We start from the raw sequence: 978,854 nt of genomic DNA, 5'->3' as shown, positions 1-978,854 counted from the left end.
ATTACGAAGGATGGCAAGCTTCTAGGAGCAAACAATGCTGGTAAGAGATCGTTTTCGGCAATTAACGAGCTTTTCCAAACTCGAACCACTAAAAAGATAAAGCTCCCGCCTCCTATAAAGACCTAAGACCGCTTCCAGGAGCTCCTAGTCAAGTGGGTTTCCGATTCAGATATCCCATTTTCCGTGGTTAAACACAAGCACTTTGTTACAACCTGCACCAGGAATGGATACAGACTGCAAGGCAGTACGCCGAAGGTGAATATGACAGGATGATCGAAGGTTGTGACAAGCGTCTCAGACACGGGTTCACTGTCAACAACAGGTTGTTCTAACAAAGAGCTACTGAAAGTAGATTGTAGACAAATGAACTTGAATTGCTTGCATGAGGAATCAGATTCTCGATACGGGAGCGCCCGGCGCCCCCCCTATTTATGTCAAGCTGTCTACATATATTTCTGAAGTATCTTTGTACCTTGCTCAGTGTGCTCAGTGGTCTTGGCCACTGATCAGACTGAGCAACCCTGATTGGTTGCACGGGGCTTGTGGGTCTTTCCATCCCTGGCCCATCGATTGGCTGAGGTGCCCAGCACCTCGGGTACCACCCAGTGGTTCCTGTATAAGGGTATTACGCTTGGGACGTAACACGTTTCCTCTTCCTCCCCGGTCTTCGCCTCGAAGACCCTTGACGCTAGGAAATTGTCGTTGTGACTGTAAGTTTTCCCTTTCATCCTTTTCTAAAATGCCTGCTAACAGGGTGCAGAAGAATTATCAAAAACTCAAAGAAAGAAGTCGCAACCGCGATCTTCTACCGAACGTCGTTATTCCCTTTGTTGATTACGCTAATACTTTTCGGTTTCGCCATGCCCGTCGATTGTTCTCGTTGTAAGCGGCTGCGGCTTACAAACTGTGCGCTGCCGACCGTAGCTTGTCTTGTCAGAATTGTCTGCAAGCGGGGGCGAATTCTTGCAATATTTATGGTGAGCCCTCGTCGGTGCTTCGTGGTGGTCTTCTTTGAAGAGAAACGGCGCTTAGACCAGGAGAAGGAAGAGACGCTTTCGAAGCTCCTTCGTCTGGAGGCTCAGTCTCGCGCACTGCAGTTGAAGGCGGGTGAGGCATTTTCTCGGGAATACACTCTGTTGCGGGAAGAGGAAGCAGGGGAGCAGGCGGAGGTTGCTAATCCTGCTGTTACTCGGGAATCGGAGTTCCCAGTCGCAGAGGTCGATCGTTCCCTGTTGTCCTTTGGGGACGCTGGTAACCTTGATTTCTCGGTGTCGACTGGTCGTCGTTGATCCAAATCTTTATCCCAGGTCGGTCTGGGTTCTGTCGGTGAAACTGCTGGAGCTTCCCGGGCAGTCCAGGAAGTCGACAGGTTCCCACGAGTTAGACTCTGGTCCGTAATCCAGCCATTTGACGAGATATTGAGTTCGTTGTTGCTGATTCGTGAATCCAGGATATTCTCGACGTCAAATTCTTCTTCGTCGTCGACCACCTCGAGCCGTGTCTCGAGTTTTGCTTTCTTTGGGGCTGGTTCAAGAAGGGAAATGTGGAATACTTTGGTTCGTACTCGCATGGAATCGGGAAGGGATAATTCGTAGTTAGATGTTGAGATCTTTTTCTTGATCTTGAATGGCCCGATCTTCTTGAAATCCAGTTTCTTGCTTGGTCGTTTCGTGTGAAGATTGCGTGTGAGAAGAAACACTTTATCTCCCTCCTCGAGGGGAGGTCCCTCGACCCTATGTTTGTCGTAGTGGGTGCGCATTCGTTCCCTGACAACTTCGAGTGTTTCTTTCAACATGTTGTGCATCTCCTGCAATCGTCCTGCGTGGATCGCTGCACGTGGTACCTCTGCTGTTGGTCCCTGTCGTAACTCGGGTTGGAATCCGTAGTTGGCAAAGAATGGTGAGACGTTCGTTGTCTCTGTGTTGCTCGAGTTGTATGCTAACTGAGCGGTTGGTAACAGGTCAACCCAGTTGTCCTGTTCGAAGTTGATGTAGCACCGAAGGTATTGTTCAATGACTTGGTTGAGTCGTTCGGTCTGTCCATCTGTCTGGGGGTGGAACGCTGTCGAGAGTTTTGACTTGACGTCTAGTCGTTTCATCAGGGCTTGCCAAAACTTAGAGGTGAAGAGTTTGTCTCTGTCCGAAGTGATGTCATCTGGCAGTCCATGTTGGCTCACGATGTTCCGTTCGAATAGGTAGGCGAGCTGTTCTGCCGTAGTGGTTTCTCTGAAAGGAATGAAGTATGCCCACTTGGTGAGTCTGTCAACCACTACCCAGATGGCGTCGTACTTGGTGTTGGTTCCATCTGGTACCGTTGAGCTGGGGAGTTTGGTGATGAAGTCCATGGAGATGGATCCCCACGCTCGTTCTGCTGTGGGAAGGGGTTCGAGAAGTCCGTAGGGTTTGTGTCTTGCTGCTTTGCTCTTGATACATATCTCACATTCTCTTACCGCTTCTTCCACGATCCTTTTCATTCCTGGAAATGCGTAGTGCTGTTGTACGCGTTCGAGCGTTTTTCTGATACCTGGGTGTCCTCCGAGTTTGTCGCTGTGGAGTTTCGTGACACACGCTCGTCTCTTGTCTGCTGGTACGTAGGCCTTGTCGTTGTACCATACTGGGTCGTTGTCGTCGGGCCCGGCCCGTAGACCTAGTTCCTGTATCTCATCCTCATCGACGTCTTGTCGTTTGGCTTGGAACTCGTAATCTTCCCATTTCGTGTGATAGGTTCTTGTGCAGTCTTCCCAGATCTGGATGGCGTGTTCCAGTGTTCCGTCTTTTTCTTTTAAAGAGGGGGCTGCATCGATCTTTTCGTTACCCTTGTGGTCTGGTCTTCTGCTGAGCGCGTCTGCTCTAGCGTTCTCTTTCCTTTGACATAGTGGATGCGGAAGTTGAAGGGGCAAGGAATTCTGCCCATCGTACTTGTCTTGACTTAGTTCCTTCGTGACGAAGTACTTCAAATTCCGGTGGTCTGTGAATACATCCACTGGTTCCTCAGTCCCACTGAGATATGGTCTCCATTCGTCAAATGCCCTCGATGATGGCCATGAGTTCCTTGTCGTGGATTGGGTAGTTGAGTGCTGGTCCAGAAATCTTTTGAGACAAATCCTACCGGGTGTCGGCCGTCGTTAAAGTATTGATAGAGCTCTGCTCCAATAGCAAAGTCTGACGCATCGGTCTCGACATAGAATGGTCTGCTGAAGTCTGGCATTCGTAGTACGGGTTCGCTGCTGATAGCGTCCTTGAGTTGGTCGAAGGCGTCTTGTTGTTGTTGTTTCCACTTAAATGGTGTTCCTTCGCCGGTCAACTCGTGCAACGGTTTTGCAATTTTCCCAAATCCTTTGATGAATGATCTGTAGAAGTTGATGAATCCAATGAACATCCTAACTTCCTTCTGGTTTGTTGGTGTCGGCCAGTCCCGACTGCCGTGATCTTAGCTGGTTCCATGCGGATCTCTCCTGGTGTAATTTCGAATCCCAAAAGACTGTCTTCTGCACGTGGAATTCGCTTTTCGTGGGTTCACTGAGAGTCCTGCATCCTGCAGTGTTTGTAAGATCTGTCGTACGTGCTGTCTGTGTTCTTTGAGGGTCTTCGAATAGATCAAGATGTCGTCTAGGTATACAAAGGCGAATCGATCCAGATATGGGCGCAGGGTGTGGTCAATCATGCTTTGGAATGTCGCAGGGGCGTTAGTGAGTCCAAATGGCATGACTTGGTACTCAAAGTGTCCGTAGCGAGTCCTGAAAGCTGCTTTTCCATTCATCCCCTTCCTTAATCCGGATGTGGCCAAAGGCCATCGGAAGATCCAGTCGACTGAACCATTGGGCGCCTGCCAGTCGGTCCTTCATCTCCTGATAAGCGGCAGCGGATACCTATTCTTGATCGTTTCCTCGTTGAGTTGTCGATAATCGACCACAAGCCTTAAATCTGTCGTTCCTTTCTTAGGCACGAATAAAATGGGGTAAGCTGCTTCGCTTTGTGATTCTCTGATAAACCCCTTTGGTAGGTTCTCCTTGATGTACTCTTGTAAGGCTTTGTCCTGTCGTGGACCTAGGTGATATGCTTTGTGGTATCGTAACTTTGCTCCTTCCTTCAATCGGATCTCGTGGTCGAAAGAGGTTCTCTTGGGAGCTCGTCCTTCATCTTGTGTCTGAAGACTGTAAAACTGTGGTATTCTTTCGGAAATGTTGCTGAGGTCCTCCTTTCCTTGGGAGGCTTGTGCCTCGAGTCGTCACTCGGGTCTTCCTCTAGCTTCTCTGGTCTGACATACATCACCCAACCTTCTGGTTCTCTGGTGTGCGAGGGTCCTTCCTTGGTACTTCCTCTGTCAGTTGACATCGGCTCGTCGTGGCTCGTATGTCTCGTATGCTCGCAGGGGCTCTCTTGTCCCTCTGGGCACCTGGGAGCTCTATCCAGTTCAGCTCTGTTCACCCGTCTGCGTCAAGCCTGAGTTGAGATGGCCATTCTCCCAGTCTATGTCCGGGTTGTACTTCTTCAACCACGGATGTCCCAAGATCATGTCACACTTGGGTCCGGTTGGCAGGATATCGAAGTCCACTTCCTGCGGGTCGTCGTCCACCGTGATCAAGAGTGTCGTTCCCGTGAACTGATTCCTCCATCATAACTGGCCGTTTGCCCTTCGTAGGTCCTCATTCTGTATGGTGTTTTCTTCATGACCCACGGCATCCTCGTCTTGTTCACGAACGAGGGATTGACGATGCTGATCGAACTCCCTGAGTCGATCACTGCAACTGCTCGATACTCCTTTCCTTTGGAGTTTGTCCATCGAACTTCTACCGTCAGGGCACTTTGGTTTCCTAACACTGTGGCTCCGGCAACTGTCTCGTAGTGCCACCATGGAGGTCTTTTCTTGATCCGGCCTGCGGCCTCCTGATGCGAGTTGTGATCCGTCGTCGGGAATTAGTTTGTTCCACTGGGGCCTGGGGAGGCCCGTTGGCCGTTTCCCGTACGTGGGACTCTGGTAAAATCGGATGGTCCCGAACAGTGTCTTTCCCACGCTTTCTGTCGTAAGTGGTAGTCGTTTGCCAACTTCACGGCGTCTGACTCCAGTCCTGATTCTCTAGTGGTGTAATAGAACATCTTGTGTCGCTCGAGGTACTGTTGTTCTAGTCGTCTGCGGAAATCGGGTCCCAAATACTCGTTGGCGAGTTCTTCCAATGTTCCGTATTCTCCATAGGCATCATATGGGAGGTCCCTTCCTGGGTATCCTTTGACCGAGTGACTTTCTTTGTTGGCCTTCTTCCTGACCCTTGCTTGGCTCTTCTGTCGGTGCCAGTCTCTGCCTTTGCGCGGCGGTGACGGGCGCACCAAACGTGTTCACAGTCCTCGAGATCCAAAGCATCCTTGTCCCAACATCCTGTGGGGACCATGTTTTCCACAACAAGTGTGTATTTTCCTTCCGTTGTTGTGGTATAATTCCAATCCTCCTCCGATCCTGCCTTGTGTACTTGCAAGATGGGGTCGTTATCTCGTCTGGAAGGGAATACCTCGTGGTAAACCTTGAATCGATAATGGACTCTGCAGTAGTCGTAAATGCAGTCAAACCATGCAACTGAGTCGTGTAGTTCGTGGCAGGGTATAGCAAGAGGTACGTCGTCTGGGTGAGGTTCTGCCTTGGTGTGCTCGGTGGGGGTGTCTTCCCCGTAGACCACTGGTCGTCCTGGTCTCTCGAAACGCTCGTTCCAGTCCTTGGCTGTCACCCACCAGTCTGCATTGTTGCTCATGTCCCAAAGGGTGATGGGTTCATCCTCTGGTTCTGGTTCTGACTCTGTATAGTCGTCGTCGGTGGAGACTCCGGTTTCTGCGGTTCTCTCACATCTTCTTACCCACTCGGCTCCATCCAACGGACAATCGCTTCTTGCTAATGAGTTTTCGTTTTTGATCGTTGGTCGTGGAAGTTCTCTCAAAACTGGACTTGTGAGCGGGGTTAGGGCGTGATCCATCATGTCGGCGAGTTGTTCTTGAGTCGTTCCTGTGGGCACGTGCGACATGATGTTTCCCACCGCGGCGTCCATCATCGGCCGGTGGAGGGGGTCGTCGTCTTCGCGATGTGTCATCCTGACGACGCGGTCGGTGTCCGCGAATTGAACTGATTTGGCTTCAGGTACCGGTTTGAATTTCTTCGGTGAACGACATTCTCGTGCAAAGTGTCCCATCTTGTCGCAATTGAAGCATTTGACCTTGGACTTATCCTTGGGTTTGTCGCCGTACTTTCGTTGTTGGCCTCTACCGTGCTGTGCTGCTCCGATGTCCATGGGTCCTGAGTGTGTTCCCCATGAAGTGCTCTTGTGTTCGTACTTCTTTTGATGTTGGCCTTGGGAACCTGAGGGGTTGCGATAGACTCCTTTGTCTTCCATGGATCGCTCATAGAGTCGGTTGTCGATGACAATGGCTTTGTTGATGTATTCGTCGAGGGTAAGTGCGTGTCGGTCTTCCTTGATGAGTTCGTCCTTGACCTTGGGCTTCAAGCCTCTGTAAAATTTGTTCTTCAGAGCGGCATCGGCCCAGTTGACCCTGAATGCGTCTCGGCGAAAGAGTGTCGCGTAAGTCGAGGCTGAGGCAGTCTGCACAAGTCGTTCGAGACGATCCTCGGCTGCCTTTTCCTCATCGGGTTCGCCGTACATCTTCTTGATTTCTTCCTCGAACTTGACCAATCCCATACCGAAGAGTTTCTGTGTGAGGGGTTCGCGTTCATCCTCCGCGTACTCGAAGTAGTTCCTGAGGATCCCATCAAACCACTGCTTGGGGTCTCCTCCAAGGAAACTGGCGGCATATAGGAGTTGTGACTCGGGGTCGGTGATGCCGTACAGACGTAGGTTGGTCCTGACATGTGACAACCAGGGCGGGAGCTCCTGTTTACTTCCGGTGAAGACGGGAGGCTTGCCGACCTTGGCGGCTATCTTGGGGGTATTGTCGCGCGTCGTACTTCGGACGGTGGTTTGCAGGCGCTTGACCTCATCCTTGAGATCCTGGAGATCATTTTTGCTCTTGATGGCCGTCTCCATGCTGAGAAGTTTCTTGGCGAGGGCGTCGAGTTTGTTTGCGACATCATTGAAGTCATAATCTTCTTCGTCGGAAGCGGCGTTGTCATTCTCAGCGGGAGGGGTTGTCTTTTCGACGGCGGGGCATCTCCAAGAGAGACGTCATCGTCTCCAGTGAGACGGTCATGTCCAACGGAGGGATTGGGGCAGCGGAAGCCATGGCGATTGGTGTTCGTTATGTCTGAGCACAACGTTCGATCTTGGTCATGCAAGCAACGTGTTACAACCTGCACCAGAAATGGATACAGACTGCAAGGCAGTACGCCAGAGGTGAATATGACAGGATAATCGAAGGTTGTGGCAAGCGTCTCAGACACGGGTTCACTGTCAACAACAGGTTGTTCTAACAAAGAGCTACTGAAAGTAGATTGTAGACAAATGAACTTGAATTGCTTGCATGAGGAATCAGATTCCTCGATACGGGGAGCGCCCGGCGCCCCCTATTTATGTCAAGCTGTCTACATATATTTCTGAAGTATCTTTGTACCTTGCTCAGTGTGCTCAGTGGTCTTGGCCACTGATCAGACTGAGCAACTCCTGATTGGTTGCACGGGGGCTTGTGGGTCTTTCCATCCCTGGCCCAATGATTGGCTGAGGTGCCCAGCACCTCGGGTACCACCCAGTGGTTCCTGTATAGGGGTATTACGCTTGGGACGTAACACCATGGTCTATTAGCGGTGGCCATGGTCTGTTGGCCGCGACCAAAAGCAAGCAATACAAGCACACTGAGCAAGGTACAAGGATACCTCAGAAACATATGTAGATAGCTTCACATAAATAGGGGGGAGCGCCGGGCGCTCCCCGTGTCGAGGAATCTGATTCCTCATGCAAGCAATTCAAGTTCATTTGTCTACAATCTACTCTCAGTAGCTCTTTGTTAGAACAACCTGTTGTTGACAGTGAACCCGTGTCTGAGACGCTTGTCACAACCTTCGATCATCCTGTCATATTCACCTCTGGCGTACTGCCTTGCAGTCTGTATCCATTCCTGGTGCAGGTTGTAACAAACCTACGCCTGTACCCAGTTGTAAAATATTAAAAGAACCTGCCAAAAGTAATTATACTTCTATTTCATTCTGGAAATCTATGATACCTTTGTAGTCTATTTTCCAAATCCTATCGGTATCCTCTGTTGCAGACTTTCACTTAAGGCCCTTTTGTTTATTAGCTTCCTATAAAGCTCCTGATCGAAGAAGATGGTGAAAGAATAACCAGTAGCTTCCCTTTGGCTCCTTTAGCTCTCTTTCATCCTCCTCCCATTCCTCCAACGTCTTGGCTAACAACGTACCAGATGCCTCGTTAATCGCGTAGTCGTTATCTTTGTCGCTTCTGCCATCGTCATGATAGTCATCCTTTCCCTCTCCTTCTCCAGTTTGCCCAACGTCTACACCGGCGCAGCCCCACTGCTTCTCATAGCGCTCATCGCCCAAGACCAACCGCTCTGCCTCCTCACGTAGCTTTTGCTCTTTCAAGTTGATCCCATGGAAGTATTTACATGGATCTTCAGCAAGCAACGCTTCACTCGCTTCAGTCCACGCCAATGGGTCTGGCAGATGGGCGTAAAATCTGTGCAAGGGCTCGCCTGTGCAGTCCTGACCCAAACATCTTAGCGGATCGATGAGACTCGTGTATGCACGCTTGACCACCTCTCCGTTCTCATCCGTCATGGTGCGTTGTGTCTCTTGTGCGCTGTGTGCAGCATCTGCCATGATGATACGAAGTGTAAGGCCAGGTTTGTTGAGTTTGTCGTTGACATGTTTGATGGTCTCGATCCATTCTTTGATTGCCGGCCCATCCGGATCAGGCCACGCCTCGTGGCTGTAAGCCGGGAAAGTGAGCTCAAGAAAGCGGATCGATCCAAGAGAGTTATCGGGAACCTTGTCTCGAAGGAACCTGCTGGCTGTGAGGCGGGCATGGGGATATGCGCTCAACCCCCACGTAGATTGCATCCGAGTTCCCGAGTTGGTATCAGTGTAGACATGATCGTGAACTATGAAACGATTCGAGGAAAAGAACACATGCTGAGCCTCGTGACACAGACTGCGACAAACAAGAAAGAGCGGCGTCGGTGGTGACCAACAACGGCATGTTGATGAGACGGCGGCGTGTCGAACCGAACAGAAACAACCAATGTAGCGGTCAGCTGAGCCTCGAGACCAGCAGCTTTTGAATTGGCACCCATAATGATGGTCGCTTCGGCATCTAGCGAGTGTCTCATTGTCAAAGCCCGCGCGATGCCACGAATGGTAATTTGAAGACCCATCAGCTTTGTAAGTTTCCCCATCCCATGACACCTCCCTAATTGGGGTCACAAGATCTGTGTATGCGAGTATACGCAACCGCAGCTCACGTGGAAGACCCAGAAGAGGCGAGGAAGAAGAAGGGGCAGTGGACTTCGGCAATGCAATGCAGCGTGCCTGCTCAATAGCGTCGCGAGCAAGCTGTTGAAGCTTTGCATTGGCCCTCCAACTAAGCCTAATGTGGCAATCATCAAGTCGTGGCAGTAAAGCCATTGGGCCGACAACAAGCTTGCCAGCCTTGAGGTCGTCGTGCGCGACATCGCAAACCACGGATAATGTGAGGCGACCAGGCACAAGACTCGCAGAGAGATGCTCAATAGCTGAACGCCAATTCTCAAACAGGCTTTCGGTTGTTGTATCTGAGCTGGTCAAAAGGCGCCCATTCGGTGGTTGGTCTGCTGCCTGTGAAGCATGCTCATCGCAAGGTTCGGGGGTCGGTTGGTGGTAGCAATAGAGACTAGAATCCTCAACCCGGGAGTTGATGCATTGTGTGCATTGCTGGTGGCAGGAATTTTGGTTGACAACAATCTTGAGATGAGTGAGTGCAGAGATTGCAGTTGTTGTCAGGGCCAGCAGACGGTCACAGTCATCCTCCAAGTAGGCGACAAAACTGTTGGCTGAGTACAGCAGGACGGCTGTTTCTTGGTAGATGACACGACAGGAGAGGAGAAGTCCGTGGAACTGAACAGGATTGGTGCTGTCATCGGATTCATCCATCAACACGTTGCCTCTATGCAGATTGAAAATGTATCTCTCGGCCGGCTTCCATGGTGCAAGGCCCAAGTAGAGGTAAACTCTGCGGCGGGTGTCAGGCGAGAGGCGCAGGATTGGAGGTAGCGGCATAGTTAGGGTGGTGAGCTTTCGACAGGTCGACGAGTTGGCGGTTGTTGAGAGGTCGAAGGTGAAAATAGCTGAATCCAAGCATTGAGACACCGGTGGCCGCTGACAGACGTGGCGATGGTGAAACGCGGTGGTCTCTCAATTGGCGACAACAACGCGTCGCAGGCCATTAAGATCTGAAGACACTATGCTATTGGCTACCGAGTGCGGCTTGTGCCACATGCATGTGACCGTTGGGGGCCGCCGCTAAACTGCCCGCAGTGCTGAACTTCGCTTAGTCGCTGTGCAGTCAAGAGAAACAGCCAACGCATGCACGCCAGTGGGCAGCTGACCACCTCAGCCTGATTAAAAGAGAATCTAGCCAGCCAACCATGGTGGCCTATGCGTCAGGTCGTTGCGGCGTAAGGTAATGTGAGACCATGAGCTTCAACGACCAGACCAGTAAGCCAGCCAGGGAGACAGAAGACAGCAGGCGAAAACTTGAACTCTCTCCTGGGACATTATTCTCGATAGAAAGCGTCGGGCGTCATTCACCATTATGGTACATACCGATACTATCCGCTGTGGCCGCTGTTTGTGAGATGCGAGATATCTCGGTATGGACACATCAGATATTGCAACTGAAGAATTGTCCCTTTCGTTTTGAGTGTATGGCCAGGTACTCTTTTCGATTTCAGCGCCGCAGCATAGCATTGTGGTGTCTTGCGGCAGTTTCAATAGAGGTACTCAGAAACAATGACCGGGTCTAAAAGATGGCCCGTCTTCCAACATGCTGGGCCTGATGCAGAGTAGGCGTGTGGAGATGATAGTACTATGCTATTCTTGAGCTCTGTGGACTACCAGTGGAAGACAGGTCCATGTATATAATACCACTATTCTTCATGTCCGTAAGATGTTTGGAATCATATCACGAAAACCATCACTGCCTTGATACTTTCTCTAGTTATTCTCGCTGGTCGAGTCACCTACATTATTATCTCCCTTTTTGGACTAATCTCCTCGCCGAACACTTTAGTATACTCGGGACATATCCCCCACCATGGCAGCCATCGTTCCGCTCAACACTTCCTCTCCAGATCTGGGGCCAGGAAGATCAAGCACCCCCTCTCAATAACGTGGGAGGTGCCGTCTGGTACAGACATTGGGAGTTTGACGGACCCGAGGAGCCAACAGATAGACAGCTTGAGGCCTGGGGAAAGGAGGCATTCGACTGGCTGCACAGAAACTATGCGAACAAGGGAGCCTACACCTCAACGACCAACTCCCTTCTCGTAGCTACCCTTTACGTCAACATGGGCTTTGCACGAGGTGGTATCGTGTTCCAGTGCACGATTCCGAGGGGCAGGTTCAACGAATATCTCAAGACTGATGAAGGCTGGTACAAAGCGCAAGCCTGGTGGGACGCTGTTTCACGTGTCGTACTCTCGGCGGATGGAAAGAAACAGACAAGAGATGGGCCCCGTGAGCTCCATGCCGAAGATGGAGTTTGGTATGTCTTTGAGAGCTGGTTCGAGAAAGAGGCCCGCTCACAACACGTTCGTGGCGGACGTTACTATGCCAAGTCACCAGCAAACTCTCCGGTCAAGATGCTCGTCTATGGCCGGATTCCAGGCAAGGGACCCAACAATTACGTTGGGATTCAAGAGCCGTGCAGCAGAGGACCCAAGGATCCGAACTGCCAGAAATGCTGCAACACATTGAATGTGGCTTGGGTAAAGCCGCACCCACAGTGGCTCGCTGGTCAAGGCGGTGGTGGCCTTCAGCTCCCAACGCCCCCGGCTGGCGGAGCGGGAGGATCAGGCGCCGCCGGTGGAAGTGGAACGGGGGCCACTGGTCAGAGCGGTACCGGGAGGCCCGGGCCTAGCACCGGAGGGGGTGCTACAGGTGGCAGGACCAGCCCTTCAAACACTACCGGTTCAGTACCTGTCAACAACGCTTCTACTAAAGCTCCGACCTCGAAGCCCGTGACAGCAACCGCGAAACCCACACCGGCAACCGGACGACCGGCTTTGGCAGACAAGTCAACTTCTGGCCTCAACACCCAAGCTAGCAAACCAGGTCAAAAGGTCCCAGCTCCAGCTAATACTACGGGACTCAAAACGTCGACCGCGACGACAGCGGCCAAGACCACTGCTGCCGTCAGGACTTCTACTGCAACCAAGACTTCAGCCCCCGCCGCGACTAAAACATCGGCCCCCGTTGCGACCAAGACTGCTACGGCGACCAAGACTTCCGTCCCTGTTACGACAGCGAAGAAGACCACGGTATCTGGGAAGAAATAGACGTGGTCTTTACCACAATTTGACAATGGAGGTTGATGACCGAAGGATATTACTGGAGGATTTTTGCGGTGACAGTGTGGGTGTATATCTGGATTGTATATCCTCCAGGTGAGGTTGGCTTGAATAGTAGGCTTTTACACGAATGTATTTTGAGTGGTTGCTTTGGATCTGGCCTGGCGTTTGGCGGTAGGTAGACATATTGGTGCTGAGCATCAAGAGCTAGGTAATATATTTGAACTTAGATAAGACCTATGGACAGTTGCAAGGTTCTAGTAAAACAGGGAGGCAATGTAAATCATCGAGATGACCATTGGCTTGCAACAGCCACGATCGGTTCTGACTGCTTCCAAGTTTTCAGCTCTTGATGCCTTCGTGCATCATCTGTCGGTCTTTGGGTCAAGAACAGTTGGATAGAAGGCGTGTGAACCGTTTTTGGGATTCACATACTTTGACAGTAGCAATGCAAATGCCTCGGTTTTGCTTCTGGCAGCTCGTCTCAAGGAACAGGTTGGTAATTTGAGAGAAAACAAAATGAAGCTCTTGATCCTACATTTGGTCACGGATTCTGCAAGCCCAGCTTTTGCGAAATAAGAGGACACGACCTCTGTAACGGCATACGGCTACAGGGTTAGGGTTAGGACAGGAATACAGGGTCAGGGCTGAGGATGAGGGCTGCGGCCAATGGGAGCAAAGGGAAGCACAGGCCACGTGGGGCAGGCAAGGCAGGGTAAGGATATCTTGCAGAGCAAGCAGGGCCACACACACTTACTTTTCCTTTTCCTCATCTTTCGATTACTTTAGCTACGGAATAATATTGGCCTTGACCTATTTCAGCCTCAGCTTCGTGACAATCGAAAGATCAAAACCACTATAGCCTGGGAAGGTTGAAATATCCCAAGGATACGACAATTTCGACGAATTGATCGACAGACAAGCGCGCGCCACCCTGGTCGCTGCGACAGCCAAGAACGGCTAGACCTGCGCGGTTTACGACAAACCTGCGGCAACCCACTTGCGCGGTCCCAATCCCGGTCGACCTGCAGCATACCGATTGAGCGCATCGCCCGGACGAATCGACGATTCTAGCCATGGCTCACCCCACGAAGGGTCCCTCCGATGAGGACCGCGAGAAATCCCGGAAGTCAGTCCGGTTCTCCCTGGATGCCTTGCACTGGCATCTCCCCAAGACCAAGAAGACCAAGACGGCGGTCAGCAAGAAGACCGCTCGCGTGTCGGAAGTCTTCCTCAGCGGCCCGACCCACGAGGAGTCGGCCACCCTGGGCGCGACCGTGGTCGACGCCGCCGGCAACGAGATCGGGATCCCCCCGACCGAAGTGTCCTACGAGGTGTTCTGCGACAAGGTGTCCCAGAGATTGGACGACCTCCGCTACCACACATCCCCCGAAGAACTCGACCAAGACCAAGTTGAGCGGGTCCGCTCGCTTGCCGATTGGTACGCCACCCCCCGCCGGCCCGACAGTGCCCTTTGCACCCCTTTGCGAGACCGACGGCAGACACCCGATCGAGTTCAAGGGCGTCCTCTACGAGCACGAATGGATGGATCTTTGCATCAACCACCCCACGAGATGTGGCAGGAATTCAAGGTTCGAGCGCTGATCTGCACCGCGTTGTTGGGACAAGTGCGCGACCTCCATCATCACCTCACTTCCCTCGACCGCAACCTCCAGATTGTCCACGATTGGGTCCCCGCTCTCCACCAACAGAAAGCGACGTCCACCGACGAGCGGGTCACTACCATGCGGGACGCTTTGGCCGCCCGTGACGATGCCCTCGAGTCCAAGGAGAGGGAGGTCGAGGACCTGAAGGAGGCTCTCACGGAGAAAGAGATGCAGTGTAGAGACGTGGAGGACAACATGGAGTTGACGGAGGAGCGCCTTGAGAGTGCTCGCAAGGAATTGACGGAAGTCGTGGCCGAGAATCAGGAAGCCCGGGAGGCCTCTGTGTATTTAGCCGGCCAGAATTATAAGTTGAACCAGAAAATTGAAGAGCTGCAGAAACAGCTTGCTCAGGCTCGCAAGCCGCGTTCAGAGTCCAGTCAGTTCTTGCGGTCTTCTCCCCCTCCCAGGACTGAAGATCGCCCCGCCTCTCTCACCTCCAGAGAGACGCGTTTTGACAGCTTCAGCATCAACGAGGATGACGCCGCCGAGAAGGGTAGGAAGAGCACGAAGCTGCCTGACCCTCCTATCTTCACCAACGGTAAGGACTCCCCTCGTTCGAGGTCTGGCGTCGCGCCATGTGTAACAAGGTGGTGGTCAATCGTGATCACTTCGCCAGCGATCGCGCTCTGCTGGCCTACATCGAGGGCCGTATTGGCGGCAAGGCCGCTGACGCCCTGGCTCCCTACCTGCGCGACGGTCACCCCGATCAGATCGTCCATCCCGATAAGTTGATGCAGCACCTGTGGCACGAGTACAATGACCACAACTGCAAGGAGAAGGCTCTCACCGACTTCAACAACCTCAAGCTCGACAAGGCTTCCAAGTTCGCCGCCTTCAAGAATGACTTCGTGCGTCTGGCTGGAGAAATCGGTCGCTCCAAGTCAGAATGGAAGCAAGAGTTCCGCCGCCGTCTGCCGGGCTCATTCCAGAAAGCCTTGGCTGCTCAGTACGTCAACCCCGCGGTCACCTTCGAAGACTTCACGCGACTGGCTGCCGAGATTGCCATGATCGAAGAAACCGTCGACGCGATGGAGAAGAAGAAAGAAGACTCAGGCAACGCCCGCGGTAGTCGGGGCGGTCAGCGCAACAATTTCAACAGCGGTAAGAGCAAGTCGTCCGGTGGGCAGTCCAACCAAGGCCCCAAGCCAGAGCACAAGTTGTCCAGGAGGAGGTCCGTAAGCGCTACGAGGCCGGCGAGTGCTTCATCTGTGGCGAGACGGGACACAGGAGCAGGCAGTGCCCCAAGGCGAATGAGAAGAAGCCGAGGGGTAGCGACAAGGACCGTGAAGCGCGCATCGCCAATCTGCAGAAGACTTGGGCCAAGGACGACGAAGAGGGCGAGGCCCCCCGACTCCCCAAGGGCCCCGAAGGCCGGTAAACCCAAGAAGCCAGCTTCCAACAAGGCGAAGTTGGACGAAAGCGATGACTCCTCCTCCGGGGAGGAAAACTAGACACCCTGGAGAGATGTGACTCCCCTTCCAGGGACTTGTCGACCATGATGGCAGTGGGTAGAGTAAAGCCTCCGGACTTGCTGGAGGAGAGGCTGGGAGGAAAACCATTCGTAATACCAATTTCCATAGGTAACCATGAGACTTCTTTAACTACTGCTGACGCTCTGGTCGACACGGGAGCAAACGGAGATGTGTTTATTAGCGTAACATTCGCAAAGAAACTCAAGAAGAAAATGGCGCTGAATAGAATCGAAGACTTCGCGCCACGGCCGGTCGGAGGATTCGACGGAGTACCATCACAGATTATCGATGTAGCACTACGGCACGAGTTGTCGGTGCAAGGAAGGACATTCTTGCAACAGCCCATGCTGGTCATCGACGCCCAGCACGACATCATCCTGGGAAAGAGGTTCTTCGAACGACACGACATCATGATCGATTGTGTTCGCAGGAGGTTGCTGTTCCCGGAGAACATGCCACCAGAGAAGAAGCGTCGTTCCAAGGATAGGAAGAGGCACAAGAAAGAGAAAGATACGCTGCTGGATGCCGTAGAGGCATGGCTGGAACAGGAGGACCGGCATCGACGCAACGGAGTGTTGATCAGGAAAGGCTAGCAGAGTTGAGGAAACTGAAGGATCAGCCAGCCAAGACGGTCAAACCATTGCAGATTGGAAGACAACAAGCCGATCGCTCATCGAGGGAAGAGGCGAAGATGGAGCGCGCTCTGGCCGGAGAGGTATGGACACCACCCGGTGGAAGGAAGAAGAAGGTTGTCGCCTTCACGGGTCGGCCGGAAATGTGCGAATCCTTTGACATCGGGGCCATCGAAGAGGTCATCTACGATAAGATGTCTCGGAACGGGAAATGGGAGACAGGGTTCGTGACGATGGATGAGTTGGACGCTGTGATTGAGTACAAGAGGATCGAGGAGGACAAGGCTGCGAACGGGATGGAGAAGGATGGAGAGGAGTTGCGGCAGCAGGTGTTGAGGAGCTGCCCAAGTGCTACCACCAGTATCTCGACGTGTTCAGCAAGACCGAGTCCGACGAGCTACCCCATACCGACATAATATCGACCATAAAATCGAGCTACTCCCCAACGAGAGACCGGAGAACATTGGGTACAGTCCATTGTACAAGATGTCGGCCGAAGAACTGGAAGCCAGCCGCGAATATGTGATAAAGATGCTGCAGAAAGGTTGGATCGTACCGAGCGGGGAGCCATGGGCATCCCCCATCCTGTTTGTGCGAAAAGCAAACGGGTCCTTGAGGTTCTGTGTGGACTACCGCAAGTTGAACGCAAAGACCATCAAGGACTGTTACCCGCCCCGTTGATCGACGAAACGATGGCGCGGATTTCCAAGGCGAAGATCTTTTCGAAGGTTGATATACGACAGGCCTTTAACCGTGTGAGGATGGACCCGGAGAGCGAGGCACTGACGGCCTTCCGGACGAGGCAAGGTGCGTTCAAGTACAAGGTGTTACCATTTGGCCTTTGTAACGGCCCGGCCACCTTTCAAAGATTTATCAACCGAACCCTGCAGGACTATCTGGACGATTTCTGCAGCGCGTATATCGATGACATTCTGATTTACTCGGAGAGCGAGACAGAGCACCGCCAGCACGTGGCAAAGGTACTGGAACGGCTGCGATCAGCAGGGCTGCAGGCCGATATTGATAAGTGCGAGTTCCACACGACGAGCACGGAGTTCTTAGGGTTCGTGATTACCACTGAAGGAATCAAGGTTAACCCGAAGAAGATCGAAGCGGTGCGCAACTGGGAGAGACCAACGAACGTCAAGGGAGTACAGTCTTTCTTAGGATTCTGTAACTTCTACCGGCGATTTGTCAGAGAATATGGAAGAATCGCTCGGCCACTTACCCTGCTCACCCGGAAGGATAAGGAGTGGGACTGGGATCCGACTGCGAGGCAGCGTTTGAAGAGCTGAAACATCGCATGTTGAATACGCCGGTGTTGAAGCACTTCTCCCACCATAAGCCGACAAGGCTGGAGACCGACGCGTCGCAGGGAGTGATGGCTGGAGTATTATCGCAGTAAACCAGGAAGAGGATCAGGACTGGCACCCGGTGGGATATTGGTCACAGACCCTGCGGGGATCGGAGCACAATTATCATATCCACGATAAAGAACTGATGGCGGTGGTGAAAGCAATCCAGTTCTGGTCGGCAGAACTGCGGGGACTGCAACACAAAGACCCCTTCTTGGCGATCACGGACCACGAGGCCCTGAAGTTCTTCAGCACCAAGAGGGTTCTAAACATCAGACAGGCGGCATGGGCGGAAGAGCTTTCGGGGTATAACTTCCACATCACTTTCCGCCCGGGGAGGGACAATGCGGCTGCGGACGCTTTGTCGCGAAAGTCGGAAGACACTAAGACCCAGAAAGACAAGAGAGACGCCTATCGCACGATGCAGATGTTCGCGCCGGTTAGACCGGACGACCTTAGTCAATGGCAGACTAGCCAGAGGGATGATGAAGCGCTGGGATTGATATCGGTGATAGAGACGGAGGATGTGGAAGTCCCACTGATGATGTTGGCAGCGTTGTATGATGATCGGGAACCGCCGGAGGGCAGCGGGTTCCAGTTGATGGATGAATTGCTGGAGGCAAACAAGAGCAGTGAGGCTCTGGAAGAGTACAGAGAGAAGGCAAGGAACGGGGAGGTCCCCTCAGAGTTCAGCATGCAGGATGACCGATACGTGTTGTGTGGAGGAAGATTGATAGTGCCTGACGAGGCGCTGCTGCGTACCAGGGTGATCGCAGATGTCCACGGCACGCTGCTGACGGCGCATCCGGGCCGACACAAGACTCGCAAGCTGGTGACAGCGAGATATTGGTGGCCGAAGATGCATGGAGATATAGACCGGTATGTGGGCTGTTGTCGTTGCAAGTCCGCCAAGCGGCCCAGAGACAAGACGCCGGGGCTCCTTCACCCGCTCCCGCCTCCCGATAGACCGTGGAGTAGCCTGGTGGTGGACTTCAACCAGCTCCCGAAGGACAAGCACGGATTCGACAGCGCCATGACGATTATCTGCCGACTCTCGAAACAAGCCTGGACGATACCATGCACCACAAAAACAACGGCGAAGGAGGCAGCACGCCTGTACTACGAGGGCCCATACCGGTTGTTGGGGCTCCCAGCGGACGTGCTAAGCGACCGAGGCCCGCAATTCCGTTCGGACTTCACCAACGAGATGTCCAAGATCTTGGGAGTCAAGTGGGAGCTGGCCACGGCCGGTCACTCCCAAACGGTTGGCCAGGTCGAAAACTACAACCAGCTCATCAACCAGAGACTGCGGATGTTCGTCAGCCACTACCAGGATAACTGGTCGGAGGCGATACCGGCCTTGGACGCGGCGCAGGCGGCGATGCCTCAAGACAGCACGACAATCTCCCCACGAGTGTTTATTCGATTTCCTTCCCCACGCCATTCGACTGGGAAGCCAGGACCAAGTCGTTCAAGGACATGACGAGACGGGAGAAGCTGACGCGACAGGAGGCACAAGCGAGCGCCAAGAAGATCATGGGATACTGGGAGTACGCTCGGGAGTGTATCCTCAAGGCACAGGAGAGACAAGCGATACAAGCAAACCGGCATAGACGGGAGCCTGACTTCGGGGTCGGAGACAGGGTGATCATCCTGAAACAGACAGAGCTTACGGGCCGCCCCAGCGACAAGCTCTCGTTCCCAATGACTCAACAGAACTATCGTATCGAGAAGATGGTCGGCCACGCCTACCAGCTGGAGGTCCCCGACTCATGGAAGGGTACCAAGGTGTTTACGGCTGACCGGTTGAGGAAGTACGCCGACAATCCACTCCCAGGACAAGCAGCCGAGAACCCACCGGCGGAGGAGATGCCGGATGGTTCAGAGCAATGGGAGGTCGACAGAATCATCGCAAGTCGGATTCACCAAGGAAGGCTACAATATCAGGTCGACTGGAGAGGTTGGGACCCAGACCCCGAATGGTACTACGCCGACGGGTTCCGAGACTCGCCAATGGCACTGAAGAAGTTCCACGACGAGAATCCAGAGCAGGCGGGACCGCCTATACGATTGCAGCAGTGGTTGGAAGCAGCGGCCTCAGACGACTTTGCGCCAGAGCATCCCGACGACAACTTGGCAGGGAATGCCGGGCCCGGTTTGAGGCGCTCGACACGAAAGAAGAAGTGAGCGACGCAGAGATATGTTCGATGCGACAGAAGTTATGCGGGTGACGACAGGAGTGATGCAGCGAACATATGGATGGGAAGGGGACGAAACGGCCCCACCGTCGTTCGACTCCCATGTCGGGCACCAAATTTGAGCTGGTTGGCGACCGCTCCGCCCCCGCGCGCATGGAGCTTTCGGCACTACCAAGCAACCAATTACCCATTTTTTGCGATTTGAAGCTCGGGGCGAGCTTCTCTCCACCCGGGGGTTGTAACGGCATACGGCTACAGGGTTAGGGTTAGGACAGGAATACAGGGTCAGGGCTGAGGATGAGGGCTGCGGCCAATGGGAGCAAAGGGAAGCACAGGCCACGTGGGGCAGGCAAGGCAGGGTAAGGATATCTTGCAGAGCAAGCAGGGCCACACACACTTACTTTTCCTTTTCCTCATCTTTCGATTACTTTAGCTACGGAATAATATTGGCCTTGACCTATTTCAGCCTCAGCTTCGTGACAACCTCGTTATGCTCATTGCGGCTGGCGTTTCATTACGAGGATCTGCATGCTCAATCTTAAATGTGAAGCGGAGCGACAAAGAGGGAATACCAGAATGCTTATTTTCTTAGCCTCTGCTTATTTTTATAGCCCTTTCAGTGTTACTCGGCCCAGACAACAGCACTCAAACCATCCTCTTCACCAGCCCGGCCTTTTTGGCCTACTTGGACGTTGGCCACCAAGTTTCCAAGCTTACCAGTTGCAGTGTCTCTTGCCACAATAGCCACGTTGCTCGAGGTTTGACCACCAATGGCGACGAGGGTGCCGTTCTTGTTGAAGGCAAATGTACGGGGATAGTACGAGTAACTGTTGGCCGCCTCAAGCCAGGCAATGGCACCAGTGGTGGGGTCGATGGTGTAAATGGCGATAGAATCCTGAGAGTTGCCAAATGTCTGATCAGCTCTGTTGGAAGCGTACAAAAAGTTTCCAAAAGTACGAATCTCGGCCGCTTTGGTGTTGGCGCCACCTTTCTTGCCGGGGGCGTAGGTGGAGATGCTGTGAGTCCTGGTGAGCGAGATGCAGTCGTTGGTGTAGTTGACATCCCAGGCAGAAACGGAATTGCCAAGCTCGTTGAGGGAGAAAACCTTTTCCTTGCCGCTCTCCGACTTCCAGAACTTTACGTGACGAGGTCCGTCACCGGCACCGGTTGCGTGGGAAGCACATGAAGTGAGACGGCCAGAGTTGGTGTCAATGCGGAACACGCGGATCAAATCGGCACCCAGGTCAGGAACAAGGATGAACTTTCCGGTAGGATCAAGATGAACCTCGTGAGGATGAGGGACATCCTGTCTTTGATGGGGCCCACGACGAGCAAGGGTGAATTTTTCCGTCTGTTGTACCCGGCTGCCCTGGAGGGGAAGTTTGTAGGTGGTAATGGTTGAGGGAGAACTGCGGGTGTGTCAAGGAAAGGTCATTGTGGTTTTGAGGAGTTGAGCGGGAAACGTACTATTCGGCCGTGGCAATGTAACTCCTGCCATCGGGACCGCCGTAAAGAATCCCATGCACGGAATTGCCTGAAACCTGCAAAGACGAGGCTAGGGAAAGCCGTCCATCGTTCTGAACGTTAAATTCGGCATGTTGGCCGCGACCCGTCCACGATTCGTCAAAGCAATAAAGCTTTCGAGTGTCGGAGTACAACTCAATCCATCCGGGAGTAGTTCCGCATCCGTTGGTTTGAGATGTCACCGAGATGGTACCGCTGGTACCTGTGGTGGTCAGGGAAAGGGTATAGATGCCGCCGCTGAAGTGAGAGGCAATGAGATTGACACCCAATGCCCCCTTGGCTAGGCCAATACCGGCCAACAATGCGAGGCGAAGCATGGTAAGAATGAGGTTGCGGTATGACCAAGAACTTGGCTCACACAACGAGAACAAGAGTCCCTTTTTAAAGATGCCCAAACAACCATGATGCGATCGTCTAGGTGGTGGCGGCTGGATTGTCAGCTCTCCCCTTTTAGCCAGAATACCATCAATGTCAAATGTGCGGAGTTCCCCAGATTTTCGGTGGATCCTGGTAATTGCCTTTACCCCAGAAAACATATAGACTCGTGGTCGTTGAGACTGGTGGTAATAGCCGGCTGCTTTCTAGCCTGTCTCGCAAACGCGGGTCGGGGATAATTGCAACCCCTTGCAGCAATATAGGTATCCACAGTTACGGCTAGACGGACAATCAAGAATTTGAATAGTTGTATATCAAGTGCCATGAGATCACCGTCGGTCCGTCATTACCCAATCTGTCGGGTACGGAACCATTGAAAATTGCATAGACGCCGCGCGTCGTGCATAACCAGAGGGGTTTCATTGACTCTCATTATGACCATTTCACGTTCTCCTAGGTCTGAAAACCATGTTTCTGGCTCCAGAGCATCTCTTTTAGACGATGTCACCACCTTTAACCGGTCCAATGATGAATGGTGTTTGACACTTGTCGAGCCGCTCCAATCCCGTCGGTAGACACCAGCCATCTTGATCCGACAGGGCTAGCAGTCAGGAATCCCCACACCACCTCTCCTGTAGATCTAAAACAAGCAAATCTCGTCTAGTCTGACCACTCATCTGGTTGAACTTGACTCGCGAGCGTACTATCAAATGAGAAAAATGCCCAACAAAAATGACCGAACCCAAGGTAGTAGAAGTTGAATCTGAGAACCAACGTGCTCTCGGCTGCTCGGCCATCCCGGATCTCATTGAAGGCGATTCAACCCGAGGCCAAGCATTTCGAACAATGAATCTAAGGTTTGTTATCTTGTAGTACCTGCTTCGGTCAAAGAGTGCACTCGATTTCGTGACGCACGGCCAACCAAGTCTTTGTCTTCGGTCAAGTGTCAACCAAAGCACACGTGCCACACATGTGAAAGGACTACCAAAAGAATAACGGCAACATTCTATCTACGCTTGCTGGTTGAATCCTGTCGAGAAATTCAATCTCGATGGGCAAGATGATATCTTTTCCACTTTTAAAAAGCAAACGCAGTGCCAAACACAGCACCAATCACCCACGCCACGAGTCAACATGTCATTTCCCTCGTCTTCTACCCCAGATCCGCCCCCACTGATCCCCTTTGAGGAATCTAACAGCGCGGGCAACACCACCGCAGTTCTCGTCATTGCTGTTGTAGCACTAGCACTCGCAATCCTTTCGGTCATCGCTCGTATTTACACCCGATTATACTCTAGACAGGGAGTTGGGCTACATGATTACATGATTGTTGGGTCCACGATCGGACTATCTGTCTGCGGTGGGCTTTTACTGTGGTGTGCGTTATTCTCCCTAGATCTTCATAGTCTCAAAATTAACTTTCAACATTCTCATGTAGTTTATGCCGTTGCTGCTTACGGATTATGGCTGGCCGATGTGCCTGTCGAAGGCCAGCTGGGGCTGTCAGGCCACGACCTCGAGCGAATCACACTCTACCTCTAGATGGTTTATGTCGTTGCAATGCTTTATCTTGTCGTCAGCGGTACCGCAATGCTGGGTATCTTGCTCATGTACCGCCGCATCTTTCAATCAGACACAAGGCATTCAATATTCAGCTCATTGTCGTCGGCGCACTCGTCTTCGGGTGGGGGCTAGCCGGGACAATCGCCTCCGTTTTCAACTGCGTCCCTGTGGAGGAGGCTTGGGAATTGCCTATAAACGACGAGCGGTATTGCTATAATTACAACATCGTTTGGCTGGTAATGGGAATCTTTGAAGTCATTTTGAACATCATGATTCTAGGACTTCGGATGGCAAGTCTCCGAAAGCTCAACATACCGCTCGCGAACAAACTGTCAGCCGGGCGCATTTTCTTCCTCCGAGGATTGTAAGTTTTACATAGACGCTGTTTGTCGATTGGATGTATGTTATCTAGCTAACTTGTCTCTTCTTCTCACAGTGTTGTGGTGACCGGAATCGTCAAGGTTGTGCTCGGCTACGTCCCTACCGCCCGAAATCCCAATCAGTTCAAGATTGTGCTCTGGGCTACACTTCATCTTACCACCGCCATAATATGTGCCACTCTACCAATCATGAACCCCATGTTGCGACAGATCAGAAAGTCACGGACCTTCCAGCTTGTTGCCGGGAACGTGTTTTCGAAGACATGGAAGAGCAGAACCAACAACGAAAACAGCATCTCGCGGGTAAATGATGGGAAAGCGATAGGCAACGGCGCCAGTGGCAGCGATCAACCCAAAACCATACCTCTAGATGTGTTAGGCGGAAAAGGTCGCGACAGGGATGTTTGAAACTGAATTAGAATTACAACTCATTGTCTGAGGCCTTAGCTCCCCGTCCCTCAGGGCCACATCCATATCCATCCTAGACTTGCGCTGCGTTTTTCCGGAACAGTCTTCCCCAATATCAATGCACGGCACATCTGATGACACTTTGAGGATGCAAGGTTCAGACAAGCCATCGTCATTCAGCATTGGTATTTGTTTCAACACTGCGCTTTGGGCCCTCCTTGACGTCACCTGCACTTCTTCCAGCATCACCACCCAGCGATAAATGCAGGTGACACAGGGCAAGAAAAATGCGTCATGAATACGTGAAGCTACACGTCATTCGTTGTGAGGTTGTCTGGTTTAAAGATTGTCTTGTTCCAGAAATCCCAGAGACAGACAACTGCCCCAATTTCCGCCTCTCACCAACATCAGCATTGCCCTCTGTTAGATCAAGAACAACCACCAAGATGGACACCACCAACACCAAGCGCTTTTTTGACAATCCCATCATCCGCACCTTTCTTGGGCTCCACAACTTTTTGGTGCTTGCGTCGTCAACCATCTTGACTGGGATCTTGTCCTACTTTTTACACCACTACCGCTACCGAAACACGCATCTTGTGTATCAAGAAGTGATTGCGGTAGTGACCCTTTTCCTATATCTTTTTGCAACCTTTCTACCGGCATTCAAATTTTACAGAGGCTACATGCTTCCGCTTAACCTCCTGCTCTCATACTTCTGGCTCACAAGCTTGATTTTCAGCAGCCAGGATTATGCCGGTAATAGGTGCTTGTACAATTCTCCTCCTTTTGTCAACAGGTGCCGGCTCAAGCATACCATTCAGGCATTTTGGATCATTGGGTTGTAAGTAGTCCATCTCTACACAGTATGCCACCCCAGTGCTCACTAACGCGTTACTATTGTAGTTCATACCTGTTCCTCAACGCGATCTTAGAAGCTCTGATGTGGGCTGGTTCGCGGACGAACAGACTTCTCCACGGTGGTGACATCGAGAAGGACAGACCGCTTACGAGTGGCAACGCAGTCCCTGTGAGCAACGGTCATGGAACCACAACAACGGTGTAGAGGGATGACGAATTGGACTGGCAACGCGGTACGTTGACGCTCTTAGGCGTTACAAGATGTATGGCGAGGGAGAAGTTGTTGTAATATGTTTTTGAATTTTGTACACGAAATGGTAATAGGCTTCATGGTGTGAAGCCATACTTAATGAGGTTGGACGGTTTGTATGATGAAATGATGGATTCGGAAATTACAATTGTACATATGGTTCCCAAAGGCAAACGGCAATCAAAAATACACAGTAGTCTATCGTCTATCAATACACGCATGCTCGTAGTTATTCCATCCATTATACGAAGTGGACTATGATGTCGACCTCGCGTCCTTTTCTGCCGGCAGAATCTCGGTACTCGTTGTTTCCTTTTGCGGTGTGCTTGCCATGTCAGTATCAGAAACCGATTCCTGAGGATCCTGCTCCCTGACTAAGATGCTGCCCTTCTTTCTCAGCTCTCTTGCATGTCTGGATGTCCTCCAGACAACCCCCTTCCACATTACCAAGAGTATGATGGGCACGAGTAGAAGGTAGAGACAACCCAAGAGAGTAAACGCTGGACCCATGCCCATCCCTAGGATCATGGGCGCAACGAATCCAGACGATGCTGCGCCCATGATGCATTTTGCTAGGTTGTAGGCTGCCAGCGCCGCGCCGGCTGTGTCGGGATAAATGTCGACAATCAGCGCGTTGACCACATTGTTGACTCCAACCAAACCAACCCCAAGGAAAAGCACCACAATGATCACCTTTTCAATCTCGACCTTGTTGACGGTGATCCAGCCCCAAGAGGTTATAATCCCGACGCCCAAGAGCAAAAATGGGAATGCAATCTCCAGTCTAACCTTCTCAATGGGAAACCGACTGAGGTCCATCTTGGTTTTCTTGTCCACCGGCATTCCCAGCTTTCTGGCATGCCGTCTCAGGTTCCAGTTCATGCCGGGTCCAACAAACACCACCGCAAGGATTGAGCCACCAGCCAATGGTAAATACATGAGTCCAATTTGCATGGGGGTAAAGCCATACAAGTCTTGGAGGAGGGCTGGCATAGCCGTTCCCACGGCATAGACCCCAGTGAAAACGGTACCGCCGATGATGAGTAAAAGTGCAAGCTCCTTCTCTCGGAGCAACGCAAAGGATGAAAACAAGTGAGAAGTGGCGTACTTGAGTTTGCCCTCGTCCGTGGTGTACGCAGACTTTTCAAGCGAGTTAAGGTTTTGAGGGACACTGGGGTGCCGACGGTAGTAAAACCACTGATACACGCTCTGACACCACCAGGGAGGGCGGACGGATCCGTCACCTACCACCTTGCGGCACGTTTCTGGTATGAACAACAGCATGAGCAAGAAGTTGATGCCCGCTGCAATGGTCAACATCCAAAAGATGCTCCTCCAGCCCATGTATTGCGTCATGGCACCGCCAATGACGGGACCGAGGGATGGGCCCAGAATGGACGGGATGGCCGTCAATGCAATATAAGCTCCTCTTTCGGCGCTGGTGATGATGTCGGCCACCACTGCCTGACAGATCACCATGATGGTCGCTGATCCGGCTGACTGGAAACACCGTATTACCAGCAAGTCCTCATAGTCATTTGCGAGAGCCAGGGCAATGTTGGCTGAGATGTATACGATGAAACAAAAAATGTATCCAGGTCGTCTTCCCAGTGTGTCGGTAAAGCCACTGAATAGGATAGGAGTCAAGCCCTGGAAGATCATGTAGGTGGTAACGGTCAGGTTGATTTCGGCCTCGGTGACGCCGAACTCGTCTTCCAAGACGGTTAGAGCAGGTAGGTAGACTTGGGCCGTGATTGGGTTGAAGAAACCACCAAAGGCGGCGCCGGCGACGATGAGCTTCTTTTGCCACGGTGACCATACGGAATACGGAGGTGGCACGTCGACGTCGTCAACACCGTCCGAGACGGGCTGCTCAGAGATGGGCTCGGTGTCGACAGCAGCGAGAGCAGATGTGCTTCCTGTCGCCACGGTTGCCATGACTGCCATGACGGTGTGTTTTGATGGTACCCAGGGCAAGCCCAGGGCAAGAAAACAAAAATAGAGACGATAAAACGAAGAGAAAACCCTCAAGGCTTGGCCAGGTTCAAAGCGGTGGTGGATGCCAATGTTCAGCGCGTCGTCGATGTTCTTTTACACTTATGTCGTGTATTTTCAGGCGAGGAGAAGGTGTCATGGAACGGAGGATAGGGAGCCAAAGTGCCCTTTCTCCCGGTGTCTCGGTCGAGCCCGTCTTTCCTTGTGGCCACCCCATTGTTGGGTTGCATTCCAGAAGGTCCACTATTACTGGCCGCGCCCCCCTGCCGCACATCCGGGGTGTGGGTGGGACTGTGAGACTAATCCCAAAACTGTTTGACATCTGATGGTTGTGCTTGTCTTGGCATCGAGTCAACAGAGGGAGAATCGATTGCCAGATTATGAATATCCCATTAAAAAGACCCAGCGCCCCGGCGGAGCATGAAGGAAATGGATGCCATGTGGTGGTACTGAGAAGTGAAGACTTCTTGAGGGTCTGTCTTCCTGCCTAGGTCTCCGACGACTCCGTTCCCCCGGTTGCCATTGTCAAGATACCGAGGTATGATGCGACTTAGCGGCTCATGGTTGGAAGAGTCGGGGTTGCCTACCTTTGTAGTAGCTCTATCGCTGATGGCCAAGATCTGTGGACTGTGACCAGAAGTAGGGGAGGCTTGTCGGATAAGCCCACGTGCAGTCAGATCCCAAAGCCGGGACGGTTCTCTTTGGAGGGTTTGATGCTATCTCGTGGTTTAAGCTAACCTACCTCGCCAGTCACTACCGAATTCTGGGAATAGGAACACCGAAGAAGCCGATATGTGATGGAGCCAAATATGTTCCGTTCTCCGTGCCGAGTTTGCCTCCGCCCCGGGGCTTTGAGCTTTGGTAAGAACTGGTGGCCCAATTTCACATGCTGTCCATTTCTAGTCCCCCATACGGCAACAGAGCACGAGAAGGGGACGTTTCCTGGAGGTACGGTGTCCCCAGATCCCCATTTCTCGGTACTGTGCACATGCAGTGAAAAAGGCTGGATCAAGACACGTCTGAGATGGCAGGCCTCAATTTCCAGCTTTGACTGTCCTGTCTTACATTTCATAGTTGACTCGGATTTGATGCCATCAGATCGAAACCCGATGACACGGTTTGAACAATAGAAGAGCGGAATGGGAATGATCGGCATTACCGGGGCCTGGACCGGAACGGAGTGAAAAACCCAGACCTGATGGGAAAACACCGCTTTGAAGTCAGTGGTTGTTATGGACAGGACAAAAGTGACGAGAAAACCAGTCCGTGTCCGTGTGAGGCTTGCCGTGGTGTAACGCTGACCCTGCGGGGATCTCGGTACATCTGCCATTGGCGCTGAGCTTGTTTCCTCTTTGGGTCGTCCTTTTTTGATGTTATCAAAATGGCCCAGGCTCAAACACGTCATTGGACGTTGAGAGTGGGGCTCTGGGAGGCCAAAAACATGCGCTAAGGCTAGCTCCCGCATTTCTATTTCAATCACAACCAATCACAACTCTCAGGCACAGACACACAAGCAGGGACCTTAACTTGAACAGCTGACAGCAGACATGTCGAGATCTCCTGTCAAGACATTGCAAGACAAAACGACATTGCGAATGGAGGCATCATGACAACTTGCACGGTTTGATTTATCTAAGCTAGTCTAGTGAGTGGAAACATTGAAACAGATCATCGAAGCACCAACACGCTCATCTCAATTACTCCTCGTCGTCAAAGAAAACCCAGGCACGGACCTCGAGCGAGCGCCTGGTGGGCGCATCATCAGCCGTGTTGTCGTCCCAGAAAGCGCCGTGGGGCACAACGCGAGCGGCATCGCTGTCGCCTGACGAGAAGACAAGCACCTCCTCCTTCTTCATATCGCTGACATAGTAGTAGCTGTACTCGGCGGCATATTTGAGAACACTGTCCTGCGCCTTTTGGCCGCGGATGGCGACGCGGGGGTCATTGATGGGCGTAACTGTGGCCATGTGGCTGTCATAATCCCAGTTGGGGACCTGGGCGTGGTTGATAAAGATGAGGGGCCACTTCTTGATGACCTCGTCCACACCGCGCCAAACGTTGATCTGGGCATACCGCTTGTGCTTCTTGAACAGTCTCTCGGCCTCCTCCTCGCCAAAGTACTCAATGATGCCGTCGCGAAGCGTGCGGCGGTCACGGTCAACGTGGGCAATTGGAAGGGAGGCCGAGGTCATGCCCTTGTTGGCCACGTTCTTGGTGCCAAAATCGCGAGGATGAGCACCGTTTTGTCGGATGCGGAAGATGTAAGGCTCCACGATGGGGGCCTTGGTGATGTCGGCAATGATCTTCTTGCACTCGGCATAGTACTCGGTCTCAATCAACTTGCGGCCCTCGGGAGTGTTTCCAGCAAGCATGTCCTCGGTGGAAAGGTTGCTGACGTGATCGGCGAGCTCGTAGCCGTCTCCGGCGAGAGATGGCTTGGGCTCCAAGTGGCGGATGTCGTGAGCCACAATGTTGACCTTCTGGGGCTCGTTGATGTTGGTGTTGCCATTGCCATAGTCGACAAAAGCGTCGGCACCGTCTTTGGTGCCATTCCACATGCAGACAAAGCCTGTGGTGGAGGTGGAGGCAACAGCAGCAGCGGCCATTCTGATCGATTTCGAAGTTGTATGAAAGGTAAGATGTTGTGCAAAAGTGTTTGTAGTTGAGAGCGTTGAGAGCAGGCGGCGGAGGCTTCTAGTGGATGGTGGTGATGGTGATGAGAAACAAAACATTCAGAGTGCGCGCTGACTGCTGGGACTTATGAACTTGGAGCTGTCGGGATGCGGAATGCAGTAAACAAGGACGGCATAAGCCCGGAAGATCTCAACATCTCCTGGTCCGACCGCCAAGACATCAACAAAAGATCAAACATGCCACAATTTTGACATTATCAGACAATATCTTTCTCAAAGGATTCCAGACCGGTAGAGCTTCTATGAGGCGGACTTGACCGAAACAGCCGTGAGCTGCGCGCACGGAAGTGATGGAAGGGAATCTGAGGATTTTGTGGGGACACCACGCCCCAGGTACGTGCTACACACCTGCAGGTCCGGGTCAGCGAACATTTCCTAGTCGCAAGGTACTGCCGCCGGCTCCTATGGAATGGAAGAAAAAGTCCTGCGCAGCACTTGACTGCCCGATATCCCAAAAGTCTCACGGATAGCTCGCTGTGCGGCTGCAACGGTTCCATTGTTGCCGCTCCTCGAACACTTGCTATATGTGGAAGGGATCTTCCGAACTTCCCGGATGGCCGACCCCACGACTTGTTGAGACACGACATCACCCCCAGCGACAAGTACATGACGGAAATGTGAATCAGTGCAATCCAAGTTGGGAAAAGGACTCGACATCCTCAACAGTCCCCGTCCTAACTTCCAAAAGTGCTTAAATGCCAGCACTTGTACCGTGATATTGATCCACGACATCCAACCAACACTCCAATCCGCATCGACTTGAATACTCGTTCACGCTCAGTCAACGTTGACCAACCGCCAAGATGCCTTCCAAAGAGACCGGCCAACTGCGCATTGTGGATTCTCGCACCGAGAATGCCTACCTCATCCCCATCCATGATAACTTCATCCGGGCCAAGGACCTCATGGCTATCACCACCCCAGATCCAAAGGGCAGCGATATTGAGCAGAAGCTCACCGTCCTCGACAATGGCTTTGAGAATGTCGCGTGCATGGAATCCGAGATCACCCTGATGTAAGTGCCAGTTCACTTTTTACTTGGCTCCACGTGTTAATGCAAGACAGTGACGGCAACCGGGGCCAAATCCAATATCGTGGCCATCCCATCCAAGAGCTCTTCCAAAACAATGATTATGAGGATGTGCTTTACCTCTTGATGTGGGGAAAGCTTCCTACACAAGCCGAAAAGCTGGATGTGCGACGAAAGTTCGCTGCTGCCATGGTACCAACCAAGACAGTCGTTGACACCATAGCTGCGTTCCCGTAAGTGGCATCAACGCTCTCGGTCGACCGGGTGAGCTCCATACTGACCACCGTGCTTGCTCTCCAGACGCAACAGCGATACATACCCGATGTGCCTTGCCGGTCTCTGTGCCTTCATGTCAGGGGACAAGGTGATTGCCAACAATCGACACACACACAAACCCAGCTTCCACAACAACTTCGAACAGGCCGATGCGGCCATCATCCGCACCATCGCCTACTATGCTACTACCCTCGCTCTCATTCACTGTCATAAGCGAAAGCTGACCTTCACAAACCCGGATCCCAATGGCAGCCTCATTGGAAATCTGCTGTTGATGATGGGCAAGACAAACAAGGAGACTGGTGTTGGTCCCGATCCCGAGATTCAGGCGTGCCTTGAGAAGCTCTGGATCTGCTACGCAGACCATGAGATGACCAACTCTACCGCCGGCCTTCTCCATGCTGGCTCCACTCTTGCCGATCCAGGCTCTTGCGCCATTTCCGCTTTGGTGTGCGGATTTGGTCCCCTTCATGGAGGCGCCATCGATCTTGCTTATGAAGCACTGGGCAAGATCAAGCACCCCAGTTTTGTCCCTGCTTACATTGAAATGGTCAAGTCCAAGAAGGCTCGTCTGTTCGGCTACGGTCACCGCATCTACCGCACCCGCGACCCCCGCCTTTCCCTCATTGAGGAACTTATTGAGAAGAACAGGGAGAAATGTGACGCCAACCCTCTGCTCAGGGTTGCCTTTGCCATCGATAAGCTGGCCAATGAGGACGAGTACTTTGTGAGCAGGAAGCTCAAGGCGAATGCCGATCTGTTGGGATGCTTCTTGTACTCTGCTCTGTACGTGCCATCGCTCGTGCATTCCATGTGGTGAGACAAATGCTAACAAACCGTCTTGTCGCAGGGGCTTCGAGACCGACATGATCACGGCCATCATCACTCTATCGCGAATTCCCGGTGGTCTCGCACACTGGAGAGAGACCTTGGGTATGTTTCCACATCCGAATCTAGGTCTACCTTTCAGAATCAGATCCTAACATTGTAATTGACAGACAAACCCATTAAGATTTGGCGTCCCCGTCAGATCTACACTGGCGACAGAACTGATGATGTTGACACTTCAGGACGGCAATCTTTATCCTCCAACGAGGGCCCCTTGAAGGAGAAGCACGGCATCCAGGTCCGTGAACTTAACTCTGGCAGGAGCAACAAGATTCCCCTCAAGGTTAAAGCTATCCTTTGGGCCAAGAGCTGCTTTTCCTAGGTCCAATATGTTCAAGTTGATGAGGATAGAGTCGAGATTCCAAAAACGAAAGTGGGCAGTTGCATCAGGTGTGGGAGCATAATACCTTAGAGTCTTAGACGTGGGAAGAGGGGGGTTATTCTGTTTTTCTTTGGGTTTCCGTTTTCATTTTACGCTTTTCTGTATGTAGCATGGAGTTTTATTTCCATTTCCCTAGCAATCTCTAATCAGTTTGATACCAACCTGCAGCTCAGCCATGAGCAATCTGGGCCAATTTCGGGGGAAAGCAAGTCAAGGTTTCCCGTCCATCGTTGACATTGTAGCGGCACACAGATACCTTGGTACACTGATACACACCACCATGAGCCTCGCGGAAGAGGACATCAGCTATGCCTCGGAAAAAATAACATGAACGGTGGTGTGACACCAAAACAAGCAATAATACCATATTTCGCGAACTGGAGAGGCGGTGAGTTGAGTCTGGTATGTTACAGTGGTTACCATACCTGGGTTGAAAGTTGATACGCAGCGGAGAAAATGGCAGGAAGTATCGATTAACCCCATATAGATAAGAGAGGTAAGCCGAGTTTCATCTTCGAATGCGTGACAGTCACCAAGATTAATATAGCCGTGAACTAAACAACAGCAAACTCTATGTACCCCATGATACTCTGGAACTAATCATGCGGTCCTAAATAGGTATGCAACCATAGACCTCGGACGCTTCAAACAGTTGCATCTCGACTGGGTTGAGACTCGTTCTGGATCTATCTTCCTTTGATATGTCAAGTCGGGGTGGTTTCCTCTTTCATCTTGTTAGGTGCTACCTTACCTTACCTTCCGGGCCTGCCCCCTCTCTCTGATGGTAATGGGCATCGGCAAGATTTATACCCGGTCAACTCGATCCCTTTATTGGGACTTGGCAACAAGCAAGTGCCCACATGAATGGGCCACCACTTCATTATGCGCGTACAGTGTGCTGCAGTGCAACCCTGGTGTCCTGTCGGTATTTTGTATTGTGAGAAGAGCATCCATGGCTTTGTGACCACTTGGATGTCTCGCAGTGGGAACTCCGAACGAAAGTGAATAACACGCTGTGAGAAAATAGCCAGTAGGAACTCTCCCAGGGTCAGACTGACCCAGTATTCACACAAGATAAGGTGAGAAGTGTCGCAATAATGAAGATTGGTAGCTGTCCAGCCGCAATCTGTATGGCTATGAACTGACTCAGGACGAGGACTGTTCCATAGTAAGGCCCAATGCAAGTTTGCTGTCTATAAAAGTCTCCTTTTTGTCTCTGGAAGCTTGCTTGTTACTGTCATCACCAACACCCACTTCAGTCACTGCAGACTCCAAAACCATCGATTTCAACCTCTTGCAAAACATGATCCATTACATCATATTGCTCACCTTTCCCCTTCTCGTCTTTTCCCTCCCATCACCTGATCTTATGAGGCCCCGCACCCGTCCTTCACCTTTCCTCATCCGCAGCCGCGCGGAAGCAAAAGATATTGACTATTGGAATACGCCCCGCCCCGATAACTTCCTCTCCAAGCGGTCCAATGTTCACTCGATCGAGTACTTCACCAATCCCTCTCCGTCTTTCAAAGCCCGTTCTCCTCGCCAGGTATCCTATCCTGCCTCACCCTTGATCAACCCCGAGCAACAAACCAAGCGAGCAACATCTGGCCAGTGGGAAAACATGTCTGGCTCTGGCTTGTACCACCCTGCGGTTACATCCTGGGGCCCCGGTCGGCAGGACGTATTTTATACGCATCGCGACCGAAAATGCCGTCACAAGTACTATCGCGGCGGTAGCAACCCGTGGATTCCAGAGTGGGACGATCTGGGTGGAAGCCTCGACTCTGCTCCAAGTTGTTGCAGCAGGAGAAGTGGATACATGCACATGTTTTGCAAAGGAACAGACTATCAGATCTGGCATCGCCCCTATAGTGGCGGTGGGTGGGGATCATGGCAACCGATGGGGGGCAACTGCAAGCACTATCCTTCCTCATGCTCCTGGGGCGGCAGGCATGTGTCTGTCTACACCAGCTCCAGTGACAATCAGCTGTGGGGGATTAGGTACGATGAGAATAGCGGATGGGGCAGCTGGCAAAACATGGGCGGCTCCCTCGCCGGTGCGCCAAAGTCTGTAAGCTGGGGTGAAGGCCACACGGGAGTGGTGGTGAGAGGGACAGATGGACAGGCATGGGCGACACAAATGATGAATGGAAATACTTGGGGAAGCTGGACAAACCTCGGGGGCTCGTTGGATAGTGAACCCAGCGCCGTTGCTTGGAGCGGCAATATGACTGTGGCCGTTGGGGGAACCGACGGGGCGGTGTGGATGAGAACTTACACCAACAGCACCGGGAATTGGGGTAACTGGATGAACATGGGTGGTGATGTGCGACCAGGCACGGCTCCAGATGTTGTTGCTTGGGGCAATCAGATGGAAGTGTACTACACTGGCCGGGACGGTGCCATGTACCGCAAAAAGGCCACCAATGGCCAGTGGACAGCTTCGTGGGAGAATATGGGCGGCAGTGTTACTACGAAACCTAGCGGCTTAGCATGGGATAACGGAAAGGTGGATGTATACGGCATGGCGTCGGATGGTAGCACCCGTCGATGCTATTGAGGTATAGGTATGTGAAAAGAAGGCTGGAAAAAAGTTTGAAGGTAGCACTTGCGATGGCTGGTTTTCTTTTGGGGGGTTTATGAATAACAAGAGATTGAAGAATTTCGTTACTCTCTAAAATATGCTGCACAAAGTTGTTCATATCCAATGTAATCATAAATTACAGTTAACACAATATCAATTCTCATTGGTCCGCTGGCGTAATGGCAGCGCGTCTGACTACGATACAAGTATTAATCAGGAGGTTCCAGGTTCGACCCCTGGGCGGATCGTTGCTTTTTGACATTCAATTCTTTTCAATTTTTTTTTTGTTGCTGTAAGTATGAGATAATGAAGACCACGTCATGATACAATGACGGAAATTATGTACTTAGAGTCCAGAGGTTCACGTTGTATAGGTACATTGTGAAAAATTACTAAGAATCTACCTTACTTTCCCTTCTTGATTATGGCTGCCACACCACCTCAACTTCATGTCCCACCATCATCTTCAACGGTCTCGATTTCAGCGATAACACCACCGCGACTATCCATTCCTGTCCTGCCGAGCTGTTCTTTGGGCCTCCGATAACGGGTCACAGAGGGCTTGCAGCTCCAATTTGGTCGTTCCTCATCCACCACCCAACTCTCAAAAAGACATTCCTATTTGATCTAGGAATACGAAAAGATTGGCGTAATCTTGCCCCTGATTTTGTCAGTCGCCTGCTTGCGTTAGTGTGGTAGCTGCATGTTGAAATGGATGTGCATGACATCTTGGTGGCAAATGGTGTCGACACGAGCTCCATTTACGGGATTATTCTGTCCCATCATCATTTGACCATATATCAGTGACCCATCCACCTTTCTGACAACTGTTCCACTCATTGTTGGCCCTGGATTCACAACGACATTGCTACCAGGCTACCCGGCCGATCCAGCCAGTGTCATCCGCGATAGCGACTATGCTGGGCGCCGGATCACGGAACCGGAGTTTGGAAAAGAAAGCTGCAAGCTTAGAAACTTCCTCGCCTTCGACTTCCTTAGTGACAGATCATTGTTCTCTTGGATGCCCCCGGCCATACGGTGGGATATATCTGCGCGTTTGCGCGAGTCACTCTAACCTCGTTTGTTTTGTTGGCTGGAAATACGATCCATCACCCTGGAGAACTAAGACCATCCCCTTACCTCCCTTTACCCGACGTAATATCACCTTCCCATTTTATGCATCAGGTTCAACTTCGGATGAAACATTTTGCACGGAATCGCCTCGGCTCAGCCGTCTTCTTCCAAACGGAGAAAGAGCGAGCTTCTACACGTCGTGCGCCAGCCATGGTTCACGCTGGCATCACAACGTTGACATGTTGCGAGCAACAGTCAAAAAGCTGCAAGAGTTGGATTGCAACGATCGAGCCCTTGTCCGTGCCAGCCACGATGAGAGTCTTGGTGACATTGTCGACTTCTTTCCGACAGAAACGCCTGGCCAATTTGTTGAACAAGGCTGGAAAAGAGAAGCCACTTGGAGGTTTCTTAGAGATTTCAGTAAAGCGGTCGAGGTGGAGTGTGAGGGGCCTAATAAATATCCAAATGATGCTTGGGCGTAACGTACATTATCAGCGAGTGACCCATATCAGCGAGTGACCCACCTCCCACCACACCCTAACAAACCATCCTCAATTATACCACATCAACATAAGGAATTAACTATAATTACATCAGAAACAGCTGAATCAGATGCTTCTGCAGCCTCCTGGCAAGTGCGCGCATTATGGCCAGGCTTGCCGCACACACTACAGCACCGAACCTTCGTACGAGCCCCCCCTGCATTACTACTTTCCGGCTGCGTTTCTTGCACTCCCTCCCTATCCACGGCCTTCTGATCCAGTAGATCCTGTGCCTCTTGTACAGTAAGTGACCCTCCAAGCCTTACGCGTGTTTTTAGCTCTCCGGCGTTTGCTTAATGCCTCATTGGCCTTACGGAGCGACGAGACCTCTGCACGAAGGAGAGCCACCTGGTGCATTATAGCTGTTGTACCCTTAGTAAGCTGGTCTACCGCAGCCAACATTGAAGTCGGAGAGCTATTTTGATGGTTGGCAATGCGAGTCTTAATAAGCGTTGACTGTGAATTGGCTTCTCGAGGGTTGTGTGGTGTTTGGGAGACCCAAGGTTGTGCAGTGCCGGGCCGTGAGTTTGGAGGTGTTGGCGTACGAAGCTTTACATCTAGCTTAAAAGCACCCTCTCTGGATCGTATGGTATAAGGCCAGCACCTGCAAAGCCACCCTGTATATTCTTCTCCGTTATAGAGGCGAAGAAGGCCTCGCGGAAGGCACAGAGGAACTCGAGCTTGCTTACGTGGTTGATATGCATGCGCATCAAGTCCTCGATCTGGCGGCCGTACGCCTGTTTTAGCGGCCCAAAGCAGCCAACATCGAGTGGCTGGAGGAGGTGGGAGGAATGTGGAGGCATGCAGAGCGTGATAATGTTATTCTGCTGGCAGTAGCGCTCGAATTCGGTCGTGTAACAGGCTGAGCCTGGCATGGACCTCGGCAACCCTCGGCCCTGGTGAAGCTATTCCCAGAACGCACAGACCACTACTCCAGAACCTTCTATCACCGCGCACTGGCCAACACCCTCAGCCATACCAGAGGCTCATGTCGACAAACCTTCTATTCCCCTTTTCCTTTTCTTCTTCAAGTTCGGTGTACTCGTAGAGTCGTCACCAGATAGTTGTAATACACTCCTGGAACCGTTACATTACACCGAACTTTCACCTCGCGGAAAACAGTTGGAAGAGCCTCAGCGCAGACCCAACTAGCGGAATTCGGCGCATTGAGTACGTGCGTGAATTCAACAGTAGTGACCTCGGCACGAGGGCCAGGGACAATGACGCAGGAGGACACCATGGCGGCGCAAGCCGAGACCTCCATGCTGATGCAGACGATGCGTCAGTTAGCGGAACAGATTGCTGCTCTTCGACAGGAAGGGCAGCAGGCGAACGAAGCAAACCAAGCGCAAATCCGAACCCTTCAGGATACCATCGCATCTATGCAGGAGAACGATCTACTTCGGGTGTCTCGACCCTCACACCAGCGACGAGCGTAGGCACTGCACCGGTGGTACATTCGCCAACGATACCAGATGCGAACGAATATTCGAAGAGAAAGAAGCCGACACTTCCTGACCCTCCCCGCTTTAACGGACTTAGGAAGAGGTTCCGCACATGGGAATTGGAGATGAGGAGTAAGCTCCGAGTCGATGGTTCGGCGATCGGCTCCCCGACCGATCAGTTCGCATATATATACGCCCGCTTAGAGGAAACACCTCAAGCCATGGCCGCCGCTTTCTTTAAAAGAGGTGGCCCAGATGGAACTTCGAACCCTGAGCACTTTCTCGTTTACCTCGCGACCTGTTACGGCGATCCTAACATCGAACAACGAGCTCTCGGCAGGTTGGAATCAATGGCTCAAGGGGAAAAGGAGAGTTTCGCTTCCTTTCTTCCAAAGTTCGAAAAGGAGCTAGCAGACAGCGGAGGTGCCGAATGGAGCGACGTCGTGAAGATCAACTACCTCAAACGGACCATTAACAGGGAGATGAGGACCGCCCTGGCGAGCCAGTTGAACTTACCTAAGGATTATCCCGAGTTCGTCAACAACCTACATCACTTGGGCGCTAATCTCGACGAGCTGCGCTTTTATACGCGGAAACCGAAAACCAGGTCACGCTCTTCAACCCCTGATTCTAAAGCACCAGAACCGAAGCACCGACCAGTCACCACCACTGCAACGGTAGACGAGATGGATTGGGAGCCTACGAAGATTAGCCAGGCTGTCCACAGAGCTAACAAGGAGCTGGAGGGAAGCGCGCAAAATGGGTTAATCAGAGCGAGATCGACCGCCGGAGAAGCGAAGGGCGCTGCTTAAGATGCGGGAGAACAGGGTGCAAAATAAGCAAGTGTCCTCTTTTGCCTGCAAGACGTCCGCGCCAGGACAACGAGACCGGGATTAAAAAGACTAGACCGGTATTGCGAGCGGAGGTGGAAGAAGAGAATGAGGGAACGGAGGGGTCGACGTCCGATCGAACTGATGACGAGTCGTTAAAGACTAGCCCCTGATAGAAGTCGTCGTCAGGGGCACTCGGAGGCTAAGAAAGATTGGAGCATTGCGAAAAAAGAAGATGGATGGTAAACCGTTTTACATTAATTTCGGGATCAATAGCATTTATTACACTAAGGCTTTCGTTGATAGTGGATGCCTCTGCTATGCCTCCATCAGTGATGTTCTCGTCAAGCGACTTCGTCTCCCACGCATCCCCATCACTCCTCGAAACCTGGAGCAGGTCAATGTTACGGTGGAAGGAGCAATTACGCATGTGGCTTATGCGGATACGGATATCGACGGCCATAAAAGAAAAAGGGTATTCTTTTACGTTATCCCAGGCCAAGTCGACGAAGTGATATTGGGTCGACCTTGGATGGACCTCGAGGATGTGACGATCTCGCCGTCCAGAGGCGAACTGATAATCGGCACTACGGGCTTAAGAGTTAAGGAAAGAGGACCAAGGGAGGAAAAGAAGTATCCTCTCACACAACAAACAGCCAGTGTTTTTGGGGCGCTAATCAGAAGAGCTCGCCGAACCAAGGCTTGCTCCAATCCGAAAGCAACGACGCAAATATTCGCAGCTAGCCTGGCAGACATTGAGAAGGCATTGGCGCCCAAGAAAAGAAGTGATCCCCGCCAGAAACTGCCAGAGCACTATCACGACTTCCTTCCGCTCTTCGATCGTACCGAAGCAGACCGCCTACCTCCACACCGGACTGGAATTGACCACGCTATCCCGCTTGAGAAGGATGAAAACGGCAAAGAGAAAGTTCCCCTGGGGACCGTTATACGGAATGTCCCGAGAGGAGTTGATTGCTCTGCGGAAAACCCTTACCGAGATGCTCGATAAGAATTTTATACGAGCCAGCAGTTCACCAGCGTCAGCGCCTGTTTTATTCGTGAAGAAACCAGGGGGAGGCCTACGGTTTTGCGTCGATTACCGGGGTCTCAACGCGATTACCCGCAAGGATAGATATCCTCTTCCTCTGATCAGCGAAACGCTGAGGTCGTTGTCCCAAGCTAAATGGTTCACTAAGCTAGACGTCATCGCCGCGTTCCACAAGATTCGGATCAAAGAAGGAGACGAATGGAAGACTGCATTTCGTACTAGGTACGGGCTATTCGAATGGCTGGTTACCCCCTTCGGCCTCACAGGAGCACCCGCTACATTCCAGAGGTACATCAACAATACACTACGAGAGTACCTAGACGAATTCTGTTCGGCTTACATCGACGACGTCCTCATTTACTCTAGCGGCTCCCTATCCGATCATAGGAAGAAAGTCCGGAAAGTGTTGGAAAGGTTGCAAACCGCAGGACTACAAGTCGATATAGACAAGTGCGAATTTGAAGTCAAGAGCGTCAAATATCTTGGATTCATTATCGATGCAGGAAGAGGGATTCGCGTTGACCCAGAAAAGATTAAAGCTGTGGAGCAGTGGCAGCGCCCTCGTTCTGTCAAAGGAGTACGGAGCTTTATTGGTTTTGCAAATTACTATCGAGCATTTGTGCCCAAGTTCTCGGAGATAGCTCTACCGCTGACGGCTTTGACCAAAAAGGGGTGTCTTTCAGTTGGACCCCTCAGTGCGAAGAAGCGTTCAAGACACTTAAGACACTTCTGATCAGCGCGCCAGTATTGGCCCAGTGGGATCCAGAAAGGAGGACGGTAGTGGAGACAGATTCGTCGGGCTATGCCGTGGGTGGCGCCCTCTCGCAGTATGACGAAGATGGGATCCTTCGCCCAGTCGCCTTCTTCTCAAAGAAAAACAATCCCGCTGAGTCCAACTACCCGATACATGACAAAGAACTGTTAGCAGTGGTTAAGTGCCTGGACCAATGGGACGCGGAGCTCCGGAGCGTAGCTCACTTCGAGATCTGGACTGATCACAAAAACTTGGAATACTTCCAGAAGAAACGACAGCTGAGCGAGCGGCAGGTACGGTGGGCAGAGATATTGGCTCGTTATAACTTCACGCTCAAGTACCGACCTGGAACAGATGCTGTGGTGCCGGACGCTTTGTCAAGGAGAGAACAGGACCTACCGGTATCGAGCCAAGACGACCGACTTACTGGGAGATGCTTCCAGTTACTTAGGCCCGCGAGGAATAAGAGTCTTAAGATCAATCGGGCCGCCTTGGTTAGAAAGGGAGCAACCACCAGAGTAAGCTCTGGCTTCGTTAAGGGCGGAGATCAGGATCAGGAGTTAGACGACCCGCGGATAAATCGGACCCCCGGAGAACCCCTTTTCCGAGGAGCCTTTGAAAAGCCTATGGGACCAAGGATTGGAAGCCAACAACCGCTACTGGCTGATCAGACGCATGGTTTTGGACGGAGAACGCCAACTGCCCCAGAGTGGGGGCTACCAATATCTATTGCGGAATGTTCTATCGACGAAGGAAAACGCTTGTGTTGGAGGGACCGAATCTGGCTACCTCACTTTGAACCGCTTCGCACCCGGGTTATTCAAGAAACGCACGACTCCGTGCTGGCTGGTCACCCTGGAAGGGATATGACGAAGACCCTTATCAGCCGAAAGTTTACCTGGCCGGGCCTGAGCCAGGATGTGAGGAGATTCCTGAGGAACTGTGACGTTTGTGGAAGGACAGCTGTATGGCGGGAAAAACGAAGAGGATTATTGAAGCCCCTCCCCATTCCCGATCGGATCTGGTCAGAGCTTTCTATTGACTTTGTTTCCGGATTACCCCATCGGGCCCTGACAGAACAACCGAGATTATGGTAGTCACAGATAGACTGTCCAAGAATGTGATCTTCGAACCTATGGCATCTACGACAGCAGACGCAATAGCAGATCGTCTCATCCGCTGCTTGATCCGACACCATGGCCTGCCGAGGGCCATCGTCTCAGATAGAGGACCCCAGTTCGTGAGCCATATGTGGGCTAGGATATGCAACCTACTTCGGATCACACGACGACTATCGACAGCGAATCATCCGGAAACAGACGGAGCCACTGAGCGGATGAACCAAGTCCTTGAAGAATACTTACGCTCCTACACAACCTATTGGCAAGACGACTGGGCTGCACTTCTCCCGATGGCCATGCTAGCGATTAATAACCGCAATGCAACCTCGACCGGCATCAGCCCCTTCTTTATGACCCACGGTTACGATGTTGATCTCCTGGGTCTAGTCGATGCAAAAGAGCCCCTAAGGACTACAGGGAAGTCACCAATTGCTCGGGGAGAAGCTTTTGTAGCCCGGCTACGGGAAGCAACAGAAGTAGCTCAAGCAACAATGGCCTCAGCTCAAGAACGTCAGGAAGAGTACGCCAATAGAGCTCGTCAGATAGCTGAACAATTCCGTGTTGGGGACAAGGTATGGCTACGATTAAAGCATATCAAGACAGATAGACCCTCGGCGAAACTCGATTGGCTAAACGCTAAGTATACTGTCACTGAGCTGATCGGCTCCCATGCTTGTCGGTTGGATACTCCACCGGGGATTCATAACGTCTTCCACGTTATGCTATTAAAAAGGGCAGCGGAAGACCCTCTACCATCACAACAACAGGACGACACTCAGCCCCAGCGCTGATCGGAAGCAACGACGATGGAGAAGGAGAAGCGGAGTGGCAAGTCGAGGAGATCTTGGAGGCAAAGAAGGTGAGAGGAAGGACAAGGCTCCTAGTGAAATGGTCTGGCTATGCTAAGCCTACATGGGAGCCCCTAAGTAATTTCGAGGAAACGGAGGCGTTGGATATATTTGAGGAGAAGCATGGAAAGATCTCTCCCCTGATCGGGCACCTTGGGAGGGAGGGGGTATTGTAACAGGCTGAGCCTGGCATGGACCTCGGCAACCCTCGGCCCTGGTGAAGCTATTCCCAGAACGCACAGACCACTACTCCAGAACCTTCTATCACCGCGCACTGGCCAACACCCTCAGCCATACCAGAGGCTCATGTCGACAAACCTTCTATTCCCCTTTTCCTTTTCTTCTTCAAGTTCGGTGTACTCGTAGAGTCGTCACCAGATAGTTGTAATACACTCCTGGAACCGTTACAGGTCGAGTGGTGGCTTTCGTGGCCGTCGAGGATTAACAACCGGTATTTGCCCTTTATACGGGACGCTGTATAATGGTCGAAGTGTTTGATCCAATCTAGGCCTACCGCATTGGTAGTCCAGCCATTATCGGTAGTTGCGATGCGCCAGGTGGACGGTAGGTTGCACTCGGTATACCAGTTGGCAAGGTGGTACTGCGCGGCTAAGATGATGAAAGGAGGGATGGCCCAGCCGAGGGCATTGACTCCCTGGATTACCGTTGCCCATTCGCGGTTGCCAGGCTGGGCCAGTTTCGCCTTGCTAAGGCCGTCTGAGGTCGTAACCACCATACCCGCGAAGATAATACCCATCATAAACCCAGTCTCGTCGAAGTTGTAGATATCGTCATCTACAATACCGTACTTGGCCTTAGTGTTCCGTATAAGCGCGAACCACTCGCTAATGACTTTTGGATCCTCGCATTTGGCCCTCTGGTAGTCGTATCTACGCGTAAAGCGCGCGTACGGAGCTCTGGTTGGCGTTTAACAAATCGATGTACCCAGAGCTTGCCGACAGGGGCGCATCGCGTACGCGTAGCAGTTGGTTGGCCATATCTTCCACACCACGCAATCTGGGTGGAAAAGCTCGCGCACATAGCTCAATAATGTATTGGACAATAGCCTCCTCTTCTGATTGAGTGAGCTTCTTCGAATTAGGTGTTATATCGCGTCGTGCAGGCTTGCCGATGCGGCGACGCCCTAGTGTTTTACGGTCGACTCCGTAAATTTTAGCTGCAGCTCGTTCGCTTAGATTCTCGTCATTTTGAAGAGCTTGGAGGGCTAAGATTATCTGGCTTTCGTTTGAAGTAGTGGGCATTTTGGATGGTAGAGGAAAGTTGTTGTGAAGTGCAAAGATGTCGCGTCGCGTAGAAAGTGGGTCACTCGCTGATATGGGTCACTCGCTGATAATGTACGTTAACGCCCGACGGCAAATGTTGAATGAAATCAATTTAACTACCTTCTTTACTGAGTTCGTCAGTATCTGTGGTATCATAGTTGTGTGCCAAATGCCCTGTGTCATTGCCCCAATGCTTTCCGTTTTCCTTTTCCAAACCCTGCCAATATGATCCCGTTGAAACGCCCGGCTATGCAGCACCAATCCAAGGAGTGAACTAAGAAAACTGTCTCGAAAAAATTATAACGCCCTCCCTGGCAGTTCATCGTGATCATCTGGAGTATTCTGATAGATGTCCTTTTGCACTTGGTGCATGTCGATGTGAGCAATAGCACCATCTCCGTCGAAAATCTTGGCAATTTCTTCCAGGGTCGGCCCTTTAGTCTCGACATAGAAGAACCACACAAACAGGAGCTCAAAAAAGTTCCAGATGGTATAAAACAGCATGAGATTCCAGTGATTTGGTAGCCTTTCCCATGCAATTTTGTTTGTTTGACTAGAGGTCAGAGTCGTTAGCCATGAGTCGTTTTCGCGGGTTTGATGTCAAGGCATCAAACTTACTTCCCCAGCGCCAAGATGGCTTGCACGGTAATGTTCATGATCATCATCCCCTTGGCTCGGAGGTGGAAAGGCAACACCTCGAGAGCATAGGCCACCAGCAGGCCCGAAAACCCAATGTCGTAAAAGATGCCAAACACCCAAATGAAGACGAGCTGCACATAGCCAGCAGTGAGGTTGGTTGGATTGCTATGCTCGTAAACAATTCCGGTAATGGTCCAGCAGAGAAACGAGATGACCATGCCGACCATGGCTACCAAGAATAATGGCCGTCTGCCCCATCGGTCGACGTTGAGCGCCGCGGTGATGGTGATGATGAGATCGAGGATGGTCTTGCCGGTGGACATGGCCAGCTTCTGGTTCTGGTCGTTGATGCCCGCTCCCCTGTAGATCATGTCGATGTAGTTGCTGAATAAAGCGTTCCCACTGTACTGGGAGATAACACCCAGTGATACGATGATGGCCAGTCGCCATCTGTTTCCCTTGGTTCGGAAAAAGTCCTTGTAGCTGGTGGACTGTTCGTTCTCCTTTTGAATCCGGATAGTTTCACGAATCTCGCGGTACTCAAACTGAACGGTGGCGTTGTTTATGTCCCCCCCAGCATGCCACTTGGACAGGATGTGTAGCGCCTCCTGAGGTCTATCCTTGTTGATGAGATAGCGCGGCGATTCGGGAATCCACCAGATGCCCGTAAGTTGAATCAATGACGGCACGATTTGCAGGAAGGTGATGGACCTCCATGACCAGTCGTTTTTGATGTTGGCGGTGCCCCACGCGATGCATGATACAAGCAGCGCCCCAGCATTCCAGAGACAGTTATACACGGCCGTGACGGGACCTCGATGTTGCGGGTGACAGATTTCGGTGAGCAAGAGCGGCGATGCCATTTGGGAAAGAGAATTGCCAAAGCCAAGCATGAAACGGCCGCCCATGTACACTGCACGGCACCAAGGTTAGCACTTTCTCACTCCAAGAATGTCTGTGGTTGGGGCCAAACACACTCCCATAGCCGTTGGCAAATGCAGTCAAGAGACCGCCGCCTATCATGAACAGACAGCCGGCCACAATGGCCGATCTCCTACCATAAGTATCGGCCACGTGAGGCGTTATGAAGAAGGACAGAATGGACCCAATGTTGAACATGTTGACCAAGATGGCCAGTTTGCTATCCAGGATAGGATCCCCATTCGGCTTGTCCCTCAGTTCGGGGAAGAAAAAGTACCTCCACAGGTCTATTTGCTGTGAGGTATTGACCAACATGCCATCGTAGCCTGTCGTTGCCGAGGCCACCATCAATATCGCGGCCATGCCATAGAGTTTGCGTAGATGAGGCTCCCGAGTCCAGTATACCCTCTGGAAGCGAGGGGTCTCATGAACTGGGACCTCAAAGGACGAGGCTGAGTCATTTCTAATCCGGTGTCGTTGGGCCATGGCGACCTGACCCTCAGTGGGATGTTGCCACCTTGCTCAGTGTTGCTGTGTGCTGGATGCCGTCCAAAGAGGTTGTCGTCAGATGGTGCGGCAGAAGTCCCAAAAGAACACAAGAAGAAAGCAAAAGGCCACAGACTCCCGTGCGTGCATACCCGGTGTTCAAGTAGCCCTTCCAATGACGGGCCATCGCTCCTCGGCGGACCCTTGAGGACGGTTAACAAGCACGGATCAAGAGGGGAGTCCATCAAGGCCCAGCCAGGGGGGCAATCCTTCAAAATGCCAACAGGGGCTAGTCGACAGTCCGTCGTTGCACCATGAGTGGGGTATGGACTCAACTGGGGAACTTCCATGGGTATCAGCCTTCCTGAGGGGCGACCCAAACGGCGAAGCGGACAGGGTGTACCGAAGGCTGCCCCCCTGCATGATGGGGAACACCTGGTGACTGATGGTGCTGGTGTGGTGTGGGTGAAGCAATTTTGGGGAGCAATTTCGTATAAAGTGCTCGGTTCCAGACAATAATCCCATGCCATTGGGACTTGCAATGGAGGCCGCGAGGTGACCGATACCCGGTTGACTGGCGTGACGGCCGTGGGTGTTAACTGCTTGCATGACGCTTCCACACAGACCTCTTCTGTGGTCAAGTCATCTCACCTTGTGCAATTTGACGAATGCGAGAGCACCTGCCGCTGGACTTTGGCTGGCAGAGCTGGGCCCGGGATGTTGGGCGAGAGGATGCCGACGGGAGAAGAAGGCCCGGAACAGCAGAACCTGGAATGCAACGCTGAAAGCTCGCCAATGGGGTTAGCAGCAAGAAAGAGCACTGAATGCACGCAATCCACCTCACGCGACCTGTCAGTGTGTGCATATACTGTACGGAGTGACTGAGTACTATAGGGGATATTGCCTGTCCCCCAACGCAATGAGGGTGATGGACAGAAAACCGACGATCCATCAATGGCACCTCATCACGTCAACGAAACAAGAAAAGAGCGGCGCATGTTGCAGGGGCAGGAGAAAGTCCGGATGAAAGGGGAATGGAGCTGGGAGAAACCATCGGGCGGGCCGCGGAATGAACAGGGTTAGAATGCGGGGAGGTGGGCCTGGGGCAGCTGGTGGGCCTGGCAATCCGGATCGTTGGGCCGGTCAGCAAAGTACTGGCCAATGGCTTTCCCAGGAATTTGCTTGCATGAAATCCCACAGTGGGTCTGGCCCAGCACATGGAACCAAGAAAGAAATTGGATGACTTCGTTCCAAAAGAGGTTTATCTGATGACACCTTCACCTTCAATCCCAAGTTCCTTTTTTGTCTCCTCGACAGCATCCCCAGGTTCATTATCAATGGCTGCAGTCTCGCGCAGCCTACTTCTGGTCGCTTTTCAATTGATGTCCAGGTACGGGTAACGGATAATTTGAGCAGAGTTATTGTCCTGGTCGTTTGCATCCCCCTCGACCTGCTGGGCCGTCCTCGAGCATATATGCGGTTTCAAACCTAGCTAATCACAAGCCCCGTGGTCCAAATACCTGATTATACAATGGAAAGTGGCCATGGTTAAACCTGCCTGCCTGAGGACCATCATGAAAAAGCCTCTGCCGAACGTTCAGTGGTTCTCAGCATCAGGAGAAGCGTTGCCTTGGGGTTCATGCGGGTGACACTGTTTTTGTGTATTGTCGTCCTTAGATCTGTCATAACCGAGCAGTGAATCCTATCCTCAGCCCTTTCCGTCAACTCATTTCAATGTACCTTGGACCCTCAGGCCACGACCTTCTAATCGTAGTAACCCCACTGCTTTCCCTGCGAGCTTGCAACAAATGGCCACTTCCCTTCTGTCTGCAGCTGCAATCTCAACTGTTGAGCCACCTTCTCCTCCTCAACAGCGCAATCAGGTAGACACCTGCTGGGATCGCACAGCTTGTCGAACCAGTAGCGTGCAATGTCGTACCATCAGTTACCGCCCCCATCATTTTGGTACTTGCCCGTTCCCTGAGGCCATTCAATGGTCAAAGTGTGTTGCCCTGTGATGCAGACGGTGTCAACAATGATAAGTCGAGATAATTTATCAGAGTGGGACGCATAGGTAGGGGAAAGAAGACAACATACCCTTCGGAATCAAGAAATATCCTCTTGCATATCCATTCAAAAGACACCACTCTGGGTCATTATAGTTGCCGATATACTGATTCTTGTACCCTCGCTCACCCCCTGTCTCGCCCCAAAACGTGCCGTCAAGGTTGACCAAAAAGTGCTCGCTCTGGGCTTCGACATCGACAATGCTCATTATGACATCAAAGTCAAAGTTGATCGTCGTTTCATAAGGCTGAGGGGGTCCAGGCTGGCGGTGATTGCCAGTCCAAGGAAGGTTGGCTGGCTTCCAGTCTTGAACTTGTTCACCATGGCACGGACGCTCCCGACCAATGGAACAGGAGAAGTTCGCCGGATTATACGACGTATCGCCAAACTCGGGATGAGCCCGGTCAGCACAATCGGTGATGGAGATAACACAAGTCCCATCCTTCCATGGCTGTCCAGGCGGGCAGGTCGGAGTTGCGCCACCTCCCGGCGTAAGTGTCCCAGTCGGAGGAGGGCAGCATCCAGGATTTTGTCCACCAGGGTTCTGTCCGTCGGGAAACTGGCCACTTGGAAACTGGCCACCAGGAAACTGACCATCGGGAATCTGGCCACTTGGAAACTGACCACCGGGATTCTGTCCCCCTGGGTTTTGACCACTTGGGTTCTGACCACCTGGGTTCTGGCCACCAGGAAACCGATCACCTGGGTTCTGTCCATTAGGAAAGTACCCACCGGGAAACTGTCCACCTGGGAACTGTCCACCTGGGAACTGACTACCAGGACTTTGGCCACCAGGACTTTGGCTGCCAGGATTTTGACCACCAGGACTTTGACCACTTGGAAACTGTCCGGGGGATTGTCCGTTAGGTAGGCACGAAAACCCCGTGGGACATGGCTTTTGCTGGTTTCCCGACCATAAACAGTTGTTGTTGGGGTCGCGGATGTTGCAAGGCACCGTCACCAGCTCAAGAGGTAAGCAGCTCTCAGTATCGAGGGTGTTGAACGTCAGGGCAGGGCTATCACTGGGACAGGTGGACCGACGCCGGCCTCCAGGCCTGAGATGCAGTATTTGCCCTCCGTCCATTTGCTGATTGTGAACACGCCGGCATCCTCAAACTTGGATGTACGAGCAATGTGGCCTCCGTTTTGTGCGTTATTGAGCCACTGGTTGGGGTCCTTCCCGCTATTCGGTTCACCGTGAAGGTCTAGAATGCGAATGGGATCACCGGGGTTGATCTCGCTAGACTCGGAATCGAGGCAGGCCTTGGTCTTGCGAGCTTGAACTTGCCCATCTGGTGCTCGCGGGAAGGCTTAGACGCAGCGTACCACTTCTTGTTGAAACCGAGATACTCGCCGTTGTCCATCTTGAAGAGGTAGCATTTTCCTGTCAACGAGTTAGCTGGCCTGGGAAACTAGGTATGGTCATACAGAAACGGTGATGTGGTGGTCGTACCAGAGAAGATTTCTGATGAACAAGGACCTGAAGGATGCTTTCCGGCCTGGTTTCCCCCATTGCCATCACCTCCATTGGCCGTGTTTGGCTTACTGGTTCCATCCGCAGCCTGGGTAGTCCCGGGCGGACAGACACACTTCCCGTCCACGAGCTCCATTCCGTTGGGACAGAGAGGCTTTGGGTCTTTGCACTTGGTGCCATCATACTCGTAGCCCGAAGGACAACATGTCCATCCCGTACCTTTGCTTCCTGCCAAGTCATGACCCTCGCCACAGCAGTCAAACGCTGTGTTAATCGTGCCGAGCAGTCGAGAACCGGGCGGGCAGCAGGCAGCCCACTTTTCGTCGTCGGTGAGTGTGAGAAGCTTGCCCTGAGCCGGCTTGCAGCGAAGCGGGAGATCAAAATCTGAGTTTGGTTCGTTGAACAGAACTTCTTGCTTGTCGCGTCTGATGTCGGCACCAGGTGTGATCTCGGCAACCTGGACGTTTCGAGGGCTTATATCGAGGCGAATAGCAGCAAGAGCAGACGGGACCATGATTATGTCCCCAACTGCCAGAACACCCATGGGGGGCGGGCGAAGGACTTGGTCATGATAAGCGTTGCAGCTCTCGTGTTGATGTGATGTTTTCAATGAAGAGCAAGTGTCAAGACAGGGCAAGGCAGACGACGGGCTCTTATACTTCTTCCAAGAGCAAACGCCTGGATCTTAAGCTGGCTCAAATCGAAAGTTCCAGGGTGGGCAATAAGTCAGTGCAGGTCAGCCAAGTTTGGGGCATCACGGACTTGACTGGCAACCTTAGTCAAACTTGGCAACCAAGGCGCCGGCTGGCATCTCTCCAAAAATGGGCGGCCAAGCATGGGAGCAGCCATAACAAGCGTTCTCCTGGCCAGATTATCAGAGATCAAAGCCTAATTTGATGCGGACTCCAACACTTCTGCGCATGATCTGAGAATGGCGGTCTTGTCTACCATACGACACCCTTCTCTTTCTACGACTCAGCTCTTGGGTGATATCACAACCTCGTTTGTGTCATACATTCGCTCGTCCTTTTTCGGGAGAGACGGCCTCTCGATCCTGACCGTTTTATCCTCCATCTCTACCCAGTACACCATTGACCTCAACGTCTTGGAAACCCGACCGCTCTTCGAAGGCGTCTCCCTCTCCTCTTCTCTCTTAGCGCCTTTTCAATCCTCTGGAAGACCCCACAAAACTACACTGTACCCGATACCTCGGCCTCAATTGCCTCTCTGTCCAGGTCTGGCCCAAAGACAGCGGTAGATATGGTCCTTATCGGCTCAGATCGTCTCTCGCCCTCTGGCGCCGTGGTAAACAAGACCAGGCCCTTATCTGCTGTTCTAACGGCAATGTGCCTGTCATCAACCACCAAGATTGTGCTGTTAACGGACACGGCCAAGCTCTCCCACAATAAGTTGCTTCGAAAACTACTGTTGGAGGATAGCGTCGATCGCAAGACTCATACGAGGAAGATAGCGACCCGCTCCAGGTTACACGAGCTTGGCGGGCCGCCTTCAACGCCGAGAGAGTGAGGAACGGGGCAGAAGACTTGCTTCAAGCCACTCCGGGGGGTAACAGTTTCAACAAAGGACAGGTTGTGGTGACCACCAAGAACATTCTATTCAAATGGGTTTCTGGTGACTTGGTCGACGCATACATTGCCGAAAAAGGCGAGTGGACCGTGACAAACATTGCAAAGCAAGTGCAATATCTGGTGAAGGAAGAAAGCAACATTTTTGGGGACTTGTAACATAGTTGACATAACCTTGATGCGGTAGAATTAAAAACAGAACCCTGCTAACTACCCAAGTTGCGACTCAGTTGCTGACACACTCTCGCCCTGTTACGCAAAAGAAAGAATGATATCTGTGCGACATACTCGGGTACATATTCATGGCTCGCCCTAAAAGCTGCGGAAATATTCGTCAATCGTTCATTACTCGTAAGGTAAAGAAACAAAACAATGTACCCGTCACGGCCCCCTTTTTCTCTGCATGGCGTCCGGTAGAGGAACGAACCACGGTGACTCAAACCACCGTATATATAGAGGTGTATTTAAAAAGTCCAAAAAGAAAACGCTGAAAAGACAGAAAAAGAAGGCTTGCATCGCTTGACCTCTGTACTAGTATCCTCCGGGGGGGAACGAACAGTTTGAGTTGGTATCTGAACTGGAACTGGAAAGAAACACAAAACATTCTCCACCACCGTCACCCTCGTTGGAGTTGTCCTCCAACAGGAGCCAGGACGTTAGCGTGTCCCAAATCCTCCTTGCGTACCCCTTCTTGAAGCCGTGGGCTTGCTTGATGGGGCGGCCCTCGAATTGGACGTCATGCATCGGCACATCTGCACCAAGGTCTGTCTTGGAAGTGTTGTTGTTGCGAGGCGCCGTCATGGCGCCTAGATAATTCTTCAACGCCCCGTCGTCGTCCCAGAGCTTCTCCTTCTCGGTCTGGTTATGAATCCAGTCCCGTAGCTCGCTGACAAGGAACCTGAGGTCGCGCAGGACCTCGAAGCAATCCTTGGCATATGCACAGCCTGTCTCCTGCTCCTGTTTGAAGACATCAATGGCCCAGTCCACATCAGCCACCAGCTGCGTCCGAACATTAACAAAGACGAGCTGGTACATGGTGAGGAAGACGGCAGCATTGAAAATGTGGTGCAGATCCTGCACCAGCAACCTGCCATGCGGGCTGTTTTGGCGCATCAGCCATCCGAGGCGCAGATTGGATTGCGCCGCATCGGTACACCGGCGAATCTCTTCCACCAGGGCGTTGTCGTAGATATTAAACATCTGTCCTGTACTGACGAGGCTAGCAATGGCTTTCCGCACTGCTGTTAGAATCACAGGACGAACGGTGAGGATGATGAGCTGATGGCAGAGTGTCAGCAACTGCGAAGTCTTGTCGTCAATGAGAACTTACCTGATTGTATGACATGTGCAGTGACCAACATGCACGATCGCGACCGAACCCGGAGGGAACTTCCTCGGTCGTCAAGCTATTGGGAAGATGCAGTTTTGTGTGGGCATCCGGGGGGAGTTGAAGAGCAGGAGGGAGGGCCTTCAGCCATTTTTTCAGACTTTCGAGGGATCGTTTGACGTGGGATTCCGCCCTGGCCCTCCGATCTTCGGGCTTCTTGCCATCTGACTGTCTGCGCAAGCCATTATAAATGATCTTGTGAGTGATGCGGGACAGCTCCAGATGGGCCTTCAGGCCGACGGGAGATGGAAAATGGCTACAAGACAGATGTGAGATGACATTATAATGCAAGAGAACATGGGAGCGCTTACGGGCATTCTCGGGGGGGCCGAAGTGAGATGCCATCATCCGGGATCGATGGCGTGCGTCCCAGTAAGCAGCTCAGCCACCTGGAAGAGTGTCAGTGGAAGTGCTCCAGCGTCATGCGAGAAAAAGGAGCCGTGGAGCATACGAGTCAATAATGTAGAGTGTCCAAAACGTTCTGACTTCGGCCTCATCGTCGGTGTAGCCGCGATGGATTCCACGAACTTCGCAAACGTGCATGGCGTGTTTCACCCAGAGATGCGCATTGTCACGTCTGTTGATCTCAACAAGGTAGAGCGCCAATAGGCCCATGACGGCGGCTTCCTTAATGGTGGAGGTGCCAAAGTCCCAGGGGTCTCCCAGCAGATGGCGCGAGGTGGCATAGAAGTCTTCACCCAGACGGCCATTGACGCGAGAGTCTTTGCCTGCAAGGCCGAGAAGGCTGTTGAAAGCAAACGCGGCAAAGGTCAGTGCGAGCGGGGTTCGCTGTTCGTCATCCCGGGGCACTTGGAGATATTGCTCTCCATGAGCGGTCACGATTCGGTCTCGACGAGCGGTGCCCAGGGCCGAGAGATCAGTGAAGGTCGGGAACGACCAGAACATGATGCCGCCACTTGGGAACAAGTCGTCAGTGGTCCCGTCTTGGATGAAGTAGCGGACCTCGTCCAGCAGCTTGGCCGTGTCGGGGGCTGGAGGTAGGTGTCGGACTGGGTCCATCAAGGGGGGCCCAAGCAAGGCACGGGAATCGTCGGTTTGGTACCTTCCAGTAGTTTGTGAAAACATGTGCTCGGGTCCCTTGGAGATCAGGGCTGCTAAGGGGGTGGTCAGGGTGATCATGTTCTTGATGTTGTCAAGGAATGTTGCTCCGGATGACGCCCCCAAATATCGACTTGTGCCAGTTGAGTCGGCCAACATGCGTCCTTCATCACTTCGAGGATCAAAACCAGTGCTGGTGCTGAGATAAAAATCCGACCGTTTACTCAAGATGGATGAAGTTGAGGGTGATGCCGAGCGAATCTTGTCCAGCTTGTCCCCAGTTTGCGGTGATTCACCCAGCGGCGGCCTCTCCCGGTGTTGGTGCTCCGCTATATGATGTTGCTGGTGCTCCTGCTGGTGCTGCTGCTGACGGGGTGTTGGTGGTTGCGGCAGTGGTGCCGCTGTTTGCGGTGCCGGGGCTGGTGGTAACGCCAGCCGTGACGACTCAGCATTGACAACATCTTCAGGCGGCACCTCGTCTTGGAAATGTGAAAGCTCGGGCAGCGGTGGCAGCTCACTCGCGGGCTGGTACTCTACCCGACCATCCTCATGGGTGATCTTCCGGACAAGCTCGCCGGCCTCGAGCTGACGCTTCAGCTCGATTGCATGCGGGGCCCATGCTTGGAGGGCTGTCAAGGCTGTCCATTGCAGCTTTGGAACGGTGACCTTGGGGACGACCTCGGGATATTTGCACGGGCGGTTTGTGTTCCGGCACTGATGGCACGGTGTCTCCCCAGTGCACTTAACCCGTCGCACATTGCAGTTGTTACAACTTTGGAGCGGTGGCACGGGGCCAATGTTAGACAAATGCGCGAGGAGAGAAGAGGAGAGGAGAGGAGAGAGAAAGAAGTGAACAAACTCACGCCGAGGAGACCCGCTTCCTCTCCTCAGGCAAAACCTTTTTTCTGCGGGGATTGACGGGCAGGCGGCCGTCGACCAGCTCGGGCTTCTTTTTTCCAGTCGAAGTGGAAGGCGGTTTCGATTGCCGCGGCATGGTGGTTATAAAATGACCATGGATCACTGACTGGATCACCGATGGATGAGATGGGAGCTGCGATGGAGGAGAGAGAGTTTCCAGGTTAACGTACCCGCAGTGTGGAGGAGGAGAGGTGGACTTGAGTGTTTCCTGGGGACTTGGGCGCCCAGGGTGGAGCTTTTCCCAGGCGGGCTGCGGAGACGACACTCTTCTTGGCTTGGGGACCACCAGGACGTGTGGGATGCGTGGGTTACGCCCCAACCCGGGCGGTACTTGCGGTTGAGGGGGGTGGGGTAGTCTGCGCCGATGCCAGTTCTGGACCAATCAGACCCTGCTTACGGCCAGTGGCACAAACAGGTGAGAGCTGCCAGTGTGATAAATGATAACGCAGTGACACCTCACCGCAGCACCCCCGCGGAACTGACCAACATGTCCCCGGCCTGATGTTGGGGGGTGGGGGGAGAGGGGGGAGCGTGTTCAATTCTGCTACCTACCACCACCTGTGTTGTATGTACTGACTGTACAGGTCTTCCAGTTACCTTACAGGTCGTATACAAACACCCATTTGCGGTCTGCATGTCTGACAGAGTCGACACGCTCGGCCTCTATCTGCTCGGCGCTTTTCGATTTCCTGATGGCCGCCCTGCGCGCGTTCACCGCCCGCAGTGTGTAACGATACGCTACATAACCGGTGAGGGCAACACCGACGAATCCCAACGTCACCACCAGCGGCAGTTTGTACCCGGGTGCATACTCGGCTCGGTAGAGCTGCGACCCGATGGCGCCCGCCAGGTTTCCCAGCCCATTCGCGCCCACCACCAGCGCCCTCTTCCCAGCCGTCGGCGTGTTGCCGCTGAGCCAGGCCACGGTGAGCGGGGGCGGCACGTAGCTGCCAAAAAGAAACACGCACAGCGACGCATACTTGGCTGCGTTGCTGACCGATCCGACCACCCCGACGAGTCCCCCCAGCGCCACCACCAGTGCTCCGACAATGTGCCATCCCCGCTCCCTGTGCCGATCCGAGCTGGATGCGAACAGGTAGAGCCCGACCGCCCCGCACACCGCTGGCGGCACCGACATCTATGTAGAAGGAGTTAGGCTTCTTGTTTCTTGCTTCTTGCCTTTGCTCTTGTCACATACCAAGTTTGCCTCGACCGATTCGTACCCCATACCCTGCACAACCAGCGGGAGGAAGACGGAGAAAGCCGTGACGGGCACGCTGGCGCAGATGTTGAACACCAGCACAAACCACAGCTTCCAATCCCTCAGCGTCTCGACCAGATCCCGCCGGGTAAGGCTGGAGTATTTGGCAGCATTGAGTTCCACGCCACCGACTCGGTCCACCACAAACTGCCTTTCGCTGTGGCTCAGGAACCACGCGCCTCTAGGTCCTGTCGGTAGCCACAACCATGCTACCGCTCCCAGCACAGAGGTGAGAACCCCCTCGATGATGAAGAGAAGCTGCCATGGCTTGAGCCAGGCATGGGAGACCTGAAAGATGGCATATGCTGGTGGCAGTCAGTCCATGTCAGCCCCGTCCTGCTTCGGTGTCGGGGGAGTGGTTGAGGGCGAACGTACACAGGGCCCCCGAGAAGGCAGATGCAATGGCATACTGTCCATAAAACAGTCCAATCCGCGTGGCCAGGTCGAACCGGGAATAGAAAGAGCCAAGATAAACGATGCATGTGGGGTAAAAGCCAGCTTCAAAGACACCGATGAGGAGACGAGTCGTTATCAGAGCCGCTTGAGTACGTGATCAATGCCAATGTCAGCGCCATGGTTCTCGTGTTTCTTTTTGCCCCGTACCTTTTCCCCAGATAAATGCCTGAATCGTGGTTATGAGGCCCCAACAGAGCTGATCGAGTGGTTAGTCCTTGGCGGTATACATATAACAACAGAACTTGGAGAGGACTGGGTACCATCATGATGGGCAGCCACGTGCTCGGCCCCAGCCATTGTCCCACTGCGGCCGAGGGCATCTGGAACAGGACAAAGGTGACGAAAAAGAGCGACACTGCAAGGTTGAGATCATCCGGCAGGGCACCGATGTCATGCGTGAAGCCTTGGGTTTGCGCATTGCCAATATTCCCCCTGTCGAGGCCGTTGAACAGATACAGCAGCGATAGGAGGGGGAGCAGGTACAAATCCATCTTTCGGTTGATACGTTGCGCCTCTCTTTCGTTTTCAAGACTTGATATCCCCGAATCTTGCATCTCAATGCTGTTGCTGCGAAGCGCGGTGGCGTGTGGAGAGCCAAGAAGCAACGGCGAAAGCACCCCTTGACTTTCGAAAGAGCTCCGATCATGTTCAAGGCGGTATCTGTCATCAGGGTGCTTCAGGTCATGTCCTATCGGGTAATAGTTCGAAATCGGGGCTCTGGAAGAGCATGGAGATGAGGATGGCGGCGGTGATCCATCCCGGTGGCCGACGCTCATTCTTCCTGCAGAGGTACGTTATCAACCAAAGGTACAGCCTGCATGCAGCTCCACAAGTGATACAATCAAACTGCCTGTGTTGCAGCAACGACCACGAGCAGAGAAAGCCAGAAGCAAGACGCGAAGAATCCAACCGATGGTAAAAGCAAGAATCATCAACCTGGAAGGATGACCTCGGGAGTGGCAAAGCCTGGGCCATTACCCCTACTTCTTTAAGAGGTTGACCAACTACACACCCAACTCCCACGGCAGAATGACTGACGTGCTTCGGTCTTCTTTGTTGGTTGTCAAACACCCAACCGAAGTTCGGGATGGTTTCCTTATCCCGAGCCGAATGCCCCAGCACCAGCCTTCCAAGCTCGCTTTCCCCAGCATGTGTCGACCTTGGACTGTCGTCTGCGCTCGAGGACAAGAGACAGACAGCTGACTCTCACTGTCGCACACATCATGTGAATGCAGTCAGTATGCGGTGTCACGCTGATCAGGATGGCCTTCTCGCTCATCCCATCACTGATAAGAAGTGATAGGGCCCGTGCTGGTCGCGTCAGAGTTCCAGGTTCCACTTTGATGCGATCTGCCATGGGCGTGGCGCCCGCCTCAGCAGCCTTATCCATCGGCTACCTTATCGTGCTTATCAATGGGCACCCGTTGAGGGCGTTGAGCCTGGACCCTGGGCGGCCATTCAGGCAGCTCTGCGACCGACCGAGTCAACGGTGCCTTGCCATGTTCTTTGACGGGCACAAACAAAGGCATTGTTTCATGTTTCCCAGTGATGCAGGCGGCCTGTGTCGTGAGGTCGGTTGTGAGGCACAAACATCAGACGACAGGGGTCTTGTCGCCAGAGCCAAGCCGAGACTTCCGCCCGCCTGTTCGGCCGTATCGTTGATGGCAGTTAAAATTATGCCTCAGCAGCAATGGCCCCAGAAACTGCCGCGAGGCACCTAGTGAAGAAGAAGTGCAAGATGACGGGAGAGGTGCAGGTGGCCTGGGCTGGTCTGGATTTGAGTGGATTTGACAGGAGACATGGGGGTTTTGCCATCCCTTTTTACTGCGTTTGGCAGTTTGGACCCCTGGCTTGGCCACAGCAAAAATAATGATTACGGCGGGGTCGTATCCGAGTCGCGCATCGCATCGTGAACACTGCCCTGAGGGAAGGGGAGTTGGGTTCCTTCGTGTACCTTAAGGAAGGAAGGTAGCCAACCAACCAACACACACGTTCCCCAGGCCCCATCGAGTCGCTCAATCGATCGCTCGCTGCTGTCAAATCATTCCTCTTTTTTGCCTTTTTTTTCTTTTGCTCTCCTTTTTCGTCCTTGTTTTCTTTCAGCATCAACGTCGCCATATTCCTATCAGATCAGTCCAATCCCCGCTGGTGCTCCCTCTCACCGCCCTGACCGCAAACCGCCCCTCCAATGCGATCAACAGCAACCCGATCGGCGTGATTCTCCATCCCCTACCTACGTCCACACACCAAGCAGGCCTGCCCCGAATCTCACAGGGCGCCACGCTCTGAGCGCAGCGCAGCCAGCCAGCTCACCAATTCGACCGTGTCTGCGACTTTGTTGTCGCTCTTTCGCTGCGCGCCCATGGCCGCCTTCCAAAATATGCCCCAGGCATGGCGTCGCCTCATCTTTCTGATCCCCGTTCTCATCATCACCCTCATCCTCGCGTCGGGCTTGTACACTGGGTCGTTGCCCAAGCCGCGCATGTAAGCTGTCCACCACCCACACGCCAACTCCCGTCACCACACCTGGCATTTTGCTAACCATCACGGGTGCTACAATCGCAGGCCCAAGGTGGTGTTTGACGACAGCCATGGCCCATTCCATTCCGACTGCCAGGCGAACCATACTCCCCCGAACCTCGACAGCCTCCCGGACATCATTCGCGCGCTCTGGCAACCGCTCATTCTGCCCATCACGGCGCCCCGATTCGTGACCCTCGACGGAACCGAAAAGCTGCTGCCTCCCCAGAATGAGCTCGTTCACACGAAGCCCATGGGGAAGAGGATCTGCATCCTCGACGTGGATACGCGCGACCTGGCGGGCGAGGGAAGCATTTTCTACAGCGAAGGCGTTCCACCCTGGGACAAGCTGGGCAGTCCGTCGGCAGGCTTCCTCAGCCACTATCTCTACGCCCAAATTCACGGCTACTCGTACAAGTTCATCCGGGCGCCACAGTATGCCGACCGCGCCCCCCACTGGTCCAAAGTCATCTTCACCAAGGAGCTCCTCAAGCAGTACGACATTGTCGTCATGATGGACTACGATGCCATGTTCCCCTCCCCCGAGGTGCCGCTCGAGTGGATGCTCAACTACTGGAAGATCGACAGGGACGTCATTGTGGCCATGGCAGAAGATCCCGCCGGTGAGCCCAACTTCGACGACTCGGAGAAGCACAAGGTCAACATCAACTCTGGCTTCATCATTGCGCAGGCCGGGGAGAAATCACAGCGCCTGTTCAAAGACTGGGCCGAATGCCCCTCCGAGGTGCGCTACAAGGGATGCGCCAAATGGGCCCAGACCTTGTTCCACGAGCAAGCTGCCTTCAGCACCCACGTCCGCTACGACTTTTTGGATGGCTACAGCATTGAAACCCACCCGCAATACATCCGCATGCTGCCGTGCCAGGAGGCCAATGGAATTCCCGAAGTATCCGGGTCTGGTTGTGTCGGACACCTCGTGCGCCACTATTGGGGGAGGAAAGGCCTGACGAACCGGGAGTTTGGCCACAACGTGATGGCTGCCCTCACACCTCTGCTCGTGCAGGCCGCCTACAAAGAACCCGGCCATGTGGAGGATCTCCGGAGCAAAGTGCTCAAGGGCGCCGAGGTGTTGGATAAGCCCCCAGCGAGGTGACGCGGGGTTGGGGCGTGATTTGTTTTGTTTTTTCCCTGCAACTGTTGGCATGTTTCAGGGTACGATACCAAAGCGTGAAATAAAAGAACACGGGCATGGCGGTAAAAGGTAGACGTGAGGAGGAATTGAGGTCGCGTGGGGCCAAGGCGGATGCTGGGCGTTTTTAGCGAGTGAACCTTTCTGCGTCATGGATGGCTGGCGATTCTTCTTATCTGTCCAAGGTGTTTGGTGTCATTGGGTTTTGTTGTCACATTTACAGCAACAGGCAGCGCAGTTTGGACGGAATTTGTAGCCATTTACAACACTTGTACAACAACTTAGGTGGCTCTGCTGGAGAAGCCTCGCTTGAACGCGTGGAATAAAATACTTAATATGAGGATATCCGAAAGGCACAATGAGTCTCAGGTGCAAGATGTTCACATAAATCTCGCGAGCCATCAGCATCATTTTCGGCAGACATGGTCGGCTTTTGCGTGGTGATGGCGGTTCACCTGGCTCGGCTTGCATCACGACGAGGCGAAGCAGCACTGGACCTCTCTGCCCCTCATGTGTGTGCCTGCAGAGGCAAGGTGCCAGAGCAGGCTGTCTAATTTAACCCATCGTCTCGGGCAAAGGGGCTGTCACTTCTCCATCAACCGGAAAAATGCATCGCGATGTGTTTTGTCCGGTTACGGTATCATCCCCCATCCCGGCTCTCGACGTCGGCTGTCGTTTTGTGTCTTCATCTAGAAAACGTGGCAACCAAACGACGCCAAGCAGTGACAGTTGTATATATAATAGCCGCAGCGAAAAGCCACATGGGTCCCATGGCATCGGAGCCTTAACCGTCAGATTCTAGCACGAATTCACAGGCTTCCAAGTTACAAGTATGGTTCTATACGAGGATTCAAGGCTTTGCTGTGTGAGCCGGGCAACTGGGGATACCCTCGTGTGCTACCCAGCTACACTCCCACCTGTATCATTCGGTCCAAAACAAACCCGTAGAGCGAGTCGGCTTCGAGTTCGGCAACCATTCTCACCCATCGACATTGAATACCTTTGGTTTTGAGAGACAGCGTCGGTGATGTACAGCCGAGCATGTGCCATCTTGCTGGCAAGATGGAAGATGAAGTGGGTGAAGCGACGCCTCAAGGTGTTGTTGACTCAGGAGCCTAGATCACCAACAGCCAAACCACCGTCTATAAATACGAGGCCAATACCTACTCCTTCAGCTCGCTCTCCTCCCACCATCAACCCACACAAGCCATTCATCCCACACAGCCTTCTTTCGCTATTCGAGCCATACAAGCTCTCCTCCGCCATCTGTGTCAACATGCAGTTCCGGCTCGCAGCATTGATTGGTACATTGAGCACCTTTTTGCTCAGTGGTACCGCCACCGCCTCGCCCGTCTTCAGTGACCACGCCATGGCCATGCAAGCCCGTCAATCCACTCGAACTCTGGGCTTTATAGGGTGTTCCATGGCCGAGAACGTAGCTCAAGGCTATGTTTCTGTCGGGGGGAGGCGCCTATGGGAGCCCTACGGAACCTCTGGCATGGTATGTCGTTGTTTTGGCCCTTTTTTGATCTTGGAGACTGACCTGCCATCTACCTGCCTCTCAGGTTGTCCAATCGTGGACAAACAGCAACTCCAACTCGTGGCGTCTCTTCGACCAACAGGCCGCTCGTTACGGCAAGCCCACTGCTGTATGGGTACAGATTTGCATCTTTGCTCAACAGGGGGTAACCGACGACGAGGTTAAGCGTCTCATTGCCAATGCAAGACAGCACGCCGCCCCTGGAGCAGAGGTCTACATCACGGGTCAACCCGTTTACGAAGGTGGCAACACCTGCTTCTTGGCCGGTAGCAAGGGTCCTGAGCTGACCGAGAGTTTGGCCAAGCGAGCGGCAGAGGATCCCGAGCTGAATGTCAAGTATCCAGGGCAGTTTGTGCTGAAGCCAGGCGAGGTGGCGGATGGGTGTCATGCCAATACTGCTGGGCAGCAGAGCTTGGGAAGACAGGCGCTGGCTTATTGGGGCTGAAATGTCCATACATGGGAATGTCCATAGGCATTCCAAGTTAAGGCCGGATCATCATGGGCTCCAGGTTACCGAAAGAGCCCAGTTGATTTGGGGAGAATGTCCGGGGACGGTGGTTCATAAAAGACTAGATTCTTCATCCAAGTATCTAGCCTGCTACTTCTTGCTAAGTACACTCAGGTATATCGAGTCATTTCCCTCAGACTACCTATTCGCACTGCGCTTTTCCAGCAAGTGATTATGAAGATGCTAAGCTCGCGTGTTGTCTGTCAACGCACTGAATTCGAGACTTGAGCAGCAAAGGGAGACGGAGCTGGGAACGGCCAAGGCCCGGCTGTCTTGGATCACTCGTAATGTTCAAGCTAAAGATGTGAAAAGCTGGTTTTAGGGGAAAGTCGGTTTGTTTTCCACAACATGTACTAGCTTGTTTATCCAGCCAAGCCTCTCACGACTTCCTATAGAAATAAATGAATAAATAGATATCTGACTACAGAATAGATACTCATACAACCCCCCAAACAGAATAACTGTACCGCGAAGTAGCGTGACAGAAATGACTTGGTGGTAAGGTCAACCTTACCCACTTCGGCCGGCCTCCTCCAAAATCATCTCCCCGAGCCTTCTCCCCACCATAACAGTAGGCGCCATGGTATGCGCACTGGGAATGGCAGGAAAGACGCTTGCATCCGCAATTCTCAGATTCTCAATCCCGTGCACCCTCAACCGCTGATCCACCACGCCGCCCTCTGGTGAAAGGGACATGCGACACGTCGAAGTGGCATGCAGAGCAGAAGCCCACACTCGTTTTGCATACTCGTCAATCTCTAAATCCGTCACAGTTTGCCAAGTCTTTCCTCTGTATCCCTGAGGTACCTGTTGCGACGATGAAGAAGACATTTGGCTGTGAGGATCAGTGATATCTGGAACCCCCGCTGAAGATTCTGCCTTGTTGGTCTTCCCCTTGGCCCTTTTGGCCTCAATGACAGAATCTAGATACATGAGGTCCATCCCTGGCGCGAAGCTCAAGACAGCGGAGTGGGGATACTGGTTGGCAAATTCCTCCGCAAATCTCATGCCAAATCGCATTGCTTTTCTCATGACCGCCCAATCTCTCTCGTCCGTCATCATGGGGTAAATGATTTTGATGGCCGGGTCGTCCTCACTTCGCCCGGATGGAGAAGGCGAAAGCTGGACTTGGCCGCGCGAGAATGGCTGGACGAGGGTTGCGTACCAAGACGTAAGAGACTTGTTTGGAATGACAGCTTCCATGAAGGTGTTGACGGGAGTGACCATGATCTCAATGTTGGGAATGTTGGCTGTGTCATTGGGGTCCATTGTGCATTGCCCCGTGTCTGGGTTGCGGGTGAGAATCGACATGGACGTGTCATCAATAGCGCTGCTCTGGACGAAAAGCGTTCTTGGGGTGCTGGAGGCCGCCAGAAGACCTTTGCCCCATATAAGCCACTTCAGAAGCTGCCAGACGAGTACAAAAGGGTTCTGGAGAGAATGTATGGTGTGATTTTGCGGTATTTCAGACATGATAGGAAACGAAGTGTGGTCTGTCAAGTTGCGACCAACGTGGTTCAGTTCTCGGACAACAGGAATACCAAGAGGAGTGAGTTGATCTCGAGGGCCAATGCCGCTGGAAAAGGGAAAGTTAATAACCATGTGCGGGAGAGTCAGAGCGAGAACTCATACCTCTTCATCAGGAGCTCTGGTGTACCAACAACCCCGCTGCAGACAATGATCTCCTTTTTGACCTTGAACAGATTCATGCCGGGGTATTTCCCTGTAGCATCTTTCACCCATACACCTTCGACTCTGGCGCCTGTTGAGTTGAGCTGCAAACCTGTCGCTGTATACCCCGTGGCGATGATCAGATTTGGTGTCTTTTTCACTGTTTCCGAATCCAACCAAATTCTGTTCTGTGAGGCCTTCGTCCCCCTCTCATCAACTGTCTGGTGCATCCTGAAACACGCCTGTGCCTTTGCCCTCGGCGAGTTGACATTGCCCTCCAGAGGCAGTCCAACAGCCCTGGCGGTCTTGTCCACGAAGGCAACCATGTCTAGAACCTCATTCGGCTCTCTTCGCGGTACCTTCTCTTCAATCATTTCAAAGAATGGCTCAACCTTCCCCCAGCTCCATTCTGTCAAACCAAATTCCTTTGCCCAGAAATCGTAGCCAGCAGGTATGCCCCTCGTCCACAACGATCCATTGATCCTGCTCGTGCCCCCCATTGCCTCAGCAGCCCATATCTTGGCCCGCTGCTGTCGAGTACCAAGCACAGGCTCTGAAAGTCGGCATACTGATTGGAGTCCAGGCAACTCGAAGTTCTGAGAGAAGAGGGGGTTGCGCGAGAGGAGATTGTCGCGCTCGTGGCCTTTTTCGAGGAGGAGAATGCTGACGTTGCGATCCGAAGCGAGTGTAGAGGCAAGCACACAGCCGGCCGTTCCTCCGCCAATGATGATGTAATCATGTTCTTTGGGCGGTAGATGTGGCGGCGAGGTGAATGGCAAGGGCATTGTGACAGCTTGGTATACTTGAGACTGTGTATAGTTGTAGAGAAGAGATTCTCCGTGCGTAGGTAAAGGGTGTGTCGAGGCCAAATATAAGTAAGGTACCTGGTAAGTTGGTTGAACCAAGTGTGGGAGCAGCTCCAGATCCATCAGTTGGCTCCTTACCTACCATTCTACACCCCGCTTTCTCACCCAAATTGAACCAACAGAGCTCCCAACATCACCAACAAGCCAAGTTCATTCACGTCAATATCATGACCAACTGCATATGGAAGTTCTGTAGACCTCGTGTTCATTGCCAAACATGGCCGGAACCGAGGCAAAATAGGTAAACATGCTAGGTATTCTGTGCATATTTGGCCTACATAAAGCCGGGGTATCAATGCGACTCGGAACGAAACCTCAGAACAGATACTGGTCCCATCGGTCCTCATGGTAAGCAAAGAATAGCTCGTCCAAGCTGTGCCCATGGTCTTCGCCCAACTCCTCCACGAATGCCTCAAACGTGGGTGGTCGCCTTGCCGCCCTCTCCGGATCCGGCTCCTCATCACCCGAATTGTAGTATTCAGACGCCTCATCCTCTTCTTCGAGTTCTGGATAATCGTAGTCATCTGGAGGGATGAGTAAGCTCCCTCCTCCGGTTGCTGGTGCAGCTGCCCTCGATAGCCCTGGGCCTGTTTCCTCTCCTGATTCCCACTCGTCACTGTGACCTTCATCTTGCCCTGCCGGCCCGGCTTCCTCATCACCATCCTGAAATTCGGGCTCGTCCTCGTCTCGATAGGAAGGCAGCAAATCAAATGTTCGAAACTGAATGCCAGCCCAGGCACACCGCCGTCTAACAGCCTCCACCTCCCTGCGGAACCTGCGGTGAAACTTGCCCTCGGCTGGCCAAGAGTGAATGGCCAAACTGATGGTTGCCAAGTTGGGCGATCGGGTTCTTGATTGGCAGAGGCACTGCACACCGTGCAGCACCATGTCCAGGTTGGCCATATAACTTTGTTTCCAGTCATTTTCGGTGCCCCACTCACACACCAGTGTGAAATCCTGTAACGACTCGGGCAGGAGCTGACACAGCCGCTCCCCATCGTCCTCCTCCAAAATGCCCAGAGTTCCAAATACCCCGCGGTAGTCTAACGTGAGGCTCTCGAGGTGGATCAGGTCGGGGATGCACATCAGCCGGTGGTTCTCGGGTTTCCTCGGCCTCTCCCTGCCCCGAGTAAGATAGTGGCCCTCGGAGAATGCGACCAGTTCCAGTGCCCTGAGAGTGGCTGCCCTCTCTCTGAGGGCTTCGCTGAGCGTTTTCCCTCCTGGCAAGTCCTCCCGGTCCTCATCTGTCGAGCTAGCCTCAAAATGCACAACCAGCGTCTGGAGATTGGTGCAGGCAAGGCAAAAGGCCACCAGGTTTGGCTCCCGTATGGAGCTGCCGTAAAACCGAATAGTCTCGAGCTGAGGCAGGGCTGGCAAAGAAAGAGTCTTGCTGTCCACGGATGACGTTACTGTCGCTTGATCGCAGCAGAGTTCTAATGTCTTGAGTTGTCTCAGCTGGGGTAAGATCGTAACGGCATAGTCAGCAAGTATGCGGGACAAGGATCGGTCTCTGGCTCCGTCTTCGCGGTTACAGTAGATGCGCAGCGAAGTCAAGTTCCTCAGCCGATCCAGTGGAAAGAAGAAGGAAATGTCAAACCATCTCCACGCGACCTGACCTCCGACTGGATGAATATACCGATGGAGAACCCTCCGTGCAGGGATGGAAACAGGTAGAACAAAAGCACCCGGCCGTGGTTGCTGCGGCTGCTGCTGCTGGTCTTGGGTTTGTTGATACTGATCATGATGTGACTGTGGTGGGTCAGGTTCGTCTTGTTGCGGCTCAGTCAAGCTGGTTGCGGTCAAGGCATGATCGGGGAATGCGACAAGAAAGTCGCGCAAGTTGACCGAGTGAAGAAGAACGCGCTTGAGCAGTTCAGAAGCGATAGAAGTGTCATGGCTGACTGGTGGTATAGCCCAGGTGTCTGTGCATGCATTACTTGTGAGCAGAACTGTGCATTGTGCCGTGGTGACGAGAGACCGACATACCACCGCGAATGTTGGCCCACTCTCTATATGTTCCTAGAATGGTGTTCTCCTCAGCCAGGCTGACAAGGCAGCTAAGCTCTCGAACCCAAGGTCGAATTTCAGGTCGAGTGTATAGACGGTGATATAGGACGACCAGGGATTTGGGGTTAGGGATGATGATGGTGTGGTACAGCAAGGGCTTGGCGATGGCAACCATGCGTCGAGATGTCTGGGCGAGAGCCAGCAGGTTGCGGTGGCTAGCCAGCCAGTGTGCCCACTGATGTTCGGCATCGCGGAATTCCCAAGTGCCAGTGGGACGGAGGGCGAATCGGGTCGTCTGGGGAGGGGCTGGGACGAGGATCTGTGCGATGGGGATCAAGAGCTCGTTGGGAAGATGCTCCAGCCCCAATCTGGTCCGACTTGGCGGTTCTGATTCTGATGACAATGATAACGACGCCATGGTTCCAGACAGGACGGACACAGCCGGCAACGCCATCTCAGCGGCAGAGCTCAGCTCCCAACACGCCGAGTTGCCCCAAAAAGAAGGGAAGAACACCACCTTGGTACGCCGGGGTCACCTATGCAGGTGTGATATAAGTGACGAAGAACTGGGTGGGCTGTCTGCGGCGGCAGACGGAAAAAACAACCCTGCGCCGTTGGGGGGAGCCGCACCCATCGGGCGCTGCGCAAACTCCAGGTCCTGCTTGCGAGACCCAAAGGGCGCGAAAGGGCGCATGCTTATGGCCAATCGGGACGATCTTTGGCCCTTTAACACGCTGAGGACGTCGGCATGTTCCGATCTCGGCGCTCGGTGTCGTGGTGACGAGGGTTGGGATTTCTGTCGCTATAGGTTTCCAGGCAGCATAGTGCAACTGTTCTGTCGCGTGGGGAAAAAGGGACGACGGTTCAGGAAGCTGGCCAAACTGCTCAACAGAGCGGGTGTTCATCCGCAAGCAGAAGCTCGTTGGGTTGGGCCAGAGAGGTGCAACGGGATTTCAGGGGTTGCTCGAGCCATTCTGCAGCCCTCTTTCTGCGGGGATGCTTGGGACCCGGGGGGGGGGGGGCGCCTAGGTAGACATGCCGACATCGCTATTTTGCCCTTCCGCCAGAAAAAGCTTTCATGTTTCCAGGGCGGTCTGGATATTTGCAATGTGTCAAACCAGTTTTGACATCATGCCATCCGGGTGGCACAGAGTGGAGAGCCACAGAGCCAGACGGACCGTGCAGTCATCCCAGCCTGCCAGATGCAGCAGGTGATTCACGGAGCAAGCGAAGACGACCACCCGGAAGGAGTGCCCGGGTGGCAGGACAGAGCCGGGGGGAGCAAGCCAGGCTGTTGACCACTTGGCCATGCATTTCCCCCCGCAACCGACGCCAGACGCACGTGTCGTGGGCTACCTACCTTATCTCCTCAACCTCACAAACACACGCTCGACGGGAAACGTAGCTCCGCACTCTTTTGCGAGCATGAGCATCAGAAGGGATCAGCAGCTTCCTAATCTAGATATGCCGAGCCGAAAGCCGGGTGCATGCAACTTTACCATCCCAATTTGTCCACCTGTAGATCTCCTCTCTACCTGCTGTCAGATTCACCTGCCATCCGCTGCGATTTTGGATGCGGTAGAGTTCAAGAAGCCTCGGCCTGGTTTCTGATTTCGATCCCGTTGCCAGCGTGGGAGGCTGTGACTGTCTTCATTCGACGCTACAGTTTGACATGGCCAAACTGGGTGTTGTTCAAACATGGAAAGCAGCTCGGTTTTGAATGAGAAAGCTGCCACCTGCGGGAGTTGTGCCTGCCGAAGCTACCTTAAGGAGGACAGAGTGTGCACGGGCTACGGTATTGTGGGGGTTGTCAGCCAGAGCCCTGGGAGGGGAACACCACCACCATCACTTTATACATGCTTCAAAAATGGCCCTCTCACCTGATATTGTTGAATTCATGGCTTCGGCGTCTGCCAATCTCGCCAGTCGTCACATCATTCTTGATTCCTCTCAGCCCAGGGACATCTTTCACTTTGGGGGCACATCTTCTCAGCTTGCCGATAGCCGTCTGTCCCTGGCCATTCAAGGCAAGAAAACAGCCACCACTTCCTGGCCTGTTCCCGACCCTCTGCGCTGGGGTGTGGGCGATTACTCCGTTATTCTGGATGGGAACGGCAAACCTGGAGCGCTGATGCAGACCATCGAACTAAAAGTCTGCAAATTCCGAGATGTCGCCGATGACTTTGCACTGGCCGAGGCCGAGGGTTCAGTCGATGAATATAAACAAGGGCACCGCGAGTTCTATACTGAACAGCGTCTACGGGATGGGAAGCCGCCTGAGGAGTTTGGGGACGAAAGCGAGGTTCTCTGTGAAAGATTTGTGATTGTTTTTGTGAGAGAAGATCTGAGACCGCACGCACTGCAGTGATTGGAACATCGTTGCTCTCCATTAACTCCTGTCGTCAAACAAATGGGTATTATCATTACTGCAATTCTGACCACCGTTCCAGCCGCCTTGCTTCACCTGCTGCTGCTTTGTCTGTCTCAATTCAGCCTTTGCACAGACCCGCCGGGTCCATGTGTCTTGTATATCCCATCATAGTTTTCAGTTGCCACGATCTTATGACAAGTAGCGCAACGGTACTCGGTGTCTTCAAACCAATGGGCGAGGCATGGGACGCAGGCAAGGCAGACGCAGAGCAAACAGCAGAGAACTCCCGCAACCCTGTTAGCAGATATATAGTGTCAGCAAAACATGGTGGATAGTTGTCCGAGATATCGCGATGAGAGGAAACATACACCTGCATGGTCGACCCTTCCTTTCGGACTTGTATCTTGGACGTCTGCAAACAAAATGGACACTGGATCCATTGCGTCCGCTCACCAATCTGATTGAGAGGTGTTATAATGATCTGACCAGGCGTGGCTGTAGGTGGTGCTGTCGCCTTTGGTTGGGCGGTGACGGCAGGGGTCGGCGTTTGTAGGGCCCCTGGACTACCAGGACCAGCACTGTACTCAGGTGGCGATACACCATCGACGGCTGGACTAGGGAGATTGGCCAGAGGGAGCTCTGTAGGTGATTGCTCAACTTTTTGCGACATGGTGAAGGGATAGTGTTGATTCTCTAGCTGGGGTGCGACGAGAGGTGTTTGTAGGGAGGCCTTTCTTCAGGAATGTGGCAGCAGGCGAGCGCGGTTCCTTTAAACCACGCGCTCTCGCGCACATGAACACAAGCTTGGCAGTGACTCGACATTTGTTTTCCGAGCATAAACTAAAAGGACATAAGAACCTCGCATATGCTCCACACCAAGCACGGGTTTTCTGCCTTGCCTGCCAGGTGAAATATCAGCAAAGAGGCGCAGTTGGTGTACGGGCTGCTATTCTTTGGCTAGTTCGGATTTGGATGGTTAGTACTGGCACACTGCCTGTTTGCCGAGAGCAACCCATAAAGCTGGTAAAAGCCAAGCCTGAATGCCCAGAAGTAGGGCACCGTATAGAATTGATGGCTGGGTTTAATCGAACTTGGCTCTGCCGAAGCGAAAATCGGCGAGGCAAAATCCTCCAAGGTGGCATCAGGTTTGGTGAATCTTGCCATGAGAATTTACGCTACTGCATCTACAAGCCTCCTCCTAAGTAAATAGGTAGATAGACACTTCCAAGACTTGCCAAATCATCCAAACCAACAGGCTGGATGTGGAGCCAGTTCGGCTCGGGCTCCGGAATGGAGGATGACACTCCAACATTCCCATGCCTCCTTTTCTTGTGCAGCTGTCAAAGCCTACCCAAATGTATCATGCTAAATTGCAGGTAATTCAGTGAATTTTGGATAAAAAACACTCGCTGAATTAGAGTCTACCTTGTCTACCTATCAAATGTTCGACTATGACCCCCTGGTCCAAACGTCTCCATCGGGCCCTTGTCTGGATGGCTCGTTGCCACCTTGTTTTGGCAGTCACCGCAAAAGTAATCGACCGTGTCGTTATGAGTTGGTCGGTAAAACATCCCGATGCCTCCTGTGATGATGGACCAGCCGAGCCACATCTTCAATACACCGTTGCTGCGTGGAGCGCGCGGGGACCAGTTTAGCACGTTGAATTGGTCCAGACGCCATAGAGTTGTCTGTTTTTGACTTACTGAAAACCCCTGGTTACGGCCCTTCTTACAGGAGTGCCTTTTAAGCAGAATGGGCAGTTGATCCACCGGATATATGGGCCGTGGTCATATTCGTGTAAAAGGTGAAGAGGTATGGTTTGGATGATATCCTCTTGTTCTGCTGTCGGAGAGAAAGGGGTTGGCAACGTTGCAGCATAAGGAGGTGGCGGCAATCCGCCAGCACCGACCTGAAGCTGGCAAGAATTATTGGTGACTGCAGAGGTATACGATGGAGGTTCGAGATTACTAGGCTCCATGGTGTAAGAGAGACAGTCTCCTTGACAAAACGCTGATTATCGCCGGGAGAAAGCGAGATCAAAAGCCAGCCAGAGCGGGGTAATTGTCGGGTTTCGTGGCAGCAGCAAGCCACAAAAAGGAAAACGCCATGTGACTTGGGCGGTGGCGTCAGATGGTGTATACGATTAAGCAAAATATAAGTGAGAGTTGATAGGTAAACCTTGCTAACTTCCGGCCTCTGGGTTTATAATGCCGAATGCAAGACAGAGTTGTCACAGCCGACCGGCGCGTTTGTCGCTTCAACGGATTCATACCTACCTTGACTTTTAGTTTCATTTAGTAACCGTGGGCAGGTTGAGTGACAATGGTCCAAGCATACTGTACACAGAACTAGCCCACGTTGCGGACAGTGGCTTTCGTGGCGCCGCCGTAATGCCGCTGTGAATGGCTTGTTCCTGTTTCAGCTAAGGCAAAACCAGGAGTGTTGGTATAGATGCCTAAGTCCTATGCTCAATCACTCTGTACTCCCGTCAATTTGTTGGAGCAGACATTCATCGATCTACATCAAACTCGAGCAACACTACCATCATGGGTCAAACAGCACTAAATGCTGAGCCGTTGGCCACCCCTCTCCAGATGTTGGGAAATGTGCAATTTGATCCCTCAAGCCCCCCAAAGGTTAAATGTCCATTCTGCCGCCGGGTCACCACGGTTGAACGGGAGGAAGTCCGTAAAGGCACCGAGTGAGTATCAATCACCACCCCATTGACAGCCTGGTCTATGGCAGAGCTAACCGAGCTTGGAATGGCGGTTCACAGGCTATGGAGGAACCTATGCTGCATATTGTCAGCTCCTTTCTGCTTCTGCAGTCTTGTGTACTGCTGGGACTATGTTGACTTCTTCTGTGCTGACTGCCATTCCAAGGTGGCGTGCCAGGAGTCTGAGAGAACGGGATCCGGCCTAGTGGTCTACGGACCTGGAGGTCAGACTCAGAGGTATCACTCGAGCACCACAGCTTAGAGCAATACCTGATAGTTACAGATATCTGTAGCTTGGTGACATCATTGTATCGTAGAAGAGAGAGTCTTGGCAGGCACCAATAGATCTCCCAGTTGTTTGCCCCACTCCGATGCTCTGGGACCAGCAATGACATCATTGCACCCATCGTCCCCAGCCTTTGTGTAACAAGCCAGCAATCAGGTCGCCTTCAAAACAGTTCAATTTGCCTAATCACCTTATGGCCATCGCCATTTCTCGATACCCAGAACTCAACATCAACACACCACAGAAGCCAAAATGTCCGACATCATCGAGTCCCTTAAAGACGTCGTCGATCCTTCTCGGCGTGAACAGGCAACCACCGAGACATATGATCCTCACACCCGCGGGCCATATCCTGACCACAAGCCCGCAACCGACAACAATCCGGGTTCTCTTGCGGCTCCTGAAGCATCCCAGCCTGCCTTGGAGAAAGCAGACCCAGCGCGGAAGGAACAGGCTGATTTGAGTGAGACGGGCGCTAAAGAGAAAGAGACAAAGGTAAGCTCCCATGCCCCAGTCCACAGTAAGTCAAAGAGGCTAACTTTGACAGTAAACGAGAGTGACGACCCGCGGAACGTTCTGGGCATTACGAGGGAGCAAACAAACTGTATGATTAGCGCTTGTGGCACAACTTGAACCTATTCTACGAACTCTATTCCATCTAGTGACAACCGCCCTCATACAAGACGATGTGCTCGGGTACTGCATCCCCATCAAAGGGGATCTGCACTAGCAGAGTAGGCTCATCGCTCGGAAATTCTGTATAATGGCCCGCTAGGGTACTGATGCTCTTCAAGTCTGCTGCGATGAGCATAGACGACCTGAGAGTTCCTGGGAGGATGTAGGCGGTTTTGGTTTCTGGTTTTTTGTATTCCTGGTCTTCTCCCACTCCTCCCATGTCGCCTTCGCCGTGGCCAATTGACATCATGACGGAATCGTTCAGCGGACCTTTTCCAATTCCATCAGTCGGTCTCGGAGCCGGCGAGGTGATTCTGATAAGTCCGTTCAGTATTATGGAGAGTCTGCATGAATAATGATTCTTCAGCAGATTGCTCAAAATGAGACGCCAGAGAAGACTCATGGGGACAACAAACTGTGCGTGTGGTGCCCATGCCTCACCAATGTGAGTACGAGGTTCAATGCGTGACCAAACTGCCCTTTTCGTTTGCCCCCCAACAACGTAATTGGCCGCCTGCATTGCATCGACTGGAAGTGAGGCCAGTTGCCAGCATTCCAGGACCGAATACCCGTCACGGGATGACAATGCCGTGATGTTCAGAGGAGGATGGGCTGGTTTGGTGGCCGTGTCAGTAGATGCACTGATGCACCGGAAAGCAGCTGATATAACAACCAGATGAAGAATGGACCACATGATTATTGTTAATAAATTAACAAGTCTACCGGTATGATTTCGGGCAAACTATCTTAACCAAAAGTCTTGGTGATATAATGCAGCGAGAAAGGAAAGAAGATGGAATGGAATCCGAGTGCGGACAAGGAGCGCGACTAGATCGTCGGACGTCCGGGACACTTGCGGCTACTGGCATGAAATTAAACCAAGAGGATGTGGCTGGTGCAGGTGTAAGTCTTGGCCACATGGTTGACAATTGTAATCTATAGTAGGGTGGGTAGGTCATACATATAAAATGAGACATGTTGGTCTGTGTAGAGTAAGACGAGTTACAAACACCCTACTGCTTTACAACCCCCTTTACAGCCTCCCTGGCGCTTGCCAACTCCTGCTGAAGTTCAAGAAGCTTCGTGACATCTGCGCCGTGAAGAATCATGCTATGCTCCTGAGCTGCTTCGGTCAGGGCATCGCCAGGTGCAAAGCAGAAGCCCGCGAGGGGCTTGTTGTGCTTCTTCAATGTTGCGTAGAATTTCTCCTTTGCCTCCAACCATTCGGGCTCACTGCCCATTCCAAAGTTTGCAGGCAGATTCATACTGATGCGGCAGTCGAGCGCTCCGAGCCACACGACATCAATATCGGGGCACTCGGTGAGGATGGCATCAAGGTTGTTGATGCCGGCAAGGGATTCAATTTGAACCATGACTGCCGCTTGGTCGTTCCTACAGCCGTTCAAGTCAGTCTCTCGTCTGCCTTCCATACCTCGTGAGTTTCGAAAAGAAGCAGAGAGGGAAAAGAAGGCTTACCAATTCTGCCAAACATCTCTCGCACCGTCGTAGCCCTGATCGGTGAGGGTAGGAATCAACCGAAAGGGTGGCGCTGATCTTGTGCCCCTGTTCTTGGTTCCGAACTTGGAGCTGCTCATGACATGCTTTGCCTCTTCGACCGTCTCCAACTGAGGGATGACAATGCTGGCGCCGGCATCGAGGGCAAAGCCAATGGCAGCGTGGTCGTGGCCGGGAACCCGAACGAATGGGATGGTTTTGCCCTGGCTCATGAAGATGGCGTCGTGGACAAGAGACGTCATGGTCTCGACGTTGCAGGAAGTGTGCTCCCAGTCAATCCACACCACATCAAACCCAAAGGGAGCCATGTAACGCATGAGCGGAATCGAAGATAGGCCTGCGTAGAAGCCGATAAGAGGTGGGATCTTCTTCTCGTGGGCATCTCGTATGGCTTGACGGGCCCGGTGTGGCTGGAACATGGAAGGTCCAAGGTAGGCTTGCATGCCTTGAGGAGGGCCGGACGGGTAAGCAGTTGTCACCTTGGGACCAGCAGCTCGGCGCTCTTCGAGCGACTTGGCCAGCGGGCCAAAGCTCTTGATCTCCTCCTCGGTAAGTTGTGTGCCGTTGGTTTCAGGCATGGTGAATGTGTGAAGGCTGAGGTTGTGTCTTTGGTTTGTTGAGGGATGAGCCTGTGTGTCTGAGGTAGTTGCGATGATAAATCTGGATTCACTAGATCGGTGAAGGGTCGCAGATGCCCTCCTTCTTATAGGCTTTTCCAGTGCCAAATGGCTTTGGTATTATAAATCAACAATACAAAAGATCTTGCGGTGTGCTGCCCGGAACTACATTGTGTCCGCGTGGGCAGCTCGGTCTTAGCGGAACCCCCTGCCATCGTTCACTTTGTCCATGGGATCCATCAAGTAGGTACCAAGCAGGTATCTACATGGTGGCTACCTGAGCTAGAAAGTGACTAGTACGGCTTATCGTACCACTGCTTTACCAGAGCAGGGTACTGGGCTAACGACATTGTATCCCATACGGTCGGTTCCCTGTGAACAGAGGAGGCCAATGGTGTGAACTCCAACCGAGGGGCCTGTTGTGTCTTAACGGAGCCACTTTCGGTGCCTTCGCAAATACACAACGTCGCGGCCGCAACCACCAACCACTCGGCTTACAGTATTTCCGCATGTTGTTGGTTGTTGGACACCCAGCCGCGTGGGTTACCACCTAATACGGATAGCAATCTTGTCTTGGCGCAAGGCAGTCAATGCAAGGCAGCAGCGATACTACAGTCTCGAAAGCTGTGGAATATAATTAACAATATCAAGACCGAGTCCCGGCGGTCAAAAATCCTTCCAGGGGCTGATAGTAGGGTTGTGCACGAGTCCGACAAAGCCAGTTGCGCGCGGCTTCCAATCAGTCCGCATATCTCTCCGAAATCGAATCGAGTTCAATGGGCTTAGCATGTCAGCTTGAGGCGAAATTCTTGTGAGTTGTGACGAAAGTCCGTGAATACGGGAAGAGCCGCTCGGTGCTGACCAAGCAGGCCAGGTTGCCCACGGCGGAGATTGCGGTGTTGGTTAGGGTTAGGGTATCCTACCACTTCAGTATGCCAAGCCTAGATAGATGGATCAAACGTCATCTGGGGTTTGTGGCTGCCAAGCCCGGATTGTGCATTGTTGCTGTGCAACCACCTGGCCAGCAAGACAACACTTCACCCATTCTTTGGTGCAGAGCGCAAACCGCCATACGGAGTACCTAGTCTTCCATCATATATGTCAAGAGAACGCGCTGAGATGGTGTGAACCGCCGACTAATCATGGCGACCATAGTCGGCGAGGGGCCTGACGAGGATTCCTTCACCCCTTCTACGACCAACGGCCCCAGCGCTGTCGAGCTTGCCCACCGCAAGCTGTCTCAATCTATCAGCCATCTCCCATCACCAATACTGACACCGAGCGATCCACGTCCAGACCCGACAACCGAAGAACAACTTGTTTACGAGCGCGCGACTACAAGCCCAACGAGAGGTGTCCCGACACCAGAACCCTCGGAGGAAAGCCAAAGCGATGTCGAGCCCTCAACGGAGCTATCCTCCTTTGAAGGGAACAGCCACGATGCAAAGCCCGAAATTCTGAACCAGACGACCGTCGCCGTCCCCAAGACACGAAGTCGGTCAAACACAAAAACAAGCAACCCGGGCGGCGGCGTGAGGAGACTGTCAGCCTCCAAAATGCAAGAGCTGACTGCAGCCCCCGAATCCCTCCCAGTGGCTGCCGTGCCAGAGCGCAGGCTAGCAGATCAACCGTTGAGCGCCGGCATCGCCGAGACCATCAGCGGGACCGCTGTGGCCGATCGTCACGAGTTTCCACGGGTGGACGGCTTGGATACTCGACAGGATGCGGGAAACGCACGACCAACTTTTCAGGCACGCCCGAATCTGGGTGGAAGGACGTTGTCTACGCCGCCAATGAGCAGACGAAAGTCGACGAGTCAACCTCCTGCGCAGTCGTCCTCCTCGAATCGGCGCAATTCTTTTCAACCGCCTCCTCGGCCGGCCCCTCTTGATCTCGAAGGCAAGGGAAATCACGCTTCGGAAACGTCTAAGCAGCCGGCACCTAGGAGGGGGGAGGCCCCGGAAGACATCCCTCCTTCACCTGTACCGCCATCGGTACCGCTGCCGCCAATGTCGGTCCCTACGCTTCTTCAGCTGGAATTGGCAGGTCAGCGGCCCAGTCCGTTGTACATTCACCACTCCTACACCACCGATATACCCTACGAATCTAGTGCGGTCAAGTTTGAGCGTCTCAAAAACGTCATGATGCTCCCGTGGTTTCTGGAAAGAACCATCATCTTTGGGGCGCTGGCTTGCTTGGATGCTTGGCTTTGGACATTTACAATTCTGCCAATGCGATTTTGTCTTTCGCTTTCTATCTTGGTTCAGTGGTGGTGCCATGTCCTACAAAAAGAAGCAAGGTGGCTGGTCGGTTTTGTCTGGTACGGGCTTGGACGCATGTGGGAGAGAGGACGGCGCGGCAGGTCTACGTCCAAGACCAACCACTATGATTTGGGCCAAATGGATGAGTCTAGGAGCCGTAGCAGGGCACGTGATGTAGGGGATGGCGTCGGGGGCCAGTCCTCTGGGGTCTCTGCTGCTGCCGGCGAGCCAACCTCTCGTCGCTGTGAGACCTCTCGGACACACAGCGGCGGTTCGGTTCCATTGTCTAAGCGACCAAGCAACCGGCCGCCGAGAACCTTTCGACATCGACGAACCAAGTCAAGCCCATCGAATCTGACGTCGTACAACAAGGCCGATCTTCTGCAAGGTGCCATCATTATTTGCAGCTCCGTTGCCCTGATGAACCTAGATGCTAGCCGGATGTACCATTTCATCCGTGCACAGTCCGCCATCAAACTATACGCCATCTACAACCTGCTCGAAGTAGGAGACCGGCTCATGTCGGCTCTTGGTCAGGACGTTTTGGAGTGCTTGTTTAGTGCCGAGACGCTGTCTAGGAATAGCTCTGGCCGCTCCAAGGTTATGCTTCCGCTGGGCATGTTTCTAGGTGCCCTTGTGTACAACATTTTACACTCTGTCATCCTGTTCTACCAGGTCATTGCGCTCAATGTTGCTGTTAACTCGTACTCGAATGCGCTGATGACGCTGCTCTTGTCGAATCAGTTCGTGGAGATCAAGAGCTCCGTCTTTAAACGCTTCGAAAAGGAGAACACGTTTCAGCTAGCCTGCGCCGACATTGTGGAGCGTTTTCAGCTCTGGATCATGCTCGTCATTATCGCCATGCGCAACATTGTGGAAGTGGGAGGATTCTGGGTTCCGGGCGCGGGCGGCGACGATGGCGGCCCGAGCAGCTTTCCGCTTCACACCTCATCGATACTCCCGGCTAGCTTCACCATCATGCCTTCGTGGCTCTGGTCTGGCGAGGTTTTGTCTCCCTTTTTTGTCGTGATTGGCAGTGAAATGGTTGTGGACTGGGTCAAGCACGCTTTCGTGAACAAATTCAACAACATCAAACCGACGTTTTACAGCCGGATTCTTGATATTCTCTGCAAGGATTACTACACTAATGTAGGCACAGCCCCCACCCTTTCTCAAAGTCCCTGTCATTATTCCGTCGCTAACCTGTCACCCCCAGGCCTTCGTAACTCCCTCACTAACTCGCCGCCTTGGCCTTCCTGTTATGCCCTTATCCTGCCTCTTTATTAGGGCATTTGTGCAGATCTACAACATGTTCCTAGCCACGCACCTGCCGACGCCTTTGCCGCCATCAACACAGACGGCCTTGTCGGTGGACTCGGCCGCCCCATCCCCAGCCATGGTGGCTGCCCTGGACAGGCTGGACAATCTCATCCGCAACGCCCTCGGCCGGGCGGTTTACGGTTCGCCCTACCCCGATCTCGTTTCCTCCCCAGACAATGCCACATCGGAACAGGTAGCCGCTGCGGCGCAGGCGGGAATGGGCACCAAGCTTTGGATGAGGTGGCAGTTCACCTCGGATGACATAATCGCCGGCTTGACCATGGTTGTTGTTTTCCTGCTCGTCTTTTTGTTGCTGTTGATTATCAAGATGCTGCTGGGCATGGTGCTGCTGCGGTACTCGAGAGACCGGTACGCCAAGATGAAGATGAAGGAGCATGCCATCGCCATTGGCAAACAAGAACGCGAGAGCTTTGACGCCAAGGGCAGACGGGTTGGCGGCTATGGAAACGTGGAAGTCGGGGATGACAGGAGGAGGTGGATCTTTGCTGACGACCCAGAAGGGCTGCGCAAAGTGCAGGAGCGAGACAAGAGAAATCGGGACAAGGAAGAGAGGGAAAAGGAAAAGGATTTCAGCGGCGTCGTGAGGTATGAGATGGTCGCTCGGAGGATATGGTAGAAGCATGCATGCGTAAAAATGGCGTTTCAACGGTATGGCTGATGGTAGTTGATTGCTATTATTATTATCTCCGACGTTCAAATGAACCGCTCCCCCTCTTGTGGCGTAAGCTGGCTCTGTAGCCCCTTTTTGCCCACCTGCATGGCCCTTTCAAGCTCCCGTTCTTCTTCCCTCAGCCTGGCACGCTCAAACTGGAGCTTCTTTTCCTGCCTGTGCTTTTCTTCCTGCACCGCCCGCTCCCTGTCCTGAAGCGCCCTTTCCCGCTTGCGTCTTTCTTCCTTGGCCTTTTTCGTCGCCTCATCCTCTCCCGCCCCTTGCTCTGCGCCCGAGTCAGGGGGAGGCCCCAGCCCAGCAATGTAACCCTCCACAAATTCATCTCTGGACTTTGTATCGAGGGACCAGTACCGAAGATCCGTCAAGACGGCGGGTGGTAAGGAGGAGGCGGAAGACCGGTTGTTGAGCTGCGACAAGGGAACCGATTCGAGCAGTTTCTTGAGGTCGGATTTCAGCGTGGACTGGGGAAGTTTGAGCCGCGAGATGTATTCCCGGTACCACTTTTCCCTGTCCTTGTCAGCCACTTTGATATCCTTCATGGCGTCCTCCCGCTTATATTTTCGTTTGAACTCGGCCCAGTAGAGCTTTGGCGTGGCCTTGTCCTGCAGCAGGGCGAAGTAGGCGATACGGGGGTCCTTTTTCTCTTGCTTTTGTCGCAGCTCCTTGAGCTCCTGAATCGTGACTCTGGACCACTCCTCCCAGACCTCCTTGCGGGCTTTTGTAGTGGGCAAGACTGTGTACCGGGGGTCGTCTACGATCCTGCCCTGCTCTATCAAGGTATCCCAAGGGCTGTAGGGATTTATGTTGAAGTCGGACAGCATGTCTTTGAAAAGCTCGCGGGCGTCGTCGTCGGATAGCTGGGGGGCCGCCTCGCCATGGTCATAATCGTCGTAGTCTTGGCCCATCTCGTAGTCTTCTCCATAGTCAGCACCCATGGCGGCCAACTGCGCAGCGATGTCTTCCTCGGTAAACTCGACCGGCCCGTTGTTTCCGCTTTGGTCGGGATCCTCAGTTCGTTGGCGCTTCGTGGCGTGGCCATCGCCGCCATCCTCGTTGTCGGTCACTTCGACTTCTTCGTATTCAGAACTGTCGTAGTCCTTCTCTTGTTCTTCAGGGCCGTCTGTTTTTTCCGGCGGGCCTTCAGAGCCTTGAAGCGTATCCAAAGCTTTGCCCTCTGCCTTTTGGCGAATGCGCGCCTTGTCGAGCTCAAGAATGGCGGGCATGAGCTTCTCGGGAATTCGCCAGTAACTGGCATTCTTGGCCGAGTTGTAGGCAAATCGGCGGCCGTATTTGGTGTACACGAGGATCCATGGTTCATGGCCGGGAATAGCCACCTTTGATCGCGGCTTGTCGATGGGCTGTGGTTTTGGTCGCGCGTGGGAACCGCCTCGGCCTCCCGGCCCACGCCCAGCACGCTGTTGCCCTGGCTGTTGCTGTGGCTGGCCATACTGTGACATGAAGGCATTGGCGACATTGGGATCGGAGAGGTTTATCTGGGGTACGGCTTGGTGTTGCCAAAAGCTCGATGCCGGGTTAGCGGACGCCGCGGTTGGAGGGGCTGCTGCCGTGACAGGCCGCTTGTAGGTGGACTCTTTGGTTTCGGCATTGTAATAGTACGTGTGCCCCGTCGGGGCTTTGTGCTCAGTCCAGCCTGGCGGAAGAGGAGGCGCCTTGTAGGTCGACTTGAGCGCTGGCTGCGGCTGCATTGTCGTGGTGATGGATGCAATTGTCGCGGTGCTGCCGTTGGTGCAGTTGTTGCGCCACCAGTGATGATGATGCTCCGGCGCCCAGATGCCAAAATTAAGTGGGTCGTTCACCCTGCATGCTGATTGGCCACGGGCATTCCAGTTGTCTGTCTGTCAGTTTAGTTCCCCAGATTCTAGGTTTCTCAACGGGCCAGCTGTCAGCAGCCCTGATTCCTGAAGCCATCACCAATTTTAGACCAAAATGTAACAATCCATGTGCCGTCATTTTGCGTTGGGCTCGTCGCATTGTTTGCTTGTGTCTCATGTCACTGGGCCAGTCACTGCCCTGTCTTCCCCAGACGAACTGAACAATTTCGACCTGATGCAACACATTGGATCCCACATCGCCCATCTGGGCAGCCTCAGAGTCAGGGCGCTGTCCATTTGTGCAAGTGGTGACAGCGGTCAGCAGAAACCCTTGGCAGTTGGCGCCTTGGACTGCGCTGGAATTCTGTGCTGGACCAATCAACACCCGTCGTGTTGGGACTTGATGTGCATCATCGACCACTGAGGGGCTGCCGCGATGCTTTGGGAATCAACGGGCCACCTCATGCGTTAGTTCTCGGTAGCCAACGTCCGAGGGTTTTTTTTTCCCTTTGATCGTCACCGCTTCCATGATAAAATACCATGGACTCCTTCCTACCCACAAAATATATCCATTCAGCAGTAGTCAATATTCACCATGTTTGCCCCATCGTCCCCATATCTCCATCTCCAACACCATCAATTTGATAGAGCCATGAATCCACTATACTACAGCAGTCGAGCCGGCGTCCGGGGGAAGAGGAGTTCGGGTCCGTCAACCTGCACTTGTCGTTGTAAGTGAAAACCCCTCAACCTCATCGGCCATGGCCATGTTCACCGTCTCACCGTCGCTCCCAGCCCGGCGAAGAGGATGTGGCAGAACACTTCCGGCTTGTCCAAACTGTCGCCGCCAGGGCCAGGAATTTGCCATAGGATCATGGCATCGTGGTAATGACGGCCGCCTTGTGGCCCGCGGCGGCCACCAGCGTGGCATTCTCTCGGTCCGGTCCAGAAAAGTCGATCTTGCCAACAAGCGAGCCGGCCACCACTCCGTAAAGAAACACAGCTTCATCCTCTCCTTGCCACGGGGTCTTTCCCTTGCCCGCCTGGTCAGGGGGGACAAGTCTTGTTACCGTCAGAGTGAGCTTTTCTTTTCTTGTTCATTGCTTCCTTTTGCCTCTGTCTCCACTGCGGTTCAGAACAACAGTGTACTTAGCATTATCTATCAGAAAATGGCGATCTCCCCCTCAGCGTCTCGTTCCCCCTTTCAGACGGTGAAGATTTGGAAATGACGGATCTCTACGAACTCTTGGTCAAGATGTCTCTATGTGAAGAGGAGGCGATGCAGCAAGAACAGCAATTTGAAGTCCTTTCGCTCCCATGTGTCGAAATCGATATGCAGGACGAAATTCCAGCCGTGTTCCAACGGGAGGCTACACCTCCGCCTGAATCCTCCTCCGAGCCAGCATCCATCTCTTCCTCGGCTACTTCTTCGGCCTCGTCATCACCGGTAACAACGCCCGAAGTTGACTCTCAGGGCGAGACAGCAAAGGACGGGCCAAGTCGGGAGGCCGAGACGGAAGCAGAGGTCAAAGCTGAGCAGGTCGAGCCAGATACTGAAGAAGAACCAGCGAGCGAGCAAGCCTGTATCATGCAAGAGCAAACGGAAGCTTCAACGGCCAAACCCACCACCCCTCCCCAATCACTCCTCAACATTCTTCACCCCCTCCATCAGTCCACCCCCCTTGACGAGGCGGACCTGGCCACCATGCTCAACTGGCTCCTTCAGCCCGATATCTTCAGTCACTTGTCGGTCCAATCGTCCTCGGCCAAATCATCTTTCACCGCACCCCCCAAGGATGACGATGGCTCCCCTTTCCCCAGCACAGACCACTTCCTCCAGATCATGGAGGTTATCTCCCAGCTCACCGCCAAAGTCCTCATGAAACCTTCCTCTGTCGACGCCGAGGTCCAAGAAAAGGGGCGGGTGGAGATCACCGTCGAACACCTTTCCGTCATCATGAACTTGAGGCTGCTTCTGGACTATGCGGCCAGGGTCTTGTGCATCAGGAGCATCGAGACTCAGAACAACAATACTAGCACCATGGGTGCCAATGCCAATGCTCAGCAGGTGGCTTGAGCATACCTGTTCCTCGAGGGGAGAGAGCTTTCCTTTGCTTAGAGGACAGCACGATTTCCTTTGTTTGAATGGGATCAATCTGGGTTTATGGGGGTCGTTGGAGTTCAGGGTTGATGGTAATACGGCCCACAATGACAGAAGGCGATGAGACGCGTTTATGAATTATGATGGGGAATGACCTGCATATCGATGACTTATGACAGCATGGGGTGGCGTTTTACTTGGTTGATTTTATAGTGGGGGATATGTAAGGTTGTGCTTTGGACAGGCTGTATTGTCTTCCTCTATGGAGTAGGGGGGCATGCACCGCATAATCATAGTTTCTTTTGTCAGCATCAGATGGCGCTAAATAGAGATATTTAGCTCAAGGTTCTTTGCCAAAGTTCCATTTCTTCGAGCCCCAATCGGGCACCATTGCTATAAACTGTTTGGGCGTGATAATATCATTACATTACGAGTCCCTAGTCCGTAACTAGAATTAGTTGTTTGACCTCCCTTTCATCAGTCAATCCACCTTCGCCAAGCCATAGGTACCATAGTTCATTAGCCGTCGTCAATCATCACGTTCTCCTGTTCAGCTCAACACTGCCCGTCCACTGCTCCCATCACGATTTGTCCCACTCCCCTCCAGCCTGAGTCTCATTGCACTTTCTCTGGTTGCTTGTGTTGCTTCCTCTGCCGCACCAGATATTCACCCTCCCAAACGACTTGTCCGTTTTTGGCCTCCGCCGATGGTCGCACCACCACCCGGTTGGCGTGTGGTTGGTCGGGCTGGCACAAAATGTGAGGCAGCAGTCTGTCTTGTTTGGAAACCAGACGTAGCTCCACGCCATGAATGGAAAATCGTAAAAGCCTTCTTCCGTATACACGCGTGTCTTGTCACCGGTGTATTGGGGCTCTTCCCACGCTTGAAGCATGAATCCCACGTTTGGGGTCTCATCATCGAGAGACGAAGCTGCTGGTCTGCTGTGATGAGTTAGCAAAGTCCGGGGAAACGACAACAGACAAAAAGTAAAAGGGGAGGCCACGCACTCGGATGATGTCCTGTTGGTCGCCGGTGTTGTAGTCTTTGGCGGCGAACTCTCGCCATGCTTTGCTCTCATCACGCCCACCACACCACCTCCCACTGCCGCTCCGATTAGGACAATGACGGCAACCAGCACCATGGCGAATGTCCGTTTGCCGAGACCGCATGTCTTCTTCTTTTCATCCTTCAGATGAGGCCCAACATACAACTCTTCCTTTCCAACCGGCGATACGGGCTCCCAGGGCACTGAGCTGTTGGGGCTGACGGCGCTCAAGGGCATTCCACTTGCACTTTGTGGCCATAATGGCTGCCGATCTTGATTTTGCCTGTAGACGTCTGCTGTGGGGGTTGGGGGCTCGAATGGCAGTTTGGGGGCATCGTCATAATCGGCGGGGTATTTGTACTGTGCATAAACACGTTGGGGATCACCGACATAGTAATTAGAGATGACCTGAGGCCCGGAATCAGCAATGACCTCGGGCAAGGGTGTCGGCGGTTTGGGGACAACCTCTGGGAGGTCTTCGGGGCGCCCCATGTCGGTGGTGTTTCTCTACGACAATTTCTGGGACTTGCTTGGTGTCTTGAAGACCCTGGCAAAACCGGGACCTGTTGTTTTGTATTCCAAAATGCATATGAGGCTCGCCAGGGGGTGACTACCAAGGGCCCCCAAAATTTCTAGAGACAGCTCTAATAAAGAGCCCCCTTGGCGTAAGACGGAATAATTACAAGCAGTTTTTGCACGTCACAGTTTCACGTCCAGCCTGCCGACTTTAGAAGCGGTGACCCGGGCTGAGGGCTGGGGCTACACTTGCGCCTCTCTTTGTTTCAGTGGAGAAGAGGGTAAACGCATGCTGATTTGTTCGTGGCCGAAGCTGAAAGGTCTCACCCTTCTTGTGCCGCAATGACCGTCTGGGGTATCGCGAGTCTACTTGACGCAGTGTCACATCGCCTTGCGGGCTGTGGAAAAAGACCAGCCAGTGTGGCATAAAGTTACCGGTGTCGTACCATTGGGGAGTTGAGGTCCAAGTTTGGGCTCATGGGAGATCCCAAACCGCGACCAACATTCGCTTGTGTCTGTAGGTCGCGCTAAAAGACACAGCCTTCAGGGTGCGCACAAGGAAGGGGGTATAAGATGCCGAGATATTGACTGATCGGTTTTTCACAAGAGAAGCAAGAGAGGCTCTGGTACTTGATATATATAGCTGTTGATGTATGCGCCAATCTTGGAACGATCGGGCCACCAAGCGGCTGCCCGCAACGGCTTTCCTTGGCACCCCCTGAGAAGCTTGTTTTGAAAGCGCCAATGAAGTGCCAATTTCTAGCAACCGCGAAACCAAGATGAATATAGTGGAAGAAATATATCCCAAACCATCTTGTGGGTTGTTGAGATTCGACACCGACCGGCGATACGATGCGAAACCGACGCAAACCGTGTTCGGGAAGTGACTGGGGGTGTCTTTTTCTGCATCAGATAATTTTTCGGTGCGGGGTAGGTTCGTAGTGTACCTACACAGTAGAGGTGCTGTCGCGGCGGCAGGGATGAGGCTTGGTAACAGGAACCGACTCAGGTTTGCCTGTGTGCCGGTACCTTAGGTAGGTCGACTGCAGGGAACGCAAGAGACGAGGCCGACGTCGGCTTGCCAGAAGCAGACACGGCACAGCAGATGGGCGCATGTGAAAGCTGGTGATGGGGATGAGGGCAAATACACGGCAATTCTGGCATCCCAGTCGTCCGATTCTGCCAGGACGCACCCACTCGCCAGCAGCTGCCAAGATGCAGGTGGGCATGGGGTGGGGCTGATTGATCTTATCAGATTATCAGATAGGCTGCCGCGGCTCCACCGAGCCCCACACTTTTCATCTCTGTACCTCCTCGGCAGCACACAGTGGAACCCGGCTCGGAGACAGGGCAAGGACAACCAGCTCAGTTGAGTCAAATTTTGCGCAATTCCATTCCATTGTCGACTGCCAGATAGATGGTCCCAACCTGGAAGGTCATGTCATCAGCCATCAGGACCGTCTCGCCTTCCTTTACCCCGGAGCCCGTTGTTTCACACATGGCCGGCCGCACTTTTGAGGTGGAAGGGATTTGTCGATCGAGCGGATGAGAGCCTGATGTTGGGCGATCCAATTGATCCGGAATTGATCCAACACATGCCCCCCGTTGCCATGGTTGGCTGTCGGCTCGGATACGTTGAATGGCACCACCACCATCACGGCTTCTGGAACCGGGGCTCTGCCGTCCGTTGTCATACGATCAGATAAACAATTTTTTTTCCCTCGTTCCGGGACTGGCAGCCAAGAATGCGAAGCCGACTCCGCCTTCGGAGCCAGAGGGGGACTAGCCGCCGAAGGAGATAACTGGGCACTGTTGGAGCCAGCAAATAGGCTCATGGCATCCCGTCCGTCCCCGTCCGTCCCCATACAAACTGCCAATCTTCTCCACTGATTTCATCTTATCTGATCCGAAGATAACGCTGAGGAACTGGCAAGATTTGCAGATTGCGTCAGTACACGAGCCCGTCCCCATCCCCAGACACCCACACCGGCAGCAGGCCTTTCACAAAGGGACACCCACCACCGCCGTGAACACCAGCACACCACCACCCCACGACGAGATCTGTTTGCCGTGTGCCCCGTCGGTTGCAACACGGTTCCACGGGGAGCCAGTGAGCACCAGGTGGAAAGAAACACAAGTTGAGCATCAAGTTACCCCCATCGCCTGAAAGCCGATCCCCAGAAAACCGGCGAGGGGTCGTTTCCGTCAATCGCAACCCGAAATCGATCAAAAATTTCTCATCCCCCCTCCCCCCCCCCACCAGCGAAGTATTAGATCATGTCACCGCTTGCTCGAAGAAGAAGGGTCTCCGCAATGGCGCAGGACGTTCCCTGCATCACATTGACCCAAGCTAGCTGCAATGGCTGCCAACACTCTGTTTTGCACCCCTCAACGCATCGACCATGAGGCAAAATGGGGCATCGCGTGGTCTCATTGCAAGGTCTAGGCGGTTACGCTAGGTTCCTGTTTCTTCGTCCCTTCCCCATGAGCAGTGCTCCGCCGTCAGGACGACTGCGTATCAAAACGGGAGCCGTGGCCGCCCTCATGCCAGCCGCGACTTTCTCCTCGTTTTCTCCTTATTCCTCCCAGTACCAAAACCATCTTTCTCTTGGAGCCCTTCCCTCCTCCCTTTTCTGGTGTTCATCCCGTCCCGGCGGCACTTACGTCAATCTTGTTGTGGACGATCTCCAGGCCCAACACACCAGCACCGGCATCCACCAAGGAGGCCACTGCATCGGCACGACACGAGGACACGACACACACACACCTTGTTGCGCCACAGCTTACCGGCCAGACCCACATCCTTACTCCTTCCCCGATACTATTTGCTTGCCCTTGTGCGCCCCGAGACTACCCATCTCCTAGAGACCAGCTTATAGCGGCACCGAAACCCGACAGTAGCATTAGGTTATCATGTCACCACACAGCATCAGCACAATGGATGAGACCGAGGCCGTCCCCCAGCTTGTCAACGGCGCCAGCCAGTTCCCCAAGAGCCAATATGTTACTCCCACAGAGGTTGATGCCGTGCACGACCTGGTGTGCATTGGCTTCGGCCCCGCCAGCGTCGCCATTGCCATTGCTATGCACGACGCCATGGAGGCCGGCAAGCTCAAGCAGTGCCCCAAAGTCCTCTTTCTGGAGAAGCAGCCCCAGTTCGCTTGGCACGCCGGCATGCTCCTGCCCGGCGCAAAGATGCAGATTTCCTTCGTCAAGGACCTCGCCTCTCTCAGAGACCCCCGCTCTCATTTCACCTTCCTCAACTACCTCCACAAGAACGAGAGACTGGTTGACTTCATCAACCTGGACACCTTCACTCCCGCCCGCGCCGAGTTTGAGGACTATCTTCGGTGGTGCGCCAACCACTTTGAGGACGTTGTCTGCTATCAGAACGAGGTGGTCTCGGTCGCTCCTGTCCAGGAGGACGGCCCCGCCAAGATCTTTGAGGTGACATCACGCAACATCAAGACCGGTGTGACCAGCACCTACCGCACACGCAACGTTATTGTGGCTGCTGGTGGCCAGGCCTCCCTCCCCGACATCTTCCCCGCTCACCACCCCCGTGTTATTCACTCGTCTCAGTATGCCCAACGGGCGCCTCAAATTCTTGGCGACAGGTCGGCCCCCGTTCGCGTTGCCGTGGTTGGTGCCGGCCAGAGCGCCGCCGAGATCTTCAGCAACGTCCAGAGTCTCTACCCCAACAGCAAGACCTACATGGTCATGAGATCCGAGTTTCTCCGGCCAAGTGACGATTCCCCCTTGTGAGCACCCAATCCCGACCCAGGGACGTCATGCAAGCCCCCTCGCTAACCGTGTGACTGCAGCATCAACTCCATCTTCAACCCCGAGTACATTGACCAGATCTTCCCCAAGTCCGCCGCCTACAAGGCCAAGTTTCTCCATGAAGCCCGCGCTACCAACTACAGCGTCGTCCGCCTCGAGCTGATTGAGCACCTCTTTGAGACCATGTACCACCAGAAGCGGACGTTGGGCGCAGATGAGAAGAAGTGGCCCCACAGGATTCTGGCTGGCAGAGAGCTTATCAAGGTGGAGGACAAGGGCGATGGACTGCGCATCAAGGTGGCCAGACTCTCCACCACTGGTGTGTCAGATGGCCCCCTCCTCAACGAGGAGGACCTGGATGTGGATCTCGTCATCTGCGCCACTGGCTACAAGAGAACGGCCCATGTGGACATCCTCAAGGGCGCCTATGGCCTCCTTCCCGAGTTCGACGTTGCCGGTGAGCAGGAGCAGGAGCAGGAGCAGATTGGCGTGCCCAGAAAGGACCGGTGGGTGGTGGAGAGCGCCAACAAGGCCCAAGAGTCATCAAAGCGCGTGATTGAGGTTGGCCGTGATTACGGTGTTCGTTTTGCTAGCGGTGCCGTGGCTCAAGGCTCCGGAGTTTGGTTGCAAGGTTGCTGTGAAGGCACCCATGGCGTAAGTGCCCAATTCTCCCCCTCCTCTACACACCCTCTCTTTGCCGCGCTCCGCGTTGTGTTTTGTATCGTTTGGCTAACCCCCACCCCAGTTGAGTGATACCCTACTTTCCGTTCTGTCGACACGGTCCGGCGAGATTGTTGAGTCTATTTTCGGAGTTTCCAGGTGATTGTGGAACTCAATGTCTATGCATGAATGGGTGATATGATTTTTCTGGCTGTTCTATCTCGGTTCTCTTTTCTTGTATATAATTTCATTTCATGGGTTTTGGAGTTTTTAGCATTTTCCAGGTGCTCAAAAATGGGTTTCAGGGCAATTTGAAAGCTTTCCGTATTTCTCCGGTAGCAGTTCGCCGTGCTGTCTATGTTCGAAGCAGCGGGACATCTTCCGAGCAGACACGGGGGATGGAGGTGGGATGAATCCATGCATCATGTACGCATATTTGAGCAGGCATATCACGATGCGGGTGACCAAACATGGAAGACCGAAGATCGGATCAAACTGCGGGCAGCAGTGACAAACGGACAAGAAGCCCACTTTCGGCGTCTCTCCCGAGCGCGGCCTTTGCAACACCCATCATGACCGAGCCCGAAGACGTGGAGTTGGGGGCCCACGACTCTCGCCCACAGTCTTCATGACGCAATGACAAGTTGAAAAGGCCCGCTATGACTAAGAACGAGGCGGTTCAAAAGAGGGGTTCTTTTAAGCTTAAGATCAAACATTGGACCACTTATGAACTCTGGCAGGGAACCCAGGAGTACAGAACAGGACCCCCTTTCCAGGCTGTTTACGTTGCCGTTCGCCAGGCTCTTACCCAACTGTACTTGTTTACAGACTTGCAACACCTACCCAACAAAGTTGGACGAGTAACGTTTCGAATCTGGCTTGGGTTCGAGTACGCTGTTGGCTGCTGGAGATATTGCCCTTCTAGTAACTAGGTACGTCGCTGTTGCCTTTTTCTTGTACAGAACAGATGGAGGGATAGATGTAAGGTGAAAATGCCGCTCCTTCCACACACCCATCCAATCGCGTCCACCTGTGATGCAGATGAGATTGAGCTAGCAGGCAGATATTTTCTTCAGGACGGCGGGGGCCATGTTACATACGTCGATTTGAGCCATGGTCTGAGGTCCATGTGGTGGAGGCTGACAAAACAGAACTGTACCGTTCCGTGGACGGCGGCACGCGGCAAGAACCCCTTCCATGACAACCCTTGCCTATCCCGCTGCAACCCTCTTTTCCTGGTTTGATTTTGTGGGCCAACAACCCCATCCATCGTCCGCTCACTCTGGTCACCACCGCCCCATCTCCCCATCCACCCGCCAGCGCCGGTGTTTCTGGTAACCCTAAACCTGGAACCTCGTCGTCGACAAACACAAACCTGCAGTGCTGGAGCAAGCCAGATCTGGCCAATAACCGCCCGTTCATATCAAATCAAACCTCCGCCAGTCGCTCACCTCGGCTTTCTTTCCAGCCAATCATCGCCACGCCATTTTCACTGTTAACTTGGCACCAGGACGCCGGGACACAGGGCTGCCCGTTAGATAGGTACGTACCGCCCATGTCTTGTCTACCTCTGGCAGATTGCCGAGCTAGGAAGGAATCTGGTGTGAATCTTTCCTCTTAGTGGCTGCAGCACAAGGCGCGTTGAGAGTAGTGACCTTGGAGGGTGCCGCGAAGAGAGCTTGTACCCGGTGTGCCATTGTCACCCATTCATGTTTCCTTGATCCTCACCTACCTGCTCTGGTTATCAGAATTCATTTCAGTTGAGTTTGTTTTACTTGCTACATTTTACGGTACAAGATATTAACATCACTCTGCAGCCAACAAACGAGATAGAAACCATCCTATGATGGACCCCTCCGTATCACTAAAATCCCACCAGGTGGACGAGAGGCTCTCCGTTCTCAATCACCCACCAAAACGCTTGAATGGGCCAAGTCTGTTGCATCTTCTCGTTCACCAAACGTCTGCAGAGCCGGCTATTGATTTCTTGGACGATGAGGGCCGCCAAATCTCCATCTCATACCCCCAACTACACCATGCGTCCAGCGTTCTTGCATCCGCAATTCAAGCACAGGCTGGGTCCCGGGATAACAACAGACAGTTTGTCGTTCCTGTCCTTGTCCCGCAAGGCCCAAACCTGTACATTGCACTGCTAGCCATTCTGAAAGCCGGCGGTGCCTTCTGCCCGCTCAACTTGGACGTTCCCCTCGAGAGAGGCCAGTTCATCCTCGACGACGTGGAAGCCAAAGTAGTCATCACGACCCGCGAGCTGGCCAACAAGCTTCCACCAGTCGGCCAAACCGGGCGGATTGTGCTCCTCGTTGGAGAAGACACACCAGCCAGGGCTGCCAGGCAATCAACAGGTGATCCACAGCATTATGAGCCGAAGCCTCACGATCTGGCCTACGTGATGTATACTTCAGGCTCAACCGGCACACCAAAAGGAGTTGGTGTCTCGCATGACGCAGCAACTCAAAGTTTGCTCGCCCATGATCGACACGTCCCGCCATTCTCGAGATTTCTTCAGTTCGCAGCTCCAACCTTTGACGTGTCCGTGTTCGAGATATTCTTTCCGCTTTTCAGAGGCAAGACCCTGGTGAGCTGCACACGAGGTGCAATGCTTAACGACCTGCCGGGTATCATCAGGCGAATGTCGGTCGATGCTTGTGAGCTGACCCCAAGTGTGGCGGGCAGCTTGCTTCGAAAACGCGATAGTGCTCCCTGTCTGCAGCTTCTTCTCACCATTGGAGAGATGCTCACAAAGCCTGTGGTTGAGGAATTCGGTGGCAGCGAGGAGAAGGAAAGCATGCTTTGGGGTATGTATGGGCCAACCGAGGCCGCCATTCACTGCACCGTTCAGCCCTCTTTTGCTTGCAGCATGTCCACAGCCAACATTGGTATCCCGTTCGACACGGTGTCTGCATTTGTACTCAACATTCCCGAGGACGAGTCCGAGCCTCCAGACTTTAGGGTTCTCTTGCTTGGGGAAGTTGGAGAGCTTGCTGTCGGTGGACCTCAAGTTGCAGACTGCTACGTCAACCGGCCCGAGATGACGGCAAAGGCCTTTGTCGAAACGCCATACGGCCGTTTGTACCGAACAGGAGACAAGGCACGCATATTGCCCGACGGCACGCTTGAGTGTTTGGGACGCATAGGAGGCGGCCAGGTCAAGCTCCGTGGGCAGCGAATGGAGCTTGGAGAGGTGGAACATGCCGCGCTGAGAACGACAGGTTGTCATAGCGCTGTCGCCGCAGTCATCAACTCGATCTTGGTTCTCTTCTGTGCAGTGGATCATACGGATGGCATGGTCAACGCGGTGGAAGCTTCCTGTCGCGCTTGGCTCCCGGGGTTCATGTTGCCTGGTGACGTTATCGTCATGGACGCCTTTCCTCGACTCCCCTCGGGCAAAATCGATCGGAAGAGACTTGTTACCGAGTACAACAATTCACAAGCGGGGTCTGAGGTCATTCAACAAGGCATTTTCAGAGATGATTTTGAACGAAAACTGTGCTCTTTGGCCGCGACCGTTCTCGGCACCGAGGTGAAACCGGGTCAGAACTTGCTTCAAATGGGCCTTGATTCACTGGCTGCTATACGACTTGCCTCCTTATTACACCAGGCCGGTATTGATAGTGATGCGATCGAGATCTTGAGGTCCCGCACAATCTCAGCGCTGCATGCATGCGTGTCCGAAAAGCAAGGCCATCGACCAGCCTCCATTCTGGATACCCTTCACCCCCGCGCATGGCAACCAGACGTCCCGGCAGTACTCGCGCAGAGGTCTGAGCTGTTTAGAGACAACAGGCCGGTTCAGTCGGTTTACCCCTGCACACCCCTCCAGATCTCGATGCTCGCCGAAACTGCAGCCAATCCTCGTGCATATTGCAACTGGATCAAACTTCGGTTCCCAATCCCTTGCTCGCCAGACTCCGTCCGCTCTTGGTTCTTGAGGCTTGTTGAGAGAAATGAGATACTGCGTACCGGCTTTGTCCACCACGATGGTGACTTTTTTCAAGTCGTCTTTGAACGCGCCTGCAAATCATGCATCTCATTCTCAGACTCGCCAGTTTGTGAGTTTGAACTGCGAGATGACCAGGACTTTCTCACGCCTTTCAAAGTGCAAATCTCGGATGCTCAAACCATCGGTGAACCCGCTGATGTTGAGGCTGTGGTACACCTTCATCATGCGATATATGATGGCTGGTCATGGGACTTGGCTATGGCTGACCTTGCGGCGCTTATGCAAGGAGAACAGCTTGGAGAGCGCCCACAGTTCAGCAAGATCGCCTACTACTATGCCTCCCCGTCTTTTCGTCACATTTCGGATGCTGCTAAAGAATTTTGGGCGGCAAATCTTCGAGGGTTCCAACCAGCGGCGCTTCCGATCTTACGAGCTGGCACAGCAAAGGCGTCTACTACCTCTACCTCCAGTGTCATTGTGGACATCAACCCAAACGAGCTAAGGAGATCACTAGATGACATCCAGTGCGGGATTCAGACCATCTTCCAGGCTTCGGTCGCCTGGATCTGGAGTGCTATGGTTGGGAGTGACGATGTTGTGGTCGGTACCGTGACATCTGGCAGGACACTGCCAGTCTCGATGATCGAGGATGTGATGGGGCCTTGCATCGCCACAGTGCCACTTCGTACCGACTTCTCACAAGTCAGCAGTATTGCCGATCTCCTTGTCAGCACTCAAGCGACCAGTAGAGCCATTCTCGAATACAGTATCTTGCCTCTTTCAGAGATCAGGCGGGCAGCGGGAGTCCGGCCAGGGCAGCCCTTTTATGATGTTTTGTTCGTTTATCAGCAGTCACTTCAAACCAGCAAACCAGACTGTGTCAGGGGATTCGAAGAGGTTGGCCATCAGGATTTCTTGGAAACGCAGCTTGTTGTCGAGGTGGAGCCAAGAGCCCATGACTTTGTTCTCCGTATTACATCGCACGAGAACACGTTCCCTGATCAGCAGGCCATAGCCCTGGGCTGTTGTATCGCCGAGATGGCTTCATGGATGCTCAGGAATCTCGACTCCAAGATTACAGGGATACAAGCAGCCTTCTCCGAGTCGCTCCTCTCCGTATTCAACCCCAAGCCGGTGACCTTTGCTGGAGTTCCTGATCTAGCCCACGCCATTGACGTGGTGGTCGCAAACCACCCTGACAAGGAAGCTCTGTGCTTTGCACATCGTATTTCGGATGATCTTGTCAAAACAACCACGTTATCATTTGCCCAGCTCAACCAAACCGCCAATCAAATTGCATGGCACCTTCAAAAACATGGGCTGAAGGAGGGGGCAGTTGTGGCCATTATCATGGAGAAGTCCGTCCTCCTCTACGCTGGTATCCTTGCCATCCTCAAAGCTGGCTGTGGCTATCTACCCCTTCTGCCCACTACCCCGGAGACGCGTATCGGCACCATTCTGCAGCAGGCCGGAGTCAGTTTCTGCCTCACGGACAGGATCACTCGAGACAAACTATCCCCTCAGCTTTGCCCCACTATCATGGACCTCGAAGGGCTCGAATACATGTCGCTTCCAGTTAAGGCTATTACACCAAATCCTGACCCCTCGAGGCTAGCCTATGTCATCTACACATCTGGCAGCACCGGTGTACCGAAGGGGGTTTGCGTGACCCAGTTAAACATCATGAGCAATCTCGATGTTTTGTCCAGAATCTACCCTGTAAAGGGCTGTTCCAGACTGCTTCAGTCTTGTTCTCAGGCATTTGATGTCTCAGTCTTTGAGGTATTTTTCGCCTGGACCCAAGGCATGTGCCTCTGCTCTGCCAAAAACGACACCCTCTTTGAGGATCTCGAGAGATCAATCAGGATGCTTGAGGTCACCCACTTAAGCATGACCCCAACAGTGGCATCTCTGGTCGATCCGGACAAGGTTCCAGCGGTGGAGTTTCTGGTGACGGCCGGCGAAGCCATGACGGAGGCAGTCGCCAAAAAATGGGGGAGGAAGCTGTTCCAGGGGTACGGCCCGTCAGAGACTACAAACATCTGCAGTGTGAAGAAGATGGGGCCGAACCAGGCAATCCAGCATCTTGGTTGGTCTTTTGAAAACACTTCGACTGTTGTTTTATTCAAGGATAGTGAACACGTTGTTCCACTGGGCTGCCTCGGCGAATTTTGCTTTGGCGGTGATCAAGTTGCTCAGGGATATCTCGCCATGCCCGCCCTAACCTCATCAAAATTCATCGATCACCCCACCTATGGTAGGCTCTATCGATCCGGAGATATTGGACGTATGCTGCCGGATGGATCAATGGTCATTCTTGGTCGCGTAGACGACCAGGTTAAGCTCCGCGGACAGCGGGTGGAGCTCGGGGAGATCACAGCGACGTTGCGGCTCTCGAGTGCGGTCGAAGATTGTGCAAGTCTGTTCTTGCGAGCGGGACCGGAAGACTCCCGGGATCAAATAGTCTCTTACTTTGTCCCCAGCGGCATCCAAGCAAACGAATATTCTCTGTTGGAGCTCAACAATGATCTCCGACAAAAGGTACAGTCGCTGTTTCGAGTGCTCACTTCAAAATTACCACAGTACATGGTGCCATCGGCGATACTCCCCATTTCCGTTTTGCCGACCACAGCGTCTGGAAAGTTGGACAGGGAACGGCTTACCGCCTCCTACCGAATGCTCAGCCAAGAGTACCTCGCATCGGTGACCGATCACGTCGCCGACAACGACGAGGACCATGAGGAATGGACAACAGCCGAGCAGAAAGTAGCTCGTGTGGTTACAGAGGCCCTCAAGATTTCAAGGCACGAGGTCCAACGATGGACATCTCTGGTTACACTTGGTCTGGACTCCATCTCTGCCATTCAATTGGCGAGGTCATTCTACTCACAACTTGGTCAACGCATTCCGATCTCGACCATCCTTCAAAATCCAAATGTTTCCCGGCTTGCTAAGATCCTTCTCGATCTCGAAAAGACAACATCCGAGCCACCAAAAGCCCAGGACCTGTTACCGAAGACCCTCTTGGCGTCGCTGAAGGAAATACTTCGACAGCAAGGAACATCGGCTCAAGAGATTCTACCATGTACCCCGTTGCAAGAGGGAATGTTGGCAGCCACGGCGAGCAAGGAAGCTTATATCAATCGCATGCTGTTTCTCGTCAATGGAGATCCTGCGCAGCTAGGGACAGCCTGGAACGCGATGGTTTTACGGCATGGCATTCTTCGGACCTGCTTTATGACCACTTCCAGTAGCCAGCACCCCATAGTTCAAATTGTGCTCGATAGCTGGCAGCCGGACTGGCGTGAGTTTGACGCTTCAAAAGAACGGATCCCTTCCTGTGTGGCTGAGCAAATCAATCTGCTGGGCGATGGCGTCGACTCTCTTCGACCTATGATCTCACTTGCCTGGATCAAGAACAAGACTCAGAGATACTTATCCTTTGTCTGTCATCATGCTCTTTATGATGGTGTCGCTGTTGAGCGCCTTCTTTATGAGATTGAGAAGACTTATCATGGGCTTTCGCTGCCACCGACGCCATCATATGCCGCCTTTCTCCAAGAATCTTCGACTTTGCCGGAGCAAACAGATAGTTTCTGGGCTACCCATCTGTCTGGAATGCAACCGAAGCTGGTCACGGAGCTGATAAAAGGCGATGAAAAGGCAAACATAGCCATCAAAACTCGACGACTTCAGCTTCCTCTCTCAGAAGTCAGAGCAAAGATCAACGAAATAGGGGTTCCTCTTCTTGCACTGGTTCAGTCTTGTTGGGCAACCACATTAGGGTGTCTTTTAGACACTGATGATGTATGCTTTGGAAATGTGGTCAACGGACGATCCGTTCCTATGGAAGGTATCAGCGAGCTGGTTGCCCCTTGTTTTAATACCCTCCCTGTGAGAGTCAACCTCTCTGAGGTCCACCAGCGACTCGACTTGCTCAAAAAAGTTCAAAAGACCAGCACAGCATCTTTGGACTATCATTTTACCCCGCTTCGACGTATTAAATCTCTAGCTTCGCAACATGGAAACCGGCGTTTATTCGATACCCTTTTGTTACTACAACAATCCCCTCGGTGCCTAGATAGCCGAGTCTGGAAATTGGAACAAGACGATGGCGAGATGGACGTAAGTCGCTGAATCCCCCAGTTTGTTCTTTCACCCTTGCTTACACATCGCAGATCCCGCTTGTTTGTGAGGTCATCCCCGATGCAGCGACAGATGCAGTGACCGTAAAGCTCCACGGGCAAAGGTAAACATCCACACCTTTCCTTCAGAGGGCGCTGATGATAGCCACCAACTAACACCTGATTCGATAGGCTCTCGACCGATACTCATCAGGTCGTATTGGATCTTTTTGTATATGCTGTTGAGATGCACCTTCAGTATCCGGCTGGTTGTCTTCTTACCCTGGACAGCCTTCCACAATCGTTGCAAGACAGACTCTCGCTCATTTCCCATTCCCGGCCATTACCCGGCAGCCAAAATCTGATTCCACCTGAAGACCACTCAGAGGAAGCATGGACTGCCACGGAAATTGCAGTTCGTCAGGTTTTTGCTACCTTATCGTCATGCGACCCCAGGGACGTGCGAAGATCCACGACCATTTATCGGCTCGGCCTAGACAGTATCAGCGCTGTCCAAGTGGCTTCTATGCTTCGTCAGTCCGGGTACCACGTTCTTGCTAGTGACGTGGTTTCAAATCCCACTTGCCAGGGATTGGCTCACCATATTACTTCCGGCAAGGGAGTCAAAATACGCACGCCGCAGTACGACTTTGCCAGCTTTGAGTCCCAAGTTCGCCCACAGATTCTTGCACGGGGTGTGGTGGTACCCAGCATGGTGGAAAAGGTTCTGCCCTGCACGCCTTTACAATCCAGTATGATGGCGCAGTTTGTTACATCTGGTGGCAGGGACTATCTCAACTACCTGGCTTTTGAGTTTGACACTCCTATTCCCGTTGCCAAGATGCACGAGGCATGGCAAGCAGTTTGTGCAACGTATCCTATCCTACGGACGGGCCTTGCGCCTGTCGAGCACCAAGACTGTGATTTTGCCATGATTCAATACTACACACCCTCCTTTGTCCCCTTACTCAACACCTTTACTGGCCCTGAAGTTGCCTTCGACTTGGACCAATGGCGCCTCGGAACCCGCCACCAAATTGTTGAAGCACCACACAAGAGACTCTTCGCTATTGCCTTTGTGCAAGAGGTCAGCCATCTGACCATGCACTTGGCCATACATCACGCTCTCTACGACGCACAGTCTCTTCAACTAATTTTGTCGGATTTCTCCAAGGCATTGCATGGGCTGAATATCATCCAGCGTGACAATGATGAGCATGCTTTGGGCGAGATCTTGGATGAGGTATCGACCCCCTCTGACAAGATTGAAAGCTTCTGGAAGCAAAGGGGCCAGCAAGTGGTGGTGAATGGTTTTCCCACCATGACACCGCTCCGTCAGGAATCGCGTGAGATTATGACGCAGTCCCTCATCAGCCAGGTGCCCATGATCAGTCTGGAAGAGGCTGTCAGAAGCTCGGGTTATTCCATGCAAGCTGTTCTTCAAGCTGCCTGGACGCGCGTCTTGTCATCATATCTCGGTGAACAGTCTGTCGTCTTTGGCGTGGTGTTGTCTGGGCGCAACTCTGAAGCAACACGCAAAGCAGCCTTTCCCTGCATTGGTACCCTGCCGATTATTGCAACACACACCAAGTCCAACCGTAAGCTCTTGGCACAGATGATGCAGTATAACGCCGAGATCTATTCCCAGCAACATCAGCCCTTAACGAGGATCCAGAAATGGCTTGGATATGCCGACGCAAAGTTGTTTGATACCTTGCTGGTGTATCAAAAGCTTGATGTTGACAACGCTGGAACCAGGCCCTGGCGAGTGATTGAGGACCAGGCCAACATCGACTATCCCATCTCTATAGAGGTTGAACCTTTGGCAGAAGATCGGCTCAAATATCAGATCACGTTCTTCACTGATGTGCTCCCCAGCGAGCAGAGCGAATTACTCCTTCGCCAGTTCGATGCGACAGTATGTCATTTGGCGTTCAGTCCGGACCACCTCGAAACGGAACTCTTCTTGGGTGCGCCCAACCTTTTCTCGGTTCTACCACCAAAAAAGCCCGAGCTCCCAACAGGAGTAAGGTTCTTGCACCAGTTCGTCGAGCGCCAAAGTCTTGAGACGCCGGAGGCTAGTGCTTTGCAGTTTGTGGAGTCGTTCGACGGAGACGTGCCGATTGATCAGAGGTGGACGTACAAGGAGCTCGACAAGAATGGAAATCGGATTGCCAAGTTGTTGACTCAGCATGCAAAGGTCGGAGACATCGTCGCGGTGTACTTCGACAAGTGTCCCGAGGCATACTTTTCCATCCTTGGCATCCTCAAAGCCGGTTGCGCGTTCGTCGCTTTGGACCCTGGGGCACCGGCATCACGCAATGAGTTCATCTTGAAGGACTCGGGTGCCTCGGCACTTCTGACAACAGATGCCAGGAAGAGGTCCCTTGAGTTTGAAGTCTCTATTCCGGTCATGGCCATCAACCAAGAGACACTCCGGCTGCTCTCCACTGAACCTGTTGTGCTCAGTCCATCTCTTGAGCCAAGCAATGCCTGCTACTGCTTGTACACTTCGGGTACTACCGGAACACCAAAGGGTTGCGAAATCACACACGACAACGCGGTTCAGTGCATGCTTGCTTTTCGGCACATCTTCGAGGGCAAATGGGAGCCCGAGTCACGCTGGTTGCAGTTTGCCTCGCTTCACTTTGACGTTTCGGTCCTTGAGCAGTACTGGAGCTGGTCAGTCGGCATCACTCTTGTTGCTGCTCCACGAGATATCATTTTGGAGGATCTGTCTGGCACCATCTCCCGCTTGGGAATTACACACATTGATCTTACACCGAGTCTGGCTCGACTGGTCCATCCGGATGATGTTCCCAGTTTGTGCAAAGGTGTCTTCATCACAGGTGGAGAATCGCTCAAGCAAGAGATTCTCGATATTTGGGGCGACAAGAGAGTCATATACAATTTCTATGGCCCCACAGAAGCAACCATTGGTGTCACGGTTTATCCTCAAGTACCCATCAACGGCAGGGCTTCCAACATTGGGAAGCAGTTCATCAACGTCGGATCATTTGTACTGAAGCCCGGAACAGATACGCCTGTTTTACGCGGCGGCGTGGGCGAACTTTGTGTATCTGGCCGCCTCGTAGGCAAGGGCTATCTTGGGCGACAAGACCTGACTAGGGAGCGATTTCCGTTGCTGCAACCGTTTGGAGAGCGTGTGTATCGGACCGGAGATTTGGTTCGGCTTCTTCACGATGGTTGCTTTGACTTCTTGGGCAGAGCAGATGACCAGGTCAAACTTCGCGGACAGCGATTAGAAATTGGCGAGATTAATCACGCAATCCGAAAAGGTGTGACTGAGATCCGGGATGTAGCTACCCTCGTGGCTCGCAACGAGACCCAGCAAAAAGACCTGTTGGTATCCTTCATCATGAACGACGAGGGGAGCAAGAAAAGCCCCGACCAAGCTTTGAGCCTCATCGAGGGAACGCAAGCTGCTGAGCTTTGCCGAAGAGCTCGAGATGCGTGTCGTTCGAGGCTCCCCGGGTACATGGTTCCAACATATGTGCTCCAACTGCCATTCATCCCCCTTTCGGCCAACAATAAGGCTGAAATCAAAAAGCTTAGACAATTCTTTGATACCATCGAACATGGAAGACTGATTTCTTGGGCGTCGGCTGCCGACAGGTCTTCTGGAGAGCTGAGCCCAACGGGCATGCAAATAGCCAGAGTCCTTGCCGCCATGCAGCGGATCGACATCGCCAGTATCACTCCAAGGTCAAGTATTTTCGAGTTGGGTATTGATTCCATCTCAGTCCTCCGGCTATCGCGCGCCCTCAAGGACAGCGAGCAACTCCACGCCAGCCCTGCCACCATCCTCAGGAATCCCTTGATTGGGGACCTGTCCCAGGCTCTGAAGAGCAAGGAGAGCTCTCCTGGGACGGAATCAGTGGCATCTGCTCGGCAACTTGTACAGGCTTGTGCTCACAGATTCCGGTCTCATGTGTGTGCAGAGTTACTCGTTTCCCTTGACGCTATTCAATACATCGCTCCTTGCTCGCCACTGCAACAAGGCATGCTTTCCCGGTCCGCCGATAACGCTTATTTCAACACATTTCGTTTCGATCTAGCAGCCGATGTTGAACCCGGGCTGCTTCGCAGGGCTCTGGAGAGGACCGTGGTGGCATTCCCCATCTTGAGAACCAAGTTCGTTGAAACGGCAGATGGCTTCATTCAGGTTGCACTCAAAAGAGTCAAACTCCCATGGGTAACCATGTCTCTGGACAACGAAAGGCAGTCACATCAAGCCTGGACGCCACAGTTGGGGTCCATAGATACACCTTCATTGGACATTTCCAACCCAACTCTAGAGACTGTCCCTACCTCGCTCGACGGCGAAATGCCTCTTCAATACATCGATAGCTCTATTTTGCCCGTGTGGGGATGCCTCCCGGACAAGGTGAGTGCGCCATTGAAACAAAGCGGGCCGGCCCTCCATTCAGATGAACTGGTCACAGAGGCGGTTGCGAGATGGAGAACGTCGTGGATCGCTCGGAACAGACAGCGCTTGATTCAACCATTCGAGGTTGCGTACCTAGACAGCCCTCGGCATCTTGTCCTTCACATTTTCCATGGCCTTTACGACGGCAACAGCTTGAAGCTCATCTTGAACCGGATAGCTTCGGAATATCAGGCCTTAGCCAATGGCTTGACCGACACTTTCACAGATTCTGCCCCGTCATTCCTGCAGGCGCTGTGCTATGGGCCGCTCCGCAACTTCACAAGCAGCAGGCAATTCTGGGCCCAACATCTACAAGGTTCGACGCCTCTGTCTGAGCCCGATAAAGCCCATTCGAGCAAAAATGCCGTCAGGGTCCGGTCAGGCCTTTCGTTTAGAAAGTTGGAAAAGCTTAAGTCTATACTCCGAGTGACGCATCAGGCGATTGTGCTAGCCGTGTGGGTTGGCGTTCTTGCGAAAAGGCTCGCGATTAACCCCACAATCGGCATGATTGTTTCCGGAAGAGCCATGGATTTGGAAGCCGCTGATCGAATCGTCGGTCCCTTATTCAACACACTTCCATTTTACGCTCGAATTACAAGCACCGAGGGGGGTAGGTGGACTACTTGGTCCTCTCTCATTCAGCAATGCCACAACTTCAACACTGCTGTGCTCGAATTTCAGCACGTTGCTCTCCGAGATATTCAGAAATGGTGTTCTGGTGGCAGGCCACTGTTTGACACCTTGTTCTCGTTTCAACTTCAAGATGAAACCATGAGCGAGCACTGTTCTTCGCTGTGGAAGGAAGTGGAGGTAGACCATACTCCAGACTACCCGCTCGCACTGGATGTGACGCTGAAATCTGACGGCAATCTGAGCCTCTTGCTTGTATCGCAGGAGCATGCATTTGACCACAAAAGCTTGTCAGGCATTATGGAAGAGATAGTCGAGGTTTTGGCATCCATACCACAGCGACTAGACGAGTCCGTCGTTGAGGGTGGCGGCGGCGGCGACCTCGCATCAGTCCGGGCCCAGCAAAACACAGGTATCGACAGCCAAACTTCGTCCTCTCAAATTGGGGCCCATGCGGTATCCAAGTTCATCTGGACGGAGGATGCATCCAAAATTCGACGCGAGATAGCAGAGCTGGCGGAGACACCTGTGGATGTTGTTACTGAGACGGTGCCGGTTTTTGAACTGGGTCTTGACAGTATCGACATGATCAAGTTGTCCGCGAGACTCAAGAGAAAGCATGGTCTGCTGCTTCGTACCAGCGACCTCATGAAGGCACAAACTATTCAGAGCATGGTCCAGTTACTTCAAGACAGAGCCGAGTCTTATGACGTACCAGAGGAGATTCAAATCTCGGAGAAGGACCAGACAATGTCGAGTCTTGTGGAAATCGTTGGGCGTGACGCACTGCCCCCAACCCCTCTGCAAGAAGCTATGGTTGCCGACATGATTGAATCCGATTTTCAGCTGTATTTCAATCACGATATCTGGAAGCTATCCCCTGGTGTAGATGTCACTCGACTCAAGTCCGCGTGGAAAGCGGTGGTTCAGCATTCGGAGATCCTACGAACAGTCTTCGTGCCCGTTGAAGCGACACAGTTTGACTTTGCATACTGCCAAGTCACAAAGCCTGAATTCCAGGGTAATCTCATCTTTGAGGCGAACTTGACGAGTGTCGATAAGCTTGGGGGGCTCTGTGAAGCTGCCCGTCTACGAGCTGTTGGCGGTGCTGGCCAGAAAGAACTCTTACAGATTACCTTTGCCACCATCAACAATTCGGACGAAGTATTTGCCATTATTTCCATCTCCCATGCGCTTTATGACGGCTGGTCTTTGGGACTGCTTCACCAGGATGTTCGTGCGGCCTATCAGGGGGTCTCAGGAGTATCGACGAAAATTGATCACAGCACTTTGGTTGATCAACTGTTGCTTTCAAACCAGCCAGACGCCTCGAAATTTTGGTCCGGCTTTCTGGAGGGTGCCTCGTCTACTATATTCCCACTGAAGCCCTTGCCCCATCAGCAGGGTATACATCGAGTCGAGTATGCATCTGCATCCACAAGATCTAAGATCACACAGTTCTGCAAGTCCATTGGTATTACCCTCCAAGTCCTTGGGCAAGCCTGCTGGGCGGCTCTACTGGCATCTCGGACGGGGTCGCTTGATGTCACATTTGGTGTAGTTCTCTCAGGCCGCGACAGCGAAGAGTTGGAAAAGGTCATGTTCCCAACCATGAACACGGTCGCGATCAGGAGTGTGCTACACGGCACAGTGTCGTCGTGGTTACGGTATATGCAGGATAACATGATCGGCATTCGTCCATTTCAGCATTTTGGGCTCCGTCAAGCACAGAAGCTTGCCAGATCCAACGGACCACTGTTCAACTCTTTGTTCATTCAGCAGCATCTTCCTTTTGACTATTCGACAGCGGACGGTGGTACTCTATGGACATCAATAGGTGGGGAGTCGGCTGTTGAGTATCCGGTCTGCGTGGAGATGGAGATGTCTGGCCCTGGGCTCGTGTGGAGGGCAGCCTGCGATGGAACTTGCCTCACGCGCCAGGACGCCAAGGAGATTGTCAATCAACTGGATGCAGTCCTTCAGCATATCATTACCTCGGCGGAGGAGAGTGTCCTACTCTTTGCGGATCAGAAGGTTTCCATTTGTGGACTTCCACCAGCTGAACTTGACCATCAAAACCACACAAAGCCACAGGAGGATGGAATTGTGGAAAACGACAAAGTTTCCGCGTGGAGTTCAACAGAATCAAGAATTCGAAATGTTCTCGCAGAAGTGTCGGGAATACCGACGGAGAGCATCTTGAAAAGTCACAGCATCTACCACCTTGGGCTTGATTCGGTCAGTGCAGTCAAGGCTAGTTCCGCTCTCCAAAAGCAGGGTATCAAGATTCGGTTCCGAGACTTGCTCAGAGCAAAGTCCATCTCTGAGATGGCCACTCTCCTACAAAACCACCCATCACCAGTTGCAATGAGGGGGATTGACACTGTGGAAGAGTCTTCTGTTATTGATGGTCTTGGCGTTCCTGGCCTCCTTTCGGCAGCTGGAGTGCAGGAATCCACCGTTGAGACGGTCCTTCCGGCCACGTCGATGCAAGTACACATGCTTTCCGTCTGGCAGAACACACAAGGTGCCATTTTCTATCCTGAATTCCGATACGAGTTGGATGGAGCTGTCGATCTCAAGTCAATCATTGTGGCCTGGAACACCCTCAGGGCGGAAACCCCGATTCTGAGAACTCTCTTCCTTCCTACGAGGACTCGAGACGTTCCGGTACTGCAGGTTGTTATTGAGAATAACTACGCTGATATGACACCGCCACGGCCCAAGACTAGAAGTTGGTTTGCAAAGTTAAAAGAGAAGCTGTCGCCCGACCAGACTGCTTGGACGAGTTTCGCCCCTGAGCAACATAAGCGGCAGCCATTTGCAGGTCTTGAGATCAAGCGACACGGCAAGAAATGGGCACTTGTGTTTCGGATTCATCATGCCATGTATGATGCAGTCAGCCTTCCCGCCATTCTCGTCAGGTTTTGTGCACATCTGTCAGGGGTAGAGAGGAAGCCTCAAGTTGCCACGACGGCATGGGAAAAGGCTCTTGGGGTGGAGTACTCTCCCAAAAGCAAGACAGTCAAGATGCAATTCTGGAAGGAATATTTGACTGGTGCGAAAGCGTCATCGCTCACGCTTGAGCCAAAAACAGCCCAGCAGTCTCAGTCAAGCTCCCCAAGGCGTCGGAGGCTTCATGATATCCCCAACATATCCGCTACCCGGTCCAACCAGCCGGCAGAGCCACAGTCATGGACAAGTTTTGTCAAACACGAGGCAATCCAAGATGTCAAACCGCTTGTACAGCTTTGCATGTCCAGAGGAATCAGTCTCCAATCACTCTTTTTGGCCTCTTATGCAAAGTTCCTTTCGTCAAAAGTTGAGAAGAAAGACGTGGTGTTCGGGATCTACCTTGCCAATCAGTCGGAAGAAGATGAGTTTTTGTATCCGCCGTATCCTACGCTTCGATTGGTCCCGCTGAGGGTTAACTTTGCAAACGACGATGCCGATCTGTTTGATATTGCAAGCAGAATACAAGATGATATCCATGCCGTATCCTCAGGTGCCAATGCCACTGTTGGGCTGTGGGAGGTCGAGGACTGGACGGGGGTCATTGTGGATTCGTTTGTTAATTTTATTTCCAACCCTTCTGATGGCAATGCCGTGTCGTCGCCCAAAGGAAAAGTCAAGTTGATTGCGAGTCCATTGGTAGGACAAAGGACGGTCAAAAGACGTGGTGGAGATGGGATGGAAGATATAGGTGCGAATCCAGCAAGAGGATCATATCCGGTAAGTCCTTTTTCTGTGTTCGAATTCATCACATGGCAACTGATTCGCGAACAGGCTGCGATCGATGTCGAGGTTTCTGTCACAGGAGAGATGATGATGATCGGTGTCTTTGGACCAGGAGAAAAGGTTGGGCCAAAGGGGGCCAGTACTGCGGTGGATGAGATTGTTGAGATATTAAAGGGCTTGGTCCGGAACTGAGGAGGGATTGCTGTGTGATATTTCTACATTTGGTTCGAAGGTGTTGCTACCAATGAGATCTGAAAATGGAATTTCCGGATGGTTATTGTATCTGTAATGGCCATCCTTTGACGTTTTGTTTGTCTGTATTTATCAGGGTACCACTGCGTGTGAAAGGCTTAGGGTTAAGCCAGGAGATATAGCCCCACACCAGCCCCCGAGTAAGCCCCTGAGTCTGCCCCACATTTCTTGTCAGGCGTTGCCAAGAGCCAGGGCAGCAACTTATGCAACCCCTCAGCCGCACTGCGGTCAGTGAAGAATCTATATGTTTGATGACTGCTCGTGCATTCTTGAAAATTCCACTGCGGCCTCCTTTCTATACCTGTTTTCACCCCGATCCGTCACATGGCAGCGTCCCAATGCCCCGGCGGGATCTGTGATGGATTCGTCGATCTATTACGCTCTCCAGAGTCGTGGAGTGTGAGCCATCCTGGGTGGCAACATGACGCTGCCTGGGATGACATGGTCACTGCTGGAGAGTCAGGATGCAGGACTTGTCGAGTGTTTTTGAAGGCAGCAAGTTGCTTTCCTCCGCAACCTTTTTATGTCTCTTTTTTGTGCCAGCCAGCCAAGGTTTGGGGTGAAAATGGCCAATGCACATTCACTGGTGCATTCCATTTGAGCATCGTCTACCAAAACATCATCAAGCTATTCAAGCCGGATGATGGCAGCTTTTGTGACTGGCCACTGCCGCCGTTACCCCAGAACAAACGGGATCTTAGCCTTGATGGAAAAGTTACCATTGCCACATCCTGGTTGACAGCATGTCGTGACAATCACTCTGACTGCAACTCCTATTCAGAAGGGGTCGATGAAGATACGACAAAGTTGCCAAAAAGGGTTCTCGACGTTTCACCGCCGGATGGACATGGACAGTTGCGTCTATATGAGACGCCAGAGGGGGCAAAAGGGAGGTACATTGCCCTGAGCCATCGTTGGGGACAGACACAGCCTCTCACCACTACCAAGGGAACGATCGGTAATTGGAAGCAGACGATCCCATGGAAGCACGTTCCTCAAGCCTTTCGAGACGCCATCACTGTCACCCGTGAGCTTGGAACTCGATACCTCTGGATTGATAGCCTCTGCATCATCCAGGATGACCACGATGACTGGTCAAAACAAGCACCAGAAATGTGTTCCATCTACAGCGACGCTCTTCTCACCATATCTGCCACGCGCTGCAATGAGGGGTGCACGGACACCCTATTTCCTGACTTTCAGCATAGCGTCACGGTAGACGGAGATCCAAGCATCACTGTCGCAGTCCGTGCCGAGGGCCCTCATGTCTCTTCATCGGCTCATTATCCCCTACTTCAACGCGCCTGGGTCTTCCAGGAACGGCTTCTCTCGAGGCGGATCCTCCACTTTGGATACGACGAGCTCAACTGGGAGTGCATGGAGAAGGCGTGGTGTGAGTGTGACCCAAACACTATTTACGCCACCCTGCCGCATTTGAAGTCTTCCCGGAGTCGCAATCCCACCTCTGCACTGACCCCAAATTTTCCAACCTCAGCCCATCACGACATGTGGCGAAGGATGATATACTGGTACACTCAGCAACAACTGACGTTTTCCACCGACCGTGGCCCAGCTATACTAGGCCTGGCAAAGGAGCACATGACACTCACGCGTCCCAAAAATTCCGTTTACCTCTCTGGACTTTGGTCAGATTCTCTTGTGGGGGACTTGGCCTGGGAAGTAACAGCGGTAGTGGTGGCCGGTCCAGTCAGACCAGGCACTACTGCAGAACCGCGACTCCCAGGGCCGACATGGTCTTGGACAACCGTCGCAGACGCGATCTGCATGTGGCCACTTCACTGGGTGGATAGTGCAACAACTGAAGTTCTAGACATTATCCCACCACCTGCGTTTGCAGTCCCCTCCACGATGACTTCAGCGGCGCTTGATCTAAAATCGACGCGACATTGTATCACCCTCAAAGGGAAAGCACTCAAGGGCATATCAACAAACAGCAAAGACCCTGCCGTGGCACGCGACAGAAAGAAGTTCTACAACGCTTGGTTCGAGGCTAGCTTTGGAGCCACGTCTGGAACGTTCAATTTTGCCTCAGACTACCCTCCCCCTTCTGAAAGCGGGGACAGCATTGTCATTTCCGATGGGGAAACGGTATGGTGGCTGCATCTTGGGACAAATCATGTCGAGGGGAGTAATCCGTCGAACAGACCGCTGGAGGAGATTGGGCTTGTGCTGCGTTGTGTTGACAAGACGTTGGGTCTGTATGAGAGAATTGGACTAGCGGGCTCTAGACAGGGGCAGTGGGATGATCAAGGGGAGGAGATCGTTGCAAGTTTGGTGTAAGGAGGTACATAAGGAATGTCTGCACTGACCGGTCGACTGTTCACCGCTACCTTATGCATTTGAGGACACGCGGTCTTCTATAAACGCGGTCCAGAATGTCGCATGCGTAACAAGCCCATGGTGCATCGAGTAGTCTCAGAGCTCAGACCAGCTTGCTGTTGGATGTGCCCTTTGCCCTACAGGCCCACACCCCCCTGAGCTGGCCAATCAGAACCTACTAAATCCAATAGCGTTAGCAAGTCTAAGTCCATTTTACGATTTTTCACTGAGCGTGGCCAGGAATATCAGGCTTTTTACCACTACTAGGCCTACTTAGATATGTCACGGTTCAGAAGAAGCGGGGTCGCTCGGGCCAGTGAGAACGAGCGACGGATAAGTGGGGCCCGTGGAGCAGGGAATAACACGGGCCAGGGGATCTAGGATTTGAGAGATAGATCCATGGATCTAGGGATTAGAAGATAGATCTAGGTACGGAGGTACCTGAGGGTTAAGGTCTATATATACGGAGGAACTGGCTGGTGTAGATAGACAGTTCCGCAGTATGCAATACAAGTCACAATCGTTGGTATTCAGACTATTGTGATTGAGACGAGCCATTGTTGTACACTGTTCAGCTGTACCGAACCAGGATTGTTCAGAAGTGCCTTCAACCAGTTTCCCTTTCAGAGGTTCTGGATAGGGGTTCGTCACACGATCCAACGCTGGGAGAAGTGATCCAGAATCACGCTTGGCATGGTGAGACAGGTGATCCACTGGTCTATATATACGGGGGATCTGGCTGGTATAGATGGACAGTTCCGCAGTATGCAATTCAAGTCACAGTTGGTATCTAGACTGTTGTGATTGAGACAAGCCATTTGTTGTACACTGTTGTATACTGTTTAGCTGTACCGAACCAGGATTGTTCAGAAGTGCCTTCGACTAGTATCCCTTTCAGAGGTTCTAGATAGGAGTTCGTCACAGATCGATAAACCGAAGGCTTGTATAAAACCTTTACCTTAGACGCTATTCAATATGGTATTTCTTAGTCTATAAGTTTCATTAATATATAGGTTTACTATATGTTTTCTGTGCTTTACAAGCCTACACAATAGTGAATACCTTCTATATATTGTAGGGCGCCGTCTCTGCAATCTATCTTCCTTTAGTGCCTCCACTCCTGTCGAATACTGCAGTTAAAGTCTTTTTCGCTCTCAGTATACTGCGCTGATACCTTGTTACGCCCCAAGCGTAATACCCCTGTACAGGAACCACTGGGTGGTACCTGTCAGAAAGAAAGGAGTCTTACTAGCAAGGAGGCCATGGTCTGTTAGCGGTGGCCATGGTCTGTTGGCGGTGGCCATGATTTGTTGACCATGTGATACTTCAGATACATATGTAGATAGTTTTACATAAATAGGGGGGAATGCCCGGCGCTCCCCATGTCGAGGAATCTGATTCCTCATGCAAGCAATTCAAGTTCATTTGTCTACAATCTACTCTCAGTAGCTCTTTGTTAGAACAACCTGTTGTTGACAGTGAACCCATGTCTGAGACGCTTGTCACAACCTTCGATCATCCTGTCATATTCACCTCTGGCGTACTGCCTTGCAGTCTGTATCCACTCCCGGTGCAAGTTGTAACATACCTGTTCAAGCCTATATTTAACAGGCATCAACAGCACTCTTTCAGCAAAGCCTTTTAGATATATATATATATTTATTAACAAATAGCCCGCATTCTGATAGGCTGTATCCTAATAGCCTTAAATTACTAATAAATCCTTTAATATACTCTATAGCTGATACTATCCCTTTTATAACCGCGAAATACTTAATTACCTGCCTTACTTTTAACCACCAACTCTCGACGTACTGTTGGGCCGTAATATGGCCGGTTATTTGATAACGTATGACAAAGGCACCTATCCAGTTAGACAAAATACTCTTCGCTACACCGCAGATTAGTTTGAAGGGAATGTAATAGATAGGAAAGAGACGCGGCATGCGAATCTAATAAAGTAAGGTAGTATTTCTATGTACCTGGATCTAGGCAAGATGGTTGTTATGTGGTAGTAATCCATGCAAACTATGTGTCGTATCATAAGGTATGGTATCGGCTTGTAATGTCAAGCCTTGACTCAAAAAAAAAAGATTTCCCACCGACGGATGCGTAGGCAGGCAGGCGGTTTAACTGATGCAAACAAAGCAAAAGAAAACGGGTAAAAGAGACGGAAAGAAAATCGTTCAGCTCAGGCCATCACGGAGACAACTGAGTCCCGGTCCTCCTTGTCCTTCAGCTTTTTGAACAATTGCTTCAACATGTTCGGCTTTTTAATTCTGTCATCCTTCTCGTCAGCACCTTCCTCCTTGACGGGGGTGACCTTGCTGCTGATGTGCTTCGAGGATCTCGAGACACTGGAACTGTTGTCGTCTCTGTCTCTCTCTTTTTCACGATGGCTTCTGGTGCTTCGAGCACTTCGGAAGCTGGCGACACTGCCATCGTCATCCTTGTCGTTCTTCTTCTCACTTTTATGTTCTCTCTCCCTCTCCCTCTCACGCTTGCTGCGGTGACTCCTCTCGTTACCGGCAACACTCGACCCTTCGTCCTTTTCGTTGATCCCCTCCAGCCTGGAATGGTCCCTATCCCTCTCCTTCTCCCGGTGATCCCTCCTGCTGGTGCTGCTACGGTGGCTCCGGTCACTCACGGCAGACTCAGCCCCATCTCTGTCTTTGGAATCTCTGGTCTTCCTGGAGCCTCGGTGGCTCCTTTCGCTGCCGGCCACGCTCTCCCCGTCGTCCTTTCTTGAGCTCCTTCGCTCAGGGACATCATCAACCGAAACCTCGGTCATCCTATCCTCCCTGTTCCTCTTCGATGTGGAGTGATGTCGGCTAGATCGGGACTTGTACGTCTTGTAGGTTCGCATACTCTTTGACGGTGACCAACCGATCTGACTAACCGAGTCTGAGGGTTCGACCTCGATGTCGTACTTGTTGCTGCGGAAGTTCTCTCGGGCGTATTTTTCGGCCTCCCTGCTCATCATCTCAATCTCAGCCGCATCATCACCTGCCACCGTGGTTCCCTCGACAAAAGCGGGCTCGATACCCCTCCTCCACATTTCGATCGAGCTCAGCTCCTGCACGTCATCCACGACCAATGGTTCCTGATAACTTGCCTCGCTTTGCTGTTCGGCCTGGCCCTCGAGTTCCTGTAACCTTTGTTGATGTTGCTGGGCACCCGACGCCATCGGCAGCGCCCTCATTGCAATGGGCTGCTCCTTCACGGGCGGAGCGTTGCCGGTCATCTTCTTGACAATCTTCCACCCACCAAACATGACCACCGTAATCCCCGCTGCCACTCCCGCCCCAATCAAGAATTGCGGGCTAGCCAACAAGGCAAAGACGGCTGGGGACCCTCCTTTCAAAAAAGCCAAGAAGGCTGGGCTCATCTTTCCCACGAGGGCGCTGAGCTCGGCAAGGGACAGAGCGACGGCGGCAGCAGCTTCGGGCTTTTGCTGAAGTGACTCAATCATGTTTGTGGCCGAGGCGTGCACACAGTCGGCCTCTTGCAGGAACTCCTCGATCTTGTCCATCAAGCCAAGCGCTTCGGCCTCCTGTGGGTCAATATCTACCTGCGGGTCTACTTCTGTCTCTCGATCTGTCATGGTAATGGCGGTCGGGCCGATGGAGCGGGAGATGGGCACGTTCTTGGGGGCGAGGTCGTGGCGCTGGGCAAGATCGGGAGGAATGCTGCCGTAGGCAAGGTCCATATCGATGGACTTCTTCTTTTTGACCGTGTTTACGACAGGCTCGGTTCGGGACCGGTGAACAAGGGCGCCCGGGCCGGGGGCGGCGGACGGGGCTTTGGACAGCGCCTTGGAGGGTGCGGCGGCGGATATCTCGGAGTGGGCCTTGAGCGCGGATTCTGTCAGGGAAACAACCGTCCTCGGTGCCGCGGCAGAGACTGGACCTGCGGGGGCCGGCGGAGCCTGTTGGCGGTACGAGGTCCGCTTGGAGCGGGTGGTGAGCCTCGATGATGCATGGCTTCGGCCGTCGTCGTCGTCCTCGTGTGATCTCCGCCGTCCGGGCGGCGCCCCAATCATCCGCCGTTCATATTCCTTCTCTTTCTCGTCGTCAATCTCCTCGATGATGAACCCTCCCTTTCCCGGGCCATGGGTGTAGTTGAAGTCCTCCGAGTAGGGACCGCCGCGGGTCAGATTGACATCGAAGGTCTGAGCGCGACGAATGCCGGCGCGCTGTGCTTTTTCGGCCTTGACGGCTTCTTTGCGTTCTCGGTAGGCAGCCTGGGCGTCCTTGAAGATGTTGACCAGTTGCTTGCCCTGTTGTGTAACTGGCTGTCAGTAGCCGTCATGCAAAGCGATGCAATGCGACACGAGAAAATGCGATGCGCCAGGTGGGATGTGCCCCTCTCCAGCTGCCGGCCAGGTGCTCAGGGGAAGAAACAAAAGAGCAAAGACATACCGTGCTGATCACCTTGCCCGAATTGTTGATGATGGTGACAATCTCGCCGGCAGGCATTTTATCTTGTTTGTGTACCTATGGGTACGTCGGTCGAGACTTTGGGGGGGTGTTGGTGAGCGAGGGTATGTACTGTCGTAAGCGCCTTGATCCAGCAAGTGCTCTACTTTGGGGGCTGGGGTGCTTTCTGTGGTCAACGCAGAGGGGCAGAGCAGAGAGTGAGTGAAAGTTTGTGGGAGGAAGAAAAAGCAGAGGAAACAAGAATGCAGAGAAGCAGATATTGGTTCGCTCGAGCCAATATCATTCGGTCCAACGCATTAGCAGGAGACGTCAAGCAGTCCCGGGAAATGGGGGGTGGAAAATGTTTCATTCCAGCCCTCCAGCTTCCAAGTCCACCGCCAAACCACTCCGGAGAGGGCGAGCGACGGCGCCAGCAAACATTCCTGGTTGCATTGGATCGCAGTGATCTGGGGCTGGCGAGGTGATTGGACCGACAGGCCCAGTGGGAACAGCTGGCACATCGCATCGGGCAGCACTATGTCCTTGCTGAGCACTGTGATGAGAATGGGGCGGATGCTTCCGCGGGCCTTTGTGCTTGTACGAGCTTCCACCTCTTCGATTTCCTGCTGCTGCTGCTTGGTTCACCGCTGCACCTCCCGCCCCGGCCACGGCAAAGCGGGGGAATGCCCCCGCAGCCAGTCCCAGCAACTCGCAGGCGGTCTGACACCGCTCGCCATTGGATCCCTCCGCCACTTTGACCGACCAACCCGGTACCCCGCCAACTCCCGGCCCCCAGGCGCTGACGGGGGGGCTGGGTGGGTCTGGCTGGCCAGCATCAACTTCTCCTTTTTCCCTCGAGGGGGCCCCTCTTCCCCCTCCGCCTCGAGAAACTGACGATGAACTCGCTTGCTCTGACTTTCCTTACAAAGCGGGGACCAGCTGCCGACTGCTAGACCCGTTCCAAACATCCAAGGAAAGCATCGAGAGTGGGGTACGATTTTGCCAGTTCATCAGATCCATCAAAAAGGTAACGCAACAGGGCCTTGGCAGGACCCACTTCAGGCTTTATCTCGTGTGTGCCGACATTCAGTCTTTGCCGTACCGGGTTGGCGCAGCCGCATGCTCTTGGTCCGGCCGGCGAGGATATCGATGTGAAGATGATGTTCGGGTAACGATTGGGTTGATTTGGGCCGCCAGTCTCTGTTCCAATCCAACTTCCCCGTCCTTCTGTGCAGTTATGCCGCCAGCGCAGCAGTCGGTAGTGGCGAACCAGCTCCGCCTTTGCTGTGCTTGGGGGATGTTTGGACGGTCAGCCAATGCAGGTCATGACGACCTCTGCAGAAGAATGGGCGACTGCGTGGAGCCTGTCAGCCCTCTGTCGTGGATCGCTGTGCTAGCCAAAACGCACATCCACGCACCCACACACCTAGGAAGCAAAACAAATCGCGAATCGTCATATTTCCAGAAGTGATAAAAGACACGCTCGCTTGCTCGCTCGCTGATTCTATATACAAGCCAAAAAAACAAGAACAAGAAATCAGGGTATTCTACTGCAAGAACCAAGTCGTAAGTGTCGTCATGAGTCCATTTTATAGCCCCAGATACCATGCTCCGAAAATGCCCGTGTAAGCGCCAAAATAACTATGACGTTAGTGTTTTGAGAAAAAAAAAGAGCGAGAGATCATGTAGTAAAACGTAAAAGTGCACTGTTACATGCCAACTAGGCGATGTACACAGGCAACCGGTTTCCCAGCAGCTCGCTCTTGGGGATCTGCACATCCTTCTTATTGAAGTCATGCAGCAGCAGCCAACAGAGCATACGCAGCACGAGGGTACACCAGATATCTGTGGCATCTGTGTCCAGGCTTGTTGTCTTGTCCACCGTGGGAGGAGTGGGTGTCGAGACTCGCAAAAGTGGCACTGACTGGGTGCTTCGATGCTTTTCCAATGCGGGCGGGGGCGGGCCTGGGGACGGGACTGGCGGCGCAAGAGCCGGCGAGAGTGGCCTGTTGGGCGTTGAGACAACGGTAGGGGTGACTGGCTCGGAAAAGGACTTCATGTCTGGCAGTGTCTCGAGCGAACCGGAGCGTGAACGGATCGAGGGTGCGTATCCAGTGGTTTGCTGTCGCTTATACGACGTGACAGCCCGGTATCTAACTTCGGGGAGCACGCTGTAAAAGTACAGTTCCATGAAAGCCTCCTGGCGGACCTCGGGACTTGCTGCGCTGAGTTCCGAGAAGCGTTCTGCCCGCTGGCGCTCTTCCCCGGTGGCGTGCTTGCCGTCGTCCTTGGTGTTGGCCCCGGGCTTGTCTTGTGGGTCGTTGATCATCTTGAGAATCCTTTGGAAGTGCTCCCGGACCACCATACGCACCAGATCCATGTCGGCTACTTCCTTGAGATAAACGTCACACCTGTCAAGCACCCCGTGTAGGTTGTTGAGCAGCGGTAGCGAGTAGCCTGGAGTTGCCGACTTCTTGTCGAGGTTCAAGTCGAAAACCAGCTCGGCGACATCTGCCTTGAGGTCTTGAATTCGCGGAGTCGGTGCGATTTCCGAGTCTGTATCGTCAATCTTCTTCTTGTACTCCTTGATCAACCTGCGGAGGTTGAAGAAGTTCTTGTCCCAATGATACGGCGTCGGGTTCGGCAGCATGCGGTAAGCGCTGTTGCGGATATGCAGTGTTTTGCCAAGCATACCAAGCAACTCAAATGGCACTGCACTGTGTTAGCAGGAGGAAGCCTCGTCTTCTGGACGGCAGACGTGACTTACCGGGAAAAAGATGGCTGTGCCGGGCAGTGGTGTTCTTGGATCGGAAATAGTTGGCCGTGTTGGTATTGCAGTCAATAAGCACCATGGTCTCTGCAATCTCGTTCATGCTCCCAAACTGCAAGACGCTCAGGTCTTTGGCATCCTCATTTGGAAACTCGACCCTGCGCTTGTCCTTGTCGCTCTTCTGGAAGAGGGTGGGCACGAAGCCGCAGCACAAGTCTTTCACCTCATCGACCGGGATCACACGGTTCTCTTTAAACCGGCTCTTGCCACAGATCTGAAAGGTGAAGACGAGGCCAAGGTCGTTGACGTTGGTTCCCGTAAGCATGTATCCGTTTCCTTCGGCGCGGTACCTGTCACGTGATCGGTCAAACTCTTGCCAGTAGATGCCCATGATGGCGGCAAGCTCGAGCAAATGGCAAATGGCCGTCGTGGCATACGGCTTCTTGATGTCGGTCGGCATGTTGTCCCAGCTGCGCTTCTTGACCTGCATGGCGATGGCAAGGGTGTGATCTCTAAATCCGATGTGGGATCTGGGGTTCAGAGGCGGGTTCTGGCCGTAAAAGTCCTTCTGCCATTCTTGGCTCTCCCGCTCCATGGACTGAAGCTGGGAAAGCAAGTTCACCCAGGTCGCTCTTTCGTTGTCTGCCGTGTGCACCTTGCTCGACGCAAGCCTCTCCTCCCGCGACTTCTCATCCTTGGGTAGCAAGGCGCGTGTATCCTTCAAGCTCTGGTCAGAGCCGTCGACAAAGTAGATGGGCTTCGCCGGGATGGGACCTTTGGTGTTGGTCGGCGGGCAAATGAAGATAACAGGCGTCTCAAACTGAACCTCGAATCGCAGCTCGGTCGCTCGGAACGCTCGCTTTTTGCTCTTGTGCCATTCGCCCATGACGCTCTCGCCGCAGTTGGAGTAGCCAGCGGCCGAGGCGATGTACTGTTGAAGCACCTGTGCAAAGGTGCCAATCAGGGCAACAATCGCAAATATGAGGGCCGTCATGTTGACCTTCATCTCCTGGTCGTCGTCGACCTTGACAAAAACGGTGCTGTTGGGGAAGTCATTGTTGGGATCCATCTTTGGCGGTCTCGTGGCGATGAGGCCCGGGGGGTTCGGGGAGGAAAGGGATCTCGTCAGCAGCACGTGCCCCGAGGTGAGAAGCAATCGTCGGGGGCCGGGTTCGACTTGTGGAGAGGGAGGTGTCAAGACATGGCAGGGTGGATGTCGAAGAAGAAGTTGATGGCGTGGACTGAAAAATAGTTGTGCAGAGAACGAATTGAGGCGCCGACCTGCCGTCCGCGATGGGACAGGCCTCGATGCAATGGGCCGCCGCGGGTTCAGAGCAAGGCAGCCAATGGGAGCGGTCGTGGCTGGGAGAATGGGCTAGTGCGACGATGGACACGCCAAGCTGTCAACGCTGCGCCGCTCCCAGAGAGCCTGACGACGCAGCCGCCAGTCGCTGTGCTTCGAACTGTGGCTTCTTGATGCAAAGCTGTTTGAAGCCCGCATGCATTCGCGAGCTGCTGCGGCTTCCATTGGCGAGCTGGTGGCCGTGCCGCGTCTCTACAGTGCTGTCGTGTCGCGTGCGCAATGGCGGTGCAAAGGGAAAGAAGAGATTCGATGCTCCCGCTACTGTCGGTGGCTGTTCTGAGGAGATATCTTCCCAAGTTTGCTCTGCCGGGTGGTGGTCGGGGTGACCCTCCGCTTTTTGTCCCACGGGCAAGCTGTCTGTTGGCCAGAAGGAAATAGCGGAAAATAGGTAGTGTACTCGGCAAAACACAAGAGCTGAGGCTTCACTAAGAGTGTCCGCATCACGGTGACGTCACCGCATCTGACTGGGACCATCTCTTCTCTTAACAGGTTCGTCCAACCTTTTTCAGCCCACGAACATCGTGATACTTCATAAGATACACCAAAAGAAAACATACAGATCCACCATCACAATGTCAGCTCTTTTCCACACTAAGGATCGTTCTGCCAAGGAATGCCATCATGTTCCTGGCCAGGAGAGAAGCACCAAGTCCACCATCCTCGAAACCGGCGCCGCCCTGACCCAAGATTTCACTCCCACCAAGAACATCTGCGCCCACCTCAACGCCTTCCACGTCTATGCCTCTGACCCAACACGGGTAGTAGAGGCAAACCACTACTGCGGTCACCTAACAGAGGATGTTCGCCAGTGCCTGCTCTACGACTCACCCGATCCAGGCGCCCGTCTCATTGGAGTCGAGTACATGATCAAGCCTCATTTATACGAAACCCTACCGCAGGAGGAGCGCCGACTTTGGCACTCGCACGTCTTTGAAGTCAAGTCCGGCATGCTTGTCATGCCACAGCCCAACTCCGCCGTTCCTACAGCCGCCTGGGAAAAGGCTGAGACCGAAGAGATGAAGGAAGTAATCGAGCTTTATGGCAAGGTCTATCATCTCTGGCAGGTTGACAGAGGGGACAGGTTGCCCATGGGGGCACCGCAGCTGATGACAAGTATTACCTCTTTCGACCAGGTGCCCGATTTGGAGAAGAAGATGGATGAGAGAGATCAAAAGTTTGTTGGCCAGGCCGTGGACTGGAGACGGAAGAGAGAAATCAGGAAGGACCTTGTGGAACCAACTGTTCATCCGGACGCAGATTATCAAGTAAAGAGGAAGGAATAACAGTGACAGCCAGGAAGGCTGCGGAGGTTTACAACTACTTAAAAACAAATCTGCACTTCTACTTGCTCAATACTTTGTCCTTGAAGCAAACCTCATCTCGGTATTTTCAATGTCAAAAACGGCGACCACGCTTGACAAGAATGACACGCCCAAGACATAGGGGCCCCCATTCACGTCCGTGACCCCAATTCGACAATATTCCCCAGATGGATCACGAGCCGTCTGACGCAGCAGGTCCTCAGGCGCAAAGTAGAAAGTATTTTCGCCAATGTTGACACCGAATTTGGGGATGGTGGCATTGCACAGGGCAAAGAACAGGCCGTTGGTGCTCAGGTATTTGGCGGGAGGATCAAACGCCGCGTACAGCTTCTGAACCAGACCTATAAACTTGTCAGTCAGCTTGTCTTGCTTTTACAATATGCAGACTTACCCTTAGGAAGCAAGCTGAGTGTAGCCCCCACGTCAATCAGAACGGGAAACTGGGTAGTGTTTGTCGTCAGCCCATGTGTCATGACAGCGCCCTGATCTGCCTCAGCCGGCGTGACATCCTCCGTTTCGCGTCCGTACACCCACGAGTCGGGCTTAATAATGTATAAACCCAGGTCTGATTGCTCAAACATCCACTCGGGGATAGCGTCAACACCGTGAATCTTTGTCCTCGCCCAGCTCTCCTCATCCACCTCCACGGGTGGCAGACCACCTAGTGCCAAGTAGGACCCTTCTGGCGTCCTGACCTCCCCATCCGGCTCGCCCTGGTCCCCACTCTCTCTGGAGAGCGCAATGCTGAACAGAGGATCAATCAGCTTGTTCTTCCACATGGTCGTGAAAACGGGGTCATATGGTGCCTGGTTTTGCTCTGCGCCGTCCAGGCTCGTCATGAAGGGATACCCCAGCCCCAAAAGACCCGAGGTAAGGCCATCGCCCGCCCAAAACGTGTAATTGACGACTCCAACGCGTTGGTTTTTGGCTGTGATTGATCCAACAGTGACATCTTCGAACCCGTAATAGCCCGACACAAACGTGGTATCCATGTAGGATCGGACAAATGGTGGGTTGTCCAGGACTCCGCCCGACAGGTTGCCCGTAAAGCCGTCTGCTAGTCCACAGTTTGGTTTCTGCAAGTAAACAACAAAGATTAGCTGTACGGCCAATTCCTACAAGCCACTACTTGGCAAACTAGGGAGTATACATACATATTCTGGGCCCTGCCACCAGAACCTGACGCACTCAAAATAGTCCGACACAAACCATGTGTCGCTTGATCCTGTGTCAACACTGACAGCGAGAGTCTGGTTCCCAACAACGATATCGACGATGTAATAGACATCGTGCACGTTGGTCAAGTTGGCCGGGTGGTTCACGTCTGCTGTCCTGCGGTAGACGGGTTTCACGACACTGGAGCGGTGTCCGAAAGAAGGCACAATGTGCTTGCGCATGGGGATGACATTGGACGTGACAGTATCTGGTACAAGTCCATGTCGAGTAGCGTGGAGCAGCCGGCCGGCCGAGTGCGCGACGCCCACTGCGAGGAATGCGAGAATCGAGGATTTCATGGCGTCGAAGTTGCAATGCTGGGAAACTTGCAAAAGGCCTCCAAAGAACCACCGTCTGAAAGGTTGGTTTCTGGCCACGGTGCTAGCAGCATAATGTACATTTCGGAGTTCGAACAATCTAGCCTGGCCTGAGGCGGCCAGATTCTCGCGGGACAGAAAGTGCGCCGAGCATGATGGGCAAACTCGAGAGTGGGCAGATGGGAATTCCTCCACAATAGCAGATCCCATTTGCCGTTATTGAGGATATTTGGGACTGATAGTGCTTTTATACGAGGCTCACGCCCTGCTGACCCTGCATGCTGTATGGCTTAGGTGCCAGGGCATGGGGTCATTGGGCGCCGGGTCCGACGTTCAGCCTAAAGGATGAGCATCGGGATTTGCAAGCCACCACGTTTCCTGGCAATTTACATTTCTTGGGCCAATAACATGCTGGAGTCATAGTGGCCTTGCAGCAGATTGGGCATGTTGTAAATTGCGATAACTTTGGCATTGGCCCAAGCCTTTTGGGGTGTTTGCTTACATCAAGTTAAGTACCCCCGAACCCCCGAACCCCTGAACCCCTGAACCCCTGAACCCCAGACTGGCAATTCCAAAACATGAGGTGGGCAACGCCATCAGCATCGCGCTATTTTCCCTATGACATGATTCCCAATTCAAGGTTCTCGGATGATCTCCGGCTACCGATTGAAGTGCCCTTCATATTGACGAGTGATCTCTGTGAGTGAAGCTCGGAATGCATCCCTTGAGCTTTCCGTTCGCTATCATGGTCAGCCGTGCCTGTCTTGGTAGTCGATGAGCGGGATGCGACTGAAGTAAAAGATCGCGACATCTTGGATAGCAAGGGCGTGAGAGATGGGAGCTTGTCCCAGATCCAAGCGCTTCGGGGTACGCAGGAGACAATGAATCCGACGCCAATTTCCATGTATGTCCAGAATAGAACAATTGATACGACCCCTTTTTGCACAAAATCAGGTCAGGTAGTCTCCCAGATGTTTAGGAGGTAGGGAGGGACTCACCTTCTTGATCAGTTACCGGCAAATCGTCAGCAAGGATTCTGATGGTGGGATTCCTGACATCTTGCATGTAGATCTGAATCCAGGGAATCATCCGCAAGAGTCCTGCAATCACGGCACTAGAATTTGGTTAGGATTGACTGACTAAATGTTGGTGGGTAGGGGGTCACGTACAAGCCACTGAAAAGAAAAACAATCGACGCCTGCACTTTCCGCTTTAGACTCATGTTCAGCGTCCGGATCTGGACCTTGTCAGTTCTCCGCGTCAACATGGGTTGGAAAGGTTGGGGCAAAGCCGTACCATGATCAACGGCTCGATAAAGATAGCCAGGTCCAGCACCCAGCTAAAGACGGAACAACCGGTTAGCATGCCGAAGGTGTCCATGCACTTGGTTCTCAAAGACTCGAAGCTTTCCCATCCGGACTCTGGCCTTAGCCCGCAGGCGAATATCTCGAGAAAGAGAAACAAGACTGTCCAGAGTATTACAAGGACAATGAGTATCCAGTTTGAGTAGTCGAATGCTGTTCGTTCGGCCCGGCCTGTGCAAATTTGCGTTAGTCAACGATCTTGGGTCCGGCATGAAAGTTCGTCTCGGCAGGTACCCTTAAACAAACCCCGGAAGAAGAAGAGCAGGGTAAGTTTGATGAAGCCGATGGCGAGGATATGGCCCATCCAGAAGGCGTACTCGAACTTGAACCTAGTCAGCCTTTCCGCGCGGTGATGCTATGGTCGAACTGTAGCGAACCGACCTTTCCAAGCTTGACGTTATCTTCAGGCCCCCATGAGCCGTCAAGGGAATGGCCACCGATGATGTGCATTTGTGCCCCTATCGCCATCGCAACGCCAGATGTAACCGTGAGAAACTATGGGAGCTGTCGTTTAGCTTATCGCAAGTCCATAGAAGTCTCCGAAGGGTCACAACATACCGCCGCCGGTACAATCAGGACATCATCGATACCGATATCACGTCGAGAGTAATGCCGAAAAAGCCCATAGGTACGAATACCTAGCAATATTATCGCTAACGTGGGGAAAAGAATCCCAATCGCAGTTGTACTCTGCTCGGTGACATAGGTGGCCATAGCTTGGAACGTGGTAAGATGGTATAACAACTACCAGAGTTGAAGGAAAGCATGAAAGGCAAGAGGACCTGATGAAAATCATGGAGAAGAAAAAAAGCGATTCTCGGGGGCGGCAGGTAGCTAAGGTACTGCCTGCTCAGACAGCACTGACAATGACCAGCAAGCTGGCTCTCACTCAACACATTTCTACGCCGTGCCCGTACAGCCCTATGGCGAAAGTTGCAGATCCATTCCCTTCGGAGAAGTCGACCCGCTTATCAATATCATGCCTCGCTCTCCCCCAGCAGCGCATAATCGCGAGGACCATGAACAACCGTCCAAGGGAATCGTGTAACACAGTATGCCAGTAAACTCGGAAATATGACCCAACGAGCCGACCCTAAAGAAGAGGAACGGGCCGGTTGGGTGTGGCTCCAGAATCCTTTCAATATGCCGCCGCAGGTTCATGGACTAGGATTTATGCGAAAGAGCCGTGAAAGGAGCCGTGGCACCTTACTGTTTAGGTAAGAATCTCGTCAAAGCGTCTCTTGTGTCACGTCCATCGGGCAATATCATGAATTGGAAGGATTCCTGTCGTCGCAGGTTCAGCACACTCGGTCCCGTGTCTGCGCCGCTTGACTGCGGACGGGTGCTCATCCGACTGGCAAACGCAGGTAAAACCGGTATTTGATATGAGGGTAGCATTCTACGCTTCTTGGTGAAAGAGCTGGGTACGAATTGCCGGATGGCGTGAATTGAAGCCTAAACCCCTCAAAATAACAGACAGATATGCAGCTACGTACCAAGTTCAAGGGGCCCTAAACCCCCTCCGTGCTCAGAGGGGCTTACTAGACTCTCAAGAAACCGATCCCTGTCACTCCCATATATTGTCCTGTCTTCCGCCCACTCTTGCAGTTTGTCCCAGTCGGTGCATTTTCTTGGTCCTGTCCTATTCCCTTTTATCATCAACTTACCATGCGAGTCCCTTTGCCACAAATACGTGTTTATTGTGGTATCGGCGTTGCACATGATTCCCTTACGCAATACTTCGAGGCAATGATCTTGAAACAGGAGTCGACGAAGTTAGTATGATAAGTTTATGTTCCCGGGCAGCTTGAAACGGAAACCTACCCCAATGATGGGTCGAAAAGGCATCTTCTGCCTGGAGCTTGGGGTAATGTTCGGGATATTGGGCTTGGTGCATTCGTTTCTAAGACTTTCAGCATGATCATACCCAAAACAACGGCCCATGAATCCGAGGAAAGCGACTTACCACGCAATGTAGCATGTGAATTGCCTCAAGGTATCCAACATATCCAGATCCATCTTTGAGCATCACAGAGGTTTTGTTCATCTTTCTCATTTCGTCCGCCGATAATCGAATCATCGAGGCTTGACACACACATCAGTGGAAGCAATCAAGGTGGGGACGTCCAACGTACAGCGTAGCAACTTTGACCAGGCTTCATCCAGCTCGAGGCGAGGCACTCCTGAAAATGGGCTTGGGCCCTCTTCGTACTTGTCTTGGGAGACCTTATACCGTATTGCTGAGTGTGCAGGGGCTTCCAAATTTCCCATCAGGTTAGCTCTCTGAAGGGCTCTTCTCGCGGATGGGTAGATAAGGTAGCAACTCACAATAAGGGCTGTGATCAACGTTCTGATTCAACGCACCACAGGATGTGCAGTCTGTATTGGATGCCTTGGTAGTCATGAAAAGGGTGATGTTGAGCAGAAAAAACAAAACTTGGAAAATGAATATGATGAGATGGGTTTTGGGATGTTGTTTTGGCCGTGATGCATATTTCAGGTCGTCTTCCGAATTAAAGCCTTTGGCGATAAATGGATCTTGCTCATCTTGTGAAGCCATCTTCAGGTGGTCGACTGGTTGTAAGTAGGTTGATAATTTGTGTCAAAAACAGCTCGAGTACCTACCTTAGTCAACGAGACAAGAAAAGTTTATTTATCTGCATAATGGGGCCGCCTTTTCCAATCGCATCTGATCAAGTCACCCATCACCAACACGTCCTGATGTAACCAGCAACAGATGAGTGATCTGCAACATCTTACTCCTTCCCCTTTCCGGCCCTCGCCGAGCGGTCCCTTCCCGCCCTGAATCCCGTGGTGTGATTGGCTTTCTCGCTATCTAAACCAGGCAACCAACATCGATCCTTAACGCCGTGGTCGGGCACAGTCCAAGTGTTTTGCATGACCACTATATCAGTACATGTCACAGCCCCCAATTGGCGGTTCTTCCGGCAGACAGAACTGAGACGCGTCATCTGGTCGTCAAATAATGGCTGCGGAAGGGCTGTCTTCAAACCCCTGAGCTACCTGGGACACTAGCAACACCCAAAACTTTGACAATTTGCAGGTAAGAAGAATAGTCTGCAGATAGATTTGTTTTGTATGTGATTCCCCAGATCTAAGTCTATTCTGTCCAAGGCCGTACCAGCATATCTGTGTTGGCCGATCTTTCTTGCATCCAATTATGAAGTTTCTCCCAGTTCACACACTTTTGCACTGGCGGATCATGATGTGTTGGGATGTCTTTTCGCTCTCCCCAGTACACTGTGTACAGCGAGTAATCTAGATGGCACATGATGCCTTGACGGATGAAATCAAGACAATGATCTATCGCATTAAGTCACTACTCGCCTCCTTTCATGTAGGTAGGAAAGAAAGTACAGAAACATACCCGCATGCGTTTGAAGGTCTTCAAACCTTTGACTACCTGTATCCAGGTCTGGGTAAAGGTGTTCTCGATATAGGAACTGTTTTATCTTCTTGACACAATGGAGGTTGTGTGCCACACCCAAGCCAGCAGCATAGCCGCCATCTCTAAGTGGAATTGAGTCCGTCCCGGCCAACTGGAGTTCCTCATGTGAGATTCTGATCAAAGTCCCAGCCATGAGGTCGTGCATCGACTTGTCCCATTCTTGCGTTGGGCGCCCGATAAAGCGGGAGTCATTGCGAATAACGCCTCGATACTCGAATTCAACGATGGAGTTCGCGGGAGCTGCGAGGGGGAGAGTAACCAATCGTCAATGTCAAGTGCAAGGGGAACAATAGAAAGAGAAGCAAAACGTACAGTATGGGTCGGGTAACTGAGCTTTTTTCTGGGCGTGACCGAGGACAGAAAAGACTGTCCCGCTAAGAAGAGCAGAGATCACGAGAAGAACTACATTACTGATCGCGGATGCCAAAAGTAGTGTTCTTTGGCTAATAATCGGGTGACGTGAATGCCCGGCGCTCCGGATCTCTTCACTGTCGTCAGCGAGGAAAGGGCGTTGTTCGTGCTTGTCGGTGGACATTGTTTGGGTTTGATAGCTGGAGAATGGTAGAGCCTACAACTTTCACAGGTTATGAGAATGAGGTTGAAGGGGAGTGAAGAGTGGCGAATGGAACCCGCCTGCAACATCATGACCAACCTCTGAGGAATTGCTCATTTCTAACTGCCAAGCAGCAATCGGCCCGTTGGATCTGCTTGTCGATGTTTGACAATTTGTGTTGTTGGAACTGCCTAGGTTTCACATGTAGGATCTGTTGTGTCGGGGGCAACTTACGAGCCTTACCGTGGTGGTCCTGGTGGCCAATAGTGAGGCATCTTACCCGCCACTGTCGATGCTACCTTGATATTAAGTGAGGCACAAGTCTTCTCCTTCCCTTCGTGGTGTCTCGTTTGCTCCGATTGATGGCCATATCCGTTACATCCTGTGCGCTGTGCCGCGCCGATGATGACAGTCCTCGAGTACCGTACGGGTACTATAGGTGTGATGTATGTAATTGGGGAGCCTAACGTACGTGGGAAGCCGGGAACTGGGCAAGAAACCTACACAGGAGCAACCAGTCGGCAACTCGGCGAGTATCCCACAGCCTCCATGACTCAGGCCTCATGACTGCGTTTGAGAGGCGGCTATGCTAACTGTCCAGGTCGACGGGTATATAGACTCCACCATCCGTATTCCCGTCTTCATGTTGAGCTGCTGAAGACTCTGCAACTACCGATACTCCACCGCATACTTACTTACATCCACGGTTTTACCTATTCGACATGAAATCATCAAATCTCCTCGCCGCGTTGCTCATCTCGGTGGCAGCAGCATCACCAATGGCTCCACGTAAGTACTCGCCCCAAAGGGAATGTCGCTTTCCTGAGATTGCAGTTGTTGACAGAGGCATCTCTGCTTCAGGCCGAGCCATGATGCTCACTCCGCCTGTCGAAGTTGATCGTCGTGATGGGACTACCGAGTTCGATCCAGACCTAGCGTTCAGAAAGGAAAAGCGCGATGGGACAACGGAGTTTGACCCAGACCTTGCCTTCAAGAAGAATCGCCGTGATGGGACTACCGAATTTGACCCGGACCTTGCCTTCAAGAGAAGCAAAAAGCGTGATGGTACCACAGAGTTTGATCCAGACTTGGCATTTTAGAATCTATGGCAGGGCTCATAGGGAGAGAAGGTACTTGTGAATGGGCACCTGCAGGTTAGGTCTTGGTTCTCAACAGCCCTAGATACCTCTACTTATCACTTAAACATGGTTCGATATTACTACTTCCAACATACCTATTTGTGACAATGCCAACAAGACCAATGAACCAAGAGTCCGACACCCACCAGGGAATTTTGCGAGAGAATCCTCCTTATCACCTACGTGATTGGGAAGGATGCCTGTGTGTAACCATCGAGCGTGATCTTGTCGGTCTGGTGCTTACACAGTGCCGAGCTCGAAATCATGCACGGCTTTGGTGTCTCCTCTTTCGATTCCAGCTGTTGTCTGCAGTCACTGTATCGATTGCACACCTACACAGCCACACCGCCCAAGTTGTTGGGGCATGGGTATTAAGTTCATGTTAATGTCTGCGGGGTAAAACATGGACAGCGGTTATCTTCGAGACATGCACACAGCAAGACCCGGGCATCAGAGACTGCCTCATTCACTTTAACTTGTTCACAACCCTCCCTGATCGGCTGGGTTCGACCAGCCTTTTCCCTTTTGTATTTCCATATTTGCGAAGATACCTAGACAACTACCATGGAATCCCAACCTCCACGCATCCGCGTCGCCATATCGGGAGGGGGCCTAGCAGGTGCTTCACTCATCCAAGCTCTCCTCAAACATCCACAGTTGGACGTGCATATCTTTGAATCGGCCCCGATGTTCAAAGAAGCTGGGATGGCCATAGGGGTTACCCGCAACGCACTCACAGCACTCGATCTCCTCGGTTCAGCCGCCGTCAAAGCCCTCGAGAATGCTGGAGCAGTGCCCATGCGCGGGGTCCGGTTCCTCCTTGCCCAGGGGGACAAACCGGGGACTGTGTTGGATGAAGTCGACTACGACAGTTCGGGGAACAAACGTCTTACAAGTATTGTTCACCGGGCCGATTTTCTCCGCGAACTACTGAGCAGCGTTCCGCAAGATCGAATGCATCCGTCCAAAAAGCTCAGCAACATCACCACTGACGCGGATAGCGATGAGGTCACAATGCACTTTACAGATGGGACAGTTCACAAGACCGACATTTTGATAGGTGCGGACGGCATTCACAGCACAGTCCGTAAATTCATACTCGGTGAAGACGACCCAGCCTCTGCACCTCGAAACACTGGTGTTTGGACCGCCATGACTCTACAACCGTATGCTCAAGCGCGGGCAAATATCGGGACGGAGGCGGTCGATTTGGACAGTCCGTTTGAACATTCATGGATAGGCAAGGGGTCATTTGTGATGCACAACTTGCTCAGCAAAGGGCAACTGGTCCAGTTCGTCATTGCCGCCAGAGATAGAACTGAAGGAAAAGCTGATGAGTGGCACCGTCTGGTGAGCTCGGAAGAAATCAAGAGTGCAGTTCAAGGGTGGCCTGACCATTTGGTCAAGGCAATTGATGCCGTAAGTTGTCTCCGGTACCCCGTCTGAAATGAAGTCAATATATTGAAAAGTTGCACAGCTGCTCTGTGCCCAACCTACACGACCAGCCATGTATCTCTGGGACCATGCTCCAGCGCGCCGTTATGTCTCTGGGCCGGTTTGCATCATGGGCGATGCCGCGCATGCTACTACTCCGTGGCAGGGATCGGGAGGTGGAATGTCCCTCGAGGATAGCATGATATTGTCGTCTCTTCTTGGTGAAGTCAAGACAGCGGCTGAGGCGAAAGTCGCACTGGGGGTGTATGATCATGTTAGGCGTGCCAGGACGCAACGCATCGTCCAGTCCAGTCGCGAAACAGGAGAGATTCTGCTTGGTGGCGACGAGGTTGACGCATATTTGCGGGAGCCAGGTTCATTTCTTCATCGGTGGGAGTTTATATTGGACCTGGACGTTGAGCGGCACCGTGATGATGCCCTGCGCGAATTGCACGCAGCCTTGAACGAAGCTCATCAAACTTCATGATCGCCAAGTACGTAGGGATAGCTAAAACAGTTGACATTCCGAGTCAGTCGAGGTTGTACATGTCGGCTTAACTTTAGCCCTGCAGTTCTCTGAGACTTCTGAATGTTCATCTTCCACCGCAGCAAACCTGTCTTGTTCATTCTGACTAGTGACTTGACCCCATGTTCAAGAGAGCTAATATTCCGTTCATCCGCACCCGAGCCTGGAAAAGTACAGAACTGGATCTTGGTGCCAAGATTATAAGCAACGTCAGAAAAGATGCAACCAGCAGAGATGCCAAAACCACCCGATGACCGCTTGTGCTGGAACATTGTTATGATAGTTGATCTATGATACAAGAGACATAAGCCTAGAGAGTTCACGACCTATCCCAAGCCACGCCAGTGGTGGAATAACGATCAGCAATCTGGTCCTTCTGATCAACAAAAGTAGATACGTAATGAACCAGCTCAGGTGGGTCAGAGCTAGAACACGCCTTGATCCTCTCCAGAGCAGGTGCAAACAAATAGTTGTAATTGCACTGGAAGCCTGAAGAAGAAACACAAAAACCCAGAATTTGTTGATCCGAAGCCATTTCAATATTCCCATTCCCAAAGAAATGACCATGTCAGTCTCGATTTCAGCGCCGAACGATATTTGTCCTCCATCCAGATGGTCCATGACACTCTCTTTGAGCTGGTAGTCTAGCATCTTGTCAAGACTCGACGCCAGAATGTTTGAGATGGCTTTGCAATTCGCGCAACATGTGCAGCATGCACTCCCATTACCGTGGAGCTCAGTCGTACTGTGCCAGCGGCAAGTTGAACTGTGCTTTGAGCCACAAAAGGAAGATGCCCGTTGACCAAAGCAAGACAACATTGATGACTATGTACAGCTGGAGGTAGGAGAATCCCCACTGGTGTTTCTATGTTTCATTAGCTCGTCTTCTCGACAGACAGACAGACAGACACATAAATATCAAACTAACATCAGATATGGGCTGACAAATGCCATTCGCCAGAATGTAGTCCAACGTAAAGGTTCTATTGCCAGATGCGAATGTCGTCTTGGATGTGTTGCGGAGCGGGTAGTTCTTTGTCAACGGATCCTGCCAGTTGTGGCCACACGTCACGGAAACATTGGACTCGCCGGCTGGCACATCGGCCACTGGTGGAAGATAGAAGGCTGAGATGTCAAGGGCTGGCGCGGATAGATGCTTGTCCCAATCTCCCCATGTGGTGTTGGTGTTTAGGCAACCAAAAAACCCCTACCGCCGGACATCTGGTCTCGCCAGATCAGTATCGAAGCTTGGGTGTAGTATTCACGACGAACCTACAGTTCCAGATGTGCATTTGAAGCTGCCGCTTCTCACCAAGGAGATCATGGAGATTACAACTCGGACGATACTCCGTCCGACTTATGAGAGGTTCTCCACCTGATGATTAAGGGTCAGTATACATGGATGTTTTGTTTTGTGGCATTAATGAACTCACTGATGTCTCCAGGGGCCCTGTAAGACAGATGATAGTCTCTGGATAAGCCTACCCGGTCCTCATCATGTATGATATATTGAAGCAGCTCAAAGGTAGAGTACTTGATGTAGTCCCCATTACCTATTTATATTTTGTACCATTGCTTCCGTGCTGGTTGAATAACCTGTCATCGCACTTGTCATTGTTGGGAATGCCAAAATAAAGTTAAATGTAAGGACCACAAAGGCCATGACAGCTCTGGACCTGAGCATGTTTCGTGGTCCCAGCTCAGTTATTAGCCTAGAGATGGTCGTAGACGAGGTCTCTTGTTTGATGAGATTATGTAGTATGCTGAATACGTTGTTCGCTGTTTTTGAAACATGACCGCGACGTGTGCGGCGAAGACCTTCCACAAGACCCGGGCTAAAAGCGCTTGTCCAGCTCTGCCGATAACCTTGAAAGATAAACGGATCAGTATAGGTAGTCTAAGAAGGCTTCAAGGCTTCTGCAGAGAGAAATACCAGAATCCCACGCCAAATCAATTACTTTTACTTGGGAAAAAGACATCGGTTGAGCCTTAAAAGTGATAACGAAAGCTCGGACGAGACCACCAAATGTAGTCGTCTGAAAAAGGACTGAAGGATCCGTCTGCGGAGGCTGGTAGTGCACCCCACACGCCCAATGCGATCGATATTGTTGATAATACAGTAAACCAGATTCCCACAGTAGTCAACAATGCGAATCGTGACCAGTCGAACTTTGTGGGGTCAACATCGTGTCGGCTTTCCTCGTCGTGTCTACTCATGATTATTCGTTGGGTTTTCTGGCGTGCATACAAGCTAGGTACTTTGAGGAGCTTAGTTCATGAAGCGACGATATTGGGCTAGGTAGCCAGAGGCGGTATGGAGGGGCTTATAGATACAAGAAGGCTTGATGCCGTTTGGGGTGCCTGAAAAAAGGCAGATAAAATACCTTGCTGATCGCACAACAACCCGGATACCTGTATGAAGCCAAATGGGGTGTTGCAGTAAGCCCGCTTAGCAGATCAGCGTGTGTGCGCCTGCCATTCACGGTTGTTAACCCCCACACAAGGGTGGCTAGATTCCGAGATTCCGTGCTGACTCCCGACCCCCAACTCAAGTTGTGAGCCGTGAAGTGCGACTCGGTCCGAAACGATAGGGCCTCACAGTAACTGATTTGCTTATCACTACACTGTGTTTTTGTGGCGCAGGAGGCCCTTCCAGGCAGCCTTTTGGTCCTTGTCTGAGTCGCGTCACGCCAGTATGGAGGAGACAGACAGGTAATTAGGAACAACGCTCAGCTTGCATCTGTCAATTGTCGGCATGTTATCTGCTGGACCATCCAGATGAGAGACACAGCTAACTAAGTATATTCAATACGTTCTCTACATACCTAAAACTGGCAACCTTGAGTACCTTATCTTCCCCTGCATCTCGACCCTCAAAAACGCCAAACACCATGCTAAAAATGCAAAGAACCCTCTCTCATGTAGGATATCTCTTCCGAACCGCCCATGACTCGAGAGTCAACCATGCTTGACTAGAGAGGTACAACAAGAGACCCATCGGCTTGCAAATATTGCTCTACACCGTAACGGCGACAAAAGAGTCTACAGAATCAATCAGTATGGCCCTTTTCAAACCAGTGTGTTTCCCGTGCAGGTTGAGTAACAGAACTTACGACCACCAGTAATTCCCGGTTGCGCTGGTTTGAAAACACCGGACATACTGTTCCATATTTTGCCTCCCTTGCGCTCCATGATTGTTCTCTGCGAGAGCAATCAGCCTATCCCCCGCTCGGTTCATGCTGTCTCCAATGTTGCGCAGCGTATCAACTAAGCTGTCGACGACCGTGTCCAAGTTTGCGCCGGTCTCATTCATTACAATTGGGACGAGGCTATGGAAGCTTGACTTGTCAACCTCCTTTTTGAATGATATTAGATCATTGACACTGGGTGTGAATAACGATTAGTGTTGTGCTTTCTGTCATCTTGAATCAGTTCGGGAAGACTTACGTGACAATGTGCCTGTTGATTCCCACCCAAAGCTCCTTTAGCTCAGGGGTATCAAACATTTCTGGTGGTATGTTTCCACCACTCATATATTCGCCCAGAGCGCTGTAGGTATGCACAGATGAGGTGCCCAGTCTGTGCGACCAATACTCTCGCCAACTCGGAAGCTCGCCAGCACGCACAAACTCCTGTTCGACTTCACAGCCATCCATGTATACCTTGAGCTCTTCATAGAATCTGATTCTCTGTAAGAGGCTTGATGCTTTCCGGAACGGCTCGGCGGCATATCTGAACAATGTGCAGTATTTGGTGGGGGGTATTGGTTCTTCGAGGGAGGATGACAGGCCGAGATGGTACTCCATGTACTTCAGTGCTTGGTGGTGTATCCAGGAAACCTTGTCAGTAATCCCGGAGGCAGGAGTCGCACTATCTTCAATAACATCGTCCCAAAGGAAGATCCACATTGAGTACCAAGTTATCATTTCAAGACGGTCCAGAGTGGCGTGAGGGTACCAGCTACGAAATGGAGATGGTTAGTAAATTCATGATGAAAAAGAACCATCTTGCTTTCCAGAGAAGAGAAGGGGTGATCACACACATTGAAGAAAACAATGGCAAGTCAATGATTTGTGCCTTTCGTCGAACGCGCTCGTCAGAAATCCACTCGTCGATTTTCATGCCGACCTTCTTTTTGAGTTCAGCATAGTGAGGGCTCAACAGTGTCGGCCAGTTCGAAAGCACAGGTTGAAGGCTTGGGAGGCGGAGGGATTGACCATGTATTAGGGCAGCGATTCGTGCCACTGGTGTCTCTTGTGTGTGTGTCATGACTGACATAATGTTTTCTGGGTACTGGTCTGAGAAGTTGTGAAATTATTGGAAGAGAACATGTTAGGGATGCAGCATCAGGTCCTCGTTTTATAGAAGGATCTGGAGACGGCGACCATCACGAATTAGACATTTCAGCTCCAATCATGGTACATGTCCTTGACCTCTGCATCCAAATGGAAATAACAAGCGGCAATTGGTCTGGGTCAACGATGTCTTTGCTCCACACACTCTGTCAGGCAGCATAAAGGAGGGGCACTGCCCCTGTTGGAGGTGAACGTGGTTACTACATCTGTCGACAGACGCCACGGCGTCTTTATTCTACACATATATCATAGCTACGGTAGCCGGCAGGTAGGAAGGGTGTACCACTTAACCAGAGGTCGGTGAATCTGCTCCAACAGAGTACCTATCAAACCGGATGCATTGACTCCATGTGACTAAGTACCTACCGCACTCCTCAGATATGCGGCTTCAATCGGGAATGCAGATGCGAGGAAGATCAGGCAATCATGCATTGGAGGACTCAGATAGGTATGGAAGCCACGTCGAAATACCTACAAGCCACAAAACCCCCCTTGAATGGTGTGGGTGTGTGCTCACAGGATCCGGCTTGGTGCCGCAGTCTTGCACCATAGGGCTGACGAATGAAAGCATTCGACCCCTTGCAAGACCAACCAAGCAGAGCTGTGTGGTCATGGAAGCGTCACACAAGGGGACTCCGAATGAAGTTCACGTGAACTAAATGCAGCGGTAAGCCGGCCCCCATCGTCAGAACAGCCCACACCACCATCACTACACCGCCCAACGGCGGTTGTATCACCAACAGGATGAGACCCATAATCCTTCCCACGGCACTGATCCCTGACAATGCCACGCGGGCGGCGTGGATGTCAAGTAACGAATGTTTGCAGCAGATAGGCAACTCGGGAGTCTCAAAAACCGACGGTCTTTTGTTTTTGACGAATGGTTGTGTGAAAAGTAGCAAAAGGACTTCGGTGTGGTGGGATGGAACTGGACCTACCTTCGATGGTAGGTACCTAGCAACACCGGTTTCCAAGCTGCCTTGCTTTGCTTGGCCTGTCATACTTTCTGGTCTGTTTCTGAAAAGGCCGAGCAGAGAAACACGACTCACTGCCGCTTTATCAAGAATTCGTACAGCTCCTACCACTCAGATTTCATCTTCTGATTCCAGGTTGGGTAGAAATGGTCCTCATACACCGTGTTACCACTGGCCTACCTGAAATGCAGTCTCGCTGGTCTACACCACACCCACCTATTCAGGTACCTATTGAACAGTCAGACCTGGCAGCCAGAACTTTTCCTTGTCAGGATTTCTCTTGCCGGACTACCCGCCTCAGCTGCGCTATGCTCGCAAGACTTGCCCATATCCAGGTGACACTGAACTTCAGCCATTTTGCATTTGTCGGCACGTTTTTCCCACGGTTGGACATTCCCTTTTGTGCATATTATCCCACGGCTTCTTCACACAAGGGCGCAGGTGGGCGATATACCTGTTTTTCAACGCAAATTACATTCTCCGTCGCATGGCAGCTGCCCGGGGTGAAGTTGACGGCAGCTACCAACTTGCCGCATGTTCCGACGATGACGCTTCCTTGCCCATCTTAGTAACTCGGGTTCTGTTTGCTTTTATGTCAACTTGGGGTGGGGTATTACTCGGTGTGATGAGTGTGCCCGACTTGCGTTGAGGACCATGTGCGTGTGACTGTCATTTTTGCCTCAACACTGCTGGTTTAGATTCCACAATTTGATCCTTCTGCAGACCTTTCCTTGTGTTGATCGATAAAGGATTGTGACAGAGGTAACGCTAACAGTAGTTATCACATCCTACAAGGGAGCATATTGGCCTGCATTGAGGCAAAGGTTCATGAAGTAGCCTCAGCAGGACATTTTTTTCGATCTATCGGCCGCTGTCAAGCCGCAGTAACAGCAACAGCAGCCACTGGTGCGGGTGTCGCGGACGTTCTAAGACCAGAACTCGCAGCACTCTGCAGTAGTTCAACGATGCTGTGATAGGCTGGCTTCTTGTTATAATTCCTATCCCATAGACACGCCTCTCCCTCCCCAGGATACTGTTGAGGGATCCACGAATACTTGCATCGCATCTTGTCAGCAAACTTCCTTGCGGAGGAACGATGTCACAAACCTGATCAGTGAAATCCCATACAGTGATCCCGACACACTTTGGCGTCTCCAAGCATGCCCCTACAACTTCCATGTAATCTTTCCCTTGCTGTTCCCTCTCGGCCGCCCCGATCGGTAGCTTGGTGTGGCGAATATCAACCTCGGTGAAGGCAACTTCGTCGACAAGCTCAGAGAACCGAGCCATGGTCTCCTTCATCTCTCGCTTGGAGGGTGACATGCCCACCCGGGAGTGACCCTGCATGCCGATTCCGTGAACGGGAGCCCCCGCGGCCTTAACAGTGCGAATCATGGCGATGGTGGCATTGATCTTGGCGTTGCAGCAACGCTCAATGTTGAAATCGTTGTAATAGAGCTTCGCGGCGGGGTCAGTTTGCTGGGCTACCTTGAAGGAGTGCGTGATGTAGTCAACTCCCATGGCTCGGTACACTATTTTTTGGTCATTGTCAACATCCCATGGTAATCATAAGGGGCAGGGGACAATGGGCATACTAGGATTGTTGCGGTATCTTCCGTCATCCTCCATAGCTTCATTGACCACGTCCCAGGCATAGCACCGTCCCTTATAGTGTCCAGCCACATTCTGGATATGTGCGGTAATGATTTGTTGCATCTGATCGCGACTGTAGACGCTGCTGACTGTGTTTACCCAGTTAACACACACACATCGCCGACGCTTCTTTGGTTTGACTGGACTGACCCCATCCAGGCAACTGGTTATACCACACCAAGGTATGGCATCTCAACTGCTGGCCTGTCTGTCGTGCAATATTAGCTATCGCATCACCACTCCCGTAAGTGAAGCGCCCCTGGCTCGCCTGGGTGTTGGACCACTTCTGTCCGTTGGCCGGAGTGAGCGAGCCAAACTCAGCGGGATCACGAGCGATACGGAGATAATTTTGGTTGTTGAGACTGGGGTTATCGACTGCGGTGCCAAAGTACAGGAGTCCGGCTTCTTTCGCAACCTTGTCGAGCTGGCCAGAGACCGCCACAAACGCAGAAGACAAAAGGAAAAGGTGGAAATTCATTGTAAGCCAGCAAAACAAGACAACTCAGGAATGACTGCAGTGGTTCTTCTGAATTCTCTGTTGGAATCGCAGGAAGATTCAGTTGATAAACCTGACCAGAGGTTTACACCTGTGTAGACCCATGCTGCAACCCAAGAATCCGGAATGCCACGTGGGAGATGCATTTGCATTCCCGTTTCTTATTTGGAAATCTATTATTCGTGGAGATATGATCGGACAATGGAGAAATCCAGGCGGCTAATTGGGTTGATGGTGTTGATGCGGTTATGAGTGAACGAGTACAGGCTAAAGAGGTGAGAAGCTGGGCATATTGGGAGATATTGCAAGGTTCTTGGCTAGAATCATGGTTCATCTGAATCTAACCACCCAGTTTTGGAGGAAAAAGGTCACGTTGACGTCGGACAGCCTTCAGCAGCTGAACGCAAAACAAGCCCCTGAACTCAGGGGGTAACCCTAACCCCGTAACCCCCTTTCCAATCGCATCTACCCCTGACTGACCCCATACACCCCACCCGCTCGTGAACAAGCAGTCACGGATGCGGAATTGGTTGATACACTGAGAATGGTTTGCCTATATTGCGTTAGCTATGTAGTACTTCATTTTCAAGATGAGTCTGCATGTAAACACTCACGTAACAAAGATTGTCTCAACCACACCAGTAACAGCAGTAACAGGGCTCAACACCGTTAAAGCTGGGCCTGTTACGGTCACAACTTGGGTAGCATCCCTCTGCCAAACGCACACTGTCCTTGCTGGTGGAGTACTGCAGACCACACAACATTAGTTTACCCAGTCAAGGTACTACGCCACGCCAAAGAATGGACACTCACATTGTCTGTGTAACTGTGCCCACCACTGTCGAATAGAACTGTTAGTCCAACTATACTTAACCTTCATCAAGAGGCAAGATTGCAACAACAACTCACCAACTCGAGTGACAGTCACTGTTTCCGTCCGCGTCTCTACAGCCTGCCTTCTTCCCCAACTCCCCCATTTACCACTAGCGGTAGGAACTGCACCAGTGGGTCTACAAGTCACCCAGGGAGGCAGGTCATTTCCTCCACCCCAGCCACCACCTGGACCACCCCAGTTCCCTCCACCTCTCGGTCCCCATCCACCGCCTCTTCCTGCCCCCCAACTGCCCCCGCCACCACCGTTCCCTGGACCCCAGGGAGGATTTCCAGCACAGATAGATCCGGAAGCTGTAAACGTGAAAGCACCTGTCAAGGGGCTTGTTGTAAAGGTTGTTGAAGGCGGTCTTGTAAGCGTAAGAACTGCAGTAGTAACTCGCACTGGCATCGTCGAGGATGGAATCCGACACACGGGCGTGAGTGTGCTGGTAACAAAGGTGGAACTTGTTACTCGACCTGAGGCCGTCGTCCGGATGATGGTTCGCCGTTCAGTAATGGTAGAGGGAGGCAATCGATCTGTTGTCGTGACCGTTGAAGCAGTATTGCAAGGGACAGTCACAATCCCAGCGGACTGGTTAGGGATGGTAATGCGAGTAGTGGTTTGCGAATTTGATGTTGTGGTGAGTGTTGTAGTCACAGCTTGAAGTCAAGACAAGAAACGAATTAGTATATCACGGGTCTCGAGCAGCGAGATACATGTAGTTCTGCTTACTTGCTATCCGTGAAGGTGCTGAGGTTGACCTCACACTCGTTGGAGTTGTTAACGGACGAGAGACGATTATTTCAAATGGACGGGTTTCCACAAAGCCTGTGTCTGAGTGAGGGAGAACAATGATCCAATTGCCTGAGTACAAGTCGGAATAAGAGATCGAGCTGAAACTGCGGTCAGCGTACCTTCGTTACTTGGGCATGAATCTACAAAAGATTGTACCATGTTGATATTTGAATGGACTCAGGAGGGCCTGGAGTGATCTGGGAACAGGGAAACTGATTGCTATCGTAGTCCTGCAGAATTGGTGTGATATCCACATTTTCACAGGCGCCTGTTCATGTTGGTAAGGTAGTTAGGGACAGTTCTTTCAAGTTCAAAGTTTGGAGGCGCTATTACCTTCAAATGTTGAGGCAAAACTGAAGTTTCCGTTTCTTGTCCCATCAACGAGATATGTTTCGTGATCAAGATAATCGACACCAGTGCAAATGCAGGTGTCATAACTCTGGCCTGAAGTGAGACATAACGCTTGCCCGGACAAGGCTAACCACAGGACAAGAAATGAGGCATTCATCGTCCTTGATCGGTAGGAGTATTACCGTGGCAGAAACGACAATGATCTGCAGTATCACAACACACGACATCCCTATATACTCAAACAGCTGAACGTGGCAAAAGGAAGTCTGGTACATATTGAAGGTGCTTTTTAAATTTGACGCTATGTTGAATCTGACGTTAAGTTACAGCACAGGGTGACACTGAGATAGAATCTCATGATATTGAGCACTACTACCTTGATTGTGAAGGGCCGGGAGATGAGCCGTGGTAGGCGGTAATTAACAACTTGCTTTTACCCATCCGCAAATGGACAGCCTGGCATGATAAGGTAACCGGCAGTTTCCACTTCGTGGGGTTGTTCACTTCGCAGCGAAAAGGTTAAGATTCCAACAGACGTACACCTCCAAAAGGTAGAATACCTAGACAAACAACCAAGGTATAGGTACTATGGCAAAGACCAAATACAAGCCAAAATCCTATCGCCCTATAAGGTATACAACCGAAAAGAAACCAGACCTATCGTGAATATAAAGACAAAAGCCGTTGTCGAGAACCCCCAAAGCCGGGTTCCGCCAAGCGACCAGGTACCTAGGAATCAAGGATCCAATGGCAGTTTGAACAAACGGATGGCGTTTCCCCTTGCTACCAGCTCTTTCTGATCGGCTGGCAAGTCCACGCCGTGCCACCAGTATTGTGCCTCTGCAATGGTGTCGTATGGGTAATCAATTGAGAATAGACACCGTTCCACTCCGATTTGATCTATGCAAAACTTGAGGCCTGGCTCGTTAAAGTTTCCCGACGTGGTGATGGAAATGTTGTGGGTGAAATAGTAGGTGTAGTCCTCCTTGGACGGTCGGGTGGCCTTCTTCACGGGTTTGTTATACCAGTGGTCTGCCCTCCAAAGATTGAAGGGAATCCTGGATGTCACGTTAGCAGTTGATATCACGTAGATGACACATATTGACGACTCGCCCTTCTCCCAAGTGTCCAATAACGACCTTGACTCGTGGAAAGAGATCGAATACGCCCGATGAACACAGTGCGTACACATGCGTGCTCAGATCCAAATGGAACTGAACCGCGGCCCCGAGAATCTGCTTCCTATCTCCCCATTTGGTCCCAGGCTCGAGGTCCTGTGCCGCCGGGTATCGAGGGTGCAAATACACTGGCACGTCCAGTTCTTCAACAGTCTTCCAAAACTCGTGAAATCCTTCACCGTCGTAGTAGATCTTGCCTTCCTTGTCCGCGTTGGGAGCACCAGGTGAGGAATCCTGGTAGTCGTTGATGATCAGACCGAAAAATCCCAGTTCCTTCACTGCCCGAACTGCTTCAGCTGAAGCATCAGCAGAGTTGTGCATGGAAAGTGACGCGAGACCCCCGAAACGCGCTGGGTTGAGTTTCACTTGCTCTGAGAGCCAGTTATTGGCCTCACGGGCGATGATCGCGGCTTTGGCAGGGTCTGATTCGCCTTGGGGTCCGGGGGAAGTCAAAGACAGAAGCATGTATTCCACGCCATGTGTGTCCATCTGATGAAGGCGGGTAGTGTGGACATCTTGGAGAAGAGATGTAAGGTGAGAGTGACGGGTAGGAGAACCGGGAGGAGAGCCGGAAGGCGAGTCCGGAGGTGTTTGGCGATGTCCTGGGTTGAAGAGGGGCGCCGAGGCAGAGATCCAACTGAGGCCGGCGGGGTCGAGGACGGCCTCTTCGATGGCGATGGTGCCTTTGGGAGCTTTCTGGAAGGTCATGTTGTGATGTGCAGTTTGGCTTGAGCGACAGAGAGAACGGCAGGCAATGATATAACCTCGAGGGTGGAAACAAGCAGCACAGTTGAAGGTTTTAAAGACTTGAGGATGACCAAAAACAAGCATGCCCAACTGGCACCTGGGGTGGGGGGTCAAATCCCGGGAGATGAACCCATGGGCTGTTGCCAAGGCCAATGGTTCCGGCCCGCTGTCTGCGGCAAATGGGCCCCGACCCCCCGAATGGACCCCCAATCCCCAACGGCAAATGGCATCCTCGAGCCCGATAAGATGAAGATGACGAGCCCGGAGAAATGGACCCATGGGTGGGAATTTGGGCAGTCAAAAATGGAGCCTCACAAAGATCCAGCGTTTGACCCAACTCTTAGTGTCCCCGCAAGGCCCGCTCGTCCATGATAGGGATTTTGGGGATGGCCTCGTCTTTGGACCCTGGCCTAGAGTGGAGATAGCGACCCAGCTGGATGGAATCCCACGTGGCGTCAACAGCGATCGGTCGTTGAATACAGGCAAGGCTCATCTTGGATTCATGAAATATCCCTGCATCAGACGAAATGTTGGTTCGTCGAGTTGACAACCTTATCGTATGATCCTACTATCATACGTTTATGATGTCGTTGTGATGATTTCTACTCGCCAGTTAAACGCACTGCCTGTCGTATACGAGTATGACCGAGATTTGGTGGTCCAAAAAGAGAAAGTAAGCCGCGTATGATTTTGTCGAGTTTGAGGGAGTCGGGCGTGAATCACTGTAATTGCAACATGGTAGAGGTTGTCGTGATGTCGAGCCCAAGTAGGTATCCACAGCCCCAGGGGCAGGTGCCCTGCCGATGGAGCCTCATTCCCGCAAATGCTTCCCAACCTGACGGGACGCTCCCTGTCCACCATCTGATTCCAAGCAGCGGTCCGCCGACAGGGAGTGTTCTGTGGAGAACCCTTGTGAATGCACAGCGTAACCTCGTAGTGAATGAATAACCTCTAGATGTCTACCTACTTGTGATCACGTATTATGTCACAGCAACGCTTAGTCACCTCGCCATCCGCCTCTCACTTCCTATTGTTTCGTTGCAATCGGCCGGATAAAGCTACCCGGTTTCAGCTTCCCAAAATGGAGACAATGTTACTGCGGGGTTAACATATCTTGATATAGGGACGCGGATCAAACTGGCTTATGGATGCCGGTGGAACTTAACGCCGAAAGAAGACTTCATCGCAAGTTTACTTTCATGTTCTGGCCAATTCCTGTGGAAACTTTCTTTCACCATTGCCTAAGGTACCTACCTGCCTACCACGACTCACGGCAACTTGGTGTGAATTCCGCCCCCTTTACACTGTATCAGTGACATAACCTCAGAATCAAGCCAGGATGGCATTTAGCACCAGTCCCATCCGGCCACGGATGTTGATAGATGGAGAGGTGTGGTTCCCATGGTTGCCAAGTACCTAGAAGCCCACTGACATACCTTTAGCTCGTTGAAGCCTCGGATGGCAAGACATTTTCCGTTTACAATCCCGCCACTAGAGAAGTGTCAGGAGAAGGTAAATAATCGCCCACTTTTTCCATTTTAACGAGAACATCAGCTGATGACGATGCGCAGTTCCTGAAGCTACCGCAGATGACACCAATAGAGCGGTGGCTGCAGCCAAAGCAGCCTTCCCCGCTTGGTCAGCGCTGGGTCCAGCAAAACGTGCTGTTTACCTGAAGAAGCTCGCCGCTCTTATCCGGGAGCACAGAGATGAAATTGCCAAGCTGGACGCTGTGGCGATGGGGATGCCCGTTTCTACCCACTTCTTCGCCGAATCCGCAGCCGGGCAATATGACCACTACGCCGAGGCCTGGCCCCATATTCAGGGCCAGGCCAGTGTCAACACCCCTGGTCATGTCACCATGACGCTTCGCCAGCCATTCGGGGTGGTAGCTCTCATCATTCCGTGGAATGTGCCAGTGCACTTTTTTGCGTCCAAGTCAGCGCCAGCGCTGATAACGGGAAACACGATTGTTCTCAAAACTTCGGAGAAGGCGCCTCTGGCAGTTGCTCGAATCGCCAAGCTCGTCAAAGAAGCAGGCTTCCCCCCGGGGGTCTTCAATGTTCTCTCCGGTCACGGCATCCCCTCTGGTCAGATCCTGTCCCGCCACATGGACGTCAGGGCACTGAGCTTTACAGGCTCGAGCCGTACGGGAAAGCTCATCCAGGAGGAGGCGGCGCGAACAAATCTCAAGAAGGTCATTCTCGAGCTTGGAGGCAAGTCACCCGCCATCATCTTCGACGACGCAAACCTCGAGAAGGCGGTTGCCCAGACCCGCTGGAGCATGCAGTTCAACTCTGGGCAGGTTTGCATGGCCAATTCCCGCATCTACGTACAGTCGACCATCGCTGAGAAATTCGTCGAGCAGTTCAAAGTTAGCTACAGCTCGAGCGTCAAGTCAGGCAACCCTTTGGACAAAGAGACGAATCATGGCCCCCAGGCAGATGAGCTTCAGTATAAGCATGTGCTTTCTTACATCAACTCGGCGAAAGACTCGGGCGCCACTCTCGCTCTTGGGGGGTCGGGAAACTTGGAGACCTCGAATGGATACTTTATCGAACCGACCATCTTCCTGAATACCCCAGAGGAGGCTAAAATAACCAAGGAAGAGGTGTTTGGGCCAGTGGTTATCATCAACACCTTTGAGACCGAGAAGGAGGCCATTGCCAAGGCGAATGATACCGAGTTTGGGTTGTATGCCTCGGTCTTCACCAAGGACATCAGCAGAGCCATGAGAGTCGTACAAGCGCTGGAGAGTGGATATGTAGGCATCAACACCACCAGCCCGAATACTGCATATGACCTACCTTTTGGTGGGTACAAGGGAAGTGGACAGGGGCGCGAGGGGGCATTGTGCAGCATGGACAACTTTCTGGAGGTGAAGAGCGTTATCATGGCCTTAGAAGAAGAGTGAATTGTACGTAGATATCTCTATGCAATTACTGACAGGTAGCTAGAGGGTTGGCCAGGAGCATGTCCGTTTTCAACTAGGGTTTTCACATAAAACAAGGCATCCTGTTCAACAAGGATGATATTGGAAACTACCTCTACAGCTCAAGCAAAACATGCTCCCAAGCGCCACGACTGGACTTCATGACTAGGTACCCAAGGTAACGAAATTCTAAACCACTACAGCAGGAGGGACAGTTGCCAACGGAGCGGTTTCCTCCTCTGGCTCCTGCTTAATTGCCAGCTTCTTGATCGCCTCGTCGTAATTATCCTCTGCGTACTTTTCAGCGTCAAAGCCATGGATCCAGTCCTCTCGGGGGAACTCAATGCTCTTCGGGTTTTGTTTAACAGTTTCCCAGTCTGTCTTGTGCCATCTGTCGCGAGTGGACTCGCCAGTCTTTTGCACAGCTCTAACGCGTTCATATCTGTTGTCATGTTAGCGGAACACCCAATCCAGACTCGAGACGTTGCCGAGCATACCTGAGCTCTTGGTGAGCCCTCACTGCAGCTGGGACACCATCCTTCCCCCCGCGCTTCAAGGCCACGGCAATCGTGACACCATCCTCCATCGCTTGAGTGGCTCCCTGGGCACTGGTAGGCAAGAATGGGTGGGCAGCGTCACCCAAGAGCAGAATCCGCGCGTGCTTGCTCACCCAGGTGGGCAGGGGGTCTCGGTAGACCAACTTCCAGTCCACCAAGCTCGGGGTCTTCTCCACGATGGCCTTGCAGACGGGATCCCACCCCTCCAAAACCTTGTACACGTCTTCCAGCTTGCCCGGGAAAGACCACGACTCATCGATGTCGTGCTCATCTTTGTGGGTGAGCACCCAACAGCAATCCTTGCCACCCTTGATTGTGCTGAAGAGGAAGTGCACGTCGGGCCCGATCCAGCCGTTGAACGTATCCCCATTCTCACAAAACTCCTTGGTGCGTGGGTCGGCAATCATGTCCTTGTTAGAGAACCACGCCCGCCAGACAGCATAGCCGCTGCTCTTGGGCTTGTCCACGTACCCAAGAACAAGCTCCCTCGCCTTTGATCTGACGCCATCAGCCCCAATGACAATGTCGGCCTCGACCCGCTCTCCAGATTTGAGCACGATTCCGGCCTTGTCCTCTGTTTCAAAGTACTCATCGACGTGTTGGCCGAGGTGGATCGGGATGCCGAGTTCGTCCCTGGCGTAGTTGAACACCACCTCATGCAGCTCGCCGCGGTGGCCATTGAAGACGGGCGCCTCCTCGCGCTGGGGTGGGGTGGGTTGGTGGTAGACTACCTCGCCCGTGTCGTACTTGTGAATGCGGAAGCCGTAGTCTGTGAGGTCGATGCAGAGGGAACGGAGCTTTCTGGCAATGGCGCCGTCGGCCCAGCGGGCAAAGATACGCCCGCCGTTGGCACCAAAGGAGATGATGTCGCCGAGTGTTTTGAGAGCGGGGAAGTTCTCATAGATGGTGACGTTGTGGCCTTGTCGGTGGCACTCGATTGCTGCTGTAAGGCCACCGAAGCCGGCGCCGACAATTATCACGTTGATGCCGGTGGGCGTGGGGGTCATGATTGTGAGTCTCTGTGGTGTTGGTCTGGCGGTTGGAGAAGGTAGGTATGGTGATAAGTCTGGCTATGAAACGGGTGCGTGGGTGGTTTGTTGAGTCTATCAACAGCTTATATCTGTAACTTGGATGTACTGCAACGTCAACTGCTACATGATGGGGACCAGTCTCTTATGCATGGCAATTTGCTGGTACCGCACGTCCCTCATCATAAAGTTGTCCCCGAATTTGGCAATCAGGCTATTGACGTGCCGGCCCCGGTCAGCGTTTCCCTCTCTCCTTGTCTGCCTCCGACGAACTGTTTCGATTTCCGGATCGGGATTTCCTCGCCTCCACACTGACACCATGATCCGACATGTTGGTAGTGTGCCCCTCACATCAGATGCCGAATAGGTGCGCCCAACAGCTGAACATCAACCAAGCGTATGAAGTCGTTCTCGGCGTGGGCGTCACGCGTTTTCCCATGACCCTGGAGAACGCGCTTCACTGTGAATGCGGGGAATACACCCCCGCATCCCAGGTGACCAGGTCTTGGGGATTGCCACATGCCCACACGATCGTCGCCAGTGCCGCGATTTCTCCAAACTGAAGCTGAAAGAAAAAGGGAAAGAAAAGCTTGCGTTGGATGGAGAACTGCCCGCGTGACGTCGCCTACGCTAACACAGAGCATGCAGGGCCATTTTTTGACAAGCCATGTCCTTTGTTGGAGTAGGTACACTGGGTGTTGTTTTCCGGTTCTCAGGGGTTCAGGGGCATTACAGGGTTAGGGTTACTCGCCTACCACAACCGCCTTCGATTGCTTCGACTTGAATGCTCTTCATTTCATGGATCGCAGCGACGGTCATATCTCGTGATATTTTTATAACGTAAAACCGCCATGTTGACCATGTTTTAGTCTGTGGTCAGAATTCTCGGGGGTACCTCGAGATAACTAAAACTGTTCGAGGATTTAAACCATGTCTTGACATCCAAACAACGGCATTGGCGTGGTTACTTGTGTGCAAGGGCGTTGTATCAATAAAGTTTCAGTTTTGCCTCTTTCACTAGACTCCTCCTATCATCCCTTGTACTTTCTTGCATGAGGTCACTGCCCGACCTTGACAAACCTGACGTTGCCCTTCTCATCGATGATGGGCTCCTGAGCCACCTTTTTCTTTTGTTGCTGGTAGAACGTGCTCATCCTGTATTGACTCTCCCCGTCATGGATTTTGAGATCTTGCAACGCTTGCCGCCCCTCCCGCTCGATAGCTTCCTTGATCTCCTGGCTCCTTGGCACGATCTCGCAGGGGAACGGCTGGGGCCGCATGTTCAGACCGTTGGTGAAGGCAAAGATGTCCACATCGATCTCCTTGCCTGTCGTGGGATCACGAGCTTTACGGATGTTGAACCCCCATAACAGTCGAGCAACACTGATCCATGTTCCCTGTTCCGCGAGTGCTTGTCCGCTGCACACACGCCTCCCCCAGCCAAAGGTCATGTAGCCTTTGTCATTAGGGAACGGGCGCTTGTAATCATTGCCCTCCAGGTATCGATCTGGGTAGAAACGGTCCGGGTCTGGAAACTCTCTCTCATGATGGTGAATGGCCCAGACGTTGCCTTGGATCCAGGAACCCTTGGGTATGAGCCAGCCGTTGTAGGTGTCATCTTGGGTGGGCGAATGAGGTTGGCCACCAATGATAGCTACGCTTCTCCAGCGAAGCACTTCTCGTACAAAGGCGTTGATGTAAGACAGGTTTGGTGAGTCGTCCCAGTGTGGTGAGCGATTCGGCCCGATCACCCGGTCGAGCTCTTCCTGGGCCTTCTTCACAGTCTCTGGAAACGCGCAGCATGCCAAGATAAAGCTGACAAGTGTGCTTGAGGATGTGTCGGCCCCGGCACCAAAGAGGTTTCCGGTCAAACCGGAGAGCTCGGCGACTGGCAACTTGTACTTATCAGCTTCTTCGAACAGAGTCTTGACATAGGGCGTAGGCATGCTGGCTTGTTCCGAAGGGGACTTTTGGTTGTACTGCTCGATAGCCTCCTCGGCCAGCGTGTAGAAGAAGTAGTGACCGCCTTTTGAGTTACGACTTCCGAGTCCCTTGAACCACGGCATGAATCGCGGAAACTTGGCAAGGACTGATTTGGTCAGTCGGCTTTCCGCATGTCTGAACAGGACAGGGATACTCACTAGGAAACGTCTCGAGCAGCATGGGGAAAGACTTGCCGGGAACGTTGAGATCAGCTGCCAGCTGCATCAAGGCAATAACCTCCGTGATGATGGGGTCATTGTAGCTGGCAACCCTTCGTCCAAACGCAATGATAGACACGACGCTCGTGGCATACCTCTCTAGGTGCTTGACGTACTCCTTGGGCTCCCTCAGAAAGTCCAAGGCAATGATTTTACTTTCATTGTTCTGGATAGCGCGATATCCCCGGACCGACTGCACGCCAACTCCAATGTGCATCAGCTTGCGGTGAATTCGCCATCGCTCGCGCTCCTCTTGGTTGCGAATTTGCATCGTCACCAGGTTTGACTGACCCGAACCTAGCTCTCCAAAAACAATCATCCGAGGCCTTGAAGTGTAGATTTGAGCCTTCTTCTCAAATATCTCATGGGCACACCAAGCTTCGTTGATCCAAAGTGTGGGATTCCTGCGTGAACAGGGCGTTAGCAACTCGATTTCTGGTTGTGAAAGCTACCTAGGTACTTGCCGCCCAATCCAGTATGTGATAAGTGGTGTGTTGTATCTCTTGGACAGCTCCTCAAAGTAGATCCATGGCTTGTTGTCTGGGAGCGAGAATGTGTTGCCAACAATGGGTAGCGGGAAGGGCCCAGGTGGCATCTTTGATCTCAGATAGAGCATGTGCGCGTAGTCGACTGCAACAGCAATGACTGCGACGGTCAACAAACCGAGGACGACATTGTCAATACCGACGTCGGCAATGGCCAACTGGCACTTGGCCAATATGATATTGTCCAAAAGCCTGTCTGCGAGCATGGCTTGCAGTTTCCCACCCACGATGGCGAACTGAACGTGTGGTAACTAGGTAATCCAATGGCAGGTAGTGTCGTGTGTGGGTGGTGAGTGTCTCAGCGGACAAATGCAATCAGGATATAACGAAGTTCGCACAACCAGCAGCCATGTCGCTGCCCACCAGCTGACAAAGGATGTCGAGACCATAACAGGGCCAGGTCGATTTCCCGGATGAAGTTGAGCGGGTAAAGGCCCCGCATGGTTCCGTCTCGGCAGTAGATTTGCTTGCCGCCACTAAGGACAGCTTAGTGCGAGGTGAGCTTGGTGGGGGAGCTGGCGGGTGTCGTCTGAAGTAGGTAGCTATCGATTGTTGGAGACAGCTCGGAGGTCTGGCATGGCACGTGTCTACGAGGGGTTGCAGTCGGAAGCAACGAAGCGAATCATTGTACTAGGCCAAATATTGCGCGCAGTTTCTCTGACGTGTTACTTAGTTGTACGACGCTCCAGCAAAACCCACCCCGATAATAGGAGGGTTTGCTCACCGTGAAGTGTGTCTGAAAACAAATCTATGTGTAGTTCGGAGGGCCCGCCGAAAGCATCGAGATGGACCAGCAATGGTTCTGGGCTACTGAATTTGGCACTACCTGTGGTCCTTTTTCACTTTCTAATGCTTTACCAGCCTGCCCGGTGGAATGTTGCGGTTGCCTCTACAAAGCCGAAAGGTGAAATATTGAATCATTTGGTGTTGTCCTGCCTGAACTTCAAGTACCTACCTCGCTATTCGAGTATGTTTCCAGAATTATCTTATATGACCATAAATCTAGCAAACATATGATATTGTTTGTGTGCGACCTGACATTAGCGGTTGCCGAGCAGCCGCGGCTCGAAATCGATGTTGGAGGTTGTCAGCGTAGGGGCAAGACGAGCCTGAGATGATTACTGTATTACGAATTGCCGACAGTGGTAAACTTAACGACGCGCTGATGATCATTCGGTGCTGAATGGAACCGTTGAGCGCGAGTACAACGTTGAGTGAATGATGATGAATTGCGTTCATGTTGCCCACATCTCACGTCGCAATGACTGTGGAACTGTCGAAATGAGCACCTAGTCACACTCTCAATGAGCAACACCTAGTGGAGGTGTACAACATGGCGATACGACGGGGCGTATCCATTCGACGGTCAATTCCTTGCACCGAGGCTGATGACTAAATGTGTTAACGCCGACGTTGACGTTCCCTGATGATGGTGTCCAGTGTACCTTCTTCGAGTCCCTTTTCCTCCGACCGCAGGAACAATGTGGCATGCCAACACTGCCGTCCTATGCCCGAATACATTACATGTTATGCAACGGGTGCTTACAGCGAGTGATGGCGACACCTACCTTACTTATTGAACCTCAGAGCCACCTTTCTCCCCCAATACTTACCTTGACAATAACCCCCATACTTTACGAGCTGCACCATGGCAATTCTTGACAGAATTTCTCTCGGGACGTATCCATTCATTGCTTGGCCAACATGGCTCGCTGAGGCGGTAGGAAATCTCCATTCTCCAACACTTCGCGTTGCTTTGTATTGACCTGAGCGCCTATTTCTGACTCGATCAATGCTTTTCGGTACAGACTATCATGATACTATTATCTACAGTCCTCTACAACCTGCTCCTCCATCCTCTTCGATCTCTTCCCGGTCCAAAGCTTTGGGCGGCGACGCCGATACCATACACCCGAGCATGGCTTTCAGGACGAATGTCGAGTAACATTCACCGATTGCACGAGAGATACGGCGACGTCATCCGCGTTGCACCAAATCGTGTTTCCTTTGCACATCCCGACGCTTACAATGCCATTCGAGGCCACCGCAAGGCTGGTCAACTAGAACACGGAAAGGACCCTGTTTTCTACAAGATGTCGATGCACAACATCTTGGGCGCGAACCGTGAGGATCACAGCCACTTCCGTAAGATCCTGAGCCATGGTTTCTCAGCAAAAGCGATGCAGGACCAGCAACCCCTTATCACGCAGTACATCGACCTGCTGATGGATCGTCTGCAGGAATTGACTAAGGGAGGACGAGAAGAGGCCGTTACGGACATGGGCGCCTGGTTCAACTTTACAACCTTTGATATCATTGGTGACCTGTCGTTCGGTGCTCCTTTTGGTTGCTTGGAGAGCAGTTCATACCACCCCTGGGTCACGGCCATCCTCAAGGGCGTCAAGGAATTCGCCATGTTGCTGGTTATGAACTGGTTTTTCCCCAGTTTTTCCAGAGTCGTCAAGGTTCTGACCCCTTGGCACCACCCAGCAAAGCATACCAATGAACAGGCTGAATTCGCCCGTGTCCAGGTGGTCAAGCGACTCAACTCTGGTGTTGAAAGACCGGACTTCGTTCAGGCCCTGACCAACGGATCCAAGGCCAACAACGGAAGACCCTTGACAATAGAAGAGATGGCAATGAACGCAAGGCTGTTGATTCTGGCAGGAAGCGAAACCACGGCTACTGCGCTGTCGGCAACAACATATTACCTGGCGACATACCCCCGCGTGCAGACAAGGCTGGCAGAGGAGGTCAGGGGTCAGTTCAAAAGCGAAGATGAGATCAACTTCTTCAGTGTCAACAGATTGACATATATGCTTGCCGTTTTGGACGAAGCAATGAGATTATTCCCGCCTGTACCGGCCAATCTTCCACGCAAGGCGGCCAAAGGTGGGGACGTGATTTTGGGATGGCAAATTCCAGAGAATGTAAGCTCATGTCCTACGCTCGCAAACAAATATAACGCATAGCCAGCTAACCAAGAACTGATTCAAGACCGGCCTCGAGATCTGGCCGTGGGCTGTGAACCACCTTTCCCGCAACTTCACTGAGCCCGACAAGTTCATCCCCGAGCGTTGGCTTGGAGGAGAAAGCTTTGAAGGCATAGTGTTCGACAAGAGTAGACACAGTGCACTGCAGCCATTTTCAGTTGGCCCACGAAACTGCATTGGCAAAAAGTAAGTATCGCCTACATAGCTTTACCTAGCCTCGGGACTTATTCTGACTACGATGCAATAGTTTGGCATACGTCGAAATGCGGGTCATCTTAGCAAGGTTCATCTGGAACTTTGACTTGGCTCTGGCCGACGAAAAGTCACAAATGTTTCCGAAGGCAAAGTCCTTTGGTCTCTGGGTCAAGAAGCCGCTGAACATTCGGCTCATCCCTGTTAGACATGTATCCAAATGATGGCAGTCGAAAGTTGACGAAGCGGATCAGTGGTTCGAGGGGCGTGGGAGCGTGGGGAGTTGCACGGTAGCTCTTTATGATGACAAGGATGTATTTTATTCTCCATTTTGATGTGGACAATTCCAAAAAGCTGGAAATAAAAGCAGGCATGTTGGTGATTTTGGCCAATAGCATTTGGAGATGGGCACAGGGGGGGACACCAACCGCTCCTGAGCCCCTTGAAGCCCACCCCTGAGCCCCTGAACCGTTCCGCTGCCTTCTGATTGATCAGGGTCTAGATAATCAACAGAACCGCTTTCGCTCTCGAGTTCCAGGTTCATCAAGAAGGTGCAGGGCAGTTGTGTTGGCAAAATGATAAGTCTAACGTTGCTGATAGAGCCAGCCTTAATGCCAGTTCTAAGCCCCGTCTTCAAGTGTCTTGACACGACAGAACAGGACATATTTCGCACGCTGAGCAGGGTAGCATTATGCACGTGGACCAAAGGAATACCTACCTGCGCGCATACCAGTTTGCTGCACCTGCAAGTCGAGGCCGCGAAAGCATCCTATTGGACAAGACTTGGGCAATACATGAGTAGTCTGCATCTGCTTGTCTTGCGTCCCGAACAAGGGAAACCTCCTGACAAATCGCATCCTGTCGGACTCGCTGCAAGGATTGTTCACCACATCACAAACCAACTCCAGCGGGGGTCACGGCAGGGGTCTCCACACTATCGGAAATCGGAACGGATCATTCCTCCCTTCTGGAAGCTGTGGCACACCCACTGTCGCTCCGAAACCCCGCTGCTGGCGAGAGAAAAGGCCGTCTGTTCAATCCATCTCGTCGTCGACTTCTCACGTTACACAACCTGTCGTCCTGTTCGTGTTTCCGAGCCATTCCCGCCCGCGCCGCCGCCTCTTCCGCAGGCTTGATCGTCCCCCGGCCCACTCCACACCAACGCCGTACAACCACATCGCCGCATCTCGTCTAAAAAGTCCGACCGGCACCTCACATTACACAAATACGCCTCTGTGCTCCCAACCGATTCGGAGTGCCATTACCGCCGAGATGGGGTCTTCTAAGCCGCCATCTTCGCCCGCTGCTCCTTCGAGCCCACCGGCGGCAGCCGCCGAAGCGGGCACGCACGGAGAGGAGGCCGCGCCCATCATTGTGGTGAGTGTGACGAGTTTACCAATGTCTCGCTCCCTAAAAGCTGACCAATTGTCCAGGATCCCGAGTTTGAAACCGAGGTTCAAGGTGATGGTGACTCTGCCCTTGGATAGTATGTCCAACGACCACCCACAATTGTCGACGAGTGGTAATATGCGCCAGTTGCTAAAATTTACTGCTTCAGTGCCGAATCTTCCACCGCGTCTCTCAGCTCTTCCATCTTGCAGTACCGTGAGATTCATGGACGCACATATCAGAATTTCAAGGAGGCCGAGTACTGGGCACCTAATGATGACAAGCAAAATGATGGGTTGGATTTGCAGTATGTTTATACCTGCTTTTCTTATTAATCAGATCTGATCGCTAGGGAATGGGGCTTATTACTGACGCACATGCAGCCACCACATGATGTATCTGATCCACAACAACTCGCTTTTCCGGTCACCAGTTGAAGACCCAGATGCTGTTCTTGACGTGGGCACCGGAACCGGTATTTGGGCCTTGTAAGTTTATCTTGCACCTCCTACTCGGGAACCACAATATTGACATGATGAAAAGGGACTGCGCGGACCAATTTCCCGCCGCCGAAGTCATCGGCACTGATCTTTCTCCCATTCAGGTGTGTCCACCACTTTATGCGATATCCCATGTTTCATGACCAAAATATTTACCAAAAAATATATACAGCCAACATGGACGCCCCCCAACTGCCGTTTCGAGCTTGATGACGCCTCCTTGGACTGGACCTTCTCCGCTGACAAGTTTGACCTCGTTCACCTCCGCTTCCTCATCGGCTCCATCGAAGACTGGCCCAAACTCTACCGCCAAGCCTACCGCTGCCTCAAGCCCGGCGGCTGGCTCGAGCACACCGACTTCACCATCCGCATCGCCTCCGACGACGGCTCCATCCCCATCGAGGATCCAAAACACCCTTACGCCATCTGGAACAGGATTTTTGCCGAAGCTGGTGAGAAAATCGGCCGCACCTTTTTGGTGTCCGACAAGGGCAAGAATGCCGAGTGGATGAAAGAAGCAGGCTTTCCTGGGCCGTTCAACGTCGAGCATTACAAGTTGCCCTTGGGGACATGGCCAAAGGACAAGAAGTGGAAAGAGGTCGGAGCCTTTAACAAGCAGAGCTGCTTGGAAGGGCTGGAGGGGTATGTTCTTTACCTTGCGGTGAAGATCTTGGGGTGGAAGTTTGAGGAGGTGCAGGTTTTGTGCAGCAAGATGAGGAGCGCGTTGGCCAACCCCAACTATCATGCCTATTATGGGTGGTAAGTTTGAACCCACTTTCTACTTTTGGCTGCAGATTTGCTAATGTTTGACTCGGCTTAGCTCAACGGTATGGACACAAAAGCCGCTTGATGAGCAAGCTATTGGCGACGCGGAAGCCTAGAATGATGCACATTCTTTTATGCTTTGGTCATGTACGGAGGAATCAACGATGGCTACAGTGAAGGTGGGAAATTTGGGTCGGCCAGAAAACAAGGGACCTACCTAGTACATATGATGTATCACAAGAGGAAACGGTTTTGGCGATAGCCGAGCTTGTGAATGGGACTTGACGCATACTTTGTTCTAGCATATGGCACGCGTTAGTGTCTACTCCATGCATAAAATGGACGCGATGTAAATAATCAAGTCATGGTTACCTTACCTTACCTATCATGAGATAGAGACAACAATCGTTCTTGAACTTACTCATGTGCGAAGTGTTTGCTTTGTTTCCAATTTGGTCTGGCATCACCTGCATGCCAAAGACCCTAGGTAGTTTGCCAACTGATCGCAATCCCAGGAATCAGTGCGAAATGGTTCCACGTGAAGTTCCAGTGGCTCATGATTGTGGGTGATGACTAGATCCAGGGTCCGATATGGTACACCGATCCAAGGTGGGAAAGTCCTCTCGATGGTCTGTTGCAGCCGCTATAGTCGAGTCCCTTCCGCCCCAACACCATGAATCTCTGGCTCGAAGCCTCGAACAATGCAGGCAATTTCCAGGTTAGTTATCAGGTTACATTTGGTGCTTACAAAGGTCAGTGACTTGCTTACCTATCTTACATGTAGTGTGTTATCTACCGACATCTCAAAAGTGGCGGTGCCTGCCGTAGCTGCCTTCCCTACATGTATGCTGATCGGTGCTGTCCGCACGTAAATAAGGTAGGTAGATAGGGTACGCATCGACGCTTTCAACACTGCCTTCTCTTCTCAGCTGTGCCTTAATCTTAGAACAACATTGCAGGCATCAATTTGTGGCTTTCCTCTGTCCAACGTTGTGCATACCGTTACGGCTGATTCAACAATGCGAGAAGCAATTTTCCTTGCTATGTTTCAGGTGAGATAATTATTGATGTTACATCTTGCACTCAGGCAACATGTGCCAGTCTTACGCCGGCCCCCGGCTCGACTATGGTCTTCGTTCCTTCTCTAGTTTTAGTTCTTTCTCTGGTTTTCGTTTCTTCTCTGGTTTTCGTTGTTAGTCTCACTCACGATTGGTCTTCCGTTATGGGCCTCTTGGATTGCCAACCCGACTGCTTATCGCCCTGATGACACGTTCAGTCCTGTGAGCACAGGTTACAATTGGTGGTTTCAGTCCGGCCTTTTTCAAATCACATACGGAGGAAGTTTTACGTTCGCTCAGGCCAAAGTTCTTGATATTGCATGGGACCTGGTAAATATTCCCCCGAAACCGGCTGATTTAGCAATGTGATGCCTCCTAACTGCGTGTGTGGTTAGTCCGGCGTCTAGGTCAGCTCTTGATTTCGTGCCTCTTATGGCGCGTTTTATCCGACTATATAGCAACAACACTTGAAACAGGATTTGTCTCCTATTCCACATTCTGGATGATTTACTTACGCCAGGAGTCATCCATTGACGCAATCTACCGTCTTCTCAGTAACAGGACCTTCTACCGTATAGTTCAATCAAGGGTGGCTATTGCCTTCATCGTCATGTCACTGACACTCATTTTGGCATTCCCCACTCTTACCAGCGCCATGACCGGCTTCGCTGCTAGCACCGAATCGTTCGTCGTTGAGCAAGAGACAGGCAATTATATACGATTTGCCGAATTTCGACCCATTGCATACGTTGCTCATGACGGCGAGCGGATCAATCGGACCAAACATTTTGTGGTGCCCATTGATGTTCAGTGGAGACCAACGAACTCTCACCATGTTATCCAGCAAAGGTAGGTAAGATAGCCATCGATTCCTTTACGGACGTCCGTTATTTATTTCCCCTATTGTGGTTGAAATGGTTTCAAGGCGATCCCCTGTTGGACCACATGTTCTACCAGCTTAGAACGGCCTGTCCCATGATCGGGGAAGCAGGCTTTGAAGAAGGCAGAGTTAGAGACCCGGCCGCTGAGTATGTCGGAAGGTATGGCTTCTATGGGTCGCTTTTTGGGCATTCCGTACTGCGGTCGCCGCCTTCCACAACATTTTGGCGTGACAAGGTCTTAGAAGGAACTCCGCTAAATATCTCGGCCTATTATTTCGGGAATCAGTGTCTCCTTCCGGGAAGTTTCGACATTAACTTAACCTCCTTCAAGGACAAGCAAAAGGTTCAGCTTACAGTCTCCCGGGGGATATACAATTTGGACTATATCGCTCAGTACGGCTCTTGTCAACCAACTACAGGGGTATGTCAACCTTCCATAAAAGAAGAGTACACGTAGAAGCTAAATTCTGTCAACTTTGTCCTTTACCGTTTTACACAGCATGTAGCTGATCGAAATTTCAAATAGCGGTACCGATGGGGCTTCTCCTACGTTCAATTGTGCCTGGTAGTCGCCACCCTCCTGATTTGGACTCTGAGTGTCTGTTTACTGTGGGCTAATTGCCTGCTGGAACTTGCTTTCCAACGCAGAGGCAAAGGTGCCCAGGAAGTGGAAGTCGGTCCTTTTTCTTGCTGAGTCCACCACACGCGAACTTCAGATCATGGAGTTTGAATCACCGTTACAAATGGCCAACGGCCAGCTCAACCATGCTACAAACAACGGTTTGAAAGGTGGTCAAATATCTTTTGTGGACGTCATCCTGTGTAGGAGTGTTGGTGTTTGGCGGGGACTCTGGCGCTGGACTAGAAGCCATAAATACTGGGTTATATGCTTTTCGGTGTCCGCGGCCTTTCCTATCAGCATGATACAAATATCTGTGGGACTTTTAGACTATAATATGCGTCTTCCAGATAATCTGATGGTGGTGGGACTGCGAAGAGAAGATGGTGGGAAGGCGGGTACGATTGTGATAACTGCGGCTTGGGTTTCGTTTCTGTATTCCGTCTTTCTGTTGGCTCTCATTCTTGCCCGACACACCCGCGGTCGACTACGTTGAGGGGTTGGATTACCTGGTACCTAAGGTAAATACTCCGACCGAAATTGGTCCCAGGCCAGCCCGCCCATACTGTTGCAAAAGAAAAGAACCAATAGTCAATCAGCAATCGAACATATTTCAACATATCCACATCACACTTTATCAATACATCAAAAGTTGTGGTTTAATTGTGAGATGTGTTTACGCTGACACCTTAAAGGTGTATTGTGACAGGTCATCATACAGGCTTTGGCTATAACATAATCTGACTTCATCTAGAGCAAGTAGTTGTCAAACCAGGTGACCGCCTGCAAGAAGGCCTGCTCCTTGGCATACTTCGTCGCCTTCTTGTTCGGGTCCCCTCTGACAGCAAAGCCATGTTCAACGCCAGAGTAGAGGTTGATCTGGTACGGTTGACCGGTCTGTTGCAGAATCTCCTCGCTCCTGTGGCGCTTCTCGGCAGGGAAGATGGAATCAGTTTCGGCCGCAGCAATGCTGAAAGGGCCCTGAATAGCAGCCAACTCGTCCTCCTCGACAAACGAGGGGTGGGCAGCATAACCAACCTTGATGCCATCCTTGTAATGTCTGACAACATACTGCATTCCACGTGTTAGCACTCCGCACGCAGCTGGCATGATTTCGAACAAAGTGAGCGGGTCTACCTTGGCACCGAAGCAATACCCAACAGCCCCCAGCTTCTCCACCCCGTATTCTTCCTTGAGTGCCTTGATCGCATCTTCAACAATAGGATCGACAGCCTCCTTTGTGTGAGGATTGTTTCCATCAGAGCCCTTGGTCAACCACGCGTTGAAGTCGAAGGGCCCTGAGCGGTTCAGGGGCAGCGCGTCGCCATTGAACACGTCGATCAACAAGGTCAAGTATCCATTGGCAGCAAACTGGTCGGCGATCAACTTGCTGTTTTTCCAAATACCGATGACGTCAGGGATAAGGAGGATGCCAGCACCCTTGTGGGCCTTGTCGGCGGTGGGCGTCGCGAGGTAGGCGTCATGCTTGTTGGCTACTTTGATGGATTGGCCTGTGGTTTCACCTCTTGAAGAGAATAGGCGCATGGTCAGCGATGGCGCACTGTGCTGTGTCGGGTTGATGCTTACTCGTGCTTGACACCAATGGTGCAGCATTTCGCGGGAGGATTGGACGCCATTGCACAGGGGTTCTGGGGATTTGAGCTGATGCTTCTGCAGCGAAGGAACAGGAGGAGAGATGGAGGGCTGAGCGTGTCTGCTTCAAGTGTTTCTGAACAGGCCTCGATCACGATCTCTTGCTTTCTATTTATTTTCGACAAGCACTGCTGAGCACGAAATAAGTAGCCCCTCCAGCTCCCCGCCCCCCACTTTAATCCGTCATTACCCCGCCAAATTTGCCATATCTCCGGCCCCGGCCCCTGTTCCAGGTTCCCGAATTGTCTCGGCAAGCCCAAGACACGACCCACCTCTATCCGCTGTCTCGGTCTAGCGACATGTTGACTGAAATTCATTGTTACATAACTCATAAACGCAAATCGAGGTATCTACAGCTAGAGACAATATCCGCACCAATGAAAAACATCACCAACTAATCATCCCTTTTTCATCCCAAATTCACCGAGATGTCCTTCATTCCGGAACATCCTCAATATCCTCCTCCACGCTCTTCAACCACAGCTTCTTAAAAATGCCCCCTTCCCCTTCCTCCTCTACCAGTTTCCAAGGACTATCAAACTCGACCACCTTACCCTTATCTAGCACAACCACCTTGTCAAAATCCATAATGGTATCCAGCCTGTGCGCCACAGCAAGGATGGTGTAGTCGCAAAACTTCCTCCTAATCAACCTTTGAACCATCTCCTCTGTCTTCCCGTCCAAGGTACTGGTGGCCTCGTCCAAGACAAGGATATTCCCCGGCCGCACTATTGCACGAGCAAGACAGAATAGTTGCCTCTGCCCCTGCGAAAGATTGAGGCTGTCAATGTCGGCATCCAGTCCGCCAGATCTGCTGACAATATCCCAGACTTTGACCTCTTGGAGTGCAGTCTGTATTTGTACATCCGTGGCTTGACCAAGAGGGTCGGCGTTGAGTCTTACAGACCCTTTCAGGAGGAAAGGATGCTGCGGGACACCGACCAACCGGCGGCGGACATCCTCACGGGGAATCGTGGACGTGTCCACCCCGTCAATGCAGATGGAGCCAGCGTGAGTAGCGGTCATGCGGAAGAGCGAAGACACAAGACAGGTCTTGCCGCTTCCTGTTCGGCCGCAGATAGCAACCTTTTCTCCGGCAGCGATAGAAAGAGATATATTCTTGAGTACAGGGTCTGAGTCACCCTCGTTGTACGCGGCTGTGAAATTCTTGATCTCAATGGCACCCTTCTGAGGCCAGTTTGATGGTGGAGTTTGATCTTCGCCGGGAAGGTCCTCAGATGGGACAGCGGTGCTGGTGAAGCTCTTGATGCGAGCTACCGATCCAATTTGCGTCTCAAGGGTTGTCCAAAATGTGACGAGAAGTTTGACGCTCTGGCTGAACTGGATGACATTCAGGAGTGCGAGCCCAACACCACCTGCGGCAACAGTACCGCGGAGATTGACAACGAGGATAATGAGAAGAACAGCGATGGCTGCAACAAGAAGGTCAAGGACAAGCGTAAGCCAGCGTTGGACGGCATACATGAGGTAGAACGGTTTCATGGAGCGGTTGAGGAGGGTGTGATTCTTCATCTCGAGGGCGTCTTGCCAGCCGAAAGCGCGGATGGTGGCAATTCCGCGGAGCGACTCCTCAAATAAGGAATACAATGGCGCCTTGGTTTCAATATCGATCAATCGGATCTGGCGGGATGTGCGAAGGTAAAACTTCTGGACGAGATAGAGTGTGATGAGAACGATGGGGAAGGAGATGGCCGCATAGATGGAGCCAACACCTATGAGCGCCATCTGCGCGATGCAAAGAATCAATGTAGTGAATGTGTTGAGGGCAGCGATGGGGAGCTCCATGTCAATGAGTTGCAAGTCCTGGCTGAAGCGGTTCATGGTGACGCCTGTGTCTGTCTTGACAAAGAAGGACATGGGTGCACTCAGAACGGTCTTCAGGAGCGCCAGGTGGAACTTTTCTCCGGACAGAGGTACCATCTTGATGATCATTTGCCTGTTGCCGGTCAGTACACATGAAAAATTTGACGATAGCAAGGATAACATACCAACAGCCAATGGTGAGACCAACAATGGCGATACCACCAAACATGGCATAAAGACCAATCCAATATCCCAGGTTATCGTTGGGGCGAATCTCATTTTCTGCAGCCCACCATTGAACCCAGACAGCTATGGTAGTGTTAGTATTTGCCTCAAAGCAAGAAAGGATCAGGCAAGGTAGGAACTCACTCGGAAACGAAATACAAAAAACAAACGCAACAATGCCCAAAACAAAGATCAAGGTCGGCCACAGCCCCACAGACTTGATGTAGTAAGTATAAATCTGCACATCACCAGTCTGTCTCCCCGAGTCCAGTGTGTTGATTGCGTCAGCTTCATTCACTGTCTGGATCTCTGACGAAGAAGAAGCAGCCCTTTCAGGACTGTGAGAATGGGAAATCCTCTCTCTGGAAGAGCCCGAGACCGAAGTCCCACAGTCGGTCTCATGCAGCTCCTTTGGACGATCAACATCAGTGGTATCATCATCATCACTGAAGTGATCGTCGTCTGGCTTGAAAGTCCAGTCCGGTCTAGAGGCTAGGGAGAAAGTAGACACGTAACCAGTGCCGGCGTGGTTGAGCTCATCAAACGTTCCTTGAGCACTGATCGTGCCGCTGGAATCAAGACAAACGACATACGCAGCGTAAGGCAGTCTTTTGACCGAAGAGGAGACAAGCAGGACGGTAGCTTTCGTCTCTGTGAAGATGCCTTTCACACCAAATAGACTGTGGAAAACATGGTTCTCGGTTGAGGTGTCGAGACCACTGAGGACATCATCCAAGATGACAATCTCACGGCGGGCATAGACCGCTCTTGCCAAGGCGATGCGTTGGCTCTGGCCACCTGAGAGAGCGATTCCACCGGATCCTATCCGAGAGGAGTCACCGTGAGGAAGCTCTTTCAGATCACGACCAAGAGCACAGGCGCGGAGAACTCTTCCATACCATTTGGGATCATACTTGGCGGTGCCGAGAATGGCTTCTCTAATGGTGCCATTCATGTGCCAAGGGTCTTGAGAGCAGTAGGCAACACAGGTCGAGCCAAGGTGAACAGAGCCCGACAGTGAAGGAATCTCGCCCAAGATGGACTGGAGCAGAGTGGACTTGCCGCACCCAACCGGCCCAACCACCATGGTCAACTGGCGCCATGGCACAGTCAAGGTAATGTCGCTGAGGATAGGAGACTTTTCAGCATTCCAACCAAAGTCACCTTTCTCGATAACAATGGCATGGGGCGAAGGCTTCTCCATGTCCACGATTGGCAAAGCCAAATCGAGCGAGTGCTCAGACGAGACCATGTGAGGGTCTTGTTTTCGGGGATCTTCTCTCTCATCAGACTGGAGGAAGTTTTGAATGCGGCTGAAACTACCCACGGACCCCAGAAACGTCGCTAAGGACATGACAAGGGATGCCAAAGGCTCCGAGAGCAGGGCAAACAGTGACAGCGCTGTGAAGACGCGCGCTGTGTCCAACGTCCTATCACCAGTATCCCGTGCGCGGACGGAAAAGATGGCAAACGTCAGAACGGGTGCAAAGACCTGGGTCACATAGGCTGTCATGTGTTAGCGACTGGTTGCATTGCGAGGTTCAAGGCAGGGTTGACTCACCAAATACCATGTTCCAGATGATCAGTTTACGGAACCGCTTGGAGATGCAAAGCTCGTCCACCCGGAGCTTCTGCATGCTGGCCATCAATGTGTCCTTGAGACCACACATCTTGACGCCCTTCATGGATGATAACATGGCTGATGTGGCAGAAATACGCCGTTCAATGGCCTCCAACCACATGGCTTGCCGGGAGACGATGAAGTTCATAGCCACCATGGAGCCAAGCAATGACACTGTAATATGCTGTCAGCATGACCGTTGCGAATGATAAATTCACGTGTTGACTCACAGATTGACAAAGCCACGGGAACTACACATGCAATGCCCAGTTGCCGCTCCAACAGAAAGATGGCAACGCCCACTTCAATCGAGTTGGACCAAATCTCATGCATCGTTTGCCATCCTTGCACAATCCGCTCCATGTCGGCACTCATAAGCGTCATGGAGGCAGCAGGATCAATGTCCTTCAGACTGAGAGTGCTGGTCTTGTGATATATCATGGAGATGAGACCTGCACGAACCATCGCGATGGTACGGTATGTTTTGTGCTGGTACTGTCCCATGGTAACCTACGCATTGATGAGATGTTAGCATCGGTACATAATGTGGGGTGATGTGATGAGAGGAACATACCGCAATGCCGACATAGACGAAGAAGTAGGCCCCAATGAGGCCGTAGCCAATCTGAGTGCTCTCATCGGTGATGGGCTCCTGTGACAGTCTGATGGTGCGATTGATGAGAAATGGCTGGCAGAACATGAGGGCTGTGAGGGCAGCCCGTGGAGGAACTGTGCTCAGGACAACCCATTTCAGGACACCAAATGCTGTCAGCAACAAAGCATAAGGTGACTTGGTCTTCTTAGCACCGCCTGTGTGTCACTGTCAGCAGCTGTGGGCAAGGTCATGTCGAAGGACTGACTTACCAGAGACAGTGGCAGCCCATGCATTCCCCAAACGCCGATAATTGTAACCGGCCTGAAGATGCTTGTCCAGCTCAGGGAGGTCACCTCGCTTGTCGACATCCAACACCCGGCCTTTCTGGAAGCCCTTCCAAAACAATGGATTGAGCCACCAGAAAAAGGACCGGTTGTAGAGGCCGCTTGTCGCTTCGGGCCCGTAGCCGTAGCCCCTGAACTCGGGTCGTAGCACCCTTCGTTTGCTCAAGGCTTCAATGACAAGCAAGAACCCCTTCACCACGACAGCAGTGACGGCGAGGTAAGCCAGGGAATTCTCCTTGTTGATGTCAAACGAGTCACCGTCTTCGTCCAGAGAAACAACATACGGGTCGCGTAACCACAAGGTTCGTGCCCGTGCAATGTCAAACAAGAGGGTAGCAAAGAGAAAGGCACCGATGATGGAGGACGGTCGTACGTTGCGAGTGTGCTCAACGTAGGACAGCAGCGAGAGGGCAAGAGAGGAAACAAAGGTGAGGGCAGCAGCGGCCAGGGTGGTCCGGGTTCGGACGGGGGAAGGGAGCCTTGACCAGAGGACCAGCGCTGCAAGTTGAAGGACAGCCAGCGCAACCCAGGTGGACTGTGAGATTATGATTTGTTAGAATCAAAGGTACTCTGGTGTTGACAAACAGGAGAGACAGGCCGGGAAAAGTACATACAACTTTGACAGTTACCAAGTGACTGCCACTGGTGAGTTTCTTGGCTTTCCTCCACATAAACCACACTCTCGGAAGTGAGACGAGCAGGATGAGTCCCGCGGGCAGGATTGTGAGGATCGTCTCTTCGAAAAATAGAGTGAAGTCGAATCCACCTCGACACTCGCCGGCGTGAGGGCCAAACGAGTTGTCAAGATGAGCGCATGCTGCCGAGACCGGAGAGGAAGCTGGCGGATCCATGACTGCACCGCGTGTTCAGACTTGAGGAGACGCGTGTTCAGTGAGTCGTCCCGACGGGTGATCAGTGTCTCATGCAACTCGACATGAGGGAACCAGACAGAGAAGAAGTCGAAGTTCCAGAAGAATCAAAAAAAATCGGGGGGACAAGAGGTCACCCAGAGCCCTGGGTTCGCAGATGAGCGGCTACATATTAATTCTCGCCCATTCCGCCATCGATGGTTCCTTGAACTTGGCGTGTTTTGTTTGCATCTTGTTGAAAATCTTTTCCTCGTTCCCGGGACCAGGCCTTCGAGAATCGTCGATCATGTCGTGAAAATAGCAGGTAGTGGCCATCTCCGTCCTTGGTTTTGAAACCCCTTTCCCTACCGAAAAGAAATTTTATGGCCCCTAGTGCCAACAACGCATCACAGACTTCCCCTTGTTACACCAGCCCATCTCCACACACCCTCATAGTAAAAAGCCACATGGGAGCCGAATCGGCCAAATAGAAAACCTCTATGGTAGCTTTAGGAAGTCAGACGTCACCCCACAGGCCGGCCCAGTTGCTGAATCCAGCAGAGCCCCCGTCCCGTTCAGAAAAAGAAGCAGTCCACTCTAGGTTGATTGTGCCTGAGCCTCCCTCCAGTCCAGGCGTCAGTGTCATGCTACGCCATCGTCATGGTGCAACATGGGCCGGCACAGAAGGCTCCCCTACTCGGTGGACGTTGGCGGACGGTTGGAGCATGCAGGCACTGAGTTTTGTTGATGCCGGCTCCCGCCTGGGGATGCGCCCCCCTATGCCGTGCGATGACCGGAGGGCAAATTGCATGCAGAAATCCTGCTTTTCCCAAGACTGAGAACCAACCCTCAGCTCTCCCCTCCTGAGCCGTGAGGCGAGCCCAAGCAGCTTGGCACACACGGAAAAACACGACAACTAGCCAGCCACTGCAGCCCCCTTTTGCATCCCATTCTTCTCCCCGGCCCTATTGCGCGAACGGCCGGCAACCTTGCTCAAGGTGACACTACTTCTGGTCTCGTAGGTCAGCGGCGTTGGTCGGTGTGCACTTCAGCCGCCCTCAACTGCAGCCAGCAGCACCTGAGCGCTCCCTTGCCTTGCATGTTGGAACCGTTCCCCAGTCCCAGCTCAGCTTCCGCTTTGGGGCTGACTCCCTCAGAATTCCGGTCCATGGTACGGTGGACGCTTCTGCGGCTGGCAACTGGCTGGCTATATTCAACGTTGTGTCCGGGGCGATCCTCGACCTGTCATCGCTGCTCCCAAGCCCGCCAGATCCTGGACCACACCTCATCATTGGCCGGCATCTCCCGCTTCCCCCACAGATCTACACATGTATTTTGTCAGCCGTTGTCCCGTCCCACCACTCCACCCAAACACCAAGTAGTGCTGAATCACTTCCTGGTCGCCAGCGGTTGGGCCGTGTGCCGCCCCCTGGTCCAGTGCCAAGGTGCTGTCAGTGGCCCGTTAACCCCGAGAACCACTCTATATAGTGGAGTCATAGTGCATATATAGTGGAGCACTAACCACTCTTGTCCACTGGGCCACCTCTTTTCCGTCTCATCTCAACGATCTCCATCTCCTCCTGCCAAAAATCGAAAGGGTGTTGTCGATCCTCTTTGCATGATCTGATGACTCCATGATCGGATCTTTTTTCTCATTCTTGCCCCACCGGGCCCACCACCGCCAAATCATGACGAACAGAACCTGATCGACGTTCCTGGATATGGTCCAAGCATGGTAAAAGCCTCTCCAGCGAAGCTAGCACCTGTCAAGAGATTTTCCAGATGTTACCTATGGCCAAGGTTTGTTGGGATCCCGGCCACCCGCGGTCGAAAAAAGAACAAAAGAGCGAGAGAAAAAAACAGGGCAGCGGGAGAAATGGGTGAAGGGGGCAGGCGGGAGCTGGAAGAGGCCAGAGAACGAGGTGGTCGAAAAAAAAAGAGGAAATGAGGCAATCGATACCCAGTCTATAACTGATGTAGTTTTCTTCAACTCAGGTCCCACCTTGGCCTTCCGAGACATGATCGATCAATGTTCAGTGAGACCTGCAGTCTGGACTCATGGTAACTGAAATCAATACCTGAAGCCTTGAGTGATCAGCAACAAACAGTTTGTCCCACAAGATTCAGTGATACTTTACCGAGTACCTCATTCTACCTTTGAATTTACCTCCTCTTCATCCACGCAATTCTTCGATCATCATGAACCCCACCGGCAACATCACCGACATGAACATGGACTGGGCCGCGTACCTGACTGGTGTGGCACCATGCCGCTTTCCGCCCTTTAGCCGCTCAGCAAAGAGCGAGACTGCGCCCAACCGCCAGCCAATTGCATCGACAACCCGGGTGCCTGTCGAGCAGGAGGATCGCGAGAAGCTGCTAGAGCTGTCTAGAGCCGAAGACCGGGACGGGCTCGGTGCTGTGCTCCGAACGGCCTGGGCTGTGCTCCTGCGCTGCTACACAGGGCAGGACGACGTGACGTTTGGATTTCAAGGTGACACACCTCATCCCGTCGTTGCACGGTTCTGCCTTGATGATGCCGCGTCCGTCTCCGTGACCGTGGAACGTGCCAAGGCCGACTTTGCCAAGCATCTGCCCCCGGTCCCGGCCGAGCTGATCCGCGCCGGCGATCACCCGCTGTTTGACACTTCCGTAGTGCTGTGGGGCCTAACCAGGTCTTCGGCACCGCGTCGTGTTATGCCTCTGGTAAGTTAGATACTTTGTCAATTTTCCTAGTCTCACTTCATCGCGACCCTGGCTGCATAGCAAGTCAAGCTAGAGAGACACGTCAAAACTATACCCAAGACATCTCTCTCTTGAGACACCCCAGATCAGTAGCGCGAGGCCAAGATCCCTGACCCTGCTCAAAATGATCTGGACTTGGGCACTAACCCTAACCCATGATCCCTGGCTTCCCGTCCTATAACACCGTTTTGTATACCTAGCCCTAGTGATTATGTTAACAGCCTCATCTATAGCAGCAGCAACCACAACAACACAAGCTCCGCCTCCTTGTCAAAGGCGGGGAGTCAAGCTTGAATCTGTTCCTAGAGTGGAACAGTACGCTCTTGGGCATGCCCATGGCACAGGGCAACCTCATCGCCAGCACCTATGCCAAGATCCTATCGGCTCTCCTAGCGAGCCCTTTGGATGCCACACTAGGTACGCTGCCCGTTCTGAGCCGGGCCAACGAAGACCAAGTACAGTCGTGGAACAACGATGTGGTGATCGACCCAGTGGACCGGTGTGTGCATCATGTCATTGCCGACCAGGTGCTGGATCGTCCGGATGCAGAGGCTATCTGCGCGTGGGACGGCTCGCTCACCTATCGTGAACTCGACGCTGTGTCAGGTCGGCTGGCTGCACGCCTTGTTGGGTTGGGCGCAGGACCCGAAGTCCTGATCCCACTTTGCTTCGAGAAATCGGTACGTTGCATACCTACGTGACACGGTACGGCAGCCTTGCGAGAAGGTGTGTAGCTAATTTGGCGTGTATCAGAAATGGACAGTGATTGCCATGGTTGCAGTCCTGAAGGCCGGTGCAGCCTTCGTTCCTTTGGACCCCTCTCATCCCGTAGAGCGACTTCGGAGTCTCTGTGATTCGGTGGGAGCAGACATGGTCCTCTGCGCTCGTCAGCTGGTGCCAACTCTTACTCAGGTGGGGCTGGAGACAGTACTGCCTGTGGATGACCAGACTCTTGCGGAATGCCCCGAGTTGCCGTCTGATCAGCCTGGTCATTCTGTCATGACCAATGTGTCTAGCAGCAATGTTGCCTATGTCATCTTCACATCTGGCTCTACCGGCAAGCCCAAGGTAAGCAACATCATCTCTCCTCTCCCATCTCGCTGCTCGATGTTCGCTGCATCACAAATACCTGGTAACTGACTGAGTCATCCACAGGGTACCGTTATCGAGCACCGATCCTTCTGTTCCAGTGCCAGATCTCATGCTCCGGCGCTTCGAATCGATGGCACCTGTCGAGTGTTGCAGTTCGCAGCACATACATTTGATGCTAGCCTGGTGGAGATCCTGACACCACTCATGGTTGGAGCATGTGTTTGCATTCCCAACGAACAAGACCGGCTGAACGACCTCGCCGGGGCCATGAGCCGGTTGCGAGTTGATCATGCCGTTTTGACACCATCCTTTGTCGGTTTCCTTACCCCTGCTACCGTCCCTCAGCTTCGCAGGCTAGTTCTTGCTGGTGAGGCCATGTCACCTACGCACGTCACAACGTGGTCTCACATCGAGCTTGTCAATGGCTACGGTCCGGCCGAGAGCTCCGTCGCTGCTGTTGTCAACCCTCGCGTCGGCCCTGCCACCGAGGCCACTGATATTGGCATGCCTTGCGGTGTTCGTTGCTGGCTTGTCGACCCCACCGACCACACCCGTTTGGTGCCTGTCGGCTGTGTCGGTGAACTGCTCTTGGAGGGCCCGAGTTTGGCTCGAGGCTATCTCAACGAGCCGACCAAGACTGAGGACAGCTTTGTCTGGATGCATGGTCGACGCTTCTACAAGACGGGCGACCTTGCGAGATACAACTCGCCCAAGGGCTCTTTGAGCTATGTCGGTCGCAAAGACACACAGATCAAGTTCCACGGCCAACGTATCGAACTGGGAGAGATCGAACACCACCTGGCCGTCGATGAAAGCGTGAAGCATGCCCTAGTCCTTTTGCCCAAGCAGGGGCCATTGGCCAAGCGCCTGCTTGCGATTCTTTCCCTTCCGGACTCTGTCGGGTCTACCACCACCAGCTCCACTGGTACTTCAGTGTTGAGGCTGACTGAGAACTCTACCCTGACTGACCCTATTCTTCAGGGCATCCGTGAGCGACTGGGCACCCGTCTCCCGGCTTACATGGTGCCCTCCACTTGGCTATGCGTCGATGAAATTCCGATGTTATCGTCGCGAAAGATGGACCGCAAGACCGTGTCGACCTGGGTTGAATCAACCCTCACCAACGACCAGTGCCAGAAAATTATCATCAGACAACAGGTTGCGTCCAACACCGACTCTGTCGATGCTGACGGCAAGGGTTCCGACAATACCCCTAGCGATGCCAATCTCACAGACGCCGAGTCCAAGCTCCGTGGTATCTGGAGTTTGGTCCTGAATCTTCCTGCTGATCAGATTGATGTCGACAACCGGAGCTTCCTCAGCCTTGGTGGCGATTCCATCACTGCGATGGCGTGTGCAAGCCAGGCCAAGAAGGCAAACATGGGACTGTTGGTGCAAGACATACTCCGTGCCAAGTCTCTGAGACGACTGGCCGAGTGTGTCAGAGTCCTTGCAGAGCCGGAAGGACATGAGGCTGAAGACAAAGAAGAGGAACTAGCTCTCAACAAGCGGTTTCCGCTCTCACCCATTCAGCAGTACCACTTTCAGGCTCGCCGGCAAGCCGAGGGCGATGAGCACTTCAATCAGAGCTTCTGCCTTCGACTTGCGCGGCCTCTCGATGAGGCTGTGGTACGGAATGCCCTCAGAGCTGTAGTTCATCGGCATCACATGCTGAGGGCGCGCTTCGAACAAAGCCCGGAGACTGGCGAGTGGCAACAGTACATCACCGCCGATGTGGAGGGCTCTTACCGCCTTCGCATGCATAGCAGAATCTTAATTGCTGGTGAAGCCGATGCAAGCATTGCTAGCGCCCAAGGTTGCCTCAATGTCCGTCAAGGTCCACTCATCGCAGCCGAGTTGTTTGTAGCTCAAGGTCGCGATAATGGACACCAGGTACTCTTCATGACAGCACATCACCTAGTCATTGATCTGGTGTCTTGGAGAGTGGTGCTAGAGGAGGTAGAGGAGATTTTGGACAACAAGACCTCCGTTATCCACAGATCCCTCCCATTCAGAAAGTGGAGTGCTCTTCAAGCAAGTGACTGTCAAGTCAAGGATCTTGAAAAGCTGCTCCCGGGATCCGATCAGGTCCCTCCAGCACGCTTCGAGTATTGGGGTATGCAAGAGCGCCCAAACTTGTACGGTGATGTGGCCTGTGAGGGCTTCGAGCTTGATCCAAGTACAACGGGCCTTCTGCTGTCAGATCAGTGTCAAGCACCTCTTCGAACAGAGACAGTGGAGCTTCTCCTGGCAGCCCTTCTCTGGTCCTTCCGCACAGTCTTCACAGACCGCCCCATGCCAGCCATCTTTAATGAGGGACACGGCCGTGAACCTCCCCGACCAGAGATTGACATCTCTCGTACTGTTGGCTGGTTCACCACGCTATTTCCCGTGGCCTTGTCACGGCCCAAAAGCTTCGTGGATGCCCTTATCCAAACCAAGGACTCTCGGCGCAAGGTGCCGGGCAACGGTCGTCCCTATTTTGCGGCACGATTCCACACCAACGGTGGACGTGAGCGATGGGCTACTCATCACAAGGACATGGAAATCTCGTTCAACTTCCTGGGTCGATACCAGCAGCTCGAGCGGGTTGGTGCTTTGTTCCAGCCTGCATCGGGTGCCCTCATGGCCGGTGAAGCACATCCGGGCAGCCCAACAGCTGACTTTGGCCACATGGCTCTTCGATTCTCCCTCTTCGAAATCTCGGCCGTCATAGTGCGCGGTGCTCTGCGATTCGGCTTTGCTTGGAACCGCCATATGCTCCACCAGTCGTTGATCCACGATTGGGTTGCTGCCTGTCGCCAGACCTTGATCGATGCCCCTAGGGCCCTTTCCTCGCTCAGATATCGCCTCACGGCTAGCGATCTTGCGCTTATCCCCGAGCTGAAGCCCGCCGACCTTGCTACTTTTGAGGAAAGTCGCCTCCCCGGACTGACAGGAGGTCGAGGATGGGAAGCTGTCGAGGACATCTATCCGGCCTCACCCATCCAGCAAGGTCTCTTGATGAGTCGAACCAAAGACGGAGATTTTTATGCTGTCCGGCGAGTGCTCCGTTTCAAGCCGCATGCAGACCTTCCCTTGAGCACGGATAGGCTTGTGCAAGCCTGGAAGGGTGTTGTGCAACATCATGCGCTGCTTCGAACCGTCTTCATTGACGCGATCAGCTCTGTGCGGGCTGGCGGCTATGACCAGGTGGTGCTCAAGGATGTCGAGCCTTCGATACAGGTGCGGGGATGTCTGAATGAAAACGAGATGCTGGCAATGGCCAAAAGCCTGCAGCCCATGAAATACCAGGATAATAATGCCACCCAGCACCGCTTCTCAGTCTTCCATACCGCCGAACCCAGCAATGGCATCATCTGTGTTTTGGAGATGAGCCACACGGTGATGGATGGTGCATCCATGGATCTTTTGCTCCGCGACCTTGGCCGTAGCTACGAAGGGACTCTGAATGGGTTCCCGAAGCCACTCTTCAGCCCTTTTGTTTTCAGCCTTCAGCAGCGTGATTTGGATGAAGACGTGGCTTTCTGGAAACATCATCTCGAAGGTGCCGAGCCCTGCCACTTTCCAGTTTTAACCGATGGTCTCGTCATCCCGGACCACCAGAAGGAGCTTCGTTCGCTTCGTATCTCATTCACTGAGCTCAGCTCCTTGCGATCATTTTGCCAAGAGACTGGAGTCACTCTGCCAAACGCTTTCCATGCCGCATGGGCAGTTACGCTGGCCCGTTATACCGGCACCGATGATGTTTGTTTCGGTTATCTTGTTTCCGGCCGTGACGGCGAGCACGTCGAGGGCTCGGAAGACGCAGTCGGGCCTTTCATCAACATGGCCACTCAGAGGGTGAAACTCGAGTCATCTGACGATGCCCCTATGTCTTTGATGAGCCTTCTTGAGGCAGTGCAAAAAGAGCAGCTTGAAAGCATGCCATACTCTCAGGCATCTCTGGCTGAAGTTCAGCATGCACTGCATCTTCCCGGTGGGATGGCACTGTTCAATACGTGCATCTCGTATCGCCGACTTCTCCACCACACAGCCGAGACCAAGCCAGGATCGCTTGTTTGGGAGGATGTCGAAGCTATCCATGATCCTACAGAGTATCCAATTTCGGTCAATGTTGAGGTTGACGATGATGGCTGGGCTGCCATTGACATTGACTACTGGACAGACTCGGTCATCGACGCCCAGGCGCAGAATGTGGCTGCAACCTTCCTCCAGGTTTTGGCCAACATCGTCAAGCACGCAGAACAGCCCATTTCGCAGCTCGATTTCGTCCACGACACTAGCAAGGAGCTCATTTGGGCATGGAACAAGAACATGCCACCGAACACAGCGGAATGTGTGCACCGCATGGTGGAGAAACAAGTCGCTCTTCGACCCAATTCACCAGCCGTTCGCGGATGGGATGGTGACTTCACCTATCAGGAAATGAACACTCTAGCCAATCGCCTTGCTGAGCATCTTCGAGGTTTTGGTGTCGGGCCAGAAGTTTTGGTGCCTGTCTGCTTTGATAAGTCATCGTGGACCGTCATTGCCATGCTTGCCGTCTTGAAAGCAGGCGGAGGCGTTGTTCCCCTCGACGCTACTCACCCCGCCAATGCATTGGAGGGCAAGGTCCTTGACGCGGGTGCCATCATCGTCGTTGCTTCAGAGACACGTGCCTCCATGTTTGAGACGATGGTACCGTACGTGGTGGCGGTAGGAGCAGAGATGATGCAGAGTCTCGAGGATCTTGTTGTCGAAGAAGACCACACCGAGTCCTCACCAGAAGATGCAGCATTTGTTATGTTCACTTCCGGCAGCACCGGAAAACCGAAGGGTGTAATTCTTTGTCATCAAGCGCTCGTCTCCAGCGCCCTTGCACACGGATCAGCGCTAGGTTTGGGGCCACATACACGTTTCCTGCAGTTTGCAGCTCACACTTTCGACAACAGTCTGGAAGAGATGTTCACCAACCTCATCCATGGTGGCTGCGTTTGCGTTCCTTCGGAAGAAGACAGACTCGGGGACCTCCCAGGCGCCATCAGGAGGCTTGATGCCAACTTTATGGATCTGACGCCCACCGTGGCGGCATTGCTCCGGCCCGAGCAGGTGCCGAGCATTCGTGGTATGGCTGTTGGAGGGGAGGCTCTGACACAGGAGGTTCTCAATATCTGGGGCGGCGCGATCCCTGTGCACAATCAGTACGGGCCCAGTGAATGCTCCATCAACTCGACACACCGTCTCCACATTGACGCTAATGGCGATGTTGCGAATATTGGCACCAGCGTTGGCAGCGTTTCGTGGGTGGTGGACCCTCGCGACCACAATCGATTGGTACCCATTGGCTGCGCTGGCGAGTTGTTGATTGAGGGGCCCATCCTGGCCAGAGGTTATCTCGAGATGCCCGTCGAAACGGCGAGGGTGTTTGTGGAGATGCCTCACTGGGCTGCCCTGGACCCGTATCACTCAGAGAGAGGCGCCAGGAGGATGTACAAGACGGGAGACTTGGTAAGGTATAACTCGGATGGCTCGCTAATTTATTTAGGTCGAAAGGATACCCAGGTCAAGCTGCACGGGCAGCGTATCGAACTCGGCGAAATCGAACACCATGTGAAGGCGTGCCTTCCAGAAACCTCCCAATCATCTGTCGAGCTCATTTCAGTTGGACAATCTCAGAAGGCTCTTGGCGCCTTCATCTGTCTGACCCAGGAGGATCAGTCAGATGAAAAGATTGCTATTTTTCCCATGACCGCCCCTTTCCGATCCCTTGCCCAGACCATTGTCGACTCCATCTCCACCAAGATGGCCGCTTATATGGTACCATCTGTTTTCATCCCCGTCACCAAGATGCCCCTGACGTCCTCTGGAAAACTCGACCGAAAACGACTACGCAACATGGCACAGGCGCAGTTCGAGAAACTCGACAAAGACGACTCCAACGGTATCACGGCCTACCGACTCGGGGCGAAGAAGAGTGGTGGGCGGGCTCCAGAAACCGCCATGGAAAAGGAACTTCAGCAGCTGTGGTCGACCGTTCTCAATGTTGATCTTGAAGCCATTGGCGCCGACGACAGTTTCTTCCGTCACGGTGGTGACTCGGTCGGAGCTATGCGTCTCGCAGCGGCTGCACGACAGAGGGGTCTCGTTCTCGCGGTTGCCACCATATTCCAAACCCCAAAGCTCTCTGAAATGGCGAAGGATATGAAGACAAGCGAGTATCACAAGTTCGGATCGTTGAACGAGGCAGTCAACAACGAAAGCACTGTCGATTATCTGCCCGGGCCAACCAAGGCGTTCAGCCTCATTGCCTCAAAGGCTCCGCAGGACATTGAGGCTTTGCGCCAACAAGTAGCCTCGTTATGTCGGGTCAGTCCTGAAGTCGTGGAGGATATCTACCCCTGCACGCCACTCCAAGCAGGCCTTGTCGCAGCTTCACAAAGACAGCCCGGAGCATACGTTGCTGTCAATGCATACAAGCTGCCGGCCGGGACAAACTTGGAGCAATTCAAGCAAGCGTGGGCAAAGGTCGTTGCGTCCGAGTCCATCCTCCGTACAAGAGTTGTCTTTGTAGAAGATCTCGGCTTCTTGCAGGTTGTTGTTCAAAGCCCAATCTCCTGGACCACTCTGAAGGACATCAATAACCTCCCCGAAACCTCCCGCCACCTTCCACCACACGATGGCGGTATCCTGTCTCGCTACGCCATCGCGGGAGAGGAAAGCGATTCCCCGACTTTTGTATGGACCGCTCACCATGCCCTGTATGATGGATGGAGCTTGCCAACGTTGTTGGGCCGCGTCGAGCATCAGTACCACCACCCCGAGGCCCCTCTGGCGCCAGTGCCAAACTATTCACGCTTCGTCGAATACCTGTCCAATAGCGATACAGTCACCTCGGATGCGTTTTGGATCGAAGCTCTCTCCGGTTCTGCAGCTCAGCAATTCCCTCCACTGCCACGCCCGGGGTACGACGTAAAAGCCACCAACCAAGCGCGGCGATCAGTGCGGTTCACCCGTCCAAAAGGGACAGAGGTGACAATGGCGTCTCTGTTACGAGCAGCATGGGCGGTTGTGGTGTCCATCTACTCTTCGTCAGAGGATGTCACATTCGGTGAAGTGTTAAACGGACGTGATGTTCCTGTGGCTGGCATTGAAGAACTCGTGGGCCCAACCTTGACATCAGTTCCCAGGCGCATCCGCATCGACCGATCGCTCAGCGTGCAAGAAATGCTGCTTGAGATCCAAAGACAACTGAACGGTGCCATCCCCCACCAGTTTGCCGGACTGCAGCGGATCCGAACACTCAGTCCAACTGCTGCTGCTGCATGCGACTTCCAAAACCTCCTTGTTATTGACACAGCTGAAGAGGTGGCGGAAGATAGCCTCTGGAACAACCTTGCCGGCGGAGGATCGAAGCAAGGTGCGGACTTCTTTAGTTATCCGCTCAACGTGACGTGCACTGTCGGCTCTGGGGGTGCTTCAAACGACAGCATCATCGAGTTGTGTGCTTATTTCGATGCTGGCATCTTGGCCGAGTGGCAGGTGGTCCGGATGCTGGGCCAGTTTGGAACTGTGCTGGAGCGACTGTCTTCGATAGACAATCAGACAACAAGAATCGGGGAGATCGATCTGATGGGTGCTGAAGATAAGGAAAGGGTACGGGAGTGGAATCAGACTCCGAGTCCGGTTGTGGATCGTCGCGTGCATGACATGGTGCTCGAGGAACTGATTCGGCGGGGTAGCGGATCGACAGCCGTGGTAGGATGGGATGGAACCTTGTCGAATGGAGATCTCGACGCGCTCTCGGCGGTGCTGGCAAAGGAGCTATCGTCAAAGGGAGTTGGGCGTGGTGATGGCACTCGCTTCGTTCCCTTCTGTCTCGAGAAGTCGGTGTTTGCCGTGGTTGCACTGCTGGCCATCCTCAGGACAGGAGCAGCCTTTGTACCACTGGACCCAGCCCACCCAGTCGAGCGCATGAGGGAGATTGCAAGAGACTGCGACGCCAAACTTATTCTGTGCTCCCCGCAGTTTGAGAACACCTGCCTCCAGGTTGTCGACACCATCGTTCCTGTCGATCTGGCTAGTGTCAAGAGGCTGCTCGCGGCCACCACGGAAAGTGTTACTGGTGAGTTGACCCCGCCTGCCTACCGACCTACCCATCTTCCCGTTCATAATTGCTAACAATGAAATGATGGATCAGATCAAGGACAGCTTCAGCTCCACGATGTCTCTGTCCCGACCGACCCGGCCTATGTCATCTTCACCTCGGGCACAACGGGCAAGCCCAAGGGCACCCTCAGTATGTTTTCTTCATTTTTCATCTTCATCTTTGCTGTCTCTCATACTGACCGCTGCTCTCTTCCCGTCATCTTTAGTTTCCCATGCCGCCTTCTGCTCAGGTGCCGCTGCCCATGGGCCAGCCATGCTCATGAACCCTCCCTTCCGCTTCCTCCAGTTTGCATCTTACACCTTCGATGCCTCGATGGTTGAGATCTTCACCACTCTCATCATGGGTGGTAGTGTGGCCGTTCCTCGCGGGGAAGACCGCACCAACGGCAACATTGCTTCTGTCATGGAACAGATGGAAGTGACCATGACCTTGCTCACTCCCTCCTTTGCCCGTGTCCTGAAGCCCAGTGATGTCCCTCACCTCAAGACACTGATCCTGGGTGGTGAGGCCATGACGCAAAGCCATATTGACACCTGGGCTGACAAGGTCAACTTGGTCAACGCCTACGGCCCGAGCGAGTGTGCCGTGGTGGCTACCGTGAATCCCCGCATGCACCGCGCAGCCATCCCGTCCAATCTCGGAAGAGGAATTGGTCGTTGCTGGATTGTTGACCCCCAGAACCATAATCGCCTCGCACCACTTGGATCCGTTGGTGAGTTGCTCATCGAGGGTCCCACACTGTCGACCGGTTATTTGAGAAACGAGGCCAAGACCAGGGAGGTGTTTATCGAAGATCCTCAATGGGCCAAGGCGGAGTCTCTGCGCTTCCCAGACATGCCACCATCTTCTCCGCGCCGCATGTACAAGACCGGAGACCTTGTTCGCGTGTGCGACGATGTGTCTGGCGAGATGTTTTACATGGGACGCAAGGACTCGTCTCAAGCCAAGCTCAACGGCCAGCGCCTGGAGTTGGACGAGATTGTTCACCATCTAGCTGCTGATGATGGCGTCCGACATGCTGTGGTCACCATCCCCAAAACAGGTGCATGTGCCAACAGACTTGTTGCTGTTGTCTCTCTTCGATCAGCTCCCCCGGAGGCTGTAGACCCGGCTATCAAGTTCCATATTGTGACGTCCAGGCAGGCGTGCGACGCCGTCAAGCAATCAGAAGACCGATTACGACAGAAGCTGCCACCGTACATGGTGCCTTCCACCTGGCTTGTCCTTCAAGAAATACCGCTTCTGCCGTCTGGAAAACTTGACCGCACCAGTGTCGTCCGGTTTGTGGAAAATATTGACGAGGAGACTCTGGACACAATCAACCGCGCCCTCTCGTCTGCTGTCGACTCAGTTCACCAAGGTCACTCTGCCACACAGGATGATGTTGTTTCTGCGGAAGAGAAGCTCAAGTCTGTCTGGAGCCAGGTGCTCAATATCACACCAGACAGAGTTGGACGCAATGTCTCCTTCCTGCACCTTGGAGGTGACAGCATCACCGCAATGCAAGTCATGGCTCGCTGTAGATCACTGGGCCTCACTGTCACTGTGCGGGACATCATCAGCAGCAAATCGGTCCATGACCTCGCCCTGAAGGTTGACGCCCCTCGCCATCAACGACAAGGCCCGAAGGCCAACGGCGAGGACCAACACGACTTTGACCCATCGCCGATCCAACAGCTGTACTTCGAACAGCTGATGGGTGGCAATGCCCCATCTGCTGGATCTCGGAACTTCCATCAGTTCAACCAAAGTGTTCTGCTGAGGCTAGCAAAGCACGCTACCGCTCATGATCTCGAGCGTGCCATCCAGGCCTTGATCACAACACATTCGATGCTCCGCGCTCGGTTCCGTCGCGGGGGCACGGGACACTGGCGGCAGCGCATCACAACTGATGTCAGGGGCTCATATCGTTTCAAGACACACGCTATTAGCGACCAAAGTCGAATCGAGAAACGTGTTCAGAATTCTCAAAAGGCGCTCGATATCCAAAACGGTCCCTTGTTGGCAGCAGACTGGCTCACGGTGGGCAAAAGCGACAAAGATGTGTTCGTCTTCATCACGATCCATCATCTCGTGGTCGACGTTGTCTCGTGGGGCATCATTCTCCAGGACCTGGAAGACTTCCTCGCCACTGGGAAAATCATGGCCCCTGCGTCACTGTCTTTCCAGACATGGAGCCGTAAGCAGTCTGAGCAGGCCCAGTCGCAAAAGAATGGCTCCTCGTTGCTTCCGCACCACGAGCCTGCAGCCGAGGACCTGCAGTACTGGGGAATGATTGGTACCTCGAACGTTCAAGGCGATGTTGTTGAGGGTGCTATTGTTGAGTTGGACGCAGACACAACTAACCTGCTGCTTGGGCCGGATTGCCACAAGCCCCTCCAAACTGAGCTGGTTGACGTTTTGCTTGCAGCCTTGTTGGTTTCATACCGCAGCGCAACACCCGACCGGCAAGGTGCACCTACAATTTATAATGAAGGACATGGACGTGAGACGGGGGACGACACAGTTGATCTATCAAGAACTGTTGGATGGTTCACAACTCTATCGCCAGTGCACCTGCCAGAAGAGTCTTCCTTGGGTAAGACAACATGTGCCTGTTCTGTTTTGGGACATCATACTAATCTCACTGTATTTCTCGTAGATGGAGATATCGTCAACGCGATTCGCTGGATCAAAGACTATCGACGTCGTTTGCCCGAGAAGGGTCGCCCATACTTTGCTTACCGCATGCTCACCTCGGAAGGCCGCGAAAAGTACGGTCACCAGTGGCCCGTAGAAGTGGCCTTCAACTACCTCGGGCAGATGCAGCAGCTCAGCCGTACTGACAACTTCCTGCAATCCTGCGATCATCTCTCAGTGAACTCGGAATCTGATATCGGGAAAGACGTTCCCCGCTTGGCACTCATTGATGTGTCTGCAGTTGTCTCAGCAGGGCGTTTGAGGCTGTCGTTCTCGATCAACAAACACATGAAACGCCGGGATGCCATCAACACGTGGGCGAAGAACTGCCAAGGTCTTCTTCGAGAGGCCGCTGAAAGATTGATGGATCGTGCACCCGAGAAAACTCTCAGCGTATTCCCACTGTTGCCCCTAACCTACTACGGCCTGGAAAGTCTCAACGAGAGACTGCGGTCTATCGAGGTCAACCCCAGCAACGTTGAGGACGTCTACCCCTGTTCGCCGATGCAGCGCGGCCTGTTGTTGAGTCAGCTTCGTGACCCAGAAAAGTATGCCTACAGCGCCGTTTTTGAGGTTCAGTCTTCCGCGGGAGAGGTCAACCCGGAACGGCTGCACGATGCTTGGCAAGTTGTTGTCCAACGCCACGCAACTCTCCGGACGGTGTTTGTGGATACTGTCGGTGATGAGGGTTTGATGGACCAGGTCGTATTGCGCGAGTTCCCCGGCAGGGTTTATACCATGACCTGCGAGGACGCTGGTCAAGACGCTGAGAAGGCCATTGTTTTCTGTCTGGAGCAGATTCAGGGCATCGACTACAACGAAAAGAAGCCATCGCACCGCCTCATAATCTGCAACACGGCTAGTGGACGGACCTTTTGCAGACTCGAGATCAGCCATGCGATCTGCGACGGTTCTTCGATACCAATACTGCTCGATGACCTGGCGGATGCTTACGGTGATGGGGACGATTCAAAACCCATCAAGATCCAAAAGTCTGCACCGCTTTATCGCGACTACATGGCCTACATCCAGTCTCAACCTCGTGCCGACAGCGTTGCTTACTGGAAGAACTATCTCGACGGCGTTGAGCCTTGTCTGTTTCCCGCTCTCTCGGACGGCCACGCTCATACAGAGCCATCACTTGGGTCTCACATCATATGCTTTGACCGCCAAGTCATGGGTGAAGTCAACACATACTGTGCTGACTCGGGAATCACACTCTCGACATTGCTTCAATTTGTATGGGCCATGGTTGTGCGATCCTACACGGGTTCGGATGATGTCCTCTTTGGCTACTTGGCATCTGGAAGAGACCTCCCTGTGGCCAATATCGAGCATGCTGTTGGCGCCTTCATCAATATGCTCGTGTGTCGTGTCCACATTCCCTCTGATGCCGAAATTGCTGAAGCTTTAGACACCATCAAGGGTGACCTCGCGGATGCCATGGCACACCAGAGCTGCTCCCTTGCCGAAATGCAGCATGAACTGCGACTCGCCGGCTCGGCCCTTTTCAACACGGCTTTTACCTACCAGAAGCGAGGCCGTGCGCAGTCTTCTCCTTCGCAGTCCGATCTCCGGTACCGCGTCGTGAGTTCGGAAGACCCAAGCGAATATGTTGTGGCCGTCAACGTCGAGGCCACGGACGACAAGGTCGAGGTTCACTTCAGCCACTGGAGAAATATTATTTCGGACGCTCAGATCAGAAACGTTGCCAACGCCTTCCAGCAGACTCTGTACGATATCGTCACAGATAAAGGGGATGACTGCACTGTGGCTGAGATTGAGATGGTCGGCCCAGCCGGGCTCAGCCAAATCTGGTCGTGGAACAACTATGAACTACCGTGTGTGGAGCGGTGTATACACGACATCATATCGGAGCACTCTCTTCAACGTCCTTTAGACACCCCTGCTGTTTGTGGGTGGGATGCATCCTTCACCTATGTCGAACTCGAGGCTGCAGCATCAGCCTTGGCCCGCCATCTCGTTGAATGGGGACATGTTGGCCCAGACACCTTCGTGCCGCTCTGTTTCGAGAAATCCGCCTGGACTGTTGTGGCTCAAATTGCCGTTCTCAAGGCTGGCGGTGCGTTTGTGAATCTGGATCCCAGTCACCCAAGCAGCCGGCTCGAGCAGCTCATCCAGGATGTCGGGGCTCAAATCGTCCTCTGTTCCCCTCTGCATCAGGAGAAGATGGCCAAGATTGCACCAAAGACCCTCATCGTCAATGCCGATTCCATTACTACTTTCTCTCAGGAGCGGTCAGGGGCAACTTCTTTCCCAGCGAGGCCAACCAACGCCGCCTATGTCATCTTCACATCCGGCACGACGGGCAAACCAAAGGGCACAGTGATTGATCATGGAGCATTCTGTACAGGGGCTCTCGCTCATGCTCGTGCCATGTTCATGCACTCGGACTCGCGCGTCCTTCAGTTTGCTTCCTACACATTTGATGCAAGTGTCATGGAAACACTTTCTTGCCTGCTCGTTGGCGGTTGCGTATGTGTCCCCTCAGATGAGGCCAGGATCAATGATCTTGCAGCTGTGATCCGTGACATGAACATCACCTGGACCTTGCTCACGCCATCAGTGGCGAGCACCGTCAAGCCAGAAAGTGTTCCTTGCCTAAGGACACTTGTCACGGGAGGCGAAGCGATGGCAGCGGGTCACATTGAGCGCTGGGGTACCCAATGCGCACTGGTCAACGCCTATGGTCCTACAGAGTGCTCAGTGGTGGCCACTACCAGCACCAAAGTCGATGAGTCGCATCGCGTATGCAATGCCGATCGGTCCAGTATTGGCAGTGCGGTAGGTGGTCGTGTCTGGGTTGTGGACCCCCAAAACATCCACCGCCTGGTGCCTGTGGGTGCCATTGGTGAGCTTGTGGTTGAGGGAAGATTGGTCGCTCGAGGCTATCTCAACAATAAAGAACAGACAGACAAGGCGTTCATCCGATCACCCCCCCAATGGATGAGCCATCCGGTCCTTGAAGGCATCGAACAGACCTATCCACCAGGTCTCACTGTTAGTATCTACAAGACCGGCGATCTCGTGCGATGCAACTCGGACGGATCCATCTCCTACGTGTCTCGAAAGGACACACAGATAAAGTTGAACGGAAGACGCATTGAGCTTGGCGAGATCGAATCTAACTGCTTGGCGGGCCTTCCAGCGGACTCACAGCTCGCTGTCGATATCGTCACTCCTGCCAGCAGCCGGGCCGCAACAAAGTCACTGGCTGTCTTCTTCTGCTGCAAGGTTGTGGAAGAGGCTGCCGATACACCTGCTGGGTTCTGCCTCCTCCCCATGAGTGACCCACTCCGTCAGGTTGCCCAAGCCCTCAAGACTCACCTCATCGCCGTCATTCCTGCCTACATGGTCCCACAGCTCTTTGTGCCTGTATCTGGAATGCCCTGGACCAGTGCAGGAAAGCTTGATCGTAGACAGCTGCGTCGAGCCATCGAGGAAGATGTCAGCAGAGAGCTTTTGGCCGGCTACAGGTTGTCTGCCGGTGCTGCAACCAGCAAGCGCCGCGAACCAGCCAGCGAGGTTGAGAAGAAGTTGCAAGGTTTGTGGGAAACCGTGCTGGGGCTGCCGAGTGGTTCTGTGAGCCTTGACGATAGCTTCTTTGGTTCTGGCGGCGACTCCCTCACTGCCATGCGTCTTGTAGGCGCTGCACGCGCCCACAAAATGGTTTTGTCTATCTTGGATGTATTTGAGAAGCCCACCCTCGCCGAGATGGCACTCGCTTGTGTTTGGGAACAAAACACGACAACGTCAGTTCAGCAAGCACTTCAGCCATTCGACCTCGTGCCCTGCCCCAAGACGAAGCTCGATACCCTTCTCCATGAGGTGTCTTCCCGTTGCCATATGGACCGTCAAGTGATCCAAGACATATACCCATGCAGTCCATTGCAAGAAGGACTTGTTGCTCTTGCCAACAAACAAGAGGGTGCATACGTGGCCGTCAATACTCTACAGCTTCCACACAACGTCGATATGGATTGCTTCAAGGCAGCCTGGCAGAAGGTTATCGACGACACGGATCTCCTACGAACTCGGATAGTCCACACAGCCACTTCCGGGTTTCTGCAGGTGGTCACCGCACCTCAGCCTGTCGTCTGGCATCAAGATGACCACCTAGACGAGGCTGACTTGCGAGGCAAGGCATTGGGGCATCAAAACGGTGGCGAGCTCACTAGGTATTCTTTTGTGAAGCACGGCCACGCTTGCCACTTTGTCTGGGCTATCCACCACGCTCTTTACGATGGATGGAGTCTCCCTCTCATTGCCCAACGAGTCCAAGAGACTTACCGCCAACTTCAAATGTCCGAAACAGCCAAATTCTCCTTGCCCGACGAACCCAATAGCCATGCTCGCTACGCCAGTTTCATCCAGTATTTGGGTCAGCGCGATGTTTCTGCCTCGGAGATGTTCTGGACCAACCTCCTTCATGGCGCATCGTCGGTTACACATTTCCCGCAACTCCCTGCAACTGTGGCATCTATGAATACTACGACGAAGAAATTCCGGGCAGAGACATGCAAGCTCAATCTCGGCCGAGCACAGGTTCTTGCAGACATCACAATCCCCACCCTGATTCGGGCGGCTTGGGCCATCACCCTCGGCGCTTACACTGGGACTGAAGATGTAATCTTTGGTGAGACGTTGTCTGGTCGCAATATCGACCTACCCGGCGTCATGGAGATGCCAGGACCCACCTTCACAACAGTCCCCACAAGAGTTCGGCTATCACGAGATATTCCTGTAGTCCAATTACTACGCAACATCCAGGCGCTGACAAGCCGGTTGGCCCCTCACCAACATCTGGGACTGCAGCATATCAAGAAGCTTAACCAAGACTGCGCGGGCGCTTGTGATTTCCAGAATCTACTGACGATTCAGAGCTCGCCGTCTTCCCGACAAAACACCGAGTTTGCAGACGTCCCCTGGGACTTTCAAGGGGGGTCTTCCACAGAAGGCTTCTTCACACATCCGCTTGTGCTCGAATGCACCGTTTCTGATGCGGGCATCCAGGCGACCATTCACTCGGACGAGGATGTCCTTTCAGACTGGCAGACCAAGCGCCTTGTGCAGCAGCTCGAGTCTGTTTTACAAGCACTTGCCAGTGCCTCCAAGAGCGTCAACACCACTCTAGCCAGCATCCAAGTCATCAGTGCCGATGACCAGGCGCTCATTGCCAAGTGGAACCGCATCAACGCCCAGGGAGATATCGAGCACCTCGTTGACTCGTGTATTCACAGTCTCTTCTTGAGAGAGGCTTCCGCACATCCAGACCGCGTTGGAATCAGTGCCTGGGATGCTGAACTCACGTACGGCGAAGTCAAGGAGCACGCGACTCGGTTGGCGTTCCGTCTGAGGCAGCTTGGAGTCGGCCCAGAGACCATGGTCCCAGTCTGTGTTGAGCGGTCTGCTTGGGCCGTGGTCACGTTGCTGGCAATTCTTATGAGTGGTGGCGCATTTGTGCCCTTGGATCCCGATCATCCTGCTGCTCGACACAAGGATATGATAGAGACAGTCAGCCCACCATTGCTGCTCTGCAGTCCTGCATACGCCACCCGGTTCCAGCATCTCGTCAAGACTTGCCTGTTTGTGGACAGCGACATTATCCGCGGCCTCCCTTCGGGTGGCTTAGGACTTGTCAATAAGAATGGCGCCCGCCCTGACAATACGGCCTATGTTCTCTTCACATCGGGCAGCACCGGGCGTCCGAAGGGTGTCGCGGTTGCTCACCGTGATTTCTGCAGCAGCTCTCGTGGCTACGCCCGTGCAACCCACATTAAGTCGTCCTCGCGCGTTCTGCACTTTGCCTCGCTCACCTTTGATGTCGCCCTGATGGAGGTGCTTACGCCCCTGACGCTGGGAGGATGTGTCTGCGTTCCTACAGGAGAAGAGCGGCTGCATAACCTTGGCGAGGCGATTGTAAGACTGCGCGCCACATGGGCATTCCTCACACCGTCAGTGGCCCATTTGCTTGACCCTGATATCATCTGCCCTACGCTCAAGACTCTTGTGTGTGGCGGCGAGGCCATGTTGGCCGAGACTGTCGAGCGCTGGGCTGATCGTCTGGAGCTCATGAACGGCTACGGTCCTACCGAAGCGTCAGTGTTGGCTGTTGTGAACCCCCGTGTTTCAATGGAGCGTGATTCAAGCATCATTGGTCGCGCAACAGGGGCAGCACGTGCGTGGGTTGTGGATCCTAGAGAGAACTACAATCATCAACTGGCACCAGTTGGAGCTGTGGGCGAGCTTGCTATCAGCGGTCCACTCCTCGCTCGGGGGTATCTCAATGACCCTCAAAAGACAGCCAAAGTGTTCATTGACAGTCCGGCGTGGGGGCGCGGCCCTGCTGTTGGAGCTGTGCTCGCTACTCGTATCTATCGCACCGGAGATCTCGTTCGATATCGACACGACGGTGCTCTGGAGTTCTTCGGCCGCCGAGATGGCCAGGTCAAGGTCAACGGCCAGCGGATTGAGCTGGGTGAGATTGAAAGCCGCCTGTCTGTTGATGATCGTGTAAGCCTGGCATTGGTGGTCCAACCCAAGGCAGGGCCTTGCAAACGACAACTGGTAGGCGTCCTCACCCTTGGTGGTGATGCTCATAGCCATCCCAACACTGGCGACAATCAGAATGGGGACGAGGTCTCCATCACTCAAGATTGCTGCCCAGTTGCGGGTTCCGCTGACCGTCTTGCCCGAATTCGCACTGCCATTGCCGACATTCGGAGCAACCTCGGAGACTCGCTCCCGCACTATATGGTTCCTTCTGTGTGGGTTGTTCTTGAGAGGATGCCTGTGGTAGTGTCGGGCAAGTTGGATCGAGTCAAGGTGGGAAGATGGGTTGAGAGCCTGGATGACGCGGCGTATGAACGGATATCGCATGACTTTGGGCTTGCAGGGGAGGATGAAGAAGAGATCGAGGTGACCGGTCCCATCAAGACTCTGAGAGACATCTGGGCCAAGGAACTCAACATCCCCGCAGATCGTATCAAACTGAACAAGGCATTCCTTAGTCTTGGTGGCGACAGTATTACGGCCATGGGCGTGGTCTCGCGTGCCCGTGTCGCCAAGATCAAACTGTCGATTCAGGATGTTCTTCGCTCCAAATCTATCGTCCACCTTGTTGAGCTCGCAAAGTTCTCGCACTCGGAGCCCTCTAGCAACCAAGGACCCAAGGCTGAGAGCGGTGAGGACAAGCCATTCCCTCTGTCACCGATTCAGACCTTATACATGAGCTCTACCACCAAGTACTCAGGCGACGCACGCTTCAACCAAAGCTTCTCTGTCAGTGTTGCACGGCATATCACATCCGACACCATCAAGCAGGCGATCGAGTCGATCGTTGCACGACATAGCATGCTACGCGTGCGATTCAATAAGACGACCAGAGGTACCTGGCAGCAACAAGTCCAAAAGGTATGTCCCTCGATCGCCTCCTCATGTCTCGTGATGCCCTCGAATACTAACGAAGTAATCAGATACAGGCCAATGCCTACTGCCTCGTACAACACCGGGTCAATTCTCGCCGTGATATTCCTGCCATCGTGGCCACGGCTCAGAACAGCTTGGATATTGAGAGGGGTCCTGTGTTCCGAGTAGATGTTTTTGACGCCATGGCTGAAGACGAGACCATCATTTCCATGATTGCCCACCATTTGTGCGTCGACATGGTCTCATGGCGTATCATCGTCCAGGACCTTGGTCAGTTCTTGGAGACGGGTTCGTTGCCACAGGACGAATGCCTTTCCTTCAAGGAATGGTGCACCATCCAAGCTGCCAACACCGCATCACTTGACAAGGACACTCTCCTCCCCTTCAAAGAGGTCCCAGCTAATCCCCTGTACTGGGGTGTGCGTAACCCTCTGACATACGGCACAACGGAGACCAGAGCATTCTCACTCGACGAGAGAAACACAAAGATGGCTTTGACTGATTGCCACAAGACGTTCAGAACGGAGCCATCTGAGCTGTTCGTGGCAGCTGTTGGCCACGCATTCTCTATGGTCTTCCAAGACCGGGTCACACCCACAATCTACACCGAAAACCATGGGCGTGATCAAGCGTCGGATTCTGAAGTGGACTTGACTCAGACCGTCGGATGGTTCACGTCGATCTGTCCCTTGCATGTTCCGGGCGGGGTTGATGAGGTAGATACGGTGCGCAGGACCAAGGACATGCGACGCAGCATTCCAGAGAACGGTCGTTCGTACTTTGCCAGGAAATGGCTGGATCCTGCCGCCAACAAAGAAAATTCGACACCCATGGAGGTCCTTTTCAATTACCTTGGAGCTGGTGTCCGGAATGTCGACGATGCAGACGACTCGATTGTGAGGGCAGTCGACCTCGCTGACCATGAAGGGCTAGTAGCCGATGTGGGACCCCAAACACCAAGGCTTGCTTTGTTCGAAATTTCGGCCATTGTGGTAAACAACAAGCTTCAGTTCAGCTTCGTGTACGACAAGGGCCTTCAGAAGCTCAACGATGTTCGCCGTTGGGTTGATCTCTGCAAACAGAGCCTCGAGAAGATGGTCGCTTCTCTCGTCCAACAACCGGCAGAGCCAACCTTGAGCGATTATCCCCTCCTGACCCCCCTGACGTATGGTAACCTCCACAAGCTCAGTCAGACCGAGCTTCCACGTCTTGGAGTGCACTCTATTTCCGATGTCGAAGACATATATCCTTGTACCCCTGTGCAGGAGGGCATGTTGATTGGGCAGCTACGCGATGTGAACGCCTATTTCTTCCATGGCATCTACGATGTCAAACACGCTGACTGTCGTCACCGGTTGGATGCTAACAAGCTCCTGCATGCATGGCAAAAAGTGGTCGACCGTCACGCTGCTCTGAGAACCGTGTTTGTGGAGAGTAGCAGACGGGGAGCGGTTTTCGATCAGCTGGTGCTCAACAGGGCAGACTCGGGTGCTGTGCTGTTGAGGTGCAGTGACGAAGATGTCTTTGGCCGCCTGAGCCAAGTGACGATTCACGCGTCTGCCAAACTCCGAAAGTCCAAGCGTCAACCTCAGCTCCCACACCAACTGACCATCTGCACGACTCCAAGCGGCCGAGTTGTGATCAAACTGGAAATCAACCACGCGGCTGTTGATGGCGGTTCCCTTGCCATCATCCTTCAAGAGCTTGCTTCTGCATACAGTGGGTCTCTCGAGCTCCGCGCAGGCCCTCTGTTCAGCAAATATGTCCAGTACATCCGCAGTCTACCTGCCGGCGCCGACACCGAGTATTGGATGACATATCTGAAGGGTATCCGGCCCTGCTATTTCCCCAAGCTCATTGAGGATACTGCCACCGACAGCTCCAACGACAGGAGACTCGGCTCTTTGACCCTGCCATTCGATCGGTTTTCGGAGCTGCGTCAACTGTCAGAGCATGCCCACGTCACCCTGGCAAACATTATTCACACAGCATGGGCTTTTGTTTTGCGAAAGTACACCGGAAGCGATGATGTCTGCTTCGGGTATCTGACGGCAGACCGCGACGCCCCGGTTGATGAGATTGACAAAACGGTCGGGACTCTGATCAACATGCTCTGCTGCCGCATCCAAGTCACTGAAACCCAGGCACTTGAAGATTTGTTCCGTGCAACTCAAGATCAGCATTTGCAGAGCGTGTCGTTCCAGCGTTGCTCTCTCGCCCGGGTTCAGCACGAGCTGGGCCTCGCCGGGAAGCCGTTGTACAACACTTCTATCTCGACACAGAACCATGGGAACGGGAACGATTGGGGGCGCGGTGATGGAATTCGGCTCGAGATGGAAACAGCACACGATCCCAGTGAAGTGAGTCAACGCTGCACCTACTAACCCTTCTGGTAATCTTGAGCTTCGCTAACTCTACGGTCAACAGTATGCTGTCACTGTCAATGTTGACACATCGAGAAATAGCGAGGGTGTGGTCTTTCGGTACTGGACTAATCACATCACGGCTGAGCAGGCTGAAGAAATGGCACAAACCATGGCCAGCATTCTCAACGCATTCATTTCCCAGCCAGCAAAGTCTGTTGCCGCTCTGGACTTGGCCATCTCACACCGCTCCACTGCCGGATACCTGGGGCCCGAGAACATTCCTAGCAGCGGACGGACATCTTCCAGTGCCGACTCTTTCCAGACTGTCCCGTCGCAAGGACCACGGAGCACTTCGCACAAAACCACACTTCTGACGTTGTGGAGTGCATTGTTGGACCTTCCACAAGATTCCATCAGCGGGCCAGACAGCTTTTTCGAACTTGGCGGTGATAGTATCACGGCCATGAAGCTGGTTGGTGAAGCCAAGGACCATGGGCTTGCCCTCACAGTCGCTGACGTTTTCCGAAATCCATGCCTGGATGACATGGCTGCGAGCGCAAGCGCCGCCGATACGTACGCTTCAGATGAGTCAACGGCAAACGGGGCCGATGGATTCACCAACATGACAGCCTCCATGCTTCAGGATTCTCACGAATACGAGCGATTCTCCCTTCTTGCGGCTTCCAATGTTGACGCTTTCCTTCAGACGGACATTGTCCCTCAAACGGGTGTCTTTAGAGGGGGGTTGTCTGACGTTCTTCCCGCCACCGACTTCCAATCGTTGGCAGTCGCCGGCTCGCTTCTCAGATCTCGCTGGATGCTCAACTACTTCTACTTGGATGGCGATGGGCTTGTCAACTTGGCCCGGTTGAAACGAGCATGCTTCCGTCTGGTGCAGTCCCTGGATATTCTCCGCACCGTCTTCGTGCCTTCGGGCGGGCGATTCCTCCAAGTAGTCTTGCGGACAGTTCGACCAGCCTTCCACGTTATGGAGGTGGAGAACGAAGATCAGCTCGACACTGCTACACAGGAGATGCAGAGACGGGGTGGATTTGAAGGAGAGCTCGACGTCGATGGGGAGACAACACCACGTCTCGGCGAACAGTTCGTGCAGTTTACGGTTCTGCGCTGTCGCCAAAGCACTCGCCACAGAGTCCTCCTGCGGATTTCTCATGCCCAATATGACGGTGTGTGCTTCCCAAAGATCCTGGATGTTCTTGTTGCCGAGTATCGTGGCGAGTCGGTGGAGCGTCCACCATCTTTTGCAAATTATCTACGAGCATCTGCTGGCACCTTGACATCGGAACATTACCAACACTGGAAGAAGCTTCTTCACGGTTCATCCATGACCGAGGTTGTCCGCCGCACGGGGCCAAACTATCGGAGAGCCGGGACTGGAGCAACCGCCTGTCTGAAAAAGGTTGTTTATTTGCCCCTTGTGGACTCGGGACGCGTCACCACCGCAACTGTTGTCAAGGCTGCCTGGGCCTATGTCCTGGCGCAAGTCTCGGCCAGCAACGATGTGGTGTTTGGCCACACCGTCAGCGGCCGCAATGCATCAGTCGCCGGCGTTGAGAGCATGATTGGCCCTTGTCTCAATCTGCTTCCAGTTCGTGTCAAGTTTGGCACGGCCGGCAGCACAGCAAGGAAGGTTCTTAATCAGGTTCAGGAGCAGCAAGTTGCGAATATGCCACACGAGGTCCTTGGCTTCCGTGAGATTGTTCGCCATTGCACCAGCTGGCCTCGCTGGACCTACTTCACCACCACAGTCCAACACCAAAATGTCGACCAAAGCACTCATGTGAGACTTGGTGATGTTGACTACCGCGTGGGGTGCGCAGCAGGTGCCGACGAAGACTTTTCTGATCTCTCTATATTTTCACAGCGAGCGGAAAGTGATGGAGCTGATATGTACGAGATGATGCTCAGCTTTGCCGAAGACGGCCCAGTTCCCCGCGAGTTTGCTGAGCGCGCATTGGACATGCTCTGCAGCGCCGCAGAATTGTTTTGCGCCAACCCTGATACACCACTGCCGTCGGACACTGAGGTTTCTGGTGCCGCTCATCAGTTGCCGTTCAACGATATTTCCACACAAGACAACGACGAGGATACTTTTGCTGTATCCCGCTTGCGACATGTCAAGAAAAGCCAGATCGACAACCTCTCCACACTGGTCAAGAAGGCTTGGTTCCAGGTACTGAGTCTGCCAGCGACTGACGATACCATTGATATGGACACATCTTTCTTCGCCGTTGGAGGAGACATTGTTGATCTTGCGCAGGTAGCATTGCTACTGGAACAAAAAGGTCTGCCGGAGCCCAGGTTGGAGGATTTGATTGACCATGCCACCTTGAGGGGTCACATGGCTGTCGTTGCTTCTCTATCTGGCGCGGTCTCAACTACTGATGACAGGAGAATCACTACGGCTGGGCATCAGGGTGACAGAGCTAGCATTTTGACGGTGCCTAGTGTCCATCAGGATGACAACTCGTTTGCCAAGGTGGTGAATATTGTGAGGATGGCGAAGAAGTTCATGGTTAAACCTAAGGCTAAAGGACAGAGGGTGCAGGCTGCTATTTGAGCAGGTATTGAAGATGGCGTGGGCAAATGTTAACGAGGGAAATATAAGGGATAGGATACTGACCAAGTGAAAAGGGGGCAACGCCGTTGTGGTGAGACAAGGTTGGCAGGGATTCGGGCAGTTTTTGTTTTTCCACTGTTTTTACAGTCTCTTGATTTCAGTTGGTATTTGGAGTCGTTATTTGGAATTTCTGCAGATTTTTACAGAACAAGAGGTGTTGGGTGGTGTTTATATCTAGGTCGTTTCATTCTCCTTTCATAAGTTCATTTTCTAGAACCAAACTTGTGCTACTACTCTACTTATCACTCTCAATCTTTGTGAACGTTCGTACTGGTACCTACTTGGCTTTGTGCCGCCATCCAAATGTTGTGCTTTTCAACAGCCCGATGGCTCTCAGCTCATTGCAGACAAACGCCATATCACCCTCATTCAACGCTAGCAAAACCTCCCATTTACCCTCTTGTTCGTCTGTGCCAGCCTGTCGTTCGTTCCCCTGGCGTCGCGGAAGGATGTTCATGCTCCCGTCGTTGTCGGTCCACGTTTTCCTCGCCCAGTCTGGCCGGCTGTTGACCGTCCCGAGGATACCGAACCGGACGTCTGCGCCGAGGAAGCCCCAGGGTTACTAGGTGCTTTGGATAGTGAGGGGGTGATGTTGGGATCTGTGGAGGTGCTGGCGGTGATGGATTGGATGCTGTAGCGGATTTTGGAGGGCGGCGGTGGCGATTTGTGCAATATTGGAAGGGGTTTGGGGTTGATGGTCGGGTGAGGAGGGAGCAACAGGCTTTGACGGGGGAAGTTGAAGGCCATGAGGGTGAGATGTACTGGGAATTGACTGTGGAGGTGGGATTGCTCTGCTGTTGAAGTCCTTCTTAAGATTGATGCAGCTTGGGGTCACCAGGAATGGTTTCGAGCACTTGAAGTAGACTGATTCCATCACAAACAGTGTGATGTGAGGCAATACAGAGAAGCAAACCACCTTCAATGAAGCTAGCCTTGAGCGTCAGGGGGTGGCAACTCTCACCTGGTGAGAGAGAGAGAGAGATAGAGAGAAAATATCTTGCTCCATCAACGCAGGCGGAATATCGAGGTCCAGGAGCTGCTCGTATGTGTAAGGGAACTTTTTCTTGGTCAGGACTTCATGGCAGAAAACCTCATGAGGAAAGACATTGATATTGAAGTTGTTGAGATCTCGCTGTATACGACTTGAGCCGTGGTTGAATCGGCTAGGTGCACGACTTGGCCGGCCAGGAACGGCCAGCGTTTGAAGACCCTGTGCAAGCCTTTCAGGAGATAGTCCACTGCAGCCAATATTTTGTCGGTGTCGGGGAATCGAAAGCCGTACACAAGTCGTGTGTATGTGACTAGTGCATACTGATCGACAACCGTCAGTGGGAATGTCTCCAAGAGGCGAGCCGTCCAAGAGTGTTTTGAGGTGTGTGGACGCTTGGCAAGAGAATATGTAGTGTGAGTAGCGTGTGCAAAGTCAGGTGATCATAGTTGACCGGTTTGGTAGGTTAAAAAGGGTCTATCGGCGGCATTTATACGTTATCTGTAATTGTCTGTGAACATATTCTCGTGACCCAGACGTTCCAATGCGGAATGCAGTAGAGCCAACAAGGTATCTATGTGTTCCATTGGCGTCAGGAATCTCCAGATTGTGTGTCAGATATTGTCACGACCCTGTTGAATGGTTAAAATGGATGTGTATTGTAAAAGGGACGATATGGGCAAGATATCTAGAAGATCACATAATGTCGTGTGACATAGATAAGGCTGTTTGAAAACTGTTACATCTGTAACATCAATGAAATGTGGCCTCAAGCGGCCTTATCATTGATAGACTGTATCGACGCCAACTTTGAAGTGAAGCATCACACCTAGATGCAAAGGTCTTCGAAAAGGGGGGACGCAGGGGTAGTGTTAATCCTCGTGTAGATGCTGACACGGCATGTATTTAGCTCATTCAAAACATGGTTATATTAACTGGCACTGTTGGAAGGCCTGGACTTGTTAGACGCGTCGTCGCACAGTGAGAAATGAGTTGGTATAACCGAAGGCTTCGGTTGTCGGACTTCCAACACCGAGGTTTGGATTTATAAGATAGCATAAGGTCGGTCCGTCAGCCTCGTATGTTAGTTGCACAAACTCTAGTACGTTATTTCGTTGCGCCTTTACAGAGTTCACATTCACTTTTGCCTGTCGTATCCATATCTTTCTATTCCCACAACCCACGCAGCAGTAGATAAATCCCCGTTGAGCAGCACTTCTCTTCCACAATGTCCCTGTTCCGGCTAGGTAGTTCTAGTCAATTATGTAGGGTTGTACTTGTTGTAAAAACAACAAACATTATGCCTTTTCCTCCTAAAAACAGTCCCTCAGCAGGAAAGGTGGCATAAAAAAGGGCTGAAGGGGAATTGGCCCCTTGAGCCAATCAGCTGGCGTTTCATTGATACAGTGGTCATACCTTCGCAGGTCCCAACTGCTTTTGGTCTGACTTCAATCTGAGATTCAATCTCGTTTTCTCCTTTATGCCTACGCAACATTTCTTGTGCGCTTTTCTTGCATATATTTGGGGGTCTTCTAGGGGGGGCGAAATCTTCTCTTCTGCTCCTCTTCCAAGGTTCAAACTGGAGAGTTCTTCCAGATCTTGTTTTGCCAAGTTGCGAGCTGAGCGTGTGGCTTAAACACTGCACCAAATCAACGTCAGGCTAATTTGCTATGAAATGAGTTGTTGGGTTAGCGTTGATATGTCGTGGACGATCCTAGGCCATAGCCGCTGAGCGGGACCCTTATTTCGTTCATAATGTTGCATAGCGTAGTCTGGGCGCCGCATAATATATGCGATGTAGTATATGAAGGGCTGCTTATGGAAACCCTTCACAAAGCTGTAATTGCAACATTCGGTACACGCGTCTGTTACTGTGCCAGCAACAACATTCCTCGTTTATGCATCGTGTACGATGTCACTAATCCAGACGCAATCCCAGTTATTCGGGACAGCACTGGACTGGGGAATTGGTCACAACAGCTTGGAACAGCCACTGGCCGGCCAGAAAACCGTGATGTCAGACGACGGACCCAGTTCCGTCAAAGCTTTTGTTGTATGCCCAGATCGGGATGCAAGCTCTAACCAACTTGAGAACAGTGAGCTCGAGAATGAAGCCGGAAGTATAAGCTAGGCCCCCGCCTCAACAAATACGAGTGTCGCACTTTGTCAAAACGATATGCGATGTCTCATTGACTTGCAATCATGACATGCATACCAATTCTCATCACACTGGTGCTGGCCAGCGCCTCCCTCCATGCGAAAGCACAGGTCATCCAACCAACCTTCAACACCACCACCTGGACAAAGCCCTACCAGTACGTGCTCCAGTATCTATCCAACTCGACCTCCCCGTTCATCACCTTGACCGACCCCCAATGGCCGACCTACGCGACGACCTTCAACGAGCGCCTGCAATACATCCCCGCCGCGATTACCATCCCCAACACCACCGAGCAGATCACGGCCGCGGTCAGCTGCGCAAGTAAATATGGCATTCCTGTCCAAGCCAAGTCGGGAGGGCATTCCTACGCATCATATAGCACCGGCGGCCACAACGGGATCTTGATGATCGATCTCGAGAACTTTAACTCCGTCTCGCTAGATAACAGAACTGGGATAGCTGCTGTTGGGGGAGGTGTGAGTTTGGGGAACCTGGCGCAGGGTATATGGGAACAAGGACGTCGAGCCTTGGGGCACGGCACTTGTCCTGGTGTAGGAATTGGTGGACACTTCACACATGGCGGGTACGGGTATTCATCGCGCGCGTTTGGTCTGGCGTTGGAGCAGATTATCGGGCTGGATGTAGTGTTGGCGAATGGGAGTTTTGTCAAGATTGATAATGAGACGTTGGGTTATGTTTACTATGTGAGTGTCATCCCTGACTGAGGACAGGGGTGATATTTCTTTACTTCAACCCCTTTTTGCCAGGGAGTAGAACCCTAACCCTTTGTTTACACCCACGTGTTCGCGTTCAGGGGTAGCTAACAGGATGGTTGGCGACAGGCACTCCGAGGAGCAGCAGACTCGTTTGGGATTGCCACCACATTCTACCTTCAAACTTCAACGGCTCCCGAAGTCGTTATCAAATTTTCGTATTCCTTCCCCCCAGCTCTTGAATCAATCGAAAACGCGACGGCTGTCTTTATGGGGGTGCAGAACTTCTCGTTGTACTCGGCGGTTGTCGTCGTAACCTAGGCCTCGGAGTCACACTAGGCGGCAATGCAACCTCGTACACTGTGCACGGAACTTGGTTCGCCTCGGTCGAGTCCTTCAACAAGACGATTGCACCCGCCTTGTTGGAGGCGCTCCCTGTTCCGCCTGCTCTTAACGAGGGTTCCGTTGAACCAACCGACTGGATCACATCTCTGGCCATGCTTGCCGGGGAAGGGAGCTTGACGGTGCCCTTGCATGGGTTTTTGCAGCAGGACAACTTCTATGCCAAGTCTGTTTCGACAAATGTCTCGTTTGCGGAGGAGCCGATACGAAAGTTTTTCGAGTACGCGTACAGTGCCGGAGAGGGCCTAGATGCGCCAATCTCGTGGTTTAGCATCATCAATCTGTATGGTGGTCCCGACAGTTAGATTGGCGCTGAGGGAAAGAATGGGAGCTGGGCGGCTTATTCGGGGTTTGACGATCTATGGGTGGTACAGAATTGTGAGTTTTCCCCTGTTGTTGCTTTCGCGTCAGGCTAGGCTCAGTCATGGTGAACAACTAATTCTGCTAGATGGCAACGTACCTCTTGACCAGAGTTTTCCCCAGCGCGGTATTCAGTTTCTAGACGGACTGAACGACGCCATGACCAGTGCCATGAACCGGTCGTATAACGCATATCTCAACTACATCGACCCTGAACTGGATAGGGACGTGGCGTGGCATCTCTACTATGGGAAACCACTGTTTGAAAGACTGAAGTCGCTGAAAAGAGACCTCGATCCTGGAGATGTCTTCTGGAATCCGCAGAGCATCCCTGTTTGGAATGAGACCTGGGTTCTGTAGGTCCGTGGTCCCATTCAGGCGGCGGGGTCGAAGCTGAATCATGAGGCGAAACAAGCAGGAACAGTGAGCTTGCACAAAAAGGCAGGGATAGAAATAACAGGCGAGTCATGTGTAAGCAGAAAAATGGCACTGTGATGTCATTGCCCCCAATGATTCAGCGTCGCCGTATGGTCAAAGCTCCGAAGTTGTGTCGAGCCAGCTGTTCAGCTGGGATCTCTAAACGGTACAGCCACTTCCTCATATTCGATTCACCATCAAGTGTTGAGTATCTACTATGTGATCTCAGCTTCTATGTGTAGATGTTTTTTCGAGATATGTAATTCGTCGACGGCGGGTAAGGTATAGAGCTGTCAAAAAGAACGGTAAAATTTCTCTATATATCAAGGATTCAAATGTCCGAAAGACATCCGAGAGCCACCGAGGAGCAACTAACCCAAGACACGAAGTCGGAAGCCAGGTGGATGTTGAAGGGACGGATAGACGTTGGCCAATTCTGGCCATCTAGGTGCGAGGGAGCCGAGTGGGTCGTCCGACGTATTTCAGGCGAGCATCGGGATACCGAGCTCGGTGCTTCCCCCGCGGCACGGCGCATGCTCCCGCTCGTCTTTCAGCCCTATAGAGCGACTAATCACCTCACAGCCTCATGTCAGTACCCTCTGGTCGGATTTTAGTGGGCGCGCTAATGGGTGCCGTGCCGCATCTCCAACGGCCAAAGCCACGACCCCATATTGTCACTCCAAATCTGTTTCACGATGGCCTTCAAGTGACGGGAGCGACCCACGCACTTGGCATTCCAGTCCGTTTCATGTTCTCATTGACAGATCACACAAGTGCGGAAAGTGTGTGGGGAAATGGCCACCAAGTCTCTGCATTGGCCACTTTGGCTGCAGTCTGGTCAATATTGAACACCACTTTCATCCCACTTGGGCGACCACAACCTCGCGGTCTCCGTAGAACTCACCATGACCCACCACTTCAGCTTGATCCATTTCAGCTTCATGATGCCAAATCGCGCTTCATCCGAAGTCTGACCCGGCCTCAATATGTACACCCAATATCGTCAAGGGCCACCACTGGCCCCTGAGGCGATTCACATTGGTGATATGGCCCCACACACATCGCCATTCACTTCACTCCAGCTGCTTTTGTGTTCCATGGGGCATCCCACGACAACATCAGTTGAGGGTCTTGTCAAGGCTATATATTCGCGACGTCTGTCCGTCTCAAGTCTGTCTCTCATACCTTGACAACCCACACTACCTGAGCCACAGCATCAGCATCAACCACATATCTTACCATTCATGTTCAGCACTCTCGCTTATTTCTTTCTGCAAGTATCAGATCATTCATCTGTCAGAATGTTCACTCTCTCTGCCATTTTCCTCGCGCTCGCCTCTCTCGCTGCTGCCGAAGTTCGCAACATCACACCTCACGAGCAATACAGCTCCTCGGTCGGCGTTCTTGGTTGCAAGATCAACACCCACCGTGTCGCCTATTGGCCCGAGGCTGTCGACTGCAATAACATCTGTGTCCGCGTAAGCCATCAGGGCCGTTCTCTTGAACTCCTACGCATCGACCAATCCGGCGGCGCCAACGACATTTCCTATGATGCCTGGAACTATCTTGGCTTTGGCAAGAGCGCCATTGATGATCCCCAAACGGGCGGCGGCATTGATATGGACGTTGAATTCGTCGATGCCGATCAATGCAAGCACCTTCTCAAGGATAGTGGCGGCAAGCTTGCTTTCTCGGCCCCCAACAGCATGAACTTTCTCAGCTCATGCCTGTCTGACCCCGGATCGTGGGTCGCCCGCAACTTCGCTGCTGTCAATCTCAAAGACTCCGCCTGCCACTGCGGCTTTGATGAGGTGTGCACCATTCCCCCTCCCAGCGAGGGAAACCAGCCTGTTTGCCCCAACGCCCTGGGCACGACCGGCCCCTTCAGAGGGGATTCTGTCTTTAACGTTGAGTTCGGTACTGGCAAGCTTGTTCCTGCCCCAGGCGCCGGAGTGTGCTAATCGCAGATTACACCTTTGTTTCAACTATGGAGGGCTGGATACAGAATTGACTTGTAACTGGGGGGACCAGTATAGGGAGGAGCGGAAATACAATGATTTGGACGTTGGTGTTTGGCTTTCTGATTTCACCGCGGAGATACCCTAGAACCTCGTCTTAGTATGACGAGAACAATTGATCTTCACTCACTGAACAGCTGTTACTGATGCTAGTGGTTGTCCATTAGGTCCAATGCACCTTGTGTTACGTTCAGAGTGAACCGACATTCAAAATGTTCGAGTCCCAAGCATGTGTTGTTAGGGTTAGGTAATTGGGCACCCAATTTGCATTATGCGCGTTGCTTATAAAATTGGCCTAGGATTTGTAACTTGATAGTAGCACTGCTTGCTAGGTAGGTAACCTGCTTGATCTCCGTGGGGTGCGATGTAATATAGGGGTGGTTAAAGGCTGACAAATCTCACCTTCGTGGCAGCTTACAAACACACATCCCACATTACTGCACCACCTACCTACCTAACCTGGGAACCTTCTTCGAGGAATATCACACAAGATGCAACGATATTCGCATCATTTCATCACGAAATACTATAAATATGCCACCAAGACTCGATTGTATCCATCTTACTTCTTCTCTCTTTACTCCAACCCTCACTTCTCAAACGCCATCAACGAACAGTTCTCTGATCTCCTAACCTGCGCACCTTACTGATTACCTACGGTCCAAAATACCCCATTCTACCACCGCACTCCAAATGGCCCCCATCAAAGCTGCCATCATTGGCCTCTCAGCCTCTGCCAAAACCGCTTGGGCTTCCCGTGCACACCTTCCGTATCTCTTCTCACCATTGGGCCGCTCCAAGTTTGAAGTTGTTGCTCTCCTCAACTCGTCAACCGAGGCCGCCCGCGCGGCGATTAAAGCATACAACCTGCCCGCTTCTACCAAGGCATACGGTACGCCCGAGGACCTGGCTGCTGACCCGGAAGTTGAGCTCGTCATCACCAACACCCGGGTCGACAAGCACCTCGAGACTGCTCTTCCCTCTGTCATCGCTGGCAAGGATGTCTACATTGAGTGGCCTCTTGCTGCTAACACCATCGAAGCTAGGACTTTGGCCGACGCGGTGAAGCAGCATGGTGGCTTAGGCATCGTAGGTTTGCAGGGGCCTCTGGGCCCCCTACCAAAAAAGCTCAGAGAGGTCATCTCTAGTGGCAGGATCGGAGAGGTCTTGAGCTCGGAGCTCAGGGCTAACGGCGGAATTGATGGGCGGGGTGTTATTCCGGCTTCGCTGTCGTACTTTACCGAGAGAAAGGTTGGGGGATACGTCTACACTATTGGATTTGCGCACCGTCAGTTCTCCCGCCCCTGCTGAAACATGCAGACGAAAATAGCTAACACTTTGTCACAGAGTTTGATCTTGTTCAATCCGTCCTTGGAGATTACAAGACCGGCCCCGACGCACCACAGGGCTTCCTGCAGATCCAGCGGCCCCAAGTCAAAGTCATTGGCGAGGACAAAACTGTGGTGGAAACTGTCACTTCCGACACGCCCGATCTCATCTTTGTGCACGGCTATGTCGATTCGGGCGCCAGCTTGCACTTCAGGTTTCGCGTTGACCTGCCTTTCCCTTCTGACCCTGCTCTGGTTTGGACCATTGCGGGAACCAAGGGTGAGATTAGGGTTGTGGCACCGAGCTCGACATTCATCCACATTGGCAATGCCGCTGATCCTCAGAAGTTCGAGGTTCATGACTTTGAGACGGATACGGTTGACGAGGTGGAATGGGACTTTGAAGATTGGCAGAAGAAACTGAACCTCCAGGCAAGGAACATTGGAGCTATTTATGAGGATTACTACGAGGTGAAGAGGAATGGCAAACAGAAGACGTTTGTAAGCTTTGACGATGCGCTGAAGCGTCACGAGCAGTTGGAGGACATTTTGGCAAATGGTTTGAAGCAGTGAGGTAGCGATAGTCGGTAATTTTGCTACATCCTAGTTAAGTCCTAGTTTTTAGTCCCAGAATTCATGTTATCCGTACTCCCGCTTGACCCCAACTCAGATGATACCTTCTAGTATCGTCCCATCTGTGCATGACTGCTTACTTGTATTTGCTGGTCTCTGCTTAGACGAGTAAGAAGATACACCATGGCCTCCTGCTTATTATCCTTTGCCCAATCCAGAGCAGTCCGTCCATCTCTGTCGGTAACATCAGTTCGCGCGCCTTTGCAAGTAAGATAGCGCACGATGGTCAAATCCCCCATGAAGGCGGCGTAATGCAGCACCGGCGCTTTCTTTGCACCACAGAGGGTGTGTAAATCTGCTCCGTGAGCTACTAACATGTCAATGATTCCTTCCGCTGTATTCGGTGGACTGCATCCCCAAGAAAGTCGGTCGCTCTTAGTGACCACCTTGAACAAGGGCGTGTTTCCCTTGCTGTCTCTGCTCTCGGCACATGCGCCAAACTGGAGAAGGATATTAACCTTTGCATGCGCAAACCTCTTGGCTGCAAGATGAAGGGCCGTGAGTCCATTAAACTTCTCGTCTACTTTTGCACCTTGCTGTAGGATGACTTGAAGAACTTCTGTGGGACAACTCTTCGCCGCATGGTACACTGCAGGAATTCCCTTTTTTGTGGGAAGGGTAAAGTCGAAGCCCTCATCCGCCAATCGACGACAAACTTGCTCCATAGCTTGATAGTTTGCAGCATTTGGCCATTCTAGCAATGATACCAAAGGTTGAAGGACATCAGTCTTCGCACCTCACTTCAGAAGAATATCGAGCCCCACGGAGTTGCTGGCTAGCCCGTTCGGCTCATCGATGTGCCCTTCAACCCACTTGAACTGCCCACCCTCGTATAGCACGGAATAATTGAGATGTAGCCAGGGGCGGAAAGAAGCCAGCATCTTGAACGCGGTATCGCCATTGTGATCCTTGGCTTCGATGTCTGCCCCAGCATCAAGAAGTAGTTCGATACCCCGGTAGTTCCTACGCAGTACTGCAACGTGCAGTGGTGTCAATCCTCGTTGGCGCCTAGGATCCACAAGGGCACCGCGATATAGTATCATGCACGCCATATCACTATGGCATTCATGGTATGTAGCCCAATGCAGTGGGGTTTCTCCGAGGTAATTGCGTGCGTTGATATCTCCCCCGTTCTCGAGTAACAGGTCCAGTATTTGCGGACTTCCATGTCCAACTGCCAAATGCATCGTGGAGATGTAGCCGCCCTCCTCCTCATTGTCATGGCAACCGGGTAATAGATAATTCGGTGAGGGGAAATATGGATCTCGTGGTAACGCTGGCTTGACCTTATGGTTGAGATCTGCTCCCCTGTTCAACCAGATCCGCATCTCGCCTTCATCACCCAAGCCAAGTGCTTGAACAAAATGCGCGGTTGCAAGCCATTTTTCTCCGTTATCCTGTACGTTATCGCCACTAAATAGTACTCGCAACATCTCGAGATCAGCTCGAGAGGCAGCCTCGCGTGCCGCCTGCTCCCTTGCATCAGGTGTTATCGATTCTCGGCGTACTAGCATAGCCCTGATCATTGCGATATTCCCAGCAGTCGCGGCTGACTTCAAGACTGCGCACACTGCGTCGTCCGTTGTCGAATGGTCGACGCTGCTCTCAAGTAGAAGCTTTATAATTGCAACGTCCCCTGCTTTCGCTGCCAGTTCAACGGTTGTCTTTGCATGGCTTCCCAGACAGGCACCATTGTCGAGTAGGAGTCTGCAAATGTCAGCAAGTCCATTGCTGCATGCGGCTTGGAGCGCAGTCTGCTCTCCTAGACATCCGTAGTGACCCTGATCCCTCCGGCATGCGAGGTTGATGTCAATTCCGCTTTGAACCAGAGCTTTACATGTTTCAAGCCGTCCGTGAGCGGCCGCGTCGTGAAGAGGTGAGTGCCCACGCCAATCAACAACGTTGACTAGGGCTCCTCGGTCGAGCAGAATCTGCAAGATTTCTGTATGTCCCTTAGCTGAAGCCTCGTGGAGCACAGAGTGGTTATTATCTGATGGAGAAACGGTGGCCCCGAGGTCCAACAATAAAACCACCAAGTCTTTACGGTTCTCGCCTACAACATGATAAAGAACCGATCCCTCTGCCACGCGAACGTACGCGTTGATGTCTGCTCCTCTCTCGATGCAAGCCTGCATTAACCTCAAGTTGCCATTCACGGTGGCTTCGAAAAGCCCGCTGTTCAGGAGATGCTGATGCCAGGTCCTTTCAGCGTTGAACAACATCTCCGCCGCTGCGTCATTGTTCAGCTTTATCGCCATCTCCAATGGCGTCATTGGGTCCTTGCCCTCAGACTTTGCGAAAACCGAAGCAGTGGCACCTGAATTCAGTAAGAACACCACCATCTCTTCCCTGTCCCACTCTACGGCCGAAAACAGAGGCGTTATGCCATCTGGTCCCCGCACGTTGACGTCGGCACCTTGTTCAAGCAAGCCAGCCGCGAACTCAACCAGTCCCATCGAAGCTACTACGTGAAATCTGGCCCAGTTTGGAGGCAAAAGTCTTTACTCTGTTGAATGACCCAATTCTGAATAGCCTGACATCTTTCCTGTCAATGTCGCTGCTTGCTCGGCAGTCATAAATGCCAAGATGTTGTCCACAAACTCCCAGAGCAGCTCCTTGACTGGTGCTTCCATTTCGTACTGTACGTGTTCTCTCCAGTAGTCTGCAGCATACGCCAAGAAAGGGTAGGTGTCTAAACGAAGGTCCAGCTCCTCTCCGTCCGCGCAGTATCTTTGGACAAATGGGTCAAACGTCATGTACGTCAAACATGCCGTTGCGATCATTGAAGGAGCATCGGGAAAGAGTTGCGAACGGAGGCGCTCAAAATACTCTTGCGTGGTGAAGTGAACCAGTCGAACGTAGCCGCTCTCTTCCTCCAGGGTCACCAAACCGGCACAAATTGCAACAAAAAGTTCCGGGTCGTGGAGGCCTTCGGGGTCCAAATCCTGATCTCCAGGCATGACAGCCAGAGCATGCTGTAATTCCTCAATGGCTAGTGGTCTGAGTGTCGTTGAAATCCATCCCAGAACTTGGTGGGCAAGACTGGCATCACCGGCGTCTTGGCTCTTGATCCGCTCCATAGCCTGATCATAGGTTTCGTCCAGTTTTGCTGGCAAGACATCCAGAGCTTTGCGAAGCTCGCGTCGGGTTGGCTTCCTTGTAAGCTCGTTCATGTGAAGTTGAGCCATCAAAAACCTGCCTCGCGCATGTTAGTGTCCATCTTTGCTACGCAAAATGTGCCGGATAAAGGAGAGTGCATGCGTACATTCCCTTGCAGTTACCCACCACCTTATCGATGATTTCCTCCAAAAGATCTGGATCAGTCCGAATATGCTTCTGTAAGCGACTATGCTCACTTCCGACGCGACCTTCAATGTATCGTTTGATATCTTCGTCACTAGCCCGAATCTCGAGTCTTGGAACTGGGCCCAGGTCTTCTTCTACTCCAATGGTGTATCTTGATGTGAAGAGAAGCTTCACATGCTTTGGCAAGTTGTGCAGGTCTGAAGCTAACCTGCTCTGGGTATCTTCGGTATCAGCACACTCATCGAGCGCATCGACGATGATGTATACTAAAGAAAACCCCATTACTTTGTTTTGAAGAAACCTGGTGATGGTTTCAAGTCGAACAGGTTTTTCATCCTTGGAAGACTTCACTATGTCTTCATCAATAACGCCTGTGTGTTGAATAAGTTGCTTGAGCAGGCTCCCCATCATATTTTGAACGCTTTGCTGACTTCGCTCCTTGTAGTTGCAGTACAAGTATAGAATCAGTGAGTTTGTGCCGCTAGTCGAAGTTTCAAGGAAGCTAATAAGCAAAGAACTAAACATGGGTCAGATATTTGATATATATAAGGTCGGCGTCTCGCTGGAAGATGACATACGCAAGTGTTGTTTTCCCGGCGCCGGCTGGATTTCGGGTCAATATATACTTGTGGCCAATGCAAGCCGGAAATTTGCTTACGAATCCCAGGACACCACAACACTCTTTCGTTCCCGTCAAGCCATAGCTTAAACGTGGCGTCGGAAAGAAACCACTCCCCAGTGCCGGGTTCGAGGCGCCTTAGGGCGTCCTGATGTTTGGATGCAAAATCGAGTGGGGAGAGCCAGTCGCATGTCTTTTGCATTTGTTCGTCTTGTAGTGTTTGGAAATAAAAGGTAGTTAGAACTATGGCACTCTGTAATACTCAGCAACAAAACAAAGACGTCGGATGAGAGCTTACCTGATCGTTGGCTTGCAGCACTATCTGTCAGGTCCTTTACTCCATCCTTCACATTGGGCATGTCCACCTTGAGGTTGTTAATACGCTCTTTGATGCCGTCTACACCTTCTTTTACACAGACCAAATCCGTGCTGATGGCCAACAGGAGCTTCCTATGCATGATTCAGATCAGCAATGAATGACAACGCGGAATGGGCCAATGTTGGTAAAGCCTTGTACTCACGAGTGATCGCCCAAAAGTGCTACCGAGACAACACCTTTACACCTTTCGATCCGGCTCATCAAGCCATCCATCTCTTTCTTATTTAATTTCCAGGTCAGCTTGCCCTTCAATCCTCCCTCCCTTCCACTTCCAACCTCAACGCGAGCTCTTCCATTTCCTCTCTCAAAAGATTGAAAACGCCACCCTTCACGTCCAGTCCCTTGAGCGCGCTGAACCATGGGTCTGATTGCTCCACCTCCTCCATCAAACATTTTAGGCCTGTGAGCATGGCGACCATGGCGGAGGCATGCTTGGAAAAGTTGGCCCGCTCGGCATCCGCGTTTTTGACATCTTTGAGGTAGTTTTTGACCTTGATTGTTATGTCAATGAGCTGGATGATGAACGCCACGACGCCGACGGCAGAGGCGGGCTCCATCGCTCGGGTTTTTCGATTGAAGTTTCTATATTCGACGTTGTCATGTGAGAATTTGGGCTGTTCTCTCGGGGGGTAGGTAATAGACGTAGATGGTGTGTGGCCCAAGGCAGCCAGGCTGTGCCTGCATGCCAAGATGAAGTCCAACCGTTGGTACCGGAAACTATCATTCCCAATAGACTTGAGAAACGCAGATGGGAGCTTTAATCTGCAGTTTAAAAGCAGTAGATTGGTATATATACATGGTAAATACAATATTCACAGATCGTCCTCCCACCATACCCAATTATTTCAATCCAAACGCTCTTCCCAGTCCCCTTTCACTATACTCCATAACCACCAAAAATACGTATCTCAAATGACCCCTGGGGTCTGCAATAAGCTCCTTTTACTTGGTCTCCCACTCTTCCCACTATAACAATCCAGAAAGGTCAAGACCTTACTGCCACAGAACTCCACTCTCCATATCCTGGCCATCTCTCTTGACACCCAAAAACTCCTTCAACCAACACTGGGGATCCGGATTGGCCATCGGAATGAACATAGCACCAGCACACTTCTCCTCCTTAGCGCAACGATCCAAGCAATCCGCCAAACTCAGCACATCACCCTTTACCAAACCCAACACGCCATCACCGCCAGCATAGTTAGCCCCGCACTGCCGTCTAAACACCTTTTGTTGATTATCAACGGTAACGGTGTAATCAAGTCCATCCGCCGAAGGGCAAGAAAGCGAAACTGTCTTCCCCGACGCGGTGGTGGCCGTCGACAGTGTGAAACCCCCTCCATCATCAGGATGAACCACTGGCTCGCTATTGACATATGTTAGCACCAATGACGCAGCTCTTGCAGAAGAAATCAACATACCTCTCTGCCGTGCCAGAGGTTTTTATCTTCCCCGTTGCCACCGCCCCCAGCACACCCGCCAAAGCAATGATAATAGCCACAAGCAGCACCAGCACCCAGAATATCGACCTCCTCACCAGAGGCTTCTTCCCAAAACTCCTGCTGCGCGCACGGGAGAATGACCTGTCCGGATCCGACGGGTTCCGGCTGTGTCCGTTCCTCGGCCCACTCCCACCGCCGCCGCCGCCGCCGCCAGCACCGGGAATGTATCCTATTTGTGGATCCCGCTCTACATCCTCCGCGCTGTTGATGCTCCACGCGTCTCCTAGCGAGTGAACGCCTGATGGTCTTGGCTCGGGTATTATCGTCCCTTGCCCGGCGGTGTATGTCGTGTGCGTGGGTGCTGGAGTTGGGACCGGACTTGGGCTTTGTTGCTGATGTGCTTGGAAATACTGGACTGTAGATGGCGGTGGGGATCTCGACTGCTGTGGGGGGCGGTGGTGTTGGTGTTCGTGTGTGGCTACCTCGGGGTAGGTCTTTTCGAGGTGAAGCGGCGGCTGCTCGGTGGTGACCTCGGGGAGGTTGCTCTCGTTTTCTTGCTGTTGTGATGGTGACAAACGGCCGGAGAGGATGGAGGATTGGGACTGTGGAACATGGTTGACTTCAGGGTAGGTTGTCGAGTTTCGCTCGGCGGCGTTTGGTGGGTGGTTGGGGATGTGGATGAGCCCGTCGTGGCCGGTTTGTGGTGTGTTGTTTTTCTCCATCTTTGTGTGGTGTTCCAATGGGTCCCCAATCGCTCGTTACCTAACCTTGAAGACTTGAAGCACTGCTTAGTGTCTCGTCCAAGGGGCAACAATCAACAAACGAATGTGCCAAAAGACGAAAGGTGCAAGACGGAAGTTAAGAACAAAAGAAAAGCCACCAACCCAACATCATGGGTGAATCGCCGTTCGACATGTGTACTGTAAGATATTGGCGAGCGTGGTGGAGCTAATGAAGGCCTGCGGCGTGAATTGCTGCGCTGCAACCCTTTCCCGCTGATTCCCCACAGAAAACGAGAGCTCTTTGCCCAAAGCAGTCTCGTGGTGAAATTGGCGGACAGGGGAGCATGCTGCTGCGCCGCTCTATCGGGACGCTATAGGCAAGAAACCTTCCTGAATCGGGCCATGCCCAGTGATCTTTGCAGGGGCTGAGATCCTAACAGTTAGTGCTGCGCTGTCGTGATCTGCAGTCCCGCTGCTCTTGCGATTTGCTGGTGCCTGCGTCTTGGAGGATAAGAAGAGGCTGTGCTGCATCACAAGCTCGAGATCTGTTGCGATGGTGTTTCTTTCTTTAACAACCGCTAGAGCCCAACATGCAGATGAAGATGCTGCGGCCGCTGAAACAAAGAGATGTTCACTACCTACGAATAGTTGCAATTGAGCTCCCTTGTTGGCGTGACTTCGAGTTTGCCAGGGACAGACTTTGACCCTCGCCAAAATAAAATTCCTCTGCGAGCCTCACGGACTTAAGAAAACCTCCAAGGATGTTTTCCTATTGAGATCATATGAACCTCAGATCTCCGGTATTGCCATGCATCAAAGTCATGTGACGCTCTTATGTCAAGGTGAGTTAGTTCGTGAGTTGTTGTGTTTACACTGTTCATGTTGCCACTGTTATGGGATTATATCCGGGTTAGGGCTATTGTGACGTGGTGACGGTTGACGTGTGAGGTTTGCACTTGACGTAGGATATTCGGACAATTCTGGTGGAAATTCCATACATTTGGCAGGAAGTCCGGAGGGTTTGAGAAGTATAAGGGGACCTCGTGGGCATTGTACCTCTTTTACCTTCCTTTTCTTTTCTGCTTTATCCGACAATTCAATATTTTACCTGTGACCTACGCCTGTACCCAGCCGTAAGCCCTTAACCGTCACGACGATAATCAGGGGTTCCAAAGGGATCGAGGACATGAAACAACACCCAAATGATAACAAAAATCACAGTACACAAATTCGGTACAACATACCCCCAACAATACAACCAACAAATGACCTTGATAATCCAGGATTTGTAATTGAACCGCAACTGCCGAAACTGCTCTCCATCTAGCCCTTGACGTGACCAAATACTCCTTCACCACGACAACAGCTGCACAGGTCTCCGTTCACGAAAGGCAAATATCCAGAGATACGGTACACTCAGAGGGGTGGTTGGTTTGGCTCCTCCTCCTGGCAAGGCCCTAGATCAAATGATCCTTGTGGTCCGACCACTGCTGACTCCATGAGGGCAGGGCAGTGAGCGACTGGATCTTCGACGAAGGATATCGTCACGGCGGACTGATCTTGTTCTTTTTGAGATTGGTCGCAATACCAAGGCAGGGAAAGAACATGGGCTGCTTTTCCCCATGGACACAGCAGGATGTGTGTCTTGGGAGTCGACCGTCTGTAATGACCGGGGTTCATTGGTTTGGGTCTCCGTTCCAACTCCGGCGTCATTGGGAGGTGATTGCTCGACATCCGCCTGTCCCTTCAACCGCTCCGGACTTCCACCATATGCATTGCCTGTGTAGGAGAGCATGTGTTCGAGTCCAGCGACCGCATTGCGTCGTTGCCAATAGCGAGGGTGAGATCTACCCCAGCGCACATGCCTCGAAGGTCGGAAGCCAGGATTTTCGGCACGGGTTGTAGATGACTAATGAATGTCCTCGGCTTTTGGTGTCAAAGCGGAAGAACTTGCTGCTGGACTGCCATTCCCAGACTTGCAATGGCCTGTTAGCTGTCTCAGTGTAGGTAACAAACCAAACCATGCATTATGAGACAACTCACCAGATCTATAAAGATATGCATCGTGTTGCTCATGTCATAGACTCAGGAGCTGCTTGCACAGAAATCTCAAGCTGATGGTATGGGTCGCAATGTTTCACGACGGTCCGGTCTTCAAGTTCCATATACTCGAACTTGGAAGACAACTCCTATGAGTTGTGCTGGACTATGGGGTAAATAAACAGCAAGGAGAAAGTTCGCCACTTCCCACACGTGCTACCCATAGCGCCAGGGGGTCCGCTGACGGCTTTGGCCGAGGACGCGCTTGCATCAGACGGGGTTTGGCTTGAATTTAATTCGGAGCGTTGAGAACCCGGAACCTGGTTGCAAGTCCCTAGCTGTCCCTAAAATGAGACGCTTGTTGCATAGTGTGTCAATTGTAATGGTATTGTCCTTCACCATTGCACTTGCTGGGGCATTGTCTTCCAGCCGGTCTCGAGATTGCTCTTTATCCCACCGGTCGCGTCTGTGAGAATATGGGCTTGGGATAAATACCAGAGTGGATTTGCATATTCAAGAGAAAGCTTCATCCCAAGTCGTAGTTTTCATGGGACTTGATGATTATAAACCACTTCGCTAAGTCCATAAGACACATGGCCGTTGTCACGGCCATTTACAAAGGCGCAGGCGGATATGAATCGGCACGGCCTACTGTCTGGGGATTCGTGCTGAAGTTGACTAATATTCCGTAGTTCGATATGTGTTGATCATCGGGTACTCCGAACATCAACGGCCTGGGGAACTTGTGATGATTCGGGTGGCTGATGAAAGCGTTGCGGCAACATCCACTGTGCTGGTGCCAGTGTCCGGTAGCGACGGCGGAGACGAGGTTGAAACAAGCTCGTCGCTGGAACTTTCTACCGGAGCTAAGTTTTGAGCTATTCTGCTAGCGGGGGAGTTAGGGTTCAAAATAGTAAATATGTGGGCTATCTTTCTCCCGTTGATGCACCCATCCCCTCTTTGCTCCTGGCAAACAACTGGGGTACCTATTCAGCCCCTGCGGGGTTAAGATGCCAAACATGATTCTCTCTCCTGGGCATCGTCAACGACAGAGCACCCTTCTATGCGAAAGAGTTTTCCTGAGTATCACGTATTCGGGCTCTTTACCCTCGGTTAAACCATCGCGCAACTCCTGCTCAATTCTGCACTCATGCCAGAGATGCAGTGCATTGAGAGGCGCAGTCGTCCTTGGTTGTGGCCTCCGCGAGGATCGGTCAACAATGCAGACACTGGCTGACGAGGCTCTGCCAACTTTTCAGCTGCAAGCCTTCGCGCAACACAACCAAGACGCCACATCTCGTTTTTGTCCATTCAGCGTGCTCCGCAGACCCCCTCGTTCTCCATCCGGCTTGTTTCCTTCCAATCGGAGATCAATACTATGCATCGTTATTGCCTCCCAGCCATTAGCCATGGCCCATCTCCAGCTTCGAGGAAACTCGGGGAGGGTGTGACGAATCCGGCATGGAAGATGCATGTCCAGGGTAACATGAAGACCGCATATATTGCTCGAATCAGCCGAGCCGATCACCAAAGATGGACCCTCGATGTCAGTCTTCCATCTTTTTGGGGTGACCCTTCTCCGTGTAGATCTCTTCTTCTCCCGCCAGAAGCTCTCATCTGAGCCTGGAGTACATAATTATATTTCTCAACATGATACCCCTTCGATTCCTCCTCAGTGCCGCCCCTGTCCTTGCCTCCGCACATGATTTCTCCGCACCGCCGGACAGCTCCAGACAGCAAAACCCTTCGCTCGTAACACGCGGCGAAGGATTCATCCGCTCCCCGCTTAATGTGCTGCCCAACCCAGCGCCACCAAAACTGATCCGAGGCCGACAAAATGAAGTTACCATTGAAAACCAGTTCACCGGAACCCGCTACGGCGTCGACATAGAGGTCGGGACACCCGGGCAAAAACTGACGCTGATCCTGGATACTGGCTCGCCAGACACTTGGGTGAACCCAACATGTGACACTGCCAATGTGCCTGACGACTGTCGATCGTTTCCGGTCTACGACTGGAGGAAGAGCTCAAGTCTGAACGCAACGCGCGTGACCGACATCCTCGTGTATGGGAAAGGGAATGCGACAATACAATATGTTAGAGAGAGTGTCAAAATTGGAGGTGCGTCTGAATCTCTTGCTGGAACGCCATGCTCTCGTCCGAGCTGTGACATATGTTGATCTTCCACATGACAGGGGCCACGGTTAGAAACCAGGTCATCGGCGTAGCCCTCGAGTCCCACGATATCCCCCTGGGAATCCTTGGCCTCTCACCCCCTATTCGAGGAGTCAACGAGTATCCTTACATTCTCGACACGATGAAAGACCAAAAGTTGATCGACTCGCGAGCCTTCAGCATGGATCTTAGAACCGTCGACTCCCCCGAGGGAGCGCTCATCTTTGGCGGCGTGGACACTGGAAAATACATCGGATCTCTAGCCAAGCTCCCTATGCTGCCTCAGAACCAAACTCCAAGGGGAGCGGACAGATACTATGTCACCATGAGCGGCGTGGGACTAACATACCCCGACGGTCTAGTCGAAAGATCACAAGAGCTTGAAGTCCCTGTTTTCCTCGATTCGGGCGGAACACTCAGCCGACTTCCCCGACGAATCTACCAAGCCTTCGCCTCCAGCTTCGCAGACACCCAATACGACCCCTCGACCGGTTTCTATTTCCTCGACTGCAATGTTGCTGATCTGGAAGGCTCCATTGACTTTTACTTTGGGGATAAAGTGATCAACGTGCCCTTCAACGATTTCATCTGGCACGTTCAGGGGTACTGCGTGCTGGGCGTGCTCCCAGATGACGACGGGGAGCCGGTGCTGGGAGACACCTTCCTGCGAGCGGCCTACGTGGTGTTTGATCAAGACAACAGAAACTTGCACCTGGCTCAGGCGGCGAATTGTGGAAGCAACATCATTGCCATCAGCACGGGGCCAGATGCTGTGCCCAGTGCGACAGGCCGGTGCACGGCACCGCCTCCAAGACCGACGTCTGGGAACAATAATCTGGATGTCACTGCTGAACGTGGCCCTACGGCGACCTTCACCGGTGTGGGACCCACAGGTATCGATATCGGGCCCGGCCCAGTGGCCACAAGGGTGAGCGGGACGGGCCCGCTGGGGATCAACCCAACCGGACAGTCCAAGGCTTATTCTCTCAAAATCGATGTATGGAAAGCTGTTGTGGGAGCTTTGGTGGTGGGGTTAATCATGTAGTTGCGGGTTATCGTCGTTGATATAGCAGTGTACATAAGACTTGGCGAGGAGAGATAGACGGCTGGGTTGGGTTCCTTTAGAGCATGCGCGGCGTTCAGGGCTTAGGGGCGAGTTTGTATTCAAACTTTGATTTCGATTGTGTGTCGGCTCAATTCACTATTTCAAGGCAGCTAACAGCGACAACATGAGTTTTCTATTTCACCCCGAAAAGTAGGCAGAGATACCTAGTCGTCTAAACTGCAGCTGATAGCTGACTCACGCCTTGCCTCCAAACTTGGCAAGATACTCTTCGTGCAGTTTCTTCTGCCTGTCCCAGTCCTTCTTCAACTTTTTAGCCTGGCTCTTGGGCACTGGCTCACCCCCCTCGGCCAGCTTTATCGGCAGACCGTCAGCATCCCACTCGGTATATTTGGGGTCGTCCTTGAACATGTCTTGCGGGGCCACCTTGGCCTTGGCCCACTTCTCCTCCTCGGCCTTCTCTCTAGCCTTCCGGGCCTCCTCCTTTTGCTTAGCCTTCTCAGCAAGCTGGGACGCTTTCTCCTCTCTCGCAGCGATAAGTTTGGCAGCAGGCACAAACTTGATGAGACTCGGCTTATCGGTTTGATCATCGAGCTGTACGCCAAGGTCGGTCAAGTCATAGTCGCGGATACGGTCACTGAGGGCGAGAACAGCCTGCTTGATTTGAGGCTCTGAAGCAAGGGTTGGGACGATGGCCCGTAGCTCATCGCGGAGACGGGAAGTGGCACGAAGATATGGCAGCGCCAACTTCTCCACGTCCTTCTCGCCACTCTTCTCTACTTCAGCAAACTCGGCGTCTGGGGAGTGCTCGAGAGCAGATTGAATCGAAGAGGCAGAGAGGTGAAGCGATTGAACATCGGCTTTAACCTTCTCGTACGCAGCAGCGTAGGGCTTGATCGCTGTTTGGGGGTCGATGTCATCCGCAGCGGTAGCAGAAGATGACCCCCAGCCGAGGCCATCGTAGGGTGGCTTTGCGGTAGCGTCCAGGCCAAAGATACCTACGATCTTTGTCACCCAGCGGGCCACCGCCTCGACAGGCTGAAGATTAGATGACTTTGCCTTGTCGTTCATGTAGATGTTGGCGTTGCGGACCAGGCGCAGGATCACTTGCATGGCACCAGGAGTGTCGAAGGAATTGCGAAGTGCCACATCGAGGTCCTTCTTCGCTTGCTCAAGGTCCTCAATGAGACTGTTTCCGGCGCCTGTGAGAGACAGGTACTTGACACCATCGGTTGGCGCATCAACCTCGGCAAGCTTAGCCTTGATATTGGTGAAGAAGTTGTCGACAGTATTCTCCCAGTTATCGGCCTGCTTGCGCATATCTCCCGAGATCTCCACACCATCGTTCCATCGGCCCATCAAAAAGACGATGCGCATGTTTCGCGCTGTGTATGTGGTAGCCAGCGCGTCTTGGATTGTTTGAAAGTTCTTCAAGCTTTTGCTCATCTTGCTGCCGGCAATTGAAAGGTGACCCATATGCAAAAAGTAGTTGACCCATGTGTGCTCGCCCTTGCCGCACTGGTGGAAAAAGGCCTCGCTCTGAGCCAGCTCGTTGTCATGGTGAGGGAAGGCAAGATCAATGCCACCCGAATGGATATCCATGTTGTCGCCGAGCTTATCAGAGGCCATCACGGAGCATTCAATGTGCCAGCCAGGTCTCCCCTGACCCCAGGGGCTGGGCCAGTATGGCTCACCGGGCTTGCTCTGCTTCCACAGTGCAAAATCGGCGTCGCGTTTTTTCTGGCCGCCTGAACTCTTGGAAAGAGAGCCCTCTCCTTCCTCCTGCAGGGCCTTGTCGTTTCTGCTCTCCGGGCGCAGTCTTGCGTAGGTATTCCCAGCCTTCTCAAAGGCACCAATATCAAAGTAGACTGAGCCGTCGGCCTCATATGCAAACCCCTTCTGAATGATTTGCTCGACAAAGGACACAATCTGGGGCACATATTCAGTCACCCTCGTGACGGCGGTAGGCTCCAGAACATTCAAGGCTGCCATGTCATCGTTGAAGGCCTTTTCCATCCTCTGAGTGAGGTCAGTGAAGATGGTCTGATCGCTGGTGTCGATCGTCTCTTTGTACAGAGAATCGAGATAGGGAAGCAGAATATCTTCAGCACCGTCAAAGCCGGAGGAAGTCTGGAGGGACTTGGCTGCCGAGTCCATGTTGTTCAGGTGCATCTTGATCTTGGCCTCGGCGTCCCCTGGCCTACCCTCTCCACTGAGGGTCCCTCCTGCAAGAACCTGACCGTACGCGGCATCTTTACGCGCCTGGTAATTGTTCTCATCCAACTCCGGTTGACCCTGGGTTACCAAGAGGGGAAGATTGCTTTGAGCATACGCTTGGAAGGCCTTGGAGACGAGTTCTCGGAGCTGCTCGGGGGTATACGACTTCTCTTTTTCCAAGTCAAGCAAGCGCTGTCTCCTGGCTAAATCGATAGATTAGGCTCTAGTTTCAAACACAAGGATAACGGTCAAGTGTACCTTTGATGATGATCTTGTCGTCGACATCAGTATAGTTCATCACAAAGTTGACTTCGTAGCCGAAGTAGTCCTGGAATATACGGCGAATGATGTCTGAGATTTTGATTAGATTCAGAAGCTAATCAAGGTAAATGATTGCAACAAACTATACCGTTGGATAGATAGTTTCGGGCATGGCCCAAGTGACTGAGGTCGTAGGTTGTTGGCCCGCAAGCATACCACGAGATTTTGCCGTCGGTCTTGGGTACGAAGGGCACCGGCGGACCGGGCTTTAGAGAGTTGTGGACTGTGATAGACGCCATCCTTGACTGTGAATAAAATCGGAAGTACCTCGGGGGTTGCCTGGCGATTGGCGTTAACTTCTTCAATGAAGAAAAAAATGGTCGTGTGCCGGCGATGGAGCGCATGCAGGACCTGGGAGAGTTGCAGTTTCTGGAATGACCTCTGAGGGGTCAAATCAGTCTAGCTGCGTCGCAAGTGTCTGGATGTAGAATAGAAATAAAGGTCACCGTGGCCGGTTGAAGATGAGTCAAAGCCGTGATGTTGCGACATCTCAAACCGCTTTGGCGGGGCACCTGCCATTGGGTTGTTCCCCACCACAATGTGGCGCAGCTACTCAGCTGGCAAGCTCACACCAGCCACACCCTGCCCAGGCACTGAGAACGCAGGACAAGACACATTGTTTACTACTTGCAGTACTGAGGGCATATTAAGAGAAGGAAGGAGGTTTAAACACAAGGATTTGCCTCTTATACTGCTCTCTCATACTTGTAACATCTCTTGCAGCTTTCGCGTCACCTCGTCAACAAGATCACCATCAACTGCATCCAAAACCTTTAGACCCAACTTCTGCGACACAATCTCGATATTCCCCCGCTTCCTGTAATCCTTGTGGCAGCACACAATCAACTTGCCTGACCTTGCAAAAAGCCCAAACTCCAACAGGCTGATGGGCGCGTCTGTCTGGGGTCCAAAATACACCACCACCAGATCGGCCTGGTTCAACCTGTCAAACTCCCATTCCACCTGTTCTCGGAAGGGCGCAAAGTCGATGTCTTCCTTCCATGAGCTGTCCCAGTCCGGTCGAAGGGGGTTGAACACGGTAATGGGGAGGTGTGCGATGGAGTGGAACAGTGTGTCTCGCCACTCTGGCCCATTAGTTCGAGTGGTTGTGCCGGCCAAAAAGACTGTTTTCTTGCCTGTCACGGATGAGCGTGATGGGGCTTGTATGAGCTGAGCTTGTGATGGGGTTGCCATGCTAAGATATCCGACGTTCATTGCACCCGAAGAAGATGTGATGCGAGAAATGCCCATGGTTTGAGTTGTGAGATCCAGCCAAGATATATACTCAGGCCAGCATTTGGCCAGATGGATTTATATTGAGGCTGGGGCTTTGCCTCCTACCCCCAGCGCGGCCAAGTCTGTTAACAAGGCACACTAGGGCAGTGGTTTCGTTCAAGATTTTCATTCATGCTCTTGCAGGCAAGGCATAGTCGCCATCTCTAGTCATGCTGGAGGTTGAGGTGACGTCAAGTTAAGGTTTGGCGAGATCTGCCCAAGCATGGACCACATGGACCAGCGACCCACTGCTTCCACGGCGGTGAGTTCCTACAGCGTGCCAATTCCCTGACAAACGCGGCCTCGACACGTCGAAATCTGTTTGCTCAAATTGTTAAACGAGCACCTCCACATCGTTAAGAGCCCAAGGTAAAAATAGGCCTTTTCTTAGAGTTTTTTTTAATCCCAATAGCATCAAGGTGGCTTTGTTCCTTACAACAAATTTCCCCACCCATGGAAGTGCCTAAAGATGGCGCTGTGTCTCAGGAGGCGCCTGCACCGGCACCGAGAAAACCCTTCATGATGAGGCGAACAGGAGTCAGCGGGCTTTCCCCCCCTCCATCTCCCACACCAGTTGTCGAAAGTGAGACTCGACACTCTGATGCCACCCCCACTCCACAGCCACCCGTCAGTGAAGAGCCCTCGATTGTGCACCTTGAAGAAACGATCCACGTGGGCGACAAGAAGGCGTCTAAGAGGTTGTCCAACGTCCCTCCGCCAGAAATTCAACGAGAGTTTGATACCGCTCTCAACAGCGAGAGCTACCCTTCCCCCTAAAACCTCCGTACTGCACTCCTCGTTAACAATCATATACTAGAAAAAATGGTGCGATTGTGGGCACCAAAGGTTGCATGCTTCCTCCGGGCTACCAGCAGTTTAACCATCCCGAGTTCCCCTGGATTTGTCCCATTCGCTCTTGTAGAGAGCTATTTGACGCTCTTTTTGGCCTAGGGAAGCATTTTAATGTAAGCTTTACGGCTGATACTGGAAATCATGTCGGCCCTGGCTGACCATGCCAACTACCCAAATATCACACCGCGCATCTCGTCTCAATGACAATATAGATGGAACCCTTTCCGAGCTTGGCAAATATGACAGTACTACAAAAGGCGACGGGATCCTTCACGGCGGGTACGCGAAACTACCCCTTTTAGTATCCAAGAAACCCATCAGCCTCGCCGACGACCCCATGGTTGAGCTGAGCGTGCAGATGACTAGAGACCGTGTCGCGAAAAAGTTGATACAGAGGCAGGGCTTGCTAGCTCCCCGTGATGAAGAGGAGTCCACACTGGACAGCCCATCCCCTCCCCCATCTTCAACTCGCGCCTCTACTCGTTCACAGACAGCTGTAACACCTCTTACGGCTCCTGCCGTTCCCGCTGAAGGTCTGACGACAACCGAGGATAACCGGACCTATACCATGTGGCCAGACAACAACGGACAACTCGTCCAATAAATGGTGCCTTACTTCCAACAGGGTACCAACTCGACAGCGCGGTTGCCGACCGGCCATGGATCTGCCCCATTCAGTCCTGCCGCTATCTTTTCAAAGCATGCCATGACCACGGCCGGCGTTTTGCAATCCGCATCCACCGTGGCATCGGGCTGAACGATAACCTCGACGTGACGTTTTCTGTTATTGAGTGGGGGGTGAAGGGCAACACGCTGGAGGCCCCGTATATTGTATCCCGCGGCCGCTGGAACAAACCTGAAGAAATGAGCCTTCGCAAGGTCCCGACTTACCCATACTTCAAAACATGCGTGTGGGTGCCCGTGGACGACGATGGTCAAGAGGTACTGAATGTCCCGTCGCATGCCGAACCTGCTCGACGACAACAGCCCGAGCGACAGTCCGATTCAAGCGCAAATGGCGGCATGGAAGACATCGCTGAAGATGATGTTGGCCAGGGCAAGAGAATCCGAGATGATAACAGAAGAGGAAGAGGATTCATACCTGGAAGGACCTGCGGCCAAGCGCTCCCGCCTTGTAACCTTGAGGATCCTACAGCAACAGCAAGCAGAAAGTTCCGCCATCGTGATACCCGGTCCATGCCCATACCTCAAAGAGACCTTGAAATGGAAGAATGGGAGGTCGGCGGACCGCATTCTCAACACACTTTTTCAGCTCGTACCTCTCGAAGCAGGTTGCTATTCCGGGACATGAGAACTTGTCGATTCAGGTCTTGAATATTGCTTCCGGCACGAGCCATGTCTTTGCCGCAGACAAACCCAAGACTCGGGTGTGAATGCTTGCGGCTGGGAAATTGAAGGTGCTGTTTAAAGAAGGGGAAAAGCAGTGAGGAGGGCGGCGAGGAGTTTGTGGTTGGAGCCGGGGGAGTGTTCGTAGTTGGAGCAGGAAGGCAATGCTCGGTGATGAATAGATGCTATGTTGACGTGAGGTTGCAGGTGACGAGTTGCGGGATACAGGTTTTGGATAGGAGACCGGGGCGGTTTCGGGGCATTCATACCAACGTCCCCAGTGTTCGTAGGATTAAATGAGATAGAGGGGCATTATGAGACCCATTTGTGCGCGTTGTTTTCGATACCTCGCCCATTTTAAATTTAGGCATTCTGACTAAGGCAAGGTATGTTGCTTAACATACCATATAGTTCATCAATAACAACTAAAAGCTTATTTGCATCGATTCCATTGTTGTTAAGATCAGATCGAAGGTACCTAGCTCCTTAAACGAGCGTAAATTGCTGCAGATTTATCCCTACATCCCGCAACGCATCTGGTGAGACCTCGAGCAGGTGTGGTTCCCTTTCGTATCTAATACAGGGGATACCGCATTCCTCTAAAACTTGTGACGGATCGGTTTCCAGTGTTCTGTATTCGTCATTACGCAGACCAGAACGAAACTTATTGATTTTATTTTCGGGAAGCACGTCCTTGCGATATCTCCAGTCGACAGTTCGGTAGTGTTCTGGCAATGCTCCCGTGATAGCTTCGCCATCCATCGACCCAACAACGAAGCAGCTTCCTGATACCTGCCACTGATTTTGCTCGTCGGGAGATGAACCATCCCTTTCTTTAGGTGTCAAAACAACCGGCACCTGACAACCCAAAAGCACACATACCATATCGCCAGCCTTTACCGAGGAAGATGCTACTCCAATATCCCGATCTACTGTCCGAAAAACAGATTTGCCTTTCATCCTGTCGCCAATCTTGGACAGGAACCTCTCCATGCGTTGCCATGTCGGATCATAGAGACACCATATCTCGTGAAAGGACCGTGCTTTCCAAATGATGAGCATGAGTTCTTTGGCTTCTTGTAACGAGAACAAGTCAGGTCTGTGAACCATTGTCTCTTGCCCAGCCTCGAAAACTTCGCTGAGATTGCCATATAGGAAAAGCCTACACCAGGCCTCCAACCACGTCAGACCGGTGCCTGGCAAGAACCATTCTTGCTCATCATAGTTGTCAGGTACATGCTTGCACCAGGACCGGATGCAGTCGAATACCATGTAGGGCTGGCCTTCGTAAGATCTTTCATCCTCCCAGCGGTCAACCCTTTGAACTTCTGAGATTGGTACACCGTTGGCCGTCAACACGCCATCGCCCACGTATTCGACCTGGGCCGATATCCAAGCAGAGGCGCTCCAGATATTTTCTGAATCCGCCGCCATCCTCATGGGCGATGACCAGTCAGGGACCCAGCTAGGGAGGCTGTCCAACTCAGTGGCAGTGCGATCACAGGATTCGAGGAACCCCAGACTCCGAAGCTTGGTGGCCACTCGAACCGCAACATCGGTGAAGATAGCCGCCGGGTTTTTGTCGTAGTCCGGCTTGATTCCCAACTGGCGGTACTCGGGTGGGAGCAGGCCCAGGTTGGCGTAGATTGCGTCCCTGGGATCTTTCCAGTTCAGCTTGCTGTTATCGAACCGAAGCCGATCAAAGGACAAGAAGGCACCATCATACAATTTCGCACAAATGTTAGAGACCAACTCGCTGCCCGCCTTATACTTCCTTTCCATCTCCTGGGTCCATACTCCATATTTATCCACGCAGGTGTAGGGTTTCACTGCCATCCAGCGGGCAAAAGTCGCGAAAAAGTGCCAATCGAGCTGCTTAAAACCGCAGACAAGCACTTTGTTCTGTGACAGTTTCACTTCCTGCCGTACCCATAGCCTTGTGAAGTACTCCCTGTTGGTGAAGTGACACAGGTTCAATAACGGCCAGGGCCATTCGAATTCATAGGGTACCGATGCATCTGCCATGGGCGCGTACTTTGTCTTCTCCAACAAGTCTGTGGTGTTCATCATCTCATCGCCCCAATCGACATTTATGCTACCACCGATCAGGTCGACCCATTCCATCGCCTCGTCGCTGTCATCTGCGAATGGACCAACCCATACATATGTCTTGGTGGCCTTGCGGTAGATTTCACCCATAAACGCCACTTGATGGCTACGTTCCGCTACATTTTGCTGGTCAATGCATATGGCGTCAATCCACATGGACATACATTCCTCTGTGTCCCTGAGGTGTCGGAGTGCCATCTCGAGATTTTGCGTCACCATGATGATGTTGTGGTTAGGGTCAACCTCTTCATAGTTCGGTGCCCAGCAGTCTTGGACGAAGACAGGCTGTGGGTTTTCCTGAGAGCCCCAGACGTAGGATAACGCGATGTAATCTACCTCAGGCGCTATAGCAAACTCCTCGTGTACTATCGAGATGACGATGTCGTCTTCGAACTCGGCCGGTAGGAGAGAGATCCATCTGAATTCTTGTTTGGATGGGTCCAAAGGTTTGTATTGAAAGGTTGTCTGTGCAGGCAAGAGGCCAGAAGGTCCGTCGGTTGGGTGTTGAAATAGTGTTGATAAACCGTAATATCGACGGTCGAATACGGGACCCCAGTCAGGCTCCTGTCTCTTCTTTTCCCTCTGTCCCCTCTTTTCTTCCTGTTTCTTCTCTGGGTCTTCCTCTTCACACGACTCTTCATCGCAGGGCCCCTCTTTCTTATTGGGGTTTTCCTGCTTATTAGCCTCGTTCACCTCATAAAAGTGTTCTTCCTGTCGTTGCTTTTCCTCTTCACAGGGCTCTTCTAGCCCAGAGTGCTGCTCCTGCTCAACCACCGGTGCCAGTGCAACAGTTATCGTGTTCATGGGGAGTTTATCCGGTGGAACAAGCCATGTACAAGTCTAAAGCAAGCAGTGCGTAGACACAATGAAAGAACTAATAATGCATGCCCATCACATCCCATGTGGGTTTCATGCTGACTTTCGACAAAACCATCCGCGTTGAGCTTAAGAAGGAAGCTGCTCGCCAGAAGAAAAAAAGTGAGATGAAGCAGCTGGATATATTTAGGCGCCCAACATGTTTTTCTTACACGTAGTTCTGTCTTATGTTGGTTGGGGCGAGGGCCTTTGTGTGTGGCCATCTGTGAGACCATAGCGGAGACAATTCCAACCAATGAAATCAAATTGTGCCCAGAACCCAGCATCCTTAAAACTCCAAAACGCCTTGCCAATGCAACCTGCAGTAACAGTCTTAACCAAAGAATGAAAATACGACCGGGCGTCCTGAAAAACAAACTACCACCCTCTTCTTGGCCCTCTCGGACGGAATCCTCCGCCGGCACGGGGGCCTCGTGGCCCCTTATTCCAGCCATCACCGAATCCTCCTCCCGGCCCCGTGGGAACATGGCCCATATCGTCGTCCATTTGCTGCACTCCTCTTCCATGCCCGCCGCCACCTCCGCCGCCGCCCTGGTACCTCCCTCTCATTTCCTTGGGGAAAGATTCGTACGCCTTTCTCATCTGGGCGAAGCCCAAGTGCATTTTGCCAAAGAAGTGATCGGCCAAACGCCTGTCATTGTCCAGCCTGCTGAGATAGGCACCGCACACATCGCACACCTGCAGCTTCTGATGTCCCGATGGCCCAGACGTCTCACTCAGCGCCTTAAGCTCCTTCTCTTTGTCTGCCTTGGCCGCTTGGGCGTGTCGAACCTTGTAGTACTCGTCGTAAGCTCTTCCTACTTCTCCCGTTTCAGCCAGAATCTCCACCTCCAGGAGGCCATTCGCGATTGTTGAGCCGAGGTCAGAGATAGCCTTCAACAGCGCGTTGGTTTGCCGGACTTCATCAGGCGTCTTTTCTAAGCGTCGCTGGAGTGTGTCGATGTTACGGTTGCAGGCATCGATTCGCGAAGACAGGTCGCGCAGGTAGTCGTGCTCGAAGCCGAGTTTCTTCTTTTCGGGGTCTGGGAGGGAGTCGTACTCTTGCTTGAGCGGCTCGGAGTGGACGCGAGGGCAGGGGCCAAGATCTGCCTTTGTGTTGGTGAAGAGGTCGTGGGGACAGGTGCCGACGAGATAGGATCGGCAGACTTTTGGGTCGGTTAAGGGAAGCTGGGCGGCGCGGGTGGTGAGGTTGGAGCCCATCAGCTGCTCTAAAGGAGAGTTAGTGACATGGAGGGAGGCAAGGAAGAATAACGATAGGACGGGATGAGGACTGACCAAGAAGCTTTCGTTGTTCAGCTGCCATGGTTCCGGCCGGCTTTGGGAACAGACAGGCAAATATCTAATGGGAAAGATTGAATGTTGTAAGTGACGCGAGGTCCAGGTATCAGAAAGATAGCGATGAAAAGCGCTGACAACTGGCTTGTATGCTGTGCTGATGTCGACGTCAAGGTGTGGCTGGGATGCTTTTTGGAAAATAAATTGATGGTTGAGTTCAGCCGCGCTGCAAGGCTGGCGTTGCTGGAAAATGCAACACGCTGGGAGATGTGGGGTCCCCCCGTTACTATGGGGCTCTAATTGACCCCTGGGCGCCGCTCGGTGTCTGACAGTGGCCGTCATCTCGTGCGTGCGTCGCGACAGCTAAGACACACACCTACGATGCACTGGCTTCTTGGTCCCTGAAATACATCAAACATTTTGTCTTCTCTTGTACCTTATGTGTTGCCCGGCGCCAATGGACGGACCGCCGTGATTGTTGGGAAAATGCGTCAACTATTTTCCTTCGCTTTGCTCTCGTTTGTTTCCTTTTCCTCTCTTCTTTCTTCAGCATCTGCCGCCGCGGCAGACTACCACGAACAGCTCGTCCTTCGACCACTGCCTCTGTCGGCACTTTTAGCAAGTTTCAATTTCCGATCCAACACTTCGCTCTCCGAGTTTGAAGCGCACAACTTCCGATTCTTCCCTCGATCGCTCGGACAAATTCTCCAACATGCCGGCACCCAAGAGCTGCACCTGAGGTTTAGCCTGGGGAGGTGGGATTCCGAGAGCTGGGGCGCGAGACCATGGGGCGGCGCCAGAGAAGGGGGAACAGGCGTCGAGCTGTGGGCTTGGCTACAAGCTGCGACTGACGAGGAGTATGACTCTTCACAATGATTTCCGTTCCGCTCCCACGAACTGACAGCTTTGGGTTACAGGGCCGATCACAAATGGCTGACGCTGACGAATGCGCTCTCTGGCCTTTTTTGCGCCTCGCTCAACTTCATCGATGGCACTCGAACCACCCGACCCGTTATGTCCTTCCAGCCCGAGGGCGACCATCCGAATATGACTGCCGCCGACACACATTTGCTCTATGGCGTTCTGCCCCATGAGGTGGTGTGCACCGAGAACCTTACCCCTTTCCTGAAGCTTCTACCATGCAAGGGCAAGGCGGGCATTGCCACCCTGCTCGATGGACACAAGCTGTTTGATGCCTCATGGCAGAGCATGGCTATTGATGTCAAGCCTATCTGCCCCGCCGGTGCAGAGTGCGTCTTGCAGATCGAGCTGACCATAGATATGGTCCTTGATATTGACCGGTCCAAACGGCCGAGGGGTATGGGCTTTCCCTGATTTTCGAGGGACTGTCATTCGCTAACATGGTCCAGGTAACCCGATTCCTAGGCCCCCTCCCGGCCATGAGCTCCCCTGCAATACCTCGAAATCGTACCACGCGCCCGACACGTGCTTCCCGACCGATCACCAGGCCAACCAAGACTGGACGCTGTCCCAAATCTTTGGCAGAACGATGAAGGGAACATGCCCCTTGACAGACCCAGCCGTTCCACCGGTTTGCCTCCATGTTCCGGATTCGCGCAGCGTTTTTCACTCCGATGGCGTCCTCGAAAAGAAGAATCTCGACCGGGTTTCGCGCTGCTTTGAGATTCAGCCAGACGTTGATTTCGAGATTGTGCTGCCGGCCCCGGAAGATGAGTTAGCTGTTGTCGTCAAACCAGAGACTCCTTTACTATACGCCGAGCGTAGCTTCACGGGTCATGGCCAGGAACGCGGTGGTGTGCAAACCATCCTACACAACCCAAGTCCCGACACGGAAGTCGAGTTTGTCTACATGGAGTCTCTTCCGTGGTTCATGCGCATCTACCTGCACACCATGTCCGCTCGCATTCAGGGGCAGACCGCCAAGGACGACTCTTTGATCAAGGAGGTCTACTATCGCCCGGCTGTCGACCGCGCAAGGGGCACGCAGCTTGAAGTGCGCATGCGCGTCCCGCCAGCATCCACTGTCTTCTTGACTTACGACTTTGAGAAATCCATTCTCCGATATACCGAATACCCTCCGGATGCCAACAGAGGGTTTGATGTTGCGGCTGCCGTCATTACCATTTTGAGCCCGGCTGCCTACAACCTCCGAACCACGTCCTTGTTGTGCAGTTTGCCGACCCCGGATTTCAGCATGCCATATAACGTTATCATTTTTACTTCTACAGCTATCGCACTGGCATTTGGAGGCATGTTCAATATCCTGGTGAGGAGGTTCGTGGCTGCGGATGAAGGGCCTGAGGTGGGTCTGGCTGCGCTCAAGAAGAGGATTCAGGGGCGTGTTGGTTTGTTGGTGGAAAAGCTCAAGAAGGGCAAGACTGGCAACGTCTCAGATGAATCAGGCACAAAACCTGACAAGTTTGAGACCGTTGACACGGCCCAAAGCATAGAGGGAGCTTTGAAGGAGTGAAGACGTAGAGGGGCCTTGGCACTATGCAAATAATAGAACAGGTGGTCCAACAATTGCCTGAACCATCCTCGGGTGTTCACACTTGCCACCACGCAAGCTTTACCACGGTTCGATGCGGAACAGCACTCAAGTCCGGCGCATGTCCTGCTTGGCAAGAATCACCCAAGATTAACATCAGCGAAAACTCCAAGCGGTGTGAAGAGCACGTAGAGCACCTTGAAGGAATTTAGGAGGTAGAATGTCCGCAAATGAAATGGACGCCGTCGATTGTTTCCAGAAAGAGTGTTATATCCAATGCCGCTGTATCCAACCTCATAGACGACGTTTACCTACCCTTCAACGTCCTCAGCCCAATCTCCAACCGGCTTCACCCAACTGGGACTGACCACCGTGTTTGTAGCGGTAGGGCCTGACGACGGTAGCACTGGAAAGTCCTCAGTTGGCTTGGGCTTTTGACTTGACTTGGTTGTGAGCGGTTGTGACACGGCCGAGGGCTGATGTCCGCCCTTGTTTTGTCTAAACGCCTCCTGCTTTTGTCTGTACGCGTCGTCCGCTTCGAACAAGGTCCTCCCTTGTTTGTTCTGCCTAGAGCTGTGTTTTCCAAATGCATCGCTTTCCTGGTCGACATGTTCACGGCTCGGCTCCTGGGAAGCATACCTGCTTGCTCCCAACCCTGATCCTGTTGATCCCTTTACTTCGCGATTCGCCCCCTTTCTGAAGGCGTCCGCTTGGTCTAAATCCACCTTGTCTTGGTCCCATGGTGCTCTCGTCCCTTTACGACCCTTGTTTTGCATCCGGTCTGCATCATACTTGTTTCTCTCCACCGGGGCCGGCTTCGGCTTGGGCGCATCTCTCGGCTTGCGTTTTCTCAGGCCAGCAGCCTCCTCCTGTTTGCGCTTCAATGCCTCTTCTTCGCCCTTGGCAACAGCAATGGCGTGTTCCTCCTCATCCTGTTTGATCCGTTGGAACTTCCGCTCCTTCTCAACAGAAGCAAGTCTTTTCTCCTCCATCATCTTGTCGGACTCAGCCTGACTCATCCTGGAGCGTTGCATACCGCCACTCAGCGTGCGGATATCGCTCGCCGCGGCGGTGTTGTTGTTTGTCTTCAATTTCCCCCTGTGAACATAGCTTTTCGGACCCGACGGTGCGTTCGCCGGTGTATTGGTGGTATTCGAGGGAGCCGAAGCAGGTGGTGCCTTGGTAAAAGACCTGTTGTCGTTGCTCTTGTTGTTGGATGCGCGGGATCTGTCTGGGTAGTTATGTCTTGACTGGGCTAGCCCCCCGAGTTGTGCGCGAACAGGAGGGTCTGGTATAACCTCTGCCGCTGGTTGTTGAGGAACCTCGGCGGACTCTGGCTTGGAGGTGGTCGCCGGCGGGGGGTCGACGGCCTCTCCCTCGTACGAGACAGGTTCGATATCGTCGGCAAAGAGGTCATCATCGGTGCGGCCGCCGAACTGATCTTGGTCCATGGTGAATAAGAGAAGAGTTGGGTATGTATTTTGATATCTATATTCTCCGGTCCCAGAGCGGATAAAAGCAGTTGTTGGGATGGCAAAGATACTTGGGAAGAATAGGGACCAAAACATGCGACGGTGTTGATGTTGTTGTTGTTTGGATGCACCCTGAAGTGGGGGAATCGAGGGAGGGCTTTGGTTCGAGTTCAGCCCGCATCAGACAAGGCTTGGCACACATCCCCCAGCTGGCAGCAGCTGTGGATGTGTGTGTGGTGTTTCCATCGCAGCCTTGTTTTCTCACTCGCCATCTGAGCTTCAAAACTCTCATCCAAATCAATCAGTCAAATGGAGGGCCTTTCCCCTGATAATGAGCAGCACCCCGAGAACTGCCGCCTGATGGCACCTAGAGTCGAAGCTTCGGTTGAATGATACGGACGTGAGCCGCCTGCTCGCCTTGCTAACAATACGTCTGGGCCTGTACTGTGCAGCTTGAGAGGGCTGGCTTCTCGGCTGCCACGTGAAATGATGAAGATGAATCGAGGGCTTATCATTAATTCAGTCTGCTACAGTTGTTCAACAAGGGACTCAAGGCAGATGACGTGCGGACGTCGATTGAGTGAAATAAGCTGGTGCCAGACATGGCTGGATCTGAATATGGTCTCGTCTTGTTGGCTGACACCTATCAAGCTGTCACGAACTGTCTCAAAGACTCGGCCAGCAGTCTTCGGTGTATCTTCGAACATTCTGTGGCTAACAGTGGCTTATAACTCCTTAGAAATTGTACTCGGAGCCTGCCTGCACCACGAGAAAGGGGATTGGGGGACCATCGGGCAAACCCCTGCATAATAAAGTGCTCAATTGCGCTCTAACCGAGGCCTTTGCCAGCCAGCAAGGTACACAGCTTTCCGATGAAGGCACATACTACGCAGAGGAGCTGACTATGCCACCCCTTCCTAAGACTCCGTCCCGAATGACACTGGCCTGAAAGTGGACTCTGGAAACAACTTGCTCAACGAAGAGGTAAACGAAGATGCGTGGGTCGTAAGCAGTCGGATACCCTCTCGACAGGGACCGACTGCCAACCGGGGAGTTTCAAGTCTCAACAGATAACAAGTCATCCCGTCTGTCCCAGACTGATTATGATATGGGATGCGCCCAGGCGCCCCAACGGGACTCCTCCACGCCTTCACGTCCCGATCGAAATACCTGCTACGATCTTGATCAACTCTATCCAGCACAAGCTCGAAAAAGATGCATCACGAGGGTCCCGTGTCAACGATGCCTATGACGTTCGTTCTGTCGACATCAACGCCACTGTTTTGGGCCTCGTGGCAACCTCAAAACACAGGCGACTACGCGGCAACGTGCATCTTTCTCGTGGTTCTTGCTGCGTGGACACATGTGTTGATGGCTATCCGGCACACTCTTGAGCGCGCAAGCTGGGGGAGGAAGTCGTCGTACCCAGCATACCACCGACACAAAGTTGGCGGCGACGAGGAGACTGACGAGCACATACATGGCTCCGGCTCCAGCAATGCAAAACCAACACTTGCACAGCCTGTCAAACCTGTCAGCGGTGCCCGGATAATCCTAATGGGTTTGCGAAGCTATTGGCTCAACACACCACTCCCACTGAGACTCGCGAGGGCAGGCTTCGATATGGCCATAGCAGGTCATGCATATCTCGTGTAAGTGCTCATATATCTACTGGCCCATCCTTGAGTTTGGGGCTGACCTGTGTATATTCTTTCCAGAATGTTGGCTGTGATGACGATGAACGTCGGATACTTCCTTGCCGTATTGATAGGTGTATTTGCTGGGACCTTCCTGTTCACCGCTGCCAAGGATAACAACGGCGGACACCAAGATGAAGATGAATGTTAACTAAAGCTCCAAGGAAAGACTCCCTCTTTGATTGACGTCGAAACCGGCTTCTGCCATTTTGTACCTTATGTCAGTCTGATCAAAAGGTCCCCTGCCTTGCTGAGGGGAGGATTGCTCTTTGGATTGTACAGGCATCACGGAAAGAATTGTGTCCTCTCATCATAGATTGGTATCAGTGATACCAATTTATGTCAGTGTCAATCAATATACCACCAAGATTGCCAACCTTAGTTAAACTACTTCACCCTATATGTTTCTATCTTAACTTTCTGCTCTTGCCAATGATAATGACTAACAGAAAGGTTTTTGTAAATAGAATACCCTAGGTAGCAATAGTTAAAGTTTTGAGTTGCACTGAGCATAAGTGGTCGCTCCGTGGCCAGTTGGTTGCTCTTTCCAATCGCTCTTCACTGTTCCATTGATGTTGTCCTACTCCAGCCCTTCTGTGGGCGCAGGGCTTGGGCGCCTTTCCAGTCTACCTTACAGCAATAGGCTTTTTTGGCCAGTATGTGGACAGGGTGAATTGAAACAGTTATCTACCAAGTTTCGTGAGTCATTGTAGTATATGGCTCGTGGCTGAACTTGTTAACCTTTTTACGCAGATGACTAACAGACACTTTTCCCACCACATTATAAGGTCTACAACCTGCCGCTGACCAGCCAACAACAACCTTATCAACCTTTTCATATCTTGTACATCATGGCTGGTTTGCATGTAACACCAGCAATTGTGCCTAGCCATAACCACGCCAGCTTGCAATTTCAAACGGCAACTTCGACGACATGTGAACTGATGGAACCCACCAAGATACCAACTGTTCCAGAGTACGATCCATCGTGGTATCGACGACAGTTCATCAACTACATCAGGAGCCCATTATATCGACTACGTGAGGAGCTTCTCCTCTATATTGCCAAGGATCTGACAGACGCCAACAAAACCTTGACGTGGCAGATCTTCTCCGAGAAGATAATGGCGTTGGAAGGTGTGTCAGCTGCCGCGGTGCGATGTTAGTCGGATATGTCCAATGGCGACTGCTGGGCAGCAGACCTTTTGGCAACCTGACACTGTGGTGCCACGCCTGCCAAGGAAGCCACCCCTGGTTCCTGTTCTCATTAAGCCAACGCCAGGAGTCAAAGTTTCGTCGCATCTGTATTAGGGCCCAGGGTGCTGTGAGAATGTGTGCCCACAAAGTGATCAGGTGGGCAGACCTCGTTGGACACGCAACTGAGAGGGGAAGGACGTCAATTCACTTACATGGCATCCTTTGCTCTTCCTGTGCGAACTCCACATATACCACGGCTGCATACGCTCCATTCGTCTTTCGGCCTTTAACCAACGGCCAAATGCAACTCATCGATCCTCGTCCTGTATCGGTTCACATTGGTTGGACCTACTTGGCCTTCGACCTCAACACCTCAGTCCCAGTTTCGAGACAGTATCTCCGCGGCTGTTTACTTCTCCAAAACCAGGCTGCGTCTGGAAATAGACTCTGTTCCCATGTCACATTTCCGGACGGCCAATTACTGTTGCCGTTCGAGCACAATCAGTGCGCATGCTTCGACCCTCCCGAAAGCCCTTCGCAACCCCGGGAAACTTGGCAGCCCCTCAGTCATGGCTGTCTTCATAGCCGGGACTCGATGGAGCTGTGCTGCCGCTGTCGTTCGATCAAAGAGCCTCATCGTCGTGGGCACTTTGTACCTTATGAAAAGGATTGGTCGGCGATCTTCACATCTCAGACAAAGATGTCTTGCCACTCATATCAGTGCTCCGAGTGCGACGCACAGTACTGTTGGATCCAGGAAGGTGATTCCGGTCGTATCCATCTCAAGTGTCTGAGAAGAATCTTCACACCCTTGGAACAAAGGCTGGCGCCTACCTCTAGGGCTCTAGGGAATGGCTCCGAAGTTTGGACCCAGACACCTGGGGGATCACGGCAGACCATGAACTGAAGCGTGTAGTTTGGTGCCTAGATGCAGCATGCACCACAAACTCCCGCTGGCACGAACTGCTGCGGCTGTTGTTGCGTTAACATTGTACCCCTGAATAGAATTGATCGTCCATGGCATAAAAGCACCAATATCGAGGTCCATTTGCCATCAGAGAACGCCCAGCTTCTCTCTCCCCTTCCCCATGCTACAAAACACAACACAGGCTCACGGTTGCCATACGCACTACACAACCTCCAACAAATCATGCACTGCTCGTCCCGAAACACTTTGGAATGGAAGGGTTAGACAACAAAATTCCTGTCAACCTAGACATCGCCCACCAAGGATTGAGGACTTTCAAGATCTCATTACCGCAAAAAGAAGAGAAGATCTAGGGGGACAGAACACAAAAGGCTGCTAGTGAATTAGATAGATATCCAAAGAGATTATAGAATCCAAGGTTTAACTTTACATCAGGATCCCTATAGTGAGATCCCCAAATCTTTGTGTGGAACCAAAAGGACATCCTACCCACAGGGTAGGCCGGGTGGCATATATCTCTACACTTTGTGATTTGAACCACGCTTATTACCAGCCTTTGACTTTAGACGGTTGCCATTCTCCACCTAAAACTCATGCTGATTTGATGTCATGCAGACGGCGACCAGTGTAAGTGACTGGACTGACCTGTGATTGTCACCAATAGCCTGCCCAAAATCGATTCTTTGTCTGACATGCAAGGTTCCTGTCTTGATCTTCTCGCTTCCCATCTTATTGGCGGAAGGTCAACTCTCTCTGCACCCCCAAACCAACATCCACTGCCGTCTCTCTCTTTCATTGGCTGGGACATTCCGTACCAACTCCCGCAACCGATTACTCCGTACTGTACATCGTGTCACAGCCCACGATAACATCAATCTCACCCGATATGGACCCCCCTCTTTTGCCCTCCTCCACCATCAACTTACCTACCTACACCCCAAACCACACCCATCACAATGTCCCCCAACACCGCCGCCTGGCTCACCTCCAAAAACTCCTCCCCCTTGGACATCAAACCCGCCCCATCACCCCCCTCCCCGCCCCCAGCCAACTTCCTCGTCATCAAATCCCAAGCCGTGGCCATAAACCCAGTAGACTGGTTCATCCAATCCCCCGGCAACCCCCTCTTCTCCTACCTCCGCTACCCCGTCATCCTCGGTTCCGACGTCGCCGGCACGGTAGTCCGCTCCTCCTCCCATCTGTTCGTCCCCGGCGACAGGGTCGTCGCTCACGCCTTCGGGACAGACCGCCGGTCTAACTCTTCGGCCGAGGGCGCGTTTCAGGAGTACGTCCTTGTTCGTGAGCACCTCGTCGCCAGGATACCCGATCATGTCCGTTTCGAGCAGGCGGCTGTTTTACCTTTGGGTTTTTCGACTGCCGCCACGGCGCTGTTTTTGGGGCGGGATCAGGGCGGGTTGGGGTTGGCGTTGCCGACTTCGCCGAGGGGAGATGACAAGAATCAGGTGGTTATTGTGTGGGCTGGGGCGACGAGCGTGGGGAGTAACGCGATACAGCTTGCCAGAGCGGCGGGGTATGAGGTTTACACTACTGCTTCGGCGGGTAATTGGGAGCATGTCCGGCGACTGGGGGCGGCGGAGGTGTGGGATTACAAGAGTGAGAGTGTGGTGGGGGACATCATTGGCAAGCTAAAGAGTGAGAACAAGGTGTGTGCTGGGGCTGTGGCTATTGGGGCAGGGGCATTGCCAAGATGCATCGACATCTTGGGTGGCTACAGGACTGTGGAGGGCCAGCCAAAGTTTGTTTCGCAGGTAAGCGGGTCCAAGGATCCCGGCGAGTTTCTTGGGTTGGGGGCGTTTGGGATGGTGAAGCTTGTGGTTGATATGGTGTGGGCTGGCATCACGACAGTGGCCAAGGCCAAGATCAAGGGCGTGGGGTACAAGTTCATCTGGGGAAGTGATATTGGTGATGACAAGAACAAAGACGTGGCTAAAGCGATATGGAATGTGTACTTGGCGCAGGCATTAGGGAAGGGTGAGTTTGTGCCGTCGCCTGAGCCACAAGTTGTCGAAGGGAAAGGGCTAGAGAAGATCCAAGAGGGTTTCGACACCTGTAAGAAGGGTGTGTCGGCGGCCAAAGTGGTCGTTCTCGTGTAGAGTGCCTACACCCATATTCTTCAGATATCGCTCGCTGCCATGGATATCAGTAGTCAAAGCGTTGTCAGAGTTGAACAGCAAGTCACATGGAACTGGCCTAAACGATGAGACATCTCGGTAATAGTGAACTTTTTTCTTTCAATTTATCAATCCGCGGGTATCCAAATTTGTACAAGAAAAGAAAAGAAAATAGGTAGGTGACTACGATCCGGGCGCTTACCGGTTAGGTGCAGATAGCTCCCATAGGGACAAGCTGAGGAAATACCTTGCCTGCCACCTTACAGAAGCAGAAGCTGCCGACCTTGCTGCAGGGAGTTCCCCTGAGAGGAGGAGGGGCGGGAGCTGGGACAGGAGCTGGAGCCGGGACAGGAGCCGGGGCAGGAGTGGGCAGAGCACCACCTCTGGAAGGAAACTCAGTTGTGGGGTCAATGGGAATAATTGTAGTGAGTCTGCTAGTAGGCTCAATTGGGATGATGGTGGTGAGCTTGGTGGGGTCCTCAATAGGAGTGATGGCACTGATCTTGGTAGGCTCATCAATAGGGGTGATGGCACTGATCTTGGTGGGATCATCGATGGGAGTGATAGCAATAATCTTGGTGGGCTTGTCTTCGATAGGAGTGATGGCAGTGATTTGCCTAGGTCCCACGACTACAACTTTGGAGACATACTTGACGCTCCTCTTGCTCAAAGGGGTCCCAAATGAACAGGTCGTATCAGGAGCCACTGCCTGAGGTGTAGCAATACCTCCGTTGCAGATTCCAAACTCGGATTGCGAGAAGCAAAAGAGACTACCCTCTGGGGAGCAAGGAACGCCGACCAACTCCGGAATGACGACAGCAGGGGTTATAGTGGGAATAACCACAACTGAGGTCTCCAAAGAACTAGGGGTGATGGTTGTAATATCCTCCTCTGGAGAGGTAGCAGTGGGAGGGACGGTGGCAGAGTTAGTAGAGGTGATCAAAGTAGACGACTGACCTTGGGTGGGAGCAGGAGCAGGAGCTGCCCCAGAGTCTCCGTCGAAAATAGGAACGCCAGCAGCCTTCTCGCAAGTCCCCTCGCTGCCGGGAGCAGGTTGCTCAAGAACCTTTCCGAACTTACCAGGATTGGAAATGTTGAGAACACCATTGTTGGTGGTACACTCACCGCGAATGTTGGCCACGAACATCTGAGGAAGCGAGTTGAAAAAGGTCGTATCGTCGGAGCCACCGCTGATCTTGACAGGGGCACAGTTCATGTAGACCTCACGATTGCCGATCTTGTTGTACCAAGTCCAGGCGAAGGTAGCGTTCCCGTTTGGCATATCCTTCGGGATAGGAACGTTGAACTGTCTAACGCACTCGACTCCAGAATTATTGCCGCACTGGGGAAAGTCAGCACGTCCGTCTTGATCAGGTTGGGCGGCGGGCAAGTTGCCAGCTGCAGAGACAGGACACCCTCCAATCAAAGTGTAGATTGTCTTCCACTTTGACTTGTCAGCCGGAGGCGGGAAGTCATAGGTGACACTGAACTGGCAAGAACCGCCACCATGCTGGGCACCGCCGGTGAACTTTACGAGCTGCTCGGTACCGGCCTGCATGGATGTCACCTCGACAACATCGGTGTTGCCCTGGCATGGGAAGGGAAGCGCCCCAAGAGGATCGACTTGAACGAGGGAGCTGGTCCCGTGGTAGTTGTAAGGGGTGGGAGTGTTCATAATGAGATGGGCTCTGGCCGCTTGAACAGCCAGGGCTGTAGCTAGGAAAGACGCAATATGCATGATGATGATGCGTATAAGGTAAGGTAAGAGATGATGTTGATGAAAATGTTCTATAAACCCCAAATCTTGCCTGCTTATATGATGCCCGGCCTTCTGGTCTTATATGTATCAAGGGATAGTGCCAAGACAATGAATCATGTCTAGACTTTGTCTAGAAGGCAATAGCCACACCAAAGGTTACCACAACCGTAGTCCAAAAATAGCATACAAATAAAGAGAAGATAGTTTGGGGACAATGCTGCCAAGATTCACCACGTGGTGACAAAGAGGATTGTTCTTGAAATAGGACAATTTAAACAAAGAACCATCGGCGATGATATTATCAAGGCACACGGCGGGCAGCTACTGAATGTTTCATGCCACTGTCCTGGTAGTTTCTGGCAATATTAGGAACCTCTCCCTTATCTCATGTCCAAGATACCGGTGGTTTGCTTACTCCGAACCATCACAAGACATTGCAGCGGCTTCTCTTGCGCAGGTTCACCGACTGGCAGTAAGTTCCGGCCTAAGACTTCCTTTACTTTCAAATGCCCGCAGTATAGCCAAGCTCACAATCGGATACGACATGATACGGTCATGAAGCCCCCACTTGGCAATCTCCTCTCGAATCAAGCCCTTCGCTGTTTGGTGTTCGACGACCCAGCCTGCTGGGCCAAATAATTTTTTGGTTTGCTCTTTTTCTTCCTCGAGTTCCTCGAACGTGATGCCTCCAACCCTTGTGGCACTGACTGCATGCCAACACATCTAGTTGCTATGAGACCAAGTGATGCCAGTCCCTATGGGCTGCCCAAAAACGACGATTCGTGAAGGGGGGATACTGGCTTCCTTGATGGCCCAGTCCACCAAGGTGAGAGCGTCAATGAGAAGACCTTCTTCGGATGGTGAGCCCCCGCTGATTCCAAAACCACGATAATCAAACGCAACGGTATGATCCGGCCTGGGGCACCCGCTAACATAGCCCGGTAGCTTAGTAGTCGCCAACCAGAACCTAGTGTGCCTGCGGCCCCGTAGAGGTAAAGGACCAGGAGGGCCTCGGGATCTCCCTGAAGCAGCTGGAAACCACGACGCTTGGTAATGTCTTGGGAATTTGCCGTTGATTCTTTGATGAGCTCCTCTCCATGCTGGCAATAGAGTTAAAACGGGAGCATATGCCAGGCCTGCAGCGTGACTCTGTCCGGGGCCTAGAGAGTGAATGGGGATACTTCGTTGCGCAAGAAGCCCCATTGCTCAGGCACAGTGATGTCTTGGAACCAGGTAAGAGTCACCCTGTGCAGGTGAAAGACTTGATTTTGAAAAAAATGGGATAGCTGAGGATAGTGAGGAAAATAAAGTATCCAACAACAAAAACACCAAAAATGTAAACCGCCGAGTATAGGACTGAATTGAGGGACATGGGAGGTGGCATGGTGCATCTGCAAGCTATAGTCGGTACCTTATTTCGTCAACAAAGCTCGACGGGCAGTCGAAGTGTAGGAATAAGACAGCAAGGAATATGAATATGAATGTTTGGTTGCAGCACCCGGAAGTCTAGAACAACCTGAGACTTTCCGTGGTGCGAGATAACTCAACTCCAGGCCCATGATGAAATGTGCAGACTGCTCCGTGTGAGGCACATGTCACTGTACGGGCCACCTGGCAAAGGGCTTCTGGTTCTGGCCAACTACCTGGTACCCAAACTCCAACTGCAGCTATATGTTGGCCAACAGTAATGTTGTTGTTATTGTCGATGTGCATTCAGCTGCACGAGGTACTTGGGCTTGGTCCTGAAACCAGCTGGTGCCACTTTTGGTTCTCCAGGTATGTAAAGCGAGGTCCAGCCCGGTAACTGCTCTATAACCGATAGGTATTCTTGAGCAAAGTTGAACTCGAGTTCCACACCAGAAAGTTTACCCACCTTACGATACCTCACCTTCCGATTCAATCTTTCGCGGTTGTCTGCTTTCTTTGATCCCGGAGGCGTGTGACTCGATTTCCGTTTTGAGCAGCAAGAGACAGGCGACCAGGTCGCGAGACAGGAGGTGGAATGAGCAACAAAGTGGATACCAAAGCCCTCGTGCCGGAAGTGATAGCATCTGCCTCTTTGGAAGCTTATAACGGCCTCGTTCAAGGGTGAGTTGGTGAGCCGGATTTCCGCGGAACTTGGGGGATCCTTTGGACGTCACTTGTTATTATATTTATCTGCACTTTCACTCTTCGCTGCTTGAATGTCCCACAGAAGTCAGACACGTTCTCCATCCTCTTCCGCCGTCGGGTCCTATGGATGCTCTTGGCTATTCTAGCGCCAGAAATTGTTCTCACCTATGCCGCGGGGCGGTGGAGCAGAGCTCGTCACTCTGTTCACGACTTCCACAGCTCCGGCTACACCCAATGGAATGGACCATGAGAATGGCCTTCTTTGCCGATGTGGGAGGCTTCGTGTTCGAAGCGGCAGCCAGTGGCCCCTTTCCCCTGAACGCCAAGCAACTTCACTGGTTAGTTGTTAACAACCATATCGAAGATCCCGAAACCGATGTCGTCGAGATCTGGTACAAGTCAAAACAGGACCGGTTTGCACGCCTCATCACATCCTTCCAGGTTAGCTACACAATCATACACGCGATTGGTCGGGCCGGACAGCGACTGGCTATCACGACGCTCGAGTTGAACACTATGGACATCGTGGTATGCTCTCTGATGACTGCTTACGCTTGGCTTCACAAGCGGGCCGATGTCAGGACACCGATAAGGCTTGCGACAAGAACAGCGATCGGCGATATTACGGGCGATCGGCCATGGAGAACCACACCAATAGATTTCATCGATGAGAACGGTCCGGGCCGGACACTCAATGTCCAACCGTTCATGAAAATGCCAGTGATCCCGCCCGACCAGCCGATTCAGCGTATCCCCAACGACCGGTTTCCGATGAACCCATACGGTGCGCAAGAATACTTCTTGTGTTTTGCGAAACTTTTGTTTACTGCTGTTCATGTGGCTGGATGGAACTTTTCCTTTCCAACTACAACGGAAAAGGTGTTGTGGAGCGTATCCAGCTCGATACCGTTTGGTGTCACGGCAGCATTCTGGGTTCTCGAAACAGCAGCGTCTTGGATACGCCTTGGGAGATGGGAGTGGATCTATCTCTGGATAACAAACAAAGGCCGCTATTCCCGATTCTGAGCAAGCAAGGATAGAAAAGCTGAGGGCCAAAGCGGCACGTGAACCTACCACTCTACCACTTGCATGGGGGTTCTAGACGATTGGGCTTGTTGCTTTGCTGTATGGGATCGCTAGGATGCACTTAATCCTCACGGCGTTTCTGGAGCTGCGAGACATTGATGCCACAGCTTACATGAATGTGAGGTGGTCGATGTATATACCTCATATTTAGAGTGAAGGAATACGACGTTGCCCACCCGTTGGAATTCTGGGGACGCCACTCCTCGGCACTGTGTCTACAAGACGGCGATCGATTCCTAAAATTACTTCAAACTGTGTCACTCTGACCAACGTTCATCGTCAAAATTTCCGCGGCATCGTAGCGACGTGTTTCAGTTATCCAATTTTCTTTGGAATGCACTCGGCCGAGTGTCATCACTGCTTATCCGCCCAAAATATTATCTTTTCGTTGCAATGGAGGATAAATAGACACAAGTTGTCCTGATGCGCTGAATCTAGAGCGGAGTTTCCCACAAGCGCTGAATAGTAAACCCTCAGTGACCACATCCAAACAAAGAGTCTGGCCCACAATGAAGCTCTTTTCGTTCCTGATCAGCTCCTTGCTCCTTGCCTTTGCGGCAGCTCAAAGTACATACATCCCCACGTTGTATGACACCTGATATGATATGACTCTAACACCAAACAGCTTGTACAGCCGATATATGTCGCAGCCGCATCAACCAATACGCCACACAGACCGGCCGAGCATTCTGCTTCACCTACCTCACGCCTGTCGTCGTTGCTACCCAAACGCTGAGGGTTACTGCAGTTGCTACACGAGTCAGCACGTCTATTCCGAGCACGCGCACCGTCACAGCTACGTAGGTTTTATCTCTTGGTTTCAAGGTTTGACCAATGCCACCAGCTACCTAACCTCCGTTCTCGCAGAGCAACCGGCGTCACTACCATCGTGAGACGCCAGATTCTGCCGGCCTCGGTATCATCGGCCATCGCATCAGCGTGTACGAACAACGCGTCAAGGATTAGCAGCGCCTGTACGTGCTATCTTGCTGGGCGATAAAGTGTCAGGGAAGTGAAAAGCACCTAAGAAGGAAGGGAAGGCATTGCGTCACGGCAGAGGCTGGGGATGGCGCATGGTAGGTAGGTAGGTAAGTAGGGTAGTTTTCAAAAATGGACAATCAGTATCTAAACCGGCATCTCCTTCACCTTTGCGCCCCCAGATCCAGACTCTAGCAATCCTTCCAAAACCTCCAAGTCCCTGAACGCTTCCTCGGGAGTCTGCAGACCGTCGACCTTTCCAGTGCCGGCCTTGATAGCCCGTGCAAACACAGCCACCTCCTCACCAACACCAGAGCTGTACTCAAACTCTTTCTTGCTCTCCCCCTCCTTGGTCACAGTCTTGACCTCGGTTGGGCTCCAGCTGACAGTTCCATTGGTTGTGATGATCTCCAAATCCGTCCCGTTCTTGAACTCGGTCCCAAAAGAAAGGACAATCGAGCCATTCACGCCCTGCTTGGTCGAAGCAACACCGTGGATGGTATCCAGAGGCTGTAATCTCTCTTCCAAAAGAGCGGTATACGCAGCCACCTTGCTCAACTCCTGTCCAGAAGCCCCAAGCAAGTATCGCAGTGCAGCCATAAAATGCACTCCACCGTCCAGCAAGAATCCACCCTGGTAGTCAGGAACCTTGCGCCCTATTCCGTGTCCATGTTAGCATCTCACTTTCCTTTCCATAGGTAGGTAGCCAGAACAAACTCACACTGAGTGTTGAAATACTTGTTATCCTCCGCCACCCACCCAAACTTCTCCAGCTTGAAGCTCACCACCCGGCCTCCAATCCTCTTGACCTCCTCCCCAGCAAACACCAAACTCTTCATGTACCGAAAATTCTCCGCCACACCCCACAGCGGCTTCTTCTCGGCTGGCAATTCAGTCTCGTACCACTTGATCAACTCCCTTGCCCCCTCGACATCGGCCGCGACAGGCTTCTCGGAAAGGACGTGCTTTCCGGCCTTGAGAGCAGCTTTGATCACCTCGGGCTGGGCCAGAATAGGCAACGCAACATCCACGGCGACGATGTCGTCTCTCTTGAGGAGGTCAGCCAGGCCGCGGCCGGGCTCGGAGGGGGAGTCATAGTAGATGTCTGGCTTGGGGCCGTTGGCGGGGAGGGCGTCGGCTAGGGCGACGGAGGAGGTCTGAGAACGGGAGTAGACTGCTTTGAGGGAGAGCAAGTCTGGGGAGGCGAGGATGGCGGGGAGATGTTCTGTATTTCGTGTTAGCCTTGCTGCGTGCTGGCGGTGGTGATGGTTCTGGTGATGGTGAATGGTGGTGGGAATGGAGACAATGACGTAAGGGGTGTGAAAAAGGGCTGTTTGATTTTTTGTGGGGGCATTTGTTGATGAGAAAGGACCAAAACATACCATGACGGGCAAAGATGCCGGCACCAAGGAGAGCGATTCCTGCCATTTTTCCTGATGTTTTTGTCGAGTTGGTAGAGAATTCTGGTGATGGGAATGGAAGACAAATGAGGGGGGTTATTTTATTCTGGAATTCAATTACTCATCCAATCCTGATACGAAGGAACTTTGAGGAATAGAGCCTCCGGCCGGCACTGAGTGGATGACGATGTGTCGAGAGTGGAGAACGGGAGATGCTGCAGCTGTCGGGAATCGGGCCGGCCGAGACAGAATGGGTAAAGGCTTTTTCATTGGCGAGTTCCAGCTGCCGCGCTGTCGGGTGTATCGCGGCGGGAGGGAGATACCGTGCGCGCCGGTTGGAATGTGTTGATTCATGCCTGACGGGAGACGACAGAATGGAATCTGCCATGCATTTACGAAGGGAAAATTGGAATGAGGGGTATATATCACGTGTATATCACGTGGAAGATGATGATTAAGGGGCGCCCCTGAATTGCAACTATGAACATAAGATAACATCGATGAAAGTATGGAATATCTTCAGCCACTAAGTAGACTATCCTATACGAATTCGAACCACTCACCATGTCATTCATTCAATCGGTAGTTGTCAATTCAGCAATGCCAGCCAAGCAAGGTGTTATAATAGGTATGTTGGTAGGTTGGATCTTACGGGTGCTGATGATGAATGGAGCGGACAGTGTTTCCGAAAACATCAATTTTCGGCTCTACGATGTATCGATAGAGCCAAAGTTTCACTTCAGGCGATTTGTGATCCTGGAATACGCCACAAGCTATACCCGTTTGGCCATCACGCATATCGATAATGAAAAGCCACGATTGTTAGGGCCAGCTGAACCTCCCCTGCCTACAGATTACAAACTTTGTAGCTGTCATTCGGTTCTAGACTTTCGACACGGTCTCTGTTCCTTGCTTCATCAAACTGCGCTCCATCAGTCCCGCCAACGAATTGACGTAGATAACGTTCTCAAAGCCATATAACTCTGTCCCAAGGACTGCATCATCACATACTGCCATGGCTCCATACGCAATCTCAATCGACAACCGCTCCGACATCAAGCGGTCTTACGCCCTATTCGCTGAACCGCCAACCATCAAGCACAACGGCGGCTCGGCCATCAAAGTGGTCACTCGCATCATCAGCAGCGCCTGGGGGGTGGCATCCCCGCATGGCCAGGCCAACTTCACGCTGTCCAAAAAGTTGTAAGCAAGATGCGGGTTCTACGATGTCGAAGTCGACCCGTCACCTGACGACCAGAACCGAAAGCGCGTCGGGAGTGGCGTTGAGGTCATCGACCAGCGACTTGTCACACTCGGGTCGACAGACAAACATGGCAATATCGTACCCGGGACCACGCTCATGATAGACAGCTCAAGCGGCACGCCGGCGTTTACCGAGAACAACCCCGCACCGTCCGGTGCTGTTGGGTGCTTCTGCATTCAGACCCGGGGCGACTTTTCGGTCAAGGAGGCGAAGCTGAGTAGGTGTTCCTTCTACTGATAACACTCTATTTTCACCCCCGTACATCCTGCTAAACGCCGAACCCCAGACCAATTCGTTGTCGGCTTCTGCTCGTCCACACGCCAGAGCATCGGCCCTTATGCCACCTTCGTCCCGCAGCCCAGCGAGGAGTATCAGATCGCGCCATCCAAGGGCTTTTACGTGGTCGTGGGGAACTTCAACCCCTACGACCTCGCCGACATGAGGCTCAAGGACAGCATGTCCGCCTGCTATGTGGATTTTGCCTCCCTCGGGACGGACTCTGTCACACTAGTCCACCACAGCAACGGGACGCTCGTCAGGCAGGTGGTCACAGATGGGGAGATGAGGCCGGTGCCAGTCCCATCACCCAATCCCCCAGTCTTTGCACGAGCTTTTGCAAGAGAGGAATTCAGGGTCGGAACTGCAACAGTCACGGCTAGGTCGAGTCAGGACGATGGGAGTTCGAATTCGATATCAGGGAGCTCTGCTGGCACCTCGACACCGACTTGGTCCGTCTTGAGCTGATCGTCTTTCACATGTTACTGAACTTCAATTAATATTACAAGCCTCTGACAAGGCAATACTCGTACACCTTTCCCCACAACACCATCTCACCCGCACAAATCAAACAGAGCCACGCTGGGATCATGGTCCGACACCATCTCGGCGTACGACCCCCAAGTGTTGACGTGAATGTGCTCAAAGTCGCTCTTGCTGCTGGCCGCAAGCGAAGGGCTGACGTACATGTGGTCGAGCGCCTGGGCGTTCATGTCAAAGGCGTAGGTGTACCGCTCGGTGGGCTTGATGCCGGCCACCTCGTCCAGGTCCTTCATCTTGCTGATCTCAGCAAAAGTCTTCATGGGCCGGACAAAGGAGAACTCGTTGAAGTCGCCGGCGGAGATGACGGCAGCTTTGGGGTCGGCGTTGAGGATCTGGGAGATGAAGGTCTGGCGGGTGGGTCAGTGACTCGGGATCTTGATGAGAACAGTGGAAGAAAACACTTGAAGACCTACAGCAGTGACATTAGCCTGGGCAAGTCTGTCAGCCACACCACCATTGATGGGAGGACGACGGTCGCCGTGGAGGCTGGAACCGCCGCCCTTGCTGCCGAAGTGGACGTTGACGGTGAAGAAAGGCTTGGTGGCACCCTTGGCGACCCAGGCACCGACAACGGGCTTGCGAGAGGCGGTCCAGGCTGGGTTGGCAGGCTCAATGCGGCCCGGGTTGAAGGTCAGGGAGGGAGGAGAGTTCTTACCCGAGCCCTTCACAACGGAGGTGGCATCGTCCCCTTGGCCTTGGTTGGGTTTGTAGAGGGAGATGATGGCTGGGTTGTAGAGATAGGCGGGACGGATGTTGCCGCCTGGCTGGCCACCGTCAAGGTTAGGGGTGGCGGGTGCAACCTCGGCGAACTCGTAGGTCGGACCACCAGCAGCCTTGATGCTGGCAGCGAGAGCGGAAAGGGTCAGGTTGGCAGAGGTGATGCCGTCGTTGTTGGTGGGGCCCGAGTTGTCCTGGACTTCCTGGAGGAAGAGGAAATCAGGGGACTTGAGGTAGGTGACGACGTGGCTGGCAATCAGGGGCAGGTGTTCAGACGAAGGAGACAGATTTTCGACGTTGTAGCTACCGACAGTGATGGCCTTGCACTGGCCCTTGCTCTTGAGGCTGGTGGGCTTCTGAGCAGCAACACCCTTGGCGGGCTTGCTCACCTTGACGGCGGTGAGGGGGAGGATCGAGTAGAAACCAAAGGCATGTTGCACGACACCGGTGATTTCCTCGAGTTCATCGCCCATCTTGCTGGTGTTGGGGTTCTTGGTGCCATCAAGAGGGGAGCCAATGACGATAGCCTCTGGGTTGGAATCTATGGTTTGAGATGTTAATAAAAAAAAACAAGAGCCCAAGACCAAATTGTCAAGTTTGCTCACCTTTGTCGGTCATGGTGATGCCTCCCTGCTTGTTCTTCCCCGTGACCTTCCAGTCACCGACGACCCAGGTATCACCATAGTTGTTGGGTTGCTTAATCACACTCGGCTTTCGGACGGTGACCAGTTCACCGCTCAAGCTCTCCCAGAAATCCAATCCAAACTTCTTGGGCTCCAGAACAGGGTTCACTTCGGAGATGTTGGCCACTCCGTTGGGCACATTGTAGATGTCACCGCCATCCAGCGAGCTGAACTGAGTGTTGGGGGGGTCGATTGTGTCCTTCCCAATCACCAAGGCCTTCACCTTGTTCCCGCTGGAGAGCACCTGGACATTCTTGGGAGTGGACAACTCGGTCAGATAGAGGTAGGCGTTGCTTGACCGATACTCGAGCACCTTGGCATCCAAAGAGATGATGTCGCCCACGGTCAGGTTGGCACCCACATTGCGGTCAAAGACATAGATGGCCTCAGAAGTAGCAATGTCCTTGTCCGGGGTTGTCGACCGAATGAATACTCCGTTGGGACCCTTGGCGATCAGGAGACCGGTGACGTTGGTCACGGTCTGCCCTGAGTATGGCGAGATGTACTTGTTGCCATTGATCTCGGCGATTGTCAGGGCGGACGCCAGAGACTGAAGGCTCGTGATGGCAAAGATGCCGAGAGCAGTCGGTGAGGCCTTCATGATCGTCGTCGTCGTGGCTGTCGTCGGGATCGGGCTCGGGCCTGTGCGAGTCCAAGCTGTTGAAAACAGGACAAGCCGTTGCAGGCGATCATCTCGTAGTTATATGCTGCATGTTCCTCCCGTATTGCACGTGGGATATGGAGTTTGTTGATTTGATAGGCAAGGCAAGTACCACATAAGGCGGACCTGGCCGCCGTTACACCAGTTATGTTATCGTAGCCCAATTCAGGGGCTATTCAGGGGTGCTGTGCGTGTTGATTGGCTGGGGGTACTAGCACGTTGGGCGGGCGACCTGCCTGAATGGACAGGTGGTTAACGGTGCCAAGGCATGCCTCCAGCTTCTAACCCAGCTGAGTGGCCGCCTGCCTTTTCCATCCTACCGTGACTTCACGTGGCGGATCTCTGGGGATTGGTTATCACCAATCGTCGTCGGAAAGGGCCGAGGGACCCATCGCGGTGATACGTCTAGAATACTGGTAGACTGCCTGGGAACAATTTAAGCATCTTTGACCAGTGATGATCAAGAGTGACAATGCTACTGATCCCGATGGTGGCCTCGGCTGACGTGGAAGATATCGGCTCCCTTGCAATCTGGGGTACTAGTAGGTAGCCAAAGGAACGATATCGGAGGTGGTCTTTCTGAGCAAGAGATTTGGGTGCAGACTTGAGGCCAAAAGCACCATCGTGGTGCCGTATCTCGAGATATCTGTGGTCAGCCTTGTCATTGGTTCCGTGGCACATCCAAGAGGCAAGCACAAGCCAATAGCCACTCAAAAGGGACAATGATCAAATGATATTTCCAGGTTGGAAAATGATCAGACTCGAACCAAGAAGTGACTGGAGCGGGACGGAAGGGCCAATGCACAAAACCGAAGCCGTGCGCATTGGAGTTAACGCGATGACATCTGCACCGGCCGAGAGGTCCGAGCCCGGCATCGACAAAAAGGTAAGTCGATTAAATTTCCGAAGATTGACGGTGAGCAGATCTCGATCATCTCGAGACAACCCGGCAGTGTTGGAACAGCGACTGAGACATGTTTCAGCAAACACCGAAAAGAAAGAAGAAAAAAATGAGGAAAACAGATGAAAGCCCCGCATCCCCCGCATTTTCATGACAGTGCTTGGGCCCCAATCCCCCTCACCACCAAGACGCCGGGACAGAGAGAGACTCTGTGCATCTCACGGCACCGGCACGGCATTAATATGCTGCAGGTGCCATGGTAGGCTGCTGTGTGTGTGATGGATCGATCTGGCTGCAGGTTGGGAGGAGACTCTATGAGATGCCAAGCTCTGATCTGTGAAGCTTGAAGTTTCTCGGCCACGTCCTCTCAGCCAATTTCTACCAAAGTTGGGACCATCCAAGAGATCGGCAGGAAAGCGGGGGGATGTGCTGATGGTTCTTGGGCAGGTTCCGTCGCCCAGAAGAGAGAGAGAGAGAGAGCATTGTAGAAGGGATAATAAACGCGGTCTGTGTGCGTGGGGTTACATTCGCTACCTTTAATATCGCTGTCGTCGCCGGTGACCATGATCAACCATCTCAGATTTGAAGAATGACAGAGCATCGACGGGCGATGGGGGTCGCAGATCAGTCGGTAATTTCTTGGTTGTGGCAGCACCTCGCAAGCCTGGTCTTCTTACGGTCGTCTGCTGGAGCTACATACAGTGAGTGAAACAGGTGGAAGGGGATGTTGTGAGTTTCACCTAGCGTGTGTAACCGTTGCATTCTCTCCTCTCTCTCCTCTCTCACACCTCAGGCTCACTCTCTGGAGATGCTGGTACCGGGTGAGTGTTGCTTTCAGGACCGGAGCCCTGGAGTGCTGACTCGGGCGGAACCAGAAGAAGAACAGGAGCTGGAAATGACAGGCCATGGGAATTCCGGGGTCTAATTCATCGTGTTTCTTTTTTTACACTGGATGATCGCTGGCGATTGACGATTTCCAAGCCTTCTTTCAGCTGGGGCGCTGACCTGGCCTGAGATTGCTGACGATCGCGCAAGTCTTCAGTACCTGTCTTCCTCTCCACAGAATGCGACCACTTGGCGGCCCCCAGGGGACCCAGACCAGGGTATCGCTGCCTCTGTTTTGTCTTTGTGTCGCCATTCTCACCTCAGCCAGACCTTGAACAAGAGACACCGGTACTGCTCCATAATATTGGATATGCAGAGGTGACGCCGATTGAAATGCAAGAGACAGAGGGTGAGGCTTTCTCAGTTCATCGGAGTAAAGAACAAAAGATGGAAATGATGGAATCTGCAGTGCTGTCGGTCCACGGTTCCCGTTCCCTTGCTTTTTTGCAAATTTTGCGCCACGGCCACAGTGGCTTGCAGCAGGGGAGGAGCAGGGCCACAGCAGGGATCTCAGCATCCATGCAGCAAATCCACAGGGGAACGACATCGACATGGACCTGAACAAACACGACCCCCCCCGACCCGTGACCGCGACCGGGAAATATTATCAGAGATGGCCAAGCAGAATGGGGAAAGGAAAGGGTTGTATTCTCTCACGGGCCTCCCATTCTTGGTCCGATGCGCGCGCCCATCGCTTCTCCTTCTCTTAGGTTCCTCAGGTTCTTCTTCTGCTTCTTCTTCTTCTTCTTCTTCTTCTTCTTCTCTCCTCCTCCCGTCCTCATGTGGCTCTTCAAGACACAGTACCTACGCAGTATTTACCTCCAGTGTAGACTTATAACATCCTTATCGCCGTCGTTATCACCACCTCACCTCCAAAATTGCGCCGTCGTGAGCAGCATTGGGTGGGTGGGGCCGTCCAAAACACCAGGGATTCCGCTGATTGCCGATAGCAAGGGGTGGGCCAAGAAACGACGAGCCTCCGAACGACTGCTGCGCTGAGGGCCGTGTGCCAGAAAGGATCCGTCTGCCGGGAGCCATATGAGAACGCGACAGCCCGTCGTCGTTCGTGTGGGTTGCGCGCCCTTGACTTCCATCGACTTCATCCGTCGTCGACGCTCGACACCGACACCCGTCTCTAACATCGAAGCCAGCAACCCCCTGGAACCACTGACGTGCTGCTGCCGGCTCCCGAAATTTGCACCTGGCTGGATGCGAACACCGACCACGGCCGACCACCGACCAACCGATCCTGTCCCCACCGCTTCTTTTCTGCTCTTGTTCTTGTTTCCAGCTCAATATTATTCTCGCTCTTCCCTCCTGCCACGACTGTCATGAGCTGCCCCAGGTGACCCGGAGAGAAGACACACACCAGAGACGAGACTGCCCTGTGGTGCTCGAGATCCGACCCGGTCAGGTTCGGCATCGGCCCCGAGCCGAGCCCAGTGTGCAATGGGCCACTCGTCCAGATTTCCCTTCTCGCTCCCGGGCCGAAAACACAAACAGTCGCAACCCGCCGCCTCTGCCGCGCCGCTGTCCATCTCAGAGCCACTCACAAAAGCCCAGAGGATCCTCGGCACCACCGCCATCAGCCTCGATCTCGCAGGCGCAACATCAGACACCACAAAATGGGGGCCGTGGGACGGCCAATCGAACGCGGGGATCAGCATCAATGTCACGGAAACACCGGCCGGGCGGGACAATGCGGGCTCCCGATTGGGATCTGCGCGTCGTGATGATGCACACCATGGATCTTCGGGGAACCGAGACAGGCGCTGGGAGGAAGAGTCGGCTGTGTTGCCCAAGGATAATATGGCGCCATCAGGACGCCACGACGACACCACTGATGCCTCCAGCCTGCGTCGCCAGCAGTCCAGCTCCACCATCCGATCCTACTACGACAAGGCGAAAGTGCCATTGGCCATCTCCCAGCAGACCGCAAACTCGGCCATGGCCAAGGGACTGCCATCCAAGGCGCATGCCATTCTCGACTTTGACGGCAACTTCAACACCGAACCGAAAGGGCTGAAGAAGAAGAAGCCCTCCAGGCTCGATCTCTCCTCGCTCCTGTCCAAGAGGAGTCACAAACATCTCAGACCGGAACCCACCAACGGCCACGTCCTGGGCTCTGATATGCTCACCACATCACCGTCCGTCATGTCCAGCTCCTCTGCATCAACGCCCCCACCGATTTCACAGCGAATCGACCGGAGACTTCGGAACAAGATGACCAAGGAGTCATTACGAGAACAAACAGCCACTCCCGATCCACGGCCGTCACCCATCAGCTCGGCCGGGCGCTCGGATAGCCCAAAACAAATCCCCATCAAGCCCAACGCCGAACTGCACAACCTTTATGACCATTATGAGCAAAAAACGTTTGACGAGGCGCTGGAGAATAACTACCAGCAAGTTCCAGAGCGTCGGGGGCCACCGCCAGACCGCGCGCTCCCAGCATATCCAACACCACCCACCAGCAACACGGGCAAACCCTCCCTCTCACCTTTTCCGCGCAGCGCATCGCGGACAGGCCAGAAGCAAGATCCGCCACCTCTGACTGTCAAGGTTCCAGATGTCCATCTGGTCAGGCCCCCAAGCGCGCCCAGTCTTGTATCGCCCATGGCCGACTGTGCCAGCATTTCCAGTCGGCACACGCGAACGTCCAAAGCGTCAAAACGCACAGACCGCAGCCTAACGGAGATTGACCTGCTTCAGAACAGCGTCTTGGCCCTCTCGTCCGATTCAGAAGACGACTACGATGCCTGTAGCGACCAGCTTGCCGTCCCCCCGCCCCCCAGTGATGGCCCCGCCAGTCCCGTCAGCCCACGATCGGCCATGTCTCAACCATCTTTCACCAGATCCGAAGACTCGAGCCGAAGCAAGGCGCCCAAGCAAACCACCTTTGCCGAAAGTCCGCAGTACTTCCCGACCCGGGAGCAACAGGCTGCGGCTTCCAAAGCGCCAAAAACTAACCCACGGTCCAGCCCATTGGCCCCCAGCTCCAGCATGAACAACTCACTACAGATCTACCCCCCACAAAACCGTTCCTCCAGCGGCACGACGGGTACGGCCCGAACGCATGGGTATTCGGCGCTTCAAACCCCAACGACGTACGAAGCCAAGGTGATCAGCATGGTGCCCAAGAGCAAGTCCCAGGACCAGCCAGTGTGGACTGTGCCCGAGGAGACCCTGTTTGAGGACTTTCCAGCGCCCCCCATCCATCCCACTCAGCGACCACCGCAGGCTTCACGCCCCGAGCAGACACCGCCACTGTCGCCCACTAGCGTGGACTTTTATCTGCAGAGTCAACGGTCGTCTTCCACGCAGGACGATGGTTCCATAGCTAGCAGAGGCAGCCAGGGCAGTGGCAACCGCAGCGGACGCCGTGGCAGTGCCGCCAGCAGCATTCAGGACAACCAGAGCGGGCGCTTCATGGCAGTGACGCGACAGGAAGAGATGCTGCTGGCTGCCTTGCGTCAGAAGCGCGCCCGGATGCGTGAGGATATTCTTGCCGAATATGAGGATAACACGGACCAGGAGGAACACCCGGGCCTGAAGCGGGAGGTGACCAACGACAGCAGCGGCATGAGCATGATGTCAAGGCAGTCGTCTCTCAGCATGAGCACCGTCCGCGCCGAGGCAAACCCGCTGTCGGCACGACCCCGTCACCAGGACTATGTTCGGTCACGGGCGAACAGCTCAGCGGTTGAGCAAAGCGGAAAGCACGGTCACATCCTCGTCATGATGGACGAGTCCAGCTCGGATGTTGGCCCAATGGTGCAGCTGGACGACTTTCCCGCGCCGGCCGAGTCTGACCGTCGGGGCAGCAGGTCCAGCTCCAGATCGGGACAACCTCACAAGCAGCGTGCATCCTTGTCGGCCATGTCCATGCCCACTACCGGCGCGCGGAGGCCACCTCGGAGCGGCAGTCTTCCCCGTAAAGGATCATCCGATCAAGCCAGCGTCCAACCCACCCACCCGGCCAACAACTCGATCCCAAATCAGATCCTGGAGGATCCGGCTGAAGACGAAGAAGACGAAGGCATTCCGCGCCCAGACTCGCCCATCTCGCCCTCGGATTTCCCCGTTCCCCTGTCGGCCACAAATCCGTCGATCAAGATTGCCAACAAGAAGCACCTGAGGCTCAGTGCGTTTGGCACCTACAAGCCGAATGTAGAGGCCGGCTGGTGGGACGATTCTGGCTGAGCTGCTCTGGGCATGTCCGTCCTTGCGGCGCACCACAACACACATTTTCTTGAATACCTACGAGGCTGGATGTAATGGATGGAGGTCACGGTCTGCTAACATGGGGCAAAGGGGGCAGGGTGTTTTTTTGGGCGGGGAGGGGGATTATACTGCACAAGCAGCATCATATTCATCGATTTTGCATGACCGGACGGACGGATGGAATGGGTTCTTCAGCTTTCTGCATTCTAGACCATTTGGCATTGGAGGAGGAGGCAGGTCCCCCCATCTCTGGCCGCTTTTTACACGCCACATATATTTAGTCCAACCGTCAAAGCGGACTGGTCGGCCACCTGGACATACCTTAGCATCTTTGTAATTGCTGATCCCACTACGATGAACAAAATACCTATGCTCTACAGAGCTGTTATGTAACTAAAACTAATCACATCTCGACCTACTTTACTGCTGCTGGGCTTTTTGTGCAGTGTTTGTGTTTACCCACCTCAACCTTCCCTAGCCAACCTCTCCTGCCTCTCCACCTCCTCCCTAAACACATTCCTTCCCCTGCTCGGCGAGTTGGGCGAGGTAGGCGACCAGCTGTCCCGATCGGTGAGCTCCACCCCAATGTTGGTCTCGGATTTGTTATCCCCCGTCACCACTCCCCCTCCAACCTGGTCCTCTTGCACCCTCCTCCCTCCCTGTCCGGTATACCCACTCCCTGATGACCTCGCCCTCTCGCCAATCACAGGCCACCTCCCCTTTCGACGACGGAACAAGAAGCAAAACCCTGCCAGCCCGATCAAGATGGCAATGATGACAATAGGGAGGACAATAGCCAGGTGGTTGGTCCCGTGGCCACCCCCCGAGGCTGATGGTTGAGGGTTGGGATCGGAGGAAAAGACGTTGACTGTCGGGCCGGAAACGGTGACGATGTCGTTTGCTTCCTCGGTGGTGGTGTCGTTGTGCTGGAGGGCGAAGGAGATGGGGGAGGTGGTGGGGAAATTGAGGGGGATGGTCCAGGCGTAGAAGCCGACCGAGGCGGGGATGGGGATGGGGGTGAGGTTGATGCCTGTTTGTTGAGACAAAGAAGAGGAGGAAAAGAAGACGTGGAGGGTGAGGGGGGTTGATTGGGGGGAGAAGTAGGAGGGGGACCAGGTTACTGTGGTGAGTTAGGGTTTGGGTATCCAACTGAGGTGGGGGGAGAGGAGGGAACAGACTGTAATATGTGCGCCCGGCGATGAGGGAGGAGCCGCGGCGGGGGAGGCAGAAGGGCTCGTCGTGGCCTTTGTCGGATTGGCAGGCGAGGAAGGCGGCGGGTTCGTCGTCGTCGTCGTCGTCATTGTTGTTGTTGTTGTTGTTGTCGGGGTTGGTTGTGGCGGTTGCTACTGGGGCGAGGCCGGTGTAGGTTGAGAGACGGCCGTCAGGGGATAGGGTGTAGGTTGCGGTGGAGATGAGGTGGGCGGGCGGGTTGGAGAGGGTGGCGCGGTGGCCTTCGGTGGTGATGACTTTGGGGATGATGGTTTCGGCGTCGCCTTGGGGGTTGATGGTCACCCAGGGGAGAGGGGCGGCGTCGGGGACTGATCCAGCTTGTGGAAGGGAGAAAGCTGGTGGCAGGAATAGGGAGGAGGCCACTGTCGCAAGCGCGACTTTGGGCAGGTATCTCATCTTGAACTGCCGGGCAGTCTGTGGTATCACGATAGACCTCAGCTTGAGATGTTGGAGGACAACCTGGTCCGTTATCGCCGGGTGAATGCGCAAAATGCCAAATGTACGCACCTCTGGGTCTACGGGTCTATTTGACACAGAAAACCGCGAGAACCCACGACTTGATCGAGGCGAGACGCACACCACCCTCGCATACTGTTCGAAGCAGGTAGCCAAGACAAGGTAGCTTCCCCTCTCCAACATCCCAGCCGCCCCTCCTCACAGCCAACCTGCATGATGCTGCTTACTTGCCGTTTCTTTCTAACTCTCGGCACTGCATCCATGGGACAGTCAAACTTGACTGGCCCAGGTGGGATGTCTCGAGTGCGTGTGGTTGAGGGGGACGTAGCCGTTCGTCCAGTTTCCCCCACAATGTCCTGCCCCTCCAACCAATCCCACCATCATGGTGTAGGTTGATTGGCTGATCAGGGCAAGTTGTGAGCGGTTTATGCGGGGAATTTGCATGGCACACACATGTCTCCCGTGCCACCCCATATCACATCATCCACTTCTGGTTTCTATTTGTGAAGCAAATGCTTGGAGGGGTTGAGAAGTAGAGGCAAGATGAGCACTAGCCTTGCTTTTGGGCTGGAAGCGTTGCGTTGCTCCCCGCAGGTCACATATTGGGATAGGCTGAGGAGAGCATCATTGATTTCCCTTCCACGCTCTGTTCTCCTCTCGCTAACGCGCTCCTGGTTCTTGGATTCTGCGTACATATTAACAACATCTGGGCCCGCCTTTTGTCTCCTTCATCTTGGTTCTTGGGCCAGCATCAGGTGAGGCTATACAGAAGACGACATGGTGAAGAAAGCCGTCTTGACCGGAGCGTGTCTCTACACTGCGGGTGCTCTGGCACAGGGGACCTGCGGCGACATTCTCGTTCCCCGCAACCCTGCTCCGGTTGTTGCCAATGGCTGGCAAGCACAGCTTGTCGCCGGCGGGTTGACCAAGCCACGAAGTATCCAGTTTGATGAAGCCGGTGCTCTGCTTGTTGTGGAGAGCGGCAAGGGAATCAGTCGTCACAGATTCACAGACAACGGCGGAACATGCCTCCACGCCAACCACTCCCACATGTTGGTTGAGCTCCAGGGTGTATGCTTTGAATCCCACATCTCCTCTTTGCAAAACCAGACTACTGACGCTTCGAACAGCTCAACCATGGCCTCGCCCTGTCCAACGAAGGGGACATCCTCTACGCCTCCACCGCCGAATCCGTACTTGCCTGGTCGTACGACGCCCGCGGCGGTGCCGTCACCTCGCAACCTCGCACCCTCGTCGCTAACATGAGCAACAACGACCTCGTCACCCGCACCCTCCTCATCTCGGAAAAAGTCCAAGGCAAGCTCATCGTCTCCCGCGGCAGCGCAGAAGCCAACCGCGACCGCGCTGCCGTCCTCTCGTCCGGCCTCTCCCAGATTAGAGTCTTTGACATCACCAACCGCTCTGACTCGGAAAGCCCTTACAACTTCAACACCGACGGTGACGTTCTCGGCTGGGGGTTGAGGAATAGCGTCGGCGTGGCAGAACACCCCCGGACGGGCGGGATATACGCCGTGGAAAACAGCGTGGACGGGGTGACGAGAAACGGGCAGGACATCAGGGAGAACAACCCCGGAGAGGAGCTCAACTTTTTTGGCTATCTTGATGAAACTGTCAAGGTTAATGCTTCTGCCAACAACAACTACGGCTACCCTCACTGCTTCGCGGTTTGGGACCCGAGTGAGATCCCGGATGGGGATGGGCTGGGGGTGGGGAAGCAGTTTGCCGTGGAGGAGAACAGCTCGTTGACGGATGAGACGTGCGAGAGTGATTATGTCGCGCCGAGGTTGACGTTTCCGGCGCATTATGCGCCGATTGATCTCAAGTTTTCTACTGGGGGCGAGACGGGGTATATCACGTTTAGGGGGAGCTGTAGGTCTTTCCTTCATAATATCCTCCTAGTGCCTGTATGCTGACCGTAACAAATAACAGTTGACCGGTCCTCGCCCGTGGGGTACAAGGTGGCAAGCATCGCCTTCAATGCCGCGACAGGAGAACCAGTGGCATCGGCTGATAGCAAGGGGGCCCTGAGGGATATCATCACGAATGTGGACAACACGCAATGCCCAGACAAGTGCTTCAGGCCGGTGGGGCTGGCCATTGACTCCAAGGGGAGAATTTGGTTTTCGAGCGACTCTACGGGCGAGATTTACGTTCTGCAGAGGACAGGCGAGAACTCAGAAGGAAAGTTTGTCTTGCCAGAAGGCGGACAAAACGGGGATGGGAGCGGCAACAATAATGGTAATGGAGACTCAGCTGCGTCCACGGTGTTTGGGTGGGAGACAAGGGTGCTGGGTTGGACCGCGCTTGTTGGGCTGGGGGTGTGGTTGATGGCTGTGTAAATGGGGAAAAGAAGGGGTGCCTGTCTTCATCGAATTGATACCATGAAGAAATCGTAGCATTGTACATCCAAGCGGATCAATCCTATGACATGCCTCCAGTCAAGGAAGAGAAAGCTATACAGTTCATGAGGGAAAACTGGCAACCATTGTAACAAAAAGTCATCGGCGGGACGGCTCGGGGTAGCATTGACCCGGAGTTGAACGAGCCCAGACACTATGTGAATCAATAGCGTGGTGTTGAGGGGGGTGGGGGGGAAGGGGGGACTGCAGCTTGTGGTGCAGGCTGTGGGGGCTCATCTTCCGGTATCAATTGAATCTCCGACTACTCGTTTCAACGTCATCTCGAGCTTTTGCTTTCTCCGGTATCTCTCTGCACTTCTATCATGCATGCTTGGACCTGTCCTTGAGCTCACTCGCCAGCCCCTTAATGCCATGCTGCTCCTCTAAAGTGAGAGAAATGTCAAAGTATCTCTTCAACGCCTCAACTCTGTCCGCCTCGCTCAGCAATCTTGTCGTAATTGGGGCCTCACTCCCATTCTGCTGCTTGATGTAATCTCTGTGCAGAATCACTTTACCAACGGGGTTTTGTTTCCCCTCGTCCAAACGGGTTTTCATGCACATGACACTCTGCACAAAGAAGCTTTGCGGAGCTGAAGATGTACGCATATTCATGACCTCAAAGTCGCCTGGAATAAACTCGAGTTCGCCGAAGCAGTACATCTCGCCCCACGGGTCGTCTTCCTTTTGCCGGACACAGTACACCCAGACTTTCTGGTTTGGATCTGTGTTGGCATCGATGCCACGATACTCGAGCATTCCTTCCGTTGGGAAAACAGTCAAAAATCGGTGTTCATGTTGAAGAGGAACTGGTCGTGTAGCGCCGTTTGTGCCAAAGCCAACATCGACAAGATATCGCTGGTTGTCAATCGTGACGATGTTGACCATGTGATCCCTAGAAAGAATTCAGGTTAGCTCAAAGTGAAACTACTAGTCATAACAAGCTCCCTTACCATCCTTTATATCCTGCATCTCCTCTAACCCTTCCACCAGTGCTGAAAAGCGTGAATCCCAGACTTCGCAGGACGGCGGCGAAGAAAGCGTTGACTTCCATACAGTAGCCGCCCCGTCCCCGGTTCACAATCTTGACGAATAAATCCTCTGGATTCAATGAAAGAGTTCGATATTTTGAGTAGTGCAACGAGAGGCTTTCAAATGGAACGCGGGCCATATGTAGAATTTGGATTCTGGTGAGTAAGCCCAGGGGGTCCTCGGCAAAATGTTGATTCACATCTTGCGTGTACCCGATGTGCTGGAGATAGTGAGAGATTTGGTCGCGAGTGTAGGTGGCCATTTTGAAGAGTTTGTCGTCTTGCGGTGGTTGAAAAGAGACAGGGCACCGTACCTACCTTGTAGAATGTTGAAGTCAAAAAGGTGCCCGATAGCGCTTGATATGTAAGCATGCCCAGGGTGGTGATGTTCTCCACAGCCTCGGAATCCGATGATCGCCGAGCTGAACAATTCGCCAACATCGGCATACAGTTCGCATGCAACCATACCGTCATGGATTTTTCGGGTTTTATTTGCCTTTCTCGTCGTGATCCACTACTTGACAGACGTCAGGCAAGTAGCGCGACAAAACATCAAATCATGACCACTGGGACTCGGACACTCGCCCAGTCTGCTTTCGAGTCACAGCTTCGTACCCTGACTCGGGCGAGAACAGAAGCGGGATTATCTCTGGCTGTGTATTCCAGGTTCTTTCTTTCAAGGAATATTCATCACAATTCATACCTATGTACCCGGTTCTATCCACATGTAACCAGGTGAGTGCATAGTCTTGCTGTCAAACCACCGCCTCAAATTTCCGCCAACGGCTTGCCAACAATGCCCGCTGGAAGCTGGTAGCATTTCTCCTGCGCCGGGATACGCTCGCCTTGGTCCCACTGTTTTCCCAAGTTGTTAGAACACCGGTATTTTTTTATGTTTGGAGTGGGATACATGTCGAGAAAGGGCCAAACCTACATGCTCATGCACACACCCATCAACCCACCTCCACCGGTCCGTAACGCTGTATCTCGCGTAACTCATGTTGGTGCTGGCATCGAAACACCAGGCCGTGGCCTGCTCAGTGCCAATACGACGGCCGTTGCAGAACAGGGGCCAGATCACGTTGGGTCCAGACTGATATCCAGGGGTGTTTTGCTGAAGTTCGCGGCAAGCCATCAGTGCACGTTCTCGCTAAATGACGGGAGAGACATAAGTTACCTTGTAGACGTTGTCGATCAGTGAAAACATGGTCCTCGGGTCTCCGTCAGTGACAAAGGCACGGTAGAACTTGTAGGCCCTGATGGCGGTCTCTTCGACGGTGGTGTTTGGGTTAGGGGTGCAAAGCTGGGGAGGGGTGCGCAAGTGGCAGAGGTTCTCTCGCTTGTCGAGGTCGGTGGTGGGGGCAGCGACGGCGCCGAGGATCGGGGCGAGAAGGACGAGTGAGAACCGCATCTTGAATATGTTGTGTTTGGTTGACGGTGAAGGGACAAACCCTGGGGCAAGATTCAAAGGGCGGAAGACCGAGTGTCTATATACCTAAGGTAGTCATGCGGATGAAAGTGACGGCCTCGATCCAGGCAAGGACTGCAAGACCGCTGTGGCACGGGCATATAGAAAGCTTATTATTGCTTCGATGAAATGCCGGATGCTGCTGTTTGCTCTGTGCGGGTAAATGGAGAATACCAAGACCGCAAAGACCTTGTATTTTAATCTACCTGCAATCTGCCCCACTCTATTCCGGTGACTGCTCGTCGGTTGATCGTCAAACGAGGGGTGAAATGGCAGGGCTGATCTTTGAGAGAAACGCCATTCGAGCATATGGCCGGATTAAATCTAGACAGGACCCCTTTGAGGGACTATGTCCGGTGAGCCGCACGAATGGATTACGCGGGACCCAAATGCCGGGGTCTTGGAACATTGTACAAGGCTACCCTAAGCTGTATTACACTTTGAAAAGAAGTAGAGGCAGGGGCAAGCAGCTACCTCGAGGTAAATTCCTGGTCGAGTACTTTTCGTGCAGTGATTCACGAAGAGATTAGCAAGGAAGGATGCATTGATCTTCTTGGACTCTTTAACTTCTTATTCTAATACTCACAAGACCTCATTTGTGCTGTCAATCAACCTCCTTCAGTAGTAGGCAGGTTGTTGATGGTGGTTAAGTGGAGTGGAGCTGTTCATGGGCTTCTCAGGGGTAAAACACGTATTGATCTTGGCCAACCAGAACGGTCGAACATCATAACAAACATTCCAACAACAACTAGCAGGAAGAAACAGGTGGATACCAACATGCCTTGGAATCCTGAGCTGCCCTGTCTCGTGGCTGACTACCTACATAGCCCTAACCCTGGAGGTCTGCCATTGGCCTATCACGTGTGTGGGTGACCGTGGTCGCTGCCCCACCAGATTCTCAACGCGAACTCATTCTCATGAAATGAACATCCAGATTCCAGGCGATTCTTTTGACGCAGAAACCACAAGGTGTAACGCTGCATCACTTCATGGTAGCTATCTTATGAATGCCAGTCGATCCAATACTTTGTACTTCTTCAGACGCGGCGCGCGTGGCTGCTGAACCGAAATTCCATCACGCTCTTCTCAGAATCCCAGTTGACCTCAAGCGCCGTGCTACTTTGGACATCACACCCAACCATCGATCAAAAGAAATGCCTCCACCAGTAGCACCGTCTTATCCAGAATCAGAATCAGAATCAGAATCAGAATCAGAATCAGAATCAGAATCAGAATCAGAATCAGACGATGTTTCTGACTCCGAGTCCGAGTCTTCCGATGATAGCATTGACAATGACCTTCTCAAAATCGAAGACTTGTCAGATTCAGCCAACGGCACCATCTCACATGTACTGGGCAGGCTCCCTGACAACCCCAAACGAAAAGCCGAATGTGATCAGGATGGAGACTTCCCATCAAGATCCAAGAGGCTTTTAACTTCGGCTCACAATGTCTCGTCTTCCTCAACCCCTGGCGCCTACACCAATGGCTCCATGCATGCGCGCCAAAGCTTTGCGGCACCTTTCATCGAACAACCCACACAGTTCCGTGAGTAAATTGTATCTCCCGCCGTGACTACTGAGTCCAGTACTGTTGCTAACACCTGCCAGCATGTTTCGACCTGTTGGAAAAGACATTTCCCCAGCACAGACCCATACAGATGAGAACATTTCCGTTCTTCCGCTGGCTATGCCGACAACCCGTAAAAAGAATCCCGGCTGTAAGCTTGCGTTGGAACAACAAAAAACCCCAAAACATGCCCTCTTTCATGATGCAGGCTTGTGGCGATGACTTGCCTCGCAAGCAGGCCTGCGAGCGGTGCGCCGAGATGAAGGGGCCCTACAACGAATGTGTCGTCATCAACGATGCCGAGTTCGGGAAATACACTGGCGGGTCTTGTGCCAATTGTTGGTATGGGAAGCTTGGGTCATCGTGTACGCTACGTACCGGAGTTACTAACAGTATGTTATCCGTTTGTGACCCACAATCTCGAACGTTGGCTTTTTAACAGGGATAGCAGGCAGTGCCCATCTAACATCACCACCACCTCCAGCATCGACAGCCACAGCAGCAAACCCACCGCTTCACCCCAGCTTTGCCGCTGCCGTGCATGGTACCGAAACACCTGTTCTTCACCCTCGCTTCGCGACTATTCTAGAAAGGAACAACCCCACCTCGCAAGCACCGCCGTCACAAGGCCAACCACCGGCATTATCGCCTGCTCTGTCCTCACTCGCTACTTCGGTGGCGATCACGACAAACCTGGTTCAGCTGTGGGAGAACAGATACCGCAACATGACGCCTGAAAAGCTGATCGAGGCCTATGAACATCTGCAGGAAATGCAGCAGGACCTCAACACTAGGACTCAAGCAATACACCGCGTCATTTTGGGCGGGCTGAAGGATGCGATGAATGTGAGTAAGCGGAATGAGAGCAGTTCTACGGGAGAGAGTTGAGGGGGAATGAGCTACGTTGTATGATGTATTGTGTAAAGGAGACCATATCAGCTGATGTATGATATCGATGAGACCGGTATAATTGCCACTGGAGTACGGATATGGATATTGCACACCATCACCTGAGCCCAAGTAGTCGAACTGGGACATGACAGCCAGTTATGGCAAGAACAACACACCAGCACCTAGTAGTAATACTTGGCAAACAACTTCTGGAAGACGATGAATTTTCAATTTCCACAGCGCTCGGTTTGCCTGTTCACCAAGCCTGTACTCATTATACACAAAAAGTAAATATCCCAAATCAAAACCGAATCTTCCCGCAGTCCATCACAGACACATAGATGAAAAAAGTCAAAAAAAGAAAAAGCCATGGTCATTTCTTCATCAAAAAAACTCCTCTCTCACTCCTAAACCACCAAATCCCTCGTCTCTACCAAAGCAACACTGCTGATGAACCCATTCAAGTTATCCAAATAGCTGGCCTGATCCACCCCATCAATCGTCACCATGTTCTCCGTCCCCACAGTGTTGAGGTTGTAAATCGTGGCCCTCGACCGCTCCAGGCTCAAGATCCTCTGCTGGCACCTCGTCCCGGTCCCCACCTGCGAGCAGTTGACGTCGTAGTTGTCAAAGAAGCTGTACAAGCCCGCGCCGTAGATGAACAGATCGGTCGTGTCGACCGCCCGGACGCCCCACCCGGAATCACCGGGGGTGAGCAGCTCCGGGTCGTGGTAGCGCGCGTCAGGCGCGAAGGGGAGGCGGGCGTCGGGGTTGGGCTGGTAGTAGGCCGTCTCGGTCTGGACCTGGCCGGCAAAGATGGTGGACGCTTTGTAGAACTGGTATTCGTACAGCTGGTGGTGCTCCACGCTCGAGGCGACGAGCCAGAGCGGGCCGCGGGTGTCCTCGACGAGGAGGCCGCGGCCGGCGTAGACGGTGATCTGCTGGTTGTTGGCCGGCTCTTCAATGTCGTGGTCGGCGACCCAGATCCAGTTGTTCTCCTGGTAGAGGTTCGCCGCATTGCGGGTGATGTGCATGGACATGAAGGCGGCCACGCAGTCGACGTCGAGGTTGGCGCTGGTGATGGGGGTCTCGGGCGTCTTGGGGCACTGGGTGAGCTGGAGGTCGGAGCCTGCGAAGCCACCGATGCGGGTGTGGACGTCCCACATGCCCGAGTACTGACCCGCGCGGGTGGTGGCGAGGTTGTACTCGATCAGGATGGCGCCGGGCTGCTTGCCGCGAGTGGAAACGATGGTGTTGGACCACTGGATGCGGCCTTCAGATTCCGGTCCACGGCGGTTGCCGACTTGGACCACTGGCTGGGGACGTGTTGGATTCTCAAAGTAGCGGCCGGATGACAGGATGACAGGGAAAGAAGAGTCACCAAAGATGCGAGATCCAGGTGGGATGAACACTGTGCGGGTCACGCGGTACATACCGGCGTTGATGTACGCAATCTTTCTTCTCTTCGCGGCTGCCTCAAACAGACGGTTGAGAGCCCGGGTGTCGTCGGTGGAACCATCACCCTTGGCTCCAAATTCGCGAGCAGTGAGGAAGGCAGACAGAGGCTGATCCTCGTAGTACGGCTTGGAAGCGGTGAAGTATCTTCCTCCGGGGGCTGTCAGCGCAGAAGGACGAGTTGGTGGAGTGAAGGTGCCCTGGAAGAAAACGGGACCGCTGTTCTCGTCGTAGCTGTTTCCGCGGCCCCAAGCGGGAATGGTAAGGCTGGTGGTGGTGGAAGTGGTTCCAGGAAGAACGGTGCCAAAGGGGCCTCTGACGGCCACAGGAACATTCTCCAAGTCAAGGTTCTCAACAATCAACGTGTTTCCAACGTTGGGCTGGTTGGGGTTGGGCCAGGCATAGGCGATGCCGATGGGCGTGTCGGTGATGCTGCTGTCAATGATGGTGATGGTGCCCACATTGACAGAGGTGCCGTTGTTCGAAGTCAAATCCCATCCTGTCGAACAGTTGGTGATACTGATTCCAACATAAGTCCAACCCCAAGACCAAAAGTGCTCGATAGCAGTCCGAGCGTTGTAGATGGCGATGTTCTTGAAAGTAAATTGCTGGTTACCAACAATCATGGCCTGGTTACCACCGTAGAAGACGAGATCGCCAATATAGCCGCCAGAACCCTCCTCGATAAAAAGACCTTGGTGACGGGTACCTGGCGCCTCGGAAAGGCGGAACTCGACGTTGGAAAGAGAGGTGGCCTGCGAACTGGGCCAGTGAATGGCGGCAATCTCGGTGTCGAAGGCAACATCTGTCAAGTCGAAAACAAAGTGAGCGACCTGGCGCCAGAACACGTTGGTGGCGCCCCATGCGAGGACACCGCCATCCTGGTATGGATTGGTATCAAGAACCCAGCGACCAACAAAGTTGAAGTCAGCCTTGATGACGGGAGGGCATCCCGGATTTCCGATCAGCTGGGTGTAGTAGAAGTCGATGATGGGTGCGGTCACCCTATACGTGCCGGGAGGGAAGTAGATGAGGCCGGGAGTGATGGTGCTGCCAGTGCAACCTGGACCGCACCGGCCTTGGGAACTGATGGCCTCGTTGATGGCAGCGGTGTCATCAGCAATACCATCGCCAACTGCACCAAAGTCCTTCACATTGCGCCAGACTTGATAGCCCGCCGTTGGGGCATACGGGGCCACGCCTTCGTGGTCAATTCTCGCCAACCAAAAGTCATCGCAGGTCACCGGAGGAGTCGGAGGCAGTGGCGGCAGTGGCGGCTTGGGTCCTGGTCCATGTCGGCTCTTGAACTGGTAGTTGCTCTTCTCGGCCGTTTCACGCTTGAGCAGCTCATGGATCTCGGCGTCGAGAGCGTCAGCGTCAGCGTCACTCAGGGGCAAGGCCGTTGCCCCAAGGAAGAGGACGGAAAGCGTCAAGAGCGACGGGAAACGCATCGTGATAAAGGCTGAAAATTAAGGAATTACAAAAATGTAATATAATAAACGAGAGACTATGATGATGCTTTGTCCCGCATCAACGAGGATGTGATGAGACCGGTCCTGTCTCTTGCAGACCCAGAAGCCAGACCGAGGAGGGGGAGGGAGATCAGCAGTGGTTTATACAGCTTCACTTTTCTTCTGCCCCCCCTGCAGCAGACATTTTACGAGTGAGCGGCTTCTTCCCGCGGGAGGGGAACCAAGGGAACCAAGGCGACCAAGAGGGCTGGCCACGGTGTGGCGGGTGCCAAGCAATGTCGGTGCTAGCCCAAAAAGGTGTCGACAACTGAGGATCAGTATTAGAACCAGGCCCATGTCCCCGCCCTCCTCCTGTGTTGACCAATGATGTAATCTCACAGCGCTCTCTTTTCTTTTTCATCGCGTCTCACTGCATTCCGCATTCATCGGGGGCGTGATGTTTTGTCTGAGATGGCCACATGCCTGGCTTCTTCACGACAAGACTGCGCCGTCGAGGGAATTCTTCCGTGTCTTGCCAGCTGTGGGATACCTCATGGAATCGTGGATCGCAATTTATCGCGGGAATGGGGGAGCTAAAGCATCGCAATTAGCGCCCCAAACTACCGGGCCTCTTGGCATGTGCTTGAATTCCAGGCTCCGGCGCGTTCTCCATGAGCAAAATCTACAAGAGACATCAGGTTGTGGATGAATGATCGTGTCATCCAGATGAAGCAGCTTCACACTGATGGGATGTGTAACGGTGCTGTTGATGCCTACAACTTGTTGCAGCTGGGTATCGCCAAGGGTACCAGTGATCTGGGGTGTTGGTGGATGTCAGGTACGATCAGAGCACAGACCGTACTTTATTTTACCGCATCTGCACTTCAGTCCAACTGCAGAGGGGTGTCAAGTGATACCTGATGGGAAGCCGGCCAGGTGAGATAGGTGATACATGGAGACCCGATGGCCGAGGTGCCACCGGAACCGACCCAATACCAAGACTTGGATGTAACACACCAAACCACACTCATCCGAGAAGGTAGTTGTACCGACCGCGATGAGTCTGGCATCTGTGAGACCGGACAGCAAGATGTTAGAACTGATCTTGACAGGTGGGAAGGGTTTTATACCGCAATATGAACAATGTCAAATCGAGAAAGGCGCTTATTAAGAAAAGGTTTGACCAGCGTGTGTCCACTTTCGGATGCCCGTATGAGTCTTCCCGGAGAGTCTCCTGAAGGTACCAGCTTACTCATGTGACAGACACGTGATGCCGACGTCAGTGGCACTGTTTCTCTAAAATTCTGCCGTCTGTCAAAAGCTGAGAGTTCGCGCCGGGAAATCATATTAAACGGCAACATCTGGGCATCGAATAGTCAGTATGTTTCTACGCGTACTGCTCAATACGGAGTACCGCCAGCAGGTGTTCTATTAGCGCTTGCACGGCGTGTTGAGTCACTGGCCGAAATACAACTCGATGCCACAACCCACCAGCTTCTCCGGAGGTCCTGCCACACAACATCTCCAAGAGCACACAAAAAGGGCTCCTTGGTCATAATAGGATATGAGTTTCCTTTCCATTTTTCACGCCAATCTTTTCCCCGGATCAAATCTTTGCCAGCAACATGCAATTTCCAGCACTACTCCTCTCGCTGCCAGGCGAGCTTCGCAATCAGATCTACCGCGACTATCTTTGCGACGACACCGAAGATGGATATGTTTACGACTTTGAAGCCGGCAAAGTGAGAAAGGCAAACAATCAGCCGATCGAGCTCGATTTGATGCACACCTGCAAGCTCATTGCCCAAGAGATGCGAGGGCTGGCGCTGAGCCTCCACTCCATCGCATTTTCAACACACTACTCACGACAACTTCGCACCAGAGCTGCACGTTGGGCTTATTTTGTCTCGCGATTCAGAAGCCATGTCGGTTGGTACAAGGTGACCCAGATTGTGCCCGCAGAGGTGGTCCAAGAAGTAGCTGGTCCACAATCCTTTATCCATGCCATCTTCTGCCATTACAAAAACAGCAGTCTTCCGAGCTTTGATAGGGTGGGTGAGATCAGGTTCCATCTGTTCAGCGCGACCTCAGGGCCCGGCTAATAGCCAAAGCTGTCACTGAACCTGCCTGTCGCGCCGATGTCGGCACGCCGACCGAACATGAAAACTTCGAATATGACACGAGACGATGGGATGTGAGAGGCGGCCTGGCTGCCTACCTTGACGTTATAAAGGAACCGTGGAGAACTCCAACCGACGACGAGCTTGATAGGATCGGTGCCCGTCTACCCATACGCAAACGAGAGGCTTCAGCAGCTCTCAGAGCTATGTGGCGGGACCACCCTGGCAGGTTCAGATTTTCTGCAGCAGCCGCAGTAGTTTATTTCCTAAATTCCCTCCCTACCACCACAAGAAAGCATATACACCGGATTCATCTTGACGAGGACAGAGATCGGTGGCCCATCCCGAGTGCCCTATACGCGGTCTTTTGCCTTTTTACCTGGAAAGCCCAGGACTCATAATAGGGCGACGTGCTAGTCTTTGGAACAATCTCTTCCAAGCAAGAGCTTGGGGCGAGGCTAGCGGGCAATTTCTAGATCCTTTCAGCAGGTTCACGGTTGGCCTGCTCAACTGGGGCGCGACGGACCATGATGCCTTGCCGGCGAACCATGTCACGAGGCAAGTAGCGTTATGGATGGCAGAAGCCTCACATCCTGGTATATCTGACGCCTTCAACTTGGTTCTCGACGGCGGCCCAACACAGGACCGGTCAGACGACGTGTTTCGCGAAGCCGCTCAGCGAGACGCTGCTTGGCAAGTTGCAAAGGAACGTCGGTTCAACGATCCTAAGTGCACTCTCTGGATGCGGATGGAAACTGCGGAAAATTGCTGGCATGTTGTTAGGTTCCCTCAGCTGCTGGCCGACATCAATAAGCCAACATCACGCACAAGATGCAATTTCGACCCAGGTCAACCATGGGACGACGACCAGATCAACCAGATCATCAGCGCCAACAAGATCGCCGAAGATGCCCTTTCGCCCAGTCGTTATGACATGAACATGCAGCTGCTCCCCGTGGATCCATTAGACGCATGGGGGTTGGGGAGGGACTTAGACTTCGACACGGCTTCTCCCTTGAAGTCATTTGATTGTCTTCCTGAAGAAAACATGGATCCGGGACATTTGGCTTGGTAGCCACCCTGGTAGTAGGCGCCTAGGGTAGGTATGTGGAATCAGATACGACGAAAGGAAACACGAACGAACTAGTCAGACTTTATGTCTCTTGCCAGCCTCTGCATGGACTTGCTACGCTGTTCTTATAGCGCCTGAATCGTGTCACAGCAGCATTGCGGTCATGGTTAGGTGAAGGTAAACACGGCGTTTCAGAGACTTGGCGAGGCACAGAAGTCTGAAAGTCTTTTGACAGTTACTGTGTTAGAATCAGATATGTAAGCGGCCCCTTTCCACAAAGACCAAAGCTTGCAAGTTCGGGATGTGGGCGTCCTCCTGATGGTTTGAGATGCGTTTTCACATCTGGGACTCTCCCTGGAATTTTCGGCGGCATCTGGAGGCATTCGGCTGCAGGTCCAAGAGCTTGGCACCAGGCCAGCGTCGCAGCCAGCCCCTGTCTTGCGTCCCACTCTCAGGAACGGTCCGATGTTGATTGGATGGAGGAGCGGATATTACCTAATAATCCCCCGTCGCACACAGACAAGCTTAAACAACCAGCGACCAGGGCTGGGACCTGAAACACCACGACAACTTCACGCCCAGTTCACGCCATCTTTGCCTGGCAGATGGAAAAAGAGAGGTCTAATTTTGGCCCCTCCGACCCCATACATACAATCTCCAGCACATGGGACGACAGCCAAGACGCGTCGATCCGTTTCGAGATGGGCTCATCCAAGTCTCCCCCCCTCGTCTGCCGCCGCCTGGACGCAGCTGATCCTGGATTTGCCCGCCCGCCGTTTCCTTTGGTGTCACTCTGAGGGGGAACATCGGGGCTTGGCGCTCAGTATAACCTCTGGCCGGACCTCCCAAACTTTCTCTTTGATCCACCCACTGTGATGCTGTCACTCTACCGACACGTTCTTTGCTGTTGTTGATCCAGCCGCTGTGCTTTGCAGCTTGCCTCTTTGGCTGTGTTTACTTCTCATCGCCCTGGAGGCCCCTTTTTTGATACCCCTTCTTGTCTAATATCTACCTTGTTCAACAGTGGCTTTTGCTATTTGGCGTGTTTTGTTCCAGCCTTTGTTTACATACCACATAATGTCTATGCAATCATGTCCGGTGTCTGGCGTGGCCGGCGGCCAGTGTCCTGCTGGTTCAGTTGCTGGCAGCCGGTCCAGCAGCCGCATGGGACCTCGAGGCTGCTCCTTTTCTGGCTATACCCAACCGGGAGACATTCACGCAGCATTTGATGTGAGCCGAAGTCTGGAAATAATCGTCGGATAACGTCGACTGACACAAGACAGATCCCCCGAGGAGTGGATGCCGAAGAGTGGCTGCGAATGAGGGAACGCAAGTCGATCAACGAGGTGCTGTATGCCAATATTCCAACAGTCAACGAGATCAGTGGAATGAAGAACATCGATACACTCAATGTGGCCGAACAGGATCTTTTGGCTGTTGCACTAGGGGCCCCTGCGCGTCAAGTAATGATCAGAGCTGAGGAGATTGGACCAAGGACTGGCTGGAAAGATGGGTACCTCAGCGTCGAGCACGGGTTTTGTCCACCAGATTACGACGAGTCTCCTGGTGCTCTCGCCAACTCACCGGGACGGATATGGTCAGATTTGTGTGAACGAATGCCGGGATGTGTGGCCAGGGGTCGTGTCCGGGAATCTGTTGCCGCCCTCCCCATCGTTGAGGGAACATCAGAAGTCATTCCAGACAGGGCATTGTGGGCAGCGGTGGTAGCTCTCGGTATGCTGTGCTCCATCTATCGATACGAGGATAACAACGACGGCAACGAGGGAGTAACGGTCAATCCTACGAAATGGCGGCCCAAGTGCGAAATGGGAGACGATCTGGGAGAAGAGCTGGTTGGAATTCCGCGAAGCATTGCGCTACCATACTGGCAGGTTTCAAGGCGCCTCGGTCGATCCATCCCCCATCTCACCTTCTTTGACCAATCATCCGTAAGTGGGCCGGGTGTTATATTTCTCTTCTTTCTGTTTTGATCTTTGAGTCTTGCTAACAGCACATCCGTCCACAGTTCAACATGAAGTTGCGTGACAAGACCGCCACATACCCATACGTGGGAAGATTCGACAACATGGACATGCGATGGCCTGTCTTTGGCGAGAGGACAGAGATTGCCTTCCAGAAGGGCTGTGCCGATACGTCGGCATCATTCCAACATGGCCCCGATGCCATAGCAGCCTGCCAGGAACACGTCATGAACCGCAATGTCGAGGGCCTCCTTCGAGAGCTGATACGACTCAAGGAAATCCTCGAACGCATGCCCAATGCCTTTCACACCATCAACACGAATCCCAACTCGGGTGAAAACTACGTTCCAGGCCACCAATGGGTTCGCTGGGGCAAGTTCTCAGCGCCTCTGAGCAAACGTTGCCCTGCTTCATCCGGTCTTCAGTTCCCCCCTTTTCTCGTCATGGATGCGTTCTTGGGCCGCACCAGTTACGACTCTTTTCTCGGCAAGGAGGGTCTGCATCTTCGTGCATGGCTTCCCTCCAATCTTCGGGCCTTTATTGCCGCCATCGAATACCACTACCGCATCCCCGAATTTGTTAAACAGTCGGGCGATCCAAGGCTCATGGGTGTCCTTGATGGTATCATCGAGGCGTATGTGGGTGAAAGGGGGTTCATGGGCACACAGTGAGTTACTTTGCACTTTCTGGAAGACAAGGTCGGCAGTAGATAAAGGAGTACCTAACGTGTCCATCACAGCCGGTACAAAGTCTTTGGCATTCTCGAGATTGCAAGCAAGACAGGGAGGACAGAGACAAATGGTCTGTCGGGCGCCCCTGATTCCAACGACAAGCCGTGGGAGGAGACGCACAAGCAATTCTCAGCGGCGATGAAAGAGCGCCTCGAGCCATTCCGTGGCAAGATCACCATCGAACCCCATGAGATGCGCGGGACTTTTGAGGAGTGTCGGTACAAGTCCCGGATCTTGAGCCGGTCCTTTGTTGACAACGACCCCAACCGGTCCATCGCCATGGTTACCATGGATCTACACAACACTGGAATCACCTTCCAACCAGGTGATCGCCTGGCTGTCATGCCGCTGAATAGCTGGGCCGAGTGTGCCAAAGTTGCTGCAGCCCTGGGGCTGGGGGACTACCTCGAATACCGGATCACGCCCAACACCCAGTGGCAGCGGTTCGCGCAGCACCTGGGCGCCGTTTCACATACCTCCACATCACACCTCACAGTCAAGGATATCCTGAGGCGTGGCCATCTAGCGCCCATCACTAAGGAGCTCGCCCTCAAGGTCCATGACATGCTGCGTGCCTCATCCAACACAGTGCTTCAGGTTCTGGCGACAACTGAGTGGCCGGTCAAGGGCTCTCTCGGCGACCTGCTTCAAGCCGCTGTGAGTGAGACCAACCCGCACATCTGGGATCGTGCTTTTGACCTCACCGGGGACTTGTCGTGGCTCTGTGATCTCATCGCAGTGGAAGTCCCCAGGACATATTCCATCTCCAATTACTCTCAGGAGCTTCTCCCTTCGGTGGTTGAGTTGACCATCTCCCGGGCTGAGTACAACCTATGCTCGACATTCGCGGGAGAAGAGAAGATTGCATGCGCAGGTGTTAGCAGTGGCTTTCTTAATCCGTTTGTGGGTTCCAGTGATGAGCTCATCGAGGATGAGGAGGATGTGCTCATTGGGGTCAGCCGACCGCTCAACTTCCAGTTGCCAATCGACCGGGCGGCGCCGGTTTGCCTCTTCGCTGGTGGCTCCGGTATCGCGCCGATGCGAAGCTTTTGGCAGGCCCGCCTGGCCTCCCACAGCAACGCGGCTGGTCGAGACCTCTTGTATCTGGGAGTTCAGTCTCGAGAGAAATTTGCGTATGAAGAGGAGCTGCGTGATTACGTCGAGGCCGGCCTGATGGAAGTCCATCTTGCATTCTCCCGGGATAGCCGTGGCCTGGTTTACGACCGACACTCGCGCGAGTTGGTCGAGAAGGAGATGCCACCACGGTATATTGATGCCCTCATAGTGGAGCAGGGTGCCACCATCTCGGAGTTGGTCATGTCGAAAAAGCAGGGCGGCCTTGGTGGCTATCTTTATGTCTGCGGCTCGGTGGCTGTTTTTGACACGGTAATGAAGGGGATACGCCAGGCTCTTTACAACTACTGCACCTCGACCATGGAGGCTGCCGACACCATCATCAACAAGGCTTTTGCCGAGCGGCGCTTCATGTTGGATGTCTTCATGACCCCCAAGCCCTTGCCGTGCAACCTCCCCACCATTCCTCTCTCGCAGCTGGCCCGTCACACCGGCCATCGACCCGACAGCCGCATGTGGATTGGGGTGCACGGCAGTGTCTACGACGTGACAGACTTTTGCCCCATGCATCCTGGTGGCACCTTGATCATCAAGTCCAACGCCGGAGTTGACTGCTCCAAGACGTTTGACAACCTTGCTCACACCAACAACCCCGAGGTCAACAGCCTGTTAACGAAGTACTTTGTTGGCCAGCTCACACCAAAGCCAGACTTCCACGGGGTCCTGGAACTTGGAGATTTGTATGATCTTTGGGCTGCTTACCTGCGCACAACTGTTGAGACCCTGGTTGCTCACCAGTTTGAGATGTATGACATTATCGGCGCTGGTGATGTGGATAGCGCTAGGGATGGGTACCTCCGGGAATCTGAGGACGTTTGGACGCGTCCCAAGGCCGTGGGAATGGTTAGGGTGTTTTATGACTACCAGTCTCGTCTGCTGCAGGGAGGTTTCTCTGCGCTGTTTGGCCCCAAGCTTCAGGAACTCGTGCTTAAGCTGTCCTTCACCCTTGCTGATAGCGCTGGTGCTGGATCCGACGTGCGGCTGCCCGACGTGCTGGGAATCATTGCGCGCGCAAAGACATCTCCGGACGCCATTGCAACATCTCAGGAAGTCGCTCTGGTCGGTCAGTTTGTCGGCCAGAGCAGTGGCAACATCAGGTTTGCTGAGCGTGGCATCTTCAACTACGCCGCCAAGAGCGTTGAGCTTGACATCGAGTTGCTGGAGGATATTCGCGAGGAAGCATGTCACGGCATGGACGCCTTTGACAGCGTCATGGTTATGGAGGCCGAAGACGACGACCAGCGCTTGATGGTGCTGGCGACTTTTCTCATGCAGGCCCTGGAGCGCATGGCCAGGAGATTGGAGGTGTTTTACGCAAAGCTCGCCAAGCACAGCGTGTACAACCCCGTGCTCGAGCGTAACCCGGCAAGAACTCGCTGGAATCTGGTGAGGCAGAGAATTCGGGATGGGTCTTTCTTTGTCCTGACCCAAGAGACTGTGCTTGGTGCTGCACCGGCATACATGTCAGCCCAGCAGCAGAAGCTGGGCGTTGACTTTGACAATGTCATGAACAGAATCCAGGCGAGCATCCGCGGCGCTCCGAAGGCCAGCCCAACGCCACAAACACTGAATGCAATGCACCTCGCCAGGGCGAGCACGGCTCCAGAAACGAGCGCCATGGCGACGCACGAAAACAACACGGCAGTCAAAGCCATGTCCAGCTTCATCGATGCCAACATGAGGTCCATCCGCCGGCTGAGCAAGCTGCCATCCTCATTGACCTTTGAGCAGATCCAAGCCGCCATGGAGCAACAGCATCGACCACCCACCCCGCCATCCATGATTTCCACACGGTCACCTCCCATGAGGAACACGTCTCGCGCCACGTCGCTGGAGCGCATGATGGCGTCCTACAACGGCAGACCACTGAACTCTAGAACATCACAAGTGTCTGGTTCTGCCGCCGGCCACATGGTGCACGGTGCCTTTGGCATCATGGCGCCTCATCCCATAAGATCACCCCCTACTCCACCGCTCGACGGCGCAACGGCCATGACGGCCATGATGGGCAAACTAAATGTTCGGTCTCGTGGTCGGTCCGTCCCGCCCTCGCCGGCGGGCTCGGTAGGAAGCACAGGAACCCGCGTCGGCCGCAGCATGAGCGTGCGGTCGGTTTCGCAGTCGCGGCCACCAGCGCACGCACCCAGACTCTCCACGACCTCGCTTCGGTCATTCAGGTTAGGAAGTCAGGGAGGAGATAGGATGCCCCTCAGAGTCGCGCCCACATTTTAGTTTCTTTTCTTTCCATAGACATATGGATACTTCTTATACACTTGTTTGCCTAGCAATATGCATATTTACATACCTTACCTCTAAATGATAGCTACGTTTTCCTTGATATTCACAAATGTTTTGTCTGTTTCTGGCATGTTGTTCATAACCTGTACAATTTCTGTGCTCAAGAGCCAGTGAGAGTCAAATGTGAAGGATCGCCGCGGGTTTGTCATCCCAAAAGTCCGAGGACACCAACTCAACAAAAGTTCCCCCACGGTGCACCGCGGACAAGTTGAGCGGCATTGCCATCTACATATAAAAGGGCCGTCAATGCCAGTTATCCTATTCTATTTTTCTCTACAGACCCAGAACTCCCAGACTTTTGACATCCGGACTTCATCATGACAGAAAAGAAGATCCTCGCCGTGTTTGGCGCAACAGGTCAACAAGGCGGCTCCGTCATCAGCCAACTCGTCTCTGAACCCGCGGCTTCCCTCCCAAACATCTCACAGTTCCACCTCCGCGCCCTCACCAGCCACTCCTTGCCCATTTCCTCAACTTCTTCTATCCCACTCGAACAATGGTACCGCCTCATCGGCAGTTCCCCTGATACCGATACCGCCGACAACACCACCAACAACACCACCAACACCATCCAAGTCACCCCCCAAGTCGACTTCCACACCCCCTCCACCCTCCTCCCCGCCCTCAAAGACGTCCACACAGCCTTCATCATGACCACCCCCTCCTTCAGCCCCGTGACCTCAGACGACCCCAACTCCAGCAAAGAATTCCTCGCCGTCCAAAACATCCTCTCCGCCGCCCTCGCCCAAAAAGTCGACACCGTCCTCTTCAGCACCCTCCCCAACATCACCGAGCTCTCGTCGGGTAAATACACCCGCGTCACACCCTTTGACGACAAGGCCCGCGCAGAAGCTTACATTCGCTCGCTGCACCCGCAAATCAAATCAGCGTTTCTGTCGCTTGGGTTCTTCATGAGCAACTGGCTGACGCAGGGGTTCTTGGCGCCGAGGTATGATGAGGACACGGACAGTTGGGTTATGAGGCTGCATGTTGCTGGGGGGACGGGGATACCGCTTGTTGACGCGGGGAGGGACACGGGGAAGTTTGTGGCGGCGATTTTGGAACGTGGGGTGGATGGGACCGGGGAGGCGGTGCTGGCTGCGGAGGGGGTGTACGCTTTGGATCGGATCGCCGAGGTTTTCTCGCGGCACACGGGGCAGAGGGTGAGGTATGAGCAGGTCACGGTGGAGGAGTTTAGGGAGACGGGATTGAAGGGGTTTCCGGAGAGTTTGAAGGATGTTTTGGTGGAGGGGTATTCAGCGCTGGAGGAGTTTGGTCACGCGGGGAAGGAGACGGGGGCGTTGGTGGAGGAGGGGAAGAGGCTGGTGAGGGAGTGCGGGTTGGGGGAGCTGGTGAGTTTGGAGGAGTTTTTGAAGAAGGAAGGGTATGTTTTGGGGGAGGGCCCCCGATCGAAGCAGTGGGGTTCTTGAAGATGGTTGGAGTTGGTGTTGTTGTCTTTGGATCTCTCTTCTCTTTAATTTCCTCTGTATCTTTACTCTAAATTCGCCCCGGGCCGAGGAACACGATAGGCCGTCAGGGAAAAGGGTCGCACCTACGCAACTCCCCAGAAAATCAAGCTTTATTGCAGAACCCCCAAGCCAGATCTACAGATCTACCTGCTCGGCAAACACGGCCAGGAAAGCGCGGCCAGGAACTTTAGGCTCAAGTTCCGAAAATCACGCGCACGAATAAATGACGATCATGTCTTTGGTTGGTGGCAGTTATGGCTTCCGCGGGGAAGATGCATGACAGGTAAGCTTTGTTCATACAGGCTAATGTCACTCAGATAATGGTTGGTGGCGGCTTCCCGGTATCTCTATGGCCAGTTGTTATGGGAATACCAAGGAGATAGCGCCCAAAAGAAAACTAGTAGAGAAGTAGTATGGGGATAGGTGGCTCTTCTTTTTTCATGGGGCATGAGAGCTGATAACGGACTGGTGCTCTCCGTCCGTAGCCAAAATATGGCGTTGAGTTTGAAGCAGATGAAGATACACCTGCCTGGACGGAATCAAGGACATGACGAGTTTCGATGAATTCGGGATCGCAAGGACGGCTGGGGAATCCGGGGCATGTTTCTCCGTAAGTGGAGAGGCAATACAAGCACTCAATATCCGACCACGGGCCACGGCACTGACGGCGCGGCTTTGTAGATGGGACCTCAGTATTTAAATACCATAAATCTCTGCGATGTATTTGAGTTGGAATCACCATTGACCTCCCGGAAATTACCAACTTACCGCCAAAGATGTTGCGCCAACTCGTTCTTCTCTCACTTGCTCTCATCCCCGGATCCCTGGCCCAGGTCTCGGAAGGGTTCGAAAACGGATGGGACCAGTCGGCATGGCCAACATACGCGCCGGACTGCAGCCAGGGGGGCAAAGTCACTCTTGACACCGCCAACGCACACAGCGGGAAGAACTCCATGCGAGTCGATGGCGGCGGTGGTTACTGTGGTCATATCTTCTTCGGCACTTCCAAGGTGCCCACTGGAGATGTATACGTCAGGGCATGGATGTGAGTCCAGAATAGCATACGAAGCAGCCCCCATCGGAAGGCGAGGCCAAAACAGCCTGCTAACAACCCTCTGACAACAGCAAAGCATCCAAGGCGCTCACGGCGGCGCACGTCACCTTCATCACAATGCCCGACTCGGCGCAGGGCAACAAGAAGCACCTTCGTATCGGCGGCCAGAACAGCATCCTCATGTTCAACCGCGAGTCAGACGATGCCACCCTCCCTGATCTCTCGCCACAGGGTGTGGCCACCTCGGCCGCTCTCCCTACAGGCAGCTGGCAGTGCTTTGAATACCATCTGGGACCTGACGGCACGATCGAGACGTGGCTGAATGACAAGGTCATCACCGGGCTGACAAGCAAGCCAGGCACTGCCAACCCCAATGCCGCGCAGTGGCAGAGAAGCTCAATCAAGCCAAAGGTCACGGCCATCAATTTCGGCTGGGAGTCTTATGGCGGGGACACCAACACCTTCTGGTATGATGATATCGTCGTTTCGTCGACCCGTGTGGGATGCGCGTGAGCGCCGAAGATAGTGTAAATAAGATCACATGGGTTCCTGTGGCTTCAAAACCCAAGCTAGGAGTAGAAACACCTCAAAATAAATCCGTTGATGTGATTTGAGGGCGCCAGAACGACGCTATCGTGAGATCTTGGCGTCGCTTTTGTTGACTCTCTCTGGCCAATCAGAAGTCAGCTACGCACAGGCCCCAGCACCAGGGAGGCCTCGGTCGTTGTCGGAGCTGATAAATTCTCAGCGGTGAGCAACGACGACGCCACCAGCGTGCAACGACAACATCATCCTCAATTCTCATTTTTGACATACCTCACCTAAAGAAACATCCAAGCACAATGCCCACCGTTCAAGAGCCAACACAACAGGAGCGGATGGAAGCCATCCCCCAGGACGGCAGTGTAGTGAAGAAGGTCATTTGTGAGCAGCCAGTAAGCCAAAACCCTCTTGACAATCGACTGACAGTGGAACGGCGAGACTAACACGAGCCTCAGAAAGCTGAGCCACTCCCACAGGCGGATAACGAGATTTCGATGCGTGGCGGCGGTATGAACATTGGGTTTACCTGTTGCGGTGGATCGTGTTCATTCCATAAGCACTGCTGTTAGTGAGAGAGAATGGGGGAGATGAGGATGGAAGACGGAGGACGAAGGATGGAAGATGAAGACAACAAGGACCCATGATTGTAGATGCTACCTAATAATTGAGACATTTGTCGGAATTGGATGTTGAAGGAAGCAATGCGGCTCTGCGCCAAGCAGCCCGATTAAAGTCTGGAAGCCTCCTGGAATTGAAAGCCGACTGCCGCGGCGGGAGCAAACAAAGCATTCATCTAAATGGTTGATGGTGGGGCACATATCCATTCGTCAACATGATGTCATCACTTCGCTACTACCACCAACCGAACCTTTCCTTCAGGGATCCGTTCTCGAGCTGCGTCTTCAACATCATCCGACCCTTTAACGTTGTCAAAGGATATTCAAGTCTATTTGGTACATTGCCTGCATCATAGTCGACACCCTTCACAAGACGAAAAGAAAAAAAAACACGATATCATGAAGATGAACCGCTTCGGAACGCGCAACCTCCTTCGTCCCGTCCTGCAGCAGACCCAGGGAAGGCTCACAAAAAGATGCTACTCCAATCTGCCGCCTCAGGGACCCCATGTGGGTGAAAAAGGAACAGCGAAGGTGTACAACAAGGATGGAACGAACCCCAACAAGAACTTCGTGTAAGTTTTTGACCAGGATGAGCCCTCAGGGTCTTGATACTGATGATGGTGCAACAGTTATCTGGGAGCAGGCGTGCTAGGTCTCGGGGCCGTATATTTCATGTTTGGAGGCAAGAAGAAGAGCGGGAATTCGGCTGCGGCCGCGGCTGACCGAGCTGCTTGAGTGGGATGGTTGACAAGGGGATGTGAGTGTAGGATGAAAAGCTATGGAATGGAATAAGTGGACGTCCAAATGAGTAGGTTTGGCATTGTTTTTATTACCTATCGAGTTAATCGTGCTGTTATCGTTTCCAAATCATAGGGGCTTCCCGTTCAAAAGAGAGTACCAGTACCAGTTCACTGTCTTGTCGCATTGCATGCTTATGAACCCTTGACGTTGCACTCTTTTTTCTAGGCTTTCTGGGTAATAGGAGAGTAGTACACGAGACATCCCTCCCGTCGCCGTTATGCTCGCCATTTCTTTGACATTGTCAAAAAGTCCCATGGTGGGACATGTGCTCCCAGTGTCTTCGAGGTGGTGTCACTGGATCACTGCTAATGCAACTAAAATGCGGGGAAGAGGTGGACCGTGTGACGCCCCAAGAAGCTGGGAACCTCGAGGTGGTGTTTGATGGGATGTTGATGGAAAGTGACGGGGTCATCCGTCCCAGCCACCTGGGTTCTCATGAATGAGCCTCTTCTACATAGGTTGCCATAATTGCCAGAGATCTGGACTGAGCTCAAGTTCCCGTCTCTTCCGTCCAGTCGATCGCTGAGATCATGATCGGTGCGGCGTAGGCCTTGGACACCCAGAGATCGACTTGGCGGTACCAGCACTGTACCCCGCTTCCCAGCCATTCTGGTGCAACGGTCCAGGTCCCTCTGAGGTACCACCGCTTGGCGATCTGCGACTGCAGGGTGAGCGTGGGCAGCTTGGGAGCTGTGCAGAGAGGTCCAGCAAAGCAGGCCAACGTCTGCAGCCAGTCTGAAAACGGCACAGGAGGATAAAAATTCTGAAATAAATCCAAGCTTCCAGCCCTGCCAGAGCTGTGCTACTCCCGTTCCTCCCACAACAGCCTCTTCTTTGTTGCATTGAGGACTGGAACGAGGGCTCCACTGTGTCTCTGTCTGCCCGCTGGCGCGTTGGGCGTAACACTCACGAACCCTTTGGCGACCTGAGACCCTCGATTTCCAAACAGTGACGTCGGAGCGCATTGCCCACGGAATTCATTAGAACTGGACAGCAATTGCGAATCGCGGCCCGGGCATTCCTCCTCCATATCTCCTCTAACCTGCCGTTTGTTTTGACACAAGTCTCCGGCCTCCCCACGTCGTCAGCGGCTTCAGAAGAAAAACATCATGGCTCTCCCCACCGCAGCGCCCCAGAGCGGGCCAAGCTTGCTGGGCCTGCCAATGAAGCAGGCCTCCCTGATCACAGTACGCAGCTTTCACAAAACACAACACTCGACAACAGGAAAATGGCAAAAGACTGCTGGGAAAAGATGGCTGACATGATGGTTGGGATAGTTAACATTCCAAAATTCCGCATTAATACTTGTACGTTAACTTCCTCGCGCCGGTAGCCCCGACGTTGGTGTGGCACAACAGCCTCATCTCATGCTAACGAACGGGCGCTTCCCATGCCAGATTATGCATTACTCTCGAGTTATGACACCTCCAGGTGACCACCGATACTTTGCTTCGACTGCCGTGCTCCTCAATGAGCTTCTCAAACTCGCTATGTCCCTCACCTTTGCCATTTACGAAGTATCCCGAAGCCTGGCGCCCCAGACCCCGGCAACAGTCCTGCTTGAGCAAGTGTATCATTCGGTATTTTCAGGCGATGGGTGGAAGCTGGCCATTCCGGCTGTGCTGTACACGCTGGAGAACACGCTCCAATATGTTGCGCTTGGGAACCTGGATGCGGTGCATTTCCAGGTCTTGTTCCAATTAAAGGTCGGTGCTACCGCTGGGGGGGATTGGGGCACAGAGGCCGTTGGAACATGGAGAGTATAGCAAGCTGACAAGGATGGCTAGATCATCACGACAGCAGTGTTTATGGTGGTACTGCTGGGCCGGACGCTTGGGGCCAGGCGGTGGCTATCCCTTGTCATCCTGACTATGGGGGTGTCAGTTGTATCGCTTCCGTCGGCCAGTTCCCCGGATCTTTCGGTTGACATCCACGATTTCAGCGACCACTTTTTCCCACGGTCAGTCCACGAACTCGGCCAATTTGCTGGTGGTGTCGTGGAGGCGGCGAGGGAATTGACAAAACGAGGTGTCACTGGGCTGGTTGGGGAGCTGACTCGACGATCGGCCACCTACGAAGGCATCAAAGAGGACCAGGAACCTACGTTGCCGACGATGAACTACTCGGTGGGCGTTACGGCTGTTTTGGTCGCAGCACTTGTCTCGGGGCTGACGGGGGTTTACTTCGAGAAGGTGCTGAAGGACTCTACCACACCAGCCTCTGTGTGGACGAGGAATATCCAGTTGTCATTTTACTCGCTATTCCCCGCACTGTTTGTTGGGGTCGTCTTCAACGACGGACGGGAGATCGCCAGGCATGGTTTCTTCGACGGATACAATGCGGTTGTCTGGACAGCAATTGTGTTTCAGTCGGTGGGCGGAATTTTGTCGAGCATCTGCATTCAATACGCAGACAACATTGCAAAGAACTTTGCGACCAGCATCAGCATCATCATCAGCTTCCTTTTCAGCGTGTTTTTCTTCGACTTGGAGATTACAGCATCGGTACGTGCAGACAGCTCGAGACACAAGTTTAGTGATGGTTGCTGACATGTTCATACCTACAGTTCTTGTTTGGCACAGCTCTTGTGCTGGGAGCCACATACTTGTACACCCTCCCAGAAGGAAAACGCGCGCGGCCACCACCCATCAGCATCGCCAGCTACGAGAAGACAACAGTGGAGGGCACCCCGCGATATCTGGATCAGGACAGGCTGAGCGTCAACCCCTTGGACTCTGCTCACGGTGCAGCTCTGTCTTCGTCCAGGCCCGCTTCGCCGCTGCATTTCCACCCTCGCACGCCTTCTTCGAGGGGGAAGCGGGCTGAAGAGTGAATGGTGTGGGGTGGGAGGGCCCAGCAGGAGGGATGCCCTAGCACTACGCCGGAGTAACATCTGGCAAACGTGACATTTGGAAGATTGGAAAAGAGGCAGCAGGATTTGGATACCCACAGGTAGCTGCAAATATTGTTGGAAAGACCATTTACCTAACCTCATCAGCACGAATAGACATGAATTCATCCCTTAGGTACCTGGTATGGCACCTTCCATGTTCTTTCCATACATGACTTGTCATTTCAGGCAGCCAGGCAGATTTCCCGGGTGACGGAAGGTGTAGAATGGTGGAGTCGATTCCCCGCCTGCGTGGGCGTGCTTGAGGCAGGACCTGGAGTGAGGGAAGGAGCCATCGTGATGGGCAAGCACCACCAGACGAACTGGCTTGGGGGGGTTCTCCTTCCACCTCGTCCCCGGGCAACCCAGTTCATCTCCATCTTATCGTTTGATACTCGGGCATCCCGCATCCGCATTCTACAGCCCAAGTCCAGCTGCAAACGCCTCTCAACACGTGTTGCAATTCTTTCTGCCTCTGTCATACCTTCCACCCGGGCACTTCAGTACCTTACGCAATTGGCACACCATGTCGCGGCCATGGAGGCCCAACCGACCCCATGTTGCGAAACGCAATCGTGTCGTGCCAGTACCTGACGACAGTGTACGTTTCCGGGACGCTTCCCGAGACAACCGTCACTCACACAACCACCGCTGCGCCTCGGAGATGGATCCCCGGACCCCGGACCAGTTCCGCTACTTGAACCAGCCGACGCAATTTGATGATCGACTGGGAGACGCCTACGGTAAGCTAGCTTATTCTTGTCGTTCTAGCCGTTACTTGACGCGGTTGAGTATGACCTCCCCTGATTAATTAATCTTTTAAAGCCATTGAACAAGACCCCGAATACCAACAAATCATTGCCGGTTTATCGAGACACACCGCCCCACACATGACAGAGAGACATGTTAGTCCTCCATACCAAAACGCAAACACTCCTGGCCCCTTTCAATCGCAACACCACCCAGCCCACAACGTCTCGCAGCCTCGCCACCACCTATCGCAACGACAACCATTGGCTTCATATTCAGGTCAGCATGGTGGAGGCGTTAATACGGAACTCTGCTAATTCTGTCCAGTCTCTCCCGTCCTCGAGCCTTCCGCCCGCAGTTGGTCGCATGCGAACTACAGCCCCCCCCCAGGGTCAACTACCCACACGCAACCGTATCACACGTCGTTTGCAACTACAACAGCTACCCAACCGGACATTACACACCTTCAACCCCTTCCAACTCCCAGTACCACGCGAGAGCACGTTCCCTCTCAACGGCAGGGTACTACGCCTGTTGTTCGCGGTATACGCCTCGTCAACTTACGAGAGGCCCTGCCAGACAAGTTCCGCGCCCTGTTCCCCTTTGAATTTTTCAATGCAGTACAGTCCAAGTGCTTCGAGGCAGTGTACAAGACCAACAACAATGTGGTGGTCTCGGCACCCACCGGTAGTGGAAAGACTGCCATCCTCGAGTTGGCAATTTGCAAACTTGCTCTCGATCGCGGCCACGAAAACTTCAAGATTGTGTACCAAGCACCCACCAAGGCCTTGTGTGCCGAAAAGGCTCGCGATTGGGAAAAGAAGTTTGGCCACATGAAGCTCAAGTGCGCTGAGCTCACCGGGGACACTTCCCAGGCCGAGATGCGGCGCGTTGGCGATGCTTCGATCATTGTTACCACCCCAGAGAAGTGGGATTCGATTACACGAAAATGGCAAGACCATCGCAGGCTTCTGCAGCTGGTCGAGCTATTCCTCATCGACGAGGTTCATATTCTCAAGGATGTCCGCGGCGCCACGTTGGAAGCAGTCGTTTCCCGCATGAAGACCATTGGAACCAATGTTCGATTTATCGCTTTGAGCGCCACCGTTCCCAACTCGGATGATATTGCCCAATGGCTTGGCCGGGACCATACCAACCAGCACCTGCCGGCACTGCGAGAGACATTTGGTGAAGAGTTCAGGCCTGTCAAACTGCAAAAGTTCGTTTATGGATACGAGTGCAACGGCAACGAGTTCATCCTTGATAAGCTGCTTGACTCCAAACTCCCCAACCTGATTGCCAGGCATTCTCAACAGAAGCCCATACTGGTGTTTTGCTTCACACGGAAATCCTGCGAGTCAACGGCCAGTCTGCTGGCCGAATATGCTGCTGCCAGGCCAAATGCGAAGCTGTGGCCTGCCCCCAAAGGCCGGATCCCCGTCATCAGCCGAGAGCTGCAGGAGATTGTCAAATTGGGTGTAGCATTCCACCATGCTGGTCTCGACGTTCAAGATCGAGGTGCTGTTGAGCAGTCATTTCTCAAGGGAGAACTAGGTGTCATATGTTGCACGTCGACATTGGCCGTTGGCATTAACCTGCCATGCCACACGGTTGTGTTGAAAGGAACAATGAGCTACGCGGATGACAAGCTTCAGGAGTGTTCTGATCTCGAAGTGATGCAAATGCTAGGTCGAGCGGGACGCCCCCAATTTGATGACAGCGCCACTGCCATCATCCTGACCAAGGCCGGCAACAAGGCACGGTACGAAAAGATGGTGTCCGGACAAGAAATCCTCGAGAGCACGCTTCATCTCAATCTGATCGAACACCTCAACTCCGAGATAGGTCTGGGCACCATCCACGATCTCGCGTCTGCAAAGAAGTGGCTTAGCGGCACGTTCTTGAGCGTCCGGCTTCGACGCAACCCAAGCTTTTACCACTTGACTGGCAGTAATTGCAATCCCAGCCAGATCGACGCCAAGCTGGAAGAGATATGCGAGCGCGACATCAAGCAACTGCAAGAGGCCCAGTGTGTTACCGACAACGAGACATTCAAATCAACCTACTACGGCCGCGCCATGTCCAAGTATATGGTTGAGTTTTCCACAATGAAGATGCTGTTGCAGATTCCCAAGGCTGTCAAGATGGGCCCACTGGTATAGATCCCACATGGCCTCACAGAATTATGTTGACCACGGCGCGCTGACCCCATGGCCACAGCTCACCATCCTTTCACAAGCCAGCGAGTTCAAAGAGTTTCGTTTCAAGCCCGCCGAGAGGCCTTTGTTTCGCGAGATGAACCAGTCCCCCCTCATCGTTTATCCAATCAAGGAAGCGGTCACGCAAACATGGCACAAGATCTCCTTGATGGTTCAGGCCCATTTGGGAAGCGTTCAATACCCCGACTCGGCCGATGCAGCCAAGGCTCGACGTCAACTGGTCTTGGAGCGCAAAATCGTGTTTGAGCGACTCAGCCGCCTTGTCCACGCCGTGATTGACTGCAAAGGAAACGACTATGATGCGATTGGCATGAAGAATGCCCTCGAGCTTGCGAGAGCCCTCGCTGCAGAGTCATGGGAAGGTCGGGTGACACAACTGACCCAGGTACCCAGCATTGGGCCCGTTGGGATGCGTAAGCTTGCCAGCAAAGGCATCCGGACAGTGTTGGAACTCGCCGACATGGACAGCGTCGACATTGAGAGATTGATGGCTCGGCAGACCCCCTTCGGAATGACTATCAAGAGCTCTCTTGAAAAGTTTCCCCGGTTGAGCTTCGATCTGGAGCTAGTCAGCCACAAGTCTCAACCTAGGCCAACAGGCGCCACCGTTGGGGTGGAAGTTAGGGCTAACCTACGGTATTTGAATCGACTCGGTCCACCGTATTGGAAGAAGAAGACACCTGACATCAACTTCCTGGCCGAAACTACCAGCGGGACTCTTTCGTTCTTTTGGCGAGGCAGCATGAGGAAGCTGGAGGTCAGCAAAGAGACAGGGTACGAATTGAAGTTCTGGGTTGGTCTCCAAAATGTTGATGACGACATTGTGTGTCACTTTACTTGCGAGGAGATTGTTGGGACGATGATATCCAAGACACTGAAACACAACATTCCTGCCTCAGCATTTCCCAAGCAAGCCGCTTTCTCCACCGTGCCCTCGAGCTGGGCTCCGCCAGCGACAGCCAAGTTCACTCAACCACGGACGATTGATGGCAGCAATGATGCTGATCAGATGGACGAGCTGGACGATGGTGGTATTGACGACTCTGACTTCATTCTCGCCGCTGAGCAGGCGGCTGCTCGGTTAGCACTGCGCCCACAGTCATCATTCACCACGCCATCTATCCAAGCACCCAGGCTTATGATGGAGGGCCAAAAAGACGCTCAGGCGGATCAGTATCCAGGAATCCATGAGTTGGTTGAGATGGCACAGGAAGAGGCTTCCTCTCAACCTGAGTCCGATACATCCCCCCCAGTCCAGCTTCCAAGCGGAAAGTGGCAGTGTAATCATAACTGTGCGGGTGGGACTCTTACAAAGACGGGCAAGCCATGCACTCACAGATGTTGCAAAGAGGGACTTGACAAGCCACGGAAGCGGGCACCGCCCAAACCAAAGGTCAAGCGCACGGCCGAGGAGGCCTGGGATGGTTCTAAGAATTCCCCTCAAGCTGCGGGCGATAGGAAGCGGCCCAAGATTGAGTCGGTATCACGGCCCGGTGCCACTCAACAGGCACCAGGCGTCCGCCCGCCTGTTCGGTCTGCCGCAGTAGACTGGAATGCGTACGGGTTCACAGAGGAGGATCTGGAGTGTATCGATCTTTCATCCTATACCGATGATGAAGGCGATTCCGCTACCACCAAGGCAGAGCAGAATGTAATAACAAAGTCCAAGCCCAAACGAGCAAATGAAGTCCGTACAGCCGCACAACCTCCTCACCATTCAGAGACGGACGATGAGGCCGACTTGCCCAGTCTGGACGAGCTTTGTGCAGCGAACACGTCAGTCATACGGAAAACGCCCGGTGCGGCCTGGCCGCGATTTCAAATGCCTTTTACAGATCCAACGGCCTTCAGACCTGGCGCCTCTGACGTGGTGTTGTTTGAAGGCATTGCCAAAAAGTTTGAAATTTCAAACACCTCCAAGGACTTGAACTCTGATGAGGGTGATACACCCTACCCTAGCAGTTCGCCAATGTTTGTGTACCAAGAATCGCCAGCAAGCTCGAATATGTCGACGAACGAAACTATGGCGGTCACTCGCGAAAAGCAGATGAAGGAGGAGGTTCGGTCTGGCAGGACCTCGTGGCCGGACGGCTTGCCCGAGTGGGTGAAGGTCGACTCCAATAGGGAGATTGTGGATTTCTTTGGGCCGTGTGTAACATATGTATGAAATGAGGGGGTTTCGATGTGAAGAGTAGATGGGAACGGCTTGGGGAGGATCGACATTGCTTTGATAAAACACATGGCTACTCTTTAGTAGGCGCATTTCAACATGAAGCTTACCTGCACGGATTTCATGGTGGAAGCGGACGGGGATATGGGGGTCGTCGGAATCAAGGACATTATTTAGCCAATAGGCACAAGCGGAGAAAAGCATACAGGCATAATATAGCTTTAGATGTCCTCTGGGATAAAGAGGCCCAGGTAGCGGGGTTGTCCTCGGCAGATGAATCCAGTGTTTGATCAAGGTGTTGTTGAGAACGACCATTTAACATGACATTGTGACCGAGAACACCTTGGGCCCCTCCAGGGTACCCCGCGCCTCGAACAATCCTATTCCCACCAAAACATGAGGCTATCACGACTGCTTTTGTGGACGGCCGCCGGGGCTGGCGTGTGTGACGCGGTGATAGTCGAGGAACTAGCCCACAATGTCTCTCGCATCGAGTCCCTCCGCGAGATCAAGGATGTAACTTCAACGTTTGCGCAGCTAGCCCAGTTCGGCCGCTACGCTGACATGGCGGCGCTGTTCGCTCCCGAGGGTACTCTATTCTGGGGCAACACCTCCATCCAGGGTCCCGAGGCGATCAAGACATGGCTTGAGGCGGACGCGGGGGACATGAACGGCCGCCTGCCTGGATCACTCGACACGATGGTTCTCGCCACACCGCTGGTGAACCTAGCTGTGGATGGCAAGACGGCGGAAGGGAGGTGGAACGGGTGGAGGTTTCAGGGGGACGGGAAGGGGGCCACGAGGATGAGGGGGGGGATATGGGAGAATGAGTACTCTGTCACGCAGGAGGGCAGGTGGGAGATAAGGGTGATGAGGTATCATGAGCTTTACGAGGGGGGTTATGAGGGTGGGTGGAGGAATGTTGGGGGGAGGGATTTCGGGTTGGTGCCTGAGTTTCATTATAGTGCCGAGGAGGCGGGGGTGCCGATTCCGAGGGGGGTTGCGGGTGTGGTTGGGGAGGGACCGGAGGGTGTCGGGTTGGGGAGGAGAATAGAGGATTTGAACGATGAGGATGAGGTGAGGAACTTGCAGCATGCTTGGGGGTATTATGTCGATCGGAGGCTGTGGGGGGAGGTGGGGGAGCTGTTTGGGAGTCATAGTTGGGGGGTGGTGACGGTGGATAATGTGGGAGTTTTCGAGGGGCCGGGGGGGATAAAGGAGGGGTTGGAGAGGTGGATGGGGGGTGAGGGGTTGAAGCAAGGGGTTCTGAACGAGCATCTCATTTTTGATACGGTGGTCAAGATCCGGCAGGAGGTTGACGAAAACGTGCCGGATGCGGAGAGGATGGCGGATGCGAGAGGGATCGAGATTGGGTTGGTTGGGGACCAGGAGAAGGGCAGAGCATCGTGGCGGTTTAGCTTCTTCCAAAACTCATTTGTCAGGCGGAATGGGATCTGGCAGTTTCTCAATGTCACGATCGCACCGTTGGTTGTGGCGAATTACTCTGATGGTTGGGGGCACGGGGGAGTTATGCCAGCGAGTACTGTTGATCCAGTGTTGCTGGATTACACCACGAGGGGTACCAACAAGCCTATCGCTCAGACAACGACGGCAGACTCCCTCGAAGAGCTATCCCGTCGCCTTTCTAGGTCATATGGCTACGAAGGCGCAGAATCCATCTCCAACGCCTATGGCTTCTATATCGACTTTATCGACGGTGCCGCCTGCTCGCTCATGGCCGCCATCCACCACCCATATGCCAACAAAGAGTCACCGTTTGCCGGTTTCTACCACACCCGTCAGAGAGTCCTGGAGGCATGCACACAAGCATACGGCACGTCCGCTCGTCCCACCCGATCTGCTATATCCTTTCACTGGAGGCCGCAGCCGGTGATTCACGTTTCCCAAGACGGGCGTTCAGCGAGTTTGAGAGCGAGGCTACTGCAACCAGCCACCGACAAGACTGCAGGGACGATCAGAGGGGGCATGTACCATGACCAAATGGTGCTAGATGAGAATGGGAGCTGGAAGCTGTGGAGTTTGACGATTGATGAGTTTTACTGGACAATGAATAGCTGGAAAGAAGGCTGGGGAGGTGTGGAGGTGAGAGACAAGGACGCGCCGGATCAGCCTCCTCCCAGAGACTTGGTTAGGCAGTACCCGCCGGATCTCTGGCTGAATGAGATGGAAGGGGAAAGAGAAGTTGGGTTTATGGGAGGGAGGGAAAGGTATGTTTCTTGGCCAGAAATTCAGAGAATGTGGTTTGGGTATAGAAATCCAGTCAGTGGAGGGGTGCCGGAGAACGGATCGTACTGGCCCGGGTGTGTGCCTTGCTATCAACATAAACCGGAGTGGGGGATGACGAAACATGGATGGCAGGAGCCGCCTACTGGACCGACGTTGGTGAGGGCCATGTTTGCGCCAGGAAATGGGAGTTCGGATGATGGGACGTTTATATCGGTCTCGGTGACACCAGGACCGGGAGAGGTGGTGGAAGGTGTGGTGAGGTTAGTTGGAGAGCAAGTTGAGCTGGAGTATGTGTTGACGGACAAGGACGAGGGACGAGTGACGTTTGAGTTGCCCAGAAATCTGTCTGGGGGCTTTCACTTGTTGGAGGCCACGTTCTCGGGGAGCAACAGGTTGAAGCCGGGAAGAGACATGATCGATCTGACACTCCCAGGAGGACCGGGCTCGCGGTTGGGTGACTGATCGCTTCTTGGAAGGTGACCACGTCAGTGTCCCTCTGCGGTCAAGATTGCTTCCAGAAGCATTTGACTCCTTTTTATTTTTTATTTTTTTCAAGCCCGGAGGATTTGTTCCAAAAATGCGCCCTGCATGATGGTCTGTGCCTTCGACAGGGGCCCAAGGGGAACACCTTGATTTGGGTCGAGGTGGGGAGCTGAAAGCATGAAATAATTGCCCAATTGGGCCGTTTCTTCTGTTCTTTCAAGCATAACCAATCATATCAAATATCTTGCCATTCCTCTTCGTCTGTGGTTGGTCAGCTTCCAGCAAGCAATCTCAAGCGCCTCAATAGTTCAACGTTCCTGAGAGTCTGGATCGCCAAAACAACACTATTCGAACAGCCCCTGTTTCTGCCGCCGCAAACACCAGATGACCATGAGAGTAGGTATGGGATAAAAGGGTCTGGGCCCTCGATCAAAATAAAAGGTTGCGCATGTTCTTTCACTAATCAAACTCCGTGTCACTCTTTTGATTTCTGTCACTCGTTTTAGCCATGAAGAACTTTGGGGCTGTTGCTCTGACTGGTGCTGCCCTGCTACAGGTAGCTTCTGCTGCTTGCTGTCGCAGCAACAACTGTTTGAAAGCTGTTGTCTTGGCCAATGATGATGGAATTGCTGATTGTTCGGCCAATCTGGTCGTTACCTTGACACCCTCGGCTGTGTAAGTTGCCCTGGACCGCAGCGAGTGTACTATACCCAAAGGTACTGACGAGTCAAATGCAGCACCTTGACCGAGACATTGACGGTGATCGAGAGCGCAGTCGAAACTGCTTTGTTCACTGAGACGTCAACCGAAACCGCATCGACCGAAACAGTCCTCTTCGCTGAGACGACCACAATCACGGCTGCCACACAGACGAGTGTCGTCCTCGAAACCACCACAGTTCCCGTTACTACCACCGTCGTCGAATCAGCCTCGGCCGTCACCACGACTGCGTTCGTCTATCAACAGCAGATGACGGCTCGCGATGTTGCGTCTTCTCTCCCCGAGTATGTCACGGCTGTGTGTGCCGACTGGGAGAAGTATGTCAAGGCCTGCAGTTGCGTCGGCATTGAACCCTCCACCGTCACGGCAGCCGCAGCGACCGAGACTGTCACCGTGACAGCTGGTGACGCCATCACCACGACTGTGGCCACGCTCTCTAGCACCCAGACCGACATCATCACTGTCACGGAGACTATCTCGGCCACTGTCACGGACATCGTCTCCGCCACAGAATTGGCAACCGTTACCGACACTGTCACTGCTTCCGAGACGACTACTGTCCTCACAACGTCGACCCCTACGAGCGTGGTATCGCTCACGTGCAAGCCAACGGGCACGGTATTCCTGGCCTCTGTTTCGCCATTTTGGGACGGATCGACCCGGTGGATGAACGTCGTCAACAGCAACATCGTGGCCTGGCAGAGCTTTGCCGGCGGTCGTCCAAGTTCGACATCATTCACTGCCGTCTGGACCACTGATAGCAACGGTTACTTGGGACTCAAGTACCCCACCGTAAACACGGAGACCCTGGAGGCGTATGTCAGCAAGAGCCCTACCGGCCCCTCGGTGCAAGTGGTGGTCAGGACAAAGTCTGTTGTTGAGGCTGCTGTCGCGGCCGGCACACACGAGAGAGTGAAGGCGTGCATTAACCCCGTCACCAACGAAGTGTACATGTCAGGGCGGGGGAAGATGAACATTCTGGAGTGTGGCAATGGTCTGTATCTGTCCAGTGGCACCACGGGCTCAGACATTCGGTCAGACTGCCACTTGATCAAGCCCAAGGATAGTTAAAATGTTTTTTCCCGCAATGGTAGGCGTGGAGACAATCGTTGATGGCATCCAAGTATTTGACCCTGGTAGCAAGAACAAAGCGAGGCATCACCCCCATGTTTCCTTGCGAACCTTCCCAAGCTTGTGTGATATCTTCTGGTACGTGAACGTGATTAAAAGGTAGGTTAACCCGCAGCTAGTTTCCACACTGTATCCAGACAAGTCCCTTACTCATCATCACAATTGTAAAGCTTTATTTCAGCCCTATGGAGGTTCACGAACTGTTACACACTAGGACAAACGCCCAGAAACAGTACGTAATAGTTTCGTTTTCGTCATTCTGGAGTTGTATCACGCCAGAATGGCAACACCTATTCACTTAGATACAATTACAGAGAGGCTAGTAGACATCTGAACTTCAACACCTCGCTGTAACCTCACCTGCACACTACCAAATATATCTCTTGAGCATTGGCGGCATCACAATGTTCAAGTTCACTACCTGCCTCACCACAACCGCACGCCAAGCCGCCCGGCGCCGATTCTCAACCACCCCCGCCCGCCTCCAGATACTCCCTGTAAAAGTCACCGGCACCGGCACTGGTACCCTTCAAAAAGTTTCCGTTCCAGGGAAGCCATACACCTTCACGGCGGACACCTATCCTGTTCTCGGCGGCGCTGACTCGGCCCCCTCACCGGTTGTCTATTCCCTTGCCAGTCTGAGCGCATGCAACCAAGTCACTGGCTCTGTTGTCGCGAGTAATCATGGGATCAAGCTTGGAAAGTGGGACGTGAGCGTCGAAGCGCAGCTTCCAACGGCTGTGCTGGTCAACGGGGAGCAGGGGAACCCGAACTGGGAGAGTCTGAAGCTGAGTGTGCGGGTGCAGACGGATGTGGAGGGGGACAAGTTTGACAAGTTTGTTTCTGAGGTGGAGAGGAGATGCCCGATTACACAGTTGTTCAAGTTGAGTGGTGTCAAGTATGAGAGCGAGTGGGTTAATGAGAAGCTGTGAGGGTTTTATGCCGGGGGGGAGTGAGGAGGCTTGAAGCCAGTAGGATGTTGAGGTGGGAAGCGACAGAGCAATGGGCTTGAAACATATAGCACCTATGTATTTCGTGTTCGTAGACAGTCTCGATGCTTACATATCGAGGAAGCGTGTTCTTTGAGCACAGGTTACGCCTTCAGTCAGCCACACCGAAGGTTACCACAATCATGCCACGTTGTAAGGGCGGAGAACACTGTTGGCAGACGCGTGGAGCCACTAGGGCTTTGATAGGTTGCAATGCCACTAGGAAAGTAAACAGGGGTGTGGGTGGCGTGACTCGTGAGTCGAGAAGCTGAAAGCCGAATCGGATTCTTTTGGAGATTACCAAACTTCCCCAGGCGCGTCAATCCTCGGGTATTAAAAAGCTGGTGCGGAGTCCTTGGCACTCTTTTGACGTTCCCCCAGAGTCTTCCCAGGTTCCCATCTCGTCGTACTCTACGCAACATCAAAATGAAAGCCTCCGTCGTCACCCTTATAACGCTCCTGAGCTTCTCGACCGCCACCCCACACAAACGAAGAGATGGCAAATGCGGGGGGCCTCCAGATCCAATCAAAACGTGCACAAAGACGCTCGAGGCCTTGAAATGGACAGTCGACGACTTCGACTTCCATGCCTCTTACGTCTTCACCAACCCGGCTCACCAGAACTCGTGGGGTTATGTCAACTTTAACGTTTCCAACGATGTCGTGCCCTACACCGCTTCGTGCAGTGCCTCTAGCAGCCAGCTGTCCGACTTCTTCTATGGGACCGTCGAGTATGCGTGCACACTGGCGGGAACTGGTGTGCCGGCTGGGGCGAAGGTTGGATTCAAATTTAGCAGACCTGCTGGCACGTTGGAGATCAGTGAGACTATTGACTGCAGTGACAAGTAGGTTACCCAATGCATTATGTATACCTGGTAGCCAGCTCACTGACATACATGAGCAGGCTGTTTTCTGTGAGCGGAGCGACCACCTTAACCCTGTCATGCACCGACGTGACAACGGAGAATCCTAGCTGGACGCCTGGACAAATATACAGCGCTCGCGAGATCAAATGCGCGCCAGTTGATGTTACGATTGGAGCGGGGAGTGTGACGGCACTGAAAAGACTGTCGGCGCGCGTGTATCTATGATGAAAGAATTGGAGATTTGTCAACGGTTGGGTATCAGACTGCATGCACTCTTATCGAAGAAAGTGAAGAAAGTGAAAGTTCGAGACAGGCAGGTCAACCAGTGCCTACCCTGGCCTTCCAAATCCATGCGCATTGTCACCGGCATGATTACTACTTTATAGCAAACGTCATCGGTTCGGTCAGACACCTATAATAGGAGCAAGCCCCTGATACCAGATCCCTTCAGCTCTGTCTCACTTAACCACCACCCTCTTCATTCCTTGCAACGACGTCATTGCATTCCCCAAGGTCCCACGGTACGCAGCACAACTGGGCGTATTCGACAATCCTTCCGGCCGTATGACCTGGGACAAGAGATCGATCGCCACAAGTGCCGGTCTACGCATGGCAAAAGCCTGCCAAGAAAGGTGCCAACCCGCCAAGAAGTCACAGCTATAGCATATATATGTTGATAATCCCGGCGCCCCTGGAGGTGAGAGGTCACTTGCCTCTTTCATACACCACCGACCAGCCAAGACCCGGGACAAGAACTGCGGAGTGGTATTCTCTACCTGTTTGTTTATCGGCTATAAGTCCACCAATACGTGCGAAGAGCCTGAACAAGGTCAGGAGTTGTTGATCCCTTGTTTCTTGAATAGGCTATTGCCGCAGCACCAACCGACCTAATTCCCATAACAAGCACTGAGTAGCAACAGCTTCTATATAGTTCGACCCATCTGCCCAACCACCCTGAAGAGGCTGTCACCTCTTTTCTGGCCAGGCACTGAATAGCGAAGAGCCAGTAACCATGAGATTCGGACTTTCTACCGCCTACGCCCTGGCGTTGGTAACCGGTGCTTGGGCAGCACCATCGACCGTGACAGCTCGTCAGAACTCCCCATTCAACACGGCAGCGATCACCGACTTTGCCGAACCATGGGCTCTTGCTTTCCTGCCCGATAACCGCATCCTCGTAACCGAGAAGAGGGGCCAGCTGCGTCTTGTTGATCCAAACACCAAGGCCAAGGGCACCATCACCGGTGTGCCTTCAGTCCGCTACGGAGGCCAGGGTGGATTCGGAGACGTCGCCCTGCACCCCCGCTTCTCTGAGAACAACCTGGTATACATCAGCTATGCCGAAGCCGGCACCGGAGGGTCTGGCGCTGCGGTTGCGCGGGCCAGGCTGGTGCTCAACACCAGCGGCGGCGGCGCTCTGCAAAACGTCGAGGTCATCTGGCGCCAGTCGCAAAAGGTCAACGGCGACGGTCACTTCGCCCACCGCATCCTCTTCGACTCCAACTCTACCCTCTGGATCTCATCCGGCGAGAGGCAGCAGTTTGACCCTGCTCAGTCCATGACTTCCAACCTAGGCAAGATCATCCGCTTGAACGACGACGGAACGGTCGCGGCCGGCAACCCGTTCACTGGCACAGTCGGTAGCCAAGTCTGGGCACTGGGTGTCCGCAACCCCCTGGGCATCGACTTCGACGAGCAGGGCCGTCTTTGGGAGGTTGAGATGGGACCGATGGGCGGTGATGAGCTCAACCTGATTGAGAGAGGCGGCAACTATGGGTGGCCGATTGTGTCCCAGGGCAACCACTACGACGGCCGGCCTATCCCGAACCACAATACACGCCCCGAGTTCATTGCGCCCAAAGCCTTCTGGAACCCCGTCATCTCCCCATCCAGCGTGATTATCTACAAGGGTGACCTGTTCCGCAACTGGAGGGGCAATGCCATCATCAGTGCCCTCGGAGCTCAGGGCTTGGTGCGCGTGGAGATTACCGGCAACACGGCGCGGGAGGCTCAGCGCATCTCACTCGGACGACGCATTCGCTGTGTCCGACAGGGGTCTGATGGCGCATTGTGGGTGCTGGAGGATGGTGCCGGTGGAAGACTTCTCAAGCTCACTCCCCGTTGAATGGGTTGAAACCTGAGCACACTTGTGAGATAGCAGCTGCCAACCATAGTATATAAGGCTCAGTTGGGGCAGACATCTAGGTTGTCGGACTGAACATTCAAGTGCTTTTATTTCTAGTTCATAGATAAATTCACGGATGCAGCCAGTCGAAGACAGTCCTCCTCATCAACCATTGTGTCGCCAAGATTAAGGAGAGCTGCGGCTGACTGCCCAGCATCGATTCCCTGCTTTTGGGATCTGTGATGATAACTCGGTGTTATGCCCCTTTCATCATTATCTAACCAGCCGCAGCTACAAGAATCAGCCTCAAAGTCTCATGTGTTTCTGGAAATGATTTTCGGATTTGCGGCTGATGGTGTTCACCAATTGTCTTTTCGAAAACCACCCTGAGTTTGTTACACCACCAACAGCTGCCACGCCACAGCCACCGTCAGATAGATGGCTTGCCCAAAACGTTCAATGAGATGGAAATGGTATTCATCCTAGATGCGCATGCTTTTGTCGGGCGGTGTTAAGCCAGGCGCGAGAGACATAGAATATCATCAACGCCGAACTCATAACAAGACGCCTGTTGTTGAACCAATGCTTGCGCGGATGTACGCCAAGACGTCTGTCGGATTTGCGAAGCATGCCGAAGGCTGTTGACTTCTTGCTCGTGATAGTATTATTTTTGCCTGGCTGAAATGATGAGACGCCTCTGATGATCATGAGCGGTTCATGACTGAAAGAAGAGGCATCCTGGGAGGGACAAGACCCAAAGACAGGAGCTTTTCTCGTCTATAAGTACAAGCACCCGTCCTCACGACATGTCGACTCTCACTTCATCAACTCAAACTCAACAGCTAAGCACTAAACACAAGTCTCAGAATCGCCAACCTTCATAGTTGAACCGCCCCATCTATTCACCCCAAAATGAAGCTCTCACTCCTTCTCCTCGGCCTCCTCACAGCCATCCAAGCCTCCCCAGCTCCGGCCCCGGTCCCGGCCCCGGTCTCAGCCATCGAAGTCCGCTCGCCCACCGACCTCTCCGCCCGAGAAAAGGTCGTCTCCCGCACCATCAACCTCTCCTCCACCCTCGTCATCCGCGACGACGAGCCCTGGCCGGTCAACCACAGAACATACACCCGCACCCACACCCTCGCCCCCGTCATCATCGGCACCAAGACCGGGTACACCCAGAAAGTCACCTACGAGGCCAGAGTCGGCGGCGAGATCCGCGTCGAGGTGCACTTGACCCTGACGCTTCGCCCTTCTGACTTGTCGGTGCTTGTCAACTACCAGATGCTGCTGTTTGAGGGGACCAGCACCAGCACCAAGGATCTCGACGGGAAGATTGAGGGCTCGCGTCGGGTTTTCAAGAACACGGATGGGATGATCAAGAATACGGTGCACAACACTGATGAGGGTGGTGATCGGGCTGGGTTGGAGCTCAAGGTTGTCAATGCCCCTTGATTCCCGTCATGTAAAGGCCATGGTGAAGTGCAGGAAGCTATTGGAAGTGTGGCAATCTGGAGGGTCAGCAAGTACACGAGCAGTTTGGCCAAGCTTTGCGGAGGAAAGGGAGATTTTCTATTTTCTGTATACCGCCCGTACTGTCTCCAATGTTCGTTTCCGTTCTAGTAAATCGATCAGACACTCTTTCTTACCTTTCCTCGAATATGTCATACACCTATCTTCTAATTCCATTGAGGGCGAATCCAATAAGGCATGCACATGGTGCCGCTCAAGAACCGGAGATTCGACTCGGACCACTTTTCCAGCTGACAAAGGACCGGCGAGACGGGATGTTTGGTTTGTGATTATTTTCCTCGCTTGGAAAACCTACACCCTCCAACATCCTATCGGCGACCCGGGAAAGTGGCGTAGAATGCCCTGTCGTGTAACCCGGCACCGGCTGATATCTCACGTGGAAATTTGGCCCAATGCCGTTATAGGCCTTGTGCTGTACCTGCGAATGCAAGTCAGCAGCTCTATTGAAATTCCGGCCACCGCCGCGCGGTGAACGACTGCAGCGGACATCGTTCCCAATTGGTTCCCAGTGGACTGCCCCTGTTAACGGCAAGGGGGTGACCTGCGGGGAAAGGGGTCCCTTGTCTGGGCCGGTAGCCAGTCCGGGGCCTTGTGGCAGCGTTAGTCCAGTCTTGGGTAGTATTTTCGGTATGGTTGGTTCTTCAACACCATGCCATTGTGCTGCAGGTTGTGCTTTGGCTGGGATTCTTCGGGCGGAGGGGGGACAACTCCTTTCCTATAAAGGCCGACATCGTTGGTTCGGTGAGTTCATCCCTCCCTAATAGCTTCACTCATAATCCTCTCAGCGGCCTCAACATGGTCACAGTCAACCTCCGGGCGACAACTGTCGCAGCTGTACTAATTGTTCTAGCTGACCAAACGACGGCAACATGCCCCTCCCGTTTCTCCTGGGAGAACAATGTCTTGACCAAAGCGGCCATCAACAGCACCAACAACGCAGAGCTCTTTGACTTTGGTCCCGTCGAGGGCACGCCGGCGAGCTCCAAAATCATCGGTGGCATCCCAAGACCGAGATGCAAAACATTCCCCGGAGATCCCCTCTGGCCATCCAACTCGGTGTGGAACCTCCTCAACCTGACGCTCGGGGGCGCGCTCATCAAGACAGTTCCCCTCGCCGCTCCATGCTACAGCGACTGGCCTCAGTACGACGCCGCTCAGTGTGAATACGTCAAAACAAACTGGAACAGACCGCAGCTCCATGTCGAGGACCCAACTTCGGCCATGTTCCCGCTCTGGCAAGGGCAAACCTGTATGCCCTTGGATCACCCCAGCCAGATCTACGACAACTGCACCTTGGGAGGGTATGCTTCCTATTCCGTCGCCGTTACCAAGGTATCCCAGATTCAGCTGGCACTCAACTTTGCTCGCGCAACCAACATCCGGCTGGTGGTGAAGAACACGGGTCATGATTTCGCCGACAAGTCTATGGGTGCTGGTTCGCTGTCTGTCTGGACTCACAAGCTCAAAGATATCCAGTACATTCCGGATTACACCTGCAACGGACATTCGGGGCCAGCCCTCAAGCTCGGTTCCGGGGTAGAGACAGAGGAAGTCTACCAAGCTGCCGAGGCACACAACGTCACCGTCGTTGGCGGTGAGTGCAGAACTGTGGGCATGGCGGGCGGATATATCGCCGGAGGTGGCCATTCCCCCATGTCTTCGCTTGTAGGCATGGGTGCCGACCAAGTTCTCTCGCTCGACGTCGTACTTCCCAACGGTCGTTTCGTCACCGCCAGCCAAAGCTCGTACCCCGATCTGTTCTGGGCTCTCCGAGGAGGCGGTGGCAGTACCTATGGCGTGGTCACCTCGGTGACTGTCAAGGCCTACCCTCAGATCCCCGTTTCGACTCTCGGCTTCGTCTTTGGCACCTCCCCCAATGTCACAGCGGACACTTTCTGGGCTGGTGTGGAAGCATACACAACCTATTTCGACACCTTCACTGCGGTCGGCGCCTATGGGTACTGGCTCATTGTGAATATTGGCCCGGGCCAGTTCTTCTTCAGCATGAACCCCCTGTGGGGAGGCAACATGACGCTCGCTCAATTCCAACCTCTTATCCAGCCCTTCTTGGACGACCTCGCCAATCTCGGCATTTCTATTGATCCTGTCTGGAACGAATACCCCAGCCTATACCAAGCACACTCTGGCACTTTCCCCCCAGAGAACGTGGGAGGGGCTGACAACCGCGCCGCATCTCGGCTCTTCCCAAAAGACAACTTCATCAACCCAACCAAGAGGAACGAAACGATGGCTGCTGTGCGGTATGCCGTCGAGGCAGGCGGTATCTTGATTGGCTACAACATCCGTGCTGCCCCCAACTCAGCCGTGAACCAGACCAACAGTGTCAACCCCGCCTGGAGAGAGACAACCGGCTTCTTCATTCTCGCAGCTGCCTGGCCTGCCGATGCCAGCCCTGCCGTCATCCAAGCGCAGAGCAACATTTTAACGAATGACTGGATGGCGAGGTGGAGACAGGTGAGCCCAGGGGCGGGAAGCTACCTGTCCGAGGGTGATATCAATGAGCCGAACTGGCAACAGTCTTTCTACGGCTCGCACTATCCGAGACTGCTCCAGCTGAAGAAGAAGTATGATCCGACCGGCTTGTTCTACGCGCATACAGCTGTCGGAAGCGAGGACTGGGAGGTAGAAGGACAGCTGCCGGGGCTGCCGACTCAGAACGGGCGCTTGTGCAAAAAGCCTTGAGTGTTCCTGTGTACCTAGATATCTCTGAAGAAAGGCTTGTTTTCAAACCACCTCAACAGACGTTTTGTGTTGGTAGAACGCCACGCCGGTAAGCACCACATGAAATGTCTCTTGTCTGCAGCAGCCATAGGCCGTGTCTGTCATGAAAGTGCTAGCTGAGAACGCCTACTACCCGAAACCGTGATTCGGATCATGATGTGTTCGATATCAGATGATCATCCTCGAGCCGTGCATGACTTTGACCTATCCGTAGCACGGGTACCGCCTGTGTGGTGTCGGAGTCCACTCTGCATGTTCAGACCGCAAAGGTTGAGATGAGGATCCGATGAGTGAGCGGCCTTCAGGGTCTGGCCGAGACATGACGTGAATGCACGTCATGAATGTCTGAACACGGTCGCCACGGACCTCCAAGCGCGGGATAAAACACCCCCATAACCTGGGCAATTCCATATCTTCACAAGAAGTCTTCAAGAAACTCGTCGTTCAACATGTTGTCCCCTACCGTCCTTGTCGACCGTCTGGCCGTAGACAAACCAAACGACGTGTGGGCCAAAACCCCCGTGACTTCATTCCAAGGAGAAGCCGGCTGGGAGGACATCACCTTTTCCCTCCTCAAAAATGCCGTCGACGCGACGTCTGATTTCATCGTCCGGAAATTTGGGCCAGGAGAAACTGAGGAGGTGCTTGCTTACATGGGTATTAATGATATCCGGTACCCCTTTGTCATTCTCGGCGCCCTCAAGGCAGGCTACAGGACCCTTTCACCGTCGCCCCGTAACTCAAAAGAGGGGAACTTGGCGCTCCTCAAGACAACAAAATGCTCAAAGTTTCTTTGCTCGGGGGAATTCTTTTCTCATATCGCCAAGCTGTCGACATCCATGCCGAGCCTCCAAATGCTCCAGATCCCAACCGTCGACGAACTTCTCATGCCGTTCACCCCCGCTTCGACAACTCCAAAGGGACGGGCCAGCTACTCAGACCATGAGACTCTCATAATCCTCCATACAAGCGGCACAACCGGCCTCCCCAAGCCCATCCACATCAAGGCCGGCGTCTTTTCCACCTTTGAGACGATCACATCTATCCCCACCCCGCCAGGCCGCACCAGCACCCACTGTTCTCTCCTCCTCACCCGCCTCGTCTTATCCGTGACTCCCTTTTTCCACATCTTTGGCATAAACTTCCTCCTCCGTGCCCTCCACTACCAAAAGCCCATCGTCCTCCTCCCAGCCGACAAGCCACCCACAGCGGAGCTCATCCTGGAATGTATCGGCAAGACCAAGCCCAGCGCCCTTGCCTCGGCCCCTTCCATGATAGAGGACATCTGCCGCCTCCCGACTGGCCTCTCCGTCCTCTCCACTCTAGACTTTGTCTTTTACGGTGGCGCCCCTCTGGCAGAAGCGTGCGGGAACCAAATCTCAGAGGTGACTTCCCTCTACAACGGCATCGGATCCACCGAGGCCTTCTTCATGCCTACGCTCCGACTCAAAGACCCCAAAGACTGGCAGTATTTCGAGTGGAACCTAGAAGCTGGCATGGTGATGGAGCCGACGGAGGAGAACCCAAACTTGGCAGAGGCTGTAATCAAGCGGCGTCCAGATGGCAAGTACCAGTTTGCCTTTTGGAACTTTCCGGAATTGCAAGAATGGCGGACTCATGACCTGTTTGAGGAGCATCCCACCAAGAAGGGGCTGTGGAAGTTCGTCGGGAGGCTGGATGATATCATTGTCTTGAGTAACGGAGAAAAGATCAACCCGGTGGCGTTTGAGAAGATTGTTGATGGCCATCCGTGGGTTCAGGGGGCTTTGATGCTTGGCGCGGGACATTTCCAAGCAGGGATACTGATTGAGCCATCAAAGGATCATCAGGGTGATGACAAGGAGGAGTTTATCGACAAGATCTGGCCGTTGATCGAGGAGGCCAACGCCGAGTATCCTGCGTATGCGAGAGTGTGGAGGTCAACAATTATGTTGACCAAGCCAGAGAAGCCGTTCAAACGAGCTTCCAAAGGCTCCATGATGAGACGGGCGACGTGTAAGCTGTACGAAACCGAGATCGAGCAGCTTTACAAGACGCAGGAAATGGCTGTCGAGGAATCTGATGCAGCAGGCCAAAGCAATGATGATGTTCAAGAACTTGTTCGGAAAACCGTCCGCTCTGTCCTCGGAAGTCGGGCGGCCAGGCTGACTGATGATGCCAATATTTTCCAACTGGGCGCCGACTCATTGCAGGCATTGCAGCTTAGCCGTATCTTGACTTCGTCTCGCCTTAAATGCAACGCCAAAACAGTCTATGACAATCCGACTGTCGTCCAGTTAGCAAAGGCAGTCAGTGCTTCTAAAAAAGACCAAAGCCCTGAGAATGCGGTCTCCCGCGAAGAGCGCATGTCAGCCATGATCTACCGCCACTCGCGCTTCCCGAAGTTGGCATCACCCCCCTCACCTCCCAAGTCACCGCCCGCAACTTTCAACATCCTCCTCATCGGCTCGACCGGATCGTTGGGAAGTTACATTCTCAAAGAGCTCCTAGACACACCGACATATCCCAGATCTTCTGCCTCAATCGCTCTGCGAACGCCCGAGAGCGTCAACAAAAGTCCTTTGACGATCGTGGTCTTGGTTCCATCTCCCCATCCCGAGTCCAGTACTTCACAGGTGAAACCTCGGCGCCCAACTTTAGCCTCGAGTTCCCTCATGACTTCGCCTCTCTCCAGCAGCAAACCGACATGATCATCATCAATGCCTGGCCCGTCAACTTCAACAGCCCACTCGAGGCTTTTGAGCCCGTCATCGCCGGCACAAAGCAGTGCGCCGACTTTTCTTCAGGCTCCCCTCGCAAACCTCACATCGTGTTCATCTCCTCCGTCGCAAGCATCCTCAACTGGGCTGCCGTTCGCCACATCCCCGAAGACGGCAGCGAGATCATCATCGGCGAAGACTGGGACCCGGACAACAGCCTCCCGGCCAAACAGGGATATGGCGAGTCAAAACACGTCGCGGCATCCATCTTATCCAACGCCCTCCACGCAGGCCACATCAACTCGGTCGCCGTCCTCCGAGTCGGCCAGCTCGCCGGAGCAGCCGAAAAGTCCGGTGTCTGGAACCGACAAGGTGTGCCGCCCTTTTCCCCCTACTCCCGTCTGTGAGTAGACACCTAACCTTTGCCCAAAAGAATGGCTCCCCTCCCTCCTCAAAACCTCCACCGCAACCCTCCACCTCCCCTCCTCCCTCCCCTCCCCCATCGACTGGGTCCCCACCGACCTCGCCGCCCGCGCCGTCGTCGACCTCTCCCTCTCCTCCTACCACCGCTCCACCACCACCGTCCAAACCTTCAACCTCGTCAACCCCCACACAGTCTCCTGGTCCTTCCTCGTCCCCGGAATCCAAGAGTTCTATTCCCCCACCCGCAACATCAGAATAATCCCCTACACCGACTGGGTCGACGAGCTGAAGCGCATTAGCCCCACAGCCACCGATGAGCAGATCGAGCAGATGCCCGCGTTGAAACTCCTCGACTTCTTCGAGGGACTAAACAAGGCACCTGTTGCCAGCACAGGCGGAGAGGAGGGCAAGCAGGTCGAGGTGCGGTTCGCGACGGGACACGCCGTGGCGAAGAGCAAGGCGATGGCGGGGATGGGTGCGATCAACGGTCGGATGATGAGGAAGTGGATGGAAGAATGGGGATTTTAAAAGAACATTTCAGATCGAGTCACCTGGAGAACGCGAGGAGAGGAAGGAAGGCACGCAATGACAAACAGGACTGTTTTTAGTGAACCCTAACCCTTCCTCGGCTTGTTCACCCCCTGAATTGTTGCTTGGGTGGGTGCCCCTTATCCAACCCCCAAAGAAGCAGGACAATAGAGACCTCCAAGCCAAAACCGCAGTTAAAAGATGTTTCTTTGTTGCTTTCTTGACACAGCACCAACGTTTATCATCGCGCTTCTCCTTACGCCACCTACATTCAGCCCGACCTCAAACCAAAGCGCCTTCCCATCAAAGGGACAGGGCCCAAATACATCTTCAACAAACCATAGGGCGTGTGGCTCAGTTGGTAGAGCGTTCGCTTAGCATACTCACCTGTATGCGAAAGGTCCTGGGTTCGATTCCCAGCTCGTCCAAACATGGAGCATATGTTCCAAGTATCTCTTTTGCTCTTTGTTTTGGCTGACAGGTCTCGGGTCGAAAGAGGACAATTGGCCATCATCATGAGCGTTCCTCCTTTTGCTCTCCAGCTAACCCCAGCATGAACTCAAAAGACACGGAATATCAAGTAAGCATGATCAGCTTTACGCTACCAACTTCGGCTGGCAAGACAACCTCGACTGAAAGCAGAGTACGAAAGTATAACATCAATTCCTAACAAGTGGATTGCCTGCTTGGCCCAAACTTTTTATATAAACCCAGAGCCTCCGCCGAACCTGTGCGCCTAATAACCCTCCCTTGTCCCATGTCATCAGGTCAGAAAACTCATAGCACAAAGTGCTAACGATGGAAACCATCAAAAAAAAAAAAACATCCACCCATTCCACGCTATGCATCAAACGCCCGGACACCTCATCTGCCTAGCATCACCAGCTCAAGCGAGACCAGCCAACTGCAAGACGGTTGGGTGGTTGTTAAACAGTCCCTGGTTGAGCTTGAACAGTCCTTGGACGATGTGGCGAACAATCTCGCGGGTCTCGTCGTCGAGCTGATCCGCGGGAGGGCTGAGGACAGCCTCAAACACGGGAATAAGCTGGGGGGCGAGGCCTTGGATGGTAGGCTCGTTCAGCTCAAACAACTTGCTGATGCACTGGTAAACAGGCGTGTTCTCCTCAAAATCCTCCTTCAGCGGCAGGAGACCGACAAGAGCAGGGAGGACGTGAGGAAGAGGAACCTGGTCAGCGTGAGCCATGATCATGCGGCAGAGGCAGCCAGCAGCATTGTCCTTGATGCGAGCCTCGGGGATCTGGAGCATGGGCTCAAGCTTTTGGAGGATGGTCTGGTAGTGAGGAAGGTAGATGTTGGAAGCCGTGGAACTGAAGATGAGCTGTCCAACAGCATACGCAGCATTACTCTTGGTCTCCTGGTCCGTATCCGACAAGCGCTTGAGAAGCAGCTTCAGAAGCTTCTCGGTGTAGGGGGTAACAGTCTCGCCCATGTTGGCAGCGCACTCAGCAATTACGCCGACGCCGGTGGACCTCTCAATGTTCTCGGCCTCGGAACCGGCGAACTTGAGGATGGGCTTCTCGAAGATCTTCCAGAGCTCGTTGAAGTCAGGGCCGAGGGCAATAGCAAGGCCAATCACGACGTCAAGGGCCGTGTCAATAACAAGCCAGTCATACTCGGATGAACCGAGCACCTCCTGCTCCTCGTCGTCATCGCCAAGATCCTGCTGGCAGGGGTGGGAGCGAGTGATGATGGCACCAACGGCAGTGATAGTCTCGGTCAGGAAGACGTTGTCGGCAATAATAGCCGGTCCACAGGTCTTGAGAGTGGCCGCAACATTACGGTTGATGTCGGTAACAACAGACCTTGGTTCATACATGTTAGCCTCTGATTGCAACCAAAACTGCCAAACGGACGAAGTGATGAAAAGGAATCAGGAGTAGATAATACGCCATCTCAGCATCCGCATTAAATGCGTCTGAGTGAGCTGGGTTAAACGTAGTGTGGTCATCATGGAAGGGAAAAGTAGGGTGAACGCTGGGAAGTACATACCGATCGGCTTCTTGCTGCCAGATGGCGCTGGTGGCCTTGGTGACAATCTCGCCAAGCTTGACAATGGTTTGGGTGGGGGCCTGCTTGAGGGGAAGACCGGGCTCCCAGCTGCTGCCAGTCTCCTGCTCCATGAGCTGCCAGACACGCGCATACGCACGCCACAAGGTGGAAATAGCGCACTTGCGGCAGCCCTCGTACGAGTGCTCAGCGAGAGGGGCGACCATCTCGATCGACTTCTCGAGGTACTGGGCAATCTCGGTAGGGCCGCAAGCGTGGGTGAGCAGGTCACCGAGGATCTCAAGAGCAACCTCCTTCTCCAGCGCCTCGAGAGAAACACCAATCTCGTCCCACTCATCGTCATCATCGTCTTCCTCCATGAAGCTCTCCTCATCCTCGAGATCCTTGATCTTGATCTTCTTACCAGCGGCGATGATGTCGTCATCGGTGCCGACAATTCCCTTCTCTTCCTCACTCAGCTTGAGGACCATTTCCTCCTCCTCCAACTGGAGGCTGTTGAAAAGGGCCTGGAAAACGTCAGGCAAGAAGGGCGCAAACTCCTTTCCGTAGACCTTGGCCAAGCTGCTCCAGAGAATGAAGCTAGACTCCCTGAGGCGGGTGTTATCGAGGTGGAGTCCCTCGTGGCTTGACTGCATGATGTCCACCACATATGGTTGGAAAGCCTCGGCACCGACGGATACCGCCATGCGAGCCATGGCATCCAAGACACCACTGCGCACAGCCAAGTCATCCTCGGAGCTCTTGATCTGGAGGTAAGGGGCAAGAGCACGGACAATCGTCTCGAAAGAAGGCTTGAAGTCGGAGCCCAGAGACTCGGCAATGGCACCCAGGGCGCCAGAGGCAGCGATCTTGACCTTGTGATTGTCGTGGTTGATAAGACCGCCGATGAGGCCAATAAGCTCACCAGAGTATTGCTTCATGAAGTCGGATTCGAGGGCATCAGACATGGCGTCAAGAGCACCGCAAACGGAGCGGATGATCTCGATATTCTTCTTGGCAAGAGACTGGTCCTGAGTCTCGGCAGTGGCAGCCTGGAGGTTCTTGACTAGACCGGTCATGATAGCCTCGTTGAAGGGAATAAGCTCCTCGGCGATCTCGTCGGCAAGGTGGGCAAGGCCAATCAAGGCCGTGTGACGAACACCGACATCGTTATCGTTCAGGAGGGCGATGACAGATGGCATGATGGACTCGATCTGGGAGGCGACGAAATCCGGGGAGCCCTCGACCACGTTGCCGAGGGCAAGGACACCGGCCTTTCTGAACCCTGGCTCGGCGTGGCTGGTCATCTGTGGAAGCGCATCAAGCAGAGGGACAATGACCTGGCGAGGAGGGAGATCACTCGACAGTGCGTCCAACAAGGAGAGAGCAGAGCGGGCAGGGGACATCTCGTCCTCATCCTCGTCATCGTCAATCTCGGTAAGGATCAACAAGCTCTTTTGTGTGAGCTGCTCGCCCATGCCCTTCATGCCTTGGATCTTCATGCGGCGGTAGCGAACAGTCTGAACCAGGAAGGAGATGGCCTGGGAGCGAACGTCATCGTCCGCCTGCTTGTTGGCCGCGAGATCGATCATGAACTGGACCAGGTCCCTGAGATAATTGCCAAGTAACGCGGACTCATAAGCCAGGAATTGCTGGAAGACCTCGAAGGCGTTGGTTATCTTCTCATCGTCCTGGGCCGTGACAGCATCCTTGAGCACATCCACCATGGCGGGGATGAGGGTCTGGAGCTTGGCGACGCTCTCCTCATCCTCGAGAGGCTCGAAGAGCATGAGCATGGCGCCAACCGACATCATGCTGTTGATGCGAACCTCTGCGCTGGCCGAGTCACGAAGGGTATGGCTGAAAAGCTCGAGCAACTTCATCATGTCGTCGGCAAACGCGACTGGGTTCTCCTCGAGAACACTCATGATGATGAAGGAGCCAATCTCGCGCTGTGTGACATCGGCATTGGCGCCCAAGTTGAGCAGCGAAGGCACCAGGTCGGGCCACTGGCCATCCTCCAGATCAAGGGCAGCGATGGCGGCGACGAGACGGGACTCGGCATGGCGGGCTCTGGCGAGCTGCTCTCTCATGACAGCCTGGACGAGAGCCTCGCGGACCTGGCCCTTCTGTCCTGCGGCGACCTTTTCCCAGTGCTTGACGGCCAGGCGGGTGGCCTGGACCGAGGCGAGCTGCCGAACATTGGGGTCCTCGTGTGTCGCAACAATCTCGATCAGGAGGAGGAGCGACTGGGGGTCTTTGAAGTAGTTTTGTTGGAGCTCAGCTGTGACGGCCTTGACTCTCTGGGTATCGGCTGTCAGGGCACAAAGGTTAGCAGGAGATAAAAAATGAAGAAGGGGATTATCGGGAAAGGGAAACTTACGGACTTGTGAGTCCACGAGGAGGCCCACCAACGTTTGCTTGTCCATGGTGCAGCCAGGCAATGACAAACAAAAACAGAAAGAGAAATGCAATGGAAATGGGTATCAACAAACAGAAGGAGGGCGAAGGGGAAGGGGAATAAAAAGAAAAGTCAAGAGACGGTCTCCGCCTGGGAAGGTGGGCAGTGAGGGAGATGATGGGTTTGTGGGAAGGAGGAGGGAATGTCCTGGGCCACCACCGACGAGAATGAGAAAAAAAAAATCAGATTTTCTACCATTTTCAGTGTGGAGGTGGAACTGATAAGAGATTGCTTAGCGTGGGGCGCATTTCAGTGCGGGGCACCCAGGCACGCGCAAAAGAGGGGTCCAAACCTTTTTTTTTTTGTGTCTGCCCCTCCTTTTCACCTCACCGCTTTCCCGTTCCGCAACTCTCCTTCAGGCAGTTTGTCGCAACTTATTCCAGAAGGAAGCTGTGGATTCACATGCTCCCGCGGGGTATCATGACATCAATTCAGAGATGAGGAAATCAGTCATCAATAACGCCTTCTACCAAAAACATGCAAAACTGATAAACCCAACCTCTCTTCTAACGCCATAGGCTTCTTGTCCTTCTAGTCCCGTTGCCCGAACAGATGTCTCTGCCAACACGTGTCTTCCGGTCTTTTTACCGGACTGAGGTGGAGTACCGCCCGTGTTCTCCGCTCCGTACCCCTTGATATGCGGTTTTACCTCCAGCCACCATGGGAATCCCCTCTCCGCGACTCCCCAGCGTCTCTTCATCTGTCGTCTGCCACACCTCCTTATACCCCACCAAAACATCCCCCGGAAACTTCCACAGAAATACCACTCCGACCAAGAACATCAGCACTCCATCCAGGGCCAACAAGAAAACTTCTTTTTGCATCAGGATGCTTTGTTTTCCCGCCCCGAACTCAATCATCCTGAAAATTGATCTGACCATGATCAAGACCGAGCTGATGTACAGCGCCAGAATCAGCTGCCGCCACGGCCCTTCCACCCTGAGGCTTCTCTCGGTTGGACGCTTCAAAATTCTTCTGTGGAATATGATCGTCGTGACGATGAACATGCCGAAGAACACAATCTGAATCGCAAGGCCACCGAGCACAATCCCTTCAGCTTGCTTCATGGCATCCGGCGTCTTGGCTTGGGCCATCAATCCTCCACCTACACATCACCCACTCGTTAGTCCAGGTGGGAAGCAAGACACTGCAAAACATACCAGCGCTCTGCGTCATGAAACTCAACACGTCCCCCACAACAAATATCTTGGTCAGCCAGTTTGTCCGCACAATTGCGTACTCGTGTGCATCTAGAAGTCTGATCAACCTCCCGAGCACCATGTAGATAGACGCTGCCATCAGCGCTGGGGCGAGCAAGATGAGCAGGGTTTGTATCAGGAACGGGGTGAGTGTGAAGTTCGGAGCTTCTTTAACGGCAACGCAACGCGCGGCATAGCCTACTGCTTCGACTTTGGGTATGTTAGCATATACCAACGGCACCATGTCCCGGAGAACTTGGTAAGTGTACGATGAGGAAGCACTTACACAGACAGGCAATCGCAAAAGCGAGAAAGTACCATGTTCGCTTGCGGATCAAAAAGTAGAACTGGCCGATGGTGACGATCGAAAACAGGACGGTGAACACAACATTGGCGGGTAGGTTGGGATCGTAGTCGTAGAGTCTGTACTCTGGAAGTTCCCCTGCATCGGCCATGCTTCAGGTAGAGTGGCTGAGAGAGAGAGAGCTGGATGGGAACTATGAGGAGTCGAGTCCGGCACCTGAGAAGAGTAGGTATCTAGGTAACAACAGGCGATGGATGCTCTGAAAAGCTAACGGTTTGGTTGGATATGGGGAAAAGGGAAAAGACACAGGTCGAGTGGACCAGCGTATATATTCTCAGGTTCCGTCCATGCCTCACTCGTACAAGGGTTCGGCAGCCTTCGCAGGAAGGAAACCAACCAACCTGTGGATTACGTGTCCACGTATTCCAAGATCCAATGCAAAACAACCTCCGTCATATCCACCCTCAAGGCGCAGATTCGATAGCCGACAAGACATTACCAGGTTGGGCGGCTCTCAAGTAGTGGTGTCGCTGCTCGGCATGTTCCGCCGCTATACGCGTATAGGGACGTGGGTAAGCTACCAGGGTACGGGACCACTTTATCGGGTAGGTCCATCAAAGGAGATCCCTTTCTGGTGGCTTGATGCTTACCGACAGCTCGGGATCTAGCAAAAAGTTCCACTGCAGACGTTGGATTGCGGATGCAGCCGCATGGTGAATGCTTGCTTGGACGCAGCTCATTTGGTGTCATGCTCAACCTGAGAGGGTCAAGGGGCATAAAAAGGGGCGCAGCCCCCTGCACCATTGAATGCTTCGACGCGCGGAAGTGCTATACGCGTATCCGTATCCAAGGCGTTCCAGTCAGTATATGTCAGCCCTATCGCGCTCTGTCTGGGTCGCAGCAAACCGTCTTCCTCCGTTTTCCTTTCACTGCTCTTGGAAATCGTCATTTCCATCATATATGATACTCGCTGCCAACCTCGTCTGTGCGGGTAGGTATACTAAGACATCTTTCCGTAGAGGTAGGACACAGATCGCATCCAAATTAACCACAACTACTCCCCAGGAACTGCTGCATGGCTTTCAGGTCGCTTCTTACCTTGGTGCTACTTATTCGACCTCCTCCTTTCTTTCCTTCACTATCACCAAGGGGCAGATCGCGCCATCAAGCCAAACGCCTTCGTCCACCGTCTCTCTGCATACAGCGACGGTGCCAAGTTTATCCATGTCTCTTTGAGTGACGAGACAGACTTGTACTCTATCAAGCTCAGTTTCATCGCCCGTCTCCTGAATATGGTACCGCTTCTTCACTACCTCGACCGTGGTGGCCTTTGACTCCATCCCGCGTGCCCAAGACCGCAACTGCTTAGCCAATGTAATTGGACCGTCATCAGATATGAGAATAGGAACAATTGCGTCGAGGTGGTTCCCACCGCCCTGGTGTGTCGTGGTTTCCAGCATGCCAGACAGAAAGAGGGCGGGGGTGAACCATCTGGGTGGTTGCCATTTGGCTGGTCCAAGACCTTTTCGACGTTGAGAAGTCTGCGTGTTTGCTTTACTTCGGGTTTCGGATGTGCCTGCCAATCTGTTGTCTGAGGCAACATTAAAACAACATAAGACCCCTTTGTTGTGCTCTGTGAGGTCCTTCAGGAGCTGCACATCTTCCAAAAGAAGCATGCATACCTGTACCTCGCACGTACTGCAACCAGAATCCTCACTTTCGTCTTGAGCCTCCGATATATTCGAGATGGAGCTCAATGTGCCGCTCATGATGGGAGGTGGTGATTCCAAACCCAAGAGGGCTTTCATGTCTCGAGCAGAAGTGATTGGGCCAGCGTCGGATATCAAAAGCGGAATTCGAATCTCTAGAGCTCTCCAGCCGGCGGCTGAAACTTCCAAGTATTTACGCCATGCGTCGCCCCATGGAGATCCCATTCAGGTTCGCGGTTATGCTTCGATTCCACAGTGCGTTTAGCAAGCTTGACTCGGAGAGCTCTATCGGTGGGCATTTGTTGCGGTGGTGATGATTTGTAAAAGTGCCGTTCAAGGTATCTTGGTCTTCGTACATTGGTGATGAACGAGGGTTTGATCTGGTTTGCGCAACCGCCCCTGACCAAAGGTTTGGGTTGTGGATTGCGGGTTTGTCTTGCTTGCAGCCAAGAAGAGCTGAGAGTGCTTCTCGGGAATGCAGGTGAAAGTAATATGCTCGTGATTGAAGATAGGTATGGCTATCGTTGGCATTGAGAAAGCGGCGCTGCCCTGAGATGGGTGGGCTGGCAGGGTTAGGTGTTCTGGCCAAAAGTCTAGACAACCGAAATAGAAGGCGACACAGGCCACAGGTCCATTTATCACTCTTCCCGCCCCCGCAGTCACTTCAAGCCTACGTCCAATCAAGACACATACTAAGACGTGGCCTACTGCCAATACAGTGTCAAATGGCCCTTTTACGCAGTTCGCCGTGGAATTTACGTCTCTGATCAACAGTTGACGAATGCTGAAACAACCCGAAAATAACTTCAGACACTAGGGATTCGGTAGCAGCAATCTGGGTACCTGGGCACCTAAGGTAGATAACTTATGGGCGCCCGTCTAACAGCTGGATGTATAAACGCACCCTGATTAAAATAGTCATACCTAGGTGGGTAGGTACCTTAACTACCTGGTAAGGCACAGAAAACACTCCAACGTGAATTTTACATTTTTTCAAACAAGAATAGGTCAGTTCACTAGGTATTAGGTATTCAGGGCCTATTCACAATCTTTCGAGGCATGCTGGCTTTCTTAAAGGTGTGTTAATTATCTTTTAAAGTGTATGAAGTCGTTATTCACCGGTAGGCCGGGATAGAAGCACCCCCATTTCAGAAGAACATAAATGAAGCTGAAGTCCAAAAGTTCACATCACCATGGATTTTAGGCTTATTTTGTAACTATCATCTGTCAACTGGTCTCACCAGTCTTCCTCTACTTCTTCAGACGCACCACAACCATACACAAGCATATCGCAAATCAGCTCGCCTACCTCTGCAGTCGTCATTCCAAGCTCTATCGAGTAGTCTTGTATTTGGATCAAGGCTTCTTTCGAGTCCACAGATAACTTTGAAGAGAATTTCCAGGCCTCGAAGTTTTTATTACATACCTTAGACTGGGATGCTTTGGTTCAATACCTGCCAAACTGCGTCTAGTAGGTATACAGATTTGGCGTTGTTGGTATTGATATAGCATGAATTAACTGTATTTTCCAGTTGAGGGTGCCTTGGGGCAGCTTTGAAGCATGATTCCACCTCCATTGGAGAAAGTGGACATGGCCCGGAAAATGTGCGCCGGACTGATCGTTTTCGCTTCCCCACCCTATGCTTTTTTGTGCAGCTTCTGGTAGCACCTAGCTAACTCCGGACATTTCCAAGCTTTCAGTTATCATCAGAGTCTTTGTTGCACCACCCAACTACGTAGCAACATGTTTTACCAACCAGGAAAAACCCACCACAACCTGCCTTTCGATCCCTTCAAGGCATGTGTTGTGCCTCGACCTATAGGATGGATATCAACCACCTCCCCTCTCACGCCGGCTTCCCCGTCCACACAGCCAACTCATAACCTGGCACCCTTCAGTCAGTTCACAAACCTCAGCTTCGACCCGCCATATGTCATGTTTTCTGCCAACCAAACGCCCGAAGGCTTCAAGAAAGACACTGTGCGCAACGTGGAGTCGACGGCCAAGTTTGTGTGGAACCTGGCGACATGGGATCTCAGGGAAAAGGTCAACGCTTCGGCTCAGCAGTTCCCTTTTGAAGTGGACGAGTTTGAGCACGTAGGTTTGGAAAAGGAGTTTAGTTCTTGTCTGCCGGGTGATGTCCAGAACCCGGTTCCGATGGTGAGGGAAAGTCCAGTCAAATTTGAGTGCAGTTATCACTCAACATTGCGACTGCCGGGAGCGTCGGTGATGGGGGGTGTGGACTTGGTGATTGGAAAGGTCGAAGGGGTGCACATTGCCGACTGGGCCTTGTCGAAAGAGGGGAAGCTGGATATTGGCAAGACGAAACCCATCGCGCGGTGTGGTTATTACGACTATGTGGTCTTGGACAAGACTTTTGAGATGGTCATTCCTGGAGGAGATAAGGCAATTTTGGCGGGGCTGGAGGGCAACGCGGAGCAGGCTCAGCAAAGCATGGGCCGACCTCCTGACGAACAGTAGATGCCACTTTCCCCGGATTCCAGAACCCTTCCACTGCCGAAATCCCGACTCCGCTCCGGCTCCGACACCGGCCGGCAAGCTCCACACGTCCCACTGGTAACGGCCGCCAATGATTTGTTTGGCAACATCGACCCCTCACTCACGACATTTGGGAAGCTCAGTCATCATCGACTTCTAGTTTCAGTCTACCTAATGCTCCAGCTGCCTCTTCGTCCCAGCTTCTACATCTTCAAATCCTCTGCCCAACCATCACTTGCATCTATAACCAAAACCAGAGCCTTCTCTCCCTCCTCCCCAGCAAACATGAAGCTCCTCTATCCAACTTCCTTGGTACTCGACCCCGCCAAAATAACCGGCTTCCCCACCCTCACCCTCCACCCCTACGATGTCAAATCCCCCACTCTCCCCTCCGAGCACCATGACGCCGAGATCCTAGTCACCTGGGCCAACTCCAAAGACAATCTCACCTACGCGGTCAAGAACCTCAAGGACCTGAAATGGATCCAGTCCCTCGCTGCCGGTCCCAATGACGTCCTCTCGGCCGGGTTTGACGCCTCCAAGGTCAAGATCACCACCGGCTCTGGGCTGCACGACAGGACGGTTGCCGAACACGCCCTGGGCTTGTTGCTCAATGCCGCGAGAAGGTTCTACGAGATGAGGGATTACCAACTGCAAGGGAAGTGGCCTGGTCACCTTGGTGGTCCGCAGCCAGATCGGGAGAAGGGTACCTTCAGAACACTGAGAGATGCCAGAGTAACAATTTGGGGATTCGGCAACATTGCCAAGTCACTGACACCGCATCTTGTGGCTTTGGGCGCGACTGTCAAGGGGCTGGCGAGGAGCAAGGGAGTGAGGGATGGGATTGAGGTGTTTGGTGAGGACTCGTTGGAGGACATCTTGAAAGAGACGGATGCATTGGTGATGATTCTGCCGGGGGATGCCTCGACGAAACATGCTTTGAACAGGGAGAGGCTGGGGTACTTGCCAAACCATGCGTGGGTGGTGAATGTGGGGAGAGGAACGTCGATTGACGAGGATGCGTTGTTCGAGGCTTTGGAAGGGGAACAGATTGGGGGAGCGGCGTTGGATGTGTTTGAGACTGAACCGTTACCAGAGGGCAACAAATTGTATGGTGCCAAGAATTTGATTCTGTCGCCACATGCGGCTGGTGGGCGGCCACAGGGTGCTGAGGAGTTGATTGTGGAGAACCTGAGGAAATTCTTGGGAGGTCAGGAGTTGAAGAATATTATCTGAGGTCTGAAGGGGTGTTGATATGATGTAGAATCCTCATGTTCATCGCCATGAATTCAAGACAGATCATACATATAATATACCTTTGTCTTATCGGGATGACCCCACTATTGATGTGACAAAAACACCCACGTAGGTATCGACTAAGTTTTGCAAGCCATCATCTTCTGTCCCAAAAGCTTGAAAAGTTACTATGGAGTCGAATAACCCACCACCTTTCAGTCGTTTCCTCATATGCTGCGACGAAAATTTGCATCGGTTCTCTACTATCTTGACCGATGTGACTTGCATGCGGTCTGCCTCACACATCCGCGCCTGCTTGGTCTGACACAGTCCTATCTGTACGCCAAAATACGCCTTGATGACAGGGAAAAGATAGCAAGGTTTGGGGGAAGACAAGCCGCCCGCACCGTCTTACTCTTACGGACTGTGGTATCAAGGCCGGATCTTGCCCTCTACATACGCCCTCGACTATGAGCGTTTCGAGGGGTGGATCGATGAGGGACCTCTTGAGGTCATACTCGATTTTGTGCAAAGCTGTTGGAGGCATATGCCTTGGTACAGCGAGTGGATTCAAAAGGAGCCCGATGGGTTGACGGATTCTCATCTGGCCCTCCTTCTCACGCTTCTACCGCGCCTCGAGCATCTAAGCCTCTACAATAACTTTAGAGGGACAGCGTATGCATAAGCCCTGTGCAAACTGTGCTCTGCAGTCCAGAACTGGTCCAAGCCGACGAAAAGATATTGCAACATCTCAAGACCGTTACTCTCCTACATGTCCATGATGAACCTCACGTGCGGCACACTGAAGACGTCCTCCCATTCTTTTACCTCTCCTCGAGGTTTTCCTGAACAACCCCACCAGAGGAGCAAACCCAAGTCCGCATCTGGTATGGCCCACGGTCGCACCGCCATCAACACATCACCTGTCTCAAAATACGGTCATTCAGAGAGCTTCACCTACCCGAGTTGTTTGCCGCCACACCTCGCCTGAAAACACTCTGGTGTGAATGGGAATTCGACCCGTACTTTCATGATGAGTGGCCAGGGGAGGCTGAACACAACACGCCTGTTTTTGACTTGAATATCGCGATGAATGCCCTGCTGCAAGTCAGAGATACGTTGACCGAGCTCAACATTGGGACTTCCAACGGTAGCGTGGACGGATGGCCTGGCACTGGCCCGGTCCCAACCAAGGTCGTGGGTGCAATGGCGCTTGGCACCTTCGACCAACTCAAGACTCTTGCGATTCCACTCGCGTTTTTGGTTCGGGTTGAAAGCACCCGAGATTGCCAAAGGAGCCGAAATCTTGGGTACCTGTCTCCCATGCAATCTCGAAACGTTGGCGCCGGGAGGGAGATCTATTGGTGGGCTATGGCGATGTATACGATCACTGGCCGGGGATGTCCTGGAACCAGAGAGCCCTCATGCGCATCATTATTCGTTGGCTGTCAACAGTGTCAGAAACCCAACCAAAATTTCGAAAGCTTCTCCTCGATTTGGGGCACTCCGAAACATCGGAAGATCTTCTCTTCGATGATGCTTGATCCGAGTCAATACAGATGGGATGGGAGCTCAAGAGCTTGGCTAGTCGACAAGGTATTGACGCCAAGTTTGTCTATGTCGATAGAGATGCATACGAATTCGTGCATGATACTTGGGCTGATGAGGAAGATGGACACTTCGTTTCAGTTTCAGGATCCGATACCGAGAGCGAACTGTGAAGACTTTGAACCGAATATCGGCTCAGGAGTAGGGGTGAAGTGTAACGGGGAGGTGGCTGATCCGTCTACATTGGAGAGGATCATATCGCGGCTTGTTGATACGGGTGGGACGTGGACAAGAAGGGCGACGGAGAATGGGGGGCAATGAGGTTCGATGTCACGAGCCTGTCCCTTTTACTTGCTTGGCACATTTCCCCGTGAAGGAAGGGATTCAGAAAATCAACTTTCAGTTCAGGAAACTTTGAAGGGGGGTGGATCAAGAGCCTCTGCCTGCAGAGCCTGATTACAGTGTTGAGTAGCATGGCATACTACGACCAGATGGGATAGTTTGATAAATACACCATGTCGGAGCAGTCCTTTGGGTTGGCCGATGTTGATGGAAAGTTGCAAATTGTGGCTACGGGAAGAGATACGGCAGGGTGTTGGGTCACAGTCTCGGAGAGCGACGAGACGTGGAATATTGGGGCAGCCGCGGCTACCAGGCAACTTCTCGACAAGTATGTGGCCGTAGATCCCTAGACGTCGTCCAAACAAACACTTGGATACTGGCGTTTTATCAAGCATGTTTCTTATTGTATTACTCTCCCTAGCACGCCTGTCTGGAAGGCTCGGCGGCTCGATGCCGAACTCATGGTCGAGAATGAGTACCTGCCAAGACTGTGGCAATCGCACTTAATACCTTCACTAGGACACCTACCAGTGGCGAACTTGGGCATAGGGGTAAAGCTGTCGCCGAGGGTCGAGGCGCTGAGACGGTAGAAGGTATATCAGCAGAGGGACATTATACAGCACACCTTTGATGGGCAGTGCGAAGGTGCAGGAAAATGGGTGTCAGTAGGTATCATTTGAAGAGACTCACCCCCTTACTTGCGGATAGATCTCCGATAAGGGCAGATTCAGGGTCACGGCGTTGATTCATGATCCCTTCGCCATCTGCTCAACTCGTTACTTACGTCAGCAGTTGGTTCGGTTTTTTGCTCAGCGCGGATGCGGTCCAGAATCACACAATTACCGAGTTCGCCACAGGGGTCTTATGTCGACCTTTACCTTCCTTACCCATCAAGACAGCAAGATTGAACCACTGGTATCACTTTAGTAAAAGGATATCGAGGTCCCAATGTTGTTATGTCACACGGTATCTTCAATTGTGTCAAGATCTTCACGCCTTTGATGCAGATTTGTTTTCTCTGACACTGACACTTTGCCCGTGATTTCCTAAACGTGACACTATGCCTGGCTAGGTAAAGTGAGCAAATCCTTCGCCAGTCGCCTCAGTCCACCAGTCGGCCGATGCCGATCAGTGGCCCACCAATGAAGCCTTAGCTAGGTACCCCACGAAACAAACGTCGGCTTCTTCAATGGATGATGGTATTCTGACATCAAAATATACGGAATATTTACCTAAGCACCTAAGATACCTAGATACTCAGTGGCTATGAGAGAATTGCAAGGTAGTGTGGCCATGGTGCGTTTCCCGCACATGCATCCATACCTACCTAGGTATATGCATGGGCCGAACCCAGCTCGAATGCAAGTTGCATAACAGCCATCCTCCCATTTCTGCGCGCAATGAACAACTTGAGAGGAATTTTTGTTAGCGTTTCTCCACCTACCTTCCCTCCCACACCGACACCCGAGACTAGACCGAACCGGCTTGCGGGGAGCTGCCCCCCCGGCCCCGTCCCGGCTTTAGGTAGGGTCCCCGGGATGTCGAGTCCACCCTAAAAACGAATGATCAAATCAAAAGGTGCGAACAATGATTAGCGTGGGGTGAGGAAACTGAAGCAGAAGAAAATATGTTACGAATGGGAACTAGCCTCTTATGCAGTTGATCGACAGGAGTCCAATACAACCTGCGCACCTCACGATGCCCATCAAATCCCTTGCCCATCCCCCAAAAGCAAAACTTCCCCTGACACTCAAAAACGCCGCGACCATGTTTTTGTGCCGCCCAGAATCCTCAAAACCTGGAGTCTCTCATTATTCTCTTCCCCAGGTTTTCTGACATCGCGTCACCACTTCCCAGTCATGGCAGATTCCGATGATTCCAAGTCCGTCCTGCCCGGCATCCCGGGTTACGACCCTGACAACCTGCAGCCATGGACTCTCGCTACCGTCGTGTCGGTCACGGTTCTTTCCACCGTCTCAGTCCTCCTGCGCCTCTGGGCTCGATATATCAAGGCCCAAAAGCTGTGGTGGGATGACTGGATGATTTTATTTTCTCAGGTTTGTGCCAGCGCCGCTCATGTCTTTTACAATTTCTAACAAGTCCCGGCTGGCAGTTATGGAACTTTGTCACGGTTGGCTTCATCTTTGCCATGTATTCGGCCGGCATGGGCATTCACGCCGACAAAGTGCCCATGGAAAAGATTGTCCTCATGGCCAAGTTCCTCGTCGTCGCCGAGATTTTATACGCCTTTAACCTCGTCTTCACCAAGATGGCCATTCTCTTCATGTACTACCGCATCTTTCGCTTCCCTTACTTCAAGAAGATGGCCTGGGGCATCAGCGCCTTCATTATCGCCTGGGTCATCACCATCACCTTCCTCTTCATCTTCATCTGCGTTCCTGTCGAAAAGCTGTGGTATCCACACCTGCCAGGCCGCTGCATCAACCAGGTTGGGACGTGGATCGCCAATGCCATCTCCACCATCGTGTCTGACATTGCCATTCTCGTGCTGCCTATCCCTCAGGTGTGGAAGTTGCAGCTGCGGCAGTCTGAAAAGATTGGTGTGACGGTGGCTTTCTGCTTGGGTTTCTTGTGAGTTTTCCAGCCCTCCGCTTGCCAGGCTTCCCGTGCCATTCCCTAACCTCAATCTCAACCCCAGCGTCGTTTTTGCCTCGGCGTACCGAACCACGGTGCTTTTCACCTACACCAACGACGACCCATCGTACTCCCTCGCACCGACTGTCGGCTGGACCGCCATCGAAATGTCTGCAGGCATCATCTCGGCAAACCTGCCCACCCTCGCCCCCATCATGAGCCTGATCTTGACAAGGATGGGCATCTCGGGAACCCTCATCACAGGCGGCAGCGGCAGCGGAAGCAAGAACGGCTTTTCCTCCAAGAACAACTTCGGCGGCACTGGTGGAGGCAACATGAAGTCGACGGGGTCAGTCAGCGACCGGACTGAGTCTGGCGGCGAGCTGCGAAAAGACGGCGACAGAGCCTTTTACCGTCTGCCCGACGACTCGAATATCAGCGAGACGGCACTCGACACTGGAAGGACGGCGACGCTCACGCGCGACGATACTGGGTTGCGGCCGGATCATGGCTATGCTTATACGGTAACGAGTCGACCAGGGAAACAGGGGGACAGTGAGAGCATGAGTGGAGACGAGGTTCCCTTGAAGGGAATCAGGGTGCACACGGATTTCAAGCAGTCAGCAGACTAACCACGTCATGATGGTGCAACAGGGCATTCTGCAAATTTGGGAGGATACCTAGTGTTTTGTTCAACGAGTTTTGGTAACGAGTTCCATTGGATTCTTTTTCTTTTCATTCCTTTTGTCTCTTTAGATACCATTTTACTACTTTCTAGACGTACATACCTGCATCCGTGGCATATTCTGGGCGTTCGGACGCAATGCATGCCACCTACTACATGATCTTAGCTTAATTCAAGATATTTCCAACGCATCTGTTGCGTTGCTAACCTCTACGTCCATGGCCGCACTGTGCACTCGACATTGCCTACCTACCTTGGATGCCCAGTCATGGTCATGGTCTTCATGGACTTTGTGTCAAGCCTGGCGTGTAAGCGCTAAAGCCCCTGAAGCACCCTACCACGGCGGTCTTGGCGATGTGCTCGGGCGGCACTGTCAGCGCTGCCGTGGCCGGGGAGCAACGCTTATTTTGACTCACCCGGCCTGTTGGCGCCTGCCGTCCTCACTGTCCTCGCCGAATGAGGTGGCCCGGGGTCGGGGGCACCCGTCACACGCATCACGTCTCTGTAGATAGGTCCTAGATGGATAAATCATAAGAATCCCACCTCCTCTCCTTCTTCTTTCTTCTCTTGCTTCGTTTTATCCCAACGTCCACAATGGCTACCGTCCACAACACTGCCACGCCTGCAGCGGCGACGGCAGCCACCGACAACAACAACAACAACAACAACAAAAACACCAACAGCCTCGAATATGACCTCTTAATCATCACCGACGCCACAGCCTCCATGACCACCTTCCTTGTCTCCCTCCACTCCTCCCTCCAGTCCATCATCCGCATCTCCACCCTCACCGGCGCCTTCTCCCGCATCGGGGTGCTCGCCTACCGCGACCACGACTGCGTCGAGTGGTCGGCCGAGAAACATGCCTACGTCAACGACCACGTGAGGGTCACCGAGTTCAGTGGGTGGTTCGGCCAAGACCAGGACAAGAAAGACCTCCTCGGGTGGGTTCAACGTCTTAAGGTCCAAGGGGGCTACTCCACGCCGGAGGCGGGCAAGACGGGGGCGCACTGGGCGTGCGAAGTCATGGGGAGAGATGCCAGGGAAGGGGTCAAGAGGGAGACGGTGGTGATTTGGTATGCGGATGAGTCGCCCCACTTGAGGATATTGGATAACAAGGCTTGGGAGCTGGAGCAGGCGGCGTTGGGGAAGGTGGAGGGCGGGGAGAAGTTCAAGGATTGGGTCTCGGCTTGTGAGCAACTCAGGCGTAGCGGGGCGCAGGTGTTTTGTGTGACGGCGAGGACGTTCAAGAACAAGTGCAGGGTGGACCAGAGCCGGGCTGGGCTGGGGGTGGCGGCCATGTATTCGTTCTTGTCGCAGGTCACGGGTGGGAGGTGCTTCAGTTTTGACACTTTGTCGCCCAGGGCGGAAGATATTTCGCAGCTGACGGTGGGAATTTTGCTTGGTTGGCTGGGTGCTGTCACGGAGAAGAAGGGGCAGGGGGGTGATCGGAAGCTGGTCTACTTGAACCAGTATGGGACGCTGAAGGGCATCGAGACGGTGGAGTCTGAGACGGATATCAACGGAAACAGGTGGCTTCCTGTTTCCGCGAACAAGGACGTTACCGAGGCTCTCAGGTGCAATCTCACGAATGCCTGGGTCAGTGAGAGCGACATCGCCAAGATTGTCGATGTCCGGAACGGTGGAGCGGTCCAGGACTTTGCAAAGAGATACATGGATGACGAAGAATACCGGACCCTGGTGTGTGCTCAGCTGCAGGAGATCATCGAGACAGATGTGACCGTCATGGCCCTCAATCCTGTGTTCGGCACTCTATGGAGATCAGTCTGCAACGACCGGTCCAACCCCGTCAGAGACGGACTTATCACCAAGTTTGGTTTCCACGTTGATAGGATACCCGATGCCGAGCAAAAGTCGCGGATGAAGAACTGGCTGGAGGAGTCGTACGACATGAAGGGCGAAATTGTCAGCATCATCAGAGAAGTTGGAGATGGTGAAAAGTACCCCTGCGTGTTTCTCGATCCAACGCTCAGGTTCGCCGGCAAGAGCGAGAACGACGACGACAGCCGAGATATGGTCTTTACTCGGGACGAGCTACTCGAGATTGGTCGATCTTGCGATTACAGGATTCTGCGCCGACTTGGAAAGGTCCTGACCCGGCTCACGTTTGTGGCTTCCAAAGACGACCTCCCAGCCCATGTCCAAGATCTGGGCGAAGCTGAGCTCCCCCGGATTCCGCTCGCTTTGGCCAAGGCGGAGCGCAAGAGGATGTTTTGGAGAATTTTGCTGCATACTGTGCTGCCTGGTACCATGCTGGCCCTCCGTCCGGCCGCCCTGGTCGCTGCTCTCACATTGAGGATGGGGATCAAGGCACTGGAAGAGGCAGCATTTACTGAGCTCTCCCTCATGAAGGACAACTGGAACACTCTTGATATTCCCGAGACGTGGAACTCCAACTGTCTTAACCTTTTGCTCGAGGCCAACAAGAAGCGCCCAGGTGCAGTCCTCAGCAAGGAGGATGCCGAACTCTTTGAGGGCTTGGTGAGCTACAAGCTTCTGGAGATGAATCTCGACACCATCGTTCCTACCAAAATAGGATGGACGCCCGAGAAGGCACGCGCTCACATGGGCCCTGTGGCTGTCTGCAAGTCTTGCCAGTTTCCTCGCTCCGTCACCATCATGGGCGACGAGGGAATCTGTGGTCTGTGCCACAGCGCCAGGGAAGATACCGACAGGGGGCGCGCCCATCGAATGGTACACGATAACATCTCCAAGGACGACAATGGCGCCACCGAGATCAGCTGGGTGGAATGTTCCATGAACGACTGCCGGGCCCAGTATGTGGTCTACTTCCCCAACCAGCTCAACGTACGGCCTAAATGCTGGTTCTGTCGGCAGAGGAGCTTTGTCTCGAAGTCAGATTCCAAGTACGATCAACTGACCACTGCGCCGTGCGTCAGCTGTTCGATTTGTGCCAACAGGGTGATATGGCCTGCCGAGTACCGGCCTGATGGCTTCGATGAGAGCTCATTCATCTGCGCTCCCTGCGAAGGTGGCAAAAAGAATCGTATCGAGGAGGAGGAGCTCAGCATTCGGACGCTCGCCAACGAGAACGGCAAGGGTTGGCTCGTCAAGAATGACGACGATATGATCCCGGCTAACGTCGTCTTCGGTGGCAGGTCGGTGTTCTTTATCGTTTCCAATTTGGCCCACGGAAGAGAGCACTTTGCGGACAAGGTGCAGGTCTTGCCCGCTTCTGACAAGGTGGCTTTGAAGGCCCGAGGCAAGAAGGTGCACAATGTTGATGAGCTTGTCAAGGCCGTGAAGGGATGGGTCGACTCGCGCCGGGTCCAGGCTGGAACTTGCTCTCTCTGCTTCAGCGACCACAAGAAGAAGGATCTCCGTTTGGCCTGCGGTCGGAAGGGATGTGGCGAGCTGATCTGCGGCGATTGTGCTGACTCGTGGTACGGCATCAATCGAGTCGGCAAGATCATCAACGTCGCTGCTCTCAGCTGCCCGTTCTGCCGCAGACAGCCTTCGACGAAGGTCAAGTTGCCGGAGGGTGTGAGATACTTGGAGGGGCTAAAGAATGCAGTCGAGGAGGCCGGCAGCTGGATCTTCGCCTGGTGTTCCTCCTGCAGCTCAGCCAAGAGGTACATGGAAAGGGTTTGTGCCGCCGGAGCACCAGTCGACGTCGAGAACTGGAAGTGCGAGGACTGCACACTCACAGCCGAAGTGTTTGACTTCAAGCCATGTCCAGGGTGTGGTGTAGGGACACAAAAGACTTCTGGATGTGATCACATGACGTGTGTTGTCAGTGGTTGCAATACGCATTGGTGCTTCAAGTGTGGCGAGGAGGTGGATCGCCATGAGATTTACAACCACATGTCGGAGGAGCACGGCGGATGGTACAATGGAAGGGAATATGAGGATTATGATGATGAGGAAGACGATGAGGTTATGGAGGATGTTGTGGAGAGGGTAGCAGCGGTTGCCATAGATTGAGGGTTTTGTATTTCGCTTCTTTTGTACCGTATGATGCATGCTTTACTGAGCCGATAGCGTTGAAAATTTATGTCTTGTTTTGATTCAACCAATACTCAGGTGCGTCTACAAATAAAATCATAGGTAAGGTATGCACTAAACCCATCATTTGAGGGGTCCTAACCACCTTATCTTTCAAACACTTAAAACTATATCTCAAGGCTTTTCAATTTATCCTTTAGGATAGGTATATAATGGATGTTTGATATCTCCAAACAGTCCCTAGCATGGCTAATAAGGAGGCAGGATATCCAGTATGGAGCAGTTAGCGAGTAGCTTGGGAAGTATAAACAGCGATCATTTGAGGCAGTTGTTGCGCTCTCCCTTGTTTTTCTGGAGCTAAAGTTACATTGTGCAGTCTTGTGTCCATCATGAAGGAAAGTACACCCGTTTCGGGCTTGAGTAGCTATGCGGGCGTGGCAATGGGTAACCTCGCACATCGTGGCGAGCCCGCATTCAACATCTTACCCCAATCCTGTTACCTTCAACTCCTAGCACCTACATGAATAATTCCGCCCGAATTCTGAAAACCACCAAACATCGGACATTCTACCTTGTCCCACCAGACAAGACAAACCGCCAACCATGAACCTCCTCCTGCTCCTTCTCATCCCCGCGACAGTTACCCTCTCCACCGCCAGCACCTTCCCCCCAACTCCCACCTCCACCCCAAACACCACGCCCATCCCCCGCCCCCTCCGCTACGAAATCGGCTGCAAGGACACCATCCTCGACATCCCCTCCATGATAGTCGCCGCCCGCTCCCTAATAGGCTACTGCCGCGGCATCGTGACCCCCTGGACCAAAATGTCGTGGGTCTACAACAACACCCGCGCTTACATCTGTGATTCAGACCAGCGGCGCCCCCAGGGCTGCCTCTGGGACCAAGTCTATGACGCCTGGGTCGACATCGGAGTAAATTGTGGATTCGGCAGGGCAGGCTTCACCTACGAGCAGCAGTACGAGAAGACGTGGGGGTTCGATGACGTGAATGCAAAGTGGTGTGGGACGATTGATCCGTACTAAGTGAGCTTGGTTGGGTGGATAGTGGTTATTACATGGTTTGGTAAAACTATTAGACTCGTTTATAGTTACAAAAGAATGGGACCTCCCTCATCAATTCATCACCTGTCATGCCAAACCCCTCCCCTAACGCCATCTAGTATGTACTATTATCCTACAACTCCCTCGTGTAGCGTAGTCAGTTCCCCTTGAACACCTCCTTCAAATACACACAGCACTCCTGGTACAATTCCTCCGAGCCTGCCGCCGGCTTGGTCGGATCAGGTGATTTATCCCACGCATGCGGCACCCCAGGGATCATCTTGTGCTTGACCGTCTTGTTTATCGGCGCTCTCCCCAGTCTCTTGGCCAATTCCTCCCCTTCATACTGGAGCATATCCCACTCGCACGTGTAGAAAATAACCGTTTCGGGAATCGCCTCCTTCAACAGTGTGTCGGAAGCCTTGGTCGGCGATAATATCGGACTGGCGAGGCTAACTCCAGAAGGGTAGAGATACGAGGCGTCAAACAGCGACGTGAGGTTCGCAGGAAGGGTTTGGTCCGGCCGCACACATCTCGCGCGCTTGACCTCGCGGGACTCGGTGTAATCGCAGATGGGGTACCAGGTCGCGATGGCGCGGATGTTATGCGGCGGGACTGGCGCGGACAGAGTCTTGAGGTGCTCAGACAAGCAAATGGTAGATGTTATGGCGATGTTTCCACCGGCCGAGAAGCCAGATGTGGAGAGCTTGTGAGGGTCAATGTATAGCTCTGGGCCGTGACGGATGAGGTAGAGAAGGGCGTCGGCGCCGTCTTGGACTGCTACCGGGAAGGGGTACTCTGGGCTGAGACGATACTCGACTGATACATAGACAGCCTTGCATTCTTCGAGAACAAAGCGGGCGAAGCGGGCGTCGTCGGTGGGGGCGCCGATGGTGAAGCCTCCGCCGTGGAAATTGATAACGGCGGGGAAGAGCTGGTTGGTCTTTTTTCGCTTGTCATACCCTTCAGGGGTGTAAAAATGAAGGGTCAAGTTGCCCTTCTTGTCGGAGATGGTAGAGGGAATGGTATGGGTAAAGGCCGGGCTTGGAGGCTTCGGGTTGGCCAGGAAGTGCAGTGACATGCCAATGTACTGCAGCGACCTCCACCAATTGGCCGATATTTTGAGCCAGGTGCGGGACGGGGGCGATCCAACGGCATCTTTGGCGGTTTCTAACGGTTTTTTGTCCTCCTCGGTCGGTTGGGGTGTCTGGGTCGGTGTGCCGGTGAGGTTGATGTTGGGGATGGGAATGCCGTCGACGGTGGGGATCTTGGACATGTTGGATGGATGTCGTTGATATGGATGACAGGGGTCAATGGTTCGGGACAGCTTTGACAGCTCTTGGCGCGCTGGATAGCACAAGTGTGGGTTTCATCAGTTGCTAATTACTGAAACAATGGGAGAAAACAGTCAATGACAGCTCGATGGTAAAATTATGGGAGTAGCAAAAAGCAGTGCCGCTGAAGGGCGTCAGCTATCAAGCCTCAAACAGCACTGACAACAGCTAGCTGCCTGGCCAAGAGCTGTTGATGTCATTCCAGAAATCCGGGGTCCATGTAAATGCATATCCATAATTGGCTGGGCCTTCTGTGCAAATGGCGGGGCACCGTTGACACCTCCCAGCCTCCAGCCTTGGCAAATCATGTGACTCGGATTGCTGTTGTGTTTCAGCTCAAAAAATAAAAGCTAAACTGCGCTCTGACGTCACTCAAGTATATGATGTCATCGGTGCTAGCCCCTGGGCCTCATCTTCACATGGCAGAGTGCATGAACACCGGGCAACTTGCTCCGCTGGTGGTACCCAGGAAGCCACTCACCCACTCAAATCGTGGTGTTTGGCGTCGGCGGGGAATCGATGACACATAGCCTGCAGAAGTAAGGAAGGAGAGTGGCTGTCGTGCCCAAGAGAAAGGCATGCTGATTGTTTTCGCGAAACAAACAGCGGTCCAGGCACGAACTGGGAAAGACAAAGCGTGCCGAACTCCGTCCGAAAAGCTTGGTGGGAATAAACCATCCCTATCTTAGTGCTTAAACAGGTATTCCCGCCCTGGCAGCTTCAGGAACCTTCGTACCTAAAAGCAGGTACACAACACGCACGACCACCACAACCACAACCACCCCGATCCGTATTTAATCCTCGATTGTTGGTCTCTTTTTCATTTTGACTTTCTCCACCTACTGCCTACTTGACAAAAGTACGCTACCTATACTAGTGCTTCACCATCAAGAGCAGCTTGCACCGCTGACGTCAAGCTGTTAGGCTTGACAAAAGCACATCACATCCCCATCTTGTGGAACCCAACCTCATCCTCCATTTCTCACTTTTCCGGAGCATACCCAACCCAGCTGCATCTACCCCGCGCGCGTCTGAAGATCTCGACAATCACCCGCCTTGGCCGTCCAACATGTCGCCAGGCAGCTTCAAAAAGCCTCTCTTGGCTCTGAATCGCCTCATCGGCCACCAGTCGGCAAAGAATCACATGACCAAGCCCAAAATTGGCAACATTGCTGCTCTTGACAGTGAACGCGAGGAGAAGAAATTGAAGAAGGCCCTTGAGCAACGCGTCAAGCAAGACGAAAAGGAGGAGGAGCGACGTTCTTTTCAACAGCGCCGCAAAGAGGAGGAAGAACGCGCCCTTTCTACCGACCCCCCTGAGATTGCGGCGCGATATGGCACCAAGACTAGCGATGTTCTGGTGGAAACCGACTCCGTGCAGCGCCTTGCCGCCAACCCCGATAATGCCGGCAAACAGATCGAGTTCATCGCGAGAATACACCACACACGTTCCCTCAGCTCCAAGCTAGCCTTCATTGTGTTCCGCGAACAGATTGAGACGATACAAGGTGTGGTAGCCTACAAGGAGGGCCACATCACCGAAAACTTTGTTCGATGGGCCGAGCATCTGATGACTGAGAGTCATGTCCACGTCAAGGGCACACTGCAGAGGCCACCAGAGGAGGTCAAGGGGTGCTCCATCCACGACCTCGAGGTGCTTGTTGAGAGCATGCACCTGGTTGTTCCTGTGAAGGAACACTTGCCAGTTGATGTCTTCTCCATCGACCATGTTGAGATGGACGAGGAGTCTCACCAGCTCGAATCCTTGGCCTCCACCAGAGTCAGAGTAGCCAACCGTCTCGCCTACCTCAGAACACCTACCGCCCAGTCCATCTTCCGCATCAACAGCGGCATCTGCAGCATCTTTCGTTCGGTGCTCGAGGGCCATGGCTTCATCGAGATTCACACACCCAAGCTCATGCCTGCCGCCACAGAGTCGGGCGCTGAGGTCTTCAAGGTTAACTATTTTGGACGCACTGCCTTCCTGGCCCAGAGCCCGCAGCTCTCCAAGCAGCTGAGCATCTCGGCAGACTTTGGCCGCGTGTTTGAGATTGGCCCCGTGTTCCGTGCCGAAGACAGCAACACGCATCGCCATCTGACGGAGTACACTGGGTTGGATTTGGAGATGGCCATCAACAGTGACTACCACGAAGCCTTGAACATTATCGACGACATGATGAAGAGCATCTTCAAGGGTATCTACACGCGTTTCCGCAGAGAGATTGAGACCATCAAGACTAGGTTCCCCCATGAGGATCTCGTCTGGCTGGAGAAGACCCCAGTTTTTACCTTCAAGGAGGCCATCGCTTTGTTGAACGAGTCCGGCTGGACCGACGACCATGGAAAGCCGGCTTCCGAGCTTGAAGACCTCAGCACGCGCGCTGAGATCCGTCTTGGCGAGGTCATCAAGAAGAAGTATAATACCGATTATTACATCATCGACAAGTTCCCTGCTTCTGTCCGCCCCTTTTACACCCATCCCGACGAAGAGGACCCGCGGTTCACCAACTCATTCGACATATTCCTGCGCGGTCAGGAGATTACGACCGGTGGACAGCGCATCCACAAGCCGGATGTCCTCGTCGAGCGCATGAAGAAGGCGGGCATTGAGCCATTTGGCATGCAGGAGTACCTCCAGGGCTTCGAGTATGGCGTGCTCCCTCACGCAGGCTGCGGTATCGGTCTTGAGCGCATCATCTTCCTGATGCTCAGCCTGGGAGACATCCGCAACGCCTCGCTCTTCCCCCGCGATCCCAAGTCACTTCCTGAGCAAAAGGCTGAAGTTGTGCGCCTTCCTCACCCCGAAGCCGACACGATCCGCTACGCTTACGACTTCGAGCACGGCTACCCCAACCTCGAGATGCCCACGGTTGAGAAGCTTATTGCCAATTATGGTGATGCCACGAACACGTCCTGGCTTGATGATCGGTACCACGTCTGGCGGCATGAGCCCACGGGAGCCGCAATTGGCTACGCTGAAGAGAACGGCTACGCTCTCGTGATGGGCAATCCCCTGTGTGACCCACGTCAGTACAACATTGTCATTCGTGACTTTTTGAAGCACATGCGCAAGCAAAAGGACCTCCGACCCCTGTGGCTATTGGTTTCTGCGGAAATTGAAGAGATCCTTGGGTCGAAGCTCGGCTGGCGCACGTTGAGCTGCGTGGCCGAAGAGCGTGTCACCATCGCCGATGCGAAAAAGGTGGCCAAGAAGGAGCGCCAGGCAGAAGACGCCGGTGTCATCATCAAGGAGCAGCCCATCGACGAGCCCGTCCCCGAGGAGCTGCGCAAGAGGATCGACAAGAGGATTGAAGACTGGAAGGCCGGCCGTACGGGTAGACAGGTTCACATCACCGAGGTCAGACCCTGGGTCGACATGGAGCACAGGCGCTATCTCTGGGCCGAGACCAAAGAAGGGGAGATTGCAGCCTTCTGCGTGCTCCATAAGTTGTCGCCGCAGAACGGGTACCAGATCAAGTTTGCTCTGGACTTCCCCGACTCCCCCAACGGCACGATCGAGGCGCTCATCTCGGCCTCGATCCAAATGTTGGCCAAGGCCGGCATTCATCATGTCACGTTTGGCGCGGGAGCCCTGCCCGAGATGGTCACTGGTGGAAACCTGGATGGCATCCGGGCCAAGATCCTGAGCAAGACTTACAGGACGGTTGCGCAGCAGCTGAGACTGGTGCAGAAGAGCGAGTTCAGAGAAAAGTTTGGTACGAAGAACGACTTGGTGTATATTTGCTATCCCTTTATGGGGCTGGGTGTCAGTGGGACGAGAACTTTGATTAAGTTCTTTGAGGATGAGATGTAATTCTGTGTTTTAGCACAGCCGTTCTTGTGGGAACTGGATGAGGGTGGAAATGGGGTTTTATTCTAGCATATCTTTTTTCATGATACCAACTCTGTTTAGTCCTGTTTTTTGGTCGAGTTTCTTTTGTTTGGACTGCGAGATGGCGGGGAGTACATAGAGGTAGACCTTTGCGTGTGGAGGAAATGGGTTAATAGCTCTTGATACCAGGATGTTGTAATCTCGAACAGTTTATACCCTTTTTGCAATTCTTGATGCCTGCCAGATTGAGACCCAGTGTTATTTTCTTGGGAATGAAGCACTGAATGAGACGACGTGAAGGAGGTGTCTTCGGTTTCTTAGATGTTTCGCTCGTCAACAGACGACATCGCGTCATGAGCACAAGATCGTCAAGAAAATTCAACCAAGGTTAAGGCGCGATGGCAGAGTGGTCTAATGCGTGAGACTCGAAATCTCATCTCTTCGGAGGCGTCGGTTCAAATCCGGCTCGCGTCGTTCTTTTGTCATTTTTGACCATGCGTGATGCTAGCCATTCATCATAGGAAACCAATTACTCATTTTCTTGCAAAAACACCCGGGGTTGCCATTTTTTGTCCGAGTGGTCGACTGTGGTCAGTTTCTTTCTTGTCTCTGCGGGAGTCTGGGGGTCATCTAATCCCGATGGTGCAGTTTGAGGGTTGGGGTTAGAGCTGCATTGATCGACATGCAAGGGTCCGATTGAGTTCGGCAGGTGGGGCGGCGGGCTGACGATGACATCATAGCGTGACGCAAGACCACGACGTCTGCCGAGACTGTTCCTACCAAAACAAATGGTCGTTGCACCGCCAAATGGACGTCATTCGGCCTGTTTGCATAGACCCAACAATGCCAAAAGCCTCTGGCTATGATGAGCCGTCTGGCCTTTCTTTCCTGCAGATCGTCCTGCGGCGTCACCACAGCGAGTCGTCCCTTTTTTCTTCCTCCTGCTCCGGCCTACCATCATCATGGCCATGGTTTCCCCTGATCTATTCCCACTGTCTTCTCTATTGTCTGCTTTTTACAACTCTTCAGATTTGAAGCATATTTGATACCCAAGACGAAAAAAAAAAACCAACACAAAACACTCAGCATGGCAGAAGACACCCATCTGCCCTACCCAACCACCACCACCGCATCGACAGCCACGAGCAACCTGAAGAATGACCCGCCAACAGGGCTAAACTCATCCTCCACCTCGACCACGGTCTGTGAGGGCGCGGTAACAGCCACGACCGAAACCCACCACGGCGTCGGCGCCCACCCCGAAGACCCCCGCGGCCTCCCCGTCGCCTCGTTCGAGGAATACCCCGGCCTGCCTCGGCTCAACTACCGCATCCTCGACTACAAGCTCAAGCTCTCCATCATCGTCGCCCTCCTCGTCATCGAGTCCTCCTTGTTACCCATCATCCTCTACTATGGAATCTCGGCGAGCACCTCCCTCCGCCCAGGCCTCGTCTTCGCCATCGTGACGTCGTTTTTCGGCATTGTTACCGGCATCGAGTTTGGTCTCCGGATGTTGAAGCTCATCCTGAAGGGCGATCAATACCGTCCACCGGGGGGAACAAAGTGGAGTTTTGATTTTACACATCACACGCTCAGTTTTGGGTACACAGTCATGTCTGGGATTCTGATAGGGGGTTCGATTCCGCATGACCCGCCGGTGAAGGTGCTGGCCATCCCGGTTAGTTTGTTTTTGATCCAGATGGGGGTTCAGCTTACGTGGGCGGGGTGGATGAATGCCACGGGGAGGAAGGCGCCGTTCAAGATTTCGAGCGTGAGCAAAGGGGAGAGGGTGCCGCCGTTGGTGCTGACGATTATTGAGGATATCGTTGGGGTCGATGGCGGGGCTGGGGTGGAGTATAGACGGGCTGTCTTTGCGAGGTATGCGGCGAGTAAGAGGTTTAGAAGGATGATTGCGGTTCAGAATTGGTTTTGGGCCGTGGGATCGTTGGTGTTTGGGATTGGGACACTGGTGACGATCTGGTGTGTGCATTATTATATTGCCTATGGTATTGGTAAGTTTCTGTCTAAGGGGGTGGGAGTCTGAGATACTCCTTAGGGGGAATGTGCTAACGATGTGTAATAGGATGGGCTACCCCGCTGGTCTTCACCATCGTCTGGACTTGGATCTCGGTTGAGTGGGTGAGACGGGATTTGAGGGAGGAGAAGAGGCTATGGAAAGAAGAGCATGGTCAGGGCGCCGAAATGCAACAGACGCAACCACCAGAGCCGGAAGTACAGCAACAGGAGACAAAGTAAAGGCAACGTATAGGTAGAACACGCATGGACTGGAGTTCAGGAGTCTGATTTGCTTTTTGGGACAGGCACCAGTGGTTTCCTGATACATCGGCGAATTAGAGAAAAAAATATGTACAATCACAACATGAACAGGCTTTTCAAATTTGCATATTATTCGTCGCATTCGAAATATTCATACGACCTACTGCCGCCGCTTACTTAGACCTTTGGTGCGCCATATCGGATGAGGTCCGCCGCCTGTGATAAATGTCAGTCGCGAGTTTACCATCTTTGTTTGGATAACACATACCTTTTCGGCAATAGCATACACCGTCTGGCAAGTGTTTGCCCCCGGCAGTGTCGGGATGACACTCGCATCCACGACCCTCAAGTTCTTGACGCCGTACACCTTGAGCTCCTCGTCCACCACACCACCCAGCTCCAACGGCATCATCGCACACGTCCCCGCGGGGTGATACACGCTCGGGCTCAGGGAGCTGCTCAAAAACGTCGCCAGCTGCTCGTCCGTCGTCACGCTCGCGCCGGGGGAGACCTCCCTTCCGCCCCAGTCTTTGGTCTTGGGGTTATCAAGGTAGTACTTCCTCGTGAAGCGGACAATGTCACCCATGATGGTCGCGTCCAGGGGGTTGGCCAGGGCGCGGTAGTCCACCTGCGGCTCGGTGTTGTGCGGGTTGGCCGGGTTGACATTGACCGTTCCCCTGCTCAAGGGGTGGAGGTCGACGAGCAGGCCGCTGGCGGAGCCGCCTTGGAGGACGAGGTTGTAGAAGGCTGTGTTGTTGTTGCTGAGGGCGGAGGCGTAGGAGAGCATCTGGGCGCGGTAGCCGGCTGCGACTGTAGGGTCGGATCCCGTGGGGAGGTAGGCGGCGTGGTTTTGGGCCGCGAGGTCGGCCGAGAGCTTGGCGGAGCGGGGGGAGATGACGGGGAAGGAGAGCCAGGCGGCTGAGTTGCCTGTTGCGATGGAGTTGGGGCCTGTGCGGTTGGCGGCCCAGACTTGGGAGGACCAGGTGGAGAGGGTGCGGTTTGTGCGGAGATCGTCGGAGGAGGGGCGGGCGGATTGGGGGATGCGGGCGACTGAGGAACGGGAAAGGTTAAGGTTTGTGTTTTGATGGAGGGGGGAACAAGAGGAGAGGGGGCTTACATTGGAACGAGGCGGAGATCATGCCGTGGTCCTGGAAGTTTTGGCCGACGCCGGGGAGGTCGACGATGGTGTCTATGCCAGCTGCGGAGAGAACCTTTTTAGGACCGATCCCGCTGACTTGCAGTACCTGGGGGCTGTGGACACCACCGGCCGCCAGGATGACTTCTTTTCTGGCAGTCACTGTGGTCACCGGAGCGGCGGTGTTCCCCGGTTGGCCTCTTGCTGGTGCCGGGACGAACGAGACGCCAGTGGCTGTCGTGCCGTCAAGTACGATCTTGGTGACTTTGGACTGGGTGACCAAGTGGTAGTTGGCTCTCTTGACGTTGTCATAGTGGCCTGTCTTGGAAAAAGACCGCAGCACCGTCTTGGGATCCATAAAGGTTGGATACCAGTAGACACCCGGCACACCGGACCCGCTGTCACTGGCGATTTCAACGCCCGGTAGACCCTTGAACGCCTCCATCTGAGCCGTCGTGGCTGGGAACTGGTACGAAGGCCAACCGGCATAAACCCCTGAAGTGTTGCCCCAGAAGCTGGTGTCGTACGTAATGTTGGCTGTTCTTGTGATGTCCGCGTTGGGCGGCACAAAGTTGAGAGCCTTCTTGAAGTATGGCAGTAGGCCCTCCCAGGTCCAGTGGGAATTCTTGCGAAAGAAGGCCCCCCAGCGGTCATAGTCTTCTGCGGTCCCACGGATCGTCATCATGGCGTTGACCGCAGAGCTACCGCCCACTACCTTGCCAGCCAGGACTGATATAACACGGTTTCGTAGGTTGACTTGAGGAACAGATCGGATGTCGTACATGAACTGACTGTCGGACATTCCAGAGAATCCGCCTGCGACCGTGGTGAGCGACGCTGCCTCGCCTGTGCATCGTCAGCTTTATATTCGGTAGGTCCATCTTCAATGTGGGTTGACGCACTCAGAACTCCGTACTCGATGACGAGAACCGTGGTCTTGCCATCCTCCGTCAGCCTGTCAGCCACTGTAAGACCAGCTGTACCGCCCCCAATGATCACGTAGTCGTATTCATTTTGGACTTGGCGGCCATCAAGGAAGACCTTGGAAGCGCGAAGATGTCTGCTGTACGCCGTTGGCGTCAACGTCAAAATGGCGACAAAAAGACTGGACAGCCGAGCCATGTTAGTCGTTGGAGCTCTCAAAGGTCCTCAGGACCTCCTCACCGGGCTGGGCGGCGGAGGCCTGCGCACTTTTAAGGGATTGGCATGGCATCGGTTAGACGCCCAAGTGCCGAGAGGGTCACTGCTCCGAGCGACAGGCATCGTATAGGCTGAAGAAGTCTTGGGACTGTCAGGTCATTGTTAGCAACAGCGCTGGATAAATATGCAAATGTCACCGCAAGGGGGAAACGCTGTTAAAAGTTGCCAGGTCGGGCCACAGGCGCATTCTCGGATTTATGAACGATGCAAAGTGTCAGACGAAGCAATATCGAAGCTGGGACATGGCGGTTGTGCCTCTCGTCTGGCGTTTAGCCGCGTCCGTGGAAACACACCGACTGGTCAGTGTGTGCGGGGACCTGATATTAAGCGGAGAATAAGGTGTTGAAGCGGGAATGTGCTGATCTGCAGGTCCTAGCATGAAGCCCGGTCGGTTGCGCGCAGCCAGGCGTAGGTAGGGAGGACGACTTGGTCCACTCATCGGCCGAAGTCAAGTGCGCAAAGTATTTGCGGTACCTGGGTAGAGGAGAAGTGGGCTTGGACTTTTCTGGCGTTAAACCTTCGAGTTTATGACCGTCGTCTCGTACAAAAACTGCTACAGAGTCTCATGCGCTCGCCATGAACCCAAAGATGACAGCCAGCCCCAAAACCGGCCCAGTCACCACATTCACCCTCGTCCCTCTATTCTCAACCGAGACAGCAACATCAGTGACAATATCTGGCCCCGTCACCACTCCTTCTTCCTTCACTCCGCCAGACATGGAGAAAGTGCTCCCGATCTCTCCCCATCTCACATTCGAAAACGTAACCGAGACATCCGGGACCTGTGCCCTAATCAGTGCCGGATCGCCCTCAGTGGCATTACAAGGCCCGTTACTTGGCAGCCCATCAAGCCAGCTCATGAAGTCCCCTTCCGAGTTCCAGAGGCTGAAAACCAAGACCATGCCCCGCGCCAGAGCCTCCCCCATCCCTTTCATGCCACCAAGTCGGAGGTAGTCAGATGAGTTCTTGGCTGCGCAGAAATCCTCTGTGATAGAGCCCTCGTATGAAATCCCGTCAAATCTCGAGTCAGTCGTCTCGGCTGTGTTGGGGGTAACCTGTCCGTTCTGAATGTAAAGTCTTTTAATCTCACTCAGCTCACCCGCGTCGTTGGTGAGAAATTGGGTGACGATGGTGAACGGTTTTGAACTGTCGATGTCCAGTCCCAGGCCATAGAACGAAGGGCTCCCGAGGTTGAAGGTGTTGAGCCCGCAGCCGTCTTTGTCGCAGACTCCTGGGGCTCCCTTGCCGCACTCTGCCTCGCTGGAGCAGAGGAATGACCCAGGAGAGGAACAGGTATGGGGAGTAAACGAGTTGGCGCGGGAGTTGGCCTCCCAGATATCCATTTCGTTGCAGCAAGCGCCGGAGGAGTTGAGGTTGGGCTTTTTGATCACAAAACCTCGGATTAGTTCTCCACAACAGCAGATTGCCTATCGCAAGCACGTAGACTTACCAGCCCGTTGATCCACGGCGCAGTCCTAAAACACTGCGCATCACAATACCCCGTCCCGTACCCCGCCCCAGCAGGGTTGCTCTCCGACCTGCTCCCGCTCAGGTCCATCTCGGACAGATACACGGCGCTGTTCATCCCGCAGGGCAGTCCCGAAACATCAACATCTACAGCCAACTCCTGGCCCAGCAGCGTCAGAGGTTCGTAATTCTCTCCATCCTCAGCGAGGAGATAGACCCTCGGGCTGACAGCGCGGTATTCAGCTCCGTCAAAGAGGTATTGCCTCAGTGTCACTGCCGAGCCCACAGCAGACACGCCGATTCCGCCGTATTCAATCCCTTCGAGGGCGCAGTTTGCTGCGCACGAAGCTGGATCGTCGGGGTCACAAAGCGAAGGGTTTGAGAGGAAATCGGCAGAAGCGCAGGAGACGGAGGGGTCGGAGATGGAGTGGAAGTGGCGGGATAAGGCGTCCGTCACGAGGGAGGTTTGCTTGGTGGTGCAGATGCCCGAGGAGGTGCACTGCTGGGTTGGGAAACGAGGGTGGAGTTCGGGTGTTAGGGTGCCAATTTGTTGGGCGTGGGCAGATGCAGGGGAGAAGAGGAGGAGGATGAGAAAAGGGGCGAAAAGGGGGGTTGCCATGGTGAATTTGGTAGGCTCCACAATAGGGGTAAACAATGGGGTTGGATTTTTGCTTGTCAGGGGGACTGCTTGAAATTTCATGCGAGTCCTCGGATTATTTATTGGGAAGCTACTGGGTCTATCTTTTGCGAACCTGCAAATTCGATGCAAACCTGGTGTCGTCCTCAAACATCTTGACTTCCCCCCGCGGATTGATTTTCACGATCCGTAACGCAGATTGGGCTAGGTAGTTATACCCGAATTTGCTAGCCTGCGGAAATCAGAGGGTTTTGGAATGAATGCTCAACATAATCTGTCACCTGGAGTTTTGTTGCAATTTGTATAGGCAAAATCCGGCACAACTGCTCCAGGGGCGACGGAGTTGTTTGGGCACACTGAACCCGCGGTCGATCATTGACCCCTGAACTTCGCTATGGCCTCGAAGCAGGATCGCGACATTCGGCATTTGGAGAACACGGAACTTCCTTGGGCAATCTTACCTACTACTTACAAGCCGACTGGTAAGTGGGGTACCTGCACTGCGCGGTTGAGTTCCGTGCAAGGGCAAAAGACCCAGCAAGGTAACGTGTGCTTCAAATGTCTGTGCAGGTTCAAGGTCAATGACCGGATAACACAATCCCGGATCACGACAGATGCCATCACATCATCACTATTTCAGGGGCTTGGCTAACTTCAACTTCGTATTAGGGTCTATGAGAGGTAATTATTACACTCTGTCTCAAGAGCAAACCATTGGCTGATCCAGACAAAAACATCACTGGATGTGGTGTCGGGTGTTTTCATTTGAGGCTCCAGATGGGTGTTTCGTGTGCTTGTGTGCTCAAACTTTTTGTCCACGGGTACACCGCCCCTCTCCTTGACGTCCCTCCGCTCAGGGTAAGCCCCGGAGACCATGGCATTCAAATGAATGGTATGTCATCCGTATCCATGTAATCATTGACGCCGTAGCTGATGCAGTGAAGGCCGCCCAACATGGGCGCCGGGTTGGTCCAGGTATTGTCATCGCTGCAGGTTTGCCACTCAAGACCGGGCCAGATGCAGTTGTAAAGGCCGGCAAGTGTGTCGCGCTTGGTGTTGGAGGTGGAGCGCTTATCAGGAGGGTTGCAGGGACCGGTCATCACGGGTGTGTCCATCGCAACGCCGGGAAGATGAGTCAACTTTAGGAAAGCATGAATTCCATAGTTTGTGCAAGTCGTGGTGACGCCCCCCAGCTTCCCCATGGGGATGACATCTGACCATTTATTCGAACTGCACTCCTGCCACTTGTCGCCGGGGGAGATGCAGTTGAATCGTCGTGTCTTGCCGTTGCACTTGCCAGGGCCGGACTGGATCGGGGTAGCGTCCGTGGTTGATAGATCGCGTTCGGAGACATGGCTGCCGACAACACCAGCGTCTCCTGTCAAAAGGGTATCTTAGCATTCCAGATTGAAGCGACATGGAAACAGAGGAATGAACTTGCCGGCGCGAACAACAATCTTAGCTTCCAAGGTAGTTTTATAGACACCAAATCCCCAGAGAGAAGAGGTAGATTCGGCAGTCCAGGTATTGAGGGGCTCAACCGAGTAGGACTTGGTGGTGGTAGGCAACGAAGTAGTGCGCGGCGCGGTGGAAGACTCGACGGTGCCCCAGATGGGAACTTCAGAGTAAGGCTCGCAGTCAGAAGCCAAAACCCCCAGGCAAACCGCGGCCAGTTGAAAAAACACAGCTTTCAACATGATGATGGCGTCTCTGAAGGAGTGTGGCTTGAGGTTCCGGTTAGAATGGAGAGGGAGATGTAAGAGATGGAGTTGAAACAGAAAGAGACAGAATTCGGGAGATTAGTTCCCTCATATGATTGGTATCACTGGTGGAGTTGTGCAGCCTCAGAAGTACCTGTGTATTGGTGGACTCGAGATCATGGAGAGGAGACCATGAATTTTGTGGGGTATATCACAGCAAGCTCCCATTTGAAAGAGTACCCATGTGCTCTTGTCACAACATGGTAGAGATTTGTTGGATGAGCCACCAACCCTCTGGTTGCTCTTTAGAGCTTCCTTGTTGGTACATTTCCCCACAATCTTTGTGGCATTTTACCTCGCCTGTAGAGTATTGTTCACACTGTAGACAAAATGGCTGGCACGGCAAAAGTAAGCCATGCCTCAGAAGATAGTTGTAGGCCTTAGAAATACCTAATACGCCTTGAAAAGAACAGCTAATAGGCCTTGAAAACAACTAATTGACCTAAAATAAAAGTACCTTATGTCTCACAAAATACTTGAGAGACCTAAAAAGATAGTTGAGAGACATAAAACGATATTCAGGAGGTCTACCAACTTTCTTTTGGGGCATGGTTGAGAATACGATATGCGCCAACGTAGTTTTACATTGCTAGTTATGATGGCTTTGATTACTCACTAATTCCTCCGTACCGGGTATCTTGCTGCCTTGCTATGCTATCGCCTCCTTGATCCGTGGAAATCACTAGTCCCGTCTGTCTACGTTCAAGTGCGATGCCCTAACGACTTTTCCCTTGCGTTTTCCCTTACGTTTGCCCTTGTCTTTGCCCTTATCCTCGATCTTATCCTTGATCTTATCCTCGATCTTATTCTCGACCCACTCGCCCACCGCTCTGTCGGTCACAAAAATACCCGCTCGTTGCATGGCCACGGCCCTGGTCTTGCTTTGCTTACAGAGCTTGGCGAGAAGCTCCCATAACGGCGAGTTATCCTGAACGCGCGCCGGCATGTAGTAATGTTGCAGGCCGATCATCTCCAGATCCTTAAATCGACGCCAAGTCATGGCCATGTGGCTTGCCATGATCCTCGTAAAGAAAAAGTCGGCGGGAATGGGCCAGTCGCAGTTGTGCTCAATGGAGTTGAGATTAGGACACCGTTTGACAAGGGCGGTTTGCATCTCGGTGAGGTAGCTCTTGGCATGATTGGCATTGCCCTCGCAGTGAATAACGACGGCTCGGATGCAACCGGCGCTCCGCTTGCCGACACGATTTACCCAGCATTTGTGGTATGGGCTGGACAGGCCAAATTTGTTCTCTCCGTAAAATAAAGAGAGAACCTCGCCGAATATTTCCTTGTCGGTGCCCAGGGCTAATTCGAAGAAGGCGCCGCTCGTTCCGTTTCTGGGTTGACGCAAGCTATGTGATGGGATCTCGCTCTCGGGGATTCGGGGGACGATGGTCCTGTCGGAAACAAGACAATAACGGTAGATCATGTTCCGAATTTTGCCTGGGAGAAGCTTGAAATGGGATGCCGGCGCGCTGGGCACGACCGAGTTGTCGGCGGTCGAGCTGGTTGTGTTGTCGGGCTCCGTGGCAGGAGGACTGGGAGGGAAGGGTGGAAGCGGTTCTTTGGTCGACAGCACCATCGCCAACGTCGTCGAAGGGCGCAGGAACGGTGGGGAGGGAGCCCGCGGATGTGCGCACGCGCTTAGCGTCGTCGGTGGTGCCCGCCATGGCCGTGGCTTTGCGTTTGGTCTCACCCATCGTGTCGTCCCGGTCAGGTTCTTGACATGTCAGTAAAAGGTGAAAACGGCAACGGGAAAGGAAATGATTGTTGGGCGATTCACTCTTGATTTGGCGCAAAGTGAAGTGGCGATTCTTGTCAGCCGTCGACGGTCAAGTAAAGATGGTTGTGGTTGAAGCGAGAAAGGAAAAAAGGGTTTGCTGGGAAGAAAGCGAAGAGGCAGAAAGTCGCGCCTCTGAAAAGCTGTTTGGAAGGCAGGGCGGGACAATAAGGTGTTGTCGACGATGGCTCCCATTAACGCCTGTGACCAGCTCTCGGTGCACTGGCCGCTCTTTGCTCCGGAGAAGCCCTAGTGGTATGGTTCAGATGTATTATATATCATTTTACAGTTGGCAGATACTAAAGTAATTATCTCCATTCTTCACAGCCCCCTACCCGCTCCTTGCCCAACTGGCGACTGAGGTGTTGGTGTCCTGAACATCCTGCTCTCCATCATGTACCTCTCATGCGAGCTCATAACCTCGCCATCTTCCTCTTTTGCTTCTCTCCCGTAGAGCCTTCCAGCAGAAAATGTGGGCGGCGGGGGAGGAGGTGTCTTGGGATACGAAGAATAGGCGCTGTAAAAGGACAGCCCGTCGGCGTTATGGCTGATGCCCGTGCCGGTGGTGCCCGTGCTGGTGTTCTGCTGTTCGGTAAAATCGGTGGATTGAATCCGGGTGCCGCGCTGCTTCTTGCGGCGGCAGCGAAAGATGCAGGAGATGATGAGGGTTATGATTACGAGAGGCACGATGATGGCTGTGATTTGCGCTGCAAGGGAAATTCCGGAGTTGGAGGAGGGGGCCTCAGTGGTTGACGGGGACGGGATGCTGGATATCGTATGAGTTGGATAGGTCGAGAAGGAGGGGGAATTGTTGGGGCTGGGGGTAGGAAACTGCAGAGACGTTGTGGTGCTGGAGGTGTGTGAGTCGCCACTGTGAGAAGAAGTGCTGGTTTGGCTTGTTGTGAGTGAGGTTGATGTTTTCCTAGTAGAGCTCGATGCGCCAGTGTCAGCACAGAAGGGAAGGGGTGTATCGCCGCCGATGCAGGTTTGGCCGTTGGCGCAACAGATGCCGGTGGTGTCGGGGGTGGTGCCACCACATTGGAAGTCGCCGGAGTGGCAGACCCTGACGCAACCTCCTTTGCCGGCGCCGGTTGGGCAGCAAAAGAAGGCCCCGGCTTCAAGGAAACAGGTCTCATCTTTGTTACCTGTGGTGGTGAAAAGAGTCAGCGGTCGGCCATGTTGGCGATAAAGGGAATAAAAGAAAACATACAACACCAGCCTGCTTGGGGGCATGTTGACTCATCCGCCCGGCATGTCCCTGCCGCTTGTCGTCGCTGGGGCTGAAGGCTAGTGCTACTTGCGATGGAAGCCGTGGTGCGGGTCACTGAAGGAGTGGATGAGAACATGGATGAAGATGATGGAGATGGAGATAATGGCACCAAAGCCTGCCTGGCCGGGCGGAAAAGATATGTAGCAGATTGATCAGACATCTCGCGGCTAGGTACCAGACGCAACAGAGATCCATCCTCCGAGACCTGAAGGACATACTGCAAGATATATATCGTTCGGTCCACCATACTGTCCCTTACCTCTTGGGCCGATCTATCATGATACCTGGGGGTCTGTGCTCCGCAGCTGGGTTCGTGGCTGATTTTACCGAGACCTGGTGGTCGATCGGCTGGCGGGATGGCTGACTGATCGCCAAAAAGACATGGCAGGATTGGCGAGGAGGGGAACGGGAACTGTTTGTCTCGCAGTATCGGTGATTTGATTTTGTGATGATGTTTCTACTGAAGAGCTTTGACGGCAATGCCAAGCAATCCCAAGCAATGGTGTTTTTGTCAGGATCCAAAGGTCTGTGGTCTTCTGAAATCTCAAGATTGCTCAACTTCAACGGGTGCATATTGTTTGGTTTTGCAGAGGATAGTCTGTGAAATAGTAATGATTTTATGGCGAGTTGCATTCAGGGGTAAAAGGGGCGTGTTTACTGCGGCAACGATGACAAGATGGAGCGGGGTGACGGGTTTGAAGAAGGCCCGTGCATCAGCTTTGACCCACCCAGCGGGTGTCTATTGGCGAGGATCAGCCGAGGGAACAGGGATGGACCAGGACGAGATTTAGCCGCGTGGTGTCACTTCTGGAGTTTGGGGAAAAAAGGACAAGAACAAACACGATGCGACGACGACGACGTCTCCCGACCGCGAACTCTTCTTGATCCATTTCTTTCGACGGAGCGACTATCCCAGCATCGTCTTTTGTTTTTGTAATCCTTTCAGCCACGGCCATTCTCTCACTTATGAACCGACCACATTGAGCCTCCCTTTCTGTCGCCCAAGGGCACCCGTTGAAAAAAACCCAAGTTCACTGTTTCCCGATCGTTTAGTTTCGTTACTTTTCTCGACCCCGTTACACTCTTTTTTCGACGCACATACACCACCGAATTAATAAATAACACCATGGGCAATTGCGCTTCTTGCCTGGGGAGCAGGCGACGAGATGATTATGATGAGGTTGGTGGTTCCTCAGGGCGGCTTTGATGACGTTGCTGGTTTGTGCTAACCATGGCCGAACAGGACGACGAGGCGCAGTATCTCTTTGACGACCCGAACAACCTCCAATACGGCAGTTTTGAACAGCAACAGATGATGTGGCCCGAGGATCCACAGGAGGTTCAAAGAGAGATTGAGGCTCTGCAGAGGGTGGTTGCGCGCACGTCAGAGTATGCATCCCTGGCCCCTACCACCCACCCACCGGCTGACAGATGTGCATGAACAGCAGCATGGTCGACATCTACGACATTGCACCAAGCAACCACCGGACAGCGTCGCCTTCTGCGGCTCCAGACAGTCCCGAGATGCCATACGCATATCCCGTCGCTGCCCCCGACGCCAACCTGGTCCGCTATCACAACCTCCTCTCCAAACTCTCGTCACACGATGACCTGGCTGCTGTGGCACGAGTTGATTGGGGTACCCCCGACGACGACACCATCGAGATGCAGCAAAACACCGCTATATCCATCAAGCTCGAGGGAGCCACGGAACCTCTTGTTGGCAACTTTGCTGATGCTGCAGCTGCGATGCGCTGAAGGAAACATATACAACATGAGTTTGAAGCTTCCGCCGTAACCGCCACTACACACTCACGAGATCTTCCATGCGGTGGTCCAGGAAGGAACCGAGAAGGAATCCCGGTTGATCTGCTCCGGCCTTGGGCCGTACCTTGGAGGGGGGTGCCTCGCACCTGCTGACCTGCACTTGCTGGCATGCCTCGTCCAACCTGCCGGTGTTCAGCTGTTCTCCCTCCCCCCTTCCCTTCTCCTTCCCCACCTCCCTCCTTTCACTTCATGTGGGGTTGCCGCTTGTCATCAAGGCTGGAAATGGTGTGTGGGTGGATGTGTGTCATGGGGCCAAGGGGGATGTGAGAGTGGGATGGGAGGTAAAACGTGGCACCGTGGGACGGCCCGTTTTTTGTAACGATTTGATACCCATGGAGGCCGGAGATGGCGCTTTCCATATTTGTCTTTGTTTCATTATTGATCACGCTCGGTAGGGCTGGAGACGGAGACTACAAAGTAGCTCCCAAGAAACGGTCGACGCGAGAGGAAAAAAAATGGTATGGGCGTTTAAAACAAAAGGACGCGCTATTGCCGCCAGACACTGAATTCTACAATCATAAGCAAAGCTTCTTTTCTATCAGGCTCCTTGTGACTGGTCCAGCTCACCCTTTCCCCTGGTGCCCCCATGACACGCAGCCAATCGGACAGATATTCGGCGAGAGGGTGGGAAACGCTGTCGGTTTAGTTTCCTCAGCACCCACCACACCCGCCATCGACAGGCACACGCACCAAGAAAACGACCGACTCGACAGGAAGCCTCATGATCCATTCAGCGGCGGCCACGTGCATACATGCTTAGGGCTTTTTGTGCTGGTCATGTTGCTTCGCGGTGGGGTCTTGCTAGATATAAGAACCCACAACCAGCACCAGCACAGCAAGCAACGCCAACATGCACGTCTATTCTCTTCTTTTTTGCCACCATGGATCCCAAGTCACCAACACCCCTAGCCACCGTTCCGCCATCCATCGGTCAGCCAGGCTGTCTTGTCGTACCGTTGCCGAGCGCGGGGGTGAGTGTGGGAAGTGGACATGCCACAGCTTGGCGGCCGGATACTATCTGTCATTCATAGGGCTTTTTCTTCTCTATAGCTCCGCCCCTTCCGGAGAGCGGCTCGCCCTGCCTACACCCACAATGCTAACCGATGTAGGCTCATTGCGGAAGTACATCAGACGTCCTGCGTGAATACCTGCTGGAGATGGGAAGCATCCAACACGTTCAACAGAGGGCAGATCCCTGACGACAACGCAACATCGAAAACGAAAGAGTATGCATGATAAGCACCACCATCACGACCCCGACTCCGGCCGCCCGCCCCAAAAGCGGGAGTCTGTGCGTGATTCGGTCGTCATGTCATGGAAGACGAGAGGGACAGCCAGCGAGGAAAAAGCATGGCAGTGGGGTCATGGCTGGCATGTGTTTACGGTGTGGCATGGCCGACTCATTGGGCCGCCTCTGCAAGAACTGCAGATGGCTATCGGGGCAAAAGGGGGGCCAGGGTCCGTTGCAACGATTGGAGAAGAGGGCAGCGGAAGCGAGAGGGACAAGAAACAAGACGCCCTCAGCCCGCAGGAAGCAAGTATGGGAAGGAGAAAAGCACGTCACATCGGTTCTCTCTCACTCACTCTCTCTCTCTTGATCTCTCGATCTCTCGATCTCTCGCTCTCAGCTACCTAGCCTACCACGTACCTACCGAACTAAACCGCGCGTGCCGTTCCACGTTCAAAGATGTCTCAAACCTGCCATGCCATGCCACGCCCAACCATTCCATCTTATCGATTCCTGATGCCCAAGCCCGATGTTCACCACCGTTATCCATCATCACATCACATCTTCCCCAGGTTCTGCTTTCCAGAATTCCCAGGCTGTTTCGGAACGGCAAATGGGTGTGTTGGCCGTTGCTCGCAGGAAAAGAGGTAAAAAGAAAAAGAGAAAAAGCAAACTACACACACCTTCCACCACCGCCGCCGCCACCACCAGAAAATTGTCCGAGAAAAGCAAATAAAAACGAGTATTCGTCCCCTATCCGAGCCGTCCCTTTTCGCCACCACGACGAGAACTCCCACCAGCAGGCCGTTTTCTCACTGTGAAACATGCAGCTGTTCTTTCCCCGTCCTCTGTTACCAGATCTAGATCCCCTCACCTTGCCGTTGAGAGGAGAAGAGAAGCGGCGGATGTGCCTCTTATTCATCCCCCCCTCCACCCCCCAATTCTTCAAATTCTTCTTGTTCTCGCCAGGTTCGCCTGCCATATTTCGCACCCGGCTACAAGAGTACCTACTACCTACATGACCAGGGGCTAGATTTCTTCCAGAACATTTTCCTTTCCCACAGGTCCACTCCCCCCCCGCGTCAACTCAGTCACCCACACAGTCTCCACCCCTTCCACCTCGCTACGGCAACTGACATCTCATCTTGACCCCGCCCTAGATGGAGAGGGGGGGTGTGGGTGTAAAGAGTGAGAGAAGAAGCAGAAAAAAAAAACCCTGACGGGTGTGTGATCTGTTTCGAGACTGCCGATGGCTGCCGATGCTAGTCTCCCCCTTTCCCCCTCATTCCCTCCCCCGCCCCGCCCTCGTCCCTTGCCTTTTGCCTGCCTGAGCAAAATGTAATGTGATGTATAGTACCTGTGTGTGCTAAACTTTCTCTCCTCCTAGCGAGGGGTGAGTGGGTGGGAGAGCAAAAACGGGGAGTGATCCCACTGGTTCTGTGGCCCCCTTCTCCACCCACCCACACACACAACCTCTGTGTGTGTGTGTGTGTTTGTGTGTGTGGTGCGTGAGAGAGAGGAGTAAACAGGTCTCTACCAGAAGATCTTGCACACTGAAGAAAGGGTTGCGGATCCGGTAGTTGTCCCCCCCCCCCTCCTTCCCCTCCCTTTCCCTCTTACACCTGCCATGCTCAGGGTCATCTTCAAGTGTGGCAGAGGGAAGGGGGGCTGAAAAGAAACACAAAATAAGTGATATTTCGTTACTGTTATACGTAAAGCGCTTTTTCGTCTTGCTTCTCTGTGACATCTTTTAACATTTAACAATGAAAGAGCCGTCCATGCCGATTCTCGGCCTGCCAGCCATGTGGTAGTTCCCACCACCACATAACTCTCCAAGCCTTCCGCTCCCCCTCCCTCCCCAAGTTTGACCAATAATCACAGGACGTCCCATTGTGTGTCGTGAAACCCAAGCCGGACGTAAAAAACTTGAAACTCCCCTGCCTGAAGGATGAGAAAAAAAAAAAAAAGAACAACAAAAGCTGGCGCATGCTCTGTCACCCAGTGGTGACCAGTGCCCTGGTTTTCAAAAAACCAATACTCCAACAAGATGACGAACCGTACCTAACAAGAGAAAACGTGACAAAGACAGAAGTGAACAAGTAAAAATGTACAAACGGCAGCAGAGGGCAAGTCTTCTCGCCCAATATTTCCTCCTCCCATCATCGGTCCCGGTCCCGCCAGTCATGGCCAGGCTCCGGCGGTATCCGATATGCATCTATTCCCGCACCCACAAATCTGTCTGGTGGTGTTTTTTTCCCTCTTGGTTCTTGTCTCCCCCTCCTTATCCTCTACCCTGTGCTGCCTGATGTTGTTCCTTGCCGACGCTGTGGGATTCGCGCCTCCGGAAGGGCTTGCATCTGTGGCTTGATGGGGGGCTGTTCCGTGTTCCCCATTTCCCCCCCAACTCCACAGCGTTTCTCTAAAAAAAAAAAAAAAAAAAAAAGAACCCTTCATGCAGTAAGAAAAAGAAAGTAAAAGAAAATCGGGAAGAATAAAAAGAAAAAGAAATGACGAAAAAAAAAAAAGTAAACAAGAATGAGATGTTCCTCAGCCCAGAAAATTTCTTTTTGTCTTGACCCGCCTACCCGTCCGCCGCCAGCCCTTCTTCTTCCCTCCTTCTACAACACACAAAACGCACATGGTTTTTGCCTCTCACGTTTCTCTTTTCGTCTCGATAAAAGCAACCAACGAAATTAGACGACCCGTCTGCATATGCTGTCAGCATTCTGTTTCCTGCTTGCGCTCACCCTCCTCGCCTCGTCTCGTTTCCTTCCTCCATCTTGGCAAGGTAAGGTAGATGAGCATAGGAAGAAGGTAGGGTAGGACACAAACCTTTTTTTTTCCTTTGTTCCTCCTTCCCATCGTCATATCACAACGTCCTCTCCCTCTCCACATGGTTTGCGAGCAGTTCGTTGATCTGGAGTTGGATGTCGTTCACATCCCGCATCGTCTTCTCGATGGTGGCCCTCCTGTTGCCTTCGCGCTGCCACCTCTGGATGTCGTTCAACATCTTGTCGATCCTCCTCTCCTTCTTGCACTTTTGCTCACAAATCTTGCACGGGCCCTGGGCGGGCTGCCAGCTGTAGACGAGCTTCAGTCCGCACGTCTCGCCGGTGCGGTACTCCTTCTCGCATTGTTGGCGGAAGGTACCCCACTTCCAGTAGCCACAGTTCCAGCGGGTTTGTTCAAAGTAGCACATCTTGTTGGGCAAAAGGGTAAGGTAGGCAGTGCGGTAAGGGTCTCGACAACAGTGTGTCTGTCGTGTGGGTCGAGGCAGTGTTGTGATTGGTGTGCTGGGCCAGACGGCAGAAGACTGTATTCAGACAGGGCTTCATGTCAGCGACAGATATCCACCGTTTAACCTTCTCACTCAGCAGCATCCGGAGCGACCTGCAGGGCTTGGGTCCCACAACATCGTTCATGGTGTCCTTACTGTTTTTGAGAAAAGGGGGCGGCTGAGAGCAGGACTGGATGCACTTACTGACTTGATGGTCGAGGCCGGCTGCTGTGGGCAGGCAGATGCTTGTAAAGCTCGTCCACTCTTTTCCTTTGTCGAGGAGCCAATGATGATGTTGTTGGAGTTCTGGGTAGCAGGCTGACCAAGATGTCGATGTTTGGGGTTCTTGTTGACGGTATATCCTGAAAGTTGGAGAAAGAGAAAAGCGCCCTTCAGGTAGAGACGGTGAAGGATATCGGCACCTTACTTATACTTGTGAGAGCCATCATCTCCTTCTTCTGTTACCCTTTCCCATGGTGGCAGGACCCTTGTCGTCGACTACACAACAGTAGGCCATGCATCAAGCGGTGCTAGGTACCCGGGGGTTCCTTGATGAAGCGTGGTAAGGGCGATGGAGTCCTTTTTCGTCCATCTCATCTCCTGGGGACTGTCCTGGTACATGTTGTTGCCCCCGGCTCCCCGGCTGCCATCCCCCCGCGTCGTCAAGTCACGTTTGCGATCACACGTTGAACTATCAAGGGGGAGTGTCCCTCTGTCTGCCTTGGGGGTGTGTGATGGTACCCTTGCCGGCAAATTAGCCCGTTTCCTGGCCCGCGCAGGTCCCTCTGTGGCCGGACTGGCCTTCATAGGAGCCACGTTGTTCATGGCTCAATAACCACGGTTGAGCACCATGGATTCCCCACCGCGCCATGAACTCACAATTTGACATGAGCAAGCCGTGGTGGCCAAAAGCCAGCCCCTTGGCGTTCTTGTACTCTTGTATTGGCCCGAGACCGGTTGGCCATTCTCTGGTTGCTTCACCACATACCCAGCCTCGCTGGCCATTTTTTCCTCCTTCTTTTTCTTTTCTTTTCCACCTTTCCAACAGAGCTTCCACTCAGTACTCCCTGCATAACGCACGGCCAACCCCTGCGAGTGATAGTTCATTGTCTTGCGACCTGGCAGCAGGAGGGGATCAGAACCCAATGTCCACGACGACCCCTGTGAGGCCCTAGAGGTGTTGTCCTCTTGTATCTGGCACTTACAACAGCATCACTAGCGCCGGTTCTTGGGTCGCTATGGTGTGTGTGCCGAGAAGAGGATCTTCCCGTGTGAACTTGCGGACGCCGTCCAGGCCCCTTCCGGATCGGCCCACCTAGCAGCCATTGTCGGGCTAGGCTGGGTCGAAGTGGCCACGGCCATGGCCCAGGGCCGGGACCACCGCCAAAACAGAAACAACAAGTCTTTTAGCCTCCCTCTATCAGCGTCATCACATTCCGTACCTGGCAGGGGGTGTGCGTGCGGAAACTTCTCGCTCATGAGGAGAGGGGTGTGTCAAGAGAACCATTGTCGGGCCGCTTGATATCCAGTATGTTGCAGATAGATTTCTTTCTCGGCATGGACGTGTTCTCAAAGATACTCACACGATATATTGGGTGAAGCCACAGTTCGTATGCCGTGGCTGAGACAGCAAAACGGTGGCCTTGAACCAGTGTTTGAGGACACCCCCTGTCGAGAGCTCTTGCATCCATTCCGGAAGCTGATTGGATTCCGGCTTTCCTGGTGGTCTCGCCCATCAAGCCCGACGGCTCGGAACAGAGCATTGTAGTGGTGAGAGTGCTGACGGCGCCGTTCAGCTTGCATTTGACTTCAGTCACAGTACTGCCAGAGCAAGCAGGCTCTCCCACCACGAGGATCAAGTGCCGAGCCAAAGAATTGTGCCGGGGTTAAGGCCTGAATGAAACCCTGGGAGACAAGATCGTGTGACCTGTGGCCTAAATCACATCTGCAACAATCAGGTAGCTCCGAGAGATAGCTGTCTCTGTTGGAGCCTTCCGTGCGCTCTTGCCAGTCCCAGCTATACGTAGACTCGGAGGCTGTGACCGACACTCCGCTCTCTCGATGGCTACCCCTGAGTGAAGTCTCGCATGACAATGTCCTCACATGAACTAGAGTCTCATCCCCAAGAGGTGACGACCCACTGCCGGGCCGAGTCCACGCTGTTGAGTCCCCATGACAAATATCAGCAGAATACTGTTCCAGACGCGGCCCACTCGAATGTGTGGAGTGGTTGGAGGCTTCTCAAAGCGACGTGGCGAGTCCTGAATAGCCAACCATCACCATCTGTGTTGTATTTTTTGTTTTTGCTTTGATCTAGCCTTATCACATAGCAGAGGCGAAGGTTCTGAAATACTCGCCGAACTATATGTCGCTTGCAAGGTTCATACTAGCCTCTTGTTCGTGATGTGATCCGGATGGCCGAGGAAGCTCCTGATGGAAAAACAAGACGACGGCAAAGTGACATGACGCAAGGCGGCCGCTCGGCTCCTCCAGTCGGTTCTGCACGACGACCAGACGGGAAGGAAGATGGGACACGATCAGCAGGAGATCAAAACGAAACGGCCAGATACGAGGCCGAGATGGAAAAGGGCCCCGGATACAGGAAACATGTCCTGGTGGGAGGCCTTGAGATCCTTCAGGCTGATGGCACTTTGTCGACCCTGGGCGGAACGGGACGGAATTTGGTGATTAGGCTCCTGAGGGTGGCCGCCAGGACCGGCCGTCTCCATGATGGGGGCGGTGACTTACACTTCACCTTGCTTCCAGTGGAGTGATCAAGCAGGATCATCACAGGGCAGTGCAGACTGCTGATGGCGTCGCACTCCAGGGATATACATTACAATATCCGGGTCACCTTCCGGACCAGCCGCCCGTGCCTTGCCGCCGTGGCCTGCAAAGAAAGATGCTATCGCGTCGAGAGACAGTGTGGGTGAAGCTTGGATCGTCTAGTTTAATATACCGACAGCACTGAACAACAGCAAGTCAACAACAGGTTGGTTGACGCCCGCCTCCCCGCTCGACAGTGAAGCAAGCTAGATGATGGTCCGGTGCCGTTACGCCGAGCGTCAACCAGAATGGGTTTGAAATTCGGAGAGCTAAAGTGAAGGCCGGCGTCATGATGAATCAAAGCTGCTATGTGGTCGTCTTGGGGCCGGCCAGGCAGGCCGATATGGGGAACGCCAGAGTGAGAGACAGGGGTTCGGCGATCAGGTTGGAATGCTTGCGAGAGACAAAGACTAGCTGGCCCTGAACTTTCCAGCGGTTGAGAGCAAAGAAATCTGCAATGATTGACCATCACTTCTCATCAAGACATTCAAGACACCTGGGCTCTTTACAGCGCAGACATTTCTAAGGCCGGACGGTCATCGCTTGGGCTGAGCCGGGAGCGGGCCGTCCCCGGTCCCCGCCGGCGTGGATGTTCCTTGCTCCGACAGAAGAACAGAAGTTGACCAGGAGCTATCAAGATGACCTCGGCTCATCATGTAGGTAGAAGCAGACTGCAAGCGTGGCATATATGTGTGGTGTTCTGCATGGCCCTGGCCTCGTCCTCGCGAATCGTGTGTCAAATTGGTGTTGCAGAAGCGTCCTCCAAACGATACTACGGGTAAACGATATATGAGGTTGTAGGTTTGTGTGTGGTTTTTACATGGTAAACTCCCACTAAAGCGGCCTGAAGCGATCGAGTAAAATCCATCGACAGGGATCCGGCGGGTCACTTCTCGGGAGCAACGGGTGACGGAGAGACTTTGTTTTGGAACAGCCTCATTGAGATAAGTCGTGGCATCCCATTGGCTGGCCCTATTTGGGGGCTAACTGGGGTTTAGGGTTGGCGGAAACCGAAAAGCGGGCCGCATCCTTTCCCCGTTGATAGACGACCGAGCATTTGGTCAAGACTTGAGAGTGATGTTCGAACTTTGACCTTGAGAGGGTTACTGAGGGTCCAAGACAGGGGATGGGATGAGTGCTGGCAGTGACATCAGCCGATCAAGTTCTCTCTCCCCTCTTGATGCCGGCCGGGTCTGCGGAGTCATAATTCGCGTTCTTGAAAAGGCAACAATGGAAAGTGATAAGCAGCCCGTGGCCGCAGACTGGGAGGCCAACCCGCGCACTTTACACGTCACTGGCCGCGATCTGGCCGAGATGATGGAGTGAAGCTGTTGTTATTGTTGTTGTTTTCTTATCCCCCCTTAGGATGAGCTAGATATCAGCGTTAGCTCCCTCTTTCATCAGAACGAAAATGTGAGATGTGACGGACCTGGACCCGAGAAGCAAGGCGCTTGCAGGGCAAAGACAACAGACATGAGGTGGTGGAGCTCAGTCCAAGTATGCCAGGCTGGGCTCGCATTGCAGTGTCGTGTCGACGTGGGCAAGATACCCCTGACCCTGTAGGAATGCACCTCCAGACGTCCGGTGGCTTTCCCCTGCGCTGGCGTATGTGGAAGACGCAGGAGAGCTCAAGCACATCATCCCAAGATCAGTAGACCGGATGCCCACCGCCGCAACGTTGCATCCGCGATCATCGAGGATCCGGGGCCGTGGAGAGAATCTGCTGAAGAAGAAATTTTGAGATTGAATCGAGTTACCGAGTGTAAAGATGAGGGGCAACCTGGAAGCATCTGTTGACATTGTCTGTTGCTGCTGTTACTACTGCTACTGCGACCCCGCCATGTCTTAGATACCTTAGCTCTTATCGCTTATCGATAGCCGCCAATGTCCCGCGCCGTAGCGCCCTGGGAGGCCCAACATGGCATCATGTTCCGACTCTTTAGACTTTCAGACTCTAAAGTCATGGGCAGGGCAACGGCGGAAAAGCGGAAAAGCGCTCATGAGCAGGCCGAGAGGGCTTAAGATGGCCTTTAATGGTCTTTAATGGCCTTGAATGGCCTGGAATGACCTGTGATGGCCACGAGATGCCTGATAAGGACTGGCTCTGATGATGTGTACCAAGAAGACGATGTACCTTACTGTACATCGAAAGACAACCCCTGCATTGTCCAACGTCCGTGCCTCGTGCCTCGCCCTTGCGTCCCCTTTGCGTAACGGGCTGCCAACAACAGATGACCAGCCTGTGTCAAGTGTGACGACGCACGTCTCATGTCACAGCCCAACAACTTGGGAATCTCGACTTCAACGACATCCTCGCTTTCGCTCAACTTTGCCACGACTTGACGACACTGACTGAACTCGCCTAGCTACCGCTTCTGGCACGCATCCGACACCGAGTGGCGGTTTCTTTCTTCCTCCTCACCCCCTCCAGGGTTCGTGATCCCGCGTCCCTTGGACCGCCGATTGAGCACAGCAGCAGAAGGAGCCCGCTCTCTTTTGCTGGTCGCATCGGCACCGACCTATCCGGGCAGCCCGCGCGCTTTTTGCTTGACGCGATCTTGTTTAGCCGCACAGCTCAGGGAGGGGAACGGCCATCGAGCCTTGTTGCTGCGCTGCCTGGCTTTTGCGACCCCCCTCTTTGCGCCTATGGTACGGCAAAATCAGAAGAGACATCCGCGATAGGCGACTGGGAGATATAGGAGTCCATCAACTGCTATACCGGACACGACACGACACGATACAACACAACACACCAGCGCCAGATCATCAAGTTCCAAGGGAACCGTCAACGCACCTCGCCGCTTTGAGAAAGGAGGAAAAGGCACCATGGCGTCATTGCCAGCAAATGTCCTAGGGAGAGGCGCACATGATGGCATGCTCCCCGAGCACCATCACTATCTGAAGCCGGATACGGAGAGTGAAGGGGGTGGTCTAGACTCCCTTGTTGTTGTTGCCACCAGCCAGCTTGCCGAGAAGACAAGTCAATTGACACTATCGACGCCTAGAAGCGAGGAATTGGGGTCTGGAACCAAAGACGGCAATCCTTCCGTGACGCACCTTGGCCATGGCAATATGGGGAGCAACGGCTTCTTGCCGGATGGACAGATGGATGATGATACCTCTTCTTGCTGGCCCATGGTCGAATTCTCGCAGCTGCCAAACGAGGTGCTCCTCCATATCCTGAGTTATCTCGAAGTCTGTGACTTGTTGGCAACCTCCAGGGTGGGTTGAAACCCCTTTCTTCACCATCTGTTGTTGTGGCTATCCGCCCCTTATCGCCCATTGCTCCTTCCCCGTACACCTAGCTCCTTCCCTCATAGCCCCTCCCATCAAAGTGCTTTCCTTCCCTGGTGTGCTTTCCCTCGTGGCTCCTTCCCTTCATAGCTCCTTCCGCCATGATTCTCCCCCCCCACAGCTCTTTCCCTGACAGCTCTTTCCCTGCCGCTCCTTCCCACAACTGTCTGCCGCTCCTTCCAATCACCGCTCCTTCCTGTCAAGGTTTCTCCCAATCTGCACCAATCATCCATTTACCACATTCCCACATTACCCCTTTTACCACAATAACACATTCCCACATTCCCACCTCCCTGGGCCCCATCTCAACCGCAACTTTACTAACACCTTCCCCCCTTTTCACAGACCTCCCACCACCTCCGCACCCTCTCCCTCTCACCCCACCTCCACCGCCTCCGCCTCCGCCGCGCCCGCACCACCCTCCCGACCCAGCTTGCCTCGCCCTCCCGCCCGACCCTGACCGACCTCATCCGCCGCTCCATCTTCCTCACCAACACCACCATCGTCTCCCGCCGCCTCGCCCGCTCCTTTGTCTCCATCCGCCTCTCCCGCCAGCTCGCCGCCCGGCCGCCTCCAGAAGTGCTGGTGGAGCGGTGCGTCCTGCCGGCCGAGTGCCTACCCGGTAAGAAGGCCGCCGTTGCCCCCGCGTTGGTCGCGAGGAAGAGGGCGGTGGAGAGGGAGAGGGTGAAGGATAGGCTGAGGGGGTTTGTGGGGAGTGTTTGGGGGGGCAAGGTGAGGGAAAAGGAGGAGGGTGTCAAAAAGTGGGAGGAGAGGAGTGGGGTGGGGAGGGTTTGGAGGTTGAGGAGGTTTTGGGAGGGGGTTAGTAAGGAGCAGGGGTGAGTGAGGTAAGAGGGCGATATCTTCTTTTCTTTGTTTGCGTGCGTTGGTTGGTTGGAGAAGGGGGGGAAGGGCTTGAAATCTGTTTGTTTGCTTGCTGACACTGAACCGACTGGAATTTGGGCTTGTATACCTCTTGGACATTGCGGATTGGGATATGGTTTGTACTTCGTGGTGGGTTTTCTGGCGTTCTGTTTTCTGCTGACATTGTTTGTTCCGGTTTTCTCTCATCAAGGCAACATAGCACAGAGGTTTGTTTGGTTTGTTTGTGCTGCTTTTTGACATTAGGTAACTGCTGTCGTCTCTGTTTTGACGTACCGGGTGATAGATACACTACAATATACATTGAACATCTCGAAGGCTGGCTCTCTAAGCCCGGAATCGGAACCCATCCCAATCATCCTCATCCTCGTCATCATCTTCATCGTCTTCATCTTCCGCCACGGCAGCATTCTCCTTTCCAAGCGCAGGTCCCTTAGCCGTAGCAGCAACAGGAGCAGCACTTCCCCCGCCTCCTTGTACCCTCAATGCCTCTCTCCTTTCCCTGAGCTTTCTCGCACGCGCTTCCAGCTCTTCCATCACTTCAAACTCAGTCTCCAACGCCCGAGTGGCCTCCTCTTTCTCATCCTCCAGCTCGATATCCGCCAGCGCCCTTCTCTTTTGTCTTTCTTCCTCTTCTGACTTGGCAGCAATCTCCTCATTGGTCATAACCGGCGCAGAAATGACAGCATCGCCGTCTTCCAAAGCAGCAACAGCAGCAGGCTTCTTTTTCTCCTGCAACAAGTCCGCCTCAAACTCTGCCCACAGGTCATCCGCCACCGGCGCTGGCGTAGATGTCTTTGGTGGTTGTTTTTGCTGTGGCTCATGCGGTATAAGCGGCGACCTGTTTTGCGATGCTGGTTTTGGCGTGATCGACATTGGTGTCCCGGCACTTCCACTGCTATTCTTCTCCCTATCCTCCCGGACTGCGACAGGTGTGGCTGGTCTAGAGGGCATCTGCATCTCAACTCCAAAGGTAGGGGTGCCCGATGTTCGTCGGGTCAGTGGTGGTGTCGACGGTTTGCTTCTCTCGGCCGCAGCCCGTTGATTCCCGTCCGAGGTGGTCACCACGTCAGGTCTGCTCTTTTTTCGTCGCGCGGCGTCCTCGTCAAAAGTGTCACCCATTTCATCGTCTGAATCGCTGTGCTTGCGCTTGTTGGTTGATGGGCCGGCCGCAGCAGAGGCTTGGTCCACGAAGCCGGCATAGCTGGGGCCATTGCTGTTCTTGTCGGTGTTGAACAGCACTTGGACTCGTTCGCGATGGCCGGCGCTGCGCAGATGACCTTCCCAGAGGGATTCAGCCTTGATGGGCTCGAGGCAGATGGCGCACGAGAGCTTCCCAGAGTCGGAATAGGAGGCGTGAGGGTGTTCAATTCGGCGAGCAGCGCGTTGCTGCCTCAGTAGAGCGCGAACATCGGTCATGATGAACATGTACGAGTCGAGGCGCAGTAGTGAGATGCACAAGGTGGTGGATCTCGAGGTGGTGGAAAATGTCGCAATCAATGGGTTAGTTGGGTAGAGTAAAACAGCGAAAAGGGGACGAAGATGGCGGTCTATTGTAGACGTCAATAAGCATTCACTTAGTGGATTAGGTAGTCGTTGTTGGGGGTGATGATGTACCCGACTGTCCCTAAAGTGGAATAAATTCGAAGGCGCTTGGAGCGCTGAAGTCGGACCCTTGGCAGCTGACAGCGGGGCAGCCACAGGGAAGCTCCCGAAGTGATCCCCACTTGGTGTAACCTGGGGAAGCTTCAGCCACAGCCAGTCGCAAAGGTGCGCATTTCACCAAACATCATCATCTTTCAACGTTGAATGCGCCTAGTTGACTACTGCCTGACTACGAGTGACTACCAGCTTTATTATTGCCCCAGAACAATTTAAGAAGGCTCTCAGCCACTACCACCTCTCTGCAAACATCACCTCCATCCCCACTCGTGCGACACCCACCCTGACAACATGGCCGAGGAGGAAGATACCAACCGCGTAACATCGACCTGGCCTGACCCTCCACCGTTCTGGAAAGATTTCACCCCCGAGAACATCTCCCGCTACGACACCCTTAAATCAGACTACGCGACAGCACACTCCACCCCCGACGCAAATTCCATAACCCGCCTCCCCTCCATCCCAGAAGACCTCATCAATCTCCAACCACCACCCGAACCAACAGACGGAAAATGGAGGTTATATAGCGAAGCCCAAGCAGTCCGTTTTTCCTCCTCCCCCCTTCCCTTCCCTATACTAACACTCCCCTCCCCCCAGCTAACCGACACCCTCCAATCCCTCACCGAAGCGGGCGTAACACCCCTCCTCCCCGCCTCCATCAACCCCTCCTCCCAAGACTCCAAACACCTCGACCGCTCCTTCGAACTCAAAAAGCTCGCAAAGTCCATCCTCCTAAACTACCTCGAACTCGTCGGCGTAATGTCCCACAACCCCGCCCACGGCGCCGCCAAGATCCAGGACCTCAAGACCCTCATCCTCAACTTCCACCACACCCTAAACGAATACCGCCCCCATCAGGCACGGGAGCAGCTCATACAGATCATGCAGGACCAGCTCGACACCAAGAGGGCCGAGACCGCCGCCATTAGGGGGGTGGTGGACAAGGCCAGGAGGATGATTGAGGGGTTGGGGAGTCTGGAGCTGCCGAGGCTGGACGACGAGGTGGTCACGATGGGCTCAATAGGGGGCAGGGAGACGGAGGAGAGGAGGAGGGTGGCGGCCGAGAGGTGCACGGTTGGAAGTGTGGAGTTGGAGTTTGCCTAAGACAATAAAGATACCCGGGATGATATTACAGCATGTGCCAGAGGCGAATTGCACATACATAACTAGCTTCACAAAAGCCATGATCAGATCACACAACGAACGACCTAGCAACTTTGAAAAAGATAAAAAGCTGCCTCTTAAAAGATACACACAGAAGAAGACCAACTAAATAGGCAAGTGATATTAATCACAACAACAACTACCACCCATGTCAGCACCAAAACCTGATGAAATAAAACAAATAAAACCCATCTACCAGTCTCGATCCCTTGCTCCCTCCCCTCCCTCCAACCACGTCACATGAAACTCCAACGACACACCTCGTTCCAACCAAACAACTACCCAGGCCCGTCCCTAAAAGTGCAACTAGAGACCAATCAAACACTCAAAACACGAGCAGAAGCCGAACAACAAGATGCCCACCAACTCCAGGAAAAGAGTGAGCAACTCCTCCGAATAAATTTCCTTCCCGAGCCGAGCCAAGAAAGCAAATAAACAATGATTTGCCTAGCTTCCTTCCACTTAGCGCAATTTTTTTTTATCAACTCCCCAACCCCATTCCTTCCCAATCATGTTCGCTCGCGTGAGCGTCGTCAAACATCTTCTCAAGAGCAGTGCTGAGCGTCGCCAATATCCTCCCCGCCGCCACTTCCTCCTACGGTTGCGATCCCGCCGTGGTTGTAGCGGTTGCCTGTGGCGGGATGGGGGGGGGTGGGATGGGCGTCTGTCTCGGAGGTCCCGCGGCGTGCCCTACAGGTGGGATCTGCGGAGGGGGCACGGCCGTCTGCCGGACCGGGACTGCTTGTGACTGCTGCTGCTGCTGCTGCTGTGGCTGAAGCTGAGGGTGATGTGGCTGTGTTGGGGATCGCTGGGCTCCTTGTTGCTGCTGGTGCTGCTGATGCTGCTGAGGCGGCTGAACTTGCTGCAGATGTGAATACGGAGGCTGGCGTTGCTGCTGCGGGGGCGGGTGAAAGTGTTGCTGCTGATGCTGCTGATGCTGCTGGAGAGGGGGCTGGAACTGTTGCGGCCTTGGTTGTTGTGGCTGCTGCTGTGGTTGCTGCAACGGCGGTGGAGGCGGTGGAGGAGAAGGCCCTGAGGGCTGGCTTTGAGGCCCCGGAGCCTCTCGTTCCAGAACCTGACTAAGGTATGGCAGATCTTCTCTGGCTTTGGGTTCACGCTCGTATACCCTCCTTATGAGTTCCCACTCCGAGCGCGTCATGGCAAAGGCCTGAGGAAGAAGGAACGCAACCGTCGGACTTCTCATGTACTGGCCAAGTACCTCCCGGGCTTCGGCCTCTCCTCGCCGCTGTGACTCCGCCCTGTGAGCCTGCTCCGGACTCAGGGCTGGCTCTTGAGGCTGTGGGGGAGGCGCCACCACCTGCTGCTGGAGGGGAGTGGCGCTGTTCCGGGGAGGAGTCGGATAGTTCGGGAATGCCCCTGAATTCACCGTGGGTGAGTAGGCTGGCGCTGTGCTGGACTGGCGGTTGGCCAGCGGGAAGCCTGCTGATGTGGGAGTCGGTGTGTCAGGAGACTGCGCGTAGTCGTGTCGAACCGGGGCCTGCGTCAGCACTGGGGGGGCCTTCGGTTGTACTTTGCCGTCTTCCCATCGATAGACGAATACGGCGAGCAACATCGGCTCAGTTCTTGACTGCGGGATGAAGTTGTCCTCCAGATTCATCATAAACTCAGGGTGGCCACCTGCACCGGGTAGGACGGGCACGAGATAGCTGTCTCGGACGTTTGCCAGCCCCTTGCGGTCCACCACACCATATCTCTTCTTGTTGACAAAATACTCGACAAGCTTCTGCATGCCGGCCTTGCCTTGAGGGGATGTTGGCTCCAGGTTCACCACGATGACCTCGGAGACTTGGCTGTAGCGCATTCCGCAAAGATACACATTGGCTGCTTGCTCATCTATGCGCCCGCAGACGGTAATGTTCTTTGGGATAACCTTATCCCACGTTAAACCAACGCTCTCTCCGGGGTTCGCACCGCCAATGTGCTTCGCGGTGACTTGGAACTCGGCAATGGTGTTCATGACCAGATTCCCACGCCACACCACATCCGGATCCGTCTCTTCTTTTGGCGAATATGGCGGTGACTGGCTCCCGTCATCATCAAGCATGCGATCAACATCTGGGTCCACGCCGGGACCGGTTGCGGGCGGGGCAGCCAGGGGAGCAGCCGGGCGCTGAGAAACGGCTGGCGATTTGACACTGGAATAGACCTTGTTCAGATCAAAGTCGGCGCGACTGGGTGACTGCTGCGTGTCGACAGCCAACCCTCGAGATGCCGACCTGGCACGGCTCGCTTCCGACGACTCTCTAGGTTCCGACTTTGGGGCGCTAGGTCGACGCACGGGAGCTGACGGGATGTCTTCCGTGGTCATGGCATAGTTGTCGTCGCCAATCACCTCGTCGCCCTTGTGCGTTCTCCGTATCCGGGGCACATCCTCGGTGATCTTGATGGCTTGCTTCTCGGCCCGGGCCTTCATCTCGGCTGTCTGATCCTGGAGCTCCTTGGATGCCAGCTCTTCAGTAGACATGGCAGCCAGCATGGGCGGTGTCAGAGTCCCTTCCAGCAGCCGGGATCCCAGTTCGAGGTTGGACTTGAGGTTGTGGACAAGAGTCCTGCCCTGGTTGCGGTAGGAGTCCTGGGTGGGATGGGTATCGTAGACGGCGCGCTCGATCTGGAGCGCAAACCTTTCGGCACGATCACTGACAGGCATCCCATCGGAGGGAACAACACCCTTCTTTTCTGCCGCGCCAAGCGAGTGCACAAGAGACTTCACGAGCGCCTTAGCCACACCCTGCCGACTGTCTGGCAGCTCGGTGGCTTTGGAAGGGAGGTCAGCAGGAGGGGTATAAGCCGGTGTAGATACCGGAACAGACTGTGTCTCGGTGACTTTGCGAAGCTTCTGGGGGAAAGAGAGCCGCCGGAGTTAGTGACTTACATAGATCAAGGCATGGAGTTGCTGTGAAAAACTTACCTTGTTCTCCTTCTCCTGAGCCCCGTCGGCGGTTTTCCGCTTCTGACCCGACGCCTTGGTTTCCTTTTCCTTCTTAGGTTCGGGTGCCGGTGGAAGAGGTGGTGGCGGTGACTGCTGTGGCGTCCGCGATGCTTCCTCCTTGAGGTCACTTGTTCGCTTCTTGCCCTTCTTGGTGCCCTTCTTCTTCTTGGTCTTTTCCTCTTCATAGTTCTTGCGCCGTGTTTCCCAGAGCTTCTCGCCCCTCTCCATGCTGGCCAACAGCTCCTTGTGGTTCTCTGGCTTGCACTGTTCGCAGAAATAATTCTTAGGTATGTCTTCGGCGAACTGGCTCACCCCCATGCAGATGTTGTGTTGCCAGGCGGTACAGGTGTCGCAAGCGATCCAGGCTTCACCGGAGTCCTCATCTTGCTCGGTGGCGCCGCACACGCAGCGGATGATCTCCTCCTCTGGTTCTTCGGGTTCGGGGGCAGCCTTCTTGCCCTTCTTGGAGCCGCCGGTTCGCTTCTTTGGCGGTTCGACGAGCTGGTCGAGCTGTTCGTGGGCCTTGTGCTGGCCCTTTGTCGCTCTGACGGAGCGGCGGGGTTCTGGGTCTGAAGTTAAGTCGAGAGTCAGTTGCTGGTTCTTGAGAGCGGTCTGAGTGGTGCGCGCAGACCGGCGTCGCGGAGCCATACTGCTGCTGCTGCTGCTCCTGTTGGGCTTGGAAGAAGAGTTGGGGGTGGGGGTGGGTGTGCGCGAAGGGTTCAGTCGCCGCGCACGTTGCTGCTTACCAGACATGGTCGCGTCAAAGGGAGACGGACGGTAAACGGGTGGAAGGTTCAGTAGGTAGTAGGTAGGTAGGCGTGGCAGCAGCCAGACAATGGAGGCGTGCTTGCTCTCCTCTCCTGTCGCTTGCCGAGTGGGTGGGCTACTGTTTGCTCAAAAAGCTAGGTAGATAGATGGCTACCTAGATGGGTATGCGATGAGATGGCATGCGGGTCACTCGATCAGGTAGGTAGGTATTTTACGCTTGCATGGGAACTAAAATGACCACCAGATTGCCATCTGACTGCCCGACGTGACGCGAGAGAATTGAAAAGCAACAAAAAGTAAACAGAATTCAAGAGGATAAGCCCTGCCCGAAGCTATCCCGCGAAGAAACCAAAGCGCCCACGGTAGTATTTCCCTCTTCCTCTCTTTGGCGGCGAAGGAGGGGGGAGGTCCCAAACTTTCCTCACAGCTAGCAAGTCCAAGCTTCAGAAGGTAGGTAGGTAAGTAGATGGATGGATGGAGCGGGCGCGCAGTGGCGTGGCGCGACGGGTCGATTCCAGCAAAACGAAGGACTGCGTAACGGAGTAAGATAATTCTTTGTAAGGTGTCAGTATGCGACAATGGCGTTGTCACGTTTGTTGACTCAATCGCGTTTCTCGATTTTTGGGTGACGAATTGCGGAGGTTGGAAAGAGGAGATTGATCGAAGGTGGAGAGATGGCCGAAGAAGAAGCGCGAACGGCCAGCGGAAGAGCCGAGAGGGATTGGATTTGGAAGCTTGGGGAGGACGGGAAATCGGCCTGTGCTTGTTATGTAACGCTTTTTTTTGTGACAAGCAGCAGGTGGGGTTTTGTAGCAGTGGCAGAGAGTCGGAGCTTGGCAGGTTCAAGTCCCGATGGCGGGACATGTGCCTTGCAGGTCAGGCAGCAACAGGAGCTACGCGTGTGAGGGCGCTTGCCTAGAGCTCCCAGGCTGGGGGGGGCTACCTGAAGGTGAGGGCGAGGTGCAGCAACATCCATCCATCCATCAGCCTTAGTTCCAACTGTTGGACTTGCCATAAAACCCCAAACCACACGATTGTTCCCGACAAGCGCCTGAAAGAGGCCAATCGTTGCCGTCACCGCCATCACTCCTCCCCGCTTCCAACTCCAACAGTAAACAACTGCCATCATGTCCAGAAGATACGATTCCCGAGTATGTTGGCTGCCCGCTGTCTTTGGCTCCACCGATATTGGGGGCATGGTGTTGCGCTGGGAGCTCCCTTCGCGGCCAAGGGTACACCACGAGGCTAACTGCCATGTCTAGACAACCATCTTCTCCCCCGACGGTCGCCTGTACCAGGTCGAATATGCCCTCGAAGCTATTTCTCACGCCGGCACAGCCATTGGCATCCTGGCCAAGGATGGCATCGTCCTCGCTGCTGAGCGCAAGGTCACCTCCAAGCTGCTCGAACAGGACACTTCGGCTGAGAAGCTCTACATTCTCAATGAGTACGATACAGTCATGTCTGGTCGTTCAGTATGGGCTATGGTTGTGCTAACCTGGCTTTTGTTTGTAGCAACATGATTTGCGCCGTCGCCGGCATGACCGCCGACGCCAACATCCTCATCAACTACGCCCGACAAGCCGCCCAACGCTATCTCCTTACATACAACGAAGACATTCCCTGCGAACAGCTCGTCCGTCGTCTCTGCGATCTCAAGCAAGGTTATACACAACACGGTGGTCTCCGGCCCTTTGGCGTTTCCTTCATCTACGCCGGTTGGGATCCCCAGCGCCAGTTTCAGCTCTACCTCAGCAACCCGTCAGGCAACTACGGCGGGTGGAAGGCGACAAGCTCGGGCGCCAACCACGCCAGCGCCCAGAGTCTTTTGAAGCAAGATTACAAGGAGGATTGCACGTTGGAAGAGGCCTGCGGTATGGCCGTCAAGGTGCTGAGCAAGACGATGGATTCCACCAAGCTTGGCAGCGAGAAGAGTGAGTCTTGGGGGCGGATTTATAAGAGGGATCATGGCTAACAAATGACAGTCGAGTTTGCGACGGTTGGCCAGACCAAGGACGGCAAGATTTACCACAGATTATGGAGCGCCGACGAGATCGATGCGCTACTCAAGAAGCACGACTTGGCCAAGGACGAGACCAAGGAGGAGTAAATAGACTGGGTCCATGGTGGTGGACGGGAACAATCGCGATATGGAATGGTTTTTCAGCGCCGCATGTACTAATAGAAGATGTGCCAGATGCTGAACTGGACGTGAACTCCTTGCTTCTGCACCGTGTATCCCATCTTTCCTGAAGCCACTGTTTGTCGGGTCCTTCATGCAAGTTATAGGGGAAGGCATGTACCTGTTAAGTTCCCAGGCTCTTATTACATCATTTACAGATCCCCATGTTTAAGTTCCCAAGTACATAGATACCCAATGGTACTTTATACCGTGTGACAATTGTCGACAAATGTTGTGGTTGGTCACTATACACCCGAATCAGCTTTCCTCTTCACCTGCTATTCAGCTCTCTCAACTGGTAGCCTACATTCCTGCCACCAGCACCCTCCTCCTCATCTCTCAACCTCCCATACCCCGGTCCATCCTCTGCCGCCCCCGGCGGGCCGGCATAGGGCTCATCGCACTTGGCGCTGCTCAACCTAGGCCAGTACCGTCTGTAACTCCAGTATGCCACCGTCCAGCCCAGCAACCCGCCAATCGTCACATCATAGACATCATGCCTGTAGTCCTGACACCTCGAGATAGCAATCATGGTTGCGCCCACCAGCGGCGCCAGACAAAACAGCGCCTTGAGGAGGTCGCCCCTCACCACCTTTTCCGTGTGCTCTGCTATTGACCCTGGACCGTGGGCAAAGATTCGGGTTTGGCCGGCCAGAAAGAGGGAGAGGTAGCCCAGCCCGGCGAAGGAGAAGGAAGAGTGGCCCGAGGGGAAGGACCGCCAGCCGTCGTGGAGCTTGTGGTGGCCTGTTTCGGTGCAGACGGATATGTCTACCAGCTTGTCGAGGGGGGTGTCGGGGATGGGGGCGCATCGGGCGAGGAGGTCGGGACGGGGGCGGCCGACGGCGTTTTTGATGATGTCGGTTAGGAGGGAGGTAAGGATGAGGGAGATGGCGAGGCCGAGGAGGGTGACGTGGTGTTTGTGGGAGGAGGCCGAGGAGAGGAGGTTGGAGAGGCAGATGAGGATGAGGGGGAGGAAGAGGGCGTATATGAAGTCGTGGGCTGGAGGGGGGCGCGAGGGTCAGTAATGAGGTGGAGGGGCGCAAAAAGGGAACGGGGCGGTTTACTTAGGGGAACTCTTTCGACCTCGGCGTAGGGGAACGAGATGCGCAAGTCGTTGAGCGAGAACATGCGGTGGAAAGGTTCGACGAAGAATTGGATGAGGATGTAGCTGGAGAGGAGAATGACGAGGCCGATGTAATCAGAGGCATACGTTCTCTAGATTCGGAAACACAATCAACATCTAGTCCAACAAAACACTACAACCTGTAAGTGACTTGCATTCCAGAATCGCATCACGGAAGCCAGGAAACCGTTGCCGGTTGCCGGCGAATTGGGCCTCGGGGGCGCCATGGCGAGAAGTCACCGCCGTCGGAGGGATCTGAAGGTGCTTCGGAGCATTGAAGCTGGTGCAAAGGACAGGAAAGTGAAAGAGAAGATGACAAGGTAAGCTTTCTGTTGAGGAGGATCAAGGACCAGGTCAGCTTGCAATATCCCTGTCGCAAAGGCCCAAAAGCCGACTTGGCCTTGCTTGGAGGGGGGCTAGAGTCTGGGGATGACGGTTCTTGGCGTGTGCAGGGGGCGGTTGGATGTGGGGATCCCTGCTTGAACTTATCAACTCTCCTTGCTCTTCAACGCCCTTGTGGCTTGCCCTTCATGCCTTTCTCCTGATGAAGGGCAAGGGCTATTATGTCTTCATGGGCTTAAAGTCGAGTTTTGCTAATTTCAGAGTCTCAATCCACACTCAAAATAATCCCTCTGAGGGCGAACATAGCCAATACGTCGACATGTTGTATCCCTTCGAATTTGGTCTTGTATGCCCTCGAGTCCTCGACTTCGTCACGGTGATGTCGGCTCTAGATATATGATGAGGCCATGGGCTTCAAATGAGGTTTTCTGTCTCTCGACAAACTATCGAAACATCCTCCAGTTTTCTAATCACTTCTCACCAAGGTGCCTACCACACAATGTCTTTTTCACAACTACTACTTGCAACTTTGGTTGCGCTGGCAATCCCAGTTCAAGCCATTCCTCATCTTCAAAACCATGACACAGCTTGCTGCCCATGCCCAGCATCCACATCAGCCATCACTATTATCATCCCAGGAGAGACCATCACCGTCACTCTGGCCCCTCCGCCAGCCCAAACAGTGACTGTCATTCTCTCAACACCACCCACCGAGGAAACCATCCTCCAGACAGTTACAGTTATCCCACGACCAAGCTTGGTCGCTGAACCACCCATAATCTATTCAGTGCCTCCCCTTGTCCAGACCGTGACATTCTCATCACCAAACCCGCCCCCGCGTGTGGTCCGCCTCCCGTCAACAGTCACCCTGACTCAATACCCCCCTGAACCGACGACAACCACATCTTCCCCCCCAATTGAGTCAACATCATCCCAGGAATACGTCACTGTAACTGTCACCGCCAACACCCAACCATCATCATCCACTTCCGAACCCGAGGAACTCCTGCCCCCCCTCACATTAACTCCCTACAGTCCTTCTAAACCAATCACCTCCTCCTCAACTACCACCATCCCCCAAACCTTCATCTTCACCCCCTACAACCCACCCCAGCCATCAACCTCGACCTCCATCAGCACCCACACCTCAACCTCGACCCTGCCATCTTCCCCGCCAACACTCCCGGTGTCAGATGAAAGCGACAGTGACAGCGACAGTGACAGCGACAGTGACAGTGACAGTGACAGCGAGGACGAGAAGGAGGAGGACATCCAATCAGCAGGCTGCACCACCGGCACATCCACCATCCTCTCCACCACAAGAGTGACAGTCTACAACACCGTCACGAGGACGGTATACCCTCTTTCCTCTCTTCAAACCATCAGCAGCACCGTGACGAGTATCAACGGATAAGCTGCCGGCCGTCCTAGTTGGTGTTATTATATATTTTTATCATGTCGTTGTTTTTCCTTGATGTAATGGTTCCGGAGTTTTGGGGATGATGTACAAGTGATGGATAAAATTCAAAAGTATCACTACCTGAATACTGTTTACCTTCCTGTGTACCTATTCATTATCGACTGTCTCACTATCAGTGATATTTCCTCACAGAAAACCGTCAACTTCACAAACCAACCATTGTTCAGGTCATGAGGTATCATTAAAACACTACCAACACAGCCCTCCAGGGCCGGGAAATTTCTGCAAAGAGACGCACAAAAACACAAAAAACAACCACCGGTAAATACAGGGAATCATGCTATACTACTCTACCAGCCCCAGCAATAATATGACCTTCTCACCACCCACCACCAAGGACTTCCCTCTTTTTGCCCCTTTGGTTCCCCGGCCCATCCCCTCCTCACTCCCTTTCCCTCCGTTCTGATGCTAAGAGCCCCCGCACCCCTTCAACAAGCAAAATGATACTGTAAAAACTCAAAAAGTAATGCCCTTGTTATTTGTTCCCACACTGCAGACCAATGACGCCCATCCCATCAAGGGGGTAGACTATAATACTCCCAAATCGCTCCCTCCTTCCCCAAATAAACTTAAAAGATAGAGACAACGCCAATGAGACAGATAAAAGGGAAAAAAGCCAAACAGCAACTTTAACCCCTGATGATAAGAGAACAAGAAGAAAAACACTCTGATATCGCCTGCCCAGTTTGTTGCCGCTTCCGCTGCCACGCTGACGATGCTGTAAATAGGAAAGAAAAAAAAGGCTGGCTGACGGATGGCGGTATCATGAAGAAGAAAATGCTTTGTTTGCTGTCCCGTTGCGAAACTTTTGCCCCTCAAATATTTGTCGTGTCGTGTCATTAATAGACCCATTGGCGGGTCTTAAGATTTGTGATGCCTTCTCCGCCCTTCGTTCTCTTTATGCTTCCTCCGATGATGGCGACTCCTACGCAGCTTCTTCGGCAAGCAGGCGTTGAACCTCTCCTTCGTTCAGGAGCTTACGTCTGCCGAGCTCTTCTGGCGGCCTGCCATCGCGGACTGCACCAAAGTCGAGAATCTGTGTCTGGTTAGCAGCTGTCTTGCACCGATGATAGACAGGGGACAAGAGAAATCTCACCTCGATATATGTCAGATTTCCTCGCTGGACAGCAGCCACGCATCTCCGGTCATCAAACTTGACCTGCCACACTCCGCTCAGATCTGTCAAGAGATCTTGAACCAAATCACCATTATCAATAGACCACATCTTGACATTCTTCTCACTGCCCGAAATGACCTTGGCGCCGTCGTGTTGAAAGCAGGTGATAGCTCCAGTATGTGCCACGAGCGTCCGCTTGCATCGGCCAGATTCGGGGTCCCAGATTCTCAGAGTGCTGTCTGCTGCGGCCGAGACCAACCAGTCATCCCGCAGGTCGAGAAGTCCCACCAGCAAACTGTGGCCCTCCAAGGTGTGCAGGCACGCCCCCGTGGCAAGGTCCCAGATCTTGACCATGGAGTCCATCGAGCCCGAAATGCAACGGTTGCGCTTGTGATCGAGAACTACCGAGTATACTTTTTGACTGTGGCCCTGCAGGACATGCAGTTGCTCTCCCGTGCTGATTTTCCAGACCCTGACAGTGCTGTCGTAACTCCCAGAGACCAAGGTGTCAGCATGAGCTGAGATGGCGCGGACCGAGTGAGTGTGCCCGCCGAGGATACGAATAAAATACGGGCACTGATCGTCACTAGCCGGAGGGCCCGTCTGAATGTATCGGCGAGAGCCCGCCTCGGGCAACCGCCAAATCCGCAGCTGGCTGTCTCGGGAACCTGTGATTATCAAGGGCTTCTGGGGCATCATGACCGGCTTTCCATTCTCCATCGCTCCCGTCTCTGCAGGCATCAAAATTTGCAAACAGCGCACAGTACTGGTGTGGCCGTAGAAGGTCTGAGTGCAGATGCCCTTCTTGATGTCCCAAACACGAACCGATCGGTCCGTGCTGCCCGACACCAGTGTGTTGCCCTCGTACTGCAGCGCCCAGACACCACCTTCGTGACCTTCGAGCTTGGTGCGGAGTTCGCCCGTCTTGGTGTCATAGACGTGAATCAAGGTGTCGTCGCTCCCAGTGATGATCTTGTCTTCGTCAAATTGGAGGCAAGTGATGACGTGGCGTGGGTGGGCAGCAAAGGCGACATGCTCGGGCCTGACCTTGCCGTTCATCCAGCTGTTTTTGATCATGTAGTGCCTCCGGTAAAGCGACTTGAACAAATGGAGGTGCCGCAAGCTGGGAAGACCGATCTGAGGATCCGGGACGGCAATAGCGGCGGCGTTGGCAGCTGAGATGGGCCCCTCGGATTTGTGCGTCTTGGGAACCGGGGAAGTCCTATCATCCCTAAACTCTTGGGCCCCAGCACGCCGCTTGGCTCTATCAACGCCGATATGATTCAGCCCACGCTTCCGCTTGGACGTCCTGGTTGACTTTTGAACAGGCGTCTCCTGCTTTTCTGTTTTGACCACCGACCGGACGAGTTCGTTTTCACTTAATGTCAGTCTGTTTTGATGGCTCAAATCAAGCTCACAACCATCATACCCGACAGGATCCTGCCAACCCCAGCCTTGCTTAATGGCACGGTCCAACTCTCCTGATGATAGGGTGAATCCATCATGGTCAAAAAGCTCCTTCCACCCTGTCTCGTTGCTGTCGGCAATATGGCGCCAGTGCTTGGATACCTGGGCCACACGGCAAAGGTCCCGGTGATCGAGATAGGAGAGGATGTGAAGGCTGAGCTCGAGGGGTAGTTGTCGGAGAAAGTCGCACTTAAGGGCCGGGTTCACCACATCAGCTACCACACGTAGCGTCTTCCGGCTGCATCTTCGCAAAAACTGATACATAATCCACGTCTTGAATTCGTTGGGGAGCACCTCAAAGCCTTCAATTAGGGTGCGTGGGTCGACAAACTGAGAAGCCTGTGAGCCCATGACCTGTGATTGTCCACCAGAGCTGAACTGCATGGGTGACATGGCCATCGAGTCACCTTCCGTGATCTGGGTATCATCGATCCACCGTCTCCGATCAGTGCGAGTTACCTCGGAAGAAAAGGAGGCATCGGCATCAGGGGCTGCGTCTTCATCGGGAACGTCTGTTTGAGGCTGGGCGGCGGCCAACGTGGGGGACAGACGTGGACTTGGGAGGCTGGCATCTTGGACCGCAACGTTGTTGATATTTCCTCTTGACTGAAAGGGGTTGATGGCATCCTCGTAGGGTTCGAGATCGGCATCGGTGATGGGCGGGGTGGCCACATTGCTGAAAATGGTTTGCGATTCACTGCCAGCCGGACTGCCGGTATCGAAGAGGGAAGTTGACTGGCTGGTGCCGGACTCGATATTGTCAGTATTCAAGGCTCTCAGGCGCGAGGGTCGGTCCATGCCAAGGGCAGCAAGCTCGCTGGTATCCGGGGTGGCTAAAAAGGCGGAAGGGTGTCGAAGACCCCTGTTCGCACGAGATCCATGTGCTACGGCGCGCCGAAGTTTATCTGATGCGGCGTTAGGGAGGCCGGCGTGCTTGTGAGCCCTCTGTGAGCTTCTTCCGGCGGCTGGTGTGTTGCTGGGTGAAGCTGTGTGGGCGGCCGATTTCCGTGATCTGCGCGGGCTCGACCCGGTCACATCCTGAGAGCGAACAGTGGAGATGTCCAAGAGACTCTCCACGCCAGGTTCAGATTTGACGATGTTGGCATAGTCAATACTTTGTGAACGTCGCACCTGCACACCAACTTGTTAGCATTGCGAAACCGAGTGGCCAAGGGGGTAATACCACGTACCTGGGTATTTATGCTGTCCTCCTCAGCCCAACCCTCGATATCGTGGTCGTCAACATCAAACGTCAACTTTCGGAGTTCAGGCGGGGTTTGTCTGGCGGCGAGGGGGTACTCTTTTGAGTCGAGCGACTGCAAGCTCCGTGGCTCACGAACAAACAGGGACGGATAGGACCTCTTGGTCGTGGTCGTGGTGGTTACAGTCTTGGTCTCGATGCACTCCTCGGCAAACTGCATCCTCCGGCGAGAAGTGACCTCATCCTCCTCCCAGGTCATAGACACCTTATGGCTAGATCGAGGTCGTCGAACATCCATGCCGTTGGAGGCGGCTGGAGAGCTCATGGTCGCTGTGTGTGCGGGATGGCGTGGGCGATGGGAAGGAGAGGGAGGGACAAGATAAGGTATGCGATATGCAATATGCTCAAGGAAGAGCGTGTGGGTATTTCAAGTCCGAGCAGCTTTGGGGCAGGCTTCGTAAAGTGAGAGGAATATTTGGAGAGAGTGAATGGGATGAAAGCTGGCGGTTTCCAACGCGTACCAGCCACGACCGTTGGTGTTTCCAACGCGTCCCACCCCACCAGAAACCTAATTTGTGACAGCACTACAAGTAGGCTATCATGATGTGGCTCTCGAGACTCGGGTTGCTGCCGTTCCAGGGTTGTTTGCTGGAGTCGCGGGGCGGGGATGTTGGGGCGGTCGGCGGGAGATTGAGAAAATCGGATGGCGGTCGGCGACGCTGCGGGCTATACCTATTGGATGGAGGTGCGGTCAAGGCTGGTGGGTGCTGCTCAAAGGCGTGATCCCAAGCAAGAGGCAAAAATCGGCGTCGATGCTCTCTGTCTCTCGCAAACAAAGGGGGGGCGTCCTGCTGCACAGAGCGGAAAAAAGGAGGGATTGTATATCGGTCGGGGTTTGTTCTTGCCCTCGCTCAGTAGAATAGTGAGGCAAAGTCGTGGTCGTCGTGATCAGGGACGGGAGTCAGCGGAGAGGCAAGAACCATCCCATCCGCTTTGCGGCAGCGTGCGTGCCTGTGCTGTGGCCTGTGGCCTGTCCCTGTGCCACTGTCTTGTCTCTCCACGCCCAGTTCCGCCTAGTGTGATACCCCGTTGGGGGACACCAGCCACATCTTGGCAAGGGAAACTGCTGACCAACATAAGGCCGAGGTACCGCACTTCTGTCTATTTCTACCGTGGTTTCTCGAATCAAACGACTAGGAAATTATGAAAGACTCATTCTGACCGGAACTTCTCGTTTCTACTCTTGTTTTGGTGGTATCTGCCGCTGCGAAGAATTCGAGATGTGGCTTGGGCACTCAGATCCAGCCACGGCCGTGCGGGGCAAAGGGGACGCCGGGAGACCCGATCGGGCTAGAATCGCAGTCTCACTTTTGTTCCTTGGTTTCTTGGTGTCTTGGAATTCCGAATTTTCTGGGAGGCCGTTTGACAACTCAGCTCACTCCTCAGGTGCCAGCACCTCAAACTCAAAGCCACCCCAACCGATCTGTAAAAAGGGGCAAATATTCACCAGATATAATTACTAGTGCAGCCCCAGCTCCAGTTGTCGCATTGTTCCCTAGCCATCGATCACCATCTCTTCTGCCAGTGCTTGATCACCACAGTTCCAGAACATACATAACCTGTGGTGCCGTCACAAAGCAGCTCCATCCAGTAGGTACGATGACGACACTGATGCTGGGCAGCAAGGTCAAACCACATCTACAAACCGGGGATTTCTCACCTGAACTCATCTGAAGGCTGGAAGGCAAGCACTTTAATTTTTGACTGGAGGTCTCGCCTTGCGGGTGCAGATCTTTGTTCACGACAGCGCCGCACGTTGACCCGATCTCCTAGCCACAAAACACCTACTGCAGCCCATGGGGTTGTTAGTAGCTGCAGGTTACGGCCAATTACGGGCCGGTGGATCAATAAGGGATATCGAGTGAATATGAAAACAGATGTCCCAAACTTTCAAAATATCCAAGCCTGTTGGATATTTGGATAATTAGATAATAACGTATATTATAAGCGAGTCGTACATATAAGCGAGTCGAACAGTCTCCACCACGACGCGTCCTCCTTACACCTAACATCAATTTTTTCCACAACCCAATATGCCTCCTACTTCAAAGGAAGCCAGGATACTCTTAGCCCCTTGGGCTCTTCGAATCAATGAAAAATTAAGCCTCCGAGCTGCAGCTAAGCTCTACAACGTACCAGCTATGACTCTCTCTAACCGACGCGCCGGCCGGCCTGCACGACGCGATATAACACCCAATTCGAAAAGATGACTCAATCGGAAGAGGAAGCTATTGTCCGATATATTATTGAGCTATGTACGCGAGCTTTTCCACCAAGATTGCGTAGTGTAGATGATATGGCCAACCAACTGCTACGCGTACGCGACGCGCCCCTGTTGGCAAGTTCTGGGCACATAACTTCGTCAAACGTCAGCCACAGCTCCGTACGCGTTTTAAGCGTAGATACGACTACCAGAGGGCTAAGTGCGAGGATCCAAAGGTCATTGCCGAGTGGTTTGCGCTCGTACGGAACACTAAGGCTAAGTACGGTATTGTAGATGACGATATCTACAACTTCGACGAGACTGGGTTTATGATGGGTATTATCTTCGCGGGCATGGTAGTTACGACCTCGGACGGCCTTAGTAAGGCGAAACTAGCCCAGCCTGGTAACCGCGAATGGGCAACGGTAATCCAGGGGAGTTAATGCCCTCGGTTGGGCCATCCCTCCTTTTATCATCTTGGCCGCGCAGTACCACCTTGCCAACGAGGCACTAAGCAAGCGCAGGAGAGCCAAAAAACACGTGTGCGGCTTGGAGGATCACTTACTGTGCAGGATGCACACGATCTACTGACCAGAAGGCCGTGGGTGGGAGGCAGTGGAAGAAACGCAGCCGGATGGTAGTGGTGTAGGGGGTGCTCGTACAAAGGTTCAATGCTGTGTTGTATGCGGCAAGCCTGGCCATAATGCACGTACTTGCCAGGAGGCTGTAGAATCGTCTGATTCGGCTGTTTCTGATGTAATTATAGTTGGTTTCTAGTGTTGTTATGTTGCAATTGAGGATAGTTGTTGTAGGGTGGTGGAGACTGTACGACTCGCTTATATGTACGACTCGCTTATAATATACGTTAGGTAGTTTCAAACAAATCAGTTTCTCAGAATTCTACAATCACCTCACTCGCCATGGTCAAAGGTGCAAAGGTTGTTGATACTTGCTGGAGGTAGTATCTGTCTATGTAAGGTAATCATATTCTGAGCTCTTCAAACTAGCATTCCTTATAGTACCTTTTACATATCTATATCTCAGTCGAAGGATAGGTAACATATGATGTCTGTTGTTATTCCATTCATCATTCGAATCCTTATTACACTGACAAAGGTTCACTGCACTACCCATAAGTATGCGCAGTGTCCAGAAGGTTTTACAAGAATACTCTTCATTGGGTTTCTTGGAGTTCTATTTGGGGACGATATCTTTGCCTCTTTGCCTCTTGCCAACGTAAGATTTGGAGGCGCCTTCTAGCACAACCAAGCGATGTTGATAAACATTCAACTCGGATTATACCATCGGCCCAGCAACTTTTAAACTCTCATAGCATCCTCCCGTGCTTCTGTCCCAAATAATCACCTAGCGCAAAAGCCTGACCGCTTCGAAACCAAAGCACCTCACCGGGCACACCAAAACTAGGGTCCTCTATGATGTAACCTCTGGTCATGGTGATCCGCCGGGCCATGTCCGGTGCAGCAAGAGGAAGGGGCAAAACCGTTCCCCCCATCTTTTAACCTCACCTCACCCCCCCCCCTTTCTTACTCTTCTTGTCTTCTGTTCCCCATCTCGACCAGCCAAAAAATTTGAAGCAGTTGTGGACAAGCTGCGTGATACCAAAACTCCCCCCTTTGCAAAGAGCCAGACCCCTTTTTCCCTAATTCTTCTTGAGAAATAAATCGTCATAATGTCTTACACCTCCCGCGTGGGTCTAAACCACATCGATGTTGTCGGCCCCCTTTTGCGTAAGCTCTTCTGCCCCCTTCCACCAAGCAAACCACCTCTTGTTCCACGGCTAACCTGCTGTTATTCCCCTCCCTCCAGCGGTAACCGGCTCCTTCCTCCTCCCCTTCACAGCCTACTTCTCCCTCCTCTCCACCCGCGTCTCCATGTCCCGCATCGCCTCCAACTGCCTCCTCGGCTCCGCGCCCCCCTCGACCGAGCCCAACGCGGCCGCGAAGCAGCACGAGCTCCAGGTTGCCTCCCGCGCCCAGGGCAACTTTGCTGAATACGTGCCCCTCGCCTTGCTGCTCGCCGGAGTGGCCGAGCTCAACGGCGCCAAGAAGAATGTGCTGACCAGTGCTCTGGGGGCCCTGTTTGTCGCGCGGGTGCTGCATGTTGAGATGGGCTTGAGAAGACCCGAGAGCACGGGTGTTGGTCGGCCGGTGGGCTACTTTGGAACGCTGGGCGTGATGGGATTCCTGGCCGGGTATGCGGGCTTCTTGGTGAAGGATTATTGGGGGTTCTAAGAGGATGGCCTTTCCTGGACAGTCAATACCTAGGCTCCCAAAGCTAGTAGTCGAAGGTGTGTGCGTCATCTTTCAAGGCCCTGGTTGTACCTTGTAGTCTCTGTTGATTAGTCGATACAAAGAGTGAAATAGTTGTTAGACACATTGAGCAAAAGGGGAGAGGTATAGTAGGTGCGTGACAGTATTCTGGACAATTTGTGATCCTACATGACTATAACTAAAATGGGTATCGTGATTCTTCGGTCCGAAAGAAAAAAACAGAACAGACAAATAGGTAAAACGCCCACAGACAATAAAATATATCCAGATCTTCAATCGGCGTGATTGTGTCTTTACGCATCTCCATACACTGTCCCGGATGGCGAGCCTGCGGCCTGGCCAGACGTAAGGTCATTGAGAATCGTAACGTTGCTCTCGGCTTGCGAGGGAGTCGTGTCGCGGTTCTCGAGGTTGACAATGATGGCCATGGCACCGTCGAGAGTCTCCTTCTCCGCGCAGAGATCTCGGCGAATCTGGCCAATGCGACCCTCTTCCTCCATGAGCTGATCCAGCATCTCAGGAGTGGTGCGGTTGCCAGTAAGGCCAAGCTTATCCTGGAGGTAGGTCTCAATGACCGAGGCCACACGGGGAAACAGCCCAGACATGGCATGCATGCACACAATGTCTGTGAACCGATGAGCGGCAAGGACGTAATAGCCTCTGGTGTAGGCGGCCACATCCAGCTCCTGCTGAAAGGGCTCGGGGCCCATCTGGCGGAGGTCCTTCTCCATCTTGGCTGTCTCCTGGGCGAGTTCTTCCTCGCTGAGCTCCTCGATCTTAGGGAGTGAGCTAGCTGGTTCATCACCCTTGTGCGCGGCAATGCGGTAGTGGTTGCGGTGCCTAGTCAAGGTCCTTAACTCTTCAGCCTTGTACCGGTGCAAGGCATCGTCATTTCTGGTGAACAGACGCGTGCCCTCGAGTTCGTAAATCAGCGCGAGCTGGGCCTGCAACTCCTTCTTGTGCATCTCGACAAAAGCCTGCATGTGCTCGGTCGACAACTTGTAAATTGCCCGGTTCTTCAACGCCGCAAAAGTCGAGTCAAGGATCTCCTGGATTTCCTTGCTCAAGAAGTTGAAGGTCTGGTTGAGGAACGTCTGGAGTGGACCCTTCCAGGCCTTTGCCGCTTCTGTAAAAAGCGGTTCATAGACATTGGAAGAAACGAGGCCCGGCTGGCCGGGTATGGCATTGCGCTGGATCATGCGCCGAATTTCCATGAGTGTCTTGCTCGGCCTGCCTTTGGTCGGGGTCATGGTTGTGCGCATGTTCGTAGGGGTGGAGGGGTAAGACCGTCCCTCGGCATCTTCAGCCTTGATGCGCTGGCGGCGGCTGGGGGTTTCGGCCGGGGCAGGACGCTTTCTGCCACTGGGTGTGGGCGTGGGGCTGCCCTCCCTCGTGGGGGAGTCAAGATTGATGAGTACCGGAGCACTCGCGGCGGATGACTTGGCGAACAACCGTACGTTATACTTGGGCTTCAGCTCAAGAATGGCTCTTGTAAACCGGGTGGAACAGGCTGTGTCCCAGGTGCTCATAAATTCCTGGTCAATCACTCGCTTCTTCAACAGGCTGCTGAACATGGTCAGTGCCTTGTAAATTTCCAGATCCGGGTTCGCTGGTGGCCCCGGGTACAGTTGGAGCTGCTCAGCGATGAAGTTGAGTCGCTCAAGAACTTTACGCTTCACTTCCGGAAGAACTTTGGAAAACTCTTCGCCGAGCTTCAAAGACAAGAAAGCCTTCAGCTTTTCTATTCCGCACCTCTCCTGGTAGCGATCAAAAACATCGGGCCAGTGTCCTTCTGCTGTTCGATTGAAGAAGGCCTCTTCCCGCTTCGTCTGTTCTTCCAAATCTTGACCTTGTCGAGAGGTGATGAAATAACCCAAGCCGATGCGATGTCCACGGCCCTTGAGAATTCCCAGCCAGCGCTCAGTAGCTTGGTCATCTCGCGGCAGCAGGTCTGCCTTGGTGATCACCCCAACGCAACGGTGTTCAGCACGACTCTCCCGGATCAGGCGCAGCGCCAGCGAGTTTTCAGTATCCAAATTCATGGGCACAGCCCATAGAATGATGGCTTTCTCCCGCTTAATGTAAAGCTTGGTCAGGTTCTGGACGACACGCTCCAAGTAAGCATCCTCGGTCCGCCGAGCAGTGTTGAACACACCCGGAAGATCATAGAAGTTGAGGTCGGCTAGATCAGGCCCTTTGATCTCGAGCGCCACGGTATTTGGCGAAAACTGGGCCTCGGAGGCTTCCTCCTTGCGCGAAATCAGCTCGTGCTGAGTCAGCTGTTGGGAGTCAGGCCCTTCTCCACCCCGAGGCTTGGGGATGAAGGCCTGGTAGGGCGTGGATGGGTTCAAGATTGCGACCTGGGCGCAGCGCAGTACTGTTTCAATCTCTTCGCTGTCAAATCTGTCCCGGACTGTCTTGAACTCGTGGCGTCGTGTGCGACTGGGGTCGAGTTTGACCCAGGGAGGGAACGGGTTTGTTGCTGTGACATCCTGCTCGGTGATGGCATGATCGGGCAGCTTGAACCCGTAGTCCAGGTTCAGAAAAACCCGACAAGACCACTCATCAGCTCGCGAGATCCTGATATGGATCGGACACCTTGTGCAGGTGCCGCTGCTGCGAGGCAGACTGAGACCAGCGATGCCGGACATCAAACTCGATTTGCCCGACGACTGGTCACCGACGAGCACTAACTCCGGCAGACTGGCAACGTGCTGAATGCCACGAGACTGCAGCTCACCCAGGGCATCGTTGATGTCCTTGAGGAACCCTTGCCCGAAGTCCTTGAGGGCAAGATTGGGCCCCATCCCGACAAATGACCCGCCCATGCTTTGAGATGCCAGAGACATCAGGGTCATCGGCTCGTGGCCAGGCTCTTGCTTCATGCCGGCGCTTGTGATCGACTTGGCACGGGTTTCCATCCAGATGATTTCGTTATCCTCATCTTCGTACTGGTCCTCCACCTCCGCCATGAAACGGGTATCAGTCACACTAGCTACAGGAGGAGTAAGCACACTGTACGGAGGAACATAAAATGAGCGGAGAACTTACGAGCCGTAGACCGCGCTTGCCGCGTAGGTGAGCCAAACTGCGCCGAGTTGGTAGCAGCAAAACTGCGAGTGGCAGTGGTGTTCGCCACGGCCACACCGGGCTCGGGCTTCACTCTGGGAGGCATCGCTACTGTGTCGCTGTCAGACTCAAGTCACATATGGACGAGGCGAAATGATGGGCGAGCTTACCAATGCTGCTTGAAATGTACAGGAGAGTATTTTTCTCATGCGGCTGCTGTTGGAGGAGGTGGAGAGGAGAAGTCGTAGAAGTAGGAAGCCAAACGGAAGGCTGAGCTCAGGAAAGTGGAAGACGAGACGAGAGAGAGCAGTGCCAAACAGAAAACACCTTCGAAAAGACGTGAGATTACCAATGAAGAGTCGAAAAGTCGGAATAGTCGAAACAGTTGAGATGAAAGATCGACTTCGACTTCACGAGGGGGGCTCGAGGGTACAGCTTTTTTGCGGTGGAATGAGAATCTCGCGGTTTGCTCCAACCCAAGATGACACGCGTTAAGGAAACAGGTAAACAATGCGCGACTTTGCTAATATTTCTTAGCAGGAAAGAGAGGTGCTGGAGAGATGGCCTGGCCAGTAAAAGGGGCAGTTGCGAAAGATGGGGTTGGAGGGGTGTTTGCTAGTGGTTGCCTACACAACGACTTCACAACACCACTGCAATTGCCCGTTGGAAAATGTGAGCGAAAAAAGAATGGATCTAGCCACTTTACGCGAGATGAGACGCGACAAGACGTGACGCGAGGGGCAAGGACGCGTTTTTGCTGCGAAACTTAATTGGGCCTTGGCAGGAACGGGGAGTCTGACCATCCCACTTTGCCTCGGGACGTCTCCATCTATATCACCTGGACTAGCATAGTCTATTATGGTACCAAGCCCTGACGTCTCTCGTAAACCTGAAATTGACTTTGGTGATGAATTAGATGGTAAATTGTGGCAAGCATCTCATTTATTTGTAGAATGGTTCTCCTTGTCAGTTTTCACAGCTTCTCCATCTCTCATTTGAGAGGAGAGCATCAACAGCTGGTCAATGCGTCTCTCAATGACTTCAGTGAGCTTGACGATGAACGTCCAACAACACCCACGTCGCTCATGATGGCTCTCTAAAACCTACTGTTGCTGTTCTTGTCAGTCTACTCTGTTACCGCATGCGAGCATGACCAGGTCACACTGGAGAAGAGCGCAAATCCAAACTCAGAAACGGTGAAGGGCGGGCTGTCACGTGGCTCCACCTGCAACTGCCAGAGGCCCCTTGGCGCACATGCCACATTTCCCCAGGACTGCCCAGCTGACCCCTGGCAGTGAAGTCAGGATTCAGGGGATTTGGAGCTGCATCAAGCTTCTGACCCCGCTATTAAGCAGCACCAAGCCATTCAGCCCAACCATTCCAGTCCAACGACAACGACCTGACAGCTTTCTAGACGCCCTCATCGCTTCTTTTTCCCCTTGTTTTTTTGCAGAGGTGATCTTTGTGTTCTGAACAAGAGACGCGATGTCGCTTCAAATCCCCCACCACCAAAAGGCCAACGGCAACACTGGCGCCACCAAAGCCGTGATTCTCGTGAGTTGCCCAGTGTAGGGGGGCACTGGACACATTGGACAGATTGCTTACTCGTTTTCAAGGTTGGTGGTGCCTCTCGTGGCACTCGCTTCCGCCCGCTCTCTCTCGATGTTCCCAAGCCTCTCTTCGATGTTGCCGGTCACCCCATCATCTGGCACTGCTTGACAGCCATCAGCAAGGTCCCTTCGATCCACGAAGTCTACCTGATCGGCTACTACGAGGAGCATGTCTTCCGCGACTTCATCAAGGATTCGTCGTCCGAGTTCCCCGACCTCTCCATCAAGTACCTCCGCGAATACCAAGCCCTGGGCACCGCCGGCGGCTTGTACCACTTCCGCGATGCCATCCTCAAGGGCCGCCCCGAGAACATCTTTGTTCTGAACTCGGACGTCTGTTGCAGTTTTCCTCTAAACGAGATGCTTCAGCTCACACACGAGCGTCGCGCCGAGGCCGTCATTCTGGGCACCAGGGTCAGCGAGGATGCCGCCTCGAACTTTGGCTGCATTGTCTCCGATTCTCACACCCGCCGCGTGCTGCATTACGTCGAGAAACCCGAAAGTTACATTTCCAATCTTATCAACTGCGGAGTCTACCTCTTCCGTGCCGATGTCCTCTTCCCTTCGATCCGCACCGCCATCCAGCGCCGCGCCGACAGACCCCGTCTGGGCTCGTACCGTTCATCCGAGAATCTTGCCAGCTCGTACATGTTTGACGAGGAAGACACGCAGAAGAATGAAGTCATTCGGTTGGAGCAGGATATTCTCGGAGAAATGGCCGATACCAACCTCTTCTTCGTCTATGAGACCAAGGACTTCTGGAGGCAGATCAAGACGGCCGGCTCTGCCATCCCAGCCAACGCCCTGTACCTCCAGAAGGCCCAGCAAAGCGGCTCCAGCGAGCTTGCCGCTCCTTCAGTCAACATCAAGGCCCCCGTATTCATCCACCCCACGGCCAACGTACACCCCACGGCTGTTCTGGGCCCCAATGTCTCTATTGGACCTCGCGTGACGATTGGACCTGGCGTCCGCATCAAGGAGTCTATCGTGTTGGAAGACGCCGAGGTCAAGCATGACGCGTGCATTCTGTACTCAATTATCGGTTGGGGCAGCCGCGTCGGTGCTTGGGCTCGTGTGGAGGGCACACCAACCCCCGTGACGAGCCACAACACGAGCATTATCAAGAACGGTGTCAAGGTTCAGGCTATCACCATTCTTGGCAAGGAGTGCGGTGTCGGTGATGAGGTCAGAGTGCAGAACTGCATCTGCCTGCCATTCAAGGATCTGAAGAGGGTAAGATTCTTTCCGATGTCGTAGTGATGTGTGGGTTCCATGAAATGAGCTAACCTGTGTAACTCTAGGACGTTTCCAACGAGGTCATTATGTAAGGATGGGATGAAGAACAAAACGAAGAGATGAGATACCAAAGTTGAAGTTGATCAGTCATGGAGAATGGGACTGGGTAGTGGATTTGATCAAACCATTCTAGCATGTTTTGATAGATGCAAGCAGAGTCGGAGTCAGGAGCCATAAAAGATTTATCGTAATAATAGACGTTGAAGTTTTGCAATCTGCTTCTACCTCGGTAACAAGCTTACAGCTGGAATCTAGGTGAAGGTCCGCAGACACGTTTGATTATGGATATCTTTCAAGTCCTGTTTTGATTCTTGGAAAGTTGAGTTGGAGGGGAATTTTGGGAAACATCTATCATATGACGAGAGGGAAAGGATCCCATTCAGGAATTTTACATCTGCAGTAATAGGCTTGATATTGGAAGCGTTCAAATGTCTAACAGGAAGGCTTGAAAGGCTCGTATTACTGCTTGAGTGCATGGAAAGTATAATATCAGGAACAACCCCTGAATAAAGACAACATCCTGACGTAGGTAGGTATTAATATGTCATATTAAGATGCTGCAGGTGATACGGGGTTTGGTCCGATTGATGGAAATTCAAGCTGTAAGAGATACTTGAATCAACTGATAGGAAGAAGAAAAGAAAACACGTCCGTTGAATGGGACCGGACTCTTTTTTATGCATGTGGAAAATGGCACCTTTCCGGACACCCGGCCGGCCTTCGGGAAAGCCACCGGTTAGACTCCGTCGTGCCCTAACCTTCCATGCTACCCAGACCTTGGCCCATAACAGCAGGTAAGGTATGCGTACCTAGGTAGGTAACCTACGCTGCAAATAGATGACAGTTCGTTACCTTATGTACTTGGATGTATAGATGATCTGTTCAGATGACGCCAAGTAAGCGTATCGCATATTCTTCTAGTATGACGTGTCGTTCTAAACAGGGGAGCGTCGAGGATTCTCGCAAGTGTCCCTTTTGGGTGTTGTAGTCTTCTATTTTGTGATCAGTCATCAACGTAGGGGTTGTGTGTGTACGGTGAATTACCATTTCCTTCTTTTTGCTTCTAGAAGAACCGAAGCTCAAGTACTGTGGCGAGAAAGAGGGAACAAAATGCTGATTACCACCGATTTGGCATCGCGGCTATACACGTCCTCTGGAAACATGCTTTGATCACTGCAAAAATAGAAAATGATCGACATTGCAATTCTTTGCCTCCTGTGTCCAGCGAATCCTTCTGCCGTGATGGGATTATTCACCGCAGGCGCCACGGCGCAGCGGCGAGGCATCCGTGTCATGAGTTCAACCCCTGGCCTGCCTGTCTCGGGTATCACGCCCCGACCATTATGTCCATACTTAGAGTTCAAATTGGAATCACTGAGTTGCTTTGAAGGTCGCTGTCAATGTCTGATAACCATCTTTTGATCCTCCTCAGACACTGAATTCAACACCTGCCTACAGGGAACGCAAGCCTTCTCGTCAGTGTCCGCCCAAAGGTGAAACCTACCTGATACTCAGTGTCCACTTAGAACTTACTGAGTAATCGGAATGATCAATGTCCGTCACTGGGCACTTCCAAGACTTGTTGGTGTTGACTTCATCTCTGGATCTGCCAGAACATGTCAGTTTAGGCATCAAAAGTCCGATGCTGAGGTCTTTGATGAATCAGATTCTGCTTTGAAGTATGGTATTGTCCTGTGGGTGTCTTCCTCGGCCTGGAAGGATCCAATCTTGTTTCGGGCCTTTCCGAGCAGCCGCTTTCCGGCACACGTAGCGCTGAATTTGATCTGCCCTCGGGACGGCCCTGGCTCCCTCAACCTGATCCACATTCCCTCCCGGCCCTAGGCCTGAAATGCTGCTCGACAACCCGATTTGTGAGGTGAATACCGTGATTAGCCCCTGAGCCTTCATCCACCATCGCCAGATACGATTCAACTTGTACAGGTTCGTATTTGGACCTTGCCACCAAGCCCTGCTCAACTCACCACTTCCTGCCGTGCTTTACATCTGCGAAATCGGGACAAGAGTGCTTCTGAAATACCAGAAGGGCCATAAAACATGTTGGCGGGTTAGTGGCAGGGAATGAGTCTTGGACTGGGGATCACACCTCTTGGAGGGGCAGGCCATCTTGGCCTGAAAGACACCAGAAGCTGAGCTGATTCCCGGCCAAGATGTCCTCCGCATCACAATGATACCCTTTCGAGCCTTAGTTGCAGCCCTTGACGCACAGGGCGGACAGGGGGAAGCCCTGGGGGGCCTGGACGCTCGAGACCGGGACCAAACGCAAGTGATGGTGATGGACGGGCCTCATCGGAAGGGGACAAAAGAGCCTGACAGTCTCGATGCACTTGGCAGGTAATCCTGGCGCCAATAGAGCCCTGTGAATCTCTAGGAAGTCCTATCTGACCAAGGAAGTCCCGTCTGCACGCGATGCTGGCTATCACATATGGATGCGGACTAGATGCATGGGATCAAGTCATTGTTTGCGTGTCGTCAGGAGGTCTGAAGGGGTGGGGTGGGGGGGGGAGAAGGAGGTATCTATTGCAATGAGCAACATGATTTGTGAGGAATCCCACGAGGTGGATGACCCTGGTTCATCCCCCCAGCCCGTTGATCAGGAAGGAATGCCATCATCTGATACATATCGTGATGATTGGGTATTGATCGATAGACCTCTAATTAATGGACAAAACAATACCTATGAATAACGGGACGAGAGTCATCCCATCGTGTCCCACTGTTTGTTTGGTGGGAACAAGGGGCGGTGAGAGATGGGTGAATCTCGGGGAATGGGAAGGGGGAAGAAGAAGGCGTCTGGGTTTCTCAAGCCCAGCAGGTAGAGACTGCAACAACAGCACCTCGCTCAGAAAGCTAGGCCAGTCCATGACGCAGACTGTCGATCCTACTGGAATCACCCCACGACCTTCTATGGGGGCTTGTTTGGAAAGTACAAGTGCTGGGAAAGAGCCATCGCCATGAGCCTTATTCAAAAAGGGCTCTCAGCGAATCAGATTGCGGCGGAACTAAAGCCGAGTGTGTGTCAGCTCAATCCTCCTCTCTTCTCTCACTGGAAGTCAAAATACTTTGGGTTAGCCTCCCGCTCAGGTGCTTTTCCCATTTTCCAAAACCCCTCAATATCAAATCCCGCGGCTCTCCCATATCTTCGATTTTCCTCAGTGCTGATATGGAGCTATCGCCAACAGCGCTCTCACCCACTGACAGCAGCAAACATTCTCGTCAATGGAGCCCCGCGGCTTGCTACCCGCCTCCCGTCCCGCGAACCCCGAGTGTCCGTCCTGCTGCTCATAGTCCGTCCACCTGCAGCTGAGAGCCCAATGTCAAAGTGTCCCGGATTGGTGCTTGGCGTTGGTTGTCCTGGTTGCTACACACCCACACGCACGCTGAGAAGGGGCCAACCGATTTCTGACGTTTGATCATAGATAGGAACCTCTCCTCCAACGTGGCAGGGGAAGCCATGCTAATCTGCCAACGTTGGTGTCGCCCGATGAAGACCCACGCCGAGCTACATCCGTATCTTCAGACCTCAGCTTCTACTGCAATGTCTCAACCCGCCGCTCGCGGGCTAATTCTTCTGATTGCTTCGAAGTGGCCAGGGCAGCTTGTGGGTTCCTCAAGCTTGAGGGGGGTTGAGGGGGGATGGGGGAGGACTCACGTATCGGACTCGATCCCGGCAGCCTGCTGCACCGGATCACATCTCCGTTCTTTTTTTTTCTTTACCGCCAGCTAAATGACAGTGGCAATCCGGCCGGGTTCAATCTTCATGCTGTCGCTTCCCAAGCTTGCTGCTAAAGCGTGTGGCGGACAGGCATCCGGAAATACCAGGGGGGTTCCGGGGACGAGAGCTGCTGATCTGATAGGTTTCCAGTCTACCGGGCCCAAAATGGCGTCTTGCTCTGCTTCGGATTGAAGAGTATCAAGGAGGAAAGCCGAAGGATTTCTTCCCTGTTCAGGATACTGCATCGCAGAAGTGGTCAGGCTGCCCGCGGTCGCTGCTGTGCGTCTGGAAGAAAGGCTCCTACGCTCTGCTCAGTCTTAGGCTACTGATGGGTTATGTACCCTGGAAGTTCCGATGGCCGTTGCGTTGAGCCCTCCAGGTTCCGTTCCATATATCAGGCCATGGATCCCGGGACGTTCGACGTTCGATCTTGTCGCAAAGACGGAACCATACAGAGAAGCAACCACGTTCCCATGGGACCTTAGTAAATCCTGAGCAGTGAGATTGCGACCTATATCTGCCACTACATTCTCTAGGCGCTTGTGCATCAACAAGTAACTGGACTTGACCAACGTTTAATCACTCGCGACTACGCCTATAGAGTCTGTCAAGAGGTACAGTGTGTGTGGCTTGATAGTGCCACATTTCCTTTCGCGTTCGGTTGCCAACTTGACCGTCAGCTAACCGGTTATCGGAGAACAATATAGCTAGGTGATCAAGAATGCCCAAATCATCCGTGGCTCCTCGAGCTTCACAAGAATGCAGCAAGAGAAGCATAGCCGAGTACCTGTTGCGATCTACATCAACGGTTCTTGAAGCCATATTTCAGGAAAGCGGAAACGTCGGTGCATCAATCGGCCTCTTGGAAGATGGGAACTACACCTTCCATGATATTGGCACCCGTGCCCTTGACGAAGACCAGCCCCCTACTAAGAATTCAAGATATCTCATATCATCCATGACCAAGCCTTTTATGGGCCTTGCAATATCAATTCTTGTCGCTGACGGAAGACATGGCATCTGTTTTGAAACACCTGTGAAGGATATCCTTCCAGAACTTGAGGGACGAACCGCACTGTTGTCGGACCAGATGGAGCCTGAGCTGACAATCGGCCATCTTTTGGCGCACCGGTCCGAGTTCCTGAGGTACACCAACCTCTGGGAAAGTCCCGAGGGTCACATTCCATGGACGACCATTGATCCAGTCCTGTCGCTCCTCCGTCACATGCCCCGAAGCAGCCAGTATACAGAGAAGACATTCGATAATTCTAGGAACTACTCCAACGAATGCTTTGCCTTGCTTGCTGAGGTTGTTGAAAGGACCGCGAGGATGCCGTGGGGAGAGTTTGTCACAGAGAGGATTCTACAGCCATTGCATTTGACCAGCACCTTTACCGACGTTCCGCAGGACCATCTACAGGACAGGAACAGCTATGTTGCATATCACAGCGTGAGTGTAGATGGTTTGATGGCGGGAGGTCATCAACTTTGGCAGAGGAACTGCATGACACGTCCCAAGGCAGAACCCCTTTTGATTGAACCCTCCCAGGTTTCCTGTGTCAACCGCGGCTCTAAACCATCTCCACTGGGGGCGGCGGCCGGCATGGTGTCTTCAACGAAGGACTTGCTGAAGTTTTTCGGCTATCTTCTTGAAGTCTTCGGCAGCCTCCAAGGACAAAGGTACGACCTCGGCCACAAGATCTCTGAGGTCGAGCGTGGCATGATCACTTGGTGGCGCCATATCCTTTCACATACGCAATCGGAAAACTCCATCTATGCCGGCGGCTGGTTAGTGGCAATATTTTCCAAGTAAATGTTGGATATCAGGCTCTGACTGGAACACAGGAACACCACCAACATATCTTGGAACCCTTGCGACTTGAAACATCGTTGGCCTGGCTCGGATGGCGACAATGCGCGTCGTCTTCAGAGCGTCATCAGGAGCAGCCACAATGATGGAGCTCTCACAGCCAATCGCTTGTGGTACTTTTTCCAACAACTTTCGATTGGTGGAGGCGTTGGTGTTGGCAAGAAGCTGGCGCTCTATCACGGCGGGAATATGGTGGGCGCCACTTCGTCCTGCTTTCTCAGTATGTGCTGGCACTTGTCCACCTCACTCGGGTGAATTCGGATTCTAACCTCTCCTTGCCGTCAGTTCCATCACTCAAACAAGCAGTCGTGGTTCTTTGCAACACCCGTGGCTTTTACCTTGACGCAGCCAATATCGCGTGCATGTTTCTGGCTGATGCTTTGGCACGGAAAGCGACCGACCCTCGCGCACTTCAAACCTTGTGCGCAAACCTTGACACTGTGGTCCGACACATTAAAGGCAGTTACATACGGGATTTGGCTCTCTACGAGACAAGGCTTGAACGGGAGTATTCCCAACTTGCACGTGCGGAAGACTTTGCGGGCTGTGTGGGGAGATTCCGATTGGTCCCGGGTGTGTTTGCTGAGATTCAGGGGCATGCTGGAGGGTCTTTGAGATTTCAACTGTATGGAAAAGGGTTTGAATACCCACTGAGAGCCAGACATGATTGCTGTGCGGTCTCTTCAGAGGTGACCATGACGTTTGCCATGCCGATGAGAGACTTGGTACCTCTTGGTGTAGGCGGAAACAATAGATTGAATATTCGAGATTTCGAGCTGGTGTTTAGGGGTCGAAGAGGGTCAGGCAGGCCGTTTGAGGAATTTGTTTGGGTGTTTGATCGGAATGGGGTTTATGAGGATGGGGATGAGAGCGCATTTGCTTGGAAACGTGTGGCCTGAGATTTGGAGTTGATGATAGTCTTGGTGTTTTCTTGGTGTTTTAGTCATCTTTGACTGACCGTGTGGAATCCGTAGAGAAGTCTCTTCTTGGCGCGGTTAACACGGCGCTGGCTGATGCCACACTGTGCAGGCCGAAATGAGCCAAAGTGTAGGAGTACATTCATCTACCAGACAAAGGAAATATCAAGTGAAAAAGAGCGTAGAAAATCAAACCAATATATACTCCCAAGATCCATAGAGCACCATAATATCCACAACAAGGCCGAAGGCCGAGTCCCGAGCTCTCAGACACTCAGTCCCACTACTGAAGCCATCATCACGCGGAAGTAGTATCAAAGGTGAAGTCGTAGGCCGAAGTCCTTGCCCACTCTCACCAGGGCAGAGGTCGGAAGGCTGAGTCAGGTGGGGTTGTACCTTGCTCCACACACACTATTGCAGTTCGACTCGTTAGCTCCCTACGATTGGGTCATCTGCATTCCGACGGTTAGGATTGAATAGTTAGCCGAAGCAAGTTCCCTTTTTGTTTGTTTTTTTTTTTTTGGAGATTTTGCCGCTGTCAAGCGTCCAACAACCGTACGCCAAGTGAATGCCGTCATTGTGGAGATGTTTGTTCATTGTTCCAAAACAGGGCACATCAGCTCTTGGAAGAGGGTCAAAAAGCCACGATGAAGCCTGGACATTTAGCAATTCTGAATTAATATTGACAAAAAAAACAGTTTTAGCCTGTCATAAGGGACATCAAATCACCGATCTTACCACACCATTATTCAAAAACATAACATGGCACCCCACAGCGAACCAGAACATCGGGACGAAGTGACGGCCCACCCAAAGGGTCAGGATGCCCCCACTGTCAGGATGATGGTCCTCGAGACGGACGAACCCCATAAGGAGACCAAAAAGATACCTGGAAAGACGACCTTTGGCGAGATTCTGCACAACCACTTCACCAATGCCGGCAAGGCGCATGACCCTCCGTTGGGGATTGAGACGGACAGGTGGTTTGTGATTCCGGAAAAGGGGGGAACGATGCCCAAGTACGAGGATTTTGAGGGTTGCGACGCGCTGCTGATCACGGGGAGCGTGTATGATGCGCATGGTGATGATCCGTGGATTCTGGACCTGTTGAAGTTGTTGAGAGGTGGGTCTTGAAGCGTTGTCCCCCAACCATTGAATGGATGCTCATGATATAAAACAGAGCTATGGCAAAACCATCCCAAAATGCATTTCTCGGGCGTCTGCTTTGGTCATCAGCTCCTCTGCCGCCTTCTCGGTGCCGAAGTGCGGCCCTCGCCAAAAGGCGACTGGGAGCTGGGCCATTCCAAGATTGAGCTGACGCCCATTGGCCAGAAGCTCTTCCGGACGGATGATGACCATGTGCACTTGCACCAGATGCATCAGGATCATGTTGTTGCTCCCCCCACGGTAGAGTCCGCGCAGGGGCTGCTACCAAAGGGGACGAGGGTGCATGTCTGGGGCAAGTCGGACCATACCGAGGTACAAGGGGTGTACATCAAGGGAAAGATGTTTACTACCCAGGCGCACTTGGCGTTTGATGAGGAGATGGTCAAAAGGCAGATTGAGATGAGGGTTGAGGCGGGGAGTATTGATGATCAGGAGGCGGCGGACCAGGCGGGGGATACGGCGGATTTAGAGCACGATGGAGAGGTGGCAGCGGGGGCGATATTGAGGTTCTTCCATGATGAGGATGAGGATGTTGATTGAGGTGGAGGTGGTAGCTGGATGTGGCACAAACATAAGGGGCTCACTGCATAAGTATACCTATGCAGTCGGCACAACCTATGCGAGATGCTTAAATTATGAAGTCGAGCTCCAGCAGTTCCAGATTCGGTGTCTCCGGCACGGAATCATGGGACAGGATGGAATAAGCGAAAAGTAATCATTAGAAAGTTTAACCGCTGTCAGGTGGGTGGTAGACGAAGAACTAGAAATAGAATAGGTGCGTGGCATCGAATTGAGACAATGCATTCCAGAGACGGTGGGCTGAATATAAATTCTATCAGCTATCCAGCACCAAAGTTGTTAGCATCTTGTTCCCCAAAGACCCAAACTGAATCCCTTACCGGGACAAACAGCAGTATGAAATTCCAGGTATTGCTCTCACTTGTCACTGTGGCTGCAGGCATTCCCTCGGCCCAGAAACTGGATCGACCGGTAAAGCCTCCTCTCAAGCCTCTGGTGATAGACAGCCTGTCGACATTTGCTCCCTCAGGTCGACCAGGGAGCTCGATCTATTCCTTCTTCAATGTCAGCTTCACCGATATCGAGTTCAACAACACCACTGTCCAGTGCGGCACTCGGTGGACATTTGGTGAAGGGGAGGACATTGCCTGGACGAGAAAGAACACGGACTGTTTGATCAAGCCAAAGTCAAAGAGAGTGGGGGAATGGAGCTTCCAGTTGCTCAAGCCGACGGCGAGCGGAGAGGGGGCGTCGTTGTTGAATAACTTTATGCTGCACCTGCGACATGATTGGATCTCGGGGGTTCATGTGGCGACACAAAAGTTCAATTTTGATGGAGAGAGAAATATCGGGGGAATGTGCTCGGCCAGTGGCACTTGCCAGTTTGGACTGTGGGAAGGCGTGGAGAGGCCCTATCTGGTGCCGCAGTTTAGGCTGGAGCGTTGAGGAGGAAGGTGCGCTCTTGCGCTGCTAAATTTCAACTCCATTCCATTTTGCTGTCCAAGCACATCATACCTTTTGTCTTTTTTTTCTCTACCGATTGGTGATCACACCTGGAATGGCCGTGTCAATGGTATCAATGCGCAGGTTAGATACTCGAGTAGCATTATCACGGCATTCGCTCATGGCATTGTACAGAATCTAAACACAGGAAAAATAGGTGCCCAATCTTCAGGCCAAACAAACATGCGACGCACTCCGGAAAAGAACACGAATATCTATCCATCTCCTAGTCCCAGTTGCCCGACCCAAGCTCGATCGACTTGCCGTTCTTCATGTCCTCCATGATGTCTTCGATGCTCCACGGCTCGTACTTGTACCCGGCCGGGTAGTTTGGTGGGATGCTGTCATCCTCGTCGAACGGTACACCACGCCTCATGCTCTCGACCACGCGATCGTACACCTCGTAGGCATACTTCTCGGGATCGTGTCCCCAGACCCAGCTGGGGAGCTTGGGTTGGGCCACGCGCGGGTCCAGCTTGACCTTGGTCCAGTCGGTATCCTGCAGCAGCTCGGCGTTGCTGAAACCCAGCTTTTGCGCACATGCATTCCGGATGAAGCGCATGCGGACGTGAGCTCTGACAGACTGCGGGATGTTTTCTTTGCCGCCGATCTGAAGGCAGGAGGCCAGCGAGATAGCATCTTCAATGGCCTGAGTGGCGCCGTTTCCAGACGCGGGGAGAAAGGAATGGGCTGCATCGCCAATGTTGATGACACGAGCCCCGGGAGATGCCCACTTGGGTTGCGGATTTCTCCAAAACAGCTCGAAATTAACGATGGTGTTGGGAGGTGTCAGTTTAATCAGCTCCTTGAACATTGGTGCCCATGGCTTTGGCCCGACGCCCTTGTCCATGTTGTCCAGTACCTCCTGGGCGTCGATGGTGTGGTTCCACGATTCCTTCTCGGAGCCAGTAACATCGTGGTTCATGACCCAAATCATGGTGTCCGGACGCGTGAGGGTCATGGCATATGTTCCTGGGCTTGCTACAGGTGAGCATTTTTTGCCTGTGGCACAGAACATCGAGTGACACTTACCCAAGCCAGGTTCGCACAATCGGCTCCTCCCCAGATTCTCCCTTGATCATTTTGAAGAACTCCTTCACTTCAGGATTCTTATCGACATGGTGTATCGGGAATGCAGCTCGCCACATGGCCCTGCCTGATTTCATGGCTCGCACTTGGCCTCCCACGAGCTTCTGGCTCTTCGACCCAACACCATCTGCAGCAATCACGACATCGGCTTCATATCTCTCGCCCTTGTCGGTAACCACGCCAGCCTTGCCTCGAGACTCGTCCTCCCAGTACTCTACCACTCGCTTTCCAAACTGAATTTTGACGCCTAGCTTCTCGACCTGGCGGACGTACATCTTGTACACAAGGGGGCGCATTTGAAACGTCCCAGGAGGTGTGTCAGGATCCAGACCTGCATCCCGAAGCCGGTCGGACACTTTGAGAGGTGTGATCATCTGGTCGCCATCGTGCTTGAAAGTCTCGATCCAGCAGTTATGCAGAGAGATCTCGTCAAACTCCTTGGCCATCTCAGGCCAGTGCTTGAAGAACTTGGTCGCTGACAGGCCCATAAAGTACATGTCGCCTGGAATACAAATGTCAGCAGAATGGTCCAGTGGTGGGAGGGAATACAGGGAGCGTACCGGCAGTGTTGATGTCGTCATTTCTCTCCAGAACCCGGACGTTGTGTCCCTTTCTCACACACTCGATAGCCGCCGTGAGGCCCGCAAGGCCGGTGCCGACGATCAGAACATCGATGCCGCTGTTCGGATACGAGCCCACGGGCCTGGACTCGCCGTCGTCGATGAAAGGCATGATGAAAGCTTAGCAGCTGAAAACCAGTGTTGTAATTCTCAGCAAGCCAACAGTTCGATTGACTGCAGACCAAGGCACGGGAATGCAGGCCAAGACGGCTTTCTCCCAGTGACGGGCATGATGGCAGTATTTACATCTGTTGTCACAGTTGTGATTTCTCGTCGTCTGATTACACGCTTCTGGCGACCGAGCAGACTAATTGTCAGGAGCGCCCCCAACGAAAAGAGCCAACATGACCGCAAATTCTGATCTTTGAAACTTGGTGTATGGATAAACGGCTGGCTGAGCTCCTAGGCTGGCCTAGGAAAGTCTCGATGAGTGGCGGATCGACTTGTCCTTTTCAGGGCCGTATAATTCGGATGGAACTGCCTCACGCGGTTGCTATGGCCGACGCAACTTGGGCATGGGATTAATGAGCACGGTCAAAGCTAATCGACCGTCCAGTCTGGGTTATGAATAGATGGCAAGAGTTAGACCGGTGGCGGAAGGGTGGTGGCGGGTATCGGACGATTACTCCTACCAAATGGAATCGGGTGTGATAGCACATGCACCAGTTCGAGGCTCATTGCTGGAATTCCAAATTCACTGCGCCAGCGCGCGGCTAGGTTTCCCAACATTCGGCGGACCAGCCCAACCCTCTCTAGCTGCCTCGGCCCTCATCACTGCTATTTCGCGCAACCTGGAGGTGTCAAAGTCCCAAGAGTCGACTCGCACATTGCGAGGCCAACCAAGAAGGTGTTGCCAAGCGACCGGTTGCCATTTCAGTCCTGTTTGGCAACATGCAGCATACATCAAAGTGCATGACCTGTCAGCGAGCAACGTCAGAAAACGCCCCAAGGGCGATCAGGGTTCTCCTGTATGCAGGAGAGCTAGGAGACGTGCCCTGATGCTCCCATCATCATGTCCTCGGTGGTGTCACGCACCACCATGCTGCGTGCAATAGCATCACTTTGTTTATGTTCTGTGGCGAGAAAAGTCCCTGCTTGCAGCAGCAAAAATAGACACACTGGAAAACAGACATCGTCTCCGGACACAGGGCACTCGGTGGATACCAAACATCACAGCAGACGGCCTATGACAGCGGTATCTAGGCAACATGCTTGTGTGATAGGTAGCCCACCGAGTGAATTGGAGAGCTGTTCCACGCATCAAGAGAGCCCTTAGACGATAGAACTGCTACACACAGCAGAACAACGCCTGGAGAGACCTCCGCTCCTAGCCGCCTTGATCAACAGTAGTCAAACTTCTCCCGAGAAAGTATCGAGTTGCGCGGGTTTCAGTTCCCCGTGGTTCTTCCGCAAGGACACCAGCAAAAGCAGCAATTGCCACACCATAGTTCCGACCACAGGGTAGTGCTACCCACGGATACGTTGATTGTGCGCAAGTGTATGCGCATCTCGACACGCTAGTCAAGGCACAAGCGACAGACTGCTGCTCGTGGTCAGTGCCATCTCAGAGGTGAGCTTCTGTCTATTGTATGGCTGTGCACACTTCAAAACAATCAAAGTCCTTTCGCCAGCTTACATAGAGGGCTCTGGTCTTCCCATCGGCTCTCCCACAAGTCGTTCCATCTCGTTCTTCAGAGCTTTAGTTTGCACCGCTTACCGTTTTTTCGTCATTCGTTTACTCAACATACCAACTTCGCGACTCAACACCGCTACTCGTCACGTACCGTACCATGCAGCTCGTTACCGCGGGCCTCCTGGCCCTTGTCCTTTTGGTGGCAACAGTGGTACATCTTATCAAAGAATTTCAAAAGATTAACGATCCCAACGGACCGCCCGGCCCAACACAACTTCCTTATATTGGCAGAATTCATGACTTGCCTATAAACTTCATGTGGCTCAAGTTCAAAGAGTGGGCGGACAAGCACGGAGCTGGCGGCTTCTACCGAACTCAGATGCTCGGCGTCAACGTCCTGGTCATTACCGACGAAACGGTTGCCGAGGACTTGTTGGTCAAGCGGGCCAAGTACAATTCGGATCGGCCAAACATTCAGTCGCTGTTTGACTCGAAGAGCTCCGAGGGCTCCATGGAATACCTTCCCTTGATGGGCAGGAACAGTAAGCATTGCCTCGCTCTATCACGTCGAGCCTGCTCTGATTAACACGGTCGTGCAGAATACTGGGCTCGCCAAAGAAAGCTCACCCATGCCTACATCACCGAGGCCACCAACGTCAAGTACAACGGTGTGATGTATCACGAGGCGAAGCGCTGGATGGCCAACTTGATCCAGAACCCAGACAATTTCCAAGCTTCGCTCGAGGATATGACTGCCAAAGTCATGTGCCAGCTCACTTGGGATGATCCCTCTCTGAGCACTTACTGCACCAAGAGTGCTTGGGGTTTACTCCGACAGATGTCCCCCGCTGGCCCTATTACCAATGTCCTCACCCCGCTGTGGCATCTGCCCATGTTCATGAACCCATGGAAGAAGGCGGAGCGCAAGCGTCATGATGAGCAGTCGGCATGGTGGCAGGAGCGATACCTCACAACCCGTGACAAGATGGCACAGGGTGGTCGGGTCCGCAATTGCTGGACACGACAGTTCATTGAGAAGACCTCGTTGAAGACCAACATCTCTGGTGATTATGAAGCCTCTTGCGTTATTGGAATGCTCGCGCTGGTCGGCATCTTCACCGTCGCCGGACCGCTTTCGTACTGGCTGGTTACCATGGTTCACTATCCGGAATGGCAAGCCGCCGTGCAGAAAGAGATTGACGAAAAGTGTGAGGGGCGCATGCCTACGTTGGAAGATGCGCCTAACCTACCCATCTTGAGAGCTTGCATCAAGGAGACTATGCGGTGGAAGCCCAATGTCCCGACAGGTGTCGCCCACGAGACGGAGGCGGACGATGTTTATAACGGCTACTTCATTCCCAAGGGCACCCGCCTCTTACCCCTGGACTGGTAAGCCATTGAATCGGCGCTTGAAAACTGTGGGCACAAGCTAATGACTCTTCAGGGCATTCCTCCGCAACCCCAAGAAGTATCCTGACCCTGACAACTTCCGGCCCGAACGCTGGTTGGAACCTGGCTGGCCAACCTTCCAAGCGCCCCTGACACAGTTCCCAACCATCAAGGGCATGACATCGTTCGGATGGGGCCAGCGCCAATGTCTCGGCATGTCACTCACCCAAGACGAGTTGATCGTTGCTTGCGGTGCCTTGGCATGGACCTTCAACCTCAAGCCCAAGCATAACCCAGCGACTGGGATGAACCATCCCGTACCGCTTGACAAGTCCAACTCGCTGCTCATCATCAAGCCAGATCCTTTCCAGATGTCATTTGAGCCCAGAAGCGAGAAGAGAAAAGAGGAAGCACTCCGTCTTTGGGCCGAGTCAGATGCGCGAGATCGTGCCGAGAGAGCCAAGTTCTTCCAGGAAGCGAGGGTAGCACAGCAGACTGCAATTGTGCCAGACAATGGTCTGTTTGATGTCCTTGCAGAGAAGAAGGACGAAGCCTCAATACAGATCAGAAGGGTAAACTCTTACGGGCCGCAGGTATAGCATACCCACGTTGGATATAGACAGTTAATGTCGGATCATGAGGCGTTATTAGAATTTCTCTTTGTAGGCATAGGTTTTGTTCGAACTGGCGAGCTGGATACTTGCTTGCCCAGCTGGGTGCTGTTAGAAGGGAGGATTGGGAGGATTCTTTGGACATTTGTAACTTGGATTCTGGGATCGAGTGTTTTGTCGGACGATATTCTAGGTTATCAATTAAAAGACGATATAATAGTCTGAACAGAGGAGAATGGCCCGGAGGCCAACGTGACAGAAAGGTATCGTGGGATGATAGACTAACGATGCGAAAGACAATGAAGGCCGGCCTGGAGTTAAGGTTGGGCCTACTGGCAAGCTGTTTCCATCCTGTACGACTCGGGCCGGACGCTAGGTATGTTGGACAGGAGCATGGCAGGCGCCGGATCGAGCTAAGCTTTCCTGACTCGGGAGCAAGGCAGACAAGGTAGGTAGGCAGCTTGGAGAGGGGAGCTGCTCCCGTCTTCATGACATTTGATTTGGTGAGAGTAGACATGTCTTCCCCATCGGAGGTCCAGACCAGTAATAATGAGCGCCATTGCACATCACTTTTCACCAAAACACTGCCAAGACACTTCCACAAACATTGAAGCCGTGACTGACTCCCAAGACATTGCGTGGTAAACAGCCGAGACCGACAGCATAAACAACGTGTCAGGCTCCTCCCGGGATTGACGTCAATGATGTCGTCGGTTCGTTTTTGAGTCTTCAGCCTAGTGTAGTATTTACCCCTTTTTGCCCTCAAAATCTCAGTTTTCAACTTCACGACGCCCTCGTTTTCCCCTCCTCTTTCTTTCTCATCGTCTCATCCACACAAACGCACACACACACACACACACACACACCCATACACACACACACACACACACACACACACACACACACACACACACACACACACACACACACACACACACACACACACACACACACACACACACACACACACACACACACACACACACAGGCAAAATGGTCAGCCTCCCCACCCCGGACGCCATAGCCGGCACAACAATCGCCTTCTCCTTCATCCTCCTCGGCAACGCAATCACGCAGTCCTTCATGGGCGTGCCCGCGCTCCTGATTGACTTCCCCCGCCCATCCTCCCCCGACCACCCCCGCGCCGCCCGCCTCTTGGGTCGCCAGTGGCCCGTCTTCTGGCAGGTAGGCAATGTGTTCTTCCGGCCCATCTCTACCCTTGGCATCCTCGGGTATGGGTACACTGCCTTCTCGGCCTGGAGATATGCCTCGGCCATGGCGGCGGAGAACGGGTGGCATACCGCGCTCGTGCCTGCGCATGGGCAGGTGGAGAGGGGGAATTGGAAGATTTGGGGGGTTTGCGCGCTGTGTCACTTGGTTACTGTTGTTCATAGCGCCTTGAACATGCAGCCGCTGAATGCGAAGTTGGAGGGGCTGAGTGCGGTAGAGGTGGTGGATGGGGGGAACAAGAGGACTGATGGGATTGTCGAGGGGGCGGGGAGTAAGGGGAAGGGGGGAGTGGATGTGAGTTTGGCAGAGTATTATGCTAGGAGGTGGATCAAGTTGAACTTGGTGAGGGCGTTGATGCCGCTTGTGGCGGGGAGTTTGGGGCTGTGGCAGAGTTTGGGGGCGAAGGAGGTGCCGGTGAAGGGGGTCATTGTGTAGATTGGATGTGTAAAGGGTATTATTGGTCAAGAGATTCAAAGGTAAAGAGGGGTCTGGGGAGTGGAGTGGTATTGTTTATGTCGTCAAGTGGAACAAACTCAAAGGGTTTATATCAATTGCTGACACCAATCTATTAAAAATGCTACGATGAAACCATGAGCCCGCAAGAAACTGGGGCTTAAAAGTTGTAACAAGCCACATAAAGACGGAATTATCAAAGAGCCAGAGTTCTGTGGTCAATGTTTCGATCAAACCCGCTCTTGTTCCCACTGAAGAAATGCCACCAACGTATAATTCAAGAAATAATGAAAAATGAGAAGATAAATGCTGCGGAAAGAAGCAAGTACAAAGCGAAAATAATGTCTATCATAAGCTCATCAGACTCCGGCAAACAAAGTCCCCCACGATTGAATTGAAGGAAGAAGATGTGCTGCAGGAAGAAACTCAAGTAGACAAAGCCACACTTCTAAACAAGGCCTCCTTGGCGCTGCCAGCCATATCGGTGCTGCGGACATTCATCGTGGGCGCATGTCTCTTCTTCATCTCCACGGCCTTGAAGCTGTCGACAAACTCCTCGATGGCCACGACCTGCTGGCCGTCCCTCGACAGACGCACCATCAGGACGCACTCGTTGACCCACTCGGCGCCGTTCTTGAGGATGCCCTCCATTCTGGCGTTGATGACGACCATGTTTTGCCTGTCGTCCTCAAACATGGTGAGAGGGACCATGTGGAAGGTGTGAAAGATGGAAAAGATCTCGCCGGCGTGGTGGGCGAACTCGTCTCTGTTTCGGAGGGGCATGTCAAGGCTGGCGGGGAGGACGTGGTGGGTGAAGTCGTTGGAGAGACGCTCGGTCATCTTGTCGACGGAGAGGGAAGAGTAGCCGTCGAGGAGGGCGTGAATGGTGTGGAGGCGGGAGGAAGACATTTTGGTTGACTGTTTCGATTCACGTTATTGTTGATGGTGTGTATGTGGTATGGATGGTGGTGATGTCGAAGATGGCACTGTGATGATAATCAAATGTTGGGGATATCGTCTATTATCAGTCTTTCATTCCCTTCCCCATCACAATGCTATTCTATTAGCTATTCTTGCTTCTGCGCTCGATACTTCTTTCCAGTCCTGAAACACGCGCTCCCGTTGCCACCGCGACGAGACATGTTCGAGAGAACGATGCCATCCTGAGTTCATTTCGTCACTAGCTGCACCCGTTGTTCCAAAATTGGATCGAGTCAGTCCGGACCTCTCGCGGCTATGGGTGATGACGGCGCAGACTACCTAAGGGATGACAAATTCGAGCAACGGCAGGCAAAGAGTTGCTTTCGTGGCTGCTTCGACTACCGCGATGGGTGACAAAGCACCAGCCGGCTCGGCACCAAGAACTACGACGATGCGCACCTAGCGAGCAAGCAAGCTGCGATGGCTTGTATTTCAAGGCACTCGATCCAACCTTAATTGTCTCTCGCCCCTGGATCTTGTTAAGTATTTGCATCTGCCCGTCTCGTCTCTTCCAACATAGGGACAGCAGCGAGTCTCGTTCAAATCCAGCCGGTGACGTCTGCACGCGTCATTCAACCCTTTCGACCCAAAACATTCGACTGCGGGGTTCAGATAGCCATCCCAACCGCTGCATAACCACTCCTCAAATATCCTACCACCAGCCTGCAACTGCACTCTAAAGCCTTTCTCCCCCTGGTCGTCTGAACATCCACCCGCCAACATGTCCAAAGCTCTCCTCATCACCGGCGCAACCGGCAAGCAAGGCGGAGCCGTCATTGACGCCCTCATCGACCGTGATGCCTCCGGTTCCTCCCCTTTCACCATCCTCGCCGTCACCCGCCATCCAGATTCCGCCTCTGCCAAGCGGCTGGTCTCCCGCAGCCCCAACATCAAGCTTGTCAAAGGCGATCTTGACGATGTCCCTGCCCTCTTCGAAGAGGCCCTCAGGGCAAACGACAACAAACCCATCTGGGGTGTTTACTCGGTGCAGGTCTCCATGGGTCCCGGTGTCACCGTCGAAAGTGAAGTCAAGCAGGGCACCGCTCTCATCGACAGCGCCCTCGAGGCAGGAGTCGAGCACTTTGTCTACTCCAGTGTTGAAAGGGGCGGTGATGAAAAGTCGTGGGACAACCCTACCCCCATTCCCCATTTCCAGTCCAAGCAGATGATTGAGACGTACCTGCGTGATGCCCAGGAGGGCAAGCCGGGTGCTGCTATGGGGTGGACTATTTTGCGGCCAGTGGCATTCATGGACAACCTTGCCCCTGGCTTCCCTACCAAGGTTTTCATGGCTGCGTTGAGGAACTGGCTGGGTGACAATGGGAAGCCGTTGCAGTGGATTGCCACGGCAGACATTGGTGTCTTTGCTGCCATGGCATTCGAGGATCCTGAGAAGTGGAACAGGAAGGCGGTTGGGCTGGCGGGTGATGAGTTGACTGTTGAGCAGCTGGGTAGGGCGTTCACCAAGGCTACTGGACAGCCTGCGCCGATCACGTACTGGTTTTTGGGCAGTGCGTTGACGTATGCGGTGAAGGAGATGGGAACCATGATTGCGTGGTTTGCGAGCGATGGGTATGCAGCTGATATTGAGGCGAGGAGAAGAGATTACCCGGGTCTGATGACGATGGAGCAGTGGTTGCAGAAGAAGAGTGGATGGGCTCAGTCAAAGTGATGTGGTTTTGACTGTCTTGCAGTGGTTGTTACGGAGGATGATCTTAACTTTCGTCGAATTATATATATGTATGCTACCTTCTTAGGAGACGATACTGTCTGATTTGTCTTTCTGGGAATTGAGATACCAGACATGGTGTGATATTTTATTTGTCTGGGCGTTCCAACCATCTTCCAGAATCGTAATGCATGGAAGCGCAAACGGAGTATCATTATTTTGATATTTCATTTGAAACAAACATTCTGGCCGAGCTTCCCGAAAGGACGTCGTCCTTCCACACAGGGAAGGCCGGGTGGTATATACCTTCACAAAACAACACGTCTCTCCTCCCTGCTACCAGTAGCCCACGGAGATAGTTGACCATTAAACCAACAGAGCACTGATCAACTTCAGAAGTATTCGGACTTTTATCTCTCCAGATCATCCGAGTCATGTTGAGGCTCCTTTTGCTGAGACTTCTCCGCGTTCGGTGGGAGTGAACGCTCAAGGTGTTGAGTTTGGAATTAAGGCTGCAAATAGGCCAAGGCTTGCTGAGGTTATCTTAAGTTTTTAACCTTCAACAGCGAAAAAATATTTATCCGGTTCCTGAGAGGCGTTCTGAAGATCCAGCCCCTTTGTGGGGCGTTTGCTGGTTAAAGCCTACGGTTTGTATCCAGTTGACCTCTCAAAGATGCTCTTGAGTACTGTTCATCCCACAACAAGAGAATGCACCTATCAAGTAGCAGGTAATACCCCCACGATGTCATTCATGAAGAAAAAGGGAGGAAAGCCTCCCCTCACTGGTGGCCCCAGTGGAGTCATCATCAACAGAGCCCCTCACTTGCCATCATCACGAGCAAAACAACGTTACTATCCCCGAGAGACTCACAGCCGACGCCAAACCCCAAAGCCCACATGATACCTAACCACCACCCCATGTTTCCTACCACTTGCCGAAGCCGTTACAAAAGGCGTTAAGCTATCCGCTGCAACTGCCCTCTCCCCCCCCCACCAAGAAAGCCTCAGGAGCTCGATATCAAGCCAATAGGAGTTGCAGCTCCGATCTTTATCCCCTTCGAACTTCTCGCTACCACACCTCACAAACCTCACAAACGTGGGTGGAAATCTACGATAAGAAGCCTGAAGCGAAAGGGTGGTCCTGGTGGACTCGCAATAAAAATTCCCCATTCGCAGAGACGACCCAATTTGATCTTTTTGTTCGGTGGTACAAGATGGGATATTTCGGGACCGCAGCGGCCACAGAGCGGGAAAGAAAGAAAAGACTTCCCCGCTGACCAGACGAGGCTCTAAGCTTGGCGGACTTCCAATTGAAAGACGAATTTGTTTTGTTGGGATGCTAGCGGCTGGGGAAAAGCTTGGTTGTAGTTTTAGTGGTGAATTGCTTTCTCGATGGGTGCTCTAAACGCAGATGGATATTCCATCTTCCATACAGGTGATGATTTCTTCGGGTCCAACTTCCTGGATCTCAAAGCCACTGCCGCAGAACAACCCAACCTATTCTCGACAGCTTCGTGAGTGGTTGCCACCAATTAGATAGCCAAGCGTGGCACGAGGAGCGGTCTCGTATGCGGCATAGCGGCTAAATGTGGTGTCTGCAGCGACCCCTGTCGCCAAGACCAATATTGCTTCCCTCGCTCGCCAGCTCGCTCAAAAGAGTGATGCCCAAAGCTTTTTGGGACGCTGAGACTGGTCTGGAAAGCATAGAGTAAATGGAAATGTCGTTTTGTTACTGTTGTGTTTTTTTTCTTGAACCTGAAAACCCGGGATGGTCTTCAATAGCAGGGTCTGGACTCCCCCCATCTTGCCCTTGGTCGTGGGCGACCAAGCGGGGCAGGGAGCTTAATCAAAGTGTCTATCAGAGGTGTCACGTCGAAGAAAGTGCGGCTGAACGAAAAGCGGCCAGAAACTTACCCCATTGGGCCTCACGACCATGGGCCTGGAGCTTCCCCACGGTGAAAGACCCTGGTCTGATTTCGAGTCTGCCTTGCAAACGCTTCCGAACGCGCTTGGGCACAATGCGGAGCGCGAAAGGAACTCGTCTGGCTGCAGTTGGCACTGGGGTGGCTCTGCTATCAGATGTTCAGGGTAACCCTCTGCCTTAAAGCCACGGCCCCCCGCCGAGAGCCTTCTGGCCCCCCCTTCCTTCTTGTGTGTTGATTGACCTTTCTTGATTTCACACCTGTTGGGTCCTTCATCTCCAACTGGACCACGTCCAAACGACACCACATTGGGTATCGCTCAAGACACCCGCCCGTCTTCAACATGGCCGAAGTCAAGCCCCCAGTTCAGTACGCTTCGGCGCCAGCTGCTGCACCGTCCGGAAGCCAGGAGCATTATGTCCAGCACACACCTGTGTGGATCGTGGTGGCCAGAGGCGCCCAGGTTTTCTTTTCTCTCATAATCTTGGGTATGGCTGGCGCTGTCATCCATGACGTGATGATTGAGGAGCTCGCCTTTGGGATCGCTTGCGTGAGTGCTTGACCCAGCCGCTTGCCTTGGCCGACATGCGCTGACCTGTGCTACCTAGGTTGTTTTTACGTGGATTGTTATCGGTTACGTTCTCATCACCGAGAAGGTGTCAGGGGCGCGTGAAGCGTATAATATTTGGGCTGTGCTGTCGCTTGATTTCTTGATGGCCGTTTTGTGGCTCGCCGCCTTGGGTTCCATTGCTGCCAGACGGGCACGATTCGTCGTGCCTGTCAGTACTGCAAATTGCCGCGATGACGGTTCCGCTGTCTCCAGCAAGACTTGCGATGTATATCCGGTGAAGCGAGCCCTCGAGAAACGCGGTGCCGTCTTGACCCAGACGGGGCTCGGCTTGACAAGCGGCGCCGCAGGTCTGAGCGCGCTCATGTGGTGAGTAACCCTCTCCAGTTCCCTGATGATACTCAATTAACGCCCAAGAAGGCTCCTCTTTATCGCCACGCTTGTGTACCATGGCCATACATTCCGCCTTTGGCACCAGGCGAACAAGAAGCCTGCTGACGCCGAGCTGAATGCCCAAGGAGCCCCGATGCTTGCCACACAGCAACAGGCCGCCCCTGCTCCTGGACCAGTCTACAACTCCCAGCAGCAGTACCAGCCCCAGACCCAGTTTCCCCAGCAGTATCCCCCCCAGCAACAGCAACAACAACAACAGCAACAACAACAACCACAGCAACAACCACAGCAGCAACAGCAATATACTGCCCAGCCACCTCAGCAATATCAACAACCGCAGGCTCCCTTCCAACCGAGCCCTGTAAATACCCCAAGCCCGTATCAACAACAATATCAAACGCCCCAGCCGACGGGCACCCCCCAGCCTTATGCCTATCCTCAGCAACAGCAGCAGCAGCAGCAGCCACATCCGTACCCTCAGGCCGCGGAGGCTCCTGGACATTCGTATTACCCACCGCAGCAGTAGACATGGTGAAGAGGACTGCCATGGTTGAATGAATAGACGCGAGGGTAATGTGGTATATATATTGGGTACACGTTGGGTGATACGTCGTTTGGGGTGGTCGTTATTGTAATTATGGGCGTCCATGGTAGAGATCAAATTTGAATGACACCTCCAAAAATTCCACGAAGCATCCCATGTCTGTCCAGGCTGAAATGGAAGAATAGGAAGCGAACCAAAATTGAACCAAAACACCTGTGTTCCCGGCGTGAGACAGTTGCTGGAAGCCAGTTGTCGTCTTTTGGGAGAGTAGCAGGCAGCCGAGGCCCGGTTCGGCCGTGAGAAATGGAAGTCAGGAACAGGGGTCGATTACAGAGTATCATGTCGAAGGTGCGGCTGTTGCTGAGAGTGTGTTGCGCACCTATATCACATGGCATGGTCGATGGGTTTAATAATGCCTCTGTCAAAGTTTGGCTTCGAACTGCTTCCTCACTCTGTCAACACTGTAGTGAGAGGACAAAAACAGGGGAAATGGACGTGCTGTTCTTGCTTTTCTTGAGAAGAGGACCCCTGTGCCCCATGGTGTAAGGTCCCAAGATTGAGCTGTGTTTTGAAAGCTGCGGTGCGAGGGATGTCCAACAGGCGTCGGCAGCCACCCTTTCAAAAAGCCGAGATCAGCAAGATTTGGTGAAACGTCGTAGCTGGTTCCTGCTGCCGAGTAACGGTTACTTGCGAGGTTGGCATAACGGCGGTACCAGCTTCCATTCATGGACTTGGGCCATGTGCTCCGAGATCTGAGGACTGAGCCTGAAGAAGATCGAGAAGGTTGCTGGCGTGACAGGCGAACTAATTATCTCGGGCCGCATGGCGTTTTGACGTATGCGTATGCTTTGGAGACAGATGTCCCTGCTAATCCCCGGGGCAATCTATATGCAGCTGCGCCAAAGTCATGTGCGACGGACTAAAACGAGACTGAGAGGCTTCCATTCCCCACCACTCAAATCCACTGCACCACTGCCGAAATGCTTATTTTTCCAAGTGCCGTTAAGAAGTGGAGAATGGTGGGGTTATGATCAACACAACTGCCGCGGGGTGGTCCACTGTACAGCCAAACTGCTGCTCGCCTGCTGTCAGAGAATGACAGAGACATTCTAAAACCAGAGTCGGCCACTCGGCCCACGGAAACATTCCACGAGGAGGCTCACGCGATGTCTGTTCGGAGGACATCCGGCGGGGGGCATGTGACGCTCCTCTTGGGCGCAACGTTGGATACCTTTGTGTAGAGTGACAAGCTGGGATGGATGGATGGAGATATCTCCGTCCTTTAAGAGTATGAACCATCAATGGGCGGGCAGTTCGCCTGGCTCTCCCTGAAACGGGGCGGGCGTCCGATCCGGAGATTGGGCAGCTCCCCGGAGCAGCTGCAGGTGCCTGACTCCCAATCAGCACAAAAGGTTCCACGGCAGAGACCCGGCTTCCATGTCTCCACCATCAATGGATGTTTGGCCGGAAGAAAAAGATGATTGATCTCCTAGTCAATGATGAATGAAAACAAGAACACACACGAATCACGCTGATAAGGGGGCCTGACACTGCTTGGAGGTGGCCCAAGACACCCGGACCTAAGAATGCCGGCTAGGGAGACCGTTCAGATATGTCTCTGACATCACCGCCCTGCCCGCCCTGCCACCTTTGACAAGCGATGAGCGGAACGCGTCCCAACCTCGTATCTCAACCGGTTCCCAAGCCGCTCTTCAGATGCCACACAGTAGAGACACAGACTGAACCCCGGTAGGGATCCAGTGGCGGGAACATGACGGCCATCCATGTGCGCTGCAGATTGTGTGTATGCGGGTACCAGAAGGACCCGCATCGCAGCTTTGATCCCAGGGCAACACAGAGCTCTGGTAATGTACCTCACCTGAGGCCCCCCGGGAGGTACGGTACGTACGGGGGTGTACGGAGGGGTGTACGGGGGCATGGGATGACGCCGAGCATACCTAGCACAATATATCGAGAGGTCCATTCCACTTGGGAGGTATTTCTTTCTGGGTTCCGCCTCTCCCTCGATCCCACAAACTTTTTTCCCCTCCCTCACACACACCCAAACCGCCAACCTTCGTTTCCACCACCACCACCACCGCAAGGGCCGAGTGTCAAACCACCACTTCAAACTTCAGGAAATCTCTACAGCGAGGCGACGCATCTTTCTGATCATTCTATTCGCCTGGTCCCGACTCAAATCATCGCAAGGATGAAGTTCCACGTGATCACCCTGCTCGCAGCCATCTTGGGTCCGGCCGTGGTGGTGGCCCAAGGCGTTACCGAGAAGATTGCGCCGACCGCCACTGGTGCCGCTGGCTGCGAGCCCACCATCGATGGTAAATTCGAGATCGCCGTCGTGGATGCGGGTAGTGTCCAGAAGCGCGACTTTATCGAACACAAGGTTAGTTGTCGGGTCGGCATATGAATGGGTGACAGAACTAACCTACTTGTTGCGTTGTAATAGAAGCGCACCGCTTGCACTGGCAACGGTGTCCTGCTTGCCGAACTCAACGATGGAGTCATTACCGATTCCGCCGGTCGCACTGGCTACATCGCCAGCAACTATCAGTTTCAGTTTGACGACCCCCCCCAGGCAGGTGCCATCTACACGGCTGGTTTCTCCCACTGTCCCAACGGCTCCTTGGCTTTGGGTGACTCCGCTGTTTGGTACCAGTGCCGCTCTGGCAACTTTTACAACCTGTACGATCGTTACTGGGCCGAGCAATGCTCTCCAGTTGAGATTCTGGTTTTGCCCTGCGGTGGTGCCGGCGCTGTCGACAATGGCCAGCGCACAGTCGGCACCGAGATGGCCACCACCACCGTGGTGATCCCCTTGGCGGATGGGCAGCCTCAGGTTGTCACGACCACTGTGCCAATCCCGATTTGTCAAATCGGCGATGGTAAGTTGCTCCGCCACTCTTTGCTCTGTTGACAAACACTAATCCCATCAAACAGGCCAGATTCAGGGCCATACCACGCCCTGCGCGGCACTGACGGTTCCTCCCTCTTCGGCCGCATCTGTCAACATCCCACCTGTCTCTCAGTTCTCGGATGGACAGATCCAAGTTACGCAGAAGCCCTCTCCCACGCCTTCTGCGGCTGGTGGCCCTCTCCCGCCAACGAGCAACGAGACCCTCCAAACCCCCGGCGTTGTTCCCACAGAGCCAGCCGTCGTCCCCACTAGAGCTCCGGGCATCAACTCTGCCGGCAGATTGCAAGTGGCCTCCGCCCTTTTGGTCGGAGTCGTCGGCATCTTCTGCCTTCTCTAACCGCCTTCCACCGCCAGCCTAACCGGCAACTCATCTCTACCAGACCATCTTTTTCACGAACCCTGACCGCCTCTACATTGTTAATTCTTTTTCTTTTCTTCGGGCAAGGCGCGTTGTTTTCTCGCCTTTTAATGGGTCATCAAAAAGCGGGGGGATCTGGGGGAAAGGGGAATCATGGGCACGATAATGATGAAAGCTAGGGGAGGCAAGCTAACACGAAGATTTCACTTGTGTTTACTTTTGAGGTGGGTGGCAATTTGAGGTCGTTTTCTTCTTTCCAGCTTTGTTCTCGGGATTTCTTTTGCAGTTCATGATGACATGCGGGGACAAGATACATGGGACGTAATCAGGGGGAGGTGATAATTACATAGCTCTCTATTACTGCGGCGATCTTCTTTTTCGACGCTTCGTCTTTTTTGTAAGTAGATGGGCTCTCGAGAGAGGAGGGCAAGCTTTATACAATGGGAGAAAGATATCTCAATAACTCTGGGCGCACTGTCGTGGGGGGTAGGGCATGACATGACCTCACCCTACTACTCCGAGGACATCGCTATCGGCGGTCTGAGTGATGAGTCAAACATGAAACCGATGAGAGCTGAGGTGTGGAATGAAGTCGACGCGGACATGTCGCGATGATGATGGCGTCTGTCGTGTTGGGTAATCATGCGGGATCCTGCAGTGGTGTGGTGGGGCAGCATTTGGGCTGCCATATGGTTCGTGCACTGTTTGCTCGCTGCCAAGATTCCCATACCCCGGGGCTTTTCCGGCCTGCCGCATCCATTATCCATCTGCTTGGCTGTCAGCCATCATCAAACATTCTGCGACGACCATCCTCATCAACACAGCTGACGCCTACACACCGCCCACAATGTCGGAATACTGGAAATCAACCCCCAAGTACTGGTGCAAACACTGCTCCGTCTACGTCCGCGACACCAAGCTCGAGCGCGCCAACCACGAGTCTACGGGCAAACACCAGGGCGCCATCAAGCGCTCCCTTCGCGACCTCCACAGATCCGCCGAGCAAGAACAACGAGAGAAGGACAGGGCCAAGAGGGAGGTGGAAAGGCTGAATGGAGTTGTTTCCGCGTCAGGGAGTGGGATTGGAGGCGCCGGGGCGAAGAAACATGGCGGCAGCACTAGCAGCGCGCCACCACCACCAGCGCCAACAGGGCAGCTATCACAGGCTGAACGACAGAGACAACTGGAGCAGCTGGCCGAGTTGGGGGTGAATATCCCGACCGAACTGAGGAAGGATATGGCTATGGTGGGGGAGTGGAGCGTCACTTCTACGAGGGTCGTTGACGATGGAGATTCTGGCAATAAGACTGCTGATGATACCAAAGATGAGGGCAGAGCGGTGGGAGTCAAGAGGGAAAGAGAAAGGACAGAAGAAGAAAAGGAACAAGAGGAGGCTCTGAATGGGCTGTTCAAGAAACGGAAGAGGTGGGGGGTTGGATCGAAAAGCATGCCAGAAGAAGAGGATAAAGAGTTGGAGGAGCTGCTGAGTGGGACGATTGTCAAGACCAAGAAAGAGAAGGACGCCGAGGTTGAGGGCGAAGTCAAGGGGGAGGAGGGTGCGCCCGAGGCTCCAGTCGTTAAGAAGGAGGAAAGCCAGGACGGGCCTGCTCTGGAAGCCATCCAAGATGTCCAAGATGAGGCGCCTCCAGCCATGGTCAAACAGGAGTTCGGCAACGAAGAGCCGGCTGTTGCAGCGGTTGTTTTCAAAAAGCGCAAGCCTAGAAACATACGGCAAAAGTAGGGCCATGGGTACGTAGAATGTCTAAGAATCAATGATACCCACCCAATGGTCCCGTTGTGAGGACACCCATCCGTCCTCATTCTTGGCGATCCTTTGTCTTGGCGACTTGGTTGCACAGCGTGACAGCTTCGGTTCAAAAGGCAACGGCCCCTCTACAGGTACACGACCTTAGACATGGCACCTTCTCCTCCTCCTTTTTCGAGACTGCGACGATGAGGGTCTTCCGCGAGGGCCGTCCCAACCCGATGCTTGCCGAGTATCTCGAGCTTAGAAAGCAGGAATACACAACATTGTACGATCGATGGTGCAACGGTGCCCAACCTTACGACTTGCCTCCCCCGCATTGGCCTCCGGCAAAGTCCATGCTCAACCGCCTCCCCCACGAACTGCACCTCCTCATATTCTGCTATCTGTACCAGGCCGACCTCTTCCACCTCGCCCTCACTTGCCGCTACTTGGCCGACCTTGCCATTCCCGCCTTGTACTCCCGTGACGTTGCCGAGTTCGACTGCCTCTCCCTCCGATGGGCCTGCACCTTCAGCTTCCTAGAAACCCTCGACCGGGCCCTTTCCCATGGCGCGTCGGTCAACCACCGATTTGACCACGGCACCGCGGTAGACTGTACCTGGGTCATCCGCGATCCCGATTTTCACGAATGCATGTTCAACACCCCACTAAAGCTCGCCATATGCATAGACGACGCCTTGCTGGTGCGATCACTTTGCCAGAGAGGCGCCGACGTCAACTCTCCTGACAGCTATTCGGTCAACTGCTACGCCTACCGACTGAAAGCTTCATATCCTCTCCACCGCACCATGGATGACACACCTAGCCTCCAGCGCGGAAACCCGCGTATTGTTCAGGCCCTTTTGGAGGCCGGCGCCGACCCCAATCTGTACACTGGCTGGTCCTGGCGCTTGTATGGCCGGTACCCGTACAACCCACGGCACGAGCTACCTTTGGGACTTGCAATGCAGTCGTCCGTACCGGCAGAAACAGTCCAACTCCTCCTGCAACACGGGGCTGATCCGCTGCTCAAAGGACAGTACGGTACGTGCCAGAGGATTTTCCACTTGAACTCGCGCCCTGATGTATCCGCCCCGGTGATCACGACCAACATAACAAGGGATGCATATCCGAGCGGGCTGCATGGTGAACTTACTCCCCTGATGGCATATCTAGCGTCCAGTGGCGGGGACACTTGGTCTTCTGACGAAGAAAAGGTGCGGTTGCTGTTGCAGTATGGGGCTGGTCGTGATGCTCAACGTATAGTTGCTATGCTCGCGAGCGATCAAAAGTGCCCATGGTATAACATGGACAGAACCCCCGAGGTCTTCCGGATATTCGCCCTAAGCTTGTCCCAGCCGCCTGGCTTAGATATGGTGAGTTTCGCCCAACGCGAGACTTCTCCTTTTCTGGCTGTTACTCAGTTGACCGACCGCTGGATAACACACTGCTCCACTGTCTACGGGCTTGGTCACACGGCTGCAGACTTCCTTCAAATCACCTCTGGCCTGCTAAGACGCATGGGCGAAGCATGCGAGACGGACGGCGAGACTCTGTTCGGCAGACCCTCCGCCGCCGTTGACACCCGAGACTTATCCAACAACTACAATTCGACCTGGTGGACCAGTGATTTGACCGCGCTCCGCTGGGTCTGTCTGCCGTTTGGCTTCCTTGGTTCTTCCACCCTCGTCACTTCTCTGCTTGCAATGGGAGCAGACATGGACAGAAGAGACTCGGAAGGCATGACACCACTTCACTTCGCGTCCATGTTTGCCTCGGGGGACAGAGTCCGTCCTTTGGTGGAGTTTCTCGGCGGTCCAGAGGTTTCTGGCCTGGCAATCGACGCCCGTGACGTGGTAGGTTGGACCCCGCTTCACTTTGCCTGTTTCTTTGGTCTGTCCACCCAGCTCGACGAGCAAGTCAGGGCAGCACGCCTTCTTCTCGACAACGGTGCGGATATCCACGCCCAGACCATCGGTGGCTGGGCACCTATTGCACTAGCTGTCAAGAATGCAAATCTCGGGCTGGTAAGGCTTCTGCTAGAACGAGGCGCTCGCCGGAGGGACATGTTTGGACCTCCTGGATACGAATCTCTACGGGCCAAGATGTTCTTTTGCAGATGTCTCGGGCTTTCTTCGTCCGGCAGTTCACATTGGCGCGCTTCCCGCCTGAATCCGCGACGGGGTAGCAGCCTGACGAGACGAGTCAACGAGTTGAGGCGCTTTGCTGCTGCGGCCGATGGTGGTGATGAAGAGTATTGTACGCCCCAGGTTCCACTGCTTTTGACCCTGCCACGACATGCACCATCGAACAGCGCGTACATTGCCAACCTTAGGGCTGCCAATATATTCTATGAACATGAGACGCTCTCGTTGCTCAACCCCTTTAGTAGGAACTCGCCAGCTTTGAATGGTTGGGCGGAACTCATCAGGACCAACGTCGATGAATATGCGGATCAGGTGCTGCGCAACCTTGCACGCAACAACACGACGAGTGCGATAAGGGCGCAGTTTTTCTCCAGGGACGGCATGTACTATGATCGAGCACCGAAGCTGGCTGTCCAGTGTGTAGGTAGGTGCTACATTCGGGATGGTGATGACGATGAGGATTGAGGTAGGTGGTTTGCGTCTGAGGGCTAGAATGCGTAGGGTTGGTGTTTTTTTGTTTTTTTTGTTTTCAGGTTTGGCTAGGCAAGGTAGGTGTCGGTCAGTGTCAGGTTTGTGTGTAGAATCCAGTCAATGTTGCTCAGGATGTGGTTTGTCTGAGGCGAGCTTTGTACAAGGCACAATTACTGCAGGCTTCACCTGTTCTCTTTATTTTGCCCGAGTCTCCGGTCGAAGGAAAATAAGGTTTGGTCCGCTATCTGCCTGTTCCAGTGCTTGCCTTGCGACGTCCAACCCATCCAATTCACTGGGCTCATTGCCACTTCTCCACGTGAGAGACATGTTGTGACCATCTAACACACACTTGACCTGCCCCTGACCTCATCGAGCCAAACCTTCATCCCCCGTCATCATCATCAACCACAGCCAACACGAGCAATGTACACCGTACTCCCCGTCGGACAGTGCCTCCCCGGCCTCTACTTTGAGCGGTGCCTTGAACCACCCCCAACCCCCCCACAAACCCGCACCCCCAACCCCAAACGAGAAACAGGTTCGACTGCGGTCAACAGCCCGAATCAAGCGGCCCCAACCCCCGCCCGGAATAACCCTCTTTCCCATTATTCACCTCGCCAAAAAGGCCTATCAGCTGGGCATCACAGCCACCGACGACTTTGAAGCCATGCCCTGGGAGGGGATAGTCCCCGACGCGGAAAAGCTGTTTCACTTTTCCCGGCGTGGCCGTGGTGAAGACGTTGAGGAGGGGGGACAGGTATCTCGGGCGGATGGAGCACCAGTATTTTGCTGGATGGTTGTCTCCGTCAGGTTGGGAAGTTTTCTTCTTCTGAAGGGTTCTGGGGGGGGGGTGGCGGCTGGGTTGAGGGGGCAGTTTACCAGGGCGAAATTGAGCGGGGAGGAATCTGGGTGGTTTTTTGGCGTTGAGACGACTGAGAACTACAGAGGAGAAGGTTGTGGAGATTCAGCGGGTGTTGTTCTTTCCGCGGGATAATTATGGGAGGTATTTACATCCTTCCTGGAGGCAGCATGGAATTGCCATCCAGGAGTGGAGGGAGAAGATTATTTTTAAGGCGGAACAATGGGCGGTTGCGTCGTCGAGGGAGGACAGAACGGTCGTGTTGAAGAACGGGTTCGCGGGTGGAAGTTGGGACTATCGTGCCTACCGAGGCGGCACACTTGTCAACGTCTACAACGAACTCGAGCACGTCAGGTGGGAACACGATTGGAGTTTCTCTTTGTGACGGAAATTGGCATAGTCATTTTGATGACGATGGGAATGTTGTCGGGGGTGGCTGGTTTGGGCCAGACTCGGTGTCAATGTGCGCGAGTTGGATGCACGCACTTCTTACCACCAACCCACCAGGGATCACAGCTAAAAGCAGAGTTGGTTCGATTATGATCTACTGGACGCCTTTCTGCTACCTTCTGTTGGTCCAGTGAAGAAGATCAAGGAATGGATGGAGGACAAGGGTTATCAGGGGGTGGTGGAACGGGGTTACCGACCTGATGAGTTGTGCGAGTTCGAAGAAAAGGAGGATCAAGAACTTGGGCAGCAGCAGGAGGAAGTGGCCACATCAGAATTACCAAAGAAAGTATACAGGTGGCCCAGATGATCGATCAGTGGTCATTTGATGATAATTACACCACGCGTAAGGAATTCCCCGTCAACCGTCGCAGAGATTCCGCGGCCATTTGCAGAGATGGCCACCGGCTACCCCACCGTCGACTTGAGGCTATTTTACAGGACTCACCAAGAAGTGAGATCCTCGACTGGGAGCCCATCATGAGTGATTGGTTCTTTGACTACGATAACCCCGAGAAGCTGTCAGAGAGCATGGATGAATTGTGGGAGCTGGATGGCGACTAGATAGATGGCTATTCTAGATTGGAGTCGGGATGCTTGCTAGTAGTGGCTCTCCCCTGTCATGCCCTTGCCCTTCTTCTTCTCAAGCATCGCCCGCTCTTCTTCCTCAATCTCCTTGTCAATTATCGCACCTTTCGAAGGCTTGTTGTTGTTGAGGGTCGCCTGGCAACTGTTATCAGTCCAATCTGCGTCAGTGATAAGGGGCAAGTCAAGGTACCGCTAGGGTTGGGTCATTCTTTAGAGCGTCGGCCCGCTCTCTCTTGAACTGTGGAGGAGACATTGTCAGTATAACTCTGGCTGGGCAACAATGGATCCTGTCATACCTTCTCCTCGTACAACCTGTTCACCTCGCCAGGTTGATCCTCTGGAGCATATATGTCAGTGTGCATGGCGGAGAAGACGGAAATGTTGGGAATACTTGGCATGAAACCCTTGACATTCTCCCCCGAGTGCCTCGTCATCTCGTCAATCTCGGATTTCTTGATGTTCTTCTGGTTGGAGTCCTCATAGATGTTAGGGAACCCAACCTTGGAGTTTCCGGCGTAGGACATGTTTACTTTGTCGCCGATTTGCTTGGCTGATGCTGTATAGGACATGGGGAAAGTTGTCAAAAATCAAAAGTGTAAGGTAAGGTTGCAAGGAAATGAGAGGTTGAGAGCGGAAGAGCGGAAAGGGCAGTGGTTTTGTTTGCAGAGGCCGGTATGTCATCATGATCCGGGGATGGATGGGTGCACAGATGTGTCCGTGTTGGACAAAACACACAGAGAAGGGTCACAAGCCACAGAATCAACGTCATGGCTGTTGGTATGCACTGGCTATTGACGACGGGAGGGTCCGAGGGTGGTGTTCGTCATTAATACGAGAGGTTCATGCCCCTGAACCTGCCAGGCCCTCCAATAGTTTCGGGTGTGAATGTTTCCCCGGTGTTATTGCAGCAGTGATTGTCAGTTTCAACTGCCCTCATGAAGGCCGATGAGCCAAAATGCCATTGAAAAGCATGGACGATAATAGGTATTTGAGATGAATTATGTCGTGCCCAGTTTGTTTGCATAGTGGATGGCAGGTGGCACTCTACCAAATCTACGGTGGGATCTGATGCGTCCTTGAGAGAAACCCAGGTTCAAATAAAACACCATTGGGCATATTAAAGGGTATCTCTACATTATGTGGTGTTTAAATATAATACTCGCATGTTTCACATGGGCTCGTGATCTACCTTGAATCAGAGGAAGGTACGGCTTATCTGGCGGCTCGCGAATCGGAGCAGGAACTTTATGGTTTCCGGTTTCCACTGACCGAGTCCCCGGAGAGGTCAATCATTCGTTCCTTCCTCTTGCACAAGGGGAAGGCAGAGGGTCAAGCTGTCTGTTTGCAGACCCCATCAGTTTCTTGCCCACCTGACCCAAATACAACCCACCACCCAACCAAATCCCCGACGGCTTTGACGACGGCATCACGGGTATCGTCCTTCAATTTCCTTTTGCGCGCTTTTCTTGGCACTAGTTATCGTTATTCAATTTACTAAAAGTGTCACGAAATCAAACTCTACGTAAGCGGACAAACGAGGACATTGGACGACGATCTCGTGCAGCCCTGTCTTGCTCCCTTCTGGTCACCAGCATCTGGATTCGAGTTCTTGGAAAATAACTCGCTCAACCGGTGACCAGAACGTCATGTAGCCCGCCTCTTCTCTTTTCCTATATAGAAGACCGTCTTTGACCTATTTCAGCATTGGATATCAACTCTTCTTTCGATCGACAACCCTGTCTTCGACCTCATCGCTTTGCGGCAGTTTCGTCTTATACCTTCTATACCACGCATTCTCAACGACACCCATCAGTCCAAATGCATTACCCTCAGCTTCAACTTGAAGGATATACCCCCGGGGGCGGTCCGAGAATGCGCTTGCTGCTTGTCCAGACGGCCCATGGCCTGACTCCTTCTTCGGGCGGCTACAAGGCGAATGTCTGTCTCCTACGCAACCTGAGCAGGCTGGGCCATGCCACTGCCCAGGTCTGCTATGCCTTCCCCGAGGAGCTCGATAAATATGCTAGGAGAGCCAAGGCCAAGGGAGTCTATCCTGGCGTGATAGGCTTGGAACCTGTCATTGTCACCGATGGCAAGAACCAGGAGCACAAGCTCCATATCAACGAGTTTACCGACGAATGGGGGATACTCAACACCACCATTGCGCGTCATGAGTTCAAAGCTGCCTATCCAGCCGGCGAGTTCTAGGTGGAATCGCGGGCGTATTTGGAAGTAGGGCTCCTCTCACTGTCTCTTGTTGCTACTTTGAAGCTAACTGCCCTTTGTGCTCAACTGTAGAACGATGATCTCAGCAGCCGCATCAAGGGCCTTACTGGAGTATACTCCAGAGCTATAACCGACTTCAGACCTACCCACGTTCTTTTCAACGATTCCCTCACCATGAAGCTCACAGCTGGTCATGCTCTTCGGGAGACGTTCAAACGGGTGTGTATTGTGCACTCGGCGGAACAAGTTCCTTTTGGTCCCTACTGTGCAGGTGTAGAGGGCCACTGTATCTCCGCCAAGGTGGAAAATGAGATGCTGCGCAAGTTGGACGGGGTCTGGTCCGTGTCCAAGGCCATTCAACGTTACGCATGGGAGCATGGCAGGCTTCAGACCAAGTTTCTGGCGCACACACCTTGGACTTTTCTCGATGTTGACACTGGTCGGATGCCGGCTATTCGAAACAATGTCGACAAGGAGGAGATTGGTATGGTCAACCCGGCCCCCATCAAAGGCTTGGATATTGTGCTTGGCCTGGCTGCCAAGTTCCCACACATGAAGTTTGTCACATGGACTAGCTGGGGGTCCAAACCTCGACACATCGAGAGAATAAAGGCTTATCCCAATATCCGGTGTGTTTTTTCTGTAGCTACTGTGCGTTGGAGTGCATGACACTAACCCATGGATGACAGCATCGAGGCGACTACCCCGAACACCGACGACATTTGGGACCGCATCAAGATTCTTCTCGCCCCATCCATCTGGCACGAAGCTTGGGGGCTTATTGTCACGGAGGCGCAGCTTCGTGGTATACCTGTCATTGCTTCCAATTCTGGCGGGCTCCCTGAGGCCAAGGTCAACGTCCCTCCCATCATTCCCATCAACCCTGTCACCGGTCATCAGCGAGATGAGAATGGGGACTACATCATTCCAGATCAAGATATTGGACCTTGGGAGGAGGCTTTGGAAAAGCTGATGACGGACCGCGAGGAGTACCTCACCTTGGCCGCTTTGTCTGCCGTAAAAACAGCAGGCTGGCTTAAGAGTGTTGGCCAGAGGACTCATGAGAGATGGCTACAATCCATGATGTGAAGGGAAACTGGGAGGAGGCGACGGTTACGGCGAGTTTTGCAAGGGCTCTAAAGGACATAATCAGTGACCAGGATTCTTGGTCCACGGTTGTCCTTCCTTGTTTCTCTTGAGTTTGATGAGGGGATTGCCAATTGAGGTTGCAGACGTACTGATTAGCGTAGTTGAGATATTGTTTTCCCTACAATCTAATCGATCATCCTTTTTCCACTCTCATTGTCGATGGTTGTGGAAAAGCCGCCTCTTTAGCTTGGAGTCAAAACAACAATCTGCTTGCACTGCATTATTGCACGCCACGTCTGCCTCGTTACCGCCTTGGCTTACATTAGAGCACTGGATTGCTGACCCTCATTCGCACGCTTGGTACCTTACACCAAGGCAGAACCAACAAACTCATCGCATGTTGGTCAGCAAATTTGACAGAGCTGTCCAGCAGGTGTGGTAGCTCACTCTACTTTATGGTTACACGACAGGTGCCCGAGAAAAGTAAGATGGCCCTTGCATTGGAGAGTTACGTGGTCGGGTGGTGGGATTCTCCCGCTGCGGGGATTCCTATGTTTCTGCAGGATAAATAGGTACTTGATGAATCTCCGACTGGGACTGGGACTTTTTATTGTTTCCTGTCATCTTGTCGTCAAAATGCGGAGCACGGTTCTTGCTACTGTGGCCTTGAGTGGTTTCGTGCTCACTTTGGCCGATGGGAAAGGCAAAGGCAAGGGCAAGGGCAATGATCGTATCCGGACCATCTACAAAGATGTTGCTATTATCGGGGGTGGTGCTTCAGGCTCTTACTCAGCTGTTAGGCTGAGGGAAGATTACAACGTCAGTGTGGTTGTTATTGAGAAGAACTTCAATCTTGTAAGTTTCATCGTCCTCGACTCACTGACGGCACTGACGAGAAGTTTACCATACCTTAGGGAGGACATGTCAACACATTCATTGATCCTGTAACAGGGCGTGGCTTTGATTGCGGAGTCCAAAACTGGATCGAGATTGGTGGAGCGCGAGCTTTCTTTGAAAGATTCGGAGTCGAAATGCAGCCCAATGTTCGATCGACAGCCGAGACAGTGTCTATCGACTTCACCAACGGCGAGAAGTTGACCAATTACAGCCCGCCGTCTGCAGCTGATAGAACCGCTGCGCTGCAGAGGTATCTCGAAGTCGCCGAGTCTTTTCTCCCAGTATTGGAGCCTGGATGGTGGACATTCCCCCTGCCACAAGACATCCCGGCCGATCTGCTGCTGCCGTTCCGCGACTTTGTTGCCAAATACAACCTGACAGCTGCTGTACCCATGTTCCACGCCACGACCGGCTTTGGTATCCATGACATGATGGGTCACTTGACGGTCTGGTTCATGCGCTCCTTCAACGTCAACCTCGTCCGGGTCCTGTCGGGCATCGAAACCAGCATCGTACCCGTCTCCCGCAAGAACCAAGACCTCTACGACCGTATCCTCACCTCCCTCGGCACTGACGCCTTGACATCCACCACGGTGATATCCACCGAGGAGCGCTCCTCCCGCAAGGGCGTGACTCTGATCGTGAGAAACTCTGCCACTGGTGTCAAGACGAGGATCGTCGCCAAAAGACTGCTCTACACAGCCATCCCCAGCGAGGCAAACACCTCGCCTCTTGACCTCGACCGTGAGGAAAGGTCCACGCTCGGCGAGTTTAACTACAGCGCCAGCTACGTCGGAGTTGTCTCTCACCCTTCTTTACCCCTCAACAAATCCCTCGTCAATATTCCCGCCTCGGCCCAGCCAGCCAACTGGCCCGAGGCGATTCCCGATTACCCCTACAACACCCGCTTCGAGAACTACGCCGACTCGTCCTACTTCCGGCTCATTGCTGTGGGCGACCAGACGTTCACTGCTGCCCAGGCCAAGAAGGTGATTGAGGACTCGTTTGACAAGCTGGTGGAGGGCGGGGTGGTGAACCAGACGAGTCCTGCGCAGAGGTTGACGTTCCACATGTTTGAGCCGCATGGGTTGGTGAGTGCGTATGTCACGAAGGAGAAGCTGGAGGGCGGGTTCATCCAACGGTTGAATGGGCTGCAGGGGAGGAGGGGGACGTGGTATACGGGGGCGAGTTGGGGGGTGCATTTGAGTACGAGTTTGTGGATTTTTACTGATACGGTGCTGGAGAGGTTGGTGGAGGATTTGAGGGGGTGAGACGGGGGGATTATCTACCTAGTCGTGCCGATGGTAAGTTAGATAAAAATGGAGGAAGTGAATCGGTTAGGGATTCGTTCAGGGGATTTTGGCGTGCGCTGCCAGCCGCGGATAGCCGCTCGCAGCTGGCGGTGGTGGGGCGCTATCATCTGTCATCTGACTAGCGATAAGTTCAAGACATTCATTCCATCAAACAACGCGAATCTGTCGTTTCAACAACTAACTCTGTGTTGGAAGGAGTAAAGCTGTGGTTTCACTTCGCTTATGAGATGATACTTGTTCAGTGAGTATCTCTTATTGTTTTGGATTGCCGAACATGTCATCATCAGCCGCGCGCTATCGCGCCTTATCAGCTCGCGATGCGCGCCAAGACCCTGACCACGACAGTGACCACAACGACACTCTCTCCTTGAACGAGAGCAGCGAGACTGTCGGCGGCAATGGGCCACTGTCATGGCTGGGGAAAGCTACACAGAGGGTCGCTTTTTGGCCGCCACCGACGACCAGCGTCAAGAGCTCCCCACTGGAGCAAGACTTGGTTCGGCGGCTGGATATCTTTTTGATGACATTTGGGTGCATATCTCAGGGTGAGTGCCATGCCATGAGAGCTATACCGCATCGTTCTGACTGGCTTTTCGTCAAGTAATAAAGTGAGCAATGGGGTAACCGAAATATGACCAATGCAAGGATTCAAGTTGACAATCACACAGATATCTTGACCAAACAAACATCAGCTCGGCATATGTCTCCGGCATGAAGGAAGATCTCGAGCTGTATGGTGATGAACTCAACTAGTACGTCATGCCCCACCATCTCCGGTCCAGGAAGATGGAAAACTAATGTCCTGGCCGCCCACAGCTTCACCACCTTCTTCAGCATCTCATATTGCCTCATGCTTATCCCATCCCAAGTCATCATTACCTACGTACGTCCAAGTTACTGGTTGCCGGGACTGGAAATTGGCTGGGGCTTTGTCACCGCCTTCATCGCCTTCACTCAAAATGCCCGTCAAGTTTATGCACTGAGAGTCTTGCTTGGTCTCTTTGAGAGCAGTGCGTGGCCGGGGATGATGACCCTCTTCAGTGCGTGAGCACTCAGTCTTACCCCATGGGGCGCTTTACTAACACGTCTGCAGTGTACTGGTACACACCGATGGAGCTTGCCAAACGCATGGGGTTCTACCACTCATGCCAAGCCCTTGGATCGATGATGTCTGGAGCCCTCCAGGTAGCAATTCTTGAGACACTAGAGGGGACCTGGGGCCTTCGGGGATGGCGGTATGTCCGACTCTTTTCTCACAGATGTCGCGTACTAACCAACAACAGCTGGCTGTTTATTATCAACGGCATCATGACTTTAGCCATTGGTCTCGCCGGCTTCTTCATGATCCCTGACTACCCAAAGCTGCCAAACCCCGGAGCATTCTGGCTCAGCGCTGACCATGCTGCCATGGCCACTGAGCGCCTCGATCGGTATGGCCGGTCTGACACCAAGCGCATCACCTGGGACAGTGCCAAACGGACCTTCTCTATGTGGATTGCCTACTTCATTCCTGCCCTCTACATCGCCACTGTTTTGGCTCCGTACGGATACAACTACTTCAACCTGTTTCTCAAGAGCTTGAAAAACCCTGACGGGACACCGACATGGACCACAGAGGAGGTAAATGCAATTCCCATCGCCGGAGGAGCTATCAACATCGTGTGCGGTGAGTCTCTCGATTCTTGTGTGCGGAGCTGTCGTCGTCGTGCTGACTTTAATCAGTCTGGGTATGGGCAATCCTGTCCGATGTATTTCAAACAAGATGGACTCTTGTCGTCGCCCAAGCTATCATCGGACTAATCCCTTGCACGATTATGAGTGTGTGGACCTCACATCCGGATACAACACCATTATCATCAGCCTATGCTAGTTACCTAATGACCTATCTAAGTCTAGGAACTGCACCGTTGGTCATGTCCTGGCTGTCTGAGCTGTTGGTGTTGTCTAATTGGGAAGAGACTGGGTCACGTGCTGACTAGCAAACAGGCTTCCTCAGGACTCCGAAGCTCGCACACTGATTATTGGGTATTCGATTGCCGGTGTTTATGCTGTGCTGTCATGGTCCCAGGTTCTCATCTGGCCGGCTTCGCAGGCGCCGTATTGTATGGTTGATCCCCGACTTAGGTACCTCAAGCCCAGTGCTAACAGCAATGGCGTAGATGCATATGCCTGGCAGCTCTCGATCGCCTTTTGGTTATTGGTCATTGTCATGTGTATTGCTTTGCGGATTGCGGAAAGGAAACTCAAGAGGTAAGCTCACCAGCTAGGCATCAGAAGAACTCGCCGATGAGCGTTTATTAACAGACTCGCTGCAGACCAAGAGCCCATTCTGCTTTGCTCAGCGAGGACGATACCTCGGCCACTTATAGGGACATCCTAGAAAGCTAGTATGACGCCACAAGCCCGGCGATAGCGCAGACTTTGAAAATCCGATGATCTTTCCCCTCTCAGACACAACTGCATACAAGATGCAGAAGCGAACCCACGATCCGAACCCGCCCAGAACGAGGCAGCATTCACACGGGATGACAAGACTGCCGAGATATCCATGCTCGACTTATTAATAGCAAATCGGTGTCATCTGCTGTAACTTGAGGTTGAGATAAGCTCTTTGCTTGTGCGATGACACGCCAACTACCGTGAACCAACAGACGCCACCAGCATCCGGGAGGCTTGCCGAGAGTGGGAGTACCAGGTCCTGTGAATTCGCCTTCAGGGGTTGGAAATACCAGACAGGGACTCAGGTCCATGTGGCAATGCCACCAAGCTGTCTGAAAAGAGTGAACGATCATTGACAGGCACCAATCGGCTGGATATGGTCCTGTCAAAAAGATGAAGTAGAAAGTGGGGTCCGCGCAAATGTTCATTTGGGTTTATATTGCTCCTCATCCTGCTTCTCCCATAGGTGCGGCACGGCCAGCAAAGTCGGCGAGACGCGGCAGATTGACAACAAAGGCAGTTTACCCACCCGGGATTTATCCAGTCAAGATTGGCTCCAATATACGGCAGTTTGGTCCGGGGCGGTACTTCAGTCTATCTCTCACGGAGTTCGGCAACGGTATGTGAATAGATGGGAGTGGGCGAAATGAGATATAAGTCAACAGCCAGCCGCGGCCAACTTGGCACATAACTCCCCTCCTCGGTTTACGTCTGCAAAGTTCTGCCTTTTCTTTCCAGCCAGAGACGAGTACCGCCATCTCGAACAAGGATGAAGTCCTCCCTTCTCGCTACGGCGGCTGCCCTTTGGGTGCGCCATGTCTCCGGCCAGGCCGCCATGATGCGCTTCCAGTGCAGTCAACTGGTCATTGAGCGTCTCGATCCTCTCGTCAATCCTGGCGCGTTGCAGTCTCCTCATCTGCACCAGATCGTGGGGGGTAACTCGTTCAACGCCAGCATGCCTCCAGGAGAGTACGATCCCTCCACGCAGTCAACATGCACGACCTGCTCCTTCTCGGAGGACTTTTCCAACTACTGGACGGCCAACGTATACTTCAAGGCCAAGAACGGTAGCTTCAAGCGTGTGCCCCAGATGGTCAACCTGGGGCTCAGGGGCAAGGGTGGCGTGACAGTCTACTACATCCCACCGTACGATGGCAAGACGAAGGTCACAGCCTTCAAGCCAGTAGGTGTTTTATTTGGTTGCTTGATATGTGGATCGGTGCTAATGTTCATGCCAGGGCTTCCGCATGCTTGTCGGTGACCCCAGCCTCCGCAACCAGCGCGGCATGCAAAAGCAGATCTGCCACCGCTGCGAACACAACATTGAGCAGAACCCCTTCGGTGGCGCGCCCTGCACGGGCGAAGACACCGCCTCCTTCCCCAACAAGATTTGCCCTGGCGGTATCAGGACTACCATCACATTCCCCACGTGAGTGATGGTCTTAGTTACATCTCTTTATGGGAGCAGCTTTGCTAACAGGCGGAAATAGCTGCTGGGATGGCAAGAATGTTGACAGCCCGGACCACAAGTCCCACGTCTCTTATCCCCAGACGGGTTCCTTCGAGTCGACCGGACCATGCCCCGCTAGCCATCCTGTCCGCTTACCACAGTTGATGTACGAGGTTATGTGGGATACCAGACCATTCAACGATAAGAGCATCTGGCCTGAGAAGGGGCAACCTCTTGTGTACTCGATGGGTGACGGGTAGGCATCCCCTTTCCTGTCTCCTGTGTCACACATCCAGCTAATAAAAACTCCAGTACCGGTTATGGCCAGCACGGTGACTACGTCTTTGGCTGGAAGGGCGATTCCTTGCAACGTGCGCTTGATGCCAGGTGCAGCGGCGATAGGTGCAGTCAGCTCAAGACTCAGAGTGCCGAGCAAGCCGTTGCTTGCTTGAAGCAGCAGACGATTGCGGAAGAGACCGAGGGCTGTAAGTTTAACCTTGCTAGGGGTCAATAGCATGGGTACTGACGTGTCTTTTCTTAGGGCTTTCGGAGCTTCCCGGCGGCATGCCCGTCACTTACAAGTAAGGTAAACCTTGGATGGGTGGTTTGTGGAGGGGAAGGAGTTGCGAGACTGGCTGTTCATTTGTGGATGCTTTCTGACGACGAAGGATGCAAAGATCTAAAGACTGAAGATTTACTCACAGAGCTTGTCAATATGACTATTTTTCCAATTTTGGACCAGCTTGCGTCGTGTTGGGTGCTGTAATCCTCCGCGCTTATTTGGCATCTCCAGGCAGCGATGAAGGTGGCTTGTCAGTTTACCCATCCCCACGATGTCTGCCTAACCTCAATACGTACAACCTTTCGTCACTTTTGATGACGCGGCATTTTCATCGGTTTGGTCTCAAAGAGCCTCAAAAGGAGGGGACAAATAATACGAGATTTTGCCATAGAAGTCAAGCACCCATCAGCGACACGTGAAGTCAACTCAGCTAGCAATTTATAGCTCGAAACCCAACCCACCAACACCTGCAACACCATGGAAGAATACCACCAGCCCCTTTCAACCTACCTTCCCAAACACCCCTCCATCACCGGCGGCCTCGTCGTCTCGGCAGTCATCATCCACACCTCTCCCACAAACGTCGCCCGTACACTCATCATCCAGCGCGCACTGAAAGATGGCTTCCCCCTCAAATGGGAGACGCCCGGAGGCGGGGTAGAAGACTTTGACGCGTCGATCCTGTCAGCTGCGGCGAGGGAAGTAAAAGAAGAGACCGGGCTTGATGTTGATCTCGAAAAGGACATCCTGGGGACTGTGGGGGGTGGTTTCACGGAGTGGGAGGAGCCAAAGACGGGGTTGTGGTGGAGGAAGGTGGTGTTTCTGGTGAGGATCGTCGGGGGGGAAGAAGGGCTGCCGGTGGTGAGGCTGGAGGAGAGGGAGCATAGGGATTGGAGGTGGGCGACTGAGGAGGAGGTGAGGGAGGGGGGGATTGAGTTTGCTTATGGGGAGTTGGCGAGGGGGATACTGGAGGGATTTGGGAGGGTGAGGGAGTTGGGCGGGAGTTGAGCCTGCGGGTTTTGGGTTCGGGTGTTCGGGTTAACAGCTGGAGGCTTGTCTCGGTGGATGTTTGTAGAGGTGTTTGTGATGGGGCGCGTCGTCATTGAGGAGCGTCAGTTCGTCATATGCTGTTTTCCCCAGGCGGTGGGTGATTCAGGGGCGGGTGTTGACATTCTCCTTTTCGACGGTGAGGACTCCACTTGCTGGGCCAAGAGGCCGTTGACAAGGAAACAGTGAAGATATCATAAACTCCGCTGCGTTTCCCATTCAAGCCACCCATATGAGGAGTTTTGCCGCAGCTGCTCCTAACCAATCCACAGCCTACGACAGGTGTCCACACCTGCAAAATCTTCCGTAGTATAGTGGTCAGTATGTGAGCTTGTCATTACTAACAACGCTCGAGACCCGGGTTCAATTCCCGGCGGGAGAGTACAACTTTTGCATCACTTTTGGTGCACAGTGACTTTTTGCCTGCAGCGGTGTGGTGCGTGCCGTCGGTGCCAGTCGGTGTGCGGTAACGATAAGTAATGTTTCACCGAAAAGCAGAAGAAAAAGTCGTTGATCACTGACAGCCCGGTCCGAGACTTTACCACAACATCTCTTTTTTCGTCCAACTTGCTCTCAGCTCAACTGACTTTGATCACTGTTGCTGTTGCGGGAGTGCGTGCGTCATCGGATGTCCCGCGTCACCCCGACCACAATTTCCGTCACGCAAAGGGTTTCGGAGAAGGGCGGTATGGCCTCGCGGGGCTGGCAAGGAGAAGAAAAGAGTTTGCGTGTCTGTTGAGACATAGAGAGGCAAGGGACTATGGGACCGTGCGGTAGCGATCAAGGTAAAGTTTTTTTTCCCTTGTGTTGCTGGGCATGGGCGGGAGGCAGAGAGACGGGAGGAAATGGAGGGGGTGGGAAGTGGTTAGTTTAACCCTTACCCAGGGCGCTAGCAGGCATGAAGGGAACCCTGAAGGAAAATCATCAACTGCGGCCAGTTCAACATTGCCATTCAAAGAAGGGCTGGCTCAGGCTGAGTTTGGTGTAAGATGAGTTGTCACTGGAATAGAAGGGCAATTATTGTCTTCTCAAAAGTTCTCAGGTGTGCAAAAACGACATGTGGCGGCCAGGTTTCGCAGCCATTTCCTCTTTTGGGGAGTGGAGGGCTGGCTGCCTCTCAGCTGGGGCCTGAGAGAGTGCTACAGCAGGGTAGGGCTGAGCCATGTTAGTGGCTCGGCGAGCGTGATCGGTGCCCAAAAACCAACCGCCGAACGACGTGTCCCAGCACTTTGGTAGCTGTGCGCCAAGTCTAATTATTGGCGGGTACTGTGTGGCTTTGGACATGTCGAACAATGGCGGAATTTAATACTCCGGCAAGAAAGAAGGGATGCACGATGCTGATCGAGGGGTATATACCTGAGAGATTGCCCTCCTCTTCCAGGGCAGTGTCTGTTCGGAAAGGACAGGCCAGATGAGGTACCAGAACAACACCATGCCAGAACCATCAGCACTCACCGTCAGGCAACAACAGCAGCCATGGGACGAGTCCCCTTGGTCTTCACCAAGGACCCAGTCCCCCACGGGGCTCCACTACCACACCTCCAAGCCCATCCCAGAACCATTTGTGAGAATGGGATGGCAACCAAAGACCAGAGTTCCTCGTCAATATAACTGTCGTGAGATCATCAAACCAAGTCGGAGCAACAAACTTGCGACCCCATCAATATGGGTGCACACCCCCCGTTGCCGTTGCGCCCAAGACGAGGTCGAGCGCGAGCGTCAGGATGAGGCCCTCGCCAACACCATCACCACACTCTCGACCACGTATCGGGCTCGTCTCAAGCTTGAAGCAGAGGTATCCATCTCCACGGTCTCAACCAAGGCCAAGAAGCCATCCCACAAGCGTTCCCGGTCATCCATTCTTCTCACCCGCCTCCTCTCCTCTCTAACTCCATCCAACCTCGGTGGGAAACAGGCCCACCATCCCAACATCATCTCCGTCCAACACCTCGCCGACCTCTGCAACGGCTGCTCCGAGCTCGACGCTCCCAGGGTGTTCACCTACCTCCACGGCCACAAAATCCCCATCAACAGCCCCAACCACCTCGGCTTCACCCCCCTGATCTGCGCCCTCCGCTCCCCATTAGCAAAGACCCGGCCAAAAGCCCACCTAGCCTTTGTTAAGGTCCTCCTCGAAAGCGGCGCCAACCCTAACCTTCCCTCCACCGGGCCGTCAGATCCCTCCACCCCGCTAAGCGTAGCTTGCTCTCTCAACTCCCTATCACCTGAGCAAACCGAGGCCATCCTCAAGCTCCTCCTCGACAAGGGAGCAGCCGCTGACCTACCCATCCCATCACCCCTAGGGGGGACATCCACCGGGAAAACAACCAGGCAGACAGCTCTTCACATCGCCACATTGTGCTCCAACACAACTGCCCTGTCATTTCTGCTGGGCTACGGCAACGCAAATCCCAACCCTTTGTCGACGGGTAAGAACGGTCCGTCAGTCAGCCCGCTACACTGGGCTGCCCACACTGACACCGCCTGCGCGACTGTGTTGCTCGAGTATGGCGCTGATCCGCTGGCGAGGGATCGGCAAGGCAAGACGCCGCTTCATTGGGCGGCCGAGTACGGGTATGATGTTGGCTTGATGGAGTTGCTGATGCGGTATATGAAGGAGGAGGAGAAGGTGGAGGTGGTGGGGGATGTGCTGGGGAAGGTGTTGAAACACTTGGAGAACGGGCATGGGAGGAGGGGGCATGTAGCTGTTGTTGGGGCGTTGCTTAGGCAGGCGGGTTTGAGGGAGGGGGGGAGGGGGGTCGGCAGGGGGGTGAGGGAACGGCTGGAGAGGTTGGATGGGGAGTGGGGGTGGGGACCGGTGTTTGGGGCTATGGTGGAAGGATGTTTGGCTGGTGATGGGGAGAGGTCGGAGAGGAATTCGTTGTCTTCAGGGCTGAGCGGGGAGACGGCGGTGGTTGAGGAAGGGGGGAAGAAGGGGGTTGAGGTGGTTGTGGTCACACCGAACTGAGAAGGGGTTGGCTTTGCATGCTGATCTTACGGTTGTGGTGGACAAACTTGGCTAATACTTTTCATTGGGGCTGTCATATCAGGCTTGATCTCCACAGGCATATTCGGGCGTTTTGGGGGACATTTGAACGGCAGGTTGGAGACATCATGATACCTACTTTATTCTTGTCAGAATTCAGATTCCGTTTGTTGCTGTATCCGGCTCACATTCAACTGGTAAAAACTCGCGTGCTTGGAAGCATGCTGCTGACTTGCAGCATGCGGGCAGTTGTGGGCTGGTGAGTAGGTTTCCAGCAAACAACAACACTGTACCTAGGTATTTTACTCTGAGGTAGTAAGCTAATATATGGTATGCGAGAGTGTTTGAAGGAGATGGGTGGTCAAGTGCTTAGGTAGGACAGTATAAAGATCTTGCGGAAGTCGAAAGAGTTTCCAGAAAGGAACCTAGCTTGTGTGAACTTTGGTGGTATAGGTAAAAGCCAGACAATCCGATCCGTCCCAGAGGTCATGGTACATGAGCCCTGCATCAAGAGCGGCTCGGCGCCGGAGCTCAGCTTCCGATCATCCCCGCCACGTTCTCGCGGCCGGCAGCACCAATGCTACGATGCAGGGGACAATGCGGCCGTCGATTTGTTGCAGTGTCATCCCAGCCGTCATGAGGTAAGCAATCTGGTATGCTGACCGCTACTTGTGACAGAGACCGGAGAGAGAGAAGCCAGAGAAAACGTTCGATTGTTTGGTACATCAAATCGGAGCTTATGGCGTTCAGCCCGGTTTCATGGTGTTGTTGGGCCAAGTGCTCTCATTCTGACGTATTGTAGCGTTTTGCCAAGATGAAAAGCTGTTGGTTTTGTGATACATCGTTATAGGAAACTTGTGATTTGTCTATCATATTTGTCTATCAAGTATGAGTACCTACTGGGTAGAATGCTGATAGCTAGGTCTGCGAAGGTGTGGTGTTGGTCGGATTTGGCTCACAAGTGAGAGGAATAACATGGTGGTCTCACAGCATACAGGTAGTTCACCGAAGGTTAGGTAATAATAGCAGCAGCACCGCAGCGAGTCCCCCTGCACTTGGAATACTTGGACGAAGCCCGTGATATTGATGATATGCTAGTGCCGCAGAGATGCGGTGGCATGCATGTCTGCGGGGCCCTGTTCCGGACCAACCGGCAGCTCCGAGCTACAGAAACAGGAACGACGGTTGGCAGCACTCGTGCTCAAGACAAAACCGCACTTTGCAGTCTATTGGGGTACCACCGAGGAGATGCTCGCCTACAAGGAAGGTGAAGACGGCGGTCGAGTATGACACCTCACAAAGCCCCACGTTGCCCTGCAGTAAAGAGCATCCGAGCCGAACATAAACCAAAGTGAACGAGAAAATTCGATGGTCATTGAAATAGGTGAAAACATGACGAGGCCAACGAGTGTGTAAACCCCCCAACTGAAAACGCATAAAGAACCGCCAACTCCTCTTCGCCATGTTGAAATAAGGGTATCGATATTGTCGTAGGTTTCGAGAGCTAATCAATGGTCGTGGTCACCATCGCAGGAATCTTCATCAGGGGCAGGGGTGCGGCAGTAGCCGCACTGCCGCCCCGGGATGACCCAGACCTCGCTGCCGTTGGCGGCGCATGTTGGACAAAGAACTCCTGGAATCTGATGTCGTGTTAGTTTTAGATGTCGGTTGTTCCTTCGTTGCCAGACTTACCGGTAGAGTTCTGATGCCTTCCCCTTGGGAGCTGAGGGGGCCAGGACCAAACACAAAGTCTTGGTCAGAGAGAAGAGGCGAGGACTGGAGGGGCAACATGATGAGCCAAGGAGTTGTTGGTAGCTGGTGAATGGTTGGCTTGGGATTTGGGATCTGACGTGAGAAAGCAGGTGGTAGGTGATCGTGTGGTGGGAACAAGTGTTTGGTGTTTGTTACACAAGAACAGCAAAATGTGCACTTGTCGAGATGGGCTCTGTGTGCATTTTTATAAACATCTGAAAGATCAGGCAGGTCATTGCTTCCGACTTTCTCCTCTGCCTTTGGCCCGAGAGAAGAAAGGGTATTCCAAAACTGCCAGAAATTGAGACAACCGAGTCATGGAGCCCAGGGTCAGTCGAGAGCCATCGTGAGATCTCTGTTGGTTGGGCTCAAGGAGCTCCGGGTCTGTCATTGGAGGGTTGGGCTTTGTGGGTGTGTGGGCAAGACTGAGGACTAGCAGCCAAGCTCCAGTCAGGGCCATGGCATGGTTAGACAAAGCCATCTTGCGTGCCTGGATGAGGTCTGTGCCATCGGCAGTGTGTGAGATAAGACATATCCTCACACCAAAACTTGAAGATGATTGACGATGTTTCTTGACCTGTTGCGGTAATAAATGACCAGGTGCGTCGAGAGAGTCACATCAGTCCCGCACCGGTGTGAAAAGCTTGCATCTCGATGAGAAAGAAAGGAAAAGCGTGAGGTGGCCGGTGGGGGTGGAAGATGGTAAACTCCAATGAGTTGCGTCCGGGTTGCCCATCTGGTGAGATGCCACGCTGCACGTAGGTAGTGCGCTGCAGCATCACAGCTCTTCTCTGGTCGATTGGGCCGCCGATACTTGGGTCTGTCCAGGTCAGGGCTGGCAATTTTTTGGCATTTTTGGCACCTCCACCACTTCCCGTCACAACTCCCGCCCTTTCACACACCGTCCAGACCCCTCTGGGCCCCTCTTCTCTTCCCCTCCCGTTCGTCATCATCCCACCATACAGCATCGCAGACTTGACTGCCAAGACCGTCAACAAGCGATCCAACCCTGCGCCTGCTATCACCATGCGGGCCCTGATCCTTAGGCCTTTCTAGGGTTTCGGGAGTGAGCCGGGCCGCCGCGCGATGGCTTGCATTGGGCTCGTTAGCTAGCTAGCTGCCAGTGGTCAGACAGATTGCCTACCATCCAGAAATTGACTCAGACATGGTGTGACCTGTGCCGCCAGTGACAGGCTGCCTTCCCACATTGCCGAGACGTCTTGAACCCAGACCGGGCTTCTGATCGACTTGACAAGCAAGACAGACCGGTTCTATGAGAAATCGTGATATGTTGGGCTTCCACAGAAAAGCTGGCCAAAGGCACCTACATTACCTATCCGGTCTTTGGGCAGGCCTTTTCGACGCTTCTCGCGACTGTAGACGCCCTTCATAGCTTGAAGTTTGGCTACTACCCTTTTCCAGATCAAGACCATTGAGAAAACTGTCCCATCCCACGTGTGCCAATACCCAATGGAGCATCATATCCGGTCTGGCATCCGGGCTTCGCTGCGTGTAGACACGATATCTTAGCCGCCAAGAAAAGCATCAGGCGACGTCTTGATGCCCAAACATTATTGCCGTGGCAGGCAACTTCGAGGTTCCGCGGTTACCCTTGTGCCTGTACCAAATTTCACCATCATGAACTGACCACAATCTTGACACCGACTTGATTTATCGATAGATCAACGCACGTCGTTGACTTGGCAATCCTTCGGAGCCACCTCGTACTACCCTACGTAATCGCTTCACTTTTGCTCCACGCGCCTATTCTAGAACCCCTGAGGACGCTCCAAGCGCAAACGGACACCTCGGGTCCAACCGACGGGGAATTCTCCTCGAATGTCGACCACTGTGATGTCATGTTCAGCAATGAGGTAACATCGGCCATGGAACAATGATATAGTGTGGCGGGAGGCTCCCAAGAGTTATGGTCGGTTAGATCGGTTCATGTAACTATCTCCACGCCCTTTTTACCCTTACATCATGTAGGCAAGCGCCCTAGACGATGGACGATGGTACAGACATCCGAGACTGTGAATGATGGAAAGCTGAGCTTCCGCCTCACGGGGTCAAGTCGTTGTGAGTCAGGCCTATCACCATGTTCGGCAGGATTTCCATTCCCCATACATATAAGGCAAAGCGCCTCTTCACCCATACATCATAAAATACTTGGATCTGCACCCACTACCATCCAGTGACACCCGTCAGAAGTGTGGCGCCCTTGGCGCTTCTCTTGGGACCTGTCTCGGCTAAGGGCCCGGAGCACATTGTTCAAAAAGCTGTATGTCTCATCCGTGGCTTTGTCTAGTCCCTGGGCGGAGAGCCTCGGGATACTTGTTCTGGGAATGGCTTCTTGGCAAAGCCCGAGGCGTTGCTTCCCAGTTTCTGTGCATTTCGGGACCTCTTTCATTGAAACTCGATCCTTCGGATGCTAGAAATAGAGACCTAGGAACTCTGATGAAACCTTACTCCTCATTCTTGGCTTGACAAAGAACTCAAAACTGCTTGGCGTCTGTGTACAGGAGTCTGAGAACCAAAGTTTAGTGGCCCGATTATAGCGGCAGCGGCAGGCTGCTTGAGTGCATAAGGCATGGCTGGTTCGTTACCCAAGATTTATCAGGAACTCCTATCTGATTCTTAGAAACAGTTCAGGTTATCGATAACAGTTAGGTACGATAGCACAAAGGAAAGAACTTGAATGTAAAATATACAAACATGAAACCACAAACAAGCAACCGACCTAGGTATTTACCGTGACATAAGAGATAAATAAGCAAGCACGTTTCTTGTTAGCGGTACTTTTAAGGATATCATTTTACCCCAGCAAGTAATGAGTTAGCTAAAAAGGTGAAAGGAAATTCTTCAGGGGCTCTAGGGTAGCACTTCCTCTAGATGCCGTGATGGGTCAGGTACCTAAGGGAAGTCAGGTACCGCACTTTCCTTCAGCAAATAGAAACATCTCTTGTTCAACAAATCGTCAAAAACAATTCTTCTACTTTCATCTATTCACTTGAGGTAACTTTATACTTCAAAATCGTCTTTGTAGAACGTCTCTCTCTCAAACTCGATGAGCGTGACTCGAGACCGTCTACGCCACACTCACACCTGTCCGAGCCGCAACCACCCACCACACATATCCCAATCCTTCATCGTACGATTCTTGCTTCCTCTTCCATCTTCGGTTCCAGTTTCCCAGCGTCAGGATTCTTCCTCTTCCACGCCGCACCGCCAGCACCGGCGGCCCGCCAGCCACCACACCGAGTTCAACGGCCGGCCCGACCACCGGCCAACCCTCATCGGCTCGGCTTTCCTTTGATACAAACTTCACCTTCCCACATCCCGATCCCAACATTCCCGGAGCCGACCCAAAGAAAATCCAGTCTCATGCTCCTGGACCCTCGTCACAAATCCCAGCCCGATCTCACGGCCGCCCTTCATCCTTGCCAACCAGCCGAGCGGGGTCAACCCACCGCAACGGAAGAGACATCCGCCTCCGCGATATGTACTTACCGAAGGAGTTGAATCAACCAGCGATAACCCATGCAGACATCCACAAACGTTCCCGAAAAATTCGAGTTCGGATTTCTTACGGGTTGGGAATTTTACGGTTCGGATTTTTTTTACGTGTTCAGATCACAGTTTCACTGCGTCGACTCCCATCGTTTGCTCTCTTGGTTATGTGCATATTATCCACAGTTTGACATGGTATACGTGGTCATGGTCGTTTCATCAGACGGAAAAGAAAGAAAGTAGAGGCGTTGAAAAGATAACAGCGATGATCGTGGCTTTTTCAGGCGTGGCGGGGTTGCGGTGATGACCGTGGAAAGCGGAGCGCCTAGTGGGGTCCGGCAGTGCGGCTCCCCGCAAGTTCCGCCCTCCGTGCTCCGCTTTTGTTCGGCGGGGTTGCGGGGTTGCGCCGGGGGAGGGGGGGGTGGCGGCGGACATGGGATTTTGAGAAGAGGAAAAAGTCGGGGGAATGGATGATTGACATGTAGAGATGGGGGGATTTCGTAGAGAATGCGACAGGCAGGACCGGTCCACCAGAGAAAGAAGGGGGCTGGCGGACGGCGCGCAGTGAGGAATGAGTACATATTGTGCTGGCAAGCGAGCCAACTTTTGGGCAGCAACGCTGCTTGCTTGCGTGATATATCTTCATGCGCCCAGATTAATATCGTGTTTTCAGTATATTGCATATACCATTAATCGGAGTCTCGTTATACTTACCTATCAACTTATTTCTCGTCCTCGGCGTCACCTTCCCAGCAGGTCCAGACTTCTTTGCTGCCATCCGGGACGCTGGTCGAGGGTGGCTTGAAGCAATACCGGACCCAAGATCTTGGCTCGGGGCAACGGCGCCCCACCATTCGGCAGTGCTCGGTGCCCAGCCCGCCGAGCCGGGTGTGCCTGCCAACCCTTGTCACATGGTTTTCGTGGTGGCGTCCAACTGCCACCCTGACAGCTTGTCATGACATGGCTCTCCCAGTAGATGGGCACGGCAGAACGAAAATGTCTTGTGCACATGCTGCTGCTGCCAAACGTTACGATCATGCATTGCGGGCCATGCGCGCCATCATGTAATCGAATGGGGAAGCTCGACATGTGACTGCTTCTCTCTTGACGACCGTGTAACAACCGCTGTCGGTCTAGAAGCTGTCTGCCGGGTAAGTAGTTCGTGTGTTATGTGTCGGAGATTTTGACACATTATCCGCACGGAGTGAACTCTCCTGGAAGATTGACACAGGACAGGTTACACAGCATCACATTTCACCAAAACACATTTGGGACGGCATGATAAAAAAAAAGAAAAGTCCCAAAAATAACACCGTCTCATCTATTTTCGACCCTTTCCACTCTACCCCTGTGCTCCCATCTTTGATGCAAAACAATAGCCGCTCCAAACCGCCCAGAAACCTGTACCCAAAACAAAATCGTGACCCGTCATGAACGTTAAGCAGCACCCGCACCGACAGCCGAGACCGCGGCGGCGGCGGCCCCCAAAGCAGAGATCATGAGGATGTTCGGCTGGCCGGGCGTGTTCTGAGGGAAGCGCGAGTTGAACCCGATGACGTCCCGAGCCTTGATGAAGGAGGAAGGCGAGATGCTCAGCTTGGAGGTGGACACCCTCCAGTTGACGCCCTCGCTGCACGGAGGGGTGGTGAGGGAACCGCTGTAAGCCTGGAACTGGCCGGCCTTGAGGAGGTCAACCACCTCGGACATGACGAGAGGGGGAGTCTTGACCTTGGTGCCGGGGGTGGAGATCTGGTCGACGACGCTGAAGATGGTCTCGAGGAGGACGGTAGGGGCATCGGTGCCGGCGACGGGGGCAGTCTCGTTGGCTTCGGCTTGTCTCTGGAAGAGGCGGCTGCGGGTGTTGAGGCCCCGCTTGACCGAGGCCGAGGCGACCGCCCCGGTAGCGATGTTGATGTAGGCGCCAACGACGGCGATCTCTCCCTCGGCGGATTGCCAGACCATGTGCATTTCCACTATCGCGTCATGTCAGCAACGGTTACATGGGTGTTGCGCGGTACAAAGAAGGGAAAAAAAAAACTTACTGGCTTGACTTGTGCCGTTGTCCAGATGCTCGCTGGGAAGATGGAAGTGGAATTGCTGCAGCTCAAAGGTCTTGTTGTCGAAAGAGAGTGTGCCACCCTGGGTGATGACCTCGACTGTAGACCCGAGGTTCTCAAAGTCGGCACCCTCTGGCATGTCGTTGACTTCTATTGAGAGGGCTGAAGCATCGATCAACTCAAAGACGCTGTCCACCATGTCGATAGGCGATTGTGTGGTGCCCGTGGCACAGACATTGTTCGCGGGGCTGTCAAGGGCAGCCCAGTTGTGAGGGCCCTGATATGTGTGTCAGCTCAGGTTCCTCGCCTCCAAAATGTGAGTGTCTTACAGTGATGCCAGTATACCCAAAGGTAGCTACTGGAACAGCTTCACCCTCCTCCGCTCTGGGCATCAGGTGTGTTCCATAGGCGCAAGAGGCGAAGACCCGCCCCGCCGAGGCCGTAAGGAAGAGGATTTGAGAAAGCTTGCCCATGTTGGATTATATGTGAGGGCAGAGAGACACACAGGAGAAAGTGAAGAGAGAAGAGACAGGTCGAGGAGGACAGAAAGGGAATATAAGACTAGAGAAGGTACACACAAAGTGGATAACAATGTATAAAAGTATTACACAACAGAAGTGAAGAGAAGAAAACAGGGTCGCAGACCTCGATAGCGGAACCAGAAAAAGACGAAAAAAAAACAGGAAATGTACAAGACAAGAGAAGGGAATAGTAGATCGTACGATGACAAGCCACGCTTCCAGGCGGGAGGGGGGTGGATCTTTGTATTTTTCGCTCTTGGGACCAGGTTACGGGGTCTCGGCGGGTAGTAGACCCTTTAACCGCATATAACGCCAACTCTGGGCAGACAACCTGCTGTGTCATTCTGTTTCCTCACTGCCTCTGTCGAGGTAGCTGCCAAGTGGTTGGCGTTATATGCGGTTAAAGGGGCCGATCATTCTGCAGTCGCAACCTCCAGTGTTTGAGCCTTGGCCCCGATGTGAAAAATGATAAGACCCTTGTCTTAAAGGAGGTGGCAGTCGGTCCGGGTGCTCCTCCGCCGGTGGAGCAGGGCCAGGGCGGCAGACGGAGCAGAGCTGGATCACAGGGTAGCGTCTGTTGCTGCTGCCTCGTTTATCGCCGGTTGTCGAGGGACAAAGAAGCTTCATGATTGTTTTACCAACCGACAGGGAGAAGGGGCCTCACGGAACACATGTGGGGGGCGTTTGGATGACAACCTTTTGCGCCAAGAAAAGGGGTCGAGGTGCAGTGACGAAGAACCCTGCCAGCGTGTTTGGGGTTCTGGCCCCTTGGCGCTCAGGCCAAGTCTGGGGAACCTCACTGGCCAAGAGATGAGGCGTCTTGCCGCGCCGACGAGCTTCATCAACTACGATCAACAACAGGCCTGAATATCTGGCCAGCCACCACTCATTTCGGGGCCAAAAACTTGAGAAACTTGGCCGTGGCTAGACCTGTTCATCTCCAATCGTTGCCTGTTCATCCGACATCTGCTCGGGGCTGTCAGACCTTACGGCGGGAGGTCGTGGGATGACGCGCCAAGACAGTCCTCTGGTGACGGGCAAATTGGAGAGTCCAAGACTGCCGCGACTGCCAAACAGCATCAAGCTCAAAACGTATCTGGATTTTCCTCGGCAGAATTGCTTGTTCGTGGGGGCATTTTGTAATGTGAAACAGAAAATCCCCGTGGGGTTGCAGAATCGACCGGGGGTTGGTTGCCGGCAGCAAATGTCCGCGGGCCAACCATCATGGGTTCCCAGTCCGTCACCGACATCAACCATCAACAAATCAAATCTGCTGGCAATCGGTCGCCTCTTGGGAAAAGGAGCAAGAGATGAATAGGAGCAGTGTGGAATATTGGCCGGTGACTTTGGTGAAGATCTGGGTGTTTGAGGAGGTGCCAGCCGACTGTTTAGCGTCCAGCACTTCTGATAACACCAGCCAAAAAGAGGCAGCGCCAACAGGAGACTTGCTTTCGGCTTGTTCCTGGGATCCACCAGAGGTTGACGTTGGCGGCCCGAGCCCACCAATTGCGGCGCATATAGCGAGGGGGAGCTGGAGCCGACGAGGCAAGTCGAAGCGGAGAGTGGTCGTTTTATTACCGACAAGCCCCAAACCGTTTTCCAGGCCCGTCTTGTACGCGTCCACGGGAGCGGTGATGAGGCTCAGTGCTTTGTTTCACTGCGACGAGACGGTCAGAAAAAGGACATGGCAAGTGGATCTAAGGTGCCGCCGGCAAAGGAGCGTGACATTTGCTGCAACTTTGACCCTTGGTCTAGGATCGCTGCAGTGTACATATCAATGTCGTTGAAACGGGGTAGTTGATGGTCTTGATGGTCAAGAGACTCGAGACCTCGTTGCGGCGCGGGCTTGGACGAGGAATGTCTCGCGTGAGCAGTTGCCTCTCGTGGCCCGTTTCTGTAAGTTACACGACGCTTTGCGGCGCGGGTGGTTGTTGATGAAAATCAGGAGATGTCTGTGCTAAAAATATGGTGGTTTTTGATCTACACGGTCTGTTGCCAGTCTGGGGTAAACCAATCTAGAAGAACCAGGTGGTCTTTTAAGGTTTGTAAATCTTACGTGGGAGAATGACCATGACGGTATACTTATCGGTTGGCGAGGACTGATGCCGCGTTGTTTGTGTGATGATCCTTGGCATCACTGCGTGGTGGTGGAGCGGGACGAGCTAGCAGTGTTCGAGGGGGGCTCGGTGGGGAAGATGCAGCTGTGGGGGATGGCGCAGCTGTCAGAGATCAATTCATTTATCGAGTGCATACTGCCGATCCATCCGTCTTGGGGACATTGGAAATACCTACCTAGATCAGAGAGTGTCGGGCTGAATGGCTGTCAGGCTGATGAAAAGGCAGAATAGGTGGGGTGTTCATTCCTCAGTTGTCAAGAGCCAGGCAGCAATTCCGGCAAGCTGTTTTCTCAATCCCGAGAGGTGAAGGGCCAATTTTATGTTTCTGTGAAGTCTTGATGATTGCTGGTAAGTCTCAAGCTGCAGACCACCGACTTTCCACTCTAATGGACTGACGCTGAGATTATGGTCCAGCATTGGACTTTGAAGCATTCCTATCCGCCAGACCCTCGACCTATCTCGCCCTCTTACAAGACGGCTGAACATGGCTGGCAACAAAGTCTTTCGATGCCGTCTCGAAAGCTTTTATTGCCGAGCGGCAGATTCGAGCCTCTGCGCCCCGTCGTCGTTGCCGTAATCGACCAGACCCGCCCGCTGAGTACCGAAAACATGCCGCCCGCATAGTCGGGACCGACCACGGCCCGCCTGTTGCCATCTTTGTTCAACAAAACGACTCCGGCAGTTGGGGAAGGCGACGGAGTTAACAGCCTTGGCAGCATGCCCGGACGACGCCATCATTTCCAAGCATTGCGCAACACCTCCAAAGTCAACGTTCAGCCAATTGGCACCTCGGCAAACCCTAACAATGCTGCCGATATAAGGTAGACGGACGGGGGGGGGGAAGCACGCCTTGATGCTACGGATTATACGCAGTACGGTCCCAGCAGCACGGAAATTCGCACACGATTACCATGTCGCCGCCGTGCCAGCATACTCCGCCGCACGTCAGAGAGCAAGCGTTTTACACCATGCATTTTTGGGGAGCTTGACCACTAAGAGCCAGGAATACAGTCAGGAAGTGGTGGGCGAGGCCCTTCTTAACATGCGATTGGTCCATGTCAGATAGAGGGACATCTTCAGAGTGATATCGCAGGCTGGCGTGCTCTGCGAGTGTGCCATCTCGGAGATAAAGATGGCTCGTGAAGAAGAGTCTCTTTGACGCCATTATGATGTATTCGAGGCCATGGGATGCTGTCCGTCTATAAAGACAGCAGATAATCCGTCTGATTGCCATCCACCAACAAACCCAAAGCTTCACATCACAAAGTTTCAACTTGATCAATCTCCACGCACCTCGCACTTCATCATGTCTCCCTCGGCAGTCGATACAGTCCAACAAACTGTGGAAGAGATCAAGGAGAAGGTCATTCCAGTCCAGAATAAGGAGCAAGTGCCAGAGGTTGTCGAGGACAAGGGTGTCCAAGTTCAAGAGGAAGAACTCCCAGAGCTCTACACGTACCACAAGGAGCCTCTGAAGCTCAGTGGCGCCCTTGAGGTCTTTGACTCCTTCGATGTTACCCCTGTGATCGGAAGGGAATATTCCAACGTCGACCTCGTCAAGCTCCTCCGTGCTCCAAACTCGGATGAGCTGCTTCGTGATCTTGCCATTACCAGTGAGTATCGTATCCATGAGACTCCGATGAGAAACATGTTGCTGACCCAGATTAGTCTCTCGACGTGGTGTTGTCTTCTTTCGGAAACAGGAGGGCTTGACTGACGATCTTCAAAAGGAGTTGGTCCAGCGTCTCGGCCAGCTTTCTGGAAAGCCAGAGACTTCCGGTCTTCACATCCATCCCATCAGCAACGCTGCGCGTGAGCATGGTGGCAAGGACGACGAGATCAGCGTCATCTCCTCAGAGCAAGCCAAGAAGCTCTACGCCGATCGCTTCGCCAGCGCATGGAACGGTGGCAGACATCGCCAGTCCGGAAAAGGCCAGTGGCACTCGGATATCACCTTCGAACCTATTCCCAGCGATTATGCTCTTCTCAAGCTGACACAGCTGCCCAAGACCGGTGGTGGTAAGCAAACCTCTGGACTGCATAGATGCCACAAGAGATGTCGCTGACTGGATGAATACAGACACCCTCTGGGCCTCTGGCTATGAGCTCTACGACAGAATCTCCCCTAAGCTCCGCGGCTTCCTCGATACCCTCACAGCCTACTATGCCCAGCCACTCTTCACCGATGCCGCCAAGCGAAACGGCTTCAGCATCTACTCCGGCGAGCGTGGCGCCCCCGAGAATGTCGGCGATGTCCTCGAGGCCATCCACCCCGTGATCCGCACCAACCCAGTCACCGGCTGGAAGTCAGTCTTTGCTGTCGGACACCACGTCAAGCGCATCCATGGCCTCTCTGATGAGGAGAGCAAGCACTTCCTTGACTGGTTCGTCCAGCTCATTGTCGAAAACCATGATTTGCAAGTCCGCTTCAAGTGGAAGGATGTGAATGATGTTGCCATTTGGGACAACAGGAGTGTTTACCACGCGGCCACCCCCGATTATGTTTTTGAGGACGGGCTGGGCGAGCGCAAGGGGAGCAGAGCTGTCAGTCTGGGTGAGAAGCCTTACTACGACCCTCAGAGCACTAGCAGGAGGGAGGCTCTCAGGAAGTAGAGGGTTGAGTTTGGGCACATGGGTACTGCATTTCGCTTAGCTTTTATCAGACAATCAATAATGATATGATGAAGTAAAGTTTCCAGCTCCGTACTGCTATCGTGAAAGCGTATTGTGTGTGTGTACAACCAAGACTGTCCCCATCTTGTTTGAACAGCAGGAGAATCATCGTGTGACTCACTGCGTTGCTGAGGTTTGTGGATAGGTATTGATCAAACCATGAACACCGTACTAGAGTCCAGGAAAAGATTACAAGGGCCTGGCCACATGGCGTTCTACAAAAGCCTCCCACGCCTCCCACGCCTCCCACGCCTCCCACGCCTCCCATGCCAGCCATATCCCCATAGGGCTGTGAATTCAACGCAATTTGAAAGCATACCATCGAACTCAGATATCACAGACCCTGCATCCAGGAGAAATCAAGACAGAGTTTTCACTTCTTGGACAAGCAGTACTCAAGTCGCATTGCAAAGCCCCAATTAATCCAATTGCTGCCTTATTTGTCAGAACCTGGCGAAAACAGTGAATTCACCTGTGACGCGCGCGCTGCCATGATGACCTACGCAGGAGAGACTCCGCGTCACTTGGCCTAGCGACATTGGAATCAGTTGCTCAAGTTGGCCTTCGCGTCAGGCATTGAGCTGCAGAGCGTCGGGTGCCTTCGTCGCAGATGCTTTGGCGACTGGAATCGAACGACGCGAAAAGCCTACCGCTCGCACTTCTGGTCAACAGCAACTTTCGACCAACAATCTCAACATCTTACTTGAATGGCGACTTTCCGCGACTTTTTTTCTTCTACGCACATCCTGAAGCCGCTCAGATGGATCTCACAGCTTCAACAACATCCTCAGTCCCAACGTTGATGCTTTACGAGCCGCAAAAATTAGGCACTTTACCTTCTAGACCTTCAACAATCGGGTTGCACTCGACCTCTTCACGTTGTGGCCGGTATCCTCGACCCTTTTCGACCCTTCCATTCACATCACGAGCGACTCCCATTTCCTTAGAGACGTCCATCACCCACTCATCACAACTACCCTCAAAATGTGTGAAGGAACCATCTACGACTTTTGGTATGGATGCCACCCACCCCACTTACTCTCCTTCTCCTCCCCATCGCCCGCTGACTTCCTCCCCAGGTGCCCCTGCATCTTCCACGCCCCTTCAACCTCCTTCTACCTCCAATTCGACATCCACCCCCCCGACTTCAACTACACCTTCACCCGCCGCCCCACCACCAACCCTCTGAAAGCCCACCTGTCCAAAAGCTCCCACAGCATCGTCTACAGCCAGCACTGCGCCGCCTACAAGTTCTGCGACGACTACCTCCACTCCGGAGGCTTCAACCCCGGCGATGTGCTCGACATGGGCGGGCTGTGCCCTGCTGGCCACCAAGTGACGTATGAAAGGGAGGCGTTTATTTCCTCGCGGCTGTGTGATGCTTGTATCAGCGGGGGATGTGAGGAGAATATGGAGTTTGCGGGGGTCAGGACTGTGAGGAGGAGTCGATATGGGTGGAGGAGTAGGGAGGAGGAGAGGGAGGGGAGGAAGAGGAGCAGAAGTAGACGGGGGAGGGGGGTGAGTCCGGCGGGGAGTGTGAGGAGCTTTGACTCTACGGGGAGGGGGAGGAGTCCATCTGTGGGGTCGACGGGGACGGTGAAGGGGAGGGATATGGGGGTGAAAAAACGGGGGGAGGCTGGGGAGGGGGAGGGGAAGACGCTGGGGGCGATGGACGTGAAGAGTTTGGTGGATAAGATGGTTCAAACGGTGTCTGCGCTCCGGATTGGTGGGGGTGCTGAGAGACAAGACCAGCCGCGCGTGATGCCTGCCAGTGACCTCGAAGCCATGGCTGAAGAGTCGATGCCGACACCGCTGCCATCTCGACATAAACCTAGCGGGAAGAACCTAGAAGATATGTTTGACAACAGCGGCCGGCCGGAGTATGACTCTGACCAGGACACAGTGGTCGGTGCCTCAAAAACTACGGAAAACAAAAGCAAGGTAAATGGAAAGACAATCGCTGCGGATGAGGTTTCCGGGGTTATGCAGGAAACACCCACCGACAGAAGCAAGAGTCGCAAACGCCGCATGTGGACCGACCCAAGGACTGATGAAGAAGCATCTCGCGTACTGAGGTTTCTGAGACGGGGGAAGGGTGCTGCTCCCGTCGAGACCGGTAACTCACGAGAGAGATCTCGAGGTCAAGGGTATGAGCGCATTACAATCGAATGAGAGACGGGTTAGTCTTACGCAAGGACAAGAGAGAATGGTTGGGCAAAAGAAAAGGTGGTGGATGATATTCATAAGTTTTATGCAGCAGCGTATACACAAAGTTATGACAGTATGTAATTCGACAGCATCTATTTATGTCACCACATAGTAGTGCACACCATACACAAGATGCGCATAAGCTCATAGATATGCATAGCTTCACGACTATGCACAACCTCACAGATATGCACCAAGAAAGTACCTATACAGCATGACTTGTTTCTTGATTCGAATCAGAAAGTGTTTGATCATACAAGGAGACTTTATCCGTGCTGCCCCGAGCATCAATCATTCCACTTACAAAAAGTCCAACTCTATGATGGTTACTTCAGGCTCTACGTACTCTGTAGCGCGCTCACCTCTTACTTCAGATGCTTGGGCCATGCAGTTAACCCGTCTCTCTTGCTAATGAACCTTACGGAAGGTCCGAAAAAGAGTACTCGATGGCAACGGCAGTCAACCATCCGAGGGGTGCAAGTATGACAAGGGGGATCATGTCGAAATGAAGGCTACTCGTACCCGATTTGGTCTGCTGACGATAGGCTTATGTCTCACAAAGGTTGTCCTTGGTATTTGCTGTCTTCCGTTTGTCAAGAAAAAGGTGCCCGATCACCCAGCAAGCTTGCTGCGGATGCTTAGAACTCATCATCCCACGAAATTGTTATGTGAGGATCTCTCCGTTCTCCTCATCGGTCCATGAATACCTCTGCGACCATCCAGTCACTCCATCGATCCCTCGAATATTTATTTTCTTTCTGCGCTCACGTTAGGACATGGCTCAACCGGGCAGTTATGCGTGAATTCTTTGCTCACGTTTGGCAGCCCATTCGGCGTAACCTTCTGAATCTCTTCGGTTCCCGATCGTGAGCTACTTCGGACTTATGGCTTGGCGGAGAATGTAGACGATGACCCATACAAAAGATGCGTAAAATACCAAGAGGCAAATGAGGTCAAGTATCGCCATGTTGTCGAGTAAACAGTGGTAAAGTGAGTGTTGAGGGGGGAGTTCAACTTGTGTTTTGAGTCGTGATGGTTGCTCGTGTGATGGGATTGACATGAGGATGAGTGTGGCGGTTTTCTGGTTCGTGACGCCCGTGAGGATGGATTAGAAAGGGACGGCGTGCTTTTTATAATGTTGGAAGTCCAGGTGAATCGAGAAATTGAATTATTGACTCCAAAAAGGAGCGTTCTTGTTCACTTGAGGATTCTGTAGCAAGTCAAATGCAGGCACAACCGCCCCATTCTCGTACCTAGGGCTACGACAAATACGGTGTTGGAGGACCCTTCCACAAGCATCAGGAAGACGGAAGAGACAACGAGAGGAATGGTGCGTCTCCCATATGTACTGTTTACGTGTGTGTTTAGATCATACAACCCCAGAGCCATGCAGGTGAGGTATGTATCATGTACCCGATATTACCAAACTCCAAACTCTCTATAATGCCTCAAGTAACGACCGAATATCCCATGCCCTTTTTCCCTGTGCCATCCCACTGCAGGTTGACGGACTGCCTCACACGTCAACCCACGACCGTGCTTCTCTCTCCCCTGACATTTTCATCTCCAATCAGGACCTTTCCACTCGGTAGGTTTCTGTAATCATGATACCGTTGTGATTGTGCGCCTGACTGTGCTCCCCATGTTGCACCCTTCCCGTCTCAACATCCACCCTCACCACGCGCCTGTTGTGGTCGTCCATCTGACTCCGCCTGTACTCATTGAGGATCTCCTCATCAGAGCTGTTCCCGTTGCCTACACTCCCGTCGCACCCCCTCCCCACCGTCGTCCGTGTAAATGGCCCATCAACGCCCAACTTGACATCCGTAAAGCTGATATCATCTGTGCTCTCATTCTGCCCTGTAACCGTGGTGCGACCATCCTTATTGGCAGATACCTGCTGCGATTGCGCAAGCTTCTTTGAGATCGGTTTGCCGTCGGAGCCCAGAACGCCACCGCCGATGGTTTGCAGAGCGTGAGAGGACCCTTGACCGTCCTTGCCGCCGGATTGCTTGTGGTAGCCGCTGGTGCTCTCGCCGAGGAGACGTCGGAAGGCGCGCTTGTAGAGGGGACGACAGACGGGAATGCCGATGCAGATGAGGGTGATGGCCATCTCGGCGGAGGACCAGACGATGAGACCGACGGAGTCCTTGAGGTACGAGGCTGTGTAGAGGCCTTCGACTTCGAAGGTGCGAACGATGCCAGCTGCGGCAGCACTGGGAACAGAAAGGTCAGAGGACTCCGAGCCAGGTGCTCTGGGTGAGGGGTGAACTTACATCAAGCCGAGACTCATGCTACCGGCGATGGTGAACTTTTCGCGTTTGGGCATTTGTAAGGGCATGACGATTAACCAGGGAAAGAGAGCGAAAAAGAAGTCGACGACGATGGTGGAAGCTAAAGGTAGGTGCACAGGTCAACATTTTGCTCCACTACATCAGTTCAAGTGGTCAAGACATACTGCAGAGAAGATAAGAAGTCGGCCTTGTGTCGATGGGGCAATAGCCCCCCTCGATGCGGCGGTCGTATACGTAGTTGACGGGAACGCATGAGAGCCAGAAGCACAGAACTTGGGCAATGGAGGCGCCGCTCACGAGCCCCAGGGCCGACCAAATGGCGATTCTGTGCCACCTCACAGTGACGAGACGGAGCAAGAAAGTACCCAGAGACGCCTTGGCGATGGCCATACCGACGATGGCAAAGCCTTGACCGATACACTCGTACAAAGTGGCTTTCACTACTAGTTCCATGTCGCCGATTTCCTCCATCGTCTGCCCAAAGCCCACGGTTCCCGAGAGGTGGGTAAAGATGGTGAAGATGAGGAGAAAGATCTAAGTAGTGGTGTTGTTAGTCTATGTCTATCATTCCACACGATCAGAAAGTCCACTTACAAAGGCCACAATGTAGATGTGGTCGTCAAGTCCATAAGACGACAAGCAGACGATGCGGGTGTACAGTCGGAGGCACATCAGCAAGAACACCAGGGTACACAAAAACCACATCACCCCCAACGCCCACACGGCGTCACCTTTGAGCGTCATCACAACTGATGGAATGGGTGGGAGACAATGTCAGATTCAAGGCGCGAGGAAACTGAACAAAGACGAGTAACAAGTCTCTAACGAGTCGAGACCAGTTGTGACAAAACGCGGGAGGAGTGCCCGGGTTAATAGAGCCTCATCCAAGCGTCCACGAGTGTCGCATGCGAAGGTAAAGAAATAAGACACCGAACGCCACCATTGGACCCCCAAACCCAGGCACGCAATGTCTGAAGATTAGGTTGGGTTTACATATGGCTCAACGGCCAGAAAGGGGGGGATCAGCCTCACAGAGAGAGGTTCAAGAAGCAGGCGGGCGGCGGAGGAACTCTTTGCGAGTTTCGAAACATGCAGGCCGTGTCTTCTCCGGCTTGCTTGTGTTGCTTTTGCTCTCGAATTCGGTGTCGATCAACTTGGGCGTGTTGCACTGGCAGGGGGGCGTGAAATGCGAATACCAAGGGTTTGGCACCGGGGTTGGGTTCCGAGCGAACCTGTCTTGACTTGCGGGACGCCTGATCGTTCTGGGGAGAGTGCTGTGGTCCACTACGGCCTTCATCATATTCGTAGAAGGAATCGACCTTCAGCATCATCTGTACCTCCTGTCGACGACCTCGCAAAGACAACCAGCCTCAGGCATAGTGGAACTAGTGGAGAGGGTGCTGAGCCTTTGAAGATGGCACCATTTCCAGGGTCCAGACCATCAATCCCGTGCCTGAAGGTCAACGTGGTGCTCTCTGTATGCTGCCAAACGCATGAGGTCGCCAAGCTGGCCTGTGGCTTGAAGAGACTGTCAGCGGCCAGTCAGACCCCCCACGAGTGACCAGTACGTGGCTTGACCCCCTGGAGTCTTCTGGCATTATTCTGGTGCAGGTGAAAAAGAAAGTCGTTGCAGAAGCACGAATGGTGACTGACTAAATCATTGGTTTACGTTTCTGCAGGCCAGGATGTCGGACATTTCTCCAACCGCCACTGAAGAACCATCAAATGTCGGTGAGTGAAGTTCATGCTCCTTCCTGCGAATAGACCTATCGATCCTGTATGCCCGATGAAAAACCTAAACCTGAGCATCTTCATGTGAATAGCGGTGCATTGATCGTCTCCAATTCCATACTGACTTGCTCGTCCTCTTCCGTCTGGGGATTGCGCTCAGACAACGACGTTCCATTGTCATGACAGGTTGCACGACAGGCCCCACTCCGGCAGAGCACCCGGCCGGGTCCAGGAACGGATCGTCCGGGCCAATGGTAAGCTCCCACGAAAGCCACCCGTGCACCCCGAGCTGATAGCGCAATACTCCGTATTTGCTTTGTTTTTATTGGCACGATGACCATAGACATTACGAGACTAGTGAGATTGTGAGGTCCAGACCGGATGGCGGAGGGAGGGACTCAAACGGCATGACATCCATGATCCAGCCCGCATCAGAGACAATAGGTGTTGAAGATATGGACGCATAAAGCACAGTGCCGACCTGCAAGAGACAGATGCTACGATGCTACGGTACCGCAGCAGTCTAGCGGCGCAGCACATGGGTGGTGGGTGAAAATGCCGTGCCGGAGAAAAAAAAAGAACGGTGGCACGGCTGGGAGATGAAAGCGAGAGTGAAACCTTCTCCCAGTCTCTTGGGCCCCTTTCCTCCTTCCAACAACCGGCCGAGACATTTCAGATTCGGCCAATGGATTTCCGAGGGGAAGCACATGTTCCCCAATATGCTGTGTGCTGTTTAAGTTATCTCCCCCGCAGTAACCGGATCTATGGTTCTGACGTTTGTTTCCACGTGGGATGATGAATGTCGGTTTATGGCCTTCTGTTTCACAGTATCTCATCATAACATTTGGGCCATATCGTCTCCATTTCTTCACGAGGTATCTGTACACAAAAGCACCATCGGATCGGCATTTTCCTCGACACATCAGAAACACGAGATAATGAGATTGCTATCCATACAGGCCACAGTGCCAATCCGCTATCGAACACTAAGCCCTGAAAGGGGAGTCTCTTTTGGGCTGGTCTTTCGCTTCCGCGACCCCCATGGCTCGGAGAGGGGAGCCTTGCCCGAATTGTACTGGCACAGCTGGGAAAAGAAAGTTTATTTATCAAACAAGGCCCGGGGATTGGATCCCGCCGTTGGTCGGCTTGTGGGGCCGTTGGTTAACAGCCGCTGACAGTTTGAATCAACAACTAACCGGGGCAGGGGTGCACAACGCCACACAGTGCGTCCAACTGCAGATGATATCCATCCACCTCGGCCACACTTCCCGACGACGATCAATGATTCCAGCAGGTCGACCTTTCCAAACTGGAGTCGGGCTGCATTGCAACACCATCCATCCATCCACCCATCCAATACTTTAATACACTAGAGCACAAATTGGGGGGAGGCCAAGAAGATGGCCAGTTCCTGTTGGGACCCCCGCATCCGAATGCTGTCTCCCTGATGAACCTTCATAACATCTCCGAGCCCACGGCTGCCCGGTCACAAAACTCGCTACCGGCCTCCCCGTCTCTCCCTCACCCTCTTCTCTCGAGACATTTTCAAACAGGGAGGAACCATGGCTTCAGCTTCGTCATCAGCCAGCGGCCCCGTGCCAACCGGCGCAACGCTGGACTGGGATTGGAACACTGTCCTCACCGCTGCTCAAAGCAGCAAGCTGACCCTTCTGGTGGTTGCCCCTTCCATCGCTTGCTTTTTGTGGTTCTTTGTCGCCTACCAGACCTCACCGTTGAAGAAGTATCCCGGGCCATTTTTAGCAGGTCTGTCGGCTCCCTCAAGCACAAGCAAATGCACGTCATTGTTCCCGTCAGAATGACAGCTGACATGTCTTGACCAGGATGGACAAATATGTGGCGGTTATCCAAGGTCTACGGGGCCGAGTATGCCCAGACAATGAAGAAGTTACATGAGAAATACGGCCCCATTGTCAGAATAGGACCAAATCTCCTGGACCTTGACTTCCCTGAGCTTTCTCGCACCATCTACAACACCGATGGCAAATGGGTCAAGTCCGACTTCTACAAAAACAGCAGCTCTATCATCGATGGCAAGATCACCTACCACATGTTTAGCGAGACCAACAATGTCGAGCATGCCAGACTGAAGAGACCTGTTGTGCGCCACTACTCGGTCCCGGCCGTGCTGGCTATGGAGGCACACATGGACAAGGTGGTGGCCGACTTGCTCCAACACCTCAAGAAACGTTTTGTTGAGCCCAGGAAGGTCTGCAACTTTGGCGACTGGCTAGGATACTGTGAGTCTGGACCCTGCCATTGCCTTCCTGTCTATGAACATACTCTAACACGCTCAGATGCCTGGGATTTCCTCGGTATCGTCACCTTCAGCACCAAGTTCGGCTACATGGACAAGGGCTACGACTTTGATGGCACCCTCGCTGTTGCCGACCAGTCCATTGACTATCTGGCTCTCTGCGGCCAAATGCCCTGGACCGATTACATCCTCGACAAGAACCCCATCTACCCTCTCGGCCCACCCAACATCTCCAACGTGACCAACATTGCCATCCAGAAGATGACGGCCCGTCTCAAGGGCGAGGACAAGGTGTTCAACCCCGAGAAGCCCGATTTTCTGCAGTATTTTATCGAGTCCAAGTCGACCCACCCGGAGATCGTTGACGAGGGCAAGATTATTGGTTATCTTCTCTTGAACTGTATGTCTCGACTCGCTCCCATGTCATGTACCTTGCCTTGAAATTCGATGCTAACACGATCTACCGTACAGTGATCGCCGGTGCCGACACCACAGCCATCACCCTGCGCGCCCTCTTCTACTACACCCTCAAGGACCAGCGTGTGTGGAAAAAGCTCGAATCCGAAGTCCGCTCTGTCTTCAAGGCCTTCGAACCCGCGGCCCACAGCAAAGCCCGTGCCCTCCCCTACTTGGATGCCGTTGTCAACGAAACACTCCGTTACCACCCTGCTGTTTCCATGATCATGGAGCGCATCGTCCCCGAAGGTGGCCTCGTCCTCCCTGATGGCTCTGTCGTCCCAGGTGGCCAAATGGTCGGTATGAACCCTTACATTGTCGGTCGTAACAAGAAGGTCTTTGGTGAGAACGCCGATGATTTTTACCCTGACCGGTGGCTGCAGCGGGATGGGGAGAATGACGACCAGTACAAGGAAAGGATGCAGCTGTGGAATCAAGCCATGCTTCAATTTGGTGGTGGGTCTAGGATCTGCCTTGGGAGGAACTTGAGTATGATGGAGGTGTACAAGCTTGTGCCTACGTTGCTGTCGACGTTTGACATTGAGCTGGAGGACCCAAATGAGGTTTGGTGGTATAGCAGTCGGTGGTTTTACAGGACGAAGGGGGTTAATTGTACGTTGAGGCCTAGGAGTGATTAAGGGGAGGAGGTTGGCACGAGCATTACATATACGAATGGTAAATAGTTGGGTATTTGAGTTGGATATGAACGTTCCATCTATCATGTGCTATCATTACGGTTTGCCATCTGTCTATCTCTCAAACGCAGTTGACCTTGAAGCTCTGATATGCCACTCCGCCAGCGCAAATGTTGGTGCCATAGCCGTAGGTGGTACCGAACTCGCGGCTGGGGCAGTTGGGGCTGTTGTAGGCGGTGACGGTGCAGAAGTCGGACGTGATCTTGACGCGGGAGATGGCACCGTATTGGTTGCGGCAGGGGGAGCTGGAGTAGCCCACCACGCCGCCTGCTGTGGGGGTGCCGGTGCAGGAGGACGCGCCGTTGTAGGGGGTCCAAGTCCTTGAAGATGTAAGGTTAGTTGATTGGGGTGGAAAAGAGGAGAGGATAGGAAAAGGTGCTTACCAGTATGCAGCGCGGGGCTCGATGTCGCGCTCGGTGATGTTGACGACCTCAGGAGCGGCCTCAGGGGCAGGGATAGGGTTGGGAAGGGCGAGAGCGCCAGTGGCGAGGAGGACGAGGGTGGTGAGCTTCATGGTTGTGGCTGAAGGTTGCCTTTTGGGACAGGATGGAGAGAGATGATGAAGGATACTGAGGGATGACTTGACAGCTGAAGGTGATGGCTATTTGCCAGGTATTTATCTTCGCTTGGTTCTTTCTCCGAAGTCGGTATTGAGCCGGACAATTCAGATGCCCATGGCCAGACATAATGTGGTGTTGAAGTTGGCTATGTAACAAGCCAAGGAGACCAAAGAGAAGATGGCATCATGTGTACAGCTGGAAGTGAGGCTATCGACTTCCTCAAGTTACATGGCGGGTGGCTGTCAGGTCTAGATGGATAGCCAAGAATACATTTATGGTATCCAAAATGTACCGGAGCGGCATATATACATACAGTGGATAAGGTAAAGGTACCTTAGGGTTACATCCAAGTTATTGACTGTTGTTTCCTGGTCATTGATTGTTGTTGCCAGGTGGGTGACCCAACCGGTCACAAAACTGTTTAAGACAAGTAAATATATGATTTAAGCCACAGAGCAGCATTGATCATTATTTCCAAGTTTCCCTTGTTAGCATTGCTCGAGAATTGTTCGCGAGTGCCAACCCAGGAATTTTTGTGAGTGTATACCGGAACTGTGGCTAAAGCTAGAGGGTATTGTGGTATTGCTTTCTACACGTGGCTATCATCGCGAGCTTTTTGCACTTGTTACGTTTAGTTTCGAGATCGAGGCAGAGCGTGGGGCAGAACTCTCAAGGCCAAGATCTGTCATGTTGCATAGAATGGAATGCCTGCTGCAGGATCTTTGGGAAGCGAATGCTAGGGAAACAACCCAAGACAAACTAGAAGAATCTCTATTACGTACTGCGGAATGTTCGGGAAAGTTACCGCGTATCACACTGAGTTACCTACTTAGGTACCTATTGGTATCCGGAGGCCCTTGTACATGGGCTTCGCGAACCCGCGAGGACTGGTAACCTTCTTCATGGCTCACATATTCACAGTAGATCGTCGTTGGTCAAGTGAGTAGATAGAAAGCTCTAACATTCTGTTTCGCGTCTCTCGTGATACCCAAGGTTATGACCCTGAAAACTTTAGCTCTTACTGGATACATGTTTTAACTCTGCGCGTCAACAACAACAGTTACTTCAACCCTTCCTTGGCCTTTCTATCCTTGTTCCACTCTTCCATAGCCTGTCGAGGCGACCGACTATATCCTGTTCAGGGAACCTCTGGAACTAAACGATCTAGGTTGTAGAACCAATAATCCATAGTCTCAGAAAACGGATCATGCCCGTAAGGATTGATGTCTCGGTCCCAGCCATACATCTCTGTGTTAGGTTCTGGACCCCACACTACACCAAGACTTTCCCCCCTTGAGATTTCATCATCTGTCAAGTTATTCCCGTTGAGCTGCTCCAAGGCGTTGATAATTCTGGGTTCTCAGACCATTTGCCAAGAATTAAGGATATCCTCAGTGCTCTTTTTGGGATTCTCAAGTATCATTTCAAGTTCCGTTTCGAGCTCACCAAGAAGCTTCTCGAAGCAAACGAATTCAAAACGATGTTCGGCTTTAATTTCAGATAACTCTTCTGAGCATTGTGGCTTCCACCTGCACCTGCTGTCCTGACAAGAACTCGAAGGGCTTGAGTTTAATGGGTATGGTACATGGCAAAGGAAATTATGGCGTGGATAGCAGCAAGTGTGTGGTAGTTGAAAGGCCTGGAAGGTCACAAGCCGGAGAACCACCTCCTGGTGGTGAGCACTCTCAAAAGTTCCTTCCGAATGTCGCAGGAAAGTGATGGGAGGGGAACCAACGGGAAGTGGATGGATCGTACGAGCGTGAAAACCCTTTAACAGAAAGGTCAAAGATGTGCAGCCTTGGCGGGTACAGCGACATTGGCAATTGTCTCTGGAAAGAGTCGACTCAGATGGTACGTTGGTGAGAATGTGGTGAAACCAGTGCTTATTACCAAATCCGACCCACGAATCGTCAAAACGAGAGTGAGTATCCAAGCTTATAGAGCACCAAATGTGCACGGAAAGAAATCCTGCCATCGAGAGAGGGATCAATGATAGGTGAATGAAAATTTACCCCGTGGTTATGAAGCCAGTACAGACAGTCGAGTGAATTGTAGCCGTCATGCCCGTAGCCTGGAAACAATGGCAAGCATGTATCCATAAAGCCGAGATCCCAGAAAATATCGGCGTCGTGAGGATTGCCTAGCAGCATATACAACGATAAGTAGTATCCCGGGTCTTCGTAGGTGCCAGTTTTGAAGTTTTCCGCGAAATCAGGTATCTCGGTGCCCTGTTCGTTAAGGGCTTGGACCACAGCTGGAATTTTGGCGTCCAGGACATCAGGATTGGTGAGGCCCAAAACATCCCACTTGCTGCGCGGAAGAGACTGGAGCGCAAAAGCCTTCAGGATTTCTCTCTGCTGCTTGAAATATTCTGCATAAGTCCATTTTCCTCGCTCAGAAGCCTGTGATAGGAAGCCTTGCAGATAATATGTTTGGCTGGTCGGCTTGTGCCACCGTCCCGGAAAAGATGAAGCGATGCCCCGGCTTCCAGGAGAAGAAGTATTGATTGGGAACAAATGCAATCGGTACATTGAGATGGTGCAGTGCGATTTTTGCCCTTTCTACCGCTAAGGTAAAGGCACATGCTAGTGGCGTCTAACCGTGGTTGTCTATCTCATCGAAAAGCGACGTTTCTTTTGTTGCAGCGAGTAGTAAACGTAAACATTCCGGATTGCCAACAGCGAGATGAAATGGAGTTTTGCCCAAGACGTTATATTCCCTTAGCATATAAGGGTACTGGGTCGCAAAAAGTTCAACCTGGTGTACGTTATCGGTGATGATGGCTTCGTTCAGTGCGTTGCAACCCAAGACTACAACAGTCAGTCAGTACCTAAGCATATCAAATTTCTTCTGCTGCTTGAACACTTCTTTTGCTTGGATTTTCTCAAAGATACCTAGTCTGCTCACGGAGGTACGGAAATAAGGTACCCACCTTCTCCCATATGGGGTGAGCACCACGGCAGCTCTAAACACCGAGCCACGGATCGGGAAACCGACCAGCTTGGAAGGAAATTCATCGATTTGATCACTGATGACTACCTCGGCCGAATTTGGAAATAACCAGGTCCATGATGTCTGAGAATATAAGAGTGCAGGAAGAATTGAAATGGTTGATGAAAGAACCCAGCGGCGACCTTTTTGGGTGTATGTTAGTCAAAACGCGATTGATCGATGGTCATGGGGTTTTGAGAGTTGGTGAATATAGGTACCTTGTTAGTGGGATTCCAGAGTCTAGTAGCGATTTGATGGAGCAAATTAGAGAGGGGGCAACTTCAAGATTGACGCCTTCTTTTCGAAAGTTCCAACCACTTCCGAATCCCCAAGCAATCTGGGTAAACAAAAGCGAATGTGAGCTAACACCGTATTGCAAAGTGTCTGCATTGTGGCCCGCACGTGCGTAAAGAAAATGTGAACTTACGCTATCGAGGAGTTCACAAATCAATGACTGGTTATTCTCATTCACGTCCAAAGGTGATGCTGCGTTTGTGCGAAACAACCACAATATCTTAGCAAATGCTAATGCGGCAAAATCTTTCCATCGCATTAAAGTCGTTTCAGACCGCATCCGAGGTACCAGCAAGTGCGCTGCCAAAGACGCCAATACTCCCACTATCCTCCAAGCTGGTGCAATCCTGGCATCCACCATGGGGAACCAAGTCGAGGCTGCCTTCCCCATACTGTAGCCACCAGTTCCATAGGCCAAGGTAACTGACATCTATATGGCCTTTCGGCAAAGTCGTCTCAAGCCTGTGAATCTGATACCTCCTTGCCCGTTCCCGTGTTGTAAGACGTGATGCTTTGTTAAAGGAACAACCTCGAAAGTGCGACTCTTCAACGTCGATGATTTTGAACAAAGAGCCAAAGTGGCTAAACTGCCAGTCCTTTCGCATGCGCCGCGTACGCGGGCGACACTGGCACTCCAAGCTTGCGGCTAACAGTGAGCTTACGGGTTCTTCAAACCCCGGGCTGTTTGACGTTGATCCATGCGAAGTCACACCGTCTGAGACTTGATTGTGTGTTTTTCTAGAAGGCAAACTCGAATCACAGATGGTTCTCAAGGCGTTGGGTTTCGAGAGAAGTCGGTAGATGGTAGTGTCGGCTGAAGATGGAGTGTAGCCTAGGTGTTGAGGTCAGTTTTCTCCACCCTGTCACACATGCAAGGCAGATCACCATACATTCTTGCCCTTCTTAACACCACCGCTGTCATGGTCCTTGATGAAATTCCGAGTGATCTCTCTCAGTTGACTGACTTCATTAAGAAGTTGAATCCCGAGTTCGATTTGCCTCTGCGCTGTGGCTTGACTCTTCTCGATGAGCTCGATGTGATGCGATGTCGCTTGAGACTTGAGAGCATTAAAGGTATCGGCATAAACGTGTTGCGAATTCTTAATGGCAAGCAGTTGGTCTGTGACTTGGAGGTGATTCGCGGCCTGTTGACAATGGGAATCCTGAATACGATTGCCAAGATCATGGTTGCTGTCACGAATCGATGAAACCGCCGAGCTCAGTGCAGCCTTCCCATCATTGATGGAAACGTTGAGAGCCAGAAATTGAGATAGAATTGCATCTAGTTTGGAGGAATTGGCATGGGTGTTGGACTCGACATCCGCCAGCTTGCTCGAAATGAAGTCGGAGACTTGCCTATTACAATTGATGTCAGTGCCTCAAATACTAAGCACTAAGGAATGAGCGGTCGATTACTTACAGCCCCAAGGTTAGTGCCGCGAGATTCAAGGCTTGGCTGACTTGAAGCAGACGATCCAGCAGCTGCGTGAGCTTTGAGCGCTCCAAAGGATAGGTCATAGAACGCTTGATCGTGTCCTGTCGTTTCGATGATTGGCCCTGCGTAGTGAAATGGGCAAGAAGCTCCTTTAAAAGAAGATTTCAGCTCTGCCGCAACATTCGTGAGATTACGCATCAAGGTCGTTGTTGGAACCGGGTAACTTGGATGAAGGAATGTCGAGCACGCTTCGAGAATTCGCAAGTTCTCCGTAAGACTGTCAACAAGCCGCCGAATACAGGCTAACAAATTGGGTTAGAGATTCATGTTTCGATCAACCATGGCGTCCATAAAATTCGCGTACCGATATTTTCATCCCGTCCTTTGATCACATCGAGATACTTGATGATGCCGCCACCAACCTGAATACCGAGTGAAATAATGCTAGCGGCCAGGCCACTAACGGCCAGTGCGTCGGCCATGATGCCAAAGAAAGTGCGCGATGATGCAAGGTAAAGTGGGTAGCTTGAAAATCTTTAGCAAGAGTCGATGCGGGATGATAGATGCAGAAGACAGTCTTCGAATTTAACGGGGTTGTCGGGAAGAAAAGAGCGGGGGTTCCCAGTGCCATTGACTCTGGGCTGCCTGCTGTGGTGGAGTGCAGAGTACTGCACGCAATGACAACTCAACTATTCCGTCGGTCGAATTAGAGCAGCTAACAAGGGCAAGGTCGGGAGGGTTACACGGGTCTTATGCAGCTCGGAAAGCGTGCAGGTCATTTGAAAGACGGCTGTCGCAGGCAACGAAACAGGGTGGAGTCGATACTAAATAGTAGGAGTAGTCTGTACCGAAAGGTTGCGTGTGTTGGAAAGCAGGGTCATTGCCCCCAGGTCATACTGTGTCTCTGAGGTATTCAGGGGCATCCTGTATATATTCAGCCATCACCCTCCTCATGTAAGTCCTAGAAAATCTCACAAACAGTTCTCAAATCACATCGTTGACCACTGTGCTTCTCAGTATTATGGCCGTTAGCTGGCTCCTTTTGGACCCTTGTCTTTCACAGTTCGATTGTTCAAAACTAATTACATGAGGACCTTTAGATATCTACCTAACTGCGTTACAAGAGATCTATTCACCAGATTGAGCCAGACCCTATCCCTAACGCATCTACACGTCGACCCCCTATCTACAAAACAGCAACACAGACATAGGCATTGGCCCACATGCCAGTGCAGTCGTTCCTAACAGCCGGATTCCACCTCACAAAGTTTGCCTGAGTAATCCCGTAGCGCTGAGTGATGGTCTGGCAAGTCTGGCCAGACTGGACAAAGTGGAAGGTCTTGCACGAGCTAGTCATTCCATCCTGATACGGGGTAGGCGTCTGAATACCATTGCCCGGGTTGACAGGCGTGGGGGTGTGTCCAACAATGGAGATGCAAACATAATAATCCAACCACAAGAGAGTGCAGCCAGACCCAACATAGGGATTCCAAGAGGTAAACTGGGCCACGGTGATTCCCTTTGACGCGGCGATAGCGGCACAGGTGTCTCCCGACTTGACCTTGTAGAAAAGATCGCAGTTCTTGACCATGTTGGGTTGGATAGGGGTAGGGGTGGCGATGCCATTGCCAGCGCTAGTGGTGGTGGTAGGCTTGGTAGGGGTGTGGCCGATGATGGAGACGCAGGCGTAAGCATTGGCCCAGAGTCCAGTGCAGGTTGAGCCTACGCTTGGGTTCCAGCTGAGGAACTGAGCCTGGGTGATGCCGTGCTTTGCTGCTACACTCTCGCAAGTGTCACCGCTCGCGACGAAATAGAACTCATCGCAGTTGTTGACAATGGTGGCCTGAGTTGGGGTAGGGGTGGTGATGCCGTTGCCGGGTGTGGTGGGCGACGGCTCATGGCCGATGATGGATACACAAGCGTAGGCATTAGCCCACAGTCCGGTGCAAGAAGCACCCACGCTGGGGTTCCACGCTTTGAACTGATCCTGAGAGATCCGGTAGAGCGAAGCAACCACCTCGCAGGTCTGGCCGGCCGTGACAAAGTGGAAAGCGTCACAGTTGTCAACAATGGTGGCCTGCGTGGGGGTAGGCGTGGTGATACCATTTCCGGGCTTCGTGGTTGTTACTGGGGGAGCGACAGTAGATGAAGAGGAAGTGGAGGTGGTCACAACGACAGAGCTGGAGCTGGAAGTGAAGGCGGAGGACACGCTCGTTGTGCTCGAGGTTGAGGTCGACGAGGGTCCTGGCGAAGGCTCCAAGTCATCAATGGCCTCAACGCAGTACGACCTTCCGACCTGCAAGGTACAGCCTGAGGTGCTAGCAAGTGATGGGTTCTAAAGGATATGGTAAGTGACTCCGGTCAGATTTGGTCTAGCTAGCACTGCAGATTTCTTACCCAGCGCCTCAGTTCTTCCAGGGTGATGTAGTTGTCCCTGACAATGGTGTCGCAGGTGGTGGCTGAGTTGATATCAGCCCACCAAAAACACTGGCTTGTCGTGTTTGGGTCATAGGGAAGCGACGGCGTGAGGCCGTCGCGAGCCTTTACCACGGAGGCAGGTTTTCCAGCAGCCACAGCCGAGAAAAGACCGCCAAGGAGGACAAGGGTGGATGTCGAGGACAACATGGTGATCTGCAATGGATGGATGGCGACCGGAGGGACTCGGATTAAAGCGTAAGCCTGGTGAACCAGTCTTCGGGTCCAGATTGCAGAGGGATCTGACTTGCTATATAGGCTGGCGGAACAGGAATGGTTGTATTGGCGAGAGACTAACTACAGCGTAAGCCTGGTCAGCCTGACCGCTGCAAGGGCCTCGAGCCTCGCTAAAAGCCAAGATCTGTTTACCGTAGCAGTGGATGTGTGATCCTTGCGAAGCCGTACCTGCATTGCATTTAGGTTGGGCAGTTGGACACAAGACCCATGCAGGTTCACATGGGGCCAGCATCGTTGTATCAGGACGGAACACTGGTAGATAGGTACGATACTTTGTAGTGGAGTAACAGTACCACCCCTCGTAGCTTTTCTCGACCGTTCACAAAGTATTCGATGACCCTAGCTTCTTGGCTGGCTGTTAATTCATTAGATTTGCGTCTCTGCTGTCGAGTTTACCCGATGCAGAGACCTAAGCACTCTCACCATAAAATAATTGGCACTCAAAAAAGGGTTGAATCTATATTATATTATTAGAAAAGAGACACATACCGTACCGAGGACCGTCTGTAAGCCAACGGTCCACGGTCCCAAGGTTTATATATACGGAGGAATTGGCTGGTGTAAATAATCAATTCCGCAGTATTGTTACGCCCCAAGCGTAATACCCCCGTACAGGAACCACTGGGTGATTCCCGAGGCGTTGGGACACCTCAGCCAATCATTGGGCCAGGGATGGAAAGACTCACAAGCCCCCGTGCAACCAATTAGGAGTTGCTCAGTCTGCTCAGTCTGCTCAGTGCGCCAAGACCACTGAGCACACTGAGCACACTGAGCAAGGTACAAAGATACTTCAGAAACATATGTAGATAGCTTCACATAAATAGGGGGGAGCGCCGGGTGCTCCCCGTGTCGAGGAATCTGATTCCTCATGCAAGCAATCAAGTTCATTTGTCTACAATTTACTCCCAGTAGCTCTTTGTTAGAACAACCTGTTGTTGACAGTGAACCCATGTCTGAGACGCTTGTCACAACCTTCGATCATCCTGTCATATTCACCTCCGGCGTACTGCCTTGCAGTCTGTATCCACTCCCAGTGCAGGTTGTAACAGGAGGGTGCACAGTTACAACTTCTTTCAAAGATAATTGTACCCCTTTAAAGATAGGTTATAGGTCTTCACAGATACTTGATAGGCCTTAACAGATAGTTTCACGGCCTTTTACTTTACTTTTGAGGTATGGTTCACAGTTTAAGATGGGGTTCTTTATTTGCGGTGCCAATTATTCTGTGAGGAGGGTGCCAAGGAGGTTTGGGCCTATCAGGTAGCAATCTTCGAAGCGAGTCTCATCAATAAAGTGTAAGGTATGTGGAGGCGAAGCTCAGTCCTCAGTGTTGCGCTGACCCAACAACCATCAAGGCGAAAATTATAGCTAGGGTAGGGGTAGGCAACTTACCGGCCGGAGTTACAATCACATGGCTGGAACCTGGAAATGTAGACTTGCTTGTTGCGGGCCGAGATTACCAAACGAGTCCCACATATTCAGGTGGCGCACCGCACCGCCTAATGCATCACGTCTAATGTTACATTCCACTCGCGGGGGAAAGGTATAATGCTATATCCCATGGGCTGTGCCACACTATGTCTAGGGAGGGCTCGGACGACCGAGGTTCAGGATAACCAAAAGATTTCCTATGTTGGAGCCTGTCGGGTGCCAAGACATGTTCGGTGTCCCATTAGGTGCTGTTGGGAAGAACGGTGAAGGGACACAATAGGCGCGCAAACCGGAGACATCAATGGCAAGGGGTGGAGACTTTTCCCCGTGTCGGTCCATGAGTGTCTTCCAGCAACCTGGCGAACATGACACAAAGCGGCAGATTCACAAATGATGCCTGGTCATATCAATCTTGGTCTTCGAATTGCTATGTACCCAAGAAAAGAGCTAAGATATCTAAACCTAAGGTACATGGTAGCAGAGTACCTGGACAAGTCACCCCTAACCTCAACATTTTGCCCATTTTCCGTCGTGAAGCCGTGTCAATCAACTGAGTACCTCGCGTCTAGAATATACCCATGTTTTTGGCAGCATCTAAGTTACGCTTCGCGCCAGAAGTAGATGTGCTCGTTGAATTGACAGTGCCGGCGGTTGAAGTTGTGGTGACAGGAGGCACGTTTTGCTCGGCCTTGTAAATCCGAATGAATCCAGGACCGCCGCAAAAGGTACTGGGGTTGCCTGTGCAGGGCGAGTTGCAGCTGGTCTGGTTGGCAGCCCACTCGCCGCCGACATAGGAGCCGCACCAGCACTGGTTGCCGTTTTGAACGCCGGCATAATCGTAAAAACGGCGATAGCACGTCTGCCAGCACTTGGGAACGCTGAGAGACGAGTCTCCGTTGGGGTTGAAGTTGACGTCAAGAATGGGAAGCTCTGGGTCCTCGACATAGCAGCCCATGTCAGTCCAGGCTGTCGGCGAGGGCCCTAAAATGGGCGCGGTGGTGGTCGAGCTGCTCGTAGTTGTGGTTTTGCTCGTAGCCGGCAGGGTGCTGTTGATCTTGGTCCATGTGATGACGCAGTACGAATTCCATTCGTACCACGGCTCGCAGTTGAGGCCGACAGATGGATTCCAACGACTGAACTCCTCTGGAGTAGCCTCGAAGTAGTCGCGCACCCACTTGCAAGACCGGCCATCGTCATTGTTGAACCAGTCGGCACAGTCAGTGGTGGTTTCTGGGTCGTATGGAAGTAGAGGGTAGTCGGTGCATCTCGCTCTGCGTGCGAGAAGCGACAGCCCAACGAAAGACAACAACCAAGAGGCCTTCATGATGTTGACGAAGATAACGAAGTGAAGTTGACCGAAAAGATAGATTGAGTGGTGCAGGCGCAAGAACGCCAGAACCTGACGGCAGGAGGGAGAGCTGAGCCGGTCAAAAACAACTTGAGCAACGTTCAATGTGAACGCAGAACTCTCTATTGAGTGGAGGGCTGGTAGGTTGTTGATGTCTCCAGCTTAGCCTCGGCTCCCGAACTAGGTAACCTAAGGTACACACAGGTACCGAGTCGGGGCCAGCATCATTGTCACGACGAAGTATCCCAGTGAAGCTACCAACAGGCTCGCTGATATCACTTACCTTACTGTCAAATGGAACGATAGTCTCAGCCAGGAATCCATAGCATCTAGTAGGCAATGGAAGAAAAAAGACAGCCCCGAGCCTTGCCACTCTAGCGAGGTAGCGAGCCGGTACCAACCGAATGGAGGGGCGGACTTGGCAGGGGCGCAGCCCCTACGGTATGTAACATCAGGACAACCAACAAGATAAGAAAAAATTAAGTCTAAAAAGTTCCCGTCCCTTGTATGAAAGGGCAGGGCTTGGATTTTCGTCTGATGGATCCAATGAGACACAATTTAGGAAGGTGACTTTTGTATCGACACTGAGGACTTTTCTGTCCAACTGCTTGTTGCTAAATCTGCCTACCAAGTACGACCACACTCCCCCAATGTATCCTCAAGAGCCTCCATCATCACGTTGCGTTGTATTGGCGCATATGTCTACATGCTTGGCATTGACTGTCAAGCTAGGTAGCCCTTCCCCGACAGGTAGGTGGTTGATGTTCCAGGCACATAGATTTCTTCCTCGGTCGACTTCAGTCTGATATCACCAACAGAACAGGCCTATTTTCTCACTTAGTAGTTCCAACCAACTTTCGTTCGCTTCCTCCGTCGGCCCCTGTTCCCGTCAGTTAATTCAAGTCAGCCCGAGGTCTAGCCCAACGCTTACCGACGGAATTTATGAAGTCGGCTTCCACACACTGGACGACCACAACCATGACCACCGCCACCGCTGCGACGTTCCACCCTTTCCCCCGTCTGCCATCCGAGCTCCGGGCTCGTATCTGGGAGCTGAGCGTCGAACCCCGCATCGTCGAGGTGCGCGTGGTTCACCATGACCCGAGCCCCATCAAGGTCACCGATCCAGACTCATGGACGGACGCATGGATGAAGAAACGTCTGCCACCAGTGCGCCACCTTCGTTCCCACACACCGGTGCCGGCCCAACTGCACGCTTGCAGTGAAGCCCGTGAGCACCTGAGCAAGTACCCCAACGGTGGATACCAAAAAGCCTTCTCCGAGATCATGACCACGGCTACCGACGGGTTCGACCCCGTGCCCGAGGACGACCCGCAGGGCGAGCGGAACCGCTATGTCTGGTTCAACTTTGGCATCGACGTGATGTCGGTTGGGGCGACGGATCTCCACGACTTTCGTGCTGTTGCTCACCAGGTCCGACGGCTGCGACTGGAGAGGGAGCTCTCTAGCGAGTATTTCTCCTACACCGAGTCGAAATTGTTCAGGAAGTTTGGCAACCTCGCCGAGGTTCATCTGGTCTGTCTGGACGGTGTGCTGGCGGGTTATGGGGTTACGAATGACATTTATTTTCCTTGCGGGCCTGAGAATGTATACTTTGTCGATTCTGAAGAGATGGGGGGCAAGGTAATGAACAGCGTTGATTTGGATGCCATGATGGATGGAGAGTGCGAGGAATTGGACAGGACGGAGTGAGGAGAGAGTTCCATGTAGATGAGACGTAAAATGACGAGTTATACCTGACTGATGAAACGGCAACAGTTTGAGACGAAGAATCCCCTTCTAGGTCATCAGTACCTGATGTTTTTATTTACATGCATATGCGAATGAGAAGCGAAAGCAAACTGTCTTGAAGAAGACTTCCATCCAAATCTTTTCACCGCATCAAATCCAACTCCTGCCATAAAAAACGATGATAGGACCAGGTGAATGGACTTGAAGTAGTAAAGCACCTAACGCCTTCGGCAACGGTTTGTCCGGTCGCTGATATTCTTGTACGATCTGAGTACTTGCCAGTGGTCTCGGGCATTAATATTGGCAGCATCACCCCGATAATAAGTATTAAGCCAGTTCCGGACGCGAGTGCGGGTGTCGGAAGGGTTATTGGGGCTGTTGATGGTACCCTCCCAGTCGACCGTCTTCCACTGCCTCTCGTCTGGATCGACGCCGGCGGGTGGTACATAGCCGTCGCGATAGTACGGACTCGGGCCAAAGTTCTTTTCCCAGATCGTAACACCGGGGAGAGCGTTGCGGGCAGCGGGGATCAAGTGACGGCCGTGGTCTGCAACACGAGCTGTGGTGATCTTGGACAGCGTGTCGTCGACGTTGCGGAAGGCTTGCGCACCGGCGGCCGCTCTCACGGCTGGCTTGTTGTAGTTGTCGTTGGTGATCTGGCCGACCCGGTAGATGAAGTCGTTGTGATTATTGCGTCCATGCTTGACCGCCTTGTATCCCCTGAAGTTGTAAGGGGGCCGCCCATGGTCTCTCCAAGTCCAGAGACAGTTGGTCGCAGTCCTCTCAACGTCCAGAGAGCCGTCCGCCCTGGTAACAGCCTGTGTCACGCCGGCCATTCCCGGCCGCAGGTTGCCCAAAAAGAGCTGGAAATCGTCAAAGTTGCACTGGCGGCGTCCCTGTCTCCCCCGGCAAGGCACCCAATTGCCTATACATTTAGATTGGTAGTTGTTCCAATTGCTGCACTGATAACCAATCTGGCGGTCTGCCTCGGGATTCTGTTGATCGATGAGATAGGCCTGAAACAGCCAAACCCTCTCGAGGCAGTTTTGGTACCCCCCTGCCCACACAGATGTGATGAAGAAGGCAAGAGTAAGGGCAAAAGGGATCTTCATGATGTAGGCTTGTCGTGGTGGTGTTGTTGAAAGGGGGAATAGAAGAAGACGAAATGGAGATACTTTGGCACGGTCTCAAGAGCCGGAAGGCGAAGAAAAACCTCAGGGGCAAGTGCGCGAGGTTTTGATCAGGAACAGACAGAGACAGGTTCTAATAGATACCTAGGTACGCAGGTCCCTTCACGGCTGGCTTGCCTTGTCGAGCTCTGAATGACCAGGAATTTTAACCGGGTTGAATATCTGGAAGTACACCGTACCTAGGTACCATACTCATCGAACTTTGACATCTTGGATTCCATCCCTGTCCAGGTGTTGTTCTCTCACATATGGAAAAAGCCTAAGCTAGGCACCCCACCCTCTATCATGAACCTGGGCTTTCCCGTCTCATGTTGCAGTATGTCATTACAACAACCAACAGACGGTCTGCCAACATACGTGAAGGCATATCCGTCGGTGAATCTGTCCCTGCAGCACGGAAATGTAACGGTCAGCGCACCAACACAAAGACCAACACAGTCGAAGGGTCCCATAATGCGACCTTACCCAGTACCTTGCTGCATGGCCACGTCTTGGCGCTGAGAGCTTCTTTTTCACAGGTACATAAAATGATCGGTGGATATGACATTTAACGAATTGCGCCTTGCCGAAATCCATCAGGAATGAAACGTGGGACAGTTACATGTGTGTACCTACGAGCAACTGGCATCCTAAGTCCAACCTACGTACATACCGAACGTGGGGAACAACTTAACAAGCGATGCCTAAAGAGCTGGGGTAAATGTGGCGAAGCTATCGTAATGATACAGTCGACCCATCGCTCGTGTGAGTTCTCGCAACCCTCCTTGACATGGGACTGGGGCACTTCTCGAGTGTCCACAAACTCGGGGTTGTTGCTAGCTCGAAGTTGTTGACTGCGGTCAGCTTCCAGGTTGTCACTCACCGTTGCACTTGTCTTCATATTTCATTATCTGCTGCTCAAGACCTTGGACCTGTCTGTCTGTCCTCCACGGCATCTCTCAACATCTCCATATTGCCCTCTTCTTCTACTCCAATTACACTCATCACCCTGTCTTGCATCATCATCGTCTTCTAGGTGGTGCGGGACACTCCTTCCCATCGGTTTCCGGTCTCGCCTATCATCATGAAGGCGTTTCTATGCGCCCTCGTAGCCACAGGGGCAGCCGGGGCCTTGGCAAACGACGTATCCTCCTCTGCTCTCTCCCATCCCGTTGTCAACGCCCGGGGAGTGGAGGATGAGCTCGACAAGTGGCTCTCCGCAGTACAAGCACAGCCTATCGAGGCACTGCAATTATGTCCTATTTCCTGCCGGAAGGCGGGCGAGGACCCGTGGTACCTGTTTCCAGATGTGTCTCAACTGACATCTTGCAACGAGACCATGCTGCTAAACATGGTCGTCCAAATGGCCGAGGACAAGGAGACGCCCACCGTCATCAGGGCGTGCACAGCAGACTACGACACTTCAGGCTCTGTGAAGGCTGCCTTCATGCCGGACGAGACCCGGGCGTCCTTGTGCACAACCGCCAACAAGGTCTTGGAAGTAACCTCTGTCCACATTCACCACTCCGGCAAGGCTGGCGACTTCTCGGTGAACCACCTGTTATCCGCTGGTCGCCAGGTGAAGAGCTACCTCGCGTCTCAAAAGCCGTCATGCACCAACAATGCCATTGCCTTTGGCTACTCGCAAACGTCACTCATCGGTCTTTTCGCCGGCGCCGAGGTGCACCAGCACGGTGTGACATCAGATGTGCTTGATGCTTTCCTCAAGCATGCCCAAGACAAGTCCATCTCGGGAACTACTGTGGTGCAGCTGTGTGGAGCCAAGAACCGAGGTGCCGACTACAGCATCGGCATCGTGGCCAGCAGCGCCAAGAATCTCGAACTTGTCCAGGAGGTGGTCAAGACATGGGCCGACGGCAAATGTGTCTCCCAGGCGGGCGCGGGTGTGGACTGGATGACGGTCACTCTACGCGTTCCGAGTCCCGTAGAGGAACTGTCCAGGAACGGCACCATTTCGAACGGAAACAGCACCTCTCACCAGTCGAGTCCTCGTGATCTCGTCGGCCGCTCTGCGAGACTCAGCCCGCGGGCCGACTGCAGGTTCACCACTGTGCAAGCAGGCGAGGGTTGCTTTGCTGTGGCAGGACGATGCGGGATTTCACAGACCCAGCTAGTATCCTTCAACCGAAAAGATCTTTGCCAATCGCTCATTTTAGGCGAGCGAGTCTGTTGCAGCAGCGGCACTTTGCCCAGTACCCTTCCCCCCGGAAACTCGGACGGCACGTGCAAGACGCGCCAGGTTGTGTTGGGCGACGACTGTGGTTCACTGGCCAACAAATGTGTAAGTCCACTTCCTCTGTGACCGCCAAACGAAGACTAATGAAACGACCTTGTAGGGAATCTCTGGAGATGACTTTACCAAGGCCAATCGTCAGAGCAGCCTATGCTCCACCCTTGCCGAGGGTCAACATGTGTGTTGTAGTCAGGGGAAGTTGCCTGACTTGAGGCCCAAGAAGGGCGCCGACGGCTACTGCGCTGTGTACCAAACCAAAAGGGACGACAACTGTGCCAAAATCGCAGCGAGCAACATGCTCACCGTGACTGAGCTCGAGAACTTCAACAAGAACACGTGGGGCTGGAACGGCTGCAAGCTGCTGTACCCCGATTTCAACATGTGTGTCAGCGACGGAGCTGCCCCCATGCCTGCTATTGTTCCCGTAAGTGCCCACAGACCGGAAAGCCCTCACTCACTCCACTCCAGAATACTGATATTCTTTGCTTCAGAATGCAATGTGCGGACCGACCATGAACGGCACCGTCCGGCCCCCTGTAGGGACCAACATCAGCACGTTAAACCCGTGTCCCCTCAACGTGTGCTGTAATATCTGGGGGCAGTGCGGCATGACGGATGACTTTTGTGTCATTTCCAAGTCGGAGACGGGTGCTCCGGGTTCTTCGGCGCCGGGAAAATCAGGGTGCGTCAGCAACTGCGGCAGAGACATCATCAAGGGTTCCACGCCGCCGGCCAGGTTCAAGCTTGGCTACTTTGAGGGCTGGAACTTCAACCGCGAGTGCTTGACCATGGATGCCAGCCAGATCGACACCGACACATACACCCACATTCATTTTGCCTTCCCCAACGTCACGCGTGGCGACTTTCGCATTGAGATCACGGACCCCTTGGTGAAGGAGCAGTTTGAGGCCTTCAAGCAGCTCCAGGGTGTCAAGAAGATTGTATCACTTGGCGGATGGGATTTCTCTGCTTTGCCCGGCACGTTCGATATTCTACGCGAAGCTGCCCAACCACGCAATCGCGACGTGTTCAAGCGGAACATCATCTCCTTTATAAACGAGCACAATCTAGATGGCATCGATCTCGACTGGGAATACCCAGGAGCCCCTGACATCCCTGACATCCCCGCTGACGATCCGGTCAATGGTCTCAACTACTACCGACTCTTGGCCAGCATCAAGCAGGAGGTAGGCACGTCCAAGACGGTCTCGTTCGCAGCCCCGGCGTCCTTCTGGTACCTCCGTGCCTTCCCCATCAAGCAAATGGCGGAAGCCCTGGATTACATCGTCTTCATGACATATGACTTGCACGGCCAGTGGGATGCTGGTAACAAGTGGACATCTCCCGGTTGCCCGAGTGGCAGCTGCCTGCGGTCCCATGTCAACGAGACCGAGACCAAGGACGCACTTTCCATGATCACCAAGGCTGGTGCCCCCTCCAACAAGATTTTGGTCGGTGTGACGAGCTATGGGCGGTCTTTCAAGATGGCCCAGGCCGGCTGTGATGGTGAGAACTGTCTGTTCACGGGCGATAACCGCAATTCCCAGGCCGCCAAAGGCCGGTGCACAGCATTTTCCGGCTACATTGCCAATGCCGAACTCGACGAGATCATTGCTTCCGGCAGGGTCAACAAGCGATACACAAAAGAAGGCTCCAACATCATGGTGTACGACGACACAGAATGGGTGGCCTGGATGGACGACGAGATGAAGGCGAAGAGAACGGAGTTCTACCACTCGCACAACTTTTTGGGCACGACAGATTGGGCCGTAGACCTTCAACAGTGGATGGATGGGTCTGGCAGCATCACGGACGACACCGAGGACAAACTGATCTACGAGGAGCTCCCTGCTTGCACAGGGCAGTACACCACACTCAAGCAGCTCGAGGACCGTAAGGGGTCTATTCCGTCGCACTGCCTGGAACAATACATCGTCGATGTCCAGGTTGCCATTTTCGACGGCGCGCTCAAGAAGTACCAGAAGCTCATCGATGATGGCTACGACAAGAAGTTCTCGGTTTGGGAGGGCTATGTCAAGGAGCAGATCCCCGGGCAGATCAAGAATTTCATGGCCACCGACAAGGTCGATAAGTACTTCAAGTGCGGCGAGATGAAGACAGTTACCTGCTGTGACACATGTACCAACGCGTGGTGTGGAGCCGCGTGTGAAAGATTTGCTGGCTGTAAGAATGGAAAGCAAATGGTACCCAGGGACAAATGCCCCAGGGTCGAATTTGATCCTGAGCCGGGCTTCAACAGTAAACACCCCAACACCACTTTCACGCTGACGGACCGGGACGGCTTCTTCAAGGATATCTTTGACACATGGGGCATTGAGAAGGACTGGATCAGGTTTGCCAAACGCCAGATGTCGCTCGCCAACGGGTGCCAGTTCTTGGACGCGGACAAGGTCAGGGACTGCATCAACTGGAACAGTATACATTTCCACGACTTCCCCACCATGGACAGCGGCAAAGTGAAGCTCAGCAACCCCAAGGACGTCATTACCGAGGCCCTTCCCGGGGCGCAGGACCTGCTCAACCGCTACCGCGACATGAAGGTGTTTGCCGAGTTTGAGCACGACATTGAAATGTCTGACCTTACCGACGCTGGCTCGCTGCCGGCCTTTGCCGTGGAAGAGGCTGTTGCACAAATGGACAAGATTGTCGAAGAGGCCAAGGAGATCGAGAAGAGGAGGCGGGAAGAATTTATCCTGAACATGATCATGGGTTTCCTATTCTTCATTCCCTTCATCGGACCTACCGGAGGCGGTCTCATTGCGACGAGCGTGCGTGGGCTGCTGACGCTCATTGGCGTTGCAGGCGAAGTCGGCGTGGCTGTGTACAGCGTCGTCAAGGACCCGGACAACGCATTTACCACTGTCGTCGGCACGCTGTTGGGCATGGGCTTCAGCCGCGGCGGCTTTCGGGGTGCGGCCAACACGAGGCGGGGGATGAGCTCGACGGAGTACAACAGCCTTGGTAACATCAAGCCCAAGCTTGACACAATTGGCAATCTTCGGGGTGGTATGTGTGCTCTGTGAGAGAGGAAAGCTGTGAGTTGGCGGGAGGGTGAGAAAAGGGGGGTGAATGAGTTGGATGGATGCCATCGCTGTACATCTTACCTACCTATGAATGAACAACTTGAAAGAGAAGACACTGTAAATAAATAAAAGCGACAATTACACACCACCACTGTCTCAACGACTGCCAGATGTCCTGCAAATGTCAAGACACAATCCAAGCCACAAGCCAACCACCCACAGAAACAAGCTGCGTGGCGCAGCGGAAGCGCGCCGGGCTCATAACCCGGAGGTCACTCGATCGAAACGAGTCGCAGCTAGATCATTGTCTTTTTTGTTATTTTTCTATTTCTTTTCTGCCGTGGTTGACCGCTATTATATTTCCCCCACCAAACATCAATGTCAACAAATGACATCAACTTCAAGATTCTTCCAAGCCACTGCGGGGAGGGCTCGATCCCAGCCTGGGCCGTCTCATAATTACGTCTCATGAAGAAAGAATGCTCCCATCAGCAAATCGTTCTCAAATTGGCGACACCCCAGAGATTGGGCTGAGGACAATAAACATCGAATCATCGCACGGATTGGAGAGCGCAGACGCTGATGGGTCAGGCGTGAAATCAGATGGCAGCCAATCAGAGGGCCGATCGACCACTTGAGCAGGGGCTTTAATTCTCGACCCCCCCAGTCCGTTCTTGGCCGAACCGTTCCACCAAACCCAATCAGACCACTGGTGATACACACAGGGCCATTGTTTTTTCTTTTCAGTGATCCAGTTGCTCGGGATGTGGCCTCGACAGCTCACTTTAACTTCGCCCGTGGCTGGCCTATGGGACGGGTGGCGCATCACGCCCGGGAATTCCGCGTGGTTTTGTTCTGAGCAATCACCGTTTCCTCCTGCGCTTCTTCCAAGTCTTCCATTCAATTCCTGTTCTTCTGCCCTCCTTGGCCGCGGCCCATCATCACCACGGTACCTACCCTGCTGATGTACCAATCCAGTCCCATAACACGGAAACCCCCGCGTCCTGACTGACGACCGACCTCATTTTCCTTTCTTGTGTTTGCTTGCTCTGAAGCCCTTTGATGCCTCTGCCCGACTCGAGATCGGCCACGCCTTCGCAGCGGAGCACCCCCTGCAGCTTAAGAAACACACTTTTGCTCAGTCGTACGCCACCACTTCATTCTTCCCCTCTTTCACGTCATAGCACCTCGAGTACGCCATCGACATCATTCAATCGCACGTATGGCCGCCAGACGCCCCAAGAAGAGCCGCAAGTACTTTCGAGAGCAGGTCTCAGCCGGTCGTGGGAACTGAGCCGGCCCGGATCTAGAATGACTCGGCCGTCCACGGCCATGACATCAAGGTCATACATCACCACATCACCCCAGCCATCGTCCACCATGGACGGCCGTATCTGTACAAAAAGCCCCAGACTATCTGTGCTCGAAAGGGCACAAGAGGCCAGGCGAGAAGAAGACGCACTCCTCATCCGGGCAGCGAGGAGGGAGAGCCTTGCCCACAAACTAGTGCCTGGCAGGACTACTGCCGATGGGTTCTGGGCCCTCACCGCGGAACACCCCCAAAGATATACGGCCGCCCCAAGGAGGCTTCCCGGCCAGGACACCTCAAGTTGGACTATTCGACCGCAGCAAGCAGGATACCAGTCCTTCGATGTGGATGTGCTTGCTACTATCCTGGAGGAAAAGCATAACATGGACCCCGAAAGAGCGTCACGCGTCATGAGGATATGGGATGCTGTCATCAAGTGTCTAGACGAGATATCATCTTCGCTGGATGCGAGTACAAGGCACTTGACGTGTGACCCGACCAAGGGCATGGATGGTGAGGTACCTCCAGAACTTCAATCTCCCTCATCACCGGCGAGACCCAGCGTTCGGGACCTACTCTCTGAACACCAAGACATTTCAGAGCCAGCTGAAGACACAGCCGGACCCAGATACCCCTGCCCGTTTAGGAAGCGGAATCCAGTGAGGTTCAACATCCGGGAGCACGAGAGTTGTGCCAAGGCTCCCTTCTCGTTCACCGAATTAAGGTCAGCACTCAAGCAAACTTGCTCTTTACCTAGATTCTGTCATGTGCTGACATCTGGGCAGACACCACCTCGCTTCTCACCACAAACAAACATTTAGGCCTCGCCAATGCCGTCGCTGCAAGGTGCAATTTGACAGTGACATGGCTTTGCTGGAGCACCTCATGCTTCCCAAAGACCGGATATGTGATGTCGACTCACCCAAAAACCTCTATGACCAGGAAGATGGCATCTCTCCAGACGTTGAGAAGGCGCTGCATGACCCAAAACAGAGCAGTGATTCGTGGACGTGGGAGTCAATATGGAATCTGTTATTCCCATGTGACACCGAGATTCCTGACTCAGGTTTGTTTCCTCACCACCGTTTGCCTGCGTGAAATGCTGACAACTGGTAGACTTTCATCCCATAGTCGAGCTTTTTGAAGTCGATCATGCTTTTGACGCCGAAGAACAAACTCTGAAGAAGAATCTCCGCGACACACTTCGTCTTTTGTTACCACAAGCTGGCATCGACGACCAATACTGCGGTTTTTTATCAGGCCAGCTCGATCTTGTGTTCCAAGTACACAGAGCAAGTGTCATGAGACAGTGTCTAGAGCATTGTGGCTCGACTTCACATTCAGCAGCGCCACCACTTTCGTCATCTTCGTCTGATTGCACTACAACTAGCACGGAGACAGATGGGAGTTCTTATTCCAGTGCCAGAAGAAGCTCGAAACGGCGCTCGGCGGGTTTGAGTCTTTTGTCACCCAAGTCTCTGAGCAGCACCGCTCGGATCAAGACATGGAAGACATTTGCTAGTACCGATGAGAAAGGCCGAGTTGTTGATAGCAAGGTAACCTCCATGATGGAGAGCTTTGGCACCACCACACGCGACCCAACTTCGAGAGAGAGCCTGGACTCTGCCATTGGGATGAGTGTCACCTGCTGTGACCTCTGCAACCAAGATCCTTGCCGCTGCCGAGAGGTCATCATGTCTTGCATCAATGCCTCACCAACTCGATTTGAAGAAGACCGTGTTGGATATTGGAAGATGAAGGAATTACAAGAACAGGAAGAACAGGAACTACAGCAACAGCTCAGGCGACAACCTGTCAGGGCATTGCGCCGAACTGGACATATAAACGGTCTGGCCAAAGACTTGCAGAATCGAGAGCCAGAGCGGGAACAAGACTATTGGCCACTAGGCAAGGAAGCCTTGGATGGAACAGATGTACAAGCTAAAGGTGGAAGTGATGGAGGGCGAGTCACGCCAATCGACAGAGTGAAAGATTGTGCTTCGGAGGGTGGTCACACCGAGCACTCTCCACAGAGCTTTAAGCAGAGAGTGTTGAGAGAGAGGCATTTCAGTTACGTCAGGGGGTCTTGAGGAGGTTCGAGGTGGGTCTAATCACATGTATACATCTTGGCTGGAATAATTTGGAGAATTCTTGGAGACATCATAGCTTACGATTGGTGTTTTTGGGGAACGAGGGGGTGCAGGTTGCGTTTCCAACAGGCCGGCCGGTCCACAATACTAGCATCCGGATACAATACTACTTGGAGGTTACAGCCGCGCCAATGGGAGGGCATAACTTGTTGGTTGAAAATTAAAGAGCATTTAACGTCTGCTATTTTGACGTGTGGTATCCGGACGTAATTTCTCCGTCCGGTGTATTTACCGTGACCTGGCTATTGCTGGCTCGGCCATGGCAATGAAGCCTTATACCACCCGCCTCGAAGACATCATGTCGGACTCAAGGCATCAACCTCCCATCCGCAACCATGCACCTCCTCCGCCTTCTCCTCACAGCCTTGAGCCTGTTGCAGATAACCTCCGCAGCAACCTTCACCAACCCGCTCCGTGCCCGCGACGGTTCCGACCCTCACATCGTCCACCATGACGGCTTCTACTACCTCATGACGACAACGTGGACTGACCTCCGACTCACTCGCGCCAAAACTCTCGAAGGCCTCAAGACGGGAGAGACAAAAGTCGTCTGGACCGACACCAACGCGGCACGGTGCTGCAACGTCTGGGCGCCGGAGCTGCACAGGGTTGATGGGGTGTGGTATATCTACTACACGGCTGGCAATCGGCAGAATCTCGACGGGCAGCGGTCTCATGTTGTGAGAGGGGGTGCACATCCGTGGGATGGTCAGTATTCCTATGCTGGACAGGTCACTCCTGACTGGGGGATCGACGGGACGGTGTTGACGATTGGAGGGAAAAATTATTTCATCTGGTCGTGTCTACCCCGCCCGCGATGGCAGAGTTTATGTATCGCGGCTATGACGTCGCCTACTAAGATTTCGGCAGGGTGGAAGCTCTTGTCCGAGCCGGAGCTGGCGTGGGAGAGGGTGGGTAGTCCGGTGAATGAGGGGGCTACGGCGTTGTATAACGGGACGAGGGTGTGGGTGGGTTACAGTGGGAGCTATTGCTGGACGGACAGTTACCAACTGGGGTTGTTGAGGTATAAAGGGACGGGGGACCCGACGGAGAAGGGGAATTGGGAGAAGGGGAGGGAGCCAGTTTTTAGTTCAAGTGAGGGGAATTGGGGAACTGGGCATAATGCGTGAGTGTCTTACCTTGCCCTTTTGCGAGTTATTCGGGTTGGCTTGGGAATGGAATAGGTGCTAATGATCAGGTGACAGGTTTTTTACGAGTCCGGATGGGAGTGAGACCTGGAATGTTTACCATGCTACGACGGTGAGGACGGGGAATTGTGATGGGAATCGGTATACGGCTGCGAAGAGGGTTGAGTGGAGGGCGGATGGGACGCCTGATCTGGGAAGAGCAGAGAGGACGGGGACCAGGTTGCTGGGGCCTTCGGGGGAGTGAGGATGGGCATTTCCCCCTTGTGGAGGAGAGATCGGGATTGAACTTGTAGCCCCCGTCCCATGTATTTGAGTCTCAGCGGGCTACTCGGGATCTTGGGGACGAGGCGGTAGCTTCGTTGAAGACGGACAGTCCAGCGAAGCGCACCAATGTGGTGGTCCAGCGGAGGCGACACATGGCGAGATAACAAAGACTAGCCTGAGTATATGTAGCTTAGGTCCCTATGTAGGTGTTGTGATAAGTTCCCTCCACAAATCCCAAGACTTTTACACCTTTTATTCCCGAGCCTTTGCGAAAAGCATGAATCTACATACGTGATCCTCAATGGGCGGAGCCAACCGCCCAACATGAGAGTTTGTCACGGAAAATCAACTTGGGCGCTCATTAGTGTCACTTGCGGCTGATTCGGAATCCGAAGCAGCCCCCATCCCTCAACAGCTTCAAAAGCCAGCCACCTGGTAGTTTACTGGCAATTCCGCACCACGTCTCTTCCTCTTCCAAAGAAAATCCTCATTTGAATCTTTCCGCGAAGATGCCTACTGCAACCACGACACTACACCTACCGTCCGCCGAGGCACTCACCGCAGCAGCCTGCTACCTCCTACGTCTCACCCAGTTCTCAAGCCTCAGCATATCATGCTTCAGTGTCTGCTACCTCATCTGGATGCACAGCCACCACTTCTGCGCCTACTGGTCATGCAACGACCCCGGTCAGGAAGCGGCGTTAGTTCCTTTGGGTGAAGTCATCTATGTCGTATCTGTACGCGTCCCACTACCCACCCCTCTCACTTCAGTACCTAACCCGGCATGATACCAGTGCGTCCTGATTGCCCTAGAATGGATCTACACCACCTCCTCATCCCTTCTCACCCTATCCAATGGAAAGAGGCCGGATGTCTTCACTCAGCTGTGCTCTACCTGGATGAGCGTCATGATTCTCGCCATCGGATTAGGGATTCTCACCTCCATTTCGACAGTGCGACAAACATGGCCGTTTTGTAACGGGACAGGGGTCACACGGTTCAGTTCTCATTATCCCCCTGAGATCAACAGCTGCATCGTTACGCAGAGTGCGGTTACTACGGGGCTGATAACAATGTAAGGATTTGGCTCTTGGTTGAAGAGGGAATGGCTGACAAGTTTGAATAACAGGGTATGCTCGTTGCTGTTGGCCATGTTGGCTGTTTGGGAAACCAAGAAGGATCTGAGGACTGGGCGGATACGCTTGCCGTTTTCCATTGGGCAGGATGAAGAACGTGTTGGTGGGCATGAAGGGGTGATGGGCAGTGACAATGAGGAAGGAGTCCCAATTTCTGAATAGTGGGGAATAACTTCGGTTTTGTTTGGCCATATCCGACAATACCTCACCGGAGTCCGACAGGGCAACGAATGTTTCATCATTTAATAATACTAGAGCTCAATCATAAACATGGCCATCTGTCCGTTCATTTATACCGCCTGGGCCAAATGCCTGACAAGGAAACCATGCCCAAAGATCATTGTGTACTACTACAAACTAACTGAAGCTGTGTATTCCCAAACGAAAGTGGTATCATAACAATAAATCACATCATTACATCACGACAAAAAGGTCTCAAAACGTGCGAGAAGCGTCCCTTCCCCCGAGGCCAAACCCCCCCTGTGGGCCAGGCCGTCGATCCTGCTGCTGCGCTTGTTGCTCTCTCAGCTCTCTCGACCTAGACTTCTTCGGCACAGGCGGTGCGACTGATCCTTGAGACAGCTGGGAGACGTGGTGGGAGCTGTGAGAAGGTGTGTAGCTTGCTTGTGTAAGACTTGAGACGTCCGAGGGGCCTCGCTGGTGAGAGTGGACCTCCCCTTTCAATGGCAAGCTTTGCGCCGAACCATTGGGGTTAACACCCGGTCCAAAGTCGAATGCTGGCAGCTGAAAGTCAGGTTGATCTACATAACCCGACGTTGGCTGCGACAGTGGGCCTTGGCTTATAGGAGGTGTTGGACTTTGCGACTGCTGAAAGGCGGGACTTTGAAACCCGGGCATGGGAGACTGATGGCCAGGCTCAGGTGTTCCAAAGCCTTGAGGAGGACGAGGACTGGAGAATGATCTGTTTTGGCGAGAGTGGGTGCGGGTGTGGGAAGGGGAGTGGACTTGCGGTTGAGAAGGTCGGTGAATAGACTGAGTGGTGGTGCCGGTGCTGCTTCCATCCCTGCTGCGGCTTTGGCTGCGTCTTCCGCCGGCAGCTTCGATATCGATTGGTTTTGGGGGGTCCAAGTCTGGTTCACTGATTGCCACTCCTACCACGACGGACTTCTCAAGCTTGAATCCATGCCCGTTTTCGGGGTAGTCAGACCCACCACCATCGTACTGAACCACAGTGGGTGTGTTGTGCTTTTCAATATTCTTCTTGCGCCGGTTGGACAGTCGACGCCGAAGCGTGACGCGATCTGAGGATACCAGTCAGCCAGGGCCGCGCCGGAAGTGGTGTTACCAAACTTACCGCTAATGACTTGCATGAAGGTGAAGAGAGTCAAGGATATCAGAAGGACAGGAACAAGCTGGCCAAAGGTGGAAGGATCGTTCTCAGCAATCTGGTGTGGAATCTCCTCATCGATGGGTTCCATCCTGAACTTGCGTTAGCTAGAAAGTGATCGAAGGAGGAGTAATGAACGTACCAGCCAGAGCCGTGAACCCAGCGGCGAAGAGCAAACACATAGAGAGCCGATGTCACAACCGTCCAGGAAGAAACGGCAATACCTGCAATCAGATAGAAGCCGAAGAGAATGTAGAAGAACCTCTTCCATCGGAAAAGGGGCCTGAGGTTGAGCTTGAACCAGGCAATAAACCTTGTTCTCCTGCCGTTGTGATCCTGCCCACGACGTACAAGTCTGCCCACGCTCACCATGGCAGCCAGGAAGTAGAACAAGAACAGGATGATGAACTGCGTCCATCCATGAACCTGGCCGTTGAAGAACTCATTCGCGGAGCTAACCTTGAAGGACTTGTCAAGCTCCGTGCCGAGCCTGATACCATCTGTCTGGAAGCAAGCGGCGGGTAGGAGCATGAAGCTGTGGGTCTCATTGTTTGCTGGAACTTGGGTTGGGAAGCCCAGGTCGGGTTCACCGCGGTTGGACAAAAGAATTCCAGTGATCACATAGACGAGCGAGGTGACGATGAGTCGGAGTCCCCCAACAAAGCGATGTTCCCAGTAGTTGCTGGACACGGTGACAGCCATCAGATGGGTGGCGCAGGTGACGAGGAGGATGTTGGAGACGACATTGTAGTGGTATGCTAAGACGGTGCAGGCCTTGGCATATCGGAGGGTAATGGCATATGCTCCGCCAGTAAAGATCTGTTGATCGCTACAGCTAATGACGAGCGCTTCGAGGATTTGCGATATACTGGCTTTGCGTTTACGGAGTGATTTCTCTCTGCGAAACTGTCAGCTTCTGGATCCTGAATAACCCTATTGGCGAGTGTGAGCCAAGGTGGGTTGACTGACTCTCTGGCTGTTCGTGACTTCCAATGGAGAACATTCTTGGAAAACCACCAGAACGTACTCGCTGAGGCTAGGCCTACGGATATCGTTGTCACAGCGAGGAAGGCCCCAAGTACCTGTGACAATGTCAGTTGAGCCTCATGAGTTCTTGAATGGGTTAGAGAGGCCTTACGCCAATTCCGGCAATGTCAGGGTCACCCTCAATCTCTCCTTTCATGCTCCCTCCCAGGTGGTGGAAAGCATCGTTCGTGCCTGTGACATTGAAGGTGCAGTTAGGCTGGATGCCATAATGGGCAATGCAGGATCCGGTAGAGACATATGCGCCCATGGTCACGAATTTGCATGGCACAGTGGTGTCGTCAACTTGTGAAGTTGAAGAGCAAGCCTGTGGATCGCGGGTCAAAGTCCCAGGGGCCGGGTTATAGATGGTTTACCGACGAGACATGGCGGCCATGTTGAAGCGGTCCAGAGCCTTCTTGGGCATGTCTGTGTGTCTAGCGGCGCGGAATGCATAAGGTAATCCAGCAGAAAGTGGTGTCCTTTGATGCCAAACTTGGATGCCAGTTGGCCATGAGAAAATCGATTGGCTCTTTGGACCAACTCCGCCCCTCCCTCATGGCTCCTCACGGCCTTCTGGTGGCGGACCGTCTGGCACAGCAAGGTTTCAAAAATGGGATTGGCTTGGTAAGGGATCAACTCTGCATGCAGACAGAGGGAGCTCGACCCAAGGGAGCGGCCAATGGGGATTTAGAGTGGTCGAAATATCTGCAGGGCGCAGGTTGTCAAACACTCCAACAAGCACCAAGTGGCACCCCTAAACTTGAGCTGTTGAGCGGGGTAGCGGCACAGGGCCCAGCTTGGGGGGGCGCGGGAGGCTTGTGGTAGTGGTAAAATCTATTCGAGATCAAGCCTTGTGATTTTTTGTTCCGAGATATGCATCTTGGTGTTTTCGGACCCCATGGACGTTGCTGAAGTGTCTGCTGGAGCCTGTGCTGCCACACTTTTAGCTTGGGCAGCAAACCGATAAGTCTGGTCAGTGGGCCATTAATAAGAAAAGGTTGGAATAATATTTCGATTGGTTCAGCGGTGAGGGCTATCGCGGCTGTCTCTCTGTTCCTCAATTCTCTGAGTTGTCAACGGGAACCGGGGAAGGGAGCGCGCCAAGCGAGAGATGTCCGTCCCAGCCACAAGGAACAGTTCCGAAGTTCTGGCTGCTCAGGCCCACATCCGATGCCGGACAACGAACCCAGCCTGGGTACCGTTGACAAGCCCTAATCGCACAGCGCCTGCACACCAAAAAGAAAACCCCTTGTGGTGTAGTTGGCTATCACGTTCGGCTGTAAATGTTGTTTATTGATACCGAAAGGTCACCGGCTCGATTCCGGTCGAGGGGACACATCCTTTTGCTTCATACATGGGAAGGCCAGTCTTCTTTTTTCCATCAATTTTAACGACATTTGGATGGTAAGCCGCGCACCGTGCACAATTGTGCTAGAATCGGATTGTGAAAATTGTAATGCGCGGCACAAATGTTAAAGGCCAATTAGATATTCGAGAATTGTGCTGCAAATTTGATGATGATGGTGGGGTTTAAAAAAAGACACTTGCATCATGCAGCATGGCAGCGACCTCGACGCTACTAACTGTGGCTATGGACAAAGAGAGCAGGAATTGTTACGTCTATTCTCTATTCTCGAAGCTGAACGGTTTATTCATGTATCTCGCCATGTATAGCGTCTCGCATCCCTCGCCATAGGCGAGTAGGTAATTCACTGGACATCAAACCATCACTCAAAACCGCACTTCAACCCCTCCACAAAAGCCACAAGCTCCCTCTTCGCAGTCTCGTCCCTCCCCAGTACCGTCTCCTGCTGGAACCACTCCCCAAGCCTATCAAAACCGCATCGACATAACACAATCCCCGAAGATCCCCAAACCGGCCACCCCCTCCCCGTCGCTTCCCACTCCTTAACCCTTTCCTGAGACTGAGGACATTTCCCTGCGAAAATATCCACGCACCCGCCCTGCTCATGCTCCAGCCCAGGTAAACACGCCGGACAACCACCCCCCTGCTTCTGCCCAACACCCGCAGCATACGAGCACACCGCAATGGCAGCCATCAGCAAGGCCGGCGTAGCCAGCGGGTTAAGCTTATCCCTCCTGGCATTGGAATCAAACTCAAAGGGGTTCCGGCTCAGCAACTGGCATATTTCCGCACAGGAGATAACACCCATCCTCGGACAGGGACTCCCCCTCCAGATCCCCAGCTTAGTGGCAACCTTCTCCGTGTCGACATCACGATGTTTGCCTGAGGGGGCGGCAGAGTGGATTCTCAAAAGGGGTAAGGGGGCGTGCATGGTGATCTTTGACATGTGGAATAACGTCCAGGTGATTTCTTCGATGACATCGTATTGGAAAGCTTGTTGGGTTTGAGCTTCAAGCCGGGCACGCCACCGATCGAGATGCGTGCGTGCGGCAAAGACGGGGGAGTTAGGGATGCTGAGGAGGGATATCTCCATGTCTGTTGCGAAGGCCGAGGCTTCCCATATTGGATTTTGGAGGGCGCAGAGGGTGAGGTGGTGGTCCATTGGGGAGAGGGGGATGCTGGGTGTGTAGGATGTTGGCGAGTACATGAACTCACGGTGGAAACCGCTCAGCAGTGGTGGTGATTTGACACCTTCGGGTTTTGGCTGTTGCTGGAGGCGATACTCGAGGTCGTCATTGTCTGTGGCTTCCCATATGAAGGGGGAGGCGAGGAAGGGGATGTAGAGCTCTTGGTAGCGGACTGTGGGGGGAATGTTTAGAAGGATGGATTGGTATGTGTCGAGACGGAACACCGTGAATGCCAGCCTGGAATCATTGTCAGAACATAACAGGGACTTTGAGGACGAGCCTGGTTACCGATGAAGCTGCTCTTTGGCCAACCAAAAGGTAAACGGATCATCTTGAAGCCTTTCGGGAAGTGAATGGCTGCCATTGAAAATCCCAATGCAGCGACAACTTTGAATGAGAAGGGATGTAAGGTTACCAGCCTTGCCGATTTCATCATTCTATCACAAATCAGCAACAAAACCTGAAAACGCTCGGCAGCTGAACATACAATGTTGTAAATGCTATATACCACCAACAACACTAGTCCTTGAAGCGTGTGTAAAGAAGGGGTGACGTTCTTTAAATAGCTGTTAGCTCAACCCAAGGGAGATACTAAAATGGGGAGACCATACCACCCGGGTAGCCGCCAGAGCCTCTTCATAGACGGCCGGAATCAAAGTCTTGTGTTCCTCTCTCCCAGTAATCCAGCTGCCAAGGGTTAGGATGGATCCCAACAGCAGATCAGACACGGTGCCAATGTTGAAGGTGGATACATGAAGAATGGGCCAATATTGATGTACTTCGGTGAAGAAGACCTCTAGGAGAAAATAAGTAGTTGCTTCATCAATATTTTGGAGCAGTACCCGGAGTGGTGTGCTGTTGAACTGTGAAGCATCGCTTGAGAGTGATGTAGGGGGCGTGAGAGGAGCCGAGGATGAGTGCTTTGGTTGATGCACAGCTTCATTTAGGCCCGGCGTCTCGAAATGCATGTCATGCCATTGTTCGTCAACATTATTGCTCCCGTAATTAAACGTTCCATTGGACGAAGTGTTGTCAATGGCATGGGCTGGTGATGATTCTTCTGGTGGTGTCCTCGGCTCGAGAGATGGTCGCCCTTTGCGTACACATTCCAGCCCATGTCGGTCGCATTGACGGCAAGGTGTTCCATCGTCACACTTGAGCTTTTTGTCATGGCATTCATTGCAGGCGACGATCTTGGTGCTTGGGATGGAGTTTTTGGGGTGAAATTCCACATGACGTTTGAAAACATCGCTCCTGGCATATCTCCGGCCGCAAATATGACACTGATAAGGCAATTGTGAGCTGTGTGATTTCGCATGTCGGGTCAGATGTTCTTTCCGGGTAAAGCTCTTGCGGCATCCCGGGGCGTTGCAGACAAACCGAGTGGTTTTGGATAACGGTGATGCCGGTGGCTGGGCCTCCGACGCCTGGTTGGTCATGATCAGTGATGGATTGTAGTAACGGAAAGGTGGGATAGTTTCAAGTCGGGTGGGATAGTTTACAACACTACGGAGGAGAAGGACAAGTAAAGTTGAATGAAGGTTTCCTCACCTAAGATGTGGTCAATGCAGTGATGACAAAGCCGCAGCGGAATGCCGGCTATGTGGCATGTGGCATGTGGAATGTGGGGATTCCGTTAAAAAGGATTCGTACTCGCGTTTCCATGCCAGATTGATGATAACAGTGCACTAGCTAGGTACTCAGCCACGCTATGCAAATGACTGGCACTCCAGAACACTGAACCAGGCCTCGAAAAAATATTTACTAGGCCTTGAAAGATAGTCAAATGGCCTATTGAGAGTCCTTGGGGTTAGGGTTAGCTGTGCCTTTAAGTTCCTTGCTACCCTTACAACTATCGGAATCCACACGCGACTACAATCTCAACAGCCCCGAGGGATTCGACGGCCTTCTTCTTTCAGGGGGATATTTTTGCTTATCCTTTTGCCTGCATCAATAAACCAGACGCAGCTGCAAAGATGCGCTCCTTCAGTGGTACCTTGCGCTGGGATACTTTTTATCTCGGCCATGTGGGATACAAAATTCTGTTGGTCCGTTAATTCCTCACTGTCACATAATCGCCGCTATGTTTCTTCTAGTAAAACAGCCGAGCCTACGGGATTGGTATCCTAGGTACCTACCTCAACTAATTAGCTGGGGCTGAATAAGCCATAATTCATCTGGATGAGCGTATGGGATGGAGGGATGATACCACTTTGCTGAAAGCTGCCCATTACAATCTTTCTATAAAAGGGCGCAGTATCCTGCTGTTCAAGTCCTTTCTCCCAGCATCGATCGACTTACCTTACCTACAAAGTACCCATCTGTTTCAAGCCTTCGACACCTACCTCATAACATCTCATCAATTGTGCTTTCAGTCATATCACATCTGCCTCCCTGACCAACATGTCCGCTTCCATCACGAACGTTGTACTCGCCGGTGTAGGTGGTGATCTTTTCTCATTCCCCAAACTCATTCGAAGACTAACATTCTTTCAGGCAACCGGTAACTTGGGCCCCTCAATTCTTGAGCAGCTCCTGCTCGCCGGTGACTTTACGGTCACCGTCCTCGTCCGCAAGGAGTCACCTCGTACTTTCCCCCCCGGTGTCAAAACCGTCACGGTCAACTACGACTCCATCGACTCGTTGACATCGGCATTGTCTGGTCAAGACGCTGTGGTTTCCACCCTCCCAATTAGCGCCCCCGAAAAGCAACTCCTTCTTATTGAAGCTGCCGCCAAGGCAGGTGTCAAACGATTCCTGCCCACCGAGTTCGGCTCCCACACTCGCAACGCCAAGGTCCGACAGCTTCCCATCTTTCAAACCAAGTTTGACGCCCAGGACCTTCTCGAGAAAAAGGCAAAAGAAGGCACATTGACATACACCCTTGTTGTCAATGGCGCGTTCTTTGACTGGGGTCTCAAGATCAACTGGCTGGTCAACGCCAAAGATAAACATGCAATCCTCTATGATGGCGGCGACAGGAAGATCAGTTTCTCGCTGTTGTCCGATGTTGGAAAGGCTGTTGTGGGAGTTTTTAGACAGGCTGAGGAAACCAAAAACAAGATGGTGTTTATCCAGAGCACTGTTCAGAGCTTCAAGGACGTGTATGAGATTGCCAAGAAGCTTACCCCAGGAGAGAAGTGGACTGACGAGGTGGTGATGGTGGATGACTTGCTGACTTCGGCATGGGCTGAGATCAACAAGGAAAACCCCGACCCTGAGAAGTTTGCTGTCAAGTTCATAACTTCTGCGATCGCGGGAGAGGGATATGGCAGTCTGTTTGAGAAGAATGACAATGAGTTGCTGGGGATCAAGGAGCTGAGTCGGGAGGAGGTTGAGGAAGTGGTCAAGAAGTATCTGTAAGATGATATTATTTGAGAGAGGACGAAAAGACAGAACCAATCAACTTACATGAAGCTGCATTGAAGCGGGGGCCGTGGACGCCCCACTCCGTTCCACTCTGCCACTCAAGCAACACCGCGTGTCAAGCCCCCACAATTTTCGTTCGTCAACCTCAAATTTCCACTCTCGCCTCGACATCAACTCACCACTCACCCACTCACTCACCCACAGTTTCCCCTCTCCTGCTCTCGACCTCCGGGCACAGCCTTGCAAAGAACGGGGCCGCTCTCCAGATTTGAGCACAGTCGCGCCCTCAATCGACGACCCTTTGATTAGGCCAGTCGCCGACCATTTTTGCTTTCTCTGCTCCACCAGAATCCAGAATGGAGTCGAAGCGTTGGGCATCCATGTCCACCGCCTCCAGATCAACCACCGACGGTCAAGCCCAGGACAAAAATGGATCACCGACGCGCCACAAGTGTCGCCGCTGCGCTCAAGCTTTCGATTCGCGCAACAAGTTAATGAGACATGTTTTTGGCGACCATCCACCACCCGGTTCTACGAGGCGCGACGCATCAAGTGCGCCCCGCAAACCTCCAGCTGCCACAATCGGGCCCGCTGAACCACTATCGCCCACAGCATCACCGGAAACACCACCACCAGGAGCAATCCCTCTGTCTCCAGTCGAATCACATAGCGGAAATAATGACAACTACACAACAGAAAGACCACGAAACCAACACTCTTATCACCCTCATCCATTTCTCACATTTTCCAAAGAACAGCAACTCATATTTGTATTTCGAATCTTGTACGTGCTATTCAACGTAGCCATGAAGCAGCACGAAGAAGCAAAACAAAACCAACAACGGCTTCAACGTCTGGGACATTTGGACTGGGACATCATGACACCGGAACCAGTTACGCCCCCGGAGTCACCCGTTTTGGTCAGTCCGACAATGGACTTTGTAGCCCCCAAAGAACAGCATCACCGTGTCTTGAGCATCAGTAGCACGTCTACGCTCAATCCTCTCGCCAGCGAGTTCCGAATGGTCTCCGCCGAAAACAGCTTTCCCATGAGCCACGACGGTCAAAAAGGCGCCTCGCCAGTCAACGAGCGTTTTGTGGCTATCACTGGGCACTCTCCATCAGAGAAAGAACCAAACCGAAAGGCGAGCACAGATCCCTCGCTTCAGGACCCAGAAGAAACCCAGGAGCCGGTCAAGGCACAAGCGACTGAGCAACCTCTAGGAGCTTATGGTGAAAGTGACACCCATGATCTTGAGTCGGAGGACGAAGATGACAACGGCGGCGGGGCTCATTTGGTATGGTTGGACGAAGAGGAAGAGGAGGACAACATCGCTACGAGGGGAGCTGCTTTACAGAATAAGGACTCCACAGAGGAAAAGCGCATACAGTCCAAAGCGATATAGGTTAGGCGCACTTTGACAACATTCCCAGAACGAAGTAATACACCAGTAATGAAGTCATTCCCATCACCATGACAAAGTCTTTTCACCGCCTACAGCATTACTAGGGTCTATTGCTTGTGTAAACTTACAAAGGAACCTCTCTCGATCAACAGCCTTACAAACATCGATATGCGGAGATTTTTTCTTTGTTTGGGTGGGTTTGTGTTAGGACGTAATTCTGCCGCGGTGAAGCAGAAGTTGACAAGGGAGCTTGGCTCAGTTGGAAGAGCGCAGGTCTCATACACTGTATGATCTGGTTTAACATCAGAGTAATCCTGAGGTCGTGAGTTCGAGCCTCACAGTTCCCATTACCTTTTGCCTTTTTCACCTCACTCTCTAATGACCCGAGCTCTTTTCAAGCCAGTCGGGACATCGTCCTTTTTTGATCCAGATGTGTTGGGTGTTCCGATCTTGAATAATCTAGGTGCGTGGTGCAGAGGGTGGTGTGGGTTCTGTGCTTTGCAGAAAACTGGGTAAGCGTTATCCACAGCATCACTCCCCCATCAGCCGCTGTTACACAACAGCTTATGCCCAGCAACACCATGCCTAAAGAGGAAAATGATAATTATGGACATGACTGAGCATGCTTGGCATCTCACCGCTAACCTTTCCGTCTCAGTAGAACCCACAACTGAAAGCTTGTCCATCCCCAAAACCACCACGGCCTCTCAGTCTCCGATATCTTCAAAAACACAGTTATCATTTGCCTTTTTCGGGAAGCAGTTTACCCCGTTGTATTTGCGTTTCGGTAATCAAACTGTAACGGGGGAGAAGAAACAGTCACCAAAGCACTACAGCGACAACATGGCCGCTGTTAAGGAGTTCTTGTTCGTCAATTCTGGCAACAAGTCCAGTGCCGGACACAAGATCTCTACCACAGGTCGTGCCTTTGTTATCAGGAAGGCTAGAGCTGCTCAGCCATGGTCGACCAAGAGCAAGGCCGGCCGAAAACGTGCTCCCTTCGGCTCTGACGACTCCCCAAACGCGACTGCCAGCAGCAACAGTAGCGGTTCTGACAGCCCAGATGGTGCTCCAGCTACCAACACACTGTTTGATGGTAAGCACAGTGCGGGGATCGCAGAGGAGGTGCCCGTGGCTGTTGCTCCCCAGCGGATTCAGGACGACGGGAATCCGAAGCCGAAGCGAGGCAAGGGTGGTGTCTCGAAAAGACAACGTCCGACTGCTGGTGTAAAGCCAGGGCAGTCCAAACCAACGAGCTCGAATGGCAGATTTGGTGGGAAACTCCAAGAACACCATGCCAATAACATTTCCGATCATGTAGAGTGTGTTCATTGCGGATACGCCGTTGGCCTATGCATCTGTCAAGCTGGGGCCACCCTGGTGTCCCAAGCACAAACACTGAGTGGTCGGTTGGATCCTTTTGGCACTGTGTCAGTAAGAATGGGCCAACGTGATACTGATTTGCTGGCGTATTGTAAGTAACCCCATGCTCATACATGCGTCGAGGTACCTTGCTGTGCTTAGCGTAGTCTTGAGCCCAACAGACTGCCAGCGCGTGTGGGTCGGGACGGACTTCAAACTTTAGCGACGACCTCTAGCTGACATTATGACTTTCCTGTAGTCAACACGGTGATCATCAAGACTCTCACACCTCTAACGGGTGACCAGTCCCCCGAGGCGGAAAAGTACTGGGTGACAGTCTCCTTTGGGCACTCTGGCTTTCTGCATGGAGTCCTGTGCCTTTCAGCCCTGCAGCTGGCTGTGGCCCAGCCTCACAAGTCCCCAACGTTACTGGAGCAGTTCATGCACCATCGCATCCAAGCCATCTCCCACATTCAGGCTGCCTTGGCTGACCCATCGCGGGCCTTGAGCGACGAGAACATTGCCACAGTCTTCCAGATGCTCTGCATCGAGGAGAACCTGTTTCTCTACGCTGGCGACTCACTGAGAGACCACCCAGCATGGAAGCACCTCCAACCAGACGTCTCCCAGCGCCAGGCCCATCTGGCGGGGCTGAAGAGAATGCTGTTCTTGCGCGGAGGCATAGCCCGTCTTGACGGAATGAAGGGTCTCCAGGCCTTCATCATCAGATGGGTGTGCACCTCCCTAGCCTGCCGCCTCGTCTTCAGCCTGCCTCCTCCATCCCATCCAGGCCAATACCTCTACCAACCCACAAACAGAAACGAGCTCTCTGCTGCCCATCTCTCCGACCACACTTTCGCCGCCTCCCACCTCTTACCTCACGGCCTCCTCAAAAAGCTCTACAACTACCCACATTCCTCCCCATTCTACCAAGCCGGCTCAGCAATGGCAACCGCATGCGCCACTCTCGGGGTATCACGCGATCTAATCAACCACATCGCCACCCTCGACTGTCTCCTCCGTGACGCATTAGCATGGTACATATCCCGCCCAACAATCCAATGGGACGCCCTCGACATCCAGAACCTGATGTCCATCGGTTTAGGGGAGCTGATCCACTTCATCCTCCGCGCGGAAACATCCCTCTCCGCGACAGAAAATGTCATTGCTATATGCCTCTTTGTCTTCACCTTCTTCGTTGGCAACGGTGCTCACGCCGCTTGCTCTCCTCTACCGGGGATCATGCCCCGTTTGAGGCATCATTTTACTGATGCTGAGCTGTCACAGAACTTGAAGAGGATAGGGATTGAGACGTGGGTGGGATTCGTGCTGTTGATTGCTAGTAGTCAGAATCCGGAGAGCGAGGAGTTTTTCTTTCGGTTTATGGTGGAGATGTTGGGGGATAGGGGGGTGGGAGATTATGAGGGGTTTAGGGGTTCGATGGTGGATAGGGGGGTTTGGACGCCTGTTGTGGAGGCGCATGCGGTTAAGGCTTGGGGGGAGCTGGAGGGGCCGTTGGGGGAGTATAGGAGTGGGAGAAAGGAGATTTGGGAGGTGAGGAGGGGAGGGGTGGAGGTGGGGGAGGAACAGGGGGTGAGTATACCGATGAGTAACCCTTATGCGACGAGTCATATGAAGAAGATTTTTAGTAGGGATGGAGAGGGTGTCAAGGTTGTTGTGTGAGGGTGGTGTTGTATATTCGGTATATATCAAGATATTAAGTATCTAAATTACGTTAACCTACTACTCCGTGGTAACGCTAGCTGTCACGGTTGGCAGGTTCTCTGAGGTAAAGGGCTACAGAAATACCATATTCAATTGACCGAATCTAAGCTAAGGAGGGAAAAGAGGGAAGAGGCTTTGCCTAATCAGACCCGCAGGGATTTTGTGTGTAAGGCTGTGGGTCACGTGATACAGGTCCTGGCAGTGGGGCCACCCAAGGAAGTGGGGCACCAGTGCCATGACACTAGCGAACTAATACGACCGTCGTTTAACGTATCCTTGACCAATCCCTCAGTAAATATACATCTAAAAATAAACGCTAAATCTATTGCTACAGGCAACAATTTCTTTAACACATATTATTTTAATGGGGTCGCTGAGAGCACTGTAACTACAGGGGTCTCAGGAGGGTGAAGCAATTACCCAAGAACTTGGCGAGTCTCGAACTGTGCTGCTAAGTACGACGACGTGGTTGTCGAAGGAAGAAAGTGCAACAGGTATTACCTGCAAATACAGAGAGTAGTGAACTGAGATGTTGTAGTCTCATGTATAAGGTACTGTAAATGATCAATCTTATTGACTCACTTGACTTATTATTTCTTAAGGAAAGAAAGAAGCAGGAATACCATTGCAATTGGCAGAGGGCTCTTTATGTGGGAAAGTGAAGATGATGGAATAAATCTACCGAACTGAGGAACTGAACCGCTAGAAATACATGTGGCTGTCATAACCAGGGCGGTGAAGAAAGGCGAATAAAGCCGTGAAAAGGATAAAAGGAAAAGGAAAGTGTTACGCCCCAAGCGTAATACCCCTGTACAGGAACCACTGGGTGGTACCTGTCAGACAGAAAAGGGTTCTGGTCAATCAAGCTGAATAGGAGCTCATGGAAGCTGAAACTGACGTAACCAGTTCAGCTGGACATGGTACCATTGCCACCAATGCTGTCACCATGCATAGATATAATTGAGGTTCTCTGGCTTTGAAGGCACACTGAGCAAGGTACAAAGATACTTCAGAAATATATGTAGATAGCTTGACATAAATAGGGGGGAGCGCCGGGCGCTCCCCGTGTCGAGGAATCTGATTCCTCATGCAAGCAATTCAAGTTCATTTGTCTACAATCTACTCTCAGTAGCTCTTTGTTAGAACAACCTGTTGTTGACAGTGAACCCGTGTCTGAGACGCTTGTCACAACCTTCGATCATCTTGTCATATTCACCTTCGGCGTACTGCCTTGCAGTCTGTATCCATTCCTGGTGCAGGTTGTAACACTTTTCTGGGATGGCGGGGACGGGGGTTAATAGGTTGGTATCTTTATCCGCAGCATCGGCCTCTTGACTTTTGGCTGGCTGCACAGGTACAACGTAACGCACCAGGTAACAATAGCAGGTACATAGGTAGCTATGACGCATACAATGGCGTTGATGTTACTGTTCCCTCACAGATATTAGCACTTCAAGACCTTAAGAAAGCAGTGCTACATAGGTACCTTAGACACAAGTGGCTCCAGGTGGGCACAATTAAAAAAGTCAAGGTTATCAAGGACTACCTTTACTGTGTGTAGCCAGCAAGGCTCAGAGACGCGTAGATGATGGTTCAGATTGTAAGCTCATACCGCAGATAGTCAGACATTATATTACCTTCGTTCAATACCAGTCATAGGGCTATTCACAAGAGAGACTCACGTGGAAAGAAAATATAGCTACGTTGTGTAGTTGCCTGTAGATGAAGGATGTAGTTATTCTAGTCTGCCCGTGGTTGGAACATTATGTCCTTCAGACATAGACTTGGCGCCGACATCGCGCCGGTCAAGCTCAGAGTCCAGCTCATACGCTACTGACGGTCTGCTATCAGTTCCCGCTCTACCGGTCGGCACCACCGCCCTTAACAAACCATCAGAAGCATCAGCATTGCGCAGTGTTATTGGACTGGCAGGTAATTCGGGACTGCCAGCTGTGGACAGCTCTACGACAGCACTTCCAGTTGCCAACTCTGATTGAGCTTTGCTCTCATCGACGTTTCCAGTGTTCTCCGTAGTTTCGTACACAGTGCCAGACTTTTCTTTCTTTTTCCTGCACCAGAGCCAGATTACGAACACAATGAGGGATATCGCAACCATAGCACCAACAGTAGCGCCCACCACTACCCCGGCGGTGTTGACCGAGGGATAATTGCCGTTTGGTGTTCCGTTATTTGCTGCCGCGGGGAGGTCGATAGAGCGCCAGACGAGCTGGATGGCAGGCGCGCGGGTGATAGCTGACGAAACCACCAAGGTTGGAGCCTGAGTGCTAGGGTTGATCGCATCCATGTTTTGTCTCCCATAAACATTGAGAAGAGATTCCATCGTGATAGTTGCTTGAACGGCAAGGCGCTCGGAGGTGATTGCCGACAGGGTAACTGTCCCGCCCACTCGTAATCTTTGTTCAAGACTGCAGCCTCGAGGGTTGCAGGTCCAATAGGTAAAGGTCCCCTCTATCATGATTGACGCGCAGCAAGGGAGGGCGTCGGTTGAGGACCAGACGGTGTAGCTAAAGGTAAATCCGCTATTTCGAGTCAATCTGGTTAGCGGGAGAACCCAGGCTGGCGGAGTTTCTCGACCGTGAGACTCACGATGGACAGCAGAACGCAGCTGTTTTGTTTGTGGAAAGAGCTCGAAGGATGTTGATTGCTCGAACACTGTCGGTCATCCCATGGGTGATCTTTGTCGCCCTTTCCCATCCCATCGGACAGTAGAGACCGGGTGAGTAGAAGTCTCGCCGGACTGCTGTTGGCATGCTCGGCAGACATGACCTGATGCTGGGACAATCGCTTCCATAGGCATAGCCGATGGTGTCAAGAGTGGTGGTCGATGCATCGCTATTCCCAGATTCGACAAAGCCAAATCTGCAATTGTGTGATGGGGTGTAAACCGTCGTCCGTGGGCCGATGAGCTGTCGGCCAGTCGACTCTGACCTTGCTAGTAGTGTCATCATTGCCACCTCGAATGGTTGTACCTGTCTGCCCTGTAACAAACATGTTGTCGGGGGAAGTAGAGAACTTTTGGGAAGATTTCCTGTCACTCGTAGTGTTTTCACCGAGCTGGACAAAGCTCGCGCCTTTGGTCGAGATTGTCACGGGTAAAGGCAGAGCTTCGTTCGCACTGCAGCCAGATAGCCTATTAAACAAACTGTGCATGTTGTACAGCTATCTGTCTGACGGGAATGAAGAAGCACAGCCGAATTCGTAAGCCCGTTTGCTTCAGCAAGCCGACGAGTCGCTCACCAGTCTGCCGTTGACCAAGGGGCACAGCATGGGCCAACAAATTGCTGTGGAAACCATACGAGGGCGGGAAAGCTGGCTGGGCTGGTGAACCGATGCCATGATGTAAAGCTGACCGGGAGTCGATGGTTTCTGCAGCAAAAGCAACGTACGTCTCGGGTCAATACTTGAAAACTGCAAACACAAGGCCCCCTGGCCTGTGCCCCGCGGTCATGATTGGAGCAAGTCCCGGCAAGTCACGGGAACTCGTGCAATGGACGCGAGCAGGCCAGCCTGATGCCACCTTAGCTTCCAGGCAGCGACGCGCGATTCCCAACATAGACGCGCCATGTCTTGGTAAAGAGCCAAACCATTGTCAGCTCATCGCATCTCGGGACAAATATCATGCCGTCTATCGATGATGTGAACGTTGAATGATGGGTATAATAGTTGACATCTTTGCCAGCCTTCATCCCATCAATTGAACTCCCACACAGCATCCTTTAACAACTCACTTAACTTCCCTGAGTGACCAGAGTCCAACCGGTCACCATGTCCTCCGAAACCAGTGTCACCAACCCCCCTACCTTCTTTGTCAATCTCCCAACCATAAATCTCGAAAAAGCAACCGCCTTCTTCGTCGCCCTCAACTTCGACCACATCAAGCTCTGGTCCGATGACAAATCTTCCGCATTCCGCCTTCCCGGTGCCAGCTCCCAAGTTTCTCTCATGATTCATATCCATGAGCGTTTCAAAACATTCAACCGGCCTGGCACATCCGTTGTTGACGCTTTCAAGTCGACCGAGGCCCTCTTTTCTTTCATGGCGAAAGACAAGGCGAGTGTGGATGCGTTTATTGAGCAGGCGGTCAATGCAGGTGGCAAGGCAGATCCGTATGTGTTGAAGAACTATGGGCAGGATATGGGCATGTACAACCGCAGCTTTGAGGATTTGGATGGGCATATCTGGGAGGTTTGCTCTATGGTTGGGCTTTGTCCTGGAGCTTGATCATGAAATGATGTTTCCTTGAGACCGGTTCAGCGTAGCCATGTCGAACAAATGTTATGGAAGATGACACCTTGTACGATGAAGGCTGAATGATGTCACCCGACGTGTGAAGTGTGACCCAAGTGACATGAGTATCGGTTTATGTATGGGTTTCACTGACAGATGAAGGGCAATTCATGATGCCGTCATCAGTAGTTGCTTAAGATGAACTTGCATGTGCGTGCTGCTTTCTGTCTCGCTTCTCATAACCCTGCACCCATTTGATTTATACTATCTCATATACTAACAACCGCCTTGTTTGAAGTTAGCAGTCAACATCTCCACCGTGTTATTCTCACGGCCGAGAACCTCATTGAATTGCTTACGCATTGCAATCACAGCAATCCCAGAATGGATGCCAACCCGCTCCATCATAGCACCCTTGTCAACAGTTACTACACCACCGCCAGAATGCTCATCATGTGTAATTGGGTCCTCGACGAATCGAAATGGGTGTTATATGTACATTTCTACCGGCTGCATGGATCGGCAGTGTTTCCCGACATGCATGCCGGCATATCCCTTTTCGGCAGGCCTTTTCTATTCCCAAGGCTTGATCTACCCAGATGGGTGGTCTACTGCATACAATGTGACCCATGATGGTCAGTATTTCAATGCCTTCACGATTTTGTCGACCTGTTAGAAAGTGACGAGACTCCCGCACTCTGCTGCCCGACGTAAGTTGTCTAAATAAGTCTCAGTAAATTTGGATGAGTCTAAACTGGGTGCCATACTGACTGAATTCGATACGCGGATACGGCCTTTATCCTGGAGAACCCTTCAACAGACACGCGATAGCATGTATCCAGACAGTCACCACTGGGATGTTTACATGCGCCAGCTGTCCGTCCCAAGGTGTCATAGATGGAGCCCTTCCCTTGGTTACTGTTTCCTCAACAGAAAGTACATTGACAACAATCTTCGATGACGGCCGGCACACATAGAAACGCACCCTTATCTCTGCCTCCGTATCCCCTGTCATCCAGCTTGTGTGGAGAGACGTCGATTTGCCGCCATCCACCACCACTACTTCCGAGGAGACCACGTTCACGGGTATTGAAACCAGTCAGAAATCTGAAGAATCTTTGCCCAGCATCCTTTCCACTCAGCCATTCTCTTCAGAGTCGCCATCGCAAGAGAGCTTATCCAGTGCAACTGCAAGCCATGACTGGACAAGCGATGATTTGACCTCTTCTGAATTGCCTCGGTCTTATTGGACTTCGTCTGGTTGGCCTTCTTCGCTTCTTCAGACACGATTTTATCTGAGACAACCTCTCCTGACGTACTTCTTCCGACAGGACTGCCTCTGATACAACTTCGTTTGACGCAACTTCTTCCGAGTCGTCATCATCCGAAGCTGATTCATCCACTCTTTCAAGCACGTTGATCTTCACACAAGACACTACCCTATCGACATTTACCATGGCCACCACCACGCCTCCCGAAGCCTTACCAACCTCTTCAGAGCCATCAGCTGGTACCACAAACCCGAAGCCCATCGGCCTGACCGTCGGACCTGCAGTCGGAGGCACCTTTGTTCTCGTCGCCTTGTTAAGCTTCTGCTTCTGCTCCTACATACGACCCCGAAGACAACGCACAAGGGAGACCAGCAACGGAAATCCTCCTGGAGACAACAACTCTTCTTATGGCCAAAAGCCCGAGCTTGATACTGCGAATTCAGGTTCTCTGGCAGAAGGTACCACCAAGAAGGAACGGGACGGCGATCGTTCGCCTCCCGAATTGACGGGCTTTAGCCCACCCACGGAGCTTAACAGCATTGGGTCTCCTGCCGAGATGACAAGGCAGACGAGACCAACAGAACTTCGGCTTCGCATCCCGACGGGAATGAGAAACGAGTTGGGGACATCACCGGTGTCACCTGTGGGTAGGGCGGTCTAGAATGAGGAGGGGCGCGTACTAGGTATGATGGAACAATGCATAAAGCACAATGAATTCGGAGACTGGAGCCTTGATGGAGGAATGCGAGAAGAGTGAAAGGTGGATACGTATGGTGTTAGTGACTGTGGCCATGTTGCCATGGCAACTTTAAGGGACTCCCCAGATGGCCTCACTTGAGTCAGGGGTTAGCTTCAGTCCGCCATTGATGTCTCTGATGCTCAAGTTTCCTGTTGTGGCCATCTTGTTATATGACGTCCGTGTTTTCACCCTTGCCCCGAAAGTGCTCCATACGCTTCTCTTCAGCAAAATACCTCTCAAACCATTTTGTATATCCCCTATGCCCCACCTTTACTTTCACCACACTGCATACTTCGTACTCTCTCTCTTCCCCAGAGATAAAATCGAATCGGGGCTGGTACGCTGTTGACTGCCTGATACACGGGAGTTGGGATTGAGTTGTGTGTGCCACCGGCATTGACTCGTTGCTGATGGGCTCGAGGCATAGCATTCCCTGCAGTGATGAGCTTGATCAAGTAAGGTTTGAGATGATTCGGTCTTCAGCTGGGGTAATGCAGAATTATCTCATAGTGTCAGAACCACAGTCGAGCTCTAATTCCTGATAGGCAGCTAGGGACCATTGCCACCTGCTCGAAGCACTAGACATATGGAAGCTATCTGGGGTTCTTCTTCCTTATATAGTTCTAACTCCTGATGTGGGTCCATGGAGCATCCTTCGAATTCTCAGTCAGCCATTGAGCCACAGGGCTATAGCTACTGGTAACCTTATCCCTATTGCCCGAACCCTCCTCCTTAACCATGGCAGCCTTTTTCTTCCCATCCGAGAGCATGGTCTTCTCAATCTTGATGCCTATCGTCGGTCCAGTGTTGCTTGCGAAACATGCCGAAAATCCTGACCATACTCCAATGCCAGCAAGGTCATTACGTTGACTCGAGGGATTCATCTTGTAACCCTAGATTGCGGTTAGCCTAGCGTATAACTTGCATCAAACCAAAACAAGTAAAAACAGCCAGGCCTTACTTTTACTAAGTAGCGATTTTGAGTAATCCTGTGGGATTGGGCGTCGTTTGCAGTTGGAAAGGTTTCAAGATGATAGGGGAGGTATGTGGTTAAGACGTTGTTTAAGCAATTGTTCATATGGCATGAAGGCAGTGTTGCTCGATCCTGGAGAAGGGCTGGTCCCTTTATACACAGTTCAACTAAGCCCAGGTACCTACCTAGCCATGGCATGCTCTTGAGCTCGGTGAGATGTTGGGATCATGCAACACCTCACACAAGGCCCAGTGTTAATACGCAGTCTTTGTCGCCAGATGCACCCAAGCGGCAGGCTAGGTGCACCAGACGTGAGCGAATGCAAGGTGTTCCAGCAAAACCAGGAATGTTCCGATTGGTGAGGGCCTTGAATTACCTAACCCCATCGAGCCTGGGGACCCGAGTCCGAGGGGTCCAATCCCGTACCTCGGAATGGGAACTGTCTGATCCAATTGGGAGAAAGTAAACACGATGATGAATACTCGAGTCCGAGGTGGTGGCCTGTATGAGTGTTGTGCCTGCTTTGCTATTTGCAGCCACAATGCAAAGTCTGATCTCCATACCGACTCAGCGTTTAAGGAGGGTGATGAAGCTGATCACGGGGTCGGGTAGCAAAGCAACATTCCGCATACAGGTCGGACAATGGAAAGACTTCAGATAAGAGTCTGCTTGGCGGGTGCGAGGTGGAGTTGGGGGTACGAAAAGCTTTCCATTCCCGCGCTCAGTGACATCTTCTATCATAGCTAGTTTTGCCAAGGGTTACAAGGTCTCTCTGAGTCTCTGGATACGTCTCGGAGCTTACGCCCCCCCTTTAACTTTAACAGTCGGGATATAAGTCTTATACACCTGCAAGAAAGCCGCCACCGCCTGCAACAAACTCAGCACGGTCGTGATGAGCAACACAAGGACCGCAACCCAAAAGGTGTACCATTGCACCCCCTTCCGACGATCATACCACTACTGCTGGAGAGAGCTCGGCGTAGTATCATCATAGGTCTGTTTCAGGATCACCAGCTGTCTCTCCAGAAGTGGAACCGTTCGATCTGACGGTCGTTGGCTTGGAGGGTGCCACAAATAGAGAGGCGAGGGTCGATTCCAGTTGGGTGTTGTCCTGACTGCTCGTGGGCAAGGCGAAGCTTCCGCAGCCACGACGAGTTCCGGCTGAACCGGCCCCTCCGCGTGGTTAACGTGAACTCGGACTGTGGGAAAAGGAGCGCAATGGTGGACAGTGTTTCATGCACGAGGTCTGCCGGGTATAGTGGTGCCGAGAATGGCCTGTATGTGAGTGTAAGCTACAGTTCATGTTTCAGAAGCAGAATAACACTGCAATCTTGTAGTCAAGGGGGCGAGAAGCAATCTACCAGAACCCATGTTCAAGGTTGTCATGGGTGCTGCGTTTGTCGTATCCAGCCCACATGCTCTGCTATCTACCTATGGATGGGGTGAAGAAGACTGGAAGGCATACTGTAGGTGGCACTCTAGGAACGAGGCATGATGAAATATCAACAGCGTTGAATCATCATCAGTCAACAGCAGATGGTCAGTAAGGTTGTCAGTAAAGCTGATATTGATCCCTCCGATTTTGTTGATGCTCCAAGCATTGTGCATCTTCGGCAGTCTGATTCGTTCGTAACTGAGTTTGAGTGACTCCTTGAAGAAGTCACTCACAAAGTCCCTGAATGTTCCCTGCTCCCATCGGAGAAATCTGCGGGCCATGAGTTGATTATTCGGAACGCCGATCTTCATCATAGTGAGGAGACGGACCGCCAGGTCAATGTACCTTTCACATTCTTCGTCAGATGCACTCGATATTGTGGACTTCAGCAGAGTCTTCAATTGCTCTCGGGTCTTGCCGTCGTGCAGATGCTGCACAAGTCGAAATGTGTTCTCGGGATCACGTATCCCTCTGTTGGTTGTGGGACTGTGTCCCGAGAAGAGGCGCCATTGATACTGATAGTATTGTCCGTACACTTCGTGGAACAGCACAGCCGAGCGTCCTCCATTGAAAAGTTTCTGGGTGTCCTCGATGGCACGAAAACGCCGTCCATATGGCGCAGATAATACTTCTCAAGGGACGCCATTTCTCCTGAGGTTGTAAGATGTAAACTGGGGAAAAGCTGTTAGTGTTCTATTCAGGGCAAAGTATGTTTATAGTCTCGGCTAAGACGAGGTGCTGTTCCTTTTGAATTCGGTGTGGTCAATAATCTCCTTGAAGCACATGGAGGTTAGTCGGCATGCTCCCCAGCCAATTAGACACCTCATCTTATGCATTAGCACGACCCGAAACGAAGTCCTCAGCCACTCTGCAGATTAGAGGCCGGCTTTTGGGTAGCAATTGTGCGACAGCCAAAAGTGAAATCCATTCCAGCGCAGCCTGAAGTTCACGATGTATGTCACGGTGCTCTTTTATGTCCCCGCTCATTCTTGCCTGCGCGTCAGTCCTACAGCATGATCAACTCCAATTGAATGTCCTCAAAACCATGTCTTTCCTGAGTCCTAGACGGCTCAAGCGCAAAAAGTGGGAAAGTCCTGAGCTGTCATGTGGGGAGATCATTGACACGCCCCGGGTTGGCTTGCCAAGAAGGCATGGGGGTCAAGCGGCCCAGCCCAGGAACGATTCGACGTCCATATCCTTCCTGACATCGAAGATGTTATGAGGAATACCGACCCTGGCTATACCGACATATTCGTACGGCTCTACATGGCATGATAGGTACACGACAAGAGACCGCGAAGCCTATCATTATGATCTGTTGCACAAATGCCGCGACACGGTCTCTCGTTAAGGATTCTATTCGCAGCAGTTCTGTGCCTGAAAAATATCCCCAGTTTGGAATTGGTGCCAGCGCACTGCCTTTAGAGCAACATGTATCAGCCCGTACTCTCGCAGGAGGATCATCAGGCGTTGAAACTCAACCCGACCAACAAGCAGAGGGAGCTTCGGGCCTTGAAAGAACCACCTTTGCGGTAGGAAAGCAGAATATCCCCGCGACGAACCCACCAAAAGGTACACGGCTGATTGGAAGACGGATTCACATTAAATACAGGGCTTCCGACCCTCTACCGTTCCGTTGCGCCACTGGTGGTGCAATTATCAGAATCGATGATCCCCACTACCAAATCACCGTTAGTCACATTCAAGAAACTCAACAGGATAACCTCCACATTACATCTGCTCAGGAGCCTCTCCCTCCAGGTCTCGAGGATTGTAGTTTCGACGGCATGAGCGACAGTGACGACAATGACGAAGATCCTATGGAATCAGAAACAGAATTGGATCCAGCTCTTACCCGCGCAAGCGTTACACCTGGGGTCGAGTCACAGCCCTGGGCGGAATCCCCGAGTATCAATAGCGTCGGTTCCACAGTGGGAACTCCCACGGGGAGGCAGGCCCGAAGTTGGCCACGACAAACGGCGAAAACGGTTTAGCAATTGGATTCTATACCAAGGAAGAATATATTGCCTTCTGATCTCTTACATCCAGACCGGCGTCTCGATTGTGCGTTGATTGCCCTCGACAACAACGAGATCATGCACTCTTTGGCAAACACCATATCATACCCCCAACATACCGGGATACGCAAAGTCATGGTCCACAATGTGGCTGAAGTGGGAAAGCGCATGAATAAAGTCATGGCCATCACAGCTCGAGATGGAATTGGCAGTACGTTGGCGACAGGAGCGCTGTATCAATGGGACTGTGCAATCAAGAAGGCGCAAAAGCTCTACCCGATCAATCTCGACACTCCAGTCGAAGGTGGCAATAGCGGCTCGGCTGTGATTGACACAGTATCAGGCAGCTTGTATGGCCACATCGTCAGAGGTTGCCCGGGATCTAGAGTCGCCTACATCATTGCGGCAACAGAGGTTTTCGACCATCTTCGCCAGGAGCACGGTGCTGACATACATCTTTGTGGCTCCCCCTCGACCAAGTTATCGGCCGATCTAACCCAGTTAGCCGTGGAGAGCCGGCGACTCGAACTGGAAAGATGGCAGCACTACGCAAAATTAGCCCAGACCATTGATGTCAAACCCAGCTCTTCCAGCACGGCCTCTGATGATCTGTGGAGTCCACAATTTATGGCGGAGAACGCAGAAGATGAAAATTCATTGAAGAAATGGCCCGAAACCTCCTCAACCACCATGTCTGGCTATATAAAAGGTCGCTTGAGCCCATTGCTAGAAAGTAACGATGGTGATTCTCTTCACGCTTGGTCGGCGGATAGAGCAACAACGTTATCCTCGGCCGTATCTCGCTCTACAGCAACCACATGGTATGCAGCGTTGAGCAGTACGAGAGTTACGGCTGTACAAATGGAGCTCATCGCTGAAGATCGCGACATTGAGATGTCAGGACTCTTTCTTGATAATCCCAACGAGGGCAACAAAAAGACGCCACTAGTCCTCCCCAAAACTTCGACAACGAAGGGAGACGAAAGCGATGAAAGCAAAGGTCCTCTGGAGGTCATGCGCAATGAAGCAACGCAAAATCTGGCTGGCAAAAAGCGGCCAGTGATGACCAGGGTGGGTCGTAACATGAGCTCCTGTTTCAAAACAAGCTCTGCCCAGGTCTGGACCAAAACGCATCTCGGGAGGATCTGGAAAGCTGTGGGATGAGAACTGGGCTAAATTAGTACGGTTTGAGTAACATTATTAGGGTGACGAGCTGTGGTGCACGGGGACGGGGCTTCGCCCTACGTAAGGGAACTCATCTTGTCATTCACTCTGATGACTGTGAAATACATATATAAACCTAGCGAGTGGCCCAAACCAGCAAGACAGGCCCCCGGTCAACGTGCCTCCCTACAAGTCCCACAAGGGGGCCCCTCGCCATCACATACACGCATCCTCCTATTCCAACGCACCGCCAAAGTCAGCACAACTCAGTCCATCCAGCCTCTAGGACGGGAATACTCACGCGCAAGATAGGCAAGTCCACTTTACCTTGCTTCGTCCCCAGAGAACCATCCACTCACCACCCCCTTTAACCCCGTCCAATACCCCGTCAACCCCTACGTCGAATTTCCTTGCACTGGTGCAGCATCAACATCCAGTTGGCAGGGACTCCTAGTCGTCGGAACACACTCCCTATCATATTCCCTACAGCGACCACAAGGCGGTCCCTCAAGATCACATTTAATCATGCTCTTACTGTAAACCAGCACCAAAGTCAGAACCACATCTCCTATCCAGAACACTTAGCACACCACGGGGATGTACTCACCGACAAGCCACACAACGCCGCTTCCGCATCACTGATATAGGCTGCACCATCTCCTCCTCTGTCCCGCCCCGCCCAAGTTCCTGAGAAACCTCAGACATAGGCATATTGTCATGTAAAGAATCAGGCACCCCCCCAAGGCCAGAAGAGTGTTCAACAGTATTAATAGCATCATCCAAAGACTGCTCAGGCTTCTCGACGGCCATCAAAACATCATCTGCAGGTTCGACGGAATCCCTGATATAAGTCTCAGAGATATCAAGCACCGGCGGATCCTCCGTGATATCCGCATGGGTTTCATTGCCAGGACTGTAAAGTAGTAGCGTGCAAGAAGAAGCAACTGACGCCTGGGAATGGTTCCTCTGGCTTCGGCTTAGGTGCGGTTGGGGATATCCTTCCCATGTTCCACCGTCGGTAAAAGATGCTTGCCACATCTCAACTCCCGTCCAGGATTCAAGAAAGACAAGATCTAGTGTGATGAAATGCTAGAAATGAGTATCGACTATCTTGAGAGGAAGAATGTGCGGGGTTCGCTGACGTTGGTGGTTGGATGTTGCCTAATGGGTTGGTTGACACTCAAAGTGCTTGGTTGTGATGGTCCGAGCTTCTCCTGATCCTTCGGGGACGGTACTGTCTATTATATGTAAACGACACAAGGCTAAAGCTTTTTTTTAAGAGTATTTAACCAATATTCAATACTATTGATGTTATATAAAAATAATGCTCTTTTATATTTATTATAAATAACATATTTTGGTGACGAACCCCGATCGAGAACCTTTGTGAGGGATACTCAGTTGAAGGTGCTTCTAGACAAATGGTTCGGTGCAGCTAAACAGTGCACAACAATGGCTTGTCTCAATCACAATAGTCTAAATACCAACGATTGTGACTTGTATTGCATACTGCGGAACTGTTTATCTAACACCAGCCAGTTCCTCCGTATATATAGACCTAATGCCAAGCCTGGATCATTCTGTTTCTCCCCGGATCATGACCGACTCTTAAGGATCATGAGTGATTCCTGAGAATCGCTCATGATTCCTTCATGTCCCGAATGATCCACCTCTTATTGGTCTATCCTCCTTTCTCTTGATTGGCTGCCGTGCCACCTCTTTCCTATTGGTTGTTGCTTTTGGGTGTCCACATCATATTCGTGACACTACCCCAACTACAAATATCCTCAATTACACAACCACAACACCAGGAAACTACAATAACTGAAACAGATGAATCAGACGATTCTGCAGCCTCCTTGCAGGTGCGTGCATTATGGCCAGGCTTGCCGCACACAGCACAGCACCGAATCTTCGTACGAGACCCCCCTGCACCACCACTATTTTGTCGTGTTTCCTGGGCTACCTGCTCACCCACAGCCTTCTGATCCAGTAGATCCTGTGCCTCTTGTATAGTAAGTGACCCTCCAAGCCGCACACGTGTTTTTTTGGCTCTCCGTCTCTTACTAAGCTCCTCATTGGCCTTGCATAGCGAAGAGACCTCTGCACGGAGAAGAGCCACCTCGTGCATTATACCCATTGCTCCCTTAGTAAATTGGTCCACATCGGCTAGCATTGAGGTTGGAGAGCTGCCCTGATGGTTAGAAATTCGAGTTTTGATAAGCGCTGACTGTGAGGTAGCCTCCCGAGGGTTGTGTGGCGTTTGAGAAACCCAAGGTAGTGCCGTGGTTGGGCTCGAGGCTGGAGGTGTTGGAGTCCGAATGCGTACATCTAGCTTAGATATCACCCTCGCTGGGTCGTACGGCACAAGGCCGGCTCCAGCAAAACCACCCTGGATATTCTTTTCTGTGATCGAAGCAAAAAATGCTTCTCTAATGGTTTGGGGTGCGGCTCACAGGCCTTAGGGTTTGAGTAAGGAAGTGGGGCTCTCGGAGGATTCGGGGGTTCAGGGGTCATGTATAAAACCAGTCTGCGGCTCGCATTCTATTTTAGACAGGACATCGACTTTTGTTTCTTTCGAATTTTGAGCCTTGCACGCGTGCAGGCAATTCTGGCCCTCTGATCAGGCCATTCCGGTGCTTATTATGTGGCCTGCGAGCCCATAGTGTCTTTTCTTTGTCCTGCGTGAAGTGCGGCCTGCGAGCGAGCCACTGTCACGCAGGTGTATTCATTCAGGGACCTGTTGAGGGTATATTTGTGGTGTCTTGGTTGTATTTGTGTGTTTCTCACCATTTCACTAAACGCACAAAAAAACTCCAACTTGCTGATGTGTGTGATGTTCATCCGCATCAACTGCTCAATCTGGGGGCTGTACGCCTTCTGTAATGGCGCAAAACAGCTAATATCCAATGGCTGAAGTATATGGGAGGAGTGCGGAGGCATACATAGTGTAATAATGTTATGCTCCTGGCAATAGGTTTCGAATTCTTCGGAGTGGTGGCTCTCGTGGCCGTCAAGGATTAACAGCCGACATTTGCCCTTCGTACGAGATGCCGTGTGGAAATCGAAGTGCCGAATCCAATCCATGCCTTTCTCATTGGTAGTCCAGCCATTATCGGTTGTTGCAATGCGCCAGGTGGCTGGAAGGCTGCACTCTTGATACCAATTGGCGAGGTGATATTGCCCGGCTAAGATAATGAATGGTGGGATAGCCCAACCCAGAGCATTTACGCCCTGAATAACCGTAGCCCACTCACGATTGCCAGGCTGGACCTGTTTGGCTTTGCCACGGCCATCAGAAGTTGTAACTACCATGCCCGCGAAGATAATACCCATCATGAACCCAGTCTCATCGAAGTTGTAGACATCGTAGCAATCGATTGTCCATATCTTCCACATACGCAAGCCGGGGATGAAATGCGCGTGTACATAGCTCAATTATATATTGAACAATCGTTTTTTCCTCTAGATCCGTAAGCTTGCGCGAATTGGCTGGAATATCGCGTCGTGCAGGTTTGCCATCGCGTCGACGCATTAGTGTTGCAAGATCAACACCGTAGATCTTTGCTGCAGCTCGAAGGCCAAGATTATTATCGTTTTTGAGAGCTGCTACGGCAAGAAAAAGCCTGCTTTCATACGAAGGTTGTTCCGTTATTAAACGTGGACAAATCTGTGGTTGAAGATAGAAGGTGCTCAATGCCGTGGGGCGTGTTTCACTTGCTTATCTGTTTCACTCGCTTATCACGCACGTTATTAAGGTAAAACCGTTCACGATTTTATATTAATTAGATTTAAATAAAAAAAATTTAATAGGAGATCTACAATTATCTTACCTTCCATATGGAAGTAGCAGTGTGGAGAATTGAATTAAATCCTTAGTAAAAGGACGCTTTGGCTATTCGACGTTTTAACTACAATAGACAGCGAATCTTCCATGTGCCTTCTTGGACAAATATCTGTCTTACAGGTTCAGTATTGTCCAAACAAATATCCTATTCGCTGATGACGCTACTCTGACCCAGAAACTCAAAAACTACTGAAAACTCCAAGCTCTCCCATCTCACCAACGCCATTTTGATCTGCCCATTCCACTGCCACAAGCATCCTACAACTTGCGGAACACGGTACTAAAGATCTCTCTGCTCTTCTGTAAATTCACCACCCTCAACCTCTCGTTATCCAAATGTGCCGCGTCACTCGCTTGACCACAGGGCAGATGAGCCGCCGGAGCGTTAAACTCCTTCTCCAAGAACCGAATCGGTGGGATAGAACCACCCTCACGAATATACAGAGGCTTCCGTGTCTTTGGCGCAGTTTCGTCGTTGGTTCCATTGGGTGGCAACGCGACAGAGACACCGTTGTTGCTGTCCTCGGATGCCGTTGGCCCCCAGGCCCTCATGACTGCCTCTTCCAGGGTTCGGAAGATGTAGTTTCCAGGCACACCAAGCCATGGCTCGGCCTTGTTGTCGATCCTGATGGTGAGGGTGTTGTCGCTCTCGAATTGCTCGTACTCTTCCCTGAGGAATGACTTGAGGTTCTTGATCACCTCGTCCACCTCCTGGCCGGGGACCAGTCTGATACTGACATTGGCCGTGGCGTGGCTGCTGATCAAGCTGCCGTCTGGTCCAGATACGTTATATCTGTGGATTGTCAGGTTGGGCTCGCGCCATCTCGCCATGAGACTGCGCTTGAGAGCTTCAATAGGGCCGTTTGCTGGATTCCGTCGGATCAGGATGTTGGCAATGTCATCATACCGAAGGTCCTCCTCCTTGGTCAGGGGAAGAATGCCGTCGTAGAAACCTGGAATGTTGACGTGGTTCTTGCGGTCCTTGAGTTTGCTGACAAGCAGCGTCAAATCGGTCAGCGGCTCCGATAACATATTGCTGCCATCAACACCAGAGTGGAGATCAGGGTGCTTGGAGTCAATGCAGACGGTAGCATGAAGTACACCACGAAGGCCATATGTCAGGCAGGGAACCTCGTCGTCTAACCAGTAACTGTTTGCCAAAAGGACATAGTCGATATGCCCGATGAGTTCCTTGTTGTCATGGATGGCTTCAGCAAATCCTCGCGAACCGGATTCTTCCTCACCCTCGATGACGAAGATGATGTCCGAGTCGAGAGCCTTCTCTTGCAGCAGGTCCGAGACGGCATACAGGGCAGCAATAATGGGTCCCTTGTTGTCGCTCACACCGCGTCCATAGAGATAGCCATCTCGCCCAGACAATTTGAACGGATCAGTCTGCCAGTTGTCCCCCTTCATATCAGCAGGGACAACATCGTAGTGACCGTAGAACAGAATCCTCTTGCGCTTCTCCGCTGGTTCCAGCTTGCCGCTGAACTTGGCGTACACCACGGGGTTGTGCAAGGAGCCGGTGCTGAGCATTTCCACTTGAGCGCCCAGTCGCTTGAACAGAGACCCGAGGAAGGTGGCACCTTTGCGGCAGTCCTCGGTGAATTCAGGCCGGGACGAGACAGTCTTGTAAGAGATGAACTCCCGCAGCGATTGGATCATCATATCCTCAGCTGGCCCTGTGCCGTCCTCGGTCTGGGATGGCATGCCGTTAACACGCCAAACACGGACCGTGTTGTCATTGGCACCAGTGAGGAATAGCTGATCGCTGTTGTGAACGACTGTGGCAGAAGACAGGATCTTGGCGTCGTGAGCCTTCCATCGACTCAGGCACTGGTACTTTTGACTAATGTTCTGCGCCGCACCGTTGGTGTCTCTACCATAATGAACTGTGCTGTGTTTCTGTTGGTCGTGTCAGTGAGTGATAGCTTCAGCGTCGTTTTGGGCGCCCATGAAGGTCTTACCGATGCAGAACCACCAGTTCCTCCACTCCAGAGAAGCCCAAAGCTCATCTTGAGAACATTGACGTTCCCGTCATGGGCCTTGATGACCCTCAACTTCTGCTTCGTGTCCAGATCCCATAGCTCGATGATACCGCCCAGCTTGCCGGCGTACAAGAAGGACCCATCAATGGCAAGCGACATGACGGACTCGCTATCATCCTCCCCGAGAACCATCAATTCTTCAATGTCGCCTGTAACAACATTACCGTCCTCGTAGTCCGGCCCGGTATCACACAACTTCCACAGCTTGATGCTGCCGTCGCCCCCACCCGATATCAAGACCTCTTCATCCGAATCGACCAGAACCGTTGGACCCTTGGCCACCAGCATGCAGAACACCCAGCCGTAGTGCGCATACTGTCGAATTGCACCCGAGTCAATCTCTAGCACCTGTTCGGCCGTGGGTATTAGGGCGTAAAATTCCTCGGTCCGTCGAGGTGTTGATGTCCCGCCAACCGCGCGCGAGTCAAAAAATCTATGTTGTCGTCGATCGGGATGGTGGGCCGATTCGTGGGAGGACTTTCGCTCTGGGTCCTTCAGGCTGATCCACTGGATGTCCTGTGTTTGTGTGCCAACGTATACGATTTCTCGTTGTGGCGAATATGCGACACTGAACACATCACCGACATCGTATGTGCTGTAGATCTCGTAGAGGCGTGTAAACGTTCGGGGGCACCAGACATTTATGATGGGCTCGCAGGCTGTCGAGAACAGGTACTTGAAGTCGTCAGCTAACAGCAGGCAGAGCACGCTGCGCTTGTGGGCTTGTATTGTCTGCACTGGCTGGAAGGTGCCTAGCGACCATACGGCAATCTCCCCCTTGCTGGTGCCGGCGAATATGTACTTGTCGGATACGGCCAGGGCGAGGACCGAGCCATCGTGTCTGAGCTCTTGGAGCTGATCGGGAGCGGCATCAGGGCAACTGTCGTCAAGCTCACGGCTTTGGAGCGAAGCCATTGTCGCGGTTAGATCTGAGAGATTGGGTAGAGATTGTCAGCATGAGCACAATTCAATAAAAAATTCAGCCGTGCAATCCCAACAGAAGGCTGAAGTGTATTTCTTCCAAAAGACGAACGTTGACTTTTATTTGGACATGGAAAGTTGCTCTGACGACATTTCCGGGGAAAACACTGTCATGGCCGGTGAACGGGGACAGCCCCGCGCTAGCAACAGCCTAGAACAGCTTTCACAAGGATGCCCTGCCCCACGTCTCAGGGTCAACTCCACCACAAAGACCCGCAGATCCGGGCCTCCCAAATTCCATGACAGGATTAAAACGCCCCAAAGAGAAGGGACGGATGCACCCCACGGTGGGACGATCGAAAATGTGTCCAGCGGGCTGGTAAGGTACCTTTACGGGGCAGGCAGAAAGGGTGTGGGGGTTTTGCGGGGGACAAAGCCAGGCCAGCGGTTGAAACGGTTGAACAGGCAGAGTAGACATCAGAACTTACCGGTGGTGCCAGCGTGGGATGGCATGGATGCCATAGCCAGCGGCGTGGCAAGAGATGCAGCCGCGGCCCTAGCTTTGTTGATCTTGATGCATCCTTTGCAACCTCCATCATCTTCGTCGTGGCCGTCGTGGCATCGCCAGGGATCGAACGTCTCCCGAAGGACGGGCACGCCGAGAGCCATATCGCCGGGGTTCACCTTCACAGATGTCGAACTGCTGTTGCTCCTCCCATACAAACGCCAAACAAAGTTCTGGGGGACAGGTCTAACAGGGCCGTTGTCGGTGGCCTCTGTCTTTTGTACACACTCTCCTTGCTGAGACAGAGGTCCGGGCTCTCCGAGTTCGTCCATGTTACACCGTGTCTTCAGATTGTTGCTGGGCCGGGCGGATGACGCGAGATCAGGGTTGAAGTGCACCATTCCTGACGGCTCTCATAAACCACCGCGAACAGGTCGAAAGAAGAAGGACGGAGGCATCTCACCGCTCTTGCGGGAGATATGTCGATAGGCAAAGATATGCAGAAGGTTGGGAGCAGTGGTGGCATGAGGTTGAGGGACAGCTCCTATTCATATACCCAATGGGAAGGTCGTCCCGGGCCGGCAAGAAGCATCAAACGCCACGACGCGTGCTTCTCGACAAAGCAAATGCCATTCCCCGATTGTGGTGCGAGATTTACGAGGCCCGGCGATGGGACACATGGCTCAAAACGTGTTAGCCCCCTGACTTTCTTTTGTTGCTCTCGCCCAGGGGCGAGGGTGAGACCACACCGCATGTCCCTACTGCATCTATCCTCTCCAAGATCGACCTTGGGGGACGAACCACGACGCCGCCAATGATGTGGGATTGTCTCGGCAGCACAGCGTGGTCACGAGGTCACCCGTTTGCCAACTGTATCTATGTACAGTGTACAGCACACATCACAGCTGAACCTGACTTGAGAAACTCCGGCTTCATGAGATCTTCCCCGTCTCGCGCCGCGCCGATAGCATCATCACATCTGCCCCTGCACTAGCCTAGAGAGTGACACCGGCCGGAAAGCTAGCTGTTTCTTGTCAGCGGGGTTATGTACCTTCCTCTGTGACTCTCACCAATTGCCCACTGTCCGATAAGCTCAAGGTCCCCTGCCCCACCGGCAACTCTTATCGAAACCAGGTTCTTATCCGTCGCCGATAACGGCGGGGCGGCTCTCGCACTGTCTTGGTGCTACCTTTGGTGGAGGAACTGGTCTGTGCACGGCACAATCCCTGTAATTTTTTTGGCTTCTGAGATCATCAAGCCGAAGTTTGCAGAATCGAGAGATTTGGACGATAACGACGCCTCTGGCAACCCACCATCGACGACCGCCGCAAACACACCGTGACCCCTCCATCGCCGATTCTTGGATTCCTTCTCCGGACAACAATCACCCAATTTCCCTCCCTGCGATAACCAAGTGTCGGTGTTGAGTCGAGTCCTGCGCGCCGCCTTCCTTTACACCGAGTAATCCCAAACATCACACATCAAAATGGATCACACAAGAGGTGAATCCCCTTTGCCTACTGCAAACGATCGACATAGATTCTAATATCGGTTTCTAGATCCCTGCCCATGGGTCATTCTCAACGATTTCGGCGGTGCCTTCGCCATGGGTGTATGTCTCCTGCACGACAGTCCCTCGACCCCTCCATACAACTAACATCCTCTTCAGGCTATCGGTGGTACGATCTGGCACGGCATCAAGGGTTTCAGAAACAGTCCCTATGGCGAGAGACGAGTGGGCGCCATCACAGCTATCAAGATGCGCGCGCCAGTATTGGGTGGTAACTTTGGTGTCTGGGGTGGTCTCTTCTCTACATACGACTGCGCCGTGAAAGGCGTCAGAAAGAAGGAGGATCCATGGAACGCCATCGTACGTCTTTTACGGAATCTTAAAGTTGGTAGCAGACCGCTAACACAGTCCAGATTGCCGGTTTCTTCACAGGTGGCTCGCTCGCCATCCGTGGCGGCTACAAGGCGGCGAGAAACGGTGCCATTGCTTGCGCTGTCCTTCTTGCTGTCATTGAAGGTGTTGGTATTGGTTTTCAGAAGATGATGGCGGGTTCCACAAAGCTCGAAGTATGCTGTCTGAAACTGCTTTTGTTCAGCGCAGTGCATGCTAACAGTGGTGTTCATCCAGGCCCCACAACCACCACCTTCCAACGAAATGAACCTCGCATAGAATGTATCAATAAATCTCATACTGGTCTACCAACACCTCTCAACTCTTTCTCCGGCCTCTTCTGCCGAGCTGGACGTGTATTTTCGTACGCATATATGACGGTCAGGATCTTGGGTGGCGGCGTTCCCTTGTAACATAGAATCGGTTGGTAACGTCTCGATGTGGAGGGGGGGCATGGCCGTGATGCCGAAAACGGTGGAGACAATCATCTGAATAATATTTCATTACTGTTTATACCATGCTCACGTTTGTCCAAGATCTTCTACAATGCTATAGGTTCGCTCCTCTTGCCGGCTCTCCTTAGATCGATCCCGAAAACATCCTCGGACTCATAGCCAGCCGGCGTCGATCCGTCTGGCTGCCACACCCGGAAATGCGCGTGGCTGCGCCTATCAACCCATGCTCGAAACATGCCACCGCAGTTAAAGTCCTGAAGGACGCCACAACGAGCATCGAGCAACATCCCGTTGTCGTCTCGAGCCTCCGCGATCTCGATACCAATGATGCCCCCTGCGCCCTCACCCGTCAAACCCCACCGATCCCCTGCACTCTTTTCCAGCTCTCCCCCTGGTCCTGCCACTTTCGAGACCGCCTCCTTAGACGAGACACCCCCGAAGCGAGCCATCGCCCCCACGGTCCTCGCAGCAGCAGTGCGAAGAAACGAATCCCCGTTCCCGGTCCCCGAAACCGCCATCGCCCGCGTAGTCACCACCTTTGGGGTCTTGAACGCAGGATTGTAGCTAAACGGGCTAGGCAGGCAATCCGCCATGAGACCTTTCAGTGCATCAGATATCACCACCACTGGACCGGGCCGACGTCTTAACTCTGCGTGACCAGAAGGGTCCCCTTCTTCAGCCCATTCTTCTGCCCAGAATCCGGCCCCGACGGAGGGGGTGTCGCCTATTCGACCGGTCAACTTGTTGGTTAGGCCGCCTGTGCTGGTTGCGACGGTGATGATGCCTTGCTCGTCTAGGGTCACGGCGCCGACGGTGCCTTGGGGGAGATATTCTTCTTTGCTGTAGGTGGCGAGGCTCTTTCCAGGGTTTTGCCTTTCGCGTTCCAGGGCGCGGGTGTGCTCGTCCCAGCGGGTTTGGGTGTAGAAGTAGGATTGGGGGACGATGGCGAGGTTGTATTGCTTTGCTAGTTGTTCTGCTGCTGGGCCGTGGATGAGGGTGTGGCCTTGGGCGTTGGGGACGTCGAGCATGTTTGCGGAGGGTGATTGGGAATGGCGGCCGAGGAGGTCATCTTTTCCGTGTTGGAGGATTGCTTTTGCTAAGAGGATGGGATTGCGGATGTGGCGGAGGCCGGTGACGCCTACGCCACGTTTGGGGTAGGAACCTGGGTGCGAGACCATTATGGAGGCTTCGAGCTCGTTGTAGCCGTCGCGGGTAAAGACGGCGCCGTGGCCGGCGTTGAAGAGGGGGTTGTCTTCTAGTAGGGCGACGGCGTAGGTTGCTGTGGAAAGGGAGGAGGGGAGGGTGTTGGTGGAGGATTCAGGAGTGAACATGTAGTGATGGGTCTTGCCGATGATGGTAAGGAGTGATTCACGATATTGACTGTAGCGGTCTGGTGGGAGTGTTTCGGGGGTGATGTTGCCGGCTCCGCCGTGGATGATAATTTGGGGCTTGAAGCGGGCTGGGGAGGGAGGGATGGGTTTGTATTCCATTTTGGCCGTCATTGTTTCTGACCCAGGTATCAATTCACGTATAGAAAATCACAGGCTTCCTCACCTGGTGAGATAATGGCACCAGCTGCTCATGCAAAGGCGGAATGTCCCTGGATGCAAGAGGCCTACCGATAAGGAGATGCCGCTGGCGTTATCGCTAACCAATCAGCGCTTGACTGGCAGTGGCGAGGATCAGATGCCGCCGCTAGGATCTTGGCGGTTTTTGCATGTTAAACAGACACAACTTTGATGTTTAACGGCAGCCACCGATTGGAGAAGAGTGTTACACAACACGGGAATGTGTCGAGGCGGATAATAGTCAAAATATCTCTTCAACATTTCTTCATGGTTACCTGGCGCCTTCGACCACTCGGCCATTTCACTTCTTGGCAGGTACCTCTGTATCACCTCGAATCCCTCTGGCTGTCAACCCATCTTCGAACAAAGGATCAACACATCCAAAAGAGCAAGGCCCTGATGGTATCTCGACTTGAGAAATCCGCAATCACAAGTCTTTTCCCTACCTGAGTGAGCCCGATCAAACAGTCACAAAATGCCACATCTCGCTAGAAAGTTGCTGCGAAAAGTACAACAGTTACGTCATCGCCATGATGAAGCTCGCGATGCTTCCCACCACGACCAACTAAGAAACCGATGGCAAGGTGGGTGCGCTCCTGCTTCTGACTTATCTTCCTCAAGATCAGTCCGAGTTGCTATCAAGCTCCCTGTTGTTTCTGTCGGCGGCTGTGGTGCCGTCATCAAGGCATGCGGCTCACGGTCTTTCAGGGGGTCACGAAGACGCACCGTGGAACATGGACCCCCGGTTTCCTTCAAGAAAGAATAGGAATCACTCGCTGTTTACCTGTTGGTTAACAACGGGGACTTTCCTTCATCTGGCTTCGACTCGCATGTCGTTTTTTGCATTTTCTTCTGGTAACACCACTGATACCCCGAGCCTCCCTTCGGGACTTTGCCTCCTTGGCCCGCATAGCGTTCTCTGAGATTCAGGGGTGACCAGTCGAGGTGGCAGGCACAACTTTGCAACACGAGCCCGCTGTGACGGTGCCTTGCACTGGAGGCTGGGAGGGCTTTGTCGTTCATCTGATTGTCGGTTGGCATTGGATTTAACATGCCCGTTCATTCCAGCTGGTAACTCTCTCCCTTGACACATTTTTTTTTTGGTCTGTTTACTTTGGCCATCGCCTAGTGGTGCCAGCATTCTCTTCTTCTTGCTCTATCGTTCTTTTTTAAGGCTTCCATGTCATAGCTAGAGCCATGACTGGTACGAGGATGCACCGGCTAACCGCCGTCATCATCTCTGGCCTGATAGGATCATACGCCTGTCCAGAACCACAGAACGCGACTACGACGACGACATCCCCTGAAGTGGTTGTGGCAGTAGTCAGCCCGACAAATTCCACGTTATCAACCACCACCACCCAACCGGTCACATCCCTCGCGGAAGCAGTCACAACTACCACCGCGCTCGACAACACCGCCACCGCAACACTCCCCAACAAAGTCGTAATAGACAACACCCTCCCCTCGGGCACCAACCCCCTAGCCAACAACATCGAAAACGTCACCTGGCTAGGCTACCAAATAGCCAACAATTCGTGCTCTCACCGCGACTTGGGGTTTGCGGGCAAGTTGGGAGGGAAATGGTACTCCATCTTTGGGGACACGTTATGGGCTGCCCCAGGGGTGACAGACATGTTTCTTGACCCGCCCGGCTTTCACGGCATGGTTCGGGATTCTATTTCTTTGCTCACGGACGACCCACTGACGGTGGTGGACCTCCATCTCAATGACGACGAGCCGGTGCCACATCAATTGCAGTTTGTGCCTTTTAATGAGGAGTGGGGGGAGACGAACCAGTATGGGTTTGGGGGGACGAGTTTGTGTGAGGTTGACGAGGAGACGGGGATGGGGGTGCTCTATTACCTGGTGGTAAGTTTCCAGTGCTCTTGTGAGGGATCGTATTGTGCTGATGGAAGATAGAATGGGAATGAATCCCGCGGTTTAATCGGTGCTGGCGTGGCGCGAGTTGAGCTCATCGACGAGGTCCCTACCGTTACACACCGGTACGGCAGTCAAGGTTGGTGGTGGGACTCGAAGAAATATGCCAGATATGGTGATCAGATTGCGTATCGGGATGAGAATTCGGAGTATATCTATATTTGGGGTGGACCGCCGGATTATATCAAGGATTGGAGTACCATCAACTACCACTACCTTGCTAGGGTGAAGGCGAAGAAGGCGTTTGATTTGGGGGCGTATGAGTACTATTGGGGAAAGCAGAAGGGGTGGAGGAAGCAGGTGCTGGATCGGTTTGATACTGAGACGTCGGTTATGTGGGGGAGTGGACAGGGGCAGGTGCATTGGAGTGAGTATTGGGGGTGTTATTTGCTGGTGCATTTGGGGATTGGTGAGTCTACCTGAAGGATGCTTGGGATTGAGTGACGGACGGCTGACTGTGCTTGGTGTTGTAGCTGGTGGGGCGGTGTTTATCCGGACGGCGGACAACTTGGAAGGGCCTTGGACGCCGGATGTGCAGATTTTCCAGGCGATGCCTATTGATGATGGGTTGGTGTACGCCGGGGTGGCACACCCGTATTTGGATGAGACGGGAAAGACGCTGGTGGTGTCTTATACGAACAACAACCATATTGAAGTGCTGAGGGTGGAGTTTGCATGATATTACACTGGACAAAAAGAGTCTACAACACATTATTATTTTTCACTACCTAATCCGGGCAAGGGGAACTCCGTCAGACCGCCCACCGCTGTATGTACACATTCAGTCAACGGGTGTAGCAAGTACATATAGCATTTTACGTTTTTTTTCCACGCAAACTCCAAGTCATGATAGGTACTCACCGATTGGCATAACTACCACCTCCTCCAGGACCGCCACGTACCTTGATTCCTTGAATGAATCTGAATTGGCCTATAGAAATTCAGGGTTATCTCGTCACACCAATTCTCATTCGTCGTGACCTTCTCTCTTTCACTTCCCACATATATGTGATTACTCGCTACAATCCACATGAATTAGGTTTCGAGATGGGTGAGCAAAGTATTATGTGAACATTATTATCTCTTCACGAGGCCATGTCCGATATTAGACCCTATAATGTGGCACACTTCTCAACCCCCCACTACCCTGAGCACCTGCTGGATCAAACCCAGAGGTCATCCCAGTTTTCGGTGGCGGGCTTCCACCCGTCACTCTCGGGGGAGGACCAACCCTCGGCAAAGGCGGCAGCTTCCCAAGCGCCTGCCTCGCAGCCAACTCTTCAGCTTCCTTCCTCGCCGTCTCAACCCTCTTCTTCTCCGCTTCCTCCATCGCACTCCTGATTATCTCGTCATCGCTCAGATCCCCATCTCTCGACACACCTCTCAGATCAATAACAGGCTCATCACCACTGCTACCGCCACTCTTGAAATCCCACCGGTCAGCCTCCGCCTGTTGCTTGACACTCTCAACATTCATCTTAGCCTCCTCAGGCGTCATCATGACATAGTGAGCAGGGTTAAAGTCCCTCCCTATCGTCCCCTGATCAGGTCTACCAAGCGGGATCTGCCTCGTGATAGCGACCAAAGCACACATGAACTTCATACTCCTCGCCGCGCGCAACGGTTCATTAGACCAGTTTGACCTGTGCGTAACGATGCAGCGCATCTCAAGCATGTTCATCTCCCCCAGCCCAACAATCGCGAGGGCGAGGTTGGGGAGGTAGTCTCTCTTATTGTCTGGGTGCTTGAGGAAAGCCTCAAGCTCCGACTTGAGATACTGGAGGTCTTTGAACGAGGTCTTGACGTCAATATTGAAACTTACCGCTTGACGGTTCGACCCGGAGCGGGTGACGTTCTCGATGCGGCACTGCTGGAGCCATTCGTTGCCTGCTTGGAGTTCCATCCAGTTGTCGACGCGTTTGAAGACTGTGTAAAGGAGTGAGGTTCTAACGACGATCAAGGAGACGGATTGTTTTTGCTGGCCGGACCAGAGCTCGACTCTGTCGCCTATGTCGTAGGGGTGGTCGAAGAGGATGAAGATGCAGCCTGCGAGGAAATGGTGGATGGTTCGGCCGACGGCGAAGGTGAGGCCGAAGCCGAGGAATTTAACGGTTTCTTGGATTGATTTCAGGGAGGGGACCCAGAAGATGAGGATGAAGTAGACCATTATGGCGGCGAGGGCGGCGAGCATGACCCAGTCGAAGGTGTTGATGCAGTGGTCTGCGTTGTGCATGCTCTTGTAGATGTTTTGGCGGATGCGGCCGGCTTCGGCGACGGTCCACTCCATTTCTTCCAGTCTGAGGTCGCCAATTTCGGCTTCGTCGAGGACCTTGAAGTATCTTTCGGCTTCTTCCTTGCGGAAGGGGCCGAGAACCTCGGCGATGTCCTCGGCGGTGAGGGTCGTCTTGCCCACAGAAACCATGGACATCCAGATGCGACGTGCCAAGGCGGCAGCAGACTTTGGGTTCGCAATAGCGCGCTCGACAGTGGCGTAGCTCGAGGAAGGACGGAGCCAGTGGGACTTGGGGTCGCTCGAGAGGAAGTTGCCGAAGAAGGAGGTGATGCCATACGAGTCCACACCGAGTCGGGCAAGATAACGAGTGGCTCGAATGCGATGCTCGCCGTGTCCAGCCATGGTAGCGTTGCTGATCATCATGTCCTCCTCGGTGAACTCGGGGGTGCCAACGGGGTAGAGGTATATCGAGGCCTCGTAGAGCGCCATGAGAGCGTTGTGCATATCCTTGGAGTGGGCGATCTTGGTGTGGTCCGAGCGGCTGTGGAAGTGGATGGTGATGTAGAGCATGACGATCTTCCAGACAAAGTAGAAGCCAGCCCAGAGGGTGCCCTGCTCGAGGAAGTCGTCGATTAGGTCAACCCAGCCGACATCGCCTTCGGGAAGATCGTAGATCATGGCAAGCTCAAGACGATCTACCCAGACAGTCTGTCATGTGTCAGTGAGATCAAACTTTGGTATGACTGGGATTTGACCTACAATAATGTACGCAATATAGGAGCAGCAGATGGTGACAAAGATGCAGATAGGGCGTCGCAATGTCCTGATGATGCGCCAATAGCGCATATGTGCCGGGTTCACATAACGTGCCACCAGCCTGAAGATGAACGGCAAGGCACTCGCAAAGATATACGTAATGGCGAAGCAGACCCAAGTGACCAGCAGCCACACGAAGATGTAGTAGACTGTCTTTTCAGACCTCTGCGCGAAGAACTGTTCGTCGTCGAGGGCATCTTCCTTTTTGATGATGTCTTTGTTGCCAATTACAATCACCGGGATGGCGAGTATGATACCGACAAAGCCGAAGATGATGAGGAAGCGGATGAACTTGTAGGCATTCTTCCAAATGTATTTTCGATATGTGGTCGTGGCTGTGGTGTAGTCCGGTTTGTTGTCTCCTGGTTGGGACATGCTACCCTTCCCTTCGTCCAGCAATGGGGCGGACCCAAAGACCTCGACAGTTTTTCCCGTTGGTTCCATTGTCATTGGTGGTGCCAAAAGGTCTTAGATGCCGAGTAATGTGCCCGACAGGCAGTATGAATCGCCTCTCCGGGTCTGTTTGGCGTACACGAATGGATGATATCGAGGTTCCTAGAAGCTCAGAAGTAAGGCAGTCATAAGTGCCAAAGAAGAGGGATAGCTGTGGCTATCAACCCTCTGGCAAGAGAGCATCAAAGGGGCACAGTTTGATCTCCCTGGGGTTGCTGCCTTCGTATCATGTTGCTGACATGACAGGCGAGACCATGGCAATACAGGGGAAGGCTGGCTCTGGCGATGGCGCAGAAGCTTGGCGTTTGGCAGGGAACATTTCGGCTGGACTGTCACCTCGCCGGAGCGGGTCGTCAGCAAACTGGAACTCTTTCTTTTGTTAGCAAACGTTTGGCGATGTCAGCAGTCGCAGGGTTCGGTAATTTGCGCCCATCGTGCTGATAAGGCTGATAAGTGTTCTTCTGAATCGATGTAAGGGTGGTCACGGAAAGCGAGAATAGTAACTCTGAGAGAGGTTGGTAGACAGCTGTTACCTATATTGTGTAGTTCGGCATGGAGGGCTGTGCTGGTGATGATGGGTGCCTACTACTATTGGCGACAAGAGCAGACGACTGGTGGACACTGGGCTAGAATGCTTAACAGGCCCGTAACTTAGCACCCAATCAGAAGACACTGGGAATTGGCCGCACACCAGCTTTCCCAGCTGCGGCACAGGACTCATTCTTATCTGATGACCAGTATCATCTGCCTCACCGAAGCTCCGACTCTTGCTGCTCGACTGATGGCCGGTTCAGTTCATCCTGCCCACTTTCACAAATTAAGCTCGCATGCCAAGAATGCTTGATAAGATGCCAAGGCGCTGACGGCATCCCTGGGCTATTTTGGGTGCAGAAAATCCCGCCTATCAGAACGCATGCCCCCACAAGGCCCCCAAATCTTATCCAGACATCACATCACTGTTGTCGAGCTCGATCACTGTCCACGCATCGCTGATGCTGATTATACAACTTTCGGGACAACAGGCGACACATGCTTGAAACTCCAACAAAATCAATTGGGGTCGGTGCCTAGGGTATATAAAAGAAGACCGAGTCATCTACCAAACCATCGACCAAACCGCGCAAACTCCAAGTCGTACATAACCATATCACGATACATGTAAAAAAAATTAAAAAAAATCTTCGCATTGTCGTATCACTGGTCCTTTGGTGTGATGATATATGCTGAGACTAAATTGCTAGCAACAACATCTCAAGCTTCATGAGCGGCATCCACAAACCCACCACCGACCCAGTTGCCACTAGCTTGTCCACCGCCTTAAAGACGAGGGTTGCGCATTGTAAGCAAACTGGTAACTTCTCCGGATGATGAGAATGTCTTCATGTTGAGAACCTCAGGTCCAATTCTTGGATCCCATTGGGGAACGACGGATTAATGCAGCAGCAAGACAGCCCACCAAATCATGAGCACCCAGATAGCTCTGAAGGGCTTCTCACAGAAATAGGCCCAGGCATCGGCTGATAAACCGAATGCCATCTTTAGCAATGCGCTCCCAAACCGGGTCCTTCAAAACCTCCTCGAAATGAGGGGACTGAACGTCGCGGTTGGCGTAGACCCCAGCGTTCGAGGCTTCCAACTGCTCAAGCGCCTCGTTGCGGACAGCTAAGGCTTCTTCAAGTAGCTTCTGGTAGTTTCGAATCTCGGCTTGGGCTTCTTGATGAGCTTCATGGGCCCCCTGGTATCGCCTGCGAAGCTCAACCACGTGTTGCTGACTCTCAGATTCCAATTCTCCCAAGACATTGAGGCTGGATTCGAGATTGTGGTTGTTGGAAGCGAAGGTATCCAGTGAGATCTTGGCCTCGAGCGCCTTGTGTTCAGCTTCCACGACATTGGCCTTCAAGGCAGTTCTCTCTGGGTTCCAATTAGCCTGGGCGGTCTTGAGCTTGGTATCGGATTCCTTGTTGATCTCCACGACCTTCTTGTCGAGCCTATTCTTCGCCTCCGCAAGCTTGCTGTCGTAGTCTTTCTTGGCCCCCGCCAGCTGGGCCTTCAAGGTCTCAAGATCCTTGGCTCGGAGAGACTCCCAGTGCTTGGCAGCCTGCTGGGTCACCTCGTGGGCCTGCTTCTCCTTGTTGAGTTCGTCGCGCAAACCCTTCAACTGGGCCTGCATCGAGGCTTCAGTCTTGGCGCGGGCTTGTTGCTCATTGGCTAACTGTGTTTTCAGGGCTTGGATCTGGCAATCCGTCGTCTTGTTGGCGTTGGCACGATCATGATCTGTACTGGCAAGCTGCTGACGAAGGCGCTGAAGCTCATGGTGCTTCTCCTTGTGCTGAGCAGCGTGTTTCTTCGCAGCGACGTCGAAGGCGTCCAGGAGATCTTGTTGGCGAAGACCTGGGTGAGGCGGTCACCCATCATGCGTGAGACAGGCCTTGGCTCGATTCTCCCACTCTTCAGCATTCCTCTTTATGCGATGAAGCTTCTCCTTGTGCTGGTCCTTCTTTTCCTCCAACTCCCGAATGCGGTGCTTGAGTAGATCGACCTCAGCGAGATTTCTCATTGAGCCAGCCAGAGCTCCGGGGACGCGAGTTTGGGACATCTTGCTCTACTAAGAAGATTGAATCGAGAAGGTTTAGCTCGCGTTGTTTGTGCCGAAGACTGGTATGTTGTGTGTCTGGGGACGGAGGTCGACAAGAGCTGTGCTGGGCCCGGGAGAGAGATTGGAAGCAAAATACGGATGCCCCGGAGAGTTGTGACCCTTGTAGCGCTTAGTGATGACTTGGCGGTGCCCAGGTGGGAACTCGCAGTGTCACTCGCGTCTATCGAGCAGAGAGAAGCCTCGACCGCGAGCTGCATGAGGGTTGCAGTGGAAAATATGAGGTCCGATTGCAAGCTGGAGGTGCAGGTAGGATGAAGAGGGCGAAGGCAGATAAGATTTTCAAGACAGGCAGGACAGGAAATATCTACTCCCAATGCCACTGGTATCCCTCTCCAAGATAGCCAGTAGATTGATTTGTAATGATTTCAAATAAAAGGCCCCTCAACTCGACCATCGCCATGCGGTCTGCTGTTATGTGCATCTGGTGCAGCTTCGTACCTATATACCAACACTGACATGTCAGCGACCTCCAGAGCTCTCAAACCGACGTTGAGAACAGATGACCGCAGAAGAATAGATTAATAGTAGCAAAAGCACATGAAAGGAGCGATTGATAAGCATAGCTTTAACGATTTTGTTTTGGCACAGTCACAACTTCAATTGCTAGGTATTGGACCACCGACAAGGACCTTTCCACACTAGACTGATATAGTTGGTACGAGGGGTGACGTGAGAACCCTTACCAGCAACTACGATAACTACCCAAGGCACTCTCCTTTCACCTCCCTAACGTATTCGTCTTGTTGTAGAAACCTCGCTCACTTCTCATAGCCGAGCTTATTGATTCCTGGCATACACCAAGTCCCATAAACAGCCAGTACAGAGCCATCTACGGTAGCCAATCAACATGACAACCCACCAGATAATGTTGGGCTGGTGACCTAGGCAAGTGAGTGGCTGCGAAAGTGAGGCCAAAATGGCCAGAAATGGTAAACAAATTGGTGATACAGTAATTGGTTGTTGGTTTAAAAGTAAACAGTAAGGAAATCTAGCCTTAAAAGCAAACCGGTGTGGGTCTGGTGAAGGCCTGGGCCCTTTGTCTGGTGCCCCACAGATAATCATGACCCAAGCCAGCTTGAAAGAGCTGTTGAAGAAATAGACCCAAGTATCAGCGATGAACTCTTTGCCATCCTCGAGAATGAGTTCCCAGATCGACCCAGCAGTGGTAGCCTGCACTTGGCACTGAGTGCTGGGAGTGCTGAAGCGATCGCGTTGTCCGGTGAAGAGCACCTCTCGAGTGGGCTCATCTTTTTCCATGAGATCATATCTGAGCGGCCCGAGCTCCTGTTCTAGCTGTGAGACTTCTCTCTCGAGCCCTCACCCTGTCCCACTCAGCCGTGCTGGCCTTCAGCTTGTCCTCGAGATTTGTCTGCCCATCCTTCAGCTTGGTCTGGAGGGCCTTCTTGTGGGACTCGGCCAACTCCTTTTCCCTCTCAAGCTTTTTTTTCGTCACCTCGTGCGCCTGTTGTTCCTTCGTGATTCGGTTTCTCAGCATATTCAACTCCTCTTGGATGGCGGCTTGGGCGCTTGCACGGGCTCGCTACGCAGCCTTGAGTTTGCCTGTCAACTCTTGGACTTGGTTCTGCCACTCCATATTATTCTCGGCTTGGGCTTGTCGAGCTAGCTTAAGCTGATTTTGCAAGGAGGAGTTGCTTTGTTCGATATTCGTGATGGCTGTGGCGTCATCCTTCAGCCCAGCGTCGAAGGCCTCCACCAACTGGCGCTGGCTCACAGAGGTTGGCGGGGCCCAGCCGAGCAAAGCGAGCGCCTCTTTGGCTCAGGCTTCCCAGGTCTCGGCGTTCTGCTTCATGTCCTTCACTAGTTGTTGGTAGTGAGCCTTGTCCGTGGGATCCGGATCCCCTTATCGGGAGCAACAGTTCACTTCCACTCCCAGATAAGGCCGTGAAGGAGGGGGTCCAGATAAGGAAGCCCTGGTGCCTTCAAGTTACTGATATCGTAATATGGTACTGCAGGTACCACGGGGGGTTCTCTGTTGATCGAAGGCCAAAACCGCGCCACTGTGGCCAACTCCGAAAGGGTCAACCGCCGTGAATACTAAGCCTTCGTGTTTCGCACCATGGTGGCTGGTCATTACTTTATCTCGCCCCTATTTGCAGTTCACAATATCATGCCCGGGACATGCCATGTTGCCAACCTGGAATTGACGTAGTTAATACACCAGCAGACGAAAACTTGAAGCTGTTAGTATATTTAGTTTCCGTAAGGCAAGGTGGAACAGTTCCCTTCAAGGTTCCTTGGCTGTAGCATATAGGTAGTCATGAAACACATGGGTAGCAGCTTGGCTCAAACAGTATGAACTGTGAGTCAGTACAGCTCGCCATCTTTGACTGATGTTATTCTCGCCAAGTTCTACAGCACACAAACTTGACGGAAATCTCAAGTCTGGTCATATGACTGATGGTGGTTGGGCAGAGCTTTCATAGCAGAAGATTGCGACACAAAAGCAAAAGAGCAGGCCAGGGGCTGAATGGTATCATATATTGACGGCTACGCAATATAAGTACCCAGGCCAACCTGGTGCTGAGCATGAATTCCGATGTTGGTGATGTTGACGGTTGACAGAAGGTCGCACCGCAGTTGGTTCTTGTCCTTGTCGACTTCTTTCACTGTGAGCCACCATATTAAACCCCATGTGTAAACTTCTTCTTGTGCCTGAGTGTTGGCTTGGTCGCATCCCTTTCCTCCCCTCCCCGAGTGCTCGATAAAGAGAGTGTCCCTCTGGATCCCTCAAGCATCATGGCGCTGCTCGCTGACGGGTGGTACTCAATCTCCTTGAGCTTGGCAGCATGATCATCATGGTCAGCGGCAACCTGTAGAAGTCGACGCCGGGTAGCATCCCGCTCCTCCCTCAGCCCTTCCTGTGTAATCTTGTAGCGGCCTTCTGCGGCAGCAAGTGAGTGTTGCAGATCGTCAATGATCTTCCTGGCAGAATTGAGCGAGGACTGGAACAAAGCCTTCTCCATCCTGCATCTGTGCGAAACCTCTGCGTCGAGCTTTTCGAGCTCAGTGGCTCTGCTCTGCCACTCCCGAGCCGCGTTCTCCGCCGTCTGAAGTTTCTCTTTGTAGAGCTCCCTGTCACGCTGAGCGTCTTGCAGTTCAAGAACCAGGCGGTTTGCCGAGTATACCCGATTGTTGAACCGGTGATCTCGGGTAAGGTCGTGGAGCCTCTGCTCGGCCCGAGTCCTGGCCTGGCGCTCTTGAATCAGAGCACCCTCGAGCTCGCTGTAGGATGGTTTGGTCGTGTGCGACATCGTGGCGGTGGTAATAGTTGGAATGATGATGGTGAGACGGTCAACCTGGCGGAAGCTTTGACAGTGCTGTGATGTGATTGATGGGAGAGGTGTTGGGCGATTGGGGCTTTGTTGTCACTCAGGAAGTTGGAGTCTGGCGGGGACTTATCCACTAATCCTGAGACCTCTCTTCACTCCGTAAGCGTTAACTCCTTGCAGGAGTGACCCGGGAGCAATAGGTCAATCTGATATGCATTCACCTCTGGAAGTGGGTAATGGACAAAGAAAAGGCTGGGCGGGATCCTTATCTCAAGTCACGGGCACGGGAGATAGGCACGATATCAAGAGTCTTGAGTGAATAGGACCTGTATAACTTTCCGGGGCCCAATCAAAGATTTAGAACTTTCTGTAGATATCAATCTGCTCCTGATATCAGATGGTCCCGGTTTAATTGGGGCTCTGAAGGCTGGCCTGTGCGTCCGAGTAAAACTATATATTGTCTTCCTGCGCAGAAATTCACTCTCCCAATCCTTTTTCACCATCCTCCTCACTGCCCTCTCCTTCACTATTCTTCTCTTCACCATATACCACTTCCTCAATCCACTTCTACACACCGTCCAACCCATCTCTTGAATCACGTACCTCGGAGGAAAGAACATCCACAGGCTTAAACAGCGCGCCAATCCAGTCGGGTGCATACGCCTAATGACATTAGAGTCTTGTACGTCACCCCGCTATCCTGGAAGCGGTCTGAGACGCTTGAGCTGACCTGTTTTGTACATAGGAACAACCTACGATGGCTTACAACCGTTCCTCTATGCCAGGTGCCTATCTGGGTGGTGACAACGAGTATGCCAGACTCGAGAGGGCTTTGATTGACGCCAGGCAAGATCTAGGTCAGAAGAAGGCCGAGTTCGCCAGTGCCATGGAGATGATCAGGAAGCAGGGTGGACAGATCGGCGACCTCAACCACAAATTCAACCTTGTCACCCATCGAGCTGAAACAGCCGAGGCCGGTCTTCGTGAGGTCACCGCTCATCATATGGCGGCGCTGGACAAGCTCGAGAACACACGCCGTGCCTATTCAATTGCCGAGGCCAGGCTCCACGAGGCTGAGAGGGCCCGCGATGAGATGTCAGTCAACTATCGCAACCTGTCCTCCGGATACAATCGCTTGGAGAAGAACTTGAACGAAACACGCCAAGTCCTCTTGTCCACGGAGAGAGAGTTGAAGAATACCCTGGTCGAGCGCAACGAGGCCCGCGGTTCACTCAGGATGTCTCAGGAAGCCTGGAACCATGAGAGAACCAACCTCCAGTCAAAATACAACGCCTCACAGACTCAACTACACTCTGTCCAGGGTCGTCTTGATACCACGGAGGGCAGACTCAGGGAGGCGCTGAGGCTCAATGACGAGGCGGCCAAGTCCCTTGCTGACAAAACGGCCTACATGTACGAGGCGGCCAAGTACAAGGAGGCTTACGGGGTGGCCAAAAAGGATGTCGAATTCTTCAAGAGCCAACTGGCCACTACTGAGGAAAGGCTCTGTGAGATCCGCAAAGAGCGCGATCTGGCCAGAGTCGACGCGGACTTGCGCGACAGATTGTCGGGTCTGACTCACGGTGCTGCCGAGAAGAAGGTCGGCTTTTCTACCCACGTTCAGGTAGCCGATTTGGGTGTCGAAAGGCCGCCCACACCCCTCACCCTTTCTAGAACCAGGACTTGCAGTCGGAGGAGCTCGATTTCTTACAGCCTCTCCAATATGGCTATATAATTTCGCCTAAGCGGACGGTGGCGTGTGGCTACAAGACTATAACATCGATGTGTTAGCGGCCAGTTTAGGAGGGGCCAACGAGCGTCTCACCTTGAGGCAGGTATGCAATATTCGGGAAAGGCTCAGGGAACATAAAGTAGCTAGGAAAAATTAAGTTTTGCTTCTCAGATCTGTGGTAACGACAGTGTGATTCCCTATTTGGTGTTCTGTGGTCTTGATGTTGCGTGTTGAAGTCGGGTTTCTCACTCAGGCAGACGTCACAACGAAAAAACATCTAACACGCAGCACTTCATTGGCCAATACTGTCAGCCTCTGGCACCACTTCATACCTTATCCTTTTTTGGCAGCGCGTTCAACACATCCAGTCCGGATTCTCACGGCGGAAAGCTACTGGGCATCAAAGTATGCCCAATGGATGGTAAGCAACCACTCCCAAGGTCGAAGATGGGTATCACTAACCACAGTCGCTGATGCGCAGCATCCAAGACAATGTTTCCGCAACCGCCCGCGGGATGTCGATCTCGAGGAGATATGACGCGACAAAAACACACATCCTGGACTCCGCGGCTGATGTTCCAGAAGCCTTGTCAAACAACTACCTCGCCGCCCGACTTCTCAAAGCGCTTCCCATTATTCTCTTGCTTTGATGCAGGTCCCAGTTTGACCAGGTCACTTTCTGCCATCACTCCGAGTGCCAAAATCTTTGTTTCTATTTGGTACTGACGCATGTCTTGGTCAAGCCTCTATTCTATAGCAACGGTTGATGCCAAGACTCTTACTACACCAGCCCGGCCTACGCAAGCATAGCGGCAAACAAAACCGTCATAATTCCCACCAAAACCATCGATACGCCACTTCCCCGAATCGCGCCACTTGTTCCCTCTGCCTGGGTCTGTGTGGCATTGGACGTCGTGGTCAAATCGATCGCCTTAACACACGTCAACTGTGCATCTGCTTGGGAGACGGAAGCCTCGTTGTCGCCGGCCGGGAAGAACACACAGCAAGTGTAAATCAAGTCATATTATACTGTGAATTGTACCCTCAAAGCAAATTACTAGGTCTTCCCATTATCTTTTGAGGCCTATTAGTTATCTTTAAAGGCCTTGTAAGTTAGCTAGTTGTATCTGAAGACCTATCAACCACTTGAAAGGCTTTATGACTATTCCTCTAGGTATGGTTTACGATATGGTGGGTATCTATTAGTCCAAGGTACTTTAGTGTGCCAATCACCTATTTCGTCGGGAGGGGTGTGAGGTGGTCGGTAGAGACACCCCTTGAACCCATCCCTGAACCTACCCTCAGGCTCTAACCCGGGCCGGAATAAATAACCGCTTCGGTAGATGTGGTGAGCTTTGTGCGCCAAATCAAACCATAATACCATTAAGTAAGACCTATTCATGGGAGTCCTGAGCCAAAGTCGAGCTTACCTAGGGCCGGCTCAGCTCAGATCACCCAAGGCTTTGTGGACCAAATATTTTGGGAGTGTGCCAGACCGCAAGGCGCTGGAGCTATTTGGTGAGGTCACGGTCGGTGATATGACGGCTTTTTCGGTAAGTCTGACCTTTGCGAAAGGCGGCATTAAAATAGTCGGATAGCGGTGCGGCGAAGAAGATGGTCGCATTGGCTAACCAATAGCCATTAGGTTTTCGTCACGTTGGTATGGCACAGAGTTGAGAGCACTTGGCAGGTAGATTGTCGCGAGGCATCGGCATGGCACACTGATTTGGGTAGCGTTTCTGTATTAGACAATAATCCAAGGTCAATAACATGATTCCAAGCAATTGCCCGCACTTTTCTAATCAATACAAATTGCCTCACAACATCAAGGAAACCCAGGATTTCTCCCAGCTTTCATGGTGATGGCGTGAGAGGTTTATAGAAGCAGATCCGGCATGATAGGACAACATTGCAATGGAAAGCGTCTGAATCTTGTTACGGAGCGTACAACGAGGCTAGTGATTATACAAGTATGTGGGTTCTACAGTATTTACATTCAAGACTGACCTCTGAGATCAGCATCTCACAGAGTCAGGTAAGCGGCGCCAATTCTTCAAAGCCCACGAGGCTGGAATCTCAGCTTTCCTCTCCGAAACATTGAAAATGGAGCCCCATGACGGGTTGAATAGGCTGGGCTTGCTCCGGTATGCAAGGGAGCTATGCAAGCTGTGACGAACCTCATGTCAGCCTTTGGACAATTTCCTTTCTCACTTCTGGAGAGACTCACTAATTCTGCTCGCCGGGAGGCGCTTTCGTGGCCCCGAAGGGACTTCCAGTAAGTGTAGAGAGGCCAATAGTAGCCGTCGTTATCGCAGTGCGGCAGCTCCTTCAGCTCCTCCGACAACTCTTCGCCGTCTTCTATATACCGGTCTTCATGCATGTTGTCCCACGTACCCTCTGCCTTTCCAATCAACCAGCAGGTAGCTTCAATGACGGCATCAATCCGCCTGTGAAGATCGGCAGGCTGAGGGGTTTCGTTTTGGGCAGCCTCTATGCTGGCCAAGATGTTCCTGAGATTCGGAATCATGGGGGCTGTATCGTCAGTTCCGGCGATGCACAACTCCAGATGTTGAAACACCTCCACCACCCACAATGCGGCCTGCTCATTGTCCGTGGTTTCCTCTCTGGTGATAAAGTCGCACGAGTCCTTGATATACAAATCGTACCACTGAGAGAACCCCATCTGCTCCAAACCCTCCACCCGACGACTATGCATCTCCCTGGCCGCAAATGCTAGGACCACTTGACTGCGTTGGCTGAACCAACCACCAAGGCAGGACCCACATCCGCAGCAGTACTTGAGCTCGAGGAGCTCCTGCACAACCTCCCGGTCTTCCCCAAGCTCCGACGCAGACTTCACGGCCAGGCCGCTCACGTCCATGTAGGGGGTGCCGCTCAGAAGGCACCAAGACCGGATGGCCTTGTCGTTGAGCCCCGGGAAATCCTCAAAGAATCTCCAGTTCTTCCTCTCCCACGCGCAAATCGCCAAAAAGCGCTCACGCGAGTAGTCGCGCTCCCTCGCCTTTCCGAGCTGGTGCTCGAGCGCTTCCAGGGGCGTGCGCCCGCCCATGTTCTTGACCTCGGCCAAGCGCGGTTGGCGCTCTAGAATGAACCTGATCGCCTCGAGCTTGGACGAGACGGCGGCCAGGTGGAGGAGTGTGTTGCCACACTCCCCGCGCACGCCCCAGTCTTCGTGGTTGGGGTCCTCTGGCATCTGATCCCTGAGGAGCACGGTGCACTCCTCGTCGGTGGTGTGCTGTTTGCCCAGGTCTTGGACAAGTCTGGCCATGTGGGCCGGCACAACGGTGAGCCAGGCGGGACGCACCCCAAACTCTTTCAGGTCGTGGTCGATTGCTTCGTCATCGGCAATGGTGAGCTTCCGTGAGGGATGGTCTGCGTTTGTCGTGTAGGCGAACCAGTCCGACTTTGCAACCCGGCGGAATCCTTGAGCCCTCCAAAAGGCCTCGGCTCTGCGCGTGATTTGGTGGTAAACCGGTACATCAGCCCCCCTGAGGAGACCCAAGAGGCGTGAATATTCGCGAGGGTCTGGTCTGGGACGAACAAACAGATAAAGCTCCTCCTTCCCGCAGTAGGTCTCGTTGAGATTGAGGACATAGTGCACAATTTTCGTGCCGAGACCCTGTCCACGCCAATCCGGCTCGACATGAAAGTCCTCAAGCAGGAGCACGTTCTTCATGCTGCTGAGCTCCTCCCCCCACACACCCGTGCCTCTTGTCTCAGGAAAGTCCGACCTATACCACTTGATTCGCATCCCCCCGTCATGAGTGAGAAGACCTCCCACCAACGAAGTAACCGTGCTGTAACGGTTGCGACAGCTCAAATCCGCCTCGCTCATCAAATCCTCCAGATCCACATCCTCCATGACATAATCCCTCAGATCATCATACCTCTTCCGCTCATCATTCTTCAAATACTCAAGACATTCCCTGGCGTCGTCCAGATTAATCAAGACAGCGCAGAGTTCGGCGATGACCTCGCCATCAGAGCGAGAAGTGGCCTGGCAGCGGATCTCATCAAACCACCATGGACGGTCTTGAACAGGCTTGAGACCCTTCCTCATTCTGTGCTCATCGAAAAGTTCGTCCTCCTCGGTCCGTTCGTCGTAGTAGGGGACATTCTTGTTGATGATGTACTCGTCTGTTTGCTCGTAAACGTCACTCATTTTGCCCTGGTCGAGTTGAAAGTCAGTATCAAGACAATGGACATTCAAAAACATGGATGAGCTTGGAGTAAGCAAGCATGCTCAACATACCGTGATTCGATATGAAGATCAAGATATATATTCTGATGATTCCTCAAGCGTACAAGCGTCGGTGTGTCGGGGCAGCTAGCCGTGCCGGAGACGAATATTGATGAGTTGGTAAGTATTGATGAGTTGGTAAGAATACCGCAGCTGATGGTCCAGTGTAGCACGAGGGCTGCCGGAAATGAAGCGGGAGATGACTGATGGCGGGAAATTGGCTGACGATTGGCGAAAACGGAGGGGGAGAGAGACAATGGGAGAAAGACGACGCGAGAGAGAACTCTGACGCGACGCGGAAACGAAGAGGAAGAGAGCTGCTGCTTGGGGTGAACGATGAGGATAGACGCGGAAAAGAAAGAACTAAGGCAATTGCGCCTTGCGAGGTCTTGATACTCCAGGGAACCGAAGGAAGAGAGGAAGAACCGGTAACGATGACGTTAAGAGGGACGAACAGATGATTCTTCTCGGTCGAGTGAATCCAGAGAGGAAGAACGGAGGCGGAGGAGAAGCTTGGTCGGAGAGATGAATTGCAAAAAAAAGTTGGCGCGGCAAGGCCGAGTGGTTGTTGGCCGGATGGCCCTAAAAACCAGGCACCGGCGGTGAGTCGCCGGCTAGAGAGCCCGAATAACCAGGCACCGGCGGTGACTACCTTTCGTCTGAGCCCTCAATTCGTCCAGGCCCTGAAAAATCCCTCCGCAAGCTTCCGTGGCCTTCCGCTCTCCTTCTGGGCTTCTCCGGCATTCTCCCATTCCATACCCTTCTGTGGTGTGTGCTGCTCCGTGGCCTTCCGGGTGACAACGTCACCTGGTCAAAATGCCAGGGTGAGACTACCTACACCACACCTCAGCTTGTACTGTTTCCTAGGTTTTTAACATCAACTCCAAAGTTGTTGTTGTGAGTCATAATGATGTCACCTGCTCTTGATGGCTGACGCGGACTTGACTGACAGCCTACCCCCTTTCGCATCATCGCCGGGAGCTGTAATCAGCCTCATTGTCAAGGACGACCAGTTAGTCACCAGGATTGTCCGGCACTCGACACGAAACAAGGATAGTCCTGACTGCGGATAACCTTAAATCAACGTCTTCACAAAACATACGCATTGCGATGACAACTCGAAGCATCACGCAACAACGGAAGCGATAAGGTTACCACGAGACCAATTTGAGATGAATGCTTGTGTCTTTTTGCCGGTTGCTCCTCCCCAAGATAACTCTGCCAGCAGGGTTCGCAGACTACAGGCCTTCCCTCGACTAGAATTTCGCATCCCACCAGTTCTCTGCGCTCTTTCCCCTCGTGGGTGATGTCGCCGTGGTGTGGTCTGGCGCCATGCCCATTTAGCAAGCAACAACGACAGACTTGATCAAATTCCCGCCACTATAACCGACACAGTGAAGAGGCACCTCGACGTGCTGGGGATCATTGGTGCAGTTCTCATCAGAGAAGTAAGTGGCTATCACACATTTGTCAGTTCAACACATGGATGGTGAGGTTTCGTTCAGGATATTTGACATACTGGAGCAGCCGCCGGAGTTGACGACGCGCACGCGGCGAACATCAATCTCGGTCCTGAAGCAGAAGGTGCCATATCGGTTGAGTCTGACAGTCATCCACTTCTTATCATTGCAGTTGATGCCAGTAGCCTCAAACATCTCGAAGAACCACTTGGGCGCGTCGCCGCTGCTGGCCGTGATGTTGTTTTCGTCAGTCGCGTTGGGGTTCCAGATAATATTGGTTTCGCCTGCGGGGGGCGGGAGGTCAATGGTCGTGGTGGGCTCGGCTGGGGCAGCCACACCAGCGCTGATGGCGCCTAGGAAGAGGGCAATGATGGCAAAGACCTTCATGTTGATTGTTGGGTGGTATGTTGTGGTGTTGATTGAGGGATGATGTGAAGGTAGTCTAGCGTCGGGGGAGGGAGTAGTTGGTCGAGGAAGAGAAGATTCATGTCTTCGGCCGGGGACAGATGGGAATTAAGTACCTGAGCGTGAACCTGGGCAGGAGCAGTCTTGATGCGGTGGCCCGGGCGTTCCTATCAATGAATATCGTGCCGTGGGACTCATGGTATTGCAATGATATCACAGCCTGGGCTGGAGCAAGTGAGGCTCTCAGGCTGGTCAATCTCCTCCATTCCACGGAGCAACCGACTGCAGTTGAAGTAGCGGGAATGATGGGTCATGTTGCTTGTTGGTTGATCTGCTCAGCCGCGCCGGCTCCAGTGCAACGGCCGCAACGGAGCTAGCTGGGCATCCACTCCACCTTGAATTCAGACGAGTTGACTGCGAAAAAGAACATACCGTGAGCCAGCTGACCGTGGTGTCACAACCACGACGCAGTGCTACAAAGCTAGCGGCAGTTCTCTGATGAATTCCCACTTTGCCGCTTGGCAGCACCCTGATCTTCACTCACCGGCCCCCAGAGGCTCACTGCCAACTCAGGTAAATACCGATGATACCTGATTTTCCGATCAGCTCTCTTTCAACGGAGAGCACGTCCGCGCGGCCACGAGGTAGATGGTGAGGCCATGGTTCTCGATGACTTGTTGGCCATTTTTGGGTTGTCGGGAGAAGAATTTAATGATAAGGCGGTGAGAGGTAGACGATAGGGCAATTGTTGACACAAAACTGTTTTCGAAGCTGCCGGAGTTAAACGACGGATATCAAATACAAAAAAGGAAGGAAGATGGTTTTCAGTGAAGAGACAATATATATATATCTACTTTCAACGAGAACAGCCCGGTAGCTGTCTTATTTACCTCTCGCCGCCGACATGTCAGTGAATAGCGGATACACCGGTCACCTCGGCCTGGGCTCCCAAAGATTGAACCAAGGTGAACAGGTTCCCCTTCAGCTTCTACCGGAACTACGCGTGGTCTATTCCTTAAACACATGGCTTGAAACTCTTGTGGAGAACGCAGTAGCTTTGGTTACCTAGCCTTTGGTGAGAAAATTTGGTATTGTTTGGCTTATCTGTTGACACAAGGTACATCATGGATGTGTTTAGTTATTCGTGACGCCCCGCCTGTTGGGAGAACCCAAACGATAAATTGCAACCATCATCCTACCACAAGAACGAAAGAATTGGGAATAAAGTAAGCAAATATTCTGCTGCTGCGTGTTTGTATTGGCTCCAAGAGAAGGCTTTGTGTCCAGTCACTATCCGGAATGGTTCGGACCTCGAATTCATTGTTCTGGGCATGCTCGGAGATGCCTCAGCTTCAGGTTTCTGCATAGAAACTTTCTCTTACCTACTGTGAGGTTCTCAAGCCGCCGTCCTCCTCAAACTTCAGTCAAACGATCCACGACCACAGAGTTCTGTATTGTCGCAGACTGAAGTCTGAACTTCCTTACCAGTGGTGGTTTACTTGGACTAATAGTCAACAAAGAGGGGCGCTGTCATAAGGCTCAGGAGTCAAGAGGACCTCGCAGAGTGTCCGGTGTGTTCGGAAGGGTACGCGGTCGCACCGGACCCAAAGAAAAGCTAGCAATCCGGCACGTTGATTCCCTTCCACTAAAATGTCATCTTCGCGGTTCAGCCAGTTATATCTCTTCCCAACACACCATGTGTAACGTGAGAGAATGAGATACTGCAACACACAACTAATATTTGCAGATTGTAAGGGGCTGTTCCAGGGGGTAGCTGACCTGCCCACAGCAACGCCAGGTGAGATTTCCCAATCTTCCGGCCGGTGGGTCTAAACCCAATCCGTGCTTCTCGCCGCAGCCATGCGCAATTCACAACTGCGAATGCGAAGAGGGGGTCAGCAACAAAAAGGGGAGTGGAACGGCAGATGTCAAGGGAAAGACCCAGATCCCGAGTGATGCTTTATATCTATCCCCGGACGGTGCCTGGATATATCTTGTTGTGGTCTTGTTACTCCCAACCCACCATCGAAATGAAAACACAGGCAATCATGAATTTTCTCGCGGGAACCTATTCCCTCCTCAACAATACCCAGTAAGCCCCAGCTCCACGACCGAATCCCTGTGTACCTAAAACACCACACTAATCCACTCAGATGGCGAAACGGCACTCAAGTGTCCGACCCGTGGGGTGAGAAGCCAGCCGGCCTGATCACATACACCCGCTACGGTTACATGTCCGCCGTCATGAACTCGATGGAGCCAGACATGCGTCCTCCCGACATCCAATGGCCACCAAGTACCGGCGGGAGTATTGATGACTGGGCTTTGATCGGCAAGACCTCGTTATCATATGCGGGGCCGTTTAGTCTCAACACCTCGGTACCATTGACGAAGTTCAGTGGACAGGTCTTGCATGGCCCAGTGACAACGGCAAGCATACCACGTTTCGTGGGACAAATTCAGAGGCGAAATTACACTGTCATTGAGCAAGATGGGGAGGTGTACTTGACAATCTCTGTGATAACGACTCTGGCGGGGGCCAGATCCGAGATTTGGTGGAAGAGGATTGTGAAGGGGTAGATGGATGATGTGTAGCTGAACAAGGGATCTGGCTGCGAAGAGCATATCTACCTAGCTGCAAGTGCACTGTAACCAAGATTCAAAAATCAACTTGCTGTTGTTATTTTAGTCAGGGGCAAGCCTTTCTTTACGGTCAGTGCCTGGGTGGTGTCCAGTCTTCAGTGTGATCTGCGACTGGTCCATGTACTTAGTGTCCATCTGCCCGCTTCGCTCCTGGAGCCTTTCTCATTTCCTTCATTGTGTCAACATCTTCCCCAACAAATTGTCCATAATCGCGTCGGAGGGGTCTAAACCAGTCTCCGCCAAAAGGAGTCTGATCCTACCAGCTTCGGCCCCCGTCCCCTCCGCCCTTTTCGTGATATGTTCCAATCTTCACTTCAAGACGTCGATTGCCCCCTCTGCTACCTCTGATCTTTCGGGTGCCACGTCCAGCTGCGTCTGAGGGCGCTTGGTAATATCCAGCCAAGGGCATGGAAGTGGACATGTGTGTTTCAGAAATGATGTAGGTAAGGATCGAGCTTGGGGCAGATAAGCGATAAAAATATTAAATGGTAGGTTTGAAGGTAATGACTTGGAAACATAGAGGAATGGACTTCTATACTGTTGGGATCTTCAAGATCACTTTGATTGTGGACGAATTGCAACTCTGGGATTAAAGCTGCCATGTAGGTAGCTAGGTACCTATCCATGCTTGCATCCTAGCTACCTCTTGTGTCATATTAGTGACCAGCTTCACGATGTAAGTACGGCACACTGGATGATCGGTGTGGGGACTTGGCCCACCAAGAGAAAGGAATGTAGATCATAGCATATATGTTGATAGATGAACAGAGGAACGAGTCTGGTGCAGGATGTCGGACTCCGCTATATATACATGTTGGAAGGTAACCTGGCGTGGATTTCATTATTCCTATCACTCTTCCCTCGTATCCCACCAACCACACTGCGGTCACGGCTCCGTAGCAATTGGGACGGGGATTTCAAGGACGGAATACCACGAAGCATGGAAGTAATACGAAGATGCTCAGGGACTCTTGGCTTTTCATCATGTAACCGTCGTTGATTCTACCAATGCTTGATGTGCTACGTTGCATGATGGCTACAAATCAGGGGTGGCCGGTTTTATACTGCATTCTCTGTTGCGTAAGGTGATCAGTTATGTTCAAGACAACATTGGGCTGGCATGAATTTGTTGTTGATCTGTCTGACACACATGGTCAGACAGAGAAACTTGGTCAAGCTACACGCACGCGGAACAAACTTAAGTAAAAACGCTGTCATTCATGCATGTAGGTAGTCATTATTACTCCTCCTACCCTGATGTCCCTTCCAAAAGGAAGACGAAGCAAACCTGTGAATGACTCAACTCCCTCTATCTTCCCCTTGTCACAGCCTCCATATCCCGACCCTGCTGGAATCATGATACCTGTTAATGGCTGCACTTTAGCCGCCTCTTCAACCTTCCCCCGCAGTCGAGCCTCTTCAAGCACGGCCAACTTCCTCTCCGCATCCAACGTTTTCTTTCCCGCATCCAACGCTCTCATATCCATATCCCTGTATTTGTCCTCCAGCCATTCCGTCGACTCGGTCTTCTCATTCCGAGCCTCCGCCACAAGGACTCGGCGTTCCATCTCATTGACCTTTGCCTGCCATTCGTTGGCGTTGTCAATCAGCGAACTGGTCTCCTCTCTGACGATCTGGTGTAAGTTCACTTACCTGTTGGCGTCAAACACCAGCGCGAGGTATGCATTGCGAGATTCCGTTAGTCCTGCGATTTGATGATTGTGTGTGTGTCTGGGAATCTTCTCTATTTCGGCATGAGCGCGGGTGAGCTCCTGAAGGGCTGAAACCTGGCCTCTGAGTCGCGAGGATAGTCTGGTCTTTGTCCATGTCGTTGATCGAGGTTAAAGTCTGGGCGACCTGAGAGGCAGCGGTCTTTGCTGGGTTGTTATTGGATTCCATCTTCCACAGTATCTTGAGGGAATGAGATAGAGAGAAATGGGCGATCGGTTGTTGGTGCATTAATGAGAGGCCAATCAAGGAAGACCCAGAGAGGAGGTTTATAACCACTCGAGATGGATGTTTTTCTCCTGGTTACTCATCTTTGCATTACCAGGACTGAGTCAATCCCTTGCTCATTCGCACCACGCAGCCCGTTTGAGCATGCTGGATCAAAACAGGTGGGTTGAATTGGGTTCAGCGACACCACTCTTGGCAGCTGGTTCTTGGCAACGTGTGCACTTTTGTCACTGCCACGGATATCTAAGGTCAGGGTTGATGCCAGTGACCCATCGAGGACTGGATGTTACTTCCCTCTCACATTGTCCAACGAGACCATCGAAGCCTTCAACAGTTAGTATCTGGATGTCGCCCATCCAAGATATTGAAGAGATCGAAACAATGTATCTCCAATGACGAGGAGACAAGATTATGAGCTGGACATATACACAACAGAAAGAAACATAACAGTAAAAAGTAATACACCTATACCACTACTAGAACTAAGCTGACTAGACTAACAGAACTCCCAATCGATGGGAAAACAATGACCTCAACCATCTTCAGGGAAGAGAATCCCAGCGCTATCTAGGCAACAAAGGTGAATGATGAGTGTCTCCGGGCTAAAGCAAGGTGCCGAAGTCTGATGGGTTCCCGATGTACCTGCTATGGAATTGGCGCGGTGTCAAATGAGAGTAAGACGTTCACCGCAGTGAAGCTATCCTCAGTGAAAGGAAACATCGGTCTCCCAGTCGTAATGAGTTTTTTCTTGCTTGATGTGGTTGGCATGCTGAACGTTCATCGCGGCCATATTTTCGTTCATGTCGTCTCTGACCTTGGCCACCTCATCCTTGGCGGCGTCTCTCTCATTGATGGCCTGATCCCTCTGTGCCTGGACCTCATTGTAAAGCCTGGTGAACTTAGCAAAACCGCGGTCCAACTCCTCCTTGGTCTTCGAAGCCTGCGCAACGGCCGTATCCCTCTCCTTCTGCACTTCGGCGTACTTGCGGGTGAAGTTGGTTTTGCTGGTCTCAAGTCTCTTCTCCAAGCTGGCTACCTCGGCGAGAGCCGCGTCTCTCTCCTTCTTCAGCTGGGCAATCTCCTGGTTGAGGTTGCCGGTATTGGAGGTCTTGAGCGCCTCTCTGGCCTCGTCTCTCTCCTTGCACACCTCGTTGTACCGCTTGATAGCACCGACGCGTCCATTCTGGTACGCCTTCTCGCTCTGGGTGACCTTCTCGAGTGCAGCCTCCTTTTCCTTCTTCAAGGTGTCCCTCTCCTTCGACACCTCGTTATACTTCCTGGTGAAGTTGGCACGTCCGGCCAGGAGAGCCTTGTCGCTCTCAGCGGCCTTCTGGAGCGCAGCGTCCTTCTCGCCTCTCACCTTGGCCAATTGACCCTTCAACCGAGCCACTTCACCCTTGCAGGTGGTCGAGGCGGTCTCTTTACCGACCTCGGAGGCCTCAAGCTTGGTTCTGAAGACCTCGAGCTCCTGCCAAGCCAACGATTAGTAACTTTGTGTGAATTGGGGAGAGAATTTTCCGACGAGTCGTGTCAACGTACCATGTTCAAAAGCGCGCTGCGCCGGAGCTCCACATCAAGGCTAGCCTCCGCACTGGACAGTTGATGCTGAAGCCGTAGGATGTACTGATTTCCGCGCTCAATCTCGTTAACAGCCACCGGAAGCCAGCCCTCGTGGGCCTGAGTGGGATCGGGCCAGGTGTTGAGGTCGTATTCGAGCATGGCCTGACGTTCCTCGGCCTCTCTGAGCTCCAACCTGGCTTGGGCCATGGCCGCCTCATTACGAGCCCACTCCATTTCAGCGTTGGCAACCATATTCTTGGCGAGACCGTGAGGCATCGGGAACCACGAAGAAATGCTTCCGGACTGGAGACCTGTGGGATCTGGTAGAGGCGTTAGTGGTTGACATGAATGAAGAGAAGGAAGACTTACCTCGCGTGACGAAGGGTTCGATGGTGGTCGACAAAGCCGGCCTGGGATTTTTGCGCTATGAAGGCTTGTTACTGGATGTTTTCGACGCGGCCGTCAGATCTGGGTAGGGACGGTGTCAACGCCTGTGGGGATGGAAATGAGTGATGTATGATGAATCGTACCTTTGGTTACGACTCGTAGCTTTGATAGGGAAGCGCGGAATGAATCTGAACGAGACCCTTGAAGTTCCTAGTAGCTGGCTCTGATTGCAACAACTGTTGATGGCGACAGTGATGGTTGTAGGTGATGTGAAGTGGGAGACTTGACTTGGGTGAGCGGGTGTTGGGAAGACTGTCAGACAGGCCGAGGATATTGGTGGAGGGAGGAAAGAAATTTTTGCGGAGAGAGAGGCTGCGGAGAGACTGCTTTATAATGGAGATAGAGTGGTTTCAAGTGAATTGTGTCGTGCGGGACCGGCGAGCGTCAAGTGAATATACAGGTGTGGGCCTAGGCTAATATCACTGATGCTCTCAGGTCAACAGAGTCTGCAGGGCAAGCCCACCTTTTCAACAACAGCCACAGTGGTCAGCCCAATACATGTGGTATTCTACAGAACAACCCGCTGTTTGACATGACCGGTAACTGTGATGGATGCCATGGCCCATAGCAGGCCGGAAGACCTCCACAAAATCGAAAAGTCAATCGATGGGTTGAGAATACGTGAGCACATGCATTCACGGGAGAACACTGGCAGCGATTGCTGCTGGAGAAACGGTAGAATGAGGAAGTGACAACATAATCAATTACACACGAGCACAGGGGGAAAGCACCTGGCTGTGACTGCTATTGATCCCACACTACCTAGACTTCGCTAAATTGATGACAGACCCCTGAATACATATGTACGAGCGCTAAAATCACGCGAGAGACCTGCAGGAACATGAACGGCTCTCAGGGCTATATTTTGGCAGAATGTTGATTTCTGAGCGCCTACCGAAATGTTGAGAAGGCGCTGTGACAGATGGGCCATCGGTAGACCATGACGCTGAGGGCGTTTTGAGGACAATAACTCAGGATAATCCCCTTCGACAAGATCCCAGCCGACCCCGTTGACGGTTGTCTTCTTGTTGTAAGCCGCTTCATTGACAAGATCAGTAATTTGACGATTCAAGGCCTCGACCTCGCCCTCCAAAGATTCCACCTCTTGGGCCTTCTCGTTGTAAGACTCCTCCATCTTCTTCATCTCACGATCGGACTTGGCCATTGCGGTTTCAAGGGCCTGTTTGCCGTCCTCAATACCTAGCTTCACCTCGTCGAGCTGCTTGATGAAACTGGCATTGTCGTTATCCAGGATATGCTTGGCCTTGCCGGCTCTGGCGAGCGCCCAATCTCTCTCCTTGTAGGCAACAACCCTCTCCTTCTTGGCCACGTTTCTCTCCTTCTTAGCCAGATCTCTCTCCTTTTTCATGTCGCTAAACATCCTGGTGAAGTACGCAAAACTGCCATCCAGCCTCTCCCTGGTCTTGGTGGCATCAGCGACAGCGGTATCCCTCTCCTGCTTGTTCTTGGTAGCATCAGAGACTGCGGTGTCCTTCTGCTTCTCGGTCTCCTTGAACTACTGGGTGAGCAAGGCGAAGCCAATATCGAGCTTCTGCTTATGCTGGGTGACCTGAGCAAACGCATCGGCTCCCCCCTTCTTAACCTGGTGAACTGCTTAGTGAAGGCGGCGAAACCAATGTCGAGCTTCTGCTTGTTCTCAGTGGCCTGGGCAACCGCGTTGTCTCTCTCCTTTTCCATGCGGCTGATATTGTCATTGCTGGTTTCGAGGGACTTCTCCAAGTTGGCAACCTTGGCCTTGAGGTAGGCAACCTCAGCGGTGGCAGCGTCTCTCTCGGTCTTCATCTGGTTGTACATCTTGTCCAATTGAACGATGTCTCCTTCGCCGCTGATCATGTCGCCGGGAACACCTTTGTCGCAAGAGGGCGGGCAGTTGTAGGAGTTGTCATGGGTGGGGCAGTCACCCGGAGTGGCGTTGGATCCAGGAAGCATTGTTGGAGCTGCTCGACTGGTGATGGGATTTCAGATTTAGCATACATGTTAGCGAGGAACGTGAGCGACGAGGGAAAACTCTTACTTACCTCGAGTGGACCAAGACTTTTAAGACTGTCGATGAAGCCCTAAGAGGACTTGTGGATGGTGACCTTGGTAGCTCTGGACGCGGTCGCCAGATCTGGTATGATGTCAGTGATGGTCAGGATGGACACGAGTGTTGAGCGATGAATCTTACCTTGAGTAGAACAGGGCGGACTGGCTGTCGGTGACGACCTTGTAAGTAAGCAGTACGTGCGCGTTGGTAAAGCAAACGAGATCTGGGGAGAAAATGTGTTAGAGGCGGTACATACATCTGAACGGTAAATACACTTTCCCCGCGGGCATTGGACAACTCCATAAGTAGCCAGGCCATTCTCCTAAACCGCTAAAACTAAGAGGAAAAGAACACCCAGGGTAGCGCAAAATCTCTGGGAAATAGAAGTCAAGTTGAAGGGCATGAAATATCAAAGGTAGGTAGTCAAACACCGTCTCACATTATCATACACAGGTATAAAGTTTCAATATGGATGTGTTAATGTGTGGCACATAATAGGTGCCAGGTAAGACTCAGGTGTTGAGGTACTGGGAAGGTCTAACTTCTTCCCTACAAACCTACCCGGGAGACATCAAAGGAAGGTTTGTCAGCTGTCGAAGGATATCGAAGTCCATAGAACATTAGCTATACCATCCATAGCTTAGTTGTCCCACAGAATACCTTGCTACTCTATGGGGCCCAGTGCCCCACACAGAGCCTGCTGGAAGGCCAGCACACTTATATAAGTAGACCTCTCCTCTCCTCTCAATCCTGTATATAGAATAAGCATAAGCAAGAATATAAGCCAATGACATACATGCACTAAAAGCCTCTGTATTAGACTACGTACAAGCACTCAAAGCCTCTGTACTGTGGCGTCTTGCCCACTGTGATAACAGTGGTCTTGCTTCCTTCAGCACTGCTGTCGTATCCCCTTTTCTCCAGCTTCCGCTACGCACTGCTACAAGCGCATAGTTCGCTGTAGCTCCCCTGTAGGTACTGTATTACAGACCTATAGGGCAACGCAACAAACAGGTTATGAGCCCGGGTAACTAAACGGCCCGGAAGCCAACTTACCGACCTCCGATTCCACTGCCTACTCGCTGGCAGCTCGCAGGTGCTGCATGACAGTATCCACCCATCACCGATTAGCGCCTCCGCGACCAAATCGACGACTTATAGCACTGAACTTCAGGCTATTCCATTGCAACCTTTCTAACCATGGTTGAACACGTTGATCAACCTATGGACCACCCTGACTGGCGCTGCCTCAGCGCCTCCAAACCCAAGCCTGCAAGGCCTACAGGCTCAAATCAATGCCCTCGAGAACCGGCTTCAGCAAGTGATTTCACTGCTTGAACGCAACTTAGTGGCTGAACAACAACAGCCGCAGCCACCTCCTCAACCCCCGCGCTTACTCCTGAGCCCCTACATTTACAGGGCTCTCAGGACACTCAGCAATAGACTTCAGCGCTCTTACGACGAAAGAGCTAGCTAAACAGTCCCTTCACCTTACTGAAAAACAGCGCCTTTCAGGGCCTGAGAACTACCAACAGTGGTACCAGGCTATCTCGATTCAGTTCAGGGCACTACAAATCCCTGACTTTCTAGAGGACCCAGACCGGATCAGTGGTCTACTTACTGATCCACAAAAGGCTGCCCTGCTCTTGACCCTCCGAAATACACTGAGGGAGGGACCACTTTCCACCATCGCCTTCGAGACCGACCCCGCCGTGGCTTATAAACGCCTGAGAGTACAGTACGCTCCTACCCAGCCAGTGCTCCGAGACTCCTATATAGGGAATACCACGACCTAAGATTCGACGGATCAACCAGCATTGTGGACTTCAATGCCAAATTCAACACTCTCGCAGTCCGGCTCAGCGCACTAGGCGTTAAAATAGCTGAGATTGATCAAATCAACCACTACTTCAACATACTTGAAGGCCATTTCTCTCAGTGGGCAGAGCGCTGCAGAGGCCTACTACGGCAAGAACAGTGGCTCTACAATACAGAAGGCAAGCCTACTAAGCTAAGCCTACTGTACTTCCAAGAGGACTTACTAGCTGAGACTCGCAACACGGCCTCAACCACCTCACAGCGGCTCTCAGCACTGCAAGCTGATTATAAGCGCAATCGCAGGCCTAACCATAGGACTAGCAATAGCAACCAGAACTCTCAAACTTCTACCGAGAAAGATGAGAGCCCTGAGTCCTCAAACCAACCCACTGGCCAGCTCACCAATCCAAAGAGCAAGCGGCGAGGGGCAACAACGAAGTCAACAACGAGGCCAAAGACCTAAGAAGGAACCCCAGGAAGAGGCCTTCAACACTGAAGATGTGGAAAATCCCACTGAAAACTCAGCCACCAATGACGCCTTCACCATAGGCTACAACCTCGAGTTTGGCACCATATTCAACAGCAACACCGCTGAGGAATATAGCGATCCAGAGCCACCTGAGAGCTCTGATTTCACTCATTACAGTCACAAATCCTCCAACCAGTGGCTCTTTGACACAGGGTCTACAGTGCACATCTGCAATAACAAAGCCCTCTTCACAGACCTACAGCTCTCTTCATCACTAGGAACCGTAGGTACAGGTGGTGGTCCTGTCAAGCCACAGGGCATAGGCACTGTGAGAGTTGGATTCCTCACCGGGTTCAAGGACGATGGCAAAGCAGTCTACAGTTCTGTCACTCTTCAAAAAGACTCTCTACATTCCAGGCTTCCCACTAAATATAGTGAGTGGCTACAGGCTTTATGCCTCAGGGGCATAATGATAAAAGAAAAGCTGTATACGGCCTCTCGGAAGCTATTAGCACTGCTAAACTTCCAGAAAAACGGCTTCTTCTTCACCACCAAAGGCGCAAACAGCGTCAAAACTGCCTCTCATCAACCACTAGTCTATGGGTCTACGTGGCACTGTTATACCACTGAGGACAGTAATGACAGTGAGGCTCGAGAAGCCCCTGAACTCCTGAACACCTCTGAAAACTCAGAACTTCTAGAGGGGGTATCAGAGCCATCGGTGGCTCCCACATCCACCACTGCGCTGAAGAAACCCTCTGAAGCGCTGATCCAGGCCGCCCAGCTCTGGCATGTCAGACTAGGGCATATCGGCCTAGACCTTCTGAGAAAAACTGCCTTGATTACCAAAGGCATGCCCAACTTCCAGATGATACGCCCTGAAGACTTGGCCTGCAGAAGCTGTGATGCAGCAAATATGCTGCGGAAACCTTCTAAGCGACCCATAACTGATCCACCACTGGCCCTAGGTCGGCTAGAGGGGGATATATTTGTTATCCGCCCTACGCCACTGAATAACAGACCTTATGGTCTTATTCTAGTGGATCGGAAGACCCGCTTCAGGATGATAAGGCTTCTGAAATCCAAAGATGAAGCTGCTACACAAGCTCGGTCCACTATAGAAGCATTATACAACACGTATAAGCGGTACCCAGCCCAGTTTCACTATGACGGAGGCAAGGAAATGAGAGCCTTGCTGCCTTACCTCGCTGAAAAGGCATTACCTTCAGCGAATCAAGCCCCCTACGCTCACCACCAAAACGGCCTAGCAGAACGGTCAATACGGGTGGTCTTGGACCGCCTCAGAGCTACTCTCATAGCCTCTGAGCTTCCTCCAACTCTCTGGTGCTATATTATAGGCCCTATCGTAGAGTTGATTAACCGCACTGCGAATTCCACTCGGGAGCTCACCCCTTACCAGCTCTTCCTTGACGAACTGGTGCCCTCTCAAGCACCACACGTCCCTGACCTTCAACACTACAGAGCTATTGGCACTGAAGTCACAGTGCTCATACCCCCTGAGAAGCGTCCTACGGGGCAGAAGCTGCTACCCAGAGGCACCAAAGGACGGCTACTAGCAGTCCTAGGGCACCAAACCTACCTAGTGTGGCTCGGCCAACGACAGGTAGTTCAAACTCCCTTCGTCAAATTCTACGAGGACTTCAGGTCTCACCTACAAGGCCCTCGGAGTCCTACAAGCACCTTGCAGCTCCCTGAAGCTGAGGAGGCTGAAGAGCTCACAGCACCTTCCACAGAGGAAGAATTATCCTCTGTACCTACAGCACCTTCCAGGTCTACCAGCATTGAAATCCACCTACCACAAGCTTCCAAAAAGCAAAAAGAAGAATATCAAGCAGTGGATGACGACGATGCTATGGATACCACTGAATTGGTAACTTACTTAGCTACCAATGCTGCTGCTGCAGTGGCTACCACCAACCACACTTCAGAGCCCAATACCTTCAAGCAAGCTCTAAAGCACCCACTGAAGGAGCATTGGCTAAAGGCCACCTTCAATGAGCTACAACAGCTACTAGCCACCAAGACCTTTTACTTCGTCAAGCGCTCTAGGGCATTTAAACGCCCTATCACCAGCCGCTGGGTTTTCAAGGAAAAGAAGGACTCCCAGGGCCGAACTACTAAGTTCAAAGCTCGGCTAGTGGTGAGAGGCTTCCAACAAGTCCCTGGAACTGATTTCTCAGAAACCTTTGCCACCACTGCAGCACCACCTACCTGGAGGTAATACTGGCTATTGCAGCCGTTGAGGACCTTGAAGTCGAACAAATCGATTTTATAGGAGCCTTTTTGAATTCAGGCATAGATTTCGATATATATATTGAAATCCCAGAAGGCCTATACGAATTCAGCATCAGCAGTGAAGCTGCCATAACACTGCTAAAACAACACGGTTGGGATCCCTCTGAAGATCAAGTTGTACTGCTGAAGAAGTCTCTATACGGCTTGAAGCAAGCTCCTTATCTCTGGCAACAGCAGGTAGCCGGTCTAGCCAAAAGCTTAGGTTTCCGACCTCTGACCTCTGATTCGGCCATCTACCACAATGCAAAGGATGGCATCTTCATCGTCAGCCACGTAGATGACTGTCTCCTAGTTGGGCCTTCTATTCAGAAGATCCAAGCTTTGAAGCAAGGCCTAGCCAAAGCCTACGATATTGAAGATCTAGGCCCAGCCAAATCCTTCCTAGGTGTTCAAATTGAACGAGACAGGACCAACCGCCAGCTGTGGCTTCACCAAAGAGCCTATATTACAGAGGCTATTCAACACTTCGGCCTCAGCACCCATGGGCCCGCAATACCGCTCTCTCCAGGACTCACTGGTACTGAAACACCATCACAACCACTGAGCAAGGCAGACCAGAAGCTATATCAACGCCTTATAGGCACTGCAACTTACGCCATGACTCAAACCAGAGTTGATATAGCGCATTCCATTCAGTGGCTCTCACGGCACCTACAGCAGCCAACAGTAGCCCACTTGAAGGCAGCCAAGAAGCTCCTCAGCTACCTATACAGCACTGCCGAATACGCCATTACCTATGGTACCTCAAAGGAACACACAGCCCATAGGGTACACTGATAGTGATTTTGCAGGCTGCAAGACCACTGCCCGCTCAACGTACGGCTACGTATTCCTCATCAGTGGAGGCCCAGTAAGCTGGAAATCCAAGCGAGCCTCAACAGTGGCTTACAGCACCCTCGAGGCTGAATATACTGCACTCATAGAAGGTAACCGAGAGGCATTGTGGCTACGAGGCTTGTTCAGTGAGATACAGCGCCCACTCCAGATACCTACTCCCTGAAATCAGACAACCAAGGTGCTATAGAGACTGCTTACAACCCCAAGCACCACAGCCGAACTAAGCACACCCTCTTGAAATTCCAAGGCGTAAGAGAGAGTGTTTCAGCAGGCAACATCACTATATCCTTTGTCTCTACAGAGGATATGGCTGCTGATGGGCTAACAAAGGCTCTAACAGCTCCTAAGTTCCAGCGCTTCCTACAGCTGCTGAACTACTCCTAAGCCCTACAGTTTAAAGCTGTAGAGGGGGCTCAGTGGCACCTATAAAGCCACAGAGGGGGTGTTAATGTGTGGCACATAATAGGTGCCAGGTAAGACTCAGGTGTTGAGGTACTGGGAAGGTCTAACTTCTTCCCTACAAACCTACCCGGGAGACATCAAAGGAAGGTTTGTCAGCTGTCGAAGGATATCGAAGTCCATAGAACATTAGCTATACCATCCATAGCTTAGTTGTCCCACAGAATACCTTGCTACTCTATGGGGGCCCAGTGCCCCACAGAGCCTGCTGGAAGGCCAGCACACTTATATAAGTAGACCTCTCCTCTCCTCTCAATCCTGTATATAGAATAAGCATAAGCAAGAATATAAGCCAATGACATACATGCACTAAAAGCCTCTGTATTAGACTACGTACAAGCACTCAAAGCCTCTGTACTGTGGCGTCTTGCCCACTGTGATAACAGTGGTCTTGCTTCCTTCAGCACTGCTGTCGTATCCCCTTTTTCTCCAGCTTCCGCTACGCACTGCTACAAGCGCATAGTTCGCTGTAGCTCCCCTGTAGGTACTGTATTACAGACCTATAGGGCAACGCAGCAAACAGGATGATACTTTTTGAGAGTACAATTAGTAATACCCAGACCTCCCTCCATCACCGCCATTACTCCCTACACTCCAAGACATAACCTTCCCGTACTTCCTATCTCTGGTCACCTTACCGCCAACAACGACCTGCTGCAAGTCCGGGTTGAAGCAATTATCCGTAATATGAACGCCATCACAGAAAACCCACAAGGTCTTGTCTGACATCCGGCAAAAGAGTCCCTCCGCATCATTGGCGAAGTCGGGTCCCATAGAAGTAGGGCTCAAGCAGAGCTTCGCAGCCGAGTGTTGTCCGTTGTTCCCGTGATCCAACACCAGCATCTCACCCAGCTTCTGCGCCAAAGTGTGGGTTGTTCCGTGACCAGCCGCGTCAGTCCCGTTCCCTTGCCTCTCCCTCACCATCTGCTGTCTCCGTTGATGAATACTTGACCGTCCCGTAGCCCCCCTCTTCACCTTTTTCCCATTACTCAAAACCCAGTATGTGACCGCCCTCGGCTCATGTGAAGTGTACAACGTGAACGGAGGTCCAGCCTCACAGAAGTATCCCACATCCAACCCATCTTCTCGCCAGGCCTGCCGTCATCTCTCTGGACAAACTCGGGCCAGTGAACCTGGAAGCCTGTCTGGGGCTGGTCGCCATTGGCATCAATCCAGAGACAATCCGGCTTGTAATCGCTGCCCTGGATGAAGACATTGCTGGTAGTACCAACTGCCACCACACTCGCGACCCCAGTCGCCCACCCAACCGTACTGATCCCCGTTAGGCCAGGTGATACTTGCGCTGGCGACGCAGATAGCGTTGTCGTTGGCGGTAAACAGGGTGTAGGTAGCCTGCTGGCTGTTGTCGTCTTTGTGGTCGACCTTGATCTCGCTGGTGGAGCCATCGCCGATGGAGCCGTCGATACCAGCTCCGACCGAGAATACGACCAGTCATTCTACCTCGGTACTCCTCTTGGCGTCAGACTACCTGCCTCGTGTGCTGTTTTCTTCAACAAAGTGAACGACCGCGTCAGATTCGGCGATGACGACCCCAAGCGATCGAAAGGCACTTGCAATCAAGCCATGACAGATAGTTGCATTAACGCCTTGATAAAGCGCGCCTTGGAAGTTGACCTGTCAGGCAACGACGCATGCGAGAAGCTGCAGACCGAGTTCCTGGCAAACCTGGACTGAGTGTGCTTCGTTCGCCACATGCAATAATTGGGTCGATGTCACCGCGGTGGACCTGGTGGGTGATGGTTCACCCCAGCCTATTGACCACGACAAGAACGCCAGTTCCGATTGCTGGCCTACATCCCCAAGGAACAACGATCTCCGGCTCGTTCACTCTACCAATTCAACGGTTAGTCATGGTTCCATGTCGGCGTCACGGTGAGCTAACATCGATTAAATAGGGTGATTTCGGCGCGGAGACCATGGTCAAAGAATTCTTCGAAGTTACACCCATTCTTACCGTGTATTGCATGTATTTTGTGGGAGGGTGCCTCACCACCACACGAGACATCACGACCTTTGTGGGGATGGTACCTAGGGATCACTAATCAGCCGATTTTGCGCTTGACGACTATCTGAAACGCTACCTGGGTACCCACGTCACAAAACTACCAACTACACACTGCTACTTCATTCTTGCCAACAAACAAGATACGAAAAGCCACACAAGCGTGCGACACAGCGGACAATGCCGGAGCCAGCGTTATTATTGTGTGGGTGCAGGATTTCGCCAAAAGAGCATCTAGTCTTCCTTCAACTCTGCCAAATGTAGCGGATACAAAGTCATAAAATAGCGCATCCTACGTATATTCCGCCCTCTTGAAAATCCTGTACACAATATCGCTGAGATCGAACTCGGCCTTTGGATAGTGATTTGCCCTGGAGGCGTCTCTCGCTGCGTGCTTCAATATGTTGAACTTGTTGGAAATCCCGGGGGAAGTCATCGTGGACTTCCAAAAGCAATGAACCGTGATACCTTGACGAACCTGGTCAAGTTCTTCCTTGGTCAGCTTATTTTCATGGTCCAGCCACACGCTGTACCCGTCAATGTTGCGAGTGAGAAGGCCTATACAACCGACAGTTTCATGAGTCCGAACTCTCGAATGTTCAGTGTAGATCGTCGAGCCCGGGTTGTTGATGGCGTCTCGGAAAGCATGTAAGGGGTTATTTCCCTCGCCATTTTGTTTTTTGCGCAGATCCGGTTTTTTGGACGACAGGAATTGGGCTGCTTGGACCTCAAATCTCGTGACAGCCAAATGTAGCAGTGTGTGTCCCCCGAGTCCGTCGTGTAACTCCAGTCAGGATGGTCGACATTTGCCGGCACGTGGTACATTAGAGCTTTAAAGGTCTCATCGTCAGAAAGTTGGCTTTTGGCGACTATCGTGTTCGCCAGTTTCTCGATTGTCATCCCGCCGGCGTGTTTGCTCGTGATTGACAGGTGCACGGCCTGGCCTAGCATGTATCTGCGGATGACTCTCAGGCTAGACAATACTGGGACCGTGGGGATATGGGTCGCTTACCTACCTGGTGATGCTGATGGGACGAAAGATAGCAATGGTGCCTAATCAAAACGATAACGAGTGTGCGGCGTGTTATTTGTTGGGTTCTGCAGAAATATGATGCGGAAAACTGGAGTGTTTCATGGAACAAACGGAATGGCACGCAGTCGCAAGAGGCTTCCAGTGGAACGACCGCGCTCCAAAGGTAGGTACCTCCCGTCAAAAGGAATATCACACACCGTGGCATGAGCACTCAGGTGGTGGACCCACGCCCGGCGTCTAAGGGAACGACGAAAAGGCCTCTTGCAATTGCTTCTTATTGCCGTCCGTCACGCAGACCAAACTCAGCTGGGTCGTGGGTACCCTTGGCGGGCCTTCGAACCTGTTACTCGGTAGGTACATCATGGCTCCGAACAACGCAAAGGACATCGACTCAAAGCAACACAAAGCAACGCAAATCGGTCCAAAACAGGGTCAAATATAGCTTTCTCCTAGTTTTCTCCGGTTTGACGGGTTTACCAAGGCCCTAGACCTTTTTTTAAACCATATATATAACCCTCACCCTACTATATAACCTGAGAAAAGACACTAGAAAAAGCTGGGGACCAAATACCCGGCATATACCAACGTCAAACTTTACCTATATAAGCAGTAATATAGCCGAAAAGATAGGAAATTACCACCAAAACACGAAGGAAATTAGCCTGAGTAGTATTTTGGAATGTCAAGATAGACAATAGGATATGTGTAGCTAGTTGACTTAGTGGCTAGTATTGGCGGGTCAAATAGGTCAAATCAAAGCAAATCAAGGCAAATTGACATTTCCCAGTTCAAATCGACGCAAATATCGGCCCGGATTTGATTAATCTGCTTTGTTCAGAGCCATGAGGTACATTTCTTGATGTTGGCGGCGACAACAATGTGCCTGTCGTCCCTACAACCCCAAGGTACCTACCTATCCATCATGACTTCCACCCTCCCCATCCCTCCCCCCTCAAAACCTACCCCTCCTCCTCCCCCCACCAGGCCCATGATAGTAACCCCCAAACAACCCCCTCCCCGCCGCCCTCAACTCATCCAACACCAACACAAACAAATAAGCCCTTGCCTGCTCCCACATCCAGTCCTTCACGCTCCTAGGCGTAGCAGCCCAACCAACCAACCAAACCCCCGCCACCACAACACAAACCACCACCCTCCTCAAGTTCTCACTGCCGGCGAACTCTCCCAAAAGCAAAACCCCCGCTTCGGCGAGGGCGAAATGCCAGTAGTCGCCTGTCTTGTACAGGAACAAGTCTGCGCTACTGCTGTGGACGGTCTCGAGGCGACCATTGCGGACGGCGGTGGTTGACCCGCCTAGAGGCAGGGTGACTGGCACGCTGGCGCGGAGGGAGGCGATGCGCCATTGGAAGTAGAAGGCGGAGAAGAGAACCAGGCCGGAGAAGATCCTGTCGAGGAAATACGTGCCCGAAAGGTGGAGGGTGTCGCTGCCCAAAACCCAGGAGATGGGGGTGAAGGGGGAGGCGGTGGTGTAGAGGAGGATGATCAAGATGACGGAAAAGAATTGGCGAGGGAGGATGGAGGGGGGAGTCTCGGTCTGGTGGCCCGTTGGCCGGGGGGTGGTGTCTGGGAATGTTGCCATTTTGACTGGTGTTTAGACAAAAAGACAAAACATGAGAGAGTGAGAGAAACGAGCGACGATGAACTGAGGTCAGGAAAGAAAGTCACGATGGAGGGAAACAAGCTCATTTAACCACAACCCACCAATCTTTCCCGCTCTCCTCGGACCGAACAAACGGGCTGAAGAGGCGCGGTCTATTGGAAATGAGAGGGCTGAATAGTCTACACTATGCAAAGGCCTTGTGCCAAGCGGCACAGGCAGCGAAATCGCCAAGTGTTTTACCCCTGAAGCCTCTGAGCACGGATCATGCTGTGGTCTTGGCAGGGTTTGTTGCCTGGAGTTGCTTAAAAATGGCGGGGTTGCATTTGAGGGATTTCGTGCCGGGACGCGTCAAAAGTTCTGGACGCGAAATGAAGTCGCGTGGAGGGAAAATGTCGAATATGCGGAGCTGATACGGTGTGCCAGGCACCGATTGTTCTGCGGAAAATGCAAAAAAAGAAGATGGTTGTGACTCGGATACCGGGAGTCGAACCCGGGGCTGTTGAGAAAGGCAATCACTCCTGAGAAGTGAGAGTCAACGATGTTACCGCTACACCATACCCGATAGCATGGTTCCGATTGGACTTGTATGGATGGTCGAGTCAGAGCGTGGGTCTATGATCAGGGATATCCTGTGGCGGAGTGTGGACTCTAACGAACCACTCACCGAAGACGACAGCTTCGATCCATGCATTGCGATTGTATAGGGTCTGGGTACCTCAAGCGGTAAGGTATCTGACAATCACGCCGGTCTCGCCGTGCCCATCTCCTCATCCCACCTCTCCTCCCGATTACCCCTCCTCCTAAATAACCTCCCCAAACCCTTCTCACTCCTCATGCTGTGCGCTGCACCACCCTCATCACCATCATCCTCAGGCTCATCCCCACTCTCCCTCCCCTTCCTCCTCCCCCACGACAGTCCCAACCACCCCCTCAACCAATCCTTCCTCTCATCAACTCTCTCCTGATGTTCCAACTCCTCCGTCTGGCTCCTATGCCTCTCATCCTCCGAAAAGCACTCATCCTCATCCTGGTGATTATGCCTCGATCCATGTCCCTTCCTTTGCAGCTGATTAGCCTTCCACGACACAACATAAACCGCCATCTTCTCCCTCGTAACATCTCTCCACCTCCTCAAAGGATAATCCCACTCAAAGTCCTCCTGAGCCTTGCTCAAATGATGATGAGCCGGAGGTTGCGAAACAGGATACAACTTCCACAGCCAGAGCTTGCGCAAGCCAGGGACATGCGTATGGAACCGAAAGCGACGAAAGATCGGGGCGTAGTCGTTGTCGTCGTCGATGCTCAAGTCGTCTGATTCCTCGTCGCTCGAATCGTCGTCGTTGCGACGCCACCGAGTGCTGTACACGTCGGAAATGTCTGAAGTGCAGTCCGAGAGATACGAGTCGTCATCGTCTTGCTTGTGCTTGTGCTTGTGCTTGCGGCTGTACTTTCTGGTTTGGGATTGCTTTAGAGCTTGCCATTTGCTTGGTGGTGGCCGTTGCGCGCTGTCCATGCGCCTCTTGGCTTTGCTCGCCATGCGGTAGAACACGATGCCGATGCCGAGGAGAATGACAGCAGAAACACCAACGGAGATGGGAACTGTCTGTTATGTCAGCTATGGCAGATAATATCAAAAAAGCCTGCTCACGATGACTTACACAGATATTTTGACACTTCGTTGACCGGCCAGTCAACCTCGCCGGTTTCCTCGTTCTTGGGGAACTCTACAATGCCGATGGTAAAAAAGCTTGCAATGAAGGACAACGGCAGCTGTGATACAGTATCAGCTCAGTTTCCTGGCAGATGTGATTGTTACGGCAACTCACAAAGATGACTGTGACGATGGTGAACACCACCATGATCTACGGAATAGTTTGTCAGTACTCGTGGATCGATGAGGTGCGCTTCGGGAACCCCACAGTATTTTGCCGCGAGCCCTGTTCTGAGAGCTTCATTGCATATCGTGTATCCCAACCGGATGCCTGTTGTTGCTTGAATTGCAACAATTGTTTCAACTATTACGCTGTCAGTCACTGTCGCTCATAAATGATCCCTGCTTACAGAAGCATACCTCAGCCTCGACTCGTTTGGCAGACTCGTCCATCTCTTGAACTCGGATGAGGTTGTCTTCCACGATTCGAATGGCTTCATCGACCACCCTGGCGTTCTTAAGCCCAGTTCCATGATGGCTCTTTTTATGGACTCCATCATGTTGGTCTCCATCTTCGTCATAGTGCTCCTTGGTACCACCTGACCGTTTCCGAGGCCGAAGGTGACCTTGGAATTCCTCCAGAACCTTGAGCTGTGTGGTAAGAATGGACTTGATGATGCCAAGCTCATCCTGGATATCAATAATTTCCACAAGCTGCCGGGATTCGTCTGATATCCGTGAGAAGCTGTCAATGTCGGATGTGTATTTGAAGGGGTCTTTGGCATTAGCGAGCTTGTCGACGGTCTTGAGGAGCTTCTTCATCTTGACAGCTTCATCTTCAGCCTATTCAGTTGAGCCAGGGTGAGTATTCAGCTAAGCTATCAACAGAGTGCTGGAACGTGCACTTACAATGGTGTTTATGGAGGATTGGAAGGCCTCCTGCAGCTTGACACCACCAGGGCCTTGCCTTGTCATAATGTTCAGACATATCTTGAGAATCATTTCGACAAGGCTGTCGGGCGATTGGATTGCTTGTCGCGCCTTGTTTGTCTCTATCTCCCGGCTCAGGAGTTTCTTGATGTTGTACTGCTCGGAAGGCTTTTGGGTGTTTGGCATGCAGGTAATTACAGTCCCTGGATCCTGTCAATATGTCATTCCATTTGCGGCGGTGTATCCGATCACAACTCACCATCGGGCAATACCCATAGCCACAACTGGTCGACCATCAGAATAGGAGCTGTGTTCTTGGGCTTCCCGTGCTTGGTGGCCCATCGGTACACGACCTGGTCTTTGTCTCTCCGCTCTGTGGTTTCGAGCATGTAGTAAGAGTACTGATCCAATGTGCGCCGGCAATGTAGTGGTAGAACATCGTGAGCATGGATGTACCCATCGATCAATGCCGACTCCCTGCGGCTCAGGGGCGCGTTGGTTCGATTGTCATTTACGCGATTGATCATGGCCGCCATCTTTTTGCGACCATCGTGGCTCTCGTAGGCAAGGTATGGCATCTTCCATTTGTTAGCAAGTCCCCATCAATAGCATGCTAGAAAGAGACCAGAGAAACTCACAAAAAGCGCGAGCGTTTTGTCACCACCGGCGTGCCCGAGATTGACGGGTGGCAACATCGCCCATGTTATGCTGGACAGATTCTGACTCGAACGCTTTGCGGGCTGCAACGGTGGCCGAGAGGTTGACCCGGCTATGCTGTCTGAAGACCCGGACGGCTCTTCTACCACTGTCTGCAAGCGGCTAGAGTGATTTCCCGGTGATTCTGAAACCTCGGATGAATCTACACTCTGTTCTGCGTTAGTTACTGTTGGTCAACCCTTCCAAGCTGTCGTGGTGCATTTACAAATCTCGTGAATTGGTACTTCTTGGCTCTCGGGTTCATATACCGGTTGAAGATAGTAAGACCGTCATGCCTTTGGTCTGTAATGGATGAATCGCGGACTCCAATGGAGAGAAAAAGGTCCTGGAAAGGGGTATTGTCAGTACCTAGGCATCTTCCGTCTCGATGCGCGCGGCAGGAAACTCAACATACAGATAGCCATTGCTCCTGAACATCGCAGGATTATTAGTTTAGTTTTCTACGGGGAGGTGAGAAGAGAACTTGCATTGTTTGCGGGCAGCAAAATCCATCTGCAACGGAAATCCTTGTCTTTCCCCTTCCTTCGGGACGATTCAAGAGTCCGAGCACAGCGCTTGTTGGCATCATAAACCATGTCATAAACGCTTGTCGTCTTGAGATTGATCTGTTCCTCCACTCGTTTTGTCTTCTTATTAGTCGTATGGTAGAACTCGCTAACAGTCCCTTCTGCAACGAAGCTAGCGATGTATTGTGAAGAGTCAGGCGTCGGAGGTGTGGGCTCTGTGGGCAAGTCATAATCTTGAGTGATTGCAGGGCCTCTGATGGGTTCCAGGTTCTCTCTCAACTCGCGAATCCAAGTCGCAGCACACTCGGATCCGTTGCAGCCGCAATAGTATTCCGTGCTGTCTTCGCAGATCCAGTCCCAAGGCGAGCGGCCCTCGTTATCATGAAGGTCGAGATCTTCTCGTTGCATGTTGCGCATCAAGTAACGAATGACGCCGCTGTACTCTGACCGTTCCCTGCCTTCTTCTGGCTCGTTGTACCATGCCTTGAAGACCGCGTGGTGCAGTGGAGTTGAACCTCCGTCGTCAGGCTCGGTGGTATCATCGGGTCTCTCGTTGATCAGGAGCGTCACAATTGTATCGCTTGGAGGTTCCATCAAGCATGCAATGTGCAGTGGATTACGCCCACTTTCCGTCTTGTATATCAAGCGTGGCTTGCTGTCCAGGATGTTTTCGACGAGTTCGACATTCCGGGACTTGATGGCCTGGTAGAGAATTGTTGATTGCATCTTGGCAAGAATAGTCTGGTAGATGTAATCTTGCGTATCGCCCATCCGTGCCAGTCGCCGATGTCGATATATGGCAACTGACGTGAAGGTGACACCTTTGATCGAAGCGCGATATTCGTCCTCGTCCTACACACGCATCAGTTTTGCATCTGTAACTGCCATCCTCGTGGCTCACCTACCTTGCACAGTGACATATTATCAGAATCACCCTGTTGGACGCGAGCTTGTGAGTACAGCCAAGTTGTCTCCAATCCACGAGCCAACTCCTTTTGAGATCCCTGGTATTCATTCCAAACATCCTCCACCAGCTCAGACTCCTTGTCGCGGGTTTCGATCTCTAGGAGGATACGGGACATCCTGACGTTTGTGTTTTTGGGAAACCAGCTCTTGAACCTGTCCGGGGTCTGAGGCTCATCGGGCTCTGGGAAGGGTGTATCCAAAAAGATAACCTGGAAGATGTCATCCAAAGATAACGAAGCGGTGTCGTTTTGTTTGGTAGCTAGGGCAATCGCCTTTTGAATGACGATACCGCCGAAGCCTGACCCAATGAAAACTATTGGGACCCCTCGCTGGAAGAATAACTGTCTTGAGCCTACAATGCGTTCCAGGAGGGTTTTTGCTGCGTTTTCCACATATTCCGCCCAACTTCCGGTCTTCTTGACAAACGTAGGTGATGAGTAACTGAAAGATAGCACTCTGGAGTCGGTGATATCGTTGGGTATAAAGTCACGAATCCAGTTGACTGCGCGTGGCCGCCCGCGAATGTCGAATTCAGATGATGAGCGCATCGAAGGTTCCAAAGATCTCCCTCTCCCCTTGAAGTCTTTGCCAGGTGGCCGTAGTTTCGCGTCTAATTTCGGGTTTCCATCAGATGGATTCAGCAACTCGGGCCCTTTGCCTTTTTTGTCAATCAGCTTTATACGTTGAGGTCCAGGGGAAGCGGTCCTGTCGCGTTCGCCATCCGGTCTCCCAGGGCTCAGGAGACGTTCGACAGGCATCACCCAAGCATCCTCTGGCGTCTCGTCAAAGTCATGGACGGCAATGATGTCGACCGAAGTTCTAGGGCGAATTCCTTCTGGGTAAAGAGCCAACGTATAGGTTGCCTGGAGCATGCCCCTGTGCATTAGCAGACGCGCGACGAGTTCATGATGACCGAAACTCGTACCTGGCTGGATGCAGGTGGTTCATCTACCTGGTTGCCGCCTCCGATGGTCCCAGTTTCCACCTCGACGGCTGTCTTCTCTTCAAAATCCCCGCCAGGTTGTATCTCCCCGCGTCGGGATGGCGTGGGCGACGATTCTTCATGTTGCAATATCGATGAAGGTCTTGGGACGGAAGCGGCTGCAACAGATGGCCTCCTTGTGAGGCGATTCCAACCAGAAAGCAATATAGTCCTCCTTCCAGATCCACTCTCGCCCGTATCGACCCTCGAATCCTGGGTCAAGTTTGGAAATTCTGTGTCGTCATCTACCGCTGTAAGCGCGACGCTGGGGGTTGCTGGGACAACCTCGGCATGAGGACTGCTTGGATGATGGGTCGTCTCTGGGTTAGCGGTGGATAGACTATCTGGCGGTAGAGATGATGCCATGTTGAACTTGAGAGCCCAAATTCCGTCGACGACAGGTGGACTAAAGTCGTAGATAAGGGTGATCTCGAGATGAAAAGTTGAATCCGTGTTTGGCGTCGCGATGAATTGTGGCAGCCTCGTTATGGTTACATCGTGCATTAATATTCGGGAGATGCTGCGCCTGTGATTGGGTTAGCGAGGGAATATCCCCACCTGCGAACTGTCACTTGCTAGCAGGGCTGTCGCACGACATATCCCACGCCTAAACAAGGGTCATGCCTGGCGATCAGGGGGGGCGCTATTGGGCTATGCCGAGCCCTTGGAGGAGGGCATGGTGGGGTAAAAATCCCAATTTGGACGCCATATGATTGTGGCTGGCTGCTCGTGAAGAGGTTGCAACAATTTGATTTCCAATCCGTGAGCTCGACATTGTGCTTTGCTGGCGAGAGGCGTGCCGTGTTCCGGTTTTCCAGTTGTTGCATCGGAGGAACTGCCCCACCTTTCACAGGACTGGTTCTTCAACATCGATCTCGGGATGTATTGATAATGATCACTGCATGGTTGTACTGCGTTGCACAGTAGATTAGCTAATCTCAAAATGCGCCCGGCTTCCACTATAGTACTGTTATATAGACACCTGATAAAAAGATTACCCCGCTGATTTCCTTCCAGATGCTCAGGCTTCGTATCGACCAAACATCATTGCCGCCAAGACAAAACTTCAAGATTCCGCCATGCAGCCCGACAAGCTAAGCAGCACGGAACAGACGCTTTTCGTCACTCTAAAGGCTCGACAACTTCTAGGTGACAGCTTGGCAGCAGCTGTCGTCGAGCAGATCGATTACGACTTCGATAGACTTCAAGTTGGTTCCCTTGTTGCTGGCGTCATAGGCCTTCGGTCAGCGCTGTTTGACAAATGGATACGCGACTTTCTCACCCGACACTCTCATGCCAACGTCATCCACTTAGCTTGCGGGCTCGACACTCGCCCACACCGGATTTCATGGGGCGACAGCGTTCGTTGGATTGACGTCGATCTCCCAGATGTTGTAGATTTACGGCGGGAGTTCATGCCAGAACCGTCGAGGGCCAACCAATACAGCCTCATGGCGGGCTCTGCCCTCGATTCGGCCTTTATACAATCCCTCCAAAATGACCGGCCAACCATTATTGTCATCGAGGGTCTCGTGCCGTATCTCACCACCTCAGAGGGCGAGGCCATGATTGCCGATTTGTGTGGCCATTTCAAGACGGGGGAGCTGATATTTGACATTACCAACTGGTACACAACCCTTATCGAGAGACTCGTCGGCTCCATCAAGCACACAAAGGCGAAGCTGAGGTGGACATCTGACAAGCCGAAGAATCTGGAGAAGGTTCATCCGGGCTTAACATTGCTCGAGGCTCATCCCTTGTGCACCCTCGATGGTGTCAGGAATCTGCCATTGGGTGGTCGGATTTTCTTGTGGTTACAATCTCTGATTCCTTTCACCAGATACAGCGCTCAGTATTTGCGACTCGCATTTTAAGGCTCAGTGTCCGAGCTTCACTGCCCAGCTCTCCCTTCGTGCTCTCGACGTTTCTGGGGGAATACCTATTAGACCGATATGCGCAAGCTGTGCCGGGTACGTGGAAGCACGATCTTTCCAGCATGAGGCATCTTGCAGCGAGGCTTCTTGCTGTCGATCGAATATTAGTTAAAAGGCAGCAGATGAAATCGCCAGTGGCGGTCTTTGCGCATGGTTCTGAACCCTGGCATCAAAAGGTGCTTTAGGGAGGGCCACTGCAATATTGACGGGACCATCCGGATGGGGACAGCTGGGTCTGTTTACAATGGTTTCTCGGGGAAGCTTTGAAAGTCATATTTATCATTGCTGTAGCCCCCTGTCAACGTCGTGATTTGCCTGGATATCCCCGCCTACTCGTTGAGCCTTCAGGCTAATTGTTACTCGGCGGCAACCCCGAGTTGGTCCCCAAATCCTCCCCCATCTGCTTCCCGCCCACAACAAGCGGCTCACAATCCTGCAATACAAACATCATCCTCGCCCACTTGGTATCACTTTTATTGACCCACTGATGCTGCGTAGCCCGCTGGATCGCCACATCTCCCCTCTTCAAGCTGTACCGCTCCCCACTATCCAGCACCATGTCCACCTCCCCTTCCATCACGATGCCATAATCCAAGCTCTGGGTGCGATGCATACCGCAGGCATAACCAGGGGCAAAGTCGACACACCGGAGGACAGTGCCCTTGGGGTTCACCAACCCGAGCTTATCAGGGGTTGAGATCAATGACTGGTGGAGCTTGAGATCAGTGTCATTGTTCAGATCGGGAGGGCAGCGGGAGGTAGTGTAGGGGACCGCAAAGGCGAGTTTGTTGTCGTCGTAGGGGCGCCATTGGAAGGGGTTGTAGGATTGGACAATGGCTTGACCGGAGGAGTTGTGGCCGGTGATGAAGGTGGTTGGTTGGTGGAGGTCGGAGAGCTTGCCGTTGTCTTTGTCGTTGGACTGGGCGGAGGTGTTGGTGGATGTGGCGTCACCCATTTTGAAGAAGGTCTTTGATATGCAAGCACAAGTGCCACTCGTGGGGAGGGAGCGGGAAAGGAGGCGTCAAAGTGCCGGGAGGTGGAGGTTATGTACCAAGAGGTCACTTGGTGTAACGGATCAACCCCACGTTGGGGTCCGCGCTGATTCCGGTCCGCTAGGATCTGCTGTGTGTCAGCCACCATGGCGCCGATTTATGGAGAAGCTACCACATTGGCTTCCGTTTCAAGGCCGGCCTATCTGCTTTCCCGGTTATGTCGTAGCCTTCACGAACTGAGCGACAGGGCCAAGGGTCTGCCGCTCCAGCGGGTCGAAAACCGACCCGAACCCCACCAGATAAAGCTTGTTTTAACGTCACCCGTCAAGGGTACGCGAACACGCTCAACGCGTTCTGCGAACTACCTTATTATATTAATGTCTGCTCCGTGACAACTCTGAGCAATACCGAGATTGGAGTTTGTGGCTGAAATTCATGCATCGCGATAAAGATAAGGACCGGGTTGATTATCGGCGATGCCAAGCCACTGCGGCTGACGTCATCTCATGCTGCTCAAACTTCACAACCTCAACTCACTTCAAGTCTCTCTTCACCGTTTAACCCGTCGCCACGCTAACATCATAGCTCACATAAGATGCTCGACATCAGCCCCATAACCAGCCTCCCCGGGCTAGCAAAACCGCCAAAACACCACATCCTCGCCCCAATACTCAACCCGGCCAAAAGCCCAGGCTCAACATGGTCCTCATTCTTCCCCTCACTCTCCTTCGGCGGCCCATCCCAGGAAGAGGTCAGCCACAAAGGCCACATCTCAACTCTCGACAAAAAGAAACAAGTCGACCAAAAGCGCGAGATCATCGGCTTCCAAAACCCCTGGCCCTCGTGGCACAAGCCCACCAAGTCGGAGATGCTTGCCAGTTTTCAGTGGGGTCCTGACACAGATCCTTGCATCCCTCTCGCGGCTTCGTACGCTCTTCCCGCCAGACAAATCCCGCCGATATCACAGCCGAGCTATAGTGATCTCTCCAACCCTGAGTCTGCCGCGTCAAAGGCTGCAAGACTGCTTACGGTGCAGAAGCCTGATTTTACGCCTTGTCCGGTTGGGAAGAAGGCAAAGGTTACTTGGTTGGGACATGCCTCGATGCTGCTACAGCTTTCATCTGGTGTTAGCGTTGTGTTTGATCCCATTTTCTCCCAGCGGTGTTCCCCAAGCGAGTACTTTGGGCCGATTCGGACGTACCAACCGCCGTGTCAAGTGGGGGATTTACCTCGGATTGATGCAGTATTGATTAGTCATAACCACTATGACCATCTTGATCAAGAGTCTGTCATGGGGATTTGGGGAAATAACAAGGACAGGGTGAGGTTTTTTGTGCCGTTGGGGATAGGAAAGATGATGGTTGATTTGTGGGGTTTGCCGAAGGAGAGGGTGGTGGAGATGGATTGGTGGGATAATGTCGCGTTGACGGGACTGACGCAGGGGAGTGTGAAGGTCTGGTGCACACCCGCACAGCACAACTGTTGGAGATCAGGGAGCGGCAAGTCTGGGGAACCGAATGGGAGCTTGTGGGCTAGTTGGATGGTGGAGGACCTCCAATCTAGAGACGGGGAGGAGTTGTATAGGGTGTTCTTTGGGGGTGATACCGGGTATCAGTTCCACACCGATCCTGCATGGCCACCTTTGCCACCGACGAATTGGAAGAGGGGTGATCCGCTACCGCCAGCAGAAAAGGAAAAACCAGAGGATTACCCACCATGTCCAGCGTTCAAAGAGATCAGCGATAACATCGGCCCGCCAGATCTTCTACTCTTGCCGATCAGTGTTGGCGCATCGTTTGCTTATCTGAGAAGCTTTACAACGTGGATGCCGGACTGGGGCAATCCTATGCCGAGGCATACACAGGGTGTGACTGGGGCAAACCATATGCCTCCTTGGGATGCTGTACGGGTGTTCAAGGAGATGACTGAGGGCGGGAAAGGGAAAGCGGTGGCGGTGGGATTGCATTGGGGGACGTTTGCTACCGAGCCAGAGGAGGTGTTGAAGACTCTGGGCGGCTTGGAATGGGCGTGTGAGAGGCAGGGAATTGGGTTTGGGAGAGGGTGGGATGGCAAACATGATGAAGGCGTTGAGGACAAGGTGTTTCTAGCGGTGAATCAGGGGGAGAGTATTTTGATTTGAGTTGGAGTCAGGTCATGTTTTCCTGTGGTTGTTATGTAATACCATGAGCTCGCAGTCGACTTTGAACACGACTGAACTTCTACAGAGTAGCTTGATCAGACCAGTCACGCACTCAAGAGAAGTCTTCGTTGCTTGAATAAGATGTGACATATCCCCTGCCACTGGGGTATAGCGGTCCCGAAAGTCATGGCTCGACGCCGCAGGTGCAGAGTCACCAGGAGGCCCGCTGACCATGTGAGACTGAAAGACAGCACCGCCGCGAGGTCGCGAGGCTTGAAGCCAACAGTGAAACTTGGTTCTCTTTTTATCTCATACAAAAATAACTCGAAGGCCACAGCGCTGACTCTCATCTGTATCTACAGTTGAAAGCCTTCCCTCTACCCTTCCCCCTGACGACGCTGGCCATCTCGGGCTTTACAGCACATTTGGGAGCTTGTCCCTCGAAGCTGTTTCACTGCAGCTCGATGAGCCAAATCCGTACAACCTGCGTCAGACAGCCCGTAACTTCCTCGCAACTCGAGACTTTGCCCGTCGCCGGTGTTGGGCCTCGAAAGCCGGTCATGGTGCGGTTATACGAGGTGTGCCTTGTTTCTCTGCAGGGTTAGTTCTCGCGATGGTTACCTGTATTAAGCCTTCGTGCTCGATGCTTACACTTCTCATCTTGGTCTAGTTGTCCAACGTATTGATGTGAAGACCATCGACCATATTCGCCACTAGGTCGAGATGGTGGTGTTTGGACGGGAACTGCCAAGGGCGTTGGCGGAAGAGGACGGCCATTGGTATGATGCAAACTAGCCATCGGGTGCTGCGAATCGAGCTCTTTGAGGTCTTGGTTTGGATCCTCTCTATATAGGTTCTGTTTGTGTTGCAATTGACCCTTCTTCACCATCAAACCTACTCGTGATATCTGCGTTGGATGTTGGCTCAAAGAGCCCTGGCACCACTGGCCAGCCGAAGGAGTTAGTGTGACTGATGGCGTATGTTCCATATTATTTGGCACCTGTAGCAACGGGTGAATAGTCGTATCATGCTCTGGGGTGGTATTGATTTCCGATCTGGGTAGGTGAGTTCTATCTTCGAAGTCCCCGCACAAATACTCACTTCTCGGATTCAATTACGGTCTTGGCTGCTCCAGAATTACCAGTGGTCAATTGCTCAGACGTCGCGGGGTGAGGTATGCCCACCTTTCTCCAGCCCCACACGCTCTGGTTGGTCCCAGGGCTTTTGCCTGATCTTTTTCTATTTAGCTACTTGTTCGACGCCGTTCTCTGACTTCTGCAGACGCACCGAGGCATCACCGGACCACTCTCCCGACTTCAACCTCGACCAGCACTCGTGGGAGCCAGCGGTGTGGAACCGTCATAATTCCAATCGCGTGCGCCAGCACGCTGTAGAGCGCCGAGAGCTTTTAGCCATTCTTCAGAGAAGTAGGAATTTACAATCATAACTCTTGGTGCCGGAAGGACACAAGCTGGCCGGATCTCCCAACCAGTCGGGGCCTTTCCGTCAAGCTTTCCAGAACCTGGACCTGAACGGGACAAACTTGGACGAGAGATGATTTATCTGGTTTTCAAGAATACTCTTTTCCTCCTCAGCACGAACGGCTACAGAGGGGGGATACCGACAAAGCGACAGGGAACCAAGGCGGTGGGATCCCGGGCCGAATCACGCTGCCTCGCCGATCAAGTTGGCGACAAAGTGCTATGTATTTATTATAAAATGAGCTTCGTCATTATCCCTTGAAGATTTAGATTTATTTCTCTCTAAACGTCATTCATTACAGGCGGCTAATTTATACTGCAGCAATTCTCCACTTTGAGATCGAGGAGGTTGACAAGCTTGTACAACAGGTCGCGGCACGGGAACTCGGGCAGCCAATAAACAGACCGGCGTTTGTGGAAGGGAATTCTGGATAGCCAAGATATTCTGAAATACGACAACCAGCCTGGCGTCTCTTTATGAACGACGTGGAGCTCGGAGCCGTGGATAGGTCATAGCTCCACCCACAGCCCAAAAGCCACTATTCTACGTGTTCTATGCGTTCCGGATGTTCAGCCTTCTTCTCATGGCATTGCAAACTTTGCCTGTCAAGCGTGAACCACGCTAGACTATGGCTACCTGTAATGCGACCTGATATTGATAGTTGTGTTTGGTTTTCAGTTGCTTAGGAGGTCAAGCTGGAGATGGTTGAGAGGGGCGGACGTGGTCAAACACATATTCGCTGCTCGGAAGAGTGAATTGGTCCTCTGTGGTGAATTGCTTCACCCTGACAAGGGACATCATGGGTTGAAGTATAGGTACCCGCCTTTCGTCAGGCCCACAGCCTCTGGTTGTTCCCAGCGTTTTGTCAGATCATCATATATTGAGTGGCTGGTCTCACGTTGTTCCACAAAAAACCCGCCTTTCTCGCTATCACAACCATCACAATAATTTTTCAGGTAATTGGGCATTCGGCACATCACAGTACCTTACTATTCTCAGCTGGAAACCTCGCAATGATACACGATGACGAGGATCTCTTGGGACACCCATTCGTTCGCGGACTGACGCTAGAACATTCGCGCGAGTTTAATTTGAATGAGCACTCATTGGAACCGGTGGTTCGGAACCGCCGGAACGAGACATGAGGAGGTTCAGTTTTATGTCGGAATATATGCTGACTCGCAATATATTTAGAACGTCTTGGTCTTCAGAATAGCGGGATTTATGAATCAGGGTCTGCGGCAAAGCAAGAGGCTAAGAGAGAATTAATCCCCGAGAGAACAGATGAGGATTCCCGTGGGTGATGGATCCGTCAACGAGTAGGATTTGCTGTGGCTTTCTGCTGGCTGTTATGGGATGATATCCGGGTTAGGGTTATTTAGCGTTTGACGTGGCTTGCGATTAAAGTGGGAGGCAGGAGTTTGAAGGAGATAGGAGGAAATACGAGGAGGTTCGGATAGTTTTAGTGGATATTTCGTGCGCTTTGCAGAGGAAGTTCGCAGGCCTTGGGAGGTATGAGAAGACATTGTGAGGTGGGTGACATATTTCATCTGCCTTTTTTTCCGTCTCTTCTTCATCCGACAATTCAACATTTTACCTGCAACCTACGCCTCTACCCAGACGTAGGCCTTTAACACTAGTAAACAGGTACTTATATTGAATGGGGTGAAGGGAGGAATCAAAGGTACGACAGGAATAAATTGCTAGGATCAGCTTTATGCACCACGAGAATTTTAAAACCAGTCGTAATCTTTGACGTGACATGGGAGATCTCCAACTTGTTTTAGGTTTCAGACAACAGCTGATGGGAGGAAGTGCAACATTAACCTGGAGGTAGGGTTAGGGTTGGTAAGGCGGTCCACATTACCCCTGTGAGCCCCTTGGAAAAGTAGAAAAGTAAACAATAGCGGTCTGGGCGTAGGATTGCCGAGAGGCCACTTCGACGCCGAAACCACTGTCATCATTGACAATGAGCACCTGCGTTATCAAAACGGCGGGGAGTGAGTGAAAGACTGGGAGAAACAGTTTATGGATCTAATTACGTAGATAATTGCTAAGGAAACCCCGAAATTCCAAGCAGACCCTATCGGAAGTCCCTTTTCCAATCCTGTTTCCAAATCCTGTCAAACAGCATTCCGACAATACCAACCCAGAAAACTACCTAACCAGCGCTATTTTTTTGCCAAAGGCATCTGCCTTCAACTGACTGCAAAAGTTGTCAGGAACACCACCCCGCTCAACGACGCGGCGGTCGGATGGTGGAGCTCGAATTATTTTTATCTACGTCCGTCATAACCACGCCCTGATCTCCCTGCTGCTGCTGACTCCCTTGCTGCTTCTGACGTTGCCGATGCTGCTGCCGCTGCAGCGATACCCATAGTCTCCCAAACGGTACGGGCGGTGGTCTCGCCGTCCGGGTGCGTGATTCAATCCGAGGCAGTGCATCAATATCCACACCTAGATTCCGCCCTGGCGCTCCCGAGTCCCTCCGCCGCCGCGATGGGCTCCCGGTCTCGTTGGAGGTTCTGCCCGGGTTCCTCGACCATCCGTCAATTGCGCCGATTACACCCCAACGTCCGGGCCGAGGCGGGGACGTGATGGCCGTGCTGAAGTCTACCAAGCGCGAGAGCAGGGATTTGCGTTCGGGTTGGGGCCTGACTCGACCAGACAGCACCCTGTCGCCTTGCCTTCTGGCATCCAGAGCCCGTTCTTGTTGTTGCCTTCGTCGAAACCAACCTGGGGATCTGAGAATGGTGTTGTCATCCTCGTCGGACGAGCTAGATTGCATCCAGTTGCGGCCTCCCTGGTTGTATGGAGATCTGGTATGCCACCAGCGCTCCCTTCTCGGCGGTGGAGGCCGGCCCTCCATATCACTGTCGGGATCGTGTTCAACGCGGTCTTGACCAACAGGCCCGAACCGTCCAGCCCTTTGTGATGGTGGTGAAATTGGGCTCCCTTGCAGGGGGGTGACCGGGCGAGGAGGGGGTAACTGTGGGGGGGGACCAACCTTGGTTCGGTCGATGTTCGCGGGGTCATGGTCACGCTCCATCTCCAATCTCCATTGTGCATCCGCTATCGTGGCCCTTGGTTCTGCTGCCGCCTGCGCTCTGTCGGCACGTCGTTGTAAGACCTCTCGTAATCTTCTCTGGAAATCCAACGCGTCAGGTGAGTTGGGCGGCGGGGGCGGAGGCGGTTCTTCCATTCGTCTTTCCCTCTCAATCTCCCTCCCTCGCTCCAGGACCCTCTCCCTTCTCGCGTCCTGTACTCTTTCCGCCCGCTTGTTCTTCTTTTTCCAGACTCGGAAGGCTTGTAGTGACCTAGGTGAAATCTCGCCTTCGCCTTCATCCGGAGGCTGGTAATCTTGGTTCTGTGTCTGCCTTTCCCTCAAGCGTTGTTGATGTCTAGCCTGCATGACAGCCCTTTGCTCTTCACGTGCCTTTTTCTCCTTCTCCCTTCGCACACCCTCTTCCCTGACCTTGTCTGCCTCTTCCCTTCTCTGCTTCTGGTACTGATCGTACTTCGTCTTGGGCGTCGGCGGTTGTCCATTCACAAGCGGAGCGACGTAGTCCCTAGGGTACACATAATCCAGCCAAGGTGAGTCCCAGTTTGGGAAGGGGGGCAAAACCATTCCAAGCGGCGACGGGGGAGGCGTAGGCGAGCGAGGTCGGATCTTAGGATCTCTCCAGACATAAGGGGGTGTTGTCTGTGGATCATGGAACCAATTTCCCCAACGGTCAACGCGCCCTCCATCTGGAAGTGGCATGGAGTTTCTGCCAGGTTCGGGTTTAAATGGTGGACGTCGTCCTCGGGGGCGGCCTTGCTGACCAGGTATCGAAGAACCAGCTACTGGAGGACCACCATAAGCGCCTTGGGGAGGGTTGCCGTATGGAAATGGCGCGGGAGGAAGAGGCTGTTGCTGGGCAAGATGTCGATACTGTGGCGGAACCGGAACGCCCGGCGGCAGGAGCCCAGCGAATCGAGCTGGAGCTGCGTCCGGGTCCCACAGCGATAGTCCCGTTCCTGCTTGTCCAATGGGCGGCAGCATGGGTGCTCCGAATCTGGGGTTCTCCACCTCCGGCATAGGAACGATTGGATTTCCAAAATGGGGCGCCTGGAAGTGCTGAGGTGGTGGTGCTGCTGGCCCTGCCAATCCCATTTCTTGCATCCGCTCCTGAATGATGGCAACCGCAGGGCTAGCAGCTAGAGGAGCTGTAGGACTAGAGGCTGTTATGGTGATAGCCGGAGGGGCCGCTGCAGAAACAGTACTAGGCCCAACACCTGGATCAGAAACGCGATCGAGATTTCGGTTGTTTGCCCGCCGCGCTCTCCTGGCGTCCTTGACATCGTTCTGTCCAATCTGGGTGGTGACCACACGCTTAGGGACAACTGGGCCTGGCGTACCAAGCGCAGGAAACTCGACTTCGTAAGGGTCGACCTCCGGTGGAGGCGGGGGTGGAGGCGCGGAGGGAGCTGGGCGATCGGTCGGAGGTGGAGCCCGGCGACCGCCACGGCGACCAGTTGGAGGTGGAGCCACTCTCGGACCGGGGTAGAAGACAGGAGCACTTGGGTTGAAGACGGGAGCATTTGGGTTGAATCTTGACACTGGTCCCTGTGGCTGTGGCGCCGGAGCACGGCCACCCATACCAACATCATCGTCACCATCATCGTCGTTACTAACAGAGGGTGGAGGAGCTCCTCCTCTTCCACCGCCTCCGCTTGCACTAGGACCACTGGCGCCAGCTGCACCACCAGCTCCGCCATCACCACCATCATCACTATCGTCGTCGTCATCGTCATCTCCTTTTCCTCCTCCTCCTCCGCCAGGAGTAGGATCCAACCGTGGGGGATCCGGGGTAGGAGTGCGACTCAGTGGCGGGCTTGAGCTAGGAAGAGGATTGTCGTCGTGCTTGTACGGTACGATTCTGTCCTGATTCACCAGGGAAGAAATCGAACGGAATGGGCTGATCATCTGACTGGACTTCCCAATATGCCAGTCTTGGCCAAAGATCTCCTTCTGCAGCCGGTAGATACGCCTTGAGAGACTGGTCCCCAGCGTGGGAAGATATATCGGGATGTCCTCATCGTAGTAACGCCTTATCACTTGTATTTCCAGGAATGTCAGATCCGGCTGACCCGATCGTCTTATGATATCTTGCTGTTCTGCAATACGCCTCTCTGCCCTCTTGTCGAGCTGGGAAATCATGTCCTGATGCTGCTGCTTGACATAGTCGTTGATCTGCTCAAAACAGTCGGCAATGTAGGCATCCGTGTGTGGCCGAGTGGCTTCCATCTTGGCCATCTGCAACACCCAGGAGTAGTAGGTTTCTGGAGGGTGGTCGGCGGGCCTGGAAGCCCAGAGCAGATTGAACTCCCGCTTCCAATCACGGTGCTTGATGTAGGCCTGCAATCGCCTCTCCTGTTCTTCGTCCTTCACTCTCCTGGCGAGCCAGCTTTCGAAAGCGGCCTGTTGCTTAGCTTGAGACATCGCGTCGACTTCTTCTTGCTCAGTTGGAGGTCTTGTTTTGAGCCATCGTTTCCATTCCTTTTGCCGTTTGTACGTCTCTGTCTTTTCCAGGGCTGGGTTCCACCATCTCTCGTAGATCTTCATGGGTTGGGCCTCCTGCATGGCATCCAGCCTATTCTTAAACGCCTGGCTCTTCTTGTCGGCCCACTTGTCAGATAGTTCTTCCCGCTGAGACTCGCTCAACTCTTGTTGCACGTCTTTAACTTGAGCATCCTCCATTTGTGCTGGACTTAGTCCCCCGTCGTCTGCCGGAGGGGGGACACCAGGAGCTGGCGCCGATGCGGGTTGGTAAAGAGCTTCATCTACCCATGCATGCAATTGTCTATCTGTCCATGGTGTCTGCTCCTCATATGGAGCTTTGTGCCAGTTCCTTGGCCAGTCCGTCTCGTCCGGGTTACCTTCTTGCTGCCCGAGATGTCGATAATGTCCCAATATGGCCACCATTTCGCCTCGCAGCTCGCCGATATCAGGTCGGTGATCCGGGTTCTCCATCATGCAGCGCGCCAAGATGTTTGTGAGGCGAGGGTCAACGTATGGCTTCAACCCTTCCAAGGCGTAGGCACCGTAGCCCCATCCCTCCACTTGACCGAATTCCATCCATGTGGGAATGGGTGGTGATTCTGGGTACATTCCCGTCAGAAGTGTAACCATAGACTGAATGGTGTTGAACTTGATTAGTCACAGTAACAACCGGTAGGTAATCAATGCTGAGATGGTTGCTTACCTGAGCGGCCTGCCAGAGATTGAGCTTCCAGGAATATTTTCCCGCAACAACGTGGTCTGGAGGTAATATATCGTGTGGCAGTGCCTCGACATAATCCCACTCTTCTGAGAACTGTTCAGGGGCCCAGTACGAGAACTTGCCACGGACTCGATATCCCCACATCTTGAACCTAAAGACAGGGAGGGAGGCGCGGTCAGATACCCCCTACCTGAATCTCATCGTTTGAACACCAGGGTCGCATACGTACGGATTCTTGAACAAAACGTCCTGTTCGATAGTCTCAGAGGCGCCAAAGTCGGCCATTTTGAGAACGGGCGCGATGTAGTGTTGATCATCGGTCCAGCCGACCCCACGGTCACCAAATATGTCTAAATCACATTAGCCTTTTCATGGTTGAGGGAAACCTTGTTTTGGCTGCAGGAGACAGCTAACTCACAGTTGGCAGGATCAAGGTCAAAATGAATGTTGTCTTTTTTTCCCGATATTACATCGTCAAATGTGATGGATACCGGGAAACCGTCGCCCGGATCATATTTGTTCTCTTGCGGGCTGTACTTGAATTCCACGAGCGATCTCACCACTAATATGCAAGGTAAGTGCCTTTGAGTCTACCGTGGAACGAGAAATTCACTTACTGCAGAGCCAGATGTTCCAGGCAAAGTAGTTGGGCACCGGCTTCAGATGCGGCTTCAGATTCAAAGCGTTGATCAGCTTGGCAAGACTTCCGCTCGGGAGGAATTCCGACAGCATCACCGCCGAGGCGACCTCAACATCTGGCGGGTGAGGATTGTCGAGACCAAGCTGTAATGGCAGGTCCATTCCAAGATCCTCTAAATCAGGTTGTAAAAACCATTCCAGCGGCGCAAGCTGAACGATATGCTGAGCGCCCGTGAACTTGCGCTGAAAAGCCTCCTCCCGCTTCAGACCATCCCTTCCCTCCTGGTCGATAGGGGCCTTGGCGACAAAGTACCACGTCCCATCCTCTCTTGAGTGTACGAAAAGAATCGCGATGCCCTCACCTCCCCAGCCGAGCACCTTGACAAACTTGAGCCGGTAGTAATTCTCGAGGAAGGTAACGATTTCTCGTGGGGCCTGTGCCACAAAAGGCGAATCCGTCAGCCGTTGTGGGAGCTCTGTGAATTTTTCAAACTTGTTCGCCTTGAAAAAGTCCTCAGCCGGTGCCTCCCCGTCGTTCCCGCCAGGGGCGGGCTTGTATCCTGTCGGGACTCTCGGGCCCTTGTACTTGCCGGGGGGCGGGATGAACGGGGGGAAGTCTGCTGCCCACCAAGGGAACTGGAAGGTGCTGAGATTCATATGCTCGCCTGTTTCACGGAACCGCCACATGCCCCATCGGACCATCCGCCTCCACTCGGTCCTTGGTGGATTCTCCACCCAGTGAGGTTGCGGGATCGCCTCGGGCCATTCCCTAGGTTCACTGGGGGTGACATTTTGTGAGAGTACCAGCTGACCAGCTGAAGGGTCCTCGGGAGGCTGCTGCGCAGGATCTTGCGCCATTGTGAGAGAAGTTGAAGACTCGACGCAATTGACTTGAACACCTTGATCCACGGGACGGGGAAGGTGGTCGGAGCAGCTTACACCGTATTTCCCACTTTACGTGGGGTATGTCTACTTCTAATGTTGACGTTTATGATGTTTCTCGCCAAGTCTCACAAAGAACGTCTGCTGTTTAAAGGGGTTTGTCGTGACCAGCCGCGATGCATCCGGAAAGCTCAACAAAGAACAATCCAGTCATGACAATACCTATTGTCATCGACCGAGCATGCTCAATGACATTTGCAGGACATAAACTCTGAGACTATCTTTCTACTCTTCCATCAATTGCTCGGTATGCGTTTATTTGATCGTTGTCTTGGTCCAGCTGCACCGACAGCCCCAAAGTCCCCGGGACAGGGTCAGCCCCACTTCCCCCTTTTACCAACCCTACCCACAGCCGCTCCTGGGTTAGGGTTGTCCCCCATCTTCCATTGCACATCAACACAAAGAAATCAGCACGCTGGGTTTGTCTGCTTTTGAATACTCCACATTATGTACCTAAAGATTGACAAGGGTGCACCCATGTGCATTCCATTTCCTCAGCCTGACAACCATGGGCACCATCTTTCATAAGATTTCACCATCTCTCTCATACTCGCTGCATTCCCCTTTCTCTCAAGAATATCGAGGTCAACCTGAGCAGCTTCCAGATGGGACTTTTTCAATGTCTTACTGCCTGAATGTAGAGTGTTCTAAAGTGGCGGGCTTTTCCTCGAGGAAGCAATATCATGGCAGCCAGAATCGTTTAGCCCTAATGTCTTTGTAGCGTCCAATAACAGCCCTAGTTTTGACTGGTTGCTTACTCCGTCCTCCTCATACCATGCTTTAGCATAATGAACTCGCTAAATGGTCTGTTTTGATCAGATTACCATGTAATTATGGCTAGAGCCTGTTAGGTACAAGTTACAATCACAAAAAGCGCCTTATTGGGCCAGTGGCTATGACCAGGTGGTTTGATAGACAAATTTGCTGCAGTCATTTGACTACAACAGGCGGTTTTGGTGGATGCTTCAAACTCACGGTAGAAACACAGGCGTCGACAGCAAGGAAGGCGGCTAGAAGAGGGAGACGTCACTTAATGCCACACCCACTTGTTCCTGTCGATGGTCAGAGATAGTTATGAAGCCCAAACGATAATCACGCTTGTCACTGACTGGCAGCTTGAAGCCCGTGTTGGGAAAGTCGGGCATTGCTTGATTGATGTGGAAGGTTTGACATCGAGACCTCCGCAAACTTCCCCTGTTGGCTTCAGCAAGCGGCGCCCCTTTATGCAAACAAACAGTCCCTTTTGCTCTGTTGCAAGGCTTACTCCATGGCAGGCATGATGGGGAAAGAAGCAATTGGGTCAGCATTTACCTATACAAGCACGAATTGAAATGCATCATCGTTAGGTGCAGTGGTTGATTCACCCCCCTGAATTTCTACCTAAATGCATACCTTTTGTTCACTTTCCCATTGCCTCTTATTCGCTCCCTCTTTGGAAGGGCCAAGCTGGCGTTGGCGTCTGATACAGTGAGATTGTAATCAAGATACCATCTCTCACCGCGTTGCAGACTTTTGAAGCTATTGTCGATATTCACTTCCAGTGGGTCTGTCATTCATTCACTTACGCTGTGGCCCTGCCCCACCACCTCCTGTTTAATTATAAAATATCGTCCCTCCTCCCAGATAATTCCTCTTCTATCCTCTCTCCTTTCATCACAGCCACATCAGACACTTGGTGGACCTCCATGGGGCTATCTGTGTTTCTGGGCGAACGGACGGAAGGCCTCATGAATTGACCATATTCTTTACATTTCTCGTCCCTTGTGTAAAGTCCTTCATGCGCGTTTCTTGTCTCGTTTTTTGAAAGGGCTCGTGTTCTTGATATCCTACGATAGGTACGATGCGAGTATACCTAGGTTTACTTTATATAGTTCCCGAAGTTAGAGGCAATGCGACGGGCGACGTTGAGGTTGCCCAGGAATGGAGTGAAGATAGTGGCCACATGCACTGGTTGGAGCTGACCAGGAGGCTTTTGGAACATCTCGAGGACGGATGCCATGTGGTCAGGGCTTGAATCCTAGTCCTTTCGTTACATGTACCCGCATGCTTGAACATCTTGCCTCACGGCGCGACTGATGTACAAGACATCATAACACGTTACCAACCGATCTTTTTTATATACGTCTACAGGCAAACATCAGTGTATACCTATATACACTCGCAGGGTCCTTATAAGTAGAGCAGGTCACGGGTTGAAACACACCAAGTTAACATGCAAAACAACACCTGGTTTTGACTCTCAGCATCGTCCTCCGTTCCGATACAGGTATCTTGTATTTCCTCTTTTTCTGACCGGATAGGTAGATACTTGATTCTCTTGCTAAAAGCTTTTCAAAGTGTTTGGACACATGATTCTTCGGCTTGGAAAACGAGCCCATATCATGTGGAAGAGTGCGGTTCGACATTCTTCCCGAACCATGACATTGAATATCGCCCTGCAGTCAGGTACTGTTGTCTCCCAGTTCACCTAAGGTGGGCCATGCGTTTGTCCATCACACCCGCCTGTTGCTCCCAGCGCAGCTCTGCAGATATAAAATATCATCCTCTCCTCTCATTTCTCCTCTTCCTTCACCCCACCCAACCCGCAACAGATCAACCTCTCGCCTTTGCCAGTATCGCAACCATTCGACTAAGCTTTGCTATCATCCAGTCTGCATAAATCGTGCTTCCGTCTATCAAAAAAGATCAAACATGGCCTGTAAGTGCATTCCTCACTTCAACAATGCTCTTGACGGAGTCGTCGTCGTCTGGCGTTCCACGAGATATATGCTAATCAAACCAAACGGCTACCTCCATCTCTCGCAAGCGTTTGGTCGTCCTGACCGACGAAGATTGTATGTCTGATTCATCCGACCCGCCCTCATGCGTGCGGCTGACATTGCTTGTAGACGAGTATCTCCTCGGCGCTTGAAACCCGGTTCTGGGCCCTGTTTGCGCGAAGTTCACCTCCGAGATTTTGAAGCTCGCCTATCAGAAGATCAATCAAATCTTCGATCGCAATCAGTGCATGTTCACTCATACCACCAGAATAAGGGCAATACTACGCTCATCCGCGCTCTCTTCTACTCCGCCTGCTTCCGGGCCTTCTATGGTAAGATGGCTTGAATCTCAGCCAAGTCCTGGCTTTTCTACCATAGTAATGAGCTTCGCAGACATCTACATGCAAAATTGTTGGACTTGCGAGGAGCTGCTCAATACCATTCATCAAGGCCCCGCCAATATTTGATCAGAGGGCATCATTTGGAGATGTTTCTGCAACAGGGTTGGAAACCGGACAAGAAAATAGCTTTAGGTATAAGAAGGAGCTGAAACAATCAATTGTGGAGTCTGGATCATAATTCTATCTGTCGCTTGTGTTTCTTATCTAAACTCTTCTTCATCGCTTGGGTTTAGTCCTTGCCAATGATCCAGTCGCCAGCCTGAACCCCCAAGGGGATGTCAGTCTAGAGCATCTGAAATGAAGGATAGCACTGCCATTCTCACTCGAAGGCTGCCAGAAGATCCTGGATGCTCACGGTAGTCATGGGACAGCTGAAAAAGACTGAGGACACCTGACCAAGACTGAAGGCCGGGGAAAGCACAGGAAATACTCCGATGGAGTACTTCACGTGTTTCATGCACATGCTCGGTACATTTTCACAGTGCAAACGCAATTATTTGCTTCCTTCTGGCGCCATTTCATACCAAGGAAATCAGGGTGAAGTGTTGGGTTTGTGGCCGGGAGCAATGCTGATTCAGATGGTGAGTAAGGGTTAGTCACACTCTCAGTCACGAGCAACGCCACCCCCTTCACTACCTATTGTTCTGAGGGTATTCACTCCTAGCGCCAGTCAGGTTATGGACCCACTGCCGTTCTGTTTGCTCCTGGTTGTTCTCAGGCACAGGTACAAAGTCTCGTCCTTCCACCCATCTTCCTCCTCTTCTCTTTCTTCCAGTATCCAGTCAGACCGAACAACCGTTGCCACTTCTACTTTCACACATTCCACACAATCTCGACTTCTTTTATCCTCTTCGGACATCCATCTTTCCAGCAACCAGAACCAATCATCAAGATGATTTGCACCGTCGAGACCAAGACGGCTATGCCTCGTCAGCTTAAGCAGCTCACCGTCCACCTCAACGCCAGCGTCAACACCTGCCGCCAGCCGACCATCGGCATGGCCAAGAAGGAGTGCGGTCGCAACATTCACCACTGTTATCCCCCTCACGTCGGTCTTCGCGAGATCATTCGTATGTCCGCTACCCACGCGCGGCCGGCTCAATCTTCGGGCGTCTCCTCGGCTCTAAAAACTCCCTTCAAGCGAGTTTTCCTAGCCTGCTGACCACTCTTCCATCTTGACAGTCGCCGAGACCGGCCGCAAGCACTTGATCCAGATGTCCCCTAATGACTGTAAGCACAAGCCTCACGCCTCTCTGCGCTTTCATCGAGCGAGCGCAACCGGCTGCTAACCGTCGCAATCCAGATCTCAAGCTCCTGGGCATGCCTTCCAACTCTGCTGAGTTCCACAACGAGGCCTTCCACCTCGCCTACGAGGCCGTCACACAGAATTTGGAGTACAATGAGTGGGTTTCGCGCGGGATGCTCTTGAAGGATATCATCATCACTCTCAACTTCATCGAGGACATGGGAGTCGAGAGCCAAGCTATCGACCTTCTTTTCTTATGCCCTCATCGTTATTAAGTGTGAGTAATAGATGCTATGACAACAGTTCGTTGGTTGTGTGCTAATGAGATTTTGTAGCCATTTGGATGGGCACCTACAAGAAGACGGAGGAGGAGTTCTTTGCTGCTTGCGATGAGATTGAGAGCCAGATCCGAGCAAGTCCAGCGACACTGTTGTCGAATGACGGCAAACCACAAAAGGTGGCAGCTGGTTTTGGGAAGGACATGGAGAAGATGCTATGCTAGCAAGGTTTTATGAAGGGGCGGCAGGTCGGAGGTTGGTGCATAACAGAATCAAAACCGGGCTTTTGTGTTTTCTTTCTTTCGTCTGACCTCGTGGCATTATCGGATCCCTTTGGTTTCGTACCTAGGTAGATAACTACTGACCCACGTCCGAGGATGTTAGAGTTGTGTCGGCATTGCTGATCTAGTAATGGTTAACCACTCCTAGGTAGGTGGTTGGTTTCCGACTTTCCACGCCTGCCACGCAATGTATGCTTGAAACCCAGAAAGACCAAGACTTAATATCCCAACAACAGCAGAAATGATCAAGGCAAGGCCGCCGACAAGGAAGAAGTTTCTTTCTGTGGTTTGCCACTTGATCCACTTCTGGAACTTTGTCCGAGGAGGACGCTCACGCATCAAGTCATGGATGCTTGCGAGCCTCTCTCCCCAGAAGGTGTAAACAAAATCCCCGGTACCATCTTTGAACATTTTGTATCCTTCATGAATAGCGCAAGAGCTGTCAAAGCCCTGTTTTTTGATCAGTTCGTTGAGAATAACCTTGGACTTTTCGTCGCCCCATCGGAATAGAATAGACTGAAGTGAATGGAGAGTCTCGGCTAGCAACCGGGGGCTCAATGTTCCACTGCTGTTATCAGTACGATGCCGACGAAAAATAGAGAAAAAAAGGTAAGAACCCTAGGTAAGTAACTCACTCGGCGATGGCTCCTCCTATTCCAATGTCCCTAGAGTTCTTCTTGGGCTCCCACAAGTCCAGATGGGCCTTGAGATATCCAGCGTGGTGAAACAAATAAAGACTTTGGCTGTCGGGGTCGAAGACAAGATGCTCAGCCAAATTGTTGGTCGGTCGGAATTTGATGCCCAATCGCTCTTTCAACTTCCAGGCCTTGAGGGACTTTTCTTCCGCGAGAGCATCCTGGACTCGCGATATCCTCGTTGAAGACACATGGGGGAACGACTTGCTGACGAAGTCGGTGAAACTCTCTTCTGACAACCAGGACGCAGGCCGATAAGATCCGATTCTGAAAGCGGGCCCATGGGAGTCATAAACATTGGGGTGGACCATAAAGGCCAGCTGTACAGCCACTTTCAAGACGATGTCTACCTCAAGCGAGGAGAGCTTCTGTGCTGTAAGACGTTTTTGGATGGCCTCTTTGGTGTCCTTGAGGCTGAGGGAGCTTTGGGCTTTTAAAACCTTTGCGGCTATGATGATGGAGTCATGAGAAACAGGCCGAGAGTTCTGCTGTGATGGGTTGTCAATCTGAACTACAAAGCTCCTTGAACCAATGTTAAGGAGCTCGTCGTAGAGTCTAAAGAATGCGTCGAACTCTCCTGTTTTCCCCAACAGGCTGTCAGCAATCTGAGTCTTGTAGTCGGTGGCCATCTTGGCTCAGCTGTTGAGAATTCAAAGTTATGTATGACAGCCAGGTATAAGCTTCAGGAGGCTCGCCCCGGGGATGAGTTAATGAGTGTTAAGTTAATGATTAACGGGGAAAACGGCAAGTGCCACGAGAACTAGGCGGGCATTCGAATTTCCACCATATTTAAAAGAGGGGCTGAGCCAGGACGCCTGAATAATGGAAATGTGTGAGTGGCGTTGGGAGTGTTGTTGCGATTGGTGGCTCTGGCTTTGCATGGCACAGTCGAAGTCAACTTGCCGCCAGAGCGAAGTGATACCCCCTCCCCGTCCACACCACGTTTCGATTGCTTTTCCCTTATCTTCTGCATCTCTCCATTGACCTGATTCATCTAAATTCTCTAACCAATCTTTTCCCACCATGTCTGATGTTTGAATACCTCGCGAAAGATATGAGCATCTTGTTATCTTGCATGGTCGTTTCCAAAAATCTTCCACGCACTTGTCGCCCTATAGCAGGCTGTCCGAACATGGCCAGCACAGCGAAGCCGTACGACGCCCTCTCGACTCCCCTAACAAGCCTTACTTCCATTTCGTCGGTCCAACCGAAGTCAACCGGCGACGATAGTTCACCTCCACTAGACAATGCAGCGGTTAGCAGCCATCACCAACAACAATCATCTCATCAACCATCGCAGCAAAGTTCACCTCAGCAGCCTCAGCAGCCATCGCACCAACTACAGCATCACGCATATGTCGCAGCCCAGGCAGCCCCACCATCACAACCTACAGGGCCGAGCAACACCGCAGTATCAGCCCCGGCCATCAGCGCCCCCTTGGCCTCCAATTCCTACGACCGAGCAGACTGCATACCTGGGGTTAAGAGCATGTTCATTTACCCTCACGCAGAGGTCACTCTCGGTAAATGGAAAGCCAATGAGTACGATGCCAGATTTCGATTCGTGTCGGAGGAAATGCGCAAGACAGTCAACGAGAACCCCGACCTTCGAGATCGCGCCGATACAATAGACTACCGTCTCCACATGGGAGGGCCATCACCAGAGGAAGCCACACCCCATATCGTCATCTTTTGTCGCAGAGAAGACTTTCGTAAGCTCAGTGACCTCTTCAAAAAGCGCGTGAAGGACCCCTTGTACTGCGGTAAAAAGTCGAAAGTGTTTCACCTGTTTCGCGAAGACGATCCAGACAAAATGCCGGTGCCGCCTTTTCAGCTATTATACTATCGGTCGCCCAAAAACCCCAAGAAACGAACCGCCGGGGACGAGAACATCCACCCGGAACTTGGCAGGCACATTACTTGGTGCGGTGCTGTCGCTCATCATGGGTCTCGAACCGCGACTCTGGGGTTGACCATCCGAGTCGGGGATTCTATTGCTGTCATGACGGTTGATCATCTCTTTGAACCCGAAAAGCAGGAACATGCCGACTCTCTCATCACCACAGACACAGCATCCCTCGATATGGACGCCTCTAGCGAGTCTACTCTCAATGATGATGAGATGGAAGATCTGGGAGAGTTATGGACCGATAAGGTTATGGAATATGATGAGGACTATGAAGATGAGATATCTGAGGAATGGGACGGCGAACCCCGCTTCCACAGCTCAGTGCAGGGTGACTCTTTCTTCGTCGATAGGATCCGACCACCTCGTCAACTCGATGGCTGGGAAGCATACCTCGACTGGTCCTTGGTAACGCCTAGTGCTCAACAACCCCTGTTCCCTCTCCCTAACCAGTACTTCCCCTCTGGCCCTGAAGGGCAAGCCATAGCATTAGAGAAATTTGCCAAGGCACCTAGATTCCACCGCGTCCCAGTACACGTCGTGTCTGGTATCCGCGGCGTGCTTCCAGGAAGGCTGCTGGGTAGCACGGCGATGCTTGGCTCGGGGCCCGATCGAGTTCTCTGTGAAGCATGGACAGTGATCTTGGATACAACTCAGAGTATACCTTTGACATCTTACAGAGAGAATGTAGAATATTGCTGACCATAAGCGTAGGTATTATTGACGGAGAGTCCGGCTCCCTGGTGATTGACCAAGAGACTCACGAGATCTACGGTCATGTTGTTGCATGCGATCCGCGTGGGTACGCATATGTGGTCCCGATGACGAAGATTTGGACACAAATGGAAACTCAGTTCGGGCCAGGCTCCATCCATGTCTTTACCCCAGAAACTGCCCCAAACGCGATGCTGGGCCAGAGTCACAAGTCAATTGATCAGCCACGAAGTTTGGGTTGGACACCTGACGCTACCAAAACAGAAACGGCCGATGACGGACCTGGCACAATCCCAGCTACATTGGATAATCATGACCCAGCCTTCGACACTGACGCTGCGGTGGTCTCTGTCTCCGTGCCCTCCCCCTTGGGACAATACGAAATTCCCGATATCCGTCTCCCAGAACTGGTGAGCGATGCAATACTCTCTGGTGAAAGGATATCTGCCGGTGATGACTCCAGCGATGAAGAGGCTTCGGCGATGCAGGATGCCTTAGTCAGTGCCATGGTCCCTACCCACTGGGGCACGAGACAGTTCTTGCCTCGGACTGCTTTATCTACTATCGTGAACACGAACAACGTCTGTCAGGAGCTGGAGAGGCTGGTCCGCAACCGGGACCTTCCCAAAAGATGGTTGGAGGTCAGTGTTCGTGAAACCGCCGATGTCATTTGTCAGGCCAGCAGATCGTTCCAGAAAGTCTTCGCCATTCTGGTCTTGTTGGACAGGGCGGGTTATATATTCGACATGATTGCTGCGGGGACCTCGGACGACTGCTTGCCCCTTGTCCACGGTTCTGAGGAGGAACTCCAATCGGCTACTCAGCCGCATCTCAAACTGACTTACACCCGACGTTGGAGACCCTTTGCCAAGCATGGTTTTGAGGACAGGCAGTGGTCCTTCCTAGCACCAGTTTTCAGCAAAGGAGACGATCAGAATCCAGCCAGACATTACAACTTTTCGGATCGACAGATTTTGCCATTCATAGGTGGGCCTGGAAGAGAGACTGCCGAGTTGGTCGGTGGTTTTGCGTCCGTTACAAGTGTGGTGATCCATCCCGACCATCACGAGTTTACCTCAATGGTAGGTTTCAAAATCATCGTTGGGAGCTGCAATTTGCTAATTTACACTAGATTCCGCTCGGATATCAAGGCAATCGTTTTGCCTTGAAAGAGCTCAAAGCATTATCTTCGGATGATGATTTCAAGTCCGAGATGAAGGCTTTACAATTCGCGACCAAGCAGTCAAATCGCCATCTCCTCTCCTTACTAGCAACCTACCAGTATCATGGCCGCTATCATTTCATACTGCCTTGGGCCGACATGAATTTGGAACAGTATTGCCTTTCGGCGGACCCAACCTCGCAACGTGCCGCCCAACACCACCAGTGGGTTATCGAACAATGCAGAGGACTTGCTGAAGCCTTGTCAATCTTGCACCGGGAGCGCGTCGATCCAGAAGGCTTAAATGATGACAGGGCATTTTACAGACACGGCGATATCAAGCCGAGTAACATTCTCATCTTTGGTACAGGTACAGAAGATGCTATCGGAGGAAGCCTTGTTTTGGCCGACTTTGGGCTCGCTCGTAATCACAACAGAAGGACCCAGTCTAGACAGATGTCAGACCGTGTCTTCGGCACCGTGACATATGAAGCACCGGAAACTGCACAACGACTGGGAGCAAGGAGTCGTGCTGTTGATATATGGTCATTGGGCTGCGTTTACCTTGAATTTTTGACTTGGCTCTTGCTGGGTCCCAATGGTTTTGACGAGTTTGGCGACAAGCGATTGGCGATGGATGGACTCTACGGTTTTGAAACCGATACATTCTATGCACTTTACCGTGAGGACAATATGCTTACAACGACTGTTAAGCCAGCTGTTGTGGAGGTGAGGATCAATCATATTTTTGGGACGTATCAACCCGCTGACCAGATTATCACAGATGTTTCATGAATTGCACGCAAGTCCGCAGGCCTCCGAGTTAATTCACGACCTTTTGGACATAATCCAGCTCGACATGCTCGAGATCGAACCCACGAAACGCATAAAAAGCCTGAAGCTCGCAGAGAAGCTCCAAATCTTAGAGGACAAATCTCGATTCAATGAAGATTATCTCCTCAGGCCATGCACTCGAGGTCGTGGAGTACCCGAACCTGGCGTACAATACTCCGTCAGCAAAGTGCTATCAAAAGACGCGGCGATGGTGAGGCGTTCGAGGAGGCCTGGACAGGCAGACAGAACCATCCGTATCTACAGCGAAAGGAGGAGCAGGGTGAAAATCTACTAAGCAGCTGGGTGCGATACTCAGGCGCGGAGTTACCATTTTCATCGATAGAGGTAGGATAGACAGATATACGAGACGGCTAGATAGGTACTTGGACGAATAACCAAGTGAAACAAGAAGAAAAGGCAGGCGGACACGTCTTGGTGCAGTGCTTTTGAGTTCACCTGGAGGTGAGATAAGACTCGGCTCACAATTGTGCATGTGATTGAAGACGTTGTTTCCAGACTGAACCCGAACTTTAAATCTAAATGTTTGAGAAGGGAAGATTAGACGCTATTTTCACTCTTCAATAACTGGTGAACAGTCCCTGTGGTAGCACTTAATTGATGGAGACCTGAGGGTGACAGAGACAGGAGGCAGATGGCTTTGTATAATGCGGGCAGCGAGTGAAGTTGTGATTAAGAACTCGAGGCTGGCAACCCCTGCCGGCCTGATTTATCGCAACATGGTCTGTGCTTGCCACAGAAAGGCGACCCCACTAAAGCAACCAGGATGCAGCTCCCTTGTGACCAATGACAGCAAGCAACTGACGTCTTGCCTTTCGCATCTTCTGGAGCTTCTCTCACGTCCCACCAGTTCCCAACTCCATCCACCGAAGCAGACGAACACCAGATCATCAGTTCTCTCTTTTTCTATTTGATATTCACCAGCATATGCAATTAGAGAGGGCACACCGTAAATATGTCACTCACACTAGCACGCCGTGCCCTCGCGGCCCCAACACTCCCACGAGCTCTCCCCATCATCGCTCGCCAAGCACTCGTACACTCCTCATCACCAGTTCTCAGCTCCCAGCACCAGTCCCGACCACTCTCGTCAACCCCCCGAAATGCCCTCCGAAACACATCTCCAAGCCGCCTCCCAGCGAGCAGCGGCCTCGGCGGTGGCTTTCCCCCAACATACTTCCAGCAGCGAGCTTCCCTCCCAATGAACACAATCATCCGCTTCGTCCCCCAGCAAACCGCCTGGATCGTCGAGCGCATGGGCAAGTTCAATAGAATTCTCCAACCCGGCCTGGCAATCCTGATACCGTTTATCGACCGAATCGCCTACGTCAAGTCCCTCAAGGAAGTCGCCATCGAGATCCCCTCCCAATCCGCCATCACAGCCGACAATGTCACCCTCGAGCTCGACGGTGTCTTGTACACCAGAGTCTTTGACGCATACAAGGCCAGGTATGTCCCCCTCCCCTCCCTTCTTTTTACTCTCATCACTAACCCCCCTCCCCCAAAAGCTATGGAGTAGAAGACGCCGAGTACGCGATCTCCCAACTAGCCCAAACAACAATGCGTTCCGAAATCGGCCAGCTCACCCTCGATCACGTCCTCAAGGAGCGCGCCGCCCTCAACATCAACATCACGGCCGCCATTAACGAGGCTGCCCAAGCCTGGGGCGTCACCTGCCTCCGCTACGAAATCCGCGACATCCACGCCCCTAAGCCCGTCGTGGAAGCCATGCACCGCCAGGTGACCGCCGAGCGTTCCAAGCGCGCCGAAATTCTTGATTCCGAAGGTCAGAGGCAATCAGCTATCAACATTGCCGAGGGTCAGAAACAATCTGCTATTCTTGCGTCGGAGGCTCTCAAGGCGGAGAAGATCAACAGGGCTATGGGTGAGGCTGAGGCGATCTTGCTGAGGGCAAAGGCCACGGCCGCGGGGATTGAGGCAGTGGCCAAGGCGATTCAGGACGGACAAGGGGCGGCGCAGAATGCGGTTAGTTTGAGTGTGGCGGAGAAGTATGTGGATGCGTTTGGGAAGCTGGCCAAGGAGGGGACCGCGGTGGTGGTGCCGGGGAATGTGGGGGATTTGGGGGGCATGATTGCTACTGCCATGGGGGTGTATGGGAAGGTTAGTGAGGGGCAGCAGAAGGGGTTGGAGGCGGCGCAGGCGAGGAAGTTGTTGCAGGAGCAGCAGGAGGTCAAGGCCTAGGATGGCCATGACAAGAAGGGGAAGTTTAAAGAACTGAATGCGGATAAGAAGTTGATGCAAGAGGTGAAGAAATTTCTGGAGCAGCCGCCCCCCAAGGATCCCAAGGAGGAGGCGGCGAGGTTGAGGGCAAGGTTGAGGGCATTGGTGTATGAGTATGGGGCTTAATTGTTTCTTGTAGGCGGTGATGGGCCACATCGAAGCGGATAGGATGGGATGGTTTCCCACAGCGAAAAAAAGGGAGGGTGAAATGATGGTATGATAGGGTTGACGTTTTGTTTAGTTGTACAAAGTAAGGACGCACAACTTTCTACTCAGTATTAGAGATGTAAGAAGAGACAAAAATAGAGAATCATGAATCACAGGAAATGATGAGAAAAGTGAGAATTACCATTTTGTCTACATTTGCCAACTAAAAAGAGAAAAGAATTAAACACCCAGCTCTCCACCAACAACATCCAGCGCCTCTCTAACTAGCTTCAAAACCTTTTCATCACCTGCTGTACCGGCAACTTGAATGGCGCTCACCAAAAGGGGGTACAACCTCAGCAAATGCTTCCTCGTCTCTGAGTCCACGTTGGGGGTGTCGGGAATCGCGTCCGGCTCAGACTTGAGGTCGACCAACGCCCGGAGGATACGACCAAGTTCCTTTCTCTGCGACAGCGGCTGCGGCATGCGTCCCCGGAGGGGCTGGTCGGCTATGTAAGCCCTTATGCTTAGCGCACACCTCAAGATGAGATAGGGCGAGGCGGTCTGGGAGAGTCGGACGGATAAATCGTGGGATGTTTCCGGTGAGGCGGTGTCAGAAGATGGAAAGGTGGGTGGTTCGGTGCTGATCTCTGGCGGGGAAGTTTCGTCGTGTTGTTCCACTAGGGAGAACAACTCATCCAAACAAACCTCCGCCATGAGGGTCCGTTTTGTTGGTGGGGGGTCAATGGTGCGGCCTGGGCGGGACCTGTAGAGCGTGGTCAGGCCTTCGTTGCTGTTGCCGTAGATGATGGAGGCCTCGGCGGGAGCGGGGGCGTGGATGATGGATGTCCTGAAGAGACCTTCCGCGTAGGACTTGCGTGTGGCGTCGAGGATGACTTCTGCGCCGAGGGCGGGGATGATGAGCTCGCGGAGTTTGCGGAAGGAGGAAATGTCAAAGGTTTGGTCGGCGAGGATATCGGTGCCAGGAGGGGCGTCGGGGTAGTCGGCGCTGATGATGCCGTTGGCGATGGAGATGATGGTCTCCCAGATGTGTTGTATGATGGGGCGTGGGAGGTCAGCAGTGCGGATGTATGGAAGGGAAGCTTCCAGAACTGCAAGTGAGGTTTTGGTGGCCTCTTTCCATGGTTGGTTGGATCTAGTGGTGGTTTTGAACGAATACTTTAGGACCACGGGCTTCGCCAGCGCAGACATGGCAGTGGCAAAGGCCTCGGTCTCGTAGATATCCCGTCCAGAAGAGTTCTTGATGATGAGTGCCTGTAGGATAGACATGCTTTCCTTAGACATGGCGACATATGTGCGCTTCTCTGCCGCCGCCTTGGCGGCGTCTTCCTGGGCAAATGCCAGAGACACAAACTCGGCAACCTGGGTGATCATAGCAGACGGGACGCCGCTCAGGTCCGTGCGAACCATGCGGAACACTTCCAGAATCTTGCCCTGCAATGGGGTGACATACTCAACGTCGCTGGCGTAGGCTCCTGGGGTGGCATGTTGCATGGCATTGCGGAGCAGAGTGAGCATGCGGCGGACTCTTTCGACACTAAAGTCTTTCTGGATGAGGCCGTAAAGCTCCAGCAATGCCTCTACCCACACCAACAGGCATTTCTGGTTATCCGAAGATTTGTCGTCCTTGCCATCTTTGGGAACTGGAATTCCTCGAGACCATAGATCCCAGGCAAGGTCGAGGCTTTCTTTGCCCACGCGAGGTCTGTCTTGCTCTGCGCACCTGTGAAGAATGTCCCGGACGGCACTGTATGTGGCAGCGTTGATGTCCAACACGTTCAGATCCAGCAGGATCCGGAAATGATCCAATAGGTCTTCCCAAATCTTGATGAAACTGTTGTGAGCCGTCAATACAGTGAGATATGAGGCGAACAGGCTTGAAACACCCTGCACAACCACAATGGCCGTGTCTTTCCACTCCTCTTGACTCTTGTCTTTTGCTGAGACTCCAGAAAGAACCTGGAGCTCTTTTTCTATTGAAGCCATGAGCCGGAAGATGACAGACTTCATGCAGATGGACCAGGCTTCCGGGCTTAGACTATCGCCGTAAGCCGACATGATGCGCATCAGAGTCTGGATGGCGCTGTTTCGCAGCTCCAGTCTCTGGTCTGTAGCAACCGAGGTGAGTCGCAGGAGAAGCAACATCCACAAGGCTGCCCCTGATCCGTTGTGGGAGGAGTCTGCTGCCAGCTTGGTGAGTGCTTCGTCGCCAGACTCCCCAATCATGTCTTCGGTGATGGACATGGATCTGCCTTTACCAGAAAGAAAGTCCGAGATGGCCCAGAAAAAAGTCACGGTCTGCTACTCGTCAGCCACTGCGTTCGGGTCAAGAGACGTAGGCATACATACGGTCAAGGCCACATTAAGTTCATCATCCTGAGTGCAGAATTTGTACAGGGTATCGACGAGGTTAAGAAAGCAGGCATTAGGGAGAGAAGGCAGAAAGTCCGAGCAGATCAACTGCAACGAGGCAAAAGAAGGACGAATCAGTTTGACAGAGCGGGTGAGAAGGACGGACCGCTTGTCAGCCTCCTGCTTCTCGGGGGTAAACGTTTTGTCAACGAAGATGGTATCGATAATCTGGAACGTGATTTCCCAGCCCCGAACCAAGGTCTCTCCGCAGTTTTCGAGAAGGCTCTTGAGACCTTCGAGGATGATCTTGTGAATGTCGACGTCGACGACATGGCTGGTGACAGACACTTCTCGGTTAGGGGTTTGCAGAGGCAGGAGGGAGTCACGGAATGCCTCCAGCAGTCGTTGCTGTATGTCCCCACGGGGCTCTTCGGGCTGAGATGACACGGCAGCGGCAGCTTCCAACAGAATCCGAACCAGCGTCTCTGCTGCCCGTGCTCTGACTGGTGCTGTGTTCAAGGTTGAACTCAACGCAGTGATGAGCTCAGAGATCAGTGGTGTCCAGCCGGAGACTTCAGGATCGTAGATAAGTAGCCTCTCAATATTGATAGAGGCGAGATCACCCAGCTTAGCCAGGGCAAATTGATCCTCTTGATTGGGGCCAGTCAGAGCCGGAGTTGAAACACTTAGTTGGCGCTTGTGCGGGACTGATGGTGTTTTGAGTCCTCCGCTAGATGGCGGTGATTGCGGCCTGCTCCCTGGTGCCGAGGGGGCTTCACCATGCTTTTCCAACAGGCTGCAGACAGCCCCGACCACCTCGACGAAGGCGGGATTGGGGAAGTCGATGGTACTCTCAAACAACCGTGAGGCGGCCGTTTCAACCGCACGGATTTCAGTGCTGAAATTGGTAAGGAGAGTGCTAGCCTCTTGCTCAGCTTGGTGATCAGGACCCTTGGCCGCCAGAGGTGTTCTGCCTGCAGCCTTACCGGAGCAAAACAACACAAAGTCGGCTTGCTGGAGTGTTTCTAGGATGATGTTCCAAGATGCCGAAAGTGTTGGACCAAGTGCTATCCCGAGATTTAGCAATGCTCTCAAACATAGCATGTTCCGTGTGTTTAGCGTGCCGGTACTAGGATCAACAGAAACCTGTCGCTGCTTCTCCACAGTCGGCGACACGAGACTCTCGACACTAAGAAGGCCACGTGCATTGCCGAAGATGCTGTTGCTAGGCTCAGAAGGGGTGACTAGGTTCCGAGGGGCGCCAGCATTAAGGCATGCTGTGAGAACATTCGGTGGCACAGCTGCCTTGCCCAGTGTGGTAAGAAAGGCATCCCGTGGGGTAGTGAGCTGCAGGAGGCCAGCCACATGTGTAAACTTTTGAAATGACCGCACAAGACCATGGTAGTACTCCGAGTCAAGCGCGGCATACAGGAAGGTCGAGCATGTTGCAAGAATGGCTGGCCAACACTCGTCAATAAAGGTGGCACATATCTTGACTTCGGAATAGAGTGGGTGGTTCTCCAGCGTAAGGGGGTTGACCGGAACAGGGTTGCGCTTGAACGAAGAAGACCGCTCCAGCGAGCTCTTATCTCCTGGGTCGAGCTTTTCGTCGGTTGACGGCGCAGGGGAGTCTCGGCCTATGTCTGTTTTGGTGCCTCGTTTCTTCCTCCCGTCGCTGGAGACAGTGAGGGGGAGGATGAACTTGGCAAGGCCTTCGGATAGTGAGGTGATACATGCCAGTGTCAGGCTGTAAATGTACGACTCCGGAATGCCTGGGGGGTCCGTCTTGTCGAGCTGGTCGATGCATGGAACCCGCATGGTGCTCCACTGAGTACTGATACCAGTGTTGTGGCCATCGGAACCTACCGAGCTTGTAATGATGCCAGCACCACTAGCTTCCAACATTGCTTGATCGGCTGAAGCAGCTGAGCCGCCATAGGGGTTGGCAACTGGGATGGTCGACTGGTGTCCGAGTCCAATAGCAGTGGGCTTCTCTGTGCTCACACGCACGAACGTGGCTGTTAGGTTCCTCAGAATCTTCTTGCCTCCCTCTTGGGCATCAAACATGCCAAAGATACGCCTCAGAAGAGCGTGGTCGGCAAAGACACCTCTGAATACCTCCATGCACAGTGATCGCTTCCACAGCGCTGTGTCCATGTCCAAGAGATGGGTCAAAATTTCAAGAGCGTCACCACTCTCCTCTGGGAGGATGGACAGATGCCGACGTAGCAGGGTGTACAATATTCTCACAAGACGCACGCTGGTAGCGAAATTTGGTCGGCCCCGAAGTGCGCTGATCATAAAGGGCATCACTCGGGCTCGTAAGATATCGGCCTGTTCTGGATGTGAGGTGAAGATGGCGGCATGGTTGGTGAGCACAGACTCAATCAGCTCCAGACCGAAGGTCTGTGGCAGGCCAGAGAAGCGAAGGTACTCGGGTCGCTGGCCTTCGGTTAGGAGACAGATATCATTAAACACCTGGTACGTCAGCAGCGTACGAAGAACGAGTCGAGAGAATAACATACCCTCCAGGCATCCATGGCCGCAGCGCGAAGAGGAAGGGTCGTGCCATTTTGAAGCGGCACCTCGCCCACAATTTGTGAGTCCTGACCGTTTTCTGGATGACATATTAGTTTTCACTCGAGTTGATGATTGCAAATGAAATACTGACTATCCTCGGCTACTACCTTGTCAAAGACGGAAACGACCAGCTGTTGCAGGGTGGCTGCAGATGTGTTGTTGACAATGGCATTCTTGCTCGACTGTAGGATAAAGCAAACATTAAGTGCCGTGACGAGAAGTTCTCCCTTCACATCGGCGGCATAATTGGATAATAATGAGGGCAAGGCCTGGAGAATCTTGAGTTGGACGTCGAGGCCGGCTGACGTGGCCTGTTGCAAGGCTTCCAGCACCTGGCTCAATCTAGATCTTGGTAAGGCTCTTGAAACGATGAGGCGCTGTAAACAAACGATCGCAATGCCAGTGAACTTGACGTTTTTGGTCCCGCAAGCAATGATGAAGGGGTTGACAAAGTTTGGCCGTTGAGTGAGTTCTGGTATCGTGTAAGTCTGGCGCCATCAACATGAACAATGCCCAATGTGGGGACAGGATGTTAACACACCATCCGATATTTGAGCTTCAGAGCCAGCTCTTATACTCTTGAGTTCTTCAAGTGATTTTTCGGCGGCCTTGTGACGGTGTAAGCGCCATGTGCGTCAATAAGGACATTCAGCAGAGCGCATACCTGGCGCAAGTCATTGTGTTTGCGCTTGCTCTCCTGGATGAGATTGGCGAGCTCTGACGCCAATAGCTGGGATGTCATGATGGCATTTCGTAAAGACAAGGGATTTTCAAGGCTTCATAGGCAGAAAAACAACGGTATATGTTGACAGTCCAGGGTTAACCGTGGGGAATTCCTGGCGGTGGTCTTCGGGTCGTCTTTGATGTGAGATGCATTCGTTGTCCACTGTCCAATGCCCACTCATAGCAGCCAGAGGAATGGACAGCCAACCAGCCATCTCCAACGGTGGAGGTGCAGGGACATGCCAAGACAGGAGCTGGCCTGACTAAGCAGGCTGCAAAGACTCACCGCCTTTGAGCTGCAGGTGTTTGAACCCCACCATTTGGCAGGACGCCTTGGCAACCTGGAAGTCCCCGCAGTCCCGCATAACGCTGGTGGTCCAGGCTTCCCGCCATCGGTCTGTCTTTGAACCCCCCGCGCCCAATCCGACAAACAAACTTGGGAAGCATTGCTCGCTCCTCCTCTGCACACACACATTGGCACCGGCAAATAACCACACACACCACCATGGCGGTAGCTCAGGTTCCCAGGAACTTTAAGCTCCTCGCCGAGCTGGAGAAGGGCGAGAAGGGCATGGGCGCGGGTAGGTCCAAGCTATGCGGTTGACTGAAGAGTTCAAGCAGTAACTAACCCAGATCTCCTCTGCAGGTGCTTGCTCATATGGCCTCGAAGACCCCGAAGATATCTTCATGACCCACTGGAGAGGTACCATCTGGGGCCCTCCTCATGTATGTTTACCCTGCGACAAGCTGTACCACCCCGCCATCGCATCATGGCAAGCTGACGGACCTTCCACAGGGACACCACGAGAACCGCATCTACGAACTTAAGATGGAGTGCGGCCCAAACTACCCCAAGGAGCCACCCGTCATCCACTTCGTCAGCCAGATCAACCTGCCCGGTGTCAGCCCAACAGACGGCAAGGTCGACCCCAACGCCGTGGCTATTCTCCGCGACTGGACCCGCATTGCTACCGAGTTGGCCAAGAACCCAAGGCCCAAGGAAGACCCTTTGAGTTTGGAGGCTGCTCTTATTGCGATCAGGAAGTGAGTAGATAGGTGGACATGGGACGAGAGACTGGGACAACATGTTGCTGACCTCCGTCTTTCGCAGATATATGGACGAACATAAGAAGCTTCCCCAGCCCCCTGAGGGCTCCAAGTATGCCGTCTACAAATAGGTGAAAGAGGCGCAACATGGCATGACACAGACGTTTTTTAGAGCGACTTCTAGATTGTTCCCGAGGGAATGGGCAAATGCAGCGGGATCCAGGAGGGCGTCGGCTGGGGGTTTGATTAGCGAACGGAAAGGTCTTGTAGGCGTTGATGGGATGGCCGGACACAATGAGAAAGCAAATACGAACACTTCAAAATGACAATCCCTTTGGATCTCTTCACTCCATTCAAGGCTCAGTGCGATGACGTCCCAGGTGTTTAATGGGCACACGTGACCGCGCGGATCCCTGCGCGGTGCCATGCGCGTGCGCCAAGTAATTTTGACGCTTTGAGCTCTCTCCAAAAAAGTTCCGAGGCTGTCATTTCTCAAAGTCGCATCAAACGGTGATCGCCAACCTTGGCGGCGATGGATACATGAATGCCGTTGTTTTTTCAACCCGCCCGCTCGTCGCGGCATAGGATAGCATGTCTGTCCTCTTTTCACCCCATGCCCCTCGACCAGATAATTACTGACAATCGACAGGCCTCGCCCTCTACAAAGCCCTCCTCCGCACCGCCTCCCTCGTCCCCCTCCCCTCCATCACTGACGACCCGTCGCTGTACATCCCCCCAGCGAAACCAACCAAGCCCACACCTCCCCCGATAAATACCATAATCCGCAACGCTTTCAGACGTAACAAGCACGATGTCTCCCCCCGGCTGATCACCTCGGCCCTTAAAAACGGGTACAACGCCCTGGCTCTGCTCTCCTCCGCTGCCGACCCTTTGTCTTCCCCGTATACCCAAATTGTGGACTTTCTGAGAGAAAACAAAAAACGGGTGGAATCCCTCCGCGACAGGAGGGAACGTCTCCTTGATCTGGAGCCGAGTAATACCCCGATCCCGGGGACGGTTCCAGTCGTGGTGAAGGTGTCGAAAGAGGGGGAGCCACCTAGATACATCCCCAACCCTGCCCGTCCGTTACCACGACCGATAGAGCAAATTCCAAACGGGATACGGAAACCGCCACGGTTGGACGCCGCGGGGACGGTGCCGTTTCTTAGGATGCAGAAACCGCAATCTAGGGTTATCGAGAGGATTGTGAGGATTAAGAATAGGAACAGGGCTGTTAATACCATTGCGTTGTCTGAGCTTTACCGGGAGGATGATGAGCGGAGGTTGAGGGCTGAGTTGGAGGATGAGTGGGATGGGAAGATGCACCAGCTGCTTCCGTTGGGGAAGGCGGGCGGGTCGGGGGGGTATGTGAGGGAGTTGGATGAGGTTGTTGGCTGGTTGGGGAGGGAGTTGAATAGGGAGAGGGAGGATATGATTGCTAGGGCGGAGGCGTTTTTGGAGATTGAACGGGTGGAGGAGGAGCAGATGAAAAAGGAGGATAGGGAGCGGGTGGAGAGGGGGGAGGTGACGGAGGAGGAGGTGTTCAAGATGAGGACGAGCTGGAGGAGGAATAAGAAGGGGAGGGAGGCGGGGAGGTACTATCATGAGGAGGAGAGGAAGAAGAGGGGGTTGCCGGTTAGTAAGAAGAGGTATTTGGAGGGGGTGAGGAAGGGGAGGTTTACGGAGGGGAGTGATAGGGCTCCGCTGCCGGAGGATGTGGTAGTAGAAGACCAGAAGAAGTGAGGGAAAACAAATATGAAGAGGACAAATTGGATTGCCTCATTGTTGTATATAACAACAGAAGATATACCATGGGTTCATGGTTGCCTGTTCCATACTATGATACAAACATGCTTATCAACTAACTCTGCACTGCCAGCCAAAACGCTGCATTTATGTGCTCCCGCCTGAACCCAGGTGTTCGACCTAAACAGGTGGCATTGCTTACCATTCCTATGATGCAGAATATCAGCACACAAACGATTTCATAAGCAAAACATCCCATCAGAACTTACCCTTAATGAACTGATGAACATCAACCGTTACCCTCTGTCTCAGCGGTGACTGTTGGTGCTGTGACCCCTCCCCAAAACCACCATTGCTCTCCATACCCCCCGGAAAAGCAAACAAATTTCTCAACTCAGCATCATGAGATGTTGACGGCACGCCCATTGTGTATGATCGGGCCTGTGAGAAGCTTCCCAGCGAATCAATCTTGACGTTTCCCCCGGTAGTCATGTGATTCCCCCAGCCTGACTCTCGCGACTGATCTCCAAAGGTATTACTACTCGGCATCGGCGGTCGGGAAGCACACCCCGCCGTCAAAGGACTCGAAAGTGACGAAAACTCCAGGTGTGCCCCCGGCGCACTCTTGAACGGATACTTCCCCGACTCTGGGGTGTCAAATGCCGTTGGGTCAACCTCTGCCGTGATGAAATCTGTCCCGGAAGGAATAATAACGCCCCTTTCCTGGAGATAAATCTCCACCTCATCCGGGTCGAACAAGTCCCCTCCGAATCCAGGGGTTTCTATCCGCATGTTTTTGTCCAAGGCATTGTCTCGTATCCGGTTCACTTCTGGGCTGAATGGACCGGTCGCGAAGCCGGATGTGTTGGCTGGTTTGAGAACATCGCTTGTGCCCTGGTTGCCGATTCGCTGCGAGGTGATTCCCGTGGTGACATCGTAGTGTGTGCCGGCGCCGCCGAGATGGTGGAAGGGAAACTGCCAGTTGTGAAGGGTGTCTTGCGCGTTGCGGGCTACTTGTCTGGCGAGACGGCGCTTGATGAGGTCGGGTGTTTCGAAGAGGAGACAAAAGCCAAAGACACGGGTGATCCGGTTCTCGGGGGGGTCCGGCATGGAGATGAGGACGAGAGCTTTCTCGATGGCGAATCGTTGGAGTCTTCGGCCGAATGTGATCTCGTGAGGGGCGTAAGACCGGGGCGCTGGGAGAGAGCTGTGGAGACCCGGTGTGGTGAACTGGTCTAGGAAAGTCGAGTCTGGAGTTGTCTGGAAGGGAAAGCTAGCGTTGGTGAGGGTTGGGTGCGTGACAATTTCGTAGCCAAGAGCCGTTGACGGCATGGACTGTCCAAAGTCATGGGGGAGAGCGGACACAATGCTGGTCGGCTGGCTAGCCGATTCATGGCTGACCATGAGCCCGCCATACACATGTGTTTGTTGTTGTGGTGGCTTATCGGCGACTGTTGATGGGATCTGGGGGTGGGCTGGTGCGCTTTCCGACCTGTCTCGGGATGACGAGCCGTCACTAGAAGTAGAAGCCTGTTGGCCGCTGTTCCCTTCTTGACCAGTAGTGCTCTTGGCCAGCGACAGGAATCTCTCGGTTGTCAGGCGCAGCTGGTGTCCAAATTCTGGTAACTGCTCCAAGAAGCCCATACTCGTTGCGAAATCGGACAGCCGTAGAAAGGCATTGTTCATCTCCTGGTTCTTCTCCTTGAGCTCCTGGACTTGCTTTTCGAGAGTCTGAATAGCCTCTTCCTTTCGGTTGCGATAGGCCCGCTGAGCGAGGCGCACCTGTGTTCTTCGGCGCTGTCCCAATGTCAAAACCAGCTATCAGTCTGAAGCATAACCGTCGCACTCACGTCTTTGGGTGACACATCCTTCACATCCAGGCGCGGTCGCCCTCTTGACCGCTTCTTTTCTTCTGGTTCATTCTCTGTCTCGGTGGCCTGGGTCTTTGCACGTTTCCTCGGACCGGTATCCGAATTTGATGCCGCAGGTCGTCCCTTCTTTGACACTTGTGCCTTGGTAGATGTGTTGTAGGAAAAGCCCGGGTTGTAGACCTCGGCGCTGAGGATGGCGAGGTCGCCTTGCGAGTAACGCATTGGGTGGACCTCTTCGTCTTCCTCGGTAGTCGTATCAGACATATGTTCGGCCGTGTCCTCGGCGCATCAGGACACAATAAACGTCTGTGTCCAGGACCCCAGCTGTCTTGGGACCAGTTGTCCGTGGACGTGTATCCTTGACCCACGGTGTAACGAGAAGTTTCTTTGCTGCCTGCTGACTTATAAGTGGTGTTCAATATGTGAGATATTCACTGCGTTGTCGCAGAACAGGTTAAAACCAGCCTCGGGGAAGTGATCAATTCCCTGAAAATTCGTAGCACCGCCCTTCCAAAACCACAATGCTAAAAGAGGCAACAGATCTGTCCAGGTCAAGAGCCGGCGACAATCTCGTCCCAACGATCGGAAGTGGGCGTTGGTCAGCTGGCGGTGTCCCTACAAGGGTCTCTTTGCAGTTGTTGGGGTTCGGGCCAGGGGTGCTTAGTATATGAGTTGCTTCTGTGGCATGGACCTTTCTCTGTGTTCATCAAGCCTCGCTGCCGGACGTGCTGAGTAATGCCAGTGCGACAGTACACGTGATCGGCGACTGAGATGACATAGTCCAAGGATGACAAACGGACAGAAGTCCTATGCTGTCCTCAATGATCTGAAGTCGCAAAGAGCATTTGGTGATTACTCAACGTCAAGTGAGCTCGTGGCCGACTAACATCTCTTAGCAATTTTGGGTAACCCCAATTAGAACCAATGTTAGTCTAAGATACTGAGCTAACCCAGCAGTCAGTGGGAGCTAGTCGTCCCAAGCCGGGGACTAAGGCCATGCCCGTCTTGGTGAACTTTCTTAATGGTCACCAGCTGGTTATGAATGCCCTCATCCTCCCGGCGATGTTGTTCCTTTGCCCTGTTGTTTCATTGGAAGACTTCTCTCAAATGAGAACCCCCAAATTGACAACAGTCCATGTTCCCGACGTCAATGTCACCAAACCCCTCCCTCACGATACCTTATGCCCTGAGGTGAGCTAGGAGCCATGGGGGTCGTCAGTCTATGCCCGGCTCATCCTTCGAGCTCAGTGTCGGGAGGAAGGAAAAACCATGATCAACGAAAAGCTTGTTTGCATCTTTTCAGATTGGAGAAAATCCCGAAAGAAACGATGGCAGAAAAAAGGTTGACCCAGCCCTACGGACTCCAAGACACATTGGCCAATGGCATCCATGTCGAATCGGATCTTCATTGGCTCCACATCCCCCGCTTGCTCCGCCGCTCCCCAGTAGAGTCTGCAGGGGCAGTGCTCGGCACCAAAACGTTTCTTCCACCGCCCTCACCTGCAGCAGCGCCAGAGGGACACCGGCCGGCTCTTTTTGGCGATTTCTCCTGTTACAAGTTCTGGCCTGAATTCTCATATCAACAGTCCTCTCCTCTGCCTTGTATTTCTTGAACGTCGTCATGGTGTCTCTGCTTGTTTGAGATACGTTATATAACCAGTTTGTTTACCGTCGAAACCCACCAGTTCATCCGTTCTCTCCACCGTCTCCGCTGTTTGCCGCTGTCAGAACCGTTAACAAGCATGGGTGATTCTGGCAATGGCTGGCAAACGGTGATGCCCACCACCCACTCGAGTATACAGCGCCTTTCCCGCGACGCCTGGGCCGAGCTAGAAGCATGCGAACGACAGATTCTCAACGAGTGGGAGAGAACACATACACATTGGTCTGGAATGTAAGGCAGCAGTCATATCCCTACCGCCCTTGGTACCACTTGCGCCAGGCATCACTAATATCAAGCCAACAGTGGCAAACACACACCTTTGGACGACCATACCGAAGCCAAGAGACTACACACTCGATTCAAACTCGCCAACGATACGCCGCTGGGAACCGGGAGCTTTGGAGTGGTGCAAAAGGTCGTCTACGCCAACAACGGTCGCACGATATGCCTGGCGAGGAAACAAGTGAGGCCGCCACATCGGCGCTTCCCAATATCACTGCTGCGGGAGGAGGCCAGTGTGATGGAAAAGCTGGACCATGATCACATCGTCAAGCTGGTTGGCACCTACTGCATTTCTAGCAATCTCTACCTGCTACTCTGGCCCGTCGCCGTGTGCAACCTGGATTGCCTGTTCAACGACATTGACCATCTCAAGTCGGGCGAAGGCGACCGCGAAGATATCATCAAACGCCTGCATACCCTTGACCTACATAACCTGAGCGCGGTGGATAAGAGAAGCCAGCCAAACACAGGAACATGCCCTCTGAAATACCTACAACAAGCGATGGGATGCGTTGCGCGAGCCGTCGCATACTGCCACCAGGAAAAGATCCGCCACCTCGACCTAAAACCTTCCAACATCCTGTTGAACCCCGGACGTGTCTACATCGCCGACTTTGGCATTGCAAAAGACGTGGGCGAACGAGATCACACAATGACCCGAGGACCTGCTGGAACCCCAAAATGGAGAGCCCCTGAACTCAACCAAGTGCAGTGCGACTGGTCCATGCAGGCGGCTGAAGTTTACTCGCTCGGCCTTGTCTTGCTGAACATCGCCACCGTTATCCATGGAGGGGACCTGGCTGATTTTGACGAAATTATTGCTGATCTAACGCTTCGAGGTCGCGATGACAAGATCAACGCCTACCTTCCCAAACTGGAGCGTTTGGCTCTGGCGACTCAGGAGGTCCAAGATGTCAACGCCTTCACCTTTGCACCAAAGCACACTCTGCACTTGGTGTCACAAATGCTCCATCTCGATGCCGAACGCCGACCATCCATTTTCCAGGTGGATGCTGAACTTATTGACCTGGGCGGCGTGGAACAAGTCTACCATTCGCATTGCTGCAAGAAGAGTGCCCGCTTTGTGACTGATCGGATCAACACCAAGATCAGGGCTCTTGTTGACGAACGCGATCGCCTGAAAGCTGATCACACGAATATGGCCAAGCGCTTGGAGGTTCTGGAGGCCAAGGACGATACCTACGAGTCCCGGATTCTGAAAGAGCGAAACGCCCAGGCCGAGTACGTTGCCCGGCTCCAGGATCTTCTCAAGAAGGAACAAAGTGAATGCAAGCGCCTCACAGCACAACTTGCAGAATTCCAGCAAACGTACAAACGCCAACCGCGACCAACCCTCCCCCGACCTGCCTCCGATCCAGCTCAAGGTGGCCTCATGATGCGAATGCGACCACGTACACATCCCATTCCCAATGATCCTGCAGCACCTTTGTCGCCTCCGGTTAAAACGCAGACAAAGCTTGCAGCACCAACTACTGTCCCTGGATCCAAGCTCACCTACTCGCAAACGGCCGCAGGCGCCGTCTCTTCCAAGCCTGCATCTCCCCATTTGGTAGCTGCCGCTGTCCCAAAGGCAATGTCTCCTCATCTACTGCCCCGACGAGATTCTCTCAATCCCACCATGATACCCCGTCGTGATTCGATGAATCGCCTCGCAAACACACCTTCGCCTGGCGCGGCCACTCCCGGTAGTCCGAACCCAGACCTTGCAGGCTACACCCTTCGTTCTCGGAATTCTGGCTCTCGTCTACCCCAGCCTGTCAACCCTGCCACACCCATCCGTGCCGGAACCCCCATCCTCAACCGTGACCCGTCATCGACAGACAGCACAACATACAGCATGAACAGTTCGGTCTTCAGTCGCCTCGAAAGCTCCAAGCATTCACTCGCCGAGACGAGTGCTGCAGGAACCCCAGCCATCGGTACTCCGGCCCTGAATCAGGAGAGAAAGAACTCGCACACCGCAGAGTCATACGAGCATGTTGACCATGGAGGCTCGGAAGGGGACCAAACACTAGAAATGAGGTATGGTCTTGGTATCACTGGTATGGTGCGGAGGGAGAGTGTTAGTACCAGGAGGAATAGCATCCTGGACAGTGCCAGTGTTGCCAGCTCCAATATTGCTGCTACCGCGAGCATGGGTAGCCCTCACCCCAGCAGTTCGGCCCTCTCATCGCCGCGGGCGGCGCACGCGCATCTTGACGGCCACAGGTCTTCAATGTTCAAGGTGCCTTCGATGCGAACACAGCAAAGCTGGGCCGATGTCGCGAGAAAGGAGAGAAGATAGCGGGGGAGGGGGGGCGGGAATTCTCCTGTACAAATCTTGGAATCTAGCATAGCGTGGATTTTGGATACACAAAAATATTGAAGTTCTCTTGTTCATATTGGAATCATCTGCTGTTCACTATTGCGGTTGTGCCTTGCCATTGTCGCACAGCAGCGTGCAGGCGGTGCATGCTTAGGTCGGCACCCCTGTCAGTCATCCATTGGCCTCATCGCATTGCACCTGCGGGGAACAAACAGCTTTTAAGACTCCTGGATCACCGCATGCCGTCGCCACCGCTTATCATCTTGTTCTGAATTAGTAACAACCAAGGATTGTGCAAATGCTACATAAATGGGGTATACTTCACGCGACGAAGAGACAGCCATCCAACTCACAACCTTGTCCTCCCAATCAAACAATAACGACGGCCAGAATGAAGACATCATGAGGGTAGTCAACAGAGCCGCCTCTCAGCGTTCCAAAGCTTCCGTCACCAGTTTACACGTTTTCCCGCTTCGAACTGTAACTCCTGAGAATCTCAAGGGGTTATGTGCTGCGCTCTGGGACTGGGATATGTGCCCTGGCTGTTTTGAGGACACAACCTGCCAAAACCCGACATCATGCCCCTGGTCTCAGCGAAGCGATAGGTTAATGCCATTTTTCGACATCTACCGACGGCTTACACGGGGTTACGTACCCGAGGACTTTGAACAGGACAGCCAAGCGGCGGTGTTATCTTGTCATGAGGATCTGTTCGAGCTGATCACGAAACTGCGAGTCTACGGGCGGGATACCAGCAGGGAGGCCTTTCGGAAGTTTGTTTTCGAGGAGAGGGGTGTGCCGAGGGGAGATCAGGATAGGGCTATTGATCTCGCGTTGCGCATCATGACGATGACCAGTCCGCAACCCTCGATGGAGGACGAGCTTCACAGCAGGGTTCATAATCATACCGACTTAGGATCTGACACGTTTAAGATTGAGGAGACTTTTCCGGTTCGGGTCCACCCCTCCCTTCAGGAAACCGACCGGCACGCGCATGCTGTCAAAAAGGGGCTGCAGGCTCACAATTTGGTCCAGAAAGCGGGTTTGAAGTTGGAAAAGACTGATGACCTGCGTGAGCACCTCAAACTGGATGAATCACAAGGCGTGGTGAAGATCTTTTCCTGGAGCTCAATCCTCAAAGAAAACCTCCTCCTCCCCTTCACCGCCCACGACAGACAAGATAACACCTGCGCCCCCCCTCCTCTTCCCCGCCCCCTAGCCCTCGAAACCCTCCACACGCTCCACCTCCTCTTCCCCCCCTCCTCCCCCAAATCCCAATCCCTTCTCCGATCCCTAGTCTCCAAATCGGGCTTCGACCCGGATATCCTCCGGTTTAAAACATCCGGCCTCTCAGCATTTGAACTCGGGCCGGAAGAGAGGGAAAAAGTGATGAAATTTGGTGTCTGGGGGTCGAGGTTGATGGATCTGTACGACGAGATTGAGAACCCGAAGCCGAGGTCGGGGCTGGATGTTTGGCTTGAGAGGAGGAGCAAGAGCAGGCATGTGATGATGGCTACTATTGCGGGCGTTATGGCGGCGGTGGTGTTGGGGGTTTTGGGGTTGGGGGTGGGGGTTTTTCAGGCTTGGTGAGTTACTTTCAGTGATGACCTGACGAGGAGAGAGGAGGGGGCTAATTGAAGCTAGGATTTCGTGGCAGACGTGGAGGTTGGAGAGGGAACAGTTGGAGAGAGGGGGTTAGGTCACGCTTTGGATCGCGAGGAGGCATGCTATGCTGTCTGGGGAGGAAGTTACCTAAACTTGATATATGTTCTCTGTGAAGGGTGTACCTATTCACCGAAGTATTTGGGGGGTTTCTGGGCATATGCTCTGCGAGAGTGTAGGAGTTTAGATACAGTAAAGGGACCTTCAACTGAGTCGAATGGCTTGAATAGACATGAGGAAACACCAATGACTAAGGTATGTTTCACGCACTTGATATCCTGCGCTGATGCACAGGCAATGGGGTTCACAGCACGAAAATATAGCAAGGTGTTGTCCACTCGTCATAGCCTGGTTGTCGATGAATTCGAAGCCGTTCAAAGCGACCATCAATAACGCCATTTTTCGTGTTCCCATGGCCGCCCTTGGCGATAATTCACACAGTCGATTGCAGTTCAAGTGGATTTGTCAACCACAACCCAGTGCAACGAAAGGTGGGCTGATCAAACACATCAACGAGCCCAATAAAGTGCCGTGGCTCTCCAGATGATGTTGACAACTCAACGTGAAACATATTTGTGCATCTGCCGGATAGATTGCTGTCTAAAAGCTTGAAGGGAACCAGTTGTTCAATTGGCTGCGAAGCTGTCATGAGACTGACCCTCCCATGCAGGTCACTAGCTGCGCCTCGATGCCTTACACCTCAGCCCCTGAGCTCAGGTGGCCTCCCCTTTTCCAGAGGTCAACCACTCGAAAGTGTTTAATCCCAAAACATCGTGCCTCAAATTTCGGAAATAATTCTTAACAAACTCCAATTTTCCTGTATTTTCAGGACCAAAGACCATGTTGCGGAACTCAGTCCCCATCCAACCTGCCCCAGGGCACCAGCCCTCCCCAATTCACATCGCCTCCCGCCATGAAATCTCACCAAACTCCCTCTACCAACCAATAGCCTGTCCCCCACCACGCACCAAAAAGCATCATCCACACCACTTCCCACGCCAGCGTCCTCGCCGGCACAACCCGGACTACTCCTCAGACTCAGACTCAGAAAAGCTCGAGCTAGAACCCGAAGACCAACAACTCCCCGACTCAGGCTACGGCACCCAATCCAGCCTCCAATCTGTTGACTCCCTAGACTCCCACCCCCCCAAATCCCTCCTCAGTGCCCTCCTCAACAACAAGCCAAGCAAGCCATCAGATATCAAAAGCAGCCCCCTGCCAGGAAGAGATGACATCCTCATCTTCCGTGGCACGGGCATGGAGCCCTCGTTTCAGGCAGTTTCCCGCTTCAGGGAGATCATGCCTGAGATTCAACGAGTGCTGCAGAAACATGTCGCCAGCTCCCAAAAGTGGTCTTCCTTGCTGCCTAGTGGGATGAGGAGAAAGAAAAGGGACGGGGAGGTGGTCCTGACGATGAGGTTGATGATGGTGGGCAAAACGGCAGAGACAGCCAGGCCGTCTATTGTGATTTTTGTGTCGACTGATCAGACTGCGGGGTTGGAGGGGGTGATGAGGGAGCGGGGGGTGAGGGAGCTGTATTGCCCTCGTGATGGGTTCGTGACGAACTTTGAGGTGGTGATTGTGGGGGAGGCGGCGAAGAAGAGGTTTTTACAGATGGTGGAGGTGACTTGGGAGGGGGGGTCAGCTCTGAGCGTGAACGATAAGGGGCTGCCGACTTGGTGTGGGGAGGGGATACGGCTTGGGACGGCGGGGGGCAAATCTGTTGCGTCTACTATCGGGGGACTGGTCAAACTGACGAATCACGACGGGGAGGTTCAAATCGTGGGGATGACCGCTGCGCATGCTCTGGAAGGTTTGCTGGATGATGATGACGGCTCGGACTCGGAAGGAGACGAGACGGAAGAAGAACCCCCCCAGCAGCCCCAACCGCAAAAGCCACTCCTTGGACAGCTCATCCACCCTTCTCTGCCCATCAATACCTGTAGCTCAGACCTCAAAATCCCACCCCGCGACTGGGCCCTCTTCGAAATCACCAAATCCAACCTCAAACCCAACCTCCGCCTCCAATCATCGGCCCGCTCTCACTTCAAAGCCCGAGCCGACGAGCTCGCCCTTGCCGAACCATCCACCTTCCCAGACACGGCCTCGATAGAAGTCGAACTCCTCAGCCAGACAGGAGTAAAACACGGGTCTCTATCACACCTCCCCGCAGGCCTGATGCTGTCCCCCGACCACGGATTTGTACAAGCTTACACTCTAACACTAGACGAGAGCTACCAAGGTAAGCCCCTTTTTCTGTTTTTCCCCATCTTGTGTCAGTATAACTGAACTTCAGCAAGTTGACAACGGCGACTCGGGCGCCTGGGTGATAAACCCCATCTCCAAAACCGTCTACGGCCACCTCGTCTCGACAGACTTCACCGGTGACGGGTACATCATCCCTTTACATTCCACCCTCTCCGAAATTACCGCCACTGTTCCCGGCCTGGCGTCTGTTTGTCTAGCCGCAATGGCAGATTTAGTAGAACATTCTCTCCGCTCCTATTCTTGGTATCTCGACTCAGCTGTGGCCGGCTCAGCAAGGGCAGAGCCAGGGTCTGCGATCAGCGAGACGCCAGCGTGGGCGATGGCCCTGGCGGATTGTGCTGAGAGGGAGAGGGGAAAAGAGATGAAATTGGATGGGGTGGTTAGGGAGGCGTATGAGCGGGATGTTAGTGCTGGGGATAGGCTTCGCGTGGGGAAGGGGCAGGGGCGGCTTCTGAGTGATAGGGACTCGGGGTATGGGAGCTGTGGGTCGTCGGTGATTTGTAATCTTGAGGGGCATGGTGATGGGGAGGTGGAGGGGGGGATGGCAGATTTTAGAGGTTGGTGATCAATCTTGGAGTTTTGAGTGTGAATTGCCCTTTTTGAGGACTGTTCGGTGTAGAGAAAAAAAAAAAAAAAAAAAAAAAACTGATTCGGGGCATGCTTGATTTAGAGCGGTGAGATATTGGGGAAAATTGAGTGGATATTTGTTTATATAATAAGAGTAACCCGTAGCGAGACCACCGATCGTCTAAGAGAACCGATATGCAGTAATCAGCGACCTAACAAGCTTTATATGTACGGATGAACTTGATAGCTTAGAAATAGTTTATTATTGCACAGCAATGCATGAGTTGCCCCAACATAATCATGACTGAGACACATGCAGATGTGGTACCTGTAGAATACTGTTCTAGTCCCACTACTTGTTCTAAGCTAGATTTTTGATCCAATTTGACCCGAGTTTGCCTTCAGCTGTGTACCTAGGTAATGTAACCCCCCCAGCATCTCATTATGAACCCAACTTTCGCCCCCCAACAGCATGAAAGGTCGGCTGGTGTAGTGGTTATCACGTTTGTCTCACACACAAAAGGTGCCAGGTTCGATCCCTGGGTCGATCATTCTTTTGATGATTTTTGGTTGCCTCTCTTTTTTTTATACCCCCTGATTTCGCCTCTAGCTCCATCATCACAATCCCCATCACCATACATACCACCCCCTTTACAAATAACCACACAGTAGAACTGACCGCCGTCTAGGCTTCCTTTCCCTCGGTAACCTAACAACATCACACCAAGCATCTTCACTTTTCTGCCACATTTCCCAAAAGAACACACCGCACAACAACCAGATACCCTATTCTTCGTGATATACCTCATAGTAAGATCTGTCTTCCATTTTCACTAGTACCACATCTGATGCACATCTGATCCCTCCCCTGTAATCCATACCATCTCCTCTAAACTTCCAAATCAACTCTAACCACTACATCGCTGACAACCAAACCCATCTCTCACAATTCCCAAATATCTCATCTAAGCAGTACCTACATCTCAAAAACTCACAAGCAATGCACCCAACTTCTTTCGGTACTATTTCACAGCTTAGCCATGGTTCGGGTTTTCTTGCCCTTCGCTATTTTGTCTTGTCTCTAAGCAAAATAACTCTTCCACAACACCCCCTCCAAATCCTCGAGTTGCTCGGGAGTGAAGTACTGTTTTCAACCATCAGCCATGCTATCCTTCTCTCACACGCAAAACAACACTGAAAAGAAAATAAGCTCACCTTCTGGTCCACACTCCAACTATCCTGCCTCGTCTTCTTGAACTCCGCCAAGATCGCCTTGGTCGCCTTGCCCACAACCCCCGGGTCATTGGCCGCCCTTGTCGCCAAGTGAGCCAACACCTCGGGCATCCACTTGGGCACCGGCGTCGCGTAAGGGAAAGCCTCAACCAGCGCCCCCAACCCAAGCACGGCCGCATGTCTCCTGACAATCTGTTTCTGCGTGTCCACCGGTGTGTCCGTCCCAGGCACTTTGGTCTTCTTCTTCGGCATGGGATTCAGCTGGAGCTCTAGCTCAAACCGATCCTTGAGCTGGATAATAATCGGGCTGCGGATCGGGGCGGGCGAGCAACGAATCATGCCCGCCAAGGTGGCCGAAGCACAATCCCGGACTTCGAGCTGGGGGTCAGAGAGCATGTCCCCCACTGCGTCAAAGAGCATTTGGCGTTGGGCGGGCTGCGTGAGAAAGAGTCGGCGGAAGTAGACGACTTGCATGTTGACCAAGGCTCGTAAACGTTGATGCCAGGAGACGGCCGTCTTGCCGACTCTGATGAGCGCAGCGATGAACGCGTCGTCCTCACCCGATCGGAAAGGGATGTTGGGAAGGTGGCGATAGACGTGGTAAGCGAGCTTCATCAGCTCAGGATCTTCCTTGACATCCATCATATGCAGCAGCTGGTCAATGAACGGGTCGGGAAAGAATGGGACGAGTTGGATGCACTCTTGGGACGAAAGCATGCTGTCAAGCCAAATGAGAACCGTCTTGGAGCCCGAAGTGTAGCTGGAGGGGGTTTGCTGACCGGCCGTCCGCTCGTGGCGCCATTTCTCCAGGCGAGCAAAGACGTCCTTGATGGTGGCCGAGAATTCCTCGGTAGGTTGGTACGCCCGGAGACCGATCGAGGACGCAGCCTTGTTCTTCTCGAGAAGCTCGGTGACATTCTTGAACGACTCGTGGTACCGTGTGCGGTAGATGGTCGCGATGACACGGCCAATGGACTCTCGCACAGACTTGTACGGGTGGTCAATGTGTGCCAAAAAGTCCTCCAAGATGGGCTTCTCATGCCTGAAGTGCCAGCCAGCATCATTGATGATGAACTCGACAAGCTGAACCTTGCTCGACTCCTTGAAGGCTGCATTGGAGTTCTTGTCGAGTCGGAAGGAAGACAGCGCTTCTGTCAGCTCCCTGCATCGTCGTGGATCCTTGCCGTCAATAATTATGTGAAGACAGGTCATCCAGTACTGGAGGTTATCGGGCGTCAAGTCATCAGCGATGATCTTGAGCATGAGGGGGGCGGCAAAGTTCCAAACCCGGTCCCGAAATTCACGAGGATCATCAGCGCTGCCCGACAGCAAAGCCCCGAGAATTTCAGCCGTAGCGCGGTGTTGGTGCTTATCGGTGCCATCACCATACACGTCCTTCACCAGCTCCACAATGTCATCGAATGTCGCTGCCGTCTTGCCGTAGTGCATCAGGTCAAACACATTCATGAGCAGTAGCAGATTTTGCATCCTGAACCGATCCACACCAGCATCCCTGGGCTCTTGCTTGAGATACTCGAAGCACTTCTTGAACCAGTCCCTGGTGATAATCTGGCCGATCTGAACGCGCACACGGTCCTCCACCTCATCATAGGCCAAGAACGGCTTGGGGTTGGCACGCGACACAGGGAACTGTTTTCCCCAAACCAGCCAGCCAGGATAGTCACAGTCGACAAAGTAATCGGTGCCATCAAACTTCTCAAATTGGGAGAGAAAGTTGTCTGTCAGGTTGGGGTCATCTGTCGGCACGGGGATCTGATATCTGTTTTCCTCGTGCTCCTCCTCGATCAAATAGTTGCGATACTCGTGGCTGTAAACTGCTCGGATATCGATGGCGGTAAAGATGGCCGAGAAGGCTGACAGGTAGTTGGAGCGCAACCCTGGATGAGGGTCGTTGGTACCATTGGCGACAAGCTCGATCAGCTCCCGGGTGGCCAGCGTCTCGAAGCGGAGGCAGCAGTTGAGCGCAAAGATGGCACACCGGCTCGCAATCTTCCAGTGAGTGGTCTTGGCCTTTTCCGTGAGCTCCAATCCCAGGGCTTCCTTCTTCCCTTCCACCTTGGTGCGACGCTCTGTGATGAAGTCGTGGCGTCGCTTGATGACTGCTGAACAATCCTCCTGTGGCCGAATGGTCTGCACAACCTCGCGGTCGAATATGATCAAACGCTCAAACGGCTTACCAAAGTCAAGCAGAGGGTAGAGTGCAGTGGACCCCAGGTTCTGAATAGAGGTCTTGTCGACGGCAGCTGTTTCGATGTACATGCGCATGAGATCCGGGGCAAACCTCCAGTCCCGCATCAGTGTCTTGAGAAGCGTGGTAAACAAGAGTGTGTACATGGCACCCTTGATCCGGTCGTGATCGTTTTCGTCAAGGGCCTTGCGAAGTCGCGCCATGATGACGGGAATGACCAAGGGTCGACCGCCAATCAAGACTTTGAGGGACGAGTCCTGGGCACCTTGGGCGACTCTTCGAACATCCGCATACGACGATGTGCAAGACTCGGCAAGATCAAGCAGCAGTTGCTTGTCAAGCTCGCTCTTCTTGCGGTAGGCCGAGTTGTACTTGACACGCTGCAACTGATAGGCATCCGCACGCTTGATAAGGAGCGGTCGAGGATACACTTTGCGCAGACCGCTGATCTTGAAAGGTGAGATGTCGGCCTTGTACAAGCGCACGAGCCGCTCCAGCGGATGTGCTGATCTTTCGATCCCAACGTCGGTGATCCATGTTCTATAGGTTGCGTAGAGGGACGTGAAGCATGCAACATCATCCTGCTGGTTGGCGTTCAGAAAATAGTGTGTCCGGGAGAGCAGCCTCCCAACATCTTCGCGTAGTTCGTGGATGCGGTTGTAGATGGGATCCTCGGGCTTCAAAATGTACCCAGCGGGATAATGGAACTGCCTCTTGAGCTCCTCGTCGTCCGCAACCTCGGCAAGGGGATCGTCATCTTCCTCCATCATGGCGTCCCCATCAGCCTCTGCGGTCCCATTGCCGTTAGACTGGGTGCTGATCTCGCCAGAGGCCCTTTGTGGATCAAACAGGGTCGAGACGCCTGATATGATCAGCCTAAGAGCAGTCAGGCTTCGGGATAGCTCGTCGGACCATTCCTTGTTCTTTCCCTTTCTGCTGACAGGGGGGTCATCGCTCATGAGCTGCTCGAGCCGTTGCGCCGCGCTTCGTGTTTGACTCTCGAACAACTCGACGGCGAACAAGATCTCATCGTGAGAAGGCCGATGCCACCTGATGGTAAGCTCCGAGGGTTTGGTTGGCCTGCCCCAATCTTCGACATCCAAGCCGCGGGCAACGCGATCAGGTTCATAAAGCGCATTGTCGATGGGGTAGGTGTGGGTCAGGTTGAGCAGCAGATGATGAATGTAGTTGGAAATGTGTATCGTGGGGAGCCCACGGCACTTTTCCTGCATGTACTCTGCAATGCCAAAGAGATCGTCCTTGTACTTCAGCACCTCGCCGCCGACATGCACTACACACATTGAAAGCATGCTGACATGCCAGACGAGAGCCCGGTCGCGGGGGAGGACCTCAGTCCCGCTACTCCGGTCAGAAGCAGCGCCGTTGTAGTCAATCTCGTTGCGAATGTTGACGATCAACATTGGGATGAACACCTTCAAAGTCTTTTCGGGGCTGACCTTGCAGAGCGCATTGCAAATCCAGGCCATGGCATCCCGCGCTTGGTGAACAACATGGCTGGACACGAAGTTGGAGAGCTTCTCCAGAGCCATGTCGAATAGCTCGGGCGACAAAGAGGCGAAAAGGGGCGTCAGAGCGGCAGGTAGCGTGTTGATCACATTGTCCTCAGGTGACCCGGTGCGTAGGTGACTCGAGTCCGGTAGATTCTCGAGCAGTGCAAAGACCTTGCCCAAAAGTGCCAACACAAACTCGCCCAACCCCGCCGTAGAAGAGCGCAGAATTTCGGCCTCATCCTCATCACTCAACTCCTCGTTGTAGTTGATCTTGACGTCTTGTCCCTCGGCCTCCATTCTTTCCATCAGGCCTTGCACCCAACTCTGGGCGAGGTTGGTGTCACGGATACCTCCCTCCTTCACCAACGGAACAAATGGTATGCTGTAGGCGACACTCTGAATGAAGTTCAGTGTGTATTGTGTCTTCCCGAGGTCGTTGGCATCAATACCGGGCAGAGCGAGTGCCAACAAAGCCGTGAGGTGACAGCGATAACCTTTGTGCTTGGACATGATGTTGGCAATCATCTGAAGGCCACACAAACTCGATGTAGTTCGGTGCACTTCCACCAGGCCCTGCAAGCTCGGGTAGAAGCGTTGTAGCGCGCCTGGCAAGATCAAGTCAGGCTCCAGGTATGCCAGTCCTTGAAGAGTCGAATAGTAGTAATTCACCACCTTGGAGCTCTTACCGAAAAGACCCATAAAGGTGACCTCCTTCAAAGCAAGAACAAACCGCTTCTTGAGAGCATCGTTGATGCGGCGATCCTCCGGAATGTCCAACTCCCCACTCTGCTCACGGTTCCAACGAGAGACAAATATGTCGGTAAGAAAAAACGTAAGCTGCGCGAGGAAGCTAGTCCACGATCCCTGATTGGAGGGGTGAAAGAAAGTGTCGATGGACTCCATCAAGCCTTCCAGGTTGGTCAAGATGGATGGTTCCTGGTTGAGGCACGTGGGTGACAGCGAGTGGGTGATCCATCTCGCAATCATGTATGGCACAGGGTATTTCTTTTTGTCTTTTTCCAGATACACGCCGAGACCTGAGGCGTAGTCCAGTGATGAGTATGGACTATTAGCCTGGCCCACGGGGATTTCTGTTAACCTCAAAATAGCCGTGAAAATGGCATCTGATTGCTCGCGAGTGAAGATGCCGTGCTCTGTAAATGGAACATGCCGACAGCCCAAATAGTCTCTCGCCATGCGGGAGAAGATGTCGATGAAGCACACGTCAAACGCCTTGGACCGCGTCATAAGCTGCCAGAGGTGGAAAAAGGTTGGCGCGTAGTCCGATGGCTGCGAGTTCCGGTCCGTCGGCGGTGCTGGCCCGGTGGGAACAAGAATGTTGAGGGCTCCAACAACAATGTAGGCATTGCTCATGGCCGATGTACTGAAGAAAGGCAGCAACTCTTCAAATATGGCACCGCGCTCCTTGGGGTCGAAATACGAGTTGACGTGGAGGCAGAGTTTCAGGATATGTTTGTGAGACCGTCTGCGTTGTCCCTGATGGTGTGGAACTTCAGAAGGGAGGACCATAGCCTTGAGCTCTTTCCAAAGCGGCCGCCAATCCAGAGTCAAATCTTGACCAGGCTTCAAGTAATGTTTTTTCCTACCATCACGGCCGTATTAGCTTTGGTCCCCGCATCGTGACAAGAGGATAGAACGTACCTAGTTAACGTGACCACCATTCTCGCAAATCTGTCGGCGGTATTACTGTCAAGGCCTGGGGCGAGGGCCAGGTGATAATACAGATGTGTAAGCTTGGCACGAAGCTCCCTTGTCATCTCGAATTTGAGATTCAGCCACCCTTGCAGCTCGCGAGTCCAGTGCAGCGCGCCGGGGGAGAAGTCCTCGGCCATGATGGAGATGTAGAGGTTCTTCAAGATACCCTGAAGCGCAGCATCTCTGTGTGCGTCGTCCTCAACATCGAACGGCAGCAGCCGGAAATATTGGAAGGTGCGGGGCCGGTATCTTTTCTTGTCATCTTCCTGGCCGTCGGCATAAGGTATTCCAGGGGATGTCGCACGCGATATGGTGTCGAATGCGGCGAAACCGAGAGAGGCTGCTCCTGCTCCCCCGCCAGAGGCAGGGAAAGCTGAGGAAGCACCAGGGGGTGGCCCCAACGAGTCGTCCATTGCAGCTGGACTTGGGTCTTGATTTGGCGGGCAAGCAGACTGGACGATTCGACGTACTCGGGGTCAACTGTCCCAGCCTCAAGAGAAAAAGGTGGACAGCGAAGCTTTGTCAAACGCGGCGATGTGCGGCGGCGACACAGAGCAAATGGCCGGTCTCGGGACGGGAGTCGTCGTGTTTCGGGGCCGTGGAGAAGACGGTAATCTGAAAAGACGTAAAGTATTATTATTAGCTAAATACCAGATGCCATTGACTAAAGAAGCCAGCCAGCTGTTGTGTTGATTTCGAGATTGGGGAGCTTAGCAGAGAGCAAAGCAAAGCAGAGCAAAGCAAAAGAGCTGGAGGTGAGTGAGTGAACCTTCCCCAGAACCCCCCAGGCAGCGCAACCTGACGCAACCGCTTTCGCCGTGCGGGACAGCAGGAATAGGTTGGAGATGCGTACCTTCTTGGACCCCGAGCTTTAGATTTCCCCCCCTATATGCCGGGCAAATTCGAAAGTGCAAGGCGCGCTTCCATGTGTCTCGGTCGAGGCTGGTGAGGTCAGGCTGTCTGTCGGTTGCCCTTGCGCATTGTCAACAGGACGGCACTCTTGTCGCTAGGTGAAGGCGCCGGGCTTGTCTCTCCAACAGGACGGAAGCTTGGTCCAAGGGTACCACGGTGGCTTGCATCCATGCACGCTTATCTCATCCGCCCCGCCAAGGCTCGGCGCACAGGCCATCTGGCACCTTGGCGTCGACTTGGAATGGCGGGGACGTTGCTCGGAAGCGGGTCTCAACTGCCGCGACCACTCCACAACCAGAGCTCACAACTCACAGCTCATAACTCATAGCTCATAGCTCATAGCTCAGATGTAGTAAGCTATCTTGAGGTGGAGGAATTTGTCTAGATGATGGGGCCTCTTAACATGCACACCAATTCTGAAGAAACAAGACACTTGAATATTTATGAAGCGTAGTATGAGTGAGACTGAGATTTAAGTTTGTCGGCTGGAAATTCATGCTTGGGCTCTCTGGAATCAGACGGTCTAGCGATCACAGAACAATGAAGGTGCCAACTCAAAGCTGAAATATCAGAAGAAGCTTAGTTGTAATCAAAAGCACCATTATGTCTATACATTCCTCACATCCATAACAGCATATGACACCCTTGAGGTATAGAGTGGCTCTCGAGACATCGCAGACAGCACTGGTCCACTCTCAATATGACGACTGTCTGCGGGTAGATATTCGGAGCCGCATCTATACAGTGTCTTGATATTATGATATGTAGCTGCCGTGTACAGAGAATGACCAGACTTCAAATGAAGCTCCAAACAGATGCATAAACAGTGACACAGGCCGATCCATCCAGCCAATCTCTGGTCTTGTAGACTCTGATAATCGTCCATACCCCGATACCACTTGACAATATGGGCTCCTTTCATAGACACCAACTGACGGACAACATTGTCCCATTCAATTTGAAGCAACGTTCACAATGAGGCCACTTGGCACCTCGTCCCTTCCCATTCCCATCCACCCTCGGACACGGTTCATCAGACAAGATTGGGACCGAACTCGTCTCCCACCCATGGCCCCAGAAATCTTGTGTATAAATCCAGGCCGATCTCTCCATTTATCACTCTCTTCTCTTCTTCTTCTTCAGACTGAGAGCCAGCTGTCAGACTTAGGGGGTTAAAAAGCCCCTCCTCCAAAGTCGTGACGGTCGGCAGATGGACTCAGACGCAGCGGGGGGTTAAAAGCCCTCCTTCAGCTGCTACGTTTTCATCATTGTCTTATTGCGTCACCGAGTGCGGTGGTCATACCCACAATGCCGTTGTGCGTGAGAGAAGGTCCATGGAGCCGTAAATCCTAGATCAAAGCGGTCACCACTTCGTGGTGGCGTTCCGTTAGCATAGTTTTGGACCTGACCTTTCCATGCCAGGCGCCATGTTGTCAAGGAACTACATTTCTCCTCCCCTTTCATCACACGTTTGCCCTTCCCTCTCCGTACCCATTTCCTTGCACCGTACCCATTTCCTTGCACCGTATCCAGTCCCCCGCCCTGCCCTCTCACCAATTCACAACACACTTTGCACGGCTGTGGTTGGGAGGGAGATGGTTGATCAGGCACGTGAGGAGGTGACGGGGGGACATTGGGGTTTGAGATGCATGGGAAGATCGGACTTTGAAGTTGGGAATGGGAATGGGGGGTTCTTGTATCTGAAATGCGGTGTTGGAGATGCATACCTAGATACTAGAAGGAACTGATGGGTTTAGGTGGCAGCAGACTCAGAAGACATCCCTGTCTGCCGTAACTATTTGTTTCATGTAGAGAGCCGGTCCTGTTTTTTCGAGAAGAGAAATTGATTGTAGAAGGAAATTTGATGGTGGAAGGAAATTGATAGTGGAAGGAAATTGATGGTGGAAGGAAATTGTTGATTATATACTTTGATGGTGGGCTGAAAACAGCTGTCAAAGACAAAGTGTGCAGCCCTGTCAGATTCGGGCCCGAGAGGGTTCAACTGCCACTGGCGCCGCATTGGGTTGGACAGTGTAACAAGGCAGGAGCATTTTTGAGCATGAATGGTTGGTTCACATGGTTGTGGTATCCTTTTGTGTGGCTGAATGAAGCCGTAACTAAAACATGGTCGTCCCAGTGTGCTCAAAGAACACGAGCAGATGGCGTAAACGCCCATCTCTCAACAACTGATGATCCCGATTGCGTCAATCACCACCGGCCTTGCCAGCAGGAAAAATAAATATCTCTCCAGACGCACATTACTCTTCCATCTCTTCGTTCTTCTTCTTCTCACTTTTCGCAACTGGCGTCCCAGACTTGGGCTCATTTTTGGAGCCAGGCTCATTTTCATACCCACCGCCTGCCTTTTCGTACTCTTTAGCCAGTTTCATCCCTTTCCATGCTGCCCACTGTCCCTTTCCATCGCCGGATTTATTGGGTTCTTGCTTGATTTCTGTGGATAATGGTCAGCATTTCTTCTTTAAGAGTGTTGGTGCATTGATTGGACCAGTACCCACCCTCCTTGAGTTCCTCTCGAAGCTGTGGGTCTGTGGGTTTTCCTTTGCTGCTTGGCATGATTTGTGTAGAGATGTTTATTGGTTCCGATGTTGTTGGTTGAAGACAAATTGAAGGAAGCTGTTGAGATATGGTGATTGCTAGACCCCGTCGACCGACACGCAGGAGGAGTGGGGTTTTTATGTGATAAATAGTGATCTTTGATCTTTGATGCACATGTCTCTGACAAAGCTGTGCGTCAATCCGATCTCCCGTTAGCTTGGGAGCTGTAGCGATCAATTTGGGTGATGCATTACATCATTTTCTGAGACAGCGCCATTGTCTGATTCGATGCAGGCACGAAGACGGCCATCCTCACCAGGCAGATTCGGAAAATAGGACTTCACTGGTACCTTAAGTCATTTGATAAAGTAAATACCCTAGAAATGGTCTGCTTGCATGGCATTTCATGTGCCTTGATTGATGTCTCACGTCCTCCTTTGCATCTTCGCCTTCCATGCCCCGTACTGTCGACAGACTTTCACCACCCGCTCCAACACAAAGAAAGATGCGATTGCCATTAAAGAGTACCATATTTGTTCCATAAAGCCCTGCCAGAGTCAATACAAGGTTTAGATCGATTTTCAACAACAATTGTGACAGGGGCGGACTGAAGAAAGGTGGGTAACTACTAGTGGCATTCCGATAGGACACACGGACGAATAGGTGGTCGGTTCAATCCGACTCCGGGATATGAATCTTGCGTCAGGTACGATACATACACAGCTGTTGAAACAAGACATGTAGATCCTTCACACCTGTAGATTGGGCATGGTTCTGGCTCGCAGGGCGGGCATGCTTCTTCGGGGTGATAGAAAAGCATGTAAATGAGGATCACATTGAGAGCCCTGGATGCAAAAGTGCAGAGGCAGGAGTGCCGAGCCATTGTGAGGATCCGACGTGTTTAATCGCCTAGATAATGAGAAGGGTTTGATGAGTGAGAGTTTGGGACTGAACGAGAAGTAAGGTATTGTGGAAGTTACGGTGGGGAACTTGACCGTGGGCTTCTCTGGCGCAAGTATAACAATTTTGATATGAAATTTCAGATTCCAGGGTTTTAAGGAAGATGTTTCTTTTCCTCTTTTATGTAACGCACTTCACGGTTTGATTGAGAAGTGGGTAATGGTTGAGCCAACAGTCTCTCTTGTCAGGTAGGTACCAACATTGGATCGATGGATTTGTTCGCAACCCAAAAGAATTTGAACCCACCATAAGAGTTTCTATTTTCTTTCCTCTCTCATTCATACACCGCCGAAAACAACCCCCATTAACATCACAATAACGAATAAACCAACCCAACATCATGACCTCCTTTTCCACGGCGCCAAGGTCCCTGTGGAGACAGGCCATCCCATGCAAGCACAGCTCTTGGCGTCCCGTCCACGTGGGGCGGGGGCAGTCTGCTTCAGCCAAGAGAGGTCTTCCAACCACCGCAGCTCTCATCATCCTCCCCCATCAACATCAACATGGCCAAATTCCAAATCCTGTCCGACTTGCACCTGGAGGTCTCACCCGCCGAGCAATTCGCAGAGCATGGCTACTCTGCCTTCCACGTTGAACCCCGCGCGCCTTACCTCGCCCTGCTCGGCGACATCGGCCTCATAACCCAACGCGATGCTTTGAGGAAGTTCCTTCTTATCCAACTTGGCAAGTTCAAAGTTGTGTTTTTTGTTGCGGGAAATCACGAGCCATATTCCTCCTCTTGGGAGGAGGTTAGTTTGTTTTTGGAGGAGATGTCGGTTTTGGTGGAGCAGAGGAGGAAAGAAGGGGAGGAGCTGGGAGACTTTGTACCGCTTGGTAGGACGAGATATGATATCAAGGGTGAGGAAGGGGAGGTTGTGACTGTGCTGGGGTGTACCCTCCACTCTTACGTGGCATCCAAGTACAAGGACGAGGTGACGAGAAAGTTGAATGACTTTTATAGGATCAAAGGGTGGACCGTGAAGGACCATAATAAAGCGCACGAGGCAGATAAAGACTGGCTTAATAAAGAGGTGAAGAAGATTGAGAAGGAGGACGCGAAGGAGGGGAAGAAAAGGAAGGTGGTTATTTTCACTCATCACAGCCCAACGACGGATCGGAGGGCTAATGATGCTCAGCATGAGCGTGTGAAGGGATGGGAGGCAGTGGCGAGTGCGTTTAGGACGGACCTGAGCCGTGAGAAGTGTTGGAGGAGTGACAGGGTGAAGCTCTGGGCGTTTGGACATACGCATTTTAACTGTGATTTTTCGGTAGATGGGAAGAGAGTGTGTACGAACCAAAAGGGGTACGGTTTCGTTGCCGGTAAAGGCATGTCGCCAGGCTTCGACCCTGAGAGGGTTGTGGAGGTCTGAGTGGCGGTCCACGAGCCGCCAGCCACGCGTACCTTGAAAGATAGCCACAGAACTTCAATCTCGCAGAATGCGGAGCAAACGTGCTGTCTGCTACAGCCTCAAGCCACATGAGGCTGTTGCGAAGGTAAAGCGTCCTCAACAGCAGGATGTGGCCTACCTAAGCAATGGAAATCCGGATCTCCGTCTTCAACCACCACCAAACAACTCCGGCTCCCTAAACCACTTCATCCGACCCTCGTCTTCCAGCACAACGCAATTCACAAGCAAACGATGCAGCTCCATCACCTTCTCGCCTTGGCAGGTCTTGCCTCGGTGACGTTCACGTGCTTACCCCATGCAAATCAAGTGTGCCCGTACTGCAAGGTTCTGTCGATATTATGCACGATTGAGGAGCGCGCCAACCTGATGGCACCAACACGCACCGTACAGCAACGGTGACAGCTACTGGTACAGTAACCGCAGCAGCAAGCGTCGCCGTGTTTATCGAGAAGCCAGACGCTACGACTGCGATCATGTTCGGGGCATCGTCCATCAACGTTGTGGTGCCAGAGAAAGGGGACATCATGTTTGGGATGGATAAAATGGAGTACGTGATGGGAGATGCAGCCGAAAAAAGACGACAATAGCGAGCAGACCAGCCCCGAGCCCTTCAGCAGCGCGCACCCTAGAAGCAGCGCGCACCCCAGCAGTGCAGGCCATGACCGCAGCAGCCGACGACTTCACTGGCAAACACTCGAACAGCGAGTGCGAGAACTCAAGCCACGAGCTACACAAGGCAGGCCAGGCAACCGCCAAAGAGTCCGAAAGGTTAGAGTCCATCATCCATCATTGTCAACAACAAGCACTAAACATTGACCGGAAGCCGGTGAGGCACCTGAGCAAGAGGAAAAGAAGTCAAGGCCTTGGTGGATCTGGGTCCTGTTGGGCATTCTCCTGCTTGCTGGTATGGGAAGAATCGCTGGTCCACCGCCGGGGCCACGATCATGAGTATGTCTGGGTTGACATAGGCTGCTCTGATTTGCAAGATAAACCCGCCAAATGTGCGTATGAAACAAGATGTTATCCTAGATACAATATCTACATGTCCTCGCATCATGATAATTCCTTCATTGTCCAACCAGAAACATGACCACCACAAGAGACATTACGGTAATCAATCAATCCCCGAACATGTCTCTGTCACGCTACTGCAAGTCAGCAGAGAAGTTATCGACAGTAAAAGTCGCCGGACCACCAGTAAAGGCCTCAGTGCCGACTTGGTACACTACACAAGCAAAAGTCAGTAAACCAATCATCACCCCTCGCCGTGGAGATAGTGCAGGACTCACCAATCAAGTTCTGCTGACTGGACGGGTACTGGTAATTGCTCTCCAAATACCGGAAGAACTCCTTCACATCAGCGCTAAAGCTCTTGACCGTCCCCGAGGGAACAACAAAGCTGTACACCCTCATAGCCCCGTTCCACCCCACCCACAAGTCCCAAGACCTCCCAGCAAGGGTGACGGTCCGCTCCTTGGTACCAATGGGATAAACATTCCCATATCTCGCCAACCTACGCAATCGCCCCCCGCCTCTTGTCAGCATGATCCCACCAACAATTAGCTGTCCAGGGAAAAAGCACTCACCAAATCATCAACTCATAATCCCCCCCGTAATTAGGATGATCCGGATCCGCCGCCGTGAAGACATCATATGCCACATTCGCCCTCACATTCTCATTGTCGTACCTCCACGTGACGCTCGTCGGCATCCTGTTGATGGAGCTGATCTTCCTCCCCTTGGCAACCTGCCTGCCCGAGTAAGGGTAGCTCTTGACGTTGTCGGGAGCGCCCTGCCAAGTCCAGGTTGTGGACCACGAGATGCCGTTGTTGGAGGCGCCGTTGAGGTAGGTGCACTGGGAGCCAGAGGTGGCCGCGTCTTTGCCCCAGAGGTTGTTGAGGAGCTCGTAGCCGTTGCCGGACCAGTAGGCGTAGAGCTCGCAGAGGGAGGCTCGCTGGCGGGGGATGAGACTGGAGGCTTGGGCCATGCTGGCCGCGGCGAGGAGGAGGGTGGAGACCTTCATGGTTGCGGTTGGGGAGGGGTTTGGGCCGGTGGCGATGATGATCTTGCCTGCTGGACAGGTGTTGGGGCTGGGAGACAAGCCGTTGGTTTTATAACCTTGACAAGGGCCATCATGACGAGAGTTTTGAACATCCCGCCTCTCGAGAGAGGCGTGATGTTGATTTTCTCGGACCACGGCCCCGATCTACTTAGCCACGGAATGGTTCCGGGCCGTTGTGGATGCTGGTCTTGCGGCTCGATACATTCCAGTCGGCCCTACGAGATCCAAGATATGACACATATGATACTATTAGCGCGGGTAACGTGTGCTCCAGTGTCCTATATGATTTAATAGTACGATGTTAACTGAATTTCCACCAATTGATCCTTGTCAGTACGTTTTTGTACGCTTGCTATCATCCGCACATTCCCAATGTGATAGCTCCAAGAGCCGCTTCCATTTGCCGAGTCCAGTTATGACAAGTCAACGACCGGGAAAAGGTAACAATTGTACTTTTGGTGGCTGATTATAAAAAGCTTAATCGGACCGTCGTCAGGGTCTTGGGTGGTAGCATCGTGGGTTTCTCAGTCCGGCAATCATGGCAGATATCCGCCCCAATGAAATCCATCCGCTTCACCCCAGATTCCCGCAAAACTCGGAACAGCCTACCGAGTGATCGTATACCGGCGGTCCGGGTTAAACGGTCGCTTATAGGAACCCCTGAATGATACCATTAAGCCCGAAAGTGAAGAGCCGGACCAAATGTTCAGATGGTGACGTGATGGCTGACTGGTAGGTGGGAGAAACGTGACCTGTAGAACACACAACAAGTAGCAGTGTTCGCCCCAGTTATGGCCATTTCAACTAGTAATCCGCCGTCCTGCATCGCACGACTGGTGTGTTTCCACCCCATCTAACGTCTTGTCTCAGAAGGCTCTTCTTGCTCAAGGGGAACCTTGCAAACGGCTTCCAGCCTCCAACCATCTGGATCAACGACAAAGGCAGCGAAATAATTCCTCCCATAGTGCTCCCTCACTCCAGGTGTCCCATTGTCAGTGCCCCCAAACTCGATTGCTTTCGCATGAAAATCGACGACAGCTTGTCTGGTCGGCGCATTGAAGGCGATGTGGAACCCCGGTCCCGGGGTGGCGGCGTCCTGGTGCTCGAAGATGTTGAGAAGCTCATGCTCTTCGTCCGGGCCGTACCCAAGTGTTCGGACTTTGCCGGTGGATGGGTCGGAAACAGGTCCGCTGTCGTACACGAGTCGGAGGCCGAGAGGCGCCAGAACCGCCGTGTAAAAGGCCCGGGAGACAACATAGTCACGCACCCCGATAGAGATGTGACCTAGAGGGTTGAAGTGTGTCATTCTGGTAGTTGTTGTATGCGGTGCAACCGGGAAGATCACGCGAGATAAATCCTGAAGGTTGATGTCGAGCCCCACCCCAGGTGCTTCTGCTCGTTGGCCAATTGCAGGCTGGCATGTGATTGTCGTGCATGATTATGAGATTTGAACTGACACCATTCTTTTGTAGTCGTGTCTCAGGTTGATGTGATGTGGTCAATGAAGGCAAACAAGACATGTGTTTCGATCCGACAGCCAGATCCAGGGACTGCAGCTCGCCGAAATCCGGGTTTAAGCCATTGGTTCATCGTCTCCGAGTCTAAGTCTGATGTGTTCCGGTCCTTTATTATAGCATAGGCGTCACGACAGGTAATGGTTGATTCATCAGGATGTGTTGGGGGAAGAAGAGGGCCATCGTTATTCGAGTCTTCAATGGCGGCGGTAGATTGGGGTGACGCCGGTATAGGACTGTCCGGCATCGGCTCTGGGACATCGTTGATATCATTAAAGCTCTCTTGGATGTCTGATGAATCGACGCCAGCGTGCCAGGTGATCAAGCTTGACGTTTCGTTGGCTTGGAGGGTGGGAGGCTGGAGAGCACGTAGTCGGGAGATTTCGGCATGGAGCTCCTCGATCTGCTTCAGCGCATCGTCTAGTTTGCTTTGGGTACTGGCCAATGCGGCCTCCAAATCACATATACGCCCTTTGACTCTGGCACGATGACGTCGCTGGTTCTCTCGCTGGCGCGCCGCGTCGTGGCCTGGAGGTTTGGCTGAAAATTTGGTGATACTGCTTTGAAATGTAGGCTGGCGTGGCATGTTTGCAGGCAATCAGGGTCAAATATCGGGAGCGAAGCCAGGTTGGTACAGATCTAGACGAGGCAGATGAAGGGAATTGGTGAGGACGGGCGAGCACTGGGCAAGATTCCGGTGACAAACCAAATCTTTTCCACATTGGGCTGGCGCGTCATCTAGTGGACCTCGCGCTAACCAGACCTGGTCCACTTTCAATGACATACCACTCAAACCTCGACAACACGCAGCACATCAAATGCACCTCACGAGAATCAGTCTTAGTAAAGAGTGGGGATCAACAAAGATAAATACCCTTTTCTAGGACTCCGGTTTTGATCCTAACTTTCGGTTTCGCACAACAACTTCTCAGAACCACCAGGTAGTCTGGTCTTCACAGCGGCCTCTATATTGTCGGATTGTCCTACACGACCTGCCTTTTATGAACTTCTATTGAACATCCAAGCATGGATTCAACCGAGCAGATCTACGCCCAAGTCCGGGAGCACTACAGCAGTGCCTCTCGAACGGCGGCCCCAAAGTACGGAGAGAGTGTGGCCAAGTCATTCGGATACAGCGAGGACGAGTTATCCAACATCCCCGAAGACGCCAACCTGGGTCTCAGTTGCGGCAATCCACTTGCCATTACCAGCCTCAAAGAGGGCGAGACGGTCATCGACCTAGGCAGCGGTGCAGGCTTCGACATCTTCCTCGCCGCGACAAAGATTGGTTCTAGTGGAAGAGCCATTGGCGTAGACATCAATGATGTCCGTTCTTATCCGGCAACTTCCGCGTTCTCTCAACACACCGCTGACAAGGTTGCTAGGAAATGCTCGCCCGCGCCGAAAAGATCAAGGCCTCCCGCGGCAGCTCGGTTTCCAACGTCACCTTCATCAAAGGCAATATCACCTCTGTCCCTCTCCCAGACGTTACTGCCGACCTCATCATCTCAAACTGCGTGATCAACCTGGTCCCATACGAAGAGAAGAATCTTGTCTTCAAGGAGATGTACCGTCTTCTGAAGCCCGGTGGAAGGGTTGCCGTGTCGGACATTCTTGCCAAGAAGCCCCTGCCGGATCAGCTGAGAAAGGATGTTGCCATGTACGTTGGATGTATTGCCGGTGCCGCCGAGGTTGCCGACTATCAGAACTGGTTCAGGGAGGCGGGGTTCAAAGACTCGGTCATCACGGATACACAGGCCGATCTGAATGTCTATTTGGACACCAACGAGGATGGGACCAAAAAGTCTGGGGACTGTTGTGGACCTGTTGCCGCTGTTTCTGCTTGCGATGGTGGGGATGAGGCCAAGAAAGCGACGCCATCTTGTTCTTCTGCCACTACCGATAGCAGTGATGTGGGGAGGTCAGATCTCAATGAGTTCGTCGGTAAGTTAGCATTCTTGCGTATAGAGGAGACCAGAGCACGGTAGCTGACATGATTTACAGGATCTTATAAGATCTTCGCTGTCAAAGACTAAGCGGAGCTTTTTCTTGAAGCCAGGCTGAACAGAGCAAATGAATAGGATAAGATTAGATGGTTACAGTCAGACAAGGTGGTGTTAGGGCAAAAGAAAAATACAAAAAAGTAACGCTGGAAGAACAAGCAGACGTTATGTGGCCGGGCCAGGAGTCAACCTGGGTCTTCGCTCGAACTCGGGAATGTACTAACCGCTGTACTACCGCGTCCACGGAATGCTAACTTGGGACTTGGAATTATATAGTGGGGTTGGGCTGGGCTGAGTGTATGGTTGAGTGGCTTGGGTTGGCAGCTGGTGGGTGGTGTATGTGACGTTGGGGTTGTCCGGGGCAAAGCTTTTGTGAGTGGCGCAGATGGATTATGTGTTCTTCGTGATATCTCACTGGTAAGCTCTTTTGGGTATCTCTCTTCTGTCCAGACGATAATATCTAGTTACATGCTAAGTTCAAATCACCCATGGATTGGTATTAAACACCCCTCTCTGCTTCGGTTAGTCACTTCAGTCAGCGTTGAAGTCAAGTCGAAATGATGGCCTACCGATCAATATGCCTACCTTAGTCACCTAGGTAGCATTTCGCAAGCTCGGGGATTTCGCGCACACCGTGACAATGGTCCGGCACCGTAGCAAAGACTCGATCGAAGAGCTAGGTACCAGCTGAATAGGTACCTACCTATTGGGCTCGGGAAACCTAACCTGGCTCGGCCAGTCATGGCCAGCACAGATAATGGAAAACGCTCATCTGAGAGCGCTGACTCCGACCATGCATCGACGTTTCTCCCTACCAGTGCCGCCTTCATCGGATACCGCCCCTTTCCATCCATAATGAACCTCCACAGCAATTTCTCAGGAGTAGTCAGCGCGCTAAAGACAGTCAAGCTCTGCGGTGCCAGCGAAGACGGCTTTCTCTACCTCGTCGAGGCACACTTCGGCTTCACTCCCCGCGGCTCCCTTCACTTCGAACCCGGTTACTACCTCCGCAACGGAACCAGCCTCAAGAGCCCCATACTCGCTGCCACGGGGGATTAGTTTCCGCTGCCGCTTCTCGTCCAGCTTTTCAGGCCAAAGACGGCGGTAAAGCTTCCCCCGCTATATCAGGAGAAGAATCCCCGCGACATGATCACCGAGGTGGTGCACTCCACCACTAGCAAGGAGCATGGCGTGGCCTTTGGATTCGAGATTGAGGTCGGCGTGAAGAGGATGATGAGGGAGGCGTTTGAGTGGCGGAAGACTAGCAGAGGTAGCAGCAACGACAACTAGAACAAGAGTGGCTAAGCGGAGGAGCACGCTGAAACGGGAACTGTGTACACGTTGTACCGTCTTGCACCTGGTAACGCTAGCCGACCCTTATCCGAGGCGGGATCGTCACGCTCAGCAGCCTCCGCCTCATGGCTGCCCGCGGCTGAGAGTAAAGTTCAGACTGTCGCCGAGGTGGTCTTTAGCAACGTGCTGAAGTGGAAACATCCATGCACGTTGGAGTTGAAACAGGCTGGTCGCACAAGGGAGCTGAGCGAGCGTTGGGCGTTGATGGTGATCATGACTACGTTGAGTCTGTATTTCCTGCGCCAGGCTGGCAAGACGAACAAGACGACGGTTGGAGCTGCACAGAAATTGCATTCAAAGTAGCTTGGCTTCAGGAGCTTGGAGGTAGGTAAGTAATCATGCGTAATCGAAGCCAGGGCTCAGTCCGTGATCTGGAGTATGGAAAGAGCGATGTAGAAGATCATTAATGGCAAAAGAGGAACCGAATCCAAAAAGTACTTATGCAAAGTAAAAAAGTAATGATGGCCCACAAGATAGAACACTTCAATGCCCACTACTGGAATCGAACCAATGATCTTTCCATTGACTGAGGCTGCAACAGCCATACAAGTGGAACGCGTTACCACTGCGCCAAGCAGGCTGTTTTCTCATGTGATGTGAGGTTATTTCCAGTGTGGCGTCAATGGGCTTAAGAGATGAGTGGAATGAGTGGACATGGTGGGGCACGAATGTGGGTTCTGCCAGTGGCAGGTGTTGTGATTTGGGTTATGCTTTGCTTTCCCAGTTTCTTGACTTGTGCTTATACCAACTGCACATCTTTAGCCAACAAAATATCGTAGTGTAGGTGTGGGAAAATGCTTGAAGATGGATGAGAGCATGAGGTTTTCTCTGAGAACCAGAGCTGAAACCCGGGCCTCATGTATCTATCGGCTTGCCTTGAGCAAACGCTCAGTGTGCAACTGACGTGGAGGGTTGTCACTGCTCTGGCTTGAGTGAGGTGATCAGTCTTTTCAGATGAGGATCAACTGCTACAGACTCGGAGCCTCATCCACGTCAAACCTACCAAACAACGCCGTTCTCTCACCCACCTACCCTTCTGGCCTTCCTCTATTTCCATCTCCCCTTATGAAACATCACCTTATAACCCTCCTGACCAACGCCATGATAGGATACCTTTTGTCCGCCTTGTGCGACTGACGGGGCTGCCAATATCAGGTTCGGATTCTCTGCCCCGACGATGTCCCATCCATGTATAAGAGCACCGCTACCTTGCAAAGAGAGACACCTTCCTTTACCCATCATCAGCAACGGATACAGCTTCAACTACCGATTCATAAACAGCAAAGGGTGTGTGATTTCATAACCTCGTCATGAAGTCAAACACAGCTGACCCAGGTCTTATGTATAGCTCGGCTCAGACGATAAAAGCTTTTGTGCGCCGTTTATCAAACCACCTTGGTCACCACTACCAGCATGACTGGCAGCCGTCCTCCCACATCCCCTCCTGAACCGGAGACTCCGCCCGCGACCCCTACTTCGGACGGCTAACACCAATCTCGTAAGGGGGTTATTTCCCAGTACCACCAAAAAAGCGGAGAATCATGGAGAAGGATAGGCACGACAGGCAAAGGATAGTTGGACATTTCCAGAGTTCGAGGTGTATGGAACCTAGCATTTAATATCGAAATTCCAGTTCAAAACCGATAGCGACGAACCCTGGGTGCAATAGTTCAACCGACGTTAGTGTGTGAATAAATGACCTGACATATCGACTGCACCCAAGCCATCATCCTTACCCTCAAACCGCTCTTAATCAACTCTCTAGGTAGGTGGCCATCACAATGTCCAACACCCACCAACCCCCCACCCCTCCCTCCTCGCAATCGCCTCCCCAGCCCTGCTTAGACAACCCCATCGCCTCTCCCTTCCCCCCTACCATTCCCCCCATCCCTTCCCCTCCCCGGTCCTCTCCTCATTTGTAATCAGCAACCACATCCCAAAACGCCCTCCCACTCACAGGATCCCTCCCCGCCAACGCCCCCCTCCCCTTCCCCAACTGACAATCACTCCCCCTCAAAACCTCCGTCCTCTTCCTTCCCGCCTCCTCACACTCCCCACAAACCCTCCTATCCCTTTCCTCAACCTCCACACTGGTAACCATCACCGGCCCCCATTTATCAAATACACACGCGCAATCCCCAGTCATGATCCTCCGGCAACATCCCACATAAGGCTGGAAAGGTGACTCGGTGTCCCAGTTGTAGTCCGGGTCGGGATCTGGACCTGGTCTTTTGTTGCAGGCTGGGCAGAGGTAGGGGAGGTGGAAGAGGCGGGTGCAGGGCATTTCTTTTTTCCTTTTTTTTTCCCTTTTTGTTTGCGCTTGTGAACGCGAGTTGGTAGTGCCTGAAAGCAAAATGTAGTTCACGCGAGGGGGCAGATGGGATTTAGTTATAGCCGCGCGCGGGCAGGTGTTATCGTGAGGTGGTGGAGGTTCGCGCGGGGAGGTGGTGAGCAAGCTGGGTCAGGCGGTGCGTTAGCGGATGATGCGAGTGTTGGATTCGAAAAGGAGTATTAATAATGTTGAACCTTTTAACCTGTGATGCCTTTAAAGTAAGGTAGTGAGTTCGTGAAGAATTTGGTGCAAGTGAATTTGGTCAGAGAAAATATGATGTGCTCTTGACATATGAGGATAACTGTGGCTGAAAGTATGATTCTCTCTGTTGAACCTTGAGAGATCGGGGCTTGGGGGTGTTGCAAAGCCTAAAAATGTCGAACCTTGCAACTCGGTCGTGATCTCGAATTTTGGTGTTTTGAACTTTTTGGTTAAGATTTCGTTTGCGGTTTTGTGACTTTTGGCCGTGATAGCATCTGGACTCGTCTTTTTGGTCGAGGTTGCCATTCACCACCATTTGCAAGTGGGCCGTTGGAGAGCAAGAGCCTGAGCTCCCCAGTTGACATTACATCTTCCTCAACCAGGCCTGTCCTGTCGAACTGTTGTCGGATTGCGGTACCCCACCCAACATACATAAAAACAAGTGTGCTGTACTTGGGGAGCTGGTTTCCATGTATCCGCCATTCCATAAGTCTGATGCTCACTTAGAGGTGGATATGGATTAAATAAATCTGCAAGGTTTGGTTCTTTAAGCCCCATTTAAGCGATGAAATGGCCTGGAGAGACTCTTGAAATTCATGGGGGGTGACGGTTGGATGACCTAAGCTGACGCCGAAAATACTCGTATGTGAAAGACAGACACTAATAACGATCGAACTGGCCTTCTATTTAGCGTACTGTCACCTTTGTACACATAATTGTACATTACCATTACAACCCCACGATCTTCCTGCTCGTTCCTTCACCACCTCCCTCACCACCTCCCAGCATTAACCTCCAAAAACCCCTCCAACTCCCCATCTCCCCCCCTGTTCGCCTTCCCTTTATCATTCTCCTTACCCTTCCCCCCCTCCTTCTCCTTCTCCTTCTCTTTCTCCTTCTCCTTCTCCTTCTCCTTCCCATGATGATGATAACTATGACTCCTCACCCGCTCCATCAACCTCCCCATCCCACTCTTTGACCTTTTCAACTCATCCCTCTTGGGAATCTTACACGAGAGCCCCCGTTTCATCTCATCCAAGCTCAACCTGGTAGGCACAGCAGTGTAGTGACAGCTCCGGCACTTGTCCCTAGCGTGCTCCTTGATCTCATCGGGTGCTTCGATTGCGCCGCCGGGGACGGGGGTGGGCTCCCAGCAGATGTTGAAGTGGGGCGTTGTCTGGAGGTTGGCCCAGTCGCACTTGATGAGGGTTGGTGGGGGGGTGAGGGTTGCGAGGCAGATCTTGGGGGGCTCTGAGCTGTCAATAAGGGGAGGTTGTGAGAGAGGAAACTCGGCGCTGGTGCGGCGGGATTTGGAGAGAGGTGGGGTGGGGAGCCCGGGGAGGGGGCGGCCGCAGCGGATCTGCTTGTAGTGTTGGAGTTGGCACATTGTTGCGGTGGGTTAAGGTGACAGTTGCAAGAGGATCAAAGTGAGAGATGTCCGGGAGCCGGTTGCCGGCGGTGAGATTTAAGTTTGGGGTCTCCGCCGTTGTGCTGGCTTTTGCGTTCGCAATTCGGCGTATGACTTGCGTGTTCCTGAGATTGCCACAAGACGGAGGAATGGGGATGGACTTGCCGTGCGGTATGAGATGAAGGGTCAATCGGCTGGAAAATGTCAACAGAAGTGAGTCCGAAACCTTATATCACGGCTTCCAACCTCCGACCCAACGGCGCGCCTTCACATTCCATCATACCTCTCGCCTCGTGGCGCGCTCCGAAGGCAGGATCCGCAAACCGCAACGTTGGTACCACTCGGGACAATTAACCTTTTCTATTCGTCTCAGACCCAGAGGCAAACCCGAGACATCTCCACTGTCTTCGACATTGTCATGTGATGGCCGGCTGCAACGTTGGCCAAAGCAGGTACGTCCAAGGTCTGGTGGTAAGTGTGTGTTGGTGGTCAACGTCGTGCGTTGGTCGGTCCTACACCAGCGCCACAGGAAAAGTGGCCGAACGCGGTGCATCAATTTCCCCGAATACCTATTGTGCAGCTGGTTTCGATGGAGTCAAAGATACCGGAGCAACTCAGACACTCAAGTGATCTTGTTATCAAGCCGAGGAGTAGTCATCAATTAATCGGGTTCTGTTGGCAAACACCTCAAATTGTATAACCAAATGTCCTGTTGATGAGCTCAACAGTTAATCCCGCATCTGCCTCACATTGAGGTTGATCCGCTTGTTCCTCATCCACCCCCTCCACTCTTCGTACTTTCCATCTTCTGCCGGCCAGTCCTCCAAATAGTCTGGGCATGTCCCCTTCAGAACCTTGGGTACACCATGCCACGCAAACCTCGAGTCCTTGGTCATGTAGATGGCATCTCCCGATCTCAGTCTCAGCAGCAGATACTCTTTTTGTCCATCTCTAAAGCCTGCAGCGTTTTTCTCCTCGTCGCTCATCTTCCCGACATCGTTGGGCGCGATCATGAAGAGGGAGTCACACCCAAAGCTGAGAGAGATCAACCCTTTGTCAGTCTCCTCTGATACATCCCTGTGCATCATCATTGTGTCTCCTGGTGTGTAAAAGTTGACAATGGCTGCCTGGGCAAGAGTCTCCGGGAACAGTGTCTCCAGAAATCCGGCAATATCAGGTGGGAACTGAGGAGGCAGCTCGCCGGGGTAGATTCTGTTGGTCCAATCATACTGACCGCCGAGGGTCACCCAAGACAGTCTTCGCTGGAGGACTTGTTTGATGGTCAGGGGCTTGTGTACTGAGGGATCTTTTGGCGTAAAGGTAGTGGGAGAGTCTTGGGGCAGAGTAAAGAACGAGGCATGTTTGTGCTCGGGGCCTTCTGACCCTTGATCGGGGTATGGAAGCTCATAATGGAGATGGAGGTTGGTCTGATGGGTAGGGTGGCTGAGGTCTCGATGTACCATTTTCCGCAGGAGGATCTTTTGGACTTCGGGGGGGACGAGAGAGGGCAGAATGAGAAGACCTGCGGGTGGTGGTTAGTCAGGTATCATCAGCACATGTCAGAACTGTCGACGCACCTGGCAAGAGGGGGTGATAATATACTGGCACATCCTTATCCACTGTGATCTCGGGACTGCCAGGTGGGCAGACGTGCTTGAAGGACTGATTCAAGGTCTCTGCAGAGATGGTGCTTGCAATGACAAACTCGGCAGCCTTTTCTGGCGATAGAAGATCGTCGATATCATTTCCCTCTAGAACATCCTTTTGTTCTGTTCTGGAAAAGGCCTTCCATTTTGCCCTTAGCTGATCTGAAGGCTGCTCATGAGCATCGAGCTCTTTGATGTCCACCGTCATTGTCAACGATGTGAATGGAATGGAGCTTATATGCAAGCTCTTAAACTTGGTGTGGGATAAGCTTTTGCCGCAGGAGATGGTCGCAGTCAACGGTCTGCCTGTCGATGACTAAGACTCAAGACTCAGATATTCCAGACTGTTTTCTGTTGCCCGTGGTCGTGCATGTTGCACAAAAATACAGTACCTCTTGTTCTTTTCCCGATCGATAGCTGACTCCTATCAAAAATATTCGGCGCGGGGTCTTTGTGCCCCTCTTCCCAGCGGGTGGCCAGACCTGCAGGGCACAGAAGCTTGCTGGGAGTGGTTAAAAAGTGGATCCCTTTGCGCCACGCAGGGCCGGGCCACTCGCTGTGCGACAAGCCTCGACGCGATCTTTTGTTTGGGCGCGTCGCCGAGCTCCCGTTTCCACGGCTGCCACTCCCAGCTTGTTGATCAACTTTGAAATTTGGAGAAAACCAACAACGCCCAGCACCACCAACACCACCACCACCACCACCGCTCAACATCGACATCGACAACCCACGACCCACGACCAAGTAAGTTAGCCCTTCGATGGCTCAGGACTTCTGACGCCTTCTCCCACCCCTCCAACGGTCCCTTTCATTTTCTCGACTTTCGACTTTGACTTTGACTTCGACATTGTCTCTGCCCCTCGTTCTCAGCCGTTGCACCACCACCACCACCACCACCACGAAAGCGACCACTTCCCCCACTTTGTATTCGATTTGAGCCTCCGCTTGGCCGCCGATACCCGACCAGTTTTGAACAAGAAGAAAGGAGAACACCTCATAACACCGGAAAAAGGAACGATTTCTAACCACCATGGACAACTACCAGAAACTGGAAAAGATTGGCGAGGGTATGTTGTGGTCGGCATCTCCCTTGATTGCTGTCTCTTCAACTAACACCCATCTGACACACAGGAACATACGGTGTCGTCTACAAGGCTCGTGACCTGAACAACGGCGGGCGCATAGTGGCCCTGAAGAAGATCCGTCTCGAAGCCGAAGATGAGGGTGTCCCGTCGACCGCCATCCGCGAGATCTCGCTGCTCAAGGAGATGCGCGACCCCAACATTGTGCGCCTGTTCAACATTGTGCACGCCGACGGCCACAAGCTCTACCTCGTTTTTGAGTTCCTCGATCTCGACTTGAAGAAGTACATGGAGTCGCTGCCCACTAGTGATGGAGGCAAGGGGAAGGCTCTGCCCGAGGGCACAAGTGCTGAGCTCCACCGTTTGGGATTGGGCGATTCGATCATCAAGAAGTTCATGAGCCAGTTGTGCGAGGGTGTTCGTTACTGCCACAGTCACCGCATCTTGCACCGCGATCTCAAGCCGCAGAACTTGTTGATTGACCGCGACGGTAACCTGAAGCTTGCTGATTTCGGTCTGGCCCGCGCCTTTGGTGTTCCTCTGCGCACCTACACCCACGAGGTTGTCACTCTTTGGTACCGCGCTCCGGAAATTTTGCTTGGTGGCCGCCAGTATTCCACTGGTGTCGACATGTGGTCGGTAGGCTGCATCTTTGCCGAGATGTGCACGCGCAAGCCTTTGTTCCCTGGTGATTCGGAGATTGACGAGATCTTCAAGATCTTCCGGTAAGTTATGCTGCTGAGCAACAGAAGAGAAACTTGACTGACTGACTATCCTAGCTTGCTCGGTACCCCCACCGAAGATGTTTGGCCCGGCGTGACCTCGTATCCCGACTTTAAGGCCTCTTTCCCCAAGTGGGTTCGCGATTACAGCAAGCCCCTGTGCGACAACCTCGACGACACAGGTCTTGACCTTTTGGAAATGATGCTGGTGTACGATCCCGCTGGTCGCATCTCTGCCAAGCAAGCCTGCAACCACCCCTATTTCGAGGACTTTCCCCGCCAGAGTGCTGGATACCGCTAGGAACACCATCCAATGACCTTGCAGGGCAATAGTACCCTTCGTTGTCCCCGTGTTGGTCCCCACACTGCCCCCGGCGACAACATCACTGCTCGTGGCGTTCAGCGGTCTCATTATCACATGTAAAGAGCATGATGGAGGGACTAGTTGGAGTCAGCCTCACACCCCGACCGTTTCTGTGCACAACATAACTTGTTGATCCCGAGGCATACTTTGACGTCTGCTTTCAGGATACCTGTCGATCATACGGATAGTATACTTGAGGAATTCATATTGTCTGGCTTTAGACGGCGTTTGGAGGAGATTGCGGTCCCAAGGAGATTACGGAATGATATGGGTTGCGCATTAGCACGTGTTTCTGGTTGGTGGAGAGGCATGGAGTGATTAGAGAGGCTGTGATGGATTTTTGTATGAATCAAAAAGTATAAGAGCACCATGGAAGAGGATACCAAGGGGAGGAGAAGCAGGCAGTATCCCTGGACATATTGTTGTTTCCATCAGAGATGGACGTACAGATGGGATCATTTTTCCCTTTGTCGCAGCACTGCTAGTGTATGGAGTAGGCGATGAATCCTGAGTAGGCAGAGCATTGCTTCTGTCGAAACACGTTGTGCTGTCGTCGGTGGTGGTGAAGTTGTGCCTTGTTGTTCGGGATGGATAGGAAACGACGGAGCTTCCCTCGTCTAGCATTTCTACGCTCCACGTTGTGAGCTTTGCTCGTGGCGGTTGCTGCATGCCCTCGAGATAGCTCCAACATGATGACCTCATTACCCAGGCCAGCGCTGTTTACCTGCAACCAAGCGGCACAGAGCTGCCTAATGTCCCCTGTTGGGGCTTGTTTATCATTTTGATATTCACATTTCTCTCGTGCTGAGGCAACCCACCTCCCCACCACCACCAGCGGCCTTCCCCATCGTGCAAATCCGCCAAGATATCTACCCGAAGCACTCAACATTCCAGACTCATCAACGCTGTCCCCCAGTCACCACCACAGTTCAGCTTTGATGTGGCGCCGACGCGCCTAACCCGCTTATCCCGCAACCCATCTCCCCATCAGTATGCCCCTCTGCGGCGGGTATGTTAAAGCACATCAACCAGACAAAGAAAGTCCGAGGTTAAAGTCATGAGCGTCATGAGTAGCGGTGAGCATGGAAGGCCTCGTGGACCGAGGAGGTCGAGCTTCGGGCCGCATATTACTGGCATGCGTTCAGGCGGCGTGGAATCGTCTTCACCGATGGGCGGATGTGGGAGGGATAGCTCCGGCGGCGGCGTAGGTGTTTACTCACTTTTGGAGGGGAGGGAGGCTGGGGATGGTCATCTGGTCGTGGTGTGATAGCATCTTGAAACACCGGGTTGAACGCGAGGGTGGTCGGCGGGTTTTTTTGTGATATGGTGGATGGAGGTCGAGATGATGCAGAGTATACCGAGCGGCCGCTGGAGTTGCACCCATTGCAGGTGCACTTCGGGGGTTGGTGAGCCAGGTTGGTGTTCACCTTGCCCAAAGCCAACATCATGGCCAAGGAAGAGGAGTCGCTGGCTTAGTGAAGTTGCAGGACTGAAAAGTGGTACTGCATGCGGCAGTATCTGACTGGCAGCGACGCAGCATGCGGAGAGTATGGTTCACGACATCTATGCACTTCAAAAAATGTAGGCGCAAAGGCAGGCAAAGCCACGGGCTATTTCCGATCTTGGAGCCCCGACGGTTAGAGATTCTTTGTTGTCCAGTATCAACCAACCTCTCTGGTCGACTGCCGACACCTCAAGCCCAGTACGAGGAGTTTGCACACTTGTTTGCTTTCCTGAGCCTCAACACCACCGCGCCAAACTCTCGTGCTCCTCTCCTCCCCTCTGGCCATGGGACAAATGGGGTGGATCTTGTGTAAGGTAACCGCCAACATCAACCCGCGCAAAAGTGGTTATGCCAGCCCCGAACCCGCTTCACCCGCTCTCTCTCAACGGCCATGCGTACAGCTCCTTGGCCACCTAATCCCATCTCAAACCCACCTCTCAAGATCTCGCTTTCAATGAGCTATTCTGGCCCTCCCAAAAACTACACCAACATGCCACGTCCCATGATCCATCCCCACCGCCAATCCCGCACCGCAGCTGAAGAACATCAAACAACTCCTTCGACTTGAACTCCCCAAATCAGTGTAACACAAAAGTAAACAATCCAACCGCCTCATTGGCCAACCCAGCCGACACAAACGCCTTTCCCGCCCCGTCCCGCTCTTTACCCGCGAATAAGCCACCGCCAGCTATGCCCATCGCTTGGAAGAGTGCTCACATGTGGTATCACAGCGGTCGGAAGCTCAAACAACCGCTGCAGCCGTCCGGGTGCATGCTTCTTATTGGCTCTCCTAACCGCGACAGACGGGAGAGAAAAAATTGAGGTGCTAAAAATTGTCATTGGCTGGACCAGATCTCAACGAGATCTGGGGTGGTGTCCCGCCGCGGAATGAGAATAGCCGCCCGCGGCGGCGCTTGCGCTTGGGGATTACTACAACAGAGAACGAGAGGACAGGTCGGCCGCTGGCATGACATGGCATGGCATGGCATGGCATGGCATTGCAGAGGTGCTCTGAGCGCTTGTGTAAATAACCTACCTACCTACACGGAATAAACGGGACGCCTCGCCTTTGCACGTTGCAGAAGTCAGAGTCAAACTGCGACGAGGCTGATGAACAGACGCGCGGCTGAGACTGCTTCGCTTGCGCAGTCAACGTTGCTGTGCAGTACTCCGTAGTTTGAGATACACGTCGTTCGAGACCCCAGCCTCATCCCTTGCGGGCTTGTGTTTGTTTGAACGCCGAGGAGATCAGATACGACTTCCATTGATAGACGGGGTGAGTCGGTGGTTGATCAAATCGGATCACCGGACCAAAAGTAAGCATCGAGCTGTGTTGTGCGCAGGTTAGACGGACGCCCCTAGCAGCTCTGGTATAACGTCACCCCAGGCCTATTCATCGGCATTTGATGACCTGCCCCTCAAGACTGGTGCAACGCGGCGCGACCCTCCAGACCTGGACAGACCACCCATAGAATCAAATGGGATGAAGCGAGGGGGGTGTAAGCCATCCCCGCAGTTCTATTCGGTAAGTTGCCGGTGGTGTTTCGGGCTTCCGTGGGCGACCCGAAAATGGGCCTCGAAAATGGGAGTTGTCTCTGGTGGGATTGGGTTTTTGGAGGTCTGGACCCCAAAAGCAACTCGACGCATCAGCGATGTTGAGAAGCTTGGGCGGGGATTGGACATGGTGTTTGGGTTTGCAGGCTGGTTAGTGTCAAGGCCGTCGATGAGCGGGACAGTCACTCAGTCAGTCATCGTTGGAGGTTGGTACAACAGTTGTTGTAGTTGTCGTTGTTGGTGGAGCACATGTCAAGATGTCAAGGAGCGGAAAGGGGAGTCAACTGTCATTGCCCGGCGCTAGCATCTGAGATTGAATTGCGCAAGAGCTCCACCGCATCGTATTATCGTAGGCCTCTAACGATCGGGTGGGGGAGGGCATTGCGAGATGGTCTTCTCCGCGAAATGAGCTGCTCAGATGTGCGTTCTTGGCGGTTGCATGCCGAAAGCATTGCGAGCATGACCGGCATCGGGAACTGAGCTCAGCGAGGGAGGTGTGGCTGATGCCGGATGATGAAATTCACGATGGACTGTCGATCGTGAGGCAGCCACGGCAGCTTGCGAAATGTGGGGGTGGGGCCTGCCGCTAACGATTTAGTGTCAACTGGCGGAGAGCCGAGAAACCCTGGCGTAACCCTACCCCTAGGATTAACCCTTGTTGTTGCTATCACAAGCTTCAACTTGTTCAACGACATCGACATGGCATTTCGATGCCGATCTAAATTACACAGGAGAACGGTTTCTGACTGAGGTAGGTGATACAAAGCATGGCTACCATCGGGCATTCGTAATGTTGTGGTCATGTTGCATCAAGACCCTCAACACCAACTGACCGTCGATGCCCCTCACAGACCATGATCACGAAGCATCAAAAATTTCCACCAGCTGAACTATCGCCTCAGACCCCGTCCTCCTGCTTGTCACGGCGTACCGCAGTGTGGTTCCATGCTGAAAGACTCACCTTCCCTCTACCATCCCGGTAGCCAGTCCCGGTGGGAAGCACAAGAAAACGTTGCGTGAGACATGCATTGCACAGCTTTGCGTTGTAAGCTGTCTAGACCAAGACTTTGACTGGCCTGTCCTACACCCACAGGAGTTGGCCGCGAGAAGAGATGGCGTCTCCGTCACAGCCACTCCTTGTCAGCTACGAGAGCTCTTGGAGGGGCAGCTTGTGGTGGGTGGTGTCAAGCAAGCTGGGAGCTACCGATTTGGTTGGACAGGAGCTCACCCTGGCTTCTCTGGCCTGCCTTTTGGATCTGCCTTCGGGTGTCCAATCACGGCGTGCGCTGTTGATTTGCTTGGAAGAGACACCGACACCAAGGAAAATGCGGCACTTGGAAGATGTTATTTGGGGGTCTAGATGCGCCTCGGGAGTTGAAGCCATACTCAACACCCTCAACATGTCAAATACAACAGAAAGGAGGCGGTGTATGCGGCACACTGGCCTGGAGAGAGCTCGGTGTCAGAAGCTGGCAGGTTGACCTCGGGAGGCGTCGCCCAGTCGGCCGTTTGTGCCCGGTGGTTGGCCACGGGGAAAGCCTATTGCTGAGACGCAGAGGTCAAATTTCACATGAAGACTTTTTTTTCACTTTCCTTTTGGTGGATGGAACAATACCTATGAGATGCAACCAGCTACTTTCTCACCGATGGCCGATACGAACAATAGCCAAGGTTTATTTTTGGTGAGTAGTGATATCTGAGAAGCGCACTGACAATCTGATGTGGCTCCTGATACAAATGATACCTGCCTTCCGTAATCTGAGGGTGGCAGGTCACTTGAAACGAGAGTTCGGACTAGAGCTAGTGACTGTTCGGATGGATGACACTTACCCCGGATTTTGGTCATCTTGGGGGGCTGGTGACTGGTGAGCCAAAACGAACAGTGTTCTGGCAGGCTGTTACATCTCGATATCGGATGAAAAGTGTACTGATGACTACATCGTCGACATCGCCGTTACCGACTGCCGCGATGAGCATGTTCATGTGAAAGCTGGCAGTGCTCTGTTTTTTATTTTTCTGATGGTGTGTCAGCAACGGCGATGCGGCAGCCCAATCGGTGCCATCAAAAGCTCGGCTCGGCAGCCCAAAGGAGCTATTACCTTTCTATGCACATCAGATTGGAAGGGCTCATACCTCAGGCAACAAAGAGGCACAGCATCTCCGGGGAAGCGGACAGGGTGGGATGCTGCCCCTGAGTGCTTGCTACAATTGCGACCTTGTAATGACGGCTTCAAAGGGCTGAAACAAAACATTGGGAGCAAACAACAGAATATCAGATGCGAGGCTCAGGGGTATTGGGCCTTGATCCGGTCGATGCTGTCGCTTTTGTCATCACCGCTTTTCCCGTCGTTGCACCTCACCAACCCGTTTGTCCCTCTTGCACAATCTCTTTTCTTTTTTGCGTGTAACTATCCAGTCAAAGCTCATGTGGCCCCGGCGAAATAGACACGCGGTTTCCATCGTCTGAGACCTTGGGTGCTCGTGTACTGCACTGTTGTCCCTCCCACATGATCCAGGCGGGGTTGACCGTCCGGTGCTGGTGATACCCCTCAAAAATCTCACGGTGATAGCGATAAGATCGACCCCTGGCAAAAAGACGCGATGACCAACTTCGTTTCGATGCGAAGGATGTGATGTTTTAACTTGCTGCCCATCACCTACATCGTTTCGTTTCACGGCGATGCGGGGGGTGGGAGACGGCTTGGCATCACCGTCTGAGGGTTTTTTTTTTTTCATGGGCTCCCTGCGCCGAAACGAGGGACTCGATGAAGACACCACCCGTTGCAATCCCCCCTGTTCCCTGCCCCACTGTTAGTAAACCTTATTTTCCCCGCCTGTTTCTCCGGATCAACGTCACCCGGTCTTAACAGCTTCTTTCCCCTTGCCATTGCCTCACACGAGCATGCAAGCAAAATCGATGAAATATTGGCGTGCTGGTGCTACAGATCATCTCATCATCTCGTGCGTAGTCCTTGACAGCATTCCGGGATCGGCTCACCGCCCGCCCTGCTGCCGATCGCCGGGAAGAATGGTTACGAGCAATTTACAGGTTCAAGACTGGCCATGGATCAAGCAAGAGCGGCAGCATTGTCAAGAATCGCCACAGAGTGCCTGCGTGGACGCCCAGTGCCAGCAGAGTCCGGTGAGGCTATTCTGCGGCTGCAGTTTGGTCCAATATCTCGGGTTGACGGCGCAAATGCGGTCTGATTGGGCTGGAACAGCTATGCTCTGCGACTCCTCAACGCACGACACAGTTTTTGCCATGTAAAGTGCAGTTGAGAGGTAGATCACCACAACTGCAGGAACCCAAGCCCAATCGCTACAAGGGAATATCCTATGTCTATCAGCATCTTCGAACAGTTCCGTCTCCTGAAATCGCCTCCCATGTGGAAGAAGAAACACAACCCCTCTTGTTTCATGTCCGGGCGTTGAGGATGCAACGGGCCAATCACATCGGCCGGAACCCGGATCGCTGGCAACTCGAAAATCTGGCATCCAAGAGCTGGCCAACCATTCATCTCAGGAGTTATGCATCGCGTGGATATAGGCATGGATCAAATGCACTCCTACAGCCAGCCAAAGCTGGGTGGCACCAGCCTTTTTCAGGGCGGAAGGGTGGAAGGGCACAGGGGAAATGCTCGCCAACAGAGCTGCAGATATCTCCCATCCTTATGACTCGGTCCCACGCATCTCCCTGGGTCGGGTGCTTGGATGCCGGTGACGGCCACGTTGAATGTTCCTTGTGCCTAATAAAGTGTCACCTGTCATCCCTTTTGCTTCGGCTCTGGAATCCACAATTCCATCTTTTGTCCCGTCCATCTTTTGGGGAGTTATATTGACGACCTACTCGGCTGTTCCCCTCCCTTTCGTGCTTCAACCCGGTTCCATTGACCAAAGAAGGGGGAAACTGGAACTCTTTACCACCACTCCCTTATCACACGCTCCCTTCTGTAAGTTGTGCCAGTCCATCATTTCCCCTCTCCCGGAGTGAGCGAGGACACTGGAGCCTGGATGCGTGCATGGTGCCATCTTTGCAGCCTACAAAACTCCCACGACAGCGCCCGTCATCATGGGCATCATCATCAACACCAGGCCGTAACACGATAATCTTATATGGTCCACCAGCCACCAAACTGCATCGACCAGACCCCAACAGTGCATCTACCCGAAATCCAGTGCCAAGGCTGCCGCTTGGCCACCTATTTTATCTTGTCATCATACTACCGATCAAACAAGAAGCTTATTTCTCCTCTGCCTCTCACTAGGAAGCCCGTCGAGTGCCCATCCATTGCCAACAAACCCCTGGATTGTTTGACAGTCCAGCCCGTCCCATTGGACCTATCGCACATTGATGGTGAGTGAGTCGCTTGTCTTTTTTTATTCTGTACTGTGGTATTTGTTTGGCCAAGACCCCACCGGCTTTGCCCCCCGCTTGCCGCTGCGACTGTTGCGACAGGAGCAGAGGAGCGACGAGCACGAATCAATGGCCCCCAGAGCGCCGACTGACAAGTGGTACTGGGCGACAGCTCGAACGCAGCGACAAGCGGCAGCAGAGACAGGCAGACAGACAGACAGACGGACAGCTACCTACCTAGCCTTTTGGCGCGCGACTGTTGACACCCCCTGGTCCAGCCAGCCATCTAGTTTACCGCTCTACCGCCTTACCGCGCAGACCCGCAATCCTTTAATTCCGTCGACAAGATATTAAAACCTGTTCGGAGCCCACGAGGACGAAGTTCAGAATATCCAGCCAGACGTGTGCAGCAGTGCTCTCCTCCCGGTGCCCTTTTCTTATTTTTGTGCATTTCCCAATTTGTTCACGCATCCGCCGGCTCGGAGCATCCATATCTATTGCATTTGCATTTCTCATTTAACACATAATCAATACTCCACCGGCATTGCTCGGCATCATCGACCAGTCTCGACCCCGACATCAGACCGCAGCAAACGCTCGACTCGAAGACCCCACGACGTGAGCACGGATAGGCCCTGTCAACATCCGCTGACTCAATCGGCTGCCGATCGTGCACCCCGACCGCCTGTTCTGCTAATTCTCTAGTGGATTGATTCCCTTGGGATTTCCAGCACCTGCTACCACGCAAACCAGCAGAAGCCGGCCTCCGAGACCCGGCCCCGTGTCCTCTGTCCGCCCAAACCTCGGCAGCTTTTCCCCACTTATTCCGGGATCGCCACCGCGCCAGTCAAGCTGCGACTTGTCATTTCCAGCTTGTTCGTGTTTAAGAAAACCGAAGGAAGACTTGTCTCTTGTGGTTTCCTTTCGCCTCCGAGGCGTTTCGATTTTATTTTTTTGCTTGCGATACGGACTTGTCCGCCTGCCTCGACTCTTGGTCAACAACGGGGTTCCCCCACTGCAGTCCTGATTGGTCGACGGCTTTTCTTGGCCTCAGCAATCAGATCGCAGAGCAATCCAGACGAGCCCAGAGGCCCCAGAAGCCCAGAAGCCGCTGATCGCGCGCCCATCCCCGGTCCCGACCGATACAGCGGGCCACCACAACATCCCAGAGTGCCCACGCACCCCCCTGTGCCGCTGCAACCCCTATCATCCTTGTCCGCCTGGAGCTCAGCCTCGTCACTGAGCACTTGGGCAACAAAGCCACTGAGACACCCCAGCTACAGGCACCCCTGTAGAAGCCGGCCTTTACTGGAACACCACGGCCGCTACCCCAACATTTGTGTACTTTGTTGTTTTTCCCTAAACAGACCCCGGTGTGGAGTCTTCCCTCCGGGTCCGCCTCTGTTGAGTTTATACTTAACTCCAGGGACATCTCCATTTCGTCATCCTATCTCTTTCATTGCATTTCACTATCCCCATCAACAACAAGACAGTCAAAGAGAGACACAGTCGGGTACTTTGTTTCTCTTTCGTCAACTGTCGCCAACACACGCCAACACACACCACATCGACGTCACAACTCTCTCTCTCTCTCTCTCTCTCTCTCTCACACACACACACACACATCTTCACATCACCGCCATGGAGTCGATACCATCAAGGTACCTCGGCACTGCTGAGCTCAACGCCGCCGCCCTCGAGACCTTTATCTACAAGAGAGTCGACAAGGAAATGATCAGGTACCTCGCCAACGCCGCTTCCGGCGTCATCACGTGCGACCCAACCATGATGGTACCACCCGTCCAAGAAACCAGAACCAGATACCCCTCCCCACCCAGGACACCACCGCCAAGAGCGGTCCGCAGCGAAGACAGCACCTTGCCCACCCTGGAGGAGTTCATCACCCAGCTCGTCATCACCTCCAACGTCCAGGTGCCGACCCTCATGTCCACCCTCGTCTACCTCAACCGGCTCCGGTCCCGGCTCCAACCCATGGCCAAGGGACTCCGCTGCACCACTCACCGCATCTTCCTAGCTGCTCTCATCCTCGCGGCCAAGTACCTCAACGACAGCTCCCCCAAGAACAAGCACTGGGCTAGCTACAGCTACATCACCACCCAGGTGTACAACTTTGGCTTTTCGAGAACCGAGGTCAACCTGATGGAGAAGCAGCTCTTGTTTTTGCTCGATTGGGATTTGAGGATCACCGAGGAGGATTTGTACAGGGAATTAGACCACTTCCTTGCGCCGATCAAGTATGACATTGAGGCCCGCCACGCGAGGGAGGTGCGCCACGCTGCGAAGAGGGAGATGGAGAGGCAGAGGAGGATGGAGATTGAGGAAGAGGAAGAGGAGTGGATCCGGGTTGCGAGGGAGACGTCGATTGCCGTTTCTGCCGAGCAGGTTTATGCTGCTACTCCTTCGAGCAGGGGGAGTTCGAGGTCGAGGGGGTATTCGAGGGAGCCGTCGCCTCCGGGGTTGTACTCGTCGGGCTCGTCGTATGCTGGTAGTGTGAGCTCTTCGAGGGCGACTACGCCCGAGGGTGATGATGATGAGGAGGAGCATGATTTGGGTGTGCCGAGGGGAGGGGAGCCGTACATTTACTCGGGACAGCAGGATGGGTTGTATGGTTCCGAGGTGGAGGTTTTGCCTTGCGTGCCGGAGAAGGATGCGATGTATACTGTCCACTCGCACCAGCAGTATACACGCAAGGTCGCAGCGAAGAAGCTGTTGCCGTATGAGGTTCCGAGCTCGGGTCATCATGTGGTTGGGGAGGGGAGGGTGAAGAAGGGGGGGATGAAGCAGATGTTTGGGAGGATGTTTAATGGGGTTAGTGTGCGATGAGCACTTTACTTTCCCTCGCCAACACAACACAATCATGACCGCGATGACTTTTTCTCTTTTTTTCCTTCTCTACTTAAAACCAGCATTAAAAGGCGGAGTTTTACCTTTTCTTTTTTTTTCTTTTCCCCCGCTTTGGGAGAAAAGAACGCGAGGGTGTTTATTTTGGGTGGCAGGCATGAACGGGAAAGCAAGCAAGCACATTGGCGTTCACAACTTGGGAACGGGGCGGGCGGGAATTATATCTTTGCATTGGTACAGGAGGGGAGTTTTTTTGTTGTTTTGTCGTTATGTCTCATCGGAAACTACATATACCGCCTGGCCTTTTTTTCTCTCTCGCATTTGCAGCATAAAGAGGGCAAATAGGTACCAAGGGGCGGTGGGGGAGGGATTAATACCGAAAACTACATCACAACGAAAGATAATTTTTGTCCATGTCTGCTAAATTGGTACATACAAAGAAGAGAATAGTGGCAAAGAGATAATTCACACACACTTGCTTGTTTTCGGGTTTGGGAGGAGTGAAAGTGAGGGGATGGATGGATCACTGGGGGAAGGGCGGTCACCCTCCCTCGCAATTGTGCATAAACTCCCACACTCCAACTCCGCTTCGTCTATTGGGCATCAGGTTGGAGGTCTCCAGACCTATCATGCTGACCGCCGGGCCAGACAGTCGGGAAATCAGGTGGTTGGGTTGGTTGGGGGTCATTCATCTTGAAGCTTTCTGCCCTTGAGCTGTGCTAACGAATGCAGGGATGGATGGCGGTGGGTGGATGATTGATTGGGTTGTGTACTTATCCGGTCAGTAGGTAAGTTAGAGATGCCACGTCAGAATATCGCTGGTGTTTGTTGTTGTTAATGGTGTTACCCCGCACACCACACGACACGACACCGCGACCGCAAAGTTCAGATCCCTACCTTGCCAAAGATGCATTTGTCGTTATTGTTGCGGGTAACGACCCGTTTGCCCGAGCCATTTGTTATTGATCATTTGCGCATCCGAAAGAGTCAATTGTGTGATGAGCCGGCCTGCCTGCCTGGGCCCCCCAGACCAGCATGCTGACCACGACAACACAAACTCCGGCATTTACACTTTTTCGGCCCGGGGCTGCGAGACTAGGCCTATGATGAAAGAAGCCTTATTGCCCGGCCCCGGGGGGCTGGGAGTGCTTGTCTTACAGTGAAGTGTCAAAACTCCAGTCTGAGGGATGTGCAGAAAGAAAGAGCCTCACGTCAGCCTCTGGGATGGGGGAGTAACAATGGAAATGGACATTTGAGGCTCAAGTTCTCTGCAGTGGCTTCAGTAGTTGTCGTCGTGACTGACTGGGCATATCGTACTGAACAAGGTAGTTGGCATCAGTCACTTTTGCCAAAAAAAAGCCCCTGAGGCAGATAGGCTCTGCGCACCCATTGTACTGTCGAGTGGGCATGTAAGCGATGCATGACATTGTGGTATTGCTGGTGGTCAGCATCTTATTTTCTACTGGACCTGGGGCTTCAGGCAGGCAATCTGCACTTTTGGGGTAGAGTCAGAAATGCCTGCGCCGGTGAATGTCCCATACTCCTCAGAAGGCTGATGAAAATGCGGCGTGCTCTCCCTCGCAAGTGCGCTTGGATACAATACCATGGGCATCATCTTTGTTGTGGTGTTGCGCACCCACCCCCTGAGCCCCTGAAGCCACTTACACCAGGGGGCTTCCGTTTCGGGAATGCATACCGCCAAAACCCCCTTCTCTCTCTCTCTCTTCAACCTTCCTCTCTGTGCAGCCGTTTCGCCTTGCCGTAGACTAGCGGAAACATGACAACAGGATCTCGGTATGATAACCTCCAACAATCGCGTTGGTAAGTGGCTTTTGGTGGCTTTCTCACTTGCGCAAGTTGATAGCTAACGGCGATGACTCTGTCAACCCACCTACCCACCGAGGGGCCTATCAACGTGGGGTATGGGTGATAGCGATACCGATAAGGATGACAGGCAGTTTTTTGGGGGGAGGGAGACTGAATGGAATAACAGCGATTGGTGGCCTCAAGTTGATGTGCCTTGCATTTCTACCCTGTTCATCCGATCAGGGGGGGAGGGGGGAAAGAAATTTGATATGAGCCACAAGGGCGAACTGGTAGGAAAACGCGCAAGTGTGCAGGTGGGAGGCGAAGCACTGCCACAGATCTGGATTTGCAGCCGGAACGGAATGGACGGAGATATCGATTTCGTATCGCTTGGGTCTTGGGTTTGATAATGACGACGAAGTGGAGGCGATAACTTCGTAATCGATGTGTCAACAATGCCGCAGCAATATGAGCCTGGTTTTTTATTTTTGTTGGGGACAGAGACGATATCGTCTTTGATGCGGGCGTGGGCTGTTTCGTGTTCTCGTGATGTTCGGGGCATCAGAGTGCTGGAGTGGTGCCAAGAGTTGGATGCTGGAAGTCACTGTGGAACAGCGTGTACTGTGTGGCTCGTGCAGAGGGGTTAAAAGCTTGGCAGGCCTGGCTGAGTCATCCTTCCGAATGACAGCAGAGGACATCATGCGACGAAGATGAGATGGCTCATGATGAGTGGACAGGTCACACAACTGGCGAGGTTTGTTTCAGTTGCTCCTCCTGAGGAATGCATAATATCTCATGATTCTTATTTTGTTCATACAGACACTATTTTCACATGTTTGCTGGAGTTATGCACGCCATCCTACGTCCTTCGGGGTCGGTTAAGCGCTTGAAGACTGTCCAACTGTGATCCTACGACCGCGGCCCAGCCTAACGACATATGGTCAGAAGGTTTGCTTGTTCGGCGTCTTTTCTGGAAGGTTGGTGCCGCTAGCCATCATTCCATCGCGCTGTAGTTGAGGAAGAGGAACCAATTTGCCTCATCGGTCCCGACAAATTGGTTCGATTGTGCTCTACGCCACATGAGGTCTTTTTGCAGACATTGGGGGCTGCTTATGAGGCTTGTTTGTGTGGCCAAGTCCAACAATGAAGAATTTCTGACTACTCGGGTCATACAAAGTCGTATGAGCATGAGATTCGCCAGCACTTGGAGACTAAAGGGTTGAGCGATGGTTTCCAGAGGGAATAGTTAGGGTACCTACTCAAGGTTCCGAGGTAACATATCGATGTCGATGACGAGGTTGGAGATTTCCAACGGTATCTAAGAACTGAGTCGGTGTTTTTGTTATGATCAGGGTGGTCAACGAGATGAACCAACATAGGTGTCTGTCGGTTTATCCTGCACTGTTCTTGGTCGAGTGTCTTCGGTGACTCGCCATGGCTAGAGTTACCATTTCCCTCATTTATGCTGCCCAATCTATAGTTACAGATAGATGAATAATCTCTACATGGGGTACCTAAGTCACACATGTGTGAGGTGGGTTGCAGCACAGAACTGGTATTGCTAAAAACTTGGGTAACGTGCAATCATAACAATTATCATAAGCTTCCGAGTATTGAACATCCAGACTATGATTTCGAGGGAAATCCAATGCTGATTCTGGAAGGCATACTGCCAAAATCTGAGGAAGGTTTCTTTCCTCATTTCTACATTCACTCCCCTCCATCTTCCAATGATCTTAGGCGCATAAAACGAATGTGGTTCGAGCGAATGGCTGAAGCCGTTTCCCGCGGCCTCGACAGTGTTGAAGAGTTGGAGCGTGCCGAACAGGAGGAAGCTGCGCAGGCCGCGCAGGCTACCTCGTCGTCTAGCGACGCTCCTCCTCCTGCCCCTACTTCTTCAGATTCTTCCGACTCCCCCTTAGACTGGCCTGTCGGTAACGACGTTCTCCCGTCCTCCCTAGACTTTCCGCTCCCGGAGGACTCTTCTTTCCTGGCTTTCCTGAACTCGCGTCCGCCTGAGCCGGTCGACCCGGGTTCCTCCGGTGGAACTCCTCCAGTTTCTCAGGGCAGTTAAGGTTCGTAGCAGGCTCCCACGAGTTATCCGTAGCCGGGTAGTCTAACCAGCTAACCAGATATTCCAGCTGTCCGTTACTAGTGCGAGAGTCCAATACTTCTTCCACGTCGTACTCCTCTTCCTCGTCCTCGGCTTTTGCTTGTGTGTCTGGGCTGGCCGCCCGTGGTGCCGGTTCTAGGAGCGAGATGTGGAAAGTGTGTGACTTTAGACGCATCGTACTGGGTAGCTCCAATTCGAATGCCGTCTCTGAGATCTTCCTTTTGACCTTGAATGGGCCCACTCTCCTGTGGTCCAGCTTCTTGCTAGGTCTTTTGGTGCGTAAATTGCGTGTGGAAAGGAATACCATGTCTCCCCCCTTAAGGCGAGGTCCCTCGAGCCTTTTGGTGTTATAGTATTTCCGCATCCTTTCCCTTACAAACTCCAGTTCCTGTTTGAGTTTGCCGTGGAGCATGTGTAGCTTGTCTGCCTTGACCCCAGCCATGGGTATCTCAACGCTTGGTCCCTGCCGTAGGTCTGCCTCATATCCAAAGTTTGCGAAGAACGGCGTGGCTTTGGTCGTCTCTGTTGGCGATGTGTTATGTGCTAATTGTGCCGTAAGCAACAGTTCAACCCAGTTGTCCTGCTCGAAGTTAATTTAATTCCGTAGGTACTGTTCCACGATCTGGTTGAGCCGTTCCGTTTGACCGTCTGTCTGAGGGTGGTAGGCTGATGACGCCTTACTCACCACCCATAGCCTCGTCATTAACGCTCTCCAAAACTTCGATACGAATTTAGTATCGCGGTCCGTGATAAATTCCTTTGGCCATATGTGTGTTGCTGTGACATGCCCTAGTACCACATCCGCTAACTGCTCTGCCGACCAGGTCTCTTTGTAGGGCAAGAAGTACGCCCACTTCGTGAGCCTGTCGACTACCGTTAATATACTATCGTACTCGACGCCGGTTGCTGTGTCTTTTGACTCTGGTAATTTGAGACGAAGTCCATCGTGACTGAACTCCATGGTCGTTCTGCTACTGGTAGTGGCTCCAGAAATCCGTAAGGCTTGTGCCTTGCAACCCTTGTTCTTTCGCACGTGTGACATGACTGGATGGCTTCCTTGACATCGTCCCTGATCCTTGGCCAGTCAAAGTGCTGCTTGAGCTTTTCCATGGTCTTTGCAATACCCCATGTGTCCTCCGAGCTTCGATCCGTGAATTTCCATCACCAGTGTCGTCCTGTCACCTGGCTTCACGTACGCTCGATTCTTGTACCACAGTCTTTCCTGACTGTCTTTTTGGATACCTTGTGGCTCCAATTCTTCCTGCCAGTGTTGCTCCGTGATATCGTCGCCCAACTTCCCTTAGTACTTGCTGGAAGTGGCTTGCTCGCGATACACTGCGCAACACTCCATCCACGGCTGAAGTGGATGCTTGAAAGTGCCTTCTGGCGTCTCCTCAAGTAGTGGTGGTGACTCCCTGGGTGCATCCTTGTGGTGGTCGGCTCGCCGGCTAAGTGCGTCTGCCCTGGCGTTCTCCGAACCTTTCTTATAACGTATATTATAAGCGAGTCGTACATATAAGCGAGTCGTACAGTCTCCACCACGACGCGTCCTCCTTACACCTAACATCAATTTTTTCCACAACCCAATATGCCTCCTACTTCAAAGGAAGCCAGGATACTCTTAGCCCTTGAGGCTCTTCGAATCAATGAAAAATTAAGCCTCCGAGCTGCAGCTAAGCTCTACAACGTACCAGCTATGACTCTCTCTAACCGACGCGCCGGCCGGCCTGCACGACGCGATATAACACCCAATTCGAAAAAAGATGACTCAATCGGAAGAGGAAGCTATTGTCCGATATATTATTGAGCTATGTACGCGAGCTTTTCCACCAAGATTGCGTAGTGTAGATGATATGGCCAACCAACTGCTACGCGTACGCGACGCGCCCCCTGTTGGCAAGTTCTGGGCACATAACTTCGTCAAACGTCAGCCACAGCTCCGTACGCGTTTTAAGCGTAGATACGACTACCAGAGGGCTAAGTGCGAGGATCCAAAGGTCATTGCCGAGTGGTTTGCGCTCGTACGGAACACTAAGGCTAAGTACGGTATTGTAGATGACGATATCTACAACTTCGACGAGACTGGGTTTATGATGGGTATTATCTTCGCGGGCATGGTAGTTACGACCTCGGACGGCCTTAGTAAGGCGAAACTAGCCCAGCCTGGTAACCGCGAATGGGCAACGGTAATCCAGGGAGTTAATGCCCTCGGTTGGGCCATCCCTCCTTTTATCATCTTGGCCGCGCAGTACCACCTTGCCAACGAGGCACTAAGCAAGCGCAGGAGAGCCAAAAACACGTGTGCGGCTTGGAGGATCACTTACTGTGCAGGATGCACACGATCTACTTGACCAGAAGGCCGTGGGTGGGGAGGCAGTGGAAGAAACGCAGCCGGATGGTAGTGGTGTAGGGGGTGCTCGTACAAAGGTTCAATGCTGTGTTGTATGCGGCAAGCCTGGCCATAATGCACGTACTTGCCAGGAGGCTGTAGAATCGTCTGATTCGGCTGTTTCTGATGTAATTATAGTTGGTTTCTAGTGTTGTTATGTTGCAATTGAGGATAGTTGTTGTAGGGTGGTGGAGACTGTACGACTCGCTTATATGTACGACTCGCTTATAATATACGTTATACTTATATTAATGTTCCGACTGGCAGAGTTCTGTTACAACATTCGCTACTTCGAATTAAACGGACGAGGACGGGGCAATCCATGGTCGCTCCGACAAACCGGCGTTTATCAGAAGTGCCTGGCTAATAAGCAATCCACATGGCTTCTCCTTAACTCTTCGAACTATATCACAGACCGCATCTCGGCAGCATTTGGGGGACAAAATAGATCGATCCATGAATCCTGCAAAGGGTCACAACTGTTACCTCACCTTTTTATCTTTTCGGCGGCGACTAGGAACTGGGATCTGTACACCGAGAATCTGCGTCAAAGATCCATGATATTTGTAAGCAGTACAATACCTTTCCGCTATCCAGACTTATATTTTAACTAGTCAAGATAGGATGAGAAAGCATATTCATCCCGTGTCAACGAAACCTACTTAGATGACTACGAACTTTTATTCTCCGACGTCCAGGAAATAATGTCACTGAATGAGACGATTACTTTAGCATCCACCGTTTTAAAAGGACAAAAACGTGCGTTTTCAGAGTACAGTAGCCTATATGCGAGGTTGGATAAGAGAAAGCCAGGGTGCCACAACTGTGATACTGTGAGCACACTGGAGATGCTAAAGGCTGAGCTTCAACATCACCACGAAGCTATGACGATTTTGGCACGGACGACTTCAAGGACCACACAATTGGTAGGCCTATCCATACGGTTTTGAGCCGAGATTGTGGCTAATCTTGAGGAGCTCTCTGCAATACTGCAAACCCGGGCGAACGACCATCTGCGAGCTACTACGGCTACCATTCGGACGGACATCACACAAATCCAGCTCCAGCTCGGACAGACACGTCTGGATACGTGCCAATTGCTGCGGGTTAGCAAGCAGGGACATGAAGACGCTACCAAAATCAAAATACTGGGCCAGATTGCAACTCTGTTTCTCCCAGCATCTCTCATAGCTGTAAAAAATCCCTGCCTGCGTGATAGACGAGTAGCTAACATATATGATTACCTTAGTCTCTTTTCAGTTCTACCATATTCAGCGATTCCGATAACAGCACTTTTTATATAGCGTTGTACTTCGGAATCACTCTCCCGCTTTTATTAGCCACTCTTTTTTTCCTCATTCTCCTCGAGAAAGGCTTGCCTAGGGGCACGCGAGTGCAACGCTTCTTCCAGGATCTCCTCAAATGACTTCTCCCAGGTATAGGCTGTGACAACTAAGGCTAGCTGGTGGGGTAAGAGCAGCACTATCAGTGCTATATTTGGCAGAAGGGAAAAGGGAAGGGCTGCTGGAATCTCTAGTCATGTATATTTGTCCTCTTCCCTGCTTGTTAGCAACCGACAACCACTTGAATTGGCTGCATAGCTATTGATTGTGTTGTGCGTGATCGCGCTTTTCCGCATTCGACTCTTAATTACGGATGCTCGCTCTGCCATGGTCACGCAGGCTCGGTCAGAGACCGTTGAATCTGCAATAAATTCCATCAATTACATCCCTATCATCATCAATTCCATCGTTTTGCATCAATCAATCTCAATCCGGGGCAGATAAACGGGCGAGAAAGCCGAGCCCGAAACTGCATAGCCCATCTACACCGTGGTTGAGAAGCTGGCTGGTCGGGAGGAGGTGAGTACTTATTCCCGCGCTTCTTCGCAGACCTCGCTAGCTGATTTCAAAAGGACCTCGTCCCAAATCATTCGCCAAGTCCCCCAAGAGACCGGAGACATCACATCGCCGCCGGCATCCGTCCCGTCACCCTGTCTCCTACTTCCATCCCGGCATCCGTCCCCGTCACCACACGCCGCATCCATATTCCATTTCCGTCACCACACGCTCCGGCGTTGCCCCGCGCCCTCTCCCCGAGCTCTGCTTCATCAGCAGCCGTCAGCGAATCCTCCATCCGTCTCTCCTCTGTCGGATATTTGCGACTGTATTCCGCCCCTTCTCCTGGGATCTCTTCTTCGCTGACATGCCGTTACAGCCTTCAAAGGGAGCTTACCTGTAGTATCTGTTCGGAGATGTCCAATAAGTGATTGTCAATTGTAAATTCTGAAATGGGTAGGAAGAGCCTTACCAGTAGAGTCCTGCTCAAGAGAGCCCCAATGGCAAGGGTCGGACTGGAATGGAGACCTTCGAGGAAGGACGACTCAGCAGGTCAAGAGATCCAAATACAGGCACGCACTCCACCCTCTTGTGTCTCGCATGTCTCGCACTAGTGAAGAGAGGAAACTCAGGCATCTTTGTTCAGCTGGTGTGAAAACGACGAAGGAAACCTGGAACGTGCCATGCCGCTGCCGATCTTTGTGATATCTGATATCTGTGGGAGGGGGGGGGGCGCGGGGCTGGCAGGAGCTTAGTGGCAGGGATTTCTGCAGTAGGAGAAACCGCATACCCATCGTCTCGTAAGGTATGGTGTGGTATAAGAGAGCGACACCTTCCAGAACTTCCCGTCCTAGATGATATCTAACGCCCCCTCCCTCCTCCTCCCATCAACAATTCCATTTCCCTTTTTCAAACAGTCATCATTATATCGCCCAATGCCGTTCAGCATATCCGCTGGCGCGGAAAAACTTTTCCATGTTACTGAATTTCCCCCGGACTAAGACCTTCTGCCCCTCAGATAAACTAGTTGATTGCGCGCAAAGATTCAGTGATGTGCTCTCTGCCCCACGTGATGGAGAAGGATGCTTCCAAGCGTCAGATTTTAAAGGTTATTGCTTTATGCGAGCGAAAGCTCTTGGATGCCGACACCCTCGAGATGGTGGCTTACGCCGAAGGGGGGAAATTAGCTATCGTTATGCTTCACATTGTTTCGCCTGGGCATCAGGCCAGCTTCTTGGATCGAATGAAATCAATCCCCGTCGACGATCTAAGACGGTTATTCTTAGTCCTGGCTAGTATCCAGCCACACAAATCCTTCACCAAATACATCAATAATATCACCAACCGTCAGGTGAATGGTTGGTGGTAACGGGCCTTGGTCCAGGTAACTTGCTAACGTTGTTCCAGAAACCCAAGTCCAGTCACAAACTGCCCTCTCGAAAAGACGGAAGGCACCTTCCAGTAATGAAGGTGGTATTTATCGGGTCAAGAGAAAGAAGGGAAGAAAGATTGGGCAGAGGGGCGGTGATTCTTCACTACGGTCTGAGGAGACGACCAGGAGTAGTAAGTCTTATAGTTTTTCAGAAACCGGTAACGTGCGTGATAAGCGAGCGGCCGGCTCATCATTACCCTACCACAACTATCTTCAATTACACAACCACAACACTAGGAAACTATAATAACTGAATCAGAAACAGATGAATCAGATGATTCTGCAGCCTCCTTGCAGGTGCGTGCATTATGGCCAGGCTTGCCGCATACACCACAGCACCGAATCTTCGTACGAGACCCCCCTGCACCACCACCATTCTGTCGGTTTTCCTGGATTACTTGCTCACCTACAGCCTTCTGATCCAGTAGAACCTGTGCTTCTTGTACAGTAAGTGACCCTCCAAGCCGCACACGTGTTTTTTTGGCTCTCCTAAGCTCCTCATTGGCCTTGCGTAGCGAAGAGACCTCTGCACGGAGAAGAGCCACCTCGTGCATTATACCCATTGCTCCCTTAGTAAATTGGTCTACAGCGGCTAGTATTGAGGTTGGAGAGCTGCCTTGATGGTTGGAAATTCGAGTTTTAATAAGCGCTGACTGTGAGGTAGCCTCCCGAGGGTTGTGTGGCCTTTGAGAGACCCAAGGTAGTGCCGTGGTTGGGCTCGAGGCTGGGGGTGTTGGAGTCCGAATGCGCACATCTAGCTTAGATATCACCCTCTCTGGGTCGTACGGCACAAGGCCGGCTCCGGCAAAACCACCCTGGATATTCTTTTCTGTGATCGAAGCAAAAAAGGCTTCTCTAAATGCACAAAGAAACTCCAACTTGCTGATGTGTGTGATGTTCATCCGCATCAACTGCTCAATTTGGCGGCTGTATGCCTTCTTCAATGGCGCAAAACAGCCAAAATCGAGTGGCTGAAGGAGGTGGGAGGAGTGTGGAGGCATGCAGGGCGTGATAATGTTATTCTGCTGGCAGTGGCTCGTCGGCGCGCAAGGGTTTGAAAGCAACATTATAGACGTTAGCTGCAGCTCGTAAACTCAGATCTTTATCTTTTTCGAGAGCTTGAAGGGCCATAATAAGCCTGCCTTCTTTTGATGGTGAGGTCATATTGTATTGTGGAAGAAAGTGATGTTGAAGGTGGAGGTGTTGTGTTGTGGGGGGGAAGTGTGTCACTCGCTTATCCGTGTCACTCGCTTATCACGCACGTTAGAGATCTTCCAAGTCAGGAGGCAAGGCATCCAGCCTTCCTTGGAGATCGCTGATTCGGTCCTCATTGTTCAGTCCGGTCAAAAGCGATTTCACAACAAGACACACCCATAAGAAGACACCATCAGCTTTGTCCACAATATTCCTCGCGAGTTGCTCCGCAAAGTCGGGCTCGCGCGCTCGAAGGCGCCTAAAACCACGGTTCCCTCATAGCGCGGACTGAGTGTACTCCTCCATGTCTTGACGAGTCAAGTTTTGAAGTAGCAGTTGTGGTTTTTGATAGAATGACTCCTCAAAAGCCACCCAAGGACGGATGGCAGCGCAAACCTTGATGTAATGCGAGGTGAAAGCCTCAATGGTGTCAAGGACATCATCTGTACTCCCCCCGAACTCGTCCAAGCCATCAATGATAAGACAGATCCTCGAGATTTTGCCCACTTCACGAACCGTAAAACCCAGCATTCTTCGCAGGTCATCGGCCTGAACCATTGGCATTGGCGCTCCGAATAGATAGGTCCCCTCCCATGTCTGAGGCGCGAGTTTAGGAATGATGTGTTTGTGCTGGTCCAGCAATTGGTAGAGCAGGGGCCGAAGCAGCCCTTCGGAAGATGCTTGCATCGCGGTTCCCGACGCCCAAAAATAAAACGAAGCAATGGTGACTGGCGCACCATTAGACCAGACCTGGAGGTGCTTCATGAGTTGGGGATGTTGAGAGATGAATCTCATCAGTGTTGACTTCCCAGAGCCAGCCTTGCCTGTAATCCAGCACAGCAGGGAATCCTACTCGCACCATTCGACAAAATTGTCCCATGGATGCTCTGCTTCACCGTTTTCGTCGAAAATCCACTCAAATGTGCGCTTGTGAGCTTCATGGATTTGAGACTGTCGTTGATTCTTGCCGTCTGTGCCAAGAACCGTAGACAAGAACTGCTGTTGAAGCTTGTTTCTATCGCTGGGGGGCTAACCATCTCTCCTTGACCTGTGGCGACACGATTGAGGGTAGAGCTATGCAGAGTTTTCCATCGGATAGAGTCTGTCGCGTAATTATCCAGTCCTCCTCTGTGGGCGAGATGCTGGAATAGCGCGTGGGCTGGAGCGCTTTGTTCTGGTCGTGGCACCTGAGTTACGCCGTCAAGTCTTTGAAGAGGGGCCTCCTCATGATCAAGTGACTGCATCGCAAAGTTTCTAGATTTGTCAGCTCATGCCCAAAGGACCTGACACTGAGAGACAAAGTAGGTACACACCTGATGGTGACGAGAAGACCAAGAACAAGCTGCTGACGAAAACTTTCGATTCGTTTCTCCAAGTCCTCAAGTTTGGAGCAATTCCACCGCGCCCTAAATGCGATCATGATGGACTCTCTTTTCCCCCGGATTCTCTGGCAAATCCAACCGATCCAGTGAACTTGTGAAGTCTTGTAAAAGAGTGAGGCACTCATTGTGAAGTGGCAACTGCGATGTCTCTGTCGGGTGCTTCTCCTTCATCTGGGTATCTTTGTCGCTGCATTTCCGACAGCATCTTATGGAGATCCTTGGAGATACCTCGAAGATCGTTGACCTTGCCCAGTGCGGCCGGGCCTGAACGGTAAATCTCATGGGCCTGGTTAATGAGTGATCCTACCGCTTGGCAGAACTGAAGGATATTGGCTGCGAGGCCGAGGCCCTCGAGGGTCTCCATGTCGATGAGGTTGTAGTTTGGTGTCAAGCATCACAACACAAGACGTTGGGTTGAGAGTATCAGAAATCAGAAATGGCACTGGTTCTCTGGCTGTGTTTCGAGCCCATAAGGCAACAATCCAGTCACATGATGATGAGGGGTCACAGCAGCTAGCAGGTGCTTGCTTGCATCAGCAACCTTGCGTCTGTGATCAGAACTCTAGGGGGACCTTTGTCTGAAGCTTGACAAGCATTGTTGGTATCTCTGGCTGAATTCAGGGGCTCAGGGGCTCAAAGGCTAGCGGGTCAGAGCTAAAGTGGAGGCAGTTTCCTGTGAAGGAGATTGCCTGAGGACATCACAGAAATACTACTCTTGTAAGCACTAAATCTAACTCGGTTAAACATCTAAACCTGGTTTAAGGCGCGATGGCAGAGTGGTCTAATGCGTGAGACTCGAAATCTCATCTCTTCGGAGGCGTCGGTTCAAATCCGGCTCGCGTCGTATGCTTTTGCGAAATTCCCAATTGGCCACACAAGCTGTGTGTGATCATCAAATTGCTTTTTTATATTTTAACTTCAAGTTGCACAAGTGATTTACCTTTTTCATTGCTGCCTTTGTGAAGGACAATTAGAAAGCTTTAGTAGCCCGATGGCTATATACCTATGCGCCGCCTTTAATTTTATTCAGTGAATCGACACCTATATTGTGATTCCTTGCTAGATTGCTGCTGTGACCTCCTGAAATAGTAACTCTAAGTCCAGTGACGGTGAAAGGCTAGACTGGTCTAAGGTATATATATAGCTGTGATCATCTCCTCGATTTTCACTATAGCTTACTAACGCCACCACATTCGGAGCATCATATAAAGTGACAGCCTGGGACTGGATGTTGTCATCCCTGCAGATAGATATGCGTGTTCAGATGCTTTCGGTGGCCTGGTATAGGTTATCTGCCTTGCCTATGACCCGTACCACGCCGCTCAAAGGGAGAACTGCTCGTATCGCAATTTAGGTGCAATTTAAGTATAGCGGTACCTGATGTCAGTCCCTCCTGAACAGCATGGTTCATCTGCACGTATTTAGACGCAGATTCCCAAATGTGAGCATGACCCACGCAACTCCAGACAAGGATCATATTCTCCCAACAACAAGAGCAACAAACCGAGAGATCATGATGAATCGCGTCCAAGGCTTCAACATCGAGGACTTGACTCCAGGAAGACCGGCTTTCGAACTTTCTCGTGCACTGCCACAAAACGCTGCAAACCCAGTATCAGGCAACGTGACCCAACCCGCAATGGAGTGTGCCGATCACGATGAGATGCGTGATCACGGGGAATGGCGCCCATACCTGCTTCAGAGACGAACGTTTCACGCCTTCATTGCTACATTATTGCTATTGGGTATCGGACTGAAAACAATTTTTGTCATCTCTGAGAGACATCAAGGCCTGAAAACAGCGTCTGCTGATGGTACATTGCTCTACATATGGACCTATGGTCCCACACCCCTCCTGATACTATCACTGGTGTCTGGTCTTACATCGACTTCCTCGCAAAAGTTTCGTCTCCTTGGATCAGACTTCGCGCCACGAAAGCTGGGCTGGATGTCCAGGAGAGTCTTATATTAGACTATCTTTCCTCGCTCTGGATCCGGGCACCTTTTCAAGCAATGCGGAATCGGGATCCCTTGTTGCCGGAACCACCGTTGTATCGTTGTTCCTCAAGATCATGACCATCTTTTCGTCTTCGATGATTAGAGTCAAAAGCATGGAAGTCACCACCGCTGTCGAGCTACGCACTTCTTTCTCGATGACCCCTCACATCTGGCAAACCCAAAGGTTCTGTCACTCTTCAACACTATCGGCATACGCGAATACAGGATGAACTATCCTCGTGGGATCGCGCAAGACTTTGTATGTCAGTTAGTTGAGCCCGATCCCGACTCAGTCTTGGAGATGCATGCGCAAATCGAAGGCATGACTTCGAATTTAGAATGCCAGGCGGCAGATCTCAGTGGATTCCACCCAGATAGCATGATTCGCCAATCCAATTTGAGAGGCGCCTTTAACTTAGGTTTGAGTTTCAGGGCCTCAAATTGCTACCTAAAGATACCAAGTCAAGCCTTTTCATTCCGGGTACCTATGGAAGCAGCATCGCCGCAAGAAATCCTGCCATATGTCCTTTCTAGAGTCAGGGTTGTCGCGCGGGTATTGACTGGCCGAGGCGAGTCTTATCCCAGCGATAATAATAAGAAAGCGGACCAGGGTACACATCAGGTATACGCTGATTATCAACGGTTGGTGTGGGTTGTTTTGGAAATCGATATCATTTACATCTTCTCTCCTGAAAGCAACGACACGACTATTGTTCTTCGAAAAAGCCAGCAAATTATCTGTCGACCCAGTTATGCTGTATTCGATCTTCAGGTGCACCGTGGCCCTGGTACGGGCAGCCAAGAGAACGCCTTTTTGTCAACACAATCCCAGGTGAGGAGGTTTGGTCGTCTTCATGCCTGGGACATATGTCGGGCTTTTCGCGACGTTCACCCGCAAATAACTGACGAAATCTGGCCATTTGAATCTCCCTCCATCGCAAGAGTTTCTGGGTTGTCCGGGTTTGATGACACTGATTTGGACGTTGACGGAGTCAGTCTGTTCAACCTAGGGCTCAGCCAAGAAGCATTTCCAAAGTCTTCATGAATTTTTAATTACACCACACTAGCCTCTTCTTTACAAGACTATTACCGCTTGCATACAACCTTTCTGATACACAGTACACTTATAGAGTCGACCCCTCCGCCGCCATAGCTTATGTCAAAGTTGATCACACCATCGTTCAGCGTCTATCGTCCCAAATCATCGCTGGATTGTGCTTTGCCTCAGCGATCACTCTAGCTTCGTCGAAATCCGCGATTCCGAATAAATTCAGCCTGAGAAGCGATCCGAGAACAATTTTGGGCGTTAAGAACCTGAGCACTGGTCTTGGCGATGGATTTCAAAACGATCTCAAAGGCTCAGTATCCTCAACATCCGAGGAAAGAATTCACAAGACGAAAGCTGGATCACTGGAGTCGAAGCTTTTAGCACAACTACCTGCACACTCTACTTCAAAGCCTTGCCATACATACCAGCCTTTTACCTTACAGTGGTACTTGCGTATCCCGGCTTATCTTGTGGCTCTCAGTTTCATAGTAATCCTCGAGTTGCTGCTTCAGATTTCAACACGCAATCAAGGCATCGGTCCAGCAATTCAAGCTCAAGAATATCTCAACTACCTTTGGACACTATTACCGGTCTTCGCCACAAGCCTATTGAATATCTTTTTCGCTTCGTTGGACTTGGACATACGCACCCTCACACCATACTATGGTATACTCGAGAGACCCGCGTCGAAACGGTCATCTACGAATTTAAATCTCCGTGGGCTTCTAAGAATTCACGCCTTGATAAAGGAACTGAAAATACGGAACTCAGCTTCGGCCGCATCAACCATAGCCGCGTTGCTGGCGAGCCTGCTAGCCTTGGCATCACCTACGCTATTCGTCGAAGCTGACAAACCGATGGTTTTAAAGAAACAACTTCGATTGGTCGGTTCCTTTTCATCTGCCATCTATCGCGATACAGACTATGGCAACTGGCACTCTGAGAAGTCATGGATCGGTTACGATGAGCTTGCCATTGTTATGACTTTGATGCTGCAAAGCAATCTATCATCACCACACTTGTCATACAATGAGCTAGTCTACCCAACCCTGGCCTTGGAGGGGCTGAACGCGGACGAGAAGCAACTAAACCAGTCCGAGTTGGAGATTGCGGCGGTGATACCTGTTTTGTCGGTTGTTTTCGAATGCCATGTGTATCGCCAAAACGAAATCGCAATCGATGTTCTGGTTGCAGACACTATCGGAGACATAGTCATCCATCACAGGATCGCTTCATCTGAGCTGTTCCCTCGTAACGACACTATCAGAGTCAATGTCACCGGGGAATATTGTTCGAATAACAACATCACGCCGCCTGAGCTTGCAGCGACAGCTCTCTTCGCCATAGGCGATGCAGACACATCCGTCAACGTGTTTGCTGGCGCCGCCGGGCCAGCTCAGACATCGAATATACAGGTTCGCGCGTGCAGCAACTTCTTTGTTTGGGGCACCCACACCAGGCCCACTACTGGCGGTTCCCCTTGAATGAGCGTCTCAGCCCTACGCTGCAACAACTCGATAGATGTTGTCGAAGCTGAAACCACCTTTCTTGGCACTGAACTTGCCATTTATCCTGATCTTCCCCCGCGAATAAGAGAAGAGTCCAGAAGAATGATGATACCTCCACTACAAGCCGTTCAGCCCTGAATTCCCGCCAGAGGTATACCCTAAGTACATGTCTTTGCCAGCAGCGCAGCCTGGACTATGCTTTGATCAGTTCTTTAACTATCTACGTCTATCTCAACCCACACTACCCATCTCGGTATTTTCTGATGCGTCACAAAACATCAGAGGTCATAGGCGCTATCAGACGCCAACATATCATGTTCATGTCACAAACCATCAACATCAAAGCTCGTATCTCACGGGACGGGCCTGGAGAGCGAGCGCAGCATGACCGAGGCATCTTCTACGCCATGGGTCTGGGAAAACTGAACTTTACCACTTATGAGGCAACTGTCAAGATCACTTCCTCTCGGCTGGACACTTGGAAGGAATCAAGACGTGTTTTACAGAACGAAACGGCAACTAGAGTGATCCAGGCGCTACTTGGCGCAATGCTTTTCTTCTCGCTTGTGAACTGGGCATTGATGCCACGCACTGCATTCCTACCTCGACCGCCAACAAGTATCGCTAATGTACTCGCGTTACTCGTGGACGGCAATATCTTTCATCTTTCCGAACTAGAGTCAAGAAAAGTCCCTGAATCACCCGACGACCAGAATGAGAGTAAGATACAGGCCACGAATCATGATAGTCTGTACAGGTTAGGCACGGGCAGTTTCAAGTGTCCAGACGGAAAGTTTCCTGGTAGCGAAGATGGTGATGAGGGACGGTTCGCAATATGGGTTGTGGACGGGGCAGATATAAAAGCGGCATGACGCTGCCTTACCCTTTGTAGTTGAGCTTTACCTAGGTCGGCACCTAGGCCTGCAAGTCACTAGGTACTATGTAGGTAGTTGATAATTCCCCCAAGAGAATCTGGAAACCGAAATATCTTATCTATTTTGGGCGTCTTGCTAAAGAACGGGAATGACCTGTTCCCATATTCCCGACTTCAAAACCTGGCTATTGTCAGGAGCCGACCAAAACAATGCCGCAACCAAGAGAGCCCTCCAGACAAGAAGATCATCCAATACTTCCTCGAACGTTCTTGTCTCGCTCTCACCGAATTGGATGTCTCTGTCTGGAGGTTGGTAGTTGAGACCTTCCCCATCAGTCTCTACTTCCGGCCCATCATCATGCTGTGCCTGGGAACCCTGAGCAGTCGTCGAACCACCACGACCAAGACGGGTTCCCGGGACCATGCCCTTCCTAGGCCCATGGTTGCGGTGACATTTATCCAGAAAGTTTTTCAAGGCTTTGACGACCGAGTTATCCCAGCCCCACGGGTGTATCTTTTCCATGGTTCGATTTACACCTGGGAACAGATGGTGACTGTTGGGGTCACTTGTCGCTTCGAGGAAACTGTCAAGATTTTCCAAAGTGTTAAGGTGCTTTGCAGTAGGCGGCCGGTACGGTGACGAGTCCACAATGTCATGATTCCACTGTCGGTGTGGGTGTGATCCAACAACCACTCCCTCCTCTTCACCATGTTGAACCTGGGTTTCCCCGTCCAGTAAAATTGCAGTAACAACAAGCAGCCGCAAAGTTCGTGCTATCGGGAGGTACTCGCCACAAACCGCAAGAAGCCAATAATCGAGCATCTTAATTTGCAGATAGATCAGAGCACGTAAGTACTGACGCTCGAGCGCGGACATGGCGTCAAGCCTTGCCTGAAACTTGTCCAACCCAAACACAAGGTCCTGGCAGACATCAAGAAGTGGAGTTCTAACCACTACGTGAGTGACAGGTCGGTCGCCTTGGGGTTCTTTTGATTTGTTTCCTAAATGTAAGCGAACATCTGACATGAGATTCATGGCTTGAATTTCGGTGAAGTGAAAGCCGAATTCGTCGCTCCATCGGAGCTGATCAATATCTTCTCCGTCAATGAATCTGGAGATACCAGCAATCATTTTTGCCGTGACATCCGTAGGGAGAACTGAGGTGTCCATAACAAGACGAATTCTCAATCTTGAAGATTCAGAGCCCCGCATGCTGACGGTGACCTCTTCTGGAAAGGCAACAAGGGTTGATCTGGAGCTATGGGAGACCGAACTGTCCATTCTGATCCCGCCTGAATGACACCAGAAATTGTGGTGAAGTGCAAGGAGCGAAAGGAGGTTAGGGTTGCGTCTTGACAGCTTCCCAGGGAAGATTGATGGAATACCGTTTAACCTATTAAGAATTTAGCACAGTCGTTATAAGTATAACTAGACCCTTTTCATCATGAGGTACCTAGTTTATGGGACAATTGGATTGTCATACTCGATATCAGCCCCCAGTAACCATTGCAGTTCTCCATAGCCATCAGCAAATCTGCGGCATGACTCCTGCCAATAAATGTCGTGCATCGACTGGGTGATACCGATAGGTAGCCATTTTCTCAGTGTTATGGTATTTAGCAATTGACACCCTCGAGAACGATGGTTCCACTGAGGCCAGCAATACACCTCGCCCCGGGCGTGCAGTATAGCTACTATGGCTTTGGTGCTTTGGCGATAATCATGCCAGATGGGACGGCTTGCGAAAGGCTCATTCGTCTTTTTATCGTGCTCCTTCAAAGGTAGGCGAGAAAGCTGCCCGTGCTGAGAAAACACGCCCACGATCCCCAAGACGGGGTGTTGGCGAAAGTCGAGCTGAAAACTGTCTCCAATGATAACCGGATAGTACGATGATTCGGACCCAGTGAATATCATTGAGTGGGCTCCGGATGCTGCTGCTGCTGCAATGAGAAAGCCAATCTCGGCATATGCTGGCGCAGCCACGAGATCGGCTGGAAGGTAATCCGCCATAGTCGTCTCGACAAGTGCCGTTCCGAATGTGATTCTATGGAGCTTGACGTGGCTCAGGAACCGTAGCCAGGTCGCGCTACACTGACCGGGTTTCTCGGTACCGAAAAATTTGTTGTACTCCTCACCAACCCGTTCAAGTCTTCTCAAGCACATCGTTCCATAAAGGGTCCGGGCGCCTTCTGTGCTGGAAAGCACTTTGTCTTGGGATTCGCGAGATTCCCGAAAGATATGCCACTCCCTCCGCCCTCCCATTGTTTGCAAAAAATCATCGGCGCGAAGGACGGGTGTCGAAGCAATGGACAAGCTGTTCAAGTCCCTCCAACTCCATTCTGTTTTGGTCTTCAGAGCCCAGGGACCAATCGCTCGACGATTGGATTTTCGACGTCCCGGTCCAGATGACAGGACTGCTTGATAAATAGTAATGGCAGCGAAAAGCGCGGCGAAAAGACCGATGGGTGCAGTGAAGAAGAAGGTGAGAGGGTCCCAGTTGAATTCTTCCGCTGTGTTGGTTGTCTGTTTATCAAGTGCAGCGAGGACAAGTCGCAACAGGCAGTCGGTTGAGTTTGCGTCTTCGGGACAAGTTGCACTGTCGACATTGACTTTGTCGGTCATGATGTATCCATGCCCTCACGAGGGCCGTGTAGCGAAATGGGACGAACGGAGAGTTGGTGATGAGCGACAGGATCAAGAGGGCAGGTTGGGCAGCCTCAGCATATCGCTTCCGATTGGCTGGATGCAACACCCTGGCACACTGAATAAGTAGGTAGGTAAGCAGACCAAACGTGTGCACAGATTCGGCTTACGGGTGGTAAAACATCCTGGAATTCACCTCAGGTAACTATGACCGGCAGAAAGTAAGGTAACGAGAACCGAGAGGAGATAGCCTCGGCCCTGCTTTCTCTCAACCATAGGTCCAACCTCCCCCTTTCCTGTCCTTGATGATAGCCCCTACCGCCCTCTAAATACGGGCTCCCATAAGCCTCCTAGCTGGCCACCTTGTAGAGATATACATCACCCGGCTTACCTTGTGGTGGGTAGGATGTCCTTTTGGTTCCACGCACCTTCAACCACCCTATCCCCTACTCCCTCATAACAACCACCACAACCCCTCTGCCCCCATGATAAACCCCCTATATCCACTCCACAACCCCCGTATCCCCCCAAACCTTCCCCCTCTTCCCCGACTCCAGCACCTACTCGCCCCTAACGACCGCCGCCCTTCCTCTCCTCCCCATGATAAACCCCATACCCCCACTCCACCCCCCTCATATCTTCCCTAATCTTATACCTCCTCTCCAACCCCCTCCCCCGTCCAAGATCAACCTCCACAACCATCATCTCCTCCGTCTCAACCCCCATAACACCCCCCTGATTCCCAACCCCCGGCAACCCAACCTGACTCAAACCCCCAGCATTAACAAACACAACCGCAGCCGTATTCTCGAATGCCCTCGTAACCACCACCCCCCGTAAAAACTCCTCCTCCCCCCTCCTCGCCCTCTCCTTTTCCCCTTCATCCCCCTCCCCAAAATCCTCCGTCACCAACCAAAAACTAGGTATAACAACCAGTTCCACCCCATCCCCAATCAACTCCCTAAACCCCTCCGGGAAAACCATATCCCAACAAATCAACATCCCTCCCCTCACCGGGGTTCCGTCAGGGAACGTCAACCCAGGGATATCAAACCCCCTGTGCCGACCCCCCTCCTTCCCCCAGGCAGTCAAATGCTCCCGTTCGGGGTGCCACAGATTCCGCTTTTGATACCGTCCCACTACCTCCCCTGTCAACCCCGAGATGAAGTAAGCCATGTTCCTCACCTCCACCCGTCGTTCTTCATCTTTGCCGGTGCTAGAAGTAGCAGTGACCTCCTCAGCCGAAAGCGAAGGGTGGACTTCGCAGATGGTTCCAGGAACGATATCAATCTTGAGTTCCTTCGCCAATGATTGGTACTGAGAGAGGTAAGAGCAAGACTCGACGCAGGAGGAGAGAAAGTCTGGGTGGGAGGGGCACCAAGAGGTGAGGTGATACTCGGGCAGAACAGCCAGCTGGGCCCCTTGGGAGGCTGCCTTGCGGATGTACGAGGCCGAGAGGGAAAAGTTCTCCGAGGGGGACACATCCTATCAGGGGGTTGGTTAGTTTAGCCAACAAAGCTGAGCTGAATGGTTTGGGACGAATAGATCGGAATGATGACATCACCGGCTCAGAGAGGCTCATTCATACCTTTGGCTGGAACTGGATGAGGGCGATTTTGTAAATAGGTGCCATTTTAAACGATGGGTTTTTAATTGCGTGCTGCTGTAGAAAAGGTTGAGAGTCCTGGGTTGTTGAAGTAGTTCTGGGAGCATTGCAAATCAAGGTGTGTGTGAAAGCCGATGAGGCTCTGCGGTGATCATCACCCCGCGTCTGTGGAGACCAAAACTGTCGTGACATAAGACGCCTCACAATCTGCCTTACCACTGGCCCAAATCATAAGTATTATGCATCATCATTTCTCATTGGCTCTAACTGTGTGCGCCGCGATCTGTTCAGAATCCTCATACCCATCCGCCCAACGCCGTTTTCCCCCTTCTGGTCCCGTCCAAGTCCTTAAAGAATGGTGCCAAAACCAAAAGTCCTCTTGATGCTGCGGACGTAGTACTCGAGCCAATTCTGCTTGGTAGGCTCCTCTTGGCCGATGGGCACGCCGGTCCACTCGACGCGCATGACCGTGACATGGTCAACGTCGTTCTGATCAAACTCAATGCTGAGCTTAGAGTAATGGCCAGCGGGCCACTGGTCGAGACGCCAGCTCTGGACAATCTTCTTGGGCTCCTCCAACTCCATGTATTCGCCAGACACGTTGCCACCAAACAACTCAAACCTGCCGCCCTTCTTGGCGCCCTCAAAAACCTTGGGAGGGGCGCGGGTGAATGCAGCTATCCGCTGGGGATCGGTGAAGGTCTTGTAAAGCTCCTCGGCTGTGGTACGGAACTCCTCGTTATCGGTCACGGTCGTGGTGTTTACGACGCTTCCGGCATTGGACTGGGTGGTTGTGGTAGTAGCCTTGGTGGCTTGGGCGCCGGTCGGGGGGTGGTACTTGGGGGTCGTGAAGCCGCTGGATGGGTTCGACCCAGCAGGGTGCTGCAAGTCCTTGCCGTGCTCAGCGATGAGGGCGGGAGCCAGCTTGACGAATTCGCTGCGAAGCTGAGGCACGATCTTGGACTTGACCAGATCTCTGACAGCCTGCTTCTCCTTGGACTCGGAGTGGACGTCGATGTCAAACTACAAGGGCGACACTTAGTCGACTTTTACAACACGTTGTGGCCGGGAAGAGTGCAACCTACCACAAATTCATCCTCATCAAGCTCGTGCGACACCTCGGGCACCGTGATGGTCCCCGAAACCTCGTCGCCATCGGCAGTGGAGCCTGCAGGACAGAGTTTTAGCCTACGAACACGACATGGGCAGGAGTCACAGGACGGAATGATTGGCAATGGGTTCTCAGGAAAAAGTGATATTATTCTATGGAAATACGTACCTGTGAACTCCAACGTTAACTTGACATCAAAAATGGTGATAACCTTGCCCTTGCGCTGCGCAACATCGCAGTCGCCGTCCATGCTGACGACCTTGCTAATCTTGGCCGATACATCGCCCTCCTTGGCCTCGATCTTGGTCAGGTTGTCATCAAACCATTTCTTGGACCACACCGACACGTCCTTGTTGACCCAGTGCCAGTTGTTGGGGTTGTGGAGGACCATTTTCGCGGTAAATTAAAAAAAAAAAAAAAAAGGGAGTTATTGAATGGAAGTATGGAATGGAACGGGAACTAAAAAAAATAAAATCAGATCTGTGTTCTCCAGTCAGCAATTGGCTCGGTACGAGAGAAGAATCGCGCAAAGGAAGAAAAGAGAGGTGGTGCTAGGTCAGAGATGGTCCTGGTAGACCGCAGCTTCGTCATCAAGGGAAGGGAGTACAAGTCGCCCTATGACTGGTGCCAGCTGAACAATCATCATGCAAGCAAGCGATTGGGAGGTTGGTCGAGGGAAGAAGGGCGCGTCCTACCTTTGAAAGGTCGTGATGGTCTTCAGAAGTTGTTTGTTGATGTTTGAAGAGAAGGGGAAGGCTTTAAGAAGTGGGCGAGCGCCCATTGAAGAAAATGGAGAAGGGTCAGAAAGAGCAATTTGGAAAGCTCTAGAAAACTTAACAGGCTCCAGTTGGGCGGGGAGCAGAGGCAGAACACTGACCGCCTTTAGTGGGGTAGCTCTCAGTATGGGGCTGGAGCTCGGTTTCTGCCGCCTGATCGAGATCTGACATGCCGCATCAAACACCACCAAAATCAGATCGACAGGGACAACCAGGAGCTTGATCTTTTTGCTATTGATGAATCAGATTTACAATGACCAATTGATCCTGCTGAACAGCCTTTCAGCCTTTCTTCTTGGACATCAAAATATGTGTCACCTGGCAACTCGATATTCCAGCTAGCCATGGGCAATTATTCAGGTACACAAGGGCCATGGCTGATGATCACACTGGACGCGATTCACAAACACAGCACAGCAGCTCAACGCGTCCGCGTAACCTCCGGCCCGGTATCACGGATTTCCTGCCATGTTTTGATGTTGATTGCCATGGCCAAATTGGTTTGCCAGAGAGAACATTTCGACCCTCATGACACAGCAGCTGTTGACACCCGACCGGAGCTTTCGACCGGCACACATTGCTCAACTCATGGTGGTTGGGAATCAGATGTTTGTGTGTTACTAGACATTACACACAAGTCAGCGAGTCTTCGGCACCAACCGGATGGGGAGGTGACCTTGAGGCACATATCTGGTCTTCCCGAGACCGCGCACACACCGAGTAATCATCCGTAACCACCGCTATCATCACCATTGCATTCCGTATGTATCATTGAGGTACCGGCAGGTTTGCAGACACGGGAAGTCTTGACCCGAATGCCCCGCGACGGCGCGAACCCGGCGCACCAAACTCGGACTTGAACACAGTCCGGATCTCTGTCTTCCCGGGCTAGGGTGCCGCATACCAACATCATCAACATTCTCATGACGCCCTTCAACCTCGAATCCACATGGAAAACATTTCACCTGTGAGAAACCACTGCTATTTATAGGGACCCGATCACATCCTGTTCCCAACGATCGGGCCCGATGTGGGGAAGCTACGGTTGCCCAGCTTGTTCGGTGTTGACCTCACAGGTCTCATTGGGCCATCACATCACCAACAATCCGAGCCCATGCAGAGCCGCAGGAAGGGGGGCAAACACCACTGACATACAGGTCACGGCAATAATTTCTGCTTGGGGTTGTCACTTGTTGTGCTGGATGCCATGCGGTTCTATCGTCAAATCATGTGGTTATATCTTGAAAGCTCGGCATCAAATCTTCAACCCACCTCACGACAGTGTGGGGGTGGAAGCGGTCACCCCACATTAAACACAGCTGATCCGCCCAACCTCATCTCACCAACAGCTTCCCTCTTAGCTAGTTGTCTACGATTGCTGAGAGGGAGGACATCAACAGGACTGGCCCACGGCACCATGGAGAGGTTATCAATGCTATTCAAAACATCTGAGATTCCAATTCTAAACACTCTGCTTTGCTCGATCCCAAGGGGAACAACGAAGGCTGTGTTTCCGTCCCAGCTGGAGAGAACGCAACTGCAGCCAGGAAAGCGATCAAGACCTCATGTTGGGGTCTTCCGGGCTTGAGTTGGGTGCCTGGAGGCGGAACAAATCCCTTACGACAGCAGAGACAAGGTGAATTGTCCAGAGTGGTGTGGTGATTGATGCTTGCAATACTGTTCATGGTGTTGTAACAATTATTATCAAGGTGTGAGTATAGGAGGCCCGAGCACTCGGACCCCAAGAGTCTGGGTCATCGGTACGGATAAAAAGCGGTGGAAAAGACAACGAGATCAAAACATACAGAAAAGTCACACAGCCTCAAGACGGTATTTTGTCCAGAACGCATGAAGCCCAAGCCGGGAGACGGACACCATTCCAAGAATGGACTAACGCGTACTGCTGATGGAAGCATGTGCCATCCGCTAATGCGTCGACAGCAGCAGCCGAATCATATGGCGGAGAATCAGCAAGGGGGTTAAGCGCCGGCAGCACGCATCACCGACCATTTCACAGCGTCGAGCGAATCATCGCGGGGAATCTGAATTTTGCCCACAACCAAAGGCAACCAAGAATAGATTACCGGCAGACTACGACAGACGTGCCCAATCACCGTCGCACCTGTCTCGCAGTCAACAGACCCCTCCTTTCGCCCTTCTCGCTCTCGGCCATCCCATCGCCACCATGGTCCAGTTCACGCCTGTCAATCCGGAAGCCAAGAGATCAAAGATGGCACAGGTTAATGCCAGGCCGTAGCTTGACCCGTTCCTGATAGTAGCAAATCGACGGTTCTCTGTAACCCCCCCGCTACCGCAGGAACCATCACCAGTTCTGAGGAGAGGGAGCAGAGCAGTCACCTGTAGGTGAAGCCGTGCGAGGATCCAGGAGGTGCCTCCTGCACGTCTGGTCTGTGTCTTGCAGGTCCAGGCACAGGGCAATCCGGGTTTGAACCCCGTCGAGGAACCCCCTCCCTCTCTGCCATCCTGCCTGGGAAACAAGCAGATCGAGACCAGTTGAAAGGACTGCTGCAGAATACAGACGGGACATGATATTGTCCCAGCGGGTGCCTGCCTGGATGCTTACGTTTAGCACGCTCCAGGGTCACCAGCTGGCTGTACGCAATATATTGCAATTCTCGGAGTGAAGCCCCTTTGGAGAAGGCCCGTCTGGGAGAAGAGTTAAAGCGGGTGGCCGGCTCCCGCTCTTCTTCCATGCAGGAGGTTTGACTGTTAATATACGTACCGTAGTACCACTCCGGGGCTAGCACCGTGGTCCATAACAGCAGCAGCAGAAGTGGGAACACCACCAGCGGGCAGCATGCAGGGGTCTTGATAGGTTGGGCATGTTGGGGCATAGTCTGGTCTTGAGGAATCCCTCTTTTATCTCCTGCAACGCTCCCAACCCGCGCCGCGGAACCACACCACGTTCCATTTGCTGCTTGTTCAGCGCAGTTGCACCGTCCCTTCTTTCAGCCGCGCATTTTCTGATCACGACAACCTCAACTGCGACTGTGGGAATTCGAGGGCGGGCGTGAAGCATCACGATACGGATAACTCTCAGCAACACCTATTTGAGCTCTGACCATGATCGTGTAATCAACAGCCCCGCGAATCGACAAACAACCCACTTGTGTATGGCGAGGTGGCCAGCACCACAAAACCGCTGCGTGGTGTTGGGCTGTGAGTGTCTAGGAAAGATCACACTGGGTGTCTGCTGGAGATAGGGGCCCTCAAGAGACCCGAGGGACTGACTATTCGTGGCTCACATTGGGGTCCGTCTGAGGTTCAGTCCTCACGAGAGATCAGCTACAGCCGAGGGACTTCCAGGACGACATCGAGATGCAACCTATGATGAGCTCTTCACGGGATCCGACCGCGCGCCTTCGTGCTGGACTGAATCCGCTCCTCACAGCATCGTTGGGTGTATACCACCCTCAGCACAACAATGGCACACCTCATTCGGCGCTGTCAGTCAGCTCTCATGGCGCCTTTTCATCCAACCAAACTCCATTGAGCGCCATCCAGCCATACAATCCGCAGCAATGGATCACTTCACCGACTGCGGGACCTGGCCAGGAACCGATTCAGACGGCTGCCATCCAGGAGCCTCAAGGTGAGTGTTCTTGGGACGGTATTCTGAATACGAGACTGATGAGCTGGTAGGATCACCGCTGCCACCGCCGCCATATTCACCCCCCCGCAGTGCCAGACCGATGAGCATGAACTTCGATCAGGGTCCAGCTGCCAATATCTCAGTTGCTCGAGCACCACATCCCCCTTTGCAGAGAGCGGCTACCGAATCTCCAGTGGCCAACACATCGTTTCCGCCTCCGCCTGGAACGAGGGGCCCTTCCCGAGAAAGGCGATTCGGCCTCCCCTCGCTGTCAAGACGTCGTGAGCCCGAGCCAGCCATAGCACCACTTGATCCAAGTCCGCAACAATCATCCCGCTCGCTCAGCGGGCTGTTGTCTCGTCCGGCCGGTGGTCACCCAGGGCCTTTGACGCTGCAGATACCCCACCAAGTGCCACAACGAACAGATTCCGACTCCTCCCAGAACATGGCCCCGGGCGCTCGACGAGCTGTCTCGACACCCGCGGTGGCTACTCCCACATCAGCTAGATCACGCTCTTCGTCTCAGATTCGATGGGACCCATCGATGCCAGTCCCCCCACCACCACCTGGGCCGCCACCCTCGTCAAGCAGATCTCAGAGCATGCAGCGGCTACAATCTGGAAGTGACCCTATTGTCTCACCGCCGACCCGCCGACCACCACCAACCGGAGTGGCTGCTCTGGGTCCTGTGCCCTTGACGCCAGCCAACTGGAGAGAGGGCGACAACCTCCCTGGGCCACCAGGGCAACATCAGCAGCAGCAACAACAACAACATGCTGACTCACCAGCCACGGTCGGCGTTCAGCTTTCAGAGACGTCCAGTGTTGCAAGCTCAGGAGCTGGAGCGCAAACCGAATCTGCTACATCTTCGGCGCCCAGTTCAGCAGGTGGGCTTGTCCGAAGGAGTCCTGTGGTCAGGGGAGACAAGACGCTGCTAGAGCGGCGGAGCGAAAGCCGGACCAGGCTAGCTACACGAGGGTCTGTGGACACAACAAACTCGCCTCATGGCCTGTCTGATATTGTGATTCCTGGTTCGTCCTCCGGTGGGCTGCAACGGCGCCTGACAATCGGAAGAGGCACGCCAAGGACCGGAAGGACGAGCGAGACGCCAAAAACCGGTGAATCGATTGACACGCCAGAATCTAGGACCCCCCGAGCTTCCGGTTCTCAAGGTGTGTCTGGCCAGGTGACACCAACAAGAGTCTCGCCCAGTTCCCACAAACATCCTGAAAGACATGCGGTTCCAAGGGCGTTGCCAACCCCGCCCACCGGCAGCAGGTCGTCCTCGACACACCGGGGCATGGGGCCGGACATGCCGATGTCGGCTCCTCTTTCGCCATCACACAATTTTCCCGTGTCCAAGCATATGGTGATCACACAGAGCAGCGAGCAATTTGCTCGTGGTACTGTCGACCGCTTTGCAGCCTTCGCCGACCGAGAAGCATCTGCCGCCAACGATGCCGAGCGAGTTCGATTGTTTGCCGAGTTCTTTGTCAACGAGTCGAGGATACGGAGGGAACGATACGGCGCTGCCATTGGGGCGATGGGTTCTGAGGTGCTGGACTTGACCCGTGATCTGTTTAGGCCGATGCCAGTCCGGAGAGAGTCGATCAATTCGGCCACCAGCGGGACCGTGGAGTTGACACCACAATCGTCAGAACCGAGATCGCATCGTGGGTCGATTGGATCTGCGTTTGAAGGAAACCATGGGGCTTCGTCATCAGCGGTTCAAACACCGACGTCTGTGAGTCAGCAGCAGCAGCAGCAGCAGCAGTCACCATCACCCTCTGGGAACCAAAACTGGCCTTCGAACAACTACATGCCATCGTTGTCGCCGATTCTCAGCATGAGCGTCAGTGATGCTGTGGATGAGCAGGACTCGAGGGGACGGCCGGCTAGCAGGTGGTGGGAGGCCGACTCTACAGGTGCTCCGTCGTCCAGGATGGAGAGGTCAAAGCGGGAGTCAAAGTATATGGGTGTGCCTAAAGAGGCTCGAGAAGCACTGCAATGGATCGATGAGCCGCAGTTGTCGCCTGCTGGTTCAAGCAAGCGGGCCTCCCACGGGTACCCCCTTGAAAAGACAGGATGGCACGATACAGACCAATCCATGACACCGCAGGCTCTTTCTCGCAACTCGGTTGCTTCATCTTCGACAGCCCCGAACACACCAAACCCAGATCACCTCGACGTATCCCGTCTAGTGACCCTCCCACCTCCTTATCCGCGACATCACCCAGCAGTCAACAACAACCACCCCGAGTTGACCGAAATCCGCACCTCGATCCGCACCGTCAGCGACCTCACCGAGGTAACCGCCATCCAAGAAGCCTACAAGCAATCCTCTTCCCAAAAACGCCTCGCCCTCGACGAAGAGCTAAAAAAAGACCGCGTCACCCTGCGCCAAAACCTCCACCAAGACATTTCCTCGGGCGCGCTCTCCTATGCAGACGCAGCCCGCATCGAAGCCGACGCCACAGCCGCCGAGCACACCAAACTCAAAGACCTCGAAAAGTCGGACTTTGACGAATTCCAAACCGTCGTCGTAATGCCCGTGAACGAGATTCTTCAAAGCAGGATCAACACCGCCACCGAACTCTTTGACAACCTCCGCTCCCGCCTCTTCGACGAAACCCACAAATCCAACCCCAACCTCCCCCAGGAAGAAGGCGACGAGCAGCCTGAACTCTTGGAGAAACTAACCCTCCTCAAATGGATCTTTGAAGCCCGCGAAACGTTACACCGGGCGTTGTACGACCTCCTCTCCTCCCGCAACGACCACTACCGCGACCTCGTCCTCGTCCCCTACAAACTCGCCCAGCAAGACGATAAAGTCGCCTCTGCCAAGGCCTTCTTCATCGAAGACGCGAATAAACGCCAGCTAGCCTTTGCAGAGGAAGTCCTCCACCGCACGCAAGAGTTCCGCGATGTAGTCGAGGAAACCGTCGTCAGGGGTGTGGAAGTGCAACTCAACGCCTTTTGGGACATTGCGCCCGACCTCAAGCGTCTTCTCGACAAGATCCCGACTGATATGGAAGGTTTCCACATCCAGATACCAGCGTTGGAGATGGCCGAGAACCCGAGCTACACCGAGCACCCTTTGCAGTATCTCTTCAGTTTGTTGCTGCATGCGGAGAAGAGCACGTATCAGTTTATCGAGAGTCAGACGAACTTGCTTTGCTTGCTGCATGAGGTTAAGGAGGCGGTGGTGGTTGCCAAGGGGAAGGTGATGGAGGCGGAGGGGAGGGATGGGGGGAGGGTGGAGGAGATGAGACGGGAGGAGGCGGGGAGGTTGACGGATGATTTGAAGGATAAGGTTAGGGTTGTGCAGGATCAGTGGAATAGTGCGCTGGGGGAGACGGTGGGCGGGGTGAAGGAACGGGTGGGGGGTTGGTTGTTGGAGACGGGGGGGTGGGATGAGAGTTTTGAGGAGGGGGGTGTCGGTGGTGTTTAGGGGGCTGAAGATGACGATCGGTTGGAGTTCTTTGGATAATTATTTTGGAAGAGGGAGGAAGAGGGAGAGATGGGAGGAAGAACAAGAGCAGACGGATGATGTTGATACCCCCTGATGTTTGCACGATTTTCTGCAAAAGAAAGGCACATGGAAGAAGCGAACATAACGAGGATGGCTGACAGAAGACAAGAACTTTATTTGTACATGGTTCAAAATATAACGGTTTCATACGTGAGCAACAGCTGCCTCAAATATGCTGCCTTTACTATAGATAAACATCCCACTTGATGTAGAGCTCCATTTTTGCTTCGATGAATCCAACTGTCTTCGACCCAGAAAGCATCAATCTCTAGGCGTGGGCTGTCACCGGTCCGAGAACCAACTCTGCCTGATTTGGCTTTGAGTCTTGAATCCTGGCACAGATAAAAGATATCCGTTGATTGCAGAACCCAGCGTGTACGTACCACGCAACAGCGACATATCCTAGCCAGCCACCATAAGAGGATGGAGGATTGTTTGGAGAGAGACAACGACGTCAGCTAGAACAGGACTCCTTTGTCTTCGTCATCCGCTGGAAAGATGCCCGCAACACATCCCTTCCCCCAAAGTGATCCGCCAATTGATTGACAGGAAATGCCAATGCCTCCCCCAGACCTGTACAGTCCGGATATCTGCCAAGCAAAGGCTACCTCTGTCGTGGCAGCAGGAGCATTTCCCTATCGTACACTCCTCCATATCCTACACAATTATACACCCCTCCAGCTTGTCCAGGACGCCCAAAGCATCCCAACCAAATGATTCCAACACGCCAGTCTAGATTCCCAAGAACGCCATGTAAATGCCGCAACGCCATGTCCCAATAATCACTTCTGCCCCTTCTCAACCCCATACTCTTCGGGAAGATCCATCCCCACCCTTCTGGCGGTGAGACGCACTCTTTCTTCTTCGTCCATGCCCATGCCGGGGTTGTACCGCTCGATCAGGGTGACGTATGTCCTTTGGGCTTTGAGGTAGGAGAGGTACTGCTCGGCGATGTCGGCTTTCTTTTCAGAGGAGGAGGAGGCAAAGTTGTCGCGGAGGTGCTGGTGGAGGTCGGCGCGGGGGGAGGAGAGGACCGGTCGGGGGGGCAGCTCGCGGAGGAGGGAGCGGTAGAGGGTGCGGAGGTGGGACATTTTGAGCGGGCTATCGGGCGGGTTGTTGGTGGTTATAGGAAGCTGGAAGATGGAAAGCTGTTGGAGGGGAGCTCGAAAAATACCCCAGCTTGGCGGGGAGGTGCTTACATATCCCCAACCCTTATCGGATCAACAGCCAAAGATAAGCACTTCCGGCAGGCAGAGTTCCTGTTTTTGGAAGTGATTGACATTGAAATCGCATCCCGCTTTGCGACGGCAGCGACCGACAGCAGCACTCTCAACAACCACGCCGTCGCCGCCAAACCAATCCCCACCATGGCGACCCTCCGCGCAACCCCCAACCTCCTCGCCATGCCCCCCCCCCTCCGCTCCCTCCTCTTAACCCATCACATCCTCCTCCCAACCCGAACCTTTGCAACCCGCCCCGGGCCCCGCCGGCACTCCATCCCCCCCCTCTCCGGCTTCGACCCCGAACCACCCCTCTCACAAACAACAGAGGAGTACATCCCACCGCTGGAATCAACCTCCTACCTCCCCCCCCCCCTCCAACGACCCCAACGGCCTCCCCTTCCCGGCCCCCCCCCCCTCAAAATCCTCCCTCGCCAAGGCAACAGGAATCTTCACCTCCAAAGGCGGCCCCAAATTCCTCTATTCCGCGGGCAGATTCCTCGAATTGCCAGTCAACACCCACACCCCGGAAATCTGCCTCATCGGCCGCTCCAACGTCGGAAAATCAACTCTGATCAACGCCCTCTCTGGCCTTCTCGGCGCATCCGCCCGTAACAGCCATGGAGTGGTGGCGCGAAAACAAGGAAGCGCGATAACCTCCCGTAAAGCAGGCTGCACAGTCACCCTCAACGGCTACGGGTTTGGCACCCCACCCCCCGAACCCCCTTCCGCGCTTGAAGAGATCAAAGCCAAAAGAGAAGCCATTGTGAAGGGAGCGACACGACAAGCGAGGAGGGAGGCGCAAAAGGAGTATATGCACCGGGAGAAGCCGAGGAGATACGCCCTGATAATGGTTGACATGCCTGGTTATGGCTTGGGGTCCAGAAAGGACTGGGGGGTGGAGATTCAGAAATATTTGGCGAAAAGGCAGATGCTCAAGGGAGCGGTGGTGCTGATTGATGCCGAGACCGGGGTTAAAGAGCAAGATAGGATGGTGTTGGGGAACTTGAGGGATCATGATGTTAGGACTGTGGTTGTGCTCACCAAGGGGGATAAGGTTGTTGATGCGGCGGTGGTGGAGCAGAGGAAACAAAATGGGGAGGGAAAAGGGGGGGCGGAGGAGAGGATAGGGGAGGTTTTGGTGGGGGTTTGGAAGGAACTGAGGAGAGCAGAGAGGAGGAGTTTGACTTGGTTGGAGGGAGGGGACAAGGGGTGGGAGAGGGAGGTTTGGGTTACGGGGGCGGGGGATCCGAGGAATGGGGGGTTGGGGGTTGAGACGGCTAGGTGGGCGATTTGCAGGTTGGCTGGGTTGGTGGAGGATAAGAGGAAGATTGTGGTGCCGGGGTTGGATGTCGCGGTCGGAAAGGGGAAGAAGGAGGTGGTGGAGGTGGAGCAGGAGGAGCCCGAGATTGTTTCGTTTGATGATATTGAGGCGTTGATGGAAAGGGAGAAGGCGAGGCCGAAGAAGAGGCTTCATCCGTCGTTTTGAGGGTGTATTTATTATGTACTGTAGTATTATCATATGTGGGTGTGTGCATGAGAGTTCGGGATAGATGTAGATTTGATACCCAGGGAATTTTGGATCAAGAAATTTTAACCCCCAGGAGCTTAGCTACTCAACCGGCGCTATGCAAACCACCACCAGCCCGTCTCACGCCAAGTATATCCTCCTCGCCCTCCTCTTCTTCCTCTGCCTCAGCCCACCCCTCTGTCTCTTCCCACTCGGCTCATCACGAAAATTATACCCCGGCACCAGCACATCCACCAAATTATCCCAAAACCCGATGTCATACAAATTCTCCACATCTTTCAACCCCCAAACCGCCTCCCACGGCCCATACCCGGGCAGCGTCTGGTCATCCTCTGCCGGACACTGCCCGCTCTCGGTCCTGACCAAAACCTGCTCCGTCTCCGCCGGCCACCTCGTCCACGCCGGCTCAACCTTCAGGTCCTTCTGCCTCTGCCCGTGCATCTTCCTCTTGTACGCAAACCCCTCCCTCATCTCATAACTCCAATCGCTCCACTTCATACTCTCGTTCGTGGTCGTCCCGCAATAGACAAGCCAGGCGTGATACCCCAACAGTCCCCAAACCAACGGTGACGTCAGCCCCGCCAGCAAGGTAACCGCCCCCATGCCGACCTGGTTCTGGAAACCCCACGACCAGATGACGAGCCAGTCTTTCAGCGGCATGCCCTCCCCTTTATTGGCGTTCCAAGGCAACAACGCCCAGTAGGGAAAGAAAAAGTTCATTCTTTTGGCCATGAGATAGACGCCCAGAATACCGCCGTACGCCGTCAGCACGGCTGTGGAGAGAAGAAGCAAGATGAACCAGTGCTGGTTGTTGGCCCCGACGCAGTTGTTGATGAAGATGCAGTGGTGGTCGTTTTTGGCTATGCAGCGCTTGCAGACGGAGCAGTGCTTGCTTCGGGCTGGTTTGAGGAGGTGGCAGGTGTGGCATTCGTTGCCTGGGTGGAAGAGGGTGAAGTCGTAGGGATAGCGGGACATCTCCTGGGGGTGGTTGGCGGGGGTGATGTACCCTGGGTCGGTGAAGGCGGCGAGGTAGAGGAAGAGGTAAGGGAGGATGATGGAGACGGTGCCGGTGAGTTTGACGAGGGGGGTGAGTTGAGGCCAGGCGGTGGGGAGGTAGAGGATTTCGCCTATGGAGAGGAGGAGGAGGAAGAATATCTGTGGGCAGTTAGTGAGAAACCAGCACAAGAGGGGTGAAAAGGGGGGGGCGTACCAGGACGGATGGATGTCGGTCGTACATCATGTAATTCCCGAAGCGGACACAAGCTGGGGAGATTCGGCCGCCGGTGACACGGCGGTCGATGGATTTGAGGAGATTCGGGAAGTGGACCCATATTACTTTGTGAAGCCATGATATTGGTGTGCCTCTGGGGTATGTATTAGAGATGGTCCTTGGTCAACAGTCTGGGGTGTCTTACCTGAGTGCTGGTAGTCGGCCAAAAAAGGTGACAAAGACCATGAATGAGATGGCCAACACCACAGTAGCCACCGTTGCGATGACGCCCATTTTGACGCCGAGTTTGAGCACCCCTCTTTACTATTATTAATGAATAATAAAACAGGAGACTTTATTGCATTTTTGGGTGTTATGTGGATGGAATACAACCCATGGTGGTCAGCTTCAAACGGCGGACGTTGGTTGTGTGTCCCTTACGGATGAGTGAGCGAGCGGCGTTGTGGGGAGCTGAACTTGGCGGCGCAAAGAGCAATCTCGAAAAAAGTTAAAGGAATAAGAGCTCGATAATATATATATGTATATATATATATATATATATATGTATATATGATGTCAAGAAAAAGCCGCGATTCTTATTTTCCGTTCTCATTCTCAAGTCCACCGGTTCGAGTCGTGAGAACGAGTTGAAAACGAGGCCTCAATGAGCTGTAGGCATCAAGAAGCAGTGCTTACATCAGCAATCCCAAGAAACCCAGCCTGTTCGAGAAGCCCCGTTTTTCTTTGACCTCTTGACACCCCACTTCCAACGTCTCGTGATTGCGCGACACCCCAACTTGACGCGTGCTGACAGATAGCATGAATAAACGGAAAAAAAGCATCTTCGTTCAATAACCCCACCACCGACAGCTTTTTGGCGACGTGATTCTACTGGATTACTTACAACTGATCACCCATTTCTCTACAACCGAAGCAGTGTCAATAATATTCAAGCCGTGGGACAGAAAGCGCAGACACTTGGCTTGCGAATCGCTCGGCGCCACAATTAACCCTGGTCACTTCCACATCGGGTCTTTGACGACGACCAACTGCTCGCAACTCCTCACCCTCAAGACTGCTTGCTCGACTCTGCTATGCCACTTCGGCCATTATATACAGTGGAATAGGGGATCTCCCGTGATGCTCTGAGCGATCAGCGGCCCCTCCAATTGCATAGCTGCATCGAGCACCACAGTCTCGTAAGCGACAACCCTGAAGGGTTAGGGTTAGCCGCCACCCCGCTGCCATGCCACAACCAATTGTCTACGAGGGGGTCAATGGATGTTACGAGGGTACTCTGTTCAATGGTCTCAAGTTCTTCGTATCCAGGCGGTTGCCTCTTCGCAGTGAGGTTCTTAGAAAGATCAAGGTAGGTGTTTCCACCACCATCTGTGGTTGACAAAGACTAACAGATGACACAGAACAATGGCGGCAAAATCGTAGAAATGGAGAAGTTTGCCGATGTGCTGATCTGGGACTATCTCATTACACATGGTGCTCCGGCTGGTGCTGTCTCTTCCAAATTTGTGGAGGATTGCATTTCCAAGGGGGAAATTGTCAACAAGGAGGAGTATCTTGTTGCTGTTCCAACTGCGACTCCAGTCGGCTCTTCTGCTCCCGTCAAGAAGGGTACGAAAACCCCCTTCACACCGAAAGATGATCAGATTCTCCTGAGCTGGATCAGGCAGAAGGAAGAGGTCGGGGAGAGCATCAAGGGCAATACCATCTATCGAGAATTGGCTGCAAAGGTACGACGGCTCGTTGACCACAAATAGCGGGTGTTTCTGACTATCCGTTTCTAGTACCCTCACCACACTTACCAGTCCTGGCGGTCACGATACGTTGAGAAACTTTTACACCTCCCACCACAACAGTCTGTCCACCCGCTTCCGCCTCCCATCCCGACGCTAGTCAAGTCTAAATCGTCAAGTGATGCACGAGCTGCACCGCCATCGACTACATCGTCGACTGTCGAAAAGAAGTGGGCTAAGAGGAGGGAATTCACAAAGCAAGATGATGAGATTCTGCTTCAGCATCTGGGTAGGTGGCAAGGGTCAGAGTCTGGGCAGAATGCATACAAAGAGCTGGAAGAACAGTACCCACATCATACCTGGCAGTCGTGGCGGAATCGATACGTCAAGACCTTGTCGAAACGAAGGGATTCTGGCTCCGGCGATGAGCTGCCGCCAGCAAAGCGACCGCGGAAGTCTACCGCCAGTGATACTGTTCCGTCCCGCACGCCCACGGCACCGCCCACGACGCAACTGGAATTGAGCCAGAAAGACAAGGAAAAATATGAGGCACTCCGGGAAAAAAAGAGAAAGATGGCGGAGGCCAAAGCTGCAAAACAAGCCAAGTCAACCAGCCAAACGAGTACAGCAGGCCAGGCCCAGGCCTCAAGCTGTGTGGAAGAGCGGGAGAAACAACCCCGAGCTGCCAGTGCGGCATCGTCGCCACCATTGCCATCAGGCAGCCAGAAAGAGGAGCTGAAACGGAAGCTGAAGCGGATTCGAGCGGAAAAGGCACGGAAAGGGGCGTCTACCCCGCTAAAACCTACTCAGGGGGGGCAATCCGAGAGAACAGCGGGTGCTTCTAGCAGTACACCACTACCGCCGGCGACAAATGAGACATCTTCTGGGTTCCTAACGCAAGTCTCTGCCCCCAATATCGACAGCCCTGCCTTTTCAACTCAGGTGTCTGCTGCAGTAGCGGAAACACCGCAGGTTCCGACGCCTGCGCAGCAGAAAGAGCTCGAGCAAGCTAGGATTCGATCACGGAAGAACATGAATGGGTTGATAACCTCGAGGGAGTCCTGGTTGGAGTTAAGGCGTATATTTTGTGAGTTTAACGAACTGCCTGAACCGAGCGAGACTGTGACGGTGTTTGGGCGGGAGGTGGACTGTTGGGATTTTTGGTGTGAGGTTGTGGAGGTGGGGTACCCGCCTTCCCCGGCTGCGTGGGTGCTTATTGCGGAGGGGTTGGGGTTTGTGGATGATCAGGAGTTGAGGGAGGAGGGGGAGAGGAGTGTGGTGCAGGCGCTGAAGGAGGGGTTTGAGGGAGGTTTGGAAGAGTTTTGGTTTGCGGTGGAGTGGTTTGCTGGGGAGAGGTTTCAGGCGGTGGAGGTGGTGGAGGAGGAAGAGTGACGTTGGGTGGAAGAAGTGCGATGTAGTGTTTGAGGAGGTTAGTTGCTGTGAGGATATCTGTGGAAGAGTAGGAATTGACATTGCTCACTGGAGACACCATGCCCAATAGTCCCCCCCGTTGAGTATGAGATATGTACTTGCTAGGTTTCAAATCTCCTCCTTTCTCTGATGATACTGGAAATTAGCCATTTAATTTTTTTTCACTTCCCGTCTCTCCGGCCTTGTTGGCGTCGCAGAGGGTCCGGCGCCGGCGACGTCGAGGCCGGGGGCACGGAACGGCTTTTGATTGGCCTGCTTTCGCCTTCTTTCACGCTAAAATTATTCCCAAAGCAGCAGCAAGCCGTAGAATTTGGAGTTCGTCTACTCGAGACAGACTGGGAAATCTTGTGCTACAACCGGACATCGAGGGACCCATGAAAGCCGGTTTACGGTCATCCCTTTCATGTTACACCAACCAACAGTGCGGCGACAAGGCAGACTTTGTGCGAGAAAGTTTTGTTGAGGTGTTAATTCTCAAGAATCAAATCTCGTCCAAAAATGAAGGATATTTGTGGGTGCGGTACGTACACTCTTTTGAATAGCTCTGTCTTGGGCCAATATGGCCAACCTCAACATATGTGAATTTCACAGCAACTGGCTGCCTTTCCTTTCCTTTCCTTTCGTCTTTTCCATGTTTCCTCAACTACAACCACCTGTATGTGTTTAGAGACCCTCAGTCTCTCCCTGTACATATCTCGTTATTCATACACCTGTTTCCAGTGTACTTTGACCAAGATTCACTCCAGCCATGGTGGCTAATGAGATGGGACTGTGGGATGAGCCAAAATTGCTTTATTTTTCTGTGGGGTTGGTTACATTCAACGCCCGTTGTATCTTACGCCGTGTGGTATATTTCTATATTTCCTAAGGCTTTTTAAATCTCTAGACTACTGGTAGTGGCTGGGTTTGTGGTGTTGAAGTTGTCGTTAGGTCGACCCCTGAGCTTAACTTAGGGGGTCCCGGACTGTCACACGTCAACGGACCAACCGGCCACACCACGGCCCAACTGCTATCTACCTGCACATCGTGAGCCAGTGGTTGGAAGTGAGGCAGGAAATCAAGGGTGAGGCCACAGGGCACGGACCACTTGGTGATGGATAAATACGTGTCCTCTGGACCTGTTTGTATTCCTAGATCTTCTTCTTTTCTTCACCAAGGACCTCGAGGCTATTTAAGATTATTAGCTGAATTGGACTACTGTTCCAAACCCTGATATCCAGCCCTTGTCACACGGACTACAGTCTCTAGTCGGTGAGGGTGAGGGTGAGGGCGGCCGTGTGGCTAATAACCCTGCCAAGAAAGATGGTGGGCCAGAAAACCGCCCGGAAGCTTCATGAACCAGTGAGATGAGCCAAACAGCGAGGGTTGTGGGATGAGCCGAAGGTCCCGGAGCCGTGGGATGGGATAAATCGAGCGTCATCCCATCTCAACTCAGCTTATTACCCACCCTGAAGTCTGCAGCACCGGGGATTACTGAGTATCTCGAGGGGACAGTTTAGCCCTTTGTGTCAACTCATTGAGCAATCTATTCAGATAACTGTAGCCGCGATAGGCTGAGGTCACTGGTCAGCGCCAAGTTCCGCGTTGCTACCTTTGGGACCCTTGAGGTTGTGGTGTATGTCAGTATGTCAATGGCGCGTGAGGAAGAAATGGCTATCACCGGTTGTTCAAGACACTGAATTTGCAGCCATCGTACAACCAAGAGATTTGGACTGTGTCCGCGATTGGTTGTGGTGACCAAAAGGGGGGTTGGCTGCATTTTTGGTCAGAGCCTTGCATGCATTATTTTCTTTTCTCCCGGCCACGTCAACAAGGAAGGCACTTGTTCCCCACCTAGAGGTTCTGTTGTTGGGTTGCTGGGAGCTGGTAAGATGTCCTGACTCCGGCCACTTGAGGATTTGTCTCCCAACAGCTCAGCTTTTGGCCCGTTGATCATTTTACACACCAACCGCGCAGGAGCAGCCCAACCTTCGTTATCATGACTGATATTCTGGGGGCTTTTGACGCTTCTATCAGCCTGGCCGAAAGGCTTCGCAGTTTTGTCAACAGTTACGCGGGGGCTGAAGAAGCGGCTGCCACAATGCGTCTTTTTGACGGCCAACTTGGAACCATGAGGCTGAAACTTGCGTCGCGGTTTGAACAGCTACCAAAACAACTTCGCCAGTAACGACATAGCGACTATTCGAAGCGCCATAACAGAGCTCCACAGCAAGCTCGATAAGGCTCTTGGATTGGTGCCGGATCCGCAACAGAAAAACAACACGATCCTGCGCGTGCAGTGGGCAACTGGGTTAGAAACCACAGTCATGAACGAATTTGAGACCATAAATGGTGGGATCAACAACCTACAGAGCATCGTCAATCTCGCCATGCACACTCTCAAGCTGAAGCCGCTTAACCACGGATGTGAATTCAAACTTAGTTTACACCAGGGTCATGAAGAGCAAGACTTGGGGCCAAGGGGGTATTCCACCATGGCGGTGCTGCCCCCGAGTTATCGTTCCGATCATCCGGTGCGAGTCTTTGTGGAAACCTACAGAGACTTTTCAAAGGCAACAGCGCTCGCCAGACACGTTGCCACGAGACTGTGGTGGACGTCCGACAACTTGGAGAACACGGACTTTTTGCGGGGAGTTCTGCCCTGTATTGGTTTTGATGGGTACAGGGTGATCTATTTACTTCCTAAGGACTTAAAAGATCGACAAACCCTGAGGAAGCTGATCGACAGTAAGAAAGTGTCCCTCGAGGCGCGGTTTTCCCTGGCACTCCAGCTCGCGAAAGCGGTACTCAAGGTCCATTCCGATCGGTTGGCTGCGCACTGTTCTATCCGCAGCGACACCATTCTGTTCCTCACCTCTGACGGAACGCGGGTTTCAGAGGTACCGGCGCCGCCCGAGCCGCCCGAGGCAGCTGCACCACCGGTGGAGGGGGGACTTGTCAGACGCAACACCTTGAAGCAAGGCATCAACCGGGCTGGTACGGGTATCAAGGAAATTGGCACAACCATCAAAAGAACAATGAGCTTCAGTGCAAGAAAAAGGGACAGAGAGGATATCGAGGATAGGAGGTCCAGAGACAGAGGTGCGGGTAACAGGGCGGCTCCACGGAAGAGCAGTCAACAAAGCTTACGGAAACGCAACGTACCGCGGAAAGTGAAGAGAAAAGGGGCTATCTGGCCGGGAGCCCGGTCAAACGACAGCTCGGAGGACTTGCCTGACTCGGTTTGTGACGAACAGGATAAGATGGCAAGCAAGAAGGACTCGGTCGCTCTCAGCTGTGAGGTATCAAACGCCCACGCACCGCCCGGATTTGGCAGTCTGTATCTCACTCATTGACAACACGTTGTGCACTGCGGCGCACCCCTCGGCAACTTTCCCAAAGATTGGACGAAAGATGTCTATCCACACCCCGAACAACACGGTCAGACCGAAGCAACCGCCAAAATGGGCACGATATCTACAGCATGGGCGTTTGCCTCCTTGAGATTGGGCTGTGGAGGTCATTTTCGGTGCTGAAAGATGGCAGCTTGGAACCCAGTGCGCTGGGGGAAGCTGCCGGCATGAACATAAAAGAAAACTACGAGGCGGTCGTCGTCAAGCAGAACCTAGTGGAAATTGCGAGAAGGGAGCTACCAGTGTATATGGGGGAAAGGTACGCTCAAGTTGTGGCTGCGTGTTTGACCTGTCTAGATACAGACGAGATAGGTCCAAATCCAACGTGGGGAGAAGGCTTTGGAAGTGTCAATACTTCCGAGGGAGCAAAATGCAGCAGATTCAGGAAGATTGTCATGTCTCCCCTTGAGCACCTTGGTGATGCATTGACCGAAAGGTCTGCGGACCAAGAGTGAGCGCTGAAGGGTGCATATCTGTCACTGTAGTTTTTAAATAGAATCTTCAATGTTTTGGTAGATGCACGTATGTTTTCATTCTCTTCCCAGAGCCTTGAGATTGGACAGTTACATAAGAAGCTCCCTCAAATTTGCTGTGTAGTCTTGAAAAGTCCACCACCACCTCACAAGATATATTTGAAATAAGACCCCTGGCATCTCTCTCTGTGCTTTTGACTTTGGCTTCGTTTCGCGATGGGGAATACATGTGACATGATTCCCACGCTCTCCTCAACAACAAGCGATTCACCGCTGAATCCGGTATAGTGTAACGGTTAACATATCGCGTTTTCACCGCGAAGCTCGGGGTTCGATTCCCCGTACCGGAGTTCGATTCCATCACCAACATCTTTTGCAGTGTGTGCTGGCGATGTTTGTTTTTGGCGTTTTGCCCCCTTTCTCATAAAGTTTTGTGATCATGCACTTGTTCCTTCCTCCTTTGCGAAAGACAAGGTGCGTTCGTTCCGTCCTCTTCTTTTCTGCGACAGACGGTCCCACTCCATGTGGGCTCCACTTCTCTGCATTCGATCGTTCTTTCTTCAACAGACTCAAGAACCAAGATGCAGGACTACTTCAATTTTACATGGAAAGATGCATTTCATCTCTTTTTTTTTTTTTTTTTTGACAGCCTGTATATGACCATTCATTATCCTGGATGAAGCCACTTCATTCCAATCTCATCTTCTTGCGAGATTCAAACAAGGATACCCGCAGTTAAAAACCCGCTTGGGTCAACATTGGAAGCCAAGAAAAAGTTGAGAGGTATGGTGCTGGGAATAGCCTCACTTTGAGCAGAGCAGACAGAATCCGCACCATCTGCAAAAAAACTGACCACCAACAGCCAAAAAGTTATGGTTTCCCCACCAAACAACTTCAATCTTCATGTTGTCAGGTAGAGCAAGAGAAAAAGATATCAGAACTCCTCCGGGAAGGCTCGAACTTCCAACCTCCTGATTAACAGTCAGACGCGCTAGCCAATTGCGCCACAGAGGATATCTTGCGATGTTTTTTACTGTCAGATGCAGCCCTTATATTATTGCTGCTCTTCTTGTCTGTTATGATATCGCAATAGGGGTGGAAAGGGGGTGGTCCTCTGCGCTGTCCAACAAAGCCAGAGCAAAATCATACTACTATTATTAGGCTACCTGAAGCACGAAAGAAAGATATGAACTGGTATCTATCCGTCTTCGTCTCGTATAAACATTGAGGGGTAATAATGAGTTGGGTTGCATGTGCTTAAAGCAGCAGACCAAACACACCTACCATCAGACCCATGACGCACCCTGCCAGGGATACCTCCACCGATCTGATACCGGCGCCAGTTCCTCCATTACCATTAACATTATCGTTACCATTCCCGCCTCCGGGAAGAGCGTTGGTGATGGCAGGCGGGATCGGAAGGGTCCCTGTGGCTGTTGGGCTTGTGGTGGTGGTTGTGGTGGTGGTTGTGGTGGCATCGATCAGGTCATCAATTCCACCAAAAGTAGCAGTTGGCTCCGGTGCTCCGCTGTCGACGTCGTCATCGCCATCGGGGGTTGGAAGAGCCGTTGGAGTCGACGTGGTAGTGGGCGTGGTGGACGTGATAGGGTCCTCTATGAGAGACGTGTTTGGTCGGCACGTTCTTCCGTCTCTGCAGCAGCCACTTCCTGTGAGGCAGTAGTAGCCATCCTGACATCAAGGACTTAGTTAAACGTTCGACCAACTGGAAACTGGATAGGGGTTAGAAGAGAGCATACGTACCTCGCAGTAACGTCCAGTTCCTCTGTTGCAGCACGTCCCGTCTTCAGGGATGCAGTAGCCAGTGTCACATCTCTTGCGTCCAGCACCGCAGGTTGTGGTGCTCCCTCCGCTAGAACCGCCACCACTGCTTCCTCCACCACCACTGCCAGCGCGTCGGCATGTGTTGGTTGTTGTGCATTCGTAACCGGCATCGCAATAGCCTCCGCCTGGGCAGCAGACGCCACTGGAGGGCATGCATCTGTTGAAGAAAGGTTACATAAACATATCAAGTGTGAGATAAAGATAAGAACATACCCCCTATTGCACATCACTTCCCCCGGATCGCAAGTCCCGCCGACGCCGCTGCATGTTCGTCCCTCCTAGGGTCTTCGTCAGTATCACTTCGTAAGTCATTGTACAACAAAAGTCAACATACCCGGCAGCACCCAGAAACAGCCATGCAGTAGTAACCAGCATCGCAATATGTGCCTCGTGATATGCAGCAGACACCGCTGAGCGGAATGCACCCATCCAAACACCACTTCTCTCCTGATCTGCATGTGCCAGTCTGTCTGGTCAACCTCAAGAATCTGAGACCGCCCGGGTTGGGAGACGTCTCGGGGACCATCTCCAGGTGGTTCATGGCAATGCCGCTGAGGAGGGCGCGAACGGTAGTCTGTCCGACGAGCATATTGGCGGTTGTTGTCCTTGGAGTCTTCTATGCCGTGCCGGATAGAGATGCGGTAGCTATGAGATTCGCTGGTGGCTTGGAAAGCAGGAACCGCACCAGCGAAACAGAAGAACGAGAAGAGAACCACCCAGCTCAAGAACCCGAGGGCGCGTCTCTTTATCATTTCTTCCCCAAAGTCCCTACCCTCCATCACTCACCCAAACCACCCAGCCCCATGTGCCCTCTCCATATGCACAATCCCTGACCTTCCCATCTAAAAACAAGGGTCCAACTCCGCACATCCCCTCAAAGCTGAACTTTCCCATGGTTCCATTCTCCCAGAGCCTCGCCCTAGCCAGTCGTGTCGGTGTCCAGCCCAACCCATCGGTCAGTGGTCACTGCCTGCCGTGCTACCAGGAACCCAATCCTACATCTCCACCCACCATAAAAGCCTCTTACTTCATAGCTTGAGCGGAAATAAACCGCCCTCTGCAGTAGCGTCAACGCCTGCTGCCCAACGGCCAGCCACAGGCACACGTCCCCAGATTACAGGACCAAAAGAGGCTTATTCCCTGGTGCCAAGACCAGAGCTGACCCGCGTCCTTGTAAAAGGTTTATCAACCTCGGACAAGAGTTGGGCCGTGGAATGGGAGGTATTACTGCTTGAGCCGCAAGACTCCTGCATAGGACCCCTGCACGGTTCGCTGTAGCCTTTTCTTGGCGGTGCCAGCGTGTCGGGGGGGCTGTGTCGTTTACCTCGAGCGTTTGATTGGTGACAGTGATGAGGGGAGAGTTGCTAGTTGTTGGGGAAAGGTTGTTGATCTGCATGTGTCTCGGTCATTGAATTTGTGATAGCAGGTATCGTGGCACGTCAGATTGTGGACAGGAAAAGTTGAGGCAGTGACATTGCGCAAAAGCTTGTGGAAGATGGCGAATACCTACCTTACAATACGCATCATCTCAGCTATCTTTGAGGAAGCCGCCAAGTTGACATTGATATTGTCAGAACCACGAACTGAACCGAACCAGCAAGATTGGGCATGATAGACTTTCAGCCTCAAAGGTACCAGGCTGTTCGTGTTATTTGGTATAAGGTACACTAACATATACAGTCACCTATCCAGTCCACCTACCCCATCCGCCGACTACTTTTCTCCCACGCACTGGCTGCACCTGCACTCCGCAAAATCCAGTCCATCCATCCAGTCCACCACCGCCTCCCACCAATCCCGAAATAACCTTCCGGATACTTCGTTGATTATAGCCGTGTCGTCCATCTGGGATGTAATATTCCCAGCGATAGCATGCCTCAGAATTCGCAGCATCTTGACCTGTTAGTGTTTTATTCCGCAATGCCAGTTGAAGGAACATCTTGAAATGGAGGAACATACAGGTCCTGCACTCTCAGTAAGTCCAGTGGGCAAAGTGCCCGCACTCGAAGTGATAGTTTGGGATTTTGAAGCACGTTGTAGATCTGACTGGGTTTAGCGATAGAACCGGTGCTTGTTGTTGTGTTGGGATCTCTTGCTCGCAGTAGACTTGCCTAGGTGGTTTGTCTTTGAGCAGATGAACTTGCAGAAGAGAAGATTTCAAAATCTACTTCATCCAGAAGCTGTGAAGCTGTGCTTCAGATGTTCAAAAGTTCATGTTGATCAAAAGGCTAATCATTTGTGGCTTCAACATTTCTACGCTCTGATGAATTTCTGCATTGTAGAACCTTGTTTCTCCAAGTGATGGGAGTGGTTTTTTGTCTGGGTGTTGAAGCTTCAGTTGATCTGGGACAGTCGGGACATGTTTAGATCCTGGATGGCACGCACACAACTAGAGACCGTAGCTCACTGGCGGAAAATGCTGCGGATCTCAGGCTGTTGGACTGAGATGATAACTTCCTGGTTGTTTAGCTGCAAAGACAGCAAGCCTTAGAACATCAAACATCAGTTCAACAGCAAAATAATTGCTCTCCAGATCAAGGTATGTGGCTACCTACCCAGGTACCTTGGTTTAAGCCTTACTTTTTTCATACCCGTAACCTTCTCAGCCGACTCACTCAGAGCGGTGGTCGTTATCCAGGTCCCCGGTTCCCGGTCCGCACTTACAAGTCATCGAACACTCACACGGACACTTTTAAAGGCCAAAAGCATAACTTTATCGGTTTTAAGCGTAAAAAGATGGTTTAAATTGGGAGAGAAGCGCGTTTAATATAAAAGTGCTATTGAGTTTGATATATATCGATTTATCTGCCTTGAAGAAGGCCATTGACTTTAGCATATTTTAAAGCTTTAAGAGGGCCCGTGTATTTTTATAAGATAATCGTAAACCACTTGTCGTGGACCTGGATAACCAACAGCCTCAGGGCAGACCATCAGACCTACACCACAAGCCCACTCATCCCAAATCCATCCCTTGACCTCGCGTGATCGTCACAACAAAGAGGTCCAGGGGTCAGCAGCCGCCCTTATTAACCCTAACCCCACCCACCCCGAGACACCATTGCTCCTCCCCTTGTACATGACCCCATCTAGTCGGCATCTCAATCACACAATGTCTCAGATCGACCCCTGAGGTCTTTTTGTCCAAGAAGACGCGCAATCAACCAGCCACTCATGATACCGTAAATAGCATCATGTTGTAAGAGCAACACACTGTGTTGTGCGCAACTCGGGAGCAGCTCCCTACCAAGTGGGGTCCACGTCTGATGCCAACGATCCCACTCGTTCTGTTCGCTCCTCCCTCGCTCAGAAGACTTGGCTGAGGATTTCAAGTATAAACACCTACTTTGACGGGACTGTGTTTGCCTTGTGCCCTCCCCTCACAATCAAGAATAGGTATCTTGCCTGTCATAAACATCATGCCCGACGCAACCGACCCCGCTCCTGACACACACATAACCCCCTCCGTCAACAACCCCAGCTCCGGTTCTAGTCCGGCCCCGATCATCCTCCGCTCTGCCACCCCAGAGTCGGAGTTCAACTCTTTGATCTTCTCCCGCATCTTCAACCGCCGCCGCCCCGATCTATCTTCCTCTGCCATCCCCTGGCAGCACTCCCGTCATCCACACGCCTATTGCAAGCCGCTGACTGTCTCTGACGTTGTGGCGTGTGTTGATTTTGCTAGGAAAAAAGACAAGCGCATTGCCATCCGCAGCGGGGGCCACAGCTGGGCCTGTTGGTCGATTAGGTATGACTCGATTCTGCTGGACATGATCGACTTTGAGGGAGGGGTTGGGTCGATCAGATGGGAACGCGAGATGGGTGAGGGGGTGGTGAGCTGTGGTCCGGCTGTGACGTCGGCGGGGTTGAATGAGTTTTTGGCGGAGGGGGGCAGGATGTTTCCTGGGGGTCATTGTCCTGATGTCGGGTTGGGGGGTTTTTTGCTGCAGGGAGGGATGGGGTGGAACTGCAAGGTTTGTCACGGTGCCCGGCTTGTTCGAATGTTGTTTTTGCTGATTCAAACGACAGAACTGGGGTTGGGCGTGTGAATATGTAGTGGGAGTTGATGTCGTGACGGCCGGGCTAGAAGTCTTGCACATAAACGAGACCAAACACAAGACTTGTTTCACGCTGCTCGGGGTGCGGGGCCAGCCTTTCCTGCTGTCGTGACGAGGTTTTATATGAAAACTCTGTCTCTGCTCCCGATGTGGCAGTCGCTTTATTTCTTCGATATCACCAAGTTTAAAGAGGTGCTGGAGTGGTTGATCAAGGTATCCTCTCTTCCCATCTTCTCGATCTTCCCCACACTAACACCCGCCACAGCTCTCCCCAACCGCCTCCCCAACCCTCGAAATCGTCCTCGTCTCGTCCTTTGTCCCCCAATCCTCCCCCACCCCAACCCTCACGGCAGTCTTCACCTCCTTTGCCCCCTCCCACACCGCCGCTCTTTCAGCCTTAATCCCCATCCACACCTCCCTCCCCTGCCCCCCCTCCGCCAGCCCAAACCACCCCAGCCGCTTCTGCGAACCTACCTCCCTTCCAGAAGAGTACGCAGCCCAACTAGCCGGCAACGCCGCCCCCGGCTTCCGCACCCGCTCAGACAACGCCTACCTCTCCAACGACCTCTCCCCGGCACAAGTCGCTGCCGCGCTTGACCCAGCATTTTCATCCCTTCCGACAAAGCAGAGCACCGCGCTGTGGTTCTCGATGAATCCTACTTCGAGGAGGGCACGGAAGGGGAACATGATGCTTAGCATGCAATCTGATCATTATTTTTCTGTGTATGCTGTTTGGGAGGAGGAGAAGGATGATGGGGTGTGTGATGGCTGGGTGAGGGATGTTTTTGCCAGATTGGAGGAGCAGGAGGGGACTCTTGCTGGGAGTTATCTTGGGGATGCCGACTTTCAGTTTAGGAAGGCGGGGGGGAAGTTTTGGGGGGAGGGGAGGGGTGATCCGGGGGATGTGAAGGCGAAGTGGGATGGGGAGGGGAGGATTTGTGGGCTCTTGGAGGGGCATGAGGCGTTGGGTGAGGGGGTGAGGGGGGGAGGGTTGGGATGAATATGAGTTGATCTGGGGAGGTGGTGAGATCTTAGGGGGTATGGTTCGAGGGAGGGAGAGGTGGCGTGGGGGTTGGTGACGGGTGTCTTCTCGTCCTTGGTTACCTAGGTAGGTAGGCGGCATGTGGTTAGTCATGATGTGTCGACTAGAGAATTTGGAACATACTCGTCCAATATGGATCGTGCCAGAATGAAACTTGATGGCCAGGCAGTCAAGTGTCAATGTGCAACCCAGAAACCAAGGTGACTTTGTCCTCTTTGGCAGAGAGCCGCAACTTACGCCAACCACGTATGGGATCCCTTTGAATCTTCCGTATCTCCGCCTTTCCTAGCCAGCGTGCCTCGCTCACCACGGAAAACTCCAACCAACTCCAACAACCCAATCCAAAGACATTCCATCCACAATGTGCACGAAAATCGAGGTCGCACTCAAAGCGTGCGGACAACTTTCAAAAGTGGAAGATTGATAAAAAAAAATGTGGTAGGCCTCTTGTTTCCAGCCCTCAATCAATCTGGCGTCGATATAGGTACTGACAGACAATGCGGATCGTCGACTAGGGTGTCCCCGGTCCCCATAATTACACCATTGACCCTGCCAAAGTTGAGGTAAGCAACATTGGGAACCGCATGAAAGAGGGTTGTCCCTACGTTGAGAAGGATGCCGAGAGGAGAAACGAGGAGTTGCTAGCGTATGGGGATACGTTCCAGTATTGATGGCAACATACTACTCGGTGACGGGCATTCCGGGGACGGGGGGAGGATATAGTGTTTGCAAGGATAACACCTGGATGAACACACTTGTTTGAACTTTAGTGCCTAGGAGGAAAGAAATGTATGTACTGATTTTTGAATAAGTGGTATTTGTTTCATGATCATAACCATATACACCCCCCTTCCAAACCCAAGCCGACCCCCAAACAATCCAATCAACCCCAAACTCAAGCCTTCCCCTCGGGCTTCACCAACTCCCTCAACTTAAACCTCGTGATAAAATTATTCTGCTTCACAAACCAAGCATTCACAATCTCCCACTCCGAGTTCGGATCATCAAATCGAATCTGGTTTTGTTTTTTTCATGTCAGCATCACCACATTCGCTCCCCGTTCCTTTTGATTAGGAAAAACATACCTCAAACCTCCTCAACATACTCGGTACCAACTTGTAAATCTCCAACAAGCTGATGTTCTTCCCAATACACGTCCGACTCCCCATCCCAAACTGCAGCATGCACCCATTCATTCCCTTCAACCTCTCCCCATCCGTCTCATCCACCCACCTCTCCGGCCTGAACTCCTCCGCATCCTCCCCCCAGACTTTCTTATCTCTGTGCAAAACCCAAGCATTACACCCAACAATCGTCCCACCCCTCACCCAATGTCCTGCAATTTCAAGCCCCGGCTCGGGCACGATCCGCTCCATCGGCAACCCAGGCGCAGGATGAAGCCTAAAAGCCTCCTTGACGCACGCATCAAGGAAAGGCAGCGTCTGGCTCTCGTGCCAGGTCACCAGTCCAGTCTCGTAATCCGAAAACCTCCCCTCCCTCGCAGCGTCATCAATCTCCCTCAGCAACCGCGCCAACGCCCTCGGGGTCTTGTGCAAAAAGTAAAACACCGCCGACAGGGAAATGGCCGTCGTCTCCGAGCCCGCAAAAGCCATGCTCACCGCCATTGTCTGAACCAGCGTATCGGTCATGAAGTCAGGTCTGTTCTCCCTGGCGGCCAAGAACTTGGACAGGAGGTCAGGGGATTTCACTCCCAACGGCGGCTTCTCCGACGTGGGCAGCAGAGGTTTCGTTTCAGGTGACGCCGACTCCAGCTCGGGAAGCCGCTCCGCCATCCTTGCGCGGGCGAACTTGGCGACGGGAAAGGTGGTGTCGAGGATGCCCCATTCGCCCAGCTTGAGGTAGAGGGGGTTTTTGAGGAAGAGCTTGTCCAACAGGGGGATTTGGCCGATCTGCAGCACGTCAGAACCGAGTCTTGGTGGACAGAAAAGAAAAGGGGACACACAGGAGCGACATAAAGGAATAGCTTGGTGAGATACGCCACAATCCCATCCACATCCTCGTTCCTCTCAATGAACCCGTGCCTCTTGCTGTAGGTAATCTCCCCAATCACATCAAACGCGTAGAACTGCAGCCACTGCGTGAAGTCGCAGGCCTTTGGGGTGTCAATGTACAGCTTCTCCGTCTGCTTCAGGAACAACTTTGTGGTGTTGTCGACAAAAGGCTCGTACTGCACCAGCTGGGACATGGCAAACGCCCCGTTGACGCACCGGCGGAACTGCATGTGGAAGTCGTTGTCTGTGGTGCTGAACAAGGACGGGAGGCTGTGCCCTTTGACGACTGATTGTTGAACGACATAGAAATCAGACTAGCCAAATTGTCAGCACATATTCCCCCCCTTCTTCGTCACGAAAAAGACGAGGAGATAAAAACCTTGACAAATCCCTTATTCAACCCGTAAATCGTCTTCAACGCCTCCGGGTCCGCAAACGAGAGTGTGTTTGGCCCCAGCCTCACCACCGGCCCGTACTTTTTGTGCAGTTCAATCTGCGTCCTTTCTGGTCTCCGTCTGTAGACATCATAAAACCTCCACCAGTCCGTCAACGACGCCAGGAACGGCCCCGGGTATTTGTTCAGTCCATTGTGATACCTGTTCTTGACCAGCCAGGCGAGAACGACCGTGACAAGAACCGCAGGCCAGTGCTGGACCAGGAGGTGTATTATCTGATCTGTGATCATCCTTGTCTGTTATGTAGGCATGTGATGTCCTAACCTGCAATGATCGAAAAGAAAATGGTGTGCCCTGTTGAAGAGGGGTCTATCACAGTAGAGGGTGTTGAAGTTAAACGAAAGAAGAAATAAAAATGATGACAAAGTGAAAAGGTAAAAGACAAGAAGAAAAAAGGTGTCGTGATGATGTATATATGTATATAGTCATGCGGGAAAATCTCTAATTGAGCCCACATACCTACTACCTACCTGACCACCAAACACACACCTGCCGCCCATGCCGTTCAATGCCGAGAATGTCCAAGGTCAAGGCGAAGAAACAGGCAGGGGGGCCGGGGGGTTGGAAACCGAGTTGGAGTAAGGTTGTCCCCCCCCTCACCCGGGTAGCAAGACGAACCACCACTCTCAGTGATGAACTGGGTGTCTGTCCCTCGGGAAATTAATCTATTTTGGTCCTTGCCCGCCATCAGACAGTTTCCCTGGATGGCGGTCCTGCAAACGGACGATCGCCGACGGCCAGCAGATATACACGGGAGGATATTGCATGTAGGACAGACCGTGCCGAACTAGCGCAGTGTATATGGCTGAAGAGTGTCCCGAGAATCGTCAACTCGGGATGATGGGTAGGTAACATCTACGATATCTCTCAAAAGATGTGTTCCATGACGACAGCACGAGGGGGAGGAGGGTTTTTCGAAGGATCGCGGAACCGAACGGAACCAAAACTCGCCTTTTCCCTTCCCAAATCGGAAACAGTGGTCACGCTGAACTTGACACGACACACACCACCCCCAACTTTTTCGATCTGACCTGGGGAAAAGATACCGGGGGTGGGCTCCGAATCACCATAGGGCGATGCGGAGGAAAGGTGGCACAAGGGTCAAGGTGAAAGAAAACCCCACGTCATGAGCTGAAGAGGCGTGTAAGTCAAGCGCCGCCAAAAACTTGGGGAACCGTCTGCCGGGAGACCTGACATTGGTGGTGGGGCCGTGGAGCCGAGCGCATGGAGAGAGGGGAAGGGAGGCAAACCGACATTCCCCCCAATATAAATCGGCAGATGTAAGGTCCAATCGTCAATCTTGAGATATCAGCCAGACCCGAGAGAGAGAGATAGTCGATGGTTTCAGTGACCGGTGGTTGCTGCTGGGAATTTTCATTCGAATACTCACGATGGTTGCGGCCTATATGGCGGGTTTTGTCCCGTCAGCTGCCAGAAAACGCCACAACCCTCCAAACTCGCTATTCTTTACTGTTTTGTGATATGACGACGAGCTGAAAAAGAGGGTCGTATTATGTCCTGTATGCACACACACACACACACACACACACAGACAGACAGACAGAGAGAGAGAGAGAGAATAAGATCCATGGTAGCTGCTCCCCCAAAAAAGGAGGGTTACTCTCAAGATTCCCAAACTTCTGCTTGATGGATGGTGCGTGCTCCATGGACAGATATGTCCTGTGTACGGCCCATGGTAGGTAAGGTATGCCGAACCGCCCTCCCATCTCGTGGTTCGATATATCGATAATACACATGCAGCCATCGGGAAGTACGCCATTCGCCAGCACCAACCTGCAATGCATGCACCCATCTCACCTCCTCCCTATGCCAGCCCGCCAGCCTCAGGATGGGGAACCGATGAATACATGGGCAAAAAAACTGATCAGAAGCAAGGCAAGGCAAGATTCGCTACCACCAGGTACCGCCATCACAAACACCAACCAACCTTGTTTTTGCGTTTGATGGGGAGGAGGCGATTAGTTCCGAAATTTGTTGGAGAAAGATGCCGGTGTCGTCAAAGGCGGAGTGATCAACCCAAAGCTGAGATCCCGCGGGAGAACACACACAAAAAAGAAAAAGGGCGGGCAGTAAAACATGTGCCGAAAAACCGTTGAGGCACATGGTCCACTAGCGCCGCCGCAGTCATGGCCACCAACTTCTTGGGCTGTTCGGCAGATGTTTTGGAGAGATACACGGCCGGGAACAAACGGACCGGAGTTGTTCTCTCTCTCTCTCGGCCGGGGGCGATCTCACCTTGCTTAGTAACACTTCCATTGTGAACAACACCAACATCAAACATCACCACCAAGCCCAAAACATTGTCAAACACAAAATCACAAACCGAAAAACAAAAGCAACCATGCAATTCCTATTAACCCCAAAATATCTATCACGACCTCCCCAAATGAATCCCCCCCAACCCTCCGCCACTCCCCCCTGCCCCCGCCGCAAAAGCAGCCTTGACCTCCCCCCTGGGCCACTCAAACAGCACATCCCCCCCATACACATCCGTCGTCACCCTCCCAACCCTCATCTCCACCTCCCCATAAAACTTCTCACACTCCCTCAACACCTTCATCACCAACCCGCTATTACTCTGACTCGAACCCCCACCACCAAACTTGACCCCATGATGCCCCGAAACGCCCGAACTAACACTCAGCGTGTCGCTGCTCCCCTTCTTCCCCTCCCCTCCCGCTGAAGAAGAGTCCTCATCCCCAAAGTGCTTCTCCACCCTCTTCCTCAAAGCCTCAATCCCCTTCCTCACCTCCTTCGCATCATACCCACCCAGCACCTTGTTAAACGTGCTCTTCGAGTTCGACGGCTGAGCCGCAATCCCGGCCGCTGACTTGCCCCCTGCGAGCTGAGCCTCGATGTTCTCCAAACATTCCAGCAGCTTACCCAGCGGCCGTCTCATGACAGCATTCAGATACAACCCCATATGCTCCTGCAGCTCCTGGTTCGCCTGCTCCTTCCAGTCATCCAGCACCTCCAACCCCCTCGAGTTCTCCACCTCCTCCAGGTAGTGGTTCATATTCTCAATAAGCAGGATGTGGAAGTTGAGCGCCTCCTTGTCTTCCGGATCCGCAGAGTTGGCAATCGCAGCAGCCGTGGCGGCTGCCCCGCCGCCGCCCATGGCCGGGTTCTCTCTCGCAATCACCTTGAGCGAGTCAAACATTGACTTGAGGATGCGGTCATACTCCCTATCTACCATCCGCCTGACCCCCAAGTTGGGATCAACATTCGCAAGCATGTTCTCGACTGCGGTGGAAAACTGGGGGAAGATGCGGATGAAGTGGATGACGCCCTTGCGCTTTTTGATCTTGACCTTTGTCTCTTCAATGGCGCGGATCTGATCGTCGACAAACTTTTTGAACTTGGCCTCGAGGTTGCCGTGGAGTTTTTGGAGCAAATTGTTGAGAAAGTCCTGGTTGGATTGTGACATTTCGGCCATCTTGCGTTCGAGCGTGGCCAAGATACCCACTCCCTGTCTGTAGACATTGTTAGCACACACACCCATCCGTAAACCGAAAGAAGAAATCACATACAAGGGATCCATCCCCAAAACCCAATCCATCAACTGCTGCAACCCCATCTCCATAAACCCAAAAATACTCTCCATCGCCTTCGTCACCCGCCTCGCCAGCTCCCGATCCGGCTCCATCAACCGATGCCTCTTGAGGTCCCCCCCCCGTCTATTCACCGGCCTACACGCCGCCACCAAATCCGGAAAATCCGCCTGCTCCAGCGTAGTAGCGTGGAAGAAATCCACGATGAAGTTCTGCTCCATCTCCACCAACGGCAGCAAATCATCCAGCACCCCGGCAAAAACCTCGTACGGCAACGCCCTCCCATCCGGCGTCTTCTCCGCCGCAGACGACCTGCTCCCCCCATCCCCCAACGGGCTCCTCAAGCTCCTCGCCAGCGTCTGGCTCCTCTTGACCGTCAACTTCCTCGCCGTCGTCGCCAGCCCCTCCTCCTTCTTCTCCTGCTGCGAAGTAAACAGCAGCTCCGCCTCATCCCCCGTCACCTTCCTCGCATTCTTCTTCCACGCGTCCATCGCCTCCTTGAACTCAGTTTTGTATATCGGGTGGCACTTGTCCTGGTAAACCTGCAGGATCCGGTTCCAGTTGTCCATATCCACGTCCCTCGCGTACAGAATCAGCGGGCCGTACATCCAGAGGATGTCCCGTCCCACCTCGTGATTCCTCGGATCAACTTTCTTGCTCAGCGCCCCATCCAGCGCCGCCTTCGTCTCCCTGAACGCCTCGCTAAACTGCTTCTCCATGAAAATCACCAACCTCCTCATGAAAAGCGAGCTTTCGGCAAGGTACATCTCCTTCTTCTCCTGCACGATCCGCATCTGGCCGTAATTCTCGTCCAAGCCAAGCGACTGGTCCGCACTGCTCCCGTCTTCGCTCCTCCTCCCCTCGCTGTTGCCCATCGTAGGATCAATCTTGATCATGGCCTTGAACAGCGTGACCAACGAGGTCTCAATCTCCTCCACCCCGGCGGCATGCTCCAGCGGCGCCGACTTGAGCGCCTCCAGGTCGGCCTCGCTGATGGCGCAGGTCTCCAACAGCGACTCGAGTTCCTTTCTCAAAAGCTTCTGATTGGCAGCCTGCACCTGCAGACCTTGGCCTTGCGCCTCGATGTAGGCGATATCATCCGAGAGTGTCTACCACAAGTGTCAGCAACCAACCAACCAACCAACCCTCTCCAAAACCACAGAAAAACTCACCGACAACTCAACGCTGTAAAGCGTCAATAAATTATCCAGCTCATCACACTCCCCAATCGCAAGATCGATCCCCCTCTTGATCGCATCAACCCTCTCATCCTCCTCCTGAAACCTCGCCAGCCACCCCCCCGCCTGCGCCTTGCCCATCTCTCTGTCCAGATCCGCCCTCATCTCCTCAAAGTTCCTCTGCCTCATCTGCTCGCCCGGCACCCACCCAAAGTAATCCAGCCACTTGGCAAACTCGGACGTCTTGCCGTCCAGAATCGATGGATCAATCCCCAAAGTAGCCAGGTACTTGACATCGTTCCCCGCCACGACCGACCGCTGCGGTTCCTCTGGTACCTCCTCCTTCTTCTCCTTGAAAGCGACAATGCTATCCGGTCGGCTGTTGGGGTCTGAGCCCGTGACTTTCAGCTCGGGAATGCCAGACGCAGTAGTGGCAGAGGATCCCCTGTCGGCCGCCTTGGGGGGTGGTTCGAGAACAATCGGCTCCGGAGTCTTAACCGGGATGGGCTTGGGAGGCGCCGGCACAACGCTCGTGATACCGTCTGGCCCGTCATTGCTCTTGTTCTGGTTTTGACGCAGTCGCTCTGCTGCACCGCCCGGTCTGGGCTTGAACGCACTGACGGCCGCGGCAGCCTTCCAGATCGCACCGGCGATTTCTCCTCTAGATTTCTTGGACTTGATTCCAAAAACGCCAGGCTTCTCTTCGTCATCCGCGGGGGTCTGGGGTGCCTCTGGCGTCGATTCCTCGGCTGGCACAGGTGGAGGCGTGGGGACAGCAGCCGGCACGGCACGAGCAGGAGCAGGAGCAGGAGCAGGAGCAGGAGCAGGAGCAGGAGCAGGAGCAGGAGCAGGAGCAGGAGCAGGAGCAGGAGCAGGAGCAGGAGCAGGAGCAGGAGCAGGTGCTGGGCTGGCAGTCTGCGGTGTTGGGACAGGTGCCGGACTGGGCGCACTCACTGGCGTGCCTGCTCTCGAGATCTCTTTTGGTGTTACAGGTCTCTGGTCCATCCGAAGTGGTGTCGGGTCCCGTCTGCTCACCGAATTCTTGCGGGGGGACATGCGGTCTTGACTCCGAGGTGGAAGTGGAATACGCGCCGCAGGGCTGTTCAAAGGAGCCGGCACCAAATCTCTGTCGACCTGCGTCGGCCGCAACGGATCCATGGGAGGTCTTCTCCTCTCCGGCGGCCTCTCATCCAGAGACGGAGGTGCGGGTGACGCCTCAGGGGTGCCATAGCTAGAGCCCGGCCCATTTCTCGATCCTGGCCTGAAGCTGCTGGCCCCTTCGCTCCGCGCAACAGACGAGGCCACCACCGAATCCTGGCTCTTATTGTTGGATGCTAGCCGTCGAAGGGTAGGCAGCTCTTGACTCGGCCGGCCCGAGTCGACGCTTTGCACTGGTGAAGCTCTTCCATTCGGCGCAAGCGCGCCACGCGAGGGCATCCGTTCTGGGTATGTCGGGGCAGGGGCTGGTGTGGCCTGGGCATTGAGCATTTCCCTTCCATTATAGCCAAGAGACGAGATCGAGTTATTGGCGCTGCTGGGGGCAGAATCGGGGAGGCTCGGACGGGGAGGTGGTCGGTCTTGTCGTTCCTGTCTTCGGGGTGCCTGTGCGCCACCCAACACTTGATCAAGTTCGCGCTGATCAAAACCCGTCAAGGTCGGCATGCGACCACCCGTGTATTTGGCATAGATCTTGATCAGACTTGCAATAAAGAATTTCTTTTCCTTGTCCGTCTGGGCCTGCCAGTAGTACGGCTTTCCAAGCGTCACCACGAAGCCCACGTCTCCCGCCCATGCTTGGTAGTCGTTGTTGTATGTACAGTTGGTGAAGGATTCGATCGCCGAGAGGTCATCGAGAAACCACGTTTTGCCTATTGAGAATGTCCCGTTTGGGTTTTCCTTTGATTTGTGCACGCGTACTCGGCCAGACTTGCGCACGCCGACAATGATGACGCGCGGCTTCTCGGCATTAGGGGTTCTCGCGTTGGGTGCTGGCGGTGCTGTGGGCGAAGTTTGGAACTCTGTGATCTTGATGTGTGTGATATATGTTTCGAGCACTGATGCAGACAGATGGAGGGTCAGCAATGGTCACATGGCAAGTCCAGCATTGACTCGAAGCTATCAAGAGCTGCCGTTCTGGACGGCAACACAAGGGGAAGCTCACAGGAGCCGTCTTCGTCGCGTCTGCTGAAGCAACTTTCGACGATCCTCCTCTTCTCATCCTCAAACAACTCGGCCCGTGTCATCTCGCGACCGTTCATGGGCATGTCGTCGATGGCGGCGGGGTAGCGCTCCCGTCAAGCGTCGGACCAGGGGGGCAGTTCATCAACGAACGGGCGGCGACAGCGTTTGATGGCGAGATCGCCAGGTCATGGTTCGGGGGAGAGCGGTGTCGCGATGATGTGGTGCCCGGCGGGAGCTGGAAATAAAGCAATTCTATAAGCAGATACAGGCAGTTTCAATACGATAAAGAGCTTCCCGCCGCGAGTGTGTAGCAAGGAGCTTCGTCGAGGCTTGAGGCGGAACGGCAGTCCAGCGGAGTCGTCCAGTTGGAACACCGTCACAAGCTACGGTCCGTGCGCCACCAATGCGCCAGCACTCAACCCTATCAGGGTTATGTACGGAGTATAGGAGACCATACTGGAAACATATCAGCACAGAGAAACCCAACTTTGCATATTAAATTCCATAGAGCACATATTCAATATTGACCAACCCCCTAATTACAATATACGCCGTAAGTCCCGTGTCCCTCATCGTCTAATTGGTAATGCCCTACCATGCCAGTGCAGCCAGACTGCTATCAGCCAATGTATCCCAATACCTCACCCACCCATTTCTACTCCCCATTATTATCCTTCTTCACTGAAAACCCCCATAAAATATGACCCTAGCAATAACAGATCCCAATCCTACTCCTTATCCGAATCATAAATAATACTCGGCGGCCGTCTCACATTCTCCGCACCTATCCCCAAATCCAAACTATCCTGCGCCGTACCAAATACCTGCGAAGACGAAGCAATGATTCCCCTCGGCACGGGCAGCTGGGTCTCCCCATCATCGTCCATCTCGACACCCAAGTCCGGCAGTGACAGCTCGCTCGACCCAGGCATATGAGGTCGTGGCACAGATGCCCCCATAGACTTTTGAGGAGATGTAGCAGGGCTAGAGTAGTTACTCGCCGTTGTCGCCTGAGATAGACCGACGGTGTTTCTCGTCTTTTCAACCCGACGAACTGTGGACGGTGTGCTAGGCCGTTGCTGATTCCGGATCCTTTGGCTGGATCGCGGTGCACTTGGCCGGGCGAAATCAGTGACTGGCATCGGCGGGAGTGTCTGCTCTGGACTGGCGGGAATGACAGTATCATCGTTGAGATACTCCAAGTCATCGTCCTCCTCAAGAACACTGACGCTCTTTTCCTTCACCATCTGCGTCGACTGAATGATGTCGCTTCTCAGCTGCTGCTCCAATTGCTGTGATACCGTCACCCCAGTTGTTCCCTGTGTCTCCTCTTCTTCGTCCCCCTCTTCCTCCTCCTCATCCTCCTCCTCCTCCTCCTCCACCACCTCCTCCACCGCCTGATACCCATCCCTCAAAAACTGCTCCGCCTCCGGCACTTCCTGTCCCGGCTCCAAAAACAACGCATTCCTCAAGTTAGCCATCAGCTGCCCCACCGCCGTAGGCGGCAAATAATGCCACCTCACCGGCGCCCCCTTCCCCATCCCGTGCTCTTCCATATCCTCCAACGGCACCGGGTTATTCAACCGATAAACCTGCACCAACTCATACGCCCACTTGAACTTGGTCTCCCCGGCATTAAACTCTGCGTTTCCGTTGTAGCCACTGTCCTCATCAACCTCCCCCGGCTGCTTCGGTGGTCCAAGCACAGCCATATACTTGACCTCCTCCACAGGATGAGTGGCAAACATCCACACCCGAAGGACGGTGGGAGGGAATTTATACTCCCTAAACTCGTGATCGCGACGGCCTTTGGTGATGTCCTCCAAGGTATCAGGATCGATGGAGATGACGATGTCGGTGCGGTCAGTCTGGGGACCCAGAGACCGAATTACGCTCATAGGCACACGTTGGCTTTCCCAGCCTTGTGACCAGAACTGGGATCTGGCTTGTGTCATCCGCTGGGCGGCTCGGTTGGGCGTGGGAGAGCATGTCTGAGGGTAGACCTTCTGTGGGGTCTCCTTGTAGACTTCCAGCTCTTCTTCCTCATCATCTTCCTGCAGTGGCTGCCCCTCCGAGCTCTGCCCTAGGCTGGCTGAAGGTGGCGGTGGGAGCTGAATCTGAACCGTCTTGCGAATAGGGGTTGGAGTGGTGGGTCCTTGGTCAGTTGAGGACTCTGATGTCAGGAACTGAGGAGTCGTGTTCCCTCCTTCACCCTTGGCCGGACTCGTGTGGGCAGCTCGCTCAGCAGTCTTCCGTAGAATAGACCGTAAAACATTGGGCTCCTTGTTATGCCTCGGGGTTGGTGTTTTCGCCTTTGGACTTGACGGCTTGGGTGGAGTGCAAGACAATTCTGACAACCCATCCTCACTAGCAGTCGAGTCGTCATCCTGCGCTTGCTCAACCGGCGCCGAAGCCTTGCTTTGTGGTATTGGTGTTTTGGATGCTGATCTCTGTGACATACGCCTCTGTGACGACCGTTGTGTGGTCGGTCTCTTTTGTGAAGACAAGCTCGTGACCCTCTTATCTGGTGGCGTCGGTGTCTCTGGCGCTTCGTCATCACTTGTGGCGGAATCTCTCGAGTTCTCTTGCCCTGAACGGGGAGTCCGATTCTCCTTGTTCGATAGACCACTGCTGGATACACCACCGGGGTATCGCAGCTTAGAACCAGATCCCGCCTCACCAACCGTCCCTTGATATTTCTGGGGAGTCTGGAACGGTGTTGAACTAATGCTCGCCAGCTCGTCGTCGGAGTCTGGTATTTCTCGGCAGCTCTTCTTCGTTGGGGTGGGCTCAGTAGTGGAATTGTCATCATGTCCAAGCTCCATACTAGGGAGCGATATTTCGGCCAGGGGCTGCCTCTTCCTCTTTTGTGACGACCTCGCCTGTTCAGGAGTTCCCTCCAGTATTGACGATGAAGAGGGGAGCCCTCCGCCTGGGCTGAAGCTGTCTTCGATAACCAGATCTCGAGGGCGTTTGGTCACCGACTCCACGGTAGGAGCTGGAACACCAAAATTGGTGGACTTATCCTGAAGCGGAGAGAGTACAGAGCCCAGTGTGTACTTTGCGAGCATGGGAGTGAATGGTGTTGGCTGGGACGAGGGAACTTCATCGAGATTGACTTTGATGCGCTTGGTTGAGGGGGTCTGCGGGTCGGACAAAGCCGTCCTTGTTGCTTTCTTCTCCGGAGATCGTTCCTTTTTCATTATGCTAGCTGATGGCAGCTGTGGTAGCCCCAGCTCATCCTCATCACCTTCGTCTTGAGAGTTCTCGATACGCAGCTCGTTATCCTGCTCCTCCTTTGTCGTCATGGAATACATCTGGGTCATGGTTTGGGTATGCAAGGTAGAACTCGGTGCGTCGCCCAGTGTCTTTCTTCTCTTGCCACGAGTCTGCTTTTGTTTCTTCGGCTTTGGCGCTACCCTGGGCACTGTTCTGGGTAATTCATCCTCCTCATCTTCCACTCGTAGGTCCGCCGGTGGTGGGGTTTGCTGTACATAATCGAGCTGGGTCAATGTTTGCTGGCGCAAAAGGCGGGACATTCCCGTGGGAGTCGAGGTGCGACCATATGTTCGGACATTTCGCCTTCGAGGAGGAAACTGGACTTGACGAGTAGTGGGTGTTGATTCATAGACTCGTGATGCCGGCGCAGCGGGTGTTGCCCGCGCGCGAGTTTGAGCTGGCATTTGGCGAAATCTCAGTCAGATATAGGTTCAAAGTACGGTTGATTCAGTCGCTTGTATCCGTCTTCATCTTCAACGGAATCGAGCTGGCAATGGTGGGTTCTTAGGCAAGTGACTGACTGATACCCGATGTAGCTGGAGGTCTGGATGTTGGCCGCGCGTTAGCTTGGGCAGAGCGTGCCCCAAGACGCGTTTAGTGGGGCGTCGACATACCCGCGACACCCCTGTGGCGCGGGGATCAATTAAACTCGCCGCTGGAACAACAGTGACATCAGAGGCAGCGAACCTCTAATCGTCTGACCGTGTCTTTGTCATACTGGACGGATGCATTCTTTCCACCGCAGACTTTTCTCTTCAAGTATCCGCATCTCATGGTCAAGGATAATGTGTCTTTCTTCGTCATGAATGGTATCATGCTTCGAGACACAGTTACGGTCGCAGTGCCAAAGATAGCCCTCGTCTGACCCAACATTGATCAAACACTCATCTGGGAGCAATATCCCCACCCGTTGGACATCTTGGCTCAGAAAACTAGCCCGTAGTTTTCTGTCTTCAAGCCCGAGGATGACAAACATTGCAACACGAGCGTGTGTCTGTGTTGGAACCTTTTCTCATGTGGCACCAAACTATTTGCAAAACACGCGAGATAGTCGCCCGGCTCTTGTGACAAGCGGGCAAGATATACTGTCTCCGTGTGTTGGTGAGAGCAAGGATTTGAATCATGCTTTATACTAGCTTCATGATACGAAAACCTGTGCCTGGAGATCTTCTGTAGATGCCCAATATGAATGCCCATTCCCAGAAATGCACCCAGCCTTCCGGTGCGGCGTTCGTTGGTCCGTGCTCTGGGTCGTCACGGGCCAAGAATGCGCTGACAAGGATCTAGATGGGCTAAAGAGCCGCTAAGGACGGGGTCCAGCACACACAATCGCCCTCTCACCTCCGTAAAGCATCATCTCCACCGGCCACCATCTCCGCCTCCTCCACCCAGGAAGAAGCGAAGAAACTCCTTCCACCTTCCGTCATCATCCGCTGCCTGCTGCTGCTGCTGCTGCTGCTGTGGCTGGTGCCGACTATATTCACATAATAAGCTGATGACAATAACCCAACTCGCTCCCATCCGAACCGCCGCCTGCCAGCCTCCCCATGGCGTAATCCATGGCAGAACGACGCTCTGCAAATTCGCGGTCCAGATCGGCTCTCGATAACGATCCAGCACACCTGCCCACGGTGTCGTCGGTGTCATCTGTCTCGTCCCCGACCGTGACTGCCTCCTCTGCAACTCCTCCTGCCTCCCACAAGCCATCCGCCGCTGCTCCCTCATCCTATCCGTCGTCAACTTCTTCCTCTTCCTCTTCTTCTTCATTAGCCAGGTAAATCCAACAATTCACTTATTACAACCGTTGCAATCCACCACCACCACCACCACCAACACCTCCACCACCCATCCCCCGCCTCACACTGCACACCTTCCCCGCCTGTTTGTGACGTCTTGCTTTCTCTGTCTCTTGTCTTTCTATCTATCTCTGTCTCTCTCTTTCCCAGTCAGTGTTGCCGGATTAAGGTATTCGCCTGTTGAGCTTCGACCACCTGCCTATCTGCCTCTCAGAATCAGTCTCCGGTTCCACGAATCCAAAGGGCCGAAACCGCGCAGTCAGTCGTCAGTCAGTCAGTCAGTCAGTCAGTCAGTCAGTCAGTCAGTCAGTCAGTCAGTCAGTCAGTCAAGTCAAGTCAAGCTAGCCAGCCGGGCCAGTGCTGCAACCATCAAACACCAGGCTTCACTGCATCCCCCACGCCTCCTTTGTCGACAGAGACAGTGAATTCAGACACCACTGCTGCCGCCGGTCGCTTCTTGTCGTCGGAGATTGAGCAGCCTCTGATCAGAGCGGCAAAGGCCCGCAATACACAGGCAACGGTTCTATCAGCCCTGCAGCAAGCTCCAAAGTTCTTACTGGCATTCACATCCTCGGGAACTGACTCTCAATCAAAAACTTTTCTGCTTTCTACTAAACCCTCTCTTCTTTTTTTGCCCCTCCACCTCACCTCTTCACCATTCCAACATCGACCTGTCAGCAACCTCTCCCAGGGTTGTTAGATCTGGGCATATATTTACTCATGTCGTTCAGAGTCACCCGCTCGAGTGCCCGTCAAGCCGCGACCCAGGCGGCTTCATCAAATCCGAACGCTTCGTCGCCCTCCGCAGGAGCGCCTTCACCTGTCGTCTCTACCCCCGTCACAGCCCGAGCCGCCAGAAAACGAAAGACTACTTCCGAAACCAGTCCGTCCCAGGCTGCCCCGGAGCCAGCCTCATCGGCACGCCGTTCCAAGAGACAACGCGTGGCACAGGCTGCTACCCAAGCACCTCCAGAGCCTCCAATCCCTGCTCCGACACCTGCCAGCTCCCGCCGGAAAAAAGCAAAGAACTCTGCCACCATGTCGAGCCCACGGTATGTCGAGCCAGCCAACACGGACACGGGCGGGGTAGAATCAGGGGTTTCGCTAACAATTCGATCCAGGGCGCCAGCAGGTTCTGCTAACCGTCCAGAGCATCCAGAGAATACTACCCCCTCGGCCTCGTCCAGCAGACGATCCAGCCGTCATAAAAAGAAGGTTCAAGGTAAGTCCAGACAAAGCCCCTGTTCTTTTCGGAAGGCCGTGTACTAATCTACGTTCTGTCTCTAAAGATGATGCTGCCCCTCCATCCGCCGGGCCTTCTCGCCGGTCCAAGCGCAGTGCTGCCGAGTCGCCAGATCAAGACGTCGTTATGGGTGGTACCGAAGAATCTGATCGAGGTGCAGCCGCTCCACCCCCACCCCCCGCCTCCCCCGCCACCCGAAGACAAGTTCCCCGGAGATAGCGACGACAACGAGGATAATGACGAGGATGACCGGCTCAACCGATACGACGAAGACGACGACGATGACGATATGGACCCCTTTGGTGGCTTCCCAGGTGGTGGAATTCCGAGCAGCATTCACCATACACTCAGGGCGTTGACTGGTATGGTTTCTGGCATATCGTCCAGACTGAGAGAGATTTTGAACAATCTTCGCCAAAAAGACGATCCAACGATCCAGCTCATTGCGCTTCAAGAGCTCTCGGAGCTCCTCCTGGTGTCCAACGAGGATAACCTATCGGGCCATTTTTCACCCGACCAGTTTGTGAAAGAGTTGGTGACGTTGATGCAGCCTAACGAGTTGACAGGAGAGGAAAATCCCGAAGTCATGCTGTTGGCTTGTCGCTGCCTGGCCAACTTGATGGAAGCCCTTCCGGGCAGTGCCGGTAATGTGGTGTATGGGCAAGCTATTCCCATCCTATGCCAGAAATTGCTGGAGATCCAGTTTATCGACCTCGCGGAGCAGGCCTTGAGCACTCTGGAAAAGATCTCGGTCGAGTATCCCCACCACATCGTCAAGGAGGGAGGATTGAATGCGTGTCTCTCGTACCTTGACTTCTTCGCCACAGGCACCCAACGGGTTGCGGTGACAACAGCCGCGAACTGCTGCCGTGGCATTCACGAAGAGAACTTTCCCGTTGTGCGGGATGTCATGCCTATCCTGCTCAATGTATTGGGTAGCAACGATCAGCGGGTTGTTGAGCAAGCCTCCCTCTGCGTGACGCGAATTGTGGAAAGCTTCAGGAGGTATGCCGCAAAGCTGGAGGAATTGGTGAGCCCCGAGCTGCTCAAGGCCATCCTTCGTCTGCTGCTCCCTGGCACCACCAACTTGATCGGATCTCACATCCACACGCAATTCCTCCGTGTTCTTGCCATCACGGCAAAGGTGAGCCCAAGGCTGTCGGCTGAGCTCTTCAAGATGAATGTGGTTGAGACGCTCTACCAAATCCTGACTGGCGTTTCGCCCCCGGCCGGGACCGAGGATATCGCCTCCAAGCTCGACAGTGTTTTGATCATGCAGGCTTTGATTCACCGACCCCGAGAACAGATCATCGAGACGCTCAATGTCATCTGTGAGCTTTTGCCAAGCTTGCCTCCCTCCAGCGATCCGTCCGGTCACGATTACGTCGACATGCACTCGCCAATGGATCCTATCACGCCCTCTTCACCTGGTTCTGACAAGAAAACACCCAACGAGAAACGGATCGAGCTGTTGGAAGGGTGCAAAGACGAGGTCCGGCGCTTCGCCATGATTCTTTTCCCCACCCTCACGGATGCGTACTCGAGCACGGTGAACCTGACGGTGCGTCAAAAGGTGTTGACTGCCCAGCTGAAGATGCTTTGCAACCTGGACGAAGACATTCTGGTGGAAGCCCTGAAGCCCGTTTCGTACGCCTCCTTCCTGGCATCTATCCTCTCGCAGCAAGACCACCCCTCTTTGGTCATGTTTGCTCTGCAGGCCACTGGAATCTTGACAAGCCGTTTGGGTTCGGTCTATCGGTACCAGCTGTATCGCGAGGGAGTTATTGCCGAGATCGAAAAATTGGCAACGCCCGAACCGGAACCCGAGGTCGAATCTCCTACGGCAGAGCCTACCGAGCCGCAGAACGAACCAGAATCGGGAGCAGAGGCCGGTAGTGAGGAGCTTGTCGTGGACCAAACCGTATCTGATGGCGAAAATGACGAGGACCGCGATGACGACGAGGACCGTTCGCACCAAGATTCGGATGAGGATCAGGAGGAAGACGACGAAGACGATGGTGACGAGCACGATCATGACCATGACCACCATCATGACGATTCAGGATCTCCAGTTAGTTCTGAGGGTTCCACCATGTCCCTCGATGGGCCCGGCCGCCGTCTGTCGGTCTCAGATTTTCCCTCTTCAAAGACCAGGATTGCACAGTTGGCCAAGAAATTCCTCGAGACTCATGAGACCGAGAAGCAGGGTAAGGCTATGAAGAAGAAGGCGACTAAGATTCTTGCCAACCTCTCAGAGCTGGCCACGGAGCTCGAGGCCTTTTACTTGCACCGGACACCTGGAAGCTTGCCCGTTGGTGACGGTACAGAGCTGTTTACAAGACTGGCCTCCTATTTTGACTCGGATGTGTTGGAGAGTGTGACCAGCGCCGAGCTTCTGGCCTCTGGCGTAGTCCGGGTGCTCGAGGAGATTTTTGCCAATCCCGATGAGGATCTTGCAGCTGCGGCGCAGTCGACGTTCCTCCAGGTCTTTATGGGATACACTGTGAAGTCGAAACCCAAGACTGCGACTGCAGACTCCCCTGCGACACCCCTCAGCGTCCTGGTTCACAAGCTTCAGGATCTTTTGAGCAGATCAGAGCACTTTGAGGTTCTTACAGTTCATCACAACTCATACGATGGCAACCGCAGCAGTGCGGCGTCCATGCTCGCGAAGCAAATTCGCCTCAAGCTGGTCGCTGATGAGGATTCGGATATCCCTCGGAACTTTCGCAACATTATGGTTTCGATCCATGCCATCACGACCTTCAAGTCTCTGGATGACTATCTGCGGCCGCGGATCAGCATGTCTGACCGTCCTCGTCAACATCGTAAGGATGCGGTTTCGCGTGCTCTCGCGGTCATGGCTAGCTCAGGCTTGCCCATGAGCGCTGCCGCCGCCCGCTTGATGGAGCGGTCATTCTCTCCTTCGACTCCTCCCGCCCCTCCGGCTGCTTCCTCGCAGCCTTCCGGTTCGCGGTCAGGCAGAAAGTCCAAGTCCAAGACGCAGCCCTCTGGAGACGTTCCAGCCACACCGGAGCCATCGTCGAGGGAAAAGGCTGCTCTCCGTAGGTCGGCACGCCGCCAACCAGCTAGTGAAACTGCTCCTCTCCCGCCACCAGAGGATGAGGACGATCTCGAAAATGCCCTTGAGTGCGCAGATGAGAAGCAATTGTCTGATGACGATGAGGACATGGAAGATGAGAGCGCCTTGGATGTTGTGGGTGATCTAGAAGAAGACATGGGTGACTCCCCCACCCCCGACCCTTCCGCTGTCAATGTCGAAGTCGCCGCAGGCGGCAAGGTCATGGCTCGCAAGGAGGACGGGACTAGGGTTCCCACCCCTTCTCAAAGCCGGCAGACATCTTCGCTTCCCAGCAGAGCCAGCACGCTCGCCGCCGCTCTCCAGGGCACACCCACTTCCTCATCCTCGAGGCCCATGTCATACGCCGCCGCCATTCAAGCTGTGCCCCAAGACTGGCACATCGAGTTCAGCATCAACGGCAAGGTGATTCCCAACGAGACAACTATTTACCGCGCGGTTCACAGCTCTGCCACTACGTCTGATGAATACCTCGGCCGAAATGTTTGGTCTGCTGTGCATCCCATCAAGTTCCGGCGCGTCCCTGGCCCCCCTCCTGCCGAGACCATCGCATTTGGAACATCAGCCGACACGGGGGCGGAGGTCGAGGAGGGTAGCACTCCCGGATCTCTTGCTAAGTCGCCCACCACGGCATCGATCCTGCGCCTGCTGAAGAAGCTCCATGACCTCAATGCCAACATTGATGACGTTCTGGTCGAGAACAAGGAGACACTCAAGGTCAATGTCGAGCCGCTCTCCCAGTTTGTCAACACCAAGCTTACAGCCAAGCTCAACCGGCAACTGGAAGAACCCCTCATTGTTGCGAGCAACTGCCTCCCAAGCTGGAGCGAGGACCTGGCGAGGCTCTATCCCTTCCTTTTCCCCTTCGAGACCCGGCATCTCTTCCTGCAGAGTACTTCGTTTGGCTATGCCAGGTCTATGAGTCGATGGCAGAACGCCCAGTCTCAGGAGGAAGCCCGGAGAGATCGCCGTGATGAAAGGCCGTTCCTGGGAAGACTGCAACGTCAAAAGGTACGCATCGCTCGGCCCAAGATTCTCGAGTCGGCCATGAAGGTGATGGAGCTCTACGGGGCGTCACAAAGCATTCTGGAGGTTGAGTACTTTGAAGAGGTCGGCACTGGCCTTGGACCCACGCTGGAGTTCTATTCGACGGTATCGAAAGAGTTCTGCAAGAAGAAGCTCAAGCTCTGGCGCGACCATGATCCCAGCGACAATGGAGAGTTTGTCTCTGGGCCTAATGGACTTTTCCCTCGACCCGTGAGCGAGGATTTCCTTGCAACTGAGGAAGGCGAGAAGACCCTCCAGCTCTTCAAGATCCTTGGCAAGTTTGTGGCACGGTCCATGATCGACTCTCGCATCATTGATATCAACTTCAACCCCATCTTTTTCCGCATCGGCAATGAGCACAATGCCGTCCGCCCCTCTCTGGGGGCTATCAAGTCTGTCGACCCTATGGTTGCGCGGTCGTTGATGGTGATTAAGAAGTTTGCCATGGCCAAGAAGGCCATTGAGGAGGATCCCAACCGCGACGCTGCGCAAAAGGTTCACGACTTGGAGAATATCGCGTTTGACAAGATCAGGCTCGACGACCTCTACCTCGACTTTACCCTGCCTGGGTACCCAGACATTGATCTAATTCCCAACGGGTCTCAGACTAGGCTGACGATATCCAACGTGGACCTCTACCTCGAGAGGGTTATTGACATGACTTTGGGAAGCGGTGTTCGCCGCCAGGTCGATGCCTTCCGGACCGGCTTCTCACAGGTCTTCCCGTACTCGGCCCTGAGCGCTTTTACTCCGGACGAGCTGTGCTCCCTGTTCGGTCGTGTGGAGGAGGATTGGTCCCTTGAGAGTAAGTTTGTCGCTCGGTGCGGGATGCAAAAGACAAATGGCTGACAGTTTTCTAGCACTTATGGATTCGATCAAGGCCGATCACGGGTACAACATGGACAGCAAGAGCGTTAGGAACTTGCTGCAGACGATGTCTCAGTTGACGCCGACGCAGCGTCGTGACTTTCTGCAGTTTACCACTGGCAGTCCCAAGCTCCCCATTGGCGGTAGGTTTTTTTGCTCTAGTGTACTTGAGGCTAACAATGTGGTTGTAGGTTTCAAGAGCCTGACCCCCATGTTCACGGTGGTGTGCAAGCCAAGCGAAGCACCATATACATCGGATGACTACTTGCCTAGCGTCATGACTTGCGTCAACTACCTGAAGCTCCCCGACTACACAACTATCGATGTCTTGAAAAAGAGACTGTTTACTGCCATCAAGGAGGGACAGGGGGCATTCCATTTATCGTAAAAGGCAAAAAGGGGGCGGAGTCCGGTTCTGTATTGTTTTGAGTTTTTGGGTTTTGGTGTTGCACTGACGGGATGGCTTGCATTGTTTTTCGTGTGGGCCGGTATCAAATTTATCGGTATTTCGGTTGTGTTGCGTCCCCAGAATAAAGTTCACTGCATGGACGGCGCGATGGGCATTGGGGAGGAGAAAGCAGGCAGAGAAGGGAAGGGCAAAACTGAAGCGGTAATGCTCAGCGGAGCAGATATTATCATCGGGGAGGGAAGGGAGTAGCGGAGATTGCTCTTGTGGAAGTAGTTGTAGTCTTGTTGCGCTGATTCATTTTGGTTTTGCATCTCCTGGCAACCATGTCAGCGGGTGTAATTTATAGCTAGCTGTGTACTTGTCTTGATGTTAACACTAGACTGGGAGGATGCCGGATGGCTGGGGGATGAGTTAGACTTGCTAGTCTGGTTAATTGACGTTCTGTATCAGCCTACGACATAAATGTGTGAATGTGAGATGGAGGTTTAACGTGGCATCCGGTCACAAAAAGGTCACAGGCCAATTATCAGGCAACAAGTACGGTAGGTTTTGGCAGCAAAAGTTGATGTGTTTTGATGACGATTGAAGGAGAAGAAGCTGAAACTACGAGGAGGGATTGGCCGGACATTCACCGGAGCAGGTTAGGTATAAAACACAACACCTCCCATCCATTCGCTTTGCCCAGGCCCCAAACTTCACCAACGCCGCAACACCAACGCTGGCCGGTTTTCTTTTTTCTTTCCCCATCCTTGAACGCCGACCTGAACCATGAAACAAAACTCCCTTGCCCCGTGCCGGTCTAGTAATCGACAAGAGCATAACATCACCAAGATACCACTTCCGCACCTCTTGAGGTGGGTACTCAAGAAGTCACCTCCCACCCGTCCGCATCAAACAAGCTTCCCGCCCCTGAAGCGGACGGTGCGGTTGGTGTGGGGCAGGGCGTTGGGGTGGAGGGTGGAGGGGGGGGTAGTCCAACTGCTGTCGTTGTCGTCGTGGAAGTCAGAGTGGTGCTTGGATGTCTGGACGGAGAGGGTGGTGCCGAAGTGGGAGGCCAGTTCTCCTTCGGACATGTCGGCTGAGTAGTCGCAGAAGGCCTGGAGCTTGTCAGGGGTGGGGTCTCAAGTGGTGGCAAGGAAAAGACAAAGGAAAAAAAAAAAAAAAAACACCCACCTTGCAAACATAGGTACAATCAGACTTGAGACGCTAGCTCCGCCCAACACAATCATCATCATCATCATCATCAGCCTTCCGCAACAGCAGATTGAGGGGTGAGGGGGGGGGGGGACACACCGCTCTGTTGTGACTCTGCGACAAAACTATCGGCAGTAGCGGCCACGGATGGAGAAACAGCCTCCAAAACGTGGTAATCTTGTTCGTCCTGCACTTTGCCACGCAGGTGTCGCCGCAGCCGCGCTTGGAGTACCTCTTGCCCGCGCGGCCCCAGCGCCAGGGGCCGTCGCCGTCTTTCCAGGGGTAGACGGGGGTGATGGCGCCGTGGTTGTACTCGTAGGGGTTTTTGTACTCGTGTTTTTTGGGGGGTTTGCTGACTGCTGCTTCGGCGCGGGGAGTGAGGTTGTGGTCGGCGGTGGTCAGGTTGAGGGGGGGACGGCCGAGGGCGCCGCTGGCGAGTTCGATGGGGGAGTCTTCATCGGGGGAGGTGCTGGGGAGGGCGGTGGTGAGGGTGAGGAGGTGGATGAGGGAGAGGGTGAACCTCATTTTGGCGGCTGGTGGGGAGGCGAGGGTGGGAGGTGAGGAGGTGCCTTGGAACAAGTCGAAGGCCAGAGTGAGAGAGGATGGAGGGAAGGGGGAGTATGTAGGCAGGGAAACATCTCCATCTTGTTTTGTTCATGCGGGGCGCTGGGGAAACCCCGAGCATGGTTCGTATCAAAACAGAGGCAAAAGTCAGTGGGGGGTTTGTCCGGAAGGCTTGTAGCTTAGACGAGATGTGGAGGACATTGAGCGATGTGATTTGACGGACTGCCCATGTCTAAATGATAAGCATCTGCAAGGCGTGAGTGAGCTAGCCCGAGCTTCCAATGGGCTGGAACCATGAACTGGTGTCTGACACTTTGGTTTGGGAACTGCGCTGCTGATACAGGTGTAGGCAGCGAAGCTGTAAGTTGGCCCTATCAATATCTCAATATCTGAGGAATCCTCCATGGCAATCTTTTGAGTCCCTAGCGGGTACAGCCTCCTTATTGAACGAACAATACAGCGGACCATGGTAACATCCTTAGACAACCTCAAAAGACATCCAGACAATGTTGACTTATCAGTCTTAAACATTCACCTCCGAACACGACATGTCAACGACAGCACAACCAAGTTGAGCACAACGCTAGGCAGGTCCGGTCATGCGGAGTACGTTCTGTCGTTGGGGAACGTTGGTTGTGCTTATCGGGACAGTGGTAAATAAGGAATCGACGACCTGTCAAATCAACCATCTCCTTCCCAAGAGTCCTGAGGGCTGAGACTTGAAGTTGTTCACCTCGGTCAAAGATCCATGCCAAGACCAAGACCGGGGCAAGGAACCCCAACCCCAACCCCGCGTTTACCCCTGACAGCCAAGACTTGGGGAAAGCCAGGTGCCGCCGGTTTGCGTCGGCACAAGTGACGTCCGTCCACTCTGCCGGGTGTTCCTCCCCGTCTCACCTCCTCTTGCTACCTCTCGCCGCCAGATTCCAGTGTCAACGGCAGCAATGTGATCTGTTTGCTCTTTTCTCCCGAACCTCACCTTCATCAACTCTCCTTCCCCCATCCTAACCCAGCCAAAAATGAAGCGAATCCGCCCCTCCTCCCTCCTCCGACGCCCAGTAAGGGTATCACCAACAACCCTCCAACATGTCCACCGCCGAACAGCCGCCTCCCTCTCCCAGCGCCCAGATTCCACCCATCTCAAGTTCCCCGGCGCGCTCACCTCCCCCTTCAGCAACACTATGAAATACGAGGTCCCCTCCAACTATCCCGCCCTACCAACCTACCGCGCTATCGATCAGCATGGTGTGGTGGTGGACCCCAACTTCGAGCCTGACATGACAGAGGAGGAAGTCATCAAGCACTACAAGGATATGCTGACGGTCAGCATCATGGACCTGATCATGTTTGACGCGCAGCGCCAAGGCCGACTCAGCTTTTATATGGTATCAGCTGGAGAAGAGGCCGTTAGCGTCGCTACCGCTTCGGCGCTGACAAAGGACGACGTGGTCTTCTGCCAGTACAGAGAGCAGGGAGTGTTCAAGCAGAGGGGTTTCGAGCTGAGCGACTTTATGAACCAGTTGTTTGCGAATGTGAAGGATCCCGGGAAGGGGAGGAATATGCCGGTGCATTATGGAAGTAGGGAGTTGAATATTGTAGGTTTACTTTTCCTGAGTGACGATGGATGAGCTCTGATGCTAACCATCGACGGCGAATAGCACACAATCTCCTCCCCACTGGCGACACAACTACCCCAGGCCTCCGGCGCGGCCTACGCGCTCAAGATCCAGAGGATGCAGAACCCCGAGATGCCCCCTCGGGTTGTGGCGGCTTACTTCGGCGAAGGGGCTGCTAGTGAGGGCGACTTCCACGCCGCGCTGAACATTGCCGCGACGAGGTCGTGCCCGGTCCTCTTCATCTGCCGCAATAATGGTTATGCCATCTCGACGCCGTCGTTGGAACAATACCGGGGTGACGGCATCGCTAGTCGCGGGTTGGGCTACGGCATTGAGACCATTCGCGTGGATGGCAATGACTTTTGGGCTGTCAGAGAGGCCACCAAGAAGGCAAGAGAGCTTGCGCTGCAGGATGGCGGAAAGCCCGTGTTGATTGAGGCCATGACATACCGGGTCAGTCACCACAGCACTTCGGATGATTCTTTTGCGTACCGGGCCAGAGTGGAGGTCGAGGACTGGAAGAGAAGAGATAACCCCATTGCCCGGTTGCGCAAGTGGATGGAGTCCAAGGGGATCTGGGATGAGCAAAAGGAGAAGGAAGCGAGAGACAGCATCAGGAGGGATGTTCTCAAGGCTTTTGCGGAGGCAGAGAAGCTGAAGAAGCCGGCGATCAAGAACATGTTTGAGGATGTGTATGAGGAGCTGACACCTGATTTGAAGGCGCAGATGAGGGAGTTGAGCGAGCATCTTGATAGATACCCAGAGGAGTATGATTTTGGGGAGTTTGAGGGAGGCAAGGCCAGTTTGGAGCAATAGTGTCGCCAGGAAGCAAAGCCGGCGAAGTGAATTTACTGTGTTTATTGCGGGCCTTGTGGATCTGGCAGACCAAGTGAATGTGTTTTGGTTTTCTTCGACACCCGGGACATGTTGTCGACCATTGTGCCTACCTGTGTCTGTCTTTCTTTGATCAAGCTTCCGATCTTGTCAGCTTTCCTGCTATCCAACGCCTCGACACCCTCTCTTGCCATTCCCTCTTCAGATCAGAGTATCGACCACACGGCAGGACAGCTGCAAAAATCGAAGAACACAACCCAAAAGATTAAAGGGTCAAAATGACCTCCGGAGCGAGCAAAGTCCTGATCGCAGTCTTGGTCTGCTTCTTCGTCACCATGTTTATCGCCCTGTTTTGTCTCAAGCTGCCCCAGAAGTGGGCTCAGAATATCGCGGAGCATCGGAATGCCAGGGCGATCGAGTTGGCCGAGTCCGGAGCAGCTGCTCGCAGACGGCCAAAGTCGACCATTACCGAGTCCTCAAAGTGTACAACCGCTACCAAGGCGACCACCAAGTGCACGACTTGCATCTCTTCAAAGCGCACGACTGTTCCTTCCACAGCTCCTTCGACCATAGCTCCTAGCTCTTCGGTCAGTCGAGCCAAGACTGCCGATTCTTACTCGGCGGTTTAATCATGTAAGTTTCTTCCCATGATGATACTCTGCACCCCAGAGTGAAGTGGATGTCGATGTGAGGCGGAGGAACGCCAAGATACGGAACGGTGGGGCCGGCTGGGCGATCCCCCCATGATCCCCACAAGGCTGAAGAACCATGGTGGGGTTGGTTGGTTTTCTCAAGTGGTTTTCACAAGCCACTCGAACCAGCTCCACCAGCCACAATTCCCGGCCCCGTCCGAAATTTCGCAGCATCTCCGTCCCGAAGTCCGCGACGCCCGCATTGATCTCGAAGCTTACCGTCCACCCTCTCCAGACCTCCTCCCTACGCCCTTCCGGTCAGCCATTCCTATTCGTCACAATGGCCGCCGCTGCCCGACCGGCTCTCAAAAGGGCACTCCCCTCCCTCCGCAGCAGCACATTTCTCCCTCGCCAACAACAACCACAATGTCACCACCATGTACCAACATCACGACGATCTCTGTCCACCACCCCCTCCCACCGTAATGATACCCAACCCACCACCCCCTCAGACGAAGAAACCCACTTCGGCTTCTCCACCGTGACCACCTCCCAAAAACGCGCCCTCGTCGCCTCCGTCTTCACGTCCGTGGCAGACTCGTACGACAAAATGAACGACCTCATGTCCTTCGGCTGGCACCGCATCTGGAAAGACCACTTCGTCTCGACCCTGAACCCGGGCTTCTCCCCCCTTTCTTCCACCTCCCCCACCTCCCCCCAGCACATCTTGGACATCGCCGGCGGCACAGGCGACATCGCCTTCCGCCTCCTCCACCACGCCCACACCGTCAACTCCAACCCCAACGTCAAGGTCACCATCTCAGACATCAACCGCGCCATGCTCTCGGTCGGAAAATCCCGATCTGCCGCCCTCCCAGCAAGCCAGCAAGCCGCGCTCAGCTTCGTCGAAGCCAACGCCGAAGACTTGCGCAAAACCCGGCCTTTGACCCCCATCCTCTCCCAGACCGAACAGACTTTTTTCGATCCCGCGACCGCCACGTCGGGGTTGGAAGATAATTCAGTTGACTTATACACCGTCGCGTTTGGGATCAGGAACTTTAGCGATATTCCCGCCGCGCTGGCGGAAGCGTACAGGGTGCTCAAGCCGGGGGGGGTGTTTGCCTGTCTTGAGTTCTCCAAGGCGGACAAGCACCCGTTGTTTAACAGTGTGTACAAGGAGTGGAGCTTCCGGGCGATTCCGTTGATTGGGCAGCTGGTGGCGGGGGATAGGGATAGCTACCAGTATCTGGTCGAGAGCATTGAGCGGTTTCCCAGGCAGGAGGAGTTTAGGGATCTGATAAAGGGGGCGGGGTTCAAGGTGAGTGGGGATGGTGGGTGGGAGGATTTGACGGGGGGGGTGGCGGCTATTCATAGGGGGATGAAGCCTAGGGAGTAGGGGGGAAGGAAAAGGGGGAAAGGGTCTGTATTATATGTATAATAGTGTATATCGATTTGATGTTTGGGGGGATACATTTGGTCGTTCGGTCGGGATGAGGTAATAGAGAAAAGAGCACCCAGAAGAAAGAATTTGCGTAACTTGGTGTTGTTGGGTTCTGCGGTGGACTCGAAACATCGAAAATGAAGACCGCTGGTGTACACCAATGTGGGCATTAAACATCAGACACACCTACAAACATGAGCTCAAGGCAATCTGCACAAGCCACGACAGCTCTCTTGTTGACCTCACGGGATATATCTCTTGACACAGACAAACTTAATTTCATGTTTTAACCTACCTTACTCACCATCATCATCATCGCCCACACCACCCCTACACATCATCTCACAACTCACACCACCCATCTCACATGCACATCAACAAACCCTCCCCCCCCAAAAAAAATAACGGACAAACAACTCGATTACCTCCATTTGTCCGTGACCCCATATCTACCTCAAGACAATTACATACAAAAAGAAAAAAAAAACATCATCAAATTATTTCTCATAAAGTGAAGAAAAGAAGACTCGAAAGACGCAAATCATTTTCTTTTTCCCATCCACCCATCCCCGTTCTGTGCCAAAGAAACAACTCAAATCAAATCTCAAGTACCATCTCCGTGTATTTCCCTCCCCTTCGTCATCGAAAAGAAAAGCAACAACAAGTCTAAAACCACTCACACTCAGGCAAGAGGTCATCGTGGTAATCGCAGCAGAAGCAAAACACGCAACGTGGCACATCACACAACACAAAGCACAACACTACTTCTTGAGAAAAAAAAAAAAAAAAAAGGTTGGTTACAGCAAGCCAAAACTCGCTCCGTAAAATAACACCCACCCCCTTTTCTTCCGCTGTATTTTCCCACCACCCACCACCGAGAGCCATGACACCACCCCCAAATCAAACACCAAGATTACAAAAGTTCGTCTCTTAATCCTCGTACATTTACTGGGCCTCTCCCGCCCCACCGGCCCCCCCCTCCTTCGGGCCGCCCCGGCCACCCCTACCACGACCGCCCCGTTCACCACCTCTACCGCCACGGTTGCCACCACGTCCACGGCCGCGACCAGCACCCTCACTGTCACTGGCACCGCCGCCGGCACTTCTGTAGCCGCTCTGAACGTTTCCAGAATCTCTACCACCACGGCTGCTGCCCCAGTTGCCCGCACCACCACGGAAAGACCCTCGAGCAGCAGGGGCCTGGAAGATCTTGACCAAAGGCTTTGATCTATCTTCTTGACCGGGAGCACGGTTCTTGACATCGTCTGGGAGACGGTTCAGGGCGTCATCGCGATCCTCGGTCGTCTTGAAGTGAGCAACTTTGTTCTGGCCCCACTTCTCAATCCTGACGATCTTGGCCTTGTCCTCCTCGGAAAACAGATCACGAATCTGATCCTCGCTCTGGGCGTTCATGATGAACAAACCGATGGTGTTTTCGGCAGAACTGCGGGGCGCCGATGGCTCACCAGAAGCTCCGTTAGAAGCGGCGGCGGCAGGCTTCTCCTCTTTGGGTGCTGGGGAGGCCGAAGGAACCGGGGTTGGGGTGGCGGGCTTGGTAGGCACGGGGACAGGTGAAGGGACGACGGGCTTCACGGCTGGGACCGCCGGAGCAGCCGAGGGGGCGGGCTGAGAGGGAGCCGCAGGAGGAGGATTGACAGGGCTGTGGCCGGTGGCCGCGGCAGCTGGCTGAGCGCCGGGCTGTTGCTTGGCCCCACGGTGAGAGAAGTTAAATCCCTGAGCGCGCATCTCAGTCCCGATTCTGCCATCCTGAATCTCCAGTACGAGCCAGCCGAATGCCGCATCAGCTAGGTTGAAATTCCACATGTTTTTGAATGCGCTTTCGTCGACCTGACCGGCACCAGGAGCGTTGGCAGGAACACCACCGAAGGGGTTGCCACCGGCAGCCATGGTAGGCATCTTTTCCACTACGCTGAGCGCGTTCTTGAGCAACGTCTGCTGGGCGTCGTTCTGCTGAATCGCGGGCTCGACCTCGGCCCTCACGGTATCCCAAACATCGTTGAACGAAGCCTTGGAAGCGGCAAGCTTGCCGCGGTAGTGGTCCAGACTCGGGTTGACGCTGAACTCGTTGTACGAACTACCATAGCGGAAATGCAGGCCAGCCGAGATGGAGAAATCTGCCTTGAGAACCACCGAGAGCTGGTTGAGAATGCCTTCGCGGGCGGGCGAGGCGTGTGTGATGAACACGCGAGTCTCAGTAGGGTCATAGACACGGTTGGCCGTGTCTACCAACTCGCCCATCTGCAAAAGCGTGGTCCACATAGTACCCTGGCCGCCAGCGATGGTGGTGCGGCCCTCGCCGTTGTCGAAGAGTTTGTGCATTACCACAGCTCCGCCAAGACCGAGAAGACGGAGCTTGACGCCCGAGCACTCGAGCAGCATGGACTGAGCCTCATCAATAATGAAGAGATTGGGAACCTTGTACTCCTTGGACCGGAACTTTTCCAACACGCGGACATCTTCGCACGCGCCCCAGACGGTGTAGACCGGGACATCGAGCTTGAGCTCACCGGTGATGAGCTGAGGGAGTTCGGACAGGGGCAGTTCGGAAGCTTGGAATCGTGACTTGACAGGGCCGGCGCCACCTGCCGCAATCGCCTTCTTGACTGGCTCCGAAATGAGGGGGGAATACTGGGCGACATGCTTTAGGGTCCTAAGCGTGTCAAGGTCAGTACACGTCCAATCAACAAACCACCAAAGGCAACTGACTTATCCGCAATGCGCTCCAGAGATGTTTCGTCGTAGAAGCCAAAGTCACCAGTGTGAATGATAAAGTCGGCACGGGCAGAACGGGCAAGGTCGTTCAGGGACTGGAGGTTGCCTAAAAAGAGCCGTGGTCAGCATGCAACCCCATCTATGCTGGCAGGTTTGTGTTTCCCCGACATACCTCGCACATCAGCGATGCAAAGAATTCTGTTGGGGCCGGTCTGAACAATACGGCCCTGGTTGGGAAGGAGAGGTTGAGCTCCGGGGAGAGGAGCTGGGTGAGGTGGCACGGCGCCGTTTGGCAGGTAGCCGCCCTGACCATACGGACGCGGTTGCTGCTGGAGAGAACAGTCAGCATTCGCAGCAAGAGAAGCACACAATCATGGCAGCCAAGGCAGTCGTTCCAGTGGGAGCTCGACCAAGCGCAAGTCGATGCTCGGAATCGCGATGACGTTGGGTGGGGACCGAGTCGCAGCAGTCATCTCGATCGCAGAAAGAGGAGGAGGGCAGCTCACAGAAGCCATGGCTAGAGCGGAAGCCAGCGAGGGGACGTAAGAGTAGTGAGGGATACCGTCGTCGGGTGCTGGCGGTGTTGGATGGGGTTCCTGCCGTTGCTGGCTGATCAGCAGTCGGAGTCGGAAGCTGAAGGAAAACACAGCGTCGGGCGAATCGCAGCTGGAGCCGGGGTTGGGGAGTGAAGCAGGAGGTCAAATCGACGGGAGCTGGCGCGGCCAGGAATTGGGTATCAAGAAGGGGAGAAGACCTCTGCAGCGACTTGCTGTTCAGTTGTGTTGCGGGAAGGCTGAGTGAGGTGTTGGAAATTTGGTCCAGCTCGCTCTCTCTGTCTGCACTGGCAGCTTCAACAGCCTGCCGCCTGCGCCAGGGGAAGGACCCCGTTTGGTTTGTGTCGCGTCCAATTGGGTACTAGCGCCATTGGGCCTCGGCGGGGTGACAGGGTTTGCCAGGGTTGTTGCCAGGGTTGTTGCCAGGGTTGTTGCCAGGGTTGACTGACAGCCATCCATCACAGCGTCCATCCATCAAAGTCCAACTTACGTGGAGTGATCCTCTGAAGAGCCCACCAGGGCCATATCCACCGTTAGTCGGGTATGTCTTCCATCTTCCATTCTCGCCGTAGCCACCGCGGCCATTGTGATCCATTCTCGGATGGTCTGCGTAGTTTCGCCCGAGTCCAACGTTGATTCGGGGGTGAGTTTCGGAAGTCGGTGGCGGCGAGGCCTGTCGTTGAGAACCTAGGTAAGACTAGCCGATGTATGGGTAAAAAGAATTCTGTAATTGTCAGAGACGTGTTTCTCTCAACCGTGAGAAGTTGGCCGAGTTTTCCAGTCCGGGAAAATCAAAGAAAATGGGAGACAGGAGCCACCTGCCGTCGGCCCCAGCTCTTACTCACCTTACCTATCACCCCGTCTCCAATCTTGTGAATCGTGCCTTCTCTTTCTCGGGTCTTCGGTGCTCGGGGAAATCGCGACTTGTCTTCCGGTTGTTGCAACTATATACCTTAGGTACTTGATCTTACACCGTACTCCTAGCCTCCTGGTTATGTACATTAGGGGAAAAGCCACACAGATAACTCGAGACATGACATGATGACCGTGCTGGAGAAGAAATCATCCGGTATCATCTTTGCCGGGTGACTCTTGTTTTAAAGGGGTGGGAGGAATTGACTTCCAGTTCCGAGTTCCGGGGGTGAAGGCCCGGGCCGGCCCTAAGCAGGCGTGGACCATTGTGGTGGCCGCTATATGGGGGCATGACGCAACTTACCCAGTCGAGGATTTCCGCAGGCCGGAAAGCTCATCGTTACTTCTCATGGTTGTTGAAGAGAAACAGTTTTCGGGTTTGGGATGTCATAGGTTGCGAGACGATCAAGTTGAACCACGAGCGTTCTTGGCATGCTGGGAAAGAGATGACAACAGGTGCGGCGCTGTTCAACAGTGCAGTGCTCGAAAAGATGGACTTCGTCGATCGTGATCCATTTGAGGATATCGGGCATCTTGAGAGCATCTGCAAGGTTACATGGACAAAAAGAGAATACGAATGCAGATATGGAGCACTTGTGGGAAGGCAACACGTTAGTTAGGGCTTTGTATGTTGCAGCTCTGCGCCATAGAACAAAATACCCATACCGGGCATCCACCAGAACCATCGGGAAAGGAATGGAATGCTTGCGGACTCTAGATTGTGGCGTTTCAAAAGACCCGCTGGATGGCTTGAGGGCTGCAGCTTAAAACCCATCTGACATGATTTGTCACCTTGTGAGCAAGATGATAGACTTCCACACCAGGCGGATGACGGAAGGCAGTGTGGGCTGAGGGATGGGCCACTGAACCTCAACTGTGGTATCATCAGCCTTGACTAAGACTCCCCAATGCTTTATAAGGTAGCTAGTTAGCCACTTCCACGACGTGATACTCAGTCATCATGACCTCAGTAGCTCAGGTAATCCTCATTTCATAGTTGCTTATATTTCTCTCACAGAGTTATCATATCGTCGCACCCCCTCACCCCTCAACACCCTTCCCCCATATACCTCCCTTTCCCCCATCCCAAAATCCCAAAACCCAGGCTATGCTATGCTAGAGCATTCAAACTACCAAACACAGAAGGAAAAACAAAATAAAGGACACTACCATTGTTCGAAACATACAAATATGATACGAGAAGAGAACCCCCCCCTTCTCTCCCCAGAAAGAAAATAAGCCACCCTTTCCCGAACCACCACCCAAACCTTTCTTCTTTTTGAGACACTGGGAAGGAAAAGCATGAAGCTTGAGTGGTGATAGTACACATATTCTAACCCTTTCGACCCTCAAGGCGCCAGTATAAAGACAAAACCGCCTACTCATAAAAGGCAGGGCAGCAGCGATAGCAACAGTGTCGAGAAATGTAGCCATTCTTCTTGCCGATATCATTGTGGGGTGGCTTCTGTTGTAAAGGTACCGGTCTGGATACGGCGACATTCCATGGCCGTAGACGTTTATACAGCTGCAAGGAAGACCAGCCGTTGCCCTGTTCCACCCCCCCACCTTGGAGCTTCCTCCTGCTCCTCCTCTTCTTCAGACGTCTCATCGAAGCTTGGCGCCGGTAATGGTGGTCCTACCACATGTCGTTCCTCTCGTTCCCATTGCCATCACCCTGCGCATAGTAGTAATTTTGGTCGTGCTGATGTGCATGGCCGTTGCCATTGGCGCCGTTTTGCTGGTATTGCTGCTGCTGGCCCCCGTGCTCGTACTCGTATATCTGAGAATCGTCCACATATTGGACGCTGTCATCGCCCTGCTGAACAGGAGAATCACCGTACTGACTGCCCGACTGTCGTTTGCTCGTTAGTGAGGTTCTAGCGTGTTGTTAACAAGGGATACATACCCGATGGTACTCAAAGTCAAAGTTCCCATCCTGGGCAGCCTGCTGAGCGGCCATCTGCTGCTCCAACGCCTGTTGCTCCGCTTCGCGACGCTTCCGCTCCTCTTCCTGCCTCTTTTGCTGCGGCGAAATCGGCACGTTAAGCTGCGGGTGCATAGCCTGCACCTTTGCGAGGTACGAATACATAAAGTTGCTGAGCAGAACCTGGCTGTGGAGGGGACGTCGAGGGTTTGCGAGCTTGATATGAGCCATGCGGTAAATGGCACGCTCTTCGATGATGGGGAACCGCGTCCAGTGGTAATCGATGTCGGGACGCAAGATACGTGCCGGTGGCTCTGGACTAAGTGCCCGCTGCTTCTCCTTCTTGTGCGCAGCCTCCTTTTCCGACTTCTTCTTTGAACCTCCGAACAGGCCGCCAAAAAAGCCGTCTCCTCGCTTGCTGTCGCTAGACTTGCGCATCGTCTCTTTCTTCTTGTCGTCCTGCGGTAAGCCCTCGATGCTTTCTCGGTCCAACCGGAGGCTCTCGCGGCCCTTGGGGTTGTCGATGGAGTTCTGCAAAACATCAAGACGAGCATTATCATGGCCCTTCTCATTAGCTTTGCTCTTGGCCTTCCTAGCCTGTTCTTCCCTCTCCCGCTCCCTCTCCCTCTCCCTCTCCCTCTCCTCTTCCTTCTCCTTCTCCTTCTTCTTCTTCTCCTTATCCCCGCTCTTGAACCACTTCCAACTCGAGGTCGACTTTGTCGATGCTATGCTCTCGGTTTCATCCTTATCTTTGCTCTTCCTATCCGCCTTCTTCTCGACGTTGTCAAATGTGGGGATAAATGTCAAGCTGCTCGTGGTAGAGTTGCTGTTATCAGGTAACGCCTCTGGGTGGCTGATTTTCTCGAGAGGGTTAGCGCTCGAGCTCCCGGCCGATCCAGCAGCCGACTGGGCAGGTTTGCTGGGTGATGGCCGTTTGCTGGAGCGAGCCGGAGGGCCATCAGCAGGAGGCTGATGAGCCTGGTCTTTTTGCGTCTCCTTCTGGGACGTCGATCTCTCCGGTGATGAGCTGGCTTCTTCGACCGGCGGCGTCTCGACAATCTGAGGAATGGCTGGCGCGGTAGCAGTCCGTGCTGCTGCTGAGGCTGCCCTGACTGGTAATGACTCTTTGCGGGGGGGCGACGAGGGAGGCGAGGCGGCTGTCGTTTCACCCTCCTGAGCAGAACCGGCAATAGAGTCCAAGCCATCGCGCGAGAAGTTCTGTTGTCTTCTGACAGTCCGCGTTGGCCTCGAGTAATTCTCGGCGATTGGCTCCGACATGACCCGCGTCAAGGGCTTGCCAATGGATGGGTCCACCGGAGGAAGCGGTGGCGATTCCTCAGAAGACATCTTGCTGGCCACCTGTTTCTCCCCAAGCTTCTTTGCAAACCGCTGACTGCCGCCCTTTCTATAAGTCGTCTTGGTTGACCGCCGAAGCCCCATGCCTGGAGCCACAGGCAGGATCGGACTATCTGCCCCACCATCCTCCCCTCTGGTCTCGTGCGCCAGCTTCTGCACCACGCTTGTTGGGTCGTTGACGAGTTCGTTGAGACTGAGCTCGGGAGTTGAGTAGTCTGGGAGGGAGCCATTTCGTCGAAGCCGTTCGGCACCGTCGGTATAACTGTCTCCGTTTTCAGTATGAGTGTTGACCTGTCTCGACAGCATCGACTTCTTCCGTCTCAGGCTTCCCGAACCACCACCGACTTGTGCCCCGTCAACCGAGAGAAACGAGTCTCCCGACCTCCGCTTCATCGTTTGCACCCGATTTTCAAGGAACGTCTTGAAAGCACCGGTGTCGAGTTCGGGGTGTACTCGTGCTGGCACCCATAGCAACCGGCTTGGATCTGCTTCGTCGTCATCGCCGGTGGGGGCTATTGACGGCATGGCCATCAAAGACACGCCAGAAAAGGGCAGGAGATCGGGGTCGTGTGTGTTGGACACATCCATAGACATGCGTCGCAGCGCCTGAAGGTTGCTGAGCTCTTGTGCAATGTCATTGGCATTGTCGATGTTGGTCAGGGGAAATCCAGAGTCGTCGGCCTGGACATCGCGGAGGGAGGGCGTCGGGGACAATGGCGACAGGGGGGATCGAACGCCATCATGCGAGTTGCTTCGTTCTGTGGGGATGCGGGACGGAACTGTCTGGCTTTTTCGAAGCTGGTTGCCGTTGGGACTGGCATTACTCGGAGCGGTCACGGTGCTCGTCTGGTCCGAGGTGGTGCGCACCAGTCGTAGTCTGTCGTCGGCCGGGTCGTCCGGCCTGGGGGCCTTGCCCAACTGCTCGCTGGAACTCTTGGACGCGATAAAGCTAAGTGGCCGGTTGTCCTCGGCGCCAGAATCTTCGTCGTCGCCGTACATGGTGCCGATCGCTTCGGTGACGTGATGGCTCGGGTCTGAGATGGATAGTTGACTGGCGTGGCCTCGACGGTTGGGAAAGCTGCTGCCAACATCGCGGAGTCTGGAAGTCTGTTGAATCGTCCGAGGCGATTGTCAGCGATCGCTATTACTAGCCACACATCAGGAACAGCCCCTGGCCCACTGGGGCCCATATTTTTTTCCCTCCATGCGCTTGCACGGCCGTTCGGGTCTCGCGACATGAGGGTTCCCATGCCCAGCATCCAGGAACTCGGCAGCGGTCAGCGGCCGAAGACCCCGAGCCTGACATCTGACATCCCAGCACTCGGCGCCCGGAACCCGGAACGGAAGGTGTTCGGAAGCCTTCTTCTACGCACCATCATCCCGACTAGTATTGGGCCTCTAGGAGGGCCTGATCCCACCCACGAGCTGTGTGTGCTCTTCTTCGCTTCCTTGTACCGATCGACCGCTTGCAGTAGTGCTATCGTCTATCTATCATGGGCGGAGGATGCGGCTGTTGCTCGATGCACTTGAACTCAAAACAACCAAGTCTTTGATGCGGAGAATCCTGGGCGCAACGGCGCTTGGCAACTGAGGCAGATCGTCGGGACGTAAGACAAGAGGGCCGGTGCCTTGAGGAGGGGTTAGAGCTTGGGGGAGAGAATTCGAGGAAGAAAAGGAAGATGTTCGGCCGGTCGGATTTGCGCGTCAGTCAAGCACCTGGGCTGAGTATGTCTCTGGACTCTGGTGGGGAGTAGACAACGGATTCGACCGATCAAGGTTCCATGCGAGAAGGGTTTCGAGACACGGGGATACGCGGGCGTTTCAATGTCTTACAAGGCCTCCGATGACCGTGGAGAGGCTCTTGCGGTGCTGCTGGCGACAGGCAGTCCTCGCTCGGTCTGGAGGTGAAGCAGGTAGCAGAGTCTTGGGAAGGAGAGGGGAACAAATGGCGTAGGCAAAGGCAAATCAAAGGCACAGGCGGCTGTTCTCCTCTCTTCCCTCAATGGTATGGTAACGAACGAACGGCGGGCAGGCCACTGGCTGGTAAATTGAAAGCGTTGCCCAGGTGGGTGCTAGGGGAGGCCGGGGCGATGGTCCAGATCAGGCGTAGATTTCCTTGGCCCACCGCTCTGAGAGCCTGCATTAGCGGCAAACAACAGTGGGTGCTGTCACGTGCAGCCACTGTCAACACGCTGAAGCCGTGCATTTTGGCGCCCAAATTTGTCTATTTGGGGGCTTTCACATTCTCACGTCCACACTCCTCTCCCCTCCTCCTGTCAGGACCACCTCTCACAGCTGCAGGGACAATGCCGTCAGCTCCTGTGAGGGTCTTCCCAGCCTGATGGTTCAGGTACGATGCTCTCAGGGCAACGGGCCCCCCCTTTGTGCGAGCTGAGCCTCAGAGATCGATACATACAACAATGTACAAAAGACCCGGCCAGTCGGATTCATCGTCATATCTAACAGGGGACACAGAAAGACCTTGTATTGTCTGTTCCCCTCTCTCAGCTGAATAGGCAGGTGTCATTCATTCGTTTCCAGAACAGGTGTCCACTCCATTCCATCAACAATCTGAATAAGATAATATACGCATATACGAAGTAAAATCGACCCGAAATGACCGTCTGGATCCGGTCCACGCGCGCAAGAACAGGGTTTCACTGGAGTGGCGCTGACGATGTCATCGGCCAGATCTCCCTGATCCCTGGCCTTTCAAGGCTGTTTTCTGTTCCAACAACGCCAAAGAGAACCAGGACAATCCATCGAGAAAAACGGGCTGAGTTTGCTTGATCGTCACGGCTCGCTGGCCTGATGTTTCCAATTCCCCCTCATTCATAAACTTTCTCCAAAAAGAACAAATCTTGATACGGAGTATCAACCGGGGAAAAGAAAATCCCCGATTCATCCAACCCTCAAATGTGTGCCCCACACTGTTATCGGGTGCGAAGCTTGGTACTTTTTTTTGGAAGCCCAAAGAGAATAAAAAGAAGCCTCTCTGGTTTTGCTCCCCCATCTCCCTCCCTCTCCCCTCCGCTTGTGACTGAAGCCCCATTGACAATGCAATCAATCAGATTCATTTTAAAAAAAGAATCACAAAATGAACCATTCACATCTTGGAAGCGGCGTGCGATGCGTGCATGATATTGTCATCTCGGGCGGCCAATAAAGAGAGCGGGCGCTACCCAACCAACCACAGGGACTTGTGTATCCCACTGCCGCCAGCAACGGCCGGTGGCAAGGGGTCACTGTCACCTTTTCGCCAAAGTGAAGATAAGGGGTTTGTAAAGGGGTTGGCTTTTGCTCCAAAAAGCAAAGAGTCGTCTTTTGGCTTTGAAACTGCCTCTTACAGCTGTGGACTTCTTCAGAGACTCCTCCAAAGTGGAAACTCATCACTCACACAACCTAGGCCCAACGGTCTCAGACCCGGCAGTTTTTTAGGGCCCGTTGCCTTGCCAAAGACACCACGACCTGTTCGTTGTTGCCCTGTTGACTGCTGCAGAGTACGATGCGAAATAACGTTTGATAGCTCCGATCGGACGGAGAAATCCGATCGTTGTCTGTCAACGCGCGTTGACTGTCAGAGCGCAGGCACTTCGGATGTCCTCATGATAGCATGTTCATCCAAAGCCGCATGGTTTTGCCTTAAAGTCCCATGTCGCCGGAGCATCACGACCTGACCTGTCGGAATGCAAATCGAGAGACATCTAGAACTTTTCCCGAAGTGACACAAAATCCAGACGCACTCAACATGGCCTAACAGTACGAGGTAGCGTGGGTAGCAATGGATGTATTCTATTTCTACAGCATACCTACCATTCAATACCCCCACAATATCTACTCGCTATACACATTGCTCAACCCCCCCTTCCCAACACCTCTCGACATCACAATACCCCCCCTACTCCCCCCTACGAACCCTAACCCCCCTCGCCCTCCCCACAACATCAACCCACCCCCCCGGCCTCCTCCCCCTCCCCTCCCGATTCACCACCCCCTCCACCACCCCCCCAAACCCCATCAACTCCCTCTCCGAACACCACTCCCCCGTAGCCATAACCCCCACCGGTACCTCCCCCCCTTTTCCTTGCACAAACCCAACCGGACAGCTCAAGCTCGGCAACCCACAAAAATTCCCCAACCACACAAACTCCATACTCTGCATCGTCCTATCCCCATCATTCAACCCATACCTCAACTCCCCCGTCCCACCCCTAATCTCCCACCCCTCACACGCCGTCGTCGGAGTGACAATAATCATACCCGGGTGCTGTTCCCACAACCACGCCAAATGCTGCATCAGCAACCTTCGGAGTTTTTGCGCGAGCATGTAATCCGTTGCCGGGGTTGTTCGCCCAAGCGCCAAGAGGATCCTATTGGCGTAGGTGAGGTTTTTATACTCCGGTAACAAAGTAGCCGCGTCTGTTAGGACGGTCATGGCGTGTGCGATTTGCCCTTCTTGTAAAAATGGGATGGTGACGGGAACAGTGGTGTACCCGTGTTTGGACACCAAAGTGCGGATGAGGGTGTTGACTAGGGTTTGGATCGCGGGTGTGGCTTGGGATATCCACGCCTGAGGGATTCCCAACGCTTTTGCGTCATCAGGCGTCGGGAGTTGGATTTTCAACGGAGAGGGCAGAGGTGGGAAAGGGGAGGATGAATGCGGGGTTGAAATGACGGAAAACAAAGCGGCGAGGGAGGACATATCCGCTGCGATGGGGCCGAGACAAGCACAGGTGATGCAGTGGTTGGGGCCGGGGCGGAAGGAAAGACGGCCGTGGGTGGGTTTGAGGCCGTAGACACCGCAGAGGGAGGACGGGATGCGGATGGAGCCTCCGCCGTCGGAGCCGAGACCGATGGGGATGAGACCTGCGGCGACGGCGTAGGCTGTGCCGGAGGAGGAGCCGCCGGTGTAGTAATTGGAGTTGTGGGGATTTCGTGGAGTGCCGTAATGGGGGTTGTTGCCTGTGGTGTCGAGGCCAAATTCGTGCATGGAGAGTTTGCCGAGAATCAGAGCGCCAGCAGCTTCGATTTGCTGGACACACCAGGAGGTCGTCTTGTTGGTGGAAGAATCGGCGTAGACATTCGGGGAGCCGAGGGTGGTGGAGTAGCCTTCCATGTCGTACTCGTCCTTTACGGCTGTGGGAACACCGTCGAGGGGCCCGAGAGACCGGCCTTCTTTGTAGCGAAGAGTCGATTCCCGGGCTGAGGCGAGAACCCGTTCGGTTCGGACTTGGAAAAAGGCGATGGAGTGTTCCGAGGCGTTTTGAATGTCTCGGCGGATTAGTGGCAGCAGAGCCTCGGCCACATCGAGAGGGGTGATGGCGCCGGAGAGATACAACTTGCGGTAGTCTTCAACGGAGTAGTACTTTGCTTCCGGATAGAACACGGCAGCATCGGGTTTGGTGTCTTCTTCTGCTGGCTCGTTCTGCAGTGGCTCCTTGTCGACTTCTTCTGGTAATGGTACAATCTGTGGTTCGAACCATGGCTCATACTCCTCAATGTATGGGATAATCTTTCTCAGTGAGCCGAATCCGGTGTTGTTCCATATCAGTTCTCTCAGCAACCGGAACCATTCCATACTGCGTTCTGTATCAGTAAGGCGTCCAAAGATCATCAACTGGGCCCGCAGCACTCACAGATTTGCAGCTATCATAAGAAATACGCCGCTGATGGCTGGGTTGCTGCCTCTTTCATTTTCGTATGGTACATCGGGACTGTCGTAAATGTGGTCAGTTTGCCTGAACTGTCAAGAGTGATATGGCTTACTCACCCCTTCAAGGGCTCCGGATAGTTGAGGAATCGTTGACGTTGGGCCATCACTTTGTATGTCTTGGCATAGGACTTGTCCTAAAAGATGTCCTGGCAAAAGGTGCAAACAAAGTCCAGGCGGGGATAAGCAGCTATTTACAAGTTTTCCTCTCGTGTCCTCGTCCGGCGAATTTCCGGAAACGCGTGGTTGAGAACCTGGAATGGGTGCCGAGGGAGGTGCTGTCAAGCTGGAACAGGAACAGCGTGCCTGTTACCCCTGTCGGGTTATCGGGCGGCGCGGGGCGTCCGATCTTCAGCGACCACGAGTCGGCCGATGACAGCTCATAGTTTCATGTCATTAGTTTTTTCGTCTCTTGGATATGTGGTGGCAGATGACAAATGTTCATGCTGTAAACATGCGATGTGTCCAGAGAAACTTGTTACTGAGAGCGAGGTATGAACCTCTCTGTTTATTCAAGTCGCCTGGACAACGGTATTTGTGGACGTTGTGATGTTAAAACTGGACTGCTGCACAGTGACGCCACAGATAGATCGCCCCAGCTGTTCGTCCCATGGCCTTCGGTTCTGACTTGGCGCATGGCGGGTCATGTGATTCATATCTTCAGGGCTGAATAAAGGGAAGCTGGCAGCCAGAAGGTATCAGAAAGGGTGCCACAAAGATAACCTCTTTGTTCTCCAGGAGCATTGGTCGACCTGACTTTCAGGTTGGAGAAGCAGCCGTTGGACTGTGGGGATGACGCGCTGTTGAACATGCTCCGGTCCGTCACATAGCGTTGCGTCCGGCAGACACAAGGCGGTCCCAAAATCTCTAATGGCAGAGAAAAAAACATGTCCAGTTTAGCTGCATCATTAAGAAGCTATTTTGACCAGTTCAATGGTCTACATCATATCATATTAATACATTGCTCATAAAAAGCTTCTCCTCTTCATCATGGATGCTCAATCAACCCTGGTCTGTGCGCTGTTACACAGGGTTGGGCTGGAACTGATAAGATAAGGATTCCGTTTGTCGTCGACAACATCCACAAACCCCACAGCCCTCAATCACAGCTCCGTTCCACTCCACTGCAACATGGTGTTGTTTTTTTGGCAACAGGCAGCGCTATATAGCGGTTGAAGTGTAAAGCTTATTTTGTTTCTTATTTGAACCTAGACACATTGTTCCGTGATGGGGGGAAATGGCCCGCTCGACGCGGGCACACAAACATGCGCCGAGCGGAACCGCAAACAGCTGATTGTAAGTGCTTCTTCATTCCGTCTCTCCAATGCCATGTCTCACCGAGACACAACTCACGGGTGTAAATATAAATGCAAAAAACTTACCCTTCTGTTTGTTATTAGGATGACTTTGGTTCAGTGTTGGAAGAATCCCTGATTATCCTTCTGACTCAGGACTATGACATTGAGAAAGACTATGATGAGATCACGAGAGTCCTGAGAGGACTGGCGGAGAGCGCAACCGCGGAAGCGGCCACCGGATTTGATCCATCAGGCCTCGGATTCAGTGTGCCGGACCTGGATGAGCCTCGTCTTGACGATGCGACAACGGCAAGCGACAATCGCATCTCAGATGGTTCAGGCGGTGACTACACCGGCACATCGCCTTCTGACTTTTCATCTGACTCTCTTGAGAACCAGATCCTTGTCGACCCGGCAACTTTCACCGAGGACCACAAGATCGCAGAGCTTCGAGGGATCTTCATTGACCGGTTTACCGAGCACACTCTTAGGCGCATTCTCGGGGAGAATGGTGGCGACTTGAACCGTACATTTGACGATTTGCTCAACCGACAGTTTCTCGAGGACTCGGGCGATATCACGAAAGGCATCGATGCATTCTTTGTGGGCGACAATGTACAGTACCCTCCCAAAGGAAAAGGCAAACGTCGGAAAGGATTACCAAAGAAGAATGTGTTGGCAGTAAACTACAAAGCAACGTCGGTAGCAACCGACGGCGAAGAGCTTCACGGCGCAAGAGACTTCATTCAGCCATCCTCAGGCCGGGCAACACCAAAGCGCATACAACCATATTCATTACCGGCTATCAATACCAGCTCATCACCAGCATCGAAGAAGACTGCGGCAATTCTATCACCTACACCTCAATTGGACTTCGGAACCTCTCACCTGCATTCAGCAGCCTCGCTTCGACGCCAAGGACCTCTTGCAAGGCAAGGCGCGGTGGTGTACGTGGAACGAGCGCGGGAACAGGCCAGTGTAGCGTTCAGACAAGCTTCGGAATACGCAGATGAACGTGCTCGACAGCAAAGCACAGCCATCATGGTTGATCTTCACGGGGTTCACGTTCTGGACGGTGTTCGCATCGCGAGGGAGCATGTCTGGAGGTGGTGGAACAATCTCGGAGAAAACCGGGCAGCAGAAGCAAGAGATCCGGGCTTTACTGTGGTCACTGGTCTTGGGAGGCACTCTGCCGGCGGGGTTTCACGCTTGCGTCAGGCTGTTGGAGCCATGCTGAAGAATGACGGATGGAGGGTTGAGACCTTGACAGGCTCATTCCATATTAGGGGAAGGGTATGATTGTTGGATTGTTACGGCGCTCTGTCGGGATATGTGTGCATACTGGTTTGTCTGGTTGATAATATGGGAGCGGCGTTTGTTGGGATATACGGTCATGATGAGATGAACGGGCATTGTCTGGGTAGTATAGCGAGGGAACTTTTTGGAGGAGTGAGCTGATAATGTTGGTATTCTGGACAGTGTTTTGATGGCATGAGCGTCATGTAATTAGAGATACCATCATCAACGTTTGAAATGCAGTATGCGAACCGACCATTTGGTCGGGCAGATGGCCCAACGACTGCAGACGAAACCCTCCATGAGGCCATGATGGTAGGTTAGTTCCAGGTCACAAGCATGGGCTAGCGGACATTTCCACTTTGTGCTCCTTTACCACAGCCCGGAAAAATGCGTTTATAATCACACAAAGATATCTCAAGGCTGTCGACAGTACAAACACCAGATATATGGTTCTTGTATATCGTCAAACTGATATAGATGAATGTCTACTAATTACAGAGTAACAGATGACTGACTGCAGACAAGCCGTCTTGGCATCGCTCCAGCCACCCCATCACGGATCGATCCTCAGGCACAGACTTCCCAATACGGTTTGGTGGCTTCCCCAGAACAACGCAGCCAATCGGCGTCGGCCATTCTGCGACGCATGACGGCATTGGATGCCAACGCAGCGAGGCACCAGCTGCATCCGCCGCTCCTTCCTCTCGGCCATCCCCAACTCCCCCAACATTCAACACAACACCCGATTCTTCATCATCACCGCTCGCTTTTCCCTGAGCAGTTTTACGACTGCTTTTGGGATCTGTGATACTTTGCAATACAGAGCACGAAATATCGATATCCCCACCGTTTGTTGACGGCTCTATCAGCCCCTCTGTCAGCCCGCCGCCGAGCGGCCTTATCGCGCACGATGACGAAGCTATCGCAGCTGTTCGCATCGGGCGGACTCTTACTCACCGCACTCAGCACGGCCGTCGACGCTAGCTACACCCCGAAACACGAAGCCGGTCGCTGCGCAATTCGCGGACATTGTGGTTCCAAGAGCTTCTTTGGCTCTCAACTACCTTGCCTCGACAATGGCCTTGCCGAGCAGCCTGACGATAAGCTGCGCAAACAGCTGGTAGACTTTTGCGGTCCAAAATGGAGCGAGGGCCCAGTATGTTGCGATGCCGAGCAGGTCGACGCTCTCAAGTCAAACCTCCAGACCGCCAACCAGATCATTTCGTCGTGCCCGGCATGCAAGGACAACTTCTTCAACATGTTCTGCACCTTTACCTGCTCCCCCGACCAGTCGTTGTTCATCAATGTGACGAAAACAATGGAAAAGGGAGGAAAGACGCTGGTGACAGAACTGGATCAGTTAATATCCAAGGAGTACGGGACAGGTTTCTACGAAAGTTGCAAGGATGTCAAGTTCGGTCCAACAAACTCGAGGGCGATGGACTTGATTGGAGGCGGTGCCAAAAACTACACACAACTGCTCAAGTTCCTTGGGCAAGAGAGACTGGGCGGTTCGCCATTCCAGATCAACTTCCCAGTCGACTACCCTGAACGTGATATGAAGCCACGGCCGATGGTACCGAAAAAGTGCAATGACGAGGACCCAAACTTCCGCTGCGCCTGTATCGATTGCCCTGCGGTTTGCCCCGAGCTTCCAGATGTCGAAGAGGCGGGATCATGCTACGTCGGTGCTCTGCCATGCTTGTCGTTTGCGTCTATCTTTACCTACACCGCTCTGCTCTTCTTGGCAGCTGTTCTGGTGGTTGGAAATGTTGCTTGGAGAAAGCATGCTAAGCGCAGGAGCGAAAGGCTTAGGTTATTGACAGATGCTGCGCCGAGTGATGATGAGGATGAAGGAGATTTGACACAAAACCCCGCCATGCTCGATCGCCCGCAAAAGACATACATCATCAACACCTGGTGCGATGCCGCCTTCAGCAGACTAGGACACGCCGCGGCTAGGTTCCCGGCGATTACCATCCTCACCAGTGTTATTGTCGTCATGATTCTCAGTGCTGGTTGGTTAAAGTTCGATATTGAACAAGACCCAGCTCGTCTGTGGGTGAGCCCAACTTCTGCTGCAGCTCAGGAGAAGGCCTTCTTCGACACTCAGTTCGGGCCTTTTTACCGGGCTGAGAAGGTTTTCCTCGTCAACGACACCAACCCCGAAGGACCTGGCCCAGTTCTCAGTTACGAGACGCTGCTCTGGTGGATGGAGGTAGAGGAGAGCGTCAGGAAGCTCAAGGGACCGCAGTTTGACAGCTCTTTCCAGAACCTGTGCCTCAAGCCTACTGGCAGCGCTTGTGTGGTTCAGTCTGTGGCTGCATACTTCCAGAACGATCCGGATCAGGTCAGTCCAGACGGCTGGAAAAAGACTCTGCGGCAGTGTGCTCAGTCGCCTGTCGAATGCCGCCCCGAGTATGGCCAGCCTCTCGAGCCTTCCATGATTTTGGGCGGTTACCCAAAGGGCTCCGAGGACCCGACAGAGGCGACTGCCATGACGGTCACATGGGTGCTCAACAATCACGCCGAAGGATCTTTTGACGCCGAGCTCGCCATGGACTGGGAAGAGGCACTCAAACAGCGTCTTTTGTTGCTTCAAGAGGAGGCCAAGGAGCGTGGCCTTCGCCTCTCTTTCTCTACTGAGATCAGCCTGGAACAGGAGCTCAACAAGTCTACCAACACCGACGCCAAGATCATTGTCATCAGCTACATTGCCATGTTCCTCTATGCGTCCGTTGCCCTCGGCTCGACAACCTTATCCTTTAGGGAGTTCATCAATAACCCCTCGTTGGCATTGGTGGAGTCCAAGTTCACTCTCGGTGTGGTCGGTATCCTCATCGTCCTGATGTCCATCACTGCGTCCATTGGTCTCTTTTCCTGGGCAGGGCTCAAGGCCACACTGATTATTGTCGATGTCATCCCCTTCATTGTGCTCGCCGTTGGTGTCGACAACATCTTCTTGATCGTTCACGAACTTGAGCGCGTCAACTTGAGCCACCCAGACGACATGGTCGAGCAGCGGGTGTCGCGGGCACTTGGGCGGATGGGCCCCTCGATTCTCTTTTCTGCCATCACCGAGACCATCTGCTTCGCTTTGGGCGCCTTCGTTGGCATGCCTGCCGTTCGGAACTTTGCCATTTACGCTGCCGGCGCCGTTTTCATCAACGCCATCCTCCAAGTCACCATGTTTATTTCGGTTCTGGCGCTCAACCAGATCCGGGCTGAAGATTCTCGTGCCGATTGCTTCCCGTGCATTCAAGTCAAGTCTGCTCGAATTCATCTGAGCGGCAACAATGGGAGTCCTGGGGCCAGATATTACGAGTCGCCGCCAGAAAGCTACCTGCAGCAGTTTATCAGGAAGACCTATGCACCAAGGCTGTTGGGTAAAAAGACCAAGGCCGCTGTCGTTGCCATCTTTCTTGGCATATTCGCTGCCGGTGTTGCCCTGCTCCCCGAAGTTGAGCTTGGGCTAGACCAGCGTGTGGCAATCCCCGATGACTCGTATCTTATCCCATACTTCAATGATCTCTATGCCTACATGGAAGCTGGGCCTCCTGTTTACTTTGTCACTCGAGAGTTCAACGGCACCAAGCGGTCTGAGCAGCAGAAGATTTGTGCTCGCTACACGACTTGCGAGCAACTGTCCTTGACCAACATCCTTGAGCAAGAGCGGAAGCGCGCCGAGGTCTCCTATGTCTCTACTCCCACTGCCAGCTGGATTGACGACTTCTTCCAGTGGTTGAACCCTGACAATGAAGCTTGCTGTGTCGATCGCCGGAAGCCCTGCTTTGCCAAGCGCAACCCTGCCTGGAACATCACCCTCTCTGGCATGCCCGAGGGCGAGGAGTTTACTTATTATCTCAAGAGATTTCTCAGCGCGCCCACCGACGAGGACTGCCCTCTCGGTGGACAAGCTTCCTACGGATCGGCCGTGGTGGTTGACTCGGCACGCAACACCATCCCAGCCAGTCACTTCCGCACCAGCCATCGCCCCCTCCGCAGCCAAGAAGACTTCATCAAAGCCATGGCCTCTGCCCGCCGCATCGCCTCCGACATCAGCGAGAGCACGGGCCTTGATGTCTTCCCTTATAGTCTCTTTTACATCTTCTTTGACCAATACGCCAGCATCGTCGGTCTCACCACTGCCCTGCTCAGTTCCGCCGTCGGCATCGTTTTCATCGTCTCCAGCATCCTCCTCGGCTCCGTCCTCACCGCCGCGGTGGTAACTCTGACAGTCATCATGGCCATCGTCGACATCATCGGCGCCATGGCCGTAATGGGCGTGTCCCTCAACGCAGTCTCCCTCGTCAATCTCATCATCTGCGTCGGCATAGCCGTTGAGTTTTGCGCCCACATCGCAAGGGCGTTCATGTTCCCCTCCCGAAGATATATGGAGCGTGCCAAGAACAGGTTCCGTGGTCGGGATGCGCGGGCGTGGACGGCGCTGGCGAACGTGGGGGGGAGTGTCTTTTCGGGGATCACGGTGACCAAGATTTTGGGGGTGACGGTGCTGGCTTTTACGAGGAGCAAGATTTTTGAGATTTATTACTTTAGGGTTTGGGTTGCGCTGGTTGTTTTTGCGGCGAGCCATGCGCTGGTTTTCTTGCCGGTGGCGTTGAGCTTGGGTGGGGGGGAGGGGTGGGTTGATCCGGAGAGTGAGGGGGGGTTGGAGGCTGATTTGACTAGTCGGAGGTATAGGGCTTTGATGCCGGAGGAGGAGTCGGATTCGGATGCTGATGCTTGAAAGGAGAGGAGTTTTCAAGGAACATGGGGAGAGGAAGGGTGGAGGGTGATAAATGCATTGTGGCGGTGTAGAAACATGTTTATGTCTTTCTAGAGCGCTGAATATATGTTTGAGGGATGTTGGGGTGGTTTTTGGAGATATGGAGGGGGGGGGGTTGGGGTTGAAGAGGCTTTTTAAGGGATGGCTTTTGAAACATGAGAGGTGTATGTTGACAGAATTGTAAACATAGTAAATATGCTTTTGTACAGTTTTGAGTGTCTTAAAGATCGACTTGGATGGCCTTGATTTTCTTCAGTTCTAGATGCTCCCTCGGAGACTTGATTTAACCACCCAGAGCCCCACTGATCATGCCCCATAAATATCCTCCAATCAATGCCCAGTGCCCAGGGCTATCCTTCATGTCTTCGGTGATGGTAAAGAGGTTGGATAATTGAGATGAAGTGGGTGATGCCAAGGGGGTGATGGTGTCGTGAGTACTTGCTGAAAGGGGGTTGCTTTGATGTGTGCAAGTGGAGAGATATGCTTACAAGCCGAGGGATCCATTGCCGAGGACGCCTACCGACGTGTGCAGGCTGAGGGCATGTGCGCGTATTAACTGAAGGATGCGTGTACAAGATGATGGGTGCGCGTGTCAAGAGGAGATGCCCGTGAAAAGGGTCCTCTTCACTATTATCCTAAAGCTCTTGATCTCTGCTCAATAAATATGCTCCTCCCATATCGAGTGTCTGTCTGTGTCTATGTATACGAAACACCGACAACGAGACTCATACGCAACCTTACAAACTTCCTCCGGATCCTCTGGTTGATTTTGTTCCACCTCCATTCCACCACCCCGGAGGCTTTTTCCTCCATCAACTCAACCAACGACTTGCGCAGCTTCTCCTCGCGGTCTCGGATGTACTTTTGTTCTTTTGCGAACCAGTGAGCCGCGAGCTTATCTGGCGTTATGTTCTCCACCCAGGTTGAGCTCGGGCCTGGGGGGAGGTCAGCGGGGGAAAAGCCGTCGTAACCGCCTAGTTCTCGCTTGAGGTTTTGAGCGAGGGTGAGGTATTTGTTTCGCCAGTCGGGAAGACGGCGAGGGTGTTGAGTGGCGAGGTAGAGGTCTGGCTGTTGGCCAAAGGCAGCGTTTTCGCGGGCGGAGAGCGAGAAGATAAACTTCAGGGCTCGGGAAGGTGTTGTGCGGATGGCGTGCTTGCCGATGGTGCAGAGGTTTGCTTCTTGTACTTGGGTTGCTTCTTCCTTGATCAGGCCGTCAAAGAGGATGGGTGTGCTTAGGTTGACTTCTCCTTCTTCCCCTGTGCGCACAATCCAGACTGGGATGTTGGCGGCGAGACCTTTTGAGCCAAGGTCTTTTCTTCGAATGACGAGAGAGAGAGCGCCGAAGAGGGGGTGAGGGATGTAGCAGTCGACATCCTCCTGGAGGTAGGCCGAGGAAAGTCCCTCTTCCAGATCCAGTTCGAGAGCCAGCTCGTTGTATGCGTATAGTAATCTATGGTATTCTTCACTGTTGTCATGTTCAAGGTTGATTTCCATGGCGGCCTTTTCCACCGCGAAGGTCCGGACTCGTTCCCGCACAGACTGGAGGCGATTAAAAAGGATGTTGTTGAGAGCGATGGAACAATCGACAGCGTCCTGCGGCTCCGGATCTGGCTCCTCGCTTTCGAAGATCATCACGGGGAACTGGCCCCAGTCAGTTTCGCTGCGGTAAGGATGGCACCATTGGGAATAGATGTAGTTGAATACTAAGTCCCGAAGGACCAAGCGATTTTCCCAACGGCGCTTTTCTTGGCCGTCGAAAAGGAATATTGGCACTGTTTTGTTGAAGCATTCCCTGATATGGGTTGCTGGGAGAGGCTACGTAAGGTCGGGGGAGTCCCAAACCCACTGGTCACCATGCCTCGGGTCGGATTTGGGTAAAGTGATGCCACAAACGTGGTCAACCATGTGCATCATTAACCTGCGTCGATTCTTGCGTTCAATACCTTCGCGTAGATGCTGAAGTATGATGTGCTTTGGCGGGATAGGCTCGCCGTTTCGGCGCATCTCCCATAGGTTGAGCGTCATGCTAATTTATATTGTGAGGCGAGGTATATCCTCATAAATGCGCAGTGATGCCGAAGGACTGGACACTCTGTAAAAAACGAGTGCAGGTAAACAAAAAAAAAAAAAAAAAGGAAAAAAGAAAAAAAAAGAAAAAGGACGCTCAAAAAATAGGCAAATCAATCAGGGACCCACGATCGAACCCAGATTAAATTTTTCCACCTGGCTAGTACTAAACTCTGATTCAATTCAAAATTCCTACGGCTTCTATTTGTTTTTGGTCATCGTAGGAGATCGCACGTACTTCGACTTGGATAGGGTTCCATAACTCAACTCAGCCTTTCGCACCGCTGGCCACATCAAAAATACTCCCACCTGTACACCTATTCTCTCACACACCTGTCCGCGACCCACTAGAATAAAAAGTAGATGCAAAAAGACCATGGCTTTTCTAATTAAGAGTTCTGTAGTAGAGGAGTGTTCCTGCCCGTTTGAAGTCTTGAGAGTCGCCTGGAAAGGGCTCCTTCCTTCAAGGTTAAAAACTTTGAATAACTCCCTACAGACAGGAGAAATATCTCGCATGCATGGATATAGCATCAATTCATCACTGCAATTAGCTCTCACTATAATCTCAGTATATCGGTTACATAGCTGGCTTTACACTTGCTGTAAAACAATGACAACATCAACACTGTTCCTTGAAGTGGAAGCCAATTTACAAACCCCGTCAGCTCATGCACACCTTGCCGACAAACACACACAAGCACAAACAGTTTCACGCCCCAACACCACACACCACCACACACCACCACACACCACCACACAATCATTGGCAACTCAACCTTCCTACATTGCCAACAGCCAAACATGAAGGCGGTCGGATTCGTATCATCACATAACAACAACGTTGACGATCGATCCCTGCATTCATGTATCTTTTCCTAGCATGATCATCCTGTTCTCAAGCATGATCACCTCGATCATATACGTGTCAACCGGCCAAGACCCCCGGCCATAATACGCCGCCTGACGCAATGATTCCAGTGCAGCTATTACCTACATGACAGCAATATACGAAAGCTTCTTCTCAACACTTACCGTGCCAGTGCTGGCCGACGAGACTCTCACTCGGTCGGTTTCATCCATGACGAACCCCAAGATGAATCACTCGGGTCCCTTGCGCCTTGGAACCTAACTGGGGCCACGTCCAGCATCTTCCTACTTACACAAAATCTCGAGTGCACCTTTGTCAAATCGTTGCAGTCAAACCTATATCGCCTTTAGTCCGCTCGGTCAACGCGCCAAGCCTGGAAGAAGCCTGACAGGCCCTTTGGTGTCAAGACATCTCAATGAATTTCCTCCCTTCATCAGGTCCTAGTGTCAAGACCGCCGTATCAACTCGTACAAGACCACAAACAATTTCCAGCTGCACCAGGCATGCATGCAGCAAGAGATCAGAGACGGGCAGTTACTCCAAGGGGAGTTGGACCAACACAGGCATTCTTCAGTGTCATTCTCGCCACCAACGCCATCAAGCTCTACTCCATGTTGTACACTGGTGCTACCATGGGTGGGTACCTGCTCGACAAGCCCAAGAGGGCCATATGTGTCAATGGTCGCCTCCTAACCTGATTACACCCCGCACGACTACAACATGCCAAAGCTCGCCCCTTCAACCTTGTCAGTCGAATTCTCAGTGTCGGCTATCTCTTAGCCTCGACCAGTGTCGTTCAAACAACCAAAAGCACCAAGCAGCACATCCACACTTAAAGACGAGGGCTCACGATTCCACGCCTGCTCCGAGAATGTATTTCACTGCGACGGGGGTTCCATTCTTGAGAATGGTAAGTCTTGTCCAGACGCTTACGGGGATATTGGTAAGGCGAGGGCGCTAACGGTATTGTTGACAGAGCATTACATTGTCCCATACGGCATCCGTACTTGTACTGCTTCTCATTTTTCCCTTGCGTCATTCTTCCGCCGCTTCCCACTTTCACTTTGCGTCTTCGACTATCCCTGGGCAGATTTGGGAAATGAATGAGACCGCTACCTGCATACGTCAACAATGTCAGTTACTTTACGGGAGATGGCTGGAGATGGAGTGATGGATGCCCCCTTGAAAGGGCACTTTGAGTCACAACCGATGAAGAGAGTGTACTCCTGCACTGAGCCCAAGAAAGTCCGATGGGTAAAGGGGAGCCAGGGATTGTCAGGATCAAATTGCATGCGGTGGCAATGAAAAACAAACTCCTTGACACAGGTACGGATGGCTTTATACTTGGATAAAGAACATGTTACTGACTGATCCCTTACAAGGTTTGACGATGATCCTATTCCCATGACAGCCGTGCAATCATGAGGGGTTAAAAGCTAAGATTATTGACATGCGCATAGGAAGCATCGTGTTCGTGTGAGAGATGGCCGCTACCGGCCTTCTGTGTTTTGTTTTCTATGAGCCAATACTGACCACTTCAGGACCGGCTTCAAACGAGAGAGTCTCCACGTGAGTTGCTTGGCTTAATTGCCGAGTTTGACTTCTTTTTTTTTCTTTCTTTTTTTCTTTGTGATGGGTCTTCTATTCCTTGGAAAGAGGAAAAAATGAAGGAAAGAGCCTCGTTTTGAAAACACCACATTTTTTGGAACAGGCGCACTTTGAACACAGACCCCTTTTGGAAACAGGCCCCTATGAACAGATTCATCTTGGAACGACCTACACTCTCTTGGGCGGAAAGCAATAATTCGGGTACTATCATCAAACATGATCCGGCACTTCAGGGATAGATGGGTGGCATGGAAGCTTTGATGGCGATTTGGGACCCTTCCTTGAACGTCTGAACTTTGAGCTACTGGCTACCGATTGTTTGTAATGACACATATGAGAAGGTTATTTTTTCATGGTCTTTCCAGGGGTATTTCAGGGGCTAATTTTCAGGAGTATTATACTACATGCAGCGGTTGTCCAAGGAACCAATAAACCGCCAAAGGACGTTTCCCTAGCGGCTTGGCACGCTCGACCCCAAAAATAGAACCTTAATTCAACGACACTTCAACCGCAACCGCAGCCATTGAGATTTGCGAACAAAGCAACATACACATTACGGGACTTTTCCCGCTTAGACTCTCAGCTGTTGATCCGGCTCCTAGGTTTTTTAATGCTGTTTTCTCGGTATAATGTCTAATTCTTGTGCGACTTTGGTTGCCAAGCTGCTGTTTAACCAATGCCATCAAAGTGGCCTAAGCTGTGCCTCCCTCTGTGACATGACGTCGGCATCTCCCGCACAGCCTGCAGCTGATCTCTTCCACACGACCGGACGATCCGGCAGGATTCGCAATGGTTTTCACCTCACTTGCCGGCTCTTCTCACTAACCACCGTCCTCCATATTCCATCTCATAATCATGAATCATTGAACCCCGCAAAACCAAAACACCCGAAACCCCATAACGCAATCATAAAATCACCAACCATGCTCCCCCCACTCCCCTCTCTCCCCCAAGCAACCCTCGCCTTTTCCTTCTTAGCCTCAACAATAGGCACATACTTCGCCTGCCGACAACCCAACCCCAACCCCAACCCCCCAACCCGCTCCAAATCCGACTCCCTCACAACCTGCCACATAACAGACAAACACGCCACCAAAATCATGCTCTCCCCCCTCGGCATCCTAACCCTCCTCTCCGCCCGCCTCGCCTACCTCTACCCTGCCCTCCCACCAAACCAATGCCGTCACCTTAACCCAGACCTGGTAACTTGGTCCCCCTCAACCGCCATCCCGTTAGCGCTCATCCTCTGCGTTGGAGTCCCCCTCCGCTTAGCATCATACGCCTCCCTAGGCAAAAACTTCACCTTTGCGCTTGCAGAGCCGGATAGGCTCAAAACAACAGGGCTGTACCGATATGTTCAGCACCCCAGTTACACCGGCGTGGTGGTTTTGATTTTTTGCAATATCGCGCTCATGGCGAGGGTGGACGGGGTGGTGAGCTGCTGGGCGTCGGAGAGGTGGTACAAGTGGTTGAGGGATTTGGGGTGGTCGTTGGCGCCGGTGGGGGTGTCGGTTGTGCTCGGGGCGGTTTGGACTAGGGTTAGGCAGGAGGAGGAGATGTTGAGAACAAAGTTTGGGGGGGAGTGGGAGGGGTGGCATTCGAGGACGGCGAGGTTTGTTCCGGGGGTGTTTTGAGGTGTGGACAAGCCGTGGGAGTTTATGCGGCCGGGGAATGAACTTGGTTGCATATGGCTTCGGACACCGGAGGGCGAATTACTATCTGCTACGTGGCGCTGCATGATATACCTAAGCCCCTATCCACACAGATAAACCGGCGTCTCGGTATTCCAGTACGCATACAAATTCTTGTTGCCCTTCCGATCAATCTTTGCCCGCTGTCTTCTTTCCTCAGTCTGCATCTTTTCCTGGTGTCTCTGCTGGGTTGCCAGTAAGGCCCGTTGCTGAGACACAGGCAGGTGCATCAAGCTTGTCCGATCATTCGCGCTCATCCGTGTCAATTGATATGCCTCCATGTCCCTTGCCCGCTTCTTTTCCCTCTTTGATAAAACCACTTGCGCGCCTGGTGTTGTCTCCGAGTTGCTTGGCTGGACCGGCTCCTCCTCGTTATCGCTAGACTCTTCTCCCATGGCGTATCCTATCTTCGCGGCAGCAGCTGATACCCGAGTCCGGTTGTGTCGCAACCGAGAGGCATTCGTCGCTGAAGGTGATGGTAGTATCACGGATGATTTCTTTGATATTATCCTCCCCGAGGGTAACCGAAGTGAATCTTCATCAACTTGAACTGCCCGAGCCTGATTCCAAGGATTGGAAGTGCTCTCTTGGTCACCTTTCTGGCCGTCTGTTTCTCGTCCCTCCAATATCCCGCGATAGAGTTCGGCAAACTCGGATTCTGGGTCCGAGATGTCAAATGTGCAGTGCCCTGGCTTGCCGGTCATGTGCTGCTGCATCGCTTGCACTGAGGATCTTGTTGTCCCGCATTTGATGCATTCGTGGTATTCGAAGATGATGAGATGGAGGTATTCAAAGAGAGCCTCGAGGTTTTCGGTAGAAAATAGTTGTCGATGTGGGATGAATAGCCCGTGGGACTTTTGCATGTGCTCTATGCCGTCGACGAAGGATGATGATAGATGGAGACAAAAGAGACATTGGCCCGGAATAAATGGTGGTATGGTGGAATGGGAGAGATTACTCTCAGGGGTTGATGACCGACTGTTCGGTGAGCTTGATAGAGCCATGTTGGTGGTAGTCGCTGTGGTGGTTGTGGCAGTTGCAGTGTCTGGCATGAGTATCAGGGAGGTGTTGGTGCTGGAGTGATTAGGGTGGTGTGGTCCGCTGGGTGCAGCTGCTGGTGATGGCAAAGTGTTGATGCCTTGTGAAGATGATAGTCCGAATTTCTGCCTGAAGTGATGCTCTACTTGTTTTATATCCCTAGACTTGCTTGAGAGATGGACCATGATCGTGTGAGTCGGTTGTCCAAGCGGCTTACACCGGGATGGCGCTAACCAAATGTGGTGAAGCGGCATACTGCATCGCCACCGAGTTGTGCTTCTGACCAATGAAAGGGCTGCACATTGGAAATGATTCATCATGAATTCGAAGCATCACCAGTTCACACCAGTTGAGGAGATCATCATCGCAAGGGAGCTCACCAGTGCTGAAACTGATAGTAGCAGTTGAATTAGCCAGTGATGCCTTTTGCAAAGAAATTGAGTGTACAGTTATTGTGGGAAATTGCATTGGGCACAAGCAGATATCAACTCAATATACAACCCTAACCCTTGCCTACCCTATGACCAGAGACGTAGCTCGAACTCTCCAGCATCATCTTAGACCATTGTATATTTGGCTTCCATTGAGGAAAACTCCTTCTTGAGCTATTATTTCCCCGTAACAAACGCCATTGATTTCCTGGACTGTTCTGTGCGTTCTGTGACTCACACTCGGGTTAAGGGTCGTGGCTGTGCAATCAGCGGCTCCCCCGCACGGGTGTCGACAAGCTTCCTTCCCTCTGAGCCAGGGTCTAGATTGTCTACCCAAACACTGGCAGATCGCCGTCAGTTTAGAAGCCCCGAAATGTCACCACCACAACCCAAATTCTACCTCCTCCCTTTCTCCCCCGAATACAAATGCACCGACCGCTTCAGCCTCCACCCAACAGGTGACCAAGCCCAGGACGAGAATGGACAAGTCCCATTCTGGCCCATCCTCGAGGCAATCCTCTGCCGGCCTGTCAACTCTACTACTGGATTAGTCGACATTCTGGACACAATATCTGTCATTCTGCGCGCGACATCACAGCCAGCGGGGGATTATGAGCTTCTAATAGATGCAATCGCCACGTCGTTCGACACTGCCGAGGTCTTCTTCGCGAAAGTATGGCCTCGTATCGTGGATATAGCGCTACAAATGCCAGGTCTGTTTCAGAACGGCCCAATCCCTGTGCTCAGCAGGGAGAATTACAGCTTGCCCTTCTCCCGCAGGCAAATAGCTTGCTTGGTTGTGCACCAATTCCTCCGCACACTGAGTTTACCACCATTTGGGGACGACGACGGGATGCACGACTTTGGGATATGGTATTCTTCTCAGCAGAGGCATCCTGTTGCCGTGAGGGGGTATCTCCGGGCCTTGATGCTGTACTTTGGGGATGTTCTTTGTGACGAGAAGAAAATGGACGGTTGGGTTGTGGAATATTCATTGCATTCCCTGCCAGAGAACTACGACGAGATATCTGCGCAAGATCGACCACTTAGTGAACTGAAGGTCGTGGTGGTGGAGACATATGACACTTTGCCGGGTAGCCTAGGAGTGGGTGATGGCGATGGACAAGCTGTGGTGATCTCGGCAAACAGGGTCGTTGGGTTTGGGCAGTCTGCTACTCAGGAGGAGGTTCATGTTGGGATATCGCCTGAGGCGTGTCCTATTGTCTTGTTTACCCCGCCACTTGGAGATGAACAGGTGCTAAAGGTGCGTGGGGCACAGGCCATGGTCAATGTTGTTGGCAAGGGAAGAGATATCATTGTTGGAAGTATGTTGGATCCTCAACAGGGTGGTGATGCAGCTTGGAAGTTCCGGACGATGCTTTTTATGGATGCTCTAGAACTGGATCTGGTGAATGATGGGGGACTTGCCGATTTGGACCCGGGGAATAGGGAACGGGAAATAGCAAAAGCGTATACGGCGTTTTCTTCAAGCTTGGACGGTACCATATCCGAGATCAAAACCGGTCCATGGGGCTGTGGAGCTTTTGGTGGCGACCCGGAAGTCAAGATGTTATTGCTGTGGCTCGCTTCATCGATGGTTGGGGTAAACCTTACGGTTGTTTGTGATTATGAGCTACAAACATTCGCCCGGAAGCTGGAAGACGTAGGACAGACGCTGAAGGTCACTATGTTGGGAACAGTGTCCATGAGGAAGCTTTTGATGGAGTTACCGCAAGCCCTCTCGCGAGGCCAAACTCTTGAGTGGTTAGAGAATGAAAGTAACTAAGTAATGTTAGAATGGGGTCGCTGAGAGCACTGTAGCTACAGGGGTCTCAGGAGGGTGAAGCAGTTACCCAAGAACTTGGCGAGTGTCGGACTGTGCTGCTGAGTACGACGACGCGGTTGTCGAAGGAAGAAAGTGCAACAGGTATTACCTGCAAATACAGAGAGTAGTGAACTGAGATGTTGTAGTCTCATAAAATACTGTAAATGATCAATCTTATTGACTGTCTTGACTTATTGTTTCTTAAGGAGAGAAAGAAGCAGAAAAAACCATTGCAATTGGAAGAGGGCTCTTTATGAGCACCTGAACTCCCTTATCATCCTTATTCAGTAACTTGAATCTATGATCTCATTGATGAGGTGCTCGAGTCGCTCATGATGCTTCTCATATCTCTCATTGTTCGGAGGTCCGGTCAAGAGCTTGTCCGGAGATCCGGTGAGGAGTCCTGGGAGCCGTTGAGAACACTTGTGGGCGAGCCGTTGAAAGCGCTGTGGGCGAGCCGTTGAGAGCGCTGTGGGTGAGCCGTTGAGAACAATGTGGGCGGAGAATTCCATAAACAATTGCTGTAAAATTCCATGAATAAATGCTGCATTTTAACACCCCCTCTGCAGCTGTAATGCGTGGTATGTCAGAACGGCTTGCTCAGGTTCAAAAGTTCTGTGAATTTGGTGAAGAGAGCTGCTGGCAGTGCTTTTGTAAGCCCGTCAGCAGGCATTTGATCGGTGGACAGGTAAGTAATAGCCACTATTCCAGTGGCCACTGCTTCCTTTGACTCCATGGAACTTGATGAGTGTGTGCTTCGTTCGGCGGTGGTGTTTGGCATTGTGTGCCGTTTCAATGGCGCCTTCGTTGTCACTCAATAAAGGGGTAGGCTGTTGAATAGGTCTACCAATCTCCTGAAATAATCCCCTGAGCCACATAGCTTCCTTCACTCCCTCTATAAGCGCCGTGAACTCGGCCTCGAGAGTGCTGTAAGAAATGGTAGAAGCCTTCTTAGACTTCCAACCAATAGGCCCTCCAGCAAGAGTGAACAGCCAGCCAAAGGTGGATTTGGCGCTGTTGTTACATCCTGCCCAGTCACTGTCAGTAAACCCAATGGGTACGAGGTCACGGTTCGAACCGTAACCAATCGCTGAATCTACCGTGGAAAGTAGGTAGGAAATGAGTGACTTGGCTGCCTTGAGGTGCGTTGTGGTAGGAGCTTGAAGATGTTGAGAGAGCCATTGAACACTGAAGGCCACGTCAGGTCTTGTTTGCACCATGGCGTACATCGCTGTACCTATCAATTGTTGGTATAGATGTTTCTCAGCTGGCGTTGCAAGAGGTCCAGGGTTGTTGTTGTTTCCTGTGAGGCCTGGACTCAATGGAAGGGTAGTTGGCTTGTTGCTGACATTGAAGTAGCTAGCGGCTTCGCTAATATAAGCCTTTTGGTGAATCCAGAGTCGCCGTTTAGACCTGTTGCGCTCAATTTGAACACCAAGAAAATAGCGAGCTGGGCCGAGATCTTCGATATCGTAATGATTACTCATAGCCTTCTTCAGTGCTTGGAGCTTAGAAGGCTCAGGGCCAGTGATCAAGCAGTCGTCAACGTGGCTGGTGATGAACATGGTGAGCTCTGGGTGGAAATATGTAGCCGTATCAGAAATCAACGGTTTGAGACCCAGGGACCTAACCATGGCAAGAACCTTTTGTTGCCAAAGGTAGGAGGCTTGTTTTAAGCCGTAGAGGGACTTCTTCAGAAGGATGACTTGGTCCACTGTGGGATCCCAGCCAAATTGCTTCAACAGTGAGATAGCACTTGGAGTGCTGCGAGAAAACTCACGTAGTCCTTCGGGTAGCTCGATGTATATGTCGAAGTCTGTGTCAGAGTTGAGAAAAGCTCCAACAAAGTCCACTTGTTCAATATCCCAGTCAAAGACAGCTGCAATAGCCAAGATAATTCTCCAAGTGGGAGGGCCAGTGGTGGATGCGTAGGTCTGAAGAAAATCGATTCCCATAGCTTGTTGGAATCCACGGGCCACTAGCCGGGCTTTGAACTTCACTGTGATGCCTTGTGGGTTCTTCTTTTCCTTGAAGACCCATCGGCTGGTAATAGGTCTCTTCCTGGCCTGGGAGCGGTTGACGAAGTAGAAAGTCTTGGTGGTGAGGAGCTGATGTAATTCAGTGAAAGCTGCCTTTAGCCATTGATCCTTCTGGGAATGCTTTAAAGCTTGTTTGAAGGTGTTGGGTTCTGCAGTCTTGGTCTGAGGTGCTGTGGCTAATACTTCCTGGGTTCTGGAGACCAAGTAAGTGATCATCTCGGTACAGTCCATCTCATCCACAGACTGGAATTCCTTACGTTGGATCTCAGTGGCCTTAGGAAGAGGTATCTCGATGGTCGTGGTAGGCGCTGGAGGTGTTGTAATTCCAGGGTCCGGTGCTGGGGTTGTTGCAATTCCAGGGTCCGGTGCTGGAGTTGTTGCAATTCCAGGGTCCGGTTCCGAGATGGGTGGTTGAACAGGGGAGTCTCCTAGATCTTCGGTGGCATCAACGATTTTCAATGAGTTCACAGGACTCTGTGGCCCTGAAATTTGAGCTTGAGGGTCCTCATAGAGCTTGATAAAACTGGTCTTAATGACCTTATTCAAGCCTAAGTAGACCAAGTAGGTCTGGTGACCAAGGACTGCAAGAAGCTTGCCTTTGACTCCTCTGGGAGCGAGCTTCTCTCCTTGGATTCGATCCTCAGCAGGGACATACACAGTAACTTCAGTTCCAATAACCCTGTAGTCAGCAAGGCTGGGTGTGTGAGCAGGCTGGTCAGGAAGCAATTCATCGTGGAGAAGCTGGTGAGGCGTGAGCTTCTTGGTTGACTGAGCCGTACGGTTGATGATTTCAACCACAGGACCAATGATGTGACCCCAGAGAGTGGGAGGAAGTCCTGATGCAAGTACTGTGGCACGTAATCTGTCCAGAATTACGCGAATAGACCGCTCTGCAAGACCATTTTGATTGGGCGTGCGAGGGCTTGAAGTGCTGAAGCCAATACCTTTCTCAATGAAGTAGGCTTGAAGAGGGAGAATTTCCTTGCCTCCGTCGTAGTGGAAGTGGCCTGGATATCGCTGAAATGTATTTTTGAGGTTTTCAATGACTGAACGTACCTCTGAGACAGCATTCTCCTTGAGGTTGAGTGGTTTAACCCATCTGTAGCGAGTCTTCCTATCGACTAGGACGAGAGCGTAGGGAGTCTTTGTCAGTGGAATAGGCTTGATGGAGACAATGTCTCCTTCCAGACGGCTCAGGGCAAAAGGGGGTCTTGAACGGTCTGTTTGGAAGGCCTTCGGAGGATCTTGGCGGCGTCACAGCTCTTGCAAACCAAGTCTCCAGGTCTCAGCTTCTGGAAGTTCGGCATCCCTTTTGTGATTAAGGAGGTCTTCTTCAAAAGATCCAGACCAATATGGCCTAGACGAACGTGCCAAAGAATTGCTGATTGTATGAGTCCTGCGGAGGGTCCTTTGGAAGGAGGTGCCGGAGGAACAATAGGCGTAGGATCGTTGACCCCCTCTGAAGTATCTGTGTCTTCAGAGTCACTGGAAGCACCGATCAAGTGGGCGTTTACAGCGGCGATAGAAGTGCGGATCTCTGCTGCGAAAGTCGAGTAGTTGTGCCAGTGATTCCTCGCAGGAGACTTCTGTCCTTTAACTCCCAGAAAGAAGCCAGACTTTTGGAAATCCAGTTGAGCAATCAGCTTCCGCTTGCCAGTGAAAATTTTTCTGGTTGATGAGCGCCCTCCAGAGTCGTAGAGGCGCTCTCCACTCACAATATTCAATGGAAATCCAGGAATATAGAGAGTTTTGGTGAGATCAACGGTGGAGAATTTGGGTTTTCCATCGGTAGTTCCAATGTAGAAGTTGATCCTCACGGTCCCTTGCCCTTGTGGCCTGACTGGACCACCACCTGTTGAGATGGTGTTCAGATCCTCAGACTCATAGAATTGTGTGTACAGGTCCCTGTTATTGCAGATATGAACAGTGGAACCGGTATCGAATAGCCAGGACTCTCGCAGAGTTTTGCAAGCGTAATTGAAAGGCTGGCTGGTGGAGTCCTCTGGTTCTTCCGGTATGTTGAAGAAACCAGTCCCCAAGTGAAATCCGATTGGAAAAGCAGCGGGAGTGGGGTCCTTCCGGTTAGAAGACTCTTGTGAAGAGGCCTGCGGATTCTCCTTCTTTGGCTTGTTGCCACCTTTCCCACGTTTCCGATACCTATTACCGGTAGTGGTGGAGGTGCCAGAGGTACCAGTAGGTCCCTGGTCCTTGGACTTATCCTGAGGCGTTTTGCCGTCCTTGGTGGCATTGCGGCGTTGATTTTGCAGCGAAGAGAGTGCTTGGTAGGTCGTGGATGTGCTATCCCCAGTCTCGGCCAGCAGATCTTCCTGGAAGAAATTCAAGCTCAAGTCTCCTCCGGCGGGAGGTCCAAGGAATCGACGATGACGAAGTAGAGCTTTGGAGCGCTCACACCATTGTGGAAAGTTAGATTCCAGGGAATTCAGGTAATGATTAACCTGGTCAGTAGGCTGAATTGTGACTCCTAGGCTTGAGAGTCTGGCAATGAGAGTGTTGAACTTGGCGTTGAAGTCAACCACAGACATCGATCCGTCGAATTTCAAGGAGTGGTAAGTCTTGTAGAGTTTGTCTCTCAACACTGGCTGCGCTGGAGCATATTGAGCTCTCAAGCGATTGAAGATGACCGCAGGGCAGTCCTCTGATTCAATGGTAGCCAGGGGACCCTGAGCAAGTGTGTTGCGAATGGTTAAAACCAGGTAGGCTTTCTGGGCATCAGAGAGGATTGAGACCACTGCTGTAGGATTCTCAAGAAAACCTGTGACCTCAAGAATTCTCAGTTGAATGGAGAGGGCCTGGATCCATTGGCGATAGTTGTCTGGACCCGTGAGCTTTTGCTTCTCATTAAGCTGAAGGCTTTGTTTGACGAGGTCATTCGATGAGAAATTGACAGTTGCTGGAGTGGGTGATGTTGTGGCTGATGGTGTTGACCCACCACCGGAGACTGTGGAGGAACTGGAGGGTGTTGAAAAAGCCGCCAGTAACTTGTTGATTTGGACGTTCTGGGCTTGGATTGCAGCCTGGAATTCTTCAGTGATATTCTGAAGCCGTTGATTGAGTTGTGATTCGAGCCGTGCCGCAAGCTGTTCGGACTGGGCATTGGAAACGGCTTGGGAGTCTGTGGGAGTTTGGTCTGCCATACCGGAGTCCATACCCACTGTGGGGCTTGGAGAGTGAACCGTAGAGAGCTGGAGGCAGTGATGAAGGTTCGAGGTCCAGGTACTATGACCTTTGTGTCGTTTTGGAAACGCAGTGCAGTGATACTCGCCGAGGCTTAGAAGTAAGCCCGGGCTCATAACCTGTTAGAATGGGGTCGCTGAGAGCACTGTAGCTACAGGGGTCTCAGGAGGGTGAAGCAGTTACCCAAGAACTTGGCGAGTGTCGGACTGTGCTGCTGAGTACGACGACGCGGTTGTCGAAGGAAGAAAGTGCAACAGGTATTACCTGCAAATACAGAGAGTAGTGAACTGAGATGTTGTAGTCTCATAAAATACTGTAAATGATCAATCTTATTGACTGTCTTGACTTATTGTTTCTTAAGGAGAGAAAGAAGCAGAAAAACCATTGCAATTGGAAGAGGGCTCTTTATGAGCACCTGAACTCCCTTATCATCCTTATTCAGTAACTTGAATCTATGATCTCATTGATGAGGTGCTCGAGTCGCTCATGATGCTTCTCATATCTCTCATTGTTCGGAGGTCCGGTCAAAAGCTTGTCCGGAGATCCGGTGAGGAGTCCTGGGAGCCGTTGAGAACACTTGTGGGCGAGCCGTTGAGAACAATGTGGGCGGAGAATTCCATAAACAAGTGCTGTAAAATTCCATGAATAAATGCTGCATTTTAACAATAATGATAATTACCGGGGTTGATTATATAAGTTAAAGTTAACATTTACTTTGAAAGTGTCTACAAGTTTGGCAGGACCCGTGCTCTACTGGCACGTCATGAAGCCACGGCGCAAAGATGTGAGCCCATCCTCCTGGAGTTACCTTACTTGAAACCCTCAGCCTTTGTTATTGGTTTCTGCGTGCTGACCAATCACACGCCTTCAAAGCGACCGGGGTTAGGGTACTTGAACCACCACCCATTTGCAAGGCTCACCATCCAAGATTCAGCCACACATGATTGCACACGATTGAGAGCCTTCGGATATATAATCCTCTATGTTAACTCCTTGTTGGTGACAATTTTTGGAAATGATGGAGTTTGCAATCGCTCCATCCGTAAATTTGGGATTAAAGAAATGTAGATCAATTCAGAATCAGGCATTTGGGTACCTCTTATTGACCTCGTGATCAAAATCCGTTCCTATCTTTATCAATTTATACAAGTTTTTCTATAAAGATTTGTTGATAAGCGCGATTAGGCCAGAGGGAAAGAGATATTCGGAGTCCGGGTTAGGAGTCTCAACTTGCTTCTTTTCCACAAGGTAAACCAGGGTAATCTTAGGGGAAGAGTCAATTCAACATCAACTTTGGACGGAAGGAGCGAGTGATAGCATAGGCTCGCAATATATAACGAAGTCGGCGTCAAGCTTTGCATTTAGAGCAACCACCCAAAGAGAACCGCGTCGAGGTGGCCATCTCGTGTGAGGACGCGCCAGGCTACTGGTCAACTCTCTGCCGGCCTCCATGAAGAAGTTGGCTTTTATCTCCTCTTCTGGCTTCATTTCTCCCGCCTCGCAAGCGCACACATCTCCAAATATCTGACACTCACATTACCACCAAATCAGACCTGTCAGGTACATCATCATCAAACCCGACACCTACATTGTCATCAGACCTAAGGTACCATCTACAACTGAATTCCAAGATGGCCACCCTCGCCTCTGCAGCCTGGCAACAAATCGCCACCTCCGCGAACCCCAACGCGCTCCTTCTCAAGCAACCCCATCCAATTCTTCGTTCCTACTGCTGAGGTTGCCTTCCGGCGCCGGTACGTACCCTTCACCTGAGCGCGTGGCCGCGCGATCTTTTCTACAAGTCGTGTATCAATTCTAACCAGTAGTTGATTTCGATGTTCTAAAGTTGTTGGCCGTCAGTGCTCAATAAGGATCGTTGCGGTCGAAATCAATACCATGGAGCACTCACTGTTCAACCCCCTGATGATTGGAGAAGAGGATCCCTATGCCGACTCCTCTGACTCGGAGGCTGAGTCTGTGTTTTAGCGTCCCGCCAACAGTCGCAAGTACAGGCTGATTCCAGCGATTTCTTTACATAGAGTCGCTAAGTTTCTTCTGAACATGTGAAGTACAAAACCATGTGGAACAGGACAAGCATTTGTGGGAGGAAGGGCAGCTTGTAGTCGATGCCTACATGTATTGAGACGAAGGGCGGGGAGGTTTAGGTAACAGAATGACAAGATAATGCACCGCAAGTGATTTCGAGTAGGTCATGCTGGTATATCTAGATTAAAAAGTCGCTATTGGAACTTTTGCTGGGCATCTTTATGAATGACAACGTCGACATCTCCGACTCGGAGGCGGAGTCAGTCTTTTAGAGCGCCATGAACAGGAGTTAGTCAAAGCTTGCCAACTATTACGTTCCATGTCGTCGCTAATTCTTCAACCTAGGCCGCTATCCATCTGTTTACTCCTGGAAATGCTTACGAGGCTGTGGTATCTTGGTCACTGGGATTCTCAAAAGGCGCGGAATACGGCTAGACTCAGGAGGGGCAAAAGTGTATTGTGTGTTCTTATAGAGCAGATCAACCCCTGTGGAAGTCCGTTTGGGAAAAGGAAGCATTACGGACAGAAACCTCTGGACCTTGGGGACCTCCAATTCAGGGGTGTGTAAACCTTATCAAATTAATCAGAATCAATTCTGCAGGGCCAGCGTTACCTTGCCAGTTCAGGGGTAGGTTTCCACGAGGAAAAGATATCAGGTAGCAGGTCAAAAGATCACATTTTGATTTCACGTATGAAACACACTTACAAACCAGTTCTATCGTATAAAAGATCGCATCTGTGACGAACAATCTATCCACCGTATCTCCACAGGTCAGCACCGATAGGTCTCGAACCTACTTTGGGTTCAAAGATAGAGCTTCGACGAGTCTGATACCGATATTGAGTCGGAGAAGAATATTCGGTTGATGAAACATGTTTTCAGACACCGCTTTTAATTCTTTGAAAGTTGAAGCCTTGCATATATGCCGGATAGAGCGATTAAGTTTCTGACTAAGTTAGCATACCATGCGAGAATCCCGAGAGTCATAGAAGGTCATCAGAGCCACAGCGACTATTCGACTACAAGGGTATATATAGAGAGAAATCTGCAGGAGTAGAGGGAAATAAAAGTAGCCAGCGCATTGCTTGACATCAAAAGCTATACTGATGCGGCATATTCGAACATTGAGATTATGATTGCAGGATACAGTTCAATTCGCGACACACCCAGATTCAGACTCCCCCTTGTGCCCGTTCGAATTTGGTTAGCACTCATGAGAGCTCTCAATCTGTCACGCAGGTTGAATGGCCGGGATTTTCCGAGGAAGGAGACGCAGCTTGACCCAAGACTCACATAAAGATGAGCTGACGCCAGCGCAGTCCTTCCTGCTGATATGTATTGCCTGTTGGACTGACTGTCAGACATAAGTTGGTGCTGATGAAGCATATCAATATGTAGGTATCTTTGGTCCTGATATTAGGCTTTGAGCGCCACTTGACTGGAAACAAAAACTTTAAGCGCCACATGAAATGCCACTTCGAGGTCGTCTGTTGATGCTTTTACTCTGATTTGGAACCAAACATCGATTCAGAAATCACGTGCGCCGTATTTTCCATAACTAACTACCCTGCTGCCCGCCGCGCATCACACCGCAAGTGGTCGTGGCCACGCGGAGCAATCAATTCCTGGTTTGCGCGCAAGTCGGTCTGCCCTTTGTTTGACCAGACCTTTGTTCTCCCACCTACTCTTGCATCACGCGACCTCCCCTCTCCGTTGTTTTCTCTCTCACTTCAAATCCCAAATCAGGTAAAAAAACATTCTATCACGGAGCCCTCCAGTTACATAATGCCCTTCGGTCACATGATACCGTCCCGTCCAATAATGCCCTCCCAGCATCGTCCGGGTTCGACCATCGCTTGGCAGCGCGTGGTGAATCAGCCAGACTCAAACACAGTGCTAGCGACGAGTATCAAACATTCTTATCGACGCGGCGTACATTCATCATCAACGGTGAGTTCCCCCCCAGAAACCGATCCTAATGGTCCGCTCCTTTTCTGATTTCATCGTTGTTTCTAGTCGTATGGCCGAAATGTCAAGACCTCCTCAGTCGCGGGCTCCATTGGACGTTCGCCGGGAGTCCAGTTCATATTGGACGATAGTGTCTTTTGCGCTTGTTGCTTGGTATCAGGAGTCTGAAACAGATGATGAGGAGCATGAAGTCTTGCGTCGAATTTGGAGTTAAGACTTCCAGACGTATGCCGGAGTTTACTTGATAAATAGGCAAAGCCATTTGCTAATCGCTTCTTGGGGCTTTAGGAGGAGGGCAGGCGCGATTTGATTCATGATAGAGCAATCTCACCATGTTGGGAAAGCGCCAAGGGTTGGAGTGACATCAATAGAGTAATAGACATGGCTTTCGTGACAAAGTTTTCCAGCTCCGGAACTCTCTGCATAGAATTTGTTGTGGAAAGGAGTGTCTGTGAGCCTACCAAATAGCCACAAGCCCAATCGTCAGAAAGGTCAGAAAACTGGAGCACATCTTGGCCGGACCTTCAGATAATAAGGTTCAGAGGCTTGCAAAAACTTCGTCACAGACTCACAACCTAAATTCATGTCTAAGCTTAAGAGAAATACCTGGAACAATGCTTCATTCCCTCTAAAAGTTCAAAAACGTTGACACCTCCAGTTCAGCATCCGGAACACCTCCATCGTTGTCTCCCACAAAAGGTCTTCAACATGTCTTCATCAACCGTCAACACCGTCACGGGTTCGCCCACCACCAACCCTCTAAACCAAGCCACCGCACTCTCTGGTGGTGTCATTCCCCCACCACCATCTACCGTGACAGTCAGCACCGTCTCCCACCATACATACTCACCCCACCGGGCAGACAACGCCCAGAATAGTCTCTCTCAGCAGCAGCAACAACAGCAGCATCGGCAGTATTCATTCGCAGCCCCCCGACGCACTGTTACCGGAAGCACCCGACCAAGGACACAAATCCCTGGCCCAGCACCCCAACAAACCAGAAAACACACAGGTCGCTGGCCACGAAGGACAGACTGGGCGGAGTATGACGAGTACCTACGATCAGGCATCAGGCATGAGGCGCTCGCGTGGAGGGAACGAGCAGAAGCGTTCCCCAAAGAGAGAGAAGCATGTTTACGACGTGTAAATGAGATCTGGGACCGCTGGACAGCTGTATTCGAGGACCAGGTCCGTAGGTCGGACATCAGATCGTCTATCGTGCGTGTCAGGGATGCCACGGCGGATTTGACAGCTAGAAATTGGTTGAGGAAGTTTGACGAGATTATGGGTGCGGATGATGGGGAGGGGGGGTTTGTGGTTGATGCGGAGTCTGATATTGATTCGGATGAGGAGAAGGGGGATTTCTGGGCTTGAGGGGCGGATGTCGGAGTCCACCTATGCTTACGGCGCTGGAAACATGATGAAGCGGGAGGAGCTGACGCATTTATGGGCAGTTGTAGTTAAGCCTAGATGTTGGGTGTGTTCTTTAAGCTCTGCTTCGCGCTATGCCCATGCTGCCATGCAATGAAATAAGTGTCCGACCTATAAGCTGCTGATATTTCATATATAGTTCAAATGTAAATCGGGCTTTCGTCTCCAAACTTCACTGGCCGAGACTTTGCAAACATGGAAGTAGCTGTCTTAAAGATTTCGCAATCTCCAACATGTCCATTCCTGACACCTACCACTTGATCACAGTTCATCGTTCAAAGTCTAGAATCAAACTTAAAACCTCCTTACGTCCCTAGCTCATACACCCTATTTAACATCCCTTCTATTCACATAACCAAGACTATTAACACGACAAGTACCATATAGACATCTGCCGTTATACAATAGTCACAACGCTGATTCCCCCAAGACGCCAAACTTCCCATCACCCAGACTTTACACAGTTATATCAAATACCACCACCGTCCAACTCCACAACATTAACTCCCCATTGCCCAAACCCCACCTATACCCATCAAATACAACCCCCATCCAGTTCCTGGACACGTAAACCATCTCTCCCCCTCTCTCCCGACCCTACACACCTACTCTGGCTCTAAACCAATACAGCCAGAACGACATTACCCCTCCCTACCTAGGCTCGGTCAATCGCTTCCGGAGCACAGCAGAGGGATGGAGAGCAGCCGCTCCACACATATATAGACTGGGGGAAACAGATGCAGTTGTGCCAGCCCATTCCAGGGAACAGCGCCATGCTGGGGCAGCAACAACCGACTGGTTGGACGCCTGCGAGCTGATGGTTCTTTCTGACCTCAGGTAGGCAACAAGTACCTAGGTAGTAAAAGGTCCTCAGGCTCGTCGCATGTTCTGGTCTGGTCTGGTCTTGCCCGCGCCCGCTCCCGAGCGCTGTTAATTACCAACCGGAGCGCCTGTGTGGGTGAGACCGGTCGAAGGAGTTGGGAAGGCTGAGAGAGAGAGAAGAGAAAGTGGTCAAGCAGAGGGATGGCTGGGTTATGTGCAATGTCTCTAGGCTTGTTGGGTATACTCTTCTGTACCTGTCTGAGGCTGTCTGGCTTTACGGTTAATGCACATACCCAGGTATGCAATCTCGGACAGATAACGAGACAAGTTGGGATTCATAGAAGAGACATTGGGCCTGATATTTCAAGACGCTTAGAATGATAGAAAGGGAAATTAAGCCAAATATATCGAGATCCGACCTTGTCAAGGAAAAGGTTGAGCCCAACAGACTCCAGATCTATACCAGAAGCAGCGCACTATAAACCCCATTATCCATTCTGAACTGCCGAGTACAATCCAAGTCCAATTTGCTACCAAGACCTACATTAAAAAACATCGCAATTTCACGCTATCCGACTACAATCCGCTCGTTTAAAGCCTCCAAACCCCTTCCCAAACCCAGAACCTAGCCCATAAGAAATTAAAACTCTCCATTTGTACCAAGGGTATCATTCCACCTATGTGTAATTTTCTCTTTCTCTTCTCTTTCTCTCCCCCTCTTACACCATTCCTCTACTCCCCAACAACAAACCTCCTCTCTTTAAACCCCAACCACCTCCACCTCAACGCCAAAGAACTCAACACGACACTAATACTACTCAACGCCATCGCCAACGCCGCCCACGCAGGGTCCAGACTAACATGCTTCCCCTGGCTCACAATCGGATAAAACACCCCCGCCGCCACCGGGATCATGACCGTGTTGTACACAATCGCCCACCCAAAATTGAACTTGATCCTCCTAAACACCACCCTCGACAGATCCAGCAGCGTCACCACCGTCTTGAGGTCCGACTTGACAAGCACAAAGTCGGCGCTGCTGATGGCTACGTCTGAGCCTGAGCCGATGGCGATGCCCACGTCGGCTGTGGCGAGGGCGGGGCTGTCGTTGATGCCATCTCCTACCATGGCGATCATGGCGCGTTCAGTGGAGGACTCGGAGTTTGTACCCCTGCGGGCCTTGACGGTGGACTGGAGGTACTTGATCTGGTCGGCTTTTCCCGCTGGGAGGACGCCGGCGATGACTTGGTCTGCGGGGATCCCGAGTTGTCGGGCTACGGCGGTGGCGGTGGTAGGATTGTCACCGGACAGCATCCAGACGCGTGTGCCAGACTCTTGAAGAGCGGCGATGACAGCCTTGGCTTCCGGGCGAACGGGATCCGAGATGGAGAGAGCGGCAGCGAGTGTCCAACCGGAAGAGGGCAACTTGGTGGCAGCCAGAGCGATAGACTTGGCCTCCGTCTTCCACCTCTCAAGACTCTGTGAAGTTTCGGGTGAGATCACGACACCAAAGTCCTTCATCAGAGCCTCGTTGCCAACGATCAGCTCAAATGAAGCCTCAGGAGTAGCAGCCTGGCACATCGCCTTCATGCCCTTCCCAGGAAGCTCCTGTAGATTGTTGGCTGTGACCTGGGGCAGCTCCTTGTTGATGGTGCAGAATGTGATAATCGCCTTGGCAATCGGATGGCTGCTATTCTCCTCGACACCCTTCAAAGCAGCCAAAAAGGTACTCTCCTCCGGTGTTCCCTCACCGTGGATCTCAGCGTCAGTAATCTTGGGCTCCCCTCCCGTCGTCAAGGTTCCCGTCTTGTCAAAGACCACACAGTCGATCCGACTCGCCTTCTCAAAAGCCTCACCACCTCCCTTGGCCAAAATGCCATGATTCGCCGCCAATCCACTCCCAACGAAAATTGCCGTCGGAGCCGCAAGCCCAAGACCACAAGGACAAGCCACCACAAACACGGCAATTGCAAACTGGAGGCTGAACGCAATCCACCCTCCTGTAGTCTTGCTCAGAAAGTGCTCCGGCAGCCTACCCCCATACCCCAACGAAAACCAGACAACCCACGTCAAAATCGCAAAAGCCGTGATGGCGGGCACGAAGTACGAAGTCAGATAATCCGCCACTCTCTCAATCTTGGCCTGCTTCGTCTGCCCCTCCCTCACCACATTGACAATCTGATCCAGCAACGACTTGCCCGCCACCCCTGTAATCCTCACCAGAATCGACGACCCCTTATTGACCGTCCCCGAAAAGACCCGATCCCCCGCCCCCTTCTTCACCAGCCTCGACTCCCCCGTCAAACTCGACTCATCAAAGCTACTCTCCCCACCAATCACCACGCCATCGCTCGGCGGGGACGCCCCATGTGGCACCCTGACCACATCCCCAAAGTCAAGCAAATCCGCCTTGACAACCTCATCCCCTTCCTTCTCGGACCCAAACCCGCTGACTAATATCGCCGTAGTAGGCCTCAGCCTCCCCAGTAGCTCCACCGCGTCTCCCGTCCTCTTCTTGCTATAACTCTCAATGTACCTCCCCAGCAGCAAGAAGAAAGTCAAAAACACCACAGTATCATAGTAAAAGTTCCCATCATGCGTCTCGGTAGCACGGCTTGCGGCAGCAGCAATCATCTGAGCAACCGACGCAAAGTAGGCCACCGACGTGCCAAGCGACATGAGCGTATTCATGCTGCCAAATTTGTAGAAGCGCTTCAGAATCGGCACTCTGCTGCCGCGGCGCCATAGCGTGGCGATTTCCTTGACGGCGCTCCTGTGGAAGACATCGGCGGCGCCAAAGTAGACTGGGGTGGCGAGGATGAAGAGCGCGATTTGGGCCCGGTTGATACCGGAGGTCCACGGTTTCATGAGAGTGTGCGCCTTTTCGTGGGGAATCAGCATCATGTAGACGATGCCAATGACAAAGGTGGGGATGCAGACGAGGCCGGTGAAGATCACCCGGTATAAGATGGCCCTCTGGTGCTTTCGTTGGATGAGCTTGGATCTTTCTTCCAAGGTGGGAGGATGGTAAATGGATGCCCTGAAGCCGGGGTCGCTGGCGTCGATGGCCGCAAGGATTTGTCGGACTGTGAAAAAAGGGGCGTCAGGGACGTAGGTGACCCTAATGACAGGCCGAGAACGAGTGGGGGGGTTGTTGATCTCAAGCTGACGTCGAAATCCACCAAGACAGTTTACCACCCGTGCTGGACAAAGATCGCAATGTAAACCATCTATCCTGATCTCCACCGCTCTTTCGTTGTCTTCTGTCTCCTTCTCACCCAAGCTGATCACGCTGTCAGCAACTGCGTCAAACCCTAGCTCTTCGATAGCCTCAACGATCCTCGACGCGTTGTGCTGACCATGGAACTTAACCGTGGCGCTGTTGGAGAGCAGGTTGACCGCAACATCATCGATCCAATCCAGCTTCTTCAAGCCCTCCGTGATCCCGTTGGTGCAGGATGCACAAGTCATCCCGCCGATGGCCACTGTAGCTTGCCATGTGTCCGACTTGTTTTTCCGCTTCTTTGGTTGGACAACAACTACTTGGCTGAGTGTGGCCTCGTATCCCAGTTCTTCGATAACTCGTACCAGGTTGTCTGTTCGATTTGGTTCTGTCAAATCAACAATGGCGCTGTTGTTGAGAAGATTGACAGTGGTCTTGGAGATCCAGTCGTATTGCTTCAGCCCTTCCGATATCATGTTGACGCAAGCTCCACAGGTCATCCCTCCAACGGCAAGGGTGGCTCTCCATATTGGCTGTGGTGACAAGGCGTCGGCACTTTCGATCGCGACAAAGGTGTGTGGATCCTTTTCCTGGATGACAGACAAGCTGGTAGGATTCGTGTTTGTCTGCACGGGAACAAGGCTCTCGATATGGTGCATTTCTTCCAGTTCATGCTCCTTCGAGTTTTGGCAGTGCGCGCAGTTTTGAAGATGGGCCTTTACTTTCTCGGGTTTCGAGGCAAGGGGTCGAAAAGGGTTCATCCATCGGGTCAGTGCGGAACCGGACGGCTCATTCTGAGAGGAGCTTCCCTCTCCGTAGGGGTTGAGGTCTCCCATTTCCATGCCCATGTCGAGGTTCGAGATGCTACCAGACGATGTTGTGACACCGCATACCTCGAAGCCGTTCTCCTCGAGCAGCTTATGCATGTGCTGGAGGGAGGCGGCTGGACTGTGCTCAACAGTGACCACGGACGTAACGATGTTCGGTGAAACCCATTTGACGATGTTGCTGCCATACTCTTGTAAGACAGTCTTTATAGTCGAGACACAGGTGGGACAGTGCAGGTTTGCGAGGAGGAACGAGGTCGTGGCAGTCTCAGTCGGCAAGGCGGGCGCAGGCGTGCCGCTGGTGGGTGCCATGGCGGATAGATTGGGCTTGTCTGCCGGGTACAACGACGGTGGGTGACACGATGATGTATCAACGGTAGGCTGTCGTCCGTCGGCTACCTGATGCCGAGCCTTGGACAACGGCCAGTAGCGATGTGAGTGGTGATGGGCAACGGCGGTATATTAATACTTGCCGTTATAGGAAGTGCGGACCTCTGGCGAGCAGAAGCGCGATATAGCCTGAACTCGCCAAGGTTGTCAAAACCTGCACACAAGTGTCCTGTTCGGGCTGTGGCCGAGAAGATGCCGGAAACAGGTCGTCGTCAGGCTGGAATGTACCCAGTATAAGTAGTTCGGAGTGCTTGCGCCTGGTGGTGTACGCTGGGCGACGAGATGAGCTGTGAGAGGCAAGCTCAAGCAGATAGAGCAGATTGCAAAGATAATAACCTGAGCAAAGGGGTCGAGTGGCGGGCGCTGATGCAGCCATCAGATTTGTCAACTGGCTGACTTTCCGCACAATTGACGCAGTCGATAGAGTCACCCTGCAACCTGTCGTTGTGGCGGCACGCTTTTGCGCAAGACTTTGGGGACTCGCGGGACTGCAGTCGACCACGCCTTCCATCTTCGATCTGATGCACCACCCAGCCCAGCCGGCTCCACAGTAGCCATTGCCAACCGAGATACCTGTCCAACATGTTGAAGTTTATCTTTGTAGGCATCGGATCGAGGTCAGAGAGCATCACCGGAGACACGGCCCCTGTCCGGCACCTACCGACCGTGTCCATCATCATGGCTGTCTTTGTTCCCCATCTTCCGTCAGTCTGGGCCTGTCATTCTCGCGGCAGAATTAGTCATTGAATGGGACCCGGGCACATCTTCTCGGAAGAGTCTCGAAGTTGGAAGACATGTCGTCGGGTGCTGACAACGCCAAGGCCATCTACAATTGATGGGCGCTGTTTGTGGCTTGCATTTTGACAGAGACGTTCTTGCGGCAGCCGGGGCCTTATGCAGTTGATTGGCACAGCGCGCCGCACAAAAGTCGCAGGCTTTGCTGCCGAACCGGGAAATGTGAAATCGGAATCAGTGACGCATGGGATTGTTTGCCGTCCCGATAAGCATATGGCTCACGGGACCTCGACGTCTTGAACTCATGTTTCCATTTCCAAGCCGGGTGCCATATCCGAAGCTGCGGTGGTGTGCTACCTTCCCGGTTCCGCAAGATACCTATTTCTGCATTCTTCCGAGCTATCTTTACAATTGCCATGTGGTGATGGGATGAGACATCAGGTTGGACGGAAATGCATCTGGAAGGCGATGGTATTCCCGGCGATGATTGTGGTGGAATATCAGACTGTTTCTATTTCACAGGCACAGCATCCAGGTAGATTGTTTCCATATTGTCTTACCATCACCATCATGCTGTGCTGCGATAGTGAGGAGAGCAGATGACGCCCACTCCCCCGCAGAATGGCATTACCCCACATCAAAAACGTGCCCCGCCTGACAGTGGACAACCCGCATGCCAAGAGATGGAGGGGCCAGGGACATGCTGTCTGGCACACATTTCCTGTCAACGACACATCGCCGTGAAGGCATCTCCATCTGAAGCAGCAACAGATGATTGAGGCCACAAAGGACAGAATTGAAACTCTCTTCGTCAAGATCAACACGTCTCTTGGATTTCCACCCCAGTACAGTCACACGAGACTCACATTCGCCGCCGAGATCACGTCATTGCCGCTAGAGTGCGACATCGCAAGGTCTCCAACCAGTTGAACATGGATCGTTTGATCTGTTCAAGACAGGCCGTTGTTAATCCTATCTCGTGGGTTCTTCCTACAAAGAAATCGTCCTAACAAAAGCAAATTATGCCTGGTCGGCTGTCGGTCAAAGAAGCCGAACAATCACCAGCACCGACAGCCGACATCGCCACGAGATACAGACATCTTGTCAGGCATAACCCCAACCCTGACTGTGCTGCATTACAAACCAACATCCCCAAACCTTCAAGTCCCCCCACATTTCCACCAAATGCGGTTAGCTCACAATCACGCAATCGACATCCATCAACGCGAGCCTCGAATCGCAGCAAGGGTCCAACGCCCCAAAGACTGCTTTTACCAAAGATTTTGGCTGTGAGATGCGGCACTTATGGGGAAGTTGCTCCGGCCGAGGAGAACGGTAGGTTGTTATTTTTTGTTTTTATTTTTTTCCCAAGACTCATCTCCAATTTTTCTCCTTTTCGCCTTCTTCAAAACCAGCTGTTCCCGCTGGCGCCGTCTCTTCTTTCTGTCTGCTCAGTTCGTGAGCGCTTCGAGGCAACCCCTGGGCCCCTTACTACGCTATTGCCTCGATATTTCGCGAGCGGCCGAGTCTTTGCTCTTGAAGACGCCTTCAAGAGTACCCCTCCTTCTTCTCCCTCCTTGCCATTGAACCCCCGAAACCGACATTATCATGCAGCTGAAGCACGAAGAGACCACCGGAGGCGTTGCCCCGGTCGTTGAGACCAGCACCGTCTCCTCCGGCTTCAAGAAGACCGTGCCCCTCAGCTCCATCTCCGGCCCAACCTACGTGACGAGCCAGCTCCTCGTCCAGCAGGCTGCTTACAAGCTTTCCGACAAGATCTTCTCCTTCTCCCCCGAGACCTTCGATCTCGATGCGGCCGTCAAGGACTGGTCGCAAGCCCAGGAGAAGAACATCCATGGCGAGACCACCACTGTTGTCCCTCTCCAGACCAGAGCCGGTGCCGGCACCTTTGCGCTTGGTTACATCTTCTCCAAGGACTTTGACCTCAGCAAGAGGCGCATTCCCCAGACCCTCCTTGCCCCCTCGCTGAGCCTCCGGCACTTGCGCGCGGCCTTGGACCAACTGTCTCTCCTCTATGGCGTCTCGAGCCCCTTCGTTGCCCACGTCGCCGCTGCCGACTACTCCAATAGCGATGGCCTCATCACCGAGTACGAGAGCGCCCTTCAGCTGGCTGAGGACCTTGGTCTCGGTCTCGTCTCGACCTCCTCGGCTCAGGAGGTCCAGCACATGGCTCTCTTCGCCACTCTCCTGGCTTCCCTTCTGCCTACCCTCCACGTCTACGACGGTCTCCGCACCGCCAGGGAGACTTTGAGGGTGGTGGATGCGCTCAGCGAGTCCAGCATTGCCGAGGTCTACAAGTGCATCTCCCAGGAGGCTGGTGCCCTGAACAAGAGGTTGGACACCGCTGGCAAGGTTGTCGAGCTTTTGCGCCTGTTCAACAGCCAGCTCGGCACTTCGTATGCTCCTTTCGAGTACCACGGTCACGAGGCCGCTGAGACTGTCCTTGTTGTCTTTGGCAGCGCCGAGGCTCAGCTTGCCAAGCAGGTCGTTGATACTTTGGCTGCTCAGGGCCAGAAGGTTGGTGCTCTCAATGTCCGCATCTACCGCCCATTCATCGAGGAGGCTTTCCTCGAGGCCCTCCCGGATTCGGTTCGCCAGATTGCCGTTCTTGGCCAAGTCCGTGATGCTTCGGCTGTGGAGGATGCCTCTGTCCAGTCTGCCCTCTACTCTGATGTCCTGACTGCGGTCACCTTTGCCGATAGATGGTCGCAAGAGCCTGCTGTCGTTGATTTCAAGTACCCTGCCTCCACCGTCCACACCCCCAGCTCCATCGCCACTGTTCTCAGCAAGATCACCAGCAAAGACGATCACGCCGAGGTCTCCTTGACCTTGAGCTCCCTTGAGCAGGCCCAGCAGTACATCTTCTGGGATGTCGACAACTCCGAGGCCGTTGCCTCGGCTTCCGTCCTTGGCAGGCTCCTCTCTCGCGAGTCGTTCAACAACATCTCGGTTCACGAGACTTACAACAGCCTCATCCAGGGTGGTGTTGTCCGCACTGAGATCAGGAGTTCCGAGAAGCCAGTGGATGCTCCTTTCGCTGTCGAGGAGGCGGATGTTGTTTTCGTTGGCGAGGAGAAGCTTCTCAAGGAGGTTGCTATCGTCAAGAGTGTAAAGGCTGGCGGCAAGTTGGCCGTTCGTCTGCCCAACTTCAAGGCTGAGGAGATCGAGAAGCGCATCCCTGCCTCCGTCAGAAAGGAGATCCAGGAGAAGAGTCTCCAGCTCTTTGCTCTTGACTCTTCCTTCTCCCCTGCTTTGGAGAACCGCGCCCAGCTTCTTGCCGAGCTTGCCTTCTTGCAGGTCGCTCGCCCTGACCTTGAGGCTGAGAAGCTCGTCAAGCTTGGTGGCCTCTCTGGCGACCAGGTCACTCTTGTTGAGGTTGCCGATGCCCTCGCCCAAGCCCTTCACAAGGTTGAGGTTCCCGCTACCTGGGCTGAGGAGGACGCCGCTGCCATCTCTCTTGTAGAGGAGCTCAAGCCCACCAGCTTTGTTGCCTTTGACAAGGGGGAGGCTGAGTCGGCTCTGCAGGTCAGCACCTGGCAGGAGATTGCCAAGGGTCTTGCTTTCCAGGAGGCTTACGGCCTCAAGACTGAGCTTCGCCCTGATCTCACCGTCAAGACTCACACCATCCACGTCAAGGAGAACCGCAGACTGACTCCCCTCACCTACGATCGCAACATCTTCCACATCGAGTTCGATCTCGGCACCTCTGGCCTCACCTACAACATCGGCGAGGCGCTCGGCATCCACGCCGATAACGACCCCAAGCAGGTCCAGGACTTCATTGAGTGGTACGGTCTCAACGGTGATGACCTTGTCCAGGTCCCCTCGCGCGAGAACCCGGCCGTCTTCGAGACTCGTACCATCTACCAGTCTCTCCTCCAGAACATCGACATTCTCGGCAAGCCTCCCAAGCGCTTCTTCGAGTCCCTCGCCGAGTTCGCCACCGATGAGGCTGAGAAGAAGAAGATCGAGTTCCTCGGCAGCAAGGAGGGTGCCGAAGAGTTCAAGAAGCTCTCCGAGGTTGACACCGCCACCTACGTTGATGTCTTCCAGACCTTCAAGTCGGCTCACCCATCCTTCCCGGACCTTGTCCGCATCGTCTCCCCTCTCAAGCGCAGAGAGTACTCCATCGCGTCTGCTCAGGCCGTCACTCCCACTTCCGTTGCTCTGATGATTGTCGTCGTCGACTGGGTTGACAGCCAGGGCCGCACCCGCCAGGGTCAAGCCACGCGCTACCTCTCTGGTCTCAAGCCCGGCACCCCCGTCATCGCCTCCGTCAAGCCCTCAGTCATGAAGCTGCCGCCCAAGGACACGGCTCCCTTGATCATGGCCGGTCTTGGTACCGGTCTCGCTCCCTTCCGTGCCTTTGTCCAGTACCGCGCTATGCAGAAGGCTCAGGGCAAGGAGATTGGTTCCATTCTCTTGTATCTCGGTTCCCGTCACCGCAGAGAGGAGTACCTCTATGGCGAGGAGTGGGAGGCGTACATGGACGCCGGCGTGCTCACCCTCCTCGGCGCTGCCTTTTCTCGTGACCAGCCTGAAAAGATCTACATTCAGGATCGCATGAGGCAGACGATGAGTGATATTGTCAAGGCTTATATTGAGGAGGAGGGATCTTTCTACCTGTGCGGTCCCACTTGGCCGGTGCCGGATGTTACTGCTGTGTTGGAGGAGGCGATTGCTACTGAGGCTAAGCAGAGCGGGCGGAAGGTTGATCCCAGGAAGGAGATTGAGAGGCTGAAAGAGGACGGAAGGTATGTGTTGGAGGTGTACTAAGTTGCCGTTTTTGAACATGTCATTTTAGCGAGGGTAGTTTTGGTAGATACAAAAAGGCGTTGTTTATTTTTGGTTTGCTTCACCTTGGGATATCTTTCCCCCCTGAATTGATGATGGATGGTGTTGTTGCTGTTGAACGGTGCGGGGGAATCTCCACTCGGTGGGCCATGATCTGCAGCTACCCCAACCCCGGATAATTTGGTGGCCAATGGTATTACACAAAGAAGACGCGGAAGATGCCAGCCGGAGTGTGGGGTAAACCGGGGTTGTTTGGAGGAGGGAGGGGTGGACTTGGGACGACCTCGGGCCTCGCCGGTTTGCATCGCATGCAGGAACTGGAACCTACAACATCACTTACTTTGTCTCCCATTTAAATAGGTCTTGTCTTGGTTGGCCATTGGATGTATTTGTCGCCTTTTGTGACCGTTTACTCACGCGTGCCTTTGAATAGGTAAGCTTTTGGAACCATCACCATGTCCGGCGCTATCCGAGCCCTGCCCAACGTGAGTTCTTTATCGTCAAGGTCATGAATCATGGAAGGAGAACTGATGAGATGAACAGCGGGCAACCAAAGCCGCCTCCCTCCTCCGCACAATTCAATATACTCATCCCCCAAACTGCCCATGCCACTCCAACCCCGGCCATCACCACCACACCCAGCACCAACAAAGAACCCAGGTCACCCGCTTTGCGGATAGGGTGCAGAATGGCAGCAAGAGGGGATATGCCACCCCGTCTCAGGACCCTTCCAAGCTGAAGGAGTACGCCTTCGAAATGGCTGCCTCTTCCATCCGGTTCGGTCCCGGGGTGACGAGGGAAGTAGGCATGGATCTGAGCAACATGGGGGTCAGAAAGGTCGCCGTCGTGACAGACAAGACAGTGGACCAGCTGCAGGCGATGAGAGCGGTTCGGGAGGCACTCGACAGCCAGCCAGGGATCGAGTACAAAGTCTTTAACCAAGTCAAGATCGAGCCCAAAGATTATTCGCACGTCCCTCCCCTTTTCTCCCCGCCTTCCCTCACTAACCCCCTCCCAGCATCAAAGAAGCCATCGCCTGGACCCTCCCCTACAACCCCGACGCCTTCCTCGCCGTCGGCGGCGGCTCCGTAATCGACACCGCCAAGCTAATGAACCTCTACTCCTCCTACCCCGAAGCCAACTTCATGGACTTTGTCAACGCCCCGCTCGGCCTCGGCCGCCCGATAGACCGCAAGCTAAAACCCCTTATCGCCATCCCAACCACGGCCGGAACCGGCTCCGAAACAACCGGCACCGCCATCTTCGACCTCGCATCCCGCAAGGCGAAAACAGGCATCGCCCACAGAAACCTCAAACCCACGCTTGGGATCTGCGACCCCCTCAACACGGCAACCATGCCCTCGGCTGTTAAGGCCGCTTCCGGTCTGGACGTGTTATGTCACTCCCTAGAATCATGGACCGCAATCCCGTATTATGAACGCACACCCCGCCCTACAAACCCCATTTTACGGCCGGCATACCAAGGCTCGAACCCCATTTCCGATATTTTTAGTTTGTCCGCGCTGAGGTCAACGGTCAAATACCTCCCCCGCGCGGTCAGAGATCCGGAAGACACGGAGGCACAGTCGGAGATGCTCCTCGCTGCCACCCTTGCCGGTGTCGGGTTTGGCAATGCAGGTGTTCACCTCTGTCATGGGATGTCGTACCCTATCTCGGGGCAGAACAAGGGGTATAAACACGCCGGTTATGACGTCAGCGATCCGATTATTCCCCATGGGGTCAGCGTGGCGGTGACTGCGCCTGCGGTGTTCAAGTTTACGGCGGCGAGTAACCCTGATCGACATCTCCAGGCGGCGGAGGCGTTTGGGGTTGATGTGAGCAATGTCAAGAGGGAGAGCGCGGGGGAGGTGTTGGGCGAGGCGATTAAAAAGTTTTTGGAGGAGCTGGGGGATCAGCCCAGGGGGTTGGGCGAGCTGGGGTTTGAGAGGAAGGATATTGAGGGGTTGGTCGAGGGGACGATACCGCAGGCTAGGGTGCTGGTTTTGGCTCCCGGGTTGGCGAAAGAGTTGGAACAGGAGAGGGAGGAGTTGGGGCAGCTGTTTGAGGAGAGCTTGAAGCATTAGGGCAGGGGAAAATGGAAATGTGAATTGGGCAAGTAGGTGAAGCAAGTGAGATGTTGAGATGATTTATGCAATCGAATCATGGGACTTGAAACAACATCGCAGAGTCGCCGGTTTGATACTGACTACTGCATCTCTTCTTGACATTCTCCATCCGACAGTATTTTCCACGTCATATATATATCACACTATGTAACCCCCATCTACCGCGTCTCTAGTCAAGAATCCCTTCCCATCAACCGCTCCAAAATGGACCAAACACACTCTCCTTCTACTCAGTCTTCAGCGGCCAGCTCTTCCACTTCGTAGCCCACCCGTCACTCCCAACCGTCACGGCCTGCGGCCACAACTTTGCAAAAATCTTCCAAAACAAGTTGTCAGATTCGATCCCCCCCAACCGGTCCCGATTGAAAGCAATGTCCAACTCCCGGATGGTCGTGCCTGCCAGCCCCCTGTTGTCAAGGAAATACGTCCTCTGAAGTCCACGCCCCCATCGATCGAGCTCGAGATTGCTTCGAGAACCAGCTAGCCAGAATGACCCATCCCACAGGAGATGGGGTATCCAGAACAATTCAAAGCCCCGGGCTCTCAGTAGCATTGTTTTCAGTTGGCAGGTGCTACCGCTGGCGCAGCTGGCTTGGATGATGGTGTGAAAGATGGCTTTGGCCAAATCAGAATCCACGGCAGCATTCACCATAGCTTCCATAATGTGGCCATTGGTGTAGTAGCGCCCCAACTTACCAGGCGCAACCTTTCGGCCGAAACTGTTCTGAAAATGGGACGTGGCAAACGCAGGGCCCGATGGTGGTCTATTGCGAATCACGGATTTCGAGGGCGAGGCATCCAACTCCAACGACAGCCTCTTTAGCATCTTGAAGCTACCACCGATAGCTCTATATCGATCAACCTCATCCCTATCACCTATCGACCGCTTCACCGAAATTGACAGGTCCTCAACAGCAGGGTAGCGGTTGCCCAGCTCGATGATCTGTTGCTTTGTTGGGGGCGGGCCCAAGTTATGTCCATCCGCGGCATATTCGTGCGATACAGGTGCAAGCCACAACCTTTTGAGTCTGTGATTCGGAAGCCCCGAGATGTTGTCGTCATGCCCGGCTAGTGAGACGACCCCGTGGTTCCATCCAAGCAGATGCAACCTTTTCAGCTGCGCCAGGGTGCTTAGAAAATGTCTGGCCGCTTTGTAATAGTCGACTGCCTCCAAGTCTTCCTCCCTTAGTGCTCTGAGATGGAGGGATAGCGACGTCAGCAAAGGGAAGCTCAGTGCCGAGAGGCTCTCGATTGCGTCTTGGCGAAGAGGCGCCAACAACGTCAGGCTTTCAAGCGCAGACATATCGATGCGAGCTCGCCATTCGGCAACATGTCTCTTTTCAAAAGGTTCACCTCTATTCATGTCACTTCTCGAACTGCAGGGCCGCGAAAGTTGAAGGTTTCGAAGGGGAAGAAGCCGAGTTTCTTTCCCAAGCCCATTCTCACAACTTTGTTCTGCCCTGAAAATGAAGGGATGGTCTCGTGGGACTGGTTCGGGATAGTGACATTTGCGAAGGTCGCGCAGGTTGGGCGCCAACCCTTTCGTCGTTAACATCTGATAAATTGCCTCCACCTGGGGGCATCGTTCAACTGGCCGTGCGTATGGTTCCAGGCACTCAGCGGGAGACAACCAGATGCTGTAAAGACTTGATGACCCGATGAGCGCGAGCTCGTGGGGGTCTTTCACCGTCCAATTGTCGAGACTTCGCAGATGCCAGGTTCGCAAATGGAGGCGTGCAATTCGCTTCTCGTGCACTACCAGCAAAAGGGTGGGTGGGAACTGGCTAAGACACTGAAACACGAGATCCGCTAGACCCGAGAGCCGTCGAACCAGCTCGACGACCGGTGTCCAAACGTGATCTGTTTGGTACATGTAGTCCAGAGAACTTGTGCTCGGGATGTCGCGAACGTCGTGTCCGAATTCGAAATCGGCACCCATAATCTTGCTCTGCTCGAGCTCCCATTCGGTGTCGTCTCTCAACTTGGCAGGAAGTTGCCTTTCGAAGAGACTCCAGATCTTAGGCAGGGCTTGGTCTGTTGGAAAATCATGGGGTGTTTGAACAAGCGGCACAAGACTGTAACGACGCTTTGAATTTTGAATCAGGGAGATGTTGCGAACCTTACCCCAAGCCTCATGACGGAGGAGAAGGGCTTCGCATTCTGATACTTGTCGAGCGAGTCGAGATGGAGTTGAGACGTAAATTATGATGGTGTGAAATAGACTGTCCTTCGCGCCTGCATGGGAACTTCTGCTGGTCTGGGCCAAGTTCCGAAGGCTCTCCAAGTCGTCATCAGTTCGGAGGTGTTCACAAATGAGAGTCTTGAGCTCCACGGGAAGCCCATCAAACGTAGCGCTCCCCATGTTGAACCGTCGAGCTTGCTGTTTGAGATGAGATGTGGGAGAGTGAAAAGTTGAAAATCGCAGCCGAGTTCGCAGCCGAGTTCGCAGCCACGCAGGAGGATATATAACAGCGGAAAGTTTGGGATGGAGCGAGCTTTAAGGGCCCGCGTGATGCTCTCTGTGTGGCAACCGCTAATAACGTGATAGGCGGTGCCTAAAAGTCTAATCGATTGAAACCTACGTTATCACAATCTCTGTCTCTCCGTCGCTGCCTCGTATCCCATTTGACTTCACGCCTTTCACGTCAATCAGAAAATAAACACTAACCCCAACATCACCCCATTACACCAGCGCAGGAAAGAAGGCCAGGAACCCCAAGGTGTTTCTCAACGGTGGCCCTTGGACTCACCTCCTGAGAGCACCCTGTTCAGCTAGTTTTTCTCCTTCCTCCTCAGGCTCCCGCAACATTCGAAATAGGCTTTTCGACACCGGTGATGGTAACAGCATCTGGCAGTCACACAAACATCATTGAATAAACAACCATCCAAGAATTGACTAAAAATACCACCACGTTTAACATCTCCTTCCCCCGCGCTAATCATGACCCTACGCAAACCCAAACCCCCTCGCATTCTCCAACGCCATCCCCAACCTCTCCCTCAACGTCTCCTTATCCTTATACTCGGGCAACAGCAACGTGCTATAACAAGTATAGCTCGTCGGCAACCTCCCCCTGTTCCCCGTCCCCCCCGGTCCCAGCTCATCATTCTCCACCCCGTTCTTCTGAATATTAAACACCACATACTTCATCCCCCCGACAGGAACCCGATCGCTCGCCGTCACAAATTCGAGCAACTTCCTCTTCATGTCCTCGTCATAACTCTTCACAATCGACCAAAAATCTTTGATTGTCCGGTGGTGTTCATCATAACCAGTGTATTTCGCGTAGCGTTTTAGTTCAGAGATGTCAATTTCCTGCACACCTTCGACGAGTGACTGAAGGAGCGAGGGCGTGAGGAGGGATAAGGATTTAGGCTGGAGACAAGTGTGGAACCCACGGGCGAAAGCTTCGAACTGAGGGCGGACAGAGACCGTAGTCAGGTAGCGAATGTAATCAGCAATGTACTCGTCCCTGTTGTGGACAGTGACTGGCTTGGACTCTTCTTCCGGGTTGTACTCATGGGGAGCCGGATTCCACGAGGCGTGGGAGGCAGTTTTGGAAAACTGAGGCCACTCCTCCTCCGAGGGGGTGTGGGTGTCCCAATCACCGCCTTCTTCGTCACCCCCCGAAGCAGACGGCCGCATCTCCCTGATGACGTGGTGGCCAAAGGCCGACGTGGAAAAGTCGTACGTGATGCAAAGGTCTTCGAGCTTTCCTTTCGAGCCATTGTCATCCCACTGCTCAATTTCCGTAAGCGAGCTTGCAATATCTGGCCAGCCGTCGGCGATATGGCGGAGCTTGTCTACCGGCTTGCCAAGTAGCTTGCGGTAGAGAGCCTTTGGAAACGTCACCGGCAACGTCAACCCGTTGTAGACCGCAAGAGAAACAAGCAGCCCAATCAGCTCAAACCTCCACTCGTCCTCCAGCGACCCGGGCACAAACCACGCCATCCGACTTCTCTCATCGACCGTAAACGCACCATAATCCGGGTTCAGCGCCTCAGCCAGCGCCAAGCGGAAAAACTCCTGCTGAACACCACCCAAATCAAACCCTTCCTCTCCCGTAGACTCCCCAAGACGGACCTTGAGCGGCCTCAACAACTCCCTCTCCTCCCTCCTCCACAGCTGGTTAAACGCGTCCTCGATAACAGCTTCCCTACGGATATCGAGAACCAAGTACTTTGTAGCCGCCGCACGCAACCGCTCCGTCAGCACCTCCTTGTGATGCCGCGTCAAGCTGGAGCGTGAAGCAATCACGTCAATCCTGTCCTGTAACGATGTCGACTCCTCGTACGACCTGCTCATGCGCGAAAAGTTGATGGACCGGAAATAGGTAACCAGAGTAGAAGGGTTGAACAGAAACGGATAGTCGAGAAGGTGGATCTTTTGTCTTGTTGACACGTGTGATAACCACGCGATGGGCATCTGGACTGTGTCGAGCCTCTCGGCAAAGTACTCGGAGCGGAACTGAGCAACGCCCAGCAAGAGCTCATGACGTTTGTTGTCTACAGGTCTGTCAGCATTTGACCAGGTCAATCTTCACAATAGAGGTGCTCACATATAGCCTGCATCAATGCCAGCGCGCCACCAAAAGGTCCATCCCCCTTGATCACAGGGGAGCCACTCCAGTCGCTAAGCATGACAGCCCTCGCCCAGTCCAGCAAAAGGATCGGAACACGGGTCTCATGCAGAGCCCGCTCATTGAAAGAAAAATCCAAGACGTAATACACCGCACCGGCATGAAGAAAGTTTAGTTGAGAGAAGAGAGGCGCCAGCACATCTGGCTCTGGCTGCGAGTCATCACCGTCTAGGTCTCCATTGGATTCGCACAGGGCATCAAAATATCTCCTGGTGTTGATGGCGGTAAACAGCCGTCGAGCCAGCCTCAGGGCCAAGTCGTCCGTGAAGGCGTCTTCGTACTGAAGACACAGCTCCGTGGGCTGGTCGGCAATGGCGCCGCTACGAGTGAGGCTCAGACCGTGTGACCGGATTCTCGACATATCATACAGCCGTTGGGTAGCCTTTTCTGGGTCAGATGGATCCGGAGTTATGAGTGGCGCAGCGGCAATCAAAGCGTGGAGGCATATCGACATGAGACGACCCGCCTCTGTGTTTGAAAGAGATTCCTTGTCCCTGAATAGCTTCGCCGTGGGGGATCGGGGCGCCAATAGCGACTCTGGAGGCGCAAATAGGCTTCCCGCCGCCATCCAGAGACTGTGGAAAACCAGGCTTGGGGCAACCCGGGTCATCCTGAGCATGCAGTACCATAGTGTGTGAGAATCATAGAGTTGTCCTTGTTTCGAGAACGATTGAACAGCGAGTTGTGGATCGCTGAGGACGTTGAAGAGAGTCTGTTCAATGAACAACTTCCACTCTAGTTTGAAGTTTGGGCACCCAGAGGCAAGCTTCTTGCGCTTGAGCATCTTGCCCCGGCCGGGGTGTCCGTTGTGAAACTTGGTGACTGATGGCGGCTCAAGCATGTGTTTCTCTGCTGTTCCATCGTCTTGCAGGACATCGCAGATGAAGTCGACAACGTCGGCATGTAGCGTCGATAGTGCCTGCGGAAGAACGCTTTCGTCGTCAGACTCTGGCTCTGGGTGAACCATCTCTCCGGATCCGCTGCTGCACGATCTGTCAGAGGACCCCCCTGAGGGAACGCCTAGCTGCTTTGGGCCACTTGAATCAGAAGTCCTCGTCCCGTCTAGCTGACTTCGCCCAAGATAGTTCTTCAAATCAAGGGTTTTCGGCGGCGGCATCTTCTCCAAAGCAACATGGTCAAAGTAGCCAGCCGATGAGAGCTGCGATATTGGTCTGGAGAGTGCTGACCCTGTTGGCTTCGGGCCCCTTGGCCCCCTATCTGCGCTACCAGAGTTTCCGCGTGGCGATCTGAGTAGCCCAGGGTAGGGGTCATCGACCAAAGAGTCTTGTGTGTAAGGGTCAATGGAAAGCTGCCGCTTAGGCACAGGAGGATTTGATGTCCTCAACTTGGCGTTGGAGTTACGGCGGGGGTGTGTAGAGCGAGAAACGGCCGGCGGGTCGCGAGAGTGGCGATCATCTTTTGAATCTGAGTCTTTCCCAAGTTGTCTGCCCTTTGGTAGCGGTCGACTGTTAGCCGACGCACCGTTGGGCTGGACCGACGACGCCCTGGTCCGTGGCTTCCCCCCGTTATCCCGGCTAGCCTCTGCCTTTACTGCTTCAGCATCACGCCGGTCCGGAGCCGACTCCTCCTGGAAAGCTTTTGTCCTTTGCGTCATGTCCTCTAGCGCAGCCGGCGTGAGCCACTCCAACATCTTGAAAGCCACAGTACCAAAGACGTTGGCCGCAAATGATCGGTGGTCTTTGCTCACTGGCTCCTCCACCACCTCAAACCCAGGTTGCCATTTTTGTTTCGGGCTTTCCACATCTTTCGCAATATTCATTGACCTGCCTTTTTCCCTCGCATCTCCCGTTGATGGCCTGCCGTTATATCCATTCGTCCGTGATGACACCGGGCGAGAATTGTTGAGCTGTGGTTTCGGAGACGTTCCCGTAACACGATCGGTGTGCAACCGCTGCTTGGGCACAAACAGGAGCGAGTTGAGCGCAGCCGGCGGGGCCTTTGGGGTTCGCAGGTTGGGACACAGGCCATTCTCAGGGTTATCTTGGCTAGCGAGGTAAGTAGCCAGCGTTCTCGCGCTCGTTGTGTTGTATCGTTTGATCGGGGCCTGGCCAGCGGCTCTCTTCCGGCAGCTGAAGCAAGTCGGCGTTACGCAATGTTCGGCGCCGCAACCTTCGCGGAGCTGGACGATATACCTGGGCAGCAACAATCGTCAGCCAAGACATCTAGGTCCATTACCCTATCATGACATACCTCTGAACTATTTGCTGAAAGTTGTGTCTTCGACTCGCTTTGTGGACGGCATAGACACGCTTCGGGTTGTCGATGTCCTCCACCAGGTCCTTCAGCTCGCTGGGCGCATCGCATGGTAGTCTCGCGAAGGGGGCCTCCTCCCAGAGCCCTGCCAAGACGTCGAGGTCATCGGTGCTGCTGTAGCTGTGGCTGCTTCCGGCCGCTGGCCGCATGGTATCTCGAGTCATGACATGGAAATCGATGGTTGTAGAGTTGGGTGGTAGGAAGTGGACGTCGGGTTGATATCGGGATGGAGGATGCAGAGGGCTGGCTGCTTGTGGTGCGGTGCGTGAAGCGACAGCGGGGAGGGCGAGACACAGGCGATGATGGGACACAGCAGGAGGTGCAAGGGTTGGCTCAAGTCCTGAGCGATCAGTTTGGCAGCGGATGTTCTCTGAGCAACGTGAACAGGTAGCTAGTTTGAATGCTGGAAACAGAAGACGTTAGAGGGTCTCTTCGATGGGTGATTTCAAGTTGGAGCGGGTTGAGGATGGTGAATGGCTCTCGGTCAGCGACTGCGGTGCGGCATTCGCACTGGACCCTCACTCAGCTCGCTCGCAGCGTTACGCTATGCGGCCTTGGCAATCTGGAACCCGTGCAGCGGTCCCACCTCTAAGCCAAGCCTGGCGCCTTGGCAACAATCGCGCGGTTTGAGTAACAGCACTGTGAGAGCACGCCTGACTCGGCAAACGCCAGACTTGCTTGCCGCCATCAGAGAGCTTCGAGAGAGTTCCAATCTGGGACTCATTTGAACGTTTGGAGCGTTGTCGCTGCAAGGTTGAAAGCTGCAAAGATTAGGTCGGGTGGGGTTAGCTCAATCTGCTAGAGTTCCAAATCCATGGGTTCAAGGTTTGCTGGAAGTGCTTGCAGACTTCAACCGCTATTTTGACACTGCAAACAGCAACTAAACACGAGACCCTGGCCATCTGATTTCGATTCTTCCCAGAGCTCGACAACTTTTGATTCTTCTCGTTGCATCCGTCTTTCCCATCCCACCACCATCACCATCTTATCTTCCTAACGCCTGTGGTGGGGGTTGAACAGTCGCCCTAGAAACAAGGTTACCCTGCGCCGCTATCAATTTCACACTGCCGAAGCTCAGCGCTCATCACTTTTCAGCCCGCGACAGAAGCCCACCGGACCTACCAAATCGAAGCGTGGGGAAGCACCGCGGCGCGCGCGACTTTGCAGGTTACCACACCAACTTTTTGCCCACCACTCCCGGAAAATCTACGCGCCCAGCCATTCCCCTCCATTCAACATGAACGCAACAGTCAAACGCAAGTTCAACGCCCTAGTCCAAGGCATAGGAAACACCTCCTCCCCTTCCTCCACTCCCACCGACAACACCAACAACAATCACAACAACCCTGATTCCCCTCTTTCAACACCTGGCCTGTCACTATCCCGAACAATGACAGCAGAAGACATCCTCTCCAAAAAGCGACGCGTCAACGGCGGGTCAACTCCCACACCCCCATCCCGATTCGCGACACCGCAACCCCAGCGCTCGACAATCCTGAATTCCAGCCCGGGAAGTTCGATTCGTTTGAGCAGTAGTAATAATGGAGGGCCAACAACGATATCAAACGTCATGCTCAGGAAATTCAGCCCAGCTCCACGAGGAGGGGCCTCAGCAAAAGGGGACACAACAAGAGAAAAGAAACAACCGCCTAAATACTGCCCCGCCGACAGAGGGGAGTTACTCAGGAGACTGGCCACGTTTCAGGAGCTGACGGATTGGACCCCAAAACCGGAGCGGATATCAGAGATTGAGTGGGCGAAGAGGGGGTGGGTTTGTCTCGGCAAGGAGAGGGTGAAGTGTACGCTCTGTGAGAGGGAGGTGACGGTCAAGATTGGGAGGGGGAGGGACGTCGAAGGGGAGGTGGGGAGGGAGATGGAGGCGGAGGTTGTGAAGAGGTATGAGAGCTTGATGCAGGGGGATGGGCACGGGGAGGGGTGTTTGTGGAGGGGAACGGGGTGTGACGATTCGCTGCTGAGGCTGCCGTTGCCGAACTCGAAGTGGGCGTTGACGGCTTTGCGGGAGAGGTATGATGAGTTGTGTCAGAGAAAGGACTTTTTGCCGTACGAGTTCAACTTGAGACTGCCGGAGGGGTTGGATTTGGAGGTGGTGATTGGATATTTACCAAGGACGTTTTTTACGGAACCGGCACCAGCGGCAGAAGGGGAACAGCGGAAAGAGGGGGAGGTGAATAGGCCGGCGTTGGCGCTGGCGCTGATGGGCTGGCAGGGGTTGACGAACCCACGGTTGGGTAACGCGCCGATTCCTAACAGTGCGAGTTGCCATACTTGTTTGCGGAGGTTGGGGCTGTGGATGTTCAAGTCGCGGCAGATCAACCCTGAAACGAACGAGATATTGGAGCCGGCACCAATGGATCATTTGGATCCGGTAAGAGAGCACAGGTTCTTTTGCCCTTGGAAGAACGGGGAGGTGCAACGGAATCCAGGGGCCAAGTTACTACCAAAAGGAAGCAAGGAGAAGCCAGCTTGGGAAGTGCTTTTGGAGGTCCTGAAGAATGAGAGTTTTATCCGAGAAAGGGTGGAGGGAACGGCTGGAGGGCATCATGGGAGGAGTAAGAGCAGTGCTGCTGCTGTTGGGACGTCAAAAACACCCGAGAGACCACGGCCGACGACTGCGGGTGGCACACCAATGGCAGATGGGGAGGATAACCGGGATGTGCAGGAAGAGGATGAGGAGGCGAGAAAGAAGAAAGACCAGGATGTCATGAGCCGGTTGAGGCGGGTGAAAAGCTTGTTTAATACCAAGGGAGGGAAGTTGTCGAAGAGGCTGGGTAGTAGTAGGCCCGGGACTTCTGGATCAATCGCACCTGGGGAGTAACATGGAGGGTTGGCTATTTGTACGGACATGGAAGCGTTCTTGCTGGTGAATCGTTTGGTATAGTTGCAGAAACAGCGTGAGGGCGTTATCGCGGTGTTTGTTGAGTTAATTGATGGCGGGATATCTCTGAAGTTATGCACAAAAGAATAGCTATACATACAGCTCCGGGTTGAAACTGCAGTAAGGAAAAGCCACGTGGTGATGGTGGGGTGATTTGAACTTGCTGCAAAATGTATCCAAGGCTCTCTTAGCCTCCGTCTAAGTACGTGTGATCATTTGGGTATCGCAGTTCGTAGCCGACATCTCATCAGCAACCTTGAACCTAGCCCTGAGAAGCCGGCATTGACACTCCCACTTGATCAGTAAAACCAAACAAACCTCCTTCATATGTTGATCAGCTCATGCTAGGGCTGTGTGATCTGCGCGGCAGGAGGAGGAGGGGTGATGTTTGGTGTATTGCCGGAAGAGGTAGCAGGCGGCACGGTTTCCTTGGGTGTCATAGCCTGCGCGGGAGACAAGGCGGTTGATGTATGATTTAAAACAGACGCATGAGGTTCCTGTGGCCTTGGCTCCGGCGAAACCGCTGCCTTTCTATCGCGCTGGCTCTTGCGGTGAAGCCACAGTACCAGAGCGAGGCCGAGGACGAGAGCAGCTATCCCGCCGATGACGGTGCCGGCGATGGCGGCAGGGGATATCGATGATCCCATTTCGTTGCTGCCACCGCCGCCGTCGCTGCCACTGCGCGAGATGCCTGGAGTGCTGTCTGGAGTGGTGTCAGCTCCCGCAGTTCCCCCTCCAGCAGTTGAATCTGACGCTGAGGCTAGTTGTGCTGTAGCAGGTATCGCCCGAGGGACAGCATTGAGTGACGCTTCGGGACCAATTCTTCCTGCACGCCACCGGAGCGTGGTCCGGGCATGTTCCATCGTCTAAGGAAGGTATCATGCCATGGGGAATTCCCCCTCAATATTTTTGACGGGGCGTGATCCTCTGGGGGACAGGCTGAGTTTGTTGGCGCGACATGTTGACATTTGATAACGAAACTGGAACTGATGAACCCCTCGGCTTCTCGTGATGTTAGAGCCAACGGAATTTCAAAGAAGCAGAAAACTGAGGACTCCCCACACTTTAACTTCCAGACTGGTGGGCGTCCAAGCTGAAAACTCGCGTGTACAGGCTCTGGCTGAGAATCGCTTCCCTTAACTGGAAGCAGAATGAATGACCAAGCCAATAGCGCTGCTTATTGCATTACTTATCCCCCAACACCGAACCAAACACCCTTGCCACAAAATAATTGAGACACTAAAGGTAGGTTAACATGCTTGAAGGATAGTCCATAGGCCTTTAAAGATAGGTAGTTTATAAGCCCTTCAAGATAGCTGATAAACCTTCAAGGATAGTTAACAGGCCTTAGAATATGGTTTAAAGACCTATTAATTAACTTTTAAAGTATAAGGTAGTTCCCAGTATAGTATGGGTTAACCTACTTTTGTGTCTCGATTATTTCGTGGCAAGGGTGCCAAACTAAAGGTCAACCAGTGGAAGAATGAGACGTGGTTACAGCTCTCGGCGCAGAGCGTGATACCTATTCATGATAAACAACGGCACCAGTGTGACGGGCCGTAGCGACGGTAGGCGAGTTGTGATGATGGGTCTCGAAGAGGTGGAAGGGAGATTCAAGTCTTCTGCCAAAGATAGATTGTGGCACAGTGGCTAAAAAAAGTGCCGAACTCTTAAAACTGAAGGCGACGAAGTGCCGTGGTAAAATTTGCGAAATGCTTGCGCTGCGTCAGCGACAGCCTTGCTGAAGACATGCTCTTACACAAACAACAAAGATATAGGCAACAGATGCCCAATCATGTGGAGACCAAAAAGACCAACTCATGCAACAAACATGTAACCATTTCTCAGTTCTAAAACCCCAATGCACAAACAAAGTGGCACACCCCCTCTATCAAGCGCTCTAACGCAAGTATGTAGCCGGATGAGGCGCCTTCTCCTTGATGCCCAGTCTCGCCTGAAGCATGCCTCTGTCCTTCTGGTCCTTCCACTCTTGCTTCTTACCCTTCACCACCACAGCCCTGTGCTTCTCCAGCTCGCCAGCAGACCTGACACCCAGACCGGCAACGTCTCTGCCCACCACCGCTCTCCCCCTGGCCTTGGGGTTGGGATCCCGCAGCGGGACAACCGTCTGCCCATTCCCATCCTCGTCCACGTCCATGACACCCTGACCTTGCTCGTTGGCCTTGAGCAACAACCTCTCGGCCCTCTCCTCTGGCGTGGGGTATTTATACAGATTTTGCCTGTAGTACTTGTTGAGCGATCTGTGACCAACAGCCTTCCCACTGCCGAGGTGTAACTCATAATCATCATAGAACACCGCGTGACTCTTCTTGCTGTGAGCATGGAACCCATCTGCCTGCTGGTGCGTCCTTGGTGTGCTTGACGAGTGGTGATGATTCTTTGACAGCCTCTCATACTGGTGAAGATGTAGCTCCGCGGGAACGGCGTGCAAATCATCAGAATTCAGAGACGACTCGTCAGAATCCGTCTCCCATCCTTCTCCATTCCCATCCTCCATGATCTCATCACCATTCTCGTCGACTGTAACTGTCGTGGTTGCGCGGTGACCACCAAGTTTGGCACCACCGTTCGTGTCAGCATCCTCCATCTCCTCATCCTCATCCTCCCACTCTCCCTCTTCGTCATCAGAATAAGTGGCGCGGAAGTCGTAGAATTCACCAATTTCGAGCTGTTCATCTTCGGTTGTGAAAGGAATTTGGACGTGGGCTTTGTCGCGCATGTGAGTCTGGACGGCGTAGGTGGTGTTTCTCATCTTGGAGCAGGTGATGCACTCGTTGAGGTCATACACGCGCTCTTGGAGGTAGTTTATCAAGCCTTCGAGATCAACGAGGTATTGCTTCTCCGGGATGAACATGCCGTGGGTCTTTTCCATATGCTGGGCGTTGAGCTGAGGATTCTCGGACTCATGATTGCAGAAAATACAAGTATTGATTGTCCGGGGAGGACCAGCTTGTTGTTGTTGTGAAACCACTGGGGTAGCAGAGGAAGGGGTAGCGGATTCCTCCTCCTCTTCACTGGGTGTCTCTGACACGGGGTGCTCAGTCTTGTGCTGGGCAGCGGCTGACAAGTGAGGGTTGGAGGGACGTCTAAGTGGGGAGACGTTCTCGTTCTCTTGCAGCTGGGTGTTCTTGATACCCTCAACCACCTCGTTAAACTCCTCCTCCGCGTCCGAATCAACCACAGAGTCTGTAGGGGCTGGCTCGCCAAGCGAGAAGGTCATGGAGCTGGCATCGTCAGGGATCTTGCCCTGTGGGCGAGCCGCCAGAGCAGCGACCTTGGCCTTGTGCTTGGAGCTGGTAAGATGGTTCTTGTATGCGCCCTCGCTGAAATAATTTTTCTGGCAAACTTCGCAGGCTCTCTCGAAGCCGGCCTTGTCCGCCTGCGCAGTGGTGGCAGCGCGGGCCTGGAGGACCTTTTCGGTGAAAATTTCCGAGGAGATGGGGGGCAGCGAGGCGACACGGCGCTTCAGGTTGTAGCGACTGTGGAAAGTAAATGTAAGCCTGTGAACTCTATGCTCCAACATGATTATGACAGGGAGATAACTTACTGCCAGTCACTGCGCATATGACCCCTCTGCAAATCGCCATTGCGGAAGGCGACCTGGCAGGTATTGCAAGTATAAGGATGCGAAGACCCAATATCTGCGCCAGGAGCAGCGCCTGGAGCAGCACGACTACCACTAATGGTCGCCATAGCTGAAATATATCTCGTTTCTCGAATCGGAGGTGATCGCAAGTTGGTGGTGGTGATGTCGTGCTCGACGGATGGCGGGGTTCTGGTCGAGTCAGAGTTTTGATGTCTCCTTTCTTCGGCCAAAACTGTCCGGGGAAAAAAAGAGCAATGGGCGCTTCGATTTGTAGGTGCTGCGTGAGAGAAAGCAAAGATTCTCTCAGGATGTTTGAGGGTCGAGTGATGAATAATACACAACCACAGGCAAAAGGGGTATTAATAAAGAGGCGGCCCGTCAGAACAGTTCCTCGCAATTTTCTGGTGGCGGTCCCCAATAGTGGGGGGTGGTCGTGTGGGCAACTGTGGACGTCACAACTCTTGGCAATGCGGGAAGCCCTGGGTCCAAGAGCCCCACTTTGTTTTCTAGAAGTGAACTGTGACCACCAGTTGCTCCGGTCAAGTCACTGGTTTAATCAAGATGAAGATGTCTTTTACGAAGCCCATACAGGTGGTTTCGACCTTTGGCTCAGTACTCGATTGAAACGGGCCTCGCCTAGTTGACCGGCTAGCTTTCTCCTCATGACAGAGCCAGTTGGTTACCTAATGTGGCCAACTGTGAGGAAGATGTGACACACCTCTCACCCACCAAGACAACGACCAAGACTGCGCAAACCATAATTGCATCCTTCTTACTAACATCATCACATGTGAGTCAGACGCCGAGAACTATCGTCAGTCAGTTGATATGAAATAGAATCATGGCTTCGCAAAGGATATTTCGTTCACAACCCTAACCCCAACTTCAGTCTCCTATTCTAACATCAGGTCTGTCACTAGATGCTTTTTGCTCGCCAGATTCAGTTCACTTGTGCAATGAAAACACACTTGCAGGCTACAATCACTATTCCAACCAGCCAACTCAGTTTCGTATCGTGAATGAATATCCAATGTGACAGGCTTTGCCCAGTCTTTAGACCTGCTGATCTCAGCGTCATAATTCACTGGTTGAGCCTCCTAAGTCCCCGAGTCTCGTGTCTTGAGTTCTCCATTCTCAGCTCCTCAGCCTCACAAAGCTCACCAAGACCCCCGTAGTCCAACAATCACCTACCAATCATCAATCCATACCGCAGCTTCCTCTCCCTCCTTCACGCCATGCCAACTCCCCAAAGTCCCACCCCAGCCAAAAAGAAAGTGCTTACTCAACCCAACAGCACCACCACAGCCAAAAACAACAAAAGGAACGGGCTCAATCGGGATTCGAACCCGAGACCTCGCACAAGGCTTGAACTGGTTTCCCAAGTTCTGGATTTGTAAAGAAAACCCGAAGCGCGAATCATACCACTAGACCATTGAGCCTGTGTTGTTTACTTTAAACAAACATAGCCATCATGATTGATCCATCCCCAAACCACCTTGTCACATCAAACACTCCCAAGTCCAACCCACCGCACTCCAACCAACACATAGCCTCTATTTTGTGGCAAAATCGGCCCAAATCTTCAAGAGTTCACAATCAAATGAAGAAGTGAGGCAATTGATGAGTGGATTAAGTGATAGATCAGCGATATGCCGGTGTTGGTGAGGATGCAACCAAAGACGCAGCGACAACGGTTGATATCTTCGAGGCTGTCACATCATCACCACGATGCTACCTGCATCAAAGTCATGGCCAACCACTGTTCTTTCCTGCAATTACGAATGTCAGACGTCCGGTTCCAAATAGCCTCCATCATGCTCTTTGATGACATCGTAGCACATCCCATCGAACATTGCCAACTTCCATTCAACCAAGATTCAGCAGACAACATTCACATCATCATCTTGGGACATTCAAATGTTTCAAGTAGGTTCTTTTTCTTTATACTTCATACATACTTTACAAAAGCCCGCGATGCGCCCGCCACCTACTACAACCGACACACACCAGACAATCACAGAATAATATGCCCATCCTTGCTTCCTTCCTATGACCATGATGAATATACCCATTTCACCCAACCCGAAAATCACAAAAGACCACATCCACAAACATACGACACATCATCTCTTCGAGGACCTTCATTATGTGATGATGATTCTCTCTTTTTTCATCGAGCCATCAAAAAAACGCGAAAAAACATTGGGGGAATCTATGATGCTACGTTACTCCTTTAAAGCTCGTCATGGCCAGCGGGCTCGTCGTCCTCGCCACCGGCACCACCGGCGCTGTAAAGCTTGCTGGTGATGGGGTAAGCAACGCCAGACAGCTTCTCCTTCTGCTCCTCGAAGTCCTCGGTGGAGGCAGTGGCGGCATTCTCCTCAAGCCAGTCCTGGGTCTCCTTGACGGCGTCGAGGATGGTCTCCTTGTCCTCCTCTGAGATCTTCTTGCCCATACCCTCCTCATCGTTGACCTGGTTCTTCAGGGAGAAGGCGTAATTCTCCAGACCGTTGCGAGCCTCAATGCGCTCACGGGTGGCCTTGTCCTCCTCGGCGTACTTCTCAGCCTCGGCAACCATGCGGTCAATCTCCTCCTGGGTAAGGCGGCCCTTGTCGTTGGTGATGGTGATGGACTCGGCCTTGCCAGTGCCCTTGTCGTGGGCGGAAACCTTGAGAATTCCGTTGGCGTCGAGCTCGAAAGAGACCTCGATTTGGGGAACGCCACGGGGAGCGGGGGGGATGCCAGTAAGCTCGAACTTGCCGAGGAGGTTGTTGTCCTTGGTCATGGAACGCTCACCCTCGTAAACCTGGATCAAGACCACGGGCTGGTTATCAGCGGCGGTGGAGAAGATCTGGCTCTTGCGGGTAGGGATAGGGGTGTTGCGGGTGATGAGCTTGGTCATGACACCACCAGTGGTCTCAATGCCGAGAGTAAGAGGGTTGACATCCATGAGAACGATTTCCTCAGTACCCTCCTCACCGGAAAGAACACCAGCCTGGACAGCAGCGCCGAAAGCGACGGCCTCATCGGGGTTGATGCCCTTGGAAGCCTTCTTGCCACCAAAGAACTCCTCAATGAGGGCCTGGACCTTGGGGATACGGGTAGAACCACCAACAAGAACGATGTCATCGACCTCGCCCTTGGCAACCTTGGCGTCCTTGAGAACCTGTTTCACAGGCTCGAGAGTCTTGCGGAAGAGGTCGTTGTTGAGCTCCTCGAACTTGGCGCGGGTAAGGGTCTCAGAGAAGTCCTTGCCACCGAAAAGGGACTCGATTTCAATACGGGTGGACATCTGGCTGGAAAGGGTACGCTTGGCCTTCTCGGCCTCGCGCTTGAGCTTACCCATGGCCTTGGCGTCAGTGGTGACATCAACACCGTGCTTCTTGTTGAAGGTCTTGGCGAAGTGGTTAATGACACGCTGGTCGAAATCCTCACCACCAAGATGAGTATCACCGGCAGTAGCCAAAACCTCAAAGACACCCTGGTCGATGGAGAGGAGGGAAACATCGAAAGTGCCACCACCCAAGTCGTAGACAATGATCTGGCGCTCGCCATCGGTCTTATCAAGACCGTAAGCGATGGCAGCGGCGGTGGGCTCGTTGACAATGCGAAGGACGTTGAGACCGGCAATCATACCGGCATCCTTGGTGGCCTGGCGCTGGTTGTCGTTGAAGTAGGCGGGAACGGTAACAACGGCGTGGGTGACCTTCTTGCCGAGATAGCTCTCAGCAGTCTCCTTCATCTTGCCGAGAACCATGGCGGAAATCTCCTCGGGGGTGAAGGTCTTGTCCTCACCATTGACCTTGACGGTGACGGCCGGCTTGTCATTCTTGGAGACGACCCTGCAAACGCAAGTTAGTGGTTGTCAGGAGCGACTCAAAAGTCATTGGGTACATACTTGAAGGGGAAGTGCTTGATATCAGTCTGGAGTTCCTTCTCAGAGAACTTGCGGCCGATGAGGCGCTTGATATCGTAGATAGTGTTGTGGGGGTTGGCGGGAGCCTGGTTCTTGGCGGCGTCTCCGACTAATCTCTCCTCATCGGTGAAGGCGACATAAGAGGGGGTAATACGGTTTCCTTGGTCGTTGACGAGAATTTCGACCTTGCCCTTCTGCATCACACCAACGCAACTAGGGTCTAGTTAGCTTCCTGCTTCCCAAGTTTGCTTTTTCTCCCCCACACCCCGCACTGACGATCTGTCAAAGTTGACACCGTGTCACAAGTGCTCGCAGTTGCACCAAAGACCAGAGCAGCAGCGGCGGGGTGGTTCGAGAAATCGACGACGCCGTCGTTTGTGTAGAACTTACGAGTAGGTGGTTCCCAGATCCTGTAGAGAATGCTCGTTAGCAATTGTCCTGACCGCAAACCAAGGAGGGCTGTGGAGGGGTAGAACATACAATACCGATAACAGTGCCATATTCCGAGACATCGTCCGCTTTTACTTGCTGGACAAAGCCAGCAGAGAAGAGAAGGGCGAAAAACCCAATGATGCTGAGGCCGAGGGCCCAGCTCCGCGATCGACGTTCCATGCCGAAGGCTGTGTGTGTGACTGACGTGTAAAGAAAAAAAAACCTCTCGCTCTCCTGCTAGCAGGTGTGACAAAGAGTATGGAAAAAGGATGAATGCCAACTATGGGCTTGTCGTCAAATACCAATCCTACCAGCTGACCAGGTAAGAGAGGACGTTGATGTACCGGAGTGGTGGATCAATCGTTGGGATTGGGGAGAGGAAGAGGAAGAAGGAAGAGAGCAGAAGCTGACTTGTATCCTTAAATTTTCTGGTGGTGAATTGGGAAATCTGTCCTTATTCTGGGCTCTAGCCACCTCACACTTTAGCACTGGCCGCCAGCAGCCCGCGCCCGCCTTCCGGGCCTTGCAGGGCCTGCCCAATCGATTCACTTGGTTGGTTTGCCCCCGCTATTGCAACCTTCCATGGGAACCAAAGGTAGCGGTGACTTGCAGCCTTAAGCTGCTCCCACCAATTACCCCGCAGCTTGATATTCTCCCACGAGTCACTGTTACTTGAGCCTCCCCCGATTGTTCCTTTTTTGCCATCCATTCAACTGCACCTGAAGCGCGCCTAGAGCTCCGAAAGGCACCGCCTAGATACAATGGGTTGAGCTCTCATCAGCACTTGCAAGATCATCCAATACGCTAGCTGATTCCAGATCTGTCTCTCTCTGTCCTCAACTACTTCCTCTACTTGAATCATGTGCTCCTCCAATGCTGTCCATATCCCATGTTTGCCTCTGTTTATTCACTTCGCCCAAGTGATGCTCCGACACTGCATTGCTCAACGTCCACCTGAAGCTTCTACACGATTCTGTCGTCCAACAGAAGCTTGGGGCATGGAACTGCAAGCTGTTCACTGGAGTTTCAATAACCCCACATATTGGCAACTCACGGACCACTCATCGGCACCAATCCTTGCCTGCTCAAGTGCCAGAGTGGCCTTTTCCCAAAGTTGCGGCTTGCGGCTATCCGCCTCCCGCTTTTGGTAGCGCCAAGATGCCCCACTTGTATCAACACCAAGCTGGATTGATTGATGAGGCGGCATGCCAATTCCAACGACATCTCTCTGTGCCCAGGAAATACAACGTTGCTCAGCTCGAAGCATAGGATAATTTTCTTGAAAAGCTGAGATAGTGTCTAATAATCTCCGCTCGTGGGGACTAAATCTTTAAGGTGAAGAAGTCTTGTGAGGTTGTAGATGTCTTCCTGCCAATTTCTAGATACCTCCGGCAACCTCCGACGGGCGAATTGTTTCGCCTTCTTACAGTGGGCAGGGCCACTGTTCAGCGTACCTATCTTGCGTTGGCTTCGGGTTTTTTTTTTAAAAAAAAATCACTTTCACTCATACTCATACTATCTAATGAAAACTAAGCTGCTGTCCAATGAAAGCTCAAATACTATCTAACATAAGTCCAAGACTAGCTAGTAAAAGCTCAAAATCATTGTTACTAAACGCCTAGACATACAATTTATAAAGTAGATTGTATTTAATGAAAACTTTGGGTACTATCTGATAAACACTCAGATAGTGTCTATTTAGAACTGAGAGATTGTCTAATAAAAGCTTAGAGACTATTTGATGGACAGAGACTTTATTTTAGACGAAGCCAGTGTGGCACTCCAAATGATAGGTGCAAGATAATTGATTTGGGAGAAGGCTGTCAAGTGGACTGGCACTGGTGGAGGACTGGCATATCATTCTTCATACTGCTCTCCTCAATATCTCTCTTTTTGATCCATCAGCTTTCCACCTCATATATGGAGTGCCACCTGGGTTTCTATCCATTAAACCTGGAAGATTGCGGTGTTTCGCGAAAGCTACCGTATGTATTTAGCCTACATACGTCTATGGGCCTCTTCCACTCCCACTACAAGGCCTTACCTTTCCTACCTCTATTTAATGCAATATACTTGTGTAGTATAACGCACTCAGTATAAAGATGGCGAGATTGTAAGTATGGGATAACTTCCAGGTTTCTTGAGAAGCTCAGATACCGTCTAACAAAAGCTCAGATACTAGCCACGAAAAACTCGGAGATTGTTTCACAAAAGCTCAAAAAAAAGATTCACATGCCCCTCCTATCTAAGGATTCCCGAGAGATATCTGGTATAGCTTGCCTTGACAAAAGAAAACTGATTAACCCCTACAGCATCCCTATCTTGTCCCTCTATCGATATCTTGATAATCACTCCAGCAAACCAGCAGCAATAGTCTCCCCACCACTTCTCAAAACCACCCTCTGACCAGCCTCCAGCGGCACCTGATCGTCCAACTCCACTCGCACTCTGGCAACCTCCCCTGGCTTCACCAGCCTTGGATTCTTCTTCTTCACCCCACCGGTGGTCTTGTCCAGCAGCGCAGGCATCGCGATAATCTTCCCTGCCGAATGTAGTCGTCCCCGGTGGACATCCACTTGCATCGGCATCAAAAAGTCAAACGCCAGCGCCTTCAACGTGAACGTCTTATCTTTGGGGATTGGCTTGTTGGGGTCGCAGATAATGTCGCCGGATTTGACATGCATTGGGTCGATGTGGCTGAGATGTAATACCACGCTCTGTCCGGCGACAGCCCAGTCAGCCGGGGCCTCGTCCACAAGGATGGACTTGATGAAGGCCTTCTCCGTGGCCGGCTGGACCAGAACGGCGTCTCCCATTTGCAAAGATCCGGCGTCAACACGTCCAGAAACTGTGGCCTGACTTTGCTGTGTGCGGAAAACCTCGGAAATGTTGACTCTGAGAGGCTTCTTCGTAGCTCGAGCACTTGGTTCCGAACGCTCAAGCTCTTCGATGAGGGTGGGTCCAGTGTACCACCCAACAGCAGGGTTCTCGGATCTTTTGACCATGTTGTCACCGTGCAGCCCGGATACTGGTACGAAGGCGATATTCATTTTTTGAAAGCCGGTGGCCGACAAGAATCCGGAGACTTGGTTCTTGATCTCGTCAAATCTCTCCTGTGACCAATTCACCATGTCAAGCTTGTTGACGGCCACAATAATGCGCGCCACGCCCATGCTTCGAAGCAGGAGAGAGTGTTCCTTGGTTTGGCCCTTGAGCCCGGACTCAAAGGCACCCGTGCTGGCGTCGATAACAAGAACGGCAAAATCAGCCTGGCTGGCCCCAGCTATCATGTTGGGGATGAAGTCTCTGTGTCCTGGGGCGTCAAGGATGGTGAAAGCTGTCGTCTCTGTCTCGAATCGGTTCGTGGCAATATCAATGGTGACACCGCGGGTCCGCTCTTCTGACCCCTGATCCAAAACCCAAGCAAGAGCAAATGATGATTTGCCTATCGTATGGGCTTCTTTTCGGAGTTTCTCGACAGTACGCTGGTCAACAACACCAAGGTCAAGTAGTAGCCGACCCATCATGGTGCTCTTGCCAGCATCGACATGGCCAACCACAACAAAACTGGCACTCTTCTTTTTGGTGCTCTTCTCAAACTCGGAGAGAACGTTGATGTTTCGGCTTTTTGGAAGAGGGGTATCGTCGATCTTCAGCTCCGAGACCGAACTGGATAGTGAATCTGTATTGCTTGATTTTGACTTTTTGCTCTGACCGGCTGGGGGCTTCTTTCCGGCTGTATCAACTATCAGCATCAATGTTAGCATCCGCTCTTTGTCGAAAGCGAACCTTTCGCTTGAGCCGCGAGAACGATGTCATCCGGACTGGGCTTCGAAAATGCTTCAAGGACAGACGGCGCGAGTCCCAATGTAACCACATCCTGTCGGATGGTGATGGCGGGGGTATGGCTGCTAAAAAGCGTCTGGGCAAAGGCGGAAGGTTGAGCTTTCTTGACAGGCGGGGCCTGAGCAGGCTCTTCGACCACCTCTGGTTCTTTTGTGATGGGATTGGCGCTCTGCTGCTCAGACTCTGATCTCGGCTCTGTAGGAATGATAGGCACACGCCCCTGTGCAGTTGACGAAGAGGTCTTGAGACGCTTGCTGAATGCACCTGACAAGGGCATGTTTTCCTTCTCTGTCGAACTGCTACTGACAGAAAGGCCCGTCATCTGAGCTCGAGTTTGTTCCACCTCTTGCTCCGACGATTTCTCCTGAGCCTTCTTCTTCCTCGCTGCAGCCAGTGCTTGGAGCTTGGTCATCTTTGGCGCCGCTCCTGTGCCTCCAAGAAGCCCACACCGCGATCGCGGTACCACGGGCGGAATCAAGACACTTTCTCTATCCTTAGGGATGTTTCCCCAAGGCATGTCGTGAAAGAGGGCAGGCAGGGATGCCTGGGGCAGGGGATATGAAGGGCATGATCCCGACACCCAGAAGCCCACATCGTCTTGTCGAGACCCCGTCTGTGGTGAACATCGGCCGCCCAGTCCGTGTCGGTTGTTCTCGGCCCAGTCTGACGAGTCTTCAAACTCGCAGGAAATTGTAGCTGTTGCAGGGGTTAGGTACTTACCAGTGGGCTTCTGGGTGGCGGGCTTCGGTGCCTTTGGTGCTGGGCGGTTGATGAATTTGTTGGTCAGATATGTCACCGATTTGTCAACGTCAAAATAGTAGTGCCAGAGAGCCTCCTCGATTTGCTCTTTGGTGACCTTTGACGCCTCCGTGTCGAGGGCACTGCGAACATCGACCACGCCCTGTTCCATAAGAAGTCGATTCTCCTCCTCTTCCTGTAGATCCACCTCGTACTCATCCAGCACCTCCTCATAGTCCAAGTTGCGGATAGCTCTGTGACGCGACATCTTGTCGGTTGGTGTAGATCTGTGTGTATCTGGCTAGTGTTGGTGGGAAGTGCGGTTCAGGTGTTGATGACTTGGTCTAGGGTGAAAGAAATCCGAGGCTGGAGCGAGGGAGTCCTCTGTTTAAGTAGTTGTTTGAGTGGCGAGTGTGAATTTTGAGTTGTGGTGTGAAAAACTCTGTTGCGGTATGAAGAATTCTGAATTGACGCCAATACAGTCCCTGATCTTCAAGAAAGTGAACCTCTCAATTACAGTCTTTTGAGTTCTGCCCAGGCGCATTGGTTTGGCGTTGACCTTGCTTGGAAGCTTCTCTGAACTGTGATGGGGACAAGTGATGTCGATGGCGGGGTTGTCCTGCCGTTTTGCCAGGTTAACCCCACCATCACAGGCACAGTGCCCAAAGGCGGTGAACACCCAAATCGCGGGGCTCCTAGGGGCCGGGCTGTTGACAGCCAACCACAGGGCTGAGTCGGACTTAGATTCTGCCGTGGCCGCCAACTGGGAGGGTCAATTTTTTGAGATTGCGTCTGAGCTCTGGCGATAGCGAAAGCTGCCTAGCGGTGGAGGAGCAAGCCCAGGAGCCCTGTTTATTGACCAACCTCTGGAAACCGTCTCGGAAGCCAGCACCACCACGACCCTGACCTTGGCGCATCTTCCTACAAGAGACAAACAAACAATCCTTCAAGATGGCGATGAGTATGTCCAGGAGCACCCTTACCGCTTTATTCCTAAGCAGACCCCAGCGTGCTAACTACCCGGCTTATAGATTTGGACTTGTCGAACGGTATGCGACGACACCTCCCCCGGGGTACGGTCACCGCGTTACTGACGGATGCATACCACAGCGGCGGTGATGAAAGATGAACAGGGACGGCCTTTCATTGTAGTCAGAGAGTCAGTACCGCCCTCGATTCTTTCAAGTCCAACACATCCTCCCCCACGTTGCCCCGCTAATACCCCTTTTCAGTCAGGGCAAGAAGAAGCGCCAGTATGGCAACGAAGCCGTCAAGTCCCACATCCTCGCTGCCCGCACCGTTGCGAACATCGTCAAGACCTCGTTAGGGCCCCGTGGTCTCGACAAGATCCTCATCTCCCCCGACGGCGATATCACAGTAACGAACGATGGCGCGACCATCCTGCAGCAGATGGAGATTACAAACCACGTAGCCAAGCTGCTTGTGGAGCTTTCCAAGTCCCAGGACGACGAAATCGGTGACGGCACCACTGGTGTTGTCGTCCTCGCCGGTGCTCTCCTCGAACAGGCCGCCGAGCTCATCGACAAGGGTATCCACCCCATCCGCATCGCCGATGGTTACGATCAGGCCTGCGACATTGCCGTAGCGGAACTCGACAGAATTTCCGATGTTATTGAGTTTGACAAGGAGAACACAGAGAACCTGACGAAGGTTGCGAGAACAAGTTTGGGCAGCAAGATTGTTTCCAAGGCTCACGATCAGTTTGCCAAGATCGCCGTAGATGCGGTCTTGTCTGTGGCGGATCTGGAACGGAAGGATGTCGACTTTGAGCTGATCAAGATGGACGGCAAGGTCGGCGGCTCTCTTGAGGACACACTCCTCGTCAAGGGTGTTATTGTCGACAAGGACTTCTCACACCCACAGATGCCCTCCGAGGTCCGGGACGCCAAGATCGCCATTCTGACGTGCGCGTTCGAGCCCCCCAAGCCCAAGACCAAGCACAAGTTGGAGATCAGCAGCGTCGAGGAGTTCAAGAAGCTGCAAAGCTACGAGCGCGAGAAGTTTGTCGAGATGATTCAACAAATAAAGGATGCCGGTGCCAATCTGGCCATTTGCCAGTGGGGTTTCGACGACGAGGCCAACCATCTCCTCCTCCAGAACGAGCTCCCCGCCGTAAGATGGGTTGGTGGCCCAGAGATTGAGCTGATTGCCATTGCGACAAACGGCCGTATTGTTCCCAGATTCGAGGACCTTAAGCCAGAGAAGCTTGGCACCGCTGGTATCGTCAGAGAAATGACCTTTGGCACTACAAGGGAAAAGATGCTTGTTATCGAGGAGTGTGCCAACACTCGTGCGGTAACAGTCTTTGTTAGGGGCAGCAACAAGATGGTATGTACATTCTCTAGAGATCTTTACCGAGAACCAGATTTCAACTAACCCTCCCATAGATTATCGATGAGGCCAAGCGCTCCCTCCACGATGCCCTTTGCGTCGTAAGGAACCTTGTCCGTGACAACCGCGTTGTCTATGGTGGTGGTTCCGCCGAAATTGCATGCTCTCTGGCCGTTGAGGACGAGGCTGTCAAGACCCCCGGTCTCGAGCAATACGCCATGCGCGCCTTCGCCGAGGCTCTTGATGCCATCCCCATGGCCCTTGCCGAGAACAGCGGTCTCAACCCTATTGCCACTCTTGCCGAGGTCAAGTCTCAACAGGTCAAGGACTCATCTGGCCGTGGCCGTCTGGGTGTGGACTGCATGGGCCGCGGGTCCAACAACATGAAGGAGGCGTTTGTTATTGACCCATTGATTGGAAAGAAGCAGCAGCTCATGTTGGCGACACAGCTGTGCCGCATGGTGCTCAAGGTGAACAATGTTATCATCTCGGGCTCAGGGGAGGATGACTTTTAAGATGGGCGGAGTACATATAAAAGCTTAGACATGCTGAGATACCTACAATGCTGAGAGGGTTGTAATGACTATGTTGATTGCTCTTAATAAGTTTGTAGTACTGGATTAGGTCTGGGAAAAGCTTACCCTTGGGGCTTTTATGGTGTTGTGCGTTTCTACCAGGGCGTCCTTCCGGCAGGAATCTTGTGAGGGAGTGAGGTTGAGTGCATGGGGGCCTGTTAAAGTTCCCATGTGAGTTGAGCTACATCCTACCACCCTTACCACAAAATAATGAGATACTAAAGTAGGTTAACATGCCTTGAAGGATAGTCTATAGGCCTTTAAAAGATAGTTTATAGGCTTTTAAAGATAATTTATAGGCCTTTAACGATAGTTAATAGGCTTTAAAATATCGTTTAAGGGCTTATTAATTTACTTTTAAAGTATAGTTCAGAGTATAATATGAGTTAACCTACTTTTGTGTGTCAACTATTTTGTGGTGAGGGTGCCTACAACGCCAGAGCTCAGTGTCTGAGCTTCTGGACCATTTGATCCCAGCTTTATATGAGCATCTACAAGTCCTATCCCATGATTCTAATTAAATCATCTATTAAATCATCTCAGCTTAAACTCACGGCACCTTATACATCGCCATCTTCTCTCAGCCTGCCATCGCAACCCTAACCCTTGCTTACCTGCCATCAGCGCCAACGTCCAACAACACGCAAGCAAGTGGAAGTATTCGTACTTCTCTTTCTGCACAGCCCCTGGATTTGATAATTTTTGGTAGCGTATGGCACTTCCTCTAGTTTTACACAGCCCAAAACACGCGTCATTCGGCCCCATCCCTTTAATGTGGTCGTGCTGACCAAACCCTTGAAGAGCGTCGAGTCCACGACAACCCCAGCCGCATCATCAAAAGGGGAGAATGTCCAAGGCCGAATTTTTATAACACTCTTTTTATGTAAAGAATTTGAGAATATACCCTTGATCAAGAGCCACTTGTGCATCGTCAAACAAGGATGGACAACCACCACCCATCGCCAACCTCTGACCACTGGGTTCCCTGCTCGACATGTTCCCCTGGGGGTGTCCCCGAATCAGCAGAAGACTCATCCGGGCCAGAGACAGCACAGGTATCAACCCCACATACCGGCACACCCCACACCAAAGAACCAGGAACTCGAGCCCGCCGAAGGCCAATCCCGCGAAAGGGACACACAAAGTCCCGGCTGGGTTGCTTCCACTGCAAGAGGCGAAAGGTCAAATGCCAGGAGACGATCCCCTCCTGCTCGAACTGCGCGAGGGTCGGACTGGTGTGTGAGTACCCTGAGCGGCCGAGAATGGCGTCGGCGTTTTCGGCTTCGGTGATAACGGTGGTCCCAACGAACAGCTTGCAGTCATCGACGGCTACGGTGTTTACGCAGGAGGATATGAGGTACTTTCATCACTTTTTGGTGACTGCGTACCCGCCTTTGCCGATACAGGGGGATCAGATTTGGATGCAGACGGCGTGTTTGTCGCATAGCGTAAGCTCTCAAACTTGGAGAACCTTCGGGAGTATCTTACGCTGACTGGGCACCAGTATGATTATCTTATGCATGCCATGCTTGGGCTGGCGGCGTCACATCTTGATTTGCATGGGGGGAATTGCTCTTCGCAAGCGCTGGCTCACCGTGTCAAGGCGATACAGTCTCTTAACAACAGTTTGAGTAAGCCTTGCTCTTCACAGGCTGAGGGGGATGCAAGGTTTGCTGCTATGATGGCTTTGGCGTTTCAAGCGAGCTGTATGGCTGAGGGTATGCCTGAGTTTCTCGCCATGTCTAGGGGGTGTCATATTATTGCAAATACCGCTATGGGCAGCATGAAGAACTCGTTGTTCCGTGAGTTTACACAGGAAGGGTACTGTGATAGCGTCCGACGAGTCATTGGGATCGTTCCCTTGGATTTGAGCGAGGATGAGGAGATTCTCATTGGTGACTTTTTGAAGTCTCTGAGGGCACTCGGACCTCTGTGTAAGAGCCCGTTGGAGGTCAAGTTCTTGGCTTCAACAGAGGCGATTGCAAAAGCTGCCAGGACGTCGGCGTCAGAAGGTCAGTACCAGTCCGGTCTTTCTGGGAGAGATCAAATGCTGACTTGCTACCTATACAGCCTTTTCTCAGTTTGCCGCCCTGTATTCCTTATTCAACCACTCCAGCAATGAAGAGTTCGCCCCCTTTATCGACCCCAACAACCATCCAGCCCAACTGCTCTTCATCCACTTTGTTCTCATCGAGTTTGCCATCGGGCACATTGCTCTCACTACGTGCAACAAAGGTGGGCGTTTTGCCTATCGAAAAAGAACCTGCATTGCCTGGATGGAGAAGCTTGCTGCCGGGCTGCCTGTCGAGTACGAAAAATACGCAGAGTGGCCGATGAATTATGTCAGGAGGCTAGCTGCTCGCTAGGTGAACGGCCATCTCTTGACAACAACCTCACGCCTGAGTGTCACTTCCCCCCTCACTCTTCTCCCCCTCTGTCACCTCCCCCCTCTTCAAGCAAGCCCCCGGGTGCCAAACACAAAACAACCCTATCGCCAGTAGCATCCCCGTCCCCTCAAACACCCAAAACAACCACTCATTCCGAAAGGCATACCCGTCAATCCCCTCCACGAACTCGACCAGCCGGTAAATGCACCTCACCTAGGTATTATCCATGATTAGCATCCTCCTTCCCTTTCCCCAACCAACCATCTCCAGTCAATTGAAGTACTCACGAAAATCAACCCACTCGACACCCAAACCGCCACCAGCAACCCGCCCCAACCTCCCCCCTTGCTCCCCAGCTGTTTCACCAGAAAAGTAAACCTCCCCAGAACCAAAAGAAAAACCCCCACTCCCGCAACCTGCACCGCCAGCCCAGCAACAAGCACGTCAACTCCAGATAGTGCCTTCAGTCCAGTCCAGTTCGCCGACGCGGCGATGGAGGTCCCAGACCCCTGGATCGCAGCGGCGAGGATGTCGAACCCGACGAAGAGGCGGGTTATGAAGCGGGTGGGGATCTTGAGGAGGGTGTGCCGGGTGGGGAGGGAGTGAGAGATCAGCCGGCCGAGGAGGAGGTAGTTCCCTGCGGCAAAGAGGAGGGGGGCGAGGACGTGGAGGGTGAGGGTTGCTATGAAGGCGGCCTTTTTTTGGGTTAGAAATTAGAGACAAGAAGAAAGGATGGGTGGGGTTGAGAGGGAGGGTTGGGCTGTGTTCGGGGGTAGGAAGGGGGTCTAGAGGAGGGGGGCGTACAATGTTCCCCTGGTTCTTGACCGAGTATATCCTCACCGCGTAGCCTGCCACTTCCAGCAAAGCACCAAGAGGGAAGACGGTCATGTACCAGGTCTTGTACCGGTAAAAGGTGAGGTAGGTGATGTAGAGACAGGCGAAGAAATAGAGGATCAGAAAGAGGATGGCGAGTGGCAGGGAAGGGGAGTACATCCAGACGGAGCCCTTTTGGAAGACTTGGGTGGTGGGGATTTTGGCCATTTTGACGGCTCCCTACGAGAAAAGGGGGAGACTTGCGTTGATGGAAAGGATCAGGCAATGCATTGAGAGAAGAGGGCGCTATATACACGGGCATGTGTGTTGACATATTGTTCTTTTGGTTGTATAAGACGATACAAGGAGATGTAAACGTTGTCGTCGGATCCATCCCGAGCAGAATCATCATCATTCTCACTCTAATCCCTCCTAGACTACCAGCATGTGGTGTTCAAGTCTCCCATACGCCTCTTTACATCCTTCCAGCCAGACTTCAATCACCAACTCAGTCTTGGCCACAGCTCAATCTCGGGTTCCCTTGGTTAATCCGATTGGTTTGGCGACACTCTCATCTTTAAGTTTATTGCCTTCAAGCCTTGGCGGCCTCATTTCAATGGTTAACGTCAAACAATTGGAGCAGTAGAACATTGTTGGACGATCAGACCGGAGGTGGTTGGCTGACAGCTTGTGTGACCTCCCATGGGAACGGTTTGCGTGTCCCGGCTCTCCCAATGCGAGGAATGCGAGTCAACAACCACGGTATTGGTGCGGCACAGGAGCCTCCAAGATACTAAGCATCTCTTAAGGTATTCCGCCCGATGACGGGAAAGAAGGTTAATAGAGCTCGTATATTCCGCATTCTTCAACCTTTCAGGCCTTTTGTTGTCCTTATTTCCCATTACAACTTGTGATGTCGGCCATCGTATATATCCTGCCAAGACCTAGTCGAAAAGGGGGCATAAATAGGGGTAGCGGTCTCTTCATAAGAGGCAAAAACAAATGCACCAGCGAATTATCTATCCACAACCTTTCAGATGAAATTGGCTTGGAACAAGTACATAATATTTTCCCCTCTTTGGTTGTATATATCTGTTCTCTTGCACAGAAGGTAAATTTTATAAGCTTGCGATCAGTCTCGGATAACATCTAGATCAAGCGGAGACGATGTTGAAGCAAGTCAAGACAACACTATGGTAAAGCTAGGGCGTGACGATTAGAAGCACCGAGACGTAACACTGGTTTGCGAAGATGGTGTGGTCGAGAGTAGATAACATAGTCTGTTACAACTCTCCCTCACTCTTTGCGCAACAGCTCTTAGGCCAGGTAGTCTCAAGCGAAGACAACATTCGCATTGGCATCAAGGTAAACCACATGCCAACCTCATCCAAGTCCGACGACTTCTTTCACTCCCATTCTCCCAACACCAGCCAACCCAGAAAAAGCCGACTCCTTCCATCAAAACAAGCCCGAGCACCACCCATCCAACCACACCCTCCGACTCTTCCCGTCCACCAGACCCTGCACGTCATTACACTGGCCGTGCCTCTCCAATCTACCCCTCGACCCCCTGCCCCATGATTCTCCCCATCTGTGCGCTCATGCATAGCCAGCCAGGCGAGAGAAATGCATAGCTAATTCAGCGCCAGGTTTGACAGCTCAGGTACGTAAGCCGCCCCATGGAAGAACACAGCCTAGTTTGGCATGTGAAGATGGGCCACCACCACAAACTGAGTGAAGAAGGAGCATGACTTCATCATGGAGTAAAGCCCAACTCCCGGTAACTCGGTGGTCAGCCACAAGAGTGTGTGGTACCGAAGAATGAACAGTCAGGAAACAACATAAATACACACCAACAAATGCTCCAGACTACCGGGCAACATGCTACCTACCTCAACGTCGCGACCCTGGATGGCCCGTTTACCCACAAACCTGAAGCACATGCTTCCGGTCTTGCACTCATGTCGACGCTTGCACGTGAGTTTCCGCATCATCAAGGGCCAGAAGCCTGAAGGAAGATAGATAGCCAGACCCCTTACGGTCCGCCGTGAGTCCCGTTGGCTTGCGTTGGTGTCTGTTTCCACGATTAAAAGACATAGTGCTCTGACCAAGAAAACAATAAAGTCAGAGATAAAGCGATAAGTTCATAAAACGATAAATTGAAAGTGAATTGATCTCGGGTGATGAAAGTTACTAGCCGTCATGATATCATCTTATTTTCTCACACAGAATGTCAAAGTTATGAAACGGAGAGCTTGAAACAGCTATCCTCGGAGACTACCATTAGATCTCTCACTGGAGAGACGCTTCAAGTTCATTACCTGGTCTTTGTGAACCTCATCCAGCAACACCATGAGAATAAACAACAGATTGTAGGTGCCAGTGAGGCTAGCCCTCGCTGTCAGTTGGTCCAACACATAAATGTCTTCATCAACCACAGGGTCATTGGACCACATGCCAAATTTAGAGGCCACTCAACCCTTCCGAGGAAAGACATCAAAAGACAACAGATGCGAAGCCAGAGCCCACGAGCTTACCTTTTCCCCGCAAAAAGCCACGATCTTGCATACCTCTCCGACAACTTGACTTCAAGCACACCACGTGGTGACCCACCCCTTCACTCTGGAATCTGCAAAGACACAGACTGGCACGGTGATTTCCATCCCCGGTTTGTTCTCTCCATGTCCTAGCACTCCCGGGTGTACAGCTTTACTGCAAAAATCATGATGTAAACCCAGGCCCTGTGCAGCCCTGTCTCTATCATCCGGCATTCGCCAAGCTTTGGCCGAGGCAGAAGAAAGGGTGTGTGTGTGCTGTCAGGTTGCCATCCTTTACAGTAATGGAGGCTGGAAGAGTCCAGACGAACGTCCACTGTGACAAGCACGTGGGCGATACTGGTGGTCTCAGAAGGGCTCTGAGCTCTCGCCACGTCGTGCTTTCGGTGGACCTGACCTCGCCATTAACCCGTCTGAGGGCCCCAAAGTACCGTGTACATCGCTAGATGTACACTCAATGCCCAGCAGCAAGAAGAACCGAGTCAGTCGCCATCCCAACTCTGGTCATCAACTCTAGGTGAAACGGCTTCTTCCTCAATACCAAACTCGTGCCCGTTGTGGCCCTGTCATCGAGTCAGTCTCCTCAGTGGCGGGCGGGTAGCGGAAAACGTTTCAGGGTCAAAAGGAACGGTAGCCTCGGCGCTCGTGGCCAACTACTATTCATGTTCATGTGTCAAGAGTATCCCATCCAAGTCAGAAACGTGGTGTGGACGGCGAGTTCTTCTAGAAGCCTTCCTAACACGGAGTCGGTTACCGTTCCGATTCCAGGATGGATGCCGGAGACCTAACCGAGGTTTGAAACGCTGACCGGAGCGGGGAGAAGATCCAATCCTGACTACACCTTGATACGCCGATGACCGACAAAGGGCCGACCCATCAGACCGGCCGAGTTCAAGCCGTTAACTTTGACAAACAGAGCATGTTGAATCCTTGTTGATTGCATCATCCATTTTAGACGATGCCCAATCTGTGTGTCGACGTTTTGGGACATTGATTTGAGACTTCCAACCTGCTCACCGTGCCCAATCTTGATGAACCAGTACGTAACGGTTTTTCAGACCATGTGGAAGCGAATACCTATTATCGCTGTCTCTCGGCCGTAGGTTCGTTGTGTGTCGACGTGAGAGTGGGAAGTTGACCAATGAGGTGTAAGAGAAGGTTTAGTTCGGACTCCCGACAAAACAGTGTGTATTCAAAACATCCGGGACCAGACCACGGAAGTAGGCGCGCCAAGTATACATATGTGCTGCAAGACGGCGTCGATGAAGATGCTGCAAGCAAGATGTCGATCAATTCCTGTTGTCAGCAGTTTCTTTAGCTTCCTCTGCGAGAGGACCAGAGGACCGGACCCAAAACCGTGAAGCTTCGGTTGGCCGTGGATGTGTTCCGGATGGCGATGACAAATTCCCCCACGCTGGCATCCGAGATGGCTCGCAGAGGACAGGCCAGCTGGATATCGCCATGGCCGTGGCAGTGAGCATTGTTTGGCTAGGAATGGCCCGGGGAGGAGAAGAGTTGGCCGAGCGGAGGGGCAAGACATGAAAAAAAATGCAGCATTGCAGTCAGAAAAAAAGTCGGTGAGCGGGCAGTAAGAAATGGGCCACGATGATTTGTACACGATGGCTGGCGGGGACGGGCAGCAACAAGAGCAACAAGTCAACGGCAGGGTCGTTAAGGCTTATCAGCGGGAGTGATGCAACTCGACACCTCCTTCCCGCAAAGCTACCCCTCCTGCCTCCTCCTGCCTCCTGTATTGCTGCTGCAATGCTCCTGCCTCGATGCAGCTTCGCGCGGGGCTTGCTGCTGTCGTGCATGGAAGGCGTGCTTGCTGCGGAAGCTACGATCCAACCGAAGGCCTGATGCGTTGTTGCCGTCTCCATTCGCTCTTATGGTTATTTTGAATAAATCATTTTTAAAAGAATATTCCGGTTTTCTGATTGCTGGGATATCAATATGTACATACCGCCTCACTGCAAGCCTCCTGCAACAACCTGCCTGTTCCCTTTGGAGTCTCTCGCGGATCTCATCCCCGCCATCCACATGGAACCCGTTCTGAAACTGTTCAAGATGGACCGTTATCTATCCATCTCCGAGGATAACACCCGATCATGCGAAGTATTTCGACAATCTCGTCGAGGCGTCTTAGACGTGGGATGAGACCGAGACCAAGGCCGCCAGCGGCAGTCCCAGTTTGGTCGGTGTGACGGCGCGACGTTCATTCTCATTGGGGCTCTTTTTACGACACCTCAGCTCAAGTCTCTTCCGATCACGGGGTTACAACACCAAACTCTCTTGCTCATGATAGTGTTGACGTGGTCCTCACGGAGCCGGGGACCCCCATCTTCCATCGAGATCTGTCTGATCTTGAGATCTGCGCCCTTTCCGAGAATAATGCAGGCAAGCGGTAGGTAAGTGTCAGACAGAAAAGGGTTCTGGTCAACCAAGCTGAATAGGAGCTCATGGAAGCTGAAACTGACGTAACCAGTTCAGCTGGACATGGTACCATTTGCCACCAATGCTGTCACCATGTATAGATATAATTGAGGTTCTCAGGCTTTGAAGGAACAGGAGCACACACAAGGACAAGCAATACAATCACACTGTTGCAACCCCCATGATATTCACCCTCAAGAGTGCATCGTGTTATCTGACAATTAAGAGTCTCATCCGCTCATCGCATCGCCTGCGCGCCGATTAGTCAGCCAACCCCAACAAGAAGCACATTCGACTCGCACTCTTGGATTCAATTCCAGTTCACCAAAACTCAACACAATGAACACAAACAACGAAAAGTCTGTTTTTCTGGCCAGCTCCGAAGACTGGGAGTCGTGGAACCTGCAGTTCCAAGCCCAGGCTGTGGCCGGAGGCCTATGGAGTCACATTCAAGGGCTTACCCCGTTCCTCAATGAGCCTGTGGCTCCAGATCTTGCACACCACAAGCACAAGACCCCTAGTCAATCGACTATTACAGCCAGGGCTCGTACGGAATCTGTAGCCAGCGACGATGAGGCTAGCCAAAGCAACCCTCCGATCACCATTGCAGACCTGACACCCGATGGCTTCCGCACCTACCAGATGGATTGGACGATTTACCAGGCCAACAAAAAGGAATACAGCCAACAATTCGAAATCGTCAAGCAACTGAAGCAGTGGATGTTGAAGACCATCAGCCCACACTTTCAACTCACATCCTGTGATCCGATCGAGCCAGTTACGAAATGGTATTCGGCCCTGAAAGCACAAGCCGGAGTCAGTGACGACGAAGCTCTACGAAACGCTCGAGAAGCCTACCGATTGGCCACAAAGCCACTGCTCCGAGCCCCCAGAGACCTGATCAACTGGTCTGAATCCTGGGAGCAAGCCATAGCTACAGCACAGCGAAAAGGGGTCCCTGAGGCCCTACACACAAAAAGACGTGGTTCTACGATTTTCTAGATGCAGTGAAGCCTGTTCTCGGCCACTGGGTTACATCTTACAAACTATCCAAAGCATCGCAGTTAACCCTGACCTACCGAATGGTAGCCAACGACTTTCGGGAGGAGGTGCGGCAATCGACGAAAGCCCGCATACCGGTTGGCAGCCGGATAGCAAAAGGCTCGTTCGGCCCCTCCTTTGCAGGCAAAGAAGCCAAAGATGCCAATCAGGAGGACGCTCTTGATAGCGAAGTCGAGCCTGGTAGTGATGGGGGACAAAACAATGGCCAAAAACGACAGCGTGGCTCTGGGTCGAAGAACGGCGAAAGACTCAGAAAGAGGCGAAAAGCCTTGGGCACAGCCAACTCCCCAGAGGGCAGAAGACCTACAACCACATGCCCCTGTTGTGGCCAGTTCCACCATCTGGAAAAATGCTTCTACGCTTTCCCTGAACTAGCCCCTGAAGGCTTTGTTGAAAGGGAACACGTACGGATGAGGGTGAAAGAGGCCCTCTTAGATCCAGATCTTCAAAAGGAAGTTGAAAATCTGAAGAAAAAGAAGTCAAATTGACTAGGCCGGAATGTCGGCCGCTGCCCTGGCAGTTTTGTTGTATCAAAGGGAGCCTTCCACACAGCTGAGTACCCTTTGAAAAATTCTGCTATCCTTGATTCTGGAACCACAATCCATGTCTTTAACCATATATCTAGATTTGCCAATTACATCAAGGCCCCAGCCGGCGATTTCCTCTGGGCTGGCGAACACCCAGTTCAAATTCATGGATACGGAGATGTGGATATCCAGATTCAGGGATCACAAACAACAAAGGCGGCCACGACAGCAAATACAACAACACTTTCTACGGCTTCGGAATACGGCCTACTGCCCTGGATTCGCTTGCAACCTTGTATCTCTACGACAATTACGAAAACAAGGCTTGTGGTGGGATAACAGTCCTGGCAATAACTGTGTTCGGAAGGCCAACAACTCTATCCTTTGCTATCTGACGGATCGATACGGCCAGTATGTTCTGGAAGACCTACCATCCACTGTCTCCAATGCAGCCTTCTTCTGCACCCGGCGCAATCGATTCAGCAGCTACACCCAGAAGCCACCAAACAAAGCCATTGCCAACCTCTGGCACCTACGGCTTGGCCACCCTGGCCCTCAGGCACTAGAACAACTCGTCCATCACACGCGAGGAGTTCGAATCAAGGGGCCCACCACTGTCCAGTGCGATGCATGCGGAGTATCGAAGGCCAAGCGGCAAATCCAACGACGACCGAGAGAGCACAACGAAGGCCCCGGTCTACGGCTTGCAATCGACTTCCATGACTTTGAGGAAGGTCTCAAGGGATACAGATACCTACTCCTAGTCACAGACAGGTGGTCTGGCCTAGCCTGGGACTATTACCTCAAGGACAGAACCACAGAGTCCATCACAACAGCAATCTCCCACCTCTTTGGCTTTCTTCAACACCAGTACCAACTGAAACACCACCCATTCGGCCCTCAATTTTTGCAAGCTGAAAAAGAGCACCTCCAAAGCCACGCACAGAAGCAATCTTGGTGCGAAGTGGATAGGTCGGATCCACAGGCACAAGGCCATCAAACCCTAGACTGTATGTGGGTTTATACCTACAAATTCAACCAGGACGGCACTTTCAAGAACTGCAAGGCTAGATTGGTAGTCAGAGGCGATCAGCAGAAGCCCACCGCACAAGAAACCTACGCAGCCACGCTGGCAGCCCGATCGTTCCGCACAATGATGGCTATTGCGGCCAGATTCGATCTTGAATTAGTTCAATACGACGCAGTCAACGCTTTCGTCAATGCCAACCTTGAAGACACCATCTACATGCGAATGCCTCCTGGCTACCGAACCCCTGGAAAGATCCTAAGGCTAAAGAAGGCCTTGTATGGACTGCGCCAGTCTCCACTGCTTTGGCAAAAGGAACTCACCACGACCTTACAAACCTTGGGATTTCAGAGTGTTCCGCACGAACCATGCATTCTAATTCGGAATGGAATTCTGGTGTTCTTCTATGTTGACGACATTGTGTTTGCCTATCGAAAGAAGGATACAGCTGCAGCTCGAACCTTAGCATCACAACTGCGGCAAAGATACCAATTAACGGGTGGAAACGACCTCCAATGGTTCCTAGGGATTGAGGTTCTCAGAGATAGAACCAAAGGCCTGATTTGGCTTTCTCAGACAGCCTACTTCGACAAAATCGTCACCCTGGCTAGCAAAGAAACCAACAGTACAAAGGTCAAGATCCCAATGGCTACAACAGAATTGCTGCCATACGAGGGCAAGGCCGAGCCTCGGTCGATCACGGCTTTCCAGCAAAGACTGGATCCATCTTATACGCCGCAGTGGTTACCAGACCAGATATAGCATTTGCGGCATCACGGCTGGTTAGATTCAACACCAATCCTGGACCACAACACCATAAAGCAGCCGATCAAGTGCTGCATTATCTCTATAACACTCGAACACTGGCGTTGAGGTTAGGGGTGAAGACGAATTTGTTGTTGCCAGCGATGCCTCATTTGCTGATAATTCGCTCGACCGGAAAAGCTCGCAAGCCTACACGATGAAGCTGTTTGGCGGCCTAATTGGATGGAGAGCCAATAAGCAAGACACAGTCACCACCTCAACCACCGAAGCTGAGCTCCTCGCCCTCGCACAAGCTACGAAAGAAGGGTTATTTATAAATCGTCTGCTTGACGAACTGAAAGTTCAACTAGATCAACACCACATCACCATTCAGTGTGATAACAAGCAAACCATTAGGCTGGTGACTGCAGAAATGGCTACTTTGCAAACCAAGCTCCGGCATGTGGATATTCACAACCATTGGCTTCGACAGGAGGTCAACCGCAAAACGATAAAAATCGAATACACACCCTCAAACAGTATGACAGCTGACGGCTTGACTAAAGCTCTGAGCAGTCCACTCCACCAGCGTTTCCTCCAGCAAATAGGGGTCACAGAACCAAAGACCTAGATTCTAAATGGTATGGTCCAGATCCAGGCTCGGCTAGATCTGAGGGGGTGTGTCAGACAGAAAAGGGTTCTGGTCAACCAAGCTGAATAGGAGCTCATGGAAGCTGAAACTGACGTAACCAGTTCAGCTGGACATGGTACCATTTGCCACCAATGCTGTCACCATGTATAGATATAATTGAGGTTCTCAGGCTTTGAAGGAACAGGAGCACACACAAGGACAAGCAATACAATCACACTGTTGCAACCCCCATGATATTCACCCTCAAGAGTGCATCGTGTTATCTGACAGTAAGCGCTGCTCGAAAAACGGGATGCTCACCGACTGTTCCAGTGTTCATGTGTTGAATGCAAGAGAAGCTCAGCTTCCCGGCTTTTCACCTAAGGCACCGAGTTTAGGGCTGTGTCGTCCCCGCAAAGCTCCGTAGCGTCTCCCAGTTTCCCCGCGTCTCTTGTGTTTAGCGATACCAGCACGAGAACATTGTGAAATTAGCGCAGCTTTGGGCGTCTATTTTAGTGCTCTGCCACAGTTGACATCGAAACGGACTAGCAGATAGCGTCACCTCCAATGCCGTTAAATCAAAATCCCCAGTCGAGTCTAGCTAGGGAGCAAGGCATAGCGGCCTTTACGCAGCGTAGTCTAACCGTCTTGGGTAAAACATTTGAAAACATAAAAATATATTAAAATTATAGCTAACAATAGATCTATTTTATATCTAGAAATACAGCAATCTCTTAATTTACTTACATTTAAATTAACAGCTTAGAAATATGTTAAAATACAGCTTTTGTTTGTGGATTTTACAGTGTATCTGAGCCCTGTATATTACAGAGCCTTAGAGGCAATACAATGGCTTGAATCAGCAGTGTTTAGGGACCACAGTTACCGGAACGGAAGCTCGGCCTCCGGAAGCAATCCGAGGTCCCGGAAAGCCGAGCGCTAAGGCCGGTGCCCTGCGGCGGTCAAACGGTAGCGCAATTAGCGGGCGTTTGGGCCCGGGAACGGAGTCACCCTCGGGGAACAAGTGGAAGGCCGATGGCCTATAAGACCTCTGCTTCACACTCTATTCGCTGTGGTATTTCTTAGTCTACAAGGTTCAATCAATATACTGGTTCACCACACTCATCAATGCCTTACAAGCCTATGTTACAGTGATTCTCTTCTATATATTACAGAGCGCCACTCCTGTAATCTACTTTCCTTCAGTGCCACGGCAACTGTCGAATGCTGCAGTCAAAGTCTTCTTCGCTCTCAGTGTACTGCGCCGATAGCTATTTGAGCCTGTATTTACAGGCTTCAATAGCACCTATTTCAACAGTAAATAAAAAAAATATTAATTAAAAAATAAAAATTAGAAAATCGCAAATAGGCTGGGGCCTTGAGTATAGCAAGTCTAGCTAGGAGCTAGTCCGAATTACCAGTCATCTAAAAGAGTCTTATGTCAGCAAGTAACCAAACGGGTGAACAGTGGGGCTTATTCAAGATGCTGTCTCCCATTGGCCCCACCTTCAGCTACTGCCTTCAACATCAGCCATTGACATCTCCGTCGATAGCTGCCTGTTTTCGTAACTCTTACCGTTTTCCCATACACACGATAACCGCCGCAAGCTCTACCGCTTCTAGGTCCGTTTTGTCAGCCTTTCACCATTGTACTTCGCCTTTCCGGTTCAAAGTCTTTGAGCACCCTCGTGGCCTTGTCTGTTCACCCCGCAGCCGCCCGATGCGGGGCTCCGGAGACCCCGGATCGGTGGACCGATTGACCCCAGACTTCACTCAGACATCATCGCGCGCTGCTTACGCTGCCATCGTCAAAGTTGATATTTAGGGGTCCTACCTATATGGGTTGTGTAACAAAAATAATACACACTCACACTAACAGCCACGCAAAATCACCAACAAAGAAAGGCTGAGACGGTGTCAAACACCGGCAGCCGCGAGCTCTTGATCAAGGTGGATCTGACGGCGAGTATGTTGTGCAGGCAATAGAGGCGTCGCTTCAATGCGGGTCAAGCAAGCAATGTATGTCTCGGGATCTCGTTTGCTCTTGTGCCGCATATATCATATCCACCCTCACCTCTGCCCAACTGACAATTGGGCCTAGTCTCATCAGATTCCTGGCGAGCCTGCATGCATTGACATTCTTCAAAATCTCTCATAACCTCATGACCTCTTCTCAGCGCTATCCCGACCCCTCCCCTTTTTGACACCTTTGCAACCAACAATGGTTGAACTGGCGTTTCTTCCACTGACCTCCACGGCCCGGTGCCCCTGAAAGACAATGGCCGGGAGATGATGCAAACCATGGATCAAAGACCGCCACATTCCGGGGTAAACAAAAAGGACAGCCAGGCATGGACAATGACCGAAAACGTGGGCATGGCAAGGCACCCTCCGCCGCCGCCTCCGGGCTTCACTTCTTCATGCCGGCAACCCAGAATTCTAGACCCCGGGGAGATGCGCTCAAACGGTTGGTAGGGTACCACCCGCCCTCGCAGTCAGGTAGTACCACAGGGTTTTCAATGCCTATTCTACTACCCTAAGGCTCTAGACAACTCAGCAATATGGCGGCAACACTCTCATCAGTTCTCATCATCTTGGGTTTTCCCCAAACCGAGCAATTGAGAGGGTATACTGCCCGGCAGTGGAGATGAATGCAACACACCCCTTTGGACAACAAAGATATGCTTCTGGTCTGAGGTTTTCGAACGGGGGGTGTTCTCAACCCTTGGGAGGAGCAGCTGGCAGCCTCACCAACCGGCAAAATGGAGGGGATAAAGTCGTACCCGTTCGGTAGTGCGCGTAGCTTGAAAGCCAATGGATGGTGGAGGGAGGCAGGTACCGAAGTACCTGTCATGGGGAAGAATTAACGACGCCCCTGGTAAAGTGACATTTGCACACACCATGCCGGGGAAGGGTTGGGTAGGAGGGGGAGGTGTCCGGGTAATTTGTTTGTATTCATGGTTTGTACCATTCGAGGTTGATGTACGGATTTAGAGATTCATATCAAAGCAACGGCACATAATAATCCTCACAAAACGGTCAAGATATTCCGAGGCCAAGATCCAGAGCATGGCCACTGGCTGTCCAGATCTCAGAACTTGTCATTGGACAAGCCCAAAAGCCTAGGGCAATCAGATCTCAAGACCCTGATCGAGGCGGCATCCCCCATCCCAAGGCTTGATTCCTTTGTTCACCTAAAATCCACCACAAAGACACGTAGTCCCTGATATAGTTAAAGCAACTGGTTTTGTGGAGGATCCGTGAAGAAACAAAAAAAAAGCTTCTTTTTCTTTCCCCGTGACAGGAAGGAAACGATTACTAAGTTGCAGCAGACAGCCACCCCTTCGTGGGAGAGAGAAAGAAACAAGAGCTTCACATGTCAAAACTTTCACGAAACATGACGCAGCCTGCTTAGCAGCAGACCGACAACCATCTGAAGTTCGAAAAACACAATGAGAATATACCGGGATAAAGCGGAGACCTACCTACCTGCCTACCTACGAGCCGTTAAACCAACTCACACGTCCCCCTGTCCTCATCACAACTACGTCCCCATCACAAGATATGGAATCTCTTTATCACGAGTCCTCATCAATGCAAAAGGCAACCCCCTTTTGAAACTCCCAAACAAAACACCGCCCATTTGTACACACTGCACTGTGACCACAGCAAAGAAACATCGTACCACTACACCCACCACCACGGGAGGCGTTCTCGAACACCCCCTTCTTTTCCCCATTGAAGCCTTCCCCCGCAGTGTGCCAAATGTCAAATGTCAAATTGTCAAAAGACATCAGGTACCAGAGACATGTCATGTGTAAAAGTCCATGTAAAATGGAATTTCACATGCTTTTCCCAGGCTTCAAGATTGGAAAAACGTGGATCATGGCGCCCCTCTCATCATGGAACAGACACTACACTTCCCCGCATTTTCATCATGCCATGCACCACCAAGACGTTGTTGACATTTGACAGTGCCGTATGTTCCCGGACCTAGGATAAGGTCACACAATACCGCTCCTTAAAGGATCATCAAATCACAGCAGCAGTCACAATCAAGCAATAAGCACAACTAGTTGTCATAATAATTTTCATTTTGTTTTGTTCTGTTCTTTTTGAGTTAATTTTCTGTTTTTTTTTTGTTCATTTTCCTTTTCATAATCAAGGAATTTTAGCTTCCTATTCTTTCCCCCCATCTCCCTCCATCCATCCAGCCCGCATTGTTTTGCAACACGCAATTCTTTTTTGTCACCACCACCCACCACCCCTTCCTCCTTGCTAGCTCTGCATGCCCCACACAACTTTGCCAACCACCACCACCACCACGACCAGGAGAAGGGTCCGATCCGGCTCAGCCATAACGTACATACACCCCCGCCCACCTAAAGCCCACCGCCAGTCCGTCCGACCCTTTTTCGTTGCTCCTCTTTTTTTTTTTTTGATGCGTGGTGTGTTGTGTGTGCATGTGAAGAAAGAAAAAAAACTTGCAATGGCCCAATCCCATGACCAATTGCTATGACAGAAGATAAAAACAGTCGATCAGGTCGGGGAAAAACAATGCTGACTGATCGTGGTATCATGTGACCCCAAAACCAAAAAAAAAGAAAAAGAAAAACGCCGGTTCAAATGTTTGCACAATGATGAAAAGCAGAAAAGCTCTCCCAACCAAAGAGAGCCCGAGGGCAGTGATGCCATCCATTGTAAACATCGGTCAAAAACCATAGCCATGCCAAGCCCAAGACCATTCGACCCCCAAATTAGTTTCCCCTTTCCCACCTCCCAGATATTAAGGGGTCGAATTGATGAATGCAATGCCGGAATGAAAAGATGCCCATTAAACTGCAAAACGCCTTCCGATTCATGCATGATGTGTCGTAAAACCGTAGCCGCTTTCGCAAATGCTCGAATCAAAAAATAATACACGACAGCATGACCGCTTGCCAGATGCCACGGTTGCTGCCTCCCTGGGTATCTTAAAAGTAAAGACGTGTGTGTTATGTGCGATGATGGGTTATATGTCGTGGTTGATGTGTTTGGCCGGTGGGTGTTTACCAGCCTTGAGCATGGTAGCCGGTGAAGGCGTTCTTGTCGAAGACTTGGTCGTCCCAGACCCGGTTGTTGGTCTCGTTGCCCTTCTTCATGTAAGGACGTTCTGGATATTGCTTGAGATTGGCAACATCGTGGGAAGTGTGGCGTCGCTTAAGGACGGCATTAGCAGTCGACGTTTTTTGCGACCGTTCGTGGAGAAGGTTTCTTCGGAGAGACTCTGTGAGCTCGGTAGCCAGCATGTTGCGCCGAGTGGTGCGCGGGGAGAAGGCGGCCTGATGGTGCATCCCCATGGCCATTGTGTTGATGGGCTGAGCTTGGGACCGAGGAATCTCGGTGATCGGGCGCATTGGAGGGGCGCGAGAAGGGCCCCTGTTCTTCATCATGAGTGGCGCGTCATCCGAGTCATTCGGGGAAGCGACGACGGATGGTCCGTTAAGTGCGGCCCGAGTGCGGGGGATGGCCGAGGTAGACTGCGAAGCAATATTGGAGTACTTTTGAGCACGGCTAAGACCGCTGTTGCCCGCCAAAGCGAGAGTAAGGAGAGATCGCCTTGAGGTAAGGTTGGCAGTTGAGTCAACGCGCTTGAAGTGGATCTTGTCCTCCATGCTTGACTTGCCACTCTCCTCGGCCGACTCGTCCTCCTCCCAGTCATCCTCATCATCATCAATTGCGCTCTCGTCAAGATACTCGGACTCAGAGTCACTGATAGCAGAAGACTCAAATGTTTGGGTAACCACCTCGTTGTTGAAGGAAGCAGTCTTCTTGTGCGCGTTCATCACGGAGGGGGCTCTGTTGAGGACTTCGGGGACCTTGAGAGATCCATCCTCGTCTGACGAGGCAACTCCAAGCTGGAACATCTTGGACTTGGCCGGGACCTGCTTTCTGATCTCGACCTTTTCGGGGCTGTAGGAGTTATCTGAGCCCGATGAGCACGACCCAGAACCGCCAAGAGCAAACCTCGCAGCTTGCTTCTTAGGCTGGACAAACTTGGGCGCTGGGGCCTCAGTAGGAAGAGGGATGGCGTCATTGTGAGAAGCGGGAGAAGCGGCTGGCGAGGTGATACGGCACGCAGGCAATGGAGAGGTGGAAAAGCCACGGGTCACAATTGTCTGCATTGCCGGCTCCTCGGGAGTGTTTTCGGGCTCTGAGGGCAGGGAATGAGGAGTGTTGTGTTCGGAGGTCTGGGGGGATTCGTCGGTAGTGGAGCCGGAGTGTTCGCTGTCGGGTGGGCACGATGGCTTCTCTTCGATCGATGCAGGGAGCGTGTACTCAATGGGTTGAAGAGGGGCCTTTCCATCCATGATCTGAACGACCATCTTCTCCAACTCGTCCGAAGTGATGTGCCTTTCACGGCCTCGACTACGGCTGCTGGCGCAAGAATCCTGTCTGAGTATCCTTGGGCGTACAATGTCCAAGGGGGCTTGCTCGGATGAAAGGTCAACGGCCTCTTCGTCAGCGACCGAGTCGACGCTGGCGGAGAGCTGCGGAAGCTCCTCATCGCTCGCGCCGCGAGGATACTGAATATCTCGGGGTTGGCTTGTGGCGGAGGACGAGACGAGAACTTCACCGTTCTCGCAGCAAAAGGTTTCTCTGTTCCAGAGGCGCCAGCTGAGGTTTTCTAGTCTTCTGCCGTGGGCAACTGAGTCACGGCATCTGGCGAAAACTGCGATAGTGTGTTAGCACGACTTGGGCCGCAGAGAGCCGAGTCGAGTCAGAAACTCACCTGTCCACATGCTGAATAGGTTCTCTGGTTTGGTGGTGTCCACCTTGTGAATGACATTGGCGTCCACTGTGAGGACGGGTATCTCTAAGGACTGCGGCATGATGACTGCTGTGGCTGCTCGGGTGCTCGAGCAGATTCTACAGTGCAGTCAGGATCAATCGTGGCAGATTATTCGCGACGGTCGATCACGAAGGTCGGTCCCACGTATTTGAAGGAATCAAAGGTTTTCGAAGCGATCCGTACGTTTTTGGGGATCTGCTCTTCACCAACGGCGCACGTTCGAGACCTGGCGGATTGCTCGTATTGGCTCGGATGGACGTCTGGAAACTCTGGTTGTGGTGATTGTAGTCGAAGTCTGTTCCTCCTAGTCAACCTTCCAGCTCAAACTGTTGGTGGACCCGTCGACGTTTTCTCTTTTTCTGTGCAGCGACGACTGATGGAGTGAGTCGCAGCGAAAGTCTTGTTCGTCGGTAACACTGTAGCTTCGATTCGAAGAGCAGGTAGTTGTTGCTGGTGATCGAATATCAAATGTCGACGATGTTGGTTCAAGGTCGGTTGGTAATAGACCAGAGATGGAGAGAGAAGGGAGGTGTGTGTGGTGGGGAGCGGATGTTCATGTAATAAGGCAATTGTAGGGACGCCGAGTGGTGGATCGGCCCTGGGTGCGTGGGAGTTGGGCGGGGAGTGGATTTCAATTGCGCGGTGAATAAAACCAATTGCCTTGGGCAGGTACCCACGACCTGAGAGCGCCCCCTGTCAGCGTACCTTATCCCTGTCGCTCGCAGTCGCCGGTACATGTACAAGACAACAAGTTCCCGACGTACCGACAGGGACCTGAAAGCAGGGGGGTGGGGGGGTAAAAGGCACCTGAAGGTTCCAGGTTCTCTTCCAAAAGTCACTCTTTCCCCGCAAAAACTCCCCGTCTTTATTGTCAGCAAAAGCCCTCCTTTTCTTCCTTTTCTTTAATGCCCCTTTGTGAAAACGGACGAGCTTGTGATCTATGAAGGGCACACGCGGCCACCTATTCTTGCTGGGACAGACAGGACGCTTTGCTCTGACGAACTGTTGAGGGCAGTTCTGACACCTGGGCAGGGGGTTTTGGCTTCTCGGGACTCAGGGATAAGTGTGCAATTCGCACGCACGAACGGACCGAAAAGCCTTGAGCTAGAGTGGTTGACACTTATCCTCATGGGGCAAGAGTATGAAGAAGATGGTGCCCAAGATAGCTTAGCGTTATGCAGTTCAAGCTAACCATTCTGGGCAGTTTGTCTTGCCGTGGGGTTCGGGCTCACTCTCGGCTTGTGTGGGATCATGCGTTTTCGCAAACGGTGTTCTTCTGCCAGGGGAAGATGGTAACTTTCCCAAAAGGTTTAGCTAATACCCGGAAAGGAATGGAGGTCACGTTGATATGGCGCCAAGCATCCAAAAGAGAAGCAATTCCCTGAAAAAGACAAGACAGAGAGCGCCCGGGGAAATCTGCCGGCACAAGCCAGCAGCGTCTTGTTTTTGCTGTGCTCATGAGAAACGTTTTGCTTTGCCGTTGCTCACATTTGCGTCCATCTGAGCTCTTCCCAGGTCCTCAAAACGGCCATCTCCCTCCGAGAGTGTTCAGTCAGGAGGGAGCCTTGCGTCGGGTGCCCTGCTGTCTGTCGAGCCAGAAGTCAGGTGCTCTGGCTGGGGAAGCCTAGGCCCTTTTTCCCCACAAATCGCCACCAGCGCTCACCTGAAGCCGCCGTCTCAGCGGGTCGCTGGTCCGCCAGTCAATTCGGCCCACGGCTTTCTGAGGCGCGCCAGCGTGCCTGTTGTTGATCAACCCGTGATCACGAGCCGGCCTCGTGAATTGCCCATTCGCCGCCCCCCAGCCTATGGCATTTCCCCAAATTACAGACACAAAGACGTCACCATCAGTCAGCAGCCCCAAGCTCACCTCTAGGCTCAATGCCAGTGGAAAATCAACACACGCCGTGACGCCTCTTGTTGAAAGCGCTCCAAGAGACCAGAATAGCGAGGCCAGAGGACCAATTCGCCGGTTAGGACAAGCCTGCGGTCGAATCGGTGACAGTATCACTCTCGTTTTGCTAACACGACCTATGATAACGACCGCTGAGTGGTCGGTCTGGCGGGTGATGTGTTTGGTCACCTCCAGAGTGTTTTTGCTCCAGGCTTGGCTCTCCTTTTGTGCCCCCTTCATCCCGCTGGCCCTCGTGATCCCGCTGGGCCCCATTCCGATTGTCGCAACCAATCCCTCACGCCAGCTGCTCAAGGCGATGAACGCATTCGCGCGGGGCTCGATATCACATCGCTTCTCAAAAACCATCAGGCAGACACTCATAATTCATATGCGCCCCGTCTCTCCTCCTATCGCAACACCAAGCACGGGATATCTGACGACCCCAGCCCCTCGGCACCACGATATCACATACTGACTGGACCCTGGAAGCATCTGCAACCAACAACAGCCCGAACATCGGCCTGAAGTCACAGTCTGGGCCCGACCTGGCACAGCGTATGATGATGATGGACCGCCAGGCACAGATTGCGTCTTTTGTCTTGCATTGATTCGCAGTTCTCAGATTTGTTTTTGGGATATCTGACCTTTCTTCTGCCAGCTCTGAAATGGTTTCATGCTCCTCCCCTTCGCATGAGCCAACACGCGCACCACCCCACGCCGAGGATTTGACAACAGCCTTCATCACTGCCAAAACCGAGTTAGAGATGCTGTGGCCAAGACCTCTTCTTGCTCACAGGCAACTGTGCCGCCGCCACGGTCCCTGTTAGCGGAAGCGGCCCTGCTGTTCCGGTAGTTTGGGGGTGGTTCATCCACTCTCTCTTGCCAAAAACAGGTCGAATTTCCCCCTTGTTATCTCACAATCAGCACTCGTCGCTTTCCCCAGGTTCTTCCAGCGCAGTGGTTGACGGAACCTGGTAATATCGACGTCGTGGGCTTGGGAACGGGGCGCATATGCTCCCTGAAAATTGGGTATTCTGATTTTCAGCCTCGTGACATGCGCAAGACAAGGGCTGGTTGATGCAAATGTTGAAAGTGGCTTTGCAACCAATGATGGGGAAAGGGATGGGAACACGGCCATGGGATCTGTCCAACCGACCTTCCCGCCACGTTTTCGTGGCTGAGAACAAGAAATCTGCGCTGTACTTTCTATCAGGTAAATGTCCCTCTTCGATAGTCTTGTTACAGGTCTCTCAACGACTTCAGCCGGACTAGGAAAACCACCTGTCTCTACAAATTCCCTATCAAAGAGGTACTGGTACCAAGGACCCTGATGGCCAATTCCTGAAAACCGGGAGCGCTAGGTTCGCGGAGGCTAGGATGAAGCAGCCGGAGAGAGAAAAAAGCAACAATATCAAGACTCCAACAAGCTGCTGCCGGAGGCCACCGTCAGGAACAAGTCCGGTTTTCCCTTTATTACAACGCGGGGGTCCGTCACCTGTGTGTCGGTTGCAGCTTCAATCTCCGGAGCTCTGGGACGCTAATCGGGTTAGACAAGCAAATCTGATCTCCCCATCAAACCCCAGCGAAAACCCTCAGGCCATATTCATATCATATGGGACATGTCAGTTTCTGCCATGTTCTCCTTTGCAGAGCTTGGGTTTCTCAGCCGATGAGCCAAGATGAAGCAAACAGGCTTTGCTGTCTTTCTGGTCATCAAAAGAAACCGCGGCTCACGGCAGTCGAATGTGGTGTCTTTGCATTCTCCCCTCTTGGTGGCGAATTGCAATTCGGGTGCACACGGACTGCTCCCGTTCGCTTGCGGCTCGCGGCGGTCACCTGCTCTGAGGAGAACTGCTGAAGTGTCAGCCTGCGTCCCCGGATGCGCCGGCCAATCAGAGCGAGCGTTTTCGTGCACATGGCTGCCCCTCGAACCCCCACGTTTTAATGAACTTCCCCCGCATTCAAAACACCCCGGTCCCGCAGACGTTCTTTGTAACCACACCTGTTACCTGCCTCATGAGGGGACCTTGGACCGTGATGGCCATCAATCTCTCGACCTTCTATCGTTCCCTACCAGGCTCGACAGGGAAGGTCCAGTCTCACGAGTTTCATCTGACCTTTTTATCTCCCCCTCGGTGTCCGAAATGATCCAAGAGAGGCAATTCCGTATCCCAATGCCACGGAACGGCGCACGTGGGTAGCAAGTTAGGATGACACTATTCCCCTATCGAACCACGCCATCATTAGCTCTCTGAATTATTGACAAGTATCAAACAGGTTCACCTCCTTGTTTTTCGATACCAGACACCACAATAGTTTGCAAGCCTCGCATGTCGACACCAACGGGACTCGGTATGCTCACAAGCATGCCGGCAAGGCATTGACTCGGGATTGCAACCATAGAGAGGGGCAAAAGGGCCGCAAAGCAGACATGTGAAGTGTGATGATGTGTGATGATGTGTGATGACCAACCCCTGGATTTGCTCGCTGCGGATCGTCCCAGAGATCTGTCCGCGCCGGAAACCTGGACTCTTCCCCGGCCGGTTGGTTTGATTCAAACATATCCCGCCTGTCAGCTGAAGTCAGATAAATGTGAGAACTGATACGGATTGGAAAATAAACCACAAACCGGAGCCGGAGTACGGATGTCACGACATGATGTAGCTTCTCGGGCGAGGAGTCGACAGGCAAACAGGCACAGGTCCCAAGAGTTGCATTTTGTCGTAGGTGGCTGCAGTCGTCTATCGCAAATCAATTTAATTGCTTGCAGCGCCGAGTCCTGCATCAGATAGATTGATCACCAAGCCGGCAGATTGGTTCAACTTTGCAGGACACACCATCCAAGTTCCCGGAACACGATGGCACACGTTTCTTGCTTTTATACACACCAAGCATTTTCTCGACTCAACTTTGTTCCCGGTTTTGACAGCTATCATAAGAACACTCTCTTATAACCTGCGAACGCAGATCGTGTTTCGACCTCTGTTTCGAGATTCTAGACCCCTTGGGTAGTTCATGTCAGTCTTACAACACAGACTCTGATCTCTAAGAATCACGTTTTGATAAATCGAAACAGTCTCCTATCACTACCAATATCTAGACCTCGTTTTTCTCATGGCGCGATACAAGACAGTCTGTGGGCAACCGTTGCCCTCGTTTTTCATATGCCCTCATCGCACTCAAACAGACAGAGACAAAACAAAACCTACATTTTTCTTTCTCATGAGAGTAACCATGGGAGGGTGTGCCAATGCGGCTATATCAAGAACAGGGGATGAGACAACATGCGGACGCCGCAGTTGCCCTCCCTCTCATGCAGCCTCTCGAGGCTGCTAGTAAGTACTACCTACGGCTAGTTGGTGATTGATTTGCTTGCTTGCTTGCTGACATACAGGTTAATTGCAGGACTATGCATTGGTAATGTGTTGCACTCAATACGTACTTGGGAGAGATGCCAATGACCGAGTAGTTGGGTCTCCATCAACCTCCTGTTCTCAAAATCGTTGAGGGCTGGCTGAAATGCACTCTAAATCCGGCCACCTACATCGGATAGATCACGCCGTTCGACGATCTGTAAGACCTGACCTTTTTTTCTTTGTTTCTCATCATGCAGCTACCCCCCTCCGAGGTCATTAAATTTCCCACCGCAGCCCTCGATAAAAATGTAGGTACTGTTTGCTTTTCGCAACCATAACCCAAATTCGGAATAACTAGTAAATGGCTGCCGAGTAGTAGCGGCGTTGTATACCGAGCTTTTAAGCTCCCATCTAACCGAACTCCCGAGGAAAGCCTGCCCATTCCGAGAACCCCGGAGCCGCCATCTTCGTTCCCCGCTCCCCGCAGCGGACTGTCAAATGGGACCCTGAAAACGATCGACCTACCCTCCCCGCATAATGATGAACGGTTGTCAGTCTCTAGTTGGTTGGAGTTTTGATGTCAATCAAAAACGCAGAAAAAGCAGGGGCGCGTCAAAAGGTGAATCATACAGATGGAGAGAGACATAGTGGATTGTCTTGGTCTCCCTTACATCATCATAGCGCGGGGATATATGATATCCGATTTTGCAACAATCTGGGATGTTCAAAGCAAAACCACGGGTAGCTCTCCCTTTTTTTTTTTTTGCGGAACATCTCCTCCCTGCGCTGATATTCACGATTAGCGAGACTTAGACATATGTTGGTGTATACGACCGAGACTCTCCCCGAGACCATCTCAATTGATAGTAGACGGTGACGGCATGGCAGTGAGTGAAGCCTGTCTCGTTCACTGCAACCAGGTCACCACGAGAGATCACCCCTTTGCCGAAAACATCAACTCATAAACTTGGCAGTCTTTGCCGATCTTGCACTGTTCCTTAAGACCTTTTCCAGTTTTCAATGACGATACAAAAAAAGCGGTGATCAGAAAAGTCGACAAAATGTTGTGCATATCGCAAAGTGTATGTACCGTTTCGTTGATCAGTGACGTTACGTCTCCACCAAAAGCCGAACCACCTGTGTGGAGAAAACCGTTAATACTCACCCAAAAACGGTGAGCTGGTTAATCATCCACGCCAAGCAAAAAAATACCAACCCCCAATATCAACACTCATTCATTGTCAGGAGTCCCTCCCGCTCACCAAAGGCCACATCCACCCCTTTCTTCCTTCCTCCCTCCGAAGGGTCTTCATCGGTTTTGACAGTGACATCGTCAAACCTCCTCTCAGCCCTGGGCAACGGTCGCTCGTGTCTGGATCGCTTGGAGGACCTACCAGGGAACGGATACCACCTTATCAAAATAAAGCTCCGAAACCTACCCCCAAGGATGCACTGTGGGGAATTCAGTCTCAGGGTTACATTTGCGTTCGAGGTAAATTTTTGCATGAGACTTATTTTCAGGTATATCGGTCCTTCCAGCCGAGGAAGAGCAAAAGAGAAAATCCCGAGTCCGTGGGCGGCAGCAGCAGAAGCGAGCTGTCGTTTGCGCAGAACCGAAACCCGAGGTGGAGGGTAAGCGAGTGCGATTGACCACTCTGTTGGTGATGGGGGGATGTAAGATATTCAAGGTCAATGAGATGTTGGAACCTGTTGTTGGGAACTCCTCAGCCTTGCGAAATTGAAGTGTCCTGGTGAGGCTCCATCCAGATAGGCGATACCTCGGTGCGTCTGTGAGATGGGCTTGGAAAGTCGAGTAAGTGAAAGAGCGGTCACCGTTTCACCATCAAAGTGCAAGAGACTTCAATAGCGGCCGTTGCATTGCAGCAACTGCAGGACTCACGACAGACTCGCATCCGCTACCTATCCGCAGCAGCTAAAATAAACGAGTGAGAAAAAAATAACACTCCTCAACCGGCCGTATGATGTCGTACGTAGCTAGCCTCGCAGTGCCGTCCCGACGGTTATTTTCATCCATGTCATGTCTTTTGTTCATCAGCCTCGCATCGCAGCTGTCAGTCATTGCCGGAGGTTATAGCTTCAACGAGGTAAATTAACCGGCACGTGGTCGACCGGTTGAATTGCATAGGTATACGATACTTTGTTAAAAATGATGTTGATATTATCCTGATGAGCTAGGAAGAAGGAATTTGAAATCGGGTTCGGGTTTTCCAGAACAAGTGGAGTTGCACTTGATCCCGGGTAATGGGCATTATCGTAGTCGTCATCGCCGCGCCGTCGCCGTTATATTCCTTTTTACCGCCGTCGTCCCGTAATGAAGCCTCCGGCTCACCGTCTCTCTGTCCGGCGCGGGTGGTCGTTGGTAAATTACGCCGTGACATTTTCACCAATCCCCCGTGTGCAATTAGCATTCCTCACCTTTAGGATTTTGCTCTTCCCCATCTGGTGGACCTTTGTGCCCCCCGGGCTTGCGTGCGATGCAATGCTGGATGCTGTGCTTGCCTCTCTCTCTCCACCGGCCACGGCCCGACTGCCTAGTGCCGACCCATGTTCACGATGCAAGAAACGGCCCCGTTCGCGAGGCTAACAGAGTTTTTTGAAGGGTTTTCTTCCCCCGGCCAGCAGAGATTGAGGCTTTTGTCAGCCTCGGAGGTTGAGGGACGTCTGTGTCGAACCTTCTGCTTTTGGTATAGGACTCAAACATGCCGCTGTCCTGAATTGTGATGGCCAGGTGGACATGAACGGAAGCTCCGAACGGCATCCTGTTGAGTTGAGGTTCGAAAGGCATTGAACAGCATGAATGATCCACAGCGTCCACGTGCCTGTCTGTCGGTCATGTGGCTGGTGGGCCTTGGCGATAACTCGGGAGGAGTTCGGGCGGTGCGGGTGTGGCGCCGCCGAGTGCTTGACTGCGCCGCATTTTACCCCAGATCTAGACCCCAGCTTGGCGAGTCACATGAACGAATAGCCACACACTCGACATGATTTGATGCGATTCGCAGCACTCAAGCTTTTCGACTGACGTTTCGCGCGCTGGCAATGTCGATTGGAAACCAGGCTTCTGACGCTCATCAACAATATGCATTGATTTACCGCGTCATTGACGCTCAAAATAAATCCCCTAATGCCATGCCGTCATCCCGCGCTCCTGCCTTACAATCTTACCTAACCGTCTCGTCCAAACTCCTCCTGCCAAAACCAGTCTTTCCTTGTCCGAGGGGTTTTCCTTGCACGTTGGGCCTTTGCCAGCTCACAAGTCGCAACCTTGTGACCACACGATCTCTGGTAACAAAAGCTTTTTCCCTGCTTCCCTCCTGATACAACGGGCCGACAGGGACAACCCTGAGGGACACAAACAAACCGAGAGATGGAATCCCACCGCAGCAGCAGCGCCTTACCTCTACCTCTACCCCTCCCGCCCCGCCCGGCCGTCAACCCCGCCTTCGCCGGAACTCCCCCCGCTCATTGAAGGCCTCTCACAGGCCCGGATGCCCGCTGATGAAGAGAGTTTCTCTGCGAGTCCGCCTGACTTCTTTTTTCATGCGCCCCCCTCCCCCCCACGACCTCCATGCTTGGATTATGTTTACGTGTTTCTAACTGCTGTTCTTATTATTATCAACACTATCCCGCGTGTAGGCAGGCATCGCGAGAGTTGCATATGTATTGCAAAGGAGCCTGACCGATATAAGCCGAGAGAGCCTGAAAGCGGAGCTGCCCTGCCCCTCTTTCTCTCAATGTTGTTTCTTTCAATTTGACGGGCAGAACCGGTTTATTTGCAACAACTGCGTAGTCGATGTCGTGCTGTGGCGGCCATGGCGAGAATGGGAGGAGGGTGTGATCAAATGGGTGTCCTCTATCTAGCCCACATGAGGCGAGGAGGAAACAGCACTTGCTGCTGCTGCTGCTGTTGTTGTTGTTGTTGTTGTACATAGCCCCGTGAGAAGGTGTCATGCTACCGGGACGTGTTTTTTTCTAGGTCCGCATGTTGGACCCGTCTTGGTGTGGATGCCATCACTTGTTCAACCACCTCTTGCCTGCAGACTAAGGTAGGAAACACCCTTACTGACGGGGCGGGCGGGGTTGGGATTGTTGATGCCATGACGATGTCTTGCCTGCTGGTGGTGGAGAGAACCCACGATGACGAATACAAACAAGAGGCTGAAATTTATTGTTTAATTTAGCTGATCAATTGGCAGCCTGTTGGAACGGAAGCAGAATTGGAATTCGTGATGGGTAAGTTTGGTGGAGTTGCCAAAACGGTCAGTAAGTCTCTCTCTCTCACATTTCCGGTCTGAACAACAACTTTGTCAACTATCTCGACGATCATTCGTCGTGGATCAACAGTCCATCACCAGAAATATCTCGTCATCAACCCAACTGGCTCAATGCCACGCCGACAATCCTCTTACCTCCACAGTCATGTCAGCTCCTCTGTCTAAAACTATTCCTTTGAGTCTTCGATGTGAAGACTCAATTGGATTGGCCAAGCAACTTCGAGCCACAAAACCTGAGGTCAGCAGACCAACGACACCAGGGGCTGAGTTTCACTGGTACCTGTGGCTCAACTCAACTCAAACTCTTTTCCAGCTCAGCTCCGAAACACAAAAAAAGCTACCGTTTGCAGTTTTTACGGATGAGCGGTGCAGCCGCCGAGCTTCGCGTGAACGGTTTGGCTTTTTGTAATGCGTGGCCGTTGGGTAGCCGTTGAAGCTACGAATGGGTGAGAATAGCCGGCGCTTATGACAACGTGCTGTCACTGTCACTGGCGCCGGAGCAGTGAACCAAAACAGATGAAGAAATTCGAGGCCTCGTGATGGAGAAATGATTCTATTCTGGGGGTTGGTTTGTTCACCGCAGCCCTGTCGTTTACGCTGTGTGATGCTACTCAGAACTACCTATTTACAAGTTCATCACAGCTCTCATGGCAGAGCTGGTTTCGGTAAAGTAGAGAGGAGGGTGTAAGCCATGCGTATCGGTGTCTCAGTCGCCCTCCTAGGAGACCACTGATGGAAAGTCTCGGTCTTGGCGGTAAAACTACGTGAACTTGTGACCATTTGACATTTTCTATCTAGCAGTTCAAAGGGTCCACACGACGGTATGTTCAGGGTCTTCAGGGTCAACACTCACCCGAGCACCCGACAAAAGGGTGTGGGAACTGAGACAAGAAACGGATAGACTAGACTTCCCCGTTTACCGCTGGTGGATGGACCCTTTGGCAGACCCTTAAGGTACCGCCGCCGCGCAAAAGTCATCCAGGCAACGGCTGTGTAGGTCACGATGCCTACGGTAGGAAGGTCGGGAGTTAGTTCCGGCTTTTTTCTTCGGGGCTTGGAAGCTGGACCCTGATATCCGTAGACCCTGAGAAATACAAGTGTGTGGCAACTGGCAGCTTTTTGAAGAGTCTTGGCTATGGTTTTATGGTTTTAATTTTACCCCGGATTTTCCACCTTATTTTCTCTCGGCTGTTTTCCACAAGTGTGACTCTCTATCCGGCGATCACGTTGCTTGGGTTAGATCCGCAAACACAATATGGGAAAGTCGGGAGTCGAGTAATAAATGGCAGTTGCCCTCGCTTATACAACAGCACGTAATCTATATATATGCAGAGCCTGGGGCGGAATGGATCGCTGTAGGTGTAAAAAAGGTGAATGTGATGTTGCCGTTCCCGTGTTTTGTTGTACCTTAGGTCGTCTGTGTTCCATAGTCCGGGTGTCTCGCCTCCGAGTAGAGCGGTACAGACCTTACCGAGGGGCAAAACGTCCTGCAAAAAAGGGGTCAGGTGCACAATGCTGTGTCTATTGCATTGCTGTTTGAGGATGAGTAAAACCACTGATAGGCAAAGACTCGGATTCGGGGGAGAACCGGCCGATCTTGTTCATTTCTGGTGTGCTTTACGCCTCATTTGTGGTCGTCAAGTGACTTTTAAAAAGTTGCAGCCTTGGGGATATTTTGAGGGGGTGGGGGTGGTGGTGCCTTGTGTGTAAGTGTATCACTGCAGGAAGAGCGGTGCGCCTTTCGTAGATCGTCGTCTTACACTGCTTTCCCGTAGGCTACCTACATTACATATAGACCAGACAGATTTGAGCGAGGTGAGTGGTCAGGTTTGACCAGAGGGGAACAGCCAACAGGGTAGATAGAGGTGAGATGTGAACCCCCACTGAAGGGAGGTTTGTGTTGGACGAATTCGGTAATGGTAATCATTTGCTGACTGTAGTTGGAGATGTGTACGAATCTGTACCTGGACTGATAGGCTGGGTGGCTTCGGACATATAGTGCGCTGTTGTAGCTGCCGGTAGTAAATTCCCATGATATGTTTATGTACTGCAGCTTATCATGAGAATGGTGTGCGTCAGCGCCGGCGGCATCTATAGTGTTTCCCCGGATGGCATTGCTGACAGGTTTGTCTACGAGGTATCCGGAGAAAGTATGAGAGACTGGGTCGAGTCAGCCACTGCGAACCATGGATGAATAGTGAATGGTGAGAGGATTTGCTATAGGCCTAGGATCGTGTGCAGGTTGGTTGCCGGCGTTGGCTGACGGAGTTGTTAGCAGTGATCCCGTGAAGAGTGCAACAGTGCCAGAAGAGGCAGGCGGGTTGTCTTTCATCCTCCCACGTGGTAGAGGTAGGTTGTATACGGAAGTACGGGACTTTGACGATGTCGGTTCGGCGATGGCGGGAACGAAATATGCTGCAAGGAATGGGATGCTGCGAGGCCAAGGCTCAGCGGGGGTTTACAGCGCCATCCCATTCATCGCGAGTTTCCGTCTTTCCACGGAGGCGAGATTGACGTTGATTGTGCTTCGGACGGGCCGATTGCCATGGAAAAGAAAGAAGTACCTGTGAACTGGCCCAGATGTATCTGGCATTCTGCGATGAAGTTCCTATGTGAAGGTGACCATGCCGTTGATATTGCTGCTAGGGTTGTCGATAAATTGAAGAATCCGGGGAAGCTGGGTCACTGCTCCATGGGGACGGAGACGGAATTTCCAGGCTATGCCCACCTGAAAATCTGGGGAAGCTCCCCTGTAAATTGGTGAAAGGTGGAGCATCGGTTTTTAAAATCATCCACAGTATGTTTGTCTACAGCACTCTCAGTTCTAAAGGGCTCTGTATCACCAGCATCAGTCTTCTTTGCATTGTGCCTTGATTATGAGATAATTCAGGAATCAAGAATTGTATCATTATGGACCCGACGTCGAGTGCATCTAGATGTCTTTCCAGTTGGGCTGTCCTAAGCAGTAGTGATTTACCAAGACAAAGTGGGAAGTACGTCATATCTTCGGTTTGCTCTTTCTTGAGAACAAACACACGGAAGACAGCGCTCCTTCCATCTCTTCGATTTGCAGTTCACACAAATCATAATTAATCGATTATCTGTGAATTTATCATTTTCTAAAAAAAATTCCTGTCTTCGGAGGGCCATCTGGTACAAAACGTTGATTCACCGCCCCCTTGTGCCCATGGCACCGCATATTGCAACAGCACTTCACGGATCGTGGTGGTCAGCCCCCCAAGAGACTGGCCGGTGACTGGCAGAGAAACGGAACGCAAGGAAGACAATTCAGGACAAGATGGGCTGAGTCTCCTGCTCTGTAACCTTTGACACAGACAGCTAATTTCCAGTCGCGCTTCTTGCCTGACCGCGCCGGTTTTCTCCTTGGGGGCTACAACGGCACTTGATATCGTGGCGTCCTCACCTCATGGCATGGCTCCTTCGGCTGCAAGTCATTGCATTCTCGGGCCCGTAGGATGTCTGCCCGCGCTGGTTTGACCACTCATCCTCCCAGCGAAGCATCACGGACACCGTTCGACCGACCCATCCATCTCAGCAATCCCTCGATCCTACCAACCCGTTGCTCCCGACGCGGACATACAACGGTCATAGATTTGACTCCGAATTAACGCATCGCCAAATCCCGGCAGTTTGGTGCCCAGGCAATCCTGGTTGGGTCGGCTCTCTTGACGATTGGTTCCAAGTGGCGTCCAGGAGACTCGCAGTATATTGCTCTTACACCCTCTGTGCATGCTTCGATGCAGCAGTCTATTGTACATCCTGGGGCGCCGTGGTGTAGCCTAGGACAAGGCTGTTGGTGCCATCAGCTCATCTCGAGGGCGACGAGGCCTATACGATGTTGACTTTTCCATCTGACCCCTTATTCACCGCAACGGGATGGAAAGTCCGAGAGGTTATGTGTCACCATCTCGAACCCGGGACCATGGGTTGCTGCACATCGGTATCACAGATTCTTCCTTTGAGCGGCCGGGATTTCAGCTTGCATTTATCGGCTCCAATGGTGGCGTCACTGCTGTCGATGTGAGACCAGCTCACCTTAACTCGAAGTCATGGGAACATTTTGTGCTCTTCTATGGCGAAGTTGTCTCGAAGTTTCAGAGAACTCAAGTCTTTGATCATGGGCTGAACCGAGACACGATGCCTCCCGCCTCAACTTGCCTCCGCCGGTGCGCTTAAGGTTTCCTATTCTTCAGGGCCTTCTTCACCTTGCCAAACGTGCCAATGGAGATCGTGAAGGGGCATCAACCCTAGTCTGGTGGAAATGTCAGTGGCACATGGCTCGGTTTAGTATCCGCGAGTATGACGACTGCTCGGTGCAATAACACGACCTTCTGGGGCAACACCGCGATGCCGGCCAATCTCCTGTGTCCTCTGTGCAACAGTAGCTGAGATGATTTGGAGCCAACGCAGACCTCCCATGACCTGTTGGTAGCTGCACATGGCCACCAGACTCGGGACGGTTGATGCCATTCGAGCCTGCTCTCGCAGGCCTTCCATTTCGAGGTCCAAACTGCGCCGTATTACAGTATGTGTACAGATGGTACATCTGATACCAACTGTCGAATTCCCGCGTGGGGTCAATGACTGGGAATAATCATCAAGTCGTCTACGTGATGCAAGGCATAACTGCTTGTCACCGCCAAAATCTCAAAATCCGGAATGATAGACAGAATGGCTTCTGTCGTGGAACCCCTGTTCCAACCCCTCTCCAGCTCTGTTGCTCACGCGACGCTCTCACCGATACCGAGTACATGATCGATATTGATTCCAGAATCGTGCCGCAAGATCGACCAAGCCCAGCCCTACGATTTGACCAGATGACAAGTCACTACAACGTGTATGGGCTTCTCTACATCGCGCGGGATAGATTGCTGACATCGAGGGCTCCTTTCACCGTAACACACTTGTCTCAACCAGCGGATCACATCTCAGATTATCATCATATCGCCAATACTCCGGTGAAGCTAGGGAGACAGGGTGTCTCTGCCTCGGACCGTTCCTTTTTGTTCCGGTAGTCGATTGTGATTTGTGAGTTCCCGGTGGGTGGTCAGACCAACAAGCCCACTATCCAGAGGCCTTCAGCTTACACAGGCGTGACAGGATAACATAGAGTGGGATTGAGACGTCCCATTGGGACATGTTTCCAGGAGGGTGAATGTGACTGTTGCCAGTCTTTGCCTCACCCTTACCTTCCATATGGACCAATTACGACCGACCACTGGCGACGAATCAGAATAAAGCTTCTATACGTGAAGCATTAACCCTTTCGCCAGGCCATGATTCTCGTACTCGACAGCCCTACGCAAGAGGGTTACAGTTTCCTGGCACCGACACCAACAGTCAGTCCCAGACCGAGCTGAGGCACAGCCAAGTACCGTAACTGTCCCGTTATGGGACCTTCTTTTCATCTCTTTTATTTTATTTATTTTATCTTCTCCTTTTTCATTCATCCCACCTTCCCTGACTCGGCATATCCATGCATTACGTGCCCGCAACCGCCTGGTCACCGGAAGATTCTCATTGCAAGGACCGGACATCCTGTGCCGAGTGATCGGCTTAGCATAACCATCTGACGATTTTTTTTCTCAGGAATATCGCGCCTATGCAAGACCTTGACCGCTCTCGTTTCTTCTGTCATGACATGGGAATGCCATCTGATATGCAGATGGTGGTGGTGTAGTGCAGCAACCGAAGGCTGAGGCGCACCCATCTCCCGCAGGCTAAATGGCCGGTTAAATGTTATTAGGAGTCTCTGAGGCCATTTAGTGGGAGGGACTGCCGGCTTGTTAGGGGCTGGGCAAGCAGCTGGACAGCCTCAGCGGGGTCTTTACTGGACCCTAGATCACTGTTTGTTCATTTATCCGGCATACACAATATGGCGGTGCGAGTCACCCGGGGGATGTGTGATGCTTGTGAGTGGACTGGGGAAAGTCATGAAGAAGCGGACATGGCGTCTGCGATGCAAGCATCACTTACATGGCATGTATGTAAGTAAGCTATGTACGACAATGCCGGTATCATCCACTCGATGATCGCAATCCATTTCTGGTTGCCGCCAATATCAACTTTGTGGTCAGAAGAAGACACACGCAGTTTGTTGAAGACCTACACACGCCTCTTCCTTTGCGGAACGGGACTTGGCTGGTGCGGTTGCGGATCTGGATACCTCGGAAATGTCGTTGCTGATGAATCCTCTCGGCCCTTGCTGGTGGTCATGAATCCTCGCTGGGTCAGCCTGGTCGGGCGATTTACCAGCGAGGTCATGAGTTTCGTTTTCCATCATGCGCGTCCGCCTGTCGACTGTCGCGGACGCGCGTGGCAATAACTGAAGACGCGGGGAAGGAGATGATGCGAGGGCGGGGAACCATGGTTTTGGTGGCAGGGGTTGTTTGGACCTGGACCATGGGAGACTTTGATATCACGACCAGAACCGCGGAATGCGTTTCGCCTCCTCAGCGGTGAGCCAACGAGAAGGTATTCGGCTTCATGATTGAGACTGCAAAGAGTAGGTACCAGGGCCTCCAAACCCCTTCCGTCAACCCATAAGCCAAGAAAGGCAGGGGGCCAAGATGAGATGATGGCATCATCTATTTCTCATCACAGTCAAAGAGAATAGATATCTGCAGGGAACTTCATCTTTTTCTCAGAGAGCGCTATCCCAACCAGCTGGTTCCTAGGCTCTATCCCGGACTTGTGAAGGGGGTTTACTATTGAACTTGTAATGGAGGGTGGTGAGAACTAGTCGACCGGCAAGACTCCCTATTTGCTGGAATGGCTGTTGTGTTGCACAAGCCAGCCGTGCCCGCGCCTTGCCGCAAACCTCTCACACCACGCAACCGGTCACCCGTCACCTACCCGCACCTCGCTGCTGGCTTAGGTAGGTGGTGAGAACAATGCGCCGGCGTGGGGGGGCAAGAACCGAAGGTGAACGGCACTCATGAGGGGGAAGGGGGGATTGCGCCGCTTGATGTCGCCATTTTTTACCGTTTTGGGGGGCTGGGAACGGTTGGCAAATATCAAGGTTGAAGTGCCTCAATGAGTCCTTCACGTGGTCTGTGGAAGTGGAAGGTGAGATGGTGGGTGACTGAAACATGCATCTTTCAACAATGCCTATTGTTGAAGAACCACTCAGCACACCACTACGCTATATACTACTACTGCTACTACTACACACCACACTCTCGGTGTGAGGATGGCCACCACCACCTATCGCCATGACCGACAAAGACATTGCAACTCACCTTTGGGGGGGTGTCAAGTCGGCTGGGCTTCCGTTTATGGGCCAAAAAGATGGGATAATCACCCTTTTACGGAAGAATTACACCTACCAAATGGTCAAGTTGGTATACCGAGCTTTACATTCGGCAGTGAAGTGGGTGTGGTAGTCTTGTGAGATTTTGAGGGGGAAAGAAAGGGGGAGGATGATGTTCAGGACGCAGTTCCCGACTCTTTGGTTCGGCGCTTAGCTCTCCTCTCTTCCCCCATTTTTTGGCTGCACCCCTCATTGTATGACGAACAACAACCTCGATGGCATGACGGTTTTCGGGGCTGAAACGGAAATGGTGGTGCTAATGTAAACGCCCTTATGCTACACAATCCTCAACCCAGCAGCAAATGGTTCTTGTAATCAAGGCCTATAATCTGGCTGGCCTTGATATGATCTCCCGGTAACAATAGGGCCTTCATGACACAAACAAATTTGTGCTGGTATTTTTGGGCGGGCCAAAAAGTCAATCGTGAGGCGCAGAGGGGGGGAGGGGGCGGCAAGGCGGCGGGGCCTCTCGTCAAAAGACATCACGAGGTGAGTTTTGAAACGGGGATTGGACGGCGGGGGGTTGAAAGCCGTGCCCGATTGTACTGTAGGGAGCTGCTCCCTTTTGGTAGCCGCTTGACGACGATTGACGCTTCTGCCGCGGGATCTGGTATGTGATGGGTTATTTACGGCTATTGATGCTGTTCTTGTGGTGTTGTTGATGTGAAATGTGATGACCACCGCCCTTTACTGAGCTCACAATGGAGGTTGCATGGGATGATTCAGGGTCGATGTTTATCCCTCACTGTCCTCGTGGGTTGGGTTGGATGGTGGTGTCTTGAATCGAGGATGTCTTAGTTTAGACTGAATGAAGGGTTTGGTGAGGTGAGGGTGGTAAACTGACTAAGAGGTCAGAGTTGTGGCGGCCTGGTTTACCGTGGCAGCCTGGCCTGATCTGACTGACCTACCACCTATCCTGTTGACGATTGGTTGGCTGACTGTTTGTGTATCGTGGCAGGAGGGGGTCGTTGTTCCCTTTCGGCTGATCAACGCCCCGGAAGTCTCTGAGTGCTGATAAAGTGAGCATTAAGGAACAAGCAAACGGGGAGTCGGAGAAACGAGTCCAGAAAAATATGCAAGTTCTGGGTTGCCGGAAGATGCTAGGTGAGATAATGATCCTCATGCGTACCTATGCAGGGAGGTATGTAGACTTACCACGTTGTGGACAAAATGATAGAGACCGTAGTATGGGATCAAGACCTAGAAAGACAACGGAAACACCACCGACCACCTCAGCGACTCTCTTAACTATCTCCAAAGGCCTATTCATACATGCTTAAGCCTTATGAACTGTCTTCGAAGGCACACTGCCTAACTTTAAAGGTCTTTATTCCCAGCAACAGTCTTCATCTTTTTACTCGCAACGTGCTCGTCCATCAAAGTCCGAGAGATCAGAAATATGCATAGTTGTGGTGGTTGCAAAAGACTGAAGTCTGATGTCTTAGTGAGAACTACATGTCAACACCTCTCAAAGGGCTGAAAAGGGGTGAGTGGCTTAAAGAAAGGGGGGTCCTCATCGCTATGACTACCAAGAGTGGTTAAACGTTAGACAGAAGAACGATGACATGGCGCATGCTATCCAGTCAAGCCTTTTATGTTCTTTGACGGTGCAAGTAAACAAAAACTATGCCAGGTCGGAGATGGAGACATGAGCTATTGGGTACCCCATATAGAAGCAAGTGAGGTAGGTTGACGGGAGAACATCAAAGGAGACAGAGAGTATTATGGCTTGAAGACAACACAATTCATCCCCTCTTCATTAATATACCTTGCCTACCACTACCCCCTGTACCTAATGAGATTACCAAGTACCGCAGAAAAAGTGTCACAAACGTTCTATAGATCGGAAAAGATAAGCACAGATGCCTTAATCAAGATAGGGATAAAATCATCCCCAAAAAGACACAGCAGGCACAGAATTGATGACAACAAAATCTGATGGAAAAGGGAATACCAAGTATGTGTCTTCACGTCGAAACACCCACTTAAGATCATCATGCCCAACTTCAACACAACTCCCAGGATACTTTGGCCTTTACGGCTTTTCAGCCTGCAAAATTAGATTACCACCACTACCTAGATATAGAGCTACCTGCTTTTATCAAAAGAATAACCCTCCCATATACCCCTAAACTCCGTGGAGATTATCCTTCCCATAAATGCCAGTAACCCATTTCATAGATCGTAGGTAATCCTTGTAAATCCTCATGATAATCATGTCCCCAAGACGTATACCTCCCACCACCACCCTGCTCCCAACGCCAAACTCCTTCAAACCAAAGAAAGAAAACAGATTTCCATACCCATGCCCCCAATCAAACTCTCACCCAACAGCCTGCACCATCACCACCGGCAGCACCGTCGCCCCAAGCACACTAGCAACCATGGGCCAACTAGCAACCACACCCCACGACCCAACCGCGCCCTCTCCCTTACCCCTCACAACCTCCTTCACAACCTCCCCCAACTTGTCCCCCTGTCCCACAGCCATCACCACCGGCTCCCCAGCCATACTACACCAACCCATATACTCCCCCAAAACCAACATCACAACCAAAGCCAACCCCGAACCAACGCTAACAACCTTCAAATCCCACCCCTTATTCTTCTTCTTCTTTTCCCCTTTTGCCTTCCCCTTCGCCCACAACCCCTCGAAAAACCTCACCACAACCGGCATCATAACCACCACAACCCCAAAGCAAACCAAATACACCCCCAAGACAAACATCCCCCCCTTTTCCCCCTCAACAACGACACACCAAGCCTGATACCCAATCCCAACCCCAGCCTGAAGCATAGGAAATAACCTGTGCAAAAACCTCCGGTGCCTCCCCTCGCAACGATTACCCAGCTCAACACCCGCCATCATCGCCAGAACAAAGCTCGAGAACCCCTTGACCGCCAGAGGCGAAGGCGGCGGGCTCACACAGAGCGCAGAAGCGACGCCGAGAAACAACACCCCATGGGCCGCAGCATTGACCATTTTGGGGGGAAACACTCCAGGCTCAGTCGCGATTCCCTCGTCGGCGACATCGACAAGCTTCTCATCCAGAGGTGCATGATTCGTCTCGAGAGAAGCGGCGGCGGGTGTGGAAAACGCCTGACCGAAGCGAAAGATGGAAATCATCAACGGAAGACTCAACCCCATGCAGGCCAAAAACGCAGCACGGTCGACCGTCGGCTCGAGGGTGGGGGTGAACACAACCGTTGACCCGGCAGAGATGATGCCGCCAATAAGGGAAAGTCGAAGAGCAGCCTTTGGAGTAGCTGGCTCCTCACCTTCCTCCTGTGACGTAGCAGCCGAGGGGATGGTAAACCGAAAGATGGGAAAAGTAACATAAGACCCCAAAAGCCCAGCACCAGCAGCCTGGAGAGCAACCCAGGCAATGCTGTGCAGCTCCTCCTTGGAGCTTGTGTACCCAGAGCTGGACCCGTAGATCACAAGCGCGGAAAGCTCCGTCAAGGCCAGCCCAACACCCATGATCACGCCCAAAAGGTGGATGCTCCATTTGTCTGCAATGATGAACCTCGCCGGGCGGGTCATGTCAAGGTTGATAACCCTAAACCTGCCAAGCTCCCACGTTGTGAATTGGACCATGTACAAAATGTACACCAGTATCGAGCCAATCGTGACGAACAGGCACACTCCATAAGTGTTGCTCTGAAGGGTCCAAACAATTGACACAACAGCAGCTGTTATCCGTAAGGCCCATACGAGGAAGCAGTTGACAGCAGCCATCCACCACGCCAGACGAGGCGCCATGACACCGTGGAGCTTGAACAACCGTCTGGCATTGCCGAGAAACTCGTTCCAGAGACTGGCCCACATGAGGTAGAGCGGACGACGAGGAGCGCTGTAGGCCAGGATGGTACACATCGCAACGATACTAAGGATGTGATGGATAACCAACTCGGGCACAGAGCTCAGGTCTGGCAGCTCCTGGATGTAGAGGACTGCCCGGCAACCCCAGCACCATTGTTCCGCTGTGTTGAGTGGACGCACAAGCCCGTAAAGGTCCCCCTCGGCCGGGGTGCTCGCCAGGGCTGCTGTGCATGAGACAACCGAGATGACCTTGGCGATGGTGCCCAGCCAAGTGCTGAAGTAGAAGTTGTACCTGCGACGGATGTCCTCTCGAAGAAATTTGTCGAACTTGGGGTTGAACCGCTTGACGATGCCTTCCAGAACGTATCTGACCAGGGCCCAAGCCGTTAAGCCGGCGAGGAACGGTATGAACGGAACCTCTGGTCGGTTGTTTGTGCACGTGGCGTTTGGATCCATGGTAAAGGACGAGTCATGCACCTTTGGATCAAAGAGTATAAGAGAATAGAAGGGGAGAAGGTAAAGAAGAGTAGAGAGATGGTTGATGAAGAGCGAGCTGTAGCGTTGATATCTTCGATGAAATCGGTTCGAGACACCCTAGACGTGGGATAAAAGAGCCCGGGTCGAAGAATTGCACTCTTTCCTTCAACGTGGAAAGATCGCAGTCAAGTGGGATGATCAAGTGTGGTCAAGTGTTGACCGGAGACTCATCAAGGTGTGGACAAGACGCAAGGTGAGAACCCTGGCGGTCAAGCAAGCGGCGGAAACACGAGGCTTTGGCGGCTCGGAAAGCAATACGACCTATTAGAGTTACGCCCGGAAACAAGAAGTTCGGTGCTGTGTGGGTTTGTTGTTGTCGTTGTAGTCTGGAGGTCCACTGAACGATGAAGATGATTCTCAAGATAGCTCTCTTGTACTGAATGGCGGCTCAGCTGGCAGTCTACTATCCCGTGGCAAAAGTGCCCCGGATATAGCAGTATGCTGTCTCATGTGATTAGATCGGATCGAGCTGATGACTTCTTCAGATCAGGCTCAGTTGCCCTCAAGATCATAAGTAAACAATGAAATATCAGACGGACGTATTCTCGTGGAAGGGTACCCCCACCCAACAAAATCGGAACCTCTTGATTGGGCGTCACTGGCGTATCCATCCCACAGCCACGCGCAATTGTCCGGTGCTCAATAGTCCATGACCGGCCGGGTCTTGAAAGCCGCCAGAGTGGCTGTTGCTAGCCCAGATCCGCAGGCAATGGGAAGCATCGGATATCGCTGCTAGCTCCATCGATCTTCCGATTAGGTTCCAACCCCAAGTCAGCTTCAAAACCAAGTAATCCAGTAATTTCTCGTGTTGTTTGCATTGTTGGGACCAGGTCGACACAGGAGGAAGTAGCCTTCTTATACAAAGGCGTGTCTCTGTCAATACGAGATTGAATTGAGTTTCTGGTTTCCATGGTACGCCTTCCGCCCTTGGTTGCGCCTCAAGAACCATATTTCGACCATCAAGGTAACAGGCAGGTAAGTCCGCCACTATGGATAAGGAATCTCCATCAAGTCAGACGGAGCCGTTCTCCGGCCGAGGTTCCATTGTTATGCTCAAATCAACAGCGGCCTCAATCATGGCTGCGACGCCTACGCAGGATGGGGAACCGGGACACCGCCGTGTTTCTCGCACACGGCGTGCGGCGATATTCCTGTTTCTTCTCCTGATACAGTTCGTTGTTCATCTTGACATGACCTCGGTAGCTGTGGCCGTGCCGGTAGGGACTCTTCCCTGTGTTGACTCCAGCACCGCAAGACTAACAGCAAAACATAGGATATTGCGAGAGACTTGAACGCGACGAGAACGGAAGTGTTTTCCATGGGCACCATATACTACCTGAGCGCCACCATCTTCCAACAACCCGTTGCAGAAATCTCCCATGTCGTCGGAAGAAAGCCAGCGTTTCTGCTAGTGTTGACTTTTGCAGCCGCCGGGACAGTCATCGCTGGAACGGCAAACAGTATCGCCGTCCTTCTTGCCGGCCGTGCTTTTCAAGGATTTGCCAACGCCGGCTCGGTTCTCTCTGCTATTATCCTGACCGACCTCGTGCCTATCCAGGATCGAGCCATCTGGCTGGCAACCCAAAATGCTGTCACCGCTATCGGTCTTGCCTGCGGACCAATCATCGGAACGGCATACATCAGGCTCAAATCTTGGGTATGTATCGTGCGGGATGCGAGCCTGTCAGTGGCTAACATGTCAATAGAGAATGTTGTTCTTCATGAACCTTCCGCTGCTTGTCATCTCTGCTATCGGTCTGGCATTCCTGCTCGGGTTTGACAGACCTGAGCTAGGCATTCGAAAAAGCCTGAAAAGTGTCGACTGGATCGGTATCGGAATATTCATCCCGTCTGCCCTGTCATTCCTCTCGCCATTTGTCATGGCTCCGACGCTTTTCCCGTGGATATCCGTCCAGGCTTTGGTACCGTTAGCATCGGGCGTCATTGGGTTGGCGACACTGGCGGTCCATCAACGGTTCTTTGCGAGGCGCCCAATGTTCCGGCCCGAGATTTTCAGCAAGCATGTCACCGTCTCAGCCATCCTCGGCCTGACGGTCTGCGGCATCTGTCTGAACATACTCTTGTTCCATCTCGTCCTCTTCTGGGAAGGTGTGCGGGGCTGTAGTAAGATGGAAACCAGCGTCGCAGTCCTTCCAGAAACAGTGAGCATACCCATTGCGGCCCTGGTGTGCGGCTTGGTGATGCGTCGGACGAATCGAATCCGGGAGGCTGTCTCGGTAGGCTGGCCATTAGCTGTTCTCTCACTCGGCCTTCTGTGGTTCATGGACGACAACACCCCTTTGCCATGGTTGGTCATCGTCAACTGCGGTGTTGGTTTGGCGGCAGGCATCTTGATGGCAGCGCTCAATGTTTCGCTTCTCGCGGCGACAAAGCGTGAACTGAACGGCCATGCAATTGCCATGGGCTTACAGGCCAGGTCGGCTGGAATGTGTCTTGGTATTGCCATTGGCACAACTGTCTTCAGCTACACCATGAACCAGAGGCTCCGGCAGGTAGGCGGGGAGATGAACTCTGAAGAAATCTTGAGAATGATTGAAGAGATCAAGCGGGATCCCAACTGCCGGAAAGCCATCATCGATGCTCTTCGCGTGCTTTGGGTCATTTGCTGTGCCCTGTCCGGGATAGTTGGTCTCTACAATTGCGTCTGCAAATTCCCTCTTCTGAGGAATCCCTCCGCCGAGGGCCCAGGCACAGAGAGAGTTGCAGCCAACGGACCGGAGAAGAGGGCAAACTCGAGCACCGTCGCTTCTCAGGACTCCAAAGTCTGATACCTAAGGGACGATAAAGGCATACCGAGAAACGAGAATTGACAACTGGGTGGCTATTTTGTTTACTTGGAGTTGACTGGTCCATCAGAAGCTTGTTGATACCCGGCATGACTGGCCAACTACATTGGGCGGCGTTCCGGAGCAACTTTGGGATAGACAGGTAGGTAATGATTTGATGCCCTATCAGATCACGATCTAGCATAAGCACATATGAATACATGGCACAATGCTCACGAATACAACACGATCAAGAACACATGCGTTTCAGCAGTATGGTGAGAGGACCACAGTCACCTTGGGACTAGTTTCGGCATACCGGTACTTCGTACTGGATGACTGCCGCCAGAGGAATTGACTCTTTCGAGTATCATCGTCGATGGGGAACATCTACGTCAGAGGGGTGGTCGCGTGCTTGAAGTTGGTTGACAGCTGACAGTTCCCAAAAGGCGGGGTGATTGGGCGGCCGAGCTGTGGCATCGGAGCAAGGGAAAGAGCCTCCCATTCAAGCGGTGCAACTCCGGGAAGGTGCACCGAGACACGTGAAGCATCAGTTATGGCCGAGGAAGTCGCTCAGCAATGCTCAACACCACCTCAATTCATTAGCACACCACTTATTTCCTGTCTCTCATTCATTTGCTTGTCACCTGTATACACCGTCAAAGGTACCGTTATCATCAATGACCTCAGCATCCAAAATCCACGTGGTTCATGTGTGAGGCCCAAGGCAGTGGTGTGTGCCACCCCACTCCCCTTGACGTAGGGCTTGCCGGCAATCTGAGACGAAAGAAATGAGGGTGGAGTGATGGAGAAGCTTGTGATCTTGTGACAAAATAAAAGTAAAATAAAATAAATTCAAGAAAACGGTCCCAATAATTTCATTCTCCCTATTATTTTATTTTATCTCCCCCTGAAGATGTTTTGACACCAAACACCAAGGCGCCAGAGAGCCTCGAGGAACCCCTGTCTTCCCTAGCTCGACAGTTTGGGACCAATGGGATGTAAAGGCTCACCTTCCGGAAACGGTGCAAGTGAAGCTAATGCCCCTGCTATCACCACTCTCGGGCCTTCCAGAAGGGCTTTGGAAGTCTAACCAACACTCGAGGCCTGAGCGGCGAACAGCAAGGGGTGTTGACGACGGCTTCATTTTAAGGCTTGGCTGTTGTGGTCCCTCGGCGCTTTTTGCTTGTTAGGGCAGCTTTCGTTTCTGTTACGCTTCACCTAGTTCAACTCTTCGTGATCAGATGCGCCCAAGCGATGAATCTGAATCACTTCCATCCCTCTTCGAGAAGCATTTCCGTTCTTCGGGTTCATGGTGCCCGAGTGTGGCTTTCGGTGATGCCGCTTTGATGCCTTAAAGACTCATGTGCCAGAACTCTTTACCCTGGCGAAGAAACTCGGCGACCGTTTTTTGAAGATCTCGATGCCTGTAAAACGGGCACAGCGGTGTCTGGACGGTCACGCGGAGCGAGTGTGGGAGTGAAGATCACTTCTCACTCAATCTCCGGTTGAGTTGCTTCAGCATCGAGATCCTCAGAGTGACATTCGATATATGAGGCTCTTCCTTGCAGCCGATTCACTCACCTCTTGTGCTGTGTAACATTTGGTGGAGCTCACCGTGGTGAGGAATGACAAGATGATGTCAATGCTGGTGGGTTTGGGCTGCTGCACCCGTCCCGGATTTGACCGCGTGGTCGGGACGATCCCAAGTTACACATGAATTAATTGGCGTTTCTGACTCCTTCGATGCGCATTGATTTACGGGGTTGACGGCATAGACCATGATTTGCAATGCATTGCCGTCAGAACTATATCCATCTACAAGCTGGTCGACAGGAGAAAACCAGAAATTGGGTTGTTCAAAGTGGTCATTCGAACTCGATACCAGATAGCCAAGAGCACCTTCTAAAGTGCTGGTCTCGGATATCTTATCTATTATCGCAGTGGCTTCCGGCGCCGGCCTCGGCGTCCGGGCGGACAACGACAGCATAAGAACTCCACAACATATAATCACAACAACAACCTTCATTCTACGAAATCATCGGCATCAAAACTCTCGGTTCCAAAACGGGCAAAAGAATCTCTCCATTATGTGATTATCTTGCAGAAATCCGGGTCCTGATTGCCGTGTACTCTGCACGCCTCTATCCTCAGCCTTTGTACTTCGACATTGACACTCGTACCTCGCAAGATCTACCACCCACCAATCCGTGCCTTTCCACCCCTCACAGCAGCCCTAGCCCCAAGAAAGCCATCCAAGAGCCCAAGACTCGCTCTTCAAAGCCAAACGTGGAAAACTCGACGGATCAATTTCCAATTTTGGGTAACCTGTCAAAACCCACCATGTACCCCCTCGCCAACCTTATTCCCGGTTTTTTTTTTTAGAGATACAGAAACGCCAAGCCGCGATACAACATCACTACTGCGAGATTCGGCATCTCCCAATGAAATATCCAGTAAGACTGACGACATTTTGACCCCCTTTTTCTTTTGTCTCTTCACATGTACCAAGATATCGAGAAAGAAACGGCTTTCCCTGGCCGATGTTTTGTCGTGATCTCGATGACAAGTAAAGCACACCATCTTCGATTACAGGACTATTTGCTTGCCAACCAAAGTCTCAACTTCCAAGCCGGCAGCGTTGCATCCCGTTCACCCATTCACCAAGATTTGGACATTCTCAATTCCCAGTTCGACTTCGTGATGGGACCTCAACATCCCCAATCTGGATTGTCAAGATTCCCAGACTGCATTTTGCCCGCCGCTGTCATCCTCCCCCAAAAACCTACCCCACATTCCTTCCGCCTTGCCTTGACACAATTTCGCAGCCAACCAACCGCCCGGAATTGGTCCCAGGCGTTCCCCGGATTGTGATTTCTCTGGTACCGGCAAACGTTGATTGTTGGTACATGGCACTAAAAATGAGGCGGAACGCAGGCCCAGCGAGCCGAAGCTTTGACCTTTCAGCTTTCCCAACCCTCAACTCTCACAAGTCAACTCACGAAGACATCCAAACACAGACAGGGTTTGGGAATGGTCACCGGCCAGCGGAAAGGAAAGGTAAGTAAGAGACATGGGAAAGAATGGGCACTCGGTCAGCCCCTCTTGGCCACCTTGTCTGTCATTGCCTGTTCTATCATCAAACAAACGAGGCGCAGACATCAAGACTTTCCAAGATATTCCATTTTGTAACGTTGCGGGCCTGGTTTGAATGAAAATCAAGAAATAACAACGGACACCGAGATATTTTATTTATTATTCTATTTTATCTCACTGGCAAAAGAATAAAATAAAAAAATCTGGATTTAATGATTCGTCCGTCCAAACCCATCACAGATCAACACCCCAAAATTCCCCCATCCTTCTCCATCCCCTCTGCACCCTCATCACATCTCGATTCCTCCGCGATCGAGATACCTTTTCCCGTATCCATTCCCGTGATTAGCAACAAGCATCAGATCAATTCCCCTTTTCTCTTTCTAAACCCCTCCAGCGTGACTTGAACCTGACAACCATCAGTCTCCCAACCAATCAGATTTTTTGTGCTTTTTATCCCGCGCTAAAGCGGGTAGGTGGGTGAGGTGAGACATGATGACGCTGAGACTCTGGCCTTAACCGCCGGTAGTGGTGTGTTAGGCGCGGCGTTTTAAAAAGGTGAAAATGACAGTAAAAGAAAAAAAAGGGGGTGATATTAATGCAAGACATTGTACGAGTCACCAGATAAATTATAACTTGCTTGCATATGCATACATTTGACTGCCGCCAGTCGAGCGAGCGTCTGCCGAATCCAAGAGCGTGGTAAATGGTAGGCGAGAAGGGGGTTGCATATGGGGCTGCAGGTTGCTGGTGGTCATCAAGATAGTTGCAACTCTGTAACAGAGACTTATGAAGGCATCAGAATTTTGCTCTAAGTATAAGAAATATTTCCTTCTAGGATACCCCGATGACTTTCATCTCAATCCTTCCTCGTCTCCCCCCCTCCCACCCGTCTATACTTTCTCTTATCCCCCCTCCTCATCAACCTCTTATCCCTCGTCCCCTTCCCCCCCTCCCAATACCCACTGCCCCTCTTCCCAATCACGCTCCTCCCGCAAAACGCACAACTCTCCACACTGTAATTCTGCTCCCGTGAACACCACCCACAAATCATCCTGTTCGCCCACTCATTGATGTGCTCCTCAGCCGCATCGTGGCACTTGTCACACGGATACACCTTCGAGCAGCACGAAAACCGGAACCATCTGTAGCTCTTCTTGTAGTGCTGGCAGGATCCCTTTTCCGGGAGAGGTTCACCAGCGTGAAGACCCAGTTTTTCTGTCTTGCGGCGAGGACCAGAGGTAGGCGGTAGCCTAGTGTGCATGCCGGGGGCGTAGTCGAGGAATTTGACGTCGGGGATCTTGAAGGCGAAGCGGGCGTGGCATTCCCGGCAGATGTTGGTCGTTGTCTCGCCGCGGACGGAGACGAGGCCGAAAGAGGGGTGGGAGCATTTGCCGCATGTTGGGACAAAGGTGCTGTGATTGTGTCAATCAATATGTCTCAAGAGAGACTAGAAAGCAGAATAAGACATACCTTGGTAATAAATCGGCAACTGTACACCCAGTAGCATCAATGAAGCCCGCCCTTGTGGAGTTCATGTGCACCAGCTCTTGCCGATACCTAACAGTAAAAGCAGTGGCACACTTTTTGCAGCTGCTCGCCTTATCCAGGTTATTCTTCAGCCCCGTGACTTCGTTCAGCGTCTTGCAACGATCGCACTTGACATTGAGGCTCAGAACCGACACCTGAAGCAGCTCAATCCCTTGCAGTTCAATCGAAGGGAATAATATCGCTGTCCCCTTCTCAATCGTCCGAGTAGGCAGTGAAGACCCCCCCATTTCCTCGCCATCCTTCCCAAGCTCAGCACCACCCTCATCATCCTCATCCTCAGAGTCGTAGCTAGAAGATTCTGTCCCATCATCTCCAAACCCCCACTCCGGCGGCCTGGGAATAACATGCAAATGCCCCCTATCCACCTGCCCAACCCTTTCAACACTAGCAGCATGCTCCGCCTCCCTAACCTCAACCTCCTTCACCTTCCCCCTCCCCTCCTCACCCTCCTTCCTCCTCTTCTCCCTCTCCCTCACCACCTCCCTAACCAACAAATGAATCCTCTGCGCCAACCAATTCACCATCGCCACCAACCCCATCTTCTCCCCCTGTTCACTCCCCTCCTTCTTGACCAACTCCCCCGCCTTCCTATTAAACAACTCCTCCAACCCCTCCGCCAGCTCCTCCCCTTCCTTCCCTCCCTCAACATCATTCAGCAACACCCTCAAATTCTGCAACGGATACAACAACGGCACAACCAACTGCACCGACATGACCCCCTTCAACTCCCCCGGTAACTCGGCCCTCTTCTTCGGATCAAGAGGCAACGTGTAAATAATCCCATCACTCGACCGGTGATAATGCTGTAACCGCCCCATTCTTGCCTCGAGCTGTCTAACTTCCTGCGCGCGCCGGGCTTTCGCGTCTGCAATCTGGGCTTGCGTGAAGGTCTCCAAGGGGATATAAGCTCTCCTAACAGGAGTCACAACAACCGGTTCAGTTTTTGACACCTCCTCCTCCTCCTCCTCCTCCTCCTCCTCCACTCGCTGCCGATCCAGGTGTCTGGTGTCTTTAAAAATCGTCAATTTCACCGTCTCGGCCTTCTCCTCGCTCAGAAACCCCTCTAATCTCTTGTCAAGCCCATTTACCAGACTCAACAGCGTCCCGCCTCCCCCCTTCCGTTCCTCAACCAGCTTGTCCCATCCCTTTTCGATGTTAATCGCGAAGCCTCGGGGGATATCAGAGTTTTTGACGTGTAATTTGGCGGGTGACTTGGGGTATTTAGAAGGAATGTGGAGGTCGCATTCCAGCTGGGGGAGGTCAAAGGGGAAGTCGGGGTCTGACGGGACGAGGTTGAAGCTGAGGGAGGTGCCGGTGCCGCCTGGCAACGAGGTTTCCTTGTGGGAGGGGTAGCGGCGTTTGAGCTGGTTTATTTGGTAGGTTCGGGTGTCGAGGGTTTGTTGAGGGGGGATGGGTTTTGGGACGACACGGGAGGGGCGTGGGGGGGAGGTTACTGCTTGGGTGCTGTGGGTTGTGCTGGTGCCGGGTTTGGGGTGGTGGGGTATCATTATGTCGTCTTGTTGAACTGACGTCTCTAGATATTGTTTTTGACAATAGCAAAATAAAAGGGATGGTGTTTTGTTCGTTGTTGATGAGGTATTGACCGTCAGTAGTGAAAATGAAAGATGGTCGTTAAGTGAGCAGTGGCAACAGCGCCAAGACCAGTTGTTGTTGAATGAGACCAAACTGGAAAGCGAAACCCCGAGAAAGAATTAATAAATAAAACCCTTCTACCCTTTTGAGTGGCAATCGAGCTTCTTACTCAAAATGAATCATACAGAAACGATTGCTAATGCGGCGATGTGAAGCTCTCGGCATGTGACTCAGATATCCGAATGTCTTTCGATTGTTCAAGGCCAAGAGCTCGCTGCTTCTGGAGTTCTCCGTGAGCTGCAGCACCACCCGACGTCAACTGTGGGGCTGCCGAATGTGGGGCTCTGAGGTGAGACATCCACGCTAAGCTCATCTGAGACAAGGTGAGGCTCGGTGAGCTCAACACCATCATGACTTCTCCAGTGGTGACCCCCTGAGCCCTTTTTTTAAGTGTAACAAGGAATGTCTGGCGGATGAATATTTATTCTTCAACGGTTGGGAGGTATTCTTGATGGTGTCTTCTTGGCGGACCAACAGCCAAAATCGGTTTCGGGCCTTTGCAGGCACACCAAACAAGGAGGTATGGTGCAAAGTCCATACAAGCGTACCTATCCCCATGTTTCGGTACGTCAAGGTTGACCTCAAGCCATGTGAGCATAGCGACGGCCCGGTAGAAACCAAACTCATCTTGGCTTCGGGAGAGATTCCTCAACCGAGCGACAAACCCGGCTCCCGTGTACAGAGGTGTAAACCGTGGATGAACGGGAGGCATGGAGGTCTGGATATTCCGGATAAATCGTCTCAGTTGTCGGCACTTCCACGTGGAACGAGACAAGGTAATCTAGGTACCCGAGAAATTGGCGTTGATATATAAACGAATTGTATTATTTGCAGCAACATGGGATGGGCAGCACATAGAGCTATCGGGCAGACTCGAGACAAGCTTATATTGCTCGGTGAGCCCTCCTGTATCGCTTGTCGGATGGCTTACGGTATTCCACCCCCGACGACTGAGCTTACCAGAACAACATCTTGTACTGGACTTTGGTTACAGGTCGTATCCTGAATAGTTATGGCAACAATCGCGATGGCTGCTAGTAGATGCTAGAAGTATCATTGATCTCTCTATTTTTCAATGTAGCAGGTCACTTTACTAGGTGCGTATGATATCGGAGTCTCGATTGCTATTCCACCTACAGTATGAGGAAGGAAGCTTACGAAGTCAAGGTTCAATTTCCCTGCGTCCAGAATGCATTCACCTGTCGCATGCATTTCATGGCAGCCGCGCTTGCAGAAGCAAATAGCTTTGAAGCCAAAGGTGCTGCCCCAGGGACAAGTAGGCATGTACTGAACACCTATGGAATGTAACTCAGAGATCCCGGCCTTGTCCCTGGATATGTCTTTGGTACTTCTTCAAAATCAACCCAACAATGGCCAGCCGTGCTTTGCCGAGTTCCAGCTGCATGGCCAAGCAGTCATCAATCCCAGGCCAGTCGATATTCCAAAAGTCCAGCATATAATAGCCGAGTATGGCAGATGACGAAGGCTCCCAACCATGTAACGGAACTAGTTGGCATGGTGCTCAATGGCTGGTTGTCTTGCGATCTGTAAAACTCGACGTGATCAGAGTCCTAAGCCTTGCTGTGTTGGAAGAGATAAACATTAGAGAATAGAAGAAATTGCCGGAAAGAGAGCTCAAATCAACCGCATATTCGTATGCCCAGGTGACAGCTGGCCAAGAGGATCAGCAGTGGAATGGCGGTTGAATGCGGAACTACCAATTGGCCTCTTCTGAATCCGTCTTCAGCCTCTGCATACAATACCAACATGATCGAAGATCACGATCCCTAGCGTCTCGTCGCAAAGAAGAAAAGAAAAATCCCGAAGTCTGTCAGCGGTGGCAAGTGTAGCATCAAGTGCTGAACGTGCAGACGCCATGCAGCTGCATCTGAGGCCTCAAATCGGACTCATCGACCTCACTGCCGGTTGCATGGCTCCAAAAGGTGCCAAAAGAAAGAAAATGCCTGGTGAGAGATAAAACAGCAAGACATGTGGTCCAACTGCCACGTCAAGCCATCCATCTCCCATATTGGCCCGACCTACCTTGCCCACCTATCTTTACACCGAGGCGTGAGTGGTGACCTGCCAGTTAGACATCGTGTCCAAGTTCCAGCCCCGTCCGGGCCAGCACCAACTGATCGTGACGACAGCCCCCGATTGACGCTTCAACGTTCTGGCAGGTGATAAGGTGATGATGGCGGACGGGTGAGAGTGCGGCAGGATTGGCGCCCAACCGCAACCGCGCGGCCGGGACAGTGTCATGTCATGTCATGTCTTAAGCGTTCCTATCAGCGTCTGTACCAGAGCCCTACTGACTTGACGCCTCCTTTTCGCAGCGCTGTTGTTAGCTAGTCATGTCAGATATCAACTTTGTGAGCGGGTTTTGGCAGCTTCGGCAGATAAGGGATAGGATGAAGGGCAAGGCTGCTTGCTGCTTGCTGCTTGCTTCCTCGTGTTTGTTGCCCGGCTGGAGTGACCGAGTTTGTGTAAGTGAGGCATGCAATGGTTGCTGCGAGCAGGGTGTCGTGACTTGGGAGCTGCAGAACTACTCGGGTTTCTTCACCAAAGAGCGGGAATGTATGACGACGGTGGTTGTCAAACAAGAGGCACAATGATTTGACAGTGATAACATTGGCATTTCCATTCGTCGGTGCTTGTCAAATTCCCTGCTTTCGGAAGAAAAGACGGTCAGTAACTTCAGCCTGGATTCGGGATGGCAGCCAGCGGAATGGAATTGGAACTCCATTTCCATAGGATGGCTTGATATCTTGGATGGATGGATGGATGGATGGGGGACGGGGCTGCGACTCACCTGGTAAAAGAGTTGATGAGTTGGCAACCAGATGACCAGCATTTTTTCAAGGTACCATGGCCCGAGGGGCTGTCGGCCACACACCAACTTATCCCTAAAGTAGAGCTTTTGGGGCCGGGTGCGGGGGGGCGTCAAGCTCTTGGGGAAGGGCGGGACGGAGGAGGGATAAACGGGACGGCGAAGCGCGTCCATGTGATGGTTAAATCGTCCTATCAATCTGCTTCTAGAAGTCAGTTGTGAGTCGACCGCGGGATAAATCATTTTATTCGAGTATTTATTTCCAGTCTATCACTTGATTTGCCGTTAATTTTCAAGTGTGACTTTGCGGTCAAGATTTGAATGTCACCGTTGATGACAAAGAGCTTCTCGTGGCCGGTCTTGCTACCTATCGGAGCAGCGCCGGAAGCCACAACGAGGTGGTTACATGTCGTTGCATATACGGCGACACACATGATGAAGAGGTTGCTGAGAGTATTCTGAAGAAGAATGATGGCATTGAACTATGGGTGTCCTGAGATATCTTTGGTGTCTTCAATAATGTCTGGCAAAGGCAAAGTCCAGCTATCTAATTTTGGCCACTTGCAGACCATTTCAGCTCGTCCATCACTTTCCCAGGAAACAAAAGTATGGCTGAGCATCCAGCACCGCCTCACTCTTGTTGGGCTGAGTGGCTTGGGGTGTTACAGATCGAAAGCTTCCGTTTTGCGCGGGGTAGCTATCGTCAGTATTCCCACCACCTGACAACTCCTCACCGTTATCTCCAAGCAAAATAATTCCCATAGAATTTATCTCATTTTATCCTGCCCTCCATCAGTAAACTCCAGCAACACCAACAGTGACTTCGGGAAAGGTACCACTACGAAAGCCTTGGACCCGGGTGGCACCCCATCAGCATGACATGAACAACCTTCACCACCACCACCACCACCACCACCACCACCACCATCAAACTTGTTTGTTCCCACATATCGTGGGAAAAAAGACAATGACCGCCCTAAAAAAATGGTGGTCACCTTCTTCCCTATCAGATTGGACCCTAATGTCTCACCCCCAGTGCTTGTTCCAATTGTCGGTTTCACCTGACAAACCCGCCAAGGGAGTCGAGATGCTCTCAACTCGAGGGCATGACTTCAGACTCAAACCCCAAGGTCTGGACCCCCATTGACGTGGACATCACCCAGACCCTACAGCAAATGCAAGCAGTCATCTCCCCCAAATGTCGTGCATTTTACCACGTCTCCACTGCATACTGCACTTTTCTTTTGCTCTGCAGCAACGGAGATCAAGTCACTCACTCCTATCATCTATTCCCCATCCTGTTCTCCAACAGTCTTGTCCCCCACCCATGACCATCACAAACTAGTTTACCCCTTTCCAGTGGAACAAACAGCTCATCACCACCCCCCTTTTTTGTTTACCCATTCCACAGCCACTCCCCGGCAGGCATCTGTTTCCTCCTCGAGACAAACACCAGCTAGATAGGTATTCTGATCCATCACACACACTCTCCCCCTCTCTCAACATCGAAAGAACCATCGTCACACATCCACCATATCCCCTCCCGGTCTACCGTTCCCAGATTTTCGTGTCCCCAATCCCTCCAAAATGACAAGCACACGACATCAAGTGCGTATCCACAGCATATAGGTACCCACCCATAGTATCACCATCACACAAAAACACCTTTCAAGAACTTCTCCTGCCAAGAAGCGAGGGGGTGGTTGTTGTTGTTGGACTCCCCTTATAGCTTCTGTTTTCCCATGGCACGAATACTACTTTATGAGATTTTACACAAAGATTCGTCACGAGGTACACATCGTAACGCGGTTGTGTACGGGGGCATCACCCCACGTTGATATCATGTACACCAGTAGAGGCTCATGATGTTAGTTCATGGTAGTAGTCATTTGCACTGATATTCTTCCAAAAACCAGTGAAATAGTAACGAAAGAGTACAACGACCTAAGAAAAGCGAGCCCTTGGGGCAAGCCTGTGTCATGCTAAAATATATAACTTGTGTATACTTGGATGGAAGTCCTGTTTTGTGTAGCCCATCTTCCGTATATCAGCTTTTGTCCTACATAACAAATCTCAAAAGGGAGCGACATCGGCGCAAGATCAAGCGAGCATTAGTAACTCCGCAACAGTCAGGAATACCATAATCAGGGGCTGCAATGCTAAAGCCATAATGTCCATTCTTCACCAAGATCAGTCACCCAACAAGGAAGGGATATGTCACGAAGCTGGGGTGACGACCTTTCTGGCCAAAGGTTTGCCCTTGAGATAAAAGTACCCAAATGATAGTAATCCGCTTCAAACAAGTCTTCCAAGATCGCTCAGCACAACCCTACCAGCCATGACTTCCCCGTCACCAATCCTCATGCTCACTCCGCCTTAAGGACGGCATTCCGGTCAGCAAACGGGTTGTCATCTTCCTCTTCCTCCGAGTCTTCATCATCGGACGGCTCAACGCGGCGTTGAATAGACGGTTTGGGTGCGGATGGCCGTGGTGGAGCCAATGGTCGAGCAGGAGACGTGATGTTGAGACTAGCCATACCGGCAACTGGAGATCTGGGCCTCGATGGTGAACCTGGCTCTTTGCCTTTTGCCTTTTCTGTCGCCACTAAAGAATGGGTTAGCATTTGAACCAGACCATTGCAACGGAGAAAAAGTACATACTTCGGTACAGGTGCGCTTGCTCGGCAAGTTCATCGTCAGAATCACTGTCCGCATCAATGGAGCGGTCAAGCTGCTCAAACGTCATGAGTGCCGTGACGAGCGTGTCGTTTGCGTATAGAAGGCTGCCGAGCCATTCCTCGGATTCCACATAATGGATCTAGACTGCTGTTAGACAATAATCTGGCGAAACTGGATGTATCAGTGGACTCACATAACGCAGAATCTTCCTGCGAAGACTCTTACAAGCCTCAAACCGCTGCACCGCCGCCTGATTCTCCGAGATGCGCTCCTTTTCTCGGTTGATGGTCTGCAGTGTGTTGGTGAGATTGATCGAGGCAATGGAGGCTTCGGCGATATGAGCCTTCATCTGCTCCTTTTCAGCCTCGAGATTGAACGGCTGGCGTCTCTTGCCCTTCTTATCCTTCTTTTTCTTGTCGTCCTTGGAAGTATGGCTAAAAGATTGAACGGTACCGGCTGTCCTTGTTTCAAGGCCATGGCGAGGTCCAGACTGGGATGGACCTGCCGCTGGTGGGCTTCTGAGTTCATCGTCATCATCCCCAAAGGGGTTTGATGTTTCCTTGATCACCTTGGACCTCTCCTGAGTCACTACCTGCTTCCTCTTAGGAAGCTCGTTGTGAAGAGTAGCAATCTGTTCCAGTCCGCGGACGCCCTTGTATTGGACGGCCCAACTGCGGAAGAGCTCTGTACACTTCTTCCTCACCTCCGGGTCAGACAGCTGAGCCTTGCCGCAAAACCGCAAACGCTCAAGCAGAGCCTCGTCAGCAAAGCTTCGCTGGAAGCGGGGACCGGCATTCTGAATGAGACCGTCCAGTAGGGTGAGGGCGCGGAGTTGCCGGTGGAGATTTCCGTACTTGAGCTTCTTTCTGATGGCGCGTGCGGCTTCTGAAGGACCTGAATCCTGGAGGTTGATGACTTCCACGAGTTCTGGGATTCCACTGAGATCATTTTCCGGTATCGCCTCACTCGTCAGATGTTCGATGGTGACGGTGACGGCCGTGTAGGGTTTCTTTTGGGAGAACATGATGGTGGAGAGTAGTTTATGTGTGCCGGATCACTAGCACATCAGTCAGCTATTGCTTTCACATGTTGAGTTGTTTCACATCACTTCACTCAGGGAGACGGAACACACCCTGCTGAGATGTCACCTCATCGAGATGCTAACCGAGGTTTAGAAGCGGTATTAGATGGCCTTCAGAAAGAAGCAAAAGATGAAAAATCCCTTCAAGCGACGTAAATAGCAAAGTTTCGGCGAGACGATAATGAGGCTCCGGGCATGCGCAAGCGTCCTGTCAAGGCCGGCTTGGACGCACCTTGTGGTTGTTGCGCGATAAGATAACACTGAGATGGCGGGGTAGCTTGAGGGCAGTGAAGTGCTAAGCCCCCTCACACAACGCTCAGAACACCTGGAGGAGAAGAGGTTGACGCGAATATTGTACGCTCACAATACATTGGATATGACACGGTGGAAAGTTGGCCATCAACAGACGAAAAAGCCGTTTCAAGTGGCTACAGCAGGCAAAGGTGTCACATTCCCGGGAAACTCGCATCATGGCAACTGCCCCGCAACTCCTCGGTGATCATCGTCAATGGCGCCGAAGCTTGGGCCATTCAACAGCTCCTGGTTGCGCCTGCCAAGCACAGTCAGCTGTTAGGCGGCTGCAGCTGCCAGCCAGCTGTCTAGTCGTCTCAGGGGCCTTGCCAGGGGGCAGTTGGACAAGATAGGAAGGAATGACTTACACGCAAAGGCAAGACCACCCCACGAATCGCACAAATCTGAAGAGAAAATGTGTGGGAGAATGGCGGAGACCAAATTTCACTTTCTTGAGGAATACTTTTCGGGTCTCTCTGAGGTCTGTCACAGCTGGCTCTCTTGGCCTTTGTCACAAACCTGCGTCGACAGAATACTCGCACTTTCTTACAGCAGTGCACACCGGGACAGAGGTTGGTGACGATGGAGCAACGGCAGTCTCAGCTGGCTGGGAAGGTCACCAAAACGTGAGTCGTGTCTGCTATTCCCACGCTTCTTTAACTCCACTAACTGACATTGCAAAGGCTACCGGAATCAAGACATGCCCAGACTTCGGTCTCGCACCAGAACGGAGGCTTGTTTTGCCTAGAAGAGTTGGGTTCGGAATCGAAGGACCCCTACGACCTGTCCGAAGACTCTCAAGATGATCACGAAGAGCTCAAGCTCCGGCGGCCCGCGAAGAAAGCACGGCTAAGCTATGTTGATCGCCCTGCCCATTCGTCTGCACAGAATTACCCAAAGAATGCCTCCGTCGCCGTCGATTATCCGACGCCTAAGCCAACGAGTGAGCTAGCCAATGCCTCATCCACCGTCAACTTGTGGTCCTTTTCGACCACAGACGATTTGGATGCCGCAAACCCCGGGTCGTTGGCAGCGACGGTCTCCAAGCTGGACCAGTTCATTGATGAGACCTACCTTCAACAATGTCATCCCGCAACACCTGGGACAACTCTCCAAAAAGACGCCAATGGTGCGCTTCCTAGCGCAAGGCACACTATGAGTTTGTGTTCTCTTCCAGACTCAACTCGAACATGGGGACATAGCGAGAATGGCAACAAACAGGAGGATGATCCTGCCAACCACAACGGGCCCCCACGCAACCAGGAAACCCAGGAACTACCCTACGCAGATTGCAACATGTTTGACCCTCGAGGTGTCGCTGTCAATCTTATGTCTTTTTCCAACATGCCGAAAGTTGAGGGCGAAGACGAAAGCTACTCGGTGGCGTCGCTCGATGAAGAGGATTTGGTGAAGTTGGCAGACTCGATCGACCGACCATCACGCCAATCACCACCGACCAGCGTGCTACGAGACATGAGCAGTATCTCGTCTGTTGGGACGTGCGACCCGGACCTTAAAAGGTCTTTTCACGGCAAGCCTGCAGAGGGGCCAGAAGAGGATGAGGACCTCATGGACTCAGATATTGATTGGAGCCCGATCGTGGACCAACTAGCCTCAGAAGCCAGGCCCCATTCTGTTGACCCGCCTAAATCTCAGCCAGTACCTGAAATTTTGTCAACTCATTCGCAGAAACCTGAGTTGGCTCCATCTCACCAGCTTGTGGTTCAGCCATTCAATCGACCGCCCTTCCCATCGACACTTCGGGACAAATCTCCCGTGTGCGGACTCTCAAATAACACCGTTTCACGCACTTGCTTCCGCCTCGGGCATCTCATCGCGGAGAACGTTCGGAATTCATCCCAAAACCGAGATGTCGTGTACGAGCTCTACGCGCGAGTGAACTACTCACACCGAAACCGACCCTCTGCCACTCAGATTCCACTCTTCAATGTCATCAAACATGAAAACTCGTTTCGAACGCAGCACTTTCAGTTCATGGACCTGTGGAAAGATTTGAAGCCCCATGTCTGGGGTGTGTTGGAGAATTGGAGGCCCGACGGGGTTCTCGATAAACTGAGTAGCATCTTCCTTTCGGCTGGACCACCTCCGTCGCAATTCTCGCAACAAAATGAGGTCGAGCGTGAGAGAAAGCTGTGCCGGTGTATCTGCCGCATTTCTAAAGCGCCCAAGGGGGCGTCTCAGGCTGGTGGGCGGAACAAGATCAACAATCCTGAAATCGGAGGATGGTCTATGAAGGTGTTGTGGATAGAAGAGGTTGGGTGGGATGCTATTGAGAAGATGAAGAGCATTATTTGTCAAGAGTGAAGGGTGATGTAAAGGAGGATGAGGAGATGCGTATTGACTTATCAGGGAAGGGTATGGGGTGATAATTTGCTGGACATGGAAATCTTTGCTTATTTGTGGGGGAAATGATTAAGTGGTGATGGATGAGTTTATGATGAGATTATAAGTCATCTCTTGTAATTCAGTTTTACCTGTTTTTGATCCTCGCTCTCCGAGTCTTAAGAGTCCTAGCCTTTCCAATCTGCATTCGTAACCTCTCTATGTCTGGTCCTAGCTTTTCTTATCTCTGTTCCTAGTAGCCTCTGTCCTTGATTCTATTTTGTTTTCAGGCTACTGGACTCGTGATTATGGTCGAAGGGCTGTTATGATCGAGATCTGGGGAGGTCGAATGATCTGGGGAGGTCGAATGGAAGTCGCGGGGCTGGCTAGGTAGATAGACACTTGATTATCTTTAATAACAAGCACCATGCACAGGTATATCGTGATGTGGTACAAACTGGGAGCATATCGACTACCTGGATAACTTCTCGAGGTAAAGAAAATCAGCTCGATCTGCATTTTTGCACCTGTCCGATTAGAAGAGCAGGAGCCCATGCATGCAAGCCACCTAGCGTTGCGTGCTATTACAGAGGCTAGGGGTAAACTTGCGTTTCTGCTGAATGAGGTATGGCCATCATCATTTGACACCCACTATGAAGAACGCTCGTCCTAACCAGGTGTTAGCTGGAAACATTACAGGTGATCCTCGCAAAGATTGAAAGACTGTTAAAGAGATTCGACGCAGATTCCTCGTCTCCGGGTCCAAGCTCAGGTCAATCAGAGGACGGGACCTGGTCCGCATCTTCCGATGATTTTTCAGACCTGAAAAAAGCAACTCTGGAGCTTCAAGTCCTGGTCTCTGATCTCCAAAGCCTCCACGATAGCTGCTTTGGTGGGACAGATGTCAAGCATGCGAAATGGAGGTGGAAAAAGAAAAATGTGACACATCTCTGTGAGCGTGCCCAAACTATTCACCTACAATTTCAACTTGCCGCTTTGACTATATCGATGGAGGAACCTGAGTGAGCGTTTTCCAGGCTCTCATTACTACTATCCTTTCAGCGAGACTGATTTTGAAGCTGCCAGGAAACAACACCATGAGATCATGCTCGAAATACGGGCAGTGACTATTCATGATCATTCCGGGATAGCAAAGCTGTTACAGAGCCACGCTTCAAACCCAACTATCGTCCCAGAAGTGTCAGCAAATGGCGATGCAGACTCCGCATCTACCGAGATATTAGTTCATACACCCACGTCACAAAGCCTCCCGGAGGGGTGTGCTCAGAATGGCCTGATAACTGTCTTATTGGGGGCTGCTGGGCAATGCACACGGGATTGCAGTTGCCGATGTCATACCTCGAGGAAGCAGGCGCGGTCTTCCTCATGGCTAAGGTCAGCTATCAGTTCCTTCATGCTCGAGTACGACATCAACGCCATTAAAAAACCATGGAAATGCGATCGCCCGGGCTGTCAACGTTCACGTTCGTCAACAAGCTTTGAGTGCAACTTTCCTTCATGGCTTTATCACTATTATCGTGGCTTCAAAATGTCGATTGGGAGCATGGGCGGCTATGGTGCACACTTACATCTTTTAATTTCACGCCAAGCTCCTTATTATGGGGAACATGTGGATTTCTTGTATGGGGAAATGGACTTCCAGCGACTTGAAATACACTCAGAAGTTGGTGCTCTATATCACCCAAGTGATCATGTGCCTACGTTTGGCGAGCCTATGATGAATGTGAGTGCCTTTTCGTGGTGTTACTCTACATCGGAATGTTGTTAACCACTGCGTTACTTAATTCTAGGTGGCGTTGATATTTTTGGGAGATCTAGAATTGCAAACCTTGGTAAATTACTGGGAACGACTTTTTCCAACTACCGTACTTCCAAAGTGAGCGATGAACCTCCTTTCAGTTGCCATCCCCACCTTATGCTTCATCTCGCAATACGTACCGTTGTTTTGGTAACTAATGCATGCAAAGATCCAGCATAAAAGTAATTCATCTTGTTCGAAGCCGTGGCTTCTATCCTCCCTCGACAGATTTTACTTCCACATGTATTACCTCCACCCTTGAAGCACTGTTCGAAGAAATCATGATTCTGTCGGGGGAAACAGATGATGTTGTTTCATGGCCATTACACCATGCAATCCACACTACTGACGACGTTCATTCTTTTATAATAGCGCACCAGGATGCTATCAACATGCCAGACTCTTGTGGCTTAACGCCGTTGGACACAGCGGTAGGTGCACACGCACATGTCGCTATGAAAGCTTTGATCTGCCATGGGGCAAACATCAATTACATCAATGAAATTAGCGGCAATACTGCACTGCATAAAGCTATGCTTGTATTGTGCAAAGAATGCGTGGGGATCCTCCTCGATGCAAACTGCGATGTTGGTATTTACAACAACGGAGGTTTTCTTGCCATCCACTATTTATTTGTAAGTATAATTCGCCACGATTAGGATAGACGAGAAGAGATTCTTAAAATTACGGCACTGCAGCATCCTTGGCTGGTGAATGCCTTGACAAGGGATCTTCACATACGCTCGCCTCTAATAATATTAGCTGGGAATCCTCAAGTCGAAGCACGGAATCTCAGCTTGATCTTGGCCTTTCTTTTTCAAGGCCGCTTTGGAGTGGATCTTGAAGCTCGTGATGATTCTGGGAGGACAGCTGCACTCGTGGCTCTGCGACAAGGCAACCTCACATGTCTGCGACTTTTGGTTGAAGCTGGGGCTCGACTGGATGTAGTATACAAACAGGGGAACATCCTCCACATCGCCGCTGTCTATTATAATGCCAGTACACTACAGTACTTACGAAGCCAGGACGTGGAAGTCAGCTGGGTTCTTGGGGTGGGGAACCAATCCTGGACCGCGTGGCATTGCCTTCGAGATTGCATGACGTTCACCGACTCTGAGCTTTCCGATACGGGGTGGCGGCGGCCCTCAGTAGTCGAAGCTCATGAGTTTGCACTGTTGTACAGTGAGGTGAGAGACAGGTGCCTGCAAAAGGAGCTCGGGTTTTTGGAGGAAGTGATGGAGGCACTGGCTCGGAGGGATGGCGATGCGGCAACGAAATGCTTGAAGCCTCTGATGGAATATATGAGCGCAACGGGGTGGGATTGGCCATATGAAACTTATCGGGTCGTGGTTCCTCAAATCAAAGATCAGATGTGGGATGCTGCAACTGAAGCGATCGAAGAAACGAGTGGATGTTTGTCAGGTGAACATGCGGACTTCACCTTGGAGATATTGGCCTAGCTTTGATGACAAGCCAGACAACAGGACTATTCAGAGGTTTTACAAGCAATTTGACGAGTTGCTTGTGGAAAAGTATGGCGACAAGGCGGTTTTGTTTTACGACAATGAAACAAACGAGGAGACTGACACCGCGGAGGAATGACATGAGGCCCAGGAGGAGGTAGCCAGCACTGATGAGGAGCTGGAAAGCGACGAAGAATGAGTAGGCTCCTTTTGGGGTGAAGTACGATGTACGGCTCCCATGTACAAATATTTTTCGCATCTCATACCACGAAACCATGGAGCTGATTGAGGGCCAGACTGCACCTGGATCCTTATGAAATTCTCCACCTTGTCGACAGAGTAATGAGGTATATCGCAGGACTTCAAATGGCCTGATGTTCGAAATCCTTAACAGTGCGCCCCTTTACTTTACCGGCATCTCGGCAGAAAATAGATACCACCCTGAGTTTCCTTATCGTTCATCTGTTCTATGAGTGCTTCTCTTATCTATTCGGTGAATGCGACTTTTCAGCTGACCTGATGTAAACCGCAACCTCATGAACCTTTCCCAGCAAACAATCGATGACATCGTGTGGTGGGGACATCGTTCGACCCTGTTCCTTACACCCCACATTGGCGTGCTCATAGGGCTGAAGGCAATCAGGGTCATTTCAGCATTCTTCACCAGGCAAAACCTTTCCCATGAAGGTTATTAGATCGAGAAAAGCTTTTTGCATAGTATGCTGGGAATACCTTCAATCAACATCAGAAACGGTTTAACCCGAGAACCGCGCGGCTGAACTCGACCGACGTCATCTGTGGACATGGGGAGCTTGGACCAGGTGGGGTTCTAGCGCACCTTGGCAAGGCAAGTTCCGACACAGTGGGAGAACCCCCCTGTGTGGCCTGTCATGTGCCGTCATCACCCATCTCAGCTGCTTGGGGCCTTTAGAAGGAGCGCGCGGCTCAAAAATCGTTGAGGTCATTGTATACGACCCTGTGGAAAACAACCGATCAAGGCATTGAAACAATAAAAATGGAGACGAGCTCGCTTGCGCTGGACACCTCAAAACAGCCAGCTCCCCGAGTTGAAACTGCTCCCATGACCCTGAACCGAGGCATCTCAACCCGGCAGCTTCTTTTCTCTGACACATCCTAAAAGCTTCACTTGTGCTCCTTCTCAACAAAATTCAGAACGCCTCCTTGGCATACCATACTTTTCTTTGACGAACGTAACCAACCGTCCAATACAAGCCGCTTGTCTTACACGGCCCCCCAGGTCACGCTACCAAAAGCAGCCTCGCCGTATATGCAAGCCACAGTTTGGCCGACTTACACAAGTCAACTTTCTTGAAAGCCGAGGTATCGATATCACAAGCTTTGGAGATTGGGGCGTTTGGTAAGGACAAGAAACGAGCTTTTAGGTTCTCCGGATTCCGCCAGTTTGGCTAGTTAACCAGCGGACTTGCAGAGGTGTTTTCGACCGACTTGGAGCAAACTAGCTCTGACAAGCTTCGACTCGCAAGTTTGACAGCTTGCCGGTTACACGACGCAGTTCAGACGACCGCTGTCTGCCTTCTTCGCCTACCTGCGAACCTATTACATCTCACCCTGTACCTCTCCCTACACAGGGTAACAACTCAAAATGCCCACCTCCTACAACACCTCCTCGATCCCCCTCAGGAAGGTCCAACACCCGCCTTACACAATCCCGGTGCCAAACCACCCTCAAGTTCCCAACGAGACCATCCCCCGTCGTCATCCCAAAGCCCGCGATGGCCTCCTCGAGCGCCCCGCCCCGGATGTTAATACTACCTTCGACCTGTTGAAGCGCTCAGCAAAGCTCTACCCAGACGAACCGGCCATCGGTAGCAGAAAGCTCATCAAAGTCCACAAAGAGAACAAGAAAATCCCCAAAGTGATCGACGGAAAAGAGGAGCTGGTGGACAAGGAATGGACCTTTTTCGAGCTGAGCGACTATGGGTATTTGACCTACGGGGAGTACTTTAAGCAGGCTCTCGAGGTGGGTGCAGGGTTGGTGAAGCTGGGTTTAAAGGAAAAGGAGAGGGTGCATATTTTTGCTGCCACCAGGTAGGTTCACTCCGTAATAACATGATGCTGGAAGGTATTAACAGTGGAAATAGTCCCGAATGGCTAACTCTCTCCCACGCCTGCTCCTCCCAATCTCTCACCATCGTCACCGCATACGACACCTTGGGCCCGTCGGGAGTAGAGCACTCACTGCTGCAGTCAAAAGCCTCTGCTATCTTCATCGACCCTCACCTTCTCAAGACAGCGAAGAAACCGCTCGAAGCAGCTGGTGATCAGATTAAATTCTTGATCTACAACAACAACTCGCACCAACCAGTCCCCGACTCTGAGATTGACTCTTTCAAATCTGCCCATCCAAACCTCAAGGTGTTGAGCTTTGAGGAACTGCGGCAGCTGGGGCAGGATAGCCCCGTCGAGGCGAACCCGCCAAAGGATCCGGAAGAGGTCTACTGCATCATGTACACCTCTGGTAGCACCGGACCACCAAAGGGAGTACCGGTTAGTCATGGGGGGTTTGTTGCTGCGGTGGCGGGGTTATTTTCTGTCATGGAGGAGAGTGTCTCACAAAAGGAGTATGTTCTTGCTTATCTCCCTCTGGCGCATATCTTTGAGTTGGTGTTGGAGAATCTTGCCATATTTGTTGGGGCTACTCTGGGGTACGGCAGCCCACGGACGCTGTCCGATCAAAGCATGAGGAACTGCTACGGAGATATGAGAGCTTTCCGACCGACGGTCATGGTTGGTGTCCCCCAAATCTGGGAGACCGTCCGGAAGGGAGTAGAAGGAAAGGTCAACAATGGTGGGGCTATCATGAAGAACCTGTTTTGGGGGGCGTATGCGCTCAAGGACTTGATGGTCAGGACTGGGTTACCTGGTCAGGGCATTTTGGACAAGCTCGTCTTTGACCAAGTCCGGGTTATGACAGGAGGCAGACTGAGGTTCATCGTCAATGGAGCGAGTGGGATAGCCACCGGTACGCAAAAGTTTATGAGTTTGGTTGTGGCGCCGATGATGAATGGGTATGGGCTCACCGAGACGTGCGGGAATGGAGCACTTGGGTGCCCGTTGCAGTGGACGACGGAGGCGATCGGGCCTGTTCCTGCTGCGGTGGAGATGAAGCTTGTGAGCTTGCCCGAGCTGGATTATGTGGTTGATCACCCTACCAATCCGCCCCAGGGAGAGATCTTGCTTAGGGGGAAGCCGGTTCTCAAGGAGTATTTTGAGAACCCGGAGGAAACCGCCAAGGCTGTCACAGAGGATGGGTGGTTTAGGACGGGAGACATCGGGCAGTTTGACCCGGATGGACATGTGAGGGTGATTGACCGGTTGAAGAACCTGGTCAAGCTGCAGGGAGGGGAGTACATTGCGTTGGAGAAGCTCGAGGCGGTGTATAGGGGCGCCGCGTATGTGCAGAACATCATGGTGCATGGGGACAGCGGGAGCCCGAGGCCGATTGCGGTTGTGCTGGCGAATGACAAGGCGCTGGCGGAGAAGGCGAAGGAGTTGGGGGTTGGTGAGGCGGATATGCACCGCGACAAGAAGGTGAGGGATGCGGTGCTCAAGAGCTTGCAGGGGGTGGCGAGGAAGAATGGGTTGAGCTCGATGGAGACGGTGGCGGGGGTTGTGGTTGTGGATGATGAGTGGACGCCGAATAATGTGAGTTTTTTTCCTTTTGACAGAGTATGAGAAGAGAACGGATGGCTAATGATGAGGTGTAGGGTCTTGTGACGGCGACGCAAAAGGTCAACAGGCGGGCGGTTAGGGAGAGGTACAAGAAGCAGATTGAGGAGGTTGTGGGGAACAAATGAGTGATGAACGGAGCGTTTTCTTGTCTTTTATTGGTTTTCAAGCCGATTGCATGCTGGGATGACACTGCTATGGAGTTTTGGAGTGCATGTTTATTTGATATTTGATGTTAGCTAGGATTAATCAATGGAATTGCTTTACCTGACGAACAATGCGTCATGGTTGGAAGCAATGGTTTTGAGGATATGAATATTGCCCTGGTTCTATTGAGGGACTTTGTAAGTTTTGAACGTCTAGTTATAACTTGTGGACAATTTGTGTTGTCAAAAGCATTAAATGGAAGAAAGCCGTGGAAGTCAACTGTAACGAAGATCCATTGATTCAAGATAAAGAAACTTGAAGTGAAGTATGCTGTCGTTGATTTTGGGAACAGAAACCATCAGATTTTCGATTGGTATCACTGGCAACTAAACAACAACCCTCCCACGCCTTTGCTACCAACAAACAGCCACCCGCCAAGTAACCACCCATGCTCCACCCATCACCTATCTAGGTAACCACCCTGATGCTTTCCAAAAACAGCACAAAACCCAAATACATCGCCATTTATCCCCCGCCACCATTCTCAAACCTGAGTACCCTGATCATCTAGTTCAGTCTTCCAACCTCTTCCAAGCTCCAGAATTAGAAAGGGGCCACTGCCACCTGCCCAAACTTCCTCTTCCTCTTCAAACATCTTGATTCCTTGTCCCCCTCCTCTCATAAAACACCAAATACGCCGTAGCATTCGCCGCCGAATCCCCATAAAGCTGCTCAAGATTCCTTGGGTTCTTCGGCCCGACCTTGAGCGGCGTGACATCCCGATCATTGCACTTCCACCAGCTCTCCGGATCACTGCTCCGATCATCCCTGACGTACTCGATATAATGCCCCGAGGTAGTTGTCTCGCCAATGTGCACCGTCACAGCATAGAGGTCAAACACCATGTCACCCTCGTAGTGTTCATCGCTGGGGTCGACGTGTTCGTTTGCCGCGCCGGCAAAATAAGGACGCACGTCAAGCCCTTGGGTCGGGAACTGTACTATGTTTTGCATCTTGTCGAATTGATTAATGCTGCGCTGAAAGGAAAAGACAAGCCGATCCGGTAGTCGGGCGAACTTGCGGGCTCGAGTGCGGTGCTTTGTCGAGTTGCATTTCTCACATCTGGCGCCGTCCATTTTCTCTGGCGCGGCGCTCTGTTCAAGCAGCTTCAGCATGCTGATGGGATCTGACGCGCCATCAGGGAAATTGAGGATTCGCATGTCGGAGACTTCAAACTTTTGGAACTGGTGGTTGCACTTGGAACAGGTGTTGATATACACATCCACACCACGGAAGTATTTGGTCACCAAAGAGTTGTGACCTTCAACGTAGTTGTTCCAGAATTTTACTGCGTTTTGGACAGCGGTGCCTTCGTTAGGTGTGTACTCGTCTCGCACGTTTGTCACCCGATCTCGACGAGTGTTTGTCTCATCGTCAATGGTTGTGAGGATGAAGTTATAGAATTCTTGTGCGTCCTGTTGGCGATTTCCCCCGAAAAGATCCCCGTCGTTTTTTGATCTGGTTGATTTGGAGTGGATGTAACGGATGTATTGCTACATGCACTGTTAGTGACTGATGCGCTGAACACACTTGAACTGTTTTACGTACCATGAAGGTCTTGGCATGGATATACTTGAAAGATCCGGTGTTGATCCATTGGAAGAGATTTTCCAAACATTTCATCAAGAGTTGGGGGTTGTCAATGTTTTCGTCCAGCTTTTTCGGAGCTTTGTAGTTGTGCCTCCACGATCCATCGTATACCTCTTTGCAGAAACCAGGCGTGGCAAACAATGACTGAAGTGAGCTGTTGGCAAAGCAATGAACTCCTGGGTTGTAGAGACCGGTGCGATTTTTCCGCACTTCGGGCCTTGCGGCGCCGGGGGCGATTCCGACCGCCTTTGCTAGAACAGGTTCATCTGACAGTCCGCTATGACTACGGCGAGGAACCGCAGGGGCGGGACGAGCCGGTGGGGATGGTAGGGAGCTGTAGAAATTCTCATCCCGGGATATTCGATCATAGAAGGGACTTTCTGAACTTTGGCTAGGTGGCGACGGCGCAGACGAAGAAACCATGGACTCTTTCTGTCCTGATACCGGCGGGTAGCGACGAAGAAAGTCTTCGGTTGTTCGGATGGGTATTATGGATGCGGGATCGGAAATGTGCTTTTCCCAGCGTTTGGCTTCCTCGGGATTCTGGATGGGTCGTGCAGCATACTTCTGTTTTTGGTTCAAGAATGACCTGGTCATGGCAGTGGATGCCTGCTTCGCGGTCGGATCGATGGTTGATGATGTCTGCAAGCTGGCCTTTCCAACCATGCTCGTCCATGCGTCTAGCCCGCCTTCGAGCAGTTTAGGCCGTGATTTGGCAGCTCTTTCGCCAACAAAGTCATAAAAGCTGAGGGCGCCGAAAAAGTTGAATACGGTGTGCTCTATGCTGTTTGATGGTGTTGCAGGAACCGCGGTCGAGTCCTGATCATAAAAGACCACCAGGTCAAAGTCGGCCCGTTTCTCAAAGAGAAGCTGTTCACTTGCGGGCGCCAGTACCATGCTATTGGCAATGTCCTCGCCCGAGATGTGCGGTCTCGATAGTACCTCGGGCTCCACGCATATGGTGGCCTGAGATAGAATGTGACCTTCGTCAAATTCTTCACGGCTCCTAATGTCCACTATTAATATTGATATCTCCTTGGAGCCTGCCTGCTGGTACTGGAGCAGATCCTTGACGGAAATTGTTTCATCGTAGAAGTTGGGTAATGAGAGTTTTGTTCTCTTGTTTGATGTCGGCCTGTCGAAGCTTTGAGCTGTCGAAAATATCTCTCCTGCCATGGACGGTCTTGGGGCTTTGGTAATGTTGATGGATGACACCGAACCTGTCCTAGAGAACATGGCACGGGGAGTACTGGAAGGCAGTGCGGCTGCCTCCTTCGAAACGGTGCCCCTGGGTGGATTGTAAATGGCATCTGGCATTCGCGGTAACCCACCGAGAGACGTTTGCGAGAACAATGGAGGTGGACTGCCGGGTGCTACCGCCGTTGTTGGTGACACGATCGGCCGAGTTCGGACGCGGGGGTCTTGGGTCGTCTGTACTGTGGTTGTCCTCAGATTCGCAAACCGTTGGGCCAGGTCCTGCGCTTTGGCCGAGGGCTTGGAGATTGCATTGCCATGGAGGCCCTCTGGTTTAGGACCCACCACCGGCTTCGTTCTCGGAGGCAACAAGGGGGAGAAACTCTGGTCCGATGACGTGCCATTTGTTGCGCCGTTTGTCCTTTCGAAACCGTTCCCGTTAATCATATGTCCCCCATTCCGACTCTGCCTCTGGGCGGTTGGTTGGACACAAGTCCTAGCATTGTCTGCCTTGATTTCCATCTTGATCCTCTCGAACTCGGTATGCGTAGCATCAAGCTGCCTTAACACACGAGTGTACCGGTCATGAAGCGCCCTGGAATCCCTCTGCATCGACACCCAGCCTTTGTTCTTCTTGATCAGATCCAACACAATGATACTGGCCCGTATATAGTCTTTGAGGGCAAGGTCAGGACGACCAAACGTCTTTGATGATTCAGCCTGTCGTAGGTAGTTTTCGGCCATTTGCACCACTCGCTCAATCGGAGCATGAGGGTCGAGGTCGACTTCAACCGACGTGATGTCGTCAATGTGTGGAAGCGGCCTTCTCGTCCCATTTCCTCCTCCATTTGGAAGCCCACCATTTGTTGGCCCCGCGCGCGAGGATCCTGCATGGTCCATCATGATGACAGCCCCTGTCATGGAGAGGACGTTGGAAGGTGGACCTTGTACCTTGGTCTTGCTTTGGAACACTCGAGAAGTCGAAAGACGGGAGAAAACCGTGTCGCGAAGAAGCAGATACGTGGGTGGGGGATCAAGTCGTCGTAAGCAGTTGTCGAGGGCATGAGGTCGTTAAGAAAGAGCGGCAAGTCTGGTCGAGGGCGAAAAGCGAGGAGTGAAGCTTGGGCGGAAAGCAGCGCATTCTTTGTCTCGAGATCAAAGGGTTGTCCATCCATCCATTGTTTGCGCGGTGGGGGATCCCGCCCGTGGCAGTTGTGTCGTGAAGTTGTGACGAATGCGGTCGTTGAGATGGTGGAAGCCCACTGTCGTTTAGACCCCGGCTCCCCGGTCGTCGAGGTACTTGCAGTGCTCTTGGCGCCCTGCCTGTTCTTGGGGGGGCATGATATGCCCCACACCAGCTACACGCACTTCCGTCACTCTTGAATTCTCAAATAAAGGAACGAGCTGTCTTGGGGCCTCCTCTGAGAATACATTGAATTCTTGATACCATAGCACACCCATGTGGCCAATGGGAGTTAGAAACTTCAGAAGTACCTAGAACTATTTGTCTCCAAAGCCCGCCTGCCTGGCACAAGCCACACCTCAAGATGGCGGGGCAGCTGTCCCAAGCCACGGGCTGACAAGTGTAGGTAGTCCACTGTTTCGCTTGGCAAGGCGAGCTCCTGGGGCGGCCCATACGTAACCAACAGGCAGGCAGAGACATCCAGCAAACAACCCATGCATAATCCATCATCCACCCATCACGAACACACGTTCGCACCTCCTGTCTGGCCAGTGCGCAGATCTTGACTGGGCACAAATACTTTTCTTGCCATCGTTCGACCCTTTGGACTATCTGCCAGGTTTATTGTCCTACTTCCTACCGAAGACGCCGCCGACATCTCCCCGCCCCAGCCTCCCGAGAGAGAGCCCACTGCCAACGAATTCCAGGTTGTCGCGCCAGCTTCCCTACCTCAATTCCATAGAGAATCTCTCACGATGATGGGGTGGTGGTCTTCCGGGGCAAACACTGCCCTGGACGAGCAGGTAGAGAAGGCGACAAGCAGCAGTCTGTAGGTGTTGCGTCATGCTCCCCGCTGTCCCCGCTGTTGGTTGTGCGACAGAGCCATGTGCTAACAACAGTGTGTCCGCAGCGAGGATATCGCTCTAAACCTCGAAATCTCCGACGTGATTCGATCCAAGACGGTGCAGCCCAAGGAGGCGATGCGCTCGCTCAAGAAGCGCATCAGCAACAAGAACCCCAATACGCAACTCAGTGCGCTCAGTGTAAGGGCTGGTGTGGGCATCTGTTTGGTAAATGCATAGCTGACCAGACGTCTACGCGTAGCTCACCGATACGTGTGTTAAAAATGGAGGCGCCCATTTCCTGGCCGAGATTGCCTCGAGAGAGTTTATGGAAAGCATGGTTTCGCTGCTCAAGGCCGTTGGACCGGCTGCCGTCAATGCGGACGTGCGCGCAAAGATACTCGAGCTTATTCAGTCATGGGCCACGGCCACCGAGGGGCGCTACGATTTGTCATACATTGGAGAGGTCTATCGAAACCTTCAGAGAGAAGGGTTCCAGTTCCCCCCTCGCGTCACCGTCGCCAGCAGCATGATTGACAGCAGTGCGGTATGTCTCCTATGTGCGGGCAAGCTCTACTCTCTGCACCCCAAACTGACACCTGATACAGCCCCCCGAGTGGGTCGATTCCGATGTGTGCATGCGATGTCGAACCAACTTTACCTTTACCAACCGAAAACACCATTGTCGAAACTGCGGAAACTGCTTCGACCAGCAGTGCTCAAGCAAGACGCTCCCCCTGCCCCATCTTGGCATCCTCCAAGCCGTCCGTGTCGATGATGGCTGCTACGCAAAACTCACAGACAAGTCAACCCCTTCGAAGGGGAGCGGCTCTGGTAACGACCGCTCCTCGTTGTACTCGTCGTTTCCCCACAAGAACAAGAGCTCGAGCATGCAACCGCGTAATGCTCGTGTTGACGATGGATTCGATGAGGATCTCAAAAAGGCCCTTGCCATGAGTTTGGAGGAGGTTCAGAACCACAACCGTGCCTATTTCCCTCCGGCAAGCAACGGAACGCAAGCGAGCAAACCAAAGTCGGGTGAGCAAGTATCGGCGACCAAGGCGTTTGAGGACGATGATGAAGATCTCAAAGCAGCCATCGCCGCCTCGTTGGCAGATATGGAGGAGCAAAAGAAGAGGCACGCCGCAGTCTTGAAAGAACAAACAACAAATGTCGGCGCGTCTTCATCAACAGCACCGCTGGCGCTCCCCAAGAATGACTACGAGCTCACGCCTGTGGAGGCAGAGAATATCAACTTGTTTGCCACGCTGGTTGACCGATTGCAGACGCAACCGCCGGGAACCATTCTCCGAGAACCACAGATTCAGGAGCTGTACGACAGCATCGGTACACTCCGGCCAAAGCTAGCCCGAACTTATGGAGAAACTATGAGCAAGCATGGTATGTCAAGTATCCCGATCCATCCCAAGTGCCCCCTGCTAACCCACCACAGACACTCTGCTTGACTTACATGCCAAGCTTTCGACCGTGGTGCGGTACTACGACCGTATGCTTGAGGAGCGCCTATCCAAAACCTACAGCCAACACAGCATTGGTGGCTACAGTCTTCCCCCACCCCGTCAGCCCGCGGGACCATACCCGTCCCTTCCAGGGAGCGTCTCAGCCTCGGTTGGGCCAGCCGAGCACTTTTATACTGGCGAACAACAGCCGCAAGAGTACGGGAGGCCGGTGGGCCATCCCTCTTACCCACAGCCAACACCTCAACCTCCAACCCAGTACGCTCCTCCCTACGACAGACGAGAATCGGTAGCAATACCTCCCAATAGCCAATATGCCCCACAGCAAGTGCCGCAAAGGACGGGAAGCTGGGCAGCAGCACCGTCTGCGCCCCCGTCACAATATGCTCAGCAGCCTAGCTATCCCACCGAGGTTGCGCAGCAACAGGCACCTCAAGCTCAGCTCGCTGCACCCAGCACGGGAGACTCTGTTGGTACCACCCCTACGGCCGACCCACATGCTTCCTTCTATTTCAATTCACAGCAGCCACAACAACAAGGGCAACAGCCCGCTCCTTCTGCCCCTGATCCGGCAGCGTCGCCGTATCCCAACTTGGCCCAGCCGATGCATTCTTCATACCAGCCCTCACTCCCACAGACTCCCGCCTCGGCTCCTGCTCAGCCATCGCAGCCACAGCAGCAACATCAAGCTCCACCGCCCCAACCACAGCAACCATACTGGCAGCATCCGGCTGCTCAGCAAACTGCGCTTCCGCCTGTTTGGCAACATCAGCCCGGTCAGACGTATCCGGGCTACAACCAAGAGTCTTTCCCGGCCGCTCCTCAGCATGCGCCTAAGCAGCCAGTAGTAGAAGAGAGCTTGATTGATTTGTGAGACAGGATATGACTATGAGATGTAGCGGATCGGTTGGCAGGCGGGGAGAAGGGACCATGATACATAGATAGCTTTAACTATGAGTAATGAGGTGTGAAAACCGACATTTGAGTACTTAGATGGTTTTGTTTCTCTGTTGCGAGTGACCTCTGAAGTGTCCCATGTCGGCTACATAGTTAAATGGGTGAAGCGCTGACGTAATAATGTGGATGAGAACTAGTTGCACCCTATCAAAGCTGTCCGTGGAACAGATCCGTCAGAGTCGAGGCACCATGCCACGTGTGAGCGCGGGTGTCATTGGTACTACACGTAGGTCGGATCCGACAATGGCGGGGGCTCCAGAAGCAGTGATTCCGTCACCGGTCCGGGGGATTGGCATAAAGCGGAGGTGGGGTTGTGAGTGGGTGAGAGATCCGGTTTCTGAGTCACCAAGGAAGCTGGCGCGGATATATAGCGGACAAAGTCTTGATTTATATTTTCATTCCATCTTTTTTAAAGTTTGGGTTCAATTTGTCTGCTTTTCTGAATAACATTGGCTGTAAGCTGAGTCGGTTTGTTCAGTCTGAGCTCACACCCACCATATACTCTCATCTCATCTCAACTTTCATCCCCATCTCTTCACCTCGACTGTTCATCTCAACTTTTTTTCCCCCGAAGATTGGATAAAAAAAGGGAAGGGAAAATGCCAACCTACGTCCACCTTGTCCGCCACGCGCAGGGTTACCACAACCTCTGCCAGGAAAACCACGCGCTCCCCGACCCGGACTTGACAGACCTTGGCAAGCGGCAGTGTGAGGAATTGTATCAATCTTTTCCGTATCACGACAAGATTACGCATCTGGTGGCCTCCCCGTTACGTCGCACGATTTACACTTGTTTGTTGTCTTTCAACCCGGATATCGCGCCTGGTAAACCGAGGGTTATTGCCTTGCCTGATATACAGGAGGTCTCCCCCTTTCCATGCGACACGGGCTCCGAACCTGCAAAACTACTGGACGAGTTTCCTGATGATAAGGTGGTGGATTTGGGATTGGTAAAAGAGGGGTGGAATGATAAAGGTCCGGGGAGTGAGTACGCTCCGGAGCCGAGAAAGTTGTTTGAACGGGCGAGGAGGGCGAGGGAGTGGTTTAGGGATTTGGGGAGGGATTATGCGGGGGAAGGGGAGGTTAATATTGTTGCTATGACGCATGGGGGTTTTTTGCACTTTTTGACCGAGGATTTTGAGGGGGTTGATTATGGGCGGGGGACGGGGTGGGGGAATACTGAGTGGCGGAGTTATGAGGTGGTGGAGGAGAATGGGGAGGTGAGGCTGAGGGAGACGGGGGAGAGCGCGAGGCGACGGAGGGGGAGTAAGGAGGGGTTGACGGAGACGGAGCAGATGGAGTTGAGGGCGGCATTTGCGGGGGCGGTGGAGAGGGAGTTTGGGATGGGGGAGGCTATTGAGGAGGAGGAATAGGAGCTGGTTGGGATGGTGGTTGGGTGACTGGGTCGGTGGTGTGGTCTACCGTCCGGTTGGGTCTCTCGGGCTCGGACCGTGTGGAGGCGGGAACGGGCCGGAGAATGGGTGGATTCTCGGTGAGGATGTTCATGCTGGAGATCATGTGGGAATTCAAATGATAACGTTGGCTTCATTGGTTTCGTAGACCGAGGTGAGGCCTCTGGGAGTATGCCATTGTGTGGCTTAGAGTTCTGCTAGGAGGAGGTCAGATATGTGGCTATACACAGTAGACACAAACATTTTAAAAGACAATGATATTTTCCGACTGGGTAGTGGAAGTACGACGTGGACATGGAATGACCCAGCTCTCGTGTTTGTGACTTGTTTGATGACTGAACCGGGCTGAAGTGGGCTGTTTTTGTGACTTGCGTGGATGTTTTACTTGTGGTTCCGGTGAAGCGCGCGGCTATGGCTTTAAAGGTTGGTAGTGAGGGCAGCTGTATGAGAGCCGAATGCTATACTGCATCAGCGCAGCATTGCATGTCGCTGGGAGAGGTGGCATCTAGCTGCCGTTTGTCTCTGTTTGAGGTCCATTGTATATGCGGAATCCATGGTTCATATGCAAGTCCCGGAGGGGTTCCGCCGTGCATTGCCGTGCTGGTGGAGTGTCATTAATGATGGGCAATCTGAATTTGATGAAGAGAACAAACTCCCAGGTCGGAATAGCCTCACTGATGATGTTGACATCTGGTGGCTTGCTAAGCTAAGCGCCACCATGCTTTGCTCCCGCAATGGCGTGCATGCGTCTTTTCTTCTAAGCCCAAGAACTCCGTGTTTCATTCAGGACTTGGGTTTGAGTCCTCCCATCGGTGGTTGGTGAGCTGTTTCATGGCTGCACTCTCCCAGTGGAGGCGTGCAACGGCGGCGACATGATCCAATCAGGAAAGCGAGAATGCTCCTTCGGGGGCAAGGGGTTGGACAAGCGATAACCAACGGAGGGGTACCTGCGTTAGCGCCAATCCTCGTCCAAAATATTCATCCCAACAGTGATTGACCAGCATCATTTCTTGTGTATTCCTTGTCACGGCGTGGTGCTGTTCCCCTCCCCCGCGTCTGGCAACGGAGGCTAGCCAATCATCCGTCGAGATACAAGTCAGGGTCGGCCTGCGAAGCCCAAGTGGTAGACCCCCTGCATCTCGGTTCCTCCCTGCGAGCCAGGACGGCATCTTCTTCCGTTGGGGCCCCTTACCCTCCAGTCCTTTTTGTCGCGAGTTGACCTTGACGCTCATCCCCCCGGACTTCCACTGCGGAAAGGCGGCCTCTCCGGACAACTGTCGAAAGCTAACCACCAGCTATTCAGCCATTCATTCATTCATCAGTCGCCCACAGCGAACAATAGCATCACTCCCTCGAATCAGACACCACGACAACTTTCCCTATTGTGCTTTCACAGGGCGACACCCCGCCCACGCCTGATCTTTTTCCCCATCGGTCAACTTGATACCCGCGACTGGAATTCTACCCAGCCGATCAAACTCGGGATCCATTACCAACCTGCCACCTTTCGGCATCACCACCGACCTGTGGACCGCGCGCCTATTCAAGGATACTACTGTTGGGTTTCTGGAAGTGGCAGGGAAAAGGACTGGAAGTTGGGCCATCAGGACTGCCGATCAACGAAACTACTTCCCACTCAGCAATCAGCAATGCAACGATAGCCTGCAAGGCGATTTTCGAGGCCATCCGTGGCCGAACTATCCTCCTCGAATTATCCGGCCCTACTTCCTGCCAGCTTCTGACCTCCCTTCTTTTCAGTCATTTTGTTTGCTGGTAGGCATCTCTTTGCTTTTACGGCCGTTGAATTCAGGAGAGGAGTATTGAAGCTCCTTGGTCGACCTAAGCACAGTCGACTCTCGCAGGCGAGGAGCGACTTTGTGCGAACGGCGGACTGGAGCCTATGATCTTTCACCACACCGGAACGAGCGACGCATTAGGTTGTGTCGACGAAATATTTTGCCATTCTTTGGGTTTGTCGACGGTGTCGATACCCTCATACTCTTTACCGGCCAGTCTGGATATTTGCGCCTGGTTTGCGCAATCGATATTATGGGATTTTTAAGTCATAAAAGGAGGGATGTTGTGATCCAGCCAACCGAGAAGTGGGACTTTATTGTGAGTTGAGTACTGAATGCAGCAGGGCTGGGTAATGCTAATGTCATGCAGAGCTTGAACGATTTCAAGTCGACCTCATGTTGGACGCCCTTCGCCTATGGAATCCTTATTGCTTCCATGTTCCTGTCGTTGTCTGTGTACGCCGTCGATGGTTTCACAGCGTACCAACTCATTGCGTTCGACAGATGGTCTTCCCAAATCGAACCGGCTCAGTTCATCCCATTCCAAGTCACGAAATGGGTATTCGCCGGCTGCATCATCCTCTCCGTGGCCAATCTCTGCTACGAGCACCTTCGCGCCAACCGAATTATGCGAAGAGGAAGTGTTGCTGAGTGTTTCCTCGATCATATTGCTCAGCGCATGGAGTGCCTTCGACCAACCAGCGGTTGGAGGAGGTTTCTCGTTTTCGCCGAACTAACCAAGAGCAAAAAGGGCGTCGACTACGTCGCCCTCTTCACTTTCTTCAGCTTCCAGTCATGGATTCGAGTGCTCCTCTGCTCCGGGCCCCGTCAGGTTCTCAACGCTCTTACGCTCTATTCTATTTTCAGGGCGAAGCTCAACATCAAGGGAGACAACTTTGATGCTTCACTCGCTGATTTCATCGACAAGATCCAGGCTCTTGCGACTGAAGACACGAGGCAATCTGTCATTCTCTGTGGTATGATCTTCACTGTGGTCGTTTGGATCTTCTCGTTTCTTTCGTTGGTAATCTCAGGGGTACTTTTCGTGCTGTTCTTGTGGAGTTACATCCCCCGCGAAGATGGAGGTTTGACGGGTTTCTGCGAGCGCAAGGTCAACAAGCGCCTCAAGCAGATTGTCTCGGTCAAGATCAACAAGGCGATGGAGGAAGACGAGAGACAACGAAAAAAGGCGGAACTCAGGGCGGCCAAGAAGAACGGGGAGAACAGACCAGTCACCATGAAGCCATCTCTGCCCGTTTTCGCCGACGATAATCTGGCTGAGATGCCGAGTCTGAAGAGAGCCGAGACCTTCATGTCTATTTCCGAGAAGACCGACCGTTCGAATACTCCTGGCAGCTTTGAGATGAATACTCTTGGGCAAAAGCGACCAGTTCCATCTCGGTCTGGAACTACGGCGACGTCGGTCAGCAAATACTCGGCCAGAGCATCGCTTCTCGGTGGGGCTGCCGCCATGGGTGTTAGCCGTTCAGATTCACCAGGACCGGCGATGCCAGCCGGTTTCCCTCCCCCTCCCAGGACTGCGACTGCTCAATCCAACCGAAGTTACGCATCAAGCCAGCAACTCAACAGGATGCCTTCGAACGGTTCGAATCTCAACGCGGGCTACACTGCTGGCCAGGCAATGTATTCTCAAGATGCTATGCCCAGCATGCCGCCCCCGGTTAGGCCACCAATGAATGAAATGAGCAACTACAGAGGTCCAGGGCCAAATCAGCAGCAAAATAGATGGCCTGGGCCCAATCAAGGAAGACCAGGATATGACGACTATTCGAAAGGACGGGCCAGTCCTGCCCCATCCACCATGTCGTATCGCAATGGCCCAACGTCGCCCCCGAGAATGGGACCAGGAGGATATCCAATGCGCAGCGCCACCGGCCCAATGCCACCTCGGGGACAGCAACCACCATTCCCACCCCAGAGGAATATGACTGCTCCCATTCAGCCTTTTCACCAACGGGCCGATAGCAACGGTTCGGGCGTGTCTATGGGTATGGGTGGGCCTCCTCGTCAGCCATATCATCACCAAAGTGCTAGCAACAGTTCGCTGAGAAATATGACCATGCCGGGCGCCTACCAACCGCAAGAGATCGATGAATACCGACAACCGCCGCTGCCAAATCTCGCTGGATTTGGCGGGCCCCTCCAACCACAGCAGAACGAGGATTACAGGCAACCGACTCTGCCAAACATAGAGGCGCCACAACAAGACAATGATTACCGGCAGCCGACATTGCCAAACCTCGACGGTGTTGCGCCAAATTCTTCACAGAGCCATGACGAATACCAGTATACGAGTCGATCACTCACAGGAAGCAACAAAACGCCAGCTTCGTACCCGGCAGAAGACGATGCGATGAAGTATGAGGATCCATCAAATCCTGGGAGGAGCGATTCACCTGGCCCATTCCAGGCACTGCCTGCGGAAGGCTCTGGGTACCTTGATAGATCTAATACTGGGAGGAGCAACTCGCCCGGACCTTTCCAGGCGCAGCCCATGGGCGGTTCTGGTCAGCTTGACAGGTCCAACACCGGGACGAGCAACAATTCCTTTCAGGCGTATCAGCCTCGGGCCACTGATGGTTCCAATGAGAACCCCTCGAGATCTGCCACGATGTGGAGCGACTCACCTGGCCCATTCCCCGAGCAAAGCACCAGCCAATCTCAGTCCATGGATCAGCCGGCAACTGTCTCGCACGCCATAACAACCGAGTGGACTTCCCCGGTGCCCATCCAGCCGTCGGCCACTGGCCAGTCTAGCTATGTAAGCAGGCTGGATCCTGGGCCATCATCTGGGTACGTCAGCAGACTGGAGCCCGACAGAAGTCCGTCACCGGAACTCGACATTTTTGCGGCCCCGGCTCGGGCAAATACCGTGTCAGGGGCGTTCTCCCTTGATGACTACGATTACGATCGTGGTCCCCAACGGGCCAATACAACCGTTGGCAACATGTCCGGCAGCAGTTCTCGGGATCTTGCCCCTCATAACAACAACAATGGCTGGAGCGACGACTTGGAGAGAGGCAACCAGTCGAGATACTGAGCCATTTAACGGGTTCTTGAGAAATTGCCCAACCAGTTTTTTTTCTCTTGCATTTTCATTCTCACGGTTGTGTAAAATTCCAACCAACGATATAAACGCGGAGATGATGGCTTTTCTTTTGATCTTTTTTTCTCCTGATTTCCCTTTTTTCTTTCTTGATGATTTTGCTCGACCCAACGCCAGCGAATTTTGTACTTGTAAATACTACATACCCACCCACTTGTATGCATATATTTTGTTTTTCTTCGCATCTTTCTACTTTCACTCACACGTTTATACCCCGGGGAGAGTTTGGATTGAGGAGAGAAAAATAAGGGGAGGGAAGGAATGGAGTTGATGGGCTTTCTAGCGGGTGATAGAAAGGCGTTGAATGATGATGATTTACACTCTTTTACTTGTTGTGTTGTTTCCCTTGTTGCCGTGATTATTGTGTGAGGTGGTGTTGGTTGGGTGGAAGAAAGGTTGAAAGGGTGGTGGTGTGGAAGGTTGGGGGGAGGTTGTTGATGTTAGCGGGTGATTCTGTAAAGTTTGTCATCCAAAATCGGACCATTCACGATTTGTGCAAATCGGGTATGGTGTAGCGGTAACATCGTTGACTCTCACTTCTCAGAAGTGTCTTTTCTCTCAACAGCCCCGGGTTCGACTCCCGGTATCCGAGTCCATATTTTTGGTTTTTGTTTTTTTCACCACCCGCCTATACATTGCCAACCCTCTCTCTTTTTTCTTCTTTCTTTTTTTTGTCAATTGAGAGGCATTTTTCTTGTGGTTTGCGAGTGATAAAAATGGAGGGGAGCATCACATGAATCCCCCGCTCTTGTAGCTGACTCTCGGTTCTCTCCCCGCCTTAGTCCCTTTCGGGGGTGATACCTTTCAGCTTTGCGGTCCGCGCGCCTTGAGATGTTCAGGGTCTGGCGAGGATGGCGAGGCTCAATACGACGCTGTCTTTTCTCCTGCTATTTCTTCTACCTTTTTGTTTTGTTTTACTTTTCATGCTGCTGTGTCCTTTTGCCTACCATCATCATACAAGTGCGACCTGCCAAACGATCAAGAGAATGGCAGTGTATCTCGTGGCTGCGCCGCCTGTGGGTGGTGGTGGCGGGCGGTATTGGAAACGCCTCTTTTCGAAGTGTGCCAATAGTGTGACGGCTTGCAGAAGGCTTGCAGATGGGGTCTAACCTGAAGGGATGGAGGCGCTTTTGAGCTGAGGCGTTTTTTTATCGGGTTTGGGCAACTATCTCTGGTTGTGTCTTGGGGGCAAAAGGTAGGGTAGGTAGGGGGTAGAGCCTTGCGGTTGTGCCTGGGCTGTTCATCGGTTCAAATGTCAATTTCATCTGCAGGTTAGACAGATGCTGGGCGCTTGGGGGTTTTGGTAGGTAGGTACATAAGAACTTGGGGGCGCCGCCTTTTCGGGTGGAGGGGGGGAATCTTGGTGGTTTACTTTTGGTTGCTTGCGATTTTCTTTTGGTGGTTTGTCACGATCTTTATACCTACCCTTAGGATCCGTTGTACCTCGCCCAGAGATTGATGCAGAAAGAAATAACAATGGCACCACCAATACGATCCATCACCGCTACTGCTACCGCGCTTCTGCTTGTGATAGGAGCCCACGCGGCGGAAAACGCGCCCTGTTACTTCCCCGGTGAAGTACACGCTTTGGGGTACTACCCCTGCCAACCGTTCGGCGCCGAGATATCGCTCTGCTGTCCCCAGGGGTGGACGTGCTTCAGTAACGCGCTGTGTATCGCTACGACGGAGACGAAGAGTTTTCCGAATATTACTCTGGGGGAGGTGCAGAGGGGGGCTTGTACGAGTCCGGGGTGGAATAATGCCCTTTGCGGGGGCGTTTGCTTGAGTAAGTCTCGTCTCACAATGAACTGTTGATGGTGGGTGCTGATGGGTGGTGTCATAGCGGGTGATAACATATACGGGAAGCTGGCTGCTTGTACTCAGGAGACGTTTTGTTGCGAGGATGATTACAAGAAAGGGAAATGTACCTGTGAGGAAGGGGGTGGGAGCTTTGAGATTAAGAGAGGAATGGGGAGCAAAATTATTGAGGTTGACAGTGAGACTTTTTCTGGGACGGCGACGGTGATAATTGCGGAGCCGGTGACGAGTTTGGTTTCGGATGCTACGACCACGACTGGGACGGCGACGAGTACGGGGGAGAGTTCGGTGAGTAACACTGCCGATGGGGCTACTACCACGCCGACTTCAACGGAGCCAGCCGAGGTTGTGGAGGGGGGTGGTGGGCTGTCTAAGGGGGCGACGATTGGGATTGGAGTTGGGGCTGGCGTTGCTGGGCTGCTGATCTTGGGAGCGTTGGCGTTTTTTGTGATGAGGTGGAGACGGAAGAATAGCCAGATGATGGGGACGAATAATGGTGGGAAGGTGACGGAGGATCCTATTGAGAGTCATCAGTATGGGGTTACTTATGGACATGCTTATGGTGAGCAACCCTAGATGAGGGGGTAGGTGGTAAGGCAGGTGCGGGATCAAGTTGGCCCAAAGGATAGACGGAAAAGTGTGCGGTCGAATCCAGTTTCTGTTGTTGGAGGCTACTCATTCACTGCTGGATTTTCACGAATAATGGTTTAATCGCGTTTAGTCTTCCTCTGTAATTGTTAGTTTGCTGATATATATACCTCCCACAAGTTCAAGACCTTGCTCTCTTGTCCTCCATCCAATCCTCATCCTCCCTGATGGCCCCCTTCAACCACTTCACCGCCAAAGCTTCTTCACTGCCCCTTAGTCCCCACTCTCCAATATCATCTTCCTCCTGCTCTTTAACTTGGGCACTAAGCTCCATGGTCTTTACTCTCCTTAGGGCTTCTCTGCCCCTTGCCTCCGGCCCCACAAATTCCTCATCGCCCTCCTTAGCTAATGTCTGGCACTCGAACATGCTCACACTCCGTCTCATCAACCCCGCTAGCTCTATGGCCTGGACTTTGAAGGAATTCCTGGGCGGTATCCTCTTCTCGTCCACTGAAGCCGGGACATCGTCAGAATCGAACAAAAGCAGCGTCTCCGGAACTCGAAGGGTCGATTTTCGTGGCGGGAAGACTAGATACCCTTTTCTCGGGCGACTGGATGCCATAGCTTCGGCTGTCTTCTGGGCCAGAATCACATCAATTTCTTGGGATGTCAATTCTACGAGCGGTTTCGAGCTTAGTGCCTGTGAAGAAGATGGGTCATCAGACTGAGGCGGTTGAGGCTCGGGGATGCCCGTCGTGTCAGCCAGGAAATTGTCAACTGCCGAAGATAATGCCGGCGGTGAAGGTAGGTTGTTGAACCGGGATGGGTTGAAGAAATCTTCCGGTACATGCAAAGGCGCGTTCTGAAAGAACAGAGTCGGGGAAGCGAACGGGTCAAAGAGGTTTGATGGTGAGGGAAAGAGGTAGGGCATTTGGGAGTAGAGGAAACCAAAGGCCGTATTGTCGTCGAATTCCTCGAGCTCAAAACGTTGTGACTGGACTTTGTTGGTGTAGAATGGGCATATTCCGTGTTTAGGGGGCTTCAACTTGTAGCTGTGTATTGGGTGGTCGGGAAGGAACATGGGCCAGTTGTATATCCCGTTGTGAGCGATAAGACCACGGACGGTCATGCCGCCTTGGCCGAGGTTCAGAAAGGGGTGGTGAGCTTCTGTGAAGGCTAGGCCAGCACCTAGAGTGGCGCCTAGATAGGAGCCATAGACATAGGCTGGGCGACCAAAGACATGCTTTTTCTTCTCCGGACGAAGGCCGAGGTTGGCTGACAGCCAGGAGTACCCAAAGGTGAGGTCGTGAACTGGGCTTGGCCATCTGAGAGGTGTCTTGTCCTCTGGGTCTTTCACGTTGTTCCACCGGTAGTTGATGACTGCTGCCGGAAACTCCCGGAGCCATCTTGGGAGCGAGCTATGTGGTTCCCCTCCGGTATGGGGGATTGGAGGTATGACAATAACCAGAGGTTTTGTCGATGCATGCTTGGCGATGTTGTGAAGGCTGGCCCGGTCAGATGGTGGTTCCAATTCATGAAGTATAGCAGACATACCTCACGGTTATCTCACCAGCTGATGCGCATTGAACTTGAACATTCTCAACTGACTCATTAGTGCTATAGAAGCGAGATCTGCGAAGCACTCTGCAAGTAAGAGCTGCTGGACGCCAGCGCCTTGCTCCCAGTGGCCATCTCAACATCGATAACAGATTCTGAAAAGACAAAAATTCTTAGCCTTCCCATCCCCACTTCATCACAGAGTTTCCATTCCTGGTTCATTAAACGAGTTTGTCGCAATTCTAGTGATGTTTTGGTCAATCCAAAACAGTTAAAACTGTCGTTTGAAGTCGATTCTCAAAGCTGTCAAACAAATTTGACCAATCACAGCGCTGCATCCGATAAGATCGTGACCCCGGCTCTAGATGGGCAGGGGCGGCACGACGTCATTGTCATCCCAACTTCGCATCGTGTAAGCCCTGGAATGCCATGCTCTTTGTCTCACCCCAACCCTCGCCTGATGCTCATGCATTCATTGTCTTCTATTTCAAGCGCCGAGAACTTCGAGATCTTCCGGATATGAGTCTTGGCAATATCATCCAAACTCTCGGGTCTTGACAAGGCCTGGGAGAGACTCAAGATGAACGATGCAGGCGGGGAAAAGATTGATGAACATCTCCGCGCAGCTGATCCTGACGGTAAGAAGCTGCCAAAACAACAGGAGCATGAGCAGATGCATCTGGACCCGAGGTCAGTTTCTCCGTAGACAGGATATCACAGACCGTCACTGATATTACCTACCTCAGCCGATGGTGGTTCGCCTCTTCTGCCTTTCCCATGATAGCAGGCACACTGGGTCCAGTCGCGTCAGCATTCAGTATTTGCGCCCTGGCAAGACCATGGCGACAGAACTACCTCCCCGGCTCCGACCTGGATGCGGCCCCGTTCATCAGGGACCCAATATGGCTCACCATCATCAACGCCATCCAGCTGCTCATCGCGCTCATAGCCAACATGGCTCTGTTGCTGAACATGACGCAGCGACTGAGGTTCTCCATCGCCCAGCCAGTCACCATTGTGGGATGGTACATCTCCTCCATATGCCTAATTTCTCTCACCGCAACCGCCTCTGGCCCACTGATCATCGAGCCCACCAGCCAATACATCTGGTCCCAGGCCTTCTACTACGGCATCTACGGCGCCGCTCTTTACTTCCTCGTCGCTTCCCTCATGGTCATCACATTCCTCGGGGCTCAAACAGAGCACTATCCCAAAGACTTTGTGCTCACCCCTAGCCAAAGGACACTGATGATGCAGACTATCTTGCTGCTCTTCTACCTCCTCCTTGGCGCATTGTTATTCGGTAGGATTGAAGGCTGGAACTATCTTGACGCGGTGTACTGGGCGGCTGTCACCCTTTTTACCGTAGGGTTCGGGGACTTCTCCCCACAAACCGGTCTGGGGAAGGGACTGGTCATGCCGTTTGCTTTGGTGGGGATCATCAGCCTCGGTCTTGTCATTGGGTCGATTCGAAGCTTGGTACTTGATCGTGGCAGGCGTAGGCTTAGCGCCCGGATGGTGGAGAAGAGAAGGCGGAGGATGCTAAAGCAGATGACGAAGAAGGGCAAAGATGGTATTCTCGTGCCTATAAAAGAGGGCGAGGAGCTCAGGCAGACGCCTTCCGAGGTTGATCGCGGCCTGACCGAGTTCGAGAGGCGAGAAAAAGAGTTCAAGCTGATGAGGGATATCCAAAAGGAGACGTCGAAAAAGAGGAGGTGGTATGCCACTGCCGTTTCAGCGTGCACCTGGGCTGCGTTGTGGTTAGGGGGGGCAAGGATCTTCCAGGCCTGTGAGGAACCATACCAGGGGTGGACGTATTTTGATGGGATATTCTTTTGCTTTGTGAGCTTGACGACTATCGGCTACGGGGACATCGTCCCGGTCTCTAACGCGGGGAAGTCCTTCTGGGTGTTTTGGGCGTTGTTGGCTTTGCCGACCATGACGGTGTTGATCTCCAACGCCGGTGACACAGTGGTTAAGGGTGTCCGCGACGCCACCGACGCCATCGCTACCATCACCATCCTCCCTAGTGAACGCCCCTTCAAAAAGGACCTCAAACGGTTTCTCAAACATGTTTCGTTTGGGGTGCTCTTCAAAGAAGAAATCATTGAGGAAACACCCACTGGCATATTAGGCGAGGCTCAAGACCGCGACAACACCAGCTCGGACTCGGAAGAAGAAAACGACGCCGAGACAGCCCTTCAGCGGGGTCAAGCCGAGTCATCGAATTCATCACCTACCTCCCCCAGAGTTAGATTCAACCCGCCCTTTCGAAACGATGACGCTCATGACAAAAACATTGACGATAACACCGCCGATGAGAACCACCCCCACGGTCCTGGTCAACATCTCCGGGAAAGGAAGAAAAGAAGGAAATCTGCCCCGTTTACTCTGCCAAATCGCCAGCAGGATTATTTGGTCATTTTGATCGATGAAGTTGCGAGGGTTACGGCGCATTTGAAGGAGCACCCTCCGAGAAAGTACTCGTTTAAGGAGTGGGCGTGGTATTTGAGGTTGATTGGGGAGGATGAGAGTGATGCTGGTCAGCATGGGAAGGCGAGCACGCATGTGAGGACGAAGAAGGATAAGTTTAGGGGGGGGAGGCCGAATGAGGGGTTGGATGATAGGGGGGAGGCGAGGGTCACGGAGAAGGTGGTGCCGTGGAGTTGGGTGGGGAGTAAGAGTCCCTTGATGGGGGGGAAGGAGGAGGCGGAGTGGATTTTGGAGAGGTTGATTGAGCGGCTGGGTGAGGAGTTGAGACGGGGGAGGAGAGAGGGGGATGATGATCAGGAAGGGGAAGGGCAGCGTGATGAACATGAGGGGAGAGGGGGGCGTCATGAACTGTAGTGGGAGAGTGATGTTTTGTGGAGTTCAAGGCAGGATGAGATGAAGAGCTGGTTGAGTGATACACATCTTAAAGTTCGGCGTAATGGTAATTTCTGGTACAAGATAATGGCGATCCTACGGTACAAGTATATACTAGCAAGCTGGGCGATTCAAGAGAGCACTGATGCTCTCATCACTAGATCCTTGTGCTCTTAGAGCGCTCCCGATGAAGACGGCCTCGGTTGCTGCAAACCTATCATGACCAAAGCGGTTAGCAACAGGATATCAAAGATCATGGCAACAAAGGAAAAATCAACCTGTACTTACGTAGCCGTTGCTGCAATGATCTCTCAGACCTTTTGGCGGAGCCGAGGATCCCCATCAACACAGCAAAGGTGATGATGAAGCCAGCAGTGGCGCCGATACGTGCCTCGGTAGACGGAATCTCAGTCAGTGCATAGATAGATAGCACCGGGAGAGCGGAAGCCATGATCGCACCAAAGACATTGCTGGCACGGTTGACCCGGTTGCTGCTGTAGGATTTGTCGCCCGTTTCCTCGTCTACCATCTCTCCGGATCCGATATATCGACCGACGACACGGTCGTAGGCCTGTATGACGGATTTGAGCAGCCGCCTGGTGAATGGGTCGCCTTTGGCGGTGGGTGTTTCGAGGCATAGACAGGAGCTGAGTTTGTCGTCACTCCACATTTCGGTTTCGAAGTCTGTGAGGAAGGAATTCCCTCCTTGGGTGTCTCTAAGCCATGATTTGAGACTTTTGAGTTGTGATTTCATGGGTTTGTCTACTTGGTTGAGTGTGAATGCTTTCAGTTTGATAAAGGCCAAAGTCAGATAGATAAGTTTCTTTTGTGTGATTTAGAAGGCAAAGATTAAGTTTGGTTGACGTTCACTCACCTTGCGAAAGAAGTTCATCTGGAGCTCATCAGATACCGGATCAGTCTATTGTGGTAAAGGGGGGGTGTGGTATTCATGTAACTGACTATACTCTTTTATTAATGCCCTGATAGCCCCAAGCTTCATGTGTTGTGAACTTGATGCATCAGGCGAGAGCTTGAAGTTTCTGCAATAATTTGCAGCCAGAGAACTCGCAGACACTACATCCGCAAGGCGCTCTGTTTTAAGCTCTTTCTCAAGTTGAATGATTTCAGCTTGAAGGGAGAGTAGGCAGACAATTTCTTGGGTTGTAAATGCCATGTCATAGGCTCTTTGCAGTCGCTGTGACTTGCCCAGGCCAAAGCCAGGCAACAATGTCTCAAGAGGGCGGTCACACAGTCTCGTCCCCTACAGCTAGCGGGGACTGGCTACAATTAGGTGCTATGTAGTAAGACTGGGGCGGTTGTTGAACGTAGCTGTATCCCATCGTCATTGAATCCACCAAGAAGGGGAAACTGTTCAACTAAAACCTTGACAATGGATGCCGTTTCGACAGTTCTCCTCCTCGTCTCACCGGGGCTTTCTCTTGCCACATCAATTAGCACTTAACTCTTCGGTGTAATCTGTTCAATCGGGACCTTTCCTCAGAAAGTCCACCTCTTCCACCATGAGATAGGCACGATGCGGGGCGTCATAGACGAATTTTACGAAACACTTCACGGCGGAATAGTCTAAGCTCCCCTTCACGTCAAAGAGATGCTCGTGGCGGCTCATGAGAAACAGCGAAAGATCCAGATGCTCATCTCTCAGGTGACCCGAGTCCATGAGAACGAAAACGAGGAGACGGGTGAAGTTGGTGATTTTTGCTGCAACTAAGGAAAAGGAACTCGCCAGTGAGCTTGCAATCCTCCGCAACAAAGTTGGTCTGTTGCGTGATGCCTATTTCGAGTGAGTAGAATTGCAACCCAGAAGAGTCAAGCTTGTTGTTTTTCTGACACTGAAGTATTCTCATACAATACATGTACGGAGTGAACTTGTGGAGTTGAGGTAAAAGCCTTCTTTCAATCCCTCAAAATCGTTGGGAGAATCCAACGGGGGTTCATTACCAGGTTGCGTTACTGACACTGATGGATTCATAGTGCGGCAACGGCCAAGCTCACGGCACTGTCCGTTACAGCTTCTCTGAACACGAAAACAGGCTCATTCGAGTCTGAATCAGAAAAGGGTAAAAGCAGCCACCCTGAAGGCACTGGCTTCAGCCTATCGGACGAACAACAACTGCAAATAGCCAAGGCGATCCAGAAGTCCGCCTTGCAGCCGTTAAGAACACTAGAGGCAAGACAACTTCTTCATCAACGGAACGGTACAGTTGATGGACCCTACACTCGAGCCAGGGATGGTTCTTGTCGAGGATAATACCCAAACCGGGGGCAAGCGGTTTCGATACAAACCCGCTCGAATCAAGATCGATACCGGGTCAGCAGCCGATTTCGTCACTCTCGAGTACCTGAAGTAGATAAAATACAATCTCGGAGACATGGTGGAGATCCCGGAGAGCGAACGAGAAGCTGTTGAGGACCTCAATAAAACAATGTAATGGCCATCTCACAGAGTGGATGTACAGTGGTATCCTCGAGGAGAAACACAAGTTCAGGTCACCTCTTGCCTGGTCGTGGATTCGGGCCCATTCGACATGCTGTTATCCTCACGAAACTTCGTGCCACTGGTCTCCTCCGCACTCACTCTTGTCAGAGGCTCCAGAGGGCCGCGTAACATGAGGGGTAAGTGTCCGACGGATATTGCGTGTATGAACTCGAAACTAACATTTTGGGCCCCAGAACAAATCGCAAAAGAGTGAGAAATCGAGAAGCAAAAGCTGGCGAAGGCAAAAGAGTTGGCGAGAAAGAACTTACTCGCAGCTGTGGCAATGAGAAACCAAGAAGGTGGTCGAGCAACCACAATGCAGAGCTCGGTGGTCCCGGCCTCTGATGGGCAAGAGCTATCTGATCTAGAGAACGGGCAAGGGGTGGTGGGTGGTGCTTCGGGGACGTCAGCTTAAAACCGTAGATTCGTCAAAAGACGCGAGCGGAACACATCGACTGCGGAGTTCACGGTGGTGGCCATTTAAGTAAGGTAGTGATGTATAATGTACGTTCCGCATTACAAGGGAGCTGGACACCATCCAGCGACAGATCCCTGCATCTTTCTCTCCCTTGGCTATACAAATGCTTCGCCATGTTTCTAGACTCGGTTCTTCCTCAAAACCATCCTGTCCATCCCACTCATATACATCCCCACAGTACCACAAAACAGCAAAACATCTGGGTATCCCCCAAAACAAATCATATTCATATCATGAAATCCGTGTTTCTGAATCATCCCAACCAACATCCTTTACAGACCAGCCACAACCCCCACCGCCAAAGCAAGCGCCGCACCCAGGACACCAACCTTGAAGCCAGCAGTCTGGCCAGCCCTGGAAGGCTGATCCACATCCCCATCCTCATCCTCATCCTCATCCTCGCCACCATCCCCAGCCTGATCATCCTCATCCTCGCCACCATCCCCAGCCTGATCATCCTCACCCGCAGGTTGCGTCCCAGAAGGGCTAGGAGAGGTACTCGTCTCCGTACTCGTAGGCGTATATTGCGACAGCCAGTCACTGACACTCTCATACAGCTGATTGCAACCCTCAAAGCAAGTATGCTGCCCGGCAAAAACAGTGTACGAAGCAGTTTGAATCTCGGCAAAGACGGTGGCCCCAGACTCGAGGCTTGTCGTTCTCGTCGTCGTCTCAGTCCCACCAGTAAGAGCGTCCGTCACAGTGACAACCTCGCCCGCGGTGAGCTTGGCCGTGCAGGCGGGCATGTTGATGGTCCAACCCCCATACGGCGTCCCAGAGATGGTGGTTTCGAAGAGGATGTCTTCCGTCCTGGTGCTGAACAGCCCAAAACTGAGACTGCCAGAAGGGCAGCACTCGAGATAATGCCGGTCGACGTTGTTTGTAGCGGTGGAGTCGTGGTTGGCCTCGCTGTATCCCACGGGACAGCTGGCAAAGTAGTGGGTGATGGTCTGGCTGCCGGTGGCTTTGGTCACGGCGCCTGAGGGACCGTACTTGTTCTGGTAGCACTCGTCCTCGTAGCCGCGGGTGGTGGTGGTGATGGCGATGCTATTATCATCAGAGCGGGTGAAGTGAACGAGCGGGCGACCGGCGTTGACCACGGGACCACAGGTGAAGCCGGGTAATTTGCCAGTTACAACTGCGGGTGGCGCACTCGCAGTCGAGGCATAGGTTTGACGATTGAAGATTGCACAGTCGAGAGTGGCGAGCCAGAGGTCCTGGCCAAAGCCACAGGTAGCTGCGGGAGTGAACTGCGTCGGAGAGTAGTTGGATGGCCATGTCGGCGAGGGGATTGCAGAGGTAGTTGTTGCCATTTTGAGGAAGGAAGCTGCAACGATGAGCAGAGAGTATTGCCGGGCGCGAACTACGACATTTCAACGAGAGAGACGGCCGGACTTATATACTCACTAACGTTGTATTCTCAAGATATGCTGGTCCTGGCATTAGCCAATAATCACTGTCATCATGGCTGAGCATACTTGGCGGTTGATGTTGGAACTTGTGTCGACTGGGTAGCCAGCTCGGCAAGGGCTCTGCCCATGCTCTCTTGATTGACTTCATCTGTAGGGCATATGCGACTGGCAGGTATCCGGTCTTCCTGTAATTCAGTACCAACATCACGAAGGCGATGAAATGGCTTTACTATTTCCTTAATGAGTACCCATCCCAATCGTTAATACAGCTTGCACGAAAGCTCGCGGGGAATAAAACGCCAAGGTTCTTCTTTATGCCCCCTCGCCCAACACACAACAGAAAGTCTTCGCATCGATCAGGCGTCATATTTATGGGCCGCCCAAGGCGGCTTCAAAGAGATTTGAAAGAAACGAATTGGTTGACATGTGGTCCATGCCACGTCCATGTACGTGTTGCTGTATGTTGAAGAGAGAGAGCGGCTACGAGCTACTCGAACAGTCACGAGCTACTACCAAACTGGAAAACAACTGGCCAAGCCGGATCATGTAGCCGTCTCTGGCCCTTCGCAACTTCCACTCTTAGGTTCGCGCCTTCCCCAGCTTCTCAACCTCCTTCTCACAAGCCACACCTTCCAAAACTCACCCGCCTCATGCCCCCTCATAAACGAGGCTGGTGATCTGTCGTCGTCCCCAAGTGTGGAGCCATCATCTGTCCACCACGTCTCCAAAATGGCCCGTGCACCAGCTACCCCTGCATACCTAAACCAACCCAAGGTGGTTGGGCAGGCGCAGAGCCAGCCAGCCAGCAAAGCTACGACACCAGCCTCTTCTTTTCTGTTGACTTGGAATAATCAAGGTGGCGGGGCAACCAGCTCCTATTTGACCTGCATGCCCGCCCGCCGCGTGCGCATTCGCGCGCAAATGTGGTTCTCGCTTCTGCATCTACCGTATTTTGCATTCCGACGACCATCGTGCAATTGTCGCAACTGTTTGACGAAGAATCCGATTCCCACGTTTTTCTTTGAAAAGTGACGAGCGACACCGAGGAATTGGGTCTAACGACGAAACCCCGCAATTTTTTGTAACGAACGAGAAGCTTGACAGCTTGAACTGGTAAGTCTGATCTCCTCAGCGGTCTTTCCGGCAGCCTGAAAACTAACAACCCAGAAGATTGCTCCAAATCAGCTTTTCAATCGGAATCATTCCTACCTAAAAAGCGATATTTTGATCCCCGAAAGCCGCCATCTCACGAACTTTGTCACCGCCCGCCAACCTTTGAATCCGAGGCTCCACCCCAAAAATACGTGGGACCAACTGACACAAGTGTCACCTTCACCACCACCATCACACCAGTGTTGTTCCGTCCCAGGGTTCAGACCCAAAACCGCCAAAATGAAACAAAACGACGTCATCGCCGTAATCATCATCATCCTCTTCATCGTCCTCGCCCTCATCGCCTTTGGAATCTACCACCTCGTCTCCGTCGCGCGAGACAACGTGCGAGGGTCGGTAACGACCAGCTCGGACACCACGAGCAGTAGGGACTAAACCTGGAGTGCTACAAATAGTGCGTTGTTGCACCGAACATTCAAGAGACGCTGGGAGTGAAGGGGTTGAAAAATGCCCTTGATCGCTTAGGTTGAGGAAAATATGAAGTGCACGCACCACCGCTGGGAAACGACAATGTCAAAAGAGTGAAATGATAATGGATGATGAGAGGAACGGAAAGATGATGTGCGGGTGGCTACAAATTTTTTTTTTTTTTTTGGGGGGGGGGGATCTTGCAGCATTTTGCATTACTATGGGCTTGAGGATATGTATGGAGTTTGGCGTTTAAGGGAATCACTCCTGTTTGTGTGGGATGGGAGCTATGAGCGAGCGAGCGAAGCGAAAGTCAATCTAGGGAACAACGACAGACAGAGCTTTTTGGATATAGCTGCCTGGGGGGTGGTTTGCATGTAAATGTGGCTTGGGGAAGGGGGGCGGGGGAAAGCTTTTGGAACGCCTGCACATAGAGATATTCGTAGATTTATTGGTTTTTTAGGCTGCTCCAATGGGGATGGGGAAGCTGGTGGTATAAAAATCTCAAAGCAACTAGAACCAAAAATCTGTTGGCTCCTTCCTGTCATTGTGCTCACCTGTGTTGACCTTCCTATCTTTCTTCCCCCCAAGCTTCATAATCTCGAGAGACTTATAAAAGGTGGTAACACCAGAAGCTTGACCCAAGCCATCGGTATTCAGCCACTTGCTCTTGCATACCTCCCGCTCACTTTCACCTACCGCCTTGCTGCAGCCACGAGAACCCCCAAGAGACACGAACCCGGACCCTTGTTTTCACAACATGACATCATATTTCCCTGCTCAAATACTTCTTCAAAATACTCATAATTCGTGCAAAAATGCTTCCCCTCATCTAACTGCCCTCGCAAAGTTGCGCGAGGATCACACCATGCCATAAACTAAAAAAAAGACCTCCCCCAATCTATCCAAAAAAGAAAATTAAAGAATAAAAAAACCCTCCCCAACCCCTCTACACCTTTCTTAAAAGAATTGCTTGCCGCCTCCCCACCCCCCATTATAATCATAAACGCCGTAAAATGATATTGTCAAATATGTTGCCCACCAACGCCCCCTTACTTTGATCTTTCCTTCGCTCTTCCTCAAAACCCCGGAACTGAACTCCCTCGCTAGTCGCTTGCTTGCTTGGTGTTTGTGTATCCCCTTTTCCTTCGCTAGTGGGCAAGACAGTTCCCCACGCCAAATGTCATGAGAAACTCCCGGCGCCATTGTCCGTCATCATTCATTAGCTCTGCGCTGTACCTGTTCTTGCGGAGGAGCATGTGATGCAGTCTCTGCATCTGGCGCCTGTTGTTTGGTCGTCTCGTCGTGTCGTGACGCTTGTCTTTTTGCCCGGCCGTATACCATCATTTCCTGTCATGTCGATCTTGTCCAAGGCTTCACTTAGCCCTTGATGAGCTTGCCATTGGAGGATTCGGGCCCTGGGTCCTTTGACCCATTGATCTTCTCCTGCTTCTCCTTTGGCGGCCCTTCTTGGTACAAGTGGTGCTCGTTGATGTACTAGGAGCAAGTCAGCACATGGCCCCAAAAGCATCTGTTTTCAGGCAGCACAAACCTCTACAACCGGATCTGGAATCAGATACCGCACGCTGAGGTCCTTCTTCAAGAATAGACGGACTTTGGTCGAACTGTTCAGAGTTAGCAAACCAGTCCTGTCACGAGAGAAGGTGCCACAAACCTGATATCGTTCTGGATCACTTGACCAATAACCCAGATGTTATTCTCGTACTGCTTAAGGGTCGAAAGTGCCAACTCGATATCCGTCCCGGAGCGCTCCACAATGAAGGCACCATACTGCCCGAGAATCACGCCCAAGTCGATTGGCGACCAGAGACCAGGCTCGCCCATGGACATGACCAGATCGGCTCCGGCCAGAAGCGCAATCTTGGCCTTGTGCATCTTCCCGTCGGTGCCCTCGATGCCACCCAGCACCGTGTTGATCTCGTGGTCAAAGTGTCGCAGCACCTTGGCAGTAGGCACATATTCCGGCTCGCCCTTTTCGTTGCAGTTCACCGTCTCAAAAGGGTCGACCATCAGCCACGGCGAACTTTCAATCGCGCGCGAACACATCTCGACTCGGTGACGGCCCGGCGCAAGACCCGCCTTCTTGTATGCGTCACTGACGGGCGACAGGTATCCAGCGCAAACTTCAAAGTCTGTGTTGAAGCGTACAAAGTCCGAGGCCATCTCGAACATGCGCATGTGGAGAAAGGTGATGGCTGTCCCGTGCCCAGCGTTAGCAAAACACTCAAGCATTCCTTACAAGACTCTCAAAGGGTCCAACTGACGAGAAAACGACCCGCAGGCCACCAAGACCAATGGCGTCTTGCCTGGTCGGGTTTGTCGGCGCTTTAGTTTGTCGACTGGGAATGTGTAGGCCTCTGTCGGGACGCCCGAGACGGCCACGGGCGTCGCCGTGCCTGAAGCGGTGGTGTTGTGCGAAGTCAAGGTGTTGAACATGGTTTGCGCCTGGTTGGCGGCAGACGCTTCGAGCTCGAGTCGGAGAGCATGTTCGCGGGCCTCGAGGAGGTTCTCGCGGGCGGCCATGAGGATACATTCGGCCTCGCGCTCTGCAACCTCTGCGCGGATGACATTGTCGCGGGCGGCGATGATGGCGGGATCCATGCCGGCAGCGGAAAGTGTTCTCGGGCAAGGGTTCGGAGGGAGGCCAGGCAAATGGCAGATGGCAGAGGCTCTGCCGGTGGTGGATGAATGCGGGGCACTCGAGATCTCTTGTCGGCAGAGGGAAGCCGAACCGTAACCTCGGAATTGTTGGCGGGGAAGGGAGCGATCGAGATTCAGATTGTGTTCGGAATCGGGCGGGTGTGTTTTATACAGGATTCCTGGGGAATTCGCAGATCGGCGCAGGAATCGGAACTTTTTGACAGTGGGCGGGCGCAAAAGAGAGGAGTTGTAGAGGAGTCGATCTGGGGGCATGGGCGGAGTCCCTTCTTTTTACTTATTAAGAGGAGCTCTCACGCGGGGGGCCCCACGGGTACCTGGACGGAGATGGACAAAGTTTTGCCTGGGCGCTGTGTCTTGGCTGGCGAGTGCCGCTGTCGGGGATGGGCGCTGGAGGAGCAAAGCTAAAAGACGCAACCCACTTTTAAACTCGCGCAATGGTTGGTGTCAGTCTGTTCTTTTTCGTCTTGTTTTCCCGGTGTCTCGCGTCCAGCTCGGCTTGATGGCCTTGTCACTCGGGATTTGGCTGTTGGTTTTGGGATGACTGGCCGTCCTGCGGGGGACCCAGCCACATGCACGATGGTGTGTAAGAAGACAGCTGCCGCATGTGCTGTAACGCAGCTTCCGTGGGGGGGGGGAGAAGGGAACTCGAGCCAACGGCTAGCCCGGAAAATATATAGATTATCGTGAGGTAGGCTGATTTTAGGTTCTAGGGGTTCTAAGTTGACGTTGTTTGTGTAAGGCAACAGTATCATGTCTTACCTAGAAGATACCGATCGAATGACCTTGACGGCTTGCCGCATTGTTCTTTCCCAGGCCTAGAGCCCTCCTCAGGCCGCCTGTAGCAGCAGAATGGACCACCCCGCAAATTTTGACGACTCCAATTCGCTTCACGGGCTGCATTGAGATATTGCTTTGTAAATCTATGTGTAACAGGTGCTGGGCTAGGGGATCTGAGCTTCAAAGAACTTTTGCTTCCGGTTGCAACTCCGGTTCGTACCCATAGGTAGGCTGCCTGCTGCTGCTGCCTCAAAGCCTGGAAAACCAAAACCGAGACTCAAATCAATGAATGGTCGAGTGACTCAAAACACCTGGGTGGCTCGCACTCTCAACGAAAAAGTCCGAATAAGTCACAATTCAATTGGTGTTACTAAAAAATCACAGTCAGTCGGTTCATACCCCACGTAAGCTGTCTCGAAGACTCATCATCGTAGCTCTTCTTCAACGGCTGGCTGAGTGAGTCTCTTCAAAAGCCCCGTCTTCGGAAGCACACCACTGGTTGGGGTAGTTTTGACGAGGTCTGAGCACCCCCAAAAATGCGGGGCGAAGCTGAGCCACCCCACCTGACGTCAAACGCACCTGTCCGCTGGGATCTGCTGGGACGTCAGTGGCGATGGTATCGCAAAACGACGACGCCAAGCTGCCCGTGAAGATAAACTGCTGCTATTCATGCTCTTGATGCTCTATGTTTCATCGCCCTCACCGTCGTGGCACAGGTGTCTGGTTGGATTTCGCCCTTCGATTACGTACTGTGCGACGGACAGTGCCCAGTCCCTGTGAGACATGGTTGCTGGGCCATGGCCGCGTGTCCCCATGTCGACTCGCCAGCCAAAACACTACCCCTGAACAACCCCTGAACAGCCTCAAAAACAATCAATACTCAAAACTCTCACTAACAACCTCCTCCCCCTCCAACCACCCCCTCAAAACCTTCATCATCCCCACCCCAGCACACAAGAAATACTTTTTCCTCTCCTTATCAAACCAGTCCCCCTGAACATCTTTCTTGGTCAGCCTCCTCATCTCAACCTTCACCCCCTCCAACCCCTTGATTTTCGCCATCTCCGCCTTCCCAGATTCACCGCAACCCCCAGTGAGAAAAAGTCTCACCTTCACTTGCTTGATACCCTCGTTCCTGCCCAGGACATCCCTCGCAAATGGCAGGTCGTCGGCCCTCAAACTCCATATCAATTCCACCTCGTGATCAGTGGCAGCGATCTCACGAACCTGCCCCAAGAAAGGCGTGATCCCTACCCCGCCAGCTACAAACACCTTCTTCTTCTCCTTTCCCGTACCTATCAGCCTGAAGTTCTCCTCACCACCAAACCCCAGCACCGGGATTTCTAAACGTGCTGCACGAGGGGAGATGTGATACCCCCACAGAAAACCCGTGACAGGTCCATGTTTTCTTGCCGTGATTTCGAACTTGATCTCCTGTTCCGCGTTGGACGGAGGGCTGTTAGAAATGGTGAAGGTCCGGACATAGTCATCGTTGAGTGACTGCGGATCAGAATTCTTCATATGTGCCCAGCCATTGTCCAGCTCGCCGCCAAAGTCGAGGGTGATGTGCTGCCCTGGGTTCCACAGCCTCTTTTCCTTAGGGTTGTTGAAGGCAAGAGAGAATGTAAAGCGGGATATGGTAGGTGACAAAGACGTTTTGTCAACAAGAGTAGCTGTGGCGGCTGGTTTGGAGGCCGACAGAGGAGCAGGGGCCTCGGTGGTGAGTTTACGAAGAGGTGGGTTATATGGGCTAAATTCACCGGGTGTACCTCGGAAAGGGAGGCCATCCTTGACGAAAATGGCAGAGCGGACTGTGATTTTGACTGCGAGTTTTGTGTGTGGTAGGTAGGCGGCTGCTGTGTCCCCGACGAGAAGTTCCGTTGTGCCTGTTAGGTACAGGACATCCGATGTGTCGAAATCGGGGATGGCGAGACCGATCAGGGGGTTGGTGTGGAGGTTTCCGAGGGTCTGATAGAGGCGGTTGCCGGAGTATTCGGGGTAGATGAGCACTGCACCATTGTCACCTCCTGGTGATGGATCGGTGTTGCTGATGACTCTCATGAAGCCAGGTGGACCGCCTCGGTGGTTTGTGTCCATCGTTTGGCCGTTGGTGGAAGACAGAAAGAATAGATCTGCTTTGGCAAGCAACGAAATAGCCTCCTCAGGTAACAGGAGTGATGATGAGACTAGCTGTGGGGAGGGAAGATGAGCCCAGATGACCTTTTTGTTGAGATATTTAGGGCAATTTCCAAGGCTCTCTTCGACTTGGAAAGCAAGCTGCACTTGGGAGACAGCCTCGTCATTCGGCCTTCCTACAAGTGCCCCAACAACCACCTTCCCAGCCAACTTGACCCGATCTCGAGACTCCAGATCAATACTCAAAGCACTGATAGCTTTGTCTCCAGAGGTCTGGCCCACTTCACCATCCGCAAGACGATCTAAGCCGAGCGATTTGACGACGGGGTCGTGGCATTTGTCGACAAGACTTGCCATAGCAAGCTTGTCATGGCTGATCTGTCGTGCAAAGTTGCGCTCACCACCCCAGATGGAAGTCCACGGACGACCTTGCTCATCTACTGTCCCAATGGCAACAAGGGGCGAAGCGCTGACTCGGTCGCCATGAGACCAGGAAAGGCCAACATTGGTAGGGATTCTCTCTGCTCGAGGTAGGCACCTTGAGCAGCGTATGGATTGCTCGCTCGCCTTCATGCCAACCCTTGACTTGTTCGTGGAGCGTCGCCATTCTGATGAGATATTCAAAACTCGAGGTACCTGCGACGATTCCAGCTTTGTTCAGGAAATCGAAAGCTAAGGGTTCAGGGGAGAGTCCTAGTATGGTTGGCACGATGCAAGAGGAGGTGGTCAAGCAAAGCAACCTGAAAGAATAAAACAACATATATGTTGAATCATCACGAGATAGATATGGATCGAGTTCAATAATTTAGGCAGCGACCTGTCTGATTTTGTATGAATCCTTCTGACTTTGTTGCATTTGGTAAGCTGCTGTAGTACCAATCTGGAAGGCATGGCGCGGTCTGACAAATCGGGCCTTGTTAGTTCAAGGGCGCGCCTACTCCAACCCACGAGACAGCGGAACAAAGTCCGGCCAGGTCAACGTCACCCCTCATTTTGAACCCCCACCGCCGCCAAATTTCCAGGGCAGCTTCCAGCGTTGCCTTTCGCCTTCGCTGTCGGTTATTTCCTGGACTCTGCTCTGGACTCAGTGATTTCTTTCGTAGCGTGTACATCAACCTCGTGTGGTGATGATGGCTGATGTGCAGGGTGATAAGTGAACTGGTCTGGTCTGGACCGAGACTTTTGCTGAGAGGTGGCTGATGGCCGCTTTGCATCCTAGAAATCATATCAGAAGCACAACAATGACATTTGATCATATTCGAGCACATCTATTGTCGGTCTTGGGTCATACCTCATCTTTGACCTGGCAAGCCTGTAGATGAAACCCTGGCTTTGGATCGATGGCTTAGGAACACCCATTGGCTCAATACTTTCAAAACTAGACCACAAAACAAAATATCCCACTTTGGCCAGCCCTTCATGGCAACAGTCTTCGCGGAGTCCTCGGATAGTAAGCCGCGAGGTGAACGCTCGGAAGGCCCAGGTACCACGCAACGATGCGGTCAAGGCCAATACCGCCACCGCCATGGGGCGGCACACCAACCTGGCGGAACACCTGAACATAACCATCGATACCAGGACTCGCGGGATCAATACCTTTAGCCCTGATGCGGACCTCCAGCTCGTCCGGATGGTTGATGCGCTGCCCACCAGAGAGGATCTCCTGTCCTCGCAGAAACATGTCGAACGCATTCGTGACCTTGACAGCACCTTCAGCTGAGCCTTCCGCTGCCGTGTCGTCCAGCTTTGCATAGAACGGCCTGGCAGTTTCGGGAAACTTGTCGACGACGTAAAAGTCCGTATTGAACTTCTGCCTCACCAAGGCGCCGAGTGCCTTCTCCTGTGGTGTACTCATATCCTCGTCATCGCGCACATGACGGAACTCCGCCGGCCCTTCCTCGCGAAGAAGTTGTTGAGCCTGTGTAAACGTTAGGCGAACCTCCTGGCCAGGTTCGGGCAAAAGTATCTCGCTAGACGGGTAGACGGAGCGGACGAGTTCAATCTCGTCCTTGAAAATCCGGTAGACTTGGCGGAATATATAAAGAAGAACCCCTTCCAGAAGATATAGAACCTCGCTGTAGTCATTACGAATTTCCATTTCGAGATCGAGCCCCGTAAATTCAGTCATGTGGCGGGGAGTGTTGGAATTCTCGGCGCGGAAAACTGGTGCGATGCTGAACACGCGTTTTCTCCCCCCAGCAATCTCGAATTGTTTGTAGAACTGCGGCGACTGAGCAAGGAAGGCCTCCTGGGCAAAGTACGGCATACGGAAAACATTGCTGCCACCTTCAGATGCTGCGCCAATCAGAGAGGGTGGTTCGAATTCCTTGAAACCGGAGCCTTGAGGTACGACCGAAACAGATGTTTCATTTCCATGCGGATGTCCTGGCAGAAAAAAGACCGGTTTAGTAACAAGAAGATCACTGTGCAGAGAACTGATACGACCTTACCGCAATGGCCTGTTGAACCGGAGCTCGTTTGTGCATGGCGATATTGTCCAAATGCACAAGCATACTTGCGGCTGGGGGCCCCTTCTTATCGGTCTCTTCTTCCTCTTTGACACCAGCTTTGGCCCCGATAGCTTCATCATCGAAGTCAACAACTGGTCGGTTGGCGGCGGCCAGTGTCATGCCCAGAATTGCCGGCGCTGGTGCCAGCAAATAGCATCTTGTGATCCGAAGCTCAAAGTTCGACACCCGGCAGCGCTTGACAGGTTCGATCGGTCGCTGTACCTCGGACTCAACCACCACGAAGCTCTCAGGGTTGATTCCAGCGATCCACCTCACCATCGGTCGGCTGACGATGGGTGACTCCTGCTCGGGGGCTCCGATGTGGCCGTCGCGACACCCTGGATCGTCCTGATTCAATGGAAGAAAGTTAGGTTATGGACACTGAAGAGAAGGATGGTGATCTGCCATCACATACCAGTTGCCTTCTTCCCGTAGTTCAACAAAGGCCATCTTGGCACTCTGAGTCCGGGAGGTTTGGAGCCATGCTCTGAGAATGATAGTTTTGCCTTCTACATTTCCATTGCTAAAGTTCCGAAGACTGATGTCTTCGGCACTGGACGAAAAGACGATGGGCGTGGTAGGAGCTTGTCCATAAAAGCCCTTGGCAGGGTCATCAAGTTCGACAGCAGAGGAAGGTGCCTGGCGTGCATCGGCGCGCTGTGCCTTCAATGCCTCCTTTCTGGCCTTGGCTTCGGCCTTTTTCGCCGCCTTTTTGGATGGAGGCGCAGCTTCGTCCATGTTGCGTTGTTGTTGCTGGCTGACTGTGTAGGTGATTGGAACTGTCGTCTGAACAAAGGCACCAAGGTGCCGCGGGGTAGATATGTAACAGATTCATGGTGCTTACCTGGCTCGACCAGACAGGTAGGGATAAGCGCTTGATTCCAGAGACAGACGGGCATGGTCCGCACGATATTATCACCCTGATATAGACTGCGGGGATGTAATCACCCTTCCGAAATTTGATACTCTCTAAAATCCGCGAGAAAAACAGACGCCTGCAATGCTTTTAACCCTTCCAACTCCGTCCGGCCCCAATGTTCGTTTTCTATTTGCCGGTATAATCTATATCTGCCTTTTCAGACGGCTTCACATAAACTCCTCCTCCTCCACCTCCTCCTCCTCCTCCGTCTCATCCCCCTCCCCATCCCCCCCAGGCCGACTATTCATCGCCAACCTCGCCGCCTCATCCGCCAACGTGATAATATCCCTCAACAACTCCTCCGACCGATTCCTCGGATGAGTATTATTATTTCCCCCCATCACTCCACCTTCCACCACCCCCACCCCCGCCCCCGCTGCAACAGCAGCAGCAGCAGCCTGCTCATCCGCCAAAGTCATGATGTTCCTCAACAACTCCTCTGACCTATTCCTCTCCCCTTGTTGACCACCACCCCCCCTGATCGGAGGCAATATATGTTCCTTCAGCGTATCCCTATCAATCTCCCCATTCTCATCCACCTCCACCTCCAACACCGCCGTGACAGGTACATGTCCCGGTGGCGGCGGAGGAGGAGGGCCCCCTGGATTCCCCGGCCCAGCATTCGTCGCTACCAGGGGAGGCAGGGACCTGCTTGAGGGGGCGTGGACAGCGCTCAGGTTAGGTCTCGGAGGAGGAGCGGCTTCATCTTGCGCCCCCCGGGTGCGAACTCTAACATCTGATGGCAGACCGTCTACCCTAAGACCCTGTTGAGCCGCCTGTTGCGCGAGTTGTTGTGGGCTAGGCTGGGGGTTCATGGCCACCAGATCCCTCAGGAATTTGTTAGCCGCGTTGGAGCCGTCCATCAACCACTTGAGACAGATCTGAACCCGCTCTCTTGCGAACCGGTTGTGGTCGTCGTAGACGCAGCAGTTGAGTAGGGGGACGAGACCGTTGTGGCGGAGGATTTGGTCTTGGACCTCCGGGTTGCCGGGACCGTTTCGCCCGTTGGGTGGTTGGAGCAGACCGGCCAGAATATGGAGGATCTGGCCTTTTATGCCAGCCCAGGGGAACTTGTGTGCTGGCTCCTGAAGCGGGGGAGGGGGAGCGAGAGGGTGGTCCTCCGAGTCGTAACCGTGATCGTCATGGTCGGGGGTATCATGCTGCTGGCGTGGGGCAGAACGGGCAGGCACTGGCTGAACCATGGTTGCCTTTTCTACACCGGCCTCAAGCCCCTTGAGCAACACGATCAGCTCGTAAGCCGCCTCCCACTCGATAAGATAATGCCTCGTCTCCTGTAGCTCATTGACCGTTGACAAGAGTTCCAAAAATTGCGTCAGCCCATCCTTTGCACGCTCCATATCCCAGCTGTCGACGGGGAAATCCGACGGATCACACAACTCGTTCCTGATCTGCGCCTGAAGATGCATCAAGGCAGCGCACTCGGGTACAATCCGACTACGGAACTGAATAAACAGGAAATGCAAAAGCTTGACATCTCGAAGATGCTCCTTCGACTCTGCTTTTGGTGGATCGGCATTCCGAGCCCGGAACATGTTGTTGACCAGCCGCAGCAAGACTGTCTGAGCGGGTGAGATTATATCCTTTGGTATTCTCAACGACTGCCAGGCGTAGGGGATCAGGGCACTATGGTGAATCGCCTCCACAATCTGCGTCGTGAGCTGGAAAATGAGTGATTGCTCCGACTTCTCCCACACGGCAATGAAGACGAGTATTTCCCGAAGCAAACTCCGTCCGCATTCCAGCGCAAGAAACATTCTGCACCTGGTCTTTTGCAGATTTTCCCCCGCGTTACTAAGTGCGAGACCGGCGTTGTCGAGAATACACGACTTGACAATCATGTGGAGGGCTTCGATCTGCTTGGGATCCAAAATGTTGGGCACCTCGGTGAGGAGGCCACTCATGGGACCTTCCCCGTAGGACTCGTCATCGTCAATGTCTTCCTCTTCGATCATGTCGTCATTATAGTCATGAGCGTAATGGCCACCCTCCTTGGCATCTTGCTCTCCCGATCCCTCAGGTAGTGGGTTTCCTTCAGCAGAGTGCACCGAGTCCTCAACCTCGTGCTCTTCTGTCCTGTAGGCATGCGCGTACCGGTTGACGAGATTGGCCTTGCAGTTTTCTGTTCTCTGCTGGGCAAACTCGACCGTCGGCATCGGAACCACCCAGCTTTCGTAGTTGGGATCGCGGATCTTGAGCCACCAGACATCCACCTCTCGTGACACGCGCCCATAACGCTGGTCTTGGGTGAACTTGTCGGGCTCGTCCTCTACCCATTGCGGCGTGATCTTGGTGTTGTCTGATGCCTTGTCCGCACGGGCCCTCACCGAGCCTTCTGGCAGCCAGTTCCAGGCCAGTGGTGAGATGCATGGTAAATGTCCTGGAGGAATGCCATGACGTGCCACCGTCTCCTCGTATTCAACGAGGAGTTGGCGAGCTTTGGGACAAAACTCGGAATTGCGCTCATACCAGTTTTGCACCTCCGTTTTGGCGACATCAGGCCGGAACTCTCCCTCTCCATACAGGCTGCTATCTTCCATGGCGTCCTCGTCGAAAAGAACAGTCGACCAGAACGACATTTTGTTTCTGTCATTTTTGGCAATCCAGTTGTGGGCTTGTTGAAGACACGTAACCAGCAGTTTCTTATCTTTCTTTGGAGTTAGTGATGGTATCCGTAGCTACAGGACTTGGGGTTAGAGGACTTACACAGCTCGGTGATCTCGCTCAACTTCAGCCTGGCACCCTCTTCCAGAATATCGCCGTCGTAAGCCTTACTTGTGACATTAACACAAAGAATGATGGTTTGGTAGAGCATCTGGTCGAACTGGGCCGCAGCACATAAATCTTGGGGGATCTCAGGCTCGGGCACAACCAGGAGGTTTCTAGCAATGTGCATCAACTTGATCAACAGCTGAAGATCGTCCCTCAAAGATTGGTAATTTTTGGTGATCAAAGTTGTGCTCTCCTGAGCCGTGACGCCCTTGTCTGGATCATTCAAGCTGGCCAGAGGTCCGATGGAACGGGTTGTTAAACTGGGGATGGCAGCGGCAAAGTCTCTGGTTAACCATATCCAGACCTCGACGCTTTTTGACAGATTTTCCCTGACATCCTTGAGGGCATGTGTTTTTTCCAGAGTCCGTGAAATGAACTTGGTGACATAGAACATGGTTCTTGTGCCGATGGCGGGGTCCAGCTTTAGCAACCCCTCGAAGCAGGTCATGGCCGAGGTGAAGCACACCTCCTCGATGCTGAGTGGCCGGCGTCCATTACTGTTTCTAGGTAATGGTTCGAGCTCGAGAGGTGGTGGTGGTGGTGGTGGTGAGTTTGCCGCAATGTTTGCGGCCTCGGCTCCTGTCATGGTTGATGGAGATGGATGGCCCAGTCGAGGCAACAGTTTTTTGAAGCTTGTGAAACTTGATTGAATCAATGGTTTGACCCTAGCCGTACACGTACAGTAGTACCACGTTGAACCGATGAAGGGAAAAAAAGGGAACAAGCTGACAAACTTTAATATGAGATCAAAGTTAAAGAGAGTCGATCTACCACCCAACCTTTGGCCGTTGCTCGAAATCGACCTTCTGCGCTAAACCCCTCCGAGTCTAGCGTCACATAATAACCCCTGTCGAATCCCCGTCGACCGCAACGTCTCTCCAACGGCGGGGTAAAATTCGCATCGAGAGCCCCACCATAAATTGTCAGAGCAGGCAGGGTGTCTTCGGCTCAGTGGTGGTCTTACAAATACCAGATATCTCGCGCGCATTCTTGTTTTGCACTTGGAAGCGTGTGGTTCTGTTCCCTTAACTCTCTTCATTTTCCCAGATTGTCTACCCATCGCCCAATCGCCCCTATCCGCCCATCATGACCGTCTCGGCCCTCCCCACCACCTTTGACCGTATGTACCCTCCCTCCAATGCGACAGACGATGCGCCTCGTCCAATTTCCCCCCTTTATAAACCTCTTATGGCACGATAATCACTAACATAACCACCTCCCCCCAGGGCCCGTCCACATCGCCGTTATCGGCGGAACCGGCCTCTCCCAAATCCCAGGCTTCGTCCCCATCGCCTCCGTAACCCCCACTACCCCCTGGGGCGCCCCCTCCTCCCCCATCCTCATCATCGAGCACTCGGGCGTCCCCATCGCCTTCCTCGCCCGCCACGGCGCCCACCACCAAATTGCCCCCCACGAGGTCCCCGCCCGTGCCAACATCGCCGCCCTCCGCTCCCTCGGCGTCCGCTCCATCATCGCCTTCTCCGCCGTCGGCTCCCTCCAAGAGCACATCAAGCCCATGGATTTTGTCGTCCCCGACCAAATCATCGACCGCACCAAGGGTATCCGTCCCTTTACCTTTTTCGAAGGCGGCGTAGTCGGCCACGTCGGCTTCGCCGACCCCTTCGACGCGAAGCTCTCGGCAATCGTCCAGAAGTGCGCCGCGGCCATGAAGGGCGACGGGGTGGTTCTCCACAAGGAGGGGACGGTCGTCTGCATGGAGGGCCCCCAGTTCAGCACCAGGGCCGAGAGCAACATGTACCGCTCCTGGGGCGGTTCCGTCATCAACATGAGCGCGCTTCCCGAGGCCAAGCTCGCGAGGGAGGCCGAGCTGGCCTATCAGATGATCTGCATGGCTACTGATTACGACTGCTGGAGGAACACCGAGGGGGAGGATGTGGATGTGGCCATGGTGATGAAGTATATGGCTGCCAACAGCGAGAACGCCAAGCATCTTGTTGGTGCGGTGCTGGATGAGCTGTGCAAGCAGGAGAATAGCGCTTTGGTGCTGGCGAAGCACTGGGAGGGGAGCGCGCAGGGGGCGGTCAAGTTTATGACCAAGCCTGAGGGGAGGGATTCCGAGGCGATGAAGAGGGTCGAATTTTTGTTTCCGGGTTTTTGGGAGAATTAAGGGGTGATGTCAGTATTTGGGATAGATGGGTGGGCATTTTCTTGTTTCGAGATAGAAAGCAAGGGCGTTTGATAGATGGGTACCCGTAGAGGGTAGGGAATAGACACTCTGAACCAATGCTATCCACTTATTCATTGTTATAGACAAATTGTAGGCTATATATCCTACACATGGTATCCATTCATGCATTCCAACACATCTACCCCCGTCTTTCTCTCTCGCTAGACAAAAAAGACAAAACAAACAATGCACGCACACTTTGTCCCGTAACCCCTAGCATCTCATGAACAGAGAAAAACAAATTGCAAAAACCCATATCCATACCCCCGCCATTTCAAAACATGAGGGAAAAAGTGTCCGCTCCATACAAAACATATCTACACTTTCATTCGATTCGTTCCCCCACACCCCCCCCCCCCTCCCAAAAATAAAAAATAAAAAATAAAAAAAATCACATCAACAACCCCAACACCCTACACCCCCGTTCAACAACACCCACATGCCAAGGCCTGAGATCCCTCTCCTCCGTCATACACCCCCTCGCCCTCGCCAACGTCCCCAACCCCCTAAACTCCCCCATCACCTCCCTCAGCACCCCCTCATACCCAACCCCCCTGGCATTCACCTGTTCACACCACACCAACCCCACCTCCATCACCCCAGGCACATCCTCCCCCCTACTCGCATTCCTCCTCACCAAATACCCGCTCGCCCAAGCAGGATTAATCTCGGTCAAACCCAGACTATTGCTCAGCCTATGCGCGACAACAACAGAGTAAACACTATCCCAAACATCAACCACCGTCCTCTCGACCCCATTCCCATCCCCCCCCTGCCCACCATCATTATTGGTATTATCATTCGGCGTCGCCGGATTATTATGACTACTACTCACAACCGTCGGCGTAGGCGGGTTATTGTTCCCCTGTTCAGGCGACAGCACCGAAAACGGCTGCGGCGTCGACACAGGCGTGGTATAAAACGCGGCATGCACCCCAGCAGGCGGCACCCTCACCACCGGCGGCACAAGCTGCAAGCTCGGGTTCGCATCCACCACCACGAGCGTCAAGCTCGTCACAACCCTGTGCTCGTCCTGACTTTTTGCGATCCACAAGTCCGCTTCCTGGGGTTCCATCACGCCTGACTTGGTGACGATAATTTTCCACGAGACTTTACACGACGAGATGAGGTCATAGGTCGTTTCCCAGATTTCGGATATCACCTCGCTGATGTGGCGGGTTAGCGGTTTGTTCCTTCGGCCTAGGCAATACGAGGCCGTCATTTGCTTTTGGCCGCGGGGGTCGGTCCACGCTGCCGTCACCCAGCGCTCGTCTGTGCTTTGCGCGTAGGCGACATGCATGTGGCTGTTTTCGTGGAGGATGTCCGGGGACGGGGTGGGGGATATTCGAAAGGGGACTTCCCTGGGCAGGGCGCTCTCGAGGATGATTGCCGGGGCGGGCATGGGGCCACCGAATAGAGTGCAGCGGTCGTAGGTTTCGATGCAGAGGCGCATGCACTCTGGCGTTGGCAAGACAACCATCGAGGTATCCGACGCAATGAGGTCGAGCGGGATGAGTTGGAGGACGAGTTCGTTGAGGATCTGCTTTTTCCTCTCTAGCATGCAGCGTTTGTAATGTTCAAATAACTCCTGGAAGGCGCAGCAGGAATCCACGATGGACGTCGGGTTTTCCGGGTTGTATGCGAAATACACGACAAAGTTCTTCTCCGTCATGGGCACGTTGGCGAGTGATAGGGCCAAGTTGGCCATGTGGTCGGTGTAGATTGAGTGAGGCCTGGAAAGATGTATACCGGGAGAGACAAACCCCTGATCGATTGGGACAGAGACAAGCCCATCCACAATACTCGCCGTCGTGGGCAGCTTGGCATGACTTCCAAAATTCATCAACTCGTACATGCTTCTCATCCTCTCCAAGAAGACGGTAGCATTGTCCCGCATGCCTTCTCCGTGTGGAAACACGCACACAGCGACAACATCTTTGGCACCTTGCGCTGGACCAAGACCCAAGCTCTCCCAGAAGGTAAGTGCTGAAGGTAACAGCGCTAACTGGCCATTATTGCGACGGACTTCAATATGGGGTACTGGCAGTATTTGAAATGTTGGCCTGCCTAGATCAGCCGGCCTCATTTGCACCCGACTCTGTGGCTGGACTGGCTGAACCAATAATGGCACATCCTGAACCTCAGCAAACGCCCGAAAATGGCACTCAGTCGCACCCATCAGTGCCCGTGGCAAAGCCCGTTGAAGTCCCTGAATAGAGTACCGAATGGCATCTACCAACCCCTGACGTGTGTCCCGGATCTCGGAGCATGGTCTTTCTGGCTCCAACCTCAAAGTCCCACCAGCCGCTTGCTCGGTAAGGACCTGCGCAACAGTAATAAAATCATCGTCCGAGACAGATATACGGAGTGGCACCGGCTCCGGGTCTGCAAACCACCTCGTCAGCGACAACTCTGGCACTTCCGAGTTGGAAAGGCGGATCATGTCATTCGGAGAGTAACCGGGGGAGTCGGTGGCATAATTCTCCAGGTCCTTGAACGAAGCCGCCATGGAAATAACATCATCGTCAGGCCGCCTTCTCAGCACACTCGACTTTGCTGGAGAAGAGGCGCGTGCGCTGACATTGCTTGTCGTATCATCATCCGATTCCAAACTACTTTCGTCGTCATCCGAGAGTCCTTCGTCTCTTTTGGCTGGACTGGCACCTGCACCGTTGATCCTCTTCTGTAAGCCAAGCAGATCAAACGACAACTCTTTGATGTTTCGCCGTTGTTTGGCAGATCCGAGCAGGCGACCGGTGGTTAGAGGGCCCTCGTTTGGCAGATAGCTGTTTAGTGTTGGTGGCTGGTACGTAAATGGTCCGCTCGCTTGATACTTGACGCTATCAAGTGAAAGGGCAGGGTTGAATTCCACCCTCTCAAACACGCTCCGGCGCCGCGGAGGACCGCCTTTGGGTGCCACCCGTGAGGGAGGTAGTGGCTTAAAGGAGGCTTTGATTTTCTTGAAGACAGTTTCTGGGTTGAAGGGACTGGTCTGCCTCTTGATACCCGCTGCCGAATTATGATTAAAATTTTGGGCGTTGATTTGCTGTCGACTCTCAGCGAGAATACTGCGAGCGTGTTTAAGTTCGGGTTTCGTAAACTGTGGTTGTGCATTTGTAGGGCCTGGTTGACGACTATTCGGTCCTTGGGTAGCTCGTCCGGGTTCTTGAGCCGCTGTGTTATTCGTTAACTGGAGGTCCATAGAAGGCCCCGTGCCGTCCACTTGATGAGAGTCTAGATCCAGATTATCCGCTGGCTGATCAAAGAAGCTGAAGTCGGCATCCGTGAGTTCGTTTCCTCCAAACATATCCTCGTCCAAATCGCCATACATATGCTCGTCTGTGAACCCAGCCGTTGTCGGTTCAGGTTTCGACTCCTGACCATCCCATTCATCACCAAAGCCATCCGTCATTGAAACATCCTGTTGTATATTTACTTCCATATCGACCACCACATTTTGGGGGGGGAGATTCGCTGGGCTGACCGTTGTCCCATCGAACAAGGGCATAATTCCTGGCTGAAGAACTCCATCCGGCGGTGTCGGGTACATGACGCCTGCTGCTGTTAGAGCTGGTCCTGTGTTACTTGGTCGCCGGGGGTTCATTGGCGAGTGACCGTTAAGCTGGATATTTCTCCCGTCCACTTCGGCTTTTTCACGAAGAAGCGCAGCTTCCCGTTCCTTTTTTCTTTGTGACATATCCTCCTCTCGCTTAGACAACCCTTGACACCAACTCTTCACCATGCTCAGAGGATCACCATGCTCTCCAGCATTCCCTGGCACCGCCTTGTCAAAGTTGACATCGCCCACTGGCTCCACCCTTGCTCTTCGAAAACACAAAACAGATGGCCATGGCGCATTTGGACCGGGGTTGACGAGCGGTGTATTCTTTCCGTCGCCTCGCTGTTCGTATGGTTTCCTTTGCGAAAAGTGGACATTTAACCACGAGGATCCATTCAAGATGTTGGATGACATGCCATGCATTTTCAAGACTTCGCAGACCAACGTCTTCCACTGAGAAAACCTTTCCCCTGACCCAGACCTTAACCGGCCAATCTGGGTATCTGGGGACTGAACGAACCCATTTTCAGTGCCCTGGTTATCCGTATCAAGAATGCCCTGCAAGGATCCAAAATGTCCAAATGGGGCGGCTAGAATTGGACTGGGAGGCATCATGCTACCTTGAAAAGGCCGTGAACATGCAACCAGGCTCTTGGAGAGGGAAACATTGAGCGAGATAACAAGTGTTCCAGTGGTGGTCAAATACACCCGAAAGGTCGCCAGGGCCGAGACATGGTCGGCATCGTCCGTATTGAGAGCCTCGGGTGGAAGCAGGACAGCACGGGGGTTCAGGGCGATTGCACCTATTTGTCGGCAGAAATAGGTCGTCAGGGACTCTAACGCAGCTTTCATGAAGTATCGGTGGATCTCGGGAATAGGCACCGAAGCATAGCCCTTGACGTCAGCCAGAACCACATTTCCAACCGTTGTTGGTGTCGGCATGTTGAAAGACTGGGCTCTTTGCAGCCCCATATCGGCGGCAAATCCGGCCGAAGACGAGCTGCTCGGCGTGTTGATGGGATCCCCGCCCGACATGCGACTCTTGAACAGATCAACGGGCCTAAAGTGCCCCTCTCCCACAAGACCCAACGTGTAGCCGCAGACCACCATCCTCGCAAAAAGACCAATCGACTCTGGATTCACGGCAGGGTCGGCGGTGGAGAGGTAGAAGCACCAAATTCCATGGCGGACACTGTCCATATATACCAGGTGGCCATCGTTGCGCAGCGCATCGTGGACATCGGAGGCATTAAACGTGTAAGCGTGGGACGCAATGGGTTCATAGATACGATAAGAAACGGCAGAGAGGTTGTTCTAGGATAGGTCCGACATGTTAGCATAGGATCGAGGGGCCAAACGAGTATGCGCAGCGTTCTTACAATTAACAGAGTATTGGTGTCATAGTCCCCAGCCTCCATATCGGTGGTGTCGCACAAGGCGTCGCGTCACAGGGGGAGCAGCGTCCACCCAAGGCTGACGTCGGAGAAGCGGTCGTGTGGTAAGCCTGGACATGCGCAGAAAGCACCATCCGGATCAAGCGACGAGAATGGGCGGTGCGAGGGTGTTGTCGGGCAGTATGGGACGGTGTGGTCTCCCGGGGGCAGCAGCGGGAGACAGTTTCGATGGATGACTTGGTGCTCTATGTGACGGAGTGCCGAGCTCCATGGCAGCAGCGGAGGAGCCCCGGGATGTTGAGGGCGTCTCCGCGAATCACGGGCTCCTCGTGGCCAGAGACATGAAAAGGTGCAGATTGCGCAAATGGGGTTTCGTGGTCTCGGTTCTCGAATCAGTCGACGGGCGGCGCGTGGCAACACGGGTCCTGTTGCGGGCCAATTCGGGGTGGTATTGCAGTATAGCTCGGGGCGGTATCCCAGAAGGGTGTTCGCGATGGAATCGATCGGGGCCTCGATGCGATGAGGTTGAGAGAGGGCGCTGGTGTCGGAGGGCCTGGTGCAACTTCAGGCTGTTCTTGCGTCGTTGTACAGATGCTGCACAGGTCCCCCGTACCCGATATGGCGGAGAGGGACTAGCTGCGCCAAGTCCACTGCCCCACCGAGCCTGCATGGGTAGCACATGGGGGCATGACCAATCTGGGTCTCATCAATGCTCGCTCACTTCTACTATTTATCGTGTTCTTCTATGTTGAAAAAACTACGTTTTATCTAGAGTATTGAGTTTCATAGCTTTCTTTACAGCTATGGAGATACCAGCTGTTGTCAAACATACATGGCTCACGCTACAGCAAGCCACAGTCCAGAGTCTAGAGTAGCTGAGGGAGAGACACCAAAACATGAGCAGGTGATAGACTCATGATACACCATGGACATCCTCTCGCTCTCTAACAACAGAACCCATTACTGACAACAGAACCCATTACTGCGGCTCAATAAGGGCCTATGTCCTCAAGTCTTCAAGACACTTAAAAACAGGCGGGGATAAAACAAGCTTCAAGATTCAAGACCCACCTTCAACTGTCACCGTTTTGACCCACCTTTGAACGCTGGGAACGGAGATTTCCGGCGCTAGAGGAGTGCAAACTCCATGGACCGTGCAGCAGAAGAATTCTGTCCGCCTTCCGTTTCGGGCCCCAACGATTGAAACTTTTTGGTTTCTGCCCCCCCAGAGCCAACCCAAGTCCATCCCAGAGCCTTTGCGACGAGATTTCTTTTCTTTACCTGCAGCATCACCACATACCATGAAGCTGACAAATCCGGGAGCGGTTCCCGTGTAAGTTTCAATCTCTCTTTCTATCGATCCCTCTTTTTCAGGGAATTGCAAGCAGAACTAACCGAAATCAGCTACACCGTCGCAGGTCCCTCGACAGCTCGGCCGCTGCCAGACTGGCTTGCGCGCCGCAGGAAGAGATCCTCCAAATATGACCCCGAGAACCTCAATAATTTCGAGCTGCTTCAGGAATTCGAGTTCGAGGAGGCAAGCAACTGCATACGGGTCAGCGAGGATGGCAACTGGATCATGAGCTCGGGCACGTACAAGCCCCAGTTCCACGTTCACTCGACCGCCGAGTTGTCTCTTTCCTTTGCGCGCCACACCAAATCCGAAAATACGACGTTCATGCTTCTCAGCTCCGATTATACGAAGAGTGTTCACCTGCAGAACGATCGATCACTCGAGTTCCACACACCTATGGGCTGCCACTACGATGTTCGCCTTCCAAGATTCGGCAGAGATCTGGCCTATCTCAGACAGAGCACCGAGGTGCTGGTACCAGCTGTTGGTGTGAGCTCCGATGGTTCGGGGTTCGGCGATGTCTTCCGGTTAGATCTCGAGCGTGGCCAGTTCCTGCGCCCATGGCAGGTTGATGTAGGAGAGGATGATGCGGGTGTCGGTTTGCAGGGTGGAATCCATGCTGGTGCGGTCAATGTGGCGGCGGTAGCGGAAAGGACACACGGCCTCTGTGCTTTCGGTACTACAATTGGAACCGTTGAGTTTTTCGATCCACGCAGCAAGGGGCGCGTGGCTGTTTTGGGGAACCAAGACGGCGAGGTCACGGCACTCGATTACAGCAACGATGGGCTTTCGCTGGCTTTGGGAACGAGCACGGGCCAGATCAGAGTGTTTGACCTCAGAAACCCGCGTCCATTAATGAAGAAGGATCAGGGCATGGGTCTTCCGATCAAGAAGCTGATTCACATGAGGACACCCACAGAGGAGCGCAAGCTTCTCTCGGCCGACAAGAGAATTATCAAAATCTGGGATGAACACAGCGGCGATCTCTGGACCTCGATTGAGCCAATGGTTGACCTCAATGATGTAGTCCATGTGCCAGATTCCGGTATGCTCTTGACGGCTAACGAGGGCAAGCACATGCACAGCTTCTTTATTCCAAATCTCGGCCTCGCACCCAAGTGGTGTACGTTCCTCGACAACCTCGTCCACGAAATGGAGAACGAGACCCAGACGGAGACCTACGACAACTACAAGTTCCTCACCCTGCCAGAACTCAGAGAGCTCAGCCTCGACCATCTTATCGGCAAAACCAACCTTCTCCGGCCATATATGCACGGTTACTTTGCGCATGCGAAGCTCTACGACCAAGCCCGTCTTATTGCCAACCCGTACATCTGGGAAGAGGAGCGCGCCAAGAGGGTCAAGGAGAAGCTCGAGAAGGAGCGCAGCAGCAGAATCAGAGGCACCAAGAAGGTCAAGGTCAACCAGAAACTTGCCGACAAGGTGCTCCAGAGACAGGAAAACAGAGGCAAGGTGGACCCCGAAGCTGGGATCCTGGGTGACGAACGTTTCGCGAAGTTATTTGAGGATGAGGAGTTCAAGGTTGATGAGCTCAGCAGGGAGTTCAGGTCTCTTAACCCCAGCACTGTTGTTGGTGGCAAGCCTGGTCAACAACAAGATATTGACATGGCGGATGCCAACTCGACGGACTTTAGTGGTAGCGAATCTGAGGAGGAGGAAAAGCCCAAGAAGAAGAGCAAGGACGAGGTGGTTATGCAGGTTTCTTCGTCGACTGCTCCTCGCGGTGGGAAGATTAAGGATCTTGCGTTTGGGGATAGGACGCAGAAGGATACCAGGGAGTCGAGGTTGGCTGGGAAGAAGGAGATTGTGGGTGAGCAGGCGATCACGTTTGTGCCGGAGTCCAAGAAGAAGAAGCAGGAGCCGCCGCCGCCGAGGCCGGAGGGGAAGAGGAGGGATGATGGGAGGAGGAGTGCGAGCAGTAACGTGTTCCGGAAAATGTAGATGGTCAGATACCCTGAGGTTTTATAGCTGTTGTTGTTTATTATACAAGCGATATTGGTACATGATATCTGTCTGTTGTTTGCATCGAGTGAGAGCCTCATGATGCAAAATGGTGTCGAAATCCGTTCCTTGTCCAACCATAACCCTTTCCCGAATCATCGTCTACCCGCCTCATAATCCCAGCTACTCCTTCTCTATCCCTCTCTCTCACATCGCCTCATCCCTCCCTACGCCTGACCTCTACTTCCGGCTAAAGTTTGACTTTTTATTCCTCTTCTTCCCCTCGAGCCCCTTTTCCAAATCTTCCAGGCGTTCAGGCGTAAGTCTAGGGGTAGGCGGGACGTCATCGAGCTTTACCCTTCCGTTCCTGCTCCCGCCGCCTTCTTTGACGCTGCGAGGGAACTCGGAGCGGCGTGGGGTGAGGGCGGTGACGACCTTTCTTGCGGAACGGCGAATCGTTTCCTTGACGGTCCACTCGCGCTTTTTGGCGACGTAGAAGAGGACTGAGGAGGCGACTGCGGGAGATGTTAGTGATGATCAGAAAAGGGGGGGGTTGGGGTGAGGAAAGGGGAAACATGCTCCCTGCTAAAGCAACCACGACGACGACAACGATGATGGCTACGAGGGCACCCCTAGAGATGGTGATGCCGCCTGAGGAGGTGCCGCTCGCGCCGGCGAGGGAGCCATCGTCTGGGGTGCCGTGGCCGGCGACGTCGTCTTCGGTCGGGGTTAGGGGGAAGGGGGAGTTGTCTGTTTGAGGGTGGGGTGCCATATTTGCTGTTGTGCTTTTGCTCCGCTGTTGTTCGTGTCTTCTCAAAAGAACTATCTCGGTTTCGGGAGGGAGGTATGAAATGCGCGACCAGCAGCGCGAGAGTTGGATAGATGAGGTTATTCACAGAACTAGATAGATTGGAAAGAAAAGGCAGCAGCCGGGATTGTACAAACACCAGAATATGAGAAGGGGAAGAAAAGAAAAAAAGGCGGAAGCGCCGCAGGTGTGCGGCTTAGTGAGGGTAGGGGCCGGTATTTAGGACTGAGCAGCAACACACTGCCCGACGACGGCGGGAAGAGACATCAGGGGTGCTTGGGTGGAAGACGGGGGGGAGGGGGCCAAGCAGAGATCGACCTTCCATCACTTGTCCTGTATAGGATGGGGATTTTGGTATTATAGCATGAACACCACCACCCTTTTCTCGCTACCTATCACCTATCACCTATCACCTATCAGTTCTTCCTCACTACGCAAGGAGAGGAAGAGGTGACTGTGACGCCTGCTGCATAACTCCCCTGGTAGTGAACTGGAGTTTCCCCACATGGGAGGTGAACTCACTCGGCACTTGCGAAGCACAGAGGGCTTTGTATAGCAACTGACATGCATATCGGAAGGTTTCAAAGTAAAGGTTGCATCTCATTGGACTTGCAAGCGCCCGGGCTTGTAGCCTGGACCCTGGTCTTTTGGATGTCTTGGCGGGCTGTAGGGTGGGAAGAGGTGACAGGGGCTCAGGGGGAGATCGATGGGCCGACGAATGGGAGGAGGGAATGGGCAAGAGGGGTGGGCGGCTCGAGCGCTCGAGGGACTTCACCCTCGTGAAGAAAAGGAAAAGAAAACGAAGCGCCGTTTGGGCACATGTGCATAGTGGTGGCAATTGCAGGGCGAGATCTTGCATGGTGATGGTGATGGTACCTGAATATGAGGCGTGGTTGATGGATAACGTCAATTGAGACCGCAAGCCTGCGATGTTGAAGTGAGACCAAAGTCGATTTTGCTGAACGGTTCGCATAGATGGCTCTATGTACCTACCTTGTGCTAAATGTGAGCGATCAAATCATGCCATTCTCTGTGTAGAAACCCGCTCCAAATCACATCACACCTATCGAGATGCTGTCTTTTGACTGGATGTCACCAAGGCATGTGTGATGCTGTAAAGAGCCTTGGCATATCACACCAATAGCTCACTTGAAGAGGTGGTAGTGATGGCTGCTTGTCACAGTGTACCCCTCACTCTTATCCGAACCTCACATTCTGTTCAACTTTTTTTTCTTTTTGCTCTCATCACGAGAATCCAGTGCTGACTGTGGTGTTGTTCTTGTCGCATTTTTGGAATAAGAAGGACTGGGTCTGTGGCTGGAGAGTGTGTCGTTTGCCGCTTTGCTTCAGAGTCGGGGCTGTCGGGCTTGGTAGGATTCCCGGCGGCAAACAGTCTACTGGGCTTCCATGAGCGCTTCGACAGACCGTCAAAGAAACATGAAGTTTTAGGTTTTCCGGGACACTCTCTTGCTGTTGCAGATGGCATGAAGGAAGAGGGTTGACAAGCATGGTTCTATTTTCGGCAACATTGTCGAACATGCCCCTTGGCGTTACCCCACTATCATTTCCCTGTCAACGCCGCCCGTTTGTTTTCTTTTCGAGAGGTGCAAAATCAGGGGGGGAGCATCATGGTTCAGGGGTAAACTGTCTATGAACTCCCTCATCCATAACCTCGTGAACAGAGAATAACTCTAACTATCGATCGTGGGAAATAACCAACTTGCCTCGGAGATGAGTTCTGATTGTATCTCAAGTCCTTACCTCACACCAGACCACTCATTCTGCCGCCTTCGACCTCACAGCGCAAATATGGCATCGGACTTGGAAGTTTTTCTTGATTTATTAAATGCCACCGGAATACATATTTCATGGCTTCCCGAAGTTTCAGGCAGAAAAAGGGTCCGATGGCGGGGGTCGCCCGAGCTCCGGTCTCCCTGCTGGGAAGGCACGACAACTTGAAGTGCAGGGACAGGCAAGAGGCTACTGAAGGAAGTCACGCTCTTGTTCAATTTTGCCTCTGCCAAATTCTTCCATGTCCCCCTTCCATTCGCTCATCCAGAGTGCAACTGTCAATCAACGGCGTCAACAATCCACAAGCCTGGGCGGTATCATCCATGCAGGAGACAATCGCCATTTGACCCCTTTCTCACTCTTGAGTACATCATCTGTGTAACATACTCCCTACTAATTTCTGTGCTGGGCCTGGAGTCCTCCTCTTGACTGGATGTATCAGGCCTTAGGACTTGCTGGCCAATCCAACACCCTTCTCGTTTCCCAGACACCATCAACACCATGGAGCAGCCTTTTCCCACCGAATTCGATACATCCCACGGGCGTGGCCAGATGACCCGGAAACCATTTGACAGCTCCCCGAACGACGGACAGTCCCCGAATACGGAGCCAACGCTATCAGCAGAGAAGCCAGCCAATCCCAAGAACATCGTTGATTTGACTGATATCGAGAACGGTAAGCTTCCGCAGATCCCGGAAGACCCTTCCACCGAGCCAGATGCCACCAAGAGTTTCTCATACGGCCCTCCTGTCACTGTCGTCCCCAACCGGTTTACAGCACGCTCTCCTGGAAAGCCAACCACGCCGACTGGCCTACATGAACAGCATATCAAAGCCCCTCCGCAGGCTCATATACCCAAGTTCCCTACCATCGAAGGGAAGCCCGGACTAACGCGGTTCTCTGGCCGCAACCGACGGAATAGGGTCATTCCCAACCCATTGGACGCCCGAAGAGTATCCCCTATCCAGAGCTTTCGTCCGTTCCCTGATAACGGTGACTTTCGCAACAATGATCCAGCTTCCCACGGGCCCAAACAACCCTCGCCACACCCGCCATTTCAACCACACCCGTTTCCCGATCTGCCTTCTCCCAAGGTCTCAACTGCTCATGTGACGTATCCTCAGCCAGCATATGTTGAGGACGCAGTGAGCACTGTCCATGGTGCCGAACCTTCAATTATTGATGTCACCTCACCTGTCAAGCTCAACGCAATGGCTACCGACCCGGGATATGATGACGAAGACTACGGTTTCGATAACAATGCGGAGTACTACGCCGAGATGCCTGATCAATATGTTCCACAACATCATCCGTTGCCGAGTGATTTCGCAATTTCATCGCCGCAGGTAACACCCCAAGTGAAGAAGACACCTATCCATCCTTCGGCTCCAAAGCACACCACAGGTGATTCTCGCAGCTCTCGAGGGTCTCGCAGCCACCGACACCCGGGTGATCGGCCGGCCCATCGACACCGAATGCAGCCAGCCATCAAACCATTTCGAAAGACGAACTCAGCAAGCAGGAAGGCAGAAACCATGCGAAAGGTGGATGAATCCATGCGGAATGTACGTGCTCAGTCGCACAGTTCAAACATATCAAGACGCAGAGATGCACCGGACACAAGAAAGGCCCAGCATCAACATTTCCTTAGGTCAGAGAAATCATCAGCCAAGTCCGTCACATCCAGCCCTGAGCTGAAGCAACAAACCGTCCGTGTGCGCCACAAATTTGCCAGTAACATGGCTGAAGTGCTCAACGAGTTCAATATGGATCAGGAGACCGCCTTGCTGAAGCAACGGGAACGCTACCGCGAGAGTATCAAGTCCCTGAAGCTGGAGCTGGAGAGGGCGGCGGAGGAGTCCTCCGCTCTTGTTGCACGAAGCATCGAGAAGTCCAAGGAGATAGAGAATCTTCAAGCATCTGAAGCTGAAAAAGATGCTCGCATTGTGGAATTGCACACCAAGCTTGAGAACTTTGAGCAGCAAAACACAACGCTGGCAGAAAAGTTTGCTGCGTTCAAATCTCGATGCAACAGTATTATTGAAGAACAGCGAGCTCTGTACAATGACACCAAGTCGCGGTGTGAGGAGACGATCACCGAAGTGCGCAACATTGCATCAGCCAGGATATCCGAGGCAGAGGCAGTTGCCCAGAAAGGCGAAAAAGTTCGCAAAGCGCTCATGGAACGAGTGCATCAGGACATTGCTCAGAACAAGAGAGAGTCTTCCGAGCGTGGGTCTCTAAACCATCTTACATCCATGATTACTGGCTGACTTTCTGTAGTGTACGAAAAAATACGTACTCTAACACAACAGGTTGAAGAGAAGGATCATCAGATTGCCCGCGATCAGGAGACAATTCGTGGCTTGTCTACCAGAATACAAGATATCCAAGCTTCATCGGAAAGGTTCGAGAAGCTTGCCGCCAAGAATGAGGAAGTTCTCTGCAACATTGGAGAACTGATTACGGAGGAGTCCTCTCGACGTGAGGAATCCGCGAAGGAAACTAATGAGTGGTTGGATTCCATCTCCTGTCAGCTGGAGAAGGTATCGCAGACAGTGGTCGGCCAACCTGAACTGACGACTAGTCTGGGAGAGACACAAGCCAAAAGCCTCGACGAGTAGGTTCATTCATATCCGTGTATTTGTCCTTGCTGACTGGTCTCCTCCAGCATCAATGCCAAGCTCGAAGTGATGCTGGTATCTCGAGAGTCTGTGAGCGATGCCACCAGTCAGCTGTCAACTTGCATCGAAACACAGGTATGGAGGGTCCTGCAGCGTCTTGATAGCCAATTCGACACAATGGGTCAACAACTGGCGCTCAAGGCGGAGGAGAAGGCCGTACTGTCCACCCTTCTTGAAGAGAAGAAGGCTCGTTGTGGAGCACTCGAGCAAGAGATTGTGACCTTGCAGCAAAAGTCCAGGGAACAAAGTGAGCGTATCGACGCACTCCAACAGAATATTTCTGCCATGGAAAGTCAGCATGGCAATGATCAAGAAGAAATTCAGCGTCTGAAGGTTATTGGCTCTCGGCTGGAAGACGAGAATGAAAAGTTCAGCGATGAGGTCGAGTTAAAGACCGCCACGATCAGAGAGCTCGAAGACAAGCTTAGGTCTAAGGGAGAGACATACTCCGCTGAGGTACGAACATTTGGCATCGAAGTCTCCAAGCTCAACCAGGCCCTGCGGGAACAGGAGCACTCGAACCAAATCACCGTCAAGCAGGTTTCGGAAGCTGCGAGGAACCAGGTCAAAGTTGAGATGGAACGCATAATTGCAGACACCAGAAGGATGCTTCAGCAGACTGAAAGACAGAGAGATACCTTGGTTGGAGAAATCAAGATGTTGAAGGGGACAATTCAGGAGAATGAAAGTCGGCACCAGACTGCGATCAGAAATGCCACGGAAACTGCTCAGAGTGAAACTCGCATTGATATGGAGCGCACCATGTCGGCAGATCAGAGGCTATTGGCCGAGACACAAAAGCACAGGGACAAGCTGATCACCGAGGTCAGGAAGCTGGAGGAGGCGATTCAGGAAAGGCAACAATCGACTCTGGAGGCCGTTCAGAAGGCATCTGACACCGCGCGTCGCGAAGCCAGAGATGAGATGGAACGGGTCGTTGCCGACACGACAAAATTCTTGGAGCAAGCCCAGCAGCACCTGGAGAAGGTTGTTCAAGAGAAGGAGCAAGAAAGGGAGCGCAACTCGCATCTAGTGGATTCATTGAAAGGGATGCTGGCAGCTGAGGAAGCTACCAAGAACAGAGTCATTCAAGAGTCCACAGAGCGTTTGGCAGAGCGTAGTCAGCAGATTGAGGATCTGAAAGCTCGGGTAACTTCGCTGGAAGCTGAGAGAGATGCAGCGAGAAAGGCAGTCGCTGAGCTATCAAGCGAGCGTGATCATCAACGTGTTCGGTGCGAAGCTATGGCTTCCGGGTTGATGGATTGGGCCCGGCAATATGGGCACCCTACGGATGCTATTAGAGAACAGTTTGCGCATGGGAAGGTCGAGGAGATCAAAGCCTGCGTCTTACATACACTGGCCCAGCTTGCACTCTCGCAGAGGCTAAAGGCGCTCAATACGGAACCTTCATCGGAGCATTCCCAATCACAGGACTCATCGGGGCAGGCTGCCATCTCTCGTCAAGAACGCCCGCGAGTGGAGGTAGAAACAGCCAACATGGACGATAGTACCACTTTGCTTGGGAGCCCCGGATCCCTGACGGGAGAGAGCCCCGGCACGCTGCTGGGTGGTGCATCTGCCACTCCTCTCTCCAGCCCATCGAATGATCCTGGATCCCAAAGACGGCGAGTTGTTATCCGAACCCCCATGAGCGAACCGGACCCGGTTCCGCCAACAGTAGACCAGGAGAAGATTCGAAGAAGGGAAGCTCTCCAACCCAAGTCAGTCTTGAGGCGCGTAACCCGAAGCGCTTCCTCTGGTAGGTTGAGCCAAGAGAACATTGCTGGCGTTACTGAGGCTGGCACCAGTCCGGCTCCTTTGGGTATCCAGCACATTGTTCCAAACATTCCGACACCAACTCGGCCAACACCGGTGGCCACCACTGTCAAGCCAGCGACAAAGCGTCTGGCCAAGAGGAAGGCTCCAGCGAGCGGCGGTTCTCGAGCCACGCGAAGCAAGACGACTCCGTTAGCAGCGCCTGATGAGCACCCCATCTCTGCCCTAGGGGGCTCAAGAACCCTCAGTTTGGAACCGGACTCACCAGATCAGCCACCCAAGTCAACAGGTCCTCAGCAAGGACAGACTGCCTTACAGGCAGCTGGCCAAACTAACAGTTCAACACTCGGAGGACCTCAGAGACCCAGCCCAGAAGAAAGGACCCCGCTGCCAAACAGCGCCGGTTCATGGACGTCAAGCCAGCCCCAGCCCGCAAACGCAGAAGACTATGGCATACGAAGACGCCGTAGATCATTATCCCCTGCACTCGAGACAGACGCATCCGGTCTCCCTATCTTGAGATCGCAGCCACGATTCTGGTCAAGACCACAAGTGCCCTCAACAGCATCACAGCCACAAGAGCTGCAGACCTATCGGAATATAGGGGATTATCAGGACTCGATTATTGATTCGCAGGAAACGCATGAAGCCTAAAACGGTCGTGGTTGGCGATGAGTGGGATGTTGAGAGAATTGCTCGCTGAGATTTGCTCATGATTTGGTACTATCTGGAAGGACGTAGGAGAGTATATTGTTAGATCTCCATTTGGCATGTTCAAGAGCACCCTTGCTTTATCACACGGTATGGAAAAGGAAAAAGATCAAACTAGGAGTTTATATGACTTACTTTTGTAGAGATATGTGACTGAGCTGACGGAGCTTCTGGGGGGAGTCAATCACTATCTTTAGCAAAGCGGTACAGAACTGCTGTTGAAATTCATTAATCTTTTGACCCTTTCTATTCTCGAAGAGTTCCAAATGATACTTGAACTATGGTATCATTAGGGAAGATGGGTAGATTGACTCGTTCCTCTATTTGACGCAGTCTCTCTCCCAAACCAATAAGCGCCGGTTATGCTATGTGGTGTTTTTTTTCTCCTTGTTTTTTGGATTGATAATGTACAATGGCGCAGAATTTCGGTGGTATCGTACACAAAAAGGCCCAGCTCTTTCCCCCAAACCTCCTTCTTCTGTCATCATCTTTGAGCCGTCCATTTCCCCATTTTTGTTCTGCCGTATATGATGGTGTATTGGGTTCGGTCTTGATCCTCGTTCCCAGCCATTTTTTCCCCGGGCCTTTTTTGCTTTTTTGCTCATTCGGTTTAGATGGTTTGGTTTATTTCCCCTTTCGTTTTTGTTCTAGGAACAGGACTCTCCTCCTCACTGTGGTTAGAGCCCAGTTAGCATTTTGGGTACCGGTTTGGGGAGGTGTGGTGTGTCTCGTACCAATCGGATCGTACTTGATCATGCTCATTGGGATTCCGACACGGGGGCGGGTGAAGGTATAAAAGTAGCCCGTTTGCGCCATGGAGAGGAGGCGGACGATAATAACACGGGATTTTGCTGTTTTCGTGTCATGTCAGCAGCGTTTCTCCTCCTTGGGTTGGTGAGGAGAGAAAATGGAACGGACCCTTCTTGGCCATTTTAACTTATTTTTGACCAGTTCCCGGGTTATGGGACCTGGTGTATGGTTGGTCGGGAATGGGGGTGGTGGTGGTGGTGGTCGTTGTCGTCGTCGTCGGGGGACTCGGCAATGGATCGCGAAGTTTGGAGCTTGGAGGATGGGTTTGGATTGGATCGGGGGTGCACGGCCCAGGGATTGTGAGCTGGATTTTGGAAGGGTTGGGGTTGGTATCGATAAGATAAGACACAGTGCGATACGGGGTACCTTTATGGACAGTTGGGCTGACCTTCAACCGAAGGTAGCCATCGGGTGGTCATCCCATGTTGTTGTTGAGGGTTTATCAGGTGAGATGGGGTCATGCAATCAATTTAGGAGGGGGGGCGTTGTGCGAGTGAAAGGGTCGGGAATTGGGGGAGGAGGTCTGGAACGTGGTGATAGAGCTACACTAATACCCCGCGGTTACACTCACTGGATATGAGCGCTGGAGGTGAGGGTGTCGTGTGGTTATTGGTATACGTAAACTTTCGGGCATTGGGGCTCATGAGGTTATGGAGATGGATAGACATGAAGGAGCAGGGCCTAGGCTTGAATGTCTCAGGTTTTTGCCTGCGATAAGAGAAGGTTGTGTCGCACAATTCTGTCTTCTAACCCCCACCTTGGCCATATCGTGAAAGTTCGAGGGAAGGCGCAACGCAACGATGTCAAAGAAATATTCGGTTGCCCTGCGGCCTTTTTCGAGACAGCCACATCTCTTCTTGCTGCTACTATTCTCATCTGGTCTTAAGCTGCACCCGCCGGCCAACCCGGTCCTAATACGGAAACGAAGCGACCCAGACAATCGTGGCCTTCTCTTATTACACCGCCCGAGGGCTCCATTTTCGGAGCCGCGCCTCCCGCAGAAGAGAGACAATAAAGGTGTGACCACGAGGAGGAGAGGTTTCGGTTTTTTCTCTTTGCAAGAAAGAGGTTCTCACACCGGCGACCGGCGACAGACAGCAGACCACCAGACCAGACCGAACCAACTGATCGTTTGACCGACCCCCCGGAATCGAACCAAGGACGAAATTGCTTCTGGCGCCCAACGGGACGGATGCTGGTGACAGGTTTTGTGGGATAATTCGTTCAACCACGCCAGAAAAACCGCCCAGAACCGGGCGTCCGCGCCATCTCCGCTATCCCCGGGTCTTGTTGTTCGATATTCGATTCGAAGCGCAAACGTCATATCAGAAACATGGCGCCCTATCTGATGCGAGTCGCCCGCCGTGGGACAACGATAAATAACTCAGCGCTGAGCCACAGCGCCAGGTTTATCCCGGGCGCACTCCCGAGGGGAACCCCATCCACCCGCGCAGGTAAGGCACAAAAGACTGAACAATACAATTCGTCTTTCCATTTCCCCTTCTTTTTTCATGATGGCCATGCCCCTTCACCTCCTTGGCGGGCCATGCAGAGGTCATCCAATCCTTTGCTTGGCGTTTGCAATTCCTCCAACAAGAAAAGCTGGGGTGATCTGAATCTGGGGGATAAACACGGGGACCCGATGTCCCAGCCGGTTTCGGCCGGGCAGGGACCATTCTTGCATCCAACACCCGGGGGGGGGCAAACATATGGAACTCGGATGACGGGGACGGAGAAGTGTGCTGATTCCCACATCTTTTCATGTGTGCCTGGGTCTTTTGGGGGCTCAGTAGCCAACCACCTACCTCCCTCTGCTCACCCGCCTTTTCCCATTTGTCAATTTGATTGTTGATACACTTCACCCCCCCCCCCAGTTTCCTTTCTTCGGGATTGTCCGCTTTCCCTTAGTCCAGTGACTTTTAAGCTGTGGGTGTGAGAGAAGGAAAAAGGAAGCCGCCTATCCTTCGGACCTATACTCTTGCTAGCCTTGCCTGGGGTTTACAAAAGTACATATACGAGACTAGGTTGACATCTTCCTCTCTGCTTGAAGGCCGGACCTCGCGTTCTTCTTTCTCACATTGTCCTCGAAAAGTCACGGTCGTTTGTGTGTTTTTACACCAAGGGAAAAGCACACAGGCGCGCTCTCTCTCTCTCTCTCTCTCTCTTGTTGTCTTGTATCACACACTACATTCTTTCTCTTACAAGAACTGTTTGATCTGATCCAACCAATCACTCTCTTACATTTTGTGCCCATTGCAGACGTCTCGGGACTCGCTCCAGCCCCGCCATTGACTGCTACTACCCCGCTATCGTCGGCTGCTGCTCGTTGCGCAGGTCGCTGCTTTTCGTCCATCACTTCTACCGGCAAAAGAGTCGGAGTCATCCCGGTCGCTGCCACTGCCGCCGTCGTTATGGGTCAACTCTCGAACCAATCTCAATCGCAACAACAGCAACAAGTTCGCAACATGGCGTCTTCATCCACACCATCGTCGTCGGGTAGACGACTAAATATGAACAACATCAACCCCCACGTCAAGGCTGCCAAGTATGCCGTGCGTGGCGAGCTCGCCGTCAAGTCGGAGGAGTATAGGGCGTACCTCCAGGGCGGGATGACGGACCTGCCGTTTTCAGAGGTTATTTCGGCCAACATTGGTAATCCTCAACAGCTGGATCAGAAGCCTATTACGTTTTTCAGACAGGTGCTCAGTTTGCTGGAGAACCCCGTGTTGCTGGAGAAGGAGGATGTGCTTATTGAGTATTTGGGGTACAAGAAGGATGTGATTGAGCGGGCCAAGAAGCTGCTCAAGGTGGTGGGATCGGTGGGTGCGTACAGCGCCAGTAACGGCGTGCCCGCCATTAGGCAGAGTATTGCCGATTTCCTAGAGAGTAAGTTCTTTTTCAGTACCTGTCAGGCCAATGTCATGCTGACTGTTTGTTGTAGGGAGAGATGGCTTCCCCGCCTCTCAATCCGACATTTACCTCTCGGCCGGTGCGTCTTCCGGTGTCAACACCCTCCTCCACGTCGTCTGCCAGGACTCCAACACGGGCATCCTCGTCCCTATCCCCCAGTACCCATTGTATACCGCCTCCCTCGCCGTCCTGGACGCCCACTGCGTCGAATACCACCTTGACGAGTCGAAGAACTGGGGAACCGACCTCGAGATCATCAAGTCTTCGTACGAAGCCGCCAAAGCCAAGGGCATCGACGTCCGTGCCATTGTCATTATCAACCCGGGCAACCCCACCGGCGCTTCTTTGTCAGAATCCGACATTCGCTCCGTGATTGAATTCGCCCGCCAGGAAAGACTAGTCATCCTCGCCGACGAGGTCTACCAAACCAACGTTTTCATCGGGGAGTTTGTCTCCTTCAAAAAGGTGCTGAGGACCCTCCAAAAGGAGCGTCCAAACGACGGGTTTGACCAGGTGGAGCTCGCGTCGCTGCACTCGGTGTCAAAGGGCATGGTGGGCGAGTGCGGGCACAGGGGGGGGTACTTTGAGCTGGTCAACTTTGACCCGGACGTGCAGCAGGAGATTTACAAGTTTGTGTCCATTATGCTCTGCGCCCCGGTCATTGGGCAGTGTCTGGTGGACCTGATGGTCAACCCGCCCCGGCCCGGGGAGGAGAGCTATGAGCTTTACAAGAAGGAGTATGACGCTATTTATGACGGGTTGAAGGAGAGGGCGACGGCGCTGCACAAGGCTTTTGAGCAGATGGAGGGGGTGGAATGCGGGAGTCCGCAGGGGAGCATGTATTTGTTTCCTACCATCAGCCTCCCTGAAAAGGCGGCCGAGGCGGCGAAGAAGGAGGGGAGGACCCCGGATGAGTTTTACTGTTTGAGGCTGCTCGAGGCGACGGGGGTTTGTGTCGTTCCCGGGAGCGGGTTTGGGCAGAGGGAGGGGAGCCTGCATTTTAGGACGACGTTTTTGGCGCCGGGGACGGAGTGGGTGGGGAGTATTGTCAAGTTTCATAGGGAGTTTATGGAGAAGTATCGTTAGGGAGAAGAGGAGATGGATGGGGCGGGGGCGTTTTATGCAGTTTTCAAAGTTTGAATAGCGAGCAAAAGCGTTATTTGTTTCTCTTTTTTTTCCTTTTTTTTTTTTTTTTTTTGTTCAGTTTAAGAAATGGGTTATTCCTGTCTTGGTTGGGTCAGGTGCTTGTATAACATCCTCCTCCCTTCTTTTCTTTACTCTCTGGATATCTCTCCTCTCTTGTCTAGAAAGGGTTATGGATGGAAATGTACAAAAGAGGTGGGAGTGTGGTTGTATAACATACCTAGACAGCAGGGTAGGATGCCTCAAAATAAAACAAAACTCAAAAACAAAACTTGATCACTGATTGTGGATTTTGGCCACAGATATACTTGCAACAGGATCAAGAATCAATATTGACGCTGCCATTGTCTTAACACAACTCTTTACTAACCTAGCCCAACATTAATTAGACCAGGCCCCTTCTACCACATCTACTACATAAACCAGTATTCACTTTCCTCATCCTACCACACCCCCTCGAGTTTCTAAGCTCTCTCACTCCCCCTCAGCCTAACCGCCTGCCCATACTTCTGCAGCTTGGTGATCAACTGATCACCCTGGCGCACCACATCCTGATACTGTTTATTCTTATCATCTGGGCGGTTCGTCTCAATCACACCACGCCCACTGACACGGTCAATCGTGCAGGGAATGCGGCCAGCGGCAATGAACTTGGCGAGGTCACTACACAATTTCCATGTTAGCACACATCTCCCAGACTAGTGCCCTCCCGGAAAGAAAAACATACCGATCCAAAAAGTCCACCGTAATCCCAAAGTCATTCGCCATGCTGTCCAACCCCACAACCCTATAACTCTGCAGCAACTGCTGATACGCCCTCAGCCGCATCTCCCGCACAAACCAGTTCTTGTGCTCGTGAAGGTAGCGATCTTGCGTAAGGAACTGCTCCTCCACCAGGGCCAGAGCCTGGAAGAAGAGCTTATACCGCCCGTTATACAAGGAACTAACCAGCTGGGCCAAGCTCCCGAAATCAACAGACATCTCCGCCTCGGCCTGCTCAGTGCTGGATCCCAAGGTGGTAAGATTGACGACGGTAGTCTTGGCCGTAGAGGGCGCACTGCTAGCATCTTGCATCTCCGCATCCACACCAGGACCGGCAGAGATAGCCCCCGACAGAGCAAGGAGCTTGTCCTCGCCATCGCCAAGAATAGCCTTGATCTCTGGGGCGTCGACAACCTTGGACTTGAAGTCCACACGCTTAAGAGAGACGGAGCCGGCCAAGACAGCGTAGACGACCAGGTTGGAGTAGGTGCAGAGTTCGTACGAGGTAAAAGTAGACAAGGAGTCGAGGAGGAGGGGAGCGGCGAGATTGTAGCTGCGAACCGTGAGATTGTGTAGACCCTCATACGCCTTAAGTCTGTTGCGTCTGTCCCAATCACCACCCGTCTCGACCAGGGTCTTGGCCCGCGCGACTTGCTTCTTAACGAGCTGCTTGTCGCCGTAGAAGAGACCCATGCGGATTATCGCGAGGACGAGGTCGATCTTGGTGCCGAGGACGCCGATTTTCTCAAAGATGTCTTCGTGGGCGGCGATGGCTTTGTCCTGTTAAGAAATACATGTTAGATATTGCTTGGCTAGTGCTGTGTTGAAGAGCAGACGCACCTTGTCACCAACCCGAGCCCAGAACTCAGCCCTCTTGCCCCGCGCAGCCTGAATCTCGGTATCACCCGCCTTCTCAACCGCCTCATCCTCCTCCTTCTGAAACTCCTCCAACTCCTTCTCGTTATCGGCGTGCAGTTGTTGGTACAGGGCCTCATCCCAGGGTAGGTTTATGCTCGAGGTGGGGTTCTTGGTGTTGATCATGCCGGCGGCGACGCTGTTCTTCCTGCTGGGGGCCTTTCCGGGCACATTTGAACTACCCTCCCCTACGGAATTCAAGATGCCTTCTGTGGGGTGGGCAAGATACTTGTAGAAGGGGGCCATCTTGTGCTCGGTGATGGCATCCTGAAGGGCCTTGGCGGCGGATTGCTGGAGGGGCTTTGAGGCGTATGGGTTCGTGAGGGTGAAGACATGCTGGGCGAGGGGCAGAAGAGGCCATTTCGCGTATTGAGGATCTGAGCCCATGGCTGCGGTGGGTTTATGTGAAATTGGGGTTGAACTTGGAGTTGTAGTGTTGTGAGTTTTGTGGTGACAGATGAAGCTGGATGGAATCGAGGCTCAGGTCCCAGAGTGGTTGCGTCAGCTTCAATGGGAAGCACGACGGGGCTGTATCGCTAGAAATTCAAGTTCGAGACGATTCAAGTCGCTCGTAGTTCCGTCGTCGGCAACGGAAAATAAAAGGTCGTCGTTTGGATTTAGAGTTGGAGGTTGAACAGATGGAAAGTGGGAGCTTCGTTGCTTGCCTGTCCGGGTGTCCGTCTTGCTGGGTTGGGTGGCTCAAGCGCGAACTCTCTCTCTCTGCAAGGCTGCCAAAAGCTCGCGTCAGTCAGCTCCCAGCCTACAGGGGTGCTGTCTTGGCATCTGCGACCGGACCCGGCAAGGATCCCCTTTCCCTTTCCTGTCTCGGCTTGCTCCAAAGTAAATTCCTGGACCTTCAACCTTTTAACAACGACAGAAAAACAACAAACGAAGAGATATATTTTCTCACTTCAAATCTTTTCACGCTCGCCGATTTTGTTCAATTCATCTCGAGGGATCGAAACATCTAATCAGCCAAACCATCAACCGAAGCGACATCGCTTCACCCGTCCCCTCGCCCATCATGGCTGACAACGACCAATCCGACCTCCCCCAACCCTTCAACGCTCGCAACCTCGTCACCGCCAAAAAGCGCCAACGTTCTACATCCCCAGGCAACGGCTCCGGCTCCGGTACCCCCTCCGGCGAAGCCCCCAAAAAACAACTCAAACGCCCCGGCCAACGCGCCCGCATTGACGATGCCGCCCGTGAACAAGCCCGCCAGCGCGCCCTAGAGCGCCAGCGTCAACTCCAAGCCCAAGAAGCCGCCGGCGCCGCAGCGAACACTCCCAACTCCTATGGCCCCTCCGGCAGCAGTAGTGGCTCTTTCCCATCCAACCACAACTCCCGCGGCAACATCAACGACGTCGTCCGCGCCCACTACAACGCCGTCCCAGAGCGTGGTCGCGACTGGAGAAAAACCGACAGCAGGATCAAAGGCCTGAGATCGTTCAACAACTGGGTCAAGAGCTGCATCATTCAGAAATTTGCGCCAGACGAAGATCACTCCCCTGGCGCCAGGGAAAGAGGCCAGACCTCCAATAACCGGCTTTTGGTTCTTGACATTGGCTGCGGAAAGGGGGGTGATTTGGGGAAATGGCAGCAGGCTCCCCAGACGGTTGAACTCTACGTCGGTCTCGACCCGGCAGATGTCTCCATCGAGCAAGCCCGCGACCGCTACAGAAGCATGAACCGACCTGGCGGTGGTCACCGGGGAGGGAGAGGTGGACATAGGGGTCGCCCTCCACCCCGGATCTTCGAGGCGAGGTTCCATGCGAAGGATTGTTTTGCCGAGACGATAGGGGATATTGACATTATTCGCCAGGTTGGGTTCAACAATAACAACGTCAGCGACAACAAAGGGTTTGATGTGGTGAGCATGATGTTCTGCATGCATTACGCGTTTGAGACGGAGCAAAAGGCGAGGCAGATGCTGAAGAATGTGGCGGGGGCGTTGAAGAAAGGGGGGAGGTTGATTGGGTGCATCCCAAACTCGGATGTCATTTCAGCAAAAGTGGTGGAGTTTAATAAGAAGCAGGAGGAGAAGAAGAGGCGAAAGGCTGAAAAGGAGACGGAAAGGGCCAGGGCGAAGGAAGATGGCGAAGCGGATGACGAGGACCCTAATAAGGAAGACGGGGAGCTGGATTCTGATGAGGGAGAGGCGGAGGAGACTGCTGCTTGGGGGAATGATATCTACCGAGTGAGATTCCCCGGTCCTACGCCAGCGGACGGGATCTTTAGACCGCCGTTTGGGTGGAAGTATAACTTTTTCTTGCATGAGGCAGTGGAGGAGGTGCCGGAGTATGTCGTTCCGTGGGAGGCCTTTCGCGCGTTGGCTGAGGATTACAACCTGGAGCTGCAGTATCACAAGCCGTTTGCGGATGTGTGGGAGATGGAGAAGGATGATAGGGAGTTGGGGCCGTTGAGCGAGAGGATGGGGGTTAGGGAGAGGCATGGGGGGAAACTGCTTGTTAGTCCGGAGGAGATGGAGGCGGCGAGCTTTTATGTCGCTTTTTGTTTTTATCGGGTTTAAGGGCGGTATACCGCTATGGATTGGGAGGAAAGTGTGGGATGCTCTATCAATGGAGCAGAGGGGGCTGAGGCTCTGTTATAGAGCAATGAGAAGCCAAACATGCGCTGCTGTTTTAAAAATCATCTCTTGCAAATCATCACAGTGACGCTTCTGGTTGTAGAACAGCAAAATACTCTGGAATTCCGCTGAAGATACAAGGTAGAGTAGAAAGGGGATTTAAAATGCTATATAGCGTGCGTATACCTCAAGATGTAGGTGTGCATAGGACGGGTATCAATGTAAAACGCTCTCTTTTTCCTCTTGCCATTGAGAAAAAAAAAAGGGGGCCAAACGATGGGGGAATGGAAAAAGAACTGACTACAAAACATATGTTTAAACAACCCCCCTATCAAACTCCCATCCATGCACCTAACCCTACTCCCGCTCCCAAAAGAAACCCCAATCTGGTATACACATTTCCCTTCCCTCACACCGAACTTGTCGACCTCCTCCAAATCATAAACGCCGCCAACGCCGCGCAAGTCGTCGCGCCCAACGCCATATACAAGCTCGTCCGATCCGGCGCCTCCTCCGTCTTCGGAAACGCAGTACTCGGGTTCGTCGCCGCCTCGGCCAGCGCAACAAACAGCTCACTGATACTATGCCACGTAACACTCACATGCAGCGGAGCAGACATATTCAGCGCCGCGGTATACGCATCAGGCTGCAGCTCGCTCCTTTGCGTCGTCTTGTCGCAGTCGGCCTTGAGCGCCGTGTATATAGCAGGCAGTTCGTCAAGCTGCGGGTACCGTTTGCGCAACTCGACAATGTGAGAAAAAGATTCCGGGTCGGAAGAGTCATAAGCGTAGCAGATGAGATCGCACGCGTCGAGTTTGGCTTGGTTTTCCAAGATGGCGGGCTCGAGCTCGCCGAGTTCTTCGAGGATGAGGTAGCATTGCTTTCCACCTCCCAGTTCGACGCTGTTGACTGCGCGGCGGGGTTTGATGGTGGGATGGTAAAGGGCGTCAAAGGGGCGGTTGAGGAAGGCGTTGAGCAGGGTTGATTTCCCAGAGGCAGAGGAGCCTAGGATGTAGCAGAGGACAACGTTGCGGTCTACACGGCCTGGTCTGCGCCTTCGTTTGCGGGGTTTGGTGATTTTGAGGGCTGCTGTGGTTGAGTCCCGGGCGTTTGGACCCTCAAAGCCTAGGTAGGCAAGATATTCGAGTGTTGTTTTTGGTTCTAGAAACGTGGTCATGCTCCATTGTGCCAGCCATCCCTGAAGCGTGATGTGCCCGGCCTCGTTCCGGACAGTGGAGGATGGGAACGATGTTTCCACCCATGATGGTGGTAATCCAGGGGTGGGAGCGAACAAGGCTGCCAGCTCCTGGTCGTTGAGACCTCCGTCGTTGTCCTTGTCAAAGATCAAGAAGAGATCCATGAAAAAGCGGTAGCCAGCTGGACTAAGCTCAGTCGAGGCATATTCTGGCACATCCAGCTTCGGTTGTAAAAAGCCATCCTCCAAACTTAAACTGTCAGTGTAATGGTGTTTTCGGAGAATAATCCAAATGGTCTCATGGCGACCCTTCTCAGCGTAAAGCTTGTTCAGCTGCAAGAAGCATTGTAAATCCAGCCCCTTGCTTATGTCACAAGTTGGTACGGCTTTGCTGACAACAGCCTTGATGTTCTCCAGCTCTCCTGGGAGCAGCGGCTTATCGAACGACTTTGCCTGGAAATCGTGCATCTCCTTATCGTTGAGATAACCGTCTTGATCCCTGTCGCACAGATAGAAGACCCTCCTCAAGGCGTCAACGCAGGCTGGTTTGAGTTGGCTTTCTTTATGGTCGTACAGCGGGGCTATTGGATGTGTCACGGCCTTCTGACATAACCAAAAGACCTCAACTACGTTTCGTCCCTCCTTTGCGCTTGTACGTATGCAAGAATCGATCTCCCTAAACTCGGCCATGACTGGTAGCATTTCCTCCTCAAGCACCTGCGCTGTGTTCCCATCACCGGTAAGATCTGACTTGTTGGCACATAAAACGACGGGGACGTTGACGCCGAGGGAGCGAAAGTAAGGCATCCAGAAGAGGGCAACACGTTCGTAGCTGTAGTGGTCCGAGTAGACCAGCATGATCACGGTGCATTTTCGGATCTCTCTCCGGAGTGTGGTTCGGTCTTGGGGTCGTGCTGAGGTATCGACGAGGGTGGTGGTGACATTCTCGTGGCCGGGCGTTGGAGGGATGGTAATCTGGGGCAGGACGGCTTGTATTTTGTTGGAGACGAAGGTATCCTTGACGAAGGTAGCGATAAGACTTGACTTGCCCGTCCCTTCGTCGCCGCATATACAAATTCGAACTGCTGTAGACATATGGTCAGCTTCGTGGAAAATTGCATGTCCAGGAAAGGTGCGGTACCGGTCGCCATGTTTAAGGTTGTTACTGAAGCTTTGATGTAGCTCGTCTAGCGAAGTGCCATGATCTAGAACCAGAGAGATGGAGATTCTCAGTAAAAGATCAGATGGCAGATAATAAAGCTACCGGCAAGCAACTGTAGTGGTAAAAGTGTCAGGCCATGCATGATATTGGACCATTGACGTCTGGTGGCTTTAAAGTTGAGCTGCCACAAGGCTCCCTCCCCCTTCCCGGCGGTCATTTGCGCTAGCTTCCCACGAGCCCCGCCATTGACGTCCGCTGACAAGACCCAGCCAACCAATTGGCTAAAAAGTTAGCAGGGTTACATTCCTGAGCGGCTGCCCCACCTCAGATCGAATTGGTGAAGTCTTTCCAAGTTCTCACTTCAGCGTCCACCGGATCTCTTTGAACAGCTTGGACAGTTGAGGAGGTATTCAAGAGGACTCTTTGTGGATGAGTAGACTGGTTGTTATTCCATACATTTCACAGGGCCCTAATCGCCTTTCAACTATTGAGATATATATCCCAGCCCGTCATGTCGTTGTAATTTAGACAACCCCTTCTTCACTAATTGCTACCTGTATTCGTCTGCTCTCAGCTCCATGTCTGCCAAGCTGAAGTAAGGGAGCACTGTATCCGGTTCCAAGAGATGCAGCACCGTCGGTCTGCTTCTCTGACATCGTGGAATCGCAGAAACTCGCTGATGTCCACCACCCGGATGATCGGGACGGCCCCCCAGTTCCCCACAGCAGCTTCGCTCCCGTCCCGAACATCCTGGTGGATGACACTTGTGCCTGTTTGCCGGGTCGTTAACACAGACCCTGCTTGTTAGTAAGAGTTACAGTGCAGCGAGATAAGTAGGCTAACTGGGAGCCTCTCATGCCTCGTCCCGGGAAGCCGACGCCGTGCGTTTCGAACCTCGTAAGACGGTGAAGTTCACATAGAACAGCAACTTGTCGACAGCTTCACTTTGGACTTGTCTCTACATACCAGCCTCCCAACACAATTCCTTGGTACAAGCAGGCAGCCCCCACAGTTCCCCCGAAGCACGTTTGTGTCCTAGCGACCTTGGCAAGAAGCTCCCCCGCATTGTTAAGCGCGTCACCACTAAAACGGGAAACTAGCCCGCCATGTTGTAAGATAAGCAAGAGCTCGGAGAGAGAGCCAATAACGAAGACATCGCGGTTCATGGCAATTGGCAAGCACCACAGGCCAGCGTCACGAATCACGTCGTTCTTATCACTTGCCCTGCCCAGCCGTCGTAGCTGCACAATGGCTGATGTTTTCCCTCAGTGTCCTCCCGCCCCCACCAAGATATCCCTCTCAGCCAGGAGGGGGATACAATGGCATCTCGGCAACTGGCGGCGTCTTACCAATGATTGAGACGAACAATATTCTCACCACCCCGACGGGGCCCGAATATCAGTTTCTCGTCGGCGAGGGTCTCTACGTCTTGAAAGAGGACCTGCATCTCGCGACACCGCCACCGCATCCATCCGAGGCTCCCATTCAGAACCCGAATCCCCTCTCGACGGCACCTCAGCCTGCCACAGCCGGGACCCAGCTCTCCCTCATCAACATCGACGTCGGCCCGCTACCGCCTTCCTTTTACCGGTCCAACTCCCGTTCCGACGGCGTCTCAAGCAGCATCCAAGAGCACCCCGACGAGCGAAGCCAGTCCTCCACCGAAGTGCGCGAGAGCACCAGCGACGGAGGCCGTCTCAACTCTAGCGATGGCGGAGGCGGTCACTTTGCCTCCCACGCTCCCCCCTTTGGCGAGGGCAACACCCTCCTCACCCCTACCCCAACCAAAGACTCCAACAAGCGCAGGAAACCAAAGAACAACATGACGAAAAGCAACTCGTCGTTCATCTCGAGGGTGATCAACCACGAGACCCTGAGCAAGAAGCTCCAGGAGAGAGCCAGGGACGGGATGTTTGCCTTTGCCAATGTGAATAGGGCTTTTCAGTGGCTGGACTTGTCGTCCCCGACCAAGGCGGAGTATCTGACCAAGATTTTGTTTACAAAGGCGCATTGCTTGTCTCATGATGTGAACAGGGTGACCAAGAGCGCAGCGCATGTTGATGTGGTGATGGGGTTTTCAACGGGGGAGATTATTTGGTGGGAGCCCATCTCTCAGCGGTATACGAGGTTGAACAAAAACGTACTTACTCCCCCCTTTTTCCTGTCCCCTTGTACTGATATGTTGCTGTGATAGGGGATAATCAACTCGACCCCCGTCTCCTGCATAGCCTGGATTCCCAATTCGGAGAACTTGTTTCTGGCAGCTCACATGGACGGCACCCTCATCGTTTACGACAAGGAAAAAGAAGACGCCATCTTCTCCCCCGAAGATGAGGGCACCCCTCTCTCCTCACCTTCAACGGCCGTCCGATCAAGCAGCGATGCTCCTCCCTTGCCCCGGCCCACCTCCTCAACCTCGTCATCAAACAACAAGACCACCACCAGCAGCGCTATTCACAAAATCCACATCCAAAAGTCTGTGCATTCCAAAAACCAAAAAGTGAACCCGGTGAGCGTCTGGAAACTTTCCAACCAGCGCATCAACGCCTTTGCCTTCAGTCCAGACAACCGCCACCTGGCGGTAGTATCAGAAGATGGCTCCCTCCGGATAATTGATTATCTGTCCGAAACACTGCTGGACCTGTTTTACTCGTACTATGGTGGTCTGACGTGTGTGACGTGGAGCCCGGACGGGAGGTATGTGCTCACGGGGGGGCAGGACGATTTGGTGAGCATCTGGTCTCCTGGTGTGGACGGGACGACGCAAGGGCATTTGGTGGCAAGGTGTCAGGGGCATCACAGCTGGGTGACGGGGGTGAAGTTTGATTTGTGGAGGTGCGATCTTGACGAGACGACGACGGGGGCGGGGAGGAATTACAGGTTTGGGAGTGTGGGGGAGGATGGGAGGGTTTGCTTGTGGGATTTTAGCTTGGGGATGTTGATTCGGCCTAGGGTGGGGAGCACGACGCATGGGGTTGTTGGGGGGAGGCCGCTGGGGGAGGGTAGTAGTAGGGGGAGGAGTAATTCGGGGTTGTCGGGGGGGGAGACGGTTAGGGAGGGGGGTGAATGGGGATGGGGAGGAAGATAGGGGGAAGGGCGGGGGGTTGAGGAAGGGGGAGGTGAGGCCTAGGGCGGTTGAGCCGAGGGCTAGTACGGCGGTTTTGCCGCCTGTTTTGGTGAGTTTGCTGTGGGAGAAGGGGTGAGATTTCACAGGGGTGTGAAGATTAACTGACTGTGTGTGGGACAGAGCAAAATTATTGATGACGATCCGCTTTGCTGGTTGGAGTTTACGAGGGATGCGATTATCACCAGCTGCAAGTCCGGGCATATCAGGACCTGGAGTAGGCCGGCCGAGTTGACGCCTTTGGGGGAGCAGGAGAACAAGGTTGAGTGAGCGTGTGGTTGGGTGAATGTGCATTTGAGACTGTGGGATAAGAGGTAACGAGTATCGTTTACGTGCAGGTGACAGTTATGGTTTTTTTTATTTTTTATAGCGTTTTGTGAGAGCTTGTATATCTTTTACGATAGACTTGTTTGAGAGTGAGTCACAATTCGAAGGCCATTAGGCTTTCGTATTTTTGTGTGTGGTTGTGTAATGTGGTTGTGTTTGGTTGTCATGTTATCAATATGATCATGGAAATTGGACCATGATATCGTTTGGAAATGAGTCAGAATGTGAGGTTCGTGAGCTACCGTATTCTTGATGGTCGGTTGTCATATTATGAATATGATGGTTCTAGGGTGGTTTATTGACACACGATGTGGTAACACGATGCACCCAGGAGGACGACTATGGACTGTGTGGGTCTGCATGTAAACCACCAATCAAGCCAAGAGACAGTCATGGAGTCATGGATATGGTAACTTATTAAATGCTGTGTATGTGATTAATTGGTGATTATACATATCACCCACGTCATGTGATGGCTCAACTATCGTGGTTTACAGTCGGATTGGTATATGACATCAAACAGTATCACAGTCTCGGAAGGTTTGAAGTTGAGGGTGGGGGGCGATCATAAATTATACATATATGATCTCGGCCCTTTCCAAGCCTTGACACACATTGGCTCTGCCCTATCGGGCTCACTCCCGACATTATCTTTTGTGTGTGGATCGCGTTCCTGCAGCTTGATGGATGCAAGATTCGGCAAGAGACCGAATAATATCGAATACGATAACTACGAGAGAACCTCGCGTTTTCCAGTGGAACCCGAGTGGCCGAGGAAGGGGGGTATACTTCTCCTGTAAGTTATTCTGTTGAAGCTTGTGAGTCTGCTATAACTACTGCGAAGGCGCGGCTCGTCTGCATGCAATATGCACAAGAGTATCATCGAGTGCCGTGATGTGGCGAAAAGTTTTCATGACAAAAACGAAGAGTGGGTGCAAATCCCGTTGCCGGGGGACAAGAGTTATTCCCTCAGCCGTTTGTGGAGTTCTTGCAATGCTTGTTGAGTGGTATCCATCCGTCTAATTTTTTCCCCTTTGCCAGGGAATTTTCAAACCAGTAGAAACGGATCTTTCATGCATGTGGTTGACGAAGCATGTGAAAAATGCACCTTCGCCGTGCGGGACTGACACGGGATGAGGTTGGCATTGTCGGTATGATCTAGTTACATGCCCATGCTCGGCTTGCCTCCAGAAAAGGTTCAGTGAGTTGGAGGGTGTGGCTTGAACGTGTGTCATCGAGATCGACGCAAGGATCAGTCGATGTATCGTTCTGTACAGAGCCATGACATGGACTTTGGTGAGGGGTATCGTCTGATGTTTTCCCTTTATGGAGACAAGCTTCTAGAAGGAGAAACACATGAGAAAAATAAAATAAACGGTCGCTCAAACCTTGATATTCAGCAACCGGTTCTTTCCGCAAGACGTCCGCGGCCTCTGCTCACCGTTGGGGTTTGTGGGTTGATGTTGATATCTAAAGTCCGACCGTTTCGCCTTGCCTGGTTGATTTTGTTGATGGTGGACAGAGCCTGGGGGGCTTCGGGAGCTTCTTATGATGGCATTATTGACAGGTCCAGACCACACTCGCATTAGGACGCGCGCTATGCTACTAGACAGACACCAAGCAGACGGATGGGCTGTGTGTTCGCGATAAGGCTGATGGCGGGAGCGCCGAGAAAAGCCTCAGTCTGGGATACCCATGGGCCCAATCGATCGTGGCGCGATAGCTTCATCGTTGGCGGAAACCCACTTTGGGCCCTAGGGATTTTGATATCAACAAGAAACTGGGCGACAACCCATGGTAGGACTTGCGGTGAGGGCTCAGGTTTGCGGGCCGAGGCAGCAGGCGGACGTAACAAGTTGAGTAATTTTGCAGATTTCCTCGGCCATTCTTTGATGATGAAATTCTTTATCCGAAGGTGAGGGCCCAATGGTGTTCTCGAAGTCGATGAACCATCCTTCGTGTTGACAGTGTAGGGTGGGATCTGGCGGCAAACATGGAAATCTGTGACTTCATAACTACACTACGTCGTCAGAGCGCAAACATGGTGGGCAAAATGTCGTTATCAGTGATGATGACTCGACTGAGGTTTGGGGAAAACCGGATTTTACCAACCAATCAGATTGACTCAACGCCTTAAGCTCCGAAGCCTCTGTTGTTCTTATCGCCGTTATCGGTGGGGTCCGGATTCGGGAGTCTGGACGCTTGGCGTTCTTGATTCCCGGCATCCGAACGGAAGAGTCCACGCTATCCCTGCATCTGTGTGGCCTCATCATGAGCTTGTCCCTTCACGGCCAAGCAAGTCACAGAGGTGTCACATTTGACATCCTGCAGAGCAGCCAGTCAGCAGGTTCATGCCGTGGCCCTTCGCGCTGGGGTCCTTTGGGTGCCGACCTCCTGCATTGAGAAGGGAACCCAGTCGATGCCGTCTCGAGGCTCAATCACAGTACTCCACGCCCGGTCGAGCAGGCAAGAGGTATCGTCGTGGCCGCCAGCCCCAAATTCCATATTCATAAGGCTGTCAGGAAGTCACCTCGGCGAATTACCTGCCAATGTCTGGGAGAGCGCCTGCCCAAGGCGGCCAGGTTTGTCCACGTCAAAGTGAAAGTTGAAGATGTGATCCTGCCCAGTTAGGCAGTTTTCTAGACGCATTTTGGTGGGGGCCAATCAATCTTGTCGAATCTCACTGTGGCTTGATTCACGCAGGGATTTGGTTTCTCTACGACCATCCATTTTTGGTCAATGAAACATTGGCAGCGTTGACGGCACAAAGCCAGCTGAGCAATTGGTGTCACATTGCGACAGCGTGGACAAAGAGAGATGAAAGCAGAGGGCGTTTTGGAAATGGCAACTTTACGTACTTGTAATTTTGAGAGCGGTCAAGCTTGAGATGGCGTTTTGGCAGGCCACTTGGCACACCCCACGCTAGACCCCACCACTTTACAAACCTCACCCTCTGACGTGCCATGTTGAACAATGCGGCCTTTCGTAATCCGCTTTCGCACGACTCACAGGCCCCCACTGGAAAACGTGGATGAGGAGTAGGTTTTGCTCTTTTATCAGTGGGATGGCAAGCCGTTGAGGTGACTGCCTGCCCCGGGCTGCCGGTAGCTCCGGCTTCGTTCTGAATCCAATGCCATGAGGCGGTGCCATAAACGTCCTCGTCAGCTTGCCCATTCCATGCTGCAAACAGCAGTAGGTAACACGAGATGGAAGTGAAGTGCTGGCATAATGCATACCTACGGAGACGGACACTACATTTCTTGGGGCTTACCTATTATTGGGATTCTGCTTCGGCGGTTCCCTATCGTGATTTGTCTGGATCAACGGAGCGTGCATGAGCCGGGTCTCGCTTGCTGTTGTCTGTGTGGGATGGTTGCGGTGGTGGTTGGTGGGTGCGCACCCTTTGTGGCTCAGCACTATCCAGGTACCTCCAAGTACCTCGCAAAGTGTCTCTTTGTTGTGGGACATGCAGGCTTGTACCTGACTCCCTGATCGCCGGCCCCCGGCCACGGTGCTCTCCAATCCCGTCCCAGTGGCCCGATGCTTTCCAGCTCATACTCTTGAACAATTGCGAAAATAATACGCCTCTGTATTCTTCCTGGTTGCTTTTCTTCTCAATTTCACTCCGTCCCTCCTACCTCGTACCTACAAACACGACCCGTAATCACGCCATTCGCTGCCATTCACCGTTCGCCTATCTAGTACCTAGACTTAGCAGGCACCTTTCCAAATCTTACCAACTTCGAAGCGAGCCTTCGCCGTATCGTGCCGTAACACCGCCCCCGAACACCACTCCCCTACATACGACACGCCAGAAGCAGTGGGGGTAGATGACTGCTCTAGACCATATCTCTACCCGACCGGGCCTCTCCTCCTCCACTTAATTTTCTACTGCTCTCCCTCTCCTCGACAGTTTGGGTACATATCTGAGAGATGCCTCTATTCACCCTTTCCACATCCAAGAAGAATGCCTGTACGCTGTTCGACATCAGGTAAGCTATTTTTTTATTTTATTTTTGGAACACCCTCGGTTATTTGCATGACAACCACTGACCGGGTAATCTGGAACACAGGCTCGAGAACGACTTTATTGTCTTTCGCGGTAACGATCATGAAGCCTCTGGCCAACTGCTCAAAGGAACAGTCGTGCTTTGCTTGTCTGCGCCATTAAAGGTCGAGACGATCAACTTGAAATTGACCGGCACAATCCACTATGGGTATGGGATTCGGCCAGAGAAAGCACCAAAGTACAAGTCACTGACGCTGTTGAGTAGTTGGACCGATCCCAGAGTAACCGCGACAGGAATTAACCATCACAGAATCGATAAGACTGTGAACTTCTACGAGCACCGATGGCGACCATTTGCTGGAGTCGGCGCTTCCAACCATATTCCGACTGGCGACACACATCATTCGAGGGGCACCACGCTAGGCCCTGGCAATTACGAATGGCCCTTTCAAGTCATGCTCCCTGGTAATACCACGGAGAGTGTGGAGGGCTTGCGTGAGGCCAGCATCACTTACAGACTGAAGGCATCAGTAGTGCGGGGCAAGTTTGCATCCGATTTGAGCGCTTACAAACGGCTACGCATCATCCGAACCCTCGAATCCTCCGCCCTCGAGTTTCTACATGCGATGAGTGTGGAAAATATCTGGCCCAACAAGATAGATTACTCGATTCTGATCCCTCAGAAGGCGGTGGTCTTCGGCACATGCATCCCTCTAGAGACGAGATTTACCCCATTATTGAAGGGACTGGAGTTAGGCGACATGACCGTGAAGCTGGTCGAGGTCCATGACATTGTGCTTCACTCGACTAGGTCGTCGGGTGCCTCTTCGGTTAAGGAATACCGGAAAGAAAGAGAAATCGAGACATGGCGACTTCCCATCACGCGCGAGGAGCATTGGCAGGACATGATCAACGATAGCGGGCAGGAGGGCTGGGTTCTCAACACTTCGCTTAACCTGCCGAAGAAACTTTCGAAATGCTTGCAGGATGTCAACACCAAGGGCATCAAAGTTCGACACAAGCTGAAGTTGGTTGTGGCTTTGAAGAATCCCGACGGTCACATTTCGGAGCTTAGGGCGACGCTGCCGGTAACCATTTTCATATCGCCAAATATGCCACTGGACGAGGACGGGAATCTGGTGCGACAAGTACCGGTCGGAACACCGTCCCTGCAAGTAGCCGCGATAGCACCACCAGGCTACGGCGAGCATGTTCTTGACCAGCTGTACGAGGATATGGATCCAACCGGGCTACAAACACCAGCTGGTGGCCTGTCGGCTGTTAATAGCCCAATCTATGGAAGGTCGCGCGCCAGCTCCGTGGAGAATCTGAATGCACTCTATCATGGTGCCAGCAGTCCCGTTAATGGTGTGCCATTCAGTGCCAACCAGCTCACTGCTAGGTTGCAGACTCAGCTTAATCAGCACAATCGTAATCAGTCATGGCCCACGATGCGGGCTGCGGAATCGGCACGCCACATGCCCAGCTACGCATCAGAACTTGATACCGAGGATGCCCGTACTGATGAGCAGTCGGCGCCGCCGTCATTACCGCTTACTCGGCACAACAGTGACGACGACGAATCTGCATTGCAGCACCTCGACTATGCAGAGCTTGAGGAGCTCAGCAAGGTTCCTAGTTACCAGACAGCCGTCAAGACACCAGTCCGGCCGCTGGCGTACAATGTTCTCCCAGACTACGAAACGGCGACGAGCGTACCGAGCACACCTCAACCAGGTTCGCCGGAACGATCGCCGCCGTTGAGAGCTAGTGAACTCACCCGGTCAGACAACTCGTTCCTGGGAAGCATCGCCGAGGTCCCTCAAGAGTCGTCGACTCAGGATGACGACATGAACCCGCAGAGTCGGCCTGGGACACGCAGAACATCACCCATCCGCTGGCGGCAATTGTCGGTGGGATTGTACCCACACCACTCGCTGCACGGGGAGGGCGATGAGCACCGACGGCTTCACCTTCTCCGTGCCCAACGTGGCTTGGCCTAGAGGTCCAATAGCTCGTCGGCACGCACACCCTGATGAAGCATAAGGGGCGTTCTGAATGGAGATGGAAATTGAGGTTTCCTTTGTATTATAAATGTCTGTTCTGTTGCTTTTGCCTGGATTCCAGGGCTGGTGGACAGCAAATGGCATTCGGCAGCTGCAAAGAGCAGCTTTTTTTTTAATAGGCGTTTTAATGACCAATGCATGGGGGGATATTGACACACATGGAGGGGGGTAATGGAGGCAACCTGTCGTTGGCGTTTGGGATTGCCAGAGGCGGCACATTTGCGATGGGAACTGACATCAAAAGGAGGTCTCATGTTTGTTTTGGAGTTGACGGTCATTCTCTTCTCTTTTTTCCTTTTGGTGGTGGGCTGGGTTCGAAGGCTCGATCAAAGAGATTGAGGATCGGGCAGCGGTGGATTATTTGAGGCGCTCTGTGTTTTCGGTTTGGGGATTGATGAAGAGGACATTATCTGAACCAGTTACTACTTTATACCTTCGATACCCCCTATAGTCAAAAGTCAGCAGATGAATCTAGACCAAAGAATAGCCAGTAAATGGATTATTTGCTTGTTACTGGTGCTGGTTGTGAGATTGAGGCCGAAGAGATGAGATGGGAGGAGTATCTGGCGGTTTGTACGTAGTGGGATGTCGTGTAGGACAGTACATGTCTAGGGAGGAAAAGATCGGCTGGGTTCTAGACATTTGGGATAGCATCTGGAACACAGATGTGTGGTGTATCGTGAGACAAGAAATGTGTTGTGGGCTTGAAACATGGGGGAAGTTGCCTAAAGAGGCCTCACACAAGAAGATATGCAATGGAGCCGGATAAGCCGAAAGCCGGTGCAGATTGGCATTTCATAAGCTCAGCTCAGCTGCGGACGTTTTCAAAACGGGAGCATTGGCGATCGATCTACCACTCTTGAGAACAGAGATAGCTATTCCCACTTTGGGTGATGGTGGTGGTTTGCTTTGCAGTAGCATGGAGGCCCGATTGTTTGTTCACTGATGAGGCTACGTCATGCAATTGGACCCTTTTTTTATTAAAAGAAGATTGGGAAAAAAACCCAGCTGAGCTATAACTTCCATCTGCAACGGTCGGCCGAGCTATTCAACGGCGACCAAAGAGAAGGAAAAAAAACCAAACCATGCGCATGATATTGTCTCCCATGGCGAGCTGATTTTTTTTGTTTAAACGAGACATGGTCCACGATGCCTTCACGCATCTGCCAGCTGGACAAGGGTTTTGCTGTTGATCAGCTTTTTGGCTGGAAAGTGGAGTTACGTCATGGCATGATGGGATTTGATGGTTGCGTCTTGGCGGGACCAATTGAGATCGGCGTTGGTCGATAGACAGGATCCACTTTTGCTCGATCTCTTGGCAGGGAGGAGAGGAGAGGAGGGGTTGTTTGCTGCTGCTGCTGCTACGCAAGAGGCGCTGGTGTGTTGGTTGTTGTGTGGATTGGGTGAAGGGAATAATAATACAAATACCTACTGCTGCTGGCTGGCGCGGTAGGTGGTGTTGATCTTATGACCTGCGGTTTGGTTTCAATGACCTCATACTTTTTTGGTTAGTGTAAAAGCTTCTATATCTTTACTTCTAGCTGCTGCTGCATGGGCTTGTAGTTGGGGACGAACCTCTTCTTGTTTTTTATTTTTTATTTTTTTTATTTTAGGATTCTAGGAAAAAGGAAAGGGACCCTTACCACCAACAGCCAACCATCCAATCTTGTGTTTCTCCACACTTGTTAACTCGATCCCTCCTCCGCCCGTCCCCCCGGCTCCAGGCCCAACAACCTCCCCACCCTAACACCGCTTCCTTTTTATTTTAATTTTACTTTATCTCTCGATGCATTTCAAGCGGCTTTCGAGAGGACATTCTCTCCGCAAACCAGAGACGTCCGCCACTGCCTCTTCCGCCTCCGCTCAGCAGCAACCGGACAAGTTACAGACTACCACAGCACCAGCAGAGAGTAGTGTTATTCGGGAAGAACCAGCGACAATGTCCACTGTTACTTCGCCTGTTGAGCCCTCGAGGCAGAGCACGCTTGCGAGCAACCTTAGTGACGAGGCTGTTCCTGAGCACGATCCCAACACCGTGAGTGGCTCGTTTTAGGGCAGATGGTATCAGGGGGAATATGCTGACATGTTTGCGATTTAGACGGCCGGCCTCCTTGCGCAGAGGTTGCAGGCATGGAAGCATGCTGTCGGTTACCTCGAGGAGTACGTCGAGGCGGTCGAGAAGGTGCACAAGAACTCGTCCAAGGAGTATGAGAGGGTTTTGAAGGTGCGACGAATCCCCCTTTATTTCTACAGCTTTCCTAGACCGCAACTAACATGCCCTCCCCATCATCAGACCATCTCCAAACCCCTCCGCGAAGGCGAGCACTTTGATCAATCACTCGGCGGCGTCGCCGGCTTCTTTGAAAACATGCGCGTCAACACCCAAGCCCTGATCAACACCAACGCCGAGACGGAGAAATCCATCAAGGGCTCCGTCCTGCCCGTGCTCGAGCGCCTCCACAAGGAAATCAAGCACAAGGCCAAGGAGCTCGCCCACGGCGCGGAAAAGGGCGCCAAGGAAGTCGAAAAGGCGCGCAACACGACCCAGAAGCACATTGAGCTCCTGGGCCAGCACACGGCTGCTTTTGAGTCTAGCGGGGCCAAGCACCACCCTAACGACGACCCGTATGTCATCCAACGGGGCGTGCTGCACAGGCTGAACAAGCAGGTCCAGGAGGAGAACAATCAGCGTAACGATCTGATTGCTGTGCAGGCGAACTTTCAGGAGTTTGAGGCGCACGTCATCGGGACGGTGCAGCAGGCCATGGAGGCGTTTAACAGCTTTGTTGGGGGGCAGGCGCTAAAAGTGCAAGCGCTGTATGCGGACATGCTTGGTTCTGCCCAGAGGATCCCGCCCGATTTTGAGTGGAAGGGGTTTGTCAAGAGGTCGGGGGATAAGCTGGTTGATCCGGCGGAGGGGCCTAGGACAGTGGAGGCGATTCAGTTCCCGAATCAGAATCATGCTTCGACCAAGGCGCTGATTGAGGGAAGCTTGGAAAGGAAGAGTAGGAATAAGCTCAGCTGGGGGTATTCGACGGGTTACTATGTGGTTACCCCGGCCAAGTTCTTGCACGAGTTCAAAGATGATGATAACTACAGGAAGGACCCGACGCCGGAGTTGAGTATTTACTTGCCGGATGCGATTATTGGTTTGCCGGCCGGGGAGAAGTTTAACGTCAAAGGGAAGGACAAGAGTGGTGGGTTGGGGGGCAAGTTGTCGGGGAGCAGCGAGTTGAGCTTCAAGGCGCACAGTCCGGCCGAGGCGATGAAGTGGTTTGAGGTTATCAAGAAGGTGGCGGGGGCTACGCCGGGGAGCCCGACGGTGCCGAGTCCGGCGGAAGAGGTGAAGGTCAATCCGGTCGAGGCGGCGGCTGCGCCCGCGACGCAGGGGGTTACTGGTGCGGAGGAGAAGCCGAAACCGGTTGTGGCTGTTCCCGAGGTGAGCACCTCGGCGGCGGCGGATGCTAAGGCTCAGGAGGCGGGGGTTGCGCCTGCTGCTGCTGCTCCTGCTGCTGCACCTGCGGCGGCGGATGAGAAGGCTGCCGTGAAGGCTTAGGGAGATCTTCAGGGTGGTGGTTCTGTTGAGAGGAGGGTGGCTGGGAGTTGGGTTGATGGAGTTGGGGAGGAGGGAGTTTGGAGCGTGGAGGGGTATGAGGATGAGGAGGGGTATACCATGTTCTCGAGGGAGTGATGTTTGTTCCTGGGCGGGAGATTGTCATTGTTGCTTGCTGTTTTTGTTTCATGAGTTGAGAGAAGCCTAATAATACCCTGAGTTTTGTTGTTGCATATTTGTGTGCATTAATTATAATAATTCGATAAAGATCGACGCATATGACATGTCCAGCAAAAAATACGGCATCTCCCTTCTTACACCCCTTCTCTAACGCCAACCTCCGGTGCTATATCGCCCCCATTTTGACCACCATTAACCTGTGGTGACCTCGCACCGCTCATCGCCCACTTCAAGCTCCTATTCAAGCTCCTCAGTGAGCGTGCATCGAGCTCATACCACACCCTCGGCACGTCCAGTTCGTCATAACCATGGTGTTCGCCCATCTCTTGAAGCGAGCCCTGGGGATTCAGAAGAGGACTGGCCTTCCTCCTAGTAACTCTAACTACTGCTGCTGACGAGGGGGATTGAGTAGTGCTGTCCTTTTGACTCGACGGCTCCAGTATGCCATCCCCAGTAAAGAACAAGAGTAGGACGCCGACTATTATGCTGATCATTGTTCTTATTGTGATGGTGTTGTTGTTGTTGTTGTTGTTGTTGTTGTTGTTGTTGTTGTTGTTGTTGTTGTTGTTGTTGTTGTTGTTGTTGCTGATGGGAGTGTTTTTTTCGGGGGTTGGTATATCTGTTTTTGTTTTGTTTTTCATTAGCAAAATTGTAAGATGGCTGCGATGAGCAGACTCACTTGTTGTTATTGGAGTCGTTGGTGCCGAGCTTAAGGAGGGAGACAGGCAGGATGTTGTGGTGATGGGAGTTGGGATAGAAATGGGTTGGCTTATGTCGGACGGTTCAGAACCTTGGGATTGTCGTCTGTGGAAGCGTGCTTGTGGATGTTATGACAGCCAAAGTTGTAGGTGAATTTTCTAGGTAAGTCGTTGCTGGCGATGGTCTGGTTGTGGTAGAACTGGTGTTTATCGAAGGGGAAGGGGGGAGTGGAGGAAGACCGACAAGTGCTGTGCAACAGTCGATGTAGTGCTGGAATTTGGGTAGGATGATCGTGTCTGGCTGTGATTTTCCTTGGAAATACACAACGCAAAGCCTGCAGGCTTCATATAAGTCCTGGAATGCCGAACCTGCGGTGCAAAGTTCTGGCTTGGTCCCAGTGCGTTGGGCCTCGGTAGGAGCGTCGCCTGTCAATTCATCAGTCAAAATCTCCGTGTGCTTTGACGAGAATGAGGTTTATCAACCATACCACACACATCAAAACAAGATGCTGGCACGATGATTTCGCCGTCTTCTCGTTTATCATGAAACAGACCCATAGCGGTTCGATCTTTGCCAACTGCCGTACCGTAAAGATGGCTCAGAGGGACTTGTAGGTGGTTGAAGAAGAAGTCATCATCTAAATACTAACACAGGTAAGGCCGGAGGTCCACTGGAGTTCACACATCAGTGCGTAAGTAAGTGAAGCTGATGATGAAGCTAAAGACTCCGAAGGTGTCGTTGACCAAAGATGACCAAGCCTAAGGCCCAAGTAACGTTGTGGGTTGTGCTCTGCCTCTGTCGACGGTGTCGGGAATGGACTGCCCCGGGAAGTTTGGGGTGCCATGGTGCCTGTGACCTGGGTGGTTAAATGAACGATTGTATCTTGGCATCCGGTAGAGCCTGCTAACTCTTCTCAGTAATCGCGTCTGCTACTGTCCTTGTATCCAGCTTAGTCTTGCATATGAAGTTGGAAGTGAGGAATAGCATCATGGCAGCCTCTCAACTTTTTCCTGTAAGGTCACCAAAGATCAGATAGTCTACAATACTGACTAAGATCGCATTTTTCCAAAGCTCTGGCCCCCAAACTAAACAATACCAGTTGACCAAATACTAGAGTCCTTTGTTTAGAGGATGGACGAAGCTCTGAATGAGTTTCGCCGTAGGCCCATCACGATCGGGTCACCATGCCCAGCCGCACCAAGAGCTCCCCCGTCGCTCAACTGTATCCGAATCTTTGGGGTGATATTGTTCTGGGAGGTAGTTTGCTCGTGAGTTTTTTCATGATGGGTAGAAAGCTTGCGTAAGTTTTCCGTGCTGGCTAGATTGTTTGCTTGAGCATTAACCCCCAACTCATTACTTGCAATGTGTGGCGTCGATTGAGCCTCAATAGAGGCGTGGCACAGATAAAACTAGTCTTTCCCACTGAAGTTTGGCCTTGTGTCAAGTTAAGTAACATGGTCGCATCTCAACGGCCCTCAGTACAGGGTTGCCAAGCCGGCGCCGATGTCAACACCAAGCCGGCGTGGAAGATGCCAAGCACGGCGCTCTCGCAGCAATGGGCCCGAGTGGGGCCGTGTATGACATGCAACGTCAACTCTGAGGACTCATCCTTTCTGAAGGCAAGTAATGAACCTTAGCTAGCCATAGTTACGTTCTTTTCAGGGGCCGGATTGCCACTGGGGAGAGTGTAGATTGAGACCGTTAAAGAGGATTTGGTGAGGATGGCGAGGGGTCAGTGGGGGTTTTGTGTGTTCGGAGATGTCAAGGAAAAGCCGTTGCAAAAGACAGCCCAGATCAATTATTAGTTCCGGCAAGTCAAGTAAAGCAAACACAGGCAGAAAACTCTAATCTCTTGGTCCACCCCGAATCATCCCCGTGCCTGCCTCTATCTCCGCGGGTGTCTTCCTTCCACATTGGATTCAAGTTGGAATCTGCGGCACCTGATTGGCCCGATAAGTGTTATCATTGCACTGATATCCGCTATCAAAGATCACCATCTCCCGCGCTGCAACGTCTACCTAGGAATCCGCAAAAGCAGAGGAGTCCCACGGTCGCTGAACGAAGTGGCTGCTGCTTCTCCGGTGCCTTTCATGCGTCATTACATATTGCACTATGCTCATTGGTACACCAAATGGTCATGAATCGCCCCTGGGGCCTGTCCGCGGCCGTCTTCACACACCAACCTGCACGGCTCCGGAGATGTGCATTTCCTTGATTGCCTCTGAATGCCTACCTTGATGAGAGATTAGATATCGTTCGCCGTGTGTCCGGCCAGATGCTCTGACGATGGCAGTGCCACCATGATAGACCATGTCTACATCCCGTCTTGTTCCTCTCCTTTTTGTCACTTCTCTTTCCTCTGATGTTCTCCTGGTTAGCTTTTTGACGACATTGATCCAGCCTCGCCAGCCTTGATTGACTCGGGTTGGCTTCTCTACGACTCCCGTCTTATCTTGTCATTGTTCAACTGGCTTGTTTCTCTTTTGATAACCCCCATTCTGGACGATCCTCCTCACAGCCTGCCCACAATGGCAGTCGGGCGCAAGAAGATTGTTGTTGTTGGTTTGGGAATGGTGGGCATCAGCTTCATGTGAGCAATGGGCCGGTTTAAGTCCCTGGAATGCGGATATCTCTAACCTCCCAACAGAGAGAAACTCCTCAAACTCGATGCCAGATCGCGCGAGTACAACGTTGTAGTAGTTGGCGAAGAGCCACATTTGGCATACAACAGAGTTGGCTTGACCAGCTTCTTTGAGCATCGCAAGATTGAGAACTTGTACCTGAATCCACTAGAATGGGTATGTCTCTGCTCTTGACGTCCATGAGCAACACTGACGCCAATGCTGCAGTACACAGCTGTACCTGACGGAGCTCTCAGCTACCACCTGAACACCAAAGTCACCGAAATCTACCCAAACAAAAAGACCATAACCTGCGCAAATGGTGACGAAGTCAGTTACGACATCTTGGTTCTGGCTACTGGCTCCGATGCCGTGCTGCCAAAACACACGCCCGGTCATGACGCCAAGGGCGTCTTTGTTTACAGGACTGTCGAGGACCTGGAGAAGCTCATTGCTTTCTCAGCGAACCAAAAGGGCACAGTTGGTGCCGTAGTAGGAGGTGGCTTGTTGGGACTCGAAGCTGCCAAGGCTATGATGGACTTGGGATGCTTCGAGAAGGTCAAAGTCATTGAGCGCAATCGATGGGTTCTCAGCCGGCAACTGGACGCTGACGCAGGCGGCATGGTTGTGGAACAAGTGCGAAGCCTCGGTGCTGATGTTTTGCTCAGCAAGAGAGTGGGCAGGATTGAGGTGACGGAGGACAACAGCGTCAAGGGTGTTCACTTTGAAGATGGCGAGTACATGGAGTGCTCGACCATTTGCTTCGCTATCGGTGTCCGACCAAGAGACGAGCTGGCCAGACAATCAGGCATTCTGTGTGCTGACCGTGGCGGCGGCATCGTCGTTGATGACAGCCTTCAGACCAGCCATCCAGACATCTACGCCATTGGAGAGTGCGCAAGCTGGCAAGGTCAGACGTTTGGTCTGATTGCCCCGGGAGTGGAAATGGCTGACGTTCTCACATTCAACCTCACACAATCACAACATCATCAGCCACGATTATACAAACGCCCTGACCTGAGCACAAAGCTGAAGCTGCTAGGCGTCGAGGTTGCCAGCTTTGGAGACTTCTTTGCTGACCGTGACGGGCCAAAGTACCTTCCCGCAAAGGCAAAGAAGAAACCCGCCTCGCCGTTATCAGCAGTCAAGGTGCTCACCAATGGCGCCCCTCCGGCCCCAGTCAAGGCCTTGACCTACAAGGACCCGTTTCTCAACATCTACAAGAAGTACATTTTCTCGGTGGACGGCAAATACCTCCTTGGTGGCATGATGATCGGTGACACATCCGACTACGTCAAGCTTGTCCCCTTAGTCAAGAACCAGAAAGAGCTCGACGTCCCACCGTCGCAACTTATCCTTGGTGCCAAGAAGGAGGGTGCTGACGATGGTGATGATCTCGACGATGACACCCAAATTTGCAGTTGCCACAATGTCACCAAAGCAGATGTTGTCAACACTGTCAAGGACGGTACCTGCAAGTCCATCGGGGAGGTCAAGTCTTGCACAAAAGCTGGCACAGGCTGCGGAGGTTGCATGCCTCTCGTGACCTCCATCTTCAACAAGACTATGAAGGACATGGGCAATGAGGTCAAGAACACCATCTGCCCTCACTTCAACTACAGCCGTGCTGATCTCTACAACATCATCATGGTCAAGCGGTTGACCACATTCCAGGAAGTGATGAAGGAAGCCGGCGTCGACCCAGAGAGCATAGGGTGCGAAGCCTGCAAGCCCACGCTGGCCAGCATCTTTGCAAGCTTATGGAACAAGCACGTCATGGATAAGCCTCACCATGGTCTGCAGGAAACCAACGACAGATATCTGGGCAACATCCAGCGGAACGGCACATACTCGGTTGTACCTCGAGTATCGGCTGGAGAGATTACCCCTGAAAAGCTTGTGGTTATTGGAGAGGTGGCGAGAGACTATAAGCTGTACACCAAAATCACTGGCGGTCAAAGAATCGACATGTTTGGTGCCAAGAAACAGGATCTTATTGACATCTGGAAGAGGTTGGTGGATGCTGGCATGGAGTCTGGGCACGCCTATGCCAAGTCCCTCAGGACAGTCAAGAGTTGCGTAGGTACCACTTGGTGTCGCTATGGCATCGGTGACAGTGTCGGCATGGCTGTCCGCCTGGAGGAGCGATACAAATCTCTTCGCGCTCCTCACAAGATCAAGGGTGGGGTGAGTGGTTGTGTGCGCGAGTGCGCCGAAGCTCAAAACAAAGAGTATGTCTTCTCACTTCTCCGTTAAATATCCCATTTCTGACATTCTCTCCCAGCTTCGGCCTCATCGCCACCGAGAAAGGCTTCAACATCTTCGTGGGCGGTAATGGCGGTGCCAAGCCCAGACATTCTGAGCTCCTCGCCAAAGACGTGCCGCCCACTGAAGTCATCCCCATTCTGGACCGCTACCTGATGTTCTACATCCGCACGGCCGACAAGCTCCAGCGCACAGCTCGCTGGCTCGAAGCCCTCCCAGGCGGTCTGGCCTACCTCAGGTCTGTGATCCTCGACGACAGCCTCGGTCTCAACGCCTCCCTCGAAGCCCAGATGCAAGAACTGGTCGACAGCTTCTTTGACGAGTGGGCCGAAGCGATCAACAACCCCGAGATTGCCGCGCAGTTCAAGCAGTTCGCCAACACGACAGAGACAGTCGAGACAATGGAGCTCGACACGGATCGCGGCCAGCTCCGCCCGACTTTCTGGCCGAGCGACGCCTCGGCCAAGGAAGATTTCGCCGGGCTGTCCAAGACGTGGTCATCGTTGACCTGGCAGCCGATGCTCGAGTCGTCGTACTTCAAGGGCGCGGATGACATTCCCAACGGCATCTCGGCCGCTGTCAAGCGAGGCGACACCCAGCTCGCGCTGTTTAAAGTCAAGGGGAAGTACTACTGCACTCAGCAGATGTGCCCTCACAAGCGGGCGTTTATCCTGTCTGATGGTCTGGTTGGGACCAGCTCGTCTTCTCCCAGCACGGGTGAGGCGCCGTATGTCTCTTGTCCGCACCACAAGAGGAACTATGACTTGTCCAATGGTGCTTGCAAGAATGATTCGGAGCTGTCGATTGCTACCTTCGAGGTGGAGGAGAGAGACGATGGGATGGTTTATGTTAAGCTGCCGCCGGTTGAGGAGCTTGATGAGAAGTTGGGGACGAAGAAGTGGATGGTTAAGAGTGGAGAGGCGGGAGAGGGACAGTTGAAGGAGTTGGATAGGAAGCTGGGGTTGGAAACGCCGGCGGGTGGGAACTGGAAGGGACATAGGGCGAAGAAGCCTGGGGTGAAGCCGCATGCGGAGAATAGGATGAGGAGGCCGGTGGAGGTTATGGCTGGGGGAGGGGGGTGTGGGAGTGCACCGGATTGGTGAGGGAAATGGGTGGTTTCTTTTGGATATTGATGAGATGGTAAAATGCAACGATGGCGGATATGGTGCTGGGAGTAACATGATCTGGGATTGCTTTTGTTATGTTGATGAAGCACATCTGGCTTTCAATGGAGAACACCTTGAACATAGAACGAGTATATTCTTGTGTTTTGAGAATGACGATGTTTGCTGCCCTAGTAGTCAACTGTACCGGGCACGCAACCCTAACCCTCTCCTTGGCTTACATCTCTCACTCCAATCCTTCAACCCTTCAACCTCTTGTAAACGCAGCGAATGCGTTTTCATCATCTTGCCCAAGATCCGGCAACATTTCCTGTATTTCTCGACTCGCCTTTCTCAAGGTCAGAGGGTTTTGGAACCCAAGATCATCTCGCACCGGTACCTCAGATTCTACGGCTACCTAGGTAGCTAATTGCTCGGACGCCGCCATGCAGGACCCCCTGTCACCATGGAACATTGGTACCGCGTGCGGCTGAGGTCTCGTTCCTCGCTTGCCGATGAATATGAAGATCAACCGTTTGAAGGCTTTTTTGCTTCTTGTCATCAACATTTATACATAACCCCACCTGTTGTCACTCCTTTTCATCTATCATATGTTGATGTTTCACACTCTCTAGTATAATAATCTCCAAGCAGATCATCTTCAATCCCATCTTCACACTCACTTATTACTTTGACCTCAGTTTCACGCGTTCTTTCACTCTGCGCAATGTCCGGCTTCCATGAATCCGACAACGGCGGCGGCAGTCACTCAGCAACAGACATAATAACCTACATCGGCGTCCCCCTCGCCGTCCTGGGCGTCCTCCCCATCCTCTACAACACAGCCGTCACCCTCGCCGCCCTCTCCCGCATCAAACGCATGCTCCGGCACTCCCGCCTCCCGGCCCTCACCCGCTCCGACGTCGTGAATAGGATCATCGAAGTAGAGCTCCCCCGCTACGCCGTCCGCCCGATGGACCGCTTCACCGACCGCCAGGAGTACTGGAGCGTGTCCTCACACCGCTCCTCCATCCCGGGGGGTTCGTGGACGACGTTCAACTGGAGGACTAACGTCATTGGGTTGAACACTCAACGGGTGGAATATGCCGACCAGCTGAGGCAGCCGCAGGTGGAGGTGGAGTTTGACCAGCTGGTTTGTTACTTGTTGGATCTGGGGGCTGTGCCGGATGGGTATGGGTGGAGGATGTTGAGGGGGAGTGGGTTGTGGACGCCGGTGGGGTGTACTTTGATGACGGGGCCGGGCGGGAAGAAGGCGTTGAGTGTTGGGCCTTTGGATGGGAGTGATGGGCATTTGAGTTTGGTGGTGAATTGGGAGGGGGGGTGGACGAGGAGGAGTTGGGGGGATTTGCCTCCTTATTGGGTGCGGTTGCCGCCTCCGCCGCCGCCGCGGGTTGTGGAGGGGGAGGAAGAAGGGGGGCGGAGCATGGAGGAGGTTACTACTGGAGGGGAGCATGCTTCTTGTGAGAGTCTTCACAAGACGGAGACGGAGACGTCGAGGCCGAGGACGCAACAGAAGAAGTGGGGGGAGTCGAGTATACCGATTACGTGCCAGATTTCTACGGAGGGAATTGTTACTGCGCTGAGGCAGGAGGCGCAGTTGACTAGCACGATTAACTTGGACTCGTTGCCTGTTGATCATATTAGGGTGCGGTCATCTTCTTCGTCGGGGGCATGGTTTGCCTCTGCGGCGACAGCTTATGGGACTACCTCGCAGACGATCCTCTGGTCGTACAAAATCCCGGATGATATTCTTACTTTCTCGAGGAAGGAAACTGTACCATGTGGTGTTTTGGTCTTGCTCAATGTGGTCGAGCAATCTGCCACACCAGAATGGGCGACGACATACAACGATGGCGCTGCTGACTTGGACAAGTTTACCGCGAGGATGAGGGACCAACGGGCTGCCATGGCAGCCGAGGCAAAATTACCACCCGCCCAGAGAGCGCAAGCAGCAATGGAGAGAGTAAGAAGGGAGAACGAAATGCGGATGCAGGACAGTATGTCGCCCTTTTCACCTCACCTACCTGACAAAGCTAACACAGCCCCCCAGTGAAAGATCAGCAACGTCTCCGAACCGCTCGTCAAGAGGCCCGACTCCTTGAGGCGCTCCAATCCCCCAAATGGGACACCAAGCTCGTCGCTGAGCACAACCTGACCTGGCTCAAGAACCAATCCAACAGCAACCCGAAAGAAAAAGTAGCGCCCAACATGGAAATGAAAGAAGTGGTTGGGACGCTGCTGTATCGAATGGTGCTGGACAGCCAGTTTACGGCGAAGCTGTGCGCGATGCTGGAACTGTGGAAGAACTGGGCCGAGAATGGGGGGATGAGAAAGAGTGATTTGGAGAGGTTAAGGGAGGAGCAGGTGGTGTGGGCGTATGCTACATTGCTGGTGGCCATGATTAAGGATTGTACTGGGTTGGCCGAGGGGACGCTGGCGTTGGACTTGCAGGAGTGTCTGAGGGTTTGGAGGAATGTTAGGTTGGGTTAGGGGAGTTTTTTCTCCGTGGATGGGTTCACGGCCACGTGGAGGTTGGTCACCCGGGTAGTGAGGGGGTTTGTGATCAGTATTCTCTCCGTCTGATGGTGATGGTTGGGGAAGCGTTTCACAATGGGGTCATGTTTGGTGGTTTTTTGGGTAACCGGCAACAAGGCTGGAGTGGTGTGAGAGGCGACCATCCCATTCTGTGGGAGGTCGTGCTTGCTGGTTTGGTCACACACTGAAAGCCTTGCGCACGATGTTTTGGTCAAAAGTGCCAGCAGAGCCTTGCTTCGTTTTTTTTGTCTATTTGGCTGTTGTCTAAGTGCATCGATAGCACCTAGTTTACCATGCTCTTATCACGCAGCGTCAGGTTGTTTTGCGCGTGCTTCTCAGTTACTGCGCTTGCTCAGTTTGTCCCCTTACAAGATGCCAACTTGACAACACTAAACGCCGCACACGACCCAAATATCACCATTTCCTACAAAGTTCCGAAGGGTGCCTGCAAGACGGCATTCGATGCACAGAAGCAGTTCTCTGGCTGGGTCAACATCCCAGTTGAGGGTCGGTCGACCAGCTTGTTCTTTTGGTTTATCGAAGCACGGGAGCCGACTTCGACACTCACAATATGGCTGAATGGCGGGACTGGAGGGAGCTCCATGTCAGGCTTTTGGCAAGAGAATGGTCCTTGTGAGGTGGTAGAAAAGGATAAAGATCACCTCGAGGTCAAGGCAAGGGAATGGGGATGGGACAGGGCATCAAACATGCTGTATATCGATCTTGTAAAGTTTATTCTCTCCGCGCCAGAGTTCGTGATATTAACCAAGCCCGCAGCCCTCAGTAGGCTTCTCCTACACCACCCCCATCACCAACGGCAGCTACGATTCCTACAACGCAACAACCATCTTCCCTCCTGAACCCGTCCCCAAATGGAGCAGCCCTTGGGCCTTCATGAACGGCACATTCTCTTCCCCTTACCCGCTGAACTCATCAGCCAACACCACAGCGACAGCCCGACTAGTCTGGCATCTCCTCCAGACCTTCCTATCAACTTTTCCCCAATACAACACCCCCTCCAACTCTTCCACAGGGATATCCCTCTTCGCAAAAGGCACCACCGCCCCCCTCGCCGCGCTCCTCGCATCCTACTTCCACTCCCAAAATCCCAGCACCTCATCCACCACCCTCCCCATCAAAATCACCTCCCTCGGCCTCCTCTCCCCCTGCGGCCTCGACCCTTTGTCCCAAGCCCAATCCTACGTAACCATGGCCCTCAACAACACCTTCCACCTCCCGCTACTAACCCAAGATCAAACCACCCCCATCATGTCAGCCTACCACCGCCGCCGCGGCTGCTCCGACCTCCTCCTCCCCTGCCGCCACCCCTCCTCCTCGACAAACTCCGAAACCCTCCTCGTCTGCCTCCAAGCCTGGGAGTGCATCTACGGCCTCACAATCCCATACCAGCAACACACCTCAAGGTCGTTATACGACATCTCCTCCCCCTCCTTCGACCCCTTGCCAAACCAGACTTATCTTACCTTTCTCAACTCACCCAAGTTTCTATCCGCTATTGGCTCACCAATAAACTTCACCGATCTCCCTCCCCCCCTCCCCGCCCTTCGGGACGACCCGCTGGTAGCCATCAAAGAGCTACTATCCCAAGGGGTTCGGATCGCCCTGCTGTCCGGCGACAGAGACTACCTCTGCAACTGGTACAGCGGGCAATCAACCTCTCTCTCTATCGCCGGATCCTTCTCGCGGTATAATGCTTTTCATACAACCGGCTACGCCCCCCTCCTCACCAACAAAACCTACACCGGCGGCTCAACCCGCCAGCTCTCCAACCTCTCCTTCACCCGCATCTACGACGCAGGTCACTTCCCCTCTCACTCCCAGCCCGAAACCACTTTCGAAATCTTTTCCCGGATCATCCTCGGATCCTCAATCAGCACAGGCGAAAAAGTCAATCTTGCCTCCTTTGCCACAAAGGGCACCCCCGAAGCGGACAAGACAGGGCCGGAGCTGCTCGCGACAAATGTCCCCAATGCGAGGTGCTATATCCGAAAGGTGGCAGATACGTGCGATGATGAGTCTGTGAGGGCCGTGTTGAGGGGAGAAGGGGTCGTGATCAACGGGGTTTGGTATAATTCTGCCGGTGATTGGCAGTTGCCGGGGCAGAGGAGTGATGGTGAGGCTGCTGGGGAGGAGGCCGCGCCGACCTCAACGATCATGACGGGAATATTTACCACGTCACTTTCCGCGGCGAAGCCAACGTCTAGCAGTGGAGGCTCCTCTGCTTGGGACAACCCCGCGCGTGGGCTATTGATGGTGAGCGTGTTGGCTGGGTTGCTTTTGTAAATCGCGTTGCCGGGGACGCGATACAGCTGGCGACAGCGGGAGACGGCTGAGCACAGGACAGAGGGAAACAAGAATACTTTAAACTCGACAATTTTCATATGGTACTGTAGAGCAGAATATTAAGCTCAATACAAAAACCAGTATTCTTCCCCATATCACGACGACAGAGTCATGATTATAGTGAAAAATGAGCCCCAGTAAAGCAACAACGCTGAACACTTGGACGAGTTAGCCCATGAACATTCACAAGACAAACATCAAGAAGGTGATGATGGATGACTTTATCAGAAATCTTGCCATGTCACTGGCCATTTCATCAAAGCGATTGCTATGTAGACCGTCGTGATAATATTTTAAATCATCATAAAAGTCGGGGGTGGTGGTAATCAAGAAGGAAAGTGGGTGCTTACGTTGAGGATCGGGTCAAAAGGACAACAGACCATCGTGCTCATCATCATGATCAAAACAATCTGCGACAGTTAGCCAATGATCACTGCAGGTGGTCAAAAGGTGATGTGGCATGGGAACATTCAGACATAGACCTTATCATCAACGCTTGAAGGGCTCCGACATATGCTTGTCAATTTTTTTGTCATGTCATCATAATGTGCAGTGGTGCTGGGGTGAGGAGTGGTGATATCGACAACGTACCAGAAAATGAGAAGAGGTCGAATAGGTGTCGAGCAATCATCAGATGAAATGTCTTAAAATCTTGAAGTTGGTCAGCGAAAGCTCACTCCTGCGACTTCAAAAGGTGATGGAAGTGTGTAATTTTCAGATAGGCATGAATGGTATAAAAAATAGGTTGTCCGCATCGGGAATCCCGTATAGGACTCGTCATCTAGAGTCATCATAAAAGTGTGGTGGGGAAAAAAAGTCGATAAAACTTACCCTAAAGACAACCCCAACGATCTAGGTGCATCAAACAATCCGATCAACTTCCAGGAGAGTTAGCCCGTACTCTCTGCCATGCGGCGTGTGCAAAAGACAGATATGGATGTGCTGATCAGTGGACGAGGTTTTCTAGGCCTGTCGCAGAAGTGGCGTGTCTTGCTCATGGAATTTCGGAGCCCAGTGCCGTTTCATCATAAAGCACAGCGAGTGCTGGTGAAAGAAGCTGTCGACTTACTCAGTGACAGGTATGGATGATCTGCTTGATGGATGTTAGCGTCTGAAAGCCGCACAACCAATGGAGAAGTGAAAAGGTAAGAAGTGTTGGATTCAATCAGAAACAGCCATTTGTGTCTTCATTAAAAGATATTTCAGTCGGTAATTCCAACTTGCCGAAGCAAAGTAAGAACATCATGAAATCCGAGGATGGGAAGAGGTGAGGGTGACGAAGGGCACTGACCTGAGAGCGTTGACGCCTCAACCGGTGGTGAGAGTTGTTCAAGGTCGGTTGGTCGGTTCGTGGTGCTGTGTCCCCATCGACCTCCACCAGGCAAATGATGCCCATCAATCAGGTGTTATGATTCCCATCCGCGACTGTGGCTCGTAGGAGGCCAGAGTACTGCTTGCTGGTCAGTCCTGTCCGGATTGCAAAGGTCGGTGGTATGCAGCGCGGCGACAACAGCAACAAAGTTCAGACTGACGTGACAATGCTAGTTTCATACCCGAAGGTCAAAGACTCTAGTTTGCGGTATTGGTTGTGTCATCATAGAAATGTTGCTGTTGTCAAGCGCGTCTGCGGAAGCAAATGCGACTTACCAGAAGCAGATTGGTGGTTGTGATGGTTGTGGTCTGATGTTGGGAGAGGAAGAAAGATAAAAAGTTGCAGTCGCAGAGTTTTTGAAGCTGCCCAGTTTGTGTGGGGCAGTGGAAAAACCCGCTGCGGCAGAGTGGGGCTGTCGAAAGCTTGAAAGCTTGGCCAGCTGCCGGGAACATGGGCGCTTTGACCACATCACGTGAAGTCGCAGAGCACTCGTGTTTTGCCTTTGACTCCTCGTCCATAAGAGCACGACGCGCCGACGAAGAGCCAACGCTTCAGGGGCGCAACCACGTGTTGGAGCATCTGCAGCAGCGTACCTGTGAAAGATATGTGTACATTTGGTTCCGCCGCAACGCTGTCCCTCCCATGTATATACACCCCCCCATATTTCCTGGAGCGTCTCTCCCAAAATTTCCTTCCCCATAACATGCAACTCTCACCTTCGTGATCGATCAACTTTCTGTCACCTCCACATCAAAAGAAGTCTTCCATCTTTGTAAGTCTGCTTCCAACAACTGTTGGTATCTCTATCTGGTCTTATCTGACATCTTTGATGCCTCAGCTGCTTTCAAGTAGTTGGACTCGCACTCGCTGGTCTCCAAATCACCGAACCACGCGAGTCGCATCTTGCACTTTGACTTCTAGACAGAGGTCATCACATCTCGCAAACATGCCTGAGATAGCTGAAGGTAAGTTTTCATGACTCTCTGTTCTGTATCATCATGATAACTAAACCCAAACCCAGTCGCGCGCATCGTGCACTTTCTGCGTCTACATCTCGTCGGCAAGACCATCAGAACCGCGTCCGCTGTCGACGACCAAATTGTCTTTGGCAAGGCGGGCACGACCGGCGACGCAGTTTCGGCTGCCTTGACCGGGAGGAAGGTCATCTCCTCCGGGTCGCAAGGCAAGCTATTTTGGCTTGTCCTTGATAAGGCTCCGCATGTGGTGATGCATTTTGGCATGACGGGTTGGCTTCAGATTAGGGGCGTCCAAACATCCTACTCGTCCCTTTACCGGGACACGGACACACGCGTCGAAACCTGGCCTCCCAAATACACAAAATTCCACCTCACGACCACCTGCAACCCCGCGGTGGAAGTGGCTTTCACCGACTATCGGCGCCTGGCTAGAGTTCGTCTCGTGGACTGCCCCGGCGCTGACATTCGCAGCCATGCTCCTCTCAAAGAAAACGGCCCCGACCCTGTGCAAGACACGGACAGGTTTACGCTTGCGTACTTCCAGTCCAAGTGTCGCGCCAGTCGCGCCGCGGTCAAAGCTATGCTTCTCAACCAAAAGTTCATCAGCGGGATCGGAAACTGGGTCGGTGACGAGGTGCTGTTTCAGTCCCGGATCCACCCAGAGCAGAGATGCAACCATCTCACCGACGCGCAGACTAAGACTCTGTACGAGGTGATCCGATACGTTTGTCAGACAGCTGTTGGCGTGCTCGGTGACTATCACCAGTTCCCCTCTGATTGGCTTTTCAAGTATCGATGGAGCAAGGGCTCGGAGAACCCTACACTCCCTGGGGGAGAACCGTTGGCTCACGTCACAGTTGGGAACCGGACAAGCTGCTATGCTACTCGCTTGCAGAAGATTACTCTTGACGGTGTTCCTGTGGTCGTTGAGGAGGAAAAGAACAAGGAGGAGGTGGTGGAGGAGGAGGATGGGGGGAGGCAGGAGGAGAAGAAGCCAGCGCCGAAGGGGAGGAAGCGCAAAGCCGAGTGGGGGTCTACGGACATGCCAAAACCCAAGGCTAGACGTGGCCGGCGCGCCGCTGTCAAAAAAACCGAGGAGGAGGAGCAGGAGGAGGAGGAGGAGGAGGAGGGTGTCAAACCTTCCAAGCCAGTTGCCAAGCGGGGAAGAAAGGCGCTGATGAGGTGATTGTGATTCAAGATTAGGGGAAAATGGTGTCCTCAAATAAGAAACCTAGTACCATTGATGATTCCATCGAACTGCATCCTCTTCCGGCACTTTTGAGGCATTGGACGAAGTTGTTGGGTATGCATTGAGCGGGTCTGTTGGATTTATTTTTGGGGATATTGGATGGGATTTATTTTGGGCGTTCGGGAGTTGTTGGACTATGGGTCAATGTATTGATCGGGTGGTTCACTCTTTTCCTGACTGAGGGTACCCAGTAAGGGGGGGGGGGCTCGGCAGGTTTTTAACGAGGGCCACCAGCACGATCGGGAAATGATGGGTTTTTGTTTGGGCGGCGAGCATGGAATTATGGATTTTGATTGTGATACCCCGAATAACAAGGAGTGATTATGGTGTGTGTGTGTATCTCGTGTCCCTTTGAATTGTAAAATGATTGTGAAGTGACTGGGTGCGTATCTACATGCTGCCTAGTGGTATCGAAGGCCTTTCAACTATGTGACCCCGTGTGTTGAAGGCAATGCTCTGGAAAATTCGTCCTGGCCATCTGAGTGGCATTTGTTTCCCCCCCCGAGCTTGCTACACTTGAGTATGAAGCTGTCGGCCAGCATGCGCGCGCAGTCCAGTCGTAGCACAACAGTTCCAACAGGACATCGTATCATGATCATTTTACTTTTTGTTATTCTTCAAATATGTACGTATATACGACAACAAAGCTATGGGTATATAACTTCTCCAGCCAGTACCACCACCACCAACCACCCCATCAACACCATTGCACACATTCTGTCATCCTGTCATGTTGCCCCAGGACAGAGAAGACAGAACGAACGCTTGCTCACCAGGCCAGACATACAATCAACAACAATAACCCGCAACGAAAACCCTAAATAAACAACCGCACACGCAATCAAAGAACACAACACACGCACATTCAGCATCCACACACAAATCCTGTATTTCTTTTCCCCCATCCATTTTCATTCCCACTCAACCACACCACCTAGCAAATATAAAAGGAGATGCCCCCCCCATGCAAAAAATATACCACCCTGTTTGCCCCACCCACCACCCACCATAAGAGAACAAAAGCAAAAACAAAAAGAAAAGAAAAATAACAGACTCCTTTTCTATCCCATAAAGATAGAATATGCAACAACCACTACCTCTTCCCTCCCCACCCCCATCCCCTTCCCCAGTCAACAGTGTATGAGAAAACAAATTAAGAACGATAGTGTAGATGTGTGTGTAAAAATGTACCACGACGACGACAGAAAAAAAAAGATGTTCAACAAAGAAAATATGATAACGATAGAAAAACAATTACCCAATCACCACTCTCGCACCCTCCTTGCCCAATACACCCCTTTCTTTAGGCTTCGGACTATTCCCCCTCCCCTTCTTCCTGCTCAAAAACCCAAAGACACCCCCACCGCCGCTTTCCTTTCCATCCAGTTCGTTATTCGCCCCAGAGGCGTCCGCTGGGAGTGTCGCGTCCTGTCTGGCAAGGTCGCTCCAGCTACCGCCCCCGTCGAGAGTAACCTGTACGCCGCCTGTTGGGGACTCGACAATCATTCCTGGTCCCGAACGGTTTCCAGCGCGGGGGTTGTAAGACTGGGGGTATGGCGGCAGCGGGGGAGGGCGGCCTGGGGCGCTGCGTCGCGAGTGGTTTGACGGGGGGCGGGTGAGTTTGTTGCTGTCGGTTGGGGAGTTGCCGTTTGTCGTGGCGGGCGCGGCTGTGGCCGTGTCGGTTGTTTGGGCGGTGCCGGGCTGGAGGTTTTCTTTGCCGGCGGCGGCTGCTGGTTGCCCGTTTGGTTGGGTGGTTTGTGATGCGATTCTGGGAACGGTTGTTAGCATGAGCACCCGCGGGAAAATGATGGAGAAACTTACTTCTTATAAGCGGCCACAGTGTAGTCAAAGTTGCGGAAATCCGTCTCTATCATCCTGTAGAGCTCGTCCTCACGAATCTCCTTGTCTGTCGCGTCGTCCTTTAACCTTTCCCTAGGTTTCTGTCTGCGCGCACGAGCCTCAAGCGGCGCCTCCTCCAAAAGCAGCTCTTCCAAATCGTAAGTAGCGTCAAAGTTGGTTTTTTCGGATGATGGGATAAACACTGGCTCAATCTCCTTCCTTTCCAGGGCCATGAAATCGATCATGGAGAAAAAGTCATTGTGAATGAAGCTCTCCCATGTGTGGCCCATACGTTTGCTCGGATTGGGTTCCAGGGCGGCCTGGATGGCGTACATGCATGTAAGCGACACCGGAGGATTTGTTACGGGAAACCTGGGCTTTGCAGCTTGAATAACGGCGCTCAATGATGATTCGGAATTTCCCTCGAACGGCCTCTGTAACGGGTGTTAGTCTTACTCATGCGGCTTCCCGGTGAACTCCGCGATGTGGGGCCAGCGTTGAAGAGAACAAAGACATGGAACGGCTGTGGGCTTTCTCGTACCTTGTTGTAAATGCATTCGTAGAATAAGACACCCAATGACCACCAATCAGCGCGTACGTCATAGCCGTTTCCTGCGTAGACCTCGGGGGCAAGATATGCCAAGGTGCCGGACTTGCTTGTCAGGTTTTTGCCTGGCATGATATCGGAGGCGACGTTCTGTGAGTAGGTTAGCAGACGCTCGTAGCTAGCCCTGTCATATGGCTCATAAAACCTACAAAATCCGTCAAATGGACGTGACCTTCTCCGTCCAAAAGGACGTTGTCGGGCTTCACATCGCGATGGACAATGCCTTGCCTGTGCACATACCTCAGAGCACAGCCCAGCTCGGCAATCCAAAACCTGACGGCATCTTCTGTGAATGTTTTTCTTGAAATGTGGAACCGCAAATCACCGCCGCTCATCAGATCCACCACCAGGTACATATACTCGATGTCCTGAAAGCTGTAGCGCAAGTTGCAGATGAACGGGTGGTTCACGTGCTCCAGCATTCGCCTTTCCCGAATGATGTTGCGTACACTTTCAGATCGCACAACTGTATACACGCATGTCAGTCGTCGTGTCCTTGATCTGTGGTGTCAGGACCTTGAGGGATCCCAACGGTGTACCAACCTTCATCTTTCCGAATGTACTTGAGCGCAAACGACAGCCCAGTGTCCTTTCTCTCGACGATCCGTACTTTTCCAAACGCTCCTCGTCCGACAACTCGCAATAGGCGGAAGTGGTTCAAGTTCACTGTTCGTTGTTAGTATGACCGCTCCTGATATGCGCCGATTCCTTGTTGCAACCCACCTTCGCCATCGAGGTCAACAGGCTTGCCCTGGCTGTTGCCCATGGCTACCGCTTCTTTGCTCCCTTTTCCGTGTCCTTTTTGATGATGCTCCTACTCAAACGACCATGCAAAAACCTGAGGATATGCACTTTGACGGCGCTCAAAACGGCTTTGGTGATTCTGGGACACTAGAACACCAAACCTGATCGTCATTCGGCTCCGGTCTTGGCGTGGGAGAGCGGAAGCGGGAAAGCTGGCGTGAGAACCGGCCGCTCGTCGTCGAGGTGATAATACAGTAGAGAGCGTCGTCAAAATCGGCGTCGCCAATTTCGTCGGATCTATCAGGCGCACTCGGTTTTGCGTCGTTCGTCGGCGGTGGTGTTGTTGTAGAGGTGGAGGAGGGGAGAGGCGAGTGTTAGGGAAGAACGGCAGGATGCGGTACGCATGCAGGTCGGGCAGTCGGCCAGAGGCTGAGGGGTATCGACAACAAAGAAAGCCAATTGCTTGCTTGTTCTCTTCTCTTGGGGGGAAGACGAAAAGATGGAATTCGAGATCGAAATGGCACAGGCGCACACAAACAAGGGACCAAGCTAGATGCAGTTACAGCACTGGGAAAGGGCATCAGCAGCTGTTTCGCATTTAAGGGGGAGGGGGTGGGGGAGGGGAGGAGTGCTTGTTGCTTGTCGTCGGTCCCTGTTTATTAGAAGGGGAAAGGCTTCGACGAGAATGGTGCTGGCCCGCCCAGTGGTGGAGGAAAGCCAGCACTGGTCGCTGGAGGCGTGGTAGCGGCACCCCTGGTCGGATAGACAAGCGGCTTGGGATGCACAGGGATCACTGGGATCACTACCCTTGGAGGGGTGGAGCTGCCGTCGCGATAAAGAGAGGAACTGGTGACCATTCCTCTGATTAACTATTACCATATACGACGGGAGGCTCCCTGGCGAACAATGCTTTGAGGTCTGTCATTATCATGTATGATATATGATGATACTTGATGTCTAGGGGCCGTTTGTCTCCAACTAGCGCCACGAGGGGTGAGTGAGACCTTTTTTTTTTTTTTTGGATTCTGGAATTGAGTGCGCTTCCGATTCACTCATCAGCGCGCAGATCCCGACCGGAAACAAGCTGGTGGCTTTTTCCTCGCAGTGGGCACAAGTTTTTCGGACGAGAGCTATTCGGTGTCAGTGTCTTTGTCTTACCTCCATGAGGTGTAGCGGGCTCCAGCAGGCAATCAAAGGCCACATGGCGACCCGTCGACTTTACGTACATTATGGCCCCCCCTGGCCTGCGGTGCCTGCGGTGCAATATTCGCACAAAGATGGGACGCATCGTGGTCCTCACGCAGCCCAGCGCTGAACAGCCAGCCAGCCCTGGCCCGGCAGGCTAGCGCCAAAGTCATAAAATGGCGTCTTCTCAGCCGGTGGAGGCACCCGCGATAAAGACTCCTCAGGAAAATTCCATTCATTTGATCTGTCCAGCTCGAGCCAGCTTGTCCCAGCTCGTCCCAGACCGTCCCAGCCCCCTCCAGTGTCTCCCCTCCAGGCATGTTGCCTCCATCGCCGATATTGCAACGCGCTGGGTCGCTGGGTCGCTGGGTCCCGCTGTGCGGTGAGCCCGGACCCTGACCATCTCTTTTTATGACGAGTGCCGCATCGTTGGATCGCTCCCTCTCTTTCCCACATGCCACATGCCACATGCCACATGTTCGGAACTTTACGGCCCTTGTCCTCACTCTGGCGAAGGGTACGGTGCGAGGTCACTCCACCACACAATGGGGGCGGGCGGGGGGGTGAGGGCTGTTTTCGCAGAGACCAGAGGGAAAAGAGGTTAGCCGATCTGTGCGTGCGCAGCAATTCCAAGCCATCTCCTAACCTAGCATCTGGCATTGCTAGCCGAACGGTGAGATTCCTCCCTCACGGCATCACAGGTTGTGTGTGTCTTCACATGCGGGGGAGGACCACGGGAAGAGGCCATATACATCTGACCGCATCTATACACGGCAGCGGCAAGGCGGCGTGGATATCAGGCAGAGGTGCAGTTGTGCGGTGGCCTGTTCTTGACTTGTATCACGGGATACGAATAACACTGAATATCAACAGCAGCGGCACCAAACACCACCTCAAGCCGCACGCCGAAACATCACGGGCGAGAGACACACTGCGTATCCGTACACCTACCTTCTGTCGATTCCCGCGACACCGCGCACTAAAGCACGCAAGTTATCCTGGGGTTTCCACGTGCGGTTTGCGGTGAAACGGGCTTGGTGTCGCTGCTATTAGCTACAAGCGGTGTACTAAATGTGCGTGAGGCGCGCTGTGGACCAATGCGGAATAGCAGTGTGGTATCAACCAAGACTTAGGTTTGGGGCTGGTCCAAGCATCACGACCACACGACCCCGCTACAAAAAGCTCAGGTTCGCAATCGCGGGTGGTTGTCTCGGGTGAAAATGACTTGTCGTTCCTGATGTGGCCATCGCCAGGACACACTGATCAACATTCCCGCCAACGACCCCGCGGCGCACTCAGGTCTACTAACGGCACCTCACCACCAAACGTTTGTCTTCGTGTCATTCTCCCCCGAGGCTTCATCCACATCACTGGACCTTCCGTCTACCCGCCCGAGGCCCTACAATTTCGCCACGCCGCCTGAGAGCTCAAATCCACCAAGCCAACCGAACTTCGGCCATGTCCGCCCTCTCAGGTCCCGAAGATGTGTTGTGCATGACGCTACTGGCTTCCTGCGGCACAACCTGAAACCAGATGATCGAATCCGGACAAGGGAAAAGAGCTTCTGGAACCCTTCTACTGCATGCCGAACCAGAGTCTTGTTTCCTTTGCCTGCCATCCGCCAGCCCGGTTTTTCTTTCTCTTTTCTGCTGATTGATGGATGGATGGTCTGCTGCGGCTGCGGCCTTGCGGCGTCTTATTCGTCCCCCCTTTTCGGTGTTGACTACATACATTATACATTTTCCACTCCTACCACACACCCAACACCCGGGCCAACGCACGGCACGGAGCGACGAATAGGATATCGGCCGCGTTATCTATCGCAACCAATCGAGCGATGAAGGAACCGAGGGGGGGGAAGGGGAAGGGGGTGGTAGATCTTCTAGAAGTTCCAGCAGAGAAGAAGCGAATGAATCCTTCCCATGGGATTGGGACGGTGCGACATTGCGGTATTCCCGTGTTGGGTGTTGTTTGACCGCCCAAGGGCGGCGTATTCAGGGCAGAACACATTGGATCATTCTCTCTCGCCACCAATCATGTACTTGGGGCAAGAGGTATACAGCGGTGGAAATTTATTGACTGATAGACACCGGAGCACGTTTCGCGAGCCAAGCTGAATTGGAGAGATTTCAGGGACGCGCGAATAGGCAGGGTTCGGAGCCGGAGGACCGTACAATTGGAAGGGCGATCTGAGGTGTGATCGATGTCGGAGGGTTGGCATTTGGCATACGCAAGCTGCGTATGGGTAAGCCGGCACTGACTGGTGGATCGAGATGCGGGGACCATTGCAAATGGTTGGTTATTCACAAGGACTGACGACCAGCAGATCCCAGCGACTTGGGAATGTGGCTTGTTTAGCAATAGGTAAGGAAGGCAGGTGATGAATGTTGATGCTGGACATCTGAGCTGATGTTCGATGGATGAACTTTGATGATGCTGATAGGCTAAGACAACCAGATCTTCCAGCCAGAACTTTCATTCCACGGTTGACCTGATTGATTTTCAGCTCTAAAACAGAAAGAAGCCTCTCTTTCCATCATTTTCCTTGGAAAACCCAACAGTAATAAACAGTCTCGCATCACTTGTGGTCGAAACAAAACGTCACTCTCCAATACCATCCACCCCAACAATCGATGTCACAATTTCTTCTTCCCCAGAAAACAAACTCAAATATGGCAATTCCACAATCCGCTAAAAATAACCACCTTCATTTTCTTTTACGATCCAACGTCGCATGCCGCACTCCCACACTCAATCCTTGAAAAAAAAAACAAGAAAAAAAACAGATCTCCATCCAACTTTGACCTCCAGCCCTGAGCCCTGTTGTTGGTGTGGTATTGCTTACATACGAACCCGAGAGAAAGCCCCTGAACCTGAACCGCCTACGGAATAAAAAAGAAACGACAATTGAACAAGGCTGCCCCACTGCGGGGAAACCACGATTCTCTAGCCCTTTTCAGATTGATGAGGCGAGTTGATGAAAGGGGGGGGGAATAAAAGTGTAACTGTAATTTAGGCGGGAATGTTCAAATGTGCGGTCGTCGTCATGACGTCAGAGGGGGATCATTTGTTATGGTTTGGGGGGCACCACCACTTAGACGTGGTGGTTCGATTATACGCCATCAATTCACCATCCCTACTGCACGATACTTGATCAAATTGGATCCTCTTCCCAGGCGGGAAACACCTGTTGACCCCCGCTCCAAGAATAACATATATTCCAGCACACCAGGCATCATGTCCCTCCTCCGCACCACCCTCCGCCGCCCCCTGCCTCCCCTTCCCATTTCCTCCTCCCTTGCCCTAACCCGTCAATACAACCCCTCTCTCCCCCGTCAAGCCTACAAGGACGACCAAGACCGCACCTCACTCAAACCCCGACCCAACGATTCCACCAAATCTGGTTCGGACGACGAAGCCGCCGAGTGCGCCACAGCCTTCGACCCAACCGTCACAGACCCCGACTTGGAATTCCAATCCTGCTGGAAGGGGCCGTATGACAACCCCTTGGAAGCCTCGGGAGCCAACCGGGAAATATCAAAGGAAACAAACGAGAGGGCAGAGGAGAAACAAGCACCGCGGGATGGCAAGACGAGGGAGAGCCACTCTAGTAAGGAGGGGAAGAAGGCGGGGAGGATGACGAGTTCTTTTCCAAAATGAGAACCGCAACAAACAGAAGAAGAAGGAGGATGGATGGGTTGTTTATTGGCTGAGCATCAGGTGTGCATACTTTCGCCTCGGTAAACAGGAGAGTGAAGGGAGTATAAAAGCTCAGGTTGTTGAATAAGGGCATGTTGCCTTGTCTCACCAAATGTCATTTCGCATCTTTGCATCGGGTTATTGGGGATTACAAGCATTTTATACAGACCAGAGAGACAGATATCGCATCGCTAACTTCCCATATTCTTTCCCAGCGCTCTTTGTGCATGTGCCACCCACATTAAGCATATAACCCATCCATATCGTCCTCCTCCTCCACCTCTTGTTTCTTGCCCTTCTCCTTCTCCCTCTCTTCCGCCTCCTTCCTCTTTTTTCGCTCTCCCAAGTCAGCCCTACAGCAAGGGCACGTCCCCTTTGTTCTCAACCATGGGCCGACACATTCCAGATCCAACCTGTGTCTCCCCCCGCAAGGGAGCTCAGCCACCAAGCAGTAGGGATCGTCGAGGAAGTTCTCCATGCAGATGGGACATTTGTCGTCGGGGGAGAGGGACTTGCGCGGGACGCGATCGAGGGAGTCGACGAACTCCTGGGAGGTGCCCTCGAGGGAGGTCGGGGGGTGGAGCGTGTCCTCCTCGAGAGACTGGGCGAGGGAGAGGAGGAAGGACTGGTTTTCTTGGGAAGGGGCCGAGGAGGCGAGGGTGAGGAACTGGTCTTGAACTAGGCGGAAGGCGGCGGAGAGGTCGACTGGGTTTGGGATGGAGTGGGGGTTTGTGATGTGGTCGGGGGTGATGGTGGAGCTGAGGTGGGAGGTGAAGGTAGACATGTCTATTTGGCGGCGGCGGGTGGGGGGAGGGGGGGTTTTGATGTTGTGTTCGACTGTTGGGGGAGGTTAGCATATGTTAGGGGGATAGATGGAATGGTTGGTGGTGACGGTGGGGGAGCTTGCCTTCGTATTGGGAGGCCATTATTGTGACTGATTTTTGGGTGTGGTTGTGGGGGATTGGAGGTTGGATTGGGTTGGGGGGATGGAGGTGAGGGTGTTAAATGGGTTGAATTAGCTAGTGTCGAGGCAGAGAAGTTGTGTCGTCGTCGGGTGGTAGTTGCTACCAGGCAGAGCTCAAGTGACGCGGTGCTCCCTTCCTCTCTGCATCGCGGGGCCCGGATGCTGAAGCTGTCGTCCGAGGTGGGGGTGGTCAGTGCGCCCCCAAAAGCTGGGGTACACATCGCAGCTGTCAAACAGCGGTGGGGCCGCTGTAATTGGACCCCTTCTCAGGGCCGCCCCCTACTAACAAATCTCATTGTTCCAGGGGTGTATCAAAGATGCGACAAGGCGAAAACCAGTAGAAATTGGAGTGTTTGGTTTTACAATTTGAATGATAAGTTTCTCTTTTCGTGCCATCATTATTAGAATTCCAATCATATCGACACCTCGGTTCAAATCCAAGAAGCGGCACGTTGCCAACTAGTCAGAGGCGTCCAGTTTGTGAAACACAAAAGGCAGCCAACAATAACTTGCGATTGTGTCGGTTTCACTTTTCAGGGCGGATCTAGCCAGCTTTACGAATCACCAATTACCCACGATTGGTCCCTGAGAGAGTGTTGCTACACGCCTGAAAAGCTCGTGGTTGATCTGGGTGACTGCCACGATTTTCCCGTTGGGTGGTGCTGCAGGTTGGGTGGCATATGACATCATGCAACAGAAGATAAATACCGGGTATTAGATCGACTGCTGTGAAGATCTAGACGCGCCGACCGTGTTCACCTTTTGCATAATTTTTTTTTTTTTTTTTACCATTCAGCTGTTTCATATTTTCTTTTCACAAGTCGTCGAGGGATGAACGAGGAGTAAAGCAGAGTTAGCAAACACAAGCAGCAGCAACATGAACACTGCGACAGTGGGTTTGGCGGTTACGCCAACGGTCATATCCACTCTTTTATCGCATGTAAGTGATCCTGTTCAGGAGATAAAAAGGACCAACAGCTAGCTGACTTCATAAAAGTACCTCAGTCGGAAACCACGGGCCAAAAAGCCCACGGCTCACCTGTCGTATGACGAGGGCCTTCATCTTATTCGCTCGTTTCTTCAGTATGCCTCGCGTCACACAGTCGAGGATCTCCAAGCTTTCACCAGCCAATGGGTCCCTCACCCTCAATGGGTCAAAGTCGACGTGGTCGATATTCCAGAGCGCGATCTCTCGAGGTCGGCCGATCTGCTGGCTGAACAACTCGGCCCTGAAGGTCTTCGTCAAGTAGGCGGAAAGCAATGGTGGCAGTGGCGCAAGGAGAAGCATGCGCTCAGGGCGGAGTGGATCGAGATGAAGGCTGATTACCAGGAGCGGTTGAAGGCAAATGACCCAGGAAACCGCGTCATGCTTTATGTTCATGGGGGAGCGTATTATTTTGGCAGTGTGGACGAGCATCGGTATCAGATTCAACGACATGCGCGAAAATTGAAGGCGAGGGCTCTCGCGCCGCGGTACAGACTTGCGCCGCAGTATCCTTTTCCTTGCGGTCTGCAGGACTGTTTGGCGACGTATCTCTATCTTTTGACGCAGCAGGAGTCCAGCACTATTATTCTCGCGGGCGACTCGGCTGGCGCGGGTATGATTTTGTCGGTGATGGTTATCCTCAGAGATGGGGGGCTGCCTCTGCCAGCAGGCGCGGTTCTGATCAGTCCCTGGGCTGATTTGACGCACTCCTTTCCGAGTGTTGCGGGCGATTGTCCGATGGATTATATTCCACCTTCCGGTTTCCACCACAAACCATCGCCTGCGTGGCCTCCGCCGGATGAGGATGAGCTGAACGAGCTCAAGAAGGTTGCCATGCAGCAGAAGCAGGAGATCGCCGAGGAGAAGGAGATGGACGAAAAGGAGGGCGGGTCGGATGAGGCTCATGTTCCTAGTCAGAAGGATGTCAAGGAGACTACGCATAAGCTGATGTTTGATATTGACGGGGAGCAGATCACGGTCAGGGAGCAGATTCAGGTATGTTTCTCAACCTCTTGAATATTTAAACAACACACTAACCATGACACCAGATCTACACCACCAACGACCTCCTAGCCCACCCTCTGGTCAGCCCGATCATGCAACCCACTCTCGGCGGCCTACCGCCTCTCCTCATCATGGTCGGCGGCGGTGAAGTCCTCCGCGACGAGCAAATCTACCTCGCCCACAAGTGCGCCAACCCCTCGCAGTACCTCCCACCAGAAGCCCTGATGGACGACCACGCCAGAGCCCAGGTGGAAAGATACAAGCCCACCGACGTGTATCTCCAAGTCTGGGACGACATGTGCCACGTCGGCCCTACACTGAGCTTCACCAGGCCGGCAAAATACATGTACCGCAGCGTGGCCCAGTTCTCGGCCTGGGCGCTGGCGAGGGCACAAGGGACCGAGATTGCGATTTTGGATGATGATGTCATCTCTGTCATTTCGAATGATAGTTCTTCGAGTGATGGTGAGGAGGATAAGACAAAGCCCGAGGTGGTAAGTGCTTTCCCATCTTCCTATTCCTATCAGATCCACTAATGTTTCCCCTCAAGAAGACCGAAACCACTGAGCAAAAAACGACTGACCAGGAGAAGAATACCCCTACCCCGACAAGCCCCCTCTCCATCGGCACCGCCTCCTCCCCCTTGCCCCCGTTCAAAAACAATATGATCCGCCACCGCGTCACCCGCCACGGGGACATCTTCCCCCTTGACCCACCCTCCGCTCTGCCAGGGTGCACCATGTCTCGGGATCTGGTTGGGGTAGTCAAAGTAGGCACTGTCAGGAAGTGGTACGAGCACAAAAAGAGGTGGGATGTGAAATTTGCAAAGACAAAGGCGCGTGTGCATAAGCAGCGGATCAAGGACATGAAGGTGGGGTATGAGGTGTTTGGGGAGGGGGAGGTGCCGCCCCCGACGGCGCTGGCGGGGAGGAGGAAGATTGATGATGGGGGTGCGGTGGAGAGGAAGAAGAAGGGGAAGGGGAGGAGTTATGGGCTTAGTCTTTGGGGGAGCTGGGGGAGCAAGCATGACGAGAGGACGAGGGGGAATATGGCGTTGGCGGAGGGCGGGCTTGGGAAGTCGGTGGGGAGGGAGTACAAGGCGGGAAATAAGGCTGAGGGGGAGGGGGCGAGGGAGTGGGAGGATATCAGGTTGCAGGGGGTTGAGCAGGAAAAGGAGAACAGAAAGGTTGGGGGGAGTCCGGTGAGGAGCAAGATTAAGAGTTGGAAGAAGCTGGTGAGGGATGAGAAGGAGGATGAGAAGTTGCCCGAGGTGAAGGGGGGGGAGGAGAAGAAGAAGGAGGCGGATTTGAAGCCTGCTGGGCCGATGGTGCCGGAGGAGGAAAGGGGGGGTGATGATGATAATGATGCAAAGGGGACCGAGGCCGATGCTCAAGACACTGACGAAGGGAATTCTGGTCTTTTGTCTCCGGAGGACAACAGCACAGGCGTGACTGGCAAACGGCTCTTTCTCGGCGGGGTGGCCATGCCATTCTCTATGCGCAAAGAAGCGGAGACGGCCTCCATGATCACACTTGCACCTGCCTCGCCTATGGAACAGAGTTCCGTCCGGTTGTCGACAGCTGATTCCGTTAGTTTGGCACCCTCGAGAACTGCGCCGCTCGAGGCGCCGGCTATCAGTGTCCAGGGGGTGTCGGATGATGACACCATGTCTACTCCGAAGAGAGCAGCCGAAAGAGCGTCGAATATTACTGTTGCGACTGAGTGGACGACGTTGGATGAGCCGGGAGTGAGTGATCCGAAGGCGTCCAAGAGTGAGGTCGGCACGGTGTGGACAGAAGAGGACGAGGGGGAGGATAAGGCTACGCCGTTGCCGACGCCGAGTGTGCTGACTGGGAGCATGTATACTGCTACACCTGGGCAGAGCAGGCCGGAGCTGGATCGGTTTGTGACTGCTGATGAGGTGCCTAGGGCATCGTACTGAGACTGGATTTTTCTTTGGTTTGTGTTTTGCTGGATACCCTTTCGATTCGTGTTAGCAAAGATTGTTTGGTTAGGGGGTTTAGTTTTAATGGTAATTGATAGTTTCGAAATTCTCGATATAGTTTTGGTAAGTTTGGTGTGATTTTGTTTTGTACAGTAGATAGATATACAGCAGCATGATGGATGGATGCTCCTTGGAAGTCAGTTGTAAAACAACGCCCTGAACGCCAGTCCGAAAAATTCCACGCCATATATGTACAACACTTCCCATCCCAGCTCTTCTTCTTCTTCTTCTTCTTCTTCTTCTTCTTCTCCCACACCATTTAATCAAGACCGTTCTCCGACTTCCACCTCGCGAGATACTCCTGGGGGTCCCTCGGCCCGAGCTTGGTGTCGTACTGTCCGTATGTTCTCTTGACGGCGTTGGTGACAAAGGGGGTGAGCTAATTAGATCTTCGTCAGCATTTATTCATCTAATTTTGGCGGAGGGGGAGGAAAGAAGTAGTAGGAGAGCGAGTGAGTTACCTTGAACCCAGTCAAATCGGGACAGACATAAGTCCGCACCTTGTTCCACTCGATGATGTAGCCGCCGCGGGAGGTGTGACGGCCCATGGAGCCGGAGCCGGTGCCCTTGTAGAAGCCCTTGTTGACGTCCTTGGTTGTGAGGCGGAGCTTGCGATAGCGCATGCCCAGGAGGGCGCGGGTGGGTTGCATTTTGGCAGCTGGGTGAGGTTTACTGCTTGGATAGGTGGTGATGTCGTCGTCGTCGTCGTCGGCGTCGGCGTCGGCGTGGGGCAGCTCAGTGGGAAATAATTTTGGCACTGAGGTGGGCTTCCCCGGCCGGCAAGGATATGCCAAGACTTTTGGTGGGACGCTCTGACCTCGCAGAAATTGTGGGGTAGAAGCTCTCACCGCCCAAAAGTTCGAGTTTTTGGGAGGTGGGCAGAATATAATCTTTGGGTGTCTGGAGAGAAAGAGAGCACGGCTGGTTGATGTGGTTTGCGCAACCGTTTAACAACACCCGTCACAGCAAATTTACGACTCGCCCACGCGACGGGCAATTCTTGATCGCGCGACACCCATTCCTCCCTCAGTATCGCCTCCCCAGAGTACAACGGCACCACGACGACCACAAAACATGCCAGGCCGCCAATCCCACGGCCGCCCCGTCCTCGCCGGAGGTGGCAGCGGCAAAAACAAGGGCAGTAGACCTCAACCAAGCAGCAGCAACAAACCATCATCGTTCCCCAAATCCCGCTCCAAATCCCAATCCAAAGCCCTCGACGCCTTCGCCCTAGCCGAGGAATCCCTCGGCCCAGAACGCCGCCAAAAAGGCGTGCGCTACCGAGATCTAGAGGAAAAGGTGGAGAAGCCCTCCAAAAAGCGGGCTCACGAGGAGGACGAGGACCAAGATTTTGACGACGAGGATGAGGAGGAGGAGGAGGAGGAGGGAGCGCCGCCGCAAAGGAAAAGGGCCAAAAAGGACGAGTTTGAAGGGTTTTCGGATGATGCCGCGGGGAGTGAGGACAGTGAGGAGTGGCATGTGGGTGTGGGGAGTCAGGATGAGGACTCGGAGCTGGATTCGGACGAGGCGTTTGGGGAGAGTGATGAGGAGAGGTTTGAGGGGTATAGTTTTGGGAAGGGGGGGAAGGATAAGAAAAAGAAAAGGGGGGAGGAGAGTGAGGAGGAGGATAGTGATTTGGAGAGCTTGGGATCGGATGCGATTGATTTGGCGACGGCGTTGGATCAGTATTCTTCTAGTGAGGAGGAGGGTGGGGAGGGGGGGAAGGGGAGTGATAGTGAGGAGGAGGAGGAGGACGAGGATGACGAGTCGACGGATGGGGATGATGAGAGTAGTGAGGATGATGAGGTGGATGAGGAGAGGTTGAGTGAGCTGAGGAGAAAGATTTCTGCTTTTGGCGGGGAGGACAGTGAAGAAGAGGAGGATAATCAGGGGTCAGGGAACGCAAAGCTCAGTTTGGCCGATCTTGGGTTGGCGGGTATTAACGACGAGCATATCAAGAAGTCGATCAAGTTGATGAACAAGGAGGACAGGGGCGAGAAGAAGACGAGGCTTGATGTTCCTCTTGCGAAGACATTGCAGGATCGCAATCTGCGAAGCGCGGCTTATTCCGAGACAAACAAGACGCTTGATCGCTGGATTGATACCGTCAAGTCGAACCGTCGAGCGGATCACCTTATTTTTCCACTTGCGCAGAATGCCCATGACAAGGGCCTTGCTAGCGAAGAGCTCATGCCGGTAAATCAGAAGACATCTGGGACGGAGCTTGAGAGCGCTATTTTGAGCATCATGGAGGAAAGCGGTCTCGGCCCTAGCGCTTCCAAGGAAAAGAAGAACGAGGGTGGTCTCATTGATGAGTCAGAGAGGCTGTCAAAGGCCGAGCAAAAGGAGATCACACGGCAGAAGCGCCGGGAGAGAGAATTGCACGATCGCGAGATGGCCCGCCAGAAGCGCATCAAGAAAATCAAGAGTAAGGCTTATCGCCGCATTCACCGCAAGGAGGGTCTCAAGGACGAGCAGGCCGCTTACGATGCTCTTGTCGAGGCTGGTGAGATTGACTCAGAGGCCGAGCGGGAAATGCAAGACCGGAGACGTGCGGAGGAGCGCATGGGTACCAGGCACAGAGAGAGCAAGTGGGCCAAGCTGGGCAAGAAGGCTGGTCGTGCTGTCTGGGACGAGGACTTCCGCGCTGGTCTTACGGATATGGCGCGGAGAAAAGAGGAGCTTAGGCGCCGTGTCGAGGGCCGCAAAGGCTCCGATGATGACTCTGATGTTTCAATGGGATCTGGCGACGAGAAGGATGAGAAGCAGAAGCTGTTGTCTGAGCTCGACCGGGCGGCTCAATACAGCGATGACGATGAACCAAAGTCTGGGCTGATGAGCATGAAGTTTATGCAGAGAGGCGAGGAGATCCGGAGGAAAGAGAACGATGATCTTGTGGCACAAATACGTCGTGAACTCGACTCTGAGGCGGAGGAGTCTGGCGAGGAGATGGATATTGGCCGTCGCCAGTATGGCATGGGCAAGGCGGATGCTAAGCTCCCGGCAAACTCACCCAAGTCAAAGAAGAAGGCGGCGAAGTCCTCTGAACCAGTCGTCTTCAAGGACGACGTGGAAATGACCGAAGCACCATCTCGGAAACAGAAGAAGGCTGTCGAAGCTGAGCCAGTAGTATCAGCACCCAGCGCGCCTGGAGCCTGGTCTCGCGTGCCGCAAGAGGGTCGTAAGAGCAAGAAAGCGGCCGGCAAGGCCCCGGCACCAGAGCTCGATCTGTCCAACTCCGTTGCGCTTGCTACCAAGTCATCCAAGCCAAAGTCCAAGACTGCCGAGGCGGATGATGGCAATGACACTGACGACTCTGACGCCATCCACCTTCCCATGGCCATCCGCGATCAAGAGCTCATCAAGCGAGCCTTCGCCGGCGAGGACGTCGTAGGTGACTTCCGCAGGGAAAAGGCCGAGATCATGGACGAAGACGACGACAAGGAAATCGACAACACCCTTCCTGGCTGGGGCAGCTGGGTGGGCGAGGGTGTCAGTGCTCGCGAACAGAGGCGGCACAAGGGGCGGTTCGTGACCAAGGTGGAGGGTGTCAAGAAGACGAGCAGAAAGGATTACAAGCTGAAGGATGCTATTATCAGCGAGAGGAGGGTGAAGAAGGTATGTTTGCTGGCTCGGTTTTTAATATTCCAAGGGACGACGATGTTAACAGACATGATAGAACGATGCCTACCTCGCTACCTCGCTACCATTCCCATTCGAGTCTCAGCAGCAATACGAGCGCTCGTTGCGTCTGCCTGTTGGGCCGGAATGGCAGACCAAGGAGACGTTCCAGAGCGCTACCAAGCCGAGGGTTATTGTCAAGCAGGGTCTTATTGCTCCCATGTCGAAGCCTATCGTTTAGGATGGTGATGTTGCTGTTCTGGTTGTTTGTTCATAGCACTAGAGGGTCACTTAAAATGGGTTCGGTGTTGGATAGGGTACATGATCATTTGCTTTTTTCTTCTGTCTAAGAATGACATCTCTGCGGAGAACAGAAACCTGCAACCATGTGCTAGCATCGGATTTTGCGCCTCTGCTTTCAACATTTTATTTCCCCCTACAATAGTGATGCGGCATTTCTTGCTTTTTACCCACCCCCGTCCCACCCAGGTCATAATCATACACAACTTCCCTCTCTCAATTCTGAGATAACCCCCCTGGCCTAAACCAACCTCTGCACACCAAAGAAATAATTCCCAAGCTTCTCACTCCCCTTGACCTCCTTCCACCCACACCCCGGCACAAACACCACCCCCATCACCCTCGCGTCTCCCCAAACCTTTTTCCCTTCCCGTGAGTTTTCCTTGCTAAACCACTCCCGCAGCTCATACTCATGAAGGTATTTGTCCCAGTCGTGCGTCCCCTTTGGCACCATCTTCAAGATATCCTCCGCCACAAGATTGGTAGTCACCCAGCTCGTCCACGTCCTCGCAATGGTGCTCATGACGACCCACCCGCCCGGCCTGACAAACTTTATCAGTTCCCCCAAAAACTGAGAGGGGTAATCGACGTGCTCGATTACTTCAAAGCAAGTGACGATGTCGACTGGGGGGAGGACGAGGGACTCGATTGGGGAGTTGAGGTAGCTTAGCTTTTGGGCAAGGGAGGGGTCTCGTCTGGCGTGGGATTTGGCGACGGAGATTATGACGGGGGAGGCGTCGATTCCGGTTATGGAGAGGGTGGCGGGGAGGCGGGCGGCGGATTCGGCGAAGATGCCTCCTCCGCAGCCGATGTCGAGGTAGGTTAGGGAGGAGTAAGGGGGGGAGGTTGGGGAGGAGGAGAGGCAGGAGCGGATGAAGTCGTGGCGGTGGGGGTTCATGAGGTGGAGGGGGCGGGAGGGGCCGTGGGGGTCCCACCAGGAGGAGGCTAGGGAGGAGAAGTGGGAGATTTCGGTTTCGTTGACGCTGGAGGTGGTGGTTGTGCTGTGGGGGCGACATGGTGGGGGGTTTGGTTGTTGTGATGGGTGGGCGAGGAGGGGGAGGAGACGGCGGGGTGGTTGTGACGGTCTTCGGAGAAGAGCCCGGGGAGTGGCTGGGCGGAGGAGGGAGGACCGCATGGTGATGATGTTGGCTGGCGGGCACCTTGCGGGATGCTGAGGTTTTGAGAGAAGAGCTGGAATTGGCTTGCGCGCGCGCGCAACGTCAGATGCAGATTCCCAGCGACATGGGTCTTACTGCCAAGGACTTGTAGGGTTCCAGAACAATTCTAGCGTTGGCTCGGCGTTTGTGCCCCGCAGCCGTCCATCCATCAGCCGCGGGGAATCTGTTCCTGTGAAAGCCGAGCCGCCGCCCGCCGCCCGCAGCGAGGAGCAGATGAGAAATTCCATGTGGGAATGCGGTCAATGGCATGGCGGTTGTTTGTCAGCGACCGTCATCTTGTAGGGGACAATGTTATGTAAGGGGACCTGGATAGTTGGTAATTGGTGACATATTCATTCTCTCACTATCCCTCCCCTTAAATTGTAGATTTGTAAAAGGCATAGCAAATAGTGATCACGTCAAACAGACCAACTCTTCGGCATCGCCAGAGTGGTGAAAGTAACCCCACAATCGGGATACCCTGCTGCCCGCTGCCGAATAAAGACGTCCTCGTGTGACTTGTACCGAGCGACTGGGTTCACCGTCATAAATTGGCAGGTGATCACCGAGCTGTATATACATATATACCACGGTCTCGTCCCAATCCAGACTCTTCCTAAGGAAGCCGAGTAATGAAAGTCGCCGCCGCTATACAATAGGACCCTTGGTGCATTCGCCCCGAAGTCGCTCTCCCACTTTATAATTTTTCGGGGACCCCTCACAAGTCGCAATTGAGCCGACTGAACCCCCACTACAACCGAACGACCTACCGAGCGCCAGCCAGACAGCTAACTCGGTCCCAGCACCACCATCATTGCGCGCGCGCATCCTGCTTGACCGTTGTCGCCGCAAACCAAACAAAATAATCTGGACGTTTATACTCTTTTAACTCTTGTGCCGTAGCGACTTCCAGTTGGGAGCGCACATAACAAAGCCTCAACAATGCCCTCCACCACCACCGCAGTCGACAACATCGACTCCTCACAGTTCGACTCCATCCCCGACACAATCGAGGCCTTCCGTATGCTCCCCTTTTCCCTCCCCTACCCAAACCCCCTATGCTAACCCCCCGCCCCCCAGGCAACGGCGAATTCGTCGTCATCCTCGACGACCCCTCCCGCGAAAACGAAGCCGACCTCATCATCGCCGCCGAGTCAATCACGACCCAACAAATGGCCTTCATGATCCGGCACTCCAGCGGGCTCATCTGCGCCCCCATCCTCCCCGACCGCTGCTCGTCCCTCGACCTCCCCCAGATGGTCACCCACAACCAGGACCTCCGCACGACCGCCTACACCATCTCGGTCGACTCGGCCGACCCGTCTGTCACGACAGGCATCTCGGCCCACGACCGCGCGCTGGTGTGCAGGCAGCTTGCTGATCCTGCCTCCACCCCCGAGACGTTCAGGAGGCCGGGACATGTTTTTCCGCTTAGGGCGAGGGAGGGAGGTGTGAGGGATCGACGGGGGCATACCGAGGCTGCTATCGACTTGTGTAGGTTGGCGGGGAAGAAGCCTGCGGGAGTAATTAGCGAGTTGGTGGAGGATGGGATCGAGGTTGAGGGACGGGCGGTGAGGGAGCAGCCGGGGATGATGAGGGGGCAGGCGTGCGTGGATTTTGCGAGGAGGTGGGGGTTGAGGGTGGCGACGATTGCGGATATGGTTGAGTATCTTGAGAAGACGGAGGGGAAGTTGGTGAAGGGGGGGGTGAATGGGACGCAATAAGTTTGCGGGGGGACAAGAGTGTTGTACAAAGTTGGAGAGACGACTCCCCCAGGGTGTGGTATATTGCTACGCTTGTGTTTCCAATATGGCTTTTGTCTCACCTTTCTCTCTTACTTTTGCTTCACTGCAAGGTTGGATAGTCCCTCTGGCTTCTTGGCATAGAGCACACATCACCACGAGGAGGCTGCTTTCTGTTGTCTTTGAAATCATGTAAATGCAAATTCTGTGGTATTTTAAGGTCTGGGGCGCATTGCGGGCATGTGGAGAGGTTAGGTGCTTTGCGGTAGATAAAAAAAAGAAGAGAAAGTGTTTTCCTTTTCGTGTGTTTCAGCAGGCGTGTGTGTGAAGTCGTTGGCGGAATCTTAAAAGTGGCATGGTCGGCGATTTGACTAGATCTTCATCAGTCACTGCAAGCAGGATTGCATGGAAGCTTGGGAGAGGAGCATCCCGATTACCTGCTCCGGGAATAGCTATAACAAGTCAAAGGATACAAAACAGCTACTCGTTATGTATGCAAACTAGATCGCTACCCATAAACCATGACCTATATACCTAACATAATCCCAAAAACGAAAGAGGGGGTATCACGCTCCTATTCCCATATTACCATCAGTTGTAGTGTCCGAGAGCATGACCCCGTGACCTATAACCATTCATCCCATCCATCTTTACACATATAATCATTCCCAAACATCTATCACACAATCATTAACCTCAACATCCATCATCATCATCACCATCATCAAGACTCATCAAGCCTGCCCCCGCCCCCCAGCCTGAATAACCAACAAACTAGCCCTGATCCCCGTGGTGATCAACCTCTCCGCCACCTCCCCAACAGTATTCTTCAGGTCCGGCACTCCGCCACCAGCAGCGCTACTGCTGCTCCCACCGACCTCAGCAAACCCCTTCTTGGCATTGCGTCGGCCCAAAACGACAACATCACCGGCATTGTCCCTCGTGTTGCCCACCGCTTGTTGAGCAAGCAGGATAATCTCCTTGAGTTCCTCCTTCCCAGCGGGGACATCCGCCTCAGAGAAATTCACTCTAGTAGCGAGGTCTTCCGGGAGAGAGCTCTTGAGCGTGGCGTAAAGCGCACCATCCTCAACGTCAGTTCCAGAGACGGGAGAAGAAGAGACAGCAGTCTTGTTGGTCTCGCTGTTGTCTTCCGTCGTGGTGGTCGACGCAGCAGCGGATTTGGCAGTGGAGGACAGTTTTTCTTTTTCGCTGCTGTTGATCCGGACGATAGTGGCCGAGACGTGGGGGTTCTTGGCTAGTTGAAGAACGATACGCAGCGCGATGCGGTCGTCGGCGCCGCCGAAGAAGGGGAAGAAGACGTGGTGGGACTTGTTGGCGACGGGGAGGACAGCGACGTCGGCTTGGTTGCGGATGGAGATGGCGGATTTGGTGCGTTGGAGCTCGGGGCGGTCGACGGGCTTGGTGATGCCGCCGAAGCCGTTGTCGATGAAGATGCCTGCGTTGCAGATGGCGGAGGCTTTCTCGAGGGTTTGGTTGATGAAGTCGAGATGGGTGAAGGATTTGAAGCGCTCGTTGGTGTCGGCTGTGACGGGGAAAGACTGGTCTTCGGACATGGAGCCGCTTTCGCCCCAGGGGATCAGGGCGAAGTCGGAGGAGACTTCGTGGGCTTGGGTCATGAGGGTTTCGGCGTAGGAGTCGGCGGGGACGACGGCGACGCGGCCCGAGACGGCGACGTCGTGGAGCTGGGAGAAGGTGCGGAAGGCGTTGACCACGGGGTCGCGGAGAGAGTAAAAGTCTTCGCCTTCGGTGAGGTGCATGACGGATGAGGTACGGTCGGTGAGCTCGAGAATGCGCATACCGTGGACTTCCAGGGGGCGTTTCTTGATGATGACCTCGGTGGACTCGGCATCAGGGGTTTCGGGCTCGACCTGCTTCTTGGTGACGCTTTCGGGGCTGAGGATGGTGATGAAGGTGAAGAGGCTGGGGAGACTGTCGAGACGGAGATGAACCATGAGACGGCGGATCTGAGAGTCGACGCCCTTCTTGAGACCGCCCTGCAGGCTCTCAGAGGGGTTCAACTCGTTGCCGTCCCAGTCGATCTCACCCTTTCTCCATCGCTCAACCTTGGTTTGGTACCACTTGGGATACAGCAGCTTTGTCATGGGGGTCGTGGCTACGGTTGTGACCAAAGCCATAACAACAAACATGCTGAAGGTGGTTTCGGACAGGATACCTGCCTGGTAACCAATGTTCTGCAATATTGTCAGTATGCCCGTTACCAAAAGTTCCAGATCGTCACGCGATACTCACAAGCACGATCAACTCCACCAGACCCTTGCAAGACATCAGGGCGCCAATAGTGAAACTCTCACGCCAGAGCAGCTTGTTGGCGCGAGCTGCGAGGGTGCCACCAATGATCTTACCAGCAAAGGCGCAGGCAATGACCCCGATGCAGTAACCCCATGTGATACCATCGTTGAGAAGACCTAGGTTAGTCTTCAGCCCAGACAGGGCAAAGTACAAAGGCAGAAAGAGGACCGAGATGAGATCCTCAATCTTCTCAGTAAGCTTGATAGCGAAACCGCCATCGTGGGGACAGATCAGTCCCACCAGGAAGGCTCCAAAAATGGGATGAACACCAATGATTCCTGGTCCAGTTAGCGTATGTATGGGATCCTCGGGATATGATACCAACCCACCAGTAAACCAAGAGGAGGCCAGAACCATGAGCAAGGTCAGCGCAACCATTCCCTGGGTAGGGCCATTATGCAAGCTTCCGGTCCGCTTGAGGATCCAAATGAAGGGTGGCCGGATGGCGAAGATGAGAAACAGAGTCCAGCCAATGCAGCAGAGCAAGGCCCAGAGCGCGGCCAAGCCACTGCTGTTGTTGGTCAGGGCGACGCAGAGCGCGAGAAGCACCCAGCCTGTCACGTCATTTCCAATGCCGGCAGCCAGAACGGTGACACCGACACCCGAGCGGAGGAGGTTCAGCTCGGAGAGAATGCGGCAAAGGACGGGGAAGGCAGTGATCGCAAGGGCTGTACCGATGAACAATCCGAAGACGCCAAAGCCAATAGCTTCGTCGACGTGAAACTCCTTGTACAGACCCCAGGCAATGGCAAAGCCAAGGCCAAAGGGCAAGATCATGCCGGCCATACCTACACTTAGGGCGGCCTTCCAATTTTGCGTGAAGAGACGGATGTCTACTTCCAACGCAACGAGAAACAAGAAAATGATGAGACCGAGGTTGGCGACATTGTTGAAGACTGGCATAGACGCAGGCGGGAAGATTGCTGTTGAATATGGTCAGTAACACCAAACACATCATCTTCACTTTAGGAAACATACCGGCCTCAAACCCGGGTATCCTCATCATCACCGTGGGGCCCAACAGAATGCCGCCGAGTACCTCGGCGATAACACGAGGTTGGTGAAGCCATCGTAGCGGATCTGAACGGTTGGTTAGTCAGCATAACCTAGCTTCGTGAGATGACTAGGTAACTTACAAGCTAGTAGTTGACAGAAGATGATGACAATGATGGCCTGTGTGTTGTTGCACGCGTCTATTGTTAGTCAAGCCGAGAAACACGACGGCCCGGTCACCGCGTGGGCCGTGAAACGAAACACGGCCCGCGGCTCTGGACCTGGGAGTTGGTGAGGTCGGACGGCGGAGGTGTCAACGACATACCTGTACGATGAAAAGAGTGATGGGGTTGGAAGGCGTATACACAATCGGGTTGACGCCCTCGAGGACACCAGCTTGCGGAGGGGCTCCGGTGCTGTTGCCCGTAAGCTCACCGCCTGCCATAGTGTGTGTGGTACGTCCGTTTTGTGTTGATGGACGTGTCAGACGACGAGCGAGCACAACAAGAACAAAGTCACCGAAAGGAGAAGAAAAAGGTCGAGGGAAAGAGGGCCGGTCTCGTCTCCAGATGTGGTCGAAACAAAATGACCTGGGGCACGGGGACCTGACCTAGAGGAGTCGGGGGAGATGGAGATGACTATATATCATTTCTCACAGAATATGCCCCCGGACCGGGCTGTTTGCTGCATGTCCATGGGTTGCTATCTTGGGCAGGTAGCTCTGCTTGGTATCGCCATTTCCACGTGACGGCGCACCGGGCTGAGTCGAGAAACAAGCTTCTCGTTAGCTTTTCTTGTGTGGTTGATGAAACAGGATTGATGAGGCACCCACAGCTGCCTGAGTGATCCATCAGTACTTGGCGGGCAATTGACGGGCAACGGGGGAGCGGGCGCTGTGTCTCGCTCAGTTCGCTCAGTTCCCGCCGCCCTGGCCGCTTTCGCCTTTGTTCAGCTGATGCTTTTCTCTGGTAACCCTCCTCTCCTCTTCCCATCCCTCCAACAAGGGGTCAGCAGAGCAACCGGGGGGCAGCGCCGGGACATCGTCAGGCATCACAAGCAAGTCGCTGTCGGGTAAGATATCAAGAGTCTCGATCTCTGAATGGCTGCTCCGTTTGGCGTTCCATCCGACACCCCTCCCCGGGTTCTGCGCAAGCGGGAGCCAAGATCCGCGCTAACGGTGGTGCCAATTAATGCCAAGGAGGTCCGGACCGGCTCCAACCTCTCTGCTCCTGGGCGAACCGTTTTGCCATCATCGCCGCCTCCTCTTTTGTCGCCAATTGCGCTTCCCCCACAAGTGACACGGAACTTTTGATGGGGAAACACAGCAGAGAGCCTCTGAGATATTTATTGTCATCTAGAGGCCTGTCAAACACGGCAAACACCCGACCACGGAGCTCTGATTCCACCTGAGCATATGCTGTGAACCCTAACCCTCTTGCATCTCTCCCAGAAGGGCATCTTTTGAGCGGTTGGTTCGTGCTTTGCAGCCTGCCATTATCGCCCATCGTTCATCTCAACCAACAGGTGTACAGCTTCCGCCCTGCATCGACCTGCATCATCACCACCTACCACCAACAAGACCCGATATCAGAAATCAGTCAGAAATCAGCATGCTGCGGAACGTCGTATGGTGTGTATGATTCTCGCCCATCTCAGCGTCTTCCAAACACAATGGCCTCCACTTCAGCACGTGCCCATAGAATTGGTTGGCGAGAGGGGACTGTTGAATATAAGGCCTGAGAAATAAGGTAGTATTGCATGGCGCTAGGCCGCCAGGTCTGTGGGGGACTAACGAGATTACGTGAGGTGAGCTATATAGAGAAAGGAGGTTTTGAGGTTTATAGAGTATTTAAAAACTTTTAGTATTACCGTTTCATTAGTTTTCGATTTCTTTAGTTAATTAGTATTATAATCAATACTATACTGAGAATTATAATTTAATTTATTCATATATTGTAGTTTTAATAACGTTATAAATATTTATATTTAGCAATTATATTGTAACGGTTCCAGGAGTGTATTACAACTATCTGGTGACGACTCTACGAGTACACCGAACTTGAAGAAGAAAAGGAAAAGGGGAATAGAAGGTTTGTCGACATGAGCCTCTGGTATGGCTGAGGGTGTTGGCCAGTGCGCGGTGATAGAAGGTTCTGGAGTAGTGGTCTGTGCGTTCTGGGAATAGCTTCACCAGGGCCGAGGGTTGCCGAGGTCCATGCCAGGCTCAGCCTGTTACAATACCCCCTCCTCTCCCAAGGTGCCCGATCAGGGGGGAGAGATCTTTCCATGCTTCTCCTCAAATATATCCAACGCCTCCGTTTCCTCGAAATTACTTAGGGGCTCCCATGTAGGCTTAGCATAGCCAGACCATTTCACTAGGAGCCTTGTCCTTCCTCTCACCTTCTTTGCCTCCAAGATCTCCTCGACTTGCCACTCCGCTTCTCCTTCTCCATCGTCGTTGCTTCCGATCAGCGCTGGGGGCTGAGTGTCGTCCTGTTGTTGTGATGGTAGAGGGTCTTCCGCTGCCCTTTTTAATAGCATAACGTGGAAGACGTTATGAATCCCCGGTGGAGTATCCAACCGACAAGCATGGGAGCCGATCAGCTCAGTGACAGTATACTTAGCGTTTAGCCAATCGAGTTTCGCCGAGGGTCTATCTGTCTTGATATGCTTTAATCGTAGCCATACCTTGTCCCCAACACGGAATTGTTCAGCTATCTGACGAGCTCTATTGGCGTACTCTTCCTGACGTTCTTGAGCTGAGGCCATTGTTGCTTGAGCTACTTCTGTTGCTTCCCGTAGCCGGGCTACAAAAGCTTCTCCCCGAGCAATTGGTGACTTCCCTGTAGTCCTTAGGGGCTCTTTTGCATCGACTAGACCCAGGAGATCAACATCGTAACCGTGGGTCATAAAGAAGGGGCTGATGCCGGTCGAGGTTGCATTGCGGTTATTAATCGCTAGCATGGCCATCGGGAGAAGTGCAGCCCAGTCGTCTTGCCAATAGGTTGTGTAGGAGCGTAAGTATTCTTCAAGGACTTGGTTCATCCGCTCAGTGGCTCCGTCTGTTTCCGGATGATTCGCTGTCGATAGTCGTCGTGTGATCCGAAGTAGGTTGCATATCCTAGCCCACATATGGCTCACGAACTGGGGTCCTCTATCTGAGACGATGGCCCTCGGCAGGCCATGGTGTCGGATCAAGCAGCGGATGAGACGATCTGCTATTGCGTCTGCTGTCGTAGATGCCATAGGTTCGAAGATCACATTCTTGGACAGTCTATCTGTGACTACCATAATCTCGGTTGTTCTGTCAGGGCCCGATGGGGGTAATCCGGAAACAAAGTCAATAGAAAGCTCTGACCAGATCCGATCGGGAATGGGGAGGGGCTTCAATAATCCTCTTCGTTTTTCCCGCCATACAGCTGTCCTTCCACAAACGTCACAGTTCCTCAGGAATCTCCTCACATCCTGGCTCAGGCCCGGCCAGGTAAACTTTCGGCTGATAAGGGTCTTCGTCATATCCCTTCCAGGGTGACCAGCCAGCACGGAGTCGTGCGTTTCTTGAATAACCCGGGTGCGAAGCGGTTCAAAGTGAGGTAGCCAGATTCGGTCCCTCCAACACAAGCGTTTTCCTTCGTCGATAGAACATTCCGCAATAGATATTGGTAGCCCCCACTCTGGGGCAGTTGGCGTTCTCCGTCCAAAACCATGCGTCTGATCAGCCAGTAGCGGTTGTTGGCTTCCAATCCTTGGTCCCATAGGCTTTTCAAAGGCTCCTCGGAAAAGGGGTTCTCCGGGGGGTCCGATTTATCCGCGGGGTCGTCTAACTCCTGATCCTGATCTCCGCCCTTAACGAAGCCAGAGCTTACTCTGGTGGTTGCTCCCTTTCTAACCAAGGCGGCCCGATTGATCTTAAGACTCTTATTCCTCGCGGGCCTAAGTAACTGGAAGCATCTCCCAGTAAGTCGGTCGTCTTGGCTCGATACCGGTAGGTCCTGTTCTCTCCTTGACAAAGCGTCCGGCACCACAGCATCTGTTCCAGGTCGGTACTTGAGCGTGAAGTTATAACGAGCCAATATCTCTGCCCACCGTACCTGCCGCTCGCTCAGCTGTCGTTTCTTCTGGAAGTATTCCAAGTTTTTGTGATCAGTCCAGATCTCGAAGTGAGCTACGCTCCGGAGCTCCGCGTCCCATTGGTCCAGGCACTTAACCACTGCTAACAGTTCTTTGTCATGTATCGGGTAGTTGGACTCAGCGGGATTGTTTTTCTTTGAGAAGAAGGCGACTGGGCGAAGGATCCCATCTTCGTCATACTGCGAGAGGGCGCCACCCACGGCATAGCCCGACGAATCTGTCTCCACTACCGTCCTCCTTTCTGGATCCCACTGGGCCAATACTGGCGCGCTGATCAGAAGTGTCTTAAGTGTCTTGAACGCTTCTTCGCACTGAGGGGTCCAACTGAAAGACACCCCTTTTTGGTCAAAGCCGTCAGCGGTAGAGCTATCTCCGAGAACTTGGGCACAAATGCTCGATAGTAATTTGCAAAACCAATAAAGCTCCGTACTCCTTTGACAGAACGAGGGCGCTGCCACTGCTCCACAGCTTTAATCTTTTCTGGGTCAACGCGAATCCCTCTTCCTGCATCGATAATGAATCCAAGATATTTGACGCTCTTGACTTCAAATTCGCACTTGTCTATATCGACTTGTAGTCCTGCGGTTTGCAACCTTTCCAACACTTTCCGGACTTTCTTCCTATGATCGGATAGGGAGCCGCTAGAGTAAATGAGGACGTCGTCGATGTAAGCCGAACAGAATTCGTCTAGGTACTCTCGTAGTGTATTGTTGATGTACCTCTGGAATGTAGCGGGTGCTCCTGTGAGGCCGAAGGGGGTAACCAGCCATTCGAATAGCCCGTACCTAGTACGAAATGCAGTCTTCCATTCGTCTCCTTCTTTGATCCGAATCTTGTGGAACGCGGCGATGACGTCTAGCTTAGTGAACCATTTAGCTTGGGACAACGACCTCAGCGTTTCGCTGATCAGAGGAAGAGGATATCTATCCTTGCGGGTAATCGCGTTGAGACCCCGGTAATCGACGCAAAACCGTAGGCCTCCCCCTGGTTTCTTCACGAATAAAACAGGCGCTGACGCTGGTGAACTGCTGGCTCGTATAAAATTCTTATCGAGCATCTCGGTAAGGGTTTTCCGCAGAGCAATCAACTCCTCTCAGGACATTCCGTATAACGGTCCCCAGGGGAACTTTCTCTTTGCCGTTTTCATCCTTCTCAAGCGGGATAGCGTGGTCAATTCCAGTCCGGTGTGGAGGTAGGCGGTCTGCTTCGGTACGATCGAAGAGCGGAAGGAAGTCGTGATAGTGCTCTGGCAGTTTCTGGCGGGGATCACTTCTTTTCTTGGGCGCCAATGCCTTCTCAATGTCTGCCAGGCTAGCTGCGAATATTTGCGTCG

At 52.8% G+C, this 978,854-nt stretch overlaps 313 protein-coding genes and 15 non-coding genes across 328 annotated transcripts; 167 read left to right on the top strand and 161 right to left on the bottom strand.

Annotated features, from left to right (window-relative positions):
- Window positions 1-8,229: 8,229 nt before the first annotated feature.
- QC762_404170 (uncharacterized protein) lies at window positions 8,230-10,200 on the bottom strand (the record flags this gene model as incomplete). The annotated part of the gene is made up of 1 exon (XM_062889874.1): window positions 8,230-10,200. The coding sequence occupies one exon, from the start codon at window positions 10,198-10,200 to the stop codon at window positions 8,230-8,232; it is 1,971 nt and encodes a 656-aa protein (XP_062744139.1).
- An 878-nt stretch (window positions 10,201-11,078) lies between these two features.
- On the top strand, window positions 11,079-12,807 carry QC762_404180 (uncharacterized protein; the record flags this gene model as incomplete). Its single annotated transcript, XM_062889875.1, has 2 exons — window positions 11,079-11,508; window positions 11,584-12,807. 2 exons carry the CDS (start codon window positions 11,079-11,081, stop codon window positions 12,477-12,479), a joined length of 1,326 nt encoding a protein of 441 aa, XP_062744138.1. The 3' UTR covers window positions 12,480-12,807.
- A 7,577-nt stretch (window positions 12,808-20,384) lies between these two features.
- On the bottom strand, window positions 20,385-21,758 carry QC762_404190 (uncharacterized protein). The gene is made up of 2 exons (XM_062889876.1): window positions 21,283-21,758; window positions 20,385-21,224 (listed from the first exon to the last, which is right to left on the bottom strand). The coding sequence occupies exons 1-2, from the start codon at window positions 21,654-21,656 to the stop codon at window positions 20,438-20,440; spliced, it is 1,161 nt and encodes a 386-aa protein (XP_062744137.1). The 5' UTR covers window positions 21,657-21,758; the 3' UTR covers window positions 20,385-20,437.
- Window positions 21,759-22,733: 975 nt separating this feature from the next.
- On the top strand, window positions 22,734-24,065 carry QC762_404195 (uncharacterized protein; the record flags this gene model as incomplete). The annotated part of the gene is made up of 3 exons (XM_062889877.1): window positions 22,734-23,092; window positions 23,153-23,641; window positions 23,714-24,065. The coding sequence occupies exons 2-3, from the start codon at window positions 23,178-23,180 to the stop codon at window positions 24,063-24,065; spliced, it is 816 nt and encodes a 271-aa protein (XP_062744136.1). The 5' UTR covers window positions 22,734-23,092; window positions 23,153-23,177.
- Window positions 24,066-24,352: 287 nt separating this feature from the next.
- QC762_404200 (uncharacterized protein) lies at window positions 24,353-25,271 on the top strand (the record flags this gene model as incomplete). The annotated part of the gene is made up of 2 exons (XM_062889878.1): window positions 24,353-24,909; window positions 24,972-25,271. 2 exons carry the CDS (start codon window positions 24,353-24,355, stop codon window positions 25,129-25,131), a joined length of 717 nt encoding a protein of 238 aa, XP_062744135.1. The 3' UTR covers window positions 25,132-25,271.
- A 160-nt stretch (window positions 25,272-25,431) lies between these two features.
- Window positions 25,432-27,123, bottom strand: QC762_404210 (uncharacterized protein; the record flags this gene model as incomplete). Its single annotated transcript, XM_062889879.1, has 1 exon — window positions 25,432-27,123. One exon carries the CDS (start codon window positions 27,121-27,123, stop codon window positions 25,432-25,434), a length of 1,692 nt encoding a protein of 563 aa, XP_062744134.1.
- A 1,605-nt stretch (window positions 27,124-28,728) lies between these two features.
- On the top strand, window positions 28,729-30,056 carry QC762_0073070 (uncharacterized protein; the record flags this gene model as incomplete). The annotated part of the gene is made up of 3 exons (XM_062883770.1): window positions 28,729-28,816; window positions 29,047-29,805; window positions 29,965-30,056. Exons 2-3 carry the CDS (start codon window positions 29,403-29,405, stop codon window positions 30,054-30,056), a joined length of 495 nt encoding a protein of 164 aa, XP_062744132.1. The 5' UTR covers window positions 28,729-28,816; window positions 29,047-29,402.
- Window positions 28,869-29,777, bottom strand: QC762_0073080 (uncharacterized protein; the record flags this gene model as incomplete). The annotated part of the gene is made up of 1 exon (XM_062883771.1): window positions 28,869-29,777. The coding sequence occupies one exon, from the start codon at window positions 29,775-29,777 to the stop codon at window positions 28,869-28,871; it is 909 nt and encodes a 302-aa protein (XP_062744133.1).
- A 611-nt stretch (window positions 30,057-30,667) lies between the features above and the next one.
- QC762_404230 (uncharacterized protein) lies at window positions 30,668-32,599 on the top strand (the record flags this gene model as incomplete). Its single annotated transcript, XM_062889880.1, has 5 exons — window positions 30,668-30,879; window positions 30,930-31,127; window positions 31,195-31,956; window positions 32,021-32,103; window positions 32,169-32,599. 5 exons carry the CDS (start codon window positions 30,668-30,670, stop codon window positions 32,378-32,380), a joined length of 1,467 nt encoding a protein of 488 aa, XP_062744131.1. The 3' UTR covers window positions 32,381-32,599.
- A 938-nt stretch (window positions 32,600-33,537) lies between these two features.
- On the top strand, window positions 33,538-35,000 carry QC762_404240 (uncharacterized protein; the record flags this gene model as incomplete). Its single annotated transcript, XM_062889881.1, has 2 exons — window positions 33,538-33,547; window positions 33,709-35,000. The coding sequence occupies 2 exons, from the start codon at window positions 33,538-33,540 to the stop codon at window positions 34,998-35,000; spliced, it is 1,302 nt and encodes a 433-aa protein (XP_062744130.1).
- Window positions 35,001-35,189: 189 nt separating this feature from the next.
- On the bottom strand, window positions 35,190-35,272 carry QC762_0073040. The gene has a single exon. It is a non-coding gene; the product is annotated as a tRNA-Arg (tRNA).
- An 8,788-nt stretch (window positions 35,273-44,060) lies between these two features.
- On the bottom strand, window positions 44,061-47,038 carry QC762_404260 (uncharacterized protein). The gene is made up of 3 exons (XM_062889882.1): window positions 45,586-47,038; window positions 44,588-45,521; window positions 44,061-44,522 (listed from the first exon to the last, which is right to left on the bottom strand). Exons 1-3 carry the CDS (start codon window positions 46,013-46,015, stop codon window positions 44,267-44,269), a joined length of 1,620 nt encoding a protein of 539 aa, XP_062744129.1. The 5' UTR covers window positions 46,016-47,038; the 3' UTR covers window positions 44,061-44,266.
- Window positions 47,039-47,683: 645 nt separating this feature from the next.
- Window positions 47,684-50,264, bottom strand: QC762_404270 (uncharacterized protein). Its single transcript, XM_062889883.1, has 7 exons — window positions 49,536-50,264; window positions 49,409-49,446; window positions 49,089-49,318; window positions 48,860-48,874; window positions 48,815-48,836; window positions 48,113-48,754; window positions 47,684-48,027 (listed from the first exon to the last, which is right to left on the bottom strand). The coding sequence occupies exons 3-7, from the start codon at window positions 49,164-49,166 to the stop codon at window positions 47,957-47,959; spliced, it is 828 nt and encodes a 275-aa protein (XP_062744128.1). The 5' UTR covers window positions 49,167-49,318; window positions 49,409-49,446; window positions 49,536-50,264; the 3' UTR covers window positions 47,684-47,956.
- A 1,025-nt stretch (window positions 50,265-51,289) lies between these two features.
- On the bottom strand, window positions 51,290-54,929 carry QC762_404290 (uncharacterized protein). Its single transcript, XM_062889884.1, has 5 exons — window positions 54,452-54,929; window positions 52,981-54,360; window positions 52,841-52,918; window positions 52,473-52,785; window positions 51,290-52,420 (listed from the first exon to the last, which is right to left on the bottom strand). Exons 1-5 carry the CDS (start codon window positions 54,580-54,582, stop codon window positions 51,674-51,676), a joined length of 2,649 nt encoding a protein of 882 aa, XP_062744127.1. The 5' UTR covers window positions 54,583-54,929; the 3' UTR covers window positions 51,290-51,673.
- A 104-nt stretch (window positions 54,930-55,033) lies between these two features.
- QC762_0072990 (uncharacterized protein) lies at window positions 55,034-57,340 on the bottom strand. The gene is made up of 5 exons (XM_062883768.1): window positions 56,484-57,340; window positions 56,371-56,419; window positions 56,143-56,307; window positions 55,705-56,072; window positions 55,034-55,644 (listed from the first exon to the last, which is right to left on the bottom strand). The coding sequence occupies exons 1-5, from the start codon at window positions 56,997-56,999 to the stop codon at window positions 55,105-55,107; spliced, it is 1,638 nt and encodes a 545-aa protein (XP_062744125.1). The 5' UTR covers window positions 57,000-57,340; the 3' UTR covers window positions 55,034-55,104.
- On the top strand, window positions 55,047-56,690 carry QC762_0073000 (uncharacterized protein; the record flags this gene model as incomplete). Its single annotated transcript, XM_062883769.1, has 2 exons — window positions 55,047-56,312; window positions 56,539-56,690. Exons 1-2 carry the CDS (start codon window positions 56,063-56,065, stop codon window positions 56,688-56,690), a joined length of 402 nt encoding a protein of 133 aa, XP_062744126.1. The 5' UTR covers window positions 55,047-56,062.
- A 112-nt stretch (window positions 57,341-57,452) lies between the features above and the next one.
- QC762_0072980 (uncharacterized protein) lies at window positions 57,453-57,733 on the top strand (the record flags this gene model as incomplete). The annotated part of the gene is made up of 2 exons (XM_062883767.1): window positions 57,453-57,461; window positions 57,527-57,733. The coding sequence occupies 2 exons, from the start codon at window positions 57,453-57,455 to the stop codon at window positions 57,731-57,733; spliced, it is 216 nt and encodes a 71-aa protein (XP_062744124.1).
- An 852-nt stretch (window positions 57,734-58,585) lies between these two features.
- On the top strand, window positions 58,586-59,857 carry QC762_404310 (uncharacterized protein; the record flags this gene model as incomplete). The annotated part of the gene is made up of 2 exons (XM_062889885.1): window positions 58,586-58,707; window positions 58,789-59,857. 2 exons carry the CDS (start codon window positions 58,586-58,588, stop codon window positions 59,855-59,857), a joined length of 1,191 nt encoding a protein of 396 aa, XP_062744123.1.
- Window positions 59,858-60,920: 1,063 nt separating this feature from the next.
- QC762_404315 (uncharacterized protein) lies at window positions 60,921-62,163 on the top strand (the record flags this gene model as incomplete). Its single annotated transcript, XM_062889886.1, has 2 exons — window positions 60,921-61,394; window positions 61,459-62,163. The coding sequence occupies 2 exons, from the start codon at window positions 60,921-60,923 to the stop codon at window positions 61,876-61,878; spliced, it is 894 nt and encodes a 297-aa protein (XP_062744122.1). The 3' UTR covers window positions 61,879-62,163.
- An 88-nt stretch (window positions 62,164-62,251) lies between these two features.
- On the bottom strand, window positions 62,252-64,541 carry QC762_404320 (uncharacterized protein; the record flags this gene model as incomplete). Its single annotated transcript, XM_062889887.1, has 2 exons — window positions 62,252-63,517; window positions 63,574-64,541. 2 exons carry the CDS (start codon window positions 64,539-64,541, stop codon window positions 62,452-62,454), a joined length of 2,034 nt encoding a protein of 677 aa, XP_062744121.1. The 3' UTR covers window positions 62,252-62,451.
- Window positions 64,542-64,793: 252 nt separating this feature from the next.
- QC762_404325 (uncharacterized protein) lies at window positions 64,794-67,723 on the bottom strand (the record flags this gene model as incomplete). The annotated part of the gene is made up of 2 exons (XM_062889888.1): window positions 66,465-67,723; window positions 64,794-66,400 (listed from the first exon to the last, which is right to left on the bottom strand). The coding sequence occupies exons 1-2, from the start codon at window positions 66,937-66,939 to the stop codon at window positions 64,794-64,796; spliced, it is 2,082 nt and encodes a 693-aa protein (XP_062744120.1). The 5' UTR covers window positions 66,940-67,723.
- A 629-nt stretch (window positions 67,724-68,352) lies between these two features.
- QC762_404330 (uncharacterized protein) lies at window positions 68,353-68,853 on the top strand (the record flags this gene model as incomplete). The annotated part of the gene is made up of 1 exon (XM_062889889.1): window positions 68,353-68,853. One exon carries the CDS (start codon window positions 68,353-68,355, stop codon window positions 68,851-68,853), a length of 501 nt encoding a protein of 166 aa, XP_062744119.1.
- Window positions 68,854-70,221: 1,368 nt separating this feature from the next.
- On the bottom strand, window positions 70,222-71,043 carry QC762_404350 (uncharacterized protein). Its single transcript, XM_062889890.1, has 2 exons — window positions 70,560-71,043; window positions 70,222-70,482 (listed from the first exon to the last, which is right to left on the bottom strand). Exons 1-2 carry the CDS (start codon window positions 70,832-70,834, stop codon window positions 70,287-70,289), a joined length of 471 nt encoding a protein of 156 aa, XP_062744118.1. The 5' UTR covers window positions 70,835-71,043; the 3' UTR covers window positions 70,222-70,286.
- Window positions 71,044-71,186: 143 nt separating this feature from the next.
- On the top strand, window positions 71,187-71,834 carry QC762_404360 (uncharacterized protein; the record flags this gene model as incomplete). Its single annotated transcript, XM_062889891.1, has 2 exons — window positions 71,187-71,557; window positions 71,633-71,834. Exons 1-2 carry the CDS (start codon window positions 71,403-71,405, stop codon window positions 71,832-71,834), a joined length of 357 nt encoding a protein of 118 aa, XP_062744117.1. The 5' UTR covers window positions 71,187-71,402.
- Window positions 71,835-72,110: 276 nt separating this feature from the next.
- Window positions 72,111-72,874, top strand: QC762_404370 (uncharacterized protein; the record flags this gene model as incomplete). The annotated part of the gene is made up of 2 exons (XM_062889892.1): window positions 72,111-72,353; window positions 72,406-72,874. The coding sequence occupies 2 exons, from the start codon at window positions 72,111-72,113 to the stop codon at window positions 72,406-72,408; spliced, it is 246 nt and encodes an 81-aa protein (XP_062744116.1). The 3' UTR covers window positions 72,409-72,874.
- Window positions 72,497-73,227, bottom strand: QC762_404380 (uncharacterized protein; the record flags this gene model as incomplete). The annotated part of the gene is made up of 2 exons (XM_062889893.1): window positions 72,497-72,877; window positions 72,950-73,227. The coding sequence occupies 2 exons, from the start codon at window positions 73,225-73,227 to the stop codon at window positions 72,517-72,519; spliced, it is 639 nt and encodes a 212-aa protein (XP_062744115.1). The 3' UTR covers window positions 72,497-72,516.
- Window positions 73,228-73,546: 319 nt separating this feature from the next.
- Window positions 73,547-75,074, bottom strand: QC762_404390 (uncharacterized protein; the record flags this gene model as incomplete). Its single annotated transcript, XM_062889894.1, has 2 exons — window positions 74,010-75,074; window positions 73,547-73,925 (listed from the first exon to the last, which is right to left on the bottom strand). Exons 1-2 carry the CDS (start codon window positions 74,624-74,626, stop codon window positions 73,547-73,549), a joined length of 996 nt encoding a protein of 331 aa, XP_062744114.1. The 5' UTR covers window positions 74,627-75,074.
- A 391-nt stretch (window positions 75,075-75,465) lies between these two features.
- On the top strand, window positions 75,466-78,913 carry QC762_404400 (uncharacterized protein). Its single transcript, XM_062889895.1, has 2 exons — window positions 75,466-78,075; window positions 78,143-78,913. The coding sequence occupies exons 1-2, from the start codon at window positions 75,808-75,810 to the stop codon at window positions 78,881-78,883; spliced, it is 3,009 nt and encodes a 1,002-aa protein (XP_062744113.1). The 5' UTR covers window positions 75,466-75,807; the 3' UTR covers window positions 78,884-78,913.
- A 47-nt stretch (window positions 78,914-78,960) lies between these two features.
- Window positions 78,961-80,643, bottom strand: QC762_404410 (uncharacterized protein; the record flags this gene model as incomplete). The annotated part of the gene is made up of 1 exon (XM_062889896.1): window positions 78,961-80,643. One exon carries the CDS (start codon window positions 80,641-80,643, stop codon window positions 78,961-78,963), a length of 1,683 nt encoding a protein of 560 aa, XP_062744112.1.
- A 194-nt stretch (window positions 80,644-80,837) lies between these two features.
- QC762_404415 (uncharacterized protein) lies at window positions 80,838-83,256 on the top strand. Its single transcript, XM_062889897.1, has 3 exons — window positions 80,838-81,500; window positions 81,565-81,846; window positions 81,936-83,256. Exons 1-3 carry the CDS (start codon window positions 81,365-81,367, stop codon window positions 82,844-82,846), a joined length of 1,329 nt encoding a protein of 442 aa, XP_062744111.1. The 5' UTR covers window positions 80,838-81,364; the 3' UTR covers window positions 82,847-83,256.
- QC762_404420 (uncharacterized protein) lies at window positions 83,219-84,582 on the bottom strand. Its single transcript, XM_062889898.1, has 3 exons — window positions 84,382-84,582; window positions 83,879-84,324; window positions 83,219-83,809 (listed from the first exon to the last, which is right to left on the bottom strand). Exons 1-3 carry the CDS (start codon window positions 84,406-84,408, stop codon window positions 83,452-83,454), a joined length of 831 nt encoding a protein of 276 aa, XP_062744110.1. The 5' UTR covers window positions 84,409-84,582; the 3' UTR covers window positions 83,219-83,451.
- A 450-nt stretch (window positions 84,583-85,032) lies between these two features.
- Window positions 85,033-85,661, bottom strand: QC762_0072830 (uncharacterized protein; the record flags this gene model as incomplete). The annotated part of the gene is made up of 2 exons (XM_062883766.1): window positions 85,033-85,150; window positions 85,384-85,661. 2 exons carry the CDS (start codon window positions 85,659-85,661, stop codon window positions 85,033-85,035), a joined length of 396 nt encoding a protein of 131 aa, XP_062744109.1.
- On the top strand, window positions 85,639-89,038 carry SID1 (PAK-related GC kinase Sid1; the record flags this gene model as incomplete). The annotated part of the gene is made up of 3 exons (XM_062889899.1): window positions 85,639-88,193; window positions 88,257-88,869; window positions 88,961-89,038. Exons 1-3 carry the CDS (start codon window positions 87,346-87,348, stop codon window positions 89,036-89,038), a joined length of 1,539 nt encoding a protein of 512 aa, XP_062744108.1. The 5' UTR covers window positions 85,639-87,345.
- A 1,683-nt stretch (window positions 89,039-90,721) lies between these two features.
- On the top strand, window positions 90,722-96,572 carry QC762_0072810 (NRPS protein; the record flags this gene model as incomplete). Its single annotated transcript, XM_062883765.1, has 2 exons — window positions 90,722-96,469; window positions 96,510-96,572. 2 exons carry the CDS (start codon window positions 90,722-90,724, stop codon window positions 96,570-96,572), a joined length of 5,811 nt encoding a protein of 1,936 aa, XP_062744107.1.
- A 375-nt stretch (window positions 96,573-96,947) lies between these two features.
- Window positions 96,948-106,167, top strand: QC762_0072800 (NRPS protein; the record flags this gene model as incomplete). Its single annotated transcript, XM_062883764.1, has 3 exons — window positions 96,948-96,961; window positions 97,153-105,772; window positions 105,827-106,167. 3 exons carry the CDS (start codon window positions 96,948-96,950, stop codon window positions 105,968-105,970), a joined length of 8,778 nt encoding a protein of 2,925 aa, XP_062744106.1. The 3' UTR covers window positions 105,971-106,167.
- A 187-nt stretch (window positions 106,168-106,354) lies between these two features.
- On the top strand, window positions 106,355-108,331 carry QC762_404450 (uncharacterized protein; the record flags this gene model as incomplete). Its single annotated transcript, XM_062889900.1, has 1 exon — window positions 106,355-108,331. The coding sequence occupies one exon, from the start codon at window positions 106,355-106,357 to the stop codon at window positions 108,329-108,331; it is 1,977 nt and encodes a 658-aa protein (XP_062744105.1).
- Window positions 108,332-110,132: 1,801 nt separating this feature from the next.
- QC762_404460 (uncharacterized protein) lies at window positions 110,133-112,848 on the bottom strand (the record flags this gene model as incomplete). The annotated part of the gene is made up of 2 exons (XM_062889901.1): window positions 110,133-112,649; window positions 112,792-112,848. The coding sequence occupies 2 exons, from the start codon at window positions 112,846-112,848 to the stop codon at window positions 110,562-110,564; spliced, it is 2,145 nt and encodes a 714-aa protein (XP_062744104.1). The 3' UTR covers window positions 110,133-110,561.
- A 1,660-nt stretch (window positions 112,849-114,508) lies between these two features.
- On the bottom strand, window positions 114,509-118,088 carry MOD-A (the record flags this gene model as incomplete). Its single annotated transcript, XM_062889902.1, has 2 exons — window positions 115,556-118,088; window positions 114,509-115,500 (listed from the first exon to the last, which is right to left on the bottom strand). Exons 1-2 carry the CDS (start codon window positions 116,625-116,627, stop codon window positions 114,509-114,511), a joined length of 2,064 nt encoding a protein of 687 aa, XP_062744103.1. The 5' UTR covers window positions 116,628-118,088.
- Window positions 117,494-118,204, top strand: QC762_404480 (uncharacterized protein; the record flags this gene model as incomplete). Its single annotated transcript, XM_062889903.1, has 1 exon — window positions 117,494-118,204. One exon carries the CDS (start codon window positions 117,494-117,496, stop codon window positions 118,202-118,204), a length of 711 nt encoding a protein of 236 aa, XP_062744102.1.
- Window positions 118,205-118,270: 66 nt separating this feature from the next.
- QC762_404490 (uncharacterized protein) lies at window positions 118,271-119,757 on the bottom strand (the record flags this gene model as incomplete). The annotated part of the gene is made up of 3 exons (XM_062889904.1): window positions 118,271-118,584; window positions 118,635-119,319; window positions 119,398-119,757. 3 exons carry the CDS (start codon window positions 119,755-119,757, stop codon window positions 118,271-118,273), a joined length of 1,359 nt encoding a protein of 452 aa, XP_062744101.1.
- A 456-nt stretch (window positions 119,758-120,213) lies between these two features.
- QC762_404492 (uncharacterized protein) lies at window positions 120,214-122,019 on the bottom strand. Its single transcript, XM_062889905.1, is given in 8 exon segments — window positions 120,214-120,291; window positions 120,308-120,711; window positions 120,774-120,889; window positions 120,945-121,012; window positions 121,072-121,310; window positions 121,374-121,461; window positions 121,521-121,634; window positions 121,698-122,019. 7 exon segments carry the CDS (start codon window positions 121,851-121,853, stop codon window positions 120,392-120,394), a joined length of 1,101 nt encoding a protein of 366 aa, XP_062744100.1. The 5' UTR covers window positions 121,854-122,019; the 3' UTR covers window positions 120,214-120,291; window positions 120,308-120,391.
- A 511-nt stretch (window positions 122,020-122,530) lies between these two features.
- QC762_404494 (uncharacterized protein) lies at window positions 122,531-123,952 on the bottom strand. Its single transcript, XM_062889906.1, has 5 exons — window positions 123,468-123,952; window positions 123,275-123,394; window positions 123,106-123,224; window positions 122,964-123,042; window positions 122,531-122,893 (listed from the first exon to the last, which is right to left on the bottom strand). Exons 1-5 carry the CDS (start codon window positions 123,697-123,699, stop codon window positions 122,628-122,630), a joined length of 816 nt encoding a protein of 271 aa, XP_062744099.1. The 5' UTR covers window positions 123,700-123,952; the 3' UTR covers window positions 122,531-122,627.
- A 192-nt stretch (window positions 123,953-124,144) lies between these two features.
- QC762_404496 (uncharacterized protein) lies at window positions 124,145-125,581 on the bottom strand. The gene is made up of 3 exons (XM_062889907.1): window positions 124,921-125,581; window positions 124,528-124,848; window positions 124,145-124,463 (listed from the first exon to the last, which is right to left on the bottom strand). Exons 1-3 carry the CDS (start codon window positions 125,141-125,143, stop codon window positions 124,261-124,263), a joined length of 747 nt encoding a protein of 248 aa, XP_062744098.1. The 5' UTR covers window positions 125,144-125,581; the 3' UTR covers window positions 124,145-124,260.
- Window positions 125,582-125,686: 105 nt separating this feature from the next.
- QC762_404500 (uncharacterized protein) lies at window positions 125,687-126,408 on the top strand. Its single transcript, XM_062889908.1, has 2 exons — window positions 125,687-125,950; window positions 126,023-126,408. The coding sequence occupies exons 1-2, from the start codon at window positions 125,884-125,886 to the stop codon at window positions 126,259-126,261; spliced, it is 306 nt and encodes a 101-aa protein (XP_062744097.1). The 5' UTR covers window positions 125,687-125,883; the 3' UTR covers window positions 126,262-126,408.
- A 180-nt stretch (window positions 126,409-126,588) lies between these two features.
- On the top strand, window positions 126,589-128,359 carry QC762_404510 (uncharacterized protein). The gene is made up of 2 exons (XM_062889909.1): window positions 126,589-127,719; window positions 127,778-128,359. Exons 1-2 carry the CDS (start codon window positions 126,865-126,867, stop codon window positions 128,219-128,221), a joined length of 1,299 nt encoding a protein of 432 aa, XP_062744096.1. The 5' UTR covers window positions 126,589-126,864; the 3' UTR covers window positions 128,222-128,359.
- A 2,680-nt stretch (window positions 128,360-131,039) lies between these two features.
- On the bottom strand, window positions 131,040-132,611 carry QC762_404520 (uncharacterized protein). Its single transcript, XM_062889910.1, has 3 exons — window positions 132,303-132,611; window positions 131,708-132,220; window positions 131,040-131,643 (listed from the first exon to the last, which is right to left on the bottom strand). Exons 1-3 carry the CDS (start codon window positions 132,536-132,538, stop codon window positions 131,370-131,372), a joined length of 1,023 nt encoding a protein of 340 aa, XP_062744095.1. The 5' UTR covers window positions 132,539-132,611; the 3' UTR covers window positions 131,040-131,369.
- Window positions 132,612-134,267: 1,656 nt separating this feature from the next.
- QC762_404530 (uncharacterized protein) lies at window positions 134,268-135,753 on the bottom strand. Its single transcript, XM_062889911.1, has 4 exons — window positions 135,393-135,753; window positions 135,185-135,337; window positions 134,697-135,121; window positions 134,268-134,643 (listed from the first exon to the last, which is right to left on the bottom strand). The coding sequence occupies exons 1-4, from the start codon at window positions 135,718-135,720 to the stop codon at window positions 134,464-134,466; spliced, it is 1,086 nt and encodes a 361-aa protein (XP_062744094.1). The 5' UTR covers window positions 135,721-135,753; the 3' UTR covers window positions 134,268-134,463.
- Window positions 135,754-138,494: 2,741 nt separating this feature from the next.
- QC762_404540 (uncharacterized protein) lies at window positions 138,495-139,767 on the bottom strand (the record flags this gene model as incomplete). Its single annotated transcript, XM_062889912.1, has 2 exons — window positions 138,495-138,816; window positions 138,872-139,767. The coding sequence occupies 2 exons, from the start codon at window positions 139,765-139,767 to the stop codon at window positions 138,495-138,497; spliced, it is 1,218 nt and encodes a 405-aa protein (XP_062744093.1).
- A 995-nt stretch (window positions 139,768-140,762) lies between these two features.
- QC762_404550 (uncharacterized protein) lies at window positions 140,763-142,708 on the top strand. The gene is made up of 3 exons (XM_062889913.1): window positions 140,763-141,073; window positions 141,126-141,195; window positions 141,255-142,708. Exons 1-3 carry the CDS (start codon window positions 141,023-141,025, stop codon window positions 142,595-142,597), a joined length of 1,464 nt encoding a protein of 487 aa, XP_062744092.1. The 5' UTR covers window positions 140,763-141,022; the 3' UTR covers window positions 142,598-142,708.
- On the bottom strand, window positions 142,289-144,867 carry QC762_404560 (uncharacterized protein). The gene is made up of 2 exons (XM_062889914.1): window positions 143,113-144,867; window positions 142,289-143,057 (listed from the first exon to the last, which is right to left on the bottom strand). Exons 1-2 carry the CDS (start codon window positions 144,177-144,179, stop codon window positions 142,805-142,807), a joined length of 1,320 nt encoding a protein of 439 aa, XP_062744091.1. The 5' UTR covers window positions 144,180-144,867; the 3' UTR covers window positions 142,289-142,804.
- A 391-nt stretch (window positions 144,868-145,258) lies between these two features.
- QC762_404570 (uncharacterized protein) lies at window positions 145,259-147,152 on the bottom strand (the record flags this gene model as incomplete). The annotated part of the gene is made up of 3 exons (XM_062889915.1): window positions 145,259-146,289; window positions 146,342-146,805; window positions 146,854-147,152. The coding sequence occupies 3 exons, from the start codon at window positions 147,150-147,152 to the stop codon at window positions 145,259-145,261; spliced, it is 1,794 nt and encodes a 597-aa protein (XP_062744090.1).
- A 1,188-nt stretch (window positions 147,153-148,340) lies between these two features.
- Window positions 148,341-150,355, top strand: QC762_404580 (uncharacterized protein; the record flags this gene model as incomplete). The annotated part of the gene is made up of 4 exons (XM_062889916.1): window positions 148,341-148,666; window positions 148,755-149,876; window positions 149,944-150,125; window positions 150,187-150,355. Exons 1-4 carry the CDS (start codon window positions 148,595-148,597, stop codon window positions 150,353-150,355), a joined length of 1,545 nt encoding a protein of 514 aa, XP_062744089.1. The 5' UTR covers window positions 148,341-148,594.
- Window positions 150,356-151,403: 1,048 nt separating this feature from the next.
- On the top strand, window positions 151,404-152,996 carry QC762_404590 (uncharacterized protein; the record flags this gene model as incomplete). Its single annotated transcript, XM_062889917.1, has 7 exons — window positions 151,404-151,508; window positions 151,565-151,617; window positions 151,690-151,827; window positions 151,904-152,008; window positions 152,064-152,124; window positions 152,193-152,779; window positions 152,841-152,996. The coding sequence occupies 7 exons, from the start codon at window positions 151,404-151,406 to the stop codon at window positions 152,899-152,901; spliced, it is 1,110 nt and encodes a 369-aa protein (XP_062744088.1). The 3' UTR covers window positions 152,902-152,996.
- A 2,980-nt stretch (window positions 152,997-155,976) lies between these two features.
- QC762_404600 (uncharacterized protein) lies at window positions 155,977-157,328 on the bottom strand (the record flags this gene model as incomplete). Its single annotated transcript, XM_062889918.1, has 3 exons — window positions 155,977-156,414; window positions 156,481-156,868; window positions 156,931-157,328. The coding sequence occupies 3 exons, from the start codon at window positions 157,326-157,328 to the stop codon at window positions 156,094-156,096; spliced, it is 1,107 nt and encodes a 368-aa protein (XP_062744087.1). The 3' UTR covers window positions 155,977-156,093.
- Window positions 157,329-157,431: 103 nt separating this feature from the next.
- QC762_404610 (uncharacterized protein) lies at window positions 157,432-162,456 on the bottom strand (the record flags this gene model as incomplete). The annotated part of the gene is made up of 8 exons (XM_062889919.1): window positions 157,432-158,953; window positions 159,006-159,129; window positions 159,190-160,551; window positions 160,607-160,840; window positions 160,897-161,176; window positions 161,241-161,476; window positions 161,531-162,140; window positions 162,220-162,456. 8 exons carry the CDS (start codon window positions 162,454-162,456, stop codon window positions 157,432-157,434), a joined length of 4,605 nt encoding a protein of 1,534 aa, XP_062744086.1.
- A 1,106-nt stretch (window positions 162,457-163,562) lies between these two features.
- On the top strand, window positions 163,563-190,438 carry QC762_0072580 (NRPS protein). The gene is made up of 9 exons (XM_062883762.1): window positions 163,563-165,159; window positions 165,432-165,878; window positions 165,952-166,266; window positions 166,354-174,394; window positions 174,470-174,568; window positions 174,645-177,017; window positions 177,081-184,552; window positions 184,615-186,927; window positions 186,995-190,438. The coding sequence occupies exons 1-9, from the start codon at window positions 164,653-164,655 to the stop codon at window positions 189,512-189,514; spliced, it is 24,087 nt and encodes an 8,028-aa protein (XP_062744084.1). The 5' UTR covers window positions 163,563-164,652; the 3' UTR covers window positions 189,515-190,438.
- Window positions 171,166-172,441, bottom strand: QC762_0072590 (uncharacterized protein; the record flags this gene model as incomplete). Its single annotated transcript, XM_062883763.1, has 2 exons — window positions 171,511-172,441; window positions 171,166-171,460 (listed from the first exon to the last, which is right to left on the bottom strand). The coding sequence occupies exons 1-2, from the start codon at window positions 171,648-171,650 to the stop codon at window positions 171,166-171,168; spliced, it is 435 nt and encodes a 144-aa protein (XP_062744085.1). The 5' UTR covers window positions 171,651-172,441.
- Window positions 190,439-192,764: 2,326 nt separating the features above from the next.
- Window positions 192,765-194,143, top strand: QC762_0072570 (uncharacterized protein; the record flags this gene model as incomplete). The annotated part of the gene is made up of 3 exons (XM_062883761.1): window positions 192,765-193,427; window positions 193,566-193,748; window positions 193,829-194,143. The coding sequence occupies 3 exons, from the start codon at window positions 192,765-192,767 to the stop codon at window positions 194,141-194,143; spliced, it is 1,161 nt and encodes a 386-aa protein (XP_062744083.1).
- Window positions 194,144-195,859: 1,716 nt separating this feature from the next.
- Window positions 195,860-196,576, top strand: QC762_404660 (uncharacterized protein; the record flags this gene model as incomplete). Its single annotated transcript, XM_062889920.1, has 1 exon — window positions 195,860-196,576. One exon carries the CDS (start codon window positions 195,860-195,862, stop codon window positions 196,574-196,576), a length of 717 nt encoding a protein of 238 aa, XP_062744082.1.
- A 512-nt stretch (window positions 196,577-197,088) lies between these two features.
- Window positions 197,089-198,625, top strand: QC762_404670 (uncharacterized protein). Its single transcript, XM_062889921.1, has 2 exons — window positions 197,089-197,921; window positions 197,981-198,625. The coding sequence occupies exons 1-2, from the start codon at window positions 197,327-197,329 to the stop codon at window positions 198,532-198,534; spliced, it is 1,149 nt and encodes a 382-aa protein (XP_062744081.1). The 5' UTR covers window positions 197,089-197,326; the 3' UTR covers window positions 198,535-198,625.
- Window positions 198,626-198,658: 33 nt separating this feature from the next.
- QC762_0072540 (uncharacterized protein) lies at window positions 198,659-203,489 on the bottom strand. The gene is made up of 6 exons (XM_062883760.1): window positions 203,041-203,489; window positions 202,818-202,969; window positions 202,559-202,729; window positions 202,479-202,503; window positions 201,860-202,417; window positions 198,659-201,789 (listed from the first exon to the last, which is right to left on the bottom strand). Exons 1-6 carry the CDS (start codon window positions 203,289-203,291, stop codon window positions 201,096-201,098), a joined length of 1,851 nt encoding a protein of 616 aa, XP_062744080.1. The 5' UTR covers window positions 203,292-203,489; the 3' UTR covers window positions 198,659-201,095.
- Window positions 203,490-203,632: 143 nt separating this feature from the next.
- Window positions 203,633-205,428, bottom strand: QC762_404690 (uncharacterized protein). Its single transcript, XM_062889922.1, has 2 exons — window positions 204,320-205,428; window positions 203,633-204,264 (listed from the first exon to the last, which is right to left on the bottom strand). Exons 1-2 carry the CDS (start codon window positions 205,060-205,062, stop codon window positions 203,892-203,894), a joined length of 1,116 nt encoding a protein of 371 aa, XP_062744079.1. The 5' UTR covers window positions 205,063-205,428; the 3' UTR covers window positions 203,633-203,891.
- A 53-nt stretch (window positions 205,429-205,481) lies between these two features.
- CYR1 (cysteinyl-tRNA synthetase) lies at window positions 205,482-213,223 on the bottom strand (the record flags this gene model as incomplete). The annotated part of the gene is made up of 5 exons (XM_062889924.1): window positions 205,482-205,607; window positions 205,705-207,037; window positions 207,106-212,761; window positions 212,817-212,909; window positions 212,968-213,223. The coding sequence occupies 3 exons, from the start codon at window positions 213,221-213,223 to the stop codon at window positions 210,579-210,581; spliced, it is 2,532 nt and encodes an 843-aa protein (XP_062744077.1). The 3' UTR covers window positions 205,482-205,607; window positions 205,705-207,037; window positions 207,106-210,578.
- On the top strand, window positions 208,075-210,504 carry QC762_404700 (uncharacterized protein). Its single transcript, XM_062889923.1, has 2 exons — window positions 208,075-209,224; window positions 209,299-210,504. The coding sequence occupies exons 1-2, from the start codon at window positions 208,753-208,755 to the stop codon at window positions 210,321-210,323; spliced, it is 1,497 nt and encodes a 498-aa protein (XP_062744078.1). The 5' UTR covers window positions 208,075-208,752; the 3' UTR covers window positions 210,324-210,504.
- Window positions 213,224-213,578: 355 nt separating the features above from the next.
- On the bottom strand, window positions 213,579-214,130 carry QC762_404720 (uncharacterized protein; the record flags this gene model as incomplete). The annotated part of the gene is made up of 1 exon (XM_062889925.1): window positions 213,579-214,130. One exon carries the CDS (start codon window positions 214,128-214,130, stop codon window positions 213,579-213,581), a length of 552 nt encoding a protein of 183 aa, XP_062744076.1.
- Window positions 214,131-216,839: 2,709 nt separating this feature from the next.
- On the bottom strand, window positions 216,840-218,681 carry QC762_404730 (uncharacterized protein; the record flags this gene model as incomplete). Its single annotated transcript, XM_062889926.1, has 1 exon — window positions 216,840-218,681. One exon carries the CDS (start codon window positions 218,679-218,681, stop codon window positions 216,840-216,842), a length of 1,842 nt encoding a protein of 613 aa, XP_062744075.1.
- A 761-nt stretch (window positions 218,682-219,442) lies between these two features.
- On the top strand, window positions 219,443-223,376 carry GPI16 (Subunit of the glycosylphosphatidylinositol transamidase complex-like protein). Its single transcript, XM_062889928.1, is given in 4 exon segments — window positions 219,443-219,543; window positions 219,561-221,470; window positions 221,531-221,931; window positions 221,984-223,376. 3 exon segments carry the CDS (start codon window positions 221,100-221,102, stop codon window positions 223,063-223,065), a joined length of 1,854 nt encoding a protein of 617 aa, XP_062744073.1. The 5' UTR covers window positions 219,443-219,543; window positions 219,561-221,099; the 3' UTR covers window positions 223,066-223,376.
- On the bottom strand, window positions 219,696-220,798 carry LUC7 (splicing factor; the record flags this gene model as incomplete). The annotated part of the gene is made up of 2 exons (XM_062889927.1): window positions 220,614-220,798; window positions 219,696-220,546 (listed from the first exon to the last, which is right to left on the bottom strand). Exons 1-2 carry the CDS (start codon window positions 220,639-220,641, stop codon window positions 219,696-219,698), a joined length of 879 nt encoding a protein of 292 aa, XP_062744074.1. The 5' UTR covers window positions 220,642-220,798.
- Window positions 223,377-223,394: 18 nt separating the features above from the next.
- Window positions 223,395-224,534, bottom strand: QC762_404760 (uncharacterized protein; the record flags this gene model as incomplete). Its single annotated transcript, XM_062889929.1, has 1 exon — window positions 223,395-224,534. One exon carries the CDS (start codon window positions 224,532-224,534, stop codon window positions 223,395-223,397), a length of 1,140 nt encoding a protein of 379 aa, XP_062744072.1.
- A 1,122-nt stretch (window positions 224,535-225,656) lies between these two features.
- Window positions 225,657-226,760, top strand: QC762_404770 (uncharacterized protein). The gene is made up of 2 exons (XM_062889930.1): window positions 225,657-226,207; window positions 226,274-226,760. The coding sequence occupies exons 1-2, from the start codon at window positions 225,771-225,773 to the stop codon at window positions 226,401-226,403; spliced, it is 567 nt and encodes a 188-aa protein (XP_062744071.1). The 5' UTR covers window positions 225,657-225,770; the 3' UTR covers window positions 226,404-226,760.
- Window positions 226,761-227,424: 664 nt separating this feature from the next.
- QC762_404777 (uncharacterized protein) lies at window positions 227,425-228,356 on the top strand (the record flags this gene model as incomplete). Its single annotated transcript, XM_062889931.1, is given in 2 exon segments — window positions 227,425-227,457; window positions 227,469-228,356. The coding sequence occupies 2 exon segments, from the start codon at window positions 227,425-227,427 to the stop codon at window positions 228,354-228,356; spliced, it is 921 nt and encodes a 306-aa protein (XP_062744070.1).
- Window positions 228,357-229,333: 977 nt separating this feature from the next.
- Window positions 229,334-230,491, top strand: QC762_404780 (uncharacterized protein; the record flags this gene model as incomplete). The annotated part of the gene is made up of 1 exon (XM_062889932.1): window positions 229,334-230,491. The coding sequence occupies one exon, from the start codon at window positions 229,334-229,336 to the stop codon at window positions 230,489-230,491; it is 1,158 nt and encodes a 385-aa protein (XP_062744069.1).
- A 223-nt stretch (window positions 230,492-230,714) lies between these two features.
- Window positions 230,715-232,247, bottom strand: QC762_404790 (uncharacterized protein; the record flags this gene model as incomplete). Its single annotated transcript, XM_062889933.1, has 1 exon — window positions 230,715-232,247. The coding sequence occupies one exon, from the start codon at window positions 232,245-232,247 to the stop codon at window positions 230,715-230,717; it is 1,533 nt and encodes a 510-aa protein (XP_062744068.1).
- A 2,385-nt stretch (window positions 232,248-234,632) lies between these two features.
- On the top strand, window positions 234,633-236,597 carry QC762_0072410 (uncharacterized protein; the record flags this gene model as incomplete). The annotated part of the gene is made up of 3 exons (XM_062883759.1): window positions 234,633-235,164; window positions 236,092-236,266; window positions 236,336-236,597. The coding sequence occupies 3 exons, from the start codon at window positions 234,633-234,635 to the stop codon at window positions 236,430-236,432; spliced, it is 804 nt and encodes a 267-aa protein (XP_062744067.1). The 3' UTR covers window positions 236,433-236,597.
- QC762_404810 (uncharacterized protein) lies at window positions 236,553-238,219 on the bottom strand. Its single transcript, XM_062889934.1, has 3 exons — window positions 237,827-238,219; window positions 237,166-237,669; window positions 236,553-237,100 (listed from the first exon to the last, which is right to left on the bottom strand). The coding sequence occupies exons 1-3, from the start codon at window positions 237,870-237,872 to the stop codon at window positions 236,592-236,594; spliced, it is 1,059 nt and encodes a 352-aa protein (XP_062744066.1). The 5' UTR covers window positions 237,873-238,219; the 3' UTR covers window positions 236,553-236,591.
- Window positions 238,220-238,859: 640 nt separating this feature from the next.
- On the top strand, window positions 238,860-240,221 carry QC762_404815 (uncharacterized protein; the record flags this gene model as incomplete). The annotated part of the gene is given in 3 exon segments (XM_062889935.1): window positions 238,860-239,047; window positions 239,057-239,325; window positions 239,395-240,221. Coding segments are annotated over 3 exon segments (915 nt in total). The 3' UTR covers window positions 239,853-240,221.
- On the bottom strand, window positions 239,859-244,148 carry QC762_404820 (uncharacterized protein). Its single transcript, XM_062889936.1, has 3 exons — window positions 241,250-244,148; window positions 240,341-241,185; window positions 239,859-240,274 (listed from the first exon to the last, which is right to left on the bottom strand). The coding sequence occupies exons 1-3, from the start codon at window positions 241,926-241,928 to the stop codon at window positions 239,939-239,941; spliced, it is 1,860 nt and encodes a 619-aa protein (XP_062744064.1). The 5' UTR covers window positions 241,929-244,148; the 3' UTR covers window positions 239,859-239,938.
- A 1,075-nt stretch (window positions 244,149-245,223) lies between these two features.
- Window positions 245,224-247,977, top strand: QC762_404830 (uncharacterized protein; the record flags this gene model as incomplete). Its single annotated transcript, XM_062889937.1, has 1 exon — window positions 245,224-247,977. The coding sequence occupies one exon, from the start codon at window positions 245,224-245,226 to the stop codon at window positions 247,975-247,977; it is 2,754 nt and encodes a 917-aa protein (XP_062744063.1).
- A 192-nt stretch (window positions 247,978-248,169) lies between these two features.
- Window positions 248,170-249,985, bottom strand: QC762_404840 (uncharacterized protein). Its single transcript, XM_062889938.1, has 2 exons — window positions 249,177-249,985; window positions 248,170-249,118 (listed from the first exon to the last, which is right to left on the bottom strand). The coding sequence occupies exons 1-2, from the start codon at window positions 249,865-249,867 to the stop codon at window positions 248,463-248,465; spliced, it is 1,347 nt and encodes a 448-aa protein (XP_062744062.1). The 5' UTR covers window positions 249,868-249,985; the 3' UTR covers window positions 248,170-248,462.
- QC762_404850 (uncharacterized protein) lies at window positions 249,978-252,252 on the top strand. Its single transcript, XM_062889939.1, has 3 exons — window positions 249,978-250,755; window positions 250,815-251,574; window positions 251,635-252,252. Exons 1-3 carry the CDS (start codon window positions 250,462-250,464, stop codon window positions 252,042-252,044), a joined length of 1,464 nt encoding a protein of 487 aa, XP_062744061.1. The 5' UTR covers window positions 249,978-250,461; the 3' UTR covers window positions 252,045-252,252.
- A 78-nt stretch (window positions 252,253-252,330) lies between these two features.
- On the bottom strand, window positions 252,331-253,395 carry QC762_404860 (uncharacterized protein; the record flags this gene model as incomplete). The annotated part of the gene is made up of 2 exons (XM_062889940.1): window positions 252,331-252,996; window positions 253,055-253,395. The coding sequence occupies 2 exons, from the start codon at window positions 253,393-253,395 to the stop codon at window positions 252,426-252,428; spliced, it is 912 nt and encodes a 303-aa protein (XP_062744060.1). The 3' UTR covers window positions 252,331-252,425.
- A 505-nt stretch (window positions 253,396-253,900) lies between these two features.
- QC762_404870 (uncharacterized protein) lies at window positions 253,901-254,942 on the bottom strand (the record flags this gene model as incomplete). Its single annotated transcript, XM_062889941.1, has 3 exons — window positions 254,310-254,942; window positions 254,067-254,246; window positions 253,901-253,987 (listed from the first exon to the last, which is right to left on the bottom strand). The coding sequence occupies exons 1-3, from the start codon at window positions 254,541-254,543 to the stop codon at window positions 253,901-253,903; spliced, it is 501 nt and encodes a 166-aa protein (XP_062744059.1). The 5' UTR covers window positions 254,544-254,942.
- A 745-nt stretch (window positions 254,943-255,687) lies between these two features.
- Window positions 255,688-257,204, top strand: QC762_404875 (uncharacterized protein). The gene is made up of 3 exons (XM_062889942.1): window positions 255,688-256,148; window positions 256,211-256,561; window positions 256,621-257,204. The coding sequence occupies exons 1-3, from the start codon at window positions 255,755-255,757 to the stop codon at window positions 257,055-257,057; spliced, it is 1,182 nt and encodes a 393-aa protein (XP_062744058.1). The 5' UTR covers window positions 255,688-255,754; the 3' UTR covers window positions 257,058-257,204.
- A 263-nt stretch (window positions 257,205-257,467) lies between these two features.
- On the bottom strand, window positions 257,468-259,966 carry QC762_404880 (uncharacterized protein; the record flags this gene model as incomplete). The annotated part of the gene is made up of 1 exon (XM_062889943.1): window positions 257,468-259,966. One exon carries the CDS (start codon window positions 259,964-259,966, stop codon window positions 257,468-257,470), a length of 2,499 nt encoding a protein of 832 aa, XP_062744057.1.
- A 1,360-nt stretch (window positions 259,967-261,326) lies between these two features.
- QC762_404890 (uncharacterized protein) lies at window positions 261,327-263,161 on the top strand (the record flags this gene model as incomplete). Its single annotated transcript, XM_062889944.1, has 3 exons — window positions 261,327-262,021; window positions 262,072-262,340; window positions 262,415-263,161. Exons 1-3 carry the CDS (start codon window positions 261,592-261,594, stop codon window positions 263,159-263,161), a joined length of 1,446 nt encoding a protein of 481 aa, XP_062744056.1. The 5' UTR covers window positions 261,327-261,591.
- A 1,074-nt stretch (window positions 263,162-264,235) lies between these two features.
- QC762_404900 (uncharacterized protein) lies at window positions 264,236-269,237 on the top strand (the record flags this gene model as incomplete). Its single annotated transcript, XM_062889945.1, has 4 exons — window positions 264,236-264,388; window positions 264,442-265,107; window positions 265,185-265,807; window positions 265,880-269,237. 4 exons carry the CDS (start codon window positions 264,236-264,238, stop codon window positions 269,235-269,237), a joined length of 4,800 nt encoding a protein of 1,599 aa, XP_062744055.1.
- A 383-nt stretch (window positions 269,238-269,620) lies between these two features.
- Window positions 269,621-270,733, top strand: QC762_404910 (uncharacterized protein; the record flags this gene model as incomplete). The annotated part of the gene is made up of 1 exon (XM_062889946.1): window positions 269,621-270,733. One exon carries the CDS (start codon window positions 269,621-269,623, stop codon window positions 270,731-270,733), a length of 1,113 nt encoding a protein of 370 aa, XP_062744054.1.
- Window positions 270,734-271,548: 815 nt separating this feature from the next.
- On the top strand, window positions 271,549-272,339 carry QC762_404920 (uncharacterized protein; the record flags this gene model as incomplete). Its single annotated transcript, XM_062889947.1, has 2 exons — window positions 271,549-271,817; window positions 271,898-272,339. 2 exons carry the CDS (start codon window positions 271,549-271,551, stop codon window positions 272,337-272,339), a joined length of 711 nt encoding a protein of 236 aa, XP_062744053.1.
- Window positions 272,340-272,668: 329 nt separating this feature from the next.
- On the top strand, window positions 272,669-272,938 carry QC762_404930 (uncharacterized protein; the record flags this gene model as incomplete). Its single annotated transcript, XM_062889948.1, has 2 exons — window positions 272,669-272,761; window positions 272,825-272,938. 2 exons carry the CDS (start codon window positions 272,669-272,671, stop codon window positions 272,936-272,938), a joined length of 207 nt encoding a protein of 68 aa, XP_062744052.1.
- A 447-nt stretch (window positions 272,939-273,385) lies between these two features.
- Window positions 273,386-273,724, top strand: QC762_404940 (uncharacterized protein; the record flags this gene model as incomplete). Its single annotated transcript, XM_062889949.1, has 2 exons — window positions 273,386-273,561; window positions 273,619-273,724. The coding sequence occupies 2 exons, from the start codon at window positions 273,386-273,388 to the stop codon at window positions 273,722-273,724; spliced, it is 282 nt and encodes a 93-aa protein (XP_062744051.1).
- Window positions 273,725-274,899: 1,175 nt separating this feature from the next.
- On the top strand, window positions 274,900-276,623 carry gms1_1 (UDP-galactose transporter Gms1; the record flags this gene model as incomplete). The annotated part of the gene is made up of 5 exons (XM_062889950.1): window positions 274,900-274,977; window positions 275,068-275,097; window positions 275,188-275,496; window positions 275,578-276,294; window positions 276,357-276,623. The coding sequence occupies 5 exons, from the start codon at window positions 274,900-274,902 to the stop codon at window positions 276,621-276,623; spliced, it is 1,401 nt and encodes a 466-aa protein (XP_062744050.1).
- Window positions 276,624-277,206: 583 nt separating this feature from the next.
- HFM1 (ATP-dependent DNA helicase MER3) lies at window positions 277,207-282,115 on the top strand (the record flags this gene model as incomplete). The annotated part of the gene is made up of 4 exons (XM_062889951.1): window positions 277,207-277,423; window positions 277,506-277,709; window positions 277,758-279,586; window positions 279,651-282,115. 4 exons carry the CDS (start codon window positions 277,207-277,209, stop codon window positions 281,814-281,816), a joined length of 4,416 nt encoding a protein of 1,471 aa, XP_062744049.1. The 3' UTR covers window positions 281,817-282,115.
- A 1,048-nt stretch (window positions 282,116-283,163) lies between these two features.
- QC762_404970 (uncharacterized protein) lies at window positions 283,164-284,528 on the top strand (the record flags this gene model as incomplete). Its single annotated transcript, XM_062889952.1, has 1 exon — window positions 283,164-284,528. One exon carries the CDS (start codon window positions 283,164-283,166, stop codon window positions 284,526-284,528), a length of 1,365 nt encoding a protein of 454 aa, XP_062744048.1.
- Window positions 284,529-285,057: 529 nt separating this feature from the next.
- Window positions 285,058-286,340, top strand: QC762_404980 (uncharacterized protein; the record flags this gene model as incomplete). The annotated part of the gene is made up of 2 exons (XM_062889953.1): window positions 285,058-285,224; window positions 285,287-286,340. 2 exons carry the CDS (start codon window positions 285,058-285,060, stop codon window positions 286,338-286,340), a joined length of 1,221 nt encoding a protein of 406 aa, XP_062744047.1.
- A 1-nt stretch (window position 286,341) lies between these two features.
- QC762_0072200 (uncharacterized protein) lies at window positions 286,342-286,754 on the top strand (the record flags this gene model as incomplete). Its single annotated transcript, XM_062883758.1, has 2 exons — window positions 286,342-286,499; window positions 286,715-286,754. The coding sequence occupies 2 exons, from the start codon at window positions 286,342-286,344 to the stop codon at window positions 286,752-286,754; spliced, it is 198 nt and encodes a 65-aa protein (XP_062744046.1).
- A 50-nt stretch (window positions 286,755-286,804) lies between these two features.
- Window positions 286,805-287,332, top strand: QC762_404990 (uncharacterized protein; the record flags this gene model as incomplete). Its single annotated transcript, XM_062889954.1, has 2 exons — window positions 286,805-287,110; window positions 287,207-287,332. The coding sequence occupies 2 exons, from the start codon at window positions 286,805-286,807 to the stop codon at window positions 287,330-287,332; spliced, it is 432 nt and encodes a 143-aa protein (XP_062744045.1).
- A 483-nt stretch (window positions 287,333-287,815) lies between these two features.
- Window positions 287,816-288,564, top strand: QC762_405000 (uncharacterized protein; the record flags this gene model as incomplete). The annotated part of the gene is made up of 2 exons (XM_062889955.1): window positions 287,816-288,234; window positions 288,294-288,564. 2 exons carry the CDS (start codon window positions 287,816-287,818, stop codon window positions 288,478-288,480), a joined length of 606 nt encoding a protein of 201 aa, XP_062744044.1. The 3' UTR covers window positions 288,481-288,564.
- Window positions 288,565-289,267: 703 nt separating this feature from the next.
- Window positions 289,268-290,380, top strand: QC762_405010 (uncharacterized protein; the record flags this gene model as incomplete). The annotated part of the gene is made up of 1 exon (XM_062889956.1): window positions 289,268-290,380. The coding sequence occupies one exon, from the start codon at window positions 289,268-289,270 to the stop codon at window positions 290,378-290,380; it is 1,113 nt and encodes a 370-aa protein (XP_062744043.1).
- A 912-nt stretch (window positions 290,381-291,292) lies between these two features.
- Window positions 291,293-291,832, top strand: QC762_405015 (uncharacterized protein; the record flags this gene model as incomplete). The annotated part of the gene is made up of 1 exon (XM_062889957.1): window positions 291,293-291,832. The coding sequence occupies one exon, from the start codon at window positions 291,293-291,295 to the stop codon at window positions 291,830-291,832; it is 540 nt and encodes a 179-aa protein (XP_062744042.1).
- Window positions 291,833-292,705: 873 nt separating this feature from the next.
- On the top strand, window positions 292,706-294,613 carry QC762_405020 (uncharacterized protein; the record flags this gene model as incomplete). The annotated part of the gene is made up of 1 exon (XM_062889958.1): window positions 292,706-294,613. The coding sequence occupies one exon, from the start codon at window positions 292,706-292,708 to the stop codon at window positions 294,611-294,613; it is 1,908 nt and encodes a 635-aa protein (XP_062744041.1).
- Window positions 294,614-295,101: 488 nt separating this feature from the next.
- QC762_405030 (putative NRPS-like protein biosynthetic cluster) lies at window positions 295,102-298,356 on the top strand (the record flags this gene model as incomplete). The annotated part of the gene is given in 3 exon segments (XM_062889959.1): window positions 295,102-297,256; window positions 297,268-297,723; window positions 297,785-298,356. The coding sequence occupies 3 exon segments, from the start codon at window positions 295,102-295,104 to the stop codon at window positions 298,300-298,302; spliced, it is 3,129 nt and encodes a 1,042-aa protein (XP_062744040.1). The 3' UTR covers window positions 298,303-298,356.
- Window positions 298,357-298,645: 289 nt separating this feature from the next.
- On the bottom strand, window positions 298,646-298,730 carry QC762_0072130. Its single transcript has one exon. It is a non-coding gene; the product is annotated as a tRNA-Ala (tRNA).
- A 234-nt stretch (window positions 298,731-298,964) lies between these two features.
- Window positions 298,965-302,972, bottom strand: QC762_405040 (uncharacterized protein). Its single transcript, XM_062889960.1, has 3 exons — window positions 302,693-302,972; window positions 300,313-302,623; window positions 298,965-300,125 (listed from the first exon to the last, which is right to left on the bottom strand). Exons 1-3 carry the CDS (start codon window positions 302,736-302,738, stop codon window positions 299,189-299,191), a joined length of 3,294 nt encoding a protein of 1,097 aa, XP_062744039.1. The 5' UTR covers window positions 302,739-302,972; the 3' UTR covers window positions 298,965-299,188.
- A 161-nt stretch (window positions 302,973-303,133) lies between these two features.
- QC762_405050 (uncharacterized protein) lies at window positions 303,134-306,546 on the bottom strand. Its single transcript, XM_062889961.1, has 3 exons — window positions 304,256-306,546; window positions 303,931-304,179; window positions 303,134-303,875 (listed from the first exon to the last, which is right to left on the bottom strand). The coding sequence occupies exons 1-3, from the start codon at window positions 304,422-304,424 to the stop codon at window positions 303,355-303,357; spliced, it is 939 nt and encodes a 312-aa protein (XP_062744038.1). The 5' UTR covers window positions 304,425-306,546; the 3' UTR covers window positions 303,134-303,354.
- Window positions 306,547-307,726: 1,180 nt separating this feature from the next.
- On the top strand, window positions 307,727-309,718 carry QC762_0072100 (uncharacterized protein; the record flags this gene model as incomplete). Its single annotated transcript, XM_062883757.1, has 2 exons — window positions 307,727-308,460; window positions 308,488-309,718. The coding sequence occupies 2 exons, from the start codon at window positions 307,727-307,729 to the stop codon at window positions 309,716-309,718; spliced, it is 1,965 nt and encodes a 654-aa protein (XP_062744037.1).
- Window positions 309,719-310,807: 1,089 nt separating this feature from the next.
- Window positions 310,808-311,587, top strand: QC762_405070 (uncharacterized protein; the record flags this gene model as incomplete). The annotated part of the gene is made up of 1 exon (XM_062889962.1): window positions 310,808-311,587. One exon carries the CDS (start codon window positions 310,808-310,810, stop codon window positions 311,585-311,587), a length of 780 nt encoding a protein of 259 aa, XP_062744036.1.
- A 194-nt stretch (window positions 311,588-311,781) lies between these two features.
- Window positions 311,782-312,198, top strand: QC762_0072080 (uncharacterized protein; the record flags this gene model as incomplete). The annotated part of the gene is made up of 2 exons (XM_062883756.1): window positions 311,782-311,936; window positions 312,030-312,198. 2 exons carry the CDS (start codon window positions 311,782-311,784, stop codon window positions 312,196-312,198), a joined length of 324 nt encoding a protein of 107 aa, XP_062744035.1.
- An 864-nt stretch (window positions 312,199-313,062) lies between these two features.
- QC762_405080 (uncharacterized protein) lies at window positions 313,063-314,835 on the top strand (the record flags this gene model as incomplete). The annotated part of the gene is made up of 3 exons (XM_062889963.1): window positions 313,063-313,665; window positions 313,722-314,200; window positions 314,268-314,835. Exons 1-3 carry the CDS (start codon window positions 313,468-313,470, stop codon window positions 314,833-314,835), a joined length of 1,245 nt encoding a protein of 414 aa, XP_062744034.1. The 5' UTR covers window positions 313,063-313,467.
- A 647-nt stretch (window positions 314,836-315,482) lies between these two features.
- On the top strand, window positions 315,483-318,854 carry QC762_405090 (uncharacterized protein; the record flags this gene model as incomplete). Its single annotated transcript, XM_062889964.1, has 1 exon — window positions 315,483-318,854. One exon carries the CDS (start codon window positions 315,483-315,485, stop codon window positions 318,852-318,854), a length of 3,372 nt encoding a protein of 1,123 aa, XP_062744033.1.
- Window positions 318,855-319,478: 624 nt separating this feature from the next.
- On the top strand, window positions 319,479-319,919 carry QC762_0072050 (uncharacterized protein; the record flags this gene model as incomplete). The annotated part of the gene is made up of 1 exon (XM_062883755.1): window positions 319,479-319,919. The coding sequence occupies one exon, from the start codon at window positions 319,479-319,481 to the stop codon at window positions 319,917-319,919; it is 441 nt and encodes a 146-aa protein (XP_062744032.1).
- Window positions 319,920-320,094: 175 nt separating this feature from the next.
- Window positions 320,095-321,213, bottom strand: QC762_405100 (uncharacterized protein; the record flags this gene model as incomplete). The annotated part of the gene is made up of 1 exon (XM_062889965.1): window positions 320,095-321,213. One exon carries the CDS (start codon window positions 321,211-321,213, stop codon window positions 320,095-320,097), a length of 1,119 nt encoding a protein of 372 aa, XP_062744031.1.
- Window positions 321,214-322,340: 1,127 nt separating this feature from the next.
- On the top strand, window positions 322,341-325,085 carry DPS1 (aspartate--tRNA ligase dps1; the record flags this gene model as incomplete). Its single annotated transcript, XM_062889966.1, has 1 exon — window positions 322,341-325,085. One exon carries the CDS (start codon window positions 322,341-322,343, stop codon window positions 325,083-325,085), a length of 2,745 nt encoding a protein of 914 aa, XP_062744030.1.
- Window positions 325,086-325,495: 410 nt separating this feature from the next.
- On the bottom strand, window positions 325,496-325,577 carry QC762_0072020. Its single transcript has one exon. It is a non-coding gene; the product is annotated as a tRNA-Ser (tRNA).
- Window positions 325,578-326,049: 472 nt separating this feature from the next.
- QC762_405120 (uncharacterized protein) lies at window positions 326,050-327,507 on the top strand. The gene is made up of 2 exons (XM_062889967.1): window positions 326,050-327,115; window positions 327,187-327,507. The coding sequence occupies exons 1-2, from the start codon at window positions 326,191-326,193 to the stop codon at window positions 327,357-327,359; spliced, it is 1,098 nt and encodes a 365-aa protein (XP_062744029.1). The 5' UTR covers window positions 326,050-326,190; the 3' UTR covers window positions 327,360-327,507.
- On the bottom strand, window positions 327,387-330,086 carry QC762_405130 (uncharacterized protein). Its single transcript, XM_062889968.1, has 4 exons — window positions 329,418-330,086; window positions 328,498-329,361; window positions 327,649-328,430; window positions 327,387-327,596 (listed from the first exon to the last, which is right to left on the bottom strand). Exons 1-4 carry the CDS (start codon window positions 329,635-329,637, stop codon window positions 327,558-327,560), a joined length of 1,905 nt encoding a protein of 634 aa, XP_062744028.1. The 5' UTR covers window positions 329,638-330,086; the 3' UTR covers window positions 327,387-327,557.
- A 192-nt stretch (window positions 330,087-330,278) lies between these two features.
- QC762_405140 (uncharacterized protein) lies at window positions 330,279-331,801 on the bottom strand (the record flags this gene model as incomplete). Its single annotated transcript, XM_062889969.1, has 2 exons — window positions 330,279-331,111; window positions 331,147-331,801. The coding sequence occupies 2 exons, from the start codon at window positions 331,799-331,801 to the stop codon at window positions 330,279-330,281; spliced, it is 1,488 nt and encodes a 495-aa protein (XP_062744027.1).
- Window positions 331,802-332,700: 899 nt separating this feature from the next.
- Window positions 332,701-333,516, bottom strand: QC762_405145 (uncharacterized protein; the record flags this gene model as incomplete). The annotated part of the gene is made up of 2 exons (XM_062889970.1): window positions 332,701-333,194; window positions 333,261-333,516. 2 exons carry the CDS (start codon window positions 333,514-333,516, stop codon window positions 332,701-332,703), a joined length of 750 nt encoding a protein of 249 aa, XP_062744026.1.
- A 745-nt stretch (window positions 333,517-334,261) lies between these two features.
- Window positions 334,262-335,161, bottom strand: QC762_405148 (uncharacterized protein; the record flags this gene model as incomplete). The annotated part of the gene is made up of 1 exon (XM_062889971.1): window positions 334,262-335,161. One exon carries the CDS (start codon window positions 335,159-335,161, stop codon window positions 334,262-334,264), a length of 900 nt encoding a protein of 299 aa, XP_062744025.1.
- A 434-nt stretch (window positions 335,162-335,595) lies between these two features.
- On the bottom strand, window positions 335,596-337,273 carry QC762_405150 (uncharacterized protein). Its single transcript, XM_062889972.1, has 2 exons — window positions 336,570-337,273; window positions 335,596-336,504 (listed from the first exon to the last, which is right to left on the bottom strand). The coding sequence occupies exons 1-2, from the start codon at window positions 336,874-336,876 to the stop codon at window positions 335,681-335,683; spliced, it is 1,131 nt and encodes a 376-aa protein (XP_062744024.1). The 5' UTR covers window positions 336,877-337,273; the 3' UTR covers window positions 335,596-335,680.
- A 140-nt stretch (window positions 337,274-337,413) lies between these two features.
- QC762_405160 (uncharacterized protein) lies at window positions 337,414-338,387 on the top strand (the record flags this gene model as incomplete). The annotated part of the gene is made up of 3 exons (XM_062889973.1): window positions 337,414-337,809; window positions 337,873-338,018; window positions 338,075-338,387. Exons 1-3 carry the CDS (start codon window positions 337,756-337,758, stop codon window positions 338,385-338,387), a joined length of 513 nt encoding a protein of 170 aa, XP_062744023.1. The 5' UTR covers window positions 337,414-337,755.
- Window positions 337,471-343,436, bottom strand: QC762_405170 (uncharacterized protein; the record flags this gene model as incomplete). The annotated part of the gene is made up of 4 exons (XM_062889974.1): window positions 337,471-342,390; window positions 342,517-342,997; window positions 343,166-343,323; window positions 343,427-343,436. The coding sequence occupies 3 exons, from the start codon at window positions 343,434-343,436 to the stop codon at window positions 342,554-342,556; spliced, it is 612 nt and encodes a 203-aa protein (XP_062744021.1). The 3' UTR covers window positions 337,471-342,390; window positions 342,517-342,553.
- On the top strand, window positions 339,209-340,158 carry QC762_0071940 (uncharacterized protein; the record flags this gene model as incomplete). Its single annotated transcript, XM_062883754.1, has 2 exons — window positions 339,209-339,427; window positions 339,566-340,158. 2 exons carry the CDS (start codon window positions 339,209-339,211, stop codon window positions 339,653-339,655), a joined length of 309 nt encoding a protein of 102 aa, XP_062744022.1. The 3' UTR covers window positions 339,656-340,158.
- A 4,419-nt stretch (window positions 343,437-347,855) lies between the features above and the next one.
- On the top strand, window positions 347,856-350,297 carry QC762_405180 (uncharacterized protein). Its single transcript, XM_062889975.1, has 3 exons — window positions 347,856-349,009; window positions 349,427-349,926; window positions 350,154-350,297. The coding sequence occupies exons 1-2, from the start codon at window positions 348,614-348,616 to the stop codon at window positions 349,919-349,921; spliced, it is 891 nt and encodes a 296-aa protein (XP_062744020.1). The 5' UTR covers window positions 347,856-348,613; the 3' UTR covers window positions 349,922-349,926; window positions 350,154-350,297.
- On the bottom strand, window positions 350,288-351,379 carry QC762_405190 (uncharacterized protein; the record flags this gene model as incomplete). Its single annotated transcript, XM_062889976.1, has 1 exon — window positions 350,288-351,379. The coding sequence occupies one exon, from the start codon at window positions 351,377-351,379 to the stop codon at window positions 350,288-350,290; it is 1,092 nt and encodes a 363-aa protein (XP_062744019.1).
- A 289-nt stretch (window positions 351,380-351,668) lies between these two features.
- On the top strand, window positions 351,669-353,374 carry MED7 (Mediator of RNA polymerase II transcription subunit 7). The gene is made up of 2 exons (XM_062889977.1): window positions 351,669-352,162; window positions 352,220-353,374. Exons 1-2 carry the CDS (start codon window positions 351,914-351,916, stop codon window positions 352,724-352,726), a joined length of 756 nt encoding a protein of 251 aa, XP_062744018.1. The 5' UTR covers window positions 351,669-351,913; the 3' UTR covers window positions 352,727-353,374.
- On the bottom strand, window positions 353,332-357,482 carry BYE1 (Transcription factor bye1; the record flags this gene model as incomplete). The annotated part of the gene is made up of 4 exons (XM_062889978.1): window positions 356,483-357,482; window positions 355,716-356,305; window positions 353,867-355,643; window positions 353,332-353,417 (listed from the first exon to the last, which is right to left on the bottom strand). The coding sequence occupies exons 1-4, from the start codon at window positions 356,487-356,489 to the stop codon at window positions 353,332-353,334; spliced, it is 2,460 nt and encodes an 819-aa protein (XP_062744017.1). The 5' UTR covers window positions 356,490-357,482.
- PRE9 (Proteasome subunit alpha type-3) lies at window positions 357,315-358,614 on the top strand (the record flags this gene model as incomplete). Its single annotated transcript, XM_062889979.1, has 4 exons — window positions 357,315-357,655; window positions 357,767-357,951; window positions 358,020-358,438; window positions 358,490-358,614. The coding sequence occupies exons 1-4, from the start codon at window positions 357,632-357,634 to the stop codon at window positions 358,612-358,614; spliced, it is 753 nt and encodes a 250-aa protein (XP_062744016.1). The 5' UTR covers window positions 357,315-357,631.
- A 343-nt stretch (window positions 358,615-358,957) lies between these two features.
- QC762_405230 (uncharacterized protein) lies at window positions 358,958-360,036 on the bottom strand (the record flags this gene model as incomplete). Its single annotated transcript, XM_062889980.1, has 3 exons — window positions 358,958-359,685; window positions 359,751-359,901; window positions 359,950-360,036. 3 exons carry the CDS (start codon window positions 360,034-360,036, stop codon window positions 358,958-358,960), a joined length of 966 nt encoding a protein of 321 aa, XP_062744015.1.
- Window positions 360,037-360,650: 614 nt separating this feature from the next.
- Window positions 360,651-361,565, top strand: QC762_0071860 (uncharacterized protein; the record flags this gene model as incomplete). The annotated part of the gene is made up of 1 exon (XM_062883753.1): window positions 360,651-361,565. One exon carries the CDS (start codon window positions 360,651-360,653, stop codon window positions 361,563-361,565), a length of 915 nt encoding a protein of 304 aa, XP_062744014.1.
- Window positions 361,566-362,037: 472 nt separating this feature from the next.
- On the bottom strand, window positions 362,038-366,630 carry CDC4 (SCF ubiquitin ligase complex subunit cdc4). The gene is made up of 3 exons (XM_062889981.1): window positions 365,406-366,630; window positions 362,728-365,346; window positions 362,038-362,667 (listed from the first exon to the last, which is right to left on the bottom strand). The coding sequence occupies exons 1-3, from the start codon at window positions 365,739-365,741 to the stop codon at window positions 362,557-362,559; spliced, it is 3,066 nt and encodes a 1,021-aa protein (XP_062744013.1). The 5' UTR covers window positions 365,742-366,630; the 3' UTR covers window positions 362,038-362,556.
- A 2,236-nt stretch (window positions 366,631-368,866) lies between these two features.
- On the top strand, window positions 368,867-370,089 carry QC762_405250 (uncharacterized protein). The gene is made up of 2 exons (XM_062889982.1): window positions 368,867-369,427; window positions 369,507-370,089. Exons 1-2 carry the CDS (start codon window positions 369,370-369,372, stop codon window positions 369,929-369,931), a joined length of 483 nt encoding a protein of 160 aa, XP_062744012.1. The 5' UTR covers window positions 368,867-369,369; the 3' UTR covers window positions 369,932-370,089.
- QC762_405260 (uncharacterized protein) lies at window positions 369,260-373,897 on the bottom strand. Its single transcript, XM_062889983.1, has 3 exons — window positions 373,210-373,897; window positions 373,022-373,150; window positions 369,260-372,965 (listed from the first exon to the last, which is right to left on the bottom strand). The coding sequence occupies exons 2-3, from the start codon at window positions 373,143-373,145 to the stop codon at window positions 370,264-370,266; spliced, it is 2,826 nt and encodes a 941-aa protein (XP_062744011.1). The 5' UTR covers window positions 373,146-373,150; window positions 373,210-373,897; the 3' UTR covers window positions 369,260-370,263.
- A 65-nt stretch (window positions 373,898-373,962) lies between these two features.
- On the top strand, window positions 373,963-376,199 carry QC762_405270 (uncharacterized protein). Its single transcript, XM_062889984.1, has 3 exons — window positions 373,963-374,593; window positions 374,656-375,882; window positions 375,951-376,199. Exons 1-3 carry the CDS (start codon window positions 374,525-374,527, stop codon window positions 375,975-375,977), a joined length of 1,323 nt encoding a protein of 440 aa, XP_062744010.1. The 5' UTR covers window positions 373,963-374,524; the 3' UTR covers window positions 375,978-376,199.
- A 3,562-nt stretch (window positions 376,200-379,761) lies between these two features.
- On the top strand, window positions 379,762-382,447 carry QC762_405280 (uncharacterized protein; the record flags this gene model as incomplete). Its single annotated transcript, XM_062889985.1, has 4 exons — window positions 379,762-380,292; window positions 380,386-381,466; window positions 381,524-381,768; window positions 381,834-382,447. Exons 2-4 carry the CDS (start codon window positions 380,400-380,402, stop codon window positions 382,445-382,447), a joined length of 1,926 nt encoding a protein of 641 aa, XP_062744009.1. The 5' UTR covers window positions 379,762-380,292; window positions 380,386-380,399.
- A 780-nt stretch (window positions 382,448-383,227) lies between these two features.
- QC762_405290 (uncharacterized protein) lies at window positions 383,228-384,172 on the top strand (the record flags this gene model as incomplete). Its single annotated transcript, XM_062889986.1, has 2 exons — window positions 383,228-383,588; window positions 383,646-384,172. 2 exons carry the CDS (start codon window positions 383,228-383,230, stop codon window positions 384,170-384,172), a joined length of 888 nt encoding a protein of 295 aa, XP_062744008.1.
- Window positions 384,173-384,547: 375 nt separating this feature from the next.
- QC762_0071790 (uncharacterized protein) lies at window positions 384,548-385,096 on the top strand (the record flags this gene model as incomplete). The annotated part of the gene is made up of 1 exon (XM_062883752.1): window positions 384,548-385,096. One exon carries the CDS (start codon window positions 384,548-384,550, stop codon window positions 385,094-385,096), a length of 549 nt encoding a protein of 182 aa, XP_062744007.1.
- Window positions 385,097-385,267: 171 nt separating this feature from the next.
- On the bottom strand, window positions 385,268-387,048 carry QC762_405300 (uncharacterized protein). The gene is made up of 3 exons (XM_062889987.1): window positions 386,803-387,048; window positions 386,186-386,744; window positions 385,268-386,130 (listed from the first exon to the last, which is right to left on the bottom strand). Exons 1-3 carry the CDS (start codon window positions 386,972-386,974, stop codon window positions 385,380-385,382), a joined length of 1,482 nt encoding a protein of 493 aa, XP_062744006.1. The 5' UTR covers window positions 386,975-387,048; the 3' UTR covers window positions 385,268-385,379.
- Window positions 387,049-388,652: 1,604 nt separating this feature from the next.
- QC762_405310 (uncharacterized protein) lies at window positions 388,653-390,713 on the top strand (the record flags this gene model as incomplete). Its single annotated transcript, XM_062889988.1, has 3 exons — window positions 388,653-389,037; window positions 389,095-389,884; window positions 389,940-390,713. The coding sequence occupies 3 exons, from the start codon at window positions 388,653-388,655 to the stop codon at window positions 390,481-390,483; spliced, it is 1,719 nt and encodes a 572-aa protein (XP_062744005.1). The 3' UTR covers window positions 390,484-390,713.
- A 775-nt stretch (window positions 390,714-391,488) lies between these two features.
- On the top strand, window positions 391,489-392,160 carry QC762_405320 (uncharacterized protein; the record flags this gene model as incomplete). Its single annotated transcript, XM_062889989.1, has 1 exon — window positions 391,489-392,160. One exon carries the CDS (start codon window positions 391,489-391,491, stop codon window positions 392,158-392,160), a length of 672 nt encoding a protein of 223 aa, XP_062744004.1.
- Window positions 392,161-392,604: 444 nt separating this feature from the next.
- On the bottom strand, window positions 392,605-393,087 carry QC762_405325 (uncharacterized protein; the record flags this gene model as incomplete). Its single annotated transcript, XM_062889990.1, has 1 exon — window positions 392,605-393,087. One exon carries the CDS (start codon window positions 393,085-393,087, stop codon window positions 392,605-392,607), a length of 483 nt encoding a protein of 160 aa, XP_062744003.1.
- A 793-nt stretch (window positions 393,088-393,880) lies between these two features.
- On the top strand, window positions 393,881-394,831 carry QC762_405330 (uncharacterized protein; the record flags this gene model as incomplete). Its single annotated transcript, XM_062889991.1, has 1 exon — window positions 393,881-394,831. The coding sequence occupies one exon, from the start codon at window positions 393,881-393,883 to the stop codon at window positions 394,829-394,831; it is 951 nt and encodes a 316-aa protein (XP_062744002.1).
- A 211-nt stretch (window positions 394,832-395,042) lies between these two features.
- On the bottom strand, window positions 395,043-395,264 carry QC762_405340 (uncharacterized protein; the record flags this gene model as incomplete). Its single annotated transcript, XM_062889992.1, has 1 exon — window positions 395,043-395,264. The coding sequence occupies one exon, from the start codon at window positions 395,262-395,264 to the stop codon at window positions 395,043-395,045; it is 222 nt and encodes a 73-aa protein (XP_062744001.1).
- Window positions 395,265-396,098: 834 nt separating this feature from the next.
- QC762_405350 (uncharacterized protein) lies at window positions 396,099-398,237 on the top strand (the record flags this gene model as incomplete). The annotated part of the gene is made up of 3 exons (XM_062889993.1): window positions 396,099-397,300; window positions 397,359-397,687; window positions 397,739-398,237. Exons 1-3 carry the CDS (start codon window positions 397,094-397,096, stop codon window positions 398,235-398,237), a joined length of 1,035 nt encoding a protein of 344 aa, XP_062744000.1. The 5' UTR covers window positions 396,099-397,093.
- A 1,789-nt stretch (window positions 398,238-400,026) lies between these two features.
- QC762_405360 (uncharacterized protein) lies at window positions 400,027-402,017 on the top strand (the record flags this gene model as incomplete). The annotated part of the gene is made up of 3 exons (XM_062889994.1): window positions 400,027-400,659; window positions 400,723-401,158; window positions 401,214-402,017. The coding sequence occupies 3 exons, from the start codon at window positions 400,027-400,029 to the stop codon at window positions 401,525-401,527; spliced, it is 1,383 nt and encodes a 460-aa protein (XP_062743999.1). The 3' UTR covers window positions 401,528-402,017.
- Window positions 402,018-402,395: 378 nt separating this feature from the next.
- Window positions 402,396-405,907, top strand: QC762_0071700 (uncharacterized protein; the record flags this gene model as incomplete). Its single annotated transcript, XM_062883751.1, has 2 exons — window positions 402,396-403,285; window positions 403,408-405,907. 2 exons carry the CDS (start codon window positions 402,396-402,398, stop codon window positions 405,905-405,907), a joined length of 3,390 nt encoding a protein of 1,129 aa, XP_062743998.1.
- Window positions 405,908-407,819: 1,912 nt separating this feature from the next.
- On the bottom strand, window positions 407,820-408,835 carry QC762_405390 (uncharacterized protein; the record flags this gene model as incomplete). Its single annotated transcript, XM_062889995.1, has 4 exons — window positions 408,199-408,835; window positions 408,104-408,144; window positions 407,998-408,045; window positions 407,820-407,942 (listed from the first exon to the last, which is right to left on the bottom strand). The coding sequence occupies exons 1-4, from the start codon at window positions 408,374-408,376 to the stop codon at window positions 407,820-407,822; spliced, it is 390 nt and encodes a 129-aa protein (XP_062743997.1). The 5' UTR covers window positions 408,377-408,835.
- Window positions 408,836-409,625: 790 nt separating this feature from the next.
- QC762_0071680 (uncharacterized protein) lies at window positions 409,626-410,015 on the top strand (the record flags this gene model as incomplete). The annotated part of the gene is made up of 2 exons (XM_062883750.1): window positions 409,626-409,745; window positions 409,794-410,015. 2 exons carry the CDS (start codon window positions 409,626-409,628, stop codon window positions 410,013-410,015), a joined length of 342 nt encoding a protein of 113 aa, XP_062743996.1.
- Window positions 410,016-410,207: 192 nt separating this feature from the next.
- On the top strand, window positions 410,208-411,329 carry QC762_0071670 (uncharacterized protein; the record flags this gene model as incomplete). Its single annotated transcript, XM_062883749.1, has 2 exons — window positions 410,208-410,662; window positions 410,723-411,329. 2 exons carry the CDS (start codon window positions 410,208-410,210, stop codon window positions 411,120-411,122), a joined length of 855 nt encoding a protein of 284 aa, XP_062743995.1. The 3' UTR covers window positions 411,123-411,329.
- Window positions 411,330-411,645: 316 nt separating this feature from the next.
- On the top strand, window positions 411,646-413,290 carry QC762_405410 (uncharacterized protein; the record flags this gene model as incomplete). Its single annotated transcript, XM_062889996.1, has 2 exons — window positions 411,646-411,977; window positions 412,037-413,290. The coding sequence occupies exons 1-2, from the start codon at window positions 411,702-411,704 to the stop codon at window positions 413,288-413,290; spliced, it is 1,530 nt and encodes a 509-aa protein (XP_062743994.1). The 5' UTR covers window positions 411,646-411,701.
- Window positions 413,291-413,606: 316 nt separating this feature from the next.
- QC762_405420 (uncharacterized protein) lies at window positions 413,607-415,720 on the top strand (the record flags this gene model as incomplete). Its single annotated transcript, XM_062889997.1, has 9 exons — window positions 413,607-413,877; window positions 413,994-414,084; window positions 414,149-414,372; window positions 414,426-414,567; window positions 414,616-414,998; window positions 415,055-415,265; window positions 415,319-415,434; window positions 415,492-415,582; window positions 415,648-415,720. 9 exons carry the CDS (start codon window positions 413,607-413,609, stop codon window positions 415,718-415,720), a joined length of 1,602 nt encoding a protein of 533 aa, XP_062743993.1.
- An 820-nt stretch (window positions 415,721-416,540) lies between these two features.
- QC762_0071640 (uncharacterized protein) lies at window positions 416,541-417,806 on the top strand (the record flags this gene model as incomplete). The annotated part of the gene is made up of 5 exons (XM_062883748.1): window positions 416,541-416,954; window positions 417,010-417,200; window positions 417,262-417,477; window positions 417,534-417,706; window positions 417,763-417,806. The coding sequence occupies 5 exons, from the start codon at window positions 416,541-416,543 to the stop codon at window positions 417,804-417,806; spliced, it is 1,038 nt and encodes a 345-aa protein (XP_062743992.1).
- Window positions 417,807-418,260: 454 nt separating this feature from the next.
- On the top strand, window positions 418,261-418,791 carry QC762_405440 (uncharacterized protein; the record flags this gene model as incomplete). Its single annotated transcript, XM_062889998.1, has 1 exon — window positions 418,261-418,791. The coding sequence occupies one exon, from the start codon at window positions 418,261-418,263 to the stop codon at window positions 418,789-418,791; it is 531 nt and encodes a 176-aa protein (XP_062743991.1).
- A 339-nt stretch (window positions 418,792-419,130) lies between these two features.
- Window positions 419,131-419,212, bottom strand: QC762_0071620. Its single transcript has one exon. It is a non-coding gene; the product is annotated as a tRNA-Asp (tRNA).
- A 1,050-nt stretch (window positions 419,213-420,262) lies between these two features.
- QC762_405450 (uncharacterized protein) lies at window positions 420,263-421,798 on the top strand (the record flags this gene model as incomplete). The annotated part of the gene is made up of 1 exon (XM_062889999.1): window positions 420,263-421,798. One exon carries the CDS (start codon window positions 420,263-420,265, stop codon window positions 421,796-421,798), a length of 1,536 nt encoding a protein of 511 aa, XP_062743990.1.
- Window positions 421,799-422,724: 926 nt separating this feature from the next.
- QC762_405460 (uncharacterized protein) lies at window positions 422,725-424,624 on the bottom strand. The gene is made up of 2 exons (XM_062890000.1): window positions 423,509-424,624; window positions 422,725-423,456 (listed from the first exon to the last, which is right to left on the bottom strand). The coding sequence occupies exons 1-2, from the start codon at window positions 423,605-423,607 to the stop codon at window positions 423,325-423,327; spliced, it is 231 nt and encodes a 76-aa protein (XP_062743989.1). The 5' UTR covers window positions 423,608-424,624; the 3' UTR covers window positions 422,725-423,324.
- A 3,542-nt stretch (window positions 424,625-428,166) lies between these two features.
- Window positions 428,167-432,397, top strand: QC762_0071580 (uncharacterized protein; the record flags this gene model as incomplete). The annotated part of the gene is made up of 3 exons (XM_062883747.1): window positions 428,167-428,229; window positions 428,315-432,121; window positions 432,219-432,397. The coding sequence occupies exons 2-3, from the start codon at window positions 432,112-432,114 to the stop codon at window positions 432,395-432,397; spliced, it is 189 nt and encodes a 62-aa protein (XP_062743987.1). The 5' UTR covers window positions 428,167-428,229; window positions 428,315-432,111.
- On the bottom strand, window positions 428,312-431,962 carry QC762_405470 (uncharacterized protein). Its single transcript, XM_062890001.1, has 4 exons — window positions 431,949-431,962; window positions 429,465-431,857; window positions 429,121-429,412; window positions 428,312-429,051 (listed from the first exon to the last, which is right to left on the bottom strand). The coding sequence occupies exons 2-4, from the start codon at window positions 429,606-429,608 to the stop codon at window positions 428,516-428,518; spliced, it is 972 nt and encodes a 323-aa protein (XP_062743988.1). The 5' UTR covers window positions 429,609-431,857; window positions 431,949-431,962; the 3' UTR covers window positions 428,312-428,515.
- Window positions 432,398-432,956: 559 nt separating the features above from the next.
- QC762_405480 (uncharacterized protein) lies at window positions 432,957-434,386 on the top strand (the record flags this gene model as incomplete). Its single annotated transcript, XM_062890002.1, has 3 exons — window positions 432,957-433,386; window positions 433,442-433,792; window positions 433,854-434,386. The coding sequence occupies 3 exons, from the start codon at window positions 432,957-432,959 to the stop codon at window positions 434,384-434,386; spliced, it is 1,314 nt and encodes a 437-aa protein (XP_062743986.1).
- A 1,044-nt stretch (window positions 434,387-435,430) lies between these two features.
- QC762_0071560 (uncharacterized protein) lies at window positions 435,431-436,618 on the top strand (the record flags this gene model as incomplete). The annotated part of the gene is made up of 2 exons (XM_062883746.1): window positions 435,431-435,459; window positions 435,526-436,618. The coding sequence occupies 2 exons, from the start codon at window positions 435,431-435,433 to the stop codon at window positions 436,616-436,618; spliced, it is 1,122 nt and encodes a 373-aa protein (XP_062743985.1).
- Window positions 436,619-437,205: 587 nt separating this feature from the next.
- QC762_405490 (uncharacterized protein) lies at window positions 437,206-440,622 on the bottom strand. Its single transcript, XM_062890003.1, has 7 exons — window positions 440,602-440,622; window positions 439,543-440,466; window positions 439,113-439,482; window positions 438,931-439,048; window positions 437,471-438,870; window positions 437,362-437,409; window positions 437,206-437,282 (listed from the first exon to the last, which is right to left on the bottom strand). Exons 2-5 carry the CDS (start codon window positions 439,690-439,692, stop codon window positions 438,225-438,227), a joined length of 1,284 nt encoding a protein of 427 aa, XP_062743984.1. The 5' UTR covers window positions 439,693-440,466; window positions 440,602-440,622; the 3' UTR covers window positions 437,206-437,282; window positions 437,362-437,409; window positions 437,471-438,224.
- A 743-nt stretch (window positions 440,623-441,365) lies between these two features.
- QC762_405500 (uncharacterized protein) lies at window positions 441,366-444,124 on the top strand. Its single transcript, XM_062890004.1, has 4 exons — window positions 441,366-442,443; window positions 442,521-442,937; window positions 442,995-443,354; window positions 443,426-444,124. Exons 1-4 carry the CDS (start codon window positions 442,242-442,244, stop codon window positions 444,046-444,048), a joined length of 1,602 nt encoding a protein of 533 aa, XP_062743983.1. The 5' UTR covers window positions 441,366-442,241; the 3' UTR covers window positions 444,049-444,124.
- QC762_405503 (uncharacterized protein) lies at window positions 444,078-444,900 on the bottom strand. Its single transcript, XM_062890005.1, has 2 exons — window positions 444,489-444,900; window positions 444,078-444,425 (listed from the first exon to the last, which is right to left on the bottom strand). Exons 1-2 carry the CDS (start codon window positions 444,617-444,619, stop codon window positions 444,167-444,169), a joined length of 390 nt encoding a protein of 129 aa, XP_062743982.1. The 5' UTR covers window positions 444,620-444,900; the 3' UTR covers window positions 444,078-444,166.
- A 742-nt stretch (window positions 444,901-445,642) lies between these two features.
- On the bottom strand, window positions 445,643-447,682 carry QC762_0071520 (uncharacterized protein; the record flags this gene model as incomplete). The annotated part of the gene is made up of 2 exons (XM_062883745.1): window positions 445,643-447,475; window positions 447,598-447,682. The coding sequence occupies 2 exons, from the start codon at window positions 447,680-447,682 to the stop codon at window positions 447,261-447,263; spliced, it is 300 nt and encodes a 99-aa protein (XP_062743981.1). The 3' UTR covers window positions 445,643-447,260.
- Window positions 447,683-448,219: 537 nt separating this feature from the next.
- Window positions 448,220-450,318, bottom strand: QC762_0071510 (uncharacterized protein; the record flags this gene model as incomplete). Its single annotated transcript, XM_062883744.1, is given in 6 exon segments — window positions 448,220-448,782; window positions 448,861-449,306; window positions 449,371-449,410; window positions 449,423-449,534; window positions 449,566-449,687; window positions 449,750-450,318. The coding sequence occupies 6 exon segments, from the start codon at window positions 449,865-449,867 to the stop codon at window positions 448,220-448,222; spliced, it is 1,401 nt and encodes a 466-aa protein (XP_062743980.1). The 5' UTR covers window positions 449,868-450,318.
- Window positions 450,319-450,530: 212 nt separating this feature from the next.
- On the bottom strand, window positions 450,531-452,062 carry QC762_0071500 (uncharacterized protein). The gene is made up of 2 exons (XM_062883743.1): window positions 451,783-452,062; window positions 450,531-451,720 (listed from the first exon to the last, which is right to left on the bottom strand). The coding sequence occupies exons 1-2, from the start codon at window positions 452,008-452,010 to the stop codon at window positions 450,572-450,574; spliced, it is 1,377 nt and encodes a 458-aa protein (XP_062743979.1). The 5' UTR covers window positions 452,011-452,062; the 3' UTR covers window positions 450,531-450,571.
- Window positions 452,063-454,093: 2,031 nt separating this feature from the next.
- QC762_405530 (uncharacterized protein) lies at window positions 454,094-454,852 on the bottom strand (the record flags this gene model as incomplete). The annotated part of the gene is made up of 1 exon (XM_062890006.1): window positions 454,094-454,852. One exon carries the CDS (start codon window positions 454,850-454,852, stop codon window positions 454,094-454,096), a length of 759 nt encoding a protein of 252 aa, XP_062743978.1.
- A 537-nt stretch (window positions 454,853-455,389) lies between these two features.
- Window positions 455,390-456,589, top strand: QC762_405540 (uncharacterized protein; the record flags this gene model as incomplete). The annotated part of the gene is made up of 2 exons (XM_062890007.1): window positions 455,390-455,626; window positions 455,784-456,589. The coding sequence occupies exons 1-2, from the start codon at window positions 455,527-455,529 to the stop codon at window positions 456,587-456,589; spliced, it is 906 nt and encodes a 301-aa protein (XP_062743977.1). The 5' UTR covers window positions 455,390-455,526.
- A 257-nt stretch (window positions 456,590-456,846) lies between these two features.
- On the bottom strand, window positions 456,847-457,740 carry QC762_405550 (uncharacterized protein; the record flags this gene model as incomplete). Its single annotated transcript, XM_062890008.1, has 1 exon — window positions 456,847-457,740. The coding sequence occupies one exon, from the start codon at window positions 457,738-457,740 to the stop codon at window positions 456,847-456,849; it is 894 nt and encodes a 297-aa protein (XP_062743976.1).
- A 1,141-nt stretch (window positions 457,741-458,881) lies between these two features.
- On the top strand, window positions 458,882-463,241 carry QC762_0071460 (uncharacterized protein; the record flags this gene model as incomplete). The annotated part of the gene is made up of 3 exons (XM_062883742.1): window positions 458,882-460,099; window positions 460,155-460,475; window positions 460,543-463,241. 3 exons carry the CDS (start codon window positions 458,882-458,884, stop codon window positions 463,093-463,095), a joined length of 4,092 nt encoding a protein of 1,363 aa, XP_062743975.1. The 3' UTR covers window positions 463,096-463,241.
- An 81-nt stretch (window positions 463,242-463,322) lies between these two features.
- Window positions 463,323-463,394, bottom strand: QC762_0071450. The gene has a single exon. It is a non-coding gene; the product is annotated as a tRNA-Met (tRNA).
- An 87-nt stretch (window positions 463,395-463,481) lies between these two features.
- Window positions 463,482-466,494, top strand: QC762_405570 (uncharacterized protein; the record flags this gene model as incomplete). Its single annotated transcript, XM_062890009.1, has 4 exons — window positions 463,482-463,950; window positions 464,074-465,128; window positions 465,190-465,470; window positions 465,521-466,494. Exons 2-4 carry the CDS (start codon window positions 464,158-464,160, stop codon window positions 466,492-466,494), a joined length of 2,226 nt encoding a protein of 741 aa, XP_062743974.1. The 5' UTR covers window positions 463,482-463,950; window positions 464,074-464,157.
- A 395-nt stretch (window positions 466,495-466,889) lies between these two features.
- QC762_405590 (uncharacterized protein) lies at window positions 466,890-467,995 on the top strand (the record flags this gene model as incomplete). Its single annotated transcript, XM_062890010.1, has 2 exons — window positions 466,890-467,680; window positions 467,760-467,995. 2 exons carry the CDS (start codon window positions 466,890-466,892, stop codon window positions 467,944-467,946), a joined length of 978 nt encoding a protein of 325 aa, XP_062743973.1. The 3' UTR covers window positions 467,947-467,995.
- A 403-nt stretch (window positions 467,996-468,398) lies between these two features.
- Window positions 468,399-469,394, top strand: QC762_405618 (uncharacterized protein). Its single transcript, XM_062890011.1, has 3 exons — window positions 468,399-468,703; window positions 468,761-469,041; window positions 469,096-469,394. The coding sequence occupies exons 1-3, from the start codon at window positions 468,476-468,478 to the stop codon at window positions 469,262-469,264; spliced, it is 678 nt and encodes a 225-aa protein (XP_062743972.1). The 5' UTR covers window positions 468,399-468,475; the 3' UTR covers window positions 469,265-469,394.
- Window positions 469,272-472,592, bottom strand: QC762_405620 (uncharacterized protein). The gene is made up of 5 exons (XM_062890012.1): window positions 471,589-472,592; window positions 471,420-471,532; window positions 470,593-471,348; window positions 470,418-470,542; window positions 469,272-470,364 (listed from the first exon to the last, which is right to left on the bottom strand). Exons 1-5 carry the CDS (start codon window positions 471,742-471,744, stop codon window positions 469,538-469,540), a joined length of 1,977 nt encoding a protein of 658 aa, XP_062743971.1. The 5' UTR covers window positions 471,745-472,592; the 3' UTR covers window positions 469,272-469,537.
- A 129-nt stretch (window positions 472,593-472,721) lies between these two features.
- QC762_0071400 lies at window positions 472,722-472,810 on the bottom strand. The gene has a single exon. It is a non-coding gene; the product is annotated as a tRNA-Tyr (tRNA).
- Window positions 472,811-473,079: 269 nt separating this feature from the next.
- Window positions 473,080-475,575, bottom strand: QC762_405630 (uncharacterized protein). Its single transcript, XM_062890013.1, has 4 exons — window positions 474,641-475,575; window positions 474,517-474,585; window positions 474,318-474,466; window positions 473,080-474,266 (listed from the first exon to the last, which is right to left on the bottom strand). Exons 1-4 carry the CDS (start codon window positions 475,466-475,468, stop codon window positions 473,204-473,206), a joined length of 2,109 nt encoding a protein of 702 aa, XP_062743970.1. The 5' UTR covers window positions 475,469-475,575; the 3' UTR covers window positions 473,080-473,203.
- A 610-nt stretch (window positions 475,576-476,185) lies between these two features.
- On the top strand, window positions 476,186-477,426 carry QC762_405650 (uncharacterized protein). Its single transcript, XM_062890014.1, has 2 exons — window positions 476,186-476,468; window positions 476,526-477,426. The coding sequence occupies exons 1-2, from the start codon at window positions 476,433-476,435 to the stop codon at window positions 477,390-477,392; spliced, it is 903 nt and encodes a 300-aa protein (XP_062743969.1). The 5' UTR covers window positions 476,186-476,432; the 3' UTR covers window positions 477,393-477,426.
- A 130-nt stretch (window positions 477,427-477,556) lies between these two features.
- QC762_405660 (uncharacterized protein) lies at window positions 477,557-478,804 on the top strand (the record flags this gene model as incomplete). The annotated part of the gene is made up of 1 exon (XM_062890015.1): window positions 477,557-478,804. The coding sequence occupies exon 1, from the start codon at window positions 477,755-477,757 to the stop codon at window positions 478,802-478,804; it is 1,050 nt and encodes a 349-aa protein (XP_062743968.1). The 5' UTR covers window positions 477,557-477,754.
- A 244-nt stretch (window positions 478,805-479,048) lies between these two features.
- QC762_0071360 lies at window positions 479,049-479,151 on the bottom strand. The gene has a single exon. It is a non-coding gene; the product is annotated as a tRNA-Met (tRNA).
- A 276-nt stretch (window positions 479,152-479,427) lies between these two features.
- On the top strand, window positions 479,428-481,849 carry QC762_405670 (uncharacterized protein; the record flags this gene model as incomplete). Its single annotated transcript, XM_062890016.1, has 2 exons — window positions 479,428-480,278; window positions 480,426-481,849. Exons 1-2 carry the CDS (start codon window positions 479,648-479,650, stop codon window positions 481,847-481,849), a joined length of 2,055 nt encoding a protein of 684 aa, XP_062743967.1. The 5' UTR covers window positions 479,428-479,647.
- A 1,725-nt stretch (window positions 481,850-483,574) lies between these two features.
- On the bottom strand, window positions 483,575-485,257 carry QC762_405675 (uncharacterized protein). Its single transcript, XM_062890017.1, has 2 exons — window positions 484,499-485,257; window positions 483,575-484,431 (listed from the first exon to the last, which is right to left on the bottom strand). Exons 1-2 carry the CDS (start codon window positions 484,858-484,860, stop codon window positions 483,627-483,629), a joined length of 1,167 nt encoding a protein of 388 aa, XP_062743966.1. The 5' UTR covers window positions 484,861-485,257; the 3' UTR covers window positions 483,575-483,626.
- Window positions 485,258-485,677: 420 nt separating this feature from the next.
- On the top strand, window positions 485,678-486,133 carry QC762_405860 (uncharacterized protein; the record flags this gene model as incomplete). Its single annotated transcript, XM_062890038.1, has 1 exon — window positions 485,678-486,133. One exon carries the CDS (start codon window positions 485,678-485,680, stop codon window positions 486,131-486,133), a length of 456 nt encoding a protein of 151 aa, XP_062743965.1.
- Window positions 486,134-490,129: 3,996 nt separating this feature from the next.
- Window positions 490,130-490,871, bottom strand: QC762_405850 (uncharacterized protein; the record flags this gene model as incomplete). Its single annotated transcript, XM_062890037.1, has 2 exons — window positions 490,130-490,397; window positions 490,588-490,871. The coding sequence occupies 2 exons, from the start codon at window positions 490,869-490,871 to the stop codon at window positions 490,130-490,132; spliced, it is 552 nt and encodes a 183-aa protein (XP_062743964.1).
- A 1,117-nt stretch (window positions 490,872-491,988) lies between these two features.
- On the top strand, window positions 491,989-493,739 carry QC762_405840 (uncharacterized protein; the record flags this gene model as incomplete). Its single annotated transcript, XM_062890036.1, has 3 exons — window positions 491,989-492,089; window positions 492,170-492,519; window positions 492,607-493,739. 3 exons carry the CDS (start codon window positions 491,989-491,991, stop codon window positions 493,737-493,739), a joined length of 1,584 nt encoding a protein of 527 aa, XP_062743963.1.
- A 3,862-nt stretch (window positions 493,740-497,601) lies between these two features.
- QC762_405830 (uncharacterized protein) lies at window positions 497,602-502,135 on the bottom strand. Its single transcript, XM_062890035.1, has 3 exons — window positions 501,047-502,135; window positions 499,557-500,566; window positions 497,602-499,494 (listed from the first exon to the last, which is right to left on the bottom strand). Exons 1-3 carry the CDS (start codon window positions 501,462-501,464, stop codon window positions 497,845-497,847), a joined length of 3,078 nt encoding a protein of 1,025 aa, XP_062743962.1. The 5' UTR covers window positions 501,465-502,135; the 3' UTR covers window positions 497,602-497,844.
- A 48-nt stretch (window positions 502,136-502,183) lies between these two features.
- Window positions 502,184-504,866, top strand: TIM17 (translocase of the inner membrane). Its single transcript, XM_062890034.1, has 5 exons — window positions 502,184-502,565; window positions 502,623-502,675; window positions 502,733-502,933; window positions 502,987-503,139; window positions 503,201-504,866. The coding sequence occupies exons 1-5, from the start codon at window positions 502,550-502,552 to the stop codon at window positions 503,240-503,242; spliced, it is 465 nt and encodes a 154-aa protein (XP_062743961.1). The 5' UTR covers window positions 502,184-502,549; the 3' UTR covers window positions 503,243-504,866.
- Window positions 503,505-504,908, bottom strand: QC762_405810 (uncharacterized protein; the record flags this gene model as incomplete). Its single annotated transcript, XM_062890033.1, has 1 exon — window positions 503,505-504,908. The coding sequence occupies one exon, from the start codon at window positions 504,906-504,908 to the stop codon at window positions 503,505-503,507; it is 1,404 nt and encodes a 467-aa protein (XP_062743960.1).
- Window positions 504,909-505,184: 276 nt separating this feature from the next.
- Window positions 505,185-507,690, top strand: QC762_405800 (uncharacterized protein). Its single transcript, XM_062890032.1, has 4 exons — window positions 505,185-505,570; window positions 506,239-506,858; window positions 506,910-507,336; window positions 507,401-507,690. Exons 1-4 carry the CDS (start codon window positions 505,462-505,464, stop codon window positions 507,604-507,606), a joined length of 1,362 nt encoding a protein of 453 aa, XP_062743959.1. The 5' UTR covers window positions 505,185-505,461; the 3' UTR covers window positions 507,607-507,690.
- Window positions 507,691-507,905: 215 nt separating this feature from the next.
- On the bottom strand, window positions 507,906-511,188 carry QC762_405790 (uncharacterized protein). Its single transcript, XM_062890031.1, has 2 exons — window positions 509,920-511,188; window positions 507,906-509,868 (listed from the first exon to the last, which is right to left on the bottom strand). Exons 1-2 carry the CDS (start codon window positions 510,424-510,426, stop codon window positions 508,033-508,035), a joined length of 2,343 nt encoding a protein of 780 aa, XP_062743958.1. The 5' UTR covers window positions 510,427-511,188; the 3' UTR covers window positions 507,906-508,032.
- Window positions 511,189-511,921: 733 nt separating this feature from the next.
- QC762_405788 (uncharacterized protein) lies at window positions 511,922-512,599 on the bottom strand (the record flags this gene model as incomplete). The annotated part of the gene is made up of 1 exon (XM_062890030.1): window positions 511,922-512,599. The coding sequence occupies one exon, from the start codon at window positions 512,597-512,599 to the stop codon at window positions 511,922-511,924; it is 678 nt and encodes a 225-aa protein (XP_062743957.1).
- A 3,128-nt stretch (window positions 512,600-515,727) lies between these two features.
- QC762_405785 (uncharacterized protein) lies at window positions 515,728-516,357 on the bottom strand (the record flags this gene model as incomplete). Its single annotated transcript, XM_062890029.1, has 1 exon — window positions 515,728-516,357. One exon carries the CDS (start codon window positions 516,355-516,357, stop codon window positions 515,728-515,730), a length of 630 nt encoding a protein of 209 aa, XP_062743956.1.
- A 436-nt stretch (window positions 516,358-516,793) lies between these two features.
- QC762_405783 (uncharacterized protein) lies at window positions 516,794-518,110 on the top strand (the record flags this gene model as incomplete). Its single annotated transcript, XM_062890028.1, has 2 exons — window positions 516,794-517,057; window positions 517,161-518,110. The coding sequence occupies exons 1-2, from the start codon at window positions 517,042-517,044 to the stop codon at window positions 518,108-518,110; spliced, it is 966 nt and encodes a 321-aa protein (XP_062743955.1). The 5' UTR covers window positions 516,794-517,041.
- A 2,050-nt stretch (window positions 518,111-520,160) lies between these two features.
- Window positions 520,161-522,344, bottom strand: QC762_405730 (uncharacterized protein; the record flags this gene model as incomplete). Its single annotated transcript, XM_062890023.1, has 1 exon — window positions 520,161-522,344. One exon carries the CDS (start codon window positions 522,342-522,344, stop codon window positions 520,161-520,163), a length of 2,184 nt encoding a protein of 727 aa, XP_062743954.1.
- A 1,206-nt stretch (window positions 522,345-523,550) lies between these two features.
- QC762_405735 (uncharacterized protein) lies at window positions 523,551-524,661 on the bottom strand. The gene is made up of 2 exons (XM_062890024.1): window positions 523,888-524,661; window positions 523,551-523,824 (listed from the first exon to the last, which is right to left on the bottom strand). Exons 1-2 carry the CDS (start codon window positions 524,213-524,215, stop codon window positions 523,709-523,711), a joined length of 444 nt encoding a protein of 147 aa, XP_062743953.1. The 5' UTR covers window positions 524,216-524,661; the 3' UTR covers window positions 523,551-523,708.
- A 1,412-nt stretch (window positions 524,662-526,073) lies between these two features.
- Window positions 526,074-527,116, top strand: QC762_405740 (uncharacterized protein). Its single transcript, XM_062890025.1, has 2 exons — window positions 526,074-526,325; window positions 526,387-527,116. The coding sequence occupies exons 1-2, from the start codon at window positions 526,159-526,161 to the stop codon at window positions 526,811-526,813; spliced, it is 594 nt and encodes a 197-aa protein (XP_062743952.1). The 5' UTR covers window positions 526,074-526,158; the 3' UTR covers window positions 526,814-527,116.
- A 974-nt stretch (window positions 527,117-528,090) lies between these two features.
- Window positions 528,091-528,444, bottom strand: QC762_0071190 (uncharacterized protein; the record flags this gene model as incomplete). The annotated part of the gene is made up of 1 exon (XM_062883741.1): window positions 528,091-528,444. One exon carries the CDS (start codon window positions 528,442-528,444, stop codon window positions 528,091-528,093), a length of 354 nt encoding a protein of 117 aa, XP_062743951.1.
- Window positions 528,445-529,598: 1,154 nt separating this feature from the next.
- On the top strand, window positions 529,599-530,435 carry QC762_405760 (uncharacterized protein; the record flags this gene model as incomplete). Its single annotated transcript, XM_062890026.1, has 1 exon — window positions 529,599-530,435. The coding sequence occupies one exon, from the start codon at window positions 529,599-529,601 to the stop codon at window positions 530,433-530,435; it is 837 nt and encodes a 278-aa protein (XP_062743950.1).
- Window positions 530,436-531,611: 1,176 nt separating this feature from the next.
- QC762_405765 (uncharacterized protein) lies at window positions 531,612-533,204 on the bottom strand (the record flags this gene model as incomplete). The annotated part of the gene is made up of 4 exons (XM_062890027.1): window positions 531,612-532,258; window positions 532,529-532,541; window positions 532,589-532,805; window positions 533,143-533,204. The coding sequence occupies 4 exons, from the start codon at window positions 533,202-533,204 to the stop codon at window positions 531,612-531,614; spliced, it is 939 nt and encodes a 312-aa protein (XP_062743949.1).
- Window positions 533,205-539,331: 6,127 nt separating this feature from the next.
- QC762_0071160 (uncharacterized protein) lies at window positions 539,332-541,244 on the bottom strand (the record flags this gene model as incomplete). Its single annotated transcript, XM_062883740.1, has 4 exons — window positions 539,332-539,802; window positions 539,844-539,987; window positions 540,049-540,178; window positions 541,105-541,244. The coding sequence occupies 4 exons, from the start codon at window positions 541,242-541,244 to the stop codon at window positions 539,332-539,334; spliced, it is 885 nt and encodes a 294-aa protein (XP_062743948.1).
- A 1,549-nt stretch (window positions 541,245-542,793) lies between these two features.
- On the bottom strand, window positions 542,794-543,441 carry QC762_405720 (uncharacterized protein; the record flags this gene model as incomplete). Its single annotated transcript, XM_062890022.1, has 1 exon — window positions 542,794-543,441. One exon carries the CDS (start codon window positions 543,439-543,441, stop codon window positions 542,794-542,796), a length of 648 nt encoding a protein of 215 aa, XP_062743947.1.
- A 167-nt stretch (window positions 543,442-543,608) lies between these two features.
- On the bottom strand, window positions 543,609-547,004 carry QC762_405710 (uncharacterized protein; the record flags this gene model as incomplete). Its single annotated transcript, XM_062890020.1, has 9 exons — window positions 543,609-545,061; window positions 545,121-545,232; window positions 545,289-545,324; window positions 545,382-545,477; window positions 545,534-545,956; window positions 546,023-546,246; window positions 546,303-546,621; window positions 546,682-546,909; window positions 546,966-547,004. The coding sequence occupies 9 exons, from the start codon at window positions 547,002-547,004 to the stop codon at window positions 544,202-544,204; spliced, it is 2,337 nt and encodes a 778-aa protein (XP_062743946.1). The 3' UTR covers window positions 543,609-544,201.
- QC762_0071140 lies at window positions 543,932-544,024 on the bottom strand. Its single transcript has one exon. It is a non-coding gene; the product is annotated as a tRNA-Glu (tRNA).
- Window positions 547,005-547,101: 97 nt separating the features above from the next.
- On the bottom strand, window positions 547,102-549,955 carry QC762_405715 (uncharacterized protein; the record flags this gene model as incomplete). The annotated part of the gene is made up of 5 exons (XM_062890021.1): window positions 549,791-549,955; window positions 549,158-549,740; window positions 548,172-549,095; window positions 547,224-548,118; window positions 547,102-547,169 (listed from the first exon to the last, which is right to left on the bottom strand). Exons 2-5 carry the CDS (start codon window positions 549,716-549,718, stop codon window positions 547,102-547,104), a joined length of 2,448 nt encoding a protein of 815 aa, XP_062743945.1. The 5' UTR covers window positions 549,719-549,740; window positions 549,791-549,955.
- Window positions 549,956-550,211: 256 nt separating this feature from the next.
- Window positions 550,212-550,781, bottom strand: QC762_0071110 (uncharacterized protein; the record flags this gene model as incomplete). Its single annotated transcript, XM_062883739.1, has 2 exons — window positions 550,212-550,438; window positions 550,555-550,781. The coding sequence occupies 2 exons, from the start codon at window positions 550,779-550,781 to the stop codon at window positions 550,360-550,362; spliced, it is 306 nt and encodes a 101-aa protein (XP_062743944.1). The 3' UTR covers window positions 550,212-550,359.
- On the top strand, window positions 550,294-551,088 carry QC762_0071100 (uncharacterized protein; the record flags this gene model as incomplete). The annotated part of the gene is made up of 1 exon (XM_062883738.1): window positions 550,294-551,088. One exon carries the CDS (start codon window positions 550,294-550,296, stop codon window positions 551,086-551,088), a length of 795 nt encoding a protein of 264 aa, XP_062743943.1.
- Window positions 551,089-551,497: 409 nt separating this feature from the next.
- On the bottom strand, window positions 551,498-552,103 carry QC762_405690 (uncharacterized protein; the record flags this gene model as incomplete). The annotated part of the gene is made up of 1 exon (XM_062890019.1): window positions 551,498-552,103. The coding sequence occupies one exon, from the start codon at window positions 552,101-552,103 to the stop codon at window positions 551,498-551,500; it is 606 nt and encodes a 201-aa protein (XP_062743942.1).
- Window positions 552,104-552,735: 632 nt separating this feature from the next.
- Window positions 552,736-555,167, top strand: QC762_405680 (uncharacterized protein; the record flags this gene model as incomplete). Its single annotated transcript, XM_062890018.1, has 3 exons — window positions 552,736-554,266; window positions 554,643-554,858; window positions 554,951-555,167. 3 exons carry the CDS (start codon window positions 552,736-552,738, stop codon window positions 554,995-554,997), a joined length of 1,794 nt encoding a protein of 597 aa, XP_062743941.1. The 3' UTR covers window positions 554,998-555,167.
- Window positions 555,168-557,998: 2,831 nt separating this feature from the next.
- Window positions 557,999-563,657, bottom strand: QC762_405870 (uncharacterized protein; the record flags this gene model as incomplete). The annotated part of the gene is made up of 4 exons (XM_062890039.1): window positions 562,447-563,657; window positions 562,258-562,378; window positions 562,011-562,179; window positions 557,999-561,940 (listed from the first exon to the last, which is right to left on the bottom strand). The coding sequence occupies exons 2-4, from the start codon at window positions 562,311-562,313 to the stop codon at window positions 557,999-558,001; spliced, it is 4,167 nt and encodes a 1,388-aa protein (XP_062743940.1). The 5' UTR covers window positions 562,314-562,378; window positions 562,447-563,657.
- Window positions 563,658-567,354: 3,697 nt separating this feature from the next.
- On the top strand, window positions 567,355-568,694 carry QC762_405880 (uncharacterized protein). The gene is made up of 4 exons (XM_062890040.1): window positions 567,355-567,839; window positions 567,952-567,999; window positions 568,073-568,282; window positions 568,351-568,694. Exons 1-4 carry the CDS (start codon window positions 567,662-567,664, stop codon window positions 568,515-568,517), a joined length of 603 nt encoding a protein of 200 aa, XP_062743939.1. The 5' UTR covers window positions 567,355-567,661; the 3' UTR covers window positions 568,518-568,694.
- QC762_405890 (uncharacterized protein) lies at window positions 568,346-570,067 on the bottom strand. Its single transcript, XM_062890041.1, has 2 exons — window positions 569,210-570,067; window positions 568,346-569,139 (listed from the first exon to the last, which is right to left on the bottom strand). Exons 1-2 carry the CDS (start codon window positions 569,896-569,898, stop codon window positions 568,719-568,721), a joined length of 1,110 nt encoding a protein of 369 aa, XP_062743938.1. The 5' UTR covers window positions 569,899-570,067; the 3' UTR covers window positions 568,346-568,718.
- A 148-nt stretch (window positions 570,068-570,215) lies between these two features.
- Window positions 570,216-574,180, top strand: QC762_405900 (uncharacterized protein; the record flags this gene model as incomplete). The annotated part of the gene is made up of 3 exons (XM_062890042.1): window positions 570,216-572,971; window positions 573,022-573,780; window positions 573,836-574,180. The coding sequence occupies exons 1-3, from the start codon at window positions 571,805-571,807 to the stop codon at window positions 574,178-574,180; spliced, it is 2,271 nt and encodes a 756-aa protein (XP_062743937.1). The 5' UTR covers window positions 570,216-571,804.
- Window positions 574,181-574,858: 678 nt separating this feature from the next.
- Window positions 574,859-576,460, top strand: SLP2 (Synaptotagmin-like protein 2; the record flags this gene model as incomplete). Its single annotated transcript, XM_062890043.1, has 2 exons — window positions 574,859-575,352; window positions 575,412-576,460. The coding sequence occupies 2 exons, from the start codon at window positions 574,859-574,861 to the stop codon at window positions 576,103-576,105; spliced, it is 1,188 nt and encodes a 395-aa protein (XP_062743936.1). The 3' UTR covers window positions 576,106-576,460.
- Window positions 576,144-582,156, bottom strand: MON2 (Endocytosis and vacuole integrity protein). Its single transcript, XM_062890044.1, has 7 exons — window positions 581,909-582,156; window positions 581,786-581,852; window positions 581,336-581,716; window positions 581,190-581,281; window positions 578,662-581,142; window positions 576,494-578,610; window positions 576,144-576,412 (listed from the first exon to the last, which is right to left on the bottom strand). Exons 1-6 carry the CDS (start codon window positions 581,984-581,986, stop codon window positions 576,532-576,534), a joined length of 5,178 nt encoding a protein of 1,725 aa, XP_062743935.1. The 5' UTR covers window positions 581,987-582,156; the 3' UTR covers window positions 576,144-576,412; window positions 576,494-576,531.
- Window positions 582,157-582,243: 87 nt separating this feature from the next.
- MMS2 (E2 ubiquitin-conjugating protein mms2) lies at window positions 582,244-583,145 on the top strand (the record flags this gene model as incomplete). Its single annotated transcript, XM_062890045.1, has 4 exons — window positions 582,244-582,548; window positions 582,614-582,693; window positions 582,764-583,011; window positions 583,079-583,145. Exons 1-4 carry the CDS (start codon window positions 582,473-582,475, stop codon window positions 583,143-583,145), a joined length of 471 nt encoding a protein of 156 aa, XP_062743934.1. The 5' UTR covers window positions 582,244-582,472.
- A 413-nt stretch (window positions 583,146-583,558) lies between these two features.
- On the top strand, window positions 583,559-584,757 carry QC762_405940 (uncharacterized protein; the record flags this gene model as incomplete). Its single annotated transcript, XM_062890046.1, has 2 exons — window positions 583,559-583,607; window positions 583,664-584,757. The coding sequence occupies 2 exons, from the start codon at window positions 583,559-583,561 to the stop codon at window positions 584,755-584,757; spliced, it is 1,143 nt and encodes a 380-aa protein (XP_062743933.1).
- An 11-nt stretch (window positions 584,758-584,768) lies between these two features.
- QC762_405950 (uncharacterized protein) lies at window positions 584,769-587,945 on the bottom strand. The gene is made up of 3 exons (XM_062890047.1): window positions 586,611-587,945; window positions 585,030-586,557; window positions 584,769-584,967 (listed from the first exon to the last, which is right to left on the bottom strand). The coding sequence occupies exons 1-3, from the start codon at window positions 586,893-586,895 to the stop codon at window positions 584,876-584,878; spliced, it is 1,905 nt and encodes a 634-aa protein (XP_062743932.1). The 5' UTR covers window positions 586,896-587,945; the 3' UTR covers window positions 584,769-584,875.
- Window positions 587,679-590,983, top strand: QC762_405960 (uncharacterized protein). The gene is made up of 2 exons (XM_062890048.1): window positions 587,679-588,525; window positions 588,598-590,983. Exons 1-2 carry the CDS (start codon window positions 588,374-588,376, stop codon window positions 590,879-590,881), a joined length of 2,436 nt encoding a protein of 811 aa, XP_062743931.1. The 5' UTR covers window positions 587,679-588,373; the 3' UTR covers window positions 590,882-590,983.
- A 130-nt stretch (window positions 590,984-591,113) lies between these two features.
- Window positions 591,114-592,601, top strand: QC762_405970 (uncharacterized protein; the record flags this gene model as incomplete). The annotated part of the gene is made up of 2 exons (XM_062890049.1): window positions 591,114-592,488; window positions 592,547-592,601. The coding sequence occupies exons 1-2, from the start codon at window positions 591,212-591,214 to the stop codon at window positions 592,599-592,601; spliced, it is 1,332 nt and encodes a 443-aa protein (XP_062743930.1). The 5' UTR covers window positions 591,114-591,211.
- An 803-nt stretch (window positions 592,602-593,404) lies between these two features.
- Window positions 593,405-595,694, top strand: QC762_405980 (uncharacterized protein; the record flags this gene model as incomplete). Its single annotated transcript, XM_062890050.1, has 2 exons — window positions 593,405-594,806; window positions 594,865-595,694. The coding sequence occupies 2 exons, from the start codon at window positions 593,405-593,407 to the stop codon at window positions 595,395-595,397; spliced, it is 1,935 nt and encodes a 644-aa protein (XP_062743929.1). The 3' UTR covers window positions 595,398-595,694.
- Window positions 595,695-595,877: 183 nt separating this feature from the next.
- On the bottom strand, window positions 595,878-595,950 carry QC762_0070950. The gene has a single exon. It is a non-coding gene; the product is annotated as a tRNA-Val (tRNA).
- Window positions 595,943-603,101, bottom strand: BLM3 (Proteasome activator BLM10). Its single transcript, XM_062890051.1, has 3 exons — window positions 602,015-603,101; window positions 596,615-601,955; window positions 595,943-596,543 (listed from the first exon to the last, which is right to left on the bottom strand). The coding sequence occupies exons 1-3, from the start codon at window positions 602,479-602,481 to the stop codon at window positions 596,481-596,483; spliced, it is 5,871 nt and encodes a 1,956-aa protein (XP_062743928.1). The 5' UTR covers window positions 602,482-603,101; the 3' UTR covers window positions 595,943-596,480.
- Window positions 603,102-605,107: 2,006 nt separating this feature from the next.
- QC762_406000 (uncharacterized protein) lies at window positions 605,108-605,747 on the bottom strand. Its single transcript, XM_062890052.1, has 2 exons — window positions 605,497-605,747; window positions 605,108-605,432 (listed from the first exon to the last, which is right to left on the bottom strand). Exons 1-2 carry the CDS (start codon window positions 605,552-605,554, stop codon window positions 605,239-605,241), a joined length of 252 nt encoding a protein of 83 aa, XP_062743927.1. The 5' UTR covers window positions 605,555-605,747; the 3' UTR covers window positions 605,108-605,238.
- Window positions 605,748-606,836: 1,089 nt separating this feature from the next.
- QC762_406010 (uncharacterized protein) lies at window positions 606,837-607,866 on the top strand (the record flags this gene model as incomplete). Its single annotated transcript, XM_062890053.1, is given in 2 exon segments — window positions 606,837-606,862; window positions 606,879-607,866. The coding sequence occupies 2 exon segments, from the start codon at window positions 606,837-606,839 to the stop codon at window positions 607,864-607,866; spliced, it is 1,014 nt and encodes a 337-aa protein (XP_062743926.1).
- Window positions 607,867-608,883: 1,017 nt separating this feature from the next.
- Window positions 608,884-609,928, bottom strand: QC762_406020 (uncharacterized protein; the record flags this gene model as incomplete). Its single annotated transcript, XM_062890054.1, has 3 exons — window positions 608,884-609,130; window positions 609,195-609,418; window positions 609,492-609,928. The coding sequence occupies 3 exons, from the start codon at window positions 609,926-609,928 to the stop codon at window positions 609,051-609,053; spliced, it is 741 nt and encodes a 246-aa protein (XP_062743925.1). The 3' UTR covers window positions 608,884-609,050.
- Window positions 609,929-610,820: 892 nt separating this feature from the next.
- Window positions 610,821-612,134, bottom strand: QC762_406030 (uncharacterized protein; the record flags this gene model as incomplete). Its single annotated transcript, XM_062890055.1, has 2 exons — window positions 611,486-612,134; window positions 610,821-611,381 (listed from the first exon to the last, which is right to left on the bottom strand). Exons 1-2 carry the CDS (start codon window positions 612,065-612,067, stop codon window positions 610,821-610,823), a joined length of 1,143 nt encoding a protein of 380 aa, XP_062743924.1. The 5' UTR covers window positions 612,068-612,134.
- Window positions 611,428-614,066, top strand: QC762_406040 (uncharacterized protein). Its single transcript, XM_062890056.1, has 3 exons — window positions 611,428-612,807; window positions 612,867-613,425; window positions 613,486-614,066. Exons 1-3 carry the CDS (start codon window positions 612,508-612,510, stop codon window positions 613,515-613,517), a joined length of 891 nt encoding a protein of 296 aa, XP_062743923.1. The 5' UTR covers window positions 611,428-612,507; the 3' UTR covers window positions 613,518-614,066.
- A 159-nt stretch (window positions 614,067-614,225) lies between these two features.
- QC762_406050 (uncharacterized protein) lies at window positions 614,226-614,543 on the top strand (the record flags this gene model as incomplete). The annotated part of the gene is made up of 1 exon (XM_062890057.1): window positions 614,226-614,543. The coding sequence occupies one exon, from the start codon at window positions 614,226-614,228 to the stop codon at window positions 614,541-614,543; it is 318 nt and encodes a 105-aa protein (XP_062743922.1).
- A 781-nt stretch (window positions 614,544-615,324) lies between these two features.
- On the bottom strand, window positions 615,325-615,417 carry QC762_0070870. Its single transcript has one exon. It is a non-coding gene; the product is annotated as a tRNA-Thr (tRNA).
- Window positions 615,418-618,252: 2,835 nt separating this feature from the next.
- Window positions 618,253-621,209, bottom strand: QC762_406060 (uncharacterized protein). The gene is made up of 2 exons (XM_062890058.1): window positions 620,356-621,209; window positions 618,253-620,300 (listed from the first exon to the last, which is right to left on the bottom strand). The coding sequence occupies exons 1-2, from the start codon at window positions 620,630-620,632 to the stop codon at window positions 619,507-619,509; spliced, it is 1,071 nt and encodes a 356-aa protein (XP_062743921.1). The 5' UTR covers window positions 620,633-621,209; the 3' UTR covers window positions 618,253-619,506.
- Window positions 621,022-622,996, top strand: CDC28 (Cyclin-dependent kinase catalytic subunit). Its single transcript, XM_062890059.1, has 3 exons — window positions 621,022-621,491; window positions 621,556-622,231; window positions 622,286-622,996. The coding sequence occupies exons 1-3, from the start codon at window positions 621,455-621,457 to the stop codon at window positions 622,527-622,529; spliced, it is 957 nt and encodes a 318-aa protein (XP_062743920.1). The 5' UTR covers window positions 621,022-621,454; the 3' UTR covers window positions 622,530-622,996.
- An 8,649-nt stretch (window positions 622,997-631,645) lies between these two features.
- On the top strand, window positions 631,646-632,848 carry PCL1 (PHO85 cyclin-1; the record flags this gene model as incomplete). Its single annotated transcript, XM_062890060.1, has 1 exon — window positions 631,646-632,848. One exon carries the CDS (start codon window positions 631,646-631,648, stop codon window positions 632,846-632,848), a length of 1,203 nt encoding a protein of 400 aa, XP_062743919.1.
- A 10,951-nt stretch (window positions 632,849-643,799) lies between these two features.
- QC762_0070830 (uncharacterized protein) lies at window positions 643,800-645,439 on the bottom strand (the record flags this gene model as incomplete). The annotated part of the gene is given in 4 exon segments (XM_062883737.1): window positions 643,800-643,926; window positions 643,937-644,462; window positions 644,492-644,892; window positions 644,952-645,439. 4 exon segments carry the CDS (start codon window positions 645,143-645,145, stop codon window positions 643,800-643,802), a joined length of 1,248 nt encoding a protein of 415 aa, XP_062743918.1. The 5' UTR covers window positions 645,146-645,439.
- Window positions 645,440-645,782: 343 nt separating this feature from the next.
- Window positions 645,783-645,864, bottom strand: QC762_0070820. Its single transcript has one exon. It is a non-coding gene; the product is annotated as a tRNA-Ser (tRNA).
- A 3,059-nt stretch (window positions 645,865-648,923) lies between these two features.
- Window positions 648,924-649,550, top strand: QC762_406100 (uncharacterized protein; the record flags this gene model as incomplete). Its single annotated transcript, XM_062890061.1, has 1 exon — window positions 648,924-649,550. The coding sequence occupies one exon, from the start codon at window positions 648,924-648,926 to the stop codon at window positions 649,548-649,550; it is 627 nt and encodes a 208-aa protein (XP_062743917.1).
- Window positions 649,551-650,426: 876 nt separating this feature from the next.
- QC762_406105 (uncharacterized protein) lies at window positions 650,427-653,590 on the bottom strand. Its single transcript, XM_062890062.1, has 3 exons — window positions 653,263-653,590; window positions 651,933-653,202; window positions 650,427-651,842 (listed from the first exon to the last, which is right to left on the bottom strand). The coding sequence occupies exons 2-3, from the start codon at window positions 653,069-653,071 to the stop codon at window positions 650,585-650,587; spliced, it is 2,397 nt and encodes a 798-aa protein (XP_062743916.1). The 5' UTR covers window positions 653,072-653,202; window positions 653,263-653,590; the 3' UTR covers window positions 650,427-650,584.
- Window positions 653,591-653,662: 72 nt separating this feature from the next.
- On the bottom strand, window positions 653,663-654,890 carry QC762_406110 (uncharacterized protein; the record flags this gene model as incomplete). The annotated part of the gene is made up of 2 exons (XM_062890063.1): window positions 653,663-654,577; window positions 654,681-654,890. 2 exons carry the CDS (start codon window positions 654,888-654,890, stop codon window positions 653,663-653,665), a joined length of 1,125 nt encoding a protein of 374 aa, XP_062743915.1.
- A 48-nt stretch (window positions 654,891-654,938) lies between these two features.
- On the top strand, window positions 654,939-663,649 carry QC762_406130 (uncharacterized protein; the record flags this gene model as incomplete). Its single annotated transcript, XM_062890065.1, has 5 exons — window positions 654,939-656,932; window positions 656,966-657,197; window positions 657,257-657,552; window positions 658,530-660,198; window positions 660,249-663,649. Exons 4-5 carry the CDS (start codon window positions 659,925-659,927, stop codon window positions 663,647-663,649), a joined length of 3,675 nt encoding a protein of 1,224 aa, XP_062743913.1. The 5' UTR covers window positions 654,939-656,932; window positions 656,966-657,197; window positions 657,257-657,552; window positions 658,530-659,924.
- On the bottom strand, window positions 655,047-656,602 carry AHA1 (Co-chaperone; the record flags this gene model as incomplete). The annotated part of the gene is made up of 3 exons (XM_062890064.1): window positions 655,978-656,602; window positions 655,784-655,866; window positions 655,047-655,721 (listed from the first exon to the last, which is right to left on the bottom strand). Exons 1-3 carry the CDS (start codon window positions 656,198-656,200, stop codon window positions 655,047-655,049), a joined length of 981 nt encoding a protein of 326 aa, XP_062743914.1. The 5' UTR covers window positions 656,201-656,602.
- Window positions 663,650-663,699: 50 nt separating the features above from the next.
- QC762_406140 (uncharacterized protein) lies at window positions 663,700-664,821 on the bottom strand (the record flags this gene model as incomplete). The annotated part of the gene is made up of 1 exon (XM_062890066.1): window positions 663,700-664,821. One exon carries the CDS (start codon window positions 664,819-664,821, stop codon window positions 664,513-664,515), a length of 309 nt encoding a protein of 102 aa, XP_062743912.1. The 3' UTR covers window positions 663,700-664,512.
- Window positions 664,822-665,764: 943 nt separating this feature from the next.
- Window positions 665,765-666,439, top strand: QC762_406150 (uncharacterized protein; the record flags this gene model as incomplete). The annotated part of the gene is made up of 1 exon (XM_062890067.1): window positions 665,765-666,439. One exon carries the CDS (start codon window positions 665,765-665,767, stop codon window positions 666,437-666,439), a length of 675 nt encoding a protein of 224 aa, XP_062743911.1.
- Window positions 666,440-666,601: 162 nt separating this feature from the next.
- SWF1 (palmitoyltransferase swf1) lies at window positions 666,602-667,985 on the bottom strand (the record flags this gene model as incomplete). The annotated part of the gene is made up of 3 exons (XM_062890068.1): window positions 666,602-667,636; window positions 667,692-667,845; window positions 667,897-667,985. 3 exons carry the CDS (start codon window positions 667,983-667,985, stop codon window positions 666,602-666,604), a joined length of 1,278 nt encoding a protein of 425 aa, XP_062743910.1.
- Window positions 667,986-668,454: 469 nt separating this feature from the next.
- Window positions 668,455-670,834, top strand: QC762_406170 (uncharacterized protein; the record flags this gene model as incomplete). Its single annotated transcript, XM_062890069.1, has 3 exons — window positions 668,455-669,060; window positions 669,113-669,439; window positions 669,494-670,834. Exons 1-3 carry the CDS (start codon window positions 668,938-668,940, stop codon window positions 670,832-670,834), a joined length of 1,791 nt encoding a protein of 596 aa, XP_062743909.1. The 5' UTR covers window positions 668,455-668,937.
- Window positions 670,835-672,851: 2,017 nt separating this feature from the next.
- QC762_406180 (uncharacterized protein) lies at window positions 672,852-674,208 on the top strand (the record flags this gene model as incomplete). Its single annotated transcript, XM_062890070.1, has 2 exons — window positions 672,852-673,006; window positions 673,062-674,208. The coding sequence occupies 2 exons, from the start codon at window positions 672,852-672,854 to the stop codon at window positions 674,206-674,208; spliced, it is 1,302 nt and encodes a 433-aa protein (XP_062743908.1).
- Window positions 674,209-675,016: 808 nt separating this feature from the next.
- Window positions 675,017-675,088, bottom strand: QC762_0070710. Its single transcript has one exon. It is a non-coding gene; the product is annotated as a tRNA-Glu (tRNA).
- Window positions 675,089-675,678: 590 nt separating this feature from the next.
- On the bottom strand, window positions 675,679-675,752 carry QC762_0070700. Its single transcript has one exon. It is a non-coding gene; the product is annotated as a tRNA-Asn (tRNA).
- A 243-nt stretch (window positions 675,753-675,995) lies between these two features.
- Window positions 675,996-677,995, bottom strand: QC762_406190 (uncharacterized protein; the record flags this gene model as incomplete). The annotated part of the gene is made up of 4 exons (XM_062890071.1): window positions 676,915-677,995; window positions 676,794-676,858; window positions 676,500-676,737; window positions 675,996-676,427 (listed from the first exon to the last, which is right to left on the bottom strand). Exons 1-4 carry the CDS (start codon window positions 677,167-677,169, stop codon window positions 675,996-675,998), a joined length of 990 nt encoding a protein of 329 aa, XP_062743907.1. The 5' UTR covers window positions 677,170-677,995.
- A 2,001-nt stretch (window positions 677,996-679,996) lies between these two features.
- Window positions 679,997-680,747, top strand: QC762_0070680 (uncharacterized protein; the record flags this gene model as incomplete). The annotated part of the gene is made up of 2 exons (XM_062883736.1): window positions 679,997-680,551; window positions 680,607-680,747. The coding sequence occupies 2 exons, from the start codon at window positions 679,997-679,999 to the stop codon at window positions 680,745-680,747; spliced, it is 696 nt and encodes a 231-aa protein (XP_062743906.1).
- An 11-nt stretch (window positions 680,748-680,758) lies between these two features.
- Window positions 680,759-681,635, top strand: QC762_0070670 (uncharacterized protein; the record flags this gene model as incomplete). Its single annotated transcript, XM_062883735.1, has 2 exons — window positions 680,759-680,848; window positions 680,901-681,635. The coding sequence occupies 2 exons, from the start codon at window positions 680,759-680,761 to the stop codon at window positions 681,633-681,635; spliced, it is 825 nt and encodes a 274-aa protein (XP_062743905.1).
- An 839-nt stretch (window positions 681,636-682,474) lies between these two features.
- QC762_406210 (uncharacterized protein) lies at window positions 682,475-685,082 on the bottom strand. The gene is made up of 4 exons (XM_062890072.1): window positions 684,069-685,082; window positions 683,641-684,003; window positions 682,763-683,587; window positions 682,475-682,692 (listed from the first exon to the last, which is right to left on the bottom strand). The coding sequence occupies exons 1-4, from the start codon at window positions 684,372-684,374 to the stop codon at window positions 682,573-682,575; spliced, it is 1,614 nt and encodes a 537-aa protein (XP_062743904.1). The 5' UTR covers window positions 684,375-685,082; the 3' UTR covers window positions 682,475-682,572.
- Window positions 685,083-686,536: 1,454 nt separating this feature from the next.
- QC762_406220 (uncharacterized protein) lies at window positions 686,537-691,411 on the bottom strand (the record flags this gene model as incomplete). The annotated part of the gene is made up of 4 exons (XM_062890073.1): window positions 691,056-691,411; window positions 688,889-690,948; window positions 687,696-688,825; window positions 686,537-687,638 (listed from the first exon to the last, which is right to left on the bottom strand). Exons 1-4 carry the CDS (start codon window positions 691,156-691,158, stop codon window positions 686,537-686,539), a joined length of 4,395 nt encoding a protein of 1,464 aa, XP_062743903.1. The 5' UTR covers window positions 691,159-691,411.
- A 151-nt stretch (window positions 691,412-691,562) lies between these two features.
- QC762_406230 (uncharacterized protein) lies at window positions 691,563-694,999 on the bottom strand. The gene is given in 2 exon segments (XM_062890074.1): window positions 691,563-692,442; window positions 692,458-694,999. 2 exon segments carry the CDS (start codon window positions 694,756-694,758, stop codon window positions 691,804-691,806), a joined length of 2,940 nt encoding a protein of 979 aa, XP_062743902.1. The 5' UTR covers window positions 694,759-694,999; the 3' UTR covers window positions 691,563-691,803.
- Window positions 695,000-695,556: 557 nt separating this feature from the next.
- Window positions 695,557-702,795, top strand: UFD4 (Ubiquitin fusion degradation protein 4; the record flags this gene model as incomplete). The annotated part of the gene is made up of 6 exons (XM_062890075.1): window positions 695,557-695,591; window positions 695,642-696,128; window positions 696,882-697,372; window positions 697,440-702,345; window positions 702,401-702,550; window positions 702,599-702,795. Exons 4-6 carry the CDS (start codon window positions 697,440-697,442, stop codon window positions 702,793-702,795), a joined length of 5,253 nt encoding a protein of 1,750 aa, XP_062743901.1. The 5' UTR covers window positions 695,557-695,591; window positions 695,642-696,128; window positions 696,882-697,372.
- A 911-nt stretch (window positions 702,796-703,706) lies between these two features.
- QC762_406245 (uncharacterized protein) lies at window positions 703,707-704,535 on the bottom strand (the record flags this gene model as incomplete). The annotated part of the gene is made up of 3 exons (XM_062890076.1): window positions 703,707-703,913; window positions 703,990-704,022; window positions 704,110-704,535. The coding sequence occupies 3 exons, from the start codon at window positions 704,533-704,535 to the stop codon at window positions 703,707-703,709; spliced, it is 666 nt and encodes a 221-aa protein (XP_062743900.1).
- A 1,058-nt stretch (window positions 704,536-705,593) lies between these two features.
- Window positions 705,594-707,006, top strand: QC762_406250 (uncharacterized protein; the record flags this gene model as incomplete). Its single annotated transcript, XM_062890077.1, has 2 exons — window positions 705,594-706,169; window positions 706,233-707,006. 2 exons carry the CDS (start codon window positions 705,594-705,596, stop codon window positions 707,004-707,006), a joined length of 1,350 nt encoding a protein of 449 aa, XP_062743899.1.
- Window positions 707,007-707,996: 990 nt separating this feature from the next.
- COQ5 (2-hexaprenyl-6-methoxy-1,4-benzoquinone methyltransferase) lies at window positions 707,997-709,052 on the top strand (the record flags this gene model as incomplete). The annotated part of the gene is made up of 1 exon (XM_062890078.1): window positions 707,997-709,052. One exon carries the CDS (start codon window positions 707,997-707,999, stop codon window positions 709,050-709,052), a length of 1,056 nt encoding a protein of 351 aa, XP_062743898.1.
- Window positions 709,053-709,445: 393 nt separating this feature from the next.
- QC762_406270 (uncharacterized protein) lies at window positions 709,446-713,855 on the bottom strand. Its single transcript, XM_062890079.1, has 6 exons — window positions 713,235-713,855; window positions 712,875-713,108; window positions 712,337-712,496; window positions 712,003-712,156; window positions 711,825-711,936; window positions 709,446-711,768 (listed from the first exon to the last, which is right to left on the bottom strand). Exons 2-6 carry the CDS (start codon window positions 712,967-712,969, stop codon window positions 710,043-710,045), a joined length of 2,247 nt encoding a protein of 748 aa, XP_062743897.1. The 5' UTR covers window positions 712,970-713,108; window positions 713,235-713,855; the 3' UTR covers window positions 709,446-710,042.
- Window positions 713,856-714,385: 530 nt separating this feature from the next.
- Window positions 714,386-718,795, bottom strand: QC762_406280 (uncharacterized protein). Its single transcript, XM_062890080.1, has 3 exons — window positions 717,950-718,795; window positions 715,203-717,683; window positions 714,386-715,148 (listed from the first exon to the last, which is right to left on the bottom strand). Exons 1-3 carry the CDS (start codon window positions 717,953-717,955, stop codon window positions 714,933-714,935), a joined length of 2,703 nt encoding a protein of 900 aa, XP_062743896.1. The 5' UTR covers window positions 717,956-718,795; the 3' UTR covers window positions 714,386-714,932.
- A 1,679-nt stretch (window positions 718,796-720,474) lies between these two features.
- On the bottom strand, window positions 720,475-723,193 carry QC762_406290 (uncharacterized protein; the record flags this gene model as incomplete). Its single annotated transcript, XM_062890081.1, has 3 exons — window positions 722,347-723,193; window positions 722,213-722,290; window positions 720,475-722,155 (listed from the first exon to the last, which is right to left on the bottom strand). The coding sequence occupies exons 1-3, from the start codon at window positions 722,391-722,393 to the stop codon at window positions 720,475-720,477; spliced, it is 1,806 nt and encodes a 601-aa protein (XP_062743895.1). The 5' UTR covers window positions 722,394-723,193.
- Window positions 722,721-725,046, top strand: QC762_406300 (uncharacterized protein). Its single transcript, XM_062890082.1, has 3 exons — window positions 722,721-722,778; window positions 722,861-723,582; window positions 723,687-725,046. The coding sequence occupies exons 2-3, from the start codon at window positions 723,514-723,516 to the stop codon at window positions 724,881-724,883; spliced, it is 1,266 nt and encodes a 421-aa protein (XP_062743894.1). The 5' UTR covers window positions 722,721-722,778; window positions 722,861-723,513; the 3' UTR covers window positions 724,884-725,046.
- A 747-nt stretch (window positions 725,047-725,793) lies between these two features.
- On the top strand, window positions 725,794-729,630 carry NCR1 (niemann-Pick type C-related protein 1; the record flags this gene model as incomplete). Its single annotated transcript, XM_062890083.1, has 1 exon — window positions 725,794-729,630. The coding sequence occupies one exon, from the start codon at window positions 725,794-725,796 to the stop codon at window positions 729,628-729,630; it is 3,837 nt and encodes a 1,278-aa protein (XP_062743893.1).
- Window positions 729,631-730,365: 735 nt separating this feature from the next.
- QC762_406315 (uncharacterized protein) lies at window positions 730,366-731,301 on the bottom strand (the record flags this gene model as incomplete). The annotated part of the gene is made up of 1 exon (XM_062890084.1): window positions 730,366-731,301. One exon carries the CDS (start codon window positions 731,299-731,301, stop codon window positions 730,366-730,368), a length of 936 nt encoding a protein of 311 aa, XP_062743892.1.
- A 3,834-nt stretch (window positions 731,302-735,135) lies between these two features.
- On the top strand, window positions 735,136-737,092 carry QC762_0070530 (uncharacterized protein; the record flags this gene model as incomplete). Its single annotated transcript, XM_062883734.1, has 2 exons — window positions 735,136-735,824; window positions 736,128-737,092. 2 exons carry the CDS (start codon window positions 735,136-735,138, stop codon window positions 736,171-736,173), a joined length of 735 nt encoding a protein of 244 aa, XP_062743891.1. The 3' UTR covers window positions 736,174-737,092.
- QC762_0070520 (uncharacterized protein) lies at window positions 735,966-737,258 on the bottom strand (the record flags this gene model as incomplete). Its single annotated transcript, XM_062883733.1, has 1 exon — window positions 735,966-737,258. One exon carries the CDS (start codon window positions 737,256-737,258, stop codon window positions 735,966-735,968), a length of 1,293 nt encoding a protein of 430 aa, XP_062743890.1.
- A 487-nt stretch (window positions 737,259-737,745) lies between these two features.
- QC762_406340 (uncharacterized protein) lies at window positions 737,746-739,158 on the top strand (the record flags this gene model as incomplete). Its single annotated transcript, XM_062890085.1, has 1 exon — window positions 737,746-739,158. The coding sequence occupies one exon, from the start codon at window positions 737,746-737,748 to the stop codon at window positions 739,156-739,158; it is 1,413 nt and encodes a 470-aa protein (XP_062743889.1).
- A 12,273-nt stretch (window positions 739,159-751,431) lies between these two features.
- QC762_406350 (uncharacterized protein) lies at window positions 751,432-755,061 on the bottom strand (the record flags this gene model as incomplete). The annotated part of the gene is made up of 1 exon (XM_062890086.1): window positions 751,432-755,061. The coding sequence occupies one exon, from the start codon at window positions 755,059-755,061 to the stop codon at window positions 751,432-751,434; it is 3,630 nt and encodes a 1,209-aa protein (XP_062743888.1).
- A 1,076-nt stretch (window positions 755,062-756,137) lies between these two features.
- QC762_0070490 (uncharacterized protein) lies at window positions 756,138-756,804 on the top strand (the record flags this gene model as incomplete). Its single annotated transcript, XM_062883732.1, has 2 exons — window positions 756,138-756,409; window positions 756,669-756,804. Exons 1-2 carry the CDS (start codon window positions 756,327-756,329, stop codon window positions 756,802-756,804), a joined length of 219 nt encoding a protein of 72 aa, XP_062743887.1. The 5' UTR covers window positions 756,138-756,326.
- Window positions 756,805-757,179: 375 nt separating this feature from the next.
- MET10 (sulfite reductase [NADPH] flavoprotein component) lies at window positions 757,180-760,936 on the top strand (the record flags this gene model as incomplete). The annotated part of the gene is made up of 2 exons (XM_062890087.1): window positions 757,180-757,209; window positions 757,495-760,936. 2 exons carry the CDS (start codon window positions 757,180-757,182, stop codon window positions 760,669-760,671), a joined length of 3,207 nt encoding a protein of 1,068 aa, XP_062743886.1. The 3' UTR covers window positions 760,672-760,936.
- A 208-nt stretch (window positions 760,937-761,144) lies between these two features.
- On the top strand, window positions 761,145-762,773 carry QC762_406370 (uncharacterized protein; the record flags this gene model as incomplete). The annotated part of the gene is made up of 3 exons (XM_062890088.1): window positions 761,145-761,174; window positions 761,233-761,657; window positions 761,708-762,773. The coding sequence occupies 3 exons, from the start codon at window positions 761,145-761,147 to the stop codon at window positions 762,771-762,773; spliced, it is 1,521 nt and encodes a 506-aa protein (XP_062743885.1).
- A 268-nt stretch (window positions 762,774-763,041) lies between these two features.
- On the bottom strand, window positions 763,042-764,754 carry QC762_406380 (uncharacterized protein; the record flags this gene model as incomplete). Its single annotated transcript, XM_062890089.1, has 1 exon — window positions 763,042-764,754. One exon carries the CDS (start codon window positions 764,752-764,754, stop codon window positions 763,042-763,044), a length of 1,713 nt encoding a protein of 570 aa, XP_062743884.1.
- Window positions 764,755-765,762: 1,008 nt separating this feature from the next.
- Window positions 765,763-770,457, bottom strand: QC762_406390 (uncharacterized protein; the record flags this gene model as incomplete). The annotated part of the gene is given in 5 exon segments (XM_062890090.1): window positions 765,763-767,321; window positions 767,375-769,608; window positions 769,667-769,982; window positions 769,995-770,132; window positions 770,370-770,457. The coding sequence occupies 3 exon segments, from the start codon at window positions 769,891-769,893 to the stop codon at window positions 765,763-765,765; spliced, it is 4,020 nt and encodes a 1,339-aa protein (XP_062743883.1). The 5' UTR covers window positions 769,894-769,982; window positions 769,995-770,132; window positions 770,370-770,457.
- A 509-nt stretch (window positions 770,458-770,966) lies between these two features.
- QC762_406400 (uncharacterized protein) lies at window positions 770,967-772,565 on the top strand (the record flags this gene model as incomplete). Its single annotated transcript, XM_062890091.1, has 1 exon — window positions 770,967-772,565. The coding sequence occupies one exon, from the start codon at window positions 770,967-770,969 to the stop codon at window positions 772,563-772,565; it is 1,599 nt and encodes a 532-aa protein (XP_062743882.1).
- Window positions 772,566-772,969: 404 nt separating this feature from the next.
- On the bottom strand, window positions 772,970-773,272 carry QC762_406405 (uncharacterized protein; the record flags this gene model as incomplete). The annotated part of the gene is made up of 1 exon (XM_062890092.1): window positions 772,970-773,272. One exon carries the CDS (start codon window positions 773,270-773,272, stop codon window positions 772,970-772,972), a length of 303 nt encoding a protein of 100 aa, XP_062743881.1.
- A 1,198-nt stretch (window positions 773,273-774,470) lies between these two features.
- Window positions 774,471-776,812, bottom strand: REI1 (pre-60S factor rei1). The gene is made up of 2 exons (XM_062890093.1): window positions 776,194-776,812; window positions 774,471-776,125 (listed from the first exon to the last, which is right to left on the bottom strand). The coding sequence occupies exons 1-2, from the start codon at window positions 776,337-776,339 to the stop codon at window positions 774,526-774,528; spliced, it is 1,746 nt and encodes a 581-aa protein (XP_062743880.1). The 5' UTR covers window positions 776,340-776,812; the 3' UTR covers window positions 774,471-774,525.
- A 745-nt stretch (window positions 776,813-777,557) lies between these two features.
- On the bottom strand, window positions 777,558-777,671 carry QC762_0070410. Its single transcript has one exon. It is a non-coding gene; the product is annotated as a tRNA-Pro (tRNA).
- Window positions 777,672-778,138: 467 nt separating this feature from the next.
- KAR2_2 (ATPase with role in protein import into the ER) lies at window positions 778,139-781,027 on the bottom strand. Its single transcript, XM_062890094.1, has 4 exons — window positions 780,629-781,027; window positions 780,539-780,558; window positions 780,119-780,361; window positions 778,139-780,074 (listed from the first exon to the last, which is right to left on the bottom strand). The coding sequence occupies exons 1-4, from the start codon at window positions 780,758-780,760 to the stop codon at window positions 778,466-778,468; spliced, it is 2,004 nt and encodes a 667-aa protein (XP_062743879.1). The 5' UTR covers window positions 780,761-781,027; the 3' UTR covers window positions 778,139-778,465.
- A 1,676-nt stretch (window positions 781,028-782,703) lies between these two features.
- Window positions 782,704-785,947, bottom strand: QC762_406430 (uncharacterized protein). Its single transcript, XM_062890095.1, has 3 exons — window positions 785,147-785,947; window positions 784,370-785,122; window positions 782,704-784,316 (listed from the first exon to the last, which is right to left on the bottom strand). Exons 1-3 carry the CDS (start codon window positions 785,430-785,432, stop codon window positions 782,929-782,931), a joined length of 2,427 nt encoding a protein of 808 aa, XP_062743878.1. The 5' UTR covers window positions 785,433-785,947; the 3' UTR covers window positions 782,704-782,928.
- On the top strand, window positions 785,930-788,096 carry CCT5 (T-complex protein 1 subunit epsilon). Its single transcript, XM_062890096.1, has 4 exons — window positions 785,930-786,125; window positions 786,196-786,323; window positions 786,397-787,513; window positions 787,573-788,096. The coding sequence occupies exons 2-4, from the start codon at window positions 786,262-786,264 to the stop codon at window positions 788,029-788,031; spliced, it is 1,638 nt and encodes a 545-aa protein (XP_062743877.1). The 5' UTR covers window positions 785,930-786,125; window positions 786,196-786,261; the 3' UTR covers window positions 788,032-788,096.
- Window positions 788,097-788,588: 492 nt separating this feature from the next.
- On the top strand, window positions 788,589-791,691 carry QC762_406450 (uncharacterized protein). Its single transcript, XM_062890097.1, has 3 exons — window positions 788,589-789,539; window positions 789,596-790,103; window positions 790,162-791,691. Exons 1-3 carry the CDS (start codon window positions 789,033-789,035, stop codon window positions 790,455-790,457), a joined length of 1,311 nt encoding a protein of 436 aa, XP_062743875.1. The 5' UTR covers window positions 788,589-789,032; the 3' UTR covers window positions 790,458-791,691.
- Window positions 790,709-791,519, bottom strand: QC762_406460 (uncharacterized protein; the record flags this gene model as incomplete). The annotated part of the gene is made up of 2 exons (XM_062890098.1): window positions 790,709-791,173; window positions 791,283-791,519. The coding sequence occupies 2 exons, from the start codon at window positions 791,517-791,519 to the stop codon at window positions 790,709-790,711; spliced, it is 702 nt and encodes a 233-aa protein (XP_062743876.1).
- Window positions 791,692-804,342: 12,651 nt separating the features above from the next.
- On the bottom strand, window positions 804,343-808,168 carry QC762_406470 (uncharacterized protein). Its single transcript, XM_062890099.1, has 3 exons — window positions 807,910-808,168; window positions 807,043-807,782; window positions 804,343-806,982 (listed from the first exon to the last, which is right to left on the bottom strand). Exons 2-3 carry the CDS (start codon window positions 807,140-807,142, stop codon window positions 805,319-805,321), a joined length of 1,764 nt encoding a protein of 587 aa, XP_062743874.1. The 5' UTR covers window positions 807,143-807,782; window positions 807,910-808,168; the 3' UTR covers window positions 804,343-805,318.
- An 18,129-nt stretch (window positions 808,169-826,297) lies between these two features.
- On the bottom strand, window positions 826,298-828,253 carry QC762_406480 (uncharacterized protein; the record flags this gene model as incomplete). The annotated part of the gene is made up of 1 exon (XM_062890100.1): window positions 826,298-828,253. The coding sequence occupies one exon, from the start codon at window positions 828,251-828,253 to the stop codon at window positions 826,298-826,300; it is 1,956 nt and encodes a 651-aa protein (XP_062743873.1).
- Window positions 828,254-828,971: 718 nt separating this feature from the next.
- On the top strand, window positions 828,972-831,768 carry QC762_406490 (uncharacterized protein). Its single transcript, XM_062890101.1, has 3 exons — window positions 828,972-829,551; window positions 829,608-829,991; window positions 830,041-831,768. Exons 1-3 carry the CDS (start codon window positions 829,324-829,326, stop codon window positions 831,121-831,123), a joined length of 1,695 nt encoding a protein of 564 aa, XP_062743872.1. The 5' UTR covers window positions 828,972-829,323; the 3' UTR covers window positions 831,124-831,768.
- Window positions 831,769-835,075: 3,307 nt separating this feature from the next.
- Window positions 835,076-837,275, bottom strand: QC762_406500 (uncharacterized protein; the record flags this gene model as incomplete). The annotated part of the gene is made up of 2 exons (XM_062890102.1): window positions 835,076-835,631; window positions 835,690-837,275. 2 exons carry the CDS (start codon window positions 837,273-837,275, stop codon window positions 835,076-835,078), a joined length of 2,142 nt encoding a protein of 713 aa, XP_062743871.1.
- Window positions 837,276-842,118: 4,843 nt separating this feature from the next.
- On the bottom strand, window positions 842,119-844,483 carry QC762_406510 (uncharacterized protein). Its single transcript, XM_062890103.1, has 3 exons — window positions 843,123-844,483; window positions 842,912-843,068; window positions 842,119-842,855 (listed from the first exon to the last, which is right to left on the bottom strand). Exons 1-3 carry the CDS (start codon window positions 843,951-843,953, stop codon window positions 842,617-842,619), a joined length of 1,227 nt encoding a protein of 408 aa, XP_062743870.1. The 5' UTR covers window positions 843,954-844,483; the 3' UTR covers window positions 842,119-842,616.
- On the top strand, window positions 844,456-846,880 carry QC762_406520 (uncharacterized protein). Its single transcript, XM_062890104.1, has 2 exons — window positions 844,456-844,927; window positions 844,985-846,880. Exons 1-2 carry the CDS (start codon window positions 844,884-844,886, stop codon window positions 846,624-846,626), a joined length of 1,686 nt encoding a protein of 561 aa, XP_062743869.1. The 5' UTR covers window positions 844,456-844,883; the 3' UTR covers window positions 846,627-846,880.
- Window positions 846,881-850,891: 4,011 nt separating this feature from the next.
- On the top strand, window positions 850,892-853,910 carry FAA4_2 (long-chain fatty acid-CoA ligase). Its single transcript, XM_062890105.1, has 3 exons — window positions 850,892-851,996; window positions 852,050-853,613; window positions 853,676-853,910. The coding sequence occupies exons 1-3, from the start codon at window positions 851,551-851,553 to the stop codon at window positions 853,763-853,765; spliced, it is 2,100 nt and encodes a 699-aa protein (XP_062743868.1). The 5' UTR covers window positions 850,892-851,550; the 3' UTR covers window positions 853,766-853,910.
- Window positions 853,911-854,115: 205 nt separating this feature from the next.
- On the bottom strand, window positions 854,116-858,389 carry DOA4 (ubiquitin-specific protease doa4). The gene is made up of 2 exons (XM_062890106.1): window positions 855,393-858,389; window positions 854,116-855,337 (listed from the first exon to the last, which is right to left on the bottom strand). The coding sequence occupies exons 1-2, from the start codon at window positions 857,547-857,549 to the stop codon at window positions 854,432-854,434; spliced, it is 3,063 nt and encodes a 1,020-aa protein (XP_062743867.1). The 5' UTR covers window positions 857,550-858,389; the 3' UTR covers window positions 854,116-854,431.
- Window positions 858,031-861,005, top strand: VPS27 (Vacuolar protein-sorting-associated protein 27; the record flags this gene model as incomplete). The annotated part of the gene is made up of 5 exons (XM_062890107.1): window positions 858,031-858,640; window positions 858,722-858,854; window positions 858,916-859,200; window positions 859,262-860,054; window positions 860,107-861,005. The coding sequence occupies exons 1-5, from the start codon at window positions 858,567-858,569 to the stop codon at window positions 861,003-861,005; spliced, it is 2,184 nt and encodes a 727-aa protein (XP_062743866.1). The 5' UTR covers window positions 858,031-858,566.
- Window positions 861,006-861,687: 682 nt separating this feature from the next.
- QC762_406570 (uncharacterized protein) lies at window positions 861,688-862,461 on the top strand (the record flags this gene model as incomplete). The annotated part of the gene is made up of 1 exon (XM_062890108.1): window positions 861,688-862,461. The coding sequence occupies one exon, from the start codon at window positions 861,688-861,690 to the stop codon at window positions 862,459-862,461; it is 774 nt and encodes a 257-aa protein (XP_062743865.1).
- Window positions 862,462-863,481: 1,020 nt separating this feature from the next.
- Window positions 863,482-867,357, top strand: KCH1 (Potassium transporter; the record flags this gene model as incomplete). Its single annotated transcript, XM_062890109.1, has 2 exons — window positions 863,482-864,615; window positions 864,667-867,357. Exons 1-2 carry the CDS (start codon window positions 864,550-864,552, stop codon window positions 867,355-867,357), a joined length of 2,757 nt encoding a protein of 918 aa, XP_062743864.1. The 5' UTR covers window positions 863,482-864,549.
- A 566-nt stretch (window positions 867,358-867,923) lies between these two features.
- Window positions 867,924-868,015, bottom strand: QC762_0070240. Its single transcript has one exon. It is a non-coding gene; the product is annotated as a tRNA-Glu (tRNA).
- Window positions 868,016-868,881: 866 nt separating this feature from the next.
- On the top strand, window positions 868,882-870,051 carry QC762_406590 (uncharacterized protein; the record flags this gene model as incomplete). Its single annotated transcript, XM_062890110.1, has 2 exons — window positions 868,882-869,209; window positions 869,267-870,051. 2 exons carry the CDS (start codon window positions 868,882-868,884, stop codon window positions 869,815-869,817), a joined length of 879 nt encoding a protein of 292 aa, XP_062743863.1. The 3' UTR covers window positions 869,818-870,051.
- On the bottom strand, window positions 869,952-871,676 carry QC762_406600 (uncharacterized protein). Its single transcript, XM_062890111.1, has 2 exons — window positions 871,384-871,676; window positions 869,952-871,334 (listed from the first exon to the last, which is right to left on the bottom strand). The coding sequence occupies exons 1-2, from the start codon at window positions 871,527-871,529 to the stop codon at window positions 870,011-870,013; spliced, it is 1,470 nt and encodes a 489-aa protein (XP_062743862.1). The 5' UTR covers window positions 871,530-871,676; the 3' UTR covers window positions 869,952-870,010.
- Window positions 871,677-871,795: 119 nt separating this feature from the next.
- Window positions 871,796-874,695, top strand: QC762_406610 (uncharacterized protein). Its single transcript, XM_062890112.1, has 2 exons — window positions 871,796-872,076; window positions 872,133-874,695. Exons 1-2 carry the CDS (start codon window positions 871,967-871,969, stop codon window positions 874,231-874,233), a joined length of 2,211 nt encoding a protein of 736 aa, XP_062743861.1. The 5' UTR covers window positions 871,796-871,966; the 3' UTR covers window positions 874,234-874,695.
- QC762_406612 (uncharacterized protein) lies at window positions 874,229-875,156 on the bottom strand. The gene is made up of 2 exons (XM_062890113.1): window positions 874,540-875,156; window positions 874,229-874,465 (listed from the first exon to the last, which is right to left on the bottom strand). The coding sequence occupies exons 1-2, from the start codon at window positions 875,003-875,005 to the stop codon at window positions 874,425-874,427; spliced, it is 507 nt and encodes a 168-aa protein (XP_062743860.1). The 5' UTR covers window positions 875,006-875,156; the 3' UTR covers window positions 874,229-874,424.
- A 2,342-nt stretch (window positions 875,157-877,498) lies between these two features.
- On the bottom strand, window positions 877,499-879,114 carry QC762_406616 (uncharacterized protein; the record flags this gene model as incomplete). Its single annotated transcript, XM_062890114.1, has 2 exons — window positions 878,705-879,114; window positions 877,499-878,589 (listed from the first exon to the last, which is right to left on the bottom strand). The coding sequence occupies exons 1-2, from the start codon at window positions 878,841-878,843 to the stop codon at window positions 877,499-877,501; spliced, it is 1,230 nt and encodes a 409-aa protein (XP_062743859.1). The 5' UTR covers window positions 878,844-879,114.
- Window positions 879,115-881,092: 1,978 nt separating this feature from the next.
- Window positions 881,093-883,153, bottom strand: NMA1 (Nicotinamide/nicotinic acid mononucleotide adenylyltransferase 1; the record flags this gene model as incomplete). The annotated part of the gene is made up of 4 exons (XM_062890115.1): window positions 881,093-881,716; window positions 881,772-881,844; window positions 881,895-882,435; window positions 882,505-883,153. The coding sequence occupies 4 exons, from the start codon at window positions 883,151-883,153 to the stop codon at window positions 881,600-881,602; spliced, it is 1,380 nt and encodes a 459-aa protein (XP_062743858.1). The 3' UTR covers window positions 881,093-881,599.
- A 1,398-nt stretch (window positions 883,154-884,551) lies between these two features.
- QC762_406630 (uncharacterized protein) lies at window positions 884,552-886,387 on the bottom strand (the record flags this gene model as incomplete). Its single annotated transcript, XM_062890116.1, has 1 exon — window positions 884,552-886,387. One exon carries the CDS (start codon window positions 886,385-886,387, stop codon window positions 884,552-884,554), a length of 1,836 nt encoding a protein of 611 aa, XP_062743857.1.
- An 844-nt stretch (window positions 886,388-887,231) lies between these two features.
- Window positions 887,232-889,062, bottom strand: QC762_406640 (uncharacterized protein; the record flags this gene model as incomplete). The annotated part of the gene is given in 4 exon segments (XM_062890117.1): window positions 887,232-888,140; window positions 888,265-888,610; window positions 888,616-888,672; window positions 888,740-889,062. Coding segments are annotated over 4 exon segments (1,635 nt in total).
- A 348-nt stretch (window positions 889,063-889,410) lies between these two features.
- QC762_406650 (uncharacterized protein) lies at window positions 889,411-892,970 on the bottom strand (the record flags this gene model as incomplete). Its single annotated transcript, XM_062890118.1, has 2 exons — window positions 891,968-892,970; window positions 889,411-891,908 (listed from the first exon to the last, which is right to left on the bottom strand). The coding sequence occupies exons 1-2, from the start codon at window positions 892,617-892,619 to the stop codon at window positions 889,411-889,413; spliced, it is 3,150 nt and encodes a 1,049-aa protein (XP_062743855.1). The 5' UTR covers window positions 892,620-892,970.
- MEU1 (S-methyl-5-thioadenosine phosphorylase) lies at window positions 892,781-894,238 on the top strand. Its single transcript, XM_062890119.1, has 2 exons — window positions 892,781-893,153; window positions 893,260-894,238. Exons 1-2 carry the CDS (start codon window positions 893,120-893,122, stop codon window positions 894,159-894,161), a joined length of 936 nt encoding a protein of 311 aa, XP_062743854.1. The 5' UTR covers window positions 892,781-893,119; the 3' UTR covers window positions 894,162-894,238.
- A 374-nt stretch (window positions 894,239-894,612) lies between these two features.
- SSN2 (mediator of RNA polymerase II transcription subunit 13) lies at window positions 894,613-899,757 on the bottom strand (the record flags this gene model as incomplete). Its single annotated transcript, XM_062890120.1, has 2 exons — window positions 899,160-899,757; window positions 894,613-899,094 (listed from the first exon to the last, which is right to left on the bottom strand). Exons 1-2 carry the CDS (start codon window positions 899,196-899,198, stop codon window positions 894,613-894,615), a joined length of 4,521 nt encoding a protein of 1,506 aa, XP_062743853.1. The 5' UTR covers window positions 899,199-899,757.
- A 178-nt stretch (window positions 899,758-899,935) lies between these two features.
- On the top strand, window positions 899,936-903,495 carry ENP2 (Small ribosomal subunit biogenesis). Its single transcript, XM_062890121.1, has 2 exons — window positions 899,936-900,507; window positions 900,579-903,495. The coding sequence occupies exons 1-2, from the start codon at window positions 900,476-900,478 to the stop codon at window positions 902,488-902,490; spliced, it is 1,944 nt and encodes a 647-aa protein (XP_062743851.1). The 5' UTR covers window positions 899,936-900,475; the 3' UTR covers window positions 902,491-903,495.
- QC762_406690 (uncharacterized protein) lies at window positions 902,731-903,262 on the bottom strand (the record flags this gene model as incomplete). Its single annotated transcript, XM_062890122.1, has 2 exons — window positions 902,731-903,005; window positions 903,070-903,262. The coding sequence occupies 2 exons, from the start codon at window positions 903,260-903,262 to the stop codon at window positions 902,731-902,733; spliced, it is 468 nt and encodes a 155-aa protein (XP_062743852.1).
- A 1,509-nt stretch (window positions 903,496-905,004) lies between the features above and the next one.
- On the top strand, window positions 905,005-910,500 carry PaME4 (Coiled-coil putative protein). The gene is made up of 3 exons (XM_062890123.1): window positions 905,005-907,322; window positions 907,374-907,710; window positions 907,762-910,500. The coding sequence occupies exons 1-3, from the start codon at window positions 905,591-905,593 to the stop codon at window positions 910,202-910,204; spliced, it is 4,512 nt and encodes a 1,503-aa protein (XP_062743850.1). The 5' UTR covers window positions 905,005-905,590; the 3' UTR covers window positions 910,205-910,500.
- Window positions 910,501-910,523: 23 nt separating this feature from the next.
- On the bottom strand, window positions 910,524-912,794 carry QC762_406710 (uncharacterized protein). The gene is made up of 3 exons (XM_062890124.1): window positions 911,180-912,794; window positions 910,996-911,112; window positions 910,524-910,932 (listed from the first exon to the last, which is right to left on the bottom strand). The coding sequence occupies exons 1-3, from the start codon at window positions 911,190-911,192 to the stop codon at window positions 910,886-910,888; spliced, it is 177 nt and encodes a 58-aa protein (XP_062743848.1). The 5' UTR covers window positions 911,193-912,794; the 3' UTR covers window positions 910,524-910,885.
- QC762_0070090 (uncharacterized protein) lies at window positions 911,840-912,207 on the top strand (the record flags this gene model as incomplete). The annotated part of the gene is made up of 2 exons (XM_062883731.1): window positions 911,840-912,088; window positions 912,173-912,207. Exons 1-2 carry the CDS (start codon window positions 911,872-911,874, stop codon window positions 912,205-912,207), a joined length of 252 nt encoding a protein of 83 aa, XP_062743849.1. The 5' UTR covers window positions 911,840-911,871.
- Window positions 912,405-915,395, top strand: ALT1 (alanine transaminase; the record flags this gene model as incomplete). Its single annotated transcript, XM_062890125.1, is given in 4 exon segments — window positions 912,405-912,525; window positions 913,331-913,957; window positions 914,013-915,152; window positions 915,167-915,395. 3 exon segments carry the CDS (start codon window positions 912,405-912,407, stop codon window positions 915,065-915,067), a joined length of 1,803 nt encoding a protein of 600 aa, XP_062743847.1. The 3' UTR covers window positions 915,068-915,152; window positions 915,167-915,395.
- Window positions 915,396-915,441: 46 nt separating this feature from the next.
- RPN7 (proteasome regulatory particle subunit) lies at window positions 915,442-917,507 on the bottom strand. Its single transcript, XM_062890126.1, has 3 exons — window positions 916,727-917,507; window positions 915,852-916,666; window positions 915,442-915,787 (listed from the first exon to the last, which is right to left on the bottom strand). Exons 1-3 carry the CDS (start codon window positions 917,186-917,188, stop codon window positions 915,589-915,591), a joined length of 1,476 nt encoding a protein of 491 aa, XP_062743846.1. The 5' UTR covers window positions 917,189-917,507; the 3' UTR covers window positions 915,442-915,588.
- A 318-nt stretch (window positions 917,508-917,825) lies between these two features.
- Window positions 917,826-919,334, top strand: ABD1 (mRNA cap guanine-N7 methyltransferase; the record flags this gene model as incomplete). The annotated part of the gene is made up of 1 exon (XM_062890127.1): window positions 917,826-919,334. The coding sequence occupies one exon, from the start codon at window positions 917,826-917,828 to the stop codon at window positions 919,332-919,334; it is 1,509 nt and encodes a 502-aa protein (XP_062743845.1).
- A 146-nt stretch (window positions 919,335-919,480) lies between these two features.
- On the bottom strand, window positions 919,481-921,991 carry GEM1 (ERMES complex Ca(2+)-binding regulatory GTPase gem1). Its single transcript, XM_062890128.1, has 2 exons — window positions 921,728-921,991; window positions 919,481-921,671 (listed from the first exon to the last, which is right to left on the bottom strand). Exons 1-2 carry the CDS (start codon window positions 921,735-921,737, stop codon window positions 919,801-919,803), a joined length of 1,881 nt encoding a protein of 626 aa, XP_062743844.1. The 5' UTR covers window positions 921,738-921,991; the 3' UTR covers window positions 919,481-919,800.
- Window positions 921,992-922,145: 154 nt separating this feature from the next.
- QC762_406760 (uncharacterized protein) lies at window positions 922,146-925,298 on the top strand. The gene is made up of 4 exons (XM_062890129.1): window positions 922,146-923,888; window positions 923,943-924,810; window positions 924,833-924,924; window positions 924,996-925,298. The coding sequence occupies exons 1-4, from the start codon at window positions 923,004-923,006 to the stop codon at window positions 925,140-925,142; spliced, it is 1,992 nt and encodes a 663-aa protein (XP_062743843.1). The 5' UTR covers window positions 922,146-923,003; the 3' UTR covers window positions 925,143-925,298.
- A 3,421-nt stretch (window positions 925,299-928,719) lies between these two features.
- Window positions 928,720-931,788, top strand: QC762_406770 (uncharacterized protein). Its single transcript, XM_062890130.1, has 3 exons — window positions 928,720-929,191; window positions 929,273-929,416; window positions 929,474-931,788. The coding sequence occupies exons 1-3, from the start codon at window positions 929,133-929,135 to the stop codon at window positions 931,209-931,211; spliced, it is 1,941 nt and encodes a 646-aa protein (XP_062743842.1). The 5' UTR covers window positions 928,720-929,132; the 3' UTR covers window positions 931,212-931,788.
- Window positions 931,789-932,668: 880 nt separating this feature from the next.
- Window positions 932,669-935,058, top strand: QC762_406780 (uncharacterized protein). Its single transcript, XM_062890131.1, has 3 exons — window positions 932,669-933,309; window positions 933,373-933,498; window positions 933,568-935,058. The coding sequence occupies exons 1-3, from the start codon at window positions 933,061-933,063 to the stop codon at window positions 934,828-934,830; spliced, it is 1,638 nt and encodes a 545-aa protein (XP_062743841.1). The 5' UTR covers window positions 932,669-933,060; the 3' UTR covers window positions 934,831-935,058.
- Window positions 935,059-935,141: 83 nt separating this feature from the next.
- QC762_406790 (uncharacterized protein) lies at window positions 935,142-935,501 on the bottom strand (the record flags this gene model as incomplete). The annotated part of the gene is made up of 1 exon (XM_062890132.1): window positions 935,142-935,501. The coding sequence occupies one exon, from the start codon at window positions 935,499-935,501 to the stop codon at window positions 935,142-935,144; it is 360 nt and encodes a 119-aa protein (XP_062743840.1).
- Window positions 935,502-937,632: 2,131 nt separating this feature from the next.
- NIT6 (Nitrite reductase [NAD(P)H]) lies at window positions 937,633-941,695 on the top strand (the record flags this gene model as incomplete). Its single annotated transcript, XM_062890133.1, has 4 exons — window positions 937,633-938,296; window positions 938,354-938,504; window positions 938,556-940,558; window positions 940,612-941,695. The coding sequence occupies exons 1-4, from the start codon at window positions 938,235-938,237 to the stop codon at window positions 941,693-941,695; spliced, it is 3,300 nt and encodes a 1,099-aa protein (XP_062743839.1). The 5' UTR covers window positions 937,633-938,234.
- A 727-nt stretch (window positions 941,696-942,422) lies between these two features.
- On the top strand, window positions 942,423-944,206 carry QC762_406810 (uncharacterized protein; the record flags this gene model as incomplete). Its single annotated transcript, XM_062890134.1, has 2 exons — window positions 942,423-943,713; window positions 943,767-944,206. The coding sequence occupies 2 exons, from the start codon at window positions 942,423-942,425 to the stop codon at window positions 944,204-944,206; spliced, it is 1,731 nt and encodes a 576-aa protein (XP_062743838.1).
- A 338-nt stretch (window positions 944,207-944,544) lies between these two features.
- QC762_406820 (uncharacterized protein) lies at window positions 944,545-946,668 on the top strand (the record flags this gene model as incomplete). The annotated part of the gene is made up of 2 exons (XM_062890135.1): window positions 944,545-944,976; window positions 945,029-946,668. 2 exons carry the CDS (start codon window positions 944,545-944,547, stop codon window positions 946,553-946,555), a joined length of 1,959 nt encoding a protein of 652 aa, XP_062743837.1. The 3' UTR covers window positions 946,556-946,668.
- Window positions 946,669-948,523: 1,855 nt separating this feature from the next.
- On the top strand, window positions 948,524-950,150 carry QC762_406840 (uncharacterized protein; the record flags this gene model as incomplete). The annotated part of the gene is made up of 3 exons (XM_062890136.1): window positions 948,524-948,759; window positions 948,826-948,952; window positions 949,009-950,150. Exons 2-3 carry the CDS (start codon window positions 948,934-948,936, stop codon window positions 950,148-950,150), a joined length of 1,161 nt encoding a protein of 386 aa, XP_062743836.1. The 5' UTR covers window positions 948,524-948,759; window positions 948,826-948,933.
- Window positions 950,151-951,467: 1,317 nt separating this feature from the next.
- PKC1_1 (Serine/threonine kinase) lies at window positions 951,468-952,731 on the bottom strand (the record flags this gene model as incomplete). The annotated part of the gene is made up of 3 exons (XM_062890137.1): window positions 951,468-951,981; window positions 952,035-952,486; window positions 952,594-952,731. The coding sequence occupies 3 exons, from the start codon at window positions 952,729-952,731 to the stop codon at window positions 951,468-951,470; spliced, it is 1,104 nt and encodes a 367-aa protein (XP_062743835.1).
- Window positions 952,732-957,825: 5,094 nt separating this feature from the next.
- QC762_406858 (uncharacterized protein) lies at window positions 957,826-958,248 on the top strand (the record flags this gene model as incomplete). The annotated part of the gene is made up of 1 exon (XM_062890138.1): window positions 957,826-958,248. One exon carries the CDS (start codon window positions 957,826-957,828, stop codon window positions 958,246-958,248), a length of 423 nt encoding a protein of 140 aa, XP_062743834.1.
- Window positions 958,249-958,528: 280 nt separating this feature from the next.
- Window positions 958,529-959,213, bottom strand: QC762_406860 (uncharacterized protein; the record flags this gene model as incomplete). The annotated part of the gene is made up of 2 exons (XM_062890139.1): window positions 958,529-959,124; window positions 959,180-959,213. 2 exons carry the CDS (start codon window positions 959,211-959,213, stop codon window positions 958,529-958,531), a joined length of 630 nt encoding a protein of 209 aa, XP_062743833.1.
- A 748-nt stretch (window positions 959,214-959,961) lies between these two features.
- QC762_406870 (uncharacterized protein) lies at window positions 959,962-963,183 on the top strand (the record flags this gene model as incomplete). The annotated part of the gene is made up of 4 exons (XM_062890140.1): window positions 959,962-960,191; window positions 960,249-961,232; window positions 961,286-961,735; window positions 961,792-963,183. Exons 1-4 carry the CDS (start codon window positions 960,129-960,131, stop codon window positions 963,181-963,183), a joined length of 2,889 nt encoding a protein of 962 aa, XP_062743832.1. The 5' UTR covers window positions 959,962-960,128.
- A 193-nt stretch (window positions 963,184-963,376) lies between these two features.
- Window positions 963,377-964,013, bottom strand: MRPL27 (60S ribosomal protein L27, mitochondrial). The gene is made up of 2 exons (XM_062890141.1): window positions 963,708-964,013; window positions 963,377-963,625 (listed from the first exon to the last, which is right to left on the bottom strand). Exons 1-2 carry the CDS (start codon window positions 963,894-963,896, stop codon window positions 963,506-963,508), a joined length of 309 nt encoding a protein of 102 aa, XP_062743831.1. The 5' UTR covers window positions 963,897-964,013; the 3' UTR covers window positions 963,377-963,505.
- Window positions 964,014-964,111: 98 nt separating this feature from the next.
- Window positions 964,112-967,256, top strand: QC762_406890 (uncharacterized protein). Its single transcript, XM_062890142.1, has 2 exons — window positions 964,112-966,864; window positions 966,926-967,256. Exons 1-2 carry the CDS (start codon window positions 964,321-964,323, stop codon window positions 967,106-967,108), a joined length of 2,727 nt encoding a protein of 908 aa, XP_062743830.1. The 5' UTR covers window positions 964,112-964,320; the 3' UTR covers window positions 967,109-967,256.
- A 152-nt stretch (window positions 967,257-967,408) lies between these two features.
- Window positions 967,409-968,302, bottom strand: COQ3 (Hexaprenyldihydroxybenzoate methyltransferase, mitochondrial; the record flags this gene model as incomplete). The annotated part of the gene is made up of 1 exon (XM_062890143.1): window positions 967,409-968,302. The coding sequence occupies one exon, from the start codon at window positions 968,300-968,302 to the stop codon at window positions 967,409-967,411; it is 894 nt and encodes a 297-aa protein (XP_062743829.1).
- Window positions 968,303-968,645: 343 nt separating this feature from the next.
- RIB3 (3,4-dihydroxy 2-butanone 4-phosphate synthase) lies at window positions 968,646-970,463 on the top strand. Its single transcript, XM_062890144.1, has 2 exons — window positions 968,646-969,345; window positions 969,405-970,463. Exons 1-2 carry the CDS (start codon window positions 969,267-969,269, stop codon window positions 970,046-970,048), a joined length of 723 nt encoding a protein of 240 aa, XP_062743828.1. The 5' UTR covers window positions 968,646-969,266; the 3' UTR covers window positions 970,049-970,463.
- On the bottom strand, window positions 970,339-974,519 carry QC762_406920 (uncharacterized protein). The gene is made up of 7 exons (XM_062890145.1): window positions 974,223-974,519; window positions 973,716-974,150; window positions 973,534-973,570; window positions 973,376-973,477; window positions 972,338-973,320; window positions 970,504-972,279; window positions 970,339-970,437 (listed from the first exon to the last, which is right to left on the bottom strand). Exons 2-6 carry the CDS (start codon window positions 973,833-973,835, stop codon window positions 970,801-970,803), a joined length of 2,721 nt encoding a protein of 906 aa, XP_062743827.1. The 5' UTR covers window positions 973,836-974,150; window positions 974,223-974,519; the 3' UTR covers window positions 970,339-970,437; window positions 970,504-970,800.
- Window positions 974,520-978,854: the final 4,335 nt, after the last annotated feature.

The sequence above is a fragment of the Podospora pseudocomata genome, chromosome 4 (assembly GCF_035222375.1).
Source record: "Podospora pseudocomata strain CBS 415.72m chromosome 4, whole genome shotgun sequence".
NCBI classification, from domain to species: Eukaryota; Fungi; Ascomycota; class Sordariomycetes; order Sordariales; family Podosporaceae; genus Podospora; species Podospora pseudocomata.
Note: the sequence above shows the minus strand (reverse complement) of the source record. Positions and strands in the feature narration are given on the sequence as shown.

What these genes read in the sequence shown, in the direction of transcription:
- QC762_404190 (XM_062889876.1), bottom strand. Translation starts at nt 21,656, where the DNA reads ATGCTTCGCCTCGCATTGTTGGCCGGTATTGGCCTAGCCAAGGGGGCA. An exon ending in TACATTGCCACGGCCGAATA is followed by an intron (nt 21,225 to 21,282) that starts GTACGTTTCCCG and finishes ACACACCCGCAG; the next exon opens with TTCTCCCTCAACCATTACCA.
- QC762_404260 (XM_062889882.1), bottom strand. Translation starts at nt 46,015, where the DNA reads ATGGCCCAACGACACCGGATTAGAAATGACTCAGCCTCGTCCTTTGAG. An exon ending in ATTTGCCAACGGCTATGGGA is followed by an intron (nt 45,522 to 45,585) that starts GTGTGTTTGGCC and finishes GGTGCCGTGCAG; the next exon opens with TGTACATGGGCGGCCGTTTC. An exon ending in GCCATCTTGGCGCTGGGGAA is followed by an intron (nt 44,523 to 44,587) that starts GTAAGTTTGATG and finishes TCTGACCTCTAG; the next exon opens with TCAAACAAACAAAATTGCAT.
- QC762_404270 (XM_062889883.1), bottom strand. Translation starts at nt 49,166, where the DNA reads ATGGACGGAGGGCAAATACTGCATCTCAGGCCTGGAGGCCGGCGTCGG. An exon ending in CCCAGGTGGACAGTTTCCCG is followed by an intron (nt 48,755 to 48,814) that starts GTGGGTACTTTC and finishes GCCAGAACCCAG; the next exon opens with GTGGTCAGAACCCAAGTGGT. An exon ending in ATATTTCTTGATTCCGAAGG is followed by an intron (nt 48,028 to 48,112) that starts GTATGTTGTCTT and finishes TCTGCATCACAG; the next exon opens with GGCAACACACTTTGACCATT.
- QC762_404290 (XM_062889884.1), bottom strand. Translation starts at nt 54,582, where the DNA reads ATGCCGCGGCAATCGAAACCGCCTTCCACTTCGACTGGAAAAAAGAAG. An exon ending in AGGAAGCGGGTCTCCTCGGC is followed by an intron (nt 54,361 to 54,451) that starts GTGAGTTTGTTC and finishes ACCGCTCCAAAG; the next exon opens with TTGTAACAACTGCAATGTGC. An exon ending in CGGCCCCCCCGAGAATGCCC is followed by an intron (nt 52,786 to 52,840) that starts GTAAGCGCTCCC and finishes TCTGTCTTGTAG; the next exon opens with CCATTTTCCATCTCCCGTCG.
- QC762_0072990 (XM_062883768.1), bottom strand. Translation starts at nt 56,999, where the DNA reads ATGAGCGTCGGCCACCGGGATGGATCACCGCCGCCATCCTCATCTCCA. An exon ending in CGTGGCTGCCCATCATGATG is followed by an intron (nt 56,420 to 56,483) that starts GTACCCAGTCCT and finishes CCACTCGATCAG; the next exon opens with CTCTGTTGGGGCCTCATAAC. An exon ending in TGCCTTCTCGGGGGCCCTGT is followed by an intron (nt 56,073 to 56,142) that starts GTACGTTCGCCC and finishes GACTGCCACCAG; the next exon opens with CATATGCCATCTTTCAGGTC.
- QC762_404350 (XM_062889890.1), bottom strand. Translation starts at nt 70,834, where the DNA reads ATGGAGCCTAGTAATCTCGAACCTCCATCGTATACCTCTGCAGTCACC. An exon ending in GCCGTAACCAGGGGTTTTCA is followed by an intron (nt 70,483 to 70,559) that starts GTAAGTCAAAAA and finishes CGCTCCACGCAG; the next exon opens with CAACGGTGTATTGAAGATGT.
- QC762_404400 (XM_062889895.1), top strand. Translation starts at nt 75,808, where the DNA reads ATGGCGACCATAGTCGGCGAGGGGCCTGACGAGGATTCCTTCACCCCT. An exon ending in GCAAGGATTACTACACTAAT is followed by an intron (nt 78,076 to 78,142) that starts GTAGGCACAGCC and finishes TGTCACCCCCAG; the next exon opens with GCCTTCGTAACTCCCTCACT.
- QC762_404415 (XM_062889897.1), top strand. Translation starts at nt 81,365, where the DNA reads ATGTTTGCCCCATCGTCCCCATATCTCCATCTCCAACACCATCAATTT. An exon ending in GTCAACCTGCACTTGTCGTT is followed by an intron (nt 81,501 to 81,564) that starts GTAAGTGAAAAC and finishes CGTCGCTCCCAG; the next exon opens with CCCGGCGAAGAGGATGTGGC. An exon ending in CAAGTCTTGTTACCGTCAGA is followed by an intron (nt 81,847 to 81,935) that starts GTGAGCTTTTCT and finishes ATTATCTATCAG; the next exon opens with AAAATGGCGATCTCCCCCTC.
- QC762_404420 (XM_062889898.1), bottom strand. Translation starts at nt 84,408, where the DNA reads ATGGGGCGCCCCGAAGACCTCCCAGAG. An exon ending in GCCCCGAAGACCTCCCAGAG is followed by an intron (nt 84,325 to 84,381) that starts GTTGTCCCCAAA and finishes TCCGGGCCTCAG; the next exon opens with GTCATCTCTAATTACTATGT. An exon ending in ACCAACAGGACATCATCCGA is followed by an intron (nt 83,810 to 83,878) that starts GTGCGTGGCCTC and finishes TCATCACAGCAG; the next exon opens with ACCAGCAGCTTCGTCTCTCG.
- QC762_404492 (XM_062889905.1), bottom strand. Translation starts at nt 121,853, where the DNA reads ATGGCCACCTATGTCACCGAGCAGAGTACAACTGCGATTGGGATTCTT. An exon ending in TTATCGAGCCGTTGATCATG is followed by an intron (nt 121,013 to 121,071) that starts GTACGGCTTTGC and finishes GACAAGGTCCAG; the next exon opens with ATCCGGACGCTGAACATGAG. An exon ending in GTTTTTCTTTTCAGTGGCTT is followed by an intron (nt 120,890 to 120,944) that starts GTACGTGACCCC and finishes ACCAAATTCTAG; the next exon opens with TGCCGTGATTGCAGGACTCT.
- QC762_404494 (XM_062889906.1), bottom strand. Translation starts at nt 123,699, where the DNA reads ATGGCTTCACAAGATGAGCAAGATCCATTTATCGCCAAAGGCTTTAAT. An exon ending in CTGGTCAAAGTTGCTACGCT is followed by an intron (nt 123,225 to 123,274) that starts GTACGTTGGACG and finishes GTGTGTGTCAAG; the next exon opens with CCTCGATGATTCGATTATCG. An exon ending in TTCACATGCTACATTGCGTG is followed by an intron (nt 123,043 to 123,105) that starts GTAAGTCGCTTT and finishes TGAAAGTCTTAG; the next exon opens with AAACGAATGCACCAAGCCCA.
- QC762_404496 (XM_062889907.1), bottom strand. Translation starts at nt 125,143, where the DNA reads ATGTCCACCGACAAGCACGAACAACGCCCTTTCCTCGCTGACGACAGT. An exon ending in TCAGTTACCCGACCCATACT is followed by an intron (nt 124,849 to 124,920) that starts GTACGTTTTGCT and finishes TCCCCCTCGCAG; the next exon opens with CTCCCGCGAACTCCATCGTT. An exon ending in AGACCTTCAAACGCATGCGG is followed by an intron (nt 124,464 to 124,527) that starts GTATGTTTCTGT and finishes TTAATGCGATAG; the next exon opens with ATCATTGTCTTGATTTCATC.
- QC762_404500 (XM_062889908.1), top strand. Translation starts at nt 125,884, where the DNA reads ATGAAATCATCAAATCTCCTCGCCGCGTTGCTCATCTCGGTGGCAGCA. An exon ending in AGCATCACCAATGGCTCCAC is followed by an intron (nt 125,951 to 126,022) that starts GTAAGTACTCGC and finishes TCTCTGCTTCAG; the next exon opens with GCCGAGCCATGATGCTCACT.
- QC762_404510 (XM_062889909.1), top strand. Translation starts at nt 126,865, where the DNA reads ATGGAATCCCAACCTCCACGCATCCGCGTCGCCATATCGGGAGGGGGC. An exon ending in TGGTCAAGGCAATTGATGCC is followed by an intron (nt 127,720 to 127,777) that starts GTAAGTTGTCTC and finishes AAAGTTGCACAG; the next exon opens with CTGCTCTGTGCCCAACCTAC.
- QC762_404520 (XM_062889910.1), bottom strand. Translation starts at nt 132,538, where the DNA reads ATGTCAGTCATGACACACACACAAGAGACACCAGTGGCACGAATCGCT. An exon ending in TTGCCATTGTTTTCTTCAAT is followed by an intron (nt 132,221 to 132,302) that starts GTGTGTGATCAC and finishes TCCATTTCGTAG; the next exon opens with CTGGTACCCTCACGCCACTC. An exon ending in ATCAACAGGCACATTGTCAC is followed by an intron (nt 131,644 to 131,707) that starts GTAAGTCTTCCC and finishes ATTCACACCCAG; the next exon opens with TGTCAATGATCTAATATCAT.
- QC762_404530 (XM_062889911.1), bottom strand. Translation starts at nt 135,720, where the DNA reads ATGAATTTCCACCTTTTCCTTTTGTCTTCTGCGTTTGTGGCGGTCTCT. An exon ending in TAACCAGTTGCCTGGATGGG is followed by an intron (nt 135,338 to 135,392) that starts GTCAGTCCAGTC and finishes TTAACTGGGTAA; the next exon opens with ACACAGTCAGCAGCGTCTAC. An exon ending in TATGGGATTTCACTGATCAG is followed by an intron (nt 134,644 to 134,696) that starts GTTTGTGACATC and finishes ATGCGATGCAAG; the next exon opens with TATTCGTGGATCCCTCAACA.
- QC762_404550 (XM_062889913.1), top strand. Translation starts at nt 141,023, where the DNA reads ATGGCATTTAGCACCAGTCCCATCCGGCCACGGATGTTGATAGATGGA. An exon ending in GGATGTTGATAGATGGAGAG is followed by an intron (nt 141,074 to 141,125) that starts GTGTGGTTCCCA and finishes ACATACCTTTAG; the next exon opens with CTCGTTGAAGCCTCGGATGG. An exon ending in TAGAGAAGTGTCAGGAGAAG is followed by an intron (nt 141,196 to 141,254) that starts GTAAATAATCGC and finishes GACGATGCGCAG; the next exon opens with TTCCTGAAGCTACCGCAGAT.
- QC762_404560 (XM_062889914.1), bottom strand. Translation starts at nt 144,179, where the DNA reads ATGACCCCCACGCCCACCGGCATCAACGTGATAATTGTCGGCGCCGGC. An exon ending in AGGGCTCACCAAGAGCTCAG is followed by an intron (nt 143,058 to 143,112) that starts GTATGCTCGGCA and finishes ACATGACAACAG; the next exon opens with ATATGAACGCGTTAGAGCTG.
- QC762_0072580 (XM_062883762.1), top strand. Translation starts at nt 164,653, where the DNA reads ATGAACCCCACCGGCAACATCACCGACATGAACATGGACTGGGCCGCG. An exon ending in CGCGTCGTGTTATGCCTCTG is followed by an intron (nt 165,160 to 165,431) that starts GTAAGTTAGATA and finishes CCTCATCTATAG; the next exon opens with CAGCAGCAACCACAACAACA. An exon ending in CAAGCCCAAGGGCACCCTCA is followed by an intron (nt 174,569 to 174,644) that starts GTATGTTTTCTT and finishes CGTCATCTTTAG; the next exon opens with TTTCCCATGCCGCCTTCTGC.
- QC762_404670 (XM_062889921.1), top strand. Translation starts at nt 197,327, where the DNA reads ATGGCCCCCATCAAAGCTGCCATCATTGGCCTCTCAGCCTCTGCCAAA. An exon ending in CACTATTGGATTTGCGCACC is followed by an intron (nt 197,922 to 197,980) that starts GTCAGTTCTCCC and finishes ACTTTGTCACAG; the next exon opens with AGTTTGATCTTGTTCAATCC.
- QC762_0072540 (XM_062883760.1), bottom strand. Translation starts at nt 203,291, where the DNA reads ATGTTTGATGGAGGAGGTGGAGCAATCAGACCCATGGTTCAGCGCGCT. An exon ending in GCACTTTTGGGCGATCACTC is followed by an intron (nt 202,970 to 203,040) that starts GTGAGTACAAGG and finishes AATCATGCATAG; the next exon opens with GAAGCTCCTGTTGGCCATCA. An exon ending in TGCTGCAAGCCAACGATCAG is followed by an intron (nt 202,730 to 202,817) that starts GTAAGCTCTCAT and finishes AAACACTACAAG; the next exon opens with ACGAACAAATGCAAAAGACA.
- QC762_404690 (XM_062889922.1), bottom strand. Translation starts at nt 205,062, where the DNA reads ATGGAGAAAAACAACACACCACAAACCGGCCACGACGGGCTCATCCAC. An exon ending in ACCTCTGGCACGGCAGAGAG is followed by an intron (nt 204,265 to 204,319) that starts GTATGTTGATTT and finishes ATATGTCAATAG; the next exon opens with CGAGCCAGTGGTTCATCCTG.
- QC762_404700 (XM_062889923.1), top strand. Translation starts at nt 208,753, where the DNA reads ATGATACCCCTTCGATTCCTCCTCAGTGCCGCCCCTGTCCTTGCCTCC. An exon ending in AGAGAGTGTCAAAATTGGAG is followed by an intron (nt 209,225 to 209,298) that starts GTGCGTCTGAAT and finishes TCCACATGACAG; the next exon opens with GGGCCACGGTTAGAAACCAG.
- GPI16 (XM_062889928.1), top strand. Translation starts at nt 221,100, where the DNA reads ATGCGTCAACTATTTTCCTTCGCTTTGCTCTCGTTTGTTTCCTTTTCC. An exon ending in CAAGCTGCGACTGACGAGGA is followed by an intron (nt 221,471 to 221,530) that starts GTATGACTCTTC and finishes TTTGGGTTACAG; the next exon opens with GGCCGATCACAAATGGCTGA. An exon ending in CCGGTCCAAACGGCCGAGGG is followed by an intron (nt 221,932 to 221,983) that starts GTATGGGCTTTC and finishes AACATGGTCCAG; the next exon opens with GTAACCCGATTCCTAGGCCC.
- QC762_404770 (XM_062889930.1), top strand. Translation starts at nt 225,771, where the DNA reads ATGCATCACGAGGGTCCCGTGTCAACGATGCCTATGACGTTCGTTCTG. An exon ending in GCAGGTCATGCATATCTCGT is followed by an intron (nt 226,208 to 226,273) that starts GTAAGTGCTCAT and finishes TATTCTTTCCAG; the next exon opens with AATGTTGGCTGTGATGACGA.
- QC762_404810 (XM_062889934.1), bottom strand. Translation starts at nt 237,872, where the DNA reads ATGGCAGGAATCGCTCTCCTTGGTGCCGGCATCTTTGCCCGTCATG. An exon ending in CGGCATCTTTGCCCGTCATG is followed by an intron (nt 237,670 to 237,826) that starts GTATGTTTTGGT and finishes CACGAAATACAG; the next exon opens with AACATCTCCCCGCCATCCTC. An exon ending in CAAGTATTTCAACACTCAGT is followed by an intron (nt 237,101 to 237,165) that starts GTGAGTTTGTTC and finishes GACACGGAATAG; the next exon opens with GGCGCAAGGTTCCTGACTAC.
- QC762_404820 (XM_062889936.1), bottom strand. Translation starts at nt 241,928, where the DNA reads ATGAAGGCCTCACCGACTGCTCTCGGCATCTTTGCCATCACGAGCCTT. An exon ending in CATCACCATGACCGACAAAG is followed by an intron (nt 241,186 to 241,249) that starts GTGAGCAAACTT and finishes CTCAAACCATAG; the next exon opens with ATTCCAACCCAGAGGCTATC. An exon ending in CCCAGGCTAATGTCACTGCT is followed by an intron (nt 240,275 to 240,340) that starts GTAGGTCTTCAA and finishes CCCACCCGCCAG; the next exon opens with ACCTTCATCTCCCAGATCCT.
- QC762_404840 (XM_062889938.1), bottom strand. Translation starts at nt 249,867, where the DNA reads ATGTTGGAGAGGGGAAGCTACCTTGTCTTGGCTACCTGCTTCGAACAG. An exon ending in CGCCGGGCGCACATATTACA is followed by an intron (nt 249,119 to 249,176) that starts GTCTGTTCCCTC and finishes AACTCACCACAG; the next exon opens with TAACCTGGTCCCCCTCCTAC.
- QC762_404850 (XM_062889939.1), top strand. Translation starts at nt 250,462, where the DNA reads ATGGTGAAGAAAGCCGTCTTGACCGGAGCGTGTCTCTACACTGCGGGT. An exon ending in TGTTGGTTGAGCTCCAGGGT is followed by an intron (nt 250,756 to 250,814) that starts GTATGCTTTGAA and finishes CGCTTCGAACAG; the next exon opens with CTCAACCATGGCCTCGCCCT. An exon ending in TATCACGTTTAGGGGGAGCT is followed by an intron (nt 251,575 to 251,634) that starts GTAGGTCTTTCC and finishes AACAAATAACAG; the next exon opens with TTGACCGGTCCTCGCCCGTG.
- QC762_404875 (XM_062889942.1), top strand. Translation starts at nt 255,755, where the DNA reads ATGCCTCCACCAGTAGCACCGTCTTATCCAGAATCAGAATCAGAATCA. An exon ending in CGAACAACCCACACAGTTCC is followed by an intron (nt 256,149 to 256,210) that starts GTGAGTAAATTG and finishes AACACCTGCCAG; the next exon opens with CATGTTTCGACCTGTTGGAA. An exon ending in ACGTACCGGAGTTACTAACA is followed by an intron (nt 256,562 to 256,620) that starts GTATGTTATCCG and finishes CAGGGATAGCAG; the next exon opens with GCAGTGCCCATCTAACATCA.
- QC762_405040 (XM_062889960.1), bottom strand. Translation starts at nt 302,738, where the DNA reads ATGGACAAGCAAACGTTGGTGGGCCTCCTCGTGGACTCACAAGTCC. An exon ending in CCTCGTGGACTCACAAGTCC is followed by an intron (nt 302,624 to 302,692) that starts GTAAGTTTCCCT and finishes GTGCCCTGACAG; the next exon opens with CCGATACCCAGAGAGTCAAG. An exon ending in TGGCAGCAAGAAGCCGATCG is followed by an intron (nt 300,126 to 300,312) that starts GTATGTACTTCC and finishes GTATGAACCAAG; the next exon opens with GTCTGTTGTTACCGACATCA.
- QC762_405050 (XM_062889961.1), bottom strand. Translation starts at nt 304,424, where the DNA reads ATGGCCGATGCAGGGGAACTTCCAGAGTACAGACTCTACGACTACGAT. An exon ending in TTTTGCGATTGCCTGTCTGT is followed by an intron (nt 304,180 to 304,255) that starts GTAAGTGCTTCC and finishes ACATACCCAAAG; the next exon opens with TCGAAGCAGTAGGCTATGCC. An exon ending in TTTCATGACGCAGAGCGCTG is followed by an intron (nt 303,876 to 303,930) that starts GTATGTTTTGCA and finishes GGTGATGTGTAG; the next exon opens with GTGGAGGATTGATGGCCCAA.
- QC762_405120 (XM_062889967.1), top strand. Translation starts at nt 326,191, where the DNA reads ATGGCAGAAGACACCCATCTGCCCTACCCAACCACCACCACCGCATCG. An exon ending in TTATATTGCCTATGGTATTG is followed by an intron (nt 327,116 to 327,186) that starts GTAAGTTTCTGT and finishes GATGTGTAATAG; the next exon opens with GATGGGCTACCCCGCTGGTC.
- QC762_405130 (XM_062889968.1), bottom strand. Translation starts at nt 329,637, where the DNA reads ATGGCTCGGCTGTCCAGTCTTTTTGTCGCCATTTTGACGTTGACGCCA. An exon ending in CATCGAGTACGGAGTTCTGA is followed by an intron (nt 329,362 to 329,417) that starts GTGCGTCAACCC and finishes GACGATGCACAG; the next exon opens with GCGAGGCAGCGTCGCTCACC. An exon ending in GATCTCCGCCTCGTTCCAAT is followed by an intron (nt 328,431 to 328,497) that starts GTAAGCCCCCTC and finishes CCCGTTCCTCAG; the next exon opens with TCGCCCGCATCCCCCAATCC.
- QC762_405150 (XM_062889972.1), bottom strand. Translation starts at nt 336,876, where the DNA reads ATGGTGGACCGAACGATATATATCTTGCAGTATGTCCTTCAGGTCTCG. An exon ending in CCCCCAAGCAGGCTGGTGTT is followed by an intron (nt 336,505 to 336,569) that starts GTATGTTTTCTT and finishes TCACCACCACAG; the next exon opens with GTAACAAAGATGAGACCTGT.
- QC762_405180 (XM_062889975.1), top strand. Translation starts at nt 348,614, where the DNA reads ATGGCGTCATTGCCAGCAAATGTCCTAGGGAGAGGCGCACATGATGGC. An exon ending in ACTTGTTGGCAACCTCCAGG is followed by an intron (nt 349,010 to 349,426) that starts GTGGGTTGAAAC and finishes CCCTTTTCACAG; the next exon opens with ACCTCCCACCACCTCCGCAC.
- MED7 (XM_062889977.1), top strand. Translation starts at nt 351,914, where the DNA reads ATGGCCGAGGAGGAAGATACCAACCGCGTAACATCGACCTGGCCTGAC. An exon ending in TATATAGCGAAGCCCAAGCA is followed by an intron (nt 352,163 to 352,219) that starts GTCCGTTTTTCC and finishes CCCTCCCCCCAG; the next exon opens with CTAACCGACACCCTCCAATC.
- CDC4 (XM_062889981.1), bottom strand. Translation starts at nt 365,741, where the DNA reads ATGAGCTCTCCAGCCGCCTCCAACGGCATGGATGTTCGACGACCTCGA. An exon ending in AGGACAGCATAAATACCCAG is followed by an intron (nt 365,347 to 365,405) that starts GTACGTGGTATT and finishes GTTGGTGTGCAG; the next exon opens with GTGCGACGTTCACAAAGTAT. An exon ending in GAAATCTGACATATATCGAG is followed by an intron (nt 362,668 to 362,727) that starts GTGAGATTTCTC and finishes AACCAGACACAG; the next exon opens with ATTCTCGACTTTGGTGCAGT.
- QC762_405250 (XM_062889982.1), top strand. Translation starts at nt 369,370, where the DNA reads ATGTCTTACACCTCCCGCGTGGGTCTAAACCACATCGATGTTGTCGGC. An exon ending in TGTTGTCGGCCCCCTTTTGC is followed by an intron (nt 369,428 to 369,506) that starts GTAAGCTCTTCT and finishes CCCTCCCTCCAG; the next exon opens with CGGTAACCGGCTCCTTCCTC.
- QC762_405260 (XM_062889983.1), bottom strand. Translation starts at nt 373,145, where the DNA reads ATGCCTCCCAGAGTGAAGCCCGAGCCCGGTGTGGCCGTGGCGAACACC. An exon ending in GCAAGCGCGGTCTACGGCTC is followed by an intron (nt 372,966 to 373,021) that starts GTAAGTTCTCCG and finishes CTCCTCCTGTAG; the next exon opens with CTAGTGTGACTGATACCCGT.
- QC762_405270 (XM_062889984.1), top strand. Translation starts at nt 374,525, where the DNA reads ATGTCGCTTCAAATCCCCCACCACCAAAAGGCCAACGGCAACACTGGC. An exon ending in CCACCAAAGCCGTGATTCTC is followed by an intron (nt 374,594 to 374,655) that starts GTGAGTTGCCCA and finishes CTCGTTTTCAAG; the next exon opens with GTTGGTGGTGCCTCTCGTGG. An exon ending in CATTCAAGGATCTGAAGAGG is followed by an intron (nt 375,883 to 375,950) that starts GTAAGATTCTTT and finishes GTGTAACTCTAG; the next exon opens with GACGTTTCCAACGAGGTCAT.
- QC762_405300 (XM_062889987.1), bottom strand. Translation starts at nt 386,974, where the DNA reads ATGCCTTTCATCGACGACGGCGAGTCCAGGCCCGTGGGCTCGTATCCG. An exon ending in TGACGACATCAACACTGCCG is followed by an intron (nt 386,745 to 386,802) that starts GTACGCTCCCTG and finishes TTTGTATTCCAG; the next exon opens with GCGACATGTACTTTATGGGC. An exon ending in ATTGTGCGAACCTGGCTTGG is followed by an intron (nt 386,131 to 386,185) that starts GTAAGTGTCACT and finishes ACCTGTAGCAAG; the next exon opens with CCCAGGAACATATGCCATGA.
- QC762_405460 (XM_062890000.1), bottom strand. Translation starts at nt 423,607, where the DNA reads ATGTTGCCCCTCCAGTCCTCGCCTCTTCTCTCTGACCAAGACTTTGTG. An exon ending in AAGGCATCAGAACTCTACCG is followed by an intron (nt 423,457 to 423,508) that starts GTAAGTCTGGCA and finishes ACACGACATCAG; the next exon opens with ATTCCAGGAGTTCTTTGTCC.
- QC762_405470 (XM_062890001.1), bottom strand. Translation starts at nt 429,608, where the DNA reads ATGGGCAAGCTTTCTCAAATCCTCTTCCTTACGGCCTCGGCGGGGCGG. An exon ending in TTGGGTATACTGGCATCACT is followed by an intron (nt 429,413 to 429,464) that starts GTAAGACACTCA and finishes CACACATATCAG; the next exon opens with GGCCCTCACAACTGGGCTGC. An exon ending in CAACGGCACAAGTCAAGCCA is followed by an intron (nt 429,052 to 429,120) that starts GTAAGTTTTTTT and finishes ATGACGCGATAG; the next exon opens with TGGAAATGCACATGGTCTGG.
- QC762_405490 (XM_062890003.1), bottom strand. Translation starts at nt 439,692, where the DNA reads ATGACGCTCAAAGGTGACGCCGTGTGGGCGTTGGGGGTGATGTGGTTT. An exon ending in ACATCTACATTGTGGCCTTT is followed by an intron (nt 439,483 to 439,542) that starts GTAAGTGGACTT and finishes ACCACTACTTAG; the next exon opens with ATCTTTCTCCTCATCTTCAC. An exon ending in AGCATGAGTCTCGGCTTGAT is followed by an intron (nt 438,871 to 438,930) that starts GTAAGTTCACCC and finishes TTCTGTTCCCAG; the next exon opens with TGCTGCCGCAGCTGGCATCG.
- QC762_405500 (XM_062890004.1), top strand. Translation starts at nt 442,242, where the DNA reads ATGGCTTCAGCTTCGTCATCAGCCAGCGGCCCCGTGCCAACCGGCGCA. An exon ending in TCCCGGGCCATTTTTAGCAG is followed by an intron (nt 442,444 to 442,520) that starts GTCTGTCGGCTC and finishes TGTCTTGACCAG; the next exon opens with GATGGACAAATATGTGGCGG. An exon ending in TGGCGACTGGCTAGGATACT is followed by an intron (nt 442,938 to 442,994) that starts GTGAGTCTGGAC and finishes TAACACGCTCAG; the next exon opens with ATGCCTGGGATTTCCTCGGT.
- QC762_405503 (XM_062890005.1), bottom strand. Translation starts at nt 444,619, where the DNA reads ATGAAGCTCACCACCCTCGTCCTCCTCGCCACTGGCGCTCTCGCCCTT. An exon ending in GAGCCCCGCGCTGCATACTG is followed by an intron (nt 444,426 to 444,488) that starts GTAAGCACCTTT and finishes TACATCTTCAAG; the next exon opens with GACTTGGACCCCCTACAACG.
- QC762_0071500 (XM_062883743.1), bottom strand. Translation starts at nt 452,010, where the DNA reads ATGTTGTCCTCGACATCCACCCTTGTCCTCCTTGGCGGTCTTTTCTCG. An exon ending in TGGAAGAACTGAGGCGCTGG is followed by an intron (nt 451,721 to 451,782) that starts GTAAGAAATCTG and finishes CATATCCTTTAG; the next exon opens with AACCCATCACTTGCTAGCAC.
- QC762_405618 (XM_062890011.1), top strand. Translation starts at nt 468,476, where the DNA reads ATGCCTACTGCAACCACGACACTACACCTACCGTCCGCCGAGGCACTC. An exon ending in AAGTCATCTATGTCGTATCT is followed by an intron (nt 468,704 to 468,760) that starts GTACGCGTCCCA and finishes GCATGATACCAG; the next exon opens with TGCGTCCTGATTGCCCTAGA. An exon ending in ACTACGGGGCTGATAACAAT is followed by an intron (nt 469,042 to 469,095) that starts GTAAGGATTTGG and finishes TTTGAATAACAG; the next exon opens with GGTATGCTCGTTGCTGTTGG.
- QC762_405620 (XM_062890012.1), bottom strand. Translation starts at nt 471,744, where the DNA reads ATGGGCGCATATGTCTCTACCGGATCCTGCATTGCCCATTATGGCATC. An exon ending in CTGACATTGCCGGAATTGGC is followed by an intron (nt 471,533 to 471,588) that starts GTAAGGCCTCTC and finishes ACATTGTCACAG; the next exon opens with GTACTTGGGGCCTTCCTCGC. An exon ending in TGGGTTCACGGCTCTGGCTG is followed by an intron (nt 470,543 to 470,592) that starts GTACGTTCATTA and finishes ACGCAAGTTCAG; the next exon opens with GATGGAACCCATCGATGAGG.
- QC762_405630 (XM_062890013.1), bottom strand. Translation starts at nt 475,468, where the DNA reads ATGACCAACCAGGCGTCGGAGGCCCAGCCACCGGCATCACCGTTATCC. An exon ending in TATATAGCATTTACAACATT is followed by an intron (nt 474,467 to 474,516) that starts GTATGTTCAGCT and finishes GATTTGTGATAG; the next exon opens with AATGATGAAATCGGCAAGGC. An exon ending in GCCAAAGAGCAGCTTCATCG is followed by an intron (nt 474,267 to 474,317) that starts GTAACCAGGCTC and finishes CAATGATTCCAG; the next exon opens with GCTGGCATTCACGGTGTTCC.
- QC762_405650 (XM_062890014.1), top strand. Translation starts at nt 476,433, where the DNA reads ATGTCCGCTTCCATCACGAACGTTGTACTCGCCGGT. An exon ending in CGAACGTTGTACTCGCCGGT is followed by an intron (nt 476,469 to 476,525) that starts GTAGGTGGTGAT and finishes ACATTCTTTCAG; the next exon opens with GCAACCGGTAACTTGGGCCC.
- QC762_405675 (XM_062890017.1), bottom strand. Translation starts at nt 484,860, where the DNA reads ATGATGACACTACTAGCAAGGTCAGAGTCGACTGGCCGACAGCTCATC. An exon ending in GCTGCGTTCTGCTGTCCATC is followed by an intron (nt 484,432 to 484,498) that starts GTGAGTCTCACG and finishes GACTCGAAATAG; the next exon opens with CGGATTTACCTTTAGCTACA.
- QC762_405830 (XM_062890035.1), bottom strand. Translation starts at nt 501,464, where the DNA reads ATGGTGCACTTCAACCCTGATCTCGCGTCATCCGCCCGGCCCAGCAAC. An exon ending in ATCCCACGCTGGCACCACCG is followed by an intron (nt 500,567 to 501,046) that starts GTAAGTTCTGAT and finishes CCAATCTCTCAG; the next exon opens with ATCTAACCGCGACAATGGCT. An exon ending in GAACTGGTGGTTCTGCATCG is followed by an intron (nt 499,495 to 499,556) that starts GTAAGACCTTCA and finishes CACGACCAACAG; the next exon opens with AAACACAGCACAGTTCATTA.
- TIM17 (XM_062890034.1), top strand. An exon ending in AGGATCCATGGAACGCCATC is followed by an intron (nt 502,934 to 502,986) that starts GTACGTCTTTTA and finishes AACACAGTCCAG; the next exon opens with ATTGCCGGTTTCTTCACAGG. An exon ending in CGGGTTCCACAAAGCTCGAA is followed by an intron (nt 503,140 to 503,200) that starts GTATGCTGTCTG and finishes GTGTTCATCCAG; the next exon opens with GCCCCACAACCACCACCTTC.
- QC762_405800 (XM_062890032.1), top strand. Translation starts at nt 505,462, where the DNA reads ATGCCACATCTCGCTAGAAAGTTGCTGCGAAAAGTACAACAGTTACGT. An exon ending in ACTAAGAAACCGATGGCAAG is followed by an intron (nt 505,571 to 506,238) that starts GTGGGTGCGCTC and finishes CTGGCCTGATAG; the next exon opens with GATCATACGCCTGTCCAGAA. An exon ending in GCTGGTGCATTTGGGGATTG is followed by an intron (nt 507,337 to 507,400) that starts GTGAGTCTACCT and finishes TTGGTGTTGTAG; the next exon opens with CTGGTGGGGCGGTGTTTATC.
- QC762_405790 (XM_062890031.1), bottom strand. Translation starts at nt 510,426, where the DNA reads ATGACAATGGAACCAACGGGAAAAACTGTCGAGGTCTTTGGGTCCGCC. An exon ending in CCTATATTGCGTACATTATT is followed by an intron (nt 509,869 to 509,919) that starts GTAGGTCAAATC and finishes GACACATGACAG; the next exon opens with ACTGTCTGGGTAGATCGTCT.
- QC762_405735 (XM_062890024.1), bottom strand. Translation starts at nt 524,215, where the DNA reads ATGAAGGTCTTTGCCATCATTGCCCTCTTCCTAGGCGCCATCAGCGCT. An exon ending in CAACTCCGGCGGCTGCTCCA is followed by an intron (nt 523,825 to 523,887) that starts GTATGTCAAATA and finishes AATGTGTGATAG; the next exon opens with CCACTTACTTCTCTGATGAG.
- QC762_405740 (XM_062890025.1), top strand. Translation starts at nt 526,159, where the DNA reads ATGTCAAGGGAAAGACCCAGATCCCGAGTGATGCTTTATATCTATCCC. An exon ending in TCCCTCCTCAACAATACCCA is followed by an intron (nt 526,326 to 526,386) that starts GTAAGCCCCAGC and finishes TAATCCACTCAG; the next exon opens with ATGGCGAAACGGCACTCAAG.
- QC762_405880 (XM_062890040.1), top strand. Translation starts at nt 567,662, where the DNA reads ATGATTTGCACCGTCGAGACCAAGACGGCTATGCCTCGTCAGCTTAAG. An exon ending in CGGTCTTCGCGAGATCATTC is followed by an intron (nt 567,840 to 567,951) that starts GTATGTCCGCTA and finishes CCATCTTGACAG; the next exon opens with TCGCCGAGACCGGCCGCAAG. An exon ending in CCAGATGTCCCCTAATGACT is followed by an intron (nt 568,000 to 568,072) that starts GTAAGCACAAGC and finishes GTCGCAATCCAG; the next exon opens with ATCTCAAGCTCCTGGGCATG.
- QC762_405890 (XM_062890041.1), bottom strand. Translation starts at nt 569,898, where the DNA reads ATGGCCACCGACTACAAGACTCAGATTGCTGACAGCCTGTTGGGGAAA. An exon ending in ATAGGAGGAGCCATCGCCGA is followed by an intron (nt 569,140 to 569,209) that starts GTGAGTTACTTA and finishes TGATAACAGCAG; the next exon opens with TGGAACATTGAGCCCCCGGT.
- MON2 (XM_062890044.1), bottom strand. Translation starts at nt 581,986, where the DNA reads ATGACATCCCAGCTATTGGCGTCAGAGCTCGCCAATCTCATCCAGGAG. An exon ending in CAAGGTAGTAGCCGAGGATA is followed by an intron (nt 581,282 to 581,335) that starts GTCAGTATTTCA and finishes TATGTCATCCAG; the next exon opens with AAAACGGTCAGGACTCACAA. An exon ending in AACTTAATGTGGCCTTGACC is followed by an intron (nt 578,611 to 578,661) that starts GTATGTATGCCT and finishes GACGAGTAGCAG; the next exon opens with ACCGTGACTTTTTTCTGGGC.
- QC762_405950 (XM_062890047.1), bottom strand. Translation starts at nt 586,895, where the DNA reads ATGTCTGATACGACTACCGAGGAAGACGAAGAGGTCCACCCAATGCGT. An exon ending in AGGATGTGTCACCCAAAGAC is followed by an intron (nt 586,558 to 586,610) that starts GTGAGTGCGACG and finishes ACATTGGGACAG; the next exon opens with CGCCGAAGAACACAGGTGCG. An exon ending in TGTTCATCAGTTCATTAAGG is followed by an intron (nt 584,968 to 585,029) that starts GTAAGTTCTGAT and finishes TCTGCATCATAG; the next exon opens with GAATGGTAAGCAATGCCACC.
- QC762_405960 (XM_062890048.1), top strand. Translation starts at nt 588,374, where the DNA reads ATGGGTGATTCTGGCAATGGCTGGCAAACGGTGATGCCCACCACCCAC. An exon ending in CATACACATTGGTCTGGAAT is followed by an intron (nt 588,526 to 588,597) that starts GTAAGGCAGCAG and finishes TCAAGCCAACAG; the next exon opens with TGGCAAACACACACCTTTGG.
- BLM3 (XM_062890051.1), bottom strand. Translation starts at nt 602,481, where the DNA reads ATGGACGACTCGTTGGGGCCACCCCCTGGTGCTTCCTCAGCTTTCCCT. An exon ending in ATGGTGGTCACGTTAACTAG is followed by an intron (nt 601,956 to 602,014) that starts GTACGTTCTATC and finishes CCGTGATGGTAG; the next exon opens with GAAAAAACATTACTTGAAGC. An exon ending in GTTGGAGTGTGGACCAGAAG is followed by an intron (nt 596,544 to 596,614) that starts GTGAGCTTATTT and finishes GGTTGAAAACAG; the next exon opens with TACTTCACTCCCGAGCAACT.
- QC762_406000 (XM_062890052.1), bottom strand. Translation starts at nt 605,554, where the DNA reads ATGCCAAGCAGCAAAGGAAAACCCACAGACCCACAGCTTCGAGAGGAA. An exon ending in TCGAGAGGAACTCAAGGAGG is followed by an intron (nt 605,433 to 605,496) that starts GTGGGTACTGGT and finishes CATTATCCACAG; the next exon opens with AAATCAAGCAAGAACCCAAT.
- QC762_406040 (XM_062890056.1), top strand. Translation starts at nt 612,508, where the DNA reads ATGGATTCAACCGAGCAGATCTACGCCCAAGTCCGGGAGCACTACAGC. An exon ending in TTGGCGTAGACATCAATGAT is followed by an intron (nt 612,808 to 612,866) that starts GTCCGTTCTTAT and finishes CAAGGTTGCTAG; the next exon opens with GAAATGCTCGCCCGCGCCGA. An exon ending in AGATCTCAATGAGTTCGTCG is followed by an intron (nt 613,426 to 613,485) that starts GTAAGTTAGCAT and finishes CATGATTTACAG; the next exon opens with GATCTTATAAGATCTTCGCT.
- QC762_406060 (XM_062890058.1), bottom strand. Translation starts at nt 620,632, where the DNA reads ATGACGGTGGACATCAAAGAGCTCGATGCTCATGAGCAGCCTTCAGAT. An exon ending in TTATCACCCCCTCTTGCCAG is followed by an intron (nt 620,301 to 620,355) that starts GTGCGTCGACAG and finishes CACCACCCGCAG; the next exon opens with GTCTTCTCATTCTGCCCTCT.
- CDC28 (XM_062890059.1), top strand. Translation starts at nt 621,455, where the DNA reads ATGGACAACTACCAGAAACTGGAAAAGATTGGCGAGG. An exon ending in ACTGGAAAAGATTGGCGAGG is followed by an intron (nt 621,492 to 621,555) that starts GTATGTTGTGGT and finishes TCTGACACACAG; the next exon opens with GAACATACGGTGTCGTCTAC. An exon ending in GAGATCTTCAAGATCTTCCG is followed by an intron (nt 622,232 to 622,285) that starts GTAAGTTATGCT and finishes TGACTATCCTAG; the next exon opens with CTTGCTCGGTACCCCCACCG.
- QC762_406105 (XM_062890062.1), bottom strand. Translation starts at nt 653,071, where the DNA reads ATGACCGACAAAGTCAATGTCGACAGTGCAACTTGTCCCGAAGACGCA. An exon ending in TTACTGGGGGCTGATATCGA is followed by an intron (nt 651,843 to 651,932) that starts GTATGACAATCC and finishes AATTCTTAATAG; the next exon opens with GTTAAACGGTATTCCATCAA.
- QC762_406210 (XM_062890072.1), bottom strand. Translation starts at nt 684,374, where the DNA reads ATGATCACAGATCAGATAATACACCTCCTGGTCCAGCACTGGCCTGCG. An exon ending in TATTCCTTTATGTCGCTCCT is followed by an intron (nt 683,588 to 683,640) that starts GTGTGTCCCCTT and finishes GACGTGCTGCAG; the next exon opens with ATCGGCCAAATCCCCCTGTT. An exon ending in GTATGTTGAGGAGGTTTGAG is followed by an intron (nt 682,693 to 682,762) that starts GTATGTTTTTCC and finishes AAACAAAACCAG; the next exon opens with ATTCGATTTGATGATCCGAA.
- QC762_406230 (XM_062890074.1), bottom strand. Translation starts at nt 694,758, where the DNA reads ATGCCAGCTCAAACTCGCGCGCGGGCAACACCCGCTGCGCCGGCATCA.
- QC762_406270 (XM_062890079.1), bottom strand. Translation starts at nt 712,969, where the DNA reads ATGGCCGCGGTGGCTACGGCGAGAATGGAAGATGGAAGACATACCCGA. An exon ending in TCTTCAGAGGATCACTCCAC is followed by an intron (nt 712,497 to 712,874) that starts GTAAGTTGGACT and finishes CCCCGGCTCCAG; the next exon opens with CTGCGATTCGCCCGACGCTG. An exon ending in TTGCATCGCTGATGTGCGAG is followed by an intron (nt 711,937 to 712,002) that starts GTATGTCGGGGA and finishes GGCTCTTTTTAG; the next exon opens with GCAACCTCCAGTCCCTGAAC.
- QC762_406280 (XM_062890080.1), bottom strand. An exon ending in TTGACTTTGAGTACCATCGG is followed by an intron (nt 715,149 to 715,202) that starts GTATGTATCCCT and finishes AGCAAACGACAG; the next exon opens with TCGGGCAGTCAGTACGGTGA.
- QC762_406300 (XM_062890082.1), top strand. Translation starts at nt 723,514, where the DNA reads ATGGGGGGAAATGGCCCGCTCGACGCGGGCACACAAACATGCGCCGAG. An exon ending in GGAACCGCAAACAGCTGATT is followed by an intron (nt 723,583 to 723,686) that starts GTAAGTGCTTCT and finishes GTTTGTTATTAG; the next exon opens with GATGACTTTGGTTCAGTGTT.
- REI1 (XM_062890093.1), bottom strand. Translation starts at nt 776,339, where the DNA reads ATGGCGACCATTAGTGGTAGTCGTGCTGCTCCAGGCGCTGCTCCTGGC. An exon ending in CATATGCGCAGTGACTGGCA is followed by an intron (nt 776,126 to 776,193) that starts GTAAGTTATCTC and finishes TACTTTCCACAG; the next exon opens with TCGCTACAACCTGAAGCGCC.
- KAR2_2 (XM_062890094.1), bottom strand. Translation starts at nt 780,760, where the DNA reads ATGGAACGTCGATCGCGGAGCTGGGCCCTCGGCCTCAGCATCATTGGG. An exon ending in GATCTGGGAACCACCTACTC is followed by an intron (nt 780,362 to 780,538) that starts GTAAGTTCTACA and finishes ACTAGACCCTAG; the next exon opens with TTGCGTTGGTGTGATGCAGA. An exon ending in CCCTTCAAGTATGTACCCAA is followed by an intron (nt 780,075 to 780,118) that starts TGACTTTTGAGT and finishes TTGCGTTTGCAG; the next exon opens with GGTCGTCTCCAAGAATGACA.
- QC762_406430 (XM_062890095.1), bottom strand. Translation starts at nt 785,432, where the DNA reads ATGTCGCGTCACAGAGCTATCCGCAACTTGGACTATGAGGAGGTGCTG. An exon ending in CGCCACCCAGAAGCCCACTG is followed by an intron (nt 785,123 to 785,146) that starts GTAAGTACCTAA and finishes CCCCTGCAACAG; the next exon opens with CTACAATTTCCTGCGAGTTT. An exon ending in TCTCGCGGCTCAAGCGAAAG is followed by an intron (nt 784,317 to 784,369) that starts GTTCGCTTTCGA and finishes TAGTTGATACAG; the next exon opens with CCGGAAAGAAGCCCCCAGCC.
- CCT5 (XM_062890096.1), top strand. Translation starts at nt 786,262, where the DNA reads ATGCATACCACAGCGGCGGTGATGAAAGATGAACAGGGACGGCCTTTC. An exon ending in CCTTTCATTGTAGTCAGAGA is followed by an intron (nt 786,324 to 786,396) that starts GTCAGTACCGCC and finishes ACCCCTTTTCAG; the next exon opens with TCAGGGCAAGAAGAAGCGCC. An exon ending in TTAGGGGCAGCAACAAGATG is followed by an intron (nt 787,514 to 787,572) that starts GTATGTACATTC and finishes ACCCTCCCATAG; the next exon opens with ATTATCGATGAGGCCAAGCG.
- QC762_406450 (XM_062890097.1), top strand. Translation starts at nt 789,033, where the DNA reads ATGGACAACCACCACCCATCGCCAACCTCTGACCACTGGGTTCCCTGC. An exon ending in CGGCGTGTTTGTCGCATAGC is followed by an intron (nt 789,540 to 789,595) that starts GTAAGCTCTCAA and finishes ACTGGGCACCAG; the next exon opens with TATGATTATCTTATGCATGC. An exon ending in CAGGACGTCGGCGTCAGAAG is followed by an intron (nt 790,104 to 790,161) that starts GTCAGTACCAGT and finishes CTACCTATACAG; the next exon opens with CCTTTTCTCAGTTTGCCGCC.
- QC762_406470 (XM_062890099.1), bottom strand. Translation starts at nt 807,142, where the DNA reads ATGCCGCAGTCCTTAGAGATACCCGTCCTCACAGTGGACGCCAATGTC. An exon ending in CCTATTCAGCATGTGGACAG is followed by an intron (nt 806,983 to 807,042) that starts GTGAGTTTCTGA and finishes ACACTATCGCAG; the next exon opens with TTTTCGCCAGATGCCGTGAC.
- QC762_406490 (XM_062890101.1), top strand. Translation starts at nt 829,324, where the DNA reads ATGGATAAGGAATCTCCATCAAGTCAGACGGAGCCGTTCTCCGGCCGA. An exon ending in CGGTAGCTGTGGCCGTGCCG is followed by an intron (nt 829,552 to 829,607) that starts GTAGGGACTCTT and finishes AGCAAAACATAG; the next exon opens with GATATTGCGAGAGACTTGAA. An exon ending in ACATCAGGCTCAAATCTTGG is followed by an intron (nt 829,992 to 830,040) that starts GTATGTATCGTG and finishes ACATGTCAATAG; the next exon opens with AGAATGTTGTTCTTCATGAA.
- QC762_406510 (XM_062890103.1), bottom strand. Translation starts at nt 843,953, where the DNA reads ATGTTCTCCCAAAAGAAACCCTACACGGCCGTCACCGTCACCATCGAA. An exon ending in GCAGGAAGATTCTGCGTTAT is followed by an intron (nt 843,069 to 843,122) that starts GTGAGTCCACTG and finishes ACAGCAGTCTAG; the next exon opens with ATCCATTATGTGGAATCCGA. An exon ending in GCAAGCGCACCTGTACCGAA is followed by an intron (nt 842,856 to 842,911) that starts GTATGTACTTTT and finishes CCCATTCTTTAG; the next exon opens with TGGCGACAGAAAAGGCAAAA.
- QC762_406520 (XM_062890104.1), top strand. Translation starts at nt 844,884, where the DNA reads ATGGAGCAACGGCAGTCTCAGCTGGCTGGGAAGGTCACCAAAAC. An exon ending in GCTGGGAAGGTCACCAAAAC is followed by an intron (nt 844,928 to 844,984) that starts GTGAGTCGTGTC and finishes GACATTGCAAAG; the next exon opens with GCTACCGGAATCAAGACATG.
- FAA4_2 (XM_062890105.1), top strand. Translation starts at nt 851,551, where the DNA reads ATGCCCACCTCCTACAACACCTCCTCGATCCCCCTCAGGAAGGTCCAA. An exon ending in CATATTTTTGCTGCCACCAG is followed by an intron (nt 851,997 to 852,049) that starts GTAGGTTCACTC and finishes CAGTGGAAATAG; the next exon opens with TCCCGAATGGCTAACTCTCT. An exon ending in ATGAGTGGACGCCGAATAAT is followed by an intron (nt 853,614 to 853,675) that starts GTGAGTTTTTTT and finishes GATGAGGTGTAG; the next exon opens with GGTCTTGTGACGGCGACGCA.
- DOA4 (XM_062890106.1), bottom strand. Translation starts at nt 857,549, where the DNA reads ATGACAGGGGCTGTCATCATGATGGACCATGCAGGATCCTCGCGCGCG. An exon ending in TCCATGCCAAGACCTTCATG is followed by an intron (nt 855,338 to 855,392) that starts GTACGTAAAACA and finishes CAGTGCATGTAG; the next exon opens with CAATACATCCGTTACATCCA.
- QC762_406600 (XM_062890111.1), bottom strand. Translation starts at nt 871,529, where the DNA reads ATGTTGAGATGGCCACTGGGAGCAAGGCGCTGGCGTCCAGCAGCTCTT. An exon ending in GCTGGTGAGATAACCGTGAG is followed by an intron (nt 871,335 to 871,383) that starts GTATGTCTGCTA and finishes TGACCGGGCCAG; the next exon opens with CCTTCACAACATCGCCAAGC.
- QC762_406610 (XM_062890112.1), top strand. Translation starts at nt 871,967, where the DNA reads ATGAACGATGCAGGCGGGGAAAAGATTGATGAACATCTCCGCGCAGCT. An exon ending in CAGATGCATCTGGACCCGAG is followed by an intron (nt 872,077 to 872,132) that starts GTCAGTTTCTCC and finishes TACCTACCTCAG; the next exon opens with CCGATGGTGGTTCGCCTCTT.
- QC762_406612 (XM_062890113.1), bottom strand. Translation starts at nt 875,005, where the DNA reads ATGAAATCACAACTCAAAAGTCTCAAATCATGGCTTAGAGACACCCAA. An exon ending in ATCATTGCAGCAACGGCTAC is followed by an intron (nt 874,466 to 874,539) that starts GTAAGTACAGGT and finishes TGGTCATGATAG; the next exon opens with GTTTGCAGCAACCGAGGCCG.
- MEU1 (XM_062890119.1), top strand. Translation starts at nt 893,120, where the DNA reads ATGACCGTCTCGGCCCTCCCCACCACCTTTGACC. An exon ending in CCTCCCCACCACCTTTGACC is followed by an intron (nt 893,154 to 893,259) that starts GTATGTACCCTC and finishes ACCTCCCCCCAG; the next exon opens with GGCCCGTCCACATCGCCGTT.
- ENP2 (XM_062890121.1), top strand. Translation starts at nt 900,476, where the DNA reads ATGAAGCTGACAAATCCGGGAGCGGTTCCCGT. An exon ending in AATCCGGGAGCGGTTCCCGT is followed by an intron (nt 900,508 to 900,578) that starts GTAAGTTTCAAT and finishes AACCGAAATCAG; the next exon opens with CTACACCGTCGCAGGTCCCT.
- PaME4 (XM_062890123.1), top strand. Translation starts at nt 905,591, where the DNA reads ATGGAGCAGCCTTTTCCCACCGAATTCGATACATCCCACGGGCGTGGC. An exon ending in CAAGAGAGAGTCTTCCGAGC is followed by an intron (nt 907,323 to 907,373) that starts GTGGGTCTCTAA and finishes GACTTTCTGTAG; the next exon opens with TGTACGAAAAAATACGTACT. An exon ending in CAAGCCAAAAGCCTCGACGA is followed by an intron (nt 907,711 to 907,761) that starts GTAGGTTCATTC and finishes GGTCTCCTCCAG; the next exon opens with CATCAATGCCAAGCTCGAAG.
- QC762_406710 (XM_062890124.1), bottom strand. An exon ending in GATCAAGTACGATCCGATTG is followed by an intron (nt 910,933 to 910,995) that starts GTACGAGACACA and finishes CTCTAACCACAG; the next exon opens with TGAGGAGGAGAGTCCTGTTC.
- RPN7 (XM_062890126.1), bottom strand. Translation starts at nt 917,188, where the DNA reads ATGGGCTCAGATCCTCAATACGCGAAATGGCCTCTTCTGCCCCTCGCC. An exon ending in GGGCTCGGGTTGGTGACAAG is followed by an intron (nt 916,667 to 916,726) that starts GTGCGTCTGCTC and finishes ATTTCTTAACAG; the next exon opens with GACAAAGCCATCGCCGCCCA. An exon ending in ACGGTGGACTTTTTGGATCG is followed by an intron (nt 915,788 to 915,851) that starts GTATGTTTTTCT and finishes GAAATTGTGTAG; the next exon opens with TGACCTCGCCAAGTTCATTG.
- QC762_406760 (XM_062890129.1), top strand. Translation starts at nt 923,004, where the DNA reads ATGTTTTCCCTCAGTGTCCTCCCGCCCCCACCAAGATATCCCTCTCAG. An exon ending in ATACGAGGTTGAACAAAAAC is followed by an intron (nt 923,889 to 923,942) that starts GTACTTACTCCC and finishes TTGCTGTGATAG; the next exon opens with GGGATAATCAACTCGACCCC. An exon ending in CGGTTTTGCCGCCTGTTTTG is followed by an intron (nt 924,925 to 924,995) that starts GTGAGTTTGCTG and finishes TGTGTGGGACAG; the next exon opens with AGCAAAATTATTGATGACGA.
- QC762_406770 (XM_062890130.1), top strand. Translation starts at nt 929,133, where the DNA reads ATGCCTCTATTCACCCTTTCCACATCCAAGAAGAATGCCTGTACGCTG. An exon ending in TGTACGCTGTTCGACATCAG is followed by an intron (nt 929,192 to 929,272) that starts GTAAGCTATTTT and finishes TCTGGAACACAG; the next exon opens with GCTCGAGAACGACTTTATTG. An exon ending in ACCGGCACAATCCACTATGG is followed by an intron (nt 929,417 to 929,473) that starts GTATGGGATTCG and finishes GCTGTTGAGTAG; the next exon opens with TTGGACCGATCCCAGAGTAA.
- QC762_406780 (XM_062890131.1), top strand. Translation starts at nt 933,061, where the DNA reads ATGCATTTCAAGCGGCTTTCGAGAGGACATTCTCTCCGCAAACCAGAG. An exon ending in CTGAGCACGATCCCAACACC is followed by an intron (nt 933,310 to 933,372) that starts GTGAGTGGCTCG and finishes TTTGCGATTTAG; the next exon opens with ACGGCCGGCCTCCTTGCGCA. An exon ending in AGTATGAGAGGGTTTTGAAG is followed by an intron (nt 933,499 to 933,567) that starts GTGCGACGAATC and finishes CCCCATCATCAG; the next exon opens with ACCATCTCCAAACCCCTCCG.
- MRPL27 (XM_062890141.1), bottom strand. Translation starts at nt 963,896, where the DNA reads ATGCAACCCACCCGCGCCCTCCTGGGCATGCGCTATCGCAAGCTCCGC. An exon ending in CCGATTTGACTGGGTTCAAG is followed by an intron (nt 963,626 to 963,707) that starts GTAACTCACTCG and finishes AGATCTAATTAG; the next exon opens with CTCACCCCCTTTGTCACCAA.
- QC762_406890 (XM_062890142.1), top strand. Translation starts at nt 964,321, where the DNA reads ATGCCAGGCCGCCAATCCCACGGCCGCCCCGTCCTCGCCGGAGGTGGC. An exon ending in GCGAGAGGAGGGTGAAGAAG is followed by an intron (nt 966,865 to 966,925) that starts GTATGTTTGCTG and finishes CAGACATGATAG; the next exon opens with AACGATGCCTACCTCGCTAC.
- RIB3 (XM_062890144.1), top strand. Translation starts at nt 969,267, where the DNA reads ATGCCCTCCACCACCACCGCAGTCGACAACATCGACTCCTCACAGTTC. An exon ending in CGACACAATCGAGGCCTTCC is followed by an intron (nt 969,346 to 969,404) that starts GTATGCTCCCCT and finishes CCCGCCCCCCAG; the next exon opens with GCAACGGCGAATTCGTCGTC.
- QC762_406920 (XM_062890145.1), bottom strand. Translation starts at nt 973,835, where the DNA reads ATGGCAGGCGGTGAGCTTACGGGCAACAGCACCGGAGCCCCTCCGCAA. An exon ending in CTTCTGTCAACTACTAGCTT is followed by an intron (nt 973,478 to 973,533) that starts GTAAGTTACCTA and finishes CCAACCGTTCAG; the next exon opens with ATCCGCTACGATGGCTTCAC. An exon ending in TGGTGGAGTTGATCGTGCTT is followed by an intron (nt 972,280 to 972,337) that starts GTGAGTATCGCG and finishes ACAATATTGCAG; the next exon opens with AACATTGGTTACCAGGCAGG.